The following is a 1,094,113-nucleotide window of genomic DNA, read 5'->3' as shown; positions in this document are numbered from 1 at the left end:
AGTGGGACTGGGACTGGGACTTTTATAAAGAACAGCAAAATCCTCCTTATCCACCGGAAGCAGATTTTCTGTTTTTGAAAATTAAAATCACATGTTTCTGAATTTACAAAGGTTTAATTCTTTCTTGGGAAATTTTAAAAAACATATTTTTTTTAGTTAAAAAAAATTTCATAGACAAAATTGTTTCATTTTTTCACTGAAGACTGAAAGTCTGTTTTCTGTTTATTAACAACAAAAAAAAAAGTCTTGGAAAAATTCTGACCAGCAATACTGAAAAGCATAATAATATCAAAACTCTTGTAAAGTTCTGTTGTGGCTTTTTAGTCTTTGATAGACTCTGTGCCAGAAATTCACTTCTTGTGCTTTACAGTGTATTTGAGTAGAGAAGCTTAGTTGTTAAGCCTCAAAGATAAATAAAAAACTTCCTAACTGATCTTTCCCATCAGGAGTTTGTTTCAGATTCTAATACTTAGAACACTAACATCTGATGTGTCCAGCACCATTTTTTTTTAAATTGAGGAAAATAACTTCAAAGATGCTACCAGTCCCTCCTATAGGTAGTAAATAAGACACAGCAGAATCTCAATATACAGTAGAAAATAAATCCTACACAAATATCAAGTCTAAGGTTAATGTAAATTTTAATAATAAACTATGAATTTCTCACGTTTGGTGATGTGACCCACCTTTGGTATTTTCAAATGAAAGGATCATTTAGAAAAATATGAACATTATACTAGTCATTGCCAGTGCCAGAAAAACTCTTTTCAAACAGAAAAGCAGCTTGTTGCTCCTCGTGGCCTTACCTGAGAAATCAGTCTTTAGCTTCTATCTCAAGCATTAGCTGATAGGTGCATGGAAATGATGTTGCCTTACTTCAGGGGCTTTGTTGCGGTTAGCTTTCCAGGGCATTGTGTTTTAGCATGCCATTTTCACAGATGAATAATGGCAGGGCTGTTTGTCAGCCTGAGTGTGGCCAGGTGCTTTGGGGATGCAGCTCACACAGCACTGAGCCGGGGCTCGGGTCTTTGCAGGCTTGGCTCTCCAGTTAGCACTGGAAACACTCTATTATGCTCCATTCTGTAGCCTGGCCACAAGAAGCAAGCAATTTTGGAAAAGTTAAAGCAGAGGTCATGTCCAATTGAAACAACTCAATGCACAAGTCAGATCTGAAGGATCTTTAATGTGAGAGATCATGAAATAAGGAGATTTAAGCAACTCTTGAAGGATGTTATTTCAAAAGCCAATCACACAAAGAGAGATGCGAGTTGGCCACAGCGGGAAAAGCTAAGCCACAGTTTGAGGCTGATCAATAGCTGATCCATGTTGCCCTTATTCTTTTTCAAAATCAATCTTGTATTTTGCTGGTTTTGGTTTCTGCAGTTTAAAGCTCAATTCTATAAAACTGTCCTGGTCACTGGTCGTTAAATGAATCAAATTATTTAGACATAGAACTGCATTCTAGATCAAGCTTTTTCCTTCTATATTCTTCTATGGATGTTCAAAACTAAATTTGTCCAGAAATAATATAATAGAATTCAGTCATGAAAATAAGTTGGTTGTTTTTTATATGTTGGGAGAGGCAATGCCATATGTCTTCCAAAAAGAAATGGGAGGCAAGACAGTTTTCTGAAAAATGAAAGAGGGATCCACACATCAGTATAATGCAGACCGTCTTCTGAATCATAAATCTATCAGAAGACAAACCTGTATACGTGGAATGTGCCTGCATAAGCTCAGCAAGAGCTTTGAATCTACATCTTAGTGTTTGGAGCGTTTGTTTGTAAACTCTGATACTGATTTTAGAAGGCTTATTGAAGAAGAGCTTTAACTTCATTACCTGGCAGACTGGAAGGTTAGCAAGCTATTAAGAGGAGTTTCAAGAAGTTTTTCTTGCTCTGTACAAGACATCTAAGTGCTATGGCTATAGGAAGCCACTTACAGGATTAAATCAGCAGCTGGTGCTTCCCTAACATACTGTGAGTTGTTTTCCTTTTTGTGGCTTGCTTTGGAGGTTGGTGGATGTGATATGAAAATTGTGTGCATCAAGTCCAATGATCTGCATTGGTAACCCTGGTAACAAATAGGTTAGGTTTTAAGGGAGCCAGTGTGACCACTTCATTTAGCTATGTGCCACAGCCACAAAGTATTTGGGGTACAAATGAAAGCTGCTGTACAATACAAAGTTATATTAAAACTAATGGCATACTTCTGCAGCGTAAATCAACAGCACACTTGGCTGCAGCTTCCCAGTGGCACTCTGCAACAAGGCTTCTTGCAAAGCATCAGTACTCACTGCGAGGTTTCCCAAAGGCTCACTCTAGCCATCCTTGCTGGAGGAAGGGGGTGAAAACACTGGAATGCCTGTCCCATTTCTCAGATGGGAGCTGAATGACCAGCTATCTTTTTGGAGCACCGTCCTTTGCATCTGTCAGCACATAGCCATAGAGGCCACACCATCCCTCAGTCTTGCCATTCTCAGGGACTCTCCAAACTCCCTTGTACTGGTGGGATATACCACCTTTTCATTTGTAGTACCATGTGTCCACAATGAGCCAGACATGGCAGCAACCCTGATCGTATCACAGAGATGGAAAAAGTCCCATGTAGCCCTCTGGCTATAAAAGACTGATTTTGAAAGGCTACTGCTTTGGTGATGGTTGATCGGACAAGCCAACAGCAAAAACAGATTTAAGACTGTAGATTATGATTAAAGGTTACGTTAGGTTAGAGATCACATTAACAGCAAAGATGGAAACATCCCCTAAAGGAGTGGCAATTTTTCTGTTTTGGATAGCAGCAGCTCCATCCACTACGCAAATAATGGAGCTGCTTGCCCAATTTCCTGGTGGAGAAGGAGGAACCTCATCACTTTTGGGGGATAGATTGAATAAGACACAGAAGAGATGCAAGCTTCTTAATACAACACAGCACCTGGAGAGGGCATAATAATAAGCCTTGTCTTCCTCTTCCAAAGCCAACAAGATACAGCTTCTGGCATGAGCTTGCTGCTGACCCAGACAAGCCAAACTCCACCAAGCAGCCAAGGTGCTGGAGCATAGCACTGCTATCTGCCTGAACTGATCCCTCCCTGGCTCAGCCAGGAAGGAGGCTCACACAGGATGACTTTGTGAGACAAGAGCCCTCCTGGTGCAGATGAGGGCAAGGGTGCAGGGCTTGCATCCTTGCCACTGCCAGCCTCACCACTAGGTAAAGCACTGGCAGGGGAAGGTTTTTTGCATCTGTAACACTCAGGACCTCCTGGATGTTTTCAAGGGAATACAGGATGATACCAACCAGGTTATAGATGGGGAACTAAGATGTTGATCGACTTGTGTATACTATACAAAGGAACATATGGCAGAAGATGGATCAGGCTTGGGGTCTCTTATGACCCTAAATGACAATGTAAGAGCCAGCTCACTCCTTCTGCTTGTTAGGCTACCATATGTTGCACTGTTAAATTCTTCTAAGTAGATGTTTAATCTGCTTCATACTGCCACACTTAATAATTTGAAGTGTTGGAGCAGGGTTATTACGTACAACTCCTAAGAAGAATTATTTAGTAAAATATTCTTATCACTTACTTGATCTTGCTCTGCCCTTGTGGGAAAAACTTGGGTTTCTATTCCAGTTTTCTACATTTCCTGAGCATGTTAGCAGCAGAGCAAAAGAAGAAACAGATTATCCAGAAATCTCTCTCCTATAGACTTTTTAACAAAGGGATTTTTAAAATAAAAGTAAATGTCACTGAGCACATAGCATAGGCTATGATGGCAGTTGGATTGCTTAAATGTGCTCTTTAGAGTTTTAATTCACCAGGAAAACCCTCTCAGAGAAATTAAATAGTACTCATGGGAAAGGATCCTTCTTTCAGCAAGTTTTCTTGGGACTTTCAGGGCCATTAACAAGCCTAATACACTGCATTACCTTTCCAGTCACTTCTTTTCCCTTTGTTGTGATACCTACTTAAAATATCAAAGCTGTGAGAAGTTCAATGAGATATTGAAAACTGAGTAACACAGGTTTTATATAACAATCCCAAATCCCTCCCTCTGTCTTTTTTTTTAAAAAGTTCTTTGCCAACATCACTAGATGAAAAAGAAATAAAACATCCATGGGTGGGACATGAAGGACTGACAAGGTAAAGCCAGATCAAAAAGAAGCCTCCGTTAATAAATCAAAGAGGCTAAACAAAGGATAGAACAGAAAAAAGTATTTTGAATCCTGTAACCTAGATGTAAACTGTCCTAATTCAACATTATTTAACATTCGCAAGATTAACTCTTAGTCATTCTAACCTGCAGAAGATGGAGGGGAAGAAGCAATATTCATCTGGTGGTATCAGGAAAATGGTGACGTTAGCAATCAGTGAACAAAATCAACATAATTTTCCTGGAGAAAAGGAACAGAAAAAGGTCTTAGTCCTTGGTGTTTCTGATTAAATGTTAACATCTAACGGTTTTTTAGTATGCACAAATACTGGTCTAATAAAGCTAAAGAAGGAAACTGGAAAAAAAGGAAGTGCAGATGTTGAACTGAAAGTACACCTAGATAATTTGTTAAATGTCACTGGACAGAAATAAATACCTAGAATATGAGCTGGAGGTTACAGGTCTATTGCATATCGTTTCACCTAAAGTCAGTTGTACATTTTTAGAATTAGCTTTCCATTGGATCTTTTCCTTTATAATTGTTTTGGTCACCAGTGTGACTAAGTATGAGATGTAATCGATAAAGCTATCAGAACCTCAGTAGTGCAAAGGCAGCTATTAGAACAAAACCAGGAAGAATGTTTAGAACACTTTATAATGCTGTGGTACCATCCAACATATAGTCCATGCGTAGGTTTGTGATCCAACAAGTCCATTAGAATTCACAGTCCTGGTCTGAAAAGTTCTTTGTCAAGGTTTACAAGTTCTGAATTCAGAGCAAATTGTGACTTCCTGTTGGTGAATCACTGAATCAGAGTTTATCCTGAGGTTTTTAGTATCCAACCCAAGTCTGATGGGCTGAGGACACAAAATACAGAAATCCAACCCAAATTGCAGTATAATATGCATAAAGATCTCAAGAGTCAAAGTAGATTCATATAAGCCTAAACATACAGAAACCTTGCATGACTTATGATATATAAATATGAATTACTGATTTCTTAGGAGCCTATCAAATACAAAATGAATATATTTCCACCTAGAATACACATTTGGTGGAACTGTAGAAATGTACTTCCTTATGATTCTATTTCTTAGGAAAAAATTAGCTAGTGTCCTCTTTCCATTGGTACATTCTCACCAGTAAATTTTGTTTGTGAACACATGAGACTTCTGCAATGCATTTCTATTTGTATTCAGCTACTTAATCCTGGGAATTGTTCTCAAAACTAAGCTGAGATTCAATGTATATAATCCCATTGAATGAAAACACAGAAGTGAAGATCTGGTAATCCAAATCCAAGCATTCCAGGTCTAACTTTCAGAAACTAACATTAAAGTGCCTCATTGCTGTAAACAGAGGTCTGCACCTGCTGGGTTTATTTCCAAAGATACAGCTATAAGCCTCTTAAGTGGCTTTTGCGTTACTTATGCATTCTGTAATTTGACTGGTCTGTCTGAAAATGAAGGCAAATCTTTCTTTTTCATCAATAATCTGCTACATCTTTTAAAATAAATATTCTTTTGAACATGCTTATCAAGTCAGACATCCACTATGGTTCTTTAACAACCAAACCATTTTTTTAACCTGACACTTTAAGGTGGACTTGATAACCCCTAATCCTCAACTGCTTCATAATCTTTTCTTGTTTTGTAAATTGCCTTTAAGAAAGTAACCTAGACATGTCTTTGATGTGGGTTTGTCTTTTATGTACTACAGCTTCTGAAAATCTTTGATAAATTAATCTCACCAACAAAACAGCAATGTGTAATTCATACTTTGATGCCTCCTATTGAAGGAACTGCTATTCACCACTGCTACTCAGTGGGTTAGAGGTTTGGGAGCAAATACACAGAAGGCATCCTCATTTACATGGTTTCACATATCCAGATGAGGAAGACTTTATGTGTGCTTAAGAAGTAAACCATTTCTTCTATAATAACTTCCATATACTTATACAGTCCTGTTTCCTGCAGTTCTGCATCTGTGCATGTGTAATCCACTATGACTCATCTTTCAGAAACAGTGGGTTCTGGGAGATTTTTAAAAAAATATAAATATACATAATAAAAAATAAAAATAGGCATTTAAATAAATAAATATGAGTGTGTGTATGTGTCTGTGCGCATGCTCCGCTAGTGCTCAGTGGGACTGTTGCTGTATGTCTTCCTGCAGTATTTCAAGATGACCTGTTGTACAGCTATTTACACTCTATGAAGTGAGACATTTCAGATTAATCTGGTATTTAGCTCTGCAAAAAGGAAATCTGATTCATATGACATATGGCACACAGGCAAATTTTAACATGTGGAACCAGATGTACTTGCGTGAATCAGAAGCTGTTGAATCTCCAGTATCCTACAGGCTGTATTTGTTTGAATTATATCAGCACTGCCATGGTAAATTGTCACTATGAAAAGATAGTGCATATATGCACACAGTAAGTGTGCCCTGCCAAATCATCTCTGCTTTTATTATCTCTGCTTTTATTAGCCCTGCATCCTAGATTAGCACAGCTCAAACATGACATTGATGATTGCAGGCCATAGCTTTGCTTGTAACGTACTTGAGTCTGAAAAGGACGTAAGAATCAGGGCTTTTATCATCTTGTACAATTAAACCTTTAGGCACACTAGAAACTGAAAGTGAGTATCAGTTGAAAAGAGAAACTTACTGATGTACTGTTGTTGCCAGTCTGCATGAAGTAATATGCCCAAAAGCCTCTTAGCAATTACCCAATATTTGATTTTTTTCTTAATCTTAATACAATGGCTTAAAATTATGATTTAAGTGCTTAGGGTTTTCTTGTCAGAATGAGCAGCATTCCAAAAATATTTGACACTGAAAATGGACATAAACAACATTATAATTAGGCAGCGTCTATTTTGGGAATGTCAGAAAGAATGTCAAGAGCCTGTTGGGCCAGTGCCCAATGTCATCATTTGGTATAATGACTCTATTCATCCCATTTAAAACCAAGATCACAACATTTTTCTTAACTGTAGGGCAAAAGACAGGGGACTCTTATTCTTTTCTCCCCACACTTTGCAGCGATCTTCCATTTTAAGATATGCTTTATCTCTGCCTTTGCTTGTATTCTGCTCTTATGTCTTTATACATACACAAAGAAAAGTTGCAAACTTTTAAAAAAATTACAAACACAAATATGAGTGTGAAAGTCTAGGCCTAAAGGCACTGTGATGTCTTCTTACTCTCAGAGAAGAAAGGAGAAGAGAAGAAAAACAGAACAAGAGAAAAGAAAAATGAAAGACACTGCTTGGTTTGCTTAATTAATAAAAATGCTGGCCATTTTAAAGAGTGAATTTAAGGTGATTTATGTTTTCATTTGCATTTTAATAAGAGGTAGCTAAAGGAATTTTATTTTTTTTTCAGTCTTCCCTCCTGTGACAGATGATTTTGGAGATTGTCTTGTAGTATTCATCTTCACCTCAGATCATCAGACCATTTAATACAGAGTGTGCTCTTCCTAGGAAGAATTTTTTTTTACTGTGAGGATGGTCAAATATTGGTCCACGTTGCCTAGAGATATTTTGAAATCTCTGCCCTTGGACATATTCAAAACTTAACCAACATGAACAACCTGCTCTAACTGGACTTCCTTCAAGCAGGACATCGGACTTGACCTCTGAAGGGGCTTTCCAACCCAAATTATTCTATGATTTTGTGCTGCTGATGTATATGAAGGTGACTAAAAAGACATAGTACTTCTCCCTCACATGGCTGTGAAACATGGGAAAAACATGGTATCTTCTTCTCTATAAATCTTTGGAAGTCCCAGTGAAGATACTGGTGTTAAACACATTTTTCATGAAGCTGAAGGATTCGGTCATTTAAATTTTGAAATTAGGTTGCAGATATCTCAGTTTGGTTTGTGGATATATGGATACCTGCTTGTTGGCTTAGATCTTAGAAGATGATGACTCCAAGTGCTTCTTCTTCGTCCTCTACTATATTTCCTTTACATAATTTTACTGACTAGTTAGTAATTCAAGTTCAGCAGTTATGTTTTTAAAAAATAATTTATATGAATTTATTTACATAGTGAGTTAAATAGGTTAGTCATTACTATGCTTCTTTTTTAAAAAAAAAATTTTCACATAAAGTAAGGAAGCAAGAAAAGTTTACAATAAGGAGAACTTCTCAAGAACAGGTTCAGCTGATAAGCAAATGTGTCAGATAAGTCCCAACCACCATGATGATATTTCTGTCTGTTTATCAACATGCCAAAGTCCTAGTCAAAGATGATAGCATATGTAGATAGATTAGGTTATACAGAGATATTAGATCAGGCTAAGTGTTGTTAGCAAAGAAAAGGGTATTCCAGTATGATCACATATTTAGAAGGCTGGTAAATGCCAGCTAACTTATCAGCTGAAGATGCCATCAGCAGAAAAAAAATGCCCTACACAAAATCATTTGGAAATATACTCTTTATTATTTGTTTATTCTTTTTACTTCTTCCGTATAGATAAAAAAAAAAAGAAAGAAAGAAAGAAGAAATGCTTAGATCAAGGGTTAAGTTCTGTCATCATTTATGATAATACAAAACCAAAGTTAGTTTATCCAGTTCTGACTTCAGTCATAGGTTGCATCCATCATAAACTTAGCACAAAGTAAGGTAGCTAACACACTCTAGTGCCGTATGTGGACTCTTGTCTCCCCACTTTACATGATGCAGTGAAGGCTTATAGTTCAGAGTTATCATCTTTATTCTCCTTAGAGGTATTGGAGAGAAATAGGCAGGGTTTGTGATTAAATATAATTCTGAAGTTAGTGATTTCAGTTGTAAAAGGAGTGCTGTCACGGAAGTGCCTGTTTTCCTTAAGTCCTTGTAAAAAAAGGATTGTGATGTACAAGCGTATACTGCAGACATCTAAAACAAGGTAAATTGAGCCTCACCTTCTGCCTATGAATCAACACTTTTCCACAGAGCAGTTCTGAAGTAGAGGAAGGTCCTTTGTGCCTCTGGGGTACTCTGGCCATGTCTGTATTTCTTGACCTGAGTCTCTGTGCCTGGCTGTAAATCATGGCTGCATCTTTGCTCCCTAGCAGGGTGAGGCCTGGATGTGAACTGGCCCATTCTTCCCAATCCTACCCTACTTTCATGGATAGGAAGCCTAAAGAAGCAGGGCACATGAAATATGTGCTATGCTCTGAACAAGGAAAAGGCCAAGACCCTGCCACAAGCACCATTAGGTGCAACCTCAGTCTAGAGAGAACATTGGTATGAGGCAGCTATTGAGCTGTAAACACAGTCCTCTGGGTACCAGAATCTGCATCTAGATGACCCCTTCCCTATGCTCCTCAAAAGCGAGATTAATTCACTAACTTCAGATGATCCTTTCTGGTATATCAGCACAATCAATATCTCTACTGACACAGATATTGCACCAAAGTAAGCTGAGGGGAATTTGGCCCTGGGCTGTTCCACTCTAGGGCTGTCAGTGGGATTGCTATTTGAAGTAACAGCACAAGTTGTGAATTTCCTCCTCTGCCGACATAGACAAATGAGATGGGACAACATTCTCTGAGCAAGGAGCCCTTTGTGAAAAGGGAAATGGAGAAGTGGAAAGTCTGTGCTCAATTACATTAATGAGATAAATCATTTATATGCCTTGAATCAAATTTGCTGCATGATTTAAGAGCATCATCACTATATGCAGTGTTGTCATTCCTTGTTAGTTGTTATTTCCTTGTTATTAATTCTAATTCTTATTGCCTCTCAACTGTCCATGCTCAGAAAGAGAAGTGCTTGGGTTTTCTGTATTCTGTTGCTATGTAATGTGATATAAAACAAGTTTGGAGTCTCTCCCTGAATGCATGCAACCAAAACTAGGCCAGAAATCCCTTCCGCTGCAGCTGCTAATCATTAAATCATGGACCTGTTCAAGAAGCTCTATATCCTTATGTCAAACTGCATGCAAACTTATAGGAAAGTATTCATATGACAATGAAGAAATCCCCTGGAACATAGTATATGTGCATCCTCTTCATACTTTTGGATACAAAAGTCTCTTGGTTTTAATAGAATCACTACAAAATTATGAAGAGGATTTACATGCATGTATATTCAAATGTACACAGAGAGAGACAAAGGGAGAACTGCTATTATTTTAGTAGAGTTGGTCAGAAAAATTTAGTAGAATTAGGAATTCTAAAAAACCTTGAAGGGAGAAGAAAAATTAACATTTTACAAATTGCTATTTTCCAACTAAGGTTTCTGCAGATGAAGCAGGCTATTTTTCCCAAAAATTAATTTTATGTTGCATTTTTAGAACAAATGGGGAAAAGATAATTGTGGACATGGTGTTTTCAATTTCAGACAGTGTAATTTTAGTCCTACTATTTATATGCTTGTAGTTTGTACTTTAGTCAGCATGTTTTTCCTGAGATATTAAAAATCTTTGATTAAAAAAAAATAATAGGCAAATCTGCAATGAGATCAGCCTCTGTGTTAACAACCATTTGTAAGATTCAAAAATATTTGTTAAGATTCAAAGATATTTTCACCAGGACTCATTTCCTGAGTCCAGAATTCCAGTTTTCAAGGTTTGAGTGCTTATTTAAACATACTTCACTTTTACTGAACTACTTTTGAAATCTAGGATAGTTTGTTTTTACTTAACACATAAAAATTATAAATATTCAGCATCTTTTTAAGGAACATTTTAACAATGTACCTATCCTATTATAAAACTCACTGTGTTAAAATACCCTTAAACTTTAAAAGAAAGGAAAAAAAAAAAGAAATCCTGCAGTACTTTATGGAAATGTTCCCAAAATAAGGACATTTTGCCTTGCAATGAGTATTATGATCATGAGTATTACTTGAAATGTTGAAAGTATAAAATCCTTACAAGATGAGAATAAGTACTTATCGGTAAAAACACAAACTGCACCTGATAAATCATTGGCTAAATGTATACATATTTAACACACTATCTTCTCACTCAAAGGCATGCTGGATTCTTTGTGTCCAGGTGCTGGAACCTGGGGCAGGAGAGCTGGCTGGGCTGTAATGCTGTGCACCAGAACTGCAGCTCCCTTCAAGAGCAGGGCTGTGGCAAGGTGCTGTGCTGTGCTGTGATCCACTGCTGCAAGGAAGGCGGCAGTTAATGCTGGTGGCTGCTGCAAGGCAACCCCAGCAGGACTGTGCCTCTGCCCAGTGCAGGGCTCTGCCGTGCAGAAGGGAGGGCCACCTGCAAACAGCACCTTTGGTGCCTCTGTAGAGCTCTCTGTTATGAAGAGGACTCTAATTTTCTTTTCCAGCTTGGCAGAGCCATGATTTTTGACAGGTGTATACTACTATTTGTTTACCTCACAAGGGTGTTCGCTAGACGCAGCTAATACATTTCATATTTGGAGATAATTTGGAAGTTCTCTATAATTGAATTCCAGCCTCTGTCTTCATCTGTAGGATTTTTGTTACTAGCTGCAACGGGGAGAGGATTTTGTTGTTCAATGAAAACCAAAGAACAGGTTTTTATGAGACTCAAAGCATATAGTAGAAGTAGGACAACTCTGAGTGCTTTCTAGCATGTAACAATATTGATCTGCTATCGCTGACCTCCTACTGCTGCAAGCAGTATGAGTAAGCAAAGGCTGTTTATTTTCCTATAGATCAAAGAGAGGCAACAAAAGAGATCTCCCCAAAAGGTGGTTCACTGCAGAAGTCAGTGCTCTTGTTTCCCTATCTGATCAGCAGATTCCTTCAGCTTGCATTGATAAACCCGGCTGCTGCTCCGTCAGCCTCAGCCTCAGCCCTGTCATCAGTCTTGTCGGACAAGATGCCTGACTCTTCCCAGGCTGCATGGGAGAATAACAGTGTTGCTTTGGCATAGCTAAAATACAATAGATGGGAGCTGGAATATAAAGTGGGGAATTCCTCACATACCTTCCCATTTTCATGGACTATTGGCAGTGAAGAAGGGGGGTGGGTGGGGGAGCGTACTTTGGCATTCAGCCAGATATTTCATTCGTTTTCCTTTTAATTGCCTGAAGTCATTCCACATTGTGCTAGGGTCCCCCCCCTCCGACCTCTCTTTTCTCCCACATCCTTTCCCTCCCTCCCCCTTGCAGCCACCCTCAGTCCCAAAGGCACTGCGGGAAGGATGGATCCTGCCTCCCGCGCAGCCTCCAAGCAGAGGAGCATCTGGGTGCCCACACTTCTGGGATGTTGCTCTCCAGTCTGGTGCAGAGCAAGCAAAAATCTCCCTGTCAGCTGTAGTATGTGGCATAGGAGCACACCGTTAACTTGGGCAAACTGTCATAGTTCTGTGGAAATCAACGAGACTGCACCAATATGCATCAGCGGAGGATCTTTCCCTGGGTCCATCATCTGAGGTGTCTTCCTTAAGGCTTTAACTAAATTCCAAACTGCTGCTGCAGTCTGCTTACTTAAATTCCCAGTACCATGCCGGTTACCTAAAACAGTCCCCTCTCCCAGAACCACACTGCTGGGGTGTGTGACAAAGTGTTGGTTCATCCAACTCTGGAACAGTTTACATTTTAGTAAGTACAGCAGGTCTTGCAATATCTCTCTGTGTCCAGTGAACCTTATTTAATATTTTAAAAATGCAGAGGCAGGTGCTGGAAGTAGTACTTTTTTCTGTAGTCACAGAACACTAACCAGAAAAAATGTTGGTTTTTTTTTTTAATTATACTGAAGACCAAAGCTCTCAAAGACTTCATCTAATATCTTTTAAAAGACAACTTTTCTATAATCATTTAATGAAAATGCATTTTAAAGAGCTCTAAGACAATCTTTACCTCAAAATCTTTGTATAAACAGTTGGATATGTTTGTATAACAGTCATTTCAGGACAGTGGATTAGAATATATCCATTGTGCATTAGGGATCAAGTCCTTGAATATCCTTGAGATCTTTTCCCCAAACAATAGTCAATAGAAAAAGTATACTACTCAAATAGGCAAAAGGACAATTTTTCAGGTTGAAAGCAGATGTGGTTTTATTTTGATGACATAAAATTTCAGTTTTCTGGCATATTCTGTAGAATTTAGGAAGCATTAATATACCAGATCTTGCATTTTAAAGTGATATTCTGAGTTGTAGGAGTTACTATGGTTTCAAGTCTAACACCTGCATTAAATCTATATTATCCTAGTTGTCAGTTGCCAGTTTTATGTCAGTGAATATGGTCATATTCTCTGTTGTAAAAGTTGCAGCAGAATGAAAGAGAAAAGAAGGGAAATCTGCCAATGGACAGAGGGAAAAGGAAAACTGTTGTCTTGTCAGGAAGCAAAAATGTAGAAAACCAAAGAAGTATGGCTAATGGAGCTCATACTCTACAAAACTTCAATAAAAATGCTTGCAAAGCCTGGTTGCTGAAATATTTGGGTTTTTAGACTATTACTCAGGTTTTCTCTGTATCTAAAGTCTCAGTCCAGTCTTAAATGAGACTGAGGAACTTGCATGAACACCAGAACATGAAAGCATCCTTGATTCTAGCAAAGAGCTAAAACATTCGCATTACCTGGCAGAACCTAGGTGGGGAGCAGAGCACAGCCCAGTCCCTATCCCATGATCTTTGCCTTTATGCCAGCATCAGGGGGCTACAGGGAAGTGCTGTCCAAGTGTCCCCAAATCATGGGCTGCCACCCCGCATACAACTGGAGCCCAGTGACTGTCTGCCCAGCAGTGAGCCCATGACATCCAAAGACTATGGTTGCGACCTGTTTGGCTTTCAGTATGAATTCCAGCTCATTTTTGAAGTACAAAGATGGCTAATTGATTCATATCTTAATGTTGTCTTTAGGAATGCTTTCTTAAATGAAGCATAAATAGTAATCTGCCATAGTTGCACAGCAGATGGGGACAGCACTGCACTGGGCAGTAATACATGTCCAGCCACACTTCCACAGAGCTGCTGCCAGTCACATGGCAGCTGGAGAGACAGACCAATAGAGGATTTTATCTTGGATGTTTCTGTTAGGCTAATGAGGGGAAGCTTTGCTTGGCTTCCCACCATGATGCAGCCCCACCTCCCTGTAACAGGACAGATACCCTCTCCAAAGTGGGGCTAACTATGAGAAGGATAAAAGAAACAATCAAAAATGTGGGATGTTCAGCTATTGTACAAACAAGCGCTGTAAAAGTGTGATAGAAAGAGGATGGAAGTGCAACAAGTAGATAGAGAGGAAGAAGTTATGCAAACTTTCAAATGCACTGGAGTGATGTGGTGTTTAGTGGGCTCTTAGTAAGGGTTAGTATTCCTGCACTGATTAGATCTCTGATTTACAAAGCACTTTTCATTCGGAGATCTACAAGTGCCTCACACACACTAGTGCCAAAGCTAGCGCATTTGCCAGCAGAGTGAGCCAGCTCTGGAATGCCATTAAAAGCAAATGCTGTCTAATGTTCTACTTTTCAAGCACAAATATCAAAGGGGGGGGGGGAGAGTTGGAGGGATAGGGAGGAGGGAGGGAAGAGTCAATTGCTTTTGCAGAAACTGCAGTTTCTTTCAAAAAACCTGTCACTGACATCTTTCCCTAGAAAACATTTTGTCATGCACATCAGTGTATGCCTTTAAGGAGATCAATCTAGAGGAGTCAAACCAACAATCATCATGTGACAGATTTTCAGATGGTGTTCTCATCAATCACACTGATAATGAGGTGGCAAATTGCTGTCTTATAGCAAAACTAGAAAGACAACTACCCCAGTAGGTGTCAATGAATATGTCAAAGGATTGTCCCTAGGGGAGTCTGAGAAGGTTCTCAGAAACCTTTTTGTGAAGTCTGAATGCAGAATACTTTATTGATCACTAAAGAACTTGCACTGACATGCTATTTCCCCGTGACATTTGAACCACCAATTTCCTAACTCATGGCGAGTACCTGTTTGGAAAACACTTTGGGGTTTTTCTTTCACATTTAGATATACTAAAAATCTTGATTTAATACTAGTTTAGTATTTCATCTCCTAAAGAACATCAAAAGCAAAATTTTACAAGTTATAAGCAGGCAAAATGCCTGAAAATGTTTACTGACCAATAATCACTTTGACCCAATAACAATAACTCAGAATTCACTTGTTTAGATTATATTCTGAACTATTTTCTTAGGCTGACTAGTACTTTATATTCTGTCTTCTTAGTGGAGCAAGTAGTCCTACTTATGGAGTAAATCTGCAGAGCTGTGTTATCAGTACAGTGACTTCTGAAGATAAAATGGTCCTTTTGTTCTCCATTTCCTAAGTCTCTTAGCATGTGAATCAGAGCCCAGTGTGCTCCTGCAGCTCGAGATCCTGCAGAGGTGAATTGCCATCACTCCAGGTTGTGATCTAGAGAGTTTTGATGCAGACAGGCTGCTGTTTACCAGGCCTGGAATTCTGCATGCCTCGTTTGTCCAACATTCAAACAATCAGGTCAATGCTTATTTTCTCCCATTTTTGTCAGAGTGAAAACAGTATGAACTGTCCTTTACAGTTCTGAGGCAAATAATATTGCAAAAAGTGTAATAACAAAAATTTTACACACTGCTTTGATTACCTTTGGCTCAATTGTGAGCCAAATCTCACAAGATTTCCCTCAATATTTATATGTTAAAATGTGTCCAAACTCCTTCTGAGGTAATTTGAATAGTCCTTCAGTTTAACACTGCACAGTTTTGGTAAGCAAATGTAATGCTAACAGATTGAATTGTTTTAAATTTTTCTTGAAAAACACTTTGATAAAAATCTTTGTTTAAAATCAGTTACTAAAAGAAAATACCCACCCAATTAATAATACCTCACAAAAAGATTTTATGATGAAAAAAGGCCATGTTTCAAGAATAAATATTTTAATGCAATTATTTCAATTTGATTTGGGGTTTTTATGGTGCCTAGTACAACTGTTCCTAGTCTTGAGGTTAGTAATACAGAATCATACCTGGAATAAATTGTCTAATAGCCATTTGGGCTTGTGTGGCCGAGGTCAAACATACTGGGGACATGGCCTCACTTCTGTTGTCTGTATGGTCGATAACTCATAGTGCACAGGGTAATTAAATGCTATTATCTGGTATTCCTTTACATTGCAATTATATGCAAGCCCTTGGTATAAAAGCAGATTTCACCTGTGCAGCTTCCCAGGGTTACACATGCCTGGGGTTGTCCTACCTTTGAGAATATTTAGACATTCAAAACTACTGACACATATTTGGTTTTACATTCAGCTTTTGTCATATCAAATTAAACATGTGCAAAGCACATGTAACAATAACAAATATAATTACAAGCAATAATAGCACAAGGGCAAAGAAGACCCAAGCCCAACATATTCTCTGTGTACCACTTATGCTCACTTGCTGGCAATTTTTTCTTAAAACAAAATGAGGCATCAGACTAATTTCACATGCATCATCTGTCAGAAGATGGTTGTGAAAGTCCAAGAAAAGAAGTCCAAAAGATTGTTTTGCAGAACGTCAAAAGTTAGAAACTGGATCAATGTCTGGGATTGTTTCGGCTTCCGACCTTTGACACTCCATGAAACAATATACTGAAGCACAGCTCTACCTCAACATTAAGAGTAATGTATTTCAAAGGGTTTATGAGCCTTATCTAATTCCAGTTAAAGTTAATGGAAAAATTCCCACTGAACAATAGTAATAGCAAGTGTAGTCTTGTTGGATTGCCAAGGGGCCAGCTGTGAAAGGACTACTATTGTGTTAGATGCTCAGCGGAGCAGTAGCAAGCTCAACTCCCAAAGCATTTATGATCTAAACAGACAAGACAACCCCATGGGGAGGGAACAAAATAGCCCAGGAACAGAATAGCATCCTATTATACCATGCGTAATTGAGTCATATCAGTATTTAGTATCTTGGATCTTAATCTCCCAATTAATACAATTGGCATTAGAGACTTGAACTAGAGCAATCCCAATTGCATCTTAATTGGAAATGTTTTTCGGTTTGAATTTCCATCGTATCTGGGGCTTTGTTCATATTTCTTTGGTTTCTTACCTGGACATTTAAGACATAAACAATATGGCACCCCAGATGAGGTAGCAGGTGTATCTTTTGAAGGCAAGAGTCCATTAGTAAGGGAGCTGCGTCAGGATTACACGAATGTCAGTGGCATGTACCTTGGCATATGGAGTAGCTCTCCATACATTTACTAAAACTCAATGAAATGCACTGTTATAAATGCTGCTGAGACAGGCCTGTCATGGGATTTAGGGTTTTTTCCATTTCACACATGCCCAAACAAAGCAGTAAGGCAAGTAGTGTGAAGATCAGTGACACTACTGCCATCCCTAGCTGAGCTGGCTGTTCTCTTGTGCTCGCTATGTGCAGCTGAGCTTGGACGGTGGTGAGTCTTAACCACATCACTCATGGATCCTTTAGACTCAGGAGGGCTGACTGTTTCCTTCTTTTTGCAATTTTCATAAATGCTTTCAGTATTGGGCCTTTACTTTGCTGAATGTGTGTAATGTGCTATGGCTTCTGTACTGAGCAATATCAGCACCCAGGAAAAGACCAGGTCCCTTAGCAATAAAACCTAGATCCTTTTGGTTTGAATGAGAAGAAAGATATTATCAAGTATCCTTTGAAAGATATGCTTGCAGTATGGTCAAAGGAGACTGTTTTCATCATTATAAACATTGTGATGCACAAGGCAATTAGGTGAAGCATGAAACTTCTTCAGTCATTCATTTCCTTAAAGGCTCAGGTTGGGAGGAGGAGTGCAAGGAGGCATCAGAGAGGTTGCTATCATGATCATGCATTAAAGCCCCTTCAGATTCTCAGTCATGTTGTCCCTGTCTGAAATTTTGTAAGAGTTTTGCTGCACTACAGGCAGTGAAAACTCACAGCTGCTATTCACATCCTGAAATTAGTTTCTGCCCAGAAGACTGTCTTGGAGGATTATGTGATCCTTTCTTGCCACCCACTCCCTCTGTCATTTCCTAAACTCTGATGTTTTTTACATCTCTGGCAGTTAAAAGAACATATGTACATGTATTTCCCTGAGACAGACTGCAAACATATTTTTAGAAGTACACAAGAAGACATCTATTTTAGAGGTCAACCAAAAGTAACTGGCTTTTATTGTTAAGGGACTCAAGGGAACACACGTACCGCTGTCAGCTTCTCTCCACACCCACTCTACAAGATGACTACAGAATCAATTTAATCGAGAATGAAGACTGCATAATTCAAGCAACAAGGTCAAAAGTCTTATATCTACAGCAAAAGTGCACTGGTTTAACTTCAGTCAGTTTTTAAATCAACATTATTAAAGCCTGGTTAAATAATTAGGTAAGTAGATTAATACCACTTCTAATTTAATTTAAAGCTAAGCTAATTTAAGACAAACTAATAGCAGCTCTTTTACGTTAAAATGAATATATTCCCACAAGAGTTTGTGCTGATTTACCTAAATCAATTAAGTTCATATCCTAGGTTAAACCAGTGCAACTTTCCCATGTAACTAAGGCCTTAAAAAAAGGTTTTTAAAGATAGGTATCTCAGATAAACACTTAAGCTGTAGTCTGAATCCTATTGAAGCCAGTGAGACAGGAGAGCATGCTGCTAGTAAGGCACACACGGAAGGGTGTTTCTGGATGAATGGCTTCATTCTACTCTCAGGAACAAACCTCCACTTCAGTAGGAGTCATCCTAGGATCATGGCAAGTTAATATTTTTACTTCTTCCATGTTGGCAGATGGCAACTAATCATAGTAATTTTCACATTAACTGGTGTGAATCATTTGTACCAGTGTAGCAACAGCCTAACTAATGCAGGGCTCAGAACAGACTATGAAAGCAGACATATCTGCATAAATATTCAGATAACTACCACGTGCTGAGTGATTATGGCTGCTCTGCTTATGCCCACTTATGGTAACTAGTACAATCATACAAATGGTTAAGTCTTCCAGCAGGATAGATGGTTGTTGCATGGTAGGTATGGGCCCAACTGAGTGGCTCCAGATCCTCCTAAGCCCTGAAGTTGTTTTCCAATGTCTTTTATATGTTGTTCCCATCTCTGTTCTTTCTCCTTAAACTCAGGAGAAGCATACACCATTCCATAGCTCAGATGCTTCTTTCTTGTTGTCCTTGTTCCCTCTGTATGACTCTGAAGCTCATTTGGGTAATAGCTGTTCTCTTCCACCTTCAGTACTATGCATATGCTGTGTCCTTATCTTTCTACATGCTCATATGAATTGTATTTAAAACAAGTGCAGTACCACAGATGCTTCCAGCAATCCCATTTGGGATTTGCACCTCTTCCCCATGACAGCAGGCAAGCTATTGCTAGGTGTTTGGGAATTCTCTTGCCCAAGGAGAGGGTCTCAGCTCTCCCACAAAGTACTGACAGTGTTTTCACCTACTGCAGGCCTCTTACTCAGACACTCAATAGCATTTGCATACAAAGTAGAAGGAAATGATGAATGCTTTGAATACGGTGTATCTTTCATACAAAACACATAGCTTGTGTGTTGTAGTTAGACCCTGGCAGTATAGAGGTGAAAAAACTCTGATGATCAGAGTAACTTTTTTTTTTCTACTTCTTTTAGGGAATGGCACCCCAAACAGCATCAGGGATTGTCAAAATGCAGATGAGTTCATAGTGCCTTCACACCTGATGCTCTTTACGCTGACTTGTGGAGTGAGGCGACTGCATGAAGAGGAGAAACATATTCCTTCACTAATTGGGTGCTTGTCCCTCTGATATGGGCAAAGTCCTGACAGATTGCTCTGCCTGACTCCCAAGTGGGTGTGTTGTGCCTGTGTGTAAAGGAAAGGTCTAATATAAGGGTGCTGCTAAACCATGTTTAGATGGTTTGCGTAACAGCCGTGCTTAGGGTGGGCAATTTACTGGTGAAGGAAAGCCTGCAAAATTTTAACCCTGCTATCCTTCAGCCTCTTTGTCCACTTTTGCAAACCATGTGCAGCCCTGACTATGCCTCCAAACTGGGATGAAGACTGTGTCCAATTGACTTCAGCACGCACCTCTTACAGTTTCTCTGGTGCTCTACTTGGTATGAGTGCTACCTCAGTGCTTTCTCTCTACCATAGCCCTGTAAAAACAGTTGAATAAACAGTCACCCCCAAAGCTGAAACAGAAAGGAAATGAAAGGCAGGTAAGCAAAAAATTCTGTGACAGGAGCTGAAAGGACTATCTACAATATATGAACACAAGTCAGTACAGGTCTGGAATGCTTCCACCTAGCAAGAGAAGATACGTGGAGTGGGATGAAGAAAAGAGGGGCACTGAGCAAGGCTCTGAACAGAGAAGTGGACTCAAACCAACCTTCCCAGCCCATGACTGAGAGGTGGGCAGTTGTATTCAGAATTTGCTTTCCTCCTCTCCTCTTTGTTTATCAGCCACCTCCAAAGTCTCATCCTTTTATCCAGCTTTATCCAAGATTTCCTTTCAAGTTCAAGGACATAGCCTACCATTTTTTTTTCTGCTGTACTTAAGTCTCATCTCTCCTCTGCTTTTTCTGTACAAAAGCATTTGAAGCTCTTTACTGTTTCCCTGCGTTAAGGTGAGCCTTGCGTTGCTTAGAAACTAGTTTGGAACATGGATGGAAACAAACAAACAAACAAAAAAAATAACTTGATGGGTAGCACACATTTCCTGAAGTCCATCAGTCATGCAACAAAAAAGCAAGCTGTTCCTGCATGTTTAGTCATTGCATAGTGTTCATATGTCTTGCTGGGTCTGTTGCTCCTTGCCAGAACTCAGGTATATGTCACCTGTATCACTTTTTACTACACAAAAGCTGATCGCATCTTGCAGCACATTTCCATAAAAATTTATTTGAACATTGATACAAATCTAAATCAGCTGTGTTTCAGTTTCTTTGGATCACTCTGAGTGTTCATCAGCAGAAATAGATATGAATTTTAGGCAAATACTAAAAATAGCCTCAGACTGTGACTTCTGAATTGCTAAATGTGAGTTCCTGCACCAAAAAGATACTTTTAAGCCTTGTGACCATCTAGTTGGGGTACAGAAAGGTCCTAGCAATTCAGCTTGAAGTATATCTCAACTATTAGCAAGATATAGCTAATAAACAATTTACAGGCTGTCCTCAAATCATACAGGCAATAATATGCAAAAGCAAGACAGAACTTGGTGAAAAAATGATGTGCAAATTATTCATCCAGCTCCAGATAATACAAATAACCCGATAACTCGTCACCTTTCTTTGAGTTGGGTATATTTTTTACTCATGTAAAACATCCATAGAAAAGCTCATAATTAATGAAATGACACATTGCATGATTCAGTCAAAGGAGTGGAGCCATGAAACAAAATCTGTAGCGCATACAGTTAGGGAACTCCTCAGGAGTGGAAAAATAAATTGGTTTGTTTTTTTTTTTTTAATGAAATTGCCAACTGGAAGAGCAACTGCCAATGAAATTGGCAAGATGATTCACTCTCTTTCTGGAAAAAAGAGCATCTTGAATCTGATTCTGGTCTCCCTCACCCTCAGTTTATACAAGTGACAACATAATTAGGCCCACTCAGTCTGCCTTTAAAAAGATACTTCTTTCATTAGGACTAAATGCTGATAACAACGTACTAGGTGAGTTAGGGATTTTTATAGTGTGGGTGAAAAGTTAAAAATGTGCAGTGACCCTGTGTGTCTGGATAACTGTACCTAGCTCCTTCCTTTAGTGTGTGGATTAATTACAGAGAGGCTGAAGACAATACAGCTTTGCAGGGGAATCTTGCAGTGTAAAAGCATCATGTAATTCCATCAGTTAATCTGATTGAATGATAAACAAATTCAAAAGGAGTAGTATACCTCTAATTATATCCCAGGCAAGAAACCATGTACCTAGCCTGATTTCCCACAAAGAAAACTGCGTTGCCAGTAAGGGAATCTCCAGTTCCACGTACCAATCCCTCAATAAACTAAATAATAAAATAAAAGGTTAGCTGTTTACATTTCTAAACAGAGACTTTTATATATATGGTTTTATTATTTTTTTTGTCAAATACCTTTGTTTGTATCTACTACTCTTTAAGACTGTGCTCATTTAAAAAGAAAGGTAGGATACAAACCAAAAAAAGATAATCCTCTAACAGCATTAAAAGTCTGATTGGTCTCACTTAAAGAATCATAACACTGCAGTAAATTAGGAACTGACAGGTTCTGACATCAATTGACTCTGTAATTCTTAGAGAGCTACTTCCTAGTCTCAGTCCCCTTGCGTTTAACTGCAAACTGCCTACTTGTAACTGAGGGAAGTTCCAGGAGATTTTAATGATAATAGGGTATGACTGATCTTGCACTGGAAATTAAGTGTCTATTTTATCCTTTCTTTGTGTACTTTGGAGATGTATGTTAACTGTTACTGCCACTTCATGTGACAAATAGTTACTTTGGAGGAATCACGAGAAGTCATGATGCCACCCACCAGTGTGAATTAAGCCAGTTATCATATTCCATACGTAGCTTTTCCAGCACAGATTGTACTGTTTATGGAGGAATCAAACCATTCCTACTTAGTTACCTTGCATAAAATTACTGACAGAGAGGAAGTGAGCTTTTAAGCATACTAAAGGAAGTATAGTACTTTATCTTTCAGTGTGTTTGGTTCTGATGGCAAAAAACAAGGGCTTGCAGATGGTGTTGACACTTTACCCCTTCAGGTTGCTAATATTTCATACAGAGCTTTAAAAGAAAAGAATGGTTTAAAAATGCTATAGGAACAAAGCAGACAGACTGAGTTATGAACCTAGATAAAAATGTGGGAAGTCTAGAGACAATATGCTGAAATTTTGTCTTATAATTTCAGGGATTTTTCTCATGGGAAAAGTAACACTTTGCTTTAATAAAAGAAAATAAATAGTTACAAGCACAACTCATTTACTGTTTGATGTAACAGTGTTATCTGCTCTCTTTTTTTTTTTTGTTTCTGTTCAAGGCATAAAATAATTATTGAAGAGGGCTGTTTCATCTCTGTAGAGTGCAAAAGTCTTCTTGCTAATTGCCACATCAAATGACTAGAGGACCCCAATGGAAACCTTCAAATGACTGTGAAAAAATTCAGGCCATCACTAAATGCTGGGCACTTTTTTTGTGTGTGTGATTTCCCATTGCAGATTAGGTTACTTGGGTGTGGGTTTATCACACAGGAAAGGCCTGGCTGCAGATTAGTTCTGCACCATTGCAGGTCTGTTATGCCAGCTCCATCCTTGACCAAATCGATGGCTAGCACCTTTATTGTATTTTTGTGATACGAAAGAAGACTGGACTGTCCAGGCAACAAAAGAAGCAGCAGAAGGCCTACTGTGTTTCTAAAGTGTTACTTCTCTACTTTTTGTCATGCACCAGTGACATGAGTGCTGGGTCCCAGACTTTAACCTCACACAGAGTCAGAAAAAAGCTGTCAATCTCGGCTTGTTCAAAGACAATTCTTTTGTGAAGATCAGACTAAAGTGGCATGGCCCATATACTCACTAAAGCATGCCAAGGAGTCAGAAAGTCATAATCCGCCTTTGTACTTATGGCCATTCACATTTTCCTCCATAGCTAGTGCCCAATTACCAGTGCTGTAATTTTTTTCTATTGTTAGAAAGCCATAAGGGTTTAGCTACCACTTATCCAATCGAGGTCATGACCTGATGTATTTAGGCTTTGCAAATATAAGTAACAGTTCCCTTATCAGTGTCACCAGGACTCTTTAACACTTAGCAAGCAGAAAGATAAATATACTTGGCAGATACAATTTGATCCATTGCTAAGCCTTCCATTTTACCAATGACCCATGGCGCTCTGCCATTCAAGGGTATGTTAACTATTATAACCTTATACCCTTCAGCACTGGCTCAGAAAAACTGGCCAACGTATGCTTACAGGAAAGACGTATGACAGCCTGTCAACTTGATCTGTAACTCAAGGGTTTGCACTGGCAAACCAGGGATGATTCTGACCTTGCTTGTACTAGTTCTGCTTTGGCCCAGTTTTAGTAGAATGCCTCACAACTTACACCAGGACAAGAATTGGGCTCTGTCTCAGGCTAATTCACTTCCAGGAGGAAGCCAGCTGATTTCTGTATTACTATTACCAGAAACATCACTCTTTATTTCTTTACTTTCTTTGATTAACTGACTAACTTAAATATTGCTTTATGCTGTTTTACAACTCAGATTTATCCTGAAAAGTTCTTTCCTCTCCTCTTTCATCTCCTTTCTAAGATCTCTGCCAGCCACAAAGTCTACATGAGATAGGGCTAGGTCCTGGCTTCAGAAACTGAAGAGTGCAGATTCTCTCATTCATCTACCCCTCTAGCAGGTACTGAAATAAGTACCCTCAGCAGGGTCATGTTTAACATATTTCAGAAGGGCTAAAGATGCAGCATGAGATCTAGAGAAGCATCTTTTTTAAGCAGAATAGGGCAAGAAGTGTGAACCACTAGTGCAAAAATCCTATAATAAAACCATCAAGATAGGCTGGAGCTTTCTGCTATCTTGAAAATGCATCTTGATTGATTAGACGTCTGAAAGTTTGAGGCATTCAGTTATTGTCTCTTCAACAGTAACTTGAGAAACCTATCCCTCATTTTTCTCAGACAGAAACTTTCAAACAATATTTTGCAATCTAAACATAAAGGAACTGAAGTGCGGTGCTTACCAGAACAAGTAGGCATTGACTAGCCAGACTCCCTTTGTGAATCCGTATCCAAGTCTTCCTTATTCTCACTGTAGAATCTCTTCAATCCTTACATTTACGTTTTATTAATGTCACCATAAATTGCATGGATAGATACATCAGAGGAATTAATGATATTGTTCTATCAGTCCTCTGTTTTATGAGATGTTTGGCAATGAGGCCATGTTTTTGTCCATAAGTAATACGCTGTGAAGACAACTGTCACTGCTTGAGAGCTGATTAATTCAGAGCCCACCCGCAGGAATCTCTTCCCAACTAGAACAACATGCACTGGAAGATACAACACTGAATGTTTTACAGCAGCATGAGATGAAAAGAGCTTTGCAAGCAAGAGGGAGTAGAACATGAATTTCATATGCTTTCTAACAAATTTTTCTTTATTACTGTGGAGTACTGACTCCTAATATAAAGAGCATCAACAGAGTGCCACTGTCAACCACATTTGACTAGACTTGAAGCAACGCCAGCAAATATCAGAGCCAGACCTTGCATTAACCATGGAGACTACACTTTAAGATTCCCTTTTAAAAATTACAAAGGCTTCACAAGCTTTATTTATTTATTTTTATCATGTGGGCAATTTTTATGACCACTACAAATATCTTCTACCAGAGTATCCTCCTTTATTAGGTTATAATATGTTTTAATTCTCTCAAATGGTTAAATGGTAATTAGCTAATAGAAGGAAGTAGATAACTTTATTTAGGAAAATTGGAAGCAACCTAGTACTTACAGTCAAATCTTAACCAATCTAAAAGAATGGCTAAGACTTCTTATTGGTATTAAAATGGCTTAGCCAGAATTAATAGCTGAGTGGCAGCACCAGTTCATTCACGTATGCAATCGGGTCATGACTGGGTCAGCATTTTAGTCATGACTAAAGCACAGAGTCTAACTTCCCATTTAAACATATGTCTGTGCACATAAAGAATAGTTCAACCTTCAGACCTACATCTAGAAGGCAGAGGTGAATTTATACTCTCTAACAAGGCAAGCTCCCCTGTCCCTTCTCTTACATATAAGTTAAAAGTTTTATCTGAATAAAAACTGCCAGGTCATTTTTGTACTCTGAATAACAAGAAAATGTTGTGCTATGATCAGTGCTTTCAAGAGTCTAATACTCTACCAGTAATAATGCAGTGTCAGCACTATTAATTCTAAGGCAGAGGCCATGTGTTATGTCTTTTTTGGGTGTTAAGAATTTCCTGGACAAAATGAAGAAGGCAGGGGAAAGATTTTATTTTGCTTTTGCACAGCAACAATTCAGGCTGATGATATTTTTATCATGATTAAGCACTGTTTATGTCCAGATTTTTGCAGGGATTGCCTAAGTATCCTGTATATTCTTGGACAAAGACTTGGCTAACAAGGTCCACTTCCTCCTTGGAAAAACTGTTCAGAGTCATGTGGATAGCACCTCTAGTTAAAATCAGCAGAAAACATGGCTTGTCTAAGTTCATAGTATCTCCCCCTGGCTGCTTCCTTCCTTTCTTTTTCTTTCTTTTTCTTTTTTTTCTTTCTTTTCTTTTAACACGGTCCATTCTTCACAACCTCTAAGTGCTAAGTATAGTTTTTAATATTTCTTAACCCAAGAGACAGTCATGTAGTTCTGGGCCTAGCCCTTGCAGAATGCAGCAGGGGCTTTGAAGGGTGAGCAGAATCCAGTCTTTACCCAGAAGATAGCTAAGTCCACGCTATGATAATCCAGCACGGACTTTGCAAGCATGTCTTTACTGCTGGCCAGATGAACTTCTAGATTCAGACTCTGTTAGGTCAGCCCAAATTACATAATATTATTATTGTTATGGTTCAACCAAATCTCCAGTTTAATTTCCTTATAGTTCATATCCTTTGGAAGTGCTTTATCAAAGTTTCTTTTTAAGTCGCAATCTTATGGGACTTAAAATGTGATATATTTTAGGCTATCACTTAATCTGGAGCTGAGATGCTCAGGAGAATAGGGAATTCTTTTTTATTTTTTAATGATGTGTTAGGGCATGGAGTTTCCTGAACATTTAGCAAAGGGATGTCAGGGTGAAACAGCTGCACATATTAAACCAGCAGTGAAATCCAACTCCTTTTCATCTTCTCAGTTATACAGCTCTTTGTGAAATTATTCCACAGGGCAATGTGTGAATAACTGTTAACTAATATATGATCAATTCCATTTTAAGGTGGTACAAATGGGACTGCCTGCATAGTGCTGACATAGGTGATGGAGTCAGTAGTGGGAAAACACAGTGTCATAAATTGATTCAGGTTAAATGGCCTGATTCTTAGCTAATTATTTTATAGTTCATTGACATTCAGCAAATGTGAGAACTGCAAACCTTGTAGCCACAAGGTGCCATGAGATAGCTGTAAACAGGAGGTCTTTGATGCGACAAATGGTATGTAGGGGCAGTTCCATAGAGGCAACCTAACACAAAGGCTCACTCACAGGACTACTGCCAAAATGAAAAATAAATCAAGCCATAACAGCTATTTTGATCCTGCCTGGAACACTTAAGTGAGAGAATCTGATGCACTGACCCTACCTTTCCCTCATCAGTTCCCTGTCTCTACTGTACTTACAGTTTAGAAGATATTCACAGAAAGCATATAGAGAAATTAACCCATAATTTACATCAGTATAAAAGTAAAGCACTTCTGGAAACGGATATTGTAATCAAATGTCACTTTGTGATTTAAAAGGAATACTAGAAATCTTCACATTCTTGCAGAAACAAGAATGCAGCTAAAATAATGCAACATGTTTACAAATACCCTTTATTTTCCTTTAGAAGCAGGCAGAGTATCCTAATTGATAGTATACTCAAACAGCGCGCAGGGGGGACTGATAAAAATGGTTTATTTTAATCAGGTTTTAAATTAAGAAGCAAGATGTGTTGATTTACATGACTGGCTCTTGTCTTGTTTGGTGTTTTTACTTCATCATTTTCCCATTTAAAAAAGTCTGTTTCTTCAATAAGTGACAAAGCCTCCTCCTTTTTGTTTACCAGAAAGTTTCCTTGTGTCTCTTCACATTTATTGCAGACTTTGCATTGCCTAACAAGAATTACTCATGCATTACTCAGATCTATCAAGCTGCATTTAGATGAGAATTTGAAACTGAACTAAATATACAAAACAACATTTTACCAAAATAATGCTACCCTAAATTTATATAAGAACAAGACATGATTTTACCAAGATAAGATGTTGACAGATTTAGATAAAGAAATATATTATCTGTATGCATTAAAGGTAATCAATTGGTGTTTGATCACTACAGATCAGATTTTGAGATTTATTATGTACTATCTCTCACAGTCTGACTTTACTCATGGATTGGACCCTGAGGAGCTCCTGAAGTTAGAATCAACTAGTTGTTGTACCAGACTAACCAAATAAATGTAAAGGACAAGTTTAATAGTGCAACAAACTCTGTTTAAAGAAGCTCACCCAGCAACCTGTTCAATGTTTTGACTTTTGTTTAAAATGTCAGCAGAATTAATTCACTGTTCCCAGAGAAGCTGACAAAATATCATGCTGCTGGTCACTGATTAGAGATCTACAGAGATTCAAAAAGATTAGGGCCCATTTTTCTTATTTTTATCAAAGTCCAGGACAATCTGAAGAATTCTATATCCTTCTCTTTCCTTCCTCCTCCCAAGCTGGAAGAGTCCCAGATTGTTTTGTGATGTGGTTTAGGACATACCTAGGATCAAGCATCTGGTATAGGAAATTCATCAATTGCAAGCACTTAAAAAACCTTCGAGCATTAACTTATTGATTTACTGTTAGTGATTTCAAAATGTCAGTCAGACACTGTTTTTCTAGAACCACTGCAGCTCTGAAACCAGGGCTGCTCCTGCTCTTTGGGGCACAGATGATCGCCCAGAGAGATTAGGTTTGAGTTCTCCCATCTATATTCACATTCACATCAATATGGTTACTCATGCCTAAAACTCAAGAGTGGAAGGAATGGTACAGATATAATGTCAAATTACCAGTGATAATCAGCATTCATTCAAGTATATTATTGGGAAAAAATGACACGTTTTGCACAGTGATTAGGGCAGGAAGTGATAGCCACATGAAATGGGATTTTTGATGAACAATCATGCATTTCTTATACAATTTCACATGTGAAAACTCACTAGGACTTGCAAATTCAAAATTTTTCCTAATTAGAAGAAGAGGAAAAATGTGATTTCTTCTAGAACATTTGCCTACAAATCTTAAAATAATATAAAATACATTTTGAAACAAGGTTCGAAGTTAAACACAATTTTAAACTTTTTATTTTCAAAATGATATATTATCATTGATAATATTTTTCTATTATTTCTTTTAAATTTTTTCAGATCCTATTTCTCTTACTTCTCTTTTTCTTTCCCTCTATTTTTTCTTGCTGGAAAATGGTGAAGCATGAGAAAGAAGGGGAGTGTTCACTTTAAAGAGCAAAAATTTCAGAAAAACTGAAGCCATCTTTACAGAGTTCTCAACATTGCCTTTTAACAAAATGCCACAATAGTGAAAGAAAGTTGTAAAGTATAGAGGAAACTTACTTTCTTTTGCTCCTGATTTCAGTTTCCTCATTTGTTTTGTGGGAAACCTACTTGGACTGAACAGTGTTTCAAAATGAAGGATATCAGTTCTGTAATCTTATCTGTTCAACCCATTTACTCAGAAAATTTTTTATTTAATTTGGTAAATTACACTTTCCAACTAATAAAATAAAACCAGCTATGCTATAAATGTGTGCACTGATTCTACTCCTAGCTTTGCCCATGGATAAATATTTCAAAGACTCATGTGTTCAAGTGTTTCATGTAAATTAACTTTCTGAGACCCTAGATGAGTAATGACATCAACACAGAGGGTCAATTCATTCAAATTATCTTTAATTTTCAGTTTCAAAATGTTCATTATCATAGTAGGTACACCGTACAATTGTTCAGTTCAGTATTGCCAAGCATGTGACCGCATCATTTCTGTCTACAGGGAATGTCACACTATCTAAGCCATTCACCTTTCCTATGCTCATATGGCATACTGCTTTTTATTTTGTGTCTGCCCAAGTAACCCCACTTTACTTATAAGGCGTGTTCAGCAGAGATACATGCACTTGCTCATGACTTCTATGCAGCATCTTTTTATCATTCATCATGATATTTCGTGAAAAAAACCCCATACAATCCAAAAAACTCAACAGAAAAAAAATCAACAACAAACACCACAAAAAAACCCCAACCCTGGAATAAGAACTTCTTTTTGCTAAGAAATCACCCTCTCCCCACTTTCTTGCTTCCTTTGAAAGACGTAGTCCTCTTAATTAGCAATAAATTGATGCCTGGTAATCATAGATAAATGTTACTTGCTAGTGCTATGCCTGTTTGCCAAGAAAACCTTAATAATAATATTTGAAGCAGAAAAGCAAGCTGTAAAAATGAGTAAATTAATGTTTAACACAGACTTAGTAACTTCCTTGCAAAATGAATATTCATTCCCAAAGGTCATGAGTCAGTAGAAAACAGATTTCAAACTATTCTTTTGGAGTGGGGTTTAAGAACAAGCAATGAAGACTGGGAATTCAGTCTTGCTCTTGATCCCTTCAGTGGTGCACAGGTCTCACTGAATTTGTTTTGTCAGTCTATTGGCAAGAATTTGGCATAGGAGTCCAGCTATCCATCACTAGACTTTCTTCAGTTTAGGTATAAATAGCTTAGGTGAAGGTTTAGGGTTGTTTATAAAGAATCCACAAAATCTTTTTTTAATCTGTTACTGACAGATGGAAATACCACAGCATGTTTTCAGGCCAAACTCAATGCATGTTGCTTGAGATAGCTTGGAGTATGAAGTGCCAGCTAGCTGGTCAAAATACAGGAAAAAAGCACTTTTCATTAAATTCTTTAGTGCTGGTACGGAAAGAGAGGTGGCTGGGGGCCTTAACTGCCATCCTTAAACACCAGAGCATTGAGCTGGGTCTCCCTTGGCAGATGCCTGAAGTATCTCTACAAAATATGCAGTGTTTCTGTGCCTCAGCTTCTAAATTATTTCTATAATTAAACATTTTCCCCTTTTGTCCACTTCATTATCTTTGTTTTCAGGGGATTTCTTCAGAGCAAGAGGCTCTGTTATGTGTACATGTGCGGTGGGCTGACCCTGGTCAGCAGCCAGCTGCCCACATAGCCTCTCTGCCATTCCCCCTCCTCAGGGACACAGGGCAAGGGGAGAAGATGAGATGAAAAAGCTCATGGCCTGAGATAAAGACAAAGAAATTACTTACCCTTTCCCAGGCTCAGCTCCGCTTCTTTGCTCCTGACACCTCTGCTGAGACACAGATGCTGCAGTCAGTCCGTAACAGCTCCTCTCCACCACTCCTTTCTCCTCACAATTATCCCTGGCTCTGCTGTCGTCTCTGCCTGGGCCGCAGGGGAATCCATGCTCTGGAGCCCCGCTCCCTCCTTCTCCTCCTCCTCCTTCTCCTGCTCTGACCTCAGCAGACCAGTTTCTTGATTTTCCCCCTTCATCCTCTGTCTGTTTGGCCTTTTTGTGCCCTTTCTTAAACTCTTTTTCCCTGAGGTGCCCCGGGCTTGGCTGAGGGGCTGGTCTGTGCCCTGAGGTGGGGCAGCTGGAACCGGCTGGAACCGGCAGAAACTGGCTGGAAAGGGCGGGAAGTGTCCATTCCCTCCTAAGGGCAGCCCATGTCTCTCCTCACAGAGGCACTCCGCAGCACTCTGCTGCCAGCACTTTGCCAGAGACACCCAATACTATTTATTTTTATATTTTCTGGCAAAGGTAACTGGTTTACTCTGGCAGTGGCCACGATCACCAAGGGGCAGGCAGCAAGCAGGGAGCTGTACTTTCAGCGTGTGACACGCAGCCCCTCAGGTTGTCACCCATTGATCAAGAGCTGTGCGATTCGGTGAAGAGCTAAGGATGGCATCATTAGCCTAGTGAGTAATTTGACCATGAGACAGTTGATTTTGATTAGTCTGTCACTGCACCCCGTTGCTCTTAAGACAGCTTTACGGGATACCTGGTGGCAGCATGGACTCAGGTGTGGAGTTGTTCCAGTACAGTGACAGCTCGGAGGTGCCTGGTGCTCACGCTGGAGATCATCACAGGGCAAAAAGCCACACAGGGTCCTGTGGCCTGGACACATATTCTGGGATGGGCATCAGCCCCAGGGGCTGGGGGGTGCCGGGGGCCTGGGCAGAGCCAGCCCCACAGCATGACAGGGAGGCCTGGGCAGGGAACCTTGCTCTGGTGACTGAGCATGACACTAAAACTTGATTTTAGAAAACCTATTTCTGTCTTTCCATAGTGTGTTTCAGCAAAATGTTGCACTATGCTAAAACACTGGCTGAAAATAAAAATCCAAGTCCTGCACAGTGTTAACATGCATTGATTTTACTGGCAAAACCAGAGTACTTCATACTGCTACTAACACAGATGAGTATTGTGTCACTGCTGTTGGTACACTGCTTGTTCTCATGGAAGGCAGCAGGCTGATAGATAATACCTGTATTTTCAGCGTCAGATGCTCAGCTGATACAAATTTGTCCCCACATACTGCTTTTCAATGGCAAATGTATACACCTTTATGCTTGTGGTTTGACCTCTGAGCCTTCCTGAATCCTTTTCCAAGCTCTTCTCTTCAAACACATGGTCAAGAAACTCACTTTTCAAAAGTCAGAAGAGCTGAGTTTCTTGTGAGAGTCTGACCCATGACAGAATAGAAACCCCAATTTATGAAAAATAGTATTACAACTGTCATGGTGGCCGGTGTTCTCTACTTTTACAACAGAACAATAGAAAATCAATTACACTGGCAGCCCCCTGCCTTGTAGGGTGAGGCTGTGTAAGCTTTCTGAACAGACATAGCAGATGTTTCTCAAAGACCAATTTCTGAAGCCTGGTTCTTTAGGTAAGGAAATTAGGCCTCCTTTCATAAATACAAATGTCTTTACTTCCTCAGTTACAAATCACAAATCATTCTGCATTTCCATGAGTGGTAGGTTTTATCACTGAGGCACCTGCTAAATGCTGGACTAAAATCACTTCTTGATGTATGGGCCACCAAGCAGTCCGCAGATGGTGATACGTGCCAACAACCTTAGCAAATCAACACTGCACAGAGTTAAAAATTTTTGTCCTGTTCCCTTCCCCACCATACTATCCTTCTCAGTCATTAATTTTTACATCTATAGAAAAATATGGTATTTGATATTAGTACTCACTTTTGTAAAGGATTTTAGCAGCCCACATTTTTAGAGATGTAGTCTCCCAGGTCAGGAAAGGACTTATTTTCTAAATGCCTGATATATATTTAAAGGCTGATAATAGCAGGGGACAGCTCCAAGAATGTTATATAACTTATAGAGTGACTATTAAAAAAAGGAGAGACTTTGCCATTTAAAAAAATAGAAGCCTGTGAGATTCCTACCATCTGGATGGAGTCTTTTTTCTTCCCAGATGAATTAGTTGTCAGGGGAGGAATTATTTTAGGCATCAAGTAACCCCTGATTGTGAGTGACAGACTAACACAAGAGCAGATGCAAGGTTACTGCTGCCTATCCATTATGTGGAAAGGAGACCCATGCATGTCCTACTTACTGTGCATACTGACTTGGGTTATTAAAAGAGTAACTAGAGGTGGGTCAGACCCAGAAGATAGCTCATACCACTCACAACAGATGTTCTTTCACAAGAGAGAAAGCAAACACTGGATACTTTCGGGGGATATTATTGAAGGAGGGGTCTTCACTGCTTACAGCAACTCACTAGTTCAGATTTTCAACAGAAGCACAAAAACAACTTTTTCACTCAATCACCAATTACTATTATAAACTTTTTTAGGGTCTGAATTCTGCAGAAAATGTCTTGGTATAATACCCTTATTTGCAAGCATCCTGTGTGTAACAGCATCCTGATGAATCCAGATAAATAGAGTAACTGGCAACGTTTTGAATACGTCTTAGAATAAACCTCATTTTCACCATCTCCTATTTCAGCTAATGGAAATGTCTTTATTTATGTAAATACAGGTATCTGTAGATCCCCCTGCCCTTCCAAACAGTACAAGTCTATTATGGGAACCTTTAGTAGTATCTACTCAAAAATGTTTTATCTATAGGTTTATGTGATATAAGCTATAGCCTGATATACAATAAAGGAGGCATCATTATAGTAGAAGTGTATGACATACTGTCTAGAAATTTTTGTGCCACTTGATTTCTCTATGAATTCAAAATTTATCCATCCATATCTTTACCAAGGCTCCTGAATTTAGGAGAATACCTGGATTAATTTCACATCTGAACCATTTTTTTTATATTTAGTGGACCCAAAGAAAGGCTAACGTCATCTGAGTCTGAAAATTCAAAAAGGAAGTGGTGGGCTGTGAAACATTTCATTATGTGAAACAAAACCAATATCTACAATCAATAAGCACTGCAAGCCACAGCTCATCTAGTATAAAGAGAGCAGACTGTCAAAATAAACAGGTATATGAAATAAAGATATGTTAAATATTGTTGAGATATCATAATTTTCTCTTTAGAGAACATGATGAAACACAAGAGGACTGTGGACAGTGCCAGCAGAAAATAAAGCAATAAAAAACAGTGCCATCTTGTGGTAAGTACAATGCTTTAATAAAAGTAAATCAATTTTTCATACATACTCAAAATTCTAGATGTTAGAATAAGGGTATTTAAAACTGGAGGTGGGGACTTTTCCCCTCCTCTTGTTGGCTTCTTTAATGAGCTGCTGTTAGAAAAACAGAAAGCTGCAAAAAAAGTCTTTTTCCACCAACAAGAAAAGAACAGTAGCTACATTAATTTAAATTAACATAATCATGTCTAATTCCTCAGTGTGTTGTCTTATTTAACATAAATCACTAGTTTCCATATCTGAATTACTGAGGCAGGAGGTGATTAATACTTATGCCCAATATCTCACTGCTGAAATGCCGTAAAGCTGAAATTGCAGCTCAGGACAGCTGTATAGCAGTAAGACAGTGACACCTTTGTGGAAGATCATGTTGAAGAAATAAGGTGTATTTTCTGAAAACAGAATCTCTGATGTTAGGCAGTCTTCCCAGGCAAGCATGTGCTGTTGGGAATGGAGTTGGGAGTATCAGAAAAAAGAACTAATCAGTGCCTTGCTCTAATTACTGATACCACAGTATGACTAAAAATAAACCTGAAGCTTTATCAGGCAGAGTGACTTTGGCAAAGTATTTCTCAGGCCTGACTAAGGCTACTGAAATCAGCAGGATCTTTCATCTTTGACCTAAATGGAACAAGACTTCAATCTAGGGTACACATACTTCTAACATTATCCAACATTTTCTGTCTTACTCTGTGAGTTTTTTCTTAAATCATGTGACCTGTTTACCAGTGCAGGTAGTAGTAATAATATAATAAAAGCTTGATAATTATTTTAGGAGCCACGGACTGTATGGTACAGTATCTCCCAGTGAGTAATAAATAGTCTGAAGTTACTCCATTAATTTGTTTCCCTTGATTGCTTTTGAGATAAAAAAAGAATTCTACAGGGTTTTTTATTACAAATTCCTTTTAAACACCTGTAAAGAATACCTTTCAAATTTCTTGAGATTTGCAACTTTATTTCTTGGTAATAGAAGAATGATGAGAAGAAGGATGTATTTTATAGAATTTTCCAAAGTTCTAGTTAATATTTATTGGAAACTGTCAAAATTAACCTTAAGGTTAACATAATTAATTCCTGGTCCTCATCCAAAAGTATTAGAATTAAAAGAATTGCATGTCTATATCTGAAGTATGTTATTCATCCTAAGCAATAAACATAACTCTTTGCCATAAATGTTAGGCCTACAATATGTTGCCAAGAGGAAAGAGGAAAATCTTTTACATGAAGAAAAAATATGATTAACTTCTGGCCAAGCCATGAGTAACCTTATTCCCATTCAGTTTTAAGTCTTGAATATACAAACATTGGTTTTATAATATGATTGAAACAAATACCATTTCTTTTTCATAACAACACATATTTAAAAATAGCAATCTGTCATTTTTATTTGACTCTTATCAAAGAGCTTGTCAGCACATATATTCAACATCTGTCAAAGTCATGTCCATGGTTTCCTAAATTCAGGCACCTCAAAACCTAAAGTTTCCAAAATTATGATTTCTGTCTGAAAATGAAGTCAAAATACTTGTTGTCTTTCATTGTTACTCTACATACGGAAACAAAAGTTTACTTCTGATTTTTTTTTACTGTAGGTGATTAGAAAAAAAAGCAGTTCAGTGTAACTTAGGAAGTAAAATCCTTACGTGTTTTCCTGCAGCAAGCTAAGCTTTTGCAGAGCTTAATTCTTTGATACTTAGTGTAGCAAGTGAAAAGCAACAGGTTGCAATTACAGACCTCTGTGAGTCATTGAATACTAGGACTTTGACACATAAGTTTGTGAACAAACTATTAAGCCTCACAGGCACCAGTACTTTGTAATTAAGAATAAGGCTTACTCCATTTGACTAAGTGTGTTAAAGTCTACTGGCACCTGAACTGGCACTTCATCACTCTTGGTAAGAGTGCTCAGATGATCGCAATAACAACTGTTCAAGTGAGGAAAAGAAGACTGCAAGTCTCCCCAGTGTGCCTTTCTACATAGTATCCTATCTGATTGATCAAAATCTAGCTATTTGGTGGAGGAAGTGCAGGGGCTATACTAATCAGCTCCATACCAATCTCCATGAGTCAGCATGTGATCTCAGGGTACATAAAACTTGTAATGCAGAAGAAGTGAAGAATATGTTGAGCTACAATAGCGCTCACTAGCTACCAATCTTTATTCAACAAGGGTTTCCCAAGTACATGGAACTGTTTCAGAAGGGTAAAGAGCAAACTGGCTGGTTCAATCTAGATTTCTGGGAAATGTGTGATTGTACCATCTGAAGGATGCAATAATCAATGCAATAATCTAGTGCATAAAAATGTATGTGTGTACCTTTAAAAGTAGGCCCGAAGTCTTAGGTGGTACAATGTTGGTATATAGTATTTCTATCAACAATTATTCACACCTTAATGTGTTCCTCCTCTTGACTCTCTGACGTATGTGGAATGTGTCTTACACCATTCAGCCATATCAAACTATTATAATGGGCTGCTAGAGTGACTAAGTTCCATTACCCCATTGTAACACAGTTGCCTTTTTTTTGGTTAGAAACATGATGATATTTCCCAAATGGCTAAAATAAGCCATCAAAGTACTTCCTCAATGACTGAAATAAGTAGATGCCATGATCTTTGCTGATGGGAATAAATTCACACACTAAGACACAGAGTTTAGCTGAAAGAGCATCAGGCTGCTGCTCTTCTAAAATACCAGAAATGAATCATTATTTTATTATTTCCAATCTTTGCACTGAAAATATTCCCCAGGCCTCAAACACAACAGAGAAATTTATTCTAGACCTTAACGGGTATCTATTCACTGACACTAAGGAATACTTGATCATAACGTCACTGGAGGAACTGATGTTAGCCTGTGACCACAGCAGATACGTCTGTGAGTATATTGCCAGCATACACAGGTCAATGCACAGATTAAGAGCATTTTAGTCACATTTATGTCATAATTGTCCAGAAGGTGGTGTTATGAGTCACAGGAACTGGAAGTTTCTTAGGAGAATTTAAGTGACCTGAATAACTTAAGTGACCTGAATGTTACAAGTAGTTCTAGGCTTTGAGGAACAAGGAGGACTACTTGGTTGAACTTCAAAATATAGAATGGTTTGATTAACAATTAGAATCTATTTATATGACACAATATGCCCAGTTAATAATGCAGGTGGAATGAGCCACATATTGAAACAAACTCATAGTCTGCTATTTTTTGTTTGTTTGCTTTCAAGACTGAGGTTCTACCACAAATCCATACACAAGGCATGAAATAGACCTTTGTCTCCTCTGAAATACTTAGTCTTGTTTTTATTTCTAAAAATGGAAAACAAACCTGAGTGAAATGTCTAAAGTTAGGATTGTCCAAATCGAGGAATGTGTTCTGATACTCTCTTATGAGAAATGCCAGTATCTGAAAATATAATACAAAATCACTATGAACAACTGGAGGCTTGCCTTCTTAATATATCAGGATCTGGGAAGAGGTGAGAGAGGCATAGGAAGAAACTGAACAAATGGGCTCCCATTGCAAGTTAAAACAGGCTTCTCTAACCCACTTTTGGAAGCTAATACTCCACAGGGCACTGTCCTGCTGGCTGCACTTGTCTGATCACATCACACTTGGGCCCCAAACCCCATTTTATAGCTGTAACAAATATTGGTCAGGTGGTCAGTGGCCTTGCAGAAGATTTGCATTTCACTGCTGTATTAAACATGTGCAAAAAGGCTGAGGATCAGTGGCAAAAGCTGTGGAAGGACCATTCTCATTGTAGCAGTAGGGACATTTTCATACAGAAATGAAGTGTTAGAGAAATGGCTAAATGAATGTAAGACCTGAATTAGAATTTTTCCTGTTTGAGGGATGCCCTAACCCCTCTAGTTTGTTCTATAATATTGTTCTATTCTTCAGAAATACCTCAAGAATTGCTAAGCCAGGGAAACTGCATTTGCGTGTTGCTTTCTCTAGGAAGCAGACAGAAAAGGAGAGCCCTGAAACCTGACTCTTTCTTTGCCTATTTTGCATTAACTAGACATTGTGTAAAATACACTGGGTATTGGTGGAGTGTAGAACCCAAATTTCTCATACTCTAGATGAGCTCTGAATCATTACTTGACAGTAGGAGACACCAGTTTTCACCCTGTGAATTTTGAATTATTTCATGAATAATGGCACAGCTTCACACTTTCATCTGGGTGACCAGGGTACCTTACATGAAAGTCAGAGATGTGGGGCTGATTCCTCCTAGCAGCACAAAAAAGCTAAAGCTAGGCCTCTTGCATCCAGGATGTTTGTCCCAATCTCACGTGTATGATGATACATATCACTTCTTTTCAGAAGGCTGAGAAATGCTCTGTTTCTTTCCAAAGAACCCTTGAAGACAATTATCCAGAATTTCTTGACTTCCATTCTGTTCTGTTCCATTCTGAACCCAGAAAAGTCAGGTTCATCCCAGATGAATATGTAGCTGCTGCTGATAAGCTGAATTCAGTAATACAGACTCTTCAGACACACATACTGACTTCTAAAACCAGCTCATAACACAAGAGGAAAACAAGCTTCATGCACAGACCTTCAAGTCCACCAATTAGTTAAACTGGAAATATTATACCAATCAAATTTAAACAAAGACTATTTTTTGAGCATAAGACTGTAGTACACAGAGCACAAATCACTCTAAAGATGTGCAGCGGAAGTTTGGGAGCTTATAAGTACTTGTTGCTGCTATGTAACAGACAGGTTTCTTGTCCCTGAATGTTGCAAGACTGGAAACAAGGTAGAAACTACTCTAAGAAAAGTAAACAAAAAGGTGACCTTTTATGTAGGTAAGGAGTTCAGAGTTACATGGTTGTTATTCCTTAATTGCTCTAGTTGGAACATGAGTTAGCCAGTCACTGTGCTTTCTTAGGCATGCCTTTCGTTTTTTTTCCTGTTAACAAGTAGCAAAGTCATATTGCTAACTTCCTGCTCATTAAAAGCGGAATTCCAACTGGTAAGTAAGTAATAGAAAATAAATGTATTAAAACCAAAATCAGTGATGAAATAACTATTCATCAATTATAAACTTCTAATTGTAGGGTTTATCTTCCCTTTGCCTTTCACCACCTGTTACAGGCTTAATGGCTTATCATAATTATCTTGTTTATTACTGATATCCCAGGTGAGTAATACCTGAAAGGGCGTATTCCAGGAGTACAATATAGAGAAATTGTATGAGCAACCATTTATTTGGATTAATGAGTGCAAGAACAGTAATAATTGCATGGGAGTGTAGCAGCAGTGGATATAGTCAGGAAGAAGATACCTGAGACAATGATTTGATTAAAACCAAAAAATTGATCACTTGTAAATGTACATGTTTAGCTAAACTTGACATGCCTCTTAATCCCTCTCTTCCCTTGGAATGTGTGTTTTACATTTTCCAAAATCAGTACCAAAGCCGGTGCAATAGAATTTCTGTTTCTCCAAATTTGCTTGACATGTAGCAGTTAGTTGATAGCTAGCAAAAAAAATTCCAAACTCCATAGAGTAATAGTTTAACCAATCCAGTTAGTGAAGCTTCCAAAGAACACCGGTGTGGTTTGGTTTTGCAGGTGTTTCTTAGGCAAAAAAAAATGTACTTTAGGAATACCAGCTAACATGAACAAAGCAGAAATGCATTTTGTTCCTCACACACCTACACCACTAAAAGAGGAAGTTTTAAGTTTCAACATGGAAAAAGCCTTCTATAGAAAGGCAACGTTTACCTGACAAATCCAGCTGGGATGGGGGTGGGTGGGGTGAGGGGGTGGGGGGGTGGGGGGCAGGGGGAGTTGTGTGTGAAATGCAGTTCCAGCAGTATTCTCAGCTTCCTTTTACACATACACATCCAGTGGCTCAAGAAAATGCTGAGTGTCTTCAGCAGGTTATGGGTTGGGTCCTTAGCACCTGTGAGTACCTGTGTTGGTTACATGGTACAACAGTGGATCTTTGCTGTGGTCAGGGATGGCAGAAAACCATCTGAGAATTTCCTTTGCACCCTGTGAACACCTTGACTAGCTTGAAACTTTAATAAGCAAATCAGGAATTCAAAAAATATCTCAAGTGTTAAATTATCAACCACACAAAAGCAACAGTGATTTCAGTAATCCAGACTGTTACTTAAGGAAAGTAAATTCTCCTAAATGTGGATGACCTAATATGTGATAATGTTTTTATGATTACAGGTTTTTCCTTTTCTTCATCTGTAAATTTTTAAATAATTCTGTAGAATTAGTCATAGGCAGGTACCTGATTACACATGTACAGTGCTTATATGATAAGACTTTACGTTTAAATCTCAGGTTACACCTGACAGGAACTGAGTGCTCTCTTCCATGAAGGCTTCTTTGGAAAACCTAGCTTCTGTCTGTAAAAACATAATTTCCAGTACTTTGCAAAGATTTATACATAACATACCCAAGTTTTCTTTAAAAAAAAACTAAAATGATACATTAAAAAGGCCTATGATTTCAAATATTTACCATAGGATGTTTCAGAGGAGCTTCTGAAGAGAAAAGAAGCTGGTGTTTGAGACATGATATTTGTTCACAGTCTAGATTGTTCACTTCGGCTGCATGGATGATGGAGTGAATATCTGTTTCTATTCCTCAACAGCCAGGCTTTCACCTGAGAAGTTCTTAGAGACTTTTGAACCAATTCAGGGTGGAAGTACATGAAAGTGTAGAGTACATGAGGAACTGATGTCTTGGCATAACACCAAAGTGGAGCGACACTATAGCACAATTTGTGGAATGGCCTCAAAAATGTTAGCATTTTCTTACTGCAATTGTTTCATTCTCTTTTGCTCTAGGCACCTTTCTTTGCATTCTAAACAAAACTACCAGGGATTAGGTTGAATCAACTAGCTGCTAATATTTTAATCCTTTTGCAGCTCATTGACCATAGCTGAACTAAGCGCTGGTCAAGTGCCATGTCACTAGTTCAATGGAATTCAGACTTTGGCACTCTGAAAAGGCAACAGATGTGCTTTAATGATTATCTAATAACTTGGGTTTTTTTTTTTTTTTCAGTTTGCTGTGCTAATGAAATCTAATCTCATTGACCCAACAGAACAAAACATAACAGTAAGACCATTAATGGCAAGACAAAGGACCTGAACAATACCACACTTTGGCAAAAGTCCAGAAATGAAAGCTCTGCAAAATGGATTGGGAGCAACAGACAAGTTGACTTCCATTCCATGAGCAGTTAAAAAAATTAGCTACACAATCTGTGAATTAACTGTGGGAATATGAATTCAACATGCCTTCAAGTAAACATCCTGAAATATCACTGCTTGCCCTGGCTTGGGGAAAGACCAGAGTAAAATTTCTATTAGGAATCAGTAAAAATTCCAGATGTCTAGATCCAAAATGTCAAGTTTAACCCTTGACTATGTCATTAAGGTCAGTGGAGTTGTATAAAAGATGAATTCAGTTTATGATGCCTGATTTAAATATCAAATGAAAATACTGCTGCCAGTAGTGCAGTTTAAGAGTCTTGACTTATGGTTTTCACTTCATGTTCAATGACTGTCAGATCATGTACTGAGTGTCTAGAAAAGAGATTTTTAAAAATGGCATTTAAATAAAAGTGGGACTACTGTTCAAGGCATAAAATTAGGTATTTCCAAGTCAAACGGACTTAAAATTTGTCATCCTTTCTTGAATGCAACTGGATGTTGTGGCAGCTGGCTTCACTGTTCATTATCAATCTCGCTGCAAAGACTGCTGCTCAGATGCGCTGATTGGGAACAAGTGCTGAAGTTCTCTTGATTTCATCTGGGATTTTAATGAGGGTCAAATATACAAATGCTTTTGTGGACATGCTGCAAACTTTTTAAATACTAGAATTTGGAAGTCTTTGCAGCAGTGTACACAACTGTAAACAGTCACTGTTTCAGAATTGTCCCTTAGCTTGTGCTGTCACTGCTATACTAGTTCTTCTGCTATGCAGTAAAATTCTTGTTTATGAGAAGCTTAAAGACAGCTTTAGAAGCGAGAAGACAAGCAGCTCTCCAAAAGACAGCTTTCACTCATGGGCCATATGGCTGATATTTGTAAAATACGCTTTTAATTTATTTTTTTTTTGTATTTGTAATATTCTTTATTTCTCTCAAAATATTGTGCTAAACTGCTGTGGAGCTGATCTGTTCCCTCAGTGATTCTTGGCTTAGTTTAGCAATGATATTGCAGTTGTATAATCATATTGCTCAACAAGACGATGAAATGTTTTCTTCAACCTCATGTGGCTGAAGTGACTTAATCATGATGGACTGTATGATATTAAGCAATAACAACAACCTGAGAATCAAATCTAAGCACATGTATCTGGGCTTAAGTATTGGAGGCCCGATAGGAATCAAAAAAAGGTCTTTGAGTCTGTTGATCTTCAGGGCTTGTGTTCTGTATGTACCTCCATGGAGGGCCATTTTCCTAGTGATCCCTCCTTCTTGGCTGTTTTTCTTTTGCCTTATCCAGGTTGAATTTGATCTAGTTATCTCTGTCTGGAAACTACTCTTATGTAGGCATTGCAATATCCTATTTATATCACTGGTGGCATTAATGGCAGATGGGACACATTAGTAGCATCACGAGTGAGTTGTCAGATGTTGAGGCCATGACTTCTCTCTATCTGTCCAGATGACAGCAAGTAAATATTTTGAGGCAGGGGACTTAGATAGAAGTCTTTGATCTTCGTGTGTGCCGTGCAGAAGCTTCTGGACTCTAGCAGAGATGAGCAGACATCAGTCATGCTAATATACAGCTGTCAGAGGAAGGCATGTCATCTATAATCGGCAGCACCCTTCTTCGATTGATGAAATTTGGCTAAAAACCTGAAAATTATCTTTCTGCCTTCTGCAGGCTTCAAGCCTCTGAAAGGGATAGAGGAATTAAGCTTACTGGCATCTCTGAGTATTTTTATTGACTGTGTGGTTGTCAAAGGGGACTGACCGAAAGATCAGAGATGACCTGATTGACCGGACATGGGTTGTTGTTTTAGTTTTAGCTTCTGTGAATCCTATGTGCTTTTGGAGTCACCAGAGATAAGAGGAGGAAAACACACAGGAGGGAAATGACCTACCTTGTTGGACATAACAATCACTCTGGCAGGAAGTTTTGTTGATGTGAAGTTAGAAACCTTTAACCCCATTCAGCAATGTTTTGGCTCGTGGAATTTAACGGAAATTCTGTGTAGCGAACCAAAGAGGTAGGAAACCTCAGTGATAATTGCTGCAAACAAAGCTATATGTTCCTCTTTCTGTATTTCCAACTGACAAATCCAGCTTCCCAGGTACCCTATAATCAGTCAGTGAGAGATTCTTCAGGGGAAGTCTCTGACCTGTGAGGCCTGTGAGTACAGCCACACTCTTAGAAATCCACAATAGTTCTGCTGGGCAAGGATGAATTGAGCTGTGAGATTCAGCTCCAGGTTAGGACTGGGGATGCCTTTTCAGATCTTGGTATTATTAGTGGCCTGCAATGCATAGAAACTTTGGCAAATAATTTCACCTCTGATCCATTCCTCAGGCTGTGAAACTTAAGTGCTTTCCTGCCTTGTAGAGCTCCTTGTTGAACTTTATTTAGGTAAGCATCTAAATTGTCCAGAATTTATATCAAAATAGATATGAACAGGCATATCAGTCTTTTTTAACTAGCTCCATACTCTCTCTGTGATTTAAGTTTCTTTCATCAGCCAGCAGTGGGCAGGCAGCTCCAGACAGTGGAGGAGACACAAGGCTTTTTGAATTCCATTGCATTTTGCAGAGAAAAATGTATTTACTATGCCTAAACTACCATGGTCATGCAGCAATGAAACATCCTTTGCTCTAAAATTGATCCTTAAAGGTATTGCTGGCTCTTGGAGTGCTGGGTTTGTTTAACAAATTTTCTTTATGTTTTTCTGTCAACTATTTTTCCTGTCAAACTCCAGTTTCCCATCCCTCCATCTCTGTAGCTTTGAAGCTTATCCCTGATAAAAGACAGCACTTATGTCAAGATACACTAATGTCATTTTGACACACAAATGCACAGCCTGGAAGCCATTTCACTTGGCAGCATTATCTCCTTTGGCAGCCTCACCACAGCTGAGCTGGGCTACTGGGCACTCGTGTATTTGTCCCACTCTTTTTGTCAGAGGTAAACCCTCAGGACTTTCATCAGCTCACCCGACATAAACACCAATGCTAATAACTCTGGAAAAACATGCCAGTCTGAGACTGTTTTCTGGGAAACAGTTTCTTGTTAGTTTTGGGGGTTTAATTCAGGGCATCAGGGTAATCCAGGGAAACGCGTAACAATGTCAGACACAGCATTTGCTTTTTTCCTTCCTTTTCTTCTGCTAAAGCAACATGGTTTTAGTGAATGAAGGTGATAAACAGTTTGAAATTACTACGGATCACCTCCTTGGTGTTTCTGAATAACTCTGTTGTGCTCCTGACTGTGATTCATCTATTTAATAATTACTTTATAGGAGACCTGGTATTAATACCAGCTTTTTTCTGTCAAGAAAAGAATGGTCTTGTGATTTTGGTACTGGACTTCGGATCTAAATCCTCCCTTCAGATCTGACAGGAGGAGCCAAAATTTCTCATACTGTCAGCTACATAAACTGTAGGTCACAGGTCCTGCAGCTCAATGTAAATTTTGTAATTTCCTTCAAAATAAATGAAACAGTATTTTTGCCAAGAGCCCTTCCATGTTTCTTCTTCTTACACATTTTTTAGAGAATATAGCTGACAAGAAATAGATCAGCGTTTGTAGGCACCTACAAAGTGATAGCATCTTCACTCCAGTTGTTTTTCAAAGGAAGCATGTGCTTACACCCTATACTCAGGCCATTTTGATCTTTGTCTTTTGTACCTGTATTTCACGTAGATTTCCTGTGCTAAGTGGAAAGTGACACATTGTATGTGTTTTTGAAAAAAATCCAATATTTGCCTATGATTTTGTTTTGTTCCCTGATAGAATGGAAATAACACATTCCTTATTTTACCACTGTGTTGTCTGTTTAAGCAGTAGCTCTTTGGGATGTGATGCCCCTTGGTGAAACAGGATGGTCTTACTTTATTCATTTCCCTGGATTACCCTGGTGCCCTGGTTTCCCAAGAGCAGGCTGTCTGGTTATTTTGATCTGATCTTTCTCATGTAGTCCTAAAACTTGGATTTCTCATTATCTGGTGCCTAAGTTGAGATACTGGGTTCTGTGAAAAACCAAAGCACTCACAGACATAAAATAACCAGCATTTCACTTTAAAATGTATGTGCTATATAATACTCCTACTTAAAAAATCAAGTCTTAAGGGTGTCAAACTGAGTACCTACAGTCAATGAATATTACTGATTTTGACCTCCCTGTCTCAGTTGTAAGCTATAAAATTACAGTGTAACACCACCTGGTTAATTCACCAAGATGTTGTGAATATGCACACATTTGTATTTGTGTTGCACTTGGCTATTGTAGTGATAAGTACCATAAAACGCATGAGGAATTTGCATCAGACTTTGAATAGTGATGCAGTTAAGTAAGGCCTCAGTGAACACTGCTGGGAAAACATTATACTACTACAGAGTTAGTTTTAAAGTGGATAATCTTTTTGCATATTGAATGAATTAAATGTAGGGGAAATTGTGTTGTGCAACAAAATAAAAAAGGAGGAAGAATACTTTTGTTTAAAACTCTCAGATCTTAAATAAGAGTCAGAAACTTGTGGAGTTCCCAGATACTCCAAAGGCAAATATTTACTGCAAATGCTAGAGGCAGTGTGTTTTCACCTACTTTACAGCACAGTAATGAATCATTCATATAAAGTTATTGCTTTCCATTATGATTTGAACTAGGATTAAAGTTTAAATCTTTTTTTCAAATTCAATATGAATTGCAGACTCAATGTGAACCACCTTGTTGAGTCTGCGTCAAGATATGAGGAATGCATAAAAGGACAAAGCGCCTAGAAGTAAATCCTGACTCTATTAAAGCAGAGAATTTGCTGTTAACATCCCTAGAGTTAGAATTCATTCCCTAGTGTGTATTACAAATACAGAATATTCATTATCTGCCAAGGTTGCATGGTTTAGTATTCACAGTAAACAAGGAAAACCAGGACATCAGGTCTCCTTTACAAGAAGGCAGTGTGGCTGAGAAAACCATGAAAATGAAGTCAAGGCTTAAAATTATCACTAAATAGCTTTCCTTTGGAAGATAAAAGTACTTTCATAATTAGAGCAACATCAGTAATAACTAGTAATGTGACACATTACTCAGAATGTATTAATCCAAAGCCATTGAACAAATCTCTCACTGCCACAGAGAATTGTGATGGAGTTTTCCATAAAAAGACTCTTTTCTGTTTAGATTTAGATCAGTACTTTTTTTAGTGATTCTTGACATTTCATGCATCACAATATCTCTAGAAAGAAGAAGGAAGAACCTTGTCTCTCTGAAAGTTGAAAGAAAGTGACAGAAATAAGAAAACAGTTGCAATTCTCAATACAGCGTTATTATGATGGTAATTTATTTTAAAACATGACTTGGAGAACCACAAAGGCCTCATCATGTTCTCAAACTGTGCCCCATGCCTGGCTCTCTGCCTTGCCTTCATCTGTATCAAATAATGTGTGGTGTTTTACTAGAAAAAATTTAGAGCAATGAATCAACACATCTACAGAACAGAAACAAAATCTTTCCCACATATTCGGAGAAGTTTTTGCACACTGGAAATCAGTTAAGAAGTCTTTTTCTAGTTTTAATTGCTAACACATATTTGGAAAATAGGACTGGGTGCTGGGTGGTAGTTATGTATTTATACCTACCACTGGCAAATTAAACAGAAACAGAGGTCATAACTTTATTGGCAGGCTGGCAAATAACAAAATCTACAAGGTTTTCCTCCTCTTGAACACTTTGTAATGCAACCCTATCAACTGTGTGTGCCAATATCCTTCAGAAACCTCCATGAAGATGATTATTCAGAATACTGGAGCACTGGGGCTACTGCAGTGCTTCCCCACATTAATGAGTTCTGACTCATGAAGTTAGGTATCTTCCAGTAATTCAGAAAATAGTGTGAGTGCAGGGAAGGACTGTAACACTGAAAGTGCTGTAAGTTTAACTTAGTCTTGAGCCTAGATAAGATTACAGTCAATGACACTAAATGAACACATGAAGATCATACTAGAGATTATGTTGAGGTAACCATATAATGTTTTTGATGCTTAAAAGACACAAACATTAAACTCCTAATTAGAAAACATCTTTATTGCATAAGTACTCATCCCACACTTTTGAATACTCAACACTGGAATGTTTTAAAACAAGGGAGAGAGAATGAGGGGTTTTACATCTTCAGGTTATCTCTAGTAAAAGTGGTTGCAAAGAAAAGAAACAGGGAAAACAGTTTTAACCAGAATTCTGGGTTTGGGAGCACGTTTCTTGCAAAAGAAGAATATTAGATTCTGCTTGTTTTCCCCAAAGGGTCAAAGAGAAAAAATATTTTCAATTATTCTCAACAAAGACAAAATCCACTGCTTGCTTTGCAAAAATGAACTCAGGATGCACATTGATACTGAATTCTCATTATATATGAAGAAGGCTGTGAAAGCAAAATCCCCCTGTTGGTATTTCCCTCCACCTCTTTTTTAAAATGAAGAGCATAACCCTGAGCAGTCAGTCTGAAGAGAGGCAAGGGAGTGAAGAGAACTACTCTCTTTCTCTTTCCCTGCAAATATTTGGTTTAGTTCAGACTCAGCAGACTGAAAGACAGGAAACAACTAAGAGGAAGATGTTTCTGCCAATATGAGGGACAACACAAGAAGTGAGACTATATAGCAATATGCTTCAGCAGTAGCACAAAGCCTCACGGTTGAGTGGCATCTTGCAGGGGAACTGGTAGAAAATGCACAAAGCTCGTTAAACCAGAGTGCAGGGAGGTCTGTTTCTTATGTCGCACTGGTTGTTACAACAGCTGGCTAAATTCAACTGCAATTGTAGTGGACAGCAGCAGTTGGGGGCCTTGCTTGTTCTCTGGCCACAAGGGACCGCTACTATAACCTGTCATCACTCATCTAATGAGCTTGAAACAAGAGCAAAGACTCCTTGGCCATACTTCACTATCTTTAGCAGGGGTGGCATGAACCCACAACTGCTGTGTGTGGCAGGCCCAGTTGGAGCTGAGCTCTGGGTACCGATGACAGAGTGTCGGGATCAATTCGCACGCTTAATCCTGGGCTCAAGTGGGCAGTCTCTGTTGATTCCCAATGTACAAGCACACATGTGCTTTTTCTAGTTTAAGCTTTAAAAGTCCTTGTAAGTCTCTGAAACTCTTATATTCAAACCAGAGTAAAAACATCCAACATCTGATTTTGGAAGCCTGTCCTTTGTGTGGCCAGTTTTCTTCTATTATTTATTAATCGCTCACTTTTATGGTGGGATAAAACCCAAGACTAAATAAAGTATGTTTATAAATGCCATGGATTGACTTCAGTTATGCATGGATCAACCAAGAATAATCATATTACAGTACCAACAACTGCATACTGATTTAAGAATATAAAGTCCTGAGCAATAAAAAACACTGATCAACATCCATATCTTTATTTCCAGTCACAGGTTCCTAACATATCAGCTAGATTTTTGTTGCTAGATTTTTTCATCACACAATGATTGCAGTTTGGCAGTTTTGATCAATACCTGACTTGCTGTTTGTTTCTCTTCCGTGGTGCCTGGGTGATAAGCCACGTTTCAGGGTTACCTGAGGATTTCATAAACAGACTCCAGAATACGACTAGTGTGTTAGCTTGCCACAGAGATGGGGAACCAAAGAATTTTAAGGTTTTTTTCATGGGTGAAGGGGACAATAATTTTAAATCAAAGGAAATATGACAACCTTAAAGTTTCTGCATTTAGAGTTTTTCTTAATTGATAAGCAATTCACCTGGTGAACAATTTGGGCTCTGTACATTCCTGGTTATAGGAGGTGACAAAATGAGGAAAAAAACTTTGAAAACCTGTTTACCTCCCTATGATTTCAGCAGCAAGAGTTCTGTCTGCTCTTCAGTTGGCTCATGTGCAGAGCTGGTTTCCATGCCAGCTAATGAGCCCTTTTCATTAATTGTGGACAGCTGTCTGCAAACTCCAATTAGGGCCCCATCCTTGCAACTGTGTGTGCATATGTATGACTTTAAACACATGAATATACTATTCACACACTTCCAGTTAGCTGTGAGTGTACATGCTTGGACGATTAGTCTCCCTTCTGGATGTAACACCACCTTCAGGTGCTGTGCAGGCTCCGATGAGGACTCTCTCTGCCGTGAAGGCCATCCTGGCCAGGGCACAGTGTGGTCTGACCTCAGGCTTGCAGAGATGTGCAGCGTGGAGGCAGGGAAAGCACTTTCCTTGGCAGAAGACAATGTTGTTGGCTTTGCAAGTTCTGTGTTCACTTACCCGTTTCAAACAAGCCAAGGGATATGGCAGTAAAAACAGCAGGGGGAAAATAACTGTGTATTATTCATATCTAAGCATATTTAGCTTCAGGCTCTCACTGAACCTCAGCATGAGTTATTACCCGCTGAATCAAGCCTTAGGCTAGTTTAATTATAGGAACATCTTATTAAAAGGAAAGGAAATGAAAAAGAAAATTAAGACAATATTCCTGGACTAGCATCTGTGTGAGTATCTGGAGCTCATTACAGGTTTCAGATCTTACAATTAGCTATCCCAAATGCATCACCCCTAAGTATCTAGGAACAATCTTCAGCACAGAAGATTTTAATTCAGATATATTCTCCAGAACTAGGATCTAAGATCTGCAAGTGTTTATTTGGTAACTTTAAAGTAAAACTGAGTTCCATTTGAAATTGATTTGTGCAAAAATTTCAGGATTAGAAAAACTGTACTTGACTACATAGAGCCGTTGGGGATAAGAAGTTTTTAAACAGAGATTCTGCTGACACATCCTGGATCTTCATGAACTAAAGGCATTTTAATAAAGGTGACTGCTTAGCTAGGGCTTTACTCGTATTTCTCACCTCACGCTCTTGTGCAATGTGTCATTCTCTGTGAGCTTCTGTCTTCTAAAGGTGTAGGGTGCGCAGCGTGGGGGAAATCTGTAGATATATAGTAACAGTAAACGAAAGATGGACCAAGTACCAAACTCAGACTATGGTTCATGGTGCCAGAAAACCTCAAAGTTCAAGTATATTCTCACAAGGGGATAGACTTGGCCCAGTGTTCTGAAACTAGCTCCAAAATTTGGATTTAGATTCTTGCTTCTTCTAGAAAGTTCATTGGTATTTGAGTCCCTAATTTCATTTCAGATCTACCTCGTTCTCTTTTCAGAAGTAACATGACCATGGTGGCACACTAGCCAAGAATGGGAATGCTACTGCTATATCTAATGTTTCCTTTCCTTTGCTTTGTTTATAAATTAGGAATAAGATCTCCAAAAGTTTAACCCCTGGATTGAACAAATTAATATTTAAGTAAACAATTTTTTTAAACTGTTTCACTGACTATGAGAAAGATAATTGATACTCAACTCTTTTGAAAAATAAGCCATTAAGTAAATTCTTAACATTGTTTTGTTTCAAATACATTGGCATTTTCATATCAAACTGGGGAAAACTTGGGAGGAGAAGACAGCTGAGAATGAAGTCTTGCAATCCTTGTATAGCTGAATAGTATTTACTATGATGCTGGAGTCATCTCACAGTGTACATACACTAAACTCCATGCATACTGATGGCACTGAATGGCCACCTCTGGAGCAGCCCTCAGCCAGTGGGCCCCAGTTCCCCCACACAGTGCCTCGCCGGCCATGGGAGGGTTGTTGCCCCCTGCTATGCTTCGTCTGCTGCCAAGACTGGCTGCTCACATTCCCAAAATAAAAAGTAGGGCTATTCCAGCCCCTGGGGCACCTCAGCTCTCCTTGCCATGCCCAATAATCATTCTTGTCTATGCTGTTTAGAAAACAATCCTGACTCATGTATAATTTTTTTTTTAATATTATTTCCAACCATTCCCTTTTCTCCACAGCAGAATTTATATGGGCTTTTTCTTATAATTTATTTATTAGATAGGTTATAACAACACCTTCAGAGTGATTCCTGTTTTTTCTGAGCACATCTTTCCTTTCACTGAGATGTCACTCCCTATCTCTTAATCACCAACAAATTCTGATTTCCCAATGTCATTTTGTAGCTTCCCATCTTCCTGGGAAGCCCAGTGTCCTGTGACTTCCTTTTCCTCACCAAAAACCAGGCAACAGAGGACAATACCATCAGGTAAAGGGGATTTGGGTACTGCTTTTAGGCTTAACTTCTGTATGCCAAGTCTCTGTGTGTTTGCTTATTCAAGCTTTCTGTAGCCCGAAGTCCTTGGGAAGCCTTGGGAAGCTGCTGTTTACTACACAAATTAGGTGAAGGAAACCTCATCTGGGTGGCATCTGAAAATAAGATCACCTACAAGGGTAAAGGCATCCTCCTGACCCCATAAGTACCTTGTCCCTCATCTCCCAGGGGTGCTGGAAGGCTCCTGTTAGCTTCCTCTGCTGAAGCTGCAGAGATAGAGGGCTTCGACCACATCTAAACCATTTAGAAGAAAACAGTAAGAAGGATTGGTAACTCAGACACATGTTCACATGTGTAAGGAGGATCAGGAGGGAGAAGCTGTTCTTTCTTCACCAAATTCATCCTTCCAGGCAAGGCACAGGGGAGGGGAGGAAGGAGCAGCTCAGCACGCAGTGCACCAGTGCCCCTGCAACATGGTTCCTTTGCACACACAGGCACACACAGCTGCACCCACAGCATGCAAACTTCTCTGCATATGAGCACAGAAAAGAGGGCTTAGAGTAAGTTGTCCAGGATTTATCAATAAATTCTCCATTCTTCACCTTTACTTGGACAAAAGAAATACACTGAATCATCCCAGCTTATGACTTCAGTGCTTTCAGTGATGAAGAAGTAGAGATGTCAATTTAAAGCATTGCAGGCAGCAGAGCGAATTGACTTGAGGCTAGCCATATGCAGACTGGGTTCAGCTAGAAATGACTGCAGACCACTGAGATATAGTCAGAAGTGTGTATAGCAAAGAAATCACCTCCAAGGGGAAGTGTTCACGAAGGCCACCGTTAACTTCATAGAAGAAACCTAGATGTCACTGAAATATGTCGAGGCTGCCATCTGGTGACAGCAGGAAGAATCTGGGTACCAAGACTAATGCTTATTGCTAATGACTGAATTCATAGTGATGAGGTTTTCTGCAGACAGTAATTTCTGTGCAGACAGTAATGACTGTACTATATCCATCTTCTGTGCATAGAAAACAAAAGAAGTTACAGAGAAGCATTTTTACAGACTGAACAGAAACAGAGGTATTGCAGTGGCTGGAAAGACTGTCACAAGGGTAACTGATTTTTAACAAGTTTTCAAATTATTAGAAAGTGAGGCTGTCCCTTTATGATCTCTTTTTCCTGTATTTTTATGCATATCTCTTAGAGAAAGATAAATTTTGTTTCATAAAAATGCCTTCATTTCAAAACTGACAATCTTTAGCTAGAACTGAAATGAGAAAGTTCTGTTACCTGAAATGTAGAAACAATGTATTTGAACATTTTCATCTGTTGTTTCAAACCAACACTTCAAAATATTATTTTTTTTCTAAATGGACACAATAAGTAAAAAGAAGACACAAGAATTGTTTTTCTCATTGACATATGAATTTGGAATCAAAACATTTTTTTCTTGTTAGAAAATTAACATTTGTCAACTAGTCATATTTTATTTAGAAAAAAAGTCATTTTTTAAAAATCTGAAAAAAACCCCTTATATTTATTACTATTAATGGAGCTTGTTACAGTCAGAGGAAACTGATTTCCCTGTTGGATGTTCACATCTCCAAATTTCCTTTTTTTTTTTTTTCTGTAATACAGGTGCAACTCAGGACTTTTTTTCATTCACCAATGATTAATAAGGAATTGGGGGTGGAGAGGTGCAAAAAATGCACTGGAATTTTAAGATTTTAAGAGAACTAAAGCAGGAAGGGATCAGAGAATTTAAACATGAACAGCAATATGAATCCCTTTATGTTTGTCCTGTATTGTCTTTGGCCTAGATTTTAAATCCTGCATGCATCTGTGTACAAACACACTAGTACATGCACCCAATTAGTGTTATAGATTAGCAAGCTAATTTTCTATGAATACACAAATGCTGTTTTGCAGGTAAGTGTAACACGATTTTGCATTTGCATTAGAAATGATGAAACATTTCTGCAGTTCATTGTATTGTCTACTACAACATACACATGTCAATTGTAGGGGGGTGCAAAATGGCACTTCTGTGCAGAAAACAGAAAATCAATCATGGATTGCCAGTAGGTGCCTTACTGGTAATCATGACTATTACAGAGTACAGTAGGACCCCAGGAAACAGCTGGCCAAGGTCTGGCTAGTTACAAAACATTTGTATTTGGGGCTTAGAATCAGTTCAGAACAACGTGCTCCGCGAAACCATGTTCTAACATTTGCAATTGAATGTGCATGAAAACAATCCTGTTTCTCATTCTGTGAAAGATTTTGCAGTTTTGTGGTAAGATTTGAGTTTGCCCTAGAATGAAAACAAATCTCAAAGAATTATTTTTAAGGGAGAAACAAAGAAAGAAGCCCAGAACAACATAAGCCCAGCACCCAATGCACTTGCTTCTCCAAATTAGGCCAAGTGGAGAACTGAAACGGAATGCTACAAATACAAGCCTACCACCAGTATTCAGATCAGATATGTTCCTGTCCTTTTAATCAGAAATTTCATCCTCGTCCTCTCCTCTTAGAGAAAGTTTCTGCTGAAATTAAAGTTTCTTCTTCACTCAAAGGTATTTTCCTAAAAGTTAACTTGCAGGGGGTTTTATGTTTTGCTCTATTACTTTCTTCAGAATTATTAAATTCTCTGTACAGCATCATTCATAACCTGACTGCACTTTAAGTAAAAGTATTTCATAAACATGATTGTGTCTATGGTCATGATACTATAGATACTAGAATAAGAAACCTGGCAGCTATGAGGGCAAGGGCAAAAAAAGCACAGACTGAAAAAGTGGCCCATTCCTCATAGCATCCGGCCTATGCTGATGTTCGCAAGCAGGAGGAAGACAGTCCAGGAAGGGGGAAAACTGAAATAACACTGTCCAGTGTAGGAGGTAGCGGGGTCAAAGAATGAGTGGCCCAGCCAGAATCCAGTTTTTTGTAAGTCACCCTCACTTCAAGGGAGAGATTAGAAGGAGGAGAATGAAGTAGCTTTCTAAGTGTTTGAAGGACAGCATGGCAGGAAGCAGTACAAACTAAACTTTGAAAACATAATGAGTTTGCAGTGGAAGGCTGATATCATGGGTTGGTTAAAAGTCAGAGGTGATTAGCTCTGATGCCTTAGAACAGTTTCAGCCAAATGCATTTCCATCAAAGGATGTTTTCTTACCTGAAGTCAAACATTTCGTATCAGAATAAAAAAAGAGTCTAGTGAAATTTCCCAGGGAAAGTTTAGTCAGAAAGTGTGAAAAAGGTGGAGAGGACGCATAGACATACTCAATTCCAGTTCAGAAGCAATCAAGTTATTTAGTCTCAAACTAAACAGTGAACAGGAATCTGCAAGGTGGGATTCTGAAAGGGTTTCAAAGTGAAGATAAAAAATGTTTTTTGTTTGATATAGCAGAGACATGACATTGCTCAATGAGAGGAGGGCCATGGTCAAAAAAATAGGATGGAGAGAACTTCATAGTAATGCTCAGGATGGTGATGGGGAGGGAAGGGTGTCAGGGAAAAGAGAAAACTGCTGAGGCATTGCAGAGTAAAAGTTATGCACTTTAAAAATACCCAGCAGCAACTCTGTAGATTTAAAATATGCATCATCAACTAGTACAGCAAAATTTATGGTAAAATGTATATCAGATTCTCTCTGTAGTAAACCCTGGTATGTATTACTGTATTAAGTACAGCTGTTAAAATCCTTGCTTTTCAAGGGAAAGATGAACAACAGGAATAAACAGGTAACAGATTAAGAAGAATAAATTATTTTGACTATTCTTGCATTTTTCTTTCATCACAATGTATTCATTTTGATGAGCTATCAGGATCCATCAAAATGTTCTTGAAGCCCATATTCAGGCTAGATGTCCACTTGTGCAGTGGGAGTGGTGAAGGCAAAGTAATGCGATTCTGTACTATTCCACTGTGCTTTGGGTGGTGGGAGAGGAGCGAGTTTTCCCCAGCTATGTGTCATCTTCCACTTCAGAAATAATGAGAAGTTGCCCCCAGCCTTCTGGAGGCAGAGGGTCTGCTTCTTTATCAGATGACTTTAGGCCAAGATTCTCCAAATATTTCTGCGTCTATCTCATCCAGATTGCTCTGAAGAAAAATGTCTGCTCATGACAAGTTGGCAAGGCAAAATAAAGAGCATAAAGTTGTTTGGATACTAGAGCATTGTTGCTCCCCATATTTGACTTATGATCTCTCTTCTTCTGAAATTATCAGTGCCTTAGGCTGCTCCAGGAAACACTAACGGAGAATTTTGCTCTTAGTAAAGACAAATTATGTTATTGGAAATACCAGCATTTCCCAGTGACCACTCTGAGAAAAATGACTGGAATACTGTTTCAATATTATGAAACTACAAAAATATGCTCTTTTTATTTAGCTTTTTTCATGTTCTGACTATTTAAGGATCTCATTATTAAACTGAAGAGTCCCAGTTGGTTAGTCCCATTTTCTTGAATGAGATTACCTTCATTTCTACAGCTGAGTAAGTGCTTACGTGTCTTCCAGGATGCTTAAGGAAGTCAGAGGCTGCAACAGGTAAATCTTTTATGCATCAGGTATTTCCATGACATTAATGAAAGCAGGTAAGGTAAAAATCAACAGTGGAATGAGGGGAAAAAAAAAAAAAAGGACTTGAGTGTAAAATTCATATATGAAGTTATACCATATTGAATATTTCTTCATCAAGAGTTAGCAGTTTTATAAGGCTTAAAACTATGATACAATGAATTACTCTTCTGCATATGCATCTAATGCCAACTTTTTGAAGCACTTATACCTGCAGTCTACTCTCTAGATATCTGGAATTTTACAATTTCTGTTTGTTAAGGAGTTCTGTGCCACTTTTTTCAGAAGAAGATTTTGCTTTAATGTATCAGAAAAAAACAGAGACCTGAAATGTGAATTAAGGACCTGAGCCAGGAAAACTGTGTAGCTTGAGACAGACATTTTATTTTAAGTATTTTATTTTGCATTTCTCACTTGATTTTCTGGAAAGATTTCCCACTTTCATGGCCTCTGACAACAGCATCTTACTCCATTAGTTAAACGTAGATATCCAGAATTCAGTTTCTGTAGAATTCTGAGGATTTCACTTATTGCCCCATCCATTCATTGTGCTCTTTCAAGAACTAGAGCCAGGAGATAAGGCAACCAAGTTACAAGCTAGGTTTTATTCTCAGTTAGTTATCAATCTGCTGACAAAAAAAAAAAAAAAAAAAAAAAGTCTTATTCCATGGTGGAGCCCCTTCTTCTAGTAGTCTCTGAGCACTGACTTCAGGGCTGCTTTCTATAGGAAGAGTCATTACTTAGGATAGAGTTCTTCCTAGAAATAAGACTATCAGTATAAAATTTAATCCTGCCTGAAACATCACTAGTGGAAGGATAGTATTGTGTATATTTGCTACATAAATTAAAAAGAATAATCATAGAATTGTATCATAAAATTATAGGATGGTTTGGGTTAGAAGGGCCTTGAAGATCCTTCCACTAGATGTCTTATACTCTAGCTTTCCACTGGAGTATAAGATGAAACAAAAGAGAAAATGCCAATGAGCAGACTGGGGAATCTATCTGTCAAATAACAATAACAAAGTTACGTAAAAAGTCTAATCATGGTTCAAATGTTGTCTTAAATGTTTTATGGCTTAGGATGGTCCTGGAGGAGGGCATATCTGTGGAAATCTCCTCTGAAAAGTAAGCTGTGTAAAAATGGAAATTAAAAAAATTGAATGGGACAATTTCATTTATGACAGTCAAGGACATCTCTGTAAAACACAGCTCCACAGCCAGTCTGAGAAAAATAGGTATGCTCAGTAAGAAGCTCTGATGTCACCTCAAAGACAGAGATTTTGAGTTAGACTGAATGTGGAAGAAGAGTAAGGATATCAAGGGGGTAACATGAGCAAGTCCAGACTTATAACTGCCAAGGATTTTGGAACAGATAAAGGGTGACAGGATAGCATTTGCCAAGAACAGAGCTGGTGAAAATAAGTTTAATTATTACTGATTTTTTGTTGAAATGAGTGTCTAAACCAAAATATAAAAAGAAACAGAGCAACAAAAAAATCTGATTATGTTTTCACAGTGTTTTCAGACAGTACTTTTATTGATCTTCCCATTGACAGTGTTATAAAAATACCAATAAAGTTTGCCTTTATGGGTAACCTGTACTTCAGCACCAAAAAGGGCTGACATTTATTTTGATCATTGTTTTGGCAGCTAATGTTTTATTACTTGAAAAAAATAAGAGTAAAGTCCACTTCAAATCTGAAAATCAGAGAAAAAAATCAACACTTGAAATGACTGTGAGATTTCAGAATGTTCATGGATGATACATCCCAGTTCACAAAGGTGTCAAAATGAAGAACCTGACCTGGGAAGTTTAGCTACCAAAGACTTTTCTTGCCCTCTGGGCATAGCTTTTTGGGCTGGTTAGACTGGGATTTTGAGGTGAATAGGTTCCAGATGTAACTCTCTCAGTTAAAGGCTTTTGTTTTCTGAGCTGCAACAGTACAGGGCTTTTAGACACCATGAAAAGGTCTAAGTAAAAAGCAATTCTCAGAGTGTTGTTCTCGGCGGCAAAAATACATTGCTGTTGTTGCTAAGATGGAGAAAAGGAAACAAGGAAGATGTGGATGCCCCCATGCTTTGGAATGGGATTCCCCAGAGAAGAAAACTCGTTGAAAACCAACGGAGACATTACTTAGGTAGTCACCAGCATTTTTCAGGTGTGATGACTTGATTGTTTCTCTAGTAAGTACACATATTTACATACAAAAATACAGAGTGGAGAAATGTGGGTCAAGAGCTGATCTTTGTGAGATTCCTCTTGATTCTGCAGCAGGGAGGATACAATTAACAAGGAGGGAAACTAGCCAGGAGAGGGCAGAATCATAAAAGCTAAGAGAGGAGAAGATGGGCATCTGAAGGTCATAGTCAACAGTGCGAACCACAGGAAAACGGAACTGATTTGGATGTCCAGCTTCGTGCAGGATGAGGTTTGCAAAGTGTTCTAACAGAAAGGGAACAAGGCAGCATCTAGGACAGATGAGCAGGGGAGAAGTCCCAGTCACAACCAGAGCCTGCATATCCACTCAGCTAACACATGATACAGATTAATGGGACTTTGTCGACCTACTTTCTTAATCTTGGTAAATCTAAGACTTTAGCATAGCAGCTTTTTTTGAAACAGGATGCAATTTAAGGGAAGAATGTTCTTTCAAAAGTAAATAAACATGAAAAAGATAGGAAGTTATGTTCTATTAACACTAATCACAGCCTTTTCTGATTGTTGAATTTTCTGAACACCAGATCCCTGGCAGGGCTGTTCCCACTCTCTCACACTTTTTCTTTTTTGGCTCAATGAGACTGAAAATCTATGATATTTATTGTACATCGTTCAGGGAGCAATACACTTCTTCAAGCCTTGTACAACTTCAGTATCTTGAAGGTGATTTGAATTTGCATGATGCCTATTATTTTATAGGGCTTTGCTGCTCTCTGTTTTTTAGTTGAATGATTTTATTTTGTCATAAAAACACACAACTGAAAGGGTGCTCATTTAGCTGGTATGACTTTAGCCTGATGTACTGTTATCCTTAATTTATCAAAAGTCCCATCTGACAAAAAACCTGCAGGTACAAGTAGCTGTTGCTTTTCTTCAAAATTACCATTGAATTTATTCTAGTCCCTGAGGTTTTATATTTGAAAAAAGGCAGAGTGTATATGAAAATGCATATAGAATTTATGCATTTGAGACAGCAAATGCCAGTGAAAAACAAGTCCCCTTTGTTTGCTTGGCCAAAGGATGAGACTGTCTCTATTTGTGCAGGCAACATTTCCTCAGCTGCTGCTGTCATGCCCTGCTCCCTCATATTATGGCAATTGAAGGGAGTTCTACCCTCCCTGTTTAATCATTTAGGTGAGTATTTGCAGGTATAACTACTTTTTGGTCCTCCCTTGATACCACTAAGAAGTGTTTTCAATGACCAAATTAAGTATGAACTAGGCAGGTCAAAGCCTTGTGGAAATCTTTGTGATACCAGTACCATAAGAAAAAGAGAATACTAGAATCTTTTCTGGTTTAGCTGTATGGAAATTGTTATTTACGCATAGCCTAACACCTCATGCAGTAGTTACAAAAGTCTTTTCTCCTAAGCTACGTAACTCAGCAAATGACATAAGAGTTTGAAAATACAGCTAATATTTAAGTAAGATGGATTAACATATAGTATAATGGAACTGGACTGAAATTCTACAAAGACAATGAATCTATTTGTTTCGTGTAGATAGCCCCAAAAACTCGGCATGCTATTAGTTCATTTTAATAGCCAGTAGATGGAGCTTGACACCTCTTGGCAAGTTCTGCTCACTTTAGTATAGCATGTGGATTCTTATTTGAAACAGAAAAGTAATTTTTACTTCTTTTCCTTTTGGCTTAATTTTTTGTTGTGGATAAGCTTTGTAATGAAAAAATAATGCCAAAACATTACTTACCCATTGAAAGGCAGATTAAGATACTATGACTGTGTAGAAAGACAGTGGAGAAGTTTATTAATGCTACTTTAAAAGTATCTTGCTTCTGAATTGTTCTGGAGTGTATATTTTGATATGATTTTTTACAGAGACCCAACAAAAGTCTTATGCCTGTGTGAAACTGACAGCAACAGGGCTTAGTGTGAGGCTAAAGAAGGCCTGCTCCGAAAAGCTTCGGTGCTTAAGGATACAGTTAAGCAAGGTTTTACATGCTTTACTGAATCTTGGCCTTGGTTCGCTTAATTTCTTGCTAACAAACAGTGGAAGAGAAATGACTGTTTCTATCTTGTGAACATAGAAAATGCAGTTCTTAGTCCCTCGATTTTAAATAAATCCTACTCAAAAAGGCTGTCTGTCTCATTTTCCTGTCCTCAGGGAGACTTTAAAAAATTTGTGTCTGCAAACTAATAATACACTCACTCTCCTTCCAGAATTAGCAAGATATTAGGTAGGCTCTCCCACTTAGGTGTTACAAGTATGGTAATCTGTTTACATTCAGTATTATAGGTATTTTTACACTACCGGATGGATACTTTGTGCTGTTCTCTAGGTACATAATACTCTTTTTCACAAAGAAGTAACTTAGAAGTGTTTGGTCCTTTGGACAGCCAGAGATCAATTCCAACTGATACGGCTAGGCAGTTACAGCATTTGGGATGTCTCTGGCTCCTAAGGTTCTGGTACAACCTTCCCATCCAGGTGGCTTTCTTTCCCCCTCTAAGGAGTTTGCAAGCAGCCTCGGACAAAGCATCAGCTCTCCCCACATAGGCCATAGCTAACTAACTTCTAAGTTCTTTGATATGGAGATAAGCAGCTTGTGCCAAATCAACATCTAGCAAATGCTGCAGGAAAGAAAGTGGTTTATGAAAAATGATCAAGCACCTGAGCAAAACTCACCACACTAAACATTTAGAAATTGAAAATTATGAAGTAGCCTCCTTTCAGGACCTGATTTTGAACATTCTCAGATGAAAACAACAGTACCATAGGTTATCCCTTTTCCAGTTATCAAACCAGATATTCATCTTGTGTAACATAGGGAGACAACTAATGCCAGATCTAAAAATCCTCAATAAAACATGCATAAGAAATTATGAGAACCGAAGGTTATTGTGGGAAGCTGTTTTTCATCTTTAACTACAGCAAATGCCATTGCAATTACAGTAATAGCAACAGAAACAGAGCTGAACCAGAAAGATGACAGATGATAGGCAGTAGGAGGGGGTGTCCGCATTCAGGATGAGTCACAGTGAGCTTGCAGATAAAATGCAGTAAAATAGTTTGGCCAGGACAGTGTGAACAGACACTAGGATAGATAAAGTCAAGTGATTCTTTGAAGGTGGTCTGATCTTTAAATATGCTGCAGATTAGAGAGGTTGTGAGAGGACTGAGGCCTTGCTGAGTAGAGGCTGGATTGTTATTCCCAACCTTTTCTCAGCATGAGGAAATGAAGGAGTCATGTTCCTACAGACAATGCAGCAGTGCTGCCCTGGCCCTTCTGCCAAGGCTATGCAGTCTTGCCTGGTGTCAATCATCTGCAGAGATAGCACAGTGTTACACAGGAACAATTCTGACCTCAAACAATCTGACTGCAGGAGGGCATAGTTCATTGAATTGAAAATATTTTTCAAAATTATTTCAGGTAAACTTCTGTGAATAAGGAGGAAACAGTATGAAGAAATCCCAGCTACTACTAAAGCTCATTCCAGTGATCTTGTGTAGGGTGCTCGTCAACGGGGCACCAGGAGTGTCCTTGATTCTCTGCTTCATTTGTACGGAACTCCACTCTTCCTCATGCCTTGTCTTTCTCATTTGTAAAGTTCATCCTGGACTAAGCTGTCTCCTTTACTACTTTCCAGACTCTTCAGAGAGTTATTTCTTGCCTTGGTAAGCACACAAGAAACAATGTTAATGGTACAGGCAAATATTCAGAAGTACATATTTTTTGAATAAACCAATAAGAAATAAATTTCTCATTCAGACAGCTTCAGTGACATTGGATCATGGCCTTGCTCAGAAAACACATTATCCCACTGTTGGTTTTGTTATCTTTTCGTGTTTAATCAGTTTCTTTATTTTCTGTTGCTCACCCACTCTTTGCTATTACGTATCCTCTAATCTGGTGATGGCAGATTATATGTTCTCTGGCAATGGGTTTGTTACTTCTTTTCCGAAGCAGTTAGGATGTCTTCAGGCACTGGAGCAAAAGTAAATGCTGACTACTTCTTTTGATACAGAGGAATGTTACAACATAGTTCATTACCAGTTGATTAGAGAGGCAGAAATAAACCTTGAGCTTGAAGCTGTAGTTCCCTGCTCAAATGACACTAAACCTATTTATAGATACAGAGTAGGCAGAAAGTAGATGAGGAACCAAAACATTAAGGAAATAATTTTCTCAGTCACTACCAGGCAATGACAGAATTATCTTACTAGTATTTAACTTTTGATATTAGAGAACAGAAAGTGTGTGAAGGGCTCTGGGACAACTGCATCAGACTCCGTTGTGCTCCTGAGTAGAAGCTTGGTGGCAAGGGGAAGGAACTGTGGAAAGGCTGAATGGTCTGAGGTGGAAAAATGACTGAACAGAATGTGCAGTGTCTGCATTTCCAGGGAAGTGACTGAAATTAATGACATCCTTCATGATATTTTTAGACATTCTCTAACCCCCTTACTCTTGAGGACTGAATGATGAGTATAGTAGAAATGATTGTAATGGGAAAGCACCAACAATCAAAGCTGGCAGATGGTAAAATTGGAAGATTGAAATGTTGATGGATGGTGCAAGATTTTAAAAAGATTTGAAATTTTTTGATGAATGTATTGAAAATCAGACACACTGAAGTGATAACAAATGATTTTATTTACTGGCTCCATTCAAATGACACAATTGCCTAAAATCCTTGAAGAAGACAAGAGGCCCACTTCACTACAGCCATGGACTTGCAGAAGAGAAATAATACAAAAATTGATGGGTTTGTACCCAAGATGGATTCGGACAGAGAATATTTTGCACAAAAAAATTACATTTAGGCCTCAGATTGACTGGGATTTGTAGTAAATTGCTATCAACTGCTTTATCAGGATAGGTCATGAGATATATAAAAGGTTACGGTACCATACAACTCTGAGCCAGTCTTCTGGAAACGTTAAAGGTGGATTAAACAGCAGGAAAATCTGATATTTGAATACAGGCATGTATAAGGTCACATGACATAAGCGTCTATTTTCCATGAAGTAAAGCGTATCTGCATTATTACGTATTGCCACAGCCTTGGTAGAGGCTGCCAGGACATCCCACAGGCTGTAAATGCTGTGTATAAATACAAGATCTTTAATAATGAAGATAAAACTGGCTGGCTGTGCTCTAGCTCTGCAGGCTACATGCTGCTTCACATTCTGAGCATTGATCATTGAAAAGGAGAGAAAGAATTCAAACATTCCCCATTGCATTGCTCTCTGACCAGTGATAAATTGTCCAGCTTAAACAAAGGTCTTTCTTTGGAGACTCTCACTCTGTGACTTTCACTGTGCAGTCCTGCATTGATTTGGTGAATTCTTCAGCCAGGCTAAAGTCAGTGAAGAAGAGAAAAATGAGGCAATTACCTGCAGCTGAGCGGTCATTTCCAAGCTGGCCGCTGTGGATGGTGACTGCCCTCCTTGCTGCTGGTACTCCTTTCAACAAGGCTGGTTTTCTGGGCTTTTGCTAAGGAGAGTTTTGCATGTTAACTAAAACAGTTTAGCAGGCTGAATGGGTTTTCCTAGACTACTCAAGAAGCTGGCTTCTTTTCCTCTGAAATTATATAAACCTCACTGTTTGAAAGGTATAATGTGAGACCAGCAATCTGAAATCTATTTCCTTTGTTTTAGTGGCAGTATTCAGGGTTTATGTAGACTTAAATGACAACAATATGCAGCCTGGCCATAGCATCTATTTCACATAGCTAAATAGGAGTTAGCCTTTCTTAGGAATGCTTGCTTGCTACAAATCAGCAAATTCCTTCTAAAACATAAGCCAGGGTCTACTGGGAGAAAAGGAGAAAAGTGAAGAGAGAAGGGGAATGTAATCAGATATCGAAGAAGACAAATTAACTCATTTGAAAGAAAGAGGTTTAGTTCCAGAAGTACTGAAAATTTGTAAAGGATAACCATAAAACTGAACAGGAAACTAAAGTGAGAATGGCACAAGCAGAATGAAGATGGAAAATTAAGGCCAGGCTGGGAATTCAAACTCTGAGATTTCACCAAGGTAGGAAACACAGGAGTAATTTGCCAAGTAAAGTCATAAAAGAAAAAAAGAGTTTGATGACTTGTGGTGAAGACAGATTTTTTTTTAATTGAGAGAGTGGATGGAAGGTTTTAGTGGCACAGCAGGAACATGGAGAAGAGATAAACATATTAGGTTTGTTGGACTCAGCACACTTTTCCTGTTCAGCAATGTGTGCGCCTGTTTAACTCCTGTCTCTGATTTTTTGTTCTAAACAAAGAAAAGTAAAGGCCAGAGGAGGGCAATTCAGTCAGGTAGGAGATCTGCAGCCAAACGAGATCTCAGTGTGAACCCACTGAAATTTAAAAAAAAGAACAAGTTACGTCAAAGAGGAATTTGAACTGAATTGTCATTTTGCTAGAGTTAATAATACTCTCTCCAAATAAAGGGAGAAGCATATAGAAAATACCAATAGTTAAAACCTGTCAGAGTCTGGTGAGTTTCTTTCCAAGACTGGGGGACCGGGAAGGAGGTCTTTTTTCCCCTTCCTTTGGCAGTTCCTAAAAATGTTTACACAGCTTTTATTGAGTGATGCAAATGGATTATGGACAGAGTGAGAGATACTTAGCCAAATAATGACACTCTTCATAAACTCGTTATTTGAAAGTTAGAGGGAGGTGGAAGGCAGAGAACAGCAATGGCTGTGTCCCATAACAGGAAAGGAAAAAGGCAGTGAATATGTAGTGGAATTTGCCAGAATAAATCCTGTAAACCTGTTCTATGGGAACATGCTGAGTAGCTCTTTAGCCCTAAGAACAGACTGTCCCAGCACCGATCTGTGCTGCAAGGCAAGGCAGAGTCCATAGATGTCAATCTTGTGGGGCAGCCAAAAGCAGTAGGGAAAGTGGTGGGGGAGATGCTGAACCAGTCAGTTGTGACTACCCAGGATTTTAGAAGTATCACAAGCTTTGAACTCTGCAGATTCCTAAAGGTAGCAAATTCAAAGGGATCTTGTGGTGGTGGTCATGATGAACCACAACATGCTGCAGAAACAGAGACTTAAGTAAAGGTGAAAACAGAGAAAGATAACTGAGGGTGTGGCTTTTTTTTTTGTTTTTGTTTTGTTTTTAAAGGAAAACACTTGTATGCAGTGGTTCCCTAGTGAAGGGGAAACTTGAAGAGTCTAGACTTCACCTGCACTACCTGAGAAGGCAATCAATATTGTCCCAAAACTACAAATTCAACCTGTTTCAGTTATTATTGGTCACTTGCAGGAATACTTTGTGTCTGCTGCACTAGAAGACAACAACCTATAAGCAAACCATGAGGAGTCAGCCATTTCCATGCAGCCCTGTGGCCAGAAGCTTATGTTTGACAATAACTTTTGCTCACATTGTTTTCTTAGCATAATTTCTTTTTTCTTTTTTCCGTAAAGAAAACAATCATATCTTCTGGTCTCCATACCACTCTTATTTCTTCTGCTGTCTCACTTGGACCCAAGACCAGTGAAAATTTTTCAGTTTCTATTTTTTCTATTTCATTCTTTTCAGGAAGTAACTACAACTTTCAGTACTAATGACCTTGAGCCATGCCTGAGTGTTTCCCTATGACCTCTTTTGCACTTGTCCTGTTATGCATTCTACATCCATCTAGTTATTTTGTGCAGATGAAGCTGTAAAAAGTGCAAATATTCTGTGAAATACCCAATTTAACACTTGCCTTTTAGTTTTAGCCTCATGGATTGGAAACTCAGGACAGCAGGCTAGGGGCTGCATTAGGCTGCTCCTTTTCCATGTTAAGACTCACTATCAAGACTCAGCAAGTAAGACTTGAAGCTCTCTCCTCTCCCCTCCAGCTTATTGCTGAAATCTGCCATGCAGTGCTGTCTTTTCCCAGATCTCCTTCCTATCTATTCTTTCATCCATCCCTAATACTATGGTAAGAGTCACATCATTTCTTGCTGTTCTCAGTGTCTCATTCAGATCCTTGCCTGGATTTCTCAGCCCTTACAAATCAATATTAAATCTCTGCCTTTGCCTCAAAGGACCAATAAATCTACTATTTTGTGCATTCTGGCTCTCATTTCTCCTCACAAGCTTTCCTGCTATTTTTGCTCCATTTTATACTTCCCACCAAACCCGTTCCTATTCTGTTCTCCTTTTTGTCAACATGACTTTATTCCAGGTTTCCCTCTTTATTCTCTGATCATTTAAAAAAAATATAAATTCCTCCTTATAACACACTTCTTCTAGTCAAGCTTTCAATGATAATCCCACCCAAACGCCTTAATCAAAGCCCATTGAAGACTGTGGGAAGACTTTAATAGACTTTGCCTCAGGCACTAAACATGGTAGTCCCTGTGGCTGCCTTGCATTGTAGTCTGCAGGATAGACTTCAAGAATATTTAGTGAATCCAAATTAGTTTGCTTCCTGGAAACTAAATTTTTGGTATGTTTAAAGTACACCAGCTATTTTATTCAATGTAACTGGATGTATTTGTAAATTTAATCTGAAAAGGAATAAATCTTGGATAATCTTCAAACCCAGAGATTGTCTAAATATGGAAAGGATTGAAAAGAAAGGAAAACATCAGGAAAGTAATGGATTGAGAGCTTCCTGGAGACAAGAAGCAGGTATAGCCAAATGCTCGATTTGGGGATTATTTAAAATTCCTTTGACCAGTGTACTTCTTTGTGAAATGGATCAAATACTGTTTCTATTAGATGACAGGGGTTCATTTCCTTTCCTTAGATAAACACTTTAAGGTGCCAGACTCCTCTGTGAGATGATAAATGACTTCCTAGACGTCATCATAAAGGAAGTTGTTCCTTATAACTGTTCTAAATCTGTTACATATCAAATTTCCTGTGCATGGCTGCCACTCTGCAGTGCTTTCCAAACTGTTTTTCACAAATTCTTAGTGTGTCTTGTAACATCAAGACACTCACGTTCCAGCCCAATCTTTGGCACTGTTGTCAAAACACAGGAGGTCATAGATTGGATTTGTAAGTTAGTATAACACATCCTGCCTACCTTGAATTACAAAAAATACACAATTTGGAGAAGTGATTTATGAATTTATAATTACAGATGGGACTGTTCTATTTCAGTTCAGCCTGGTGAAGCTGAGAACAGCTGAAATTGCTTATTTCAGTGATAGGAAATTCAAGAGGAGGGTTACTGCCCTCTTTATTTTGGAAAATTTGGATTGTGGTTTACATGTCATACTGGAAATAACAATAGAATCTGAGGTTCTGCTTGTACTCATGTAGTTTCAGATTGCCTGAACGGCCAGCAAACATCAAGCCAGGCCTTTTGTGTCTTCACCCATTTCCTTTGCAAATAAATTGTTAAAATAAGGCACTCTCTCTTTTTATGGGACTTACCATTTGAGAAATGTTCATTGTCAGAGCATTTGTACAGTCTAATTAGTCTGCATATTACCAAATGCATTCCTTCATAGTCGTAAAAGAAAGTTGCAGAGTCATAGAAAAGTAGAGAAATTTTTGCAAGATCACAGATTTCTTCCATGTGTGGCAATTATATAAGCAGAAATCAAAACACCCGATGTCTGTCTCTGTGGCATTTCATCACCAGATATTCTTTATGTTGAGATTTGAGGCATGTGTCTCTGAGAACAGCTACTTTTAATTAAATATTTTCTATTTATTCCTAGTCTTGAGCTACACGAGAGACATTTGCTTCCTTTGAGCCTCAGCTTGGTTTTTACTGTCACTGAAGCTGTGTGCCTGACAATGTTCTTTGGGGTTCCATGGGCTGAGTTTCAGGTGGGCTTCAGGAGTCATAAATTTCCTTCACCAAGAAGTCCTTTAAGAAGAACATATTCATCAAACATTTCCATGTGACCTTTTCTTTCATGTAGCAGATTATTCCAGTTTTCATGCCGTTCTCTTGGTCTGATTCTGTAATACCGTCATTAAACAACACACATTTTTAGAACAGCTTTCTGGATTGATGTATTCACATGCAATTAATTCAAACCACTAAGATATAAGCATGTAGTAACCTGAGGCACAGAAGCCATCCCATCAAAGGCAGAGACAGTAATTATTTGATTTGCGTAAATGTTGGGAGAGTGTTACAAAAGAGCATGGTTGGAACAGAAAGAAATGTCTGTGGGAATGGTAAAAATCACAAGACCTTGACATACATATTTGTATTATTACTTGTGTTTTAACTTTAAAGCTGCTTGGAACATGGTCACTCTACTGCTTTGCCTTTCAGTGACAAATCTGAAGGTCTTAGAAAACAACAGTTTAAGTTGTTCTAAGCTGGTGTTGATTAAGCAGCCTTTCAAACACTAAATATATTAAAGCCCAATCTGGTTTTGTCAGGAAAAATTAAGCAAAATAAAATGAGAGTTAGCACCAGAAAAACTCTAGCAGTAACGTGATCTACCCCAGGCCATTACAAAGTCATTAAACAGAAGGGCTGTAAACCACCACTCTGAATTAAAATAGTACAATCAAAGCACTTGTTTTTGCATTGTAGTGATCATATTATTTTAATGTAAGATATCTAATTTGGATATATGCAGACATTCAGTGTAGCTATGTTTAGATTCTGCAGCATTTTCAAGTGCACTCAGAAGCTGCTCCTCAAATTCTAGAGCGATTAGCCTCATTTCCAAAGGCAACAAATAGAGAAGCAGCAATAAGACAAGCCATATTTAATCCTCTTGTATTGCTGTACATGGCAGTACTGGGAGTCATATCTTTCTTTTCTTTCATTTCCTTTCATTTGAGACTGCACTCCAAAATTTCAAAAGCTAACGAGTATATGACCTTATGCATGCAGCCTTTTTGCCAATAATATTGTTCTGATATTGGGCATGGTGCTGGGCATTTGCATAACTGATTGTTTGATCTGAGCAGGGGTTGTGTGGCTATGGCTACTTCTTGTAAGAAACATGCAGAAGTGCCCTTCCCATCAACATCAGTGTGGAGGCAACAGCCCCTACTTTATCTCTAGCCCAATACAGAGGAAACCAGCTCCAGCACTTTCATGTATCTTCCATCTCAAGAAGATGCATTTATTTTCTGCACATATTTCGCTAAAGGCACACCAAAGAGGAAAAGACAAATGTATGATTCATATTCTAAGAAGTTTTATCAACCTTTTCATCTACTAGTGAACCTGTTTTGAGAGGTAAATTGCAAGGAGACCCTATATAAATGCTAACCTGTCTGTTAGCAGGATGGGCTGTTTAGTTGTTTCAAATGACTTCAGTTTCCTTAGCAGAAGAAAGCAAATTATTGTACCGTTATGCCCAGTTCACGTGGAAAATGAGCAGCTTCAAGAAAGATTTCATCACTTGGAATTCAATTCCCTGGAAAAATTCATGAGCTCAGTTTGTGTGGACTGTATATGACAACAACTTAGCAAACCTGTCCCTTCAAATCCATAATTTTATTAGAGAATGAAATACCCATGGCTCAACATCAGATGATGTAACTCAGGGAGACAGCATTTGCTAGTGAGTTTGCAATTCCTTTGTCCCTGCAATGTCTCTGACTTAGTCTCAGCACACTGCCAGGCCAACCCTAAAGCTCCCCCTCCTCAGCTAGCTGCAAGGCTGCAGCACATCCAGGTCTGCTGAAATCAGACGATTGTGGTACCGTGTCTTCTTCCCGCAGCCCCCACCCCCCCACCCCCCACTTCTACTCCAGCTTAGTTGGACTGCCACTGACTTTGTTCTTGATACCATAGACATCCTCAGCAGCAATTTGTTGTCCTTATTTTTCACATCACTTACAAAGTCTAAAAATGTCAAAGTGTCTGAGAGTTGGGACCAGGACCTGATGACTGATACTGGTCCTCTGTTTCTCCATTTTTCACATTGAATGGTCAGTATTTTAGTATTGTACTTTCTTTTACATTTAGATTTCAAGCACCCTGTCAGAGACAAGCTTTCTGGACTGCGTGACACAACAGGCTCCGGTAGAAAAGTGACTTCGCAGCTCCCAATATGGGAAAGTATTGGGTGAGTACATGGTTTTACACTGTAATACTCCCACGGTTCCAAATTATTTACTTTTATTTGCATGTTTTTAACATTTAGTAGCTCCCATCAAAGATTCCTCTAATGATGAATTGCAGCCCAGGGCTCAGTACAGAAAATGCAGAAAACGCCTTTCCCCGAGAAGCTGTCTAAGAGAACTATCCCTAATGTGACCTCACTTGTGAGACTGGATGTATTCCAGCACAGGGGAGACCTTTGAATCTAAAATGTATATAAACAGAAGTACACAAATCCAGTAGCAATATAGATCTTAAAAAACATTAGGACATTGTCTTTACAAGAATAGTTCAAGAGCAGGACAGTTTATCATGGCTGCCCTGCCTAATATGGGAAGCAGTGAGCAACAACAGCACTTGGTAGGAGGCAACACGACTTGCTGGAGCCTTGGTTTGTGTGATAGAGCACCACATACGCTGACACCCATGGGGCTAACTGAAGACTGCCTTTTAATGCATCTGGTCTGATAGAAGTTGTTTGCAAATATATTTAATTTTCATTGTGGGAGATATGGTCTTTTATTTATGATAGTGAAATCTCCTCTGACATTAAGAAGACACACCACCGTGTCTGCCCTGAAAGGCAACAAGGTATTTCTCAATGCCTTGAGAGGGATTAAATATAAACATCTGCTGACAAGTCTGCTGCCATGAGAAATCCAACTGGGCTTGTACCTTCAGTTCTTATGTGCCCAGAAAGAAAACATACCACAGCCTTAAGCAATACATTTATGCAGTACCAAACAGGATGTAAAAAAATAACACTTGGAACTAATGATAATTTCTACATTTTTAGCTGAATTTATTAATTGACAGATTTCCTGTACGGTAAAATGTATCAAAGAATTCCCATTTGAAAAATGATGTAGGTAATGGTTGAATACCAGCACTAGTTGTACCTTGTTATGTTTGGGAAAACTGAAAAATGACTGAAAGAACAGCCAATAAAATCCGAGAAATCACTACCACAATTGATTTAATGATGTGATAAGGCATATATGAAACTCTCTGCTTGCAGCTGGAAGACACCTCTTATGGTTTTGATTTGTTGCCAAAAGGAGTAAAAGATACAACTAAAGGAAATACAAAAGCAATGAAGAATGAAATTTATCTTCTTCATGATAATTTTTCTGAAATAAAACATCCTGTGAAAGCCAGAAGTACCAGGTTCAAAGCAAAACGAAACTAGTACATTGATTTGAATATTACTGCATGGAGAAAAAAGAATGGGAAATGATTTTTCCATACATGTTAGGGTTATAAATTACATAATTTAAAATAGTTTGATTAAAATCATATTTAAATGGTTATGAAATTTGAGCACCACAAACTAAACCCCAAGAACATTAACAGAAATTGATTTATTTATTTTCCCCATGGCAGAGATTAATGACCCCTGGAATTCTAGCTGTACTTCTTGCCTGTTCAGCTTCACTGTTTTCAATCTACACAAAAAAACCCAACACCCAAACCACAAACTTCTTGCTTATCCAGATGGGATTGTTCTATCCTAGTTTTGTGGAGAGTGCCCTTTTAATAGAATATTCCTTGTATTTTTTATGCTTTTCAACTTATTTCCTGCAAATAGAAGAAATCATAGCACTCCTTGAAATAATTTTGTGATATTCATTTTCTGCCACATGAACAATCACTTCTAATAGATTTTTATGTGTTTGCTTTTGCATCTTTTCACACCAGGCACTAGAATCTCACAGTAGCACCTGTCACTATGCCAGAAAAAGCAGTTATAACATTTTAGCTTGTTTTCTATTTTGTTGCCACTGTGATCTTTTTCTTTATTTTCACTCTGGTTTATGCATTGTTGGATCATGATTTTGTGTGTAACTGTTATTGTACGTATGTACATACACAGCTGCTGTCTTTTTCAAAAACACAGGCAGAAATCTGGACTTCCACTTGCTGGTCACCAGGTGAGGCTTGACCGCTATAGTTGCCTGATGTCTACATCTGTTACTGGAATATAGCATAATATCAGGCTATCAGGATGGTACAATAGCTGTCATCAGGCTTGTTTGACAATACTTCTGAAGATATTTTTCAGGTCTTCTTTCCACAAGAACAGAGTTTAGAAGCATGGTTATTAGTAAATCAAATTATCTCTTGCTGCAAGATGGGTTCAAAATGTTTTTTGAAGCCTCTGAGCTATGCCCAGAGTAACAGCTCCAAGAAGTCAACAAGAGCATATCAGGTGTCTCTCTCAGGTCTAATAAGGAATAGAAATGTGCCCAGGACTAGGTTTAATGTTGATCGAAAGAATCTGGGCTATCAGGTCATAGCGTGCAGTAGGTGTGACAGACACTTGCCAAGGAACAGAGCCTAGACTGTAACATCTCCAGGCCCAGAAGTTTTGAAAATCTCAGGGTCCAGGTGCTGCAACCCATACACAGAAGCTCAGTGCATGCTCCTGGGAGGGAGCTTTAAAGGGCCATTTCTGTGTCACATGTAGAAAAAACATTAGTGTAATTCTGTGTACACTTTTTAAAAGAAAGTTGAACGTGTGCTTTTCAGAAACACTCATTATTTTATTCATTCACATCTTTATGTAAAATTCCCATACCAAATGCATTTCTAGCAATTGCATCAAATATTGAATATGTCTGAAAGGTTATTAAATATTAATATTAGGAAAAGGAAGACTGTTCTCTTCTTCCTCTCCTAGAGTCCTCCTTTGATTTACTGCTTTCTGTAGTCCCAAATGTAAATAGTGTCACAGCAAATAAGTGTTTAGTGTCTGTGAAGTTTATTCTATTAGTCTATTTAGGTTCTCAAGTCTGAGTTATAATGCGTATAAATTAGTGGCCAGTGAGTGTTGTTTAATTATCTAGAAGCCTTGTCATTGACAAAGTGACCTGTGCTAGCTTCCTTGCCAGGAAGAATTGAAGTTGTTATGCTAAACTCTGGACAATTTGATATAAATATTTACCCACCCAATAAAGAGGTGATAAAACTAATTCAGCCTCAGGATGTTAACTCATGAAGATCACACAAGTTCCCATAGGAAGCCAACTTCATGTTACACAGGGAAACTTCAGATCTCACTATAGTAAATTAACAGTTGTTCTAACAAGGTGATGATAAGGAGAGATTTGAACTTGATCATAAGCATGCCCAAGAAAAATTATATATACACAGAGAGGGATCCACCTGTCTGTGCTCCCATACGGTGCCCATCATTGTGTGCTGTCTGACAGGGTGGATTATTTTAGTTCTGAGTGAAGGTCAATGCAAAGACATAGATCTTGATGTCTACAGTCATCTGGTGTCATCTGAGATGCTCTCACATATCCTGCCTGGCCTCCACCTGGAGCTCCAGGAGTGTCCTGCAAGTTTCCTAGCATGTGAATATCTTAGCTAGGCTGGGGCGGGTCAAATGGGATGAGACATGGGTGTATGAGCAACTAAATCAAGCCCTTATCCTCAGTAAGACAGAACAATAAATACCTGCCCAAGGGCTGGAGTTTTGGTCAAAGTTTCTGTTAAAATCAAGGTAGCATATAGTTGGTGATTTTTGTTTTAGCAGTATGTTTCCATATTCCCCTTATGAGGAATAAACTGACACAGTATTTGATGAGTGATTTGGAGTATCCTCTTTTTCTCCTGAGACATTGATAGGGGTTGCTGTTTAGGACAGTATCAGATTCTTTGGCTTCACATGGTTGCCAAAGAGCTCAAACCACTCTCCTCTGGATGTCCATCACTTGTGATCACTGAACTAACCAAGCTGCCTCCCAGAATGAAATACTGCAGACTTTTGGATAGGAAAGGACTTCACGGCCTGTGGACAGCAGGACATCTATTTCTGGGCTCTCCGCCTATTCATTCCTGACCCAAGACTGATCAGGCTCTGCCCTTCAAAGCTGCCTAAGGCCAGTTCCCGGGCTCTGCAGAACGACACACAGCCATCAAGCACTTGCAGGCCCATGAGGCTGCTGCTGGATAAGTTCTTTGAACTTAACACACCATGCACTTGACTCCCAGGGCCACCATCTGGCTCATCCTGGGCGGCTCTACTCCCTTCAAGGCAGAAGCCCTGCAAAGTCAGGGTCATCTATGTCCCTCAGGGGAGGGGATAGCTGCTGCATTTGGTTTCCATCTGCTACTTGGCCCCTCTGGTCAGTGAACTCTGCAGAGATGTGGCTGTTAAGCGTGACCTTTCAAAAAATGTTTTCCTGCAAACATAGTGTAAAGGATTCCTGCTTGCTCCATATTCTTGCCACACTGCCACCTTCAAGTGCAGGCTGCACACTGGTGGCTCACACTCCCAAACATCACATGAAGAATAAGAGGACCACAGGGCTTGCCAGGACTGGAGTTTCTGAAAACATGGGAAAAGCAGTACATCTCATGACATTGCCTTCTAGAGTGCTTTAGAAAGCTTTAGTGCCCTACAGAGTGTGAGTCGCCCAGACTGTGTGTGGGAGTGCCTTCAGAAAGGCTGCAGAGCCCCACATGGTCAGGACTGACCCTGGCTCACTCCCCTGGAGACTCTCAGGACATCCCACAGGCAGGACAGAACAGTCAAAGGCTTTCATTTTCATAGCTGCCACTGGGAAAAGAATAAGAGAACAGCGGAGAGGTAACCCTTAATGTCATTAGTCAGTGAGCAGGGACTGCTGGTGGCGTCGACCATTTTATAGAAGACAAAAAAGGAGCAATGACTGTATCAGCAGCTCTGGGTAGGCAGGTGTGCTGTCATCTATGCTGCCATCAGTGCTTCCCACATGGATCATGGAGCCACAGGATAATTCAGGTTGGAAGGGATCCCAGGAGATCTCCCATTCAAGCTCCTGCTCAAAACAGGATCAAGCTATGAGGTTGGACTGGTTGCTCAGGGCTTTATCTGGTCGGGTCTTGAAAACCTCTCTGAACAACATGTTCATCTTCACTTCCACCCATTATCACCCATGTTAGACAGATTAAAGCTGGTGTGGATACATCTGCATATGTTGAACTCACACCTTCATTTAGAAGCACAGACTTGTCCTGACAGCACTCATTTTTTTTCCAATAAAGAAACTGGGAACAGAGAAATTCATTTTGCCTCCAATAAATTGCAAAAATTATCTGTATATTTTCTGTCTGCTGCAAATCAAGCACCAACACTGTCAAGATTATAAAGAAAAGTGTATTTTCTCTTCACTTTTGGGAAAAAATGTAGACAGAATTAAGGCAGATCTACGGAGCTTAAGATGTTTCCAACTTCTTGCAAAAGAGAAATATCCTAGTTTCCAATTTCATCTTCCTAAACCAGTGATAATTGCAAAGAATTATAGCAAGCCCTTTTCTGGGATTTTTGTTAGAAACCAGTAGTAACCTGAAAAAGAAATGACCTGACAAGGAGTATGTATATACACATATTTGGAATGCCAGAAACTGTTTTGCGGATATTTAAAAACACTCATACAAAAGGTTACTGACTCCATATACCCCAGAACTGCCACTTGCTGATCATACAAAGCAGAACTGTCTGTTTGAATTGCAGATAAATACAACAACAAATAACAATAAAGGAGTAGGGACAGATTTTTAGTCTATGTTAAGCAAAATATACCAATGGTATTCCTTGTTTGTTTTCTGCTTGTCCTAAAGTGGAAGATGAATAATGTACTCAATATAAATATAAATATTCATTTAGGGGTTAATTTGGCTCCTTCATTCTTTGTGACATAAAATGTACTTTTACAAGGCATCAAAATCATAAACTGACATAACCAGAGACAAGTTAATTTGTATCCCCAGAGAATCTGGCTCCACATGTCTCAGATTAGAGCTTCCATTCTGTGACTCTCTCTCCTTTCCCCCTTGCTGTTATCTCCCTTGCTGTCTCTTGTCTGCTGCAAAAGGGAAACCAATGGCTCCGACCACCCACAGGGCATGTTTAGCAGCTGTAAAACATAGGTGCCAAGAACCAAAATGCTTTTTCTCCAGCAGTGGCATCTCTTATGGCTGGTCCTTTGGTTAGCATTAGGAACCAGGCCTGATGGCAGCCAGGAAATTTCATTTAAAGTGCACAAGGATAGCATCCTTGCAATGTTTCCCTCAGTTTGACTGCTTCCTCTGGGGAATTTGCTACTCTGTTGTATGTACAAAAGGAGAATCTTAGCAGGGGCTATGGGGGGGGTGGGGGTGGGGGTGGGGTATGTTCTGTGTTCAAGGCCCTAATGACTCGGATTGAGTGTTCTCACCACTTTATGGGAAAACAACAGTAGTCCACCTTGGCTTTTTATGGAAGAAGAGGAATGTGTATCAAAAATGAAATTCACATAACTTTGTGGGTGGCCTTCTCTGCTATGCAGAATGTCTTTGTGTATGCTCATGGCTGCCATGACTTTGAGAAAAGAGCCCTTTACTTGTATAGCAACAAACTCATAAGTCAGAGTGTTTACGTTCCTAAGTACTATATCATATTTCCCAACTAAGTTAATGAAACAAATTAAGAAAAACTCCACACAGATTCCTGTATTCACAGAATACTTAGTAAAATTCTTACAGATCCTTGTTATAGAGGTAGCTAAGCATGCTGAGCTTTATTTTCCATTTGCTAAAAATCATAAGCTTACTTGCCTAGTACTGACTTTTATATCTCAAGGACTGGAGGACTACGTTATAGCACTCTTTACAACTCCATCCCACTTCTTTTAGTTGCTCAAAAGTTATAGTTTTCAAAGTGACCTAATGCTTTGGTCAGCTTCAAGGGGACCTGACATATGTTTAAAGTTAAAAAAATGATTGATGACAGAGTACTTTGAACACACACTTTCCTGACTTGGGTCATTAAGCAAATGAATAATTAAATTAATTCAATGAGAATGCTGTAAAGTATAACTATATAAATGTTTGCCATGCTGGATTCTTAATGTGGTGTTTTCCAGAGAGATTTCATCATGTCTTAGAAATACCCTATTTATAGTCAGTGAAACATGTACACGAGAGCCCATTCACAGTAAATGGGGCTGCACTTCTACATTTATGTTTTATGTTTCTGTTCAGTTTTGAAACACAAGAAAAACAATGAAGTACCCATATCTGCACCTAAAGAAAAGGGTTTTCATGAAATACAAGTGGAACTTGAATTTCAAACTGGTTTTGCATACCCATTTAATGCAGCTTTAAACCGGTTACATATTCACTTTCTGTGGCAAGGCACCATGGAAGACATTTCAGCATGCTTATGAACAAATGTTATTCAGGAGATACTTACAAATTTACCTAATCAGCCTTCTACAGCAAATACTTTCTTTAGGAAGGGGCCTCAGGAGGTTCCTCATGGATGAAGTCCCATTGACTGTAATGGAATTGGGGTCATGTGAGTAACTGACCCCAGCGTGTAAAGGCAGTTCAGAAACAGGCCTTTTACTATCATACTACTTTAGTTGTTCCTTTAAGAGGTTCATATTCATGTAATTTTTTTACAGTAGAGCAGATTTCAAAATGAAATCTGAGTATTTTCATATTAAAATAAGGATTTTTTCCCCTGTCAGCTCAATGATGTCTTATGACATCTTTCTGTTGATATTTTTTTTTTTTGCTATTTTCATGACATAATTTACTTAGTAGAAGCTGAACTTTGCCACATTGCTAGTCTTTCTCTAACCTCTCTGATCTTTTTTTAACAAAAAATTACAACACTGCTGAAAATTTATTGAAAACACTAACCAATATATGACAGGAAATATCATGTCTCAAAAATATTCCTCCAAATTCACCCTGCATCTAAGATAAAAAGAAACAATTGGATTCTAAACTATGCATAGTTTTAAAAGCATACTCTTAGCATCCATTTTTAGAAATCCAGAACAATTCCTCCAGCTTTTTAAATAGCTGAGACTTAATATGCTGTGAAAACATACTGTAAATATTTCTGTTGCTGTAATGGTGTCTCAGTTACCACAAAGAGTTGCTAGGATATTATCTGGTCAGGAAGTTTGTTGTGCCTTCATAAAGGAAAAGCAACAGTCATTTTGATACATTATGCAAATCATATCCTGTTTTCTCAACAAATTCCTTTGGAGTAATCAAAAAAACTCCCAGACTTTGAGCAGTGTTCATCTAGAGTGCTGTATTCTGCTGTCAGTATCCATGAAAGTAACAGTTTCATTTTTTTCTGCAATGATGAACAGTAGTAAACAAACCTATGCTTAACTGAGTTTAGTGCTAGAGATCATATTGCAAACATTCGTTTTCCAATTGGAAAGCATTTTCTAATTCAGAAAAAGCAAAAACATTTTAAATTATATAAATAAATCATATTTGTCATCAAAATAATAATTAGAAAAGACACCGTTAAAGTAACAACTGTTTCACTCACAGTTATCAAGTATGACATATTTGATAAGAGATGAGCATACACAGTAAAGTGCTGGTTAATGACTGCAAAAGAGAAATACGGTTGCAAAACTTTTGCTGACCCCTAAGTGTATGACATCTCAAAAGAACCTGTGACAGAATTTTACATAATTAAAGTACTTGTAATAAAAAAAGGAAGTTGTTTTCCCTTTAAGACACATAATTTCCTCTTAAGTTGCCTTTGAATTTTGCAGGGTTTTGGGTTGTTTTGTTTTTTTTTTTTTTTATTATTAGATCTGCAGCAAATCACATCAGTCTAACTTAACTCTAGGCAAGCCACAACTTTGCTGTGCCACGTTTGAATACTGAGGAGTGACAACCAGAAAGTGAATTTTTTATAAACAGGAAATGAAGTTCCCTGAACCTATTACCTTAGAATCCAAGTAGGTCACTATAAAAAGTAAAATACCCAGCTTTAGTGGTTAAATGTTCACCTGGAAATACTAGCAGTATTGAAAGCCTTGTAATTTCTGATGGCATGTTCACATATATAACAGATAAAGAGTAATTTTGGACTTTGCTACTGATTCAGGTGTTATTCTAAAGAGTCTCTTTAACTCCTCACTTACTTATGTTCCTCAATTTGTTCTTTGAATAAGGACTGAATGAAAGTTAAGGACTCCAAATTACGGCTATTGTCCCTTGTTACTGAAAACAGCTATGTTAGTCTTTGATTAAATTTATATGACAAACTGTGGTCCAAAGTTTAACCAAATGAACTTAATTTTTGTGGAGCTCAGCAAGTCTTTAAGTTTGTGTTAATTGTTTGCATGCCTGTGCATTACTTGGCATTGGCCAGAAGCGAAGGCTCCAAGTAGCACAAGAACATTTAGTGCAGTGTTTCTGACACAGCTGGGTGAGGAAACATCAAAGTGATGGAAAGGTCTCATGAGAACTGCAGTATGAATTCCACAGAAAAGTTATTCAAACAAGTATGAAGTGAATGATGCTAAATCTATTTAAGTTTGACTTATTACTAAAGTGTTTTTTGATGATAATTTTTGTGTAGAATCAGAAAAATGGCAAGGGTGAAAGGAACTATTTTTCTGAGATAATCAAAATAGAACCTGCTGTAAATTTGGTTTTATCCAGCACTGGATGTAAGTTTGAACAATAGCACAGTGAAATCAAATTTGTTCTTTATACAAAAGGAATTATGATGAGGAATTAGACAGCTTCATAGGATTTTAGTAGCACATTTTTTTTTCTTTTTTAATTGTGCAGCTGTAAGCTAGGAAGGAATTCATGACCCTATATCCAAATATACATCCTAGATGTCTGGGGTAGGAAATTATTCCCATGTATTGGTATTATGTGACTAATACTGATTGGTGAATCTGAATTACCTGAGTTTTAAAGCCGGTGCACAGGATGTGCTTCAGCAATGAAAGGAGAACATTGCAAAAGAGCTGGGATGTTCTGCACTTTCTTGAAAAAACAACTTTGAGGGCTTTAATAAAATCAGCAGCAGGCCCTGAAGAAAGCAGTGCCAGTCCTGACAGGGTTTTGAAACTTGATCAAATAGGGATGATCCGCAGGGCTGTGGATAGTGGTGCACTGAGTGGGTACAAAAGCGCATTCTACCCATAACACATGCTCCTTATCTTTTGAAACTTTTATCTGTTCATCTGATGTTTGCTTCCTTCATTACAATATCAGTTCCCAGCTGCTGAAGGGGTTGAATGCCATTAGCCTGCATGTCCTCCTGTGGGGCTGAGGCCAAGGCTGGGTGCACCCCGGGGTATCACTTCATAGCACAGCCACAGTCCTTCTGTGCCATAAGAGTAGCTTCCTTCCAGTAGCTCTACTTGTCAGAGTGATATAGGAGATACTGTTAAAATGAAGGATGAAAAAGAGGTTAATTATTGCATCCTGCTTTAAAAGAATATTTAAGCTGGGAACTAGTGAGAATCTGGAAGTGCCAGGATTCGACCTGACAAAGGCAGGAGGACCACGCAGACATGCATATGTTTGGGTAGCTGTGTGCAGCACACATTCAATAGGATGGTTTTTGATAGTTCAGCCTATAACAAGCTTTGAAAAGGCACAGTTCACTGGCTTTTCACTTTTTTATAGATAAGCACTTCCCTTCAATTTGCATTATTCTGTTATAGTCCATACTACAAGAGCCATTCTGAAATATCTTTCAGAATGTTTACAAATAATCATGACTGAATACTATTTGAACTGTTATAGTGCCTAAAGACAGCCCCTATTAGAGAAAAAGGTTTATAGAAATGCTGGTGACTTAGGGCACATATTTTATGCTTAAAAGAACACTACCTATAATGGAAATAAAAGTTGGGAGTATTCTTTATGAGAACTGAGTTTGGTTTACTTATTTCAAGAATGAGTAATATATTTAGCATTTATATCACTAGATGTATTTATAAATCAAGTTAAGTATAAAGTATTTATTTTAAAACATGCATAGGAATAAAGATGGACCTGCGATGCACCCAAAGGTATACAAACCTATTTTTCTTATATTTATGCTGTCTGAAGTAGTAATGGGGTGGTAGCAGGGTGGGATAAAATATACATACTGGTGTCTTTAAACAAAAGATCGTATCACAGACAGGGAGATCAATTATAAAAACAGACTTTGTATTATAATTCAGATGGACAAGCAGTTCACATTTGTAAAAAGAGTTTGAAAATTACACATGACAACAGTGTAGCACTGTTATTGTAGTACAGTTCACACAGCATATAACTTACTCTAGCTAAGAATATTATAAAGATTCCAAGCCTGACATTTTTAAATTAAATAATTTAATTTTAAGAGTTTTAGAATGTATTTTGAAGGAATAAAGTGAATCAATAACATCACACTGAATATTATTTTCAAGGAGTCTAAATATATCATCACTGTTAATTCCCACATAATATCTCCCATTACTTTTAAATAATTAGTCTACTTTTCAGTATATAAGAAATGGAAAATAAAGAAATAACTTGGGGTCTTCTTCAGCTCTCATGATCTGCAATTCCGATAAAGCTGGTTTTTTTTTCTTTTCTCCTGTCCATATAAATACATATAATGAAAAATAGCTCCTACTCAGTATTGCCTAATGCAATTTACTTGTGCAGCTGACAGTGGAGTGATATTGATGCATATTATTACTGATACATATATATAGAGAGAGCTGAGACATGGTATATACCTTGCTTTACAAGTAACCAAGCCATAAACTGCATCCAGATCCTTCTGGCTCCTGTTTCTGCTGTTGCATACTTTTCAACCAGATACCTGGTTATTAGTGCCACACCAGCTTTAACACTCAATTTTCAGAAAGTCTTTCCAAGGACTATCAGCTTACAACATTTCCCAGCAAAACTCCTCACACAACTCAGCAAAGGGAAACCTTTGGACTATTTAATAAACTAGCTGAAATTTTCCCAATAAATTTAGACATAAGTATGTTTCTTCCCCAGTTTAATCTCTGATATATTCCTCCTTACCTTTTCTTCAGCTCCTCATCAAATCATCACACAAAGCTTAGAGGGAGTTCCTATTGAACCTGAAGTTAGTTGCGGTACACAGTCGCAAGGCAGAAGATACGGTAAAAATCTAGAGAGGTGAAAGGATGCTAGGCTGGGATTAAGAATAGCAGTTCGAAAATGCAGATTTATTTTTTTAATTATTTTTTTACTGTCTGCATTTTGGAAAAGTTATTTACCATAAAGACTGAAAATGACAATTTAGATCTGTTTTTATGTGAAATAAGTAAAACAAATGTCCCTTTCTGCCAGCACATATGCTCAAAGTGTCGTGTCTTGGAGAAGTTACTTGACACCTCTAGGTAGTAACTGAAATGCCCACAGAAAGGAAATTAGTTGAATTTGCCCCAGTTCATTTATCTCTGTAGTGACTCAGCTGAAATCTGTAGACTCTCACCCAAAGATGTCTGTAGCCTCTGTTTATGCCTTCTACTTTAGTGCGTTAGTCCTCTGAGGAGTGGAAATCCACTTGGAGAGCAAAGAGTGTTACCAAATACTTTGTTTGTTTTGGTATGGTGTCTGCAGCATAGTGAGAAGGACTGCAGCTCATCATCAGATTAAAAAATTTCCAAAACACAGTTATATTCAGTCTTTTTAAATTAAGTAGATACACATTCGCATTTCCTTAGGGAAATGCACTTAAAAGGAGGTCTCTCTGCAGTGGGAAGAGAAGGGTAATTTCTAAGGCACAGTAAATATGGAGAAGAGGGAACAATAACTGCCACCTAACATTTAAACTTAATTTTCCTGTATAGAAGTTTGCTATTAGATTTGTTGAACCCCAAGTTCTGCTTACGAGCAATAGGATTGACTGTGGGGTAAATACTTCCGTATTTATGGGATGATTTAAAGACACAATGCTGGCATCTCCTTCTTCCTCCATTGGTATGTGTATAACAATGATGGTGTCCACTTTAAGACTGGACAACAGGGTTTAAATACAGGAATCCCTACTTCAGCAACAGTTCTGCCAACACTAATACATTTCAACTTCAGTAAGGAATTCAGATTTGTAATGTTATCTGTAGTTGATATAAAGTGAAAATCTAAGCTGTGTAAAGTTCTGATAGCAAAATATAAAAATAGGTTAAGCTTATCTAGTTTTACATTTTCTCACTAAAAAGGCAGACTTACGAAAGAGTTTAGAAGAGCTCACAAATTATCTGAATCTGGTTTTGAATTCTAAAGCTGATTTGTCTTCCAGGCTTGGAAAAAAAGTGTGAATCATTGTGGAAGGTATGGTAGGTCTTCAACAGTGGGCAAAACTTGATCTGAATCAGTAGATGTAATACTGTCTTATGCCAGAGACATTGCCTGAGGTCCTGTTGTGCTAGGTGCTGTATGTAGATACGTATACTGTGTCCATGCACTACAGAATTTAAAACACAGGTAGACAACACACAGAAAGGAAGCAAAACTACTTATTTTACAGATAGGGAATGGAAACACAGGGAAAGACCTGTTTAAATTCACGTAGGAGCTCTGTGCTGAACCTGTGAAGTCCATTTTACTGAGTCCTAGTCCAAAGTGCCTATTAGTCTCTAACACCTGATTTTTTAAATTAATAATAGTTTTATTGAAATATGGTAATGATAATGCTCGAATATGACTAGTGTTTCTGAGAAGGAACAATCTAAGCAGACCAAGAATAGAAAAAGATATAGGCACAGAGAGATACTAAAGGTCACACATTACGTGAATAACAGAAACTGGGTCCGCTTGAGTACTACCCTGCTCTCCTTTTTCCTGCAACTTTTGCTGTACTTTTAGAGTCCCTTTGAGAATCAAGAGATGGAAACTCCCATGGACTAACACTTGGAGACAAGCATAAGAATCTTGAGTAGTCTGCATATGAAAAAGGCCAGGTTTCTTACAGTTTCATTCTAAATACTGATCATGTTTTAGAACTACTTCATATAAATTCAATTACTTTCAGACCTAATTATACTGTAATGCAACTTCTTCATATGCACTGTTTCCTACAACCCGGGTGCATTCAAAGCACAACACATCTTGATAGAACTCGTGAAAACCAGTAAGCAATATTTTAATACCCTTGGTCAGTGGTCTTACAATTGGTTGGTCAAGCCTATAGCTTGCAGTGACTTTACATCCTAGACTCTCAAGAGCAATTCCTACATATGAACTGCTGTGAAGAACATACTGGAACGTCTTTGGCTAGAGTGATGCAGGGAGTTCTCCGTGGTGTGGTGGAACTCTCCACAATGAGGGTAAAATTCACCTACACAGACAGCAAAGCCTCTTTGCATTTCACCCCAGCTTCTGATGATTTCCAAAGGAGCTGGTGACCATCACAGATGTCACAATCTTCCAAACAAAATGCAGGGAACACGTCTTGGATTTTGACCTTTCTCTAATTTGCACACATAGCTCTGTGAGCCTTTATATGCATGTTGGTGAACATATGTGTATATTATAAAACATACTCCACTGTACACTCTTCTCCCTGGGAGGAACATGACAGAACAAGCATATGGCAGACGTTCGTCTTGTTACTTAAACACTGCTGAAGGGCATTCAGATAAAGCAGTAGTAACCGGGGTATAAGACTCCGTGGAAAAGATATATTTCTATAAGCCAGATCAGAGTCTGTGATGTGATGAATCCCACTGTTGCCACTGACTCACACTCCCAGGCAGAAGCTCTCCAGAAGGAAAATGAGAAAGAAAGGACCTCAGAAGGAAATGTCAGGGTAGTCATTTTCTCATAGGACTCTCTTTTGGCAGCTGGAGATAGTGACTCTCTAATAACATGTTGAAGTTTTGAAGGGGGATTCCTCCACAACGGAAATGTCCTTAGAAGGACCATTTCCCTAACTATACTCAAGCCTGTGGGAAACTGTTACCCTATGACGAGTTCTTCTAAACTAGATAGGATTTATATTTATTCTTAAATTATGTTTTATTTTCAGCAACTCCCCCACTGTGGTTTGATATCCCAGAAACAAGACCCTTTGGATTCTCAGAAACACTGCTGACAAAACTTAATCAGAATTGTCTTCATCAGCTCTAGTCATTTGACAACATTTTCTTTCCATTCAGCCATTCCCTTCTCTACTAATTCTGGAACAGCTGTTGTGCATATTAAAAATTTAAGATCATTTTTCTGGAGATATGTAATCCAAATCAAGAGAAGCAAAGAAAAAAAAGCTATCTGCATAACCTGATATTTTAGTTTATTTTATGAGGTTTGGATTTTGCATAATGAGACTTAGAGACAGGTGCTGAATAAGTACTACCTTGGAAAACAGCCCCAAATTTTTGATTTAATTCTGAATGTACGTTGTGAGTTTTGGGGTACCTTAGTTTTGTGTCTAGAAGGTTTTATTCACTCCACTAAGTTTCAATTACAATTTTTTCTCATCTACATGACTTTAACAGCTCATATTGCATTGGTCTGATTGTTACAGGTTTTTTTCTTTCCTCTGCAAAACTTGAAATCTCAGTCTGAGATCTAAGAATGTGACTGGATTAATTTCTAATTGCACACCCTCATGAGAAACAACAGATTTGCCAGTTTGCCCAGTGCCTTCAGTGATATTAATCTCATTAACCCCTGGAACTCTATTAATATGAAGTGTACTCATATAATAGAGCATTCTGCTAATTATGTGCAATGTACGGACAGATTCTAGATCAATATTTTAGTTTTACTGGTTGTTCAGATTTGGCAGTAGCAATGAATGGTAAAATGTGCTGCTAATAGATGAAGAGTGATTCCACACACACAAAGTGAGAAGCTGACATTTTTCCACACATTTAAAGCAGAAGCACAATCTAATATTTTGTTCCATACTTGTCCTGTAAGTCTTCAAGTTTTTGCACAGTGGTGAGAATTTGGTGACTCCTGGTGTTACATTTCCCCTTGGACTCTTTTGTTGTGCATAGTAAACAGCAAAAATGTTCACAAGCAGAAAGCAATTCAGGTGTCTTTTAACTGATGGAGTGAAATTCTCTCCCAAGTAAAAGACAGGCTGGTAGGTACTGCCTTCTTTAAGGACCAAGTAGGAACAAGAGAGAGCTACTTTGCCAGCTTTCTGCCAAGCAAGAGGAAATGTGCCAGTGAGACACTCAGTAAATGCCCCAGTGAGCAAGCCATAGATTGCCAAGGGCCTTGGACAGGCGATTTGGATTGCATCTTACAATGTAATGGGCACAAATCCCAGAGGAAAATGCTCCCACGCTTCAGGTTTTGCACCTGAATTCAAATATTCCTACTGTCCTTTGTGTTAGAATTTAGCAAGGACGGGATTAGCTCAGAAGCAAAACTGAAGAATCCTTCTGAAACGAAACCGAAGCACTCTTTAGTGCTTGCATTTAGCTCAGAGTTTAGAGTTCAAATTTATACTAATGGACAGGTAGTCTGGAAGCTTACGTTATAGACGTGTTTTCTCATGCCTATAAGCAGGCAAGAACTATTAAAGCAAGCTAAAAATCATTGAACTCCCTTTGCTACTGTAATTGAACTTGGAAAAACAATGCTGAATTTTAAATTTTGAAAAAGGTGGAGTATTTCTGTTTCACTTTTTAGGTTGTTGCTGTTTTTCATAACAATCTTGAATTACTTGCCTAGTAGTAACACAGGCACTTACAGAGCCAGGTAACATGATGTATTAATGATCTCTTGGCAGGCTTGATCCCATACCCAAAACAGCAAAATACCTACGAGTTTCAAGGGAAGAAACAGTCTTTCACTCCATCAGAGCATGCCAGAATGGCTGTTCTCTGTTCGGTGTGATCCCAGATAAGCTGCGAGGGGAAAAAAGGAAGTAAAGCTCAGATGCCAGTGCTCTAAGGGGTCTGAAGCTTGTGAACTTTCTCCTTTCACAGTGCATTTTTACAGGTAGACCCTCCCTCATTTTGTGTTGTAAAAGTCCAGTGAATATCATCATGCTGGTGGATTTTTGCAGCACCTCAAACACTGCTTTGTAGGAATCTTGGATAAGCAAAGTCTTACTGGGTAAATTTTCTCTCCTCAATCTTCCACAATTGTTTCTTTCATATAAAATCATACTTTTTTTGTAATTTAACACCTTTTGAAACCAGACTTCCCACCGAACACATGGGCAAGCATTGACATGTCTCTTGTGAGTTCAGCTTCTTCCTCTTGAATAAATGCCATTAACGCGTTGGGAAGTTATGTGGTGATTCACGTCTGAACACTGTAGACCAGGACAGAGCTTTTAAACATTACATCTATGTTTAGGCAGAGATTGCAACAGATAACTAACCTGGAAAATAGGATGCAGAGCAATGTGAAAATTCTTACACAGACTAGATTTCCAGTCACTGAATATAGCGTAATCTAAGAAAAATCAAAATCTTGGTTGTGAAGCTTAAAAAACGTTAGTTGGAATGCTTGTTGAACATAATACTGTCTAATATCTACTTCGTCAGCCATAAATTCATCTCCTGATTAAAAAAAAAACAACGTTAAATAAACCAAACTTTATGAAACGTATGTTTGCATTTAAAACTGTTTTGCTCTTCATTTGCAGATGACTTTGGAGACATGGCCTGTGTTATAATACCACTTCCATTAAACATTGGAAGCTCAACTTTTTGCAAAAAAATTCACACAAACATTCTGCTCTTAATCCAAACAGAGGGGTTATGAACTGAACCTTCAAACAGAAACTTTCAATATTTGGCTTCTCAGCTCAGTAGCACCAATATGGTATGCCAACTATCACGCACTGTAATTAATAATTGTTGTAAAAGAGGTCTTTAAGGCAGAATACCCACTGCATATAGCTTGTCTGCTTTTTTAACCAAATAAGGTAATAGGGCATTTCACTGTTTATAATAGCAACATGAAATACGATGTTTCAAACTGTTAAAGAAAACACGTTTAAACTTTTCCTGCCCATTTCCAAGTTTCTTTAACTTCTGGAAAAAAATAAAATCAAACTGGCTACAATTCTTTGGCAGATTTATAGAAACCTCTGTTTTTCACTTTTCAAAACACTTTAACAAAGCTTTAGAGATGAACAACATATCACCCAAGTTCTGGCATTTGTGCAAGGATTGTACACACAGTTCAGAAAGAGTAAACATGCAAAAATCAATTCCAGAGAATGACAGAAAGCGGAACTAATTAAAGACACCCAAGCAAAAGAGATCATTTTCTAAGATAAACATGTCAATATTTATCACATAAATAAAGTTGGTGCTGTAGCGAATCTGGTGGTATTTATAAATATACATCTAGCACAATAACATTTTGGTAATTATGAAATGAGCACTAATAAAATATGTATAAATACTTAAGCTCTACACTAGATGACTCTCAAGCTACTTCTTTAGCCTCTTATCAAAACTTGAACATTATATTGTCTGGCATAATCCTAAAATTCTTTAATGACCAAACATTTTTTACTATTCCCACTTACCATTGTAACTTTATTGACTTAACCAGAGTTGCTTGTGATTACATCAGTGAAAGGAGACAGATTCAGACCATGTAGTCCTCATTAAACATTTTTCTTTTCTAGTTTTTTCTTACCCTGCAAGCCCAGCAGCTATTTAACTGAGCTACCTTGGGCTCTCCTGGTTGTGATGCTGGTCCTATCCGGTGCTGATTACCCCTTCAATCTTGCTGGAGGTTTTCTTGGCATCAGACCCAGGCCAAAGCAGACAAAATACATCCTCAGGATTTTATTCCCTGCTACTAGTTTGCATTATGTTCTGAACAGAAAGTTTAAGCCAGTGGGTTTTCACTTCCCAGAAACAGTGGCAATTAAGTGCATTTAGGATGAAAGTGTGTCTTCCTCAGTTCTGACAAAAGTCACAAGAGTTATTATAATTTTTAAAGCTTTGCTGGGTTTGGAAAGGCTAAGGTACTTTGTTTTGGCAGCATTATCTTTATCATGTCAAGAGCCTCTTTCTGTTTTTTGAATCTTCTTTGGTGGAAATTTAAATATAAAAGCAAGAAAACCAGGTTGTATTCATCATTTGATTTTATTTCTGCTTGGTTGGGTAGTAGAAGAATTTCCTGTCTGCAGGGAAGTTCCATGATTTGGAAAGACCACTTTATTTCAGGTTGATTGAAACATTATATGCCATATTTGACATCATGAATGAAATAAAATTCAGGAAGTTTGCACTGCTGCCTGAAATGAAATGTTATTAGACTTGACATCCATGATGTTAGAAGTATTGGAATTCACAATGGGACATTCTTCTAACTTTTCTATGACCAAATCCAATCCAGGCTCTTAGATTGTTATAAGTAGCCCTTAGCTCCTTCCCCTGCTGTCTCCTGCTCTGGACCATCACTAACATGTGTGCCATCATGTTGTGAGATGGTTTGAAGAACTGATTAAACTGAAAAAAACCCAAAACTTTTTTTATTTTGTGGGTTGCCCCTCCTTCAGCTAAGTTAACCTGAGTAGTTTCTCATACGCTTGCAGATCCATAGTGCAGGGGAAGGAGTGAGTGCAGCAATAAAACACGCAGCATGTACAGGAAGAAGGATGGATTAAGCCAGTGTTGCCACTGGAAGTTATTCATGTGGAACCATAATCACTGTATGATTTTATTATCATGTATGGACTACCTCGCTTCCCTAAAATGATGTATCCAAATCCCCAAAGAGTTGATTCATATGTCTGAGGATGATACATTAAGTACCATCCATGGATGAGAAACAGATGTTTTATGTGAATGTTAAGAATTCCAGGACAGTTTTTGCAATGATAGAGATTGCTCTGGTGTCCTTGGCTAGCTTCCCTGGTGTTGTCACTTGTGTTGTATATTGTTTGGATACACTGCAGAGATGCATGCTGCAGTCATGTTTAATGTTAGGCATCTATCAAAGGCATCCCAGAAGTCTGGGGTACACATAGAATATTTATAGATAAAAGAGGGAACAAACATAAATGAAAGGAAGGCAAAAAGAATAAACCATATTTATCTAAGGGAACAAGAGGAGGTAAACATGAAAACAACCATAGGAATAATGATTCATGAAAAGTAAACAAAACACAAGGATGTCAGTGAATATTGATTACTGAAGCCCTGAACAAAAGCGTCAGGTGATGATGTTCAGTTGGCAATTGTAGGGAACGAGCTGACTGCTGAATGTCCCAGCAGCATAAGACAAGATAAGACATCTCTGCTTGAAGCGATGTTGTGCAGTTCAGCACAAGCAAAACTCAAGCTTTTGCAAATGCAGGAATTAAGACTGCTAGTAGCACACACACACAAAATCATGGAATCATAGAATTGTTTAGGTTGGAAAAGACCTTTAAGATAATCAAGTCCAATCATTAAACTAGCACACCTGTATCATACCTTGGAGACATATGGCAAAACTACTACTATTTTTCAAATTAAATAAAAAGAGAGAAAATTCTGGCTCAGGCAACAGCTGGACACTGCTAAACTGCTCCTCTCCTTCACTCCATCCCACCAACTATTTGAAATTAAGTGACTGAAGAAAAAGTCCCTCTCACACACCTACAAACTTTATTAAGCCAGAGACTTCCCTGATTTCAAGGGCTGGTACGTGCAGTTGGAAGCCAGTGTTGTTAAGGCTGGAAAAGCCAGGCTTTGGTCTCAGGTTTGCAGGAGTGGTGATTTTTTTTTTCCTAGTAACTGGGCCTGTTGTCAGTAATGTACAAGGTAAGTATTTATACAGGAGAAATAAAGCACAGACAAGCTAGCTGACTCATATTCATAAGCAAAGTAGTTAACAGTGTGAAAAGGATTCACATTTCTTGACTCCTTTTTCTGTGTTTTATCCACAAAACCATTTTTAAGTCATGGGACACTTCTGAGCTTATGATGAATTTAAAGAATACATTACATCTTCAACAGGTATATATTTACAAAGCCAAAAGAGTCTTTTGAATCTGGAAGCCACTAATTGGCAGGCCTACCTGCATTAAATAGCTAAGAAATAAGAAAAAGTATTTTCATAGCTACAAGCAATTGTATTTTCATGTCTACAGATTGGAGGGTATCTGAGCAAAGAAACTTGACAGCTGTGTTTACAGGGCAATCAAGGTTATACCTGCATGCAATTAATGCAGAGGGACTTCTGATCCTGAAGTGCCCTGCTCCTGATCTCCCAAACCTCCCCAGACACCTGCCTTTGGTTCTGCACAACCACGTCTATCTTTGCTTTGTTACAGATACATAGATAGTAGAGGTTAGCTCATCTGCAGGTTTCATTATCTGAAATCCACTAATAAATTCTCCTTATATGTGGCAGACAGACAAACACAATAGTGAACAGGCAGTTCATAACCTAGATGAATGTAAAGAATGGGAAAAGCAATTCTGTGCAGGTCCAAACATGGAAAGTTATCATGAAAATCTTAACAGTAAGATCTGTGTCACTGTAGAACCATTTTCCCAAGCAGAATAATAGAAGCTTGAAACTTTCATACTTGCATCGTCATCATCATATGAATGGTATAATTGTCCTGCATATCGTATGACTATATTGCTAAGCCATTTTAACTCTATACAGGGTTGTGCAGGGCTGAGCTGTGATTTTAAATGAGTGTAAATAGTTTAGCACTTGCAAAACCCATATTTCCTCCTTGTGATTGTTACCTGCTGACTTAAGGGTCCCATCTAAATGAGCTCTCAGTTAGGGGAGTATCCTTTGAGACCTCTTGTTCACCTGGAAAGTGTTAATTCCTTTGAAAACTAGTTCTACCAATGTTTGTTTAGGCTGGGAAGGTCTAGACGGATAATTACGTTGAGAATCAGAACATAAAAAAATCCAGGAAGAATGAAAATGCACCTAAGAAAGCAGGAAACACCTAGGGAGGAAACCTTCAGTGTCTGAAGTCAAAGAAGAGAAAAATGGAAAAGTTAGAAAGAAAAGTACTCTGTCAAAACCATTCACTGAAGTCCCAAAAGCAACTTGCTTTCATTCATTGCACTAAAATGTCATGTTCCTTTGAATTTAGCTATCTTTTATGAGCAACAGTGGGAAAATGAATAGCAACTGATCTTTCACGTACATAACCTTACAGCTTGACACAGGCTCTTGCAATAGGTCTAGAAAAGCACAGCAGAAATTCAGCAGTTAGCAAGGTGACCTCATTGTCTTGCCATCGCCCCACAGCTCTGCTCTCAGGATTTACATGACCTTGGGTCTCGTGCTCACCCTCTTCACTGAGGCAAATTCCACTTGTTTGCAGATGCAGATGCCCATATTTCAATGGTATCACAGTACATTAAGAATGTTCATATCTTAATTTACATTTCCAGACTTTTTAAAGTTACCTTTATTACGAAAATACAAAGAAATCAAAAAGGGACTGGAAATTTGAGTAACGCAAACATCACTGATATTTCTATGTTAAAAAAATAATGGTCTTTTGGCTCAGCTTTGCATTTTAGGGGGTATTTGGTGGTTTTTTTACTTAAAAGATGGATTTTGTTTTTATAAAAACAAAGAAACAGGATTCCACCTTCCCAGAGAACCATCTGTGGTCAGAAATAATCCAAATACTAGTAGTATAAGAAATGAGGCAGCATAATACGCACATGCCAGGGATTACTTTCCTAGTCTTTTCAGATGAAGGAATGATAAAACATTGCATTGCTTTCCTTTATTTTCAAAATCTGTCTCATTTGAGAAGACGATCAGGAGTTGTAATAGTTCTTTCTGATCTAGTGGATGTGAACGGTTTCTGCCTTGCTCCACTAGCTTGTTGGTGCCCCCTTGTGTTTAAAAGAACACGATAAAGATCAACTGCATCTGTGAGTCTTTGAAGACACAAGATTCATGGACAAGACCTTGAATAATTATACCTGATAAAGGTATAAAAATTAGGGCAGAGGACAAAAAGGTTTTTAAAAGCTTTTTAAAGCATCAAAATCAGATTTTTAACTTGTAATTTTTCAGAATTGTTTTTACATATTTCCAGATGTTACCAAAACCACTGATAACTTAAAGGTATTTATATGTTTATAGTATTTTAAAGTATTTAAACAAATATTCAAAAAGAACATTGAGATTTCTTCTCTATTCTATTCAGGTTTATTGTTCCCATGCATATAATCAATATTTAAACAATACTCTTTTATTATTTGATGGTGAGAAGTACCTGAGGACTTGTTTTCAGGTACCATTATTTTAAGGTGTGTGGGTTGCTGGGTGGGCAGGTCATACATGTGAAAAAGGAGCTGGAGCAGAATCAGCCACTGGAAGGCCTCTTACTGTGTCACTGGTCCCCTTTCAGACCTTGAGTTGAGTATATCACTACATAGCAATTGCTATCCTCATCTTCAGTATATGTGTTGGCATCTTCCTGCAGGAATTCAACCTGCTGTTAAGATAAAACCCCAAAGTATAAGTCTCTTGGCTTGAGTTTATTGTTGGAATAGCTGATAAAACATGCCAAAGAAAAAAAAAAGTTACATATATGGTAACTAATGACCAGACCTCCTCCTTGTTCATGCACTGCAACACAGAACGGGAAAAAAACCCATGGTTTTCAGTCCCAGAATGAACACAAATGGATTTGGGTCAGCGGGCATGTTGCCAAGCACATATTTTGTGGTGGTCCTGGTTAATGGCAGAAAATTGGATCCTTTATGTCTGTTGTGACTTGGGAACTTAGGACAAAGCACATCAGTGATCCAGCAGCTGAAAACCAATTGCCAGACTATGGCATCAAGTTGTGAGAAGAGCAGTGACCAGACACAGGTTGGGTGGGTGGCAACCATCCCAGCACACTACAAGAATGCAGCAAATTTTATGAGCTGTTGAAGGTCCTATGTTTTGACAGGGAATATTCAAGAGCTGATTTTGGGAAGAACATGAATCACCAGAAATTTATGGGAATGTATCTATTTCCCAATTCGATCTACATAAACAATACATACAGAACTTCCTGAAACCCCAGAAATTCAGTTTTCATCTGTGGTCAGCAAGAGGCTGTTTTGACTTGAGTGCTCCTGAAAGGCAGTTGACCTCTGAAAGAAAACTCCTTAATCTGGTACCTCTTGGATTGCAGTCCTCACAAAAATAGTAGTGAAACACTCTTTCTTCTTTTCTTGCAGATAGATGTCTGTTTGACAGGCTTGAGGTTGAGGTACAAAAAAAATCTCATATTACAGACTAACTCCCAAGTGGTGCAATTGAAGAGACTTATTAAGATTAGGTGGATAAGGTGACATTAAAACTGAAGAAGCAGCCTGAATGTTGCACCTACCCTGACATGAGGCAACAGCTAACTGGAGAAGTCCTACTTTGACTTAGTCGCAGTGAATAAGATGCCATAAGTTTACAAACTTCTTTTCTCAAAAAGTTTTATTCCTCCTTTTCCAGCCCTCTCCTCTTGTCATTTGGCCTAGCCAACAGTTATAGCTTTTTGTGGTGCCTTGTTTTTATCACCCTGCTTTCCTTGACTTTCCCCCCCTGATTTACACCAGCGATGCTTTGAAGACAGCAGAGACCTGGGCTGTGGGAACACACCAGACCCACTGTCAGCCACTTGTTTTAAAACATCAGTGTGTGCTATAAGCAATGCATTTTGCTGGTGCATTTGTGTACAATATCAACTGACATGGCTTTGTTATTCTTAATTACCCAGCTGGATACAGACAACCTAATTATTTTTACAGGTACATTGCTGGAATATGGTGTTCAGTCTGACCAGGAAGCAATCACTTCTGCTTTATTTTATTTATATAGATTCAAAGCACAATGTAAAAATGTCTATATTCTTTCATGGATCCATTTGATATTCAAAAACATGTACATGAGGATACAACCATACCTGATTACCAAGACCAGCACTCATCTACTGCAGGTGATGCTCTCTCTTGCTAAGATCTGCATACCCTGTCCCAAATGGATGATTGCATATTAAAACATTCTTCTTCAAAATTTTCTGTATATCCTTCTTTCAATACCTATCCTGCAGAAACACAGAGGTTTAAGGCTGGAAAAGCAAACACTATTTCTTTAATCACCTTGTCATCCTCAATGTTTCTCATGCTGGTGCTTGGATATTCATGTTTCGGAAAATACTGGTGAATCTCTCTGAACTTGCTATTGACTCACAGCCCTGGGCTGGATTCTCAGTTCATTGTTCCTTTGTTTCCAGGGAGTCTTCACAGAGGTCTTGACTGAACTCATGATTCACATGTTTAAACCACAAACACCTAGGAGAGAAATTGTGGATGTTAAAATAGATAATGTAACCAGTTTTAAAAAACCCTAAAACCAAACCACACCAAAAAACTAGCAAACACCTGTTACCAGAAGTTGTAACTGAATATATGAAAGTATGTAATTTAAACATACAGTTCAGTGATAGCCACATGTGTGATTTCACTGCTAATATCTTATGCCCACGGAAAGACATATAATAGTTGCATGTTACCTGGGAAATAATTGCTATATGCAGACCACTGAGACTTGCACTAATTAAATTCTGAAAAAGCAAACATACAATCATGTGTAATATTATCAAAATATTAGTGCAACGGGTTCTTTGCTGTTATACTACAATCTGGTACTATTATAACTTCAAGTCTTCACTCATTTACACATGTTCTAACTTACTACTTCTTGTGAAGCATTGTTTTAAAATAATGGTCTAAAATTGTTAGCTACCACTGCGTAAAATGCACTTGTGACAGGGTCACATACAGCAGAGATGGCACAGCCTAGACAGAGTTAATAGATGCCTCAATATCTTCCCAGCTATGGCCATGCTGCTAAGAGGAAACACCTGAGCAGAGAGGGGCAGCCCCACCACCTACCCAGCGGGGAGCTGTGAGCTGTGGGAGGGATCCCTGAGCAGTCACCAGGGAATAAAAAGGCTTTTGGCTCCTTCAGTTGTGGTATCTGGGCTGGATGCAGGAAAGAGAGGATAGTCTGGGTTCCTAGCTGGCTGGGAGGGTGGGATGAATAGGGAGCACAACATTGTGGTTTGGGACTGTAGGTGTGATTCTTGGTTATCCTGGGGGGGGAGGGGGGGCAGCGGCTATGTGGAGGGGCTGGAAGCACTAGCAGATCCTTCTGGAAGTGCCATCAAACCTGTAAGCTTTTCAGTGTCTGAATTCCACTGGATATCAAACCTTGGCCTGTTTTAATGGTATATCTGTTGATAACTAATGAGGCTATGAAAGTATTTAGGTTCCGGTATGTGAAAACTATTGCTGCCTGCAGTGTTAATGAAGTGTTAAAAACTTGTTAGTGGGCTGCCAGTCTGCAAGGACATTATTTTTTGCTGTATCTTTGCCCTGTTGATGTCTTGTAGATGACTAGCGTGTGGGCTACAGTCATCTAGTATCCAAGCCACTTAAATGGTATTAGTTTGAGTTGTTATTAGTGTCTCCTTGTATCTTATAAGGCTTTATTGCTTCTTTTATAAATGGTGCAACAACTGCAGGTTCAATGCAGACTAAATGTGTGTTGAGGGAGATGCTGGCTCCTACAAGTGTAAAGAGTGGTAAGTCAAGTCACAGCTAAATACTTTGCTCTTTTTTCCTCTGTATGATTCAAGCGACAGTAAAGCTATAAGAGCAACTTCTGGTAAGCAATTTTCTTATTTTTAAACATCATTGCCAAAAGACCAAAGACAAAGAGGCAGGTCACAGCATGCAGCCACAGCCTGCATGTGACAGCTTTGGACTGTACACCACAAAAAAAAGAAAACCAAAGATGCATGAAAACTGTTCTAATTTTTCCTACTCTGGTTACTTGAAGCTTCAGTTCAAGAAGGTAGTCAATAGCTGCTGCTGTTAGCCACGCAGATCAAAGAGAAGGGAACATACGTTTTCATGTCTAATGGAAATGGTCACGGATGAATAGACAGTTTGAGATTAGGAAAAACTTTTCTAAATAGAAGGATAATTTAAAGCATAGCACCAGACTGCTACAGAAGCTTGAAACTGATGATGGCAATCTCATAAAAAATGAGTCAGGAAAACTCGGATCAGCAGTAGCTTAGCTCCAGTTTTATCTGCTTTGGGTTACAGAGGGGCACTGAATCCATAGGCAGAGGGTTAAAAAAACTGGAGTGGGCTCATTTTCACTTCCCTGCCCCTCTGGGCAGCGCAGCTGGGCTAGCCACTGCTGTCATAATTTCCTTCCATCAGCAGCAAGGGGAGAATCAGAGACTAACTGTGACTCACATGGTCTGAGTCAAATCTTCTCTCTTGCTGTTCCTGTGAACACAGTTTACAGCATCTTCTAATTTAGTTTCAAAGTCCTGGCTGGGGTCTTGGGTGGTGTTACTTCCAACTCTAAATTGCAGTGGGAGGTTCCTCTAACTTTAGTAAAATGACACTTGGAAACTTTAGCAGCATTAATGGGAAAACCCTGCACATACCCGTAGTGGCTAATAGCGACTAGTGAAAGCATTTCATGGGGACATGAGAAAGGGAACAGTCCTCACACATGCAGAAGCAGGGAGTCTTGTCTTCTATTTTTTTTTTTTTCTGCTCTTATGCAGTGCTTTATTTTTCACTTCTCTTCCATTGTCTACACTTGTGAAAATCAGTTATCCTAAATAATTATTCTTAATTTAGGGAATGTGTGGTGAACCCCAACCAGTTTCTGCCATTGGCACAGGCAAAGAACTGTAAAGTAGTTGATGTTTTGCACTATAGACACTGTTTGATTCGGTCCTTAAACTGCCTTCAGCTTTGAGCATATATTTGGCATACTAGCTATTACTATTTACAAACAGTAACATTTTTCTTTCTTAACTTTGGCAAAACGTTAAATCACAAAAAAAGACAGAGATTCTTCCTGGTAATATTTAATATAAGCATGCACAGAAGCACTTGCAAGATTGGGGCATTGACAAAATAATGGTTTTAGCAGTATCTACTTAATTTCAACATAGATTATGCTTGACCTAAGTGAGTTCATAACAAATGAAATATTCTGTGCTTTAGGTACATGATCTCTATATAAATGCTGAGTGTTATATAGTCAAAAGACTTGCCACACTCTGAGGTCCATCTAGCCCAGGACTCAGTGTATGTCAGTGGTAAGTAGCAAGGAAAGGAGATAAGAAACAGAACTTCCTTCCCCACAAATGCCTTTCCAACAATCAGAGGCTTAAGAGCGCTTACAGAGCTGAAAATTATAGCCAGACTGCTTTGTACAGTATACACCATTGGACTCATTTTTCACAAATGTTTCTCATCCCTTTTAAAAAAAAGCTGTTCTTCTGACTTTGATTGTATCACATGAAAATGTAAGGACGCCCTTTATATATATTACTACCATGTAACAATTTATACAATCTTAGTTTCAGCATATTATGTGGGAAGAAAATCTCTTCTTGTTTCTCTTAGTCTTGCCACTTGCTAATTTCTCTGGGTATGCCTTGGGTTTTATTTTGTGACTTATGATTCCCTGTTTATCTTTCCTGTATTGCCAGTGATTTTGGGACTCTCTGGAACCTGATTCTCTACCCCATATGCAACATCTGTTAACTCTTTTTTTTTGTATATGCATCAACAACAGCCAGGGATTATGTTGTGTGTAGTGCCAGAGGCAGGGAGGCAGGGGATACGCTGCTGTCACAGCCACAGCCAGGGTTTGTTTCACCATCATGTGATTGTGTTCATGCTGTTTCGGGTGGCTGCCAGGGATATGGGCTCTTATCTCTGGATGCCCCAGCCGAAAGGAGAGCTGGAGTGTATCCCTGCCTTCGCTGTGTGCCCCACAAAAGTGTAAAAGACTTCATAAAAATAGTTCAGAGGCAACTGCAAAGCAAAGAGGTGGTTGGTGGGCTGGTTGGTTTGTTTTGCTGTTTGGGATGGTGGGGCCAGTGTTATGCACAGGCATTTCCCCAGAGCATGAGCACCGTGAACACCCAGAGCCTTTGCTTGGCTCCAAATCACGGGAGCTGAGAACTGCATTATTATTGTTATAAAGGTAGATAATACACTTTGCAGGAGCACAGTATAAATATTTCCAGCAAGTGCACTTACTATAGGTGTAGATGCCAAGCAGCACTGTCTCCTTCCTAATTGTTAAGAAAGCATTTTTGTTTTATTGCACAGACAGTAGATTCTCTGTCCCTCTGCCGTTCTTCTCACAAGTACGTGTTGAGATGGCGCACTGGCTTTATCACATGCTAAGGAAGAAAAGTGTAGCTGGAGTCTCTGCTTCCTATCAGCTCAACAGCCTATTTTAGCTCATGGGGCTCTTGAAAAGACAAATCTTATTTCCTCTGCTCTAATGTGCAGTTGGGGTCTAAGCAGTCCTGCTGCTCAGTTTGTCACTTCAGGTGTGACAGTGGTCCAGCCTTTGTTAGTCTAATTACAAAGTCCATATGCCTGCACAGGGAGGAGCCCAGGGAATATTGACAGGTAAATGAAATAGTGCCAGCAGTACAGAGTGATGGAGGTCAGGGAGACTCCGTCCAGGTGCATGATTTTCCAGTTTCTGACAAAGGGCTTCTCCAAAGCTGCTAAGGGTTCTGCTAGAGCTCATCTAGGGGAGTGGGAAGGACACTTGGTGTCCTGCCTCTCAGTACTGCTGGGTGGAGCACAGGTTCCAGAGCATACTGAGATTTTTCCATTTTCACTCAAACCTGAGCCATGTCAGCCCAGGACCTTCTGAAATAATACTAGGCAATTAATGCATTTTCAGGACGCTTTAAGTGTTAATGGGCAACTATTTATTTTTAAACATCTGGAACGAGGCAGTACTGTCAGATTTATTTTTTTTTTCCTGTGCGGGGCTGGAATACAAATTTAACTTTTCAAATCCTGCTTGTTGGTCTAAAACTTCATAAAGTTTGTTACAAAATGATGTCGTTGATCAGCTGGCTTGCCTCTGGCTCAGCTTTCAGTAGAGAATTACCTGCAGAAAAGCTAGCCCTTTGGTGAAGGCACGTGCTGTGCCTGCCCTGTGTGTACATATATCCAGGCTGGGTTTGTGCCCCAGCTATAGTCAGTAGTTGCTCATGGAGGTTGTGGTCATGATGAGATAGGACACTGGAATACAACATTATTTCCAGATTTTTTTTTTGTTTCGCATTCATAAAACAAATATATATGTTGGTCTCATGCCCACATTTGGTTCTGTTGCAAATCCCCATCCAAAATAAATTAATTTTAGGCAAAGGAAAAAGAGCATGCTCTGAAGTGCCTTTGATCTCCAGTTAAGCAAGCCAATAAGCAAGGCTTCAGTTCAACACAATCTACTTGCTGGCTCTTCTGCTAATAATAAACTAAGTAATGTGCATTTTAAAAATAGTTGAAATCCATACTGTCTCAAAAAAGCACAAAAGTTGAAAAGGAGTAAAAAGGTATGAAATGTAGCCTAAAAGCATCCTGACTTGGTGTCAAAGCCTCTAGGGATTATATTCCATGAAGAAAAAATCCGTATGCACAAAATTCCCTTGTTTATATGTTTATCTTGATGTGTTTTCTGTCCCTTGTGTCAAACCTCCAAACAACCCAGGAAAGATGCTTTTACAATTTTAAAAATACAGTCCCACAGAGATATCTGAGCCATAACCCGTTATTTTTTTGGTGACAAAGGAGAGTTGAGAGTGGAATTAGGACCACAGTCTAAGTGGGAGCACTGTCTGCTCACTGTCATGTGGTGGGGAGCCCTGTGCTACACCCCAGTGGTGCTGGGCACCTTGGTTTTTTTGAAGGGGGGGGACGGGGAGAATGCTCTGCCCCACAGGCCAGTTGGCCATGGTGCCACACAGTTTCATTGCAGCCTGGGGGTGAGCACCACCAGCAAGATGCTGCCCTGTGATGTCCCTTTTGCGGGTGCTAGGGGACCTGGAAGGGTCTGGGTACAGCAGGAGCACAGCGGTGTGCAGAGCTTGCCCTCGTACAGTGATTGTGGGGTACTTGGGGGCTGCCTGCCAGAAGCCGGGAAGCCTGCTGAGCCTGCTTCCTGCTGGCAGAGCTCTTGCGTGCTTCTGTCTTTGCATTTTTGAGGGTTAAGGGCTTGTCCGAGATTTCAAAAAGAGAAAGCAGTCAGAGAACAGTGCAGATAAATTTGTGTCAGTTTTGGCCAAATGGGTTTCTGCAGCCCAGCACAGGATCAGACAGTGGGTTTGGAGAGATCAGGGAATCCCTGTGAGGCACTGAAGAGGGGTTTGAATCAGTGGAGATGGATAAACCTGGAATCTTGTTCAAGCCCCGTGCAAATACTGTAGCCACCTAGCTGGAGGTGACAAAAGCCAGTGGCAGCTGTTTTGCTCCTCTTATTTCTAAAAAAAAGTAAAAAGTTATAAAAAGGTAACCTGGTGGTATTGAGTGAGAGCCCAGGTTTGTTGGTGTGAACGGTGATCAGAGGGGAGGCAGCCTGCTGCCCCGGCCTCCCCGGGAGAGGGGCCCCGGCTGCTGCTGTGCCAGCCTGGACGGAGGCCGGTGCTGTCACGGGTGGGCGCTGGGACGCGGCAGGTTTGCTGGGGGGCGGGGGGGGGGGGGGGGGCTCTCCCCAGCAGCCGCAAGCGCTGGCTTGGCTCCGGGAGCGCGCCAAGCCGCGCTTTGCCTTCTTTTTCTTATTTTTTTTTTTTCTTATTTTTTTGTTAAACGGAAAGGTGTGGGGGCTTTTAACATCCCTATAAAACAGGCAATGGAGCGGGGCAGCGGTTAAGTCGCCTTAACCCCAGCGGCTGCAGGGACCCCCCCGGGCCGCGGGCGCGCAGGGCGCGCTGACCTTTCGCGGACGCGCTGCCCCCGCCCGGCAGCTGCCGCCGTCGCTCCGGCGCTCGGCGCTCCGCGCCCAAGGTCAGGGCAGCCCCGCCGCCGCCACAGGTAGCGCGGAGCTGCGCGGGGGCGGTGGGGCGCGCTGGGCGCTGCCGGGCGGGGGGAGAGCGGCGGCGGCGTCACTCGGAGGGCCGGCTCCCCGCGGCGGGCTGCGCTCCCGGCGGGGCCGCCCGGCGCCCTTATTTAAAGTCTGAGCGGGGGGCGGCGGAGAGTGCGCGGTGCCGCTCGCTGGATGAGCGCGCCCTCCCGGAGAAAAGGCGAGGGAGGGGGGGAAGGGAGGAGGAAGAGGAGGAGGGATCCTGGCAAGTTCAGTTTGGTACCAAGTGGCGGCTAGGCTGCGGGGCTCGGCTAGGCGATGGATAAGGATGAGATCCACCTGCGCAGGCTGCCGGCCGCAGCGCCCTGGGGACCACGTAAGTTGTTCGGCGGCGGGGAGGTGCGGGGCTGGGGGTGCTCCCCCCGGCCGGGGAGCCGGCTCTGCGGGCGGCCGTTGGCGTCGGCTCCCCGCCCCGAGAGCCCGTCAGGGACTTACTGTTAGCGTTTCATCAACTGCTTTTAAAAATACTGGAATAATCTCCATAAAGTGCAGTAAAAGAAAATATTTTGTCTCCCCGTCTTACCCCCACCCCCCCACCCCCCCGTCCCCAAACCATAAAACAACGTAAAGTCCTTTTTACCTACATTAATATAGGAATTAAAAGATATCTAACCCCAGGAAGCCAATCTAATTATGAAAAACTGTTGGAGTACAAAGTATATGGGATAAATCCTTGAGTTGATGATTGCTGTCAATTCACACTGTGCTGTGGAAGACAGGAGAGGGGAAAAAAAAGTCTTTGAATGAAATGGGTCTGTCTCAGATTGTCAGTAATGTTTTTACAGAACCAGCTAAATCATGTATCTCTGGATCATTAACTATTGTGTGCAGCTAAATAAATTACATATATTGGAAGAGGAAAATACATTCCTTGGCTGAGAAGTTAGAGAATGCTGAGAGCCAAAGAGCAGATCATTTAAATGGTAGGGGGTGGGAATTTCCTTGGCTTCCCTCTAGAAATAAATCACAGCTCGGTGTCTGTGTGCATGTATGTGCACCCACATATGCATTTATATACAATCTTCATGCTCACACACTGTGTATATAAAACCTTCACACACATGCCTTGGAACACAAATTTTACAAGTGCTATTTACTGAACGCATTTTTCTACCAGTTTAGAGACAATAAAACTAGAATTGAGATGCTAACCAGGAACATACTGGAACACATTTGATTATCCAGCTGAACTGTATACAAATGAAGTAAATTTAGCATGGCACCATTTATAAATTCCATGCTTTACAATCAAAATTCCAAATCTAACTGCTTGCAGCTAAGAATAGCATGGGGGGAGCCCTTTTCTTTACTCCCTCTTTTTGGATTCCCACGAAAACCGTTATCCTAGAGTCTACTCATTAAATGGCCAAATATTTCACTGGAGTTCAGCCCATTTCTAAAAGAAACGTTGTGTGCTCATCAAACTGTAGGCTAGCCGGAGCACTCAGAATGAAAAGAAAACTTTCTTCAATGTCTGACACAAAACAGCTGGGCTTTACATCTAAATACTGGGGGATGGAGTTTCTGTATGCTACTGGTTGTCCCACATTAACTTCTTTATTAAAATAAGGAGGGGCTTGAACTTTTCAAAACTGCAGTGGAAAGGAAGCAAAGCATGGGAAGCTGAAGTGTCATCGCAGTACATTAACAGAGATATCGGTAAGAGGACTAAATGATAAAATGGCACTAGAAAGCTCTAGCATTACTCATGGGGCAGGTGGCAATTTATCATGAGGTAATTACAGTGATAGAGTGAGAGTCCTAAGAAATTGTTCAAGTGGCTCTTTATCTTTGAGAAACTTTACATAATATTTTACAGTGACATTCTCTATTTAATTTACTGAATCACCCATTAGCAGCATGAACGCTGTGTACCAGCTTCATTAATGAGTTCAAGGACCAGTTTTGTTCTCGGAAGGGCGTGTTTGTATTTCTGTTGAAGGACCTATCCAAAAGAGCTTATTTGTAAAAACTGTTTATAAGATCAAACTCCGATCTGATTACATAGAGGATCCATGTATTACAGTACAAATCCTATCCAGTTGTTGCTAACTTTCGTGTTTATTGCTGGAGAGATGTGGAGACCTGCCTTTGATGTTTTCACATCGTCTATATACTCAAAAAACCCTCCCATGGACAGCTAAGGAAACTTGCTTGATACAAAGATTTAGGAAAAAGTTGGAGTTGGCGAGAGGATGATAGAAGATGGGAAAGCAAAAGGGATCCTGTACTCACCTTAGCTCTGGGTAAATACTATCTGTTGTCTACATCCAAAGTACTGTTTTACTTTTCTCTAGCAAGGAAAAAAAGTGACCTCAGCATGTTATTTTTGGCTGTTTTGGTGGCATGAAAGGACAGGTGTCCTCAGCTACATCTGTGCCCTAAGGACCCAGACATTGCAGCTGATGCCTGCAATCTTATTTTATGCCAATTTCCTCCTTATGTTCTGGGGGAAGGAGTGCATCTAATGAAGATGGGGTGAGGGTCAGAATTGAGATGGGCTCTGGGGAATGGTACTGTCATGTTGGCGTTTGAACATGGTGATATCCTGTCACTTCAGCAAAAGACTTAGAGACACTGGGACAAGTGCTCAGGACTAAGTGTAGGATTAGGAGTCAAGTCTTTACCCCGTACATTTCAGCAGTCAAATATTCCCTGAGCGAATATCTGACCCCTTTGGAAACCACGAGAGCTTTTTTGTGACAGACTTAAATGTTGTCAGACTATCACCTCAGAAAATGAAATGTTTTCCCTTTTTTCTCTGGAAGACATTGTTCAATCTGGAACTGGGACTGCCAGCATGGCTCCATAGGTTTCTGGTATGTATTATCCTGCTTCCCGTGGTAGCACTGCAGCTATTTCCACTAACAGTGAAAATGATGAAGCGTATTAAGCTAATAATTAATCAGAGATGACAAGGGACTAATAACTGTATTGATTTAATTAGGACTTCTTTTCCAGCTCTGTAACTTGCAGTCATGCACATCATTAACTTAATATTTTAATTTGTAGTAATAACTTATTAATTTCTGGGGATGAGCACATGCAGAGCTGAAGCAGCAGCTCTGACTTTGTGCTGGACTGCAGGCATGTGCCTCAGTTCATTGAGTAGCTGTGGGAAGTGTTCCTTGTCCTGTGTGAGACTGACAGCAAGCAGGGCAGGTTGCCAGTCACTGAGAGTGGTCACAGAGCATTGAGGCGGTGGGAGATGGGGCATTGCGGGAGGAGATGTGGCAGATGCGCTGGTGAGGTACGCGTAGCTCTATGGCTAGATGCTGCGTTGTATGGGTGTGACATGAAATATGGGTAAAAGTAGCATGCCAAAACAGAAGGCAGGAGAGTAACCCTGGGAAGTAGCAGTATTTATTGGCATCAGGAAGGGAAAAATGTCCCATTTGACTTGAATTACACCCTTTGGATTCTGGCAATTTTGAGAAAAGGAAATGCTTGGGGACATGCTGTGGTTGGAAAATAAGGCTCGCTTTAAATTAGAATCACTTTGGGAAGAAGGAAAAAAGGAAGGAATAAACATGCACTACAAACTTCAGGACTTTGCTTGTGTGAAAGGCTGACAAATGCTAAGTTAGCTCATCTTCCCACCCCGTTTTAGTGGGGGTACTTAGCACTTGCTGGGGCATGTTTGGCAGCTTACACAGCTTGGTCATCAGCAAGCCACCCTCTGATACACTCCTGACCAGAGACTTCTCCAGGAGGCAAGGGAGGGAGAAGCTGCTCTCGCTGAGAGCATAATGCTAAATATATGGCTGTATCACACTGTATGGCAGGGTTTGTGACTTTTTGGGAAAGAGATCCCATTAGCCTCCGCACAGAGCTCTGTATCCTGCTCTGTATTACCAAGATACTTGTAAATCTTTGCACTGTACAGTCGAAAGGCTGAATCCTCTGCTACGGCTTCGTTTGGTGCAGAGAGCGGTCAGCATTGGGACGAGATCTATGCAAGCCAGAAGCACAGAGCAGGCTCCAGAGGAGAGCCTGTCCAAAGTCCTTGGCATTGTCCTTCAGCAAGATGATGGGGACTTTGAAGTACTTATGAATGTTTAACAGCTTTTCATATGGAGTTGTTGGGTCACTCTAGGTAGACCATTAGACTGATGAGCTCTGTGAACAGAAGCCACCACTTCTTATTTCTTGTGAGAGTTTTCAGGGATTCTGAAAAAGTACCGTGCACATCCTTATATTTTATTATGCAAGCCAAGTCAGCGGTAGTGGCATGGAATAGTTCTGCTTACTTTCAGAGACTGCAAACACGGTTTAGCTGAGGACAATGTGTGCCGGTATGGGAATATTCACCTTCCCGACCTCACACATGTTTGCTGCTGAACTTGAGATTATGACAGGATTTGCAGTTCTGCTGTAGGTACAAACCCCAAGAGGGGTTTTACAAATGACAGATTTTCAAGGGTTGGCAGCCTACATGCCTTGCTGGGACCCTATCACGGTGTTATTTTCAGTGGTGCTAAGTCATCTTGTGCCAGCTGTTAGATCAAAGTAATGTAATGGAGTTATGTGACTACCAGTGCGCAACTTTTTTCCGGTACTTGGAAGAGCAAAAAGATAGTGGTGTCTCCATCGTTGCTGCAACGTAATTTATGGTACATATGGCCTTTTAGAAACAACCGCAATGGCTGCCTTGCTTGGGAGGCTCTGAATGCACAGGAAGCAAAGCTCCTTGTGCTGGGCTGCATTAGTCACCACCGCTGCTTCATAGGCTAGCCCACATGCCCTCAAGGGAAACAGATTTTTATTTATTTGGTTTAGCCTTTGATTTGTATCCCTCATGCCTCTATTTCTGAAAGTAGTACTACATCCTGGTGGGAGGGCCAGCCCTTCTCCCTGCCCCTAACCTCCCTGTATCCTTTAGCCTTTATCTGCAGACAGCTGACCCCTGTCCCTGTGTATATCTTCGCTTCTCGTTTGTTCTGTTTCTTTGTGCTGCACCGCGTGTTCTGCCGTTTCAGCTTCCTTTGCTGTTTCTAGTGTCTTGTCCCTGAGTCTCCTCTGTGGCTGGCCCACATGCCAAGGTTTTCTCTCTTGTTCAGACTCCCACAGTTCACGTCTTTGAACCTTCCACTGGCAGTCTGTCCTTCCAGCCATTACAGAAACTATTTCCAGATTTGAACAGATAAAAAGATGGTAGTAACGCCTGATCCAATGCCATTCCTCTTCAGTATCTTTGCCTGCTTACCTTATCTGCATATCTGATTTACTCTTGGCAGCTCTGTATCTGTGCTAGGACCTGGATGTACATTCTTATTCCTTTGAGTGGAGCATTAATAATATATATAATCACTGAAATGTCCTTTCAGACCACAGCTCTTATTTTTTTTAAACTGACCTATGATGTTTTGCACATGACTGTACATGCTCCAAGAGAGTTTAAAAATCTAAAATCTGTTATGAAAAGGCTAAGTGGTTTGCAGGCATTAACTGCTCTTTTTATATCTTATAAATTATTTAACTTATATCATGACATCAGTGATTACAAGTTACGTATTCCTGGCTCTTAGTCCTGCTATGTTACCGCTCCCTTTATTTGTATCCTGTGTATGGAGAAACTTGAGTAGTATGTACTAAAATGAGAAAATACTTTTTCTAAACACATTGCAAATATTTGATGCTTCTTGTACCTCTTCATTGATGTCAGCTGATGTCCTTGCAGAACAAACTTGGAATACGCAATAGGGTTCTGTGTGTTGATAAGTAAGGTTCACTAAGAAAAATTTTGTCCAGGGAGAGACAAACACATTTCACAGCATTTGGTTAATAAAAAGGGAAGAGGCTGGCAACTAAATTACATATCCAGTGCAGATTCAGGATACATTTTTAAAAAATAAATAGGAAAAATGAGTGGTTACTGACTGCATTCGTTACTTTTACCTCTATGATGTCACTGAAGAGTCCTCTGAATAGATTTTTAAGCTCTTCTTTTTAATGTGATATTGTGGGAGTTTTGTAATTGTTCTTAAGAACAGGAACAAGAGCCAAGGTGGGAGTTTCAGGGCTAAGCATCACTCAAAAGTTTTAGTTTTTTACTGCTTGGAAGAAAGGAAAGTGACAGAAATGTGTCCAGCACAACATTAACAGTCAAAGAAAAGCCTGTTCTGTATTTATGCTTGATCATTTGTACTATAAGCATTTTGGCTGACGATGTACTGCAAGATATGTCAATGAACGTGCTTTGCAATTCTTCCCGGATTTTGGCAGGCAAAGATTCAAAATATGGTATGACTTTATGCTTGTGGTATGATTGCCCAGAAGAAATCTACTGCAGACTGCAAAAGATGGAAGCTTTTATGCAAATACCAATAAATTCATCACAGTGTGTTGCAGCGCTATTGTCCTGGAAAGGCTTTCTACTGATGGATGTGTGCTATTTTGGCAGCCCAGCAAGAGGAGGAAAAAGAAGGGATGTGTGGGCGTACTGCATTTGCTGCTATATTCTTGGGAGCTGAGCATCCAGCTCCATATTAAATCACCTACCTTGGGTTTGGTTAGCATTGGCGTGGCCTGTTTTTATGGAGAAGCTGATCTAGACCTTGAGACCTTTTCTCTGGTTTTTAACCTGGTATGGAGACTGTTGATGGAAGGTGTGTGTGTAACTGTTTGGGATGTACCCAGCTGGTGCCACAATGAATCTGAAGGGAGGTATCAGCTGTAGGACCACTGAAAGGGTACGACTAAACAGACCATGTCAAAGCAGCTGTAGCATGTGTGGTGAAAGCACCCTTTCCTGAGGCTCACTAGTGGAAACTACAACATTATTGTCTGTATCCTGTGTTCCTGGCACGGAGTCTGAGAGTGGTCTAAAGAAGGAAAATGGTTCTCTGCTTGTAGTCTGAATGTTGGTATGTAGTCAGCAAACCTCATCCAGATGCTTGTATCTTGCTGCATACTTTTGAGTGTTCTTTTTCTGATGAATGGCAAGAACAGGTTTCTAAAAATAAATTAATGGTTTTCCCTTTTTACTTCCTGTGACTTAATATACTTTATTTATCTGTATAGCTACTAGTCATCGTCATTCTTCAGCTCACAAGAGTATAAACAGAAATGAGCCTGAGTCACAAAGGATGGATGTGAAACCAGGCTTTTTCCAGGATTTTAGCCAGGTGTAGGAATTGCAGCCTGGGGATGATGGAGGGAAAGGGCTGGCTCTGGGGTTGTGCCTCAGGGGTCTCACATGTCAAATAGGTAGCGCGGAGGTGAAATACTGCCTGCTGCTGCTTTCTGCATTCTTCTTCCAAGGTGGTAAGTCCTTGCAGCTCTGTGCAAAAAGTTAACAAAAAATTTTAAAGAGTGGATTTTTAAGGTTAGTTTATTACTAAAACAATAAAACCCAAGTGAGATTCCAGGTAATTGTTCTCTTGCATTACCTCTAAGGTTGATCAGGCCAACATCCAGAGCAACAGTTACTTTCATTTAATTGCTCAAGCAACATACTTTAACAAATTTAGTCTCCTAGGGCACATAGTCAATTCATCATGCTGCTGATAGTATGCTCCAAACCAATCATAAGCTTGAATCAAACAGATCTGAAAATAAACTAATGTTATTGGGATTTTTAGGAAGTGGTCTCCTTTCTGTAGGGATTGCCTACTAAAATTTAAGGCTGCTCTGTACAATGATAGTAGAACACGTTGTAATTTTGTTTACTCATTAGAAATGTGAAGTAATCTGACCTCAAACATGCTAAGCATCATTTTTGTTCCTAGAACATATCTTGGGAGTACCTCTTGTTGTTGCTAGCAGCACATCTTTATGTTATAATGTATGTTAAATAGGAAAGACAATGTATAAGGTATACTGGACAATACAAATTTGTGCTCTCTGGAGCTCTGTGTATACACACACCTATGTTTTGAGGTATGGCTAATAGGACTGACTTTGTGTCCTGTGGGAGAAGCAGACTTGCTAACAAAGAGAATAATGAAGAGTGAGTGTCAAAATATTCCGCTTTTTTTTATCAGTGTGACTGATTATAGAGGGTGTGAATTGAGTAATCCTTAACTTTCATTTCCAGAAATATGGGTATCAGCACTGTATTAGTAGGGTTGTGCTTGCAGGCTTCATCAATTTATCTGTGAACAGTCTTCTAGGGTTTAGTGTTGACATCGACAGGGACATAGATTTGAAATGTTATTTCATCTTTACAATTGCTTTCAATAATCCATTTGGCAGATAACTGGGACCAGCTAAAAGGCACGAGAGAAGAATTTAAGGTATGTTGTGAGGACATACTTCAGCTAACAGAGACAACTATTTCTTTGCTACAGATTTGTTTTTCAGATTCAGTCATCTTTTAGAAATATTTTACTCCATGTGCCCTGAAATGTGATGTTTGGGCTCTCGGAGTAGGAATAGATCCTGTTTCTGAACAATTGTACTCAAGGACATGCAGGAGATCCTCCTTTAGCTCATGTGGTAGGAAGCCAGGTTGAAAGGCAAAGGCTGAACACAGAAATCACGTCCTAGCCCTTTTGTACGTGCTTTAGAAGTGCAAAGAATTTCTTTATCCACAGACCTTAAAGGACTTCATAAACTTTAGTGAGCTCTTGGGAGCTCCTTTTGTATTGCATTCATTTGCTGTTGCAGAACTTCTTTTATCTGGCAAGAATTATTATGTTGAATTACGGGGTTTGACAGGTAACAGATGACGAGAATTGTCATTGTAGTTCACTTGAAATGGATTCAGCTGAGAGAAGGTAATACTTGTCCAGGATACAGCCATGTGCACTGTGTTGGTGAGAATGGAAGAAGCAGAGCAGTGTGTACCTGCCCCAGATTAAACAGGCTAAAATTTTTGTAGGTGCTCCTTAGTTCAGAATTGGAAATTAGACTGTGCTTACTCGCTGTGCTGTTTATTTTGAAGGGGACTGCTACTGTCACCACACTGGAGGATCTGGCCTAAATGAAATAGCTTGTTTTTTTAAATTGCAGCTGATTGTTTTCGTTTGAGAATGAATCTAATCTCTCAAACACACTAAGGATAATGACAAGTCATTGACTACAAGAGAAATTGTGCTCACCAGTACCATTCTTATACTGCCATAATGACTTGTCTCTTGTGTGTTGTGATAAAGTATTTTGAATTCATCTGAGCCATTTAAGTCCAGCTGACTATACAACTGAGTAGTTGGATAATAAACCCTGAAGGCCGCATACTAATTACCAATGGAAGAGCAGAAACAGGCTTTGGTTTAGATTTGAAACATTGCTACGTACCAGAGGTGTAGAAATAGAATCAAAGCCTTTTAAAGCTAATAGTTTCTAAATGGCAGATTAATTCATTTAATTTTTAAACTTTCTCTTTGTAGCATCTTGCTAACAAGCTTTCTGTTAAAAGAGCAGATGCCTGCTTCCAAAACAAGATCTTTTTTGTCTTGATAATACAAATTAATGAAAGCTTTCCCTTTTCTCTTTCTCTTCAGTGTATTTTCTCAAAATAGCTCCTTGGGGCTGTATCCTGCAATTTGCTGTGCCCTCTGGCCCTTGTCCAGTAAAGCACTTAAGCGTACAAATAGCCCTGGTTTTGGTGGGAAGTGGGCAACTGAACACATGACCCTCCTTGTGTGTCCCAACAACTTCCATGCCTTTGTGTTTTCAAGGGAAATCTGCAGCATGCTTCCCACCCTGCACAGTGTTTCTCCACCAAATGCAAACAGTATTTCACAATACAGACCTGATCCATCCTTCATGCATCTGTTTAAGGGGGTTTAAGAACTGTTTAGTTGAAGTGGAGGATCTTTCCATTTCAGGTAACTTCTCCTGAACTCTGCTCTGGAATCCAGTGGAGATCTTGCCATCCATCTTAATTTTGGAAGCAAAGCACATGTCTAATGGCACTAAATCTTTAAAGTAAAACCCAGTCAAAGCAGTTCCTGGGAACCTGCAATTGATTTCAGTCCAGCAGTTACTCTGTATTGACTGACTTGAGCACATTGTCGATCAGTAGTGGGAGTTGCCTACAGAGACTTGGTTGCGGGAAGCTTTCATGTTTTGCAGGTGACAAGTAAAATCAGGGACCTTAGCAAACATATTTCAACCTCAATGGGAACAACCTGGTGTTTAAAAAAAAATAAAAAAAGCGTTTATGTCTCATGCACTGCATAAAGGGTATATATGTCCTGACATTTAATAATATAAGTAGGAAAATAAACATTTCTCATAACCAGACGATTACAAGGGAATGTCCTTCCTCTGGAGTTTGGTATTGCTGTCACACCAAAACAGGGAGCTAATTTCAGCTTTTACCCTTTCCTAAGTTTGATACCATTGCTCTTTCTGTTTCTTTGCACCAGATCCTTTTTGCAGCTGCTTTTTTTTAAATCTTTTTTTTTTTTATTGTATGATTCAAAAGGAGGAGAAAAGAAAATATTACAGAAACAGAGACCAAACTGGGTAGGGAAAGTGTTTCAGCTATCCACAGGCAGGAAATTTGAGCTTCTTTGGAACCTGAATGAGAGCTGGAGCAACCTCGTTATTTTTATATATTTATTTCCCTGTTTGGCTGTTCTGCCTGCTTTTCCCACGTTATCATCAAAGTGGCCCCAGAAGGGACAGTTGTGAAACAGAAACTATCTGTGAGTAGAGGAACAAACCCAGAGCTTTTAAGCTACAGATGCCTTGGGTTTAGCAAAAACAAGCAACTTTAATTGAGTTAAGTGTTTGCAACTGTTGCTGCTCTCTTCTAAATGTGTTTTAATATTGAGGGGTGAAATGGGGAAAGTCAAGAAGAGATGTCAGTGGCAGCCCCATCGTGTTGAGGTTTGGGTTGAGCCAGTATGTCTATGGTAGTTTCTCCCTCTTCCGACTCTCTGCCCTGGCCTGAATGCAGATAGGTTTGCAGCAGTGAAGCTAAAGGAAAAAATAGTTTTTTCCCTTGGTTCACATGAACTGCTTTGAACTGGAACAGATGTGGATGTACAGAACTATCTGCTTACAGCAACTGTTCCATTTATAACCACGGGTTTTCTATTCAGGTCTTTTTATCATTTTAACATTTTCTGTTTCCACATCCTTTTCCACAATAAAATATTCTTAACTAAATGGGTTTTCATCTCACATCCAGAACCTTTGCAAGTACTGTTTCATGTGTGAGCTTACAATGCCATCATTATTGTTCAGTGACTTTTTGTTAATAATGATGGTCAGTGGAGGCAAGGTCGAGTTTGTGGTATTTGTAAGACAGGATTCAGAATATCAGTTTATTACCAAAATAGGGCAGAATCTGCAGCCTGATGTAATGGTGATAAAATTTTGCAGAAGGTGTTTGGAATTTTTAAGTTCCAAGTGGCATTTCTATTAATTTTCTGTTCTGTTGAACTGTATTCAACTTTGGTGTACAAAATAATTTTGTGTGCAACCCAGACCAAAATTGTTCCAGTGAGTACAGATAAGAGATTCAAATTCAACCACAAAAATTCAGACAACAGTGGTGTTTTTGCTTTGTGTTTTTCATGAACTCATGCTTTGGAGTAAGTTCATTCACTGTTTGATTTGATTAAGTGCTCAATAATTAATTCCGCAAATGCACTGCTACGTAAGAAGGTAAGCCCTGCAGTTCCCATTGACCGAGACACAGGGATATGTCCCGAGATGAAGAAAAAATGCACAAAGTCACAGATGAAATCAGTAGTGGCGTTTGGTTAATCAGTTATGCCTCTCAGCTTCTACACTCGAGCAGACCATGTGGCCTTTATTACAGTATTAGGAATTCATTTTTTTAGAGTTACTTCAGTTTCTCTGTTCTCTAATTTTCTATGGAAACAGTCAGTTGTTTGTATATTGGAGACCGTACGTGTCAAGTTCTTTGTTTTAGTTCATTGGTTTTGGCCTTGACACAGAAAACAAAAATTTCATCAAAGTTGTAGAGCCAGATAGGATTTTAATCTAAACCGTATTAAAAGTTAAAACCCTCCATGACTATGGGGTCTGTTAGGGTTCAGTCGGGAACTTCCCGCGCTGCCTTTGGGAGGCCAGAGATTTTTCTTCATAATCTGAAGGCACTTTTCTCTTCTGGTCGACTCAATACCAACTTGAAAACTGGATGGTACAGTCCTGTGAAACAATGTTGTGTTGGTGGGATACTCTGAGTTGTCCCAGTACTCCAGGCTATGGATTCATCATAGCATTGTGTAAGAAATGCTTTGCTGTTTTCAGGTTACCTTCACATTGCTCAAGTTGCATTAAGTTAAACTAAAGTAAAAGTAGGCATTCGCAGTATGGAGAAGAGTTTCAAATGTTCCCCAACAACAAATAGATGAAGAAACAAAAGGAAATTTTGTGCTTAATCTCCTCTTACCAAGATTAAACAGATCCCTCTCTTCATCTGTCAAGCTGGTATGGTGTAGGCAGGTTTCTGACACACAACTTGCATTCGCTTAGACTCACTGAAACTCTTGTGTAGTTGCACCCCTGGGGTGCACTTTACAATGTGAAGCGTTTCTCTTGCTCTCTTCTCCTTCCCCGTTATCTGTGTGCTTTCTATTTCAATGGCTCTAGCTTGCTTTGTTCGGTTTAATTTTAAGTTTATTCTAAGAAAAAAAAAAAAGATACTCAACTGCAAATATTTTTTTTTAATCTCTTTAAATGTTTTTGGTTATACTGTGTGTTGCCACCACATAGAAAACCCTTTCCACATTATCCCCATGACAGAACTTTTCTCCTGAACTCTCCTAGTGTCCTTGCACTACCTTTCTGCATCTTTAACAAGAATTAAAACTTCATGGGAATATACCCAGTCCACAACCACATCAAAGCTGTGGTCGAAGTCCAGTTTTCAAACTCCAAAAGTTGGCCAAGTCTGGTGTTTCAGTTTTGATTTGATACGTTATATAGAGGCCCTACTTGCAACATCAGCGGAGGCTACAGAGCAGACACCAAGTTCCCAAAAATTAATTGCTGTCTGGACTGAGGCAACTTCTCATTTATCTCTTCCTGTAACTTGTTCATATGAGTTGTTTTGTCCTTTCTTTCACCAAAGCACCACGTAATTTGTCTGGTTTTAATATTGACCAGTAATAATTTCTTAATGTGAAGAATGTGCAGTGAAGGAAAATCCGTTTATAGTTCTTTGATAGATTAGTTCCATTTTTGTTCACATTTACAAGTTTTATTGACTTTATTTTTAAGGAAAAATAATTACGTGGAGTCTGGTTTTAGTCATGGTTCTGTTTTATGTGAGGAACAGACAAAGACCTGTCGCATTAGAAGAGTGAAATAAGATGGAGAAAAAGTGTTCTTTTCCTTCAACAAATAAATCAAGTGCTTCCATCATACAAGAATATACAGCCATGTAACATGTAGGGCACTAAGGATAAGCAGTCACATCAACAGAGGGAAATCTTTGACAAGTTTTAGGTATGTCACTTGGACATGGGATGTATCTTAGTAGACAGTCTGTCACTTTTATTCCCTAATAACTTTTGACAAGAGACAGATGATATTGCAGAGGTTATTTTAAGGTAGATTGTTTAATTTCTGTCTGTTCTACTTCTTTCTTCTTTTTTCTCTGGATACTTTCCTCTTTTCATACCAAAAAAAATCATGCCCCAGCTATTTGTTAAGCTTGGGCATTTGAGGTAAGTAGCTGGTTATATTTGGGAAGAAAGCAATGGATGCAGAGAGCAGCTGGATGCTGTCAAGAGTGTCAGTTCCTTGGCTGTGGGAGACATGCTCCCTGCTCACATCCCTCTGCCACGTGCTGCACCCCCGGAGCTAGGATGGAGCTTGGGGGCTACTGAATCTCCATCTGCAGGAAAGAGATGATATTCCCAAGCTGTCCCCAAGGTTCATGTGGAAGAATACATCTTTTTTCCTTCTTTTTCTTTCTGAATGCATGTTGTTCTTGGGTAAGGTGAGCACCTGAGAGTAGAGTATTGGTGAGTACTCCTGTGCAGAGCAATGCTGGTAGAGGTCAGTCACAGCCCTCGCCTTTGGGTCCCTGCAAGCCACAAGTCTTCCCTGGCACAGCTGAGCAGACTCCCTAACCGTATGGTTGTGCAGTGGTGGATAGGATGTGTAAGAACATAGATTATCTGATCAGTATTTGTGATCAAAGGAGATTTAAGCATTGAGGTTTCCAAAAAAGAAACTGTTAACCAATGCCTGAGCATGTTTGATGCAGGCAGCTGGTGCTTTGCTGTCTCTCTGCATTCAGCTATGCTCTCACAACACCAAATACATCCCCAGGGTGAGCACCCCAAGAGGCACCGAGTGCCCTCATCTCCCATAGCTTCCCACGGTCAGAGGGCACCAGGGAGGAGCAGTAAGTCAGAGGCAGAGCTGGGAAGCTGTGTAGCAGCAGTGGCTCCTTGCCTTCTGGGTCTGGCTCGTTTGGGATGGAGGACTGAGGACCAGAAGAAGAGACCTTCTGGGTCCAATGTGGGAGCATTAGGGCTGTCCACAGAGGCATCACCTGGGAGGAAAGGGATTTTTTTTTTTTTAAAGCTCTTGGAAGGGGGTAAATCTGGGTAATGCTCTGTCTTTTCTAGCTTCCCATTTTACAAAGACTGATTTGTTATCTCTGGAATGATCAGTAGATGAGGCTTGGAATATTTACTCACCAAATTTGAAGAGCACAGAAATTTACTATGGGAAACGTGTGTTCCTGTAGGCCGAAGGCCCCCAAGCCACAGTCTGCCTCCAGATGTGTCCCACAGCCTCCTCCAAGAAGGGGGCAAGATGTCTTAGCCTAAACAAATTTGCCCCTGAAGAATTTTCTCTCAGGTTCATCTGGAGTTCCAGGTTGGCTGGCAAAGTATTTTTTGAGATGCTGTTTTCATAAAACACGTAGAATCATAGAATGGTTTGGGTTGGAAGGGACCTTACAGATCATTTAGTTCCAACCCCAATGCCATGGGTTGGGGACCTTTCACTAGACCAGGTTTATCAAAACCCCATCCAACACTTGTACGCTTCCAGGGATGGGGCATCCACAGCTTCTCTGGGCCACCTGTGCCAGTGTCTCACCACCCTCACAGTAAAGAATTTCTTCCTAATACCTAGTCTAAATCTACCCTTGCCCTCTTGAATCCAATAAGCTCTTTGCATCAGTTGGTGTCTTGTCGTAAGTGTTCACCAAAGTTTGCGTGAACAAGGGTTTCAGTTTGCATTACCTGTATTTTAGTGCTGGTTTACAGTGTCAGAAGTGTACAGCACAGGATCAAGGAACTATCTGTTAAAAACAGAGGGAAGGAACCATCTTTCCTCACTTAATTTGTACAGTAAAATTATGAACTTGGATAACGAGGGTTATAACTGTAGCATTTCTGAGGCCTTACATCAGTAACGTGTGTTGCTTTCTGTTTGTGGGTTTAGAAGCAAAGATCTTACAGCAATACCATCTTTAGCTCGTCAGGAGATTTTGCCCCGTTCTTGCCCTTCTGTTGCTTAAACACCCAATCAATGATGTGAGTCTGCTACACGCAGCCTTTACCTTACCTTGGATTTGGTAGCGTTATTTCTTTCCACCCCATTTATGCAATAATCTTACAGCTTAAAATGACAATCCTGTCATCCCTTACTCAATACATGTAAAACTTAAACCCAATCAAAAAGTCCCGACAAAAGTAAACAAATGAGTGTGTACATGGATGTATAAAACCTGCTGCTACACTAAACCTTTCTGAAAGCGCTAAAGAGTGAGTAGCTTATCCTTTAAACTCTCTTTATAAGGCTTTATGAGGGAGTAACTTGTAGCTTTTCTTTTTCTAGGGGGGCATCCATCAAGTGTCTGGAGTAAGCAAAACTGATAGTCACCGAAGTATGTGCTACAGTTTGGAAATGTCTGTCAGAGGCTGTCAAGGGAGCCTGAAAGAAAAATTGAAAAAGAGGTGGAATGTTATTAAAGCTATAATTATAAACATAGGAGGCACACTGATACTGTGTCTTTTCTTCAAAAGTGCCGTGTGAGCAGGGCTCGCTGCCTGGGAGTTTGCGGCATGGGATCCAGGAACCCTTTTTTAGGATAGAGGGGAAGATGCACATTGTGTCACCAGATCTATGCATCCAAATAATGAATTTGGACCATAAGAGTTATGAATGATAGGATTCCTAATATTAGTGATTTCCACTGTCTGTAACTCGGGTCCAGCAGGCAGGTAATTGATTGAAAGAAATACAAGCAGCCCCTTCACTGGAAAATATTTGAGTCTTGACCGGTTTTGAAATGCAAAATCCCTACTCTGTTCCCAGTGCCACATAGTGTGTGGATATGGCCCATCATCCAGCATGTAGATGCTTATGTTTTGGAAAAGGCTTTAGAAAAGTATTTCCACCTCTGTTTTCCTTGGTACCAGCTGCTATTGCACCCTGAAAATAAAATGAGAGCCGATTCCTTTGCCTCTTAAGGAAAGGGCATGTTAAACCGATGTTTGTAGTGGTATGCGTTCAAATTTCATATGCTGCTTGTTTGGGTGGCTTCAGAAACATTGTGTTGGAAGATAGGCACCAAAGCTTCACTGACGTCAAGGGATAGACTCTAGCAGTAACCAAGTTGTGCAGGTGCTGGGAAAAACCTACCTTGCAGGTGGCTGCTGTGGTCTGTGTCCTGTCACCTGGGGCGAGAGGGTGCCTGTCTTGGTGGCCACGCTGACCGCTCAGCATGCAGGCAGGAGCAGCAGCAGGCTTGCAGCACTTACTCCATGTAATTAAACACTCTGGCAGTGCCAGTGTGCAGCAGCTGTTTTGAAAATAACATGATGGAAATGTGTCAGGACATTTTGGTGGCAGCAAGCCCATGCATACTTGCAAGTGAGAGTGCCCTGTCTCCCTTTTGATGCCCTACTCCGTGCCCTAGTTTCAAATGTCCTTAAGGTTGGCTGCATTAATGAGAGCTGCTGGTTAATTTGTTCAACTTTGAAAAGCTGTAGTACGTGGGGCATGTATATAACTTAGGGCACATGAGTAGTCCCATTCAAAAGACTCTGCTCATGCGTTATGCTCGTCCCTGGAGCTGTTACGCACTCACTTAGTCTCCCTTCAGCAGTGTAATTAAAACCACTCTTGGCAATGGGCAAGCAAGACAGGCTCTTCTTAATACTCTGAAGTGTTTCAATTTAATGGCATATTTTATAAACAGTCCAGTAGACACTAGCACATATTGTTCATGAATGGTATTCCTGACAGCACATGCCATTTCGTAGTTTATATATAGGGTGTTTAAAAAATTCATGTTCATTTTTTGTGGAGCTTGTGGACATGTTCCAGTTGTGCTGTCCGTGCCCCCAGCTGGGGCTTTCACAGGAATTTTGAGCTTAATACAAGAAATTTAGATAGGAAATGGGGGTGAAAATTATTTTGTGGCGTTAATACCATTTTCAGAATTTTCATGGTATATTGAAGACTACCATATGTTTTTTGTGACACCTGAGGCCATCCAAGTCACATCATGATAGGGAGAAATTCACCTTTCCATGGCTTGGCTGCAGAGCATGAAAATGAAGTGTGTCATGTGGACATTGTTTGTTGTGTAAATGGAGGGATTGGTGGCTGTTCCTGTTGGAATGGGGTTTTTTTTCTCCTCCCTGTGGTGGCTTTTGTGTTTACTTATTTCATTCATCTTAGAAAACTTTTAGTTTTGTTTCAGGTGACTTTCTAGTGGAGGGTGTTACAGAAAAATATTTTACTGCTATATGGGAGTATAAGAAAAAATGGTATGTTTAGAGAAGCTTGAATGACTCCATTTCTCTTCTTTTGCTTTGTGTTGTTATTCCTCATCCTTGTCACTACTGGAACACTGATGCTTTTGGAAATACCTTTTCAACTTGGTCCTCTTAAGTTAGTCAGTAATGAACTGAACCTATTAAATATGCACAGGTTTGTGCTTTCCTCGGTCAGGATTGACATGCTTTGCCCTTAGTGTTATACTTGCTTATTTTCAGTTTCTTTATAAAGAAGGCCTTGTAGTCAAGTGGTCAGAGCAGGAGCTAGCAGTCTGACCCGGGTTGTACCCATGACTCAAATTGCACTGAGTCAACGTGCACCTTGGCCAATCCAGGCTGCAAACTGAACCGTTAAGAATGACTTCAATAAAATTTTGCATTTGGATTTAGCTTTACATGAAGGAGAAGTGGTTTTAAAGCTGTTTGAACAGGGGAGTTTAAGCTGGAGAGGGGTTTTGTTTTGTTTTTAATCCATGTTTGTGTTCTGCTCCGTGGTGTATTTATTTTAAAACTTTAGTTGTGCATCAACACATTCTCAATCTGAAATGTAGATCTTGGACAGAGATGTTCTAAATGTTTGAACAGAATCCAGTATTAAAGTACCACAGATATCTGAGAAGTACATCAAAGTTTCCTTCAGTGTTCATTTCTCATTATTATCTGTTCTGGAGTGCGGATTGTTTTTCTGTATAATTAGCGTATGTGTTACCCTAAGTTCTCTTTCTGATCTTGCATCAGATGTGCTCATGTTTACAGAGAAGAATCTCCTCCAGTATCGATGAGCCTAAGTTTTACTATGTCAAAAACAAACTTTTGCCCTGATTCCACTCTTTTAGATGACAGATCTGTGTACTGTCAGGTCACTCAAAAATATTAGTTTCATTTTCATTGAGTATGGGCATAAACGGTTTGCATTTCTATCAAATTCTTCAAAAAAGCACCCAAATGAGTTAATGATAGCTTTATTCCTCTATGCCAGCTTTAGGCTGGCCATGGCAGGACAGTTGATAATAGATGTAAAAGAAAGCCTGCTGATGCCAAATTGCCCCACCAAAATTTTCTTGAAACTTCAACCAGTAAAGTGAGTGTATTTACCCTTCAGCATCTTGTCTTATGTGACTGTCTGGATCTGGCACTAGCAGCCTTAAGTCTTATATTGCTAAACCAGACTTCTGGTTGCTTATCTTCCTGGAAAAGGATGTGCTCCCATGACTTGAGATGAGAACCAGACAAGTGCAAAATACTCCCATCTGGGTAGGGATAATTAGTTGGTTAAATAGCAGTTCCTCAGAAAAGGGTCTAGGAGTCATAACAGTGTAAATCCACAATATCTTATGTTGTAGCAAGTATGTACAGATGACTTCTTGGGGCTGGAAAAGCCTGACCTGGAGTACTTCATCCAGTTTTGAGAATCTTTTTACGAGTGTGTATCATATAGCCTGAAGCTGAGAGGAGAGCAATGAAAATGAGGATAAATCCAAGAAAATATGTCTTTGAAGAAAGGTAGTGGAAGAGAGGCATTTGGCCAATGGGGTTTGCAAACTTCTGTTTGGGTTTCTAGGTAGAATTGTTGTTTGTGGGGCAATATTCATTATCCTTGTCCTGTTCTGAGGTGCCCTGTGTTAGTGCTGAAATTTGTTAGTAACTCAGAGGGAAAAGTCCCTCTTACAGGAGGGGAAAGGAAATAGTGGGAAACCCTCTGTGCACACATGGCCTCTGTGCCAGCTGCTTTCAGGAACTCCTGGGTCATCATGTCCAAATCTTTGCTATTTCGGGCAACCACATCACAGAATCCCATTCATAAATTTCTCAAGTACCATTACAAAAATAGTTTTATTTTATTTATTTATTTATTTTTGGTTTTGCCTCCATTGCTCTGATGTAAACCTCATGCCTCTGATATGGAGCCTGATTTCTAGTGATGGTCTTTGAGTGTTTTAAATGTTAATGGAGTCCCACATGCATTTCATTTGTTCTTTATTGCCCTCTGGCTTCTTGACTACCCAGGGAAGAGGGTAATGAAGGGGTGGTTTTCTAGTTCTTTTATTGTCTTCTAGAAATACAATCTTCTTCCTCTGTCATTGCCACCATCCCCTCACTCATTTTGCATCTGTTTAAATTTGAATTCATGTTCCTGAAACCAGGGGAGATGAGTACTGCAGGCAATATCTCAGAGAAGCACTGCTGTTGCTCTTTCATCTTTACTGGAAGTACCTGGCTTGATACACCCTAACTTGTCATTTGCCATTTTCTTAGCTATGTCTCACAGGGGGATAGTTGTACTGTGATCAGCTGTCACATAAGGAAGGAGTCCTGTGGTATCCTGCAATGCTAGACATAGCTACCATGTGATACCTCTGGAGAAGATTAGGAACAGCCTGTGTTTGAGCAGAAACCACGTTCCCCTGTACTGAGAGCCCTGATGGGCTTGTAAAGGAATTACAGTCATAGGAAAGATATTTTTGTGGGTGTTCCTTGAAATCAAGAAGTCCCATTGCATTTGGGCAAAGGGTGGACAGGCAGTGGGCGTGCAGTTTGATGGTAAGGTGTTAGCTGCAAGTGGGTTTGACGGGCTTTTCCTGATGTTCTGCTGTGAGACCACGTCTCCTACCAGTAGTGACTAGACGTTCTCAGCAGGAAGTGTCTCCCAAGAACAAGATGCAGGTGGCTGTGGGAGCAGAGGAGTGTTTTATTAGCCATTTCTTACACCATCATGAGGGGGGTCGGGCAATCCAGCAACTTGGAGTTACCTATAGTAAAACAAATTTTTGCGTGATTTACAAGGAAGAAGAGGTTTACAAGGTTGTCCTTTAACTGACATGTGAGAGAGGAGCTGATGTACCAGGTGAGTTTGTCTAGAGATTGAGCAAGAAAAATCTCAGCTGGTTTTTTTGGAGCTGAGGGCCATGAGGCAGTAGTATAAAGACTCAGAAGATCCCCGGATGATCACCTTCACCTCTTTTGGTAAAGGGAATCACACAGTCATTATTGTGGACAGCAAGTCTGGTTTCTGAGAGGAGGTATTTCTTCCAGGAGTTTAGGTAGGAGATCAGATTTAGAAAACTGAAGAAATGTTTGGTCAGGTGTGGCTTACCACATTGTATGTGGCTGTTATTTCACATAGTCTGAAAAGTTTGAGAAATTAATTATCACTGGGATTTGAGCAAAAACAACCTTGTCTTTTCTACCTACAAAGTAGGAAGACAGAACTGTCAGTAAATGATAAAACCAGTAAGTATCCTTTCCCAGACTAGAAGAGGAAGATGCCAGCTGAAGGGCAGAATGGATCTCGTGCCAGTGGTGGAAGTATTGACTCATTTCAGGATTGCAGAAGCTTGGCATCCCAGTTTAAACTACCAGCCATTGCACCCATGAGGACTGCGACCCATGAGGATGCAGCCAGTGTACCTTGTTTGGTTCCTGGTGATGAAGCAACAAGGCTGCATTCAGAAGGGCAGTTTTAAAAGGTCATTGCTGGGTGGAAATTTTTATCTGCTCAACTGAATCAATATTTTGCAATTCGTAAATCTTACAGCTGTGTGGTGCACCCCAGTGATCTTGGTGGATTAATGAAAGACAAACGACTGTCTGCACAAGAAGATCCCTTCACCCCCTCTTTTTTTCCTAAGGCATAGCAGCAGCACAGCTGGTCACTTTGGTTGTGATGCTACTAAGCATTTCCATATTTAAACAGTACTCCAGATTGTTTATTGAAGTGGGTAACTGATATGCCATCCCAGCCTCTGGGAATTGCACCATAAATTTCCCAAATAAATAGGTGTTAAGAGAAGAAGCCAAACAGGATACAAGTGCTGAAAAGGAAGATGTGTCCCTTTCTGTCAAACCAGCAAGTAATTGTTTTACTATGAAAAATAGCATTTGAGATACAGATTCTTCTACAATTGGCTGATTTTGGAGCTAGACTTCTTAAATCTTGTTTAAAAGGTCACAGGCTGAGGCTCTTCTAAGAGCCTGGGGGTTGATTAACAAGTGGAAAGATTAGCAGAGAAAGCACTTGATATTTTCTTGTCCAGGGAGATCCCAATAGGATGCTGCAGGAATTGTTACACAGGCTAGAGTAGCTGTGACGAGGCATTTTTTTTTCCCACTGGAACATTATGTTCAGAGGTGACAGCTTGCACTTGGTCTGTAAATATTTTCTCCTGTAAGAATAGGCACTCCAAAAGCTTTGGGCTGGTTCAAGTCATACCTACATTTATACTTGCTCCATTTTTCAGTACCATTAGGACATCCAGCCTTCCAAATACAACTTTGTGATGTACTATTGCAGGACATTAATCAAGAAGAATTTCTGTGTTCTCTGTGTTCTCTGAAGTTTCCTTGAAGCATCTTGTTGAACTTCTTTGTCTGGAGCTGTGCTGTGGTGGCATTTGCTGTGCTGCGTATCTTCGGTGACAGGCAAGAACCAGCCTGCAGGTAGGGAAGGAATAAGGAATACAAACTGTTGATCTGAATTATAAATGCTTCCTGAAGGAATATAGTTAGAGATGAAAGTTATCAAGAAAGAAGTCTTAGTTTTATATAAACAAAAATCGTGCTCGTGTTAAAATTAGATAAAGAAAATAGATTCAGAAACATTACGTGTGTTAAAACATTTAGATGTTTCTTCATGTAAGTACGTGGGGTTATTGAAAGAAGTACAGTCACTATCCACTGTCTGGGGGCACTAACATCCTTTGTGTGTGTATTGGTGGAGTACAAAACACCTGTACTCCAGTTGCTCTCTTCACTGCTGCTGGAGGAGCTGCTTGGATGGAAACCATTCCTCTGGGAGGAGGTCTGACATAGCTTTCCCTAACCACTCCCCCACCAATTCACACCCCCCACCGCAGTATATGGTCTCTTACAGGCTATAAAGCCAGGGAAATCAATTGCATGCACGTTTTATCCCAAGCTGCTCCTCCATGGCTCCTATATTGGCAAGAAGCAAATGTACATCACTTGGAAGGTTGTCTTGTTTTTATTATGCGAAGGAGGCAAGCAGGGCAATGTGTGTGCGTTCGCTCGGCGGCTGGCTGTGGGCAATGCCCTGGTGCCTTTGAGCCAGGTGAGGTGCCTGCCTCTCTGTACGCCTTTACCAAGCATGTAGTATAAGGGTGCCTTGATCTTCATTTGTGCTGGGGAGTGACAGGTTTAAAAGTTTACACCCCCATGAATTTTTTTCAACCACTGCAACTGGCTCAGATATTTTAAATATCTTAAGTCTCTCAAATTCATGCATTGTGCAATAGCTGATGCAGGGTTATGACACCTGTTCCACTGTAACCACTGTTGCTCTATCACATCACTTCACAGAATATCTCCAATACATAGCCAGTCACAATAAAGAATAGCAACAGCTATGGGTTACAGACATCTAAAAGGTTAGTAAAGCAAATGGTTCAAGGACATGACTAGTGAGCTACCTCCATTAGATTTGAAATTGGTCAGAATTGCACCACCTTCGCTTATATTTAACTAGTTGCCCTGTATCTCTTTAAATACCGGTATTGACATCATCACTGTTGTTAGGGGGAAGAATTTTTCTTTCCCTTAATCAGCAATAAATTTATCGCAAGTTTAAAAGCAATCACTTCAAGGTAATTTCTAAAGAGCTTGAATATTTTTAGAAACCTGGAGTAATATAGAGACTATTCATGGGACTAGAAACCTTGCCGGCAAAAATGTATCATGTGTCTTGTAAACTGGTTGAACTAACCAATGTAGAGTATGTTATTAAAAAGTGATAAAGTTTGAAAATAGCAGTTTACAATATTTCAAAAAAGTTTATGGAATAACAGATATACTAAAGGAAAGTATCCAAAGAAATTACTTTTCTAAATATTTTTGTAAAACAATAATTTTTCATGCAGAGTATTGTTTTTTCTAAACATTTCAATGCTTGAAGAAAAGCAATATATTAAAGTTTAATTCCATTTTATTCCATTGTTTAGGTGGTGTTTTTTTTCACTGAACTGATAAACATTTACTAGATAAATGAATAGAACGTTTTCCTTTAAAAAAAAAAAAAAAAAAGGCAGCAAGTGAAATACTATTCCGCTAGCCAAAACAGAAAAACACAATAAAACCTTGTCTTAAGCTTATAAACTTAATCACTCTTTAGAGGAAAATAAATTCCTCTCCTAAATTCTAGGATGAAACCTTGGCCCTCTATAAATAACAAGGTTACAACATCTTCAATATCTTTCTCAGGAAATATGAAAACAAATATTGTTTTCTCTCTTTCTATCTATCTGCATTGATGTCAAATGCTTGTTCTTGGCAGCAGTTGCCATTTCCTTTCTTACCCAGAGTATCTTCAGGCAGACCATCACTGAACACGTGAGTGTGATGCATTTTGGTCTGCTTCATAGTTCTATTTTGCTTAAGACTCAGACTTTTTTTATATATATAAAAAAAGCTAAAACATTTTTTTGGTGGAGCCTTGCATTGTACAGTCCAGGACGAACCAATACCATTCACTTGCTGGACAAACTGTAATGAAACAGCTACAATTTGGGAATTAACAGAATATTTGGCTACAAGAGAGACATACTGTTTGAAACTATATAATTTTTAGGGGTTTTTTTGGTGGTCATATGTTCATGGTGCTCAGAGTTGCTTCCTCAAAGGACGAGAATTTATGCCTAGTATTAAAGAGTGTTGAGAGTATGTCATAGGAAGACTAATGCTCACCTGGTGATGCTTGTAATTGTCAGTCTCTTTTCTGGGGACAATTTCTTAAAGAATAATGAACAAGACAGAAAGGGCTCTCCCTTTTGCTATTATCTCAAACTTTCTGAGATAAAATACTGGCCTATAATTGCCTTTTATTATTTCTGGTTCCATTAGTGCATGTGCCATACGTGATTGTCTTAATGATTAGAAAATTGTCCTTGTTTTGGAGGGCTTCTCATTGATTTTGCCAAGACATTCTTGTTCATGCAGAGGTTGAACACAATGATCTTTCAAAATACGTCTCTTAGGTTTTCATTATATAAAGTCACTAGATTTGGTGGGGGTTTTTTGGAGGTGGGTAGTGGTGTTAAGTGCCTACATGCTGGCTGTGGACATGACTGCCTTCATGTGGAAATATGCTTCTTTAAAGACCATAGCTTTGGTAGGGATTCTGAGCTCCTTTTGGAAAAGTACTGCCACAGAACAAACAAGAGCAAGTTAGGAATGAAACCTGGAAATCTGGATAGAGATTTTGGCCCTGTTGCCTCTGACCACATGCAGCACCCACAGAGTCCTTCATGCTCTGCTTCTTTTCATTTTATGGTTGATGGCAATTTCATGGCAATTTACTCTCCTTTGGTCTTTGGTAGTAAATGTGGATTGACTGGTGTGTCTTTGGATAATCCAGGCATTTTAGTAAGTCTGTTTGTGGTTGCAAAACCCACAGGGCAGCAGTTTACGCTTAGACTGGGTCTTGACTGTTCCTTTGATATGAAGATGTACTAGAAACTGAAGATTGTCAAAAGCTTATTAAGGAAGAGACTTGGTGAGCCTGGGCTCAGTGCTGCTGTTATTATCAGCTTCCCTGCCGAGGGCCAAACTACAAAGAATGCCTATCTCTGCTCAAACATTTCAAGTGTGCCTTTCATCTGGGGGTCTCAAAATGCCTTACCAAGGCACTGGCCCAATCCTTCCTCTTGTCAGCATGGAAGGGAAAGTGGCTTTGCTGACAGCTTACTTTTCTGCTCCAAGAATTTTGCCACCCGAGATGGGACTACCAGGAATCCTAAGCAGGAGTATCTTATTTTTCTATAGCATGTGTTTCTGCATCCTCTGGCACAGGGCAAGCTAGCTGGCCAGCACGTGGCACCTTCCTGGAGCATCAGCCTCTTTGTGTCAGTCAGATCTCAGCTTTCTTAAAAAAAAGGAGATGACTGCCTGGTTGCATAGTCACTTCATAGGTCTTCTGCCTCTGGTGTGTTTCAACTTTAGTTCATTAAGACTGGGGAACACAGGGAATGGTGTTGTCATGGATAGACAAGAGGTAATAGAGCCTTTTCCCTTCATTGATTTGCATTCATTTGCTCAGGGAGAGAGAGACATTGTTTAAATTGCCAATGAAAGTGGCTTATTGTCATAGAGCGGTGTTGCTTTGCATCCGAGTTAAAACTGCAGGGGTATGAAGAAAACCTGCTAGAATCAAGCTTTGGCTTAGTGCAGGATTTTGCTTTTATTTCCTCAAATAGCACAGAGCTAGAGGTTGCACTGGGACCTTGGGTGGATGCTGCCTACCACCATCCCACTATCAAACCAGCTCCAGCTGCTTCGGCACACCCAAAGAACATATATGAGGTGGAGCTGTGCCATACAAAACCCAACCCCACCCAGAGTGACTGGCTCTTTCAGCGCAAACGTAGAAGAGCTGCAGTTACTGAACATGGTGATTATAGTCACAACCATCTTTGTCAGGTTAGCAAAACCTTCTAAGACATCCATGCCTAAGTCTATGCAGTCTGAATGCCTGTGAGACTTCGTTGCATGGAAATTTAAACATGAGGGCAAATGTTTCAAGATCAGGACTTTAAATGGGAAACCTCTTGGATCAGAGCAGCCTTGCCAGTCAGTACATGCTATGGCCTCAGCCCCAGGTTGCAGTCTATGACTCATACTTTACCAGGAAAACTGATAATCTTTGAATCCTTACTTTTGCATGGTTGGTATAAGGAGCTCTTTGTAATAGCCTGGTAAAGGAAAATATACTTAATATTTTAAATGTATTTAGATATCTTTAAAGGCTGCTGTAAGAGTTTAGGTATATGTTGTCCCAATACATATAAATTATGTCCCCATAATCTCTTTTTTAGTATTTCTTTCCTTTGATCTTACTGCTCCCACTGGTAAAAATTGCCTTTCCTTGGAACATACAAACAAAAGTAATGGGCTTGACAACCAACAGCATTCATAGGGCATGAATTCAGTGGATCTTCCATATCCAGTCCATCCCCTTGTTCTCACAATATGTATAACTCAGGATATGACATTGCAAAGTGCATTCAAGAAAGTCATCAGTACATGTTTTGGAATCAACAGAAACTCAAGAGGATACGTTTCAGAATCACACCAGTGCTTCTGCTGTCATTAAAACAAATATAAAATGCAAAATATGTTTCTGTATGTGTAGCAATGTATAACTAGGAGCAGAATTTCACGCATTTTGTCTATTTTGCTATGAAGTACTATCAAATGACAGAAATAATTTGTTAACACTGTAGTTACAGATTGCAAAGAACAATCTGCAGTGGACTTGAGCATGGCTTTAATGCTGCTTTTTGTGGAATAGCCACAGAAGCAAATCTGAAATATTTTTCCAGTGTCTGTGGAAGAAGAGTGCTTAGTTTAAGTTTTTTAGAAATACGTCTGGAAATAGATTTACTTAATAGACCATTAAGTACTTGTTGGTACTTGCGGGGGGAAAAACGTGCAATTTCTTGGGGGGTGAGGGAGGCTTTGTGTGTTTTTATAAAATATGGGGTTTCCCAGGGTCTAAATAAACAGGCAGCACAGGTCTTGTTATGGTAGAATTCATATTTGCAGGTTCTTCATGTGTTATTGAAAATGCCATTTTAGTCAAAATGTTCATTTTCCCAACATTACAGTTTTTAGGTGATTCTGCTCTTCATTTTTAGTTTCACAAGGCTTGTGTCAGGTTAGATGTGTTCAAGCCTAGGAACATACTGAAAACAGGGTAAATTAATCTTTAAAAACAAAAATAGAAGGGCAGAAATAGAAATGATGTCATAGTTGTGTGTTCTTCTAAGCTTCTTTTAACATGTTGCTGATAATAAATCAATAACTTTAAAGCTGTAGACAGCCTTCCAGGAAAGCTACAGCCCCACTCTAGAGACCCACTGTTGATAAGTCAGTACTGAGAAATATAGCTAAGCAAGCTGATGTTTCAAATATTCCTGCTAGGAGATTTTCTCCACCTGCGTGACAGGAGTTGGTTTTTCAGTTTCCCAAATACTGGACACACAGTGTCTGAATGGGCTCTGCGATTCAGTGTAGTATGAAGTGCTAACAAAGTTGTCAGCATCAGCTAGATTAAGATTGTCCTGCTTTTGAAGTATTTCTATTCTGTAAAGGAAACTGTCCTTGGAATCCAAGTTTTGTTTCATTGTTCAATCTTTTTCTTTTTTTAATGGACTGGATCGTGACCTGCTGTTTGCTTCATTAAGGTAATACCCTGTACAGATCTAGGCTACAGCCAAGTTTTAAGAAAAATGCAAGAGCGAAGGAGATAAGTGAGTTCCAGGGTGCCCTACAGAGCGTGGTGCTACAGAAGATGAAAGGGACAGGGAAGCACCTCTCTGCAGGCGGGTGGAGAGGTGTCAACATCCCTGAAAGCGTTAGTCTTGCCCAAGGGTAGGTTGGTTGCCTTTTGCAGCAGACCGTTGCCTGCCAGGCCAGTCAATGGTATTAGTGCAACCTCCTGCATCTCCGGAAGTAGTGCAGCTAGAGGCAACATCTGGCTGCTCACAGCTGCAGAGGCGAGGGAAAATTTAAATCAAATGGTCACAAATGTGGATCTAATCAGTGCTTAACTTCTGGATTTTGAACAGAACAACAGTTCAGGACATGTACGAGTGCTCTTTGAAGAGCACTGTGGTTCCTGACCGGGGTGTTGGTCTCAGGCCAGTGCCTCGTAAACAGGTGTCAGTGTCCCAAAAAAGAACTCCCCTCTTTGCCAGTGGCGGGTATCCTCGCTGGCATTCCCACAGCAGAGCTTCATGGGCCAGGAGGAATGACCCATAGGTCAGGAATGAGATGCACTGGTGGAGTGGCATAATGAGGCTTCCTTGACATTTGCCTTGCCTTATTTTTCCCAGGGACGAAGTGGGGATTTTGGGCTCCGAATCTGACAACCTTTTTGTGTATCAGGAGGGGGGGAAAAAAAACCAACCAAACCAAAAAACTAAAACAAAGAAAGAGGAGGAAGTGATAGGAAGTCACTTGTGAGAATTATTTTTTCTCTCTCCTAAGCCGAAGGATTAACCTGTAGCTTTGAACCTAGAAGATACAGGAAAAAATGGGTAAGACTGTGCTGAAGGAGGATTCTGCTGCTAGGGGGCAATATACAGTAAGCAAAAACATGCTAAAGCATTTTTCTCTCAGTATCCATCAAAGGTTTTTTTAAACAGAACCCAAATCCAAAAAATATCTGACATATTGCATACATTAGCATTTCTTCTGCAGAAATAGTATGAACAATATATACAACCTATATTTATATGTGTATTCTAACATATATATATTTGTGTGTGTGCATGACTTCCTTAATACGCTTCCTCCCTATTGCAGTAGGTCATTACCAGTTCTGGGACCTGTGCACAGCACTTTTATTTGTTAATTCATATGGAACAAATGTTTTCAGTTTATGGAATCTAACCCCCATACACTAGTATTTCAGAAGCTTTTGTGAAGAACTGGTGTTATGGCTCCTTTAAAACAATTCACTCCAGGAACTTACCCTGTCTGATTCTTAATTTTTCGTCCTGAATTCAATCACAATTTATATAAGGCAAAAATATAAGAATGTGGACATTTAAAATTCTTAAATCACATGGTCTTGTAACTCTCCTGCTTCTTAGTTGTTGCGAACAACTGGGACAGCTAACTTAGATGTCTATATGACTTTTTTGTTCTAACCACTTTCTTAAACATACTCCCTAAAAAAGAAAACAAGGGGAGATAAGAGAAGCCAGCTTCAGCAAAGTTACTGGTTTTGGGCTGAGAAGCGAAATAGTTGTTCGTTTGTTTATATATACTCATACTTACTTGATGATGCTCATTTTAGAACTAGCTCAGGATGCTTCTGTAAAAACTGCATTGTGTGAATGCAATTTTTCATTTATTTTAATGAAAAAAATACTTTTTGCCTGAGAATTCAGTGGCTGTATGTGATTATGACTATAATATTAATAACATGGTGGATCAAGTCTGAGGCTAGTAGTGCAGAAAATAAACCCGTTTCTAGAGGAGATTTTCAGTTTTGGGTCCCCTGGTCACCAAAGTCCAATGGAAGAGCATTGTCTAACAGAATAAAGGTTACAGCGTAATGTGCCAAATTTCTGTGGTGGAAAACTTATTGTTAATTTTTGCAAGAGTTTGAGGACTTTTACAGCTGCAACTGAAGTTTGAACAAAGGAACAGATGTTTGCAAATTGGAGGAGGTTTTTTATTAATTTAATCTTATTTCCCATATTGTCTGGAGCAGGAGACTCATTAGAAATTCAGGGGGAGAAGTAACTGGTCAAAGTCATGTGACATGCACAGACCCTCCTTACTGTTGTAATGCACTGTCTCTGCTGATCTTTTCATTCACCAGTTTCTGTCTTCATGTTCTCATTTCTGTGATTCATCTAAGTATATCTACTTCAGATTAATATAGCATTTGCTCATTTTGTACTGGAAGTGGCACAGAGCTCACTGTACCTGATGCATCTTAGAAATTTCAGAATGGGCTAACATACCTCTAACTTTACTGCAGTTCACTAGGTCATTGTAGTGTCTCCATGCTCTGAATTGCAGCTGGTGGCTCAGTGTAATCCACAACATCCCAAGATCTCTGGGAAAGCCCACAGAGAGCAGAAAGGTAGCTTGAGAGCTGCTGCAAACATGTACGTCTTCTTTTTCTTGCTTTCCCGTGTTAGTTCACTTGTAACAAAAAAGGGTCAGCTTTTAAGATACGTGTATGGTCATGTACCCTATGGAGTAGTCCCTAGACATAAGTGCTGCCTAAAAGCCTGTTCTTTTATACCAACTACAAAAATTACAGGGTTATTAACAGCAAATATGGGAATTACCTGGCAGCATCTGTGCTAAGGAAGGTAGAAGTTCTATACATGATTGACGTTCACCAAATGCTTTCTCAAACCTGGTTCATGGATGGGATTGAAATTGGTTTCAAACACTTTTCAGCGTTCTGTGGCCTTACAGAATGACAGGCAAGGAATACTTTAAAGTATGTCATTATATATTCTATACTTGGCAGGGTGTTCTGCAATTCATAGCAAATACTGGGAAATGACAAAGCAATATATAATAAAGTGTAAACGAAGCATCGGGTGTGTCTGAGACTGTGTTCTGGGAATAGGAACTTCTGCTGTCTCAAAATCCATGGCTTTCTGAACACTACCAGCTGACTGGTTATGTGGAAATATGTTGAGTGCTTCTTCAAGTCTTTGTTACAGTGTTTTCTGGTTAGTAAACGGAAGAGTGGGTTAGTCAATGTTAGAAGGCAGCAAAGCTAGCAATTTACACAAAACTCAGCTTTCAACAAAGAGATTAAGGTGTGACTCTAGCTGAATTAGGACATTAATGTGCTTTGTGCTCTTCATATTACATCTACTATCTTAACATAAATAATTCTGAACTTAAATTTGAGATTAAATTTTTGTCCTTGTTTAATATGATTAAGACAAAACAGAGATTAATGTTTTTAAGACTTTAAAATACTCCATTGCCTATAAAAAGACATTCTGTGTTCGGCAAAAGAATGCTTCAACCTCTGCCAAATCAGCATAAGTGAACTAGTTATAATCCTCATGCGTTTGTAATTACCAAAGTGGTTTGGATGGCTTCATTTAATATAAATCCTGACATCATCTTTAAATACAGAAATCAGACTTGTTGTAATTAAGATTGTATCAATAAAGTTCTCACATTTCACATCTTTTCCAGTAGTCATAATAAACCAAAATTGTATGATTCATTGTACTTCATTCACCTGAAGTATTTGTTCTTTCCGATATTGCCAGGCTACTGATGTGTAAACAGAAATGTAAACATATGGTTGCGGATGGGTGATTGTTTGGGCTTGCACAATAGTACTGAGTCATTTCAGCAGGTCTCCTTGCTCTGTACTGTGGACTTAACAAATGCTGCTCGGAAGTGCAGCTGCAGAGCATAGGGAGCTCATTTGGACTATATGAAGCTTCTGATTTTTGCTTTAAACATATTCCATCCTATCTGTAATTTCTAAACTAGCCCTTTTCAGTTCACAGGTCTATTATGAGATATACAGAATATTCAGATTCCTAGTCAGTGAAAGGTGCTTCACTTTAATATCCTCTCTGATCTGCTGAAGTAACTAGGTTGTATTTAGTATATGTGTGAAAGCAGGAAAAAAAAGAGAGAGGACTTTTGCAGCTTAAGGTATTATTTCTAGAAAGTTGTTTCAGGCATTCTTCCAAATAAAAACTTGGGTTGTTATGCTTATGGAATTCCAGAAGTTGTTGTATTATTATATGAGTATTTTACAACTATAGAATAAAAGCTTGAGTACATAGGATTTTGCAGCTGATTGCATTTGTGTCAGTTCCCTTGTGTTCAGGGAGTGTGTGTGTGTGTGTTGGGAAAAGAGAGCGTATATGCATGGGGAATTGTTACAGACATGCTAGTCACTCCCATGAGACAGCTGATTTTTTGGCTGCATCTCTATATTACCCCATAAAAAGCTTCTTTAACAATTACAAATTGATAGTCAAGTGGTATACCGAGTTGGAGGATGCTGCCCCAAGATCAAAAGTATGGTATCTTTTCTGAGATAACTGTTTGAGAATTTTAAAGAAAAAGCCTAGAACAGCAGCACAGATCTGTGGAGATGTGGGTGTTGCATGCTCTGCACATGAAATATGTAAAGATACTTGCTACCCAGATTTTATGCAAAGATGATGCTGTAAACAAGTGCTGTAGTTCCTAGACATACAGGCAGCTTGTAGAGAGTGGCTTGGGGTAGCAGATTTCCCAGATATGGGAACTGAAATTAAGATCCACAAACTCATGGGGTCTGCGAGATCCAGAGAAGCCTGACTTTCATACTAATGTTTATCTTACTCAGATAAGCTCAAGAAATCTGCCAAGCCTCTGGCCACACCTTCCTCCTCTGCTGCTGCAGATTGTCCACGCTAACTCCTGTGTGTCACCACGAAGAACCTGGATTGCAGGTTCAAGCAGTACCCTCCCAACATTAAAGTTGGGTCAGGTCGCTTGGGGCCATGTGCGGTCGAGCTCTGACCAGGGATGGATTGAGATTTGTAGCTTCACTGCACCCTTTCCCCATCGTGTGATCACCCTTGTTGTTAAAGAATTAAGATTCTTTTTATGTCTGGTCATAATTTTCTTTGTTGCAACTTGTGTCTGTAGCCTCCCATCCTTTTGCTATGCACTTATGAGAAGAATCTCTCTGCCAAATCTGTACCTCCCCAGTAGGTAGTTGAAGGCAGGAATGGGACCCCATTGATTGCTTTCTCTTTGGGCTGCACAAGCACAGATCTGAGCCTGTCCTTGTGCACTTGAGCCCTATGACCACCCTGATGGTCCTCCACTAGACCTGCTGAAGTTTGTCAATGTACTTCTTGGGCTGGGGAGCCAAAACTGGGCACAGCACTCTGGTTCTGGTCTGGCAAGTGTCAAATACAGGAGAAAATAACTTCCCTAGACCTGCTTTCTTACTAATGGAGTCCAGTATGCAGCTATCCTCTACCACTCAAGATGGTCACTTGCTTTGAAGTTGTCCACCAGGACCCTCAGCTTCTTTTCTGCAGAGCTACTTTCTGTTAGGTCCATGCCCAGTTTGTGCTTGTGCTTGAGAGCAATCTGTCCCGGTGCAGGACTTTATATTTGACTTTGTTGAGCTTCATGAGGCTGCTCTCAGCCCACTTTTCCAGACTGTCAAGGCCCATTGAAGTGGCAGCTTTACCCTCCAGCTTATCAACCATGCTCCTCAGTTTCACGTCACCTGCACACTTGTTGGGGAATGAGGTTTTCTCTGTCTCTTCTTTCCACATCATCCCTGTAGTTCAACCAAATCCAGATTGGTGGTTTGGTGAAAAGGAGTAACATGCTTTTAGGTTAAAACATAGCTAATTAAAATGCAGTATTTATCCTCACTTCATTATAAGCTTAGTTGCAGCTGTAGGTAGCAGGAAATATTCTTCCTGATGGGCTAATTCTGTACAATTTCTGCTGTCATGTGCTCCAGAGACAGTGTTGAACTAGTTGCAGCAGCAGACTCTTGTAATATAGCTGCTATTAAAGCGTGCTCCTCTACATGTTTTTGTTGTTCATTTTTTTTGTGGGAGTTAATTTAGTATCCATTCAAGGCTAAATTCTAATATTCTTGCTTTACCTTCACTCTTTAGACAAGCAAATCCTACTCCTGGGTGGTTTAAAAAAAGGGCATAGCACTGCAATATTTTACATCAATGTCAAAATGAATAAAATATTGGAAAACTTTTCCTTCTGTTGCTTGCATAAATGTACATATGCAAACACTAGTTTGCATTTTGTCAGTTATCTGGTTGCTCTAGTTTTCAGTGAAATTTTTACATTAAATCCTTTAGCCCATCTTTATACTTAAATAATAAGTGGAAACAATACAGATGTCTGGCAGGTTGAGAGAGAGGAAACCTCAGATTTCAAGACTGCTTCAATGAGAACAGTTCAGTAAATCAGATGCAGTACATAGGTACTTGAGGAGAAACCCACTACATAGTTTTTCAGCATGAACAAGTGCTTGTTGAAGGAGAAAATGCCTACTGAAAGGGGGAAAACACCATGCCAGCTATTTTCACCAGCTAATTCTCAGACTTCCCCCCCTGCTTTTTTTTCCCTTCTCTTGCCAAGAAATGTAATCATTCTATGAGACCATACAGTAAACACATCCTGTGACAGCAGTGCAGAAACAAAGTCAACGGAGCACTCCTCTGGAGGAGGAGGCCTAGGTAGGGCTGAAGAGGGCTGTGGGAAAGCTGAGAAGGGAGGCACAGAGAAGGGGTGGGAGCCCTGCACAAGGGCTTATTGGCAGGAGAAGGCAGGAACAGGATATGTTCCAGCTTTTGGGTGGCTCTGGGAGGAGCAAGTGTTGGGATTAAAGTGTCTTGATGAAAGTGTTCCTTTTCTTTTCAGACGCAGACAGTGAGTTTCATGGGGTAGATTTTCTGCCAGAAGATCTCAACGAGGCTCCAGAGGAGACAGTGATGAGGGTGAACAAGAAATACTCCTGTCTACCTGCTGAGGAGAAGGGAATCCACATTATCAACATCCGAGCTATTGAGGATATAGGATATGACCAACATGAGAGTACAGTGAGTAAAGGACTTGCCAGATGTCTCATAACTGGCGTACTGCACTTTACTGCTTAGCTTATTTCTCATTCTTTCCATTCCCAGGATGCTCTGAAATCCTCTACCTCCCTTTTTCAGAGGTGCTGAGGAGGGTTGCCACGAGCCACAGTACATGCTAATTCAGTGAGGTTTTTTCTTTTATGTGAAGAAGGGAAGCAAGGGATCCTTGTTTAACCTGTAGCATAAAAAGGGATTGGCTATTCTCAGAGTAAGGAATTTGACAATAAGGCTGTGGCAACATTTAAATCTCTTTCAATGTATAGACTAGAACAGGAAAAAAATGTATAAAATTTCATGCAAAAGCTATTGTTAATGTGGGTAACATTAAACTAACATTCTGTCGCACACAATAGAGGTTGAATTTCCAGTGTCATTAATTGTGCCTTGGTTAAATTGTTTAACACTGATTTTAAAGGAAGTTGGTAATATGAATACCCAACAGGATTAGGAGTTGGTTATATCATAAACACATAAAAGGAGTTTATTCAGGTAAAGGAATTGAGGTGGAGCAGGCTATATATCAGATCTCACTGGAGAAAGATGTACCACAAAAAGCAATACTCCATTGTTGTACTTAGGTTTAATTAGGATGGAGCATGGAGGAGTGATTCTGTCAGAGTGTAAACATCCCTCCTGATGTGGTAAAACTGAAATGTCTTTTCTCTGTCTTGTTTGCAACTGAAGGGACTTGAGCTTCACGTGGGCTAAGTCAATGCAGCTCTCTTATTTCAGCATGGCAGCACTGTGAGAAAGGATGTGGCCAATGAGTACCTTTCAGCATTAATGCCCTGTCCTTAAAATAATCTGTTTATTTAAATTAGGACCAACAGGCTCCTTTGAGTTTTTCTGCTATATCCTTTTCACAGTAAAATATAGCTATTGTCATATATTAAGAAATTTATTGAGGCTTTAGTATCCACAGTGCAGCACCTTCTCCTAAAATATCAGCGAGCCCCACAAGGGTCAGCTTTTCAACAGGAAAGTTCAAAGAAACGTGAAGAAGCTCTCATTCAGTTTCTCATGCACTTCCTGATGGCAGTGGCTCAAAGAGACAGACGCTAGGGATTTTCAATGCCACTTTTCTCCACCCAAGGCATGCTCCAGGAGAAGAGGAGCGGTGGTCAGGATGTACTGATCTCTCCTGAGCTCCCCAAGCAGTCAGAAACAGCTGGCGCACTCACTGCTGTCATCTTCAAGAGCCATCTTCAGTCATGCCCATTTTCTTTATTAATTAGTCTCCACAACAGACCAGCTAATTGCTGTCCCTCGTAAAGTCAGTCCAGTGAAGGCAGGAAGTTTTGGGGCCTGAGACTTCCACCTATTTTATCTCCCCGCCTGTAGCTGAACATCTGTCAGTTCAGCCCAGTTTTTCAGAAATGTATGTTTAATTAATTAATAAGATCAACATATCTTTAAAAATGAAATATGATTAGTTATCTTAAAAGAAATCCTAGTGTTCTTTTATCTTGTTTACAACAGCTATTTACTTTGAAGAGGCATTATATCCTGAAAATCCAGTTATTTACTATTTCAGAACATTTTGTTTCTATAGAAATTTGCATAACAAGCTGTCTGCCACAAGCAGACTGTCAGCTTGCTTTTAAAAAAAAATGTTCTGAATTCACAGGTGTCTGCTATTGATTGTGAAGCAAGAAGAAAGTAATAGTTATTAGTGGTTTTCTATATTGTAGTTTTGCTTAAGAGCTAAGTAGGAATATCTAGATATGGCATAACTATGAGCAGCCTGTGCCCCGATGAGTGTGTTATTTTCATGGCTAAATAAGACAGATGTGGAGCAGGGCAAAGAGGGAATAGGACAAATAGCAAACTCCATGAAGGCAGCAAATGCTATATTATTTTATTATATATGTATGTATTTGGAGCAAAGGGGTTAGCTTAAATGGAAAAGAGAGATGGAAACCTGAAGGAAAAGGAGAGAGAAACAGATAGCAAAGGCACACGTGGAGAAAGTTGCGAGGGACTGAGGAGATGGAGACCTGCAACCAAGCTGGCCCTGGGCAGACATGATCAAGTCAGGCTTTGGAAAGCAATGAATGTTCAGGCATCCCCACCTCGGCAGACAGCTGTTCCACATACTGCCTGGCATCTCAGGCTTCTTGCTGTGTGCCAGTCCTCCTTGCTGTGTGTTATCGCTATGCACTCATCTGATTACGCTTGTCTAATTAATTCTTCGGTGCACTTCCTCCTCTCCAAACCCAGGAGGATGGGGTTTGCTGCTTCAATTTGTTATGTGAGTAAAAATCTCCCCACGGCAAAAAGGGAAGAACAGACTGTCCCTTAAAGGCATTGATTTATAGTTAAAGTGGCTGGAACCTGCCCTCCCCAAAGCAATGATAAAAGTAATATGCAAATTTGTGTAACACTGGGTGGGTTTCAATGAAGTTTTGGCTATATTGGCTGTCATATACTGTACAGTAAGCTCAGAAATTGCTCTTTTCATCTGGGGTTTAAAAATTGGACTGTCTTAGAACCAACTCTTTCCAAATAACTTAACATTCATGGGTTTAAGTATGAAATAAACAGAAGGTGTACACAGCCCAAAGGACTTTTGACTGGTATGATTTGCAGCTGATGGCCAATTGTGGTCAATTGAAGCAGAAGTCCTTTTCCCTACATGGAGGCTTAACGTTCTTCTGTGAAACTAAAAGCCAGAAAATGTCCTTGGTCCCTGAAAGGCCAGTCCTGTCATGAGTATTTTTTGTAAAAACAAATGTACGTTACTAGTGAATTTTTTCTCTCTCTCTCTCTTTTTTTTTTTTTTTTTAAATAGTCTGTGCATCTCCAAGGGTAGAATTGTGAATTATGCATGAGAAGTGCTATTGAAGTAGAAATTAATAATTGTTAGTACTTTTTTATGTTTCTATAGTTGCACTGTGCAGTTTTCATATAAATGCTTGGAAATGGAATTGTGTTTTAAGCCTTACATTTCTTGCAACTTACACAGCATTAATTCAAGATGGGAGTAAAGCCTTTGTCACCATCAGATTGCAAAGTGACACAGGTTTTATAAGTGGGGAAAAAAAGTGGTGAACTCAATAAGCAGTGAACCCACTTCCCTGGCTACAGTCCATCTGCATTTTTGGCTGCGCTTCATGACCAGCTGGCTCCCTTCAGTCTGTATCCAAGATGATCTCTTTCTCAGATGATATAAACTTGCAACGATAGATAAGAGAAGTGAGAAATGTTTCCACATGATATTAATCTACTTGTCAGAATTGAAGTGCAGATGTCTTGGGTGGAAAAGGACAGATGATCTTAGTGGTGATTAACCCCCAAAGGAGAAAACCAAATCCACCAAGTAGCTGATTTACAAACTAGTGTGCTGGTAATTAGATTAAATCCCAGTCATTTTATCTATTTATTTCTGGCCAATAAAATCCCAGCTGGCTATCAGTAAAATTGCAGGTGTTAACTTGCAAAATTGTTTTGAGTGAGTAGCAAGGGGATGCTCCACCCGTATGCTTGCTGTTTGAAGAGGTCATTGTGTGCTCCTGGCAAAAAGGAGTCCTTGCTATAAGGATATGGTCTGTCTGGTGTCCGTGTTGGCATGTGTACTCATTATTCTTCTCTCTCCTTCTCTCCGCACCCCCCTTCCCTGCTTCCAGTTATTAAATTCCCTATCCAAAAATCCAGATGCTGACTGCAAATATGGACTCTACTTCAGAGATGGCAAGAGAAAAGTAGACTACATCCTAGTTTATCATTACAAGAAGTCCTCTGCAGGGAGGACACTCGCCAGGAGAGTTCATCATAATGATTCAAGTGCCCGAAGCACCAAGCAGGACCAGCCACTTCCTGGGAAGGGAGTGCACCTGGAAATGGGGGAAAGTGAACCTCATGTGGATTACCATGAAGATGACAAGAGGTTTCGCAGGGAGGAGTATGAAGGGAACCTTGTGGAGGCTGGTCTGGAACTGGAACGTGATGAGGATGTAAGAAGCCATTTCAAAGAGTTAAAGATAAGGAAGATAACTGATGGTCGAATTCTGGGAGATGCTGAGCTGCTCCTGGGAGCCTGGCTCTGGTCAAGGTTATGCAAGCTCAGCTCTTCCAGAATTTTATTTTAGTTCTGGCAGTGCCATCCTCACGCACTGATTTAATTCACTTCACCGGCATGGGCTGTGGTGGTGTTAATGCCCTGTGAGGTGAAGTTCCTTACTTTTCTTGGCCAGGACTCATGACACATCCGCTATTACAACACAGCTTATTGATGGTGTTGCCGTATCCAGAAGTGAGACTTAAATTGCTCTGAACATTAATCCCAGTTTGGTGCGTTTACAGTATGCTGTGGTTTGGACCCACTGGTAATTCCAGTTCTGATGAAATATAACTGATACAGACAGTGACATTTTTATACCTCAGTATAGACTTCAAGAGAATTAAGATTGTTCAGGAGGTTCTGGTACATGCTCTAGCTCGAGCGCGTGGGTCTGTATTACAGTTTGCTCTTTCCATTCTTAGACAGGAACAGTACAGCTTGTAACGCCTTTCACCTGTACCCTGAAACCAGTATATTCTATTAAAAGACCATTAGACTATATAAAAAAATGATGTGTGTGAAGTACTGCCAGTGTGTGATTAGTGGAAATAGGCACAGCCGTATTAATTTCAAAGAAAGACATTGCAATTAACTGATCCAACCAATATGCCTGCAATTCCTGTGAGAGAGGATAAACATTTATGCTGGTTTTATTTACAGGATCTAAAAGTTGAGATTAAAACATCTCAACAAGGCCTGTGATCAGAGTGTTAAAAAAATGAATCTGCCACCTATTATTCACAAATTAAAGGCACGTACATAATTTTATATAGATAGATAAATAAAATAAAATATATGTTTTTGTATGGTATAATGTAAAAAAAATTTTCACTGTGTCCCTCTGGTGAAAATAAGACTTGCCTTCCATCAAGCTTGCAAGTGGCTGCAGTGAACTGGAAGCTTGTCTGTGCCAAGTCATAGATATTTAAATCCATTGCAAGATGGGAGGTCCCCACCTATGACACATAATATGATTTCAAATCATGCTCAGGGTTCAAGCCAGGACACTGTAAGAGAGAGAGAACCTCGTCGTTTCAGTACAAGATACCAAACCAGAGCAGGAATGTATAGAGATGAAAGTAAGCCACAGGGGTTTACATCAGGTTCCATATCCAGCCTGTCGGTGCAGGGGGAAAAAGCTGCAGTCGCTGGGACTTGAAAAGCATGCCATGAGGTTGCATTGGAGGCCTTACTAATTGCAAAAAGAGCACAGGTTTCTAAAACATGTGATGTTTACTAGTCACTTAAACTCTTTTCAACGAAGTCAATTCGAAGGTGATTTGGAAGCCATGCCTTGTGGGAAGGCTGGCAGTTATTGAGATCCTTTGAGTAACTGATTTCTAGAAAGCCAGTGAGGAATATAGCTATGTGAAAGCTAGTTATTATAACTGCCTGAGCTGATATAGCAGCAAGATTAGGAAGATTTGTTAAAGTTTCTTTCTCTTCTGTTTACTGACTGCCTGCTAGTTTGGTACCATTTGTTCAGTGGCTTTGAAATAATTACTCCTGTGGGAGTGCCAGAAGCAAACCCCCATGTCCAGCCATCTAGAACAGAGCTCAGAGAACTAGTAGGGTGCAAGCATACTGCTAATATTATCGTGAACTTTTATGGGTTTTTTCTTTTGTTTTGTTGATTTTTGCTTACCAGTTTTCCTAATTAAAATGCTAAGTGTTTTAATGTAGATATTCACTTCTGTATCTGAAGCTGCTTCTTTCTTACTGTGGTTCTGATCCTGAGATACTGAGCAGCTCTTAGGAGGCATCAGGGACTTTCTCAGCTCCATTAATTACAGTGCACTCAAGAAATCATACCATTTGGCTGGGTGCCTGTGCTTCAGATTTAACTGGTTTAGTCTGTATTTGTGTCCATAGTCATTAGCTTTTTTTCCCCAAATGATTTTTATCTGTCTAACCTCGTGGTAATTATTCTGGAAGACAATAGCATTTTTGAGTCACATTTTATAGCAGCTCAGCACAGAAAGGTGTTCAGTGATTGTCCTGTTGTTAAGAAACTAGCTGTCTGAAGCAAATGAGATTTATCATGTTGGCAGTAATAGAATGTTTGTTCCTTAAATATATTTGAAACACAAGGGGAAAAGTATTTAATTTCCTCTCATCAGTAACCTTTTCTCTTGCCTTTTTTTAAGACTAAAATCCATGGCATTGGATTTGTAAAAATACATGCACCGTGGAATGTATTGTGTCGAGAGGCAGAATTTCTTAAGCTCAAAATGCCCACAAAAAAGGTGAGTCCTGGTATTTTTTTTTTTTTTTCCTCTGGAAGGCATAGTTTAAACATATGTTCGTCTCTGACCTTACAAATGCAGACTTTTCTTCCCACAAGCATTTTTAAAATAGTTAAGCAATCTGTACAGAAAATGAGAGTCACAAACTTGCTTGCTTGGGGCAGCAGAAAGAATAACTGGAAGGAGGAAGGGAAATCAAGAATTAATGACTGCTACTGCTGTCTGTACACAATGAGAGTGATTTCATGCAATGCTTCATCCTCTCTGTGTGTTTTAACAGAAAACATTGCAATTGATGATGAAATTTCTGTGTGCGTTTTGGAGTTTTTTTCTTAACTGAAATGCTAGACTTCTAAAAATGAACATAAAAGTAACAATTTGTGTGTAGTAGTCTTGCTGGGTTTACTGACTATCCCTATACATAGTTAGTCATGTTTGCAGGAGTTGGAACTACTGTACCACAAAATAAATTACCTTTCAGAATATTTGAAGTATCATTAAAGAAATGACAGTGTATTTTCATCAATTCTAAATCATCTGTGATAGATAGCTACCTGTTCAGTGAGCATAGCTTAGAGATGGATTAATATTTAAACACATACTAAGTGCATGTCCGAGACTGCAGAGGGAAGTCTATAATGGAGCAAGAGACAGTCTCAAAGCCTAGCATCATTTATTACAACACTAAACCCACACTTTTGGTTTGGCTTTCATATTAATTCCCATTATTGCCTCACCGCTGATCTTAATCAGAAGCACAGTTAGATAAACAAGTCTGTTGTGATCCTGCAGTTAAAGCTGCTTTGCCACAGAAGAAAAGTTAGAGTGGGCATTTTGTGGGGTATTTTTTGTGGATGTGAAAGAGGCCACCTAAGCCTGCAGGCATTGCCCAGAAGAAGCGATGTGCCAAAGAACACTCTCAGACCCCTAAAGCCTTATTTCCAGCTGAGCATCTTCCTGCAGTGGGAACCCTGCCCTGGATCTGCATGTAGTTTTTGTGGCTCAGAGAGGGAAGCCTGTGTGACCTGCTAACACAATTCCTGCATTTAGCGCTACAGAACTGCAATTGACATTTTAAGAGACTTTGGTTCCTTTATATGGAAGAGGAGAGACTCCTGAAACCTGCACAGTATTCCCAGGAAAGCTCCCTGGGAGAGGAGACCACTTCTGTTGTTTTACACAGGGGCTCTGTAGCTTCTTCATTTCTTTGTCCTATTGCACGAAGAAAAAGAGTAAATGCCAGAGAAGCCAGTGTCTCAGGAGCCAGTGCTGAGTATATCTCCACTGAACACCCCAGTCTGATTATTTGGAACCAAACACGGTCCGTGTTTCGGCTCAGAGGAAGAGCAGTAGGCTTCCTCTGCTTGCCTTGCTTTGACTTTCCCATCCATCTATGTCTTTGTGAACGTTTTCAAGAAGGTAAGCTATATTCCTCAATACTTGATTGTGATGTATTTACTTAATTGATGGTTTATTCCTTACAGTTTATGCTCACTTATGGATAACCAAAAAGCAATAAAGTTTTACTGTTTTTCTCTTTGCCTACTCAGATGTATCAGATCAATCAAACCCATGGCCTTCTGAAAAAGATTAATTCCGTAATTCAAAAAATAACAGAACCCATCCAGCCAAAAGTAGCAGAACACAAACCTCAGACAGTGAAGCGCCTCTCCTATCCTTTCTCCAGAGAGAAGCAGCACTTGTAAGTGAAAACTTTCTGTAATTGTCCAATGTCAACAAGTTCCAGCCTTTCTGACAGCAGCCAAGGCACCAAAAGGTGAAAGGGAAAATGAACACCTAGACTTTGTTTAGGGATTACTGTAAAGAATAATTCCATTTTGCAGTAAATTTACTTTTTTTTTTTAACTCACTATTGAGGAATGAGGCTTTGTAGAGCCCCTCTGTGAAATCTCTGTGTTTTAGCTGCTGTTGTGGCCTATAATACATATCTGTATAACTATAAGCATCAACTGTTAGACCACCGAATACAATTTATAATGTAGTTTACAATAGTCTACTTTCCACATAAAATAAAATGCTCAGTAAAACTTGTAGCCAGAGATGTGGGTTGATAAATTTCAGAATAATTTCATTCATCTGGTATGGGTAGCTCACCCATGTACTGCCAACCATGCCTCATCTCTGGAAATGTTATGAAGTCAGTGGTAGCTTTGCCATCGATTTCAGAGCAGTAAGAAGAGCTGTAAACGTGGGTGTAGGAAAAAAATCATAAGGTGGGGCCCAGCCAAAGTTTCGACTGCCCTGGATTGCTTTGCTGCTGCTCTTCCTTGGCCAGCATCCCAGAGGAGAAACTTTGAAGACTGTGTTTATATATGTGCCAGCTGGAATGAGCAACAGTCTTGGGGCAGGATTTCTTCACTGTACATGCAGGGTTTTTAGTTTTTAATCAAGGGATGCAGAACACTGGTGGAGTTGTGTGTGTTAGAGGGGCCAGTCAATGTATGTGACATTTGACATGTTTTTGGACTTGCAGGAAACTTATTTATATATTTATTGCATGTAGGATGTTCCTGCGGTGAAGGAGCCCAATGGCTCAGAGAAGGCCCAGAAGATGCTCCTTAGCTTAGGTGTGGGTGTGCCTTACACTGCTTGCAGTGGTGGCTTTTTTCAGTGTGACCACCTGTGTCTTTGCTGAAAAAGGGAGGCAAGAGTGGCCTCATGGGATTTTAGGTAGACAAAACATAAAGATTATTAGGAGAAATTCAGGGCCAGCAGTGATCAGGAATTCAACTTAAATGAGCATCCACGGTCTCTTCTGTGCAGAAAAGCCTATAAATATATAAACCATGTGAAACACATAAGTGGCCTCTTTAAAACAGGAGAGTTGGGATGGACTTTCTTTTTGATGACATTTCTACAAGCCATTCTTTAATCTTAGCTATGAGAGATCCCCAGGAGAAATGAAAATATTGAAGGGGTCAACAAGAGCAGGAAATTACAGGCTTTTTTCTTAACCTAATGGTCTTCCTTCTAATCTTTTAACAGATTTGATTTGTCTGACAGAGATTCCTTCTTTGACAGCAAAACAAGAAGCACTATAGTAAGTATCTGTATGTAAATAATTTATGGTGGATGTTGCCTTAGTCATGGTTTTAACAGCCCCTTTGCCAGCTTTAGTACAATGCGTGTCTAACGTTTGCCTCTCTCAACCAAATGCCAAGGATCACCTGTGACATCAGTTATTGAAATTATAAATACAGCATTTCCAGCTTTAGTTTATGTGCTGAACAGGAATGCTGACAGGTTGCTGCCTTTTGGAAAATAATGTGGATCTTCTTTCTAGTTCACAGTTAATTTGGGACAGTTTCTTAGGAGGCATATCAGCAGAAAGGAATAGACTTAGATTCTCCTGCTGGTTCTGCTACCAGCTACGTGCACCCCTGTGACTCATTTACCTTTTTCTAACTATACATTGCTCTTTTTGTAAAATGCTGGGAAATCTCCCAAGACAAATTCCAATGAAATTTGCAGGGAAGATTATTTATAGTTTTGGGGGGTGATTCTCTAGAATGGTGTTTAAAGTGTTGAGGTTGATGATTTCTGTTTAACATTATTTAACATTTTTAATGATTTGCCTTTAACGTTAAAATTTACATGGAGCAAATGAAACAAGGACAGAAAACTGCATCTTGTTCTGATTGTTTATGCATCTGTTCACCCCTGTTACACTAGTGAGTGTGATGTAAGCTTGCGCAGCACTGGAACTGGGCTGAGCCATTCCTACTTTTGTGTTGGAGGGCTTCCCTACACCTTCAGCACTAGCATGGGACTTTTCCTCACTTAATTAAACTTCTGCAGTTCCCTTACAGAAATAAAACCTAATACAGGAATACGATATCACAAACTGCATTTGAGTGCTTTCTTGTGACTTAGAGAACATAAGAGTGGGGAAGAAGGTGTAGCCTCCTTTATAGCCACTGAGGGGGGAATTGAAAGACCAGCTCATATGACATCCGGGGCAGTTGGAAGGGACCACGCTAAGCAGCACTTGCTGCAACACTTTTCAAAGTATAACATGGACTCTTCGCCCCATTCCACTCTTGCTAATCGGTGCATTGGAATGTGACTGTGAACATGCTTTTATCTTATATTTAACTTTAGCCTTTTTGGATGCTAAGTGGTTTCCAAAAGAGCTTATATCGCAGTTATAGATGCCTTTTATTGCTACGGTGATAAGGGGTGTAAGATATCTAACTTCCCTTTCCTGCTTTGAAATTCCAGTGTGTGGACCCCGTAATGTAGTTTCCAGGTAGCTTGAAGTGCACTGGTTTGATGTGAGCACAATTTATCAGGGCTAAGTGAATTTGACCAGGGAAGGCAGATGCAGTGGCATAGAAATGGAAAAGAAAAATACAAACATATAATTGGCTTATTTGCAATAAAACATTTCATTTGAGATTGAAAAAAACCCATAACTTTTGTTTGTAGACTTTATTTTATATGTCTAGATATATGGTAAAAATAAAAATTGTAAGTCCCAGAAACTTCAGGGAGCAAATGAAGAGTTAAAATTCATGGCAACAGGCTAAGAAAGGTAGCAGGACAAAGTGGCACCATAGGGCAAGAAGGTGAGCAAGACTGACTGAAAAATGGACTGAAGCAAAAGTATCTCATAGCAGAGGCAGGGAGGAAGAGGAGGGATGGGGTTGTTTTAAGCCTCTCAAGGAACACTGGGCATAAGACGATAATGCTGGTAGTATGTTAATTTGAAATCTCTGTAAATCACCCAGTTATAAAAGATGTATTGAATGCTTCCCAGCATCATTTTATCCTGCAAGCATTTTTTTTTTTGTATTCTTCTTTCTTAAAGTTCTCTCCTGCCTTTCTCATATGTATTTTTAAACCATAGTGCAAATATTGACCCTTTTGCCTACTGCAAAATGAGTAAGAATCTAGCTACTACCTGTGAGTCTTTGATGGATAGAAACTAAGCCGAAGACCTTTTAGTTATTAAAAAAATAACCCAACCCCAAACATTATATAACTGGGAATCTTTCTGTGACAGCCCTTTAACTCACTGGAGTTACAAAACAACAACAGCCAGATGAGCTGTGGGACTTGCCCCATATGCACTCACTTGCTTCCCTCGGGGAATTGGGCAGCAGTCAAGTTAGCATGTGGATTAGGGAGCATCTCCAGGAAACCAGCCCCTGACTCCCCAGACAGGCCAGACAACAGGCAGCAGGTCCCTTTGCTCAAGGTTTTCCTCTGCTGCCCGCTCCCCTGCCAGCCTCATGCTGGCTGAGTGCTTGCCTTGCCTAAGAGCACTGCTGCACGGGAGTGGCTGAAAGCCTAACCACTCGGGTGGCATGCTCAGATGTGCAAAGGTTATTTGACAATAAATGCAATATAACCTAAAATAAATACATCTGTTTTGCCACCAAGGTCGTGCAAGCTCAGAAAGTTTTAGGTCAGCCTGTGTTAGTCCAGTTTCTGATAAATGGCTGCGTGCTGTGCACACATTAGAGCCTGAAGCTCTACTGAGGTCCTTGGATTGAAGCCAGCTTGCGCCATCAAAGGCAAGGGAAAAGGTGGTGCAGCACACCACCTGGCCCGGGTAGAAGAGGGCTTCTGATCTTTGATCAATGTCTAACATGAGCAAAAATAGTGTTTCTGTTATGTGGGTGGTTAATGTAACCCTGTTTCCCTTGATCAGTTATCTTGGTAGCTGGCTATTTAGTTAAGCATTTCTCTCTTGTATGGACAATTGGGATGGAAATCTTTAAGTCCTGCTTTCCTGAATACCATGGCTTTTATTAAAGAATGACGACTTCATCAGCATCTTGGTTTTGCCAGTATTTGAGCTGTACACAAAAAGATTGTGCTTTTCACTGGCAGTATCTGAAGTAACCCTTTCCTCTCTTTTATCTTACTTCCATAGGTTTATGAAATACTGAAAAGAACGACATGTACCAAAGCAAAATATAGCATGGGTAAGGAACATTATTTAGCTTTAAGATTGGTATCGTTTTCAGGTATTGAAAATTAACTGTGAGTTGTAACTGGCTGTGGAGTTTAGGTTTTTCCCCTGCCCTCTAATTTGATGTTTGTGGATATAATTGTTTCATTTGGAAATTTAATTAATATAGCTGTTTGGAATTTTTTAAAAAGTGATTTTATAGATTTGACTTTGAATTGAAGTGGTAAGTGAGCATATAGCCCCTGCAGATGTTAGTTAGGTCCTTTGCAGCAGGACTGGATGGTGATATAAACCAGTGGATAATATGTGCTCTGTGTTGGTTCAGTCTTACACTCACTGAAGCGGATGAGGGTATTGCCATGAAGTTCAATAACTGCAGTTAAAGTCTATGGTTTGGCCCATTCCTTTGAAGTAGGAACCTCACGTTTTTATCGTGGGAAGGCTTTTCAATGACTTGAGTGAAGTAGTCTTGACTGATGACTGCATGAAACACTGTTCTATGTGGAACTGAGATTACCCTGGTGGAATGGCCAAGGACTAAGGCACACCCTGAAAGCTGGCCCATCTCTTAGCCCTCAAAACAGTTGTTGCAAGTCAGTTGCTGTGAAATTGGTACTGCCATGGCCAGTAGTTCTAGGATTTCAGCCTTGGGGCTTGTGCTGTAAGAAGTAAATTCATAATACAGGTAAACATGAATTACAGATCAGGTCATCTGAAAGATTTGTTGGCAGCATTTCCTGTTCAGTTGTTACATACTTTATTTCATACATATTGTGATATATAGGTCCCCTTGACTGTGGGAGCAAAATTAACAAATAGTTAATTGTAAACCAAATGATATAAGGATGAAGGGTGAATTCCCTCCTATCCAAGCTTTTTAACAGGCAACCAATAGAAACAAATTTGTATGAGAAAAGTGCATGAACATGGGAGAAAATGTTTGATAACAGTTGGAATCTGTTATAGCATTTATTTGCCTACAAGCAGTTAAATAAAACAATGGGAACTTGAATTACAGGTAGTTCTGTTCAATATTGACCCATCAGCTGCTTAGAAATACATCAAATAATAGAAGAATAATTATGCCAAAAATGATTTTCACGCTTTGACTTTTCTGTTGAAGTAACAACATACAATGTACGATTGTTGAGTCCTTGTATACACTGAATTTTGGTGTTCAGCCAGTATTAACAGACGTACTGTTTCCCTGTAGCATGGGAAATCCAAATTAATCTGTGACTTTCAGGACCCTTCTCGAGGCTGGTGCTGGATCATTTTAATTGGAAATTACGTATTTGCACTCTCGAAAGGGGAAGGTCATACAGTTCGGTTTCAATTCTTGCCTTGGATTTGATTACTCACTTGATATTTTTTCTTTCTTTTTTTTTCTTTTTCCCAGTCCCGAAATGGGAAACACATTAGAGATTAGTTGAATAGCGGGGAGGCTAAAGGCAAGGTCACACAGTATACCTAATAAAAATGTCATTAGGCCAGCTTGTCCGTGGGTATACTCAGCATAACTCAATCAGGTCCTTTGTGTTCCAGCGTTGGAATGCTGGGTTACAACCCAGCAAAGGTTGCAAACAGATTTGAGCAAACACAGATAATGCTTCAACATTTCTGCCCAGCAGGAAAAAGGTGGCTGCCCAGTGAACACTGCAGTCTTTGTTATTTATTTTGAAAATTTGCAAAAGTATGAACCTGTCTTCATTGTTAAATACTGATATGTAGAAGGGTACTATGTAGGTCTTCGATCGGTTGCACAGCCCTAGAAAGATAATCTGATCACTAGCTGTTTCTGCCAGAAGTGTGGAAACATTTGCAGACAATTCATAGCACTGTATAATCTTAAATAGGACTTTGAAAATCAATGATACTGCAAGATATTGAGCATTCCTGGAGTAGTTCCTCCAGCAGGTGATTAGTATCTTGAAAATGTTAATGAACTTGGAAAATTCTCATTTCAAGAGCAATCAGAAATGTCTCAGTGATCCTCCAGTTAGCTGTTTCCTGGTTCATAGTCAAGGTTCCTTCAAATCCAGTCCCACACTCTTTTCTTAGCAATGAACTGATGGGCAGCATGGAGCGCACTGCAGCACATCATTTTTATTTCCTTTTTTTAAGTCCTTTTAAATTCTCCACAATGCCAGATTTTTTTTTTATTGGCATTAATCAGCTTAGCCTTGCACAAAGACAAATACTTGACTTAGCTCTGATTCAGCACCCAAGACTGGTTTGTTGAATCCCCAAATGTATCTTCCCAGATAACGTGACACCTTCAGACGTGGGTAATACTCCATAATTGGAAGTAGCTATATTAATGCCAGCAGCTGCAGCAAGAACATTAGAGGAGTAATGTGCTACAGCCCTCAAAGGTCCAGGTCCAGCCCAGTGACCTTTGGGAATGGTGCAGTGGACTGCAATGTCGAAGAGCCGCTTGCTGCTGTGCTCCTCCAAACTTACACGTTAGCTCCTCCCAACCCATCCATACTCTGGCCCTAAGTTAAGGAACACTACCACACCTGGGAAGGCAGGGCTCCTCCAAGTCCCTTATACCACATACATTTTATAGATGAAGCATTAAGTGCTTTCAGCCTCATGCATGTCACTAATAAACGGATGTGTAAACAGGGAAAGGAGAGGGAAGAAAGAAGGAAACTACCCTTTTAAATAAAAGACGAAAATGTGGTAAATATGGTAAGTATTACGCCAAGGTCTTCGCAAAGGCTTTCCCTACAATTTCTCTAAGCAATCTGAAATCTTAATTCAAAACTTTGTGTGGATGATGAGTGTGTATGCGTGTTCCTGTACGCCATCAATTCCAGCCATATTCTTCTTGTGATCGAGCCTTCTGCTGTACACTTTCAAATCTTCAGGCTTGCCCTTAAATCAAACTGACTTTTCAGAAAATGTAATTTATTTTAATGACTAATTTCAAGTCATTGGCTTCTAATTCTTGATTCTCAAATATATATGACTTCCTCTTGCTCTCTGCAGTTTTCCATTTCATAAAATGAGTCATGTTTAATAACCTATATGATTAAAAATGAAACTACATGGAAAGGAATGAGATGGCAGAAAAATCATTATCTGACCAAATGAGTGTTATTTTGAGGGAAATCTCCAGGAAGGATGATAAAGTGAGACTGTCTAACCTTGAAATTATAAATAACTATTATGTCTTTATTTTTCAAGGGATCACCAGTCTGCTTGCCAATGGAGTTTACAGTGCTGCGTATCCTTTGCATGATGTAAGTGACCTTGCAATGTATTTTACATATCTACTATCTGACAAGAAATCCTCAATGCGTTACATATTAATGGCATCATCCCAAGCCATGAGTGTTTTGGATCCTGACTTCCTGCTTGCTTGTATCACGACTGCAGTAACTTCTGTGGGTTGTTTCCATCACTCTGCTCCTTTTAATGAACTCCCCACCTCTGTTCTAACTTTGATGAACATAAGTAACGTTTGAACGTAACATTAGAAGAGTTGTTTTGCTGGCTTAGCAAATGAAATGCTTCTGTTATTTTCTGACCACCTGCTCCTGAGATCCCTGGCATCAGTGTTAAGAAATGTATTTATTCCTGGGGCACCAGGTAGCTTGTTCCCTCAACCACATCTCCCTGGCATCCCCCTTGCCAGCACAGAGGTGTCAGTAGCTGTGTGTCTGTGCGACTGGTTGCCACTGGGGGAAAACGCATAAGCAAGACCTTGAAGTGACATGGGACTGGGCATGGCTGCAGACCTTCTTACTGATGAAATCTGCTTTTGAGCAGTTCAGTAAGATGTCAAGAGTGTGTTCAACTATGGTGTTTGTCAAGAGGATTAGAGAGAGGTGGGGAATTTTGGTGGCATTCATACCTGAGCTGGGGATCCCTATCCTGCCAGAGGTACACAGCAGTTGGGTGGTGATGACACTTTTACTTAAAGGTTCAAGGTACAACTAGAACTAACAAACACATGCTCTTAGCTAGACTGTAACAGAAAGGTTTGACAGCTGTCAAGGGGACGTGGCAGTCGTGTTCCTCATGATGTACTGGCTGTGTGAGCTTACAAGGGCTGTCGAGCCTGGTGCCGGTTTTCTGGATGTGAAGATGAAGTGTGTCTTCCTAGTTTTCTGCTCCCCTCACTCACACTGGTTTTACACGGGACCACGAGTGTTTTATCACGATGTAACTGAGACCAGAACAGCCTCTTTATCTGCCTGATGTTTATCATAAATGTCAGGCACTCTTAAACTACAGCAATATCGCATAGAAATCCAGAAAGGTTAAATAAACTTCTCTGCATGTACTTGTCTCATGTCTTTTGACAGTTACTGATAGTCTTGTATATAAGTTATTTATTGTCTTGGTTTACTCCTGTATCATATTTAAAAATAGCTCCAAATTAAAACCTCAAATCTAATCAGCCCTGAGTGTTTGGAGAGTCTGGATAGGGATCAGCTCTCTCAGCTAGTCTCTTCTCTTGCAAGTGGACTGAGCTGAACCCCAAATACCATGGCAATACCGCATCCTTTCCCTTGACATTTTTAGGCCACCTTTATCACTTATTCATTCCTTTTCCCCCAGTGACGGACATTATTACTTTCTTAATGTGCCTGATGACAGAAGACAAAGTGTGCTATGACAAATGAACTCCGAAAATACAGCATTATTTTACAGATTGCTTTTTCTGTTTTTGATGCATTAAGTGAGTGGGATACATGGGTATGCAAGATGCATAGCCGTTCTGGGTGCGACTCACTGAATGACGCAGATTTTTTTTTCTTTTTTCTTTTTTTTTTAAAGGGTGACTATGAAGGTGAAAACATTGAACCTAATGACAGAAAAGTAAGTTGATATCAAGGGGGTTTGACCTATTTGCATGAGTCCCAGCCTGAAGAGTCACCTGTTGGAATCTGGATGTTTGCTAAATTTTCACAGAAAATACTGCAAAAAGGCACTAAATGGCAAGCAGTAGAAGTACTTTCCAGTTTTTAAGTTTACCCAAATATGGAATGCAGTATGGACATGTATAAGTTACCAAGCTCAATTTCTCGCCCTGTTGGTAAGAGTACTGACAGCGTTTACATATAAACCCTCCTAAAGTTCAGATGATGTCATTTCAGACCAGGTCTGATGAGAATATGCTCAGTCATATTCCAGTATCTGTACCTGACGTAAATCCTGCTCCACTCCATAATGAGCTCTGGTTTCAGCACTGCAACCTCTGCTGAATTAATGTGCTGCTGATCTGGAGTGTGAGGATCACAACTGGGCTGGGGGGAGGAGGAGGGAGGCAGTTGAAAAACGTAAGCATAAAAGTTATTGGGAAAGATAAAGATTGAATATTTATCAGAAATGAGACATTCTCAGCAAAGCTTTAATGTGCACTGTTCAGCCAGAAGCTGCCCTGTGAATGTATACTGATACATCGCATCACTTTTTGCATACATCTGTGGTTTAAATTGTGTTTTTATTGTTTGTATACTGAAAGACATTTGTTCATAGTGGTAAAAGGAGTAGGAATTATTCCAAGGAAATAACTTTTCATAAGAATAACCAACTTTTTCTCCCTTTGAAGAAGTATTGATTTCTTAATTTCAGAGTACAATTACTACATACTCCTGATCACACTTCTCTAAAGAACACAGGCTTTTTTTTCCAATGTATCAGAAAAAAACTGAAGTAGAGTGGTTATGACCAGTTCTCTCAGGAGGAGCTACTAAATTTAGGTGCCGTATATGTTGGGCTTTCAGACTTGAAACTTTGCCTTTTCAGTTTGTTTGACGATGACATATCCAAAACTTTGCTGTGGACATTCAGATAATAGGAAAAACAGGTGTAAAGCCTTTCAGGTTGGTCATGTAAAAAATAGGTACCCAAAATTAAAGGTCTGCTGGGCCTTAAAGATGCAAATGGCTCATCAAAATATGTTCACCCTCTATTAATATGTGTTAAAAATGCCACATACCTGTCATTTCATTATTAAGCAACACATTGTTCAACCAAAAACAGGATGAGAGTGCATGTTTCCTCAAGGCATCTGGACTATCATTTTTATTACTAACTTTTCTGACCTCACAAATTCATTCATTTCACAAGTTCACTGTGTGTTTGGAAATGTTTACCTTGGCTTTTGACTTCCAGTTCCTTCAAATAATCTTGTGGTGTGTTTTGGCATGTCTGTTCTGGTTTCTTGAAACTTGCTTTAATCTAATCCAGTGCTAGGCCAGGCCTGTGCCTTTTTTAACTACAAAATTAAAGATTTGAGGCATAGAAATGAAGTAAATATTTAGTGTACTGATCTCCTCTAATCATGTCTTTGAAGCTGTGCTTTGAATATCAAGCTGATAAATGTCAGGATAAAAGAGATAATTCATTTGTACTTTAGGCACAAATTTGGTTTGAAGTGTTGTACAAAACTGAAACATGGCATCGATGCAAAATCTCCTTAGCTTAGTGTTTTCCTGATATGCTTCACCAGCTTAGATCACAGAAATGGAATCTAATTTCCAGCACAAACTTAGTTTGTAAAAATGAAGTAAAAAAAATAATAAAAGGAAGGGTCTTAGCTAGTGCACATAGATGTTGAGGTGTCTCAAATCATTAATTGTTTCCCAGACACAGGCAGCTGGCCTTAAACTTTCGGAAAATGTGGTTGAAAGAAACCTAAAGCAGAATAAAAATAAAATTAGCAAGAACGATGCTGCTTAGTAAAGGCCTGCCTTTACATTTCAGTTTCTGCTCTTACTGTTGTTAGGAAACTAATAAAGATTTATGATTTTAGTTGCAGAGGGGAAAATCCACAGTCCACTTAGATTTTTGATGTCATGTTTCTGTAAAAGTAAAGCTGTATTTTTTTGAATGGCTTGAACCATTTGCATGAGAAGCACAGCAGTTCAGCTTGGAAAGTTTGTGTTAATGATTTGGCAGGAGAACTGCAAAACTACTTTAGAAATGTTGTTCGCTGTATGACTTTTCTGTGATAAAATGCAAGAAGTAGGAATGGGCACGGGCAGCAGCAGGCCTGGCAGTCCTGCCCTTCCTTGCTTTGCTGCGTTTCACTGGAGAGCTGTAGGAGGCTGACATCTCTCAAGTTTCTCATGTTAAAATAGCCTACAGATTTAAGCAATAATACCCTGTTTTGGTCTGTTCTTCTATAAACATGATTAATAATGTTGCCCTCCCTGTAATGATAGCTGGTTTAGGTTGTGGCTCCCCGATGCAGTTCCTTCCACAGCTGAGCTGCTTGTATAACCCTCACCCACTGATGGAGCTTTGTGCAACCAAGCTCTGAAATTTGTTGTCTTTTTTTTTTTCTCTATTTTTTACCCAATGTTCAACAAAAAGAAGTACCTCAGCAATAATCAGTTTGTGCTTTTACATTTGAGGAAAAAGGAAAAAGATGATGTTGTTGCTAAATGAATTAATGAATACAGACGTGACCATCAAAGCATCTCCTTGAAATATCGGTAGCTGGCCCACAAACATCCTGCTACCAAGGTCATGTCACTGGGTTAAAGCAGGAAGAAGAGCAGTAAAGGGAGACCTGACCTCACAAGAGCTTGTAAAGCTTCTCTTCCCCTTGTCCTACAGAGGAGGTGATGGCTGGGTGGCCAGTGAGCACAGTTCCTCTTCTCCAGTATTGTTTGTACACACATTGGTTGCTTATTCACTCTGTTAGATGAATTGAATTAAGAAAAAAATAGGGTCTGAGAAGCACTATTTATATATTTTACAAAGTAAAAGCTAAGTTGAAGGCCTCACAGGAAACTATTTTTGTGAGGGATTTAATTTTATAAATCACTAATGGGGATCATTGTTTTCCTTGGCCCATATCCTAATCAAAAGGACGAGTGGAAATCATCGTGCCCTTTTAGTTTAAAGCTGAAAAACTCTTAAATGCAGCCTTTGAGGCACCTCTGCACAGCACCTCTTGATGGATGATTAATATTATGGTTTGTGTAGTGAAAAAAAAAACAGTTTATGCTAGGTTTTTTTCTGTCTTCTAACTCAAAGCATATTCATCTTTCACATCCATTCCGCTAGATACCTCCTACGGATCGTAACATCAGGACTACTGTCCCTGTCCCTGCTGTAGTTATCCGTCAGTCCAGTTGCTGGAGAGCCTTTTAATGTACTAGAATTCATCACTGTACTATAGCATGCCAGAGCATCAAATTTGTTTTTAATACTTAATGCATACTGCGTGTATTGGCAGATTATGGCTTGAAACCACAAAGCACTGAAACCAGATCCACAGCATAAGCTCTGCAGTTTGCTGGACCAAAGGAGAAACATTTGTGTACGCAGCGCTTTAACTTTTGCTTTGCCTTTCTGTTTTACAGCTCCTGTGTGAGGAGTGGGCAAGCTACGGAGTTTTTTATAAGTACCAGCCAATTGACCTGGTCAGGTGAGAGTTCAGCCCTTAACGTTGTGTTTCCACTGGGCAGCGCCGAAGCTGTGCACAGTGATGCTCGGGCTGGTGTCCCTGTGGGGGTGCTGCCCTCTGTGCCACGCTGGAGGTTTCTGGAGAATGGGAAGTTCATTGGGTCAAAAGGAGGTTTCTGTGAGTTTAAAAACACACTGATATATCCCACCTAGTGTGAAAGCTTGTGGGGGACATAATTTTAATTAATTTTGTTTGCTGGTGGTGAGAGCTAAGACCATGAAGAAAAGGAGGTGCTTTTTAATGGGGATTCACTCACAGGAGATCCAAAGATACCGACTTACACAGCAGAAGCACAGGGGAAAAAATGACTTACTTTCATGGTGCCTGTATCTCTGGATTAACTCCAAGCATCATGAGAAAGAGAGTCCTCTGAGAAGAAAAAAATTCCCACAGGTCATCAGATCTTACTTTCTCCATGCTTAATCCAGCTGCAATTCGTAATTTTAGCCATGTTATATTTTAAGAAATAGGAAACATTTCTCTCTCTCATTTCTTTTTTTTTTTTAAATGTATTTCAGAAAATACTTTGGAGAGAAGATTGGACTGTATTTTGCCTGGCTGGGAGTTTATACACAAATGCTTATTCCAGCTTCAATTGTAGGGATCATAGTTTTCCTATACGGCTGTGCAACTGTGGATGAGAATATACCAAGGTAAAATAAATAAGTATATTATATTGCTGGAGGCCACTAGAAACTCAATGTAACCTTTCTCTAGAAATGTTTTGTCACTAATATCTAGGGTGAGCGCAGCCAAAACTCCTGGCTGCTACGGCTTGCCCTGTGCCACCCACAGCCCGATGCCCCGATCCATGTTTGCTGGTGGTGGCTTCCCGAGGTCTGTCTGCCAACTGGCACTTGCCAGCGTGTGGTGTGCTCCCTCTGCTTTCCCTCCTCTTGCCCCACACACTTCATTGTTTGGAAGCTGTGCTTAAAATTAAGCCAAGTCCGTATGGATAGGAGAGCTTGCGGTCCCACTGATTTCTGATCACAGTAAGAGATGGATTTGCTACCAAGGGCTGAGAGTTGCTGCAGCATGTTTTTAAATCATTAGCATTTTTTGTTAATATTACTTGTGGAGTTTGCATTGATGTACTAAAAATAATTCTTGGCTGGTTGCTCAGGTGTTGGGTTTTTTTCCTAACTCAGATCATTATGTTAAAACAAACCAACAAAATACTGCTAATGATAGGTTTTAGTGCTTCCCATCGTAAAGTGCTGAGGAGGGCATTGTGTGCCATAAAGATGAATCAAGAATATACATGCCTTAAATAAGCAATTGTGATCAGATTAGCAAAATCTTGATGTCCTACTATTTTTAATTTTTTATTAAGTTTTGTATTTTAATATTTTTAAAGCCCTATGATTTTGCATTATTTTCCCTGCATGCATCATCAGCTGTAGATGAAAATTACATAGTTTGTACATCAGCCATGAGCCCTAAGTAACAAAGCAGATAATGGATATAGAAAAATAGATTATTTTTTGTGTTGTTCATTAAGATTGCTTTGTACTGCTTCCAACAGTTGAAGAAAGTCAAAGGGAGGGTCACTGCTGCTATTTCACAGATGCAGTGCATAGAAGATAAATTGGTTGAACTCCAGTCTCTTGATACTCGGCACTTCTCCTGTACCTTATCTATGACTGTAGTTAGTATTTCAAAACAAAAATTATTTTTAAATTCTATTTTCTTTATTTTTCTACTGTAAGATAGAGCCTTGTGTCTCTCATAATGCTCTCTCTTATTCCCTGGAATAGAAGTAGGGCTGGGGATGGAGGGAGACAGCAGCCTTGCACGAGGATTTCAGCCCCCACAACGGTGTAGGCTATGAACAGAGCTGCTCACTGGGGCGAGAGCTGGGAAGGACTGTGAGGGTAGTATCAGATGGTCCTACAGACCAGAAGCAGGTGCTGTGCAGAGGAGCAAAGATCATTGGAGCATGGAAGATGGAGCCATACTGACCATGATTTTTCCATATGTGGTTGCTTTGTTGCAGTATGGAAATGTGTGACCAGAGGAACAATATCACCATGTGTCCCTTATGTGACAGAACATGCAGTTACTGGAAGATGAGCTCTGCTTGTGCGACTGCTCGTGCAAGCCATCTGTTTGATAACCCTGCAACTGTCTTCTTCTCAGTCTTCATGGCTCTCTGGGGTAGGAAGATATATGCCTTCATGTTAAGTGTTTAATTATTTAAGATACAACAGGAAGAAACAGAAGAGATAAACCAGTATATTTATACTCAGGCAGTTAATTATATAGAGAACTTTTCTTTCTTTTTTTTTTTTTTCTTTCCTATGAAACTGTCATCCCAAAATTTATATTCTGGACTGAAGGCTAAGATTCAAAAAGTTGCTCAAGATGAACATCAAATGAAATTGTTAAGCATCTGTCATAAAACTGCTGCGTGGTATGTCAAAATTTCATTAACAGGATTGCACAGCTTGCCAACACACAAAAAAAATCTATCTGGAGAGCCAGCTTCCACTTTACAACATTACAGAAGAAATATATTAATGTACTCTGGGGTTGAGGGGAGGGCTCCGCAGGGAAGTGTAATGGCCTTTAGCGTCACAGGACAAACCAACATTGATTCTTGAGTAAGCTCTGAGATGCAATTAAGTTTATCAGCAGGCAGACATCATGCATGTAGACCATGAAGCAGGAACAGTGGCATTATAGGTATTTTTTCTGATGCTGACTGCCCTTGTACTTTAAGCACATCACTTAACCTTTCTTCACATGTCTGTAGAACTTAGTTGAAAATATTAACCCACTCATGAAATCTTTGTGAGAGTGTCTTCAGGAATCGTTATTGAGGGCTTTTCTCCTCCCTGCTGCAGGAGGGATAGGGACCCCCTTGCTCAGGCACCCCAGCACCAGGCATGGGTGCTGGAGGAGAGGGGAGGAGCCTCTGGTCATCTTTGCTGGGGCCAGGAGGGCCTGTTAAGATAAGTGGGAACTGATGGGGTCCAAACCCCATGTTTGTGACTGGGAGCCCTGTATAGAGAGGCTACAGAGAATAGGGAAATGCATGTTATTCCCCCAGCTTTGAAGTTTAATGGCCACAAAGTCCCAGCATCAGTGAGAACAGCACAAGATGATGCTTGCCCTTCCTGTACACCTTGTTGTGAGTTAGCAAGTAACCTGTTTTGGATTATATTTAATCCTGAAAACACAGCCCAAGTTTTTATTTGTTCTAGAATGCAGGGAGTCATTTTTACATTACCATCCATCTGAACTGATTTTAGTACAATTCAACATAATTCAGTTTAAAGCAGTGTCTTTTTGACCAAGGTCTCAATTTGAGATAAGGTTTTAGATGCAATGCTGAGAGCTGATTATCAAGTACTGTAAGGAAGAGGACAAGGACAGTGCTGCAGAGGGATTTTGGGAGCAGTGGGGAGTCAAGAGCGCTGCAGGTTTGGAAGGAAAGCTGGGAAGTGGTGGTGGGAGGTTGAACTCGACCAGTTACACAGCAGAGAGGAGGGATCACTATCTTACAGATCATCATCTTGCCATGTAGCATATAGGGAGAAACGTGATACACTCCAAAGCAGAATGCAGTGTCAGAGACTTTAAATAGACTGATTCTCTCACATGGAGAGTCAAGTGTTGGTTTCGGTCTTCCTCAGTTACAATTGTTGTGAACCCGTGTGGATCTCACACAAAATACTCTGTTGTCTAGAAAGTAATGCTGCTTACCTCCCTTTTCTTAGCAAACAACTATGGGTCCCTCCATCCATTTTGTAACGTTCTTGGGCAAAGTAAGGCAGAATGGCAGAAGCCAGTTTCTGTGCTCTGTACAAAATCAGGCTTAATACTAAGATGATAGTTTTGGAGTGGGATGTGAAATTCCTGAAGTTCTTCAGGGTCAACATAAAATTTTATTGTGGTACAATACCATATAAAATGAATGTTGTTTCTGAAAGGTAGTTTTGAATTGGGAAGATCAGAACTTTTCCCACAAGGTTTTGAATTTGCATGATTGCAAATTTCATTTCTAAAGGATTTGTTAAAAGAATTTTTTTAAAAATGAAAGGAGTACTTCATTTTTTAAGGAAATAGTATCAATAGAAATTGTCTCTAAATATAGGCACACATATGGTCTCCAGTGACATTTGTGAGCACCACAGCACATAAGGAGAAGTTGTATTAGGTTCGTGTATAGTTGAAGAGTTGAGGCAGAGGAGACCCAAGTAACCTGCTCAGGTGACCCAGGGCATCCTTAGCATAGCAAGAAAATGATCCCAAGTTCAGGGGTGCTGTGAGCAAACATTTGGCCAGGCTTTCTTTGTCTCATGGGGGTATTGTAACACCCTGGAGAACTACACTTACATGAGTGTTAAAACAGCTATAGCACCAAACTGGGCCCAGGTTAGAAGTTCAACATTAAACATGGACTGTGGCCCAGTGCTGTTTGGAATTAAATGGCATTAAAAATGTCAGAGAATCCAGACAGTATCATCTAGACAGTAACCTTGGGGAATTTTTAAGCTCCACTTATGCTTATGGGCCCAGATGAAATATGAAAATGCAGGTATGCCTGGCAAAGCAGCAGTACATCACCACCTGGCACGTTCACTGAGGGCTTTTGAAATGAGCTGGCTGTGTTTCAGATGCAGCCTTTTCATTTTGCATTGTTGTAAGTCAGTGCCACGGAAGGATTTCTAGTAGGACTAAGGAACAGCTCTTGTTCATTTTCTGTGTTTCTTGCTGAACGTGGAAGCTGCAGACCCCAGCACAAGAACTGCCAGCAGCAGGGAGAGGGGAGGCAATTCCAGGGACCATGACAGAGACTCTCGTAAGACACAGCTGTGGCCATCCCAATTTACAGGAAGCCTACGGCTTGTAAACGGGCTCAGCTGTAAGTTCTGCACGTGAGAGTTTCTCTTGGAAGGCGAATTAATATCGTGACCCTAGCCTGGTTCCAGTCGTGAGGGTGTCCTTTCCTCTCTATTCAACTTTCTTACCCTCCCCCTGCCTCTGGTCTTTCTGGACATGAATGTTTCTGAGCACATCTGTTAATACTCACTGCGGGAAACTCCCCTGGGAACACCATTTCTTGGTAGACTTGCCTGTTTCATAATCACTTCTTTATTGTACAGCACTGGTGTATTCCCAGCATCTAAATATGTCCTCTGAGAACTTGCTCGGTCTCAGAGGCAGATAGACTGATATAGACCGGGATCATTCACTGGGACTCAGGAATTACTTTAATGAGGCTTCTTTTCTGTAAGTCTTCTCCATCAAAAAGAAAATGGCAGCATTTTTAATGATCAAAACCCTTAAAGGCTTTCTCTTTAACAGCCTGTCCACCTGTAGCTGGCATGAGTATTTGGGTTTGGGTGTGATAATTAGAGCTAATCATACTATTATGACCACTAAATGGATGTAATTATAACAATATAAAAATGCTTTATCTTGCTATCTTTGAGGGAATAACTATACCAGCAGAACAGGACTAGTTAAGTCATTCATATTTTGTAGAGATAAAACACAGGTTTATTTGGATTTACAGATGGAATTACATGCAGATGAAGACCAACAATACCATAGTCACACATACAAATATTTAAATAAGTTTGGGTGTCTGTCTGTCTTAGACACCTTAAAAAATTGTAGGCGTCTTTCCGTATGAAGCTGTGGATGTAGTAAATGCCATTTCTTTTAGCTTACCTAGATAAAAAGTTTAGCTTCTAATGCCTCAGTATTTCCCAGAGAGACATTACTGTGAAATATGGGTCACAAGAATGAAGTTAACCTGGCCCGGTATGTGAAACGCTATTGCACCTGCTGAGACCCTTGGGAGGTGTGAGCCCGCAGACACACGGCAGGTGATGGGCGGTGTGGCCAGAGTGCCTCCTAAGACAAACCCCAGAGGCTGCTGCGATTTTCTTTTTTTTTCTTTTTTTTTTTTTTTTTTGGTAAAATGTCAAAATAATTCTGAAACTGTTGTTTCAGCTGCCACCTTTATGGAACACTGGAAGAGAAAACAGATGCGTCTCAACTACAGGTGGGACCTGACTGGGTTTGAAGAGGAGGAGGTTTGTCCCTTCAGTTCTGACTCTTTGACTTCCACCGTGGTGTTACCAATAGCTCTTTGCCGATAGACGTTGCCTCACAGGGAACTGCTCTTGGGGCGGTTCCGTCATTTCAAAGAAAGGAAAATCTCTGTACATGAACTATTTGAGATTTTTATAGCAAGGGTATGACTAGTATGTCTTGTTGCCATAGAAATGTAATTGTATAGCCACAAAATCTGCTATTTTTTTGAAGTGTGTAGTCCGGTCACACCTAGCAGCATAGGCATGGAACATACAGCTCAGATATTACTGCTGGGCTGTTGTCAGGGTGCTAACAACTAAGGACCTCATTCATCTCATGCTGCTGTAAATCAGAAATGAATGTATTGAAGTTGATAAAGTTACAGCACTGTAAAAAAGCACTGAAAAATTCCTATTAACTTTAACGATGCAGGATCAAGCCGTGACTTGGAAAATACCAAAGAAAATATTGCCAGACATGTGGGCTTGGGCTATTGGGAGGGACACAGTATGCAGGGTTTTTTTCATTTGCTAAAAAAAAGAATATCACTAGCTAGGTTTATGCTAAGTGTGCTAAATAGTGTGAAAGGGAAAAAAGCGGAATCTGTATAAAAAAAAGGACTTAAAAATCAATTAAGTTTTAGAAGGAAAGGAGAGACAATCCCCAGCCAGCTGAGAAGCTGTATCCCACCTTTTTCTTTTTAATTCTGTCACTTTACTAAAAAGGAGACACCTTCCAGGGCTGTAACGCAGTCTCAGCCCCAGCAGCCTTGCCCAGGGCTGTACCAGAGTTCAGAAGCGGCGGCGATGTGCAGGTCCCTTTCTTTTTCCCATCGTATGTGACTAGCCGTGCTGAGAAACCCCTGCTGCAGGTTCTGAGCTAGGACCCATGGCTTGTACAGGCATCTGCTGCTTTGTTTGCTGGCTGGCTGGGGTTTTTTTGTACTGTTGTTGTTATTAAAATAAGTATGACCGCCCTTGTCATATCTCTAGATGTTCTAAATAGATACACAACAAATATTGCTCACGTGAAACAAAAACCTCACCAGCTCTGGGTTTGGCACTGTGCAGCTTGATGAGCCTGGCACAGTTTATTGTTCGCCTCACCCCCAAAACCCTTCTGCTTGAATTACCTTCTCTTAATATGTTTATCTCCTCCATAATATATTTAGGTGTGCTATGCCAGCAGCCTCTATGCCACGAGCTTTGTTAGATCATACCTATTTTACTGGGAGAGAATATAGGGGTTTATTTCCTGGATACTATATGCTCTTTTATTTTTGGTAACTTGTTGTTAGCATACATGAAAGTAGAAAGGATTAACTGTATCCTTCTGGTGTCTGTCCCCTTCATGTCTGAGTCCAGAGCTCTACACAGCTAAAACAGCAGCTGTTAATACAGTATATTTTATTCTTTGTTTTGTGTAGTCAACGCTAGATAATATAGTCATGGGTTTAGAGGAGAATTTAAGCCCCTCCTGTTTCTGATTTGGGTGAAACTGAACCATATTGAAGGGTCAGGGTTTCCAGTGGTACACTAAACCCCCCCAAGTGTCTCATCTTCTAGTGTTTTAGGGATACCTAGTTCATACAATACTTAGAGTAATGTTAATAAAAGTTGTAGAACATGAGTAGACTAATTTTCTCTGGTAGTGCCTAGCCATCCACTGTACCTATGCTTGTTTCATGTAATATTAAAAATATAAATCCAATATGATCTGCAACAGTTCAGTAATCATTCTTTTTGTTGTTTTTTTTTTTTCTTGTTTTTCGTGTTTTTTTCTGGTTTCCTGAAGGAGGCAGTCAAGGTTTGGAAAACATTTTTTTTTTAAATTGCTCCTACCTTTTTTTATTACATGTCTACTGATGAATGCCATCTTTTGATCTCCACTGTTTCTTTTTCAAGCATCAGATTTTCTTTAGACCTCCCACTGATTGCTTTGCCTTTACACCCTCCCCCTCTCCACTTGCTCAGACTTTTTTCAACTCAGTTCTGTTTCCCATCCGATGCATAATTGTAAATCCTGAGTCTTTTGTGAATGCATAATTGTAGTGAATTCTGAGTCCGTGAATCTTTCTGAATCTTTTGGCTGTCTCCTACTTCTGAGTGTTTCCTACACTTTCTCCTTCAATGCACATGGGTAATCTGTGGATTTTCACTGAGACAGGATTAGGGGAAGACCCCAACTGACAATTTTCTGGGACCCCAAAGCCAAGTATCTTGCATATTTACAGCAGATGACTGTTACCCTCATGAGATGAGGATCACTGAAATTACAGTTAATGACATGAAAAATCTAATGTTTATCAAAAATGTAGGTAATTAAAATCCAAGAATAATGGCACTTGGTATGAACCATGCTAACAGCAGGTTGTGCTGTATACTCTCATGTACTAAATTTAATCTACATGGTATTGCACGTGGGTGTCTGATAGTGAGTCCAGATCATTCTGCAGTTGCTGCTGTAGAACTGTGAATGATATGGGATTTAATGTTCTTTTTTAATTACAGTCAACTGTCAGTTGACGTGAATGACATACCAAGTGAATTAGAATCCAGTTAGAAAACTCAGAAATGATCAGGAAACTGACCTGCAAACAGTTCATGTGTAGCTGATACAGAAAATAAATAATTTTGCTTTATATTAAATATGACTTATTTCACAGGATCATCCAAGAGCAGAATATGAAGCTAAAGTTTTAGAAAAATCACTGAGAAAAGAACACAAACATAAAGAGGTATGGTAAAAATATTCGTTTTTTCAATTTATAAAAGACTTTGAAAAAGAAGGTCATTATAGCAGGCACTGAGCCAAGAATAAGAAACAGGTAAAAAATAGAGTCATTGCACATTGTGTTAAAATTCCAGATGTCTTCAGTCCTAGCATACATGGGATACTCGGTGTATGCCAGTGCACAAGACCTGATTAAGTCTAGAAATGTCTTTAATAATTAGATATGGGAGTGTGGTTTAGGGAAGTTAATTGAGCCCGGTTGAAAGGGTGCCTCTGTTAGGCTAACGAATCAAGTTTGAGAAAACTGCAGCAAAGCATCTTATTCTGTGCTGGTATCAGTACCTAAAGCCTCTCAGGAGAGGTTCTCTGTCTTGCTAGACTTTGTAAATAAAAATACTACTAGAGCATTAATGAAGAGTACTAACACCAATTTCCTTGCTGAATTCCAGCTCTGATAATAACTTTCTGCCTTTTAAAAACATAACTTTTAAAAACATTTTATTCCACAGAATCAGGTAGCGCTCGCTTTTACTTTTAACTTGCTCTTTACATCACCATGAAAAAGGTGCTACCAGCCATCCCAGGGACGCGTGCATCTTGCCAGCGGACGGTGCAATCCCTCTGAGCCGCTCCCCTGCCCTTTCGCTGAAGCAGTTGCTTCCTTATTCCCGTCTGTCAGCAGCAGACCGATATGAAAAAGCTCCTTTTCTCCCTCACATCCTGGTTCCCACCCTACCAGCAGTTATTCCCCCTTAACTGCAAGAATTCAGCCATTTGTATGAATGCATTTTTAAGCAGAGAAAAGCTCCTGCATAAGCAAAACCTGTCAGCAGAAATTCCTCTTTTGTATCTGCTGCCAGCAGCACAGTAGAGTGGAACCATACCCTAAATTGGGATTTTATGAAAAACCTATAGAAATACAACTGCAATAACCATGTTAACATGACATATGCTTGAAGAGACAGCATATATAGATTGGACTGGTGTTAAACTATCTGTGTCAGATTTTGTCACGTGCTTATACTTGAGTACTCTTGGGCCCCTTTTAAAAGATGCTCCAAAGCTGATGGTGGTATGTTTGTGTTAATCTATAGGGTGCTGTGTGTAAGCGGTTCAGTGTCACATGCAATACCTTACAGCACTGCTTTAAAAAGCCCTGCAGAAGAAGAAGAATTTGAGTTAGTGGATAAACAATGTTTGAATCAGACTTTGTTGTATTCTGCTAAAACCCTGCAACTCACTGTACTTCTGGCTATATTAAGAATTCAGATCTTAAATGTGGAAGACTGTAGGGTAATCAATTAATGAATGGTGGCCTCCAAATACTGGAGGACAAAAGCTGAGCAATTAAAAGAGGATATTTTTTTTTTTTAACCAGACTATTTATAACTTTTTGGGCTGTGTTCAATCTGGATGTTACTAATTTGGGAAACATGAGAAAAGGAGTTTTTTCTGAAAGAGTTGGTAATTATTTTTCATTAGGATCTACAGTGTTAAAGTTCAAATTCAACACTTGTAAGATGATTTGGGAATCTTCTTAAAGAAGAAATATCTAAAGCTAAACCAGAAGTTGCTCATACTTTTTTCAAGAAATATTTTAAAAGGAAAAAAAAAATTATATACTTTATATACCATAAAGGAAAAAGAAGGGCACAATCCTAAATTAGAAAGGGAATATCCTTTGCGGGATTGCTTGATCTACCCTAGGATTTGGGGCAAGAGTTTGTCTTTTGCTGTTGTTATGTTTTATTAACATAAAGCTGAAACACAAAGCCTTAAGCAAACTAATAGAGCATTCACTTGTGGCTAAACCGCTATGTATGCTGAGTCAGTAGAGAGTATATAGATTAATTTAGAGTGCTTTGTAATGCTATATTGCCCGATCCTTTTTTTGTTTCCTTTGACTGCCATCAGAAGCACCGATATTTTCCAGAAGAGACAGCAAACAAATGGAGACAAAGAGTTAAGACAGTCATGGCTGGGGTGAAATTGGTTCTTTTTATTCAAACTTATGAAGAAACTCAAATTATGAGTAATTATGGAAGACACAAATCAATTTGTTTTTGGCTGTTGAACCTTTGTTTAATATTCACATTCAGTTCTGGGTTTCTTCCCCTTCCTCCCCTTGTTTCTTCAGCACTCTTTGGGACACTGTTTCTATGCGTTGGGAATGGCACTGCATGGCTAATCTTAGGTTTACCATCCTGGACTGACGTTATGTTGTGCAGTGGAGCATGGGCTGTGTGTTGAAAGAGTTGCTTGCACTTCCCTGAGACAACGTGCATGTAATAAAAATAGAATTTGAGTAATATTTTTATGTTCCTTCTGCATCATCTTCCATAATGTTCCTTCTGTTGTTTATTTTCTGGTATGTAGAAACAATTCCTGGCATCACAGCTTATGAAGGACTCTAGATGTGCAATATTGTTCTAAATGAAATTTTCCTGGCCAAATCAAGGCAGTGGCTAGTTGACTGGATTTAGGGTATCCTACAAAGAATTATTATACATGCACATCTTAACTCGTATTGGCGTGGTCCATTGAATTCCACGTGGGTAGTCAGGTATTTAAAAATCATTCTGGATTTTATATTAAAAATCACACTGGAAGGAATTTCCAGTCTTACCACACACCAAAGCAAGATATTCCCTGTCAACTGTGCATTCATCTTGGAGTTACTCAGTAACATACTTAATCTATATTTCAGTAGAACCACTTGTACAACTGGAAAGCTACAAATATTAGCTGGGGAGGGAGAGAGGAAGAAGAATTTTTCTAGGGAAAGCAAAAGAAAATATTTAAGACTAAGAGGGATCTTACTTCATGGTTTGTGACAGCCTATTTGCATGTTTCCTTCAAAAAGTATACAGAAAAATCTGGTTTATTTATACTCGCAGTGCAGGCGCTTGACCAATTTGAACCTAGATACGCAGTAAACAATTTGCCTGTGTGGAATAGTAACTGTAAACACTGTGTCTGCATCTTCTAACCGGTCGTGTATTTGCTAGCCTTTTTTTCCCCCTCTCTGTTTTTGTCCCGTGCAAAATCACACACTCTGTCTTCATTAAATGTACCCTTTTTTCCCCTCCAAATTTTAGACAGATAAAGAAAAGCTGACATGGAAGGATCGTTTTCCAGCCTATCTAACCAATTTTGTTGGCATTATCTTCATGGTAAGCATCACCCAGCAAAACCTAAAAGTTGTGTTACAGAGTCATTGTATAGAACAGAAGTGATGGAACTGTTGGTGAAACTGTGACAGACTTTATCAGACTGATGTGGTTCACCATGGCTTTTCCCCAGTGAAAAAATTCAAGCATTTAACTGTTTTATAATCCAAAATCTTTTCAAGAGCTTGAATTTCTACTTTGCTGTCTCTTTCAAGCAAAGAAATAAGAATACCTAAATAGGCTAGGGGAAAAATGAGGACACAGAAATGGAAATTACCACCACCATTGATGGGATGAAGCTTAAAAAGAACAGAGTGACCTCTCAGAAGGTAGTCAGGAAGTCAGGAAGTCAAGAATGGTGTCATTTTTATACCAAACTTTTTTGAAAAAAATGATGTGGCCAATTGCAGTCCTGATTGCAAGGATTTTTAACAAGTCAGTCAAATTTGGGGTTATACCACGTAACAGGAGAATTGCAAACAGAGCACTTAATTCAAGAAAAAGGTAACGTAATGATGAGAACAGCCTTTTTCCATTTGCTGATAAAGTATCAGCATTTAAAACAAATTTTGAAGGAAATAATAATAATTCAAAACATGGAACAGATTGGCAGATGGATAAAAAAGCCAGAGTCCTAAGGGTAGAATATACCAGACTAACTGAGTTCATTTGTTTTTTTGGAGGGATAGAGATTCTGGTTTGGGCTGGGTTTTGGGTTTATTTTTTATTTCTGTTTTCAGGGAATGTAAATGCAGTAAATCTAATATTCTCAGCTGAATAATCAGTGTCTTATATGACACATTTTAAAATTGTTCCTCCATTTAAGCAGTGAAAAATTGAGTAAGATTTTGTGCACCTTTATATTGACCAAAGGTGCGTTGATTTAATGAGATTTAATTTCAGTTTGGGATTATGACAGTGCAGCGGGTGTCAGTAGGGTGTTTCAAGGCTTGTGGGCAGACTTAAGCTGAAATACTCCTCTCTGCTGCAACCCTGGCTTGCTTTTATAATAAAGCAAATACCATGTATATATGCTGTTGCTCTTAGGGCTGAAAGGATGCCCACCGATGCTTTTAATATGAGCAAGTAGTTTACATTTAGGTGCCTTTAAAAAAAAACCTTTTGCATGTGACTGTGGTATCAATTTTTTCATCTGATGGTCAAATTACTAGCAAAAGAGGATCTTTTCCCACAGTTCATCAAAGTGATTGGGATCCTTAATGCAGAGTTCGGTGGACTTTGGGATGTGGCCCAGAGATCCCATTGTTAAGGTCATTGCTAAGTCCCAAGAAAAGTATTTGTAGTTAAATCTTTCATAAGAGGCTGTGCTGTTCTTACTTGCAGGTTGGGCTGACATTCGCCATAGTGTTTGGAGTCATAATATACCGGATCTCGACTGCAGCTGCACTGGCAATCAGTTCTACTCCCTCGGGCCGGTCAAGCGTTAGGGTCACCGTCACTGCCACCGCAGTCATCATCAATTTGGTTGTTATCATCATCCTGGATGAAGTATACGGCTGCATTGCAAGGTGGCTAACTCAGATCGGTAGGTTTAAATCTTCAACTGATATTTGCTTGAGCCATTTTAAATGAGAGGACACAAATGACTAGCTGTCATGATTAACTTCAAAATGATGAGCAAACCTAGGAAATTCAAATGTGTGGCTAAAATTCCAACCAGCTATTTATAAACATCAAAGTGCACATGGACTTGGCTTTTTGGAAAGGCAAAAAGTTTTTCTTTCAGCAGTTGCAGTGCTAATCACTAATCCAGTTATGGGTGGTGGGGATACAGCAGAAATTCCTATACCTAATCTTAGGCTTCACTCTTCTGTATCATGCAAAATCCGTTTTCATTTTCTGTCGTTTTTTAATTGGCATAAGATATGTCAAGAAATGCAAAATTATGGAGTGCAAAAAAAACACTGTAGAAAAAATAAATCTTTTAAAAATAATTTCCAAAAAGCATCAGTGACAAAAGGTCCAGAAGTCTTTTCAGGTAAGTTCTTGTCCATCTTCAAATGATTGTCATGGAGGTCAGCCAGATGTGTGATAAAATTGGAATTACTGTTGTAACACATCTGAATGGTGTTGATGCCCAGCAGATTGACCACTGACCTCAGTGAGGCCATATTGCTTTAATAATATATATTGCTATAAATATACACCTCTTTGTTTAAAAGATGGCTGATGTTTTCCAAAGTCCACATTTATAAGATCTTGAAATGTTGCAGGTAGGATAATTCCTTAACATTTCTTATCCATATCACATTGGTTCCAGAGGTGCCAAAAACTGACAAAAATTTTGAAGAGCGGCTGATTTTTAAGGCTTTCCTGCTGAAATTTGTCAATGCCTACACACCCATTTTCTACGTCGCTTTCTTCAAAGGCCGGTGAGTAACGCAAACGGCTGCTCAGGGTTTCAGCATGTTGCTTATGGGGCAGCTGTAGCTGAGCCAAGACCGTAGTTGGGTGATAAGGTAAATCTGCTTTAAAAACTCAGTATTGACCCCAAAAATCTGCAGCCTCATGGGATAAAGCAGGGACCTGGTACTTTGCTGTTTCAAATTTGTTAAAACCATTTCGTAAAGATAGCTTTGTATGTTTAGATACAATCCCCCATCAGGCTAATTACCATTGTCTATTTACCACTCCTAACTTTATATCATAGCAAGTTTCATCTCTCTTTTTGCAACCAGCATGAAAGCACGAGGCTAAAATAAATACTCCGCGTGGCATGTTCCAGCTAATGCAAGAGAAATGAGGATTACCACAGAGGGTTTCTGCCAAGGTGTGCCTATAATATTGTAGGACACAAGACTTGCAGTTTTACTGAGTTGTTTACTCAGGAAACAGGGCTTACTCAGTAAAACAAAATCAAAGATAATTATTCTTACTCACTTTTTCAGGACTAAAGGTTAGGTGGTCTCACTCAAAGGCGTAGAGTTTGACATAAATTTAGGAATCAAATATGCAAGTATAAAATACATATTAAGTTTATAATCCTAACTATTGTGCCCTAGATTTGTTGGACGTCCAGGAGACTACGTCTACATTTTCCATTCTTTCCGAATGGAAGAGGTAATTGCGTTTCCAGCCTGTCTGTGATCACGCTGGGTGGGAGCAGCTGCCCCTGCCACAGGGATGCAGCAGGTTTCTGACTGGCATTTCCCCTGTCCACCCTAGTGTGCTCCAGGCGGTTGCCTGATGGAGTTGTGCATCCAGCTCAGTATCATCATGTTGGGCAAGCAGCTGATTCAGAACAATTTGTTTGAGATTGGCATCCCGTAAGTAGCAACTTTTGTCTGTTTGTTTGTTTTAAACGTGTGGGCAGTACGCTGTATATCTGCTGCCCCGTGACATGAACGTGGTTCACGAGCTACCCGCAAGATTTTTGCAGTAAGCCTGTGTCTGCTGTGTTGCAAATTGCAGCTGCATCCAGCAATGCAGATGTCTGTGAAAAGTGTTGGGCAACCTATGGCTTTCCTACAGGTTAGCAAGACTTGTAATACTTGCTGAACATGTGGCTCGCTCACACCGTGTTACAGCACCTATGTATGATCATCCCTGATACTTCAGTGCACGGTGGCTCTTGCACAGTTTTTATGAGGATAGTATGGAGCTTATTGTGTCTGATAATGTAAAAGAACTGAAAAACGGGCACTGTGACCAAAATGGCACGCTAACGGAATCATTTCCATTTCCCCCAGAAAAATGAAGAAATTTATACGATACATGAAATTAAAGCGTCGGCGTTCTTTAGACCATGAAGAGCACATGAAAAAAAAGCAGCGTTATGAAGTGGACTATAACCTGGAGCCTTTCGCTGGACTTACCCCTGAATATATGGAAATGAGTGAGTGAGGTGGAAAGAAGGCATTTTAAACCGTAATTGTTCTAATTGGGAGAGCTGAGGGTTTTGAACTGTCGATTCAGTGGACAGTGGATATGAGACATAACTTAATTATTAAAATGTACAGTCTTGGACTGCAGCATGTTTCAGCCAGCCACTGGCTGCTTCAGGGCTGAATTGTGTTCTCTGCTGTTCCTGACACCTTCCTTCAGCACTGTTTTAGATATTTTCTTTCAAGCCATGTGACATGCATGCCACTGTCAAGTTTCAAATGCAAAGGATTAAATGGCATGAACTTGAGAATGTGAGGCGTGTTTTATCATCAGTTGTACCCTACACTGGAAATTAGTTACTTAATTCAGGTTTGATCATTTCCACTATGTATTCTGACACCAGATTGTTTCTTTTTTTCTAAAATCTGGACTAAATCTGAGAGAGATAGGTGCCTGTAGACTAGGTTGTACTTGACAGCTCATATATAATGGGTTTTTTAAGTAATGTATTATTTAAGCACTGGATATTAGCTCTACATTGCTGCAGCTGTGCAACTACATTTCTTTTCCTATTTTCAATCTTGGAAAGGCTGCGAACTCTTCAACATCATGCTGTTTGCTGCAGTATCAGACATTCCTGAAGGTTCTGTCTTAAAAGAGCAACTTTATTTAATATTTTAAGGAATTACTAGGCAAAAATAGTCGTAAAGGACAATGAAGCATACTAATACCAAAAATTGGCGTGCTCAGTAAATGCAGAGGCACATTAGAATATCTGATGACCTTGATGTTCAGAGTAGTTGAAACAGATTGAAATTTAACAGTACGGACTACGAGGTCATGCTGTCCATTCCTAAAAATAAGAAAAGGTGCAGTTACTGACATCAGCAATTGGAAGGAACAGAGAAAAAGAAAGATGGGACACTAACAGTACCAGGAGGAGGATGACATCAAAGTGATGTCCTCACCAAACAAAAGCAAGTAAGATCCCAGGTTGTAGGAAGCAAATTATTCCCAGGAAAGGCAGAGAATCAGTAGCGCCCGTTTTCAAAGCCCAGAAGTTTCTATACTTCAGAAGAGAAAGCTTCCAGTGGGACTGGTGAGGTCTAAAAACCTGCTGGGTGGAGCGTGACAAGTTTATGTGGAGCTAACATGGTCACTGCCATACTCCTTCAGATCGCTCCTGTGCCAGCCTCTCCCACGGCAAAATTGGTTTAGGAGCTTTGCCATCCTTCTGGTTACTTTGCCTTGCCTTTTGCAAGAGGGGCAACGGGCCCTTCAGTGCCCGAATGGAGCAGTAGCCAGGCAAACTGTGCCTGACACAGAAAATGTCATTTAGTCTCCTAGCATGTGTCATCTTGGTAGAATTTGGGGGTTGGCACCGACATGATGATGCATGCATTTGATAAATACTGACCACAGCCATTGAAATGGTTTATTTTTCCTTTTCAGTTATTCAGTTTGGGTTTGTAACTTTGTTCGTTGCATCCTTCCCGCTGGCGCCTTTGTTTGCTTTGTTGAACAACATCATTGAAATCCGTCTAGATGCGAAAAAATTTGTTACTGAGCTGAGGAGACCGGTAGCAGTCAGAGCAAAGGATATAGGTAAGTGCACATTGCTATTGTTATCCCTGTTTGTTTATTCCTGGATTGATGGCAGGATATTATTATGCTGAGTTAGTTTCATTAACAGGAAGATATTTATAGGAAAATTCAAAACTTTAGACTGTGGCTTAACTGTGAACTGTCATAACTTATTGAGGCTTTACTTTTAAAATGGAAAGACCAGAGCTTTAAATTCAGATTAATATTTTATTAAGCAAACAGTATCACTTTTCAAATCAAAATGATCAATACAACAGCGAAATATCTCGCATGGTTTGCACATCAACAGTTCTTTCTGGCAATGCAGTTTTCTTGCAGAAGCAAAAATTTCTGCATTTAATAACTCTGGGCTGGCCTGGAAAAATACACTTGGGAGCAAGAAGAGACTCAAAAGTCTGTGGGTCAATGTATCCCTTCATCCCTATTCAGCATGAATGTTGGAAGGGTGAGGCTTGAAAGCTGCAGTGAATCTAGCTGGAACTGGGCTCTGCAGTGAGACAGTGACAACGGACCAGTCCTCCCTTTCCTGCGGGGGCTAACAGCTGTGGGTGTATATAATGAGGAAGCTGTTGCTCCCAAATGGGGGTTACTTACAACTAAAAAGGTCATTAAAATAATTGTTTGTATTACAGAGCCAGTCAGCAAGAGCAGTACGATCTGTACGAAACTCAGTGTTTGTTCTGGTGTTGTGCAAGGAGGGTTTTCCCTTGGGCTCATCCTTGTGCACCAGGATCATCCTGGGTTGGAAGCACGCATCATGTTTTGCCATGCTATTGCCTTTACCATGACATTGCTTTTGGGGTGGTTTGTGGCTGGCTTATTTGGTGCTGCAGGCTAAGGTTGTTGGTGGAGATCATGGAGGGGTGTTGGTTTTTTGTCAGTGGTGGGTTTTTGAGGGTTTTTTTTTGGTTTTGAGAAGGCGTTGATTGCAATTTATTGCAATTCAGTCCCACTCTTGTGGGTGAAAGAACCCCACTTCTTTCAGAGACATCCCGAATTCAGAGACTGTGAGATGGCCACGGACAAACCAGACAAGTTTTTAGGGCCAGCGTCAGCAGAATCAGGAAAGGATGAAGGTTCCATGTGCTAAAGGCAGTGGGTAACTACTGGCAGCCAACAGAGGTCTACCTCTGCTTCCACTGATACTTCAATATCTTTTCCTGAAGTTCACTTCTGTACTCTGTCCAGGCTGGCTTCTGTATGCTGTGCCAGGTGACTAAAGCTACATGAAGTATGAGTTAACAAGCAGAGGATGTGGCCAGGCCAGGAGAGTCTTCCAGGGATGTCACCCTGTGTAAAGCCTCTTACATCTTCCTTCCCCTTCAGACGCAGGAGAGTGGCTCATCAGGGCTGTGACCACGCAGATCTGGTAGCAGCCCTGGGTTTCTCCATCAAGACTGAATCTTACAGTTCAAGTACTTCAGCTAAGGAGAAATTTTCAAGCTGTCACCAGTGTCCAAAAGGCTGTTAGAGACACCAGGCACAAGGGTGCACAACCACGTCTGCTAAATCAGCACTCTGTGTAGACCTCAGAGAAGCCTGTCCGTGAGGAATGGGACCTGGAGATGGGGAAAGGGCAGACCTCTGGGACTTCATGCATCATCCTCAGACTAAATCCAGAGGGGCTGAACCTCAGTCAGTATGGGGCTGGTTGGTATTACATTTCATACACACTGAGCCCATGCTGAGGAAACCTGTATCTGTATGGTTTCTAGATGCAAATGTAAACACCTCATCAAGTGGCTCCACTGGAGCTTTGCTTTCTTGAAACTGAGGTAGGATCAAAAGTGATAAGAAATTGTAGAGACAGATTCAGGTAGATCCTTAAAGCTGGTAGACCCGTATGTTCTGCACGAGGTGTGTGGAGGTTCCAGCTCCCCATCTGTAGCTTTCTTAGTCTCCTCAAGCATTTGAGAAGTCTGAATGAAATTTCGTTATGTTTTTCTTTTCTACCAATGCCAGCAGTCCTCTGTCTCACACGAGCCTTAAAACTTTTAAAAAATAGGTGCCCAAACATAGCTTTGGAAGACAGAGTTGGGCTCCCTTTGCTTCCAGGTCATTATATCAATCTCTTATAATTAGGTTTTTTTTTTTAATTTAAAATACAACTGTCATTTGGCACAGTCATAAGTGCTTCTAACACTGTAACTAAAAATGTCATTTATCTGATTTTGAGTGGACCGGCATTTACATGTTTGTCTCCTTCCTTAGGAATCTGGTATAATATCCTCAGAGGTATTGGAAAGCTTGCTGTCATCATAAATGTAAGTAATTCGGCATGAATACAATTTTAATTAAGTAGGCTGGCTTTTCCATTCTGCTCCATTAGTTTTATTTCAGCATAAATTCCTTAAAAACAAGGGGAAGTATATGATTTAGAAAATTTTCAAAATATCAGTGCATCAGATGTTGTGTTTATTTTAGAGTTGTGGTAGTAGTAGCAATAACATAAAATAGTAGTCATTGCAGCTTTTTTCCAGAATGTTTTCATAGAACAATTTTACCCTTCAAATAAATAAGGCCACAGTTCTTACTTTTGTTTTTTTTAAAAACTATCACTAAGGTGACACATTTTTTAATTTCGATGCTGAAACCTATTTAGGGTCTGGTAGTCAACTGAGTGTGAATTAGTTCAGCTCCTCAGAGAGCAGTGTCCTTCCATTGAAAAATCTGGCCTTGGACTGCATTGCTGTCACTCAGGTAGCTCTGAAAATCCATGAAAATATTTCGTTTACTGAACATCTCAGCCCTTTAGAAAACTTCAGCATGCCTTAATATATTCATGTATGTACTTATCAAATACTCTATATGAATAGACATCCACAACGATCATCTTCATTGCACCCTCCCTAGGGAAAGATGAAAAAGAAAAAGCTGAATAACAACCTGACAACATGTTTGCAATGCAGCAGAACAGGGAGGGTTTACAGCCACGTGCCCACCAGCCCTCTCAGTTTTTTCACCATTATCCAGACTGGAAATCCCTTCATTTTGCCCACAGGTGTCTGTTGTGCTATGGCCAATCCGTTCTTTTGGTTACTTGGTATGCTGCCTTAAACAGTCTTTACCATTTCTGCTCTTTTCCTTTGGAAATAATTTCTCTATTTTTTTTCTCTTCCGTGTAGTCTCTCTTCGTCATTATCCAGTGTTACTTTTCCTTCTTTGATCTATGTACTACCTCTCTTTACCATAATATAAGTAAAACATTCTGTACAGTGTTTGTTCCACATGTACTTGAGATTTATGCCAGTGAGAATGTTTCATAATAATGATAAATGAGAAAGGCTGGTTATGAAGAACTCAGCCGAACTGGCTGTCTTGCATTTTCTGTGTGATGTTTTTAGAAGACCTTTTAAAATAACCAAATAAAATGCAATTTTAATGACCATAAAAATAAAACTGGGCTCAGTCTGCTCATCCTTTTATCTTGATGGAGTTAAAAAACACATACAATTAATGGCCTTTTGTAACACAATGAGAATTTATAGAGTCAATTCACTGTCAGTTGTTTGCAGAACAGAAAAGTACTTGGAAATCGATCAGTTGGACCCTATACAATGCATCTGGGGCATGGGGAAGCAGTGCTGGGTTTTGCTTTCCTCTGGTGCTGGGGGGTATGGCCTCTTCATGCCCTGGGGAGTTCAAGTTGTAATCCATGTGGAAATCTCTGTCGTCATGGAACTATTCCATCTAATATTCTGCAACTTGGGAGAGCCAGCAGTAAATACAACCTTGTTGCAGGAGTGAATACTCCATTTTTAGGGCCCTGTGGACTGCAGTTGCCCCAGCCTTGTTTTCTGAAGCAGCCCCCGTGTTGCGCGAGTTGTCTGGGCCAGACATGCTTGAGGATATTATTAACTTAACCACTGCCTGAATATTGCGCTCACTCTTTACTCTTATGGCTTAGGCATTTGTGATCTCATTCACATCCGACTTCATTCCACGCCTCGTGTACCTGTATATGTACAGTGAGAATGGCACCATGCATGGCTTCGTGAACCATACACTATCTTCTTTTAATGTCAGCGATTTTCAAGCAGGAACAGCTCCAAACGACCCCATGGATCTTGGCTACGAGGTTCAGATATGCAGGTACTCTCCTGAATGATAACTGATTTTAAGTATTTTCACAGCTGACTAAGAACAAGACAAACTTTTACATTCCTGGGGCAGGTGCCTTGTATTTTCAGTACCTTTTTAGCACCTTGGTGGCCTCTTACGTCAGATGGATCCTTTGCCTGGAACATCTTGGCTTACATATTAAGCAGCCACAAACCCTGACGTACTGCTTAGTCTGGGAAATAGAGATTAGCATTGTTAAATTCAGTGTTTATCCATGCAGAGATTTTTATTGCTATGTAATCCCTTTTTCAGGAAAGGAGGTAAATAATGATAAACAGCACAATGATGCTTTAAGGGAACAAAATGATGTTACTGTGATGTCATGTTGTGTCATGTGCTATTGATGTTATAGCCATGATGTCAGAGTACGTATCTTTTTTTTGTCCAGTTTCTGTAGCAATTCCTGATGAGAGTAATAGCATCTTTATCTGCACTGGAACTTAAGACCAACTTAAAGTGTCATTGCACAGAAGTCTCCATGCCTGTAACAATTTCTACATAGTCTTTTCATTTTTAAAGGAAAATTATTGTTGCATATTTGAGCTTATGAAGCAATCTAGGTCTGTGCTAAAATGCATGCTTTCCCTAGGCTTACTCAGATATGCATAATATTTAAAAACAAATGTTTTAATGCTTAGAACTGGGGACCAAAGCCAAATGCAACAGTGAAAGCACTTAGACCAGCAAGCCTGAAAGGGGAACAATGAGGGTAAGAAGAGGAGGAGGACAACAAGGAGGGAAGAGACATTCCATGGGAGAAAAAAAAAAAGATGACTTTAGTATACATATACTAAAAATTTACACATACTGACCAGGAGAAGCCTCCATCTTTATAATCATATTATTTTTTAATTTATATTCTTTTTAAATGTCAAGAGTGCAAGTTGAACTGCTGAAATGACCGCTAAACAGAAAAATCACTCTTGAGATGAAAGAAAAAAAACACCCAAATATGTATTAGCTTTGCTTGCTCTTACTTTCTCCTGGTTTCCTTCTGGTGGTCTCCAGGTACAGGATAAATGAGGTTGGCAAACATGTTTTTAGCACAGAATTTACAGAACAGAAGTATTAATGTCATGGTCCAATTAAAAAATGCCAGGTTTATCTCCTTTCTAGTCCCAGCCTTTTTCTTCTTCTCATCCCATCATTTCTTCCATATTCCAGGGATTTTAAAATAATTTGAAAATATGGAGCCCTAATTCTTTCAAAATATTTACAGGATGCTATGGTTTTAAATTGAATCTATTTTTCTTGCTCCCATTTCTAACAAGTTATTGTTGATTAGCACATAGATTTTCTGTAAGCCATAGGTAAGGCAAAATTCTCACCTTTCTATACGGCAAAATTTAGCTGTGATCTTTTGCTAATGGTGAACAAGAACACCATCAGCATAACACTCGATGGATCTGAGATCAGTATTTTTGTCTTTAAAATCAGTCTTAAAAATATATTTTGGGGGATTTTTTTGCCAATCCGAAAAGAAAATAAATTACCTGAGCTGTGTAGTTTACTCTGTATGCAGAATTGATATTATTTGTTTTAATCATAGGGTGTTAAGATTGAAGACCTTTAATGTTGAGTAAAACCTGTTCAGGTGTGTCTTGTTTCTGAGCAGTTAATACAGTGTCGTGCTGTAATAGTGAACTTGCTTTTAGACAGTTGGATTTACTCTTCAACTATTAAATCCTCATGGTGCTAAAATTTCTGAATGACATCACTGATTTACTGAGTCTTGTTTTGCAGATACAAAGACTATCGAGAACCCCCCTGGTCTGAAAACAAGTATGACATTTCAAAGGATTTCTGGGCTGTCCTAGCAGCAAGATTAGCATTTGTGATAGTTTTCCAGGTAGGTTATACTGCAGGCACTTTTTATGTGAGAAAGAAAAAGTGTTATCTTTATTTCTTCAGCTACATAAGGCAGGGCAGCTTTGGAAATAAGTTATTAGGCCAAAGAAGGGATCTTCTCTCTCAGCTGTCTCATGGGAAAGCAAAGAAATTTTCCCATCCTCATTCACCCTCTTCTTCCCACTCACCAGGCCCAGGTATATCCTCAGTGGAAAAATGTATCCCTAGGGATTCCCTGAACTGGTTTGATGCCAAAGCAACTTAATGACCTTAGCAAGCAGCAAAGCACATAATCAGATTCCACCAGTTTTTCCAGTAGAACATGAACAATTTCACTGAAGCAGCATAAATTTCATCCAATATCTATTCTAGACCTAGACAAGAAATGAAACATCCAAAATATTCCCAGTTAGAGTTTAACTTGCACCTGAACAAGAAGGCAAAGTCTTGTCATTTTTCACTAAATGACATTATTCGGTCACAGCAGCGATGCTGGGTATTGTGGCACAAGTGTTTTAAGTCTGCCTCATCTAAACAACCAGCTACCAGTTGCAAAATTTTTATTCCCTTTTTTTTTGGAGGGGGGAGGGGTAAAATATGCACCTTTTTGTGAAAGACCTCTCTCTCATTGAATCAAGGGTTTAAAATCAGAAACATTTACTTGAAGTGTGTTTTACCAACTTTCATCATTCTACCCCTGCTATTTGCTTCTGCCTTTCTGATGTAAAACTCGTAAACCCTTTATCAGTGACAGTATTTCCTTTGGATTTCTACGGGGCTGTGACAGCATTTGCAGGTAAATCAGAGATCTGTGCCTGCCATTTTTCTCTACTTCCAGCATGAACAGTAAGTTGAGGTGAATTTGGCTCCGTATCAGGCTTCAGACATGCAGTTGAGCCCAACTCAAATAATTGTCCTTTCTTGATTCTTCCTTTCGAAGTACTCCAAAAATGGCCCCTCCTGCTACAGTCATCCCTTCATTTGGCCTCTCTGACATTTTCTCACAATTTCGTTTTCAGAACTTGGTCATGTTTATGAGTGACTTTGTTGACTGGATTATCCCAGACATTCCCAAGGACATTAGTCAGCAGATTCATAAAGAGAAGGTTCTCATGGTGGAGGTCTTCATGAGAGAAGAGCAAGGGAAGCTGCAAATGCTAGAAACCTGGAAAGACAAGGACAAGAAAAAAGGTGAAAACTGTAACAATCACAGCCCCAGACTCTCCAGGAGCCACAGTGGGAGCTTGTCCTCCTGCCATTCGTATCCTCTTGACGTATAGAAGAGGAGGGAGTTCGGTGTGTTGGGGCATTCCACTGATCCACAAGCCATCGCGTAAAGGGCAGGACTCGATTAATGGACAACCTGGTGCATGTTGAAGGATGTGCTGCCATTTTGCTCCCATCTTTGTGAGAAATGCTCTTCTTACAAATATGGAGGACCACATTCTATTTCTGATAATGTTGGGGTTTTTTGTTTTGCACAAGCAGTAATGCAGGGAATTTTTATATTTCATCGTTAGGTAACACTATTGACATTGGTGTGCATTAATAAATGCAGGTACTTAGTATGTCTTGATAGAGATATTCTCTGAGAATCTGACCTTAGCCTATTAATGAAGTAATTAAATTAAGGTACATTTTAAGTAATAATAATACTAATTCAAAATATTTTTGGAACCCCAGGCTTGAAGGTCCATGGGATAACTCGATAAAGTATATGCAAACTCAGCTTCAGGTTGTGCCCTAGTATTCCTTTTGGCGGGAGGGAAACCATGCTGAGCCCACCAGGCTGACTCTGTTTCCAGGACAGGGTTTAGCTCTGCGGGCAAACGTCTGTGTTTGAACCTGCAGGTCTGAAACCAGCGGAGCTCTCGCTGAGCTGTAGTGTCACACCAGCGTGTGGGGCACTTGTGGCAATCTGCTGTGTACCCAGGGCCCCCTCCAGGGCACTGCTGTCTTCATAAACATCAGAAAAGTGAATCTGGAAAAGTTGGTTTTTATCAGTGAGCGACTGATGTGGATGAAGGTACCTCAGTGCCCCAGACTGCAGCAGCTGTGTTTGAGCAGTCATAGAATCATAGGATGGTTTGGATTGGAAGGGACCTCTAAAGGTCATCTGGTCCAGGCCCCCAGCAATGCCTCACTTGTGGCTGGGCAGAGCAGCACAGTTTTGGAGAGCCTCCCAGCAGGTAGGTGATCACAGAGCGTTTTGATAAATGCCCTGAACTAAAGAGCACACATAGAGCTACAGTGACTCACACTGCCCTGCCTAGTACTCGGGCACTGTTGTTGCTGAGGAAAGTCCCTTTTGCCCATGGGTTTAGCACATCCCTTTCTCAGCCAGGTTTTTCTCTGTAGCCCTCTGTTCTCTGCAGGAGAAAGGAGTCTGCACCCACTTTTCCCAGCCAGTTGCTCCTGCAGACTTTCTGCTGTTGAATGGCATTTCCCAGAGGAGTAAATTCAGAATACATCCCACTTACTGTCTTCAATGGAAGTTTTGCCTGCACTGGGGCTACAGGACCAGACCTTCAGTTAGTTACAGGACTTTTCTTTTGTCTTAAAAATACTTTTTTGTACAAGGAGCTTCCTTAAAGTGTAAGTCTGAAATCCCTACTTACAATGCCTAGCTCAATCCCATCAGTACAACTCTTTTTAAGCATAGTACATTTTAGTTTTGCTTTGTCAAACGATAAACTGCACTTCCAAATAATATTGGTGCAATTAACCTCATTTCTTTTATTGCTTTGTCTTGTTCATGGCACTTGCATTACAAATATAAAACTGAAAAATAGAATAAAAATGAAAGATTTCTTTAAAGTCTAACTACTGTATGGTTTGTTACAAAACCAAATGTCAAAGACTGTTTTCAAGAATTAGTTATTTCTTTCTTCTTTTCTTTTTTCTTTGCCAAACTAATTTAAAGATTAATGCTAGAACTTTAAAAATGCCATATTTAGCTTTTGATATATTTATTTGTTTTAAAGTATGTGATGAACTTGATATTTTTCTGTAGTCTGTCCAAAGAAGGTAGCAGAAAAATTATGTGGAAGAAAGAAAATGGTATTAACCAAATATTCTTGAAGCTTATTTAAAATATTGATCCAACCAAAGATTTTTATTAATAAAGGGCTTATATTTTGTTAACTCTTGTTTCTGTTGTATTTTGACTTGCAGGAATGTCACTATTTGTAAAATTTGTAACATGGTAGCTTACTACTGTAGGGCCAAATCCTGCCTGATTTATTCACACAAGAAGCATTACGCCTGGTGAGTAAGTGTTTACCAGATCAGGCCCGCTGACTGCAATAGGACTGTGAGTGGGAATAAGTCAAGCAGAATTCTGTCCAAACATCTTGTTGGAAAAGTGTTCTTCCTCTCATTCCTTGGTAGCCCAAAAGATCCAGAAGAAAGCCAAACATGAACTACCTGTTCTGAAGAGAAATCTTAGGGGAACTTCCTCGGAGAGGATTTCATCTGTAAATACTTATCCGAAAGTATTCCCAACTTAATACTGACATTCCTGTAAATGGTAGAACTATATCCTGAACACATGAGAATTTTTCATTACTTGCTGAAATCATGAAACAGTAACAGTTGCTTATACTTTCTTTTGTACAGTAAATTGTTTGAAATGGAATTTTGTATATAAAATACTGTATTGCTACTTAGATAACTATAAAACTTTCATGGAATCATTTTTTAAGAAAAGCAAATATATACTAAACCTGTTTTAGTTCGGGTTATTTTTTTTCCTTTGAACACTTATTTGAAATAAACTGAAATATGCAAGAGTTTCTCCTGTGGGACAGGTTCTGTTCCCAATCCTCCTTGTGCTCTGAGCGTGCAACTCTGAGTACTGTTGAATTTGAGAAATATAGAAGCTGGTGTTACGGTTTGCTAAACCTGGACCTGCGCTGCCCCTTCCAGTGCTCCTTGTACTCAGCCAACAGAGCCCAGAAGTGAGATTTGCGCGCAGGTACGGACGTTGACAGACATCTTCCTAACAATGCCCAAGGTGAATGAATTGTGAGTTTGAGCTGCTTCAGATACTCACTCTGAGATCAAGTGAATCCCACCTAAGATGCGTCTGTCTCCAAGAGCACGAGGGGAGGTCTGGCTTCTAGCACAGGCGTGGATAGCTGCACCGTAGACACTGAATATTAACTGATGTATCTTAGCCTGGGAGGTTTAATTTCCTTCTGATTTTAGTGCTAGGCACGTAGCAAAATGTAACATTTAAGATCTTTCGCTAAGACATTTGAAATGGGCTCGTAATGAGGAAGAATGCTGTTTGCTTTGTTCATTTAAATGGAAAAATTTATTGATTATTAAGAAAAGAATGGGATGGTAGAACTACAGGAATGAAACTCTAGGATTCCTTCAACTGTGTCTCACTGAATTCAGCTCCGAAGGGACACAGAATGGCTACACCATGTATGTCACATTTTTATTGCCTTGTGGGACCGGTACAAGCAAAGCTGGGCTTGGAGCCTGATTTGCTGTCTCCCCATTTAACTGTCCTGTTAAAAGCATGAGGCTTCATACTAATTCTCCCTTTCTAGCCAGAAATATTAATGGTCTAACTAACTAATGAAATGTAGTTAGAAGATGGGAATTCTTGTTATCCAAGATAATGGATATGAAAACCAGAAGCAGGTAAATCGCTGCTTAGTTGGTAACTGGTTTGGTTTTGTCAGTTCTTAAAGACAAAAAAGTAGATACAAGTTCATTAGATATAAAATAGTGCTATCCATAAGGAGGCTTGTAGTGCAGTTGTGGTACTTTTCATGAATATTTTTTCATAGTTGTGATGCAAATAGAAACAAGTTTTGGTTTTACCGATAGCAAATTTGAGGCAGGATTATGTTAATTTTTATGCTAGTAAGAATTCACTGGAAGGGTGGGAGGGGGAGTTAATAGATAAGCAGGGATCTGGAAGTGACCAAGAAATAACCAAACATACCTCAATGTGACTCATAGCTACCATATGGGCTAGGTTTGATGAAAGACAGTAATATTTGTATTTGTACAAATACAGCTGAAGTCTGTATTGACACGACAGTATACCCACAACAGGCATTCAGCCTGTTCTCGGCATGCTTCTGCCACAAAATTCAAAATCCCATTTCCCAGCCCTGCTTTGATCAAAGAATACAAAAAAACCCAAACAAACAAACAAAAAAGGCCAAAACCCAATGTATAAATGTATTAAACAGGAAAATCATTATACTAATTTACTTAGTCCAAGAGCAAATGCAGACAATAGTAGGAAAGATTACAGCTGGAAGCGGCTCTGTAGACCTGTTTTGAACCACTGCTGAACATGCCGTTTGCTCTTTGCTACCCAAAGTTTGTGGCAAAGACACAACTTCAGTTGGTACGCCTGAGGAGAAAATCTTACCCACCCTAATGTGCTGACAGTACGAGTCTGAATCTTCTGGATTTCTATGTCATTGTGTTTCTAAGATACTGTCTTACAAATATTTTGCAGTCTTAAATAGCTTAAGAGTGAATAAGTCTCAAGTCAAGGCACAGGCACATTTCTATTTTTAAACCCTCCATGCTCTCTGGTCCTGAGCTGTTAATGATCTTTTTGGCTGTTGTGATTTCCAATAAGCAATAATAAAACAATTTACTTTTCATCTTGTTACCTCAGGAGTCTGAACTCTCCTGAAGTTTCATAGATCACTTGATTGCATTTATGTTTTTCTATGAAGTTTTTTTGAAGTAAACAACTCTCTTTCCTTTTGCCACTGAAGAAACCATGTCTTAAAACTTACATGGATTCCAAACTCTGGTTCAATTCTTTGCACATTTGAGTACTATTTATTCCACGACCAAACACAATATGCCATTTTTAGTGCAGCAGAGAAAAACCCAAGTTCTTTTTTTAACCTACTCCTTTTTTTTTAGCCCAACAGGCCCTTCTGAAGAAGAAACTAACTATTAATGTGGCTGCTTTTTGATTTTAAACTCTTAATTTTTAATACCATGCATGCCACCTAACTCAAAACCACCTGAAGCCAAATCAAGTATTTCCTTTGATTCCCTTTGACTGCAGCGCACTTTGCCTGAGATTGAGCATTGCTTATTGCATGATTGGGTTCCACTTCTAACAGAAATTTGTGAGACTTACTGTATGGCACTGTTATAACCCAGAGTGTCAGTTAAAGCCAAAACACATCAATGCAGCTGAGTTGTGCAATCAGTAAGAGTTGTGCATGCTGTTGCATTAGTTCCCATGAGGTAAAAGGTAAAGGGCTCAGAAAATCAAAGGCATGACAGTCATGTGAACTTGGTTACGCAAGTTTGAAGGTTTTGAGATCACATCTTTCATCTTGCTTAGCACCACCTGCATGAGAAAATTTGTGCCAAAATGGGAAATGTATCCATCTGGATGCTTATGAGAAAAAGAATCAAAACACAAAATATTCAGCAGAGTGCTTGTGCTGAACAAACTTAAAAGCAGAACAAGGTTCATTTTTCAGAGAGAGTTAAATGCTGGTAGTTAAGCAATCTTTCTTAGAGCAGATGAAAAAGTTATTCTCTCTTTTTACTTCTAAATGAAAAAAAGAGGGGCCATCTTCTCTAGTTGAAATATAAGAGACGGAGGCTAAGGAAAAGATGCAAACAGGGAAGAGAGGAAGAACAGGCTTTGACTGGTGTTCTCAGACCCAAGTTAGCTGGCGGATCAGCCACAGAAGTTGCCTTACTGGAAAGAGAATCACTTCCTAAGGTGAGGCCATCTTGTAGGGAGGTTATTAGGTTGCCTTTGCCAATGTTTTTGTAGTGATATGCAATCTCATCCTGCTAAGTGGTGCAATACTGTTGCTCTTGTGTTCAGAAGAAGGTTGGAAGGCTTTGGTCCTTTGGAAGGAAATGGATGAAAACAAAGTAAGAAAGAGAAGACCTCTCCGGCATCAGCGAGGGCTTGGTGACTGTGCCTTCTCCTCTGAGGTACTGACCTGCAAATAGTACCATGATCCTCAGCAACTGAAAATAAACAGTTCCTCTAGGAACACACATTTAATGTTGATCAGAACAATGTACAAACTCTCACACAGCTTCCAGCATGGAAGTTGGGTCCCAGTGGTTACAAGGCCTTTGGTTCTGTAGTAGGTAAATCTCTCAAGCCCCCACGGCATGCACAGGTATGTGGCTGATCTGCTGCACTGCCTGCTTTGAAACCAGACGGCAGTGTTGCATCATCATGGCACAGTGCTCACAAGCGTGGAATTCCCACCTGTCCTGGCAGAAGCACTTAATCAGATGAGCAGCTCACAGTTCTAAATGTATTATACATCTGTAGGTAAAGAAGGTAGGTAATTACAAGTAATTAACTATCAAGTGGGAAAGTAATAAATCTCAGCCAACCAGACGACTCCAGGCTTACTTCATGACCTCTCATGTCAGCAAGAGACAGTGTGCATCATGAAACGGCTGTGCGGTCTGGTGGGTCCTGGGCCATGCTCCCAGTTATTTAGGTATTTTACTCAGGCACTGTTGGGAGTGAGAGGGAGTGGGTAGCAGGGAAGGAACTGAGCAAGTCCTGAGAGTAAATTAATAGGACTTTCAGCTACATCTTCTTTCTGGCTTCAAAGAGCAAAAGGAGTAAAACCGAGTCAGTTCTCAAATTCTACTAAACCTCTTCATTTTTGTCTTTTTGAATTCTACTTCTGAAACCAAATTTCTCTGCATCTTTATGATGCTAGTCTTTTCACTTTGACCGAAGAAGGCTGTAGAGCTAAGCTGGTAATCATATCTGGGTCTTCCTGTAGATAAGAAATTACAGTTAATCGGTTCCAGGTTTAGGTAACTTGGCAAAGATGTAATACAGGCTACTTCTCCTTTAAAAAGCCTCACTCCAGAAGTGGTGAATAACAGCAAAGCAGTGATGTTTATATACATATATTTGAGAGACAAGAGAGGGTGAGTTTGGGTCTGATCTTGCATTACAAGTCATTTAATTTTGGCTGTATCTGTAAACAAGAGCTTCTCAAGAAAAAAAGAATTGTACTACGTGAATTTTTGAGGGTAAGCAGACAAAGCTGCGGTGTTGTGTAACTTCCTTGCTTCTTCTAAAGTATACAAACTGTAAGAAAAATGCATAAATGCTATTTATTGTATTATATTAATCTGCTCTTCTCTCAGTGAGTCATGCTCCTTCATAGGTTTTTTCAGCTCTGGGAACAAATGCAACAAGTTTCCATTATGTTTGTATATGAAAAAGAACTCCAAAGTGGGGCTTAAGACTACCTTTTATCTGGTTCTGACTACAATGCTGTGCACTAGAGCAGAGAATAATACTTCCCCCCCCACACCCCACCCAAAAATCAATGGATAGGAATGATGAAACCAGATCTACTTTCTTATTATATCTAAATTCCTATGAGTAACTAACCTAGTCATATCCTGTGCCACTTAACGGTTGCATAAAAGTATTCATGTTTTAAAAGGAAATGAGTGCTCCAGATAAAACTGTACTGTGTTTGAGCAGACAACGTACTCCCTCTCTAATCGGATTTGGAAAAAACCTTACACCTTCCACCTGCAATGGCAGTGGGACAATGACTCAGACAGAAAACACTGTATTGGCACATTCTTGAAAGGAAGAACAAAAGTCCACTGATCTTTCTTCTAATGGGTAATTCTACTGCCAGTCACAGATATCTAAGGTAATACTTGTTATTAGGAAATTTATACACACACACACCCCCTTTCATGTTGTTGTTATCTCCAGTCACTGTAGTGAGCTCACAACACCTGCTTTTAACTTAGAAATTAAGCAAGTGTGGCCAGGTTCATTCATTTATGTTTATTAAAGCAAAATTTTAGTGATTCTGGGAGACATTTAGAGGTCAAGATATTTTCTGGTCTGCAAAGAGGCCATTCTGCAGGCTGGATGCAGAGACATGGCTGGGAAAAAGTTACATTTTTCACACCACTTCTTGTAACAGTGACCAGGTCCAAAGCCCAGCCTGTTAATGCAGAACAAATTAGAGCTGGCAAAAAGAAAATCCCTGACACTACTTTTTTAGCTGCAGTGCTGTGTAGCAGGCAGTTGAGTGCTGCTGTACTCTGTAAGGAAAGGGGGGAAAATCCCCTTTCCTTAGGTGGGAGGATGCAGTCCTATGGTATAGGACTATTTGCGTGCTTGTAAGAAATATTTCCAAGTGGTGCAAGCCAGTGCAAAATTGATCCATTTTTTGCAAAATAATTAATTTTAAGTTATCCTAACCTTTTTTATAGCTGCTCAGAATATTGTATTTTCCAATGCAAAGAAGACCAAAGGAAAACACCTGCATTTATTTCCTATCTGAGAAATAAATATTAATGTGGTAAGTATTTAACTTTTCATGTTTTCATTTGGCTTGGGAACTGGCAATACAGCAGCTCAAGGAAACAGAGAACAAATTTATATGCTCTTCAGAAATTAATTAGCATTAGCTTTCAAGCCTGACAATCAGAACCACTGGATCATTTCCCTGGATGATTAGCAACTTCCAGTTCATATCTTAAGCTCATTTGCTTTGTTCTCAACCAGGCACAGAGCCCACTGCTGCGCAATGAGGCACGGTCGCCAGTACAGCTTGGAGAGTCAGTGGGTCCCAGCAAGTGCTGGACTCACAAGTTACAAAGTCCAGTGGCCCTTTGCTACCCTAAGGGAGATATTTTGCTTTCAGACAACCGCCGGTATCTCTGTGTGACACTGCAGAAAATAGGTGTATGCACATGCCTCAGCATAATGTAACCAAGGTCTGGCATCTCTGTATCATATTCTGCCATGGGCTTGTCTTCAGGAGGAAACTGCTCAAAACGTCTGCCTCACGTGGCAATTTTAACATAACCCTCAGAGAGCAGGCACTTCAGTGCTCTACAGGTCAGCTTAGTCTAGTTCATCAGGGACTGAACAGAATAGAAATAGAAAGGGCCCAAGCAGAGATCTAATGATCATTCACTGCTATTTGGGGAGGTTTTTCCTTCTTCCCTGGCTTATTTCACAGTGACATTCCTGTGCAGACATTTTCTGTTTTCTCTACTCTTCTGTTTTATCAAGTGCAAATTTGATGTTGCAGAGCCTAAGTAATAAATATGGTTTAGAGGAACAAAATGTGCTGGTCTAATATATACACATAGCTTTATTGACATGTGAAATGTTTGCCTGAATGATTTCATACTTACATGGTATGATGAAAATTCACTATAAAAATAGGTAAAAAGTCAAGTCAGAGGTTTTTAGCTGGAGAAAATAAACAAAAGTCTACAATTTACCCTTCCCCTAAAGTTAAACTTACTTCTTTTGCCAACAATAACACAACAGAGCTATATCAACAGAATTACATCAACACTTCTTCTGTTTCAATACTAAGTTCAAGCATCTGTTAACAACTTATTGCTTGTTGTTGTTGTTACTTGGCCAGATCTTTTATCTGTGTACAACCTATTCATGCCTGAGTTCACTTTCTTTTCAATACTTATTTACTTTTCCCACACTCTGCTTCTAATTTTCTCCCTTTCAACACACAGTGATTTGCCATTTCTTATTGGCCCTTTTGTCACAGACAGTTTTCTCCTAGGATCCTAAGTCTCTTCACAAATAGTTTCTTTACTAGAGCACTTGTTTCTACACTAGACATTATAGCAACAGAGAGGTAATATCTGACAAAAGAAATGGGCGGATCAATTTCATTCACAAAAGATAATGCAGAAACTGTCTTTTCTTTGATGAAAACAGACATTTTAGGATTTTGCAAACAATGGATGACAGGCACTGAAGAAATATAATACAAAATTTTATGGAAACCAGTTTATTTGCCATGGAAGTAAAAAAAGCAAGGAAGCAAGCAAACAAAAAACCCAATTCAGCTAGTAGGGAGGGGTCTGCATTTTTTTAATACTGCTCTTATCTTGAAGATAACAAAGAGAAGCTGAGATGCTCCTTATTCCCTTGACAGAGAATGGCAGTTACAATAAAATAATCGTACAATTGACTGGACCTCAAAAGAGAAACAGTTTCTCAGCACTGAGACAGGATTAATATACCTAGTCCATGCCAAGAAGCTTGTCCAACCAGTGTCTCACAACTGTGAGGGATGAGAATTTTAAATTCACCCTGGAATCGCCATTCCATTATCTTGGAATGACTTGAATTTTGACACCATCTCCACTGTATGAATATTTCCCCTTTTTCCTTCCACTTGGCAAAAAAAGAAGCAAATATCCCTTTGACAATTCCACCCTTGACAATCAGCGCAGTCAATCTAATAAGTACCATTAAGCAGTACATAAAGAAACAGCCATAGACCAGCAAGCTCTCCTTCATGAGTCCAGTTTCTGCCTCTGAAGAAACCTATTTACTATCTCTTCACCCCACATATTATTTAAAGCAACTACACCATCAAGTCTGTCAAGATACAGTCCTGATCCATTGAGTCTTTCACCTCTCTGCTCTGTAAAACCAGACAGGAGGTCCTACAGAAGCACATCCTTTGCACCTGGCAAACCCAGGAGCAGCGCCTTACCCTCTTGCAACAGGACTGACCTAATAGCAGTGATTTAAACTTTAAACTTATCAAAGGTAAGAAAGTATGTACGAAGCAGTAGGTATGTAGCTGAAAACAAAAGCAAAGAAGAAAAATACGTGTATTAACAGTAGAAACTACCAGTGTGTGTTGCTGTGGGCCTCAGAAAGGAGACAGATTTCTTTGAATACCTGCATTGCCATCTGTGATGTGAGCATGCCACTCATGTACTGCACTGAAGTAGCTATGTTGCAACCAGTTCTGAGATCGCTAGATTAAAGCTAGTTCTGGTGTGTCAACAGCAGGCGGCCAGCACATCGCTTGTTAGAGCAGAGGGGCTGGCTGAAAGAAGGCAAGCTATGAATATTTACAGACAGCTGTATCAAGAGTCATATTTGTCATATCAAGAGTAAATTGCTTGACAGTGATAGCAAAAACAGTCATCAAAGGCAGACTCAGCAACTTGTATAGTTGTTAATGAGCACCAATAGCAAATCAGATTACTGTCAGACATTTCCACAGCCTCATAGCAGATCAGAGTGCGATGCTAGAGCAAAGAAGGGCCAGCCAGAAATGCAGGTTGCCTTGGCTGGAAAACACAAAGCATCTTCTGAAGCTTCCACACAAGCTCATCTCAGTCACCTGTGATTCAGTACAGCTGTAAACATTTTACCAGAACATTTACTCTTCAGGGCATGTGGATTAATATACTGCTTTTTAGAGCAGCTGTTTCATAAGTCAGGAGCTCTCCCAAGCAACATTTTGGCCACCCCGCATTTATTCACACAACATGAGGGTGCACAGGCCCCGCAAAGGGCAGCCACGTGCTTCGCCATTTCGTGTTCGCAGCCTCTGAGTCGGCGTTTGTTCCCTGAACGTCCTGGTGACCGACACCTCACTCAAGACTCAGCAGAAATGAACCTTTTTTTGCTCTCTTTGCCCTACTCGTGCAGCGAAGACCATGAAGTCAAAAGGCTCGGTTTGAAACACTCCTAGGCTTCGAGCTCCCTCTGCAGTATTTTACAAGGAATCGTCTTGCCTCAAGAAAACTAAATCATTTGGTTAGGAACTGGATCATTCATAGTACTTACATTTCTGGGAAACTTCCACTGAAATCTGAGCTGGTCTAATAAATCATTTCTATTAAGTTTTATTCTGCTGTGGAGCGGTTACGATCTGTTGACCTTGGAAAATACTTTCTTTGCTAAAGCCCCGTGAACTGCTTTCAAAGGAAGTAACTGGAGGAAAGCAAGCAAGTGGCTTGGGTATTTTCATCTGTGAGTATGTCAGTTATCAGATCAGATTCATACATAATAGAAGGGGAGACTAAATCACTATGCCAGACATTAGGAGTGAGTTTAAAAGTATTTAAGTGATGATTTATATCTTAATTAAATGATGATTTGTATCTTTTAGCTTCGTGTTTGTTTTTAATCTAGACACCTTTAGAATTACAGTGATATATGAAATTGCTTTCATTCCTCCTTATACTTCAGCACTGATTCTGGCCACTAAGTCCATATGAGCCTACTAAAAATCCCAGTTGGTGTTGCTTTCAGTTACATGTCAAGAAATAGAAAATAAAGGTGTAAATCACAGTGATTTAGACTTCCTTCACATAGATTTGTCTCTGAATTCGTCTGGCTGCCATCGTCAGGCACAAGCTCTGCACCATGTGACTTGGTTCCCCCTGTTTTGTAGAGTCATCTTCCTTGGCAAAATTAAAACAAGATTTTATTTAATTGGATTTTATATTTCTTACATTGTTACTAGGGCTTACATTTGCTTTCTAAATTAATCCACACAATGAAAATATTTTTCTCCTTGGCACCACACCAACTTTTTTATTAATGTTCTTTCATTCAGTTTAAAGTATATTCAGGGCTGCAGAAAGAAAATACCTCTCTCAATTCAGGCATGTCCTATCCCAGTTCAAATCCTTAGTGCCACTTCCTCTCACTATTTACTTTACCATGAAACCCTTGGTTAACAACAGCTTAATTCCCTCCAGTTTGCAGCATTTGGAGACTAAACAAAATTTTCTTTTTTAAGCAGGTTTAATATTGTACCTGAGAGACTAGGAGTAACATGCACATTGGCTGCTTTTTAAGGCTGGCATTATTTGATGCCCTGTCATCCATCCTGGATGAGGAACATAAGCAGGGTGCAGGAAGGAGGTTGATGGACGTTCCAAATTTATTGTGAACTTTGGGATTATCTGGTTAAAAATCAAAGAAAATATTGCTAATGCTGTAGCAAAGGAAATTATTTTAAGGGAACACTTACTTGGAGATGAGGCTGTCCAACGTTCATATAACCTGGGAGGATTGTATAGGAAATGAATCTTGTATTCAGTGTGAAATACGTATTTTCTTATGTAATTGTGCCCACTGCTGTGGATGCACAGATGGGCTTCATGCGTGTAGCCAGTCCCTGGCTTTCTTGAGGGTGTGTAAGACTCACTCCATGTAACAGACTGAAACAGGATGCTGAAAATCTAGCGGTTTTATCTAAGGAGGGCTTGTGCCTGTGGGAGCTTTAGAAATGTTTTGGGAGTAGGAGTTCCTCATGTTGGAGTGCCAGACTGGAGCAGGAGATGCAGAAGATAACGCTTAAGCTCATCTGTCTGAGACAGAAATCTTTTTATGACAAGGACCACATGTCTGTTTGTGTGTTGCAACACTAATAAATTAAAGGCTGTACTGGAAACAATTTAGTAATGGGGCAGCTTGGGGAATCAACATGCCAGAGTCCACAGAAGGAACAAGGAAATCTCTACCTACCTACATGTGCCATGAAGAAAAACCACCATGGTTGTTCCTCAACTTTGGGGACCTACAAAACAACGGGATGAACTTGAACTTTCCCATTTAAGAGAAGTTCACGACCTTTCACCTTGTATCTGCCTTTAAAATACAGAGACTTGTCGTTTTCCCTATTTCTTCCCTTTTAAAGGTCGAGTCACAATTAATCTTTGTGAAGATCAAAGCCCTGGCCGCAAGCCCTGTGTTTCCCGGGGCGAGGGGTCTCCGAGGGCAGGGGGCCACCACTGACATGGCTGCGCCTGGGTGCGGGGCTCTGATGGGACCTTGCTGGCTCTTTGTCGAGCAAGCCCTTTTATCCTTGTTCCTGCTCTCCTATCGCTAAAAAACTATGAAGTAACCCTTGCACAGGTACTCAGAAGCAGCCCGATAGTCCCGTATACAAGGGGGAACCTACAGTTCCCTCACGGCAGGGCTCGGCCCAGTCTGAGGCGCTGGCCCCGCTCCTCCTGCACAGGAGGCCGGCCGTGCCGGCATCACCTTGTGCTTGGCACCACAAACCGACCCCGTTCGGCTCTGAGGGATGTGGAGCCCCGCGCGGTTCCTGTAGCCAGGCTAATCGGCAGCGAGGCCGTGCCGTGCCTGCCTAAGCGGCCGCCATCTCCTGCGGGCGAGCGGGAAGAGGAAAGCCCGCCGCTGCCGCGTCACGTCACTTCCGGGCACGGGCCGCGGGCGGGCGGGGAGCTGGGGCCCGCGTCCCGCCATCGGGCCGGGCCGGGTCGGGTCGCCCCGCGCCCTCCGGCTTCCCGGGAAGTCGCTCCGGGACTAGAGGAGCGCGGTCCGCCCCCGGCGGGCGGGGACGGGGTGCCACCAGCCTTCCCGTGCGGCCTGCTTGTGGCCCTGGTCCTGCGCTGCTGGCGGTGTAGGCCTCGGCACCATGGATCCCTTTCTGGCCCTGCTGCACCACTTCTCCACCAGGCTGTCGAGCAGGGAGCTTGATTCCCTCAAGTTTCTCTGCTGGGGGAAGATTGGGAAAAGGAAGCTGGAGTCGGTGGAGAGCGGCGGGGATCTCTTCAGCATCCTCCTCGAGCAGCAGCTGATCACAAGCACCGACGTGTCGTTTCTTCAGGGTTTGCTTGTCAGCATCGAAAGGGAAGATCTGGTCTCTCAGCTAAAGCAGTTCGTGGAGGAAGGAGAAGTTACCTCACCTGAGGACGAACCTGATGTGCACGAAAAACGTAGGTGGATTCGGTTTTGACTAACTCCCCTCGCCCCCCAGCAGCGGCTGGAAGTGTGGGCGCCGCGCTGGAGCTGAGCCTGCTGCTGCGGCGCGGCCTGTGGCAGGCTGGCTGCGGTGGAAATACCTTCTTATTTTTTATTTATTTATTGGATGGTCACTTGGAAATCGTGCAGCGTACTTGACATTCTGAGTGTGTTCAGTGGCTTTTCAGAATATGGCGTGACTTTCAGGATGTGCTATGCAGCAAGAGTAGCACCATTCTGCTAAAAAAAAAAAAACAACTCCGAAACTTCTAAAAATTTTCGGTATTTTTTAGTAAACCGGTCGCTAACTTAATGCATTTGTGATATTCCAGGTCTTCAGAAGGCAGCTATTGAAGTCATACATGAAAACGTTGGGAGAGACTGGAGAATGCTGATGCGAAAACTTGGCCTTTCTGAAGTGAAACTGGACAGGATAGTGGCAGCCCATCCGTTCAGCTTGCAGGAGCAGGTGGTTCAGGCGCTTCGAGAGTGGCAGAAGTGGAAGGGAAAAGATGCAAAGGTGACTGACTTAATAAAAGCTCTTCGGGACTGTCATATGAATTTGGTGGCAGACAGAGTTGAACAGAAGCTCTTGCCGCTGAACAATGGAACCAGGTGAAAGCAATATAAAAACACTTCCATATCCCACGGATGTGGATGAAAAAAGTAAAAGTGCCTTTTGCTCTTCTGAACCAAAATCAGTCTCATTGGTACTGTTTCTCTGCCATTAATTTAGGTGCCTTAATCGGTTGATTTGTGGTCAGATGAAGGTTAACAGAAAAACAAATTCCTTTCAGGTAATGCTTTGTAGTTTGATGCTTTCTTTAAGAAGTTTTAACTTTTAGGAGGCTAAAACTCCATTTTGTAGAAATTCACGCTGTTGTTCTACCACCCACCTGAAAACAAGGATTTGCTTTACTGCAGGTACTTTTCAGATACATCTTCTCTGGAAGTATATCCATGGGACACTTCTGAGGCAACTGCAATTTAATATGTCATAGGGAGGTTGGATTTTATGGTTTTTTATGTGGTCTAGTGTAACCGTAGTATGAAAGGCAGAAGGAGTAGACCTCTTAGCTGTGTGCTGGATTTTGTTCTTGAGTAGCATAAGATAGTATCTTCCATAATTTGTCAGATACATTTGCTCTCTATAAAAGGATACTAAGACAACTAACCTCAGGTCTCAAAGACCGCAGTGCAAGAGTGCCAGTAACTATTGTGGTGTTTTTTTCTTGGCAGAAAATGTGCCCGGGTTGAAAATGAACTAGTTGAAATCAAATGTCTGTGTTAGGTGTGTTCATCTTCCCAAAGGAGGTATTCTCCTGCAAGTATCACAGAAATGGTGTGTGTCTGTCACATGTTTACTGCAGCCTCTTCCTATTGCCATGAATGTTTTAAGATTCTTTACTAGGAATCTAGTAACAAAAGCGTGTACTGTAACAAAAACCTGGAAACCATTGGTTTCTTTTTAGTGGAGGGGTGTGAAAGCCTACTGAGAGCAAATACATAGTACATACTTTAGTGATATCCTGTGAAGACCAGCAGTCTTTCACCACAATTTGTTCTCTTCAAAGGTCACTCCAGATCCAATAGCTCTTCCAAGTCCTTTGCAATTGTTTAGTTCATTCCTGTTCCTTGACGTTTTGTGAAAGTGGTTGTAAGCAACTCGCAGAGGAAAGAAGATTTATGAATGAGGCCAGATTCAGTTTTCAGTTTTAATTTGGAACAGACTTTAAAAAATGGTCTTCAGGCCTAACCGAAGGCTGAAGCACAAGCTTCAAGACATGCAGGGCTGTAGAGGCCTCTGGGAACTATCCCCTATGTGAGGGGGGAAAAGTCTTCTGAAACTAATACTGCTTGAATGAACAGGATTGTTTGTCACTGCAAACATCCTTTAACTACATAAATAGATACTTGAAGAGGAGAGGCTTCTTTTTTGATACTGTACCTGTTTCATGTTTGGCTGCTTTCAAGTTCTTTTTACATAGTGCCGTGACTGTGAAGGCTATGTGTCAGCATATAGTGTACCACTACCCTGCATAAATGTTCTGGCTGATAATTTTCAAGTTTTCATTGCTGTTGGTGCCTCTAGACGATGTCACTTGAATATTTGTATGTAATGGAAATGGCTGTAACTTTTCCTTCAGTTTTTTCCTTAAATGATTCTTACAAGTATTTTTCTAATCATAGTACATTAAATATCAGTGATTGTATCCAAGCAAAGGAGCAGTGGGTAATGCAGAAGTTCTCACTTGTTTGCCTTTTTGGGCAGGTACAGTTCTCCAAGTACTTGCTCCAGTACTTCTCAGTATCAGTTGTCAGTTCCAGGCTTCCAGTAGGAGACACGCTGCTGCATTTCAGCTAAATGACTAGCCCACATGTTTCGGACGTTTTTGTTTAATAGATATGGTTGTCATTCTATGATTAAAGAAAATGATTGCTTCAGACATCCTTCATGCCTGTAAGCAATCTTTGCGAGCAGCGTGGAGCAAAGTGCAGTTAGCAAGATGAGTTATGCTTATGGTGAAGCAGTTCTGCAACAGTTCCAAGTTCAATCTGTCCAGTAACATGTTTTTCTTATCCACTTGTAATAAGTCTTCTGGTTCACAGAATATAGACTTATCTGGAATATGAAAATAGGTATACTGCCTACTGCATATAACCGGGATACATTAAGAATCAGTAGGAATAACCTGTTAGTTGTAGCCAAGTGCTCATCAACTACAAGAAATATTCTGCCTCAGAAGATAAAAAGCCTCCTGTTTTTTTAAGGATTTTTATATAGTGGATGTTTTACTGCGTATGAAAGCAATGACCTAGACTGCAGCAATCTGTGCAGTACCTCAGGGCCAATAAAACTTTTTATTAGAGATTAAAAAGTTTATTATTTAAGAATAATCAAAGGGAACGAAATGGAGCAAAGGGAACAAAACCTTTCTGTTGGGAGGAGGGGTAAGGGAAAAGGGTGCAATTTGTAAGGAAATATGTGATGATCCAGTTAGAAAGCTTTTCTTTTCAAATGAAGTATTTTGGATTCCAATACACATCTTTTTATAACTTGCATTCTTGTTTTATATTGTAAAAATTTGTGCACATTTCATTAAAAATGCTTCCTTAAAAACAAAAGAAATGGAGCTGGTTTTTTTTATATATATAATTGGTTTGCTGTCTATGATGAGATCTCTAATTGGGAGAAGATAAATGTTAAGTGTACTTTTAAAGCAAGGAGTGGTGCTGAACAGGCATTAATGTTACCAATATCTTTGGAAGATTGAGGGGGGCGGGTGGGAAAGGCAAAAAGCTTTGTCATTTAATTTCTCAGAAGTGCTAAAAAGGCTATAGTTTTCCTATCAGGAGTAGCATTTGAATGCTGTCGCTCAGGGAAGCTTAAGAAAAAACCACATTCTCTGGCAGCCCTTGGGAGCCCAAAATTGAGTCGCAGTGCAGCGTGCGCATGGGAGACGGGTCTTCTGTTTCCTTATTTTATATCTGCTAATCATGCTGTGGTAAGGATGTTGTGTTTGTTTTATAATTAGTTAAAAACAGCTTATAGCTTATTCTAAGCCTGTTCAGGCTTTTAGGGGATGTTTTCAGAAGTTAAATTGATAGAGGCTTCAGTGTTCTGTGAAGTATATACTGGCACTGAGGTGTTAGCGTGTGCTTAAAGCTTGGAGTGTGTAAGACAAGTAACTTAATTAGTCATTTTATCAAATCCTCTATGCAAGAGTATGTGCCTGTGAGGAATTACGAAAACCTTTTCCTTTTGGTCTCTTGAGAGTCTTGTATCCTTACAGCCTTGATAAAAGAACAAAAAAACATATTGAGTGTAAAAAGTGTCATCTCAGGAGTATTCTCCTCTCAGTTTTGGATGATTGTTTTCCCGTGTCGCTTCACAGTCCCTTTTGGTACTTACATGCCATTTACTATGATTTTTGAAGATATCAATTATATGTTGCATATCAGTTTTTTTAAATGGCGGCATTTTTATTACTGAGCTAGAAAAAGTTTTCTAGACTTTTAATTAAAAATCCTCTTACACAAATTGGTTGTCATAAATATTTCAAATGCCATGCTTTGTTTCCTTTTTTGCCATTCCTCATGCAGAGCAACTATTGCCTCCAGCCTTTGTTTCAGTCCTAAAATAATTGGCTACTTTCTGAAATCTTAATTGCTTCATTTAATTGTTCAAAGCAAAAAGCTTAGTAACTCGTGCTGTATCTCCAAGCACTCTCTGGCACTCAGTGTGTTCTTAATTCAGGCTTTTTGGTTAAGTATTTTTCAATTTAAATTAATTTCTAATCACTGTCTGTCTGTCAAAATTACCAAAACGTGGTTTGTACTGTACTTCTCGTTCCCTGCATAGATCACCTATGTCCTTAAAACGTGTTCCATATTACGGAAAATAGAAGTTGTTTTCCCTCTTTCGTTTATTATAACAACTCTACAAAAGGTTTTGAGAATTACACCTCCAGTAACAGTATAGTAAGTACCTTTTTTAAGGAAAGGAGCTTAATGTCAACTTTGTGTGTCTAAATGCTTCAAAAAGTTATCAAACTGGCTTTTTTTTTTTTTTTTACTTCATAGTGTTGAAGCCTTCAGAGCAGGCTCTTGTGCTGTGTGAAGCTACACAGAAAAAATTGGACCGTTGTCATCAGAGGTGTAAAAAACATGCAACTAGGATTTTATGTGGTAGGCATTTTATTTACAGGTGAGCCTGGTTTTCTAGAACTTTTTGTAAAGTAATAATCTTGCAATTAAAAATGCTTACAGTTTTGATAATGTTTTCTTTCCTGTTTCTTAATTCCGTTATTCCTGTTGATCCCAGCAGGAGTATTAACTTTAGAAAATAATTTGCAGAATGTAATCAATGAGCACTTCTTATTGTGGTCTAACTTTAAAAGGCTGTTAACAGCCTATTCTGCAAGTGTACACATTAGCTGTGGCACAGATTTGTCCAAAGGGATGTATGAAGACTACATTTCTATACATGAGTTGGTAAGTGGATTTTGTGTGCAAAGCTGGTACCAGATTTTACATACAGTAAGCATATAAACCATGAGAAAGGTTTGGTCTGAAAGTTAAGTTAAGCTCCAAAACTTTTCTTGTCATTAAGGTCAATATGTGAACAACTGAACTAAAGGCTTATCTTTTTTTCTTTTATTTTCCCCCACCAGCAGTCTCCCTGCCAGGTGCTTCCTGTTGCTTCTAGGCATATTTCCACATTTTGAAAAAAAAAAAAACAAAAAAAAAGTTGCAAAGAAAATGTGAATTAAAAGGGTGCAGCGCATGGCAGGTCTGGGCCCATGGCTTCTGGGATCCGCATCCTGTATATTTTTTTTTCTTTATGTTATGCTCAATGTGAGCAGAATTTAGTCACAGCTTCCCGTCCCTACCGTGGGAAACCCTGGATAGCCTGAATTACCCCCAAAGCCATTATCCCCATGGCAACCATGGCACAGCAGTACACAGGGCATGTGGCTGCAGCTATCCCAGCCAGCTGAATAATGTTTGGAAGCTGTTACTAATTGTGAGATTTGCTGCAGTCTCCGGTCGGTGACCATGTCAAAACCCCAAGCTCGGAGTGCAGGAATGTAAAATGAAATTTCTTGACTGAATTCTCCCCTTTTGCTTCCACTGCCCCGTTGGGACAGGGCACACAAGAGAGCGCGGGGCTAAACATTTAAGAAATTTCAACTTTCAACATTCTTCTAACCACCAGTTTAGCACAAGGCACTTTCATTTCTGTATCCAGCTTGAACAGTAAAATTCGGACTTGTGTGTCTAACTGCATGTTTGTGCATGAAGTAGCTAATAAATACACAGATGTATTAAAACTAATTAGAGCTAAAACCAACAAAGTATACATTTCTAGCTAACAGCTACTTGCAGCTTTGTTATGTACCACTTAAGTTACTCACTGTGGACCTGCTCATAAAATTTTGTTAAATGTATTCTACTTTTTAAAACATATTCTACTTTTTACAAAAAAATAGTGCTTTGATGCTAAAGAACTTTATGTCTCCATATGGTATGTGTGATTCTTTAAATCAAAATGTCAAATTCCACATCTGGCCTATGAACTTTAAGGGATATTAAATGTTACAGTATATCTTAGATGACTGTATTTTTAAGGCACTTCACACCATATTTTTTTCCTTTCATTTCCTGGAACTTCAGAGTTCTGAGCACTCCAGCCCTGACTCACTTCAAACCTTTATTCACATGATCAAGTGAGACCAAATGAGTAAGAATAAACCCCTTTGGTTCATGTAAGATGAACATAATAAAACAGTAACATGAGCGAGTACCTCAGTTTTGAGCAAGAGGCACCCATACTGTGGACTTTGATTGTAAGAGTAATTATGTGGATGGGGCGCTCATTTTCCACCCTGCTTTCAGTACAAGAATAAATGCTGGGGAAGGGAGGTATCCATGCCACTTCAGTTCTTAGCCAAGATCCTGAACTTTCCTGGAGCTCCTTGGCATATGTAACTAATGCGTGTGCTCCCTACAGCCTCTCTGGGTAACTAAAAGCAGCTGGAGCATGGCACAGGATATCTGATCATGTTTTTGTCCCTAGGAGTATCTCTTCCTTCTAATTTTGCTTGAAGTGGGAATGGACGTGGGAATCCATCAGTGAGAAATCCTTAGCCCTAGAAATTCCTGATTCTACACTAATCATTTCTACTGGATAAGCTACTCAGTAGTGTGAAAGGACCAGATCGTTTTGCAGCTTGAAAGCCAAACACAGATTTCACCTGTCTTTACATCTGTGAATTAATGTTTGTGGAAGTGTCTAGACCAACAGTCTCAAAGCAGATACCTTTGCAAAAACAGCTGATGTATTTAACCAATTTTATTATCAATCAACAGCTTTGAAAATACATTAAGTGCGAAAGCAAACTCAGTAACACCATGGTGTATTTGCTAGGTTAGTAGTCTTACTGTTTTGTAGAGTATTATTTGGGATACTTGGATTTAGGTTGAACTGAATTTTTTTAAGGGTGACTGTTTTAATAATCAGTGATTCAAATAGGGTTGTGCCATGTCTTGAAGGGCTGTGCCATGCCAGAAGAGGCCTCACCAGTGAAGTCTGATGTCTCTTGCGCAGGTCTGAGTTGTGGGGAGCTCTACTTGTTTTGCGAGGTCTGAGAACTTCCCACAGGCTAATTCAGAGGAATTAGAGAAAGAATTATGGAGAAATTAGATCACAGTTTCTTTTATTCAAACGGTACCTGAAGTGCCTCATAGGCTTGTACCATTTTCACCTTTAAAAGGTTACTTTCATCCCTTATCTCCCTCCTGCAAACTTATACCCCCACACATCATTAAATGTTGAATAATTCTAGCACGCAAGCCTGAGGGAGGACAAACACTTGTTTTCTTGGTGGTTTGAAGAAGACTTTGACATTTCTTGAATTATCTGTAGTTATTCAGACAGCCTGTTCCAGTGGTTTTTAATGTATTCAAATAGGATATGACAACCTCAGCTAGGGAAAAATGGGCGCGGATGGAATTGCCACAGTACCTGTAAGCAGGTCAGGGAATATCCTGTTTTTGGAACGTTACCATGTCAGATGTTACAGCAGCAGTGGCAGCTTCCTGTTTGTTCCACGCAGAGAGAAGTAATGGGGAGCTGCTGGCCAAAATGCTGCCAGCCTCTTTTGGTCACGTATTTTGGTACTACAAAGGTGGTGTTATTGAAGGCAGACAAAAAAGCCTCTAATCATGCAACCAAACTGAACCCTAGGAGCTGCCAAACCCTCCCTTTGTGCACTCCTAAACCTTGCTAAGAACCAACTGGTGCCCATGTACGCAGGCTTTTCTGCAGTATTTTGGCTGCAAACTGAGACAACTAAGAGATGCTATCTCTGAGCACTTAAAACTGGGAGTCAAGAACCTTCCCCATCACCGCTACTGGACATCCTGACCTTTCTGCAGAATGTATGATAACCCAATCCAGCAAAATATCGCTGGGTTTGGTACCTCAAACTTTAAAATTGTCACTGTAGATTTTGGCTGGCATAAAATTTGATGATGCTGTTTACAGCAACGATCTGGGACTGCAGAATTTACCTTCATTGTATCACTTATACTGAATATTTCCCTTATTAGCTAAATATCCATGGACACATAGCAGGTAAAGGCTGAATACTTTAAGCAAGGAACATTACTATTTGTACATTGCTTAAAGGTATATTGGAATCAAACTTGTGCCACAAAATAACATATTTTGGTGAAAGTAAACTGTGTGGTATATTATGGGAGAGAAAGAAAGTGTTGGATGTGAAAATTACCTGCCTCCCAAATCCTGATATGCTTGTGTATGTGTATATACGCATATCTTCCTACATGTGTGAGTGTATAGTGTGTGTATACATATGCATAGACGCACACACCCTTAAGTAAAGTTATTTGATATAATCTGGAAACAAGACTTTCCTGACAGGGCCATTTCTCAATACTGCTTCTCAAACTTATGTCTATCATTTACAAGCTGTATACTATCTCTGTAAAGAAATATGTCCCTGTGACAATCTCTAGGAGCAGTCCTAGTTTTGCTGGAAACATTGGTGGTGTATTTCTTGGCTAACACTAAATATAAAGTACAAATTCAGGGCCAGCTGCTGCATCTTCAAGATCAGGCAGAGCAAAAGTGATTTCAAATAATTTTTTTAATCTCACAGAATTCACTGCAAAAGTTGGCTTAATTCCTAGTACACATTAGAGCAGTCATTGGTTACTATAATTTTCAGCTTTTTCCTTCAGTCTAATATTTTGGGTCAATACAAAATCTATGATGCTGACATTAATCCTCTGTTCTCTTCCCTGTTACTTTTGCACTTGCAGGCAGCAGCTGTAGGCACCGAAGAAATTATTTAACAGCATAGTTTGGAAATGATATACCTGACCAAAGTAAAAGGAAGAATCTTTCCTTCTCGTTCTGCATGCACTTTTATGGTGCCCCTGAATGGTTATGGCAGAAGATTGGTGAGTCCCTGCCATTTCAGGCTTTGGCTTCACAGGTAAAAAGTACAAAGAACGAGTTAGTGCCAAGTTCCTCGATGGCTTTTGTGGCAAGGGCAATGGTTCACTAGACTGAAACTGCCAAATTGATCTCACCTTGGCTAGACTTAATATTTTACATTCATGTATGAGGAAATGTTAATGATTCCTGGAAGTTTTAGGCATCTTTATTCAAAATTGTTTAAGGGTCAAAGGGAAGTTAAAAGTTTATTTGGATTTCTGAGAAGATCTGACCTGTATTTGGAGTACTGACTGATTGTGCGTAGCATGAAAGGAAAAGTGACCAATATTCCTGTAGCTCTTTGCCTGAAAGCTTAAGTGTATTGTGGCAGCTTAACTTATAGACCTAAGCTAGAACTTGTTTGTGAGTCAATATTGATGTTGACACTTTTAAATGTGAATTACAATGCAAACAGATGGTATGGTCAAAGAGTCTTTCATATGAACTGTGTTCAGGAGAACAAGGAATTTAGTTTTGAAATAAATCATTGGCTGTGCTTGTTACAGCACAGATGAACAATGTCAGGTCTGCTGTTTTCTCTGTTGTGAATTATTCCCCTTTATCTTACATGTGGCTTTCAGCCATCTTCTAATTTTTTTTTTTGTTGTTATTCTGACTTGGTTTAAGGATTAACTTAAAACAACGACAAGGCTTTTTCAGCTTTTGTCCACCTTCCTAGAAATAATGGTTTCTTAACCAAAAGCAGGGAGAGGACAACCTTTCATACCTTTTTCTCTTGGTTGTTTGGGGTTTTTTTCCCCTCACAAGCTACATGCCATGTACAATCAGCAGCTAGATTGTAAATGGATTTTTATGTAATAACTGCCAGGATTAATTAATTGTAATTTGACAAAAGCTACGTGAAGACCTCCATACAAAGGAACAAGGCATTCAGGCAAATGGAAAAAGGCAAAAAGAAAACTTGAGTGACTAAGAGAATTATCTGGCACAACACAGGGGCAAATCTTTTGTTGGAGGCTAAGATGAGTCAAAAGACTACATGTGAAGACCTCAACGGCAGCTGAGGACATGCTGGATCAAACCTCAGGTGAAGATAATGACACTCCTGTAAGATACTTGAACTCAGAAGAGTGACCCATAGGGATCAGTCAAGAAGCACAACCTGCATATGTGAATTCTGACTCCAACTAGAGGAGGCAGTATGAACTGTGGTTGGTGTTCATGCTCATAAATGTCCATATAGGGGGGGGGTGGTGGGAGTCTGTTTTCACTGTTATCCCTGCTGTCCCTGCTGCCATCTCTGCAGTGGCCACTCTGCCGTGCGCTTCTGTACACAGCACTGTAGTGTGGGTACCACTCTACGCACAAAACCAAGCCTCATCTGGGGCCTTGGCACTTGTGTCTTTGGGGCAGACAGAAAGCCATGTTATGCCAATATCAAACAGGAAGTTAATATAATTACTTCCAGCAGCATTAGCTTCAGTTTACAATGTAAGTACTACTAAGTAGTAGCTATCTGGAGCTGTGTATGTCTTGCTCTGTTCTTAACAAAAGATTTTTTTAAATTTTTTTTTCTAGAAGGGGATGGAGAAATTGCCCACTTCAGTTGAGCTTCAGTTGTATAATTGAGAAATTGCTATTGAAGTCAGGAGAATTAGGTATTGACTCTGGAAGACGTAAGTATTGTACATGATCATTAATAACATAGATGGAGAAGATTTTACTGAAGTACGCTGCCTTTGTAGTTGAGAGAATTATTGGTATTTAGGGTCTCTGACTATGTGTATGGAGTGCACTCAGTCCCCAAAACTTATAATTCCAAGGGCTGCAGAAGGCATTCCTCAGTTTTTCCATCCTTTGCGTGCTCCCTGACAGTAAGTTTTAGAGAGGAGATTCCTGTAAATTTGGCCAGGTTAGTAACAGGCTTACTGGTGCCAAGCCAAGAAGAGACAACACAGTGCTAGGTTAACAGTTGGACTCAGTGATCTTAAAGGTCTTTCTAACCTATGTGATTCTATGATTGTGTTTTGATTAATTGTTAAAAAAGATGCTTCAATAAGGTTGTAGGTACCATTAACACATACATCTTGATACCAGGATATCTTAGCAGCAGTAAAATTATAATTTCAGACAAGAACCTGAAAACTGCCTTTCTTTAAGGGAAATGTGAATCCAGCAGTAGGAATAACCTGTGCAAGCAGGGTGGCGCAGAGGCAGCTGCCGCTTCTGTTGACATTAGGGATGCTGCTGGCATCCTGCCTTCTCCGTGAGGCACTGTGGGTTCTCCTCCCCACTGCATGTTTCACCCAGGTCATGTGCTGCATGCTCTAGGTTTATGGATTTGCTGGGTATTTTGCTCAAAGTCATGGTGTTTCTTCATAAGTGAAGGATGAGACCTCTTGCAGCTCTCTTGGCTTTTATGTTGACAGGCGTACACTATCTTTCATGCAGTTGTTAGTTAAACATCAGAGTAGTGTACACTTTATGGCTGAAGGGTAAGGACAGACCAATACAGAAGCAATCAGGGAGGGAATTTACTTCAAAAGATGCTATAATAATTTTGCAAAAGAGGAGAAGCACCATTTAACTATATTTCCTTTATTTTTCTTAATATTTGTTTCAAGCTGACTTGAGCACTGTTCCCAAAGGTCTTGTTTTTTTCCTCTGGCAAAAGTAGAGCTGCTCTTTCTAAAGTATTGTCTGTTTTCCCTGAAGGTTCCCTTATGACTCTGATTGCTTTTAAATGTCACTGTGCTGCTTAAGGCTACTAGTAGGTGGTCTGAGCTGAATGTTTACTGTTACATGGCTTATACCTATACTTATTTTCCATGTCAGATCTTGACCTAGTAACCTTCCTCTTCTCAAAATGCCGAAGGTGAAATTTAGTTTTAAATGACTCGGTTGCCTAGGCAGAAGTGCTGTTAATTAGAACAGGAAATTAATATTGGGAGATAAACTTTCTTTAGTAGCAGTTTAATACACCATATCTATTGGCAGACAATTTCATCTGAGCCTTAGGATCACCTTGAAACTGGGGATGTTTTTGGCAAAATACTTTGCTGCCATTGCAAGTTTCCATAGCTTTTAGAATTTTTATCTGTTGCAGTTTTCTTTATGACTTCATTTTGAGGCTGTGGTGTTTTTTAGTCACCATCTCAGCCAATTAATCTTAGCAAATTAATATTTTTAGTAAATACTGTGAAGACAACGGGGAGCTCTAAAATGGTGAAAATGAACATTTACATAAACTAGTGATTCACTGAAAGCATTATTTACATTTTCATTTGCCTATAAGCTGAAGCTCGTTGCACAGAAAAATCATTCTGCATTGTTCACACACATATGATTTGGGACTAATACCTTACCAACATTATTATCTTCACATACACAAGTTAGTAGTTCAATTCAGCATGCATCTGAATAATGAAGATAGTGATTGCTGCACACAATTTCATACAGGCAATGTGAATGTAATGAAAGGTATGTTATCGTTTGAAGTCTAGTCAGTTAAGGATTAAAAATATTGTTAAGTGCTATTTGAGATCTCTTTATTTTTTAAATGCTTTATCTACTTTACCATAGTATGAAGGACTAATGATAGAGGATCCTGAGTACATAGAAATCATGGTCCACTTAGCTTAGTGCCTACTCCAAAGCCACTTGAAACAGTAGGAGCCTTTGCATAGCAGGCAGAGTGAAAAAACCCTGTTTTTTTCCTCCAAACTGATCTACGGAACAGAAGTGTTACTTCACATGTAAATCCTTTTTATTCTAATCAGACTATTTATAAAGCTAATTGCATATATTATCAAAATAATACAATCCTTCAATTTTATTTTTCTCTTTTAACAGTTCTCATAACATTCCAAAAGCTGAAGTCTCAATTTTGAAATGATCCACACAGAAACCCACTTGTGTTCTCTCGAGGTCTTGTGAAGTAAACAGGTGAAAGCTCAATGTCAACAGAGCTCACTGTGGGATCAGTGCATGCGTATACAGGGTGTTTTGGAATAAAAATAACACAATTATTTTTTCTTCATAATTTTTCACATATTGTGAGAGATTGCCATGGTTCTAAAGCTGTTGGCTCTTGTCTTGCAAATACATAACTTAATTGCAAACCAGTTAAAATTAACAAGACAGACAAAGCTTAGGTTGCTAAATCTAAAGCAATGAAGCCAATAACAGCATTGTTTATTTCTATGGACATGCACATTCTTTTTACTTGCTTTCCTACAAACAAGGTGTGCTGTTTCTCACACGTATCCAGCATCCCAGCCCAGATTCATCTCACACTGGTTTGGACATCTAACTACAGCTCCCACGGCAGGAGTCCAGTGTCCATAGGCTCCTTCTGTAGTCAATGAGGAGAGATAAGCATCTTGAGCGGGTGATTCATGGACCACACCAAAGATCTGAATCACTCCCATGGAGTGGCTCTCTCACTTCACTGATTACAGAGGCGACCAAGGGTAAATGGGTTCATGATGTAGGTGGTCAGCCAGGTGGAATGTATCCAGACCTGTTCTAGTTAGTCAGGATCTGCATTGTCACAGCTGGTTCTGAATTCTTGACTCCAGAGAGCTGCTGCTTCCAATACTATTCACAGCTACCTCACGTGAATGAGGCCTTTCCTAAAACTATGTTTTTTTTAAAAAAAAGAGTAGCTAAATAATGCACAACCCTATTGCCCTGAACTTGTAACTGAATGTACGTTTAGGAGATATTGTCATTATAGTTCCAAAAGACCTGTTTTAAGATGTGCTGGAATTGGTATGCTCATGTAGTGTACACTACGTTTGCATTAGATACTAGGGGTATATTTCACTCCAGATTGAAATAAATTATGCTTTGCTTTAGAAATTCTTTCTAGCTCAAGGGGATTTCTGCCACTGTAAATCCATACAAGAAAGACAACAGCTGCAATAATTCTGAACTGCAAATTGCACAACTGAAGCTGAAACTAAGCAGAAAACCTTTTCAAGTTCACTGGGTTTGTGCTTGAGTGGGCATATGTGCTTTTGGTTGCAGGAATAGCAGCTAAATTTAGAAAATATTTATGCTCTTGACATAGGTATGATTCCCATTAAAATAAATTGTGTAAGTTAGTCAGAGTTTTCTGCATGTCTCCAGTTTCTTGTGTGTTTTGTGGAGACTTTTGTTCTGATCAGGTGCACTAAGTCCAACTCAAAACCCACTGAAATTTTGGAGAAGCCAATTTTGATTTGATTTACACTCGCCTAAATCTGACACAGATCTATGTAGTCCCATATTATACAAATAAAATGTCGATGTAAAGAAGAACTGTGTCAAGGCATAGTTTCTAGAAGTTATGGCTTTTGTTGCCGAAGGGCTGACACATTTACTAGTAGTGCACTTATCTTTATACATGGGCATAACCATTAATTACCTCTGTCCTCTTCTCTATAGGCCACCTTCCAGCTTCTTCCCCTCTCGTTCCTTCTCCCTCAGGCAAAGCGTCTCTTCTGTCTAGCAACCTCTGGAGACATTTGTTACGGTAACAGAATAGTCCAGGTCAGGTCTGCCTACCGACAAAAGAATAATCAGCGCTGTTGGCAAAAATCGTGTTCTTTCATCTATTCATTTTGGTATGAAATGCCTGAAATGTGTTCAAAATGCATTTTGCTGATAAGTCATTAAGTCATCTATAAAGGACAGGGAGTAAATAAGGTAGCATTGGCTCGACTCAGAAGGAAAAAAAAAAGCGTAGGCAATCTTGGACTATTTTCAGCAGAGGTTTTGTGCTAGTGTAGGGTGGCTTTGAGGCTCACAAAGGAAATTTCAGTACAAATGAACCATAAAGCACTCTGTGGGCAGTGAAAGCAGCAAATGCAACCCTGCGCTGCTGTGAAGCGAACGGAGGAACGCTTTGCTTTTTTTTGCCTTCTGGTGAGCAGCTCTTCCTCACGGTGAGCGGGTGGCAGCAGGTGTTTGTCCTCAGAGCTGCACTGCCAGCAGGGAAGGCAGTTCGGCACGGCTGCACCCTGACACCTCGCTGTGCAAAACTTGCTGGCAGGAAGAGGCTGCTGTTTTGCTGAGCTTGGATAAACATTAGGATCCAATTTATCATGTGACGGGAAAGGAAAGCTTTTTTTTTTTTTTTTCCCCTGTTTTTAACAGCTTTTGTTTGAATTTCATCCTATGGTTTTGAGGTGCAAAGAGTGGAGAGTTATTTAACCTGGGTCTTTGAACTTATTACTTTGCTGTCAGCTGATGTAGAGTATGGCTCTCTCTGGACATGTCTACAAGCATTACATCTCACTAAATGACACAGACAGGGAGCCAGACCTCTTGCTGAACTTACAAAAGAGACATCATACTCATTTCATTTAAAAGATCTGAGCTGCTAGTGCTCTTCAGGTTGTATGGTATATCTTGAGTTACATGCCCGGGAGGAATTAAAAAGGAAACCCTTTTCCTTGTACTCCAAAGTAAATAGGAATGCTGAGAAATATTTGGGTATTTGCAGAGCCTGGGAGTTCTCCCGACTTTATTATTTCATGTGTATTATGTGCAACACAGAGCATTATGCAAAAATCTGATTATTCAGCTGTGTTTTGTGGCATTTGAAGTCCTGACCCTATGCTGATCTGCTCTGGGCTATGGTGGACTGCACACAGGGATAGCAATATGGCTTCAAAATCAGGCCTTTCAGATATTTCTGAGGCGCCTCAGAAATTCTGCTGTATTCACAGTCTGGGCTTTTGAGTATAGTGTTTACAAAGCGAGGTGCCTAATGAAGGTATTTGCAGTACATCATGTGGGAGGCATATTCCTTAACTATGATATTCTGGATTCAAGTTCCCTCTTGGACTAAGACATCCTTTTGAGCATGAATAAATACCTAGCTCTTTATACCTGAGGAGTCAGTGCCTCCCTTTTATACAGCAGACATTTATATGCCATGGGAACTCTGTTCCCACCTGAGGCTGAAACCCATTTCTCAAGAAAGTGCCTAACCATTTCCATCTCTCCTCTGAAACTTGTGTAGAAAGTGATACGTGATTTGAAGGTGACAAAGATAAAGGTGACAAATCCTTGAGGCTGAGGAGGGTCTGCAGCTAAAACCTCCTGCCTCTTTGATGGGAAGTCCAACTGCAGATGTGAGGAGCTGAGAAATCTGAATGCGAGAGTGTCTCTGCCTTGTTAACAAACTGGTTGAAGTGAAGATTCATATATGGAGTTCATTCATACTTATTCTTCAATTCAGAATTGTGTGGTACGTCCTTTGCTTTCCTAACGAAGCATGGTTATAGTTAGTATGACTGTTTATTTTTGGTTTTAACTACTTAAGGACAAAGAAAAACATAGTTTCAAAAGAAAAAAAACAACCCCGTTCCAAGTCATGCCAAACTGAGAGAAAATGTAATGACATCTTTTAGGATCTAGGTGAATACCAAGGTTCACTTATTAATTTATTCTACACAACCTGGCTCTGAGATCTGTTAATCTGACTGGATGTATTGCAGTGTCCAGTTTGATAGAGATTATCAACTCTGTGCCTATTACAGTGTTTAACTTTTTGCCTTTACATTCACAAAGTCTCCATTTGATTCATACGTTAAATGTAAACCAAATCAGGCCAGATTCTTTCTACTATCATTATTAGTTTTCATTTTTTATGTGTGATGAGTTGAAGCAGTACTGTGTTTGTTCATGCGGCTGTAAATTCCACTTTAGTTTTCAGCCTTGTTTTGGTTGTGCTTGAACAGGTTATTTTGAAGACGCTGCCTTGACAGCTCCTTAGACTGAAGTTGTCTTCATCCGCAGAATGGTACAGCAAAAGTAATCAAGATGAAAGGTGAGATTTTTGCCTTTCCTAGCATGCACTGTCCACCAGGATTCTGACCTGGAAGGACTTCCTTGACTTGCAACATTGGTTAGGCAGGGCCAGGTCAAACAGTTTCAGCACATTTGAACCCTTACTCCCAAATAATGAGGACAAAATAATAGCACTGTTCTATCAGTAAAGGTATCTCGTGACTCCATCACCCTCACCACCACAGCTGACTCATCCGAGAGACATATTCACAGGGAACAAAAATCCAGACCTCAGTTTAGGAAGGGGCAAGGCACAACCTAGAAGGTCTGCAAGGAAGACTTAGCGCTTGGCAGTGACTCTGCCACAGGGCAAGCCTCAGCATTGGGAATCAGTTGCCTGTGCTGGCTGTCCTATTCAGATCTGTGCTGCTATGCTGGAACTGTTCATTGCTTGTCAATTAGTGCCAACAAGATAATTCCCTTAATTCCTTGAAAATATTTTGAAATGTGAGTTTTTTGCATTTTTTCAATTTCTTTTCCAAAAGTAGTTATGGTCCCAATCCTAAAAATTGTTCCCTTCTGAATAAAATTCAGAATTCTGAAATTAATTTCTGAATTCATTGAAGCAACTGCAGCGTGGAAACTTTGGCTGGGATGAAATTCCATGCTCTTTTTTATCAATGGAAATATTTCATTTTTCTGGTAATAAAGAAGCCTAAGAAATACCTGATTATCATCAGTTGTTGGTAGCTTATTTTAGCATACTTTAATTGTTACACATGCACACTTTATTTAAAACTTCATCATGCAGTAGTTGAGGCACAATAGTTCAGCTGCAGGTCTCCATTGGAGAATGATAAAAAAAAAGTATTTATTTATATACCTTTACCAGTTTGTAAAATACATTTTTCCTCCTCTCAGAATTAACATAAAATACTCTTCCTTGCTTCAAAAATATTTTTTGTGCAAGCATGAAATCTAGAAACTGTACAAACTGGACCTAGAGTAGATCAGTGGAGGTAATGTCCGAAATGGCTGTTCTGCTACTACAGGTGGAAAGACTGTTTTGCCTGTAGGGCATTATTTGAAGAACTGGTGCTTAGACTATTATTCAGAAATGATTTCACAATGAAATCAGTAATTTTCAATATTGAGGGCTTTCTACTAAAAATTAAGCAGGTGTCACTTTGATATTAGACTTGAAGTATAAGTGACAACAAAATGAAGATAGCAGGGGAAAAAAACTAATCTTCCAAAAAGTTACTAAAATTGAGTGGGTTTTTTTAATAATGAGCAAGAAGAATTTCTTTGATCTTTTAAAATGCTTTTCTGTTTTTAAAGTCTTACTTTACTAGACTGGCATCAATTTGACTTCTTTACACTCCTAAATATTGCACTACAGAAGAACAAAAGAATTCTCTGAAATCCTAGTCTGAGAGGTAAGGAAATACCACCTCTCCTCCTCTGCCAATATTTTTTCATCCTATGTATTTGTGACCATGCTTAGAAAACTGGCTTTTTTTTTCACTTGCATATGAAAAGTTTAAGTATTTTTACTAGTAGTTTACTAGTAGGTTTCATCAAGTGGGTCAAGCTGGCAAAGTATTTTTGTTTTCTTTACAGAATCAGACAAAATCAGCTCCTGTGGTGTATAAGGAATAGAGTCATCAACGAATTGCATGCAAGTTATGGGAGACAATTTTGTTGATGTAGATAAAGACAAAAAGAATTTGGAGCAATGAAACAGAAGCATCTATCTGTAGAAACATGCTTAGAAATAAAGAGCCGATTGCATTCAAGGTAATCTTCAGGGCCTAGTTTTAAGCGTTAACTGCCTTTGGCCCCAGAAACACGTTGCTGTGCTTCATAAGCATAGCCCAGATTTTGCTGATTGGTATATATTAATTTGAATTATGTGACAGAAACCCTCAGTGTGGGTTAAACGCTCAGTAGCAGGTTGAAGGAGAGGGCTAGGTGAATGATGCCTTCCTTCATCCCCTCCCATGATCATCTGAAGTAGTTCAAGTTAAAATCGAAGCTTCTAAGTTTCTAAATATATCAGTATAAATCAAAGCTTCTAAGTAACAGCAATGAGCTATACTGAGACTATTTGACAACACAGGTTAATTCATAACATTGGGAGGTTTCCTCAGGAAGAGCACAATTGATTTTGGATTGCTTTTGCTACTCTTTCTACCTTGAAAAGTCAGACCTCAGTATTTATACAATCACACTTCAATGGTGTATTACTCAGCATTAAATCTGTGCTAACCGGTATTTGGCAGAACTTGTGATTTGAATGTACTTCATAATATTTCGCTTTTTCCTTAAAAGTTCCAGCTCCCAGTCAGTGATTACATCAGACTCTTCAAGAGGGGGAAAAAGAAATCTAGACCTCATGGCTGTAGAGGAAAAGCTTAAAAATGTGACCTGAATTCACCCTAAGGGCTCAAATACCACAGGGAAAGAGCACAATGTAGTAAATCTGTAATTGTAAAGAGTTTCCTATTTGGGGGAAGGAAGAGTGACTCATTAACGATCTTTTCTATCCAGTGCTAGGTGTCTATATGCTCTGTTTACAAATTAAGGATCATGTAATCCAGTCACAAATCTGTACAACTTTCAGTGCAGGGGCTGCTATTTTTTGGCATGATGTGCCTCTGTCAGTGTAACTGGCCCTTGATGCTTTTCAGAGCTTTTCACTACAAAAGCAAGAATAGGGTCCAAAATGCAAATCATTTATTCATAGTGGTAACACAAATGGAAGAAAGAAAAGAGATTTTTCTAAGCTTTGCCTACAAACTGCAACCTTACTCATGTGCATGGTGAAAGCTTTAGGAATGTGATCCTCCAGTAACAGAGCAAAAGCCATAGAAACACAAGTGGAAAGTGTTTATATGCTGGATTTGAAACAGTTTTGATTGGGAGGAGGGGAACAAAAAAAAACCCCACCCCAAAGCCAAACCTGTTTCCTGTGGAGAATAAGCTCTGCTAGTAGAGTCGCCCATTGCTGGGGCTGTGTGGGGGCCATGGTGGCACGGCTTCCTCACAAGGCGAGGTGGGAGAAGCCTTTGGCGCCCACGCTGAGCCTTCGGACAGCACACACGCCGGATTACTGGTGGCAAGCTTCCTCACAGCGGGAGAAGCCTTCGGACAGCACACACACTAAATTACTGGTAGCACAGTTTCCTCACAGAGTGAGGCGGGAGAAGCCTTCGGCGCCCGTGCCAAGCCTTTGGACAGCACATGTGCTGAATACAGCAGCTGACAGCTTGTTGTCTTCTGTGGCCCAGAGACCCACACAGGCCTTGGATCCTTCAGCTGCTTTACTTGCCACAGAGCTGTTAGTTACACTGTTTAATTGGTTAAAACCATCACCTCACAGCTCTGCGAGGCACACATGGCTAACCACCTCTGTCGAGTACTTCTGAAAGCGTGGTGTGATGGTGCAGGGGGCGGGCTGAGGCCTGGGAGCAGCTAAGGGCCAGGCAGGCACGTTGGGGTGACGGGTGCGCTGAGGCGACGGGCACGGGCAGAGCGATTGAGGCAGGGCCCGGCTCCAGCTCGCCGTGGGCAGGAGCGGCCAGACCCGCCTGGCAGGGCCCTGCCACAACACGCAGGCCCCGGGAAGGGCTGCGATTGCGGGGCGACTCTGGCACGCACAGAGCGGTGATGACTCTCTCCTGCCCTGTTGCTCAGCCCTCAGCAAGCACGCCTCCTGCCCTAGGGCTCTTGCTGCAAAGACGGCGGCCCTGCGTTCGGGCGGGCACCCGTGGGCGGCGGGAGTATCGCTTGGGATAGGGGCGGGCGGCTCACCGGGGCTGCAGGCGGCCTCCGCGGGAGAGCGGGTCTCGAACCTGCAACCCTACCCGGTGGGGAAGGAGGGCAGGAGCGGCCGAGCCCCGCCGCGCGGTGCATTGTGGGCCCCCGCACTGATTTATGCAGGAGCCGCAGAGGGCGCCGGGAGAAGCAGGAGGCGGTGGAGCTGGGTGCTCGGTGCTGGCGGGTCGGGGGCCGGCGGCGGCGATCGGGGCTCTCCGAGCGGGCAGGGCCTTTGCCGCCCCCTGAGGCCGCGGCGGCACCGCCGGGCCCGGGACGCGGCGCGACGCAGCGGCACCTACCTCGGCCTCAGCCGGCCCCCTTGCCGGCCACCACGGACGTGGAGGAGGAGGAGGCGGCGGCGGCGGCGGGCGGAGCCGGGCCGGGCCCGAAGGGACGCGAGTGCGCCCGCCGCGGGGGAGCCTGCCCCGCCGCTCGGTAGGGGCCGCAGGGAGCGCTCGCTCGGCTCTCGCGGCGCCGGGGCCTCCGCGGCCGGGCTCGCCCCTCAGGGGCCGCGCTCAGCCCGAGCCGGCTACGTGCGGGCAGCCGCGGGGCCGCGCTCCCGGCGCCGCTGGGGCCTCTGGCGGGGAGGGAGGAAGGCCCGGCCCGGCGCTGCCCGTGAGGGGCGGAGGGGGGGCAGAGAAGCTCCGTCTCCTCGGCCAGCATCTTCCTTTGTCGGGCCCTGCCGCGGGACGAGGAGCGGCGAGACCCGGGCGGCGAGCTGCCGGTGCCGCCGCCGCCTCCCTTCGGGGCCTTCCCCCCGCCGGTGCCGGGCGCTGCCGCCGCTCGGCCGGTGCCTGCCGCCCCTCTCGGTTGGATTTCTGGGCTCGGGAGCACCGCCGGTGGGACAGGCCGGGGCGAGAGCGGGTGGCGGACTAACGCCGAGGAACAACAGGTCGCCGTTCTCCTCGCCTTCCAGAGCGATACCGGCGCCTGGCTCTTGGGATTATAAATGTTTGAACTAAGACCCAGGGAACTGGAAGGAGAGCCTCCCGTTGGAATTAATAGAAGAGAAAAGAAGGGAGGTTTCTCCAGATCTTTTACGAGAAAGCTCCTGCCGTTTTTCCATGCTGTCTGTACTCTGTTTAATAATGCGATTGTGACCTGAGAGGAATTTATGAGCGATGAACTATTGAAGCTTGTTGCACCACTGCATCAGACAACATTTTTTTTGTATTTTTTTTCCACCTCAGCACATGATTCCCCCATCCCAGCTGTTGCAGGACCTATGGGCCAGTAATAGAGGAATGGGAAGTTGAGACAGTTTATTTTCACATTCTTCTGTTCTGGGGACTTGGCTAGTTAGCTGAAGCCGCTACTGCTGCTTTTTACTGAGTCTGCTCTTTTTCTCAGCAGATTTATTTGTTTTCATGTGCACGGGGCGTTTCAATTAAATAGATGTTGGACTAGTGCTGAATGGATGCTTTGCAATCCAGAAGTTTTTTTGGGATAACAAAAAACTACTAAAACCAGAGAAGAACTGGTACTGCAGGAAACCTGGGGCCTGTTTTCCAAGCCTTTTTATTTTATTGAGCAAGGTAAATAATGTAGTGGTGTTGAAAATACAAGGCTTATGGTAATCATGCATGAAAATGTTACAAAGCACTTCAGGCTGTTCCAGGTATTTCAAGGGATTGAGAGTGCCCACAGTAAGGCTCAGAATAAGTTTAATTGTTCTTTAAAAGGTTCAGATATGAGTGTGAAATTCAAGGCTGAGAACAAACTTTGTGGTACCAGAGATGTTGAGAGAACTATTTTTTTCTGATTTACCTTAGGTTCTTGTAGTTTGTGATGTTGAGAGAGGCTGTCTGAAGAACTTCATAGTCTTAGTGGTTCAGCGAGTGTGTGCTGTAGTTACATTTGTGGTTCTTTTCTGTGCTTTTAAAAAACCTGATGCCTTAGCCTCATGTAAGGATCTTGTTGGGGTCTCTTAAAAGTCCTGCCAGTTTAACAGTAGTGCAGTACTTATGTTTGCATTATTAACTGTATTCATACTCTGCCTTTAATTACTTTTGCTTACCTTTACTTTTGTTATCCACAGTGACAGCTGCTGCTACTTTTTTTTTTTCTTGCTTTTTATCATTCTTTGCATGTGTATCTCCTGAATTGGACTGTTTGGATTTGCCACTTATTTACATGCATCACTTTTACCATAGACTTTCTACAGCCAGCAGAAGCTCAAAGTACTGTTTTAGATGCTATCTTTGTATGTTTCAAGCGTTGGAAGCAGCAGATAATGATTCTCAAAATATGCAATGTAATCAGTTATTGGTATAAGGCTATAATTTTTGGTGGCATGCTGCATGCCTTATCTTTGTTTTTTTAAAGATCTCAGCAGCAGTGTGCTCTTAACAAAAATATAAATCCATTAAAATGAGATCACAGTGTGAAACGTAGCTTTAAAAATCTGGTTTTGCAAGAAGTCACAAGATTCTCATTATGAAGTGGTGTCTTGATTAAATTGATTGTATACCTTTTCTCCTGTAGTCTTAATGAAATAGTGACAAATGCTAAGGTGTTGGCAACCTTTGCTGATGCTATCATTGGGAAAACTAAGTTGGTATTACCGGTATCCAAAGTTCCTTTGCTTATCCTGTTTAGATTTGTTTGACTTAAATTTATGGTCTTTATTTTGTCTTATTTTGTTTCAAGATGATGTGTGAGGTGATGCCAACCATCAGTGAGGCAGAGATTCCCTCTGGGGGAAATGGAGGCCATGGTTCAGGTTCCCCGTTACAGTCAGATGCTGATTCCCATTTTGAGCAATTAATGGTATCCATGTTGGAAGAAAGGGATCGCCTTCTGGAAACACTAAGAGAAACTCAGGAGACGCTAGCGTTGACCCAGGGCAAGCTACATGAAGTTGGTCATGAGAGAGATTCCTTGCAGAGACAGCTCAATACTGCACTTCCACAGGTATGGACATTTTGAAAGGAAGGTATCTTTTGATAATTTTTTGTATTCTTTGTGGTATGTTGTTGGCTTTTTGTATGTTTAATTTATTGAAGAGTCAGGTTAAGTTAGGGGAAGATGAATATGGCTTAGTACTTTCCTGAGGTATCTGTTGGTGCTTGCTCACTTTGGGAAAGATCTATCAGCAAGGTGAGCGGGGAAGGTCAGCCCTTTCTCTCTGGTATGCTTTCCCAGTTTCTATAATTTTTGGTTTAGCCTGAGTGTGAAATTGTATCTACATAGTTTTGTTTAATAGAACTTGATGGACTTCCATCTGTCACTGGTATTTATTTTTTTTATGTTGTTTCTAACAGCCTGATTCATTCATGTGCTTAAGAATTACTTGCAGGCCATTCTGATACCGCTATAGACTTAGGGTTAAAAAACTTGAAAAGTTTAAGACTGCTACCTTGTGAATACATGCTGAGTTTCCATGGCAGTGTAGAAGTCCAAGTGGGGTGTTTAACTCATTTAGTTCAGTGTGGAGAGTTTGGATTTGTTTTGCTGGGTGGTTTCTTTTTGGTCTTGCTAGGAGTTACTAATTATTGCCTGCTGGAGGATGCAGTGTGCCAGCATATAGCCTGTACTGCTAAATGTGTTGCGTGGGGCAGTAGTGTGTAGTTAGGAAAGGTGATTGGTGTCTCAGAAGTTCTCGGGTTTTATCCATTCTAGTAAAAAGAATAAGACTGAACTTTGTTCACTCTGGAAAGCATTTGGTTGTAGGCAAAGCAGAGGCCGCTTTCAGGTGTCGGGTAACTGTTGATAGTCTTGCACTTTCTAGCTTGGTTGGTTGCTGTCCCAAGTATGTCATGATGATGTTATACTTGCATATATACTCCAAGAATACTTCTTATTTTTACAGATGTTTATATATCCTTAAATATTGTAGTTGCTGTTTATACCCTTTAAAACAGTAGTTTTGAACCCTTCTGTTTCCACTGCTGTCATTATAATGTAATCACTGTATGATTCCTGGCATGGTAATTGGTACCGGTAATTGCTGAGGGATAGAAACTAAAAAGCAATACATGTTAATCTAGTTGTGTTACAATGCTATGATGAAAATCAGAAAGAAGAAGTTTTCACCCTTTGCTGCTCCCTGTGTTAAATCATGTGCTGCAGGCAAATATAATTCTTTGGTTTTTTTGTTGTAATAATTGTGGCTTCCCTTTAGCCGCTATTTCAGGTCTGCTACATTAATGGATGCTATTAACCAGTTGTATGATCTGTAAAGTATTATACTTGAATTTGTGGCTGAGTCACCTGGGCTCTAAGCTGTACTGTTACTCTTTTCCCTTTTCAATTCTCAGCTTTCCTTCCTAAATCTAGTAAGCTACTTACATGTAAATGTTTATTTCTAAACATTCTGAAAGATTAATGCAGTTAAGAAAACAAATCCCTTTTTCAATAATGTCATAGTTGTATGGTTACATGTGAAATCTGTAGGAAAGCAAGTCTCATAGTTCAGTTGAGAGAGAAATTTTACTGCAGTTTTATCTAAATACACAGCAGTGCATGGATTGTTTTAGAGTGCTGTTGAAAAATACTGTTGTCATGGTCTGTCACTTTTGTCCTCAGTGGTGCTTAAACCCAAATGATTGCCGAAGGTGACAATTGACGGTGCTTTCAAAAGTAAAAAAATATTTTAATATTCTTGCTACAGTCAGAAATAACCTCTGTGTTTGACAAGTTTTTGTTGTTATGGTAAAGAGTCAGTTACTTCATAGGTGTAAATTTCTGATGAGGTGAAACAATGTTTTACTTAAATTCTAATAAGTGCTCACTAGGAAGACTCTGTGGTGACTGTAGTATTTGAAACTATTCAAACTTCTTTTGTTAATTATTTCAAGCTGAGCATTCTTTTGAACTACTGTCTCAAATGACCCATTGTTTAGCTGTGTATTTTAAGGAAGGGTAGAAGCAGGATAACTTTAAATTTACTGACAATGGTGTTATATTTTTTCAGGAGGAAGGGATTTAGTAATTACTTTTTAATTCTTTTTTTTATCATATTAGTTGTATTTGATTTGGTAGAGTGATGAAAATCAGTTTTAACTAGTTGTGTAAATACTAGTATAATTGCATGAATTACTAAATCACTATGTGACCAATGTAGTATTTCTCCCTCGGATTTGGCATGTAACTTGTCTTTGCAGTTGACTTTGGAGTACTTTATCTTAAGGAGTTATTGAATTGAATTGTTTGTACACTTTTCTTGTTTCATATATTTAGCTGAATCAGCCACTTAGACCATTCTGATGATTGATGGAAATTCCTAGTATAAAAGAAGGAATGCCAGATTGATTGCTTCTGTACCAGAACTATTACTCTTTTTACTACGAAGACACTCAATTTCTAATGGCATTCTTGTACTTAATTCCTTACATTCACTAAGTTTCTGTGTATAAGGAAGAGGCTTATAGTGGTTTGTATATAGTTACAAAATGGCAGATTGGTACTTGTGTATTTGCACGTCTTGTAGATTATAAAAGTAAATGCAATTTATTCTGCAGCAGTGATGCATGTTTTCTGAAGTGTCAGTGAAGCAGACTTTTCTAGTGTACTTGTGGGCTGCTGGTCAGCTAGTAATTTAAAGGCATCAGTTCTAGTTCACGTAAACCTGAAGCAGCTATTTAGATTAAGATGACTTTTGTTGCGGATGTCTTAAGAGATGACAGAAGAGCATTTTAATCTTATATAGATATGCTTTATTTGTTACATTTACAGAGTAAAACTGGCAACTTGTTTTTAGTATGAACAGCTGGAAATGAAATACGTCAACCTTGTCTTGATAAAATGATCGGATTCTTGGCAATGCTTCTTGTTTTCTGGGAGTTACCATCTATTACAACTTACCCTAGTCAAACTGTACTTTGACCTTGGAAGATGAACTCAAGAAATCAAATTGCTTTGCTAGAATGTAAAATTAACTTTATTCTTCCTAGAATTTTTTACAGAAAAAATGAAATAGCATTTTTTTGCTTTGAGAACTTAGAGTACTTTTATTTTTAATGTAAATACATTCAGTTATGATTTAATTATGGTCTTAGTGGATTTAATTATGCTCTTTATGTGCCTTCTAGAGCGTATTCTAAAAAATTCAGAATTTGTGTGCTTAAAATGTGTAAGTTAATCTGTGAAACATACAGGATCTATTGCATTTAAACATTAAATTTTGAACTTAGGGTAGATGAGGTCCAAGTGACTCCCAGTTCCTGCTATTAAGATGATGCATGCTAGGGTTAATTTTACTGTTAGACTTTCATTTAGATGTTCCTGTAAATGGCAACAAGATGCTTATTTTATGTGGACAAGACTAGAGTTTAATATACAGAGACTCTGGTACCTAGCACAAATGAAAGCGCAGTTGATGAATTCACAGCAACTTTTACCAGGATGACAATTTTAATATGTATGTTAAGAATTTTATAAGCTAATGTAAAAATATTGTGCTTCTGTAATACAGCAACACTCTTATTAAGATCCATCATAATCTTGGGCTTCTGATCTTTTGGTCTTAAATTTATCATACTTTATTTTCATTTCTGTGCAAGGTAAGTAAAATAAGTTAGAAGTTTTTTCTGTGTTTGCGATGGTCATGTTCCAGCTTCAGTATTCAGCAATGTATATGTAGGGGCAGATGAGAATCTTCAGAGGCTGTGTGTGTCTGTGTGTAAATAAAGAGCACTTTAATATGGAGTTAAAATGTGGAAAAAAAAAGCTGTCTGTAATTTTGGTTTGGCTTCAGCTTTACTGGGTTGCCCATCATGTCTTAAAGTGAGGCCACCTTTAGTTGCTTTCTATCTATAGTAAATATTTTATCACTGCTACACACTTCAAAGTAGCGTGTGTCTGTTTATATTTGTATTCAATTAAGTTCAGGTATGTCTCCGTAGAAAGATCTTCCTGGACAATCTCAGAAATACTGTTCGATGGCTTGGATATAAGAAACAGCTGAACACTTGGTCTGAAGACTGCCCTGGCATTGTTTTATAATGATGAACAACAGGATTTAGTTGCCGTTTTAATAATGATGTTATTTGGATTTCCTCCAGACAAGTTTTAAATACTACAGGATGTCATAGGTTTAGAAATGAGGTTTTGAATTGTACATAATATGAAGGACACAGTTGCAGAAAGTACATTAAGTAAAGGGCTTGCCAAACTTCACAGCAGCTGAAATTTCCTTAGCATTTTAAGTGCAGTTCCATTTACAGTATTCACAACTGTTCAGCCTTGAGGTGACATAGCTGATAGTTCCTACTGTAGCAAGATGTGGAACTGACTTCTAGATAAAAATTAGTCTCACCAGAGCGCCCTGTGTCTAGAAACGATAGAGATTGAGACGGATTTCAGATGTGCAAATGTGTGTCAGAGCAGACATCTTCCACCGCTTTCATCCCATTCTGACAGCAAAGATGAATGTGACTTTCTGTTGCATTTTAGAGAGCTATAATTTTAGTTTTGTCTGTGTTGAGTTTCAGTTGCTAAATCTTACTTGGCTGTTACTGTTAGTAAATTACTGGATAGATTTGTCTTTATCTATGCTAGTTTAAGTCAGATGGAGATAGGAGCTCAGAATTCTTCACTGACTGTTTCAATGAACCTCAATGTCCCTAACATTTCTTTCTTTGCAAGGCATAGAAACAGACAACTTTTGTCCTAAACCTTCAGAATATGAAGTTTTCTGAAAGTATGCTCTATGATCAGGCCAAAAGAGGAGTAGCTGCACCTAAATAATATAGTGGAGTATATTGAGGACCAAGTCTCTAGCATTTGTCTGACTTCTGAGTTTTTTACTTAAATATGTTTTGGTGAGTTTGTTTATTAAAACATCCTGCCCTTACCCAGCATACATCTGCTCGCCTGTTGGTAGCAACTTGCTGTTTATACTGTGCTTTTCATTTAGGTTACCTTGATTATAAATAGATGTTCTAGATAGATAAAATTTAGAATTAGTTTTAAGTTTTCTTGTATTTGAGGATGAACTTAGTGCTGTTATGATGTCCTATCAATCCCTTTAATAAAAAGGTTTTATGAAGTCTAAACCTATTGTTTTTATTTTTCTTAGTTTATTTGTAGGAAGAATGTTTTGATGACTACACAGAAATGCCTTTTGTTTGTTTTTAGTGAGTGGATGTAGCCCTGAAAGATGAGCTTGTGATTATTTTTTCCTACTGTTCTGGCACAATGTACCAAATGTCTGATAATGGGTTTATTAATATTTGGTGTACTATAGTCTAACTTGCAATCTAACAAGCAGGCTGTATATAAGCTTGAGTTAAAAGAGCTATAGTAAAAACAAGTTGTTTTAAAAATATATGGTATATTTAGAACCAGGTGATCTTCACATATATACTCATTGCTAACTTGCCTGTAGCCTCTTGTACAACAGGTAGTGTTTATTTTGGTATTCTGAGAATTCTTTGTCTGCAAGCCCTTCTGTTTTTTCTCTATTCTTCTTAAGAGTATAACTAAAACCTACTTATAAAACGTTTATTAGCAAGACTTAAAGATTCAGTGTGGCTACAAAGTTGCAATTTCCATCTAGATGTTTAAAAAAACAACAACTTGCATTTTTTTTAAAGACAAATAAGAATTTAAAAATAAAATTCTCCATACCCCCTTACAAGTTCTTAGTGTTTTAATGTCCGCTGGCTTGTGACTTTGGTTTCTCCTTTCCAGTATTTGTTTAGGAGAGGTGGATATTGGTTTTACTAACTGTAGGATTTGATCTTAGAATTAAGAGTATGCATTTGTTTGAGTTTTGATATAAGCAAGTAGTTAAAAATGTCGGAAAACTTGCATCTTTGCAGAGAACATTTTAGCTGTCTATTAGTAATTTCAGGTTTTGCTGTTCCTAAGTTAATACTATATACCAGAACTCAATTAATACACTTCACACTTTAACTTAATTTTGCTTTTATATGATAGAGGTCTTCATGTGAGCTGCTTCTAGCAATGTAGACAGCTTAAGTCACTTTAAGTCTGTAAGGCTGACTGGTAGCTGTTGACATATATTAGAAAATACTTAGTGTAATCTCTTGCGCATATGGATCTCAAGCTACAAATACTGAGAAGGGATAAACTTGAATTGTGTATGTCAGGTAATCTGGGTGTTTGTAACTTTCTATGTGGCTTTTTTTTTTTTAAACCCCACTGTGGATTCTCCAAGTGTAAATGGGGAAAAGTGTGGCAATTCTTGCCAAGAAAAATGTTTTCACATTCTCCAGGCTGAAAGGAGAATTATTATTTTGCTGTTGAGTGGAGTGAGTTCTTTTATTCAAGGTGACTTTTTCACAGGAGCATTGGGAAATACTGTTTCTGCATTTTTGTAAACTCCAGGTAGTTGTGTAGTGAGCTGAATACATAGCTGTAGGTTACTTGGGGAGATTACTCTCCTGGTTCGTGTATTCAGAATTGGAGGAGTACTGTGAGTACAATACTTGTTAAAGTTAATGCAGTTGTGTTCTGTTGTGTTGTTTTCCTTTAAGTTCTCTATAAATTGACGTGAATAGTTGGTTAACCTTTTTTTGTTGCATATGACCTTTATCTGTTTCAGACTTTACCTTGGGTTTCATGTAAGCTCACTGAAAATCTGCTCCTTGATTGGTGTGGCAAGGCTCCGTGGCCTGTTCCTGCAGTGGCTAGAGCTGTAACGTTTTTAACAGAGAAGCTTTGTTGGCTAATCTTCTTCTGCTATTCCACAGTGGCTAGCCTTGAACTTTGCTCTTGTGTTTATGTTCACATTACTCAGGATATGGTTTTTGAGAATGATAGTGAAAATCCTAACAGGAATATAATTTTGGTTGCATCTGAAATATAGCATGACTTTTGATGGGTACATACGAATAAGACAGTCAACATATCTGTTCCTCTAGTTCATCTGTTTTATGGCTATGCTTTCAGAAACATAAATGCTTAGAAATAGTATTTTGTTTTAGAACTTCTATGAAGTACTCCAAGATTCCTTAATGAAAAGATCCTTAGACTACCAGTATTAGGCATAATCAGGTATCTTCAGGACAAGAGCATCACTTGTTTCAAGGGCCATGTGGAAAAAAGCTTGAAAAATTTGGTATGCGCATCCTTCTAGTTTTGTTGAGGAGAAAAAAGAACTTCCACCTGGAAAATAAGGAAGTATTTTCTATTTGTTGTGATAGGAAAATGGGCAGCCTTTGATATCTTTCTAACTTAATTTTTTTTAATCCCTCCCCACCCCACAGAACAGTAGTCTCTGTTTGGGTGTGCTCTGAGCCATGCTGTATTGTGCCTTTCTCCTACTGCTAGTACACAATAGGGTTTGGTATGTAATTCTGTTTCACATCTAATTGTCTAGAAATATTCTGAAGCACAGTGCTTGCTTTTTGTTAATCCTACCTCCCATATAAATAGAATTTGGGTTCTGTTCAGTTTAAATTATGTGTAGGGAAACACTGTTTTAAAATTTTTATTTACCTTTTACAAGAATTGCAGTGTAAGATTATCTAGTAAAATGAGTAAAGAATGTAGACCATGGGTTAATAAACTCTCTTTTACTGTCGAAAGAAGTGAGATTTCTACCACCACTACCACTCCCCCCCTTCACAGAACAGCACACAGTATATTAACCGTGTAAGCTTAGGTAGCTGAATAACTTACATAGTTAAACAAACTAAAACTAAACAAAGCCACCTTAAGATGTGCAGTCTAAACAAAGAATTTTTGTGTTGACCTATACAAAGGATAGACTGGCTGGATGTATAGTTGAAAGGTGTAACTGAATGTTCATGTAAAGAAACTAACTTGCAGGTGGTGAACTTCACTAATCATTGTCTTCTCAACATTGACAATTTCCTGTAATGAGAAGTGGTATTTATTTTGAATTACTTGAAAAGGAATTTTGGCTGGCCAAATCCTTGGTGTAAAAGCAAAAACTTTCTTTAATGTGGAAAGGGCTCATGCAATAAAGAAGATCATAAATTCTTGTTATTTTAATGGTGCTGGATCTGTGGTTATCTTGGTAAATGGTGACCAATTTTATTGTTTTATTCTGAATTTTCAGGCACTATCATGAAACAAGCTAAGGGAGAAAGATATTCAAAAGTGGAATTAGTTGTTTGTTTTATTGTGTGCTTTGCAGAAAGCTTGATAGGAAAGTTTTCTCACTATAAATTGTAAAAAAACATTTTGGGAAAGGGGCATTCTGCTGTAGTTATTTGAAAGGAGGACTTCTGTCTAGTGGGGTTTAAATTGTGGATTTGTGGGTTTGAGTTGTGGATTTCCAAATGTTGTGTGAGCCTGTCACTAAAATAATTTAGCAATATATACTTTTGCCAATGGAATGTCATAGTCAAAACTCCTTTTCTTTGTACTGCTATCCATAAAGGAGAAATCTGCTAGCTGAAGTAGTGCTCTGTAACGTGCTGATCTTCATGTGTCTCGGTTAACCTTGCTGAATGAATAATACTGGACCTAAATTCTGGTTTTAGTTGTGCTTTTCACTGTAGTCTGTACTTGAGTAAGACTTGTGGATTATTTGTTCCCAGGGGAACCCGAACTCTGTGTAATTTTATGTTCTTCAAGGTTCTGTTATGTATTGTATTTAAAGCCCTGACTGACACCTCACACTTGAATCTTTTGTTTCTACTAGGATTTAATATGTGGGCTAGCTTTTGTGTTCTAATTTGGAAACCTGGGAATAAAAAATTTTTGACCCAAATCAAAGGACATTTAAAAATTTAACTGGGATTCTGGTGCTCATAGGGTTACCTGTAGTACTGGAAGTTCTTCAGATAAATCCAATTATGGGTGTGAAGGATGACTGGTACACCTGAGGCCAATGTTGGAACAGCAGAGCATGTGTGGAGAACAGTCTTGGATGTACGGGTGAATTTGGCTGGAGTTTTCACATGTTTATGTGTGTCTTAGGTAAAATTTTAACTTCAGAATATCTCTTCAAAGCTCTGCTGTATTACCTTTGGGTGACTGACTAAAAGTTTGGTTTAGATAATTTCAGGCATGCCTTAGGATACCACAGGTTTTTTATTTTATTTTATTTTTTATTCCCGAGTAATACGTTTTTCATGCAGTATTATCACCTTTTTGGTAGTTCATTGGGAAAAGGCTTGGAAAGTCGTAACATTCTTTTCACTTTATGTTGAAGAACACGAGGCAGGTGCATCTAGTAATTTATTTCATTCAGAACATGCAGCTTGAGTTTTCAGAATGTCTTTTGAGGGTGTGGTTCAACAACATTATCTTCCAAAAGCTAAGCCTTTGTTTTAAGAAATCTGGAATGTACTTCATGTAAAGTGGAAATGAAAAAGGTTTTTAGGATTTTAGCGCTCACTACTTGTCTGTACAGGAAAGAAGCTGTCCCTTTTCCCCTCCTGTAAACTTATTTATGCTGATAATTACATTGGTGTAACTCTGATCCCCTGTTGGAACTGTAGTCTTCTAGAGACCGCATAACACTCTCTTGTATTTTGTGCAATGGTTATAAAACATTAAGTCCTGGGAGGCAGTAGAGGAGAAATGGGCCAAGCATGCCTTTTCTGTCAGTAGGAGGCTGCAGGGTTCCCCTGATGCATTATCTTTCCCTTGATTGTAGCCCAGTGTGGAATATGAGCTTCCTCTCTGCAGAGGAGGTTCCTCACCACTCCACTTTTCACTTCAGCCTGTCCTCATCCCTTTTTCTTCTCTTCCCTGTGCCGCCCCCCCCCCCCCCGCCTTTCAGTTTTGTTCTCTGATGTTTTTGGGATTCAGGTAGTTATTTGGTTTGGAACTGTTGATTAACAGATATCTTTTGTGGCAGACAAAAAACTACTTTGAACATTAACAAGGCCTTAAAAGAGCCCATAAAACAACTCTTTTGACACTTAATCTGTGTTACTGAGTTAAGTTTTTCTATGTTTAAATACCAGGCTTCTCTGTTGTAAGCTGTGAGACCATACTTTTTGTATAGACTTTAGAGTTGCCTTTATTTGTAAAAATTGAGCAACTTTTCTATGGAATTGGTCTAGTTGCATTTATTCTGAATTTCACTTAGCATGTAAACTGGGGTGGCAGTGCACAAAGAAATAGAAAAATAAAATGTAAAGAGCCTGTAAGTTGAATTTCCTGTTGAAGACATGTATCTGTCCTCATTGAGTATTACTTGCTTAAACAAGTTTTGACTGAAGTGTTCATCACTTGACGCAAAAAAAAAAAAAAAAAAAAAAAAAAAAGGCACTGAGGGGGAAATACATGTTGATGCTTGTTTAATGAGGGTGGCTTGGCCAGCCTTATTCAGATACTCCACAGCATTCCCTTTTAACACAGTGTGAAAAACATACTTTACAACTACTAGCCACAGAACTAAACCTGACAACTAGAGGCCAAGATGAATGATTAGAATAGGGCAGGGCAGTGCCTCAACTGCTGCTTAAGAGTTTTTGCAAGCAGAAGTATCTTGTTGCTGAAATAATCATGCATGATGGATCTTGTTCTGGGTCTGTTTCTAAAAAATACTGAAGTAGTCATGTGAGGATTCATTTTTTAAATACATTGGATTGCAGATTAATTCATAGAAGTCATAGGAATTTAATATTAAGTGTCAGCTGGGCCAGAATTGTGCTTGCTATTTTTTGAGTGCAGTGTATTTAGAATTGATAGACAGAAAAATACTTTTTTTTCTTGTTGAAGGAAACTGACAGTTCGATGTTTATAACTTAAAAAATCTTCCTATAGCTTTTGTAGCAGCTGCTTAGCTTCTGTAATGAAGGGGGAGTGGGGGTGGGGGGAGCGTCCCAGGAAGACTACTGAACTGGTTACAATTTTCTCAGCGTACCTTGCAGCTGTTTTACCATTTGGCATTTTTGAAGAGCGTTGTATGTTGTGAAATCCTGTATGGGATCCCAGGAAATCTTGACCACCTTTATGTGGAGAGGAAAAACTCAATGAAATCTCTATAGTGTCCTATTAAAGATGGAGACTGGTTTTGTCCCATACCTTGCCAAACTGGTAACGCAAGATTCTTCCTCTTTAATTAAGTACAACTGTGTTCTCCTTTTGCCATAGTGGGTATGGGTGTGGGTAGGTTTCTTCACTGACGTGGACTCCAAAAATGGAGATGCCTAAAGCTACAACTAAGAAGTTGTGCTACTACTTACTGTATTAGTTACTAATCAAAATGGACTAGGCTAGGGGTGCAGGAATGTGGTAATTCATATTGTGAAACCTTTAGAATTCACAGATTCAGAGTGTAACTGAGAGGCATTTGTTTTTCTAATGTTCCCCAAGTGTTGTAAACTTCGGTGTTAAGGTAAACTATTTTTCTAGAACGTTGGTACTTGGACTGGTACAGTGTTGGAAAGGATTCCTCTGTTATTGACCAGTCTCAACAGTTACAGTTCTGTGCAAAGTAGCCAGGCGCATCCCAAGTTGAAAAGCCTGTTTGTCAATGATGACTAAAGGTTTCCCATATGTATTTTAGCTGATCTTGTACGTTTTACCAAGTTAAACAAACCTTGGTATGGTTTTGAATACTTCTATGCCATATCTACCCTTTCAGGAGACATATGCATGTGCCTTCAACAGTGGCTAAGGTGGAAATCTTTGTGTAACCACCACAATGAAAAGATTGTAGCCTTGTGATGGAAGAAGGTTTTCTGCCACATTGCATATGAACAGGCAAGAAGCTTCTTGCAGCTTCTCTATGTCCTATGCTGGCTGCTGGGCAGCTGTTGCCTTAGAGCTGTTATAATGGTTCTACTTTGGGACTTCTTACTCAGAAGATTCACAATGTTGCCTGAGTAGGGACAACATTTTGAAAGTATCTTACAAAGACAGGAGAAGAGAATAGCTTAAAAATAGAAACTAATGTTTCTAGTTTTAGTGTTCAGTTTGTTCATTTCTTGTTAATCCTCTGTGCATTCTGTTAAGTCGCTGGGTTCTGCCCCTCAATTGAGTATTTAGAGAAAGCCTTTGGGGAAAAAGTAACTACTTTGGTATCATTGTTTACTGGTTTGATATGTAATCTTTGATACACATCTGTAGCTTTAAAAGTAGTTAAAAGGCTATGGTAAAAATGGTTGTGTCCACTCTGAGGTAACTGAAAATAAAGCCTCTGTGATCTAACATATCTTGAACAAGTGAATACTGGCAGTGATTTGTTAAGGCTGATGAAAAGATTAACAAAACTACCTGGAAAAATTCTTAATGTTTCACTGTTTGCAGGGCTAGTTGCCCTACAGGAAGATGTTTAGCAAGTTGCAAGTTGTTAGACTGAGAGAGGAGCAACTGGATGAAATTTTGTGATTTGTTTAACCAACTTCATGTTCTCTTTCCTTAATTCCAGAGACCTGCAAAGAAGTTGTAGGATGCAGCTGTGGCTTAGTTTTGACTTGCAACCCATAACCAGCAAACAGTCTTGTAGATATCATTTGTTTGCATATATGACTGTTGTATTCACTGTGTTGTATGTAGGTCTGGTTAATGGTGGAGCTTGGAGGCTGGCATGTGTACCTTGCAAAGTACATATATGCAAAGTATATAATCAGTGACGGTTGGCTCTTCAGTGATGCACAAAGATACATTTTTGCATGAGACTTTGCCCTTAGTGCTGTATACATAACAGCACTGTTTTGCTGGGTTTAGAGAAAATTAAATGCAAGAGTATAGGCAGTAATGATTTCGCTAGTCTGGGTGGTTTATACAGGCTGTGGTTAATGATTTGTGTGTACATGGCTCTTGTTCACCTCTCTGACCTATGCTTTGCTCTGTGTACTAGGGTTTAGAGGCTCACTTTCCAAACTCTTCTGTAGTGTGTATAAAGTTTGGGTATTGATTAATGTGGTGAAAGGAAAACTGATCCTTCAAGGAGTGAGAAGCGGGGTCCAGCCATTTTTGGGCTCCAGTACTTTTACATCCCCCAGCTCCGCAAAATGGACACGTCTGTCAGAAATGCGTTAGATGAGGGAAGGAGGGTTGAACATAGAACTGATATGTTTCTGACTCCCTTTTCCTGTTGCTTCTGCATTTCTCTTGCAAAGCTGCCAAATACTGCCCTTTCATATATGTTTTCCTGCACTTCAACATACAGCGCTTCCTGAAAGCTCCTCCCAATGAAGTCTGGACTTACTGCTTTGTGGTTCAAGCTCAGTGAACCTTGCACATAAATTTAAGCAGCTCACTCAGGATGGTAACTGAAAACTTATTTATTACCATCGAGACTTGGTCCTTACTCTAAGGTTTTCCATTTTGCTCTTGGGCATATATGTGTGGTACCTGCTGGCTGTGAGTTAAGGGTTCATTTGCGCATTGCTTGTCAAATGATAGGCAGTTGATTCTACTTTGAGCTTCGAAGTGGCCTGGAAACAGAGTTTTCATTCCAGAGCAATAGCGTGCAACTGTAAACACTTTAAAACTTAATTGCTTGTTTAGGGGATTGAGCAGTGTTAATGACGAAGCCTAGATAGATCAGTCTAAGAGGTAAGCTTGAGCAATATCATACTAAAAAGAGAGGGCTAGAATGATAAAAAGAAATTCAGGTTTACTATTAGTCACTGACTGTCAGCTGGCAGCAATATTCACTTTGGTGTTTTCATGCAGTGTTACAGTTTTTGCTAGAGAGAAGAAAAAGGAAGTATGTTTTTTAAGTCAAAGAAAATATAAACTTCTGAGAGTTGACCAAAGGTGGTATTAAATGTTTTAAAATACCTCTTTTAATAGTAAAGAAGTCTGCACTTGTGTTTTGGTAGTGGTCTTTTCAGTTATAAAACAGCTTAGGCATAAGGAGAAATAGGAAAGGAGGTTGATACATTAATTATATTATGAGCTACAGTGTATTCCCACTCTGGCAAGTAGTTAGCTCTAGTTGGAAAAACAGCTACTTTGAGCATGAAAAAAAAAATGCAGTGCTCTGAAATGCAAGAGTTTGACATAACCATATTTTAATATTTAAGTATTTTCTTACATTCCCTTTTAAGTTGTTGGGGGTTATGAGAACAAAAGAGGAACATATTTCATAGAACTGACTATCTTAATGCTTGAAATAAATTTTAAGTTTCCAGGTTAGAAAATCCAGGCTGCTTGATACTTACTGGAAATTAATTTCACTAGGTGAAAAGCAGTTTTTTTCTTTTGTTTCACATGTGCTAGGCTGATTTTTCTCTTTCCCATTAGCATATGCCAGAGATATGGAAAGGTTGAATTGAAAGCAGTCTGATTTATTACATGGAACAGGCAGAGCATGGTTTGTATTTGGCTGTTGTTTCTTCTGGATTTGTTGTTGTTAAAGTATGTGTAACTGTTTTCTTGGAAGGCTGGATTTGATTATTAAAACATGTCAATTATTTTCAGTCCTAGCTCTAATACCGTAGAACTACTTCATAGTTCTGACTTAACTTAAAAAAAACCCACAAACAACCAAACCCCAAAAAAAACCAAACACCAAAACTGGTGTGAATTAATAGATACAAAAATTTGCTTGCTAGAACTTCCAAGTACCTTGGGGGTATTGGTCACTGTGTGCTTCCTACAAGTCCCTTAGGTTTAGAATGAAGTGGCTATGAAATACCCTGTTAAGGTTAGTTATTTAGGTTTTCATTGATTGTTTTGTTTAAGACTGGCTATTTGTCATTTTAATGCATGTGTCATTTGGAATAACTTTGGTTTGTATATAGTGTAAATAACTTAATAGAAACTTATCTTGGATTCCATTGGTTTCTTGTACCAGATGGCCTGCACTTTCCCCAGTTGATCTTCTCATGCTTTCTGCAGCTTTTCAGATTTTTGAGTGGGTTGTTTGATATGCAGGCTAGAGAAGAGAATGTTAACAGTAAAACAAAATATTATTTGGAAATTAAATGGATAAATTCCACTCATGTATTTCTGGCAGGGGTGTTCCTAAAGAGGCAACAGTTGCATCTTCATCCTTGTATTGCCAGAAGATACTTCAGTAGTATTTAATAATACTTTCTTTGATTAATTTAATGTATGTTTCATTTTTATATCTTTTCGTCCTTTAAATAAGCTTTTGGTCATGTTGTTGCCTGTAATCCATGATTCCTTATGCATTGAAGAGTGATGTTGCATTTTATTGTTGAATATTTTTTTTTTTTTTTTGCTTGAGCAAGTTCCAAGCAAACTTAAGAGTTCTTTGTCTGTAGAGCATCCCTAATACACAGCTTATGTTAATAGACTTTCAGGGATTACCTCTTCTCCACTCCCCCCGCCCCCCAGTTTACTGTCGTTCCTGTCACGTAGTGTATGTTGGTTTGTGATGTACTACTCTCTATGGTACCTATAAATTATGCTTGTAATAAACATGAAGAGAGCCTGTTCCCTGAAAGCTGTAATGTTCCTGGACCAAGATCTCATGGGTAACGAAACGGCTGTCAGCTCAGACATTAGAAATGTATGGGTTTGACAGGTAGACACCACTTCTTCCAACTTTTGGAAGGGTGTTTATGTTGTGGCCTCTAAAATACTGAAGGTTGAGGGTCAGTTCTGAAAGTTGATGTAGAAGAAACAAGATTGCTTTAAAAAATCATGGACTTTGTGGACAGACACCCTCGCCCCCTGCTGAAAATGTATTACTGAACAACAAACTTGCTCAATTTAGCTTTTCGTTGAGAGTACTTATTTCTGGCAGCAAGCGTCACATTTGCAGTGATTCAGTTGGTTCAGAAAGTGACTTTCTTCAGTAAACATTTTGGTTTAGTACAGAGCATGAGTGTTTGTCGGTATGGTCTAATCAACAGAGGCTATTTTCCTAGTATATTTGGCATGCTCAGACTGCTTCTTGTAAATGCTCTAAAGTGATTATTCTGAGTACTGTTCTTGCGAGTCCTCAGTGTGGGTATTTATTATTTTGATGGCAACCAGAAGCAGAGCAGAACATCATTCTGATGTTCTCTAATCTTCTCCTTACTTACAGACAAGTAATACAGCTTTATAGATAAGTAGAAAAGTTTCTCAGAATTTTTATTTTTCCTTTATTTCTGTACGTTCATCTAATGCCAAGAAAGAAATTATGAGGCAACTCAGACTTTTTTGAGATGATAAAGTTGCAGGTAGTTTTTCTCCTTTTGAACTGCTTGAGGTAATCACAAACTGTCTGCTGTTGAAGGTAAGTATTAAAACTAGAAAGGACATGTCTTTTGGCAGTGTCAACTGAAACTAAGGCCATTCAAGTGTTTTTATTAGGCAGTTTATGGGACTCAAAGGAACTGTATTTTGTCAAAACAAACAGCCATGAAGGTATTGGGGAATGCCAAAAATACGTTAGTCTGTTTATGGAGCAGAAATACAAATTCCTGTGTGCATTGTTCTTTTTGGGTCATCGGACAGTGTGATGGTTCATGTAAAAATCATGATGTATTTGCTACAATTTATATTAGCACAGAAATATGCAGTGGTATAGAGCTGTGTACTGTAATAATTTGAAGAGACTTCCTTTCAGATAAGCAGCTGCTTTTCAGAAGATGAAGCTCATACAGATAAGAAATGTATATTAATGCTACACAGCAGTTTTAAGTTGAGAAAGGGTGTTGAAACAGGGTCTGGTAGTCCTTACTGCTTTCTTCCTGTTCTCAAAACTTGAAAAGTCATGTCAATCCTTTCCATGTCAATCTGATGTCCTTTGGAGAATTATGTAATGTTGATGCTTACAAAACTTGGTTTTGGTGTTCTGAGGCTTTTTCAAATTATTATTAATTTGAAAAGGGCAAAAACCCACTAAGAAAATAAAGTCATATTATGCTCTTTTGTGAATACTTTGAGTCTATTAGTACTTGTAGTAGTTTCAGTAGTACATAATTATCTAATGTTATCTAATACACAAAGATAAGTTGGGACAGCCTGTGAAGAGCTGCAGCTTTGCGACCACATTCTGCTTCACCTAAGCTCGTATTGGAGCAAAAGAGTTCTGTGCTGTCAATTGCCTGGGAGTCTTGGAAGCTCCCACGGGTGGGATGTTGAAGGTACAGGAAAACAGACACAAAGGAGAGCTCTGCAGGGAGAGCTCGTAGCAGAGCCAATTTTTCCATCAGCTGCTGGGAAGGTTGAAGTAGGTTTTTCCTTTCTTGATTTACTTGGCATTCATAAACCTTGTGGAGTTTTTGTGTGTTTCAAAGTTCCAGTAGCTATATTTACAGACCAGATTGTTTTAATAAGTGTGTTTCCAGGGATTTTTACTTGAAAGTAACAGGTCAGAGTTTTTTAAGGATGTGAATGAAATACTGCGGTGAAATATTTGCATGAGCATATTTAAGTATGTTAAAGAAATCTGATAATTTTTTTTGTTTTTTACCAATTGGAAAAGAAATTAAGACTTTTTTTTTCAATAATTTGCTGATTAACTAGGGGGACTGTACAGAATCTCTTTTCTAAAGAGCAGATTTTTATTTAGGAAGAGGGGTTATGGAGATGGATCTTGAATCTTTGATGGTGGTATTACTGTCTTTTTCATAGCAACTTTTAAAAGCCTAATACATTTGTAATTCCAAAGGAGTTCACTGTAGGTACATGTTGTGCAACATAAATTTTTGTCTTTTAATTCCCATGTATCTTTTAGAATAAAGTTTACCAAATTAATCTTGGAATTTTGCAGATAGTCTTGACTGTGCTGATTTTGGCTGCATGTTAGAATTTGTAGACATGCTAGTATAATTAGTTGATGCATCCTTTTTTTTTAAGCATTTTTTATTTGTTACTTTGAATTTTACTGCAAAACAGCTCCGTCTTGAGCTTTTGCTTGATGCGCGGCTACTGTCTGTTAAGCAGTGTATCTTGCAGAGTTTGGAAAATTTAGGGAAGCAGCATTTGTGCAGTGTGTCTCCTCAGTATTATGTTATTCTCAGCTGGCCATTTGTCTTGCTCATCTTGTCTTGATCATCACCAGTTCAGCTTTACTAATCTACTGTTTATTAGACATGACTCTTGTTTATTAGTTTTCCTTCATTTAGACAATAGAAAAGACTAATTTACTAGCATTTCAATGTTTTAGTATACAACTGCTTCTGAAGTGTTCACCAGCCGTTGGAGTGGTAGATGTGTATTTTTTTTCACATCCTGTTACTGTATTGATGACACAAGGGATTTTTCAGTTTCCTACAAAGCCCCCTTCTAAAGCATGAACTTGTTCACATTCACACTTACTGTTAATAATAATTTCTAATGTGGTTCAGACTACAACTTAAATTTTGCCAGCATAAGTAGGTAGATAAGGTTGTGCTCACTGTTTGCTTATAAATATGGTGTATAGTATGCTCACTGAGTTGATAGAATGTTTAAATGCCTTTTATGTTGAGCATGTTTAGTGAGGCTGTTGATAGAGAGTGGAAATTGTTTAGGATGTAGTGGTTCTTTCAGATATCTCCCTGATCTCCCTGAAGTGTATCTCCCTGACAAAGAATATATTTCTACATTTTTGAGTTTAATGCTGACTAGTCTCAACATTCACAGTAGTAATAAACATGCAGTAACTGATGGGAGTTAGCTTAATTCCTGTTCCCTGATGACTTTTCACTCTATGTACTGTTTCACTTAGGATGAGTTTTGTTTGTTGAAAGCTTTATTGAATTTGTAGGGAACGCCTTTTGAGGCCTTTGAGTCCAAGGGATTGGCTTTTTGAAAATTCCGATTCTAATCCTTTGAGTTTTCTGGCAGGACTATAGGGAAAGGGCTGTTTCAGTTCCATTTTCTGAGATTTTAGGTGTAGCTTCAAGAATGCCCTATTTATATAAGGAAGTAACCAGTGTATTCTGGTAGATGCCAAGGTTATGCATTGTCTCTCACAATTAAATACTGACTTGAAATTTATCATGTTTTCTGGTTTCTGTATTTTACTCTGCATAGCACTCTTGTTTTTTCTTGTCTCCCTCAGCAGTAATTAAAAAAATCAGAACAAAACAACAAAAAAACCCCAACCAACCAACAACTTTATGAAACAGAAGTGCATTGCAAATAGTTTTTTCCCTTTACTTACCAGGGAAAACTCAACTCAGACAAAGAAGTTTTCAAAAGTACTGGTCAAACACCTTTACTTTACAGTTGACAGTGTAACATGTTTAAGTGTTTGAACCTAAACCTGCTTAGCATGACTATACAGCTTCATTGGCTTTAGACATCTGAAATGAATACTTCCAAGAAATCATGTCAGTTGTTCGTCTGAATCCACTCTCATTGTATCCTGATATTTGATGTGCTTATATTTCTGTCTGATTTATTTCAGGAATTTGCAGCGCTTACAAAAGAGTTAAATGTATGCAGGGAACAGCTCCTTGAAAGGGAAGAAGAAATCGCTGAACTGAAAGCAGAAAGAAATAATACCAGGGTTAGTTCCTTGTCTTCTCTAAGATTACTATTGTTAAAGCATCCAGCTACATGGAGGAAAACATTGAATGTTGAGTTTAAAAAGCTAGAAGTATTTTCCCTCCCCCCCCCCGGTATTTGCACATGAATCCCTCTGGAAGTGCAAATGTGTGTTGATTAAGATAGTTTGGAAGCTTATGCACAGCTCCAAATACTGCTGTGCAAAATCAGGAAAAGCTTGTAAGACTGCACAGCTATCTGTCATTCAGCTTTCTTGTTGTTAAAGTTTTGTAATCATACAACACCCAAGATCAGAGGAATAAGTGGGCAAGCTGTAGTGATTTGTTTCAGCAGGTTATGCTGCTGCCAGCAGAACAGTTGCTCTCTGATTTAGAGCGTTTCCTATGTGTAGCCTTCTGACAAGCACGCAGTTCCTCAGGCTGGTGGAACTGAAAAGATCTGGTTAAGTAGAAACCTCATTTAAAAACTGGACAGAAAGAAGAGAGGTAGGAAATGCATTAGCTCCAATACAACTTCTAACACAGGTGAAATGTTAAAATGGGTCCTTATGCTTGATGCAGTACTCTGGCTCTTGAATTTGAACTTTAGAACTCAAAACCTGATGTTTTAGGAGGCAAAGTTTTCTGCGGCTGTGCAGAACAGGAATAAACATTGTTCCTTTTTTTTGTTTTAGCTATTACTGGAACATTTGGAGTGTCTTGTCTCCAGGCACGAGCGATCTCTCAGAATGACTGTTGTGAAGAGACAAGCTCAGTCTCCAGCAGGAGTTTCTAGTGAAGTAGAAGTTCTCAAAGCACTAAAATCTTTATTTGAGCACCATAAAGCCCTTGATGAAAAGGTAATGAAATATGCTAGCAAGCATCTTCTCATCCTGCCCCCTCTTTCTGTTGTGAGGACTGTGCAGTTGTTCATACTGAAGTTGTAGGAGTCTCTGAATTTCCTCTGTATTAAGATAGTGGCTTTGCTGTAACTGCATCAGTAACTGCTCTCCTAAATTAATATGTTGCATTAAAGCAAGGTGCTGTAGCTTATTCTAGTACTTCATTAACTATGTTAATGTAAACTAAGCGTGGTTCAGGGGCAATATGTTTGTTGTAGAAATGCATACATTTGCTTACCTGTATAATATCAGGATTTAGCCTTTTGATTATGTAATATTGGACTAGAGAGAACAGGAGGCATGTGCTTACACTGATAAAATTTGAATTAAAGGATCTCCACCCTTTAGTTGCGCCTGATGTTGGTGGCAGGATATGCAAGTTGTAAAGCTTACTGTGAATTTTGCTGCCAGGTCATAGTTTGCCTAACTTTTGTGACCCTTGTATAAAAAGTCTGGCAAATTATTTTAAGTAGAATTCTGTCTCCTTCCGTGTTTGTAAATAATCAAAAGTGCACACACTCTGTGCCTTACAAAAGGATAAGCAAATTCTGGATATGTTTAATTCTTGACTAAATTGTTCAGGTCATGTTGAGGTATGATTTGCATATGACAAAAAAGGAAAACCTAGATTTTAAGGTATGCGTTGTTTCTCTAGGAGGTTTTTCATAGGATATGGTGTAATTAGTACTGACTCAAGATTAAGCAGGTATCTAAGTGTAAGTGGAAATAGTGCCATTTTTTTATCTGAAAGGGCGTGGCAGCGTGGCAATAAATGAAATTGATTTTTTTTTTAATTTGAATGATTTCAATTTATTTGAACTTACCCTTTCAGGTAAGGGAGAGGTTACGAGTAGCACTTGAAAGATGTAGCTTATTGGAAGAAGAACTAGGTACTACACATAAAGAGGTAGGTTTCTTTTAAAAAAAGAAGTCTTCATGTATGCATTGTGGGTGTTTTAGTCAATATTTGTACACATTAATTTATGCAGTTATTAATGTTCATTTTCACTACTTGTTTTTGTTATTTTGCCAAATGGGATAACTAATTTTTAACTTAGTCACTTTGAAAGACCTGGGAAGGGGTGTGTGGGGGGATGACACAGAGCACAACACAACAAAAAAACCCAACCCAAAACATCCCCCCTGCCCCCCCATCCCCTCTACACCTCCCAAACCCAACAAAAATCCCCAACAAAAAGAGTTCCTATGGCTTTAAAGTAAGAGTTTTTGGGTTGCAGGGGCCTAAGTTTTTGAGTACCTGTGCCATATTTTATTAATACATACCTTGCAGTAGAATCAGTAATTGTTTTGCTGCTTTGCTTTTGCAGCTGTTCTTTAAGTTATTACTGAGAAGGGAATTGACTTGAAACATATGTATGTAAACTTCTCTTTTCTTATAGTTGATGATTCTGAAAGAGCAAAATAATCAGAAGAAAATGCTTCCAGATGGGATGCTGGATATAAATCATGAACAAGAAAATACACCAACTACAAATGGGAAGGTGCACAGCTATTTACTTTCTTTAGCTAAGTCTGATTTTTAATCATTAACTATAAAATTTTAATTTTAAACTGTAATAAAAACTTTGAGTGTGATCTAATTTAAAAAGTCTCAGTTACCATAACTTCAATCTTTTCACTCTATACAATAATAAAATTGTATCAGGGGAAGGGTATTTACAGGTAAGTAACAGTTTGGTTTTCAAATTTCTGTGTAACGTGCTAATGCATCTTTTTTTTTTTTTTTTTTTTTTCTCCCCGGCCTCCTTAATAGCGATCTTCTGATGGTTCTTTGTGCCACGATGAAAACCTTGCTAAAGTGATTGAGCTCCAAGACATCATAGATAAGCAAAACAAAGAGCAGACACAAATGAAAGAACGTCTTACTGCTTTGTCTAGTAGAGTAACAGAGCTGGAAGAAGACCTTGACACAGCTAGAAAAGACTTAATAAAATCTGAAGAAATGAATACAAAGTTACAGAGAGATGTACGAGAGGTGAGGAATAAACTGTCAAAATTTGGGTAGTCGGAAACACAGCTGTTTTAGAAAATTTCAGTGTCATTGGTGCTTAGTTACACCTTCATGGTTTTTCATGTCTTTGATTTGATAGGTGAGAATAAAATTGTTCAGGGCGTGAGGGAGCTGTTTTTTGTTTAAAAGACCAGTTGCTTAAGAGAATTTGTCTTCAGAATAAATCTATGATTAACTAGATACTTCATGTCTATATTAGAGATTTAGCATTGCAAACTTTAACATTTTCTTGAAAATATGCTTGATCCTGTCATAAATGTTAAGCTTATAAAAAATTTAAACATAATGAAATTTTAAAGATGTACATGGTTGAGGAATCACTTTAATTTCAGTGATATGATTGACAGTTCCTGTTACTGATCAATCACTAATCTCTAAGGTCCTTTGTACCGCAGTGTACTGCATCCTTATTAAATAGAAAGGGAGCTTAGTTAAATCGAAAAACTCTCTCAGATCGTCCCCAGGAAGTACAGATTTGCTGTTTGTGCGCCATTGAAAAGGGAAGTTGCAGTAGTATAGTAAAGACCAGTCTTTTAAAGATTCACTGTTGAAAAAAACCCAGAAAAAGTAATTGAACTTGTAAGCTGGAGTGAGACTATTCTTTCTACTTAATTTTTTACTGAATGAAATAAGTATATCTGGTTTTTTGTTACTAGTTTTGGTTTGTGGGTCTTTTCCCCCCAGTTTGATCACTATATAAGTATCCCTTATATTCTAAATTCTGTCTTGTCTTGCATAGACTATGGCCCAAAAGGAAGACATGGAAGAGAGAATTACAACTCTTGAGAAACGCTACCTCGCTGCACAACGTGAAGCTACATCTGTGCATGACCTCAACGATAAACTTGAAAATGAAATTGCCACTAAAGACTCCATGCATCGACAGGTTGTAATCTGAAATAAGATGAAGTACATTTTGCTCAGCCTAAAACTAATGGAAATAGTGTTTGTACTGTACTAAAGCTCTTTGCTTTTAGGAAAATAAATGCTGCCTGTGATGTGCTGTTGCTAGCAATTGTTTTTCAGTAACTGGAGGAGTGCACTGTGCAGAGTTGTACCCTGGAAATGAAGATGGAGACTGTTTACTGAGGAGGGGAAATGGTTCTGAGAATTTTAGTGCACTTGATCATGGTGTAGCCAGGGCTGCTGTTCCTACTAATTGTGGATTTTAAAGTTAGTATATGTGTATCCAAGCATCTTTAGCTTCATGTGTGAGAATTACTCATTCTGAGCTAAACCAGTTTTAAAATCTGTGTAGTGTGTAGTGATTTTTATAGCCTGTAATAGAAGTAAATGTTGCCTTACTGCAGGAGGAAATTCGGCATGTATTGACGTGAAGTCGCCCAACTCTGTAAACCAGAAATGGTTGTTCAGCCAATCAGTTTCTAACTACAGGCAAGCAACTCTTAGTCAACAAAAGAAGTCCCTTTTAGTATAATTCGTAAAAAGTTGTACACACTTTAAATAAAAGTAAATTTTGCAGTAGTATGCATGGTATTATTTAAAATATGAAGGAATTTTTCCTATGATATAACTCAAAGTCTTAGCACAGCCTTGACATAGAAAATTCACTGGTTCTGTGCTGCTTCCTGTACTGTAACTGTTTATTTGGTGATGCAGTTGCTTTCAGAATGCACAGAATTGCAGAAAAAAAATCGTACAGAAAAAAGTTTTCTCATGTAATGAAAAGAAGGATGCCCCATCTTTGGTTACGAAACCAGTTTTGAACAGTTTGTTCTCCATTGGTCTAGTAGAGGCAGTAATTTGTATGCTTACCTTTCTTTTTGTTGAAAATTAATTACCATTTTAACACTAAACATTTGCTGATCATAATCCTGTGTAGAGTGAAGATAAGAATAGGCAATTGCAAGAACGACTGGAACTAGCTGAGCAAAAGCTGCAGCAGACTTTGAGGAAAGCTGAAACTTTGCCAGAGGTGGAAGCTGAGCTGGCACAGAGAGTTGCAGCACTTTCAAAGGTGAGTCAGTTGGGCAGCGTCCTCAAGACTCTTCTCTGTTGGTGTCCTGCCACACAAAATCTGTTCTTAGTGTTGATTTTGCTACATTGTGTTTCTTTTTTTTTTTTTTTTTCCCCGACTAGTTCAGAATACGTTTCTTCCCTGTTTTCTGTGCTTTCCATTCATCTCGCTGAATACACTCTGGTTTACCTTTTTATTTTTATTCCCCCCCCCCCTCCAATTTTGCTCTTTGGATCTTGAGCAGGTTTTCTGTTAACTCTGTTGCATTAGGAAAGTGTGTTTCCGAATTATTATTTTATTGCTTGTTATTAAAATTCATTCAATAATAGGCATAAAGTCTTTTAAAGCAGGAACTGTTTCTGAAGGGGAAATCCATATTTCTTCCACTGTTAAACCAAGTGAGGAATGTGGGGAGAGAGAAGTAACAGTAGTCATTAAGACTTTTAGAAGGCTGCAAATGGAATAATGAAGTCTGAAGAATTATATGTAGTAACTACAAATGAGCCTTTTTCAAGTATATGTGTGTGTTTTCTTTTAAAGTCTTAGTTTCAATTCTTTCCCTGTTATCTTTCCTGTCCCTAACTGACTCTGTAGTCTGACCTTTTGTCTCCTGGGAGCTCTGCTGCTAAAGATGCTAAAGTATTGGAACTTACCACCAAGCTTAGGAAGGTAGAATTTGTATATTAGTCCTTGTTTCTGCTTGCTGCTTTCTGCTTTGTCATGATTACTAACAAAGGGTCATATCGTCTAGGCTAGTGAGGAAAAGCTGAAAATGCATTTAGTTTTTACTTTTTTTTTTTTTTTTTTTAATTATTGGGCACATGAATGAACTGTTGTTGCAAGCTCATTTGCAAATAGTAGTTGATTCATGGTACTTAGGGGTGAGAGGCTTCATCATTTTGTTACTTACCGTATGAGCTCTTACTAGGTTCTTTCAGTAACAGAAAGGCGTCTGTTCTGCATTGTGTATTACCATAAATGGCAGTTGCGCAAAGCATGTCAGATAAATTATTGTGCTTCAGTATTTCTATGCTTTTGAAACTTTTTTTAAAAACAACAAATGCTAATTTTGTTTTCAAATTGACAGGCTGAGGAGAGGCATGGCAATATAGAGGAACGACTGAGACAGATGGAAGCACAGCTAGAAGAAAAGAATCAAGAACTGCAAAGGGTACTGTGCATATTTTTGACAAAGATATAAACCTGAAAGAAAGAATCTAATTCCCTTAATGGCTGCCTGTCCCTCAACAAAGCTCTTTTTATTTCTCATCTCTAAAATAAATCCAGAGTTTAGGCTGACTGATAGTTAGGAGATTTGAGCCACTGTATTATGGCTAACCTTAGATATCAAGAAAAAGCTGAAGATCTCCAGTGGGAGTTTGAAAATGTGTTTGGAAATACCTAATTGCTAGTCATTCTTTCTAATAAGACAGATCAAAAAGTTGCTGAATTAAATGACTATGGAAAAATTGATTCCTGGGTTATAAATAATGGAATTAGTTCTGAAATCTGCTGGTTTTTGAAGCATAAGCTCAGATTTTCAAGCTTCTGATCTTGAAACAGATACTAAAATCTTAATCGTCCCTTATACTTCCTCACAGAGTCATGGAGGTACATGCAATATTCCTGATTTTTTTGGAAAAATATTTCTGTTGAACAAAATACTTTTGAATTAAAGAAAGCTTACTGGCTTTACAATGTGGAAATTGTTATAGACAGTAAATTTTAAGTTATTTCAGTAGCTTTTATGTATCTTAGGCTAGACAGAGAGAGAAGATGAATGAAGAACATAATAAGCGTTTGTCAGAAACCGTTGATAAGCTTCTGTCTGAATCTAATGAAAGGCTCCAGCTTCATCTCAAGGAAAGGATGGCTGCCTTGGAAGACAAGGTAACAAGTCACATTCCAGCATATACATTAATTAGATGTTCACGTTCTGTAGTGATTTGTGTATTTTGCAATGTGTCTGTAACTTCATTAAATAAAAAATATATCCTTATTAATAAGTAGTTGGTGATAAGGCTATTTTCTAGTGCGGATTTTGAAAATATATTCTTAAAATTCATATGGTGGGGGGTTTTTTTTGGAGGCTGTCTCTGGGTATTGTACTACAGTGTTGAGAAGGCATCTTTTAAGAAGCTTTATCCTTTCCTATTTGACTGGTGTGGACTGCATAAATAGGTTCATCCAGTGTAATACAGGAAGACTAAAGAATTAGGACTAAATGTTGACCCTTTTCAGTTCAGTTTATTTCCCACTGGTTTTGTCTGTTACCCTGTCATTGGGAGATTCTTGCCAGTTGAAATAGTCTTGCGTTTTCTTCCTAGGTAGATAATTTTGAGGTGGATTATATGAATACAAATGGGCGGTTCCCTCTGTTGTCAGTGCACATCTCGAAGCTTTCCCTGTATTCAGTTCATCTTCTAACTTACGATGTACTTCAGTTTCTTTCCCTTCTGCTTTTGGATCTAGGTCCTTATGGATTTTTCTTCCATGCATGCCTTTAAATTGAGTCCCTTATTATGCTTGGAACAAAGCAGTGTCTTTTAAAGTAGCACTTTGCTTGTTGCTGACTTTAATTGCTTTGTCTTGGATTAAAAAAATACTTAGTTTCTTTTACTGGAGGATGAAGCCATCTTCTGGGGAAATGTTTCAATAAAAGCTGAGTGGCTTTTGTTTTAGTCCTGGCAATAAAATGCTTCAGTTGCAGTATGTAGCGATATGTTCAGTGTTTTAATAAGTGTTTACTTTCTCTTGCATTCATGTCAACTCAGTCCTCATCCCTGGACCATCAGTCAGGTATTTAACATGTCTTTCCAGAATTCCAGGACTGTGCTCCCCTCAGATCATTACAAAGATTTAGTTACTTCTTTCCCTGCTTTTGTGCTCGGAGCTGTGAGGAATTGAGTATTGTAGCACAAATGTGGGTCCCACTGTTTCTTGTCCTTTGAGTTAATTGATGAAGGTGCTTATCAGCTGGCATCTAAGGCTGCAAACTTTGTCTTGTGTTTTTTAGTTAACATCAACTGCTTCCTAATACTTCTGAAATTCTTATGGGCCTTGTTATGACATCAACAAGGTTGCTCTAACATTCTTTATAAATTCAGTTTCTGATAAACAGCTGGTTGTGGTTTGATTTTTGAGTTTTATTTTTAAAATGCTTTAATGTTGGGGGGCATGTCTTAGGGTTTACCCTAACTCCCCTTTGCCTTCCAAACTCTTAACTACGTTATGAATAATGAGGAAAATCTAGTTGTCTGTCACTGTGAGTAACAGCTTCTAGTAAAGTATTCTTGCTGCGGCTTCCAGCTCATTCTTTTATGATAAGTTGGGAAGAAACATTCAGGTAAAATTTTAAAGCTTTCTTCTGATCACTTGGGCTTTTTTCTCAGAATAATTTGTTCACATACGAAGTTTTACTTGCATCTTAAATGTGTAATAATGGTATTACTTACCTCAAGGAAATGTGCTTAGCAAAACTTTCTGGCAATGGTGGAAAAGGAAAAGAAAGTGACCCAGTTATAAGTTTCCTATTAAAGGGAGAATCTCTTTTTTTTTTTTTTTTTTCTTTTTTTTTTTTTTTTTTCTCGGTATCACATACTACAGTCAAATGCAACAGTTGAAATTGGTTTTGATTGTTGTAGCTCTCAAATGTTTGTTAATTTTGAGGTGATTCTGAGTCAGAATTTGGGAACTGCTTTGAGTAGAGTTTGTAGTAGTCAGTAACATTTACGTTTACTGGAGTTGCTTAGAAGTCGTGGTATAACTATAAAGACAACAGTTCTGTTGTTAACGAAGGCTCTTAAGTCGGTGAGTGTTGTAGTTCTGGGGGTAGAGTACTTCCAAGGAATTCCTGTGTAATAATGTTGTAGGTCAGGCAAGTGAAAATAAAACAAAAACCTAATGGTAACAGCCAGGAATGCTTTAGTAACCACTCCATGAATTACTTCGAATTATTTCAGCTGTCTAATTATTCCTTTTTTTTATTTTCTAAACTAGTTTTCTCAAACAGAGCTTTAAAAGGCTGGTATTGATATTAAATTTTTATGGCACTTGTGCTATTATTAAATCTATTATTTAGAGGGCTGTACACCTGAAAGGATAAACCCTCAACTACAATCAAAGTGAAATGATGTGAGCAATAAAGTATCTGTAACTTAAGCTGCATCTTTGGATACTCATCTTGGTTATGGTTTAAGAGTTGAAAGCTTTTATAAGTAACATAATTTGTGATGTATTTTATTTTAGAACTCGCTTCTTCGAGAAATAGAAAATGCAAAAAAACAAATAGATGAACTTCAGCATGAAAAGGTATAATACACATTTCTGAAATACTATATTGGAAAATAATTGCTGCATTGCTACCTATTTTTAGTATCCCCCTGTTTACGGGGGATTTGAATTTCCCCGTAACACTTAACATTACCTGGAGTGTTTAAAAGTAGGGAGCTGTTATTGCTTATTTTATGGTATTGTGTTGCCTCATTTTTATGATGATTTTATAGGTAATACATAGCTTTTTAGTCAAAGACTTAACACATTTCTAAATACATAAAGTGGCTGGATATACTAACAGTTTGCCAAAGTTTGAAGATGGCATAGAATTTTTATACTGTTGTATGTATGACTTTGAACAGTAAAAAGAAAAGAGAACTGCTTTTAATGTTGGGTATTTTCCCCTAAGTTTTTTCATGTATCATTGGGTATCATGAAAAACGTGTTCAGCTGATACATTTTTTTTTTTTTTTTTTTTTTTTTTTTTTTTGTTTTAAGACTGGGTTATAAGGAGAGAAATATTTGTTACATTTAGCCGCTCCGTCGCAATAGCAGTGGTCTGGTGTTTAGCTTGTGCTGGAACTGACAAATTCCCCTCTTGAATAATAGTGGTGGGGCCTTTCAATTCTTTGCATCCTTAAGCAGTGACGCTTGATTTTGTCATCACACTATCTGTTCTGAAATCATACTTGGTATTGCTTATTAAATCATAGGTGTTGTACTGCATGTCCCCAAATCATTCTAGTAAGTAGCTAGGCCAAACTGTAGAGGCTGTGATTCTGTAATAAAATGAAGAACGCGTTCAGAATATTTTGCAGAATGTGCTTTGGATTTTTGTACATGTAGGCCAGCAGTTTTCACACAAGGCACAGATGTTCATCATCAGCCACTTTTTATTAGCCTTTCGTTTTCTCATTCATTGGATTTCTCTGTTGTGAAATTCTGAGTTTTAGAGCATGTAAAAATGTCCAAGTTAAAAGAGAGTGTTTTTAGAACCTTTTGTGCACAGTTGCTTGAAAGATCTTGTTTCTTATTAAATATTATCACTACATTATAGTGAATTTAATAATATGTGAGTTTTATTTAGTAACTGTTTTAAAAATATATATTGTCATTACCACCTAGAGTTACAGTGTAGGGAGGCCATAGTGTTCTTAGATGCTCCTTCATGATGGTGCTGTAATGTGTATAGCAATAAATTTTGAGATTTTATGTCATTGAAGGGTACTTTTTACAATCTGCTATTTCTGAGTTTCACAGAAATGAGATCAAAAGACTAAATGTTAGTTTATTAGTCGGTATTTGACACTGATTATTTTAAAGTGTATTATGTATTTTATCTATTTATTTTTGCAGGATCAGCTTGTATTAAATGTTGAAGCATTAAGGGCTGAAAATGACCAAGTGAGACTCAGAGCAACATCACTTCATCATAGGTACCAGTACTTAATTTTAGTTCAGTTTTTTCTAATTTCTTTAAATTTGCTAAATGTGATTTTTTTTCTATCATAACTGAAAATACTTCAGTCATAGCTATAAAATGTATCAGTTTTTAGAGCATATAAAGCAGTTTTTATATTGCTTAAAGAAAAAATCAGCGCTAGTGGGACAAGAGGAATCGTTTGGGTGGCTGTTTTGGTTTGTTTCCTCCAACCCCCTACCTTCATAAGGAAAAAATGTTTCTTTGTGTTCTAGCCGACCAGATTTCAGATACCCCATGACATCTTCATCTGTGGCTGACAGTCACACAGACTCCTATGGCACCTCATCAGTGTTAAGGCGTCCCCAGAAAGGACGTTTGGCAGCTCTCAGAGATGAACCTTCAAAGGTAATAGAACTCTGAAATTAAAATAAAAATAAAACTTTGGCCACAAAATAGATTATTAATGAGGCTAACCTATTGCAAGGAGTTTATAGAATTTTACTAATTAATGCACAGCTACTAGTATTTTTAATTGTTAACAAATAATTGCAAAATTATGATTTTGAACTCCAATTTGGTTTAAGTATGATAAGCCTGTAAAATATAATTTGAAACAGTCCTACTGTTGGGTTTATACACTAATTTAACGTTGCTGTTCTGCAAGCAAGTCTCAGTCCCAATCAGGACACCTAAGTTCTCATCACACAAAGCTGATTCTGAAAGTCTTACTGGATTTGATAGCAAAATTGTACTGTAATTTATAGTGTATATAGCCAAGATAGGTGATGATTCCATTTATTCAATGGAGCTGTCCATTTTAAAATTTAATTAAATTAACTGTAAGATGCGAAGTTTTCTACATCATAGCTTTTTTTTTTTTACCTTTCTCAAAACATTGCTGTCTTGGTGGATGCATTCAGCATGTAAGTGGGCTTTTTAAAAATTATTGTAAACATCTTGAAAAGCAGTAGAAAAGTCATATTTTCCCCATTTGAGTTTGGATTATTTTTTTTTTTCTATTAATTCTTCTAGGTTCAAACTCTGAACGAGCAGGACTGGGAGCGAGCCCAGCAAGCAAGTGTATTGGCAAATGTGGCACAAGCATTTGAAAGTGATGTGGATGTGTCTGATGTTGAGGATGATAGGGAAACTATATTCAGTTCAGTTGATCTGCTGTCACCAAGTGGTCAGGCTGATGCTCAGACTTTGGCCATGATGCTTCAAGAACAGTTGGATGCAATCAACAAAGAGATTAGGTATGGTCTATCTGCTGTTAAGGTTTTGATAAAAATGAGTTTCTGTGAAACTAGAAATCCTTTTTCTGTGGTTACTTGGGAAAATGGTGGTTGCCCATTCAGTTTCCTTGCAGGGGCATTGACAGAAGTAACTGGTTTGATTATGCCCAAGTACTCTTTTCAGGTTCTTTGTCTTTAGTCCCGTTACGGAACGGACTGTGTATTACTAGTTTAACAGAAACCCTTGTGTGGTGGTAACAGCAGTAGTGTTGACCGCTATTTTTCAGATTGGATTAGATTTTTCCAGTGTGCTGTTTTGTCTGATAAGTACTGCTTCTTTCTAATGAAAGTGTCAGCCATTCTCCTTATATGGTACTTGTTTGAATGTCATGTTCCATTGAAACTTTTTTTCTTTTAGACTTATCCAAGAAGAGAAGGAAAACACAGAGCAGCGTGCAGAGGAGATTGAAAGCAGAGTGGGTAGTGGAAGTTTGGATGCCCATGGCCGATTCCGGTCCATGAGCTCTATTCCCACTCCCTATGCAAGTGGTTCACTTGCTGGTTCTTCCCCACCTGGCAGTGGCCGCTCCACCCCAAGGCGGATTCCACATAGTCCAGCACGAGAAGTGGACAGACTAGGTATTATGACACTGGTAAGTAACCGTTAACTTCAGTTTTTCAGAAGAGTGTTCTTTTTCTCTAGGAAATGGGTTGTCTGATTTTTCCCTTCCTCTCCTTCTTACTCAGCTGTATTTTTCCTTTCTCTAGGTTTTTCTACTGCTTCCTTTCAACTTCTATAAAAAGTGTAAGATACAGTCATAATCATTAGGAAAAACTTTCAGAACTCAAGTCTATTATTTGGTCAACATCTCATGCCTAAGTATTCCTTCTGTTGTTATGGTCTTGCTTCCAACTCCTCTTCCTAGAAGAAATAATGTTTTCTTTTCAACCCCTGGTACAGCAATCACTTTCTCCCTCTGCTTTAAACTTTATTTTTAGCAGTCCACTGTTCTGCTAAATATTCAACTAAAAAGTGATTTACATCTATTGCTTTAAACTTTAAGATTGTAAAAGTATCACAACTGTTTTAATATTAGTGAGTGCTAGTGTCTTGTTTTAGCCTATTAAGACAGGTAGGTAAAAGAGGTATCTGTTAGATCTAGTAGGTGATGAAATAGTAGCTTGGGCTTAGCAGCTCAGCGAGTAGAGGAAGATGGATCCATTCTCTTGACAGTCCTATGACTGCTTAGAAAAATTAATCAGTTTAGGAGCTGCTTTATGCATGTAAACCTACCTATAAAAACAAGATGCAAGTTTTCCACTTTCGTGTTTTTACATATATGTTAAACAAGCCTAACAATTTCTTAAACCTTTTACTAAGGAGCATCTTGGATACAAGTATTTGTTTGCAAGCACTCTCCAGGAAAAGCTCCTTCTCTAATTCAGTTCTGTGTACATTACCTTGTCTCCAGATTTGCATATGCATTTGGGAACTGCACTTACTAGTTGTATGTGCAATGCTATACTTACTAGACCTTGTTGTCTTGGATTACTGTACTTGTATCATGCCTATACTATCCCAATCAGTAGGCAAGGAATGCTATCCATCACTGTAAGAGCAAGTGAACTGTAAATGACAGACTTGGCTCATTTAGTTCTCTTACAGGAGTGTTTAAGAGCAAGGATTTCGGCTAACTTCCTTTGGCTTTTTATAATGAATGTGTACATTTAACAAAAATTCTGTCTTTTTTTTTTCTTTAATAAAAAGGAATTACTTTTCTTGATTTTTTTTTTTTTTTAATTATACTAGCTCTAGCCATATATTCAGGGCCAAGGCCACCTCTTTTACAGAAGTTTCAAAATGTGGAGTGCTTTATATTCTAATATTTCACAGTAATAAGTAGTTAAGCTAAGTACTTCTCTTAAAGCCTTATACAATTTTTAGTAGCTATTTTCATGAAAACTAGATCAGAAAAACATGTGCAATATTAAAATCTAATGTAATTGAACAAAACCCCTGTAAGCTCACTTTAGATTGTAAGAACTGTGAATCAAAGGCACTTGATCTGTTGTTTGCAGTTGCATTTGTCTGATATTTTTGTACCTGGCAACTGATTTGTGAAAGCTTTTGTGAAAGTTTGAAAACAAGAAGCTATACTTCTAAAATTAAAGAACAAGAGCTTTCTAGAAACTTTGAGAAAGGCTATTATGAATTGTTAGACTGAATGAGTTCTTGTAGTTAATTTTTTTTAATAGAAAGTTGCATTGGTTTATGATCATGAAGGCAGATTAGCTTAATGTGAACTGCAGTAGGGGTATTAGGCAGTTCAGTTAACTGAAAAGCCCTTACGATTATGATTAATTAAAAAGCATCAGCATGATAAATTGTGCAACCTACACCTGTCTTGAAAAGTTCTTGTGGACATATTTCATTCCATATGGTAAACGTACTTATTTTTATGGGTTATCAGATTTAATAGATGAAAGATCCAGCAAGGGTAAAACGAGCCTGGTGCTCTTTGTCTAAGAACTTGAGGAGGGACTAGATGATCTTTAAAGGTCCCTTCCAACCCAAACTTCCATGGTTCTGTGAACTTATGATTTATTAACATAGTACTCTATGGTCAGATTGAACAAAACTTTACATAATAATGCTGCATAGCTTGCATGTATTCTAAATAAAAAAATACTAAAGGTTGTCATTTGTGGGAGGGAAACAACACAAAATTCCTCTCCCATCTCCTCCCCATTGTCAAAGGGGACTGACTTAATTTTTGGTTACAGCCTTTTGAACCAATTTGTTGCAAATGCAATGATAACTATTAAAAAAAAATCTAAATTAAAAATTTCTCAGCATTGGTCTGAATAATTTGATAACTTATTTATGTAACTCAAGGTTGCTGCCTTGCTTTTTGTGCTGGCAGAGATGAGAAGTACCAAGGAAGTGAGATGATGAGAAGTACCAAGGAAGTGAGATAAGGCTTTTGGAGTGGATAGAGGATAAAATAAAACCTGGTGGTAGACTCCTGTTCAAACATTTCAGTACTTTAAACTTAGTAAAAAGAACGCAATACTGTTACCGTGTAGAAATCAGCTATTGTTGGTACTCACTCAGTCTTTCACAGTTATTAAAGCATGGCTGCTTTTTATGCTATGTAGGAAACAACTGCAGAAATCACCGAGGTGTGGGAAGGGACTAGTGCAGACAACGTATTAAGCCTGCTATGGTGACCATGTAGGTTATATAGTTCAAGGCAAGTCCTTGACTGGAAATCTCACCTTTTTAAAAGCAACACCTTATACCCCCATGTACTTTACCGATTTTCTTGCTGAAGATAATACACGTTTTGTTTGCTAATTTGCCTATGGTACCAATACATTCAAATATCGACAATACTTTTGTAGATAACCAACCAGTCTTGATATTATTATTTATTTTTTTTTACTTTTCCCCTCTTCAGGGATACATTTAAGTAATCTGTGATTTGAAGAGTGCCTCATACTCCGTATCTTTCTCTGTGCCATTGCTAGAATTGTTATTTATATTCTCCCTAATATGTTTTGTCTGTGCTAGTTGTTTCAGTCTGTGGTATAGTTTAAAATAAATACAGCTTTTCCAAATTTCTTTTCTTTTCATGCATCTGTCAGCCTAGTGATTTAAGGAAACACCGTAGAAAGGTAAAAATCTTTAGTTTGTTTACTGGCATGGCCTTTCATCTCCTTCCCTGTCCCCAAACTCATTAATGGATTACAGGAACATAAAAGAAAGCATTTGCAGGGTAACTCTGTAACAAAGCAAGATTATATGCTCTTTGATATTAAATATAAAATAGCTTATAATTTTAACATAAGTGTGGGTTGGTTTTTTTGCTGGCATGGGGGGACTGTTGTGTCACTTTCTGTTTGTAACCGCTATTCTGCAATCTTTGTGAAACAATACTGAATTTCAAAGGTCTGTTAGTGCACACAAAAATTAGTCATTTTCTGTTACTCAAACTTTGAGGTAGGCCATACCCACAGGTATGTAGAAACTGACTTCATAGAATGGGTAATCTCGCTAATGATTATCTAAACACATAACAGTGAGAATCAAGATGCCTTCTTTTCACAGGACTCTTTGGTTTTCTGTCTTTGTGCTTGCTTAAACTTAAATTAGGTATATTAGTTTTATGGTGCTGAAGACATTACTGTAGTTCTTTGCTCTGTGAATGAATGAATGAAAGATGAGTGCTGCTTGCACATTTTACTAGCTAAGACTGAAATTTAATAGTTTGTCACTAAAGGTAACAGAAAACTCGGAGGTCAAACAGAAAATAGGCAACTGCAGATGGTAAGGGCAAGAGTAATCCTTTAACACTGAAATAATTGATTTTTCTTTTCAGTATTTAGTAGCGTTGATATTGCATTCATGCTTTGGCATTTCCAGCTAACCCCTCAAGTTTTCATTCATATTCTGTTAGTCTCCAGCTTCTAGAGAAGAGGTACGAGATGACAAAACCACAATAAAATGTGAGACGTCACCACCTTCTTCACCTCGATCTTTGCGTTTGGACAGAGTCCAAAAAGGAGCTTTGCATACAGTGAGCCATGAAGATATCAGGGACATTAGAAAGTAAGTAGCTGTGAATAGGTCAGACCTACCTTAACTTAGTATTTCAGCTCATCAGAATAAAATCCTGAAACTGCAAAGCTGTTCAGTCTGGAGGATTTTAATCTAGGTATTGAAGTGTTTCGCAAAAGTAAAGAGTATGAACACATAAATAGGTGATTATTACATAAAAAAATAATGCATATTTTGTTAATGAGCAGGGATAGCTTGACGTGAAGAATTCTTCTGGTACTCAAGGCCTACCTTGTTTACTTCATGTTTAGGAAATTAAAGATGTACAATTCCAGTCTTCTTTCATAGGTTGGAATCTAGGTCTGCATTTCGAAGTAAGTTGCAAACTGCCATCATTTTAATTGAAAAAAGTTCTTTTCAAAGTGCCTAAGTATCTGGATGGATTCCACTCAAGTATTTCAAGGTTTTGTTATCTGCCTTAATTTGTTCAGGAACTTGTGTTGTCAACTTTGGCCTCTCTGAATTGTACTTTAAACACTTTCCTTTCTTAAAAAATTAAGAATTGCTTTGTAGTTCCATGCTATAGTGTATAAATATTATCACTTCCTTTCTTGCATGATTTAGTTGTTTCCACTGTTTATTTAATGACATGTGTTTTAGTAGATACATTTCTTTTCATGACTCATTAAAAGCTGAAATTAGATGTCATTATAGAGTTACTGAGCTTTCATTAACTTGCACAGAAACCTGAACTTGTTTCTCACTTTGTTATGCTAGTGAATGTGTTGTACATGCACTCCTTTGACTCCTTTTCTTGTAAAGTTCAACAGGCTCGCAAGATGGTCAAACAAGTAATCCTAGTAGCAGTAACAGTAGCCAAGATTCCCTTCATAAAGCCCCCAAAAAGAAGGGCATCAAATCCTCTATTGGCCGCTTGTTTGGCAAGAAAGAAAAGGGACGACCTGGACAAACAGGCAAAGAAACATTAGGGCAAGGTTGGTTTGTTTTTTATCTTGGGTTTCTTTTTGCACAGTGAGAGAGCAGGGTACAGAATACTGAATATTAATGATGTATGTATCAGTATGTGCATATTTGACTGGATTATTTTGGTGCTGATGTACACAGTAATTTTGGAACTAGTGACACTGAATCTTCCAGTAGTTCCTTTTATTAGTGTAGGATTCAGGATCAGCTAGTTGGGTATATTGTTATCTTTTAGTCTTCCACAGCCAGGTTGTTGAACCTTATTGAACTGTTATGGCTTGTTTTGTGAAGCAAAAATTTCAACTGTTCTTTGGAAGTGAAAGAGGCTTTTGTTAGTATTGACATCAACAGTCATGTCTTCACTTTGTACCCAAAGGAACCTCCCTTGAAATGAACCCAGCTGGCTTAGCAAATGCTACAGTGACCTTTGTCTTTTGTGTAATTCTTTGCATAAAGCAGCATCCTTGAAGTTGACACCAACCATAAGTGGTATGGGAACACTGAGAATTCATATTACAGGTGGCTGAAATGAGATTCTCAGTGTGATTCCAGCTGGCTTTATTTAGGCAGCATATATTTTAGTCCATACCAATCTGATTTTCCTATTTTTGTACACCATTTTGATGGATATGTATTCAACTAGGAAATGGAGTGATAGATCTGCTTGGAGGTTTGGCTTTGTACATTTCTGATTGGTAATATTACAATTTGTTTGGGAAAAGCAGTAGTGATTTTTGAGTTACAGCTGGCCAAACAAGACAAGATAAGACTGTTTTTTTTGTTTGTTGTGTTTTCTGTATTTTTCTTTTGTAGTTGGCATGGCAGAAGCAGATAGTTCCTCTCAGGATGCATTAGGTCTCAGCAAGCTTGGAGGTCAGGCAGAAAAAAACAGGAAAATGCAGAAAAAGTAAGTTATCAAATATTTTTAATCTGTTAAGGAATGGCTGTGTTTAAAAATGTTTTGTTTTCTCTTTTTGTTTTGTTTTCAGGTGTTTTTGCCTTGTATGTGCTATGGCTAATAAGCCTCTGTAGAATATTTTTTTTTAATTGTTTTTTCCAGAACATCAACAGTAGCGTAGGTTGTGGTAAGTTTGAAAAGAATTTCAGTGCTGAAAACTTATTGTTGAAATGCTGTAATAAACAAACTTGAAGATAAAAGTGGAGTCTTATCAAACCTTCCCCCAAATGTGTTATATTTGATACCTGCTTTGGGTTTAATCCATTTGGAAGATTTCCCCAAAGTTGCTTTTGGTTGCTACTTGCTCCAGAGTGTAAAAGAGTGGACAGAGTGAAAGCAAGAGATGTTCTGTGCAGGCATCCTTTTGTATGCATTTGCTGGTTCCTTTCTAGCTGGGGACTCCTTTTGTGTTGCAGCTGCTAATTGCTGCTGCGGTCACTAATTTTTTCGCTTCTGTTTGAAGTTGTCTTGACATTTGCTCTCATACGTTTCAGCAGCTGAAACCTTTTTTTTTTTTCATTGCACCATACTACTCTGATTTTCTCTTTTTTTTATAAATTGTGACTATTTCCTTTTTTTGTGGCCTTTTAGATATGTAGCTACCTTTTCCTAGTCATGAGAATTTTTTCAGTGTGTCCAAGAAAATCTGTAGTTTACTGTTCAGCTTCTGAATATCTATCACATGCTTTGTTGTTCCCAGACTTAAGAGATGAAGCAAAGACTATAATAATAGGTGAAAAATAGATATTGCTACTAGTAGAAATCTTGACTTAATGCTTATACGGTAATACAGGACACACTCAAATCTGTGTAAGACCAGACATTCTTTGCATTTTTCCACCCGAAGTTTGAGCCATATACCTTAAACTTTTGTTGCTTCTGTTCTGTTCAGCTGTCTACTGTGTCAAAAAAGCTGACCAAGATCAGAAAAGTCTTGCTTTTTTACTTGCCTTCTGAAGACAGAATAGCGAATGTTGAAAGTGTGCAAATTATCTCTTTGCAAGAGATTTCTTGCAGTACCTAAGTTCTATTAACAAATAAGAATAAATGCCTGGTGACTGCTAATGAAAACCAGCAGTGTGTTAGTTTGAAAAGTCAGAATGGAATGTGGTTTTGTTTGTATAACAGAATGCTCAGCTGTTTTTCTTCAGACTGTTAGACTGAAGGCAATCATACATTATTATGATCTGGTATTTTCCCTTTTCTCCAGAGCTTTAAAGCCATACCACATCTTGGTTGAATAAATAGTTTTAGTCTGGCCATATCTAAATAGTGGTAGGCCTGTTCTTTGAACAATATAGATCTTTCTGAATACCAGCAACAAATTTCATTTTAGAGTAAAACAATCTATACTGTCTTGCTTTAATAAATGCAAAAGAATGCAGCTGCAGATAAATCATGACTCTTTTTGGTAAACATTCTGCTTGTCAAATTTACTGGTATTACTTAAAGTATTCCTGTTGGTTGCTTAAAAGGCAAGTGTCTATATTAAACAAATGAAAACTTTTAGTTTGAAGTCGGCTTGCCTAGCTATTAAACATGGGTATGTGCTTATTCACAGGAAAGTACCTATGACTCGGATATTTTAGTGAAAGTGGGTATGGAACAAGACTGTTGATGAAAATAGGTATTATAATGTTTAGGTTCATTACTCTTACTGCTGAGAGCAGTAGCAGGACTCTTTTGAATTTACATGAGAAGCAAATCTGCCATTTTAAAAATCCCAGCAAGGTACTTTAATCCAGCTGTTTCGGAATCCTGACAGGTATTCTGAACATAGGAAGCAATATTATCACAAAGTATCAGATGCCTTGCTGCCTTCTTGAGATGCTCATTATCAAAAAGAAAGTGGTAAAGCTGCCTTGAATTGCTTTTCATTTTGATAGTGGAGGAGGATGGTGTTAAAACAAATCCTTGAGGCTGACTGTTCACTTATAAAATCTTGTATTCAGCAAAAAGAATTCCAGTTACCTGAATGCTTGGAACAATGACAACTGCTTCTATTTATAGCTGTCTCTAATCCCTATTTGGTTGCTTATGTTTCTGATTTCTGCATGCATGCACACAAACAGGCTGAGGGCAAAATTCAATGTCTTCACTAACAAAACCTATTTATAGTTACAGAATTGAATTACAGTATACCTTATTTGTCTGGTTTTGTATGCATTTGAGTTCAGTTTAATCCTAGTTTTATATTTTTCCTTCATTGTTTTATTTTCCTTTTGTTTACCATTTGATGTGGTAGTGCAAAATCAGGGTAAGTTTATTTTTATTTTATTAGGATTGTTGTGAAAGTATGATAAATCACATTTGGATTTTTTAGCAATATATTAAAAGCTCTAACTCAGTCTAATTCTGAGAGGAGATACTAGATTTGAAAGAATTTATTGTGAAAATGTGTTGCTGAAATAAATCCAGTGTCATCTAGTTGTGTGAAATCTAGTTCAGTGTCTTGTCTTAATTTGCATGGTGTGAGTGTTTATAATGGAAATATTAAAGCCTACTTAGATGGAATTAGTTTTGTAATTTGGCTTTTGAAAGTTCTTTAGCCATAGTAAATACTTGTGGCAATTCATGTCCAAGGTAGATGTATTTCTGTAAAACTGTTGCTCTGTTTACTAAATCTGTTAGTGTTTTGTTCATGTTGTTCATCATCTTTGTGAGCTGTACTATTGACAGTTTTTGCCACAACTATATTTGTGTTTTTGTGTGTACACCACAGCAAATTTAATACTGTATTAATCAAAAAGGAAGGCAACCCTAAATTTAACTCTCCTTAAAAATAGTTATACACACAAAGTTAATTGCGTACCTGAAATCAAAATATAACAAGGCTATTAACTTTCCACTGATGCTTTGCCTGAAGTTTTCATCTCATGTTTTGCTGCTGTTGCCTTTCAGTTATAACACTTTGCTCGTTCTTCTCCACCACACTACAGTGGTTTTGCTGCTCCGAACTTCTTCCATACCAGTTAATGGAATCATAGAATCTTTTAGGTTGAAAAAGACCTTTAAGATCACAGAGCCCAGCCAGTAACCTAGCATTGCCAAGCCCACACTAAACCATGTCCCTGAGTGCTGCATACACACATCTTTTAAATACCTCCAGAGACCGCGACTCAGACACTTCCCTGGGCAGCCTGTTGCAATCCTTGATAACCCCTTTGGTGAAGCAATTGTTCCTAATACACAACCTAAACCTCCCCTGGTGCAACTTGAGGCCATTTCCTCTTGTCCTATCACTTCTTACCTGGGAGCACAGACCTTCAGTTCCATCCAAGAAGTCTGGAATATAGCATTCCACTTTGGCTACAAGTTCTGGATTTATCCATTCCCATGCAGTCTTAATCCAGTGATGAAATGACTTTGCTCTGGGCTGCTTTGTTTTCCTTGTGGAGTTATGTATGCTTGCCTGCCAAGAGCCATTCTAAATACAAATACTTCAAATGGTCTTTAAAAGGCCTCGGGTACTACTACATCAAGCACCTGGAGTTTTGACGTAATTTCTTGTCCCGCATGACCATGATTTGTTTGTTCTCCACAGCTGGTCTTAGAAGCTTTTTGAATGTGTCTATCAAGTGTTCTCCTCTTGAGCAGCACATTTGGTCTCCCATTCCAAGTGACGTTTGGCCAATAATAAGTCTGTAGACGACCATCCCTTGGTTTTGTCACCTAAGAGTTATTCCAGTCGCCAGCTACTCCTTTGACTTTCTTTCGCACTTCCCAGTGCCAGCTTTATACCATCTGTTAACATTGCTGACACTATTGCAATATTCTTTTTATCTTGCAAAGATATGAGGCTGGATTTTGCCCCCACGTCTTAAATGGCATAATTGATGGCCTGCGAAATGAAACTGGTGTGTCAGTTGCGACCTTTACATAATCTGGTCATGTATTGCTGGAATGCAGCAAGTATCTTGGTGAAGTTGGAAGGGAATTGTTGGAAAAACAAAGTTCTCCGCTGTAGGAAAAATCCACTGAAGCATCATTTGCAGATGAAGCAGCAGTTGCTGTTGAATTCTTCCTATGAAATGTTTTGTGCCTGTGCTGTTTTGAACTTTCAGCTTAATGATTTTCAACACAAGCAAGTTTTCTATTTCTTCTTGCGTGTGAACAAATTCCGCAATTAATTTTCCACTTCATGAATGTGTTCCTCTTTGGATCCATTGAATAATTTCTGCATAAAGTTATCTTATAAGCATTTTTTGGTTTGTTTGTTTCTATGTCTACATGTTTGTCTCCATCACGTAACCCTTCCAGCCATACAATTGCTTTCTGCGTGCAATACCGCCATGAGTTTCAAGTTCGCATCATGACCTATCCTTATGCTTTTGGTACATTCCCTGTACTACTCTTCTTGAAACGATGGTTAACCTGAACTACACAGAGAGACTTATAAAACTACCAGAAATTACACTGCAGTTCTCAAAACTCCATACAAAACCCCAAGCAGCTCTATAAGCTGGGGAGAGGCAGTGATTGCACGCTCGTGGGGTCATCCCAGTGAAACCTGAGGCTGCTTTGGGCATGTCTGTGCTCTTTCATCACTGGTGGGCCTCCCTCACTGCATGGTCGTGTTATCACAAGCACCAAACAGAAAGATGGAGACAAAGACACCAATTCTGAAGTTAAACTACTTGGAAAAAAACATTGCATTCCTTTCTGGCAAATACAGTATTAAGCATTTTATTCTGTTCTTACCAAGCACTACTTTATAATATCTCATTAATTTATTTTTCCTATTTTTTAATCTTTAAACAACAAAGTGAAGCAAAACTGAATGTGTTCCAGGCTAGTGATTTGTGAGATTAATGTCATATGTTCTACAGTAGCAGGAAAATACCTGATCCCTTATTCATAATTTAGAGATAGATATATCTTTCTGAACCGTACAAATATGAATTAGCTTTTACAATAGTATTTTTGTCAGTGAAATCTAACTACAGAGCTGCTAACTGCTGAACACTGTTTCCACATTAATCGTTATACCCTGGAATGGGTACATTAGAGTGATTATTTGTACCCAATAATCTGGCAGTTCCTTCCTTCCTCCCCTTTTGTTGTTCCTGGGCAGCGCTTTTATTTAGGTTAGAGTATTGGGAGGTTCTTCTAGAGTGATAGGAATTTATTGACATGCAGGTGGAGAAGTACTATGTGTTGATAAAACAGTTGCTAGTATATTTATTACTTCGTTGATTATTTTTTTTATAGCTAGTTATTCACCAATATAACGTGAGGATCCTGAGTATGCTGCTGTGTCTCAAAGAGCTGAGTACTGCATATCTGTTTCGCACTAGTAGCAAAGAAAGCTACTAGTCAGTCAGTAACCCCTTCTCAAGATGTCTTGTGTGATAGTTTTTTTAATATCTGTAACTTTTAAATATTTTATCATCTTAGATCTGTTCAACAATACAGTTATGAAGGCAGGGAGGCCACACCTTGAATCCTGGGTTCAGCTCTGAGCCCCTCACTGCAAGTGGGATGTAGAGGGGCTGGAGCATGTCCAGCACCAGGCAGGGGGCTGGGGCACAAGGCTGATGGGGGGTGGTGGGGGGAGCTGGAGGTGCTCAGCCTGGAGAAGAGGGGGCTCAGGGAGGACCTGATGGCTCTTTACAGCTGCCTGGCAGGGGAGGTTGATCTCTTCTCCCAGATAAAGGCTAGAACAAGAGGAAATGGCCTCAAGTTATGCCAGGGGAGGTTTATATTGGATGTTGGGGAAAATGTCTTCACTGGGAGGGTGGTCAGGCACTGGGACAGGCTGCCCGGGGAGGTGGTGCGGTCACCATCCCTGGGGGCATTGAAAAAGCATGTTAGATGTGGTGCTTGGGGACATGGTTTAGTGATGGAGTTGGTAGTGCTACATTAATGGTTGGACTTGTTGATCTCAAAGGTCTTTTCCAACGTAAATGATTCTATGATTCTAAATTGTGAGAAAAGGATAAATACATGACATAGAATCTTGAATTTGTAGTATTGCTGTTCACCTTAATTCTATACTCGCAGGCATGAATAAAAAGCATAAACCAGTAAAAACTCCCCAATCAGGTGTATTTGTTTTTTCTAAACTTCTGAGGAGAGTGAGTGGCAACTTAATCGTATGCAACTAGCTTTCGAAGGCAGCTTAAATATGCTTTTATCAGACTTTATCCATTTTTTCAGACAGATGTATCTGGGCAACATGGCATGCTTATACCCGCAGTACTCGTTTTTGTCTCTCGGTTTATCAAACATTTTTGGCAGCTATTTATAGGGATCTTGTGGGCTTCCATTGTTTCTGTAAGCTGAATTGTCAATATTAAACTTCAGTCTTTTCTGTTTCAGAATAACAAAGGAAGTTGTGTCATCATAGGAGATGAAAGCTGAGTTTCAGTACACTGCCTTTCAGAATATAACTGCCAAAGCGTGGGTCTCTGAATACAATGGTTGTCTGAAGCTGTGCCTGAAATTCTGACAGGCTCGCTATTGCAGACTGAAATTCACCAATTAAATGGTTACTGTCCCCATTTTCAGCCTTGACAGCCTGATGGACAGTACCATTGCGATGGCATGGGTATCTGATATACTCATAGATTTCAGATCTGCACCTTGACAAATGACTGCTTTGGTTCAGTCTCATTTGCTGAACAGAAAATTGCAGCGATTGAGAATCTGACTGACAAATAAGTCTGACCTCTCCAGTTTGTGTTGGCAGTGTTGGTTAGAGTGTCAGTAGCAGCTTCAGGCACAAATTTCTGAAAGGCAAGGTCCAGCATCTCTGCCACTCTGAAATGTCCTATCCAGTTCATCTTATATCACGTGTGCTGTGGCTGCCTTAGTGGGTGTATCATACAAGGCTGAGAAAGGAAGAAAGCTAACGATTGGAAATGAGATAGTAAATTGAATGCAGCGTTTAAATTATAACATCTAGTTATAACTGGTTTCTCTTAGTTATTAATAACTCTTTCTACAATTGTAGGCATGAGTTGCTGGAGGAAGCCAGAAGACAAGGTTTGCCTTTTGCACAGTGGGATGGGCCTACTGTAGTTGTGTGGTTGGAGGTAAGTGGTCCCTCCAAAATAAATAAAAGATAAAACCCTCAACTTACAGACTTCTGAAGATTTTAAGGCTTTGGAGCCGGGAATGTTTTCCAGATCCTGCTTACTTCCTTTTTTATGTTTCAGCTGTGGGTTGGGATGCCAGCCTGGTATGTGGCTGCTTGCCGAGCAAATGTGAAAAGCGGTGCTATCATGTCAGCCTTGTCTGATACAGAAATACAGCGTGAAATTGGGATTAGTAATCCTCTGCACAGACTGAAGCTGAGGCTGGCCATTCAAGAAATCATGTCACTAACAAGTCCATCTGCCCCTCCCACCTCAAGGACGGTAAGGAAAGTGATCCAGCATTAAACATCTTTTAGAACCATCAGAATTTCCAAAAATTCTGCTGTAAACATGTAACTGAAAGGACTTGAATTTCAAATAAGAATTTCTGGAAACATTAAATTGTAGAAGAACACATTATTTAAATATAGGGTGTTGCTTCCTTTCATGGAAATTAAATGAAGGAAAAACTACATTTTCTTTCTCAAGGGAAAGAGAAGTTAAATTAGTGTAAGTATGTAATCCAAAATGTTATTATTTGCCTCATCTTTTGGCCTCAGAAGAATTTATGATACAGGTGAAGTATACATCTGCATACAGAAACTTGTAAAGTAGTTGGAGGCTCTTTTAATCCATGTATAAGGCCATTAACTCCAAATAACGGTTTAGACTAAAACACTAGGAGTCCACCTGTTTCTCTGTACTATAGTATGATTCTAGGCACTTAAAGTTAGTGTGAATTTCCTTTCATATGTGAGCCTGCTCTGCAATCTAAAGCTATTTCTGAGATTCCTGGGATTACATACTAGACTACAAATGTATTTTTTCAGATTAGAGCAGAGTCAAGTGTTTGCCCATTAATTACATCAGTGTAAGCTATTTATCACATTCAATTTTGTTAATATCTTTGAAGAAAAGTGATCCATGTTAATAGGCTTTTATTCCATGCCATTACTTCCAGTAGATGTACCTGTACTTAAGACCTTAGAAACCATTGCTTTTGCCCATGCCTGCTCCTTACATGTACCGATTGCTTATATGTTCTGCAACCTTTCCTCTTTGTTACTGCTTTCCTTTCACTGGATGGGATTGGTTCCCTGTGGGGTCATATTAGACCACGGGAAATGTCTGGGTAACACATGAAGAAATGGAAAATCTTACAGCCACACAACAAACGGTTAGTTTACAGTGTTGCCACTTCTGTTCCTTAGAGTGCTTTTCCCACTTTTTGAACATTTGAATCAAGTGCCATTTGGTCTTTTTTTTTTTCTTTTTTCTAAATTAATGCATTAAAATTCTGGATCATTGCTGCTTCTAATTATTAACCTTGTAACCTGCATCTTGATAATTTTTTTTTCCAGAAGGGGATGGGGGGGTGGGAAATCAACACTGATAAGATTGTAAACGAAACTCTTTCTAATTTGTAGAATGGAGCTCTGATTTGATTAACTAATAGACAATTTGAATTACTTGTGCAGAAATTTTTTCTTTCCGGAAATCTTAATCAATAGATGAGGTATACAGCCTGTCACATGAAAATGAGTGCCTTGTGTATTTTTTTACAATGCATGATGCTTGTTTTTTCTAGATGTTTTTGGTATGCAGTAGACTTAGTCTTGCAGTGCGCCTTTTAACTTTGATCTCCTTACTAAACTTAAATACTAATACATATGTGTGTTCTTTTGCTTTTCTAACCACGTAACAGGAAGATGAGGAGGGAAGCTGGGCTCAGGTTGGAAACTTTATGTAATATTATAGACTATATGTAAACTGTGAAAATAATTTAGAGCATTAAAGAATCTGGTTTTCCTTTATAGTTTATGTGACTCTTGTGGCTTGGGGATTGGTCGAGGGGGAAACTACAGGCCTATCTCTGTGTAATACATACTTTTATATTTAGGTGATTTAAATATTTTCATGTTCTAAGGCTTCCAAGAACTAGTGGTTCATCATTGAAAATTTGTAAAATACTTTGTTACGTAGTACATAACAAAAAAATGTTATTCGTAAGGATTTTTAATATTAGGTAGGGCTGTTAGGAGGGGGAAATATTCAGAAGCCTTTGTTATCATTAGCTTTCAAAAGAGTTACCTCTAGCTTATGAATCACCAAAATGTAGTGGAAAGTTACTCTTTTTGGTTTTTTGTTTTTTTTTTTTTTTGAGTATCGGTTTATGCTATGCATTGAATGTGCTAGATCAGATTTTGAAATAATTTCATAACAAAGCGTAGAATGTTTTGGTGGGGGGATGGTTCTCTAGGAAGCCAGAAGTCCAACAAGAATCTCTGATCAGTGCAGAAAGGCCCTGTTCAATCCAGCCACCCTCCCAGGTGTGCCACAAGACATACTGAGCCTAGATGGTTAAGTAGATTTCTGTGCACTAATTCTGTAATCCTTCTTGATTAATTGTTTTCCTGTAAAGTGGTGACAAATCCTAATTGTATTTTCAGGCATTGATACAGTTGAGTGTTTTATACAGGGATATAAACAAAACTGGGGATTTGCCTGTGACCCATATCTTGGGACAGTATAGTCTCTTGCTTGGCTGCCCTCCAGCTTAAACCCGTTTAAGTCCCATTAACTGCCTCTCAGATGCTCATTTGCAGATTGTCAATGATGACAATCATACTTGCCTCCCTGTTATAAGAGTAGCATGCTCTTCCAGTCTGCTACCTAGCGATGGCTTGAAGAAATGCATTTCAGTGTGGCCTTTCTCTTTTCTGTAAGATGCTTCCTCTAGAGGAGAAATAAAGCTTGTGACTTTTAATTGTACAGTAAAAATGAATTATTACCTTTCATTTTTGAAAAAAAAAGAGCTGCTGTTTTTTGTTGCTCAAGGAATGCTTAGGTGCATAGTTAGAAACTTCAGTTTTCTCAAAAAAAAAAAAAAAAAAGCGCCTGGTGATTTGCAGGTCAAAAATGCAGTGAGAAGTCTTTTTTTCCTTTTTTCTCTCCACCCCCACCCCCCACCTTTTTTTTTTTTTTTTTTTTTTTTTTTTTCTCTCTCTTAAGATAAGGACCAACATTTAGAATTACTTGTTCTTCCAAAGTGGGGTTTTATCAGTTTCTAACATGGTTAGGTGTATTAAACCCCCCCTGCAGGTTGGTTGTGTGTTGGTTTTTTTGTTTGTTTGTTTGTTTTTTAATATCTTGTATGTATGGTTGCATGAAAAAGAAGATTCCTCCCAATTTTCGAGAGACACAGTATTCTCGACATCGTAACAAAAAGAAATTCTACAGCTCTTGCTACCAAAACTGTATAGATTTTTAATTTTTATTAGCTTTTGCATATTTTTTCATATTCTTCAATGTGAAATAATTTAAGGCAGTTTTACTTGCTGATCTGAAGATCTGAACTTGCTTTTCTTCAGGAGGATGACTTCTTCAGAAAACATACATGTAGTGTTCAATATTTGAATTTGCTTATCTTTATAGGATAAGAATTAAATAAGCATTGTTTTACTTTTCTTCAAAACATGTCTAAAAAACTGGTCTCATTTCTCATTTTAATAAACTTTTTCCTTAATCTTTTAAAAACAGACGCTAGCATATGGCGATATGAATCATGAGTGGATTGGCAATGAATGGCTCCCTAGTCTGGGGCTTCCTCAGTATCGCAGCTATTTCATGGAATGTCTTGTCGATGCTCGAATGCTGGATCATTTAACTAAAAAAGATCTGCGTGGGCAACTAAAAATGGTGGACAGCTTTCACAGGTGAATAGATTTAAGTTGGAGACCTAACTTATAGTAAATGTTTCTGTTACCTCAAAATGTTTTTTTTCTAATTTTTTTTCTTTTCTAAACAGAAACAGTTTTCAGTGTGGAATTATGTGCCTACGAAGACTGAATTATGATCGAAAAGAACTTGAAAGAAAAAGAGAAGAAAGCCAGAATGAAATTAAGGGTTAGTGCAATGTCTTGACCTCAGTCTGATTCTAATGTGTTTTCACTGATCTGCCTTGAAAATTTACTTAAAAATTATTTATAAAATACCAAGTGTTAAATACAGGAGATGTGTCTGGATGCAGGCCCCAAACAGTGAATCATGAAACACATCATTAAATCATTTGCTCATGTAGAGATGTGCTGCAAATGCAGGCATTCTTGAAACTATTACTGCTCTGAAGTTTGAAACAAAACTAAATGTGTTAGGAGGATGACAGTTTTAAAAAAGCATTTGGGTTTTTTGTTTGTTTTTTTTTCTTTTTTTTCCTGTTTTGACCCAGTAACTTTGCATCTATGTGATTTTATTGTTGTTAGTGCCTGGTAATTTTATTACCCAGCACTTTATAAAAAAAATATGCAGGTGACTTAGGTGTTTATATCTTCCAGATTCATGGTGATCATTGAACAAGAGAGGAGGAAGAACAAAAAGCAGTGTGGGGATTCACAGTATTTTCCAAGACTTCCCATAGAATTTTTGTCCCTGTCTAATACCAGAAGTCTTTTCTGATGTCTTAGACTAACATTTTAGGGTTACCTTGTACACAGTTTGCTTAGAAAGCTCTGTGCCTGCTCTTCCCCTTTCCTTTTAAAGTGTTGGTACATTTTGGTGGTTATTCTACTAATTGTGCCTGCGAAAGTGTTAACTCCTGGGAATGAACTGGCATGAAACAGGTCTGTGTTGTGGCTGGCAGGCCTTTCTTTAGCCTCCTAAATGGTATGGCAGCATCTCTTGCCTATGGGGTATTGCTGCTTGGAACATGTAACTTTTAAATTCCTTGTGGGAATTGTTTGGGAAGAATGGTAGCTGACACAAGCCAGAAGCATGCTGTGAATCATTGTAACAGTTCCATTGGTATAGACATTCCTGAATAGTGTAGAAAAACTTACTTGTGAGAACATAGTTTTTGTTTTGATATTTGGGCTGAACATGTAAATGCTGCTTTGTGATGTTTTCCTTGAAAAAATTTGAAGAGGAGAGCGTATTGATTGTTGAACTGCTACAGTATGAAGTGCCTTCCAGTAAACTTTATAATACGTTTACTTTCCACTTCAAATTTATGATTGTGGAAGAGTGTAGTAGTATGCATACACAAGCTGAATGTAAGCCTGTGTTACTAAATTGAGCACCTTCAGAACTTAAAGATAGCTAAGATTATAAAACAAATAATAAAGCTTTAAACAATAATAAATCTTTTCTGTTTACATTCAGTAGGAGGTATATGAGAAACTGTTATAAGTTTTTTGTGGTTTTGGGGTTTTTTTGAGTAGTAAATTTTTTCCCCAAAATATTTAATCTGGTTTGGGTGATGTTCAAGCCCCTAAGTAGCTGTGTAAAATAGCAGATCCTGTGTTCCCCATCTGCATCAACGCTATGCCCACCTGGACTTGTCTCATAGCTGTGACTGTAGTGATTGAGCGAGGACTATTCCTTCTGGGTGCAAGGAAAACTACTGTATGGAAAGGATCTAACACTGAGTGGTGGAGTTGAAGCATGAAGTCTTCTTGCTGATTCAGAGTATTTCATGCACACCAAAAAGGCAGGGGCAGATTAGATCACAACCTAAATGTTAAATAGTAGCCCTCAAGGAATTTTGTTATTTAACATCATTTATCATGAATTCTGTATATGTGAAAATCAACCTTAACACAAGCATACAGATGAAGAAAGGACTGTGGGTTTTTTATTCAGAAAAGTTGTGTTGTTCTAACTAGGGCAACTTGTTTTTTTCTCCATAGATGTCCTTGTCTGGAGCAATGAAAGAATGATCCATTGGGTAGTGTCCATTGGTCTTAAAGAATATGCGAATAACCTTATAGAGAGCGGCGTTCATGGTGCACTTGTGGCCTTAGATGAATCATTTGATTACAATGCATTAGCTCTCTTATTACAAATACCCACTCAAAACACACAGGTAAGCAAGAAGTAGTTGCTTTATGGTCGATAGGATTTTTCTCCCCTCTAGGAAGGTTAAAAATGGAACTGAGTGTTTCTTTTCTTAAGTAAGTGCATGTCTCTCTATTCCCAGCTCTAAAAACATCAGAAATGAAAAGTTGTCCATTATCCTATAAAAGAAAAACATAGAACTATGCCTTTCTTACTATTTTCTTACTGTTACTAACAATTCTGGTTGATAAATTTGCTTGAAAAAAAATACTGTTTGAATATTTTCCTCATAGCCGTGCTTCACAACATTAGTGTAAAACTCATCATTTTTGTTGTTTGCTGGTTTTTATTCTGGAATCAGTTTGAGTCAGAAATTGTGAACTTTCGTGTCACAACTAAGGGGAGGGAGAGCTGTTAAGTCTTCCTTAAATTTTTAATGCTACAAATTAAATTGTAATTTTTCAAGTACTAAGTATGTTTATTAATCTGATAAGAAGTATTGAAAAACTTGGGTTATATTAAATTCTAAAAATTAGTCTAGGTTACTAATCACTAATCTGGAATTTCCATTTCTTTCATACTATTTTCAGGCTCGTGCTGTTCTGGAGAGGGAATTTAATAACCTTCTTGCTATGGGCACTGACAGAAGACTTGATGAAGTAAGTTGCTTGAGCTGTTGACTCATTTTATGGTCCTGAGAACTTTATCAGAACTGTTAAGCCAAAGAATTTATCTTAAACTTTTTTAAGGTATTGACAGAATAGTGACAGAAATCTTAACTTGAAATTCTTTGTCTTCAAGAGTTTCTGAATATGGCAGGTTTTGTGCAGTTAAGTAAGGTGACTTTGAATATGAAAGTATTAACATGATTTGCAAATTTGTCTTTTGCAGCTTGTGTGGTTACTATATAATAGCAGCACTTTGGACTGAATCTTTTTTTTTCTAAAAAATCTCAAACGTGCGAAAATTAGTGACCAGTGTTGCAGATGAACAAGCTGTAATAGAGAAAGCACATTTCAAACCTTTGTCCTAACAAGCAGTATTTTGAATAGTTTCAAGTGTTTTTCAAGAAAGCTTGGGGTGTTAATATCCATTAATACCGATATGGATGACCACCAGGTATGCTTACACATTAAAGTAATTTCTGTTGGGCAGCCTGTGATCTTAACAGGATATAAACCTAATTTAAATGTAATGACTATAAAACTCTACACAAACTAGATGTGAGACTTTACTTTGTAGACCCTTGAACCCATAGCATAAAGGAGAGAGTATTACATCTTTAACTTTTTAAGTTGCTCTATGCTGTAACACCAGTTTCAAGCTGGTGTTCCTTCCCCAGGACAGCCCTAACTCTGTGCTGCCGCCTCTTTGGTCCTAATGGGAGTTTACGTTGGTGGAACTGGTTCAGAATGAGACTAAAGTGGCAAATCCCTAAGGTGGCTAACCAGATCAGGGAACCAGTCCATGATCTCTCAGAAACATTTGCGTTCGTATGAGGAAGAGGGCAGGGGAGGGGTGAAAGTGCTGGCTTGAACTGCTGTTGGATCGGTGAGGTGAAGCATACACCAGTACGCTGAGGAAGGATGCTGCTGTGACAGACCTTGACTGGGTTTTGTGTTCATGTTTTGCCTTATAGACTCATTGCAGCCCTTTTCTGGCACATTCTGACAGCTCTGTTCTCAATATACACCTCTGCTAAGGTTTTAATAACGTCATCAGAAAGCAGCTTGATAGTTTTCTAAGGTCTTTCTCCTTAGTGATTCCAAACTGCAAGAGAAGGAGAGTTGGGGGAGCAGATGTTTGCTCTGTTCTAGCAGCACAGGGCAGTTTGATCACAAAGATCCCTTCAAATAATGTACACACTTGTCTCCTAATTTTAAAAAGGGGATAAATTGTAAGTAAAATGTCATTCAAAGAATTGAACTGTTTGTAAAGCTAAAGATGGCAAATGGAGATGCCTGATGGGTGTATTTGCAATTGGCACGATACCTTCACTGCAAAAGACATTTTTGGAAGCGGGACTTGGACTGTTGTGTGTAGTAAATGCAGTATTGTATTTCTGAAGTGGAATATTACTTCAAAGATTCAGATATCTTAATGAGGGGGGGAAATGCACTTGAGTAATTGCAAGTTAAGTTTACCCAAGTGCTTAAGCAAAACACTGCATGGCAATATGGTATTCATTACACTTTTTTTTCCCCCCACCCCCCACCCCTCACTATCTCTTCCTGTAACTTGTAGCATGAGAAAGTGCAATAGCTGTATCATCATTCCTGTAAGACAAATTGAAGGTTAAAAGCAATTGTTCAAATTAAGCCTCTATATATCAGTGTTCCCAAAGCAGCTTTTATGATCTGCTCCACTCCTCATATCCCTTAAGAATGAGTGATGTGACACCTAGGAATTACTGCAAATCATGAAGTACAAACATCTGAAGTACAAAACGTTTTCCTAAATGTGCCGAGCATGTGAATTTCCATAGTTACTGAGCTGAAAAGCCTACACACTAGCAAGTGAACACAGATTATTGCAAATGAAGACCTCTGCTGCTGTTGCACCTGAACCATTCTGAAAATTAACTCATTCAGTGGTGTGATACATTTACTTAAGGTTGTTGGTAATCCTTTTAATGTCAGTAACAATCCTACATTTTTTGAATTGCTAATGATGTTTATCAATATAACAGGATGACGATAAGAGCTTTAGGAGAGCACCTTCATGGAGAAAGAAGTTTAGACCAAAGGACATAAGAGGTTTAGCTGCTGGATCGGCAGAGACTCTTCCTGCAAATTTCAGAGTTACGACCTCAATGTCTTCACCCTCTATGCAGCCAAAGAAGATGCAGATTGATGGTATTGATTTTGTATTATTTTAAGCATGATGCACTTTTTTGCTTGAGATTCAGGGAAATTAAGTTCAAATTACCTTTTTGCTGCATAAAAGCATCTGCCTTGTGCATGGTTGTGTATATAACGCTGTGTTTAACCATAGGGTGCTTTTTAATTTCAGGAAGCTGTACTAGATGTAGAGGGGTTTTTTTCACTTATTGGAATAACAAACTGAGAATTACAGGTAGAAATTTATTTTAAAGTAGGAAAAGAAAATGACATTTTAGTAGAAGTCTTTTAATCACATGATGCATAATTTCTAATTAGCAGCAATTAGACCAATATAAGTCCCACTTCTGAAATGCAGTAAAATGCATTCCAAAATGATAAAAGTAATTTCCCTTGGATAATTTTGAGATTATTAAAACTTGAGTAAAACATGCATTACTCCTCCTGTGGTGGTCACTTAAGTATTGATCATACGTGAAATCACAGCTTCATTGCTGTGTGCTTAATGATCTATACATACATGTGTGTGCATGCATAGGTATGTATTAAAAAAACCCAAACCCAGCAAGCCCCAGCTAGAAGTGGAAGTTTATCACCTGCCACGTGAGGTATCTTGTCTGTTTCAAAAGTCTTTTTAGTACCATGAGAATAAATTTTTACTTAAATTTGCTTTACAAAGCACAAGTAAAAATAAATGGAAAATGTATTTAATTGGAACAGACAGGATGAGAACTTCAGCAGAACTTTGTTCTGAAAATTGTATTTAGGAGTAAAAACTCAAGGAGTAAAGCAACCTTTGCATTGATATTACTCTCTAAAATGTGAGCTGTTTTAAATTTTAAATATTGCCTCTAGCACAAAATATTCTTCCAGAATTAATGTGGAAAAATGGTGTAAATTAAGATAAGTGAAATCTTTACCATGTAAAACCTTTTTACAATACAAAAAAACAAAACAACAGAAAAGAAAAATATAAACCTTATAAAAAATAGACAATAAATTACTTAAAAAAAAGTCTTTATCAGTTTTTGTGTGCTAGTTGGCATGCAGAATTTTTAAAATTCTTTTTGTTAGCCACTGATACTAGAAGTGGTTAATACATAAACTGTAAAATAAATTTGGCTTTCCTGACTTGTAACCTTAGTTTGGTGAGTACCATGGCTGTAATCACATTGCTGTGATGTTTTTTTGGGGTTGTTCTTTTTGGTTTGGGGTTTGGGTTTTTGGTTTTTTTGTTTTTGTTTTTTCAAAACTAACATGCATGCTGTGTTCTGCATGTTTCTTCCCATGCTTCTTGAAATAGGCAGTGTGTCAGGAACACAAAGATTGGATTCTGCTACAGTAAGGACCTACTCCTGTTAAAGCCTTCTCCTGGTGAGTAAAGTTGATAGGTATAATAGTAAAGCAGCTATTGATGAAATAAAATGTCAGGTATTGTAATACAATGAATTTACACACTTACAAAGCTATTTTAAGTTTTCAGGGTAGACTGTATATTGAAAATCCAGAGTTTTATTTACTACAATCAAGACTATGTGTGTTTAAATAATTTTGTAAATACTGTATACTTCTGAGGGTGTTTTTGAACAGTCTCAAAATGTACCCCTGCTAAATAGCTATGTAGAAAACATTGAAATCAAAGGTTGGATGAAACAGCTAGTGAAAGTGGGGAGGAGAGAAGGAAATGAAATTATTTTCTTCCTTTTACATGCCTAATTAAGTGTGTGACACTGCTGTTCAGATTATCGGTCTTTCAAGAGTCTTTGCTTCGTCAAAGTTATCCCACTACAATATACTTCAATATTGAATTGTTATGGGGTAATTGCATAGTTTTCCAATTCTTGGATACTTCCTGCTGCTGTGGTTGCTGAGGTTGTCTGGTTGGATTTAGCTACCTGCAGCCTAAATTTGGGGGAGCTGTGAACAGTGCTGACGATAAAAGGCAGCTTGATAACACAAGGTTGTTGTAACACAAGATACATGCATTCTGGCTTACAAAAGATAGGTAGTCCTGTCTTATTCCAGGGTTTGGAATTACTTTTCTTCAGCAGCCTCTGCTGTATTTTCTCATGGAACAATATTTCTCTTGTTTTGCAAAGTCTGGAAACTAGATTTCTTTACTATACTGGATTTTAAAAAAAAATAATAATCCAGTGATTCTTTTTCTCACGATCTATATCTTCCACAGGCTATAAATTGCCTGTCTCTTCTGCTTACAGCTTCTTTCCTTTCTTCTCAACAGTAACATCCCTATCAACTCGTGTATTGGCTGCTTTTTCTTCAAATTCTGAACCTTTTTGCCAATGCAAGTTTAATTCTGAAGAGTTCTTATGTATGAAGTGTTAAGAAGGGAAACTCCTGCAAATAGCAGCTCAGACCATGTGGATCTGTCAGTTCATAGTCTCACAGGGTATCTTAAAATTTTTTTTAGATAGAAGTTTTAAGTCTTCTCTCCACCAAATTCTCCTCACTGTTTTGGGATTTTCTATGGTCAGATGACCTAGGATGAAAATGTAGAACCAGAAATATTTGACCTCATGGGCTTTACTTTTATTGCAACTGAAGATTATAGAAGGCAGTAAAATTGTATACATCATGGCATGGCAATAATTCAATGCATGACTGCTACACTACTGAGCTGTTTGTGAGAAACTTAGAATGAAACGTTTTTGAAAATACTGCTAATGGAATTTTTTTGTGCTTTTTCTTTTTGTGTGTTTTTTGTTTGTTTTGTTGTTGCTTTTACAGTTTACCCACACTATTTCTACCGGTGATATGCAGCATTTGAACATTTGGAACCCTTAACTTGTTAATACTTGTTAAATGGACACTTTGAGATATTTTATTACAGAGTTTTTAATTAGCAAATAAATTCATGAGTACTATAGAGAAAATATTTTAGAATCTAAATGTTTCTTATATTTATGTGACTTCTCATTTATATAGTTACTTACTTTTTCTGTTTCTATTCAGTCTACAAATCAAACCATTGCTGATTTTTTATTCTAATTTTAGTCCTTCCAACTGAATGTACTGTAATGCTTGTATGTATATGTCCCTATAAGTAATATAGGGTTTTTGTAAATTATGCAGTTACTGTAATTATCATTGTTTTTTAATAATGAAACTGAAGGTGAAAGGATTTTAATACCTTTGTAAAAGTATCATGACACCAAGCAGTATATATTTTGTCTTTTGGAAATGTTAGCTTAGATCTGAAAACAAGTCCAGCTTTTTTTCAGGTAAGCATATGTTGTTGTAAAAGGTATGGTACATGATTGTTCTTCTTTTCAGAACTGTACCTTTCCACAAAGATGACTTGTCGGGTAGGGAGAGCTTGTCTTTATTTAAAATATAACTTGTTTTAAAAGCTGGGAAGAACTATGACACTACGGAACATGTTTTAGAAGTTTGACTGTCATAACACTCTCTGCTGTATTTGTATAGCGTTACCTTCACAGTGACTGAAAACAAGCCATAAATCAAGAACTCTTTTTATTTTTCTTTTTCCTTAACTGAGGAAGATAGAGTTCGTAATAATTCCTGGTCGTAATCCACAGGCCACAGAGAGTTTTTGTCCTAGCTCTTTTTGATTGCAAACACTTGTGGAAAGATGCTGTTGAAACTAGTTTTAATGGACCAATCGTGAAGCACTGCAGGCTCATGTCAAACGAGCGGTGAAAGATGAAGGTACAATGGGCTGAAATCTAAAGCAGTGCAACTGCTAATAAAGGCCTTACTTTTCTTATGTAAGTCATCATTTGTGTTTTGTAAAGTTGTTCTAAAGAGTTGTCTGGACTTTAATTTTGATGGTTGTAGCCATTTTGGACTATATGAGTAGAAAATGTATCCAACACTTGTAAATGGCATATTAAAAAGCCAGCAAAAATCTGTTCAGATGATGCATTATTTATTATGCAACAATATATATAGCATGTCTTTTTTCCTATATTGTTTTCCACTTTTAACTTGCTTGTAAAACTGAAATTCATTGTTACTGTTCTGTTTTTCTATTAATCTTTTGTGTATTTTCAGATTATGTAACAGTATGTACAGTCTACTTTTGAACTATTTTTATCACAGTATTATTTATTGCTTCCTTTCAATAAAGTACTGATGCATTTTCCACTGCCAATAAAACACTATTGAAAAGCTAAGATCTCATTGTATGCAGGCAGATACTTTTGCGGTGAATGGATGTTGTCAATAAAGCATCTTTATGATTGTATGCTGCCCTGTAGATCTTGTTTCAAATGATGACTTCTTTCCAGTAGAAAAATGTTCCATTAGATGTGACATTTTCTTTGGAATTGTTCAAGTTCACATGGGTTAATTGGTTTTTGAGAAACAACTTTCTGAAGAGAACTGCTTTATTTGCCTACTTCTACTTGTAGCTAGAGCTATGGTTCACTTTTAAAAATAGTATCAAAACCTATCATGCAGCTTCAGTGTGTTCTGGTCCACGTGACAAAGATTGAAGTGCTGTTGTGTAGAGCAGCAATGGTTGCTTTGTTAATAAAATGAGGTTATGACCATAGTGATGCCTGGGGAGCAATACAAGAGTCGAGGGAACCAATGCAAAATCGGGTCACAACAGTGCTGTTTGTGTCAATTTTAATATATTTGTAAACCATTTCTTATGTAGAAGAAAAGACAAGAAGGATAAAGTTACAGAATAATCGAAGCAGTAGCGAAGCGTATTTCATCATGTCCTCTAAATCAACAGCAGGATGTGGAATGCATAGGATGGAGAAATATTGTGATTGATGCTTCAAACATTGTTCAATAATGCATCTCTGTTTGTCTGGCTTGTCTATGTGAGTTGTGATCTGATCATTTGCAGTCTCTTCTATATTTTCAGAGAGTTCATCTTTCTAGAAAAATCAAAAATGAAACTGCAGAAGGAGATCTTGATTCACTGTTCAGCTAAACACTGTTTAGAAAAAAATTGCATAGACATTTCTGGTCACTGATGTGATAGCGTAAGTGTTCAAAGTCATGTATTGTTGCTTCTCAAAAGTGAAAACAATGCGGAATAGACTTGTAAAATGTGAAAAGAAAATACGTTTATTGTTTTTAAGGCTGTAAAACCTTAACTGTTATTGGAACAATGGAATTGACATGAGAGCTAGAATAAATGAGTGAAATAGAAAAAGCTTTCACGAACTGGCAAAAATGTGTGTTGACTTCCTTCTGAATTATACAGCAAGGCTATCTCAGAGAAATCAATCGAAACAATTCTCACTCAATTTTAATACACCACCCCACCCCCAAAAGGAAAACAGGCAACTGGATGTTTAAAAGGCATATGTGTATGTTGCAGTAATCTTTATATAAAGCTTGGTTAAATATAACTTTCTGTAAATTGCCAAATGTCTTTTAAAGGCTTTCATTGGAAAGTGCTATAAAAATTAAAGTATGCATTTTATCTGCAATAGGAGATGAGTTCTCTCAGGTAATTCTATCAACTTGAACATTTTGCATGTTTAGAGGGCAGGGAATCTCAGAACGGATGTTATAACTTCATCTTTCTCCTTTCAGAGTGATGTAGAATTAAAAAAGAGGTTGCTTTTGCGGCGGTTCATGGACAGCAGTGATTTTTTCATGCCAAAACTCGGAGCAGGGAACATGTGAAATAGTTCAAAGCGGAATTTATGCTCGGTATGGGGTAGACTAAGAATTGGGAGGGAGGGGCAGTAAAACTAGTTTTCAAGTAAGTAAAAATTGACAATCTTATGCATGACGGGCAATATTTTTGTTGAAACCGAAGAGTTATTTTGCCTTTAAAAGGAAAGTCTCTTCACTTCTTTAACTCTTATTTTCAAGGTTGTAGTTTTGGTACACTCCTTAAACTCCAGTTATTCTCACTTGTTTTAATTTCATTTTTTGTTAATAGTAATGTTGGAAAAAAAGAAAAAAGGCAACTGTAGTCTAATCTAGGTAGCCGTATCTTCTGGTTTTATATGGCATAGAGCAATGGATATATGAGAAGTTGATCTATAAATGTGTACGTTCCTCACTGTAAATGGAAGAAGTGGCAGAGCCAGAGGTAATGCCAAAACGATTGAGATTCTCTGAGCCTGCTTTCTCCTTTCTATTTTTAAGAATAACTTCAGCCCAATTTTTAAAATATGCTCTATTCTGTTTATAGGGTAAATTACCCTCTGTTTAATTAAATAATAATTTAGGCTTTAGGTGATGGAGGCTGGGAATGAGGTTTCCTTCTTCCCTACACACCTGATGAAACTGTTCACCTGGAGTTTTTTTTTCCCCTCTACCTTCTGTTACAGTTTGACTTTGTGTATTTATCTGTAATGTTTTTCGCTAGAACTGCCCCTCCTTGGAGTCTGTTTGCCCTCCTCAAGCCCTCCACCCCCAGCCCCAGGCCGCGGGAGGTGGCTGCTTGCCTGCTGCCCGTTCAACCCGCGTGTTTGCCTTCGGGAGCGGCAGCTCAGACCCCCGCGAGCAGGCACATGCCGACCCCTTTGCCCAGGGGTAGAGCTGGCAACCCCCACAGGACCGCGTAGTCGCAATTTCCAAACTGTGATGGTGCAAAAGTGAGTATTAAGGTTTTTGTGTTGTGTGGTTTTTCGGGTTGTTTTTGTTTTTTTAATATATTCGAACCGGCCCGGCTGGTGTGTTTTTGGAGTGGTGCTGCCTGGCCGCCTCACGCGCCAGCGGTTTTGGGGAAGAGGGGAAGGAGCAGCCTCATCTGGAGTCAAAAAATAAGAACTCAGCAATTCCTTCCGCGCTGTGCCCGGTGTGGTGCGGCGGGGCAGCGCGGATCCTGGGGCGGGTCCCGCTCCCACCTGGGGCCGCCCCGCCGGGCGGGAAGAGGAAGTGGGAGCTCGGGAGAAGCGGAAATTGCAGCAGGCGCCGCCGGCCCGGGAAGCAGCGGCGGGAGCCAGGGCAGCGGCGGCCGCGGGAGGCGGCGGCGGGCGCCAGCGTAAGCGCGGCGGGGAGGGGGTGCGGGGGCTCCCCCTGTGCCCGCGGGGCTGTCCCCCGGCTGGGGCGCGGGGCGGCGGGGCTGGCCGGGCCGCTTTGTTGGGCCGGGCCGGGGGGGCTGTGGCGGCCCAGGTGGGCGGGGGGTCGCGGCGTCGCGCTGAGGGGGCTCCCTTCTCGCCGGGCCCGCGGGACGCCCTGAGGCGGCCGGCGGGGCGGCCGGTGGCTCTGTTGCTGAAAGGCCGAGCCAGGGCTACGTGGCTCCCCGTCTTATTTTTTAGTTATTTTTTATAGTCTATAAAGCTGAGTGTAAAGGCCCCAGAGCTGGTAACTTGCAAGAAGAAATAGCGCCTGCTGTAGCGAGCCTGGGGGGGGTGGGAGGAAGGCGATGAGGGGAAAAGGGGGCAAGGGCCGGGGCTGAGGTAGCCATCGCTCCCTCAGAGAGGAGAGGGGGCTCCCTGGCTCTTCCCGCCGCGGGGCGGGCCCGCGGGGCCCCAGCAGGCGGCCAGGCCGGGGCGAGCGCCCCGTGTGTCCCCCCCCCCCCAGAGCCTCGGTGGAGGCCTGGAGCCGCTGCCCGGTTCTCTGCACCTGCGGTGCTGCCGTTGGGCATCCAAGCGTTGGCATCGCCCTTTGTTTCCTCCAGGAGTTAGTCCGAGGGCTCTGGGGAAGAGGGGAGTTCCCGGGGTGCCGCTGAAGGTGCTGGGGAGGATGGGAGGATGGTGTGACTGCGGATTAGTCATAACAGCGGTGAGGAGCGGAGCTGGCCGGATAAATTCAAAGCATATATTTAGCCTGGGTTTGCATTTGAACCATAGCGTTTTCTTTTTTCCTTCAGAAATTTGACCATGTGAGTCAGTGACTCATAAATAGATGGTGTTTTTCCACGTTCTGCTTTGGAAGAGATGCTAGAATGCCAAGCAGCTGTGACAATCAGGCCTATTCCTGCTAGCTCCCCACCACATTGGAGGTCTTGCCTGAGATCCCTTGTTACTAGGCTGCTTTGCTCCCTCTTGTAATTCACTTTATAGAACGAAGGGTTGAAGTGTGGAAAAATGTTGGCGGCGACGTGCATAATTTAGGAAGAAACGTGGTGGATTTTATAAGGGTGTGAGTGTGAAATCCTTTAATTCATTATTGTTGTGAGGGTTTGAAGAAGAAGCAAAGAAATCTAGACATGAGGATCTAGCTTTCACAGCTGAATCCACAAAGCAAAATGAAACATGTCAATGCAAGTACTTGAGGAAAACCAGTTGTGTTTTGCATGAAATGAGTAGAGTAACCGTCATACGCATATGTACCTGCACTTCAGCTCTTGTCACCTGAATTCTGTTTCTAAATGATTTCCAAAGCATACGGCATGGTGGAGCATGGAGGGAGGGATACGAGCTGTCCTTCTTAGGAGCGGCCATACATTTGTGTTTGGTTACAAAGGTAGAACTTGGACTTGAATTTTACTGTTTGAGTATTGAGCTGGTTCAGTCCTGGTGCTTTTTTTGTGTGTGTGAGAGAGATTGATTTTAGCAAAGGCTAGATGGCAAGCTAAAGAGTAGGACAACCTGAGACATGATTGCGTGAGAGAAGGCTTTAGACAGGATATTCTGAGGAGAATGATAAAATACCAGTGTTTTAAAGGTTTGTATTATAGCCACGTAGTCTCACAAATTTTTGGATACTAAGTAATACAATAAATGCTAGCTCCTTAATTGTTGCCATACAAATCTGGTGAGTCTTGAAGAAGCAAAAGGGAAATGTACTACTCATGTCAGTAGTCTGCTCTGCTATTACACCCTCCTTCTAGGCTACTCTTTTGCTACCTCAGTGTTGGACTGTCTGTTTTTCAGTTGCTCTCATTCTTGTTACTAGTCCTGAAATTTCTGAAATGCTCCATAAAACTGGCTTATCAGCCCATTCTGTCAGGCTGTAGAGCAAGCAGTGATTTTTTTTTTCGCTGTGCACTTTACCTGTGAATTATTAGTTATGTGTTTAAAAGGGAGCTTTCATTCCACATGGTGAGTTATGCTTGAAATAGTCCATGATAATCATCTTTATAATACGTTCTTAACTAGAAGGATAAAATAAGCAGCCGGAATGATGGTATGTTGAAGAACTGAGATCTAGTGGAATCACAATGAAAAAAGGAAGTACTTCCTCTGACTCTTGTGGTTGAAAAAAACGTGAGAACAGAAAGCATTTTGTGGTTTTGTTTTTGCTGTTTAGAATTTATTTGTTTTGATTTACCTAGAACAAAGTGTATAAAACACAGCCACTAGCACCACGCTGGTCAGGTATTCTGCTCGCTAGTCACGTGCAAAAGTGTTAATTAAAAGCATCCAACTTGATACTCTACAGGGTGTAAGGTTTCCAGAAAGTGAGATGCCCAAAATCAGCCTCTTGAAAGCATTGAATATTGTTTCTAGATGTTATTGCTTGCTTTTTATGAGTTTTGCTTCCTGCTGTCAGTACTCCAGCACTCATCCTCTTTTTGCCATGAAAGTCCATCAAGGTGTGCCGAGTTAGGTGTTTCACAGGTAATTGTCTGAGAAACACAGTGAGTCGTTTACTCTCTTACTGCAGGCAGCTGGACGCCTAGATTGCATGCAAATTCATACAGCTGTTTGGATTTCTTTCATAATACTGAAACTTGTTACACAACACAGGAGGTTGTGTAGGTATAAAGTAGGTTATACTGCCTAATGAACAATATCATGTTCATCATTACTAATGGCTGGGGGAAAAAACACTTATTCCTACACCTTAAATATACGCACAGGATCTAGAATTAGCAGGCGTCTTTGGAGGTGGATGTTGGTTTGGAGACCTGTTTGAAGAGAAGGCTTTCAGTGCAGTGTGTGAAGAAGACATGTTAATTTGAGCAAGGAAAAACTTCCTTGTTTTCTTTGAAATCACGTCAGCGATTGCTCCTAACCTTTTTGCAGCGCAAACAGGAAGACTAAAAGGGGTTTTCAAACCATCTTGAGAAGACAGCCTGAGAGCAGTGAAATCACTTTCACTCTAAATATAGCTTCTGTTTATGTGGTTAAATAACATACTTTATTGGGAATTTTGGATTGCATCTCTATCAGCTTATATGTAATATAAAATGAGTTGATGCGTGACTGGAATGTGACTGTTTCTTCTGATGGTGTTGCAGATGTGGAAGGCTACTGCAGGCCACACCGTTTCTGTCAGTCAGGATGATGGAGCTGATGACTGGGAGACAGATCCTGATTTTGTGGTATGGCTTTTGAATTTTACTGATTCAGCAGAGGTGCGTAACATGTTTAAGAGTAGTTCTTCAGTTCTTCAGCAAAATAAACCAATAGGAATATATTCCTGAAAAGAGGGAAAATTCACATTTTGTGCCTGCGAGTGATTAATAAAACTTCTTGTCTTGGCTGGGTGCCTCAGGGAAGCCTGTACAGAATAGGTCTGCATCAAGAAGCAGCAGCCTTTTGGGGCTGAGTGTGTGCTCTGTGCATTTCAGCAGGAGACAAAGCACAGGGCTCACAGCAGAAGAGAAGTGAAGGTGGTAGTAGCTGCTTTTCTAATTCTTCTGATCTTGCAGACGTCTGAAGGCTTTTGCTGTGAACTCTAAAGCGTGGGTAACTAGTAATGTCTTCAGGTTTTTAACTCTTTTTATGTGTGTCCTTCGCAGAATGACGTGAGTGAGAAAGAACAGCGCTGGGGGGCTAAAACTGTGAAAGGATCTGGCCATCAAGAGCATATCAAGTAAAGCAGCTCTCTTTTTAAATTTATTAATAGTCACAATCCCAGGCGACTTTTAATCAACTCATGTTCTCGGTTACTTGTATCTTCATAATTAAAATGAGAGTCTCCGAAGAAGATTGATTATTTGCTGGATGGCTGGTCTTTCAAATATGTCAGTATCTTCGGATCTGAAATTAAGATCAGAAATACGGCATAGGGACTCTTAAATGTGTCTTTGTAACTGGAAATGTTATTTTTACTACCTCTATGTGTCTGGAAAGTTTCTTTGTTCAGTTTTGGTGCAAGAGCAAATAGTGCCAGGGGAGAAGATCCTGTTGGGTGATCTGAGCAGCTCCAGTTTGGTACTTTAAGGATACATTTGGTCCCTCAGTTCTTAGGCTTTGTTTAGAAAACTGCTACCGAACTTGTAAAAATTGTGAAAAAGTAACAAATTGAGTCCTCTGGCACAGAAGCAAATGAATGCATCATGGAGGGCTATGTAAGACAGAAACAATCCATCTTCTGAATCTTGTAGTTCTTAAGAAAAGTGTCTTAAGACTTAACTTTAATGTGTTTTTAGGAAATCTGTCATTGTGCTGTTCTTTTTGCTTTTACTTGTGTACTTCTGGGGCGTCAGCCCTGGTGGTATAAAGCTAAGAATAAATGTCATCGGTGTTGCAAACAGAGAGAGACTGAGCTATGTGGCTTACTTCAGGGATCAATTTTTTTCTGCCCTATGTGGTGTGCAGTGGGGACGCCTACTGGCTGAATTACTCCTGAGGAGGCTTTAAACTCAGGTGGGAAGTGTTTTAAGGTACAAATTACCATCTTGGTGTATCCTTCTTGTATGTAGCGTGCATTACTGTAAGTTCAGTTCCTGCATATTACAAGGGACGCTTGGGGAAGAGCAGGTACATTGCTCCTTGCATCCTTATTTTGCATTACGTTTGTGTCCAGAATGCTCAGTTGGAATTAAGAGTCCCATTAGCATAGGGACTGTGTGATAAGAGATGATCCCTATTCTGAAGAGTTGCCATCTAAATAAAAAGCATTGGAAAGAACTTAAATTAGGACATAAGAAGGTATGTTTCAGGCACATATACATTTTAGGTAATTGATTGTTCAAATAATACCCTTCCATGTTAGCATGTTAGTCTTAAAACAAGTGGTTTCTTTTTTTTTTTTTTCTAGTCAGTATTTTGCAGTGAAATAAATTCTGTTTCATGGAATATGATTAAGTGCTTTGAGCACGGAAAAAATGGGAAGGGCTTGAAAAATACAAGTAGTCCAACTTTTAATTAAGATGCTATTTTTATCATCATCTTATTTTGCATCTTTTTGAAGTTATCTTCTGAAACTTTGTTAGTAAAACTTGCTGCTTAATTATCTGTCTTTAAAGTATTCATCAGCTGAGAGAGAATGTATTCCAAGAACACCAGAACCTCAAAGAGAAGGAGCTTGAAACAGGACCAAAAGCTTCCCATGGCTATGGAGGGAAGTTTGGTGTTGAACAAGATCGCATGGATAAAGTAAGTATGAGTGCTTCCCTGGGATGATATTATACGGCTTGCCTGGCCTTGCCTTGCCTGTGGCCTGCACAACTATATATGTGAGTTAAGCTTGTTGAAGGTGCAAAGTCGTTCCAACCTTGCTAGGTTCAGAGACATAGAAACTCAGCTCATGAAATAAGTTATATACAGCAGTGGCTTATTTAGATGGCTCTAACAAAGGCACTTGTGCCACTTGACACTACTACCCAAATCTGTCACGCCATCGTGCTCTGTTACCCAGTTAAATCAAGATGCTTTTACAGAAAGAACTGAACTAAAGCACTTGAAACATCAGGAACAAGTATTTCAGGTGGCATGTTAGGAATCTGTAAGTGATGAGAAGTTGTGGGATGTGCAGCAGCCTCACATGGTTTTGTTTGATGCTTGCTCTGTCTTTAGAGCAAGTCTGCATGCTTGTGTCCTGGGTGGATTCCCCTGGAGTTAAGATTCAAGTTCCTAAATGTATATTGCTAAATTAACAAGGTACTTCATACATGAATAAATCCAGTATTTTTTTTATTTTGACGCTGTGCCAGCTTTTCTCTGCATGTAGAGGTTGCCAAAGAATGAAGGAAAAGATGTGCTGCTTCTTTTAAAGTAGAGGGCAGCTCTCTTAAACAGTGGTAAACTGTGAACAGTGACAAGTAATCCAAGTATTAAAAAAACTACTGTATTTTGGTCAGATGGTAATGTTTTACATAAGGACTTGATGGCTGTTTGTTACACCCTATTAACAAAACAAATGATAATTCTTAAGGGAATTCCATTAGCCATGTGATAATTAGATAGGCATATCAACTTGTAGTTTCTTTCATGTACTCTTGTTAAAATGAGCCAAACTGTTTCCAGAAATAGAATGATTTTATTTTCTTACTTTATTTACTTTCTGGGGTTTTAGTAATTTTGCAGCCTTAAATTTTTGCTGGATTCCCGTTTTCCAGAGTAAATAGCTGTATAATTCTCAATGGGCCTTTGAAACAGGCTAACCTAACCTTTGAGTCTGGGAAAGGAATTGCTGAGCAGATTAAACCATTAGGCCTGTTCTGCAGCTCTGTAGCTCTGTAGCGACAGTAGTTTATCCCTCACCTGTGTCCATGGGAAAAAAGAAAGAAAAGTGAGTACTGTTTCCTGTAGGCCAGAATTAATCATCAAGAAAGGCATGATGGGCGTGATGCTGGAGACGTTCTCTATTTATTTTGTTCAAAAAGCTTTCTTCCTTTTAACTGTTGTTCCAGAACCTTACCATTGAGATCTTTCCTTCGCAGTTATGTGTGGCTCTGTGCAGGTGTGCTGGTATTAAGGTGTGACTCACCTGCAGTAAATGAGTGGTACTGGCGTGTTGTCATGGTACGGGTTTTTTGCTGCATTTAGGACAAGACCTTCATGCTGACTTAAAATGTGCAGTTATAGTATTCTATATGCCAGACCTCCGTAACTCATTTACAATGTAGCAGTGTATTGTGATGAGGAATTATGAGGGCAGTTTACTCTGAAATACAGATTTTCAAGAAAAATCTTTTCCTAAGTCTTTTCTAAAAAGGATTATGTTGTAATGCTTGGTTTTTGATGAAATGCAGAAAGTTCTGGTACCACATAAAGAAAAGAACATGCTTAAACCTTGCCTACCTCAATTGGTGTAACAAAAGAGAGATCATGTAAAACCACATAAACCCTAGAATTTTCAGAGCTTCACATCTTCCATAAAATGTAATGGGTAACAGGAAGAAGAAGGAGGTGGGATCCTTTTCTGTGACCTTTAACAGTTACTCTACTACAGAACACCTGCAAAATGAACAAGAGTATGACTCTTTCAGTCAGGAAAAGAAAGGAGCTTTTATACTGCTTATAAATTAAGGTAACATCCTGTTATTGATGTCCTTATTCTGTTACCTGGCAATTACTTCAGCCATACTATGCAGTTATGTTTTCCTTTCCTATGTGCTGGGAACGTTCCCTCCAGCACCTGCGTTAAAAAAAGCAAATACTGTAAAAGGCGAGTTATTTACCATTTCTAGACACCTTGTGTCCTCAAATTAATTCACCTTGGTCCAGCTGTCTGATACTGGTACAAGATAAGCAGCCTCTCGTTCCTCAAAGGTCAGAGCTAGGGGCAGCTGCTTGGAGGGCACTCTGCTGCGGCCGCAGGTGCTGCCTGCCCCTGCAGTCTGGCGCTGGAACCGGTGGTGCTGTGCAGGACAGGGGGTGGTGGTGTGTCCGGAGAGGTGCCTGTCACAGGGTGCAACCCCTCAGTCTGGACATGGCTGTGTGCGCAGGTTGTAGGGGCTTCTCTTTCTGCCTCTGACAGGGATAGTATGCATTTCAGCACCAGACTCAGATGTTAGATTAAAGTTGCAGGTTGCTCTGGCCAGCGCTCAGTTTTGCCACTGGACAAGAAAAAGCTACTTTTACTTTGTTATGTAGCAGCCCTCAAGGTGCTAGGCTGTAGCATTGATTCCAGAATCTAGAAGGGTGTCCTAGCACTAGATTACTGCAACACTAGCAGACGCTCTGGATGTACTTTCAGGTGTGTAATTACATAGCCGTGTGTCTTACCTGAAGCCAGGCACCGTGTGATGTAACTGCCCCGTCTTTGCTCTGTTCAGCTTCAGTTCCAGGGCCAGGCTCAAATGGGAGACTGCAGGGTTGGGATACCTTTGGCATGGGGCACTCTCTTGATGTGAATGTATTGCTTCATGTTGCGATGCTGTTTTGCAAGTGAGAAGAAAGTATAAAGAGAAGGTCCCTAATTTTGGTTTGTGCAGAAGATCAGGGTGCCTCCCTCAAAGAAAGTCAATGACAGAACCTAGCCGTAGTTGTGTTTGATTGCAGTGTAATGTCAGCTAAAACAGATCTGTACCTGTATGCCTAGATACAAGGCTGTGTATTTTATCTGGAACTAATCCTTGCTTTAAATTCCACATGAACACCATTAAGACTATATCTTTCTCGGTTTTATTCCTATGCTTTTGAAGTAAAAATGCAGAGCATTAAAAAAACCCCAACAAATCATACAGTCACTGCTGTCAGACTCTTTCTTGGCACTTCCCTTGCCTGGGCTGTATTGGTAGCATGGTGACGGTCTTGTAAAGACTTCTCAAGTGAGTAGCAATTTTCAGGGCAGTTAGTTTCAATAGGATGAGTGGCAGCGATGCATATTTGCAACGAAGCTTATCCTCAAGTTACTTGGTGCAGTGTTTTCTCTTACTTACAGAACTGTATAGAACTGCTGGCTGTTTCTGAACTTTCCAATTTCTTTTAGTCAGCTGTTGGCCATGAATATCAATCCAAGCTTTCTAAACATTGCTCCCAAGTGGATTCAGTGAAAGGGTTTGGTGGCAAGTTTGGAGTACAAACCGATAGAGTTGACCAGGTAAGCCATTTCATCTCATACTGCAGCTACTCACAGCAAGGTTTCTCGTTTTGTACATACAGCTGAAAAATTCCAGTACCTTAAAGTGCTGGTGGGGTCTGGTCTTCCTGTTGTATTTGAAGTTCAGCAGTAAACTAACGCTGACTGTTATGGAGATAAATTACTGTTTAAAACAAAATAGAAAAAATACACCTTATGGGAATTGAGGTGAGTTGAAAAGAAAACTAAGAAAGATGTTAAAATATGCCTTTTAGCCAGGCTGTGTTCTTCAGCGAGCATAAAATTGGTGTGAATGCTACAGGAGTGATCTGGGGATGGTTTGCCATGTATTGCAACATGAGCTGCTGGGCAGGATAATTGGTGTCCTGTTCCAAGGCTGTAACAGCTACTGCATGGAAATGCTGAATTCCTGTTGTGCTGAATTCCTGTTGTACTGAATTGCTGAACCTGGCAAGATTAGAGATTGTTGCCAGTACAATTTGCTTTGGCAAAGGATGACAAAAACCCTTGCCATGAATAAATGTACTAAATTATCATGTAAATGAATATGGCCTATAAGTTAAGTAGGTACTTATGCTCCCAATCAAGAAGGTCAGAGCAGTATGAAAAGACATGGGAACTTCCCGTGCTGTTTATCTGCTGAAGTGCATGTGTTTTTTCTACTAGCATCTAACTCTTTGTCACACATGCAATTTTATTTCTCTTCCAGTCAGCTGTTGGATTTGAATACCAGGGGAAAACTGAGAAGCATGCCTCCCAAAAAGGTAAAGTGGTGAGGTGGTCGCCTCTGTACATAGATGTTTTTATAAATGATAAAATAGATCTCTATTCTTTTACTCTTTGTAAAAGACCTCGTTTAGTGAGGCTGCCAGACATGTTGAGGGGTTTGGGTGGAAGAGAAGATGAAAAACTGAATTTCAAAGCAATTTCATGAGTTGATGGGGTTTTAAGAGAAGGAAATGGTGTGTCATCATGAGTGTTAATTTTCTTTTTTTAGAAGTGAGGTTTGAGGACATTTTAGAAAGACTGGGAGTTGTTCGCTGCTACATTGTACCCTGTTGGAAATGGGGAGTAGAGTTAAGAGGAACCATCGTAAACTATAGGACTGTTGTCCATCTTGTTTTCTGTGTTTAAAATTAAACTTAATTTTGTGTGCTAATTTTTCAGTTATGGAATAATTTTTTCCCCTCAATTGCTAAGATAGAATGTTTCCATTAAAAGCTTCTTCATTTCATTTTTATTGTTTTTTCCTCTCAATGCAGACTACTCAAGTGGTTTTGGTGGAAAATACGGAGTACAGGCTGACAGAGTGGACAAGAGTGCAGTGGGGTTTGATTACCAGGGTAAAACTGAGAAACACGAGTCACAGAAGGGTGAGTAGATGCACACGTTGGTGAGTTCGTACTGTGATGTAGTAGGCATTCATGGTAGGCAGTGTTGTAAAATACTAATTTTTTACAGCCGTTGCACTCCTTACCTGCTGAAAGTTAACACAATACAATTCATGTTGCTGAAAACTTTGACTTTTGAAAAAAACCTAAAACATAGGTTTTGACTGGTTTCAAGTGATGATCCAACTGCCAATTCTTTGGAAGCAGGGCACATAGGTTTGTCTGGAGGTTTTTTACAACTTCTTTTGCAAAGTTGTGGGTTAAAATAGTGAGACTGTAAGCACTGTTAAGCACAACAGAGAAGTGTTTCTAAAAGAATCAGCTGTTTGTAGGTTAAAACATTTGTCAGAGTTAGTGGTGTTTAGAGTTAATATTGTGTTGCTAAACAGGTTTGCAGGCATATCTGATAAAAAATCAACCATTTTATTGAAAATTTTTGACATTTTTGCCATCTGCTTTCTGTTTATCTCAAAGAAATGTTTACACTCTAGAAATGCTAAAGAGGAGAAGGGGGTGTTTCTTTAAAAGCATCCAGGCTGTTGCTGACACGGTTTTTGAAATTCACTTTGCTCAAAGTGTCCTAAGAATTTTATCAAGAAGTCAAGTAGCACGATTGCTGATCTCACCAGCAGTTGAACTGCATGTGATGCTGTTTTGTTTTCCATCCTGAGAGAATCTTGCAGGTCTGATTGTCACCATTTTTCAAGGTAATATTTTGTTATTGAACACTTATAAACAAAATTCTTCACTCTTATCTCTAGATTATTCCAAGGGCTTTGGTGGTAAATATGGTGTTGACAAGGACAAAGTGGACAAAAGTGCTGTTGGCTTTGAATATCAAGGCAAAACGGAAAAACATGAATCACAGAAAGGTTTTTATTATCTTATTTAAAAATACTAGTTCAAATCAATCAGCCTTTTAAACCTGGGATTTTTTTAATTTTATTTTTTTGTGTGTGGTAAATGTGTGTGTGTCCTTTTTGTATGCAGATATTTGTTTCCCTTAAGTAAAAAGGAAGGTATTGTAAATTGTCCCTGAGTCTCACAATCCAGTTTCCAAGGGACCTTGTGTCCCTATGGATGTTACTGAAATAAACGTGCAACTGCACAGATCTCTGTGGTATTCAGAGACAGTATCAAGTCCTTCATTATTTATACATCTACATTATGCATATATACATATGTTATATGGCTTTAGGTGGAAAGTGCATCAGATTCTTCAGATTTTTGAATATTACTGAGTCTGTATGCTGTAACCTTCACTGGATTTGTGGTGCTTCCTTGCATTGTGATCCTAGAGTTACTGACTGGGTGTCCCTCCCCTCTGTTGAGGTAGTGTATCAGGGGTTAAAAAGTGTGAAAGATCGTATCAGTAATGACAGGGCAGCTTATGCCATAACATGTTACTGCTTTTTTATCAAGTACCATTTACAGTCATGGACTGCAATAATGTTTTCTGAAACTTCATGCATACAGATTATGTAAAGGGGTTTGGAGGCAAGTTTGGTGTGCAGACAGACAGACAAGACAAATGTGCGCTTGGCTGGGATCACCAGGAGAAAGTGCAGCTGCACGAATCCCAGAAAGGTATATCAGTTCACAATTCTTTGCCATTCTTTCTGCCCTCCCTTGTTTTGACTTTTCTTTTCGCTGTGTGAACCCTCCTTCCCTGGTATCTTTAGCCATGCCTTACAGTAGCTGCCATGAGTCTCCTTTTTCTGTGTTGGAATGATACTGGTTATACTGGTATCTGCAGAGCAGGTTTAACACATCCAATCCCGAGTCCTTGAAGGTTGAGACGTAATGATAAGGTCTCACTGGAGAAGCTTCATGAGTCTGCAGCCTGGATGATTTTTTTTTCCTTTTTTCAGTTGAGTTGCACAAGCCACAAATTAGCAATTTCTTTGTACTTTCCACAAATAATCTTCCTTTTGTGGTTTCTGTTATGTATACCCCTGTCTTCATGCAGGGGAAATCTGGTATCTATGATGTCCTTTTGCATTGTCTGAGGCACCTATTCCTATAAAATACTGGTACCCAGCAGAAAAGCTGCAAAATAACGATTGCTTCCCAGCTCTCTGACTGTTACCACTCTTTTAAATTAAAGAAATTAAATTATTTTCCTTTTTTTTTTTAATTAAAGAAATTAAAAGTGATCCTTAGAATATTGTTCTGTTGGATGCTACAGAAGATCTGTTGAGAGAGGATTACCTGAAGCCCTTTGGTTTTTTGTGTCTTCATTTTAGTACCGTGTATTAGAATGGCTGTTCTAAGGCAGCAGTAGGGAATGGTTGTAGCTCCTAGCTGACAGCCTTTTTTCTTCAAGTTGTGCGGCAGCAGTAATACTCCTTTCAAACAACACCGTGTAGGAATACCTGGAGGATAGTCTCTGTGGACCCTATCTTAACACCTCTTTAGAAGTCAGATATCTAGTGTACAAATGTTAACCATGCTGATGAAGGAAGCTCATTTTATTCTGTTGTATCCTTTTGTCTGTTGTTTTGGTGAACATACTGTGTGTTTGTGTTCATAATGTTGATCAAATGCAAGTGCATTATGCAGTATGTATGAAAAATGTTGAAAAGTGCTTCTTTCTGTGACTTCAGAATGGTGTTCTTATGTCTGATAAATCATGTTGACCTCTTCCTAATCTCAAGTGGCAACTTTTGATTTACTCTTGCAAAAGTGTGTGGAGAATTTTTTTTTCACCATCCAAAATTATTGGTAATTGAAGATACTGCAAAAATTATTTTTAGTGTCTCTGACTAAACTTTATTTTCCTCCCTTCATTTTAATTTATTACATGTGGCTTTTTCAGACTATAAGAGTGGTTTCGGAGGGAAATTTGGTGTACAGACAGAAAGGCAGGACCCATCTGCTGTGGGGTTTGATTACAAGGAGAAACTAGCCAAGCATGAATCTCAACAAGGCACCGTTTTCACTTGTTACTTTCTTAACAGTGCAGCCACTTCTCACACAGTCTTAAATAGTTGTCCAAGTAGATGATGCTAGTAATGTGCAGGCACTTTCTTGCGCTTCTATTCCTACATGATCTAGCAATGTTCTTCCATTTTATTCTTAAAATGCTACATAAAGCAAGCCTGTATTCAGGAAACAGATATCCAATGTTTCGTTAACAGCTCTACATCATTATGCATTTAGGTAATAGCTATACATACAGTATGATACTAATAACACTATTATTAGTATGATGTTAATGCCGTGCTTAACAGTTTTAGAGTCTAAATGTGAAGTTTTGACTGGATAAATTGGTGGAAAAAAACTCAGATAAGGACTGTGCATGTAACCATTAACAAGCGGCAGGTTATGGCATGATCATTTTAAAATTACTGTAGTCTTTAAAACAAGAACTAGGGAATGTTTTTGGTTCTTGGGTGAGCAAATACTGTTATAATGCTCTCTTTATTCATTGTGAAATAGTTGGGGTACAAACCATGAATTCCTGGTTTTCCGTTATCTTAAAGTGAGAAGTCTGGATCAGGAAAATGTAAGTGTAGTACATTTATTCTGGCTGAAAATACATACAAAGCTGAAGAAAATGAGGTTGTTCATTCTGATAGTCAATATTTTTCTGTGCTACAGTGACACAAATTCATGTGCCTTAGCTGAGCCCAAGTACGAGCACTAAAATAGCTGGCTAGGGGACCCAAGTGGTTTTGGGGCTGAGAGGAAGAGTAATTGTATTCCAGGGACGTACAGGGAGGGCTCTCCATCTATAGAGTCTAAGGGCACGTTCCTACAGCTCACTGCCACCAGAAAGGTGTTTTTCCAGCCACACACTCTTGCTGCTTCTGTTGCGCTGGCTCTGGTCCTTGTCAGATGTTTTCTCTCAGTGCAACTCACTAGAAAGAGCAGAAAGCCACTCTTGTTCGGGTTTGTTTGTTGTTTTTATTGTTAATGCCACTAGTGAGTTAAACTGATTTTGGATATAACAAGTGCTGGAGTCAGCATCAGGTGAGAGAAAGAGTGTGCAGCTCTGGGGTGGTATGGAATAGCACGGCCACCCCATTTCTGTGGTCGTGAGTTGTTGCAGGTTCATGCTGTCTTGCGGAATTGCCCCTTTCCATGTGTAGAGCAGGAGTTGTCTCCAATGACTTTAGTGTTCATCAGTTGGCTATCACAACCAAATCCACTGGAATGAGAAATTTGTTATGTTTTCCTGCCATTCATATAATATACCAAGTTAAAGAGAAAAAAAACACCTCTGTGGTCACCGAAGACTGGATATCGCTCTTTTGAGCAAAGCAAAATGGCTTAGGTTATACGATTACTGCAGAGGGCTAAGAATTGGTGCTGTGAAAGGCTGTGTTACAGAAGTGATGCATTAGAAGGGCTTATCCCTTATTCCTTGCTTGTTACCTTATCAATCCTCAGCTTAATGTTTACTCAAAGAATGCATGTTGCCCACAATCTGTCATCTGCTGGTGTACCTGAAGGCTCTTGCAGTTATGTATCCTTTCTGCATCAAAAAACAAGTTGCATTTTCTTTGGCGGCTGTCACTGTATCTCTGCATGCAGCTGAAATGGCTCTTTGCATTTGAAATGGCTGTTTGCATTTGGCAGAAAAAAATGGGAGGGACAACAAACTCCCCACTCTAACCTTTTTATCCTGCTTTTAGATTATTCAAAAGGATTTGGTGGGAAGTACGGTGTACAGAAGGATCGGATGGATAAGGTAAGTTGCGTAAAAGAGCTATGACTTAAATAGTCTGTAGGGATACCAAATAGTCTGGTTAGATCTGTAGTGTTCGGCTCTTCATTTCTGGATACTTCTCCAGTTTAACAGCAGAGTTCTGTGCTCTTGCAAATCTTTAAAAAGTAAGTTTATACACATGGAGCTGATGCCAGTTCATACGTGTGTGTGTGTGCGTAGTGTGTGTATGCATGCATATTAAATAGGGAAAACTGAAGCGTGGAATGAAAAAATAGCAAAATTTGTACAAGAGAATGAGAAAATCCTTTAATTCCACAATTACATGTCTTCTGAGGATATCCTTTTAGTGGACTGCTTGAAATAGGTGACTGATAACTAGCAACTTTGTCCACTTTCATTATCAGCAATCTGCTCTTTAGAGGAAATGGGTTTAGTATTCTGTAACAGTGAAAGACAGGGCGACCGATATCCCCTTCCTACCTGTCCGTTTTTGAATTTAAAAACCTAGAAGATGAAAAAGTCTTCACTAAGATGTATTTACAGAATAATTTTACTCTTATCTTCATGTAGGACATTTAAAAATGAGAAAGTAGCAGAGTTTGAAAGTCCATAGGATCTTTTCACTTGTGGCTTCAGGACTCAAGACCGTTCATTTAAAAAAACACTTGTATTTTGAATATTGTTCTCAAAATACCTCTGTTTTAGCAGTATCTGCTTCTTTAAGGGAACTAGATTCTTTTACCTTGGTAGAAATCCTGCACAATGTGGCTTAGAACCACAACAGCTACACAATAAATATTTAGGGCATTGCCTCATTTTTAGTATGGATGGGTAGTCTGTTCATAGACTACATTTTTTTTTTTTTTAATAAATAGGATTTTAATGTGTTTAAACTTGCTCCTAAAGATGAATTCCTATGTAGTTTGACTTACAGAAAGGATTGTTCCATTTGTCAAGTTTTGATTCTTCCTGATTTTGTTTTTAGTGTTCTGAAAAAAGCCATAGGGGCAGTATCACAGTGAAATGTCACGGATTGAAGCTGTCTGAATGTCTTCATTGATTTTTGTTTTTTAAAGTACTCTCTTCTCCTTACTGATAGAATGCAGCAACTTTTGAAGATATTGAGAAACCAGCATCAACTTATCAGAAGACCAAGCCAATAGAAGCTGGTAAGGCATTGGCCCCAAATCCTTTCTTTGGAGGTTGTAATGTTCAAAGCCCAGGATATTACTGCATATGGTTTCTCTGGAGGGGAACTGCTGTATTTGCAGGTCTCTAGCAACCTCCACTACTCTCTCCTTCCTCCTTTTAGAGGTTGTTTTTGTTTGTTGGTTTTTTTTGTGGGTTGTGGTTTTTTTCTTGAGGGTCATCAGAGTTCATGGAGGAAGAATAAAAAGCATCAGAGTAGAGAATAGACTGAGTAGCAGAGCAGAGTGGTAGAGACTGTACAGTGAAGGAGAGGAGGGAGAAGGTGTTGCAGTGTTTTTTATGTAAGAGCAGGTGCACAAGAGGTTTGGGCTTGGAAGGGGAGAGGGAGAAAGAAGGGTGGAAGGACTTTCCTGAATGGGCTGTGAGTGCAGGGAGCAGAAAAGCAGAAAATGTTCAATCCTAGCAGAAATTTGTACCGAAAACTAATTCCATGCTACCTTTATACAGAACCTTAACCACTTTTGACTTTTTTTCAAATGTTACAGTTGCTAATAAAACAAGTAGCATCCGAGCTAATTTTGAAAACCTAGCCAAGGAAAAAGAGCAGGAAGACCGAAGGAAGGCAGAAGCTGAGAGAGCGCAAAGAATGGCCAGGGAGAAACAAGAACAGGAGGAAGCTCGAAGGAAACTGGAGGTCAGTGAGATTCAAATCACATTTGAACAGTGTGCCTAGTGTGTTTCAATGCAATGCTGGGAGAAAAGAGAATCTTTTAAGAAGAGATGCTTTCCTTCTTTCCAGCTAGGCTTTAAAGCTCCTTATGTGTGTGTTTCTGTGTGTACCCGTGCTTTACCTGATTGCGACTGCAGCCATCTATGAGCATGCACCATGTGTACATCAGATAGGGTGATAGGTTAACATTTGTGCTAGTGTGTGATTTTTTAATTTAGTCTATCTCAAAATATGTATGCTGGTCTTGACCACTAGTCTTTGCAGCCTGACCTTTTCCTGCTGTACTTCTGCCTTTTGGTAATACCGGATTCACTTGGGCAATAGCGAATTCAGAGGATATTTTGAGGAGCTCATAAGGGGAGAGACATGCAGTCCCTGAAAGGCCCTAAATGAATACTCGTTCAAGAAGTTTAATACCATGGTGATAGTTGGTGATGCCGGGTTTTTTTTGAATTGGTATTGTGGAAGATGGAGATGGTATCACCCATTGGTATAGGACACGCCCATGAGATTAGGGGAAGTAAACTTCCAAATGTTAACTGAGTCTTAGACTGGAAATCAAGAAAACTAGTTTAGCATTGGCATGGTTAAAAGCTTAGTGATCTTTATGTTACTCATCAGCAAAATAATTCCAGGAAATGCTTAGTCAGAAACTACATCTTATGTGCTTTACAGAATTTGCGTATTTGGTGGAACTCTGCTGCTGAGATGGAAGGACTAGTACATTAATAGTAACTTGTCCATCGTGTCTTTTTCCTTGCTTTGTCCACACGATGCCTGAGCTGCCTTATCATCACCAATCCTGAGGGCTGCTGTCTGCAGCTGTGTAACCTTTCATGCAAGCTGCTGTGGCAGTGTTTGTTGAGAGCCTCTGTGGCAGTGTCTCGTGTGGTCTCATGCTATTACTCTGATTTCATGGCCTCATACTTGTAAACTCTGATACTATGGCAGGGAGTAGGAAGCAGTTGGTGCTGGTGTAAGAGTAGACCCTCTTTTCCCCTCCTCCTTCACTTCTTGTTTTACAGGTATTAGTTTATACTAGAGAAGACATAAGCATAGGACACAAAAAGAAATAGTCTTTTAAATCTAAATAAGTGCTACTTAGCCAGACATGTGGACTGAGACTTACCAGCCAGCTGGAATGCAACACTGATACTGAAATAGCATGCTCCAACTAGTGCTGATAATGTCCCAAGCAGGAATAACCAATAGGGAGATGAGCAGGTTCTGATGAAAAGCACGCAGTACTCGGAGATGCACAGGAAAAATGATCTCATCATCTTCATCATTGCCACGTGCTGTGCTGAAGAGACCCTCCCAGAGGAGAATGCTTGTCTGGGACCCTCGTCACTGTTCTTGGCTGGCTATGCAGGAGTTTTTCTATTTCCTCCTTCTCTCTCTCTTTCTCCTCTTTTGTTTTTATTTTCCACCAAAAGTATCTTTCATTGTTAGAGCCGATGTATGCCATCAGCTGCAGACCCCACTAATAAATCTTGCACATGAACTTGTCTCACTGTTCTCTGTGAGACATCTGGAATCCAGGAAAGACTCTCAGATGGTTTCTCAGATCTGTTCAGTCCTTTGCCTAACAAGAATGGGGCAGACCCAGTGGCTGATTTCTCAGATGTGGTCGATACTTCCCCTTAGCAGGATGCTGCTACAGGACGTCAGTGTGGTGTTCATCCCATTCCATCAGTATGGTCTAATTCATCACAAATTTAGACTTGATATAAATAATTTGTTTTACAAGTATGAAAAACAAAGTCCGTGGTAAGCTCATGGTAACCTAGCTCCGACCTTCCTAAACTAAGAAAAATGTGCTGCAGTGAAACTGCACATTACTTCACATTAACTAAGCCAGCCTAAACGAGCAGGGGTGGTAACAGCCACCTTGTTCCTTATGCCAGCAAAGCATCTGTACAGTCACACGCAAGTGGAAAATTAACCCTTACAAACGGAACATCTAATTAGCTCAGATCAGTTCCCCTCCCAGTTCGGTGGCTTGGCTTCTCTGCTCCGCTGTTCAGAGGTGTGCAGGCCGGCGCTGCTTCTGAGATAGCTCTGTAGTTCTGCTGTGCTGAAACTGCATGGCTCATGTATCTTTTGTGTTTGACTCCTGAAAACTGGTAATTTCCTTTTGAGTTGTGTTTGAAATCTGGGAAATTCTAGCTTTATAGGATAAATCTAGTCTCTCCATCTAAAGTGACTGGTGCTTTTTTGTTGTTGTTCTTTTTTTCTTTCACCTTATCACTTTTTTCCCTTACAACTTCAAGATGTAGAGTGTGAGCTTATGCTCACTGCACACATGTATCACAAGATGAATGGGAGTTCATCTTTGTGTATCAGTGATTTCTTCTAATGCTGCCTTTCATCCCTGTGGGCTTTTAATACCTACCCCCAGCTGCTATTTGGGTTTCTTCACTGTCCTGGAGAAAAACATGTTACACCTTTAACACAGCACCTGCCACTCTCATAAAACTGGGAGGGGAAGAGATAAAGAGCTGAAGTTGAGAATTCAGCGTTTTCTGTTTGGTGAGGTCAGCGAGCCTGCTCCAGGGTGCCACTCTGTTAGTCACCCTTCTAATCACCCTGCTGGCTCCGTCCCCGTGTAGCCTGTGACTTCTGGTACTGGGCCTTTGCCTTTCAGTGACCCCCTCAGTTCTCTCGGTGTGACCTGTGTAACAGTTTGTCTTTCTCACTCACGTCATCTTGAAACAATCCACTTCATGCTTCAGATGCTGAGTGGCTCTACGTTAGGCTACTCCTATTCCAACCCAGTCGGAGCCATTTCTTTTAAGCAGTGAGGAGGAGATGATTGATCATATGTATCTTGGCAGAGTAGTCAGGCTTTCTGTTTAGTACTCCCTTCTGTTGCACGGGTTTGTAGTCTGGGCTGAGTCGGGGAAGAAGTTCAGCTTCTCCATTAGCTCTCTTGCCATTCCTTTTGGGTAATCGTATACTCGTAAGTAAGATCTGTGGATGGAGGGTGGTGAATTTAGGCTTTTGTAACCCATTTCAGCTTTTCATTGAGGTTTCCTTCTGCTGAGGAAACAGTTCTCCAGAAGGATTTAAACGTAGTAACACAGGTTCTCATGAGTCATTGCACTGTTATGTCTTAGTCCCCACCCCTTTCTGTCTCAGAAATTTCTTTTGTTACTGTTATTTTTTCTTTAAGTGTGGGTTAAATTCAAGCAGTTAGGCTTTATTTTTCTTGTGCTTCATCAAAGATTCTGTTGCCTGGACACATTTGAAGTTTTTTTCCAAAGCTGATATTTGAATTTCACCATAACCAGATGATTAATGTTCTTCCAGACTGAGCATCTCCATGGTTAGTTGCGTGATTCTGCAGATGCTGAGGGAGGGAGGATGAGGTTAAGGGGGAACTGAAATGGCACTGGCTGCACTGCCCCACGCTCACAAGCTGAGCATGGAAAGGGGAGGGATGTCAGCCACACCATCCACAGATACTGTGAAGGGTGAGGATGGACTTTGACTTAAGTGAACTTTATTTTTTAAGTCAACTTCCTTGCACAGAGGGAAAGTTCTCTCCCTTTAAGATGTGGGCATATGTACTCCCACAATGGCAATGTGCATATGGATTGCAGTCCTTCAAGAGCCCTGTTTACTGGTAATCCTCTTCTGTTTTGCTTTTCACATGTGTCACATAGTCAAATGGTGTTCAGGGAGCTCTTTCTTCTTTAACTGCTGGTTTGAACTGATGGGTGCCTCGTGATTTAGCTGGCCTCTGCTGCCTTAGAGAACAAGGCAGGAAGCTCTTTCACATGGAGCATTGCAGTGTGGAAGAACCCCACCCTGAGGGGGTACCATGCAATTTGAATGTTTCACGGCAATTATGCTGTGCCTGTCCTCAACTGTCGTTTGTTTTGCAGAGACCCACTGCCTAGGCCAAATTGTTCGAACTGTTGCCATCTTTGATGATGTTAATGGATTGATACTACTTAATTTGTCCCCCGACATTGATTTGACTTCTAATAAATGCTTTGGTGCTGCTTTTTTATCTGTAGTTAGGAGTTAAAAGTGGGGGAGGACTGTTTGCATCAAACTGGATTTTTTTTCCAGAAAGGACAGCACTAAGCTTTGAATTCTCTTCAAAGCTGGCTCTGTTCTCTAGACATGCTTCACTTGCTGTTAGGTGTATTTTTTCTGAGCTGTGACAAACAAAGGAAGATTTTTTTTTTTGTAGCAGAGTCCTATCACTTCATCTCTGGAGTACAATTTCTTCTGAGAATCCTTTGTGGAGTTAGTTTGATGGATGGAGTGCACAGTCTCCCATAATACGTATTCTCTTCTCTTTTTTACAATAAAGAAGGAAGTTTGGACCTAGGTCCACGGTTTTCTTATCCCCTGTGGTAAAGACAGGCAAAATGAAATAGCTGGCAGTCTTTTTTTAAGTCATGCAAGCATTTCTTGCACTATGGTATCCTGGCTTCCTAATGATGATTGTGGATTTGCCTTCTGATTCACAGGTGGGATGGCACAGTGTGAAGTGCCTGAGTGCCAGAACACTTGATTCAGACCCATGTTCTCTGTGTCGCAGAACACAATAGCAGGACTGCTTTTATTTCTACCATGTGTAACTCTTTTGAATATTTGAATCCCTCATTGTCAGTCTGTAAGACCTAGTTTTTTCTAAGCTACTCAGTCTTTTGCCTTGGCAGGTGTTTTGCAGACCTGCAAGAGCTTGCAGGATCATTTCTCATCAAAGATAATGTATCAGTTATATCATTAGAACATGCGGGCTTCAGGTTCTATAAACTTACGCTAAAACAGGACATGAGGCCCAGCCAGCCAATGAACAGAATGAATATACTGAACACAGAAACCCTGCAGCCCCTATGGAAACATGCCAAAGAACATAGGGTACTCTGTTTTTAAACACATGCATGCATACATACTGTGCGTTTTTTGTTTCTTTGCTTTGTTCTCTTCTACTCTGCTGTATTTCTGAGGCTTTACCGGACAGCTAGTCTAAACCTTCAGGCAGATCTAATGATCCAACCAGTCCAGCCCAGCTGCCTTCTGCTCCCCGCTCGCATCAGTTTATTGCAGAATATGCTGTCTGTCTTTCTTAGTGGAGGGTTGTTTCTTGTTCAGTGTCATGACATCCGTGGTTAAACTGCACTGAAGTTTTTCTTTCTCTTCAATTTAGGAGCAAGCTAAATCCAAAAAACAAACTCCACCGCCATCTCCTACCGCACAGCCAGCTGAACAGAAGGCACCCTCAAGCCCAGTCTATGAGGTTTGTTAGAATCACTTTTGGTACCTAGTTACTGATCCCAGGTATAGGAACCTTTTCACAAAACCCTGACAAACCTCACCTGTATTTCTGCAGGATGCAGTTTCCTATGAATCAGAGCCTGCCTGCAAGAATTCCAATGCAACATATTCAGCTGAATGCGAGCCGGAGTCCAGCTACAAAGCTGCAGAGTCAGACTACCAGGAAGCAGTGAGTCAGCGAGAGGCAGAGTATGAGCCAGAGACTGTCTATGAAGTGGCAGGGGCAGGTGACCATTACCAAGCAGGTAGGGTGTTTGTTTCTGATCTGAAACCCTCTAAGACGAAGATTATTGCTTTATGCAACTACTTAATGAGTGGCTGTGCTGGTAGCGCGCTGTCCTGGTTTTCTAAAGTCTTAGCCTGATGAGACGTTTTAGATTCTCCACCAACAAACCTTAATTAGGAAATTAAGATATGGCTAGAGCAAGGCTGAAATTACTTAACCTTTGTGAGATGATGTTGGAATAATTACAGTGTTCTCTAGGGTATCAGTTCAAAAAGAGCTCTGGGGTAGCCATTTCCACCCTACGTAATGCAGCTCAACTTGAGAATGAGGCACAGAGACGGAGATTAAACGTGTGTTGGGCCAGTGCTGGCCTGCCAAGCGACAAACTGTCAGCAATTCTTGGACTTTGAAAGTGGAGTAAGGATGACTGAAACTAAAGAAACTGCAAGAATAAGGTTCTTCAGAATTCCTCTGTTTTCTCACCTCTTCTGGTTCCTAAGCGAGGTGTGACGAATGAACCTACTTGCTCTGGTACAGAAACCTGGGAATTTTATAAGGCCCCTTTCTCGCCCCCAGTGTGCACACTTAACTTGTATTGAATAGTCTCTTACACAGTGATCCTGGGTTCAGTTGTTCTGTCACATTTTACTGAAGTGTTATAAGGCCAGTTGTTTTTATTTTACATGGTATTAAATGCCTACTTGTGAGCACTTCCTTTCAGGTTTTAATTGTGTATGATTTAGGAAAAAAACTCATTTCAGAAGGAACATCAGCACGGCTTAAAAACTGCAAAGGTTTTTTGTTTCCTGTGTGGGTTAGCAGTGGAATTAAAGGAGTACCACCACAGAAAAGAACTCGGGGTGACAGGTAGTGTGGCTCCTGCTTTTAATTTTCCTTCTCTCTCTCTCTTTAGAAGAAAATGCTTATGATGAATATGAAAATGAACTTGGAATTACAGCCATAGCCCTTTATGATTATCAAGCTGGTAAGCAAAGCTCTTGTTTTTAACCTTGTCTTTGAGAACTCGGTTCTGCCTAGATAAGTTTGGATTTTTTCTTTGCCTTTCATCTTGTAGTGTCTTGCAGCAATATCTGAAGTGAAGATATGAAGAGTTAGGAGTTTGGTGATTTAGCAGTAGCATTGAGATACTTTTGAAACTATTAGCCGCTGCTCCTGGAAATGGTGGGAGTTTTCAAAATCGTTTTTACCTAAGTGTTAACACTTTTGTTAAACTCTTGGTATACATTGTTGTTTAAAGTCGTGACCGGTTAATTCTGAGGAGAGCTCAAGAAAGCGGTTCTCAGTGTGTCAGGTAGCAGGAAGTTAGAAACACACCCGAAGTGCAGCAGGTAAGAATCTACCTCTCACTCCGGAGAATGAGGGCAGCGGCAGCCTGTAAGGTAGACGCTTTCTGTGCTGTTTCAAACGCCCTGTTGGGAAAGAGGAGGCTGATGGTGTCTGTGTTACCTGTAGCGATGGTGGGTTGGTAGGTCGGTTGTAGCGGACTGCTCCCGGGTGAACACTGAGTGAGCCTCTTCAACTCTCTCTGCAGCGGGTGATGACGAGATTTCCTTTGACCCAGATGACATCATCACAAACATAGAAATGATCGATGACGGCTGGTGGAGGGGTGTCTGCAAAGGCCGATATGGGTTGTTCCCCGCAAATTACGTGGAGCTGAGACAATAAAGACTATTGTCTACTGGTTATGCCTTAATTCCCCAGTCAATAAATCTGACTTAATACACTACAAATCATGATGCTTTTCTGAGGATGGAGGGGTATATACATATTGCTTTTATATTTAATACTTTGCTGATGCTTTTTAAAATGTTTATGCCACAGAAATCGCTAATATATTGTAACTACTGTGTTCTTCACTAAGGCTCTTAAGATGATTTTCATGCATTTGGAAACATTTCTTCTCTGCCAAATTAGCAATTGTCATAAAAAGCCTTTTCAAGGACAATTAGCTGTCTGTTGTAATATTGCATGTTTTACTCATAAGTGAGCAGATTTACTTAGTGTTTAAGTCTAGTTAGTCTTCCACTAAATGTTTTCAGCTAAGAAAATCATGGCTATGCAGGTTGCTTGCATTTCCACTAAGCGGGAGGGGGGGACTGGGGCGGTGCGTAATTTTTTCTTTCCTTTTCCAGATAGAGCTTGGCAAAGCAAAGAGAATGCTTGAAAGTTGCAGCTAATGGCAGTTAATCAGATACTGTCCAATATTTGTAGAATATTAATGTTATGAAGGAAACAGTCTGGTTACTTTTTCCTTATCTTATAAAGTGAAGTTCCTTGGCTCTTTCATTGATATATAAATATTTTTTTTAATATTTTTTTTCCTGTTCATGTAATCCCAGGGGAGGGCTGCAAACACTCCAGCACTGACTGTTCCAAATTTCTTTAGGTTTTTTTGTTTGTTTCACCCTCCTCTTTCCCAGGAGAACTTGGAAAAGTTACTATAAGAGTGTTGAGTCACTCAACGAGATTCCTACTTGTTCAAAGGGAAACTGGCATCCAAATCCGTGTAACTACCTGCAGGATAAGTCTCATGGCTTTAAATGGAAGAGCAAAGGCGGGATGGAATTGCAGTTGCATTCTCTGTGCAATACATCCTTTGTTCATAGGAGTGGCCTGCTGTGCGGTAATGACATTTTATCTAACCATATTTGAGTCAAGGAATGTTAATATAAGTAATTAGATTTAAAATCCATATAAATGATCTCAGTTTTAAAACCATACAAGATACAACTATGCTTTTTGTATGTTCAACAGAAACTGCCAGTAATGTTCTACTAAACAAAATTAAACCTGTTGTTTGCCAAAACTAAACCTGAAATTCTTGTTGTTCTAGAAAGCTGAAGTCACTGCAGATTTAGGGTCCCTACCAAAGATAAGCAAGTTGCGTCTAATAGTGCACATGTTCAATGTATGTACTGTCTGTTTCCACCTTCTGATCAAAATGGGAATGGCAGAACCGGTGTAGTAGCTAAGAAAGAATGCAAAAGATTTTTATAAACCGTAGATTTGAATCAATGGACTATAGTAGACCTGGATAAAACGGTAAAATGTATAACGTATCTAGGAAGAAGGCATCATGTTGAACCAATTCTTGGATGGTTGGGACAATCCTTAATGAATGTCACATGTGTGTCATGATTATATTTTTTTTCCTTTCCATGGCCTCATTTCTGTGTTGTATTTGCATTACTAGGGTTGGGTTTTATATGCAGTTTATTTTATCCAATTTTGCATAGACACCTCATAGGGATATGATTTTTTGTAAATTAAATATTCAATAAACTTTTTGAACCATTTGCATGGAATAGTTTTGTATTTTTAAATTGCTTTGTCAGTCTGTTTTGGATAGTTCATCTTGTCTCCAGCTTGTCCGGGACCAGCTTGCATACAGCAAACCATGCTTCCTCCAGAGAGTTGCTGCATGATGCCTGCTGCTGGCGGGAAGGGCGCCTGCGTTCCTTGAGGCTGCTGCTGCTTTCCAAGTAATTCCCTTCCTCCGAAACTCATTTGCTTTGTCTTTTACTCCTACTCCAATGTGGAAATTTTAGATCAAAATTAGACTTCAGTTGAACTTAAAGGAGAGATAATTTTAAATTTTTTGTTTAAAATATCTTTGCATCAGGAGCTGTTTTGTCTTTTATTGTATGTGCCTGTTACTTCTGCTAAAAATACCGGGGAGCTGTGGATTAGGTGAGAAGAGTTGCTCCTGGCATTTGAAATACCGATGGTGGCATTTGGGAATACTGATGGCTGCAGGACACTGAGTGCTCTTGAAAGCACAGCCATCAGTTGTGGTCACATAACATTTTCCATTGCTTTAAAGCTGTTTTGCTCTTGTTCACAACAAGTCCTTAGGTCAGGTGCTTTCTAAAGCTTTGCTCCTGTAAGCCTTGGCCGCAGAACGGTATCCTGCCTTGCTGCCTCTGCAACCCCCCGTTTTACACTTCCTAATCCTGAACTTTTCCGAGGATCTGATACTTGATGATACACTGCTAGAAATGCTAAGAAAGAAAATCCTACCACCCTTTTTCCTCATTATTCTTTAGTGCTGCTATATTAACAGGAAATCCAAAGCGTCAGAGTCCTAAAATTCAGCAAGTGTGAGCCGCTGCTTTAGCCGGTAACTTAAAAACACCCAGCCTGAGAAGAGAACATGCAGGCAGAGGTAGGCTTTCTGCACTGGGGGGAGGGGCTTACGACAGCTTTACACTGCTGACAGCAGATTGAGGGGGCCGGTGTGGGAGATGAGCCTGCTGGCAGGAGGCAGCATCCCCCTGGGCTCGAACCAGCAGCAGGACAGGGCAGGAGGGACGATGCCACACGATGGGTGGCTGCTGTGCTGAGGCCTTTTGGTGGAAGTACATGGGGTGCAGCTGCAAGGTCCGGGGGCTGGGGCTGCCTCCACAGCTGCTGAAACACAGGCCCCGAGGAGGTTGTCGCAGCTCCCTGCCTGGCAAGAAATGAGCTGCTAGCAGGGAGGGAAAAGCTCCAAGGGAAAGAAGAAATGGCGTCCTGCGTGACCTCGCTGCGGGTAATCTTCATAAACAGCGTCACAGGGAAAATAACTGCAGTCCCATGTCCATCTCCTGTGTCAGAGTAAGATGGGGATGAATTAATTGAGTTATTGGGAGAACAAATCAGGTGACGCTATCAGCAGCATTATGGGTATTAAGTCTTGGGAGCTTATCCATGCATTGCCTCACTTAATGGAGAAAGTTTCATCTTGAAACTGCTAATCTCACTATCACAGCATGGCAAGACGTTCTGTGCTAGATCTCTAATACCTTGTCAGGTGTATTTCAGTAGCAGCATTGTGACTGTACTACTGCTGCTATGAGATCAGATGGAGTCAAGTCTTGAAGTTTTAAGATCACTCTTATCCATCAGCAGCGATTGCTCAAGTTATCCAAAACACTTGCTTCTGGAAGAAACACCCCAAATTACCTGTATTTGCCATCAGAAGGGCTGGCTCAGCCCTCCTTGTGGGTAACTTATGTGAGCAAGGCCATTAATTCCTGTTAATGAATGTCTTACTGATTCACTATCTGACTTTGGGTGAGCTATTTACTTTCCTGGCACCTTGAATTTATCATGTTGCTTCTTAAATGCGCTCCTGTTGTCACACTGAAGCCTGCTGGGGCTTCTAGCTGACAGAAGGCAGCAGCAGCCCTGATTTTATTCAGTGTCTAATCAGTTGATACTTTCACATGTCTGAGTGTCATTCTTCTAAATTAATTGTAATTAAGCACATAGTAAGAATGCTCAATAAAGTATCTAAATATTATAAAATTTCATTTGCGTCTTTCTGTAATAATTGCTAGCAACAATAATGATAAAAAACCCAACAGTTTGAAAAGAAGTTACATGGGAGATGGAGAATTCTCAGAAACATGAGCTACTCTTGACTGTTCCTTGTTGCCACATTGGTGCAGCAGAAACTGGCTGCATTATATCCTCCTGCCTTCGCTTCCTGACTGCAGGGCACTGCTGGTTGTTAATTTTGATAAGATTTTCAATAGCAAGACTCAATCTAACCTGTATTTGACTTTTAACAAAGGAAGGGAAGCAGGAGGCAGAGGAAATCACAAAAAAAGCACAGACAAGCTCCTCTGAAGATGGAGTTTGGCTTAGCTAAAACGCATACCAGTAAAAACTGCATATTGCGCATGGTCTGTGTGTCCTCTGCAGTTTTTCTCTCTGAACCTGGACGGCCAACCATCACAATCACTTTGGCGTATTCTAGTTAAGTCCCTTTTCTATCAAGTAGATTAAATGCTAGTTACCAAGGATATTTCTCTGAAGCACCTACTTCCAGAGGAGTGCTTTTGCAAACGCAGACTTAAAGCCATCTATGATTTTCTGAGAGACTTCAGCCTACAATAGGAGCTTTCAAAGCACAACCCACGGATGCTTAATACCCAACCAGCAAGTTGATTCCTTGTGGGATGAAGTTCAAGAACTGCTGCCATTTCATGCAGTTAATATTCACCTTGCTGCAGGCTTTCTACATTATTCAGGGACATGGATCCTTCAAGATCCAGGCTGCGATAATGGAAACATGCTATTGCATGCTTGTCCATATCTAAGTATCCACAGGATGCTAATGACATGGTGCTTAATTTTTAGTAAATTTGGAAAAGCCTCCTCACATTCTCCTCATGCTGAGCACACCACTTTTACCGTGATTTACAGACGCTGCTATAAAGTTGGTTGGCGAAAAGGAAATTGATGTATTAGTCCATGGAAAGAGGAAAAGAATAAAAATCGATCTCAACAGTGCTACGCTAAGTGTACAGAGTACTGCCTTGGATGGCTGCCAAAAAGGGAATCTGAATTGATCAAACCAGCTTTACCTGATGTGTTTGTCCCAGAATCTGGGAACCTCAGACAGAAAAGGGCTGATGAGTCTTCACCTGCCTGGGAAGTGCCTTGCACACAGCAAGGGGACCTTAAAAAGAGGTGCCTGGTGGTCTAGTACAGCTTGCCACAAAACCAGCGTGCAATGCCCATTTAGAGTCAGGCAAAATTAATTTAGCAATTACTGTTATTTAAGTAGCCAAAAAGAAAAAAAATTGTTAATGCTAGCTGTTTCATTTACCTAAGCCAAATGAAAGTGGGGGGATCTGCAGAAAACAGGACCTGAGCTACCTCTCACCTTCCAGTTGGCTGTTCACGCAGCAGCCACCCATGCGCTGACCTAAAGAGAGACAGTGGTACTTCAGAGTTAAAATTACTGGCTTGTTAGCCATCAGATGGGGCGTGGTGCCAGCCTGCTCCATAAAGGCTCCGAAAAGCAGAAAATCACACCTCCACCTCCGTGCAGTTAGATGCCTTCACCTCTTCCTGGAGGTGAAGAAGAATGGCCAACTCACAACCAAAGAGCTGACGGGTGACTTACGGTGTCCTTGTCCTCCCAGCTGTGCTTCCAGCTCAGTGCAGAGCCCAGGGGATGGCTACACTGTTTGCACCGACCATAAACATTTAGCAGAATTTCCACCATAAAAAAAACCAAACAACACTCCTCAGAGAGGTGGGCTCACACAACTTCCCAGGTCAGCATTTTGGTGTTAAAGTCCAGACTTTGGGTTCTAGATGTTTTAGGCAGCGCAGCATACTGCAAAAATACATGATGTCAGAGATACTGAAAATTAAAAGCTAAACAAGATTCATTAATTATCTAGACAGCAAGCTCCACTGCAAGAGGAGTCCTAAGTGAAGAATAAATGTCTGGCTAATGCCAAGTCAGGAGCTAGGGCATCGCCGAGAATCTTACTTAATTGATTTTCTTTTAAAAGGTTTGAAAGACTGATGGCTGCAAAAGCTTTGGAGAAATTATGCGGTTTGCTTTCTTGCCCATTTTGGCAACGAGGCCAAAGAGGCTAAATAATATTACCTTTGCTCATGCTAGTTGTGAAAACGTCAGGTAAAAAGCTTTATAGTTTCTATTAATAGCATTTTTCCTCACTGTTTTGAGCCTAGTAAAGCTGTCATTAAAGAATTATTAGACCTTTTTAACTGTATAAAGAAGTATTTCACTCCAATAGCATCAGTAATTAAAGAGCAGGCCAGGAAGCCATCAAACATAGGAGCTCACGCCAGAGGCACGAAGGCAAGAGCAAGTACGATGCCAGCATCCACCCTGCACCCACATCGTTCCTTTCAGCAGAAAAATTTTAAAACTTCACATTCTTTGGTTAATTAACACACAAAGCCTTAAGCTCACAGGATGACACTAGCCTGAAAGGAGTCCATGGGAATTCTATAGCCCTATGGAGTAACTGATAGAGTTCAGGTTCAGCATGAATTACTGCATGAACAAACCACTCCCCAGCTCCTTCAGTGCCATCAGCTACTGCGCTACGCAGGGTGGGACCGTGCGTCCTCCAGGTAGGCTGGGTTTCACAGCCCATGGCAATGCTCCCTCACCTATGGAGTACAGGCTAGAGAGTATTCGCTCGTCACAGAATGGTTTCTTGTGTTAACGACCTTCAGATGGTCCAAACTGGAAAGCAATATTGCTCTTGGACCATGCATAAACCTTTCCTTGGGTGCAACAGTGCAAGATGGAACTTCAACTGCATCAAAAGCAATTTCATTTGCCTTAGAGCAAACGCATCACGTTGAGGCTTATCTTTTCATTATAGGTGCTGCCTGGTCCTCTGTGCCTGATGTCCTTTGAAGTGCCATTTTTCCAGCGGGGGTGTGCACGACACCACCCTGCTGTCTGGTGCCTCTTTCCCCAGCATGATGTCGCCACACCTGGCCGCCAGGCGGGTGCTATGCATGCGCCTGTGTAAACCCGTGCCATGCCTGCACGCCCTGCCTGCATGGTTGGCTCCAGCCCCCCTGTGCATCGGGGAGCTGCCTTTGCAGCTCCTGGTGCTGCTGGTGTGGCCAGACATTAACTCAAGGCACAGCATTTACTAACTTGCTTGACCCGTTTCCTTCTTCAAATACTTGGGCTCCTCTGGATGCTCAGTTGTATCTGCTCATGTGGGGCATTTTGGTGTTGAAAATGCTCTTGGTAAATGTAGGTGTTCATTACAGCTGTTTGGGCAACTGCCTTAAACTGCATTTCTTTTGCCACTTGTCCTCCTTATTTTCACCCTGGGGCCCGAGGAAAGCTCCAGCTGATAAACAGAGGCCTTTGCACGCCAGTCTCCTCTTGCAGCAGCCATAGTTTCTGATTTCACATTTACTGCTTTCGGTAAAATAAAGGCAAACGATGGCGAGAGCAGTTTAACACTTGAGCTTTGTCTGCCCAGCATGTGCTGTGCTGAATCATTGCCACCCTTTCTGCAGCCTCGCAGCTGCGCTGTGAGTCCTGCCTTGGCCAGGTAAGACCGCGACGGAGTATGATCTAGACGACCAGCCCTGGCAACTCACAGGGGGCTAATACGGAATCCCTGGGTAGCCCTGTAACTGGGGACGTCCCTGTTATGGGATGGGTAGACCATTAGAATAGCCCCGGCAGAGATAAGACAGGCAAGCCAGTCCTACCTGCGACTGTTCAAATAGTTTTGATTTTTCATAAGGACTTTTTGCCAACCTTGTAGCCGATATCTCTGTTAGAGAACATTTTGGATCCTATTTAGATCTACAGTGATTAGGACAAGTAGTCACCCTAAGTGAAAGTGATGTGGTGTTGATTTTTTAAGGAAGGTCTGCAGTCCAGCATTTTATGTAAAATGCTCTTAAATTAAAGGTCTGGGTTTTCTGAAACGAGCCTACAGTGCACATCCCTAGCACCAGGAATTGGTGGCCTTTCTTTGAAAGCAAAGCAGACAACAAACTAAACCTCATGTAGGTCAGCGTAAGTACAAAGACATTCTTAAAATCGTGTTAAGTGTGTTGTTAAATCTTGGACAGGAATTGACATTTGCTGAAACTCTGGAAGAAAGGCAGCTGCTAACTGCCAGATGTGGAATGGGGCCAGGGAGCAGCTCTTTGTTCATGCTCTCAACAACCAGAGCTTTTGTATTTCATGGTAGAAACCAAGAGCTGCCAAGTTACCCTCTCTTACTAAAACCCCATAATAATCATAATAACAAAAGGTAAGCACTTTTATGTGCAAGATCAGCTAGCGTTCCCTTGCCTGCCGTACTGAGAAATAGCCGGAGCGGGTAGTTCCAACCGCGGGTGATGTTTCTCAGGTCTGTTGGCCGTCTTCTCCTTAAGTGTGCCACTCCACGCTCACACACTTACTAATTTTCTTTAGCAACATGTGGTAATTTAACCTACGTGGTACTAGGTAATTATGTACTCATTTACATTGGTACTACTTTAACATTATTATTAACATTGCTATTAGCCAAACGTACACATCCATCTGTGCCGAACAGCCCTGGACACTGGTCTACACACATCCCAGCCTGACAGGCATCAGTAGCTTTGTGCTCAAGTTCAAGATCAGTTATTCCCAGGCACACAGAGTGCTATTACCATTTCTGGTAAAACATGAACTACCGTATGTATTACCTTACCCTGTATTCATCTATTTATGCCAGCTAGAAAAAATCCTCATTAACCAAGCCTCTTAGGGCTCTGGCTCCCCTGTATTTGCACAACAGTGCAAGAAACCTTAATGTGCACTGATAAAAATAAAGGCAATCAAGATCTTTCTTAATGCAGCAATACAAGAACTCAAATACAGTCTGGTAGCATTCCAAGTTTATAATAACATTTCCCTACTAAATATTGGGTGTTATTTCCATTGCAATCTGGAAACAAATTCTCCAGTGAGCTCCTTCTACCCAAGCCTACTGCTTTTAAAATTGCATTGCTGCTAATTTGCACTTGAATAACCTTTTCCTTCTGCAAACCGTAGATGTTAGTTTTGGCCTTTGGCTTTTCTAGCTGAAAACTACAAACAGATCCAAATTCAAATGTTATGAAGCTGTAAGTATCCTCCACATTATAAAGAAAATGCTATTTATATTGAAAGACTCTAAACATATTAGAAACAGTTGATTAAATCCTGCCCTTTATCAACCCTATTGCACAGGCATTGTTCTAACATGTGTGTCTGAATTTAAGTTAGGTGTATATGAAAGTGCAAACATCCAACCCTTACCAAATTAAGATCACCAAACTATAGGTTGGAGCTATGCCTACTAGCCTAGGTAATAATTAAAAAAGACAAATCATAACTGAAGTCAGGATTTCAGCAACGTACATGCACTCATGGAAAAAAACACAGCAGCAGGGGTTTACACCTAACAGCTTGGCTGCAGCTCCAACACCCCACTCCAGACACCTCTTTAGCCATCACTCTACACAACTTCTACTTCTTTTAAAGTTTTGTTGGAAAGCAATCATAACAAAATATTTAATGTGACGTAGAAAGCACTAGAAGAAAAATAAGGAATGTCTTATATCCTGGAAGAACGACAGATTAGTCAGGAAACTGTCTTGAGTAAAAAAACCAAAGTGACAGCTGACCAGCTAGCGACAGGACAGGTTTCCTTTTTGAGTGTTTCCACTTTCCTCTTCATTAATGTAAGCAACTGTCAGCCACCTGCCCACATCTTTCCTTGCCTGAATTTGGGGGGTGGGTGGGGGGGAAAGCACGCATTCAAGTGCTTTCAAAAATGTTACTCAGATCTCTGGATAGTCTTGATGCACCATCACTCTCAACACGGCATAGAAAACCATCTCTAAACAAGTGAAGCACTTGCTTCAGCTCCATCAGGCAATGCCCTGCCAGCCCAATTCACCAGCACAGCTGCTCTGGGAACCACCCAGACTACTGGGCTGCTTTGCCTCTTTGCTCTGCCTAAGGCAGTGCTACAACCCTGAATGCTGAACAGCTGTTACAACTTAAAAGCCAAGCAAACCCAACTGAGTTGATGACAATTTGGGGGGTGGGGGGGTGTTCACTGAGCCTTCATTTATAATTCAGGGATAAAACCTACTCTTATAATTAACCCAAGAGTCTCAAATAATTGGATAAAACTTGTGCTTTTGCTACTGTAAGTGAGAAAATATAATGAAATATTATCACAGTCCAGCTAGATGGTAACATTGACACCCTTATTAATAGGTTACTCCGCCACCCTTCAGGGGACAGTGAATCATCCACAACCACACATTGTTTTCCCCTTTCAAGTCTCTGAAAATCATTCTTCATAACATTTGTTGTTGTGGCTAACTAGGCAGGATTTTTCCCCCACCTGGTGGACTATCATCTGGTTAGAAAGTTCCCTTCATCTGTTATTTAATTGTGGAAAAAAAAAAAAATGTGTTTTGTTAAACACTAAGCTTTCAGGCTTTATAGATACTGCTACAAAATTTCTGCTAACCTTACACACAAGCTGAACTGAAAACTCAACCCTGGTATCTGCCCTGATAACTTTTATTGAAGGTGACAGAAGGGGGACAACATGACCTACCACCAGCCAGCTTGGAGGAGGAGGAGGAGGAGAAAACAAACAAAAGCATTCAAGCAAAATAGGCTGAAATTAAAACTGCTTACCCTTTATCAGCGCAGCAGAAGGAAAGGAACGAGACTTCCAGCCCCAGAGCTCTGTATCCAGCTCTTCCCGATGGAGAGGTGAGAACCATCCCACCTCACTGTTCTTCTCTCCTACCAGCCACACAGCTCTGCCACGTGGCCAGGCAACAGTGGCTAACTTGGGGGAGGCTGCAGTGGTGCTCAGCTGCCTCTGTCTGTCCTAATTGGCATCTCATTAGTGGGCCGAAAAAGGAACTTGTGGTGGAGGAGGCCTCACCAGGTGCTAGTCCATTACTCTGAATTCCAGTAACTTCCATCGACTATAAAATACGTCTTGCAGAGAGACTGGCTTGTCTGGGTGCTTGAGCACAGCAAAACAGCACAGTGGGTGCAGCTGTGCTGACACACCCTGATGCTCAGGCACAGCCCCCCAGGGTCCCCTGCCCTTCCCAAGGGGGGAGTGCACCCTCAGTCTGTCCTGATAATGTCCTGGCTGTTACAGAGGGATGTGTAAGAGCAGAGCTGTGTCCACAGAGCCATCTAACAAAATCGGTCAAGAATAACTTACATTTGTTTCTTCTTTAATCCAGGTAATACAAAAGCTGATATTTGATTCCCTGGCTTGTATTTTTTAGGGGGACCTACGGTATGATACCAGCTATAAGGCAATACATGTTAAAACTCCAGCTGCAGTGGACAGGGTGTGAGTGATGCCAACATCAACCCAATGGCCTTCATCTGTTTTATTTCTTTCTTACAAAAAAAAAAAAAAAAAAAAAAAAGAACAAAAGGACCCATGAAAATAAACCTGAAGGTGAATGCCTGGGATAGCACTAACAGCAACAGCAGGGCTAGATGATTAGTCCCTGACTTGCATAATCTTGAATTTAATCCCTAATGAGTTGCAGCTCAAACACCTACTTTTATGCTAACAAGAGTATGAGCTGCTGTGCAAAGGTGGCAGAATTTCATCTTTCCTGAACAAACTGTTGCCAGTACACGGCCCCTCTCCCCTGCAATCTATTAACGCTGCAGCCCGGCGTTAGCCCTAGGTTTTGTTTCTCTGCTCCAACTTAATCTAATGCTTTGGTATTAATCTAATTATTATTTTTTTTATGTAAAGTATATAATCACCTCCTGTAGCAGGTATCGTGACCACTGACAGCTGGGCTTCCCCGTTGCCCCTTCCTCGCGTCCCACCCCGCTCTCCGATGGAGGAGGCTGTCCTGTGAGCCCCTGCAGCCTCCTCTGCGTTGTGCTGGGCCAGACGATTTGTGCTCCCACAAAATCGGGGCTCCAGGGGGAAGGTGCCACCCCACAGCACGCAGCACAAACACCTCAGTCCAGCTGGGAAACGCTGGGCTGGAGCCCCTCTCCATCTTCCCAGCTAAGGGGCCTTGCCCCCTGGGGCAGGCTGGGCTCCCACCACACTATTTTTCCCAGCCAAGCCCATGGCTTTGGCAGCAGGGTTGGCAAAAAGGTCCTCCAGCTCAAACTGCACGCTGTGAGACATAAACACAGGCCTTCTCCTGGATTTATGAAGTTTCAGTGCCTGGGGTTGTGAACTCCTACACTATTCCTTGCAGGAGACTGCACCGCAGCCCCGTTCTTCTCACAGTTAGGACTTTCTCCCAGTTTCCAATCTGAATTTATTCATTGCCAATTGGTAACGTGTTCTTCTAGCGCCGACATTCCTTTTAGTTAAAATCCCTCTCCTGGCTGTTCACCCACTCATGTGAGTGGGAAAAGCAGACATCTCATTCCAGCCTTCTATTTGCTTGGTTAAATAGACAGAGTCATTTTCCAACCTGCTGTAAGCCCCCACTCACAGCAGCCCGCTAGCAGCTCTTTCCCACACCTATCCCCATTGTACCCGTCGCAGATGAGCTCCTGTGAACGCCCTTCAGCCCACTCGTATTAATAGGTCCTTATTTCTTGCTGAAAATGCCTTGCCTTTTTCATGGCTGTGTATTGTGCATCTCTTTGTCAAGACAAATTTTCTTTTCCTTTCTGTCACCTCCAACAGCTCAGTCCTGTGGATTCATGGTGAGATTTTCCACCTGGTGAGTTCTGTACAAGCACATTTTCCCTGTTTCCACTGCACTGGTTTTTCAAGTCCATAACAAGCTATACTGATCTTCCCTGCAAATCCACCAACCTTGCATCAGCACGAACAGTTAATACACACAGTATTAGGTTTAGTATTGGTGCCTTTTCTTTAAAGGGCTGAAGGCCGCCTAACTGTACCGAGGTGGTATGAAAACAGCCGTCTGCGCGAGGATGTGTGCAGAAATGCTAGACTAAAAGGCAAGGTGTGTAAATGATCTGCTTTGAATACACATAGCACGTGAAGAAATCTTCTCTGAAAGAAAACTCATTTTCTAAAAATGGCCAAGTATCTTCTGGAAGTCACCTACACTTGTTTCAGGTCTTCTCTGTAATGCAGAAAATCAGCATTATTAGAGATTTCAGATAACCTCAGGTGAAATGTACAGCATGTAATCAGCCACTTTAGAGGTCACTCTAAAGTCTTACAGGTGAATTAAACAGACCTCCAGGATGTTGCACACCATAAAACTAACATCCACCGCTTTGTAAAGGCAGATACCTGCTGAGACAGAGCAAAAGCAGAACAGGGGATACAGCGTGGCTTGCAGTAAGAAATAGAATTCTAATCACAATAGCATTTTGGGGCACAATTAGACACAGAGCTCAAATTTTACTATGTCCAGATATAAAAGAAGTTATTTTTGTTCATTTTTCAACACTGTGTGTGGGAGAACAAAGTAAACAACACTTCAGGCTCTGCCTCAAGCACCTTTCTATCTGTTCCTTTCCAACGAGAGACCTAAGAGCTCTCACCTCGACTTCACCATGCACATCTGAGAAGGTCTGAGACCAGCTTCAGCTGAGACTTCAAGATGCACCAACAAGGTCAAAACAAATTGACAAATGAATGAGACGGGCACAGTCGTTCCTCCCGAAATATTTCCTAGGGGGCAGGTTCGGTAGGGAGTGCCAGGCTTGGCAGTTCTCAAAATTCATTATGGGCAACGAGCGCCTGTTTTGGGAGCTGTGAATCCTTTCCATCCCAGTAAGGAGGCAACGCTTCCCTCAGGATTTGTTTGAAGAACATCCTTAAGAAAAGTGAATCAAAGGTTTCAGAAGGCCGTGCAGCAGAGAGGTTATCTCCTCTCCCCAAATCTCAGTTTCAGACATAACGAGTCTTTTTGTCAGAAGTTACAAGAAATTGCTTTAAACTGCTTTTAACTATATAAGGAAGCCGGGAGCGTGGAGACAATTAAATAATGCAAAAATATCAGTGGAAAATAACCCATTAAAACATGAATTACATTTTGAGATTTCTGTATATTGTATTCTCTTCAGATTTTCAAAGCAAAAAGGTACACTGCAACATTTATTCCAATACATTTTAAAGCACATGCAACACTGGTGTCCTATTTGTACATTAATTTCTAATGCTGTCCAAGAACCTTTACATTAAAAGCATACAAGAACTCACACACACGTGCACGTATTCCTTCTAGCATTAGTCCTGAGGAAAAACTTAAAATTTTACTTGAGAAACCAAACTTCAGTTCTGCAAGTACATCTGGGAAATAACCCACCAGCTACTCTGAACTAATTCCTAACCTAAATACCTTGCGCTCTTCTGCAGTTTGGATCTGAGATATCTGCCATTCATCAGCTTGCAACGTTTGAAATTATTCAAAGCAGTCCAAGTTTTACAGCACTGGAGACAAAAAATATATTCTCATTAAAAAACATGCTTGATGCAGATGAAGGATCATATGGAGATGCTAACATTCAAAACATAAAATTGATAAAACATAACCACGTACAAACTAGAAAACACATTACAGTTCTTTAAAGATTTCTCATTCAGTGTATAATTTGTGTAATTATACAGTCAGCCTTTTTTTCTGACTTAAATATTCAGGCCAACTTACAACAATAAAAAATTTGCTAAAATGACTTCTTGTAGAAAGAATGACAATTGTTTAAAATAAATACATATTTTAAAAGATCTTATATTGCTCTGAGACTATGTCCATCAAATCCCACTAGATGTCAGCGCTATAGAACCAGTTAGTTTCAGACTTAAAAACATTAAGTCCACATGGTTTATTTGTTATTGTTACCTTGTCTGTGAAGTACAGTACATGTCAACTACATGAATAACCAAGCAAGTATTTATGGTAGTAAACTGAACCCAAAATAACAGTCTCATTTCATTGTTTCCCCCCTCATTTACGTGATTTTAATAGAGGACTCAAATCAGTCTCATAATGCTGAAAACGTTTCCAAATAAGATGTAAATAATTTCAGTTTTTTCTAACCATTTTCCTAATGCAGTGACATGGACTTCTCACTTCAAAAAACCAGCACTACAAGCTCTTTTTGTCAGGTACTGTAACACCTTGAGGATAAAGCTCTTTATGTTAAATACAGTGTAGTTGATCCAGGTTGAAAATCATAAGGCACGCGTTTTTTTTTTTTTTTAAACCCACATGTTCTGAATTATTGTTACAATCGTGCTATCTGGATAGCCCATCATAGCTACTGGTATTTTTTTCATGGTTTTGGACAAAAGGAATGAAAGACCATGAAATGCAGAAAAAATACAGAAAACCAAGAATGAAACAAAACACAACACATTGATACAACGTATGCTACAACAGCAATGATCAGATCTTCTCATTTCTTTGACCAACAAAACATTGACAATTGCAAAGCACTCTTTGTTTTGCACTGTAAATACCTGACTTTATTTAGATACACAGGTGTTTATCACTGGATTGCCACAATACCTGAAATTAAAAAAAACCACAAAAAAAAACCCCACCCCACCCCTTTTTTTTTTTCTTCTATCTTTTTTAACAAAACAAAGCTGCCAAGTAATTGTTGTTGGAAAAATATGAGAGAAATAATAGGTAACTACAAAAATGATGAACTAGAACAACATCTGAGAAGAGAATAACAGTTAAGGAACATATGAAACCAAATGGCAACAGTTCTAGGCATTTATTCCAAGATCTTAGAAAATAAAAAATATTCTTCATTGCATCACCATTTAAAGATAGAAAAACAAATTTTTAAATTAAGCCAAAAGAAGATGTGAATTGTTTCCTTATGTTTTCTATTTTAAGCCTTGTTTATTCACAGTACAAATATACCCTGCTGGTACATTTTTTTAGTCACAAGATGCACAGAGTCTGATCAGGAGCACTGTCTCCTTTCCTCTGTAAAGCTACTCTGCCCTACAAAAACTCCAGCCCCCCCCCGCCCCCCCCAACTTTTCAGTGCCTTATTAAATTGCAGAACAGATCCAGAATCGAGTGCCTTATATGACCAGTAGTACTAAGTTCAGAGCATGCATCCCCACACACACGCTCAGCCAAGGAAAAAAATATTCAATGAATATTAGAAATCCACCTTAAGGCAAATAGATATGTATTTTTCTACCTCTGGCTGAAAATTTTTACTTTTCAAATTTCAAACATGAATCTGAAATTCAGTAAATGCACTAACGTTCGGCATAAAAAATGCTTTAACCAAAAAGAAGAAATAAAAAGGAAATGTTTTTCCCAACAATAAATCAATTATTTTGCCTTAATTCTACCTACATTTTGTTAAAGCATTTTATGCACTTTCAATAACATCAGATTGCAAGTTTTTTGGCAACTTTTTTTTTTTAATAAAAATTCAGACAGTGTTCTCTGTTTGCAAACAGAACCACAACCTTAGTGCAATATTATATTTATTTCTTACAGTAATTTTGGTTGCCATACAAGAGTATTAAGGATTGGGGAAAAGTGCAAGTTACAGGAGCTTGATTTTTTAATCAGTTGAAATAAGAGGAATTAAAGCACAAAAATTACAGCAACATAGATAACGTGAACACAAGTTGTTACACAAACTATAGCGAGAAACATATTAATATCTAGAAAAGAAAAGAAAAAATGTAATGGAAAAATTGTCAATATTTGTGGCTCATACACATAATCATCGCCAGATCAACTGGGTAATGCTTTTTAAGAACTGAGAAAAAAAAATAATCACTATTTTTATTAACTTAAGTACCACAAATAATTAACTTTTGTGATATGTAAATTCTGTAAATCAACAGTCACATCTAGTCATTTTATAATATATGAATTAAACTGAAAATGTTCTCAGACACCTAGGGAAAGGAGTCTGTGCAGTTATACACAATTTACATCTTGTAAGATTTTGGTATTGTATACACAAATATTACAGAAACTAGGCATGTAAATGCAATTTATTTAAATTACAGTATATAAACAAAAGTTGATCCTAAAACCCAGAATATCATAACATATTTCATAGATCTCTAACAACTTTTTTTCACTATCATAGTAGCATGAAATAAATGGGTCTTCTCTCCTCCCCCCAACATTTCCAGACTGATGAAAATACTCGGAGGCAACGTTGTATCTGTTACTATTGCTTTCTGTAGCAAAATCATCACACAGAGCTAGAGACCAATTCATCTTGGCAGAGGTGTATTTTATTGGTGAAAGTAGGTCCTCTCAGGTCTCCTTACCTTTACTTTGTAAGACACAATGTAAAAAATAAACTATTTCATTAGCTCTTTAATGTGTTAAACCTCTTTTCTACTAATTGTATTGTACCTAGTCTTTCAGTACCTGAAAAGATACATGAGCAAGAAACACACCTGTGTACGAAAGGGATTACTGTAATTTACCGTGTATGTCAGCACTCGTTCAACGTAAATTCAACAAGAAGGTTGTGATTAAAAAGCAGCTTAAAAGTCAACTTCTACGTTTTCTTTTACTACTGTATTTTCTAATGTTATTTTCTGGCACATGTTTATAGAGGTAATATCAACTGTACCCAAAGAAACAAAAAAAGAGCATGGCATTAGTGGTTTATTTACTGAATTCTGTCATATCACCAAATGGAAGACAATGATGGCTAAATTACCATTTTTATACTTCTGAAAGTATTTGATGGCCTCAAGTTGCCTGTATTGACTATCTGAATGAAACTGCCATTTTCTACACGACCTATGGAAAAATTCAGTACTCCTGAAAGTAAAATGCCTTAGTACTTGAAATTTATTACAAGATTACTTGGAACTTTCAAATACAAATATAGTGTAGTAACAGATGTTAAGTCAAAAGATTTGTTGTTCCGTAAAGGGGGCAGGAGGCTAAATAAGTTGCTTTTTACGAGTATCCAATGCGTTGGTAACTATAACCACTTTTGAAGAAATATTCATCCTCCTTTGTAGAAGTTCTAGCAAAGATAGAAAATATAACACAGCTCTGCTGGTTCAGATGCATCCAAATGAGGTTGATTTTAAAAAGGTCAAGACTTTATAATTATTCCACAGAAATAGTAGTAAACCACAAAAGTTTTTTTGTTTGTTTTTTTTTTTTTTAATGTTTTTAACTTTCTAGCACTGAAGTGGCACAAAGGCTGCCCAGTAGACCAGCCACTTATTTTCTTAAAATATTGTGCTTATAAACTATCTGTACAACTATTTAAACTTGCAGTAAAGAAAGATATTTAAAATGCTAAACTTTATGTACTCATACTAGGGCTGTTGCAGACCTAATTAGACACTTGTTTGTGAGCAAAAATAATCACAATAAAAAAATTAGAGATAGGCTGGACCATATCAAGGACCATATCAAGGAAAGAAAGTTCAGGTACCTTGCAAAATGTAAGAGAACCTGAAAGTATGGTAGGTAGGCAGTCTAGCCATCCACACACAATTTACCCACCTTGAACATCTTGAATATTATGTCAATAAAGAGCTACAAAACTCACAGATATTAAGAGGTGTTAATTACAAGGGGAGTTCAAACATGCAGAGAGAGACTTGTTAACTTTAAAAAAAAAAGGAAGAAAAAAAAGTCAGATTAACCAAATCTGTGTGTTTCTCCCCTGCTGACTGAAGTCTCCTGGAAAGCTCTCGAGCTCTGTTACCCCACCACCCAGCCCATGCTTGGCCACAGCCACCCGCTTTCTAGCAGGGTGCACGCACCTCTCCTGAGACCTCACCAACAGCCGTGCAAAGAAATCACTGGTGGCTGATGGGCAGCATCCAGCTCCCCCTGAAGTGCTCAGTCTGCTGCCCTTGTCAAGAAGCCAAAACCTGTTAACAGCGATAAAAATGAGAAACTGGATACCTCCCCACCTCCCCTGGCCCTTGGAACACATGCATTCCGAGACGCTATACACCTCTTTCCATCTTGGCATTACCTTTTTACCTTTTTCATTTTTTTTTTTTTTTTTTTTTACAAGCTGAAACATTCCCATTTCTGCTAACAGGCTGAAGTCCCTCTCTCACTTAAAATACTGGCAATCTTCCCACTGACTTCAATGGGAACATTCATCTATCTTTTTCTTCTTTCTTGGCCCAATGTTCAAAATAGCTAAGCACTTACCACTCACTGAATTAAACAGCATCTCCCAGGGTTCAACGTATTCAAGTATCTGACTGTGAAGTCCAAAAGATGCGTCTGTACATAACCCCAAATTTTTACTGGCTTGTAGAGTTCATATTGCAACTTAGCAGTAGTTTAGCTGGTTGAAAACTGGGGGGTCTCAGGTTCAAACTAGCTTCATTTTGTTGTACCTCTAAGTGTGCGTTCCTCCTCAGTTTTTTATGCAACGTCTGCATCATCTTACAGGTCAAGTCAATGGAGCACGTATTGAACTTGTTCTGCCACCTTGGAAGAGTGCTAAATATAACTGCAGAAATAAAGAAATACCAGGTAAAACAGAGCAAGGTTACCTTTGAACTAATTCCAGCAGAACAACCAGCTTCACTGCCAAAAAATCAGAGCTAAACTAGTAAAAACCAGTATTATGAACCCCTGCACCTGTCTCAATATTGTGCCTCTGCTACTAATAAAAACGGGTTTGAATGGTAATGAAGCAATCTGTCCTCTTAAAACGAACTAAGGGTTGGGGAAGGAAGCCTGCTCGGAGACTGAATGTCAGGAAGAGTAGACAGTGCTTTTCAATAAAAAAAATGAAACGCTGGCAATTTTAAATCGAAAGAAAAGTGGTATGTAATGGTCCCAGCAGAAGGGCATTATCAAGAGATAGTATTTTTGAAGTTAACAATTTTCTCTCTCTCTCTCTCTCTCGTATCTCCCCACAACTTTGAAATAAAATGGCCCCACTTGTGTAACATATTTAGATTTATGTTTGGGCATGTAGCACAGTCTGCATTACCTGAGTACCAGGAATTGAACTGGTGTCCCCCATCCCGTCCCCGTCCCCCCCGTCCCCCCCCAGTTTTGCTGGCACTCGCAGACAGACAAGGCATTTGGGGTATTTCAGTACCAGCCCATCTCTAGTTATCAACAGAAGTTTGTGAGGCAAAATAGCTATTCTTATCTGTCCAGCAGCTGTTTCAAAGCTCTTTCTATGTTCATTCTGTGCCCAACTCTAGTCACTCCAAGGTCTATCAGATCTTCCTTTTGTAGATTTGGTAAATGAGTGCCATCTATTTCATTGTCCATAAATGTTTCTTTATGTTCACCTAAGTTTAGACTTTCCAACCAATCTGCCACATCTGGTTTAGTCCACAGGTGGACAGGCTTAGTTGTAAAAGGCTTATTTGAGATTGGCTGTTGTAATATTGAGGGAGAAGGAGACCTGCTGCGCCCTGTGGTCAAGCCAAATAAGTCCCCTGAAGGGGGCTGGCTGGGTAGGCTAAATACATCGGACAAAGTTGGAGAAGGAGATGAAGCTGAAGCAGAAGCAGTCAGAGGAGCAGGCATGATGTCTTTATTAATCTCTGTTGGTGAAACCACAGGGCTTGGAGCATGTCTTGCTCCTGAGGTCCTACTGTCATAGTCTGGGGACCTGCTCTGCAGTGTGATCGGCTGGCTGGTTCCAGGTCGGACAGTAAAAGTGATTGTTGTACTTCGTGTACCTGAGACAGTACTCATGACTTCCGTGCTCCTGAAATTGTAAACAGACATGGTAAGTTAGGTATATCAGCCACCAGCTGAAAGGTTGTCCATATCAACATGTGGTAAATACGGTTTTGGAAAGCTTGAAATTTTTCATTTTTTAATGAGTAACATCAGGTTAAAAGTACTAAGAAGGTATCATTAAATCTTTTCCATAAAACAATCATCAATGGTAAGCCATAGTTAAAAACAAAACCTTTCCTTATGAGCAGGTCAGAAAAACACTTTCCAGAGCACATTCTTCCTTTTTGAGGCCACGCCAAATTAACTCATGGTTAAATAGGAAACACCGAGTGGAATAAGCACACGAGCACTTTGTGCTCCCCATGAAGAGCAATCACGAGTTGAACCTTGCTTCACTGTGCAGAGGGGGGGATCTTTCATTTCAGTTTTAACCTACCAGTTTTACACATAGTTAGGTAACATAGCTAATAATAGTAATTACAGAAAGTACTGGAAGCATTGGATTTTGGATCTTTGGGCATCTACGCAGTGAATTTTACAGTACATTTGCATTTTAGGATCTGTTTGTATTCCCATTTGTTCACGGAACATGCTCTGCAAGCACCTCTTATTTCCCTTTCTGTTCAGCTGGCCTTTTCATGCTTCAAAAATATAACAGTCCTAAGGTTCATAAAAGGTCTTCTGTGTCCATTTCCTTCTACACAGAAATTATACTGTGGCAGTTTCACTACAAAACTTAAGGAGACAAAATTCTTGTTACTGTGCATGCCCAGAGGTGATGTAGTTACGATCAAGTCACTGGCACCTCTCTCTCGCCTAAAGGAAAAGTGAGATTACAAACCAAGCAGGCATGAAACTTGCCGAGAGGGCAGCTCTGATGCCAGGGCTGACAGCGCGGGTGAAGGAGCAGATGAATCTGCTTTTGTCTACTGGCTATAGAACAAATTTAGAAGCAGAAGATCCAGGTTCAGGTCTGTTCATATCATGAAAGGCTTAACACCACAGCCCTTACTTCTCCGAGAAATGTCTGCCAGTCAGCCTCCACACTTGAGGATCTTCCACAGAACCCCTGGGTGCCTTATCCTTCGGAGTTTTTCACTTTAAAATACCTTGCCAAGTAGGAAAACCTTCAGACAACTAATTTCAGGCACTTCCAGACCAAAGGAAGGGTTTATTTCTCCTTGAAGTGAAGTCACAGACTCCAGAGGATGACCTGGAGGATGCCATACTTAGATTTCTAACCCAGACCTTGACTGAAGCCCTCTGTATCTGAGCGCAGATTGTCCCCAGGCCTGACCTGCCATGCCAGGGCAGAACTGATGATGACTTGGGTGCACGATGTCAGATACAAATGCTTTAATTAATAATGCAGATTCACCACTGTGCAGAAATGATCTTATGGAGCCAAAGAAATAGCGTGGTTCTAGAGCTGCTGTATTTAAAATGCTGTTATGGAAGAAACTGGTCTCTTCCTAAGTCATTGCTTAAAGATTTTGTGTTAATTGTCACCAAACGAAGTAGCAAAAATGATTCACACAGCAGAGGTCAAACCCCACATCTGTTCCCTCTGAAGGATGTCCCTCACCGCTAGATCCTTTTTATAAATGAGAGGCCCTCTCATGCTCCTCTGCCTTAGGTAATCACGACAGCTTTGCTCCTCCCTTTGGAGTGCTGCGACTGCTGGGAAGGAGGACATAGCATGCTGGGTTGTCCTGTCTTGCTGGGTCTGCTCCCCAGTGCAATGTGATTGTGAACATCCACGGAAGAGGAGTGACTTGTCTTTGGTCACCCACATCCTGAACAGAAGAGTGGTTAAAATCTCAAAGAAGACGATGGTGGTACCAGCACTTTCTTATCATCTACCCTAACCCATTCCCCTTGTGAAGTACTCATCCCTTACCAAGAGGGACAAATGCAGGAAGCTAACCTGAGGCACTGACAATGGGCTATTCATCCCTTTGTCTCGTATGAACCTTACTGTGGTCCTGGTAGTGCTAAACTGGAGACCTTCTTCAGTGTTTCCTTGCTTTGCACCTGGCTGTTGTGAGCCCTGGTAGCTACATATTCCCTGCATCTTGTCTGGGGCTGTGGCACATAATTAACAAACCTAGATATCAGGTAACCTACAGCACTGCTACACCAAGATTCAGAGCATGCTTGTACCACAGCGAGTCTCATTCAAATGAAGCTCCAATACCTTGTTATTAGAAAAGCACTAAGAATAACTTTTTGGAGAACGTACATGTTGTTCACATGAGCAGTCCCACTGTTTTCCCCTAAATTGTTCCATATATTTCAATAGGAACAGGGGAGATCTTTTTGAGAGTTGAAAGATTGGTACTTCACTTAAAACAGTAGGAACAACACTTTTAGCGCTTAGGTCTTTGTAATTTAACAAAGAAAGGAAATATTTGGCAAGGTTTTGAGTGTTTCCTGTTATTTTTTTTGGAGCTTAATGGCTCTTATTGTCTTCCAGGACTGGAGCTAAGCATTCTTACAAATAAAACGTCTATGGCAAGAAACTATTCAACCCTGCTAACCAAGGGGAGCAAGTTATTCCTACCTACTTCAACTCAGGAGTCTCATGTATTTCAATAAGGCATGATAGAATTTTAAATCAACAAAAGACCCACTTTGAAAAAGGCTGGGCTAATGCCGTCCTAGTGCTTGTGAGAAGAGCAGGTCAAGTTTTGTATGAATGTGGAAGTATCTCCCCATCTCTCTGTTACCCTTTTACTTAACTTTCCTGTCTTGCAAATACTATAATTTACGGTTTTATTCACACCCATTGTGGCAATATCAAATGGATGATGAAAATCTATCTTCTATTACGCTAGATGCTGAAAGATCACTTCTGTTACTTGACTGACAACTCCAGGCTCAGTGCACACCTTCTGCTTTGTAACTCACTTTTGCTGCTGTTTCTCTGTATTGTTCCTTTCATAGACTCCCTGTTCATCCTGGCTCAGGAAACCACTGTCACTGTTCCTTTAAAGAAAGTATATTAAGTCAGTAAAACAAAATCCCGCAAAGTAAACTGTGTGCTCTTATTTTAAGTATTCCTTAGACTAGTGTTACCTAACCTTCTTGGAGCCACGGGCAGTAAGACTGGGTGAGCAAAGCAACACAGGCCACGTTGCACTTTGCTTTCTGTCAGCCTGGATCAAAGTAATGGCTTTGCATGGCTACAAGCAATATTAAAGTATTTGCGGGCATTTTGCTTTTTTCAAGCCATAGGTTCTGGACTACTGACTGTTCAAATACATCTTTGGAACAATGATAAGATATTTTTTTTTTAATTTTAGCTGATTAATGACGTTTCAATACCGTCTCAGTTTATAGCCACATCAGTACTGAACCTGTCTTAAGTATTAACCCTTTTATCAGAAAGCTCAGAGCACGTTAGCATTAACAGCCTTGATCCTACAGGAACACACCTTCTTCAAGAAAGTTCTTGGGAACACAGACAAGTCTGTGAGTCAGTATGTGTCCTCACTGCTGCAACAGCAGTCCTGTTTAGGACAAGTCTGAACCACAGCAACCTGAGGTCACTGCTGCCTCCAGAATTATTCAGCACCCTGCAAGCCTGAGTATGCGCTTGGTTCCCAGCTGCTGTGCTTCAGCCCGCTCTGCTACCAGCTCCGCAGCCTCATGGCACAGACACAGCCCTCCTGAAGGTCATGCAAGTCTGCTGAAGCCTACAGTTGCATTTCCCAGCTTTCAGTTTGAAATCTTTTATTCCAAGACTCATTTTTTCCCTTTCTTTTACCTGCCGTGTGCCCTCCAGCATGTTACAGAGACTGTTGTACTGTAATTGTAATCAAAGAAAAACACATGCTTATTTGTGTAATGCCTATGCATCCTAAATTATAATTTATGCCATCTCCAATACAATCTGTGATGCAGATACAGCCTTGAAACCATTAGCTGTCTTGCATTTTACGGTTGATTGGTATCCTGGTCAATAAGGAGCAAGCGCATTCCAGCTGGAAAGTCGGCATGTTTTTGTTGTGTTGTGGGATTTCCAGATTTTTAATAAGAGCAATTTCTGATGCCTGATTTGATCATCTGTTACACTAAACAGATTAAATCCATATTAAACCTACCTAACCCCAAATTTCATTTTAAAAAGGTGAAAAGTCTGATAATTATTTTAAATAGAATTTGCTCTATTAGTATCAGCATATGGTAGTAATTTACAAACATTTGCTGCTGTAAGACTGCACTGATTGCAATGCCCATTATGTTGCCTCATATTAAAATCACAATATATAATTCCTATGTCACAATGATGCAGCCTCCAAGTATAAAAGTCATCAACACAGCTTGTAGGCAAGAAATTCTTTCAGATTTTAAATTAGATTTGCAGGATTCAAATTTACTGTTAACTTAATATCAGAAGCAAACCAGTGAAAGATGGCACACTGCAACAGCTCCTAGGAGCCTCCCATGTAAAAAACAAAAAAACTATCATGCTCTCATGGGAGCTGTTTTATCCTGCAACTTGCCAAAAGATTTGCTGTTTCTGACAAAGATCTTCGTATTAGAGGAAAAAATCTTAACCACCAAGAAAACTAGTGAGTGAAATGAGTCTCTACATAAAGGCACTGCGAGAAATTAACTTTTTACAGATTTTTGAGAACACAGACCCCAAACTTTGCCTTTATCTCTTATAATATTTTTACTTTATTTTTGGATTGTCAAAGGAAAATTGTATGGTAGGAAAGTAAGACAATAATTGTCTGTTTGGGGGAAGATTAAGAACAAGGGCTGACGTGATGACTGGCAGGATACAGAGCTTCTTATAATAGTGTTATTTTAGTGAGAAGAACCGAGAAATGGTTACTGCCTATTGCAAGTAACACTCTGGTTGGAGTGAAGAATATTCATTAAGGTCTGTGGGAGTGTGTTCAAGAACAACAGTTTCCATGTAAATGGCACAAATGCCTGGAAACTGGCAGTAAGGGAATGGTGCTGATGAGGGGCAGAGGACCAGGAGACAACCTCAGCCCTCTCTCCTTGAAGAGCTGCAGGAAAAAAGGTCAAGGGAAGATGAAAGGAGAAAGGGGGAAAACCCACAGCTTCCAAGGATGAAAGACTCGACTGCGATGACCGCAGCAGACCTTGATTATTTCAAGGGCTAGTTTGTCTTTACTTTTAACCTCCCATAGGTATGTAAAACAGCACTAATCATCCCTCCCCTCTCCTCCACCTCCACAAATCCAGCAGAATGTGGACACAATTGAAAAACTTATTTAGGTGCTCAGACCTAGGTTCAGGAATCTGGTCTTGAGTGCTCATGTTATCAAAACATTTGCTGAATACTTCTCTGATGGAAGTCGCTTCTTTTTTCAGCTTGAGAAGACATCCTATTTCTGGTTTTAGAATGGCTACCATTTCTGGATTAGGATGGTCTAATCCACATTGTACTTTGTAATGAAATCATTGTACTTTGTAACGAAGTCAACACCAAAATCACTAAAATGCAATAACAATGAGTGAGCATTAAAAAGAAGCAGAATGTACAACATAGAATACTCTATGCTTAATGGTCGTCACTTACTTCATGGTACTTCAGCATGACCCTCTTCTGACAACAGCAGTCATGACAGCAAATAAAAATGACAAAATGGAATGACTGAAACACTGCAAAAATTACGGACAAAGCAAGCAATCCCGTGATATTGGCTGACAAACGGTTAACAACATGAAATGAATCTAATGGGACAGCAGTAAAGTGAAAAATCAAGGCTTGAGAATTATCCCAGCAGATACATATTTCATCATCTGTGAAATCCAGACATCCTTTACAATAAATCAAATGTAGGATCAGCCCCTGTGCAGGACTTGCTACTCAGTTCAGTTCTGCCTTACCTGTTTGTGAAATACCAGGAACTTTTCCAGATAATATAAAAAAAAATCAGAGATGGAGAAAAACCCTGACCATAGGCAGTTTCACTTTTAAAACTTGTTATGCCAACACAATACAGGTTATTTTTCTTAAAGGACTCGATCCTGCATGGTTAAGCATCCTTCATCACTCCCACATTTATCATGAGCATTTCCCACTACTAGGAGTGACACCCAACCTGCCCCAGAGGCCACAGGGACATGATGCAAACGCAGCTGGAGAAACATAAGCACCATCTGAAACAGAAATCGTTTCTCCCTATGGCAAAGCTATTGATCATTTTGGTATGGTGATGGTAGAGAGCAGCAGCAGTTGCTGTTCATTATTCCTTACTAGTACACTGGAGTTGAGGTGGAAGGATGCTGTTTTCACTGGGGGCTGTGGTTTTTCTCCTTTGCAGCCACTGGATCTATTCTGCATTAATCACGCTGACATTATTCAGTCGATCTCACAGGCTTGCACTTGATCATTATGTTGCTAAGCGACTGCTGGGTTCACAGACAGAGCGAGCACTCCTCCCTTAACCTGATAAAAACCCCTGCATTAGTCTTCTCTCCATTTCTTTTATCAGCTCCACGTAAAAGTCAGTAGCCTTTCAAGTGAATTTATAGCACCACTATATTTATAGCATCATAGTCGATACTACCATTACCCGTCCCCGTCCCCCTCGCCTCACCGGCTGACAGCAGAGCACGACCTGCTGAGCTGTGGGGCTCCCCCGGGCTGGGTTTTCCCATCTGTACCTGTGCGTATGCAAATTCAGAAATGGGAATCGCGACCAGAGCTCATAACTGAGGCTTTAGTTCAGGGCATTTGGGCCAAATGGAGCCCTGTAGCCCAACATCCCCAAACTTTTCTGTAAGGAAGGATGGGCACAAACGGAGGAAGTCAGCTGGTGTGGCCCTACTACATGGAGAGACCAGGTAAAAATCTGTCACCAGAACTGATCTCCAAAATTTCTTAAAGTAAATGATGGCCACAATTGGGAGTGGGATCTGGAGCTCAGTTCCAAAACCTTCTGATCAAACCCTTTAATTATGCTTTGATTAGTACAAAGTAAGCAAGCACAACCTTTTGCTTCTTTCTCATTTTCCTTCCCCTACCATTATCCTTCTTCCTATCCCACGGTTGGTCACTGCCTTGGAGAAGCAGATGGTTTCCAGACAAACATTTCCATGCTCTAGTTAAAAATCTTGAAACTCTGTGTCTCCATAAGAACCAAGGAAAACTATAAATACACTGTAAAATTATCACTAAACCAATGTGCAGAGAGAAAAAGCAATTCTAGGGTCATTTTTTAATGTAATAATTGAGAGAGAAATGCTGCTCAGTACTATAGAACAATCTCTTCCTAATCTTCACTTATCAAAAACAGAAAGAAGATATTTTTATGGGTTTCTGTAACAAGCCATTACCCAACTATCTATAACTTAATTCACCTCTATGCTACCCTAACAGGGCAAACCACAATTATATGTCTACTGGCTGTGCAAAAGTAACTCTTAGTGATATTTAGGATTCCCTGTCTGGACTATAACTTCCTGTATGTCCCTATGAGCAAATACTTATTTTTAATTTCATCAGGCTGCTAGTGCTGTGAAGACAATCCAACTGAGTCTGTGAACTATGTTCCTATTTATAACACTTCCAAATATTTCTTTTTGGCTGAAGGATATGAGCAGGAGTACTCAATTTTTAGCATTCTTCCTTTAGCAGAGCTAACGAGTTGTTCTTTAATTTAGCAGAATCCCTGTTTTCCATGAGCTAAAATTCCTTGCTCCCTTTCTAATGCTATCTCACAGAAAAGGGCTACAAGCTCCACAACTGGTTGTCCTAGGCTTTACAGTATCAGAAAAAAAAAGTCAAGAAACTCTAAGAAATTTAGCTTTAAAATTTAAATATTAGCTTCAATACATGGCATTTTGGCAAGATGGTATTCCTTGGTCACAATATTTGACAGCTTTGTAAAAAACTGTGTCAGCTGTGCAATTGGGCTAGAAAGGCTGTAATTTATTTAACTTTCTAAAAGACAAGGCAGGAGTACAAGCAGTTTGAAAAAATGTGTTTGCCTGGGAAGCATTTACCATGCATCTCTCTCTTTTATGCAGGCACCTTTGAGAACAGAAGTAAAATTTAATGCAGACAGTTCAGGGCATAATCATACATAGCACAACAAAAAATCAGAGCATTTTCTCCACTGTGATTAATTTTGCTATTAGCCACATGCTCCCTCTTTCATACTCTTTAGCAAGCACAGAAATCAATCCTCTCTCATCCATCCGCAGAACGCGGAGCTGGTTAGGGTCAGAGAGAGGGGAAGGTGCCAGCCTTGCTCCAGGGGCTGTCAGGAACTGGGCACAGGCGCAGCCAGGCAGACACCACCTAACAACCCACCGCTGGCTTACAAATAGGACTTCTGAGTCTACAAGAGTGAACTTCTCCATTTACAACTCTCTACCTCACTCGTGTGAGGATGAAAAGGAATTGCCTGCAACACCTTTTACAACATATTTTTAATGTCTGTAGATAGCTGGCTCTCTTCTGCTGTCTGATTTATGACTTAGCTTAAAAAAGAAATCCTGAGTAACCTTTCTGATCGTTTTAGTATCTTCAGTTCACCTCAATTAAAAAATTATGTAATCATATCAGTTTTGAAAACAGAAGGAAACGAAGTACAGCTCTCTTACCTTCCATTCCCACTGGGAATTCTGTGGAGGTGTCATTTTCTTCCACAGTCAAATAGCAGCCAAGAGTTTTGCTGCTCTATGCCACTGACAGCTTTTCTTATTTATTACCTGATAGGTCTTTTGGTGTTGTTTTATCCCAAGGTCCTCTCTCTAGTTTGCAAAGATGCCTGTTTGGGTTTACTTTTCAGGAAAGAAGTAGGATTTCAGCCACGTTGAAATAATGTTTTCTATGGGTTTGGTTCCAAATTGAGTCTCTGTATTCCATAACGAAGACTAGGTAATTTGCCAAAGCTGAATTATAAGAATTAAAAAAGCTAAAGGACAGAAAAGCAACAAAACTTTCTAACACTGTCCAAGTCAGATCATTCTCTAAAATGTAACACATAAGGGACTACTCTTGCTTAGATGACAGGTTTTTTTCTCCAATAAAGTGATATAATAGATTTTCAATTTTCTCCCCAGCCTTTATACATGTTTAAATGTTTTTTGACAAAAATGATGTATCTCTATTTGCTTCTACTTTTCATTTTCCTCTAAGTAATGATAATATTTTGACATACTTACTGTATGTTGTAGTCGCTAGCCTCAGTTATTTTCTAATAAAAAAGAGATGCTAAAGATCTCAATTGTATCCTGGAAATAGCTATCAGTTTAAATATAAAAGATGATAAATAATATTATACATATGAAGCTAGAGGCAACATGTTCATGTAGCTTAACAAGAAAGCTGATCAAAGTCTAGCAGAAATGATATTCTTGAAGGCATGAGAAAAATAATATGAAATGAAACTGTCAGCGTCATCTGCAAGACAAGATACGTAAATTCAGACTTAGCACTTGTGATTTTATGCTTGCCTGAAGTATTCTCAAAAGTGTTCACTTGCTGTACACACTTTGTTTAAAGACTGTCTTCATCAGGCAGCCAGTATATATTGTTTTTCTTACACAGTTTCCGTAGTATTTTATTTCATGTATTAAGGCTTTTCCTGTACAGTCAACTCAATTTCTACTCTGTTTAGTCAAGTGTCACTAACAGGAATTCCAGAATTTCAGTGGTTTTCTTCCATCCCTTCATTCTAAAAACTGTATAACCTCCTTACCTCCCCGTCACCAGTTTGATGACTTCCATCTTGCATATAATGACCTGATGCTGAGGCTTGTGATCACCCTGTTTTCTGAATGAGTAAACTTTTGCAATTAACAGAGCCAACCTCCCCTAAAACCAAATTATCTTCATGCATGCAAGGAATGGTAGCTTTTCAAAGGCTGAGTTAGTTATTATCCAGCAGAATAATTCCAGTAAAATTTGCTTACATGGTACCTTTTTTAAAAAACAAAGTCAGCACTGCATTTCTGCAAAAAATGCATTTCTATGGAGAAGTCAGGCCAAACCATATGCAATACTTCAGTAAAAGGTACATTTAACTACTATAGGTAAGGCCAAACCATTGCACACCACAAAAAGAAATACCCCAGGCTCTCAATAAAACTAACAAAATATTTTTTTTTCATAATGGTGGATTTCATATCATGTCCATATTCCACACAAATGTGACTACACAATTATTTGTATATTTACCCAATGTTGTCTGACTATGGTAAGATACTTATCAATTAAGTACCTTTCAGAAACCATTTACACACAAACGTATTGCACTGCACTATCAGGGATGCTGCTGTTGGCAGCAATGGGCCACCTCCTTGAACCTGTAAACATCAGAGACTATTCACTAACAAGCGTGCACAACAGAAAGTAAGAACTTAAACCCCATAACACTAAGTGGTAGAGATGCTAAATTAACTTTTTAGTAGTAACATGAATAGCGTAAAGAGATTTCAGTGGGTGATTTTCTAAGATAGCTTTATACTTCATGGTAAAGTGGATTATGAGAGGTATCAGCATGAATCAAACGACACCACACAGTGAATGCGAGTAAGCCTAAGCAAAACCACTTTTTTCACCTATCTGAAGCCACAATAAGTTATAGGACTGAAGAAAAATTAAATTAACACCACATTTTAAAAGAAATTTTTTTAAAAGACAGAAATAATACTTAAAAATAGATCTAAGTAACTTGCATCAAAACAACTGAAACATTTGTGGAAACTGTCTTTGAAGTTGGAAAAGACTAAGAAAACTCCTGTCCTATGGTGCAGACTACACAGATGCTGGCAACGTACGAAATTCTTCCCCTCTGTAAAATTGTTTGTCATAGATTATTCATTATGCAAACATACACAATAAAGAGTACATTCTTCTTTAATCTAAGTGATTTACAGGGGAAGTTAGTACAGGGATGGAAAAAATATCAAGTCTCCATTAGAAAATTACCCGGTTAATTACATTTACCTTGTACTGAGACTTGCAGTTTTTGTTCCAGTAGGTGACTCCAATCCTTCCCCTGGCTTTGAGGATTTCTCTCTGTTCATTTGCTGGAGTATTGAGTTCAATTCACTAATAACATTAGCCTTTGGGCCTGAGAGAACTGGGCTTTTCACCTCCGTCACATCACCCCATAGCTTAGATGTCCTTTGGGGAACAACTTTAGCCATATTGGGCTGTGCACTGATCGGAGGTGGGGGTGGAGCGGGAGGAGGAATAACAAAGCTGTCTACAGTTTCTTCAATTAGCGCGTCCTTGTAAAGTGCATTGCTTTTGTTGATTATGGGCTTCATTTTTGGCTTAGGAGGTACTGGGGGTTTGTCCACCAGAAATGTTTGCCCATCTGCATAGACTGTACAAGTATCCACGTTCTCACCCCCTTCCGAGGATAAGGTAGAGATGCTGGACACCGTTGAGATAGTGCTGGTTGTCTCTAAGTGATGGTCACTACTACTTCGACTGTCTACCTCCTCAATCCCAGAGTCAGTGACGTTATCAAAGCTGTCAGGGGGTGGCAGAAAGGAGGCAGGCAAACAGTTTGAAAGACCCACTTGCTTTTTACTGTCTAAGGAATCTGTTGACTGGCTGGGGGCAAACGGTGCAGGTGAAGGCGTGCCATTTTTTCTTTGCTTAATCAAGTCTGTTAGAGCTGAACCAGGAGCTGCACGGTCATCGGGGATATCAAAGCTGTTGGCGAACTCTAGCGGGGGTGGCAGTGGCTCGGTAAAAATAAACTCTTCATCGATATCGACTGATGCTAAGGGTGGCGGAGGGATGCGGAACGGCAAGATGACAGGGTCGTCGACAGAGCTCGCTGCTACAATGGTTTTGCAGGGAGATGCCGGTGGCTCAGATGCAGCAGGCACGTTCAGCTCACTTTCTGCTTCCTCGCTCCCCTCTGGCCTCTCTGGAGGAGAGTTTTCAGAGTTTGGTTCCATTTCTGCTCTGTTTTCCTCTTCATCTTCGGGCGTATCATCTGACTTGGTTGTGTCCACGGTATGAACCATTAACAAGCCAGCTGACTTTTGCTGTGAAGTATCCACAATGTTTATCAACATGTTCTTCTTCTCCTCTGTTTTCTTTTCTTTCCCTGCATCTGTTTCATACTTGTTCTCAGTCTCCTGCCGTCTCAATGGGCCACGAGTATTTTGCCTAGTGACAGTAGCAGTAACAGGAAAAGTCGTTTCAATATTGGGTCTCAGCTTTGTATCGATGTAAAGTGGTTTATTAAGGTCAGCTTTAACAGTGTCTCCTTTGCCTGGAATCTGCTGTGTTTGTTCTTTCATGGCTCTGTCCCTGGCAGAGAGAGCGAGGGCTAGTGGCGAGTTTGGATCTAACAGCTTTCCTGTGACGGGGTGAACGTAATTATCTGAGCTGGATGTATTTGTGGACTTAGCTGCCACCGTACTGTTTTCAGTACCTTTCGTTTTGGACGAAGCATTTAATGTCCTTGAATCACTTTGATTGCTGGGTTCACTGCTATTAAAAAGATTTTCAGGCTCTCTAGGTGCGGGAATTGGAGATGGTGACATAAGCTGTCTAAAACCATCTTCACTACTAAACATTGCTTCATCGGTAAATTTTGATTGCCTCATACGTGGTGTTGGTGGTGTTAGTCCAACATCCTCATCTCCCAGGTCTGTGGAAAGGAAGGCTGGAGAATTACGCCTTGCTTCCAGCCTCTTTTCCCTGTCCCTCACTGCTCCAGCAATGGCTGCTGCAAATGGACTGCTGACACCTAAACTATCGTCGGGGCGGAGTTGCCCAGGTTGCTCTGAAGACTGAGGATCGATTTCCATGCTGCTGCCTTGGCTGCTTTTCCCACTGCTGCTGGTGGATGGCTCTTTCACAATAATCGTCGGGATTGGAATAGAGCAGGTCTTTTCTGGACTGTCTTCAACATTGGATTGTTTCACCAGCATCCCCTTCCGCCTCGCTGGTTTGGCCGGCACATAAACTGCTTTGCTTGCAATCTTCCCAACCTCAGAATACGGGTTTTCTGGCATCTGACCCCTCTTGTTCCTGAAATTTGCCTGAGATGCAGCACTCCGACTGTACAGGTCTTCAGAGTCCAGAGAGTATCGGTCCAGTTCCCGTCTGTAATAGATCCCTTTGTCCCTTATCATTGTTCCCACATTCTCAGGCCTAACCAAAGAAATTTTTGAACCTGAATTCTGATTAAATGGAGGTTTAATAGTTCCATAGCTCCTTGATGTCAGGGATTTGGGCGAGTTGTACAGAGAAGGAGAAGGTGGTGGTGGTGAAGGAGGTAAGGACTGTGGTGGCGGTGGGATATCTTCAGAGGTGTCAGGCATTGAAAGACTTCTGGTAAACTTCAGCATAGGAGGAGCCAAAAACTGCCGTTCTTCCTCTGTTATTCCTAAAAATCAGAAAGTATATTTAAAATGCTGTCTTCCACTGGGATCCCTCATACTGTATTATTTCTGTAGCCAACCTAAAATGCCAGGGTACACTTCACATGACATGAGGCATATGCAAAATTATGAAAGAGGTCTTTCGGTTGATTCCTACCATAAGCATTCTTTCTTGTTGAACTTCCAGAGACCCAGATGCCAGAATTAAAAAGGATGCTACAGAATTTTAATGAAACTGATCAGTGATGTGTAGGCAAATGCTTTGGGTTTATGTATCATCAAGGTAGCTGTAGAGAAGCACATTTTCTTTGAAAATTATTGAACAGGGAAGACAATCTGTACAGAAGAGTAGCTTATGCCTTATTCTAGCACTCCGTAAAAGCATATAATAATGCAACTTAGAAACCTAATGAATTTTTAAGGTGCATTTGAAACTTAGCAAAGGGACTGCAAAGATTCTATTGGGGAAAAAAATCATAATGTTTCATTTCAAAAGATGACATTCTATTATTACAAATACAGCTTTTAACATAAATAAACTGGGTAATATCGAGATCATTTAGATGCTAATTTCACATCAGCATAATGTGTTTCTGAATCAATAAACATTGCTACCAAGAACAAAGCAAGGCGAAATTTAGTCCACTCTTTTTTTTTTTTTTTTTTTTGTAAAATCATCTATTGTCATAATTTGGAATGAAAAAGAGGTTAATTTTATTCCATTTGATCAATAAGGATTCCTTGGTAAACTACACACCATTACAATCGTTTTGCCTCAGTAACAAAGGAAAAAGGAATAGTGTTTTGCCCCAGGTAACGCATTGCAAAGGGCTTGTACTGATTATGTTTTTTTTCCTTCTCACTGCCTTTCCTTGTTTGGGGGAACATTCTAAAGAGAGGAATTAAATTTAATTCAATTCTGTAATACTTGCCTACTGCCATCAAAGCAGAATGCGGAAATTACGCAATCTTACACACACAAATTTATTTTCTCATGAACTTTGTATAAAAATTAAACAGTCATTCACTGAGGTAAAGATGTTAGAGAAATATGCTTTAAGAAAGAAGCGAAGTTACTAGAAGTATGTGATTAATGCACAAGCAAACTATATATGAGAAGCATTTTACCTATCGATTTTTGTCTTCTCATTGTACCCCGAGGTATACCCAGAAAAGGACCTTGAGGACTCCCTGGTACAGTGGGCGTCATCACAGCAATACCCTGTCTCTCATACATGGACTACAAAAAAGCAAACAAAAAATCCCACAAGCATTAAAGTGTGCAAGTCTTTCTCTTACATGTCAATAACTCTTCTGTCATATCTGCTTATTCACCATTCCTTTTACTTAGAATTCTTACGGAAAATAAAAAAAACTTGGTATTATTTCAGGGAGGAGGTGAAGAGAAAGGGAGGGCTGGGCTTTACTTACATGTTCATAAAAGACAACAGCTGTAAGAGGAGTTAGCTGAAATTATTTACAAGGCAGTATGTTAAGTTTCTGGCACACTTTGTGTGCTGTAATAAAAATGAAGCATGAGCAATTGCATTTTGTTTTATTCACTTCCAAAAACCTAGCCACGTGCTGCATAGCTATTAACGTTCACTCTGCATCAGGCTATATGCTCTCTTCACTTCTGAAGAACAGACCTATTCTTGGAGTCTTGCACAGACTCAAGGTGTCTTGCACAAGATTACAGTGGCAGTCAGCATCTCAGCTAGGAACTGAGGAACACTACCTGAATTGCAATGCACTCAGCTGTTCCTTCTTCCTGTAAGTCATCACAAAACTATTCATTTTCTGCCTCCTACAACAGCCTTAATTTCCTTGAATCCCAAGCTGCTTAAAAACAACAAAGTGCTTGTATCAGGACTGATGCTCTTTTGGAGGGGTGGGTAATGGAAAAATACATTTAAAATGCAATAAACCCAATTATTTTTTCGCTTGCAGAGTTCTGTAAGAGCAAATTCTGCAACTGAATAATCCAATTTCAGAGTTCTGGAGTTAAAATTTTTAATATGTGTTGTAGTATTAGTGTCAATCCTCAATCCTTCCCTTACAAATCATCATGTATTATTTAATCAAGATATTATATATACAATTAGGAATAATGAAAACCTGCAGTAGGAGAAACCTTCACATTAGTGGAAATTGTGTGGATGCACTAACTCTGGTGCTGAAAGTGAAATGACGTACCTTGACTTTCAGCAAACTTTTTTAGCTCGGGTTTAGTGTTGTACTGACACCTTCAAGTTCAGAACTTACTGGCATCTCACCAGCTCAGACTACAGGCAGAACAAGTTCACATCTGTTTGAATAACACTGAGGTAGCAATGTCGTCGATGTGACAGTCTCAGAATAAATATAAGGATATAATGAGAAAAGTTTTATAGGGGTAAGTAGACTGTTCTGTTAAAAAAACATTATTAGAAACGCAGAGTAGACCAAGACTTAAAGTTACAAGGTAATAAAAGTAAAATGAGTATATAAAGCAACATTTGTAAATTCATTTCTGTTGTACGCCTTGCACACTGCCAAAAGACCCCCTCCAATCAGTTTCAGAAATGAAAGCAGTACTTCATAGCTACCACTCACATTCATATCTGTAGCTGAGGGAAAACATCTACTAGAAGGCCGCTGTTTAATAGTTGCCACTCTTGAGTCCACAGTTGCATTGTCTGCAATTCTTGATGGCTTGGAAACTGGTACTATTTCATCCACCTTATCTGTAATATAAAAGTATTCAGTAAAATAAATATAATTTGTCCAAAACCTGAAAATGTCAGTATTGCAAGGTCAAAGGAAGAGATTTACTTTTCAAAAAAATGCAAAGAAAAAGTTTTTTTGGCATTTTAACAAGGCAATGCTTCAGCATCATAAGTCGTGCAAGCCGAGCACTTTTTATTGCTGCTACATAACATGCATGCTTTAGTTTTAAGCCTGCATGCATTTAATGTTTACTTAGTGTGACTCGAAAAACAATCCTCTTCTTCAAACCTTCAAAATGTGAAGGGAGAATATCTATATAGAAATGGAAAGAAGACCTTTAGAAATAATGAATCTGTACAGCACTGTTTCAAATAGAGATAAGCAGACTGTACTTAGTCATCAGAATTTCAGTGATATTTTGGACAATAACAAGTACTCCAGAAGTGCTCTTTTATGCCTATTCTCCTATAGGTAATCACATCCTGATTTACTAACACCCTTGGATTATGATTAGCATTAGAAACTGCATCATTTGTTTAAATGAAACTTTTATATGTATTTTTTATATTAATGACTGGACAGTCCAGGAATGTATTTAGTTGTGGTCAGAAACAGACCAAATAGGCAAAGTCCAAATCTGATCGAGAACTTCAACATTTGGATTTGGGATTCTGATCTACCATATGATGTGATATTAAAATACAGGAAAAACTTTAATCAAGATCTTCCGAAGCTGAGTGTTAGTTTTAGCCCCATCTTCAACTTTGGTCACAAACAAGGTTTATCAGCATTTAATACATAATGTTACTCCCTCAGACTGAAGACCTCTAAGTAATATATAATCAACTAATTATAGCCTAACAGCTCCTTTATTGCCACTTCTACTACTATGAAACTAAGGCATGGAAAAATTAAGTGACTAGCCTAAGCCAGCAGAAATAGTTTGATTTTTGAATCTGTTCTAGAACTCAAACTTGAAGCATACCAACAGGTTTCTTTACTATGCCTTTCATTGCATTTGCTTCCCTGTATCATGTTAATTTAGTGTCTTTTCCTTGGAAGTTTCACCAAAGTAAGGATTACTTATATAGCCTGTGGCATTTACGTGAGGAAAATACCTTAGCCTGGCTCCTAGGCTTCCACAATGTGAGTCAGAGCAATGTTACTTTTCAGCAATTGGATCCATCTCCCAAACGATTATTTGCTTCAGCAAGCAAGGATAGCTACTCCATTAGGATACTATCGACTTAAAAAACCCCAGGCTTTGGGTGGTCTAGAGATGGTGTTACTATGCCAAGTATCAGATTTAGGGATTTAAGTTTTACCTCTCACTGGAGAGCAGCGCACTCAGGGCCCTGGATATGGATATGGATGGGAATAAGGCAGGAGAAAAAGAGCTTTTGATCCCTCTAAACAGTAGATCTGGCTGATGCAAGGACGATAATTTAAATGGGAGGAGAAGAAGAGAGGGAAGAACTTTTAGCCTTCTGGTTAGGAAGAAGGTTGTCCTAGAAGTGGATATTTCAGTGTCACAGAGGGTCAGGGAGCAGGCAGGAAAGGAAAGGTTGAGCAGAACCAGTAAGCTGAACACTGTTGAAAACTGTCTCACAAGAGTAGTGTTGCTGTTTCTTTTCAATTGAAGTTAGCATTCAATTCTTTTCATTGGTCTGCTTTATTTTTGTGGGTTTTAAATCATCCAGTGGAAGGAGAAAAGGAAAAAAATTCTTAAAATCATCACATATATTCAAAAATAAAACAAACTTCAAGTCACATTTCATAAGACTTTGTAATACAAACTGTGAACTTCTGAAAGAAGAATGTCTGCACTTCTGCTCAGCAAAAGGCATTGGAAAGCAATGGTATAACCATGAACATTTGACCTACACAGCAAAAATACGGCTAGACTGTAGAATCATACTCAGGGGATCTATCACCAAGAGCTTCAACTGGGCAGAGATTTCCTGTTAAGTCTCTCCCACCCTTTTTATCATCCCAGAAGCCAAACAACTGGTCTTTGGGATGCAGAAAGAAGGAAGTTTTGGAAACTGAAGCACTAGGTACTCAAAATCTGTAAATAAGAAATATAAATATACCATGTAAGAACTGATCCCCTTTATTTTTAACAGACACATGTAACCATATACCCATTCAGACAACAAAAAGCTACAGGGAAAGAGTGATGAGGCTATGACAGACACTTGAAAAGCATGAAAATATTTGTTTGGGGATGAAACATACATACCCTCCAACTGCACTGATTTTGCTAGACAATACTGGAAGTCAGATCCTAATTTTGGATCTGACCAAAATATCAGTTGGTACCAATTCTTAATACCATCTACTATTTCCAGTTGGAAGAAACTTTTTTTGTGTAAGTTTATTGCAGGTTTCTTGTCTGTAGACAGGTTCTCAGTCCTTCTCACCCTATAGCTTCTCCCATTCAAGTGGTGCTTTGTGCCTTACCAAGTCTAGCTAAAGCACTTAGAAATGGGAGAGGAGAGCAGGTTAAAGCTTAAGCTGCTTTGCAAGGAACTCTTTAGGGATTCCTCACACGGTATTTCCAATGGCAGCACTGCTACATTTGCGCAGCTTCTTCTTTTGCTCTACTGCTTTTGATGAGAAAGCAAAGGTAGAGTGGAGGTTGTCATTTGAAAACTACAACAAAAAATGTGAAGCTACAGAAGCAGCCAGCACGTGGAACGAGATAGATTCTAAATGGCAGCAGCTACATGGCGGGTCCTGCAGAATACGTCAAAATCTGAACATCTGGCCGCAACTGCACCACACTTCTGAAGTGAAAACACTATGTAAAATAAAAACATTCTCACTGTATTATCAAATGTGCTTATTAGGCCAAGAAAATTAACTGGCTGAAGTATATTTAGCTTCATTCAAACTCATCCCAAAGAAATAAGACGTAAGCATACTGGGACCAACTTTCATTTGCCTTTAACTAGGCTGCTCACATCTACAGTACCAGTGTGCAAACCATGTACGCACGAGAAACCCATGTTGCAAAGGCCGCACGTACTGGAATAATTTGTCAGGCTTACTAATCAGTTTCTCTCCCAACCTCCTTGTGATCTTAAATACTCTGCAGCACGCATTTCTTGTACCAATGAGAGGGGAATCTTACAAGCTTGTGTTGGACATTGTCTGAGGATACTTTTACAAACAGTTTTAACAAAAGAGATAGAAAAAAGCCACAGAATGGGTGCAAAAATTTGCACCTGGTGTGAGGTGTGTCAACAGTGTGGCCAAAGAAGCACACCTCCAATGGCATTCTTAAAAGGAACGCAGCGGGATGTAAGTGGAAGGGAAGAAATATTCTGTAGTGGAAAAAACCTACATTGGAGGTTGGCCATGCCAGCTGCATTTCATCATTAAACCGGTCATTTAGCAAAGTACAGCCACAAGCACGCACACACACACACTTATAAGGGAGCAATTTGTGGCTGAATGGTTGAATAACAAAATATTATCTGCTTTATTTTGAATAAATTCAGTCTCGCAGAAAGACAGGGAAGAAGAGTCTATGGCTCAATGGACAGAGAGCGCAGCTCAACTGTAATCACAGAAGAGGATTTTTAGGCCTACAATTATTCTCTATTATTTGCCAGAGGAGGAATTCATCACTGCATTGCCATATAAACTCTTCTGAACCTTTACGAGAAGTTACAACGGCATGTTGAGAGTCAAACACAGGAGCCATGCTACACCTGTGATAATCCGTTACCACTGCTCAAGGGGCTCCTGGTAACAGCATCCTTTTGGAGAACTGTCAGGGATACCACATGTATAAGCCAGTCTGATGCCTCAGCATGCATATAGCAATTTGAGTGCCACTATATTAAATTCCCCCGAGAGAGGCAGCACCAACAGATATAAAATAATTTATTGCAAAAGTGCGTTTCCATCCGCCCTGTGGGTTACCAGTCGGACCCATGCTCTGCTCAGGGTGCCAGCCCTCAGGAATTAGATGGCCTAAAGGCACAGAAAGTAGTTGCATTTTATCAACATGTAGGTTGTCTCTGATGAAAAGCTCTTAATCACAGACATAGTAGCACAGTACCCAACAGCATGTCATGACTTTTACATTCTCAAGAGGTCTGGCTGCTAGGCAAGTTGCTTTTTTTTTTTTTCTTTTTTTCTTTTTCTTAAATCATTAATATCTGTGATAATTACAGGGGACAGTCTCCTCCTAATGGATTTGTTGCAGGAGATGGCTCTTATCCCCGTAGAACACATTGCTTAGTGACTCCTGTTTCAAATCCCCAGACTCTCTCAGAGGAAAAATTATAATGCTGCCCATCAAACCACCAGATCCATCGTAAAAGGAACTTTGAAAATGAGGGTAAGGTGCCTAGATAGATCTGGTGGCACATCACTATACAGGCCCCAAAAGATAAATATGAGGTATGATCCTGGCAACATTACTTATTGTACGACATAGCCAAGACATGTGGATTAGCTCCACCGAGGGTCTTAGAAAGTGAGCTTGTCAGACCCACAGAGGATAAGAATGATCATGATCCGGTACAGGCTAACCCCAACACCTCAGGCTGGCATGCCAGAAACACCAGGCAAAGACTGATCGAACACAGTTTTGGAGGCGAGTATTGCCAAGACCTGTATACTTACCACCAAGTCCAGAATGCTTGCTCAGAGGGGATGGGATAATTGAGAAAGAAAACTCAAAAAACAGCTGCCTCAAGAAATGACTTGTATTTGTAAGAAAAGCAATGAATGCCTGGCACAGAGTAAAAAAATGCTCGTATGAAGTTAAAGTGAAAGAACAGAGGCAAATGTTCTTCAAATACCAGCAGCACAAATTGTTAACAGCGCAAATAAAAACTACAAAATGTTAGACTAATCTAGTCAGCCAGGATACAATGTTAGCCAATGTAGGAAATGCTTGAATTCTGCCACTGATGGCCTTATGGCTAAGAATTAAAAGGACAGGCACATTAAAAAAACCCCTAAAAATCCTATGGTGTGGTTATTTTTTCTTCCCTCCCCCTTTTGCCTGGCGTGTAGGCATGGGCAACGAGGCCCTCTCGGTTATGGCTCTCTGCAGCCGGCCACTGCGACAAGGCAGCGTGGCCTGTGGTGGTTCTCGAGAGTCGCTCGTCCCTTCGGCCCCTGGTAAGCACACAGTGGAGGATGCCACTGCGTCCTCACCAGTCCATGTTGAGGCACAAGTTAACTCAACATGGGGGGTGGCTCTTTGGGAGATGCGTGTTTCAAGGACCTGCGTCCTTGGCTGCTTGAGGAAAGCTAAAATCTCTGACAGGTAGTTATGGATGGCTCTTGTGGAGGTAGCCACAATGCCCAGCTGCAGCTCCATACGGCCCATGGACTGTGACATGAGACCCATGGACTGTGCATGCTCCCTCTTGATATTTTCCAGCAGCTGCACAATCCTACTGTTGGTTTCCATCAACAGCTTCTCTCCCTCTGTTAGCTGGGGCTGCCCTCTCCAACCCCGATCCCTAGGGACAGGCTCAACACCGCAGCGCTCTTCATTCATTTCATCATTTCCCTCCTCCTCAGGAGAGTCACTTTCAAACTGAGGAGTCCTACTGAGTGACTGATCCCCGGGAGACTGTATGTCCATGGTACACTCCGGAGTCCGCGCTGGTGTTTGAAATCCCTCAAAATCCTCCCCAACGTTGCTGTGCGTTTCAGACGAGGACAACGGCCACTGCCAGCTCTCTGTGGTCCTGGCCGGCGAGTCTTCGTCAGAGGCAGGCACCGAGGATTCCTGTTCTTCAGCCGGCGTGGACAGCGAGCTCCCTCGGTGATGGCCAGCTTGCCCCGAGGATCCAGGAACCTCCCCATCTTGTTCCCCAGTGACATCTGGCAATCAAATAGAGGAGCAACAACCACTGTATCTGAGGCCAGGCAGATGGAGGTATCTACATGCATTGGACAACACATAGAAAGAAGCCAGTTGGGAAGCCAGAGTGTATGTGTTTGGGCAAACGGAAGGGCGGACTAAAGTTTAGTGACTGCATTGGGCAGGTGGCAGTTGATGTTATTAACCACTTTTGGTATAAATGCACACTGTCCTATACCCATAACACACACAGCCATGCTGCATCCCAAGGCAGGAACTACCAATTCACCTCATCGTAACTGTGACAGGAAATGTCAGTGAACCTAGCAAAAAGCTCACCTATGCACTGCAGTGGTGTCAGTCAGAAATCCCTGGGACGAGCTCAGGGCCAAGTGTCCAATTGAGCTTCCTGGGGTGCCAGATGTGCTCCACCACTGGCTGAGGGCAGCCCTTTGTTGTTCTGAAGCACTGCTGGCTATCTTCACTTTTGTCCGACGTCTCACGTCACCCCCACCCCCAGTGCGCTCTCTCCCAAACCACTGCTACAGCGCGATGGTGGCCGTCCACAGCATTTATCCTGCGAGCAATGCCCTCCCCAACATTTGCCAGATTTTTCTCGTTCTTTCCTCCAAATGGTAGGTAACGCTATCTGAGGGCATTGCTCGCCAGGATCTCAGCATCTTCTGAAAATAAACTTCGTTTTTCCCTCCCCTGGCTACCTCTTCCCTTGCCTGAGGGCACATGGTGGAAATCTGGGTGCAAGTGCTTCCCTGTGGCTGCTTAGTGTGCAAAGAGGCATTGCTATAGACATTAATGAGGAGGATATTATGTATGTGCTTACTCAAAATCCTCCCCTACATAAAATGCACTCCCAAAGGCTAGAAATGGCTAAGTTTTTTGCACCCACAGCGATCACTGGCTCATAGTAGAGCACGATCTGCCCAGCACCATTCTTGATTACATGAGTCGGTGGCCGTAACTCTTGCCCTTCCCACGCTTCAGATACAAAACCAAGTCCACTTTAGGGTTCTTTTGAGGGGATGGGACGGGATGGGACAATTTGGTCATCAGAAATTAATCTGGGGTGGTCTGACTAAAAAGTTGCAGTATGCCCAAAGAGCTCGCATTCCTTACACTCAGGCAAGGGATACCTGAGAGAAGCGCTGCTGTCTGTAGAACAGCCCTGACCAGCAGTGGCTGACTGTTGCTAGCTGGCTGGCTGCTGCTCACGTTACAGTGGTCTGAATGCCAGATCAGTTTCAGGCCTACTCGGTGGCATCCTGCTCTTGAAAAATGCTATTCTTCAAGGGTTAATTTCTGCTTTTTGAAATACTTTATATGCTGCTCTTCAGACCTCAGTTTGAAGCTGTAAGCTTATACCTGGAAAGTGTTGCTGAGGTCATATTAAACAATACTTCTGGCTCTGTTTATGAATCAGGGTTGGTTATTTTTTGTTTGATTTTTAATCTTTTTTATTTTATTTTATTTTATATGGTTTTAAATGAAAGCTCCTTCTGACAGACCCAAGGATCCCTCCTCCTATATATCAGTCTCTGTCTACCCTAATGTGGCACTCATTATTTCCACACCCAAGTGCCTCCAGTATTATACTGCTCTAAAAGGGACTCTGTGTGGCTTAACGTAATTATGACTTTTAAAATGCTACAATAATGGATATTATTTGTGCATTTGGCATATTCACTACTTCAAAGTATTCACATTCAAAGTATTCACATTCTGTGTCTGGCTGGACTGTCCAGTTGCATGTTTTATGGAAAGTGAGGATGAGATTGTATTTGTAAAAACGCATGAGCTCCTTATGAAAATGAATTTTAGGGACAAACTGTCATGCAATCGTTGGCTCTTCCACTCCATGGATATTTGAAAGGGACCGCATATCAACCTAACTGTAATAACTGCTTCTTCCTTTGCAATTATTCTCCCCCTTTGCCTAATACAGCCATAGCTGCAATCCTTCATTACCAAATCTCTCTTAACAACTATAGTGTAGGACCATGAAATTACTTCTCAGCATTTTCCTATTTGAGTACACATAAAAAAAGAACAAAAAACCAGGGGTCCTGTTTTTACCACACATAGCAAACACACATTTCAATTAAATTCTATGGAATCTGAGAAAGATAAGGGATCATATATATTCATTCTGCTAGAGACACTGGTCATACAAAATGTCTTGGTATTTCTTTTGACATGTCATCAGAAAATTCCCTGTATTTGAAAACTCCGTTTTCCTGACAAGTGTTCTAAACAGAGCCCACCTAGCAACTGGTATGTAATAGAAGCAAACTCAATTAAAAGTAAAAAACTGAAGCAAAACAAAATAAGAAAGCTCCAAACCCCACATTCATTTATGAATATTTCTGTAAATAGTATCACTGAGTGTTTAGTTTGTTCAGATTCAGGGGGATCATAACACTTTTGTTATTGGTGCATGTTTACACGTTTGCCAGAGGCTTGCGAAGAAAAGTTTCTCTGACAAACACAACAAACTTTTGCAAAGTTCCTAATTCTCTATGGAATTTTACCACTTTCTATCCTCCTAATCAGTGTTTTCAGTCTTTCAGAGCTGAAAGAACAGCATCTGGCATAGGTGACCAATAACACAAATGACAAAGAGTACAAGCAAACAGTGTGTGAAAACCCCTGAGCAGAAAGTTAATTGTGGAAACTATTGGCGAATACTTATGAATAATGAATACATTCACAGGTTTTAGGATAGGTTTGTTAACTTGACTAGCCATGAAAAAGCCGTAACTGTTATTATTTGTAACAAAGTGTTCAACAACTGCCATTTCTGGAAGCTTTGTGAAGCATTGACATGGGGCATGGGAAAACCAAGGGTGTGTCACAAGCATGGCCTTACACAAGCTTTTGTTCACTACAGAGCAATCAAGGGAAAACTGTCTGAAGGTCAATGGCTGACACCACCTCGATGAATGTGTCAGTCTCTGCCCAATAAATCCATTCCTTGATGACCAAAGGTTGCCCTAAATTCAGACCAGGTCTTGGTAAGATGATTGCACCGGTGGCTAGGTTGGTGCTGTGGAAAAGGCATGCCAGTTACAGTAGGGGCACTGGAAAACTTGGCTCGGCCAGAAACTCCTTATCGGCCAGAGAAGAGGCTTACTGCTTTGGACAGCCATTGACAGTAGGATTAAAGCTGGCTGAAAGAATTAACTCAGCTACCTGCCTTTATCTCGTTGAGATAAACTGCCTTACCATTAAGACTGTCAAATCAGAACTGGCTATGGACCAAACTATGTATCAGCGTGGCTGTTAACTGGCTTTAAAAAAATCTCTCTCTTCTAAAATCAAGCTTTAAATACAAAGAAGCACAGCTAGCTTCCTTAGGTGTGAAGCAAAGGCAAGAGGTCAGATTCTCTGATCTCTCTAGTTCTTTCCACCTTGCACACCATTCCTACATGCAGCATTTTGCTCACAGAGATATATTTGACTTACAGGCAAAATAGGTCACTTACGGCTTTTATAGATATCTCTATATTTATACCTAGTGATATCAGCCAACAAACTGGCAGTCTCCAAAGCTGTGACTTCCTTCATGTTCCTAACCTCATGTCCCTCACTCTGACAGGGCACAACTCCCATGACTTAAGTGACAAAGTAAGGGAGTCAGAAAGCAGCATGCATATATGCTAACAGAAATGCAAACATCGTGAAGTCAGTGACCCACTGCACTTAAACTGTGAGTACTATGCAGCTATTTCCAAAAGTCACATGGGACTTGCAGGTCTCTAAAGACTGATTTTTGTTTTCCCTCGCTGATTCTGTTGTGTTTAAAGAAAAAAAAGAGATCTGTTATTAAAGTGGTCCATATGAGAGTAACTAGTGAACCTTCATCAAAGTCCTGGCTATCTTCCTTTCCTTCCTGTTAGACAGACCCTTTTTTTCTGCAGCAAAGCCCATAGCTGGCTGCCTGGATGGGTGTTTGCACTGGGCTGGTACAGAGCTTGGTCTGATGTGGTAGATCAGCAATTGCTCCTGGTGGCCACAGGAGAACTGCTCCATCTTTTTGTGCCTGCAAGAGTGATCTGTGGTTTGCCCGATCCTGTTCTGAACGTGGTGGTTAGAAGCCAGGATTATTCCAGCCTTTAGGTTCATGAATATGTCCATCATTTTGGAGAACTGCTATACCATGCTGTCTCTTTGCACCACAACGCTCATTAGCAGTGAGAGTCCTTTAAGTTTGTTATTAGACATATTTAGGATTGCAGCAATTATTGGGTTGAAATACACAAAGAACTGAACAGTCATTTCAGCTGCAGGGTTAGAGGACTGAGACAGAGGCCAAGAACAGAGCAGGGCTTTGCATATAGACAAACTTTAGAGACATCAGAGGTATTTCTTTAACTTTTGTTCACTGAAGAACATTTGAGATTTATGCCTGTGTCGTGCCTTACCTGCCACTTGGACTGGCAGCTGATCCCTCCCCTGAGATGTGCTGCTCTTTAAGAATCCCTCCTTTTGAAATCCCACCATTTCTGTTTCACCTCTGCTACTGGATCGTTGCCTTTTCCATTATCTTTGCTTTTCAGCTTCCCCACCAGTGGAGCTGGACGTGAGGGGTGGGGTACCGTCTTCCTGCTGACAGGTAGGTGGAGATGTTCCTTGGCCACAACAAGTGGGCCAGGAGCTCAACAACAGCGGTAACACAGTTGGGGAGCTTCCTGGGACCTGCCTCTGCTGCTCTGGACCTGGGCCTCTGCCTGTATCTGCATCATGCCTCCTGGGGTGGGTGCATTTTTCAAACTGCTTAGGTACCAAGGTGATAGATGCCTTGTAAATACCTAAGATAGATACAGACAGAAACTGTACCAGGCGCAATCAGTTATGCAAAACTTCATACAATGCCAATTGCACCTATATGCTGTAGTATCACCCACCTTTTCTAGCATCTGCAGTCAACCACAGTCAAATATTTGGCACATGTATTTTTCCTTTTGAAAAGTGATGGGAACACAGGACATTCATTCTTCCTTGCTGTCAACAGGTCTAGGCACATAGCCCTTAATGTCAGGTACTGCATATGCACATATTTTGTTCCATCGCCTTCCCTAAATATGAGTTCGCAAGTTTAGTTTAATTTCTTTCATTAGCCTTTACAATTTGTTTCCGTGTCAATAATCTGCAAAAATCAGTTACATAAGCAGTACTAAAACTAAAGGGGTAGTCTTTACAGGTGCTTATTAAAAATGCATATTTGTTTAAACTACATAACAGTATGGCTGTGATGTTGCTTTAATCTTATGGATTAATTTTTAAAATATCTTTTATTTTCAACTAAAAGTAGCTTTTAGCATAAAGACCAAGAGTGATTATGCATGTAAGTTTAATAAAAAGCACCTAAACCAAGTAGGTGCACTTATTTACACTGTATTCCTTTTAGACTTTTGTCACTTCCTATACATATGCAAAAGACCTTGCCCTGCTTAGTTTATAAAAGAATAGCTGGGAAGTAACTCGACAAATACTTCAGGGTGAATGTCTATGGGTGGAAGGGACTACGTAAAGGACAATTTGGGCAAACAGTACATATGGGAATCTAGAAAACACTTTCAAAGAAGCAGATGAAAACATTTCTAGAACAGCTCTCCAGTACTAATGGGGTGGTAGCAGACAGATGAGAACCTACTGATTTCAAAAGAAAGCTTGATCAGACCGTAGAAGTTTATACGATAACGTTGCTTGTCATAGAAGCAACTGTGCTTGATGAATAGATCTCATGTCTCTGGGGAAAAACAAGTGACTCCTATTTGAGGATGGTTAAAAATGGATCTCTGTTACATGAGCTGAGTCCACTGAAAACTAACGCCTGTCTTTTTACTTATTGAAATAGGAATAGATGTATAAAAAATCATCAAAGATGAAAAGCAGATAAAGTATAACTAGGCCTTCAGCATACTGCTAAGCATTTAAAGACTAAACTTTGCTAAAGCATTGTTTCAGAGCAAGAGTACTAAATATTAAGATTTAAATCCACAGTTGTTGTTTATGATCATATTTAGAGGAAAGAAACAAGTTCAGTCTGCAGTTATGTCATGTAAATGTATAGTTAAAAATATACAGAAATAGATTTTGAGTTTTGTTCTAGGCAATTAAGCTAATCCTCATAAATCTGCCACCATGAGCACATTTTAATATGGAATTAACTTCTTCCAGCCTGCCTGCCCGCCCTGCCTCCCATCCCCCACCCCCACCCCCAGCCCCGCCCCAGCATTAACTTCCAGCCTGGCCACGCCCCCTCCCCCCCCCCCCCCCAATGAACAATTTGCAGGATTGTGCTTAAATCACAATGCCAAAATCACATATTTACCATACTGCAAACAATAGGCAGAGAATATTACTTTAGCAGTTAGCATAATGAGGAAATAACAAAAGTGCTTTGCAATACAGTCAAAACCATGAGCCATTCAAAACACTTTCCTTCTATGAAAATTGAGTAAAAATACTTGTATGTTCTCTGGGATACTGTAAACTCTACAAAGTACACTAAAATCCAAAAAAGGGAAAATTATGTAAATTAAATCAGTAAAACATAAAAACTGTTTAGTGACTAAAATTAATCATTTAACATTGAGTATCTATAAATACCATTACATGATTTATGAAAACAAGTTGTATGTATTCACAATAAAGAACTATCAAAACTTTCTTGAAAGTCAGTCTTATTTGTGTTTCTATGGCTGAAAATATCTTTGCATTAGTACATATAAGTCACATTTACACATTATAATCACACCATCAAAAGTAATTTTATGGAAGGCAAAACCCAGGTATGTTGAAGTTCTTTCTATAGAAACAATTTTCAAGTACCAGCTCTTTAACAGTATGTTCAATTAATGAAATAATTATACAGGCATTTAAAATGCACCTGCAATCCTGAAGCCTTACAATTCAGCCTACCTTGAAAGAGGAATGGTCATTGTCTAACAGTGGTTTCTGTTTAAGAACAAAAACAAAGCAGAGAATATAGTCAATACCCACTCCTGCCCTGCAAGCCAGGTGGAATTTAAGTGGCAATTTGATGTTCTGTTTAAGAGACAGCATTTGAAAATTTGGCCTAGTCACAAAAGAAAGACAATCAACAGAAAGAAACCAAAAAGAAAGGTGGAGGACCTAAGACACTTGCAGCCTTCTCGGTTCTTACACTTACTCTCACGCTTCCACACCGAGGGGAAAAACCAAACAAACTATGATGAATTATCTAAAAACATTTATTTTTAATTATATTAGAAATTAATTAACATGGGTATATGAACATTTGAAGAAAAAAAAAAGAGAAATAGCAGCAAAGGGAGTTTTGAGATGAGGGAGATAAGTCCTTCATCTCCCTGGCTCCTGAAAAAGAGAGAGAATACATTAAAAGTGCTGAAAAAGTTTTCCACTGCCCTAACTGTGCCATGTTGGAAAACACATGCAACTTTTACTGTTCCTCAAACACTCATGATTTTGAGTATGTGGTTAGATATTCAATTAATAATATCTGCGCAAGTGACACTCACATATACCAACATATTTAATTCGTCTGTTTCCAAATGCTACAAAACCCACATGTTCTTTAACACTTACAATTCCTTTTCCAACTTCTTTTATACCATTGTCTTGTTTGGCTGATGCAGAAAGGTTTTGAAAACCTTTTCAATTACTGTCCTGTAGTAGAGAAAAACAAGTGTCATGAAAGGGTGCTACACACTCAAGAATAAGCTGATAAATCCAAAATAATACTAGTGTACATGAGAACACCCACACAGAGACTCGGCTGATCTCTGCTCAGGATTCCCAGTGTTTTCAGAATGTTAGTTCAAGCTGCCCACCTGACACAAGACAAACCCTGGTTTGAGGAAGTGTTCAGTACTGAGTTACCAGTTAATTTAAGATTCTGTGCCATCAGCACATTGCCAGCTAGGTGCCAATGCTTCTTTTCAGTGGAAAACAGGGTTAGCATTGTTCTCCTAGAAATGTGCTGATTTTCAATACTTTTCTCTTACAAAGTGTTTTAAAAGCACATATGTCGTAGGCATGGTCCTCACCCTATACCTTCTTACACTGCTGCGGACTCCCTACAAGTTAAGACTACAAGTCATAAAACTTGAAACCTTGCTACAGCAACAAAAAATGGGGCCCGTATTTTTTCACACATACACTTCAGAACTTCCACCCAGAGTCACTGCTTTATGCTCATGAAAAATGACCACCTGATGACAAACTTGATCTTATTATTATATTGCTATCTCATTAGAATTTCAAATACGTAATGCAAATCAATTACTTACAAGGATACCCTTCAAGAATTCTTCATTAAGCCTGATGTCTTTTGCTCTCATCTTCTAAAATACAGTGTCTGGTGAAGATCAGAAAACCTTCTTCCTACACAGAAGCACTGGAGATGCTGGAAACTATCAAAGGAGTCGACGCAGTGAGTGTTGTAAAAGTTGCTTTGATGGTATTTCCATTGTTTCCTGCAGACAAATCTCCATCATCAACTCCACCACAGCGAAATAAAAATATTATTTTTGAACCCAGATGTCTTTGTGAGTGGTTTCTTCAAACATAAAATAACACTGTAAGCTAATCCGCTGTTTGGCATTCATGTATATATATTTGCTCTGCAATTTCATTGTTTCAGATGCCATTAGAACGTGCCACCTTTGAAACAATGGACAACAGGAATGGGATGAAGTGTGAATGCTTATTGCAGACAGAGCTAATAATATTTCTTTTGAATGCCATCAACTGATATTTTTCCATTCAAATGCTGCTAAGACTTGATGCCAGGTAACGATGTTCTGTGTTGATATCACAGTTATTCTGTATCTGAGGTGGTATTAGCATCTAGACTCTTCAAAGGAGGAAAACCCTATGTTTGTATTTGCTACTGTAGCCCACATCACAGCTCAAAGGTCAGTATCAACACATATAGAGGGATTCTTTTATATTGATTACCATGTCAAATCAAACAAACCACCACCCCTAGCTCACAACTGACACTTGTGTGACACTGTCAAAGTAGTACTTATTGATGCAGAAGAATTATTTGTGTTGTCATCCCCATTTCACTATGAAAATTTAGCCTGCTCTGTTCTCCATTTTGTACTTTCTTTTAGAGGATTTTTCTATTAGGTTTTTAAAATTAAACACTATCCACTTTAGCTTTCCTGAAAATCCCAAATTACTCACTAAATCAAACCCATTTCCTGGCAGTAAAAAAAGCTTAGGAGCATGAAACTTTTAAATCATGTATCTAGCTATTTACAGACGTTAATTCATGGATGTGTTCCTTAAGTATCATATAATTTTAAAATACTCCATCCACAAAAAGTTATCGATAGGTAAGTTGAAACAAAAAATGAAGGAAAAAGCCCTTAAAAACAAGGTTTTCATGAGCCACATATACTTTTTATGAATAGAGTTAAATCTATTATTTTAAAATACTAGTTTTGAAACTCTAATGATACCTATTTTCTGTAGTGATGATGAAAATTATAACCAAAAATTTTTCTTTTAATGTTTTATTCTTAGAGGATTTTCAAATCTTGGTTTTAATTTGCTGCATGAATATTTTGGTTATTCTTCAGTATTAATGGGCTAGCTATGCATAACCTGGAATTATACTTTAAGTAGTGCCTCCAAAAAATTGCTGCTACAACTAACCGTTAGTTTACATGTTGCCATAACTTACTCATTCAACAATTCTTGGAAACCTACAAGTCACACACACAAAAAAATTAAAAATAATGCCTCTTCCCCCTCCCAGATGTCCCACAAAATCCAGAAAGCAGTTTCACTGTTGAAAACACGTTCCTTCCAAACATCCATTTTGAAGTTGGATGCTATCTCTCTGAGTCAGGCAACTACTATAAGCAGAAAGTCAGTGGTCTGGATGATGTACAGTTTACATTTTAGTAATTCCTGCTATTCATAACTTCAGTAAAATGATGATACTGCCCATGCCATACTGCTGTGAACCTGAAGATTTTACTACCTATCTCTTTAGACACAAACGTTGTCTCTTCTAGCCTAAATATAAAAAAATACAACCTATGTCCTTCCCTTCTCCTATCCTCCCAATGAAGCAGAACCCCTCTCAAATGACAACCAAACCCCCCAGTCAAACAGAACCACAAAAGCCATCATTCTCATCTCAATGCCTCCCTCACCTATGACCCAGAAAACTGAATTTTTGTTAACAGAAGACCCTACAATAACAACATGAAGATTTTTTATATGCTGCCAAAACGTATTTTTCAGGAAAATATCAGTAGCAATTGGGTTTATTCTGTCATATTCTCTGAATGGAGAACAAAAAATATCGCCAGCTGGAACCTCTGTTAGCGACCTGAAAGCAGGTCAGGAAAGAGCAGAAAAATAGAGTGGAATATAACCCAATTTTGTCTTCTTTAATGTTAAAAAGCAAAAGCTTCCCTGTCGAGAGAAGACACCGCCTACAGCCTAGCTTTCCTTTCCATGACACTGAACTTTGTCGAAAAGCAAGATGCAGACTGGTTTACCAGCTATCACCCAGGGGCTCAGGGAGGTTCGAGACTCTTCCTTGGGCTAGACGTCATGAAAACGTGTAAATGACACAGTCCCTGCTCAGGAGAGCTTACAATCTAAGAAAGCAAAATGACATACAGAAGTATGGAAAAATACAGCTAAACACAAACAAACTTTGTATACATATATATACATTAACATTTATAAACCCTACTAAAATAGCACCACTATTTCTACCTGCCCCTCTGCCTAGCCATCATTACCTAGATGATTGTTTAATAGGGATCACAGGGGAAGTGGGTCTTTAGGAGAGATTTCAAGGAGAAGGTAGTGGCCTTATGAATCAGTTCAGGGAGGGCACTCCATGCATACGGGACAGCGTGGAAGATGGTATATTGAAAACTTAAAATTGTGTGGAGCAGCATTTCTCCAGGTCAAAAGTTCAAGTGTTGTGTGCAAGATCCCTATTTCCTGAGACAGAGACAGTGTGGTTATGGGAGTAACATTTGGCCATTAAAAAGACAAGCAAAATCACTAACGTAGGACTACACTGAGGATATGTTACTGGCCACATGTTCTCTGTGGCTGCCAGTTAGCACAGTAACTGTGAGGAGATGATATGGAAGGGTTTGGAAAAGAGTTGGATACAAAGAAGGAAAAAAAGGCAAGATGAAGGAAAGGAGACAAAAGGAAGAAATGTGGGGTATATTTTCAAATGTAGTCTTCTGTTTGAGTTCTTAGTGTGTTTGCAATTTATTAACTAAATAACTAAAAAACATATACAATAATTAATGTACATTTGACACCATAAAATAAACTGGACCATATGCCAACATTTACATTATGTTATTATCCTTCACTATGGAAAGGTGAGAAACAGGTTAAACAAGAGACAAAATGCTTCCCCTTACCCTTCTTCTTCCGTACTGAAGCTTGGAAACAGAAAGGGAATGAACTGTGAATCAATTCTGAAGGTAATTTTTATATGCTAAATCCTTGTCTGTCACTTTGAGCATAAACATTTTTCTTCCATCTAAGAAGTTAGTCTCTCCCTGCCAGCCTCTACTATGCATTATCTATCAAACCACAGCAGATAAACAGCTTGGCAAAAGCACAGTTTATCAGGGTTTATACTTTAAGAATTTTTTCCCCTGCAGATATTAGGGATACATGTACAATATTTTTTTCTAATTTTCTTTTTAAAAACAGTAATTGGGGCAACTTATTGATACCAGAGTTTTCAAACTATGGTAACTGGGCATTTTCAGATCTTTGCAGATTGAAGTGGAAAGGAATTGTTACCACACGTTACCTGTCATATTTTGGATTAACTCATTTGAAAGAGAACAACTGATATATCTGCTCAGTATTATGGAGAAGAGAGTAGCTAAAAACATGTCAATAAAACTGTATGTAGAGTTCAGATCCAGGCAAAGGAAGTGATTGTAAAGACTGCAAGATGTATAATTTTTTTTTAAAATGATGATGTTTAGCTTAGCTAGGAGAAATTACAAAAATATATACTCTAGGGGAAAACAAATGGGGAATTTCTATTTATCTTTTTCTTCTATTACATAACAAGGGACATTCAATAAAATTAAAGGCATCACATTTAAAACCAATAAAAAGGAAATACATTTGTACACAGCACATAATTAGCCTGTGGAATCCTTTGCCACGAGACATTATTGAGACTATGAGCTCCTTCAGTTCAGAAAAAAAAGATTACACATATATATTGATGAGAACATCCACAGTGTTCATCTGTACATACTTCCTATTTAGTTTGCACATATATGTTATGAAACAACTGCTTATTCACTAGATAGTTTAATGGATATAAAAATGTGGGTGTTCTCATAGTTCATACAGATGTCCAATATATACACATATACATATAAAGATATATAAATTATATATAAATACACACATACAATCTGTGTTTTATGTCAGAAGACAACTCTGATGACAGGGAGAATATTTTCTCTTTGGAAGCTTGTTCGGTTGTTGTGCAATTTAAGAATTCTTGTTCCTTCTGGTAACAGCCCTTTTACAGGACAAATATTGAAATAGGTACACCACAGATGTTATTTATAACAGCAGTTGTATTGTTTGCTAGGGTGGCAAATGTTCAGAGTATCACACAACTGGTTTCTACAGTCTTGCTTAGGAAGAAGACAAATTTCTGCCATGGTCTAGTATTCCTACAGCTTATTAGGGGATATAGACTTCTGGAATGTGGTTTGGGACTATTCTTCAGAATAGTGAAGTCTTGTCACTGTAATATTTGCCCCATCTTGATAAAGATATGGATGGGAAACACGCTTAAAGATTCAAATAAGTCCCATGGCTTCTAGTCACAAGAGCTGCATTGGTTTCTGCCAGCTGATGAGAACAAATAGCAGATCAAGTACTATAACCTCAGTAGGGGGTGAGAAAGCTAAAATATGATGTGTCTTCACTGCAGAAGTGCCGTTACTGAATTATAAGCTATTTTCCCCTAGAAAAGAGTGCTGCTTCTCTCTGCTTTAAGAACAGTACCTAGTATATAAGATGGAAAAGTAAGAGAAATAGAAGAATATCCTCAGTTTGAAATTGATTTGCAGAAGAGGATAATGAAGGGGGGAAAAATGGTACCCAAGTATTTCTGTGCCTTTGGGAAGGTTTGCTGATACGCCAGCAAAGTTTTACAAGCTCTTAGCACTCCCTGAAGGGAAAACAAATCAAAATACTCAGACACAAAAAGTGGCTCCAGAAATAATATTTGACATGTTAATCCTGGGAGAAAAATTATGGAGCATTCACAAAATGTTGAAACCTTTAGTCAAACTCCTAAACTTCCTGGCACAGAAAAATCAGTTTTTCTGAGATCTGCTGGAGCTAAATAACCAGACTGATTCCGTTTGGTCCTCATTTGGTTATTATACCACAGAGAAGACAGTAACCACTTCAGCACTCCTTTGTTGTTAAGAACTCCCACTGAAGCTATGCAACTTGATTCACTAAAGGACAGATGGGGTCCATCTGCCCCAGAAAGCATTAACTTCCATGGGAAAAAAAGTGGGCACAAGGCTTTGATTCCTTTCAGTTGGCCTTCATATGAGTCCATGCCAGAAAAAAAACCCCAAAATGTCAGTATATAAATCAATGTAGGGTTACATGGAAAAATGGTTTTATTGTGAGATAGACTCTACTACTCTGCAATGAGGGATGTGGCCTGTTTTTATACCCAATTATCACTTGCTAAAACCACTGTTTTAGTGTAACAGCCATATGTAAATATGCACTGGGATTTTCTCTTTATATGGTCCATATATATTTCTCTATATATGGTCCATTCATAACATATTTATTAAACTAGCTGCAGAAATTTCACTTTTTAATGATCTAACATTAAAACCAGGAAGAAAAGAACTATTGCCTTCCTTATTTCTAGAAAATAAACAAAAATTCCTGAAGAAATAGCATATCTAGAATGTGGATGATCAAGCAAAGGAATCTATAATCATATTTCTTAAAATTAGCAAATAAAAGATTGAATGCTCATACTTTTTTACTACCAATAGTGAGAACAACTAAGTTTATATCATGCACAGAAGTCAAAGTGATATCACAATATGTGCTTTTTCAGATCAGAATCTAATGAAAACAAGTTGAAGTTGAAGCTGCTTTAACACTGTCAGCTTTTTAACAACAGCTTCTGGCAGCTTACCTTTATCCACTAATGAGAGGCCACAGAAATTTAAAATAAAACAATATTAGATGAAGTGAAAATTTAGAAAGCAAAGCTAACAAAATATGATAACGGCATTACTTTTTAGTAGATGTGCTAAACTTTGATGATGCACAAAATGTATCAACATTCTCTTGCGTAGCAGTAAAGGCACAAGTTTTAAAAAAATTATTCATGCAAATCATGCACATTTGAACTTTCCAAAGATGCAGCATTCTTAAAACCTTTTCTGTTCTATATACTGTACACAGTGCAGTTCCTTTTAGTCAATTTAACATATATATGCACACACACACATATAGATATATATTTTTTTTTTTTTTACATTTCTACTATGGCAGCATGCTTGTCAAAAAACACTTTCTTACCAAGCTCTTCAAGCTCTGAGGTCATTGACTTAGACCGCAAGGTCAGTGCAGTGGTTGGAGCTCGCTTAGGAGGTGGTGGGGCTTTGCATTAAACAGAAGGATATGCAGTATAAGCAAATACACATCTTTAAAACACTATATTCACATACACAATTTCATATTTCTTTAAAAGAATATGCTACATTAAATAAGGTAATAATACATACGGAGGAAAAAACCCTGAGATGCTTTTCATGTACTGAATTTCTATACCGTTTCTACTTTTAGCGTAGGTTGTTTGACACATCAGCAAGCTTTTATGTACAGGATACATAGAAACATTTAAAGCTAAATAATTATGTACTTCTATTTTTCAGTAGGAAAAAGACTTTCTAGAGAAAGTGCCTCACAGCAGTTGTGTCCCTCCTTCTAAGAAATGTACATAGCTAAAGATCTCCTGGAGACCAGCCAATCTCTGCCAGATTAATTTAATCTTTGAAGAAACTGTTAAATCTGAGAAATACAAGAAAGAAGATTCAAATTTATCTTAATAGTTATGGTGAGACTAGGGAAAACAGGTGATCCTCAGAATAAATAAGATCTTAAAATATCAAGGCAATCATCTAGCACAGAAATTAAAACCCAGCATGTGTTTTAGTGTCCTGACAACAAATGTTTCTGGCAGTCAGAAAGGAGCGTAACATCAGAAAAGATTATGCCAATGCTGGTAGGAACATTGGAGATTTCCAGTAAACAGCAATGGCTCTAGGACACCAGAAAAAATTCAGGGTGCCTAAGTGTTTTGGTCAATACTATACATCAGGTTACGGGATTTTGACAAGATGTGGCAAAGCAGTTTGAGGGCAAGAGTGATGGAGGAAAGAAGTAGACAATGTTCTTCCCGTATCATCTATATCCACTATGTCAGCGTCATCCTTTCCCTGTTAAGCTCCATCATCTTCTTACAGAGACTTGACAGTATGCCACAAGAAAGCAAAAATATACTCGGGTTCAGTGCCAGATACGAGGCTGGGTTAAGTACTGCACATATTCACACCAGTCTGGGGTCTGCCCTTGCCCAACAAGAGAAGTGACAACAAATCTGTGAAGGGAACTGCACAAAATACTGGCTTGTTAAATGAGGCTGGGTATCTGACACTGGGCTCATCGTAAAGGAGACTGATGGCAAGAAAATCCTTCCACACAATTCCCAAGGTACAATGGCAATTGCCAGGTAACAAGATAAGCTACCAACTTACTTGCATCAAAAAGGGACAAGATTCAAAATGAAAGTTTTTGGCAAATGACACATTATCAACAGAAGGTTCTGGAAAGATGATAAAGAACTTGGGTTGTTTTTACAGAAGCAACTTCCCTTTGGGTTGTATACAACAGCACTTTTATTTAAGGCCAGCATGATGCACTCCAAAAGGCAGAGGTGAAAGGTTGGTGAAAGGTTTGTTTCAAATGTGTGAATAGTAATTATATCAAGGTAAAAATAATGCAGGACCATGTTTGGACAGTACTGAATTTAATATAGCACTTTTTCCTCCCAAGGTGCTTTTTTTCTTTCCTCCCTCCGCCCCATAAGCAGGAGATGTCAAGAACACTCACAGGGTAGATAGAAAGTTTTACTCCTGGACATCTGGACAAAGAGGGACCCCATAGGTGCCAGCTTCTAGCCTGCTCTTGTGTTGAAGAGCCAGGTGGCTGTGAGTGACAGTGCAAGAAACTGATGGGAAGAACAGGAATTTTCAATAATGTGATGCTGCTGTACCGAACACTAGTTAGCAGCAGCAATCTTCTCTGCTTAATGATAATTATGAGGGCCTAATTACCTCCCAAAGCAGCTGTTACCTGAGCAGCCAGGGGTATGTAAGGTGAAGGAAGTAGTGCAAAATCCTTTTCTCTGTGTGTCTTCTTTTGGTGAAGTTTTGGTGGTGGGAAGAAACACTGAAATTCTTCAGGGAGTAGTCCAGCGTTATATGTTAACCCACAATCTCCATTAAAATTTGTATTAAAAAAAAATAATCTAGGCTGGAAAAAAACACTTGCCCTGTTTATATCCAGACAATTCCTTCCCCAATTCTTTGTGGCACATGATACTATACTAACCTCTCTTCGAGTAGCTGCTTCCATTTGCTAGCAGACAAGTGGTAGAAAAAGCAGCTATGCATGCTTTCTACTTATGAAATGAGAAGGGATTTTCCCTTGCTGGAACAACCCCTCTACTCTGAATTCATCTAAAGGAATGTTCCTATTAAAATGTATTTTTTTCTACCAGAACTTCAGTCTAAACATATTGCTTGCTTTTTGTATTCTTACAGAGGCTCTTTCTAAAACATGTGTTCTGCAAAATCCTAAGTTCTCAGTGATTTCCAGAGGAGTCAAACTAACCTCCTCTCAAGTACATTCAGGGTTAATTAATAAAAGACAATGTGCTTTTTTTTTGGTGCTTTCTCTCTCTCACTACTGCAAGAAATTTTACTACAAAACCTTCAAACATATAGATGTATAAAGATCCATAAAGATGAAATTTCATGGCAAGCATGACAAGAGAATATAACCCTTTTTGTCACATATTAATGCATAAGTCAACAGAATTAAATAAAAGAAGAGTTAAGAGAACAGTATTTCAAATGTTAGAAGTGAAGTCTGAAAATCAGAACTTATAAAACAGTAATTTCACAACTGTATGCTGATTTCTGTGGAGCAAGACCAAAAGGACTCCATTAGGAAAAGAGAAAAATATACCTTTCTTCCTAGCTGTGTCATCTGGATCAAGATTCCTGGTTACAGTAACAACCTTAAGAACTAGGTGATTGCCCCCTTGTCGAATCATGTTCACCACCTGCCTGTGGCCAACTTTCACTACATTCTCATTATTAACCTGCAAAGAAAGAAAACAGTCTTTTAGATCAAAATCCAGAAAACTTCTGTTCTTTCAGTTTTCAAAACAGAAGATGTAAAGAACAGGAAGATATAGAATTTCTAATTACTGTATTTGAATAAAAATACATATTTAAGAAACAGCATATAGCTGACATGGTAACATAAAAACAAAGCTAGCTCTTTATGAAATATGCTACTAATTTCATTATAATTACCAGTTAAAAAAAAAAAAAAAGTTAATGCATTCAACCAAATCTTTCCCTTTTCATATTTTATTCCAACAATTAGTGTAATAACTCTGCGTTATCGTACACTAAAAATATTTTCTTAAATGATAGTAATTTTTCATGACTGACTGTATTATCCACAAAGGTTTATATGCATTTTATGCTCTCTAACATAACCGACGAGATATTAAGAAGCTTTTCTTTCCAGATCATCCAGGAACAAAGATTTTCACTCTTGAAATAAACTCCCATGTTCAAGAGACATTCTTTTATTATATGCACTCTCCTAAACTCCCAGAATTTTCCTTCTGCAAGTTTCTGGAAGGATCTAATGTCCTGGAAGCAAAGGCAACAGGGCCATAGGAGTCCAAAACATTCTTCCTGGAAAAAGATGAGTTAACTATATGAAGCCCTGACCAGCTATTGTGGTCATGTCAGTTAACTTTAAACTGCACTGCAACATTAAAATGTATACTCTCTGGGTAATTCCTAGCGCTACATCATAATTTTTGCCATATTTTTCTTTCCATAATATTAATTAATAGACATAGAAGAAAGCATAGGCATAAAACCTGCAAATAAGCATGGATACAAGTAATTTATTTATTCATTCAATCTGTACGAATTCACTGAAAGTGATCTGAAATCTGAATGATAGCAGCATATGAGACTGAAGTGCTGTATGTGCAATTTGAACATAAAAGATATTGAGGAATAGAATTAGTGAAGAAGAGATGCTGCCAGAATACATGCTGGGAAGTTGATCTCTATCCAAAATTCAACTGACTCAGTTGTATTTCACTGAGATCACTCAGTGCCTTCCAAAATGAACAGTCATTTTCAAAGTAAGTGTTTTCAGCCTCCTCTATTTATTCTGACAGGCTGGGCATCTCACACTCTAAAGAATTTACAGTTCAGAGAAAAATCTCTCATTAAATATTATTGCCATTTAGCAGAGCAACAAGCACAAGCAGACCCACTCCAACTTGAAATAATTTTTCCATCCATTGTATCAGAGAAAAATCTTGTATTTTTTCAGGCTTTAGCTCACACAAAATGAATTATGATGAAATTACATCTTGGTAAACCATTTTTAAAATATAATGCTGCAGTCAGAAGTCTCAAAGTATGGTCTGTGTGCTATGTCTATAAGCTTGAGATGCTTTTTTAGTTTCATATACAGTGATGTAGGTGTAACACATGCTGAACATCCAGACCTGTTGAGCAGGCAAATATGAAGTTCTCTCATTCTGTAGGTGGAGGATATAAAAGAATATTGATTTGAATAGGACTGTTGCTGGTTTGTTTCATTTTACACCTTCTTAGCATCTGGTATTTCATTCCAAGATATGGTATTTATTTAGCTGGAGCAATGGCATCTAAACTTAATCTGTCTAAAGCATTTTAGCAAATGGAGTTATCCATTTACTTCTGAATTCCTTTCAGTATTAAAACCTCAACAAGGTAATTATTTTCCACAGCAAAAAAGTTGATGTAATTAAGAACTACACAATTCATCTACTCTATCTTTCCTGGAATTAAATTTTAAAGGTTGGAAGCCAGTATGGTTTACAATATAACCTCTAATGCCGTCAAAAAATAGAGACCTCTAAATAAATCAAAAGTTAATATTAATCAAACACGTGTACACTTCACTAGTGTAAAGTGATAAATGTGTAAAATGATAAACAGCTTATGCAGCATACCATCTGTTCACATCGTTATGTGCAATGATATTTAACATTTAGAGCAAGAGCAAATATATACGACACATTTTTTAAAGCTGCTTCAGAAACTGAACCTGTAAATGACTGTTTATAGCAGCTTTGTTTAAAAGGCATAGTTACAAAAGCTGGTACCAGAAAACTTTATATTGCAAAAATAAAAATATTGATAGGGGATCTGAAGATTAACTCAAAGAGTTTCAAGAAATACTTGATAACAAAAGAATCATGAAATCAGCTGAGCAGTACCTCATCTTCACTAACTTTAGCACCTCAGTGGATAAAACTGTAGCATGATTACAAAGCAAAAACATCAGAATTGTCAATAGCTTATAAGGAACTAGGATTTCAGTGACAGATTCTCTATTTCTTTTACCCTTCTTCAAAATTTTATATATAAGCCAAATGACTGTAGAAATAGTCATTAAACAGCAAGACAGCAGGTTTCTAGCAGGTTTATTTGATTGTTTTAATTTGATATTATTCAGCAAAACTTTTTCAGGTGTGAATAATTTGATGAGACTGTCTCTCTGCTTCACTTTAAGTTTTGGCAGTGGGGAGATGACTAATGCATTTCATCTAGGCTTTGTAAACAAGCTGAAGAAGGTGAAGTTTTATAATCAGTAAAATAGATATCTATCTCACCCAGGCCAATTCCATTTAATAATTGCATGTGTACTTGGTATTAAATGTGATCATGTTCTTTGAAACATTAAAAAAATACTTTTGCTTTTAGTGGCAAAACGTTTAGAAGGATGTTCTATAAACAGCCAAACTAGCAAAGATGGTTTGCAGGCACAAATTTGTGTCTTTGCTTTTCCTCAACCCAATCTTTCAGTATATTTTCTGTAATTTTTCACTGCAAAACTTTAAGTTCTTCTTTTCCTTTGACTCATCCCCAAAACTTTGCTGTGCAGAACTTTCTTTGCCATGTCCTTCATAAATAGGTGAAAATAAGTAACAGAAATAGATACGTGCTGTGGCTGGTTCCATGCTACATCAATAGCAACTGGTCATCCAACAAGCCAAATGCAAGGAAAACTCCCAACTCTCAGAAAAAGCTCCAGACCTTTATATACTTGAAATTCATACTTTATTAGCATTTGTTAAAGCTGGGCAGGAGGATGGAAGTTACTTCAACCACTTTGAGAGAATTTGAGAAATAAATAATGAAATAATATGATTTCATAGACCCAATGTCTAAAAAATAGCCTAAACTGGAAGCCTGAGCCATCTCAACCTGAACTTACTTTTTGGATATATACAAAGTGTTCTTGAAGCATTTAAAAGGAAGAAGACTTTTGTGAATATCAAGATTTTCCAACTATATGTCTCAGTACTTTTTCCACCTTGTATAATCAATGTACATGGGTTTTTTTTGAGCAGTACAATGTTACAAGGCAGGCAAATTACAACTTAAGAGCAAGCTGGAGACAGAAATGAGAAAAAATCACCATAGACTGTCTTTCCAGATCCATTAATTTGCTAGTAGTGTGCAATGCAATGTATTGCAATGTTTTGAAGTATTATCAGCCACATGGCTTATATTACCGTTCTTCATGTACCTGGTGTAACATAACCCTGTGTGAACCACTTGGTGAAAAGGATCAAGTGACATTGAACAGAGTCAAGGACAGCAGCTGAAAGACACTGACCTAGCCTTTACCCCAAGTGATTGCACCATTACTAGTTAGCTTACAGCTAAAGGCAGTGAAGCAAGGAAAGCAACGCTCATGTGTTGGTCAGTATTCAGAGGAGGTTTGGATAGACGAGCTTGCAGCTACAATTGGAGGTACATGCAACTGGTTAATCCAGACACTTCTGGATACATTTAAGACACTAAATATTCATACAAGACCGCGAACAATACTTGCCATCACCTCTGCATAGTTAAGAGGTTTCATTCCTTCCTCCTAGCTGGTGAAATCACTTAATCATGTAGTTGTCATTTCACAGCTTCCTACAGCAATGCAATACACTCAAGCGTGAAACATTCAGTTCTCCAAGACAAAAAGCAGTGTGCTGTGTCTCCCCTCCACCCCCACCACTGCAACCACAGCAAACACATTGCTGCTTCCTCCAACACCCTCTTGGAGAACTGAAAGTGCTCTGGGGCTTGCATTCAATGTGCTTCACAGCCAGGACTCACACCTGCTTAAGGCTCCAAACCACAGACTGTGATCAACAATGATGTTCCTCTTGCAGAAAGAGCTTTGAACACCAATGATGAAGAGTTCTCTCTCCAACATGGCCATTCTCTCAAGAGATTAATCAGAAATATGGAGTGAACCAGTGACAAAGAGAATTGACAGTTATAAATCTCACTATCTTTAATAGCCAGGTCCACCACTCTTAACTTCATCTTACTAAGCATTTATACACAGCAATGTCTAAACCTCACAAACCCCAATAAAAATCATGAAACTTTATTCAAGAATAAATAATGATGTGGTCTCCAAGAGCAAAATATCAACCAGGTAATCAATTTTCTTTTCTGTGTGAAATATTCCCTACATGAAAGAGCCCTCCATTTAAAAGATGATATATGAATGCCCATGACATCAATAAACATCTCCTGAACTTTACAAAGAAAAAGATGCTCAGGCAACCTTATAATCTGATAACAACAGAGAGAAGCACAGAGAACTGAGAAGGACAACAGCTTATGAAATGGAAGATGTTTAGTAAAGGATAGGATATGGTAGAAATTAGTTTACAGTAAATATGAATGGAAGACAGTAAGTCATTTGATGGGTGATTTCAAGAGATGTACTCCAGCTGGAAAGGGTACCGTAAGAGAAGGCACGAAGCCAGGAGCAAAGAAGGAAGGCAGAAGCAGTACTTAACGTGAGATGACTGCTACGAGCGCAAAGAAAAGGAAGCAGGTATCTTCTCTCCTGGTCTATTTTCACAAAGACATTTTAGGTAATCTCAAAGGCAGCAAAGAGCTTAAATATGATGCAGTAAGAGAAAGGACTACGCAAGATGCAAGTCAGCATAGCCACACAGATGCTGCTGAGAGGCATAGGAAATTGTAAGTTGGTTGTTTCATGTATAATTACATTTGCACACAACTAAATGATAACTATGCTACCTACAGTGTGGCTGGTATTTACTTTAGAAGCAAGGTTAGAGATATAATTCCCTTGAAATTTGTTTTTTGAAGATTAAAGTCATCCCTCAGTCCCCTAAGTAAACGTGTACTTCCACATCTTAGCGGAAATGAAAGTGTATTATTCTTTATTATACTTATTCCCCACAGAAGCCACAACTGGGTGGGTCCCCATTCTTTTGCCACACCTCACCACCAGGCGTTACTTGACTGCAGACAGACTCTTTACTGTGTAAATACATGCATTTAGTTTACTTACACGAGCTGATTTAGAAAAGGAAAGAATAAATGGTATTATTTAAATATGTGCATTTTTTTAAAAATGTGTTAATGAGTGTTTTAGAGATGCTGGGGTTGATTTTATGGATATTGGGACAGGCTGCATAAAACCATTTTTTTCCGAAATTTGTAACTGCAATAGGTTGAAAACTAAACTAAAATAAAATAACCTGCATATTGTAGGATAGCAGATGCATGAGCTGGAACATATTCACCAGAGCAGCCTTCCCGTAGGAAGGTGCAAAAGAAAAAACACTACCAGAGAAAGAGACCTTTGCGGAGTTTGTTCTATTAATAATAAAAAATCTTAAATTTCTTCAATGCATCACCCTAATCTTTCCATTATCCGAACATTCTCTCAGTGGAAAAGGCAGTCTATTGTTTTCCACAGTAATTAAGTAGACAAAATTCAATCATTCTGCTCAGAATGACCATTGGTGCATTCGTGAATAAAGTCACCTTGCAGTTGTGAACACACATTCTGTCAAACCAAGCTTCTCATAAACTCTTCCTATCCATAGAACTAGAAAAAACAAAAACCCAAACCTGTTACACACACTTACAAACCCCTGCCTACACACTTTTTAAAAATTCACCATTTTTTGTAAATACTAAACACATGCTAACCCAATTTCAAATTGTACCAGCAAAATAAATAGCAGAGAAGTGATTTTGTAGGCTCAGATTATACTTTTGCATTTCAAATAACTACATGGTTGTGCACATAACACTGTCTAAGCACGTCACAAACCAGTATGAATTACCCATCTGTGAAGTATTTTTTTCCTGTAGACTAAAATGTGAGACAAAGAAAGACACAGTGACCTGGACCATCTTTGGGAAGTTACTAATCAGCTTGTTTACAGCCACAGTGCTAACCCAGGGGTCAGCTGCAAGACTGCTTAATTCACTGAAAACCAGAAACCAGTCATGGTGTCTATGGTTTTGTGTTGACCTTCAGGGCTGGAGCAGAATTTAGCACAAACTTGGGACAGTGTCCAAAATCTGCACTCTGCGAAAGTGTCAAAAATCCTATTACCTGCTTAACATTAAGACTCCTAAATTAATTCCAAATGCCGAATGCTTTTGCCAGTGCTTGCCTTCTATTGTAATCCAGCATCATCAACAGGGTCATGAACAGCATGAAGGTAGACAGTCCACCTAGAAAGGTTTCTGTGCAAAGCAAATTTTAACAAATTCTGTTAGCAGCCTACTTTTTCCTGAGTATTACAGGAAAGGATTGACCGAATACATCTGCTGATGGAGTTTGGTGATCCAAATGAGAAAGCAAGTCAAAAAGGGCCAAATCCAGAAGATGTTTTTAGTGAAAAAGATGCTTCAGAGACTTCATGCACTGTGTTCACCTAAAAGGCACTATTTAAAAAAAAAATTAAAAAAAAATCACAGAACCAAAGATACAAGTGTGTGGAAACTCCAGAGCTAAAATCTGGCAGTAGTAAATTTTTAATAGTAATTCACTTGCTCACAGATTTGCTTGGATTGGTGGCCTTAATGCATGTGAGGCTGTAAAGAAGATGAGGCCACTGAGCACATCCTACCCCAAGAATTCTGTGGTTCTGTTTCTCAAAAGAAAAAATATCACAAGGAAGTACTTACAGCCTTTCAGAAAAAGAGGTACATATGAATTAGAGGAAAAGTATCAAAATCATTAGTAACATTGCTACTGTACAAATTTCTTTCCATAAGCTCAAATATTGGGGTAAACAAAGATATAAGATATGTAAAGGAAAACACGCTGTGGAGCTACAATGTCTTGAGGTTTTATATTTCATCCTGACACCACACTCCGCCCTGTTTGCAAATGGGGGAATATTGTGCCTTTTCTCTTGCAGCTCCCATGGCAAGGGAAGGTGTGCTGCCTGGTGCTTGCTCCAAGCAACAGCAGTATGACAGACTGAGTGCAGTCTCCCTGGTGAAACCTAGGATCTGCAGGGCTGCCCCAGCCAGGCAGCAGAATTTTCCTTCAATAGATTTAGCAATAGCAAAACTGCCATCTTCTGAACCGCAGAATGAATCTGGTCTCTGCCTAGAGATAGCTGAGCTATGCTGTTGAGGAAGGCTTTAGCCTGCATCTCTTCATCCCCTTGAGTAGCACCAGTGCTGCAAATCTTCAGCTGCGCTTAGGAACATCTATTTCTGATGGAAGCATCGGAATGAAGAGGCACCTCAGATCATAAACTCCAGACTCCTTTGTTGTCATGGCAACTGCATCACATAATTCGTTTCTTAACATTTAGCCAAGCTCCATCTTGGAACTTCTTACATTTCTTGTCCCTGCTATTCCCATTAGGCCCAGAAGGTCTGCAAAGAACCTTGTTTTTCTAATTTCCATTCTAGGACTAGTTTATATTAATCCTTTTCTCCTGTGCCAAACTGCCAATAGCCTAAATAGCTATTTCCCCCCTCCTTCCCATGCATTTTACAAACACACCAGGTGGGAGTAATGTCCTGTCTTGGCTAAACAAGCATTTTAATAACCTATTACGACAAGGAGCCTAACACCCAAATGGAGCACAAACGCTGTTCAGCACTTAAAAGCCAGCTTTTTGGTTGTTTTTTTTGTTTTTTTTTAACGTGTCTAACTTCAGTCAAATTAGCTTATAAAGATGGTCATTTGTTCACCCGTATTTCACCTAACCTACACTGCACTCATGTCAGTGTCTGACCTCTCTTAAGAGAAATGCACAACTTATTTTCTTCTAATGACATACTAGATGCAGGTGGGGAATGCCTGCACTACCCTCTTGCTCACAGTCATTGACCTGGCCCACAGACATTTTTGAGTATCTCAGAGAGTTACTTACACAGAGCCAGCAGAAAAATATTTGTGACTAAGTTCAGCAGTGAAATACTTGATCCTAATGTTGGTTAAAAACTGTAAAAGCCCCAACTTTTTTCTACAAGAGTCAAGTTATGAATTTTGCTCAAGTGACCATGTGCAGAGATATGCACATAAACACAACATAATAAGAAAACACAACTGGATATTTTAATGGAACTTCCCTTATCCCCAGCTTTAATTAAGGGCGTTCAATAATAATCCACCCTTACTAGAAAAAATAAGCAATGCAATAACATATTAAAATGGTTAATTAAAAACATTGCTAAGTAACACAAACAGCAGCATTGTTTCTGTACAGAACTCAATGGTTAAGTTTGCGGTCAAAGTTGAAAGCATACACTCTAAGAAAAGCAGCAGAATTGAAGGTTGTCGTTCATCTCTTACCCATGCCATGGTTTAAAAGTTGGAACCACATTGAACTAGCATTTTAGTCTAAAATTTTGTGGTTTGTGTACTTTAATCTGAAAGCTGCTGGAAGTAAGTAACTACTGTCCTCGTGAGACTACCTTATACAGAACATTTAAACATCACTCAATTACTTGGACCCATTCCTATTAAAAATAATTGTCTCCATTAATCAGTACCTGTTACTATTTTGAATCATTTGGTTTAAGTCACATTTCTTAGGAGAAGTTCAATTAACTTTATTGCAGTTGATTGAACTGCAGTGTACTGCAATCAATTAAATTACACTTAGGATGAATTTGTCCAATGGCTTTCAGGTGTGAGAGGTGGCAGTTTTTCATGTCATAACTTCTCTTAGGAAAAAAAATCAGGTGAATTGTGCACATCTGTTTTGTTCTCTCTAATACACACACCTGAAAAGGTTTCAGCTTCTGAGGAATCTTCAGAATGACGTTACACCTACCTGGTATACATTGATACAAGGCAGTATGAGGTTGTGACTTACACTTGATTTATTAACCTTTTTTAAAGAATTTGGCTTATAGTCACTGAATATTTAATGGTTTGGGAATGTCAAAGATGAACAAAAGATGTGCAGCAGTTGCCTGGGCAGGTCTCTGACCAGTTCTCAATTTCTGCATGCTCAGAGTAGTTATCAGACAGGAGGTTTGCACCTGGGAACAAGCTTTAGAGCTCCAACAGAGTCTGGGCACAGTATGGTCCACCGCTAGGAAGAGAGTCTGGGCACAGTTTGATTAATCTTTTTTCTCTACCAAATCTTTCTCCTCTTTCCTTTTGCTGTCCTGATAACTCAGGAGATGTAGAGCCAAATATGTCATCTAGCTGTTTCACATTGATCCTTAGGAGGACGGTGGCCTAATTTTGTCACAGAGGTTGGATCAAGCATTCACCTCTCCCCTTGCCCTAGTTTTGCTGGCATTGTATTTATTTGCTACTCCTTTTGTCTTTTCAGCATGTACTTTGTATATCTGAGTCCCATTAGTACCTGTGAGTTGTCCACTTCCTGGTATGTTTGTTTCTTTTTTCCTTAAAATAAACTCAGTGAAGATAAGTTGGTAACTGTATTTTTTTCAAATTCCAATGCTTAAAAAAAAGTTTAATTTAAAATTCAGTAAAATTAAAATGAAGTTTGAAATGCAACGGAGAGTATCTTAACATTCATTTCATGAACATGCCTCTTACATTTAATTTATTCTCAGATGCTATGATAGCCTATAAATTATGGTACACAGCCAGCACCAAAAATAAGGTACCTAAAATAGCAAACTAGAGGTCACCAATATACTAATGAAACATCTCTAGTTTATCTGCCCTTCACAGATGAAAGCATGCCTGAAAATCTAACCGCTTAACCATTGTAAACAGAGCTTCTTTCACCTCATTTTTCCAACATAACTATAGTCATCCACCTCTGCTGGGGTTTGTTCTGAGGTCTGAGCAAACAGTTTTTTCGTGTAAAGAAAATAAATGCAACCCAGGCTGCACATTCACGCAGTGGTTTGGCAGTAGAAAAGCAAGTTTAACAGACTCCCACCCCCCTACTGACCACTCACCCCCCTACTAGTTTGTCCTTCTCTCAGCAGAGTCACTAAGGCTTTGTGGGGCTATTTGGATAAGCTGATTCCAGAGGAGGAAAAAAAAAAAAAAAAGAGGATAATTTTAATCTGGATCATTTAAGTGAAATGGTTAACAATGCACAGATTCACAAATTATCCATGTGATCTGACTGCTGGGCTGGCAAAGGGCAGCAGACGGTTCGGTTGACAAGCTGTGGATGAGCATTCTTTTGGCAGTACTGTATTACCATACCCCCCTGTTGCATCCCTCAGCTCTTCTGGGACAACTTTTGGACAGACTGCATTTCTAAGCCAGCTCTGTTCCTGGAGCTATCTCACTGAGCAGCTTCACAAACAGCTTCACCTGTGCAGCTGAGTGGGTGTGTGGGGACAGGTGTGAAGAGCAAAGGAAGCTGAAGCTAGTGTTACTGCTACAAGTTCTCGTGCAATTACACCCTGGGAACAGCACTCATCTGCCACACTGACCTTTGAAGTGATTAAATACTTCAGACCTCAGTTAAACAACTCCCAACTCACCACTTCATAAAAACATGAGGCTATGTTCAACCCTAAAAATATACCTTTTTTAAAGCCAGGACTACAGCAGTATTATGTAAGCACTGAGAAGACAATAGAACTTCATTTGAATTCTGAATGAACCACTTGATAAGTATTTACAATAGGTAGAAGATAGCAGGCTGAGCGTTTCTATTTTTACAACTCATACCTGCATTAAAGGCCATTAGGCAGACATTTCTAAAATGTTTATCAGAATATAGATCTTTTTATGAGTATTAATAATGCAATATTCTTTTTCATTAGGTAAGCACACATTAGTTAGGTAACACAATTTAAAATTAAACATACGTGTAATATCAACTGACCGGTTCTGTATATTTAAATTATTTTTAGTTAAAACCTTTACAGAGATTACACAGATATATTGACAGAATGTGTTGTCATCAAGTACAGATAATCGATATTTCCTCCTCCCACGTATAGTCACTTTCCAGAAAATGTAGCTGTACTAGGAACAATAAAAAAAATTACTGCTCATGTATTTCTCTTTATGTAGGAAAGCCTAATCTTACAGCATATAGAGATAATTCTTTATTAAAGTCACGTTAGTTTTAACTACGTTGCCTTAAACTTGGAATGGCTTATAAGGTTTTTTTTGAGGTCACGTATCATGTTCTTAAATCTCACAGAATAGTTAGGTTAGGATAGACCTTACTGCTCTCTACAGCTATCTGCAAGGAGGCTGTAAGCAGGCATGGTCAGTCTCTGCTCCCACGGAACAGTGACAGGACAAGAGCGAACGGCCTCAGGTGGTGCCAGGGGAGGTTCAGGTTGGGTGTCGGGGAAAATGTCTTCACTGGGAGGGTGGCCAGGCACTGGGACAGGCTGCCCAGGAAAGGGGTGGAATCACCAGCCCTGGAAGTGCTTAAAAAACACGTAGATGGGGTGCTTAGGGACATGGTTTAGTGGTGGACTTGGTAGTCCTGGGTTAACAGTAGGACTTGACGATCTTAAAGGTCTTTCCAAACCTAAATGATTATATGATTCTATGTATGTGATAGCATTTGCTATACAAACCTAGAAGAAAACGTAGTAAAACATTTATGTCTTTAGAGCAAGACTTGTAGGTAATTATTTGTTCCTCGGAGATACATGCTGCAAGGAAAGAAGAGCTACATAAGAGAGCTTTAAATAGGTGAAACAAATACAAGCCAATATTCCTTATTCAGGCACGCAATACACTCACTGTCTTTATGGAAGACACAAACAGGACTGCTTCCAGAAACAGAAACCTGCATAGGAACAGCTTCAGCTTGAGTTTTCAACCACGTAGACTGTGCCTCATTGTAAAGCACCTTTTACTTGACATCTGTCTTTAGTGATCAAAATTAGGAAGGAGTGTCTTTTTCTGTTTCGATACTTATTAACGCATTAGTGATAGGACAAGGGGTAATGGCTTTCAATTGAAAGAGGGTAGATTTAGATGAGATATTAGGGAGAAATTCTTCCCTGTGAGGGTGGCGAGGCGCTGGCCCAGGCTGCCCAGAGCAGCTGTGGGTGCCCCATCCCTGGCAGTGCTCAGGGCCAGGCTGGACGGGGCTGGGAGCAGCCTGGGCTGGTGGAAGGTGTCCCTGCCCCTGGCAGGGCAGTGGAACGTGCTGATCTTTAAGGTCCCTTCCAACCCAAACCATTCTATGATTCTATGATTACTATCTATATGGACAAGTATTTTGTCACCTCCCAGACCCAGCCAGCTAGCGGGCAGGCCCAAGTTTTGCTCTGCTGGCTGTTCTAAGATCACTGGATCATTTGGCTGCTCTTTGCCCAGTAGGGTCGTGCAGCTGACCTGTACTACAGAAAGGCATCCTTTGATTCAACAAAGTCCTGATTTGATTAACTTTATGCTCATTGACTTCAATAGCACCACCGACTAAAAAGCTAGGAAGCAACTAGTTAAAGAGTTTGAGCCTGCAGACCATTTTGCCATGGCTATGCCTGAGAGCAAGAGTGAGTGATGACTAAAGTCTGGCCCTAAGGAATGCTTAAGCACATACAGAATAATAAACATCACATTAAAAATGTTTTCTGTATTAGATTAAAGAAATATGCATCAGTCAGTTGAGTCATGAACTTGGTGACGTTAGGAGTGTCCCACCCTAATTTAGAAGATTACTAATTGCACTAAACATGCTGCAGTTTTCTATTAATTGCCAAAAGAACGCGCATGTTTCATGCAAGACTTTTGAAACTGAAAATAAAAACCAAAAGAGCTATCAATCATAGTCATAGCACACCACAGTTACAAACATGGAAATGTTTAGTTTAAAATAACCAATCAAGACTAAATTACAAATAAATTTTGAACTACCTATAAAAAAAAGAATAAATTGAAATTACGACAGCAACAACAACAACAAAAATCCACTCCAGTTCTAGCAGCTTGTTTGCAGAACGAAATGGTCCTCTGTGTCAAATTAGTGATTCCTGGAACTCTAACCATACACTGTAAAATTCAGCTACCCAAATTTCCTTACTTAGAATGTATTGTTTGCATGGCAGATGCAGTTTTTTCTAACTGCTTTCCAACAATTTATATTCAATCTAGTCTTGATAATTATGGTTCTTTAAGAAGACTAGAGAGAATTCCATTATTTTATTTCAAAGTTATTCCTCCTTTAATACTGCATCGCAATTGCACTACTATCCCAATTCAGCCTGAGACTCATCCTGTGACCTTAAAGCCTGTGCTTCAGCTCAACACCTTTGAAAAAGGGAAAGTAACTAATCCGCTGTAACACACCTAACCAACCACTAAGGACCAGTCAACGGGGTGAAAAGCTCTAAGAGATCTGTTTGATTAGGAAGCACAACACATTATGAAAAACAATAATGGCCAATCCTCTAGTACATACTTTTGCTGAGGAGCGTCAGAATTCATCAGATGCATCCACAAGGACAACAACAAGAATCCTGCTCATCTTACTTTGTAAAAGAATATCAGAATGTATGTGCATAATTAAAATGTAAAATAGACACTAGCCACAAATACATAGTGTTGCACAAGAACAACTCAACAAAAACTGAAAAGCAACAAAGACAACTTTTGCAGTTCTCTTTAAAGAAAACAAACTTGTTTGTAAAAGCAACTTCATTAATTCATAATGAGTCTTTTTGTTACTTCAAAGAAGCAACGTTCTAATTTACTTACTATCCACACAAAATGACTTTTTATCATTTCAAGCAAGAGTATAAGTGCAAAAAGCTTCTCTGTTAAGGAGGACTGATTTATTTTGGTTAGCTAACAAGCATCACAGAAGTGTAACAGCAGACTCCTCAGAGCATTTTGTCACAGTGAATAAGAATCACCAAAAAACCTTTCATTAAGTTTGATTTTATTTGTAAATAGTTGAAATAAAAATCTATTTTTGTATGATCTGATGACTCACGGAGCACGAGGAAATTTTCTGGCCTTTAAAGCATTTCCACCTAGCCTACACAGAACACTAGTCCTGAGGCAATATCCTTGCAGCAAAAGGCAAAACTGGTTGAGCAATGTTTTGCCTTATGCATTGCTCCAAGTCTGTGGGTGCCTGCAGTGGCAATGAGATGATGCAGCCTGTCCTTTGGAAACATTTGCTCCACAGTCAAATTCTCCATCAAAACAAGCTGGAAACCTGGCTGGAAATACTCTTTCCTTTTAGTGGCCAAAAGGAAACAAAACCTGCCCTCCTCTTTCTTTCAACACCTAAAGTTAGCAACAAAATTGCCTGCTTCACAATCAGAAGTCAGCTGTGCAATGTATTGGATGAATCAGTGCTTGTTACCCACTGACATTTCAGGAACACACTGAATAGCTACAACCATGTGAAAATGTAGCAACTCATCAGAAGCATACTATTGAAATAAACATGCCACAAACCTGAACACAGACACTGAGGAGAGGGAGACAAATGTAGTACAAGTGAAGACAACATAAGAGGTTTTTCAATTAGAATATGGCATCCTCATTTGTAACAACACTAATTTTGCAGACTTGCTATCTGCCATTTTTATTTTCTGTGCATTACATTAAAAGATATCCCCAAACCAAAACCATTCGCAGACAGCAAAACCCTGGTAAGCTTGATTCTATATCAAATCTTTTGGAACATGATGTTTACAGTGAGCAAGGAAAGATCAGAAAAGGAACTTGGTATGTACAACAAAGGAGGAATAGAAAGGGATGATGATGCCATACACTGAAGGGCAGAAATGCTAGGTGCTTCTAAAAGTAAGGAACAAAAGCTTGGATTTAAACACCAAATATTATGCAAATCCATTATAATTTAAGTTAAATTGCTTTCTAACTCAGTGTTGTAGAATTGAATTTAAACATCAACCAAGTTCTTACACAAAGATTTAAAACTTAGAGGCACTGTGGAAAAAGCCAGTATTTCCCACAAAGTTATAGCTGCCAAAAGCTGTGCCTAGGTGACTTGTATGCTACCCTTGAAAGTGAGACGAACAGCTTCAGTGAGACCTAGAAGCTTGAATTCCTGAAATACTTAGCAACCTGCATCCTACTGCAAAGGAGATATAACTAGCCAAGATGCTGGGACAACTCCTGTGAACACCTGATGTGCCAAAGCTTAATCCTAAATCATCATCATCAGTGAAGGGCCTGTCAAATCATCACTCCTGACAGCATTACAGATGGCAAATTACGTACCACCACCCGGCCACCTTCCTGAAGCGCTGAACTCCCTGCTGGGCTACTAAATCCTGTTTGGCCAGCACCTGCAAGGGCACTCACACCAGACCCACTCAAGGATTTAGGAATCAGCATGGGCCAAGGACCATTTCCAGGAGACATGATGGATGCAGCTGCCTTGCTTTGGAGGCTAATTCTAATTATATGACAGATCATTGTTTCATGCCAGTGGCCACCCATGCCAGAAAACTTTCAATACTTTAATTTACTAGCATATGTGAATGTTACATGCTAAAGATCTATCTGGAAAAAAGAACGGCACTTTGCCAACATGCGTCACATAATCCCACTAAAAGTTAATGGTTTCATTTCATAGGTAGCAATAGCAATTTCTTCAATGACATGTTGCTCACATGGCTTTGCCATGTGATACCCTCACATGGTGACAGAACTGTGAAAAAGAGGTACATTCACAAGTTTAATATATAAAGTTTAGATGACTTTAAAGTAGTAACTGATTCTCTTTGAACACCATCTTTTTTTATCCCAACTTCTTAGCTTTTTGCTTAATTGGCCAAATTGCAGAAGCATCACAACTGATTTCTCTCCAAATACTGTGACCTAAATTGGTTTTGTCCCAGTTACTGACATTGACAAGTCTGTCTGGAAATGGTAGAGGGACAATTTCAGTGTAACCTAATACTCTTTTTATTGATTTCCAGGTTGGGTTTTTTTTTAGACTACAAGGAAGACAGCCATGAAAGATGTGATTTAAATCCCAAAGACTGACTATAGTAACAGGAAAGCTTCAGTTCTAGGAAACTTGCAGTAAAATGTAACCTTAATGCGTGTTACTCACTCACACTAACGTGTACCCCACACCCTGAACAGGCAGCACTGATGGAATTGCCCCAGTGTGAGGCAGAATGTCGCCTGCCATTGGGCTTATTACTGCCTGTTGGTCAGTCTTTGTAGTGTCTTGCTGCAGAATTTAAGGAATTCCTGATCCAAAACCAAAGCTCCTGAGAGCTTCTGAAATTAAAGGTATTTTAAGACATTCTAAATATATGCTGACTGAAATAGTTAAGTCATCAATTGTTAATAATATATAGTTTCATACACATATATAATACATACTTATCAGTAAGAATATATTTCTTACTGAAGAAGCACAGTTTTGTCCAGGGGAATGGAGAAAAATGTAGGTGTGCATTTGACAATGTACAGATCTGCTAGAAATAACTTGGCTAATAGGCATGGGAACAGTAAAACCTGTGGCATTCAGAGGCAGCAATTTAAAAATAAAGAAAGCAGATAAAATATGCCATTAATTAGTCCTTAACGTTTTCTAAGTGGTGAGGAGCAGCTACAGTCTGATACAGTCTTTTCTTACTCCCATCAAATGGCCAATCGTGTTACAACAGGCAAGGGCTACATAAAAATAATGCAAAAGGACAATGGACTAGGAAATTAATTGTCTTCTCAACAACATATTGACTCCAATTTTAGTATCATCTCAACAAAAACTTTTAAAGCAATTTTATTCATGTTTACACGGATAACGGAAATAAATACTTCTTTCTTAGTATTCCTGCTCGAAAGGAAAGAGTTGGAAATTTTGTGCTCCTGGAGAGACTGAATCTCATTATTTAATTCAGAAATTGACTTTATCCAAATCTGGAAAAACTGTAATCTGTAAAATTCACTGGGTTTGTATGTCAAGGTCAGGGCAAATATTTAGGGTTTCCTGAATTCCTGTGCTATCCCTATGGGCTTGATAGCTGTCTCTTTGGGGACCCCTGCAATCCCTGTTTAACATGGTAACGCTCCTGTGTGCCCTTCCCACATACCATTCTGTCCTCACTGAATGTCCCTATTCCTCTCCTTTTGATCTTAAGACACTGAAAAGCACTTCATCCTTTGACTCATTATAATTTATTCTGAGGACATGTCTAGGACACAGAGAAAGAACTGTTCCCAAGGTGTGTGAGACAATATTGCATTAGAAGCACCTGAGCTAGCACGGAGCAATCTGGCATACCGTACTGATGCAGCGTGACACCATGCAGAGACATGAGCTTGAATCCTGGATAAAATGCAGTCATATCAGCATGGTGCTGCCGTCAGGCTAATTAGCACCGCATCAACACGTTTTTGTCATTTCTGTTTTCAGAGCTAGTACATTCAATGCCAGCTCAAGGCTCTTTCTACCACAGGTCAGGCACAGTGTTAATGTGTGCACCCCGCACTGGTAACATTAAATATACATGGACAATGGTCAGGGATGACACATGGGGATTGTTGTTGAAGGTGCTAAGTGTAGTTTTCAAAATTTAATCAAAATCAATATGATTTTGAACACTTAATGACTACAGTATTCTCAAAACATAAGGGATTAATTAGCTAAGGCTTTCAGTAGTTATCCCTCAGCAGCTGAAAGATACAGATAAATGTAATTATATGACTGTAAAGATTTCACCTCTAACTTGCTCAGAATTGTTATTTTGCAGCACCAGGAAGAAGTGTTAACCCTGTCATTTTGTGACCAGATTTTTCCTTGACTTTTGAGAAAAATACATATAATACCAATTACTCTAAAGTCTAGACGCCGACTCCTCACTATTCCTTGCATCTCAAACTGCTCAGAAAGAAACTACCAAAACCAGCTCTCAGTCTTTCCCAGTACACTCACATTTTTGGAAATGAAGTTGAAGATACCATTAGACATGTTCCTAGTCATTAATGGGTTAAATTTACTTTTTTCCCCCATGCAATCTGCACTTTAGAGTTAAAAGAGACTTTAAGTAAGATTGTAAATCTGGAAAAAGACATCCTAGACCAGGCTTTAATTTAGCTAGCAAATGCATACTAACTGTTTTCTGGTATGTAAGTAGTGATTTTTTTATTTTTATTTTTATTTTACAATAAACTGTAATACAGATGGGCCATTATAATGACATTTTACAGACATGGTATCTACTTCATCTTAGCTTAGTATTTTTCTGTTTTCTCCATGTTCTTTAGACTGTTACAATGTTTTAGACATATGTCCTTGCTAAGTGACAAATTTCTCTGTGAAAAACTACGAATTTGAATTTATTTGCTTCTTACATTGCTCATTATTTAGAGTGCTCACTTTTTTGTTGTCATTGTTAAGTGGAATGACTGTATCAGGTTTATAGCATATACAGTCAGTTTCCCATCCCAACATTAGTAAATAATTTTTAAGAAGTCACACTTGGAGTACAGAGTAATTCTTTACTGCAACAACAAAACCCCCCACTCTAAGAGTCAGGGGCTTTCAGTCATTCTTAAAGATGTCTTTCAGGTTTAGAGGTCATTGTAAGGAGAAAGAGACTGCTGAGATGTCTTAATGAGCTGAGGTACCGTGTTCGTAAGAAAAGGATCTTGAATAAATACTTTCGTGGCTAGCTTTATTTTCAAAGAGAAAAGAAGAGAGCATATCACAGAGTATTACTCCAAAATCTGGGAAGTTGTCCTGTGTCTATGGGACAGACAGAACTTCCATATGTAGGAAGTTGTGGGGATGCAAGGACTCCAAAATCAGACATTCAGTCAGTTTGGTTATAGATCAAAGACCTAAAATCCATGATGCAGCCTCCTCAAAGCATCAGATTCTCACTTTACTTTCTAATAAGTTTCCAACATTGCTCCAAAATAAATAATTCTTATCATAGAATCACAGCATTATAGAATGGTTTGGGTTGGAAAGGACCTTTTGAGATCACCTAGTTCAACTCCGCTGCCATGGGCATGGGCAACTGTCACTAGGTCAGGTTCCTTCCCATATACCCAGACCACTTATCTTAGGATAGAGGCAAATGTATGTCACTGTTGCATATAAAATAAAGCAGCTATGTTGAAATTTTAGAAACCAAGCCAAGATTAGAACTGTATCATTACTTATCTGCACCAAGATTAAACTGATCATAGCTCTGAAGTCGGAAGGATCTTGGCATTAGCTGCTCAGCAATTGAAAATTCTCTTTCAGAACCTGAAGGAGGCCTAAGAGTAAGATCACTTTTTCTGGTTATTTGTAACTCAAAAGTTTTCCATCATGACAGTATAATTGTAATGTTATTAGTTACAAATCAATCAACTAAGACTTTACTTCATTTTGACAATATGACTCCTGCTACGCATGGGAAATATATTCTTGTTTGACAACAAACCCAAACGAGTCTCCCTGAATTCTGACCTTTAACAGTATTTCATTAAAGCCTTATTCTGGGGCCACTGGTGTCTATTACTGTTGAAGATGGCTCATCTCTGCACTGCAGTGAGGGACTTTACAAATTCTAGATCTTATGACCAGGCAGGACTATTGCAAATACAAAACATTTCCCACTATCTTTATCCCACTCACTTCAGTAACATCAACTAAATAAACAGGGAAATAGGAGTGAAGTAAGAATTAGGATCAAACACTGTCCTCTAATCATGGGCAAAACTTCTCATAACATTGAGGAGCTAAGGCACTAGCTAACAAAGCATAACTGATAAGTAGGACAGAGTCTGTTTTCTTCAGCCAGAAAGATATACTCCCAAACAAGAGGTTGAAATGGAAAAGTTTTAAAGGCCAAAAATAGAAAGGAACGATGGATTGCAGGTTGTGATAAAAAATGGTTAGTTTCCTCCATCTGGAAAAGACAAAGCAATCTTTCACTTTTCAAACCAGTATGAGGAAAACCATGTATTTTGTTTTTACTTCTTGCTTTGCCTTCTAAGCAGAAAATGTAGTTGTACAATTTTTAATTTTGTTTAAAGTCCTGAAACCACATTCATCACAGCTCCAACTGAAACATCAGCAAAGTCCTATTAAATCTTTCCATTGGGAAATCATAATTACCAACTGGGACTTGAGGGTTTATCAATTATCTTCTTTGCTCCTGTTTTTGCTTTTTGTTTTCACTGGAGAGTTGCAATTATTTCAGCTTGAAGAGATTGTGCTACTTTTCCTTTTTTCCTCTTCAAGGTTTTTAAAATGAGTATGACCTGTTTAGAAAGCTACATGGGCAACCTCTCACTTGGTGACTAGGCTGCTTGTTACTGAAGCATCCCTGAGCTGTGTCTCTATCCAGCATTCCCACCACTGGCCCCCAGGTTAAATAAAGACCACCCTCACTTCACTATGCATAACTGGATTTATTTCTTTTTTTGTCTCACCCCAGGGTTATCACATAATTTATCAAGAAGAGATGAAGAATTTTGTTTGACATAACTGTAGCCCATCTGGAAGTTGTAGGAGATGTAACATGGCTGAAAGCTATGATTTAATACAGTATCATGTCAGCTAGTAAAAAGCAGCAAATGACAAAAACCTCACTGAGCATTATATAGTTTCAGAACGTTTACACTGTAGATGCTGTATTAGTTAAAAGCTTCCTAGCTAATATTTAGTCACAGACACAAGAAACTGTGGTTACTTATTTTCTTTCCCATTGTTGTGTAGCAAGACACAGATTAAAAAGACCGACAAAGAAAAAGCATGCACTTTGAGGTTTTGCCAGTATTTTGATTAGTGGCCAAAGTCAGTGAACTGTACTTTGTCTTGTCTTTTATGTAAGAATAAGGATGAGTCATGCAAGACTAAAATAAACACCTTTTTAGAGACAGTCTTGCTAATAATAGCTTCTACATCTTTATAGTCTTCCCCACTTGGAAGTACTCTATTACTAAAACAGTAATATGGACCACAGTACACTCACAGCTGAATTTTACCTCAGCTGATACGACCTTAGTGATTTTTTTTCCATGACAATATCAAAACTGATAATTCACTAGACAGTTGTATTGGGTTTGCACGGCATGGTTTTGCTAGCTGAGGGGCTACAGGGGTGGCTTCTGTGAGAAGCTGCTAGAAGCTTTTCCTATGTCTGATTGAGTCAGTGCCAGCCGGCTCCGAGACAGACCCACCGGTCCAAGGCTGAGCCCATCAGTGACGGTGGTAGCGCCTCTGTGATAGCATGCTTAAGGGGGAAAAAATCTGCACAACTGCAGCAACGGGAGGACTGAGGGTATGCGAGAGCAGCAGCCTTGCAGCCCCCCAGGTCAGTGGAGGAGGCAGGAGGGGCTCCAGGTGCCAGAGCAGAGATCCTGCAGCAGCCTGTGATGAAGCCCATGGTAGAGTAGGCTGTGTCCCCAGCCCACAGAGGTTAATGGGGGAGCAGATTCCCACCTGCAGCCCGGGGAGGGACCCACAATGGGGCAGGGGATGCCCAAAGGGGGCTGTGACCCCCTGGGCAGCCTGCACTGGAGCAGCTCCTGGCAGGACCTGTGGCCCCACGGGGAGAGGAGCAGCCTGGGCTGGGGCCGGGCTGCGGGCAGGGCTGGGGACCCTGTAGGGACCCACGCTGGAGCAGGCTGAGCCTGAAGGACAGCACCCCGTGGGAAGGACCCAAGCTGGGGCAATGTGTGAAGAATGGCAGCCCATGGGAAGGAGCTACATTGGAGAAGTTTGTGGCGAACTGTCTCCTGTGGCAGGGACCCAGGCTGGAGCAGGGGATGAGTGTGAGGACCAAGGAGTGACAGAGACAATGTGTGATGGACTGACCACAGCCCCCATTCCCCGTCCCCCTCTGCCACTCCAGGGGAGGAAGGAAAAGAAATCAGGAGTAAAGTTGTGCTCAAGAAGAAAGGAGGGGTGAGGGGAAGGTGTTTAAAGATTTGTTTCTATTTTCTCATTGCCCTACTCTGATTTGATTGGTAATAAATTAAATTAATTTTTCTCCAAGTCAAGTCTGCTTGCCCATGACAGTAATTGCTGAGCAATCTCTCCCTGTCCTTATCTCAACCCACAAGCCTTTTGTTATATTTTCTCTCCCTTGTCCAGCTGAGGAGGGGAGTGATAGAGCAGCTTTAGTGGGTACCTGGTCTCCAGCCAGGGTCAACCCACCAGAGCAATGGGGCACAGCAGTTTTAGAAATGTGCTACCACAGAAGCACCCATTACATCCTGCATGACAGTGATACCAAAAGGAAGCTAGATTTCTGACTGTGATACTAACCTAGAAAAGGAATAGTACCTATTCCTAAAGCGTAAATCATGCCTGTGAACTGTTCTATACAAAGAGAGGATATTTTCAACATATGCATCCCATAATAAACACATGAATTATGTTCTGACACTTTGATAAAACCATTTTATTAAACCATTAAATATCTTTCATGTGTCACTGGGTAATAATGAGTATAACCATCTCCAATGCTTTTTATACAGCAGATTCAAATATCAGATATATGTAGAGGGCAGAACACTACACAGGTAATGTTATCAGAGGATAAAACCTTTCCTAGCACAGCAAAGCTCAATAAACAAAATGAAAGGAAAACTTCCCTGCGTTACAACTGGACCATGAAAAACTATTCATGCTTATCCCATCAAACAAGCTCTTCCTGCTTGAATGTGCATCAGGCAGCTGTACTGGATTTATGTTTCTCTGGATTTAAGCACAGTGTTCAGACATCGTCAAGCTCCCCATTCACTCCACAATAATAATCGCCTCCTATTCCTTTGTCTTAGCAGTTAACACAACAGCTAAACAATGGACTTGATAAATTGGTACTTATCCTCAAGACAGCCTTTCTGATCAAGAATCAATCACTTTTTCTGGGTTTGATCAGCCTTCTGTACAGTAATGACTTATCCCAGTAAGAACCTACCTCCGCATCAGAGTTGCTCTATTTAAACTAAGACAGAATTATAATATTTTTAAAACATATTTTATAATTGTTCAAGGGGGAATACCATTCTGTAGAAAAACAAGAAAATACCCTGAAGGTTCAACACAACTGATCTTTCATTACAAGCCTCAAACAGGATTGCTGTCAGGTCACTGAATTTTGTCCTTCAAAACTGACAACCAAGACTGGCTGTTATTAGAAAAAACATTGGCAATGGCTTTCTCTAAGATTTAAAACCTCCATTTAGCTTTTAATTTCCCCTGCGAAGATCTTTTAATTATGTAGCCAAACTTGGAAAAGCAAAGAAACAATAGAGTATTTAATGGCTCTCATAGCCCTTTCATATTATGAGCATATACCATTTGTGTTTTATCAGAGACACCAAAATAATTTAATCCTGTTTCTTGTGCACTTCTGAATTATTTCTGGGAAAGAAAGGTATTGAGACTAGAAAATGAATTGTCCTGGCAGCAAGAACAGTTTCTTCCAGTCTTTAAAAAAACCAACCCCCCTCCATGTATATAGTTTTATACATATATGAAAACTTGGAATACTTTCCACCCACACTCATGTTACACAAGCAACAACTACAATCTAATAAGTATCAGGCATATTATTTTCATGATGCATGCCTTGTCCACACAAGTGTAGTAATCTCAGATTTCTGATCATATAGTGAAAGAAGGGAGACATTACATAGCTTTTAGTAGTAGAACAATGCATCCCACATACCTGCAAAATTTTATTTGTATCTTTACTATCTTTCTTTTGTTTCACAGAAACTTTAAGATTAAGTATGATTGTCAAATTCTTTTCCCTTGGTTTTAACATACTGTTTTATAGAAGTTTCTTCCAAAGCAGTCATGCACTCAGTGAATTAGAAAAGATGACTTGTCATATTTTTGCTCACAAAGCAAAAGCAAAGTTTTTCAGTAGATTACAGTAAGACTGGGAGGAGAATTTTCTTACTAAAGAAAAGGACTCAGCAATAGTGTCTAATACAAACTTGCAGAACCTCCTCCCCATTAGCATCCAAGAAGGAAGATAGCTGCCCTGAGTATTCATACTAGATACTAATTTAAAATAGTCTCCTAAGTTAATGAACTAAGACAATGTACTAAGTTAATAGGCTGTTAGAAACTTTCTAGCAATTTAAACTTGAAGCAGAATAAAAGATGAAGTTCAGAACTACTGTTAGGGAGGTCTACTGGCAGGAAGGCACCTGCATGGCAGAAAGGAGCAAAGATTGTCTTCCTGTCTCTGCCTTCCCAAATGTCTCTCCCAGCACACAATGTTTCACACAGAATATCCCTGATGGATGCTTAAAGGGTTCATTAATTCCTGAAATCCCGATTTCTGAGGATCTGTGTAATTCAGACCTTTGTAAAATAGGAAGGAAGAAGTGAGAGGCAGACAAAGTTGGAGGAAAGGGAGTTAAATTAAGATGTGTGTGCAGGGTTGCTAACAAACAGGAGTCAACCACTGCTCTGAATTACTTCCTTTGGATCAAATGCTCAGGAATTGTCTAAGTCAATTGAAATAGTTATCATTACACATTTTAAATACAGCTTCTCTTTTGTGACACCAGGTACAACTCGGTAGTTTTAGTTTTGCTAAAAGCTGCGGACTGTATTAGTCATAGCATTAGTTACAATGACCCTTAGCCTTCAGAGGAGCAAATATGTGGCCCACTAACATTTTCAGAGGAAAGAGCCTGAACAATCCCTCAATGCTTCTCATCTTTACTTTCTCTTCTTTATTCATTTGCTCTATCACTGTCTGCTTTGCCATTCTGAGCACTCTTCTAGTGCCAAGACACAAGTAATCACAGAAGTATCAACCACAGGATGGTAACAACACATTTTAGAATGTTAACTCAGATGGTTTTGTTTTAAAGTAACAAAAAACAATTCACAAGCTCCAGAAGAAAGCATGATAATAAAATATGGCCCCTCATAACTTCAGTAACAAGGGAAAAATAGCTAACATGAACAAATTTCTCAGCTATTTAGTGTGTATACAATCCCTTCCCCCCATCTTTGCTAGACAGAGCACATTTCAACTAACTAAACACAACAGGTCACTTGGGAAGGTTCCCAATTGTTTCATTTCTACCACAGAAAACTATCTGTAAGGCAACAAACTTTCTCCCTCCAGAATATCAGGTGAGTTACAGGGTGTGACTCAACACCTATCCAAACTCTACTTCTACCAGCAGTTTACTGCAGGAACTGCCAGCAGACTGTGCTAGTCCTTCCCCCACAAACAGACTATAAACAGATGAAGTATGTGAGAAACATGTAGTCCACTTTCTGAGTATCAGAAACACGAGTGCAGAAATGGTTTGGCTGGTGAAGGCCAGCACTAGCTCTGATGCTATATCTGAATTTCTACTTTTCCTCAGTAGCATGCACAAATATCCATAATATTGCTTTACTATCTAGATGGACAGAAATGGAAGCATATTTTATTGTGTTTATGCTAGGCTAGCAAATAGAAATATACAGTTTTTATATTTCAGGTTACTGTAATGAATAATATTCATTCACTCACTCCCTACGTATGAGGTTAGATTAAGGCTGTATATATAATCTTAGGAAGTTGAGCTGATGTAGAATAGCTGATGTAGAATATAGTTCACTTGATTCACAGCTAAATGGGAAAAAGGAGAAGTATGCAAATGTCACAATATAGTAACCAAAAGAAAGGTAATTTTTTCTGGGGGTAAAAATTAGAACATTTTGAAATGAGAGATGAATGGGATCCTGGAAACACCTGCTTCAGGAAAGTGCTCAAATCCTACTGCATTTGAAGGTGGGCTTAAAGAAGATAATGATGCAAGTCATCCAACAGAGTAACCTAGCAAGGTCTGAAAAATCTAGAAGGAATAAACAGCATTTCTGGAGCAGAAAGTAAAGGGAAGATGTAGAGACACCAGTATGAAGATGATCTGGTAACGGTGGAGACAGGGTAGACACTGAAACAAGAATGGAAGGTGAAAATAGAAGAGTTAGAGAACAGAAAGGTGCGAAGGAGGCAGATTCATAAGGAAAGAAGGAAAATCTGTAGTAGGCAGCATGACTATTGAGGCCACAATAGTACCCCAAAACAATAAATGCTTTTCTTCATATCACCTCACAGTGCTGCTTCAGAGCAAAACATTTAACTAGACAACTATTGCAGAGGTTAAAAGAAAAAAGTTGCCAGAGACAGAAAAAATGTTTTGCAACTGTGTTAATCTCTCCTGTAGGAGTCTCTACATCAGTCATTCCTAATACAGCATCACCCAACTACAACAGGTAAAAATGTATCTCTATGTACCATAAAAGCAGTGCCCATAAAGCTAAGAGCTTCCCCTGATACACATCATCACATGAACCATTGAAGAACCTATAGTCTTCCTCATGCAAATTAATTGAGTATTGCACTCCAGAAAAAACATGCTAAAATACAAATTCTTTGGAACATACACAAACATTTGATTGGTAGATAGCAGAGAAAGACAGTAAAATTTGTAATGTGGATTTATGCCTCCTTCTATTGTCATTTAAGATTTCCCTGGTGCTATTTGTCTCTTTTCCAGCTCTTCTCTGTAAGAACAGATGGAAGTCAAGCGAATAACATGAAAAGGAATAGTAAAGTCTTATGCCTCTCTGAGAACAACAAACAACCTGTAGAAATATATTTTCTCTTCTCAGCAATGACTTTTTACTAGAAGTTTCCTCAAACACACTTCTCTTTCTCTACAGTGTCTATAACTGATAAACTGAAGAAGACAGCTTTCACCACTAAAAGATTCCTAAATTTCTTTAAGTTTTTTTTTCCTTATCACTGACCCAATAATGAAAGGCTCTGACATTTTACAGTGGCCTTTGAAGAAGACACAGATCATCTACAATCAATTCTTAACATTCATCTCGGCAGCATCTAGACAATTACTATCCATATTAGAAGCTTTGTAGCTGAAGAACTAACACAATATATGCCATCCATGAAAAAATAACAAAACCCCCTACTGGTCAAAGTATCTATTTGGAATTTTGTTAGTCTGTGGTTCTGAAAGATGAAAAATATGTGAGAGAACACTCATTCCAGAAGTGGCATCTTTTAGCTTTCAATGTACTGTCACACGTACATCATAATCTGGGTGTTAACAGTGGAACCAGCTTCAGAGAAGCTGTGATAATGAAGGATGCAGTTTGGAATGTACAGGGGTACATACCTGGGCAACTATTTTATGTGTAAGCATGAGTTGTTGCACCCTCATTGGTCTGGTGCCTCAACTATCTATACCATAATCATAATGGAACTTTAGCTGTATGTTTGTATGTATACACATACATACATACACAAATGCATATATATATATGTAAGCACACCAGCTGCCAGCAGCATGATCAGCTGCAGCAGATACAGTTCAACGGCTAATTTAAGACACACGACAAGGCGCTATGAATACACCTCCTTGATCTACTTGATATGTGACAAAGTAGAGCATGATACTCTTTGCAGTACCAATGAGTACTGATCATACACACTCTGGAAAACCATGCACACTTTAAATACTGCCAGAAAGGATGAAGAAACTACTGTGGTGAGTAGGTAACCACTAAGTTTGTACAGATTTGTTTTCTATGAGTCTGAAGAGAAGTCAGAAATAACTGCAGAATTGATTATACTGGTCTAGTGACAAAAGGACAGATAGCATGGTCCAAATTAAAGAGGATGGTAACAACTTCTTAGGCAGCTGCACCCAGCAAAGGACACCAGGCCGCTAGTGATACATGATACTGCTGAGAGAGCTGTGGATCCAGAAGGATGTATGAGCATTTCATAGCTACAGAGTTTGCTTGTACTTCTTACCCTGTGTCACATGTAATCATCTTGTCACAACCTTTAGCTATTTCTGATGTAATGTTAATTTGTGATCCACTATGCACTAGTAGTGTAAATGATACTCCCTTCATCTGAAGCATTGGGATAACTTAATGAATAACTAGGTGATAATGTCATCCCTATATTCCCTCAGTCTGTGTTGTTTCACCTATGTTTTAAGACCCTTGTGATCTGACTTCTAAATGTTGCCCCCACTTTCACTTGAAAAAAGAAACCTAGTAATTTTCAACAAATTGTTGGAAGTTCTTTGAAGTTCTTTCTTAGAGGGTTTTCACTTCCCCAGACTTTGAGGTGGAAGTGGCTAGAGGGCATATCAAAAGTATCATTGATCCTGAGTATCAAGAATCTATGTATTTTTTAAAATCTGGCCCTTAAGATACATATCATCTGGCCTTCCTGTACATTGTGGGGATAAAACCAAGCTATCTCTTAATACAGAAAAGGAATCACGAGAGCAGAAGTAGAGGAATCTCTACCTACAGGAGTAATAAAATTTTTTTAGGGACAAAGCCTGCCCAGCATATTCCCGTGATTATGCCTTAATCAAAACTAAAATCTGGTAATCCAATTACAGTAATGAATTAAAGTATTGCAGCTTCTGTGCATTAACAGAAGCAATTTTATAGAAACACAGATTTTGTAAAAGTGTACGAGAGTCATCTGATTTTGACCGCTATCATGTTAAGAGGAAATATGAATAAGGAAATATGTCACTGTTTGAGTGTGTCTGTTAGCAATGGTGTTGCTGTAAGGAAGAGTGTGTGGGTGGAGATACTGGAATCTCTTTGGGATCAACTGCTGCACTATCACTCAGAGAACTAACTGCTGAAGCAAGTCCACTAATTATAAAATAACATGCATTCATTTTTTACCCTATTTCTTAAATAGTATTACAGATCAGTATTCGTTCCCCACTAGATAGCATGTTTGTTTCTATTAAACCACTCTTTAATACGAAATTAATAATAACAGCTACAGCAAAGCATGTAACATCCATTTGGCTATCTAAAATTTCACCACAAGAAAGTGAAGGTGTTGTTTATAATAGATAAAAGAAGACTGACTGAAGTCCTTGTGGTATTACTTAGAAAGTAACTGAAATAATTCCCAGCTTTGTTTCATCTTCTTTCAGAATATTACTTAATCTGCTTCACAGATAATTCTCCATTTACCAAGCACAAGAATTTTGACATGGATACTGAAGACCAACATTATAAAAAATATGCCTTTGTCCCCAACAGCTTTGATTTTTCAAAAGGCATGGGCAAGTCCAGACTTTCACAGAAATATGCAAAAAAAACCCCAACAAAAAACCAACCAAACAAAAAATGCAGGTAAGAACTTTTTTGATGGAAGGAAAGTTAATTTATCTAAATGGCTAATTACAGGCATGTGCATTTGCAAACATGAGCTCAAAAAGTTGCTAACAAATTCAGTTTACTACTAAGTTCAATACTCAGTACAGTAAGTCAATTACTATTTTTATTATTTAAATAAAGAAAGCATCTGTTCCCAAGACAGATGTTGATACTGTTACGTAAGTACTGGAAATGACAGTATGGTCATACATACATTTGTGTGTGTGTGTGTCTTTTCCTTAAAGAATTATCTCAAAATGACCAAACTCTGAAGATTTTCTTTCTCCAAAAGAGGAGAGAGGAAGGAGAGAGAGGAGAGGAAGGAGAGGAAGGGAAGAAGGAAACCCCCTTTTAGTATATCCAGTAGGATTATTTTATATCATGTATTTTAAGAGAGATAATAAATATTTCCTCTCTTCCCAGATGAGAGTTTCTGGGAAGTGATCTTTTCATTAAATGTAAATATAAGACCATTTTATGCATTATAGGTTTTAAACCCACCAATTTATGTGTCAAGACAACTAATAGGAAATTTATCTTTTGCACTGAGTGGCATGGTGAACAGCAGCAGCAGCAGCAGGCAGCTGACAAGAAACCAGCCAGTACAAATCCAGACCTTGCCTTCCTTCTTACAGCAGCACTGCATGGCAAAACCTCATCTTTCTCAATTACTCATCTGTAAAGTGCGAAAGTACTTATTCCCCTTTTAAAGTGTTTTGGAATCTATTGTTGGAAAGCAAGAAGATCAAGAAGATCTGCAAAAATATGTTTGTACAATGTAAAACCTAAAACCAGATCATCAGTACTAGTTTATATTTCAGATATTTTTTTTTGCTTGAAATTAAGCTGTGGATGTCAGAGACTTCTACCCTGAACTAACACTTGGGGCAGTAGAATTTTGTGTAACTGGACAAGAGTGCTTCAGAAGCTAAACCAGAGTGCAAACAATTAAAAAATGCGAAGTATACAGATGGTACATGTATAATGAAAGGAGCAGGGTCAGAAAAACACAGGAAAAGAGAAGGAATTTATTACACAGCTTCTTGCAATATACTGAGTAAATAATTTATAATTTGATTGAAATTATTACTAACTTCAAATAAAAATTGAAATGATAATCAGAAGATTTGTTTCTGAAAATGAATTCTTAAAATTAAAAGCAACAAGATAATCTAGTCTAGCTAGACTTACTTGGCCTAAAGTAACAAAGTAATGTTGCATTTCTTAAACTCCTCTGGGGAAGAAATAAAAAATTGGAAGCGTCCCATGATAATAAATACAGTTAGAGATATTCTGTTGAATAAATTGATAGAAATGGAAGTAACAGCAGAATTTGCACTAAAGGACACCTCCTGTACAAGTACCAAAATATGAGTTTTAAGCTTATTGACCTACAGAATAATTTCAGCATACATATCTGAATGATGATTCCTTTTAAAATAAGAAAACTCACAGTTATCGATTTTATTTCAAATAATGGAAATAACTTGCCAAGCTCTAGAGGCTGTAGTACCTTCCTTCGTGACCCTTATATTGGCCCTTTTGAAATTAAAACTGCACAGTATAGTAGGAATTGAAAATGCAAAAATGTAGCAGAAGGAAAGTAAACTTAATATAGTGGTGTTTATTTCTTTATTCTTTTTAGTGTGCCTTAATGGTTAGCTGAATATAGTCTTTAAAATCGGAATAAGATATTTAATATCCTGGCCTTCAATTACCATGGTAAAAATGGCATGGCATTTGGCTGCTAAGATAAGTTAGGTTGTCATTAGAAGTTGATCGATCTCTTGCAAGCTAAAGTTTGTTAATGCTCTTTCTTTAGCTAATCTAAAATTAAGGAATGAAGGTAAGAAATAAATAATAACTGCTAAAAATAACCTAACAGTAAAAACAAACAATGATTTATTTATCTTTACACTAATGCAAGTATATGGAAAAACAATGACTACAGCAAAAATTCTTGTGCATCAGTAGCTACAACAGCATGGCCATAATGTGTCCACTACAAATAGCACTGCATTTCAGCATGGTATCTTGTACACTGTATTCAGCAGAGAAAATAATCCAGCTGGGGTACTTTGATTATGCATTTGAATTCTACACCTTCTCTTCCTTAGGCAGAAAACATATGCTTTGCTCGCTCAAAATTTCTTTGATATCTATGTACCTATATCTCCATTAACAACAACAAAAAGAATTACCAATTCTTATATGACATAAATATATGGAATTCGTATGTATATATAATACATATTAGTATTCCAAGATGATGGCACCAATATTTATTAATTACCCTTTTGGCAATCCTGTTAGCAGTTGGGAAGAAGTTAAAACTAATAGTGAAAAGTAATGCTAACTGCATGAATGAAGCCTTAAGCAACTAACTAGTTACTGCTATCAGCAAAATAATCCTCTGCAGAATCCTTTTTGATGTTAAGTTAAAGCAACACATAAAGCAGCAAAACAGGCGAGAAAATAGAAGAGCTCATCTTTGTTACAACTTGCTATGGCTTCCTTTTGTAATGGTCAGTATCTGGGTCAGAAGGGAATGACGCTGAAAGTCCTCACCATTTTTCATTGTTCAGGAAGACCTTTAATGCTAGGCAAGCCCTATCCAGCAGCAGAATCCCTAAACCACAATGATTCCCACCACCCCTAGGAAAGCCTATGACCCGTGCCCACAAAGATGAAGACATCTAAGCTTCCTTTCAAATCCATAAGTGGTTAATGGCATAAAACTATGCACACCTATGCATAGGTTTTCAAATTACTCCTCACAGATGCTAGTGCATACTTTAAAAAATGGCCATTATCCAAGAAGTATTATAAGAAGACTTTTTAGATAATAAAACAGGTCCAAAGAGGAGTCCCATCTGACATTGTTGCAGTTATGCTGTCAACACACAAATGATGAAAGTAGCAGATTTGAGAGAGAAAACAGAGGTCATTCAGACCAAGGGAAAGGTCAGCATAAGAGACAGCATGCACAAATACAGATTTTCACTAGAGAAAAGAAAAAAAGGACTGATAAAACCTCAAGGTTGCTTAGAGAATAAAGTGGAAAGTGTACAGACAGATCTAGAAAATCTTTAAAGTAACACAGCATTTCAGCTGTATGCAGACCCTAAACAGCAGTGCACTGCTATACTGCTACACAAGTGTCCAAAATGATTTTGGCCACAGAAATTTATTATGGAGATGGAAGACAAGGAAATACATAACTTCTGAAAATAGTGTAAAGCAAGAACTATTAATTCTGCATATCAGCCAAGGGCTAAAAAATATGAAAGTGAAAGTCAAGATAAAGGAAGAAAACTTCAGAACATCTGGAGCTGAAAAAGAAAGCTTTTGGTGGGATGTGAAACACACAAGAAAGAACAGAGTTACTAGGACAAAAATATTGAGGACACACAGAATTACTTAAAGCAACAACAAAAGACATGTCAATTTGCAGTAGGAAGCTTATTTCTTCTTCCCAAGAGAGGATTTGATCCAAATGACAAAGGCAAAACTAAATACTATTCCATAACTGCAGAATGTGAATTATTTTAGAGATGGTAATAAAGGAAAGAATAAACACCAGCTGAGAACACTGGCATAATAAAGAAACACTGAAATAGAGAGGATTCAAGCAGTAAGAATTTCTTTCTTCGTTTATATTGATTTTTCCGCTGAATATTATGTAATTAATACTGTTTATCATAAGAAACTGATCTTTAGAGTCCAAACAAAAAAAAAATTAACAAAGTCCATGTGAACTAGAGAGTTGTACTGTATTAGTATCTCAAACTCTGGTGTATGAAACTCATTTCAAACTGCATTCATTTATTAAATGGAATAAATCAGATTTTTGCCAAAATATTGGTTGAGTTAAAATACCACTGAGCTGCAAAGTAATGATTTAGCAATATTTTTGCACGGACTCAGCACTACCCTATAGAATCCACACCAGAAGACACCAAGTCACTCATAGCAGCAGCAGAGTTTAGGTTATATCCAATTCAGATACATTTAAGCATGAGGCATTCTGGCCTACAGCTAATTTGCATCCTTATTCTAGATACTATTATAGTTACGAACTTGGATATAAAACAGTATGCAGTAAACAGTATTTTGACTGTTAACACTATAGGTAAATTTGGGAAATGTGTTATGACATCAGTCCATGCTGCTAATGCCTGCATGGCCTATGTACATTCTTTCCCTCAGTACAACTACCTACAACAACAATAATCTTTTCCCTTCCTCCTCTCCAAAAAGGCAAATCCAAAGAGAATGGTAAAAGCCTTTTTATTTTTTTAGACGGGCAATTCATTTTAAGAACTGTCCCCTAAATTTAATGAATCTGCTATTCATAATCTTACCAGTATAGTTTTAGGAGAATTGATATTTAAAATTTGTTTATATGTAAATACACAGGATCTGAAGTTGAGTTTCTTCTTTCAGATCAGCCCTCTCAATTGTCTAAATTTAATATTGCATGCAAAGTGCTACAGATCACTGTATCATTTATTTCCCACAACTACTGCATATCACGATTGTATCTGATCACTAAAGCCTGTTAGCTGAGATTCATTTACACAGAGATCAGTTTATTAACAAAAGGCCTGATGCACAAAACCAGTTTTCAACAGTAATGTTTCCATCTAGGTATGCTTTAATCATTCCTATTCCTATTACTAGCTGTACCTATGAAAACTTCAATACATTTAAATTCTGCTTAATTTGTGTTTGAAGAAAACACAAAAGAATGTAAGTACAGTTACATGGAGTCCTCTTGCCCACTCAAGCTGGAAAGCATCATGCCAAAGATAGTGCAATAACATACTTGGGGGGTCCTATTTCCCTTTCCAAATCACCTCTGTAGAAAACGTAATTAATATTCCTGTTGCTGGCGCCATGATCTATGTAAAACAGGAATCAAAGTATTTTACTTCATGTTGACATTTCTATGTCTGATAACTGAAGATTCTGTAATGTACCAGACTATGTCAAATGCTTAAAAAAACATCTGATGTTTGGAACAAATGAAAAATATCCCGGTCTTATTTCCTGCAAAGCAATGAACTTTAGAGATGGGCAGCAGATCCTCACACCATACTGTGCTGCTCTCTAGCAACAGCATTGACATGTTAAACATTTCCCTCTTGTTCTCCAAGCTGCTTATCTCTGTAGCTTGCTCTCATTCAGAATTGTTTGGTCATTAGGAGAAAATCATGGTGACTTCTTTAAAATTAGAGATAAAAATGCCCCAAGCAGCACCTTGGAAGATCAGTAAGCAGTTAAAATCATCTGCTGTAATCACAAAACTTTTCAAATAAATTTCATTACTGTTATTACTGCTAAAATCACTAAACTGTCTGAAGATCGCTTTAAATATAATTTAAGAAAGTAAGTGATAGCCATCATTTTCTCAAGGCAAAGGATGGCAACTTCATGTGGTCTTTTTTAGAATTAATTTTCACCTCTTTAGAAAAGGCAAATTCTTAAGCACAGTGTAAATTTCAGAATACTAATAGGCTTATTTTATTATTTCTAGTAAAATAATTTTTACATTGCTTACAAATCATAGAGATACAAGTCATAAAAAAACCCTATAAAAATGAAGATGTGAATTAGTCTGCAATAGAAATGGAAAAAGCCTCACCATTTTTCCGAGCCAGAGAGATTTTCTGAATAATGAGGAACACTTAGCCTTACTATTCCTATTACCAGCAAATAAACTATCTTTTCTAGAAGTATTCAATAAAAATACTCCTCCACCTCCATTACTTATTGATTAAAATCATTGTTGTAATCTACTGACAAACATTATTTTTATGAAAATGTATAATCCACTTAAAATAAATCCCAAGAACACTTGTTTATGCCTTGCTCTTGGGGGCCTTTGCTTAGGAATCTGATGAGAGCAGCAAGGCAGTCTGGGAGCAGTAGTTTTCCCCACATGGTTTGTGTCTGACAGAGCGGAGACGTGCTCTAAAGCTCCTGAAACGATTCCTTCCACAATGCATCTAGGAGGACACTGATAACTGCATGATCTTGCTTCTATTGTATGAGGCTCTCCCTAGCTGTAAGTTCTAAATCTTGATGCTGTTACACATATTTGATACCACTTCATGATTTCCAAACAAGTTTGATTGCTGATATCTTAAATAGGATGTCTAGATCCAGAAGTGACAGCAACACCTGCAATAGCAGAGATCTCCAGGAACAGAAATTTACCCAGGATGCCATGGCAAGACTGCAACCACACAGCCTCACTATTTTTTTCCAGCACAAGTATTGCCTCATCATACTTCAATTACTGCTCCCACTGCAGAAGAGGTGTATCCAGGGATTACTCATCTGTTGCTGGACTTCTGTATCAACTAAGTCAGAGAAGCCAATCAAGCACCTATCATTATCAGTGGCTCAATCAGAAGTTAGTTTGGAGATGCAGCTAATGATTTTGATTAAACTCATTAGACTACACTTCCTGTTTACAGGCTTAAAATATACTCCAGGTACATTAAATCTAACCTGCTAGCACCCATAGTAGGACATTGGCATTAGATTTTTATAAATATATCAAGACTCAAAGAAGAGCTACTACCAAATAGGTTTCTATTTTTGTGTGCTACTGTTAAAGTTTTAATGCCTAAAAAGTGCAGTTAAGGCTCAGTATCTTAAACACCATGGAGATGACTTCACTGAAAAAATGTTTGAATTTTTTAATAAGTATATAAAGTCAGCACTGCAAACCAAGGATGGAATTTCAAGTTAATCTTTTACATCCTACAGCACAAAGGGCATGGAGTATGCTAACAGAGAGGTTTCTGAAATGGCCTAAATCCATGTGAGCAAATTATTAGTCACTTTTAAAAGCTATTGAATAATGCAGTTATTCAAAGAAAGAGCTAAATGCTCAATACAAAATACTGGTTTGAATACTGGTTTCTTTTTCTTCTCCCTATTGTACATCTCGGCTAGCCTTCCCTTAACATGAACTGTGAGTCCTTGAACTTGAGTACTTACCACTTGGGAAAAAAAATAGTGTATGTGACAGTTTCATGATTCTAACAGCTTTTCATGATTCTAACAACTTTGTGTAGCACTGTAATTTCACTTAAGATCTTCTCACAGTTTTGTTCTCCAAAATCTGACGCTAAACCAGATGACAATAATAAACCTGTTCATTTACAGATATAGCAAAGATGAACAATTGAATGTTGATCAAGAGCAAGAAAATATTTTATGTTCTGTTTCATGTCTTTTGCTGCTTTCTATTTCTCCACCTCAGCCTTACATCTCTATGACAATCATTATACAAACTACATCATTCTGCAGCCCACACAGGCAGTTAACAATTTATCCCTGTTGTCTCAATCATATCCACTTATGAAAACGGCAATCATTCTCACTTTGAGAATCTGATAACTGAATATGAATAATTAATTTTATCCCTTGAGTTTCAACACTGGTTTCCACTGTCCCTTTAATTACTTGACAAACAGGTTGGGATCTTCATTTCTGCACCTATTAAGCCACAAATCTTTTAACGTGATCAAAGAAACAGTCTTAATACCCTTGATCTCCCCATAAAAATGTAAGATAGCAGTGAATCATGTCAGTCTTCCACATAGTACACTGCATTTATAAAATTTTAGATATGTGTCAGCTACTTCACTTGCATCTGTTGAATCAACCAAGCTGACTATACACCTGATGATTAGCTGTACAGTTAGCCCTATTAAAAAATCCCTGCTGTTGTTGTTGTTCACTCTGTATTGCTCCTACTGTACTGAGATCTCTTCCCCCCATTAGAAAAATCCCATGCAGTAGATGGAAAACTTCAACCACCAGAAAAATCAATCTGGCTTCTGCTTGGATTCACTTTTTTTTTTTCCTATTTTCCCTTTTAGTGAAAAGATTTAAGCTGTTATTCAGATTCCTCTCAAATACCAGCATGTCATCTGCCACTAAATACATTGTCTGGCTTTCAGGCAGACACTATAATTTCTTTTGAGCTCTGGACCACATGATGTATCAAATGGCTCACCTTCACAAAAAAGACAAAATACCCTGTGGCTAGCTTAGTCAAGATCCCCAAACATGAGCACAAATGAAAACCAGTATTTCTATTATCACTGCTCATTTAAGGAATAACATAAGCTTGAAACTCAATTTCAGTAGAAACAAACCACCTTTGATTGTCTCATTATTTGACCATGCCTACATGGAAAGTATATCGTCCACAGTCTGATTAATTCAAACTCCTCTCATGAAATCAATATTTAATCTGAAAATTCACTGGAATCCACTGAAACTCACAACCATTTCAAAAGGGTTGCTTTGTCTCAGAAAGGAGGAATCAATGCATGAGCGCTCTTTTTGTTATTTACATAAAAAGCCAAGACATTCTATTAGATCATTTATCAGCTTAACTGATATAAACAATGATGCATCCTTAAAGATCTCTAAAAGATTAAAAATAAGAGTTGGGAGGTTTCTATTCCATTATGCCTTCCAAGCTCACAGAAACTGCAAAAATTATGCTTTCTTGCATCTTATTGCCAAAGCTTAAACCCAGGTTAAGTGGATATAGCCCTCTTTAAAAGCTATTTAAGACCCACACTAAAAATGTTGTAACTTTGGTCCCAAAGCATCTGTTCTATATGATTTATAAACTTTGTGTTATATAACAAATTATTGCCTTCTAGAAGGCAATTTACATTCTTAAAATAACTTCTTTCATGCTTATTTTTTGCGCTAAAAACATGACATATGTCTGACATTATTGCTATATGATACACATCAACAGCTAATTAAATCAGTCACATTTGTTTCATTGTTTAACACAGCTGGTAGCCTAAACAAATCTCTTTCAGCTCATATTCCAGAAAGATTCTTTTAACAGAATAACCTCTAGAGAAGGAGATTGATTTAATCGTTTGGGCAAAGGCTGCAGCCGCAGCCAAAGCCCCCCCCATGGCAATTCCAGCAATTTAAGGATGTGGCAGAATCTGCACTGTGCCCACAACAAGATGCACCAGAGAGCATCTCTGCAGCTTTGTGGATGAATTGCTGCTTCACAGAATTTAGTCCTATAATTTCTCTATAAGCTGTTCCTTTACTGACAGTGGTATTACTTCCCCCTCTAAGCTATATTTGTAACAGACTAAATCTATTGTAAAGGAGTCAGTCAGACAGTACCAGTTTGAGGACACTAAGAAGATCCTTTCTTTCATGTATGGGATAATTAGACAGAAAACAGAAAACAATTATTAAAAGAAAAAAAATCCTCTGTTATTTTAAGTGTACTTCTTGATCAGAGAGTAATAGCACACAATTAATTCATAAACTTCATGGAAATGACATTAATGAAGAGCCAGTGGAACACTCCTCTTTTCCTATGCATAGCATGGCTTGTCCAAAAAAACATGCTTCTGAAAGCTGAACTGGCACAAGAGTGAAATCAAAAGTTCATTTTCCTTCTTTCAATAGAATTAACTGGAGCATATTTAAACTTTTCCAGCATGAACTTTTCATCACAGTTTGCTTTAGGAATTTGGAGGCACCCATCGGCATTAATTACATAAAATGATTAACAAATCAAGCTCCCTGAAGTCTCTGAAAGACATGGCCAATCTACGCATAGAGCAATCTCAGTTCCTTCAATGTAATCAAATGTTTTTATTTTTTGCTATTAACTCCATGAGCTTTTTACAAATTAAGAGCATAAATGGGTCAGTTTATATTATAAAATAGCTGTTAATTTACTTTCATTATCTAAATACGACCATGTAAATACCTGAGAACAAGCAAAAAATCTAATGTATTAAATGGAAAAATTAATGAACAAATGAATTCATTTTCTCTGTCACATGCTGACTTCAGCAAAGCCAGGACCCTACCCTTACATTTTCAGTGATGGGTATTAACCAAGGATACATGGGTTTAATCAGGTAAAGAACCATCAAAAGTGATGAATGAAGCTCAGCTGGTAAGGCCAAAGACAGTTTGTCTTGTCGCTTATTAACATATACTCACTGACAGGAATGCAAAATTTTAAATAAGTAACTGATTTTTAGCAACAATTTTCTTTGTGCTTGTAATCAAGTCTATGCAATTATGACACATTCACTACAAAAATAAAGGCAGCAACAAAGAATTTGGTTGACAATTTCTGTAAAGGCATCACTGATTGTATTATCTGTCCTTCTGGGACAAAACCAGTGGCTTTAAGGAAAGGTGCACCTCAAAAAAGGGCTAGTATTTACATACATGAGCACATGGTGCTTAAGAAGTAGTGAAAAATCAGCCCCCAGACTTATCCACCATGCTGTAATAATCAGAAGAGAGACAAAGAAAGTCAGGAAAAAAGCATTTGGACAGAAAGCAGTCTACAAAGAAGCCTCATCTGATTAATTAGTGAGTAGCCACTAGGTATTTTTGGAAGATAAGCAGCAGGGATTTGGCCTGCAAAAAATATTTTTTCTGAACTTCCTTCTAAGAACTTCTAAAAAATCTATAAAAATGCTTCTAATGAAGCTAAATAAGCAAGTTAACAATTAATGATCCAAAATACCTTTTATGTGTATGCCAACACACAATATAAAAGTGCAAACCATCTGAAACACCTTTTCTCTCTTTTGCTAGGTTGATACTTCAGCTAGCCGAATTTGTACACTCATCATGGTTTACCACAGACTGTCATGGCACAGAAGTGCAAAAATAAACTGCACAGATTACCTTACAGTATCTATAGTCAGATACTGTATATAGTCAGATACTGCAGCAGCTGTTGGAGATAGAAGGGGAAAGGTGAAAAGACAACTAGGCCAGTGATGAGCCTCACTGTCAGATCTGACTAGAAATACCTGTCTATACTGCATTGGGAAAACCAAAATATGATCCAATTTGTCAAGTTTCTATTTGACAATACTGTCTTAGTTTGTTCTCTTTTTATAACTATAGTCACTTGATTACCTTATTTATTTCTTTTTCTGTGGGAAGAAATAAAACTGAACCAAGTAAACAAAACCACACACACTTGGAAAGAAAATTTTAGTCAAAGACCACTTGCTGCTGCTGCAGTCTTATAAGGACTTCTTGGTTAGTTTTGCTTAATTTATTCTATGAAGAACCTACTAGGAACAGTAATTATGAAACATTGAAGATGTTTATCAAAAGGAAGTTGGAAAACCTGATAGGATATTCTTTTTACCAATGAGAAGATTAACAAAAATAAGGATCCTGGCTGACCCAGGAAACAATGTTCAATAAAAGTTAATCCATTTTTTTAAATAAACTGAACCTCAATGTTTTCATGTATCTGTCCACTAAAGCTCTTCTACCACTGTAATCCTTTCTTTATAATGCACATTTGTTTTACAAGATGGCTGTGCAAGAAGCAATCTATCCTGTGGCCGGAGGAGTAACTGCTCTCTCCTTTGCACTTCCTATGCGTCAGTCCCAACCAGGATGCACACAAGGATGCCAGCTGGGTGCTGCCAAGCTCAGGCTCTGCCAACCTTTCCCCCAAAGTGAAAGGACTACTTTGGATCTCTATCATCAAGTCAACCACCATTTTTTATTAAATTTGTAGAAACGATGATCTTATGACTAATGACTTAAATATAATGACTAGATCTTATGACTAATGATTAGATCTAATGACTTCTAGCTCTGTCACATTTGCATGAAATTAACCGATGTGTTGAAAAATGGGGGGGAGGTCGGGTAGTGATAAATGGGTGAACAGGCAGACATGAAGACTGCAGAATTTGTCCCTTAGGAAGCCAGTCTAAAAATAATAATAATAATAAAAAACAATCTAAGTGAAAAATCAATTTATTTTAAAATTCTTTCTCTTCAGAAGAGGCATCAACTCCACAATTGGTGTGCTAGAAAACAAGGTTCAATTTAAAGCAGTTTCATATCAGCAGGAATTAAGTCAACCTAGTACTTACGAATCTTTCCACCCTTCCTCATGGTAGGAAGCATATTATACTGTGTATTTTAAGTCTTTTCTTCAGTGAAATAGGACATAAATGGAAACAGGAAACTTTTATCTTGTTGAAGAAAAACGTTACAGTGAATTTGTACTTTGGAGAGCAGGTGAAGAGTATCTGAGGTTTGAAGGAGAGAGGGTTCTTCAGCAGAAAAACACACTTGAGATGCAAGGCGCAGGACTTGTAAGGAAACAAAGTCTGTGTAAGTGCACAGGCTGGTGGCAGGACTAACACTTCCAGCTTCCTGACACTGGTTGCCAAAGCATCTACAACTAGCAGGTATCAAAGCAAATCAGGCCTGGGCACCCCAGCACAGAGCTGTACAGGAAGGCAGCAGCCACCCTTTTCTAAAACTGATCCTAGTAACAAGAGCCACCATATTATAGTACTAAGTGTGGAAAAAAAAGACCTTCTACAAGAAGTGTTTATTAAACAACCCAGTCAACATCCTTTCCCCATCGACACAAAAACATGCCATGCAGTTAGCTAGTAAAATCACTTGAATGTTTACAAACAGCTAAAACAGATGAGCTGTGCTTTTAAATTTATGTGAAAACAAAAAAAAGTAACATCAACATAATGGTAAGATTATGATAAAATATTCTCTACTTACCAACAAACCCTGTCTATACATTTTCTTAAACAAGCTTAAGTAGAATAATAACGTATTTTACCCCTCATATTCCATTTTATTTATTCAGTTTCGCTGAGTCTCCACAATATAAAATTCAACTAAAATTTGGTCTAAACTAAGTCAATTCCAACCTAGATGCTTCAATAAAAGCAAACCAGAGAGGCAAAAGTGTATGGACTAAAAAAATAACTCAATAGGTACCTTTAGTTAGATACAACAAAAAGCAGATTTTTTTTTTTTGCATGAAGAATCTAAGGCATTAAGAGATCAGCCAAAATTTAGATGGGAGGCACAGCAAGACACTTTCTGCAAAAAGACCTGAAAGTTGGAATCTCTTTCTCCTGGCTGACAGCTGATTTGTTAACCAAATACACTCCTGTAATGTAAGATTGTTTTCCTAGATCTCCAAAGATAAACCTGTGACAAATGCAACCAAACATTCACAAACAAAACACTTTTCAATGCACACATTTTACTGCTTCTTCTGAATCTGTAAAATATGCTATATACCCTTGCCTAGCATTTATTAACACAACAGGAGGGACTTTGGGGACAGACAAAGGGGGGAAGCGAGTGAATGGAGGAAAACTGGGAAAAAGAATGTAGGTGTGGGGGAGGACTCACATGAAACATGTAGAGGAAGGAGCTAATGACATCGTTAACACCAAATTAAATGGAGTTTTAATGAGCATTTCCCCTGTTGGAAATAAGGCGGTAAAAATGTTACTTGCTGAAAGTAGTAACTAGATGAAGATTTGGCTAGACTGTTCTGAATCTTTGAGATGCAGTTTTTGTAAATGTAATTTTTTAACAAAATGCTATGATATAAGTACACAGTATTCTGTAATCTGCCAGATTTTGCCCACAAAATCAATTTTTTGATTTTGAAAAAGAAACAGAATTTTTTATCTGAATCTCTCTCATTGGCTAAAACATGATGTGGCTGGTAAAACAAACAACTTTAACCTATCAGTACATATTTGAAATCAGTTTTAAAATGTTTTTTTTTTTTTTTATTATTATGTAGCTGAAGTGTTAATTACCTTTTTATTGTTATTACTTTTAAAATCCACCCTTTCCTTCCCAAAAAATAAATATTTCTGAGCTGCAAATTCTAAACACCAAAGAATGCTCAGTCAGCTCTTTGACCCACAATTTGAAAGGGAGGTCACCAAATTAAAGAAACTTCTCCCCAAAACTCAGTGATAAAACCCAAATTCATTCAGATCAGTTGGGTGATGGGAGGAGGGGGAATCCTACTGAATTTTTCTGTTCAAACTTAAGTAGACCATGGTCTGTTGCATGGTGAGTAACTAAATGATTTAAAACCAAAATAATATGGAAATGCTCATCAAAACTGAACCTTCAATTTAAGTCAAGGCCTGGAGTAATTTTAGGTGAGGAGAAGATGAATGATCCTGTGAGGCTGACTTTTTTTGTTGCTGTTCTAATATATAGTTAGATGTGTAGTTAAAATGTGGATGTGCAATTATAAAATGCATTCAAAGTATGAAGGGTTTTTACCACAAATAGCTGAAGAAACCAACAGTCACACCCTGGCAGTGAGTTTACAGAAGGGGCTTCACTCAAATACAGCTACATTCTAGTATGCTTCCAGATGCATGCTATCTTTCCCAGCCTGCAAACCCAGAGAGGCCATGGCAGTGGGTCAGATGGAAGTACCAGGGGGAGACCGTGCAGCAGGAGGAGGATGCAGTGCACCCACAACCTAGAGGAGCCCCGCTCCCACCCCTATCTGCAAATTACATGCTATTTTGGCCAGCTATAGCTGCACGTGAGGTGTGCACTTAACAGAGGCACCTACATTGGAAAAGGCAGGTCCATGCTGGAAAACCAAAAATACCCGCGAGTAAGAGAAAGAGAAAGTGTTTTGTTTGCTCCTGGCCCTCTGAAGACTTCAGGATATAACTCTTACAGATGGAAAGCTTGGCTCAGTGCTCTAAAGCAAGACATTCATTGTGAGACTTTCTGATTACCTGCGACAGAGAAAAACTTGTAAGATGGTCTATTCTTAGCAAGAAAAAGGGATTTAAGTAGTGTTTTGAGGCCAGAAATTCAAAAGGTACCCACAGAAGCATGGCCAAAAATAGCACATTTGTAGATGGTATTAAGCAATTGGCCCTATCTCCGTAGACCTTCCATGAACTTCATAATTGAATTGATACTTCAAAGGATTAGACTTTCAGGTTGCCATTTTAGCACAATTAAATTTTCTAATATTAATGGTCATAAATTAAATCTAGTTCAGTTTAAAATCCAGTTATGTTTTTAATTCCATTAACTTCCTGGCACAGAAAATTTACCCAGGCGATTATGCACTCTGTACACTTGTAACTAACAAGATTATTTATTAAAAAATGTTTTCTCAAAAAAGTCATGTCTTTATTTCCCCAAAACCAAGCCAGTTTCACATTTTTTCTTGGTGGCATTTCCCACTTAACTCTGCTATTCATTAGGAACCACGAAGTATAAAGAGCAAAAGCCAATCAGTGTGGAGTTCTTCAATTTGTCTTGCAGCTTCTTTCATTTCTATTTTGCCTGTGCTGATGAATAGTTTTCTGAGTAAAGACAGATGTTATACAATGCAAAAGTGCTGAAATATGCAGCTGAGTTGAAGCCAAACCATGTTTTATCTACAATCTATTGTAAATTATTAATTCTTATGACTTATTAATGCATATTCAATGCAGAAATCTTTAGATGCTTAACAAAATTCTACCTTGGAACAACATTTAAAATACTACTTTTCTTAAAATGCAATGCAAAAATAAATAGGTTTTATGTATTATAGTAGCCATGGCATAGTAATAATAGCTTTTTTTGTATTAATCTAATTCTTCTGTATCTAGTCAGTCTAGGAAAAAAAAAAACCAAACCACATGACTATCTTTCTTTTGTGTATTAAAGACACATAATTAATACACACATCTATTAAAAGTACCATGATTTAAAATCAACAAGCTCAAGGCTTTGTCCCACAGAGTATCAAGTAACAGATACTGCTTTGAAAGCAATCATGCAAAATCTGAGTCTGGAACTTTCATTCTAGCTTGGCAGTATCACGACTTTCAAAGGAGAGCTGACGTACTCTCAACACTCTTTCGTTCAGAATAATTAGACTGCATTGAGAAAACATGTTGAAGTTTAAAAATTCACAAATAGAGAGAAATACCAGAGTGATCTCTACAACCTCACTCTGATCTACTTTTTGGAGTCAGATGGGTTTTATCCCTTATTAAATAAAAATACTTTAAACCATCTCTGGGTTAACACGCCTGTTACACAACTTGCACGTTTTTTCAACCTCTGAGAAATTACTTGCAAGCATTTCCAAATCAAAACCGTATAGAGTTAACATAGAACGTGACAAGAGAAGTAAGTGGTATCAGTGTGGCAGAGAAAGGTTACATTTCTTCAGATAGGAATGAAAAATATGCATATACCTCTCCAAATGTACAATATTTTTGAGACTATAAGTGAGTAAATGAATCAACATGTAAAGCAGTACTAGGACAGGATAGATGCAGTAAAACATAGCATAAAAAGATTGCAGCTGCTGCTGATTCAAAAAATCTCACGCAGGTGTGTTTTAGATAAAATTCTAAAATTTGCTTTTAATTTGGAAATTATCTTGGCTCAAAGCACTCAGGAAATTCATCTGTATACAGACAATGCTCATGCTAACTTCATTCCATTAACACAACCACTCGGCTGTGCTGTTGATACAACTGTCTGCAAAATGGATCTTTAAAATGCCTTCCTGATACGCTCTGGTTTAAAAACTATCTGTTTTGAGGCACAGTATCAAAACCTGTGGCAATAAGTTTTACTACAATTGCTAGGTTTAAACCCATAGCAACAAGAAATGAAAGGCTCCATTCTCAGTCTTTTCTCTGCAACTTCATTGCAGATATGGCAGTTACACACCTTGAAGCTGTCTTACTTTTTATGAGATTTGATGACTACACAGAAACACTGTTAGCACTCCCTTACTGCAGTTCTGTCTGATACTCTCAGCTGATGGGGATTTTGCCAGTATATCACAGAGGCACAATACTATCAAAGAGAGGATACCTTTAAGGCATATTCTAAAGTGCTGAGGATAACAGTGTGCTTACGTCTCCTCCTTCTGTATCTTCCTCTTTAGACTTAGGAAAAACAAAAAATAATGCAAATTTCCATAAACCTGAAATTATGTTAAAAAGAGGACTCTGGATTCACTATTTTCGCCTGTAGAAAACAGCATATACTTCTGCTTCTACTTGCATAGCATTTGAATTACATACACATTTCTAACAGAAAGAGAAAGGAAAGGTTAGTTATAAAAGAAGAATTGGGACATAGAAGAGATTATTTGTCACTGAACAGCATGCAATGAACAGTGCAATTGCTGTTTCAGCATCCTTTTAACTTTCATATAAGGAGAATTATTAGTATATTACACTCTTCCTTCCTCCCTCTTCCCTCAGAAATACTGCTTTGAAGTTCTGCTACATTATTTCTAGTCTGTTAACACATCAACATACTTATGAGCCTGATCTCCAAATCCTTCTTCAAGGCTTTCAATCCAATTTCATGCCCAGTGTCTCATATATCATTAGGTATAGTTTAATCTTTCCTTGGGACAAGAGAATATGACTGGATACCTCCTTGACATACACACACCCCCACAAAAAGTTTGAAATTATTCTATAATTCTCTTACCTTTTCAGTTAGAAACCGTCATCATGGAATTAGTAATATTTGCTCTACTTGTCAACTGAGGTGATTAAATCACTAACTAGAAGAAGTAGGTTTAATTCCTTATCTAATAACTACAAGTGAAAAAGATAAGAGAGAGGAGTTACATGTGTGCCCTATCCAGGGTGTTGCAACCTTTAAGGTATTTCTCCTGCATTCAGAAGGAATTTTCTCTGCAGGTATTGTAATTCTGTGCAAGAAAGGATTACTAAATCAAAATGTAACTCATTAGTAATGCTTTGGTCAAAAGATATACCTGTTATGTAAAAGTGTTCTGAATATAACCCAGTCTATAAGTATTTAAGCAGATAAATATAGGATATTTCTATAGCTTTATCAACTCATTTAAGTGACCAAACACTATAAGCAACTCCTGGCCTTTAAATACCTTTAAATACATTTTATCACACTTGCTTGTATATTTATTCAAGCCAACTTGATACTGGACTGAGACCTACTCCCTACACAGTAAAAAAAATTCAAAGGCAATTTACATGACTTTTAATTTCATGATATGCGAAGTACCCAGTTGCACTTCCACAGCTTACAATTTAGAGAAGGCAATGACACTGATTGTATAAAGAATACTGCAACTTCACTGCACAAGCCAGAAGATGTGTCTTGACATTCAAACGTGCATCCCCTCTCAAAAGCAGGAAGCAATTACTTCTATTTCTTCTCTTTCAATAATACACTTGCATCTGCATAATAGAGTTATGTGATAGATTATTTAAAATTTTTGACACAGTGCTAGTAAGCATACAGGCTAGTTTGGGCTCACTGTCTCCTCTTGATCCTACATGCTTATAATTACAGAGGAAGACAAGGTTCTGTAATTAACCTGCTGGGAAATATCAGAAATCTTTAAAATTCCCACTCTATATGTAAATATATGCCATCTTCCCATTTCATTACAGGCTATTCAGACTACTGTCAATCTTAACAGACTGCATAGGTCCTAGAAGAGTCAGCTGCCAAAAAATTCAGCAGATCATGGAGTAGTAAGGAGTTGAACATAAAAAAAACCCAAACCACCAAAACCCCAAAAAGTCTTTTATTTTTAATAGAGATATCCTGATTCATTGATCTGGTAAAATGTATCAACATCAACAACAAGAGCTGGGTTTAGAAGCAGATTTTCAACATGTCTTGATAACAAGCCCTATAATCTCTCTCACATACACACACACACACACACAAAAAGACATTTAAATACTTTCAAATTAGAAATGCAAGGAAGAATTTCTTTGAAGCTACAACAACAACAGAGAGCAACCCAACAAAAGCATCTGAGAGGAGCTACAGTATTAAATTTACAGCCAAAACACACAATTGGCAAAATAATAATATTCCAATCAGAAAGCTTATTGGCAACTAGTATTTAATTTGGGATACTTAGGTAGCTTTTTATAAGCCTTTATTTCATTTTGTCACAGGATTGTCAAAATTGAAACTGGTGAAGACATTTAACATACTACAGCTGAAATAATTCTTAAGAATACTGTTGTTGATTTAACAGTGTATTGTACTACTGCCAAGACTAGAAGCTATATTCAATTAGTTTACGAACATATGTCTTAATGTGTTTAGAAGAACCAGGGTGCAATTAAATTCACAACAACTATTTAGCAGATGGAATCAAATTAATGTGTTCCTGTGTCTCATGTTCATGTATTTGTGTTTAGTTTATTTTTGCTTACAAAAAACCTAAACCAGCTATAAATCTAAAAACAGATTATTTTTTTCTGTCAAGATGCAAAGTTGAGTATCAAAAGTCATCTTGAACTCAAGGAACAAACTCATATGATCTGTATTTCCTCAATAATAGTATATACAGTGTGGAACATTTCTAGCTAGGAGGACAACAAGTTATATGTACTGTGATAGTAGTTACATATCTTTTGAAATGTGCAAGAATGACTAATAAAGATATGCACCTATTAAAATCTAGCATCACTCCAAAAGGAGGAAGCCAAAGTTGTTTCTAACTTGAAGTATTTGTGGCAATCCTAAGCATACAGACCACTTCACCTGTGGCAGGAAAACTGATTAAAATAACTAAGGACAAAACTATAAACCCACCACATACTAGGGAAGGAAAGCCACAGAGAAAAACACCGGAATAGGTCTACTCTAATTCTGGAGCATGTAAGGAGAATGAGATGTAGATAGCTGAAGCTCCCCAACACTTTACTCAGATTTCCAAAGCCCTTTTGACAAGCTCTGTGCAAAAGACTATTAAAGCACGAGGTAAAGCCGTGAAGTAGAAACTGGTTAAGAAACAGACAAAGGAAAAGGAATGAGTCATGCCTTTTAGTGCCTTGAAAGAAAGTGTAATGTCCCACACTTCTACAATGGCAATGAAAAAGAGGCTGAGTAGCAAAAAGGCAAACCGCCATAGCAGACAACTATTCTTAAGAGTCTGAGCTTATGGAAATTTCAAAATTAACCTAGCAGGAGAAAGCAAATGGGAAGTCTAACACAAGAACAATTTAATCTATGAGAACAGAGGACATTCAGCACTGACAAGAGATCTGTGCTTTATTGCACAGGTACTTCTATTCATATTGTCCATTACACGACAACTGAACTTCCTCCTAAATGAAAAGGAAACCTACTCAGAAGTCCTCACATTTATTGCTGATAGGCAAATAGATGATAACAAAAGTGAAATATATCTATTACTGAGATTTAGTCTGCTTGGAAGCCCCCGCTGTCATCAGGATGGACCTAAAAGCTCTCTCAAGAGTGCAGCAGTGCTCTGAAAACATGTGGTATTAGTGTTGCTTAAATTGAAAGTACAGGTTATGGGGGAAAAAAAAAAAAAGAAAAGTTATTTTATAGGACAGACCAAAGCAGCTCATATGCTTCTTCACCTAATTCAGTCTGAGAAAAAGATGGAATTAGGTAGGGCAGACGCTGAGCTGTTGTTATATGAAATTGCTGCTTTCCAGTTTCAACTGAATGTCTCTCACACAGCAGTGCTCAGAACTGCATTTACCTTTCTGTGCTACAATTTCTGCAGCTGCAGTCATCTTTCACAGACCAGTATCTTTGGCTTTCATGCCTCCTCATCGCCCCCAGTTTACACTTCTTAGCGCTGGTACCCAACTTTGACCATTGCCCCGTTACTTTTCCATATCCACTGGTTCAGTCGACAACTTCTTTGTCTTCTTTGTATCTGCCCTGCCTGATGAGTTTTCCTCTGTCTGAGCAAGCCCTCTCAATTTCATATTAGCCAAAATTTAATAAGCAAACATCTAAGAATATCTTCTTGGTACAAATAATACAAAATCATTAATAATCTCTATCCATCCTGAAAATTGTATTTTGCTTGCAGCTTCTGGAAGTCGACCCTTTAGCTATCTTCCTATCCAACCTTGTTCACCTTCAATATTAATTTCCTATGGAATGCTCAGGTAATGTTTTGTTTACAACCAAACAGATTGACTCTCCTGCATTAATCCTAAGAAACCAGCAAATCTCTCTCTCATTAGCTTTCACAAACTACCTTGGAAAAAAACCATATTGCCATTTATACCTCTTCCATTTGCATTCAGTTACCTACCTATTCTTTTTAAAATTCTGGTTTAAAACTTCATAGAGAATTGACCATCAGAAAATCTGCTGGCCTACAGTTGTCTCACATTTTATCTTTTGAATATGGATGTTATGTTCACTGTTCATGTTTCATGCTAGACTATACTTGGACTCCTGAGAAATCCAAGCAACATAAATACTGTTTACCAGCTCTGTAGTTGCTTGTCAGGCTTATTTTCTGTAGGTACCTAATCACCCACGTGCACAACATGAACCTTACTGAAAGCTGACGCAAAGCACTCTTTTTTGTTTTCAGACCTAAAGAAGAGGTAATACTACATGTTGAGAGAGGTGTGAACATGCTGTATGTGTCCCAAATATTAAGAAGAACAAACAGGGGTTTTTTGTTATTTGTTTAAATATGCCTTACACAATGCAGATCATAGAGGTTTCTGACTGGTTTGCATTCTTTTTATTTTTAATTTTCCTTTTCAATCCCCTTTCAAATCTTTGTAGATTCTCTGCTTCCTCTTCTATCCTCCTTAAAGAGCTTATTCATGCAAGTAAAGCTGCAGCTTTTTCTACAAGCTTTTGACACACGCCCGTCTCCCCTGTGTTCAAAGCTCTCCAGACCAGTTAACTGCACTACTTCATTTTCTTAATTTTTCAAAGCTTGTCTTTCTAATATCCTAGTGTTTAACCATCTTAGAATTTTGTGGGTGTTCTTAAAAACTTGTTTGTATCTGCTTTGCACTCTGACGTAAACTAGCGCAGCTGGCAAGCTCGGTTGAATCCACCACTGCTCTGTGGGAGCAGCCTCTCCTCAGACACTCCCTCAGCACCCAGACCCTGTAACTCTGGCTTTTAGAAGTCTCCTATAGTCCCTCACATTTATTTCCTCCCTAATCTTACAGAAATACACATATATGTGACCTCTGTATATATTTTGACATACACAAAGGTCAGTAACAGCCACATCAACAGGATTTTACCTCAGTTTACCTCAGTTCATTCGCTCTTCATGAAAGCAGTTTGTATCATCCTAATGATCAGTATCCTCCTCATTTCTTTTTTTAGAGAAAAAAAAATAGCAGCTAATTTAAACTGTAGCCTCACTCAGGGCTTATTTCTCCCTTTCTTAAAGAAATTCTACCTTTCAGGTGCTGGCTCGCCGGAGCAGGGGCTGCTGGGGGCTCTGCGGGAGGAGGTCGAGGCCACCCCTGACCGGATGGGACTGGTTCTGGCCGGTTCCCAAACGGACCCACCGCAGGCGCAGCCCAGCCCGTCTGGGAAGCTGGTGGTGCTTCTGTGAAAGCCTATTTAAGAAAGGGCAAAATGCTCGCCCAGGCACATGAGGAGTGAGGAAAAAATGTGGGAGAAGGAGGCCTGGGAACAGCAAGGAGGTGCTCCAGGCAGGGCAGGGGCTGTGGGGAGGAGCACGGGGACAGCCCACGCTGGAGCAGGCTGATCCTGAAGGAGCTGCAGCGCATGGAGGGACCATGCTGGTGTGAGGAGGAAGGAGTGGCAGAGAGGAACTGTCATGGACTGTCCCCCACACCATGTTCCCAATCCCCCTGTGCCACTTGGGATGGGGAGAAGCTTAGAGGAGCTGGAAATGGAGGAATGAAGTTGAGCCTTGGGAAATAAAAGGGGGGCAGAGGGGAAGGTGTTTTAATCTTCGGTTATTACTATCCAAGTCTATTTTAATGGGCAGTAAATTAATTTTCCCCAAGTTGAATCGATTTTGCCTGTGATGATAATTAGTAAGTCATCTCCCTGTCTTTACCTTTGCCCACAAACTTTTTAATCTTATTTTCTCCCCTTGTCCTGCTGATGGGGGGGTGGGGGGGTGGGGGTGGTGAGAGAGCAGCTGGGGGGGGCACCCGGCAGCCAGCCATGGTCAACCCACCAGCACTGCTGTCCTGCTCATCGTGACCATTCAGCTTTATTTCTACAGTGCTCCATGTCCGATGTCCAAATTCCTCCATTACAATACAGAAGGTATAAAAAACATTGCACTTTCCTCTATTTAAACATATTGGCTATCTCTTAAAATAGATATTTACTGCAACACCCTTTTCATGACACTCACAGAAGTCTTGTTTTGTTGCATTATCATGCACCTGATTTCAGTGTCTCTGTACACTTGTAAGCTTCTTTGAGCCTTCTTTGCTAACTTTCTAATTGTGCTTTGCATGTTTAGTTTCCATGTTTAATAGTCCTGCAGCTATCTAGGTAATACTCAAGCCCCTCCCCCCAAATGTTGCCATCTATAGCTCAAGAAAATAAAACATCCTCTCTTCTGGTAATATCATTCCCTTAAGACTATTTTCAAAAACATTTCAGGATTCTGAATTATTTCTCCAGAGGAACCCCATGAAGCTCACCCAAGCTGCAATGATTTAGAGCATATTTCACACCCTGGCATACCTGTTTCAGCAGGAATCTGGCTGTACTGCTTGTTCTGGCAGTAATAACAATAAATTGCCTCTTTTCTATTCCTCAAACTCAAGTTTCTATTGCTTCCTTTTGCTGTTAACATTGTTATCTAGATTTTCTCCTAACAGATCTATCTAGTCTTTTCATAAGCCCCTACTGACAAAGATCTTTCATAGGTGGTGTATTTCAGATGGCTATAACAGTACATAATGTTATCCTCACATTTCATCTCTCAAAATATTTCTAACTTATTGTGACTCTGATACTGGACACATCTAATAATTTCTTTTTTTCTGATCTCTCTGGACTGGCCCTTCTTTCCTTCCACGCAGCAGGTGCTTCTGGCTTTTCCCTCTCCTTTTGTGTAAGAGCAGAACTATTCCACAGCTCTACTTCTCTTCCTTTGCCTTATTTTCGCTAGTCATACAGGACAGGGGGAGAAAATAAGATAATAAGAAAATATGAGAAAATAAGAAATCAAGACATAAGTTATAGAGATATGGATAATCCACTTCGACCATTACCAAAAACCCAGACTCAACTCAGGGAACAATTTATCACCAATAGGATGGTGAGAAACAAAGACAAACTGAAACACACCTTCTCCCCATCCCTCCTTTCTTCCCAGGCTCAGCTTTGCTCCTTCACTCCTGACTCCTCTACCTGCCCTCCTGAGTGGCACATAGGGGCTGGTAAATGGGGGCTGTGGTCATTTTGTATCAGGTCACCTCTGCTACTCCTTCCTCCTCCGATTTTTCCCCTGCTCCAGTGTGGGCATCTTCCACAGGATACAGGCCTTCAAAAACTGCTCCTGTGTAAGTCCTCTTGATGGCCTACAGTCCTTCAGGAAAAACCACTTCATCCTGGGTCCACCACAGTTGTAGTTACTGCCAGCAAACCTGCTCCTGCATGGACTCCTCTCCCCACGTGGCAGCTCCTTCAGGGCATATCCACCTGCTCCAGCTCAGGGTCTTCCATGGGCTGCAGTGTGGGTATCTGCTCCAGTGCGGCCCTCCATGGGCTGCAGAGGGACAACTTGACTCTCCATGTTCTGCTCCACAGGCCACAGGGGAATCCCTGCTGTGGCACCTGAACCACCACTCCCCTCTCCTTCTTCCCTGACTTGGGTGTCTACAGGACTGTTTCTCTCCCATTTTTCCTCTCTCACACCACTGCTGTGCAGTATTTTTTACCCTTTCGACAGAAGCTCCACCAGTGCTGCTGATGGGCTCGCTGATGGGGTCAGCTTTGGTTGGCAGTGGGTCCATTTTGGAGCTGTCTAGAACTGGGTGCAGCCCCTGATCTCTTCTCAGAGACCACCCCTGCAGCTCCCCCCTCACCCCTCTGCTACCAAAATCTTGCCACACAAACCCAGTACAACCATTATCTTTAGTTATACTTCTGGTCCATGGATGTTCTCGTCCAATAGCTACATCAGTTGTCACATCACATGTAAATAACTTGCACTGGAAATGACTCAAGAATGACGAACACTCCATAGCTTGCACTATATGTTTCTCTATTGCTTGCATATTTTGGCACTTCCTGCATTACTTTTCACATTTTCCTTCTAGGGGAAATGGGTAACACACAATCAAACCCTACCAGTTCGTAAACTCCCATTTGCTACCTAATTCACTGACTATTACTTGCTGCTTAGCTTTTTAAAACCTACGCATCAGTCATCTCTGTTTCTTAATTACGTGCAAGGACCAGATACTAATCTTCATAGTTGTAAAAAGTCTGTGAGGCCTTACTCATGAAACTTCCCACAAGACAACACAAACTACCAACTGCTGTCAACCAGTGTCATCTCTTGGGAAAAAATACGCTCCATGTGACACTACCAAATGCATGCAACAGCAGCTCTTGAATTCCTGCATAGAGGAATTCCTCTGTGCCATGCAGCCTTCATGCAAGCGTTTATCCCTGACCAGGATGAAGGAGAAAATGGAGGAACACTTTCTTTGCACATCTCATGGTCTGTCAAAGCAGTTGCTTTGACTGCCATCACTTACTACCTTCATGACTGGCATATTTAGCTGGTGTCAGCAACACCCAAAGCCATCAACTGCTTGAAAAACATAACTGAAGTATGAATGAAAATGAGGTTCACAAATACAAACCAAATTCTTTTGTTTTGCCATGATGTTGAGGTCCATGTGGGTAATCTGTGGTGCTGGGCTCCCTTTTAGAGCCCCTGTACAGAAACCTGCAGCCATGCTGAGATTCCAGCTCTTGCTTGGTCCAGCCCCCAGGGAAAATATGGTAACAGGCCAAGAGAGTTCCCAAATACAGACTAAATACTTTTCTGGCATTTTTCTTAGCTGCCATTTCAGGCTCTGAAGAGGCCTTGTACCTATCTTTATCCCAGGACAGTTTCTTATTCTAGCATCATATTCCTTGCCAGTTCTCCACTCCTCAAACTTCTTAGCACAGAATTAACCTCCATCTTCTGCCAGTCCCAGTCTTCCCAGACTATCCTCAGTCTCACTTGCCTTATACACTCATCCCCACTTCCTTTTTCTTTATTGTTTGGCATCTCACCTACTCTACCCATCACAATCCATCCCATTTTCTCTTCATCCATTCTTCCTTTTTTATTTCCCTAGTTTGTCCTCTCTCCCTCCCATAGCTTCTTCCCTCCATACAGTGGTTCCTAGGTTGCCACTGCTTCTCCCTAGTTCCCATCTCTCTTCCACAGCTGTTTACAAACCATCATTCACTTGAGACTGGTCCCTCACTCACAGTCTTCTAACCAAGTCTACTCACAGTTCAGCTTTATTAGCACAGGAGAAAAAAAGTCTGAGATTTCCACCAAATCTTGAAAGGTCAACTGAGGAAAGAAGTGCAACTGCAGAACTGACAAACAGAACCAAATACAGCATATAATTTGGGTATATTTTCAGAAGAAAACTTCTCACTCAAAGGCATAAGAGCACTATTGTTTTTCTAATCAAAACTCACCAGAATTAAAAAAAAGCAATAAAAAGGGGACAACCAACTAAACCAGAAAACATCAACTCAAACAATGACAGTTTCAGCAAATGCTTAATAACTTTAGTAAAGTTTCCGCTAGTGTCAAGTAACTGACAATATCTTATCATAAACACTATAAGCAATCTTACCCTCTAAGAAGACATAAATAAATATCAGTAGTGATTACACAACATCCACAGGCTCTGTTAGTACATGAGCATTTGACCATGAAATTAGAAGATGAGCAGTAAGGAGAGTGTAACTTGTTTCTTTTCTGCATCCAAAGCACAGAAACAGCTAAACTGCCTAAGAGAGTTAGCTACATTCCTAACTAGAGAACATAATTGCCTGAAGAATGTAACAGCGTTATTTAATATACTTTCAATGTGTATTTGTAAAGCCATATTTAAGTACCTTCTCTTCAAAATATAATCTAACTTGTCATTTTAAGGTCTTTCAGAAAAAAGATGGTGGTTTTTTTTTTTTTTTTGTGTATCCATGGAAGGATATTTAATATTTGGTGTTTTCATCTTACCCCCAATTTACTTAGCATGTGTTACTCCATCATGATTTGATTTGGACAAGAAAACTGCATGGCTGCTCAAGCAGTAAATTTAAAGTGTAAATGGATTCTTGGCTGCCGATGGCCCAGTTTCTGCTTCTGTTTCCATAGAAACCAATGTAGGAGTGGCAAGAAGACATAACTTAAAATATGAACTTAAGGTTTACTTCTCCCCATTTCCTCCCTCTCATTCTAACTCCATCTCCAAGCAAATGGGATGTAGCTTAAATTTTTAGCCTCTTCTTTCTCATCCTTTGATTTTACTCATGTAAGTATATGAAGCAAAAATCACACTGGACGGCAATTTCCTCTGCTAATTTACAAATTCCGGGCTGCAAAAAGTGTGTACTTGAACAGCAGGAGGAATGCAACACTCTCACACATGTGTCTGGTACCATGTCACAAACCGTTCCTGTCCAGTGAAATTCTTACCTCGTATCTCTTACTGATGAGTAGATGTAAATATAGATGGTAGAAAAAACATCTTTAAAATGAGATGTAAAACACAGACCTGCATAGGAGGAAGCTCTGTGAATCCTCTGGCCAGATACTTCATATAGCTAAACCAACCTGCTAGGCTAATAATAATTCTGTCATTTATCAGCCATCACTCTCACAAAAACTTCAACCATAAGATTCAATTCATGAATATCTATTATAAGACCCAAGCATGGCATATTCCCTATAATAATATGTCCTGTAATAAAAAATCACTTCACGAACATAAAAATGTAGTGAGTTTGGTCATTTGAAATGGTTAAGCCCTCACATGTGACTAAGCAGTTCTTTAAAGGAGCGACAGGGGCAAATGGGACCTTAACTAAGACTTCATATTAACTAACACTGGGATCATGAAGGATTCAGAGACAGGCACAGTGTCTCAGTCTCACTACTGCGTCTGTTTAATTGCAACCAAGATCCAGTACACACACTCTTAGATTACTTTGGACAGCTTTTCAGCACTGAATCTTCTCAAGTTCTTGCAGAAATGAGCCCCACATTAAACAACCCAACAAACACCACTTCTCCCCCAGATCAAAACAGCTTAGGCAGGGAAACAGAGGAGGAACCAGTGAAGTATGTGGAAGCTACCATCCAGTCATCTAACTCTGCAGGGCCCTTTCCTACTCACCACTCACAGTCCTTCCCCTCCCCATAAAATTCTAACACTGTAACCTACTAAAATACAAAATTCATGAGGGTTTGCAAACTTTTCTCCCAGAAATGGTGCGACTAGTCACAGTACATGAACCCCTCTTCACTTTTTCTCCCTAGCAGATGTCAGGAGCCTGAGCAAGCTCTTTTCCAGAAAAAAACACTTGCTAATAAAAACCTTATCTTTCCCTGCTTCCATTTACGTATCAGGCTGTTAAAGCGATGCCCTACGGACTGCTGGTATTCTTTGGTGAGTAACAAGGACAGAATCTTTCTTCACCTAGCATCAGAAATAAAGAAAGTAGCCTCGAAGGGGACATCATTTCAGAAACTAATTAAACTTGCCATCCAGAACACATATGCCCTGTAATCATCAAGTGTCCTACTGCACAGTAAAAACAATTTAAAAAATAAATAAATAACTTTCTAGCAATCTTCTGAACAGAGGAAAGTGTATGGTATGATGATTTGCAGAGCATTTCTGGTAAGAGAAGCAGAAAAATGCCTGGAAGAAACCTAGAGAGGTCTTGCAATCTGCCTCCTGTTGCAATAGGATCAATTCTACCTAAATCATATATGGCGGAGGTTTTTCTTACCTCTGTACCTATCTACAAGCACAGTGATCTTTTCTGGTGGCACCTTTAAGACTTAGAAGACACTGAAAATGATGATTGTTGGGTTCGGAAATGACAAAAAATTTTCCTGACTCTTCTGTGTGATTGAGGGGAAAATGTTCTCTGAATAAAAAGCCACTCTCAGTCTGGGACCTACATCTGAAGTATTTAAACCTCACCGATCAGCAATTTGCAAATCCATCCAACGTTCAAATGATAAGTAGAACATTAAATATATTTGAAGAAAACACAGTGGTAGGGTGTAATACATCTGGCCTACACATTTATTAAGGTAAATTCCACTAGTTTACAAACTGGCTCTTACATGAAACTGTTGAATACCCAGGATTGATAACCAAAAGGAGAACTGTAAAATCTCTGATGAAAAGGTAATATAAAAATCTATACAGTTGATCTCCAAATCCCACAAAATTATTTGTGTTTAACACTATACCAAGTATATTTAACAAAACCTACTAAGATTTTACATTATTCTTCTGCTGTTTTGTATTTAAGTGTGTAAACAGCTTCTCCCCGCCTTAAACTCAGGGTTTTTACTAAAAATACATCAGTGGATATAATAAAATGACAATTATAATTTTGGTGCTATTATACCAAGGTTATGATTCATTCATTAAAATATCTAAATTAGCAAGCCCACTGCTAGCTAAAATGGAAGATGTTAACATAGCCAAAGACTCAACATTTTGCATTATACATTAATAACAAATCTTTGTGCAGAACGACGCATAAATATTTCTTACAAAGCAAATATGCTTTGTAAAAAGTAGCATGACCTGAAACATCCTCTAATAAGTGAGATCACATCTGAAGTCTATTCAAAATACCCTTGATTATGTCATGTAAGTAGAAAATAACCAGCATATGTGCTAAGTTCAATTCAGTATAAATCATAGTTTTTACTATCCACTGGGACTGGCAATTTAGGTTTTATAGTGAAATCTCTGCTTTCCTTTCATCTTAATGTTAAAGTAAGTAATCTCTACTGCCACTTTTCCTTATGAAGATATACCAAGAAGTACCAGATGACCAATAAATCATGGGAGAACTTTACGTGTTCTTAGAGATCAGTAATTCAGATATAAGCCATTTCCTTATACTAAACAGGTCTATGAACATTGCCCAGACATGAGCAAAGATTCAGATAATTCTTGTATTCTTTTATTTATAACCCCAATGGTATGAAAATACAGACTACTTCACATGATGTCTTCAGATTTCCCATTTGATTCTTATATTTTTAAGCTTTTCCTTCCTTCCTCCTTTCCACACAAAAGCATCACAAGTTCAGAGAAGGCTTTCTTGCCTGTGTGCTCTAGTTCACGCTCCATTACTTCTTTCGCAGAGAAGAAAACATGAGCGTTCTCTTAAAACCCACTGGAACAGCAGCACAAAGCAGGTTTGAGCTGCACTTTCCCTAAAACTTCTTTGATTATTCTCTAATTTTCAGTTTAATTTTGTATGTATTATATTCTAGGGTTTATAGCCCCAGCGCTGTGTCAGCAGAGTCCTCTTAGCAGACAGACAGTAAATGCTGACAAGAGAAGCTTTTCTGCTGGCATCAGAGCCCATCTATTTGAGCAAACAGCATAAACTAGCTAAGCAAACAAAAGCTCTTTCACATCTGCAAAGCGCAGCAATGCCGCCAATTTTACCACCGTATCAATGTCAACCAAGGGGTAGAATTTTTCACATCAAGCCGGTATGACCACATCACAGGAATGCTGTAGTACAGATGAGAAAATTTATTTTGTGACAAACACCTTTTTAAATGATCAACAGGAACAACTTCCCCGCTAGCATCAGGAGTTTCCCATTCAAACTTCATGCTCATCCAAGTATTAGTGCTAGCATTTCTATGGTCGGTAACAAACACGGCTTTCAGCTCAAGCTAACCAGCAAAGTTCCATTACTTTCATTACAAAGGTGTTACAAACATCTTGGATGCACGGAAGCAGAATCTGGGGTTCTAATGTGGGCACATGACTAACCCAAACCCCAAGCACTTGTGAACGCTACTTTTCCCAAAACCAAGTTTTTATCTTTTTTTTTTTTTCAAACTACTATAGCAGTCGCTGTACTGAAACAAAAAATACAATCGAGTGTAATCCTAGTGGCATAATCTATTAATAGAAGTGCATTCCACCCATTTCTCCTACCTATCCATCTCACATAAAATGGCAAATCTAGCACAATACAATTGCAATAAATGTGAAATAATATTAAATTCCTCATGAAAAGCTCAAGAAAAAAGGTTAATATGTAGACCAATATTAAATGTCATCCACAGGATTTAAGTAAATGTCTGTAAAGTATTTTCCTACAAAAAAATATTCTGGAAATATCTGTTCAGGTTGGTGTTTTTTCCACTTTTATATCAGGATACAAATCCTGAGTGTTTGGACTCAAGGATTCAGTTCCAGAGAAAAACCTTTTCATTCCTATGAAATGATTTAAATCAGCCTTCTTGGTAAAAGGAGAAACAGAACTCCTAACTTCAAAATCAAGGATATAATAGTACAGAGAAGTCACACGAAATTAGGCAGCTGAGCAGAACTACTGACATACTGACGGTCGGGTTCCACGAAATATATATTACAAGTAAGCATTTTACTGTCAACTTTAGCTTTGGGAATTTGAAGTACTTGACACATAAGGAAATGTTTGATTCTTTTTCTTAGGTTAGGAACCTGCTTTAGAAATGGTTTGTACCTCTGGTGGCTCCATGCCTATCTGCTTTCTAGCAACAAAGTCATGAAAAAAACCACCTTCAGCCCAAGAGCTTTCCTCGAAAGAGAAAGCCTGATTTCTTTCACATAGTGGTAAAAGAAACTTGTCACAGATGCCTCAATTTTCTCCATCCTTCCCTTTTTGCAGAATCAAATATCTCACTCCAGAATGCAAACACATGCTGTTTTCTCCAAATACTTGGCAAAATGTTAGAAAAGAAAAGACGAGTGGACACAGACCACACCTGCCTCAGGGAACATTTAAACTGAACAAAAAAACCCAACAGTAAAATTCAAACCTGCTCCCAGCTTGTGGAAGTAAAGGCTGCCAAATTCAGATTCTGATACAGAATTTTCACTTTCACTACAGAAAAACATGAGACTCAAAAGCTATAGTGAAAAAAAGCTCCACAACTTTAACATAGCAGTTAAATTAACAATGCCCCAAACACCAATGAGAGACCAATATCCTGATGTTTTCTGCTGCTGCTATGTAAGGTGACAAATGAAATCTAAAGATGTACCTTTACACCAAAAATTATACTAATTCACATTTTATATGCATTAAATTATGTTTATAATACCTAGACACTCAGAGGCATACATACTATGAATATTTCACAGTCTTTCCTAATCAATACTGCTCTTGCTTAAATTTTTGTTTCCTTAAAAAGCAAAGGCTGGTCTTCCCACCAATTAAAAAGATGTTTCTAAGCCAAGAGTAAAATAAAACTTACCCAAACCAAAATCATTACGGTACATCCTAGACCTGCATAGGATATAGTACAAGAAATATAAATCTAGACAGTCTGTTGAGATACCTTTAAGTCAGAACATAAAGCAGGTATCAAGATGATCAGTGCAGGTGCAGGTGCAGTAGGAGCAGGGCAGGTGAGGCAAGAGTAGATGCTGCCTGAGTTATTTTTTCACATTTAAGATAGAGGGTCTTGTATTTACTAGTCTAAAGTAAGGCCTTTCCACATTCCATTTGGAAAACAAGTTTTTTATAAGGAATGACAAAATAAACATTCTAATACCTTCACATCCAAAATACTCTGTGCATCAACAGAATTAAAAACTTTCCCTGCAAATAACAAATCACAAATAAAATTACAGTGCAACCTCTTTTTTGGAATTCTGTTATTCAATTACCTATAACTATGGAAAGGTTTAACTTTATAGAAAAGTGGATTTCCTCCAGTAGCTCTTAGTAGGAAGCAAAATACTTACAAAATTAGTGTTAAAATGTAGCAGGCCATTTCAACTTCCTAGCACCAAGAAAGAAGTCCTATTCCTCTACTGCCAGCCTGCACTAGCTGTGACTGGGAATGTGACCACACCGAGAGGAAGGCAACCCCAGAGAATCTACCTGGAGGTTTAAGAAGTGGGTGAGAAAGAATGAAGTCCAGTGACCAGTCTGTTCTTCAACAGAGCAGGACTGTTAGGACATAAGTCCCATCATCCATACTATGTAATTCTAGCAAGCTTCAGGTCAGTTACAGCAGTAATAAAGCCTACTAGCTTTAAAGACAACTTTCCCTTTCAGCACGTTTGATAAAGATATGTGGCAAATAGAAGTTGTCCCCTATATATGTCCACATGCATTACCTTTACTGCGTACCAAACTTCAAATGAAAACTACACTGTTGAAACACGGCTGCAAAGGTTTCATTTTTCAGCTAAAGAAGCGATTTTTTCAATGTACCTGGTTTGTAACATGGACTGGACATGACTGTAATACACAAATATACTATCATATTTATGATGATGCAATGATTTTTACTGACTTTACAGAAGCCACTTTATTTTATTTACTCTTAACTTCAGCTTTATGTTAGGTATTTGAATTTTAAGTTACTATTAATTTCTTCATTTATGTTCAGTTATTTAATAAATGCTCACTGCTGCTACATGGACTTTTATTTAGAGAGTATTTAGAAAACACTCCTAGAAGTAGGAATAAAGGAAGAAAAATCTCTGTTGCTATAGCTAAAATATGTGCAGTCTATAACCACCTCCACTTGGTACCTTCCTACTCCTCCAAATGCTAACATTCTAAGTGTCTTCCCACTTCGTTGAGCTGCACATTTGAATCTCCAGCAAAATTTAATAGGCAGGTTTATATGGTCAGTCCTTTTCATCCCTAGCTAGTTACTAGCAATGATTTTAGTCATTATCTGTATCTCCTCACATTTCATACATTTAAAATGCTAAATTGCTGTTAAGTTAAGAATTAAGTCAACTAAACTCATTAAACATACGCATCTCTTCTATAGACATATGGTTAATCTAGAAAGGCAACTGAGGCCATACTTTTAACGACCATGATCTCTATAAAGCACTGAAAAAATAAAGCATTCAATGATATTTCTGTTTAGAATAGTCTCAGTCCCAGCTAAAACTGGAGAGCAGAAAAACTTAATAATCACCCTTTTAACTGTAAAATAGTAATAAGCACAACTTATCAATATCAGAATGCTTACAAGCCATTTACATTCTGTAGATGGTAATAGAAATAAACAGAGAAGACAGTTAAATAGACTCAGATTTTTAGTCCTCAAACATTATTAGATTCTACCAGCTGTCTCAAAAAACATGTACATTCTCTCTTGGTATCTTGACATCCTGAAGATAGGGATGCTGTCATATCATAATCAAAAAACAAAAACGCCTTCCTACAGTGCTAGAAGAATATAAACCCTGCAACTTCCATTGTCTATAAAATTTTTTGCTTTGTCTGATATATATGTATGCATAAATGTACATATGTGTGTATCTATATATCTATATAAATATATGTATAAACCCAAATCAATCAATGGCCAACCTATCTATAAACAGAACCACATTATATAAAACATCTTTGGGCAGGAAACCACAGAAGGCACGCATTATAAAGCCTGGTACACTACAATGACGGGGGAAAATGCAACGTTCTTCCCACCAGGTAGTGAATTAAATGCAAGAATTACAATACCATCCCAATGTTAAAAATAGAATTCAGAAGACTTTCCCTTCTCCTGCCAAAGAAGCCAATAAAAATAAATGAGCTACCCCCAAATCACAGCATGTGACATACAAGATTTAACATTATATGATTACTTTTCAGTGCAGAGAAACCTAAAAAATCTACTTTTTTTTTTTTCCTGGAAATAGAAAATCTTTTGTCACCCAGGTTTTAAATGTAGCATATTTTGAATGGCTGTTATTCCTTAAATAAAGACAATCTGAAATAATGTCAAAATCAGGGGCTAACAACTATGAAAACCACAAGTTAAAACTGCTTTTACATTTCTAATTTCTAAGGGTGACACCTTTCATTTCTACTTCTTTCAGTTTCTCAGTAGGTTAGCATAAGGCCAATGTCAATACTCACTAAAAGAACTTGATTCACACTAAACGTGGGAAGCTATTATTTATGTTACGTATTGGATGTGGATAGAGAAAGTCACATTAAATCCCAAAGTTAAATAATGTGCTTTTAGGCCAGTGTAAGACATTTGATAGAACTCAAGATATTCAAGAATAAATCTCATTCAAGGCATAGATGGCAGCTAACAGTAATATTTATAGAAACAAGTTACAAATGAGATTTCCTTAACCACCTACTTAATTATATTCTTAATGTTTGTATGCAGTAAAGGGTAGCCTTTGTATTCTTTTAAGAACTTTATCATTATATGCTTATGCACTGTAGATTCATAAACGTAAAGATGTTACAGTCAGGGTTGATAAATTAGGAGACCAAGAAGCGTATGAGTAAAGTGTTAGTTTTGTACATTTTTGTATAGAATAGCAATTGTGGCCACATGAAATGTTGAAATCCTCTGTTTGGGTTTGGGTCAATGTCACACTGATGAATTCGTTACTCTGGAAAGCCATTGCCACCCCTCTGAAATTGACCTAAAAAGCTTAATTTAGCAATAACAGATCTAAGCATGGTCATGTTACATAAATTAATTGAATAAAAACATCTGCAAAAATAACAAAGTATTCCAATTTGGGGTTACAAAAATGAAAACGTTCGAAAACCTGAAGGTAAGTCAGCATCTCTCTGTAGACTGTGGTCTACCCGTTTGAGCTAAAAATGAGTTACCAAGATTTATAAGAATCAACATAAGGAGCCAAACCACCAGTCCATCTCACCTAGCTGCCTCTTGTGAACAGTACCCAGTAACTCACTCAGTATCTTATGTCAAAGAATCCAAGAATCAGCATACCTGCGCAGGTTTCCCCCTTGTGAACTCTCCCAGCACCCTGAGTCCAGTGGAGTGGCTTAGTGATCCAGAAGTCGCATTTAAACCAGGTGTTGAACCTCACCAGTGGACCTGTCCCCTTTCATTTCTTCCAACTTTCTTAGTAATTCTGGCCTCTATAGTCATCCGAGGCCTTGTACGTTGTGGATAAGTGGATTTAAAAAACCCACCACCACCAAAACTGTAGCCTGTGGAGTATTAGCCTTGCCAACCTTACTGTTTTCAGATTCCAGTGCCAGTACGTGCTCTCAGTGCTGTCTTGCCACCTGCTCACTTAAACCTGTGCTACATCTAACAAGGTGCTGCTTCTACCTGCGCTACCGGTACAGTGATGACTCCAGTGACTTTTATTTTTTACATTCTTGGACAAATCATGTCCAGAAAAAAGAAAGCAAGTCTCTTGATTCCAAATCTTTCACTTAAGCCATTTGAGAACATACATGATTGAAGTTCAACAAGGATCAAACCTTTCACAATATTAAAACCAGAAAGATTTCAGGACTAATTTGAGAACCGGAACCAAACCTGAAGATTTTACCTTCCTTAGTTGCTATGAGCAAGGTCAACATGGGATGGGTGCATGGGGCTTCTTCTAAGTGCAAATGTCAGCGTGAGCCGACACTTCAGCTACTCATTCTTTAAGTGCTCTCAAGCCACATACAGTCAGAGAGTAAAAACTCTTGCCAAGCAAGAGCAAAAAGAGCATAAAAAAGGTAACTGAGCAGTTGTATGCTCTTTCTCCTTTTTTTTCCTCTTCTGGAGGACAAAGATACAGTGTTGGTGTCCTTCCAAAGGCACATGTGATTAAAAACATTACACCTTTAGCAGTTTTGCTGCACGTTGCAATATAAGCACAAAAGTCACTTTGGAATGCCACCTTGCTCCTGTGCAAAAGTATTATCTTCTGAGAAGAGGAAAAAAACCCAACAAAAACCCAAGAGAAGACCAACATTTTTTTGTCTTGTGTTCAATAAAAATGGAAAGGTCTGAAAACTATTGTGAATTGTAATGCATTATTTGACTGCTAGGATTTAAAAAGTATTAATTAAAAAAAGACAAAATAATGAGTTTAGAGACAATTTTTCCAATTAGTCAGCAGCACTCTACATTTGTATTCTAGGGAAACAGAAGGGTTTGGGGTTTGTTGTTTTTTGTTTTGGGGTTTGTTGGTTTTTGAGGGGGTTTTTGTGTCTTTTTTTTTTAAGTATGAAAAAACATAGCCCTAGTGTTTTCTAACATTCCTGGGCCTCGAGTGACCTACCTACAGTTCAGGACTACAGAAAAGCTTTTGCCTGCTCAGGTCATCAACAGTGTCTTGAAGTCTCATGACATCTTCCTGTTAGTGCCATGGACTGCCTAAGCACTGTCCTTCAGCTGCAGTGGTTAGCCAGTATTTAGGGCATTCAAAGGATATTTATGTTAAGATATCAGTGACTCCTCAGCTATGCTATTTGGAATAATTATTTGCTATGATCTTGCTTATTTACAAAAATAATGAGTTAAGCTGTATTTCCTGGGAACACAGTAGAAACAAACAGCAGGTAGTTTCCTTACTCAGAAATCCCCGACTGTGCCACAATTCTGCAAAATGATATTTTAATCTACATAACCACAGAAAAACCTAAACAGGACCCGACAATGGCTGCCTCAAGATATTCTGGTCCCACTGACCTCCTGCCTCTCAATCTTGCCTCCTTCGTTCCCTGCTGCAGTGTGCCAGCCCTGTGTTGGTTTGACTTCAGAGCCAAGCTATGGAAAAAAACCCCAACTCATCTGTATTTAATACTCCATCCTTATTTCTTCTTTTCAGAAACACTGGATCAGTGCCTTGCTGAGCTGTGGGGTGGGAGCACCTCAAGTTTCTATCAAACAAGTGCTATGTTCCCACACTACACCTCTGTTGTGCAGTCTATTGTCACCATTGCCTGGAGACATCTTTATTGAGTAAAGAGACTGAATTGCTTCTTCCACTGAAAGAAGGAAATTGACACACCTCTAAACTTTCTTTTGGAGTTCTCTTTAAGACCCTTGTCTATACTGGCAGGAATTACTGTCTTTCAAAAATAATTCCAGGAAAAACCTAATTTGATTTGGCAGGGGAATTACATTCCAGGGTTAATTACTTTGGCAACAGATTTAAATAGATAACCATCAATTTAGCAGATTTAATGACTAAAAAGAACTGTCTTGTTGAATGATGACAGAGAGAACTAGAGAGAATTTTTCCCTTATTGCATTTCAAGTATTATCAGTAAACTAATCTGGAAAACAGGCAGAGCATCTGGGTTGTCGCTACGGTTAGGCAAAAGTTTTAAAAAAATGCACAAAAACCACAAAAACTAACTACATCTGTGAAGGCCAGCAACCACTGGACAACGTACTGGCAAACATCACTGCGCAAAGAAAAAGAGCTCAGGCATGGGGGCTGGGGAAGAGCCACGGGGGAATGCTCCAACCCCCCTATAGAGAGCTTCAAGGGCAAGAACAGGGAGCCCAGATCTCCCCTGATATCTGGACCTCTGGTGTGAGAAGGACCTGACATCACTGCACTGTTCACCCTTCTTTCCCTCCTTGCAGAAGAGAGCAGAGTAGTAGCTCTGTGTATGAATGAGAAACAATGGCCTGTCGTGCTTCACAATTCCTAGCCTGTAACCACACACAGATTGGGCACTGCAATGTTAAGCCTCACGGAACATTTTTAGGTTCTTCCTCTTAACGCTCCCAGGAAAACCCACCACATACGTATTTTAAGCATCCTTACCCAGGAAAAATTAGACACCTCAAAATGACATCCATGCTCCAGCACACCGAACGAGGAGCTACCCTGGATAACAGGAAAGGCTCAAGAGGAACGAGTATCTAACACCCTGCCCTTCACCAAGCAGATGTGCTTGCAGTTACAGGGGGTTTAGGCTTGAGCATGTGGATGTGTGAGCATTAGCTCTTGGCATAGAAACAAGCCTGAGAGTACTCATCAAGAAAATCAAAATTTTCACTTTAATTCAGTTTTGAATATGACTTGACTCACATTCTGAAGACAGCCCCTTTTGCTCCCTGCCTCTGCCTCAGGGAGTCTTAACACAAAATGCATTAAAGCAGAGCAGGCTTGGGATCACAGGCTTCCTTACAAGCAAACAAAAAACCTGCTGGGTAAGATGGTGGTCTGTTTTGGAAAGAAAATACAGTTACTTGCTTCTGCACTCTAGGTTCTCATAGAAAACTCAGCTCCTGAGGCAACTCAAGCAGAATACCAGTTTGTTGACCCAGATGAGGGTCAACAGTGGGTTAGGTCCCTGACTTCTCAGACTGCAAGGCTTGGCAATCATATACATTCCCAGAAGTATATGACTGTTCGGAGGTGGAACATGGTATCTGGGAAACTCCAAATACCCACAGATTAGGTGACAGCTGAATGGCATTTGAAGCACGTAATAGCAAACATAACCAGCTAGTGCGAGCATCAGGTATGATTTATGCACCCAAGTCATTCATACCCAGAGCCCTTGACACCAAAGGCTGTGGTTCAAAGGTCCCTACTAGTGAGTGCTGTGTGTGCTGGCCATCACACGGCAGGACCATGATCATGCTCACTGAGGACACGACTGCACTGATGCCCACTCACCCAGCACATGATGGGAGGTTTTGTCAGCTTTACACCCCTCTGAACCTTGCACCAGCTGATCCAGCATGCACACTGCCAGTACCAGCTAGGTCACCAAAAAACATTCTAAAAAGTTTGAGACACAGAATCAACTTTGTGCTGGATCAATGCTTTGAGACACCTGGACGTAGCAGTTTTGATTTAGTACTGGGAACAGTGAAAGGAGAGTATTTGCCCACTTAGTGGAATTAAGAAAGAAAGGAAACAGTTAATTCAAAACCTGAGATCCATTGGTAGAAGAGTTTTGATGTGCTTTTAAAAGGGGCACATCTGCTCTCTAAAAAAAAAGCTTAATACAGGAGTTACAGGCTAAATCAAAGAGATGTAAGCTGTACAAAACGTTTTTTTTGCAAAAACAGTTAATATAACAAGGAGGCTGGAACTTGCATTGTGTCTTTAAACAGGGAAATTTAACCCAGCACAAACAGAAACTGAAAAGTATGGGTGTGTAAATGTCAGCAACATATTTATTTGGGAAAAAACACCAAGTCATTTGAGTTAACTGCAGTCCATGGCAGCTGTAGGTATTGATCACAGATTGAAATAATCTTTTACACTATTCCCAAAAATTACCTTTTACATAAGAGGCAGAATTGTTTGAGACTTCTGGCTGCTTCATCTGTCTTCCCAAGATCTATCTGTCTTTAAAGGGTTTGTTTTCCTCATGCATTTTCAAATCTAACAAAAATTATTTGATACCTATGAGGAAAAAATTCAGTCAAATCAGACTTCTGTTTCACTCTGCTATTTTTATTTATCTCACTAATAACTATATATAATGCGATAATCATGTGAAGTCCTTTTGACTAAAACAGTAATATGATCCAACTAAAATGATTATCAGCATTACTGCCCAGGAGAATGAAATTAAACCTCTGGATCTTTAAAATTACAGTAATTTGATGAGATTAGCAGAACCAAAAGAAATTCAAAACTCATCCAAATAATATTTATCTGAGTTTACTTCCTACTACTATGATGGCTGTTGACTGAGCAAGAGAAGTAGAGGCAAAGGAGTATGGACAAAGCTTAGAAATAAAGCCTGTATCAATCAGCTCCTGGACTGCATGCAGTTTGAGGGAAGAAAATAAAAATAAAAATGCTTATCAGTATGGAAAAAAGCAAATCTCATCTATCAGGTATAGCCAACATAAACACAAACTTTATAGAGCATTTGACATGCACCAACACCTAACAGCCACTTTGCACTATAAGACCTTCAAATTGTGGAGTAAGTGTCCTACAAAATACAGCATCTTCAGACTCTTTACCAGTGAACGTGACCAAGCTCTGTGTTTATGAGGGACTCTAACAAAGGTATATGGCAAGTCTTGGGCACCCTCACCAAGTCAGCTGACAGTATTTTGGGGGGGTGGTGAGGAGGTGGAAGGCAGAAGACAAGCAACATTGCTCCTGTCACATTTATATAATGCCAAACTGAAACACAAAGCAAAAGGTGCAACATTCACGGAGATGTTAGCAGTGTGGGAGGTATATTTTCTTAAAACCAAGATACTAGGTACTAAGTAACACACAGCACATATAAAACTATGAATAAATCCCAGTTGTTCATTTAAGTACAAACTTATTTTAGAGCTTATAAGGGACTTATGTATAAGTCATATATATGGAAGAGCTTATAAAGGACTTCAGATTAGTTTCTTTAGCTGTGTTTGGCTATCAACACTTTTCATACGCCTTAGAGTAGATTGTCTTTCACTTCAGGCTACAATTACATTTTGCCCAGAGATACCACACTTAGTACACCGTAATCCTCTTCTCAATTCTTTGATGGCTACGGGCCTCCTGTGACCTTATGTTTAGCAGTTTCCACTTGAATTGCTGTTCACCAAGAGATTAAAAATATCTAAATGTAATTCAATAAAGTAAAACTTTCAAAATATATGAACATCAAACTTTTGTGAACTTTGCCTCCTCAAACGTGCATATACAAAAATGTAGCTTCTATTAAGTAACTTCTATCTCACAAAAAGTTGTACACAAGGTAGAACATGGGGAAAAAAAAGAAAGTCATTACTGCACTGCACGCCATTAGTACTACGTAAAGTCCATATAAAAAATGGTTATTCAACTACCAGGTCCTGCTGATGACCACATAAACAAATAGAAATATGTATTCTTTTATGTCAAACATTATTACTGCCGCACGTGAAGAGCAACCAACAAACCAACATCAGAGCTCTGTAAAAGTAGTATCGGCAATTTTACCAAGCTAAATATGCAGTGAATGGCAGCATCTTTTTTCCTTCCCCGATTTCTTTTACATGGAAAACTACACAAAAAAAGCCTCATAATAAGTTCAAGGTGCATCTAACTGTAATTTTTATTTTCCTGAAAAGATATAAGCAGACTAAGAGTGCACATGCAAGTGAACTTCAAAATGGGTTAGTTACATCATTAAGTTTTGTACAGTGAGGAGTTTAATTGAATTAATGGGAGAACTTTGTTTTTTTCAATTTCTAATGTTGAAACAGAACCTGTATCTTAAAAGCTTAGTGCAGAAAACTGGGAAGAAGGTGGTAATCAGAGTAGTCAAACCAAATGCTGCAATACAAATATTTCCAGATTATTTCTAGTCACTAATACCCATGAGAAACAAACCCGAGACAAACACTACACACACAGTACCACCAATGAATTGTACCAAACCCAGAAAACAAACGTTCTCTGACAAGAAAACCACTTGACAAACAGGACAAATAAAGTCTTTAGTCAAGATGGAACAACAGTTAAAAACAGGGCTTTTAGGCTTGGAAACATTTCTACACGCTCACAGGTTTTGAGGACTATTCAGTAGGTTGCCCTGACTTACTGAGATATGTAACAGAGTAAGAAAACCAGCTATTTCAATTTAGTTATGGCCTATAGTGATCAGGTGCACAGAGTAGAAAACTGTGGGAAGATTTTTCTGATCTATTTCTGTAATAACTACTTCTATCCATTCAGTGTGGAAGGATGGAACACCACAGTAGTTTATGATTTATGCCAATTTAACCCATCTTTTCCCCACGAACAAACAAGTAGAGATGCCTCCTGAAAATTATTTTCCTTGTTGGTGTCAGAGCCCATTTAGCCTGGGACTAGGGAATAAAGTAAGGCTACTTGTCCTCAAAGCGTTCCTGCGCAATATACTCCTAAGGAGTGGCATGAAACTTAACACTGACAGTAACCACTGGGTGGGCTTTTATCAATGGAAGACAAGAAATATTTTATCGAACTTTAAAAATCTAGATATAACGTGATTTTAGCAGTTATTTATACTTCTGATAAAGTACCCTTGTCATCCACAAAGTCAAGAGGTGTCTTGCAGTTATCATTAATGAGTTAGGATACTGCTTATTTAGTAAGTTTACTGATCTTTTATATACACTATTTTATCCAGACAAAAGCAGTATTTTTCAGAAACATTACTTTAAATGCCTCTGATGAGAAATAATATCTTCATAGTTAACATGACCTCAGTAATAACAGTACTGTCTGCATCTCACATTTTTAATTAATGGCAAAACTGGTACTCATCAAAGAAAAGAAGTCTATCTATTATGGTCCTTATACAACACAACAGGAAAATTTAGATTACAGCAGGAAGCTGGACTTGGCATTAAACTAGATCTGTTTTGTGAAAAAAATACATGGAAATAATTATAGGTGTGTGATGCTATCAGATAAGCCTACTTTTTAAGACACCAATTTTGGGGGTTTGTTTTTAAATGGTAAAACTTAATCTCATCAATGGTAAAATGAGAAGATACTCAAGAAATACCTTGAAAGCAAAAATTCTATCTCTGAAGACCAGAGAAATTTTTGTTAATAAAACAGAAAATCAACTCATGGAACAGTAAAATAATCAGAATTTGACTACATCAAGTACCACTAAAAGAAGACATCTGTATGGAAAAATTAATGTTTTCTATGAAATTGGTAGTGAATGCTGAGAACCTAAACTTGCATATTAATTGAGGGAACATAATATATACTTTCAATACAGGAGACAATGAAAACTATGCAAACACTACAGGAAGAACGAAGGACAAACCCAGTATCACCAGAAAGGTTTAACCCTTGATTGCAGCTGGTTGGTTTGTGGGTTTTTTTTGGTTTTTTTTGCTATTCCCTACGGATCTCCCAGAAAGCAGAACATAACTCCTTGCAGTCAGCTTCAGGGCTTCTTCCATCCTCCTTAGGTCCATAACACACAGGTGGTGTTTCCACTCACTCCCCTTCAGTTTCAGAGGTCTAGTCTGAAACAGAGTCACAGAATCATAGAACCATAGAGCAGTTTGGGTTGGAAGGGACCTTTAAAGACCATCTAGTCCAACCCCCCTGCAATGAGCAGGGACATCTGCAACTAGATCAGGTTGCTCAGAGCTCCATCCAACCTGACCACAAATGTTTCCAGGGATGGGGCATCTATCACCTCTCTGCGCAACATGTTCTAGTGTTTCACTACCCTCATAATAAAAAACTTCTTCCTTATATCTGGCGTGAATCTACCCTCTTTTAGTTTAAAACCATTACCCCTTGGTCCTGTCACAACAGGCGCTACGAAAAAGTCTGTCTTCATCTTTCTCATAAGCTCCTTTTAGGTACTGGAAGGTGCTATAAGGTGTCCCTGGAGCCTTCTCTTCTCCAGGCTGAACAACCCCAACTCCCTCAGCCTTTCACTTCTAGTACATTCATTTATTTGTTGACAGATCTATTAAAAGTTGCAATGTGGGGGTGGAGCAGGAGGTGGAGAAGAAGGAAAGGAGTGGGCCAGGGAGTTACAGATTGCCAGCATATTTTACATTTCTCTCTGCGGGAAGCAGAAGAGCAGGAGAAGCACACACTTGAGCTGCCTTGCTGCTGCCTGCAGTGCCAGCCCCGAGCCTGATCCCTTTGCAACCTCACAGAAAGGTCTGGGGCACCTCAGTCCTTCGGCTTTCTCAGGAGCCAACAGCTTTCTCTCTCTTGCTGCTACATTGAGCTAATGAGAATAAACTGCTTCTTTTTCCCTGAAAACACAGAAAAATATTCTACATGAAGAAAATGAGAAAACCAGCAGCTTAATCTATATTCACAGAAAGAGAATATATATATATCTGTTATATTCTCAGGATGGAGATCTAATTGTGGAATGGGTGGGATGCAGCTCTAATCTCTTCGTCAAGCAGAAGGCAACATATATATATATATATATATATCTAAAGCTATCAATCCATCCTTCAAAGGTTAATAGAGGGTAAAAAAATCCTTAAGAGTCCTCTTGGCAGAAACATGTTACCCATACTATGAAGTTCACGTAAACATTTCCAGCTCAGATAAAACCTTTCCAAGGACTGCAACCAAAGTACAGCCTGCAAAAGGTATCTGACTTGGAACTGGCTCTATTCAGCTACTTCACAACTGTTGTAGAGGGGAAAAAAATATTTGATGGTAGCATCTTGAGAGCATGGATAGCTGCAACATCCTGAGTGTGCACCAGCTGCTGACTGCGCACCATTTATGTTACCAGCCAACAAACTAACAAACCAGAAGCCGATCTAGTCTGACATTTTCTTAACCTATTGCACAAGAGAACTGAGAAGAAGCTGAACTGTTGCCCCCTGTAGTTCAGTGACAGGTATACTGGTGGGGAGCACAAGGCAGACAGGTTTCTGATCCCATTTTGTCGTTCAGGACTAGCCCATACATCAGGAATATGCTGCTGCAGCTTGAACTGCAAGTACTACTGCCAGAACAGTTTTGGCAAAACGTTTAACATCAACACCAGTAACAAAATTGTACCAGCCAAACAACCTTGTGTTTGCTTCCATTCGGGGAATAGTTCTTTAATTTCCTTTTCCCTTTTTCCATCTCTTCATCCCCATAAGTAAAGGATAAAGCTTTTAATCTTCTGAACTGCCATCAGTGTTTTGTCTCAAAACACTTTTGCAAAATTGTAAGCCCCCAGATCAACAATCACAAGAACGATTATACAAATTATACTATAAAAAGGAAAATCATCCTTAGTTACTAGCTTTTGTAGCAAATAATATCATAGATTAAAATTCCCTTCTGTAAAGGATTCAAAATATTATGCTGGAACTAAACTGTGGTAGAAGTGGACTGCTGCATCCCTGCAGTTTATACAACCATTGAAGTGGGCCCTAAATGAAACATAACACAACAAATAACAAAATGCTAAGTTATCAGAAGGACAGCACAGGTACATTACTACATTTTAAAAGAAGTTTCATATATATATATACTGCTAGTTTTGTGTTTAGATAAACCAGCTAGGCAGAATTTATATTAAACATACAATTTTCTTTCTATGATGTATATCGACTGTAGTTAATTAGATTAAATCTGCATGAATAGTTATTTCAAGCTGGGCCAGCAAAGGCATTGTTTTGGTTTTGAGAGCTTGTTTAGATTCAGTTAGCTGCAAAAATAACGTTTTGACAACTACTGGTAGCGATGAGGCAGCTGAATTGATTAGTATGTTAGAATTATTTCAGCAAAAAGACTGACGTGGGCAACTGATGACCCAATCCCATTTTCCACCTGCAGGAATAGCTGCATCTTGCTGAAAAGGGCTGTCTCGAACGCAGTTGGAACCTGTCTTTTTCCAGCATGAGGCATGGCCCGAGGGCTCAGTGGCAAGGGGTGCAGGCCAGCAGAGCTGCCTCACTACCTCCCTGCCTCTGCGTGGGGCTCGTCCAGCCCGTGGTACCCCCGCTCGGTCGCACAGTTGCTTGGAGACAGTTGCTGCGTTACAAGTCAACCAGCGCTGTAAAATAGCACTACAGGCACACGTTTGTTACACACGCTGTCAAGATGAGATCTTGTACTTATTGATTGCTCAGGGCTTGCTTTCCTCACTCTTGCAGATTAAGAGATCTAGGTATTTAGGAAGGAATGATTTAGAGTTTTATGTCCTTACTGATACATTTTTTGATCCATATTTAATGTGATAGCAATGTTTTCACACAGCTTTTGAAATTGCACTGATTATTTCTAAGTGTTGAATTTTGTCCTCAGTATGTTCCTAGTGGTTATACAAAACCAAGTGGAAGTTGTCATTATATAGAATAAGAGAAATATTTCATACCCTTGCTCAATAAAGACATATTTTACAAATTAGTAGTTGTATTTTGCTGTTGCTCAATATTAGGATATAAAAAAATTTCTCTCTCTCTTATGAATACAAATCTATAGCATGTGTCAGAGCCACCTGATGTAAACCATGAAGAATTTAATTTACCACCGCTCTTTCTGTCCCCTAGTAGCTGGTATCCTTGGTTATGTTTCTGACAGGTTTTGCAGTATGCATGCATATATTTTAAGTCAACCATGAAATATAGCCACAAATACATTTAAAGAACAGAAAACAAAAATAAAGCTAAAAGTGACCAGCCTTCAGTACCGTACAAAAAGTTTGAAAATCACTGGATCTTAGGTGTCTGGCCATTCCAACTTCACACCCGCAGCTCACAGTTCAGTTGCTTTAGAATCACAGAATGGCTGAGGCTGGAAGGGCCCTCTGGAGGTGTCTGCTCCAACCCCCTGCTCAAGCCAAGCCATCCTGAAGCTTCCGAACATCCCCAGAGCTGACCAGCTGGCAATACTCTGCCTAGTGCAGCCCAGGGCACCGTATGTCTTCTTCACGACAAGGGCATGTGGCTGGCCCACGTTCAACTTTGTGTCCACCAGGACCCTCCAGTCCTCTTCTGCAAAGCTGCTTTCCAGCTGGTCAGCCCCCAGCACGTACTGGTGCCTGGGGTTATCCCTTCCCAGGTACACTTCCCTTTGACACACTCAGCATAGGGAGCCAATGCTATTTTAGTTACCCATGGTTATCACAGAGATCAGACTATGACTGGCAGATAAGGCACAGGACCTCCAGGATACCTAAAGCCTTCTGAAGTAAAAGACAGAACAAACGGGGATACCCTAGGGCATCAGAATTAGTCAACTGAATAGTACGTGTTTGAGCCCATCTGTATAGCAGCAACCCTACTAAAATCAGTCTTTACTCCCAGTACGAAGTGAGACTGGAGCTTCCACCTACACATGAGGACTGGACTGTACATTGCCTGTTTGGAAGACATACAGCAGGAAAGCAGACTGCCGGTATAACTATGCAACTGAACACTGACACAAGCGGGAAGGTCCTCTCCTGGCTAAAAACGGACATGTTTTCATGCAATCAGACACAGATTTAGGTACCTTCTGAGTGCTTACTGATTGGTACCTGACCTACTGATAAATGCTGTCAGGTACCCACACAACTTCCTAGGAAATGCTGAAACACAAGGTTTTTTTCTGAAGGCATCCCTTCTCACTTTTTTCTGCAAAGACAAGATGCATTTGGTGAGATAATTAATATGAGCTGCTTCGTTTCCCTCATCTTAGAAAAAGGCTTGAGAAATAATACAGAGACACAACAAGACCAAACCATACTTTATAAAGCTCTTCCAGTGGGAGCTGCTGTTAAATATAATCATCCCAGCTAAGCCAGGGAGATTTGCAGTTGGGCCCAGGAATGTCTCTACCCTCTAAAGCTGAAGCCACAGCTGCCCAGCATGCTGGTTTTGTTGATGATCAGTAAAAACAGCAGGTGGAGATGAAATCACCAGTTCATCTACTAAATTATGTGGTCTAAAAGAGAAGAGGGGAAGGAGAGTAAGACAGGGTTCTTGGAAACTGTTCCTTTGACTAGAGACTGTCTTTAGCATGCTCCTGGGATGGCACCAGGCACACGTGGAGTGCAGACCTGGGGGTCCCAAGAAGCCAAAGGAGGTGCTGGGCAGCAGTGGGTCAGGCAAAGCAGCCACAATTCGTTGTGCATCCTGAAACTCATTTGTGAGCAGGCTCTAGGAAGGGCTAGACTAGGCACTGCATATTTGGTAAAACGTCTAAAAGCATTTTTTTCTATGATTTATTATTCTCTAATGTATTTCAACAATGCTTTAAAATCCTGTTAGATCCTTAGGTAAGCTCTGAATGCTTCACTGTCTTTGAGTTATGCCTAAGATTAAAACTGATAATTTCTGTGCAGATTTAACAGGACAGTTCACAGCACAGAGCCCAGTTCCTTTTCCCTGTATTTTGAACACTCTTCATTTACTTCTACCCTTTATTTCTTATCCTTTACATTAGAGCTCATTTTCTTTTACTACCCAATCGCCTAGTTTTTGAGCGTGTCTTTCTGAATATCCATACCAAAGCTGAAAGTCAAGGTAGTTATCCATACAACCGCCGACTCCTTCAAAACACGTTTTCCCTTTGAAATGCCTTTTGACTCTTGGAGGTCCATCTGTTTTTAAGCACATTTCCAGTGACTCTAATCTTTGTGACATTAGCTCCAGCTCTCCACAGTGGAAACAAGCTTCCCAGTTTAGTTCTCAAGGTTATTTCCACAGCTCTAAGACCAGCGATGCATTTGTTATGTTCTGTTCCTCTGCTATCAAGGCAGAGCAACAGAGACTACTTCTGTCCAGAAATTTCATATCTGAGTTACCCTTGGAATATCACCTTGTCCTGATGATTTGTTACTGTTCATTTTACCAGTCAGTTATGAAACCTTTCTATGGTGTCTATGAAACCAGACATTGCTCCTTGGGGTAGGCTTAGGCTTAAATTGATCTAAGAGTAAACTGCTATGCCTGTGGTAATGCCTGCAGTCCAGAGGCTTTCTAGGTGGTTCTTGATGGTTAAGCTGATTGCTGACCCTACAGTTTTTATTTCTTGCACTTTTCAGCTAGACCTGCAAATGACCGCTTGTGGATGGCGGCACTAACCCGAGGGGGAAGGTGGGAGCTGGCACCTCAGGACACAGGTATGGTAAAGGACCAACAGGTTAGACCACAACTGACACAAGCAAAATGCAAAATTGCTCTGCTGGTCTTTATTTTCAGTGTTCTGAGGAAGCAGCAGTATCCAAAGCTCCTCTACAGTTAACACCACTTCTAAAAATTCGCTGAGGTTTTCATCCATGGTGTTCTTTTTCAGAAGTGCTTTTTTATAGGTCCATCATCTTTCAGATATGCTGACCTCTGGCAGACCTTCCTATTTTTGGTACATTTGAAAGAAAAAGTCTATCATGAAATTTCATGCCTTTAGCTAATTCTTCCTTGAGTTCTATTTTGGTGAGCCGTACTACAGTTTTAACTCTGCAGGACTTAAATTCTTTTCTCTCTTCTTTGTTCACATTTCCAGTTTTGAAATAAGACTTCCCAATTCTAAATGTCATTGTTTAGAAGCCATTTAACTATGCTGCCTTTTTTGGTGGCTGCATTCCTAGTAGATAAAAAACAAGAAAGAAAGGAAAAAGTGGGCACAAATCTTTTGTTTTGAAAGGTGTCTAAAGCAGACCAACCTCTATAGAAGGATGTTAAATTTCCAGTTCCCAAGCAAATGAAAATACTTGAAACAGCTGAAGAGAAGTCACTTTAGTTGAATGCAGAAGAATGTTTTATTGCTTGCAGTTTTAAACTAATTATAATTCTGCAAACAAGACTATTACTCTTTTGCTTAGCAAGAATGGAGTAGTTTAATTTTTCACCCTTAAGCTTGTTGTGGCAAGGGTTAATCTGCAGTATGTTATATTACTCTTTCTCCAGAGTTATCAATCTACACATAGTGTATCCAGACAGCTCCTTGGGCAGCAACCCAGGACAATTTTGAGAGCTCTCAGCAGCTGGCCTATGTCTCTCACTAAATTGATGAGGCCGTTGTCCCCTGTGAAGCCAATTTTTACAGAAATATTTCATTATTTTCTAGTTTCTTCATTACTTTTCTGTAAACCAGAAACCACTACCTCAGTCCTCTTAGCACTGATGGCATGGAACAGCCCCGCTTCTTTTCAGACCATGTAAACCAGTACCCATTCAGAGGAATTTATCCAAAAGACCACTGATGGAATTTAGTGACAGACTGTGAGTCACAAATGCATGATTCCCAACCGTTAATTTATTAGGTCATATAACAGTGAAAGAATTCGATCATAACATTATAACACAGCTGTTTTATTTCAGATGTGGAATGAGTCCAAGTATTTGATAATTATGCTGCTTCAATTAGTGGCGACTCCAGAGCTAGTTAAGTGGTATTGTTTGCTCCTAGGCAGGAAGCCCGGGGAAGCTCATTAAACAAGTCTGAGGACGCACAGGTCTACTGGGCTGATATGCAACATGCGATGTGAGGTTGCAGCATGGCAGCAGTATGTACCCTCCTTTCCCACACCGCATACAGTTAGCAGCACTTAAGCATCAAATTTACATCTTCCAGTAAAAGGGTGAGGAAGGAAGGCATAAGAGGAGGAAGGCAGTTGGATGTGATCAAGTGGCACTAACCTAAGCAGAGAAAAGCAGCAAAGGATATCTGGCAAAGTTGTCTGGGCCTATGTAGAGATCTCAAGACTTTCATAATGTGATAGAGCTGATTAGCCTATCAGCAGTATTAGTAAAATAAATGTGTTTGTGGTCTTCTGTTTTTTTCCCCCCTGGAAATTCAAGCCCATAATAATTTTTTCTTCTGTGTTCATTTCCCTGTATTACAAAACAACAGTTTATTCATGCTTTCTCTCTCCTGCCTTTATCAAAATACAGTCTTATCCTTTCCTTAAGGCAGGGACATGCTGTCTATATTTTAATAACATTAGTATAACTCAAACATCCCTAGCCACTAGCTCTCAGTATAGGATTAGTGTCCTCTGATGGTCTGGAAATCATGCCACAGAAGTTAGGAAACGTTACCCTTTGGTTCACCCATGAAAAAGCCCGTGGTGCTGTATTATATTGCTACTGCAAATCTTTCACTTCTAGAAGAGGGACAAGGATGGAGAAAGGTTTCTAGCATTAACCATTATGGTTGCCATTCGTATTTGACCTTGGCAGTGAAGTAGAACAGGAGAAAACAAAGAATCACACATTATCTTTTGAAATTGCTGGAAAAGATGTAGAAGGAGAATTATTTTATCTTCCTTTATTACACTATTACCTCCTTAGAAAGTTTATCTAAATCCACCTCTATTTAAGCACCCTAACACATACTCATCTGTACATTTTGAGGGGCACAGAGGAGGAAAAAGAGTGAGCAAGGGAAGCTGCAACGTGTGCTCTGCTTGACGAAACCCTACTCGTGGTTGGCTAAGACACAAAGGGGTTAATATTATTATTCCTCACCACTCGCATTACTCAGAAAAATCCTGGCAGACTGCCAAAACTGCCATAAAACATGAACAGCCTGAAGAGATGGATACATATGGTAGCTGAAGCAGCTACATCCAGCTCATGCTACCCCTGGTATTAGTAATGCTGAGAGAAAAGGGATCTATCGGGACTGCGTGTCTCTGGGAGAAAGGACCCCAAACGCCTGAGAAACATGCCAGCACTTCTCACAGGTACTTGGACTACACAGTTGGACTCTCCTTTTTCAACAGCAGCTCTCTGAATGCTATTGGGTTCAGAAGCCTCATTTTGACGATGAGCTAAGGCGCACCCATCTGGCTATCTCTGATTGAACTACAGGGTTATCTATAGTAGCTGATAGAAGAATCAGATGGCACAGTTGGCATTAATATGACAATACATGGGAGGATGAAAGGACAGTATGGATTCCACAAACACAAGCAACAGTTTTACCTTTCTAAGAAATCCTTCAAAAATGAGGAATTTAGATAATAAATATATTTTTTTTTAAGATTTGAGAGAATTCCCGATGTTAGAAAATGCTGGGTTTATGCTGTTTTCTGCATATAAACAATATATTACAAGCCTTACTTACATATTTTACTGTTGATAATCCTAGAGTGATTCAGTGGCTTGATAAACAGCCATAAATCTGACAGTTTTCAAAAGTTTTATTTTTCAAAACATGTACTGCCATTGGCTTCCCACTAGTATTTATGCAGAAGCACATGGACTGGATTTATCCAGCCCAACTTATATGCTTGCCTGAAGTGTCTTCTGAGCATTTTTATCCCTAACTGGGGACAATCAGCCCCTTGCTTAAAGCCCAGCTACTGTCTGGAGTCCTTAACAAAGAAATCTTGCCTATGAAGCCACAGGTTTACTTTTTGAAGAAGAATGTACTGTTTTATTTTGACTTGGATAGCTCTTAGCAATGCAGGCTGATTCTAAAAATTTCACCTGCTGAATACTTCTTAAAATGAAGTCCCAAGCAGCCATTCTTTGACGTTTATTCTTTCTTGAAGTAAGGTGGTATGCATTTTCTACATTACATAGTAGGTTTAGCAAACATTGTATTTCTGTAATTCTAGAGCTAAGTGTAACCTTCTTTCTTCATCCACCACTGATGTCCTAAAAACCCAACAGAGCCTTTCAGTCAAGCTGGTAATTTGCAAACACAAAGTTGATCCTCAGATTGATATCTTGAAGCTTTATTCTGCATCACAGAATATATCAGTCTGTTAAACCATCGGATCAAAATGTCTCAGCATGCTGATGGAAAAAAAATACTGTCATCACTTTTTCCCAATTTACTTGTTTTCTCTCCAGTTCTTTCAACTTTGGGGATTACATTTATAAGGGTTTTTTTCCCAACCTTCACACACACACACCATCTTTAACAAAAAGAATGACAAAAGGAAGAAGTGTGCTGGGATTACATTTTATCTATTTTTGGTCTCTCTGCCTTTCTGATAGCAGTTCATCCACTGCTTGGTGGATCTTACTCAAAATCAGAGTATAACACTTTAACTTACTGAAGATGAGCAGAGGGCAGTAAGACATTTCTGAATCTTACAAAACATCGTAAATACTGATTCTATATATTGAAAACATCAAATAAAATGAACATCATCTTGTGCTAGAAACAGACAAGGCTTGCAGAGACCAGGAGGATCCTTTGGTAATCAGTTTATTGCACCTACCTTAAGTTTTAGTCACCCTTGCTGATGTATGCAAATTCCTCATAAAGCAAACACTCAGCTCTGCAGGTCATGCAGACCAAGTATCCCATTTTAGATTCAGGATACGGAAGACCAGACAGGCAGGAACCTTCCATTAACTACAGAGAAAGCTGGGGTTTGAACGTGGTTCCTCCAGGGTCCAGCCTGCAGCACGCACTGCAGGGGAGCCCAGCGGGGTGACACTTTGTAACAGCGTGTCTGAGACAAGATAAACCTTCAAAGCATCTTGCTCTATTTGCAATGAGTAGCGTCAGGAGGACCTGATATGTAATTTTTTAATGTCTATAATTGTAATGGGGCAGTTTTCAGAGTAAACTTTGTTGCAAGACAGTTCTCTGTATGCACAGGAGAGAACAATAACCAAAGTGAATCAAAGCTAATTAAAATAATAATTCAAAAGCGACACTTCTTCCAAAGACATTATTACAGAACAATAAAAGAAGTTGCTATGCAAACATGGCATATTTTATTGAATTCAGTGTTTCTCTATGCAGAACCCTATGGACTGGAAATCAAAATCAGAAGGGGGCAAAACACTGTTTCCAATCTATAGAAAATAATGAAATTTAAGTATTAGACAGAAAAGGAAAGAAAATTCCCAAAGCAAAAACCCCCAACAAATCATTGATATTTTTCCATAAAGACCTTTAGAGGACAGAAATGCCAGACCCTGTCAAAGCAGCCAAGATGAGAAATTAGCCAATAATACTAACAGACTCAACAGTATGCCTGAAAAAAATAAAGCATAATACTGAGCCATTGCTCAGTGACAACTCAAAATATGAACACAGTTCAGCATTAAAGCACTATATATATTGCTCCCTATTGCCAGAGCCCCAAAAAACAAGATTCAGTGAAAGACAATGAGATTTCAATAAAATGTTGAGAACCAGATGTCTATGTATTTTTTCCTCACATTACAGATTTATATAAATAATATTTAAATATGAAAACTAGAAGCTTCATTTTTAAATGAGTATTAATCTTATAAAGTAATGACAGAAAAAATCTGGGAACCTAAAAATAATGAAAAAATCATGAACCCTGGAAGTACAAAAATGCAAGAATTAGAAATTTAAAAGCTGGTAGCACTGGAAATGACCAGAAGGTGTTTCATGGCAACTAAACGTGTCTGTTAAAAAACTTAGTACTCTTCACTAGTCCCACCCAGGGTACTGGGGAATTGTGTAAGATCCAAACTGTATTCATCATTTTGGAAAGAAAATTCTGGCTGTATTCTTCTTCCCTTGAGCTATAGGCCAGACATTTTAAACAAAGCTGCTCCTGCATGTTAACTTCCTCTATGTACCTTAAACGGTCATCTCAGCAATACGGCAATGGAGCAAACTGACTGTGAGATGCATCTGCTCTGCATTATAGTGAAATAATGATAATAATAAAAAAATCAACCCCCAAACTCTACCCTGTATTACCAAATGTTTAAACAACCTAAATCTCAGTTACCCAGGGTAGTTCAGCTGCAGTTACACACCTTTTCTTAGTAAGACTATAGTAACTTAAGAAGTGACTGCTAAGGATAGATGTTTACTACTTCTCTTTTCCAATCACAATTTTCCGAAGCACAGCCACGCATGAACACGCATCATGCTGGTTGAATGATAGCACTGATTTCCTTCACCTGCTTATGCATCAGCTGTTAAACTCAGGCTTGCTTCTACAATTGTTTAAACTCAAGTATACAACCTTTTACTGTGAGCGAGTGAGCAAAAACCACCCTCCGATTCTGTTCTGCTGACTGAGCCACAGAAGTGGCAACCCTGCAAGTGGGTTCACCTTAATTCTACTGTCTTCCTTCATCTAGTTTTATATACTTCTCTTCTGTAAATAAACACAATTTTCTAAAACGTGGATTTGCATCATCAGGGCAATTTGAAAGTCAATACTTAGAATGGGATTGTGCATCTACCAAAACCTGTTGTCATGTCACTGATCTGGTGTTTATTATGAGTAATAAATCTGGGTGGATAATTGCCTAGCAGCATCATTTTTGCATATAGGATCATCACTAAAAAAACCTAAAATTAAACAACTATTACACCTCACTGCAACTAAAGGTCTTCAGAAAAAATAATAAAAAAAAATTAAATTGGATTCATGACATGGATTTGTAGAATAAAAGCAGCAAAACAGACTATATAAAATTACTTAAAATATCAAGTATTTTTTAATAAACAGAGAATCAAGTTGATTTTAAATAGTAATCTAGGAATGAGATATGCATTAGTATGCAAATGAAGGAGAAATTTCACTTACTAAAAATCTCTGTCACATTAGAAAGTTGACAATATTCCTGTTTGCAAAAGGTGTTCTTGATGAGTTTTACAGCAATGTAACATATTGTATCAGAAAAATCTATCTAAACAGCCTTTCTGTTCCAGTGACAGTCAACATTAACATTAATACATCCTAATCTATACAAAGTGAACCCAGCTTTCATTTCAATCTTCCTTGAAGAACAAAAGAAAAAAATCCACCGGTCAGTGCCTAAATTACGAGATTTAACGTAGCTAGGTTATACGCATTTGAATAGTTCATAGAGGATCCAGCCACCACATGTAGCCATCAGAGTATTTACCCATCATGGGAAAGTTTTGAATTCCATATTTCCACTTCCAGTAAACCAGGTGAAACATGAACGCTTGGATAAGGCCATTCCAGTTAACACAGAATGCTGGAACTCTGCCTCACAGAACTCTAAAATGCTGCAAGTTATCCCAACTACTTTGTAAGAATATCATGTTGGAGGTCTTAAAATGGCAGCAGTAGTCTGTTTTTGCATTATTGGCTACCAGGCAAGACAGGAGCAGTTTCTTTAAATTCAGAGCTGCCAGAGAGAAGCATCTTGTCTCAATACTGTGGTCTAACACCTTTACAGGTGGAACAAGACTTATCTAGAGAAAATTACCTCGATCATTATGGCAGGTAAGCACAACAGAACACAGCAGTACACCTTTGGGAGACCCAATGGGACAAGTAAGTTCAAGCACCCAGATCTGGGTCCACACCGTAAGAAAAAAGCAAAAAGACTAAAGAACTGAACAGCACTTCTGAAAAGGTTTGCATGGGGTAGGGAGAAGAAAAGGAAAAAAAGTTGCGGAAAAATAGGACTTGGGGATGAATAATCCTAGTCTTTGATACTTGGACAACAGGTGCCTACACAATTTCCAAGTCTGAAGAACCACCAATTTGTTTGGTATGCACTCGAATTCTATTAAAACACCTCAAACAGATTCTAAAAATGCACGGGGAATTATGGGAACCAAATACCTACTCCCAGACAAAATACATCTTAAATTCAATTCCCAATCTGTATGTTTTATGTAAAAGCCAGCTCCATAATAGGCACAGTCAACAAAGCATATTTAGATATAAAAACCTAACAAGTAACTTTAAGAAAATGCCTACAATAAATGTTTTATTGGTCATTTAATAACAATTCTCTCTTAATTTAGCAGTTAAAGTGATTCATAATAACCCTTCGTGTAAATACATATACCAAATGTGTTGTTAACAACTTACAAGCCTGTCAGCAATGACTACTGCCTCACAAAACTCTAGCTAGTGCTGAAAAGCCAAGCCACAGGTTGGTTCCATTAACAGCAACAGCAGTTGTTCGGAGCTGGTTAGAGGAACAATTCTCAAAGAAAAAATAGCAATAAAAATACTAGAGAGATTTAGATTGTGAATTAAACCAGGAAAAGGATTCTTTGATTTTGCACCTTGTATTTCTTTTAAAAGAAAATACAATAATGCAGGACTTTGGTATCTGCCTTGTAGTCCTGCTGCTGGAGTACAAAGCATGAGCTTCATACATCTCACCTATTTTAGCGCGTAGGCTGGCAGCAAATACATGCAAAGTTACAACATTCTTTTCTACGACATCAATGTAAGTCCAAGCTGAGCTTTTAGAAAAAGGCTTTTCTGCCATCGTAAATGTCAACTCTTTAGCAGCCAATTCTTCAGCAACTATCAAACTAGTAAAGCATGGGTATTTCATGGAGAAATTTACCTGTGCAGTGACTCACTCTGCCCAGGACTGTCATGATTCTCTCTAAACTCTTCTTTATTCCAGTGAGTATCTGAACAGCCACTCTATTTGTCCAGAATCAACTTTGTTTCAGGTTGTAAATGAACCTGCCCACGACTTTGTTTTTATGTTCTTACATGCTTTTAAATTTTCTCTTCATCAGCAAATAAAGATACATTTAGCTACCTACTTTTATTCTATCACCCTATTTACCCATTCTTGAAAAACTCCATTAAACCTCTGAAGTTATTTGCTAGGACAGTGTTCAGTGCCCTGATAAGCAAAGCCTTCAGAGCCATTCAAGTCCAACCGTATCCAGCTCCTCATAATGGAAAAGTTGCCACTTGCCATGAAGACTATCCAGGAGTTGAAAACTGACAGGGAAAACTCTCACTATGGAGAAATAATGTTTGTGTAACAAATATAAACTTCATACCACAAGATGAGAACTAGAAATGCAGCTCCCCAAATTACTGCTGGAATATATGAAGCAAAAATGAAGCAGTAGAGATAAGGGATTATTATTCTCTATTGTTACATACAAGAGTCTCCAAAAAGATTTATATCAGTGTTACAATAGGATGTTATTTCTAATCTAATCTGATTGATTTAAAGTATATTTCAATTTCCTTACTGGATAAAATTGCTGAGTCCCACAGTCACAAGCTGTAGGAAATGCTTTGAATGGAGCCGAACAAAACAAGGCAGGGATTCCTTGGAAAGCCACCTTCCATCTCCACCTTCTCTCTCACTGCTCTGCAGAGCTGTACAATAACTTCAGATGGGCACAGCAGCTCTCTGAGTGGGATGACCACCCATCCGCTGTGATCAAGCTTAGCATACCTCTGACACCAAAAGTTCACATCTACTAAAATCAACAAGATTTTCACTAGATCATTTGTCAAACTGTGTTGCCTCATGTTTTTGATCACTTCTACTTTCTGTGATAGAAGATAGACTCCTATACTTTTCGCACACACCCTAATGTTGTGTAATGACCCAAATTAGACTGAGGTAGTTTAGAAGTTCCTGATTTCTTCTTATATCTGCAGCTGTAGCAGGATGAGAGGAATGGGTAGGAAGAGAGGGTAAGGTTATTGCTCATGAAGCATGTGGTTATCAGATGAAAATTCCTTTTAACCTCTGGACAGACTTGTGGTTCATGAAACACAACTAGCAGGTGAACTTAGGTTTGAAGCATCATACAAATTGACTGCCAGTCTCAGAATAAGAAAAAGAAAACTGACAATAAATAAATACAAAACCCCCAAGTACACACATATGCAACTCCACGTTATAGTATTTCTCCTGCTTTTATGATGCTTAAGCCTCCCCCCCCCAAAAAAGGGGGGGGGGGGGAAATATTCCATATATTAGAATAGTTCTGCTGCAGCACTCAACAATAGGGATTTGTCAGTTAATTCTCCAGTATTTAAAACAACTCATCTGTTTCATTCACCTGCAATTTTGCAGGTTTGTAGCAACATCCCACAATTAAAAGAAATTGTATTTTCTCCCTTAAAATACCCGGCACAAGTACTGTTTTTAATATACCTCCATTCCAGCAACCAGGTTTCCATAGTATCAAGAGACTAAAAAAAGCTAACAGGCTTCAGAGAAATTAATTTTAATATAATGTCTTCTGGAAATCTGCAAACTATATCTTAAAAAATGGCATTTATTTATATGGTGTTATTAGTCTTCATACCTAACTTCAACACCTTAGAGAAATGGAAGAGTTATATTGTTCTTGTATTATTTGAATGAAGGATAGACAAACGTCTGTCTGCAAGAGTGAAGACTACCCATAGCTGTGCTTTGTGTGAAACACTGGATGGCTGAGATGGCTGGATGCCACTGGATGGCTTCTAGGTGGCCAAGACCTGGCTATTTATAAGCAGCAGCTTCGCTTTAAAGAAAGTCACTATTTTTCGAGGATTTTGTAGTAGGAAGTCAGGGAAATATTGGTTTTCATATTAACAGGAAGCTAAAAGGCTCCCTATGGATAGCTCCACGCTCCACACACAGTCCCATGAGCTTCGGCAGAATCCCTCAGAACAGAAACGTTAGCAAACTTCTCTTAAAAATACTGTGGCATCTAGATCAAAATGCCTTAACACTGGTAACGGAGAACTGAATGGATGGGCACAGAGCTAATTGTGACTGTTGCTGCCATTTTCACCAAAATTCCTTCCATATCCTCCTCTCAAAGAAGCATAAAAGTCAGTTCTTGGGATCAAATATGTACTTGTTAGGTTTCTGGGATATCAGATAAATACCACCATTTCCTCTTGCCCCTGGGGATTAAAAACCCAGTATACACCTCACACAGAATCATGGCTAAAGGAGAATGCTCCCAGTATTGCTCACAGCCTGGTTTTGTATGTCTGACAACAGCAAAGTCGTTTCATTTTGGTCTGCTTTTCAGTCTTATTTTAAAACATATTATTTGCTTAGGCGTGAATAACTGAGCTTTTGTAAGAATCACATTCTTTTTTGTCTGCCCCTTTCCAGCCATGCCAAAAAGGTAAGAGTCTTATTAAGGTATTTTTAGAATTAAACAAGATTGATCCATCTTTTTTATGATCACACTGAGCATATTTGAAATACCATCACTTCCTGCCAGTTCAAGGCTGCATTTAAACTGATAAAAAGAACAATTCCAAATAGTTGTCATTTTTCTACAGTGCTTTTGTGCAGATCCAAAGCATTTTCAAGGCACAATAATTTCATACAGCTGCCATCACCCACTAAATACATAGATTAAGAAAATAAACCCACACCACCAAACCCAAACCCTTACTCACTGAATTGAAATGGCAAGCAAGCAGAATACTTTTCCATCAAGTGAAAAATTAATCCACTTGGTCCAAGACTGCACCGATACAGCAGACTGTTCAACACTTGGACCACAGCTGCTCTTTTTCCAATACCTCATTTGTTCCAATTCTCCCATACACTTGTAGTGACACTTAAGCAGAAGAATTTCAAAGCCAAAACAAGAAGAAAGTTTCCTTTGGACTCTGGCGAGTTCATTTTAAGAAGTGTCAGGAGTACGCTTGTGCTTAATAGACATAATTTACAGCTGTCACCAAGAGGATGATGACAAACTGGTAAACAGAAATTACCCTTTTCCTTAAATGGTGGAATCAAACTATACATCAATTAAATATACAGATTTAAAAATATTGGTGCCCAGGCTAGGTGTGCAATATCTGCTGTAATTCAGGCTTGCAGGCTTGTGTGAGCCCTGCTACCCTTACAGTAACTACGTACATACATACACACACGCACACAAACTTACAGTACGTATCGCAGGCTTTTTTACATATATGTGTGTGTGTTTGTGTGCTGAAACACTGCAGTACTTTGTAGCTTTGTTAAATCTCCGATCACTAAAAAGATGCAAGAATATTGTTGTACAGTTGAACCAAAAGCCGAAAGGTGAGGCTCACTGCAGGGGCAGGAGCAGCCGCCAACCTGGCCACAAAAACACCCTACTGCAGGATCATGAAGCAAGGCAGACCTTACTCTTTTGGTCTACCAAAAGGCCTAAGTGTGAGAGGTAAAGACAGCATACAAAAATGTAAGAATATTGCTGGTTTTGCTTTCTTCCTCCTACATGCTATATTAGGGAGGCTTTTACTAAGTACTGTATCAAGCTGGTGTCCACACTTTTGGGAGGATGTGAACAAACTTTAAGAAAAAAACTGCAAAAAATTGCCATGTGGTAATCTGTGTTATTACAAAGACACTAGCAAAGCCTTGGTTTACTCCCAAGAGAGAAAAAGTATCATGGTGCTCACGTAGCTGTCTAAAAAAAATAAATCTAGATCCATATCTGGTGGCAGAAGCTAGTGAAGTTCACACTAGAAATAAGAGAAAACTCAGCCACAGGGTAATTAATGAAGGTTACCTAAGGATGGGAAGGTTTCTGTATTTCTAAAAGGATTTAAATCAGTAAAATATGACTTTGTAGAACCACTAATTCACCCAGCCATTGAATAAAAATGTAAGTTATAACATTGCTATGCTTGCCAAAAATATCCTAATAACTATAGTCTAAGTTACAACAATAAAGTTAAAAGCTTGCTTTCCAGATCAGTTTTGAAGTTTGTATAGTGTTTACTGGAATAAAACAAAAATCTAACCTATTGCTAAATACGAATCTAAAGTTTCATATGTGTATATGTCTCCATTCTTTTTAAATATTCCAGATACTTTAAATGTCTCCCTAAATGCTTATTGCTACTTCCTACATACAGTCAGAGGACATAACTTCAGCTAATACAATGATAAAATGATGCTGTCTATAATAAAATGATGTCTGTTTTCCACCTATCACTACTTCAAGAAAACTTTGTAATAGTAAATTCTAACAGCTTTTGAGACGAAATACAGGCAGTTGTACTACAGAGCATTTTGCATGTTTTAGTACAAGCACCAACTGAACTGTTGTGCAGAAAAATTATCAGATTTCTTCTATTAGCATCTCTGGTTTTGATCATCAGATCAAACCTTGAATTTTTCTTTTTTTTTTGGTAATGGATAATACACTGGTTTTATCTAGTTTACATTTTAACTGGAATGTAAATAAGCAGCCATGCTATTCTGAAGACAATAACACTTCAATTTATCTGGGAAAATAAGTGATTTTATGGCACAATAATGCAAACTACAATGCCTCGCTTAGAGAAAAAGTGCATTATTCTGGTACAATATTACAGAATTAGTTTAATTTTCTAAGTATTGATATTATAACATCGTTGTTTGGTATGAGATATGCTCTGTGGGAGACAAAAAATCCCCACACAACACATCATTCAACACCTGCAAAACAGCTGCACACTCATGGGTACAACCGTAACAAATAGTTTATAATCCACTGGGTTTTAATTTAGTAAGATAGTCTATACCCTACTATACTAACAAAACAAAACAAAAACTATTTTGAGTTTAAAACCCTCTTCCACTTTAATGGTTCTTTTTACTCGAAGATGGTTATACTTGTATACATCATCAAAGCAAATCTCAAAAGAAAACACACCACCAAGCTAGAGAATTCTGTAAATCATGTTTTGAGGCAGCACTGAACAACAGTATTCAGCAGCTCCTCTGTTTATGCTTTGTTTGACTACTACACTAGACAAAGGTAACAAGGGTTAGGCACATAAAGTTTATTCATAAATAAGAGGGTTTGAGTTAAAGCTAATGCATTTCTTGCAAACATTTCAAGTAACAAATCAAATCAGCTTATGGTTTGATTTTTTCTGATCAAGGATTTACAAACTTGACCAGGTGTAGTATAGAAACCTAGTCATTCTGATGAATTAATGGTGACCTACAATGGCTTTAGAATTGGTGTCTACATTAATGATGGCTGCAGTTTTTTTAAATGCCCTTCTGATGGAAACTGTAATTTTCAGGTTGTAGAGCACTTGCCCTAATATGTTGCTTTTTTATCTGCCTTTTTTAATTGGGCAGATACCAAGATTCAAGAAAACATTAACTAAAATAGAGAAAACTGGCAAACAGGGCAAGCTATACAATCTCTCTTATAACAACCAAGTCATAACCATACTCCATTTCTGAGTGTTTATCAAAGCTAAGAAAAATCACATGAATCAGCAACTGCTGAACACCTTAGGAAAATGCACATATAATGACAGCTGTCTCTAGCTGACTGTTTCAGCTCTAAAACTACTCATGCACTTTTCCAATACATGTTACTTGTGGTCTATCCAGAAAAGCTACCGCACACATTACAATTTTGTATCATAAAAAATATGACTGGGTTGGAAGCAAGAAGAAAAAACATATATCGTCAGAAATTTCAATGTAGAGTCTGTAAACACCATTTCTGAAGTTTAACAAAATCTCTGAAGTCTCATATTAAAATTAATTGTGCAGGTTGGACAAATCAGTATCACATGACTGATACCAAAAAAACTGCAAACTTGATAAAAACTCAAACGATACTGTGCCGATCCTGTTCCAGCTAGTATCTACTCTGCTCACCTGTTCAAGCAAGACAACACCTCTTCTCCCTTTTCTGTATAGTTCTTTTATTTGTTCTACTCAACCCACATTATCTTCAACGTCGAACTACTTTACTATGCTCAGTAGCTGATCATTGAAGTTTTAACTCCTTCAGAAGATCCAGAGACCATAACTAAACATGAAGAAATTCTCTTCACCCGCCGTCGTGATCTCTCCTGCTTCTAAAGAAAGGATCTATCTTCCTGTCAAACCTGCCTTTCCACAGTGAGGAGTAAGGGCAAAGGTTCCCCTTACCTCCATGACCCCAAGCCACTGAACCTCCTTGAGCAGGAGCAAAACATCTGCTCTCCCTTGCATTTTGCCCCGTGCCAAACTGGACGCTCACTTCCCCCAAAGCCTGACACTTGCCGCAAGTGTTATAAATGGGACTAATTAGGATCCCGGTCACCCATTAACTCTTTTATTATTCATGTGACATTTATGATAAATGCATTGTATTACTTCCAAATGGTTGAGGTGGCACTTACACACAGCAGCATAAACTTCAGAGTCATGGGAGAAATCATTTAACAATAAGACAGTCTAACTACACTAGTTATACTAACCACTCACTGTGATGGGCCGTACATTTAACTCTTCTTGGTTCAACACAAGATGTAAAGTAGCTTGGGGTTCCTAGAAGTGCACGTGGACCACTTGTTCATACTTCAACAGTAGCATCTTTTGCATCAGTGTAAATGCCTCCAAAGATGGCTTTCTATAGCTAGACAGCACTGTGCACTGCACATGTGGTTCATAAAACAGAAAAAAATCCCGCTTTTCTCCAACATAAAAGTCTTCAGCAACAGCAAAGTTGTGATTTCTCAGGATTACCGTATTCTCTTAATTGTCACAAAATTCCAAACAGAATAAGCCCAATGAAAATCTATTACACAGAAATGGATTTGATTCGCATGTAACAACTGCTTCTTTCAGAATAATTACAAATATGCTGAACTGTGTAGCATATAGATTAATGTACTGATTCAGCAATGCATGTGCCTGTTTATCTGTTTAAAAGCTAAAGCTAGGAGTAAATTGCCTAGACAATTATAATTTTTCCATCATTTGCCAGAAAATTGGTAAAGCTTTGTGCAGAATCAGTTACACAGACTTCTTGCATCCCTTCAGAGATCTTAAAAAAATCCATATACATAGTTATCATTCTGTCATCCTCTCCATTAAATTACACATTATTCACCCTCAAATCTACCTGTGAAATCAGTCAGTGCAGACTATTCATACTTCCTACAGAATAAAAGCCTAATAAGGAATCAACTTCTAAACATAAAGCATCGTTAAAAAAACCCGACCTAACGTCAATGATCATAGTTTTGAAAGTGTCCTTGCAGAGTATATATCAGTACCATTTGTAAGCTATTGTTTAACAATTTGCTAAAAGCTTATTCTTAAGTAAACAAACAGTAAGAAAAATGCGCTTTGAAGACACAGATAAAAATGCACATTATTTACTTCAGAAGTCTGCAAAGCCTGTTCTTTCTTGGTTACAATGTGACGAAGCGATGCAACTATTTAAATTCAATCACTATGGGAGTTCAATGCACACAACAAATAAAAGCTGCATATTACATCCTCGCCCAAATGCGAAGGCCAGCTCTGCAGCAATAAATGTTGTAGCACCAGTAAATACTTTGAAAAAAAAAACATATGACCCTGAAGAAGAAAAAATAAAAATAAATAAAATAAAAAAAAGTAGATCTTACAGACAAGACTTGCTCAATCCATCCTGAAAGACCTATTTTTAAATACTGAGTTTCACAGAATCACAGCATCGCTTTGTTGGTCATCAAAAGGTTGTGGGGGGAAGAGGAAAAAAATCCCAAATTGTGATAGTGTTGCCAACTGCCCAGTAACCTAAAAAGGAGTACTGACTATTTAAGGACAACCTAAAATATCAACCAAAATTTTTCCAAAATAACAAACATGAAGACATTTTTGGTATGAACAAAGAGAGTATTTAAATATACGTTTTTTATAAAGTAATTTATACTGCAATAACGTCCATTGCTTATCTTTTGTATGACTGTATTTACAGTGCATTTTTGGAAATAATTAATGTCAAGCCAAAGTAATTTGCTTTATTCCCCATAGTTTCTAAACAGCACTAGACCACTGATATTTCTAATTGCAGAAATAGTTGCATAAAAAGTCATTAAATTTGGTGATTCTGTAAAAATATTTAGAAGACCACAGAACTTACAGCCTACAACAGATATTGAAATTAACCTCAATTTCAATTCACTAATGCAAAGAAGAAAAACTCCCATATTTCTCTGACAGTGTATTCCAAAATAAAAAAAGAACAAAGAGAAAATTCCCAGCTAACCTGAACATTGTTCTTTCTAACTGCTTTCGTAAATGCTGCATGAAATTTTAAAATAGAGCAAGTGAAGTCCATCATTGGTGTTAGCCCACTGAACTTGCTGCTCAGAAGCATCACACACTTTTTCCAAAGTAATTTCTACAAAGGGAACATCACTATTTCCCCAACAGAGCACTGAGAATCAAAGTGCAGGATCTCCTACCTCGATCAAAAAGTCTCCAGTTCTCAGGCCAGCTTGCCATGCTACTCCCCCTTCATCCACAGATTCCAGGTACTGCAAAGCAGGAAAGGCTGGAGTTGGGGTGAATTCTTCAATTGGTGTGTCAGCTTTAAAAATAAATACCACATTAAAAAAAAGAAAGTTACGGAGTGCTTGCAAATACCACTTGATTAAAGGCCTGCTATTGGCCATTTAAATTTATGGTTAAAAAATGGTGGGTGCTAAAAGTAAGAGGACTCTGCCTCAGAGGATATCACGATGCTGGGAAAAGAGTGCAATCTCTCTGCAATAGCAATCCACAGGTCTTCAGAGAGAGAAATACATGCTGCTTTACTGACACAAACCAAATCAAGCTGTATGAGGCAATAGCTGGATTCTGAGTATTCCAGTATATTCAGTTTTAGTTTGAGTAACCCTTTTGTATGAAACTCTGGCAACATTCAACTCAAAATGAATTATGTTCTGTAGCCAGAAGAGAGCACCTGGCCAAACTGGGGGGATGCAGTGAATGGGAAAGGATGAAAACTGAGTTTTTCTTCTAGATTTAGATGTATATCACATAGAAGCTAGCAGAAGAAATCACTTTTTAGGAGAGGAGGCACAGCAGGCCTTGTAACAGCCCCCTCCCTCTCTGTGTCACGTACACATACAAGCAGAAAAGTCCTTGGGTCTTTCACCTGAGGTGCCCTCGCTGTTACAGAGAAAATCTGAGGATAATTGTTGGGCTTACACAGAAGGAGCAACCTCTGCTCACTGCACGGACAACTCCTGCCAGTGGGTTAGCTAAAAGGTAGCGCTACTGGCTTTGTTAGCACAAGTCCAAAAATTTTTACTTAGCTAAAATTAGAAAAGCTTTTACAACACTGAAAATCTATGGTGGCACTGGTTTAGGGGTGGGGAACCAGGGAAAGCAAAAACGATGTCCCAAGAATGAAGGTATGGAATAATTTTCATGCTCAAGCAAGGCAAGGGAGAACCCATGTAAAATGAGGGGGAGCAAGAGATGGGACATACCATCATTATTTTTTTTTAAATACAAAAGGAGCAAACTGGACTGAAAAGTTAAAAAGCAAAGCATTAAATAGAATGCTTTTTTTAACTCTTGAGAATGCCATTATTACAAATTTTAGTCTACAGAAAAGTAACATGCAGTTTAACATATGAACAGCTTTTAAAATGAGCACACTACAGGCCATGCAACATACGTGCAGCTTCTGAAGATATAAAAAAAGATCATATTTTCATACTAAAACTGCACCAATGTCACCTTGCAGAAGATCCACACCTATTTTAAACAAAACATCACTCTCTTGTCTATTTCTATTCGTAGACCTATTTAAATAGACTGACATTTGAAATAAAGAAGCAGGTTTTATAAGGGAAGCAGGTTTCCCATAGTTAGGTAAACTGCATAACAAAACAGATTAATGACAAAATATTACATATACCAACACAATAAAAATACAGACAAAACTTTCTCCCCCCCAAAATGATTATACAGTGCTTCTCCTATGTAAAAATGCAAACTGCTTCAGACAGAAGCCACTAAAATCCGTCTGAGTAGTATAGCATACAGAGAATCCTGTTGTCTAGCAACCAAGTGCACCAAGAATAATTCCTGCTTATATTCAGAGATATATAAATTTCTTCATGCCAGTGCACATCACACACACACACACACACACACAGAAGCACATACCTTTTGCCCCTCTGAGCACAAATCCAAATCCTTCATTGTCTTTTTTCTGCAGGACCACTGCCTTTTCTTCTATTATGCAGTCACTGTAGAGAGAATTCCGAGGATAGCGACCATTATTACATCCCTTCATCACCACTGTAGTAGCTGCTCCTCCAGTGTGCAGGTTCATCATCATCACAGCCCGTTAATCAAATAATATTGCAGTAACCAAGCATGGGAAAATATAGAACAAATAGTAGCGAGGGGAAGACAAAGACTAAGCTTAATGATAAAAGAGAACATGACAAAGCAACTTAAAGGGAATAAAAAAGGCAGAAAGGAAAAAGAAAGAAGAAGAAATCATGCATGGTGGTTTGTATTCTATATGAATGACTGAATGAGCATGTGATCATGTAATCTGTGGGCTAGCTAGGACTCTAAAAGGAAAAAAAGTAAGTGAACTGAACGACAGTATCATTAATAAACTCCTCAATCGTGGATGTACCAGATGCATCTTCTAGTGAAGCCAAAATGAAACCAACCAGAAGAAAAATGAGGCAGCATTTTAAATTTAAAGATAATAAATTATGATTTTCTATTAGCTAACTAAAAGGCACAAATATATTCTGAAAGCTATGCCTTGCATCAAAAGCCCTTTTTCAATCCTATTGAATGTTGCATGCTGCAAGAATCCCACATGATCATCTGACAGCCTACAATGCTAACAACGTGCAGCTGCCTTGGCGTCATCAAGCACAAATTTCCACAGCATCAAGAATCTGCATAATTGAAATAGTAACAAGGCATGCACAATCAGGAAAACACATTTCTAAGGAATATTTCCTATCTTCTGATAAACAATATTATAAAACAAGGAGATGGTGTAAAGGACTATTTATGTAAGCAGTATGTCCTTAAAGAGAAAGTAGCCTTAGGAATCTTACTGTCATTGGCTAAGAAAAAAGTAGACAGTAGATGAAGAAAATGTATAAAATCCACACTAAAATGGGACCTTTCACATACAGGGAATGATCTGTAAAAGCCTTGAGTTGTTTAGCGGGTTTCATGAAACATTAGGTTACTAAAAATAAGCTCAAAGTAAAAAAAGAAAAAAACCACCTTTTGAATGCTCTTTTCGGTATAAAACCATTACACAGCACATGTTGCAAGACATTCTTCTGAATAAAGACAGTGTCAGGGGTTAAGTATTCATGAATCATAAGCAGTGCAAAACATGCTGCTAGGTTGGCTTTAAAATACCTACAAAACTATTTCAGATAGAAACAAGTATGAGCAAGTTTGCTTTTCCTAATTTTTTACTAGCCAGCTACTGTTACCACTGGTCTTGTACAGAGTCTGGTCACTAAAGCACTCAGCACAGTGAGACCGGATCTGCTTCAGTGCCCTTAAAAATCCAGCAAGGGGAGGAGGAAACTAATTAAAGAAAAATTGGTGTGACCTTTGTATATAAAGCTCTGAACAAAGACAAGGATGATGATATCAGGACACCAATGGACAGCCTCCAAACTCCAGATCTTCTGTGTATCACAGATTATCCTTTTGGTGACTTTCCAACTCTGAGGGATGCAACTTTGTGTTACTGCTGAAGTGGTGATGGAATTACATCATCCAAACTACAGAGTATTTAACACTACACATGAATTAAAACTACCACAATGGTGACTTTCTGAGCAACAGATGATGTCCATAAGTAACACCAGCTTTTGAATACTGTCTCTCAACTTATTATTATTTACTATATAAGTCAGAAATTGCTTTTTCTTACAATCAATACCCCTTCTAGGGAAAGGATATAATAAGTGCCTATTTCTTGAGAAAGCTGAACGCACTCCTGTCCAGGGATATCAATGTGGGATGGAATATGTAACGCCCAGAGCCCACACACTTGCAGTGAAGCCCTCCATCAATGTCCTAATGTTATAGAAACTGGCTGAACCTACAAGCATACCGGCTTATTTTCTTCATTTCACCACTCATATTTTCAAGGTGGGGCTCCATACTTTATCCACTGAAGAGCCAGAGCCAAGAGTAAAGTTATCTCCAGCCTTTCTCTTAATACACGGTCAAATTAATAAAACCCATTTCTTTCAAGTTTCCCTGTAAACAATCAATAGCTTAATAGAAGTCAGAAGGCTACTTTTGAGAACCCAAGCACAGAAAGTGTTTGGTTCAAAGAACACCCCTCTGCTCCCCTACACAAATCCCACACTCAGCTCAATTCATTAAAATAACAAATTCAGAAGCCTGTTAGCTAGGCACCTCATCAAACCTTGCTCTGATTCTGTCATTTTTGTTGACAAAACCAAATAAATCCATAATATTATTCCTTAAAACACTGAAGGCTTAAGTTCCAAAAGCAGTGCTCAAGAAAATTTGGGATCATAGAATCATTAAGGTTGGAAAATACCTTTAAGATGAACAAGTCCAACTGTTGACCCAGCACTGCCAAGCCTGCCACTTAACCATGCTCTTAAGCACCACTTCTATGCATTTCTTCAAAAACCCCAGGGACGGTGGCCCCACCACCCCCTGGGTAGCCTGTCCCAGTGCCTGGCCACCCTCCCAGTGACGACATTTTCCCTGACACCCAACCTGAACCTCCCCTGGCACCACCTGAGGCCGTTCCCTCTTGTCCTGTCGCTGTTCCCTGGGAGCAGAGACCAACCCCTGCAGCCCACAGCCCCCACCAGGCAGCTCTCGGGAGCCATCAGGTCCCCCCTGACCCCCAGCCCCTTCCCCAGCTTTGTTCTCCCTCTCTGGACACGCTCCAGCCCCTCCATGACCCCTGGCACAAGGGGCCCAGAGCTGAGCCCAGGGCTCGAGGGGCGGCTGCCCCAGTGCCCAGCACAGGGGGACAGGCACTGGCCCTGCTGGCCATGCTGGTTCGGCTACCAGCCAGGAGGCTGCTGGCCACCTTGGCCACCTGGGCACACTGCTGGCTCACATCAAGCCAGCCATCAACCAGCACCCCGAGATCAATTCACCTGATCAATGTCAGCCATCTACACCTAAACACAAGTCACAGCGCCCTTTCACAGTCACCTAATGAAACGGGCATTAAAACAGGCATTAGCAAGTCACACACCTTCCTAATGTAGAGGTCTATGACTGTTCAGATTAAAAGTACAAAAACCAACTATGATTTTCTTATCATGTACAGCACATTTATTGCATAAACTACCCAGTTTTAAACTTCAATTTAGACATTGAAAATGGGAACACTAAACTGCCAAAATTTTACAAAGTTTTGTGTTTTACGTGCAAGGGGGAGGGGAAAGGGAGGGGAAGGAGAAGCGCAATATGAATTTTTGGTAACAAAATATACAAACTGATCCCTATTAATTGACATACATAAATACTTGTATTTACAGCTTACTAATATACTTTAGTCTTGTGCTACATAAGGAGAACTCCATCACAGACTGTAAAGCAAAAATGTAGGTTTGAAAACATCAGATGTGTAGCCATTTCTTCTCATTTACATGCTAGCAGAAGGGGACCTGCAATAATCTTATGGTATGAGCACTTCAAACTTGTTTAAAGCAATCACAGAAAGCAAATTGATTCTCTACATGCACCCCAGTGCTGCAGAGCTAAGAACCAGCAGCAGAAAAAGGATGGAAAACAAACACGCACACAGAAATGAACCGAACTTGCAACCTCCACACCACTTTTCTCCCAGCAAACTCACTTTTGCATCCCCGAGAGAAGGGGGTGGAAGAGGGGGAAAGATGTTTAACCCCTGTATGTTTGCAATATTGCTTTTTGTTTGCTTTGCCATGACAGAGTTCTCTTATCTCAATGTCAGACTGGACCTCTCCACTGAAGACTGTTCACAGTCTACCTGATCTTGGCAGGCAAAGTACTGCCAAATGTAAAAGTAGGTCAAAATTTCTCACAACGAGCCTTCTTGGCAGCATATGTTTCATCCTGAAGGTGTTGTAAATAACTTAGCAAGAGAATGCACACAGGTTATAGCTACCAGTGACAAAGGCGACATGAAATTACAAGCCCGTTCAGAGGTCTGAGCTCAAGCAACAGCAATAGGCATTTCTTCACAGATGCTTTGAGTACAGTTTCTGGGTTTCTGGCTCTTAAATGAGGCTGAATGGTCCCTGCTATCTGCGACACACCGAATTTCCATGAGTAAAATCCTTAAGGCCCATTTCTGTCCCACCTCAAACTGAAATTAAACAGCATCCATTCCAGAGATGAGTTTTCAGAATATTACTAGTTCCATATATTATGGTAATTAAATGAGTAATTTTAAAATCAATAGCTTATTACTTAAATAGGGCACACATTACTTTGACTTTGGACTGTGTAAGTCCAAGATTCATTGCATACAAAGTTAAATGCAAAATACATGCTATCAAGTGGAGACTAGTTCTGCATGAAGTACAATCTTAAATACAGAAACTTCAGGCCAAAAAATTGGTCAGTCTGAAATCCCTTGTGCTTTATCCAAACACTAAATATTAGAAAACATACTTGCGCATTGGTTCATGTAGCTTCTCTAACACGTCAAGGCTTAAGAATTGTGCAGAGCTGTTAGATTTTCTGTAACTGTATAGTATAGACTTACTGATGGAGAAAGAGAAATAAAGGGATTTACCCATGGTCAGAGACACACCTGAGACTTGAACTCAGCACTGTTACACTCAACATAACAACCATAATTTGTGCAGACTTTTCAAGAGAGCAAGAATTTCTACTTTGCTAACAGCCCCTTACAACAATATTTGAGGAAGGAAGTAGAAATGTCAAGTCCTTCACAAAATCTGTATGAAGAAAATAAAGGCTAAAGCACAGGTTCCTGATTGAGGCAAACCCATGAAACCTAGTTTCCATTTCACAACTAGAATAACTACACCCACCCTGTCTTAAAAGCATGACTTACTCCAGAAGTTAAAATACTACATTACAGAGATGGAAACTATCAGGACCGCAGAATAAGTTTAGGCAAGTTTGTATCATGTGTATCATTAGTCATTTCTGAAAAACAGCAGAGTACACACCAATGGAAATGCTCATTATCTGGAAACAAAAACGGCTATTTGATATATTGTCGATCTCTCCCTAACGCAGAGAAAAAATGAATTTAAATAGGAATTATTTTCCTGATTCTCTCCAAGCATGCATCCCCTAGAAACATAATCTAAGTCTAACCTTTTCAGCTTTAAAAAGCTGGACTACAGCCTTCCAAGGCAGAAAAGTTATCTAACAGATCACATGTGAGATTCACACCACCCAAGTTATAATAAAACGAGTAGCCTTCTTAGCTCACAAACCATTCAGTCAGATTGGCTTGCTCTATCCTGCAGTGAGAAGCTATTATCTTCAAGTTCACTTCTTTCAGTTGGCCAAGTAAAATCCAAATCCCTTCATCAGATCTTTTTTATGGCCTCTCCTCAGTACTCTTGTAATTACAATCTCTTTGAGACATCTACTGAATTCACAGGTAGCTACATGTTAGAAAGATCAAATCACAGCCCAACAATAAAAGGGAATGCCCTTTTTTATACTTTGCCAAATGCAATAAAACAATATCTAAATCATTCTGTAAATTTACATACGATGTCTGAAAGCAGTTGCACTAATTCCTTTCAGGCTAGAATAGTTAATTTATGGTGGTTACTTTCAAGCCCATAGAAGGGCATTCAGGAAATCTATTCAAGAAGAGCTCTTTACTGGATGTCCTGAAAGTCAGTCCCTGTTAGAAGCACATAAAGAATGTTCCCTCCAAACATTTCCCTTTTTGGAGGAAGTTACCTGTCATGATACCTGCAAAATGAAAATGATGCTTACAGCAAATCTTATTGTACGTTTTAACAGATTTCCAGTGGAAAAACTTTTGCTGTCATTGCTGGAAGGGATCAGCCATACTATTTAGAGTCATCTATTGTAACAACTCCAGGAAAACTGGCTAATACCAGTAAGTAAGGCCTTCAAGATTAATGAAGGCTCTGCATGTGATTGCTCAGGTTTCTCAGGCATTGATCATCCAGACGTAGGTCTTACAGAAGAGCTTTCACAGCTCTTGTGCAACTTGTGGGACCACAATCGCTTGTTTATATACAGTCTTAAGAGAAATGATATTAAAATTGTTATTAAAAATCATGAGCTTAAAAAAAGAAAAGCTTTATTTCTCTATTTTAATTAATTTGTATTTTAAAAATAAAGAGTCAAATCAAGTACCACACACGACGAAGCAAATCTCAACATGAAACATTCAGGCAGGGGTCCTTCTAGTATAGAACATGGGAGTTTTATAATGCAGAGTCCTTCAAACCATTTCAGTCACATTTGTATTTTGGGCTACAGCACATTCCACTTACACCTGATACTTAGTAGCAATTTTCAGTTGTAATTCTCAAGAATTTGGGCAGTATAAGCCTGAACTATGAAAATATTAATATTCATTGCTCACACTATGAGCCTTGAACAAACAGACTATACAAACACATACACATGTTTTAAGTAAATAGAATATTTATCCACCTGACTTTTTAGGTTTGTATTTTTTTACCCCAAACCAGCTGCAGTTCCAGCCCCTGCTATTGCCACCAAACCATACAGAATTTTCTCCCTGTGTCTTAATATATAAATTATTTATACAAAAGGAATTATAACAACAATGACAATAATAATAATAATAATAATAATAATAGCAGCTATTATTCTATATAGGGTTTTTTTAATCAATTTCCAAGATTTTTTGCCAAAGATGGTCAGTATCATCACAGACAACCACAGTAACACAGAAAAGAATGTGTTCAGGGTTAGCAAATAGGACAAGTAACAAAGGTAGAACCAGGGAAGTAAATCCAGATCTAAGACAATGGTATGAGTGCACAAAAACATAACTATATGTAACAACAAAGGTTTTTTTCAGCTGATGCAGCATCTGAACTAGTCCATAAAGCTTGTTAATCAATCTCTGTGCATAGCTCAGAGTTAGCATCAGACAGGACTTCGACTTTTTTCTCCTTCCTTTTTAGAGAGAGCCACCAGAACATACGCACAACCGTGCTGGGCTGGACATGTCCTTGGAGCCCAGCGTCCTGTCTCCGCCAAGGGACAAAAGCAGAGAAGGACGTATGAGACAGACAAGCACATTTGGTGCTTCCCCAAAGTACTCCAGCAGCTCCCAACCAAGCTGTGCAACTTGTTCTTTGTCTTACTGAAAACCATCGTACACTGTATTCCCATCTTCTTCTACAGTTTTACCACCACACCTTGGCACGTGCAAATTCCATGGTAATACAGGGGATTATATCCACCTTCTTCAGACTCTCTCAATCCATGTTTCTGTAACACACTTCAGTCATGCTTTCAGTAAAAACACACACACAAAAAAAGTGTTTTATTAATGCTTTCAAAATGTGTTACAAGCCCTTTAAGGTAGCAGTTTGGCATTACATGTCTTTACAACAAATTATTAAACTCACTATACACTTCAGTATCGTAACTTGATTTGCTCACTCAGCCATTCAGAGAGTCTAAGCATACTAAAGTCTAAACATAAATAACTTATGAAATAGGGGAAAGAGACTGGTGATTTCAGGACTGGTGATAACCATAAGTTTCAAATGAGTTTCAAGAGCTCCCTTAGGGTATCCACCACACCATTTGCTAGGATGAGCAGGAGGAATTATCGCCCTTCTATCCTGCCTGCCTTGGAAAGTAAACACAGCTCAAACCACAAGAAGTCTGTGCAAGCCTGACTGTTCATTTCAGCTTTACAGATGTCAAGTATTTCACTTAAAATTCTGCATTGTACAGAAGTGGACAGTGTGTCAATCATCAGTGTTAAAATTCTTGTAAAAATTTGATGACACTTTTGTATAAGGCATGTTACAAATAAGTTTCAAGTTCTGTCTCAGAACAAATGAGGTATTCACACAGGCATAGAGGAAAGTTTTTCTGAAAACATTTTCCCATTTTTTTTCCTCTTCAAGAGCTTTAAAAACACAATATGGAGTGAGAAACATTGATTTTCTAGGATTTTACTGAAAAGGCATTAAGTGGGGATTTCAATTGGAGTTTAATTTTCACATAACCCTTTAAAAAGCCCAACTAATCATATTATTTTGCAATCTCATTAACGTAAAAAAGGAGGTGGCAACTCTACCTTTTTTCTGAAATATATTCTCCCCTCTCTCCATTTCTCTAATTACACTAAAGCCCTGAAGTTATTTTAAGCCTACCCCAAATTTTATTTACTTTTCTGCAAAACAGCTTGGGAAATGTCCATTTTAAGACATTCTTGTCTAACAGTATCATCATTTTCAGCAATTTTGTCAAAGCATGGCCCGTTTAGCACACAGCTTTGGTAGCAGTGAAAAATCACTGACTTTACAGACACCAGCTGATGAAGAGAAAGAGCTCTGCTTTATTTAAACTGGCTGTTATTCTTCTTAATTAAGTGAATGTTGAACTGAAACCTCTCCTTATTGCCCCCATTCCTTTGATGTTCAGCTATAGCTTGCTGATTGCACTGCTGTGTACTCGCTGGAAACATGGAGGTTTTATTTTCTAAGTACTGGAGATGGGGTAAAAATTTTGGTTTATCAATTCAACTCAATAGAGTAACTAACTTCAGATGTGCAGAGTTTAATTTTAAGTGTATTTCAGAATTTATGACATTTGAAGAGTTTACAGTAGAGGTATAAAACACCTCTGCTATAGTTACAACTGTTCCACAAACCTGACAGTGCTACACTGTCAGTCTTTGCAGATGCTAGTTTAATAGAGCACACAATCTACTCAATACCAGCACTAGTTTTCAATTGTAGCATCAAAGTCTTAATTCTGAGACCTGTTATCTGTGTCCAACATGCTGCTTTTGTTTTATTTAAAAAATAGAGAAATGAGATGACACATGGGCAACAGTCTTTTCTCTAACTATGCAGCTACCACTATTTCCTAGTGCACATATTTAACCTGACATTCACTACTCTGCCGTTCACAATTTTGCCGTTAAATCAGTTGTAGTACAATGCTTTAAGGCAAATCTTTAAATCCATTAAAACAAATCTTTTGTTGATATATTTTAGTCTAAATTAAGCCTTCATTAGCCATTATTTCTCTAGAACATGGGATGATATTTTACGTCACAGAGAGCAGGCACCCCCAGCAATATCACCAGCTATTCAATTGGTATATCTGCCAATCATTCAAAATCGAGCATCCCCACCTGCACGCCACAACCTCTGAGGACGGAGCTAGCATCTGTCTCTTGGCTCAGCAAAAGAATAATAGTTTCAAAATACTTGGATAAAGAATTGCTCTGTCTGCCAGGTTCTTGGCATTCAACAGCAATACAAGGTATAGGTTCAAGTCAAAGCAGTCTAACACACATGGGACTCAAGCCCAGATCTTCTTTATTCCAGGTGAACACCTGCCACCAGCGATTGCTTGCTCTTTAGCAGGTCCCTCTTTGTAGGGTTTGACCCCACTCAATTTATAGAGAAGTACAATTCCAGCGCATCTGTTCTGTCCCAAGACAAAACAAGACATCCTCCTCCCACCAACCTTATGTTTTGCACAATGGAAGTGACCAGCTTTACTTTCTGATCTGTCAATAGTTTCTTCTTTTAAGAGGAAAAAAAGACCTATGCTGCCTGCCAGTCATCCTTACAATTTGCCTTGTAGATCAAATTCTGTAAATGCAACATATTTATGAAAATCTGGCTGGAAAAAGGAGAAAAGAAAAAAAAAAAAAGTGGTTTAAATCATTGCTCCCTCTGGAGGAAAGCCCACAGCACGAGCTCAACAGTTATTTGTTCCTTTTGGTCTGCCAAAACTTAAAAATGCATCACTTACAATCAGAGGCACCATATGTCAGCTTTTGCTCATCTAGTGATTAGGTGAGAGGAAGGCAGCCAAAGGTGTAGTGGGGCAGGGAATTAAAGGTCACATAGAGGAAGCTAAGTCATCGTCGTGGAGGCTAGGAGACAGGACTATAAACCAGTAACTGTTAGAAACTTAATCGTTCCTCTTTTCCCTGAAAAACAAACAGTTTAGTCTCCTGCTTTCTTCTCTCCTATCCTTGTGTCTAATTGTGTGGCTCCTGTTTCTAACTAACCTGGTATCACACCCTCAAAACTTTTTCTCAAAGTCCTCGCCTTCTGTCATTTCTACTCCTTTTTCCTATATATTTTTTTTAATTTTCTCTATTCTAATTTAGAAAACTTTATTCCTCCCCATGCACAGGACACAGGCTGCTGCTTTCAGTTCTGACATTTAAATCCATCCTGTCCTCCAGTATTGGGTCAGAGGAGTTACAGAGAAAATACTGCTGAGCTTGAGAGTCTCAGTAGCTGTGCAGGTAATGGCACATCTACCAAACCATGGCCCTTGCAATCAGGATCTTCTGTACCCATAGTTACGCAGTTAGGTTTTCACTAGCACTAGAGGTAGATCCTTGAAGCTTCTCTGAAAGAGTATTTTAATTTTAAATTTGGGAAATGCTATATTTTTTTTTCCAGCTTTGGTCTTGGAAAATGTGGGTCTTCCTTTGCTAATACTTTACCGCTAAAAATTTAAGTAAACTTCTAGCCCAGAAAATGTCTGATAAATTTTAGCCATTAGTTTCAAAACCATTAATGGCTAAAAGCAGGTTCTTACTGAGGTGCTTTAAACTAACTTCACTATGAAGGCAGCAAACAACTTTTAAATGTAGTTACAAATTCATGGAAACTCCTATCACCCACTGTATAATTTTGCATCTTAGTGTAATTTTAATAAACTTTAATATTGCATCTTCATGCAACTATGCTACATGTTTCAACAGAAAGATACTACAGTTCAGATACATACACCCTTTTAACCTCCTATGTTAGCAATTACTTTAAATATTTCCTGTAGTCACCAACGTAAAAAGCTCAGTTGTGGCAGCACACAACAGCAGGGGAGGCAAAGTGTGAAGTTGTTCATTAGCAAGTAAGATCATTTTCGTTAGAAATTAAATAACTGTAAATGAAAAATACCACATTTTACATCTCCACCTGTTCCACAAAATCTACAATGCCTTAATTACTGCTTAAACATATAGGTAATTTTCCAAATTGTATTAAATTATATTCTTTAAGTTAATGAGGCACCAGGTATTATAAATGAGCTACCTTCATCTTTCTGCCTTGCACATTAAGAGCAGTTCAGTGCTATCAGACTATTATACTCACAGTACATGAATTAATTCAGGACTGGCATTAGTCAAGACCAACAAAATATCTTTAGAAACAATATACACACAAAATATTTCACACAGTTTGTTTTCTACAATTTGGTCAGTGCTGACTCTTCTCTATGCACAAAAGAACCAAAAGTATCACATATGCAGAGATCTTAAATAATTAAAATCTCAATGAGCATTCAGATGTAACAACGTCACTGTATCATGTGGTTATACCTATACACCTATTTCATTACAACTCTAAGCATACTTAGATATTTTTCCTACCACCTCCTGGACAAAACCTGAGATCTGTATGTATGCAAAAAAGTTAAAATACTACTGTTTTTATTCTTTCTATCAGAGGAGACAAAGAATTACGTTTAAAATCTATACCTGCAGCTATGAAGAACTGTAAAATCACCTTCAACTGTTATCAATGCATCCATCCCTAAATAAAGTCACAGAAATCATGAATTTATTCTTAAGAATGAACAGCATCCATTTTAATACCCTTACTCTAGTTCCTGCAAGAGATCAACCGAACAGTACAAACTTCACAGAAAACATTAGTACAGCGGAATTGGTGCCATCCAACAGAAACCCCAAAAAAGTCAGTTATGTCAATGCAGAAAGACCTATTCTCCATGTAATGATACTTCCCTCGCTGTTCCGCAGGCCTAGGGAGAGCCAACCTGAAAATGCGGCAAGCAGGATATAAAACCCAACAACATAACCCTTACACATTCCTTCAGTTTTTGTAAAGAACCGTTTCCCAGGATTTCGCAGATTGCTGCTGACACCTGTGCGCAAGCAAGCGGCACTCGGCAAGCGCACGTGCCAGATTCCCTGAAACATGGAAACAGGGCCACTGCTAAGCATTACCAGGAACAGGTCCCTTAGCTGCCTGTCCAGCACTACACAGAACCATGGAATCACAGAATGGGTTGGGTTGCGAGGGACCTTAAGGATCATCTAGTCCATCCCCCCCGCCAGGGGCTGGGGCACCTTCCACCAGACCAGGTTGCTCCAAGCCCCATCCAACCTAGCATGACGCAACTCATGGCTTGCAATGACCAGAATTCTACACAAGGTTTCCATTCATTTTAAATATATATATATAAAGAGATTAATAACTGCATTTTTCCAGAAGGAAGACAGTGTGTTTATGTAAAATAGCCACACAAAACCAGACAGCAAACCAGATGAAAGTATTTCTGCATCAAATTGAGAGCTTCCACCAAAGAAAGTTAATTACTGTGTAACACACCTAATGCTTAAACTATTAAGACAGCACCATTTACATCACAACTGTGGGACCAAGACTGAGGTATTCAACAGCTTCTGTTCTGTGGGTTAGAAGATAAAAAAAAGAAAAAAAAAAAAAAAAAGCAGTACACAGCATGCTGAATTACAGGGGTAGACAGCTTCAGCTGTGCCAAAGAGTCCTCTGAGCTGTCTAGGATTAAAGCTTAGACTGCTCTATCCGACAGTGCAGATGACAACAACAACAGAGAATCGCTGCAAAAAACAGCTGAGAAGAATCTCTCATTTTTCTTAGGTGTTTGCACATAAATCCGCTTTTGAGGAGTTGCTTCTGTCAGCTTCTACGCTCATGAGACATGGATGCTGCCACCTGACTCCAAGTAGGAAGTTAATGAATTAAGGTTTTAATGAAGCTTTCTTACACATACCTCCCCAGACTACATAACCCAATTTTCCTCTTTTTCATCATCCAGAAAAATAGAACTAAAACCAGAAGGCAAATCAATTTGGTCTCATCATTAACTTTGTGGCAACAATCCTTTGAAAAAAGTTATTCATTATTACATACTTTCCCATGAACTTCTTAATACTGCTGTAGCCACAGGATGGCAAGAAAAGTCACCAGGAAAACATCTCCCATGCACTGATTAGCAGTGGCTAGCAAAAAAAACAAATAGAAAAGTGAAAGTCAATTGTACTGTGAAGAAAGGGAGGACAGAATAGGCAGGAAATCTTACATTTATATTGTGTACTTCATAACTGCATTGAAGTTGGCACTCAATTATGCTATTGACTTTTGCTATTTCACTATTCTATTGGAGGTGGGAGGGAGATGATGCAATTACCACACTAGTAAAAGTTTCCACTGTTATGTTCTAAAGTTTCCAAATCCATGAAGGCAACTGGATCATGTTTTCCACCAAATCAATTGTATAATTCCGTAGTACCTAAATTGCTCATGTTATTTTTGTCTCCAGAGTATGAAAACTAAGTTATCAGTTTATCATCAGCCACATCACATTTTAAAAGGTGCTAACATTTTACATTTGAAATTAAACAACTAAATAAGTTCACGTATTTTAATTTGATAACTTAATTTTGTCTTCTGATTTTCATGACTGAGCAGTTCACTATCCTGTCTTGAGAGTATTAATGAATTCCCTCACTTCTGTTAGAAAGCAGATAAAAATGTACCGTTTTTAAAGGTCTACCATGTTTTTAATTTTTTTAAAAATAAAGAATTCCAACATCCATTGTACACCTTAGCAATAATTCCTTTTATTAAACTGGAATTTGACCTTGATGAAATAATTGATTTAAGGCCTAACTAGACTTGGAAGTGTTTGCTTTGCTGGTCACAATACTGCCCAGCCAGCCTAGACAAGACAGACCCAAACAAACTTTTTTTCCTAACAAACTCAACGGGATCCTTCCCCACCCCAGCTCTCAAAAGCCATGTCCCATGGTTGCCTTGACCACTGCTGACCACAATAAAGGGAATACACAAAAATCCAGAGGTGGTCAAAGCAGTCTTACATTATCCCCTCGTAACTTTGATGGCATATCTGCTCTTCAGAACAAGGGGTAATGGTTTTAAACTAAAAGAGGGTAGCTTCAGACCAGATATAAGGAAGAAATGTATTACGATGAGGGCGGTGAAACACTGGAGCAGGTTGCGCAGAGAGGTGGTAGATGCCCCATCCATAGAAAAAAATTCTATGATTCTATGATTTTTCTGTGCCTGCTTTCTGCTCCTCTATGTGGCTCTATGGCACGTCAAGAAAGGACAGCCTCAGGCCGTGGCGTCTCCTGGATTCTGACATACGGATGCTGCCTGGGGAACTCTGCCCATCTACATGCCACCTCAGCCTCCAGAACTGCAGCCCAGGACAAATGCCCAGGGACATGTATTTACTCCTCTTCATCCCACAGGAGCTCCTGTTAGCATAAGAAACTTCACCCTCTCTCACATGTATGCCATTGCACAAAGTCTGTCCTTCCCTTCAACATTTGTTCATCTGCATCATATTAGAGGAAACTGAGTGAAAGTAATTAGTTCTTAAAAGGTTTTAATAAAATAGTAAAGGAATTCATCTAAAGGAATGTCAGCAGTAGCAGTGCATGACAGCTGCAAGAGACAACATCATCTTTGCATAACAGAATTAATGTATCCCATCAGCATTTAAAGCAGAAAATACATTAGACCTGGTAGACTCAAATATTATATTTCTATGATATTTAATGTCTATTTGTACTTGCAAGCAGGCCTTTCTACATATTAGTAAGTATCCTACCCATCTTCCTGAAGTATTAACGTATGGATAACTGATCTCTTATGCAAAACTGAAATAGGATTTAATGAACCTCCATTACTCAAGCTGCACATTTTCCTAAAGATGAAAAATGCCAAGTACAATGTATTTTCCTGCATGTGAGTAAGCCCATTAATACAGATTTCTGAACAGAATGTTTCTACTCAGCAGTTTTGGCCCTTTGGAAGGGGGAAGGAAAAAGAGAAGGGAGCAGACACTTCCCTTCACTCCCCCACATCATCGCCAGAAAGGAACTGGATCAGCTTTGTTAATATTTTGGTTTCAAATCTATTAGTACATAGGCACAATTGCTTCTGACAAATGTTTATTAATCTGTTTTACTATATTCTTCCCCTACTTTGATAGGAAATGATACAAGAGAAAGTAATCAAAGCAGTATACATTTGGAAATATCAAGAATTGCTGTTAGTCTGACATTGTGTTTGCCTCTTTTAACAATTCCCCTCCCTGAAGAAGTCCATGCTAGGAATTAAACCTGTACATACTAACAAGACATACTAATCTCCTAGCCAGATTCTTAAATGCAAATTCTTTTTCTCTAGCAGCAATACATAAGCACCAGTAAAATTACCATTTAGATGTGCAAAAAGCTGATTTGTAGCCTCAGTCATATATCTGAAACACAACTTTGTGTGCTATTAGGGTTTTAGGACAGCAAGTCCTCAAACTATTTTGTTTAGGAAAAAAGTATCAGAGAACATTTCACCATATGTCATGTTTATAAAGGATGAAAAAGTAAGTTTACCTTTCATCATGGCATATGTTCTGTAAATAAATCATTACAATAAATTATTATATGCACCTCAGAGAAACAAGTTTTAACAAGTTTTTTTCTTTTCCAGCAACTAATTAGGTCTGGAAACTTGGACACCAAAACCTTTTTTTTTTTTTTAGTTTTCCAAGTGTTATTTTATAAAAACTCTAAAATTTTTGCTACTTAAAAGTATGTTAAGCAAGTCTATCTTTGCACTGTATTTCTTGGAATTTCCCCTTAATTCTATCCTCTCCTACCCTTCCCTCTCCACTTCCATGATTACTCTTCAAAACGGGTCCACAGGGTTTCGGATTCTCTGTGGAAACTAACCTTCAGTTTTCTTCAAAACTTCGCTTTACTCAGAAGCTACCAGAACTCTGTTGATTTTCCTCTGACTGCTCAGATATTGATGCCTGGATCAGGGACAATTGCAGACACACTTTATACCTAATTTCTCAATAATAAGACTGTACAAAAATTATCATTTTATCTGATAAAAGTCTCCTGCTCAGCTGTAGTCCTGAATGAGATAATGTAAAATTTTTTGAGAGCTTTGCTGTTGCACTATACAAGCCCAATAACTTAGAAGGAAAAAAAAAAACAACCAACAAACAGCAACCTCCCCCACTTCCCCCCAAAACTCATTCACACTTTCTGTGACTTCCCAAAAGCAGAGAGCATAATCTGTTCGTCCCCAACAGCTCACTGGTTAAAATACATACTTAAGCACCACTGAGACCAGGTTCATGCCCTTGGTCTGAGCCGTCCTGCTTTCAAAACAACAGGGTACTGCCTATTTCAGAAAGGCAGATGGCATTGTTCACTCCCAAGAATGGACCTGAATTTTCTTGGGAAAAGGACAACAAAAAATCCAAATGCTATAGAATCAGTAGCTACCTCCTCCCCCCCCCCCCCCCCCCCCCCCGCCCCAGCCCCAAATAATAAAAATAAATAAAAGCTAAAAAATGAAGAAAGCTTTTCACAGAACTGACATTTTCTAATGAAAAAATCTCTTGTTAAAAAGTAGCAGTACGTTTCCAAGTGGGACTACTTGGTATCTCTTAGGCAACGTGCTGTGGCCATAGCTTCTAGCTGTACAGAAACAACCCATCCATTAATGCTGAAACACAGAGACAAAGCTATGAATTTTACAGAATAATGATCACTCACAGAGTCTTGCAACAGGCAACTCTGCTCACTGGAAATGTAACCGGTAACCAGTGAGTTTACCCTACAGAACGGGTATGTGTTTCCAGACTAACAGCTTCTCTTGACAACTTTATCATTATTCAACTGTCCAGTCAATCACATCATTGTCCAACAGTGCAAAGCTCTGGTAACTTGGCTGATCATGGCAGGAGAATATGCAAGATGCTCAAATGGGGTTCTTCTATTTCTAAATCACAGCAGCAAGAGCCGATGCCCCATAGCACACCAGATACAGTAACAGGAAGATTCAAGCCACTGAGGCGGGATGATTGTATCTGACCCACAAGCCTGTGCTTCCTCCCACCATGTCATCAAACCGTCCCTCTTCATCCAACATTGCGCCACTCCTCTAAATCACAACTCAAGAGACCACAGATTTACTTTTTTTTCCCAATATTTATAGGCTGTATGCAGCAGACAAGCGGCAGGCCCCCTGCCTTTCAGTGCTCCGCACACCAGCTGTCAGGAATGCAGGACATCTTGGGCATCCAAACTGCTTCAGCTGACTTGAACTCCATCCTCCTTCCCCAAATTGTTTAACTGACATAAAAACTATGCAGGACCCTCAGAACAAGGATTAAGATCACATAACAAAACCAACAGTTAGCATATTTTCTTTCTTTTTTTTCATAGTGTGCTACACGGAAGTCTGCCATCATTACTTTACACATTTCAGAATTCTTCTACAAAAAAGGTGTTTTTCTTGAAAACAACAACAAAAAAAAACAACCCCAAGCTGTAATTAGACAGTCAGGAGAAAAGCTTAAGTCCAGGTTGCCACCACAATTTTCTCAAGAAGACACCAACAGCTAACAGGTTCTATGCTCTAGAAATCATCCTTTCTGCCAGAAGTTGGCTGTACGTCTAATGTATACGCACGTGGGACAAGAACTTACTGAAAAATCATGAATACTCAGCAGAAACTGCAAATAAATTATATAATTTCTAAATTCCTCATTTCTAACAGCCTATTTTCTACTTAGGATCTAAAGATAGGGTTCAGAACAACAAATTACAGAATTTTATTTTGGTTTTCTTGTCAGCAAGTATGACTCTGTGAACAGATATAAAACGCCTGATCTTGTGAAGTATCCAACAACTTAAGTGGTCCTTGACTGTAGAAGCAGCTGGAATATACTGCTTCTGTGAAATGCTGATCTCTTTCACCACTCATGAAAACAAAATAGTGATACTCATTACACTTCATTACTCACTATTTTTGTAGACTCATCCCATATGAACAAAAGTAAGCTGTGATAAAAAACAATTTAGATGTAGAATGATATCTTGAGAAGCTCTGTTTAGTAATCTGCTTCCCTCTTCTCCCCAAAAGTCTCCACAAAATTGACAATTAAATAAAACCCAGAAAGGGTTTGTAAAGAGATTGCAACCAAAAAGAAAAATTCTTACCTTGAAGCATCAAAGCTGTCATAGGATCCAACTGTGTAGTGTCTGAAGAGTTTCTTTGTTCTATCTGTTCGAGTTTCTGTACAAAGAAAAGAGAACTTTTAATAATACTCCTTTATTTCTTAATCAAGTGCTGTTTGCAGTTTCAAAATGGGTCTTCTGCTATACGTCAAGAACAGAAAACTTATGGTACTACATAGAACCACAGAATGGCTGAGATTGGAAGAGGCCTCTGGAGGTGACCTTGTCCAACCCCGCTGTTCAGGCAGGGCCACCTACACCCGACCATGCCCAGATGGCTTTCCAGTATCTCTAGGGAGGGAAACTCCACAACCTCCCTGAGTAGCCTCTTCTAGCGCTCAGTCACACCCACAGTGAAATAGCATTTCCTTATGTTCCCTTACAGTGAGTTAACATAAGTTTCAAAGCATTTTGAAAAAAAGAATATATTACTTTGGAATTGAGACGTTCTTTTATCATATCATATACACATCAAGTGAATAAGGCTAACTTCTTGCAGATCACGTATCATATAATTCACAAGTTTTAAAGTTCCACCCACATTCTCAGTAGCAAAACCTTTCAAGTCCAGTCTTTGGTTCTTTATAGCTTGGACTAAGAGGCAAAATACAAGAAAGAAAGAAGAAAAAACAGTAACAAGTTTCAGAAAGGTTGGGAAAACAGCCAAAAGAACACAAACCAGTGTTTTTTGTTTAAACTCACGCACATATGAATACAAAACTAGAGCTATTTCTATGATTTTATGAGACATATGGAAAATGGGGTAGGGGGAAAAGTAGCTGTCCACATTCATCGCCATCTATCAGATCTCACAGGAAATAGTGCTATGAAACATGAAGAACAAAGGATTAAGATACAGCAATATATCTGCTAAAAAGCCATTTAAAACCTGAAATACATTAACATTTTGTATTTATGCCTTTTCTTAAGAAAAAACCCATCCATCCCACTGAAGCAGTTCCCACATCTAGTGGCTGCAGCATGAATTCGATCTCTAGGGCTATGAACATTATGTTCACAAGTATTTCTACAATTCACCAAGATGAACACTGGTTTAATATGGGTACAACAGTTAAAGCACTTAGTTCAGAACCGTATCTGTAGAACAACACAGCTAAACTCTCTTCCTCTAGGATTGGAAAGATGCTCTTCTTTATTGGTTTCAATGGGTACCTACAGGAGCACCAATAAATCAAGCACATGGTAAAGATGCAGAAGCTACTCCAGAATTTGGTTGCTTCAGTTTGCACAGCAAAGAGCATAAGCTAAAAGGCTTTCACTTTATGTATGTGTATGTATATCTATATAAAAAAATTGCACTTCTAGGGAAGGACAAAAGGATTGTAGAGGAGGTAGGAATTCATTGTCACACTCTTCTTCAGATTGACAGGAAAACACACAGAAACTTACTTCCAAAAAGGCATTCAAATGAAGTAAATCTTTAACCAAAAAAAAAAAAAAAAAAAAAAAAAAAAAAAATTTAAAAAAATTTACAAAGAAACCTTCTTTGGTAGTTTTATCGTAGTAATTGTTCAAACCTATCAATTTTCCAAGTCTTACTCAGCCTTTACCACAATATTTCAGCGTATTCATTTTTCCTCAGGCGAGTATCTTTAGTGCAGCCCCTTTCTACATAGTTTTTTCATTCAAGGGAAGATACTTATGAAGAAACTAGTTTTTGAGACGGGAAAAAAATCTTGCCTAAATATAGCTTGGTCCTCAAACACTACCACATTAAGTTAGGGTAAGAGATACCAAAAATCAAATTGAAAAGTTTCTGGTTTAGCTTGTGCCTATGAAATCTCATGTGCATGGCTGAGGAATTTGTTATTGAAGGGCAGCCTGACACCATCCAACCAGATTTTATTAGTTCTCCAAGCTAGACACAGCCCTCAAGGTGGACCATCTCTATGTCATGACTTTTAAGGATGTTAAAAATTACTGTGAGAGGTAGTGCTGTCAGATGACCAAGTTCTGGTCTGTAGAGAGAAAAAACACATCAGTGCAGGATGACGGGCTTTAGACATGGCCAAGGAGGACACTGCAGAAGTACTGGGAGGCAGACTTTGCAAAGAAGGGTTGACAAAGTGCATCTTTCCTTGCTTTACCCGGTACAGCTGACGCATCACTGGATCATGCCCCCAGCTGGAAACATAAATACAGATACATACATAATACAGAGGAATTATGGCTGAAAATATATGTGCAGGTTGCAGCTGGCTAAAAATGTAAGCAAGTTATTTCTTCATAGCGGGGCACCAATTTGCAAGATACAAGAAAAACAGTACTAAGAAAAAAAAAAGAAATATTTACATTTATACAAAATTTGTGGAGATTGGGCAGCCTCCTTCCTACAGGATGTCCAAAAAGGGAGAAATTATAAAATGAATCCTACTTGACAGTTTTGTATAGGCTTAGTTTGTCCCTTTGTCACTCCCCTACAACTTACATTTTCTGCCAAAGAGACCTTACCTTTACCCCAGGTTCCAGCTCCTATTGCCCTTACCCCCCTGCCCTTCTGGAACACCCAAAAAGGACACAACTTGCTGCAGGACTCACCTAGAACACACCCAGACACAACCAAAGCTCAGCCAGCCAGCGCGTTAGCTGCAGGGCTGGAGAACGACGTGCTGCCTTTCATGGAATGAGAACCCTGAGTGCAGTGAGCAGTAATGTTACCCAAGGCTACATGACAGCTGCTCAAAGAGATTTGGCTTTCAAGTAGCCCATGGTGTGACTGCACCTCATAACGTGCTGTAAGGGGTTCAGTGGATTTTATGGGTCATGCCTTTGTTGCTAGGTTTACAAGTTTAGCTTCAAAATCCAATGCCCTGCAGTGATGTGGAATAAAGTGACCTGCAGGAACTGCAGTCTACTCCCCATCGAGCAACATCCTTGTTCACACTATCCTACAAATTAGATTAATATCAAGAGACATCATCAGAAGAAACACAGAAAAACATAAACTTAGATTCCACTTAGAGTTTACCACTGGCCTGTTTTCAGAAGTTATTTATAAAAAAATTAAAAAAACCAAAGTATGATGAAGAATATTTTTGAAATCTTAAAGCCACTGCTTGAGCCTTAAGGAGCCAGATGTTTCCTCTGCAGAAACTGTTTTCTATAGCATGATATTTCAGTGCTATTAAGGAATACAAAGTGGGTGGGAGGAACGGAAAGGCACAGTAAGACAGATAGCTTTGTTCAGCTACTTAGTATTGCAAAGCCAGCATTCTTTAGCTGCAGCTTCTGTCTGCTCTCTGTCTCTCCCACCCCCCTACTTTCCCTCACTTTGTGTGCAATCATATTCACAGGGATTATTTGGGAAACCATTAGCCTTAGAAATCCCTGAACTGAAGGCTAAGTGGTATGTTTCCCAGGTTTCTGTGTAAGTTCTTTAATTACCCTCTTTCCCTAACCTCTGGCTCAGATTCTAGTTTGTCCTATTACGCAGCATAAGTACACATATCCAAAAGCAGGGGGAGAAGGATCAGAATTCTGCCATCATAATGAACCGGATACTGAAAAAGGAGAGGAAAATAAAAGAGTTTCCATTCTTTCATTTGACTAAAGAATACAAAGAACCTACAGATAATAGTTTAAATTTTTTTTCTGAATTCAAGCCATATATAGCATAATAGCACCAATAGAGATATAATAGCACCAAGGGGTTACTTCCAGATTTCACTGGATTTTTATGCATTCTTACATAGCCGGGTTTTCTGAATACCAGCACTTTTAATCAGAGTCTTTTGGAGCAAACTAGGACCACCTAAGACTAATAACCCTATCATCGTTTATAAAGTCTTTACCTTCATCATTTATGGATTCTTTACCTACAGAATCCTTTGAGGATTTCTTTTTAAACTTGGTTGCAGACAGCTTTGAAAGACTAGCAAGAAGATATGGACAAGAAGGTCTAGAAAAACAATTTTTGCCAGTGTATATATTACTGCATTATTACTGAGAATATCTGTCAGCACAGATGAAAAGTCAGTGCCTCAAATTGAAATAATTCAAAAGCCATTCTAGGAGGCAGGACAAAACACCCATGTTCGCAAAAATGGTATAGTTTCCTTTATAGTGACAGAAAAAAGGAGTATTGGTGTATCATTTGAAATTTCTACATTTCTTGAGAAGCCCATATTTTACTGGAGTTACTCCATTGTGTATTTTTTAACTAATATCTGTAGTTGGTTAGAAGGTTTTATCTCTACAGGCCTTCATCCATCTCTAGGTTACAGCAGTAGGACATTCCTGGGCATGAAGCATCAGGATAAACGTCATAGTAGCATCTCGGTTCTTAGGGTACTGCACTGCTTTTCACAGAGGAAAAACCGTTTATGTGAAAAGGAAGGCTCCCTCTAAAGCTACTGAAACTATTTCCCATAAGAACACAACATCACTACTTTCGGCTAAAAAAAAACCCCAAAAAATAACCAGTAAAAAAACCCCAGAATTCTCTAAGAGGTTTTATTCTCATCAATTAATATGCCAACTAGGAGCAGTGCGAGTCCTAGCGTGATGAGACCCATAGAAGAGTGTGCAAGGAACAAAATAACGTGGTAAGTTTTTTCCTGGTCTGTTCTCCACTGAAGCCAATGGAGTTGCGGCAGAAATGAGCTGTTTGCACTGTGCAATCGCAGTAATACAAATAACAATGCCCTAGATGTTTCTTTATTAGAAACATTTATTGTTGCAGACGTTTCAGTAAGCAACAGACTTAAACCCTGCCATTCCAGAATGCAATTTATAGGGTTCAAAGAACATTGAGAAGATGCAGGTGAAAAACATCTTCTGCTTTTCTTCTTCCACCTTAGGAGGAGTGATGGCTTTCCTCAATTGAGAAATATGTATGCGACTTCCCTGGAGCTTTGCTGTGTTAGTCTCATAACTGACCACAGGACTCCAGCAGCGCCTGCAGACATTATCAAAAGCTAAAAAATCGCTGACATGAAAGGCAAGAAATAAAATTTGGACTCTAATCCACAAAGACAGATAACACCCTTCTTGCTCCATTTCTTCAGTGGTTAGCACATACCTATCGTGGGCATGTTACAACAGACAACCACACTGACGCTATTATTTGTAGTATATTGCTTACATATTTTATATTGTTTGGAAGAGTAAAGAACTGGGGTGGGGGAGGCCGCGGAAATCCCAAAGCAACTGTCTTCATTCCTTTTATTCTTCCTGCTGCTCTTCACAGGGCATTTCGGTGGCCGTGTTTCCTAGGAAACTGCAAGGGGTTGCTCTGCTAGTGGGTATGTTGTCAGACTGCTTGCCAGCACTCTGGGAAGGGTTTAGAGTGATTGACACGGCCATAGGATGAACAAAGGAAATAAAAGTGTAACAGACTAATTTATGTGTGATGTTGAGAGAGACAACACAGAGCAGCAGCTACCCTCGAAAGATCACTGATTGTTAAAGGTAAACTCAGGTTATGCTGCTACTCCAACCCTGTTACTGCACTTGCTATACTAGCAGAATTTAGGAAATGGTTTCAGTCCGTTCTAAGCCAATTACCAGCAAGAAGAAATAAGCCTGCACGCTAAGAAGTGTTTTTTCAACCCAAACATAACCAAAAAAAAAAAAAAAAAAAAAAAAAAAAAAAAAAAATCAAAATTCAGAGCCAGAGTCCTTCCCTTTGCTCTTCAGCTGGGCACAGTAAATTCAGTAATTTAGCACCATCCCAAAACATTAAGTTTTTCTTTCTTCCCTCTTCCCCACTGACATCTCTGAGAGACGTGTCACTGACGCAATAGTTACAGGCATCTGTCGCTAGAAGAGGTTCAGATACAGCACTATGTCTGACGGAAAGCAATACCAACAGCTGTCGGAGGCTAAAGCTTTCACTGTGCACCTTCTCTCTCCTTTCTGTGGAAAAAACGCTTTCACGACTATTTATGTTGAGGGTTAGACCAAAGGTTATTCAAAGCTGAGGAAAGCAGTCTAAAATCCTTTGCAGTACCAGGTACACAGGTAATACAAAGTTAATAGAAGTTCACAATTCAAGCGCACTTGTGCTAGCCATTATCTATCTACTTATTTTGCAACAAGACAGCGCACCTATCTTATGTGCCTTTCCTAAAATGGATCCAAAAGTATCACAAAAAATTATGATCCTACCCCCCCCCAAAAAAAAAAACCACCACAAACCAACAAACAAACAACAACAAAACCAACCACACAAAAACTGGAGAAAACGAATACAAGATTGAAAACATCACTAAGCATTTATTTTTTCTGTCCCAAGTACAGTCATTCGAAATATTTCCCGTACTATATGACGCTAAATTATCTCTATTGTAGAGGAAGCAACAAAGAAAAAGAGGTAGCAGGTTAACATGTTAGCAAAAGCATGTCTCAAAAAAACTAACATCAAGTGTTGATAGCTAAAACTTGTTTAGCACCTGTTTTTCCCATCTCTTACATAAACTAAGCACATCATTGCATCACAGGTCCATGCTGCTGCGGGATAACCAACACTCTATGATATGCTTGTCAAAAAAGTGCTATTTTCTGTGACCAGATTAATGACAGACAGACATAACTTCAGTACCCATTTGCTTCACACAAAGGCCATTTGTAGACTACAAATTGATCCCACAGTGTTACTATCAAAGCACAGTATAACTAAAGCTTCATAAAGATTTGATTTAGATGATAATGTAATATAGAGTATGTGTGAAACAATGGATTAAGGAAATAAATGTCACATTTTGGAAGCCAGAAGCATTTTGTCACTGAAGAGTCACTCTATTCCTTCCTTTCTGTGTGTTGTAATAGTAACACAGATTGTTACTGATTTAACTCATTGCTAGTTCAGTGTCCATTTTGCTGTTGATGATTTTGAAAAATTATTTTCTTGATAACAGACACACTATAAACTTCGCTTCAGAAGAGAATAAAATTTAAAAAAATTAATAATCTTCATACCACATACCACAACATCTCAATAAGCTATTTTACTTGTTCCCTTTCCTCCTTAGAAAATGGAGATTCATGAAAACTGGGATCTTCCATGAAATATAGTACATTAAAATTTTGATAAATAAGGTTTTTCAGACCTATGATACAATTGTTTAACATAGTACCTAAATTTTTTTCTTTGAGCAGTCATTTGAGCCATAGAAGAGAGTAAGTTCAGAGATCCTCCTCCAAATCAAGCAGAGTAGGATCTTGGATTCTAAACATCTGTGCAAAAAATGCAAAAATATTATCAAGAAATATGAATGGAATTTGTCTGTAACTATTAGATCATAGGATTCTTGCTTTTTTAAGAGCAGAAGCTGTTGCATTGAAGGGATCAGAGCATTAGTTTATCCTCTGTTCTGTCCTTAAAATCTGGACCAGGATTTCCCTCCCTCTCAAACATCAGTATGTATCATTTTAAAGCTGGAATGAATAAGGAATTAATAAGATTTGTAGGCAATACATCCAAGTACAGCCTGCTTCTGTAAAAGGGGTATTAAAACTCATAAAACTGAAATCTGCAGACATGTACCACCCAAGAATCCAGAAGAAACTACAATTACCTTTTTCATACCTTTGAAAATCTGAAGTAGTAACATTGTTGCTTCATTAGAAGGGATAAACTACAAGGATCAACAAAAAAGAAATGTGAAGGCATTACAAACTGTAAACTAATAAAACCCTCAAACTTATAACTGACTTTTCTTCTTTCTAAGCTTTAAAATTCAAGCGTTCAGTTTATGTGCTGCTCTCAGCCAATTTTTCTTTCAGTTGAAGCTGAAAAACAGCAAAGCTTATGTGGTTTTGGGAGTTTTTCAGATTTGAGAATAGGCATAAAAACAGTCAAGAACAACTCCTTGACTGGAATAGCAAATCCTTGGATGTCCCTCTGCCTTTCTTTTCTTCTCCCTGCTAACTCCTGTTTTCAAAAAAGATGAGAAGACTGATGTTTATTCCCTGAGAGTTCCCTGAGAATTCCCTGTTTATATCCTTAGAGAAAGATTAGCTGGAATGCAGTGAATTAGCTTACTCACAAAGGATGCTGAAATGGCTGATCAATGCAGCGAATCAGCAAGTTTGTTTGCAAGAGAAACCTTAATAACCGAATTATGCAATTAGATCTACTGGAGAGGCAGTTATGGAAGAACATTGGTTTCCCACGTCATTAGTTTTCCCTTTAATTTATCAAAAAGCTCACTTATACCTGAAAAAAACACACCAGCAAGTAGTTGTCAAAACATTTGCTTCTTGTTCTCTAGCACTGACTAAGGCTTACAGAGCTGAATAGGGGGAAATCTGCATTCTTGCAACAACTTTACCAGCTACGTATACAATTCTGTTGCTAAAGTTTAAACCTGACTGAAAACATAGCTTCACCTGCTTATGTTTGTGTCTTACCAAGAAGCAAAGTGCGTTAAAATCAAGGCAAGTCTCTAAGGTACATTCTGTTGCAGAATTAGGTCTTCCCTGTGCTAGGCAAACTTGTTAATCTGTTTGCAGAGCAGGCACAGCAGAGTTTATTCTTGCATGGCTCTTCCCTCATTTGCAGAATATTTTCAAAACACAGTAGTGATCGCTTGATCTTTCCTTAAGAAATTCTCCTGCTGGGCTTCTGCAGGCCTTTATTCCCTCTGCCCCTAATTTTTACAACCCATCTGCAGCAGAATAGTTAATCAACATACTGCAGATGCTGCAAGGCAGCTTTGTGTCCATGGGCTCAACTGAAATTGAGGATTAAATTTCTCTCTCAGTGTCTGGAACAGACAGACACAGGTCTCGCTGCTCGCTGATGTCATCAAAGGAAACCAGTTGGGAGAGGAAGTCTTTTTTCCCTCTTTGCCCCAAGGTTTATCAGGCTTTACAGACTTTACCCCTTGTAAGGAGATGGATGTTGACCTGGGCTGGTAACAGACCTCAAGAGATTCCAACAAGAATGGAGTTGGTCCATTTGTACACGGTTTGACCATTGCTGAAACATGCAGTTTTGACAAAACCAGGTCCTTAATAAAGCACCTTGCTTACCCCTTTATTGCAGGCTGGCAATGTATAGTGTATACTTTATAAAAAAAACAGTTCTCATTGTCAATCCCAGACTGCTCCTGAACACGTAATTAAAGGCATCTTGTTTTTCCAATTTAGGCTGAACAAAGAAACCTTCATTTGTTGCCTGCTGGCAATATCATCTGTTGCAAATATTACTTATCCTGAAGCTCAGGATGGTTGGTTCAACTACAAATCTCAGGTGGTATGATGTTCCAGCTCCTTGGAACTGATCTGCAGTACAAATGCTTATAATCCTAACACCTTATTTCGTATTTTCCATCTTTCCTGCAAATATTCTAGTGAACAACTGCAGTGTTCTCACTGGTAACAGCAGCATAATCCAAAATGATGGCCTGCAACAACAGGCAGGAGTCAGGTGAAACTTGGCTTAACAGTTTGCTTAATAGCAGGATTTCCTTTTTCACAATCAGTAGACACTAATTTTGCAGTCCCTAACCTGCAATGCTTCTGCACATGCTTAACTTTACTGAAATACTGGAAGTTAGCATTTGTATAATGTCATTCATTTTAAGCCAAGAATACATGTCTGTGTCCATTTAAATCCCAAACCACTACACTGCACAGACAACATGGCAACGTGCTTATAGGTGAGAGCAAAGTTGAGACTTTGCAGGATTAATTGTCGGTATGCTAATACAGTGTTCCGTTTAACTCACTGCTAGTTCAGTGTCCATTTTGGCCTTACAGAAAACAAAAAACAGCAAAAAAAAGGCAAGCAAAAATCAATCACCACCACCTACAAGCTAAAGCCTGCTTTAGCTCCACACCTAAACTAGAAATTCAAGAAAAAAAATACTTAAAAAGAAAAAATAAAAAAAATCAAAGTAATATTTTATAAGTTGGTATCTACATTATTCATTAATTAAATACTATTTTTCTTATAGTTACCGCTACTCTCTAAGCTGCTAGTAGAATTTTTTTGCTTCTGCTAAAGAGATGAAGTTTTGCAGCTGTAAGCCAACACAAAGCCACGTGAAACTGGATCAGTACAGCCCACCACTGGGAAGGTGCCAGATGCAACTCCACGGAAAGCTTCCTGCAAACATTCAAGAAGTGACAGTGAAGTGCCACTTTCCCTATTGCAGGTATCCACAGATGTCACAAAACAACAAGAACAACAACAAAACATCACAAAAGACTTCTAATTTTGGTCCATTCTAGTTACTAGAGTGTCAGCTTTGGTATTTTAATTTTCTGATGAGAAATGACACAATAGAAATAATTTTCATCAATCATTTTTGTGTGGTTATAGATCTGCCACAAGAACCTGAATACCAACCTAATAAAAAACCTCATGCAATATTATTACAGAGAAGCAGATAACAATTGTCAGTGACTTTGCCTTATATTTAGGCAAATTCCATGAGAAGTTTGCAAAGGAATTCTGCATTTGTTTGTGTGGCACAAGCTGTGGTCTGGTCTGCGTAACACAGATTATTCCTACCCGAGACGTGTTTACAATCATACAAAGATAACCAACTGCTCTGAAGAAGGTCATTCTGCACCCCAAGGTGGAACGAACAGATGGAGAACTATTTTGGGCTGGGTTAGGAAAAACAGCCCCTGAAAAGCCATTCTTCTCTTCAATTTCAAAAATCATTAATTTTAATGTACAGCAAGTTTCCACAAGAATTATGATGGACTTCATCAATGGTGATAGAAATGTTTCCCCTCAATTTCCTCCCTTACGGAAGCCTCATTCAAGTCTAAATCTTCGCCAGCTACACTCAGGATCAATGACCTGTCAGATACTCTCACTTTAATAATAGATAAAATTTTGAATACATAAGCAGCTGTCATCTGCTGTGCATGGGAGATACGCAAGAAGCTCAAGGAATCTCCCAATCTTTTACACCCTAACGCTCCCTGACATACACAGGGGTTTCAAACACTTTTTTGCCAGGTTCGCAGGTAGTTACCAAGACAAAGTACCCGTAGTTCTCCTCTTCCTGCCACCAAACAGGCCTCCAATGCCCTGAGAGGCCAACGGCGATGTCAGGAGAGCATTTTTAATACTTTCTGCTAGATCAACCATATGGAGAACTCATTTGTCCTGTGCAGAACATGCTGATTTCCCTTTGCTTTACCAAGGGGCACTGAAGTCAATGAGCTGATGTGCTCAGTTCTCTTGGAATCTTTCAGACATCAGTAAAATATCTCAAAAGATAACTTTCTTACTCTGTCCTGTACATATAGCTTGTACTTTTTCTTAACCCTCTTCTCAAATCTTGCCAGTTAGTCACCTTAACGTCATGTAAGGATAGTGTGACAGGTATTTAAAAGATTATAAAATGAAGGTCATTTCTAAGAACAAGATAACACTAAATGCAAATCAAGCAGAAGCCTGAAGTTTAAGTCTTCATTCGGTATCTTTTACTTCCTCTGCTTTGACTGTGCATATGGGCTTTTCGGTCTGAATTTCACTGGATAATACATACCATTACCAAAACCCAACAGACATCCAGAGGAATACTCTGCAGCTTCCACTGTAAAGGCTTCAGAATAACTTAACATTTAATATTTATTATTACTTCAGTCAGAGTGAACAAATAGCTCAGATTAGTAGAATAGACCATCGCCTAGCAGTGTTGTACCAGAGTTTACACAGGACAAGGCAGGGGAAGTTACGGGTGGAACAGGGAGATGCAGACGTATATGATTCCTGAGGAGGAGTTGAGAACGTGAGACTGGGTATGTCTCAAATACAAAGCTCTCACATCAGCAGGATTACTGAGGAACACCACCTCGCTTTTAAGGAAACTGAAGGACAAAACTTTATCAACTGAACTTGTGATGTTTTATTAAAATGTATATATGCAACTATATGTAGATATAATAGTAACACAAATAATATACAGTATATAACATATAAAATATGAAAATAAGATATAGATACAGTTAAGAGATACTTCCCATTGATGGCTATTAAGTAACACAAGTTTCAACATCAGGCTGCAGGTTAATTAGTTTTCAAAAAGTGAACAACCACCACATCTAAACCTGTAATTTGACCATTGGTTTGAAAGCCTACAGCTAGAGAACCTACACTGGCATTCAAACTAGTTAGGATGACTGCAGTTTGAAAGGAAAGAAATCCAAAAATGTTTCTACTTTTTTTAAGGTACAGAAGGTACTTGTCCGTTCAGCATTGTGAAGACAGGTAAAAGCAATTACTTTAAAACAACACATCTGAAAAATCTATGATCTGTTGTAATCTTAAACTCTCCTGGAAATAACAATACATTTTTGAGAATGTTGAGAATAAAATTTTCCTAAGCAAGCACTGGGAATAAGATTATTAAAGAGATATTGTATGTTAGGCAGTGCATGTTAAGAATGTATCTGGTACTGAGAAAAGCAATTTAGTACTGTGCAAAGTTTTTTAAAGTACCCATATTTTCCAAACATTTTACTGAGGGAGCAACCCTCTTTATATCAAATCTTTCTGTTTCCACCACCACCACTTCAAAAAACAGTCATTCTTCATTAAAGCTATACACAATACCCCCCAAATGAACTCTCTTCTGGGATCTTGGCTTTTCAGCCAGTTTCTAACCAGTTTACTTGAGTTTTGTGTGTTTCTGCATCTTCACAAAGAAAAACATCCCAGACACTTAATTTCAAAATGTACTACTTTACCTACATTAAAAAAAAAAAGAAAAAAAAAAGTAAAAAAAAGTTGAAGCTTCTCAAGAAATGTAAACTTCAACAAGTGTTCTAAATTTAAAAATTACAAAATGCTGCTGGAGAAAATGCTTACTTTTTAGAGAACAGCAACAACAAAAATCCCAAATCGAGATGACCACAAACAAGAAGTCTTATTTTACACAAGTTTTAGGCTGAGACTAGAAGCCCACATCCTTTCAGTTTCCACACTGTACCAAGAGATAATTTTTTTCCCCTGCTGCAGGTTTCCATGGAAATGCATCAGTCACTAATCTAAATAAGTGCGGGTGAAGGACGCCTGAAAACCTAGAGCAATTATGCATACCATTAGAGGAAAAGAATATGATTCAACCCAGCTATTAGAAATGTGGCACAGCTATCACTTCTATATATTGTTGTAGTGTTCTAAAAACAAAACTGCTTTATTTTTTTAAACCCACTCTTTTACTGCCTATAAGAGGGGGGAAAAATAAAAGCATTAAAAATACCTCTCATGTAACAAGCATACAATAAAGTGAGACTGTATCAGTTGCAAAACACAAATGTAGTTAATAACACACATTTCCTTTGCCACTCCATTGTACAGGAAAGACTTGCTTTCCATTACTGGTCAAAGACACTTTAGTCATTTTGATGAGCAATAGAAAAATCAGTACTTTGATCTGCATTAAAGGGCTAATGATCCTTAAAAAAAAATGATGTAAACTTAATGTCTGATTAATGCATTACTAAACATCTATTTGTAACCACAGCATACATGTCAGGCATAGGTGGCTCTCTTCTTACTAAGATAATTGCAATTCAGCACCTATACTAGCTTTATGTATATAGCATACATTTACATGTATAGCATATAACAGTACGGGCACCCATTCTTCTCTGTGTGCAAGTGCTTATAGCTCTATTACATGGCACGTACAGATCTCTAGAGACCCTCTGCTGAAGCTTCACCTCTGTCAGATAGCGTGTAATTCTCATCTGGTTCACACAGCAGGCACACGAGCAGTTTGGGATAGCTTGCTTGTCCTCCTGCTGCTTCGCGCTCTGCCTCTCATCACATGGGAAAATTGTGAATGACACGGAACAGGGACTGTGCTGTTGCATATGAACAAATATTTTGCCATAATTTGAACTACTGGGTAGTAGCATTACTCCCAGTTATTCTTCCCCTTCCCTCACTCTTGAAGAATGAACTATTGTAGTACAACTGGTAAAAGAAACCACTGGGCAGTCTTAAAAAAAAAAAAATAAATACAGTTGTAGGATTCTAATGACAATTTTGTCAAGTTCTGATTGTCTGTATTAGACTTTACAGAAAATGTCTCCCAAATAGTTGTGATTATATACAAGAGTGAGGTTACTGAATAAATAGCACTGTTCCAAAGTCTGGTGCACAGATTTGAGATCCAGTATCTATGCTACATGCATGTATGCCAGGAACACGCTAGCTGCAGTCCACTTGATACGTCTACTTGAAATTACTGCAATTTCAGCCAATAAACATTGCAATTAGACCACAAGCAGTAGGATCGGAGAAGAAGGAAACACACTTCTGGAGGAAAAGACCTCTTAAATTTTTAATTGCAGTCAAGTCTCTGTTCTGCTGAGTGCTATTTCCAGACCACACTAAGCACTCTCCGTCTACCCCAAGTACTGGGTACATCTAGCGAAGCTAGCGCTCAGGAGGAAGAGAATTGGTTTGGCTTACATGCTTAGGGTCCTCCTTGCTGACACCAAGGCACAACTGGGAATAAAGTCTAATTAGTTATATTCAAATGTATAGGATGTAAAAGCCAGAATGAGGGAAATGACTGCTTAGACTAAGGCTAGCAGAGAAAGCAGTGTGAAACAAGGCAGGAGCAGCAGCAGAAACTGCATGGGAGAAGAATGGGACTACAGAAAGGAACCAAGGGGAATGGAGCAAACCAGATGTGAGTCTGACTGGTGGAGTGGACCCTACCCAGGGCCAGAACTGTAACCAGAGATTGCTTCTTCCAAACCTTACACCATTTTCTTGTACAACTTATTCTTGCAGAGGATGACACCATACTGCTTCTAACCTACTGCTAATCAAACCACAGAAACAAAATCTCTTAGGTTTGAAACCCAGTCAGCAAATCAGACACTATCTCTGGCTCTCCTGCAGGATATACCTTAAGCATTTAGATTTTAACTACCATTTCTACTTTTCTTCTCCACAGCTTTACTATCTCATTTCAGCAGTTTTGGGAAGTTTGGAAATCTGGAAACATAAGACCCATAGGTTTTGCATCAATGGCAAGATTTATGACTGCAGAATAGTCGAGTCTAGTGAATCTAAGCAAAAAAATGTTATTTTATATACCCAGTTTTTTTACCCACTTAATACAAACACTAGCATTATCCAAGAGTTATATATGCAAACCCAGAAGTACAGGGTTCTATCTGTGTATTCCAAAGGTTTGCCACTTGAAAGCATGATTACTAACCATGGATTTTAATGACGATTTGGCTAAGTTTGTAGTCCATCGTAGTGCTATGAAAGAAAAGACACTTGCATTACTGTAGACTATGGATGTGCAAACCAGAAAATGTCCAAATACAGCAGTTAAATAATAAACTGAACTGCAATAGTATGAGTTTGACTTTGCAGGTAATACAGGGATAAAATAATTCACCAGTTTAAAAAAAAAAAAAATCACCCCAAAAAAATTACAAGGTACACTGCAGCACCTTCCTACTGCCTAAGCAATTAGTTAAGTGTACATAAACGGAGTACTTGACTTGGACTCAAGTTACTATTGAACATGTATTTGCTGTATTTGCAAAAGCCAGTGTAAAAACGGTTCATAAATTAAAAGCTCAATCCTGAACTAGCTAAGAGTTCCTCAAACACCAAAATGGGCAATGGGAGAGCAAAATGTGGGACAGTAGACTTTGGTCTTGCTGCTTCTATATCAGTATTTCCAGAATGAGTTATTCTTAATTCAGGATAGACCTTTAAAAAGGCTGCAGATTAGACATTAAAACAAGGAATTAGACAAGTGGCAGATAATTTGTCTTTGCTGCTTCTAGTTTCATCATTTCAGTGACTGTTTTTTATAAAGAGGATGGTATAAAAGATAGACAGAAAAACTACGTGGAAATTGTTTGGGCATTAGATTTAAGAAAAAAAAAGTTAAATGCATTGTCTGGATGTATAGCAAAAGGTAGTTCTAATGCTGACAGGCCATGTCTGCACACACACTCCTGAAGTGGAAAATAAATGTACAACTACGTGCAGAATAAAACATAATTATTCCTGGTAAAGGCATATAATCATTTTTCTCCTAATAGATTTATTATTGATGATTTTCCCTACAGTACCTAAAATTCATCAATAAAAAGTACTAATCATACAGTATTTACCATTACATTGCTGAGTGAATTACCAAGAAATATATTTTTATTGAAAAATAAAAATACACGCTAGTATAGTCTTTCTTTGCACAGAGATTTCCAAAAGTTTATTTTTTCTCTTTCAGTAATTCATCACACTCTCACACCAAAACATTAAGGGGGAAAAAAAGCCTAAGTCCAGAACAAGCTGAACCGCTCAGGATGCCACAGGACCCACAAAAGTATTGTGAAATGAGTACCAATGGAATTTGTAATGCAAAAAGAAATAATTGTTTGCTTTCACATCATTAAGACAAGCACCCAATTATATATTTTTTTAAACATGCCTGGCAGGATTAGGAAATCTCATTTTGCAATAAAATTTAACACGCAAAACCTAACAAGGTGGTATCTACCCAATCCGGGGGAAGCAGCTAGGGAAATGCCAGCAAAGTATAGAAAGCTGCATCTTATAAAATGTCCAGAGGTACCAGGCCCATACTTTTCCTGCAAAAATGGAAACAAATCATTTAATTTTGACTCTGAAAAGTAAATCTTATGAAAATTTCACTATTAATCCCATATACTGTACTGTATCTACAATAGAAAGTTTTCTGCAGAAAAGTTGACCTTTGTTTTCTGAACTGAAATCCAACCTTCAGATTCTTTTATATGCAAACCCACTTGAAATTATGTGATGAAAATACCTGTATGTGGCATTTCTAGTCCAAGGAGAACAGAACACGATTCCCCTGTGTGCTTGGTATATTAGCCTAGTAGTCTATCAGAGAACATTGTCCAACTTCAAATTGGACAAAAAAAAAAAAAAAGAAAAAAAAAAGAAAGGAAAAAAAAAGGGGGGGGGGAAGCATAGGTATACATTAAGAAGACTAAAAGATCATACTACAAATCAGCTTGAATATATATTACCCTTTACGTTAGCTTTCTAGGTTTGGGTTCTAACACTTGCACTTAAATGTCTTCTCTTCATCTGCTGAAGTCTTCAAATAAGCAGCAGAAAGTAGGTCTTCCTTCTTAAACTTGACAATCTTTTATCCACACCTCAAGCCAGACCCTTTCAAGTTTCATTTTCTAACATTTAGTTGAATCTAGATTAAGAATTTATTTTAAAAGTGACAGTAAAATACTTTTTAAAGTTAAGCTTTTAGACGTCTACTATGACAGAAACTTGAAAAGTTTCATAGCACACTTTGAAACCCTTAGGAAATATAATGTCACGAACAGATCACTAGAAAATTACATGGCTTTAAATTGTACACTGATTAAACTGAGTTTCGACTTGTCCGGTTATTATCAAAATCCAGTGTCACTTCAGTGAAGATTAAAGCAGAGTGTATGATGATACACAAATCTGGAATAATATTTGAACATGTAATTATTAGAATACATAAGTATTACAAAAATTGAAAATCTTACACCTCAAATAATGCCATTTGGATAAATTTGTCTAAATTTAAGCAAAAATCATCACTGAAATGATCACTGTGAACAGTAGAAGACAAGCTTATTACTGTACATCAACATTCATAAAGTCACTACAACTGTTTAAATCTTCAGGGTATTTCTCCTCAGAATAGCACTGCAATTTAGAGAATTAGGTAACTGAGGCACGAGTGTAAACAGCATGCCAGAGACTACCGCCAAACACAAAAAGAAGGCAACAAACCCATTTTAAAGTAGGTCAGCTGAAAAAATATTTGAGCTTTAAGTCTGTAAGTCCAACAATAAGAATGTATATTTACTAATTGTTACAGAAACAGTAAAACATATTTTCTAAGATATCCAAAAGCTAAAAAAGCAGGAAGGAAAAAATAATAAATTGTCATAATTTCCAGATGTTTTCTGTAGGACTAAATGACTACTTCTTGGAAGCAAGTAGCAATACAGAAATGAATTCTCTTAAGACTGACATGTTCCTGAAACTCCATTATGTATCATGCTTAATGCCTATAAACTAATAAAAAAGTCCCTAATTATGTTGCATCTTTGTGCTTATGAGATTTTTAGTTATGAGATTTGTAAAATGTTATAACTGAAGAAATCAAATACTCTGGGTGTATTATTCATGTGAAAAAAAAAAATCCAGGAGGCTGACTGACAAGAAGGGGTACAGACAGAAGAAAACAGGGATTCAGATGCATTACACATAGTCAGCAGTTCCTTATGACTTTTTTATGTATCGGTTTACTTAAACAGAGAACACCACTAACTTCGTCCAGTGACAGCGCATCTCTAGGCACAAACCTTGTTTTATAAAATTGGCAGCAATAATCCCTGCTAAAATAATCCCTGTTTGACAGTAACTAGAAGAGGAATAACGAGCTCAGCGAACTTTCGGCTTTTACACACATGCCCTTACCATTTTAGATATAAGGAAAAAGAAGGAAAAAAAAAAAGTCTGACCAACTGGTGGTTTCAGAATACTATCTGCTCAAAAGTGTTGTAGTTTGGTGATCTGGTCCTGAGTCCCAGTGGAAAAGAATTGCTAGCCAGCTTCACCCCGAAAAAGGCCAAGGTGTAACTAGAACTGGCCCTGGGTCACAGGGACAGAACTGTCCCTCAGCTCTCCTCTACCGGTGCCCAAAACCAAAGGGACAAACCAGTGCACTGGGCTGGCAGCCGGAGGTGCCAGAAGATTTACTGCTCTTTTCTGCAAAGCATTGAAGACTAGAAGAGTCTCCCCCCAACAAAACGAGGAGGAAAATAACAGCGAGGTAATTCCGCAGCCTATTAACCTACCATGATTGATGGGGTTCTCTAGAATCGAAATGCATTTTTCTTCTCCCATCTCAAAGAAAAATAGGCTTGACGTAGTGAACCTCCCAACTGACTTAGTGAACCTCCCCAATCTACTTTAAAGCTTGCAGTGCTTACTGAAAGCGTGGCCTTGACCTAATAGCAACTTTTGTATTGTAGACTTTGTGACATCTAAAATTTGATGGGGGGGCAGGGGGAAGAGAGAAGTGGAAGAGATTTTGAATTAGTGATTTTTTTTGGTGTGCCAAACATGGGATGCGCTTAATTGAGATACGTACTTAGTAGATTTATTCCTTTCTAAAAATGTAATTAAGTGTATTAAGCCAACCTGGATTAGCCATCTCTCTTGTACTTGATAATCACACTCCCACCTTCTCACCGTGCTTCCTCTCTCCTTATCTCTTTCTCACATTTAAATTGCATCTCAGTGTACTCAAACTTAATCCTCAAAGAGACCATGCAACTCTAATCCTCTAAATATATAATTAAAAAAATCCCGTTTCATTCTATTTACCATAATCCCACACACAGACGGTACAAGAAATAATCACCTAACAGTGATAATGATTCACATGGCTCGAAGACCCCTTTTGGCACTTAAATTATCTAACTGGTTAAATAACTGTGCTTTAATACATCACTACCTAATTACTCTTTACAGGACTTCTAGGGCGCTACAGGTATTAGAATACCTATAACATCACAATCATTACAGGAGAGAAAGGACATATCACTCATTTTAAGTAGTCTTCTTCCCCATCACATATCCTGAAGTTGACAACTTGTCACCCTAATAATGTTGTGATGTCAAAATTTTAAGATAATATTTTTTGAATGAAAAACCCTCATCTAGAAATGGGTAACAGGACTAAGGTGGCTAAAGGTAGTAGTTCTGTCAGTTTAAGTGCATTTTCTTATCAGAAATTGATCTGATCAATAAATCGGATTATTAGTAACACCCCATATATTTTCACAAATGCTCAGACTTCTGTAGGATTCTTATGGTTGCTATCACAGATTCATAGTGATATTTTTTTTTAAAAAAAAAAACCACTGAATTGCTTATTCACCTTGACTTGCAATCACAAAAATCAATTGACTAGCCCAACTCCACTGAGGTGCTTTCAGGACTGATCAGCAGGGTGTTCCTCTCACAACTAAAGCAGTAACACTGATTTTTCAAAGCTTTTTTATCAAAGAAATGGCATAAACTGAAATGCTAGTTATACATAACTATTTCTGATCCTGCCTGTAGATACAAAACACTCAAAAAAGGTAGCAACTAAAACAACCTGCCTTCAATTCAGGGATATTCTTAGTAAAGCCAGTAATTTATCATTTCACGTTAACAGTGTTTACTTCACTAAGTTTCAGAGATGTGATTTTCTCCCCCAGATGTTGTGTTGAAGGCCAACTGTTTTATTCCAGAAGTAGCAGAAGCCATTTGAAACCTACTCACAAGCTTCATACGTGTCTCAGTTTTGCAAGTACTGTATAGGAGGAACAAGCACAACCTACTCACAAGGCTTCATATACGTCTCAGTTCTGCAAGTATTGTATAGGAGAAACAAGCATAACTAGATAAGTCTTTTTTCATTTTACTCTTTATAGGAGTTTTCAGGGTTTGGGGTTTATTTTGTTGTTTTGCTGTAGGTACACAGCAGTAAAACTCAGAAATTCGAATAATTTCTGACCAGAAATCCAGAAGGCAATGCAAATTCCTCCTTCCATTGCTAATAACTAAACAGGTCACAGATGGAAAAAACTGCCTTTAGTTCCCTCTGAAGTTCTACCCTTGTATAAAAGAAAAAAATTTTCTGCTATACTCTTCATACCTTTGAGATGTGACTATTAAGACAGTGGGCACAGTTTTCTTACATGGTCTGAATACATGCTCAAAACTTCATTTACTGTCACAGGCCTGCAAGTATTTGGAAACAGAAGTGTCTGGAGATTTGTTCAGCTATGCAATCTGTAGCTGCAGCTACGGACAAAGTACCCCAGAGTGTGATTTCTTCACTGATCAAGAGCAAGGCTATGGACACTGGCAGGTCCCGAATTATGCTTTTGACCACCAAAGATTTCAAAGACATTCATCAAGATAATAGTAGACAACTCTGAGTTGTTTCTGCTCACTTGAGCACAGCAGTGAAAAAATTATATCATACTTGAATCTATTTTATAGTTTCACACAGTAAAAACTTGTGTTGCCTTCTTACACATTTTTTTAATTTTTTTCTGTAACAGTTATTAATTTGCAAAGTAATTTTCCCACTGCATAATGTCTTACATGACCATTGAGTAGCTATTAGTATTGCGCATTTTACTTCGGCATTTATGTTGCATCTAAAAAGATTAAAGAGCCATCAACCACTCTCATTTAATTATTTCTAATTCACTAACTATATTTCTAGTAAATTATGCAAAGTGATGAAATGTTATTACATTTAAAACCCATATTTATTACTATGTGGACAAGACTATAAAAAAATAACATGTGACTATTTATGTTAGACAACTGCAATACAGACAGTATCTTTGCCACCCACAACCAACCTCTGATCCTATATGATGGACTAAAAGGCACAAGAAATGTCACCCTGACGAGCTTTTTGTATGCCATGACTTTTTTTTTTATTTATTAAGGCAACTTTCTCAGGTAAAATGACTATACACAGTTATCTGTCACAAATTTAAGGAATTCAACTAAATATTCCCCTAATATATATTTTCCCTTCCCTAACTCTTTCGTGTATACCTTAATCATTTTTAAGCTGTAATATCACAACAGTTGCAGTATTTTTCAAATGAGAAACCATGTATTCCTTTCCTAGGAGCCTGCTTGTAGCTGAAGAAAATATGAAAATGTAGATTCTACTCACAGAATTAGAAAAATCAGAACTTAAATTAATAGGAAAAAAAAAGAAAAAAGACTTTTCATTCCAGAAGATGATGCCTGCAGGAATTCAGACCCCACTGATGCAGAACCAGCAATACAAAAGCTGCAGCCTCATAATCAGGCAACAATCACTCCAAATCTTGGCAAGGAAACATTTCTGGTTTATAATTCAGTTTTTCCCCGTCTTTCCTGCTCCCAGCAGAATGGCTCACAATTATGCCATATTATCCATATTTTTAAAACCTCACAAAGAAACAGCATTGCCATCTATGGAGGGTTAGGAAATATCCTTCTCAAAAGCTCATTGTTCGTTTACTCCTACAGAGTGCTTCACAGGACACAACAGTTTTATCTCTTTTGTGATTTATCACCTATTTACCATCTATACCTGGGTAAAAACAAAAAAACAATCCCCCAAACAACACCACCCCCACCCCAAGGTATTGAAAACAACTGCAGCAACATGCATGCAGGCAGTGGATCAAACCCCTAAAGTTTATGTGAATTTTCACTTCTATATCATCCTCATGTCTCCCCTTTAACATTTACTCGTCTCAGACATGATCCAGTGACCCTTCTGTCTCATTTTCAGTGACCTCCAGGCAATAATTGTATTTTTGCCACATTTTTTTCCCCACACCCTACATCTGGCTAAACACGTAGGAGAAGGATGAGACAGGTTCACTGCCAAACATTCCCCAGCATTAATTAGCAAAACCTCCCTTCGACCTGCTCATACCTGATCTTCCCATGTCTCCACCAAAACTGTTTAAGCAGCTTAAGCAAGTTATCAGAGCTTTTTGCCTCTAACACCCACATCTTCTGGGCTACAGGAAAATAAGCAACTACTTTGGCTTTATTTTAAGATATCTATTTTATAAGTGCACTCCTTTCCTGCAGAGGAGGAGTGATTGTAGCCTACTTGATAGGGACTGGGAGTGAAGCAAGCACACAGTGGGATGAACGCAGTATGAATTATATTTAACATATTTAAAACACATGCTGTTTTATACCAGTAAAGCTTTGGCTTATTTTTTTTAAATGGGTGTATTTTTGTGTTATTAGTTTTTGAACAGTTTGCATACTGCTGAGGACACAAATCTATCATGTAGGTAAGATAAAAAATCGCATCTAGTCTCTCCTTAGCAACCAAGAGGACTGAAACAAAGAAAGGTCCCTCACACTGCTGATGATGAGGACTAGCCTGAAGGAAACAATTTGTTTGACAGATACTACAGCATCATTGACACAACCCCTGACAGACCACCTCTGCAAAAACAGGTAGAAGCATTCATTTTTGCTGTTGAGCTGAGACCATACACAAAGGATTTAGCCGCTGGGAAGTGTGCAATGGGAGATGTTGTTTAACAGCACCAACAATTTACTTGGCGGACAAGAGCTCTGATTCCTGTCCTAAGGATTATCCTATAAAAACTTCAGATGAAAACATCGGGTGTGAATGACAGAGCTTGCTTTTTGTGTGTGCAGAGGAAAAAAAAAAAAAAAAAGAAAGAATACAAGTTATAGCTACACAGACAATCTTTTTGGAGAGTAAGTCTGTGAGAAGAGCCTAAAGATTTGAACAGGCTGGAATGGGAGAGTGAGAGCAAGAGACGCACAGTAGGACATGGGAAAGGCAGCTGTTACTGGAAACCAGTAAGGCCAGATGAAGCAACAAACCACAGAAATGGGAAGAGCTACAGGAAATAACACTGCTTGGTCAGAAGAATGCCAAGCACTGAGGTACTAGAACTGTTACAATTATGTCTAGGAAGAATTTGTCTTCAGAGAAAGGTATAAAATAGTACTCGGGAATTAAGCTCAAATATTGACAAGTCAGGGAGAAAAATATGGAAACATGCCTTTTTTTCTTTTTTCATTTTGTACAGCATAGCTCCTCAAGCAGAGGATTATTATCAGGATTTCACAGAATAGCTCACAACAGAAAAAAACTCGTCAATAACTAGGAGGATTCTAAATAAATGATGCAAGCTATACTGACTTTAGATGACAGGGAAATGTTTAATGAACAGTTTACTCCATTCAAAACCCAGTCCCTTATGCTCACACTGTTTCTTCTTTGGCTTAAGAGGACTGCCACCGACTGAGTTACCCTCACCTTTATACGTTATTAGGAAAAAGATTAGCATTACCTTCAAATAATGAGAATTTTGATAACAGCTTTTACTTTTTCTTATTTACACATCAAGACACAAAAAGGTATCCAAATTTTAAGGATTAGAGTGCTGAACAACATTTTTCTCTGCTGCAGAAGTTGTTTTGGTATTAAACTGGAAACACTTGCTAGCAACTGGTTCAAAACTGTAAGGTTCCTCAGTTGTTATGAGGGCACGTTAGAGACTGGCACCGAGAAAGCCAGCAAATTAATAAACTTCTATCTGAAAGAATCTGGATACCCAAAATCTCACCAGTTATACTGAAAAATTCAGGTAGTGCAGACAGCATAAAACGCAGTGTTTTACCTTAGCAAGCCCTTTCCTCTGTGCTGCTGAGGCAATAAAAACAGCCAGCAAACAAGCCCAGAGAATGCCGTCTGCAATAAACTGCTGTTAACTCAACGGCACTCACAGAACGGTGTTTATAGCCACTCGAGATACCTCATCCCTCATTTTGAATTAGAACAAAATAGATGAGTCAGATCTGAAACACAGCTAAGAAATCAATGACGACTGCTTTTATTCATCCTAAAATATAGCACTGAGGCAAGGCAACTGCCACGTAGATGGTTAGTACTTAATAGCTTTTACTAGAACAATACATTTTTAATTACTCATTACGTGCTGCAGTACTGTGACAGTTCTGCCACAGGTTTTCTCAAGAAATGGTCCTCGGTCTAAGTGGAATTTCTGATCGACTTCTGAGAGGCAGACTATCACAGTATTACATGCACACCTTGTCCCGGCCGTAAAAAACACAATATGAGTAAGTATCTGCACTCATCCTCTGATTACCAGAATTTTCCTGTAGTTCTACTCCACAGAGAGAGCTGGCATGGTTGAGTAGATGCTTTCAGTTTTAAGTGCTTTGAAGATGTGATCTTATCTGGAATATTTCATAGTGATTGATTATCATCTCTAAGGAGTATGAGTAAAACACATAACAGATTCACAGATCTGCATTAATCTACAATCTAAAAACGTATTTCCATATATACTAACTAGAAAAGTATTCAGAAATGTTTATACAATGTTATTAGAGTTCAAGATAAACTACACTGTTTAGAAAGCGCAGCCTCTGAAATAACAAAACACAGTAAAATGCTTCCTCCCCTCCTCCCTCCTACTGCCCTAACACATCCTTTCTGAAGTTTTTATATTCAGGCATAAGTAACAGTGGACTGTAGTGTGGCTGAATGCAAATTAAACATTACAGATTATTTTCCCCTTAAATTGTGTACCCAAAGAATGCCATCTAGTGACCATCTACTGAACACAAGAACTGGTATCAACGTGTCTCACTTCAACTGTTAAGATAACATATTACACATTAACTATGACGTGCATATTCATATTTGTGTCTCTGTGTGTGTGTATGAAAACCAGAAAGGGTAAGTTCTTAACCAGAGTATTTTTATTCAAGGACATCTGACATCCCTCGGCAAATTTGTCACTTCCTCCGTGCTTCAACTACTCCATCCAGGAGGTGGCTTCTCTCTTACAGAACGTTTTCAGGATAATTGTCTCCGTATGTTTCTATAAATGGCCAAACACTGAGGCATTTACAGTTTCCTAGCATTTGCTACACAGGGAAGAGTCCATTTTCTTTAGCTACCCAGCTTCTCTTTTTTTTTTTTTTCTGAAGAAGAAATAGTGCGGTAACTTCCGTATCAGTTAATACAGCACCTTTCTAAGCTATTTTGTGTTGTGACAATATCTCTTACATAGCATATTTTATTATAAAAGACTGATGATGTGACTGCACTGAAACTTGCAGCAGGGTTGAACACAAATCAAATTTTACAAAAATCCTGAAGACCAGACTTTTTAACAAGCCCTCATGCTATGTAACAACTATTATAAAATGTTTTGCTCTCCCAAAATAGGACTTAGTCTCACACACTAAGCTGAAAGAAACACACTAGCATTTATTGTCTGATAAGGGCATATTTTGTGATATGATACTGAAGACTAATATTTCAGCAGTTTGACACTTCCTTGCTAATCTTTACTTGCCTCCTTTAGGAGATTGGGAGTATGTCCTGCTGTGTGGCTAATGCTCAGAACAGTATCATAAAGTGTAATATACAAAATTATGCAGCATGCTGATACATAAAATAAGTTCAGATAAAAAGAATAGCTTAATCTGAATAATATTAGTAGATGTTTCCTGTTTCAAAAATATACCTATTTTTTTGCCATGGCTCTTCTACTGATACTGGATAGCAGATATGGCTTGTGATTAACAGACTAATTCTTACAATAGTCTTTTTCAGATTAATTTTGCCTTTACTTGAAAAAAAAGTAATCTTTGGATGGCAGGTAATCTTTGGGTGAGCAACGGATGCCATTACCTTCAGCTGCACTCAGAATACAGGCTGAGCTAGTATGATGCTAGTCACAAACTTTGTAAGCAATAGCATCAAGTCACGTTCAGTTGATCACAGGAAAACCTAACCTCACTAGGGATGTCTCATTAGAAAATCTGAGTAAGGTCATGTTCTATGTATAGTTTGATAGCAAAGATAAACTCTTTAAAAGCCCTCATACTATTGATGAAATTGCCTGTTAAAAAATATAAGAACAGGCTTTTGCACAAAATCAGATGGAAAAGTGCAAGCTACGCCAATTTATAATGAATAATTTCCTTTAAAAGCCTACATTAAAGGGTGATAGATCCACCAGACCATGTCCAGAAAAAACTACAATACCAGGCAGATTTAAGGAACAGCACTGTTCCCATCCTTTTTCAGTACCAAGCAGTGATTAAAATAAACCCCTTACACAAAATACGACTATCTACCCAGTGATTTACCTTCCTCCACTTAAGACACATTATAAACCATTAGAAAAAATATACCGAACGCTTCAGCATTCATTCATTTTGCTAATATCTCTCCATTCATAGAAATTCATAATACTGTGGTTTTACTGCTATGGAAGCTAATAAATATAACAACCAGAACACAAGCAAGAGCTGCAGTACTCCCTGTGTAACACTGGCAAGGGTGGATACGAGAGGTGGTCTCAGAGAAAGAAGCACCTTCCCATGCCCACCTTTCTGGAATAAAGCAGCACGCTGGTGACCCTATCTGAAGCCCAAAGGGAATTTAAACAAGGGGCACAGAAGAGATGTATGCACACAGCATCCAGAAGTTACACTGAAGAATGAGATACACGCTTTGATTGTATCTTCTTAAAATTCTGCTGATGTAGGTAAGAGTAATTGATTTTCTGTAAGGAAAAAATGCAATCAGCAAGTTAAGAATGTAGGAAGGCTCTTGAATATTGATGTTCCAGATAAAGACACCAGAACAGTCAGATTTATTGAGAAATAAGATCCTAAACACATGCCTGAGATTTTAATATACTAATGAAGTTAGCTGATTTGTATAATACAAGACTTGAACTTCAAGATGCCTTGACTTAAATGCTCATCAAATGCATATAATAACAATTCAGAATATGTTCTTGCTTCTCCATGTTGAAAAAACCATGAAGGAGGTACATTAACAAGCACTAGGTCGTATGTTACGGATGTTTGTAGGATGGTCTGTAGAGGGTTTTGGTGGGGTTTTTTTTGTATGCTAGAATAGCTCACCAAGAAAATGAGAGGGAAAGCCTCCAAAAATTTCTCCACATTCAGTCTTGATTAGTAACAAGGAAGAGGAAAACCAATACAAATCAGTGGTGCATTCCTATACACATGAAAGTATGTTTGACCACGTAAGCAAAATGAGTATTGCGAAGTCATCAGTAAAACCTGGCTTAGGGTATCGAACACAAGTGATTAAAATATATATGTTATATGGCAAGCACAGGTTTCATAGGAGGGAAAATCACAATTCTGTGCAGGTTTTAGAAAAAAACATTTAATCTGTATCTTTGTAAGTTAAAGACTTTCCTAAAAATAAAATAAAATTTAAAAAAGACTTCAGCAATAGTATACTTTTAAAATTAAAGCTTTAAAAATAACTTTTATAAGCAATGATAGATTTTTTAAGTATCCTAATGCTTAGTGTCAGTCGTATTTCAAGCAAAATGCTGTTTAGCTCTGGAAAATATAGTTCCCAGGAAATAACTGGTGTCTTTTATCTATGAATAGTATTAATGTTAATAGATAACTATACATACACGTTCGTGAAAACATTAAAGCTACTCTTTCATGTTTCCAGGGGTGGGATGAACTGGATTTTTTATTTTCATACTCCTGTAAGGGACATATTTACCACCTTTACCTTAAAGCTTGACTGTAAGAGACCACTTGGGCAAAATCGATTTAATCGAAAGGCATAAAGTTAGAATGGATTAGAACAATTTCAAACCAGAATGACAGTGATTTATGGCAATTTAAATTCACACCTGCAGTTCAGACTACTTGTCATAATACCCACAACCTTCCCATGACTCAAATATTCTCTGCTATCTTAGTCTGTGCCTCCCAAGATGAACCCAAATCTGGGCTGATGATAGGGCTGCCATCACATGCTGCAGATGTGGACATGCCAGACTTCAAATTAAGTAATATTCAGACAATACCCATTTCAAGCTTATTTATTTTCATTTAAAACTATTAGTTGTTTAACAGGCTATTGTGGTCAGTATGCTTTCTCTGTGCTTTGAAGTGATAGCTCAAAGTTAAACCACAAATCTGCCACTTAGTGTCAGGTTGCATTACCCAGTGCCTGCACCATACAAGGTTTTTCCAGGGTTAATCTGAAACTTCTGGTTTCAAAAAACAAAACAACTGCTGCCCTCCCAGATGCTTCCCAGAACAACATTCCAGCAATCACAGATAAATGGTATTTTAAGCCTACCCATTTTGATATCCAAGTAATCTCTTTGAGCTATCTAAAACATGAGGATTAAGAGAAAATCCTTGTCAGGGGTGAACTTATTAGAAATCCCAGATCCTCCTCCCTGTGTATAAAAGACTACCTGTGATACTGCTGGCAACTATTTACCTTCTATTCTAGCATCATCTTGGCCAAAGAATGAATGGTAGTTACCTATTGCACGTAGCAGTCTGAGACCCTAACTCACCAGTGAGTTTGAAGCTGGAGTTTAAATAGCCCACCTAAATTAACTCAAAGAAAATAAATAGTGGTAGCACAAAAAGGGTAAAAAAATAATAATCTGTATGTGGCTTTCCATATAAATTACTTATTGGCACAGTTGCTGTGACTGTATGAAAAATACAGTTTGCTGAGCTGGTGGTTAATCTTGCACTACTTTTAATGTATTTTGTGCATTGAGCAAGGCTGGAGTAAATGTGTAAACCAAAGTACTTCTGGCAGAGTCACTCAGAGCAGGCCCCCAGAGGTCTGCAGTGCATCAGGAAATACTCTGATGAACATCTGGCAGCAGATAAAGAGAAACCATTTTCAACTTTTGTGTCACCACATAGCCTCAAGAAAACAACTAGAAAAGCCAGAACACAAATGTTGCCGTTTCTTAGAATAAAAAACATGAATCAAAGAGGAAAACTATAAGGAAAACTGTCTACATGTACCTTTCCAGTTACATGGTATTTGTCAGAATACCTACCAGATGTTTTTTCAAGTCTGTGTCTCATAAATAACGTGACAACTTGAACTGTATTCTGTGTTTATAGTTGTACTGGAAAACACTGGGAAAATCCCAGAAGTATTTGTGCCTAATGACGCTGTAACTACTTCTTCAATATCATCTTCATATAGTACAATCTAAGTAACTGAATACTGTTTTTAAAGGAATATTCTTATTGTCTTTTGATTCTAGGTCGATCTGATGGTAAATTTTACACACTGCCTTACTTGTTATTCTGATCAATCTAGAAGAAGGATTATCAACTATTTACTGATTTTTTACTTTTAAAAGATTCAGTGATAAATCAGACCAAAACGCAGTAAGATTGCCATGCTGAAGTCACCAGGTATTAAGTGATTTCTTTCACATTCTCTTTCACAAGTCTATTAATTTTCAAGCAATAGCCAAAAAGTAGCTACCTAGATGTGATAAAACAGGTATGGCAGCCATAAACCTGTGTACTGTTATGATTGAAGAATGTAGGAATGCAAGACTTCAAGACTATTGCCAATGTCCATTTCCCAACCAACTGCGACCAGGAAATAAATTAACTTCATACTGCAAAGCAGCAGTTTGTGATACGTTAGAAATATGCATGAGACATACCTACACTAGGACTCCATTTTACAGAAAACACTCAAGTTCAGTGTGTTTTTTTTTTTAAATCCCATTTTCTTACCTAATTGATCAAAACAGCTTTGCAGGAACTTTCTTAAATGTTCAGCTGATGCTTAAGAACCCATTAACTGAAGTACTTCCAATTAACTTTCAAATGCGACATATGAGTTGCAACATTAAAGTGAGGTAAGGGCTTCAAGAAATTCTGAAGACTTCCTTCTGAAGAAGAATATTCATAATACATTTCAGTCTTCCAAATCTATCTACATAGTGAAATGTCACTGAATCCCCAAGTCCAGAAACTGTGGTGTAGCTCATGTAAGTCATTACAGTTGACCTTTAGGGTCAAGTATTTTGTATTTTCAGAACTAAACATATATCAAAATTAATAAGTAAAAACATCTTGTTGGAGGTGAAGCTTCTAATTAAATAAATGGTATTACGTGCACTTATTAGCTAATAAGATATATGCTAATAAACTCAGCTCCTGTTTAATGAGGAGAAGAAATTCAGTAATATTAGATAGCTCTCTTCCCATACAAAGCATGTCTGAGCAAAACTCGGTTTCAAGATTACTTAAACTTTAGATGCAAGTTATTATTTTAGGAACAATTTAGATAGAGATTTACACATAAACGAACATAAACCCAATATATATTTCACAGGTTAGGGCCATTACTAAATGTACAGTTAAGTACACACACAAACCCAAAGGGAAGCTGGAGGTAGTGGTACACTGAAATATATAGAACTAACAGCACTTGCAACTATGTCAGCTATTTTGCTTCCCAGGTGAATGTTTTTCCCTCCTTATCAGTCTTATAAACACTTCCCACCCCAAGCTACTTAGAGTCAGTAAGCCCTTGTGTCAAGGTCTGTGACTGTGTCTACATGTACTACCAAGCATCTGTACTTCTTAACAATATTGCAATATGTTTTGGGGGAGTGGGGACCTGAGGACATCCATTCCTCAGAATAGCATCTTTTATACTGCAGCATAGAAGGCATCCTCAGGAGGTGAGATATGCAGAGAGAAAATGAACGCTAGGATGTTCAGCAGGAATAGCATTTTCCCACTCTGTTAGACTACATCATAGGCATAAATTAGAAAACACAAGAAGTGGGGATTACCTACTTTTCAATTGCAGAGCAAGAACGCGTCATCCTTCCGACAATCATTCCCACCTTCCTGTTTTTCTACAGACTCTACCATTGTCCCCGTTAAACAAAACATTTGCCAGAAAATAAAAATCTTCCTCTTCCATCTGTCCATTGGCTTCCCAGAAAAAGGTCATCCCTGCCCACAGCAGCAAGCATTCACCATGAAAACTGCATTCATTTATGATGAAAGAATTAAAACAAATGAATAAGAATAATACAAAGATTTCAAATGTCCATCCAAAACCAAACCACATTCTTTAAAACTTGTTTTCTAAAAGTGAAGCAAGAATGAAAGAACAAACAAAAGTTCACCCGATTTACCTGTTTCCCTAACTAATTTAGCAATTAGGAATTTCAATTTCCTTCAGTTGCTTTGCAGTACACCCTTCAAATACAGGATGCCCTGTCAAAACTCCTCCTGGTGACTTAGCTTTGGGTACTATTATGTTTCTAAAAGACTTTACACTTTATTTTTTTATTCAAGTAAGCAAATAAAAACGGAGGGGTGTGTGTGTGAAGAATAAAACCAGAATATGTGATTTTGTGTCATCTTACCAGTAATAATGATGTCTGGATGTTTAGTAACAAGTTCAAACTGGGTGAATGATTATAAAGCTTAGTTGTGCCGTGTCAGGTGTTAAGTGCCATTTGTGGGCTAGAAAAGAGGATGGCAGCGAAGAGGGGCTCTCAGTTCTCTGCTGTTTTCACAAGAAAAGAGAAAAGCCCAGGAGAAATTGAAGAAAGCTGAGCTGTGTGGTGGTCACAGGAACAGAGAGAAGAAGGCTCTGAACTGCCTCAGAGCTACAGAACCCTTGGTTTTAAAAAATAAAATAATAAACAATTTATTTCACAGCCCTGTTCTGCTGAACAGAAATGCCTGAAGATACAGAGTTTTAAGTGTTTAAACTAGATATTGAGATGTTATCACCAAAGAACTAGAGCAACACTGAAAGTCCCTTTTCCAGCCAAAGGAGTTCCTTATCTTGAGTCTCATTGTTTCACTCCTTAGCCAGATTTTCCTCCTGTCTGTGAGCATTATTTTATCAGCAGCCAACAGCCTACATCTAGGATCCTAGTACTTAGGATACGGTACTTAGCAGTAAACAGAAACATTTGAAGGATTATATTTCTGTTCCAATTTTGCCTTGTACCTCTCTGATTTTATCTCAGTTTTTCTTCCTGCAGCACTAATCAGTGCACTTATCTACAATTTGCCCTTCTGTTTTCTGGGGCAAGCACTTAGCAAAGATCACCTTTCTTTCTATCACATTTTAAATGTCCTCTGGTTCTTAAGAATAAATTGTTTCTTCTCATAATCTTTTGGTTACTGCATGTAACTGTGTCCTATGTTTGGATGATAAAATCTTTGAAGACAGATTGGCAATTTTTGTGCAAGCGCCTTTACACAATTCCTCTGTGTGTGTGTATATGTGTTTATATATATATATATATATATATATACACACACACATGCGTTTCCTTTCAACCAGTGGCCTACTAAAGCCTCAAAATCTTCAAAGTCTTATATGAGTTATATGAGACCAAACCAAAGCATAGGCTTTACCCTGGCAAATGAAAGGAAATGTGTAATCTGTAATAGGGATTTACAGTCAGGAATATAACTGTTTCTTTTTAAAGTGTTGACTAACAAACGCTAATATAACATAAAACAATTAGTTTTATAACTTACCTGAAAGACAAAATGTTTAGAAGAGATATAGTAGCTGCAATTCAAAAGGGGTTTTTTTTTCTTAAATTTTTCTCTGGAAATCTTTTATCATGGAGTTCAATTCTGATAGCAAACAAATAAAATCATGAAGATTCCCATCCTTCCTCCTGCTTCCTTATTTTGATTTGTTAAATTTGAATAGCAAAGGATTGGCTCGTATCCCTGAATTCATGGCGCTGAGCTAAATGTTTGAAGCACAGGGCCCTATTAAAATGATAGAAAAAGGTATCTGAAGGTGATGCACCCAGGTGGAAATGTTAATACCATTGAAATCTATATAGTTAGGTGATACGAAGCTTTCCCCACTGCAGCTTTGCTGGCTACATTCAATCAGGTAAACTACACTCATATGACAAAAGCATGATGGAAAGGATTAATTCTTTTTAAGTGCCTTATAATTGCCACCAGCTTACTACTGCAAAGTAGAGGGTGCTTGCTATCTTCTGCTCTTTGTTAATTGCTGTTATCAGCCAGCTGACTCAGGCTGTACTTCTGTGCAGTATCAACTGATGGGACTCCTGTCCCTTCCATTAATCATGGGTCATTTTTCCAAATAAGTCTGCTTATAGAACAGTCTTAAAAATTAACAACTTTTTAAAAAAAAAACAAAAACAAAGTACTGTGTTTTTCCTTTTCAGTGCAAAGTGCAGCCACACAAGGATTTGTGCCAGTACAACTGTGGAGAAGAAACAGGGAGAGGAAAAAAAATACTGTAATTGACAAAGAAAACACGGTTGCACAAAATTTGTACCTAAAAGGGATGTGGTTACCCAGACAACATTGTACAAGACAGAGGTATTACTATAAATGTGTTAGTTCACTTACCAACTGATAAAGTGGTGTCTTGCCTTTTACATAGCCATGTAAAAGCATCTGTAAGCACATCTGCACTAATTTTAATTTAATTTAAAACTTTACAGAAATGTTGGGTTATTCTTGTGCTTAGGTATTTTCCAACCTGACACCTTCCAAAGAGCAGATGTGCTAAAAGCACGAAACCCCTTCCTTTCCCTTCCCTCCTGCAGACAGACTTTGGCAAAGACAGACTCATGGCACAGATCACTTTTCAACACATCTTCTTCCTTTCCACTGCCAAGATTTTTTCAAGCCCTGTCTGTTATCAATGTTGCTGCTATCTGACTGGATTGTTTTTGCCAATCCATTTTTGTTTTGACCATGCATAGCTTTCAGAGTGTGTATGAACATTTCCAGCGCATACTGAAACGCCATTATTCTCAACCTTTCATTATAATGTGGTTGCAAAGACTTCTACTCTTATTACCTAACTTCAGTTTCCCATCTCCTGCAGTGCACTCTTGCACACAGATGCATCCAACAGAAGTACTTTTCTTCCCTCATGTGATCCAACATTTTAACTATTCAGCCAAAAGATAACATTATAGCTTCTAGAGGCTTCTTGTTAACCTTTACTGCACAAACTGTAATTTTTTACATGTAAGGATTTTTTAGATAAATGAGACAAGGATACATTATACATAATTTCCTTGAACTACTAATATGTTGTACAGGGAAAGCAATGTAATTCTTTATATTATTTCCAGGAGAGCAGTCAAAATATGTAACTACTTTAAAACTCTCTCTGGATAACATTAAACTAGTGCTTGATACATGTATAACATATCTAAAAGCATGAAGTAAAGACTCTATAGCTTCCTGTGATTTTTATATAATTATAGCTGAACTTTTGGCTACAAAAAAAAGCCCCAAGCAATGAACTGAAGTCCTTTTTGCTTGTAAAACAACCACAAAATTATCCTGACTTTTGCAGCCATGTTTTATAGTTGTGAATAGTAGCCTGAACTGAGGGTTAAGAAAATCACTGGGCATCCTTCACTTCAAATCAGAAAGCAGAACCAAATTTCCAAACTCAGTTCCAAATACAATTTATAGATAATGTAGCCAAGCCCCACTATCATTTAAAATTCAATACATTTTTTAAGTTCAGAATTAGAAACATTTACTCAGGTTTCTTTATTTTACATGAAGATAAATAACCTATTCCTGACTTGAAAAATAAGACTATCAATATTGATGTGCTGTTCTTTCACTTAGCTAAATAAACACACCCTGGGATACTGAAAGTCTGAGTAAGCACAGCCCTGGCACAGCAAGTTTCAAAGCTCAACGCTGGAGACATAACCTTTAAAACCACTGCCACAGAAAATCTGCTGCGACCGCGCCGACCAGTATCTTCTGCTCCTGCCCCGCAGGCACGAACCAGCGAGGACAGATACCCAAGAACAAGACATACGGGGACTGAAGGCACCAGAAATCGGGGGAAGGAGAGGGTGTGAGGCCCTCACAGCAAATCTCTCTGCAAGCTCTGTTAGCACAGCAAAGGCCACCTGAGATACTGGTCAGGTCTGGGGCTTCCTACCTAGAGCTGAATATGCTCAGGATGAAATGTCAGATAGGAAATTATGTTCATTTGAAGAAATTACACTTTAAACCCCCTACATCACTAGTCTGGGTTAACAGTTCACAAGGCACAGTGAGACCCCAGAGTACCCTTTGATACCAATCCGATAACAGAATCGGCAGAGCTTTCTAGCAAGAGAAATTCCACTTACATTATTCGCACCACAGAATAAAATCAGCAAATGGTGTGTACTGTCATCATGGTTTAACCCAGCAGGCTTGCTCACACCCCCCCCCCCCCACCCCCTGCAGTGGGATGAGGGAGAGAACTGGGGAAAAAAAGTAACTTTTGTGGATTGAGATAAAGACAGTTCAACAGGACAGAAAAAGAGGGGAAAATAATTAAACAGCAACAACAATAATAATATACAAGCGATGCACACTGCTCACCACCCGCCGACTGCTGCCCAACCAGTTCCTGAGCAGTGGCCCCCAGCCCAGCTTTCCCCCCAGTTTATATACGGAGCAGGACACCATATGGTATGGAATATCCCTTTGACCCGTCTGGGTCAGCTGTCCCGGCTGTGTCTCCTCCCAGCTTTTTGCCCCCCTCCAGCCTGCTCACTGGTGGGGTGGGGTGAAAAGCCTGAAAGTCCTTGACTTAGTGTAAACACTGCTTAGCAACAACTAAACTATCAATGTGTTATCAACATTATTCTCATCCTAAATCCAAAACACAGCTCTATACCAGCTGTGAGGAAGAATATTAACTCTATCCCAGCCAAAAGCAGGACAAATGTAATAACTGATTGGCTTTTTTAATGACTCAAAATAGCTTATTTGTTTTCATGCTGCTTCTACTATGATCAGTTACTGCTATCAACCAGTGTATTATCAAGCCATTTTCTCACCATCAGGCATCGGTGGATCTTTTAGCAAGCTGGAAAAAGCCCCTTTCCATTCTCTTTTGTTGCAGGCAGGTATGAAAGCAAAAAGCAGTGACATAATTTAAGAACAGAATATGGATTATCTAACAGCTGCTGCTATTTAGGTATCATTTTCCTGACCACCTCCAGCATTGCCATTACTCTAAGTATATGCTCTATCATCTTCTTTAAATTAATATGAATTTGATCTCAAATAACTGGGGAGCGTTTCAAAGAGTTTTCAGCCTCTGTTGTCAAGCCTTTTATCTAAACCATCAAAAACAAGAGGGGAAAAAACCCAAATGTGTCATTTAGTACAGGAGAATACAGAAGAAAAAGGTGACTTACCAACACTTTGCAAATATGCATGGATCTAAGACTTGCCTTGCTTTATGTCAGCCATTTTAAGTAAATGGTTTTGAAAAGCGTTGGGTTATGCTAAATGAAATGAGTTAAATGAAACATAGCACTCTGTTAAATTCTGATAGATACCAAGAATGATTTTAAGAGAAGTTGTATTCTGATATAAGTAGCATTTGCACAGGTGCATCAGATAACCCTGACTAAATAGAATTTCAGGGGAAAAAAGGATGCAAAATTAAAATAAATGCAAACATCTATTGCTACTATCATTTAAGATATTTATAGAAAGAGCAAAGATCAAGTATATTTGATTATAGGATCATAAGATATTAAGAAGTATCTCTAATCAAAAAAGAACTATTAGTACAGGAAGGAGATGTTACTAATCAAAATACCTATTCTTTATGAAATCTGAAATGCTCCAAAATTCCAGAAGGTGAAAGCTACGGATTTTTGCCTACTAGCAATCACTGGGATAAGTCAAATTGGTTAAAACTCAACTAACTTGACACCAGAATCTGATGGGTTGAAAAGAAATGTTTTATACGTGTAGTTTCCACACAAGAACAACTAGGAATAAAAAAAGTATTATTTCTAGATTGTTAGCATACTACCTAACAGGGCTGCTCAAATCCTGCCACAGGCTAAAATACTCCATCTTAAACCAATAATAGAGCTTAAATTCCTCAGGATGCTGTATCAGTTTATAAATCATTCATTTTATACCTTTATCTTTTTCACAGTTTTAAAGTAATTTGTAGCATTAGGTATTTTTGGTATCTATATCTGCTCTCGTGCTTTAAAAGTTGCTTCTTAGTGTTAGATGGACTGTAATTTTGAACAGAAAATGTGAGCACATCACTGGAAGTAAAAGGAAGAAGCTATAACGGTAGCTCCATTCTAAGACATGCCTCAGAGTTGCACTGCTTTGTCCCATATGGTTTGATAGACATTTTTTTGAGGAAAAAATGCAGAAAGAATGAGAAAAGGAAAAAAATCTACACTTGCATGTCCGATTTCACACATCAGTAATCCCAGATGCATTTGACATGTTGAGTTTCCTAACATGTAAGCTTAATTTTATACTGCTGTGCAACTTATTTTTAGCCTATTTCAATGCTTTAGAGAATTGTGTTGCTCCTTTCCAGCTGATTAGAGTTATTCCTAAGTGGTTCTTAGCAAGCATGAAAATCAGAGTGAAAGGGATGAAGTGCATGTCAGCTGAGGAACCGAAACAGTGAAATATTATGAATTAAAAATTACTTATTCAGAGATAAAGATGCAGTCAGGCTTATATTTGTCTCAAGCTCTAGACCTAGGCTTGTATTTTCTTTCTTTTGAATAATTTTTTAATGTTTTTACTTTACGCTGTTCTCAAAACCTGGATAGAATATGAAATCATTATTATGGAATACTTTATTTTACTCTTTCTTGAAACCAAACTCATATCATAAGCTAAGGAAAACCACTGTAATTTGAGAGAAAGAAGCTGACCAGGGAAATGAGTTGGTAGACTCAGTCTTCCAAAGCATTTCTTACAAATACTACTATTATAGTAAGAAACCTCTATTGCATCTTGGTCAGAAGACCAAGACTGAAAAAATGCAAGGTCTTTCAAGGCACCCTCAGTCAGAGAGGGCATACATTACCAGGCTGTGTGGGAAGCATGTGACTCCATCCTATAGCTGCTTGCAGACAAAAAACAGCTCTCAAGTTACCTCTGCTTCCAAATTAGCGTTATTATTGAGTGATGACTCATTTAGAAGTCTTTTCCCAAACTGCTGTTTATCATTACTGAGAACACAAATGCTTTGCTCAGCAAAGCTAAACTGAAGAAACTTGCTGAGGTTCATTCTTTAAATTTCCATTACTTGAGACAAAATGTACAGTCAATTTACATCCTCAGCTACAGAGAGCTGTCAGAATTAGTTGAATATTACTGCTTCAAATGTCTATGTCAGCTGGGTTTTTTGGACTGGATTGCCAGCATCTCAGATCTAGTTCTTTGCATCGACCTTTTTGTTCAGTATATTCTTCCCATTGATGGAAGGGAATGCAGTTTATACAAAAATCAGGTATGTAACATATTCCTGATCCTTCCAAGCCATAAACCAGAATACAGTGCCTTTGTTGATGATCCCTGTACTGAGTCTTACCATCTATTCATATCTTTTTTAATTACAAATTTGTCCATGGGAACTGTATTTTATGGCAGAAAATCACTTACCAAAAACGGAAACTTTTCAGAATCTTGTGAGCCACATGGTTTGTTGTGCAAAATATAGAAGCAAGGCAGGAAAGAGTTATTTCAGAGGTCAGAGCTTTGGACAGTAACCTTCAAAGCAGAGAGACCACTGAACAGTGTTTGACCTGTCAGTTTGAGCTCTGGGTACCAGGGTTTGACAGCTGGAAAACGTTCCTCAAACAGGCATGGATAAACTTCAATAAACACATCTGTTTGACTGCATGTCCCACATTTAGAACCCTGTCTGGGATTACAAAGCTATAACATTAATCTCTTGAGCTTTCTATCCATTTTCAAAAGGCTGAATTTGTATCCACATCATACTGCTTTTTATCAATGATCAGGCCACTTAGATGTGAGCCAATCTTGCACCTCCATTTTTTTTTTAATTTGGTTTATATTCCCTCTGCCATATTAAGTCTAGCACCATTGTCCGCGCTGAGTCAGAATACGTTTCCAAGCTATCACACTGATAGACGTGAGAATGTTTGTGATTAATTTTCCTAACAAAAATGTGTTTTTCCCCTCATATATATAAATTACTTTTGTACTTTCTCCATTTAGGCATTCCAGCTACATGTTTTATCCTTAACTGCTGCTGTTCACACCGAACTTGCATGATAATTTTGTCACAGATACACGGGTAACTTCTATTCAAGGTGAAATCATGTGGAAGGAGCATTTAGTAAAACTTATTACGGAAAACCTCGAAGCGCTCATCTGGTCAGACAGCATCTCTTATTTGCAGTCTCTCCTGCTGGTTTTCAAAGTTACTCGGTTTATAGAATGTTTCAGAGTTCTAGTAATTCTCTACAATGTTTCCATCAGAGTTGCCTTTCTAGTTAAGTTATCCAGAACTGATTCTAACAAAACAGGAAAAAAATGTTCAACAAAGATTTTGTTAATTTGGATCATTTATAAAAGGCAAGTAATTAAGGCAAGAGGCTGGATGAAAAGATTTTTTGCTTTCTATTTTTTTTTCCACTGCTGACTTTTACATGCATACTTATATGTGATTAGGAAGGGTTTTTACAGCTGACTGTTCTGGCTATCTGTTATGTCCAAACAGCGTATTTGGGAAACCAAGGCCCCTGTCCTTAGAGAAGGACCAGAACTACAAATTCCAGTTTTACATGAGCTCAAAAACTAATATCTGGATGCAACCTGAGCAAAGCCTCATCAGGGACTTTAAACACATCTTAAACTATCAATCTATGTAAATGTATCCCCTTACTGGCAAAATCAGGTGACCCTGAACTTACAGAAAGGAGAACGCTGGTGGCTGTATCCAAGTGTTCCAAGCCCCATGGAGCTAGCTGAGTGACAGGTCTATCCCACAGCAAGTCCCCCATCGGAGTCCTAGGGTGCGCATACAAGCTGTGCTCTGCTTGCATTCAGGTTGAGGTGGATGCACGTTTTCTCCTCTTCTATTCAGAGGAGGAATCCATAGATGTGAACACGTGCTCCATCATGTCCTCTGGTCTTGATGATTTGGGAATGGGAACTTCCATTACACACATTCCAGCACATTACAATTCTGTTCCGTACTGGGATGCAATGGGGTGCACGCACACACACAGAGACCAATATTCTGTGGTATGCTTTAGTGTTCATCTTCCTCACAAAGCACACCCAGTAAGGACACTGCTTTTAATACACCACTACCCTGAAATGCTTAAAAAGGTAACAAAAAAAAAAAAAAAAAGCGAAAAATTAATTTTCTAGCACCCATCCTTCCCACGAAAGGTTAAACATGACATAGCTGAAATTAACTATAAGCTCTGTAAGAGCATAAGATGGGGAAATTCCATTTTTTAGAACTTCAGGCAGCCTACATAAGTCCATACAGGACACAGTCAAGGCTGGCATTTGTGCTCTGGCATGCCACCATCCAACCTGTTTCACTGTTAGTGGGTCCCTGGCTCAGCTTCCACATATGCCAATTATCATTCTTCCAAACAGTACCCAGAGATATTTCAGTGGACAAAATATGTTGCTGACTGTTCCAAAAGGCAGCATGGAGAAAGCAACCATGATGTGGCAGGCAAGGGGAAGAAAACTTTCAAATACGTTACGTGCCAAGCCACATATCCACAGAGGACAGAACAGCTAGCATATATTAGTATAGATGTTTAGCTCCTCAATTCACAGTAAGGTGACTTTCTTCTTTGCAAGAAGGCAAATCAGTTTTCTAGTAGTCTGGCTGACTATATTGTCCAGGAAGGTGATGTGCTAATTATAAAAAGGGATCATGGAATTGAGGAGCAAATCTGCTTTTATTGAATGCACAAGGTGTTAAAAACTAAGAATGCAAAATCAAGAAAATTCTATACTTCACATACAGCAATCTGTGTAGCAAAGTATGCATTTCATTAACAACTTCGACTTGTTTGGTAGCTTCTGAAGTCTAGAGGGAATGTTGGATAAGGAACACTGTGACCTGCTTATAACATCTGTGTATGATTACATATGTTAAAAGAAATGGGCAGGAGAACTATACTATTACTGGAAAATCTTTCATTATATTTTCAAGTTGCTGGAAACTCAGGAGTAAGCTATACCAAACGTTTAAGTACAGACGTTTTGAAAGAGAAATCCCAGTTTCTGGGATGCTATGTAGTATCTGCTCAGAGCACTAGTGACACTAGAGGTCAGCATGGGCGCATCTACATTAGCATTTTAGTCTGGACCAGGAATGTGATTTCTAAGTGCTGTCTACTCTGCTGCAGCCCACAGGACTGCGCAGACCTTAAGAGTTTTTAAATTGGATTCTTCAGTGGAAAAATGAGCTCTTGAAAAACGGCTTAATGGTCGTTGAAGCCATATGCTTGGATTAGATCTAGGCTGAACTTGTACAGCAACTACAACTACTAACAAGGTATACCCCAAGGCCACAGCGTAGAAAAATGCATGGAGGACGCTACTAAGTGAAAAATCACCCAAAGATAATATTAAAGATGAGCATGGAGCTCAAGGAAAGGTGCACCAAGGAGACCAAGAGTTGAAAGACAGCAAGAATTAGTAAGAGACATGCTCAGTCAGTATCATTTGTAAAATCTAAGAGTTCTTCAGGCACATTAGGGAGGAAGGAATAATAAACAGTAAAGACAGAATGCAGGTAAAGATAACTTCTACCTTCCAAATGAATTCTTCACCTCAGTTATGAGCAATCAGATGATCTAAATCTCTGAATTCTGAAGGACATGGAGTATAAAATCACAAGTCTAATAGAAAGCACTTTTGTAGTAAATCACTCAAGTCAGACTAAAACCCTATGAGGGAAAATAAGCAAACAGAAACACCTAAACTTGAGCAAGAGAAGGAAAAATGTGTCTTCCATTGGTGGGGCAGCTGGTTTTATGGACTACAGATTCTACTGTACTTCATTTCCCATTGTAAGGTATTAGGTAGGAATTCTTACTATCTTAAGAAGGATAATGAATGCTAAGGAAAGAATAAACCGGTAAAATGAAAAGCTTTGTCTTTTTTTATAGGCAGAAAAAATAAAGCTATGTCACACAGTGTATTCTCAGTGGATGCAAACTACTGCTGCCTGAGATCCAAGATGACCTCTGATACTCTGCAGCACCAACGCACTTGGCTGATAAATCCTGTTAAGAATTCTAATAACCCAAGCTAGTGCCTCACATTTGCATAGTTTTGAGTTAACTAGGATTTTATACGAATCAAGCTTCTGTACAGCACTTTCTTCAACCTGCCCAGAACATTTTAGCAAACAACCACGGTGAACTTTCACATATTTAGGATACAAAGAAATCTGAGAATGGAATTGGTTCACCACTGAATAACAGGAAAACTGCCAACACAGAAAGAAGAAATAGATAACCTTTGTATTCTGTGTTTGTACAGGGAAAAAGCAAGGTGTATCAATCTCATCTGAAAAAAAAGAATTTCACCCTAAGAATAATTCTGAGGAATGTTAAAAACTGGCTACTAAGGGTACACTTTTTAAAATGAGATAGTATGAAGTTTTTTGCGTCTAAGAATTTTTTAAAAGAAGGCAAAAGTACTTAGCACGCCACTGGTAACTATTTTCTTTGTTACTCTTTTTTATTAGATCTCAAAATGTCAAGGGAACTTCTTAAGACTGAAAGGCAGCAGGTCCTGTGCCAGTGCTATTAAAGGGCAAATGAGACAACCTGGATAATTTAAAAGCCTATAAGCCTGGCATCAGTCCTAGCAAAAAAATGGAGTAATTCCTACAAGTCTCAGTTAATGAACTATTAAAGAATGGATATAGAAGTCATGCCAGTCAACAAGGGGTTTTTTTTGGAAAACAGAACTTGCCAAGCTAGCATGATACCTTTGAAGAGATCACAGGAACCAGGTGCTGTTCTGTACTGCCTGCTTCCAGAGAACAGTCAGGATGGCAATGAAGTTCCCTGAAAATTGAACTTGTCTTAGAAATGAGATTATACATCAGCATGACATGAAACACCTGCCCTCTAGTTTTACTGGGCATGTAGTGTTTAATTGTGGTTTGTTTTTTCCAAGAACTATTTTTCTTTTTTTCATTCATGGCGTGCAAATGACAAGCTACTATTAAACACAATTATTCAAACTTAATGGCATAGGGAAGAAATTGTTTGAAGAAATGTTACTAGATCTCATTTATAGGAAAAAACTGTTACTGTGGTGCTGGTCTGAAAAAGGCCGAGTTTGAGATTCATTTCCTACACATTAAAATTACCTACTTTCTAAATCATTACTATAAGAAGTTCTGCTGCTTTGCAAAGCCCATGATGCAAATTCTTGCAACTCACACAAGTTTGTGATGTTTCTCAGCTGATGTTCTTTCAGCAATCCCAGTAGACCCAATTTAATTTCTAATCATTTCACCATGGTTAACACATTTTTCTAAATCACTTTTGCATTTTGTACTCAGAGGGAGTACTGGCTGATTTTTGCTTATAAAGCTCTTCTCTTTGATTTCCATTGTTTCCTATGCAAAGGGAATGGAGCTAACTGCACAGAGCAGTTCAGTGATCAGCTGCTTTCAGCCCTTACCATATTTCAATAATAATATGGCACATACTGTGGATTTCATATATTTCATAAAGCTCCAACCTCTATTGCATTATACAGAGAAGCACTATACCTCATTTGTGCCTTCTGGGTACACGACATTTTTCAAGACAGCCCAGAAAAATACGTGAGTGCACAAGTTCAAAGGTATAAAAAATGTGCCCATTTCATGTTTGTTTAATTATATTTGCATCTTTTTCAGAGTAGAAGAATGGTACAATCAGAAAGACAATAGCATGCAATAGGTAGAAATTACAGTAAATGCTCTGGTGTTTTGCCAGACACACAGCATAAGTTTTCATAACTTCATGTCAGAAAATTTGTAAGATGTTTCTCTTTATATTCTTTCAACACTTCCAGCTTTGGTAATCCTTTTGCTATTCTTGTGACAATTTTTTTTCTTAATTTTCATTTTCCTTTGAATGATCAAAGGAATTTTTGCTCGAAAACAATCTTGTCATATATTAAAGCAATCATGTCACATACTGAATTTACTTCCTACAGTACTTCTTGAAAAGATTTTTGAGGATTTGTAACAGGTTTGGTTACCTTCTCTCCAAAATCACTAAAGAAGATGCAAAACTCCTTTTATATATTAGAACTTAATTTAATAATTTAATGCTCCTTCCCAGAATTTTCTTCAGATTTGGAGACAAATGCACAGCTCAAATTTAATGCAGAATTGCCACGATAGACTCAAGAAACGTGATTATGATGACTGACTTACACCTTTCTGAAAGTTTTATTGAAGGATCTTCAGAACAGTTCCCACAGGGCTCTTCATCAGCTCATGTTGCACACTGACTCAATTTATTCCTCTCCCACAACCTTTCTAACAAATGAAATCACACTAGAATTGCAACTAGTTATCCTCTTTTTACATCTAGTGTTTGAGAACTGTACTGCTCCCAAATTTGCCAATTCCAGCCTGACTCTTCCTCTTGTTTAATATTCCTCCATTTTTAAATTCTGGTTTGTTCTTTGCTCTCTCAAGAGCTACACAACTATTCTCTCCCTATTCTCAGGGCCTAAATCCATTCTCACCAAATATTAGATCTGTTTCTGCTTCCTTCTCTTTCTCTCTCTCAAAAGGGAAATAGAAAAGTAAGTATAACCTTTTCACACAGTGTTTAGTTATCTAGAGCAGCGTACCTGATGCCTCATTCCCTCAATCTTTTAAACTTTTCATATTAAAAAAGCTAAGTTTTTGCCTCCTCTTCTGCTCACGCCTTAAACTCTATTTCGTCTTACCACAGTTTCCCTTATAACCGATGGAATTAAAATACTTATCAAATATTACAAATATTTGCACATCCTTACTACTTTGGAACTATTATCTTGTCCAATGCATTCTTTTCCATTCTATCATGTTAATACAGTGGGTGTATATTAAAAAAGAAAAGTATACCTGTGCAGTTTTATAATGACATACATAAAAGAACAATGTTCACGAATGAATGATACGATGCACAAATTTTAGTGTATTGTCTGTGCAATGACAAAAGTTATGGATCAATACATCAGAGATCCAAAACGCACCAATAGTTAAGTTAAAACTACATACACTCCTGGAGAACATTAATTATATTTTCAGAGCTCATTTATAATGAGCTTTTAATTAGAGAGGATGTCCTCCTCACATCTTAATTCTTAAAAGCAGAAAAATTATGAGATGGTAGGTAATTCTTAAAATAACATGCTTTAATGAACACTTCTTTTTCTTTTATCATACCAGAACTGTAAAGACTCCTGGCTTAAAGTCACTTGTGTTTTACTTACTTATGGCAATATAAGTGTATGATAAAGGAGGATTCTATTTCCTTTGTCATCAGTAAGGATGTATATGGGACATCCCACTAATGGATGCTGCCTCTAAAATTTAGCAAAAGGTCAACAGAGGGAACTTCATTGCTATGAACAAGAGCTAAATACATTGTATGACTACCACAAATTGGGAGATGATGGACCAGTTTTTCTTCCATTATTTGATTGTCTAATTAGCCATTCTCCCATACAGTAAGAAAATAAAATTTAACATAATGCTTTACAAAATGTCCGCATACGGTTGTGCCTAAAAGCTTTTGCAGTACTTCACAGCACAGACCCTCATGAGAAAGCCCGTTTGCTTGGACAGCATCCAGAAAAATCTGATCAATAAACCCATCTTAATTTTTTAATTCAGCAGCTCAGCTTTATTCAATTCTCCAGCTTCTAGTATTGCACAAACACACTGCTGTGTAACACATTACCGTCTAGGCTGCCTCTCTGCTTGGACAGACACATCACATTTGTTATTGTTAGGATTCAACAGGAACTTGATCCGATTACCTGGTTTGCTTTCATTTGGTTTGCACTGAACCTCTTCAACACATTCTGCAGGAAACCATCCAATATGTCCCCGGGTGCTGCCTTCCCAGAATCCACCTTCACCAATACTTAAAACTAGATAGAGACACACATAGGAAGCATTAGACATTTTTCTCTTCTCATGTAAATACCAAAATTAGTTACATAACACATTCACTAATAGCTGAATATCACGTTGGTAAAACCAAACTTTATACAATAACTCAAATGCTGGTACCCCCAAAATGGGCAGAGAGTAACCTTTAAATGCGACCCTCCCTGACCAGTCTTTGGAACCTCTTCCCAAATTCATTTTTGTCGCATGTTTCCTTGGCCCTCATATACTGCTTTCCATTTCCAGTTTTCTCATTGCTGCTTTTATTAAGGATAAATGCATGGTCATACTAAGACCAAAAAAATTGTCTTGAGTGTTCAAATCAAGCTGAAGATCTGAATCCATTGTAAAACTGAACCCACATTGAAATTGGGTTTGAATAATACATATTTGAGTATCTCATGTTCTCTGCCTCCTAAGGAAACATGCTATTTTATTTAGTGGGTAGCTCCAGAGATTTGTAATGTAGGTCAAGTAATATGATTTAATGGTTTGAGTACACAGCAAATGCTTGAATATCCCATAGGTGTGATACACACTGTGGATGCCTTTTGAAATGTTTCAATGATTTTTCTCCATAGAAGGTAATGACAATAGGCAGGGGAATGATTTACCAACAGAAGAAAAAGCTTTAACCTGTAGTTCTAATTATCTTGTTATCAGTCTTAGGACTCAGCAAGGACTGTGACCAAAGACTGCAGAACCACAGTGTATGTTGTTACTAGTAAGCAATTGGAGATGAATTACAGTAATGAAAGGATCCTAAATACTTGCTAAGTATTACGTTTAAATTAATTTTATAGAAGTTCCGACAAATCACCGTATGCTTAGTGTACAATAAAAGAACATAAATGTACTATTTAAGAGATACTATACATTAATATTGGAACAAAAGTGATGTCATTAACAAAAACAGTTAGCTCTTCTAAAGAGGTTGATTGGGAATGGAGCTCAGCCATACAACACAGGTCCCCAGAGTACATCTGTACAAAACACAGTGTTCGGTAGAGAGGTCCCCAAGCTACCAAAAATAAGCCCATGGAAGTCGTAGCAGTCCAGCTCCATTAGCTGCGTGCGAGCTAGGCCAGCCAAGCCAACTGGCCCTGCTGAAAATCAAGGCTGATTAGCCCAAGCACATCTCTTTGCTAACGTATGCATATGGTTTGCAAGACCTGGGAGAATACCTCTGCAGGGTATTTCAGTATGGTAGGGATATTAACTTGCTCAGAGCTACTTTGATGTTCTCCAACACAAGCACTCTTTGTGCTGTTAAAACATACCTTATCAGGCTTTCCAATCATAGTCCCCGACCCTGACTGCGATTGAACTCTGTATCAGTGGAACTGCTGTGACTCAATAGCACTGAATGTGAACTTGATTTGCCCTACTATAGAGTAAGATGAAAATCAAATCAACTATAGGCCAAAATAAATAAAGATAGATATATATATATATATATCTTGGTAATACTAAAGAAGTGACAAGAACTCTGGTTTGACACACCAGGATCTGTAAAACTGCGTTTAAAATTAAATGTTCGCCTAGTTTTTCATTAATGCAATCTTAATCTATTTGTGGCATTACTTACAAAGCATGGATGGATAGCTACTAACATATCTGACAGATATTTGACAGAAAAATGTTTTTAAATGTGTCAATTTTAAGTCTTTTAATGTAGTAAATTCAGAGACACAGATTTAACAAACTGCACATTTAAACATCACTGTCAGTAACAAACACGTATTAAGCCCCAGGAAATGTATCCAATAAGGCAAAATCCTACACCCGGACGCATCTCAAATGCACAATTTATCAAGCACCTTTCTGACATATATGGGGAAAACTATACCTTCTCAGGTAGTTCTGGGATAATGGGGGAGGACACTTGGAAGACATCAACTCTACAGTGACACTTAAGCTGTACAAAAAAATCTTTCGCATACCTTTTCTTTTAGTTACCTAACACCTATTGATGTTGTTAACATAAGTAGAAAATATTTCATCCCTACATTTAAATGCAAGCAAAACTGAAGAAACCAGACCTGTGCTTTAATTGTATTAACAAAATAAATACATAAATTAAAATATTAATAAATATCGATTTGGGGCATAATTAACAAAAAGTATGTTGATAAATTCCAGTTGTTCTTGAAAATGTTTAAAACCTGTGCGCCATAACACACAAAGTCAATCTGATAATTCAGTGTTACATAAAACAGAAGCCGAATCATTCATCCAATATCTATTCCATATATATTTATATATTCCAATATATTTTTAACAATGTAACCTCTGTTCACATAAGAATACAGTGCATTTCTTATAGATGAGATACGGAAGGAGGAAAACTTAATAACACATATAGATACTGTAATTAGAGTAGGATCCTACTGTACATTGATTTCAATTCAAAACACAAAAATCAGTGTAGGACTCCAGCCAAAAGAAATTTTAAAATGTGAGATACTGAATGATTCCTATTGCAAATAATTAGGGTTTTCTGAGGAGAGTTTTCAGCACTGAATCTCAGTCCTGATTTCACTCCACAAACTGGCAAGGAGAACAAAACCTACTTAGAGATTGAGAGAGACTACCCTAATTTAGCATTTTATTAATCTGTCAGATCTGCTATTTTGACGCTCCAAATTATATGGATATTTCCAAAAACCATTTGCACTGTGAAGAGGAAGTTGGGTATTTCACAGCCATACAGTAATTTCATGTGTTTACGGTAGCAGCAGCTGATAAGACATCCAAATCAAGATGGGAGAAGAAATTTGCTTTGTAAGTGTATCTGTGAGTGCAAGGCAAGAAGTGATTACTTCAGAGCAAAACCAGACCCAGACCCACTTCAGATCATTATTACATGAATTATTAAATATTAGCAATTACTAATTGCAAAAGCAAAGCAAAAATGCACATAGTCCTGCCTGAAGACATGTCTATGGAAAAGACGTAGAAGGGGACATGAGGTGTTGCCAGAATGCAGACAGCCTTCACAATTCTGGTTCAAGCCTGCCTAGAGATTACATCTACAAACAAACTGACAATACCGTTTGACTTAGTGTCAAGGAAAAACATCATTACAGGTGCCAAGAAAGGAAGGAAAAGCCTGATGGAACTGCAAGAGGCACAAAGATGACACAAGAAGCAAGCGTGGGGTAGCCAGGGATACAGCTGACGTGCAGAGAGAGAGACAAATCATTGGTGAGGTGGAGGAAAAGCACATATGGCCTAATACTCAAAATGTGGAAGTTGAGATCTAGATGGCTCTGCACGACCAAAAAACTTGAAATACTCTTTTTAACGTATCTCAGGTGGTGCCATCAATAAGAAATTCTGCAGCAGGAGCCAAAGCCATGATAATCTACCTATCTATAAAAACTGGCAACACCATGTATCCCAATGTGTGTAACTGGGAACTTAAAGGATAAATCAAAAAAATATAATTTATCTTTTGTACTCATATTTTTTTTTGTAGAATAAGGTCTTAATTTCTGTTTTTTCCCTCTCACAATACTGCTTGAGAGACACACTGTAATAGATAATTTGGTACCAGCAAGAGACTTTCTAACCAACTATTTCTCCACCAACTGATGGTGCATACTACTTCTAAATTCATTGTGATACTGAAATTTCCAAGAGTGGATTACTCTAGATATCCTTATTTGCAAAAATATCAACGAAATTTACAGTAAAATTCAGGCCATTGCCTTTGTAGCTGCTACAGGATATACCTAAAATGTCTTTGTGATATCTACAATCAATTTTTAGTACTTTTATAAACGGCATTCTTCTTTTTTGGGAAAATAAATAATTATATGGATTGGGAATGATAGATGATCTTCTGGGAAAAGAATAACATTTCTACAACCAGGAGAAAAAAAAAGAAAAAAATAACTGATGGCAATAAAGTCGAAAATCCATTGAAAAATCTAGCAGCTGAACTAGCCTATGCTGATGTAAGAATGTATCAGAGCTAAAAGTTGTATCTGTTAATCAAGAGCAGCTGAAGACCTCAATACTTTTAGTGAGTTGTCGAATTACATAAGCTGGCAGCCCTCTAGACCACATGGAAGAAAGCAGAAAATTTCAGAATTGCACTCTGAACCTGAAAGGGATGTTGACAGTGTCCCTTCCAATCAAACTGCAGCACGAATATGATATTTACCTTGATTCCATTGTTCTGTTCTTGGTAACAAATGCCAGATACCTAATGAAATACACAGGGTTTCCATCTAAATTCTAGCTAAGCATGATTCAATGCAAATGTCTGGTTTTGTGTTCTGAGGTAACAATCTTCTGGATTTGCTTTCTTAAAATAGATTTTTAATTGCCAATGGGTAGAAATCTTACTACTTTTCTCTCAGAAATATCAGATTTTATAATTTAGGCTTTTCTTTTGTAGAAATATCTGTTGTCTGAATGTAAATTTTCAGAAATATTTGCCATTTGGAAGGAGAGCTTCCAAATGACAGCAACCTATGTAAGAACACCTGTTTCAATGACTAAAACAATTTTTCTTAAAATTGCCCCTAAAATGGTTAAAACTTAAAAATGTTTGTTCCTAACCTGGAGTTGTAATGACAACTTCTTTCCTAAGCATACATATCGATGTAAAGAAAAATCCAGTGTCTGATCTATTTTTGCATACAACCAGGTAAATTGAAAATAGTATTAGGAGACAAGTACTGTGCAGAGTGACAGTTCTCTGCATCCAAAGTGCAACTTGTCTCAGACTTTGCACACAACATAAATGAAGGTCAGCACAAGTTACAACTTAAATCTTGCTCTCTCTTAAGGAAAGATATTTTTCTTAAAATCTGCTTTTAATTCAAATTTTACTCTATTTCTTTATCTACCCCCGCTTGCTCCTGATAGCTATCCCTCCCTCCCTGTGATTGATGATGAACAGGATCTGTCTGTTCTGCCTTATGGGCAGACCATTTCTGGCTTGCAAAGACTTAATCAAGAGAGACTGACATAACTTGAGATCACTGCAACAGGACTGGAAAGGAAGTCATTGTCTATCGCCCCGATGACAGCCACATTAAGGCCTCCAGCACGCAAACAAGTGACTGTGTCCCAGCTGCCATGTAGAAAATGTTCTTGTGCAGTCCACACACAATCTGGAAGAAAAGCCTCGTCTATCTGCAGTTAATGATTTTGTATAATTGACCTGAGCAGTCACATTTGACTGCAGCTCCACAGATACTTCTTTTCCTAGAGAAGCAAATTCAGCAGTTCTTATCGTGGGCTACGGGACCTCACAAAGAAACCAAATTAGGGAAATAACATGGACAGAAAATATTCCTCACTTTTAAACTTACATTTAACTTTCAATTTTGACTCCAAAACAAAAGTGTGACCCAGCTGTTGCTTCCAGGAGTCTACCTTTCTGTAATCCAAGTGACTCTGCTGGTTTAGCTGAAAAGCCCCCTTACCTGCCTGTAATTCAGTATTTAATTGTCTGACTTCTCCTAACTGTCATAACCTGAGCTTACTGCACATCTCCTGCTTGTGTCCCATCAGTCTCTACGGCCACCCACACTGCAAGCAGATGCTAAGACTAAAGGAGCTTCACATTCAGGTTTTGGGTACATGGCATCAGCCCAAACCACCATGGCTACATTCAGTGTCAGGCTAGATCCTGACTTAAAACAGCTTTTCATCTTTTATCACCTCTACTTTCTCAAGAAAGAAACAGTGCAAACAAGCAATGTTCAGGAAAAGGACCTTGGGATGAGAAGATGACAATGACTATTAACAGAGCAATCAGTCACTATATCAAAATCTACAAATACAATAATCTGCACATAAAACTTTACCTCTGAGGGAAATATGGCTCAATTGAAATAGAACTGAATAAGCTGTGCTGTTCAATTTGGGACACAAATTCAAACCAAGCACTGGAAAAATCCATCCATTTGTAATGTTGATCACCATCACTGTTGAGGAAGGTGTGGACAGAGTCAAGTTTTCTCTCCTCTGCAGCGATGGCCAAACAACAGGTCAAAGGAATGCAGAGTAGAGAGTATTAATCTTGAGAAGAGGTCCCAAACCAACTTCGACCTTGACCCTGTACTATGGTGTCAGACTATGCTCCTGTGCTCATATGCCATTCACAGCTCCTCTTGGTCTTCTGGTATTCCCTGTCTCCTGAATATTGTGGGCCAGTTATTGACTACTGAAGGAAGGCTGCCTTTAAGTAGTCAAGAGCGAAGACACAAGGGATTCGCGGATGCTCTTACATCCTAATTACTTTCTCGCAGCCTCAACAGCAAAGCAAGCTCTCCTGTTGGAGCAGGAGCAAGGCCATGTCTTTGTTACAACACTCTATCAGTTAATAGCACAACTCTCTCCTGCTCTTCAAATACAAGGAACTTGAAGAAATGAGTTAGGTTATTATCTGTGATGATTCATAATTGCTTATGTCAGGAATTTAAATCAAACCAGTCAAGTCAGGAGACACTTTGGAAGCAAAGTAGACCAACGATTCTGTGTAAGATTAACATTCCATTTCACATTAATTTAATCCTGCATATAAAAGAGTAGCAAAACAATGCTTATGCCAAACTGTTAGGTTACATTTTGCTGCCATTCTTATATACAAAAGGTACAAAATGCTCCTGAAGAAACAACACAGTATTTCTGAGGATCTTCCCCTTCCAGTATTTTATTTACTAATCTAACAAGCGCAAAAACCCGAGAGACCAACTTTCCTTCTGCCCACAAGCACTGTCTGTTGGCAATATCTTCAAGCACAGCAGGGGTTTAATAATCTTTCTTTTTCAAAATGACTTACAAGTAGATTTCACAAGAAATGAAAATGTTAGCGATATATTTGGATTGCCCTACTGGCTGAGATCACACTGACATAGAAGTACTGTTGCAAGGGTCAATCTTTCTAATGCTGAGAACCACCGACTTTCCGCCCAGAACAGATGCTTGAATCTCTAGTACTGAATTACTACCGTTTCTCTGAGCCCAGAAAATGTAGCTGAGAACAGACCTTGCTTGTGGTAAACTCTTCTCAGATGTGCAGGCTGTGCCTGCACAGGAGGCATCTCAGAAGGTTCGTGAAAAAGTCTGTTGGAGCATATTTGAGATACTGAAATGTCTCCCCTTTTTTCCAGATACTAAGCACTAGAAAGTGTGTTTAATCACGGTAAGAGTTAAAGAAACCGAGTATTTTCCAGAACTAGCCCTATATTCTGTTTCCCCTCCAGGTGAAAGAGAGGAGGTAGTAATATCAAGGCAGGCAACAAAAATAAGAGAGGAAAGTAAAAATTTACAGTTGGAAGCCACTCATGGACAAACTACACTACGACCTGGGACCTGAAAAATGGAAGAAATAACTAGAAATCAGATGGCAAATGGAAATGGTGTAATAAAACCACACAGAAAGACAAGAAAAACAAAACGTGAGCTCAGTGAGACTTCAAAAGTTCTCAAAGTATTCGAATCAGGCAACCATGTGGGTTTTTTTCTTCCTACGTAGTGAGGGATAACTCGTATGCATTTCAGGGATGCTTTAATATAACAGATTCTGAAAATATTTTTGATTGTTTTGTTTCTCAGTGACTGGAGATGGTCTGTGCCATGTTGATTGGTACCTGGAACGTATATTGGTTACCCTTCCAACAAGGTATGTTAGTACAGATCTGAATCACAGGTAACCCTCTCAAGGATGCACAGATACTTCTGTATTGCTTTATCTTCATGACAAAGAAAACTGCTAGTTCTCTGCTCACAAAGAACTTTGGAGCACTGCATTCTTCTTCATACATCTGAGTTTTGACATAAAAGAGGCCACTTGATTCTCAGTTTAAGAACTAAATTTAGCAACACAAACGCTGATTAAAATACGTTTTACAGATACTTTATATACACGTGTGTGTTTGGATTGTGGCAGATTTATTGCTATGGACTTTTAGATACAAAATGAAGAAAGAAACAAAATACGTTCAAGTGTTTTGGTGAAGAATGATGCTAGGTCTTCTTAATTTATGTGAAAACAAAAGATTAGGGTTGTTCTTGTACAAATAAAGCTATCAGATTAATTTTTACAACACCCATGGCCCTTCTCTCATGAGTGGCAGACACACAAATGATGTCAGTATGTATGACTAACAACTGAAAATAAAGCAGATATTTTGGTACAGGCTACGTAATTTATTATTAACACATGAACATTTTCTTTAGTTTACATTTTCTTCGGACCTTGTCCATTCACAGCTTTCTCTGAGCAGTTTCCTTGTATTGTATACTGCAAACTATTGTCACTCATGCACATAGCGGTTTTAGAAAAGAAAAGAAAAATCTGCCTCATCTTCATCTGATGAAAGTACTTTTCATCAAGAGTTTAGGAATTCATCCCTCTCCGTGACCCTTCTAATTCTACCAAGTGAAAAAAGAAAATCCATAAAAACATTTCCCAACTAATCCGTTTCTCTAATATGTTGCTCTGGGTTTTTATCCCTGTAATGAATGCCTTGCTACATCTCTACTGTGATTAGTCTCATGGGATGTACTTGTGATGAACATCTCCCCAGGGTCAGACTGACACAGGTCAGAATGCTGTGCCAAACACCAATCCACGTTTGAATCCCTCAAAACAATCCAAGAAGCCAGTACATCAGCCTCAGTGTTTTATACAGAACAGTGCAGCTACCAAGTTGGTAAAGGAGAGGGACTAAGACAAAGCTTTTTTGTTGTAATTGTGAGGCTAAGGTTTTTCCAAAGTGAGGAAAACCTGAATTACACAGGATTTAATGTTCTTTCACTTCCTCCACACAGTGAGTCACTAAACCCCAAGCAAGAATGTGTACCCCCAGAAAATCAAAACCTCAGTGCTGACTGGATCATGGTCTTGCTAAGCAAGTCTCTAGAAGACAGAAAATATATCCAGTACCAAGTGGAATTTCTGCTTAGAAAAAAAGCAGGACCTCCTTACAGCCAGAGGTTCTCACACTCGCACAGCACGCAAGAAGTGCTGAGGACTGTAAAAGCTCTACTGCCTGTGCTTTTGGATGATGGAGAGGGAGCCTATCGATCTCCCACACTGGAGTAATTTTTTTTATTCTCTATAAATAATTACATTTTGACTGGAACAGGGACGCAAATCCACATTTAATTGAACCTGGATTTTTTGTCACATATGCTAAATTTGAATGGCTTCCTCAATGCTATCACACAACTAAGACCTTTCTAAAGCATCACTGTCTTTAAACCTGGGCTCTTTGTTCTCTATATGGTCTTGTTGTGTTCGTTCTGATGTATTTTTTATGACAACTGAGGAACCATTGACATGGTAACACAAAATAGGATTTGATCTTGTTCTGGAAGCTTTTCCTTTGATTAGCAATGGGAGTCTGTCATATGGTGTTCCAGCCTTGCTGTGCAAACAGCCTTAAATTACGCTTCACAAGATTTCATCCTAAGTAGTAACACTGACAATTCCGATGTACACTTTTTTCTGTTTCCAAACTTTTTCTAAAAGGAAACTGACACGTACAGAAATCTCACTAGACTACTGCATCAAAGTTCTATAAAATACTCTAAAATAAGTGTGCCTGCAAATGCTAGACCTCTTCCAGACTTTAATTCTATGTGTAAATCATATACTTGAAGATTAAAAGATAATCCCTGAAGGGATGATTTGATGTTGGATGGGCATATCCCCCTTTTTCTAACAGTAATAATTAATTTATAGCCAGTTTCAGGAAACATACATTTTCCCCATAAAGAGAGATTCAAAACTCACAGACCAGACACAATCTCATTTTTTATTTCAGCATTCTGACATTCATCAGCTAGCGTTGCCCACAAAAATCATTGGTCTCAAGTTTAGATCATACTACTGTAAGAAGACTTGAAAAGTGGACTAATTTCTTCTTGTATTGTTTTACAGTCTGCCATAATAACTTAGAACCAAGGGCTCCTGAACTAATGTTTTAGACATATTAAACTCTTTGTTGAAAATTAAGTATCTTATTCTTAGGTTATTTTTGTATATAATAGTCTCAAATTCTAATGTAAACAACCAGTCTGATAACAAATGCCTCTACGAAATTAAGCATCCCAAGCAACCTGTTGCACTGTTTCTACTTTTGCCAGGCAACACATTTTCTGTCTTGTCTTTCTCCAGAACTGCCTGGAGTCTGTATTGTTTTATGCTGGTGACAAGAACCTATGTTGCTGTTAGATCCTCTACATAAACAAAAACATTGCAACATCTTTAAGTCCAGTAAGTCACCTGAACACAACATGACTTCAGGTTTTTATGACTTTAATTTTATTTGATATTTGGCATTCCCAAGAAATTCTATAATATCATATCTTTCCCTGCCTTCCATTAATTTTAGTCTAGCCTAGATAACTTCTATTAATTGGGAACTTTTATATTGTTTTATGAAGTGTTTATATGAGCTCTTCCAAAAGTTCTTGTGCGCTATTGTGTTTTGCTCAAAATCATTGCTTCCTACCTGATAAGGGCACAATCTCCCAGAGCTGCAAAATTATCCTTTCAGCCCTACAGACATCATCAGCTCTCCTAAGTTTAACCTTCCTCCTTCATCCTTGCATTTATAATGAAATCTTGCATATATTTTATCTTTCAGTGCAGCATTCTTCAGATTTCTGTCCTACACCTTCTGAAGTTTTGAGTTAACAAAAATTACTAAACCCACAAACGCTTCATCAGCCACATCCAAAACTAAAAATACAAAAATACCTTCTAATGGCTCCCCCTTTCTTTCCAACTACTCTTCGCAGGCTCAAGGGAGGAGACGTTTGAAGTTTTCCTTTGTAAGATAAGTAGTTTCAGTTGCAAAGAAATTTTCAGCTCCTTAACACTTTTATTTAGGATAGTGAATTTATTCCCTTTTATTTGATTTCCATAACTGGTATTTGGTTTGTATGGATTGAGCAGAAGATCTTTTTATTCCATGACCAGTTTTACCTGGATGGGCAAAACCACAGCTGAAACTGCGTAACAATGCACCTTTTGGAAGGTCAATCTTGTAAACCACATTGCCCACTTTCTCAGCTGTACCTGGATGTACTTACTGTCTTCAAAATAATAACAAAAAGTTTGGCCTTGATTTTAACATAGTTGAGAAGCGCACTGGAGGACAGAAATTATACATGCACCACCACACTTCCTCCCCAAAATATTTACAGTAGGTTATACCTACCTACTTATACTAACTCTCAGGAGGGGGCTTGTTCTACTTAACCAATAAATTGCTCCTTGAGGAAAGGGTTTAAAACAGACTTGACCTTATCTCTGTTTCCTTCCTGAGCTGCTTAGATAGCTGACATGTTTACAACCTTTTAAAGCCCTGGAGTTGTCTTCCTATAATGACTACAGAAGGAAATTACGTGCTCTGTGTAAAAGACAATGCTGCTATTACTGCACATATTTCTGAATTTCAGTAGTACTTTGAAGTCGCTTGCAGTTAAAACAGTAGCTAAATATGCATTGGTTATAAAATAGATCTAGGAGCAAAATAACCCTGTAAAGAAACAAATGAATAAAAGCACTTCTACTGAACTTTTCTTCCACCCTTAAAATAGAAGGGAATTTTAAAATAAGATTTCCATCTAGTAGGAGAAAATGTTTATTCAAAATTGATTACATACCTTTGACTCTATCTCCTTTGTGCAGATGAATTTCCCCTTCCCCTTGAGGTTGATATGGCTTTACGACAATAAAAAGTCTTCCAGGTACAGCACTGTAAAGCTTGCGTTTTGGACCCTGATAATCCAAGGCAGACAGAGTATCCTTGTTGGCACTAGGATTGTAAATGGCACTGGAAATTGAAATTAAAAAAATATTAATGGTTTATTTAAAATGAGCAAAATAAATCATTTACCATCACATTAGCAGGATTAAATTAAGCAGTGAATAGCATAATTGCCTTCCACTAAAACATGTAACTCTGCAGAAAAAATACACATTTTTCAGCCTAAACACATGCTTTTAATGGTTGAAATCTTGCAATATGAAACATGATCAATATTCACATGATCATGATAGCCTAGAAAAGGAAACACATGACACTAAAGTTTTTAGTTTTCTTTGCCTGTTCACAGACCTTGACGAAGTTTAAAATTATATGCAAATCATATATTACAAGCATCACAATTTGTCAGAGACTTCAAGATGTCAGTATTTACAATTATTGTTGGGAATGGATAACTCTGTAATATTGTAACATTAACTGAACAATCAAGACAACTGAAATATTAACTGAATGGACTGAATAATCAAGTTACTTCACCACTCCAAGGCCTGAAGCTAAATTTTAGATCTGCACAATGCATGGCTCTTACAGCTAACATATTCTTTGAAAGATCATTTCTTACTGATGGCAATCAGTAGCTCTTCCAATGACTTCAGCATGGTATGCCCAGATAAGCCATAGGTCATCAAACAACATTCAATCTACTCATGGTGTATAAAGAAACAAATTATTGAAAGCCAGTGAACAATGCATTAAGATCATTACTAAGCCTGCGGAACAATGAGTGAACTGTCAAAAATATACAAAAAGAGGAAGAAGTGAAAAATAAAGAGGGTGGAAAACCTACAGAAGATATTACAACAAACTTGCAACACACTACTATTCAGCTTTAAAACAAAAACCAAAACAAACAGCATTAAAACTTGAGGTCTTGCACAGAAAGTCTAGAAACCGTAAACAATCATGAGAAAGAAGAATATTCATGAAGATTTATAGAAAAAAGATAGGGTACCAGATACCAAAGAAAAAATGATTTAATGGTGAACTAGCATTGTAACACTCCACTTATTTCCTTGGAAGAAGAAAGAAACGATCTCGAAGTGCTATAAGCAAAACGAAATATGAGGGCCAGAGTTTACTGTTTCTTTTCCCTGTTTTTTTTAAATCAATCTCCTGCCAAAATAGGAGTTGATAAGGCTCTCAATGTAGGTGAAGAAGAAGCTGTCTAGTAAAAAACCAAACATAGTGGATCTTCTACATCATGAACACCTTAATTTTCCTGCAGTCACTTCTTTACCATTTAGAATAGCACCCCCTTTCACTTTGTTGTCCTGTTCTTCTATTACTGTGAGCAGGTGGTAATAAAGATAAGCCATACTTAATGGTTTAAAAGTGAGCTCTGGTTGCATGTCTGTGATGGAGTTTGTATCAGAAACCTCAGCCAACTCTCACAGTTGTTTAATGGAAGACAGGAAAAGATGACGTTTGGGTTTCTGTTCTTTTGCTCCATTCCTTTTTTATTTTAAGCAAAGAAACAGTCATCACCATAAAAAAATCCAGATCTGTAAACTGTTGCTACACATCCGATTTCCACTTGGATCAAGCTGTATTTTCTGCTTAGTCTGGTAGAAGCTATTCACAATGTTATGTCCCAGCATCCTCTTTAACTGCTATCAGAGAAATACATTCAGTTTTTCTCTCGCTGCAAGAGGAGGGGGAAATGGCACATTTAACCTTTGCACTGAATGCATTGTTTCTCAAGAGACAGGCTTACTAATGGAAATCAGGTCTGCAACACAGGATAGATGACTTAAAAAAAGAACTTTCCTCTCCCTCCTTGTCCCCAGCTTGGGCTCCCAGCCAGCAAATACCATGCCATGACAGAGCAGGAGGAGGATGCGGAGATTTCAGAAGACGTGTTGACATGTTTCCCTCTCACCCAGAAGGTGGTGGCCATCCTGGATGGCTCAGCCCTGACTGAGGCTGTGCTGGCATCTCCTTTCACTAATCACCACGGGACAAATTCCACAGCAAGGGTGCCAGTTCCCCTGCCTCCCCCAGCCTCCCCCTCCAAACCAGTTTGGTATGAAAAGCAGTAGCTTCACAAGAAGATAAACACTTCAGAAGATAAACACTTGAGCCACACAGTACACCCTCCAGCATCACATTCTAGTCCCTTTCCACAACACAAAGCTCACAAACCTCATTAACCCTTTGCCACGCTCTAACCTTCTCCATTAACCTACCCCTTCAGGCTGCTTCTGCTCCAGAACCCAATCTACTCCTACGTCAAAAAGGGCTTTTTAATCTAAGGGGAGCAACAGCTCCATGGTGAATGTATTATTTGCAAATAATAAGCAGAGACAGCAACAATTCCCACATTTAGCTGACAGTAAGTAGGTGGTCACACAGTTAAACAAAATCTGTGAGGAAAGTGTCATGTAAGGTGCCATTCATGATGGCAAAATGGGCCTATGGCAAGAAAAGGCATTGCTTGCAGGAAAAATGATACATAAAATCCTTTTAGTTGTCTTTAGAGAGCCTCCAGCTCACTTCTCAGTACTTGCACATAGTCTGGACATCTCTGAAACAAGTCTTGATGATACAGATGAAATTCTGCAGCCAGGTAGCAGTTTAAGCAGCTGTGATACTGATGTGCTAAGAGAAAGGCCAAAATTTTAGTTCCACAAAAATTCAGGCATTACATTGGTTTCCACTGTCATTTGTGCTAGTTTTCAAAATCATGTCCTTTCAGAAAAGGAAGAAGAAAGGGACTGAATAAAGTCAACATAAATAAATGTTTGCTTATTAAAAAAATACTATTTAATTGTGCCCACACCCAGATTGTTTCCACTTCAAAAATTTGTAAATGTGTATCCCAGAAATATTGATGAAAAGATGCTTTTTAACCCTTCCAGCTAACATAGCCATTGACTCCAAGGTAAAACTTCCCGCTCGGGTGGCATCACCACTATTCCAGTGGAATACGAGGTCTCATTCTCTGCAACACACCTCACAGCCACCTCAGCAAAGCCTTATTACAGACTGTTTTTAAGCTGATATGGGTCTCTGTGAGAAAGGGTCACCCAAATTAAAACCAAATGAGTTTTTGGCATTATTGTAATACACAACAATGTAAGATGAGCTTTCTCTACTGCATGACACCACTGGCACAACAATTTTGCATCCTGTTCCTTCCAGTCATTCTTACATTTCAGACAACTTTTTTTACAATGCACTGTATTCCCACTCTCCAGCAGAATTGTCACTACCACAAATAGTGATTGTCATTTGGGTACCTACAGGCAAGGAGAAGAAAATGTGCAAGGTAACAGGTGACAGCTTCAACTACATGACATTTTGTTTCACTGACTTGAAGACTCAAGTTAAGATCCATTTACAAATGGCACAGAGAAACCAACAGCTGCATTTCTTAACAATACTCATGTCCTTTTCTACTCTGAACAGTGGATGTTTTTTGACATCAGGAAACAGGACAGACAAAGCCTGATACTTTAAATGACCACTGAATTAAATGCTTTTGGTTGAAACAATGAAGTTCTAATTCTCTCCATCTGTACTCAGCTGTGCCTGCCTTCATCTTTGCAGCCCTGCACATTAACCCCTTGTCCTGGTGCAGCCCCACCACTTGCACACTTGTAATGTGTGTGCAGTTCCCGAGTCTTCCTCAAAGTGAAGCTGCAATTGCCTATTCACAGGGCAGTGGCTTCACAAAGCTGAAGCCCCCATTTATGATCAAAACCCAGGCACAATCCTCTGTTTTATTGTATTACTTACAATAACTACATCACCCTAATTAGTCAGGATTTGCTCTCCAGTGGGACATGGCTGCAGGCCATTTGCACAGAGTGCATGCTAAATCACATTTGTAATTCAAGAGGAAAGAAAGAGCAGCAAAGTCATAGGGAAAGAACAACCACACAGCAAAGATCATCATGAAAGAAACCCATGCCAGCTATCACCACCATCTCAAGATGCCCTCTTTGCTCTAGGCCAGCCTCTTATACAGCCCCACTTATTCCTCTCCACCACCACCACCCCCGCCCACGCCCCGTTATTCCCTCCATTTTACTCTTTGGTTCAGCTCACATCTACAGACCAGAGAACTTAACACAGTCTCCGATTCATCACCCTTGAGCAGCTCCAACACAAGTTTCAGGCATGACCAATATTTTCATGAAGGGACCAAGCATCATAGAAACATTTTACTTTGCTGTTAAATACAATCACTATTTCAACTATTAAAAGATCTTGAGAATTAGCACCCTAATTTGGAGGTGCAAACTCAGTGATAAGTCACTGCTTTGCTGGACTTTAAAGTCTGCATGGCTGCTGGAGCTCTGTGAGGAAACAGCTGGCTTCAGCTGGAGCTTCCAATTAAAATATTCACACTTGGACATATTCCACTGTGCTGAGACTGTATTACCTATATATTATATAGAGTGCAAAAGAGGCATATAAATAACATAAAAGAACATGGAAGTCCAGCATGATAACAACAGGGATATTTCATGCTGTGCAAATAGTCAAAAAGTCACCTGATGTGCCTGTGCTGCTGCCGTTTGGCATCCTCTCCCAGCCTGTTCAGGGATGGTGACCGGCTCCGAGAGGATGGTGTGTAACTCCCCACAGTTTTTACAGTTCCATTAGGATTATTCTGCATCTGTTGAAGTAGATGAGGTGAAAGGCTGCGGTGTGAAGAAGCAGAAGAGGAGGCTGACCACTCAGGGAGGTTGTTGATGTTCAGATTGTTGTCACTGTTGGAACGAAGCAAGATCCGAGGTGCTGCTAAGGTGCTTGGGGGTCTCCGCCTTCTGTTTGAATAGGTGGGAGCCTCTCTAAAGGGCACTGTGTAAAGACAGACATCCAGAGTAACCTCAGATGATTTCATCATCCATATCTGTTTACCACCCCATAAAAAGATTTAGCAACATATGGCATTGTTTCTTCTGTGGAGACAAAAACACTACCTTGCCTGCATAGCTAACAGAATTCATCATCTTTAAGAACATCATTAAAATGGAAAACAACTAAGCAACCTTAACCTGTTTACTGGCTTTAATAAACAGTTAGGCAGTACCAGCGGTGTGAGTCTACTGAACAGTCTCAACTATGGCCTAGGAAATGGGAAACACCTCATTATTGCCAAGTTTGACTCTCAAAAAGTTCATATTTGTCCTATGCTGTCATATTCAATCAGAAAGTCACAGAACAGGGCTGATAGGCAGAAGTTTTGATGTGTGAACTTCTAACTTCCTTCTCTCATTGGCACCCAACCTAGGAGAATTTTGTGCCGTCGCAGGTTGAGGCCTAACCTGAAATCTGTAGTGTTAACAGTCACCTTATCCCTGTCTTCCAGGTTAAAAATTGAGGACATAGACTTTTCTCCTGGCAGAACTCTATTACATTACTCTAGTCCCTAGGTATTCCCCTCTTTCTAATCTAGGCATTTCTACTGCATCTATTACTATTTAGAACATGTATATAGAACATATTACCCGAGGGTAATACACTCACTCTATCATGTGCTGTGTCCCAAAGAGAACATGACTGCATCCAAAGGTGCAATACACTAGCTAATGAAATAGTCGTAACAGAAAACAAAAGCAAGGGCAATAAAGATCTAACACAAACCACAGGGCCCATCCTTTCAGTGTTATTGGTACAGTGCTACAGTCATACGAGAATTTGTACAAGCAGACACTACATTTTCCAGATCTCCTTCTCTCACTGTAATGGGTCAGTTCCAAGTGCAACTTCAAAGGCAAATTTCCTACTAAAAGGCACCCAGCTATCACTAGATGCGATAGCATTTCCTACCCATATAATAAGGTAATAAAGGATCTGACCCTGAAAACTCACGCTTGCCTCTGTCCCCATTCATGCAACTACTCTCATTGATTTATTGCAGTGGCACCCGTGGGGCCACAGGATTTGATCCAAAGCACACATATTTACATTTGAGAAGTTGCAGTCGTATAACTAACAAAAGGCAGCCAGGCATTATTCTGAGGATTTTACTGAGCTATTGTAATTTTCACAAAATTGTATTTCAATTGGGAAAGAAACCCCACAAAATATCATCCTACATGTCTAAAGTGTCAGTAAGTGCCATTTATAAAGTGCCAGAAATGCCTATGCATTCAATACCCTTCAAAAACACACAAAAACAGAATAAGAATGTCTGTCATACTGTGCAAGTAAATAAATTCACATAAATATGAATATACATAGGAATCAATCTGTCCTGCCTTGAAATACAGCCTTTAATTCAGAGAACACACCAAATTTAAGGTTTCAGAGCAAAACTGAAAGCATATTTATAACATAAAATAAAGATGGAACTGCAAGTAAAAGAAGGGTTTATATAATTTTTCACCAGAATCAGTTATGATTAACTGCAATTCTGAATTATTTTAGAATAACTTCCTTCATATTTCTAATGAGCTAAAACTTTCTCTGGTAAATAGCTCAACAGCATCAGAACAATCAAACAAGAGAACAGGGTGTGTAGAGGGAAAGGGCTTTAAATTTATTTCCATAATATTTCATTTGAAACGAGGCTGAAATAAGGGAAGTACTCTCTAAAAGCTATTAAAGGGGATAAAGCATAGAAGTCCAATATTCATGCTAGAAACCATCAGAAACCCTGTGTAATTTTCAGAATATTCGTGTTTCGTATTTCCTATGTTGTTAATGCTTCAAAGCAGCAGAGTGTGTAACTGAAAGCACCTCGGAGCTGCAAATGTTACAGTGAAAGCCCCAGTTAGTACCAACTTAAAGAAAACTCGCAGCACTTATTTCCAAAATTGACATATACAGATCCTCTAGATTGATGTCTGTGACACAGACATGCCGTTTGTGCATTCCTGTATTTTTGACATTCGAAATACAACTCTAGAAATTGTTTCATTGAAGACAGGGATCTTTCCCAGATACAATGAAGCAGAAGAGCTACTGTAATAATTTCAGAAAAGGAGAAGGCACACAAAACTAGGTATAGGGAATGTTTTGCATGTACAGGTTTGCTACCTGAAGATCTAACACTGTTCCCTTAGGGTCACCAAAGTTTGTCTTGGACTTGAGTAAAAACTGGATTTGTTCCTTCAATTGTAATCTCTCATTAACTTACACAGGTAACACTCCAAGCAGACTGCCGAGCCTTCCAGCCACAGATCGATAAACCTAAATATTGCCAACATTTTGGGGGTGTTTACTGTTAACTTTTGAGAGGCTGGTGGGATACCTTCTGGCAGCAGGGGGAGGAAGCACAAGGGGCATGGTGCTCAGGCACAGCAACAGGATGGACAGGGAACTGCTGAACACATTTATACAGACAGATTTTAGAAAACACAAAACTGGCACATTCATTCCTACTGAAAAACAGGACATACTGTGTATGTATACACACTCTCCAGGTACCAGATTAAATTAGTTCTTTTTCCCTTACATACCTTACAAGGATTTTACATGACCGGTTAGGAGTTAGCTTTTGCTTTGCTATTAACGTCCTATTCCTAAGGAGAGAACTACAAGCAAAATCAGCCTTTACTACAGAAAACAAACAGGAGAGGGGACAACTAATTACACCAATTGACGTGTGTCTAACACAAATTTTTATAGAAAGAGTTAAAAATAAACATTTCCATGCCTAAAGTGATTAATATTCCACCCAACTGTTTCTTTTCCCCAGCAATCTGCGAACTGTAAGTGGGTGGATATTTTTTTAGCTGCTTCTTATAAGCATTATTTATATTACTTTTACAATAATAATAAAAAAAACCCCAACAACTACAACACAAAATGATGAAATGCAAATGTTCACACTTTAACCCCTGCTGGACACTATTTTTTCCTTAATATTTCACCATGATCAGAACTGTTAAGTTTAACTGTTGCAAAACTTGTTTGGGAAAAACACTTGATATAAAATGAATGAAAATGTCTGAACTGATTTCATGCCCCTGAAGTTTAAAATTATCATCCCTAAAGGCATACCTGATAGTACCATTTAATCCTTCCTCCTGCTCTCAGAATTCTATTCCTGGCACTTCAGATATCTGAAGGGGCAATTCAGCACCATTCACTGACAAAATTAACCTAGGAAATTCCTTATGTGTCTTCAAATGCAGTTCTTAGGGAACAAAAACATTTTTATAACTACTTGATTCTTCAGAGAAAAAACTAAAATGAATAAAGTCACATCCAGCCTTAATAATCAGTCGCCTAAATGGACTGTTTAACATAAAATAATTTTGAAAAAGAAATTGCAGGAATTGATTAATTATAGAGTCGCTAAGCCGATCATATTAAATGTACACAAGAAAACACCAGTCTGAAACATCAAAGTGTTCTGCTTTCATTGCTTACCTTCTTTCTTTGTGAAGGCATTTAACAAAGACTTCATTTTCCCTTTTTACTTTAGCAGCAATCCCCTCATTATATAACCTTTGATGGGAAGAAAAAGGCAAAAAAATAATAATAAAAAAAAAATAAAATAAAGCTACCCAATTTCTGTGTTCAGGCTGCCTGCACCCTGACATAAGCAGCAGGTTTCTGGGCACCGTGTAATTGCAAGCATAGCTGGGCATGCAGTACCCAGCGTTCTGGTGACAAAGCCCACCCCACATTCTGTCTGTCAGCTGGGAGCCAACTGTGCATAGACTGGAGCTGCTCAAAAAAAAAAAAAAAAAAAAATCTTGCTATCTTTCACAGCATTAGTCATGTGAACACCACCGCCACAGCCTTGCAGATGATACTCTTGCTTCCACAAGCACTGCATTTGTGCAGCAGTGAATGCTGGGCTGAGGGAGATGCAGGCAGCTGGAGCTCCGAGGGGGCCAAAAATTCATATTTGCCAAGGGCAGGGGGGAGCGAGGTGTGAAAAGGTACTTTGCAACAGCACTCCACAGCCTTCAACTGGGAAAAGGAAAACCTTGACAGAGATGAGAGCTGCTTTAGAAGTGCATTTGGCTTTTAAACTTCCACAGCTGACTCAGTGCACAGAGGCTTTTTTCTGTTTATTGGCTTTTTTTCTATTTATTTTCTTGCTTTTTTTTTTTTTTTTTTTTTTTTGCTGTTTATTCTCTTGCTTACTGTGATGCCCCAAAAAAAACTATTTGAGGAAAAGTACAAATAACACCAAGCTTCACATAACTACGTTAAGAATGAAGACAAAACTGCCAGTAAACAGAGTATCTAAACATGGCCTATATTCCAGTCTGAAATAGATGAGATACAAGTACAATTGTTTTTTAACTCCCCTTCCAATGCACTGGAATAAAGCAGAAATTTTTTTGCACAGGGAAAAAAAAATAATTAACCTGGCCAATATGCTAAATTCAGTGTAGATGCCAGAAAATAAATGATGTAGTCACAGCAGCTTTTAAAGCACTAATTCTGAAAAATAATTCTATAGATAGCTATGCCAGCCAGTGCAAACATGCTCCCAGAGGATGAGCAAATAACTGAAATGGGCAAATAGGAAGCAGAGGGAGGTGCTAACAATCACAAAAACTTTAAGCCTAAATAGTTAAATTTAAAATATTAAGACTCGAAAGAATAAGAATTTCACTGTTTCGTTTTTTTTTTTTTTAAAGTAAACTACATTTAAAAATTACCTTCAAATAGTATAAACTACATAAGTTAATAAATATTTACTCCATTTCAGACATCTCTGCTGATCGCTAATGCACCTATTTTGAAAATTAGGTCTTTTTCTTACTGAGAAAACTGCTTCAAGACAGAAAATAAATTACTTCAACGGATTTAACCTCTGTATGCATGAAAAAATGATCTTATATCCAATGTAACACTGAATAGAATTAGTAAGCATAAATAAATTGAATAGTTTAAACTTAATTTAACATCCCAGTGTTTAAAAAGTTATTAATTTATAAAGAAGGGAATATTTCTCTAAATTAATACAACTTTACCTTTTAGTTCAATTTATTTTTAAAAGCAACTATTCTTAGGAGGTAGAAACCCCACCAGAGGAAATGTCAGACACAGCACATATGTATCATTAAATGTCTTTATCTGACAGGAAGAATTTTCCTCTTAGCTTTGAAAAGATGTAATGCTTTTTAAAGAATAACTTTGAACCACTATTCACAAACTTATAAATATGTACATTAATTAACGCCTCAGAAGAATCAATATTATTTCCAGAACAAGAAGTGCTACACTGGAACAACCATGCCACTAAGTTGAGCTATAAGCTTCTGTGCGTTACTCTTTCTAACCTCTTCATTCAATCCCTCTAATTATATTTGGAGCTATAATTATTGATAATTCCTGACATTTCCATAGAGCTTTCTAACTAAACTTAGTCAATAGTATGGAAGGTTTGTGAATTCTGGATGAAAACCTCAGTATCTGGTAGCTGTTTTGCTTTGACAGCCAAACGGAGACAGAGAGAAGCAAGATTTATGGTGGTGGTTCCTGAAATGCTCAGGAAAGAGACTGAAATCTTAATTTTTGATTACTGACAGGGTTGAGAGAGTCCTTTGGAAAAGTTAGGCAAATGCTTGCTCATGACCCTTACTTTTAGCAACTGCATAACAGAAGGGTTGTGCCACTGCACAGCGTCTCCTTAGCCTCAAGCACTGCCACTGCCATAATGCCCACAGGCACGGGCTTCCTAGGGAGTTCATCCTAATTTCACATAGTGTAGGGCAATATACTTTATTGACAATACAGAGCATAGATTGATCCCTGTATAATTCAAGAGGAGAATTACCTGTCATGCTTACGGGAAAAGAAGAAAATCACTGCCTCCCTATGCTCAGTATGTGCTTTAATAACCAGAACACCAGTCACAGAAAATTACATACAGGCTCTAAGCATTAACTACCTACAAAGGGATGGGATCTCAGCTTGCTTGTGTTTCTCTAAGCAGAACGTCCTGGGCATTTTACTGGTGTAGAAACCTGGGAGTCAAATCCTCAGACTGCATTTTCCTTTATGTGGGTGTCAGTATTTCAAAGTAATGATAGCCTAAGCACCTAAAACCAGCAGTTAGGCATGGAAATGGTTAACCCAATTCTACCCATTCACGTCTGTTCATATACAGTAAAATAAAAACAGACAAGGCAACTGTAGTCAATCAAAATCAATTCCAGGGAGTATTTTTATTAGATTCTTGCCAGAGTTGTAGCATTTCATCATCTAGAGGTTTCTAATCAGTGTTATAAAAACATAAAAAAAATATTAAAGCCACTTGAAAGTATTGAGTTTCATGGAAACTGGGAAATCTTTCCGATCTACACCATCAGACAGATCACCTGATGACTGATCATTTTCTTCCATTTAACTGTCTTTTCCCCAATGCAGGAAAAATAATTTATTTCTGCATGGCAGAGCCTACTGCAATAAACACTGTTGTACAATTGGAAAATATGACAATCAAGGATGTCAGTGAACTATTTGCAGCTGCGGCTTTTGATTTGTTCTAATTTTCACTAGTAGCTTATTAGAATCTGTTTAACTAAAGTCCTAAGATCTGTGGTGTTGGGAAGTTAAAAAAGAAAATATTCCAGCAGCTTCCACCTTTTCCTGAAAGATTTTCTGCCTCACAATGGTAGTCTGTATTATTAGCTCAGGACAAAAAACTAGTAATTTGAGTACGCCAGCACACAACAATAATGTAAGCCACAAGCCATTAGCAACCATAATCTAAAAACTCTGAAGAATCTTAAAAACAGAGGTGAGGTAAGCCCTACTTTCCCTACGTCTTTGGCAGGTGCTCAGGAAAATGTATGTGAGCTCTGCATGGTGATGGCTCTAAGAAGAAAAGGCCACCTTAAACAGAAATCAAAACATGGGCTCTTAAATTAATGAGGGTTACTATTTTTTTGTATATTTCTCACATTAGGCTCCCAAATTTTATAGATATTTCAGTCCATAGCTCCCCATCAGAAATCTAAGGAAAATCAGTGACTTACATAATCTTGAGGGTCTATTTTTAGGCACTTAAATGCCTTTAGAGAAAGCAAAAAATTACCTGACCAAATCCACACTCTTAATCGTCCCACCAACCCACCTCTAAGAGCAAGGCCTTCTCAGATAATGGTAGAACACAGTTACAATTGCCATGCTTTATTTTTTTTTTCCATTTTGTCCATTTCAGAGTTCTTGCCAGCAAAATCCCTTTAACTTGTATACACATCTAGTTTTTTTGTTAAAAATACAGTTCTTAGCATGTATAAATGCATTTCTCTCCACTGTAAAATAGGCTTCCATATGCTAAGCCACCAAATGGAGAGTTAGACAAGAAAAGACAGATTAAAATATAGACTGTAAAGTACAAAAAGACTCCTGAAAGGAAAAAAAAATGCACCAAACAAAAAGAAGTCCAACAACCTAGCTCGGTACAGTGCTTCTAGACTATTTACTTATTCCAGAAAGCCAGAAGGTGATCAGGAACAGAGGCAGTGGTGACAGATCCAGAATGAATCTACCTCAGGGGAACAACTAAACCTACTTTATAAAGCAAAGGGTGGGTTGGTTGTTTTTTTTCCTGAAAAAATCTGGGGAGTTTGCTCAGGAGCCTGCAGTTAAAGCAGCACTGACAGAGAAGCATCTGAGCCCATTCAAATGACGATCAAAGAGCCCAGCCTTAGCTGACCTAACATCAGTATCTCCCTCATCACCATTAGCATCTCCTTACCATCCAGCTACTGGTAGTATCAATCAGCTCTTATTAGCAGCCTTCGGGCAGTTGGTCCAAGTTTGAAGGGTAGAATGGGGGCAGAAGACTGTGTGTAGGAAAAGAGAGCAGAGGGATGGCTCAGGAACAGATGGCAAGAGTTATCAATTAGAAAGAAAAACAAAAAATAGCAGTGGAAGTTGCATAGCCATGTGCCAGACACCCCTTCCGTCACCTGGCATTTCTGTTACATTGCCTTCCCCAAACTTCGCTCTGTGTGACAAGGGCCAGTCTCTGCTCTCACGAGGAACCTAGCACATTCACAGAACTTGCTTAAGAAACAACTACAAGGAGTTGGACAGCTCTTAGATATCCAGCAAAAGACACAGCTGTGTGGGTGGCTTAATAAGAGGCTCTTTTTCGTGTGGTAGAGTGAACTGGCCACTACTGGGCTCTCCAGTTCTGCGGAAAACACTTAACTCCCGTTACCAGAAGTATTTTAAAAACTAAGCAGGTGAGGTCTATGTGTTTGTGGATACATTTCAAGGAACTTAAAAGTTGAAGAATATCCAGTTGCCACACATAAATGAGCTTAAAATGATGGGAAATGAAAATCAATCCCTTTCCGGCTATACACATAGGATTTTAAATAAGCCTTCACTAAGATTACAGCCGTAATGCAAGAATAACATTTTAAGAGCTGCATGTTTCTGCAGAAGGGAGACATGTTCACCTTAATGCTTTATTTTCAGATGCTTATGCAACAACAAGAAGCAGCAGAGAATCTTCTACTTAGATTACATTTAAAAATTGCTGAATTGCTTAAAATTTGTTACATGTCAGAACAGATGTCTGAAATGTCTTTGATAGGTTAGAAGATAATAGGTATAGAAATCATGATCCAAAAGAGCTTGAATATCACGTGGTTTCCCTTTTTCTAAAAAAAATTACCCAGGCTCAATGTGGCAATGTATCTGAAGCTCTGACTGCAGTGATACAGATACACAGATTAGAATTTATCTGAGAACTGATAAAACCTCTGTCCCCAGAGAGGCTGCTTTGTAGCCTGCAATTGCATGAGAAATCTGGGTCAGGGGTGTGGATAGAAGCAGAACAATGGAAGGTGAAAAGGTGGGCAAATGAAACCCTCCCATTTCATGTGAAAGGCTAGAAGTGGGGAGGAAACAACGGCCAATAATGAGGGAGATGTCTTGCAGCAGCTTCAAGGGAGAGGAAAGCAAATGCAAGGAGAGAAAGCTACAATAGCTGAACAAGAATTTTAAAAATGATTGAAATCCATCAGCAATGTCAAAGAAAGCAGCTTATTTGACTAAAATACATATGGCTCACTTTCATTCTAACAGGTATACTGCTGTAACAAAAAAGCCACTTATACAAATAAAAACCTGTATTTTATGTAGGTTTTTTTCTGCAGAGCATTTTCCCTCAGCCAGAGGTGGGGAATGGAAAGGCCAGATCTGACAAGGGTTTCTCAAGGTTTTATACTCCCAGAGCAGTCACAGCCCCTCATTTCCATTACGTATGTTTGGGCTGAAAGTAACAGCCAACCTGACTGAACAATACAAATAACTACAATAAATATTTGTATCTAACTTCTATACATTTGTGCATCCAGATAACAAATAGTTTTCTCTGCTGGTTGTGAAGACCAGGAAAAAGAACACCTTTTTAGAAGTAAGTAGTTATTGTGAACCCTTTCAAAAAAGGCAATGGGTGATTTGCAGCAGAAAAAGTATGAAACTACTTGTTTTAATTGATTTCTTCAAATACCAACTGGACTGATTTCAAGGTCTGTTTTTGTAAGCAAGTAGAACTCATCCAGGACTGTTCACCTTTATTCAGCAGCAGATTATTAGTAACCAGCTACTTATAAGTGTCTCTGAAGCAAAAGATTAGCAAATTCTACAGTACCTGGACAGAAAGATCTATTTAGCTCAGACTATCAGCTTGAACTGAAAGCATTCAAGTGTGAACCCCTGAAGCTGCATTATTTTACCTCCAACAGTAAGAGAGAAAATACAAATCAAATATAATTATATCCCACTACAAATTCTTATGCTCCTTAAACAAGCTGGTGAAAGTATGGTGCAATTTTCTCCACTAATAATACACTGGGAAATCTAGTCCTGATGCAGCACCATTCGGAAGCATTGAATTACACAACAAATTAATTCCATCTTTGCATTATGTATACACTGAGTTGGGAAAAATATCATTTAACATCAGGGGGCTGTGCATATCCCAACCTACATAGTTTATGCTAAAAAAAAAATAAAAATAAAAAAGTGTCATTCAGAGAGAGAAGAAATTCATGGCTGGTAGCTCCTGCAAGCAAAGATGCCTGATTCTTCTTTTAATGTCTGACGCTGATGGGCCTTGGACGCAGTATATGAATTTGTGGGTTGCAGTCTAATGTTGCAGAGGAGAACAAAGACAAATGAAACTATACAAGATGCCTGGAAAACAAATGTGCCAATATTGGACTGCATGCTGTTTCTGTGTTCTGGTGTTGTACAGAAAACAATCTAATTTTGCCTTTGTGTAACTTTCCTCCTACCAAAAGCTCTCAACGAATTCCTTAAATCATTATGTTGTTCCAGGCTTTATTCAGTGATTTGATTTCACTGCTTTAATCTAAGTGTGAACCTCTTTAGTAAATAGTGGGACAAAGCATCTGTGCTTCCAAAAGTGTTGGTGGATCATGTCAGTTTTATTTAGAATAACACCATTTTCATAACTGAAAAGCGTATATTGCTCTCAATGGGGGAAAAAAAAGAAAAAAGATTGGACTCTCATAGAAGTTACAAATATATAACTAGCTGAACTGGTCAAATGGTATGCCAGAGACACATGCATTATACTAGTACAATTTATACAGACAACTGTAATTACGGGGGGGGTGGGGGTGGGGGGGTGGTGCTTGGTTAATCTGTTTGTACTATTTTAGGTGTCAGTCAGTTGGATGCAATTCTACAGGCTTCTTATCTTTCAGCACTATTTCCCCAGCACATCAGACATGAAATGCATCCACTCTGCTCCAACAACATTTTACAGTACCTGTGCAGAAGTCTAAATGATAACAGAAGGTGCATAAGGATGGAGGAGTACACCTACTACAAATGGCAGCTTTATAGCCCACAACCAGGTCAAGTGTCTCTCAAACCTACAGTTACTCCTGATCTACTACAGAGCAAATGACAAAAGAAACCAAGCCATGACGTTAAAGTTGATGCACAGGTGTGAGTTAGCCCCAGGCAGGAAATACAAGAAAACAGCAAAGAAACAAATCCACAGTATCTACTTTTATCTCCAGCTCCTCCCTTTTTATAAATTCATTAATCTTGGTGTCCTTCCCTGCCATTTTTCAATCTTATTTTCCCTTCTTATGGCTACAGTTACCTTTCACTTCTTCCACCACCAGTTCTCTAAGGGTAATTAATATTCCTGCCACCTAGAGCTAATGGGAAATAAATGGCACTTAAGAGTGCATCAAGAGAGATAATTTCTAGCAGATACCACATCATGGCAAAGTTACATAGAATTAGCAATGAAGAAAAAAGGATAGGGATAGAAGGTGGAGGGTTGAGGCAAGAAAACACTATACAAGGTAGCTCATCTAGAAAAGGAAGATTTATAGGAAGCTGCAACACAAAAATACCTAACAATAATGGAAAAAAACACCCAATCTTCATATGCAGAAGTTTAATTATAAAGAGAGGAGGAAACAATCAAGCAGTTAATATGACATTATTATATCTTTTTAATACCTTATTACACTTTGAGGGTAATATTTTCATTGAGAAAAGATTAGAGTATTTTACTGAGAAGACAGAGTTGGGCTCGAACTGCCAGCAAAGGAACTACAGAACTGTGAAAGCTTTTCACTCTACTGGTTGGCTTCCCACAGGTGCATGCTACTTTATGAAGTATTTAATGACCAAAAACTTACATTACGCTTTCATTTTACAGTTGAGCAGCAAAAAGGAGCCCATTTTTATTCTGTCAGAGGTATTATCAACAGAACCATAATGAAGTCCCAGGAGAACTAAATTGTTGACTCTGCAGCCTCCCTGAAGCCCATGAATCGGCAAGTAGTGAAAGAATTTAAGGAGAGAATACTGTTGGGGGTTGTGATTGTAGAAGCCACTAAGACCTCCATACGCCATAGAGGCATAATTGCAATATCCATATTGCATAGTAATCTAGAAAGCAAAAAGCATTTATGTGATTGTAGATGTAGCTTCTCAAATGGGTAGTTAGTGAGAACCATCATTATGGCATCCCATGTTATCCTCTGCACACTTTTCCCTCTTACCTAGTATAAGCAGTCTTCGCGAATTCCTCATTTGCTTATTCTCATCATGTCAATTCCAAAATGGACCTAAGCACTGTGAGCACCAATCAAGTCATACTTACACTTTTGAGATGATGCACATTTGGGTTCCCTGAGTAAAGAGTCTCTCACTGCAAATTTCCAGTTGTCTTTTATGCTACAGATAGTAGATATGCAATGCAACCATTCAACCCTCAAAATATCTTTGCTTCTAAATAGAGGAGAGCAAGCTCTATCTAAAGTCATGTTATTAAGTAGGATCTTTAAAAGATAAAACCCAATAATTTAAGCTGATAATTGTCTCACTATCCTTAGATCCTTTTAGACATTTGGTGTTAAAAAGAAACTACAACATTGCTGACTTATTCATTAAAATAACAGCATTTTAAATTTTATTAGTAGCCCACATTTCTTCATCTCAAAAATAACTGTTAATGAATCATGCTGGTATAAGTAAGAAAGGATAAAAAAAGAATGTATCTGCTGTAACGGGGTTATCTTTGTACAAATATGTAGGTGTTGGAGCATTTGTAATGTTCTCAGTGGTTAATCCCACTGAGAAAGGAAAGCTTGCTCACTGAAGAGTTTTTGAGGTAAATTAATAATTAAGGTAATATTAGCAATACTATGCCTACTTCTGGTCACAACATTATCATTTGCATTTTACAATGTTTGAAAAAGTTGAGTGACAACTTTTTTTTCTTTCCCCCAGTGTAGCTTTTTTCGGGATGTTTCCTGCAGATAAAGTTTTAAGATGTTACACTGCTAGCTGAGTTTAGATTTTATGTAACAAGAATTCAAAAAAGGACTCTCTTGTTTATATAGGTTAGTAATTCAGAGCAGGTAAATAAAATCAATTGAAAGAAAAAAGAAGGTGCAAGCTTAAAACTCATTATCAAAAAGTAATCTTACGTACATACTGTTTCAGAAATACGATCATTTATTCTTAGGTTTCTGGCAGCAGTGGCAGATACAGCTACATGATAATCATTAATTCAGTGGAGAATGCATGGCTGACATCCAAGACATTACTATGAAAACAGAAGTGTTCTGGATATTATTTGGCAGTCACACCCTTGGACATTTTTTTGCTCACTAATGTTTGTAATAGAGACCTAAAATGAAGGAAAGATCCAGCCCTTGGCTTTACCAGTGGACACCGGACAGCTTCACTGGGAACTTGTGGTACAACAATCCTGCAAGCAGCCCCCAGCAGCTTTGGCTTCTGAGGAACCACTACTTCCAGACAACATCCAGGTACCCAGGACACCCCTACTGTAACAAGGGACAAACACAGACAAAGATTATTTGCACCACCCATGCCGTGTCCCTAGTGGAAGTCAGGAAAGACTAAGACCACTCCTTTAGTTGGCCAGTGGTTGGTGGAAGGTGGTGAAATAGAACAAGAATAAACAGAAATTTATGAAGTTGGAAAAAACTTTCATAGAATCACGGCAAGAGCAAATTTTCCATAGTGTCTTAATATATTTTTCCTGATCAAGAATTTGGCAAGAAATTTAGAAACAACTCACCCTAAGTCCCCCTGGCTAGGACCATGCTTTCCTTTATGCTGGGAAGCTGCAAGGAACATCAAAGGAATTATCAGCAGAAAAGGAGGAGAAATAAATGGGACTGACAGGATACATGTGAGGTCAAGAAATAAAGTATAAATGGAAGTGGAAGTACCGGATGATAATACAGTGAAATTCCGGTGATTCCCAGTGAATAGGGGTAGATATAATCTGAAAGAGATTTTCAATGGAGAAAATGCAAATGGATTACTGCCTTAAGATGCTTAGGAATGACTTGGGAAAGTGTATATCATATAGTATACAAACAAGAAAGCAGCATTCATTCACACGTGTCATGAGGGAGTAAGATGCAATTCCTAGCGTCTCTTCTCAAATCTTATTCAGTTTCTGAATACCAGACACCAGTTTAACATAAAGATTTATCAAATCATATAGCAGCCAAAAGCAATACAGTAAATAATTAAGACACAGGAGTGACTAATTAGTGATTTAAATTTATGTCGGAAAGACTACAAAAAGTAAACACTCTGAGCAAGCTCCTATACCATTTACAGAGCCACTGAGTTTTGACATTGGAAGAGATGCACCTCTTATACTACAGGTTAAAGTAATGAATAAATGGAAAACACAGCTGTTTAAATCCTAGTCCCAGTAAAGGTGCTACATCTTTTGCTAGGGACTCTAATGGGACCGGAATTTCAGTCAAGAACTCAAGGAACATTTGAATGATGCAACACAGAGGAGTAGTACCGAACAACAGAAATGGACCTATGTACAATAATGAGAATAGAACAATATAAAAGTATAAAAGGTATTCAGAAGTATTTCTCCTCTTCCCCATCATTCCTTTGAACAAGCACAGTTCATGGACTTTTCTGAGCACATAACTGGGAAGAGCAAACAGGGTGCAGCCCTGGTTCACAACAGACAGATAAGCTGCCAGGTAGGTAGCTCTCCACAGCCCGTCACAATCACAAGTTGCATTTCACTCTGAAAGCTGTACAGAGCACTGCAGTTCATCCCTACCTCTGCTGCTACCCTGTATTCTAGTGCAACCTAGACTTAGCAAAAGAAATGGAGAAAAACCAATTTGCTGCTTTGATCCATCAAGGGAGTAGAATCTGTGGAGCAAAGTGAAAAATTTCACAACTGTACACAGCAATCGCTGTGAATCATACACAACTCCAACAGAAGAACAATCCAGTAAGCCTTCCATTTCATTATTCAAACACTTTCAATATATACAATAGATGAAGTTCAAAAATAGTAACCAGGAAACTCTTTTTCAACTAGTGCCTCACTGGTCCATTATCTAAAACAAGGGGCAGGATTTTCTTGGACTTAGTACTTTTCTTCAGCTTACGTGATCAAGAAGTTTAGCATTTAAAGTTTGTTATGCTTTTTTAGAAGAGATTATAGGAGAATTTCTGATCGTTAACTGACATAAATGGATAGCCTTTTCTGAAAATATGTATTTATAGTGGTAAATAGCATCACAAACAAAATACAGATTCTCTCTCCTTGTTATCACCTTACTCTGTCTCAATGTGGATTTTATTTTAGAAACTCACTAATTAAGCACTACCGACCAATTTTAACCTTTATCTGTGTTCCTTAAAGGGCTGAACTGTCAGGGCTATTGTTGCTATGTGCTATAATGGCTGGGAAAACCTTTGTCTGTACATTCAATTAATCTTTATCCATTCTGCCATTCTCCTTTACAGGAAAAAAAAAAAAAAAAGGGGGGGGGTGGGGGGGAGAGGAGCAGCTATCTCCTAATTAAAGTTCTGTGGCTGATAATAATTTTCTTGGCTTTTACAACTCTACTACTTTACATCTATGAATATTCAGCGTTTGCAATACCTACCTACTGCAGGTGATGCCTAGAGTCAGTGACAGAACAAACCCCCCAACACACAACTGTTAATGCCAGGTAAGAAACATGTCTTCACTAACAGGGAGCACTGTAAGGAAAAGACTTGCAAACACAGAAAGGAAAAAAAGAGAAAAAACCCCAAGGTCTAGAGACTGGATTAGCAGTGGTAAATAGACCCCATAACCACATAACAGTGCACACAGGTAGCATAAGAATGGGCACTTCACAAAACTGGCTGGCAGAAAACATCGAAGCTGCAGAAATGGCAGTAATGAATAAGCTGGAGTAAGGAGACTGTGAAAGATGGCTGAAGTTGTCAAACAGGAATGTAAGGGTTACTATGAGACAAAATTTAGGGAATAGTTTTAAACAGTGTGAAAAAATATGGAAAAAGAGATAGGAAATAGAAACAAAGCAGAAATTTAATATTAATGCAACAATCACAGACAGATATTTCTGAGTAAAAGGAGTACAAGCACACACTAAGGACAGAAATCCTGATGGCTCTCAACGGCCTGTCGATTTTAGTAGTCTCTCAAAACACAAGTTTTTAAATAGCACAGGTAAGACTTACCTAGCTTGATCTTAAGTGCAAGAAACACTCAGGGAATCTGAGAGGATACAAGAACGCTAATGATATTGCAAGATCATATTCTTAGCTGTAGATCATCCAAAAGCAGGATGATCTACAGCAACAATTTTTGCACGCAGTCATGCAAGCCACATATAGCTAGTGGGAATTTCAGGCATGATCACAGCAAAAATTTCTTTGGAGAACCAAAGCCTCTAAGGTCCTCAAGCTTGTTAGTGGACTAAAATTATGAAAGGAATGAAAACAAATAATATAAAGCAACTTTAATTTGTGTTTCATTCAAGAACAGACCAATTTTTCTCAAGCACTACTAATCTATGGGCATTAAAAATTAGTGTTCATAATAAGCTAGGAAGGACATAGAAATAATTATTTTAAAAGAGTACAAGTGCTAAGTAACTCATGTAAATAACATAAGCACTTGAGTGCAGCAAGTGAAGAGCAAAATCCAGCCAGAACTGCTGGACTCGCGCATTACTGCAGCATAGTCCCAGACCAAAGAGCAAAAGGGAACATGGTTCCTGCTTGTGATTTTTTAAGTCAGAAAGGTTTGGCAAGGCAAGCATTATGCTAGAGATAACAAGACGTCCTTTACTCAAAGTACTCCATGCAGATCCACCTGAGAAGTCTCTACACAATTCCTTGATGTGCCAGTTGTCATTACCCTGGAGAGTGAAAAGTGACTGCAAACGCCCTCCTACTAAGGGATGGCAGATTGACCAGTAAGCATGTTTTCTAGACCCAGTCAATTGAATTCTGAAAGATATACTTCAGTGGGGCACCAACATACAACGGGTTCAAAAAAAATCCTAAATGGTACCTTTCTACACCATTAGACATCAACTACCTGTAGAGATCTAGCATTTTAATGTCCCTAGTAACATGGTGTTTAAGTGTAGGTAAAGTAATTAGTTTTCCAGTCTCTTCGCAGGTACATTTGGAGTGGCACTGTAGCCCATCCATATGGGGAAGATCAGGGGCTGGTAAAAACTTCTGTCTCAAAGGAAACCTCACGGGAAAAGAGAATGAGAAAAGACAAAATCATAGCTCTTAAACATGTAGGATAGGGTAAGAGAGTTAATTAGAAGGTTTACAACAGATCATAATGCATTTCACACAGCTGAACAATGAACCCAGACAGCCCAACTGCAGGTGAATCAATAATTCTGTTTGGTTAGTTAAAGGATGATGCTGAGGGTGCTTTTAGACCTGAGAAGTAGCATTTTAAAACCAGTATTTAAATGTTTCCCTCATTTAAAAATACCATTTCAGAGGGTTATTATTAAATTTACAGAATAATTTTCACTTCTTGCTTAGATCTTTAATTATATTGCTACACAAAAAAAATTTATTTGTACTAGACAACACCTTAAGAAATCATCATTCAGCACTGAAAATGACCGCACTTTTCTGTATAGGTATTTGAAAGCTAGTTTGACTGAACAAATAGATTTCATTTGCACAGTACTCTAGGGAGGACTGGAAAGAAAAAACAATTAAATTGTACCCTACAGAAAAGATACTTGCTTCTTCCTTTTTCTTCAAAGTATCTAGATCTACACTAAGAATTTTTTTTCAAAAATACATCCTAGAAAAATCAACATTTTCACCCACTGTGATTTGAATACTGCAATTCTGTCCAGTAGCATGCATCTGTGAAAAGTCATCATTAGATAACTTTCTGTCCCATAGCAACCACCTTCTTTTCTCAGGGAAATGAAATATTTTTACATCCTTAGGCAATACTGTTCTCTGCATGGCTTCATAAATGAAGCTGTTTGTAATATAAAGCTAAAATCACAATTTACACTGGGTTTCACAGAGATTTATAGCTATATATGTGGAAAATAAAATGTTAGCCATAGGCTTTTCCAACTGCGTGTATATATATTATATATGCATATGCATGTAAACAGTGAGAGCCAGCATTTCACATTTTATATAAAAAGCTTTATATAAATTATAAAAAATACTTTAAAGTAACAGATTTGTTATTAATTTACATTATTAAGCATTTATCTAAAGAAAATTAATGGAAAGAAGAGAGAGGTAATGTTTTAATAATCTGAACATGCTATGACAATTTAGGTCTGAATTTACTAAGTGATAAGAAAGTAAGTAAGACACCAGAGGATGTAAGTTGCTTGAGAGGATCTTCCTGGAACTGTCATAACTGACAATTTCATGGTAATCCACAAACTTCAGGGCTGCTGGCCAGAGCCACCAGTTATCAAATGAGAGTTCTTGGTTCTTTACCAAAGGTCTCTGTGAAGTGGGCTTTTTCTTAAAAGTTGGTTGTTGTTTTTTTTTTTAATTATTAAATCACACTAAAGTGACTATATCTATTTTAAATAATTTACTGATGCTATTTTGCTGTGCAAGTCACTGCTGAAATTCCCTACAGGCATTACACAGAAGCAAAAGTGAGGAGAGAATTACACAGCGTAGTAGTATGCCACCAAAATAATAGCAAAAAAAGCCACAGAAGCAGACCTCATACTTACTGTGACTTACTGTAATCATGTGAGAGCTTGGGTACTGACATGAATGTTGTCTCCATTCAAGCATAAAAGGACCATCATGAAAGAATTCTTTTCTTTTTTCTTTTTTTTTTTTTTTTAATTTGGCAATACTATCGTGTCTTTTCATGACATCAAAACGTTACCAATTTAAATTTTGAACAATAAGGGGGACTGGAATGTGCAAAACTCTCCCAGGTAAACTGGAAACGTTTCAGAAATGGAAGGCTAAATACAATGCAAACAAAATGCTGCAGGAAGATAGTAAGCTGGAAAAATAACGTTCAACTAGCTGTTGTACTACACCAGATCCTTAGCAAATCCAGTTCTTCCAGTTACATTTTGAAAATAAAACATTCAGGAGGTTACAAAGGGTGAAGCTTTAAATTTTCGTAACTGTTCATTAGGATTGCTGATTTCAGCAAAGATGAAATGTTTCCATCTCTATTTACCTTAGCTTTTGAAACCGAATACAGGAAGACGACTAGTAGGAATCCATTTGTTCTCATTGTACAATTTCAATTTTTTGTCATTAAGCTTTAATGTAAGGAAAAGACATGATCTGAACAGTGTTTAATTCGGTGATGATGCAATGTGATGGGTGCACTGCATAATGTCATATAATATCAAAAGATGTGTCCCAATATAACCTCCCTTATACACAGCAAGAAGCCTCTGGAAACACAGAAGGCAGCTAACAGCTCTGAAGTTGTTACTGGAAAGTTGTCACTTGCTTTCAGTAACCGAATAGGATTTGTGACTACCTAGCCTTAGTGGTCCAAGGCGCTCACAAGCTTAGTTATGAAACTATGCCTTCATCAGCTTCAGAAAGGCTCATCCTTCTTTCATTTATTAAGATTTTTGTCGTATGAGCACCAAAACCAAATCTATAAAATGAACTTAAAGCAAGTTTTGTGCTCCTTCATTTGGGGGCTGACTCAAAGCTGTACTAATCAAACCAGAGCACCCCTACAGGGCTTCTCATTCCATCAGTCAGGGATGCTTTTGCTCTTGCTGCACCTCCTGAAACAGGGAGAACTGGTAAGAGCTTGCTAGACTTGGGGAACTGCTAAACCATCAGTTAAGCCGAGCCTGGATCAGCTCAAAACTGCTAAGGAGACACAAATTAGTAGAAGCAAGATTAGTAGTTTTGTTTATTGTTCTTGTAACCCATTTGGGCATTTTCATTTTCAATACTTTGTATAAATTCAAAAAATGCTTTCTATAAATTCGTCTTCACTTGCACATTCATAGTTTTAAAAATCAGATCAGCTCTCAGTGCCCTTTTTATAGATAAAAGGTGATGCCCTATACGAGGGGTCCTCAAACTTTTTAACCAGGGGGCCGGCACGCAGATTAAGTGGCAGGCAGTCATCTGCAGCTGCTTGGTTTCCCCCCCCAACCCCCGGCAGGGGGGGGATGGGGGGGGGGTCTGTAAATACCGGGGGCCGGATTGAGGACCCGGGGGGGCTGTATCCAGTCCGTGGGCCATAGTTTGAGGACCCCTGTCCTATACTATGCGTTTATGAACGTTTTATCAGGTAAAAATGGAGCAGAATTAGGAAACCTTGAGATTTTAATTCCTTGTTAAGCAATTGTTATGGCAGATTCTGAAAGGAACAGAAAATGTCATAAGACTAAGCAGAACTAAGCAGTCCTCAAGATAATTTCCAATTTCTAGTAACAACAGAACACAGTACATCTATACATTTTATTACAAAGGCTGTAACTATTGTAGAAAATGCAGCACAATTTGAGTCTGACAACCTGTAAGCCTAGTTACACCACAGTTTGAATAAAAATTTTTTAACAAATCTTTGAAGTCACTACATTATGTTTACACCAAGAAAACCAAAACCTAGTGAAAATGCATTGAAAACTTACAATACTTCAGGAGGGCTCAGGGGGAAGGCTTAAAACATTCCTATTACAGCACAGCACACCACCAATTTGGCTGAACTAACATAAAAAGATACTTGACTGGAGAAGAGGATACACTAAGGGGAAGTACGAGCAAATGATGGTGGGAGATTGAGACTCACTGTCAAGTCTCCAGGTAGAGATAACAATTTCCTACATCGGACAAAGGGCAAAGTAGCCACCCCACAGTATTTCTGAGGTTCATCAAATTGAAATGTTTTCATTAAAATGTTGACTTCACCGATACTGAACTCTTCTCCAAAATCAAAAAAGCGTTCTTGGAAATTTCTAAACAGCTCTAAGTGGGTCAACACAGCATAGGCAAACTTAAAAGCTGTCAACCCTATCAATATTGGAGTTATCAGGCACTGTCGGTCTTCATAAATGCCAGTCTAACAGAATCGACGTCCTGACAATTTCTTATAGTAATGTGTAACTACACACTGTGTAAGTAACTACACACTGTGTAATTTTATTTTTCCTTTGAGACATAACAGTCATAACTGGTAATAATGAAATTTACTCTAACTGAATGTCTCTCACCAGGAGTTTTAACTGGCTTATCTTCAAACCTTCTCTACAATAGAGGCAAATTCTACAGTAATACAAAGGCTATCTCATATGATTTATTCCTTCAAAATGTACTGTGCAAGCATTTAAGAAAATAAGCGATCTGAATTATGTCTTACAGTCATGATGGAAAAAGTATTGGTTAATTAATCCCTACTGATTTTAATAGAAGCTTATTTGGGTTTTAGTGAACTGTGAATGTGGCTTTTGTTGTTCCAACATGTATTTATGTTCTAAAAATACTTTCTTTGATCCAGCATCAAACTCTTAGTCTCACTCATTTCTGAAACTCAGATCCACAAAGAGATAAAGTATAGTTAAAAGTGACAGAAGAGTACAAACAAATACACCTGAAATAACAGTAAATTATGTTAAACAATTGCCTTTATACTGCTGATAATTCTAAGGACACAGAAAAATCTTAGATTTGTTGTTCTTTTGTTAAAATATTTGCAGCATTTCATGTTTTGAGAACTTAATTGCTCTAAGATAGCTTCTGTTACTCTCTGCACCATAAAAAATGGAAGTGCATATATCCAGATGTATGTACACACATCCACAGGCAAGTGGGCTAGCTGTAGGAATACTACAACAGCTCCTTATGTAAGCTTTCTTTGTTTAAACTGTTCCTGATAAACATTTTATATGAATAAAGTATAGTAAATTTGAGCTCATATATTTTACAACCATTCTCCTACTTTGCAGAGTCCCTAGAATTCTGCATGGCTCATGCAGACACCTTGCAAATCTCAGGGCAGCATTGAGGCCATTGTCTCAATTAAACTCAAAAGTTAGGATGTTCAAAAGGATCTCTATGCCTAAATTCTGGTGGTCTTGAATAAAAATTAAGCAACTGGATTTTAATACTTCAAAAAGAAATCCACCCTACATTGTTTGATGAAATTTGGAGCCTTCCTATTAACTGAATAGTAAACCACATTAAAATACCAATGCACTAACACAAAGTAACATATCAGTATATAGTAAGCAATAACCATTCTCTTAAAAGAACCTGTAAAAAAAAAAAACCCAAAACCAACCCTATCAGTACTCACAGATGTATTTAGACATAATTAGCATCCTATTTATTACAAATGAAAAATATTAAAATCAACGTGTTTTAAGGTTTTCACAAACCCCACAGTGCATCAGAACTAAATGGATGACATGGATGACACTTTATAGTGGATGGAAGACAGGTACACTGAAAACTACTCATGGGGGACTACCCCATTTATTGCAATGTACATCTTAATCTGTAGTTGCATAGTTTAAAAAAATCTTAATGCATATTAGTCTCTCTTTTGATCTACTGTTCTGACAGCTTACATTTTTAAATTGCTAATTTGGTTCATGCCATAAAACAATTTTTATACAGAAGTTTTCTAACCAAAGCTGTCTTTTTTTTCTGCTACACATATACTGGGTTTCCCAGGAAAAAGGTAGGTACGACCATACAGAGCAGGCTACCTGCGTACAGAATCCTTCCTGACATGTCATCCACAAGAAAACTGCAAGATGAGGTACAGAACTGGATTATTTTTCCTTATCAATATAAATATCCAGTAGTCCTTACAGTAACACCACTCTTAAAATAAGAGACCGTTCCTCACAAGCATCTCAAGGAAATATAGCACCCATTCAGTCAGTCAGGCAGTGTGACATACTGGATGAGATAACACAGGATTTAATCATTACTTCAGATACATGATTTCAGCTACATGGACATAGTATAAGACACATTAAGAAGAGATTATTTTATTAGTCACAATGAACACCATCTTACACTAAAAATGCTTCCTCTATTCCATCCATCTTTTCAACGTTCTGAGGCCCAAATGTGGAGTTCACTCAGAGCCCAGAATCTTTGACAGAGACCCTCTTTATCTACCGCCAACTTAAACAAGCTCAAGACAACAGAATATGGCTATGTGAAGCCTTTCCTTATGGGAAAGCTATGCTCCTAAAATACCTCTGTGTTTCATTAATTCTCCTTCACCAGGAATAACAGCATCAAAACCAGACCTTTCTACTATTGCCCCCAAACAGAAAAATTACCATTGTTTAACCCTTACCTGCCAGCAACAGATTCCAGGGACTTCTACTTGGATATGGGAAGCAGGATCCTTTAAGAAGGGCAAGGAACGAAGGCAACATCAAAAAGAAGTTAGGTGTCAGAATTTTATTTTAAGGGGAAAATTTGAAAGCAGAAGTTTATGTAAGTAAAGCTCTTCTGATGGCATGACTTAAAAATGGAAAACTGGGCAAAACAAACATTTGGAGGAGATGAGGAAGCTAATTCTAGTTTCTCTTAGTTTCTCCTACTCTGCTGTCCTTGCCACTTTGCACATGAAATGAGGAAATGAAAATGAGGTAATAGAAGGTAATGAAGAATGTTAAATGTGATTGAGGATGGCAGAGGAAGGTGACACACAGTTTGGAAGTATGGAATATCTTAACAATACAACAGGAACAATGAGAAAGACTGCTTTAACTGCACACATGAAAGTCAGGGACCACTTTCTGTGGTGGTGAACAAGACACCAACACCCCCCCTCCCTGCCTCAGTAGCACTGGAATCACAGAATCACCACCACAGATCACTTATCTTTTTATCTTATCTGGATCACTTATCTGGAAAATGGCTTGTATAGCATGTCTTGTAATTATTTCAAACTTCAAATCACATCTCAAAATAATTTTCCTCTTTTTCCTTTCCATTATTCTTCAGATAGATTTTGAGAATTCCTATTGTACAACCTGAAACTAGCCCTTACAAGAACATGCACTTCTGCCAAATATTTTCTCTGCAATTTTCAGCATCTCTACACCGAATACTAGAGAAAGTCCACAAAATACTCATAAGAATGGTTTTGAATATTCATGGAATCCGGTTATCATAGCTATTAATCCATATCTGCTTTTTAAACATTTACACCACTCAGTGCCTTGTTTACTATACAACCCCTGCAATTTCACACACTTTCAATCTTTTACCTTACAAAATGTCAGTCTAAGTTTAATTTAATAGCATTTAACAATATACTTATATATAGTTCATGTCTGAATGTCTGTAAATTGAATAGTGTTACAGTTGGGGAGTTTGGAAGAGTTGTTTTTATATAACTTTTGTTCAGTAGCATGATTCCATATTTTAGGAAGTTCTTTCTAACCACACTCCCACAAGAGACTCGTATCAAAAAACATTTTCCAAGGTATTTGGTATGTCAGATACATCCCTGGAAGTTTTCATATTTCACCATTCCAATTAAATATTCTGTTTAGAATGGTCCATGTCACATGTTTCAGAGATTTGGTATATTAGGGATCAAATTATCATCTTGAATAGATGCCCCATAATGATAAGACTCACCACAAGCAAACAAGAACAATGGTTGTGTTTTAATTTTACAGCATTCTAGAATATAAAAGGATATTTTCCTAGTAAGTTGAAAAAGGAGAAAAGATCTGCCTACCCCAGGGACTGAAACAAGTGTCAAATGCCCCTCAGTGAATTAATAAGGGAATAATTTGAAGAAGCTTTCCTACCAAGTGGATCATGGGTTGGATTCAAGTGATGCTTCAATTATTACAGCATTCAATGTGTTTAGATCTACTTATAGGAAACATTGCATATATTATACACAAGAATTGCGTGTATCTGTGCCTCCAGGTTGCTTGCGCAGGAAAAGACACTCCAACTATTCCTTTGGGACATACTAAAAAGCAAGGAGGTGCAAGAAGAAATCAGTGTTCTGAGTCAGTATATTAAAACAAACTTGGTGGCAGAAAAACCACAAAAAAACCCCAAAACCTATTCCTGATAGTTTTCAGGAAGCTTAAGCAGCAGGTACAACAATGTAACACTGAAATTTTGAAGGGGAGTCCCAAGGTAAATCAGCTTGTAATGGAAAATTGGCAACTGACTTTTTCATTGTAATAACAGGTATTCAAACAGAAAAGAAGAGAAAAAGCAAACATTGCCAATATTTTGGCATTTGTAGGAGTTTTCCAAAAAAAGCATATCTAAGTTCTCTACAGCTTTAACCTGAGAAAAAAAATGCACATTAATGCTGCAAAGGAGCTGACACTTTTCATCTGCAGCCCACTCAGCCAAGGAACATCCACTTATATACCCTCATGCATTATTCACCAGGAAAATTGAAATAATCTACCAGTGGTTAAGCAGCTCAGAATCAAATGCAAATCAAGGGAAAGCAGTTAAGAATGAGGATCATTCACAACTCCTGACACTCCTCCACACTGCAAGCCTGGAGACTCCAGCAGGAGTCACACAAATCTTTACAACTCCAGTCCCAGTGGCTGCAGGCATTTTGATGCAGCCTAGCCTGAAGTTGGCCTGTGTCTGTGGGTGATGGCAAAATCACTGACCTGTGCTCATGCTTTAAAAAGGAACTTGCTTTATTTTTATTCATGTAGATTCTCACTCCCTTTTTCTTGGCACACACCTGAGAAAGTCTGATTTTTTTATTTATGAAAAGCCTGTGTTTACTGCAGCACTGGCTAAAATTATACTCATTCTTTACCTGACTATGAAACTTTGGACATACAAGCACAAAAATCAATTTAAAGCAATGTAATATAAATTTCCAATGAGAGAAGAAGTTATTGCTGTTATTACCTTCATTTTCAATGGTAAGATACTATGGGAACTACCTTAGACCATGATTTATAACAATTATTTTATTATCTTTAGGAGTATACAACAGTAAACATTAAGATCAGAAACAATAAATTAACTTTTATATCACAGTGAGAAACTGAAAGCCCACTTGGCTGTTAAGAAGCCATACACCATTCCTTACAAGCTAATGTGAACAACAGAGGCATGCATAATTTTTGCAAGTTTATACAAATTACCCTGGACAAATTTTTCATGAAATCTACATAAACCTTATATTATGAAGTATTTACATGTGTTTGAATTTATTATCATCAATGCATACTCACCAATGTAAACTCCATGCATTAATGTTCAATATCAGAATTTAATAGCTTTAACCCTTTGGGGTTTAAGGACAATCACTATACTGTTTGTGTTTAGGCAGCACAGGTTTTCCCCACGGACTGTACACAGCAAAATAGTTTTCATTTCAATGGAAACTGGTGTTTATTTTTCAGACAAGACATTTTCAGGCAAAAAAAAAGCTAGATTTAATCAACTAGTTATTTCAACAGTTGGTTGAACCCAAAAAGTCCATTAACAACCCTAGACCTGATTTCATGAAATTACAGAATGACAAACTACAACTGAAAACATTCTTGTCATAACCATAAAATTAGAAAGTGTAAAATAATGAATAAAAAGATCAAATATGTTTCACTCTAGATGGAAAAAGAAAAACCATTAAGATCATATATTTTTGCAGTCCTCTCAGATATATATTTGATTGTCAGAAAGCCTAAGGAAAAAAAATAAATAATCTTAAATATCAGATTTCCAGGTACAATGAGAAAATCGCTGCTGATGAAGAAGAAAAGTCAGACCAATAACCATCTCCATCTAGAATCCAAGATGAAATACTGTTTCAGTAAGAATTTGGCTAGTATCTCAGGATATTCACACACTTTTTAAATGGTTGGAAATACTACTGACATAAAACAATATTTGCAGCTCATTTTCCTGTTCAATTATATTTACTTTTTCAATTAAATTTGCTCAATTATATCTCCTGGAGTAACACTGGAGTATGACAACTATGCTGCATTGTACTGATTGTGTCAGGACAGCACACCACTTAGTCAAGGGAAATAGGACCCCAAGTCAGAGAGAACAGGATTAGGCTCTCACTTTATGGAAATCACCAAGATATTTTTAATGTTCATATAATCCAGAATGCAACTCCACTTTCATGATGCCTTCTTGAAGATTTCCACAGAGAGAACTATAATTTTCCCTAGGAAGGCCAAGCACAAATAGATTCTCAAAGATGATCCTGAGAATCAGAGGTTAACATTAAGTACTTCAAACACGATGCTTTCACTATAAAGCTATATTAAATTTTTCGCTGACTTTTTAAAAGCATTTCTTTGCTAAAAATAACCCCTAAATTTAAGATCAACTGAAATTTTAAAAAATCCTTTACAATAACTTATTTTATATTGCTAGGAAACTGTACACACATACTCAAGATCCTTAATTAATCTGATTATTCATTTAGGTTCCTATGAACCCTATGCATCCTATGGATCATATGCGTCTCCAGCACAGATCCAAGATACAAAGCAGTAGCATTCTAGAAAAAGGAAATTAAATATGTATCCAAATATTTTGCCAAATACTTCAGAATCAGCATCTCTCTTCACATATAAATTATACTGACCTTATCCCAAATCCACGTGTTAAAAGCAAAAATCTTGAGTATTGTTAAATACAGAGATTCGATGCTGATTTCAAACTTCCTTTGGGTCAGTGCTGATTGCACCAATGTTTCTACACATTTTCCTAGATATTCAGCTTTGCAGAAAATATTCTTTATTTAATGATAAAAGAAGTTTAACTCCTGATCTGATTTTTATTTTTTTTAAACATTCACATCTTGCCCATCAGAAGAAAGAAATCTATAAAACGTTTTTTAACATGGAAATAGGAAAGCTATTTGAAAAGGACACCCTGTAGCTTTTATGTGATTAATATAAATGCAATTACTATCATGGAGCAAATACGGTCAGAGTATATATGTGAATTGTCATGACAAAAATGCATTTCTTGTAATTCTACATCTACAGATATGCATAAAGAAGGTAAGGCACAGACTGCTATCTATTTGATAATGATCTCTAATGAGTCTGTCTAGATACTAGCCTGATATCCCATGAAACAAATTCTAGACTTGAATGTTTTGCCTCTTTAAATAGCTCTGCTCACTGTAACAACTTAGGAAAATGCTGATCTTCGGTGACAAGGACTCACATATGAGTTAAGAAAAACACCTTATTTTACCCCTGATGTTCACTGATGGTCAAATGACTCAACACCACACCAGCACCACCCAATATCATCATGCCCTGCTTACCCACTCCCTTACAGGCACCTCTCATGTAGTAGAGAGGACTTTGGCATTCCCAAAGTTAAATTTTAGGAGCATTTACCAAGAGAAAAAAAAAAACAACAAAAAAACTAAAAACAAAACACCAAAAACAAATTAAAAAAACCACATAAAATCTTGCCAAAAATTCTGAGACTTCTTTAACATGATATGATACTTGGCTGACTTTTCCTTATTGCCTGGAAGCAATCCAACCAGAATAGAGAATTTAATCTTCCACAACATATATTTTAATGACTCATTGTTTTCCTATTTCTTTCTAGTTTCCACAAAGCTTAATGGACTTCAGCATGATTATTAAAACACTGGAAAAAAAAAAAAAACAACCCTTTACTTTTCTCAAAAAAAAAAGTATATGACAAAAACAATTTAGCTGTAACCAGTAAAGGACATTCTAAAATTAGAGCTTGTTGTGTTAGGGATGGTAACAAAGTGTCTAAGCCATATGCTGGTGTAATCTATAAAAGCTAGATACAAAGCTTATGTCATTGTAACTTACTGTTTCAGAAACCAGTAAACTGCTATTGTACACGAACCCAACCCAGTACTAATCAAATACTTTTAGATTTTGATTTGTATATAGCACTGGATCAGTACAAACATTTGGATATCAGAAGTACATTACGGTTTTATCTTCGTATGTCAAGGACATGCCATGACCAAAATACAACTAAATGGGGAATCTTTGGTTTTAAACAACTCTTTACCCCCAACTTATTCCATTTTTCACTTCGACAGAAAACGCAAATCAGAAGAGAAGCATTTTTTTAAATCTGCATAGATATTTTTCGGACTGCAATAGGGGACAGTCCACCAACTGCCAGAAAAAGACTTAATAGATTGTGTCTTTCTTCCTTTCCACAAGGAAACCCAAACACACCCTAAGATAAGGCACTAGCCTCAATCCGTAATAATTTATGTGGGTTTTATCCAGATTTACACTTCTTTAATGCAAAACACAATTTGTCAATTGCATAACAGAGTTTAACACCAGAAAAACTTCTCCCATCAGTTGATCTATTTCCCTCATCAGCTGGCATGAAATAAACTGCAACAGATTATTTAGACATATCCACAGGTGAAAAACAGAAACACTAATGGTTTTACAAAAAGGAGAGTATGCAGGGCATGGTAATTCCTGGGTCCCTACGGCAGGCGGTGGTCACTTCCAGCCCACAGGATGCTGTGCCACAGTCTTCAAAAGAAAGTGCTGTCACCACAGTGACCAGAGCATCACTCTGCACAGGGGCCCTGTTTCCTGAACCACTGGCAACATCCCAGACCTAATAACAAGTGTTCCATTCTTTTAATTTCCAATTATTTCCAGCAAAGAGGCAGGTCCTTCAAGAAGGGGGAACCCTAAACAACCTTTTTGATAATTCCAGAATTGTCTTTTTAGAAATAAGAAAATGAAAATAAATCAATGAAGAAATCTCAAAATCTGTTAGGGAATGTCTATAGTTAAGTTCACTTTATGATCAAGAAGTTCTTAGTAAATATTACTCCCTCCAAATCTCTGGATATGCCAAAAGTTATCCTTAATTGCATAAAATTTCATCCAGTAAATAACTTTTGAAATGTACTTTCTAAGGTAATAACATGTACTCCACAGAATGATGAGAAGCACTGTTAACCCACAGGTATTTTGACTCAACTTAAACTTCTCTTACCTAACAAAACAACAAAAAAAAAAAACCCACAGAGAAAAATCCTTCAGTGCAAGCACGGGGAGAGAAAACTCCACTAGCTTTGGAGGTAGTTTGCCTCTAAACTTTAGCCTTTCTCAGTAAAGATGATGAAAGGGAAGCCCTTCTCCATCCAATCATCATCAGAAAACATATATTCTCCCACTATGCACAACCAAGCTAGCAATGAAAAAAACACCCAAAAGATGACTGCATTATTTGTCACAAGGAGGAAAACACAGTCCTGTGTTAAAAATCCAAAGCATCTTCTGTATTAGGAATCTAGCTAATGTAAGTTTGCTTTCATGTTGTTGAAATTTAAAAAAAAAAATAATTATTTCTTATTTTTTTTATCTCTCTTGGTTAACTTCACATGCAAGAATGTGTATCTGGGGCTTATGAAGTTGTTTCAATAAACATTATTATGCTAATGAGTCAAAAGAAAATACTCTGTCCTAAGTATGGATTGGAAAGGAAGAATGTCAGAAGACTCTTGGGTTGGCTTTCAGCTATTTTTAATTCATGAACTCCAAACCAAATGTCACAGAACTTGTAAAACATGGAAGTTCATGGATCCGATCTGAGACCAACAACCTAATTTACAAGTGCTTGCAACTTCTTATTTGTCCTAACAATTTTTCTTGGAGGCAGGTTAAATATTTATCCATTGCTAGCAGCCCAATGCTATCATAAACCAAGGCCAGGTCTGCCAGTAGTCACAACACAGCAGGTAAGATACCGCGGTACTCATTATAATTGAAGCTCAAGTATCTTAACATACTACTGTCAGAATTAACCACCATTCAGTGCAACTGCTGCACATGCAGCGGCATGGTAAACAAAGAGACTTTTAGCTTTGTATCAGCCAGGCTCTGAAAAGGTGCAGAAGATTACCCTGCTTGGGGCTGAAATTCAGCCTTGCTCTCTTTTAGGATGAGGGACAAAGAAAGTATTTTCCTTATCCCAATAATCTTACAGTTTCATACAAAACTGCAGACCAAAAGGAAGAGTCAGCATGCAGAAATCTTAGCAGCTTCCCCAGTCACAGAAGAGGGTTGCATCTTACAAGGGAATGGAAGCTGAATGACCACGGCAAAGAACTGGGAGAGCACAGTTACAATACAGAACAGAAAAGCTGGCACTGACAAAAGCAAAAGAAAAACAAGAAGTGACAACAAAGGAAAGAAACAGGAAAGCAATTGTGATTAAATGGAAAAGTATCTGAAACAAGCAAAATGCAATCAGCTGAAAAAATTATGCAATCCTTATTTGCGGTGGAATTAGCAGATGAATCCAATACAGGATATGAGTACTTGGTAGCGGCACTGAAGAAAAGGCTCTGGATGTTACAGCAGAACACAAACTGGTCACGTGCTGCTGGGGCAGACAAATGAGCTCATTCCAACCACTCCTCAAGCCAGACTGACGTACTGCCATATCAGCATGTCGGTACAACACCAAGCTACACTGGCAACCTCCTTGCTTGGAGGCTTTCTGATGTTAAACACTGTTCAAAATAATGCTTAGCTCAGTTTGTGGTCTCCCAGCTGCTGCCTCTGAGCACATGCAGAAAAATTCTGGGATTGTCTTCAAAAGACATAGATATACCTGGAGTCACAATGGTGTAGAAAAAAGGAAACACAACACTAAGATGCATAGAGAGCATCGTCTTAGGCACTCAGCTCCTGGTACTCAACCACAGTACTGCATACGGATCAACCAGAAATAATTTAGGGGACAAGAGTGCCCAAAGGATCTATAAGGAGGACTGTAATGGTTTGGTTAGCTTAGTCTTAGGAACTTTATCTTGACTTTATGTTAAAAGTCATTGTAAATGGTTCCCTGTAGAGGGATTTTTAAAGGACTGAGGACATACGTTACCATTGTTTGGGTTGGACAACCCAGGCCTGTTAGTTAAAGTTGCAGAGCAACTTTAAATTGTCCTGGGGACAAGCAGTGGGAGAAGGAAAACAAGCTACGCACAAACAAGAAGCCAGGTGCAGAGCAAGTCCTGGGAACCGTGAAATCAACACACTCTCATCGGCACACTCTGATCAGGTGCCTGCAGCATGCTCACCAACCAGCGACAGGGACACCCACGTGGTCAGAGACTTTTATCCAATCACCTGTGTGTAAAGTCAGGTGAGTGGTCAGTTTAAGTTATAAATATGACCCGTTTGTTTAATAAAGGGAGCACAGCATGTAGCCATATTGGTGTGATTGTCGTGACTTGGCTGACTCTCCACAGGGGACCCTCTTCGGTTCTCTGCTATTTTTCTAGGTTTCCATCCCATGAATATCAACTGTACATCATCTACCACACAGCCAGGTCCCAGCCCTTGTGCCTTGCAGCCAGATCAGTGTCAAGAGTCCCTGTGTTGGCTGGTGGCTTCCGCACAACAGAACAGAGCATCTCCTTTCCTCCCTCCAACTTCCCTACAGCCCAGCCAGTCGTCCATTTTTGAGACAGAGGACCACTGGGTTTCAGCACAGACCGCCAGAGGACTGCACACCTTCTCGTCTGGGGAGAAAGAGCCATCAGGTCCCCCAACATCTCCTCACTTTCTGCAGAGAACTGCTTAATACTGAATGCTAAAAAAGGATGCCCTGGAATACCTGTGAATAAAGGAGAAAGTTTCTGAGCCACTGGTACTTTAGGATCTTTTATTCAAGGACCTAAAAGCATTTTTCATAGAATTATCTGGAAATGGACAATTGACTGATGAAATATAGCTAAGAAAATTACTACTACACTTTTTATTTTATTTGGTTTTATATGCATCATTTCCCGCCTTTAATTTTAATTCAATGCCATCTCAGAAATGGCATCTCACAGATATACCCTCCCCTTTATTTTCCTGTAATAATATCATAGCCGTTTTCTCTGGCTATTCGCAATCTCTTTGTTCCCTTCACAGCTTTTCCTAGTCATAGAATGAAGAAATATGTAAAAATAGGCCACAAGAAACTAGACACACTTGATCTGTGCAGCAAAAATAGAGCTCTTTCACACCTGGTATTCTCAAGAGTGTTAATGAAGCTGGCAAGACAAGCCATGCTTTGACCCAAAATAAAAACCTTAGCCCTCAAAAGAAGGGTAAAGGTAAATTTGCACCAGCACAAAAATTACCATGGACTCATGACCTCTTTTGATTTCTTGCACAGTATGACCCCAAACATTTGGACAACTGCTACGTGATCAAGCAGGAGGGATTGGGTTTCCTTTTGAAGGCAAAGACAGTCAGCTGGGATCAGGCTGTATAGCACAAGATACAGCATGTCTCTGTGGGATGGGGGCTATGGGGACTCTCATCCCTGCATGACCACTAACATAGGTAGGGCATGCAGGAAGAGGACAAGTAACACACACGAAAACATTAATTTTCCTCTGTTAAAATCCCTGAAATCAAAATACACTTGGTACTTTGATGCTTGCAATACCAGAAAGACTAGAAGTACTAGTGGCTGGTTGTTTCATTCAAAATAAAGGAAAGAGAGACTCAAAGGACAAACCAGCAATCTGACAGTCTGCACTTGGAAGGCTTTCTTCAGGAGCCACGGATAATTTCTTCAGGATAAATAAATGATTTGTGTTAAATTACAGATTTTATAAGACACATTTAAAACTGAAAACACATCAGAAAATTTATGTTAAATTTTGCTACTTCAGATGTTCCAAAGAGATCCAAGCGGCAGTTTCCCAAGCAGGAAATGCTATAATACAAAAAAAATCATATATAGAGAACAGAAATGTATCAGGTGATGGTTTTTTTCAAAAGAAAATACTTTAGGAGGAGGAATAAAATCTGGGCATTTTATTTTCATAGATTCCTTATTTCTGAAAGCCAAACAGCTAGGATGATAGCTTTAAGATGGTATCTTTCCTAGGGTACTGAAGTCCTAGTCTACTGGAGTTAGTAGAAATGTATGATTAACAGAAAACCAGATATACTCCTACACACACACAAATAATACAATCTTAATGCTGTAAATCTTCCTGCCTTTTAAATTCAGTAAAACCTTTGTTGTTTTCATTCAGCATAGATTTCACCCAATTATAGCCACTCTGCTGGATAATATTTACCCTGCAACCTCTTCTGAATAAAGATAGTATCATAATTTTGTCTCCCATGAAAAAATTCTAAACAATTATTTCAGCAATATTACATAGAAAATGGAGCAGAAATCAGTCTTTTGACTTCAAAACCTGCATATAAAATCATCAAGACACATACAGAAAAGGTAAGAGGGGAAAAAAAACCCAACCCAAAACAGTAAAGACTCACTGACAACACAACGTTGTTGCACACCTGTAGGACTCCTAGGCTACGCAGGGCATGTCAGCTACACTGCCCTGGGCAGCCTGTAGGAGCCTGGATCACACAGCCCCGTCTGATTTGAGAAGGCAACTGTCCAGGTGGAAGTTGCCTGTCCATGTAAAAGGGATGAGCAGAAAGAGTTGTTCCAGAGAAAGCTCATTCCATAACCAGCTCATTTCTATCTATAGCTATAGTTAGAGCCAATTACAAAAATAGGTTTAGATAGGCTAGTAAATAAAACTTTGTCTGATTGGTTAACTTGGAAATTGAGGAAATTAAAATAGTCATGCCTTAAAAACGTGTGCCATCCATACATCCTGTTTCACATTACTATGTTTAGAAATAATCTACATTTTCAACTATTCCTGAAAACACACAAAGTCAGGTAACTCCAAAGTAATTATTTCTCTGATATCCTTAAAAGACAGTTACTATAACAAACAACATATACATCCTTTAGGACTGCCACTTGCAACTGGAGAGAACCATGGAAACCAGTAAACAAGACACCCTTCTGATCCAGCTGCCCTTTGAACCGTAGAATACAGAAAAATTGTCTAAAACATATTTTTGTCAATTAAGTGGACATCTTGCAATGAAACAAAAGAGGGAGCGTAAAAAATAAAAATCTCTAAACACCAACTCATTAAAATAAAGAGCGAATAACAGAAGAGGTTCAAGTAGTTTCAATTCCCTTGGACTCCCTGGGAACTCTGTCAAAGATCCTACAGAGATCTGATTTACAGACTCAGAAGGTGTTTACTCTGAAGACATGCTCCACAATGTGACAAAACCCTGACTGCAAAAGATAGAGCTTATCCTGAACTCCAAGGGAAAGACCATCAAAACTCAGACACAGCCCAGGAGATCGAGATATAAATGGAGTAACAGCAACAGCGTGAAATATTGCGAACAGTGTGAAATACAGTGTGAAATATTACACTCATTACAAAGCAGTATGCTTCAAAGCCTATCCCTTTATCAAGCCTCATCTATAATTTGACAACAAATGGTCTTCTACGAGGATACTATTTCCTTTTAAAGGGACTGCATATTACCAGATCAGTTTTCACGAAAATTGACATTAATACCTTGTTATGAAAATCAGATTATTCATAAGATATTAAACCAGATTTCTTCTGTGAAGCCTCCGTTCTTATAAATTGCCAAACCACTGTATATTGAAAACATAACATCAACTTAATTTTGATAAATGAACTAGTTTGAAAGAAACCCAGTACGTTTAGCTGTTAAAAATGATATAAATACAAATTTAGCATAACGGAAAGAAGAATTACAAGTAAGGGAGTCAATGAAGTGCAATAAATCTGTTCCAAATGGAGGATATTAGCAATTACTGAAAAGCCTAACTTACAAAGGTTATTTGAACATATTTAAAAGAAAAATATTATCCTTGAAATCATGAAGCTCACAGAAATACTTAAGTCTTACATTCATACAAAGGGTTTTTTTCATACAAACACTTGGTTTATATGATTGGCAATGTAACCATGTTGCTTCTGTATTTGGAAGGCTATCCTCATCCAAATCCAATTAGTCCATGGAAGTTGTTCCTTCCCTAAATGGGAGTTACACAGAACCTAACTGTTTTCAACACCACAATGATTAAGATATAGACTGGCACAAAAAAAAATCCAGATATTCAGAAGTTAGTTCCTTATATAAAGGAAATTACTAGGTGCATAAAAATGCTTGTGATGAAGTGCTCAACGTAAGGATCTACATTGCATTGAGAGTTCTGGGTTGGGATTTATTTATTTATTTATTTATTGTCCGTATCTGTATTTATTTGGGAAACAAAAGAACTTTCTTCAGGAAGCATTCCTGACTATTCTTACCTATTTTGGCTTTTTTTTTTAAAAAAGAAAACTCTAGCATCTATTTTATGTTTTTTCATCTCTTTTCATCTCTTTTTTCCTGTGTTCTCACCATTGTAAATGGGAGAAACAGAAAGCCATGGGATTCTGCACACATTATTTCTCCATTTGTCCTACCTCTATTTTTGACCTGGCTTCACTGTTTCACAGTTTGAAATCCCACATGGTGTTTGACACAATCTTAGAGAGCTCTTGAGGCTCATGTTGAAAAATGATTTAAAGAAAATACATTAACTTTTCAGGAATACTACAGTTCTCTGTGAGACACTTCAAACAAATTTTTCTTCTGTAGTATCCCTTGTTGGCTGCCTCATATCTTAAAGCTACATTGAAGGCTCCCTGCCTTATCTTACTAGGTATGGGCCCTCTGACATCCTAATACAGGTATTGCCATCTAAACCAGCCTGTTTTGTTACATGGAGACCTATATATATCATCACTGAAATGCACTGATCACATACTTGCAAAGGGCATACTCCCTTGGAAAAAAAAAAAAAAAAAAAAGCGCAATTACAGAAATTCCAGGGATACAGATTATAGCGGACCCTGATAAAAGCTAGCAGAAAGGTGCTTAAGATAATACAGATCAAATGGCAATAGTAACAAAACCCACAAAGTCCACAGTAGTTTCTTATATTCAATTTCAACCTCCATTCAAGTTTTACACCTCCTCCTGAGTTTTTCCTCTCTAACACTTCAGATCAGCTCCTTGTCACTAAGGAACGAGAGCTGTTAGAAGAGAAATGTGGGCACAGACACAGTGCAGTTGAGAAAACTCAGCTATACTCAGAATCCAGTTGCTACAGCTAGGCAAACTGATATTAAAAATAAGGTATCTCTGTTAATGAAGGGGGTAATCAACTCTATCTAGAACTACACCAAATGGATCCAAAAACATCAGATCACGAGACTAGGATACACTTTTCCAAATCCCATTTACATCATTGCAGGTTTTTAACAAAACAAAATGTTTTTTCTAGTTATAACCCAGTTCAAGAAGGAGTTAGTTAATATAAACTCTGTAATCTCCACTATGGAGAAGGTCAGACAGCACAATCACCTAAACCTCTTCCAGTTTTATGATCTATGACCTATAACATTGGATCAGACATGACCAAACAAATTTCAGGTCCCATATAAACTCAGAAGTACTACTTTCTTTTTACATCCCCTCAGCCTAATCTAACTCCTTAAATTATTCTGGTACCCGCCTTTGTCCCCCAAAGACACCCTGGTGCAGGGTCAGGCACCTCGTCTGGAATGCTGAATCAGAAAGTGGATTCCCAAAGGATGGGTCATCTGCTGAACACTTCCAGCGACACCAAGGGAAGCTACAGGGGTTAGAAGGATCCAGCCATCAGTTTGAATGACACTGGAAATTTCATTCACAGGGAGTAACCAAAAGTCATTATCGTAAGTTCCTGTTTGGCTGAAATACTAGTTCAAAATTTCAGCACTTGAGAGTTCTGGGGTACTTATTTTGCTGTCTGCTTATAACATGACCCTTGATCTGCTTATTTAGCTCAATGGCATTATCCTTTTATGTATTCCACCAGAATTTTTGAGGACAGTACAATCCACTCAACTACTTTATTTTTTGTAAAGCAAGAAATTAATCTTACTAATTTGATAACCTGTTTGCTATACAAAAATATGTTCCATCTTTTTCTCCGCTCAGAGCAACTATCTGGCCTAGTCAAGTAATTTTTTTCTACTGGTTATGCTTTATGGCTTTATTTCTTTTTTAATTCAGTGAATTGCACTAGTTCTGTACATAGCCTCTGAATTTATTCCCCTATACACTACCTCAGTGGTATCCAGCCAGTGAAAGCTATTAAAAAAAAAGCAAAACAATAAAAAGCCACTCCCAGTAGAAAGGATCATGCCTTATAGCAGGAGTATCCTTGAAGTATCCTTTAAGGACTTGGGAAAGGTAAGTGACCTGACTCCATGATGAAAAAGCACGCTGATGATAGGAACACTATAAAAAAGCCCCACAGTTTCCAACTGCTGGATACAATGGCCTCAGCCTAGAAGGAACAGAGAAGGTGAGAAGCATTTCTCCTGATGGGGAGCTAGCGGTCTAGGAGCCAGCTAGAAGTCATATTTGGGGGAAGCAGGAGCTGGGCCCCAGAAACACTTCCAATCATTTGGGTCTGAGCATAAAGATTGGGGCAAGACCCAACCACATACCGATTCTCCCCCTTCCTCTGCCACCATCTTGAACATCTCTAGGGGATAAGCCAGCAATCCCTGTGTGACCTGCACCCACTGCTCAGACCGCAGAGTACTTGCCCAAGACCAAAACAAGCTCAAGGGCACTGAAGATTGACTGAGATTCCTCTGGTAGTTTGTTTTCAGCTCAGTTACAAGGTTCTTCTTATTCAGTCTGTAAAATAAATTCTAACAGGAATAACTGCAGCAATCATTGCCTACCTGGCAGGTGGCAAGGACACACTACAGACTGGTTTACAAAACCAGGCCAAATCATTCTGAAATCGACTGTAGTTACAGCAGCAGTTACATATGTCACCAGTTCTCTCCTTACTTTCCTGATCAAAATTTAAAGCCTAAGAAATCACAGGCAATGACAATGCACTACATAATACGCGCTACTCTGCATGCAGTTTCACCTTATACACATAGAATACACCAAAGTTCAAGGGCAAAAAAAATAATCGAGTTTAAATTTTGAAATAAAACTAGTTACTGCACAATTTTGTAACTCACAGAGAAAAAGAAACACTTGTGATCAAAGGGAAAAAGAAAACTACTGTAAGTTTTTCAAGCTCTGTCCTACATTTTAGTATGTAATTACATTAACAGATCTCAATTCCCAGTTTTCCAATTTGTTTGCTACCACATAGCAAGACTGAGCTTATGAGTTTATATTCCTTGCAATCCTTCAGAGAAAAACAGATAAATAATAGCAACAAATTTATTTCATACCAATCAATATTAGTTTGCGTGTAACTCAGCTTAAATATCATTAAAGTGTTTTTTTTTCCTATGGACAGGACAAATGATTGTTAATTTAGTAGAGGTATTTGAAAGAAGGTGCAAAAGGGAAGACAGGATTATAACAATCTACCAAGAAATATGCATTTAAAATGTGGGCAATGAAGATCTCACTGCCTTTGCCATCCTGGTTACACTAATTTCATCCTTCTTCCACGTTAAAATGACCGCTAGCGTATGTATGAAACAGGTTAATGTTATTCACATTCAAATGACAAATAGACAGGGCTATAATATGTGCTTATGTCCCTTGTGCTTCTATTAAGTAACGTGATAAAAATAGAAGTCATTGCATGCTGCTGACAATTTTGCAGATTTTTAAGTCTTTTGATTTACTGCCTTTTCTTGTTTCTGCTTTTATCTTTCTAAATTATTTCCTCTAACTTGAGAAGTATTCTGCAGGCATTTGATTTATGAAAATCAAAATTACTAAATGGTTCTCCAAACCAAAATAAATAAGTAAACAAACAGAATATTCATTGGGCTGGCTAACATTTAATAGAAACACTTGCAGCTGAAAAAACAAGATTGCTGACCTCAATCACTGTGATCTAATTAAAAAAAAAAAAGGGGGGGGGGGTAGAAAAGCAATTTTACCACTAAAGCAACTAATATTCTTGTGTTTTGAAAGACCTGTTCTGCTTATTCTGCAATAAAATGCACGTCTCTTACAGTCACAATTCCAATAAAAATAAATACTTTTACTCATAGTTGAAAAATGTTTTATTTAAAAGCAATTGCCCCATGTGGAATATGTATATTTTAAGGATAAGCCTATCATATCAGCAGATTTTCAATATTTAAAAAAAAAAAAAAAATCTCCATGTGAAAGCACAGACAAACCATCACATACACATATCTCTGCATAATTATAGAGGAATACAGGAACTCTGACTTGAAGCCTAGCAACAGTATCCAAGTATTAGTTAGTCTGCTAATCAACTACCAAAAACTCACACACCAGCTCAATGTGTTTCATTTTCTAAAGCAAAAAGCAAACAAAAATAAAACAAAAGAATCCTATCACTTCTAGCTCCAGAGCTGCCGAAGGACAAGATGTACAATATAAAACAAACCTTGTTCACTTGAAGAAGAACAACCCATGTCATTTAATCCATCTGAAAATTCATCTCATCGCAAAGAACCAAGGCAAAAGAGAGATTTAAAAATAGGTTATCCGAGTCAAAGGATTACCAGCTTGCAACATATTTAATATCTGCATATCTGTATCTATTGAAAGCTTCAATATTCTTAGATATATATGATTGGGTTTTGTACCTCCATCCTATAGAAGCCATAGTAAATTCTGTATAGCAAATGCTTCCTAAATCTGCTGTGCTCATTTACTCACAGACAGCTGCAGGCTGGATGAAAACAATCAGGGATTAACTTTTCTATTCATCACATCTTTTAATCCATTACTTTCTCTTAGTTTGAAATAAATAAATGTATAAAGTCAAATAAACTATAAATGTTCTATAGCTAGTTAAAAAAAAAGAAGTTTTAAAATGGATGGTTTTGGGTTTTTTAAACAACCTGTAACTGCTATACTGTACATCAGGAGTATAAGTAATGTCTTCCTCAAAGCAGAAAAGAAGGTGAAACACTAGTCACTGAGCTGCAACATACTCCTGGGTTCCAAAGACTTTATAAAAAATTATAATTAAAATAAGCTACTTTGATGTTGTTATTATTCCTCAAAAAACTAATTTGGGGTCATGATGAACTGAAGTAATCTGAGAAGCCATACTAAGTATTTCATACTGCTTGTAAAACAAGTTTCTAAGTACCTTATGGTAATAGGTTTTCTTGCTTTATGAAAAATATTAATTTGTTTCAAATAGGATTACTTTTTAAATGATATGGCAATTTTCATTCACCTTTCATACATCTGTCAAGAAAACAAAAGTGATTCTCTGACATTTAGAACCTCGTAAAAGAAATAAAGACAAGGAAATCTGGATCTTGTTTTTAATCCTTTACTGATATCCTTTTTTTGTCTCCTCTGAATCCTTTAACTTTTTACATTTGATTTAGTCTTACAAACCTGCATCATCCCTGTCTGAAATAAGACAAATGTGAACTTTCTCTGTTAATGACAGCAAGGTGTCTTTTATTGTACTAAGCCCCAGGAATCATTTGCAAGGCTTTTTTTTTTCCTCAGTTTATTTCTGAAAATGGCAGCACCAGGTGAAAACAAAATAGTTATCTCTGCTAAGTATTTTTAATGCCATGGTTACAACAAACTGCTCACCCGGACACCTCATGTACTACTTGAGATGGAAAGAATAATTGACAATTGACAGTGGGAAAAGGAGTAAGGTAAGGAAGAAGCTACTTGCTCATAGAAGGGAAAGCACGTGTGAGAAAACCCACAGTTTTGAACTTTCTGAGGAAAAGATCAAATTTTTTTGAGAGTATGGAATAACTAACAGATTTTTATGCTGGTATCGTGGCTAAGCAGAAGCAGGTTCTACAAAACTCCGGTTTTCTGGGAGACACAAGGACTTACATCCAAAAAGGAATATAACTGCTTAGTGCAGCCTTGCCTGAATGAATGTTTATGTGCTGTAGATCAGAGTCATGAGAACAGTCAGCAGGTTTGGCTTCCAGGTCTCCCCCTTCCACAAATTATCCCTCATTTCATCATGAGCTTCCTCTGTGAAATCATCCAAGGGACAGAGCACTGCACCATCCAGAACAAAGACATAAGAGAAATCAGGCTTTCTACAGAATGAAGAAACCACGTGGAGGAAGGGAGGGAGGGAGGACCATTGTGGTACCTGCTCTGTAACCAAAGTGCTGCTGCTCAGTCACTCAGAGTACACCTACCAGCTTGGACTGCTCCTGACGGTTTTGAAACTCTGCATGACCTTACCTGTCTTGAAACACACTCAGCTTAGCCAACTGAGCGGCCTCTATAGCACAATTTTATGTAGCTGAGAAACTTCACTGGCAAAATCTCGTTTCTTTTTTTCCAAATGACTAGGCAGGGACTCCTTGGATTAATCAGGTTGCCAATGGCACCTACATCTTCTGTTCTGGATACAAAATTTAATCCATTTTGCTTCCATAAAAGTGAAGCAGACCAACTTCATCTCTTTGACTAAATATGTTGCTCACATTGGCCCTAAGTAGATGCTTTTATTCGGCAAGATCAGAGTAAGATAACCAGACACTACACACGTTAGAAGAACATCCCTCTCTTACCATCAGATGACCTACAGAGCAATGTGACATTATTTTTGCCCATTTGGGCTCTAAAATAAGTCTTTTTACGATTTTCTTTTTTTTAGAGAACCATATGAAGTCATGATTATTGCAGAAAAGCTGGTTTTATATATGCGTAGCTTTTCAGCATTTCAACACATTTGTCTAATATAAGTGCTTTATAATTAAATAAAAAGAAAAAGGAAGAACAATCACTGTGGGATTTGATCTGTAGAACAAAGACTTAGTGATTCGGTTGTAAAGTTTTCTAATGCTAGAGGATACCCTGATCATTTTCCACCTGAGCTGCTTCCCCATCATCTTCAACAACAGGGAGAGTCTTAGCACTACAGTCTGGCACAGATCCAGGCCAAGGGGAGTGGGGGAAGAAAAGAAAAAAGGAGACTCCCTTTAAGACACTCAATTCAGCTTCTTAACTGAACAATCCCAGACTTCGTGTATGGCTTAAAATGGTATACAACTCCAAATGCCAATGAAATATAATTGGCAGGCAAAGGTAGAATAGATAATAAATGACATACCCAGCACTTAAGCATATACATTTATTTCTGTGGAGCTCTTGTGAACCAGTACATTGGGATGTAGTGCTTTGGCTGACAGCAGGTTGCAGCCTCATCCCTTTAATCCACACACAGTGATACCCTCCCCTCCTGCGGAAAGGCTGAGCTGTGATCCCTGCCACTGAAGAAAGCCGCTCATTCACCGCAACGCATGGCACAGGACCATGAATCATAAGCATTACATTACTGCTGTTAGATCCTTCTAGTTGCAGTTTTGGCAACATTACTTGAAACAGCTTTGTGACTACTGACAAACTGGAAGACACCCACATAATACCTTCTGCAATCAAAGTACAAGTGACTTCCTACTGCAATAGTTTGGGACAACAAAATTACCTAAGAATAATGTTAATTAACACATGTCAAAACAGATGGACACAGATAGTGTAGTTCCTTGCAATGTAAGATTAGAGATTTCAAGCAAATACTATTTTTCATATTTCAAATATTTCAGTTTGAGAAATATAAAAACTTGTTTCTGTCACCAGAAAAAAACGCTCTTCAAAACTACTAAGTTAGGTCCAGCCTCCAATCACTTCCACCAATTAATTTTTTTCCATCATTAAGATGACATACCCAGGAAAGTAGGCAGATTCTTTTGGAAAAAAAATTATTGCCACTTATATTACTTAGCTGTGTACTAGGCATGCATTTCAAAAGTATCTACAGCTAAAGATAGTTTGCAATTAGATTAGGTCAGCAGTCTTCCAAGAGCAATGTGGAGTTTTTCCCAGTGCATCACCAAGCCCTCCTTCCAATAAATGCTGTTGTGAATAATCATTAATATCAATCAAGAGTTTCCCCCAGTTGTAATGTTAATTATTAAATGAGTCTAAAATAATTACAAAATACAAAGTAATTACAATTATTATACGAGCCTAAAATACTAGCAACAAAGTTTAATGAACTGGTTCAATATCAAAATTCAGTATCTACCCAATCTACACTTTCTGAGAGATGAAAGATGAAATGTTTCTCAAGAGATTTCATAGTATGATCCGTCCTTCTCATCTGCATGAGGATACTTCTCAATCCCTTTGCTATTCCTTCCCACCCTGCTGCCTCTGGGCTCTAAGGAGGTATATTACTCAAACAATATATGTTGGAATACATCCAAAACTACATGAATATGGGAAAGGAGGCCTTAATCCAGAGCAATTCTTTCACAGCCTTGAGTTTCATGTGAGCTGGCCTAGTTTTCAACATAAGTCAAATACTATTGAGTCACGGATTTTCATCACTAAGTTAAATCAGCGCAGACAACTCTACAGACCCTCCTGCCTCAAAAGGAATGCCTTTTTTCATTCAACTTCAGGACAGTTCTGTGGAACTTTAATTAACTGGAATTAAAGTATTTTAATTTATTTTAATTAAACTCTATTAGAAATAGCTTTTTTATATCACTGTTTTTTATTTTAATGGCAAAACTCTCTATGTAAAAAGATCTTTAAAAAACTTTAATGTCTTTTGTCAAGGACGCTTAACACCTGTTACTAGCCTTCATCCAGTGCCACACAGCAAACACCCTCAGAGGAAATGGTTTTATGAATATGGATAGACAGTTGCTGCCATATATTCATTTAATTGCGAAGAAGCATCTTTCTTTATCTTCTTCTTCTGATCAATTATTCCTGCTTAAGAGCTTCTTTAGGTTGATGCTGAAACAGCCTGCAAGAGCCAATTTGGCTCTTCCAGGTATGTGGCTGTGTATTTAATCTGTTACAAACTGTCTCATTTATACTTACAGAGCATCTGCCACTCTTTTGCATTACTTATCAAATCTTCATTTTCAGAGCATATTTTGAAAACATTTCCACTTTTTCCCTGTCTTCATTTTTTTAATAGAAAAGTTACTTCTAAAATCTCCCTGAATCAATACTGTCATTATCCCTGTAATCACATCTAACAGAAAATCACATTTACCATCTTTGCAAAATCCTGGTTTAAACATGTGTAACTTATCTTCAGTGCCTGTAAATATTTTACTTACCAATATCAGCTTCCCTGTGATTCTTGATATATTCAGCAAGCTCAAAATTTCCCGCTATTATAGCCACCTAAGGGATTGTAAAATAGTTACAATTAATATATTGTCATCACTTATTAAGTAAGAAATATGCATGTTACGTTACTGACAAACATCATACAAATATATTTTCATTTCACAAAGCAGAGTAACTGTTTATTACTTCAATTCTGCAACTACCACATGCAATACATTTCTGAAACAAGGCTAAGAAATGATAACTCAATCTATCTGTAAGCAGCACCGCCAGTCCCCCAGTTCCCTGTTTACTAAGAACACTGTAATCATGGAGATCCATCTCTAGGAGACTGCTAGAAGAGCTGTGGATTTTCATGTTGTGGCAGTCAAAACCAGCAGTGAACATTAAACACACCATCCCCAAAGCCCTGGGAGCTATACAGATGTGTGGGGAATGCTACAGGAGCAGGCTTGGAGAGGCACATTGAAGATACTATTTCTCTTAAATTGCTCCTGCCTCGCTACTTCCCTGAACAATAAGAGAAGCTACAATGCAACGTACGTGGGATAACCAGAGAAGTACCAAGAACTGCAATTATTCAGGTACTAATAAGACACCAAAACAAGACTAGAAAAGAGAAACTGGTAAAATTTATGTGTATATATAGCATTTAAAGTGCTTTGATAAATACAGTTCTAAAATAATAATTTTATTTTTTATTTATTTCCTGATTGTTGAGCACAGATGTGTAACTATCTCTTCCAAATTCTCATCTAAATGTCCTTAAGATGAGAATATGGATATGAGGAAAGAGATTTGGTTATGTCATTGCCGTCTCCTCCATTTTTCTTTCTGTCCTATTTTTGCCCTGAATATTGAGTAATTGCCTTTTCTGGCTCCATTTTGCAGCTTTGTATTACGACAGATACTGTTCCTCTAATGGCACCATGGCTTTCCCAATGCAGGTAAAAGAGATAAGTTGGGCTCACCTTCCTCATAGAAGCTTCTGCATATACAGGGTGCAGGCCAAAAAGCACCCAAACAAACAAAAAACACCCCAAACGTATTTAAGGACTCCTCCCGATATAGGACTACTGTCAGTCACGAAAAATGATTGAAAATTCAGGGAGATTTCAGAGCTGATGACCAAGAAAGATTATCTGCTGGTTTGTACCATTCCACAAATCTCAGGGATGATGAATAACACAAAGGAAGACTAAAGTGCTGAAATGGTCTTGGGGAGGTATAAAAATACAGTTAATATGAGTAGTATTCTTTAACGTAACAAGCATAAGATCTTATTCCTGCACTCACCACAGGAAATTGAATGGACAATTTTATTTATTAGCAACCAAAACAAACTAATATGGAAATCCCTGCAAATGAAGACTTTACACACAAGCAACAAGATACAGACAGAAAATCTTGATGATTATATATTTAAGTTTCCAAATCTGCTTTAAACGTTAGACTCATAGCAGGCCTAAATCATGACTCATGACCATTATATCCATTTAACCTAAAAATAAAATAAATGCACCTAGTCTGTGCACTTTTCATTAAGCATTGATTATTTACCCTATGCCTTCTTCTACCATTAGCGCATCTCATGTAGGGCTCAGAGTGGATGTAACATATATCCTACCGTGACACTGGAATAAGGCTCATTGAACCACAGTGGATTATGAGGACTATTTGCTACAGGCATGGGTGCACTGTCTTAGTAAAAATAATTCTCTGCAATACTCCTAAGTAAAACTAGATGGGACTATTGAAAGTCAGATTATCACTCTTAACACCCTTCTACACTCCTTCTGGTGACTTCATTTAAGGCCTGTTTTTAGACCTGAGACTCCCGTTGTATTAGTCCTTATGCTTCAAGCCATTACTCATGAATCCTTTCTCTACGCAGCCCTGGAAATCCTTGCGGAAGGACCCAGATTTAAACAAACTGTTTCAAACACAGTGAAGTAAACTCTAATTTATCTTTTGGTCCTAAGCAAGCAATAGTTGGTCTAGAGAAAGACAAACTGATTTATATTAGGTTGTGAAGCCTACTGGCTAGTAAAGGCAAAACTTTAAGGAAATTACTGTATTTAAAGTATAATACAGTATCAGAATAACTTTTTTAGATGACCAAACTAACTTTATAAAACAAATACCATTTATGATGTTTATGCTCTGAATCTAGGTCTTTCCCCAAGATCTTTTTTCTTTAAATGCTTTTCAGGTTCCACCTGGTTTTTTTCTTGGCAAATTGTTTCTTGCTTCACTAAAAATTTCTATGCAACATAAAGGCTAGATACAGTAATTATGTTTTCTTGTCAATTGTACCTATTTCATGGCAGAAAATCTATTCCACGTTTGTATAGCACCTAGAAGTTATACTCAACACACAGATGTGTGTTTTAAAATAATCCTCAGTGGGCAGCCATGAGCATGGCATGTGCAGTATAATAACTCTTGTCCTTTAAATAATTAACCCACATATAAAATCACCATACTTACTAGTGAAAATCACATAATCATTTTCTCATTACTATATTAACAGTAAGGAAATGCTTTGCTTTGGGCACTTTTCATTTGTGTTATGTCAAACTGATAGATTCTTGGGAGCCAAATGTGTTACAATGAATCAATAACGCTGTTTCAACATAACCTCACTTCTGCTTTTAGAACGCAGTTGAAAAAATAAAAGTGTGCTTCTTCTCAGGTATGTCATAAGAGTTCTGCATGCTGTAATACCTGCAAAGATCAAAAGATCAGGGAGGTCAGAGACAGAGGTAGCTTGGTGCACTGCAACCTCATCACCAACAGATACAATTATCCATCTGAAAATACTATTTTAACCACTAGTAAGACAAGCTTTATTCCAGGAACCACTCCTGAAAGAAACTGCTTCTCAGCATGGATAACATAACAGAATCTGGCCCCCAGACTGTCAAGTGTAACTCATAATTCTCCCTGGCAAACAGCACCATCAAAGTAAAGCAGCACTGTACAAACGATACCTCTTTAACTTAACATTCTGCAGCCTGGCTTGGTTCAGGTTCATAAAAGCAACATCTGTGTGTAGAGCAGGGGGGGTCCCTACATTAAAAGCAAGCAATAATACCTCTCTTCAACATTATCCCTAATTAGCATGTAAAATTCAAACAGGGAATTCACCAGTGACAGGCAGCTTGCTAGACAGCAGCCATGTTAGGCAAAAAAAAAAAATTTTGATACAGAGTAGATTTACAAACTCAAGTATAAACATGATGTTCAAGGGATAAACACATTTTATTACTTGAGAAAATACATTGCCAGATAGCTAAGAGACAGCTTGACAGAGAATTGTTCCTGTACTTCCTTCTGAATTAAGCTCTAGATTCAGCAAGCTCAAGGTACCATTTCTTTCCATTTAATTTACTCCAATTCGCTAAAAACAGTATGGAAAATTCTAACAGCAAAAATGAAGGAAAAATATGTTAAGTTCTAAAGAAAGCAAGAAAAAGTTAAAAAGTACAAATATTTCTTGGCATAACACCAATGTACTTCACTTGAATTTGATGGGTAAAGAGTGTGGGAGAAAGTGAAGTCAGAGAAAAAATGGAGAGATACAAAATCATACTCATTCAATTCTTATGATTGTTGTGCTTTGTAGTTTGCAACTGTAACGTCCTCTCCATCAAAAACATCTCCTGAACCAAAGTTGTAGTGTGTTCAAATAAAACCATAAGCATGAATGCATGAGGACAAGTGAATGGTCTTCACAAGATCCCAGGCTTGAACCAAATTAAGGTGAAGTCGTCCCTCAATTAAGACGAAAACTAAATCACAACCTGATTGAAGTCCTGTATTTGTACTAAATTTCTTAGTACTTTAGAAAAAAATAGTAACATAGTATCACTAGAGTTTGATTCTCTACACGCTTCATAATTTACATGTTTTTAAATAGCCACATTTTGCTTCTCAGGCTGTTCTGTAGTCAAATGCTAGATTTCTAATTGAGAGGTTATGGCAGGAAAGAAGGTTTTTGGGTTTTGTTTTGGTGTGTTTGGGTTTTTGTAAGTCATAAGGCATGTCTTCTTGGCAGTGAAAAAGCAGCATAGCCAGCAAAGCTTCAGTGTAAGTTTTTTTCCAATTCCACTAGGAACTGGATTCCAGTCATCAAAATGCATCATGTGCATGTTTACAGACATGAAATATTACCATGAAAGGCTGGAGGTAGCACTTTACAACTAAAGGCTATCTACAGGCTCTGTTGTGCTGAAGCTTCAAAAATTGCAGCCTTTTAAAAAACTGCATGTACAGCAGTCTTACTATAATGCAGGTTATTTCATTCCTGCAGCAAATGTCCTTTCATTCTGCCCTTTTGCCACAGACAATACACTTATCTTACATCAAAAACATGCATGTCCTTAGTCACATTATTCTGTAAACCTGATAAAGCCTGTTTATGCATCTTAAAAAAAAAAAAAAAAAAAGCAGCAGTTGCAACACTCATCTACAATTTCCACTAAAACCTGCATTTGTTTGACCTGCTTTTAAAGGGCATATTTACTTCGCATCAGCTCCAGAATCAGAAAGACTGCACTTTCAGTGTCACAGCATGGTGTCAATCAAAGTCCAGCTGAAAAGCATGACTAAGTAGTTCAAGCGCAACACTGTTAGACCCAAACCAGGACCTTTATCTGCTGCACTGACATTTGGTTGGGACCTCTGCTATATATTCTACCATACAATATAGATAACAGCAACTCCCTTAGGTTTTTTATCATCATTAGAGGCAATTGTATATGAATGATAGTCACCAAAGTGAATCACTTACCAGCTTCCTCCCAAATTTAACTGACCCCGCTAAGGGTGTTAACATGGGCACCTAATTATTTTCAAATTACATTTCGTAACATACATGACTGGCCGATTAAGTACACACACTTGCAACAGGGAAGTAAGCAGAAAGTAAAGCTAAGCAGGGAGGCGTATCTTGGTAGGAGTTAACTCATACAAAATAAAAAGAAATTAGGGTAAACCCATACAGCTAGACTGGCAGTGTCACCTCCTATTTCCAGGATACCCTGTCTTCATAATGTCATTCAAACAAAAAGTTAATGGAGTCACTGAAACAGATCACAGCTGAGACACTCAGAGGGCTGGGAAGCACAAAGCCATGGGGTTAATGACTCACTGGGCAAGGCAGCGGAGCAGAGACAAGAGCTGGTTGTCAGTGTCAGGGTACATAAGGTAGAGCGTGACCAGAAGCTGCATGTTTATATGGATATTTGCTCTGCTTAGTAGAAGTAAAGCTTGTTACAGTCACCCCATCGTCTCACTTACTGTCTCACAGACAGATGTTTCTTTCAAACGATGCAACTGGTTACAGTGCCTTACTATTTGCCATGCCATGCAAAGCCAGATGGTCTGCCACCAATTTAGTGAAGAAGGGAAGGAGTTTAATTGACACTGGGCTAGTTGCTATGGATGGTAACTATGTGACAGCTCAGTGAGGTAGAAACTTGAATGAATGAAGTAGCTGTGACACAGAGACAAGGAGCAGGGGGAAGCAGGCAGGAGACAGGGGTACCCCATGATTGCTAATCCAGCATAGGGCACTGGATGAAGAACAAAACCCTCCTAACTGGCAAAGCACCTTTAGAAGAGTATTTGTTTCTCCTGGCATAGCATTATTCTTAACCTCTGATTTTCTGCTATTAACAGTTAGAAACATTCCCTCTGGATACAGGCAGTTTTTAAGTTAGCTTTCAGAAATTAAACATTTGACACATCTCGTAGTTCTGCTTTCCTGAATCTTTTCCCCCAAAGAAACTGAAGTTTAAATAATTGCAAATAATACTACACTTTGTGAACAGTGAAACCTGACAGATGTCCACTTACAGATATCAATGTGACAGTTTCATGTTTTCAGACTCTGGACCAGATCTAAGTAGCAGCAATGACTCACCAGCGTCTCTCTGTTCAGCCTCATAAATGCAGTTCTTAATATATCAATTACTTACATTCAATTATTTAGGGTTTTTTAATTGTGATTAATGCAGTGTTTTGTTCCTTTCGGGAAATAGGAAATTATATATACACACACTTTACCTGTCACTAACCTTTCACAATTGATTTTTTCCACTCTTGAAATGTATCACAGGTAGAGGTTGTATTAAATTACAGCAAGGTCTTTGTAGCCTTTAGCAAATACAATTTTAGAGCTTTATAAGTTAGTCCCTGAAAGGCAAGCACCACAACTAAATTGCATTATTGCTCTTTGGAACAAACTGCTCCACCCAGTAAGAAACAATAGAAAAAAAGAGAGAAATTGAAATTGTCCCCTCTTGAATCCAGCCAATGAACTTTGACAAACTCTCTATGTGGGAGTGAGGAGAGCATCTCTTAGTGCATATCTGTTCTGCTCTTAATCAATGCTGCTGCAATTCCTTCTGCACATGCTTAAAATTTTAAACCAGGTGAGACATAACGCTTAAAATGCTCTGCCTAAATGAAGAGCAGAGGAAGCTGTTAGGGCTGCACAGTCACAGCTACAAATCACTATAAGCAGTTCATGATAAAGCAGGTGGGAAGTGCTGACTGTTTTTTCTAACCCTTCTCTTCAGGACAATTCCACTTTCCTAATGAAAGTACATTTTATTATTCTTTCCTTCAGGGCTCATGTTTCACCCTTCCATTGTCTCTGCTACATAGCAGTGATCACTAAATGACAGACTTTCAAGAAACCTTGAAATTGCACTGAGTTCAGGTACAGCACTACACAATAAAGGAGAGAGCTCTATCCCAGGACAAAAATGTGACTTCAGTCTCAACTTTGCTCGGTCTCAGCCAAGCAGCAAAAACGCAGGACATACAGGATACTCTGACATACATCTGCCCTACATGTTTCCATCTTCACATGGAACCGGAAGGAAGAGGTGGTATAACCCTGCAAATGAAACTGTAACCATAAGACTCTCCAGAAATTGCCTTCCACTTAAACCATAGACTTGTAAAATAAATTATTTATTGTACCACTGAGGACTGCATTATTTCAACAACGAAGAAACACCATTCAAGCAGCAACAGCCATTATGCAATAGGATTCCCAATCAGCAAAGACTCATAAGAAATCAACACGGAGAAATGGTTGGGATCACTTCGTTAATAAAGAGACTGCTGGAAAAGCTCTTCCATGTGTCATAATTACAATGTATTTTCTTAGTATTAAAAATATAAGAAATGTTATCTTTTTAATAAGCATAAGTTTCCAGATGAAAATCGTATCAACAATTCACCCAATAGCTGCGATATCAAAAGACAATCTCTAAACCATTCCATTATAATCACAACCTCTGGAGACAAGCACTTCTATATTTGATATGAAAATCTAATGGTGCTTATGGTGGGGCAATGAAAAGGCAACGTAGTTCAACATCAACATATTTCTATTGTGTACTCTCAAAAGAAAAGCTCTCCCTAATAAAACAAAGAGCTAAAGGCTTTTTGGAGTCTAAAGCCACTTCGAAGTTTTCACAGAGCGCCATCAAGTATGTAGTAGCCATCTGCAAGGACATTAGAAAGTTAAGTTTAGGTCATTAAGCATGAAGGCCCTGCCCTCACGTATGCCTGCACATGCCTGTGCAGCACATAGCACCATGAGGTTCCTTCCCTGATAAACAGTGCCACAAAATCATGCACCACACTGCAGACTCAGAAAAAAAAATAATCTTAAATTGATATGCATTGGTTGCTTTCATATATGAGCAGCATGTAGATTTTAAAACTCTTTTCAGTGGTACAGATGGAGTTCAGTTTGGAAAAGAAGAAGTAATCTGTTCCAAATTTCTTTTCCATAGGTGTAGGAGAAAAATGTCCTGATCAAACACTATCGGTTTCTTATGCAATTTCAAAGAGCTTATACATGAAGGCAACATTTATTTATTGAATTAATACAAGAACATATCTAGAATTCAGTTTCCATTAGAATTTGGCAAGCATTGTTCTGAGCTCAAATCACAACATACTTAGGTCTTTTCAATTAGAGAAGACATTAAGAATTCAATAAATACAATAAAATGGGTTATCTTCTGAACCAGTTGGAAAATTCTATGTGGTTACAACAGCTATATAATCTAAAATAGAAATGCTGATTAATCATGAATTCCGGATTTTCCTTTCCAAAGGGCAAAGTATCATCCCACATTTTGTAGCTGTATTGATTACAGTTGATTTTTGACTCTGAGGCTAATTACATTGTAAAATAAAACTAGTGGAAGCTTCTTAGTTCACCTCATTATAAAATAAAACTAAACTGTTGATTAATATGCTATTAATATCACTAATTCACTCTCTTTTTCTAACAGCGCTCCTGAATACATACAATATGGATGACATGAAACATGACCTCAAGAAGAAATATCTGTTTACATTACGGAGACAAACATGTACCTTCACATTCCAAAACTTTATTTAAAAGTAATCAGTTTTGAAGCTGGGATGCAATACATCCAATTAGAAAAATGTCAGAAGCAAAATTATTCTTTTAAAAAGTTTATAGTTGTGTAATATTTTGTGCATATAATAAGATAATGTTTTTGTTGAAAACAGAATTTGTTAAAATAAAACTTATAAAATTAATTTTATCAATTTGAAGCTTTATTTCAGGTATTAGATTTTGAAGTTTCAGTAAAATTCACTGAAATAAGATGACTAAGATATATATAGAATTTTAAAAAGCAGTAAAATTTAATATTGTTTTCTTTCAATAATAGTCAATAAAGATTTATATAAAGTGAAGAAATAACACACATTCTCTACCAGGACAATAAAATTCTGGCAATTTTCCTAAATTATTCTGTAGTAACATTATGAAAGAATATAAGTAAAAAAAATCACACTCAGCATTTTCATACATGCTTCTTTCCTGGACAGAAAATAATTCTTAACAATTTGATTATATAATGTAATACAAGCTTAATATTGCGCATTTTGAAAGGAACTTTGTATATTAATGTATCCAATGTCCAGTAGATGGCAAAATATCAGCAGCTATCACCTTTCATCTTCTTGACACTTGCTTAATTTAAACCCCGAAGTATTTTTTGTTCTTTTTTCTTTCTAGTTTCCACTTTCTATGTCATCAGATAGCAGGATTAGCTTTACCTTTTGGATGTTTTCTTTATGTTATCTGCTTGAAAGACAATTTCATCTTCATCAGTTCTTGATACAACAAAGCACAATAATGTTACTATCCTTTAAATAGTCCTTTGAAGACAGTTTCTTCACCACTGAATTTTTTTTCTCCACAAGCATGCTGCTGCTACTGTTCCCAAATTTGCCAGAACATGTTAGAATACTGTGTACAAAAATCTCTTAGCAACAATATCTTAGTGTCTAACATTTTCCTTCTTCCAACTATGATTCACAGAGCCATCTGTAGTCAGATATTGACATGCAGTATCTTAAAATAGATACCTTACATTTGCTCAACAACTAGTTTTAGCATCTGAAAATATAAATTATGGGAAAGGGCCAAGATTTCTTTGAGGCTCTTCATCATTCTCTTGATCATTTTAGCACTGTTTAAACAAAGGCTTGCCACGATCACTTCGCCTTAGTATTAAGGTCAAAGTATTCATGCTTTCCAGAGCGCAGCAAGTAGGCAGCTCCACTGTGCTGGGTGCAGTCCCTTATGTAAGCCCTCCAAGCAATCTCAACTGCTTCCCCGGGGAGGACCACCTCACACTGGTATCCTGGCTATTCTTTAACAGTAAGCGAAGACTAGATTTTTATACTTCAAGTACTGCTACAGGCAGCACTAAGATCTAAGTATTTTTCACACCCTTGGAGCCTAAGACTCACGGGAAGTACCCAACAATGGGTGGGACAAGGTCAATGTCTCAGCTCAGCAATAGCAAGAGACTGAAGGGAATGCAACACTGTCCCACACTGTTCAGGGAACGGGAAAAAAAAAAAAAAATCTTACAACTGTAGCCTCCCAAGCACTGTTTCTGCCTCCCAAAACTCTTACAAAGTTTTCACTCAGAAGAGAAAGGGTCTTGTTTTCAACTACATCAAACTATCTATCAGTAGCTAAAGACTTTGCATAACACAAGTTATTTGTTGCAATGAAGTGTGCAATTTTGCATAACTTAGAAGAATAGCATGGCAATAAAATCAAGAAACGTTAATTAAAAAATAAACATACTCAGTAGACTATATAGAATGATTTGGTAGCATGGCTTTGAAACAAGCTTAAGTGTAAGGAACACACTTCCACCTCAGTGAAATCAAACAGAATTTTATCCACTTCGAAGAACTAGAATTTTGCCCTCAATATTTTTGAGCAATTAATATTTTAAAAGCAAGCAAACATAAAACAATGTTCATCCAAATACACAACATGTATTTAGCTGAATATTATCAAAGTAGTACACTGCAAGCATAACTGTTGGCACATTTCCATTGCTAAAATGCTGGTTTTGCTTGCAAGAGGTTTTACAAGCCCCTATGGGTCTTCTGAAATACACTCAGTAGCCACAAAGAAGTGCCATAGCTGACTAGCTTAGTGAATACAAGTCAAAATTAAGAGGTTAGCACACTGAATGGCCTCCTTTTAGTCTCTTTGTGTCCTGCAGTGTTGTCTTAACAGGACTCTGTACTGGACTAAACATTTAAAATGCCTGAGGCAGCCTTTGTTCATTTTCCAGTAACCTTATTATGATTTAAAAAGTAGAAACCATATTCTATTTTACACTGTCCTTTCATGAACATACACAATAGTGTTCTTAAGAATTAACCACTCTTATGAACAAGAAATGACTGAAAACCTTCAGATTAAACTACACCTGTACGGATACCAAGATAAAAAAAAAATAAGTGCCTTACAATATGGGAGCAAATCACTTCTCATCATCTCCCTTTCTCAGTTTGAAATGCAAACTTAACTCCATGACAAAAGGATCTGTAGTTATGCAAGAACCAGCTTGCCAGAAAGTGTTGAACTGAACACTCCAGCATGTCTACTAAAGTTATCATGAAACATGTCAGAAAGCAAGAAAGGAACATGTAGGCAAATTTACCCAGGGCACAACTTCACTTCTCCACAGCATTCTTTTATTTCCTCCTGTTTCTTTGGATGAGAAATTACTAAGATTTTTAGGTTACCTTACTTTGTACAGATTGCATTAAGCCTCCTCCATGGGCACTGCATGTATTGGGAAATTTAATGTTAGTATCTATTCTAAAAGTAGAGAGAAAGATTCCACCTTTCTGCTTCTCTGCTAAAATGCCACCTAGGAAGTCATTCTCAAGATGCATTTTTCTATGCTTGTGTTTTAATAATTAAAATGGAAAAGAAAAAGCAAACAGTGTGATACACATTTACAATTACAGACTCATTCAACGGGAAAATCTAGCTCAAGCTGGAAAGAGCCATCAAAAGCCAGTTATTACATAATCCTTATTACTGCTACATGGGCGAGCAGCAATTTCAAAGGAGTATTTACTAAAAGCAGATAAAGCCAGGTTGCAGCATCAGATGAATCAGATAAAATACAGCCAGTAATAAAATTGACTTAATTTCCATCCCCCCCACCCCCAGTAATATGCTAAATCAAAAAGCCATGATTTACAATCTTCTTCAGATGAACTCCATCAGAAAAAGATTGAGGAAGCTATTGGCTAGATTCTACCTTCCTTGAAATTACAGTAAGTATCAGGTTATACAGAAAATTCAGCTCAGTGTGTATAGGTCTATGCTGCTGTAGGGCAAAAGCTTCCACCTCTGAAAGCAGTCCTACCTCATGGAAAAGCCAAAATGTGCTGTATTAGCATCTTCTTCCCCAAACACTTTCAGAAAAATGTCTTCCTACTCACAGCAGGCAGTAGATACTGCCCACTATTTCACAGTAAAAACTGTTGATGGGATTCAGTTCTGCAAACACTTAATAACAGAGTGTTGTTTAAACTGCTAATCCAAATGGCTGAAAACGCTTTCTGAAAGCCCTTAGGACAAAATGCATCAGGTTAACAAAATACTATGATTATTCTACCTAATACATTTGGTGGATTTGTTCCAAACTCTGTGGGGTAACTATAACAAAACCTTTGGAAACAGCAGTCTAGTAAAAGCCAATGCCAACAACACGCTTTGATGAAGACAGATGCAGGACAGCAGCATATGCCAACTGTTTGTCACGAATGTTCTCTCCAAATGGAAGAGATGCTAAGTCTCTCCTAAAGGCATAGATCCTCCACTTTCATAAGCAATAAGAACTCTCTCTGGTACTGCCAGAAATCAACACTAAATAGCCTGTGTAGTTATGCGAAAGCAAGAGATCATGCCAGCACACCACCCAACCATCATAACCACCATCACTAATCCATACCTGCAGGCCTGAAGTGCCCGCGAGTCCCACTCACAGGCTGTGCTGAGCACTGGTTGGACACAAAATAAAAACATCATTGTTGCCCAGAAATGCAAATGTAAGTTCATAGAATCATAGAACGATTTGGGTTGGAAGGGACCTTTAAAAGTCATCTAGTCAAATGCCTCTGCCATGGGCAGGGACATCTTCAACTCGATCAGGTTGCTCAGAGCCACATCCAACCTGACCTTAAATATTTCCAGGGATGGGGCATCTACAGCCTCCCTGGGCAACCTGCTCCAGTGTTTCACAACCTCACCGTAAAAAAATTTCTTCCTTGTATCTATTCTGAAGTATTGACAATCCATTTGGACACAAGCAGACAAAGCAACAGCAGGACACCACTGGGCAGAAGCAGCCACAGCACAAAAGATTTCAGTTTCTCTGATATTTCTGGTTCATTAGTACTAATTCAACCAACATCACTAAAGCTATTACATGCACATAATAGCAACATAGAAAATGTAATAATGTATTACATTTTATAGAGAAACTGAATGGTATTAATATCTTAAAACAACACAATTTAACAGTAAGAAAAACTTAAATGTAGCAGATTACCACAAGCATGCTTATCTATGATTTATGAAACAAATTTCCCATAAGGTTTAACCTTCTTATACCACACACACAGGTACAGGAACCAAGAATTCATAAAAGAACATCTCTCTTCTCTCCTGCAGTTAAAGTTGGAGCACAGTCTGATATATTACACTTTTCTGCAAGAACACTAAGAAAAAAAACACTGGATATCTGCCACTCTCTAGATGTTTATATAGTGCCTATAATTTCCATTTCAATACATGTAAAACCCTGGCAACAATGCAACACAAATAAGTGGACATTTTGTATCCATCTTGTTCATATAGCTCCCATCTTAAGACTAATGAGGGGTTTTGATGTCTTAGAGACACATTTATTTACCCCAAATTTGCTTTAAACCCATATAAATACAAAAATTTCTTCTGATAGACATAACAATGAAATGAAGTACTTCCAATGGCAATACTGTGCTCTTTATAGCTACAGAAAAAAATACACACTGTTGTCACAGCTGACCTTTTTACAAGAATAAGACATGCTATGTGTGACTGCTCAGTTATGATCAGGCTATTTAAGAACTTAGCCTTGCTTCCTTCTCTTCTAGAATACAGTATAAAGAAAATCACAGGAGCAATATTCAATACTGCTATCAAAATTCTAGAATTAAATTAAAATTATACAAATCTCCATTACCTCTTGCAACTTCACCCATGACAACTAACAACATCTGAATTGTTCACGAGCCTTTCTTACTCTGAGGCAAGAAGTGGTAGTGACCCTTACCATTTAGTTTAATTTGTTCCATTTTATAACCTAGTTTCAGCTGCTTCTGAGCTTTTAGAAGTTTTGTGGAAAAACAAACAGATTGGCTCCCAGCTACCTCAGAGACACTGTCTTTCCCAGGGAAATCCTGCTGCATGTGAGAACACCTGAGGCATTTCAGCTGAACACCCCTGTTTGAGGAGGAAGAGAAAGCACAGAGCATGGGGGATTAAAAAAAAAAAAGGGGGCGGGGGTGGGGAGGGGAGAATGATCTCTGATAATTTCCACAGAGCACAATACAAAAGATGGGTTTCACGGAGACTCCTCCATAAGTTTACAGTCACATAACAATTGTGCAGCAGGAACAGCTCTCTTTAAAAGAAGATACATTCTGCACTAAGTATTTTAAGCATCTCCAAGCGTGGCAGTATTTTGCCTTTCTCAATAAAAGAGAATCATATCATTTAATTTCTTTATGTTTTCCTGTATTACTTTCATTTGTCTGCTTTTCTGAAAAATGACAGGGTTAGAAGTTATCAGCCAGCACTACGCAAACCAGCACTGGGTCAACGTGAATTATTTTAACCACATTCTGTACCTATATATATTTTTCTGCTCCTGTAACTCTTACTATATCCAGCCCTTATCAGGCCAAGCAAGACTATTAGTGAAAGCTCCTTAGGCTGAGATCCAGCTTTTCAAAAGTAGCTACAATATCTTCAGAAGTAGTTGCGACAGAAGCATCTTTGCTGTCTCATGTTTTCAGCAAGAGTATTACATTCTGCTCTGTTATCTTCTTGTCACCAGCTGTGCAATGAACCAAATATTGACCTTTGGTAATTGTACCTCATGTACCAGTAAGAAGCATCCACCGAACAGTTTGTCAATACTTCACAACTGACAATAGCAGGAAATGTGCTGACACCTAGGTCACCTCTAACTTGCCATCAAGCACTTTCTTTTTGGAACTGTTACCTGGAACAGTAACTTGTATCCCTACTATCCTCAGGAATATTTTCATCTGCACATATTTCCCCTAATACCCTAAAAGATACTATATCAGCACCACAAAGCCATCGATGTGCCCAAGGCGATGGGCAAATTTCCCCAAGAGCCTTATTCTCAAATGAGAACATGTGTTCCATTGTATAAATAGCATTTCAAAGTAAGTGATGAGAAAACATAACTAATCATTGTTTGCATCTGGATATATCACCACGAGACCTTTTTTTATTATTATTTTAATTATATCTTTTTAAGAAATTACGTTGAGCATGCCTACATGTATACATACTCACACACTTTTATTTTTAAGGGAAAAAGCCATAGTTGGTTCTGGTATGGTCACTTCTGTAGATTTAAAAACGCTAAATGCAACTCTTACAAATACCTCTGTCCTGAGTCTTAAAAAGCCATTTGTAGATTTTTTTATTATGCTTATTCTAGTACTTTTGGTGCTTTTACATGATTAAAACTTTAACTGTTTTCCTATCAATATCCAAATATGACAAATAACAACTAAGTGCAAATTAGACTGTACACTCTTCCATGACAGATTGTCCTTTACCTATTATTTCTGTACTGCAAAACACAATGTAACCAATCAATGCAATCAGTGACTTTAACATAAAAAAATGAAACCAAAGCAAGTATGAATAAATTCCATTACTTGAATCAAATAAAAAAAAAAGCAAAAAAAGCAAGAAAAAGCGGAAAGTCCAACTAAAGGCAGAATGCATCACAAGAAGACAGCTATATTTTTTGCTAGTAATACCCAATATTCAACAATGCATTCTTCAGACAGGTGCTCTGGGAAAGGAATTAGGATGAAAATAAACACCTGGCAAAAAACAAAGTCCTTGTGTAATTCATATGCTCCATTAACACAACAGTTATATAATTTAATATCAAGAGAGAAAACATATTTGTAAAGATGTCTTTTTGAGGCACCGGACAGAGATTATTGGTTTTAAAATTAGCTTTCTCAGAGTTTCATCCTTTTAAAAGTAAGTCAGAGACAAAAAAATACCTGAGAATAACTTCTTGTCCTTTGCCTGTAATTTTCATCAAAAAGATGGACATTAAAAATTATAATAAACTAAAATAAAATTGGGTTTTGGAAAGTCATTCTAGTGATATGCCAGATAATTAACAAGACTGATTTTTACAGACCACTAGCAGGGCTGGGAGCACTGCATGCACATCCAGCTTGTGACAGCCCCAGCCTCCCTGGCCTCCCAGCTCATCCTCCCCACCCGAGGCTTCCTCCCCAGCATTGCTACCCAAGTAAGAAAGACTCTCTTTTTATACAGTCAGTCCCAATCTCCCCTCTAATCTGATTTTCTTTCTCTTCTGTCCTTGATGATTGAAAAATCTCCCCAGGACCCTTATCAATCTTCATCTTGTTCTATTCTACTCTTTCAGGCTGGGGCTCCCAGCCTGAGTCTCAGCCAGTCTTGCACTTTCTCACCCGTCTCCAAGCTCATTGCTCACTTACCCATGTCCAGTTGTGCCTGTCTATATTCACCCCAAGCCAGCTTGGTTTCCAGATACACAGTCTGGTTTTGGAGCCCCTGTATTAGAGTCAGACTGCAAACTGGTTTACACTGCCATGTTATTAACATGGTGATCACTGACAGCATGCAGAGCAATTAAAGAAAACAAAACAAAACAGAACAACATAACACAACAGGGGAGATGGGACAAGGAGAGGTGGGTCAACAGAGTTCCAGTATGAGCAAAACAACACATGTTTTCCCTCACCCATACTCCAAAACAGCTGAATCATTTTGGTTTTCCGAACAATGTCGCCTGAGATACCAGACACAGAAATTTTCATTTCAAATTATTCAAATTTGGCAAAAATATGAGCAACTGAAAACAGACGTACAGCCAACACACTGAAAGGAACAATTCTACCTGCAGCGGACATGGAAGGTTGCTGCTCCTCCTGCAATCTATAGAACATTAGCATATTAATAACCCATGCTGCTTTGGGACAGCAATGGTCAATGACAAGGTACATTTGAGAGAGAAATAATTTTCAGATGCAACTCAGCCATCAAAAGGTGCCACTAAATGCCACCTCAGAATAGTTCTTTATTTTTGAACACACACGCTTTAAAAACCCTGACTAATTATCAGTGCTATTAGCTCTAAGCTTGAAAGTGCTTTATAGCCCATATGAAAACATATGAATTATTCATACAGAGCTTCTGCTCACTAAAAGAAAAAGGAAAAACATGATAAACAAGGTGCATGTTCCTTTTAACTTATACAACAGAATTTCAATAGATTGTAAATGCTGCAAAACTCTGAGATTTCTGAGTTATTGGATTAACATTTGCCAGATAGATAAGAAGTTATTTTACATTAACCTAGGAGCACACAAAACGTGTGGAAAACTAAGTAGCTATGGATGTTGATAGGATATCATGGCTTTTCTGAAAGGATATGTTGGGAGATTTTACTATTAAAACAGAAACTGTAATGGTTAAAAAAAATACCAAAATCTAAAACCACTGGAAACTTTAAAGCTCGCCTATAGCTAGAACAGAAGTTACAGTTCAGCATTTCATAAACCTGCTTATGAAAGCTGTCAGTCAATGCACTGTCTGTCAGTGGCAAACATCGTGTTTCAGCAAGCTCTATCATCAGGTATGAATGGTTGCGGAGGCATCAGCAGTACTTTCGGCAGGCATGGTTGAGGACACGTCCAAGTTCAGTGCTACAAATGAAAGCACAGACCTGCTCCAATTTTAGGTGCTTCAAAAGAAAAATAGCCAAGCACAATGTATGAGTGTCTTACCAGCTAGCACTTGCAGTTCTGTAATGCCAATGGGGTTTTTTCCCATCTGTTAGCACAGAATAATTAGCATGTAAGGTACATAGATTACCCAGCCAAGACGGGATGGATAAGTATGTGATTAATAAACGGAACTGGCAATATAGTATAATGATATGGCACAGGTTTCATCTCGCCTGTAATTGCTAGTCAGCCTTTAACCAAAATGCACAATACACAAAAAATTCTCACACTTAGACAGAGGACAGTGATGCAGGAATTGCCCTAATCTACTTGGAATATACACAGGGAGGAGATTCACCGCACATTCATGCAAGTGTTCATACTTACTAGCAGGGGGGAGCCCACAAAAAACATACCGAGAAATTTCTGCTGACCCATATTCTGTTATTGCAGAGTACAGCCTATCAGCACAACCTATTACACTTCACAATCAGGCAGACTTTTGGCTATGGGTGACATCAGTTATACTCAGCACTGATTATTAACTTAACGGACCCCAGTAATCAGTCAGGATGGAACATACTCCTTCAAAGCTAGCTAGTAAAAGCTTATGTGCTTAATTGGGAAATACAGAAACTTTTTCATGGCCTCAGCACATGCCAATACCATTCCAACACTAACTCTGCTAGACACTGAAAAGGCAAAAATAACAGCCAGATCCCAGGCAGAGATGTGTACACAGTGTGGGATACCTGAAATAAGTGGCACAGAGTTCAGCCCAAATTAGTTTTCCTTCCATATGAACTGGTAAAACCATGCTTGTTTTAATAAGCACTGTGATTTGGTAATAAGTGAACACATGCACATCTTTTTTTTTTTGGTGGGAAAATTTACATTCATTGGACACTGACATTAGATATAAATTCTGCTGCTCATTTTCATTGAAACAAATAAAGCTTTGGCAGGCCTTGAAAGCAACACACAAATTTCTCCGTGTCTGGATACTTTTGTTTTACAGAATAGCATAGTTTTCATATCATCAGTTTTCTAAGCAGCAATTCAAAAGCATCGTCCTTTTAGATTTCTGAGAAAAGAATATAATGGAGGTTACCCAAAGGAATAGATGCTGCAGCTACAACCATTCTCATTATGTACATATGAGATGCTTCAATGTTCCTTGCTACTGATTACATGAGTAAACATTTTTAGTATGCAAAATCCTATTAACTCAAGGGGATTCTGCATAATTTTATAACAGCTCCACTTGTGGTGTTTGATCAACTGGGTCAGCGACAGATGGCAAAGAATTAATTCTAATGCTGCTTTATTGCAGTGCTGGCATCAGGGTTTTCTCTACCAACTCCATTTGGAAAAACTAGAACTTTTCCTACATTCCCTACACCTAAAAATAAGACACCATAGAGTAAAAAGATGGAAATATTTTTTTTTTAAAGTATGAGGCTCTAGAAAGTGTAGAACAAAGCCTACTTAATTGTCAGTCTTTCTGCCTGTGCTAGAGGAAGAGTGACCAGTCAAAAGCGCAAGCATCAGAAGCGTAACATATAATAAACAGTAACAAATAGGGGTTTATTCCATAGGGACAGGAGACAGTTCATTGATCAGTAAGTGCACTTCCACAGCTATGCCGTTCTCTTAAAATTATTCCTTCTGCCTCCTGTGCTTACTTGATTTTATTTAGTTTTGGCTCGTTATCCTTCACTTTTTGAAGCCCTACAACCACCAGCACTAGCTTTCACAAATACTTTCTTTTCTGCCTTTCTCCTCTGTATTATTCTCTTCTAAGAGGAAGAACAAAAATGTTGCAGTAGTCAGCACAAAAAGAAAGACAAATGGAAGTTAATCTACTTATCATTGTACTATTCCCACATAAAATCCTAAAACAAAATAAAAAGTTAATCTCATAGACAGGAAGTAATAAAATAATCTGTCAAGGTAAAGAAATGACACTGGAACACATCCCCCCAATTATTAGGGTTTTCTCTTATTCCATATTTTAATCACTTCATAACTCTAAGTTGCACTAGTAAGTATTACCTAGTACTTAGTGAATTAGTGCTTAGCATATATTTAGATGGCAAACTATTAGCAGTCTGAAAATGGCGCCTAAAATTAAATTATTAACACAGTGTTTCCCCAATTTTGGGAAAATGGTCCCAAAAGTAAACAAAAGATCTGGCTGGGATTTCCAGGCAGAACTCTTAATCTCTTGAGATACACAACTTATGTCCAGAAAACCTTCAAAATATGGAGATAATTAAATTGATATAGAAATATTTGGCTGAGTTGTGTGTTTTTTAAAGGCTGAAACTCAGAGGTGGTATCTACATATTAACCTTGACAAGCCAACTCAGAGACCCACATGGACATAGTTAATATTCCAACTATTTCACCTGCCAAAGTATGAGAGAAAAGGCGGCCTTCTGTGATTTCTATGCCAGTATTATCCAAAGTGAGGAAGTAATGGAAAACATGCAACAAGCAAAGGTGAATCAGGATTTCTTTTGGTTGAAAGACTATTTGGTTTTGGGAAATAGCCCCATCACATTGCAGAATGAGACAGTTCCTTTTAATGGTACTACGCCATCATTCTTCCAGAAGCATTATTTTCTATAACTTGAAAAAAATCTTTCTGTTCATTTTTCTTAAAACATAACAGCTTCCATCCCTATGTTTCACATGTCATTTGCATTATGAATGTTTCTCTGAAATCCAGGCTAATTAAGACTGCCTCAAAAATAAGGGCTTAAGATTGTCAGCCATACCTGACAACCCTGTGGACAAACAATTTTCTTCCATTTGGATTTTCAATTCAGCTTTCTGAACGTTCTTTCAAATAAGAAAACTGTAAAAAAACATCCAGTAAATTCTTACTAATCCAAAGACCTCATTGATGTTTGCAGACATACATGACAGTTTCAACTTTTACCACTGACAATGCATTAAATCAGTCCCAACCAGAAACTTAGCCCACCCCTCACACCCAAGGAAGGAAGAACTTCATTTTGGCTAAGTCAATAGGGGCCAAGCAAAGCTTAGCTGCCCAGTCACTCCTTAGATCTCTCTTACACAGACTCTTGGATCTCTCTTCCGTGGAACTGAAGATAATGACAAAGCAAAGCACATCTGACTGCAAGATACCAATGATCTCCTGTTTTGTCATCAACCACTCATAAAATTCTCACACACATTGACAGTGTCACCAGATCAGCTAAAGAGGAGTGTGTTTTCCTCTCATTCCTAATTATTCCAGGAAATATTCATTTATGGCATTACACAAAATCCACAGTTTTCAAAATGATAGTTATCTTATTCTACAGCTGTTTTCAGCCTTATGCAGTGTAACTTCTCCACAAAACCAAGAGTTCAAAAGAGATTTTCTTCCAAATATTTCTGGGGGGGCATGGGTATTTTTTACCTGAAATGGAGACTGGCTGTTGTAATTCTTAATCTCCTTGTTGGCTCCCCGGAACAGCAGCACTCTTGCACAGCTCTCCTGAGAATGGTAGAAGAGGAAGCTTATTAAGTGTCTTTAGTTACTAAAGAGATGTTGTGGCTATGAGATGCATTGATTGCTTGGTATCTCTTGTCTTAGAGAAGTAAAAAAAAAAGAAAAAATAATTTGAGAATGTATGTTATTAAAACAGTACTCCAAATATAACAAAGCTTTAGGTGCTTTTCAGTGTGTTAGAGCAGAAACAACATGCAAGCGTAAAAAAAATGTAGAGGAACACAAGATGTAAACATCTTACTAAATTTTTAAGAAACTGTATTGTGGAAATTCCATTCTTGAACAAATCAGATTTTGCAGAAAATATTTTAGGTCAAAATGAAATTTGACTCTCGTGAGTTTTGCTTATTTTGTAGGAAAAATAGTACTGTTCACAGTATAGTACACAGTACCTGGGATGAATGATTTCCTCCCCTACTGCAAAAAATTAAACAAAGTAGTTTTACCACTTGCATGCACTTATTTTGGGTTTTTCTCAACTGAACTTCAATTTTAAACATTTAATGTATGATTATGTTTTTTAACATTTATGACATTATTTGGTCTGGCTCTACAGACTGCACTGACCAGTCTTATCTTCTCTTTCCTCCTAAAAAATACTAGGAGTTACAGCACAAGCCAAATACAGCCCTTCTAACAAGAGAAAAGTATGACCTCAGACCCTCTGAAGAAATCTGCAAATGAAATCTCTTAAAAACAATTTTTGGGGGCTGATACAGTATATTGCTTAGGTCACTACTCTACACTGCTGCAAAATATGACTGACTATAATCTGCTAGACATCCAGTGTGGTTCTTTCAGTTCTCAGAATACTAGACTTTTTGATGATCCATATATGGACTGTATTTCCTACTTGCCATCTTTAATGTTCATTTTAGGACCTTATGCAAACCAGTTCACGTTTCAAAACGTTTTTGTCTTTCCTCACCATAAATATTTATATGAATTTTGTTGTGCTTTCCAGATTTCTTGTCATGTTGTGTTATGGAGTTCTACCTAATGAGGTATTTCATCATACAACCTTTCATTTTTAACAGTAAATTTGCAGCCAGAGAAAATCATATAATTTTGCTACTGCTATTTTAGTGACAGAAATGAAGCTTATTTACTAGATTCTGAGTCATAAATGAATGTGCAGAAATTATGATTGAAAATAATTTTCATCGTTGTATTTTCTAATTTATCACACTGGATTCTTGATCTTGTTAAATCCCCTCCATCACAGGGTTGTCCTAAATATATCTGGGTAGGAGGCTATCCTACCCTTTCTCCAAGATTCAATACTCCAAAAACATAGCCTTTTGTTCCCACACTTCCTGTTCTGCGTAACAGACTGAAACAACAGAACAGATCATATTTCAAAATGGTGTATTAACAACCATCTCATAGATGACAATTTCTTTATGATATATAATCAATTGAAATAGTCTCATTTGCTTGCACTGAAATCTGCACGTTACATTAGGTGGGCTCCCTATATCTCTAAACATATAAAGATCAAAAGTAGTGTGTAAAATGTCAAAATGTTTTTCTCCCTTTTCTGGATTCAGTATTAGCAATCATGCAAAAGTAGTAAATGTGTTGCAATCTAGATTAAGATCTCCAGGTTAAAAAAAACAAACACAAAACAAACAAAACCACATACACACACCACATGTCCTTTTCAGGGTTATTTTTGCAAGAATTCCTTTTTGACTGACTCCTAAACGATTCTAGGTTTGCACACTATCCCATAACAACTATTCCAGCATTCCAGCGGGTACTACTTAGTACACTAGAAATGTTAGTCAAACCCTTTAGAGTTAAAATGCCCAATTTTGATCAAGAACTTAAGGATATAAGTAATGATATTAAGAAAAATTGTTTATATTGGCCGATTATTCATTTGGTTATCAGAACAAATAATTCGACACTACATAACCAAAAACAATTACTCTACAAATTTAACTAAGCTGTCTGCAGCATAACAAAAAACATGCAAAGTTTTTTATTTATGTATTGAATGGTTTTGATAAGAAAAAAATTCACAAAAGTGGTCAAAGTTGTTCAACATAAGATTTTTCAAGAAAACTAATTTGGATTAATAACTGAATTTATTTATTTATTTATTCTTTTAAAATAAACAGAAGCATTCTTAGCTTCCTCCTCTCTCCCTTTTGTCTCCTCCCCATTCTTCCAGTATTAAGGGAAATAAATCAGGGAGAATAAGCTAAAAAGTCACCACCAGAAATTATTTTGATTACTTTTCCTTTGTTAATTCAACAGAAATTCCGCATTTTGGAGCTCTCTGTTGTGAGGGTGCTACCTATGAATGCCACAAGTCCTGTCTGCATAAATTTTAGCTCTGTCAACCTAATAACTTCTGAGAACTTAGTATCATTCATTCATTTTATCATACATAAATTGAATATGCAGTAGCTTTTTAGATTACATTGCATTAAAAAGAATTTCACAGAGAAGCGTGGGCCTGTCAGCAGATTAGATTCAATTTGTTGTCTGAGAGTTAATTACATGATTTAACACTACAACAGTTTTCATATTGAATCCAACCCACTCACTGAAAGAAGGAACACGTCACCCCAGCATTTTAATGTGCTAAATACAGAGGCATAAGATCTGTCTGGATTTCACTGCGTTACTGGACAGGCACGAAATAACTTTCAAAAACAACGGTTTATTCAGATCAGCACTTAGCTAACACTCAGGGAAACAGAACTACCAGCTTCAGAAAATATCCCAAGAAAATTCCCCACGGAGGACTGGAAGGGAAATATCAAATGGGTAATGACTCCATCTACAGGAATCAAGAGGTAAAAAGATATCGCTGTCCTCCCAATCCTCTCTCCATCCAGGAAAGGCCAACACTGTTGCTTCCACATTAGCTAATAACAATTTTCAATAAAAGAGACACTGAAAAAAATCAGCATAGGTTCACAGCAACCCGAAAAAAAACTTTTTATTTTCACATACTCTTGATTAAGGAAAACAGAAGCATGATAGTGTAGTCACAAGATGTTACACAAAGCCAAGCTTAATGGCTATGAAAATATTTGCTAATTTGTAGATGCAATTTCAATTAGAGTCTTTAAGTCTTGTACGGAATAATTTTTTCTACTGAGGTCAGGAGGAAAACACATCTCTACATGAAAAATACTGTCAATCTACAGGATTATTCTAATTTGAGCATCATACCACATAACCTTTGCTAAAAGTGTATGATCTTGTCAATAACTATAGCCATGAAAGCACTGCAATAAAATTTTTACAAAATAACAGAGATGAGTTCATATTTTTAAGTTTATATATGCATTATGGTCTGGGCTTCAAAATTCTTACTGAGAAAAAGTGAAGTAAATGAGGTTAAAGTGAACATTTTAAAATATTTTTTTCAACACAAGTGCTTGTAAGTTATACATGTTTAGCTCTTGATGCAAATCCTAAACACAAAATTTTTGTTGAGATGAAGGTGAATTTAATTTCTCTGCAAAATTTTTTAGGAATTTAAAAAAGTGCCAACTGGCAACAGCTTTGTATGCCTGCAGTCACAGAAGTCATCCAAGCTGAGCACAGAAACCATTACTAACCTTAAACTACCTGATGCAGGTACTTAGCAGCCTGTTGAAGGCTGGTAGACAGTGAGCAAGAAGCAGTTCATAGGGGCACTGCTCCCACTGACATGCTGCATATTTCAAACAATCAGCATTAACGTGGAAGATCTGTACAGCTAGTCTCTTTATGAATTGATATCGATTATGACACACACATCAAGTCAACAGTCTTGAAAAATGCCAAATTATCCCCAAAATTATATTTAAAAAAAAAAAAGTGAGTGTATTTTAGACCTGAGGAATATATCTTGACGAGACTTTGGAAAGAAACAAAGATGGTAAGCAATTAAGAAGGAGATACTTTAACAGATGTTTCACTAGTTACAGTCACATCTCATGACTTGTGTTTTCCTAATTCAATGTAACATTATACATGCTGTGTTTTAACATAGTTGTAAAACTCATTCCCTCCCAATCCCATCCATGTGAAGAGAGTATAAAATGGTGTCCAAATGGTTCTATCATTTGTAAACGACTACGTATGTTGTAAACAACAGAGAATCCACTACCTTCTGTATAGTTTAAAAACACATTTCCACAGTATTTCCCAAGTATTTCTTGCTAAAATTCAAATTAGAATTACATAAAACAGCAATAAATTCTGAATAGGAAACAAATATTCAGATATGATACGAAAAAATATAAGCTGGTAGAATATTATGTTGTTTTATTTTCTAATTAATATGCATACTCTTGCTACCTACAAGGAGAAGCCTTATTTGTAATCAGTGAATAAAACCTTTATTAAAGTTTTTAATTATGTTCTTTCTAGTTACTAAGACCACTGCTTAAAACCTGTAACACTTAATTGCATATTAAATAAATCAAATGGAAAATAATGAACTATGTTCTTCTTTAGTGTAACTTGCCTCTGTAGATCAATAATAATGGGAGATTTATACTAAATGCATTTACCAAAATCAAGGAAACTGCACCTCAGGAAAATCTATCACCAAGCCAGTAAACTTCTTCAACAGAAAACTCAACAAGCCTCTCTTTCTGTGGATGGCCATGAAAGATTTAGCATTTACAACTCAATTATGTCTTTTATTTTTTTTATGGCTACATGTCATTCTCTCACAGCACCGGTTTCCAGTCTCCACGGGAATGGACTCCCTGGACTCACCTTCCCTCAAAGTAAAACATCCCTCCCCACTAAGCCATACCTCAGCTCCCACTGGGGGGGGACCTTTATGTCACTGAAGGAGGACAGTAGGACTCTGCAGTGCTGGGTCTGCCAGCAGAGGAGGCATGAGCCAGCTCACCTGGTTGTACAGGGCACAGATGTGCAGTGCTGTGTTTCCTGAGGCATTCTGTGCACACATATCGGCGCCGTAGAAGAGGAGGTGCTCTAGATGTTGGACATGCCCATATCGGCAAGCCTGTAAAGAGACGCGTTAATATTTTGGTTATTACACAATCTAGACAAGAATTCCACATCAAGATTTTCAGCAGAGAAGATGCTGTTCTACTTAGGGTCTAATTTTTAGAACCACCCCTGGACTGAATGGGAGAATGAACATCCAGATGTGCATACCTGCCTGTAAACACCAGTGTGTGCACTTCAGGTATAGCAAATCTGTGCATAAGTTTAAGCATCTGCTTATTTGAGGAATGGCAATTTAAGGGATTGAGAAAATACAAAGTTTGCCACTTTTTATCCACTAATATTCATAACTGTCAAATGTGACAAGCAGACTGACAGAAATTTTTGTGTCCTGCTAATCTTCAGAAACTTGCCCACTAGATGGCACTGAAGATGATCAAATTTCCAAAGCCTTTGCAAAAACAGTTTAGGGAAATCTGGCCAAAATTCAAGTAATAATCTTGATTTTGTGATGTCAAGTAGACACACAGTATACATATGGCACTGATCCAAAACAGGGGAAAATCGTCAAGAGTTAATTTATCAGTCACATGAATAAAATGTTAGACCATGAATACTTGGAAATAAACCTCTATGAATAAAACTACTGAAATTAGAAACTTTCCTGATTAGCAAGTAAGTTTGAGAAAAAGAACAGTATCTCCATTCATCAGTCCCATTTACTTGACTACCTTCCCTATAGTACACCAACTGAGCACCTCCCAATTTCTAAAGTTTTTAACTTCCTATCAGATCAGTATCACTCCTATATAATAATATGGAATGTAAGATAAGAGATACAGGTGCACAAAGCCATTCAGTCTGTCTTAGGTACCTAATTATTACTAACTTCAGTGGGAGTTTCAAACTGACACATCTTGCAATTAGGATGAGAAAAATTACGTATACTGCTCAATGGACAAATTAAATCTGTAACACAGCCCAAATCCCAGTCTAGTGTCCTAACCACTACATTTTTTCTTCCTCCATTTTCAATTTTTAACACACAGAACAGGAAAAAAAGTGTTTATTAAATAGTTTATTCATTTATAAATTATTTGCCAAAGTAATGGAGACATTATGGTAGCCGTTATCAGAACAGGAACATTTTAACACTAGGCAACAGAAAGCAAGTATCCAACAACAAGCAAAGGGAGAAAGATTTCCAACCATAACTGTGTTTCTGACTGTGTGGGAGATTACAGCAAATTAGCCATAAATTATCAATTTTGTCTACCCTCTAAAAGCCACTCAACATCTACATATGAATGTGCAGACATAATTATTACAATAACTTGTAAAATACAAGAACCAATTCCAATCTTCTATTCCTACTACAATAAACTGGACTAAAACCTGGCCCTTTCTTGACTTTGTTTCCTTTGCTAGAGCGGGATTTGCCTCCTCTTCGCCCATCTGACAATAACGCTTAGTTTCTGAGGAGGTGCTGGAAGACAACCAATGCAGGGGAGATATATTTCCTCTCATTACAGGGGTCTGCGTGGCAGGTGAGCTGCCCAAACCATTCATCAGGGCCCCCCAGTACCGTCAATGGAAAGAGACAGGTATCTCCAGAGTATAGCCTTTTTAGTATTATCCTAGCACAGCATGAACCTTTTCCCTTACTCTAAGGATAAACCTTACAGTATATATATTATAACTTACCTTTTCCCCCTTACTATAAGGGTAACCCAGAGGCTTAACTTTTACAGTTAAAGATTGTGTTCGCAAAATGGAAAATATACTTGCTACCAATTACTTCCTTGCCATGTGAGGTAGCTTCCCCTATTTCACACAGACAACATTGGGAATTATATCATACCACCACGTTTCTTAATTCATTAAGGAATGTTTGTATTACTGATTAATAAAAAAAAGATTGCTCATAATCCAGATGTAAACATTGATGTATTCAGGATTACAACCAATATCATGGTTTTGAAAAGCTCCATTTAATTACGAGAAATAATAACCATATGCGTATGAGACTGGATTTTCAAAATAGGGAATTAGAGTCCACTTGGATCTAGACAATCCATTTCCTCCACATCCCCAGAAACAATGGTAGTAAATTAATCCTTTTTTCCCCCCTACTAGAGATGGATCCAAATGACCTCGACCTGAACACAACTTACACAGTGGAAAAGCCCAAACCTGGGTGCCAAGGCTGTCTCCCGTTTCTTTCAAAGGAAAGAAGAAAAGAAGTTGTGTACTAAAAAGATTGGTGCACAGAAATAAAAAAAAGAAAGTGAGCCCAGATGACCTAAGCAGGCCTCTCAGGTTGATTACTTGTGTCTTTACTTATCTGATCATACCCCATCAGTTCCATTTTTTTATGATTACTCAAACTCATTCATACAGAGAAAAGCTATAGAATAGCTGCAATGGCATTAAGACTGCTAGAATCTTTAAACTCTGTAAATTACTGAGTTTATATCTATGCAAAGAGAAAGAAATTAACGAAGCATTCTTACACAACTGTTGCATAATATTCAGACGTTTCTGGAGAAGACAATATAAGAGTTCAAAGAAGAAGTGTTTTTTTATTCAGAAAGTGCCTTACCAAACATTATAGGTCTTTTTAAGAGACAGGTCTTTGAGGAAGGTCTACTTTCCCAATAGCTATGCTGAAGCTGACCAGGATGGGCCAGTGCCTGATGAATTCCAGCACCATAGCTGACTCAAGGTATCATGAGCACCATGAACCTCAAAAGATCACTTTTTCAGAAATAATTTTTCTTTGTAAAGCAAGCTACCGCCTTATCTACACTGAATATGTAAGAGAGGAAAGGAAAACATATGTAAAACAACAAAAGAAAAATCATTAGAATCCCAGTTTCCACACAGGTAGGGAACGAAAACTGATGCAAACTGAGTCTGTAGGAGTTTAACATCCTTCAGTGCAACATACTAGCAGCATACTAGCAGCACGGTGCTGAACCCAAATCTTTCTGTAAAGCTCACCAGAGAGAAAGTACCTCTGATAAACACACAAGAAGCATTACCAAGGATATTAAACTTGGCATCTAACAAAAAGATCCGAGTTAAACTTTTTTCACTAAAGTGGCACTAATAGGATACTAAACTTCCAAGAGTCCGTTACATAAATATGACTAGTGCAATTGCTGCAGCAAAATCCACAGTAACCATAGGATTTCAACATTACACAACTCCGCTGGAACAGTTACGACTTCTAATTCACCAAAGCAGGATGCAAAGTAATAAGCAAATATAAAAAGGAAGAAATTCTATACTTGTACATGCATGGACTAAACATACCCAGTCTTCAAAACAATGTTTTAACCATAGAATATACATGACAAATTTCCTCATACAACTTCAACTCCAAATAAAAGTGATCTTTCCTACCTGATGAATTTCTTGCCATCCATTTTCATCTTTGCAACTGACTGTAGCATGTTCATGAAGTAACAGTTCACAGCAGTAAGGATCCCCTCCAACAATAGCAGTGTGGTACAGCGGTGTTAGGCCACAGCTGTCTTTGTAGTTAGGAGATGCTCCAAGCTCTAAAAGGGTCTGAAAGTGATCACAAACTGTGAAAAATATATTTTGGAGGGACTTCTAACTACAAAGGAACTTTACCTGGATATCTATTTGTAAGGTGATACCTGCCACAAAATACATTTTTTGCTTTCTTATTTATAAGCTCATAGAACGGGGCCATGCCACAGACTAAGTTAAACAAGAAATGACCTCAGAAGAATTAGGATCTAAAGGAATCAACAGGGATAGCAAAGGAAGGATGAGTGGCAATGTCCAATTTCCATTCTCTCATTAAGTTCAGAAATCTCAGTGCTGAAAATGCCACATGGCCTTTGCAACATTCACCTCTTCACTTAGGAGATGCTTTATCAAAAATGTCATGCAATTTGAATAGCTGTCAAAAGGAAATAAGAAAAATCCATAAACATAAGACTCAGTCTAGACTATCAAGGAGAGTTAAGAACACCTGTTAAAATACAAAACAGAACAGAAGACACTGTGTTAAGATATAATATGTAATTCATGCCACTAGCTTTTACTTTCCAAGAGATAACCAAAAATAATGCTATTCCTATTTCCTCAGACAGATTTTTCCCAATGTATCAAAGAATAAGGTTAAATTTCACCACTTCTTTCTTCCTACAAAAAAAGATGAGAAATGAAAGGCCCTTTATTGAAAGCTAATCCTAAGATTTGAAAGCCACAAGAAAGCAGTAGAACAAGCACGTATTAAATGATTCATTGTGACCAATACAGTAATTAACTGAAAACATTCTCTTTTATATATGTTTTTCTATAAAATAACATATCATTTGCTACTGAAAGCATTTACCTTGAGGGTTACTTGGTTCTTGGCTCTGGCTGCTTTGTGCAGAGCTGTCATTCCATCTTTGGCTCTGAAGTCTAAATGTGCTCCCCCATTTTTCAGAGCTTTTATCACTTCTACTGTATTGTCAAGCTGAACTGCCAAAGTTAGGGGTGTTTCTAAAGAAAAGAATAGCACGTACTTGAAAAAAGATGAGCAACTTTATAAAATAAAGAGCATTTGCTTTAAAAATGTTAAGTTAAAAATGCTGCTCAAAGAAAATAATGAATTATTACTTTTCTCCTTTGGACAGCAAAACCATACAGATTCCATTAGCCTCAAGTTATCAAGACAACATCATTAATATGTGAGATTTGGCCTGTTAATCAATTTACATTGAACAAACCCAAGGTACTACTTTATGCTGTTAGTTTTATTGTTCTGACCTCCACTGTCTAAGTCATGATAGTTTGGGTCCAGTCCTCTGTCCAACATCTTTGTGATTTTTTCCACTGAGAGATGGTGGATGTGATCCATAAATTTTCTCAAATTAGCCTGAAACAAAGAGTGACAAAGGAGTCATCTTCTAATTTGAAAAAGAAAATCCTGACTAAAAGTGAAATATTCTGTAAACTGATGGCAATACCCATTGCCATCATTGAACAGTAGCTAATTCATGTTTCTGGAGAACCTGACTATACTGAGAGCATAAACCCTATGGTGTGTAATGTTCAAAAGTCAAATACAATAAGAAGATTCCAAATTCTATACTTTTGAGGAAAAAATGAGTAAAAGGTTCATTCAGTAGGACATTAGGATGGTATATGGTTTATTATTCTGACCTGCAAATGATTCTAAAGACGTAGACTGGCATTTCTGCAGCATGCTGAAAGCATGTTGTATTTATGAAGTAAGGTTCATTTAAAATTACTGGTGTACATATGGAGGAGTCAAAGACAGGAATTTTTCTATGAGAGAAATTCCCAGATCACAACTCACAAATCCCTCCTGGTTCTGGCAGCACATACTGTTCATTGTTCAGCAACTGGCCCAGGTGGTAGTAAACTCCTACTTACTTTCAGTTTCTCAGGCACACTACTTTGCTAAGTAGGCAATTGTTAACTTGTCCAGTAAATTGGGCATACCTTCGTATGAAGCTTGGCCAGCTGTTTTTCATCAAGATTGAATTGTTTGTACACTCTTTTCTTGTATCGAAACTGAAGGAGAAAAAAAAAGTATTTTTTAAACGTCCTATTTTGCTTAAAAACTCATAATATCATTTTCTGACCTTACCAGAAAGTATCATCCACAATGATGCAAATATAGGCAAAATTTTAAAAAAGGCTTATTATTTCATTTTGAATATTCACCAGTAATCACCATTCAGCTTAACTTAGTGGCATCATAGTTTCACAGTTTGTGTAAGCAAAACTCGTATCTTGTATAAATATACTGAAATCAGTGGAGATGTATGGGAAATGAGATCAGCCTCTAGAATTTACATAAATTAGCAAAAATTACAGTGAAAAATCCTTTCCCCTAAGGATATCTGCACTTTCATTTATAGTCTCAGGCAGAAAGAACTGGGAAGGCACGTTTAAATAAAAAAATACATATTTCAAAATATCAGCTTATAATTTCTGAAATCTAAAAAAAAAAAAAAAAAAAAGGCTCGTGAAAAAAACCTTAATCTACATAGCCAGAACTTACACATGGGAATAGTTCTCCTGATGGCTAACAGGACTGGTCCTGTGAAAGAGGTTCAGAGGATTACCTCTTTTTTGGGCTGAAACTCACTCACATTTTATCCTCAACAGTTTGCTACCCTATGGCCTGTGTAGTAAGATCTATGGCAAAAACACACGGTTATACATAGTTATAATTTACTATTATCTAATCATACAAAGCAGAATTCAAAGAATGCAGCACTTCTTTTAGGCAAGGAGACTGCAATGAATAAGGCTTTAATTGAAATGAGTGATCTTTTCACAAGATCACTTTTAACACCTGAATTGCAAGCCTTATCTTTTAGCTGCAGCAAGAAGAATTTTGCAAACAGTCAATACTCATGAAACCAACATGACAGAAAAAAATAAAGTGGTTATTTAATTTGCTTATGGCTATAATATGGATTACATCTCTGAAATAAACTGCTAGAAAACTAGGACTTGAAGCCTTCTCTGGGTATTTTTCTCAGTTTTGTGTTACAGTAGAGTAAGTCTATTAACTGCAGGTTCTTTGTGGTTGACGTAGCACCATACAAGCAATATCAAAATTAATTAAATACTAGTTTCATGCCCCAGTTTCCTGCTATATCGTGTTTCAGTGTGATCTGGTTCTGCTCCATGTTTGCCCAGTGCCATAATAGTTCTGCCCAGTTCATCCCCCAGCTGCACAGCCTCTCCATGAGCAACAGAGGGGTGGGGGAAATTCCAGTGCCTATGTGTGACTGCTTCACACATACATACTCTCTTCCCTTACTGTTTTCCCAGGAGACAGACATAGGAAACGTGTGCACTTTGAAGATGGGCACAGAAGACATTAAACTGGGCAAGGTGGATGGCTTTAATGTGACAGAAAGAGCCTCTCTTTGGAAAAAAGCAAAGGCCAGGTATTCAGCAACTGCTACCCTACTATTGCAACCTAATCAGAGGCTCAAAAGCTTAACCTAGAACCTTGCATTTCTCTATTAAATCACAGAATAAGATACATCTCCCGTGTCCTCAGCAAAGGAAAACTCCAAAATCCAATCTCCCGGGGTAGGGGGGTGGGGGGGCTTATTCTTTGCAGCTTTTTGGGGATAACACATGGAACAGCTCCACTGAGCAAATGAATGCCAGCACTTCTGTGAGCAAGGGTTCAAGTTCAGACTTGCTGATCCCTATTTCTCAAATGCAATTCAGGTGCATGTAAAAACTTCAGATACTGCTTACTGTATAGTTTGTATCAGAATATAAATGTTTCAGGTATTAGATCTAAAAATACCTCAAGTGAAGGAACTCCTTTATTCACTGGCTGTGGGTATTCCCTAAGAAGTCGTTCCTCATCCAAAAACTTCCCATCTCTACCATTGCTTGCAGGCTGAAACAGCCCATAATTCAGGACATCTTTCAAACTCTGATTCAAAGTGCACAAAATTCGTTGCTTTGCAACCCACACTGAAGCTTCTGGGTTAAATCTAATGCATTTCTGCAAATAGAAATTATTTAAAAAAAAGTCTAATTAATGAAAAAAACATTTAAGCAGTATATTACATTCTAAAATTTGTGTCATAAATATATACAATCACACAAAATAAACCTACAAATTCCAGGGCAAAACATACATCAACAGAATTACATTTCAGACATGCATTCCTCTATAATAACTAATGCACAAATACTGTGAAAACACAGGACATTTCAAGTCCTTCCACAAACATCAGAGACTATATCCTTCTTCAGAGGAAGAACACCTTCATGGCACACCTGTTTGAAAATCCAAGTGAAAGGGATGTTACAAGACGGTTAACCATGCACTTGATTTCTGGCTTTTCAGACAATCAGTCTGATCCACAACAATTTCACAAAAATTGATATTCAGGCAAGAATTTTAATTCATTTTAAGCTACATTTATCTTAAGGTAAATTTAAGGGAGGAACTATATGACATGAAGCAGCAGAGGACTCGAAAACCTTGAAAATGCTTTCCAGTTCTCTGCTTCTTACCAAGCTGTAATTCAGAAATTTAATAAATATAGGAATTTTTCCAATAGTAGTTTATGTTGCAGTCATTGGTTACAAGCTACCAGCAGACGGCAATGCCTAGAAACCAGTTTGTTGCCTCTGATGCAATACAGCATTATGACTGTATGGTGCTGCCAACTCACCCAATACTGGGCCATAAGAAGGGCTTGGACCAAGCTGCAGAGCTACAGCACAGGAGTCCCTTCTTTGCCTACTCAAAGGATGTTCCCGTCCCCTCACAATCCAATACAGCATGCACAGATTGCACATGGGCCAAGAAAAAATGTTAATGGATATATCTTTTTTTATCAGTACATTTCCATGAATGTAGCTGTAATTCTGTGATACTGTCAAGTAACCACTCTTCAGGCCTTTTCTGAAGACCTCTGCTACTCTTCACATTATAATTGGACATAAAGGTAAGAACAGAAATACATGAAAAATGATTGATGTTTTATGAAGAGTGAAGTGTCTTTAACTTTACCCGCAGCTGCTTCTGCACTGCTCACCTCTGTGTTATCTGTTGGCATCTTTTTAAAGTCCCAAGGTCATCCATAGGAAAATGGCTACAGATTGTCTTTTAGAACTAAACATATTTATCCTGGCAAGATCCAGATATATCTGAAAGTAATCTCTAATCCCATATACACAAATCAAGTAACAAATTCATTTGAGTATTTCAATTGTAAATTTTGAAAAGCAAATTCAAAGGCAGAAGTCACAATGTCTTCTTGACTGTTTCAATATTATGGGGCAAAAATTTTCAATGTAAAAGGTACAACCAGGACATGAAGGACATTCAATTTACAGCTGTTTCAGCTGAGCAAACACTACAGTCAACCACTCCTCTGCATATATTCATTTTATCAGAGCGAAACAACTTGCTGGTTTTAAATATCATGACATACTGAAGTTGAGAAATTTGGCTTTGTTTCTGTGAGTTAATCCTCAGATATGAGAACAATCAATAGACTGAGACGTCTTCTATTCATTGCTGCCGGCTAGTGCCACTGAAGCTACCGCGATAGCTTCTCATAGGGGTCTGCCCAAGGAAGCAAGGCAGGCTCGTGAACGTTGGGCTCTGTCCAGCTCCACCACATCTGGCCATGAATTACTAAAAATTACTATTTGGTTTGGTTTTCATCAGTTCCTGCACAAACTGCACTTTTTGAGATACGGCTCAAGTACTGATGCTACATCAGCAGTTTCAGTAACTCTAAAAATTGTCAGTTACAACATATGTTACGAGCTTAACTTCTACAAGCTGTATCACTATGCAATGAGTTGTCATTATCCACATCCTGAAAGATTCTAACAAATGCTATTAAAATGGGAAGAAGCGAAGATAATTTTGAAATTACTGTGTGGGTTTTCCCCCCAAGAAACTCTTTCTTACATGAAACAAATCATTTTTGGACTTGTATGACTGCTTTTATTCTAATAACACAAAACACTAACTTCTGACTGTAGTATAATTAAGTCTCGGGGGTTTTTGATGCACCTTGAGAACTCAACATGTTGTTTTGTTCAGTCTATTCTTGTACTCTATTCTTGATTGCTTGCAAATAATGCAGATACTGTTGTGTATTTTTAATTCTCAAAGATCTGCTAAATTGGTGAAATTATAATTTAAAATTTCTTCAGAATAGATTTCAATGGAAAATAAATCTTTCTACATTTTTTATGCACATTGAATCAGCAATGCACAACTTTTATATTCTGAAATACTTTCCACAGGTCTGAGATTGGCATGTTCATTTAATGCATGAGGACAGGACATAATAGTTTAACCATCTTCACCACACTGTGAGGTGAGGTGGTGAGGAATGGCAGTGAGGAATTATTTTTGTGCAGTAGCTCAAAGGCTTGTTTGAAAATGACTTATCTGGTAACTACACCACTGTTGTATTTCTACCACAGTAACTACAATATTTTATAGAGTGCTCAACAGCAGAGCAGAATAAATATGGAAACACTTTGAAACTAATAATTTCACAAACTCATTTATTCACAGCCCTAGCTTTTCTAGTGATTCACAAGAAACAAAAATGCACTCATTCCAATAAATTACGATCCCATTAATAAATTATAAAGAATTAAGATAAATGATGCAAAAAGCAAATCAATAACCAAACGTTTCCTACCAAACTTTCTCAGAATCGGGTAAGTGAAACTAGCGAGACAAGTGATTACTTATGTTTCCATGAAGCCAGGCAGGATAGAGATGGAAGCTGTTACTACTCTCCCACAGGCAGCTGCTGAACAAGAGGATAAGAAGGACCACTCAAGCGCTGCATAGAGTATATTTTAGATCAGCCTGCCCCTGGAACACCTAACCTGTACTGCTTCTCTGTCCACCTGGCCACCCTCTCAGGACAGAGACCACCACAGTCATCATCTCTATTGTGTAGACAAGTCATTACCTACTGCCACACTTTCTACCCTGAGAAAATGTCAGCTGAGTCACAGCAGAATCTATACACAGATTGCTTTAGCTATGAAATAAGTAAGAATTAATTAGATGTACATGGTGCAATGATCACACGGAAATGAGACAGTAGCTAAGTCAAAAAGCTAGACAATTTTTTTATAATCTTCAGTAAATTCTCAAAAATAAAACCCTACAACTGGGGATAGTTTAAGTGGCAAAGAACTACAGAAACGCATATGAAAAAGACATTTTGCATTGACAGATGTTGGATCTAGTCTTTCCACCATTTTCGTTGCATCTGAAGACCAGATAAAAGGTGATAGTTTGTCTTGAAGGCTAGCTGCAAGCACCATAAAAATTGCAACAGTTTTTTCAAATGAGAATCAAAAAAGTAGCCCTGTGTGGCTCAAAAACACCATCAAAACCACAATAAGTCACTCAAAATCCAAGTCTAGCAGCAAGACATCACATCAACATTGGTTGCTGAAATGTGAGACCTGTGTTTTTGATACTAAAGCTCTTTGGATCATGACAGACACGGTCAATTATAATCCTGCATTCCTGCACACTGGTGAGACTAAGTCACTAAGCAAAACAGAAGGCCTGGAAGCAAGGGGAAAGTATAGCTCACCTACTCCAGCTAAAGGAAAGATATTAATTCAATGGGAATAATGTTCATGATACAGTATCTCTGTGAAGTAACATTTATCTGTTAAAAATCTACCAACCAACACATCTTTTTCATCAGACTCACAAAGTTGTCAATCACACAGAACTGCACTGCAACAGCGGAACCATGACAAATGGTTTATACAGCTGCCTCCAGAATGTGATTGTCAGAATATCAAAATACAAGTAATTCCTTTCAATAGAAGACATCGATATTAAATAGGTGACAACCAAAAAGTGGGAAATGCAAATGAGAGTTGGGTGCCATGAGAAAAAAAAAAAGCAGAGAAAAAAAGAACAAGTGGCTCATTTTTATTTGTGCTCAGTGTTCAAATTAATTCTTGGAGGCACTGCTCTCCTTCATCAAAATGCATTCAGAAAACACAGAATTTATGAGATGACGGGTCAAAAAAAACAGCCTGGCCACACCATCACCACCTGGCAAGTCAGATCATCTGTCCAGACCAAGGGCATAAGAACAGATCAGATGTCAGTAGCACCCTCAATCGTCAAACTGAAGATCAAAAGAAAGACCAACTATAAACAGAAAGCAGCAATGAAAATCAGTCACAAGATGCAATACAGAAGAGTACTTGTGAAAAGTTAAAAAGCAAAACCTGGAACAGATTGGAATCAGTGGATGGCAGTACAGACTGGAAACAAGTAAAAATGGAGGCATCTTAAGCAAAAATGTGACTCAAGCTGCAACTGTGCTGACTGCGCTTCTTCCTTCATAACAGAAGTTGCACAAACTAAACAAGTGTTCTATCTAAGAAATAAAAGCACTAAGGAAAAGATTCTTAATCCTAAAGGCCAAGGAATACTGGAAAAAGTAAAGAAAGGATACAAAAGTATATAAAGCAACACAGAAGTAGAAAACCATAAAAGCAACTACAACTTAAGCTGTTGCTTTACCAAACTGCCACTTACCAAACAACACTTTGCATGGAAAATCCAATATAAAAAAGAAACAGAAGGGAGGGAGTCCGTAAATGCTCATTACTGAAGTGGAGCAGCAAAACAGATGGGCATAAAGCATTTCAAAGAAGTCTTCAGCAGAGCCAATCCCATCTCAGCATCAGAATTTAACAAAACATAGGAATCTGAGCCTATTGATTTTAAACATAACCCTGAGGGAGTCCATAATTATAGGATAAAACAAAATAGCAGAACAATCACCGTGTGTTGATAATAAAATGATGAAAACATCCCTTAAAACAACTGGCTGGCAGATCTGTTCTTGAAGTCTGTGAAAAAGAGAATTCTAAGCACAAAACATTGGACATCACTGTTGGAATATCATGCAAAGGAGATTTTCTTGAAAACAGCTACTGGAGTAGAACCAGACTCCTTCCATATATAGGCAGAATCACTTGTGATATGTTCCTACACGGGCTGATAAAGGAAAAGGATAGAAGACTTAGCCTGGATTCAGACCAGAAAGGTCCAGGGAGAGGTCAGATATGCCAGGCATCACAGAAGAAAGTGCAGACATGTTAGCTCACCCAGTTTTCCATGTCCAAAAGACATTTGATGCCATGCACAGACATGGTTGCCTTTAGGCGCAAGGGAGGCAGTCGCCTTGGGCAGCAAACTACTGGGGCTGTTGCCTACCAGTTCTGCTTACAAGGAGGAAAGATGCAGATCTGTTGCCAGTCAGTGCTGCTGACAGCATGACACTCAACTTTGCAGCTCTGGGGATGAAGCAACCTCATGTTAAGGGCAAACAATGGAATATTGCCTAAACTGCCAAGAAACCCTACACCACTACTGCAAAGAGAGGTAAGTAGTCAATTACTGTCACTTCCACCTCAGTAGCAAGTTGTGCAAGTCATAGTCAAGCCAGAGCCCTCTCGGCTGGATGCACTGAAAATAAGCTTCTGGTCAGAAGAGATTACATCTGTGTCCTGCCACCACTAAGGATCTATTAAAGATGAGCCTCCTGGCTTATTAAATCTGGAAAGTAAATGCCAGATAATAAAGCTTTTTTATCCACTCTCCTATGCACAGATGTTTGTGAATGTGGAGAGCCTTCTATGCTCTCCATTCCCTCAGTAATTTTACTGAGCTCAGGAAATCTTTCAGTCACTCATGTAAATATCCTGCACCCTTCTGTGCCAAGAATGACACTTACTTGAATACCATTGATGCACAAAAGCAGTAAGAAATTATACTTTCTACAAAGCATTGTTTCAATACATTGGATTTTCATCTGAACTGAAAAGACCACAAAAAATAATTTATATAAGAACTGAAAAGTAAGTCTTCAGAAGAGCCTCAAATGAACTTGTCAAGGTTTACTTTAAAGTTTCAAATGAGAATAAAAGGGCAACAAGACAGATTTCCTACAATGGGTGATAATTTATAAAGTTTTCTAGAGCAGCACATCCTACTGATGATTCTTGGCTCTTATCTCATATGTACAGTGAAATGAAGGTGATTTACTACACAGTCACTGCAGATGAGCAAACTTTCAATCCTAGTGAGTTTATCTAGGGGTTTAAAGCTTCCCAGTGAGTTGAGTTTTACCTAAAACTTGAAACTTGCCTTCTTTGAAACAAGTATGTTCTTGATCATGCTTTCTAAAAAACAATAAAGAATAAAAACATAAACCTAAATTATGTCATTTCATGCTCCTTTGATTAAACAGACTAATTTTAAACACCTCATGTTAAATTAATATAATTATACAGCAAATGGGGTGTATGTTGGATTTGGCTTGTAGCTGTAACACAGCTCATGAACTATGTTCTTCTCCAGACTTTGCTACATTACATTTAAGCTATCAGTCTTCCTGTTTGCAAACCTGAATCCAGATTTCACTTTTCTGTACAAGAGCTTGTGGGCTCATAAATGACATCAGAAATAATCAATCTGCTATAGACATGTTTAAAACAATTGAGTTAGTTTTCATTAAGAGTTTATTGAAAAGGGGGGAAATGCAAACAGTAAAGCAATAAAAATGAACAAATGAAACACAAAACTGAAAATACTTTTTGGTTTATTTCATTTCCTGCACAAAATGAATTTTTTAAAAAAATACTTGTTTCAATAGTGTCAATAAATAACTTACTATTGGTCTAAAAAATAAAGTAATGAAATAAGAGGGCTTCAGGAGGCTAACACTGTTTTTAAAGCAGAGTCAACCTAGCAAGTAAAGCTAATCCTTCCATTTTACTGGATCTATTCATTGAGCAATGAACACAAAGATATAGCAAACTGGTAGGATCATCAATAAAATCCTAACCATGTCCAGTCAGAGCTTGTCTTGACAGAGGACTTCAGGCGAAACCCTTTTAAATTTAAGACGTACAAAGCAGATTTCAGTATTTCAATCAATACTGAAATGAAAGACCCAAGATGATGACTGCTTTGGCCAAGATTTAATAAAAATCCCATGTGTGGCTCACAGCAGCCTCAGTCCTGCTCTGTCCTCTGAACCCTTCCTGTCCAGCTTGGGCCCCAAGCCACTTCCTCTTCATATAGGTTGATCTCACACCATATAAAATAATGGAGTGGTACTGCAATTTCAGCTGCAATCCTCATCTAAAAATTTTTTATGTACAAAAATTTAAGAGATAATGCTCCCAACTCCAACACAGGTTTCTCTGAGTTTCTATAGCACTGTGTAGACTGGGCTTTAGAAAAAGACCTCTACAACCACACCTGAGGCCACACTCAAAACAGCTCTTCCCTGTCAGCCTGTAGACAGGCCATCTCTATCATTCTAAAAATGAACTTAATTAAAAAGAAAGGAATAATTTCATCTGAGACAGATCTTTAGTGACAGCACGGTATGATGAAGATCTTAAATGTCAGCACAGAGCGAGTGACGTATGTAGCACACATCCATAAAAAGAATGTGTTTTTACAATCATCTTTGAAATGAAAAGTCATATGCCTATCATCAATTGATAGTCCCGACAACAGCATTCAAGAAGGCCCAGGGTAATTTAGATAATTAACAAAGCTGGACAAGTTCAGGTTCTAGAAAGAATCAGTAACTCCCAAACCCTTCTATGGGAAGAGATTGTTAATTCTATCACTTGCGGAGGACAACAATTTGTTTACTTACACAGTTACAACAGCAAACTTTTCCAAGTTTACACTCCTAACATTCCTAACATTGAATTTTGCACATTCAACCAAAAAAGAAGCACAACTTAATAGTTCCTTGTAAGAAAGAGTGAGGAATTCAGACTGTAGAATTCTAATATGTAAGGAAAATCCAAGATTTCTTTTTTACTAAAAGAATAACTGTAATTATCATTTACTCAATTAATCAGACATTTGTTAATTTTTACCAAACGAAAAGTCTGTTCAATTCTTTCTGTAAGGTGTGAGCAATTAAATCTTTTGTCAAAAAGTCTCTATTTGTATCCCATAGATTTAAGGATGTGAGATACAGCCATAGGTCCACAAGTTAGCTAGCAAATTACTCCTCTAGGAAAATCAGAAAAGCTTTATTTTATCCTCTGATATGTTTCCTGTATAAGCAGTGAGGAGCTGGGAGAGAATAAAGTAACAACTTCATGCCATTGAAAAAACTGTGGAACCATTTGATGTCATGCTTTATTCTTCCTCCAAATTGAGTGTGTTGATTTCTCTGGGTGGAAGTCTGAGAAGGATCACCATGTAGTAAAGGCACAGGAGCAAAGAAGGAAGGAAAGATTTATTTGTGCTTCTCTTTCCTCATCTTTATGCTCTAAAAGCACCAGCTACCTAACAAGGATATCTTTTTGTGGGAGGATGACAGAGAAAGGCAAGGAATATGGTAAAGACAGACAGTGAATTTGATGACCTCCTGCTAGACCTCAGTCTAGCATCAGTCACTATCTAATGAAAAGTGAAACTAGAGAAGACAATGGGGTTGTACATGTGTGAGGCTTTCATAAGATAACATGTGATTTTGAGGTTCAACCCTCATCTTCTAACAAGATTTTAGATTCCTAATTCTCTTTATTCTACCCAAATGCCTCTGAATGCAGATCAGAGAGGTATTTTGCTTTATGATCACAGCTTTCATCAAGTTAACATACTAAATACACTCTCTTGGATGGGATGTTGCCTGTAGTTTGGGCATTCAGATATACCACTGGGGTACAAAATGTAGACATTAAAAGAAAACATGACATAAATCTTGCCTGTAATATATCAAAAATTGTAAAGAAATAGAACATATCTACTGCAGATTGAAGCCAGCAAAGCTAGTAATTTAAACTTTTTTTTTTCTTTTAATTGCAATGCAATATGCCTTACCGTTTGCTGCAGATCAGGTATTATAATTCGAATCACTAATGTGTTACTCTGACTGTCTTCCATTCTGCTGCTTGGCTTTTCTGCAGTTGCTCTAATTGTGTCATAAATAGTTTCTTCTTTGGAGCTGTCCGATTCAGATTCAACAGAATAGTCTGAAAAGCTTTGTGCCATTTCATCTTCACTTGATGTTGGGCTACGAGGCATGTTCAAGTTTTTTATCCTGCCAATACAAAGGAGAAAAAGATTTTACAGTTGAAGTCTTAAAAATGAATCAGCTACAAGTTTTGTTTTCTTGGAAGTAGCACACATTTAACATGTTTTATCCTCTTTTTATTTCCTTCTGTAATTTATGTGGATAGACAGAGTGTAATGGAAATAAATCTGGCTACCAATTTACTACAGAAGAGGAAGAAGGACAGCAGAAGGAAAAAAGCGTAATAAAACGAAAGATGATCTTTCTTCCCAGGCACACCAGACTCCCGAAGGATCCAGAAAAAAAAAAAGGGCATAATTACCAGGTTCTCTACTAAATAGCACTGTTGTAAACTGTACTTAGAACTAGATCTGGCTTTGAAGCCTAGTTCTCCCAGCGCAAAAAGACATTTCAGGAAATTAATATAGGTGCTAAACTAATGTCATCCTGTACACCGAGAATCTGTACAGGTAAGGTAACAAAAGACAGTATTTTCAAATAGCAGAATCAACCCCAAAATTAAATACTACAGAGAGCAAGACAGACACAGATGCTGCTTTGTGGTTTGTGGCTCGTACAACAACCTTTAATATCAACACTACCAAAATCCATCTATTACATATATACAAACACAGATTTCAGAAACATATTTAATCTGTGGTATAGATTAGGCTAAAATGAAAGTAACGTTAATCCCAAAGTAAGGGCATTTGTGCTCCAAGGTCTCACAGTAAAAACAAACAAATATTTTCCTTCTGGGTTTTTCCAACTACAGCAGTAAAAGACTTTTTTTTGTCCCACAAACTAAAAGCTACTCCCGGAAATGAAAATTATTATTCTGTGGGAAAATAGGGAAAAAAATTTAAACTGGAAAAAATTGAAGAGACCATCATAAACTTTGCAGCGCTTGGTAACCATATACTTTTTCATTTTTTAGAAGCTAGAAAAATGTATAACATTGTTTTTCATGTTTTCCATCAGAATGCTCCCAAGACAATTTCTCTGCTTCTTAACGAGAAAAAAAAAAAACACCAAAAAAAAACCTCAGTTAAAAGAAAAAAAAAAAACAACAAAAACAAAAAACCAAGAACAACCAATTTAACTGTCAGTCCACATTAAAAAGATACATCAAACCAAAAGTAAAGCACAGGAGGTGAACTGACTTTACTGATGTCACTCATACCCGGTGACAGTACTGAGATATTCAAATATATGTTTTCTATAATGGTCTCACAGTAAGATCCTCCAGAGTAAATACAGTCAAACACCAGCAGGGACTAGGAGAACATCTTTACCACTGTGTTTCATGATTTAGTTCAAGGCAACTAAATAGCACAACCAGATTATGCATTCCTCTTCACCATCCAGTCATTTATATCACAACAGTTACAAAGCAGGCACAAAAGGCTACCACTGTCATTTAGCATTTTGAGATGACCATATGTTGGAGCCAGCGTTTAGACCAGAGGACAGGCAGCAGCAAGGAAGGCCTAAAGCTTGAGGTCAAGGGCAAGCATTTCCAAAGCACATCACATAAGCACATCATCAAGTCTTATTGTTATATCTGATGAAGGACAATTCCAGTGTTATTACCCTCAGCTATAATTACTAATGAAGACAAAAACTGTGCATTCAAAAATCCAAAAGCATGCCAGTTCACAGCAGCTTAATGCAATCTGTTTACAAAAGAAAACTCTTGAGGGAGTATTTCATTTTCTTAACTGCTTCACTGAACTGCAGATTAATGCAGCTCTCCAAAGCACCTTAAGTCAATAAAAAGCATAAACATTTCAATGACTTCTTTATTCATCTACCAATGCTAAATCACATGAAGTCAAAATATAGTAGGTCAATATACAGTATTAAGGAGAATAAGAGGTATAGGCCAGTGAGTGTGAGAAAAAAAGGTAGTAAGACCATCACATGGTTTGTCTCTCCCTAAAGCCATTTGAGAGAACAATATATGCCAGGGCAATGGATTCAACAGAGCAGTAAACTGCAATTATACAGCATAAAAATAAAAGAGTTAAATTAGAAAAAAAACTTCCCAAGGTTTTGGCAAGTGGATTTTCATGCAAAAACTACCCAGAAATATCTCATTATAAAATATCAAGGCGAAATCACTAGCTGAAGAATCAGGTCCCACGTATCAAGCACTTAAGTTTAATAAATAGTGGGACAAAGATCTCCTTGGAGACTCATCAATAAGGCACAAGTCACCTGATCTTCTGCAATGCAGATTAAAAGATTAAATGTATAAACGTATCTACAGTGGCAACATAAACAGAACCTATGCCTCACCAGCGCTATGGAGAAGCAGACCATTTAAACACCTTTTTTTAAACAATACTATCTAACCACTGGAGAAACTAAACCAGCAGAGGTCCCAGTGTAGAGTAGATCCTGCCAGGGAGCACAGGTAAATCTATAGACACCTTAGGGCAATTTCATTGTTTGTCTCTTAAATGGCATTGAAATGAAGATACCACCATTTGTTAACTGGAGATGCTCACTACTATAGCTCCCACAGGAATGTTGTTATCTTTTAGGAAGCATTTCAGTTTTGTCCCTGTGCTAGTCCAAAGACTTTTCCACAACGAAAACTATTAACTCGGGAAAATTAAGGCAGGCTGCCTGGCTTACCTGGGCTTGTACAGCAGAAGAAAATACAGCATCCCAAGTTCCTAATTCCCAGCTGGCAATTCATTGGTTCAAAAGGATATTATATAGATAAAATACAGATTGGGTTTTGCTGACACGATTGTCTGGGAGACCTTCTTTCATTTTCTTAAAAACACAATAGATAGTATGCTTCCTATAGTTAAGCTGATTGTGTATGTGGCAATGTGATACATCAGAGGCTGCTTTTGACACAGAGAAGTGCCGAGTGAAGAAAAATTTCTCTGTAAACGAATAAAAACAGATTTCCAATGATTGTGGAAGAAAACTCACACTGGAAACTATCACCACAACAGTCTTTGCTCCTCCTCTGTCCTCTGTCTGTGATTCCAACTCCTGTACCTTGAGCCCCCCAGCAAGTCCCAGCTACAGGTGCTCTCCTTCCCTGGCCCCTGCACATGCCCTAACCACTGGCTGAACAAAGGAAGCACAAGCTCCAGCTGGTTAAACACCACTTCTGACATAAGAAGGTTGTAAAACAGCTGGACGATGAAAGAATAAAAGAATAGCTATATGCTTACTCTTATTATTGTACTTTTCCCTCAGCACCTTGCCCTTCAGCTCTGTGGGAGCACTGAGATGTTTAGTCTGCCTCTATGACTAGTGCCAGGTTATGTTTCCCAGGCCAACAGGCCACATGAAATAAGTTAAGCTCACATTGCTGCCTTCCCCTTACAGATGCTATTTTTAGATTATTTTTTTTCTCTCTCCAGCCCGCAACTTTCACAAAATCTACAGGAATTTCTTATCCTGCTATTTGTCACCACCCTACCACTAAGGAGAGTTCAAAACAGTCTACGAATAAACTAAAGAAACCCAGGGGCAAGTAGCATCTAACTTCCTTTTTCTATCAGAAAAAAAAAAAAATTAAGAGCACAAAATAAACTGGAATTAAAACTGCGCAGGTATCAAAAGGCAAGAAATTCAACTCCCACAGTTTGCTCACTCTCTGTCAGAATGCTGTGCTCCACTGAGTGCAAACTGACACAGCAGGGGGAAAAAAGCAAGAGCAGTGACAGTCTGATCCATCTTTTGGAGCCTTACAGTTGTTAAACATCATATGAAAAGAATTTATTAAATATATATGTTTAAATTTGGTTTTATCTTAATATCTTAAATATTATAAACTTGGTATTCACTAAAGATATATTACTAAAGATTATTACTAAGATATCATTGATACAGACACACATTGGACAGGGTATCTTCATTAAACATAGATTTATTGTAAGATAAACACCACATCCGCCCTATCAAAAAATATTTTTTTTTAATCTCCAACTTAATTACATCTATACAATTTTGTGGATCCTGCAAAGTAACAAACCCTCCTATCTAGTTTCATATTGGTAAATATGGAAAACAAAGATATATATACACACATAAAAACCCATTTTAAAAGATCTGTCCCATATAAAGTCCCCTCATTAGTGTATCCTACACCACAAATATGGCAAGTGCAGGTGTGTTTGTCCTGTCTGCTTGGAGCAGATTCAACAGTTAATATATACCTGACAACCAACAAAAGCAAACAGCTACATGCACAGAGATCCCAATCCTCTGTGGCACTTCTCCAGCAGGAGCAGGACAATGCTGCAGCTGCAGCAAAGGCTTCCCCTGGGTTTCTGCAATGGACAAGACAACCGTAAGGCAAGAGAGAAGGAAATGCACCCTTAACACACAGACTAATGTTTGGTAGTAAAATCACAACAAAGAACATTAAAGGATGCGGTCGTTCCTTCCCCAATCTGTGAGATTTTTGTTTTGTACTGTGTGGCTGTAGGCTAGGGTTTCACAGCAGTGGTCATTTCTGACTAATCACAACAGTTATTAGTTCTCCTCTCTCTAAAATACAGCTGAGGCACACACATCAAATGTCTTGTCCAAGGCCAACGAGGCTAGATCTCAAAGCAAGGTTTCAAATTCAAGGGTCATTGGCTCCTAGTCATGATAAGAACAATCTATTTTTACATAAACATTCATTTGCACAATAACAGTCCTGTTGCCTGCAGGGAGAAGTCCTCTAGACTGCTATTGTCAGATGAGTTAAAGGTGTACCTGTGGGAATATCTCAGATACAGAGTCAGCATTGTTACGGGTTGAATAATGCCATTTAACCAGACTGTGAGAAAAGTTTGCTGATCGAATAACTGCAACTGCTAGGAAGAGGTATTTAATAATTAACTCTGAAGAAAAACTATTGAGGAAAGGGATTTCAATCTCTGTAAAACCTGCCACAGCTCCTAACACTTGAATTCTGCAGCTTTATTTGGGATTACAGATATCAGCTCAAGAACCAGCTCACCAAGCTACTAAATTAAAATGCTGGAGAATATCAAGCACAGCCTTTTCTAATTATATTAATATTAAAACCAAAATGCATTTCAGACAGAACTGAAGATGAGAGGTACCAATCCCAACACACCACGCATTTCACACCTCTCCACATTCTGCAGAAAAGGTTGCATAGAAGAAAATCTGAATTGAAGACCAATGCCAACAGGCAATTTGAAATTTGAAGGGTCCAATCTCCAATTTACACTCTTACTTTAAAGCTTTAATGACTGCCATTACCTCCCAAAGAGCAATCCCACCCTCCCTCACACCCCAGACCACTCCACTCTTGCCCACAGAGTGCTTTGATCTCTGCACTAACACAAACAGTGAAGCAGAACAAAGGTTCCAGGATCCAGGTTAAACTCCAGCTTTTTTGTTTTGGGAGGTTAGTTTCAGTATCCGCCACGTCTCTGAACTGGATCACCATGCAAATGTTTGCATAAGCAGCAGGAAGAAGATGGCAGAGGGCCAGAAGCAAACAACCGGGGCATGAAAGGGAAGAAGCACCTTTTCCAAAGGCACTATTAATGCTTACCAGCATAAAGTGATTCTGAGAAACCACTACCTAAGCGACAGGAAAGAAATCTACATTAAATACAGCCATCTGATTAACTCCGATGAAAATATTTTGATTATTAGGACCGAAATACTGTAAGACCGAACAGGACAGCTTACTGAAGGCCACTGATGCACAATTTATCCACGCAAATGCAAAACTTAGAACAATACTACAAAATCTACAAGCAGAAAAACAGAACACGTACAAGGAATGCTAACCAGCCCATAGCAAAATCTCAGGGAAACAAGGCATTGGAGCTCCCCCTGTTCTTCCAGGCCCACCAAACAAGTAGGTAGCTTTGGTGTTGATGTGACACCATATGAAGTTGCGCTGGTCAGGCTCCAGATCTGGGGGCCTTCTGCAAAAGGGCCAGCACAGTCTCCAAAGCTATTTTTCTCCTGCTAGGGAAAATAAAGGCCAGGCAGCAAAACTAAGCACCACTCCCTAGGCACGCCTCTAAGTATGCTTCCTTGGCAATGCCCCTCACATAGAGGACACACAGATGAGGTGCTACCAGGCTCAGCACTTTCCGATCTCTGCGGGCTTTCATGCTGCTGACACATCTCCCTGCTGCACTGCAACACAGCCCACATGCTATTGCAGACACTGACTTGGGCTAAATCACAACAAACACGTTCTTGGGACTCAGAAGACATCCAAGAATCAGCAAGGTCTACTTCATGCCACGTGGCCTTAGGGCCAGAGAGCAGCTCCTGATCTGATTTTATTTAGAAGTATAGATGTAGTTTCAGAGATTGAAAAATAAAGAACAATGACATGTATGAAGGCTCTAAGAAAGTTAATCCACTATCCTGTAGTTCCCTTCATCTGCCTCTGTAAAATGGGGCAACTTATTCTTGAGCCTTCTTTAAAGCACATCCACTCTGCAGAAGACAGTGGTATAAAACCAAATCACTCCATGTTATTCGAAAAAATCCCCCTCCACAGTAATTAAACAAATTTAATCATACATTATTTTGCTGTTCACAACCCCCATAATTATGGTTTTATTCCCTATACACTGGTCCTTCACTTAAATTTACTTTGGTTACACTGTCTGCTAATGCATTTTTGATCTCTCTGTTAAATAACTGAAACACCCAAATAAATATTTTAGAAGATGTGTGCTGAAGCACAAGTACTGACATACCAGAACACCAAGTAAAATTCTTTCTTTACTTTTTTCTGAAGCTGTTGATTCTCAGCATGGCATCTCTTACTTCAAAACTTAATTACATTCATTTGAAATTTGTATTGAAAAATCAACGATCATATTCATTTGTTCGCACTGGCACCACCAGAAGATTCTTCTTACTGCCCTATTTAAGGGCAGATTTATGAAATCCTTGATTTCTTTGCTAGGTGATCTGCACAGATAACAAACTGTTTTGCAAAAGGTCTCAGGAGTGACACTTTTTCCCCCTTTTTTTAGGAAAAAAAAGAAGAAATTTGAGTGAACCTGCTCCTTATTTCTGAGGCAGCTTGTTATCCCTTGTTCATGTGTATTTGCACAGCACAGACTTGCCAAGAGGCTAAGCCCCATTAACAGCTGGTATTCAGTGTTTTAAATGCCAACATCATATGATTAAAATGGGTCTTAAGATAAGACAGTAAGAAAGTAATTTTTTTTATTTTATTTTTTTAAAACAGACGTACTTCACCATTAGTACACCTGTGCATATACCAAATCTACACACGTAACCTACTGCTGCAAATACAGGGTAGTTTTCTAAGAGTTTCCAAGTAGCTTTGGATACTAAAATTCTCCATTGTCCTTTGTCTACTTAGTATTTATTTTCCTTGTAAACTATTCAGCCAATCATGGTATCTTCACAGAAAGGCTTAAGTTCAATCCTGCAGATGCAAAGAGAGATTTTGGGGAAGAATAAATAGAAACAATACAGGAGACAAGAAACTTACTGTACTGAATGAGCAAGGCTGGAAGACAGGCAGAGAAGCAGATTTAGAAAAAGCTTAAAAACACTTGAAATAGAAGTTCAGCATGAGGAAACGAGAAAACATTTGACGTAGGAGTTCGACATGAGAAAATAGAACCTGCTAGAAGAAAGAGGAACTGCATGTACAGTCTGGTTAAAATGGTTAAAAATCTTTACAAAACACAAAAGATACAAATATATTACTAGGAACTGCATGTACAGTCTGGTTAAAATGGTTAAAAATCTTTACAAAACACAAAAGATACAAATATATTACTAGGGGAAACATAGCAAGTATTTGTAATTGTTAACCACAGTAAAGTTGACAGTTAAGGCCAACTCCCACTGGCAATATAGTATCTTAAATGCCTTCTTATAAGCACCTGCAAGGTTTCCAGTGCAATTCTGTCTGACCTTTATTTAAAGGTCATTCTTTCAGACAAGGAATTACTACCAGCTCCCCTCCCCCCCCCCCCCCCCCCCCCCAAGTCCTGAGGCAGGTAGATTCAAGGCTTTGTTCATTGCTATATTTGTTTTTAATATGGCCTCTAGTTTTGTACATTTATTAGAATTACCATTTTCCAATAGACAAACAACAGTACTCAAAAGACATTCTTTAAATACTGTTGCAATGGATACTACAATTTACCTAGGACAAAATCATAATGCACTTTGAAGTGTGACATAACAAACTGGTTCCCACAGTGATTGCATAGTTACTTGTAAGAACAATTTTCAATTTGAAAATTCCTCTGTTCAGGATGTATTAATCCAGAATTCTAAAACACTTTAAACAGATGTTATGCAAAAGAAGCTAAATAAGTAGCAACTAAATAACTAATTCAAATACAATGAAAACCAACACAACTTTTTAAGAAAAGGTACCAAGCTTATTATCCCAGATAGCAAAGTTCACCAGCATCCCAGGTCTGAGATGCGTCATCTTGAACTCATAAATTCAATACCCCTTTCTAAGCCAGTAGAGTTGGATCTGTCATATAATCTTTATATTGTTGACCTTGCTAGGAGCAAAATATATGGAGTAACCTTCTGAGATCCTTTATAAGCAATTTCCTACCTTGCATGGAGAATGAATCATGTATGTGAACCCACCGCAGTCAACAGAATTACTTTAGGAATAGCTCCAACAAGACTCAAGACCTGCACGTTGTATTAATGAGCAAAACAACAGCCAGAGTAAGCTATGAAAAAACAAGAAACACTGAAAATTTTATCCGGTTCTGGATCCAGTAAGGCATTTCTTCATAATATGACAGATTTTCAGTTATCAAACCAGGAAAATATGCCACAGATTCAGCTGTTACACTGACTCTGTCCCCAGTCTAAAGTATAAATTATAAATATTTACTCTCATGAAGCATATCTGCATATAGTAACTGGAGATTTCAAAGCTGCAAACTTCAGCAATGAAAAAAAAAAAAAAACCAACACCCAAACTCCCCTTCAGTTAACTAAATGGAGAGTGATGCAATGTGAGTAACTAGCTATGAATTCTTCTCTAACGTGAGAGTATTACACCACATCAATTTTAAAAAGTTGTTATCTATTTATAAAAGATGGATATAATGATCATTTTGGTTTCCCCAGAAATTTTCTTTACAAAACAGAAGCACGCAGGGCAAGCAATTTTATTTTCTAACTTTTCTGTTTCCAACCTCCGATTGCACGTTACTACATAAATATCAAAATCATTAGAATATGTTGGAAGGAAAAGCACATAAGAGAATTTAAAAATATTTACATCAGGAATTTGAAAAAATGAAAAGCTTGTTGAACATACCTCAGGTTCATCTGCCTGGTGGGCAAAGCAGCTTAGTTGCTCACTAATTTGCATTTTATGTTTATCGACCTTTTTCCTCTTTATCCATAAAGAAAACATTTTTGTGATAATTCAAATACAAACATAATTAAACATTAACACAAAAGCACTGTTGCTGTCTTGTTACATAAATTAGACCAGGCCCTGAGACTAGATAAAGCAGATTCTCTCTTCTTACATATGGGTTAGCATTTAGAGTTTGCTATAAAATCTAACTTGAATTTTCTTCAGATGCGATCTTGTTATTTGCTGTGTTGCCAAAAATAGTCTTATTGCTTGTATTATTTTAATCAAAGAAATAATATGCTAGTTAAAAAAGCAAAGCTTCAAATAGATGTTTTATTTTTCTTATAAACTGGCAAGTTATCTTTGTCTGAGAGCTGGTTGAAAAAAATGCTATTACTCTTTCTTGATGTGTGTGTTGGGATTTTTTCTTGTTCAGTTTCAACAAATTCATTTTTATTTCAACTCAGTGGGAAACACCCCTTTGTAGAGGACACCAAGTACCCAACATCTTCAGCAGCCTGCTAGGTGGGATTTGGGGGCATAGATCTCAGACTCTAGCTCTGCAAATCTGGGGCAGTCCCCCCCTCAAAGTGCCCTGCAGTTGGAGATTTCCAAGTTATGCCACTGCAGTGCAATGCTCTAGGGGACACCGAAATACAGGAGTTCTGTTCAAAAGTCCAAAGTAATCAAGTTTTGAAATATAGCAATCCTCCACAAAACAGAGGGGTTTTTTCTTTATATAGATCTGCTTAACTACAACAGTTTGCAAGATGTCACACACAGAGACCGGTTTCACTGATCAGCTTCCGTTTGTAGTTAGGCTTCATTTGAATTACTAATACGAGGGTTGAGAAATCTCAGGTCAGGAGCAGTTGCACAAACATAAGTCGTGATCATTTTTTTTCACGTCAGTGAGTATATTGGCAATACACAAGGCAATATAGTAGGTGAATAAATGTCCAGTTCAGCTGCTGCCTTAATTTCTGAGCAGCTGAGCAGGAACAAGCCCTGGCCTCAGTTAGGACCATTAAACCAACTTACATAGAGAGGAGGGAAGAAAGGCAGAACGAACTACCTGGCCTTCATATATTTAATTCCTTTTCTTATTCAAGAGAGAAGCAACAAAAAAATGGTGACCCAGAAAGAATGTGCACACTGTAGAAGAACTAGGGCAGGTGACCAGCCCTTGGTTCAGTCAAATTCCAGTGTAAGCAATGCCACGTGCAGTGTCCTCACTATCTCTGTGCCCATCTGTGTATGTCTGCAGTAGATATCCCTGCTTCCCAGTGACAGATGGTCTCTGGGCTTCTCTTATCCTAGTTAGAGAAAAACTTAATGATTTTTTTCAGGGGAAATTTTGAAAAAGGAGCCTGCATCCTGCCGCTTATTTTCCAGCCCAAGGTAAGCATATCTTGGGCTTTAACTTACACTTTAACTTACACTCCAGCCTGTGCAAACAAGCCTGTTCTCATGGCACAATTAAGGACACTCTTTAGGATTGTGTATATGAACGACGATAGTGACAGCAGACTGGGGAAAAATATCTGTAGGCTCAGAAAGGTTAAGCAATCTGCCAAGATCACCCAGTTAGCACAGTGATTCTGTAGAAGAACTGAGAAACAAATAATTCTCTTGACCTTTAAGATTTTGATTCAACTCACTGTAAGTATAAGAAATTCATTTTTACCAAATTATATGTAGCCGAAGTTTAGGCAATCAAGCCACAACAAACTGATTAAAAGAACCAGTTTTCTTCACTGACTACCAACACTTAATTATTACTTTTAGTACACTGCTTGAGAAATAAAAGATCACTTCTTATGTAAGAAGAAAACAGAATGAGATATATGTTTATAACTATTATGTAGCAGCAGGGAAACAAAAAAAAATAAAGAACACTAATGTTTGAAAATACAGAAAGAGTCATAACAAAACTCTTTGAGTTTTCATTACTTAAATGCCAGGTGTAGTTTGGAATTTACTATTAAAAATAGATAGCATGCTAAATGACCCTGGAATACCTGCTTACAGTACTTTCAATTTAGAGACAGAGCTTAGAGTACCAACAATACTGTTTTACTGAAGTCTCCCTCCCTCAATGCAGAATCAAGACAAAAATCAGCTTCCATGAACATAACGACATGACTTTCTTGTGCCTTAGAGTCAGAGAATCATCAAGTCATTTGGGTCAGAAGGGCCTCTGGAGGTCTTTAGTTTAAACTCCTGCTCAAAGCAGGTCCAGCTATGAAATCTGCTTGGGCTGCTCATGCCTTTATACAGATCTGTCTTGAAAACCTCCAAGAGCAGAGACTATATAAGCTCTCTGAGCAACCTCTCTGCCCAGCCGTCCTCATGGGGAAAAAGAGATTTCATCATACCCAGTCTGAACTTCTCTTGTTTCAGCTTATGACTCTTGTCTCTCATCCTTCTGCCATGTACTACTGCACAGAGGCTGGCTCTGTCGTCCCAGTATCCTCCTGCAGGTCTGGGCTGGCTGATGCTCCCTGAAGCTATCTCTTCATCAGGCTGAGCAAGCACCTGTCCCTCAGCTTCTCCTTGCACAAGTATTCCAGCCTCCACCCTCTCAGTGGCCCTTCACAGAACCTGCTCCACTATGTCAACATATTTCCTGGACACAGGACTCAAGATGTGATCTACCAAGTGCCAAGTCAAGTGGTACAAACCCTTTTCCTCAATCTGGTGGCTGTGCAGCTTGCCAGGTCAGCCCAGGTTGCTGTTAGCTGCTGCTGCTGCCAGGCACACTGCTAGCCCATGCCCAGCTCACTACCCACCTGGACCACTGCTGTCCCTTTCCTCAGAGCTGCTCGCCTCCCAGCCAGTGCCCACCTGCACTGCTGCATGGGCTATGCCTTCACCAGTGCAGAACTTAGTATTTGTCCTCATTGAATTTCACAGCCCCTGCCAGCCCCCTCCTCCAGCCTGCCTTGGTCCCTGGAGATGGCAGCCCTGTTCCCCAGTTTGATGCCACCTGCAAACTTGATGAAAGCACGCTCTATCACCTCCTCCAGATCAGAAACACAGAGAGATCATTTTGCCCCCATAGTGATGCATGCAACAAAGCCATGGCCAAACTAGTTACAAAAACTTGACCCTATGAAGAAGGGCAAGGCAGAGACAGACTAAGTTTAGAAACAACATGGGTAACTACGCTGAATGTATGGACACCTTGGTCTTGCTGAGGCCAACAGCAAAATGCAGCACTTGCATCTATATTTTGTCTTTAAGTAGAGCTGTAAGGGTTAAGATAAAACCAAAAGATTAACCTACAACTACAACTTAGTTCTATAACCCCAAAGCTTCAAAGTCAGAGTATAAGCAAACATACATTTTGCAGTCAATATGGTCTCACATAATTACATGCTGCAAAATATATGCATAGAGTGTTTTCGACCATACAAATGCATGCTGGCTGTTAAACCTACCATCGATAATACATTCCTTCCTTTCTTGTGCTTTTCAAGGGGACATTACATTTAAAAGTGTCACTGACTCAGCAGTCCAACCTACAGTTTACAACAGAGATTCAAGTAAATTTCCATATCACCAGAAGTTCTAGATTTGTTTCTATCACTTACAGTGATTTCTTTACAAAGCATGATTTCTAGCTGTTCATGTAGGTCTCTAATTCAGTCACAGGTAATATAAGTCCTAACATAAGACTATTGGAGAACCAGAAATACTCTAAACTGATTTATTTCTAATTGACTAGATTTCATGTTGATTGTACTCCTGTAAGACCTGATTAAGTGAATTCATTACCATTTATAATTTTATGACAGCATACTTCGGAGATTCCAGCCATGGAAATTATCACAGTCTAATCAAGATATGCAAACTGAATATAGAAGTACTTTTTTAAAAAAAATCTTGATTGAATCATGATAGAAAATATTCCTAATAAAAAATAGCATCTCTTCAACTCCAGACATAGTACTACCAATTTCTGCCATTACAAAAGTATTTAGTAAAAAGTTCTTACTAAATGCTCCATAGGTATCAAGCAGCTGCTGATAAAGATTTCAGAGTCAGAAACCTTTGTGACAGCCACCCACATGGGATTGCGTTTCCCCAGGAATGAAGAGTAGTGATGCCCAAGAATACCATGCCTGAAAAGACTCCCTAGTTTTCCATAAAACTGGGGCCTGGGGTGACCCTGTGAGACACACCTTTCACTTAGCTTAACTTCTTTCTGTTTTGCTGCTCAAATACTTCCAAGCATATTGCTAATCTGAACAATTTCTAGGCAACACTGCGGTTGATGCTGTCAGAGCAACCTATCCCTGTACCTCATTATAAGAAAAGAACAACATCTAGGCAGCTCTGCTTACCATGTAATGCAGCTGTGCAGGGAAGGAAATAATTAAGCTCATCATGTGAACCAAATCCTTTAGGACATACCCATTAATGAGATTTACTGAATCCATTCTGCTTCGCTGCTAGCAGGAATGAAGGAGGCAGAGACAGAGCAAGCAAAGCCCTCTTTTTCAGCATTAATATAAAACTAGAAATATATTTTGCTCAATTCACACTTTTAAAGGAAAGAAGCATTAAAAAAAGATTTTCTGGTTTATGTCTTAACGTTCTCCCACGATTTTATTTAGTCTGCCTCACAGCTGGTTTTGTTGGCTAGTGGTTGTTTGGGGGGGGGGGGGGGTTCTACACTTGTTATCACTACATACCTTACCTCAAAAGTTTTCCCCAGGCCTTAATGAATCTAACTCCTCTTCTCCACACGGTTTTTCAGCCACACATGGAAAGTGACCATTTCTGCCCCCTCTGTAGTACTAGAAGCATATCAGAGTTTAATTTTCTCAGATGCTTTCACTTCATAATTTTGACACTTTTGTCTCTCCCTTAGGTCACAGGGAGCCACTAGCTCCTCCCCAGGTTTTTGTCTGAGATTGCAGGTTGTCTCCTAACTTTCCATCCAACAGAAACATCACCAGGAGCTGCTCTCTCCCACCACAAACCTGCAGTTACCAGTATGTCTGACAGCTGCATTTGCTACCATTATAGCTTGATTTTTCTTGCCATGCAGGGGCCTCCCCACAGCTGCATGAGGCATGCTAGGCACCGAAGCTACAGCACTGCTGCCTTGGGCGGGAGGACCAGGCAAGGCGGGATGGCCCTCAGACCACCTCTTGCAGCAGCGCCCAGACTGCTGACCTGGCTGCCTGGCTCCACACAGGTACCCAGGATGCAGGGCTGAATCCCCTATCTTGTAGCCTGAGAAAGACTCATTAGATCATAGCCAATCAGAAAGACTACATACAAAATAATGTTTTGCTGTATTAAAAAGAACCACATATATATATCAAATTACAATATTTTGTATACTGTAATAAAGGCTGTTAAGTATCTGTAGGTATGTAAAAAAACCCAAACAAAAAAACCCCAACCTAATTTAAGACTCAAAACCAGAAAACAATACATGCAAAAAAGACCTATAGTAATAGTTTTAAGAAAACTACAGAACTGGGATGAAAGTTCCATTTCACTAACTACTCAAAGCACATAAAGTGCAGAGGAGTGTTTACAGCTTATATCAAACATCACTGTCACTGCTGGCTCTCACTATGAAACATCACGCGTGCTCAGTCATGAATGTCTGCTTTTCACATCTGCAGTGACTGACTGCCATGAAAGTAAATGGGAAAGACCGACAAAAAAAACCCAAAAAAAAACAAAAAAAAAAACCACGAAAAGGTAAGCAAAGGCCATACATAATCATACCAATATTTTAAACTAAATTTCAGTGTTTATACATTATCAAAGCTAGTTATGGGTAACTGTTCCTCATGCTTCAGACTTATTTGAAAAGTAATTCAATCACACACTGATGACGCCTTTCTGTTTCATACAAACAGTTTAGTAGTACTGAGCAAGTAATTTAAAAAAATCAAAGGACTAAAGTTTATTTTCCTGTTCTTAGAATTATTTCACATATATCCTTTCAAAACCCACACTTTCTCATTTCTGTATGCAACTCAAATATATACACCCCTTATCAGCTTGGGTTCTGATGGATTATTTTGGTTATGCCACAGAATAAAGACCAGCTTGACTCTTAAAAAGCTCCTAAGCACAACTGCAAACTTACTTAAATGTTTCAGCCAATAAAACGTAATTGTTCACATCAACTCAACACAATACTTAAAATCCAAATTTGTACACCTTGTTTCTGTACCATCCCCATTCTCTTTTGATTGGCGTAAGTATCTGTCTTTGAGAGTGGCACTACCACAGAAGCACAGTCAATGATAAGCTAGACATTTCTGTTGTACTGGTCTTTGAGGTACATGTATTTTTTTAGATCTTTCTCTCCTTTTTCCATTTCTACAGACTACTGTTCCAAATTATACTACTTCGTGTCACCACACACTTTATGGCAATCCAACTCACCCATTTTACATTACTCGTGTATTTTCACTTTCCTTACAGTGGTCATTCAAAGATAGTGTTAGGACTCTCTCTCTTTTATCTTTGATCCATGTTCATAATGTCAATTAACACAGAGATCTGCAGTAGCCAATGCAAGAAAAGGCACCTTCACAGTTTCTCTTATCACAGGGAAAATGAGTTTTTTAGTTTTCAGATCATACAGAAGTACCAAGCTTTACCAAAGGAAACCTAATTTTAAATCATTGTCCTTTTCGTTCTAGTTTCCTGATTTCTGAGTTTAAAGTTTCTATTTATTTTGTAATGACTGAACTAGAAGCCAATAAAATAATTCTAGTTTAAGAAATTGTTTTGCATAAAAATAAGTAATCTCCAGATTACTACCAAAACTTTTTAAATTATTTTTTAAAAGAATCGTAGAAGAGATGAGATTAAAAATTAAAAAAAAAAAAATCTGTAGAGACTAGAAGACTTTTTGAATAGAAAACACTGAAAATGCAGCATTAAGATAGGTAAAAAAAAAAGATACAAGGTACATGTTTGTGCTGTATCACAAGGGGCTCTACACTGACTCACTAGTCCAGGGGTCCTCACACTTTTTAAACAGGGAGCCGGCACGTGGATTAAGTGGCAGAAAGTCATCTGCGGCTGCTTGGTTTCCCCCCCAACACCCGGCGGGGGTGGGTGTCTGTAAATACGGGGGGCCAGACTGAGGACCCTGGGGGGCCGTATCCGGCCCGCAGGCCGTAGTTTGAGGACCCCTGCACTAGTCCATCAGTTCTCACCTTACTTTATGACAAAAGCATTACAGTTTAAAACCCCAGAAATTCTTTATCCAAATCTAACATCAGTTGCAAATTCACAGTGAACTCATTAATAAATTGCTCCTAGAAAAATGATACGCTTATTAACACATCTAATACAAGAAGTATTATAACATTAGTCTACCTGCTTGCTCATATTTAAAGAATATTCAGTAGGAGGAGGAAGAGAGCTGTTATGTGTGAGGATAAAAGTTAACAAGATCTGCCAGCTGTCTTCACTACAGGCTACAGTTAAGCTACAAATTCCTCTGCTTTGAGATCATTCTTGTAATCCACCCAGTACTGTAAAGCAAGATGAGGAACATTCTCCTTGTTGGGGATGAAGCAGATTTTTGACCACCTGTTTACTGAAATACACCTCAGCAGAATCCAGCAAGACATACTATTGAAGTCCTGGGCTGTAACTGTAGGTTTGACCACCTGACATGAGTAACTTACATGATTTCTCTACAAAATTAGTTTGGCACACTTACCTGTCAATATCCAGATGAGAGCAACAGTGTCAAGATGATCATCAGAATCTAGCTCTGTCTCATCACAGATTTCTGTAAAAAAATACAGCAAGACATAAAGATTGACACGTGGAGAAAGAAATTCAGTGACCTAACGGCAACCCTACTTAAAAATCTATAAAGCAGAAACACCCACAGCACAAAGGGAATCATGATATGTTAGTCTGCAAGAGAGTAGGCTTATCACATTGCCGATTTCCAAATACTCATCATGCTGTAACATAAATATTATGCTTAGCTTCGCAAGGGCAGAGCCTGATGTAACTTCACTCACTTCAAGTGCTTCTGGCAGCATGAAGTCAGTACTAAGGCAAAAATAGGCTCTTTTGGTTACCAAGACAGACATAATTTCAGGCCAGATCTGACAGAAGGTGAAAGATGCTGCTCTGCTGTTTCCCACAGACATCGTCTTTAATTTATGTCTTGCCAAAGCACTGAGCATCGTAGGCATGTGCATTTGGTGAACAACCCACATTTGAGCAGCAAGATGCTTGCTTTTTCCCCAAGTCCAGCCAAGATCCAGAAATTAGGGTCTGCTGTTTCCAGCACCACAAAGAGATTCCCCAAATCATCAGACATGTGCTGAGCATCACAGTCCAACTGTTGGCACAGTAAGGGATAACCTATAGCTAGCTGATTGATAAGCCCTGAAGTGTGCATATCTAAATTCAAATTTTATTGCCTTCATTGATGGGTAGATGCTTAGTGGAAATGGTCTTGCCTCTCATATATTTCCTCCTTTTACAGATATAAATGGAAGGGAAAACCCAGAGACTTCCACTGGGAAAGCAAGTTTGACAAACTTTTTTTACTTTTTGGTGTACTCTGGTGTATGTTTCTCCATCAAAAAATAATACTAAATTATGTTACATCTGTTACTTCTAACCACATTAAGAGGTCTAAACAGGCACTCTCTATTAGACACAAGAGAAGTGTAAAGCAGTCACGCAACTCCAGAAAAAAATACAGAACATGACCATAAGTGAAACTGGAATTACTCAAGGATAATTCTGTGAGCATCATTAGCACCACACCATTTACTCCAATACAAATAAAAAAAGTACTTCACCTCAAATTCACCCCTCCTCATTCTATGCTTTACTAGACCCTTTCTACTGTGCACATTCAAGTAATACTTAACACTAATACGTACACATATACTCAACCATTTAAATATAGTTTCATTGTACTTAAGCCCAGTCTTTATTTTAAATAAACACAGATTTTGACATTATTTTACCTAAAATAAACAAACCTATCCCAAATGTTTGAGTAGGAAGAAAATACTTCTAAATCCATCTCCAGCATTTGCATAACTCTGCACAACTATCTTACAGCAGCAACAAAAAAAACCCTATTGAAGGACAGTTTCCACACTGAACTACTGCTACTGTATTTTGTACCACATATAAGTAAGCTGCATTTGAGATCAAACTTAGTAGGTTTTGCATTTTTAGAGCAGGAGATATAAATGCGATCTTCACAATCATGAAGGTCACAGGAAAGGCAGGTAAGGAAAGATCATCAGCCACTACTCACAGGGCAAACACTAGAATCCATACAAGGGAAGAAGTCAGCAGATTAAAAGCAAAGCAGCAACCTAACAGGTCTCAATCTCTGAGAGACAGAATAAACTGCTTTTGAACTATCTCTTTTACATGCACCAATGGATGCAGAGACAGATCAGGAAGAATTACCTGGGACTGAATATACCCATCAAAAACTAAACTTTCCAAAATTTCTCTCAAATGCTGACACATCTGCACAACATATTCCAAAAACAAGCTTTGTTAGTTTTAGGAAAGATTTATAACTTTGTCAGTTTTGATTAGATATTGCTAATATTTACTAAAGGTATATTCACAGCAATAGCTTGAACATTAAAGCAAATACTTGGGGACTTTGTTGAATAACAACACAAATAACAGAAGCAACATCAATGTTAAGCATTCAGCTACTAAATACCCCACACAAATAAAAGCTGCAGAAATTCATTGCAGGGAATTCTTGGACTTCATCGTGGAAGAGAGGAGAATGCCAGCAGTTTGTTCTGTGTGGAGGACAAATTCTTCTATTGACAAAAATTACCCACCAGCATGACTCCATTTTGTATTTTGGATATTAACTTATTTTTCAGAGTACTCGCCAGAGCTAACCCTAAGGATAATACTGTCAGTGTGAAAAACAGTGGTTTGCCAAGAGCCAGGTAAAGATCTTTAAATGACAGTATTCGTATATTGCAAATTTATTGAAAACAAATGAAATGGTGTCAGTACTGGCTTCTTAATGAAGCTAGGTGAGGGTACTCAGTGGAGAAAGACACCGCTGTTGTAAAAAGAAGCAACTGTCCTCTTTTCTGTTTCTTCAAAAGGATCCTTCTAACATCCACATGCAGACAAAAATTACCAAATCCCCTCCCAGATCCTGATTTTTCCTCTCCTCAAGCACAGGATCAGTAGAGCAGAAGCTCCTCTTTATCTCAAAGCCTCCAATGCATCCCTAAATAGATCTCTGCGCTGTAAAATTCCAGGTTACTCGCACATTGCTTCACATCGCAACAGGTTTGTCTTCCACACATTGCCTTCATGTGTGGATGGGCAAGAGAGCGCAACCATGCAGAGGCTCATCCCTCAGGTGACACAGCAAACATGACAGGCAACATGCCTCTCCCTCTGTAGGAGCTCTAGTGCAGGTCTCTCCTACACCTAAATCACCCATTTTTAACACATTTGTAGGAACGTAAAACCTTCATAGGTTTCTATTCCTTTAAAAAAAATGCAGCTGAAGTTGAGCTGTAAATTCAAAAGCCATTGGAAAGTAGGAGATAGATAAGGAGGGGAGAAAAGATTGGCAGCACTGTCACATAAGCCCTTCTCCTTATCAAATCAGCCTAAAAAATACCAAACAACTCAGAGGAAAATTAGGTACAGTTATTTCCATGAGATTCAGTGCTGTACAGTGAAGAGATCTGACATATTTGCAGTGTGCAGTGTAGCAATAGTTACTTGGTTCAGGGAGCAGTATAGCTGCAGCAATGCAGTATTTATAGCCCTCTCTCCTCAGCTTCTTACTGCTGCTCCTTTCCCCCCGGCAAATTAGCCGGGACACTGCCTCCCAAACACAGCACACTGCAGCTGCTTCCACTGCTAGAGGAAAGCCTTCACTGTACCAGCATTCTGCAGAATAAACATTCCCAAGAGGACATAAGTCAAATCTCCCCCCAGATTTGGCAAGTTTCAAAATAAGAAATGTTCCGATACTTGTATGAATATTAACAAGTGGAATGAAAATGTCAAAATTTTCACATTATTTTTTTACATGGTAATATGTACATTTAATGAATCTTTTGTACAGGAAGATAACTTTGTTTACGAGCATTTCTCTGTGCCTAGCTGCACACCTAAGAAGGTAAAAGCTACTAACTAATAAGAGCAAAGCTAAAGCAAATTCAGCTACTGGGTAGGTAAGGCTTGTCTGTTAGCTCCTCAGCAGACAAATATGCATTCATTCTGTCAGTATTGTGTGTGTCACACAAACACAAGTCAATAAAATTCATACAAACATACTGGCAAACTCAAATGAATATTTCTGTATAACTTTGTAACACTATTTCAATGCAAGAGCAGCCCCAGTTTCTGTTTCTGAACTGGCTGCCAGCTGACCAGCCAGCTTATCTGCACAGATGTCTGCACTGCCACGGAGAAATATCCATCTCTGTAAATTTATGAGGATGGCACAGAAAATGGATATGCTGAAACACTCAAAAATTAAGCATTTGGGAGCATTCAGCTATAGGATTTGCACATTTTAATTACCACAATTTAAACCAGCACATTTAATTAATTTAACCCTAACTTTTCTGAACACAAACAGCCCTTAAATCTTAGTGCTATCATAGAATCTTGGGCGATTTCTCTATTTTCACATACACAAAAATGTCATCAACCTTGGACACCTTCTTACTTGTACATAAGCTCACATTACTAGCAGCTTCTGAAATCAAATTTATATGTGATGTCTACAGAACATGAATACCACAAGAGTTCATGTGACTACAGAATGCTTTACACAACCCAGTTTAGTAAAAAACTACTAAAGCAGCCCAGTTATGCCACATGAAAGTACTAACTGCTGCTTTAACAGTAGACACAATTTACAGAGAGCTGAAGCCAGTTTGCAGCCTAAAGCTCCAGGCAGTCCATTAGTTTAGTAAACTCAGAGACTTGCAGACGTCTTTAATACTCATAGACCCCAAAAAGGCACACTGAATTCTGCAGTTCTTTCCCAAGTTAAATTGAGAGCTCAATACTGAGGTAAGTACTAAGACCAAGGCTTGCGTCTCTGGCACATATGTACATGATGGATTCAAATGCTGCTTGAGAGAGACTTAATAAGCAAACCTGATTTGATTCCAGCTCAGCAAAGAACAAAGTGACAAGCTGAAAAATGAACTTAGCAAGGGAAGAGCTATCTGAGATTTTGAGAGACTACTATTATCTAATTCTGCTATTACATAAAGCCAGAGCAAACAAAGAAAGTCTGTTCACAAGGCTGAAATATGAACAGAATCAGGCAAACAAATCAAGGAAGTAGGAAAAAAGTTATTTTATTCATCAGGAGAAACCACATTCGGGCATATATTTAAAATTCAGAACAGAAAGAACTCCACATGGACCTTTTTAGAACTAAATATGAAGTCTACAGCTGCTTGAACACTTACTGAAATGAACTCACATATTTGTGACTCTTGGATTTTGCTATGCTCGACTACTCTAATCTTTTTTTCCTCAGCAGTCTAAACATAACGGCTTCATTGCTTGTATATTGTGTGGTAGCAGAGGATGGTCTTCAAAAATGCCAGATGCTTTGCAGCTTCAGATGATTCACTATTTATGGCAGCAAGCTCATGCTAGCAGCAAACAAACAAAATTTAATCCCTGTCCAAACACAGACAAGATAAATACTGTTAATTTCATATAGACTAAAGACACAGAACCTTCACAGTCCCACCTGTTGCCTCTTTGAAGACCCTTAACAGACACAGGAAAAAGACAGCATCAAGAATTCGGGCAACAGAATACACTAAAATGAGACAAGTTAGCATGAAACCAGGGATGTTCCACATAAGTACAAAGCAGATGTACAGAAGAGATCCCTCAACCACCACTTCCCACCCAGGCATTAGGTGGCTTCTTGTAATTCCCTGGACTTGGAGGAGGAGGGAAAACAAGGTGCAAAGTTGTGAGCAAGACATGATCACACCTATCTGAGCTGTGCTCAGGGCCCCCTCACTGGCCAGTCCAGCAGACCCAGATCATCTCCATGACAGTCTCTGCCTGGACTGTACAACAGTGGAGGACTAACAAGGGCTATTTTCACTTTTCCTAGTTTTGTGCCATGTTCATGACCTCACTAGGATATGTGTTACAGCTGACTTGATTTTCCTGGCCCTTATTAAACCTGTTTCCAAAATACTTAGCAAATTAAATAGTTGCTAGACCTCACTTAGTAGTTTTGATCTGCATATCTCTTAATACCTTGGCATGCATAATGCAAAAGGAATAGTGCATGGGTTAAATGAAGAGTATATGCAACTCCCTTGCTGAAGCTCAGTGACACACTTTGTCTCTGCTCCATGGCCACACAAATTGAGCACCGCTGGCCAGATTATTATGACCATTTGCATTTGGAAGCCAAAAGGGGTGTGTGGTGCTATAGCATGACCATACAAAGCAAAACCTTGTGACAGCAAGAAACAGGAATCCATGTATTTAATGTATGAAGCTTGTTCAGCCTGAATAAATGGGGAGTATAGTAACCCAAAATTAAACACATTAAGTAAATGAGTTGACATAAACATGAATCTACCAGGATCTATCTGAGAAGTTTCAAACTTAACTATCTTAAAATCTGGGAATTTAACTAGCTGCTTTGATTGAGGCAGAATTCAGATCTGTCATACAAACATTCCCCACATTTAAGTAGAAAACAAATACTCAGGGGCTTCAAATAGGACAAGCACAGTAACAGACAAAAATCCTTCCCAAACTCCGAACGCTACCGGGCAGCACTGCTGCCCAAACAGTTCTGCAGAACTTTTAATCCAACATGTCATTGTGCTGCTTTACACCAGAGATTTCCCAAGTACAGGAGCTACAGTAGGAACCCTTAGGGCAACAGCTTTCTAGACTTACTTCCCTCTCTCATAGAGTGGGACAGCCATAGATTCACAGCATACCACTCTTTGCTGCTGGCTTCTCCAACAGATTACTTCATGTAGTATAACCTTCATTAAGAAGGTTCCTTTAGGGAAAATGCTGAAGAGTCAGGATCAGAAGAGCCTACAAGATATTTAAATAGCAGTGGTATTATAAACAGTCAGACTGACAATCACCTGAAGCAGAGCATGGCTTAATTTGTATGATGAGCATTCTTGAGACCTCTGAGGACATCGACTAAGGAGAATCCAAACAGGAAAAGACCACATGAAGCAACTTGTTCACCTGACACTTCATTAAGTGATGGTCCTTAGCTACTTACTATAACAACTGCAGTATATGCAATACTCTGGCTAAACATTAAAGTCAAGCTGAAGAATGAAATGTACACCGCCAACAATCCTTTTCCATCCCCAAAAAATACCTGGATGTCATGCTAATAGTTTATGCGCAGCCTATTCAATGACTATGTTCAATATTTCTAAAATGAAATATTTTCATTCCAATGTGTAAGCTTATGGAGACTCATATTACCAGGAAAGCCACAATGTATAAATAATAGCATAATTCCAAACAGCTTAAATTTGGAGTTTATGATCATGAAACAAAGACTAGCATCAATTCATTTTTGTTGCCTGTTCATAATAGAGGAGGAAAAAAAGTTCAGTTAAGGAAAGGAAAAAAATCTCCTTCCTATGCTTATCTAAACATAAAATGTAAAATGGCAATATAATTAAAGTATTAAGTATTACTCCAAATTATTAGCAATCAGTGATGAAAGAAAAACGTGTCATCCTCAGTTCATGGCTCATAATATTTCACTTCCTAAATACTGCAAAATCCATGATAAATAATAAAACCTTTCTGAAAACATAGGAGGTGCTCACCTTGCATGTAATTTTTTTGTGTAACTCATCAGATTTGTTCAACTCAATGAAGTCAGTCTACTCTTTTGTTCTATGAGAAGGTGGACATCTTTGAAACTTAGATTCACAGCAAGATTTGTACCCATTTTCTACCTACACCTGTAACTGGATTTGGAGCTTTAACTCAAAGGACAACTTATTAATTGTATTTACCAAACAAAAGTGAGCTGCTTGTTTTTTAGACTTCAATACTTTCAAAGCATTATCAATGTTACCAGCTGTTAAGCAAAAAGAAAAAAGTATTTTCCAGAAATGAAATACATCTACAGATTATGATTACCTAAAAGGAAGAAACCACCTTAATCTACTCAAACTAGCAAAGTACTGTATTTGCCATGCTTTCAGCAGTCCAGATGGCTCCATTTTATTTACATGTACCATCTAAACAATCATTGCTGTGTTGTGTAAACACTTGTTACCATTGTGACAACAGGAAGGAGATTATCCCCCCCACTTATAAATCACAAATCACTGAGGGCAGCTGCAGCTTCTGTTTCTTTATCATTCTCTTAAAACAGGAATTTTAGTGAAAGATGGGAATTTATTAACTTTCCTGGCTGAGTTATGGTAAGCGAAGGGAGATGAAAGACAGGAGTAATGAAAGGCAGGCAAAACAGAGTTGTGGCTGACCTGTGCAAGGAGAGCCAACTTGCTCAGAAGTAAATTATTCAACTGCCAGGGCCTGCCTGCAACTCCAGTGGTGTGAACACACAGGTCAAGCCATTCCCATTTGGTTCAGTTTATTGGCAACACACTTAGGACGGGATTGTTAGTATTTGGCAGGGATGGGTTAAAAATCTGGTTAAGAAAAACACATGCCATTATCAGAAGAAATAAACTAGTTTATATCCTACTAGCAGTATTTAAAGGAAACAGAAATGCAAGATAAAATGCAGCAATATATTTCAAATAACCTGTCATGAAGATTAAACTGTTCCGACTAAAAATACTGTGACAGTCATGCCAATAATAAAGAAAACATGTGCTAATTTAAAATTTTGTTAAGGTTTAGCAGTCAATCACCATGCATATAACAAGCTACAAAGGTTAAGAGCTGCTGCCGCATGATCTCAAGAAATTCATCAGGTCTAATTAATCTGATGGTGCACAGTCTCTTCATGGAGAATGTTACAAGGAAAACAAACAAGAAAAAGCGATAACCACACAAAACTTACAAATTATGCATGTTGCTTATCAAAATACAAGTTGTTCAGCTTATCCCAGGTCACCAGGGATACATTTTTCTCATTCTCTTAACATGGTACAGAGAAATATGCCCTTTAAACAAGCAGCATGTGAGCCTTCCCTTACAGCAGATTTCAGGCAGACTCCTGGAGGGCATTTGCCTCCCCAAATGCAATCACTCAATTCAACAGGATCTGGGACCTAACTTCTTAATCCAGTCTTCGTTTTACTTGTGAAACGTGGTGAGCTGGAAGGGAACCAGATGAAGACATAAAACCACAAGAAAACACAAGCCTCATAACTTGCTATGAGCAGAGTTTACAATGAATGAGACTTAACAGAGTAAGTAGGTATAGCAAGTAACAAAACATTTCTGTGAATTTCTTGAGCTGCCTAAATGGGATTATCTCCATATACATCAGAGGGTGTCCAACAAGATTAAACTCATTTATTACAATACGTGTTTGTGTGCTTTAACACAGCAGATATGTAGAACAGAAGCAGATCTTTGGCATCTGTACCGACAATACATTGTCTTTTAAAGGAATAATTTTACCCTAGGATAGGATTCTCTTCTTTCCCTTTTGAGTACAGAGAGCAAACAAACAAGGTTCAATGAAACCAGAAGCACAACAGATGGAAGAATACAAAAGCTTTCCACAGCTTACAAATGCGTAAGTTTTTGTACATTTTGGATAGCAACATGCAAGCAATGTATTAAGATCACAGTCCCAGTTCAAAACAAGCAGGTATCAATTCTGAGTCTCATTAACAACGCACCATCCCCAGGGAAGTCACTGTTCCCAGACAAACACATCTTCCTTGATAAAGGAACGGGAGAAAGGAGAATAAAATTGACAGATGTACACAAATCTCAGTGGAGATCTCAAGTTAGACAAATAAAATTCATGACAATCAACAAAATTATGCAATGCTTATTTACTTTTGCTGAAAATACACTCAGATTTTCATGACAGAATAATTATAGCAGAAAAAGAAACCATTCAGAAGACAGTCTGTCATTTTACATGAAGGACACTTCATAGAATCATTTAAGTTGGGAAAGACATTTAAGATCATCAAGTCCAACCGTTAACTGTGTCTCTAAGCACCGCATCTATGCTTTTTTTGAACACTTCCAGGGATGATGATTCCACCACCTCCCTGGGCAGCCTTTTCCAATGCTTGACCACCCTTTCAGTGAAGTGCTTGACTCCAGCTGTCTCCAGTCGAGCACCTATGAGACACGGCTGCACTGTGCTGCCATTATGGATACTGAGGCACAAGCTTTGGACTGGTGTTACCAGTGATGCACTGGTTTTATGCTCTGCAGTAAGGCTGTTTGTTGCACTGGCACTAAGTTCTGGCAGGCCACTTGTACCCATCTGTCTCCCCACTGCACAGCTGCACCTTCTTCACATGGATTGTGCAATTCCTATCCCAATGAGCCTTGTTCAGCTTTTTGCTAGTTATGTGCCTAGACAGACGTGGCTGTGTAGACCATGTATGATGACTCGGCACATTTATTATCCAAGTATTGAATTTAAGGTCTGCTGACTTGGGTTCTGTGGAGAAATAAAAAATACTGTCCCTTCTCTGAATCACCACAGAGGTATTTAGCACATTAGTGGAACTTCGTTTATTAATACCAACAAATCATCTGAGCCACGGATATAAAATCCTTGCTCATGCATTGTATGTCAGTAAATGAAGTTACACAGACACCAACTTGTTTGTTTGTTTGGATTTTCCAGTAAGGATCTACTGCACAGAATGTCAGCTGTTATTTCCATGGGGGATTTATTCAGCACTGTATCCTAAGTCATACTATGAATGTAATTTAGGTTCTTCAGTTTTTACAAACTTGTATCTGTCTACAATATAGAAAGTGTAAACACAATGAAAGAAAGCACATACATTTTTCCCTAACTTTCAAAGTTGGGGTCACACTGCCATGTGTTTCTTCTGTTCACAGCTTGTTCCCTTCCCTGATTTTATCTGTCTATATACAGGTTAATTAGTCTTGTCCACATGACCTTTTTTGTTATCCACAAATTTGTTTGTTTAACCCTATAAATACTATGAAATAATATAATACTCCAAAAACTCATCCCCAAAAAATAAAGTACCAAAAAAGTCATATATATACCTATAAATAGACACTCAGCTGCTGCAGATCACTAAAGCAGCTCTACAGATACGTAGATTTCTATTTGGAGAACTGACCTTCCATGCTGAAAAAATACATGTTAATATGTCCCAAAGTTGTATATGGGCATGTAATCTGTGAAGTGAATTCAATATTCATATTCACAGCATAGTTGTAACCTCTGTTTGAGTGATCTTTACCCTGAGAAACGAAGTACTTTGATTCAAATGCAATCTCAGACAGAAACAACCCTTCTCTTCTTCCCCCTGAAAATACAAGGTGTATGTCTGTCAGGAATTAAGCAAAGCTAACGCTGCACTGTGTCACCCTGACCCAAGCTACAATTCTAAGGTACAGAACAGACTTTAAAAGAAAGAAAAAAAAAAATATCTGGAACTGTAAAGATCCCATTTGCGCATGTGAAATAAAAAATACTCATTTGCTGAAAGATGTATATGGCTTCCATTAAGCACTTCTTTAATCTCCAGTTGATCAAGTATGCTTTTCTGGCTAAGTGGAAGAAATAAATAAAAGCAGGAAGGACAAAAAATAACTGTAAAAGCCACTACTGGCAATAATCCACAGAGTAAGATCTCAGCAGCCTGACCTCTCTGAGCTATCCTGAGGGGTTCCCAAGAGAGCTGTTCCTCCAAAGAACAGCTCTGGGTCCTATTTCCTACAGGGAAGGAATCACTAGTTGTCTGCAGAGCTTCATCAAATAGCAAAACTTACATCACTCTCTGAGTGTTTCCAGCTTAATGTTCAACAAGGTCTAGGACAAATCTGAAGGGAGGAAAAAAGCTGGCAACGGGAGAAAGTGATGACCGGGTAAGGAAATTGCAGATCGAGTATGAAGTTGATAAATATGAAGTGACATGGGCAAAAACAGCTGTACACATACAGCAACGGAAACTGAGCTAATTACTGACATTCAAGACAGTATTTTGCAAATGTCAGTTTTATGCGCTGCATTCACAAGAATAACTAGAATATTAAGAAAGAAATAAAGAACAAAATAAAAGATATTAAGTCACATTATAAATACATGAAATGTAGGTCCTGGCCCTGTTCCTTCCCTGTCTTCATTTGCTTCCTCCCAGTCTTGAAAGGGCTAGGGTGAAACTAGAAAAGATACAGGAAGTCAGCCAAGAAAATAAATATATGAAACAGCTCGCATGCACAGAAAAAAAGCCACCTGTACTAGAATTTTTTAAGCCTGGTGAAAGTTTACTGAAAGGTATGAGCCATTATGAGCGCCTGGAGAAAACAAGCAGAGTACTTCCTACCTCCTCTAACAAAAAGAGTAAGAAACAGCAAGTCAATCTCACAAGCCCAAAACACACCGTGAAGCTGAGGAACTCACTGCCACAGAATACCATTGGTCACCAAAGCTCAGCATGTGTTCAAAGCACAACTGAACACATTCCTGGAGAAAAACCCATCAAGGGCTCTGAAGATACCACATCATTGCCTCAGTGAGATTATGGGCCACAGCTTCAGCTGGGAGAGATACCATGAGCACTATGGCAAAACCATGAATGTAGCCTATCGTTACCTAGCCAAAATCTGTTTTGGTACTATATTAACAAGCCCACCTGCCATGGTCCAGTTTGACCATACCTTGCATTGCTCCCTGTCTCTCTCTATCCACCTCCCACCTCCACTTCACCTTCCTTGACAGCAGTGTGATGTGAGCAGATGCTATCTACACAGCATCTCAACTCCAACGAGTCATATCAATATACTTTCTTATTGGTATTATGAACATTATAGCATTACCAATCACAGACAAATCAGAAAAAAATAATATGGCACTGAACAGAAGTACAGAGAACATTCCCTGTACATAAATTCTGCAGGACACTTGCATGGAAATTGCAGGTATGGAAATTATAACTATTTGATTATTAGTAGGAGACAGAAAACTGAATAAACGGTACTGAGGGGAAAACAATAAGGACCGCTTATAGCACTATTTTTCAGATAAATCTCCAGTGGATAAATCACATTACTACCTTGCATGCCTCATTAGTACCAATAAATGCAAACACAATAGTAAGCAACCTGAATTAAGTACCATCACTAAGTGCAAACAGAATCAGTTATTAACGACCTATTAGCATCATAATTAGCAAATGGGATATTTATGCTCATTATCTATCGTTCAATTTGAAAACAATATTTTTAATAGCTGAAAACACAACATTATCAGTAGAAGTCCCACCTGAAATGTAACATTTTCAATTAAGAGGTTACTGAGTTTCCCCGTAACACTAAGGTTTCTTTTGGAGCTCCTAGATGCTTTGAAAACCTGCTATATAATAAGACATTATTCACAGAGAGAGGAAAAAAAATAAATCAGATTCTCTTCTCCCAATATAAAGCACAATTCCTAAGTGTCTTCCAACAACCATTGTGCTGGTAATGCTTTGTTGCCAGCATTGACTAAATTTCCTTACTGCAAGGAACTGACATCAATACACTTCCCAGTTCAACAGTATGCAGATGTAGTGGTCTGGGTTTACCTCAATCCTACTCACAGGGCATTAGCAGAAATCTTTTTGCTTTGTTCCAAGAAGTCTCTTACCCTTACTAGAAGTTTTGCCTCAGTAGTCACATGCTACAACACCCATACCGTACAACATCCACTGTGCAAAAATGTCCTTTCTCTAAACCAATCTACCAATTTCATCTAGAAATTCTAGTGTTTAGCTCTCATGTTGCAGAACTCAACAAACAACAGTTACACACACACTTAATCACCACCTTCATGATTTTGAAAACCTCAATTCTTTTGCACTCAGCCTTCTCCTCTCCAAACTTAAGCCACAGCTTCTTCACACTCCCTTTGTGCCTTGTCCAGCTCTACTACAACCTTTCACCAGATGCAGATACACATAGTATTAAAGAATTATGCCACACTAGGTGTTAACATAAGCAGAAAAATTATGCACCCATTCCTCTTCTCAGACCTTCTTGTTCATGCCTAATAAGATGTAGATCTCTGAAAATTAAAACAAGCATCCCTTAAAATTAGAACTTATATAACATAATACGGCAGGTATTGGCATGCAATCCATCCCTCCATGGCATAGCTGACATGCAGGCATCTGAGATCCCAAGAAAACAAATCACGTACCAACCTGAGTTCACCAAGTAACTGTTCTGCACGCAGGTTACACGGTTGAGCTTTAAATAAGCTGCCTGAAAACACAATGCTAAGAGGCCAAAATGGGACATATTGCAGTATATTTGTCCTATTTGTAAAGTCTTTCTCTAAGCATCAGTCTTAGCCAATATAAACTTTTTAAAAAAACAAAAACAACTTTTACTCATATTGCTTAAGGCAATTTATATAGTGCAGTCAACATTATTGACACCCCTGAAGCCTTTTGTTGTTGAAGGATCACACAAGTTTACATGAATAATATAATTCGATGATTCAGATGAGACTCTTGGGTTTCATCTATACTTATCTCAAACCACAAGCATATTTTTTTCCTTATCATCTCAGACCTATATAATCTAATCCCCTATTACAACACCTATCACCTCTGTTAAATCTTCAAATAAAGGATACAGTTACAACATATTTGAATCACTGCTTAATAAAGGACAGCTGACGTTCATGACAGTCCCTATAACCAGGTCTAATGCAAGTGTCCTATAGCTACACACTACCCTTTCTCCTTGCATGGCTTAGGTCAGAATAAGCCCAGACAGTTCAAAGGATGATAATGTTTGACTTTCAGCTTCATCACTCTTTGGCTACTCTAGCTCCAGGATTGTTCTGCAAGGGAACCAGTCCTACTCCTTCCACCATGCCCAATTCCGAGTGATAGCTGCCCTGTATTTCTCTTTCCCATATTTGCCTGGCCTGAAGGCTTTTGCAGCCTCTGGTTTTAACTGCCTGTTAAATTTCTGTTGAGAAAAGAAGAAAACTTTTAACATAAACTCTGGTAGGTTATACTTCCCTGAGCACAAACCAATGACATTTACAACAGCAATCTCCAAGCAATTCTGGAATGCAATCCAATAAATAAGAAATGAAACACAGAGTAGTTAAGATTTTTTTCCTGGCAAGGGACAAAGTGCATGTGAATGCATTGGGTAAGACAAACTAAAAATTTAACTTGGGTGAGGGGTTTTTTGCCATAATAAAACTTCTAAAATCCTATTGAAACCTAACTTCTCAGCTTCTTTTCAGAGTATGCCAGTAGAACTAAAATAACATCCACTTTGGTAGAACTAAATAAAAGTCAGCAGAAGCTCTTCTTCTGCATGCTTCTCTGATACTGAGTTTAAATGTACTACACAAAAAGCTTGCGCCTTACTAATGCCTGATTTTGGGATTGCTGTCATTATTGTGGCTTGGGATGCAATAGAAAAGAAAAAAATAAAAGGTTCCAAATGCACATAACTCTCAAATGCTTATATAGAATTTTATTTTCACTGGTTTTGAGACACATTCTTTTTTATCCTTTTCAAGACATTAAAAACAATTGTTGTTAGGCCACCGCACTCTTTTCTCTTTACAGAAACCTAAGCATTTTACAAAGGATGGACCACCTTAATGGCGGTGTTTAGGAGACCTCACTGAACAGTCCTGGAGCAACACATTCCATCATGACCTAAGAAATCATTATGTCCTTTGCAAAGGAAGAGAAGTACATGGAAAGGTAATTTCAAGCATTCCAGTGAGTTTTATATACTGCCAGATATGACAATACCAACAGTCTCTCCACCTACCTCTGAGCCACTCCAGCCAGGGCATACAGACATTCTGTTGGCATTTATCTGACTATAAACAACTGATCAATGCATCTAGAACATTTAACTAGTTTAGTGACTCTTCTGCAAGCATTATAATTCAGTAAGGTTGCCAGGAATTTGTCACTCTGTCCTTTTTAAGAAAGCCTGAATTAAAGGCATGTCCCCATTAGCAGCCAGTCCATTAATTAAATGATCTACATCCAGAAACTAGAGCAGGAATTTACACCCCTCCCAAACAGAGCTACATGTTCTTTTAGCAAAATGCTTTACATAAATGAACAAGTAATTTTGATCTTCCTCACACACAGGTGAATTAATGAAGAAATTCTGGAGAAACAATTAACTGATTCTCATCAGTAGAAAAAACTTCTATGTAACGTTCAGTGAATAAATTTCTTCAAGAAAAATAAATTCAATTACACTTTCTCAGCTTCATGAACTATTTACCAGCAAGCTTTTAGCTGACCACTTGAGACAGATTGAATACTAGGCAAATTAGGGCCAAACAGACTTCAAGGTGGTGTTTACTGCACTCTCTGCCCCTAAGCAAGATAAAATACACCTACGGATATGCCAAGAGGTCTCTCTTACTTGTTCTTACAAGTGTTCAGTGACAGAGACTCTACAAGCTCCTAAGTCTGAAATGAAAATAAGCATTAACCAAATAACCCTCACACACCAGCAGAGTACAAGGTGTGGGGCATCCACTGTGGCAGCCTCTCAGACTTTTTCACATGGCAGAGTATCAAGTATACAAGACAGTCATGAAGCAAAAATGTACAAAATGGGGCTTTTTTCCTGCAGACAATATTTATTGTTACCCAATAAACTCACTTCAGTGCTTATGTTTTTCTAAATGCATGATATCATTCAAGTATTTCATACAAACTTACTAATTTTGAAAGAACATTAGTATGGTTTAAGCTGACAAAACTATGCCCATATTTTATTACAGCAGGGTTGTATATATTGATTACTTTCTCCAGCTCTACTGCTGTTTTGGGTTTTTTTTACATTCGATCTTTAAATTACATTTCAACCAGACAGCTTTCAAGGCAAAATCAATGCTCTGTATGGTACATAGCAGGACAAAATGCCACCTGTTCAACACCTCTAGGTGCTACTGGATCACAAACATGCTTGTATATATTTGCAGCTATCAATGCAACATTTGTGTACAGTTTGTGAGAAACTGATAAAATTAATCTGTGGGTGAAGCACACAGACTGAACACACTGAAATGCAATATGTTTAGGAAATCAGGAACCTGCGCATCAGACAGAGCTGCCCAAGGGGACCCAAGCTCTCCCACTGATGTGATTCCATAGACTCAGTGGAAAGCAAGTCTAAAGCAGGAATTAAATTCAATTCTGTTAATTTTCATGTTGAGCTTTATTTTCTTGTTGTTTTGCACCTGTGAATCTGATTCTACAATTGCAGAATTTCTTTATCATTCAAGGAAATATGTAATATTCACATGGAAATCTGAAGTCCTTATCTCTTAACCAACTGGCATATAAATAAAGGTCTACAAAACAAGTAAACTTGTTCACTCCTCTGGTCACCAATTGACTAGATGCCTTTCAGAAATTACATATTCAAAAGTTTGTTTATGTGATGCTTCTCACTCCACAAACTTTTCATAGTATTACAATTTCTATTTACTTACTGAGATATGAGGCAAGGTCGGGGGAGAGAGAGAGAGATTAAAAAGTAGATTTCAAAGTGAGAGCTGACAGGACTGGAGGGAAGCTGAAATACTGAACAGTAATTTCATAAACATTTCAACTGTAGCCAAACGCTAAAAAGGCTGGGGTGGGGGGGAACACAACACACACAAACCCAACAACAATTGCAACAACACTGTGGAGCAAGGTTTGCGTTAACGATTACACTGACATGCAATATAAATTATGAAAGACCATTTAATTAGACTAGACCTCACGGTACCATCTTAACACTCCCAGGTGATCAGTAAGGAAACGTTGGTATCTGAGGGCGCAGTAAGGTATTATTTTTAGTTTAGGGTAAAATTTATAGAACTTCAGGTATCAATAAATATGAATATCATTAATATACTGCTACACATGTTGTTTTGTACTACACAACATTCTGTCACTGAACAAAAATAGTAAGCATGAACAAACTACAAAAAAAGTCAGCATTTTTAGCATTTTCTGCTAAAAGTGTATTATCGAGACCTGGGAACATCACTAAACTGCTACACTCAGCATAACTGGCATTTTTTTTTTGTCCTATCTAGTTTGGCAAGTAAGGGAGCTTTCCAAAAAGGAAAGCAAAGAGTAGTTTGATGAGTTTAATTTAATGGTGGTTTACACCGTATTTTTCTTCTGTGATGCTTTTTCATCACACGGAAAAATGTTAGGTTCTGATCAGTTTTGCAGGTGGTGCTCGCAATATTTGCAAAGCATAGATAACACCTCAACTGCAGGCTGGCAAACTGGCAGACATCAGACAACAACCCATAAAGATCATATGCACCAACTATCAACAGCAGTGGGAATCGTAGGAGGCTTTGAAACTAAGGTGAGACTGTAGGAGACAGATGGCTGCCTTTCCATCATCAGCCCTCATCCCTCACACAATTCTAACTACAGAGAGGACAATAACAGGGGGATCTCAGATTTACAGCCAAGGGAAAGAAAACAGAGGGAAAAAAACAGCAACAGCACCCACAGGTGCGAGACACCTTCTCGGGGTGAAAGGCCAATAGGGATATTCAGCTGACCTTGACATCGCTCTTCCCTCACGTGAGAAGCCTCTCCCTCCCAGATAACTTTACCTCACATTCAGGAGCAGAGTCGTACATATGGCGGTTGGTGCCCACGAAGGCGAGCCTACAGGCCGCTTCTCTGTCCTGCCGGGTTTGTGCTTTCCAATGGGGAGCGAAGGGATCAAGTGGATGTAACAGGGCTGAAAGTGAGAAACGAGAAAGTATTAAATTTCTGTGGGCTGTTGATTTCCCAAGCAGGTTTCAGGCCCATTTTAGAGAGAAGATGATGGTGAGCGGAGCAGCCAGCCTCCTACCCGGAAGCTCCTCAGATCCTCCCTTCTCAAGCCTGAGAGTTACTGAAGCACAAATGCAGATTTTAATGGGATACAGGAGCCAGGTCTGCCAACCCTGCCAAGCAGCCATCCCTGCAAGCTCTGATGGGAAAGATAAACTCACCTTGCAGAGATGGCTGAGCTACATGAAAAGAAGAGCCCTCCAGAAGGACCATTTCTCCATTCACCATTGTAGGCAGTCTAAACCACTAATTAAATGCATTTTAAAGCAGTAAAGCCCTGTAAGCTATTCAGTTTAGGCTACAATTTTGCCTTCGTTTCTGGCCCTACTTCATTATGAAAGCAGGCAGTGAAAAAAAACAAAAAGGCTGTCTCTTTGCTTGAGTCCTTATCTAGATACTCCCTGTCAGGAACCCACAGCTGACATATCTTGCTGAACCTAATATGAATTACATGCTTATAAACTGCAATTGCCTGCAGTAGACAGGTAGACAAAGCCTTGTCTTCCAAAAAGCATCGCCATTTCATTTTAAACTTTTTAACTTTTTCAGGTCTAATCAGCACAACAGCATAACAGTACGTAATAGGAGAGGGGCAATGACTGAGCCAAATTAAGGTCTTTGGGCACACATCAACTTCTGTTGCTCCCACAGAAATTCCAGCTTCTGGGAGTTAATACAAGACATTTGTACTGAGAAATATATAAAACAACCAAAGATAAAGTTAAAAAAAAAAAAAAATAAAATAAACTAATTGGCCAGCAATCACTTTTCTTTCTTATTACTCCTAGGAAGAGACAACAGACAACAAAGGATTTGTGACTATCAGTAGTAGGAAAGGTTGCCATCTTCTTGCTTATGTTTTTCAGGTTATAATATGCTTCAGAAAACCCTATCTTAATATTTCCTGGAGAAGACAGAAATTGTACAGTCCACTGCACTGATGGTAGGCTCATTCTGCAGACTTATTAAAGTAATGCATACTAACAAAACTAATAACAATATACTACACCAAAGTCATATCCTATGAGAATACTGTCTAATTGGATAGATATCATTTAAGAGAAACATAATGTTTCATACAGCTACAATCATTTACAGTGTACTTAAAAATCTATTTTCAGAAATAATAGCTACAGATATGTATACAGGCTACACTAAATTAATGGGCCAAATTACTAAGCTTGCTACAGAATTCTGTAAGGGGAACCTAATTGGAAAGTAGCTGGTCTAAAAGAGCTAGTGGAAGATTTCCACAGGTCAGTTACCTGTCAGTTTAAAATTTACTCTTACTGCTGACATCAAAGCTGTAAGGACATGTCCTGGGAGTAATATGAATGCTGGCAGGCGGCACAAGTTTTATTATACTCCATTTTTCATCAGATCAGGTCTTTTGAAAGGCCCTCTCCAGAGCGGAGGCAAGCGGTAGTGGCAGGCGTCTGATTCCTCCTCCCTATCTGTGGCATGGCAGTGGGGCGCAACTTGGGTGGAAACCCCTCCAGTTTCATAACTTCATAAGGGGCGTTATATGGTGGAAAAACTCAGTGTACTCTTTTGGATTAACTGAACAAAAATCTCCATATTTTACAGTGGTCAGTAAAACATTTGAAAATGGTGGGAAAATGGGAAAACATTAATACACAACAATTTTAACCAAATTGCAACTGTTAACCAAAATGCAACACTGTTTCCAGAGACACACCCTATTCACATCACTCTCCCCCACTGGAAAAGCTGCCTTCAAAATACATATATGAAGAACATCAACATAATTCACTAACAGCCTACTGCGCAACACAGTTTCTGCAATCAGCCCTCCTTTTAAAATAGGTTGATGGGATCTGAGCACATGCTTTTCTCATTACAAAAGCATCTTTTTGTACCCAGAAAAGTCTTATCTCAAATTCTTTAATTATATGCCTAGTTTAATTGTAGCCTACATTTTGCTTAAGAATTAGATTGGAGCCAGTATATAATGCACTGTAAGTGGCACCTTAAGCTACCAAGACAACTGGTCCAGATTTCTTACCAAACAAAAATCTGACAGGAGACATTTAAAATGTTTCCCCCAAAAAGGGGCGAGTAACTTTGAGTCTTTTACACCCAAGTCAACATCATAGACTTTCAGCTGCAAAACTAACTGCCACTTTTACAGCTTAATGAAGAAATTGAACACCAGTTCAATCAGAAATGCAGAAAGCCAAAAAGTGTGTAAGTAGTAAAGCAAAATTTGGGAAAGAAGTTTACATTTCTTACACGGTGGGAAACAGAGATGTTAGTTTTCACCAGCAACAGACATTCTTTTACCAGCAGGATTAAATACATGGCATTTTAAGGACCTTTTTCACTTCTCTTGTTGCCTTTTCCACTGATTATTTTTACCTACACGTCTCATATTAAGGTCAGCAAACACCTTCTCCCTGGTTATGATTAACATAATGCAACAGCTTAACTGTGGTAGGCTTCACTCTGCATCATTTCCCTCCATCTCTACCTCTCTCCTTCTTTAATATCTGTCATGTTTGCTTCTTTTCATCACCTACCCTTCTTCCCCCCTCAGTACTCTAACTGGGCTTCATTCCAGCTTGTACAACCCATCAGTGACCATCGGCATTATAAATTATCCAGATACAGATCTCCCTACCTGAGACTTAACAATGTAAAAGGATGATCAGCAGAAGTCACAAACTATTCAAGATACACAGCCTCTTCTCACATCCCTATGTAAAAGTCATGACAGTGGAACAGCTGGGTGATTTAAAGTATTTATATTGCAGTGTTAACAAAAATTAAAGGAGGAATATCTTGATAATCAGATTAAGGAATGTTGAACATATTCTCTGTTCTACTCTGGTGACTAAACTTTAAACTTAAAGCTTAAACGGCTGGTTCCACAGCTTCACAGTCTCAGTGCTGAAAATAAAAATACCACTTAACTGTTTTTCTGAGGTTCACTTTCAAAATTTACTCAGAGTAAATATTGTCTGTTTGCAATTGAAAGGATGTTAGCCCCAGAACTGTATTTCCATAATGACTGCATCCTCATTACAATTCTCAAATTTTGTCAAGTACTCACTCTGCTGATATTTTGTCAGCAAAGTTTAATTAAACAAAAAGCATGCATACACTATGATTCTGAAATTGCAGCAACGAACTGGCGTACATGGCTAAGCATAACAGTGTTACCAAACCCTAAATCAGAGACATTTACAATCCAAACATAGGAATAAAATGGTTTAAATCAATTATATAAGACAACCCCTTCTACATGAAAGTGCAATAACAAATTTCAGAAAAGTAATGCCACAGGTCTTGAATATTACGGCTACAGCTTTACTAATAAACAAAACTGCACAGAGATTGTTTACATGGCTTAATTGCCTGCACTCTCACTAGCATGTTTTTTGCCTGCTCACCCTGGGATCCCAGAAAGCAAGTGAACAGTCAAAGCTTGGGCACTCGGAAACCCCAGGCTCCATCCCCAACTGACAGTCTGGTCACTGCCATGCCATTTTGGAAAGGAAGTGAGCTCAGGTGCATGGGAGAGAGCTGTGCTGCACCATTTGGCCTCAGGGATGGAGAACAGCCACTGGCCTAATTTATTTAATTGTAAAGGCACAGTCTCTGGTGCCTCCAAGAAGGTGTTGGCACAATACTTACTACACCACTCAGCATTCCCTCATTAAGCATATATTGCTCAACCATGCACATTTATCAAGATCCTCCCAGCACGCTCACACTGCTGAGCACAATGCACATTTCCTCATACACTGCAACAGACCCCTACACACAAGAAAAATACATGCTCAGGAGTGAACATGGGTGCACTGCTCTCCCATGCTCCTTTCCATCAAAAAGACAGAGTAGCCTAGTTGGTTTCTAAAAACTTCATTGGTTTCCAAAAAAAGTGGTTGACGGGGGGGTTTTTTAAGTGAAAAGATCATATACTATTTACTTCTAATACAGAAATTTATTAGAAACAATGTTGAACATGAAATACAGCTACCACATCTTAGGCATCAGGCAGAACCATATGCTAAATGTGTCACAGCAAAAAAAAAAATCGAAATACTTTTTCAAATATAACCTGAACTTAAATCTGACCCACAGCTTGCCTTATGTTTTATCTCACCATTTAGAAGTAAGTCTTTATTTGTATCAACAGAAACATTGTAAAGGTTTCTCCTCTTTCCTGAAAGAAAAGACTTGTTAAAGCTGCTGTATGGAATCATCAATAACAGTGGCACTTTCTGTTTGCTCTAAGAGGTCCAAAACGTGCATTTGTAACCAACAGTATAACACACTCCAGCAGCACACAGTATTTGCTGTACTGCTGATAGTCCTGTTTTCAAAGACTGAGTGCTTACAGATAGGGATAGCCCTTATACGCTGTGGCATCTGATCCAAAGTAACTCTGTGCTGGCTTACAGACTCACTGACTTGAAGGCAGCCTATTAAAACAAGACCTGAATTCTGAGCAAATGATGCACATCAAGGGCTCAGTTCAGACCCTAGGTTTTTAACATGAATTAAATCTCATCTGCGTATTCTTAAAAGATAGAAAGACTGTGTCAAATTCATGTACTCAGCATCTCCGAGATGTCAGTGACAATCATCTCCACAACCAAGTGAGTACCCAAGAATTTTTACTATCAGCATCTCTGACATCAAGCAAAACCACTTGTGTCAACTGCTGGCAAAGCGCCTGCGTCGTATCCTTGTCTACTGATTGCTCCATACAGAGGCTCACAGCCTGATCTTCCAGTTTATACACAAAGCTTTGTGCGAGGGAAACTGAAATCCAAGGTCAGCTACACTGCTGCCCTAGCTCCAATGGCATTATTTTCTCATGGTTTCCCTGTATTCCCCAAAATCTGCAAGTTTCTGTCCACAGGCGTACTTACTTTCCCTGAAACTTCTGGAATGGGTTAGATGCTGTGTTCATAAATGATCACGAGATCAGTGCTGGCAAGCTGAGCATAAGTATATACCATGATAAGCCTGTTCATTTTTAAATAAAAAAGCAATGACGCTTTTTATGAAGACTGAAGAGAGAAACTGGTTAGAAAAATCACCATCATCATATTTTTAAATTACCGTTCTTCCCAGGCTGAACTGAAAAATGCAGACAGTAAACAGCAGTGCTGAAAGTAGTTTATATTTTCAGAATTCTTCGTTTACGAATTCCAGGTGCTACTTCTCAGGCAGACAGGAAAATTAGATTCCAAAAAACACTGATTTTAGTATGACAGTGTTTTTCTGAAGTTAATCACATGCAAATCATTATGCAAGTATTTACATTTTTGATTAGGACAAGATTGAGACGTTAGAAAATAGAGCAATGATCCCCCTGTAGGTTTCAGCAAAGATGTTTCAGATATGCAAGAGACATGAATAACTAACACAGAAGAAATAAGCAAAGGTCAAAAAAAAGTATTAAAAGGCTGAAGATAAATACCTTGTCTTTACTATCCTTACCAAAGAGTTCACACTATCTAGGGTGCATGCTTTTTTAATTAATGGAAAACTAGTTTGATGTGAAGGCCTACGTCACACTGGGACTCTGAGGGGCTTCTCTTGAAACTCAGTCTGTTACACAGCTAACACTCATCCAATACCCCAACATAATAGCAGAAGCAGTGAAACTGAAGTCTGCCAATGAAACTTAAGAAAGAAATTTGATCAAGCCATTGGAGTATCTTGCATAATTAACCTTCTCTTCTTCAGACCACTCTTAGTTGATCTGGAGAAGAAGCACCACACCTCCCAGCCCTCCACTCTCCTCACATCCCAGATAGCCTACAGACACCTTACCTGAGGCACATCCTAAAGGGCTCTAAAGCCACAGAACCACCCACATCAGGAACACAGTGTGCGAAGTACTATTTCCCAGATGTGAACTACTCAGACGGTGCTGTGGCTGCCAGCTGCAAGCAGCCCACAGCGAGAAAGAGCTAGGGCTATTTCTGAGTGGGGGATCTAAGATCTAACCCCATGTTGTCTAAACCCAAATAGATCTAGGATCTAATCCAGGGGTTACAGCATCTGAGAAATTTGTAAAATAAAAGGAATACAGAAAGCTTGAATAATCTCAGCTGTGAGACACATAAGCACAAATGTGGTAAAAAAAAAAAAAAAAAAAAAAAAAAGAGAAAAGCTGGGACAGAGGCAGAGGGTAATCAACCTGAAGAAATTAAAAAGCATTCTTTTGGGACCTAACAGCAGGGGAAAGCATGAGTACTGTGGCATAAAGCAAAGGCTATCAAAACACCAAGTCAGAACTGATGCAAAGAATTTGTCAGATGGCCCTGACTCTCAGCTGTATCTTCATGGGCTCTGAATTCTAGTTTACAGCAAAACACCTGGAAAAGGTGTGCAGGAATTTGGCCAGTCTTTAAGACTGGCTACCTAAATTCAGCTGCTACTTTTTTTCAGCTTAATCCTTCTAAACCCTCAGACCAGCTGTGGCTAGAGAAGAAATACCAAAGCTGCACTGTAGTTTGAAGGTGCTGCAGAAAACCCTTGCAAATGCCTAGATGGTCCTTATACCTAATAATATGCAAGATTATATGTGCCATCAAATTTGGGAGTGGGAAGAGTGTTGCCCATATTCAGCAAAGGCCTTTTGAGGCCATTTTGACTCTCTGCAAGATCAGAAAGATCAGGAGTGCTTCTCCTAACTGGGATCCAGCTAACCTGCTCATCCCCTCCTGCCACTGCAAGGAACTGAGCACTGACATCATCTCTGTTTCCCTACACTCTGTGGTTTGTGCTCTCATTTGATTTCAGGGATGTTAATATATTTGGCTTAACTGGAGTCCTTGGATTTTTAATACAGAAGATATGGGTAAAGCTAATGTCCTATGACATCCAGGAGGACCGCTAGGACTTCGGTACCTTTGGAGCTATAAAATGCATACAGGTGTCTGTTTAAAACTCACTATGTTTCAGAGATTATGAGGACCTACTAGCTTCCACTCACATCCATACCCAAGCCTGAAAACTGTTACAGTGGTGTCCAGCAATACATTGAAAAATTTAACAGCAAGTACTCCAGATTTCTGCAACTTTTAGACAGAACAGAAACCTGGAAGGAGTGGATCTATAACCCATTTTCTTGCTGTCTCCTATTACACGCAAGCCAGTGGATGTGGAAGTGCTCCCAGTCTCTCACTGCAGACAGGAGGTGGGGTGTTCATCAGTGCCTCAGTGGGCCTGAAGACCATGCTCCTGGCAGACTAGGCAACAGCCACAGCTGCTTCGTCTACATACTCCCTCAGGTGTAACAATGCTATGCACTATTCTCTATTATTTGTTCCACAATGGCAAGCAGATTAAGGCCATGCTGTGCTAAATAATACAAATTTATTAGAGGAGGAACTTGAGACTAGAAGGATGACATTGTTTATTGATTCTCATTCTTCACAATCATAGGCAATTAGACAATCACAAGTCCAACTCAGACAGGTCCACAGGAAATCTAATCCACTCACCAACACACAACAGGTTTTAAAATAACATTCTGTACCAATAAAATAACATAGCATACCATAAAAACATAAATGCCTAAACACATAGCTACAGTCCTCAGAAGAAAGTGGGAAAGATTAAAAGTATTGTAACTTCTACCGTGAAGGACTCCTTCAAATAAAACACAAAAAGAAAAGCTGCAAAAAGGCCTACCACTAATTATATATTTATTCACAAGAGAGATGAGGTACTGTAAAACCTACATTAAAGTCTCACACTGCTGAATTGCATTTCAGCCTAGTTACCTCCCAAGACTTTGATTGTTTTAATGTGCTGTTGTGTTTTTAAAGGAGAGCCATGTTCTTTCACAGTTAAGTCACAACCTTGATCCACAAACAGCTTTAAACAAAGGTAGCATTTATTTTTGAGGACTTTTTTTTTTCCCTGACAAAGACTCCCTTCAGCAAGGCAGGTTATTCTGAGAGAAGTTAAACAGAGCAGTGACCACAGGAAAGAAGAAAAGGAAGATCTAAAAAAAGGAAAGGATGTAAAAACATGCAGAATAATAAATTCACAGGTTTTGTTACTTGCAGGGAAGTTTTGTGACTTCTCTGTTAAAAGAGCAGGGCCTACTTACACAGGTGTTTCGGACTAAGCATGCCAACAGCCCAGCAGCAGCTGACTGAATTTCCCACTGCTTTTACTATTCCACTGAGCCCTCACAGAGCACCTTCCTGCCACTCACACTCCGATCGCTTTCCCCTCTCCTACCTCATCCTGCCACTCACAGAATCATACAAACAGGACAAGGGAAGGTCACTCTGCTGCGAGCAAGGATTTAGCACTGCTTATGGATGCACTGGTACCCCCACCGTCCACCAGCCCCCCCACTATATGAGAGCCAGGGGTCTGCCGGTACCTGGCTGTCCATCCCACTCCTCACCCTCCACTTCGCCACCTCCTCACGGCCACGCACCCCCCTCACCCCCACCGCCTCATGGCCACGCACCCCTCACTCACTCCCACCACCTCACGGCCGCGCACCCCCCCCTCACTCCCGCCGCCTCACGGCCACGCGCCCCCCCTCACGCCCACCGCCTCACGGCCACGCACCCCCCCCTCACTCCCACCGCCTCACGGCCACGCGCCCCCCCTCACGCCCACCGCCTCACGGCCACGCGCCCCCCCTCACGCCCACCGCCTCACGGCCACGCGCCCCCCCTCACGCCCACCGCCTCACGCCCACGCGCCCCCTCACAGCCACCCTCAACAGCCCTAACCGTGCCGCTTCGCCGCTCCCATCCCCAGCTAGCAACGAGGACAGGAAGGCGCCTTCCAGCCAAGCGGCATCTCCCGCCCCTGCCCGCCGCCGTCCCCGGGTGCCAGGCTGCGCTGCCCGCCCCGACAAGCTAGCGAAACTCCGCCGCCAAAGTCCAGGGGCTAACAGGGAGCCCGCCTCCACACAGCTCAGCCTCACGGGATTCCAGGTGGGGTCCTTGCCGAAGCCTCCCCCGTCCCGTCCCGTCCTCCCTTGTTTCACCTGCCTCCGTACAAGGCGGGGGGAACAGCCACCGAGAGCCGGTCCCCCGAACCGCCGCCTACAGGGCGTACGCCTCACTCTGCGACTCCCGCCTCAGCAGGCCCCCCACACCGGGCTCTGCCTACCTGGCGCGGGACAGGGCGGGAAGCTGTGAGGGGGCAGCGGGCAGAACGCGGGAAGCTGTGAGGGGACGGTGGGGACAGCGCTCTGCTCACGCCTGGCTGCCCCCACGCTACCGCCGCCCAGGCTCGGCGGGGCCGCGTTTCTCGGGGCGAAGCGGGGGGCGGGGGGAGCCGGGCCGGGGAGCCGCCCCCCCGCGCTCAGACAGGCAGCGCCCGCCTCACTGTGCCTGGGCGGCCCCCTCCCTGCCGTCGGTGCCCTCCGCCGCTGTGCTTACCGGCTGCTCCCGCCATTCCTCTCCGCCCTCCCCCGGTCCCGCGGAAGCAACAGGGCGACCGGCGCGCCGCCGGGATACTTGCATTTTCATCGGGGCTGGCTCAGTCCGGGGGCCCGGAGAGCTGCCGGGCAGCTCGGCAGTCTCAGCCAGCGCCCGTCCCTGCAGACTCAGTTTTCTTGAGTTTTTCTTTTAGTTCTTCATCTTGCTTCCCCCGCTCTCCTCGGCGTGTGGCGCCGACAGCGCACAGCAAGTGCTGAGGGGCTGCACTGGCGGGTCCAGCCACCCTCTGCTGGAACGGGCACCCAGCACCCCTCAGATCTCCTCAGGGCTGGAACGGGCACCCAGCACCCCTCAGATCTCCTCAGACCAACGAGGCGCAGGTACCGGGCAGCTGCCAGCTATGAGGCTCTGGCTGGCAACCCGGCTTGCAGAACCACACAGCAGCTAACTCCACCACTGCTAGGGGTGAATATCCACCAACTGACGCCAGAAGTCAGAAAGTTCTGCTGACACATTGATTTCATAGAGGAACGGGAGGTGTCAGGCTCAGCCTGTGAGGAGATCCAAGTGTGGGGTAGGCACAGGGACCACAAATCTCAAGCTGAGGGGAAATCCAGGATGGAGATGTGGACACCAGTGCCATGGGGAGCACACAGGCCACACGTGTGACTCACCAATCCTGCCCACTCCTGCAGTGCATGCGCTGCTGCCCTGCTGCCGTTTCTCCACATCTTCCCAAACGTCATGCACCTGCACCCGGGGGGCAGCCACGGCTCCATGGGCCATCCTGAACGCACCACCACTGGTGATGGCACCGGCTGATCTCCAACCCCTCACTTCTGGAAACACTCATTCCTAGCTAGGATCGCTGTTCAAGCCACTGAAAGGACTGGGAGATGTGAGACCCATAGTCTGAGACAGATGCAAAAAGTCAGGACCAGTACTCAGCAAAACGTTTTCTCAAAAGGCCGCACCTTTGACTTTTTATCCTCAAACCCAAATGACACAGATTTTGAATCGGTAACGCCACTTCAAATTTGCACTAAGTTACTCCATGCAAGAATCTGGATTTTAGACCGCTTGAAGGAGTCCACCCGTAGGCACAATACCACGCTGAACTTCTAAAACAACAATTCTCGCTGTATTTTTTCTATATAAGCCATGTAAAAGTAAATAGAACACAAAACACATGTAAATACCTTTAGCAACTCACTTTTGGACCTTCTGAACTCTTTGTATAGTTACAAAACTTTTTACTACAGTAGCTCTCAAATGGCTCTTTTTAAACAAGATATGTCCTTGAAAAGGAGAACATTCTTTAATATACACAGAGCAACTATGTTACCTTATTAATATTAATGAACATTAAACTGTGTGCTATGAAAATAATTTTCACGCAAAAGGTCTTATGCACATAGGTGCATTCACCAGCAAAGTTCACATGTAATTCTCCCTTTTGGTTGCAAATCCTTGGTGATACACGGAGGTCTTTCCTTCTAGGTATAATGAAGGATATTAGGAATGCCTAGCTCTCAGAATGTAACATCATTATAGGAAATTAAAAGTAAACAAAACCAACCAAGAAGCAAGCAAGCAAGCAAACAAACAAAAAGAAACCTATTTGATTTGAATGGGAGTTTCCTTCCTTTTCTGAACTGATTTACCCATCCCTACGTTTTGCTCTTTAAATTTTAAAGCATCTGAACATTTGTTCTGTCAGTTGAGAAAAAAATGGACTTACTTAAACTCATGTTAGATCCCTGGGGGATATCATGGGGAAAATAGGACAGCAGTGCGAAGAAGAAAAACTACATCTACAGCATCTTTTACAATTAAAAACCACCAAACAGTGAACAGCAACAACAGCAAAAAAAAAACAAACAAAAAAACAGTGAAAAGTATTTCATTCCTTTTTATGCTGTAATTTAAAACCCAATACTGTATCCAATGGCCAGTGTACAAAAAGCGCACATGAAAATTACATCAATGGCAATAGCTGACAGTTGCTCTGCATGAAGTGCATAATTCTGCATCCATATTTTTACCGACGTCTAATTAACACATACTACGTTCATCACATTTCAAATGAAAAGTCCTTAAGTACAATCAAATTAAATAGTATGTACTCCTTTGTCATGCCTAAGATGCAAGAGAAATTTTGCATCCTTCAAGTATGTTATAAATACTGATGGAGACAACAGGAAAGCACAAATTTACGTCCCCCAATTTTTCAACTCTAGTGTCTAAAACTCTACCTTGATGAGTTAAGTCCTGCCAAAGCTTCATCTATAATTAAATACATTTTCAGTTTCTAGATGTTTAGTTTTCTTCCTTTCAAAAAAATTACAATGACCTTCAGGAGCTTCAGCTGAGTAAGAGCTAAGAAAACTGGGACAAAGAAGCTGCTCCCAACATAACCAGTTGCCTGAAAAGCTTGGTAAGTTGGGATATGATATTAGGAAATTTTGTCTGTAACTTTTTATCCTTCCAAGAGCATAGGAAAGGAAGTACAGTGAGAGCAAATCTCTATATTTCATAGAAATTACACAACTTTGCAGCTTCAGGGAACTTTCTTCCATGGGTATGTTTGATTTAATTATATTAGACTGGAGAACTAATACTTTGTAGGCTGCGAGGGTTAGGTGAGATGAAACCCATGTTTCTTATTTGCAGCAAAGGAAGTTTCAAGGACTTTTTAACCTCTCATCATTTTAGATTAATGACCTGGTTTCAGTGCATTCTGGTAATTTTGAATGCAAGTTCAGCATTAGACTTTATTATTAGACTTATTACAAGATTTTTAACACCACTGTCAAACAGAACCTGCATGTAGCTGCATTACAGAAATCAAGGTAGGACAAAAGCAATAATGCCACAGACTCCAAACTCAGATTTCTTGTACAAGAGGTAAAAAGTGAAATATTTTCTTTAAAAAAACCTTTATAATCCTTGGCATTCTTATAAGTATGCAAAAAGATCAACTTGTATATATTAGCTAGGAATTTTATTTAGATAGGGTTTTTTCCACCTTCACTAAAACCCATAAAAAAGCACTTTCATGGCCAAATTAAGTAATTCTGAAGAATGTATTTGCTTACACATAAGACCTCAAACCCCTGTCTTCAATGATCCTGCCCATAAGATCTTTACCACTGAATTCCTGCCTTTTCTATGCTCTGTTCAATACTCTCAAAGTCTGACTTCCTAAGCTTTTCTTGGGTGGGATGTTTTGACATCTTTGTCCCATTTTTGTACTTTGCCTCGATACATCTTCAGTAACTATTTTCCCCCTCCTGTTCAGAAATGGTTTAGCAGCTGGCCTTAATAAGCCAGTTTATTAAGCTTAAACCAATATAAAGTTAAAATAATGCAGAATTTTTTTTTTTCCTGTGACTGTGAATGTATTTCTCTGCTAGTCCTTAACATCCTTCAAGAATAACAGAAGTCAGTAAAAGCACCAGATAGACACTGATCTGGAAGAGGTGTAAGATACCTTAATGTCTTTTGGTGTAAGATTATTGTGCCCTTTAAAATAGTAAGTCATTTAAATATAAATAATTTGTGTCAATTTTTATTAGGTTTTTTGCAGTCCAAGAGAAAATACTTTTTTAAATTAATGACTGATAGGGAAATAAAACTGTTCCTTTTCCATTATAGGTAAATTACCAAGGAATCATTTGTTGCAAGTTTCTTGTAATTTAAAAAAAAATATAGTATACAAACAAAAATTATTATTATGTAGCAAACATTAAATTATCTAACTTTCCTATATTAGAAGTTGGAATGTCTGTCTTTTTTCTTCTGATAAATTTGTGATTTGTAATATGCATGTTCTGATTTCAATGGTTAAGTCATTTCCTCAGGTGACATGCATGATGACACAGTTACACAATAAGAACTTGATTGCACTTTGTCTGTTCCATGAGTATTATATATATTCATGACCTTCCAGACCACATCTTCCATCGGTAGTACCTCTACAGTTACCACATTGGTTGGTTGTATTACTCCACTGTCATTCATTTACCAGAGATAACAAGCAACAGAAACAAAACTGGCTTCATGATGTGTGTAAACTGGCTCAAGAGTTTTTACAGATTAGCATCAAAGACATCTTGCTTAATCTGCTCTGAAGCCCTGACGAAAAGCTGTGTTTTAGTCCAGAGCTGCGGTACAGGTGGACACCCTCCTCTTCCTCCTTCCCAGAGCTGTGCTCACTCCTGAGTGTGCATCAGAGCAGCTGCACCACCACACAGCCATCCCTCCATGTCACCATAGCTTCTTCCAGCTACAAATGTTGTTTTTAAATAAAGAATCTCCTCATTTTTATTGTTGGGTGTGAGCAGACTTTGTACTTGCATGCCTCTTCTTCACATTGAGCCCTTATTCACTGATTAAAGAATCAATCAAACTTACTGTCTGAACTAACTGAAATAAATGAGAATAATAAAATAAAACACAACAAAGAAAAACTGGAATCTGAATATAATAACTCTGGCTTTTGCTGAACATTCCCCCACATTTGTGACCAGCTATGCTGTTTTATAGAACTTATTTTGTACATACATTTACTTTTTTGAACTAAGTAATTCCAGTCTCTTAACTTTTTTTCTTGTATGAAGTCTCTCCATGCTTTCTGTGATTGCCATCTATATCTGGATTCTTGCTTTTTTTTTTTTTTTTCAAGTTGGAGCCACCAAATCTTAGTGTAGAATAGTGAAATGAAGACACGCTATTGCGTTCAGTAGATTGTATGTTAACAGTCCTTTTGTTTACAGACTGGATGGATTGGTATCCTCTTCTGCATCTCTTCTTCCAGTCCTCTTTGGATTTTTGGACAACAGATCCATTATCCGCTGCCAAATATAGTACAGATAAGGTAAGACTTACCATTTTTCTTTACTGTATCTAGGCAGTAATAAAACTAAAAGTCTGAAGTCATCCATATACTTTTAGAAATAATCAGAGAAGTAGTTCATTGACCACACTTTTTCCTAAGGACAAAACTGGGTAAGTGCAGATGACCCAAGAAGATTCAGAGGTGTGTGTCAGTCACAAATACTACGGAAAAGCAAGTGTTACTTATCTTGTTTAAATGCATGTGCTGTTTGCATAGATTTTCTCTCTATATAAAAACAGGTATAATGTTTAAAATGTTAGATTCCTCTCAGAGGAATTTAGCATTTAATTCTCACAAGAACTGTGCCAAAATGAAGCATATAACACAAAATCTAAATTACATTATCAGAGTAAAAAAGTCTGTTCTTACTTGCCTGCAAAACTGAGTAAGACAGGGATGACAAACTTTATTTCTACTCTCTAGCCAGTACAGAACTACATTTGATAGGTTCATTTGTAGAATATCAGAGAATTGAATCTTCATGGCCTGCTAAGGCCAGGATCTTGGAGGCAGAGAGGGACAGCGGCTTCAGGCTGAGAAAGCTCCCATCCTCCAACTAGATGGGTCCAGTTAGATCCTCTCCCCACATGACCTCAGCAAAGCCAGGAAGGGTCCTTCAGTTGTGGCTTGAGTCATCATCCCAGCGCACACAACATGATGCTTGTCACGTCACCGCATAGTAACAGAAGGTACTCTCTTTTCCCCATCTGAGACACGTTCAGACAGGCGTTGTCAGGGGATGTGTCATTTGGGACAATAACATATGTCATCTTAAAACAATGTTACATCAGTGGCCAAATGCTTAAACTGCTGTATGAGTATTCACTAAACATACCTGTATATAGACATTATGGATTGCCCAAACGTGATTTCTTTTCAGAGAGGAAAGAAATCTTTCACACAGACCTCACAGGAACAACAACTGAAGTCACAGAATCAGAATGATTTGGGTTGGAAGGGCCCTTTTAAAAGTAATCTAATCCAATGCCTCTGCAGTGCAGAGCCATCTTCAACTAAATCAGGTTGCTCAGAGGCACATCCAACCTGACCCTAAATATTTCCAGGGATGGGGCATCTACAGCCTCCCTGGGCAACCTGTTCCAGTGTTTCACCACTCCCACCATAAAAAAATTCTCCCTTAAGTCAATGGTCAGTTAATCATGGTAGTTCTCACAGGCAAAACTCCTTCTCTGGATTAGACTGCAGGGAATCAAGACAGTAAAACACATACCAGAGGTTATTCCCATTTCCACACATTAGTACGTCTGTCTTTAAGAATTAACATAACAGACATCCAAGGTTAATTATGTTGGCATCCATAATTACCTCACCCTTACACCAAACCTAACTGTAGGATATTTGAGATTCAAAGGTGTTTGAATTGCCAGATGCATTTTAAATCTGAGATATCTGTGCACAAAGTGAGCTTAGGAAAAAAGTAGGCAAGAACTATTTGCAGCCTGTGATCCAAAGTTCAGACTGGCATCGCAGTGCTCAAGACCAGACCCACAACATAGGTTTAAAAGAACGCAAATTCTGTGTTCTGACTAATGTCAGTGTTGCCTCAGCATGAGAGGGAAACTTGATTTTGGTAGATGTGCTCAGTGTTTTGCATGTGCTTATGTGCATTTCCAGGTAGGAATGGACAAATGTAAGCAATAAGAAATACTGCTGTGAAGAGAAGATCAAATTCAGGACATTTCGTGCACATATTTTTAAGTTTGCCTTTGTACTAATAGTTAAGCAGTCATTACAGCAGTTTCTGAAGATACCAAGGAAGGAATTAAAAAGAAAAGTGAAGTATCATGGTTTTAATGCTTTTAGCATGATTTCAAGCAACTTCAAATGACAAACATTTCTATCCACTGCACTCCTGTTCTCTTATCAAGCCATAGCTAATGAGCTGTAGGCTGTCCTGCTGCTAACTCAAGCAACAAACCACTCGTGACTTTAGCAGATGTTCTCCTTTTCATGCCAATAGGAATATTTACTAACATTTTTTCATGTTATGGTTTTCTGTCTCAAAACTTACTCCTCAGGACCAGGAATATGCCATGTTTAACCACTCACAGTCATAAATATGCATTTACTAAGGTTGGTGCTTGCTTGAAAGTTACACAACAGGATTTTTACAGAGTTTACATAAACCCAATATCTTTCAAAATAAGAATTCATTGAAGTTTGTTGTTAAAAGACAGAGTTCATAAAAACTGCTGTCAAGCTAAACATGCACTTGGTCTTCATCCAGCTTGTCTCTGCCAAATGAGGTGGCTGCTCAACAAGGGGAAGAGATGGTCACTGGTAAAGCAGTCTTATTATTATGCATGTATATCATCTCCAATTTTTAAACAAAGCAAAGCACAACTCTCTTCTATTCAGCATTCACTAACCAGCACCTCAGGGAGAAATAAACAACCTTTTATAATGAAAAGCAGAAAAATTATTTTCTTTAGAGTTCACATTTAAATGTCTTTACCAATCATTTTCTACTTGGTTTTATTTACACAGACTTTTCAGAGTTCATAAATACCTTAAATGCATTCCTGTGAAAGTTCATGTTCTGTATGGATCTGTTAAGGTAAAATAGAGATTAAGAAACTTTCCCAAAGGCATGAGTTAGTCACAGTGGATAACGAATTCATGAATACTGCTCCTTGCTAAATCCGAATTATGTTCCCTCTTATATTAGTCTGAAGTTTCTGAATTGTAGTTAATGCTACCAGGTGTTAGGTAAGCTTAGATTTTATTGCTTATCATCCTCCTGCAAGCTGTAAATGAATTTTAAAAATTGAAATATATGTGAATACTGTCTCACGGCTACCACATTACAGAGACCCAGGGCAAACAGAAAGGAGAGAATATATTTTTTTTTTTCTCTTTCACTTTTTTTTTGTTCCTTTGCTGGATAGGCACAATCATTTCTTCTTTTGAATCAACAACAAAGACCAAAGTAGCTGGTAGCAAGTCATTGAGCAAGAGTGCTGTCTGCTGATTACAAGAATTAGTAGTTGCAATGAACCCATTTTACTTTTCATTGCAATGGTGGAGGAATTTGCACATCTCAGCTGAGGGGACAGGTAAAATCAAATTTAAAGAGCCATATATTAAAATAAGCTAATGGCAAGTAGCTTTATGGCTAATTATTTTATTTATTGTTAGGAAAGACTGGATGCCTGTTCGTAACCATTACTGAGCAGCAGTTTCCCAAAATGTGCTAACTTGGTCACTGATTATCTAACTGTATCTGGAGTGAATCATTGGTATAGTTAACCTATGAGAAGCTCACAAAACATGTGAGAGCTGTATTTTAAGTCAGGTCTGGACCATTACAACACACAAGCACAGAGTCCCAATGGACAAATACAGTGTAGGTAAATCTTAAAGTCCTTAAAAAAATTATTTCCCTTAAGTGCATATTCTGGTAAGATTGTCCAATAACATGACAGTATTGACAAGAAACCATTTTCCCCACAGACAAAAAAATACAATAAATACAGAATAAAACCAGAGCCATCTTGTGTAACAGATTTACAAACACCTTGTGACAGAAATATTATAAACACTTTGACGTGAACATTTTATTTGTTTTATCACTGAACAGTAATTCTAGCAAAGGTAGTTCATGCATGTGAATTGCAAAACCCAAATCAGCTGTTCACTTCCTATGATTTACTCTTCAGGTGTACATACTGTTTCATTCTTAAGAATAAATGCAAAACAATGGTGCATTCAACAGCTGGGGATAAAAACACTCCACCCACAGTCCAACATCTCTTGGAAGGCAAACACCACAATCATTTCCAAAACTCTTAATTTTTAGAAACTCGGATATAGATAGCATTGGTACATCAGGCTGTTATCCTGCTGCAAGTTTATGTAAATTTTACTGAAAGCAAGCAGATTCTCTGTATAAAGACATCATTGGTCTTGTGACCTGATTTTCAAAGACAGTGGGCACCCAGACCTCCCTTTGGCTTCACAAACAGCTGTAGATGTTCATCATGTCAGATATTCAAGCCATTAGCCTTTCAGCATTCTAATATTTAAGATCGTTTAGATAGATTTACCCAGAGGAAATTACTGTAGCTATTAATTTATGTTCACTTCCTCACACGTAGAGGGAACATATGAAAGTCAAGTCATTTTTGCTGCTGACAATAAAAGTCATACATTCAAAGATCAAGTACTTTGTGGTTTTGCTGGCCTGAGCCCTTCATGCCTTGTCAGCTCTCTGTCCTCACTGGAGGACCACCAGTTAATGGATTTAACCTTTACATCAGTGAAAGATAACAGATCAGCACGTCAAAGATAAGTTACACTAAAGTCATGTATGTCCTCTTTCTCCTTCACTTCTTTTTATAGTCATTACATCTAATTTCCTTCACCACTGCTTTACTTAGTTTCATAGAAAGTACAACTATTCAAGCAAGTAAAAGGCAGTTAAAAAGAGCAAAGTTACAGCTGTTCACAAAGCTCACTGCTCTCTGAAATTCAGCTCCCACATGTGCCAACTTCAAAATGTCACTAACCATCTCCTGGAGACACCTTGACAACCTCTTCCAGCTCTTAGCTCAGGCAACAGTTTCAGACAATGGGACGGGTAATAATTTTTTTTCCAAGGTAATGTAAATAAAGAGAAAAAGGACTTAGTGTCAAAATGTAGCCCTGTGTATGAAACAAGTAAACCAAAAAAGATTACTATTTCACTGACGTGTTACGCATTTCCTGCAAATAGAGTTACTTGTACATAACATGAACAGTTATACAAATACTCCATATTATCTGATAATATGGAGGTGTGAAGAGCACCAAAGGTCTAAATGAGTAACTCTGGGAGCGCATGCAACAGCTACACAATTTCAGCTTAGTTTATGTTTCCAGGAAAAGACCCAAGACAATGCAGCAGAAAAACAAAACCTGAATTTTAGACAGTGAGAAATGAAAAGATTTAGGAATTCAAGAAGTCAAAACAAGAAGCTGCTAGTAACTTTTTTTTCCAGGACACTTAGGCTCCTAGGACCATCCCAAATGGATTAAAATGAGAAATCTGAAATACATGCAAGGCCAACTTGGTCAATTATTTTTGTAGATTCAACAGGAAAAATATTGAAGTAGAATAAATTATTTCATTTATTATTATTTACAAGCAAGTTTCACCTGGAACAAGCAAAGTTCAAGTACAAATTTTCAGGCCCTGTACAGCATGCTGCTTCTGCTGCTTCTGGTAATACCAGCTGGGCTTCAGCACCATGAAACAGAAACCCAGACATCACAGGCTCCAACATCTGTCTGTGAATGTAACAAATAGGTCTCCAAGTTTAACAGAAGTTAAAGACATTGGCCATAGCGAGCAAAAGTTTGATGCCACAACCAGCTGTAGTGTGGATTTGTATCAAGTTGAGTGAGTTCTCTATGGATTCAATGGTTTCGTTTAGTTCTCGATAGAGAATATTTCTCTTCATCTCAAAGTTAAAGCACATGTACTGCAAAGCAATAACAAGGATGCTATCCAAATATATTTTAAAAACTGATCACAATATTTAATGAGGCACCCTCCCAAGGCTCTTCTGAGGATACCTCTGGCTGCAGTTTACTCTGCAGTGTGTTATATGTGAATGAATCTTTGGAACCAGCACAAAGTTCTAGTGTTTTTGAGTATAATGATTCAGAGCAACAGTTTTCAATGCAATGCTAGGTCCTAAATCCATTCACTGTTTATAGAAAGAGCTGGATTTTGACAAAGAGAACACAGATGCCTGAAAGAAGTCATAGTTTCTGTAGGACTTGTTAAAAGTAACATTTCCAAAACAGGGAACGGATTATTTGCTGCTAAATTTCTCAGCTCTTACAGCTCTTTTCTCTTCCCCTATCCGTATTTCCAAGTCTGAGCTGTTATCTGAATCACAGCCCAGTAGGTGATCAATTCAGGCAGCCTGATATTACTATACACACGTGCACTGGATAGTATATTGGTTCCTGTGAAGTCCAAGAAAGTTTTGCTAGATTTCAGTAAATGATATTAATGTTCCTCACTTCAAAAATTTAAATTAAAACCCAAGTAATCAAGAATACTTCACCTTTGTACAGTTGTAAACAAAAAAGAAATTTTTCTAAGATAAATTATGGTATGCAAAATGCCAACGCTAGGTTCCTGTGTTCAGAGGGCAAAAAGTCAGGAGGCTGGAAAGACAGATGCTGCTGAAACTAAGGTTATAATGGAGACTGCTATAGCTCTTATTCTGTAATATAGTGAGGTAATGGAGATGTATAAGAATATTTACAGAAGGGTGAAACATAAATGAACTGACTGCTTAATGTTTATTTTACAATTCTAAAGAGTAATTGACTACTACAATAACTTTATTAAAAAAAACAATAAACAGCTGTTTGGTCCTAACTTTCTCAAAACTTTTTTAGTGATGACATATCAACATTTGGTTGCATTTCAATATTTGGATATATTAGATATTTCTTGGGTATATACTCTGGCAGTATAATACAGGTTGCTTTAACAATATTGCTGGCAGTCACAAAGCTTATAAAAATAATAATAAAAAAATGCAAAAATACTTCAGAATCATGGCTCACAGCCCATTTTAGTAGGTGATATGCCTCAAGCAGGGCTCTTTCCTTGTATCCTGTCTGATAGAAGACAACAAGGCAGGCTGTCAGTGACTACATTTTCCGTACCCCACTTCGTTACTGCTTGATAAGAATGAATTAGGGATAGTACCCAGAGTCCTGGACTTTGTTAGCGCTACCAGAAAATGCTCATAAAAGGGGAGAATGTTTTGAAGAGTGAGAAGTTATCAAGGAAAAAAAAAAAGTATTTTCTTCCACCCTGAACTGGCCAGCATAAGATGAACCTGAAATTACCAAAACATCAGAACCAATTCAGTACCACACATATTCAAAGTATCATTCAGCTCCTTGGAAACAGTATAAGAAAAATGGGCATGCTAGTATTTAAAGGATTAATTTTTTTACTCATTTTTGTCAGAGAAGATGATCACAGTCAACCACTGCAAAGTCTAAGTTTTTCATAGAATTTGCAGAAAATTATTATGTTTTAGCAGTTTCCTTTTGTAACTCCTCAGTTTAATATTACAGAAATATGAAAGCTATAAATGTTTTTTGGAACATGGTAGTAGAGTATTTCCCTGCCTTCTCAGGATTACTCATCAATTATGGAAAATTATTCATTCTACATCTGAGCTGAAGTTAAACAAAAAAACAAACAACAACCGACCAACAACAAAAAAACCATGGCTTTGGAAAGCTAATTTAAAGAATTTGTTCTTTTTGACATACATTTTAAACAAGACCTCAATTAGAACAGCCCATTACACAGCAAGGCACTTTCATTTTCACCCTCAGTCAGTCATAATGAGCCACACTGGTCTCTGTCATGGTCCTCTGTGCACACACTCCATATAATCGTGCTCACCAGCCTATTTCAGTCATAAAACAGTCAAGTAAGAACATGTGCAGTCAGTAACACTTAGAAATAACAGGCCAGGTTCATCACTGGAGTCAGTGGGAGGGCGTTTGGCCCATTAACTCAGAAATATAGGAAGTTTCGTTATGGAGTAACCACTTTGCAGAATCAGACTATCTTGGTTCATACTCTTTCCTCAAGGCCCATACATAGTGCTTGTTAATATCAGATGGAAATTTCAAATCAAAAAGCAAATATTCCCCTTATGAGAATGGAATAGACACTGTTACTGAAAAGCCCAGCTTAACTGTGTTTGGCTGTGGTCTGAAAATCACATCCCATTTACCACATAAGCCACAAGCAAATTACTGCCTCCTCCTGCATTATAATTTCCAGATAAGAAAAATTGAGATTATAATTTTAGCTCCCACTGATTAAGATGGATGCGTGGTGCTCACTGTAACGGGGATCTCAACATCTCTAAAATTTAGCACAGTTTACCCAAAGCATCCCTTTATCAGCTGGGTTCTTAGTTCCTTTAGAGCCTGCTGCAGCAATCTATCCCCATTCAGCAAAGTGTTTATGCATATACCTAATAACAACCGCATTTAAGCAAATTCTTGAAGATAAACATGCCTTCAAATGCTTTACTCAACAGAGAAGAAATCTAAGCTTTGTCTAAAATAACCAACTGGACTGGGATCTTGCTTTTAAAGTATTTTCAGATGTTGAAAGCAAAATCATAACAAGCACAATAAGAATTTTTTCCAGTACGCATTTTTCTAACTAGACTGTAGTGAAAACAGTATTTCTGAGTAGAAAAAGATGGCTTTTCCTTAGTTAAAAGTGGTGGAAATTGTATTCTTCATTTGGTGAAAAACACCCTTCCTTCATAAAAATATTTGTCCATTATGATATTTTTAGTTCCAGAGTTTTTATTTTAAATCTTTCATGGAAAATACTAATATTATTTAGTACTTAAATGCTGATCAGTGTTTAAACTGAAGTGTAACTACTAGGATGTTAGAGAAATGGTAAATTATTATAGTGTTTGCTTCAGAGATAGGGAAAGGCCTCAAAGTTAGCTTAGTTTTTAATTTTCTGTAGCAGATTACTGTAATGATAGGAAATACATTCCTTCAGTCAGAAGGCTGTTTGAGGACAAACTGATCCTCACCTAATTTAGAGGACGTCATCATCCTCAGCTAATTTAGACCAACGTAACATTTATAGCCTCCTATGGGAATTGATTTACATAACATAAATCCTTTAAGTCAATGGTGCGTTTTGTTTGCCTGTTTTACCAAAAATCCTTTTTTTTATTTTCTTGCTTGCTCTTAACTAGTGTACATTTTACATGATCGCACATTCCCCTACTTCTGATTCTTCCCTTAATTCAAAATGGTTATCTCTCCCCGTTACTTTCAAAGGCAATAAATGAATCTTAACTTCAGGGAGGACAGGAGTCAATCTGTGCTTCAGGAAACAAAACAACGTCAGTTGGAAGAAGATTTCTAGGTGCCAGAAGCCTACCAGTCTTCTGGAAGTATTTGGAACTGGAACATTACTTTCAAAATATGTCTACACTTAATAGCAACACACTGAATTCTCTGAAAAGTAAAACTTACAGAAAAAAAGATGCGGAAATGATAGACAGGCCCCAACACTTCACAAATCATTTTACTGTTCCTTAAAAAAAAATACATCAGTTCTCCCTAGCAATGTTTCTAATAAGAAACAAAACCAAATACACACAACCAACACGTTCACAGGGATTAAACTTTGCTTTTCTACCACTCAAACAATGGTGGTTGTATTGGCAATGGCAATAACTTGTAACTAGCATAACTTCATTTAAATAATTTTATACCTTTTATGGGCTTATCACTGAGCATTTTCAGAACATAATTTTACATTGCTGAAAATCCTATTGTCCTGGAAATAAGATGGAGTGAATCAGTGATGGAACGCACCCAGTGGAGTTAGACCTGGGAAACTCCAGACTTTGACTTTAGTGAACTACATCAAAAAATATTGTACCTTGAGTTTCCTGCTTCATTAGGGGATAAGAATGGGCAATGTACTGCATTAACATACATAACCTCATGTTTGGCAATATTGTTTGATTTATAACATTTACAATCTGCTTAATGCCATTGCATAAATACATAAATGCACTGCTAATTTTTTTCACTGAGACATCTGCCAAAACTAAAGAACCTCCTGCTTGACTTCACAGGGAATGTGGTCTGAAAGCAGAAAGGAAGCATGAAAGAGAATAATAATGTAGTTTTACTCTAATGGCTGCTCCTGCTATAAAACATACATAACCTTTTGCAATCTCATACAGTTTTTATTGCTCTCAAAAAAAAAAAAATCATTCTGTTATACATATTTGCTATACTAGAACTGACAATGGATGGAGCAAACTGGTTTCTTTCCCTTTAGGAAAGCACTTGGTCACCTAAGAAACCCCAGCTAAGGAAGAAAAGAGCCCTGACCTGGGCACAGGATCATTTTACATCATGCTGCTTGAGATCAATGTCTTTACTTGGCTTGTACCAAATTGCATAAGCCATGTCAGTGCTGGGTGTTCTTCAACTTTTGATGACTTTGCTGTCTTCTTGACTCTTTGAATTTCACCAGTGATCCTGTGCTCCTTACAGTAGTATTCTGTCTTTTTTCCTCTGCAACTCCCATAGCTCAGTTAAATTTTGGGGTGCCTCAGCCCCCTGCTAGACCTGTTGTAGCAAGACAGCTAAGGAGAGTGCTGTAGGGACAGCTTTCCTTGAGAAGACCATGAGCTCCATACCTGGATCGCCTTGGTGTGTGGTGAGCACAGGACTGGAGAAATACCAGACAGAGTGGCTGAACGCCACCCCTCATCGGCTCTCCAGGGACCAAGGAGACATGAGTGGATCGGCATAATGCAGAGAAACCTACAGTACCTAAAAAAGTATGCATTTTATAAATTGCCCTCTGCTGTGAACTCTTCATCTAAATTGCTGGTGCTCTGAGGTCATTCTGTCTGTGTAATATTTGGGTGCCTTGTTATTTGCTGATGCAATAGGGAAAAAGGGGCTGGATTTTCCCAGCAGTCACTGGTACGAGCGCAAGAGACAGACAGATACGTGGTCACCAGCAAATTGTGCTGATGTAAAAGTTCTCTGCCAATGTCAGAAAACACAGAGGTAAATCAGTTCCCAAGGAGATTTTGGGGGATAGCAGAAAACCTACAAGGCCTCCCCCTCCTGCTGAAGTCAACAGCTGTTCAGGAAAGGAAAACAAGCACTTGCCTGAAGAGAGGATGGGAAATTCAGATGGCACTGGTATGAATCAATCCAAGCGTGACTAATGAAACAACAGGTGATTTCCAGTGCCATTCCACCTTTTCAGTTCACACATTTCTGTTTTATCAGCCAATCCAAGCTGAAACTGCAGCCTTGACCCTAACTGGGGAGCAACAGATAGGCTGTCACCCTCATTGGGTTTTCCCTCCCTCAACATGAAACCCAGTGTAGCAGTAGTAAGACATGTATTCCAGCCTGACAGGTGGAAAAAACCAAAATGAAGCCCCAGAAGAGCTACTGAAATAAAAAGTTGCTATGAATTCTCAATATTCAAGGGTGGGAAAAAAAAAGGAAAAAAAAAGAAGTGTAGCTGCAAAGCCAGCACTAGACACATATACATAAACATGGAGCCCAAGCTTCATATTTCGGGGTTTTTCTTACCTTGCCTTAGGAGTCCTAAAGCAGGCAGAAATTCTTTGCCAGATTCTCCTTAGGGTACTGATCTTACTTCTGTTCTTCCCTTTCACCTAGGTATCCTCTGCATGATGTTCCAAATTTCTTCACCAAAAGGGCTGTCAAGCACTGGAACAGGCTGCCCAGGGAAGTGGTTGAGTCACCAACCCTGGAGGCATTTAAAAGACACAAAGACACGGTGCTTAGGGACATGGTTTAGTGGTGGGCTTGGCAGTGCTAGGCTTATGGTTGGACTCCATGATCTTGAGGGTCTTTTCCAACCTAAATGATTCTATGAATTATAAACTTAAATGCAAACAAGATATTGCAGATTTATCAACCATGTTTCTGTGATGTACAAATCTGTTCTCTGAGTTCAATACTCAGTTATACTTCAAGGGAATTTCATTTCTAATTGGGTATCAAACTATGTTGTTATCACAGCTGAAAAGCAGTGATTCAGTAAAAAATTCCTGAATATTTGATATTAAGTCATACCATTCTCAGTAAGCACTGCAATGAGCTGTCTTCAGAAGCAATAGGACCAACATACCAGCACAACCATTTTGCTGAGCAGCTTTTACAATTGAATGTTTAACAGCCATTTGTGCATAAAAGAATACATTCCATAAAAGTTAGGCATAAAGTATAGAAACATCTATCCTGAATATTCTTGTTTTCAAATTAAGACTGGCTGGCCACCGTCACATCGTTATTGAGTGTGTTTTGCGGAAAAATCTGAGCAATCAAATTTTCATAAAACCAATGTTAATGAAAAAATAATTTAAAACTCAAATATATGAATATTGTTTAAAACCAAATGGCAAATATGTCAATGCAAATATGTGAACAAAGAATTCCTCAGCTTTTCTCCAGTCAAGAAGCAGGCATTACATATAATGTATCTGGCCAAATGCATTCAAATAATAGCTCAAATGCTGAATAATCATGGTGAGTCATAACATGAATAATCCTTATGTTGAAAAAGAAAAAAGAGAATCTACTTCAGTGCAGTTCTGTAAATTAAAAGAGCTAGAAAATTCAGCAGGGAGAAATTACATGCCCTGCTGTAACTATCACACTGTCAGAACTTCCAGAGTTACAGTTTTCTATACTATAGCATTAGTCTGATTTGGGTTTTGCAATATAATTTTACAACTAACTGCCCTTTTCCTTACTTCAGTTTTCCAATCAAGTAAAATTTCCCTCTTTCCCTATTCCCTTCCCTAGGGATCACTACCTTAATTAAAATTAACATACAGTCTATAGTATAAGGATACTTATATGTAAGTATATAGAAGTATACATTTATACTGTATATAAGTATACATAATTATATATATATAGATATATATGTAAAGATAGATAGATAGATATAGATACATAGGTATATAGTAAGTACCATACACATGGCTTGTAAAAGTTTTCCACTCTAGGGATTGCCTAAAATGGAGCAGAGTCACAGGTATTCCATTTATCATTACAAAATTATAAACAAGAATTTAAATATATATCTTTGGACTTTTCATGGCTTTTCTTTATGACAGCCTTTCCAGTATGCTTCCTTCAGAATCAACTGTTGTATCTCTATGGTAAACCAGCACAAATTTGTCAATATTTCATACAGGATTAAATAAAATTGAGGTGGAATTATGAGAAAACACTGCCTTTCTATATAAAGACAAAACTGGGTAGTTACCTACTCTAGAAAGGACAATTATACAAACAATACATACTCTGGAATGAGAGCAGAGCCCATCACCTTGTGGAGCCAAGGAAGCATATACTGGATGTGAAATAAGAAGATGGGGAGTAGAGGGCATTTACAAAGAAACATCCACATTTAACAACAACAATGCAGTACAACCAGGAGGGATCTAGGAGCTATATGGAAGATGCTTTGTAAGACGGCGTCTTTGGGGAGTGCATCTATTTGAATAGTGAGTGAGTCACAGGGGAGAGAATGAAATACTCCTGACAAGCATCATTTAGGGAGACAAATGCAGATGTCACATGTCTCTGTGTTAGAGGTTCTGATTTCAATAGGCTCAGAAAAGAACAGTTTTTGAAAGTATGTGATTTTGCTCGATCACTTAACTAAACTAAAAAATAGGTATCTACTTTCATTTTCTGATGTTCAGACTAGAAACATTCTTTTTGTTTGATTGTGATTTTTTGGTCTTTTCTTAATTGTTTTTGTGTCGTTACCCATTGCAGATAGATATGAAGAACCTGAAAATGTGCTTTAACTTATTCCAGGGATAGAGAAGATAAAATGAATTTAGCTATTGAAAAAAAAATAAATCACTGTTGCTTTTGAGATCGAGTCTAAGGATTTTAACTGACTGACTTACTTTGAAATCTCCAGTTGAAACCTATATATGAGGTAGCAAAGAAAGGAAATCTGGGGGCAACATTACTTACAAGTCTTAGTCAAGAAGAGGCCCCAGATACATCCAGATGGTGCACAGCATTCACCCCTGTGGGCCCATAAATTTCCAAGGAGCACAAGAACAAAGAAGAGTTCCTTCTCACCACTTCCATCTTTGCTCTTCTGTGCTATAAGATCATCATTGTCTTTCTGAATTTTCTGCAAAGTAAAATGCCCACCTGTGGAGTGGAGAACAAGATAACACTAATCACGCACATACTGGTAAAGAGTCTGTCTCAATTTGCAAAATCCAAAACATTCATACACTATGAAGAAAATATGCTAAGCCCACTGTGACACTCGGGGTATTTAATGTCATGCTGCATTCACTGGCTTCTTGCTGTTCAAGTTCCATACTATTTCCCTGTTTGAATTTCTGACCAAGCAAGCATCTCTGCATCAATAGGGAGTTAAATCAGCCATATATTGCTCTATTAAAGCCAATGAATTTTCTTGCTTGCACTCTTTTAAGGGTCTGTCTAAAATCAAATTTTAAATGCAACTTGCAGTTGACGTTAAAAATCATGCTATAGATGACAAACTGAAAAACATTCTGAAAATCCAACAATTAGTATTTTTCTGTATCTCATCACATGTGTACCTGCTGTACTTGCCCAAGTTAAATATGACAATGTTCGTACACATAAAAATATTGCATGGCTCATTTTAGTGAATTTAATGTAGCTTTCTTTAAAATTTATCCTAGTTATACATATTCCTTTATAAATCACGTTGGTAATATCTTGAAAACCTATTTCATCCCAAGTGGCAGATACAGGTTTTAATTGAGAGAATTTATGGGATTGTACAATGTTGGGTCTCAAATAATAAGGCCGAAGTAAAGTAGATAATTTTCATCATAGTCCTATAGCAGAAGGTAAATGAGTTGAGTTTTTCCTGTGGAGGTCTTTACAAAAAATGCCAGGAAAAATGGGTGTAATAGTTCACAGTAAGAGAAGTAAATGCAGTATAATTGAACTTCTATTTGCTATGGCACGTATTTTGTACAGGTGTCAGGTCCTTGAAGCATCTAGAAGAGTCTGGTTCGTACCAGCTGTGGGTTTTACAGTCAGTGTTACTAGCCTGAGAAGAATCCTCCTTCTTCACCAAGGTTATTTAACTTTCAGCTATAAAGCCTCATCTTAGTCATAAGCTCTGTCTCAGAGTCTCCACATTTCACAGTAGGCAGTGCCCATGTCATTAATTTACTGAGTGTTTATATAATAAATTGAACACCAAACTTACTACAGCCTAGGAACAAACAACAGAAGTTTGGTTTCCATGTGGAACTTGTCTTCATCAACTAGACAACACAAAGCAACCACTTACTTCTAACTTCTATGTCAGTAAGGTAAACACCATTTGAACCTGCACCTCAGCGTAAGCCTGAATTTAGGGACGCTGTTTCATGAACTTTCCCAGGCAGAAGATGCTCGATTGGCTCCTCTGAAGTAATTACAGTAAAATTGTTATCTTAATGTGTTTTCAATTCTTTGAATCCAGTTTTCTGGATATTTTTAAGCAATGGTTTCTTTTTTAAATGGTACTTTAAAGACAATTTAGGTCTGCATGCAATATTTTGTTTGCATGCTGCTTGTAAGGTCTTACATTTGGTAAAAGTTAGGAACAGAAAAGTGGATTAAGTGTGTTAGTGGATACAAATGTGTTAGGTCCAGCAACAGCGATTTCAAGTTGTGTAGTTATATCTGTGTTAGAAAGCTGGGATACGCATTACTATTAAAATACACTAAATTCCTGTTATCACTATATACAATTTAGAATCTTATCTAAATTTCATCAATATTGTCTTTGCAGTAAGTTATACTGGTGAAGGAAATGCAATAATATGGTTTTCTTGCTAGAAGATACAGAATACCTTTTTTCAATTTATTTTTTTATATAGCTGCATTTACTGTTAGAGATGTCAATAAATTGCCTTTTTCTTTGAAAAAAAATTGCAGTTGAAAAGATTAGAATTTTTCCCTACTCTAAAATTTTTACTTGCTGTCACGAAGAAATTTTTAAGGCAGACGACAAGAATGTTCTAATTCTTGTGTCCCCGTTTCTCAAAATATCAAAATGATGTTATGTGCCTTGTTGTCCCAGATTGTCTGTCAGTAGATTGCAGGGCATAATAGATCATTTTATGGTAACCCAGAAATAAGGATAGCAGCTGGGTTGTAGTACTGTGGCAGAACATAAAGCGTTCGGGTTGGATTAGCTCTATAAGAAAGTAGGTAAAATATTTGCTGCACCTTTGATATGTGCAGTGCCCCAAGAGTGCTAAGTAACAACCATCAGCACTAAAGATAAAGTGATTTTATGTGCACTGGCACAGAAGCCTCTAGAATGGCTGTAACAGATTGGATTTCCTCAGGGTCTGACAACAGCCAAAGCCCATGTTCAAGTACATCATTATATATTATCTGTGTTCATGACAGTGTTCACTGTAGTTACCACTTCTGTTTTAATGTTTTAATTTTAAATTAGGCTATAGCCTTTTCACTATTTCAAGTGGCTATCTTCTGTACGTGACAGCACGGTTTTCCAACAACCTGCAGTTACTTAAATGCCATATATATTACATACATATTTATATATATATACATCATATCATACATACAACCTTTATAAAGTCTATCCTACCCCACAACTAAAATACCTTCCTTTCCAGGCTGCCACAAGCTGAGCAGGTAGCCGTGGGAGCCTTCCCTTCAGAAAGCTGCTTGGGCATTAATATGAAACCTAAGGTGCCACATTTCACATTCAGAATGATTACCAGATCTCATAGCGTTCCCAGAAGAAAACCTTGGTGCTTCTTAGGAAATAAATTTGCTGCCCATCCCATGGGTGACGGCTAATACAGATACTCGAGTCTACCTGTGACAGCTGCTAAATAGAAACAAGCCATCACCTGGCTGGCCTTTGCCTGTGCTCCTTCATAAGGTCGTTACAGCAGACATCCAATTCATAACAATACTGCCGCTGGTATCAGGTGCCTGGGCAGTGTATGGAAATGTTATATTTGTCCATTAATAGAATCACCCAGAGGTGTGAATAATTACGAAAGCCCTTATGCTTTCCTAGATGTTTCATCCATTTGAAAACAAACAAGAAAAGGCTTGGGACTGTCAGGTTAGATCCCTGAATGCTTTACAACATTAAATAATTAAGGTTCTCCACTTTCACATCCTCGACAAGAGCGGCTGAATATGGATATCAGTTGCTTCACTGCACTGTGAAATTTAAATAGTGGAAAACGCATAGCTCTCAGGCAGGGTTGAGATAGTCATCCGTCACCAGGCAAGAACTGAGCAAAGTTAGGCAATCTGACCCAAAATGAAAACATGCTCAGCTAGGCGCAACTCCCTCATACAAATCATGACTTTGGGAGAATGTGAAGCCTGGTGACCCAGCATTTCTGATAGCTAAAGATTATTAAGACTTAAAGCTCAGGTTTCCCACAGCCGTAACAGCAGAAGAAGTAGGATAAAGTCACAGGCATTGAGACAAAGCATAATGCAGTTAGTTTCTATAGACTTGAATCGATCTGCTGCAAATGCCTACCTCTGCTAAGTTTGTGATGCCTGCAGAGCACAACCACAAGTTGCATGCTTGTAGGCTTCTAAAGGGAACAAAAACTATAAAGTTTTGAAAAGTAAAACTGCCATAATCATCTTGAAAGTGCCAACAGGATCTCTACAGTACCTACCCTTCCCAAAAACAAATACATAAACAAGGATCAATAAACAATCTCTTTTTTTAGAGCAGGTTAAGTCATTCCGAAGTATTCCTCATGAAATTACTAACCACTTTTTAAAAGATTTCAAAGGGCCCAGTTAATTATTCACTAGCTGTGCCTGTATCTCCTAATGTCTCTTCTCCCCTTAAGTATCATTCTAAGTGAGATATCCTTCCATTCAGCTGCAGAGCTTTACAAGTGCTGGCATGTGGCTCTGAAGATCCCTTTCCCATCTGTTCAAAGCATTTTTATGCTCCTGGGCTGAAATCATAGTTGTTCTACTCCGATTTCTTCAAATACTCTACTGAATGCTTAGCTTGACTCTTGTGAGGAGGCTTGCTGATACCAATGTTACTTTTTACACAGACATAGAAGTGTTTGCCTATCTGTCTGCTTCTATTCCCCAGTTATGTAAAAGGGCTATCACTTTTCTCACTGCCTAAGTATTGGAAAACAAATTCACACATGACAGCAAGTTGCTCAAGTACCACAAAATAATGGTATGAGTGCTGTAGCTAGCTTCAATTATTAACGTGCCAAATGAACAGTTTATCAGAGATGATCTCATACAGTCAAAAGAATGGAATTAGCTACCGCCTGTGGCTTTAAACTGAAACATGAACATAATGCACAGGAATGCATCACTCTTAAAAGTGCCTCTCTGTGGCTGTGACAGACAACAGGGAAGAGGATGCAAATGGGTTTAAATGACTGTATCTAAAGCCATTGTTGCTTTGATCTAGTTGAAACTACCCAGTATTTTAAAGATCATTCACATATTAAGTGGCAGGTGTGTATTTCTGCTTCTTATTAGAAAAAAAAAAAAACAAACCAGCTGCTTTCTGTGAATTTAGCTTTGGGAGCTGGAGCGTTCCAGTTTCAATCTGCATTCTGGGACAGGTAGCAGAGACCAATTAATCATGAAAGCTCCCTCAGATGGTCTCACCTTCTTTTGTCTTTGAACAGCACGATACAAAATAAAAATGGGTCATCAATGCATGAGCAAGAGGCTATGATATCCTATCCTTGAAGAGATGTTATACTTGCAGCATTGACATGAGATACAGAGAAAAGCAATCCTCTACTCAATGCAAAAGCCTTTCATCTGCGGGTGGGTATTGTTTGTTTGTTTTTACAGGCAGCATTAAAATATTTTTTTACGGTAAGGATGTTGATAGCTTTCAACTCTGCAAATCCTGGGTGAAATGAAAAGAGCTGGAACACGGAACACTGAGGAACAGATTAACTCGCTGCTCACCAACAATGCTCACTGTCAGTAGGAGCTGTGAGAAATAAGGGGATTTTGGTAATAAAGGGGGCCAAATGCCTGCAACAGGGTTTACAGGCTTGGAGCAACAGATGGATAAGAAAAGCATGTTTATGGAGAAAAAAAATCAGCTGGAAAAATGAGTAATTAAAAAAAGAGGTAGAAATGGAAGAAATTTTTTCTAAGAGATATAAAGCCTCAATTATCCTTCACTTGGTTTTCATGAGAAGAGCGAGGAGGGACTGTACACAAAACAAAGGGGGAAGAGAGGCAAATAGAAGTCAGTTCAAATCTCTGACTCGGCAGAAATCAGATAAATGCTACTCTACAGCTTTAATAGCAATAAGAGATTCCTTGGGATTGACAGAATAGGCAGAAGTAGTAGGATGAAATCAGTGTTATATTTATTATGGCTATCAAGAAGAGAAAAAAAACCAAAACAGAACTAGAAGGCTCTACAAGCATGATTTGAATAATAAGAACAGCAGAAATAGTTGGCATGGAACATTTAGCAAATTATACCTAAACTGCAGACAGTCAGCATCTATTTACCCACAGAGAGCATGCCTAACAAATCTCGTACTGCCTCATTGAAGAAGCAGCAATAACAGAAAAGATTTTACAGGGAGGGAATCAGTGGGTATAATTACATGGCCTGCAGAAAACACTTTTGACAGAATAACCAGCTGGAAGTTAAACATGAATAGGGGAGCAACCACAACAATCAAACTTCAGTCAATGCAATGTTACGGTGGAAGAGAAATAGTAAAGAACAGGAATAAATTAAAAGAGATCTTATTTTACAGGACACCAAGGCACTAAAGGGTCTTGAATGATATGGCATATTCTGCACTGTTCCCAGGAAAACACTTAGCAATGTGCATGGATGAGAATCCCAAGAGAGGTGATGTTTTGTGTTTAGCCAGGAATAAGCCATGCCCTCCTCCCCAAACACTTAGAAGTGGGGGGAGAATAAAATTTTAAAAAATTAAAAAAAAAAAGAGATGTTTTGAGCATATGAGGTTTATAGTCTTAAATTTTAAGGCTGAAAGAGACTGTAATGAATTATTCTAACTTTGCATAGAATCTCACCCAGTAATTTCTGGCTGGACAACCACATTCCTAGGAAAAATACTTACTTAAAATACTTCAACAAATTCACTATGTTCATAGGTTAATTGTTCTGATGGTTAATTACTCTCAGTGAATCTTAAATATATCCTGAATTAGTCTGTCTCCAGTTTTCGAACTCTGGTTTTTGTTGTATCTTTGTTTGATTTCAGTGTGCTGTGTAATCCTCTCCCTGGAGGTCTACAGGTTTAATTTAAGTTACCTTATCTTGCAGTAGGTTGAACTTTAGTTTCTCATTATTGATCATGATTTTGAGACTCCAAATAATTCTTGGAATCTTTTTCCCATTCTTCCCAAATTTCTGATTTTTTTTCTCTGAATTGTGTACACTGTGCGTCCACATAAACTAGACACAACTTACTAGTAAATGCCTAATCAGTAGAGAGTGACAAATCTTATTAAGAAAAAATAAAACATCAAAGCAATTGCAGATAACATTTCATCTTGGTATGGACCGTAAAGTCACGTCTCAAGCCCTGAGAATGACTACAATCTGGCTTCTGGTGGAGTTCACCCCGATGCGGTTTCTCCCGATTTTTTACACTTAATCAGAAGAGAATTTGGGGCAACTACACAGTTCTGGTTAAAGAAAGCAAAAGAAAAGAAAAAAAGTGGACAACACAGAAGGTTCAAGAGAGGATAACTAAGACAATAAGCCCTAACGACCCTAAATGATAAGCGAAAGAAGGTTAAACATGCTGTGGAAAAGAAAAGATGAATAGAAGACCTGGCTGATATACAAAATACCTTTAGGGAATAGAAAGGATAAATTTTAATAGACTAGCTATTTAATAGAGGGATATGCAAGCATGATTAATTAATTAACATCTGTATTAGTTAATGAAGATGAAAGCTTTATATTATTGCTGAGCTGTTTTATGAAGAAAAATAAAGGTAGCAGACAGCTTTATACTTTTTAATGCAGAAGTTTAGCAAAATTACTGGAGCGGTCTCCCTAGGCTGTGCAGGCATAGGGGTTGGCATAACACAGGCATGGCAATGGAGGAGGGAAAGGGGACAGAGCTGCTTCAGCAGGGTAAATTTTTTATATAACACAAGAGCTCTTTGTTTGGAGAGTTCATTTTTGCACCTCTGCCTTCAAAATAAGTGTAACTATCTTCCAGTTAACTCAGGTTTGAGACTCTCATTACATAAGGGAGTTAGCTTCTCACTGTTCCTAAGGAAATATAAAATATTCCAACTCTCTAACAGAAAAAAACCTCTGAGGATGATTATTTATTGGAACATATTGCCCACAGAGGTTGTGAAATCTCTGTCCTTGGAGGTTTTTAAGACCTGATTAGACAAAGCCCTGAAATGGCTTCATGTGAATTCAGGCTTGGCCCTGCTCTGAGCAGCAGGTCGGACTGGAGCCCTCCCAAAGCCCTGTCCAATGTGAACAAATCTATGACACCATAACATAAAGGACAATTTTATAACTTAAATAATAGAGAAGCTATGATTCCTGATACATCAATAAGGAAAACTTTAACATAATTTACCAAAATACGATATATTTAAATATTAAAAAGCAGGTAACAAATAATTTAGGATAATTTTGCTGGGAGTAATGTCACACATTGCGGTCTCTGAGATGTTTTAGTGGGTCTTGATAACTATCATAAAGCTTATTGAAGCAAATGTACTTTTCAAGCAAGAGGCTGATTTATATCAAACAGAAGCTATAATCTCCTTAAGGTCTACTCATTTGATTTGGAGAGGTGAAGACTGGTTTTAAACGAATCTCAGTTTAAAAGAAATATTTATAACTTACCTTTCTCCTTTGATTGTGAAATAATTGGTTTCCTTTCAGTCACTGAAACTCAACATATTGCTTATAAAAAAATACTTTTGCTAACCAACTTTTGTGATTAATGGATAGAACTCATTAGATGCTTTATACTGTAAATTAATATATTGCTTTATATTGTAAATATATTATTTAAAATATTATATCTATACTACATTAGATGCTTTATAATGTCACAACATCTACAACTTGTTGCATGTATCCCCTTTTGATATAAATTCGAACTCCTACCCACTTACATTTAGAGTGGAATATTACCACATACGCCTAACAAAAATATAGGGCCCAATTAGATCAATCTCTCCCTCCCTCCCTCCCCAACTAACCCACAGCTGTTTAACCGCCTGTACCTGGTCTGAACAGATTTTGATCTAAATACAAAACTTCTGCCTCCAGGATCACCAATGTAAGTATATGCAAGTCCCTTTAAAATCTTGCACAGAAAGCAAATAGAAATGAAGAAGTCATTTATGTTACAATGCCATTTCCAGCACTAAGAATTGTCACTTTCATCGTCACTGCCAGTGTGACTTGAAATGTTTCATCTAAACTCATATTGAACTCAGGTTGCTGACAGTCCTCCTTGCTCCCTCCTACAAAGTCAGCTTCCCAAATCCCCCTCTTTGTGTGGCTGTACTGCTAGACAAGCCCCCACCTAATTACCCAAGATCGAAGAGGCTTTTTCACCTCAGCTGTCATTGCTGTAACAGCTGATAATACATTTTTTCCTAATGTCTTCTGACAAAGATATGTTGGTAGATCAAACACGCTCCTCACAAAACAGCACAGTTCAGCCATGCACCACTATACAAATTAGCATCCTTTCTCCTGCTAAACATCAGGAATCTTAGTATTACAGTACTCCGCATTTTGAAGCTGTACCTCCGTTGCCAAAGCAGGAGGCTCTGGGAACACAATCTGTACTCCTTTCCACTAAGGGCTCTGCCATTGCAGTGCATGGAAGAGGTCCCTCCCTGGAAAGGGAAAGGACATCATTCTGGCCAGGAAGAAACACTGAATGGTGACAGCAAACGGCATGGGATGCAAAGATATTTCTTGGTCTACCCTCTTGCCTAACTGAGAAGGTTCCCTTCAGGTTTGCAGCCGAGGCCATCCTTTTTCACGGTCAATAAACACTGCTAACAGGTGGCCGATAAATGTTATAGCATGGTTTCACACAGTAGTAACATAAGGATGTGTGTGGACGTGTAGCATCCCTCAGCTCAAACGGACCGGATCCAGCCTTCTGTTCCATCATGCAAGGATCCTTGCCACATGCAACAGCTCTAGTCAAATCAGACTGAGCAAGAGCTCACTTTGCAAGTTTTGCACAGCAAAATGAGTTGCAACGTATCTGAACTGTATGCATCTTCTACATACAGCCCACCGGATTTTGTATCTGGGATCTTTTTCTTACCAATGTGGCACCCACAATTTAAATGATCATACTGATATACAGTCATTAGACAGAAATTGCGTCTGATCTGGTCCATCTTGGCAAGATTGAAGATCAGAAAGCAGGCACCACATTTGCCTCTATCATACTCTCCTGAAAGGAGAAAGTCAAAGCCAAAGTCTTGCAGCAGAGAAAGTCAAAGCCGAAGTATAAACGTATAAAGAATGTAGAAAGGTAAAGGGCCCTTTTTTAACAGGTGAGAAATACAGTAAGAGAAAAGATGCACCCATGCTAACAGTACAACCTGAAACACTTCACAGCATTTCAAAAGCAACCTGTGACTTTGGGGGTTGGGCATAAACAAGTTACATCTTCTCTGAACTATGACTCTCTTTTCAGTCTGGTTTTCTCTGTGGGTGATGCCCAGACACAGATACAAAGCAAGAGACAGCACTTTCAATGTCAAGTAAGATTCAGTTGTAAGACTTTTTTAAAAACACATTCAACCTTTGTAAAACTATTTCTAAATATTTTAAATAATCTAAAATACTGCTAGCTAAAATGTTTAGTCTGACTGAACATAGTAATTAATAGAACCACGATGACATTATGACTGATAGATGGTCTACAGTTGAACAGACTTTAACAGGATACCGCCATAGGAGAGAAAGGCTGCTGCCAGCCATTTAGTTATTTCAGTTCTACTGAGCAAGACACATCCAAGAGCTTTAAATATGATGACAATCCAATTTTAGCTCCCAAAGTAAACGTCTTGGACAGTGAAGTCAACAGAAAACATTTAGCCACTAATTCTGTAGAAGTTTTGTAGTTGTTTGGGGTTTTTTTTTAATCCCTGAGAGTGCAGCAATGACATATAAAAAGAAAAAATGGCTCTGGATTTCTGGAACTAACCCAGGACACCAGGATTCTGACAATGAGCTCCTGCACATTTTTGTTAAAGCTCCTGTGTCTCAGGGAACAGCAATAATCTCTCTAGTAACCAGAACTGTCTTTAAAAGCTACTTTTGTACACGTCAATTTCTGAGTGGAGTACCATTTGATCTAGTGCTTATTTTTAAATGCACTGCAATTTAAATACAAACTCATGCAATAATCTTGACACTACTTTTTTCAGGGCACAGAAGCCTAACAGCAGCAGTACCTTATTGGCTGCCAATACCTGTGCCATGATGTTTTGCTAAGATAGAATACATAAAATCACAATGGAAAAAAATAGAAGATGATGCTGCAACTGCATTGCTTTTGTAATGAAATATTGATTAAAATGTTACTACGGTTGAACTGTATGTATTCAGCTCTATTTGTAAAAGAATTCCATTGCACAGATGCAAGTTCACTGATGAAACAGGGAAGAAAGCTTTTCTCACAGAGAAATGTGATAATTCTTCACAATAAAATTGCTTGCATCTGTTAGGAAGTTGTAAGTCTGGTTTCATAAAACAGAAAACAAATCCTTATTGAATATATAGTCCAGTTGAATTTTGTTGTGTTTTCTCAGGCTACAGTCCTGCTGAAGTCAAATCTCTCTTTGAGGAGACTGTCAAGATTTAGTAGTAGAACTTTTTTTTGTAATGGAAAGAGTAGAAACTTGGCTCATTAGTTACGCCATTTTTGTGTCAGTGTGACATCCGCTGGCAGGTAGCGGAGAGTAAAACCTATCAAGCAAGCAGCTCAAAAACCTGCAGCATCCCAGAGCTCTACGTTTATGTAACCTCCTATTCCAACAAGTTTTACCAACATTTTTGCCCAATGTGAGCCTCAGAGTGGTATATGCCTAGTAAATACTTTTGAGAGAGAAAAAGTTATTAATTAAAAGCAAGCAATAAAGTCAGAGTTGTTTACTACTATTTCTCCAATAATTCTCTTTTTTTAATAAACAGAACTGAAAGCATAACTGGTTAGATAAAGTTTTGCAGCAACAGTAGTGGCTTAACAATTCTCTACCAGATGCTGGTGTGGAAAAAGAGATACAGAGAAACAGTTTCATGGTTAAAACACTTAACTCATCAGTTGTTCCAATGTTTGTTTTCAGATTTGCCAGGGTTTCTTTCTGAGAGCTTGGGCAAGTGAACGAATTACCCTGCATTTGTAAAAGAGAGAAAGTAATTTGTCCCTCTCCAGTAGTTCCCTGTCTCTCTTGAACCAGGGAGCCCAGAACTAGATGCAGCACTCCAGATGCGGCCTCACCAATGCCCTGATGCTGCAGTTCCATGGAACAGGAGGGCAATGCAATAGCATCCTGCCAATGAGAGGGGCAGCCAAATCCCCCTTCATCTCCCACCGCATCGCTTAGCTTTGTGTCAGCCTTGATGGTTGCCAGGACTATCCAAAACACAATTCAACTCACTGACCATTCTGAAAGCTAACTAGTCAAAACAAAACAAGATGCCTTTTATTTTTTTTTTGTTTGTTTGTTTTTGGTCAGGTTAGTGAATCAGATAATGAAAAAAATCACCACAGACTAGGCAAAAGGAAAGGGAGGAGGAAAAGACCATGCGTTTCTCATGGCAGCAAGCCAGCAGATCAGCTTGGATGTCTGTGAAAATGCAACCTGACAAACATATATCTTTAGGATCCCAAAATAATTCTCTAGAGCAATGGTTACTCCAAGTAGCTATAGTTGTAAGCACAGAAAAATAATCTTCTTTTTAATCATTTAAAAATGGTCAGATGAGGGAAATTTAAGTGATACTTTTTTAGCTACTGAAGCAGACAGATGATGCATCCAAGCTCCTAACCCATTTTTCAGAGAAGAACCAGAGGGCTAGACGCAAGCTGGTTTCTCAAGCTGATGCACAGTATTCCACTGTCAGGAATGCCACTTAAATATTAACCAAAAGTCTACATCAGTCTTCCTACTGTGAGCATGCAGAACAGAGGAGAGATTGTACTTCAGCTGACGTTTATTTATCCTGCATGGAATTTGAAGTAAAACTGCAGCTGAATGAGATCATGTGCAATCTGCCATCTGTGTATTCCACCAGGAGTATCATTCTGGATTGTTTTATTTTGGGGGAAAAGTCAGACAAGGATTGTGGCTCCAAGGGTGAAGCATGTACAGACTTAAGGAGGTGATATACTTGTGTTTTAAAGTGCATTTTTGCTATTTTTTGTTGGGGCTTTTTATTTCTGAGACTATCACAGCTGTTTCACAGACTCTCTAAGCATGTCTCTCTGTTTGATGTTTTACATTTTGTAAAAAGAACTTTAACTGTGCTATTCAGATTTTTTTCCCAAATTGATCCCTACTCTTCATAAACTCCCTTTTCAGCCTTTGTACTTTCTTCCAGTTACTCAGTAACATTGGCTGTTGTCTAGGAAACGCATCTTGTGTTCTCCTGAGCATCCCGGCACCGTTAATGAAAGAAATCCCTTTGCATCTCTGGGTCACATCATGTTAATTCAGCAACTCTGTGTGAGAGCCAAGCTACTGATTTAGTGTGCAACCTGCAATGCAAAATGCTCTTTATAAGGCTACCAGAGTGAAAGAGCTACCATAAGGAAACCTTCCTCACAAGGCCTCACAGTGGTTAGCTATACAGGGAATTGCACATATTCAGACAATCACACGTATTCAGAGAATCACATCTCATACTTACCAAGGACAACAGCAAAATATTCAGCAACTGGAATGGCAGTAGGAAAAGGCCTAGAGTAGTGATATTTTCCTCAAGACAAACTCCATATATCCCCTTCAGACTGCTATGTATAAGTCTATATAAGAAATCAGAAGAGGATTTTTGAAGTTTTGTTGTACAAAAAAAATCTTACAAACAAAAAAAAAAAATAAGTCCAGACCTCAGCATTTATTTAATGCTTTTTCACCTTGAAGTGTAGCAAAGCTCTACTCAGTTCATCCAGCCTCTCCACCTTTGAGCAGAGGAATAGGTCAATTCATCCAATAACACAAGTAAGACTAAGCAACAGCAGAAAGCTGGCAGACAGGATTGTTGTCTGGAACTTGAGTGGCACCAATCAGGCAAGTTTAGGCAGACTAGAGCCCATCTTCATTTGTTGTTGTTGTTTTGTTTTGTTTAATTAAATAGAAGTGATGCTTCCAAGGTCAAACTGCCAGGGAAGGATGGTCACTGACAGCTCTATGAGTCGTATTGTCAAATCACGGGGTCCAGTTGATCAAGTTGATCTTTCAGCTTCAGTATTTCACAGAGCAGTGGAGGCTATGACTGGCTGAAATCCTTATCTGGTTTAATTACAGGCTTTGAAGTCCTGTAGGAACATGATTTTCTCTGGGCCAATGAAAAATCAATTAAGAGAGTAAACCTCCAAAATTCACACCCAGCTCAATGACAGTTCTGTAGAAAACTGCTCAATATCAGCATCAGCATCAGTGAAACTATGTATTACTTCGTGGCTAAGAAAGGTTATTTGCTAACAGCCTAGATGGAAGAAGACTGCTATTTAAAAAAAAATTATCTTTAAAAAAAGTGGTCTGATGCCCACTTGACTGAAGGTATTCCCTCAAATACAGATGAACGGCTACAGAACTACTCCCAGCTGTTACTATACTTACAAAGCTGCATGAGAATTGAGACTTTGGTGATATAAAGGTGATATAAAGACTTTAAGAACAGGTAAGACAGGAAGGTATGCAGGCATCCTTGTTAAACTTTTCACTACTGTCACAAGCAAACAAAAATACAAATTAAAAACCATATTGCTGTATATCAAGACCACTCAGCTTCCTATATCGTCTTGGTAGCAATGAGTTGTGATTGCGAATGCCTCATGATCCCTTATTGTAGGATGGGATGTGGGATACTGCATCAAGGAGAAAGGGAGGTACATGCTGGCCATTAGAAAGAGTGGTCTGTGCCAACTGAAAAGGGAAAGATACCCACAGACTGTGCAAAGGCTGAAGATGGGGAGTGTTCATTCTAGCCCACTGGCAAAAAGACAGCAGATGCCTCAAAAATGTGGCAACAGAGAGCAGGAACGGATTTCAAATAACTCCCTTTTGTACAAACACATTATTCGTTGTCTGTACCTTACTGACATCTTCTCCGTGATTTTTTTTAATGATACACCATGCTTTTGGTCTTTTGCTCCAGGGAAAGCAAGCCTGCATTAAGATGATAATAAAAAAAACCCCATAATCCTGGTGATTTATAGTCTCAAACTGAGATGTGTAAATGATCTGCTCTCCTCAGAATATTAAAGCTATTTGCTATTCAAACTCAGATCTGATTTTTGCAGAGGGCCTCTCATATTAATTGAAGGTCAGATCAATATCACTATTTGTAGGGTGTTTGGAATACATGCCAGGAGACATTTCCATATTAAAATTCAATAAGACATTACACCAACAAACTCACTCTTGCCCAAGGTTAAACAGGAAAGAGATATTTCAACCCGTTAATCTCATTCTTCCCCATATTAGCTTGTCATGGTGTTGGGCATGGCTTCCGCCTTTGCAAATTTAATTTGTGTCAAAGCTTGCAATTTTCATTGCTTGCTGTCACTACATTACGATTCTTGTCTTCTTTCTCCCAGTTAAAGAGCAATATGTAATTGGTTTTCACTATACAACACTTGGCAAACTGGTCCCTACCCACGATGCGATGAAGACTCAGCCATGCTGTCACACTTAATACAGTCAATGACTCTGCACCTCTCCCCAGATTTTCTAGCTGAAGATTTGCAACAGCAATCAAGAACTTTACCTAAAACTGATGCAAGCCAAAGAGATGATGATTACAGCAATTGCTAGTTGATGAACTGGGACCCAAATGTTGCCCTTATCTTGATGTTCATTGCAGTCAGACACGGTTTCCCAGCCATCAGTGTCTGGTGAGTGAACAAGCTTGCCTGGCCTGGAAGACAGCCTGGGTGACCTCAGTGGTCTTTTACATTTCTATCAACAAGAAAAGTGCACTGGGAATAGAATCAGAAACGTGAACGCTGTCCACTATAACCCTTAAAATGTGTCAAATTATTTTCCACTTCTCTTGTTGAATATGAATGCACAATCAGGAGGCCCAGGTAATGAGATCTGAAGGTTTGCTTCTTACATAAAATGCTCATCAGTATTTTATGTTATTAACCTTTGCAGTAAAAGATCATCAGGTCCTTTTCCTCTTTCATTAAAAGCTTTTCAGATAGAAAAAAGGGGTCAGTTCATCCCAAGTATTGTGTCCCCAGTGATTTCAAGCAGCTTTCATTATTACATATTTTTTTTCTTCCCTCCCTATTCTTATTCATTCCCTATTCATGCATACATGAGGTAAACCAGATGTCATTTGCTTTTGGAAGCCCACCATCCCCAGTTATAATGGCCAACAATCATTTTGATCAAGGTTAATGATCAGTTTCAGGATTTTCTATTTCCCTTGTATTACCTTGAAACAAGTGGTTGCATATTTTTTGTCTCCAAAATGTTACTGCTTTTTAAAACAGATTTTCTTCTTTAAAAAAAAAAAAAAAGGTGCCTCTGCTTCTAAACTCTCTAAGAATTTAAAGATTCTTAGAATACCCGCAAAGTCCCAATACTGCATTCATTAGTTCCCTAGTTTATAGTTCCAAGAAAATACTATTTCACCAAAGATGCAACAACTAACTTTGAAGCAAAAATGGAGGGAAAGGTCTCCAAAAGAAAGCTTCAAAATGCTGCTTGAATTTTATAGGTGACATCTGTGACAACTGATGACAAGTGTTTTTCACCTTGGATCCTGTATCATTTAACAGGAAAGCATCACTGATGTGAAATGCAGAACTGGAAGGTAATGTTACAGGAGACTGAAGTCTCAGAAATCACTTGCAAGATAGCATTCACATTTAAAAGCTAGATGTCAAATATTCAGTGGACTTAATAAATTATGACCACAGAAGCAACGGCAGCTGTGCTGGTTTATGGAAGCTCATAACCTTCATATGAATGAGTATTTTCCCCTACAAGTTATTCCTATGAAAAGAAGGTATTTCCCCTTGGAAAATGTGTGAGGGGGAATATCTGCTTCCTCCTGCACTGGACAGATTTTCTTCTCTTTAGAAGAAATAACATTTAAATGATGGTGACAGTTTTCTTTGTTAAAGGGAATACGAGAGAAGGGGTTGCTTTGAAGTGACACATTGTTTAACATGTTTCCAGCAAAGTAATTTTGAGAATGTTAATGAAAGCTTATTATTCTACAGCTAACATCAAATTAAAAAGCAGCAACTGTGAAGATTAGCAAAACTTGGAAAATTTTGTAGTACATAGGAGGCAGCTTCTTGAACAGTCTGAAAGCAGCAGGGTTCCGAGATGAACCTCCTAATGCTACACAGGGACAACTTACAGATCTAGAACATCAGTCCAAAAAAATATCAGTCTGCATAATACTCTTATTCTTACTTAAGAGCACTCGTTTAAGTGTTGTATTCAAACATAATGCTTCACACACCCAGAGCTATTTTATGCTATTACTTGTTAAAGAAACTGAGCAGGTAAAAGAATCAGGCCACTTCAACAAGGCTGAGTATCCCAGAAAGAACAGTCCAGAAGCACGTAGTAACTCTGATACGCCTGAACTGCATAGCTGCACAACTGAGCTGCCAAACCTGATTACAAAAGGTGCTGTACAAACACAACTTTTTAATCTAAGAAAAGGGATAACACTGGGGTGGCAAAAAGCAGGGCAACATCTGAGAGAAAACCACCCGAGCTTCCAATTCTGGTCAGGATTCAGAGGCATCAAGGCCTCATAAAAGTTTTACAAAAGCATTTAGAGGGATTGAAGTTGTAACGATGTTTATAGGGAGCTGCTCAACGGCGGGGGAGGGGGGGGGGGGGGGGAGAAAAAAAAAAGCAACAGTGTGCTTGATTTGAAAGAGATGCTGATCAGAAGCATAAATCAACCATTTGATAGGGGGAAAGGGAAACAGATTAAAGTGATGAGAGAGGCTTGAATGTGAAGACACACATTTCTTGGATAAAGGAAGGAGGTAAAATAACCAAAGACACAGGCTAGAAAAACAATCTTTTAGGGAGCATATTTTGAAAAGATACAAGACTGCATTAGTAAAGGTCAAATGAAAGGATGTGGCATTAACCAAAACATACGTTGAGAATTTTAAGAATTTTACCTTGCAAATATACTGGGGGGGGGGGGGGGGGGGGAATCATACCTTCAAAAAACAAAGATACAACATCTGCAACTGAACATGGCTCACTGCTGAAGTTGGAGAAGGCTCTGCCCAAACAATCCAAATGTAGCTGAGGATTCTACTTTGGGGACAGGAGTAGATCCCTGCCCTTTACCTTCTGCATCTCACTGGACAGCTTTGGCCAGCAGGAAAAAGCACACTCTTGATGCAGAACACTTTACATCTTCCTAACTAGAAAAACTGTTGAAGAACAGTTATTACCATTGGTATTTCTGTTGCAAGACGCTATTTCCAAGACAATCACAAACTCTGGCCAATGCAACCCACTTCCTTTGCCTCATACCAGTTTGTGCGCAGGGAGGATATGACACACTCTTGGCCCATACGGAGCAACGTGTGTTTCCTTTCACTTTGGCAATTTATAACAGTAACTTTTACTTTCTGCTCTGAAGACACACATATTTTAATGATTTAAGGTAACTTCTAGTTAGATGATCTTGACACACTTACCTTGGAGTAAAATAGTGATGTAAATTCTCTTGGCAATACTCTACCTGCTCTTTAGAAAAATGTGAATAAATCAGTCATGTACTGGATAAAGTAGATTGCCTACAGCCATACAAAGAGTTATTTGTAGCCCTTGATTTGCTGTCATACATTTCTGAGAAGATAAGTGTTCTACCTTTGGAGTATCTCATCCACAAGCTGATGTTATTTACAGAAACAACAGAATCTATTGAAAATACAAATAGCTGTTAGTTGAATGTCTCATTGTAGAAGACAATCTTTCTTCTATCAAGTTTATCTGCTCTTAAGATTAAAAATTTCTGGACTAACTAGACCCACTAGACAACTAGACCCACAAGGTCTGCTTGATATGATACAGTAAAACCATGATTTATCATGAAACTCAAGATACATTAGTTCAGTGGGGAGGTGTCTTCTAAGTCTGAACTTTCAGAGCTGAAAGAATTTCGGTTTGCTGTTTTTTAAAGAAGGTATTTATAGCCTATATGGCTGTAGGGATGAAAACCTGAGTGAATATTAAGCATGAAAAATCTACTAATTAGAAAACTGAAATGCAAAGCTGTTCTCCAGAACCAGATGTGGGCCGATGGCCAGATCTGACCAGAGGGAACAGGTTTCCCAGAGAAGTTGTGGATGTCACCTCCCTGGAAATGTTCAAGGTGAGGCTGGATGGGGCTTGCAGCAACCTGGTCTGGTGGAAGGTGTCCCTGCCCCTGGCAGGGGGGTTGGAACTAGACGGTCTTTAAGGTCTCTTCCAACCCAAGCCATTCTATGATCCTATGAATGTTTAGCACTGGTGGCACTGTTGATATTACACAGATATCACCTGTAGAAGCTCTTTCAAATTTAGGATGCTTATTATCAGTCCACATAAGATTGCACAGTAAGGCAGGCACAGGTATGACCGAGTATAAACATTAACACCTCCATGGGTTTAAAGATAATCTTAAAGTGAAATGGTAGCCAAGGAGTAGTTGGGAACACCAGGTGAGTGTTTAGAGAAAACCACAAACTATTTTCTTGGCTATGAGTATTTCCTACGCTTAGTTCCAGCCACTACAGTGTTCTGCACAACCACATACAGAAAAGCAGAACTTGCATGGTGTCTATGGCAATTTCCTCTCAGAGAAGCAGGGATTTGCCAAATCACACAAACAGCTTAATAGTTTTACTTATTTTTATCTGTATTTGCTCTTAGCACATAATTAATTCTATTTTCAAAATGCATGTTAATTTTGAATAAGGTTCCACATGCAGATTGTTAGGGAGGTATTCAGAGCATAATCATGCTCTTCCACACTGAAAAAAAAAGTCAGCTGTGGGATGAGGATTCATATTCTAACACTGAGCCCCAGCTGTGCCAGGAGCTACAGATGCCAACCAAGGACTGAAGATAATTTTGTTGTGGAGAATGAGAGGAGACCTGGGGAAGGGAGGGAAGAAGAGAAGCCCAAAGAACTTATTCAATTATATGCAAATGCTGTAAACATGTACCTCCCTTGCCATCTAACAAAAAAAAACCCAAAAAAACCACAACAACCCGCTCTTTTAAACATTTTCCTTTTTTTCCCTGATTAACAAGCTGTGAATATATACTAAAAGGATATATTAGAAAAAATAAAATTGAAAACCTGAAGAAGATCCATCATTTTTAATACTGAAACAAGGACAAGTAGATTATTAGCAAAGTGAATAGAATTTTGCTTTGATACTACAGGGGACTGCAGACATAACTCAGGTCCAGAGATCTGAGTACCTAGGTTTATCCTCTTGAACATCAAACCTACAAAAAGTCAAGATTAAAATGTAAGTTATGTTGCTTAGGCAGGCAATAAGGTCATTAAACGGTGCTATTCCTATATGTAAGTTAATTTATTATCAAGTTGATTTATTATAAACTTTAGCAGTGAGCAATCATAGAAGTTGAGACCAAGATAATAAAGCAAAATCCACTCAGAGGCTGAAAAAATTGTCATGATTTACATTTGCTTAAGAAGACGTGGATACTGGCAATTTGAACTGACTGCTGTTCAAAAGTGGCAATGAAGGGTAAAATAAATCTCTTTTACTTATTAGGTAGTGCCAGCTACAGCAGACCTTTGAAAAATCCTTCTCTTACAGGTCTTTCAGCTTTTACCATTAAGAGATTGCTTGCATAAGGAAATGTGATCACCCTGAGCTGGAACAGTAGTAAGCAGTAGTAAGAAGATTCTTTAAAATATCCCCTAGATGTATTTTCAGAAGCCTGTAAATCTAACTTACATCTTTCCCCCATCTTTGGAAAGAGGTTGTTCTATTTACTGGCAAGAACTTGACAGGTCTGATTTAAATCATGAAATGCACATCAAGGCTGACATCACATCAATTCAAAGTCTACAGCATCCAGAATTACACGGAACACTCCTGGTATCTGAAACAGTAAAACCTTCATAGCTGACTCTCACCTTCATACAGAACATTATGAAAATTTGTCATCCAGGAAGATATTTAAGTTGGTGTTTTGGTATTTTTTAAGTAGAAACTGTGAAACTAATCTGTTCTCATTTTAAAATTGCTTAGCTAAAAAACTCAGAGGGAATGAAATCTTTTTCATAATAAAATTAGAATATAAACGAGTAATTATTATTTTATCTTTAACAGATAAATTAGCCACTATGAAATCAATGTAAATCACAGCAGCCTTTACATGGATAATTACACTTTTATTGATCCATTAAACCCCGAGTATTTAAAAAACATATTCAAAAGGTTATTATTTACTCTGCAATCATTAGCTTGGCTTAGCATAGCACACATATAGCAGAAGTAAATGAAACATCAGTTAACTGCTTAGGAAGATGAAGAAAGCAATAATACATCCAATAAATTAACCTGCTGTTACATGTAAGTTCAGAAGTACTGCAGCTTGTTGAAGCTCCTTACTGGTGGGGAGCACTCGTCACAGGGAGACAACAGTGTCCTGCCAAACAACTGCAGGAGACCAAGGAAAAGACACCTGTACAAGCTCCACTGAAACAACTGGCACCTATGTGCATATCAGTACCCACATAAATCCTCTGTATCGTCAGTAAAATAAACCCCCTTAGAAGAATCCTGTGTACCATTTAACTGCACAAAAGAAGCCTTCTCTGATACTTAAATCTTGCCTTATGTTTGAGTTTGAAAGAATCACATACGTGCACACTTCAGGCCTGCCATCAATAGCACAGACTAACACACGGCAGCACTGTGTGCCACCTCCTGGAAGGCAGTGCAACACAAACACAGCAGAGAGGGAGGTCTATAAAAGTGTGTAGTATAACTACTGTTAATAATCCTGGAAAACACCCATCACTGAAATATTAGTCTCATTTTAGCATCAAAAATTAGAAGTAATTTTCTAATTCAAATGACATCCATACAGTGTGGTTTTTTTAACATGTGGAAGAAAGCCAAACCACCCTCAGAGGTGAATGAAGGCAGGTGATGTGGAGAGAAACAGCACTACTTATCACTGACGGTACGCGATGGAAGTATTCAAAAGCACTTGCGATGGACAATAGAGGGGCCAGCTTCCTCATATTCATCTCTACTGATCCACATTTGCTGAAAAGTGGACAGAGATGCCAATATTGAACCCCCAATCCAGACAGAGTATTTACGTTCTGGTGGTGCAATCATCTAGAAGAGAAGTGCAATCTCTTGTAAATAAAGTGACAACCAGATAACACAGTAAACATCTCTTTGGATGACGTAACTAAGTTAAAGTCTTTACATCATAGAAATACAACTCCAGTGAAGTCAAGCACCTAAGAGGTAGGACAGCTGCCATATTTTGTCCTCCCCCTCAAGTCAATAGAGATGCTGTAACGTTACTATGAGCAGACAAATACGGCAGCTCATGAGATACCTGCAAATGGCCCGTAACACAGCTACCAAACCAACTATAAACATACCTGAAAGAAAATTAAAGTTTTGAAATATTAACCTAATGTGGTTGTAAATAAACACCACTGGGACAACACTGTATAGAACGGTCTGAACGTGTGTTTCTTTAATGATAAAGGAATACTTTTAGGTAAAAAAACCCCAAACCCATAATGTTGAGATAGACTAGCGTTGTGTATCTAGCTATGCACTAGATGTAGAGCTAGAAGACCTCCTGCTGATTCACCCCTTAGCCACGAATTGTTAAAATACACTGGATGTTCCCCTGCTTCTGCGTGCTCCTGTTTCCATTCCTGTCATGCCTGTTTAGTGTGTATGTCTGCTGTCTGATGAAAAGGGCCTCTCTAGTTCACTACACATTGTCTTGAAAGGGTCCTTTCAAGTAGCTAACAAGCTGCAGACTTTGTGTGCTGCTTGGATTTTGGATTTATTCTTTCACCCTTTTCATTAATGACTTTCACTCATAGCTAAGCCTTGAAGCCTATAGTATTTCCAGTGACTTGCCAAGTTGTTCATGCCCCCTTCAGTATTTATAGCTCCATCTTCTCTAAGCTCCTCCCTACCTCTCTTGTTGCTCTGTGGTGTCTTTCAAGTAGCCCTTTTCTCCCTCACAGCCCTATTTCACTGGGAATCCAACAGGACTCTCTTCCTTAACTGTTGTTTCACATTTTCTCAAAATAACCTCATCAACTCCCATGGCTTCAGCAACCATTTTTATTCCAGTACCTCTCAAATCACTCCTGTAATTCTGCTTTGGCTGATAGGAGAAAAAGAGGTATTAATTAAGCAGGCTGTACAAGGCTCTCCTAACATGGCAACATGGGATACAGGACCTGGACATTCTCTTACGGACATTTTGATTTGTTTATAACATCCAACTTTCCAAAAAAGCTTCTTTTCTAAGTGTAGGTGTTCAAAATTACCTTAATCTTCATAGTACTTGGAGCCAAAGCTGTAATCTCTTTCTGCATACGATCACCAATCCCAGGATACATCGTGGTTCCTCCAGAGAGGACGTTATTAGCATAGAGATCCTTGCGGATGTCGATATCGCATTTCATAATACTGCTGTAAGTGGTTTCATGGATACCTGCAGATTCCATCCCTGAGCAAAAGAAGTTTCAACATGTTATTTTTCTTTGTCCCCTTCTTTTCTTACTGTTAAAGTGAAAGGAAGGCTCACTAGTCCAAGTTGCCTCCCTTAAGAAAACTCCAGGAAAAAAAAAAGCTAAGTGATGCTTAGGAGAGGAAGGACAAAGACAGGACATACTTCTCACCTTCTTTGTAATCTCAGCATGGTAATTATACAAGCAAAATACACTTGGGAGGAAGAAAGATCCCTATTATGATTTCATACTGGGTTTTATACTTCCTCAAGTAAAAAAAAAAGTTAACATTATTCAAGGAAATATTTAAAATGAGGTATTACTGCATTAGTTTGCCATTTTTATAACATTTTATGATGCTGTTAGCTAGAAATAAAAGCCCACTTGGCACTTCAGTGAGCTACCTTGCTTTTAAGGTGTTAGTTTAATTTGAATGCCAGTACAGTGAAGTTAACTTATGGTACCATCATTTGCTAAAGAAAAGGAACACACCAGATACAGTCCTGGGGACACAGTTTGAACTTTAACTACTAAACTTTTTGACTAGCTTACGACACACATTTTGACTAAGATCTGTGATCCAGGAAATCCTGATTTCCATCACTTTGTTTCTGATACTGACCATTGCCGAGCACCACTTCTGACCCCTGATGTGCTGCTGACAGCCAAATTCCTCTGTCCTGCTGATGTTCAAATACAGAACTTGGAACTATAGTAATGCTTGAAGAGTTTCCTTTCTGCATACAAACATAGCTAGCTGTACCATTTAGTTTAATGGAAATTGTGCCAAACTGCCTGCAGCCATTTTGCTCAGTTCTCAAGTGTGGAATTTAAGTGAGAAGTGGGAAATTTGTGAGGGTAGCGTGAGTTACCACATAAACTGTCAGCCACCCACCGAATAGAATAGAAATTGTAACACTACAGATAAAACTACCGGAAAATAATCTACAATTTGATTTTGTATGAAGAAATTACAGATTAATAAAATAAAAAGATAAATGGAAGCAGTATTCAGATTAAAAAAACTACATAAGCAGCACTGTGCAGCTATGTATCAGCCAGTCAAGATAAAAAGCATGATCTTCTGAGAGTACTCTAAACCGTCATCTTAGAAACTATACTGCATTTACAAGAGATTGAAACTATCTTAGAAATCAGATATTTCTAAACTGAGAGCATCTTTTTGTCCAGCAGTAGCAGCAGAGTCCATAGCTTCCAAACAACTGATTTAAGTCATGAGAAGCTGCACATTTCTAAGGTCATTTGAGAATAAATACCTCAGCTCCTACAGCTGAATGTTGTCCATGCTTCCTAAAAAAATAATTTCATTCTCTGTCAAGTCTCTAGAAAGAAAGTCCTGTCCCACCTATGAAGGATGGCTGGAAGAGAGTTTCTGGGCATCGGAACCGTTCATTCCCAATGGTGATGACTTGTCCATCAGGAAGCTCATAGCTCTTTTCAATAGAGGAGGAGGAAGCAGCAGTTGCCATTTCATTTTCAAAATCCAGTGCCACGTAACAAAGCTTCTCCTTGACGTCTCTCACAATCTCCCGTTCCGCTGCAGACAGCCAGCAAGATTTTAATTAACATACAGTACAACAACCAGGACACAGATTTTCTCATGCATGTTTCCCTGAGTTCATGATGGCCATACAGTTCATCGGATTCTGACCTCCCTGTTGTCTCAGCCACATTCTGTTCCCTTTGCACTGCCAAATTACCTCATTACCAATGCATTACCTCATCAGCAAATAAAAGATATATTGTACTATGGAATACCATAAAGATTAATGTTTACACATATGATGTAAACCTTGAGGTTCATCCCTTACGAGCTACCAACTTTGTTCCTTTGTCTGTGGAACATGTATGATCAAACACAACAACCAGTTATATTTGTCAGTGACTCTGGATTTCCTAATAAGGTGGCATCCTCGTCCCTGATGCTCAACATATATGCTGAAAGCCAAAGTCAGGAGGATCCCATTAGCTGACATGAACCATTTTTCCTGGGCCAGCCTAGTGATAGGGATTTTGATGCATCTCGCCAGGTACATGCTCCCTGCATGATAAGACAACTAACAGAGCAAACATATGCAAAGTGCATCCAAAGCACAGCTCATTACCAGTGGTGACAAAAGAGTAGCCTCTCTCTGTCAGAATTTTCATGAGATAGTCAGTCAGGTCTCTGCCTGCCAGATCGAGTCTCATGATGGCATGAGGCAAGGCATAGCCCTCATAGATAGGCACATTGTGTGTGACACCATCCCCAGAATCCAAAACTATTCCTGGAAAGGGAAAGAAAAGGAGAAGCTGGTCATTTCCCACTGATACAGGGCCTCCACACACTCCATACTCTTGACTGAAGCATGCAACAACAAAGATGTTCACATGACTATTGCTTCTGTCATTTCTGTAACTAAAGAGATGTTCACGTGAGACAAAATCATTAGCAGCAACTGCATTTGGGGGGGGACGAGACGGGACACAACATTCAGCAGTTTGATTGTACTGTTCTTGCTGAACAGATGCTAGCAATGATGATCTTACATGTATGCAGAGGCTTTCATTACAGCCAACCCCTAGCACTTTAGAAATATAAAATAACGTGCAAACTGTAAATAAAAATCTATCTATGAAACTAAAAGTTTGAATCTGCCATTAAAATAAACCATCCCACCAGGGAAAATATAACAGTGATTTGTCTGTGCATAGCCATGTCATTCCTGGATAGGAAATGAATACATGTTTTCCACTCAAAATGAATAAGGCATTTTTGATACCAAACATGCATACAAATAGTCACATTTTAAACATAAACCAAGTATTTATGATAATTATAATTTCTGTAAGCTAGCAATGTTTTTATACAAAATTATATTGTGGCATCAGGCTACAAAGACAGACGGTATTTTAATTTTTCTCAAAGTATATGAAGACTGAAGAGTTGCTAAGAAGTAATTTACCATCTTAATGCTTGATCAGACTCTAAATGGCAATAAGAGACCTCCATGCCAATTCTAATTAATGATCGCTTAACAGCAGACATCATTATCTGACTGAAATCTGAAAACTTTTAAGTGAAATATTTCATCCAGCTAGTGAAAGGGGTGGTTTTTTTCCTACTGGGAATGGAGCTTAATGATAGAGGTAGGTCTAAAGGAAGAAGGAACTGCGAGTTTGGAGCAATCTAGTGAAGATACTGCCTCTTCTCTATGCTGTGCAATTAAGGGCAGTATCAAACTGTAAAGCCTTTCCACTGTTCAGATAGTTGAGCTGTAGCCGCTTGAGTTTTTGAAGCACAAAGTTATAGCTGCCATGAAGTTGAAAAAACTGAAGAGGTACTTGCACAGCATGGTGGGAAGTATTCAGTCTCCATATGGCTATCAGTTCTTCTCAATACACAGCTGGTGCACCATAATCAACATATCTCTGTGTGTGTGCACGTACCTCCACGAGAGAAGGACAGGTGGAAAATACCACTCCCAGAAAAGACTCACCAGTCGTTCTTCCAGATGCATACAGAGACAGCACTGCCTGAATTGCTACATACATTGCTGGCACATTGAACGTCTCAAACATAATCTAGAATGAAGAATTTGAAAACCTTTAGGATCTATACTTTAAAAGTATCTAAAGAGACAGTTTTGTTTTGTTTTTTCACAAATACTGGTTCTTCTGGGAACAGCACATGATGCTTTCTTTAGAATTTCATTAAAAAAAACATCAAACTGAATTCAGTGGATATCTTTCCATTAACCTCAGATTAGGTCAGTTTTACTGATAATGTTAATTGAAGATGACACCTTGGGCCTGATGGCAGGACTCCAACAATGCCACAATCTAAGGGAGTGTGTGTATACATACACACACACAAATGTATAGAAGACACAGCTGGAAGAAGCCACGAGGAATAATCTGTCTATTCCCATCTCAAGGAAGAATTAGCCATTCCTGACACAGTAATAAATTTCTGTCTCAGAAATTCCTCTGCTGGAACGTCCACAGATTCCTCCAGCAAACAAATCTAGTGATACACTCTACTTACTGTTACTCAGGGGTTTCTCGGTGTCTAGCTAAAACCTCACTTGGTCTAGTATAAACCCATCACATCTCATTCTCCCCCCCCCCGCCCCCAGCAAATACAAAAGTTTATCTTTTTTTCTCTTTATGGTGACCTTAGGCATATTCTCTTGTCTCATCCCCCACCTCCTCTAGTCTTAACAAGCTCCAGTTCTTTCCATCTCTTGTATCAGATAAAATTGCAGTGTATCTGAGCAGATGGAACGTTTGTTTCCAGCTGGACAACCCTATGCGCTGTATCCTTTTTTAAGCCAATGCCACCTACACTGGGCAGTGCTACCCCATCACTAGTGGTGCTGCTGTAACCACGTTTCATAGAATCATTTAGGTTGGGAAAGACCTTTAAGAGCATCAAATCCAACCATAAACCTAACGCTGCCGAGCCCACCACTACACCATGTCCCTCAGCTCTATGTCTACATATCTTTTAAATACCTCCATCGATAGTGATCAACAGTCACTGTTGTACCCATCAGAGCCACTGGCATCAGGGAGTTAAACTTAAACTTTGGATTTCATAAGCTAATACCTTTGCCAATGAAGTCTACTTTTAATAAAAAGTATGCTTTCAATTAAAGAATACATGAATTACCGATATTTCATAGTTAATTAATGTAATGAATTTAATGCAATCAGTAATAAACAATAGGCCTTTAAACAATCTCGAAAACAGGATTTACCATTACAGTGTAATGACAGAGAAACAGTCCCAGACACGTCTACTGTATGAACCACACTTCCTGGTTGTTATAAGCTAGGCTTTTCTTATGGTCTGTTGTTGTTTATTATCTCCCAGTTGTATTATCTCCTAGTAATGCATGCTGTCAAGCTCACTACTTAATTAGTTTATTTACACTGCTGCTAAATTGATGCATAATCTTCCTATTAAATATATGCCAAAAGTGGGCACAAAGGGAAGTACAGAGCCACATCTAATTTTCCCAGGTGATTTTATACCTATACCTGTATTTAAAATCACACTTACTTCTGGTTACATCACTGGCTAAATTTATAATGTGGACTTCTGGCCAGAAGGCTGCTCTAAAATATGCAAACCTCAGAGGACAACTTTTGGTTCTGATCTGAGTTTGCTAAATCAGACCGAGTATGTCACAGGCAGAAACGTCTCGCAAAGCATCGTTTCAGTTTGAATGGCCAGAGGCAGGCCCACAAAAGGCATCACTGACCCAAAACTCATACAGAAGTGTGATTCAGCTGGTACATGACCAGTGTTGCAGGGCTCGCAAACCTCACTTTTAATCTGTCAACGACCCGTAACTCCATCCAAAAAAATTACATGAATCCAAGGTCAACATTATCGAGACACCAGAACTCAGCATCAGAAGCCACCTTCGCCTCCAGCTTCCCCACTTCCAGAATAAAGCACACATGCAGTCTAATGAACAAAGAAAATCACTTCAGGCTTTTGAGAGACTAGTTATGTACGTGTCACAGCCACACACAACCACGGAACAGTGCAGGGCCATCCAGAAAACTGCTATGGCATGAGCAGCACAAACTCCTGCTCTCGCAACATGGCTTAGCCAGCACACTAACCCACACCAACCCTAAGGGGTTACCTCCGAAATTAAGGAAGATGACAACCCAGAACTATTTACATTTTTAGCTGCTTTCATGCAGAAATTATCTGTGGCACAGCACTCAGATGGTTACCTGAGTCATTTTTTCACGGTTGGCCTTCGGATTCAAGGGGGCCTCGGTCAGCAGGACCGGGTGTTCCTCCGGTGCAACCCGGAGTTCATTGTAGAAAGAATGATGCCAGATCTAAAAATGAAAACCGCTTTAGAAAAGTGTTCTGAAAATTGTTTCTTCTGTCCACAGACCTATACAGAAAGCTTTTCAAATACAGTCTGAGTAATTATAGATTTAACATTTTTTTACAGACATTAAAATAGAAAACACACAAGGGTGAATCTGCCAAATTCAACTCTACTTTAGAACGCAAACCATTTGGCTTCTACTGTATGTAACAGCAGAATATAACCTACACAATGGAGTCCTTCCAGTTAGATCCCCTAAGGAGAGCACAGATCGTCCTTTCTAAGCAGGGACACCAGGGAGTTCCCCCCTCAGTGCTCTGATGCAGAGGCTGAGCCAGGCACTGAACTGTTAGCCCTGGAAGGACTTCTCCACTTGCAGCTGCTTGGAGACCGACCCAGTTGCAAGCCATTGCCAAGATGGTATTTAGAAATCAAATTATTTCACAGACGCGAAAGGCCCTCTATGACACAGATATTTCACCCAGTAAATCCTGAATCAAACTCTCATTCACTCAAATATCTTAGCCACAGTCTGTGAAGTACTGTAGCATGATATTCATGTTGGAAGGTCCTACCCATATCAAACGATGCTGGCTTTGACTGTCTGAAGACTGGCTGTTAGGAACTGAAGGGTTGGTTTTTTGTTGATGTCAGCTTGAAGGGAGACTGTTCAGTAACACGATGAACTATTTGTTATCTTCTCATTTAATTCTTTCCTGCCTTTATTTCCTTTTTCTCCCTGCCCCTCCCCCCCCCCTCCTTTTAGCTCAGCTTTGCCTAAGCCAACAAGCTTATTTCTGAGCAAAAAACATCAGGATAGTTTTATGGGTAAGTTTATTTGATTAATATCCTAGAAACAAGTATTACTATGTTCCAAAATGAACTTTAGTGGAAAAAAAGATATTCCCTAAATTGGAAGTACCTACAAAGCCAACACCTGACCAGAGCTGGAATTACTCATTAAGAAAATGATCAGCCCTAAAAAAAATACGTGTGTGTGTCCTACACCCACCCTCCAAAAAAATAATAATAATTAAAAAAAAAAAAAATCAGATGTTTCCCAACTGGGGTTTGGGATGCTGGGCTATCTTCCATTTGAAGGTTTAGAATATAAAGAGAGAAAGAAGTTGAATAACACAGGAAGTAATCACGTAAAAGTTTAAGACAAAAATATAAATCAGATACAAGAGAATAACTGCCATTTCACACAGGAAAGCACTAAGGGAAGGAAACCTCCATGCTTGCATAATTAACAAAGTACTGGTACTTTCAGCAGTGAGAAACACACCTGAACTCACAAAGCTGGGCTCTGCCCAAACCTCGGGCAGTTTCCAGGTTTTTCTTCCAAATCAGGCACGATCAGCCCTTGTACGGCCTATTAGAGTTGACCTAATGATAACCATGTTAATAGATAATGTTTCCACAAGAAACAAAAAAGGTTCAGTGTTGTATTTTATAGGTCATGAGAATTAAATGTCAGCAGGAAGCACAATAGCAAACAGAAAAGATTGAGGAAGGATTATTCCAAAACTTATATTAAATGTTTATGTAGTCACCAGAGCCAGAAAACGCTCCATCCCAACGCTTTCCCTCCCATACGTCGTCAGCTCAGTTGCTGTGAATAGATTAACAGTGATGTACAATGCCCCGTATTATTTTCCAGCGGAAAACAGAGCAGTCCCAATTTGAATATTGTGAATTGAAGCACAGGAGAAGAAGAATGCTTCATTTCATTGCCGACATGTCCTCACCATCCATTCACACGACAGTCTGTGCATCCTGCAGCATCCTAGCTCTTGCTTTCTCCCACACACATGCACACTTGGCCTAACCTTTTGATGACCTCCCTCTTTTTGTAACATGGATGGTTGGGCACTGCACTATTATGCCTTTGTCCCTTTTCTGGCACGTTACCCAGTAATTCTCTTGTTTCTTCTACATCATGATGCTACATCGTGATACTTTTAGTAGTATGATTACCAAGCACCGGAGAGAAATCTGTGGTTCGGACCAAAATCATGCAATGGTTTAGAAATCTTGAAGGAGAAAAAAAAAAAAATATATATATATATATATGTACGCACATATAAAAGATAATTTCATAGCATCAAAACTTTAGGAATATCATTTCAGAACTACTCAGCCATAACAGTGTGTGTGCATGCACGTGCATGTGTGCATGCATGTGTGTTACAAGTTGAGACACACGACTGAATCAGAGAAGCCTGTATATTAAAAAACCAAGCTTTTTTCTTGCTTGAAATAATCACAAAGGTTAGTAGCGCTGTTTCTTTCTTCTTCCTTACCACTGCCTTTTCCTTCACGCTTATTTTTTCTATTTGATGCTCATCACTCCTTCACTTGAAGGCAGCCTCCACTTTCTGTCCCGCTCTGCTCCTGGGCTCAGCAAGAAGCCTGAGCACCAGTCAGAGTTGGGGCATCTTTGCCAGCTACTGCATGTTGCAAGCCACCTGTCGGAAGGTAAGTGTGGGCTAGGGCCCCGCTTTCACAAGTCATTCCTTCATCCATTTAAGTGACAAACAGAAGAAAAGTTCAAACTACAAGAACCCACATAGTATCTGACCATTACCTGAATTACAGCACTGCCTGAAGCCCCCACCCCATTACACCCTGAAACCAACCACTCTAGCCATGAGTTTACACTACAGTAAAGCACGTGCCACCCTTTTTACCTTCTCTAATTCCTTTTCCTAACAAGACTGTAGACACGTCTGCTCTAGCATCTGGCATTACCCAGAGAAAGAACTGGTTATACATAGCCTGTTATACATACACAGGGTAATCTCCAGATGCAGAGACCAGTCGCTGAGGGAAGAATGTGAAATAGTGACCTCCCATTATTATTTTTTTTCTCCCCTACAGGAAAAGAATAATTTCTTGCTGAATGTAGACAGCAGGGATGTACGAGGTAAACTTTCTACTCCACAAAAACAAGCAAGGTGTCCTTCCCAGCAAGCAGTGCAATATCAAAATCCAAATACTGTGCTTCCATCTAGAGGAGTAGGTGGGCAATTTATTTCCCAATATGAACTGAGGAACTCCCATTGCTCCTGTATTAACTTTGGTCCATTTGTCTGGAACACCCTACACTTAGCAGTCTGGGTTTGTGAATATGACATAACAACTGACTTTAGGCATATGTATTGTAACTCTATAAGCTACATCTCCGCAAGTGTGAGTATAGAACACCACCAACCCTGTGTCTTCCTTGCAGTTGTATTTTCCACAGGAAAACATTACTAGAAGCCTTTGCTTGTGGTGTTTCCTTCCCATTCTGTTTCACCTGGAGACGGCAAGGGACCAAACTGCCATCCTGTCTCTAAAGAGGAGGCACAGTATTTCCATGTACGAATTCAGGTGCTTCCGAGACCACAACATATGGGACATCAGAGAAACACAGGAGAACGAGAGTGCCCCTAGGACTCCTCCTGCCTTTCAAGCTTCTCCAGAGAGCACACCTCATTGCCTGTGCCTGGTCTGGGACATCCTCAAGTGGGCATTTCACAAAGAGGTCACTGCACTGGCTGCATGCCAAGAAAGCCCTGCTTGATAGGGAATAAAGATGCCTTCTCAGCATTCAGATGTTAAAAGCTAACTGGAACTGGCAACAGAAAAACATGCTTCAGGAGAAAAAAAAAATAGCCCACTCTCAAAGAATTAGTATGAAGCCCCAGTATGTCTTTTCTTCTTTAATTAACATTAAGAATGTCATATGCAATACAACATGTGGGCATCACCCATCATCTTGTTCATCCCCCCACCTCACATTTTTTGGTCCCAGCTTCAGTAATATATCTTTAATATTTCTCCAATTCACCTCTGATGAACCATCAGCTTGTATTTATTTTTTTTTCCACTTTAGCTACCTTCTATCATTATCAAATGTTCTGCCTCAGGATGAACTTCAAGACCAAAAAGAATATGTATAAATCATAAAATACTTCTATAACATACAGCCAAATCTGACAAGTAATAAGCATTTATTCTTTAAAAGAAAAGTAACTCTATAAGTACCAAGAGCTGATAAGCTCCTGCACTAGCATACTCTACTACCCCTTCACCTATAGGCAATTACAAAGTCTTCCAAGGATTTTTCCTTTGGTTTGCAAGAAAGTTAATGGCAAATTGTACATCTTGGATAAGAGGATGCCTTAACAAAATTACATTTAAAATAAACACCCACCTTTTCCATGTCATCCCAGTTAGTGATGATTCCATGCTCAATGGGATATTTCAGCGTCAGGATCCCTCTTTTACTTTGTGCTTCATCCCCTACATAGCTGTCTTTTTGACCCATTCCCACCATAACACCCTGCAAAGTACATTACTCTAATATTAGTGCCGTATATCACACACATTAGAGACAGAATATCATTTTTAAGTCAAAACTTCATGTGAATACTGTATACATTACTGCTGTTCTAGAACGTACCCCCAGAACAGGCAAGGAGCTAATATGTGCATTTATCAGTGACCACTTACTCTGTACTAAGTCCCCCTATAAACCCACTAGGAAGAGCAAGGCAGCTTCCAAACCAAAGGAAGGCGTCTCAGCCAAGGCAGGCATCCGCAAACCCATGGCTCTCCGCAAGGGATGGGTCCTTTGTCATTCCACAAAGGAATAAAGGTAAGGAATTATAGGTGAAAGAGATATCTAGATTTACTGTACATATTTAGTTGCCTTTTCTGTTAGGCAGCTTCTCTATTGCCTTTAAACAGAGAGATTCCCCCTTTCTGGAGGTGAAATGGTGTTGAAAAATATACGCTTTGCAAAAAATCATTAATTTATGTAAAACGGAGACAGATTTTCTAAAAGAAAACTCTATTATTAAATAAGACTTTACTAAAGTTTATCATGTTTGCATTGGGAAGCCTATCATGATAATATAACAATATATAAGCTAAAATATTATTCATCAACTAGCATAAAAATATTCAATTTTTCTCACAGATTCACTAATACAGTGGCTGAGCTGCTTAACTGCAAAATTACACACCAGAAGACAATGAACAATTTGAGAGGTTAAGGAACGGACATTTTCAACAACTGACACTCAACTTCAATTCATAGAGGTGTTCAAAATGTGTAGTATTTCATACCTGTCCACCCAGGTTTATTTAGCTCAGCAGAAGACCCCACAGAACTTCAGGGAAAGGTTTTTTTAACCCAGCAAATTCTGACTCGGATATGACTCAAATAAACAAATATCTGCATCTTCTATTTGTAAAACAACTGTTAGAAAACAAGGTAAGCAAAAAAACCCTTACCAAGGTCAAGAAAAGCCACATTTATCCTTTGCTAGAAACCTTTTTTTGAAGTTTATTGGGCCATACTGTTGCTTAATGGAACAAGAAAAGGAACTTAGCACTGTTACTCATTTGATTTCTCATGTTAGCAATGTTCTGCTTTTTTTTTCTTCGTATTGATACAGCAAGTATTAATTGATCCAACAAGTTGAATGGGTTTTTTCCCTATAAGACACCTTTGTATCATTAAAACACTTAGGTTCTTCTACAGTCAGTATTTTTTTCGCTGATGAACACTTTTTTCCAAAGGATGAAATTTCCCTCATAGTGATAAAGACACGCAGCTCAATCCTCTAGTTCCTAACAAGCTAAACTCCTACAAAGGCCAATGAAGTTTTGCCTAAGCCTGCTGCTTTCTCATTGCCATGTCTAAAGTCTAAAAAAAAAAAAAGAAAAAAGAAACCAAACCAAAAAAACAAACTCAACTCAAAACCAACCACCCAGACCAGACAGCACTTCCATGATGGTACCAACTGACCTGATGTCGAGGACGTCCAACAATGGATGGAAACACAGCTCTTGGGGCATCGTCTCCTGCAAACCCAGCTTTGCAAAGCCCAGAACCATTGTCACATACAAGGGCTGTGGTTTCATCGTCATCGCACATAGTGCCTCACAATTTTGGCTGCAAAACAGTAATTGGGGTGGGGTGGAGCAGATGGAAGGGAATAGGACGGATGTAACTCTCCATCATTTAGAGAGCAAACTGCTGTAACAATAATAATTTTGGAAAAGAATAAACCTAAACAGCAAAGTCTATGCTAATGCCTCGATCTTGCGAAGCATGTTAAGTATCCACATAAATTTCAGCTTGACTAGGTTCTGCTGAAGCAAATTAATCACGACATTCTGCCTTTGTTTCCAAAAGGGAAATATAGGGGGGTGGGGGTTGTCAGGAAATAGCTTCAAGGGCTCCTGTGATATTCTGTTAATTGGCCTCATGACCATGGGGCAAGTTCAGCTAAAGGATACACATTCAGCTGCACTTGGACTTAAGCAAGCGTCACCCCATGTCTTCCAAGGCTGAATTATCTTCTAGAAATTTCATTTGTTAAAAATGAATTGATCATACAGACCCACCAGCTGTAACATTAGTAATTAGATGGTAAATAAGATTCACTGAACACTCACTACTTTGAAGATCACAGTTGCTCCCCAGCGGCATGTTTAAATTTGCCTTTTTCTTGAAGGGTCATCATCAATCTTAAACAAACAACTAAAAATAACTCGCACCAAAAGTTTCAGGGAAGCATTTGCTGTGTGGTTTTGAACGACAGCTCCTCCGTAATGTGAAGTGCTCACTACAGGGTCTATTCCCTATTTGTAAGTGGTAAATACCTTATCGAAGTGGTTATTCTGGGACACAGAACAAGAGGCAGCTGGCCCAGGAACAACTCCACTTCAGCAGTTGGACAACACATTGGGCAAAGTCCTGAACTCATTGAAATTCATGGCAAAACTCCCACCAAGGGAGGGCCTGAATTTCACCAAGACTTCTATTTTGGATTCCTTGGTTATTTTTAGGACCGTACGATTGCCTCTTTAGGCAGTCGAGAACAGAAGGTTTTTATTTTTCCTTCTCTGGCAACTTCACTTGGTAAGGAAAGGTACTTCAGAAATGGGAAAAGAATGAAAACCACTTACTTGTCCAGCAAGGTTCTTGCTCCTAACAAAGCAAAAATGTATTAAGCATCATTTTTGCAATTAATGCAAACATGTACTTGACTCCTGATGGCATTCCAGTTCCACCAAAGCCCTACATGCGCAGGCAGGCCAGGAGCAGTGGCCACCAGCACTAGGGTCTGCCTTGCAACCAATTCATGCTGCCCTGTTTGTGGGGTTTAAAATTTCTCAGGCTCTTCCAAGAATGTCTGCAAGAATACCAAAGTCCCTGGAGATTTACAAACAGGAACAGTTTTAGAGTTTTTACTGCACAAAGTTCCTGCTGTTTAATCCTTTCCCACAGGCTTTACGAAGCAAGACTGTGGCATGGCTGATCCCAATGCTCACAGGGAAATGAAAGCTTAATTCAAAAATATGACTTACTTTAAAATAAGAAAAATAATTTTAATTCTTGTTGATGTGCTTATGACTGGAAGATTCTTTTTCACATAAGGAAGCAGAATAGTTCTATCACGTACATTTGTTAACAGCTTTAACATAGGAATGTTTAACCATGAGTTCCAGTAGCTGGTACTTTTGAACATTTGTTCATGTTGCCATGAATTGTTACTTTCTTATAAAACCCTCAGGAAAAGGCTTTTCGAATGCAATAAGCCAAACATTTACCAGCAGCATCCAAGATTACAGAACTGTGCCCAGACTCTGACTCCATCAATGTAAAACATAAGGGAACAGTTCTTAGAAGTATCAGAAATGACATCAGATGAGATACTAGAATTTAGAGAGTTTTAAAGTACAGAAATGTTATAAAGCTCTGGGAGCTCAGCATCACTCCTTGGCTATGAGGAAAGCTGGAGAGAACCAAGATGTTTAATCCTACATGGTGAGAAATAATATTCCTGTTCATTCATATACACAGCATTCTATACGTAGCTTTACATGTACAACTAAAGTCAATACAGCCATACTCAGAGAAACCAAATTCAGAGAGGAATCCCAGCTGAGCTGTACAAGTTACACTTTGAAGTGCTGGCAGCAGTTGCTTACACTTTTACGCACTATTAATTAGATTCCTGCAAAGCCACCGACACTTACTAGTAAGTGTCAAATTGCTGAATTTGTTGATTCCCCACCCCCCCTTTTTTTTATTATTTTGCTTTGCTTCCATTGATTGAGTCATGTCATTGCTTTACAGCTGAATTTATAGGTTTAATAATCATTTTCACAAAGCAGCTATTTGGAAGTCTTTTCACCAGATAAAGCTCCTAAATAAATTTGCTAAGTTTGCTTTATTTTAATTTTTAGTTTCAACTGTTTCTAATTCCTAGTGCAAAATTTAATAAAATTAACAGAGAAATACTTATTTGGTTTCTGCATAAGGCCCAACATGCAGACAGAAAACACTATGGAACTGTTCTTCCAGGGTTCAAATAGACTAAGAAGGTTTCCTTGCACTCTACTGATCCTTCCAGCAACGAGAAAGGTCTGCACATTTCCCTGCCATCATGCAGTCAAACCTGAATTACTTTCCACCAGGAGACCCTTTGGAATTCCTTCAAAGCCTGAGGCAAGCAGCATCTGAATCCAGGAAGAAGTGTGTATATCCCCACAAGATCTCCGATCAAGTGAAGCAACGCATTAAAATCATGAACTACAACATGAGAAAAAACCCTCAGGGCAATACTTACCAGGAAACGGTGATGATTTGTAAAAGCCTCTTTGTAAATACCATGATCTCACCTTCCATTACATTTATATCAGCTTCTGGAATGGAGTTCACAGAGTATCTACACATGTCAAGCCATTTATGGAAACTTTTTTTTCCAGTTTATGCTTATCACAGTGACAGCACAAAGGCCTGGATAAATTAGGGCAGAATTTCTAACTTCTCTGGATCCTCTCCCACTCACTAACTTGCTCTGCCTCACCAGAGGGTTGTTTTCTCCCCCCAAGACAAAAGTCCCTCACACTAGATGAGTAAGACTGGAAGGATTTGTAGGTCCACTGTTGTCATCTGAAAACATGCTGCTTCATTATAACACAATTAGCTAAGAATAGCTTGCTATCATTCTGTTAACACCCACCTTCAAGCTGCAAAGGGAGAAGCCTTAACATGTACAGTACTCAGGTTTCAACTGTACCTGGTGTTTGTTTGTGTGGCCCAAGACTGAAAATAGCTGACTTATCTCAGCGCTTCGGTGACACCACGGCTGAAAACAGGGACTGAATCAGCAATCAGCCATTCCAAAGAGATGAGCCATTACCATTTTACACACACACACACAAAAAGACAATTCTATTGGAATATATTTGATTTATATAGAAATTCAGACCTTTATCAGACTAAGAAATAGGAAAGAACCATCAAAAGAAAGTTTACAGGATTTACCTACAGTGCTAACTACAGCTGGCAGTATGTCCTACTCCACATGACAAACACAAGCGATGCAGAACATCAGATACAATTTGGTAAATGTTACCTCTGCAAATGTAAATGCCAACCAACCCCTCTTTCTTAACTGTCACACAACTGTGTGGCAGACCTCACATACAAAAGTCCTTGGACCCTTAACAGATAATCCACTAACATCTCTTCAAAGCCAACCTCGTGTCTGCCCATCAGTAAAACCAACTGAATCCTTCTACTTCCATACTCATTATGTTTTTCTCTTCCCACACGATTTTTGGGGTTTTAGCCCAGCAAACAGGAAATCAAACAGCTACTCCTTTTTTGTGACTGTATGTCTACTCCTTTAGACTCCGCTTGACTGTATCCCCCCACTTCATACACACGTGAGTGGAAACGCAGCGAGAACAAACACCAACAATGATACGGGGCGTAAAAACAACCTTCCAGCTTCCGCTGGTACAATCTTCACAAATAAACTATTTTTTGCATCAGAGAAACAGCTGTGCAGTTTCAGGGAACATTGTAACAAAACATAGATGTATTAACAGGTAACACACATCTACCACGTGTCAGCAGAAACTGAACGCAAATCCTGCTTCTCCCAGCCTCTTAGTTAAAAATGCACCCTTTACGAATTTGTACCTTGAAGCCCAAACAAGTGACCTGTGTAAGGCTGTGTCTTTTTAAGATTGAATTTCATGTGCTGAGCAGCTCAGTAACATTTTGCCCCAAAGACAGGCAGTAACTAAACCCACCAAGACAAGAAGTGCAAGTGAATTAAACAAACCCAAAAACCAAAACGGAACAAACAAACAAAAACCATCAAGATGAGAAAGCTTACAGAAATTGCACATTTAAACAAGAGTAAAGGAATATAATAAGTTGAAGACATTCTTCATGTCATCTCAATTCTGAATCTTTGATCATTGCCTTACCTTATTACCACATATATATCTGTGGACCTTTTAACAGCCTTTACAAAACGTATGGCCAAAGAACAACTTTCTTAATTCTTTTATTTTCAGAAAAAAACAAACCAAACCAAAAAAAATCAAAAATCCAGTAGTTCTTCCTTTATTGCACTCTATAAAACTTCTTGTTATAATCAAGAAGTCAATAAACAGCAATAGCTGAATACTCCTTTAAAATTTATAGTTTAACTCTTAAAATAAAATTTATATAGAAAAGATATCATTTACAACCCATTCAGTAGTAATCAATCATTATGTACTCACAAACATTATTAAATACCTTGTATGCAGCAGTTTCTTTATAGGGCTGAGGGGAATATTTTCTCCTTAGCAAATATAATATTCCACAGTTAGAGCAATTCAAGTCGACTTTGGAGCAACTGTGATATACAGAAATTTCTTTTAAGGAGCTCAAGATTCATGTAGCGTAACAAGAATATATACAACTGTGTCCAGTGCATAGCTTAACAGCAGCATGTGAAAAGTCTATCATCTTCAATTGGCACGCCATCACCTACAGGGAAATAATTCATCCAAAAACCGCAGTGTATTCAGAGAACACCAGTGAGGCACAGTAAAACAACAAGATGTAGTGTAACTAGGTATGTGAGGAATAAATAGCGGGATTTTGCTCTGGAGGTCAGCAGCTTAGAACAGTAAAGACTTCGCCCTCGAACCCATCTTCGGAAGGAAAGGGCTCCTCCCTTCATCTGGTTACAAAACAAAGAACACCAAATAAGTAATCATGAATACAAGTCAGAAGAAGCTCCACTGCAACTTCGACTTTTTTTTTTTTTTTTTTGCCTCCGATGCAGCAATGGGTGCCACAACACAAGCTGTAAGCACGAATGATTCAAAGACCAAAGAAAACAGCATTAATAGAAGGGGAGAGGAATGGAGTCAAGGTATTTGTGTATTATGTAATTATACACATATACTAGAGGTGAAATTGCCTAATTATATGCACACACATTTTGTTTAATGGCCACATGTGTAAAATAAATACCATTATTCACATTTTAATTTGGACATAAGGAATGTGTTCTATGGCATGGTTTACACAACTGCCTGTATTTGCCACACCATCCAAAACCCAAGCAGAAAGAAATTAAGGACTTTCTTTTCAGTGAAACAGTTTCACTAGTAGTTTGCTACTTGGAGTGGATGCCTCTACGGCCCACCCATCTCCACAATACCTAACGCAATAAAAGAGTACTTCACTCTCAGATTTTCAGAGCCAAGGCAGATTAGACACGTAGCTGTTTCATGCCAGTGTTTACATATAAAGAGGACAACCCAAAATTGGGGACTTTCAGTCACTCAGAAGGGAAATCTGCACTCCAAGAATGAATGACAGTAGAAAGAAAGGTATAGCAGAGGGAAGACGGAAAAAAAGAAAGGGGTAGTGTGAGGGACACCGTGAGCTGTGCCACCTTCAATCTAGTCTGCAACGAGCAGCATGCAATGCGCACACTACTTTGAAGTAGCTTATAATGCAGGGTTTTTAAAAGCTTTCATTTACTTACCTTTCGCACAACGACATGTTCACTAGGATTGATGATTAAGGCTTCCCTTTCCTCCTCAGTTTCCATCTGAACAGTGTATTCACTAGGTAGAGACCTGTAACTGCTTACTTCAAATCTAGCAAAAGATTAAAGGCAGACAATGGAGTACTGAATTATCTCCTCTTTTAAAGTACTGAATTCACATAAACAGTATTTTGTATACTTACCTTACTGGGGGAAAGTCCCCACAAAAAGCAGTAAGACTGAGTTTATAATGCCATGTCTTTTTCAGTCTCTAGTTACAATCTATTCTCAAGGTGTTTCATTCATTCAGAATAACCCACACCACCACTAGCCAATTGAATAGTAATTTTCAGATGATGGCAGTGATGGGCACTATACAGGCAGACGGATAATAATATTTTATAATGGTATAATATAATAATAATAATATTTTAAATCTAAACAGTGGCTGTGCTAAAGGTGCTAAATATGTGATATTTTTGTCTAGCTTGAAAATAAAGAACTACCACTGACTACAGAGTCCAATATTTGAAGCAAGACATTAAATAAATAAAATAACAATCCCAAAGCACGTAACATTTTTTTGATCCATAGAGTTAAATCTAGCTTTTTAACACAGTTACACATGCATTCCCATTGCTTCCAGTACTGCAGACCCACAAGCAGGTTTTATTATTTGTTTGTTCTACTTGTTCTATTACTTACTCAGAAACCTAACACTCATAGGAAAACCTATCACTAATCTCACTAAAAATAAAAGGCATAAGCAAAAAACCTGGCACTCCTTTTTCCAGTTCTGTAGTACACTTCGCATTTACTCCAAGCATAGAGTAAATGAAACCCTCACCATGCATTTGTCCAAGGGGAAACAGAAGCGAAAGATGGCTTTGGCTCTCTGAACATGCAAGTTATTTCATACACCCGTAAGGGTTTAATGCAGCAATCTAACTGTCACATACTTCAAAAGTGTAAGAAAAGAAAAAGATCTAAGTTTTACTGACGCTTTTCTTTCAAAAGAAAAACCACCCATGTTTTAACAGCAGGAGTATTTCACCTGTTACTTTGCTCCTCAGAGAGTCCAAGAGCCTCTTCTGCAGCTTCTCTCCTCCTCTTCTCTTCTGACAGCGTTTCTGTCAGCTGTGAGAGAGCCTGCTGCACTGAATCATATTGTTGCTCAGTCTCTGCAAGCCTATGACAAAATGAAATATGAAATCAGTATTTCACATACTGAAAGAATTTATTCTTTTTTATTAAGAAACGTTCTCTTTTTGTGATAAAGACTTAATTATAATGAGATGCTTTAGCTTAGATATTGAAATAAAGTCACCAGTAAGTATATATCTTTTACAAAAAAAACCCACAAACATTACCAGATGGTAACAATTCAAGAATATGACTAGGATTCATTTAATCCACTGTAAATCCACTTCTTTCCCTTTTCCCCTGAAATGCCTTAGAGGGATACAAAAGCATTACTTCTGCACTCACAACAGAGCTGCCAGGAAAACAATATTGCTAATACATGCTCTCAGTCCTGACCTTTTTCTGAGTTCACTGAGCTCCATATTGTCTATTTCAACAATAATCGCAGATCTTTCCTGTGGTGCTCCAGGGGGAACTTCTGCTCTAGTTTCATCCTAGAAAACATTATAGTGGAAAAAAGAGAGTCACCATTTTTCTAATTGAAATAAAGATTTTTAGCAAATAAAGAAGCCATAAAAGCACCACAAAGAAGTGGAACAAAACATTCTTTGTGCCATTTAATCTTTTAATTTCTGGAGTTGCAGTTTTCCAAACCTGTTTTCTAACAGCAAGTTGATGAGGGATACTGCCTGCATGTGCTGCAGGACTTGAAGGACTCATGTACACTGCGTAACACAGCAATCTCTGAACAATGGCTGAAGTGAGAGAAATGCAGCTACGCATCCACATAGTAGTATTGCACTGACCACAGTTTTGCAAGTAATGTAGCTATTCAGTTATTTTTTAGTTTACAGTTCTCCTTGTTTGTGTTTATTTCGGTTTATGGAAGCGTAAGGGTTGCTTTATATATATATCCATATGTTATTTTAAGGTATTATATTAATTGTTACTGAATAACCACGGCAGTACAGGAAAACTTTTTAGAAGTGAAAAGATCACAAAGGAATAAACTTAAGAGACGTGTATGAGGGGTTGGCAAAGGGTACTGAAATGCTGAACTGGCCATACAGATCTTGCTTCTGAAAAATATTACTCAACCTGCAAAATGATTCATGATGATGTGAAATTAGCACTTTACTGATCCAGTGATTAGTGATCAATTACCTCTGCCAGGTGTAGATCAATTAAAAAAATACTTCAAAACAACAAAAAGCATGTATAAACAGCTTCCTTAAATGAGAAGACAAAACCAACTGTCTTCATTGTTGTAAAGCTGTTATCTTCAGCACGTCATGGGCTAGCAAAAGTACTGAATCAGTACAACAAAAAGATTTACTTCCTTTTTATCATGAAAACCAGAAAAGCGTAGGCATGGAAAAAAAAAAACCCTAAAAACATTTCCATATATTTGTTTACCTGAACAGTGCCTTGGAAAGATGTCACTTGCATCGTCTGATACTCCCTCTCCAGCCTTAAATAACGATTTTGCAAGTCAGTGTAACGCAGCTGGTTATCCCTTAGAGTCTGCGAAAGAGTCTTCAACTGGGAAGACAAGACAGCATTCTCTTCGGCTGACTGCACAACCTGAAAGACATTAACATTTAAATAAATAAAAACTAGGAATTACCTCCTCCAGGAAATTACTACAGATTTGAGACCTGCCGTTGGAAAGAACTGAGTACTAGTTTCCAAACTGCATCAACTTTTTGGCAAAGTCACAATTTGGTAAGATTTGACTAGCTGTTTTATGACCAGCAGAAATAATGAAACCTGTGTATTGATTTCCCCTGTCATCAATATGTCCAAACCAGAAACTCAGGGTTTTAAACCCCAATGCCTTCCTCCCTGTGTCTGCTATGATATCATCATCCAGCAAAAGAACGTCTACATAGCCCCTACTTCAGGACAATGCACACAGCCAAATAAGCTTGACAGTATAAACACGTTCACCGGGCAGTCCAGGAACACTCAGCAGTTGAGTTTTTTCATCTTTTCAAACAACAGATTGTAATTCGTGTCTCCACCCATGTACCTACATGCTCATATTCACTTGTAGGAGCTTGAGATGCCTACACCTGTGTCAAATTTTGGTTAAAATTGTTATTAGGTTTCTAAAATGTTTGGGTGAAGAAGTGAAAACAGACACCACGAGAGATGAAAGTTAATGTACACCTAACTTGCTTCAAACACCAGACCACGCGGAGAGATTACAACAAGGGTATTCCAAGAACATTTACAAACTTCTGTGAATAAAACTGAACACAAACACATATGTATATGCAGGGACACACACTCTTACTGTATTACCAGCCACAATACATCAAAAATTTGTGATGAAACATTTTTGAGGTATTTAAAATTTGGTATGAGATAGCTAAAATCTTGTTCCAGCTAAGACAGACATCTGTTTCACTAATGAAAAATATTTTACTTTGAATAGAAGTTCAGCAGTGCCTCATCAGTGTCTTCAGAATGCAGATTCAAATAAACCTCTCTCAGGCAAATAACAAGTCAGGAAAGCCTGACAGAAAGATAATACTGACATTCAGCTTGCAATTTCTAGTTTGAGCCAACAGGGTCATTTTCAAGAATCTAAGTTTTAAAGCTGACTAATTTTCAATCGTGCAAGACACCACCAGTTTAGCAGTATTTGCACATTGATACCAGGTCAGATTCACACAAGCTGTTTAGGATCAGAGCTGTTGTTCAAAGTTACCTTTGAATTAATCTGCTGGAAATGCAGATCCTTCTGGTGCATCTCCAGAAGACAGCGCTGCAGTTCATTTTGAAGCTGATTCTTCTCAGCTAATATGTGCTTGATTTCCTCTGGTGTATCTGCACTTCCAGCGAGGGAGGCAGTTTCTAAAACCTGTAAAAGCATTAGCATATTCAGGGTAAATGGTATAGGAGTTCTCTAAATAATACACAACTCCAACACTAAATATACATATGAACTACATAATAATACCCCTTCCACAAGATCATTTCTTTCTCACACATTAATACCACATTTGCAAGAGACTTTATATAAAGAAACCAATCTTCTACTTAACGTTTTCAACCTAAATACTTCAATTAAAAAAACAATTTAAAATTACCATGAAAAGGCAACTCAACTTCATTTTTAGTTCACAAATAGTGTGAAGCACACACAAAAAATAAAGGAGGAAAAACCAAAAAAAAGCCAAATGAACATAAAATATTTTTCAAAAATTATTTTCAAATTCATAATGTACAGTACTCATACTTGTAGAAGAACAGCTATTTTGTAAATACGACTTTAAAGCTGAAAGTTCATTTTGAAGGAAAAAGAAATCCAAACCAAATACCGCCTGCTCAACTTTATCACTGCTTCACAGTTTTAGCCTTCTTTACCTCTGGCAGGTCAACATTTTGATGTTAATCTCCCCAGTAGGGCGGAGTATGCCATTTCTAACGTTTTACGGAATCTATTTTCTTGTATAATCATGAAATAGACTTCTACCACATAAAATACTCCATAACCCAACAGATACTACAGTTCAGTATCTGTGATCTTAATCATAGAAAATGAACAGCATATGACAGACAATCTGACCAACCAAAATGTTTTTAATGAAATTAAAATGAATGTGGTTTACTTCCTTTAGCACAGAAAGATAATTAAGAGTATTATTCTTAAATAACATTTTCCTTGAACCTTTAATGACAATCTAAAAAAGTAGACAGCAATTGCCAGACCGTGTCTCAGCTGCTGCCTTTCTAAATCTAGTATTTTGTTCCTGGCAGAAGCCAACTCCAGCTGCTTCAGGAGAAGGGCAAGAGCACTTCCATTAAGCACATTTCTCCCTTCTCCCCTCCAATTAGGTCCTATTCTAATCTGCAGCAATTAGAGATTGATTTAGGCTTTGAAGAATGAACATTAGTTGACCTTTAACATTTGTTAGCTTCAAGTACACAAATTCTGAAAACTGTTGTCAACGTAATCTACCAAGTTCTTTTTTGATCCTCTTAAAAATTGTGTCCCTGCAAGCAGGTGGCAGCCATAACATATCTGAAAAAATGTACGCATTATGTAAAACAGCACATCCTTTTACTAGTTTTGTATTTGTGACCAAATGTCCCCTGTTCTGGGTTTACAAGAAGTGACAGTGTAGATTCTCATTTCACTTACATCCCACCACACTATTAAGTTGGGGGTTTTTTCCTCTCATTTATTTCCTTCCTAACGTAAGTGATCCCAGTCCTTTCTGAATTTTCTTCTTAGAAGTTTTCCTGTATCATGCTTTCCTGCTCCCTCCTCTGAAACTTTTTTGTATTGCAAAGCAATACTTCCCTGAAGCTGAGGTTAAATATGCTACAAATTACTTAGACTGAAGGATTATGTTTTCTGTGCCACTCTTCTTACAATTTCTGCAACATCCAAGACTGGCTTTGTAAAAATAAAATATATGCAAGTCATCATGTTTTCTATCTGTTCCTCCAATAAAATCTGCATCAGCTAGCCAATTCTAAAACTGGATTTTAAGAGAAGGTTCATGTCTCTAGAACTCACGATGCTTCTGTACTTAAGTGCAATAATCACTGAACTGGGGGAGGGAGACAGATCCAACTTGCTGGTAGAACACAGCTGTAGTACACGCTGTCTGGCAAGTGATTAAGTCAATAAGCATGCAAGGCCTTGCTGACAACAAATACATTGTTGGCATCCCACAAGTTGCCACAAGTACAGCATCCTACTGGCTTTTCAACAATAGGAACAAGTAATGACACTGGTGCCATAACAGTGTGATAGTAAGAGACTCATGAATGATATGAAATAGGCACAAGAAGCCAGAATTGTATTCCCACTTATGGACATGTCACAGCTCCTACATGAGAAGAATTTCCCCTCGAGTTGCCTGACAGTTCCCTATCCTCTTCTCGATTTGAAAGAATTAACTAAGAAACCTGCAAATTGCACTAGTTCTTTTTTTCCCTTTCCAGTATGTGTCACTATTTATCAGCACCCAATCTGCTGCTGAACCATGTTTGAACCCCCTTTTTTTTTTTAACCTCTTCCTATTATATTCTGGATTTAACTAACCTAAGATAGTTATCTACAAGATTAGTTAAGTAATCTATTAATGGTAGCAACTCAACAACAAGCAAATAACACTACTTCACAGTGCAACCACAGAAAGTCGTTACTCCTTTTTGACTAAGAATCTGTAACCATTATTGGTTCATGACCTTCACCTTTTGCTTCACAATCATCTCATTTCTTTATGAAGGTACTCTCCATGTTTTTAAACACTAAAATACACTACGTCAGCAAGTTTTTTGTCATTTTATCAACACATGACAAACTCATCATATTCCTTTAGAAGAAGTTGATCAATATATCCAACTCCATTAAAAAGTGATTTTAATAACTGTAGGCTCATTTGCTTGGAATAGTTCTAACCTGCTGACTTGACCCCAGGCAACGCTGACATACAGGTCACATGCTCAATATTAGCCTTCTATACTTCACTACCATATGCTGTACAGTTCTCTTTTGGGAAGCAGGCTGCAAATTTAATACAATAAACTGATGGAAGTAGATTCGTGCCTCCTACTACATTTCATTTGTTTACCTTGACTGGGTAATTGCTGCCAGCAGAGACTGATTTCTTAACAGTCATGTCTTGTTGCAGCTTCTGTAGTTCTGCAATCTGTCGGTCTTTCTCAGCAACTGTGATTTGACATTGATTTCGCAGTGCCTGGGACTCTGAGAGGAGGAGGGTTTTTTCCATTCTAAGCAAAAAACGTTAGACTAGACGTTAAATGATGATATAGTACATACAAGTCAACGAAAAGGATAAAGCTGCACTTAACTTATTTCTAAAATAAACTGGTATTTTTTTAACAGTTGTATGTAAATATGAAGCACTATATAAACATTCTCAACACATACTTCAGTTTAAAGACATCTGCTTAAAAAAAAAAATAAATCAGAAAATAAAGCCTGGAACGTAGTAACATCCCATTTCCTTCGTTAGCTTGAAGATGAGAGATCATTGGCTGTCAAGATATTAACATCTGTTAATGCAATAAATAGTTCAGCTACCGAAAGAATAAGGTTGCGCAGCAAAGCAACTCTAGGTCTCAGCCATGTAGCATGCTGCTCAATCTAGCCAGCCTACCCTACTGCAAGCACACGTTTGAAAAGCAATACCCTGGACTCAGAAGCCTGAAATAAATAAACATGCCATATCTCCAGAAACTGTCATCATACAAAGGCGATATCACAAAGGCCATAAAAGTAAATTAAATCCTTTGGAATTCAATTTAATGTATGTTTTTAAAAGTGGGGGGGGGGGGAATGGAAACAGCTATCCATGCTGTTCACTGGTTAAGTTTACAAGTTAGAATGAGGTATGAATATTTCATGCTAACTTGCTCACATTTGTAAAGATAAATGTGGGGCTAGCCTTTTGATCTACACCCACTCCTGAAAAAGCTTCTAGTATAAACCAGATATTATCTTACACAGACTTTATAATTAGAGACCTAGAAATTGCATTACGGACAATAAAACACAGTAAGGCACTAGGATACTGCCTACTGGCTTCAAATGCAAACAAAATTATCTTCACTGAACAGATCATAGCATACTTTCACACTTCAATCAACTGTGCAAGTTTAAAAGCTTGACTGAGAACATTAGTCTAAGATGACCAAACCTTGGTCTGCCTCCACTGAATACCACTTAAAAATGCCTACTGCCTTCTCTGAAGCAGACCCTATGAGCCACTCACAGAACTAGGGCCAAAGGATCACATTATTCATTTGTCACAGATGATATAAGATGTGAACAGTGTGGAAGTGGACTCTTGAATCTACAAAAACAATGCTCAAATGTGAAATGACTTTAATTTTCAACATGTAGTTGGGGCCAAACATGTAACACCTCAGATATCTTTTAAAAAAAGGAGATCTGGGATGGGGGGGGAACATTCAGCCATATCAATCATTACTGAGACTATAACACCAAACATTGAAATAAGATTCTTGAACTGTAGTTCTATATATCTAAGCCACCAACAGAACAGAAAATACTCAATTAAGATTGTCTGAAACTTTAAAACTCTTTTAAACCAAGAAACCATTACATAAAGGTAGGATAACCACAAAGACAACCTGCGGAAGTTGATCTTGCACATTCTAGACATACTCTTATCCTACTTCCTGCTAAACTACATATAATTTTGGTTTTGTGTCAGTTTTATCTCAGGTTGTGAAGAATTCTACACAAAAGCCACACGTACTATTTAACATTTATACCTTAATCCAGCAAGCTCATTCTGGTAGGATGCAATCTCTCTCTCAGTTTCTGCTTGGAAGGCTTTTGTTTGATGTAATGCCTTCTCCAATTCATCAACCTTGGTCTTCAGTTTTGATATTTCAACAGCTGCAAGGCTGGCTCCTTCTTTAGCCTATGTTTAATAAACATGATTAGTGAACTGGAACGAAAACTTTAGAGGTGAAGTTTTATTAGTGCTAGAATTCCAATAACAGAATAACGGGTTTTCCCCATTTGCTCCTGTTTAACAAGAGCAAATAAAACTCCCAAAATTCTAAGCATGACTTCTCTAGTAACAGTGTTTTCTTAGCACTCACAAAATTTACAAAGTTAAACTTCAGAATCTATAGTGTCTCTAAGCATTCTCTGAATAAAGAAAACAATTACAAAGTGATACAGCTAATTAAAACTTACCAGTGTTTCCCTAATGTGCTGAGGCGTATCCAAATTACTTTTACAATAATTTATCTCACTGATGCTGTTGCAAGCAATGGGAAATGAAGCTGTGCCCTGTTTTATTTCGGAAGTTACCTTCTGATTGCTGAGTTCCTGTAGCAATTTGTCTCGGTCATCCTGAAGACTGGCCATAGCCTTGGAAAATGCTTCAATCTGGTGAACATAATTCCCACACTCAGATGAGAGCCTGCTAACCTCCATCTCTCGACTGACTAACTTCCTACAGAGATTTTCAATTTCATCAGCAATCTGATCAAGTGTAACTTTATCTGCAACATCAAAAATAGCCTGATTTAGAAAAGAATTTTCTTTGAGTATACTGATAAGATGTAATTTAAAGCCATCCAATTCAGCTTCAAGTTCATCTCCTTTCTTTTTTTCAGTCTTGAGTTCGGATATGTATTTGCTCTCAAGTACCTTTAAGTCCTCTATTATCCTATCCCTGTCATTTTGCAGAGCAGTCATTGCTTTCCCAAAGGCCTCATTCTGGGACCTCAGCTCACTATTTTGAGACTGAACTTCTAGTATCATCTTCTCTGCAAAAGCATGAGGCTCATCTCCACGTTCAGGTGTCAAAGGGGTCTTACTGTACTTCTCATCTGCATCCTTAGTATTTCTACCTCTTGGTTTCTGGAGTTCTTGAATTCTCTTCTGAAGGTTTTCTCCATACTGTCCATCTGACACACATTCTTTTTTCTGAACGCTATCACTAGTTACCAGTTTCTCTCCAGATTCAGAAACAAGTTTCTCTTTGTTTAATGATGCAATTAAAGATTCTAAATCATTTACTTTGCATGCTAATTTTTTATTTTCACGTTTCAAAGATACAGCAGTATCCTTTTGCAGTTCATCGGAAAGCTGCATTTCTTTCATTTGTTTTTGAAGATTGTATTTTTCTTGTTCAAGGCTTTTAATACAATCCAATTTCTGCTTGAGTAAGTCTTTCAGCTGATGGTCTTTCAGAGATAAAACTTGGTTAAGGTCTTCTCTATACTTTATCAGCTGTGCACTTAGCATTGCATTTTCAGAATGAAGATCATCTCTCTGATTGAGAAGTATCCTTAATTCTTGTTTCAAAGCATTATTCTCACTTGCATTGCCAATTATAAGACTGTCCCGTTGATTTAAGACATCTTGGTGAAGTTGTTCCAGCTCTTTGTATTTAGAAAAAAGATCATCCCGATCATTCTGAAGAGATGACATTGATTTTTTAAAGGCATCTATTTCACTGGCAATTGCAGCCTTATCTTGACCTGCTTTGTCTGCTTTCATCTGGAGATTTCTCAATTCATTTTGCATCCTCTGACAGGACTCCTCAGATTGTTGTTTCTCTGTCTGCAAAGACCTTAACTGAAGTTCATACTCTTTGATTTGTTTTCTGTGTTGAGACTGTACCTGACTCAGATAGTCAGAAATTTCATCACCTTTTGAAGAAATGAGCAGGGAGATTTCTTTGTCTTTATTATTTAGCATGACCTTCATTTGCTCAGAAATAGTAATCTGCTTTTGCAATTCAGCATTGATTTTTTCCTTCTCGGCTAGAAGCTGTTGCAATTCTTGTTCCTGTCTTGTAAAATTACTTTCCAGAGCTTTTATCTCTCTTCCTGCACTTTTACTATTCTCTATGAGATGATTAAGAGAATCATTTTCCTTACGGAGTGCTTGCAAAGCTTCTTCTTTAGACTGAAGAGCACTCTCCAGTTCTTGCTGCCTGTTTAAAAAAAATGTATTTTCTTCCTTTATTCTGCAGAGCTCTTCATAGCATTGTGTATCAACAGACTTTTGCTTCAAATACAGTTCATCCTTTGTTTCCTCTACCGCAGAATATTTGATACTCAGTTCTTGAATCTGAGTAATTTTGTCTTTCAATTCATCTTGTAAAGACATTATTCTTTTATTACTGTCTTCTATCTGTTTCTCTTTAGTTTGGATGGCCTCTTTGAACTGGATTTCCCAGGTTTTCATTTCAGTGATTACCCTGTCCCGGTCATCCTGAAGAGAGGACATACACTTTGTAAAAGCAGCTAATCGTGCCAAAGCTGCATTCAAATCTGCTTGAAGTTTCTTGTTTTGAGAGTCCTTAATGCTAACTTCCTCTTGCAAACCATGAATCTCACTAATTGCCCTGTCTTTTTCTCTCTCAAGGGCACTGCATCTTTCCTCTAGATTCAATAAATCTCTTCTGTGAACTGATTTTAATTGTTGAAGATTAAACTCCAATTCTCTCTCATATTCTCTCTTTTGAATTTGTAGCTCATCTTCTTTCTTCTTAAGTTCTTCTCTCCAATTTAGATTCTCATCTGTAAGCCTGTCCGCTTCACTCTTTGACTGATCCAACAACTTCATCTGTGAAGAAAGCTTCCCCTTGAGATGATCTATTTCTTCATTTGACTTCGCAAGCTTTTCTGATGTATTACTTAAGTCCTTTTCAAATTTCTCACTTTTAGACTGTGACAGTTTCACAGATCTTTCCAAATCCAGGATCAGCTCCTGGAACTTTATTGAATCCTTTTGCAAATGGTTGATCTCCTGCTGTTTCTCCTTTAAGAGTTCCTGCAATTCTTTTGTTTTGTTTTTACTTCCACTATTATCCCTCTGAGCACTTTTCACCTTTTCCTCAAACATTTTGACAAGATGTAATTGCTGTTGTTCTTTTTCTCTAACCATGTCAGATTTTTCTGCCTTTAATTCTTCCAGTTGCTGTAACAGCAAGTTATTCTGTACCTGTGCTGATTTCATTCTATCAGTAAGATGATCAACTTTTTTAACATGATTAAGCAATTCAGTCTCAAGAAATTCTCTCTCATTCTTTACTTTGTAAGAAGTTTCTTGCACATTTTCTAATTCTTCCTGTAAGAGACACTTATCATCCTCTAAAATCTTAACCTTTTCATTTAGACTAACAATTTCTTGCATAAGACTTTTACATTCCATGTCCAGCTTTGTTAGACAATGATTTTTATGGTCCAAAGATTTTTCAGTTTCTTTCGCTTTTTCTGAAATTGATTTTCTTTCTTGTTCCAGGACAAGCATGTCTTGTTCTTTTTCAGAGAGTTTATCCTTTAACATATTAATGTCCTTTAACAATGCTTCATTCTCACGTAACGCATCGCTGATTTTAGATTGCATATCATTTTGGTAGACTTCCATTTGAACTTGCAGCTCTCCCAAAGCTGCTTTAGTTACTGTGATGTTATTATGAAGGATATCATTCTCATTCTGAATTTTCTCTAAAGCCTGCTTTAAATTTTCAGAAGTTTGTTTCAGCTGCTCATTTTCCTCCATTAGCTGATGATTCTGTTCAGTGAGCTCACGAAGACGATCCTGGTGTTCTTGCATCCTTGCCTCTTGCTCACGTATCTGCCTTTCTGCTTTACTTTGTAATTCGTCAACTTCCATTTTCTTGGATTCGCCAAGTTGTTTCAGTTGATTCTTAATAACCTCATTTTCATCGGTAAGTTCCTGTACATGCTTTTCAAGAGCCTCCTTCTCAGATTCTCCTTCCCTGAGCCTCTGAATAGCCTCTTGCTTCTCTTTCCTACTGAGATCAATAACTTGCCTCATATCTGCTATTTTACTACTGATATTCTCATATGCCTGAAGAAGTGATTCATACTCCTGCTTTAATTCACTATGTTTAGCCTTCCATCCTGTTAATTCAACTGTCTGAGAATCTTTTAAAGTATTCAGTTGAAAAGAAAAGGCCTCTTTTTCCTGAACTATAGTCTCCATGGTGGATTTAAGACTTTCGCATGCCGCAGTGAGGTTTTCGTTTTCAGTCAGCAGTCTAGCATTTTCAGAAACAAGGCTCTCCTCTTCAGATAATGGAAAAACAGAACCTGAACGTTGTTTTTCTCTACCGAGCTCTAGCAAGTGTTCAAGCATCCCTGTTTTGTTCACCAGTTCTTCTCTTTCCAACATCAACTTATCAATCTGGTCTTTTAGACATTTATTTTCTCTCAGGGCTTCTTTACGTGATATTAAAGCTGCCTGTAATTTTCTTTGAAGGCGCTCTCTGGACTTATCTTCTGCTGTAGTTCTTTGCTCTTGTGGTTTAGTATCATTTACATTTGCAGTTTTTGCCAGTGGCTCTTCAATCATTTGCGTTTGTTTCTGGATTTGACATTCTGTTGCTTCTCTCAGTTTAGGCTTCCTGGAGTAATCAGTCTCTGACAGTTGAAAAGAGGTGTCTTTACCTTGTAACGTCCCTTGAAGGGAATTAGTTTCTGAACAAAACTCTCCCAGTTCTTTTTCAGTATCATTTCCTTCCTTAAGCTCTTTACATGACACCACAGGTCTACTCATCTCAGTCTTCTCACGTAGCATACACAGCTCTGTCACAAGTTTTTTGTTTTCTTCACTGAAATGTTTTACCTCTTTTTTCATATTAACTAGTTCCAAATTTGAATTTTCTAAACAACTGAGAAGTTTCTCTTTTTCACTTTTCATTTCTTCAAACGCTGTTTTGTAATGGTGGGCTTCTTCTTGGCCCTCCTTTATAGCTTTGTTTAATAATTCCTTTTCCTGATGAAGTTTATCTTTGAAATCCGTAAGTGAACAACGCAATGCTTCTATTTCCTCATTCTTTTCTGCAAACTCCTTCATAGCTTCAGTTCTCAGTCTCTGCAGTTTCTCCTGGCTCATCTTGTAATCTTCTTCACTTTTTTTAATAAGTGCTTCTTTCTCATTATTCACAAGTTCAAATGCCATCTTAACGTCTACAGCTTCAGCCTCATAAGCTTTCAGCTTTTGATGTAGCTGCTTTATGTCCTCCAAGAAGCTGCCCTTATATTGCTCCTGGTACTGCTCCTGCTGTCTCAAAGAGTTTAAGTTGACTGTTTCTCCTCTTTCTTCACCAAATTCAACTGATATTTTTCTCAACTCTTTCTTTAACATTTCTGTTTCTTCCTGAAGTTTTGCATAATTACTTCTTAGTTCTTTTAACTCAGTGTCTTTACTTGCCACTGAAGCGATCATGTTTTCGGACTCTATTACAGATGCAACCTGAACCTTGCTCCTTGGTTTGTCTGACTCCAGATTCCTTAGGTCAACTGGTTCTTCCCCCAGTACTGCCCTAGGTGAAATCAGCTCCTTCCCTAAGCAGTACTCTAACTGACTGAAGTCAAGGTCTTTACATTTGGTTTGAAGAACTTCCCAAAGTCTTTTATGTTCTTGTTTGAGTTGCTCAAGGTGGTTTTTTTGCTCATGAAAATCTGCTGCAAGTTTGGTGTGCTCTTCCCTTTCTTTCTGAAATGTTTGTATATATTCGTTCCTGACCAAAAGCTCCTTCTGCAAGGCTTTTTTTTCTTTTTCTAATTGTTTCATGACATTAATGTCATTGTCGGGGTCTAGACATTTCTTCTTGTCCCCAGCACTTAAAACAGGCTCTTCTGAACTGGAACTTTTCAACAATTCTTCCTTCTTCACTCCAGACTTTACCTTTTCAAGAGCTAAGAGCAGCTGAGAATGTTCCTTTTCATATGCACTTGCTTTTTCATCAAGCAGAGATTGCGTACGAGCAAGCATGCAGTCCTTTTCCTCTAACAATTTTAGGTTCTGCTCACATATATTTTGTTTTTCAGCAATGACATAATTTAGTTCTGCAATACTGCCCTGAAGTTCCTCTATATAAGAAGCTTTTGAAGACAAAATTTCAGTCAAATCACTTATTTTGGCATCTTTTTCTAAAAGTTGTTGCTTCAAAGTTCCAAGATGAGACTCAAAATCTTTATTTTGTACTTTAACTAGTTTCAGCTTGTCTGTTAATTCATTAACTTCTTTCAGCAGCTCCTCAGCTTTTTTTTGCTCCTTTTCTATTTCTTCCTGACCACTCTTCTCCAGTTTTCCAACTTTTTGCATTAGATCTCTTCTTATTATCAATGCTGCTTGAAGTTTCTTTTTCAGACTCTCTTTTTCCTTGCTCATTTTCTCAAGATTAGACTGCATCTCCTCTTTTTCATTTATTAAATCTTTAAACGCAGCTTCTCTATGGCTTAATGCGACCTGACTGTTTTCCAGTTCTTTCTTACAGTCCTCAAGTTCCCGCAATACTCGGTTCAGCTCTCCTACAGAGCTATTATGAACAACTTCAAGGTCATGCAGTTTGGTATTTAACATATTTCTCTCTTCAGAAAAATTCAGCATTTCATTAGACAATGATTCCATGACCTGGGTAACAGAACAGTCCTTTTCTTTCAGTTGCTGACTCAGACCAGAAATTAAATTCTTCTGCTGATTTACCTGGGAAGTTAGGTTTTCAATGAGTTGATCTTTTTTTCCCATTTCTTCAAGGAGACTTGCTACGTTTTTACCTTCAACATGCAGTTTTTCTTGACTGGTTCTTATTATTTCTTCTGATTTATTTAGCTTGTCTTGAAGAAATTCAGCCTGCTTATTTACTTCTGCAAAAGACTCTTCTCGTTCTTGCAAGAGAGACTGTTGTTTACATAACGTTTCTTTGATTGTGACCATTTCTTTTGACAGACATTCAATTTCAGATTTGTATTTGCCCTTCATCTTTTCAATATCATTCTGCAGCAACTCTTTCTGCTTCTCCAGTGACTGCATGCTTTTTAGTTCATCTTTCATGGCATCTATTTCCTTCTGTTTTTCTAAAAGCATCAATTCCAATTGTTCTCCTTCTGTTTCTTTGCTCAAAATTGTGGTTATGAGAGTGGAGATTTTTTCCAACTGAATTTTACTATCAGTTAGCTGCAGTTCAGAATGTGAAGTCTGTGCCTTCTTTTCTTTACATAAAAGCCTACTACCAAGCAATGGAGATAAGCTTTGAGTTAACTCCTCTTTTATAAGATCCAGCTCTTGCTGCAAAGACTGGATTTTGCTATCCTTTGATTTCATTTCACTTTCTAAACTGCTCAATTGCTCAGTAAGACTATTATTTTGTAAACCTGCCCTATCAAGTTCTGTCACCCATTTCTTTTCCGACTCAAGCAGACTTTGTTCTAGAGTTTCAAATTTAAGTTCTAATTTAGCCAGTTCTTCACCCTTCTCACTAACCTGCATCTGTAACTTCTCTTTTTCAGTCTTCATCTGCAGTTTGACAGCATCTATCTGCATTCTGGAGTAATTCTCGCTGGATTCTAGTTTTTCATTGACTTCTCGGAGCTCTTCCAATTTCTCCTGCAAACTATTTTGAGATGCAGTAAGTTGTGTGTTTTCAGCCTTCAGTTTATCAGCGTCTTCTCGTAACAGGTTTCTCTCTTTCTCTAAAGACTCTACCTGACTCTGCAGACTACCTATTAGAAGTGCACTGTCATGGCAGTCTTGAGATGATTTGGAATTTACATTGTTCAACTCTAACTCTAAACAGGCTATGTTATCTGCCTGTTCCGTGCACTTCACACGCAGAGACTCCACAGCCAATTCTTTTTGCTGTAGTTCTTCTCCCCATGTACTTATTTGGTCTAGCGCTTTTTGGTGTTCCTTTTTAAGAGAGTCAAGTTCAACAATCAAAGAATCAATTTTCCTCTGATTAATATCAAGCTCCTCGTTCTTTTCCTGAAATTCCTTAGTAAGGTTTCCCATGGCTGTAGCACTTTTTTCTGATTTTTCTCTGAGAACCTCAATCTCACTAGAAAGAACATTAACTTTGCTATCTGCCACCTGTATACTGGTATCTTTCTCCTTTATGGAATTAAGCAGTCCGGCAATAACTTCTTCTTTTTTCTCAAGAGCTGCATTCAACTTGGTTCTTAGTTCATACTGTGCTTCAATTTTCTCCTGAAGAGATAAAAAGGCATTTTCTTTCTCACAGACTAGTCCTTTAGATTTTTGTAGTTCTTGTGTTAGTTCCTGTACCTGACTTTGGAGCTCAGAAATTAAATTTGTCTTCTCTTCATCTTTCCTTGCTTTCTCCTTCAGAGTTTTGAGGAGACTTTTATTTTCTGTAAGAGATGATTCCTTTTCTGATAAGGACCGGTCCATTTCAATTATTACATTCTTCTGATGTTGTATTTCTTTTTGTAAATTCACTTTCACTTCCTCCAGCTCTACCACCTGCTTCTTTAAGACCTCACATTCATTCACTTTCTCCTGAAGCTGCATCTTTAAATTCTCACTGAATAATGAAATATTGTTGATGGTCAATTCTTTTTCTGAAACAAGTACTTTTAATTGTTCTGCTTCAGAGGCTAAAAGCTCAGACTGTTTCCCCTGTAAAACAGAAGATTCCTGTACCTCAGAAAGCTGTGCTTTTAAACTGATGCATTCATCTAACTTTTGTTTTAAAGATTCATCTTTCTGTATAATTGAATCATTCAACTGGGATGATTTTTCTGTCACATTTCTAAGCTGATACTGAAGGTCAGAAATAACCTCCATATTCTCAGACAGTTGAACCCTAAGTACATCAGACTCTTCAGATTTATCTTTTAGTAACTTTAATTCTTGGGCTTGCCTCTTAAATTCATTTTCCTTTTCCTGCATTGCATGTCTAAGCTGGCTGGTTTCAGAACTTAGAGCTTGTATCTGGTTTTGCAAATCTGAAATGATTTGCATATATTGCCCTTCTCCTGCCGTTTTACTATCCTTCATTTGCTGAATCAAAGCCTCCTTTTCAGAAAGGAGAATTTCTTTCTCTTCAAAGGCAATTTTTAAGTTTTCTTTTTCAATCAACAGGCCGTCAATTTGGTCCTTCAGAGCTAAAATATTATGACTTTGTTGAGACAAGTGTGAAGTTAAAGCAGCTACCTCGTCTGACTTTTTCATTACCGTAACGATAACTGCTTCAATGTCTACTTTCAATTTTTCATTTTCTAGAGCTGCTGTGTGTGCTTGCTGCCTCACTGAAGTAATTTCAGACTGTTGCTGTACCAACTCTGATTGAAGAAATTCACATTCACGTGACTTCTCACTCAATAAGCTTGAAAAATCCTCCTTTTCATGCTTAAGCACATCCACTTCTTTGCTTAATAGCTGTAGCTGATTATTTAACACACTACTTTCTTCCACTTTTTCAGAAAGTTGCCTATGAAACTTTTCCAGTTCTGAACCCTGACTTCTTACAGTCAGGTCTCTTTCCTCTACCAACTGAGATAACTTTGTTTTTTCATCTTTAAGATTTTTAATTTCATCCTGCAAGTTTACAATACAAAGCTTACTCTCTTCCATTTCCTTATGTAATGAATCATTTTGAAGGATTTTCTCTTCTAGAGACCTGTTCGCCACTTCAAAATCCAAAGTTAGGCTTTGAATTTGCTCTTGCAGTAGTAAATTCTTCTCCTCACTATGGCTGAGCTCTTGGATTAGGCTACTGCAGTCAGATAACTTATTATTTAACATTTCTTCTTTCTTTCTTTCTTTTTCTCTAGCATCATTCAGCTGAATGAGAAGTGATTGCATTTGTTCATGCAACTGTTGTGTCTGTTCCTTGCTTTCAAACAACTGATCAGCTAGCACATTACATGCCTTTGTTTTCTCCTGCAGCTGTTCTGCAACTGAATTTTCTTTTTGCTTGGCAAGTACTGAAAGTTGTTCAATCTCTTTTGCCAGAGTGTTTTTATCACAATTTAGTACCGAGAGAGTTTTTTCGTACTCAGCAGTGCTCACAGATAACTTATTCTCTATTTCTGCCACAGCCTGGATTTTCTTTAACAATTCACACTCTTTTACATCCAAGAGTCTGGACAAATTCTCATTTTCACTGATTATCTTTTCCTTCTCTTTTTCCAGTGTGTCCATACTTTTTTTCAGGTATTCATTTGCTTTTATTTGCTCTGCCAATTTTTCTTCCTTCCCTTCAAGATCCACCTGCAATTGCTTATTAGCTGAATCTTTCTCCCGTGTCTCTATTTCCAGTTTGTTAATTTGTTTACGTATTTCATTTAATTGGTTATTAAGTTCTTTGCAACATGTCTCTTTGGCTTCCAGATCCCCAGTTAATTTAAGTTTAGTCTCTTCATTTTGCTGCTCCAAAACCCCAAGCTTCTGCTCTAATGAAATAATGAACTCTTGTTTCTCTAGTAATTCTTTTTTAATTGTTTCCTGTTGTTCAGTATGTTCTATAAGCTGCCTAGATAACTCAGCCAACTTTTCATCTTTTTTAGCAGTTTCCAAAACCAGTCTGTTGTATGAATCTTTAATTGATTTTAACTCATTTTCAAGTGTCTGTGCTTTACTCTCTTTCTCTTTAAGCAAACTGTTCCATTTTTCCTTTAGAGTATTGTTTTCCTCAAGCTGAGATTTCAAATATTCAGATTCTTTTCTCTGTTTATCCTCAGTTTCTTGTAGCTTTTCAGATGATTTACTAATTTGTTCTTTCAGCAAAGTAATTTGTGACTCACACTCCGCAAGTTTGTTATTGTATGCGACATTATTGGCCTTGATTTCAGAACGGAGATCCTTAATTGTAATGCTGTTCTCACTGCTTTGTCTTATTAATTCCTCATTTTCTTTGGTTTTAGCTTCATTCTCAACTCTAAGTTTTTCTACTTCTAGTCTCATTGTATTACTCTCCTCAGAAAGAACAGATATCTTCACACTTGCATCTCTTACATCAGCTGTTTGTACTTCTTTCAGCAGATGAGTTTCCCTTTCAGCCTTTGACAAAGCCTCTTCCATCCCTCGTATTTCCTCTTCTTTGCATTGCACTTGATGCTTCAGGATGAGAACCTGTTCAGAATATTCTGTCATATTCAAAGATAGAACAGACACCTCCCTGTCTTTTTCTGCCAGTGCTTCTTTAAGATTATCAATTTCTCTTTCACGTTTCTGGAGATCTTGAATAAGTTGAGATCTTTCCTCTAAATGGCTTGTATTCAATTTATCAAGCTCTTCATTTGTCTGATCCAGATCCAGCTGCATCGACTCTACCACGCCATCTTGTTTCAAAGTCTAAACATCAAGAAAATAATGTTAGAAGAATACTTCAAACATACGTTAGAGGGAGAATGGAAGGTACACTCCACAGGCAGAATGAGTATCTAAGGTAACCAATCTTTACAGAACCATACAGTCGCAAGATAACCACGTTATTCTTTAGAATGTTTTAGTATATAGAAAGTTTAGGGTATGAAATTTTAAGCAGCTAATGCTGTTGTTTTGATGACATTTAAATGGGCCACATCAAAAGAACATAAAAATTATTTTCTTATTTTCATGAGTTACCTTTTCCTTCAGTGTAGCAACTTTCTCTGTTAGATCACCGATGACTGTTTTCTGCTCAGTGTTCTCCACTTCATACACACTGCATTTCTTTAAGGCTTCATTCAGCTTAGTATTGAAAATAAAAGTCAATGTAACAGAAATATATAGAATTATATTAAAATTGTGAAGTTTAATATTGAGTTTATACAACAATGGAGTTTAAACTTTGGAATTAATAAACAAGGGCAACTTATCACCCTGAAAAAACAAGTATTTCCATGCAAAGCTCTGTGTTTGGTCTAAGAAATCCATACATCCAACTTAAAGCAAAGCAATTACATGAAGTGAACAAAACTGTAAAGAAAGAGAGTAAAAACATTCAGAGAGGGGAAAAAGCGATATTGCTGCTGGGCCACAAATAGAAAGTTAGAGCTAATGCTCACCAGTCCTAATAAATTAAATACTATTTAATGATAACTTTAACTTACTTTTTGCTCAGTATGCACGAACTTTTCACCAAGCTCTTTGTTCAGAAGATCCTTTTCTTGAAGCAGTTTCCTCAAAGTTTCAATTTGTTCCAGTTTTTCTGTTGTGCTTAACAGTTTTTGTTCTTTTTCTCCAACTGAATTTTCAAGGAAGCTATTTCTGTCACTTAATCTAAAGAGAAAATAACAAATTTAGACATTTTTACAACAAAGCTTGCTTTAAGCTTTCCAGACTTACTAGCCCCTAACTATTTTCTTAAAAGAATAATTATTTTTTACACTTTCCATTTAAACTTCCACGTATAAAAATAACATTATTGCAAGCAGAAGCAGGAATCAAGTAACTCTTTTCCAGGTGTTTTAGGAGATTTTACTTCTCAGAAGTTTAAGCTTAAAACAAAGAAAGCTAATCCTGTACAGAGTTGTAAAGAACATTTATTTTACCCTTTAAGCTGCTCATTCAAGCCAGAGATCAGAATTTGATGCTTTTCTGCATCTCGCATTTGTTGGTTGCGTAATTGGGTGAGTTGAGTTTGCAAACGTTCATTTTCATTCTGCAGCAAAACAATTAATGAAGAGCATTATCACATATAAACACCCAGAATAGCATGAGATAACTGGAGATGAAAATCAGACTCTTCAGGAGATTTACATCCCACACAGCAACAAGAGACCGTTTTTCTAGCGGTTTAGCAGATATCAGTGCAAAAATACAACATTAATACCACAGGTTCAGATGTCATATTAGTTCAAATCGACACAATCCACCCTTCAGAAATACCTCCTTCAGCAATGCTATGACAGCATGAACTCAAGGATGATTGCTGCATACTCAAAGCAACACACACACTCTTACTGTGTTAAGGCAGCTTACTTAACAGGGGAAGCTACTGCTTTGGAAAATACTGTCCTCATTGGTTTGAAGACAGTACCAAGCTTGCAAAATTTTTTGCTTATTTTTTTCAGATTGAAGATGCAAAAACCTGCATAAGGGGGACTGTGGAGAAAAGAAAAAGGAAGCAAGCTTCATTCACACAGTTTTTTGTTGGGTTTTTTTTGCGTTTTTTTTTAAACACAGTACAAATCTCCTACTCTAACCAGATCCACTGCACCAATTCAAAAATAAAACCACAATTAAAAAAAAAATAAATCTGACAACAACAACCAAGAACCAGAAGCAGAACACATATCCAGAACCAACAGCAAATAGGACAAACGTGGCAAACCTGTCACTGCTAATGAAAATAAGCTAGCATTCTGGAGGAGGCAGAACACACCTGTACCGCCCTCAATAGCTGCCCTTCTTCATCTACACCAAACGTTACCTGTATTGAAAGGCTTTGTTACAAGATTCTCAAGTAATAATAAATACAAGGTTGTCTTTCATCTTAAAATCAATAATTGTTTTTTATATATGTGCAACTTAACAGAAAAAGAACTATGAGTAATGCATCAAGCCTGAAAGTGTTTGACTAAGAGATCAGTTGTGTCATTTAGTGAAAATAAGGTTTACAAATTATCAAACACAATAACTTGTCAGTCAGGCACTATTAAAAATAACTTTTCTGATACCTAGTTACTTTACTGTTCCTTTAGGTGCCTTCATTGAATAATTTTACATTAATAGATATCAAATTAATATCTGGGGGTTAGATTGTATATCTATAAATAAAGACAAATTTATTAATTATTTTTCTGTATTTACAGAGTTTCTTTTCTATAAATGTTTGTGTGTGTGCACATATACATTAAAAAAATAATACACATGCATTTATAGAAAAGAAACTTGAGGGATGTAAGAAGAGGGAGACTTACGCCCATAGTAACAAAATCTAATCCTGGACCTCCTGACAAAGGTCCTCTACAAAGCATAATTAAAATCATGTTGCCTTTTACTCTGTTTCTAAAATAACAAAGGTTCCTTCTAAACAAGTTTCTCCATATGCTGAACAGAAGTGACAAGCTTCAACTTCAGAGCATAACATAGTATGTATACACTTTCTGCCAACACAATTATGAAGTATAAAGTAGGCTTTAGACAGTTTTTGCTAGCTACAAGTTGACATTTTTGTCTTACTGTAGGCTATGAGTGTAAGAATATAAACAGAGATTAAATTGATTCTCTCATGCTATCAGGTTTTACACACCTACAAAAGCTCACCTGAAGAGCCTCCATTCTACCTTGGAGCTGCACCCTATCTTCCAAATCCTGGCAACGCTCTTCTAGAAAAAGAATTTGTTCCTGGAGTTGATTTCTTTCCAATTCCAACTCTTCAACCACACTCCGTAAACCTACTCAAGCCAAAAAAGAAAATTTTTATTTCAAGAAAGGCCTACTAGAATTCCTGAAGTCTAGAAATGGTTTCAGCTTTTTATTCACAATTCTCATCAGCACCGGGCACAATCAGATCTCAGCCATTTCCCATGGAAATGCCTGAGGTGCTGCATTTCCAAGAATTAGATAGCAGAATTATCCTTCACTATTGAAAAACCAAGCATAGCTCAAGAACTCAAGAGAACCTGGCAGGAATATTTTAAACAATATTGTGGCTGAAACAATCGTGTGGCTTATGTAACTTTATTCACAACTTAATCACGTACTTGCAGAATCAGATCTTAAGCAATTATTAATAAAGTGGTCTGTATCAAAATTTGCAAGTGAGTCTATTCCATTTTAACAAAAAGATATATTTGCTGCTTTTACCACCAATATAAACCCATCAGCATTAAAAAAAATAAGAATTTCACTTTTAAATCAAAAGCATACAGCAACGGAATGCAATTTTGTTTTGCAACATAACTGTTATATAGATAGGAAACACATTCACAGGAACAAGACTCATAACTTAAAAAAAATATGATCTTGCCACACAGGATATTTCATGGGCACCAAGGCTCAATCAATTCCAGTGTTTAGTCATACTTATATTCTACTTCTGAACCAAAACTAGGCAGCTCATCCAGCACGCACATGCTTTAAAATGAAAAGGGAGAAAACGCAAGCCAAAAAAATTCAACAAAGATTAGAATACACCACAAATGGGTTGTTAGTTAAATTTGAAAACAAAAATAGACACAAAATACAGATGCTGTGCATGCTTTAATAAACTGTCTAGTTGCTATCACACCTGCATTAGGTGAAGTGTACTCTGGCCACCAACCTCCCATATTTTCTCCTTCAGCTGAATCAGTGCTATCCAAGGTGACGTTCAACTCCTGAAAGCATTGTTTTCTATCAAAGTTGTATTCTTCCTATGCACAAAACATGAGATGAAGTGTAAATTAAAAGAAAAAAAAGGAAGCACGGATAAAATACATATTCTGCCATTAAAAGCACAGTTTCAATTAAAAGACCTAAAATTCAACAAGCGATTCAGGTGCCTAAATGTAAGTATATGGGATCACTGTGGACAGTAGAGTAACCTGCCCAGCTACCAGCTGTTAGTTCCAGAATAGCCAAGCCTCCCACAGGTTTTGTGGTATCTGCCAAGCCCCTGAAGACACCCTCAGGCATCTGAAAGGCCCATGGGTAACTAAGTTTGGATAACTTAATTGGTCCCCTGATTTCTACAGTTAATAGGATTCTCTGAATCTCAGGATAAAGGATCAGAGTTAACTAAACATAAAATTACTCTTCGAATGGTATATTAATGTGACGATGACATCCTAATTCGTACAAAAAATTAGCTTTTTTCTGTGCAAGTCACAGCACCAGCTACCCAGAAGTACATCTGAATGAACTGCCAGTACTTACTAATTATTCAGTCAAGCTCCATCAACAAAGAGATTTGTAAAGATTGTATCTAAACCAAAAACAGCCTTAACATATTAAGCGTGCACATAGCCTCAAGCACGTGAATTACTCCAGAGCGAAGCTCATTATTTTTCCGTGTAAAATTAACTAGACTCATTACTCAAGGAATAGAGAGGTGTGATGCCATTGGAATTTCTCATCTTGTGGCTACATAAACCATTAAATTCACCAAATTTACAGTTAGATAACTAGTCTAAGTTCTTAAGCTCTTAATGTTTTTAAGTGTAAAGCACCATACAAATAATAGTACTTCCCTATTTTTATTAACCTACAGGTAAAAACAAATTCTTATCTCTCTTAACCCACCTGAAGCTTCCTGCTGGTCTGATTGCTTTTTCTTCTTGCCTGCTGCAGCCTGCCCATTCCTTGAACTGTGGTCAGTTCCTCCTCCAGCTCCTGTTGCCCTGAGACTATGGCTGGATCAGAGCAGCCAGGAAAGAACCAGTCATCCTCGATCAGTTTTGTGCCACAGGAAAGCAATTACATTTATATCAGACACTACTACATGAAAAGAGACCAGGGACAGGCTGAAGTCCCAATGAATGACTGACAGGAACAAGATTAATGAAGCAATCCATTGCATTCACCTTGTGATTTCCCTCCAATATTACTGTGTAGAATATAAGAATAAAGTCTGCATATCTCACTAAGAAGAAGCAAACTGAAGTCTAACTTTACTTCTTCATCAGCTCTAAATGAAGACTTTCTACAGGAGACTGGAATGGGTGAGGTTATGCTGATACTAAAAAAAACGCCAAACAATTAAAATGCCAAATTACATCTCATTTCACTTTACCAGGTTAAAATATACCTAATTTGTATGACAAAAGCATCAGCTGGAACAGCTGCAGGTTTTATAATCTGAACAATCATATTCATTTTTATGGAAATGCTATGTGTCCCTTTTGACTTCAATTTTAGTCTGAGCTACAAAGCCAGATAATTTGAGGAAGTCACAAGCATATGTTACACTGCAAACTGGCATCAAATCATCTTATCATAAATTAATATTATTATTCTTTTTAAGACAAATACAGAATCACTTGTAAATAAACACACTGAATAAATTCAGAACAGGAAAGCTTAGGTATGCATTCCGTTCATTGTTAGAAATGATTTTTCATTTAGAGTACATTCCCATCTGTTTTGTGATACAACAAAACATGTTTGGGGTAACAGATTAGGAAATAGATGTTTCATGCAAAGCACACAAGAACAGCCAGAGAAAAGAAACGAAAGTAAAGGTGGCTCCATACTTTAATTGAAAGTTAGATTAATTAAATAATTACAAATTTAGCTTTCAATTTAACCACATCTATGCACAGTTGTCCTCACAGCATGCAGAATTCAGAGAACTTATGCCGATGCATCTGTGAGGTAAACACCAGAAACTATGAGGAGGTTTAGCCCTAGTGAGAACACTCAGCTTTCATCTGAGTTGTCCAAGGATTCCTTAGACCACAAAATTCATTAACACACAATTCTGTAACACCTACTAGATTTAAGTTCTTCCTGTGATATTTCAAAATTACATACTTAACATGTTGTGAGAAAAGATTAGAGGAAAAGTTTAAAAACAAATTAACGACCCTTTTAAAGTTGGACTGCTAAATCGGATTTTGCTTCTGCTTTTAATTATGCTTTGGCTTCTGGCACTGGCACTTTATCAGCATTCATTTCACACACCTTTGTTGATTTTCAAGTATAGATTCTACAATTTTCTTTCTTTTTTTTATCATTCCACATACTCCTCCAAAATTGTAAAAATAAATGCCAAATTTTGATCACATGCCTTAAATCTCTGTTTACAAGAGCTTTCATTGAAGTCAGTGAAGCGCTTCAAGGAGCAAGCATTATTCCAGATAAAAAAAATTAACCCTTTCCTTGGAGGGAAAAAAAATTTCAAAAATTCAATTTCTCAGAAGTTGAAATTGAGGTAATTGTTTTTCAGTATAATCAGAATGAGTAACAGACTGTCCTTTAGGAACCCAAAATATTTAGGCTCTTAAGTATTTTATAACAAAAAAAAAAAAATTACCATTGTCACATGAAAAAAATGGAATTATAGAAATTGGAGCCTTAGATTGATTTAGAATACTAAATTGAAAGTATTTCACACTGGCCTAAATTCAACATTACTTTAACAACAATTAGTAAGTAAATAAATTTTCTAATGTTTTACAGAAGCTTAGGGAGCTTTTCATTTGCAATTATATTTAACATAAGAACGGGAAAACTTCCCTGAACACCTTTCTTCAGATGCACACTGCCTTTCAATTAACTAATGATGTGCCTATTTTTCCCTGTGTCACTATTTACACTAAATACCACAATCTTCAGCAGTCTGCAGAGGAAACAAGCCCCAGTCTATAAATGTAATCGATACTGTCATCCTCTACACTTTTGCAGCTCCCCACACATTCAACCCAAAAGAGACAACCACCACATATGGCAAATTGTCACAGGCTATGATGGAATGAGTAGTGGGTTTATATATTCCTTAAAATATTGGTAGCTAGTATTAACACATGCAAAGCTCTACAATTTATGGGATGGAATGTAATTGTTTTTCTTTTAAAAATACTACTAAATTTTAAGTTCTACTAAGATTATTTACATGAATTTGATTCTTACTTAGTCACAACCACTTGCAGCCAGCCAAGATACCACTAGATAAAGTTACAAGATAAATATGGAGTCAGCTGTTATGACAAAGAAAAATGAAGTAAGATGATTCGGTTAATATAAATGAAGAAACAGGTATTGCAGGGCAGAAAAAGAAAAATCAAGTTAAAACCAGCATTTGTTACGCATATTGCTAAAACCCACATACCATCAATGGCAAATCTTATAAGGTACTGTTGACAATTTCCTCAAAAGAAGCAACAACAGAAGAAATCAGCAACAGTATATTACAAGTTGTCATTGCTGCAGTAACCTGCATGCACAAAACTGATGGGAAACTATGTTCTCACTGGCTGACCAAATCACAGTGTAGGGTAGGAGTGGAGGGGGAAGGGACGCTGAGTGCTCATCAGGTGTAACGGCAGGAAAAAAGAAACAGAAAGGTCATGCTTATCCCAAGGGGAAAAAATGCAAAATTAAACACGGACTGACACAGATGAAATTTTACAACTGTTATTAAAATTGCATGTGGATCTGCAGCTACCACAGATGAGATAACAGGTAGTTTTCATGAAGGGAATATTATTATATTTCAATTCTAATGCATTACATGTGTAAATCCCTCAAAAAGAAGAGGCACGATCCTTAGAACACTGCCACACTTAACATACTGAACTTCCAAATCAATCATGTAAACAAAAAATAATTCAATCACAGATTAAAAAGAGAAGACACAAATTAATTAACTGGATTAATTATGATGGTAGGCTGTGCGCATTAAAATTGCCAGTAATCCTCACACAGTTAACAGGGCAAAAATTATAATCTAGTACTAGATGGCAGCGAAAAAAGCAGTAAAAGCTATCTGAAATTTAACCAGAATTTAAGTTCTGATAGAAGATGCTTCACTTCACATCATCTGTTTTATTAATAATTTAGAAAACTATAAAACTTGAGATTACTTGAAATGCTATCTTCTGTAATTTTATATTTTTAACTAGCTCCAAACCACTGTCAGTTGATGTTATTCAGCTGACCTATACAAGTGACACTAACAGATTACTAAATATTCTAAGAAAGGTTTCTCATTAATCATATTTAAAGAGAAACTCTGTCTCGGGTACATTTTATGGAAGCACCACCTTCATTCATCAAATTCAAACCAACACTATAGTTCCCCACAGCTTCACCAGTTGTTCTAGGCAGGCAGCTTTAATATTTCAATGGCGAACTTTTTATCATTGATCACTCGTATGCAGACGATAAGCTTTCAAGTTCAAGCAGTCTTACAGAGCAGCAACTCAGATGGCAAACAGAACAAGCACATCTACTCATAAAAATGACACAAAAAAGTTGAATGTATGAAAAACACATTCAAGGAAATAGGAAAAAGCAGAAATTGCAAGTTTAAGCAATTTCACTAACTATACAAATCTTACGATTACAGAAATGAGGCATGGTGGTGTGCTATCAATTCAGTCTGAAGTACAGCAGACACACGCACGCACATATATGTATGTATGCATGATAAATGTTTTGTGAATAAAAAAATTCACCTTCTCTCTCCTCCTCAATCTGAGCCATTCTCAAGGCCATAGCAGATTTCTCTTCTCTGACTTGATCACGAGACTCCTCCGACTCGGGTACATTTTCTTGCCATTCCAAGAGCTGACTCTGCAATTCATCCACACTACCTGATTCACTGGCCTAACAAGAGAAATTGCATGTGAAAATATATTTACTAAATCCCACTGAAAATGCAAATAACATTTTAGTGTTGGGAAACCTTTCACAGAGAAAACAATCCATTATAATTCACCATTTTGCATAAATAACCTATGAAAGTGATAATTGCTGTTGCAGATGATGTAAAAAGCAAGCCTCACCACTCTGTAAAATATCAAAAATGCTACTGCAAGTTATACGTCTAATCTGAAATATTTTTAAACAAAAAAAAGGCTTTTTTAATCAAAATCTTTTTGTTGCACATTTTCATCTTAGCAATGTTTCGAAGTAAAACAATATTTAACTGTTTTTATGTGGGATTACAAACCTCTATCAACTTTTTTCCTGTGAACAGAATAGCAACGTTTCCATCTTTCCATCAAAATAAAAACTACTGTAAGATTTTAACAAAAAAACCACCAATTTCCCCACAAAACCTGGAAAAAACAATTCTTTTCTAGCAAAATACAATTAGCTGTTTCAAACTGGCTCTGCTACTAGGGCTGTACAAAGTTACCATGATTAATGCATACTGTTAAGCCATCTAAAGCCCTTTGGCAGTATTTTCCAAGTCTTCTCATTTTCTTATCCAGACCTGAACATTTCCCAAGGTTACAGCTATTACTTCCTTCTGAAAGCTATTCAGTCGTACACAAAATAATAGCCACACTTTGATGACTCATGTTCAATGTAACTAAATAAATAGTAAACTGCCTGGAAAAACACAATTTAAGGTACATTGCAAAGTACAAATCATTCTGCTTAAGTAATTCAAAACCTGTCAGCTTGTTACCCAACTGAACAGCTACTGATATGGACAATTCCATATATCACTATATTTTCACCTCCAAAATCCAGCCAACACCATTTTCAAAGTTTAATTAGCCCTGCTTGAGTTAATCACTAATTCATACAAATCAACATTTAAGTTAACCTGTGAGGCTGCTCTCTTTGTAACTTGGTCAAGATCAGCTTGCAACTTCCTCTGCTGTTCTTCATAGACTTCCAGCTTAGTCAGCAATTCTTCTATAAAAACATAATAAATTTGGTTCATTAGCACACAAAACTAATAGGAGGGGGGGTATTGAAAAAAATTAATATAATTAATAGCATAAAATTACAATAAATAAAATCATAATAAAATTTTGAAAATAAAAATTTAGAAGAAAGATTCAAAATGAAAATTCAGATGATAATTCATTTCAGTTAGGAGACCTCTGTTGGGCTGTGTTATCCATCTACCTGAGAAACTGACTTGATTATTAAATATTAACAAGTGCTTTAAATTTAACCTGCTAACTACTTAAGACTGAAACAACTGAAAATTCTGCCGTTTTCCATTTATGGAAAGGACATCAGAGAAAAAAAACACGATGAAGCAGAAAAATCTCTCACAGACTCTGAACTATCTGAAGTTTGAAGCAAAAATTCTCTCTCAAATCCTTGCAAAAGATAATTCTTAAATTACTTGCAACTCACTGCCCTCAAAAGTTTATTGTGTATACTCGGATAAATTTTCTAAGTATATTTGGTCTCATTTTTCCATCTAAGAAGATGTCTTTTCCATTTCCTGCAAAAGTTTAGACCTAGTCTGCCTAAGCCTAAACGCAACAAGAATTACCCATTTGTAGATTTAGGGAAGGAAAAGCTGAGCTGTAACTCTGACTTAAATGCTGTTTGCTATTGTTCAAAGTTGCGTAAAGTTACTTCAGAACCTGTTTTTAAAGAAAAATACACTTTGAAAAAGAAAATGAGAAAGTTATTTATCTTTGCCTCTTCATTTCAAATCATCTGCAAAAGATTATTTTTTTTACCATTTTGAGTTCTGATTTCATATAACGATTGCAGTTTTGACTGTAGTTCTTCATTTTCAATTTCTAATTCTGAGACACGATTGTTTAAGGCAGATACATCATTATCCTTTGATGAAAACTAGAAGAAAAAATAGTTACGAGGTTTGCAAATGTGCCAAAACCACAGCAAAGTCAATGCAACTTTATTCTGAATTTTGAGTAATATTTAGAACAGCTGTTTCTCTAATATATGGAAATGCAATAAACTAGCTAACTCTATGGAATTTTACTCCTGAATGCTGGTAACATCAGTTTGTACTATTTTTTGTTGAAACTCCATCCTGCATCAACATTTTATATCCATCCATTTTTACACATTAATTCATATATAAAGATACTTCCAATAAATTATTTTAATATTCTATTTACCCCTTATTTTATTTTTTTCAGTCAAATCTCCAAGCACAGTAGTTTAAAACAGGCATGGAATACTAAATTCAATGTTACACATACATTTTTTAGTTCATCCTCCAGTTGTTTGATTCTTGATTTAGACCAAGCCTTCATTTTCAGAAATTTTGCTTCAGATTTGCTGGCCTCTTCTGTTTTCAATTTCACTTGTACTAAGAAACAAAACACAAAAATTTATTTAAAGCCTTAGAAAAATTATTAATACAAGACCTATTCTTAATTCCTTTAGCAACTGGAAGTTATACACTTATATAAGACAGAAAAACCTAACACAAAAAAATGCAGTGAGAAATTTAGAGTTCATGTGATTACCCTGGTACTCCTATGACCCTCATTATTACAGTATTTGATCATAGATACCTTTCAATTAGCGTGGCAATAACTCTTCCACCAAATTTAACATTAGTTCTTCTTGCAAGAGGTATGAAATAAGGATAAAATACATAACAGTCTGGGGCAAAGGAACCCTTGATATGTAACAACTGCTTAAATAGGATACCTTCCAAATCTTCCATCTTCTCTTTGGTTATAGACTCCCAATCTCCAACTTCTTTTGAGTTAGTCTGTCCACTACCACTTAATTCTGCCACTTGTTTCTTAAGCTGAAACAGGGCCTGATCTTTCTCTTGCAGCTCAGTTTCATGTTTCTCTTGAATTTCATGCAGTTCAGCATTAAATTTCTCCTTAACTTTTGTCATTTCAAGCTCATGTTTCTCCATCATGTCTCTTAACTGGGCTCTCATTACATGTTTCTCAGCATCCAGTTTAGACTGGAGGTTTTCTTTTTCCGACAGAAGACGTTTCATGTTTTCATTAATGTCCTGTGAAAAAAAAAAAGAACTCAAACAAAAGAAAACCTTCATATTTTGATGCAAAGTATTTTTAGTGTCACTGTCAAATACTGTATCTGTATTCCTACATATATTATAACCAGAAATCAGGGCTAGTGTTCGTAACCTGGCTCTACTACAAAAGGTACTCAGCTCTGACTTTCCAAAACAGAAGCGGGGACTTCAGCAAAATGGCATCACTGTTTGAGTGTAACCTACATGCAACCTCTCCCATACATGAAAAGAGAATAAAAACCAACATTTGGTTCCATGGAATATAAAAAAACCAAGCAAGCAAACAAACAAAAAAGCCCGAAGCAGACCTCTTTAACAGTGATCACCAAAATTAAGAATACTCACAGCAATGCCACCCAGATGTTGTCACCTACATCCGTTAAAATTAAAGTTGGCAAACTGATTTAGTTCTTCTTTACAACATTTTGTTACTAACTGGTTTTCTGTTAGTGCTTATTCTATTTTTAATGTCTTTACATTCGTTTTCTAATACATTAAGAGGTAGAAAAGATTACAGATCACTGTAGCACAGCAGTCCACTCACATTGGACCTGCTGTTCAAAAAACTAATTTCACAATACTTAAACCAAAGAACACAAACACCCAAGTAAAGAAGCTGTACAGAACAGCACAGGGAAAATTTCCAAAATACGGTTAAAACTGCTTATGTAAATAAAGCAAGGATTCCTGCTATTTTAACATTTAAACTGTAACGGACTCTCAGCTTTAAGTGCTTAAAGTTCATGCTGGCACAGTCAAAGCTGCCCCCTTCCCCTCAAGGTGTGCGTTTTTGTCCCCTCAATGCACTAGCACTAGGTACCATCAGTTCTTGCAGAGCATCACTGTCGGAAGATGCATCTAACCCAAAAGGAAAAAAAACAACAAAACCCTGCATAAGGCAGGCATAACAAATGGGAAGGACAAATGAAACCGGCTTAAACTACCATGCACCTTAACTACCCAAGCAGGACATCTACCTGGGTACACAGCTGAAACTACTTCTAGTAAGATTTCGATTCTGGCAGCCCTCTTGGTAAGCTGAAAATTTGTCAGAAATAGTGCAGCTAAAATGCTGGACCTGGCAGCCCAGACAGGCTGTAACGTGCCTGTTTCAGGAAAGGGTCCCAAAAGCTTGTCTGAGAGACTGCAACGTCCTTTTCCTACACTGCTGAACTGAAGCAGCAGCACTCAAAGGCTATAATCAGAGTTCATGTCACGTGCTTAACACAAAGAACCTTGATTAGGTATTGCTTTTGCAATCAGTAGAAATACAGTAAAAGGAAAGGCACACAATTAACAAAATGTTCTCTTGGGGGGGGGGGGGGGGGGGGGGGAAGCGCCTCAGTTATGTCTCACTGCAGTCTCTAACTAGAAAAGCTGAAATGTTTTGACAGCCAGTAGTCCTCCCCCAACACGACAAGTTCCCAAAATGAATCAAGACAAACTATGGGTGAGAGTCAACAGCTTTATATTTTATGGAAATTACCTCTCCTTTAAGTTAATCTCCTGACTGGAATTAGTATTTCCTTGCACAACTGTGGTTGCATTATTAGCACATGTCAAAGCCTCGCAGAGAAATGCCTAAATATTTTATGCAAAGCTATCTTTTGTGCACAACCAAACAGCTTTTTAAACTTGTAATTGCCCTGATGAGTTTAGCTGTTCATGTATGCTGTTTCTTACTTTCAACTGCTGGTCCTTGGCATCCAGTTCTTTTTGCAACACATCTATCACCTGTGTCCTTCCCAGCATGACTTCTTCCTTTTCATGGAGCTTCTGTTTCAAGGCCTTCAGTAGCTAGCAGAAAAAAATAATCAAGTAATCAATAAATGAGTTAAAACTTTCAGAAGAGAAAGAAAAAGACTTCCCTTCATTTTCCAAACCAGACATCTGAACTGCACAGCAGAGAATGGTAATTACATGATTCCAAATTTCCTTGTTTAAGTCAAAGCAAGCTACTAAGTTTCCAAAGCAACATACCTGTTCTAGGTCAGCACTTGCATCGGATTTAGCAGCTAATTTAAAGAGCTCCTGCTCATGCTTTTCTCTCTGGGCTTCCAGTTCCTTTTCCTTTTCCTGGATAATATTTTGAAACACACGTACCTAGAAACACATAGAAAGTACATATGAAACTAGTTCACAAAGGCACAGTAAAAGCACACTGAATTGCCTAACTAAAAAATATATTATCTTGCTGTACCTATCTTAAGCCTGAAATTTGCTTCCAGTGAACAGTACATATACTAATCAGTCAGTGACTACTGATATCAGTGTTGCATGTGGATAAACTCGAAATTACAAAAAAATTGCCTCAATTCCACAATAACAAACTTCAAACAAGAAGCATGGTACTGTCCATTCTTGTTCAATATCACAGATTTTCACCTTTCTTTTTTGGATGACATTGTTATGAGACTTCTAATTTCTAAAAGATTACATTGATCATGTTCATTTCTAGCAAGTTTCTATCAATTTTGAATAAATTCACATGAAGTCCTACTCAGATTTATACCTCTGTGATGATATTGTGCTCGCCAAAATGGCTTTCACAGTCTCAACTGTTTGTATTTTTCCTTCTTTCCTGTATCAAAACTAATTCCCTGTGTGCTGCTAAATGGGTATGGTCACGCTCAGGATCAGAAGTAGCATTTTTGTTACAGATAAACTCAGGCATCAAATGATGTGGAAAATACCAAGTTTCATATGTGGTAGAACTCAAATGCTGAGAGATCAGGCACATCACATTAAAATTTGAGATTAAGCTTCCAAGAGAGTTGGAAGAGCGCGGTAACATCAAGGAACGGGTAACATGCTCCATAGTTCTACTTTTTCTTTTTTTTTTTTTAAAGTATTATTTAACAAGTTGTTATTGTTTGTCTTGGCCTGTTAATCAGCTGCTAACTTCTAGAAAAGCTTCCCCTTCAGTACACCAAACTTCTTCAGCTATTTTTTAGTCAGGAGGAAAACACAACCATTTTTCCATGTTTTCATGCCAAAAAGTGTGTCGGGTAGCTCATGGCACAAGTGAAAGTGATCTGTGAAATAGCCATTTCTGCCGAGAATGGTTGCAATAATCCAAAAACACTACTGTTGCTGGCATGCAATTTTGCACATTGAGATGTAGTGCTAAAGAGATATTTGGAGGTTCTTCAGCTGGAACCCTGCACAGCTCATTTCACTCTGTTACACACTAGTTTCTCCATGCACAAACATCAGCCAAATGCTTGAACTCCTTGCTTGTATGAACTTTCAGCTTCAGTGATCACCAGCACAAACTGTCTACTGCTTTGTTATTTTCACTTCAACACCATACAGATTTTTACTCAAGAATCATCAGAATTAAAAGTGGCATTTCTTAACTACTGAGAAAGAAACACTGCAGCTGAGATACCACTTCTCCCACCAAAGCATGTAAATATTTTTGCAGTGCACTTACTTACATTTTCCATATATGTAGCTTCTTTTCCTTGGAAACGCTCTCTTTCTTTGCTCTGAATATTTTTAAGACTCTCAATCTGTTCCTGGAACAAGCTACATTTTTCTTCACTGTCTCCAACCTTCTTGGTAAGGTTCTGCACTAGTATCTGCATGCTTTGTAGTGATGACTCCTTAACCGCCAGCTGATTCTTCAGAACCCAAAGCAAAAGACAATTAGAAGAATGAACCCAGACAAAAGACATAGCAATCACCACAGAGCCACACCTCTTAGCCCTTCCCTCAGCTAAAGCAAACCTGAATTTTGAGTTTAATCTGAATTAAATTTGCCAGCAGATTCTGAAGTCAATACTATGTATAAATGGTACTGACAAAAGAAGTAAATAAATATAGATCTACTAACATAAATGAAAATAATGAGTAAAGAATTTTTATTCACATGAATAACTGCAGAGGATTTGTGCTTCAGAGAAGGATCCACTGTATAACGCATCAGAATTCGTTGATTTCTTGAAACCTCTATGGAGATTTTATATTTGAGCTGCTAATATACCTTCAATTCTTCATTGGGCAAGAGTGTTTCATTGGCAACACCACTTGATCCACACGCTATCTGTAAATCGATGATATAAGCATCTCTTTCAGCTAACTTCTTTTCTTTCTCTGCCAGCATGGCATCCATTTCAGCCCCACGACAGCGCTGGGCCTCCAATTCAACACTCTGAAAATGAAAAGACAGAATTCCTTGTAAGCTATACTTCCACCATCTACAGCACAGAACAGGTGAACAGTTTCATTATTTCTTTATTCCCTGTATTAGGGTACCGAAAAAATTACAATCAAATTTATAGCCTGGTTCAATTTTAAGTGTAATCTTTAATTACTGAACCTTTCTCTTTGAAATTCTGCAGCGTTCATGTTCCTGCCACTTTCGACAATGAACAGTCCTGCCCACAGAACACATCACTGCACAAAACACTGACATGAAAACCATAACATGAAACTATCCCTTGTCTACATTCCACCCTCTTAGGACTTACTTTTGCAACAAGAAAAACTGAAGCAAACCAGCATCTTTGTTCAAAATACAAGATTCAAATATAACATTAACCCACAAATTCTTATTTATGTATACTATTCCATTCATTTTCAAATGGCTACAAAAGCATGCTTGAGGATTCCCTTGTTGAAGACACAATGACAGAATTCTCACTGCATTTCCTCAAGCAGGTTCTAACATATAAACTTCTCTGTCTACTCAACAGAAAACTCGCAGAATATCTTAGTAGCAACTTGTTCTACTACGTAGTAACATATCATTAAGTACATAAATATATTTAAATAAATACATTTAACCATAATCCTGTAAGCAAATGTGAAAAGCCACAGACTTGTCATCATATAAAACAGCACCTTTTTTTGTAACTCTTCATTTTTTTGTGTGATCTGGGATTCTAGTTCTTCAATTCTCCTTCTCAGTACTAATATTTTCCCACGATTTGCTGCAGCATTTTCCTGGTCGCCATCTTTTGATGCCTGCAAAAACACAAGAGTTTTGTAAGCACCTAACTTCTGTACCTCTACCTATTCAGATAACACTGGTGGGAAAAAGGGGACTTTCCTCATGACTTGGGTTTCAGTTCTGTTATAGATTACATATTCCATACAGAAGCAGATAAATCAGGCACAGAATTTGCATCAAGCTTGTAAAAATCTTTGTATTTCAATTATTAATGATAATTACTACTACAAAGTGGACTGCAATATGCAATAAGGGCATTCACTTCCTCTGGCAATTGTAACCCATGTAATCTGGCAAGTGTAGTCCATGTAACTCACAGGGGGGAAAAGGACTGGGGGGTGGGGGGAAGCGTAAATTAAGCCATTCATAAGCACATTTCAGATCAGAATTTCAGTAGGAGTAACTACTAGGTTACAGAAATTATTTGCCCTTACAAGAGAAATCAAGTGCTAAGAATATTTTTTATTAGCAAAATAGATCAGGAGCATAAATAATGAGCTACTGCGTGTCTTTAAGGACACCTAGGGATGTCAACAAACTGATTTGTTTCTGTTCTCCTTCAGCACACCTTTAATAAACAAATACCCCAGAAATATTAAAGCCTTATATATGCTATTTTGAATCACACAACTGCACTACTACAAACAGAGCTGAGAATCTTTGTTAACAGTAAAACACTGGTAACTTAAACGAGACATTCCAACACTTCATTTACATTTTGCTACAAAGGACATTTTTATCTTTCCATTTTTATCTTGGATATTAAAGTAAAAACTTAGGGCTTGTTTTCATTTCTTCTCAAACTTATCTTCCCAATTCATGTGTTAAAGACTTTGAGCTGCTAATAAGATGAAGATTAGCAAGAATTTCTTTGCTAAAACAATTTGAAAGGAATATAGAGTTTTCTGAACTTCTATAGAAAGATAAAAGAATTAAATACAAATACATATATGGACTGACAGTACCCACACAGTCTACCCTGATCCTAATCTGACTCAGCTCAAAGTTTCAACTTCAGTCGCACATCTCGAGTCCAGCACACAAAACTGTCTACAGCCTTAGAGAAATGGTTTGCTCTAAAATATAAGGACACTTACCTTTTTTTGTTCTGCCTTTGCCTCTAAGCCTCCTGATACTGATAACTGTTTCTTAAGTTCTTCCAGCTGTGAGGTTAATGATGCAACCTTGGCTTTGTTTTGCAACTTCAACTTGGAAAGTTTCGCATCAGCAGATTCCTTCTCCTCCTACAAACATCAAAGTTATGAAGGACTAAATCAGCTACATGAACAATTGCATCCTTCAATTCTTCCATTAAAAAAAAAAAAAAAAAAAAACACCACACAAACACAGAGAGCGAGAGAGAAATCTAAAGTGATGACTGGAAAAATCTTCCCCCTGATGAGACATGATAGTGCCACATGCAACAGGTCTGCATATATGAAACAACCTTCCTTTAATTATTTAAACTTTCTGTGCATTGTTGTTATTATTGTATAGAATCCAGAGCATTATAATGTTAGAAATTCTCCTTTTTTTTGATAGCAATACAAATTCAGGGCTTGATTTTTTAACAAAAGTTAATTTTAGTTTATCTAATGCAAAATTAATGACACCTTCATACTATATATGCACACATATATATACACACACACCCCATAATACTATAAAAGCATAGTCCATTTTATTTAAAGAAATTACTTAATTTACAATGAGTTTTAGAAAATTCAGTATTTTACACTTGGCTGTGTCCACAGAAGACATTTTTTTAAAGTGTAAAAATAAATCTCTTTGCAGGAACACACCAACCTTATGACTGTTGAAAAAAACAACAGAGTAACCAATAACAAATCCTCAAAAGTCTTCAGGACACTAGACACTAGGAAGGATGGAACTAGAAAGAATGTGTAGCAGTCAAAAGTAGAGGATAATACATAGTAGTATGAATCATGAGATAGTTATTCAACAGAAAGATATATATATAGTGGAAAAAGAAATCAAATACTATCTACAGAAATTAATTTTCAGGTAAGCTGGTATCTCACTAAATGTCCAGTAATGATTTGGATGCTTTTTTTCCCCATATTTGGCCTAAAATGACCACGCACCTCGAGCTATTGGAAAGTCAGTCCATCCATTGCAATTATTAAGTGCATCTGCCCATGCAAGGCACACACGTTGCCTGTATAATACCCAAACTCAGTTCGGATTTTGGCATGGAAGACACACAAGCAAAAAGCAGTAACATCCAGGAACCATAACAGCTCATTGCGACCAACCCTTCCTGCATGCCTAGAGTAGCTCTCAGACTGTAAGCTCATACATACAAAACCAGCTCATGATAAACAGGACTGAAGGGGGTTTTTAAATAGTCTTTCTGAGAAGAATACACACATGGTACCTTTAATTGAAGATCTTTATTTTGAAGCTCAGCATCCTTCTCTCTGACAAGCTCCTTTAGCTGCGTTACCAGCTGTTCAGTACTTGACAGCTGCTCAGTCAAATCTGTCACCGACATGCTTCTTGCATCTTGTGAGCCTGTAGCCTGCAGACATTAGGTATACTCTGTTCAAACAAAATGGTGCAGACAACACTGCTTCTGCAAAAAGTCTTCAGTTGTTTTTTGTCTGGGTTTTTTTAAAAACATTCAGCAAATCTTATTAAGAGTGCAATACTAAAACTTACATATACTATATGTACCTATACCAGACTGCTTTTAGCAAGTTTGATAGACACATGAAATTATAAATCCTAGAAACTCGTTTAGAAATATTAGTTTGAAATACAGCAAAACCATCAAAGCGTCCTAGGTATCGAAAACTGAATTTCCCAATTTACTGGATTTACACTGTAACAATCAGTGTTACTGTGTTTCACTGTTACTGAACCTAGTGACAATAAAATACTGATACTGAAGCTACTAAACACAAAAAATTACACTTGGGATAAAGTTTATGTAATTCCTACATATGCTTTCTTAAAGCAAGATAAGCATAGTGAAGAGGAATAGAGCAGCTGTGTTATGCACAAGAGATTAAATACCAAGTACAGAGAAAGCAAGAACGCAACCTGAAAGTCACAGCAAAACTAATTAAGCAACTTATTTATGAAGAGCAAATATATATGATTAGTGTATCATCAATTAAAGACTCTCTCTGTCAGAAATTCTTAAGAAAATATTATTTTAATAGTAGCTTAATACTTACTACTGTTTTGGAAGGAGAATCATCACCACTACCCCATTTCCACATAGTTTCACGATGGCTATGAAAACATAAATCAAAATAATACCACAGTCAGTATCAGTGACTCTCAGATAACTGTAATTAACTCGCACTTCTTTCAATATATTTCACTGTAAAATGCTTGAAATTAATTTGTTTGTTCAATTCTGACAGCACCTCTGATCTCCACATTGCTACTTGTTGAGAAATCATGAAATCATGTACAAGATATGCATAATATGCCTTTTCTAAAAACTGCTAGTCAGTAAAATATCAATACTATTAGAAATAATCCAAAGAAGATTTTAGAGAGTAAATGCCATAACGTATTATTCAGCATAGTTGCTTTTCCCACATATAAATAGAAGATATAAACCACAATTTGCTAATGTTTAACCTGACCTTACATGCTGCCTGGCATTGCAATATAACAGGGATTATTATATCAATGCGTATTTCTATAAAATCATACATAAAGACTAAAAAGATCAAAATGCTTTAAATGCTATGCAACTGCTGCACATCTGAAAAATATAAGTGTTGCAACCCTTGAGGCCACAGATGAGCATATAAAACGCCTGCATCTGCATCCCCAGGAACAGCAAGTGTTCCTTGCTTCTTTTGCTCACTATCAAGTACCACAAATTCCTAAATGGCAGCAAAGTACCAGCCACATGTACACATAATCGCAGTTTTCAATCATGGAAAGCTGCAGCTTCCTAATAAATGCAAGTATAGCCCATAAGAAGCGAAAATTTTTTAAAAAGCAAAATCCTAAAGACCAAGTAGGTACAAGGCAGCTCAAAGGTTAAGACCTTTACTGAATAATAGCGACAAACTTGGTTGAGGAAAAAAAACAAAAAAAAAATCCCCAAAAAAAACCAAAAAACTGGCAAAGTCTATAAAACAGCCCATGCCGTAAATTCCAAATTGTGTCTTGGAGATATAATCTTAAGAGCAGACTAACATATCTTGCTCGGCATCTGTACAACATTCCCAATAGCAGGATAAATTGAAAAGCAAAGCTGTGCCTGTTCAGTAATTTTCACTCTCATCTAATGACCTCCAGAGGAAAATAATGTGTCCTTTCTAATCTGTATTACAGACTTGTGAAATGTGCATACACAGAGCAGTCCTGAATTTGGAAAGCAGTTTCTACTAAACATTAGCACATAGCTTATTTTTAAAAGTATGCAGAATGATAGCAAAGGCTGCTTTTAAAGCTGTTTATCATTTCAAAACTAAGACCAGGAATCACGGACTGCAATCTATGGCCTGCATTATCTACAAGGCCAAACTGGTTTCTGCTAGGGATCTCCTCTAACTTTAAAATCGACAAACCAGCCATGGGCTTAGGGATGGGGATTACAGAAATTGTAAATAAAACCTTCCTCTCGTAACTACTCCAGAGCCGTAACATCAAATCTGTTCTCAGCAAAAAGCTCATTTCTAGATACATAAAAGGGTTATCCAGGTACAAAGAGGACAAAATGACTCACCAGATGTAATGTGGTGGTGCATTTGTATTTGATTTATGAATATTTTAGCTCATTTCCAGCTCTGACTGATGCAATCACTTTTGCTCACTTCATGTGCCAGCATTCCTTACCTGAATACCTTAACTGCTACTTTCTGCTGTCTTTTTATTTACGAGACACTACATATTGACAAGTTTTCCAAATCAAGCTGGGAAATGAAACTGAACAGGCCTTCCTTACCCAGCACGAAGTCAACCAATAATGTTTTTGGTTTCCTGCTGGTGTACAGGCAGAAGGTTAAAGCACTGAAGCTGCGAAAGATGCAATCTGAATGCTGGACTGCTCAACTCGATCCCTCCTCCTTGCAGTATACCTAAACACAATTCAATTAAGTTTTCTATCACAATTTTCCTTCCTTTGGCAGCCTACGTCCTGGTCATAGCACTATCAAGCACCCAGCGTAACAGAAACAGGGAGTCCAAATTATCTGTGACTAGCCTCTGAAGCTTTCACAGTGACAGGCAATTTGTCTTTCCCCCAAAAGTTCAAACTGCTCATCCTCACCTTCAAGGTTTCACATTGCCTCATCGCTGCCAGTACCTCATCCTGCTCTTCGTCTTACACATTCTACTTTGTTGATAACCATCCTTTGCCATTCACTACACATTCTTTTCCGTTAATCTCTTCTTCACTGAAGAACTGGCATAGCTGTATCTTTCACAAATTCCACGAGATACAACAGAGGCCCACTTAATTTTATGAAACAAGTTTCTTCTGACACTCACAGTACAACTAAGGCTTTGGCTCTTACCACAACAGGCTATTACCAAAAAGAAAAGTCCCACTGGCAGCTTTGCCTTCATACACGTCCACTGTGTTGTCCTGGCACTAGCTGCAGCCAAATCCAGGTAGAAAAACCAACTACGTATCTGGGTAGGTCAGATACTGCAGGGCCCGGCACAAGGGGCACTCGGGAGCACCACACAGTGCACAGGGCAGATTGCAGCAGCAGCTCATACTGAAGCAGTCACAGAAGTCCCACAGCTTGAGGGTGACCAGTCTACATAGCAAAAATATTGAACTGTATTCGTACAACACCTATCAGGATGACCAGACAGACAGAGAAACTGCTTACTTGCTGAATCCCACGGCACTCCTTATGTTTTTCTAACTTTCCCAACACTTATTCCAAAATCCTTCTGATATAAAAAATGGCTTCAAAGAGCACTCATTTGAGTTCTCGCTATGAAGCTATGTAGGTAGCACCTTCCCCCTTCTCTTGCAGAAATACAGACTCTGAGGCAGAGCTCTGCCTCTCTTACTACCAAGGAAGGTGGTGGCAGTCCCCTTTCCCCTCTCTTCCACAAGACTACCGTAGAAAAAAAGACAATAGCACAAGTGTGTAAAAACTCTGTTTTATTTTAAACCCATTTCCTAGAAAAATGTTGTGCTTTAAACACAGCCACTGAAAGAAAAGCATTTTAATATAATTATTTTATTGTTAATCTGCCCATTTTTGCTTTTATCCTTGTTTGATGGGTTACCAAGATGTCGGTACTCCTGCTGAATAAGCTAAACTTGTTCACGAATGGCCCGTGCCATCCACAATTTAAATGCTCTTGAGCAAAACCCGCACAAACATATGACATACAGCAAAGGCGCACGAACGCTGAAGCCGTGTTAATCAAACCGCAAGCACTCTGTAAAGTTAATTAGCAAGACTTTTATATAGCTGTTACTTGTGTCTATTATAACAGCGTCGCTTAAGAACACGAACCACGCTTTCCTTTTAAAAATAATAATTTAAAAATAATATAAACGGGGAATGCAATTTTATAAGAGTGCAGCCCTGGAGAAGGAACAGGCGAGTGCGGAGCCCTGGAGGGTGCAGAGCGCCCGCAGCTGCCACCCCACAGCCGCGGCCCCCCCCGCCCGGCGCCCCCGCAGCCCAGGCCCCAGGCGGCCGTGCCGCCCCCCGCCTGCCCCTGCTCGGCGGGGCTCCCCGGGGAACGCCTCAGGCACAAGCCCCGCGGAGGACAGCACCCCTCAGCCCCCCTCAGCCGCGGGCACATGGCAGGGCCACCCCCCGCACCCCCCGGCGGCCACCCGAGCGTCCCCCGCCGCCCCGCCTCTCCGGGCCCGGCCTGCTGTGCCCAAGGCCCCAGGGGCCCCGGCCGCCCCCCGGGAGGCGGGGACGGGCCCGGCCCGGCTCTCCGTCGCCCGCCCGGGCCCCGCAGAGCCCACCGGCGGCGGGAAGGGGGGAAGCGCAGCGGAGCACTCACCCGCGGGGTGGCGGTGGGGCGGCCGGGCCCCGCCAAGCACAGCAGCTCGCCGCCGCCGCCGCCTTCTCAGCGCGGCCCCCGCAGCCTCCGCCGCGCCCCGGCGGCAGACGTCACCCGGCGGCGGCGGTGGCGCCCCCTGGCGGCACGGAGGACCCCGCGCCCCCCCCGTCCCGCCCCTCAGAGCCCCTCAGGCGCGGCCCCTGTCCCTCAGAGGCGGTGAGGGTGCTGCTCTCCTGCCGCCAAAAGCCTGCAGGTGATGGAGGGTACAATGAACTGCGAACTGCTCGTCTTGGCAAGCCAATAAAAGCAGGGGAAAAAATGTTACCCAAGGAAAAAAACAAAAAGATCCCCCAAAACAATAAAAAAACGAGCTGAAGGTAATGATTCAGTGGAAGAGCAGAGAAGGTTCCAGAAGGTGAATGAGCTGGGGGCACTTTCCCAGCCTGAGGGAGAATTCCTACAGGGGAGGATGGTGTGACCCTGCCCAAGAGACCAGACATCCTTGGCAGAATTCCAGTCAGGAAGACAAGCTGAACATGAGGGGAAAAAGTGACACCCCAGGAGAAATCAGGGACTCCTTGCGGGGAGGCCTCGAAGGCCGGCAGGGGATGGGCGCCATGATGGACGGCCAGGGAGGCTGTGAGGCAGCCTGGAGAGCGCCCAGAGCCATGAATCACCTCATGTGTCCCAGCCAAACCGGGGCCCCCCAAATGTGGGTTTACACGGGGCCTTGACACCTTCCAAATGAGCAGGTATGATGCTCTGGCATTATCTCGGGGGTTCAAGCGCGTTTTCGATCCCTGGCAGACAGCTCTGAGCTTCCCAGAGGCAAAGCCCTTCTCTCCAGAGCTGGGCTGGGCTGGCCTTCGGTGCATTACGCTTACACACAAACACTGCCAAAGCCTCCAGTAAAATGCCACTGCCTCATGTAAACTAACATATATTAAAACACTTTCATACGATAGAGACTCGTTGATGTACAGTTAGGGACAGGAATCTCCTTCATAATTATTATATTGATCTTGCTTTCAGGGAAAGGAACGGATTGAAAGTCTTTAAGCAGAAAGAAGAAAACTACCTCCAGTTTTTTCTGGGGTAGAAGGCACTTGTAAGTGCAAAAGCAAGCTGTACATCATGCCTGACAGCAGCAGCTTCGGTGTTTTGCCTTCTCTAATAGCTCAGACAGTCATTTTTCCCTGTGTGCACGCTGCAGCTTTCCAGCAGTACCTGGCACTGCCTGCTCTCTGGTACAGCCCAGCCCCAGCTTTTCCCCGACAAGCACCTGGAGCAGAGAATAAGCCTTAAATTACAGGAGAATACAATATGAAAATGACAGGGAACAGGAAAAAAGACACACATCAGACTCTAAAAGTTATTAGATTTCAAGATGTGGTTGTCATTTTAATCACTTTCCTTTTTTCCGGCTGCAACGCTGCAGACTATCTTCATCCGTTTTGGATGTGAGGTAAATTATCATACTGCGTTGTGCGTGTTCTTATCCATGCCTTGAGCATTTAGTAATATGACAGCTGATGATGATGGTTACCTGAAGTTCTCTGGAAGACATTAGCATCTCTGGAAGTAGGAGTCTGAGCATTAATGAACTACAGCACTGCAGGCTTGAACGCAGCACAGATCATTCAGGAAGATAAAGGCTTCTTTGAGAGTCATACAAGTGGGGGGAAAAAATATCGTGTCACACCCTCAAGGTGCTGTTGGGCTAGCTAGTGATTCAAAGATATTGTGCATTTTAATGAAAGCCAAAGGAAACTTTTAAGCCAGTATTCTCATTGCTGCACTCACCAATTAGCCCTCATGCATCCAGTAGAACGTGAAGCAGACAATCACATTTGCACTGTTTCTTGCTTCAGTCAATTTAGGTTTGCAGCAGTCTCCAAAACAAGTATCAGAGTGCATCTGACCACAATCTCCATCTACTCAACCTGTAACCTTCATTATTTTAGCCCCATTCTGCAGTATCTCCATAGCCTTGTTTGTCTTTCACCAAACCTGCCCCAAAGTAGCATCTCTAAATAGCTGTCAGAAAGGAAAAAATGAGAGTGAATGTGCTTCCCCCTCATCCTGGGCCACCAACGTGGGATACGTAGCCATTTTAAATTATATCAAGCATCAAACCAAACCTGCGCAGTGAGGAATGGTGAAGTTACTATTCCTGAATGGCAGTAGCGTGCCGTAACTCAGCTAGACCCAGAACAGTGCTGGGATTGGAATCCCAGGAGCACCTAAATCAATGCAAGACTCCTCACCACTTAAATGGCATCAACATGGGATCACATGCAGAGATTTTCATTTGCAGGAGGGAGGGTTCAGGTGCAATAGTCCAAACTGTAAGTCCATCTATATTCAGGTAATTTTTCCTCCTTCATTTCTGAGCAGCGATTTTTCTGTGCTGTATCTAAAATATTGAAATTCTGCTAATAGCCGCTGTTACAGCACAGCCATCTTCATCCTTAGCTAAATAAACACCTGGGGCTTCAAGGTAAAACCAAGAGCAGCAAAAGCAGAAGGTCCATGCAAAAAGATGTCAATATAAAAGGCTCACATGTAAAGAAAGGTCAGTCTCCGAGTAGAGTCTGTCCTGTGGTCTCTGCAAGAGGCAGGAATCACGGAATCTGCAGTTCTCCTATATGGGGATGTGCATGTTATTGTTGCCTGCGGGAACGCTCTGTATTTAAGTCCCTGCTGCTTTGTGTTTATACCTGTATCATCATCTTAATTGACTCTTCAGAATCAGTTTCTCATTTCAGAAAACTTTCTTTTCTGAAACTTTGCTCCAGACACTCTGTTTTATTCGTTCCACTTAAGCGAAAGGAACCAAAAGCGTTTTTAACCTTTCACTTTTCTAGGCTCCAGAACAGTTTTTCCTACAGTGTAAGTTGTCATACTGTAATAATCAATGAGGCATATAAACCCATAGATATATCAGCAGCAGCAGACCTTTGTTTTATCCCAGTGTATAAATTATTGGAAAGATGGGAGTGGAAATGACAAACTACTTCTTTCAGGGATCGCACAGCCAGTTAGCTGCTCTCTTTTCCCTCTCTAAAATGCAGAATGCCATCATCAGTGTCCTGCTAGTGCAATATGAACACTGTGTTATCGACTGGGAAAGCGCAGCGTGCTAGTTTCTGCCTGAACACACACGGGCATCTTACAGATGATGCTGGCTTGGATGTGTAGGCCAAGCTCGCAGCCGAACTTCCTGACTCTGATGCCAGCCCTAGGACTGACTGTGTTTACCAGCAAGATCCAAGCCCCTCAGATGCAGACACATTAAACTCACAGTTCCAACTGGAGGAACACCGCTGTTATTAAATGCTTTTAATATTGATATAACAGCAGCATCCATTTGCCTCCATTAGCACAATAGCAACATACTTAATATGCAGTTCTCTGTTGGGACTTTAATATTTTAGCAATTCCTCCTCTATTTTATAAAATAAAATCTCCCCACTGGACAGCCTCCCCATTCCTCTCACTCCAACTAGCAGTGAGAGGAAATGGCTTGCTCTGCCTGTCTGTTTCTTCCCAGGCATCTGCTTCTTTTCACAGTTTCCTTCATCCTGAAATAGCAGGGAGACATCCCACCTTATCTTTGACGAGTGATGGTAAAACTAAAGGACTTCAGACGGGCTAAAGCAAAATCCCTACCAACCAAGTATATCAGCCCCACCTTCCCAGCAGTACCATGGGGCTTACAAGCTCTCCATGTCCAAGTTCAAGTCAAAGGACAGCTAGTCACCACCACGCAGAAGACAGAAAGCAGGAAGATGGATTGAAGGAGAAATTAATGGCAAAGACATATCACAAGAACAAATTTCTGCACACACTGCTTGCTGCTACTGTTGCTTCCAATTGCTACCTCCTTGTTCCTATAAGGAAAAATAACTCCTTCAGGAATTTGTGTGTCCCCTCCAAAAAAAAGGACTAATGGTTATGAGAGCAGTGAATATTGAGAACTAGATGCAGGGAAGAATAGTCTGATGATCAGATGGCCATTACTATATAAATTATGCATATTGGCACAAAAAGCATGCTCCAAGGATGAGCAGCTAAGTATGAGGGTTTGTTCATGCTAGTAATTCAGAACAGAGCAAACCATTTTGATAATTACAAGACAAAAACACTAAAACCCCCAGACACTAGTGGCAAGTTCCCCAGCACTGGCTTCAGAGAGCAACAGACACATTTGCATGGTAATACAGCCGTTCATCCTGAATGTATTTTGCATTATCCTGTATCTTACAGGGCACAGCTAAACCACATGGAATATCTGACAACTGCATTTCCCAAAACTTCGGCCAAGGATGGCCAAAACTTCAGAGTCCCTGGGGTCCAAGCCCCATTTTGGGACACCCACCCCAAAGACTGGGAGTAACCCCAGGCACCAGTACATGCTGGGGGCTGACCAGCTGGAAAGCAGCTTTGCAGAAGAGGACTCCAGGGTCCTGGCGGACACCAAGTTGAACGTGAGCCAGCCATGTGCCCTTACCATGAAGAAGACATACGGTGCCCTGAGCTGCACTAGGCAAAGTACTGCCACCCATTCAGGGGAGGTGATCCTTCTTCTCAGCTTCGGTGAGGCCACACCTGGGGTACTGTGTCCAGTTCTGGGCTCCCCAGTACAAGACAGACATGGACATACTGGAAAGGGTACAGCACAGGGCTACCAAGATGATGAAGGGATTGGAACACCTTTCTTATGAGGAAAGGTTGAGAGAGCGGGGACTGTTCAGCCTGGAGAAGGTGCAGGGAGGACCTTACCGATGTACATAAGTACCCGAAGGGAGGGTGAAAAGATGACAGGCTCTTTTCAGTGGTGGCCAGCGCGAGGACCAGAGGTAGTGAGCACAAACTGAAACACAGGACGTTCCCTCTGAACATCAGGAAACACTTTTTCACTATGAGGGTGACTGAGCACCGGCACAGGTTGCCCAGAGTGGTGGTGGAGTCTCCATCCTTGAGGATATTCAAAAGCCGCCTGGACGTGGTCCTGGGCAACTGGCTTTAAATGGCCCTGCCTGAGCAGGGGGTTGGACCAGCTACCTCCAGAGGTCCCTGCAATTAGTTGTTACAGCTGGAAAAGAGCTAAATTCCTGTCAGTCCAGTAACAGTGCCATGATTAGATATAAATAAGAGTCAAGAAATTGTAATACACATCAACCCTACTGCTACATAGAGCAAAAAGTCATTGACTGCAGAATAGGGGTGGATGTAAAAGTGAATGGTCACAAGACTCTATGAAGGCTATACAAGCAAATTACCAATTGCTGCTACAGAAAATTTTGTAACAACCTAATGAGGGTTGTTTGCTCTGTGGCTCAGAGCAAAGATGGAGCTGTTCTTAGAGTGTATGCAAACCTGAAGCAAAACCAATGATTTGCACTGATGCAATACCTGCATGCAAAATTGACCACTGGTACCCTGTACTATATTGCCTTACTCTCACTAATTGGAATTGTATTTGATCTAAGGTTTTGGTGGCTCTGGTTCCCCATCTATGAGGGCTGGTTGTCAAATCTGGATGTAATACAGTGGGAAAAGTGCCAGCATTCAAGCAGCAGTCACTGTTCATCAACTCTCTGCAGGACAGCGCTCACCAGCCACACCATGCAGGCTTAGAAGATGCAAATATATATCAAAGCGTGAAACCTTGCATCAGCATTTAGCTTGTAAATGGCATAAGATGAGAATCAGCCTGTGTAAATGATCCACCTTTCCCAGCACAGGGACAAAATGGACGTTTTCCATTTGAAATGCAGTCATTTTTTTAAAGCTGTTTGCTATCATAGCAAATTCTCTTACGTTGCTACGTGTATTCTTACCACAAGAATTAAGCAATGTTCCTGTTGACCTTTACAAAAGAAGTGGCCTTCTAGATGGCAAAACACAAGGATTCATTGCTCAAGTTGCTTCTAGTAGAGAAAGGAAGGAGGAATACGATAGAATAGACAAAGTGTTCAAGGCTATCAAAAAACAAATATTAAAAATGATTGCTCAAACTATTGTCAGACAGACAAAATACAGAGCTGCTTTTTGTGCTTAGTAAAAAAAAATCAGAAATATTTTACATATGCAAACCATACAGCAATAGAAGTGCCAACCATCAAAAGAGACACAATATAGTGGAGTGAAAACGCTGCAACCAAGACAGTTTAAGCATAAGGATTCTATTCACTTGCCTAACACAAGGTACCTTCTCTGCCACAAACCTTCCCCCAACTGTACACTGACTCAGTACCTTAATACCACTTTTTCATCTAAAATGAGCAAAAGCTTGACAAATGGTGGTACATCAGTGGAAAAAGTCACTGTGTAGAAATTACTGTCTTCCAAGTGTCTGCTTTTGTTAATGAGATGGAAATAAAAAGATGGAAGAACAAGAGACTGGGAAATCAAGGACTTTTCTTCTTTCTAATGCAACTTCAAATCACTACTTCTAGTACCTGTTGGATTGAGAATGCACATCAAAAGGTTCAAAGTCTAATTAGCCTGTCAGAGATGAGGAAAATAGCATTTTCCAATTGTCTGGCTTCACAAGTATCAATTAAAACACTTTCTATTGAGCTTGGCCACATACTTCAAGCCAACAGTTTCTATTAGGATCATTTACAACTTAGGGAGTATCCATATGTAATGGGTTTCCCTCCTGAAACAGGTATTAGAAGTTAGCTAAAGCTAAGAACTAAGGGCAGTGGGGTAGGGGGGAAGAGAAGAAACAACCAATACTTCCATAAAGAAATCTAATCAGTACATAGGAGAATAAAAACATGCTATGGAGGAAGATTGCAGGCAGGATTGCTCCAAGAGCAATCACAGTAAGCATGCTACATGCCATGCTTCAGCTGGCAAAACACTCACACAGGGAGAACTCTTATTTCTTTCCCCCCAAATCGTGGCATATTCACAGCTTCAAAGAGACAATTCGCAAGCAGTAGAGACTGAGGGACCACATCTACCACCTCTTCAGGCAACCTGCTCCAGTCTCTCACCACCTTCATTGTAAAACAGTTCTTCCTTGTACCCAGCCTGAAGCTACCCTCTTTTAGCTTAAAACCATTACCCCTTGTCCCATCAAACAGTTCCCGAAGGCAAATAACCACCCTGGCAAAACTAACCGACTACACGTAGCACCTAGCTCCGGAGAAGTGCGAGGAGCCTACCTGCCACTTGTTGGGAGTCTCTGCAGGGGAAGCATGGATCCATCTCACACGGAAACGACTAGAGTTATATCCAGCTGTAAAGAGCGTGACAATAAATAACCACACTCCACACGTTTTCTTTTTTGACATTTTTATTAATCAAAGACAGGATGACTTCCATATTTTGGCGATCACAGAGATCCCAGGATACTCTCATAGCTAAGATACACTGCAGAACACATCATGGATTTTGAGTAACACCCTGGTTATGACTGGGTGAACTGGTGTCACTGGCACCCTGCATAGCACAAGCAGGGGTCCTCAAAAAGAGAGTATACTATCAGCAATAGACCACAAGTCTTGCAGGGACATGCCAGGAGTTCCAGAAGAGAAAAAGGAGAACTTGACATTGTACCTGACTGAGCAGGTCCCTAAGTACTGCAGAAGTATCAAAGGTCTGTCTACACTGCCGAGGCAGAGCAATGCACAGAACAGTTCAGCTCCAGACCTCTTACACATACAAACTGAGCAGGTTTTATTCATGCTATATAAATACACGTATATTTTGTATTGCCATTTCTAGAGTTGCATAAAAGTAAAAATATAAAGTTCTGCAAGGTTTTAATACTCTTAGGTGGAAGCTTGAAGGGTTAAATTTACATGTTACTGGCTTCACCGAAACCCAGAAGCTAACTATGTGGGAAAATAAGACTAGATGTGCTGTTTGAATTTCTTAGCATTTTATACACAATTTCAGTATGCCAATAAATACTCAGTGCAAAGCACATGCTCAGTTAAAATCTTAGACATGGATAAAGTATAAGGAAAAGCAAAAAAAAAAAGCTGGCACGTGTCTGCGTGCTTACAGAAATATAAAAAGAGGGAAAAGTGTTCTCACTTTTAGCATTAATCTGATTTTGGTTGAAGAAATTTGGATGCCTTCTCCCAAGATAACAGTACTTACAAGGTTGCATCATTGGCTTGTAAAAAGAAAGAAATTGTTACAGTGATGGGAACAAAAGAGTCTACATCACTTGAAATTGAGTATTTCCATACTCATCATGGAGACCACAGGAAGTTCATACTTATGATCCAACAATTCTTGCATTGAGAGCAAATCCACTGCCTGGTGTATGACAAGGGAGCATCCAGAAAAAAAACAACCACCAAACACAGAAATCCGAACCAAAGATAATTACAATGTATGGGACAGTTACAAATTATAGTTTTCCAGCATAAAAGCCATAGTAATCCTTCATTTTCACATCACCCACTGAAGTTTGCCCAGGTTCTCCACAAGATAACACTACTTCATAACAAGTTATTTGCCCATGAATAGGGCAGGTGACAAAATACCTGAATTCCCTACAACTGGTAACAACACCTGTCTCCTTCCCATGAATGGAAACAGTGATTTAACAGACAGAACCTTAAGAAACTGAAATTAAAATTCAAAGGTAATGTTCTGCCCACGGTTAGGAACTGAAAATGCAAGTACAATTCAGAAAAGAGTTAATGATTTTGTATAATTTCAGCTTGAAAGTATGGCATACAAATTAGGATTATTACAGAAGCATCCATAACATGGTCATTGCAGAGGCAATACTGAAGGCTACTTTGCTAATCCCAGTAATTGCACTCTCATTGCACAAGTCGTGTTGGCAGCAAAAGAATTCAAAATTATCCAACTGGAAGAATTCAGCAATATCATTCATACTGCACTGGGATGCCTTCCAGCAGGAGGAGGTTCTCAATTTACCTATAAAAAAAATAATTAAACAGATTAAGAGAATATTGAAAGTAATACCATTTTTGGTACAGAGAGAGAATCACTCTGTAGCCTAGACTGCCACATACTCGCTTTTTTAGCTGCAAATGTTTAGAAGTTTGCAAATTTGCCTTCACTAGGAATCAGTAGTGCGAATAGCAATAGCAAGCCGTGGTCCTGCCTCCGCAGCACTCTCTCGTAGCTCTTGGCCAGACTTCTAGCTCAAGCTAACCAGTGCTTCCAGTTCAGTCCCAATGACCCACTGGGAGATACAGGGTGGAGCTGCAGTGATACCTGCTCTGGGGCTCCTGACAGAGAAGGACAGTGTGTTACCACCTAGCTCAAGCTGCATCGTCCCACAGCAGGGTTGTTCTCTCTTCAAAAACTCTGAGCAAGTCCAGTAACTCCAGCTAGTTTTTGTGCTGAAGATAAGTCCCGTTGGATCTGAGTGGTCTCCTTTCCAGAAGCATGCAGAAGATGAAGCCTGATATTACAGGAGCCCTCCCTTTTTCTTGCTCATTCCCCTGGACACCAGAGATCGAACACCTTGCCTTCCACCTTCCCTAGCTTGACACCTCAAGCACCTGACTCAGCAACAGACAGCCACCACAGACCGCACGCTAGAAAGCCTACAGCTTGTGCTCGTGAAGGTTTAGGCTCAAGGGAAACAGCAAGAGCGAAAATTCCTTAGGATGCAAGCAGCAGAGAGCAGCATCCTGGTCCAGCAGTGTTAGCAGCTTTCTTCCTCTGCACCAAGTCAGGAGCTTTAGCCGGGAGCATCCCAGGGGACAGCGCAGTCTCACCCCATCCGGGCTGCCGCCGCCTAAAGCCAGCCCAGCCATTTCTAGAGCAGAGGGATCCAGCCAGGAACACAGATTTTTTTCATCTGACTCAGTACTTCTGTTTTTCTAATGAAATTCCTGTCACTTTTAATGAGACAGTTACTTAAATGTTATTTAACAACTGGAATAGTAACTGTCCCCTGGATATCCTTGACCATCTTCCTGAGATGCAGGTCACTTCACTCTCAGGAAAAGATAATTTCTTTTAATAGTGTGAGTTCATAAACGACCAAGTCTTCACCTGCAGATTTATTTTGTGGGTTACACAGGCTTTATCAGCTTTAAGTGTAACAAATTCACAGCAAAGTTTTTTTTTATTTTAGAGTCAATGCTGTCTTCTATTTTTTCTTCCAGCTCCCTTGGGTGCTGGGATTTTTGTTTTTGTTTTTTAATCCAGAGGTACAGGTATCTGTGTATAAGCTTGTACAAGTATAAATCAGCTATCTAAATCATCATTATCAGTTGCTTGGATATAAGCATGACCTTCAGAAGTATTCGCAACCTTCTTTTGAGTGAGGCTAAGAAATGCATGCCAAGGCCAGATTAGAAGTGTACAGGCAATGAAAACTGATATAACCGTGTTTATTTTAGGTCTGTAGGACAGTATACATACCAAATTTCATCTGCACGCAAGTGTCTTCAGTCGCTAAGCAAGTACTGTTGGTCTTGCACAAGGAAGGGCTGTTCTCGCAGTGGTAACACCTTAGGGCATAACCTAAGACGACAAGGGTTTATCTTTACTGACTAATAAAGTCCTAAACCAGTAGCAGCATTAAAAAGGAAAGAAAGAAGAATCACTATGTGCATCTGTCTAAAACGTATGCCTAGTTATTAAACTCAAGAGTTAAGCCAAAATTTAGAAGCTTTTGTCAGTGTACAAATTGAGACTGGCAATTTTGACTTTGCCAAAAGGAAGACTTTGAAGCATGTACTTAGGTCATTTTTAAAACCACTTTTATGCACCTGCAGAACAAGATATTAAATGTTTGCTTCTTTTATCTACTCTTAAAGACTGCCTTTTCCAAAAGGACAGACAACAGGAGACACTTTCAGCAGAATGTTATTCTATCCCTTCTTTATTTCACCGCATCTCTCTCCTGTGCTATACACCTAGTTTCCAATTCACATCACAAGAACCCAACCTTTTAGCAGCAAAACACAACCGTCTGTTGTCATGTTAACCAGCATCATATTCTGCACCCGATTCTCTCTTCCAACCAAAGATAATCAGCCACAGAAACTAAGCTCAACTTCCATGCTCCCTGTCATTCCCCGAACTGGTACTAAATAATCCAGGCTTTTCTTGTTATTTTTCCTTCTCCAACATTTTCTCCTTTGGTTTCCTCAGCCCCTGTCATAACATTACATCAGGAAAAGCATGGCACTTATACTCACCAGAACTACAAAAAGCAACCAGAATGATGCAGGCGGTTAACAGGATGCAGTTCATCTTGATCATGCTTGTTCCCTAATTTGAAGGCATATGGAGATGTTACATGTTTATTGTACTTAAAAGCTGTACAAAACTAGGACAAAACATGGTGAGGAATCGATGTTTCAAGACTTGATTCAGTATGAAAGTGAAGGCATTGGCCAGGAAAAGTAGTGGAAGAGAAGAGAGAAAAGTAACTTAGCACTTTCCAAGAGAGGATTTTTATTCTGAGAACAGGATTTTAATTCCAAGAACTGAGATTTGAGCCCAATAGGCTGTAGGTGGGTCTCCTTTCTGCCCTCTGATTACACCATTCCACAGGTCTCCCTATTCTTACAGCTACACATCCACCTACCAAAAAGAAAGGCCGTTTAGGTCTCATATGCTTTTTGTTTTACAGCAATTCCCTGATAACCCTGGGGCCAGACCATGCTTCTGTCTTCTCTCTTATGGGGTTGCAAAAGATTTGTCTGCACTAAGGAGGTTTGTGCCTCTGCACTCCCAAAATTTCTCCCCCTCGCTGAGGGTCGGACGCACGCAATAACCCACCAAGTGCATTACCGTAATCCATAGGCAGCAGTGAGATAGGAAGGTCAGGAATGTTTTTTTAACAGGGCAGCTCCAAGAGTTACTGGCTAGACTTGTGCACACAGAGTCTGAACTACAAACATTTGTATCGACTCCTAAAAAAACCCTGCTATTGCAGAGAGGGCTATTCACACCAGGTGCCAGGAGGATCTGGGGGGAGAGAAGGAGCATACTTGTGCTAGGAGGGCATGGTTGCATGTTTGTCTTCCAATGCCCAAGTGGGATTGGAAGTCCAAAAGAACTGAAGGCATTCAGATAACAAGTTTCACTCATGATAAGACTGCAGTGAAACAGTCACATCGCTGCTCTTGACCCTGTTAACACCACTTGCATGCAGCTAAGAGTCTAGTGTGGCAGACCCATCATCTGGGATGGAGGTTTTTTTCCTCCCAGAAGATTGACTGTGGACTTAAGAAGATTATTTCATTGCAAACCAATACTGAAATCCTTCTCAACCTGAAGGCTAGTTAATTTTTCTACTGACAAAAAAAAACCAAAAAACACCACCAAAAAACCAAACCGCACACCCTCTAAATTCTTTTGCTGTCTGTACAATGTACTGTTGAGCAGGAAAACTATGAAAAACAAAACCATCATGTGCAGGACGAGATATTTTCTGCAGTAAACAACTTTGTGAGAAGCCTTCCAAGACCAGAGGCTCATCCCACAGTGACGTAGATCTGCAGAAGAGCTGTTAGCCGGATGGATAAAGCAGTAAGTGTTCTGGGCAGCAACAAGAACCTCCCTGGGATCTTCCAGGAGCCCTCCGTCACCCAACCGTGTCAGCAGAATAAAACCTTTTTTTTTTTTTTTTTTTTTTTTTTTTTTGGCTTAAATGCCTCAGCCATACCGAATGGAGAGCAAAATAAATATAAGGTGGATTAATAAAATGATCACAGCCAGCGTAACAGCTTTGACAGTAGTAATTCAACCGATCTATTTCGAGTGAATTACTCATGGAAATCCGTCATTTTTCCTGTACTCCTGAACGACAGAGACAACAATAAAATGTTTGTTAGCATTAAAAGAAATTAAGAAGAGCGATATATGCCACGGTTTGAAAGCAACAAAGCGGAAAACCTTTCCCAAGCCGAAAGAAAGGCGTGCTGCGGGGCGGCGCAGGGCTTCCGCAGCCCCCCCCCGGAGCTCGGCCGGGGACGGGACCGCACCGCACCGCACCGCACCGCACCGCACCGCACCGCGGCACCCAGCGGGGGGCAGCCCGCCCCCTGCCGTGCTCCGTTCGGTTCCGCGGGACCCCCCGCCGGTGCCGCCCGCCTGCCCCGGGCGCCGCAGCCCGCCCCGCTTAGCGCACTGCGGTGCCGCCGTGACTCAGAGCCACGGCCCGGGGAGCCCCACACCATCCCCGCCGCCCTCGCCGCCCCCCGCCCGCCGCCGGGGCCGCCCGCTCCGCTCACCTGCCGCAGGCCCCCGCCCGCAGCCCCCTGCCCGTGGCCCCGCGCCTCTGCCCGCCCGGCTGCGGCGGCGCCTCCCTCGGCTGTGCCGCGCCCGACTGTGCCGCCCCCGGGGCGGAGCGGCGGCCCCGGCCCGGCCCCCGGCCCCGCACCCGCGGGGGGCAGCTCCGCGCACGGCCGGGCCGGGGGGACCGGGCTCCCCGCACAGCGCTGGGCTTCTGCGGGGGGACGGGACGGGGGGATCCCACCCCCGCCCGGGGGGCTCGGCGTGCTCCCGGGGGGGGGGGCGCGGGGCCCGCCTGCACCCCCGCAGCTCGGTGATTGGGATGTATTCATAGATGGGACCTCAGCAAAACCGGGAACTTTTAGAACCCGGGAAGGGAAGCAACGCGGAGCAGAGAGCGGCGGGTGGGTGGGGGGCTGAGCACCCCCAGCGACAGCCGAGGGCACGGAACCCCGGGTTTGTGTTATTAAGAGAGTGAGCTCGATGCTATTTTGGGGGAGAAAAAAATCCTAATAATAATTGCTCTCCTTCAGCGTTCAACAGAAACGTAGTTGAGGACACCAACGGTGGGGTCTGTAACGTGATAAGGTTTAGCTCAGTGCTGTTCAGACAAAAAAAGAAGAAAAAAATTGAACACTGGCTTGAGTACATGAATATATGAAATGCCTGTAACTACCAGTCATATTTAACAAGGTACTCTGGGTTTATTTTTGTTGCCACAACACGACTGCCGATTCATTTGTTAAACCTAGAGTAAACCCTCAAGCACTCACAACTTAAACCAGGTTCTGCTGGTGTGTTGCAGCGCAGACAATTATCCCTCAGCTCAGCATATGGGATGAAGGTCTTTAAGGTTCTACCTCTGTTTAAGCCACCAACAGAAGCAAAGGGATGCAAGACTGAGATGGGTGTGGGTTATTTTATGCAACTTACTAAATGAGAATCCACTCAGTTAAGACATGAAATAAAAAAAACCCACTTAATTTATTAATTCACTTAGAAAATTTTGGCAATGAGGAATTGGGAACTTCAGCCATAGCTGAACATTAACCCGTTTTCCCTTCCTGACAGCTGGGAAATGTATCCTTTGTCAGAGGGACTGTCCCCTGTGTCATCACAAAGGGTATTTCCAACCCGGTCTGAATTTTCCACCTTAAATTCTTTCATAGATGATGAGAGATTAATTTAAGAGGGGGGGGGGGGGGGGAATACCCACTACTGGAATAGCTTGCACAGCAACTTCTAGGTTTTGGTTTTATTTTTTTTTTCCTGCTGGCTGGCACCCACTTGTTTTTCTCTTGCGTGATGCAGTCACAGCAGGAAAACAGTGGCCAAAGGTTCTCTCCATCAAACCAGCCAGCAAAAGCCCACAAAAATGCCGAAGGAATCCCACTGTCAGCACAAGCCTCTTCCACACACAAAACCCCAGACTAGATAGTTACATATCAGCACTGGATATGCCAGATTTTTAACTATGCTGAATTCACGATGTTCAGGAAAGCTTGTTTTACCACGCCATGAGAAGTCGCCCCAAGCACCCATGGCAGTCAGGATCCGAGTCCAGAGAAGCAGGTAGAACTCGAGGCTGCACCCGAGGGTAGCCGAAGGGAAGGGTGGATATACATTACAATCCACACGTGCGTACTGCCCCAACGACAAGCAGCACGGGAGGCATTCAGCAGTGGGGTGTGCGGCAGGCGGCAGCGCTCCTTCCCCACGGCTGTGGCTCAGTCAGTCGGAGTGCCCAAGTGCCATCTTCCAAAGCAGGATCTTGAGTCAATTCCCTCCTGCTTTCTCAGTGAGGATTTCTACAGCCCAGCAGTGCTGGCAAACATAATTGATGCCTGTTCTTCAGCAGACTTGGTAGCTTTGCTCTTCACGCCAACCTGGCATAAACTCCAGTTTTGGGTGGGGTGAGGAGAACCACTGGCGCAAGCCCTACTCCAAACACACACAACAAAGAGTTACACTGCATCTGGCAGCCTTAGGCAATATGCCATGTCTGCTAAAAGAGCCGCCTGAAGTAACGGAATGACCTTTTTCTTGTTACAAACACATCTGCGTTTGGTACAACAGCAACGTGTCATTCCCCCTTACCTGTGTCCTTCACTCCCATTCACAAGAGTCCTGTGACCACCAGCTGGGCTTGGGCCGGAGCCCTCAAACCCTCACGTCACAGTGCTCAGAAGCTGACAGAATAGCATTGTCCTGCATCCTGGCGCCTTCTACAGTAAGCAATAATTACAGTGCCTCTCTAACAACCCAAGGGAGAACCACTCCCTGAGAACCGCAAAATGCCCAAGAGCTGGGAGTGTTTCTGCAGAGCCTTATGCCCTTCAGCGGGTATCACTTAACCAGAACACAGGGACCCTGGTGAATTACCAAGCCAGCCTCGCCCATGACATCTGTCCTTAAAAAACACACAACAGACTGACAACACTGGAATAAGTTCTAGTTCCACTGAATCATCTTTTCACTGAGCCTTTTAACAGATGACAAAATTTCTGTGAAGAACAAGCGTTATGCCACAAACATCACATTTCCCCCCCTCACAGTTAACACTGAAGAATCCTCAAAATGGAAACGACTTGAAACCACTCCAGTGATTCACAGTGCTGTTCAGACTTCTGTGAGGGACGCATTTTTTTGCTTCTGTTTCACCTGAACAACTGTTGTAGGGATCGTACTCAGTATTTGTTTCTCTACCTTGTACCAGTGCAGAAGATCCAAATGTTGCATGGCACCAGGAAAAGATGAGCACACAGACAATCTAAAACTACGACTTATGAAAAAAACCCCACATTTTCTGTATCAGCAGTAGCTAGTCAATAACAAAAAACATTCAGTTGGAACCAAAGTATGCTGGTTTTCCACATAGGAGCTACTAATTCTGGATGTCAAAAGGAGGAACTGACTACAGCAATGCTGGTCACACAGTTATTGCTCAAGTCTTGGCAAAGAAGAGTCCCACATAGCAGTTCAGAGCAAAGGAGGCAGTTAAATTTCTTTATTAATGACAATGGAAACAAAATAAAAGTTGTAACGCAAACAGATACTTCTTTAAATATAAAGTTTCTAGTCATCTAGTGTTCTGTCAGGCTCCCTTTTTTTTTTTCCTTTTTTTATTCAGGCATAGTTACAAAAATCCATTGAGGATTTAGGGAACGATACTTCAACATAAATTTGTCACCTATGACAAAGTCTGAACAGCAAACATCATGTGAAGAAAAAATTCAAAACGTATTTACAAATACATACTCCGTAGTCACTGAGCAATTTCTCAGTGACCAACCGGCAGCTTGTGCATGTACACTACATTCCAGAAGGCATTATCCAATCAGAGTCACTTTGCATAAAATTAAGCTAAAAGACAGATTGTCTAAAAATAAGGCCAGTTTCATTCCTAATTTATGCATATGATGACCAGAATTTTCTGGTACTTCTATGTAATTTAAAAAAAAAAAAAAAAAAAAAAAAAAAAAAAAAGAGCGTAAGAGCACCTGATCTCACCCAAGTGGGATACACAGACCAAACGGCAAGTTTCTTCTTAGCAGGAGTTAATCAAGAGTAGAAACTCACGAGAAAGGACAAAAGGATACACCTTTTTTGCCATCTTGTCTATTGCTAATTTTAGATGCTTGTATAAAAACAAAGCCCCACACCGTATTTGCAGCATGATCATAAATAGGCAATAGTTTAAAAATGTAAGATATGATTACCTCGGACTACCAAGCTGTTTCACACTTCGGAAAAAAATGAACAAAGCCCAAACGCCTTTTTCCTCCTCTCTCTCCCTCTCCCCTACCCAACCCCACCCCCCACTTCCAAACCAGGGGAGAAAAAAAAAAGTTATACTCTGATGAACATTAGAACTGGCACCAACATTCATGCTAGTTGCCCTGATGTGCAACAGAAAGTTCATTTACAACAGTCAGAAATATTCTTATGCACTAGCCCCGAAGAGTTCAGCTTCTGAAAACAGTTTATTTTGAAAAAATTCCTATCAGGTATGACGTGGGCAGCGTCCGGAAGGTGCAGGAATGTCCAACACTCTACGTCGATCCTCATATTCATCGGTGTCTGTGGAATCTTCGTCTTCATCCACTGCATATTCATTATGGTTTGTTTCCTAATACAAAACACATTCAGATTTAATTAAAAGCTATGCTAGCTAGTTATAAGAAAGCACTAATAATTCCTAGAAAAGTTTGCGTTATGGTGTCAATTAGCTGAAGCTGACATTGTGATCTATGTCCTACAACCAGCTCCTTACAATTACAAAGTTTAATTTGCAACAGAGATCATTTTGCCAAACTACTTGACCTTTAACTCGGTAAATATTCGTTAACCTTCATTATTTCACAGGTACAACTACGTAAAGCCACAATTCAGTATCTTAAGCTATCAAGAAAACAGGTACAGCTCTGTTGTACTTTTAATAAAAGCAGTTTAAAAACAAAGGGTCATTACTACTTTTAGGACAGAGGTAAAGCAAAAGAGAAAAGTATTTTTACATTCAGCTGAATGGAAGGAGGTTTCAGCTCCCATAAATGTGGGCAAGAGTTGAGATATGCCATCTTCTGTTAGAAACATGACATCCGCTGGCACTTACTGTTAGAGCTGCTGGTAATGAGAATGTCTCAAATCCCTGGAAACACCTGAGAAAGTGTACCTCTGAGGAAAGGCTCAGTGCTTGCACAAACACTTCCAAGTTCTACCTGAATGAGTCACTAAATAAGTGCTATGCTAGTGATAAAATAAAGCATTCTTCTCTAAACATGCCAAAGCGAGAAATCACATTGTTAACCTGCAATCTTCAAAATAAAAACTAGGTTATAATTAACAGCAAGCTAAGTATCTTACTCATTTGCAAAGTCATTAAGTGACTTGATGAAATGCACTTTCAGTGAGAACTAATGATCGTCATACGGACTGCTGTCATTTTTAAATTGTCATTAACTGAAACTTTTTCTTGTTGCAGAAAGTAGATACGCTGTTACGGCCAAAACAGACAAGTGTGGTCATACCAAGGGGGGATATTAAGAGAACTGTGAAATCCAAACAGCTAATGCAATGCCATGTTTCTAGGCACAAATCGAGAACTCTGAAATATGCCCTGGATGGACAGACAGACATACACACACACACACAGATACATTTCTGTGCATCCTGAGGTGCAGCTGTGTTCAGACACGGAATGGTCACATCCTACCTCTGTTGAGAGCCCACAGGGCCCTGATCTCACCGATACAGCCGGGTCAGACCATCACACCAGACAGAGGTGAGGACTTGAGAAGGAAGGCCCATAGCCATGTACAGCATGCTAGCAAAGCTAAGGCCAAGGGTCCCGAATTCAACCGGCAGCATTACGTGTCAAAGCAATGAGAATACACGGCTCTCCCAATGTACAAACTGCCTACACTACAGCTACACTTGGTCTTAACTGGTGTGTGTTTTGTAAGGAGCTATCAATATGAATGCTCAACACTGTAATTTTTGCTCCTGAAGTGTTTTCTTACTAACAAACATTCCAGAAACTGAAAAGAATTTATATAGACTGAGTGATACTTTCACATTTCTTTTTTTATTGTTGTTGAGAAATGGTTCTGAAAAAAAGGAGTGATTTTCAAGAAAAGAATCAAAAGTGAAAAACGATATGACACTGAAGTTTAAACACAGTTACGCTGTCCTATTAAAATTAATGCAAGTGTTCTCGGACAACAGGTCAGGGCAAAAAAAAGCCAGGATAAGCACAACTGCATCTCCACTTACCATTCGTGCTGTAGACACCTTGAACGTTGGACAAACCATATGAAATCGAGGAATTGTGACGTTGAAGAATTTCTCCTTGTAGTAGAGGCAATGGAAGGTGTAATACCCCTCCATATATCCAGATGTTGTGGAAAACGTAGTACAGCTGGTATATTCATAGACTCTCCCTGGACTGATAATTGGAAACTCCCCTGTTGGTAAAGCGTAAGGACTGAAGCAGAACTACACTTCAACAGTTTGCTAAAGCACTTGCACTCCACAACACACTCAGGCAGATCAATTTATATTCCAGTGGCTGCATAAATGATTCTCAGCAATTGCAGATGTTAAAAAACTGTCTGAAGAGTGGTTACCTATCAGGGTGGTCAGACATCCCTTGCAAAACAACTTTAAAGACAAACCAGATGGATACGTGTCTTTCAAGCTACAGAATGACTACAACCCTCCGTCACTATGATTAACAGCTAATAACGTAACTTTAGTAACAGGTACATTAAACACAAACCCACTCTCTCTGCTGGGTTAGTAAAAGCAATCTTTTACATACCGACTACTCCAGGACCCTGAACTTCTTCTACATCACCTTTGGCATTTGTTATTCTCCAGTACCGACTGTCCAGCTGACAAGCCTTCTCAGGAAGAGCATCTTTGGACATTTCGATTCTAGAAGCCAAACGCCATACTTAGTGCATATGTAACTACTTTCATACATTTAAGAAATGCTTTAGTGTCCTTGAGATCTCTCTCAAAGTCGACTGGGAAAAAAATCCCACTAAGGTAAAGTATACGGAAGCAGTGGTTGGGATCCATCTCCATGTCTCTGCTTTGCTATCTGTTGTTATTTACTCCTTTCTAAATCACAAAAGCTACTTGTAACTTCCCCCCGCCCCATCACTGTATTTTACCAATTACCAACTTGACTGGTACTTTGCATACCTGACCAGGTAATGATTCAGTATTTTTTTATTAAAAAGTACAGCACATTGTGTACTTCCTATCCATTTTACAATGTTTTTGAATGCCATGCATAATTTTGTCAAAACTGATGCTTTGAATGTTACATAGGTCTTTCCTGTGTTACAAGAGTTAATTCAGTTGTTATTTTTACCTGATTCTGTAAGTGAAAAAATAATGCGGTGGATGTACAGAACTGAGTTCAGGTAGAAAAGATGTGGACACAGAAACAGTAATATCTCCTGTGGTAGCTACACATTCTTTATCATGCACATACCTAGAGAAAGGAAAACATCAACACTGCAAATAGTTCTGTACATTCAATACAAAAAACTGAATATGTAAAGTGATTAGTTAATTCCTAATTTGGCAGTTCAATAAAGGAAGTACGTATGCAGAGTCTTCACAACATATACTGCCCCATCACCTAAACTCATACAGCTGTGGATCAATTTGTACCTCCAGTAATGCTTCTATTAAGCCAGATGTGTAATTTGATCTGAAGTCAATGAAAACACACTTTTAAGTAAGGATATGTCATTATACTGTTTAAAAAATAAAACCTAGAAACTCCTACAGCAAATTAATTTACAGATCAGGAACTTGGTTCTACAGCATCCCAGTTTGACAGAATTAAGGGTCTTGCTTATATTTAGAAGAAATTAAAAGTGCATAAAGATTCAAACACAAAGACAAGTCCTGTTTATTTACATATTCAACAGTATTATTTTACAGACCAGTTCCCTGAAAAAAATTGGTTTTTTAGTAACTCAGAATAGTACTGCAGCAGCATACTCATGGCAAACAGAATAAATATGCTGTTAGCTAAACTTCAGATCCGTTGTAACGCAAAATTCTGGTCCTGTCAACGCAAAATTACAAACTCTGAAGATTCTGGTTAAAAAAGTTTCTTTCAGCATTCTGTTTTACAGCTTTATCTCCAATAAGCTTCACATGCCTTCTCCTCTCTCCACCATCAACTTTTATATCAGATACCTGTAACTACTTGGAAAGAGGTCAGCATTCTAAAAGCAGCATCAAAACCTTGCACTGAGGTTACAAATCCCAGTCACAATACCTGAAAATCTGGTCTCTGATGATAGGATAACCACCGGTTACAACCTTGTTTACGTAGGATGTAAACCATTCCAAGTAGGATGTACCTAGATGTCAAAGAAGAAAAGTGTTCATAAGGACAGGTACGTTTGCCACTAAGCACATTACAATAAATACTTCAAGAAAAAAAGTTTAAAGCTTTGATTATATTTATAATAAACTTTCAGACTTAGATGAGTCAGTCAATATTCGAGACCATTCTAACAACAGAGATCATTTGGAAAAAACAACCGAGAACTGAGAGTTGAGGGTGCACACTCCAGAAACGACACAGCAAAGAACCTCTTACCCAAGTATTTCACATTATAATCACGGTCTTCAAATGTTGGTGTGCCTTACCACCTGGTTTCCTGCTCATGATGGGCTGTTACTGGGAAAGACAAGTATAGTGGCCTGTGCTACTTGTATAGCTTTTTCCAGCTATTTTACCTACAAGAGGCATGCAAACCTGCCGGTGGGTTTATGGACTTCAGTTCTGAAAGCCAGGTTTCCATACAAACAGAGTTTCTAAGAAACATGCTAGCAAGCTGCAGAATTTCCCTCTCCTTAAAACAGGAATAAGCCATAAACACACTCTGTGCTTCTGCCACAAACCCAGAAGGCTAAGGCTGTATGTCATGCCAAAGAACCTGGGATTTTCATACATCTACCACCACTGCCTGAGAACAGCTTTTCATACACCTACAGCCATTATTCAGGAACAGCTTAATTTCTAAGTAGACAGCCAAGCTGCCACATCTAACTCTCAAAGAAGAGAGTTTCATACAAGACACACCAGCTCTCCACAAAGAAATTCTCAGCCATAAATCTTCCAAGCACTGCAATATGGAGTTCAATAGAAAAGTAAAGTTCTTCAAGTATTTGTCAATGCTGCTGATACAAAACTGGATTTAAGCTGAAATACTAAGAAATCATTATCCTCACCTTCACTGACATCTTATCATGTACTACCACTCCTGTTAGATTAAGTGTACTTACCACTTCTTCCTTTGAGGAAGAGCTATGTGTACTGCCCTTTGACCTTTTGGAAGTCTAAGAAACTCCAAGTTTATTATCCTCCTCGCTACCACTAATCCACAAAATGCAAACCTTGTATGAAGTAACTCCGACTGGAGGAAGTGGACCGATTCACCCCGCCACCTTCAAAATGACAAGATAAATGCTCTATATGAAACTTCCCTCCAGATTGCGATAAGCCAAGATTAACCCTTTCAGTCAATGGCATATATTTAAATATGTCAGATCACCTCACCATCCAACTCAACTCTATAGAAGCAGCCATCCTGAGCAGCAACACCAATTCACCACAGAGTAGCTTTAAAGTATTTAGGTAGAAACTCTTATGTTCTTGCTGTATCTTTCCTATGATGTTTCTAAAGCACACAACGCGTTCTGCAAGACCTTTGTAAAACAGGTTGACTACTTCACATTAAAATCAGTTCATGCAATCAATCAGTACCAAGAAATTAGCGTGGCTAAGAGTTTGACCACCTTCCACCAGCAATGTACAGCAATGGTACAGTATTGCTTAATGTGGTTTCTCACTGTAATATTAACACATATATCCTAAGAAATACGCAAGGCTAAATTTTATTATTGATTTTGGTGTCATCTGTTATACATCTGCTTTCCCACCGAGTGAAAGGAATTTAGACATAGCCACAGTTATCAGATGCCAGTGGATTAACAAAAATAAATAATCAAAACACTATTCCAATCAATGTACATGTCAAGACAGATGATCACAACACATTACTACATAACTAATTACACAGTTTTCCCCTTCCCTCCTTTACCCTTTGAATAAAGCAATCAGGCAAATAAAAAAAAAAAATCCAGAAAAGTTTTTTTCTGCAGCTATGTTTATAGTTAATTAGATTTCATCATGGGATGCAAAATATTTTCAACTTCCAACGTGGTTGCAAAAATCACTGGGGGGTGGAAAAAAGTAGATTCTTTCTATCCACTTGGGTGTTGTATTTAATAACTGCTTACATCACCCCCACGATGGCTAACTTAAAAGGCATCTTGTTAGACAGGTTAATATGCTGAATGATTTGTATACAAGACACATAGAAGGACAAGCTTTAATACAGGGAACCTGCATTTCATTTCAAGTAAAAGCTCATGTTTTAAAGTAGGTTAGTGTCTTACAAGTAGCACAGAAAATTCAGAGTGCTTGCTTTGTTCAAGTCACACTGACATGCATTTTCTAAAGAGCACAATTACAACACTTTGTGGAATATTTTATCTAAAGTGTTACCTGTAATGAACATATCAATAGCAGATGGATTGCGAGCCATTTGGTCCTAAAAAGGGAAAGAAGTTTGTGCATGTATTAGGAGGAAAGCATTAGACTTTCAAGGTTAAAATTCAACACCTGAAATATAACATAGGAAACACGTTCCCGATACTACCTAAACCTAAAACCTGGCTGCTCAATACATCATGGTACTCCCAGTTAGATAACCAAACATATAAAACACACAGGCCTGTTCCTATGAGCACTCACTTGATCACTGAACACACAGCTTGAACATTCTACTAAGGCTCACGCACATAAAATCAGACTTAAGGCATCTTTCACAAAAACAAGGCCTCCAAAGTACTGCCTTCGAACAGAAGCACAGGAGAGACTTCTAGAGATGATCAAACCCCTCTGCACGAGGCAGGGTTAGCAGCAGCACATTGCCCAGGGGCTGTCCGCTTGGGTGTTGACTCCCTCCAAGGACACAGACTACACAACCCCTCTGGTAGCCTGTTACAGCACTCAGCTGCACTCACAGTAAAAACGTTTTTGTGTACATTCAGGTCAAGTTTCCTGTGCTTCAACTTGTGCTCACTGCCTCTTCCTCTGTCATTGGGCAGGCATCAGTGAGAAGAGTCTAGTTCTGACTTCTTCAAGCCCTGCTGCTATCAGATATTTATAAACATTGCTCAGATTCCAAGCATTATCTAGAAGGTTTTAATACTTGGTATAATAGGGGAGGATCTTAACATCTTTCAAGTGATCCATTATCATGGCATATCATAGAAATCTCATTGCTACATGCTTTGAAAACAAACTGCCAAGAACTCCATAACAGGATGAAGATCCCCATTTTTTTTTATTTTTTTTTTTGTAATTACAAGAAACACCCTTTACTCACCGTGATTTCTTATGCAGGGGGAAAGTCATCAGGGCACGGGTAAGGAAAGAGAGGGCTAAAATCTCGTTAGGTATAATATCCTTAAGCTTCACTAGCAACACTACACCTGCCTTAAAATATTACAGCTATAAGAATTATGAAAAATATTCAAATAATCACATTCTACAAAGGAGCTGTTCAAGAGGAAGAGTAAGTTTTGCTTACAAACCAGGGGACATCATTTATTGCAGCAAGTTTACATTTAACATATCTGGGGGAGAAGAATATATAGATGCTGACCTTCCATAATGGAGAAGCTTTTCTTCCTTACAGAAACGGGTACAAGAGTATTTGAACAACTTTAATTAATACCTTCCAATAAGGTTGTCCACCATCACAAACCTACAGAAATTGCTATAGCCACCAACAATTTCACATAAATTTCCTTCACTTACAACCATTCCACTTCCAGGCTTTGATGAAACACAGATGGGAATTCAGGGGCAAGTAACAAAACTAATATGATCTCTAAGTATTCACTTTCTGCTACGTAAAATATTTCAGATATCCAATAACATGCAAAGGGACACCATCAATCATTAGAAAAGCACATTCACAAGTATAATCATATCTTCCTTACTGGACATTGATAGAAGATCTCGTATTTATTTCGTCCCTCCACACTCTCCAGGGCCATGTATTGGCTCAGGCCAGTATGAATGCAAAAAGTAAGAGGAAGACATTGCTTCAGACCTAGCCTCTGCTGAAAACCTCCCGCTGCTGTGTCGATATCCAGCAAGTCTTCAGAGCGGTAGTGGTTCGACAGTGCCATGCTCCCCATCAAACTTAACAGACAACAGCAAAAAAAGGAAAGATAAATAGAAGATACCACTCACAAGGCAAAGAGAGCTTTAAATCTTTTCTAAGCATGGATTCTATCGATGCTTTAGATGCACATCAGACTTAGATCAAGTCCGAGTCTAATATCCAGGTGCTGAACTAGGTTATTAGTTCACAACATCAACCTTCACAAAGGGAGGCTTGATGGCCCTAAGATAAATACTTCCTTGTATGCTTTGTGCATCTCAAAGCACCATTTTAAACTGTGTTGCTGATTCCCATCATGTCTGCAACTACTTCAAAGAAGCCGCTCACAGCTGATGCAGCTTCCTGTAGTAGCATAATGTAACAACTACTGTCTGTATCTCAAGCTGCATGCAAGTTCATTTCAGTACTGTCAAAGTGTCCATGATTTTTCAACTCAAATACCAAGCTGCTACAATAAGTGTCATTGATCAAAACTACAGTGAGCAAGGTGCTCCATGTTTTGGAGAAAAGGTTGAGAAGCAAACAAGTAAAATGACCATTGAGTCAGAGAGATTATAATCTCAGTATAAAAACTAAGGCAGACAGACACAAGTAGACATACACAAAGCCATCAATTGTCTAATTTTTTCCTCTAGCTTCTTGTAAGCATCACAGAAAAGGATGGGATTTTTTACTTGTCTTTGACAGTAAGGAAGTGAGATCAGAGACAGCAAAAAGAGCCTCTCATACATAAGGAAAGTATATACATTTGGAAAAAACTAGTAATAATCTGAAATATGTAACAAATTAGGAATGGAGGTAAGCATTGGAAGCTAAAGTTAATATTGATGTGAATGTCAGGCTAGATGAGAGCTAGGGTGAAAAAAAAACCCCAAGCAACCCACACTCAATGTAATAAAGGGGCAGACAATAGAAGAATGATAAAAAGCAGTAACATGATCAGATTAATCAGCTGTAAGGGCACACACTACAGCAGTGCGCTTAGCAACGAGAGGAGTACACAAACCTGCAATGTACACCCCCCCACCTATACTCTCATCTGCTTTGCCTTTCACTGATGTTCTCAGATGTAAACTCTTGCAGATGCTTTTACTAGCGTTATGAAAGCAATGACTCAGGCGCAAGCTGCCACACGTCAGCATGACACAAGCTGCTCCCATCCTGGGCAACAGGTTCCACCCCTCTTTTTCCTTACGTAGTCTTGCCTACAATCAGCATGTTGTACAGTTTAAAAACCAAAGTGAACATCCAAACACTGAAACCTGAAGCACCTAACAATGATGACTAGTCCCAGATCTCCTCTATTTCTGATCTAATATACCAACAACTTGCTGCATGGACTTCCACTACCTACACCTGATCTTTCCAGCATTCACCTCCCACAGGGAAGCAAGCCTGGCCCCAACGGTAAGTCCACACCCCTTCTACTCACACTGTGGCCACCTCTCTTACTCCAGGGTCCCATGTCAGAGCTAACTAGTTCCCCAGTCAGTGCTCCACCAACAAGGTTTGCCAACCTGCATGTAAGGCTCAGGCCTTCGCTCTGAGGGCACAGCAATGGCCCACAGCCCACTGGCAGCTGCTCAAGCTGGAAGGTGTGCCCGAAGGCATATGGCTGCTTCTGCAGCCCTTCCACAGGCACACCAGCACAGTAGAGGCTCTGTGGGAGTGAAAAAGTAGTAGGAAGAGCAGGAAGCACACAAGATACAGAGCTCCATTAGAAGTCTACAGAACTAGGGTACCTATCTCCTCTCTAAAGTAAGTCCCTCTTGCAAAAGAAACAGAACTAGAAGTCATTGTTATGATTGCATAAAACTAATTCCCATATCCCTTCTGCACATACAACACTAGAACTGGAGAAAGCTGCACCTGCTTTACTAGTGAAGGTTTTGGTAGAGCAACATGAATGCATTGCCCCCTACAGACACTGCAATGATTTGCTGCAGCTTTCCATCTTTTGCTCAAGTTTGCAGGGCTTTATCAAGTGCAGACCTGCTAACTTTTCCTATAGCTGGAAAACAGGAAACTGGAAACTATGTTTGGCCATTTGCCTTCTAACCTTAATGTAAAAGGAGTTTTTAATTGCTGAAACCACATAAAATTGTAAAATCTCCTACTGATAAAACTTATTTTGAAGAACTGACATTTTGATTCTACTTGAAATGAATGCTCGGTTTAAAAGTTATTCCCTAACCATTTTAAAGAAAAAAGTTACTAAATAATGAAGCCTGAAGAGTGCAAGAGGCTAATTTACTTATGTAGTACAAAGCAAAACTTCAGGGGAGCAACTCCCAGCAGTATGATTAGAAGTCTAACAGTTGGAAATGTTAGTTATTAACAAAAAAGAAGTTCTCACTAAGAAAAAAAATTGAAATATAAGAGTAATTGAGCAATTAGAAATCTACACTGTATTTTCAATTACTTTTGAGAATAAAAGACAGCCAATGCTAGAAGTGTCACTTCAGGCACTCAGTTGCAATACATTTAAATGCTTCACTCATCCTGTTCAGCAGACATTTTAACTTTTTAATAAACAAACTATCTGAGAAATACAAAAGGAATTAGTTACATAGTACGTAATTTCATTCCTTACCCAGGAACAACCAGCTTCTGTCCATTATGAATACGAAATGAACATCGATAGTCATCAGGGAGTTTGCAACCTATTTGTGCTTCCACAGCATCCAGATCTTCCTCCCGCACACTCTCTGTGTACAAAAAGAAACAGTTATTAAGTGGCAGTTTTGGAGTGGGAAATCAAGAACTGCTGTGCCTACAAAACTCTCAAATTTGATGTTGATTCACTGCTCTGCCCCCAAATGCCCAGTATACCGTTCCTGACAAAGGTGAATATTGGAGTTTGTGTTAAGAGCTCTCCTTTAAAATGCTATTTCACATCATCTCATCAGAGCTGCATGCCTAGAAATAAGGCAAAACCTAGCCACATTCCAGACATAATAGCATGTTTTCAATTGTCAAAGAGAATTTTATGTAGCCCCAGCAACCTTAGCATTATGGATTTTTCTTTTTTGTTATCACAAAAGGAATATATATTTCAAAGTATTTTGCCACTTATAATTCAAAGTGAACAAACAGACATGCAAAAGCAAGGTAAATTCAGTTCAACTTTGGGATGCAGCTGTCTAGTAGCACATTTTCAAGAATCTTCCACTGATTAAATTCAGGCTAATGGCCAGAATCACTAAAAAGCAAGTACTTCAAATAAAAGCATGGAACTTGTGAGTGCCTCGATCAAATGAACATGGACTCAAGTCAATATTTGGTGACAATATTATATGCTAGGTGGCACAGAAAGAATACTACATAAATTTGAAAGGAAGCTGATTACATTAACTGACTACTTAATACACCATCAATCTCCAGTGAAATGTCAACAGGCCTGACTTTAGCAGAAAGTATTTATAAAGTGAAATGAACCTTCTCCCCACAATATTATCATTAGCTGACCGAGTCCCCAGTTAAAACTTTCAGGCAGTATTGATTTTACTCTTTCATCATGCTAAGGGATGCTTCTTTCAGTTTCCAGTCCAATCAGTAACAGAGAAATGTTGGCTGCAGGCACCGTTCACCTGGAATTTGAAGCAATAAACGGGTAACGGGGATTTCCAGATCGACTGGAGCAGAGGGAGCTGGGGAGTAACGACTCTTACACCTCCACACACACTTCACGGGCTTTCCAGATCCTCACTTCTAGCAAAGATCAACTGGGTGGCCTCTGTGGTCTGTTCCAATCAAGGTTTTTAAGCTGATTTTTTTTTTTTTTAACCTCTTTTCCTATTCATTATCCGTTTTATTTATATGGTATAATTTAACAATTCATTGAAACAAGATCCTGTACAAGTGGTATTAAAAAGGCATAAGTTACGGAAGGAAGAGCTCCTGCTAAAACCTGCCATCACTATACAAGCATGGAAATCGATAATTTTAAATTTATTTTTGTCTTTCTGTAGACAAAGAGAAGCTTCATTGCACCAAATTCCTTGGGAGGATTTTGAAAGTAAAACTGTGGTAAAATCTGTTCAACACCTCCAATGCAGATACTTTTCAGTTTTATTTAAAAACTATTTGACTAGCAATTCAGTGGTTCTGTATACCAGAGTGAAGGGTGTATTTTCCACAGAGCAGCATGAAAGTTACGGAAATCAAAGCATGGATATCAAGTACTATGGCCTGTGTTACTCAAGAGTTCAGGCCCCATTTAACCCTTTTGGCTTTTCCTAAAAAGGCATTCCTTCACTAACACAAGTAACAAAATAAAAAACAACACAGTAAAGTACAAGTTTCTAACCACATTCTGTTATTCACAAATATTTAGCAAAACTCAAGAATTCAGCACCATCCAGAAAGCCAAGAAACGTGCACAATTTGCACAGGAAAGATCATTGTCTGTAGACATCTCAATTGCACAGATGAAGTTAAATCAAACATCCTGGTCTAACAGTCAATTCATACTGACATGTGAAGTACAATTGAAAAAGTAAAAGCTATTTTGATACCAGAAAAGCCCAAACTCACTGTATGTCTTGCTGTGTAAGATTTATTAAGTGGAACACTGGGAATTACTTCAAGTATTAAACCACAAACTTAGTCTGAGAACAGAATCAGGAGGGCAGGAGGGAAGGGTAAAAATTCTTGTTCAGCCACTAATTTACTTTCATTAGAGGAACGCAGTAAGTCCAATAGAAGGAAAAAAAAACCCTTTCTGTTTGGCTTTAGTTTAAAATGCCTGCTTTCATGTGAAAAGTGTTTTAATTAGGTCTTAATTAAATCTCACAAATAAAATCACACCAGCAGGTCCCAAGTCCTTGAAGTAATGGGATTATTAAACTAAACAAACAAACAAACCAGTCATAGCAACAGAAGACGAAAGCAGTAGAACTGTATTCATTTCCCGATTATCCATAGATAAAGAAGACTGGTCACTAGAAAAAAATAATCTTGATTTCTTCTCTGAAAAGAAATCTTGAGGGATCTATGGATCATGGTAACTGGGCAAGGGCTATACATGTAGTCTGATTTACTTATTTACTGGAGGGGAAGCAAAGGCACATTTACTTGATTTTCAGGACTCAGGTAATTGAGGCACACACCTAGGATGAAAGCAGTATGAAGCTTAATAACAGACACTGTCATGTAGCCAGCCTACCACAGAAAGCAGGTATGGCACCATACCTTTCAAAGAACTAATCATCCGAGGACACCGCTGGCCTAAGTATTTCTCTAGGTCATCCCAGGCTTTCTTCAGTGTAGCATAGTATCGGATATATCTTCCCAGGTCAGAGTAGGTACTGATGAAGACAGCTTTCCAGCTCTGATTTCGTTGACTTTTTTCCTCTCTATGTGGGCATGAAGAAAATCAGTTCAAATACTACCCCAAAAAAGCCCGACTTCTAAATCCAAGTAGTTAGTATTTGTTATTTGGCAGAAACAGTATGCATAATATTAAACCAGGAACACTTTCAGCCACATGAAGCTGCACAACTCAATTAATTCCAGCACCTATTCAACAGCAGCTTGGAACAGAATTAGGAAACATTTGGGGTGCTTAGTGTCAGCGGAGAACATAGAAACAGTATTCCTTTAAACAGAGTGCTGTCTATTATCAAATCTTAGAACTAGCAAATAGCTAATTCACATCACATTTCACACACACACAGAGGAAGGCCTTCCAAAAAAAAAAAAAAGATACCAAGTTTTTTGTTCTACTGCATTAGTACAAACTCCTTTATTTACCCAATAAGAATTAAAAGACCAAATCAGAGTTAAGGGAGAACTCTGCACTGACCCATAAAGTCAGTTTCTTAATGAATCACTGGATATTCAGTTCTCCTCACAGGCACAACAGCAGGCTCTGGGAAGACAGCCTGCCAAAAAAGTGCCGACTAACATCTGACAAAGGATGCTTGCCTCCAAATAGTAGCAGTCCTTGCATTTTTGTGTTAGGATATATTCCAGCTCCTCAAACTCCTATCAGCATGCTGAATCTAAGAGATTTAGTACAGTTTCATACATATAAATAAAAATGTAACAACAGAGAAGTCTTCAGATCACATTTAGGATCTCTCTAGCTCCGAAAAGGAGAGAAGAACCTTACTTATTGAAGAAGAGTTGAGGGGAAAAAAAGTAGATTAAGTTTAATCTGGAAAGTTGGATAAACTAATGTCAAAGCAAAGAAATAAAAGAAAACTCAAAGTGAGTTACATCTCAGCAGGTGTCAAAAGTTTCTGCTTATTTTCACCCTCCAAATGTCATATGCAGAAATTACCTACAGCCTTCATTCTTGTTTTTTCCTGGCTACGGAGAAGCCAGCATCTCAGAGACCAACCCCAGATCCAGTTCTCCTTAGCAAAGCCCTATAACCCCCTAATCTTCCCCCACACGCACACCGAGTTCCTTTCCCAAAGCATCAGGTATTCAGTTTGAATTTTCCATTTCCTTACCTTCTTTCCCCTGCCCCCCACCAGATTTTGGATGCTAGTAAGAACATCGCTTAGGATTTTTTTATGCACGGAATCTCAAGGCAAAATTTTACAAGTTGCATTACATCTTCATAAGCTGCATATAATTAGAACGTGCACGGTATGTTTATCTTTGTGGATTCAACTTTGCTTGCTGTTCATTTTTCATACACTCCATATGATATAACAGGGACTACAAACTACAAGTCTGGAAATGTTCCTAAGATTACCTTCTCCACCCACTTACATATATATATTAACCCCTTATCACCAACTGTTCTGCCACCTTAGGCTACTTGTGTAATACAAGAAGCACCTGCACAACCTGAATAATGGAAAAACACATGGAACTGATCACTGAAGTCATAAGTAGTTAATACTCCTCACAATTTACAATCTATAAATAAAGACATTGTCTAGAAAACAGGACACACACAGGGGATAAGCAGTAACAAAACTGGCTGGTAATTCACTTCAGTCAACTCAAAAAGCTTTCTCAGCTCCTGAGAAAAACATCCTTTTTTAGCAAAGATGTGGATTGATACCTTTACAGTTAGCTTCCACTTAAGAGACACCCTGAGTTCAATGCAAGCAAGCAGAACAGAAAGTGAGCTTTTAAAAACAACTCAACATCTCAAGAGCAACGTGTAAAATCTTTTACACAGCCCAGTGTGACTCCCCTGGGAAAACAATGAAGAAAATCCTCCCAGAAAGCATTTCTAAAAAGACAAGAAGGTGATCAGGAGCATTCAGCATAGATTTACAAAAGGGCAGTAATGCCTGACCAACCTGATAGCCTTCTACAATGAGGCGACTTGCAGGATGGATGAGGGGAGAGCGGCAGATTTACTAATTTTCACTAATTTAGTGAAGCCTTTGACACTGTCTCAGTTAGTATCAACACAGAGAAGCTGACAAAATAAGGGTTTGATAAGTAGATATTGAGGTGGACCAAAAACTGGCTGAACAACCAGGCCCAAAGGGTGATCAGTTGGAAACAAGTCACTTGTGGTGTTCCCCTGGGCTCCATTCTAGGGCCAATACTATTTAAAATCTTCATTAACGACCTGGTTGACAGGACAGTACACGTTCACCAAGTTTGCAGACGCTACAAAACTGTGAGGAGTGGCTGATATAGCAGATGGTTGTGCAGCCATTCAGAGAGATCTCAACAGGCAGAGAAGAATCTTCTGTACCACAAGGCAAAATGCAAAGCCCTACACCCAGAGAGGAATAACTCCAGACACCAGCACATGCTGGGGGCCGACCAGGTGAGAAGAACCTGGGGCTCCTGGCAGACACTGTGAGCAAGCAATGCACCCTCACAGAAAAAGCCAATGGTATGCTAGGCTGCAAAAAGAGCAGCATTGCCAGCAGGTCAAGGGAGGTGATCCTTCCTCTCTAGTTGGCACTGGCGAAGCCACGTCTGGAGTACTGTGTCCAGTCCTAGGATCCACATTACATGAAAGATATGGGCGTACTGGAGCAAGTCCAGTGCAGGGCCTCAGAGGTGACTGTGGGACTGGAGCATCTTTCACATGAAGAGAGGCTGAGAGATCTGGAACCCTTCTGTCTGGAGAAGGCCTGGGGGATCTTATCAATGCACACAGTTAACCTCATGAGAAGGAGTAAAGATGGAGCCAGACTCTTCTCAGTGCTGCCCACTGATAGACACTGGACATAGTCCTGGACAACCTGCTCTAGGTCACCCTGTGTGAGCAGGGGAGTTGACCTAGAGGATCTCAAAATGCACCTTCCAACCACAACCATTCTGTGATCCCAGCAACAGCTACCCTTGACACAGCCATCCAGTTGTACCCTTCATAATTACAGCACCCAGAGTATTACCTTCCTCCTTAGAATACCTGGTGTCTGATAAGGTCAAGCTGCAGTTTCTCCTTGAACCTAGGCACTAACAGGTCACCTCTTCTCAATCCAACCATAAAACCTTTTAACACCTGTAAATTCATGAAGCTTTTCTAGGAAATTAACATTTTGGATACCTCTAACCTTTCATCGGTTTGAAGCTGATAAATGCCAATTCAGTCTTGGAGTTAGTAGAAGTAACGTAGACATAAACAGACAGGACGATAACATAACCCTTATTTTCATAGAAAAAAGGCTTAAAACAACCAGACTTACTCTGAAATAAGCCAGTATTTCTTGCAGTGTCTTTTCCACAACGGATCATGGCTTGATAGCTGATTTAATCTTCGACTTAAACAGCAGCAACTATAAATATAATTTAATTTGATTGAAAAAGAGTGGTGAAACAGGGATAAATACTGACCCATATTATTACACATTATATTCCCATGAAATAAATGCAGTTTGAAAGTTACATAGCTTTCCTTTTTAGAGTTGTGCTTACAATGGTTAAAAAGTCTTCATTACAGGCGTGTAAGTCATGAACTACCTTTCTACACACTTTGAGAACTGTCAGCAATTAAGTAATTTTGTAAAGCAGGTCATCCTGTAGAGCTACTCCATCGTAAACATTGTCTGAAAGATTCTGGTGTGATTCTGCTCCACCAGCGGTAAGCACTGCAGCAACACAGGCTAGTTATGATTTAAGTTGCTTTCTTACCTGGATTGTCAGTCTCTACCTTACGTTTTCCATTATTTCCAAGCTACAGAAACTAGACAGTTTGAGTATTACAAAGTTACCGTCCACTTTAAGTTCTTTCAACAACGAACTTCATGACCAGCAATGATGACAGACACAGGGAAAAATCTAAAGGATGACAGACCTGGAAACTAGTACTGCAAGCTCACTCTAATAAAGGCCCTATATAAGCCCCTGCCATTGTGTTACAGGTAACATTGCTAGTTCAAGAAGTTAAAAGAATTATACCCTGCACTATGCAGTGCTATTGCAAATGCAGTATTAAAAAAACCTGTAGGATTTAGGTCTAAAACTGTCCTCAGAAATCATTTAAGTTAATCCTGGCTTGATGCAAGGAGGCAGTAAAAGCTAACCCATACTTTTGCTGCCTGCGAAGCTGCTTTTTAAAAGCAGCACAGAAGTGCCATCAGATACAGTCTGTTCTTGTATTTACTTTTACAGTTATAAAGTCTTTCTTTATCTGGTATCGACAGCAAGACATTTCAGTGTATTTATATGAAAAGCAACGATTGCCTCATTCAATCTAGCCTGAACACCAGACAATAAACCTTTTTTTTCTTCAGTGTTTGAGCTGGATTATCAGTTATGCTTCAAAGAAACTCCCCAAAAGACACCACCAATTTAGATGTGGCAATATCACTTCCTCTGGTATCTTGTTCTAACAGTTAATACGTGTATTTTAATGGCAGTGATCAACACCTAAATACCCCAAATGAGGTTACTGAACTTCAGCTTCCAGTTACTACTTTTTGGGGCTTTTTCAGTATAGTTCAGAAACTAGTAAGTAGGAAAGACCAACTGTGTAAACGGCCATAGTTGCACACTGAAATAAAGATGCCTCTCAATTTTGGTTTTGGTAAGTAAAATCAGCCAAAGTCCACGGCTGGTGAAAACATTTCAGACTGAGACTGCAGAATTATTTGTATTTAACTGTTCAGTCTTTTTTTCCCCCTCATCAATATCCATTATAAACTGTTCAATTTTGAAATAGTAATACAATCCTAATCTCTAAGAAAGTGATTCTCCTGCATGCCCTGCCATTAACCCTCCCCTCCGCAACGACTCAAAAGACATAAAACCATTCACTTCAAACCTCGACGTTTGGCTATGGAAGAACTTCATTCACAACACCGGGATTTTTTTTCTTTTTGGGTGGAGGTGACAAACAGAAATATCCCAAAGTCAAAGCCCTTGCAGAAATACATTATATTGGTCTTTATCAATCAAATCAAGCTTGTAATTTCTGGTAGGAAATAAGTCCATAGCATCAAAGGAACATGTGGCTTCAAACATGATAAAGATGCAATTAAAGCCATTCTCATTAATTACAGAAATATTTGGTCACCTGTCAGCTTTTCCATTATTTAAGAGCCACCACCAGACTAACCAACCTGTGGAATACCAGGGAGACCGTAACATTTGTTATGGTCGGTTATCTGTATGTCCTAAACCAAATGCCAGCAACTAGAGATTTCCTCAATTAACACTTTGACTAACTGCAAACAGCCAGCTATGCAAAACTGCCATTACTGACCGTATAAATAAGAACCCCACACAGTATTTAATTATGCTTGCCCAGCAAAATCCATCTCATTTTGTTAAGCACATAACAAAAGCAGGTAGTGCCTTTACTACACCATCAGCAACTACTGCTAAATCATCCATACTGGATTTGTAAAAATTGTTTCATTTTTGCTTATGCTTAATCTCTTGTCGTTACCATAACAGAATTCTGCTGGCTGCCTTTAGCTTTCTTGAGTAGTATTTATGGGGAGGGGGGGAAGCAAACAAAAACCATTTTGATGATATACTATTATACACCATCTACCCCTCTCTCTCTGATTAAATTCCGTGATTCCAACCCGTGCCCACGCCTGTACGTCACGGGTGAGGGTTTAGCTACAACACCCTCACCCCGCTGCGTGCCGCCCAGCCCCAGCCACCCGCCCAGGTGTCCCACAGGAGCCGGCAACTTTCACCCACGTCGTCCTGCCTGAGAAGCCGTCCTATTTCATTTAATTTGCTTTTCCTCAAACAACAGCTCCTTCAAGTCGCGGGACGTATTGACTGGCAATAAGACCGCCCTTTGTTTGCCCGCAGATAGGCAACAGTTTCAGAGAATTAATGATTTCGCTCCAGTTACGGGTTCACCGTCTCTACATTGTCATTTCGCTATACATACAGCCAATATATAATGGGGGAGAGGAAAACAGGCAACGTTTCCTTGTACTAAAAAAAAAAAAAAAATTAAAAAAAAAAATAGGGGCAAATATCGGCGGAGAAGGCCGGCGTTTGTCAGGGGAGGGAGCTGCAGGAGCCGGCCCCACAGCGCAGCTCCGCCGGCGCCTGCCCCAGCCCGTCCCCCCGGTGCCCGTCCCTGCGGGCGCCCCCACCCCCGCCGCCGCGGCCCCTGCCCGGCACGGCACGGCCACCCGCCACCGAAAAGTTGTGCCCGCGCTCGGTGCGGCGCCGCGGCGGCCGCCCCCTCCCTGCCGCCTGCCGCCGGGCCCCTCAGCGCCGCCGGGCCCCTCAGCGCCGCCGCGGCCGGGCTCGGCCCGGCCCGGCCCTCCCCCCCCGAAGGGGGCAGCGCAGCCCCGGGGCGGCGCCGGGCCCGGCCCGTACCTCATTAGATCCCGGTAATCCAGGAAGCTGAGGATGAGCAGCAGCGGGTCGGTGGGCAACAGCTCCAAGCTGAGCACTGACGGCTCCATGTCCAGGGGCGCCGCCATCTTCCGAGACGTCCCGCAGCTCCGCCGCTCGCTGCCGCTGACGCGCCCGCCCCTCACGCCGGCCCGTTGTCAGCCGCCGGGGCGGGGGGGGCACAGCGCCCCCTGCCGGCTGCGGCCCGCCCGGCTCCTCCTGCGGGAGGCGGCCCCTGGCGCCATGGCGGCGAGCGCCGGCGGGCGGCCTGTGGCAGCTGCGGGCCGTGAGGCGGAGCCGCCGCGCCTTGGGGAGGCCGGGCCGCCGCTCTCCGGCCTCGGCTGCGGCACGGTGTGGGGCTGCCCCCAGCCCGGGGCCGGTGTCCCCAGCACTCCCAAGCACCCCGGGTGGCCGCTGGCCCCCGCGGTTTGCCAGCTGGCGGGAGCCCATCTTGTCCGTGTCCCAGGCAGCCGCGACTCAGCACCTGCCCACGAAGCCATCCTCTGCTTTTAACGAATAATAAGAGATCAAGCTTCTTAATTTGCTTTCCCAAAACAAAAATAATCCGTGTTCAGCTGGAGTACCTGGCCCACTGAGCCCTGCCGTGGGTACGGGCTGGTAGGATGCGACTGCGGACGTCCCTGGAAGATGCGGGTACCGACTGCTCCACCATCGGGCTGCTGGCAACTGCGTTGTGGTTTTCCGTTTGCCGAAGGGATAAGAATTAAGAATTACTGTTATAAGGGCACTGATGGGACAAACACCAACCTGCTCATACAGTCAGCCCCTACAGGCTGGTGCTAATGGGCGATGAGAATCCACGAGGGCTGAGATTAAAAAGGTAATGGTACACGTAGATGGGGAAATAAACTTACTGAGATGAATAGCATCAAAACAGAAAAATGCGTCACATCTTCAGGGTATACATGCATGTACATACTTGTTCAAGTTTCCTCCACATTTTATTGGAAAGAAGTATGTTTTCAGAGAACACATATTTTCATTTCGTTATAATTCATTTCCAAACCCCATATTTTCCAGAAAACTATCCCTAGAACTGATTTCCTCTAAGACCTTCAGGGAGGATTCCAAGTCCTGGCTTTGCAACGGGAATCTGGAAATAGTTTAAAACCTGAGGTCTTGTGCTACCAAGCTCCCTGAGTGAAGAAGCCCAGTGTCTCAGACATGACTGCGTGACCAAATGTTGGCCCTGCTGCAATCTCTGGAACCCAAACCCATGGCCACGTCCTTTCCTGAGCACAGACCACAGCCCCACCAGCTTCCAGCCACAAAGTCTCGAGTTGAGTGAAAGTGTGTAAAGCCTGAGATTTTGCAGGTGAAACATTTCAAGCTCTACAAGCAAAATCTGTTTGCTTAGCAAAAGTAACCGTTAGATAATACGGCCACAGAAATAATTCATTTATGATGCTATAGTCCTATAAAACTGAGAATCCCAAAGCATTTTGCAAATGGTGAATTAAGCTCCAAAAGCATCCTCTGAGGCAGACAAACACTAAATAGATTACATTTTATATGGAAAAAAATGGACAATATGTGACAGCTGCAGAAAAACACAGAATAGAAACTACTCTTTTTATGTCTCTCACTTTTAGTGAGTTAAACATTCTTATTTGAAAGAAGCAATTGTTTCTATTGCATGATTTTACACTAGTAATCCTTGCAGTGATCATCTTCCATTCAAAAACCAGGCAACTCATAACATCACCTTTCAGAAGTTCGTAATGGCTCTTTCATTTTTAACTATACCTGCACAAAAATGGCCAATGAACATAAATGCCTCCAAATCTGCACAGCACCAAGGAAATTAGGGGGTTAGAATGGGGGATCATCACAGACAGTATATGCTGCTACAGAGAAACAGCTGAATGATTTCAGAAGTGCATGGAAAGATGAGAAATTAGGAAAAGTACTTTGTCATGAGACTGCAGGCTTGGCAGATAATACTGGTGATAATAACTGGTGTGTGTGTATGTTTGAGGTGGGCACTTACTAGCAAGGAATGGAGTTAGTACTGTTTTGTAAATACTACTGGTTGTCTGAACGGCAGCAATTACATACTCATTCTTACCTACTGCCCTTGCAAAGTGTTCTGGCTTGAGCAGTCTGGGAATTGGGTTTGCATTTAAATTTCCACCACCGCTAACACCGCGGAGAGTGGGTGAGGATAGCTCCACATCCACAGCTCTCAAGGTCTCTAGATCTTTGTGTCTTTTCTGAGAGTTAGCGGGCAGCCTTGGCAGCAGCCAGAGGTGTGATTGCAGTGTGGGCAAACGTATCCAGGACCAGCGTTACTCAGAGGCTTAGGCAGCAGTGACGATGGAGGTGGAGTGGCCCGTAGTTCTGCAGGAGTTAGTCGTAAAAATTAATTAGCCCCACTGGTTAGGCTAGGAGCTCTTCAAGTGTGCATCGAAGAGCTGTCGGTTTACTTCCCTGATGAATATCCTAACCACTGCAAAGAAAACACGGTAAAAGAGACATATCTGTTCCTGAAGCTGAACAAAAAATTTGCAACAAACAAGCAAACAAAAGCCCCAAAACCAAAAGCAAACATAAAGCCACTTAAAATTGTAGCATTTAAATGTTTTAACCACAGCAGGCTTTGTGTTCTCCATCAAATAACTGACAGCGGCACAAACTGTGGATGCAAGTAAGTTATCGTGGCATTTTCCCAGCTCAGTCTAGACACAAAGGTTCTTTTCCACTTTAATAATGGAGCCTAGTTTTTCTTCCGTTATCACCAGTCATAGAGCCCAAATGGCTAAATATATCAGAGGTATTCCTCAGGCTGAAAATTTCTCAGACTGCTTTGTGCATTCCATGTTTCATCTTTGAAAGCAGATGAGGCTTTTAGCATCCTTCATTTATTTTTACTTATTGAAAATCTAATGAAATGACACGCTAGGGATCTTTACCACTGGGTGCTGAGCGTCTCTTGAAATTCACTTAATGACCTAAGATCTTAGGGCAGGGGGTGGTCTACATTTGACAAGATCAGCTTCTTAGTGCTCTAAATGTACAGTAATAAATGGGCAAAACTGAGACTTTGAGGGGAGCAGACAGCTTGGGGAATTGATAATAAGAAAGATGCTGAGGTCCAGGAAATTTGTATTGTTATTATACTGTTACTATTGGGTTTGTTCTTTACCATAGTGAAGATACAATAAAGTCAGGGCTTCATTGGAACAACCAGGCAATGACCTTTGCTTGGAAATCTGATCATCTAAAATTAACCAGAACACAACGAGGGGCTGTAATAAAGAGCACAGAAGGAGTAAGGTAAGAAAATTTAAAATGGGAGTTGTATGATCACGCAGTGACTCCAATGAATCACATAAATGTAAAGATCGTTCAGCAGTCCTTTGGAAGGTGGGGGATTTACATATGAACCGGTAACCAAATCCTTTATATTCAAGCTTCACAGGAGTGAATCTCAGATGAAATTTGAAAGGTGACAGGGAGGCAGCTAAAGGGATCAGAGCCAGAGTTTCAGTGAAATATGTACGTGAATAAACTAAATATTACGTAGGAGCTTGTTGGATAGTTTAGTAACAAATGGGATATCTGTCAGAGTACAGCTTGAGGCTGCCTTCTGACAGAATGAAACAACAGTTTTTAAAAAAATCCCTTCCTCATTACTGCCATGTAGACCCAGCCAACAGCAATGCCTCTCTGGAATCTCTCTCACATGATGGCAAATTTGCCTTGACAGCTCCAAGGTCAAATGAAGTCAAAGGAATCACCAAGAATTCAACCAATGGACTTTATCCAGCGGTTACAGCGAAAGACTCAAAGCAACCATAGTGGGATTCTGCTCTCAGCTTTCATCCTTCTGAACTCTACAAGGAACACCACGTGCAGGGATCCAGGCAGGTCCCTTAGCACGGGAGGTTGCAAGCTGCATTGGAGCCTCACACCCTCGTGCCTCTGACCACTGCGGATCCTGATGCAGGGATGAGCTAGGGAAGGAGCACTGTGGCAAGATAACTGTGGCCGGTCTATCTGAAATTGTCAGGTGGCCCTACATGGACGCTCTTGTCTACATCGGTCACGTAAATTTGTCCCAAAGCCACCTCTGGTCCTCCCCTGTCTTGCACAGCACAGCTCAAGGTGCTCTGTGACTTCAGGCTTGTCTTCTGTTATTAGTGAATCTTTTTGTCTCATATTCTTAGCTCCAAAATGGTCTAAAATATTTGTGTGTGTTTGCAGAGTTTGGGATGCCACTTACAGAGTAATTTTGATAGACTGGGATTTTTTCTTCAGATGGAAGATTCCCCGTTGACACAAACTGGCATACCCAAGTCGTATTCTTTCCCATGGCTGCTTAGCTCCGAGGTGGTTTTCCTTTCATATCATCCTCTTTCACATAAATCAAATATAAGATACTGCTACAAATGTAAACATTAACCTGTGAAAGTATAAAACCCGAAGTTTACTTATTTTACAGAGCGTGAATAGCATAGAAAGACATGATTGTTGCCTCCAAGAGCTAACACATGAAATTAAGCGGATAATCTAGAAGAGAAACTCAGTGCAGTGGATAATCAGGAGGTGCCTTCGTCAGCAATGCTAGTACCTGCTTTCAGGTTTTCATACACACTTCTGCATGCTGGATTAATACTGATAGAGAATAGCATGGACAAAGTTCACAGGAGACCAAGACGGCTAATTTCAAATTTAACATGGTGAAAAAAGGCAGTGATAAAGCCTCAGGAATATTTATAATTTCATGCACTTAGAGTGTTTTCACTGGCTGTGATTCATGATGCAATGACATGATTCACAGCCTAAGGGATGTGTGAAAGATCCCACTGAAAGCAAGGATCGGAGGAATATTGCATGATCTCGTGGAAAGCACCGGGACCCTCCTGTTTTGTGTGGGAGCTCAGAAGGTCTTTCTTTACCTGAGAAATGTGGAGAATAACCAGGCACCCCTAGAGAAAATTCTGCTGCTATTGAGTCTTTCCAGACCTAAAAAATCCATCTGCATGAACCAGATAGCAGCTCACTTTTCAGCTTCACAAGCTCTTTCCTTAGATTATTAACTGAGATTGCTAATGAGGCAGCCAGGCCAGTTAGCCACGGCCACAGTGGTGGGGTTTTTGGCTACAAACACCTGTGCAGCAGGAACAAGGCTGAACCCAGCGCACATTCGTCAGATGATGGCAACAACAAATGACTGAAGTGTTGAGCTGAATTTGAAGAGGTAGCACAAAGATAAAAGACTCCAGAAGCCCTTTGCAATTCCCTTAGTCATCCATTCCCACCGAAGGCTTCTGTTTTGAAGTTTTCAGGAGGCCTGGTGCGACCTTTGGTTGTCCTTTTGGTCAGAGCTCTTATCTGTCTAGTGCAGACTTGGCCTCTTTTTGCTTGTACTACTCAAAAACAGTTATTACGGGATAAACAAACTGTATTTGCTGATGCACGTTCTCAGTTTCCTTATCAGCTGAACAACACGCTTCTCGTGCATGTTGGGTCAAACTCACTGCTGGTCCAGCTCCAAGAATTCCGGGGCGACTGCACCAGAGCTTATTCGGCGCTCGCTCACACCTACTGACTGCAAAAATAACCCCATAACCACACTGTGATGGAGCATTGCCTTACGAGCCAACCGAGCATTTCCCAGTGTTTCAAAGCATCCTTAGGTTGATGATTACAGATCCTAGACCTTCTTAATGAGAGAGCAACATGATCTCTAAGCACTGTTTTGGGTAGCTGTCATGATGCTCTGGGATATTGTCAGATTGAAGCCTATGCATCTTATTAAAGCAGAATTTCAGTTTTACTGTGATTGCCTCTTTATAAATAAATATAACTAAATCACCTGTATCTCAAAACCAGTTCACAGTTGTTGCAAAATACATTGGTAAAGTCACCTGATATGAGGTGCAAAAGATATCTGAGGGGAGAAAACAAAACCCTTAATCCCAGCCCAAAATCAGGGTTCTAAAAAAGTCCAAAAGCTGGAGACTGAAGTCAAGGGCTCAGCTGTCACGCTTGAAAAGCTTCTCCCTGTACTAACAAGCATCCAACACCAGCAGGAGGGAACAAGTTGCTTCAAACAAGGTTCAACTTTCTGCCCGTTTAATCATCATCTCATTGACAGACTTCTGAATCTTAATTTAATCACAATTCTTTAAATGTTTTCTGATATTGTATCTCGATCTCTCTGTTCTACGCCTTTTTATGGCTTCTTTTTTGTCGTGGGACAGAGGACTAGATCATTTTTTTCCAGTGTCCATTAAAATTCCCTTTGCCTGCAGTGCAGCACGCGCTATAAAAGAGATGAACCTGCTGCAAGTGAAATAAGCTGATGCTGCACTGTCTTTTTAGAGCAACAAAAGTCTTTATAGATTATTTTTCCAAGTGTCATGAATCTCCTTCAAAGTCATAAGCCACTGTTATCAATTAATGTACTTAATAGTCTCATTTTCAATTCACGTTCAGGCCACACAGAGTGTATGCTTGCTCCAGCAGATGCTTGAAAGCTTTACCTTTCAGAGATAAAATGTTACCTTGTATGTGATAGGGGTGTTAAGGGGGGGTGATTCAGGAGCAGAAAGACATGTTAAAGTGCAGCACCTGAGGCCTTCTTGTTTTCTGAATTTACAGTCTCAGGCTGGCAGTCGTATAAATGAGTGATGCTCTCTGATGTTCTCTTCCAAGCAGGCTACGAAATTGGCAGGGAGTCTTCAGTTTTGTGCTGATGTGTCCAGAATTCAAATAATTTGATTCTTGGGTATAATGACAATTGGAGGCACAGTATTACCTTGAGAAAAGAGATGGGAGAGACAGCTTCTGTATCCTGTATTGAATTAACAACCGATTCCCATTTACTCTCTCCGCTGAAAACTCTATTATGCAGGGCTCTTATTGCCCTTATTCAAGGGCATGGAATTAAAAAAGTGATATCGATGGTAATGCTCTCATCTTCCTACCATGACATTGAATAATGGGGACAAAGAAGGGAAATCTTGAAGGATGATACGCCTTTTAAAATACTGCTGACATTGGAAACATATAAAGGACAATGCATTTGAATATCAGCTGATGAAGTCATATTCAGATTTTTTCTGCTCTTCGCTTATGACTTTAAATCATCTTTGCTTTTATTTTCACCAGTGGTTTTGGACCATTTTATTTTCTTGTTATTCCAGGAGACAGCCTTTACTGTAAGGAACATACTTGAGATAAGGACAGAGGTGAAGTGTTGGTTGCACTAATTGCAAGAGAAATCCATTCTCTCTCCTCCTGGATCTGGAGAGCAAGAGTGGGGAATCTGGTGGGGAAAAGTCCACAAGGCTGGTGCAATAATACAGGTGGAGTAATGCTGCTGCTCAAGTGGAGCCTCCTCTTCTGGCACAAGCTGTCATTTTCCAGCTCAGCTTAAGCCCTTTCTGAGGTTACATAGACTGGATAAAGCCAGTGCTCTTATAACAAAATAAGACTGACCGCTGTGGACCCTGCAGCATCCTTCTTTTACAAATACATTCATTCAGGTTTAAGAATGCATTTTCCTGTGTAAATGATGCCTTACACCAAATAATGAGTGTATTTCCGTGTTAGGAAATTTCAAAAAATTTTCAGAATGTGATAATATCTCCATTTTACAGGCAGGTAACTAAGGAGCCGAATATTTAACTACATTGCCAAAAGTCACACAGGAAATACTTTCTGAGGTGAGAATGAAACACGGATCTTGCCCTCATTTGTGCAAAACCACAAAGCTTCCCTGAACTACCGACACTTTTACCTAATCTCAACCCAGATGTTAAAGAGTCCCCTTACACCAAATGTTCAGTCAAACCTCTCTGTGAGGTGGAGAAATCAGCTCTGCAGCATACCTGTTTATGTTTTATTAGGTTAAAAACCACACTGGAAAGGGTTTAGGAAACAAGTGTCAAAACTCTTACCTGTAATGATACTGATTCTGACCATATCAAGCTATCGTTATACTGGTGTAACTCTGTGACTGCAGTTATTTTAGAGTCAGTTATACCATCACGCTACAGGAGATCAGGATGTGGTTCAAAACCTCTTCACAGGAATACTGAAAAGTTAAAATCACGGCTTAATTTGTCAGAGGGAACCTAATTTTATCTCCCCCTGCCCCTCGCACAGTCAGGACTATCAGCAGATCATAGAAACACAGAATCACAGAATGGTTTGGGTTGGAAAGGCCATTAAAGATCATCTAGTTCCAGCCCCCCTGCCAGGGGCAGGGACACCTTCTACTAGACCAGGTGGCTCCAAGAGCTGTCCAACCTGGTTGTGAACGCTTCCAGGGACGGGGTAGATGGCTACCTGTGATCTGAAACACATGGCCTTCGTTCAGAGACCCTTCAGCTGGCAGTGCTGCAGGATGGAGCCGAGTCGCAGTCTTCCAACCATATAACACTCCCTTTGGTACCTGTTCACCTGTATCACTAGCATGTGACTACAGAAAAATCAGCTTTATAGCTGATTGCCATCATCTGCAAATATTTTTTTGTCATGGCCTAGAAGATGTTCACGAAGCTGTAAGCACTCATCTGCCCTGCTCATACAATAAGGCCATTGAGGTATATTTTCTCAGGGAAAGGAGATGGGGCAAAAGAAGAGGGGCTCTGACAGAGACATTGTGATGACATGGCAAGGCGTGATGACCTCGAAAGCTTTAAAGACACCTGTCACAAAGCTGTTGGTTCTGCCCTGTCTGGTGATGCAGCACTCACGTGTGTACGTGCTCCCACACGCCAACCTGAAGAATGCTGGTGCACCTCCACCCTGGGTTAGCACCCACCAAACTGCGTAAACTAACAGAGATAGTGAGATTTCGTTTCCAGATGGACTAAATATTTGCAAGGAGCCACTGAGGGCAGAGAGAGAGGATATCTGTATCTTCCTTGGGTACCTAGCCTTTTTGCCTGTGCTGGCAGGGACACATTTCAGGTTAAGAATTCTAATTACAACCAGCTGCCCGTGGCCTCCAGAGGTCAGCAAATCACTGGAGAAGAGCTAAATCACAGCGCCCTCCAACTACACTTTTCAAGCGAGAACTCGTTATGTGTGGTTTCCAGTTTCACTGGTAATAAGATGTAAAGGTTTTGTCCCCAGCGCTAGCTGTGACAACAAAAGCAAGAAAAAGAAAAGAAAAAAAAAAAAAAAAGACCTCTCAGAATATCCATTGTAAAATGCAAAATGTCATCATGGGTCAGTACTGCCACTTGGATAAGAGATCCCATAGGTGACTGACTAGTTTATTAAAAATAAGCAGACAAGAAGATGCCAACATGTTTAGGTGCTGTTCCTTAGGTGTTAGTACTGGTGGGGTGAATGGACATGCCAAACACCTTCTGAGTGGGCTGTCAGACTTGTTCAGCTGTGTCCTAAGCTTTATTTTTTTAGTACATTTGAACAAAACTTGCTGTTCTAGCGTTGCGCTCAAAAAGGGTGACATAGAACCAGAAAACATACAGAGATGAGAATCAGAGATTATCAGAGGCGTGAAACAGCTTTCATACAAGAAGGAACTTAGACTATTCATCTCTAGAAAAAAACAAGTTGGAGGGAATATGATGTAGGTCTTTAAATTCAAGCATAGCACACAAAAAAAGGCGATAGGAAATTATCATTCTTTATCTTTCACAATATGGTGATCAAGCAATGAGACAACAGGGTCTGAAATAAATACAGCATAGAATTAAACTGTGAAAACTGTTGCCTGGGGACTCGATGGAGGCTGAAGAGTCAAAAAATGGGAGTAGGCAAGCTCACAGAGAACGGGTCAGTGGGTTGGTGTTAAGCAGAGGAGTCTGAAGGCCAGCTCCCGCAAAGGTCATGGACCTTCTGGCAGGCTGGAAAGGCTCTTGCTCACCTCAACACCCATGCTTGCCCCTGTGGGAGTAAGGTACCGAAAGTCCAGTTGAGCCTGATGAGGCGTACTTCTCCTGTTCTTAGTATGACTACAGTGCTAAGAAACTTCCTTTTGCTTAAGAAGCAAGTGACAACAGTCTTTGCAGGAAAGACTCTGAACTTAATTCTTTCTAAATACTGGCAAGTATTGATTGGCTCTAGTGATATTATGCTGGATTCAATAATGCAGAGCAAAATCGGGACAAGCCACCTTTCTAGCAGACCCTAATCTTAAATGATCTCCTCTGAGATCAGATAGGGTCTGCCTTTCTTGCCAAGTAACACCCTTTTCTGTGGATGTGACACCCTTCTCTGCATATTTTTTCTGTGGGTTACCAGCCTCAAAACATCCTCATGAACAGCAAAGAGCCTCAGTGTCACACAACACTAATTTCTCCTTAGCGTGAACTCTACAAGGCTTGCTGGGACACCCTTCTCTGCGTATTTTTTCTGTGGGCCACCAGCCTCAAAACATCCTCATGAACAGCAAAGAGCCTCAGTGTCACACAACACTAATTTCTCCTTAGCGTGAACTCTACAAGGCTTGCTGGGACACCCTTCTCTGCGTATTTTTTCTGTGGGCCACCAGCCTCAAAACATCCTCATGAACAGCAAAGAGCCTCAGTGTCACACAACACTAATTTCTCCTTAGCGTGAACTCTACAAGGCTTGCTGGGACCTCAGTGTTCTCACATTACTGCTTTGAAATGCAACCTTAAGTGGATCCAGCAGGCATCAGCCATAAAAAAAGTGTAGGAGCCCTGCTAAAAAAATAAATACATATATAAAAAGAGCAAAACATCCAGCCCAACTCCAAAGAAAAAGAAATAACAACACTCAAATCTTCTGTTATTTTTATTAAAGCTGCAGAGTCTTACTACACACAACAAATATTTTATCGATATAATCTAAGTTAATAAAATAGTTGAACAACTCTTTAGATTTATATTTGTATAGAAATGATCTGTGGAACATCTCATCTTGAAACAGCAGTGCCTGAAAACAACTATTCAGCAGGATTTTTTTTAAAGAAGAGTTTGGGACTAGAGGATGCACTGTTCATTCTCAAAGAAAAAAATAAATCCATGCAAAAATAACCCCCACCCTCTTCCCACTTTCTCTCCTACCCAAAGCATAAGGCCATACAGAATGACCACATAAGTGATGGCCCTTTTCTTCCAGTATTCTTCCTCATGTCTACATTAGGAGCTGTCATCTAAACTCAGTAACTAAAACAAGACAAAAAGAAAATTCAATTGCACAATCCTAGTCTGCAGGTGACAAAGTCATAACATCTCTTTATAGAAGTCCCTACTCTTTTTTCTCTGGTTACGAGAATTCGTTATCACGTTGTGTTTGTCCCCCCGCCTCTCACCTACATGGCTGACGTCAGTTATTGCCCATACGCCCTTGTTAACAGAAGTCAGTCTCTCTACTATTGCTTCGGTCTCCCTTCTTCACCTATATGTAGTTTAGATTCTACGTAGCACTGCCTGCAAAGGGCTGACTCCGTGGTATTTTCCCCCCATTTTAGACAAAGCCCATAGCTCAGGTGATGATCTCCTCACTGCAGCTATGCATCAGTGTTGCCCATGAGATGTCTTTTTTAGACTAGGAGGCGTGTCTTTGCTAGATCATTCCATTTATCTTAGTCCACTCGTAGATGTCCTGTTCACATACTATGTCCGAGTTGATGAGGAGGTATCTGTCCCCAACACAGAAATGTTTCTGGCAGGCAGCACATTTGAAGCATTCAAGGTGATATACTTTGTCCTTCACCCGCATGGTCATCTCGTAAGCCCGGATTCGCTTGTCACAGGAGGCGCAGAGGCCATCTTGGCCAAAGAGCCTAAAACAACAACAGCAGCAGAGAGGTAAGCATAGCTCCTTTGCTGGGGAGATTTAAAAAACAAATCAAGTCAAGAACGTGACATCAGTGCCTTGATCCACTAGTCATAGTATTGCCAAGTTAAGATAGAGGTCACGTGGAAAGCTGCCGAGCAGAACTCTAAATTTTGCCATACCAAAACTTGAAGTAGAAAGTCCAAGGTCCTCACCTATTTTCAGAATAATTGACTTCTCTGATCAATGACCTTATTCTGAATTGCTGATCAGCTTCAGGATGAGTAAAGGCTCTCCAGATCGTAGCATAAAGTTGTGCCATGCTAATACTTGCACTTCTGTGACCAATAGAAATTGCCTTTCTGTTGATAAATTTTGCCTATCTTCAGCTGTTGCTATTGTGATTGAAGGAGTTGACGCAAGCCATGGTCTAAGACTCCCCTGCCTCTTCTCGTTGCCTCCACATTGGTGATCCTTTCAAACCCAGCCATTTCTATATCCATGAAGTCACTCCTGAGTTTCCGAAGGATACATGCTAAGACCTTCTAGGTACCTATGCCAGCTCAAACAGTTTTATGATGTGGACCACTCTTTAATCCACATGGAGAAACCCTGCTGAGCTCATGATGGTACTGCCTGTCAAAAGGAGCTTCTGATGAATGCCTGAGCTATGTGTGCAACTCACAGCATGTGCTACCATTCAGCTGGAGCAGTGCAACGTACTCGGCTATGTGTGAATGCCAGCCTTTCACACGTTCTGCTGGCTACAGAGTTTGTAAGTCAAATCATTGATAAATAAGCACGAATATACAGGGTTTTTTCCTTTAAAAGGTGGGAGAAATGCTATGCATTACTTGCTCATATCTGCACCTATTGAGTTTGACTTCTAAGTTTCCAAAATTGTGGAAAGAGTTTTGCCATCTCCTACACTTCACTTACATGTGCTGTGCCTGCTTCGTGTCATCTTCTGAACAAGAAAAAGAATGCCCACTAAATTCAGAGAGATCTTTTAAGGGGAAAAGACATAATTTCTTTCATCTACCAGGAGATGTCAGTGTTTACTTCTGCCCAACGAAAGTAATACTAAGGTTACACAAAGGTTGCCATATTTTTCATTAATGAGGGTAGATATTATATGTTGCATTATGAAATGAATTAAAACGTTGAATTTCACAGCAAGAAAATCCATTAATTGCACTTTCATACTTTCTGTCGCTTCCATTTTAAGATGCATAGTATTTGGAAAGTGTCACTAGCACCAGATCACCCCTGGACTGTTGTGTACGCAGAGTGTTTACAAGTGGTCGCATTAGCAGAACTCAGTTTCTGCTTAGAAAGATTCCCATCAGTAAAGCTCATGGACACCACAATCAGGAATTTCGCTGAGATTTTGGTTTAGTTTTTTTGGGCAGGTAGATTAGCCTTCAGTAATGTAGCTGAAAAAATACCAAATACCATTATTCTGTTGCACAGACCTCCTGACACATTAGGGATCCATTAGAAGAAATGGTACACAACCAGCGCAGCAAAGATCAATACGTTTTAATTGTAATCAAGAATGTAAAGATCCTTTGTTTCCAATTTTTGTGAACTATCTTAATCTCAATTTAATCCTTCTACTTACAAACCTTGGCAAAACAGATAGGCAGAGAGGTGTTAATGAAAATACCTGTAGCAAGTGTATTTGTAGGATCCGATTCAGCAAAACGTGCGAATTCTTGTCTGTTCAGGACCAGGCTTAAGCATGCTAAAAATCCACTGGATCCAAAGTAGTGTAATCAAACCTTCCTGTGCTTGCTGTAGCTTTGCCAAAAACATACAGCACAGTGCATCCTTCTGCTTGAGGTGTCCCAGATAACTTTACCAGCGACACAGAAAAAGAGGGGGATCAACAATGACTGCACCAAAGGCAGTGGCTTCAGACACCACACAGGTACAGCAGCCCTGCTGGCTAGTGGAATCTGGCATCTCTTACACAGTTGATATTACTGCATCAGGAAAATGAATCGGATTCAGTTACCTTGGATACCATGTTCATAAATTGGAGAACTAAATGATCTTTCATCATCTTACCTGGTTTTATACACCCTTCAGCTCCAAGGCAATGCTTGGAGAAGCACAGAACTTCTTAAAACAATGCCGGGGAACCGCTTCATTGTCTGCTCAGGGGGAGCTTGCTGAAATTCATCACCTTTTCCCAATTTCTATGTGCCAGAAGCCCACACTGACACTGCGCGGTTCGCCTGGAGCTTTTGCATTATGTCTGTGCAGATGGATGAATGCCAACAACCCCAAAGTCCAAGGAGTTCTTACTATATGCTTCACATTTTCAAATAGTTCTCTTTTGTCCACAACATGTAGTGATCCTTTCATTTTCATTAAAAAATGCTTCTTCTTTTTTTTTTTTTTTCCCAACAGGACTTTTAAGATTTAACCTTTTAACAACTGTTAAGTGACCTAATCAACAAGATAACCTCTGGATTTATCTATCACTTACTGAAGAACACCAGGAGTACCATAAAGCATCTGTGTGTGAACCCCCAAAATACATGAGCCCATATTGTAAACCTGAGCTTGCAGACAATGTTGTGTTACAACTGCGACTGCTGTTAGGCTTTATGTTTTAAAAGTAATTAAAAGTGAATTCATTCATTATGGATCTTTGCTATACTAATTACATGAATAAGCAAAGCTGAAAGGATAGAAAGGAGGGAGCGAGGGTAGAATGAGTGGGTTGTATACCTGAGATAGTCCCTTCTGCAGAGCTTTCTGCCCAGTTTGTAATACAGCCGTCTCCCCACTTCTCCAAGCCTACACCCGCACAGGTCACAGCTGAGGCAGTCCTCATGCCAGTACTGATCGATGGCTTTCAGGAAATAGCGGTCCCCGATGTTCTGCTGGCAACCGCCACATGTCAGCAGCGAAGGGGGAATTTGGAGGACTTCATCCACTGGCTCCCTGAGGGAATGAAAGAATCATTGGAGAAGGAGAATGCGCTCTGGAAGCAGCCACATAAGAAGGCGGCGAAGGAAAAACGAAACACAAGGTTGGTCAGTTATAACAGGAGTTACAGTGGAGATAAATGATTTATACCCTTCTGACATGAGAGGGAATAGGACTTCAGTCTTCTTTTGCTTTAAAAAAACCAAAAAACCCAGCTTAATATGTAAGGAGTTAATAAGAGTATCCAAAAACTTGCTACCTTTTTTTTTTCTTCAAAGAATAATGCATTAACATGACAATCTCTGTATCACCCATGTGTATTCATTACTGTAAAGGTATCTACCACTTTACTGGGACGTTGGCGTCTGTGTAGATACATAATTTTTCTTCTACTGGACAGAACATGAACTGCTCGGTCATGTGTCTCAATCCATGCAGTTCTAATAAAAGAAATACCTTTCCTATAACATGATTCCCCCATAATTAAAGATCGCACTTTTTCAAAAGTGCGGTCAAAAAGCTGCCTGGATTCACCATTTCATTGAAAAGCCAGCTCTGTCTGTGCAGACTGACAAATGCCAACAGCCACTATAGTTCTTACTGTATTCTTCACATTTTCAGATAGTTCTGGTTTCTCTACAATGCGTGTCAATGATTTTGTTTCCATTAAAAAAAGCTTCCCCCCCCCCCCCCAAGATTTTAAAGATTTATCTATAATCTGTCAAGTGACCTAATCAATACAGATAACCTCTGGATTTACCTAGAACTTACCAAAGAACCCCAGCATGACCATAAACCACCTCTGCATGAGCCCAAAACAGATTCGCCTGTACTGTAAACCTGAGATTGCAAGCTCTGGCTGCGGTGCCGCTGGGAGCAAAGGGAATTTCTGTCTCACCAAGAGCTAAAGGACTAGAAAAGGCACCTGAGGGATTTTGCATGCAGTCAACTTTCCATTGGGAAAGGTAAATTTGAAGACCAAGTCTGAGGATGTCATTTCTCTGAACAGAATGAAATGAATAAATACAACAGATGAGACTGTTACCCAGCTGGTTTAAGCTTTGCTGGTGTTTTTAGTAGAGCCAGGATTTTACCTCATGTTACTGCAGGACTTCTTTTTCTCTTCAGCTAAGGACATGTATCCCCTGGGAGGGGTCTATGCCAACACAGCTCAAACCATTTTTTTGGATTTACACATCCCTGCATGAAAAGAGGCACAAATCTCTACTGCAATATTAGCACTGACTATTCATGCACCATGTGTTTTTTTCCCTTTTTAAACAGCTCTGAAATCTAGGATAGTTCTGGTAATATCTGGGGATAAAGCAAGAATTTTCTTCAAAGCTACTTTCTTAAGGAATTCTCTTCTTTGCCTGTTTGTGTAACTTCACAAGATCTGCCAAAAAAAAAAAAAAAAAAAAAAAAGAAAAACAGCAAAAAATTAAGAGAGGCACCTGAGCTCAGTGCTGCAAGGTGTGCAGCAACCTGGTGCTGCCTCTGAGGGCCTTATCCAAACCCCAGGAAAGTTAATTAAAAAAACCCTATTGGATCAATCCTTTAAGCACTTGCTTAATTTTAAACCTGTGGCTAGCGGCAAGGAAGGCATATGTTAGCACATTTATGCTTTGCTGGATGATGAGTGATGTGCTCAATATCTGGTAGAGAGGAGCCCCACATTTTTTCATACATTATAGGGTTCTCACTCTAGCACAGAGCCCCTCAACACTTCTGTGGCTGGTCTGTCCTCCCTGAGGCTGGTGGGGGCAGAGGAGACTTGCGCTGATGCAGAAGGATCAGGCTGCTCCCACTTTCCAGCAGGCAACAGGAAAAAAATTATACTACTACTGCTTATTTACTGTGTCAGCAGTTTTCTGGGCAAAAATTACTTTCTTCAGCAGGGAGAAATGACTGCTGGTCAAGAACTTCTGTGCTGAGAAACTGATCCTGCAGTTTTTATTTAAGCAAGCTGAGCAGTAAGATATTATCTGATGATACTCTGTTCTGGTTTTCACTCTTCCAAGTTTAAACTGCTGTGCCCTGCAAGTTGTGCCATAGCACCCTTCCCCTGCCAGGTCTCCATCTGGCCAGTTGTTGTTAAAATCATGGGGAATGCCGCATGTGATTAGGCATTCCCTAATTAGTTTTTCCAACTTTATTCTTTTGGGCGCCATACTCCCTTTCCTAACATGTGAGCTCCACTCTGACAAGTTCTGAGAGCCTGCCAATAGAAGGAAACGCACATTATTATCCTTTATCATCCATTATTCAAAACTTCAGATGTACCCCAAAATATTTCACGGTACGGGTGCTCAGGAATCACAAACCAGGTTTCTCTGAAAGCCTTGAACTCCGGAACAGCCTGGCGGATGTTTACACAGAACAGAATTGCTGCTTTATGCATTAGCTTTTTGATGTCCATAGATTTCTAAGCCAGCACTTAAAGTCACTGGAACACAAGGTGGTGGGTAAATAAAGATTACTAAAACTTCGCAGTTGAAACCTGTCCATCCTATACTTGGGGGCTTGGATTATTGTTTCTTAGAAAACAGTATAAAATGAAGATAAAAGATACTATACAGCACATCAGATGTGACATGGAATGAATTGATTTGATCCTGAAAAGGAACGGTTCCTGTGTGTTCACTCTGGGCTTCAAGCAATGGCATTTTTAGTATCTCACAGGAAACAAACCACGAATGACTCAAGTTTACTAAAGGGAGATGTTTAAGCCTTATCTGAAAATGGAGATTTTATAATATTTTTTTCTTTCTTCTCTCTTATCGTGATTCCAGACAAGCATAACTGCAGTTCTTAGTGTGTACAGGGCTGCAACGACTCTGTTTTTTGGCTGAGTGACCGTGGCCCTGGGCGGTGGGATGCCGTGGGTGCAGGGGGGCCAGGGGCTGCGCAGCACAGCCTGCAGAGGGGCACGGTACCTGGCCCCTGCCCGAGTGGGAAACCCAGGGAGGGAAATTCTCATCTTCTCCATCCCGTCCATCAATCGAACCTTTCTCCATGCCCTCTGCAGAACACCCAGCCCCCACCGAAGCAGTTTATAGAAGCTCTTGAAAGTTGCATTATGAAAATGTGGAAGTTGGGCACCCACAGATAAGAGCTCTGACCTTCCCCTGCGATCGGCTACAGCCGGCCGGGCAGCTCCGAGGTGGGGCAGGGGGGGTCCCTCCGGGTGCCAGCCACCGTCCCGCATGCCAAGCGGGATGGGATGCTCCCCCGCGCCCCCGCCCTGCCCGCACCCCGGGCTCGCACGACCGGCTGGAAAATGCCCAGCCCGGGCTGGGGGGGGGCTCCGCCGAGCTGCTCCCGGCTGCGCTCTCCCACAACTCGGGGACCTCTCATCACCCCCCCATCAGCTCCCCACCCCCGTGCAGCCCGCCCGGGGCCCGCAGCCGGGGAATCGCGGGGGCTGGGGCAGCCCGGCCGCCGGTGCCCGCTGCCGGGCGCGGGGGGGTCGGGGCGGCGGGGCCGGGGAACGACGGGGCCGGGGAGCGGCGGGGCCGGGGGGCGGCGGGGGCCGGGGGGCGGCGGGCGCAGGTGCCGAGTCCCCGCTCCCCGCCGCCGGGAAGGGGCTGCCGGGCACACAATGCCGGTGGCCGGCGGAGCCGGGCAAGTGGCTCCGGTCTGGGGAGGACGAGTGGCCGCGGGAAGGCTCGGCGGGGAGGGAGGTAAGGAAAAAGAGGCCACTTACTCGGAAGGATCGAGGCTTTTCCTCTCGATGGCCGATGACATTGGCAGGGATTGTTCCTTTGTAGCGTGCCTGTGGTGGGATCTGCCCCCGCAAAGGCTGTCTGCTCTCGATGCCTTCTCACCAGCTGAGTTCCCCCTCCGCCCCCCAATGACATTCACAGGATTTCCTCCTGCAACACCAGAAAGAGAGAGAGAGAGAGAGAGAAATGTGGGCTGGGGCCGCTGCCGCTCCCCACCGGGCTCCGGCGCGGCTGGGCTCCCGCGGGCTCTGACCTCCCATCCCCGCAGCGCTCCTCCTGCGCGCCGGCCGGCGGGGCAGCTCCCGGAGGGGCTCCCGCGGGGGCAGCTCCCGGGGGGGCAGCTCCCCGGGGGGCAGCTCCCGCGGCCGCAGAGCCTGCGAAGCGGCTGCTTCGGCTGCCACCGCTGCCTCAGCCCGGAGCCCGCCGGGCTGCGCTCAGGCTTTCAGCCCGGGCAGCTGGGAACATGCTCCGGAGCCGGCTGGATGTGCTGCGAACAGGGAGCTCAGCATCACTATTATTATTATTACTCCGTGGCTCAGCCCCGGGTCTCTGGTTTCATTTCCTTTTTCCTGATCACGATTCAAATACAATAGAAGGAAATCACACTTAAAGAGACAGCTGCCCATTTCTTAACTGGACTCCTGGGGATTTAGCAATACAAACAGCAGCATCACGACTCGCTGGGTTCCTTAAAGAGACAGAGCTGGGGCTCCCCGGGGCCAGGGCTGGCAGCTGACGTTGCCTTTTCGCTTTACAAGGGCGTTGAACAGCGCTCTCCCGGTGGCCACGGGGTGCTCAGGTAGGTAGGCGACCTGAAAACGATCCCAAGGGCTGAAAAAAGATCAGTGGCCGGTTCCGTCTTACTGGCTTCTTCTCAGCCCCACGCAGGACCAAGCGACAGTCACCGTCTCCTGTCCCTCTCCTTCTCCTACATCTATGTGCACGCCCACGCACACACATATTTTTGTACTTTGAGATCCACAGGTAAAGAACCTAAGTAATATTTTTTTTTTCTACCAAGGATTCAAATTGGTCAGCTAAATCGTGTCTCATTTATATCCCCTAGTGAACATTTATAGGTGTCTGCTCCTAGACATCCCCTAGTTCTTGGCAAGCGATAAAACAAATTTATATCTTGAGACCGTTTGATGTTAATGAGCTATAAAAGCCAGAGAGTATGAAGTATCTATCTGTAATTAATCACAAAGAAGCTAAAGATGGGAAAGTCTTGCCTGAATATCTCTATTTCCCCTCCCACCCTTCCTCCTCTCCATCAGCACAGCACATCCCGGAAAGGACTGATTTACAGGGCCAGAGTGAAAACTGTCACGGCAATTCCAGCGTTTCCCAGTCTCTGTGGCATGAGATACTGGCCGTTGCTGGAGGCAGAGTTCTGGATGAGATGGACTGCTTGCCTGGTTAATTCCTTTAAAAACACTAAGAAAATATCTGGAATAAAGCACTGGAGAATTGTAGTAGACATACTTCATTCCTACATTAATTCTCAGAAGAGGAATGTATTTGATGTCTATTTTTATAACTACTTCCTAATTTTTTCAGCTTTTTGGCAGCTAGGGATATAATATCTGCAATACATTAATGAGCCCGATTCAAAGATTAGTAATGTCAGCAGAAGGACTGTTATTCATTCCAAGGGGCTTTGAACCAAGCTCTCGCAATACTTTAGAGCCATCACTGGTCATTAGAACACATCTTTCTTATTCTTTATAAATATTATCTCCAATGTATTTTAAGCTGGTATGGTGCCACAACCACTCTTACTTCTGTTAAAAGAAAAGGCTCTTTTGTTAGGTTTTCGCAGATGGAACTGAATTACATGATGACTATTTAATTTCTGATGTATTTACACTGTGATCAGAAAAGAAAATGTAAACCTTTCCAGACAACTGGATAATTAAACTACTGCAAGACACCCCACCCCCAAAAAATATCTGCTAGGAACTTTATCATGTTGATTTAAAAAAAAAATCAGAAATTGAATTTAAAGGTGGATCAAAACCATACATAAGGACTTTAAAATGTTGAAAAAGCATAAAAGACATGTCTGTGAGCTTGGTTTCTGCTGGCTTTGTGTCTCAGGGTTTAATAAATTATGAGTAAAATTTTCCATGATGATTGGGATATTCATATTCTAAGTAGCTCCTGATGGAATAACGTGAACAATTCCATAAAGCCAGGTAAATTTTCTGGTTTCAGATGACACAGTTGTGCATACATTACAGACATACTGGCATGCTGCCTCCCTTCTATTTATTTTTCAAAAATTCACAGGAAATTAATATCTTTAAGGCCTCTGTCCCTTTGTCTATCTAAAAGACATCAACTGGTTCAAAAGTTTTGGTGACGGACAAAAATACCAACATTGGCACATAAGAAATTACTCAATTCCTTAGAAAAACAACATAAAAATAAGGACTTATTTTATTACTGGAAAAGAGAATTATTAAGCTTTTGTAATGCCTGTGTTCCTTGCTTTGCTCAGACTACCTCTGGTCTAGCAGATAACCTCTCTGAAGCTAATGAGATAGTTCTCATATTCATAGTTGAGTACATGTGTTGCTGGACTGGCCAAGTATGCTCTCCGCTTTGCAAGATCAAACCCTTAACCTGCAGAAAGCTTTTCTGTATTAAAAACAGTGAAGAGTGTGCAATAAAGAAGCTGAAGAGGACAATTTGTATGCGTTTTACTGTTGTCCTTTTCAGTCAGAACCAGAGCAGGCATTCCTAGAAAAAGTCAGATCTTTAAGCACGGTACTTGTGGTAGTGCTGGGTCACTCTATGGTGCCACCTGTCTCTTCGTCTAAAATAATTGTAATGATAAACCGCAAGATTATTTCTTGTTTTTATAGAATCATAGAACGGTTTGGGTTGGAAGGGACCTTAAAGATCACCTAGTCCAACCCCCCTGCCAGGGGCAGGGACACTTTCCACCAGCCCAGGCTGCTCCCAGCCCCGTCCAGCCTGGCCCTGAGCACTGCCAGGGATGGGGCACCCACAGCTGCTCTGGGCCAGGCTGGGCCAGCGCCTCGCCACCCTCACAGGGAAGAATTTCTTCCTAATATCTAATCTAAATCCACCCTCTTTCAGTTGAAAGCCATTACCCCTTATCCTATTGCTACATCTCTCTTTCCTCTGGAGAGATGCTAGGCAAAGTCATGAGCTAAGAAAAGTGAAAAAAAGCAGTCCATTTGCTGGTACATCACGTAAAAAACCTGTTGCTCCACCATGCTTAATGGGACAGCGCTCAAACCCGATCTGCTTAGACAGAGTAATCAGAAAATGCGGCATGAGGGTTACAGTTGTCAGGGTATCTTGAACAAACCACACAGCAAAGACGCCAGGCAACATCATGGGTGGGGCTGGTTTTCAAACTAAACCAAAACACAGCTTTGCAGGAGCTAGTGTGGCAGAAGGTGAACAGAGGCTGCCAAGAAGCAGTGTCCTGGGCTGATGGGTGTCCACTGAACTGCTGGGGGGTGTTTTGCCCCAATGGCATTTCTGGAAGCACCTTTTTTCCCATTTCTTTGCTGGCATTTAGTGCCAGTCCCCACTGGGTTTGCAGTGAAAAGCCCAGCAAGAAGATCCTCAGCATGCTAACTAAGACTTACATCTTCTAATACCTTTGAGGAACAAAGACATATAGTTTTTTGGGACAATTCCATTTTCAGTTATTCGGTTTACATATAAAAGCTCTTGCTCTGGACAATGAAATTTGGCATTTCCAGCTGAGGGCTCTTCTGTCCCATCAGAACAGATGACCAGTAACCAAAAGCGAATTCATTTTTTCATCTTTAGCGAGTTCCTTAATAGCTCTTCACCTCAATTTTCCCATCTGCAAATGTTTACTTCCCTCAGCAGAATCGGCTGTTGATTTACTTTTGCCTCCCGCTGAATAACGTTCCCAAAGACAAAGCGTTATTCAGTGCTAGAATTGGTGGTGCCGACATTTCCTGCACAGGGACAAAAAGACTAGCACTATTTTTAGTGAGAGCTTTTCTTTCCATTGTCCCTTTCTCTGTGAAGCTGTATTTTCCAGTGCTTTTTAGTGCAGCTTTTTTTTGTGTTCATTGATTGAAAGTCCTGAGGGATGAGTTTTGGTTTCAATTAACTTTTATTAATAATGATCATGCTATAGACTGATTCTTGGAGCATGGCTGAGATCAAATCTGCTGTTAGCAACTGCATTTAGCATTCAGTGCTTGGAATAACATGCCATGAATAAGTCAGCTGGACTTTTCTAGATATTTCTCAGTAAGAACATTTGATGTATAACTGCATCACTTCTGTGAGTGGTGGAATCTAAAGAAATAGTTCAACGTGCCTGTTTCCAAAGAAACTTCCTCTCTTGGACTCCGCAGGTATTTTCATCTTGGTTTTGGAAGGCCACAGTATCATCATGATCTTCACCACGCAGTCTCTGGTTGCTCCTACCTTTATTCGTTTAGTACATCCTCGCTTTATTCCCCCTAGAGCTTATGGATACTACTGAACTATTTCAGGTCACCCTCATTTAGAAAAGTCTGTGTTCAGTAAGATTAACTTTGCTGCCCATTAACAGCCAGTAATTCCAGTTGCCTAAAATGCAGTTTATGAAGACTGAACTCTCTGCATAGATAGAAGAATTAAATCTCAGTGATGGTGGCCTAGATTTTCTGTTAATGCTTTCTGTGGAACAGAAAAGTCAAGACCGTGACTAAAGGTGAACGATTAAAATGGAAGGTGGCAAAAAGGAATAAGGATTTCTGTAATTTGGGCTATGTTCTGCCACTGACCCACCGTTTGGTGTTAATCACTGCTCCTCTCCATACCTCAATTTATCTATTTGCAAAGTGGAAGAATCCTCCTCCTTCCCACCGCATGCTGGACTGCAGCTTTGACATGCCAGCCCTTTGGGTGATGCTCTAAAGAAGTGGAAAGTTTGGGTTGGTTTGGGTTTTTTGAACACAGTTTTGACACTGAAGAACAAATTGGGACCTTGGTCTCTGCTAAAGAACACAGAATACTTGAAGAGGGATATAAACAGGCTGCTGCTGAGGACATTTGACTATGCCACCAGAGAATCAGTGCCGTATCAATAGTTACTCATATCACCACTATGTAATAATGTTAATGGCATGAAAGGCACCACATAATTTAAAGGAGAAAAAAAAGTATTTATTGCCTTTTCATGGACCTGGAAATTTCTTTTTTAGTCCGTAATTTCTGTCCTGGTCTGTGCAGCCTCCACAAGTGCTGTTTTGGTTTTTTTCATATTGAAACCTCTGCATCATTCTCGTAGCTAGCATGTTTTCTAACCTCCCGGAGGACAGAAGTGGTGATAGCAAGGATAAGGAGTTTTCCTTGAGTGATGACCACATGCAGTAACTTGAATGTACTTTGCAGGCTGTTGGTAAAGTGTGATTCAGAGGACTTAAAGACTCCTGACCAAGGACACACTTCTCTTTTTGGGGGTTAACCTTTCCTTTGAACTGGAAGAAAACAAACCAGAACAATAAAAACCACACTCAGGGTGAGGTTTGCTCTTGGATTGTGAGGTCCAGACATGAGATAAGAAGTCTGCTGCATAAAGAAGTTTGAGCAGTTGGAAAGTTTTGGTTTGTTTTGCCTTATTTTCTTCAACAAGCAACAAAGATGAAAAAAAACCAACCAACCAATCCAACTCTGTTTATAGCTGGGAGAAGTCTTCAGCTGCAGGTCACACCACAGATGATGAAAAGTAAGTTACAGGCAGTCAGATGAAGGGATATTTCACTGCAAAAATGTGAAAGATTCCCCCTCCCTATTTCTTCTTGTTTTATTGATTTCCCTTGCTCCCATTGAGCCCTTGCTGCCTTGCACACAAGCCAGATCCAATTACCCTGTCATGGTTTTCATAAGGCTACTGCTCTACAGTATAGTCCTTTCAAGTATTTTTTCTTTTATTTCATGGTAGGTTCTCTCTCCTATGCTTATGCATGGGAATCACCCCCACTGGTACTGGGGACAGTTTTTATTTTGGTATTAAATATCTCATTGCGACCGGTACACATCAGAGGAGAGACATATCTGAACCAAAATGGGCTTTGAGTTAGACCCGCAAATACTTTTAGTTTAGAAAATAACTGGTGACTGGGAAAGCAATTCCCGCAGGGAAAATTTCAGAGGGAGTCATAGACCAACCAGGAACTGTAGCTCAGGCTCCCCTGTTTATATATACATACACACATATGTATACATATATATATTTATATGTTTATGTATTTAGATATACACACACATTTGTATGTGTGTGTCTATGGAATGTGTATATAATTATACATTTCTCTGTGTGTGCGTGCAGATTTGTAAACACACAGAGACACATAACAGACTTGCACGTCATACAGTTTCATCTTTTGCTGCTTTCCAAGCTGTTTCCCAAACATAAGTAGCTTTTCAAGGTTACCACTGGCTCTAGCTGACACACTATTTCATGTTACCACCTGAGAGAGTCACCAGGTAGATGTCACCTTGGCATTAGCTGGTAACACTACCAAAAAGTCTAACATCATTCCAGGAATACATCAGTCCTCTTGTTTCCCTATGTAATGTTAAACGTTGTTATTTCTGCTTTTAATTCCTTCTGGGACTTTAAAATGCAATAAAGCAAATTAAATGTAATAGGAGGTAGTTCTAATGAGGAAGTCTGGTGTCACCTGGCTGACCATCCTGGTGCCACCAAGGAGGCAGAGTGGTCTAACGGGCAGCAGATGGATGAGTTTTGCTTCCCGCTCTGCCACCGCGTAAAGAACTCACTTGGGCAAAACTTTGTGCCTCAGTTTCTCTTTTCCTGGCTGTGTCCTTCTTTTCCAGCTGCTGAACTTCAACCAGGCAAGTCACCGCGTTTGTCTGGCATTGCTGGATGTACCATTGACTGGCCATGGAAGCAGTGAGAGCTCCGGCTGAATGGCCGTCCCAACCCAATGCACATGCGTAGCCCCAGAAATACATGGCCTGGGGACTCTATAACGTGCTTACACTTTGTGTGCAAGTACCATGGTGCTTTGAGGAAAAAAAGGCCAGAAGAAAACCAAACAGTTCAATTCACCATTGTTATACCAGCTCAAATAAAAACTTCAGCGTAGAGAAGCCGTGTTCATCTCTCCATTTCGGAAGCTGGAGCTCAGCTTCAAATCTCATCACTCACTTTCCCACATTCCCTATAGAAATTCATCTGATGTGCTTCATACTGTGAGTCTGCTCAGGCTTCATCCATAGGCTGGCATGCTGGACCACTTTGGATTCACTGATTCACCTTTCTTCACTAGCTCACCTTCAGCAGATCTGACGCTCCACAGAAATTTCATCACTTGGGCATGTCTGATGAATCCTTTAAATTGCTTCTTTTTTTTCTACGTAACAAGGTTCTGTCACTGGCATACCAGCTACCTAATTATTAACTTTGACCTTGGGAAAAAAGAAGCAGAGTGCATTTAATAACAACCCCGGTGAGCTGAGGTGGCTTTACAATTACGTTGCATAATGTAGTCATGAGAAGAGGGTTACCAGGGAGATAATGGTAAACATCAGCCTTATTTCTGTCTGAAAAATAATTGCAGTAATCTCCCTTTGTGGCTGGGGTAGAGGAGAAAATTGGATGGGTAAATTTCCAGTTACCACAGATGTTAGTAAAACATGCTGCACTCCACCATCGACCAAATTATTAGCTGCCTCTAAATGCTATGGATATGGATTGTCTGGCTTCCTCTCCATGCACACAAGGCAGCAGGTAAGCATCATTTAAATGAGAAAACAGTGTTGGTTGCAACACCACTGGTATCTTTCCACAGTGTTACTACATCTCCTCTTTACAATGGCCCTATCAAACTTTCATTTCTTGGAGTAGTCACTAATCCTGACACAGTTTTTTGAAATATATAATCTTTACAGCCCTTTATGACCTTGGCCAGGAGGGTTGAAATTATCCTGGTGCGATCCTTTTGTCTTTGCAGCATGCAACCCAGGGGGTAATCCGCTGCTGGCAGCTGCCTGTTGTCCTGCCTCCTTGCTCTCTGCACCAGTGATGGCTCTGAAGCGCCCGGTTCACCTCTGGAGCACCTCCGCAGCTATCAGACGTGCCATCGCCTTGCTCTGGCAGGACGTGGAGAAGTCAGGTGCCTGCCAAAGGAGGAGAGATGGGATGCAGAGAGGCTTGCTGGCAGGGTGTCCAGTACTTTCCCACCCCATCTGGTCACCACCATCCGTTGCTGATTTTTGCTGCTCTGCTGTTACCAACAGAAGCTCTGTACGGACTCGGTGCCACTGGAAGCACAGCCAGGGCCATTTGCAGTTTGGAAATGCGCCCAGAAGAAGAACAGACAATTTACTCTGGAGTGCACCCTTCCCTGGAGCTCTCCTTTCTAGTTTCTTAGCCCTTTGGGGGATCTTTAGACGCTGATGTCACCTACCTAAATTATCACCACAGAGCTGCAGCTTCTCTTCCTGGTCAGCAGGAACAACAGCAAAGCCTGAAGAAGCCTGGAGAGGCTTGCCTGCATTTTCTGCTCCAGTCAGAGCCTCCACCTGAGACCAGGTGTCTCTCTCATCCTGCCTGTGCTACAGCTTGCCCTCCAGATATTTCAGGCAGTGAGTTCTGCAGCCTTTATTTATATTTAGAGAAGGCATTTAATTCCACAGCCACAGGGGATGACTGTTTTCAGATTAAAGTGTGGTTTGAATTCCCCTTTGACTCAGTTCTAGAGTTACCTAAGCACAGTGACACCCAGGTATGGTAACTCACACCACATACATATCAGGTGGCCTCAACCGACTTGGTCACTCAGACAGCTCAGCATCTCCTGTTTATATTTAAGTGAAGGCAGTATTAGAAAGTTGCCTCTGTTTTCCAGCGTGAATTTGCTGTCGGCTCTGCCGCTGCCTTGTAGTGTCTTTGAAGAAGCAGGAGCTGACACAGGAGGTCCTGGTGGATCAAGGCTGCTGACTCCAGCAGGTAGCACTGGGAGCACTGGTGGTTATGCGGTATGGAGCGAGAGAACTGGAGGCCCAGTGGACAAACCCATGGTGGGTATATGCTTTCCAGTGCTTGCAGCTCTTGCATCTCCCATCTTCAAGGCAAACTGTGAGTTCAAGTGCCACTGCCAGGACACAGAGACCTCTTTCTGGCAAAGCAGCCAGGCCATCCGTTTCCAATTGCTTCTGTCTCCAGTCAGACATCTTCTCGGCCACAGCTTTCCACCAGCTACAGGTAACCTCGGTGTTATCAAGCTCTGCTGGCTGTGAAAGCCAAGCCCTCCTAGGCTCAGCCAGCAACCAGCACTGCGGTACTGCTGCACTCCCCCCCTCTGTTCCTCAGCAGATCTCTCTTGATGTCAAGCCACACTTGTTGGCACAAACACATCCTTTAGAGCTGCTTTCTACTACCCAATTAGAAGGCTGTCAGCAGCAAGGCCATCACTCCTCCTGCAGCTTCTGACAAGCCTGGACACCGCTATACTGCTGCAGAAGATTAAAGGAGTCGTTCCTTTGTATTACTCAGCAGCTGTGTGCTAGCCAGAAACTAATTCCCCTTCCCAATGAATGTGTGTGGAACAACTAATAGGCTCTGTGAGCCCGTCTTCATTCCTTATTAAAAGGAACACACTCACTAAAGAACAGACTTGTCTAATATACATTTCTCCCCTGTTTCCCCTTTCGCCAAGCCTCGAGAGAGTTGCAGTTCCTGAGAATTAGAGACTTCGGGGGGTGGAGGTGCTTTCTAGTAGTTACGACAGGCATGAGTGTCAGGGATCCTAGATTCTTTTTAATGATTCATTTAGAAGTGATGGTGATTGTGTTTGCTCTCCAGCACTTGCTTTCTGCGCTGCATATCCTCTGAAACTGTGGAACGGATGGGTGTGCATTGCTTTTACCTCTAGATTGCTGGCTCAGATCTGCTCCAGGCTGGTAGCAACAGAACCTCGTTGTGCTCTGAAGGCTTTTTGGCAGCCGGTGTGAAATGAGTTGAATGACAATACCGTACATTAACTTTACCACCAAGCATAAAGATTACTGGGTAGTACAAAAGAAATGTTGCTTTAATCTCCCGCAGCAGTACAGAGGTGCTCGGATTTGTCAGGCACTGGCAGAAGGAGTGATGGTCTGGGGGGGAACCAGATCTCAACAGCATCCCAGGGTGCATCTGAGACTGCACTTGGCCCATTAACTTCCAAATTCTGGCTGCATTGCACGGTAAACCTGACTGATGGAATATGTAGAGCTGAAACACAACTAAAATAATTGATTACCTATAAATTCCATCTAACTCCTGAGAGTGGAACAAGCATGCACAGAGTACTTAAAGCTTGTAAATTCATTTAGCGTCAGATAAAGTGTACCTGCTTCCACTGGTGTAAATCTGCAGTAATTTCACTGAAGTATAGAAAATGTAAGGTCAGTGGAGTTGACGAGCATTAAACTAGCATCATTGAGAATAATTTTTTAGCTGTAAAGAATGAAAGATAAATGTCCTCTGAATTCCTGACCCCACTACGAAAATGAAATACAAGATGTGGAAACCCTTTGAAACTGATAGAAATTTCTCTGTCTTAGATCTCTCTCTGTTAATCAAAACAAGGCACTGTAATCAGCTCCGATTCTATGTCTATCTGTAAGGAACAAAGCGAACTTAGAAAATTAAATCATTTAACACATTATTTCCTTCCTCATTTCAGCGCCGATTGAGCTTATTGCACAATTTCTCCCCCTCTGCCGCCCCTGCAGCTGAGTTATTCTGCAGCCTGCAAGGGCTGTGAGGGCTGTTGCAGGGCAGGAAGATCCCCAACGTTCCTGTTTACTGGAGGGATCGCTGCTTTGGGAGATCGCTGCTTTGGGAGATCCCCCTTTAGGCTCAGATTTCTTCACTGCCTTCCTGATGTCTGATTTCCTATTTCCTTTACTACCTGCTGAGTAGGAAGCTTGGGACAGACCTAAGTGGGGAATATTTGTCCATGCTGTTACAGCGTACCAGCAAAATACTGATTTTGTAGCCATAGCTTAAATCTTAAGCATCTTCTGGAGTTTCTTGCAGCCTTGCTGAGGTGAAACAGGCAAAAGTGTGATTTTTCTAGGATGAGTTACTCCTCAAAAGCTAGGAGCTTTTGCCAGCATTGCCGTGCTGATGGGGCATCATTTCTCCTTCTGCCTCTGAGCCAGCCCAAGTTTGTAACGTAGGCTTACAGTCTGTGACCAATATTCTAAAGATATTTTGGTTATTTTGCATAATAGGAAATATAATTACATCACCAGTGGCCTGGGCAGAGGAAAAGTATTTCCAAGGTGGGATAAATCCCTTAATATTGCAATGACGATTATGAAAAATATGATAGTTTGCCATCTCAGCATAATTTTCTGCATTTTCTCCCCACCACCCTGTGGGTGTTGTAGATTAATGGCCATTTCTGTCATTATTTAGCCATGGAAAAGACACAATTTTAATTTGGAAGGTGAGGTGGGCTTTGCTTGCTTAGGAGAGTGTCCACTGAAATCCTATGGGTAGACTCTGCACTATTGCTTTTCTGGGCCTCATTTAAAGTTTTTATCAGACTTTGTTAACTAATTGATCTCTTTTTTTTTTTTTTTTTTCTTCCTATTCTTTTCAGCCTTTCTAACCCTTCTGTGGTTTTGAGAATTCACCAGAACACTGAGCATGAATTTCTGGCCAGAGAAAAATTACTCAGGAAAAGTTGGATGGTCAGACTCAATGATCTTAAAGGTCTTTTCCAACCTAAATGATTGTATGATTCTAAAAGTGCCCACTGTAGTTTCCTAATTATTACTGTTTCAAATGGATTTCCTGCTAACTGCACCTACAGGAAATAAATGCAAATCCGCTACGCATCGGTTTCTTAACTAAAGTACTTTGCATTCCACGGCTAATAATAAGTGACGATTTTCAATTGACAACTTACTTCCTCCCCAGCGTCGTTTAGGGAAAGTGTCAAGGAGAAAACTGTCAGGGAGAGAAATAATAATAAAAAATGGCTGCTGGCCTGGCCGGACTTCCTGCAAAGGCTGCCTTTGCACAGATGGCTTCCTGCGATAGCTCTTCCCGGGCACCACGGCTTGCTGGGTACCGGCCGACATACATCAGCAGTGAAGGTTTGATGGCTGTAAAACATCTGCAGGCTAGGGCTTAGGCTGCGGTTGGGTCATTCGGGCTTCTTGGACCTGTATCAGAAGATGGATGAAATATTTGCCCCTGTGTTTCTCCGAATTCTTGCAGCAAAGAAGGGTTAATGATTTAAATCTCACAGTTTTCTGTATTTATAGAGAACGGACACAAAGCAGTAAACTGAGGTATGGATTGACTAAGTACTTTGTTCCAGGGGCCATAGGAGCAGAGGTGGGCCATGAACAAAGCGATTTAGTGTGATGTGGGAGCCAATAGCTTATATTTCTTATTTCCACTATGCTTTCCTGGTAAACCTCTGCCTCTTACCTTCACTACTGTAGGTGAAGGCAAGTAGGATATATCGCTGTTGTCACAAGTCTTTGTATCTTTATAACCTCGCACCAAGTTTCTTCCCTCCTTGTGTTTCTGTTGCTTTCCAAGTCAAATGAAATGCAGTGTGGGACTGCTGCTTGTTTGCTGCTGTAACTCAAGCATCAGGATCAGACAATTCCTTTCTTAACCCTCACTTTGCAACAACAGGAGCTACTCCTGGGACTGCCTGGAAGCAGGAGAGATGTTCCTCTATCGCCAAATACGAAGGTGACTAAAATTGTCGTGAGGGCAAGTCTGGACCCCACAGCAATGCAAAATGCAACGGAGACTGTAAAACCATCTTTCTGTGCCACGCAGTCCATGCTGGGCTTCTCAGAAGGTCTGGATATCTGGGTTTCCTTTCAGTGCTTCTGCCATTTCTTCCATGCACTCTTCCCAGGACTCCAGCTTCACCAACTGCTCCCCAGCATGTGAAAATCGGGTTTCTAAATTCCACAAGCAATACCTGGGCTTTCATTGAGACCTAGCTCACACTTACAACCTTAGTAGGAGCTGCTGTCCTCCTGCCTCTTGGGTAAGGAATAAAACGTCTTCATCCATGTACACACACTGTACAGCCCCAGCCCTACTGCAATACTTCTGCTATGGCTTAGAGGGAAATCCTAGTTTGGAAAGACTTCCCAAACCATTCTGCCAAGTGGTCCCCTGCTCAAAAGCTCTGCAGGATTCAGTTCTTCTATATGAAGATTGATTTTACAGTCTATGAGTTTAAAGTCAGTTTAACTGTGTTCTCCATTACACCTTTGGTAACTTAAATATAGAATTTATCTTGATATTCTTTCTGCAAGTGCATCTGTTTCATTAATGTCAGGACAAATGTGGTCTTGTGCAATGAAAATATTTAAAAGTTTGAAAATCAGTCTGAGACCAGGAAATCAAGCTAGATTTTCATGGGGAAAAAAACCCTCAGTCCTGCTGGGTACAGCTCCAGCAAGGTACATTTCATTCTTTATGAAGGCCTGATTTTTCTTTCTTCTAAAGCTTTTATTTTGATTGAGTTTGAATGATTGTATGATTGGCTGACAGATGGAGAGACAGACAGGCAGCTGGAGGGGTGCTATTAGGGACAGTCTCTTCCGAGCTGCCTTGGCCAACATTTACCTGAAGCCTATCACCTCTTGCCTATACTTGCTCACACCAAAAGCAGCTTACCAAAAACTTGGGGGAGCTTGAATTTTGGCAGAAATCACTAAGATTGTATGCATACATTTATAATAAATCTTAACACTCTCTTTTTCACCTCCTTTCTCTGAAATTTTAGTTTTCTAGCAAGCTGCCCATTTTCCTTTAATTACACAGCAAAACCCCTACCTTCAATACCCACACCAGACCACGGTGGATTGTTTTATCACCACGATATTTATTGCTAACTGACCTGTGGAACCTATTCAGCATATACCCTCAGTTTTGTTTTATTTTTTCCTTTTTGACCACAATTCATTTCCCCTTGTGCATGTGTTTCTCTTGCTCCCTGTATCTCATCCCATCCCATTAGCTCTCTGTGCTGAATAGCCTGTTCCAGGACATCAAACTTTAATTTAAACAGAAGATGATCAATAAGCTTAGCAAATTGCCTATGGCAACATCAGCAGTTTGAATCAAAGGGTTTTATAGGTAATTTAAAGGGCATCCTCATTCACCCTCACAACGTGGTATATACCTATTGCTTGCTTTTCCAATTACAGCTCAGCTGGCTGAGCAAGAGGAATAAGAGCTCTTCCTCCACACACAAACTGTGAAATGGTAGGCAGCATCTATTCTAGCTGGTTTTGGTATTATGTTTTGAAACCACAAAAGGCAGGGCATCTCAGGGGGGTAAAAATCTAACTCACAAGTCTTGTTAAAAAAAAAAACACCACCACCACAAATCAGAGCACAGAATTAATATCAGCACTAAAGAAACAGAGATGTAACATGCACTCCTCAGTCCAACCCTCTTCTGCTGATGCTTGGGTTGGAACCATCCTATTTTCATATATGGGAGGAGAGGTTATGTTTTAATCTTTTTCTACAATCTTGCCAGTTTGATTTTAGATATCCTAGCCACATTCACAGCATTTATGTTGGAGAGTTTACTTAAGAAAAACTAAATCTGTAATCACAGTTTTGAAGATGCTTTGTTTGTATAATTTTCTGTGTCCACTAATCTGGATGATGGTAATTTAATTTAAAATATTGAACTTTCCTCGAGGACACAAAGAACTGGTTTGAATACATTTGTGAAGATCATGAGCCAGTGAGTTGGACTGATGGCTCAATAAAGCCAGTGGCTGCCCAACACATGGGTGATGGTTCCCAGCTTCCCTCCATCATTTATTTTCTGCACCAGAGCAGGTGAATATTGAACACCTACCACACTGACTTGAGCTACCAGCTTTCTTCGCTGGAAGAAGAAACCTGTTACTGAGTATGGGAGGCGGAAAAGAAATGCCATGAAAATGGGTGTCAGTCAGAGAACGACGCAGGAGGTGGCTGCCAGGCCAGACCAGAGGAGAAAGCAAAAAGCTTCTTGAGATGTTCTGCTGCAGGATTCATGAAATTTTGTCTTATGGAGGGAGTTCTTCGGGCAGTGGGTAGCAGCAGCAAATGTTTCTGGCCTGTGTTTCAGCCTCATAAACATTGTGTTCTGTTATTTCGGTGCACAGGGGGCCAATAAGGCCCTTGTAAGAGGGGATATACAGTTCTAAAGGCACTTAGCTCCTAGCTGGCTCTAGGTCGGAAATTACACAATGGATGTTGAAATGTTGGCTTGTTGAAAAGTTGTCATTCGAGTAATGGATGCTTTATTTCCTGTTTTTGCTGAAAGCTAAAGCGAAACATAATTAGCAAGCGAGAAAGCAACTTTGGCAGCCAAACAAAAAAAGCACATTTTGGGTGCCTGAGCCAATTAAAATTGTTTATGTAGCCCATGAACAATATTTTTCTCCAAATCCTAATAACTGAGAGAATTCATCATAACATAGCCAGGCTTGCTGCTCACAGACCTAGCCCTGTGCTGTGCTGTGTGCCATCAGCTCCCAAGGATGAACTGAGGGCACACTGCAATGTCTGAGATGCTTGTAGGGATAAAAGAGAAAAGGCTTGTGACTGGAAGGGGAAGGCTCAATTCCCATTTCTTTTGGTTCCGGGTCAATTCTGAGCATATGGGAACATTAATTTGCCTTCACGATTGAAATATATAGTCATTTTAGATTACAAATCTCTTTTTTTCAGCCTGTCTTACATTGCAGAAGCTGAGATCCTCTCCTTTGTGTTCTCTAAACTCAGAGTTTAAGAAACCCACATTGTCTTCTATTCGATACCTGAATCCCTACCCTTCTTGATTCTCATATGGATGATCAAAGATTGAGTTTCTGATGATGTAAGGTCTGGTTTCTTTTCTTCTATATGCAAAAACAATCCTTTAGGAAAAAGCAGTAGGTGGAAAAATATTACTGCTATTTAGGATGATGTTCATCTGCTCCTCTCATAACAAATTATTGTGCTTTCCATTTGTCTCTGAATTCTCAGCTTTCATTCCTGGATGTGTAGCCATTTTATGTGCAATATTTTAATGTGGTTTTATGAACTGGCCTGTTTTAATGTTCTGCTTGTTTCTGAAGCAAAGTTAAACCTGGTTGTGGAAATTATCACCACCCTTTGGTAAAAGTTACACATGTCCTGAAATAAACAAAAGTGAATGGATCGATACAGAGGAGAAACAATTTTTCTACCATGTAGCCCATTGCCAAACAATAAACTTTAAATGCATATACACACACAATGAATGCTGTCTGTGGCTAGACTTGCCCAAATTTGTATTTTTCTGTAAATGTGTTTTGCTTGCTGTCTATTTCTGGCTGTGTTCTCTACGTGTGTGTTTATGTTACCGAGCATAGACTGTTTTGTTTCAAGACTTTCAGAAAGAAAAATGAATTGGGTGTGACTTGCCCTGGGAACATTCTCAAAACAAAACACTGGGTGGGTGTTCAGGCTGTTTTGACTTGCCCTTGGTAAAGAATCCAGAGCATAAATGGGGTGACTGGACTCACAGATTGTAGATGCTGGAAGCAGAAATCCTGGGCTCAGGCTCCAATCCCCACTGAACTGAAGTGCTAAAAAGGTGTCTTTTTACTTACCGTGCCAGTGAAATATTGCAAGAAGCTTGTGTAGGAGCAGTTCTCGCACTTAAATGGAGGTCTTGGCATTTATTTAGCCCTAGCAGCTAAATATTAGTATTTAGAGTATTAAGTATTAGAGTATTGGTAATCATAGAACAGTTTGGACTGGAAGGGACCTAGAAGGTCATCTAGTCCAGCCCCCCTGCAATAAGCAGGGACACCTTCAACTAGATCAGGTTGCTCAGAGCCCCATCCAACCTGGCCTTGAATGTTTCCAGGGATGGGGCATCTACAGCCTCTCTGCGCAACCTGCTCCAGTGTCTCACCACCCTCACTGTATAAAATACTTAAATACACAAACCTGGGTAATGGAAGGAATTAACCACAGTCTTCCAGGATGGGCTGGTGTGAGCACTGAATGACCAGAAACAATATAGGCAAGGCTGTCATGGTGGAAGTAGCTGTAGAGGACAACGAGCACAAATGGAGCTGCGGTGATACTTTTGCAGATACACTGGTGCAGGATGATGAAGGTGAAATAGGTGACAGGGATGCTTACCACAGTGTGTGATGTATTGGAACGGTCACCAAGAGGCTCTAGAAAAACACGGAGCTTAATGTCATCATTATAACTAGCCTGTGGTTCCTATCGTTGTTATGATCTCTGCTGTTGGGTGAAGGTCTCAGCTCAGTGTGTGCTCAGAACTCTTCTTCACACCTCAGGTAGCAAAACGGGGACCAGCTGGGTCCTCTGGAATAAGCACAGCTGAAGTACCAGCTGACAAAAGCAGCAACATGGACTACGCTTAACCTGCTGTGAATCTGCTTCCCAAAGAAGTCTCCTTGGCATGTTCCTCCAGTTCTCTTACTTGACTCAGAAGCATGTTCCTCAGTCCTGAGAATAGTAAGTCTTTACTTCATTGCTGCTCTGCATAGGAAATAAAAGCAACAAAAAGTATTGATACTTCTGTTAGCTGTAGTCTTATATAGCAAGAAAGGTTTTGATCCAGAAAATAAGCAGTATTATTTAGTAACAGAGCAGTGAGTATAAAGTCAGTAATGAAACATGATGTACATGTTCTTACCTGATCAAACAAGATCTTTTTTTCTATGGAATGTATTAGCCCTGAGTGGGTCTAGCACAGGGGTCCTCAAACCTTTTAAACAGGGGGCCAGCGCGCGGATGAAATGGCAGGCAGTCATCTGCGGCTGCTTGGTTTCCCCCCCCAACCCCCAGCGGGGTGTGTGTGGGGGTGTGTGTGTGTATGTGTTCTGTAAATACTGGGGGCTGGATTGAGGACCCTGGGGGGCTGTATCTGGCCTGCGGGCCGTAGTTTGAGGACCCCTGGTCTAGCAGTTTTCTTTGATAAATGCATCTCACTGAGATAGTCTATGATGGGATAGAGAAAGGAGCAGCCTGGTAAGACCACAATAGCCTACAAACCACTTTGAACGAAACAATTGCTTGTCTAAAAGCTAACGATTTGGTCAAATCATTGCTATTGTGAGGTTGTGGGTTTCATATTACTGTCATTGTGGCATTAATACACTGAGAAGTTCAGATAGTTTATCAGCATCCATTAAGGAATGGAAGGAAATTAGGACAAAAGCCTGTTGTTTATTCAAGGTTGTGTTTTATTTATCCTCTGGCTTTTAAAAGCCTCTTATTTTATGTGCCTTCTGGGCACACAGGCTTCAATTTAAAAACATCACCACTAAAACAAACAACCAAACTGACAAAAGTCATCTCAGGGAGAGCGACTGAGATGTAAAAGCAACTCAGTACTCACAATACCCCTTGAGGTAAAAGCCTTCTGCTGAGGTTTGATGGACGATGACCCCTAGATCAGACCAAACAGGGGAATTGTGACTCCCTGGCAAAGAGGATGCTCTTGCTTTGGCTCTTCAGACTTCATAGCTGTGAACTCTCAGCAGTCTAGTCTCCTGAGAGGGAGGTTAAGAGGTTGTGTGGGGGTTGCGGGACTGGGGGATGTGATCACATCCCGTTGCACGCTGCCACCAAGCTCGTACTGGGGCTCAATTAAGCAGTGAGCACTTCCATGTATAATAGATGGGGGAAAAACAGGCAGGAAAAGTAGAGATAGAAGGATATATATTTCTATTTCTGTGGACAGACGATAAGCATAAAACTTTGTGAGCTTTCTCCCTGATGCTGATTTTCCAGCCTCTTCTCTGACAGCTCCAGGCTCACATATTTTCCATTTTGTTACCTCTAGTTAAACACACCAAACAGCAAAACGTGGGGACATTCCAAAGTGGTCCATTGACAGATTTTTTTGTTTTCTGTTTTGTTACTTCCTTTTCTGATCCATCAGGGATTGTCAGAAGGTCTGTGCTGAGGATAGTCTCAGTCGAGTAAACCCAACTATTAAAATTCTCCTCCTGGAGACTATCCTGCATTTGTTTTCAGAAATTTCACAGCTTCTCCTTCATCACCATCTTATATCCCCAGATGCACCTTGACCAGGGTGGGACTGAGAAGTCCCCACCTGTGTTCCAGCAAGATGGGAAACCCTTTCTGACCTGCCTTCCCTTGACCACATCCGAGGCTCCCTGGGCATCTCTCCAGAACCAGCTGGTGTCTGGGGAGCAGTTCAGCCCAGAGGAGAGAAGACCGAGGGGCTCTGATCAATGCCTACAGACACCTTAAGGGCGAGTGCCAGCAGGACGGGGCCAGGCTCTTTTCAGCGGTGCCCAGCGACGGGCCAAGGGGCAACGGGCACCAACAGCAACACGGCAACTTCCATCTGCATGTGAGGAGGAACTTCTCTGCCTCGGGGGTGGCAGAGCCCTGGGCCAGGCTGCCCAGAGAGGCCGAGGGGTCTCCTTCTCTGGAGACGTTGGAACCCGCCTGGACACAGCTCTGTGCAGCCTGCTCTAGGGGAGCTGCTTCAGCAGGGGCGTGGGCTGGGTGACCCCCAGGGATCCCTTCCAGCCCCCCCCGCTATGATTCTGCAATTCTGTGATCAGCTTACCTGTGATGGACAGCAGCAGTCCTGTGTGCCATGCTGAGAATCCGGGGACTCCTGTGGGCAGCCTTTTGCTGGTCCAAGAGCCTCAAGCAGGATTGCAGTCCTGGGAAACTACTCTAGCAGGGCAATGAATGATTTGAAGCTCACTCACTGATGATAATCATGGTAGAGAAAAATTATAAAAGCATCTAAGAATCTCTTCTTTGGAAATCTCAAATGTCACTTTCAGAAGATGCTGAGGCCCTCAGTGAGTTTGAAATTGTTACTCGCTGTCATTTTTTTCCAAACAGATACTTTTAGGAGGCTAGCATTGCATTTTGTTGCGGGGGGTTCTCTTCATTGCTGTCTACTTCAATTAAAATCCTGATATTTTCTCACACAACCGGTCCTGAGGACTGACAGGTTTTTTACCCTTCTGTAAAAGTCTATCTATTCCAGACAGTTGTGAGGTTGAGGCTTCAGTGTCGTGTTACAAAGACCTCCCTGTGTGACCGACCTCTGTGTCACTCCGAGATTGTAATGAGCGATGAGCGACTGTCCCTCTTCGTCGGTGTCAGGATGGGAACACATCCTATAACAGCTGTCACACCGAACACTGACAGATGCAGCAGTTTTCCTGGATTCCTGGTATCTCTGATTCTCACTGCTGGACTAGTAAATACTGTTAAAATAAAAAAAAATCTGCTCTGAAGACACTGTGAGGAACTTGGACAGATCAACACTAGACCTCATATCCACACATCCTACAAATCCCAGAACACACAACTAGCAAAAGCAGAGCAAAATTCGGTAGAATTTAGCTTAAAAGACCAGGTGAATTTCCCAGTCAGAGTTTGTATTATTAGCCAAATTAAGTGGGGTTTTTTCTTGCTAAAAGCAGGCTGGCTCTCGCTGTGTAATCCAAATGTAAGTACTCTGTACAGTTCTCATAGTGTGTACATAGGAGTGGGTGAGTGTATTTACATAAGGCTGAATGTGTAGGTCCTGGTCAGTCTCACAGTCAATTGATACAGATGTACCTCATGATGGGGAGTAGACGAAATTAAGCTATTTTACCACTTGGATAGTGTTAACCAGACATTATGTCAACTAGTTTTATAAAAAAGAACCAACTTTACACCCACCACTGCTCCTGTGCCATATTCACACACGATGAGGTATGCCTATCTTTTAGAAAGTACTTCCAAGGTAGGTAACCTGAAAGGGAATAAAGGGTAGGAACTGCATCACCCAAGGATCTTCATCATCTTGCTACACTAGGGCAGTTCTTCCCCTTAACTAAAATTGCCCAATGAGGGCAGCTTTCCCAGTGCAAACTGGTGGAGCATTCAGGGCAGGGATGGCACCAGTTTGCAAAATAAGCCTTTGGATGGAAGGACCCTGCACTGGGTTCTTGCATACATCCATTTTTTTATGTTCTGTTGAGGAAATACAGCAATGTTTAGAGAAGCCAAGCAGGGAGGCAAAGAGGAACCAGGGCTCTTTTAAAATACTTTGGCCACAAACAAAAGTCCTAAAATGTTTTTTTCTGCACTGTGACCCCTCGGCGCGGAGGGACCAGCAGCCAATTGCGTTATAGCGCTGCCGATTACTTATGATTCCCTTCCTGTGAGGACAGGCCCTGATGTGTTGTTTTTTGATAACACTGGCTCCTTTAGAGCAATAAAGCTGGTACAGTTTCCTGCCTAATCGGAGAGCAATTACTGTACCTCAAAAGGGAAAACATTTAGAAGAACCCAGTTTTAGCTCAGAAGTGATAACAGGAACACTTTCTTGCTAAACTGTGATTAGACTTGAGCTCATTCGAGCATCTCCCATGGCAACACGTGACAAAAAGCAAAGAGAAAATCATAGAATCATAGAATCACTGAGGTTGGAAAAGACCTTTAAGACCATCAAGTCCAAATGTTAACCCAGAACTGCCAAGTCCACCACTAAACCATGCTGCTAAGCACCACATTTACATGTTTTTAAACGCTTCCAGGGATGGTGATTCCCCCACTGCCCTTAAAGGAGGAGAGGAGAGGCTGAGGGTTGTTTTTATCTACCATGTTCCTGTATGATCAGGTTGCCCTGCTGCTTGCATAGTTTAGGAACTGGGATTTCATTAGTGCCCATCAGTTGTAAGAGAACATAGAATTTTTTCCCCCTAGGTCCCTAATCTGAATTTGTTCCAGTTTAGGATTGAACAGCATTTGCTATTACTGATTTCTGATCTGTGATAACTGAGCTAGTGGCCTTGTTCAGCTGTTCACTGATGGCAGATGACCACATCCAGAAGCAGAAGGCTGTACTTCAGTGGTTTGCAGCAGTGGTGTTGCCTTTGCTTACCTGGTAAACCCATTTCTATTTTCAAATTAATTTTCCAAACCTCTATGGGAAGAAAAATCAAAGATTAAAGGATTGAAAAGTTATTCCAGCAGAGTGGTGTAGCCAAAGACAGTATTATCCTATAGTTTTGAAAGAGGACTGGCAAACAGAGTACTGGCGGGGGTGGGGTGGGGGGGCAGGAATAGCCTCTGCTTGGACTCCTGGCATATTTCTGGTGATTTGGTGCTTTCTTTAGGACTCACACACTCAGGCATTTCCACCTAAGGCTGAGGCGTGTGCTTTTGACCTCCTCGCTGGAGAAGTCTCTGGCTACAAAGGGTGTGTGTCTGTGGTGAGAGAAGTGCTATCTTACTGAAGTCCAGCAGGGAAAGGAAATGACTCAATCATCAAAAGGCCCTCCTTCCTCAGGGAACTGTCCTTAATCAGTATTATCCCGTTACAATAATACTATTTCAGAAGGACTGTGAACCAGAGCACTTGCGTAGCCATGTAAACTGCTTCCTGTATTTTCCAAACAAAACAGCATTCAGCAATTAATAGAATTTAGCTATTAGCTCTGCTATGATAAAACAACAGCGGCTGTTGATCCTGCAACCCATCTTTGTGCAATCCTTCTCTCAGGAAGTGTCCTTTTCATTTGGATCTATGTTACCTTCTGCTCCAGGAAAGAATAAACAAGTATAAATAAGATTGCTTGCACTTTGTTTGGCTTAAAGAGTCATAGCTATGAAAATTGTCCTCTTTACCCTTGCAAGAGCTATTGCAAAGCTTCCTCCTGGGATACCCTGATTAGTCATTGCTTTAGTATTAAGCTGGGATACTTTGTGCTGCTTGCCAGGGATCCTGTACAATCTCTACCTTTTGGTGCTTGATAATAGGCAGCTCCAGAAGCTGGCAGTGGAAGCTACAGAATAAAGCAGTGGGTCCTTCAGAGCTTGGGGACCAGGAGTATTACAGAGACTCAGCTCGCCATAATTAACTCTGATTAGACACAGCCACAGATGGGCAGCATCTCAGCAACAAATGGACCATTTGTTCTTCTTTGATTGATAGGAGAGAAACCCGTAACATGACAAGAAAATGCCACTTGCAACATGCACAGATGTATGTAAGACTGACTGCCAGGGCAGAGCTTTGACTGGGGGGGTTCAGAAGGAATACATAGTGCTGACCTTTGGGTTTGGGTTTCATTCTAGAGTGGTTTTTTGCCAAATGTAGGAATTAGATGTTGCAAATGCACAAGGATTAGAATAGGAATAGAAGAGAGAGAGAGAACATGGGTCTTTGCTTTTCTTGGAAATGCAGGCTACGAAATTTAGCTTCTTCCTCTGCTAGTTTTTGTTACTGGCTTGGTGGGAATGATAAAAATGCAAAATCAGTACAGTGGGTTGTCTCATCGCAAGAGATGAAACTAATGGCTTAAATTTATGGCTGATGTATTTTCACTGAAGTCAGTAGATTTACATGACAGAGTCTAACCATATGTTTAGGCCTTTTTATACACAATGAAGTTGAATGATGTTGATGGTACTGTGACAGCTGTGATGTCTTGCTTCAACTCCAAAATGCCTCAAAACTTTCCGCCATATAATAATCCAGAGGGAATAAGTGTGTCAACAGTGAAGTTGTGTATTTGATGCTCGAGTCTGTATATTGAATTTGCAAGGATAGCATCACAGAATTTGTTAGAAAAACTTTCCTTTAAGTACTCTGTATAAAAGTAAGGCGTAAGCTGAGCACAAAACCCCCATGTCTGAATTCAAACTGCAAAGTTCAAAAAGAGAGAATGATGGTACCAATGTAACCCACGTGAAACCTGTCTACTAACAAGAAGTGAAATAAATAAATAATTTTCTTAGATATGCTGACTACCAGCAAAGGTGCAGAGCTCCTGCTGATCTACCATACTTTCACTGAACTTTTAGGCATAATTTGATAGAAGTAGAGGGTAAAATTTTTCTCTGCATTGGGTAAGGTCTTATCTTTATGTTGTTTGGGAAGACAACAATGGATTGGGGGGGGGGCATTTGGGACTCTGCTCAAACACCACTGAAATCAAAGCGTTCTTTCCACTGGCTTTGGATTAGAAAATAAACTGATGGGGTGAGGAAGGATTGTCTTTGAAGGACTCAGGAGATGTTAATTCAGCTCTTGGCTGTGCCAGAGGTTCCCAGGGTGATCTTGGGAAGAGTGCCTTGTCTGCCTCTGGAAGTTTTCCATCTGTGTAGTCAAATGATGCTGCTTCCTTTCTACCACCTTTTGCCTGGCTTGTCCTTGGAAACTATTTGTGTAGGATCCGTTTCAGACTTGTGTTTCTATAGCATCTATCACACTGGGATCCCAGCTGAGGTAAAATTAGAAAGGACACCAGAGTGAATGGAATAAGTGATTTGGTGGGAAGAATGATAATTATGAAATATTACTTTAAAAATTAGCAGTTCAATTAGCAAAATGTTAGAATATTTTGTACTGCACTAGTACCTTGAGTCAGATTGGTCTCACTTTCTGCGCTGGAGTTAAAAAGCAAGAAACATATCAACAAGACAGTATCTTCAATTAATTCTTTCTTAACATTTCATCAAGTTAGAAACGTCCACTACAGGGTTAACAAATTGGAAGTTTTGGCTTAGTTGTTATCACACAAATACTTCTTTATAAACTATTATTCATGTCTTAAGTTGCAGTCTGGGAGGTGAAGAAGGCTGGGATTTCATATTTTGGTGTGAAGCTGAAACATGCAGCGCATCTTTTAGTTTCTAGAGATTTAAGACTAGATTATTCCCCTTAATCTGCTGCTATAATTATGAACAACACTTCTAAAAGTAAAAAAAGGTTATGAATGCAACTCAAGGGAAAAACAGGGGTAAGGTTTATTCAGAGAGAAAATCCATTATATACTCAATGAAACAATAAAGAAACAAGAGCATCAAGAATAGCAGTAGGGTTTTCCAGAATTTATTTTGGTATTTATGTAAAAATGTGCAAACAAAACACCACAGAAAATCCTAGATATGTTGCATTCTTTGATTATACTCCAATTACGTACTGAAAGCCATTTAAAAAAAGTAGGTATACCTAAATTCATAAATCCACCAGCTATTCCACATCAGCTCTTCCTGGCCTGGATTGTAACCAGCATCTCTTGGAACTAGCTCAGGCTTTTGGGAAGGTGAAGGGGGAGCTGATATTCAGCCTAACTAGACTCAAGATATCCCACATACTGTCCCCATCTCAAAGTTGGCACAACCATGGTAAAGCTCCATTGAGCTACTTCATACCAGCACCAGAGTGGTGGTAAGCAGCACAAGACCACCGCCACAAACCAAGCCCTCCTGGTTTAGAATAAAAAGGCATCAGGTTGTGAATTCTCCTATCCATCGAGGTATCTAAAGAATGAATGCCTTGCACCTCCCTCCATCCCACACATTTGATAGGAACAAGCTTGCTCTGCATTACTGGTAGCATTAAATTTGGCATCTCCAGGGCTTGATTCAACAGCAGGATCCAGAAAGGCTTCCTATTTGCTACTGCTGCCACATATTATCCAAAGAATCTAAATCCTTAACCTCCTTCAAACAGCTTTCTGTGAGATGAGTCAGTAATTAACAATAGCAGCACCAGCAAGCCTGGGAAGTTTTTTTCTAACAAGCAGGCACATTTTAAATGAACAGTGATATTTTTGGGGAGCTATTTGAAGAGATTCACTTTCTTCATTAGAATATCAGAAAAAAAATTCTTATTTCTGTGTCTCTCACCATTTCCCTCTACTTAGTTTCACCAGCCTAATTGGGATAGGAGCTTTTTCCCGCTCTGAATTTGCTAGCCATGCATCCCACAGATACATGGTCATTCATAATAAATCATGAGCAAACAGGATCCAAATGTGCTTAATGTCTATAATCACCCAAGGCAGATTTGCAAATGGAACCTTTGTTTATTATGGCAACTGATCAGGAAAATCTTCTTTCAAGATAATAACGCTAACTAAGAAAGAGCAGGGCACAATAAATCAAAATCTTTGGCAATACAAAAGGAAGGAAAAAAAATTGGCATGCTTGGATACAAGACAAAGGCCCAGGTGGGTAACTACTGCACCTAACATGATACAAAGCTAGTCTTTCCTGGGAGTAAAGTGATGTTTGGCAAGATAGTAACAGAGTAAAAAGCTAACATTTTTCTAGCTTTAATGGCAAAGAATACAAGGGGTCAGATCCATCATGCCTTTGTTAAACCAAGTCTATAGAGACTTTTCTTGACACAACTAGATCTATCAAAAGAGGAAGAAAACCCTGTCAGCAGCCAGTAGTAACAGATTTTTGTCAGGTTCCCCAAAATTATATTGAAAATATCTTTTCTTCAATGCTAGACTTGTCCCTGGCTATTAAACATCTGTTCAATTGTTGAAATACTTGAAAGATTACTTGCTGATAAAACTCAGAATAAAATAAAAGGTTTTCTAGTGCAGGCTGATAACGTTTATACACATCTAGTAAAATAGATCACCTTCTGATGGTCTTACAAGACAGCAGGAAAGAGACTCAGGTGAAATTTGTCTATGCTTAAGTGACGCAGCCTATGTTGATTTAGGAAAGCTCCCTTTGAAACTATGACAATGTCTTTTCTAAGCAAAAAACTGGGGAGCTTTCTCTACCTGAGGAAACATCCACATAATCTGGACCATGTTTCAACTCATCCTTTGTTCCCTGAGTTTCTTTATACATCAACACAGCAGTCTGTAGAGGCTTCAGCTGTCAGGTGTATGCCTATTATACCAGACATGCCATAAAAAACGGTCGCAAGCCTAAAACATTTGCAGACAAAAGCCTAGTCTTATGAAGATTCGCATAACATGCAAATATTTGGGCAGAACTCAATAGGGCTGCATAAAATCTCTTGGTTAATTATGTGCCTAAGTGGTTCCAGATCAGGAGCATACGTGATATCTATACCAATAAGCAGAACATCAGTTTTCTCTTACCAAAAGTAGTATTTAAAAGAACTACCAGGGTGCAATATCTAAGAAAGGTAAAATATATACAACTGAAATAAAATCACTTACCCAATTGAAGTGCAGTAACAACTGCATGGAGAGAAAAATATTCAGAAAGGTCACAAACCTGTGACCCACCCTGCTAGTGGAAAAAAAAATGCTATGGGAAGAGAAGGGGCTTGTGGTGATGTTCTGGATTAGCACAGAGGGACCAAGAGCCATGTCACTGGGAATATGGGGTGGCCTGCTTGCCTATCAGCCATCTAAAAGTGGCTCCCCTTGAAGGCTGTGGGTACCTGCGAGGGTGTGAGCTCCCAGAAGACAGATGGTTGTTGCTCCTACCAGACCCTAGCTGTGGGAAGCTGAGAAGAAATCAGCTCTAGGTACGGTATTCCCTTGAGGCCCTCCCTTGGAGGGTAAAAGCTTTTGAAGAGGAGTGGTGGGAGGATTAAAAGATATTTCTGGCACATCTCTGACTGATGAAACTGCTAGAAGGCAACCTGGCCTCCTGAAAATGCAGTGACAGCAACCAACTAGAAATATGCAATACTGCTGACCCAAACCTACCATCCCCACCAGAGGCCACCCCTTCCCAAAATTCTGTGTGCATAGGGCTGTAGGTCTGAGCTTCCCAAATATGCTGCAAAACTGTCCCGAGTGGACACTCTGTCGCTGAAGAGCAGCTGAAGGAGCTGATAAAGGTACTTAACAACAGAGCTGGAAACACAAGGTATAAACACAGCTAGTGAAGCTGAGGCAGATGTTGCCGAGTGCTTTTTCTGCAGTGTAATGATAATGAGGAGCCAGCTATCCACCCTCCCATATGTCTTGGCATCTCAAAAAGAGTGAGTGAGGAAGGAGGAAAGGGAAAGGCTGTGTGGTCAGCAGCCGGGGTGAGACCACCACCTCTCACGCATCCTTATCAGCCTCCACAGAGACACAAACACTCCTTTCACAAGGGTGTGTAAAATAGTCTTCAAAGCGATAGCAACGGAACCAACCGAGAAATGGCCTGTAAAAAGAATTAAAAACAAAAACTTGGAGGTTTTTTTTCTGCTTTCTTTTTTCTTGCAAGCAGAACCAGCAGCCCACGGCCCTGCATAATGAAACATCCATGTTAAGCCGGTCACCTCTGAGGATGCCTTTCTCTTATTTTCAGGAAAGGACCCCTGTACACCTTTCCATCAAATGTCACAGTATGTGTCAGATACGTATTGCACATTGACAGCAAAAAAGGGAAGTGTACAAAATGTACTAAGCTCTGAGAAACCCAAATACTTGCTCTGCAAGTTGCTGACCACCTCCACCTCTGTTGCAGTGGGAGCTGCAGGGGCTCAGCAGCTTTACTGAAGGCACACACAGATATAATAAATTAGAGATTGACAGGAGGGAAGGGGTTCTTGGAGCCCTGAAAGCAAAGATATTACGGACAGGGGAAGAGAGGGAGAGAGAGGAGAGGAAAATAAAAACAAAGGAGGTGAAGGGAGCTAGCGGAGACAATAGAAAAGTTAAGGAATGAGATGCTATATATGATTAAGGTAAAAAAATGTAGCTGGAACACAAGGAAAAGACACCACGTGGTTTACTGGCTCAGAAATAATTGAGTGCATCTGTTTTTATAATCAAATGTGTTTATAGGAACAATACACAGAAGGACTTTAAAACTCAAATCATAAATACTCAGTGCTAATATTTTTGCCCATAACAGAGATGTGAATAATAATGCAGAGGAGAGGTCACAGTAAAGTCAAAGTCACAGTCCAGTTTGCCCTCTCCATAGCACAAAAGGAGACATTTCATGACATTGAAAGAAAATACACTTTTTTAATGGCCAAAGACTTTATTTTTTATGCAATGAACAGTTAATCTATGTAACTTGTTGTGATGATGTTTAGAACTTGGTATATACTAAGGTTTCATAGTGGATCTGACAATACTTGTACAGTATTTTGTACTAATACATGTACAAAAAATGAATGCATTCCCATACACATCAGGAAAAAAAAAAAAAGTCCTATTTTTTTAAACCGTTTGACTACTAACAGATGGGCACTGAAAGGCAAGTGTCCTGGTAGTGGGTTATGTCATTCCATAGTTGCCCCTTAAATTGTTCCTCTTTCCACCCAGACTGTCATTATTCGTGGACTTCAGGGAATGGGGCCACGGGGATGAAACCTGAAAGGCTAGCATAGCATGATCCTTCCATTTTAAAAAAAGTGACTGTACTAGACATCACTTCAAGAATTAACCCATACTTTCTTGTACCATGGTCTCATTGTATCTCACATGTTAGAGAAGATCAGTACCTGCTGAAGACCACCAAGAAAACCCTGTTAATGGCAATGACTTGGTTACTGAGTTGTATATTAAGCATGAAGTATCAAACACAGCATTGGCACAGTGAACTTCATGTACGAATGACTGAATGACACTTCGCAAAAACAGACTTGTTAACTTGTAAGGCAGTGCTGAATCAGTATTTAGCCTGCATCACAAGAACAACCAGAGCAGTGAACCAGTTAAAACTGAGGAAGGCTGCAGAGCATGTACAAAAATACAAACAGCTGTGGGAGTGAGAGAGACTACCAGGTGACTAGCTGAAGGCTATAGTTGTCCCAATCCTGGCAAAAGGAGATCCTGCTGATCAAAATAATTACGGAGGTGAAAGCTTATTGTCAGTACAGAGAAAAATTCTCATGAAAGCAATAGTCAACAGATCAAAGCTGGTTTTAGAGGGAGTAGTGAGAGAAAAATGGTGTGGCTACAGATCGGGATGAAGTTGCATTAATCAGATATGCAGATTTTTAACAGTTGATGGAGAAAAAAAAGGATGCATGGGGTTTAAAAGTGCTTGTTATTTTCCTTGATGCTATGAAGGCATTTTATTTGGAAGGAGCCATTACAGAAAGCAGGAAAAACGATACACCATTCAGATAAGCACATTGGTAGTACAAATGCTGGGAACTCCTGCCGTGCTATAGGAATTGGCAGAAAATTAAGCAACTGGTTCAAACTAAGTCTGGTATGAAACAAAGGACTATGAATTTGCCAGTGCTTTCATCATGTACTTCAAATGGACATTAGGATAGTAAATGAGTTGAAGCATGTGACAATGGAAGATCTAAATTTCACATTATGCAAATGATACTGCATAATTGTCAGATAAATGAGGTAAAGCTGATTCTCTTTGCTAATTGACAAAATTGCTGCAGTCATCTTGGGTTCTAAAATCTATCGGTAAGAGAAACTGTTTCTGTCTTGGAAAGAATAGGCATTTTTTTATGTATGCCTAGGGAGTTTAATTGGTGCTAAGGAAAAGGAGGAAAAAGTAAAAAGAAAGACATGCTTAGCCAAAAGCTTAAAACATTAAAGCCTATACGTATTAAAAAAGAGCACCAACAGCCTATAGACCAGAAGTGGCCGCATTAAATAAGAGATCTGATCACTGCTGGTGTAGGAGTTCCTCCAAAGGTAGTGAGCATGACACAGCATAAGGATGGCAGAGAAAGCAGCAGCAAAGGATGCCAAATCAAAGTTTGGGGCCGGCTGCAGTGGAAAAATGAACAGTGGACAATGAGGAGGGATCCTGGAGAAGGCACCCGGATAAGAGAATGACAAAGACATTCATGCACACGTGTGGCTAAGGGCTAAACAGATCCCCAGCCCCATGGCTGGACCTTTCTGACAGGAATGGGACTGAAATGGATTCAACAAAGGCATAAGCTCTAGACAAGAATGTTATACAACTCCCGAGTCTGAAAAAAAAAAAAAAAAAAAAGAGCCAGGAAAGAAGACATATTAAAGTCTCTGCCTTGGCCAAATTCCAACTCAATTAATTACAATCTGCCTTTTAAAATTCCCCCCAAAGTTTCAGCTGGATAATATATTCTTACGTGCATGTTATGGGAGGCTGAGAAGTGTCGCAGCCCACTGCTGAGCTACCGTTTGTAGATAGCATGATTTCTGCATGCAATGCTTATGTTAGGTCAGGTCTGTGAAGGCCTTGGGACCCTTGAAAATGAGAAGTGCTTGGTAGACCAAAGATGATGAAACCATAGAAAAACAGCAGCAGTCACCTTGCCATAAATCTCCCTGCTGTGCAATTTTTTAGTAAATGAGCTCATAAAACCTCACTTCTGCCTTCTAGTGGATAAAAGATAGGAGAGCATTGCAGCAGAAAATTAAGAGACACCTGAAAAGAAAACAGCTCTGGATTCCTCAACATCGTTATTGAGAAGCTCTGAAAATCAGACTCACGGGAAAATATTGTAATTTTTACTCATAACAATGACTATTACATTCACTTTTCACCCTGACTTCCACTGATTGTAATGGCTCAAAACCCAACTCCTCTCTTTTAGTATGGACCCAATGCTACGTGGAAGGCCAAGGATACTGAAATATTCAATACCAGGCTGATGTTGATTACAACTGGTCCTGCTGCATCCACTTCTGGTTATACTGCAAAAAACTCTGCCACTAATATAGAGGACAGAAAAAAACACCCTTCCTTTCCTGCCAGAAGACCTCATAAAAAGGTGTTTTTCACACTAGCAGAAGCAACAGTGCATAGGAAATGCAGATTGCCATGCAATTTTTCCTTATATAAGCCATCATTGCTCAGTTGGGTTTCCAAATGAGATCGGTATCTACAGCTGACAGTGATGTTCTACAAATTTTAAAATTAGGCTAATAGCCCAAAAATCAATGAATGCAAATGTAAAGACTCCTCTGAGCTTGATGAACGAGCCCTTAAACCTATACATTTCTGAACACTAGAAATTACAGATGAACCCAATGGTTCCTGGATGAGTGGTGCAAAGGGAAAGATTTGCTGGAATTATTTTCAAACAAAGGCTTTCATTATTTTTTTCCGAAACACATACACTTGTTTTCATGTAGGAGAACAAAAAAAGCAACTTGTTCAATTAGATGTTTCTTCTGTTTCTGGGAAGGAAAAGCCCCTGGCAACCACAGAGGCTAGGACCTGAGGAGCAGCTCTGCCAGAAAGGACATGAGTCACTTGATGGACAGTGAACTGAACATGGGCTTACAGTGTTCCTGGCAGCAAACAATCACAGAATGGTTTGGGCTGGAAGGGACCCCTGGGGGTCACCCAGCCCACCCCCCTGCTGAAGCAGCTCCCCTAGAGCAGGCTGCACAGAGCCGCATCCAGGCGGGTTCCAACATCTCCAGAGAAGGAGACCCCTCGGCCTCTCTGGGCAGCCTGGCCCAGGGCTCTGCCACCCCCGAGGCAGAGAAGTTCCTCCTCACATGCAGATGGAAGTTGCCGTGTTGCTGTTGGTGCCCGTTGCCCCTTGGCCCGTCGCTGGGCACCGCTGAAAAGAGCCTGGCCCCGTCCTGCTGGCACTCGCCCTTAAGGTGTCTGTAGGCACTGATCAGAGCCCCTCGGTCTTCTCTCCTCCGGGCTGAGCAGCCCCAGCTCTCCAGCCTTTCCTCATCAGGGAGATGCTCCATCCCCTCATCATCTCCACAGCCTCTGCTGGACTCTCTCCAGCAGTTCCCTGTCTCTCTGGAACTGGGAGCCCAGCACTGGGCACAGCACTCCAGATGCAGCCTCACCAGGGCTCCCCCTCACCAGAGAGGGGGAGGATCACCTCCCTTGACTTGCTGGCCATGCTCTTCCTCATATGCACAAAGAAGACCAACAGCATCCTGGGCTCTATGAACTGGCGCACAGGTTTCCCAAGCAGTTGTGCTGTGTCCAACCTTGGAGGTTTGGGAGACAGGACTAGAGACCTCCTGAGGTCTCTTCCAACCTGAACTGTTGTCATTCTCTGATTTCAGGTTTTCCTGAGCGTAAAAACTATCTGTAGGCACAGGGTTTCAAGATGTCCCGGTAGAACAAAGACATTTCTGATCCTTACCTATCAGCTCCAAAGGCCTCAGGAGGAAACACGTCTTTTTTTGCAGTCAGTGACAAGTGTTGACATGACTTTAAATGATGCTAAAGTTTTGCATTTTGCCCTTCAGCTCAAATCCTCCCCTGCCACTTCAGCTTGTCTTTCTGGGGCTGTGGTGGAACCCAGCCTTAGCTTGGGATCAGGCATTGCAGGTCTGTGGCCAAATCTCACCTCTTATCACATCTTAAGTCCATTAAAACTGCAGCGCCAGGTGAAGGTTAACAACCTCCTGCCATTTTCCCTTCTGCAGTAAATCACTTACAAATCTTTCTAATGGACCATGAAAACTAAAAGAGGTCCGGTATGTAACAAATATTTGAAGAGGACAAGACCTTAAGAAAAAAAAAAAAAAAAGAGTCTGCAGCAATGGTTATGGAGCATAGATTTGCTGTGAAATTGTAAAATCTCTGCAGGCAGTAAGAAAAGGGGCAGCAGAGCTCTTTTTCCAAGACAGTTGACTTGTCCCACCCACTCCCTTCCCTCTCTCCTCTTACAGCTCTCCCCTTTTCTGCAAGAAGACCACTTGCTACAGAATTGGCTTCTGCCACATCGCCGTTTCTTCCCTCCACATGCAAAGAGAAAGGGAAGGCTGAAAAAATTCTGCTGAACTCTGGTAATTATCTAGACTTGAAGTTGGGTCATTTCAAAGATGGTAAGTGGAGGAGTTTATTTATGGAAATTTGGCTTCTGACACTGATTTTCACATGAAGCATGCATGTTTAGGAGATCCTGAAGGCTTCCCATGAAATGTACATCCAGATGGCACGGTGAGGAATGCCAGGATGCTGGTCTCTAGCCCTGGTGCACCACTGCTGCAGAGCAAGGCATCAAGTGCTTAAGTCATTGAGTGAGCATCACTGAGGCCTCCTCCACACACTCCCACTTGCAAAGAACAAAAAGTGAGACCAGTCCCTTGGCCACCTCTACTCTTACCATCTGACAATCATTATTAAAGCTGAGCTTATTCTTTCTATGGCTTCCCATTGCATCAGGTGAGGTGATGTTCTCCCTGCTGTCCTGACTAGAAACTGTCCCTTCTCTGGTTAAATCTGGGGATTTGAGTGTTACAAGTAGGGTTGTGGACCTAAGAGAAAATTATTTTCATCTAATGCTTATGCTGCTAGTCCAGCTTATTTGTCATTGTTTAGGATTAAATATTGGGTTTGGGTGCCAAATTCTAACATGTATTTGTGTTCCCATAAAGTTGCTGGTGAGTGAGCAGTGAGGGCTGGAAAAAACTGGGAAATGATGTTTGGGGCCAGAAAAGGTGAAAGGAGTAAGGGTGTTTTCCTAACAGAGGATAAACCACCTGGAGGCTACTCAATAGATTCATGCAGGGAGCTACTGAAGGTGCAGGTGGTTCACAGTTCTTCACTGCCTTTGCTAATGAGACATATTTGGCTTCTTTAGTAAAACAGGCTTTGGAAAGTGCACGTTAAAGAGGAAGGACAATATGCAGCACGTAGTAGCCACTAGTATGCCACTGAAGGGCTTCATTGATTTTTAAATTTTCTCTAGAGGTCCCAGCAGTAATCCTCAGTAATTTTCAGCTAAAATTCTAATATGATGACAAATTTTACAAACAATGAAAAAGTTTTACCAGTATTGAGTTAATAAAATGTCATTGCTTACTCATCCTCAGAATATGCAATTCCTATCTTTTCTTAATAAAACTAAACCAAAAAATACACCTTTCAGGACAAACACTTCCAAGACTATTTTTTTCCTAAAGATATCTCTGATGTGCTGTATGCCAACAGGGATGTGTACACCCAATGGCATGCCACCTGCTGAGAATAATTGTGACAGAACATCAAAAATTCATGGACTGCCTCCATTCCTTATCATACTCTTCTTCACCGGCATGTGCAGGCCAGCAGAACGCAGAACTGACACCCTCTCTGAGACGTGCCCCTGTTCCTCCTTCAAACCATAGTGACTATCCCGTGCATCTCAGGGCAACCCTGCCTTGGAGTTCAAGAGACGAGTAAAAACCGGATTTTTCAAGCAGCTCTTGAACGCTCTCTAGTGGTTAAAATAGCAAATATTTTTAATGTCACCTACCACCTTGTCAACACAATTTTAATTAATAAATCACTCACAATGACTCACGCATCTGCGAGTTAAAAAGATTTTTAAATTACGGTTATAATTATGTTCATAATTACTATCATATTTTATTATAACTTATTATTAGGCAGTAGTGTTTTTCACTATGCAAAGTACACAGAGCCAGAATATCATTCCTGTGCATCAAGTAACATTTTTCTTTTTCTTTGGCCCACAACAATTTTCATCCTACACTGTGTTTGCAAAGGTTAGTGGTCACTGAAAATTCATGTTATCCACAAATATGAGGTCACTCCTTACTACATATTTTCCCAGAGATTTCAGGATTCCTTACTTTCTAGACAAGGCATTCAAGTTCCTCATAGAAGCCCTGAATGTATGTCGCAGAAAATGCTAATTTTTCATTTCACAGCAGAAAATTAAGCTGAGAAAGAACTAGGTGACCCAGTTATGGAAATGTGGCAGCTCCAAGACCGAAGGACAGATTAAAGCAAGGAACACGCCACAGACAGTAATGACAAAATGCTTGTGTTGTTTTTGAATAATTAATAGATCACAGGCCTGTGTCCAAGGGAATATTTGCATGAAACACTATTTACATACCTTTTCAAATGTTAATTGCAACCTGTCTTGCAGAAACAAACACACTGCTTCACAGACGTTATTTGAAAGTTTTCATTTTTTTGCCTACTCTCTGTTTATTTAAAGACTGTGCCTTCCTGTTTGTCTGCCCTTCTCATCACTGTTACTACCTTAATCATCATCATCAGTTTAAACATCAGACTGCTTTTCAAGTAGTCAGAAGCAACGTGGAAAATTGCTCCAGTAACAATCCTACACAAAAATCCTGGGTCATTTATGGTCCTTTGTAAGTATTGTATCCCCAGTATTTATTCCAAATCACACATTTTGCAGATTTAGACGCAATATTCCTTCATTGCAACCGATGCTACACATCTCTTACGGCGTAATCCATAATCTGCCAAATAATGGCACTTTTGTAGGCTCTTGAGATCAGGACCAAACTAGCTCCTGCCACAGCACCAAGCACAAGCAGCATCGCTCTAAGTTACATCAGTCTTTGCTGACTTCCTGGCAGCAGTTTGTAGTTTCCAAATACCTGGAATTTGGTCCTCCTCTTTTTCCGGTCTCATCTTCCATCTGCAGCTTCCTCCAGCTCGCTGTTGGACTGGGGCTTTCTCCCTCTCTACCACTCGTCCTACTTACTGCTGCCAGCCTCAGGTCTTGGCTCTTGCCTTCTGCTCTTCAGGTCTAACAAGGCCTCCTGTCCCCAAATGGCATCTGTCACACACGCGGTGATGCAAAACGAAACTCGGTGGGGGCCCTTTGAGGAGCTGATATAAGCCTGCTTCCAAACTTCATGTTTGCAAAGAAAACTTTCTGTTAACCAGCAAATTGCACTCCCTGATAATTTTCTGTGACATTTCCCAGCCTTCACTCTAATGACAATTTCTTGGTTATTAAGTAATTAAAACATGATGTAATTATTTTTACTTTCTAATTAGATAATTGTTCTGTCATTGCAATGATCCGAGTGCAACATGTTATTATTGCAATCCTAGTTACTAATGCCAGTGAATCAAAATGACTTTTTTTTAAAGCCTTAAATCTTGTGTTGGTCCTCAGATAAACTACGTGTGCTACAGCCTCCTCAGGGAAAGCTCTTCCCACAGTTCTTATTTCCTCAGCTGCAGGAGGGTCTCACCCAGGGTGGCCGTGACTCTGATAGCTGCCTGCTGAATAGCTCCACTGCTCTTTGAAGACATTCAGAACCCATTCACCACTGGGGTGCTGGGGAAGAATCCTTGAACTTCATTCCATGACTGCAGAAGTCATCATGCTAACAGTGCCTGGCTATAGTCATGTAAAGGCTATCAGGGACTGCTTCCCAAAGGAAGGAGAGCCAGGACCGAGCACGAGGACAGCATAGGGGCGGTGACCCCACTGACCAGAGTGCAATCCCAACATACCCACATGGGGCCAAGTTGGTGACAATGATGGCTTCCATTGCGAGGCCATCAGACAAGAAGAAGGGACGAGTGAGGGTCTGGCCAGGAGGTCCTGCCATGATCAGCAGGGCACAGTGCTGAGCAGGGGCCTTCTACAACATAGTTGACACTCACTGGCTTGAAAAAAAAAAAACCACCTGTTGAAGTACAGGCAAAAATTAGGAATAAATCTGAATTTATGTAGATGATCACCTGTTTTAAAAGACTTATAGCTTGGGGAGTGGGTTGTTTTGTTTGGGGGTTTTTGTTTGTTTGGGGCTTTTTTGAGCAGAAGCATTTGCAATTCCTTAGCAGGAGAATTGTTGAGCTTCCCTGGCATGTATATGGCCTTGAGGCACACATTTACTTATTCCTCTGAGAGAGAGCAGATAGGAAGAAAAGGGGCTGCAGTGCCAGTGGGTCCTCCTAAAGACAGCATGCCTTTGAAAGGTAGCTGTAACACCAACATATTTGGAAATACTTCATGCAATCATTAATTTTTCTTCAGACAGACCTTTACCATAAGGTCTGTGATTAGTCTTCCTCAAAATAGCCCAGCTGAGCCTCAAATACTGACTGTAGTGTGAGAATTACCAATCCATCTTTGCTCTCCTCTAGAGTGGAGGCTCTCTGCATTCTTTTCATGCAAGTATTCATTTTGAGATGCAATTCTATTCACTGTGAGGAAATGTCACCTATAATATTACTTTATCTTCTAAACAGACAGATAGGTAGACACAGACACAACCGTAGACAGATACATAGATAGACAGAAAAGTATTTATGGTCAATATATTGAAAACTTTAACATACACCTGACTTGCACGGGAAATGTAGCTCTACAGAATCTTTGAAAGATAGAGCATTTGTGCTTAAATATGATACAAAAAGAATCATAAAACACCCTGTGATTTCCTTTTCTTTCACTTCATGGTTACATTAATAGCATTTAAAGATTTCTCAGTGGAATTGTAATGTACAGCCTGTATCTGTCCTTTGTTAAGTGCAGAGTTTCAAATACTGTTGTTTACAGCAGCTTCCAGTCTTTTAATCATGCTTACTAAGCACACTTCTAATTTCCACCCAAGAATATTTTGTACAAAAGGTTTTAAGTATTTCCTGTTCCTTTCTGACTATGCTGTACTGGAAAACAGACATTAGGTTAAGTGTAAATGATATGATAAAGCCTGAGCTAAGCAGGTCAGTATAAACAAGTACACAGGAGCCAGACTGCAAAAAGGCATCTTCTCATCTCAGTGCATGGGGATTTACATATCAGCACTATTTTCAGTTTTCATACTGGGAGAAACTTTGCCATTTGAAAGCTCGTAATAAGAGTTTTTCAGCTGGGAAATGAAATGAAAGCAACAAGTTGATCTGCCCACTTGCAAACTAGGCTGTATACTAAGTCTTCCGAAATTAAGTTAGAGATGCTCTACCTTTATTCATGAAACATCCTAAGTGACTGGGAAATAAAGGAGATGAGTAACAGCCAACACAAATTTGTCAAAACCAATCCATGTCAAACTATTTGATTTCCTTCCACAAAGAATATTGCATGGACAGAGGAAGAGCAGATGACATCTTCTGACTTTAATAAGGCTTCCAATACTTTCTCCTACAACTCATAAGCAACCTAAGAAAACATGACCTAAATAAAAGTACCGTCAGGTGGGTGCCAAGTGAGTCTACTTAAAGAATAATTGCCAGTGATTCCCTGTCAAAATGAAAGAGGTACAAAGCAAGGTATCACTGGAATTTGTCCATGTGTCCTTGCTAGTTAATATTTTCATTATGACCTAGATGGCAGAAAAGAGAGTATGAAAGCTGTGAAAAGAAGTCAAATACTTTGGAGACAAAATGTGAAATGGCCAAAAAAAAAAAGATCAAACTCCTATGTGTTCAAGTCCACTTAGGCAGCAATAAGCAACTTCATAAACTCATACTGGGGGATAGTATGTTAGCTAACACTTCTGCAGAAAAAGATCTGGAGGTGATAATTACAAACTGAACCTCAGTGTACAGTGTGAATTTGATGCAGAAAAAGCAAACATCATATCTAGGTGCATTTGTCCTGTGAGACAGATCATGTAACTGTGTCATGATTTCATCATTAATAAGGACTCAGCTGGAGTAATGTATCCTGTTTTAAGCATTACGTTTGAAGGTATATAAAGGCCAATTAGAGATAGCGTTTGAGGAAAACATCAAGAAAGGCAGAGGTCTAATAAACACCTTTATGGAAAGGTTGAAAGAACTGGGGCTGCTGGACCTAGCAAAGAACACTGTGAAGAAATGCAACTGCATTACCATATTGTCTCAGAAAGATAGCTTCAAACAGAAAGAAAAACGTGCTATTTGTGTCCAGGACATTTAGAAGTAGCAGCATCAATACTGGAGTAACACAAATTCAGACTACATGCAAGGACCATTTTTCATCAGTAAGAATCATGAAGCATTAAAATAACCTGCCTGGGAGGCTGGCATTAGCAGGCCGTCCTGGGACTAAACTGCATCCTGAATTTGGCCTGTCCTACATCAGCATTATGCGTTCCTTAAATTAACCAGTCATCCTTCACCTTCAAATTACTTTCAAATTTATTACTCCTTTACCTTTCCTATGTATGTGATATGCAGGAAGATTTTGATGTGCCAGCTGGAGAGCACGAGGTTTGATTAGCAACCTTCAGGTTCACTTGAAAACCATGTGTTGTGACTATGAATACATTGTGAATATCATTAAACAAAGCACTTTTTCTAATAACTGCATAATCAAATCATCTGAAGAAATGAAAAGTTTAGGCACAAATTTACTGGGGGCTAAGTGGGCAGGTAGTAGCTGGACCTGGCCATTTGACTGTGAAGAGCTATTTGGACTCTCCATTCATAGATTCATAGAAACAGAGAGAAAAAGTTGGCATCAGATACATCACAAGCCCCACGTTACTCATTCCATCTGCTGTAAAATTTGGCCTCCTGCGGGAGCAACTGGCCCTTGCTGCTCCCCGACAATATTTTTGCCCTCCAACAATTGATTTTTATGATATCTTTCAGCACTGGATTGAACAGCCTTCCAGTCAGCGCCATTTTATCTCCACAGTTATAGAGAACAGCTTTTTGGAATGAAAAGGATAATATTTTTTTTGAGGTGATTACAAGTTTTGGACAACAACCACTCCAGATGTTCTCCAGAAGCAGATGTCTGAGATATTTAAGACTGTGATAAGCTTGACTTACAGCCTTGTAATACTCTCATTTAAACTGCTGTGATACAGTAAAGTGGCTGACATGCAAAAAAAAAAAAAAAAAACTGAACAGAAAATTGCTGTTTTAGGAAGATATTTTGGTTGGAGCTGCAGCATTTGTCATAACACTACCCAGTTATTTTCCTTAACAGCAGGGAAATAAATACAGAATTACTTGATATAATTTACAAATACAAAAAGATGACTGGAAAAGTAAATTAGAGAGAGGACAGGCACAGAACAGTCTGGATAGCATGGTATGCTGGGCCCATTCAAAATAGCTAATTCAGGCAAATCTAAAGCCCTAAGGTTCTGAGCTGCTTTTCAGTGGTGAGACTTCTTCATTGGTATGTATGACCAACCTACTCCTTCCTATGGCAGGACTTTGTACATGAAAATGAATGCTTGATCTACTTTGCATACAGTGCATGTAGCAGTGTCCCAGCCTGGTTATTTACTTCTGTAAGCTGAAGACTTTTGTAAACAATTGCTTCATGAAAGGGCCAAAGAACTGTATGATATCAGTAGAAACAGAAATACATTTTATAATGACTTCCTATCAATGGCTATGTAGGGAAATCTAAGATCTGGTGGCACTTAATCTATTTTTTGCTGTATTGGATTGGAATTATGCTAGTTTTGACTAAACATATCATTGAACCCAAATATCTTTTGAATTCTTTATTGACCTTGCTGCTAACACATCAATGTTTAACATTTGTGATAAAAACTTTCTGATTTCATTTTATTAAGCCAAAAACATATACTGAGCTTTTTTTCAGTCCTTATTCAGAGAGGTTTATTTTGTCTGGGTTTAATTTTGTTATGAAAGTTAGCCAGCCTGTGGGTTTACATAGAATAGGAATCTCTCTTGTCTGAGAAAAGGAGTAACTTTCCAAAACTGCCTGATAAGCAGGAGAAACCACAGTTTTTGAAAATTTCAAAGTGGGCCCTTCTTAAGACAGTAAAACTGAGTGAAAGTTCAGATTCTCCCAGGCTCCTGTTCTCAAACATGACTCCTGCTCTGTGTTGGTATTGCTGTAGATACAGTTCTACTGTCCAAAATAAGTTTGTAACCTTAAAGGCAAATAAAAGATATTGTTGACCCCTCTTCATTACTCCAGTTTAAATGTTGCTGGTTTATAATTTAAAAGTATGTTGGTTGGTTTGTTTTTCTAACCATAATTATTGTATACTACATCTGGGAACTGGAAAAAGAGGTTGGTACTTATCTTCTGTGCCCAACCAGTGGAATAGGATCTGCTTTTCAACTTCAGCTGTGGTTATTGCTATCCCTGTTCTTACTGTCATACTCTCAGTGGCTTTTGAAGTCCCATAACATTCAACAAGATCAGTCAGGGAACTAATTGATTAATAGATCTGTGATCATGTGCAAAAAGGGAAATTTTGTTTTGGTCTTATGGATCTTACTTAAAAAAACCATAATACAACAGAGAATAAATGCAAGATATTAATTATATTATTTCATTATATTATTCAGAATAATTATGGGTATGAACAGGGAGCAGATGCCACAATTAAGGAGAGAACACTACGCACTGTGGATCAGTTCCTGGTTTGGAGAAGCCAAGAACATATCAACAGGGTGGGAAAGCTGGCAAGGTGCAGGACCGGTTGCTGTTTTGGAGAAGCGAGTAACAAGAAGATGGAAGGACACAGGGCTGGGGTACCAGGTTTGGGGAGACAGAAGCATGTCTCCATTTGTGTGCTCTGATTGCCTGTATAGAAGTGGTCAGAACAATGCAGAGCTGCAGGGAGACACAACTTGTCCTTGGAGCTCACAAGGAACTAACATGAGACCACAGATTGCTTGGAAGTAGCTCTTAGGACACTGGGGAAAAGCAAACTTTTTCTTTCTCTCTCTCCACACACCCATTGCACCCGCCCCCCCGCCCCCCCCCCCCCGGACCTTCCTCTCTTCTCTTTTCTCCCTGGAGAAAGAACAGGGCTGGGGACTAGTAGTAATTTCCTACAGGATTTTCCCCAGAGGGAGTGGCAAGGCTTGGCTTGGTCAAAAGTCGCTAAGCAAGAGGGCAGGAGGAAATCTGAAATGGGAAGGGCTGCAAAGGTGTGTCAGGGGTAACAAAAGTGATACAAAGGGGGGTCAGAAAAACCCTGCCTGAGACAATACTTCACACAGAACATAAACACAACAGGTGAGCCCTGATTACACCAATCAGTTTAAGACTTCTTTCCTCCCTCCATCTTTATTTTTCATGTAACTGGCTGGTTACATATGTTTTAAATACATCTATCTCTGGTTTACAGATGATGTAAGATAATGATGAATGAAAACCCAGAGGAGATCTAGCATGGGAGAGGTTCCTCTGGAACACAAAGAGCAAAGCTAAGTGTCTCCTAAATCTGGATCCGCACATTGCCTGCAGGGAGGTCGAAGCCTCCCTCACCTTCAGCAATTTTGTGGTCTAAAGGTTCATGTTTGTGGAAGTGATACATATGTTTTTGCTGGGGAGACTTCCCCTCCTCTCTTACCTCTGTGTAGTGGCTTAACAAATGTGACTCCAAAATCAGCAACTCCAGAGATGATCTTCATTTACACAGCTCACAAACATGAAATAGAAAGCCAGCTCCCTACAAGTAAGATTTGATTTGCACCATAATTATGCTGAAGTGGGATTTCAGCCAGCTAGCCAACATCAAAGAAGTCAAAGGTGAAGAGACCCAAATCCAGATTTACAGGGAGATCATACCATGTGTGGTAAGTAAGGGGATACCTATCTCTAAGAAACGTAAAGGCCGAGAGCCACATGTTAATTACAGGTTTGTCATGCCCGAAGTTAGGGGGATAAAGCTTACTCACAGATCAGCAGTAGTTCAACACTTCCTTAAAGTAAAGAGTTTGAGGTCTCAACTCCTACTTGATGGTGGGGAATTCTGATGCAGGGCTTTCTGTCAGGTGTTGATGATCAATATTGTTGGCACACAAGTACGACGAATTTGTGGTCACTGTTTTGAAAGGAATGGTATGAAAGAGGTAGATGAATATATGACCACATGACCTGCCTAAAACTATAAGCACATGAAGTATTAAAAGTTATTTTAAGAGCTGAGATCGACTATGCAGTACAGTTTGTTTGTGTGGAAGTTATTTTTGAGTTAATTTTGGCAGTACGGAAGTTTTACTTCTAAAGTTGACATAGAGAATCACGCATGCTTCAGTGATTCCCAGGCTGCTCCAAGAGCCTACCGAAGGGTTTGGAGATCAGGAACGGAGCCTACACAGAGCAATCAGAGCATAGTACTGATGGTGGGTTATGCTATTATAGAACAGTGACCAGTATTTTTTGTGTAAAGTTGCTGTGTTATAGTAAGAATCTGTTAAATGAATTTAGTAAGCTTACCCCATGCTGAATTAACTAGTCTCTCTTTTTTAAGTACAATATGGAAGCCCTCCTTTTGCAGTCCCTGATAATTACTTAATGCTTTGCTTATAATGCTTCGCTTATAGTTACTTACACTTTAGCATATAAATTTAGCAGTAGCCTCAATTCCATCTTTGGCTAACCAAAAAGGCATCCAGTGTAATTATGAAGAGCTTTGATGCAGTAATTGTCATGTAATTATTGCTCATGTAATCTCATGTAATAACTGCTCTCAGGAGCAGTATTTTTAATTTTACTTTTTTTTAGACTATGAACATTTGCTAGATAGTGTTATGCTTTCCCATGAAGAAGATCTCATGCTGGTGCACAAAATCAGGGCTTTATTGTGGTCCAACACGTACTCTTAATTTATTGTTACCAATTCTCCCATCAGCTTCTATTTATCTTTTATTGCAGATTTTTTTTTTTTTTAGCTTTTCAGCAATACAGGTTTTGAATACAAACTGTATTAGGATCCTTTTACTTGGCTGAAAAACTTGCCTAAACTGTTGAGTGCCGAAAGCTTACGCAGAATTGCAATGGCAATGTAAGATAAAGGAGAAATAAATAGGAATGGATGAAACAATTCCACGTTATTTTGAAGAATTACATTCTGTGGTCAAAATGCCTCAATGTGCTTCCCATGTTGATGAAAAAACTGTATTTGACTTGGGGAAAAAAAGTAATTTCAACCTCTGTGTAAGGAGCTTGGAGAGGTAAGGGCACAAAAATTAAATCTTGCAAATGGTATCAATAAAATCTTGGTGAATAGTGAAAACAAATGGACTTTCAATATTTGAAGTTATTACTTTTATACTTCATTTATTCAACTGAAACAATTGGGTTGGGTGTTTTATTTCACTTGTCTTGTAACTGATTATGCAAAATGAGTTGATTTGGAAAGCAAACAATCTAATATAAAAAACAAAAGCACTGAGCTGTTACAGAAAATGCAGGCATACATGAAAAGTAGAGGCATAGGAAGTAGTGTTTACAGATGGAATGAAAAAAAAATATCTGACCATTCAAAATTAACTGCTACAGCATGAGGTCAAAGAAAGCAGTTTCTTGGAGGATTATCAACTCTCACTCACTCCAGGGAAGCAAGAATCAGAATGGAAAGAAGGGCAAGGACTACATGACTACGTGCAAGGATTTAGTGAGGAAGAGTATTGAGACATCTCTCTCGTGGTGGAGAACCATTAGGTTAGTCGCCTTCTTTAAGAAACAGCACTTCTTTTGTCAATGTAATCAATTGTGTGGATCCAATGATTAAACAGATAAAGGAAAAAATTGGCCTTAAAAACCAATGGTACAAATATAATCTTAAACTGGTATTACACCACAAATTCAATCTCCAATTTGCAATTACTGGGAACTGAATTTTCAAGGCCTTATATTCCCAAAAATCTTCCATCCATTAATTCCAGAAAGACAAATGAATAAATACTAAAAACCTTCCTAATGTTATTTAGCTCCCCAGACCATGAAGTATTTCATTTTGGAGTTGCACCTCACTAAAAAGGCATAGTACTCATTCAAAAATTTCCTTTACTTCACAGAAAACCTGATGCTGTATTGGTATCACTTCTTTAAATTAATATTGAAGTAATTATTTGTTGTCAGCATGTAAGTAAAGGTTCAGCAAGTACAATCTGGACATGGGGCAGCTCTGGGTCACAGAAATATGTAAAACTAAAGTACCTTACATAGTATTCAGGGATTGCATATGTAGAGAGATACAGGTACCTCTTAATACAAATCCTAATATGAAAGACAAACGAGGCAGCCGTTTGCAGCGACTAACACGCAGTTATTAAGGCCCAATTACACCTGTGGCACGCCACCTCTCCGGAGCCCTCCCACAGCTTTAGGGACGTGCCTTAAAGGCACGAATAAGCATGAAACACGTTTTGGAGTCACGCTTAATGCCGACAAGGCACGACGGGCTCCACGCTCAGGCGACACCCCCCCGCACCGCCACCAGCTCAGACCCACCGCCTCAGGGAGGCCGCGCTCCTCAGAGGCGGCGCGACGCCGGCGGCTGTTTGGCGGAGGGCCCGGCCCAGCCCAGCGCGAGGCCGTGGGAGGCGCGGCCCCGCCCAGCGCGCGGCAGGCCGGAGGGCTGGCTGCTCCGCCCGCCTATTGTGTCTGGCGCTGAGGCGCCCGCCGCGCGCCTGAAGGACCCCGCCAGCCGGCGCCCCCGCGGGAAGCGCCTCCTCCGACTGGGCAGGGCCGGCGGCGCGGAGCGGTGGAGGGCGGGCTCAGGCGTTCTCGGCGGGCACACCCAAGCGACGAGGACCCCGCGCTGCTCGCTCCCGGGCCGCCTTGCCTTACGCGCTGGCGTGCGCGCCCTCGCTCTCTCCCCTAGTATCGCGGCGCAGAGGTAGCAGGAGCAGCGCGGGCGGCGGGGCCGGTAGTCGGCTGAGGCAGCCATTCCTAGAGCGAGAGCGCGGCGCACTGAGTCCCCCCCTCCCCCAGGCCACTCACGCACAGGGTGAGGAGGGTGGCGCGGCCCTCCGGACACCGGCGGGGGAGGGAGCGAGCTCTGAGGGGAATGACCGTTGGCGGGGCGAGGGGATGCCGGTGGCGGCGCGGTCACGTGACGGCCCGGCGCGCCCCCGCGGCTCGGTTGGGGTGTGTATGGGGGGGTGGGTGTGAGCGCGCGCTGGCAGGTGCGGCCCGCGTGTGTGTGCGCGCGCGCGCCTTTGGGCGTGGGGAAGCGGCCGTGTGCGCGCCCGCCCTCCCGCGTGTCCCCTCCGGCGGCCCGTTCCCCCTAACGCGCCCGCGCTCTCCTGTCTCCCTCTCTCACGCAGAGATGCCCTCGGCTACCAACAGCACTATGGCGAGCAGCAGCGGGAAAGCGGGCCCGGGCGGTGAGGCTGCCCCGGCGGCGGCGGCCGCCCCGCAGGCGGCGGGTGGCAGCATCACCTCGGTGCAAACCGAGGCCATGAAGCAGATCCTGGGAGTGATCGACAAAAAGCTGCGCAACCTGGAGAAGAAAAAGGTGCCCTCCCGTCCTCGGCGGCCCTCCCGTCCCCCTCCCAGCCCCCAGGGTGGGCCCCGGGGCCCTTGGTCGCCCATCCTCCTCGTCCCCTTTCCTCAGCCTGCGGGGGTCCTGCTTTATGGCGAGCCTCGGCCGGGCCGCCTGAAGGGGCCGTCGATCCGTCCCGTTGTGTTTTACTTCCTCTTAGGCCGGCCGGTCCCTTCAGCCGTGCCCTCCCGGTCCCTGGGTGAGGGAGCCTGCGGCCTGCGCGGGTTGTTCCTGGCGTCGCCCCCAGGGGCCGCCCGCTGGAAGGTTCCAGAAGGGCGAGTGTCTCTCTCCCGGCCTTTCCCCTTCCCCTTTCGGGGGTCCCCCGGCCCATTGTGTGAGCCGGCCTCTCCCGCGGCCCCGGGAGGGAGGGAGGGAGGCTGCGGGCCGCGCTCCCCCCCCCCCCGCACCCCGTGCGGCAGCGGCCGGAGGGGCCGCGGCTGCCGCCCGCCTCCAGCCCCGGGGCCGCGGCCCCCTCCCTGCTGCCGGCGAGACCCCTCGGCGGCGCGGTTCCCTTCCCCCCCCCCCTTCCGCCTTTTGTTTCCCTCGGCTGGGCCCGGCCCAGCGCCGCTCTCGGCTCGCCGCAGGGAACGGGCCCCGATTTCCCCCATTCCCCCCCGCCCTGGAGCCCCGCCGCGGGAGCGCTCCCCCTCCCCGCCCCGGAGCGCCGAGCTGCGGGGAGAGGCTGCGGCGCGCCGGGCTCCCCTCGGAGCCCGGGCACATGGAAGCGGGAGCTAACATGGCGGCGGCGGAGGCCGCCTCAGCCTCTCCGACGGAACTGCATTGTGGCAGCTGCCTGCACAAAGCCGGGGGCCGCCGGCCACCCCACCCAGCGGGTTTTTCGTCTCTCGTTTTTCATCGCCCTAAGCTCACCCCTTTGGGAGTCTTAGGTCAGCTGGCAGCGGCCTTTAAGGAGTTATTTTTAGAAATAGCAGCTACTAAATCCGTGGTCTTTGGACGGGTTCGAGTTGTGACAGGAGAGAAAAAGGGTGTCGTGGTTACTTACAGTTTATGTGGCACCCACTCAGTGCTCGGTGTTGCTAGATTAAATGAGCCTCAGCGAGTTTTCCAACCTACAGAGCATGAGGTGTCGATCAGAAAAAAAGGCTAATGTACCTGTAGCCTGAAGACTTGGTTCAAAACTCTGTCTTACTAAGCTAAAATGAGGGAATACTACAAAATAATTTTATGTCAGCGTTGAAGCCCTAAATCTGTTTTTGCTCTTAGAAGTGAATGGGCACAAGTACTTTTCTATTAATTTTTTTTAACTAGCACTTTAGATCATGGTAGTCTAGACTAGTATTCTGTATTTGTATAAAGTAGAAATACTGGTGTTAAATTAGTCTGTACAGGTCAGTTGCAAATGAAACAAGCTGCGCCTTACCTCTAAAGATGCGTGCAGTTCAGTTTCTCACTTAAAAAAATGTGTGGGATTTTCCTGCTTTTTAACAATGAAATAAGGGAAAACAGCAAGCTAGGAGCTTTTAGATAAGTTTCAGAATCAGAGGATCTTTTCTTGATGCTTGTCTGAATACTGTAATGTATAGACAGGCAAGATGTCTGTCTTAAGCTTGTCATTAATAGATACAAATGTTCGCGCACACACAAGAACAGTGGTCCTCAACTTGAGCAAGACTACAGATCTTTATGTACGCCTCTAGTTGTTTCAATACAGTAGAATGGTTTGAAGCAATCATTGTATCTAACACACAGAAATCCTCTGAAAATATTGTTCTATGATGTTCAAAACGTGTCTTTAAAACTAAAATTAGCAGGTGAACATTCTGCTGATCTGTTCTGTACTTGGAAGTAATAAAGAGGATAAGCACACTTACTGGTGTGCGGGTCAGCTTTCCTTTCTAGTAGTGTTTTTATTTACCTTATTTTATAAGTAATTTACACCTATTTTTACACTGCCTTCACCATTCCATTCCATTTGAATGGACTTTAGTCAGCTTCCATAGTATCTTAAGTTACAAGGATGGGTGGGATTCTATTGCTCTGGCAAGAGAGGGTGAAAATTGGTGAAACTGGCCTCACGAAGGCCCTAGTTTTTTGGGTGGGTTTTGTATTATCTGTGGCTGCTGTCACTATTTTTTTATAAATATGGTATCGTAGCAAGTGATTAGAGGGGATGAAGTGCCTTTTTGCTAGAAATGGCTTCTGCTGAAAGGTGTTCCGTGAAAATTAAAGTATCTGTTTTTGAGGAACGTATGGGCTTAAAAGGAAAGGCAAAGGCTGGATCTTGAAAAAGAAAAGCTAAATGTGCTCTCACACTGATGAGTTAAAGTTCAAACGTTTCTCTGAGTCTTTAACAGGCTGAGGAAGTTCTGAAACTTACTGAAGGATGACTCTCTGAAACACTGTAGAAGTAATGAGGTAAATTGTTCTTGGTGTATCAAAGCAGGATTACTGATTTGTGGGTTTGAGCCTCTCCCTTGGTGGAGGAATCAACAGTCCTTTAGTAAATCAACACTCGTCAATAGTGTTGTGTGCTTACTGTCCTGAAAACAACTTACTGTATGCATGGACATCTGTATTTTTATTTTACTTGTCAATAAATTTATTTAACTACACAGATGCATTAATTTTCCTTTATGTTGCATATTTTGACAATATTTTTTATTTTTTTAGCCATCCAGAAAGTAAAATGGTACTGGATACTGCACTGACAGGAGTGGGTGAAAAAAAATCAGTAAATCTCAGTGCAAAGACTTGTGCTTAGTTGAACGTTTAAACCTTTCTTTGTCATTGGCTGATAATGAAGGCCAATATAGGTGATTTTGAGAGCTTTGTATTTGAGAACAAATGAAAAAATACGCTTAGACATGCATTTGAAGGATGAAAAACATTTGCTCTGTAAGAGGTACCATCTTGGGTTTTAAATGGTCTGCAGCTTTTAGTTGAGGAAAGGTCACTCATTATGAAGAAAGTAGAAATTCTGAAGTAATTTAGTGTCATGTGTTTCATTCTAAACTCTTGAGGATAAAATTGAGGTGACCATCGAAATAGAGTACACAATTTCAAGTCATAATATTTTTAACTTATTTTTATATATTCTGAATGTTTCTATATTGACTAGAAATCTAGATTATTACCTATACTTCCATTTTCTCTTCCTAAAAGTGGCCTCATTAGGAAGAATGGGTATTGCCTGTGTTAAAAGGGACTAGGATAAATTGAATTGCTGTTGAAAAATGTATGTGAAAACATGGCCTGAAAACGTCTGTGTTCTCTTCATCTCTTTGTATCTGGGAATGATGGGAATGCTATCCTGATTTCCTCCTTTGTTCTGAGATGACTAGGTATTTGTGTGTTTGTGGGGGGGGTAATTGAAGAGTTCTCTAGAGACCTTCAGACATGCAACTGGGGAGTGGATGTTGACAAGCTTAGTTCATTTAGAAGTTGCATGAACTCCTCTAGGCTTTTGTTAGGTGTCTGAGGTGAGAATCCTACTAGCTACCCTGCTAGCTTTCCAGGTTCCCTGGGACAAAATACTTCAGTAAAACTAGGATTTTCTTACTCTCCCTGCCCCTTGCGCTTTTTGGGTTTCTTTGAGGGAAAAAACCTTTCCAAATTAAGCCAATTGAGTGTAGACCAAACTAGTGTTTGGATACAATGACAAATAAAAGTTATTTTTGCTTCCTGCTTGTGTAATACAGCATGAGCTATGTAAAAACAGTTTTTAAAACCAAATGTTCTGTTGGATAAATTACCTCATTTTTTAACACATGGTTTAAGGTGTGGGCAGGTGATCACAAAGATTATTCTTGGGCAGCTGTAAACATGAAATACACTTGATAGGTTAAACTACTTGACATGGCTTGAGATTGACATATACAGTTAAAAAGACTGCATGTTTTAGCTGTAGCTGGTAACTGAAGATGCTGTTGCTTTATCAGCCTGTCTCTGAATTTCCAAATAAGTGTAATCCTGACTGGGTTGAAAAATGAATACTTAAAAAGTGGTTTTGTCATTTTTACGCAAGAGTTTTCACTTGGAGCAGTAGTTGGGTATTTCAGGTAGATATGACTTGGTTTAATACAATGTTGGGTTTCCCATGGGAAACAGTTACAAACCTATAGTAAAAGCTGGGATCAGTTTTCTGTTCTTGTATGTGTAGCTAATGATAGCAGACAAGTGCCATGCTTCAAGTAGCTGGTTGGTAGCAACACTTTCAAGCGCTTTTACATGATTATTTGGGCCACTTGGATGCTCAAGGCTTGTGAGTGTCTCCAGAAGCATTCCTTGTGAAGCTTGGTTTGAAATTTATCTTTTGGAAATTAAATATGATTTTGAAACCAATAAACTGTAAAATTAATTTGAAACTGTGTATTGAAAACCCAAATCTTTCTTTGAAGCCTCTCCTAATAGCAGTTTTGGATAACAAAGCTTCATCTCTGAAAAATCAAGCAGGTTTATCTGTGAAATTAGATGTTGTTTGGTACTTTCTGGTTTCAGCTGGCTCTGCTTTGTTTTTAACAGTCCTATGTAGCATAGAGGTTATGTCTCATAGCACATTCTGTTAAGCAGGTACGTGATGAGTCTTACAAGCTGTGGAAGATCTTTGGGTTATTTAAGTTTTTCAGATGCTGCTTTTGATATTTTGTGGATGCTTTTTTTTTTTCAGAAGAAAAAGATACACAGAATGTGTTGGGAGAGCCCGTTTGTGTTATAGAACCCAATTTGTGTTCTAGGATTCACCGCTGTTGTAAAAATAACTCATTTTGAAAATAAATGATGTGTAGAATAAAATCTAGGTCTCTTGCAGTGTACTCACCTTACCTGTAGGTTCATGGTGTTTCTATACGAAATACTGTATGGTGATTTGGGAAGAGATCATACATACGCAGCTACCAAAATTTTTAGAAGTTTCATTCATCTGTGGCTTAACTTAGTTCTGGTTACTGAAGAAGCAATATCTTTTTTCTCTGTTGTCAACTCAGTTCAAAAGCTTGAAACTTTGAAGATTGCATGTATCCATTGGTTCTGCATTTCTTTGGGGGAAGGAGTGGGTCCCATCCTGGTTGGTTTTGTACCTCTGGCTCTGTATGGGTTTTGGTTGCATCAGGCTGCTGACCCAGGTGTCAGTCTAGCCGTACGGCTGTCCTTGTTGGCACAGGGTGGGCAGGAGAATACCCCTTTTGTGATCAGTTCCTCTGGGGTAAGCTGAGCAGGAGACTGCGATTGGTGTGTCTTTGTCACTTGCTTAAAAGCCGATACGGTGTGGAGATACTTTTGTCTAAACTGTCAAACTTAGCAGACTTTGGTGAAAAAATGCAAGAATATTTACAATTGTTATTTCAAAATAAAGTGCAGTTTAAACAGAAGACCTGTAAGCGTTTTATGTTCCAGAGTATTGATGTTAATGTTTTGTGACAGCTTCTTGGTTGTAACTCAGGACTGAAACAGCTTCCTGGGACTTTTTAGATGTGTATATATAGTAGGAAGTGTACCCAGACAGTAAGTGTGAGAACTCTGGCCATTTCTGAGAGATTCTGAACTTCCATGTTTCATTAAACTGATAGTTTTACCTTTTTGATTGTTTTTCTGCCTGTTTTTCGTGAAGAAATGGGAAGACTTGATTTTTATATATGTATTTTTTTTTTTAGTAATTTTTTGGGCAGTCTTTGCTAAGAACTGAAACTGGTGGGCGTCAAGATAATGGTGGAGAGCAGATAAATCACAATGTACAAATGTGAAATAGGTTAATAAGCTTCTGTTTTGTAGCTTAGCTTTTCCTTGCTTCAGTGCAAAATGTATTAGGCAGCTATTTCAAATTTTGGATTATCTTAATTGCTTGATGCTGTTAAAAAATATATGCTGTTATTGAGATGTCTCAGAGAACAGACTTGCAGTAGTCCCCTCCATCTTTTCTTTTCTTGTAGTGAAGTGTGCCTTACAAAATGTTTACTTCAGGTGGTTGAAGGGGTTACTTTCTCCCCTTCCACCTTGTAGCTTGTCACATACAGTTGTCCTGTTGTTTCTGGTATGAACCATGCAATTGAAATTATCTGGTTAAATATAGTGCTTCCCTCCTGCTCCTGGCCCTTTTTTAAGGGTTATTTTTAATCAGATCATTCCAGTGAACCAGTTTATAGCATAGCACTGTAAATGACTGTAACAGCACAGCTGAGTGGTCAGGCATTTTAAAAACGTATTGTTTTTGAAGCTAATGTCATGTAACTGTTTTTTTGGGGGGGTTCTTTGATACTTTTTTTTCCTCCTCACTTTAAGATTGCGTTTTTGCAGCGAATCAGAGGAGGTAACAAGAACTTGAGTGAGAGGAGGGTATCTGTCACCATAATAAAGTAATTCAATTTTGGATTCCTGCTAAAATAAAATCTAGGGCATACTTAAGCAATGATCACCACCACCTTCCCCCTGCCTCCCCCATGCCTGGTAGCCTGTATGGAGTGGTTTTCTCCTGGGGAGCTCTAAAATACTTCATCTTGGTAGAAAAAGAGCTGAGGCATGGTGGCTTGCTGTCGGCAGAACTGGGGTCTGCTGACTCATGAGCTGTTTAATAGACAATTTGTGTGCTCACTTTGAAACTTGATTTTATTGGTGGGGTTTTTTTTTCTGCTGGTTTAGCTTCTGTGCGTCAAGATCTATATCCATGATGAGCGAGGATGAAGTTGTGGAAGGAGGGATGAAATTATGAAAATCTTTACTTTTTGCAGATGCAGTAGGTTGCTAAGCAGAAATTTTACTGCAGTTATTTTACAACACTAATGCTGCTTTTAGATTGCTGTTAGTTGACAGTATAGATTAAAAAGAAAGCATTTTGCTTCCTGAATATTTTTGTGTAATGCAGCATTTGGATGTTTGAGATGATAGAAAAATACTTACTTGGCATTTGAAATCTTTGTGGTAACATAAAACTAAACATGCATTTGCTTGTCCCCTGCATTGCAGCTGAAAGGGCTTTCCTTCTTTTGCTGTTCTGATAATGTTTTTAATGAAGAAAAAAGTGACAAGAAGTAACTTTCCTTCTATTCCTAATGGTTAGAAATAGACATATTACCCTTGCTTTTTAGTTGATAAACTACTGAATAAAAATGAACAAAGCATTTACATTAGACCTAGGAATATTTGATCTTTCTTAAGAAAAACTTAACCCACTTTTTGAGTATGTTATTGCAGTATTCTCAATCTGAAGATAACACCCATGCTGAAGTAAGGCTGCATGGAAAAGGTATGCAGAAACAATTGTAGTTGTTTAGGGTATTTTTGTCTCTTCTCTCCCTTATGCCCTTAGCCACCAAAATGGATTATATGAGTGTTTTGCAGTGTAATTTTGCAATATATGTTTTCTTCAACAAAGTTGACCTCAGCGGCATTCCTTTAGAATTTGATGTTCTGTCCTGTTTGGTTTACTGTTGTTGTTTATGGATTTGTGTTGGAAACTGGATCACAGAAATTGTTGGGTTTTCTTAATGCATTTTTGTAGTTTTGTAGACACTGTTTAAACTGGCTCATCTTAGCAGTCTATTTACTGTGCAGCCTCGCAAACAATTGCATCAGTGTGTGATCAAGGGAATTGTAATCTGCAGCATGGGAGCAAGTGACTTGAGCAAGTAACTACTTTAAAAAAATTTGTCTGCAAAGCCAGTTCACTGTAGGATTTAAGCTGCCTTAGGCAGTGGAGGTGTCAGTTAACTTGGCTGGCTTTGCACTGGGGCGCTGCAACGTTTGAGCTCTTTACCCTCCCTTTTGACTTCACAGCTTAGCTCCATTCTCTTAAATCATGAAAACTACCTTCTGTCATTGTCCAACCATGTTGTCATCTATTCTAAAATCAGTATGTAGAAGAGTAAAGTGAACTTACTTCCTGTTGTGTATATTTCCAATATGCTAAATGCTCTTCAGGGCTGTTTTGTTGATATTTTTTTTTATCAACTGTGGCTGCTGAGTTTGATGACTATTACCCTATTAGTGTCTGTCCCCAGCATGAAATTCCCAGTAATGTATTTTTGGAGCTCAGGATCGTTTTTGACTTTGCTTAGGCCGTTACTAGCTCTGATACTGAAAGATTAAATAGTTAATTGTTGCATCTAACCTGTAGGATTTCCAAAGAAATAAATTGTTGGCACTGGGTGCCATCAGAAGGACCAAGTCTCCTAAGGGTGGTTATGTGTTTCAGTAAATGATGCTTGGCATCGAATGCTTTGTAGGAGGAGCTTTCTTAAACTGTTTCACAGGCTTATCTTTCCAAGAGGTCTGAGATTGAGCATAGAAGTTCAATTAGCTAGAAAAATACCAGTAAAATATTAGAACTGAAATGTCCTTTAACAAAAGTAGTAAAACCCCAAAACCAGCAATAACAAAAAAACCCTGTCACTTGGTGGAAAATAAACTCTGAAACAAAGATTGCATCAGGGTTTTGATTCTTTCACATTCAGAATGAAGTGTTTCTGTTTGCTTTGCTTTTTCACGTTGTTTTTATACTAGCTTGGGAAAGATAATTAAGTATTCATTTTGATAGCTTTCTTTTAATAAGATCAAGGCACATTCCATAAAAGATATGTTCATATGTGATAATATAGATATAGCAAAACCCTAGACCTTAACAGTTGGAAATATTATTCGTGCAGACTTTGCTTCCTTTCTAAGAACCTTTCTACTTAGCCTGTAGAATCTTTGTCATTTGGGCATGCATAAGTTTTACCTGTTTCTGGCTAATGTCAGTATTTTCCATGGTTTCATATTTAGGCAGATTAGAGACCTGATCCTGCTGAAAATTAACCTAACAATTCCCTTTTCAGTTTCTCCCCATGAAAAAGAAATCTTAATGCTCTTGAGCAAAAAATATTTTAGAGCTATTAATGCAAATTGTGTTGGTGGGCATTCTTGCATAAAGGATTAGCAACTGTTTTAAAGTCTTTAAAACTAAACTGATGCAACTACAAAGAATTACAGTTCTGAATTTTAAGAGCATTGGCAGTGGGTTTTTGCAGTCGTGTTTTTGGTATTGTAGTGATACAGTGGTAATAAGCTCTGACTTGGAACTGAGTTCAGCTCTGTTGTTTGGACTGAAGGAAGTGTGCATTGTGCTTTCCCCATTAGAAGGAATGTGTATTTCCTCAGAAATTAAGAATAGTTGTGAAGACCTATTGTGATAGCCAAATAAACATGGTTAAAATATTTATCTTTTAGGGGAAGTATTTACATATTTTTTTAGCCCAGAAGACAATTTTTCTTGGGTACAATTTCTATGTGATGGTTGCGTGCATGTGTAATGTGTTGGTCTACGTTTCCTGTAATTTTATTGTACCTAATTTTGTTAGCACAAGTTGAAAAAAGCAGTAACCTGATTTTGGTTCTTCATAATAGCATTTTTCTTTCTTTTCAGAGCAAACTTGATGATTACCAGGAACGAATGAACAAGGGAGAACGTCTGAATCAAGATCAACTGGTAAAAAGAAAAAAAAATACTCAACAGATCTCTGTTCAGTTGCTTTGTGATCTTGGTGGGGAAGGGAGGGATGAATTTCACTTCCCCTTTCCCTTTGGTAAAAGCTAGATTTTTCTGAGATCTGATTTGGCCTCATTTTTTTGTTGCCTAGAACATGGCAGTTTTTGTGTTAATCAGAAACTGAAAGAACAGGTAGAAGAACATGTATTAATGCTTTATGCTTGTTGAGGTTAGACTGTAAAGAAGCTGTGGTAAAAATTGGCATGTGTTATAACCTGGGACTATTGAAAGCATTAAATGATACCTTTGAGGTTCTCTGGACATCATCCTTTTCTTCACAGAAAATGTGCCCAGAGAGAATTTAAGGAGCTTAGTCACTTAGTGGTAGCTTGTAAATATTGTGCAGTCTAGTTAAAAACATTGCTTAGACCAAAGGCTCTGAAAATAAGCTACGTCCATGTGTGTCTGAGCTATCAGTGCAGCAGATGTGATGCTCTAGATAAGCTAGACTTAGTGTATCTGTGCTGCTTCTCTCCTTGTTGGGGCTGGTTCTTAGAAGTAGGTTATTACAGAGCTTGACTGAACAGCAGTTTTCCAATTGTAGTAAATATAAAGCAAATGCCAAATTAAATTCAGTTGTATGATGCAAATACGCATATTGACACACAAAGTGATTACCAGATGTCAGTAACCAACATTTTCTTGATGATTTTTAACATTGAAAAAAGTGAAGGGAAAAAAAATAAGTACCCTGCAACTATTGCAGCTGTTCACAATTAAAGGAATTAGCTGCTTCCCTTGGTCCATGTGATCTTTTCATTTGTCTAGACTTCACTTTTATTCTGTGACAACTGAAAACTGGAGTATCACTGATCTGTGTATCTTTATTTTTTTAATGGCATATTATGAAAACCACAGTAAGTTGTCTGTTTGAGCAAAGGACATAACTAAAATTTCCTATTGAGGAGGGAAGCTCATGGTTGAATTTTATGAGGACCACAGCCTGACTACCAGACTTCATAATGATAAAATCTTTTTTGGTTGGAGAAATGCTGAAAATACTTATTTCACTTATGTCTTCTGCTTCTGCAAATCAGCTAAGAAGGATGAATTTTTATCACCTAATGTGTGATATGTGTATATGCATAAGTTTCTTAGCTAAATGACAAATGGAAATCCTTAAGGGAAAAAATCCCTAACAAATACAGTTCATGTTCCTTGCTTTTCAAATAAAGTAGGGCCTTACTTTTTCTTTGGCTCAATTTCCCTTACCAAGAACATACCCATTATTAATTTTGTCACAGCAGGAGTATAAATGTCTTAGCTGTTTTGTTGGGGTTTTTTTCCCCGATTGATTTTCTGTAATTTCTCAGTACTGCGTTAAGGAGCTTGGATTGCGTTGGTGCAAATAAGAATATAAGATTTAAGAAAATAGCATTTCTTAATAGATTTCTGGGGAAGGGAACGTTATGCTCCATATAGCATTTTGATTTTGGCTCTGACTCAAAATAAAAATGCATTAATTCTCAAAACGTTTATCTCTTGAGTGGTATTGAGTTGCCAGTTTACTCTTCTCCCCCATTCCCTGGTCCTGCAGTTAGTTTTTGTCAGAAACTGGCTAAAGCTAAACATTAAATTATTATGTAATGCGTGTGAGCCTGTATGTGCATATGCTTTAGCATATTTGTCTAAGGAACTAGAGACCCTAAAGACAAAGTCTTCAATATTTTGGCCAGTGAAAATCAAAATTTGACTTAGCATTGGTGCAGTCCCATTCAGAGATGCTGTGTCTCAGGAGCAAAAAAAATGTGGAAATTTGTTTGTTGGAAGTATGTATTTTGTGTTCTGTTTGTGATGGCTTACTTCTGTGTTGGTTTTTTTTTGTTTTTTTTTTTTTTTAAGGATGCAGTGTCAAAATATCAGGAAGTGACAAATAATCTGGAATTTGCTAAAGAACTGCAGAGGAGTTTTATGGCTCTGAGCCAAGACGTAAGTAAAGAGCAAGTGGTGCAATGTGAGCTATCCAAACAGTTAGTCTTTGAACTTTTTTTTCCACTGATGGCTAGATGCAGTAGTCACCCCTTTACAAGGATGAAGTGCTTGTGGTTTCTTGTGTATTTGGCTGTTTTCTTTTACTCCATGTACTAGTTTATCATGTTTTCTGAAGACTATTCCTAAAAGATTTTTCTGATGGGCTACCTGAATGTATGGGAACAAAAATAATGTGGTAGTTTTCTAAGAAAACGTAACTGTTGAAAACAGTGTGATTGCAAACAAGGCCTGTTACGCAACATTATAGAGCCACTTAACAGCCAATAGTAACATTTTCTTAAATCGATTTCACAGGGCTGCTCTCTTTGGCAAGTGGCTGAGGGTTTTCATTTCTTTGTATTACTGTAGGGTATAAAGTCTCAGCAACTGAAAGCATTGCAGTTCCTCTTTTCAAGATTCTTGCTGTCTTGTTCCTTGCAAATAGTCTGAAACAGTATGAGACAAGATGAATACTTTTTTTGTAGAGGATAAGTTAACTGAATATTAGTAAAACAGGTAATCTTTTGGCTTGGTGTTTTATCAAGGGTATAAAATCATAGTTTATCAAGAATAAGTTTGAAAACTCTAGTAGACATTTCTAGTTATATGAACAGCTTTGCTTTATTTTTTGTGCCAAGAGCTGCTCAAAGACACAGTTCAGACCTCTACAGTATTGTTGCAAGGAAGAATTAATTCTGGGGCAAGCTGAAAGCATAACCTGTTCCACAGGACTGGAAGATTCTAAATGCAGTAATGCAGTGAAGAATTAATGAGCTAAGGAAAGAGCAGCAATATTGGTAGACTTCATGGTCTAGTTGTAGTTATTTTGGCCAGGAAAAATCAAAATTTGAATTAACATTGGTGCAGTCCCATTCAAGGATGCTGTGTCTCAGGAGCAAAAAAATGTGGAAATTTGTTTGTTGGAAGTATGTATTGTGTAGTTGATGTTAGTGAAGCAGATTGGTCTAACGAGTGTATTTAATCTGTGAATGGACTGTGGTAATTTGAAGGGCGTCAGCATCCTCACATTGTAAACTGCTTACGCAATTGATGTGCTTGTAAATTTGTAGGCCTCAAAGCCAAGCCGTTTTTTTGCTTTTTTTGTATCGGGTTTTCATGTATGTTTCTGCAGTTTTGAACAAGTTTGTCCTGAAATATTTCCCTTGTCAGCTGACCATTATAAGCAGCAGGTGAATCCAGAAGTAATAAATTGGTGCTCTGCTTTCAAACTTGGTTGCAGTTTTTCCTGATTGGAGTTTGTTCTCATACAGTTGATTTTAGATGTCTTTGGTTTTAAAAAAGAAGTTTAGATGCTTAATTGGAAAGTTAATGTCATGAGTTAATTTTTTTGAAAGAGAAGATTAAAGTTTTGTAGTTACAAAGTGAGCAAGCTGAATTTTTGGAGGCTAGGTCCTTGGTTTAAGAATAAGAAAGGAGGAAATGTCCTGTCGGTTCATAGTAGTAATGCATTTGGAGCATTATTATGACAGCAGTTGTAGAAGGTACTATGTAGAGTACAAGGCTGATGATTAACTGTCATCCATTCCCTTCCAGCATCCATGAAACTGAAACTGAGAATGTTAGAGTGGATGCATTCCGCTTCCCTTTAGTGTCTGTCTGTGGACCTCATGTCCAAGGATTTATTTAAATCCTTTTTGAACTTGGTTATACTATCTTCCCAACCTTTCATGGCAAAACATTCCATGAGTTCCCTCCTGTGGTGTGTAAGAAAAAAGTACTTTTGTTTATCTGGTTTAAGTTGATTTCCTAGTAGTTTCAATGAATGCCTCTGAGTGTCATGGGATATGGTGAATAACTGCTCTTGGTTCATGTTATCTGCTGGCCTTTTTGGCTTTTATGAAAAATCTGGATCACCCTTATTCCTCCACATTAAGGACCTAGGACTTAAGCTCTACTTGTAAGGCAACTGCTCTGTTCCCTTAATCAGTTGAGTTGCCCTTCTCTACCTTTCCTAATTGCTATAAGTCCTCCTTGAGTTATGGAAGCTGGAAGTGGTAAATAGCCAGATTTCTTCAAAAGGTACTTAATTTTGTGTATTTTTGCCAGTTTCATCTAGATCAGAACCGCTTAGTATTTACAGAATAATTTATAAAGGAAGCAGAGAATAGCAAGCTGGGCTTGTTTTAAATAATGAGTTCCTGTAAAGCTTTAGACATGGTAACTGCAGTTACTTGGCTGAACTGCAGGTAAGTCGTACAGAGATACAGACTTCAAGTAAGAATATGATCCAAAATCCAGTATGATCCAAGGTTTGTAGTATTGGTTTTGAAGTTTGTCTTAATCTGCAGGCTTTTGACTCTGCTTATAAGATAACTCTTTGAAATTTCACAGAACATTGATAAGTGGCAGTTGAACAGCAACATCCACCTGTACTTACTGATAAAAGACATTTCAAATCTATTTTTTCCCCCTAAGGAATTAAAGTTTAGGCTATTTAAAATGTCTTCTTATTTTAAACAGATCCAGAAAACAATAAAAAAGACAGCTCGCAGGGAGCAACTGATGCGAGAAGAAGCTGAGCAGAAGCGTTTGAAGACTGTACTAGAGCTACAGTTTATTTTGGACAAGTTGGGTGATGATGAAGTGCGCAGTGACTTGAAGCAAGGATCAAATGGAGTACCGGTGCTGACAGAGGAGGAACTGACAATGCTGGATGAGTTTTACAAGCTAGTTTACCCTGAACGAGACATGAACATGAGGTAGGCTTACAGTTAGGTACTGATCTTTGTAATTGTCAGTCAGTTAACAATGTATTTGTGGTAATTTAAAGACTTGGTAAGGAATTAACTGTTACTAATTTTTGTTTTAAGGTTGAATGAGCAGTACGAGCAAGCATCTGTTCACCTGTGGGACTTACTGGAAGGGAAGGAAAAACCAGTTTGTGGAACAACCTGTAAGTATAGTCTCTGTTAAGAAAGAGCATGCTGAATTTGTGCTTGAACTAAAATACAATGCCTGCTGTAAGAGAACTTTGGCAGTTAATTATCTTTGTGAGTTTTTAGAGTAGCTACTTTTTTTTTTTCAGACCTTAGCTGTACTGTAACAGAGTAACTTATTGAAGTGTGAACTTACTGTGTAGCTTATTTATTTTTTTACTGATGCAGCATCACTTGGTATTTAAGCTTAGTCTGTTCCTGCTGTTTCAGCAGTATTCTGCTGCTGGTGGTGCTTAGTAGCAATTCTTTGTTTTCTGGAAATGTGTGTGTGAACAAGGAGCTTTTGTCAATAGTATGACCTAATACATAAATTGGCATGACCTTATTTAGTGTCATGTTGTGCTTCCCTTGTCTGTTGCAAAAAACATTCTGGTTTTGCCTTATTTTGATTGATTAACATTGTTAATTGGGGTGTGGTCCTGCAGATGGACTGCTTCCTTGCAAAAATGTAAACTTTCACAGATAAGTAGCTTTTAACATTAGACCTTAAGAAAATGGCTCTGCTAGGCAGTTGCCTGTTTTCTTGTGTCATAGGAAATTTTTGACATCTCTTAATTGGAAATAATTGATTTAAGAAAGTTTTGGGAGATGTAATGCTTTTCTGTAGGTAAAATGGCTAATAACTTTCCCCCTTTTAAAAAAAAACCTATTCGGTTATCCTTATTATATTAATTTTGAGTTGTTAAGGATTTTTTTGTGTTCTGTCCATAGAAAGTGAAATGATAGTATTGGTATTGTTATCAAACCTGCTTTATTGAGGAATGATACACAGGAGATTGTAAGATATTGTGGCCTTAATGGTAATAAGATTTTCCTTGTTTGTGGCAGAACTTCAAATTGTTTATATTGTTGAAATGAAATTTGGTGAGGAGGTACCAGGTTAATATTTTTTAAATAAATGTTTGTTCTGCAAGAACTTGTCTGAAATGGGTGTGATATTAGATCTTTGTGAGAGACCAAAGGTAGGTACCACGTATTTTTTTGGAAGAGGTGAGGAAGGCAAAGGTATGGGGATAGTTTTCAGGAGAGCTGGTCTAAGTAAGGAGACTTGTTCTCATACTGGATGAAGTTGGGCTGGGTATTGGTATCTGGATCTCAGGATGAGCTTTTAATGATGTCTTTGGTGGCCATTGCTGGTTTGCTTTGTCTTGTAGTGGGGATGAATGTTAATGTATTTCTGTGATGTTCTCTGTATGCATTGATACATATAGCGACTATTACTTGCCAGAGGTACATTGTGAATCTTCCATTTTAAGTCTTAGTTTTTGCTGGCCTAGACAGTCAGTAATGCTGCCTTGCCAGTGTGGCTGATCTGTTTTGGGTTAAGATGCCACAGCATTCATCTGAAGCACTGAGTGCAAGCTTGTGCTCGTTTCACTTACAAAGGCTGTTCTAAGCCACTTCACCCCAGGGGAAGAACATTTGTGAAGGTGGTACCTGTGTGAATTTGTTTGTACTGACAGTTGTTTTGTAAGAAATAGACTTACAGAAAGGATATATATTTTTTTTAATTAGGAAATCATAAATAGTTCAGTTACAGTGGAAACTTCAGTGAGTTTCTAAAACTTCCGAAACTGAAAACTAAGCAACCTGAGATTTTTAAATAGCAGGAATAAAAGTATGGTAATTAAATTAATAAACTTTCCCTCACTTTGAAGTGTTTCACAAATCTTCTGAAGAGTATCCTATGCTCTGAGATTCTCCTTGCCCTTCAGGTTATTCTGAACAGAAGTGAATTATTTATTGATTTATTTAATATGACCTAGTAAGCAGAAATTCTGGTAACAGTAGTGTCTCTGGACTAGCTTGGGGCAGCACCCAGCAAAAGGGTAATAAAATTTATGTGGGATCTTTGGGAAGGAAGGTGATGTTACTGTGAAAAGGTGAAGTTACTCTTAAGGTCTAATTTATTCCATTTTCCCAGATAAAGCGCTGAAGGAGATTGTTGAACGTATTCTTCAAACTAGTTACTTTGATAGCACGCATAACCATCAAAACGGATTATGTGAGGAAGAAGAGGCAACGCCCACACCTGCAGTAGAAGACACTGTAGCAGAAGCTGGTAAGAATATGAAGATGCCTTGTGACTAGCATATTTGTTCCTGTTGTACTGTCTTGTCTCTTTGGATTTGTCAGAATTATTAAATTGCAAATGTAGTTTTAAGCATGAAAAAGCCTGTCTCAGAATTCTTCAGATGTACTAGTGTTTTGACTAGAAATCTCACTTCTTGATAATCAGGTATACACCCAGCCAGGCAGTGTACATGGGGGCAGCCAGCCATTCATTCAGCCCTGCTCTGAGCCATGAGGAAAGAAAAGTAGAGCAGTGTTCCAGAAGAGCTCTGTAAGGCTGACTCTTGGCAGCTACTTCTTTGGAGGAACTGTAATCCTTTCTAATGATCATATCGTAAATGTCCCGTTATGTGCAAGGAAAGGCTTAGTGTTCAAAGTGTGGGGTGTCAGCTGAACGAAGGAACAAAGTCACTTAGTAGTACTTGCTTTTGAACACTTATTTCAGCATTTGGCTGTCCAGTATGTCACTTGTTGAAATAAGAACCCAGGCTAAAATTCTTTAGAAGCAAGTTTATGCAAATTAAAATCATTGCCAACATCTCTTTCCTTTTTTTTTCTACAGAAATTCTCATTATGATTCATAAGCAAAATCTTGTTCATTGATAGTGTATATATATATAAATACACACTGTTGCCTGAGGCTTTTCCATTTTCAGTGGTTCCCACCAGTTTAGTCCATGTCCATTTTTAGAGGGGAAGAGTATGTTTACATGCTTAAGAAACTTGAGAATGTGGTACCAAACATTGCAAAAATACCATGACCTTTTTTCCCTTTTGAATATGTTGTGGAGAAGATGGAAATTTGGGGTAGCTGAACATAACTCTTCATAGCAAGAATTTAATACGATTTTTTCCTTTTAATTCAAAACTCTGGGGATCTTTGTTATTGCTGATTCTCTGTTAATGTCCTGACGTTTTTGTTTTCTTCATTCCAAGACACAAGTTTCTTTTTTGTCTACCTTGTACAGTCGAATATCTTCTGGGTTCAGAAACAAATCTAATGGTACAAGTCAGTGATACTGAGGCTTTAATTTCAGATCTAATCAAAGTCCCATCCCCTTGAAGATGTATGACAGGGCGACTCTTTCCTTAATGTATAGCAAGCTTCTAGTAACTCGGTATTAATGTCATTCAGGAGTAAATGTGTGTCCATTCAGTTTTACACTTAGCTGTACTTCTGTGTACCAGTAGTCCAGAACACTTCTTTGAAGTAAATGGGTTTGGTAAATAACTATAGCAAAAATGCACCAGACTTTTTTAAAATTCGACTTGTATTGGGGGAGACTTTTTCATCAGACTTCGTGTCTTCTAGGTCTGTAACATGTAGTTGTGGTTTGGGTTTTTTTTTCACATAAATGGTATTTTTCTTACAGAACCTGATGCAGCAGAAGAATTTACTGAACCAACTGAAGTTGAATCAACTGAGGTAGTATTCACTGGAAAGACTGTCATTTTGTATAGCTTTAATGCCACTTACTTTTACTTTCATACCCTTTCTTATTTTTATTTTAGTATGTAAACAGACAATTCATGGCAGAGACTCAGTTCAGCAGTAGTGAGAAGGAACAGGTAGATGAGTGGACAGTTGAAACGGTTGAGGTAAGATCTTGTGTACTGCAGGTAAAATTGCAATCCCTGTTTCCGCTGACTCACAATTCATGATAGGTTTTAGTATTGCACCCTTTCTCCCCCAATATATTTACATATATTTAAGTAGGCTTGGAATCACTACTCACTCTTCAATTACATACTCAGCTCAGGAATACCTAAAATAAAAACAATGCAGTCTGGCTAAGTTTGCAGAGAACTTGCTTTTGTTCAATAATGGCTTGCTTGGAAACATGAAACCTTAAGAGTCGTAGGCTTAAAAAGACTTAAAAAGATTCTAGAGCTTTTTTTTTTTTTAAGATAACTTTGCTACAAATGTAGAACTCTACGTTTATCTACCCAGCTGCTGACAGCATGGTGTACTTAGGCATTTCATTGAGCCGTTCCATGCAGAGGGAGCTGAAAAGTAGTGTCTCAACTAATATCAACTCCAGATTCCTGTGCACATAATTTGATGTTAAAAGATGCTTGTATTTACACCTCTGCATTCAAAAACTGTAGTTCTTCGTTATTTAACTTGTTACACCTTTGCAGTTGAGGGATAGTTCATTGTGATGTTTGTGGTATATTGCTATTGGGATCCATTCCCAGTCTAGTAATCTAGACTTTTGACTTAACTACATGTGCAAGTCCATCATTTTATTATACTAGAACTTGTGTTCTTCGTGTACTGGAAAGGACAAGTCATATGGAGTCATTAACTTGTTCGGTATGTTGGAACTTGGGTTGTGTCCTTCTGTTAGGAACAGGTATGAGCAGTATCTTTCAGGTGCTGGAGACTTATTTTTTGATTCATTTTAGCCTTCTGCAGCAGCAACTTACAGATGATCAATTCTTTTACACTCTCTTCCTTGGTGTCTTCAGGCTCTTTAAGTGTAGGAGTGGAGTAACTGTTCGTTGTTCCATCAAGTGGTGAAAAAGAGAGCAGCCATTTTGATCTTACAATCTAATCCACATGATTTTATATTTGATCTGGCTGAAATTTGTATCTTATGGTACCTGAAGACCACTAAGAGGTTTAATAATACTTAGGATGGGTGTGAGACTTCTAGAACGAGTTAGACAATTTTGCCGTGTATGTGAATGATTTGGTAGAATCTTGTCATAGTATTCTATTCCCTTACTTAAAAACCTCTAAAATATCACTGCTATTGAATGTGATTTAAGAAATCCCTTAAATAAAAAACATGAAGAAACCCTCCAAAAACACACAGTAAAGTCATGCTTGATTGGGGTATTCTTACAAGACACAGTATTTTAAAGTTAGCTTGATTGGCTTCTATCTGTCTTGAATATACCCAGATTACATCTGCGTTTCTACCAACTGTCCAGAGTAGGTTAGAGGTTCAGTTCTTTCTGTTTCCTACTATTAGGTAGTACGGATGAAGACACGGGAGTATAGGAAATGTCCTTACAATTGAAGCCTATTGTGCTTCCCTCTGTTCTTAAGCTGTAAGGCTGTATATTGCGCAGCTGAAAACTCAAGACACTTCCTCATGGGTATAATAATATGCAGTAACTGTATTGGTATGGTAAAATAATTCAAGTTGTAGTTTATCAGACTGATTTCAGAAATGCTTCATTTTCCATGTCTGAACTAGTCTGCTAAATCTGGATTCTGTTCATCTTTGTTTGCATAGAACAATGCAATACAAAGAATATATATGTCAGTTGTCTTTCCTGTCCCAACTTCTTGGACTATGTATGAATGAGCAGTTCAGGAAAATTTAGAGTTGAAGACTGCTTCTTCATCATTAAGAAGATTACTTTCTCAGATATAACACAAAAAGGGGAAATTGAGAATAACTGTCTTTGAGATGACTCTTTCTGTTCTTATGGGCACCAAAATCCCACTTCTCGTGGGAATGCAACTGAACTGTCTTTAGGGAAGATGATGATGATGCACATTGTGCTCTTTAGTTGGAGATAGTTTTGGCATCAATATAGTGAAGAGCTGTGAATGATAGCTGTTAATTTTGGAAGCTGATAGTATTTGGAAAGAGAACATTTATGCAGAAGATTTCCATGATTGTTATGAAGAGGAAGGCTATCACAAACTCATCTCTTTTTCAGTAACCCTCCAGTAGATGTGGTACATTCAAGATTTCTGTGGTATGGTATGTTTATAGTTTGAGAAGTGATGGTGTCTCACAATGACATTTCTGTATGGGCCTTCCATAAGTTTTAAACTAAAGAATTCGCTTGTGAATTTTCAAAGTGTATTTGCATTTGGATTATGTGACGTTTTAATTTTGGTGAAGATGTGCTTTATTGGCAATAGTGGGGGGGTTGTTTGTGGGTTACTTTTGTTGTTGTTTTGGGGTTTGGTTTTTTGTTGTTTTTTTTGTTTGTTTGATTGATTATATTTTAACTGCTTCCTTTGTGACGAGTACCTGAATCTGTTTCTGTTTGTATTCAAAGTTCTCTGTGCTTTAGCTTATGGAACTTCAGTTGTATAGATGTGTATTTTGTAGAATTGGAAACTGTTCTGTGACTGCCAGAATACAAATTAGTTCTCGTTGGTTTGTGGTCTCGTTCTGTTTTTACTTCTCCTTTCCTCCTGCTTTGCCCCCTGGCCTTCTATAGCCTGTCATTTTCCTTTGATTGTGTCTGGGCAGCTCTGCCTGCTGAAAAGGTCAAGGGGCAGGGTGTCAGAAGGTGGACATGGAATTTGATAAGTGATACTATTCTGCAGAGGGGTTCAGCTCTTGTAAAACAAAAGTTTCACCTTGCTGCTGTGCCCCCAAGATGAATGGAAATGTATGGTCAGGTGATAATTTGGTTTGTGAATAATGATCCCTATATTTGAGTGGTCTCTGTACCTTCTTCATGCAGCAGACTTAGAAAGCTGTTAAGGTTGGAACTACGTCCTGTCCCTCAGCAAGTTAATACACAAAATTTGAGTATTTGTTATAGTTTCATCCTACTGTGATTATAATACATCTAAGTACCTAGTAGTGATAATAAGACCAAAGGAATAGGCCATAAACAGTTCCTTTTGACATTGAAGAGATGAAAAAGACAGTATAAAACATTAAGTACCATCTGCAGTTAGTACTGTACTACTTGTGAAAAAGGAAAATGCTTGATAAAATTTTGCCCCTGTTCTGTGTTCTTGATTATTCTGTCAAGGTGTTTTTTTCTTGAAGATACTGAATCGTTACGAATGACTTGGATTTCATAAGCTGAGTGATAATACTCAAATAATTGAGAATGTTTTTGGTAATAAATACGTAGGAGATGAGTGGCTGCTGGTTTTATCTCTCAAGTTTCACCTAGTCATCTGGCTTGCTGCTTTTTTTTTTTTACTTCCATTTTTAAACTTTGTAATGTGCAAGAGGTCTATATATGTGCTGTAAATAACATTTTCAGAAAAAAAAAAATTGCCCTCCCAGGGCTTAATTCTTCATTAATTTGGAAACAGTCCATAATTTGAGGTTCAGGGACTGTAACAGTAAAGCAGTTGTGCTTGTTCTCTGTTGTGGACAGCCTTAGGGTATACATCCATGGGAATTTTCAGATTGCTTCTCTTCAGATGGGTGGTAGTGGAGATGTGGATCTGAAGGGAATCTTGAAGAGGAATGTAGGTTTGTGTTGTTAGGTTTTTTTGAGGCTTTTTGGGTTGGGGGTTTTTTTCCCAATTTTTCTGTTTGATGGCTAGGGATTTGGTCAAGGAGTCATTGGAGTTGGAGGCAATTGCATGTGCAGAATGTTACTTACAGTGTTTGTAAATCTGAGCAAGGAGTAGGCATACTGAAAGATGCTGTAGGTTTCTTTGAGAAATAAAAACATTTTACATGCTTTGAGGGTGGACATCAGGAGTTGAAGTTTAAAGTTCGGACCTGCGATTATAGAACTGGTCTAAAATAAGACTGTTCTGTCACTTGTCATGACCGCTGTACACAAATCTTGTCTTCTGCAGTTCTAATAAGAAACCAGGTATTTCACATGAAACAACTGAAACTTTCAGGTGTATGTGTGCTAAGTTATATCCTGTGCAGCTGTCAGTTAAAGGCTTACCTGTTCATCTGGCAGATTATTATTAATGAAAAGCTCAGGGGAACAGAGAAACAATAGATGTCTAAGTCATTGATAATAATCTTGTATTTAAAGGACAGTTCTTGACATGAATGCAAATTGAAAATGGCACTTTGTGTTATGGGAGTTGCCTAAAGAGCAAAACTGGTTAGGAACATGAAAGTGCTACTTCATTCAACTCGACCATCCTTGTAACACTGTTTTCAAACTGTTTGATGATGGATATTCTTAGATGCTCATGTTCAGCTTTCCTGGTTGCTCTGCTGTCTTTGATAAGGTGATATTTGAAAGCATGTTGCTGTTCGTACGTTTATGTGCACCAAATTGGAATATGTCTAGTAAAACTGAGCTTTCCTGCCCACTATGAGCTGTGCTTCTGCTTCTGGGCTTCTGGTGTCCCCCCATGGTGCTGTCTTGCGATCCTTCCGTCATGCAATGCTGCCTGCTGTTCTCTGAGACCCTAGATCAGCTAGCTAGCATAACACTTGAGAATTTGGGTCTAGATGTGGCTATGAAAATTAAAAATGAAGTCTTAAGAGACCCAAAATTTCTTAATTTACCAAAAAGGTATGAGAAGATAATCGTTCTCCACCTGTGCATATTTCTGAAACTTATTCTTCCCTGACTTTCTTTAAATTCCCAAATGTTGATATGTTGCTGTCTCAAATTCTGCTCTTAAAAAATGCTTGTAATATTGAACAAATTCTTTGTTAGCGCTGTTCTTAATGGGGAGTGGAGTAGATGGAAAGAAAATAGAGTACAATCTGAACTTACTAATGCTGTGAAGTCCTCAGATCAGAAGCTGGCCGCCAGTATTGGCATGACTGTAGGGGGATGTAGTATTTTCCTTCAAGAACACTGTAGTAATTAAGTCAATAATGAATTAGGCAACAGCCATAAACTTCAAGAACTACCGACTCACTTCTGTGACATCTTTTCTTAAGCTGAAATTTCAGTTGATTGCTTGTTTCTTGTTAGGTTGTAAATTCGCTGCAGCAACAGACACAAGCTACATCTCCTCCAGTTCCTGAACCTCACACACTCACTACTGTGGCTCAAGCAGATCCTCTTGTTAGAAGACAGCGAGTACAGGACCTTATGGCGCAGATGCAGGGCCCGTATAACTTCATGCAGGTATGACGAACCCACCCTACTGTGAAGCTAGAACCAAAGACACAAAATGGCACTTTCTGGCTGTTAGTCATGATTTAAAGTCTCCTGTAGTTTATTTGAAAGATACAGTGGTTGTGCAAACCACATGGCGCTGTATGGCAAGATCCTCATCTAAAGCCTGCAAACCTGTATTGCTGTTAGAGTACACTTAGAATGTTACTTAGCTTTTCAGTCCTTTGTACTACATCTACAGAGAAGGCAGAAAGTCATGCATCACTGGGTGCCATAGTATATTCTGCTTAAGCCAGACCAGCTGCAAAATACCCTTTCTGTAAGCTAGTTCTAAATTTTGTGTTACAAAAAAAATTATACAACGCATGAAGACAATACTTTTTGGGTTGCTTCTTGAAGGCTCTCTTTTAACCTGTAAAGTTAGAACAACTAGAAAAACATTAGGAGATAATGGAATACATCAGAAAAAGCTTCTTGTCTTCCACAAAGACAGACACCTTGGTAACAAGTGAGGCATATACTATTTACATTCTTTTTTGTGTTTCTTCATACAAAGTGCTGATTTATGATCAAGAATAGTTTGCTGCTTATTCTGTCTGGCTGTTAAAGTCTCCCTCCAGTTAACCTTTTGGTCAGATAAGCTCTAACGTGTATATACGGACTGAATTTTTATTGTGCTAAATACATTTTGCAATTTTTAGTATCTTAGTTGCTTTAAATGTATGGTAAGACCAGCAGTTGTAACTGTGGGCTAAACTTCCTTTATTGTGACCTGGTTGTTTCTGTATTCTGGATGTTAATATTTTTTAAATACAGTAAGTTGGATTTGATTTTATTATTCCTACCCCAGGACTCTATGCTGGAGTTTGAGAACCAAACACTTGATCCTGCAATTGTATCTGCACAGCCCATGAATCCAGCACAGAATTTGGACATGCCACAAATGGTTTGCCCTCCAGGTTTGTAATGGTAAATCCTAAACATAAATATTGGGGAAGCCTGCAAGTCAAGTCGTCTCTTAGAAATGCTTCAGTTACTGCTACATAGTGAAAGGGTCATCACAAGTAATTGATAAAAGTGTGATTTTTCTCAGAAATGTGATTGTACATCTGAAGCATACTATTCATAGACTTGTGATTCTCACGTGCTTCTAGGTTTTGCTGGGAAATGTGAAACTTTATAAACTTTTTTTTTTAAGATGGGCAAAATAGTTTTGCTTAGTCTTTTGGAAATTGTTGGATAATTTTGGACAACTGGAAAAAATGTCCTTTGCATGGAAATTGTAATTGGTATTTTGAGTATAGCTTTGCCATGCTAAAAGGATAATCATCTTTGCGATGATCAACTCTCAAATAACTGAATTGGATAAGGTGGTAATGCTATTCTGCGAAAGGTTTGATTGTACTATGTAGTAAGTGAAATTATTTTACTTCAGTTCATGCTGAGTCGAGACTTGCCCAGCCTAACCAAGTTCCTGTGCAACCAGAAGCTACACAGGTAAAATGTTTATTAAATTGTATTTTGGATTTTAAATTGATTTTAGGCTTCATTGATGTTATAATAGGATTTAATTCCTAACAATATGAGAAACTCAAAAGAAAAAGCTGAAGTTCTGATTTTGGGAAATTGGTTATCTCCCTTATCTCTTCAGCATTGTTGCTTATAAGCATCACTATATACGGTTCTGTGCTCTGCAGACATTGCATATTTTTTATAAGGGAGTTTTATCGGTCATTATCTTGTTTGGAAAACTCAGGTTCAAGGTGGTAGTACAAGTTTACTGAGGAAACTGCATTTCTAACTAGAGGCCTCTTAAACTGAAGGGCACAAGCATGGAAGCAGTTGCAGTTTGCGCTGCTCATTCTAATGGCCTAGTGTGAACTTCTCGGCAGCTGCCAGTTCTTTCAGGCTGTGGGGCTCACCTCAAGTCTTTAAATTCAGTATGTGGATATGATTTTAATTTCACAAATTGACTCCCACATGCCTGTGCGTTAGGCTGCCATCACTTAAAATCTGTATTAAGTGGGGTTTTTTTTATGATTCAGAGGAAGGCGTTAGGAATACTGTTTTGTGTAGTCCTACTCTAATACAGCAGCTTAACTTGAGGTTTCTGAGTGCATTCTGTTCAAGATTGACTAATAATTGGACATGTCAACCTTTGTCTAGTAACGTTCTCTTTCATGTTAAACCATGTGTAGTAATATTTCTAATTTGGATAGAAACAAGTTGTCCTTTATCTGCTTATTTGCAACAGAAATGCCAAAACCAAAATAACTTGGTTAAAGGGCAGTCTGTATCTGTTCAAGTGGGTGTCAGACCACAAATAGACTTAATGGATTAACTGTAGTTTGTGGCCTGTTTTTTCACTTGTTCTGTTAAGGATTACTCCCAGTTGTTTGCTTGGGTAGTATTTTAATACTGGAGTTGTAGAGCAGTCAGAATGAGTTGAGTGTGGTTTCCAGTTGAGCTTTGCCAAAAATTTCTAAGTAGGATCTCTTAAACTTGCTTTGCAATGTAGAAATTATGTATTCAAGAACTTCCTGATTTTGTATTAAGCTTATGTGGCATCTCTGAAGGACTGCTGGTCTCAAGTAATGAATCTGATCCCTGTAGGTATTTGAAAACCAAAAGAAAAATCTGGATTGATTGTGTATCTCAGAGTAATGGTAGTGTAAATTGTTTGCTTTATCTTTCCAGCTTAGAATCTGCAAGTTTTAAGTCACTTGTTTGTATAGAAACAGGAATGTGGGCTTTTTCTTTGAGTGTCCTCTGTATGTACCTCCTGAAGTGCTAGTAGTCTCAGTGCTTTTTGTTGGTTTGTAGGTGCTGAATAATTTTTTGGCAGAGTTCCTTCTGCATTAGCTTTTATTTTACTGTTAATTATGCCTGTCAGTTACTCCAATGGATTTTTTTTTTCTTATTTTCCTTATCTCAGCCAGTGCTGCTCCTTATTCTCTTGGGGATCTTGCAAGCAGTAGCTAAACTTACCTCTTTTGAGTGTTCAACAAGATGATGTGAAGACACCCATCAGTCGTTACCAGTTGCCTCTTAAAGTCCCCAGTAGCCTTAAATGCGAAGTCCTCTGCTTTGCTGGTCAGAGTTGTCACTGGACTCTGTGCAGGGGAGCAGAGGCTTTAAAATGAGGGAATTTGGTCCATTGGAAACCAGCACTTCTCTATTTCTGTGTGAGCTTGGAGTTCTCTCATTTAAACTTTTATATATTTCTTGCTCCCTCTGTCTATCTTTCCCCATCTTTTGTGTTACAGTAATTGAGGTTGCATAAGGAAGTGAGGAGAAGGATGTGTTCTTTAGTAAAAGCAAATGCCTGTCCAGCTGATTCAGAAATGCCCACAGAACACAGTCTGGCAGGGGGTGGGTGGTATGGCACATTAGAATATGTCAGGATGAGGTGGTTAAACTTCTTGTTAAAAAGTACTTATTTTTTAATGGTTGTAGGGATTTGCTGGAATACCTACTTTTTACTAGAGAGTACCATTCATTCCAGAGTTCTCTGATACTTTTTATAAAACCGTGTGTGAGCATCAGCTGACTTTTGGGGGCTTTGGGGTTTATTTTGTCAGGTTCCCTTGGTTTCTTCTACAAGTGAGGGATATACAGCCTCCCAACCCATGTATCAGCCTTCTCACACAACAGAACAACGGCCACAGAAAGAATCAATTGACCAGATTCAGGCAAGTCAGATTTCACAGGGGTGGGAAGGACTCTGCTTGCAGGTGTGATCAAATGTTAGTCTATGCTTTTTTTATAAATAAAGTTTTGTAACTTTTAGTTACCTATTGGTAGGTCCACTTCAGTTCCATTTCATTTCAGAAATTTGAGCCTGTTCGTGACCAGTAAGTCCTTCATAGTAAGAAGACGCTTAATTTACAAGATTGTTTAGTTAGAAGTAGCGTGCCAGCATCAGTGTTGTTGGCTTAGGAAATGGGATTTAGTTCTTCACATTGGCTAGCAGTTAGCACAGACACTTGTTCATTTCCCCCCTCTAATTCTTTCTAGTTGTGTTTCAAGTTAATGAGGGAGCATGCTAGGTTTTTCCTTTCCTATTATTCTGTTGTGAATGAGGCTGTTCAGCTGAAATAGAAAACACTCATTTTTTGAGGTGAACCTGAGACATTGTTACTCCTCCCCTGCCCCCCAAGTGATTTTTTTTTTTTTTTTTTTTAAGGTTTTGGTATTACTCAAAAACTGCTAAAATGTTGTTTGTTTCAATTAGGCTTCAATGTCACTGAATGCAGACCAGACCCCATCATCATCATCGCTTCCCACTGCATCCCAGCCTCAGGTGTTCCAGGCTGGATCTAGCAAGCCTTTGCATAGCAGCGGAATCAATGTTAATGCAGCTCCATTCCAATCCATGCAAACAGTAAGTAGTAAATTCATACTGAATCTCTGTATTTTGGTAGCCATTCCTTTTTTTGTTAAATAAACACTGGAATCAGTCATGCAATTAAATAAACAGTAATGTGATACTCATGTTTCTCAGACTTGCGTGCTTCTTTGTGTGATGTGATGAAGAAATGTAAAAAAATAATTGGACCAGAGCTATTTTTCTAATGTTACAGGTATTCAACATGAATGCACCTGTTCCTCCTGTTAATGAGCCAGAAACCCTTAAGCAGCAAAACCAGTACCAGGCCAGTTACAACCAGAGTTTCTCCAATCAGCCTCACCCAGTAGAGCAATCAGATCTTCAGCAAGAACAACTCCAGACGGGTAAATTTATCTTAGCAAAAACTAAAATGGTAGTAGCCTCAGCAGAGCAGACTGTCAGGCTGTGAAGTCCTAGGTGGTGCAGCAAAGCATGTCACATGTTCTCAAACATTTCTAGTCTTGTGAAGCCTTCCCCTGAAAAATAATTGGGTTTTGTTATTCTGTCTTGGTTTGAATATCCAACGAGGGTTGAAATTCAGTATATGTATCTCCAGCTATTAGAAGAATTTTGCCATTTGAGTCCACAGTATAGTGGACTACTTGCTCTGCTGATGTTAAGATTGGATGTTCCATAAATTTGCTTTAAAAAAAGGTTGTACTACCTGAGATTACATTTTAGAAAGGAAATAGCTACAACTGAGAGCAAGTAGGGGCTGCTTCTCACAGATGTAAGGTTCACAAAGATCTAGAACCTGTTGCTAAAACCAGTTAGCCGTGGTTTGAATATAACAAGCAGAATACTTTCAAAATTAGCAACTTCAAAGAACCAAACAAACAGTAAAATAGAGTCTATGTACAAAGCTGTTCTTCACCCAGAACTCTCCTTTCCACCGAGATAAAATTTGCAGATGCAGAGAGGGATTTTGAGTGAAGGACTAAAGACAGAGATGACGAGGGTGAAGTGCTAACAAGTGTTGGAGGTGGAGTAAAGAAAAAGAGCTTGATCCTTTATAACTGATCATGACCTTGAAATTTGTCATCTTTGCAAGTTGGGATACTGGGGTGGGTGAATAAGAAGAGGGAGAACCAAATTTTTGTTTTATCTATACTGGTTTTGAGCTGTATACAGGCACAAGGCAGAAAGTATGTCTGGGGGATGCTGATGTGGAAGGTGGGCCATGCGGTAATAAAAAAATTACTGTAGCAGTAAATGGAGCTCTTGATACACAGAAAATGCAGTGGCTTTAGAACAAAATCTGCACACTGGGAGAAGGGAGGAGGACCTATGCAAAAGCCCTGTGGTGCTCTGTGGCTGAGTGCAGTAGATGTAAAGTTGTTCCCTGTTGGGCGATTCTCTTGCATACGAGAGGACGTAACACTTAATTTGAGATCTTGCCTCAGCATTTGGTATTGAGCTAAATTTTACAGCTGTTTTGCTCTTACATACAGAATTCCATCTTTTATTGCACTTGCTGAGCCTCTAACCCTTGGATTGCTTTTGTAATCCACTTCATTCCTTGCAATTCCTGTGAAGTGAAGATGTTGTGGCATGTCTTATTTCAGAGATGCACAGTCTCAAGCTATCCATCCTGCTCTTGCCTTTTGATTTACATGTTCTGTAGAATGTCCCAGCCTGTACAGTCAGAATGTCAGCTCTGTTAGACTGTTCTCATCAACCTTACCTTAGTCTGCACAGCTACACTTAACAGAATTTTAGTGAAAGCAGATATTTCTTTGTGGCTCTCTGCCAGTTCAGGGAGGAGGAAGGTACAGAAGGGAGTTAACTTACTCATGCTGGGTTTTTTCCTCTAGAGTACGTGTTGCTGATTCTTGAAGAGTTTGAAATGGCACAGGAAAATTGTGCTTGCATTAGAAATGTTTGTTGCTAAGTTTACAGTAGAGACTTCTTGACACTGACTTAAATGAACTCTACTACTTCTGGGTTGTTCCGATACTGTTGGTTATCTTGACATATAAACTTGAGTTAATTATTTTTCTTTGAATGGGTGGGCATTTATTGATGTGTTCAGTGGTTTTTCAGAGCTTTGAGTATGTGGGAACATAAATTAAGAAACATAGGCTTCTATAATTCAATTTTTTTACTCCCCAATTCCAATATAGTGGTTGGTACTTACCATGGTTCCCCGGACCAGACTCATCAAGTGGCGGGTAACCACCAGCAACCTCCCCAACAGAATACTGGATTTCCACGTAACAGTCAGCCTTACTATAACAGTCGAGGAGTGTCTCGTGGTGGATCACGTGGGGCTCGTGGGTTAATGAATGGTTACAGGGGACCGGCAAATGGATTTAGAGGTAAACAGCTTTGTTAAACTCTCATTTGACTTTTACTTACTTCTTTCTGGAAACTGTGTCAAGATACCAAGTGTTAAACTGACCCGCTGTTTTTATGTTGTAATAGAATCTCTGTAAGATATTTAAACTTGTAGGAAAAATTCACTTTGCTTTAGCCAACTTAAGCAACAGAAATTTTAGGTGTTTTGTCAGTCTTCCTACTAGGATGTAAGCAAAGCAGCATATTTTTTTTCTTTCTGTGCTGAAGGCTTAGTCTTAGTTTGATTAGGCATCTACTGCAAGTATAAATAAGAAAACATGGAAATATCCAACAATTTCACAACCATAAAGTGAGGAATTCAGGTGCCAATTAATACTTCAAAAGTGTTCTTAAATTTCCAGTTATGGTAGAAGCAGTATATTTTAGAGTTCTGTGTTGCATCATGTGGATAATAAGCTGGATAATGTAGAAATAACAAGAACAAAAACGTCCAAAAGTCATTACTCTGAGGGGAATTAATAGGAGTGGAGGAATTATACTGCAGTTCTGGGTAAATAAAGAGAACTTTCATGATTCCTGGAGATTACTGTATGTGGCTGTCAATGTTACAAAGATGTGTGTGTTAGAATGGGGAGAGAGAGATTATTTCCTTGTCAGGTGTTCTGGGATTAAAGTAATGGATACAGTACTGTCTGCGTTTGCCATGCTCTCTTCCCCTTGTGGTTGGAGGGTAGAGGAGAAACCTGCATAATACAAGTGATTGTGGTAGGGAATGCGGTGGTCACTACTTGTCTGTTTAAAATTGATCTGGATTCCAGGCGGTAGATTCTTGGGACTGGAGCCATCCTTGGACATGGTTCCCAGCACTCGGAAGGGTCTTGGCTCGGGAGCAGCTTCTTGCTTCAGTTGGCTGTTGTGGCCTTGTAGGTTGCAGCAGTTATATTTAGATCCTAGTGTAATGTTTAGCTCTGGATTGAATGTTACATAAATCAAACCTCAAATTACTTGAGAAATACATTGAATTGCTATCTTCTCCCAGTTCTTACTAGCTCTTCATTCCTGTTTCTTGTAATAATACTAGCACTGACATTGCAAACATTTGCTTGACTTGCAAGTAAACAGTACTTAGTGAAGGGCTTTTCCCTCAGGTTTAGGTAAAATGCTGTTACTAGTTTTCTTTATATGGTAGCATAAAGTGAAAAGTTACAATTTCCAAGTAAAAGACTTGTACCCTGTTCCTTAGGAGGATATGATGGCTACCGTCCTTCCTTTTCCAACACTCCAAACAGTGGTTACACACAGCCCCAATTTAATGCTCCACGGGATTATTCAAACTACCAGCGGGTAAGTTACAGTTATGTTGTGACCTTCTTGAAATAGAAGGAAGAAGTACCTGTCAATGAAAACACTCAAACAAAGCTATTAGCGAAAACTTATCCAATTCTTTTTTTTTCTTTTAATTGCTAATGAAGACAGTTTCAGGTACTGAACAGATATTTAGAAATAGTAGGCTGTTAAATGGCTGGTTAGAAACGGGAAATGTGTTCTGTTTCACTGATTGACCTCTAAAGGAATTAGTCAAGGAACTAGAGCAAAGTTGAGTAAATTATAAAGAACACTTTCTTAAATATAATTATTTTCTCAGCTTTGAGAAAGAAATTTAAGGAAGAACTTAAATCCATGGAAATTAACTTCCCAGACTTGCTGGGTATTTCCTGTCTTCTGCCATGCTGGTACTTGAAATTTGTGTAGAATTTTGTTGTTCTGAAGGAATTACACTGTTAGCTCAAAGCTTAGACTGACTTGAAAATGTAGAACTCTGTGTATCCCCAAACAAGTATTTATAGGCAAACGAGATGGCAGATTTTGATCCTGCAGTTAGAATGTCATTTCATTTATTGACTGGTCCTTCAGAAAATCCATCTGTTTGGCCTTGGTGTAGTTAGAAAAATTTGAACACTAAATACATCTATTTACATTTCATATTTATATTGAACAACATATCCTGTAACTGGGGAGATAATTTGTCATTGTACATTTTATTTTCATAAGATTAATTTAAAATAATAAAATGCTGTACGTTGAAGTCACAGGTCTTTTGTCAGTGCATATTGTTTTAAAAGCTCCTTATTTTATTGGCAATTAATAGCTTCCTGAAACATAACAAAATGCTCAGGTTTTATGTTTTAACTCCTTAAATTTCTTTGTTTCAGGATGGATATCAACAGAATTTCAAACGTGGCTCTGGACAAAGTGGACCTCGTGGAGCTCCTAGAGGTAATTTCCTCAGTAGTGAATAACTGATTTGTGCTGAATGGAAGTTTTTTCATCCATCTTATGGAGTTTTGGGTTTAAAAAGTCACCTCACTCGTTATGCAGAGGGTCACAATTGAAAAATAAGAAAATAAGCTTTATTTTTCCTTGACCTTGTTGTTGACCCTGCTTTTGAACAGGTGTTGAACTTGGGAGGACCTCTTGAGGTCCCTTCTGACTTGAATTTTACTGTGATACTTTGAACTTGGGATGGAATTTTAGTTGGCTGTTGAATGATATTCTTTGAAAAGGAGTTAAAACAAGAGTTGCTTTCAACACTTCCAATGTAGTAGAACTATTTAGTAGCTTTTGATTAATGAAAGCCTTAGGAAAGCCTTTTTTTGTTTTGTTTTATCATGACTTAAGATCTGCTTACTAGGTGCATTAGTAGTTTGCAAGCAAGACTTGCTTATGCAGCAGACATTGGGCTTGAGCTGACTGTCAGCTTTCGAAATTGTATATTACTCTGTTGCACTGAAAGATTTCCTACTGCGTCTATTTTGGAGGCCTCTTCATTTAAGGATACAAAACTTCTCTCCATGCTTCTCTGTTCCTTGATCCTGTAGATTTTTTGATTTTAGCTTATGGAGCTGTGTTGTCCTGTAGTTTCATAAGAGATTTTACCACATGTTCCTCTGAGAAGACAAGAAAAAAACCCTACTTACATAATGAGGCTGTAGTTGGAACGTCTAAATTTTATTCTCAACACTATTTCCACAGTTAGACTTTTTTCTTTTTTTTAGTAGATTTGTAGTCATGAGACTGTCTTCTGTCTTAATGATTCTAAAGGTCTTTTCTAGCCTAAGCAATTTGATGACTCTGATACAGAATTTTCCATGAGAATCTTAAGGTTTCACCAGAGTGGCCTGTCAGTGAGGACAGCTCGAGGCTGTATGTTGGCACTGCCTACGTAACCACAGCTTTTTGTGCAGTAGCTCAGTTTTGAGGAGTTCTGTCCTTGACTCTCTTGGTACTGAAAGACCTATAGTGTGGACTTGTGGTCTGAAGTTCAGTCTAGTCTTAGGCTGTGGTGAAACCCAGAACATGTTTTAGGAAGCACTACTTTAATGAAGAAAAATCTTTTATTGTCAGGGATGTACAGGCAAATGTGACAGGGATTCCCCAAGTGATTTGCAGTTCTCATATACTGAGAGTGTGAGCTACAGGCAGTCTCTTTCTTAACGAAGGAAGAAAAGAATGGAAGTTAAAACATGATTAGTTAACTCACAGTACTTACATTTAAATTACAGTAAATCTTTGCCTTTACTGCAAAACTTTTTACTTGAAGTCATTATAGCGTTGAAGGTCTGGGGAAAGACAAGTACTGTGATAAAGCTGAAAACTGTAAAGACAAGTTACATCCTTTTGAGTTTCGATTGGAAGGAGCTTGTAGAACCATATATAATCCGGATACGCACCTGGGAATTCTTTCCCAGTTAGAACCAGAGCTTTTAGCGTATTTTTTTTTTTTAATAACCTGACTTCATGCATAATTCAAGAACCTTTTTATGTTTTCTAGGTCGTGGAGGGCCCCCAAGACCAAACAGAGGGATGCCTCAAATGAATGCTCAGCAAGTGAATTAAACTAATTCATTGGATTACATAAAACGCCAAAAACAACGCTGGCCAGTGTACTATACATGTTACCAGAAGAGTTATTATCTATTTGTTCTCCCTTACAGGAAGTTTGTTGTAAAGGGACTATTTTCATTACCCATAATGACAGGACTACAGTTGCCAGCTTTATATTACCTGGATATTGAAAGGAACAAAACAACGTTTACTCTGCATGTTCTGTCCTAAGCATCATCTTGAGCCTTGCACATGAGATTCAGATTCCTCACCCTTGCTAAGAGTAAAGAAAAAGGCAATTTTCAGGGTGATCCAATCTCCATGGTTAACTGAAGTTGCAGGAAAAAGCAAAGACTCACTTCTGACATATAAAAGTGATGTAACAAATTTGGATAAAATCTGCAAATTTGTAAAGATTTACTGTGGTGGCAGTTGACAAAACTTAAATGTTCCCATGAAAGGATGGAAAAGGTGAAGTGTGGCTTGGTAGAGTAACTGCATTTCAGCTTTTTCTTTCTAAATTGAGGCACTGAACAGTTAAAGATGCGTAGTGATGCGTATTTCCCTAAATAGACAAACAGGCTTCTGCCAGTTTTTGACAAAGAAGCACCCTTAGCTGCAGCACTCCTCATCACCAGGGCCCTATTTACTGTGGCTAAGGATTTAAGATCACTTGCATAACTGCTAATGTAATTGTGTAATTATTTTTTTATTAAAAAAAAAAAGCTTTGATTTGGCACTTGAAAAAATTTTGCAACAAATGTGAGATATAATCTGGATGGCCACTGTGTATTTGATGTGAAGTATTTAGATATCTCTTTGAGACACTTAAGTTTCTTTGATAGCAATGACTTTTGTAAGGATTGGTATTCTCTTACCATTCCTTATGACTTGCACATTGTCTGTCACTAATACTTGACCTTGCTGTATTATCACCTAAATAACTGATGCCGGTACTGATGGAAATCTCTTAATGGATAATCATAACACTTTTGGTCACATGTCCTTTTGTCTTTCCTGCAGCCTTTGAAGGTTTTAAGAAATCTCAAATGCCCGCTGCTGCTGCCCTTTTAATCGCTATCTTTTGAAAAGCACCAGTATGTGTTTGAATTGGTTTCCCCTTTTAAGGGAAATGACAGCCAGCAGTTACAGTTCTAATGGTATAAGCAAGACAAATAAAACATGTTTATAAAAATTGTATCCTGGAACACTGGTTTTCAACGACTGAAACAATTTTAATGTGATGGGGTGACATTTCATAAGGTTTTGAGGGTTTTTTTCCCCGATAGATTTGTTTTTCCTGAATAGATGTAAACCTTCCTCCTGTTTTTTTTAGTGTTTTACCCTAATAGCTGTGACTTCTGGGAAACTTCTTTTTATGGACTTACTTTTCATCAAGGCAGCAATGTATAAATGGAATGGCATAAGACTAGGAGCTGGAAGATACCAAGTCTTATTCAAGTTTTACTACATACTTGTGGTGTAATCTTTGGAAAATCACTTGTGCCTACCTTTTGCGCACATGCACTCTCTCTGCAGTGGGGAGAATATATTGATAGCTGCCTCCATAGAGGTGTTGGTAGTTCTGTTGCATTCTGTAGCACGTGCAAGAAGAAAAGTGCTATATACGTTAAGTATTGCTCATCAAATGATTCCAATGTGTGGAAAGGTGAAATTAAGGAACAGCTACATGTTGTTTTAACTGTTGTATACAAAACTGAAGGTTGTTTTCACTTTGAGGGTCGTTTCTACTTTGTATCACAACTGAACTTTGAGAACTTGTAGTCAGATGCTTTGACTTAGTTGTAAAATAATCTGAAACTCCATACAAATAGGTGGTAATATCACTTTTCCGTGTTGTGTGACGAGCGCAAATGAGAAATGTTTTTACTGAGAAAAGTGATAAGCTTGCAAAGACAATATTACACACCAGACATCTTGAAACGATGCTGATGACTAGAAGCAGCAGTTTTAGTCAAGGCCTAGAAACATTCCATACCAGTATAACTATATAAACTGCAGTCCAGTGAGGAGTTGCTGTTCTGTGTCTTTTTTAGGAAACTATTACTGAGATTAGTCCCAACTGTTTTTTAACTGGAAAAAAAATAAAAAGACAAACCTTCTAATGTTGAACTGATGTAGGAAAACAGTGAATTCTTTTTTTCAAAATTTCTTTATGGTTTTTGTGCATCAGCTTATTTTTAAATGGTTGGTAGAACACAAGCTATTCAGCTTTTTCCATTGCACACCAAATGCTTCTTAAATATCTGATTGTAGTTTGCCAGTAAACTTGCAGCATAATGAATTAAAGACCACTGAATGGATCAGATCATTCCATTTAAGGTTTTGGGGTTATTTTTTTTTCCAACTTATATTTATTCATAAAACATGGGGTAGCTGAGAGGCCTCTTAAATGAGATACAACTTTGTAAGCTTTTTCATGTCTGAAAATGGTCTTTAGGGTTGGCTGCTCAAACTGTATGCTGACAGGGGGAGATGTAATAACAAGCGTAAAACAAGTACATAAGATGTGATTAATTTGGGAATTTGCACTGACTCCTTTCATCTTGATACATGCATCTAATAAACAGTATACTGAAAATTTTGCTTGAGTCACAGTATGGCACATAGGTCCATCAGCTGGTTTTCTGGCCTGGTCAGGGGAGCTTTGGAGTATCTTCACTCCGTAACTTGGCTCTAGATCTGAGTTAAATCCACATGACAAGCACTCCTAGGTTTGTTTCTGTTGATAAAGGCCATCTTTTGTACAAAGGCCATTATAGAAGTGATTGTATGGAGGTAAAGCGGTGGCAGCTCTGGGCTGCCTCTGTTGCAAAGACCTTTCTGGATGCTGTGGGTGAGCTGTGTTTATTCTAGTTTGGTGCTGCTGTGGGATAACTCGGGCCTGATGCCTGTGGCTGGAGAGCATGAGTGAGCATAACAAAGTGCTACTTCTGAGCCTGTATGTAGACACATCAGTTGCACTTTTTGGTGGTGGTTTTATTTGATTCTTCTGTGAATCAGTCTTTTGAGAGGATAACAAACTAGTTGTGACTGCCTTCTTTCATATACAGCTACTATGAGGAGATAAGAGATTTTTATATTGGCAGAGGCTTCATTAATATTTTAGGCTGTGGTAACATAGTGTGTTATGTGTTTGAGAACGAACTAGCTTCAGCATCTTGACTTCCTCTTGGCTCTAATACAAGGATTCTTGAGTAAATTTATAAATCACTCAAGCTTCCAGATATTTCTACCTGATGTTACTGTGCCTGGGAAACTTGGATCCTTCCTATACAACCTACAACTTAAAATTTTTAACTCTGAAATCATGAGCTACTGTCTCATATGGAAAGTCAGCACTGTCCTACATTTTATTTCTGTGTTCTCCCTGTGTACAGGCTGTCCTTAAGAACAGTTCACTGATACTACTTTTGGAGTTTGCTGTGGAGGGAGTTCTAGACCTCACTTAAGCCCTATTTTCTTTCCAAGTTACTGTGTTTTGTGTATAACGATCTCTAAAGCATAACATCATCCAGAGTAGTTGGAAGAGTAATGCTGACTTCTTGTTAATAGCCAGTTAATGTGTTCTGCTGGGACTTTATAACTTTGAGAGAACTTCATGACCTTAAAAATGTGTCCTCTCAAAATGTCCTGGTGACCTTATTTGTTAGGCAGCTCTTTGATTGTGTTACAGGTTACCTTCATATGTGTCTTTGGAGAATGGTTCAAGATTCCTTCTTTCCCCCCAGGTGGCATTTGAGGAACTACTTTGGAAAGAGAAAAGTTACCGAAAATGCTTTAACTCTAGACTTAATACTGAAAAGATGATAGATGATACTGAAAAAGTGGTTGAACTTAATATGTTTAAAAGCAAATAGAGCAAAACCTTTGTGGTCCAGTGGGATTAAGATACAGACCCAATTGGTCAGGAAAATCTCGATCTTCCTGTGCTTTTTTTGAAGTTTTGGCATTGCCTAAGCTGAGTAGTTGACTTCTCTTGCCTCTTATTCGCAAGAACCATTCATCATGAATGCACATCTGAGATACAAGTATTGGGGCTCAGTAGACAAAATTGTGCTTTATTCTTCAATTTTCTCCCATCCCAAGTCTCCTGTGGATACAAAGGGACATGAGAACAATGCTTATTAACCAGCCCCATTAACGAGGCTGCCAGTCACCTCATGAAAAATAAATCGTCCCTCTTGCTCATGCAAAACTTATTGATGGAAGTGTACGCAAGGTATTGAAACATGCTTGAGGATACAAATTATACAAATTTATAGCTGGAGTTGAGGTTTGCAACTGTAATACAGTCTTTCAGATCTATGCAGCTGTTACAGCATTCCATCTGCACTGAATGTGAGTGGGACTGGAAAGGTTTTAAATTGCTTGAGCTGGCACCAAGTTCAGTGGATGGGGTGGGTAGGTGTTCTTCACCACTGATTGACCAAAAAATCAGTGCCTCATCTGAAGAGCAAGCAGGAAATACAAGAAAATGATCCTGAACAATAAAACCTTCCTGTTGAACTTAGAAGATGATTTCCTTATTGATGATTCCTTGGCTTAAACATAGTTAAGATTATTGTCTGGAACTTGACTGGGAACTCAAACATTGCACAGTTGTATAGTTCCCTTCAATTCTGGTTTTCTCTAAATGAAAAAATTTGTAAAAATGTCTTGGACTGTTCCATCACGCCACCAGTGTCTGATTGGTCTCGTACTGGTCTTGGCTATTTTATAGTCGGTGGCAGAACTTGACAGAAGGAGCTTTGACATGAACTTTGGGAAAATTCCCTTAATGTCAGATTAGTGTAACTGATAGTCATGAAGAAGGCTAATCGCTTAAACTGATTTTTCTGGCCAATTTGTTTTTCTGGAGGGAGACGGAGAAGGTCCTTCAGACTTCCTGGGTTGCAAATACTGCTTGCATTTACACTCACATGTTCTTCATCCCACTCTGTGTTTTCCAAGCAGAAAGGTTCCATGCTTGTGGGAACCACTGCACCTGGCTGCTTAGAATTTGATGTTGCATTGAAATAATCTAACATTAAAAGGAAAGAAGACAACTGTGCTGTAGTAGACTGTTAAGAAACTTAATGTCTCTTCCTCTCTGTGAAAGCAAACCCCTGACCCTCGTACACTTCTATGAAAACTTCAAAGCAGCAGCCTGGATTTCTGTTTATTCCTACGGGGTTTCAGAAACGGGGCGTTGCTGAATTTGTGGTGTGGTATGGCAGGGTCTCTGAGAAACTAATTTTCTAAACTATTTATCTAAGGGGAGAGGTGCTATTCTATTAACTTTCTTAGGCTTTTTAAATATGATGCAATTAAAATTATTTGTGGCTCTGCAGATCTAGCCTTGATGGAGGGAAGGAAATGTGTTTTTCAAAATCCACATTGTGAAGCCATTTTGAGTGGCACTTAAGAGAACTCTATTAGAAAAACTTCAGTCTAACTTGACATTTTGTTCTGAATTACATTTTATCATTGTTAGTTCTTGCTGCAGTTTTTAACCCATTCGTTTTGAAAGCTAGGGTTTTGTTCCCCCCTCTACCTTTTAATGTTCATAAAATAATAAGATGAGTTTAGCTCTGTTCCAACTATGGTGGCCAATTTTTCCTTTCTATAAAATGTGCTCAAATACCCAACAGTGGATAAAGAGTACATCTGAAATTTTGGTATCAAGATAAATTTTAGTAATTATCCATTAGACTTTTATGAAATGAAAATGTATTTCCTGTTTTGAAGCTGTTCAATTTTAGAATAAATTTTAGTAATGCATCTACCATATAAAGTCTTCAGAATTACATTTTAGTTAATTGTCAGGTTTAAATTTTCTGATGGCCTTAAACGTGCCTGTATATATGTCTTTGCAGTTCTTTAACTCAGCGTTTAAAACAAAATGGTCCATGGCTTATGTAAACATTTGAAAAATAAATCTATTTAAATGTTTTATGTCCTTCCCTTTTAAGCAAATATTTCATATCTCTCTACCTTAAGGAATGGTCTTGCTACGCTTCTGTTGCATTGATGGGTTTGTCTCAGTGAATGAGTTTACCTGGGTTCACATCCTCAAAAAATACTGTTCTACAGCCTTTATGATTACTAATTCAATAGTCTTATCCTATTTTTGCTATATTTTAAAACAAATATTTTATTCCAAAACACATCTAGTGGGGTATTACACATTTTCCCTATAATGTTACCTGGTTTAAAAGACTTCATTGTTCAAATGTTCAAGTTCAAAACCTTTTTTTTGGCAGTATTAAAAGCGAAGAATAAATATATCTATGCAAATAGCTTGACTCAACTTGGTATTGAAAGGTTGATGGTACACATTTTAGGTTTTTAGGTATAGGTTTGCTGTCAGTTTGAGAATAATTTCGTGTTTCTGAAAACTCTTGATAGAATTTAAACCAAGTCAGATGGATAAATCATTGTCCCGTTGCAGCTCCGCAGTTGTGCAGCTTGGGATTTTTTATGGCAAATGTCCAGACAGCTGTGGTTTTATTAAACAGCGGAGCTGGAATGTTACAGGCTACCTAGTTTTGTTGAGAAGCGCCAGGTTCCTAACATTTCTTGGGATTTTATCATGTAGTACCAGATAATGTCCCCTAAAGTTTTGTTGTTTTTCTGTGTATGTGTTCTTTTTGCTTTCCGCAGCCTTGTTCCTGTGGGAATACTGTGTAACCAAATGCCCTTTTCTGTGTTTCCAGCGGACAGCGCGTGACGCAGTGTTCCGCTAGCACAGGCTGGCAGTCGGTGGAAATGGAGTATCTTCATCAAATCACAGGCATGGTGTTTGCTCCCAACAGCGCTGTGTTTTGCAAGCAAGATTTATTTAGAACAAAGGATTTTAAAAAAATAAAGTAAGAAACCCCCAGTGTTGCCATTGCCATGGAATTTTCCTGTACCCCTTTATTTACAGTTACGCGAGGACAGCTGGTGTGAGACCCGGCAGGCCTTTGCCCATCCACAGGTGCTGGCGAGTTTTGCTCTGTGATACATAATTGAGGATACATAGGTGACTTCAACAGTAAACATGCTTTGCCCTGGCCGGAGAATCTTTATTAATTAAGCAATTAATACGTTCTTCCTCAGCAGGCGCTTCGGGGCGGCTGCCGGCTGAGCTCGAGGCGTACGTGGAACACGGCCCCTCTGCGCCTTCCCCGCCGGGGGCCGCCCCCGCTGCCCGCCTCAGGGGGGCCGTCCGGGTCAGCGTGGGCCGCCCCGGCGGGAACGGGACATTCGTAAACGCACCGTCCAGGCGCTGAGCAACGCGTGTGTTCTCTCAGCTCCGCTGCGGCTCTAACACGCCGGAACGCGGGTTCAGCTCTGCTCTCGGCAGGCAGCAGTTCCGTGTGGGCGCGCTGTTCCGCGCAGGCGGGCGGGGCGGGCAGCCCCGGGGTCCTGCGGCAGTGCACGGCGCGCGCGCCCTGCCCCGCCCCGCCCCGCGCGGCGCCTCTCCTCTCCCCTCCCCTCCCACGTGCCGCGCTGCCGGGCCCGCCGCTGCCGCCCGGGGGAACGGCCTGGCCGCGCGCCGCTCCCGCCTCTCCGCGGCCGCACAGGGCGCTCCGCAGCCATGCAGCGGCGGAAGGTGGACAACCGCATTCGGGTGCTGATCGAGAACGGGGTGGCGGAGCGGCAGCGGGCCCTCTTCGTGGTGGTCGGCGACCGCGGGAAGGACCAGGTAACGCTGCCCCGGGCGGCCGGGGCCGAGCCGAGCCTGGGAAGGGTCGGTCTGTAGTGCCCGGTACCGGGTTTCCCTCAGCGAAGCGGGCTTTACCAGCCTCGGCCTGCCTGAGGTAACGCCGCCGGGCGGGAGCGCGGAGGGGCGCTGGGGGTGGTTTAGGGGACTTCGTCCTTAAACATCTGAGAAGCTCACGAATGTTAAATACAAGCGAGTACAGGCAAATCAGGATATTTTTTAAAAACCGGGGCAAAAGATAATTAATTTTGTGGCTAGCAGGAGCTTTTTGCCGATCTCAGTTGCGTTGTAAGATGTTACGGATTTGCGCTTGAGCTGTGTTTTATGTACTGAGTCACCTCACAGATGTCACCACGCTAGAACCTGGACTGGACCTACTTGGTAACGTTTGGAAGAAATTAGTCACTAGACTAATTTTCCTTGAGACCCTATACATCTGTTTTTTGAGTGGAAAGGGGGAGAAAAGCACAGCAAAACAGTGCTATTTTATTCAGTTAGCTCCAGTTCCTGGGGAGATAAAATAAACTAGTTGTGAAAAAACTTGGAACATAGCGAGTTGATCAGGTGGTAGTGGAAGAAGGTTGTCGTTAATTTACTGCTGAAGTGAGGGGTGAGTTCTGGTGGGACATACCCTGTGTCTGCTTGTGTTCAGTGTTTTCACCAATGAGTTGGAGTCCAAAGCAGCCGGTGTGCTCACTGAACGTGCAGGCTGCAGAGCAGTGAGGTGGGTGGCCGGACTCACTAGAGGATTAAAATTCCAAGTTAAATCTTGTCACATTGTAGAAGTCTGAAATTGTGCGAGATTTATACTGAGACAATTCCTAGGAACTTTATGTAGCCTGGAATAATTGGCTTTTTTTTTGTGCAGTTGTTAGTGGTTCTCTCAAAGAAGAGCACTGAGGAAATCATAGGTGTAATTCAGTGTCTTTAATGTCACGCAGCCCTGGAGAAGGCACAGACACACAGGTCTGTGTAAAAAGCAATTTAACCTTCACATGTCAAGGGATCCTTCTGTTTGGCACAGGATTGCTTGATAGAAAACACAGCTGTGACATCAAGAATTGAAAAATATTTTACTCTTCAATTTTAGCCTGTGAGTACAGCTGTTCATGAATGTTTCTGTGTTTTGGCAGGTGGTTATACTTCATCACATGTTGTCTAAAGCAACTGTAAAGGCTAGACCCTCTGTCCTATGGTGTTACAAAAAGGAGCTAGGCTTTAGCAGGTAAGATACCTCATGTCTCATGCTGCAGTCACTGCTCTGTGTGAAGCAAAAGCTCTGTGATGGATCTGCCGAGCGTAGGTTGCTTGATTTGGTTGTAAGGAGAAACAACACTAGTTCTTGGAGGAGCTACAGGAAGTTTGGCCTTCCAGAACTAAAATTTGGCTTCTGTAATACAGTTGACACCAGCACTAGGTAATTCTTGCTTCTTCCTACAACTCTAATGCTAATTCTGTTGTCCTGAGCCAATCTCCCTCACCTTTCTAACCTCAAAAGACCAAAACACTTAATTTCTCAGAGTTTTGGCCTCAGTAGTGATTAGGACTGAATGCAGGTTAAGCATTAGAATTCCTTCATTTTGAAGAAGTGTTTAAAATTTTAACAGTCTGCACACAAAGTCAGGAAGGAAGCATTAACCTGAAACTGCATGATTCTAACCAAGTGGTTTCTTGCAAAACCTGCTGGTTTTGTGTGATATCTGCTGCTTTGGGCTGAAGGTGCATGGGACTGTATCATGAGAGCAATATTTGTGATCCACAAGTTTTTTGCCTTGGTGGCTGAGCTCTTGACTTCCAATTAGATTTGAATGTAGGCCTGAATGCGCTTTTCTCAAAATTTTTTCTAAGAAAACTTATGTATGGATTTTGTTCTCCAGCCACCGGAAGAAGAGGATGAGACAACTACAGAAGAAGATTAAAAGTGGAACTTTAAACATCAAGGACGATGATCCTTTTGAGTTATTTATAGCAGCCACAAACATTCGCTACTGCTACTACAATGAAACTCATAAGATTCTTGGTAATACTTTTGGCATGTGTGTACTTCAGGTAAGGAGGAAGGAAACTTTTGACTTAAAAAGGGCATTGCACTATTTTCCATTGGTTTCAGTTGAAATGCTGCAGGAGTGGTATTTGTTGCTTCTGCTATTTCAATTATGGTGGGCTTAAGTATATTTTACAAGTTTTGGGAGGGTGAGCTAGCCTTGCTAGTAGAATTTTAATGGGATATTGTTTAATGCCAGTGTTAAGTGTGAATTAAACTTTGAGAAATAATGTTTTTGGGCTTTCTTTTCCTTTTAATAGGTGCTAGTTGCCCTGATGAACTCTAGGCAACTGAAATTTTATGTATTTCCTAGGATTTTGAAGCCTTGACTCCAAACCTGCTAGCTAGAACTGTTGAAACAGTAGAAGGTGGTGGAATTGTGGTGATTCTCTTGAGAACTATGAACTCACTGAAGCAGCTCTATACAATGACCATGGTATGTTCAATGTAATGCGTCTGGTTTATTTAAGCAGGTACATCGTGGTGATGCTAAGTGATTATTTTTTGCTTTTGTTATGAGCCATGATCTTCCTTCCATCTTTCCTGCTCCTTCATTCGTCTATGATTCAATGTCTTATGCTTAGGCATTTCTGCCAACCTCTGTGTCTTGAAATGCTGTTAGGTTACAAGGGAGAAACACCTGTCACTCACAAATTTAACTATCTTCTTTTCTTTGACAGTAGTTTTGGAAAGTATTTGTGCTATCCGACCATGTAATAGAGAGTTAAGTAAAAAAATAGGCCTTTTGAGTGTTTTGTGACCTTTTGCTGGGTGAGATCAGCTTCACAACTACTGTATATTTCTAGATACGAACTATTCATGCTGAAGATACTTAACACCTCGAGCAGGAACTGTTTCCATTAGTAATAATGCCAGTAGGTGAGTTAAGTGATAGACTTTTGTTAGCATTCCTGAAGAGTTTGAAATGTTCTGTGCCTGTCAAAGTTGATCAAGTCAGGCAAGAATAAGTAAGACCATTGTGAAAAGTACTGGTAGGAGAAGTACATTTTTAACAAGTATTTAGAAAATATGGCTATTTCACAACAAACAGAAAACCTCTCTGGGATGCGGTGTTGATGGAGAGGGAGACTGTCATCCACAAGAGTGGAAAAGAAGGTGGATTGTCCCATTAGTAATAATCTTGTAAATATCACTGCTGTTGCTTCTCCAGATTGAGTTTTATTTTTCATTTCAGGATGTACACTCTAGATACAGAACAGAAGCACACCAGGATGTGGTAGGAAGGTTTAATGAGAGGTAAGTTGTTAAGTGTGTAAAGAATCTAGGCTGTATGCCCAAGAAAAGCATCTGGAACAATGTTGTGTATTCATATCAGGAAAGCATCCTACAGGTTTGCGTTAGAATAGGGCTTCTCAGCTGCTTCAGTGAAGTTCTCATGTGCTGTTCTGGAAATGAATACAGTTTGTTGTTGGAGGAATTGTATCCAAAATTTTGGCATATGTTACAAGGGATATATGCAGATAGGCCCGAATTTGTAAACTGTTCTAAGTCCCTTGAAATGTCCTGTAGAAACATGTGCCCCAGATGCACCAAAGTTTAGATGCTTATTGTGCTACTGTAAAACATAAAACTGCTTTGTGTGGGGTATTCTCTGTGGGTTTATAAGTGCCTTGTAAAGGTGTTTTCTTTGCTTTTGTTGTATAGAATAAGCAGTGTGTGAGCCCTAGCTCGCACCTTAGGAAAATTGCAGAAATCATTCTTTAGTATGCACTTGGTTATGTGATGTCAGGAATTAGAAGGATGAGCAAGCTGGTACTGACTGCAGTCTTTGGAGGTCAGCACTTGTCACAATTGCTGTGGATTCACAGCTTACACCTTTACGCAGCTACCTCCTGCTAAAATGTTCTCTTGGTAGATCCCCTTTAGTTACCAGGATGTCTCCAAAGAGAGAACGCTAAGTGGATACCTGTTTTGTGTAGGTGATCCTGATTGTATGGTAAGAATCATACTGCCAGTTATGTGAACTTGTCATGGCTCAGCTGTAATTGGCTGTAATTGTGTAGATACTATGTCTGGGTTTAGAAAAGAGATTAACTACCAACATGCAGTTGTGTTGCTAGTGTTTTTATTGAGCTATCTTTGCTTGACTGCTCAGGTTCATTCTGTCTCTGGCCTCATGCAAGAATTGCATCGTGATTGATGATCAACTGAACATCTTGCCCATCTCCAGTCACGTTGCAAACATCACGCCTGTTCCACCACAGTCGCAGGTCAGTAAGCAAAGTCAGCTGCTTTTCCTTGGGAGAAATTGGTCTGAGTTGGCCACAGTGTATTAAAGATTTTTTAAAAAAGGAAGCTTTCCTTTCACCCTGATTTATATCAAACGGTGGTCCTGCAGAAAGAAAATAGAATATTCTGCAAAAATTATACCTGGTATGGCTGAAGCATGGGAAACTGTCTTTTCTTTCCTGCCTGTTTTTTTCTTTTTTGTCACAGCTTTTTTTTTCGTTCTTGCCTGTATTTATTAATTTTGCTGTGTTGCTCCTTAGCATAGCAAGGTGGAGCTTAATTGCTGTGGTTGCTGTTTCAGAAGTGCCTAGAGAAATTTCAAGCTGACGGACAGTTGGGACAAGACAAATAAAAAGAGCTTTCAGTGGTTGGAGGGTGGGAAAACACTTTGGAAATAAGTATATTACAAGCTCAGGAGACAGCTGATACCTGGAACAGTTTCTGAGTTACGCATGCCACATCTTGGGAAACATTCACTGAATATAAGCCAGATACACGGTTTGCACTGTTAGAAATGTGTCCCTTTATCACTTTCAGTTGTAGATTGAAGTAAAATGACACCAGTTTTAAATAGAAATCTTTAAGCTTTTGAACTGTTTTGTGTGGCCTAAGAAATAACAACATAGGTTCTGTCAGAGATGGTGAAATTTTTTAACAGAGCGCAGATTTAAAAAAAAAAAAGAACCCGCCTTAGCATTATAACAGCAGTGACGGTAGCACTAATGCTTATCTGTTGGATAGACTGATGCCCTTGGAATTTTAAGGAAAATCAGAATTCATTCCCATTTGAAATCAATTGCTTTTGTGTCCAAGTTTATTGTTTGGCTTTGAAAATCTTGATACTAGTCTGAAAACTGATCTATTGCTGTTGCAGTATTTGTTTCCCCCATGTGGCAATTTGTACACCTCATATGAGAAGTATAACAAAGATCATAAAATTTTGGTACAGCCTGAAGACTGAAAAATAATTAAATCCTTCAGAAGATCTGTCCATGGTCTCTTTTTCCTAGCAATGCCATTTTCCAGTTACCATGTACTGAAAAATCCTTTCTTTTTTTCCTCTAAGCTTGGGGAAGCCAGGATACCCACCTCCTGTGTAACCATTCTCCTGAGGAAATGTAAAATTGAAGTGTTAAGTATCTGTTTGTCCAATTTTTCTGTTTCTAGGGAGTATACTCAACTTACGGTAATATTTCCTTTCAGTTACCTTTTTCTGCCTGACAAAAGATACCAGAAGACATCACAAAAGTATAATTGTGCTGAAGCGTCCTTTACTAATCCTGTTACGGTAAATCCTGTGCTTACAGGAAGATAGCGTTCGGCCGCAGGACTTGGAGCTGAAAGAACTGAAGGAGAGCTTGCAGGATACACAACCTGTAGGAGTTTTGGTGGATGGCTGTAAAACCCTGGATCAGGTTGGTGTGGTGGCTAAATTTGGGATACTCTGTGCATGACTGGCCACCTTAGGTATTGAGGTTTGTGCCTGATCTTGCATTAATCAAATGTGAGTGTGAACAGTGATGGGTGTGGTCTGAATTTCCTTGAAAATCTGCTTGGACGTGGTAGCTCAAAAAGAGTACCAGTCATTTTCTTCATGAAGTTCGTAAGTGGAAGGACTAGAATGGAGACGGGAAGCTGATCTGGAGAAGTCTACATTTAAAAAGATGATGAGTGCTTAGGGTTTGAAATAAGCAAGAAATTTAACCTGAAGTTTCTGTTCAGTTCGGTTCTGAATTGAAGTTGAAAATCCATATAATGTGTTAATATGTTTTAATAATGTTTTAATAATTCCTGCCTCCCTTACACTTTTTTTACTTCAGTTTGAGAATCACTGACTAGTCCAAATGAAGGCCCTGTTGCAGTTGTCTTTTCTATTTTGGAGTATCCACTGAGAAGTTGCAGTTCAGCCTGGTGGCTCCCAGAGCTGTGCACTGCTTAAGTCCTTTTATAGTAGGTCTTCTCACTGCCCAGACATGTTTGTCTTCCCCCTCTGAGAGCAGCATGCCTCTTCCCATCTTGCTGAATATACTCTGTGGTCAGTGGCATGGAGGTAGTAATTGAGGATTGCTGTACTGTTTGTTGATCTGTATTTCGACCTGAACAAATTCAAGAGCTCAATGGGCCAAAATTACCACTTCTTGCACATTAGTTGTCTGGGTTCTGATGTTCAGCTCTCCCATCTTGTCTTTTTCTTCCTCCTTCCTATTTTAGGAAGGAAGACGTGTGCTGGTGGTAACTCTTAAGTAATGCTGAAAGCAGTTTAAACACAGCTGACTTATTTTCTATTTTTTTTTCCTGATCATCAGGCAAAAGCAGTTCTAAAATTTATTGAGGCCATTTCTGAGAAGACTCTACAGAGCACTGTGGCATTAACAGCAGCCAGGGGACGTGGTAAATCTGCTGCCTTGGGACTGGCTATTGCTGGAGCAGTAGCTTTTGGGTGAGTGATGCCCCAGTTTCATAGGCTTTATTTGCATCCATGCATTTGAAAAAAAAAAAGAAAATGACAGGATCAGAATATATTTGTAATTTCCAGTCCTACAACCTTCCTTTTTATTCTTCTTATGTCTTTTGATTGCTGCATACATTGACATTCAAATTTTTCTATTTTAAAGTAATAAGAAAACCTCCCTCTTTAAAAATCAAAATAATCACACTTAAATTGAGGTAAGTGTCTAAAGGACTCTGCTGTCTTTTTGTTATTAGGTAGAATCAACCCCTCAGATAAAGAAAACATTCCATTTAGTATGTATATGTAAAATTTGTTGTTAAACTCTTGTTTTATTTTTCTGTGCAGTTACTCCAATATCTTTGTTACATCTCCAAGCCCTGATAACCTTCATACTCTCTTTGAGTTCATATTTAAAGGCTTTGATGCACTGCAGTATCAGGTAAGGAGGGCAGACTATTTTATAATACTTTTGCAGTGTTCCTGTATAAGAGGGGATTTACATCTTATCTGTGATTTTTGTTTACTTATATTAGCTACCAACCTTTTCATAATGATCTGCAAAAATGAGTCAGTTTTGTTTCCTTATTTTTAAGTTGGGTAAATCACGTTCTTTGTGAAATAGTTTTTAACATAAGGAAATAATTTCTAAGTTCTCAGGCCTCTGAAGCTTTTGTTACAAGAGTTTTTAACTAGAATCTGAAATAACAGCGTACTTTTAGTGAGCTTATTTTGATGATAATGGTAAATGATATTTTTTCTTAGATCTTGGCTTGTTCATACTGTTTACAATGTTTTCTTTCAGGAACATCTGGACTATGAGATTGTTCAGTCTTTAAATCCGGAGTTTAACAAGGCTGTTGTCAGAGTGAATGTGTTCAAGGAGCATAGACAGACCATTCAGGTAGCTGGCCTCTTCTGCATTCTTGCATTTCTACCTTTTATTCCTGACTGTTGGCTTTACCGATGCTGTAGTTGTTTTGATTTAAGCATGTTAATTTTATGTGGTGTGTAACTGTCCTGATTGATTTTGCTTTAAGGCAGACCTTTTCTTCTGGTAACTTTCACAAAATATCTTGTTTCTTTCTGTGAATAACTTGTAGATCACAAAGCTCCCTTGGTAATTGCTTGTGGGTTTCTTCTTTCTCCTACAAAAGCAAAGGAGGCTGAAAGAAATAGTGAAGGAAGAGCATATGTTTCTAGTGATTACATTTCCTTTACTTTCATGATCTCTGCAGATAAATTTGTTTGGAAATGTGCAAAACAAGATGCATGACCCAGTCCTTGCTAGGGTAACATGAACCCTCTCTCAGCTGCTTGTTTTCATGTCTCAGTCTCTGGCTTGATGGTCATGGCGAACAGGGACAGCAAACAGCTTTTCAGGGCTCCAGCTTTGCCAACTCTGACGCTTCCGTTTTGACAATGACGGTCTCCTCTCGTTCCTTGCAGTACATACACCCTGCTGATTCTGTGAAACTGGGTCAAGCTGAACTTGTTGTGATTGATGAAGCTGCTGCCATTCCTCTACCGCTGGTGAAAAACCTGCTAGGCCCTTATCTTGTTTTCATGGCTTCTACAATCAACGGGTAAGGCTTGAGCAGCAGCTGTCTACCTGGGAAAGCAGTTGTGCAAGTGCCAGTGGACTATTCTTATCTCCAGTCCTTTTTTTTATTACACATTATTGTATCAGGTCATGCTAATTCTTGATCTGCCATGGAACTGCTCCTTAAAATAATCAAGGGTCGGTATTTGAACTTGCTGCTTTCCTTTGATTCCACTGTGGATTCATTAAGTGTTTGACTTGCACCTTTTCTGTTCTGCTACAAGGAGCAAGTACATAAACAGGATTCTTCAGTTTGTTAGGAGGGGGAAAAACCTTCCAATGTGGTGAGATTAAGAAAGTGTCAGAGCAGGCTGCCCTGTCCTACACACAAGAACATCAAAAGGCAGCGATTCTCACAGGTGGCTGCGGCCCTCACAGGCCTCAGAGTGGCACTCAGCTCTGGACGGCAGCCTAGTTCTGTGCTGGAGCTTTCCCATGGCTCAGGATTGCTGTTTCGTTATTTGCTTCAGACTTTTGTCTTCTGCTTTGCAGGTATGAGGGTACTGGTCGATCGCTATCTCTGAAGCTCATTCAGCAGCTCCGTCAACAGAGTGCACAAACCCAAGTCACCATGACAGCAGAGAACAAATCTACAGCTACGGCTAAACTCGCCACAGGTACCCTGTTGTATTCTGGACTGCGGTATATGAGCATGACCTCTGGTGCTCCTGATGGGCAAGCCCTGTGGGTATCCCCTGTGTCCATGTACTTTGCAGCTAGCTGTAGGAAGGTAGTGGTATGGAAAAACGAAGGAGCTCTTGTCCGTTTTCCTCATGATTTTCAGATACAAAGCCTTTAAGGGGTGAAAGCTATGCAAGTAATGATTTTCTAATCTCCTGGGAGCCCTTCAGAGGAGACTGATTCTATTGAATTCTTCGCTAGCTGTGATTTCCAACACCAGATGTTCTTCTCTGAAATCTGTTTGCAGCTCGTACATTGCATGAAATCTCCCTCCATGAGTCAATTCGATACGCTCCTGGTGACCCAGTTGAAAAGTGGCTAAATGATCTGCTGTGTTTGGACTGTCTCAACATCACCAGAATTATTTCTGGCTGCCCACTGCCTGAGACTTGTGACCTGTATCCTTACTCGGATGTTGTGCTCTGATTGAAATATATTGCTTTCAGGTGAAGGAGACTTTTTTTCAAGCTGGTTTATAGTGGGTTCTCCAGCTAACATGTTACCTCAGTACATGATCTTTTGGCAAAAGTCTATTAAGACCACACTTCTGGAATTAAGCTTTTACCACTGCCTTGTAAGACCGGTGACGTCTCTTACCAGGACGTTACCAAACTCCAGTTTTACTGCAGAGGCAATCCTAAGGAAGAGTTGGATGTAGGGAAGGTCTTGCTGGAATTATGAAAGGTTTAGCTTTACAGATGAAGGGTGTGAAAGCTATGAATGCTGCCCAAAGTCATTCAGTCTTGTAGGTGAACTGTAGTCTTAAGAGCACAAGTCAGCATGTAGTCCAAGGCTGTACCAAGATACTACTCCTAGACCAACAAGGAGCTTTTTCCTTGTTTCCTTAACCCCCTGCGGTTAGATACTACGTAAATAGAGACACGCTTTTTTGTTACCACAGAGCATCAGAAGTTTTTCTGCAGAGACTGATGGCCCTCTACGTGGCTTCACACTACAAGGTAAAGTTTGTGTAACTTGTATCAAAATTTCAGCTAGGAATTTTGTGGAGGGAGCAGTGCTTGTTATGGCAGCCTGATTGAATTGGCCTAATTGAGGTTTCTGAATAGCTTCAGTTGCTTCTTGTTGTATACAGATCTGTATTCACCTTTCTCTTGAGAAGATCTCTGCCTTGGTCTTGACTGAATATACTCGTTTACAGAGATCTGGAATATTTTTGTCTTGAGAAATTCCGGAGACTGAATTCTAGATGAGCCTACAAGTTTGTCAGAACAGTATCATTGATGAACCTCTTTTGCAGTTCTCTTTACCATATTCTAGTAGCCTCAGGTTAACCAAAAGAGTAGTACCGTTGCACTACTGAAAAGAGTAGTCATTCATCTCAAGGTTTCAAGACCGTGGATGACTAGTAGATGTGAGTGGTGAAGTCTGTAAGTACTGAGTACTAAAAATCTGACACTTTAAAAAAATATTTGAGGTTTGGTAGATGAAGAGGTAAGTAGCAATATAAAAGCAGACAGTTCAGTTCCATACATATTAGAGCAGGAGGTTTCACTTGAGAAAAACACATGCTGTCTGGTAGTATAACAGCCATGATCTGGCCTGTGAGCTTTTTCATCCATCAGTATTGCACTAGTTTCAATTTTCTTACTAGCCCTAAATTCAGAAAATGGAGAATTGTTTAGAAGTCAGCTACTAACATTACACTGGACTTTAAAGCTCTTCTCATGGAATAATTCTTTAACTTTCTGGTATGTGTTTACCCTCCAGAACTCACCCAATGACCTCCAGATGCTATCTGATGCACCTGCCCATCATCTTTTTTGCCTTTTGCCACCTGTTCCACCTACCCAGAATTCATTACCAGAAGTACTCGCTGTTGTTCAGGTAAGAGAGCGGCGTGGATCTGTGAAGTGAACTGTTCAGTAATGAAGCAGTACACTGCTGTGAGACAGTATACTGTACTATACTTACTTCCTTAAGAACACAGATTCGTAATTACCTGTGTTCGATGTAGCTAGTTAAATCTACTGTTTCTTAAAAGGAAAAGTCCCCATTTACATGAAAAATATATGACAATTAAAGTCAAATACTGGTGGGACAAGCTTTTGTGTTTGCTGTTTATGGGCTACAGAAAATGCATAGAGCACTTTCTATGCTTAATCTCTTCAGGCTTGTGTTGCACCATAGTTAATGCCTACTGCGCCAGGTGCACCTGGTTGGTGTGCTGGTGTGGTTTTTGAGGTGGGGCCTTTAGGGGTAGAGCCTGTTTGTTGGCACATACATGTCTGTTCATCTGCAGAGCAGGGATCACATGAAATGTTGATACTTCATAAGGACTCCTGGGTATGAGTTTTGATTCTGCTGTAGTGGAGCAACTGTAGGAGAAAACAGTTTTTCTCCATTAATGGCCTTTTACCTTCTCTGGCAGGTGTGCATGGAAGGAGAGATCTCTCGCCAGTCTATCATGAACAGCCTTTCTAGGGGAAAGAAAGCTTCTGGTGATCTTATTCCCTGGACCATTTCAGAGCAGGTGAATAATTTGGCTGTGTACTCACACCCAAGATACATTTCAGAACTATTTCTTATTTCTAGACTACCCATCTGTGTTCTTTAAGTTGACTTTTGTCTCTTATGCAGTTCCAGGATCCGGACTTCGGGGGCCTCTCTGGTGGGCGTGTTGTTCGTATTGCAGTTCATCCGGATTATCAGGGGGTAAAGTATTTTGAAACCCAGTTGTGAATATTCAGCAGTGGTACCATGAGGATGGCTGTACAGGCAGAATGTAGTAACTGGGAAAATGTTTCAGTTGCTCCAGTTTTTAGTGTTTTAAGCTTGGGGACTAAGCCTGTGGTGGTAACAGAATGAGGTCAGATGCCACAGCAGGCTGGGGGGCATTGCTTTCCTATGGGTGGGAAGCAAACCAGTGCTCCTGTCGTTACTAGACAGTAAACTGTCATTAGTAGGCAGCATTGTAGCATGCCAGCATCCCAAGCAGCAATATACAATCAAGATCCAGTGATATTTTCTGTGAGATTACCAGATGTTCACAACTGATGTTTGGCATTTTTGCAGTGCCACAATTAAGCACCAAGAATTATTACACAGTCCTAAACTACCAGCTGGGCTCTTGTGATTTCAGACAGCCAGGTTCTGTTGTGTCCTTCTCCATAGAGCTGCTGTGTAGCAAAGAAAATGCATTTTTGTAGTGACTGAGTGATCTTTGCACTGATGATTGTTAATGGCTTTGTAAGGGGAGAATGTTGTTGTCCTGTCTTAAAAACTAGATACGTCTTTTTGTTTGAAGTGTGTTGTTCCTACTCCACAGATGGGCTATGGCAGCAGAGCTCTGACTTTACTGCAGATGTACTATGAAGGCAAATTCCTATCTTTTGAAGAAAACACAATTCAAAAGCCGAAAGAAATTGCAACTGTAAGCAGTGAGGTATGGAGCTCAGTACATTTTTTGTGTTTTCTGTTGTGCTAAGCTGTTCTTCACTGTAAGTCTCGATAATGATTTCTCTGTAAGGTGGAAATACTCATATTTATTTTTTATACAGAATAGGAGATTTAATTTGCAGATTTCTGTGAGGATTGCTACTAATTCATTTCCACTTTCTTTTTCAGACTGTGAGTTTGTTAGAGGAGGTTGTGACACCTCGGAGAGACTTGCCTCCTTTACTTCTCAAACTGACTGAGAGACAAGCCGAAAGCCTGGACTATCTAGGGGTATCTTATGGCCTAACACCAAGATTACTCAAGTAAGACATTATTCTATTTGCTAGTTACATCCAGTGCAAAAATATAACTAACTATGTAAACTACATATATTACAATTATATATATATATATATATATAAAAAAACCCAATGTACTGTATAGATACAGATGCAGATATTTTAGCCCTTGGGTATTCTCTTTATCTCTGCATGTTTCACTTGGTTTCTAAAAGTGGGACAGCTCTAAGCCCACTTCTCCAGTAAGACCTTTGCTTGATGACCAGTAGTGCTGATCTTAAGTGCATCCTTCAGTGTAGCGTTTTCTCAAACTGCTTCTGAGGGCAAACTCATTCCCTTCTTGGTTGTCTCTGTGACCCTTCTAAACAGTTAACTAGCTGTAATTGCTCAGTTTTTCCAGACTAGAGAAGTAAGAACAGCCTGTAATTAGCAGGGAGAAGTTAAATACTACGTCCTGTGACCTGTAGAAGCTTGAGCTGCTGCTGACTTCAAAGCTGGTTGTTAGTTTCTGGACTAATGTAAATGTTTTTCACCAGCAGCTGCAGCTGCTTCTTGCTCTTCTTAGCATGGAGGAACTGAGGTACTGCAGTAGTAAAGAATGTATTAATTTTTCTTAAGTTTTAGCTCCACCTTGCAACACTGTTTTATATAAACCCATATAATTTTATAATAAATACAAACTTTTTTAATATTACCAAATTCTATAAAATATCTAGGTTTCTGAGACTTTCTTAGCCATAGCGTGGGAAGTTGTGAATCCATAGTTTGGGAGAGTTTCAAAATAATGCAGAACTCTTGTGGTTGCTAGCCTAAAGGCAAAGCAATCATTAATCACCTAAAACCTTGGTTCCTTGCTGGCCTTCCCCCACTTACAGAGAACCTAGGGTGCTGTACAAGCCCATGAAATGAGACTGAGTTCCATAGAAGAAGGAAGAGTGGTGGAGGCCAGTTTATGACTGACCTAGTCAGGACAGTGTTAGGTAGCTATGTGGGATTTGGCTTTTCAGATACAGGGACTGTAGCCTCTTCTGTTCTGCCGAAGGCAAGCATGCTGAAAAGTTCATGCCAAAATGTGATGGTGAATCGTTTAGCTGTGCAGGAGAGCATCAGAACTTAATGTTTATTGTGAAATAGTCTTAATCTTTACAAATTATAAAGCAAATGGTTCAGATGTCTTAATTTATTTGAACAATCACTCTCAGGACACAGGGGGAGAATAAAGTGTTTCACTACTTTAGCTGTTTAGTTATTTGACTGTTAGCTGTGGTGGGATAGATAAAAAAAAAAGGGATTAATAGTGGGATGGGGAGAGGCTGGGGTACACATGTAGGGCTTCTTGCTGAAATTTGCAACATCCCGTGCAGCTGCTGAGTAGTCATCCCATGTCCTGTGGAGGGAGGTTGCCAGTGACAGTTGCTCTGGGGCTTGGCTTCATTCTTTTGTCTGGGATGCCGTATGTTTGGTCTCAGCAGGTCTTTTTATACGAGTCCTCCTTTTGCTGGGCACAATGACTTGTGGGATCAGTTCACAACCGAGATACAAGAAGGAACAGGAGGATGGAAAGGGATGCCAGTGGGATTTTGCTGATCAGTCCTGGGATTCTCTCTGGTCCACAAGTGACTATTTGAAACCTGGAAGTTGCCAGGGAAAATCATCATTCATTGAAGAAGAGCAGAGTCTGTGAAGTGAACTGTAAATCCTCATCCCCTCCCCAGGGCATTCCTTAGGAGCCTGTGATGATATTGATCTAAACCTGTCTGCCTGGTTTAAAAGGAGGCCTTGGAAGCCTGTCAAACACAATAGCTCTCATCTGTCAGTCTTTGAAAATTTGTTCATTTTTGATATCATAATGATAATTTTTCACTCCTCTAAGTTAGAACCTCAGTCAGTTTGATTGCTGTTACTACTTTCTGTCAGTGTCCATTTTCATTAGTTGGTGGGGTGTCTCTCAGACTTTTGCTTATTCAACAGTTGTTCCTGTGTGGTAGATAGACTGCATTTAACCACAAGTTGTAGAACCAAGAGCTCCATAATTCTTAGTGCATTTTCTCTTTTCCCTTTCCCCAGGTTTTGGAAACGTGCTGGATTTGTGCCAGTTTATCTAAGGCAGACACCAGTAAGTAGCATACTGTTTCTGAATGAAATCCAGGCCTATTGAAATCACTGGGCATCTTTCCATTAGCTTCTGTGAGATGTGATTTGGGCAAGAAAGTTTTCTGAGGCTACATTTGGGGTTTGTTTTATGTTCATTTTTGTTCTTTGGGCCTATAGTTAACTAAAGGAATAAAGTTTCAGGGTTGTGAATGTGGTCTTTAAGTAGTTTGCACCTAAAAAGTTAGAGCAAAGGCGCAGCTTTTGAGGGTTATTAACGTGGTTATTGGTAAAATGTGCAAGCGGCCCTTGAACTGACTGCTTTTGTTTTTCCAGGTGTTTACAAAAAATAGCACTAGTAGTTACAGTACTTTTGAGGAGAATAATTTGTTTGTCCCACGTCACTGCATTTTTCCTTTGTCTTTCTGGCTCTGTGCTGTACCTGGAATTTGCAATACTGGTGACTGCTGGTTACCTCAGTAAGCCAAAATCCCTCAGCACTGGGATGTACCAAATTCTAGAAGTTTGTAGGTTTTACATTAGGTAGTGGTGATCAGTAGCAGTTGATATATGCATTGTTGTTGTTGATTTAGAAGACCTTTGCCTTCTTCAGTTGAGCACAGAGTGCAAAAGATTCATGGGGGTGATGGGAAGTATATCTTATTTATTAGAATGACCTGACTGGTGAGCATTCGTGCATCATGCTGAAGATGCTGAACGAAGAGGACATGGAACAGGAGCCTTGGCTTACTGCCTTCTGGAAAGGTAACTTTTTTTTTTTTGCTAATGCTAGAGGAATCTTCCAATATATTTATTCTAGAGGTCCACAGGAATAATTTATTTTATCATCTTGTCCTATAGATTTTAGAAGGCGGTTCCTTTCTCTGCTTTCCTACCAGTTCAGCACATTTTCTCCCTCGTTGGCATTGAATATTCTACAGAACAAAAATATCAAACAGCAGCCACAACCACGTGAGTACCTTGGCTCACAACGCTCAGTTAGATTGCCATTTAAAATCTATGTATATGTTTATCAGAGCTCTCAAATACATGCATTATATGATACCTCTTATAAAGTGCCATGAGTTGCTCTTGGTCACTTACTGTGTTTTGTTCCTATTATCCAGAAATATGCTTGTATTTCTAAGTAAATGCTAAGAGGAGGATATTTTCTGCCACTGAAGATGGGTAGTGGTGTTTTTTCGTGGGTTTTTTCCTTGCTTTTTTGATCGAAGATTTAAGTAATCCAAAATTAGAGGACTCCTGACTCTTAACAGCTGAATGCATGACAAAACATGGATAGATACTGACACCTGACAAATCCAGTATGGAATTAAAAGGGAAGCCTTGAATCGCAAGGGTCAGTAGGCAGAGGAGCTTGCTTGGGATCTTAGGAGGAATGTTGTCATCAGAAATTTGGAAATTGGAATGTGATGTCTTTCTAAGAGAGAGTCTTTTGTTCAACTGCATGTTATTTGGCTCAGTTCAGCACTTGCTAGGGGAAGCACACAGGCAGTATAAAAAAAGGGGTCAGACAAGACAGTTTTAACAGTCACTTCTGGCTTAAAAGCAAATTGCTGTTTTCTCAGTATGCCAGCCAGAGGGGAGTCCTCTTGAGAGAACTTGGTAATCTGTGTCTTGTGGGTTTTTAGTATCTGCTTTGGTGAAAGAGTTTTGGTTGCTGCCACAAGGGAACAAAGTTCTTTACCAGCAAAACCAGTGTAGTTAAAAGACTGGGCAAATGGTGTTTCTCAACCCTTGCTGTCTGGCATCTTTAAGTTGATATCCTGGTCTGTTTTGACAGTTGCAGCTTTTCATAAGGACGTAGGTCTGTCTGAAAAGACTTTGAATAACCCAGCCAGTCTGAATAGCGGTGTTGTACCTAGTGTGTTGAATGCTGAAGTGTGTAGGGAACTGAACCTGTGGAGTAGCACAGGTTCTTGGCCTTTACTCAGTGATATGAAAAAGAATGTGTTAAAACCCGAGATCCTGGATAGCTATGAAGAACAGTCTTGACATTGTTGTCTTTTTATTGTACCCATCAGCCATCAGCCGTGCTGAACTGGAATCAGTTTTCATCCCGTATGACCTGAAGAGATTAGAAATGTACTCTCGCAACATGGTGGACTATCATCTCATCATGGATATGGTACCTGCCATTGCCAGGATGTTTTTTCTCAATCAGTTGGGTGATATCACTCTCTCTGCTGCACAGTCGGTATGTGTCACTGTGAGAACAAGCCATGCTTCACCTCTCTTTGTATATATATATTTGGAATAGTTTCCTGTTTCATATCATCTTTAAAGAGTCTTCAGTTCAGTTAATTGCTTCTTTTGTAGTCCTTTTCATAATTTCTCCAGTTTGTAGTGTTCTTCTGCCTTTAGCTGTACTTCAGGAGAAAGATACTTGTCTCTATTAAGTACAGAATGGCACTTGCCAGCTACAGAGTAATTCAGGGGTATTCCACTGCCTCCAAGCCAAGCTTTGTGTTTTTTGTAAAAGCCTCTGTAACAGAAATACATGTCATTCCCTCAGGCACTTTTTCTAGGGATTGGCCTACAGCATAAATCTCTGGACCAACTGGAAAAGGAGCTGGAACTGCCCAGCAGTCAGTTGATGGGCCTTTTCAACAGAATCATCCGCAAAGTAGTCCAGGTAATAACATCATGACAAGCTTTGATTTAGTTACTCTGGACCAAAGTGTAATTCCAATACTGAGGCTGGCACTAATGGAAAGCTGATTCAGAACTGTGTTTCTTGAGCATGTCCCCAGTAACTGACTGTAAACTTCTTTGTGAGATGGGAAAATCCCCGGTGGAAAAAGCAGGTATTTATGGCATTGATTTGTATAGTGTTTTCCCAAATAACAGTGCTTGTCTTAAGGTTTGAAAAGTTGAAATAGCCCAACCAAAATGCTGAGCGTACGACCCATATTGCCAGCTTAGCCTAAGCCATTTGTTTATGATCGTTTACTGCACTGGTGGCATCTCAACTTTGCTTGAAAAAAACCTTTTCCAATGTCATTTAGAGGTAGACTTCAAGTCCAATGAAATAATTGGAAAGTTTTGGATCTAGTTTTCTTTCTCCCTAATATCTGTGATAAAGGGAATAATATGATGAGTTATCAAAGGGTGAGATGGACAGAATGCTTGCCCACTGCTTGCAATTGCTCGCTGAGCCTGGGGCCTCTAGTTCTCAAGGTTCAGAGTACGGTAGCAAAGCTTCTGGCATAGGTTGTTCATTGGAGAGGTGATTTGCTCAGCAGAACACCCTTATAATTATTTTGAAGACAATAACATACAAAAAAAACCCCTCATCTTTTAGCTGCCGACATTAACCAAATGATGCTGTATTAATAAAGTATGTTGTAACCAACGAGATCTCTACATTTATGCGAGTGACATTGGGTGCTGACTGATTTTAGTTTTACACTTTTTGTAAAAGCTGTATGTAATTCTGTCTTCAGGAAGCAGCCTTGAGCTTTTTATTTCAGTCTGATGGAAAGCATGCATTTGAAATAAACAACTGCCTGATAATATTTGCAAGTTTAAAAGAGTTTCTTGGGGACAGACAGAATTTCTTACTTATGTATAAGAAATAACCTGGAAGAAGCATCAGCAAATCTTATGTGTGTTGGCTTGCTTCATTTTCAGTTGTTCAATACAGTCCAGGAAAAAGCTGTGGAGGAGCAGATGGTGGCAACAAAGGATATTGTAATGGAGCCAACACTGAAATCTTTACATGACGATTTGGTAATTACAAACTCTCTTCTTAATACGTACGTAAACACTTCATGGAGTTCCCTTGAGTGTAGAAGCCTTGTAATCTAAATTTTCTTGGATGGAAAGAATTCCACATCACATCTGTCACTATATGGTGGTTAAAACCTGACAGCTTTGCGTTATGTCCTTGTGGATATGCTTTGTATAGATTTTTTTCAGAATCTACTGAGATGTTCTTGGAGTTACATATTACAAGTATTTGTATACAAATAACATAAAAATGCAACTATATAAAAGAAGTTTTTCAGGATGATCTGTTACTTGCTTTAGGAGATATACATCTCTTGCTGTGGGAAAGGCGTTTTCTTTCCATAATGTGGTCACTTTTGCACTTAGACCTTAATGCATCTGTTGTGCTGTTGTGTTATAGGAAGAAGCCGCAAAGGAATTCCAAGAAAAGCACAAGCAAGAAGTGGGGAAGCTGAAGGGCATGGACCTTACACAGTAAGAATTCATCTGTATGAGTCTTGGCTCCAGATTTTCCCTGCAACGTTCAAATGCCGGGTCACTAGTGCATCTTGCTGAGACTTGTGCACAAGGCTGTAGTTGCATTATTACAATCTCAAACCATCAATAAATGAGAAATAGCAACGGGTATTTTCAACAGCGGCCAGGTAGGGTAAGCATATGCTGCTGTGCTGATGAAAACTTTGGGTATTGTGTGCCTGACAGCCAGTATCTTAGTCTTCATCAGCTCCGTTAGCCAATCTGCTTTATTTCACACTCAAAACATTCTTTCCAGTATGAATTAAATTAAGCAACAACTTACGTTCAAGGCCGTTCACCTGTTTACCTCAGTACATTAATTCATTGCCTGAGAAGTGTGTCATACTCCCAAGCACAAACTTACTGACTTCAGTTTTTTTCTGCTGGCATTTTGAACAGAAAGCAGGAGGTTGTGAGTTAGCAGATCACAGCTGATCAGCAGTGAGATCTGTCTGTGGAACTGTAGAACTGAATTGTTGCTAGAGCTGGGGCTGGCTCGTCATTACAGTACTGCAGACAGATGATGTCCTGCAAACAGGAGTGCTGGATCAGTCCTCAGCTCTGTCCCGCTGCCTCTGGCATGAGCTTGAGCACATTCTTCTTGTACGTCTGTTCTCTTTTGTCACTGAAATGGTAAATTATTCATGGCAGTAGCTCCTACTATGTGTCAATCTTTATCCTGGCTGTGTACAGTATGTGTATTATACATATATAAGTTATATAGTTCTATAATACAGAGTAATAAAGTAAGCTGCCTGGCTGTGGAGTGTTTCTAATTTTAAAGTTTCCCATGTTTCTAGAAAGAGTCATTAGTTTCCTCAAACCAGGATACCCAGGTCCTGTTGTCTACTATCCAGCTTAGCTGTGTGTGCAGCCCAAGTGAAAATAGTACCTGGTTAATTTTAATATTCTCTTCTGTAACAAAAAAAAACCCAAACCAACAGAAAAAGAACGACCAACCAGAGCTTCTTTCATTAACTACAGTGTGCACGGATGCCTTTTAACTTCAGTAGAGCTGGACAATTTGTAGGATATACTGAGTTGCTGAACTAGCAATTTACTTGAAGTGTCAGCAGATGTCTCTTTTTCTGGACCAAAAAGAGTTACACATGCCGCTGATTCTCTGCTTTCTCTCTCTCCTCCTCCCAATTTTTGTCTTGTAAAACCTATTTACTATGCTGACATCCTAGAAAAGTTGTTTGGTTTGGCTCTAGATTAATATCTGTTAAATCTGAGGAAAGGAGTAAAAGCTTCTGAGTCTTTGATTGTCTTACTTGAAGAAAGGACAAAAACAGGTGTGATCTGAAGTGACTTGCAAGTCAGTCACATTAGGAAAACAATTAACCAGAATTTTTAAAAAGCTTTAATCCCATTTTTAAGCATTGATAGTGTTACAAGCCTGTTTGTCATTTTGGACCGTGTTCTCTTTTTTTTTCCCACCCATAAATAGGTTTTGTTCTCTTCCATGAGGAGAGAGAGAGAGACAAAAATCTATTTTGAACACTTTTCAATACAGGTTATAGAAAACTAATAGAAGAGACAGAGCTGTTCGATTTGAAAAGGCTTTATCCAGTGTTGTTCAGCCTTGTACGAACAAAGGCTAGTCTATTCTGAATCTCTTAAGAACTTGAGACTGAGAGCAACCACTCAATTTTACTACATGACTGCTTTGCCTGGTTAAATTTGTATATAATGTACAGGGTACTTGAACACACAGGCGAGGGGCACAGAATATGAGCTTATTTGAATCGCAATTGTGGTCTTAATTTCTCTTTTCAAAAGCAAGCTGCAGGTATTTGTTTTTTCCCAGATTGATGCAGAAAAATTGTACCACTCAAGCTTACTGCTGGTCTAAGAGCAGCTGCTAATTTAGCTGACATTCCATTATAAGCCATTGCTTTTCGCATCCTCTTCCTTTACCACCATAACCATCCTTCTCTTTTTTTGGAGGGAACAAAAAGAAAAAAAAACCCTCAAGCTTTTATAAAGAAATTTATATAATGAGGGTGTGTGTATCTTTTAAGAAATCTAGATGGCAAAGTATAGACCACTACTATGGAAAGTATAACTTTTGTGGCACTATTTTTTGCTTTCGTAACAGATGTACTGTACTCAGCACACTGCTTTTCAGATGAGAGGCTCTCGTAGAACAGTTTTGTGATGTTTACAATAGAGGCTCCTGAGAGAACTTCATTCGACACTATCCAGCTTTGGATGGGGACAATTGTTGGTTGCTATTGACCTAGTTTGGACTGAGTCTGCTGACAGAGTCGTGACAGACTATTGTATCCCTTTGCCACTCTAGTTTTTTATGTATTTCCAAATACTGATTTGGTTGGGTGCTGACACAGAGGCTTTGTTTGTAGAGTAATGTGCACCTGACAATGTAATCACCTTTTTTTTTTTTTTTTTTTTTTTTTTTACTTTGGGCTAGTGATTTTACTTGGATTTTCCTTTACCTTTTTCACGTAGATATATTATCCGGGGTGACGATGAAGAATGGAATGAGGTGCTGAGCAAAGCAGGACAGAACGCTTCCGTCGTCAGTTTGAAAAGGTTAAGGAAGTTGAAATACTCCACAGAGGTCTCTCTGGTCTTTCCTGCTGGCTTCATTATAAAGCGTTTCAAAAGGGTGAAGTGAAGAGTTAAATGCAGATAAAATGAACTTGGCAGCCTTGATAGATTTTCAGTTTTTCTGGAGAAACCTGAGCGCTCTGCCAGCGACTCAGTGGTTCCTCTAACAGCAAGGCTGCTGCTGTGAATTCTGTGTTGCTTTAGAGTGTAGTCCTGTCTTCGTGTAACTTAGTTGCTTATTTTAACTTCTTTCTGTTGACATGGTTAAGTCTTGATCCTGATCATGCACAGAAATTGGTACTATTTCTCTCTTGGGCCACTTTTAAAGGAGGAACTCATTCCATATAACTGCCCCATTTGCTTTGGGAGCTGACGCTGGGTGGGAGCCTGTGATAGTCCCATTGGAGAAAATGCAAATTCAGGGAAGAAGAATTCTTTCAAATGTGAGCTGCAGCCTGCAAAATACCGAGTCTGTGTTTCTGCAATTCCTTTTCATCCATCTTCTTTGTTCTACCTTGCTCAGCATGGAGTCTTTCCTCATCTTTTCCTTGGGGATTTATAGTTAAGACTCGCCTGCTTGCGTATTTCCCCTTCCTGGGGTGTCTGACAGCTGAAGCAATTATGTGATCTCTGTTCCACCCTTTGTATATTCATGGGGGTTTTTTTCATGAATGCTGAAAGCTGTGAGTTCTCAGAAGCCTTACGGGAATGAGAGGGTCTTTCTTGTCAGTGCTTATAGAGGTTGGAGCTCAGTCATGTTTGCTCTAGTCAGAATCTAGTGCAGGAACAAAATTGTATACTTAAAACTGTCAGTGGTAATATTTTTTTCTAGGTACTCTAAAGTCCAGATGCCCTGCATAATTTGCCTTTAGGACACGACGGGCTAAAATCAAGAGCTTAAGGGATATAAATTGGGTTAGAGAATCTGAAGACACTAGAAAATCTAGGTCATATTCTTGTCTGTGCTTTCTTTAGCACCAGTTTAAATGACCCAAGAAATTGGAAGTGTTTTCTCCCAACCACATTTCTGTGTAGACCCTCGCCCCTCTTACAACAGAAATTCCCCAGCTGGTTGGGAATCTGGTGTATTTTTAACAGATATTTTGTTCCTGTTTCCCAGTGAGAAGAAGAGAAAATTAGAAACAGCAAGAGGACCCAAGCAACAGAAGAAATTTAAGAAGACTAAAGATACAAAGCAGAAGTGGAAGAAATGACTTTAAAGCTAATCAGTGAGCTTGAATTAACAAGTGATGGGTCTGTACTTACGAAGTACTATTCTTTAAATCAAAAGACTTTTTTTGGGGGGGTGGGAGCTGGAGGGAAGGAAAAGCTGTAGAGGCTTTTTTAAAGTGTCTGTATTATGGGAAGTACAATGACACTGCCAGGGGACAGTCTATGAAGATTTTTTATGAAACGTGACCGCAGAGCTTGAGCGAGGCACAGTGCAGCACGCTGGGATGTTATGGGGGTGCTTCAGCAGCTACGGTTTCCATTCAAAGAGGACAGATCAGTCTGTAAACTTTCCCACATCTTAATGGTTGGTGTCTTTATTAAAAAGAGAGTTTGGACAACAAAGGATAGAAACGTGTTAGGCTTTGGTATGTGACTACGTTTTAGCCTTGCAGCACATGCTGACATATGCAGCTCCTGGTTCAGTACAACTACTGCTCCTTTGTAGCTCGAGGGAGTTCTCGGCGTGAACAGCAACTGACGTTTTATTTGGGGCTGGCTATTCAGTGAGCACTAACTGCGTTGCCAATTCAGGCTCATGATTTGGTCCTTGCTCGCAGGAGTTCAGGGTATACAATGAACACTTCTATTTTGGAAGGTAGTCTATAGTTCCTACTTACTGTGCTCCTCAAGCAGCTGCAATAAAGGCTGCTCTTTTGCATTCACACTTGCTTGCAAGGTCTCAGACTTCCCATAGCTCAGTAATTTACATTTCCTAGTTCTCAGGCAGGGTAGCACGATTAACAGGTGCTGGGGAAGCTGCTGTGGCTGTTCTTCTCCCTGCTACCTGCTGACCTAGAGCTGCTGCCTGGCTTTGGTGGGAAGTTTTGTGTGAAGGTTGCCAGGGAATCAGCACTGTCAGACCAGGACCTGGTCTTGGTGACCTGTGTGGGCTTGGGAGCCAGCTGAGCAGGCAGGCCACCGAGCTCCCCAGCTCTGCTGCTCGGTAGTCCCTGCTTGGGAGTAACTAGGAGCCAGTCTGGAGCTGAGGCTGTGTGGGGCTACTGCCTGTCGGGCTCCACAGGCTTCAAAACCGGGGCACACCTTTGTCACAGACTGTCCTTGTCCCATACCCCAGTGCCCTGCTGCATTGTCCTGATGTTCTGGCTTTGGACCTTAAGATGTTTGGAACAGAAATGACTTACCAACAGCTGATACACAGCTGCATGACATTTACTTGGCAGATCTCACAGCTCCTTTTCCCGGAAAATCTTTGAAGAAACAGTTTCTTCCTAGGTAAAGACAGTATTTCTTCTCTAGGAGGCTGGTTTGTGAAGCATCTCCTACACAAGGGCCTTGCACGGCATAGCCTGTCTGTGCCCTTGGTTAGCAAGCCACTGTGAGACAGTGGCAACAGCCCATCCCCCTCACTGGGAGCAGCTGAGCCCTGAGAAGGGAGACCTGCAGCTGCAGCCCTTAAAGGCTTGATGAGGGGCCCTGTTATCACCCAGCTGTGGGGAGGAGCAGCCCTGGCAGCCTGCAGGGATGAGGTGGTGGCTAGCTGACCTGAACTGGCTCCAAGGAAGTTGTGAAAGCAGGCATGGAGAGCAGGAAGTGTCCAGGCTCTTCACAGCTGCCCAGGAACTCCTCAAAAGAAAAGGTGAGTGTGAATTCTCTTTGATTTTGCCGTTATTGTTAAAAATTGAGTAAGAAGTGCTCTTGCTGGGGGAGCAGTGGAGAGCTACGACCCCTTGCTTTGGGGGACAATCTGCTGGACTCTCTGTTGTCTGGGTGTTTTCTGTGCCTGACTTGGTCCTGAGAGACAAAGGACCAAGGTCTACCGCAGGGGGGGCTGGTGCTGGAGCCCTTCTGGGGGACGCACCCCGGCTGGGTGAGAGGAGAGCCGTTCGGACAAACGAGCTGCGTTGCTGGGCCTCGATGCTGTTTGCTAGCCCGGGGGGTCTGCACCGTCAAAACCCCATTTCCCACAGATACCTGCAGGACTGTGGTTTTCTAATGTCTTGCTTAGCTCAATGCAGAAACCTTTTGGGTTGGTCACGTTTGTCTGAGGGATGGTTAATGTAGTAAAAGGGTGTTTTTTATGGATTGTCCCAAGCCAGTCATGCCCTTCAGCCATTTGAGGAAGGGACGCCACAGACGTGCTTCCCATGGTGGTCAGGTACGGAACTGTTACATGGTTACTGAGTCTCACTGGCTTGCCCACTTCATCATATGCTCTGCTTGGCAAGATTGAACTGTGGTTTAACAGGCTGCAAGTCAAAGCTTTAAATGCTTTTAGAGTCCTTTTAAAGTGTGTTGAAACTTTGCACTAATAAAGCACCCGTCGTTATTTCAGATTCTCTGGCCTGTGCAGATTGCTGGTTTGCTCACCCAGGTGGTAGTGTTTTACTTGCTCTGGGTCTTACTAATAGGCGACAGTATCAGAAAGCCTTTTTTTATTGCACATTACTTCTTAAGCTAAGAAAATGCTGATTGAACTTCCTTAAAATGTAGAAGTGGTGCAAATTACAATGCGTGTCTCAGGAGGGCTGTTAAACTCTAGTTCCGCTAATAGGTTCAAAACTAAGGTTTAAGAGAAATTTTATTACAGAACACCCATATGCTTTTAGGGCTCAGAAATTGGTTTGTGTTTTTTAAGGGCTAAGTTGAGAATCAGAAAGCTAAGAAGTTCAAATAAAGTTCATATTTATACAAAAAATATGTCAAAATTTCTGTTTATTTATAAGGCCATGCTAAACAGCTACGACATTATGAATTTGACTGTCCTCTGCTGGGACTGTGCCACAGCTGAGACCTGCACGTGGCTGTGATGAAGCTGGTCCTGTGTGAGCCTTACATCGGGCTGAGATTTCTGGTGGTTTCAGGGATAAGGTCTCCCGCTAGCAGGCAGCAGTCGGAACAGCTTTGACACCTGATGTACTGGCACTGTCTGGGGGGAGCACGTTGGAACCATTGGTGACAACAGGCTAGGGAGGAGCCGATCTGTGACAGTATCTATAGACCAGCGAGACCTCTTGTATGTAAATCAAGGTGCAGGATAGTAGGCAAAATGAAACCGTATTCTTCAAGCACATCCAAATTTTACTGCTTAGCTGAGATATTTCTAGAGCTGCCTCCACTGTGTGCTACAGGCTGTGGCAATTCTTGGTCTGTTGTCTGTAAACTGGGTATGCTGTAGTTGTTGTAAAGTGCTTGGAGGATTTGAGCTGCATGTGTGCCCCTCTGTTTCTGAGTGGGAGTTGTATTTAAGGAGAATTTTTCTATTTCTACAGAAAACGTGTATTCAGTTGAACCGTTCTTGTTCAGGTTTTCCGTGTACATTTTATGATTCCTGGCAGCTTTTTGGATCCCTCTGCCTGTCTATTGCTCTTTGAATAGCAAAGTGGAAAAAAGCCCTCAGATACTAAAAAAAGCGAGATGTGGATTTTTATTTTTATTTTTTTAACAAGTCTAGTCAAACCACATTTTCCTCTGCCTGTGCTTTCCATCAGTCAAGCTGGGTTAAAATTCCAGCTAGAGTAAGGGCTAGTTGAATGCAATCCAGCAACAAGGCAAGAGCGCGCGTCTTTCTGTAGCCAGAAGTGCACTGGAAATGCCATGTGGTGTCGGACCTGAGAAGACAGCGATCTTGTATCTGGATTGTAGTTTGGGGTTGGTTTTGAGCCTGTTTCCCTCTGACTAGAGCAGGTTTCTGGTCTTTGTACCCAGATCCCCTGCAGATGGGGCTGTGAATGCTTGAAGGAGCCTGGTGTCCTGCTAATTGCAGTGCACCATCTAACCGCAGGCAAAGCCAGCTTGGCCATCCTGTCCATGCCTCCTCCTTTCCTAGTCGCGGGGGTGGGACAGGTCTTTACAGAACCCAATAACCATGTACGTTGGTGTCTCAGGCCCCGGGCCCCGTTTCAAACCTAAGAGGTCAGTTCTGTGGCCTTTTTTTGGTGCTCCCCAGATCACTGTTCTGTCACGTTGCTGCAGGTTCACGCTCTCCTCCTCTCCAGTGCCCGAGTGAGCTCGCTTGCCTGCAGTGGTGCAGTGCTGCGGCTAATTGGAGGAAAATGGGAAAGCCACGTATAGCTGAGCAGCTCTCTGCAGGTGGTGGGTAGATGTGACCTAGTTGTCAGTGGAATCATCCCGCTTGCTTGGAGCCCCGTGAGCTATTTTGACAGCTGGAGTGAGCTGACCTTCGAGGCTTATCTGGGAGAAAGTAAAACCGGTGAAGCTGAGGATCTTCCCTGCTGCTGCGGGTTGGCTGTACTTCCAGGAGGGGTCTTGCCTCCCACAGCTGTGTGAGGGAGAAGGGAGCTGTCTGGAAAGCAAAGGTGGCTGTACTGGATAAGGGCAAGGCATAGAAGGGGCAGAAGGAAGTTATGTCTCTTCCATTTGGCCATCGTGATAGTCCCTTGGGATTTTTTTTGCTTCCAGAGCTGGATTTTTGTTTGTCTATGTCACTACTGCTTCCCTATGTAGCCTGTGAATCACAAGCCTGTCTCTTGATAAGGAAGGGCCCTAAAGCTGCACGCGCCTCGTGGTGTGCGTTTTCTAACGACTGCTTTCTGCTGGTGGGCGTGTGGGGGACACCAGTAGCTGCCAGCCCGAGCTGCGCACAGAGGCAGGAGCGTTGGGTGAGATGCTGTGCTCGGTTTAGTAAGCTGCCCACCCGGTGAGCGTGTTGGTGAAGTGATGAGCTTTGGCTGCCCCCCGTGGGGGTGGCACCATAGCTGAGCAGTTGACCCGCCTGCTCACCTTCCAGTTAGCAACAGCCGGAGTATGGGCAGCGCTGAAGTGACTCCAGCTCCGGGGCTGCCTGTTGCTGCTAGCCAGGCTTTTTTCCCTGCCGTGATTTTCTCATCATATGACAGAAAACTTTTTTTTGCCCCTCTTTTCTTGAGCAAATAGGGCTGAGTGCAGTATTCTCTTTCTGTGGATTAGTGGATCCCTTACACTCAAAACCTGCCCTTCGGGGAGACACAGGCAGCGGCGACAGCAGCTTGCTGCCCCGGCTCCTCAGGGGAGTCGCCACTCTCCTTTTTTTTTTTCCCTCTCGAGTCGCCCTGGCTGTCTCTGCTGCGGCAGGTGTGGGAAGCCATCTCTGGTCGCTGGGGCAGCATTTGGTGAGGGCAAAGGGCCAGTTAGCAGTGGTGCTGCATTAGCCGGTGCTTGCCTGCTGTGCAAAGGCTTATGATAAAGCAAAGAGGGTTTTATTTTAGGCTGGAAGTCGTCAAGTGTGTTCAGACAGATGTGTGAGCTCTGTTCGTTTCCTCTGCTCCCTGAAGTAATTGCGGACAGCAAAGTTCTGTGCTTCCCCAGCGCTGGGCAAGCGCTGCAGTGTTACTCGCTAGGACTCCAAGGGCAGCACTGCATTTCTATTGAATCTACTTGTTAAAGTGTTCCAAAGGGAATCTTGGTTATTCCATGGTTTGTGAGAACAAGTCGGTGTTTGTACTGGGGGGTTTCCAAGCATGCTGGCGCGATGGCACGATGCAAGAGAAAGCACCCCTCATGTGCCATTCCCAGCAGCCCTCTCTGGGGTGGTGTAAATGGAAGGCTAAGAAATACCCGTGATGGTAATTTATTATAGAACGGGATTTCTAGTCTTGCTACACCAGACTGGTACGCTGCGCGGCTCCCTTTGTTCAGGTGTGCGATGGGGAATTCAAGGGAAGAAGCAGGCAGAGGTTCTGTACGGGTTCCAGCAGTATTAATGGTTTCCTCTAAATGTGCTCGGCCTTCTAAGGAAGTATTTGAGTCCTGCAGAGGCACCAAATTCAGAGTTTCAGCTCAGCCATTATCCCCAAACTCAGTGGGGGTCTGCAAGATTTATGGGGTCAACTTAGGGGAAGGAAAAAAAAATAGTTCTAGGTCAGATTCTTGCTCTTAAACCTTTATACTACTTACCTCATAGATAAATGCACGCCCTCACTTCCCAGACTGTCGCACGTCTGTGTGGCTGTCGGAGTGTTCTTAAATACTCTCTGCTCTGACACGAATCCTGCTGCGGCTACAGCAAAGTTCCAGACAGAGCCATCGTGGCCCCTGGGGTTCCAAGGTGATGCGGGAGGAAGCGGGACCTGCTTTTGTACGTTCTGTCTGTTGGCACTTGGGAGGGGGCGAATCAGATGTTTAACTTCTGAGGGCTGCCTGAACACCTCTGGGTTAAAGCAACGATTAACCTTCACGGTCTCCTCTGCTGCAGGGAAGCGTCCTAGAATTAGGGGGTTTCTTGGATGCTACCATCTGCTGCTTTTCGATAGAACGCAGGTAACCTTGCTTCAGCCAGGGAAACCACGAGTTAAACTTACTAAGTCAAAAAATGAGCCTAGGAAGGGGAAATGAATGCCGCTTTAGCCCTTGCTTTAAAGCACAAAATCAGGTATATGTACCAAAACAAATTTAAGATGGTAAAACTGCAACAGCCTTTTCCGTAGAAGTGTCTTTAAATACGGTTTTTCTCATTGTTAGAAAAGCAGAATAAATAACAGCAGCTGTGTATTTTAAAATTACGTTGTTAATAAAATCCTGGTACATTTACATAAATGACAACATTAATGTACAATTAACAAAGCATTGTAATATTACAGCAACAAAAGAGGACCTGCGTATTTGTACAGATAGCTGGAGCAGCTACTTGAAAATATTTTCCAAGATAAAGCTTTTTGTAGTATTTTTCAGGCAGGTCAGTGACAATTTTGAACCCCCTGTATGGCTTTCTCGTAATAAATAGGGTTATTGACGCTGGTGATCTTCCGAAGTGGGGGCGTGCCTAAAGCAAGGCTGGGGGTGCCCTGACCAACTGTCTGTCAGCTTGCTGAGCGCAGGCTAGAAATGTTTATCCTTGCGTGCGGTTTGCCTCTCATCTAACTCCTGTAGGAATGAGGCGATGTCAAATTTGGATGGATTTTCTGGGAGATCCCTTCATCTGCCTAAACTGTGTCTATGTTGTGCTTTGGAGCTCGGGCCCAGCTGAGCCTCCTTCTTCCAGTGTGTTTAGTTACCATATTAATTGTTGAATTTCTAAGAAGCAGTAGTTCTCCACTGAGAACTTGGCTTCCTCCTCTCCTTCACCCACCTGTACCTGATGAAAGCATCTTAGCAAATGTTCTTGGTGAGCGCTAACAGAGAGCTGAAGGTCTTTTCCTTAAAGCTGTTGGTAAGAGTAGGGTATGCATTTTTACACAACTAACTGCCTTCCTAGGGCTGGGATTATTTAAAAGGAAGAACCACACACACAACACACTGCTTCAGACCCAAAACTGTAGGTTGAACTGTCTCCTTTTAGTTCTCCTCAGTCAGCTAGAAGGCAGCCTACAGTGAGTCCTTCTGGACCAGAACCATCTGTCTGCTGCCAACACAGGAAGAATGTGAATGGTGACCGACCCAGTGGAGGCATCTTGTTTAAGTGCCGCCGCCTAAATGTTAGGCTGCAGCCTGCCAGGGGAACTGGTCAGGTGGGTGCTGTGCCCAGTCTCCCCAGGGCAGCCTGGCTGGGGCTGTGGAAGGGAGACTCGAGCTGCTAATCCCAGCTGGCACCAGGCAGAGAACAAACCCTCCAGCTGTGCGCTCCTCAGGGTCTTAGGGAGACTTTTATTGCTATTTGTTGCTATCGGACTGTTTTTCAGCACAGTGCTAGCTCCTGCTACACCTGAGTCTTTAGTGTCAGGTCTCTCAGAAAGAGGTTTTTATGGTGAAAGTCATGGGGACTATCAAACCTCCGTGGTGAAAGGGCGGATGGTCTTTTTTTCCCCTCAAAATGGATCCAGATTAACAACTAGCACAGTGAAACGTATTAAAAAAAAAAAAACAACCAAAAAAACCAATTCTCCCCTCCCTGCCCCACGTCTGTTCTTCATAGTAGGTTTAAAGAGTGAGTAAATTCAGATTTAGTATTAGTTTCTACTCAGCTTTGAGCATCTACACAATCTCTCTCAAGGTGCCAGCAGTTTGGGGGAGGACTTAGGTCAGACCCTCCCGCCAGGCACAGACACGGGTGGTTATTACTAGAGCGAAGCGTTTGCACGCACCAGCCTTTGCTCAGACAGGTGCCTTGCTGCGTGGGCAGTGTCCGCGGGGTTAGAGAGCTCCTTCTACGCAGCCATTTGACACTTAAAACATTATGCGTATGAACTGGTGGCCGTTAGGGCGTGTAGGCAGACACTTAAAGACTACATATGAGGTGCTGGGTCTAGGTAAATTGTCTCGCTTCTCTACAGCCCTGCGTTGTGGTTGTTCAAACGGCAGCGCTGACAGTCTCTTGGGTTCAGGGTCTTCACTTGCGTCCTCAGTTCTTGTTTGCGCTGTGACAGTGTTTCTGTGTCAGTAGTAGCACAGAGAAGCCAGCCTCCCCTCCGTCAGCATCAGCGGGACGAGGCACAGCACCCTTGCCTAGGGGGTATCTCTTGGAGGGGACTTTCAGCAACATCCAGAAGGCAAACAGGAAAGCTGCTGCTCTGCCTGACGACGCATCCCCGTGCAGTTTGAACCAGTTGAACCAGTGCTCCTGCCACTGCCTTGTTCCTGCTTCACACCCTGGAGGTGACATACACAGAGTGCAGGCGGCTGGCCAGGGCTGTCTGCAAGTCCCGCAGAGGGTCCAGGCCTTGCACTTTGCTGTTCCTGCTGTAGATCAGCTGTTTGAATGAGTCCTGCTCTAGGAGAGAGCTCATGTGTTTGAGGAAGAAGCCTTCGCAAAAAGAGGCTAGTTCAGGCGCGTTGTGAATCTGCAGAGAGAGGAGAACCAGTTAGCCTTTTCTGTATGCCGCAGACCTCAGGGGCGTGCCTGAGCTGCTCCTCATTGCTAATGCTTTTCCTTTTAATATTTTCTAAGACAGAAGGAGGATGGCAGGAAAAGCACTGAATGCAGGACCTCGGCAGAGGCATTCAGGCTCTTTTAATTCCTTCCCCTGCTGGCCTGCTGTTGGCAGAGCTGCTGGCCTGCACTCCAGTCCCTTCCCCTTAAAGGAGCAGAGCACCTGGCTGACGAAGCGGCCAAGATACCTGTTTAGCTGTGCAAGCCAGGAGTTTGTGTGCCACGACATAAAACTCTGCGCTGCCAGATGGTGCGCTCTGCTCGAGGCGGTAAGAGTGTGGTTCATGGGATGTGAGCTTAACCCCTAGAAAAAGGAGCTGAACGTAGGAAAACAAGGATATTGCGCTTCTAAAGCACATTAGGTGGATTTCTGGCTGTGATCTGGTTCCCTTTGCTTCAGAACCAGCTCAGTAATGGGAGAACAATGAAACCCAAGTTCAATATTAAGAAGCACTGTGCGTGCGTGCGCACCCCCTGTTTCTGAGAACTTTGTGCAAATAGTAATTTAAGCAAATTTAGTGAAGGCCAGTAGGCAACGCTCCCTTCCCCCTCTCTACCATTGTGCACCGTTAAATTTTACGTCCTGAAAGAAACCAGTCCAAGTTCCATGGAAAAGAATGACCCAGTGCCAGAGTAAGGAATTGAAAAGAATCAGTGTGACACTGCACACCAGTAAACATGCACACCACTATCAGCCCCTTTGTCTTTCTGCTTGTCTTCAAGGGATCTGGTCCTGCAAACATCCAGGAACGGCAGAGTAGTTATGATTTTCTTGATAATGTGGGTTATTCGCTACAGAGGTGAATATCTGCGTCGAACAGTAGGGTTTGTGCTAGGAAAGGGTTTACTACTTAGCTGCTGTGCTACAATCAATTGCCCCTGCTGCTCTGAGGATTTGAATCTCTTAGGCTTTGCTGGTGTTGCACACACTTAGCAGCCTGCTAAGACACCTCTCCCCTGCTCTGTAGGGATCTTGCAGCAATTTCATACATGACTGGCTTAGACAAGAAAACGTACTGGGGCTGTGTAGGACTTCCCAGACTGGAACTGGAATACATCTCACTCGTGGCTGCAGTCAGGGTAGGGTTACCAGCATCACGGTGCCTACTCTGGGCCTGTTGTATTTAGTTCCCAAAAGGAGGCTGCAGAGAGCACGTGCACTGCTTCATTGTGATTCTGAAATAAGGCAGTTTGGCACCTACCTTTGCATATTTATAGATGTTAACAGAGTTCTCCATGTTGATCGTCTGGGCACAGAGGATTTCACAGTGTCTCTGGAGGCCATCCAGTTGGAACAGGCTGGCAGCCGACAAGAGCTATCAGGGCAAGAGAGAAGCAATTTGAGATCATGAGCCCCGAGAGGCTCAGGGAAGGCACACAGAGCTGATGAGTTCCCCTCTGAACGATCCCCGGCTCCCTGCTCTAACAGCCAAGTCCTCACACCAGACCAGAGAGGCCACTCGGTGCCTCGCTGACACGACAGGCAGATTTCCCCTCTTAGCAAAGCATATTGGTGCTACCTCCTGTCGCCCTAACACGAGCCCTAGAGCACTCAAAGCCCCCTTTCCTCTCCTGAGGAAAAAAAAAAAATAGTTGTGTGTCATCTTTAGCTTCAAGCTTTAATTTCATGGACTGCTTGTAACTGAGCAGCGTTATTGAACAAGGGCCTGTTTGTGCTGTGGAAGCACTCTAAGTCCAACCTGAGCGGTACCAGCAGCTGCTCTGCAGAAGGTCAGCTTGAAATCGGTTATTTCTCTACAATTGCAGCCCCTCGGTGTTGGGCTGCTGTGGACACCAGAGCTGCTGGCTCAGCTGCACCTCTTCTGTGCCCCACTGAATCTCCCCGGACAGAGAGGATGGGCAAAGCAGGCTTCCGCCCAACGCTGGGCACCAGAAGCACTGTAGTGATTTCCCTCCCTGCCGCCAGCATCTTGGGGATGTAGCAAGACATAACTGGTAGTTCTTAGTTCCAAACAACGGTGTTTTGAAACTTCAAGCTCGTTTCAAAGTGTGAAGTATACTGGATTGGAAGCTTTGCCGTTGGCTCCTGGCTTTTCCCCTGCAAGCTTTGTTTATGCCTCAGTGCACTTGGCAAGATTTAGAAGAAACCACGCTCACCTCTAGGATGTCGGTGGTGGGAATTTCCATAGATTCTGTTCCTCCATAGTACAAATACTGCATCAGCATCTGAAATGGGAAGAAGGCCGGGCATGAAGCTGTGGTCACTGGAGGCACAAGGGGCTGCGAACGGCTGCGCTCCCCTTCCCGAGCAGACGGGAATTGCGTGGTACGCTGGCTCTCGCCTTTACCCTCGGCTTTTTTCCCTAGTGTTGCAAATCTGCTGCTTTCTAATACACTTTTCTTCCTTGGGCTCTGAAAAGGGTCCTGTTGAGGGTTTTAGGCCGGGGGTGACAGTGTGTCTCTGAGCAACACAAACGTCCTTGTGAAACTGTTCCTGGGATCGGGTTTTGTAAAGCCTTGCAGGCTGGTCACACGCAGAGCTGCCAGCTCGCTGGAGCACTGAAACCGCCACACCACCAGCATGTGTGTCTGGGGGACCTCCCAGCCACTTGGCTCCCCTGCTGTGCTTCTAATCAGCTTCCAGCCCCCCCATCAGGGCTAGAGGAAAAGGCCTAATTGTTTGCAGGGAGAGCAAGAGGCAGCTTCGCTCTTTCATCTGCCTGTGCACCCCCCAGCTCAACTGGTACCACCTTATCTAGGGAACTACTGGATTTGGTGTTGGGAAGAGAAGTCATTCCAGTGTCCTGGGTGCTGTGGGAGCAGGTGTGGGACTGCACGCTGTGCTTACTGTTTCTAACAGCAGTGGTAACAAATCTGAGCCTTATGTGTATAACGGAATTACAGGGGAGCAAAGCTGCTTTCCAGCAGAGCCATGAGCAGCACCCTCCGTGCACCGTAACAGAGACTGCTGTAGAACGCCATCATCTCCTTAATTCCTCTGATTTTGTTTGCTATCAAATTGTTTAATTCCCTGGAGTATCTCACTGGTTTAATTCTTTTTTATTTGTTGCTCTCTTCAGTGAAGCAAAAGTTTATCTTTAGCAACATCTTTGTTCAATATACTCAGTTACATTTTCTTTTTTCTGTCATGGCCTAAGCTGCAGAATGTGGATGTCATCTGTCTGACACAAAACATGCCTAGGCCCTTTCAAGCAGAAGAAAGATGTTTAGAGTCAACTCCATCCCCTCTGCGTGAGATGACAGTATTGCTGACCGACAGCTTTGCCCCTTCTCTTTGCTTAGAGGAAAAGGAAAAGCTTCAGTGCTGTAGTGAAACAGTTACCACGTATATGGAAACGTCATAAAAGCAAAGTGCGATTCTCAGTTCCGAGCCCTTCCTGAAAGGGACACGGCTGACTTATGGTCACCTGACCTGAATTAACGTGGAGCCTGGCAGTCCACCTGCTGTAAATAAGTTTACTTCATGCTTAGCACAGCATGAAAACGGTGCCATAAAAAGTATAAAAATGGTGTCTTAAAAGTCTAAGACTGCTTTCTCTTTGCTTTATGGAGGAGTCAGCTGCCTTAGTAAGAAAATAAGAATATAGGCTGGAGGTTTCTGTTTTAAGGTTGGCCCTACTGAAAAGTTTGGACAAAGATCAGAACACTCCCGAAATACAGGTGCACTGAAATGAACTCCATCTCTGCTTGTAAATTACCTGTTATATTGGGCCTTGGCTTAGACTTGGCTTCCAAGTACATGAGAAGATGAAAAGGTAGAGTAAGTTACATACCTTGAAAATATTGTATTTCATATCGCTGATTTCAACAGTCTTGCTGCCGTGGCCGTCGTGCTCTGTTTTATTGGTCATTAGCGTCTTAAACCTGAGAACAGTTTTAATAGATTTCTGTATTAGCGCATCACATACCTGTTACCTGCTGACAAACAGCCTAAGCCAGGGGAAAATAAAGAGCCTTCCCTGCTCTTGAAAACTGAAACATTTCTTTCAATTTAATGACAGTTAGTTTAGAACTTCAGGGACAACTTAACCTGTAAGTTGCTTGGGTCTGATCCAATCCCACCCTGTAATAGTTGCAAAACACTGTTCCTGTGCCAGTAACAGGGAAAGAAACTAATAACTGCCAGTGTACCGGGTCAGGGTGAGAGCTGCAGGCACTGCAGAGCAGTGAGCTCCACGGGCAGGAATGGAAAGGCAGGGCTGGATATGTACGCCCAGGTTTTTAGGGATGATTCTCATTGGTTTATGTCAGCAGGGCTCTGGGAATCTCTACCACTTACTAGGAGTGGCTGGAACTACTCTTCTATTATTAACAGTAGCACGGGAGATGTGGGGTTTGGTCCTGCAGACCTGGATTATGGTCTGTAGTCCGTACCCTGCCTTCCTGCAGTGACTGAGTGAGAGCCAGTCATGCGCATCAGAGACCAGACCTTCCTTTAACATGTGGCTGTGGAAGGCAACTCACCTGTTAGATGCAGTAACCAGCAGAACTTTGTGTGCATAAAATAGTTTTCCTTCTACTAAGAAAGTCACATCAGACATTTCTTTATTGTTTAGAAAGTGAGGATCTGTTAGGGTAAGAAAAAAAAGAGGGTGAATGCTTTTTGAAACTGTGGATGCTTTAAAAAAAAAAAGTCCCAAGAACTTGACTGTTCAGGTGAGCGCCTTACCGAGCCGAGCTGGCAGTGTCTTTCGGATTTCGGGAATGCTGGGTATGGGACTGCTGCCGTAGCAGTGGGTGAAGATGGAGGCAAGCTGCTGATTGATAGAGTCGTTCTGTAAGGAGGACGGAACAGGTATTGTCAGTCAGCACTTGGCATCGAACAGGTTTCAGACACGCTGTAATAGTTCATCAGGCTTACAGCAACCGCGCTCTGCAGGAATTCTCTCAGCGACAGTTTATGGGACAGCCTTCCTCGAGGGAGAAAGGCAGTCAGCCAAAGCTCATCCTTCGCCTCTCTGTAACAGGTGAGCCCTCAGGCGTGTTCTCAGCAAGATTTGATTCACGACACGAGCTGAATGTCAGATTGGGTTTAGTAGCCAGTTCTCTCTCTTGCTTTTTGTTTAACGGACTGTTACAATCTTAAGTTGCAGTGACCAGTTAAGGGAGGTACTGAGAGGAGCTGTGTACACTCCTCAGCTTCCCCCACCTTGTGTGTTACAGATGTGTCCCACCTGCAGTCGGAGGGCAGGCATCCCCCTCTAACGCGGAAGGCAGCAGCTTCGGGGGAGAGAACACAGTAGAGACTGGGTGAGCTTATCTGCAAAATGGGACAGCGACGCTATAATGCCATGGATCAAATCTGGTCCAGACATGCCTCGCAAAGCAATGTAAAAACAGTCATAGGAACCTTTAAATAAAATGTAGAAGGAAAATGTCACTGAACAAAAACATTGTTCAGAAAACTAGAAGACACTCTTGAGAGAACCTGAACTGCCCAGTACTGTATTGGTAACTCTTCCTGTCACATTCACATGGTTTCAAAAGGCGGTTGCTGGGTTGGACGTTAACAGAATAGCTTTCCCTTCTATTGAAACAAATGCCTTCGCTGCGAGGGCCGCATATGAGTTTAGATAAACGCTGTTGGGAACATTTTCATACGAAAACTCTTTAGGGCCCCTGCATAGGCATTCCCTTGTTCTTGTGCACTACCTCCTACAACAGCAAAACCCAAACATGACTTTGATACTGTTACAAAACTAATAATTACTTTGCTGGTTTTAAGGATGTCAAACATGAGCTGCAACCCTTCGTTAACCAGTTCTTCATTATAGTCCTCCTCTTTAATGGTGACAAATTCCCGTAAGAGGGTCTGTACGACTGAGTAACGAGACTGGTAGAAGGTTGTCCGCAGTGACTCGATCCACACATGGAGTTTCCATGGGACTCCTGTAGCGACAGCAAAAAGGACAGTGAAAGATGGTCATTGCTGAAGCACCTGTGAGTAGACTGTCCTGCTGCTATTACTAACACCTTGCAGCACCGAAGCATATCTTTACCTACATCCTAACAGCAGATACATTTTTTGTCTTGGTATGAAAGATGACTGAACTGGGTCATTGACAGATTGATTTATCTGCAGCAAAGGATTGGTACCAGGACCCTAAGCTGGAACTGTAGCTGACTTGTTGAGGACCAGAGACTCCCTGTTGTGTACTTAGCTTCATGATTAGTCAGAACTACAAAATAAATCTGAACTGTGCTTGTTAGAATATCTAACCATACACAAACATGGCACGAGGTCTTTTCTCCTGGTTACCAGATCAGTAGGGATTTGGAAAAAAAATAATTAGAAAACCTAAATTGTAAGGAGCCTTAAACACTTTTGTATCTAATTTAGACAGGTGGTTCCCATAAGCTTGGGACAGCTTTGCAGATGGAGTTACAGATTCTTCTCCAAGTGAAAGGGGCAGAGGAAAAAGCTTTTTACACCTTAAAATGTGCACAATGCTTAAAACCAAACGCCCTACCAAGTGCCCTGAGCTCCATGGTGATGTCCACGTAGCCGTGCTCAGCACTGTAATACATGGCCTCCTGCAGAGCCTTCGTCCTTGTTTTACACAGCCTGACTTGCCCCTCGCTGGAGCTGCCCTGGCTGGAGGTGTCACTCTCCACTCCCTCAGCTAAAATCTCCTCCAGTGAGAGGACATCTCCCTTCAGTTGCTGGGGCTGGGTCAGCAGCTTGCGCAGAACATTCCTGAGGAGGAAGAAGAGAGAGCTCTTATTAATAAATATCAACAATTCAGACAAGGACTATGGTGATTTGGCTTTAGGGGTCTGGCTTATAAATAATAATCCCCTTCCCAAAGACAGACAGCTGGCAACATGGAGCAGCATTTAAACCGCTTGTTCTTCCCTATCCCACGGGCTAGAAATTGATGCCCTGGTCGCAAGGGCAAAAGCATAGAACGTGCTCCTGTACCTTCGTGGTACCTGGAAATACCTCAGCGCTGGGGCAGGCTGGCTCTGATCATGGTCTGTGCTTTGGCATAGAAGCACGCGGCCTTCTGCCAGCCACCAGTAGGGTAACATCTTAAGTGCTGAACTAAGATTTACCCAGAGTATCTGTTAGAACTGTTGCCATTTTCCCCAGTGACCATCTTCAAGCACTGTTATGGTGTTTTAGTCAGACCCGCTTCCTCTATCAGTAAATAGAAACCATAAAAAAATGATAGTTCTGCATCCCTAAATCCAGGGAGAATGTTTTTATTTTTTTTTGGTTTGGCATTTCACACAGCCGCTGCAAGCAAGAGGCTTTCTTGTGTCCAGCCAGTTTGGAAAGTTTGTGTCGCTGGTATCCCTGCAACAGCTGCGGCCATCTGCAGCAGCCATTCCCCAGCCGAGCCCTGGGCTGCGATGCTGAACTGCCGCTAGCCGGTGCTCTCCTGGCACCCGTGCCACTCAGCGTGACTAAAGCCAGAGAACTGTGCTTTAGGCTCCCCCTGCCCTAGCCGCCTGGAGAACAAGCCGTGAATGTCACGGTTTGCACGGTTAGATGTTGCAGAAGATTGTGGGAGGGGAACAGAATCGGGAACGGAACAGTGTCTGCGTAGTTTTACACTGTAAATAACTGCATGAGGCCGTTCCAGCTCTGCAGAGTTTGGGCCTCATTTGAGCTTGGGGTACTTCTCCCTGGCGTATGTGTGATGTACCTGGAGGTGTGCTGACACCACGGTAAAGCACAGCTGTGTTCAAGCAAGGTAGCTACTATTTCAGGTGCCACTGGAAGGACCAGCTGTGCGGCTGTAAGACCCTGCAGGTATCTCTCAGCCCATCTACACGGGTGGTTTCAGGGCTATTTTAATTGGCTCGTTACGCTAGCATTTTTTTCTGGGAACAGAAGGATTTCTGGATGAGTTTGTAAGGAATATCTTGTTTCTAAATTACTACCCTGAAAACGGGGCTGGAAAACCCAGCCTGGCTTTTCAGCATTTTAATGACTGACCTCTTGGTCAGCCATCTAAAAAACCAGAGATGCAGCCAACCAAATCCTGCTGCAGATTATTTTTGCCACCTTAACGCAATTAGATTCTGTCTGAAAACACAAACTACAATCTCATAACCTACCCACAACTGGAACTCGGCCTGCTCGTATATGGCCTACAACCAGCTCCTGCTCACTCCTAGTGCTACAGAGCTAGACCAGTAAATGAGACAATTAAGAAAAATCAAACAAAGATCTCTCTGTTGTATTTTGTGCTTTTGACTAAAATATAACCCCTTTGATAAAAGTTACAGTTGCTGAATAATGAAAGTGTTGCATAATTTTTTCTCAAAGGGATGTAACAGAGAGCAACTACCAGTGTAAAGTATCTTTCCGTTCCCCAGAGTGCCTAAAAGGCACCGCCTGCCTCAGAATCGGGATGGTCTGAGACAACCAAACAATGGCTGGCTGCTGTCAGAAGAGTCTTACACCATCCGCTGACCTGCACACCCAAGGGTTTGTGCTAAGGCAGCTGACAAAGTCACGCAGGAATACCTACAGTGATAGCCTCCAGCAAAGAAACCTGTTCTGAACGCGAGCGGAGCTTTACCTGTGCCCATGTGCAGCTGAGTGACTGAAGCAGTTCATGTCTTCGTGAAGCGAAGACGACATACCGTTGACTTCCAACATACTCAGGAGAGGATCAGCACCCCTGCTTAGCAATAAGCTGACCAACTCGTAGTTCCCTAGGAAAAAATGGACAGAAACACACTGATGAGTCCATGTCTGTTACCTCTTTGAAAGCACTGTAACTTTTGTTACCAACTATGGCTTTCAGAGCATCCTGCAAGCACGCTCGGGCTTCCTAACCCCCCAGGGACAGCAGCCGAACCACGGAGCACACACATTACTGATCGCCCACATGTAACTACAGGTAGAATGGAAAGAGAATTAAACTGGTCTGGTGCCTTCACTACACACCAGCAGAGATGTATGCAAGCAGTTTAACTAGGATCAGAGCCTTGGCTGCTCAGTTAGTAGATGAGGCCAGAAGGGAGCTGCTCTGTGCTCCGCTTGCTGACCGCAGCTTCATAAACCTGCCCTGCTGACAAAGGGTATCGGTGTTCAGCCAGGCCCCCTTCCACTGCTTCCATTTATCTGAGTGGTGGCAAGAGACCCAGACCCATGAGTGTCACTGGGAAGGGTGTCGGCTGTTTTTTATCCCTTCCATAAAGTTTGGAGCAGAGCAAGCCTGAGACTTGTCTTCATAAATGCTCAAAAACAAAGCAGAGAGAGATTAAGGGAAAGAGTAAAACCAGAGGTGAAACGTGTTGAAAAACAACAGGTACTTTTAGGCTAGCACAGACTTGTCCACAGAATGCTAATCTCATCTCATGACAGTTAGGTAGAAGAAATGCAGAATTTTACTTGTATTTAATGAATTAATAAAACAACTTTCTTTATATAGCAGTTATTTTTCCCCAGGCTGAATTTAAACTTGCTAATTTTTGCATCTGGAAGTTACTTAGATCCACGACATGCCTGGACTAGACAGTAGCTGGTTTATGTTTCTTGACAGTGCCCTGTGTGAAGGCGCTGTTTCAGCTTTACTACGGAGGCTACTGGCAGGAGGTAAGTGTTGGGACTAGTTGCAAAAGCAGACGCTTGTTTAGTGCCCGTCAAGCTCTGGCCATGTGACAACAGCTGTTAGTCGCTGCCAACCTGGACGAGGTTCCTACTAGTGTTTTAGAAATGAAAAAAATGCCGACTGTGTAGCAGGCAGCTCGCTGTGCTACCTGTTTGGTGTCTTTACCATACCCACAGCACCCTGGAAGGCAGTGCAAAGTGACTCCTAATGCGAGCTACGGGCACCAGACCCATGGTGGATGGGCTGCGGTTATCCTGTGGTACAGGAGATAGAGGGTGCTGAGGCGGCACAGTGCTTACCTGCTGCTGAAGCCAGCTGAAGAGGAGTCTCGGCGTAGTTGTCTTCTCCACTGTTAACAGCAGAGCCCTCAACATGGGCACCAGCATCCAAGAGCAGCTGCAACAGACACATGGAAGACAAGGAGTTGAGAAAAGAGCAATTCAGAAAGACAAAACAGAAGAGGCTGTGTGTTAGAAAGTAAAACCAGCAGATTCATAGCGAGGAGTGCGTGCACACAAAGGGACCAGCTCAAAGGCTAAAGCAAAATGTCTATTATAAGGCAAATTTCTCTTGCATTTCCTCGCTCAGCCTAGGGCTAAAGTCTCCACATGAATGTCAATTTGGAGTTTTCTCATTTTCTTCTGCTGTACTGCGCTTTCAATATTGAGTTTATGCTGGAAAGGTGCTCAGCTGGCAGCTTGGAGAACGCTTTTTTTTTTTTAATCTGCTTTATGAACATGATTTTGCAATTGTAATTTCCCACCACCAAAGAGCCCTGCAATCAGAGCTTCTCTTCCGTGCAGGAAGTCCATCCGATTTAGTTTCAAGCTGTGTGCAGGAAACGGGGTTCCTCCAGGGAATTAGCCCTGGAGGCCACACATACCTCTTGGCCTCAGCCCCCCTGGAGCCAGGTGGCCCAGCAGCTGCACTCATTTGCCACACACAGAACCTGCTTTCACTGAGCGCACCCAGCTGCTCGCAAGGGAAATTTCCCTCCTCCTGGAGGAAGGGGGAAAGGTTACAACATGACGGGGACCTGTTATAGCCAAGCAGGGCTGGCAGGCAGCGCGGGGCACCCATAGCATGACTGGTGGGTGCTGCCCCTGGAGTTTCCTCCCCTGGGTGCAGCAGTCCAGCTGGCTGTACCTGTAAGGGTGGCACAGTTTAAGAGTTTCAGCCATCCCCAATTAGTGATGACCTTGGCCTTGTAACAAACAGCGTATACATTTGCATTTTTAGCATAAAACTTTTTGCAGAGCACAACTACTGGCTCATGTCTTTCTTCAGGTGACAGCTATTCTATGCAGGTATCGCATGGCAGACCTGCACTGGAAAGGCGGTTTTGTACACTGATTTCAGCAAAAGCTGAAATCTGCCCTTTTAATAATAGCTGCTGAATGAAAAAAAAAAAGCGTCATCTTTAGAAGTTTTAACCAAAATAAAAGAAACAAGCATTGTGGGTAATGCCATCTAACACGAGCACTTTGATATGCTTGGCTACATCTCCTGGGAGAATCACACTCTTATCTCACATGCAAATTAAGGCTGTCCAACCTCTGTAACACCAGAAGCTGCCCTGGCAATTTGCCAGGTGGAACCTAATCTTTGTAATTATGTAAAAATGTACACAAACAAAAAAAATGAGCATGTGCAGCCTCCATTTGCTTACTTTTTTCTTCTTCCCCACCCTTTCAGCAGAAGGGAAATTAAATTCACCAGCAATTGACTTATCTGCTGTGATCAGTTTTGAATTCCTCTTGACACTCGGGTAGGATTTTCAGGATTCCACCCCATCCTGCTGCCCTCTGCATTAATTCCACAGAAAAGGGAGCAGGGAGGATGCGAAAAGTTCAACTCCCACGAGAGATTAAGTCTTGTTCATGCAATTCTCAAGGATTATAAAGGAAGTTACAGATGATTTGCTGCCATTAGAGCAGAAATATTAGAGCAGAAATCAGCATACACTGAATTTTTGCACATGTAAATTTATAAACCAATTAACATCTAATGTCAGGAAGCACCCTGATCAAGCAGTCTACCCATGACCACTCCACATGAAGCACTAGTTCATCTAGTATCAAAGAAATTAATTGTGCAGTATTGTTCTGGAAGTGGTAAGCCTTGGACCAACACTGAAACTGAAGGAAAATAAGGAAACATACTGTGTTTTGTTATCAAGACCTTGCTAGAAATTATGCCATCAATTCACAGGTCCCCAAGAAAAGCATCGGTTATATTCTCCTTATTTTCGAACCATGCAGTTTTTCATGGGTTTTAGAGGGCTGCCACCACAAACTGCAGATGGAGCCCGTGCCGTGCCCCAGAAGCCTGACAGCCAGGGTGCTGCCCAGCGCTGGCAGAGATGCCTGACTGGGGATCTCCTCCGCTTACCTGAACCACAGAGATGTGCCCATGTAACACAGCAAAGGTGAGAGCAGTCCAGTGCCGGCTGTCGGGATGGACCGAAGGGTATCGTGGAGAGGTACTGGGAACCTGGGAGAAAGGATCCGGGTGGTTATTCACCACTGCAGCCTCTCTCTGTCTTAATCTTTAGACTTGTACATAACTGCCTTTTTTCTTGCTAAGTGACAACCCAAGGGAACAGTAACCTACGCCACTCAGAGAACACTGCTAGCACTAGTCACTCTGTCCAGTCCCCTGGGCCTTTTTAATGGGCCTACTGGTTTCTCCTAGTGGCAGAACTTTCAGGAGGGGGGCCCCCTCACCCCCCCATGCCTATTAGGCTTGCCAATGCCAATCATAATTGGAGCCACTGAGTGTTCCAAGAGGTTTTGAAGGGTTTTTTCCCTCCTCCCAAATCCCTGAAGCAACGGTTTCTGAAAGAAGCGCCTTGCTCAGAAGCTTCTGGTACTGAAGCATTCAGTTGCTAGGAGAGACTTCATAACTGCTCTTGTTAGTTTACAGATGAGCAATAACGGGGGTAGGATCCGCTGTTACTCACTGGTATATCTAAATTTGCTCCAGCATCTATCAGCATTTGGACCATGGCTTCATCTCCAGCAGCACAGGCGTACATTAGTGGGGTCATACCCTTCAGGGAGAAGAAGGAAAAAAAAAAAAAGTTACCTTTCTATACCTATCACTGGTGAAACTGTCAGACACAGTGAGTTTGAATCTTAACGTAAAGAAGAATGTTTGTGAAGGCGTGCCTGTGTGTAGGGACAGCACACGTACATGTTCAAGACATACTGGTTTCTATGTAGAGTGGACACAATGCATTAGCACTGGAAAATGATGGGGACAAAACATCAGGGGAAAAGACTGCAAGAATACAGAAGGGATCACTGAAAATCCCTGCCACGTCTTGTCCACAATTCTGGAGCTTTCTCAAGGCTGCCAAAAAAAGAAATACCATTTCTTGGATCATTTGTAGCCATATGAACTGAAAGCAGAAAACAACACAAAAATACACAAGATTAATGTATTTGGCAACTTATCCCCATTGCTAAAATCCTATTTGCCACAATATTTCAGCATTTCAATCCCATAAATCTCTCTCTCTCTACTTAACCAGCAAACCATGACAGCTCAGAAATGAGTTATGAGTGAAATGAGTCTTACTTACGGAGTTCATTCCAGAAGTAGCCAAGGACAGAAAAGGAAGGGCCTAGTAAAATCCATTTCTGCTCACATCCTGCAGCTTCCCCCGCTTTGTTAGTGTGAGCATTTGAATTTTTCACAGGCAGCATCTCTGCTGCTCACTGTGTAGTAATACAGCTTCATCTTTAGAGAGGGACCTTATCGTAAGATAATGTATTATCTGTGTGATACATTATCTCTCACACAGAGCTGTTCTGATCTGCATCTGCAAAGGCAACTTTTCCAAACAGCCACAATTCCAAGCTTCTTACATTTCAGGCAGTTACACATTTGCAAAGATGTTTTGGGCCCGGCTGGTGTTGGGTGTTGGTTTTTTGGGGGGTGCTTGAGAGGATCCACTCTGATTGTAACAAGTAACCTTAACTGAGAATCCAAAACTCGGGCCTGCAGGCATAAGCCCATGTTTACTGCCCTGGCCAGGCTTCTAAAACTTGTATAGACTCACCTTACCTTACCTTTTTTGTTTGTTTGTTTGTTTTGTTTTTAACTTTTTGTAATCAATTTTGCATTCGCTGCTTGTTCCCCAGTATGTAAAGGGAAGAAGAGATTGTTTTCCTGAACACCTCAAATCCTGTTTGAGAGTGCTGCCAGGTCCCCGCTAGAGGTGAATACAAGGTCCTGCTCCAAACTCGTGTTCCTGAAGGTACATTCCGAGTTCTCTCTCCAAACCAAAAATCTCTCCATACACATACACGCAGAGGTGGGCCTGGATGCACACCTCAGTGTTGGACGTGCTCCTGTTCAGGAAGTGGCCAAAGTCTGAACCTGGCTCTAAAGCCTGTATGTTAAATTAGTCCAACAGTGCTGACTATCGTAGGATTTGCAACAAAACTTTTGCTGTACTTGCCAGGTGACAGATGGTCACCCTTCTGTGATGCCTCGGAGGTGCCTGCCTACTGTGCAGTGTGTTAAGAAGACTCTCCCATGACCGAAAGAAATCCAGATATATGAACTCAGCTTACCAGGTGCAGCCTTAAATGTTCTATCCTACAACAGGACAGAGAGACCTGCTTTCTGTTGTCATGCCTAAGTCAGTTTTCCCAAGTTTGGGCATCTGGCTTTGGCTTGTTCCTTCACAGGAAAGGCACAATGAGCTAGCTGCAAAGTTCAGATTTGGTTTCCTATTCCAGCTACAGCAGAGCTCACTGCTAAAGCCTGGATTTAACTCTGGGATTGGTAAGTGCAGTGGAGGACACTTTTGCAGCTGCAGAGCTGAGTTGCTCCAGAGTCACTTAAGTGGAGAATTTCAGAGCAACAGTGTCTCTCTCCAGAGGGAGCCTGTCTTGCCCTCCACGGGCAGTGCCAAAACACTGCTGTCAGACGTGGGAGCAGCATTCTGCAAAGACGACAGAGCCATCAGCACGCTACAATCCCCCTGTTCACAGTGTGATGACACTAGAGGATGACATCAATAGGATGACAATGAGACCATAAATAAGTGACAGCAGAAACTCCTCAAACTTTCCCAGTAAATTGCCTACAGAATGCTGAGTCTTTACGCACACAAAGGCCAAACGGCTCCCAGTTTGCTGGCTGGCTGAAGAGAGGTAAGAAACTCCCTGCAGTGAGAAGTGATGGGCTTGGCACCAGTGTCTTTGGTGTGAGGACAGTAATGTTCACAATGCAGAATAAGCTGCTTTGAGAGAAGAGGAGGCCTCAAGGCTACAGAAACAGGAACCGCAAAAACTTACAGGAAAAATAATACAGGAAGCGGCAGACCTCCATACTATGAATCTACCACCTTTGCTACTTCAATAAAGTCAATATCAAGGACACCTGCGATGGGATACCCCACTCCTGTGACCACGAAGCTCCTTGTACTGGCTATGTATATAAGGCAGCTACATACCTAAACAGAAGCTTGTGCAGAAGTAGTTTCTGCTCGTATTTGTGTATACATTCACACTTCCTTTAAAACAGCAGGATGGTGGAAAGTACCATGAAAGATGTGCCAGTTTCAGAATCTGGTCTGAAATGCTACTGCAGTAAAATGCTGTCTATGAGAAAACCTCTCTACTTGAATGCAAATCCTTCCTACTGCTAAATATCCTATTGTTTCTGCAATGTGACAGCTCATTCTTGTTGCTGTGACAGCTTTTTTTTTTTAATTAAAAGCTAATTCCATGCATTGAATGATGCCCCAGAGAATAGACTGTGCCGTGACTTGATGGGACTGACAGCAGAAGCAGCTAAAGACTCTCCAGACTACCAAATCCCTATGGTTCAATGTAGCTGAGCAGGGAATAGGTAAAAATGAAAAAAATAGATACATCAGCATGATGAAATTTGAGCAAAGCTAATAATGACTGATACCAGGTGCCAGGCTGTACTGAGAACACGTAACTCGCTTCACAGAGGCAGCCTGAAAGCCATCAGGCAGGAACACCTTTTGGTCACTCATCCCTGACCCGGATGGATTTGGGCTGTTGAACCAGAAGCGAGTGTCGGTGGCAAACACCTCTTAGTTCTGACGTGGCCTCAGCATTAAGCCACCATCAGACCTTCCATCCGCAGCCACGTGTTAACCTGCCTTCCCTCAGTGCCTGAGCAGCCGTCCATGAACAGACCTACATTCCAGCTGGTAAACATTTAGCTCTGGGCTTTGGCTCACTTCTTGGGGGTGGCATGAGAGTGGGGTAGGTGCAGTTTGCAGGCTAATTTTTTTTGTGTTTTAAGGGATACATGTTTAAACTACAACAAAAGCTAGAATTAGAAAAGCCTTGGAGAGGCAACTAACACGACCTTGCGTATTGATTTGCCACATGCAATTTGTTCATGCAAAGAATGTATGTGTGTGGTTAGACAGCTTACCTGATCGTCCATGGTGTTAACCCCGTCAGGTCCCAGTGCATCAATTGCTTGGTTGATCAGATCTGTCCTTCCGCAGTTCAGCATTCGGAAACCCAGATCCTGCTGGAATTTTTCAGTAGCAGCCTTAGCATCCAGTCTCCGGAAGGAACTAAAGCAGCATTCAGGTCTGTGAAAGAGGAAATAATTTCTGGATTTTTTTTAATTTTTTTTTTCTTAGCTCCATCTCCTACAGAAGTCAGCCATATGAATTTTCATGGTTTTACCTACCATATACTTTCCCCACTGCGTTATCATTTCTGAAAAATCTGGCTAACTTCACTCATACTGGAGATGCAAGTTTTAGCTCTTTAGAGACAGACAGTAAATTCATGTAAACACTGAAGAAAAAATTTTCAAAAGGGGTCCAAGTAGAGAAACCTCATTGGTGCCCTCCTCCAAGGGAAAGGCAGGAAGAAGTCCTATTCCTTGCCAAGAGTGGTATTTTCCACCCAGCCCCTCACTACCAGGGTAGCTCTGGACCAGGCATTACTTCCACTACGTTTTATCCAGCAAAACGGGATCGGGGTGCAGGAGTATGCCCGTACCATAACGGACACTGAGCAACTGCAGTTACTGCGGTGGGATGGGGCTGTCACAGGCTGCAAACTCAGGTTTCCTTAGTTCTGCATCTCACAAAAACCCCCACCCAAACTCAGTTGTTTGAAATAATTAGCTGTATGTATTTCAAATACCATATTTGTATTTTCCTGCTTGTTATAGGATAGTCCATTAAACATAGGATAGTCCACAAACATACTGCAAAAAGGAGAAAGAGGTGGAAGGAAAGTCTGTATAATAGAGTACCAGTGTAGTTCTAGGATGGAACAATTACACTGTCTGTCTATTATTTTGAAATAAAAATTATTATTTTGAAATAAAAAGTATTTCTGAAAGAAGATAATGATCCCTATTCTTAATAGATGATTAAAATAAATCATAATTAAAAAAAGATATTTGAAGACAGAATCAAATTTAGGTAGTGGAACATTCTCAACTCTTTTCCAACACCTCAACAGAAGGAAGTACGTTAACATCTCTATGAGGTTCTACTAAATCCTTATCCTTCAGGTGACTATCAAACGACCTTTATCTCATTGGGAAGGAGCCCAGGGATTACTGCAAATCCTCTGGTTATCTGCTCGGAGACTTCTGAATTCCAAACCTGGAAGCGTACCTCCTTCACTGAAGGAACATTGCCAAACTGGAGGTGTTTCCTATCTGGGCTGGGCATTGCCAGGGCCAGCCCTTTGATGTTATCTCAGGGTGGATGCCTTCTCTACTACTTGTCTGGTTTTCAAAACAGGCTCTTGTGCAAACTCTCAGTGAGTGAGATAGCAGCCTGCCAGCTTCCTTTGAAAAATGAGATCCTTCCAGCAAGGCTAACCTCTCTTCTGGAAACTTCGTATGGCCTGCCAGATAAGCAAAGCACTCATCACTTCACACAGAAGATTCAAGATGAATCTTATTCACGTTTTAATTCAGCTGGTCATTTTCTAATGCTTCTGAACTTGCCCTGACGGTGGATGACAAATGGTGAGCAGATGCTATAACAATACGCTGAGTTAACAAATATCCCTCCACAGCCTGGTGACTGGTCACACTGTACTGGGGAAACCAGCATCTCGCCACAGCTGCTTTCAGAAAGGAACTACATCAGGGTACAATTTGGGGAACACTCAGCAGGGAAGCAAAGGGGCAGTCTTGGAGTCACTAGCTCTTTGGGGATATGTCTGCAAATAAAATGTACCTCTGAGGCAGCCAAGTACATCAGAAGACAAGATCTCTGAAGCACCCAGATGTAAGATTAGGACACACGCAGTACAGAGCACAAGAGGACAGTAAGGTAAAAGGCTTACTGCTAGACATATGTAAATCCTAGAGCTAGGCTAGTAAACCAATAATCTCATTCTACTAAGGTAATTGGTAGAGTATCATGCTGCTACAATATTATGTAGAATAGGATGCAATGACTTTATATAATAATAATAATGAGTAGAATAATCCTATGGAAAAAAAAAGTTAAATAAAACAACATCATTTGAAATCCAGTGAACCTCAAAAAATAGAAGTTTTTCAAGGGATGGTACCTCTCTTTGCACATTGTTTCTGTGTTGCTAACAGGCATGATTCCACCCAGTGCTATTTACAGGCACTGCTGGAGAGCAAGGGTGGTGGAGGCCAACTCACCCATGAGCCCTGCAGAGGGAACAGCAGAACAACATAGTTGCACAGAGCTGTCAAGAGAGACCCAGCAAAAAGGTGGGCTGCAGTTCTTGGTGCAGAGCTGCCAGGAGGCCAGTTCAGGCGGAAGAATTGCAAGTTGTAACTGTGAGCTTTTCTCCTGGGGGCCCTGCGGGCTCAGCCCCTGCAAAAGTTACCCTGCACAGTGGCTGTTCTGTAGCAGTAGCTTGCCAGCACGCTCTTCTACGATGGATGCAAAATAGTTTTTTCTTTTGGAGTGTGATAAAAGTTAGTGCATCCTACAAGAGCTGGGGAGGGGGGGAGCTCACATACGCACAACTGCTGTGCAGCAGCTGTAACCACAGCAGGTTTTTCATGTGTGAGTTGTTATTCTGGGGAGAAGAGAGAGAAACTCTCACAAGCTTCCCAGAGTAAAGCCTGTGCTCCTGCAGCTGCTCAGGCAGCAACCCTCATGTACACCCAGATGTGCCCAGGGAATAAATTGGAGAACTGATGGTGAACTGTTGGACCTGATGATCTTAAAGGTCTTTTCAAACCCAAATGGTTCCATGACTGAGGGATATTGGGAAGGCAGAGCCCAGAGAGCAGGAGAAGGGGTACGGCTGACTTCCTAGTTTGGGCAGGGATAGCTTGGGAAGGGAGCTGAAGCCTGGTGTGCTCTTTGGCTTTCATAAGCAGTAACTACTACTACCACTACTGGTAGTCAGCAATTTAAATTTGGCCTGCAGTGAGGTGAAAATAATCATAACAAAAAAAGCAGTGTGTGATAATAACTTGATATTAAAATTCCAACATTTATATTTAAGTAGGTGGAAGAGAAACACAGTTCTCTGCAATTTAGCATTTCCCCACTCATATTATCATTTAACCAGTAACTGGCGAGTACTCAAGAGGTTTTATAAATTGTCTGGCAAACGTAAACCGAGAACATCCTATTAGAAGGCTTCATCCACTGAGACACAAACAGTTGTTGCAGAAGACTATGCTGCCCAAGCAGTCGGAGAACAGATTCAGGGTGCTGTATTTCAGGTTATAGTAATTATATTTTGGTTCTACCACACAACTTCTTTTTCAGGGATTTCAACATACCCTACCTGATGCATCACCACACAAGGAACTATCATTATATGACTTCTAGCCTATGCATCATGAGGAGAAGCGAGTTGCAATTTGCCTATAGTCACACAGCAAACCAGGGATAAATCTGGCTTCGGATCCAAGACTTCCTTTTCCACTAAGTGTGCCTGAATGGCTAGATACAAATGACTACCTGAATGGATCATATAATGGGCGCTGGAAATGAGCCACTGCTCTCTCCTTTTTTTTCTTTTTTTTCTGTCAGTTTAAATCTTTCGTGCAACAAAAAGACAATGCTGTTTCTCTTACACCACATATCACAGAACATCCTTAGATCTCTGAAAATAAAATTCAGGTGAGACAGTTCAGAACGAAGACCTGGTCAAGCTTAACTTTGATTTCTGTCCTCTAGTACAAAGATGTGTGTTACTTTAAAGCAGAGGTGATTTCACCTGCAGGGAATGCACACTGCACACGTCCCTGTGGAGGAACAGTTTGGTGAGGTAAAAGGCGTGAAAGGATCTTAGTTTTCTTACAGAATCACCATTCTTTCTGTAATAACAACAAACTGGATAGAAACCTCTAACGTACTCTTTCCCTGGGCCAGTACTGCTAACCCTTAACAACCAGCAAGTGAATTATCTTATGCCTGAATATCACACATAGTGTGGCTGAGGCCCTTTATACCTGCTTTGCACTTCTATTTATTGCCTACGTTGTTCTGGACTTGCTGGATTTCCATCGAGACCTTCATTTCACAGCTGTATCATTGTGGCTTCAGCTGGAAGTTACCAAAATGAACCCCATTTTCACAGAGGCTGTTCCCAAGCATTTCCTTTTAGCTCATTAGCTCACATCAGCAGCAAAACCAAACACCCAAATCCCTGCCCTCTTTTTTTTTTTTTTTTTTTTTTTTTTTTTTTTGTTAAGGTATACAATCTATGAAGTAAGGGACTACCTGTGCTTTGGATATTAATGAGCATTAAAAAACAGTGCAAAGATAGAGTGGGATGCCTTTGAAGCAGAAGGTTTGGATTCAGTTTTTGAAATCAGAAGTCTTTCTAAAGGAGAGAGTGAAAGAAAAACCATGAAGCTGACTGGAAGTACTTGCGATTAGGTTAGACTTCTGCGGTACTGTTCATTAAAGAACTTCAAAGGTTTTGGCAAGCATTAGGCACATATGTAAAATTAGTTTAGCACATATAAAGTTGCCTATACTACCACCTACCATCCCCGCGTAAGCCAGAGTAGCCTGCACTTTGACACAGAGCACACGTACACTGGCACAGAAAAGGGAGAAGAAAAGCGTTCCAGGAATAAATGTACAACTCCTGCTTTGTGGATGCCAAGTCCAGCTGCTCCTGTCCAGTCTGAAGCCAAGGAGTTTAACTAACTGCTAAGCATCACCTGCTTCACTTCACTTTTAAAAAGACCGGCACAGTCTCAGTCAGTCAGGTACACCGTCTCGGGAGAAAGGCAGGAACTGAGAGCCAAGAGTAAGACTAGGAGTCAGCTGCAGCCGACGAAACATTCAGTCATCTAATTGCACCACCACACTCACCAACTAATTCAGCTTCGCATGAGGTTCTGTGGGTAGTAAGTACTACCCTTCAACTCGCACCTGGGGAGGCAGAGATGTACCAAAAAGCAAGAGCCTTTCTGGCTGCCAGAAGGAAAAGGTAAAAAGCAACAAAACCAGATCCAGCACTCCTGACTAAAGCCGCTTGTCCTTTTTATTGTTAATGAAAAATAATTTTCTAGGAGTAATGGTGTATTTTTATCTTTTCAGGTGATCATTTCATCACTCAAGAGCATGATAAAAGTAGTATTTATTGTTAGTGTTATTTATTGTATATTGCTAGTAGAATTTATTGTCCCGCCCACACATTTAACCCAAAGTGGTATGTGGGGCACAAAATTCACTCAACTCAAGAAAAAAGAATTTACCTTGTACTAAAGTTCAAGGTGTAACCCTAATATCAAAACCGGTGCTAGTGACAGCAACTTGAAGGACTACAAACCTGAATAAAATACCTATGATGTGCTGATGAACCAAGCTAATTAGAAATCCCTGCTCAATATATATGTGAGGGGAAGATTTTAAAAGGTACTGATAATTTTCATCAAGAAATCTCAAAAAGCAAAGAAAAAATCTTGTAATTAAGGCTGAGGCACAAAAATCCAAATATTTTCATTTCAATCCTCTGTCTCATTCAACAGTTTTGGCAAGATAAAATCTTTCTACTCCAGCTGCAGTGTTTGGCCACAGTTTCCCTACCTCCTGGACTACTAAAAGGTTAAACATATATTGCCTCTGTAGCATCTTGAGATCTGGATTCTGTGAAATATAACTAAGGACAATATTGTATGAACTTCTAATTACTTTAGCTGCTTATAAAGCTTAGTCCACGTACTTTAGCTGCCGGGGCTCGCAGTCCAGTCCAGGTAGGAGCAGTCTGGCTGTCTGCCTGATGTCATCACTGTCCACAGTCAAACTGCGCCGGTGCTCAGCATAGGTGATAGCCACTCTCATCCACTCCATCAGCGGTGGCAAAAGCATGAAGGGTCTGTGTAAACAAGGAGGAAAAAATCCATCGTGGTTAACACTGGCCTGCTATCTTGTACCGCAATGCAAAAGCAGGTTTAATTGCTTCCTGGGCATGCTTAGAGGCTTGGCACAGATAAAACCCACCTGCAGAGGCAAACTGTGTCTGTGCTCAGCAAGACTGGTGGGTCACAGCAGGTGGAAGGAACTGGAACTGCTCAGCCTTAGTTATCTGAACTCCTTCTTACCCAAAATGGGGTCATGCCAGGACATGCTGGTTTCATGCAATCCATTTCACCCTGTAGGAAATGGGGCCAGGCTGATATAAGGGACCTATTTGCACTATTATTAGTTGTACGTCAGTCCCCCCTAGCTCAAGTGGCCAACGCTTGGGTTTCCATTAGAAGGGCTCGCTTCCCAGGGGTGCAGCTTATGTAAGAATTGTGTCTGTTGTTCCTTACCTACAGGCTGCTCCACTGCTCCCTTAGTAACACTGAAAATATCCTTGATTGTTCTAATCTTCAGTTAAACCAAGCTAACTCGGTGCTGCCTCCACTGCTCTTTATGTTACGTTATCCCTATTCGACAGCTTTTCACATCCTACAATTCTTACACACGGAGCTCAGGCCTCCGTTTTTGCACAACTAACCCTCTAGACCTCAAGAGAACTGATGCATATTTTAATGTGAACCGTTTTTCTGGGGAGGACCGAGTAGAATCAAAGAGATAACTAACATGGAGACATCTCTGTGCAAGAACAAATGTGCAACATTACTTGAATTGTAAGCAATTTGTGGAAAAGCAATCTATCTGTTCCTAATTTGTACAGCATCCAACACAGTGAGGTTTTACTTGATATGAAGGGTTGCAAGGCAATAAAGGAATACAAATAAGGTAATAACAGCAACAACAGCCATTTTGGACCCGCTTATGAAAAGCCCCCCCCCCTTACTCCTGCTATAAGAATGAACACAGTATTGAGATTACACATTAAAATATGGGTACCATAATACTCTCATACATCTCATCCATCCTCTCAATATATAGCCAGGCTGATCTATTATTTGCTTGATTTTTTTCCCCAAGGATACCCTGCCACCCTGGTGGAAGGCTCAGAAGTGCCAGCTGTAATGGAAAACACCTTTCCCATCTCCAGTAACAAATTTATTAATGCTGGAAAAAAAGCCCTTTTCATATAAGCATTCAAAAGAAAATAACTCAGGGGAGAAGGGACCAATTCCTTTACAAAGTTCAGAGAAAAAAAGATACATCCCAGGAAATATAAATGATTTTGGCATTAATGAAAGCAGCTAAACCCATGAAAGGCATTTTCAAAGCTGTGCATGTATGTGTCTGCACACATATGCGAGCACAGTAAGAGTAAGCAGCACCAATCCCGTTAGAATCCATTTATCAATAATGGGATTTGCAAGCTGAACTCCCTCTGTATGACTTTGAACATCCTTCAGGGTGGAATAACTCCACTCTGTAAAGTATGTGCCATCTGCTTCCATTTTGCCGGTTGCAAGGTGCAGTCTAAAATGCTGCCATTATCTCGTTACAAACACATGCGCTATTTTTTCCCTCTGGTCTTTCTCTTCTTCTGAGTAGTGAAGCATCTACCGAACCAGAGGTCCTTTTAAGCATCTGATCAACCCTGGATTGCAAATGCAAGCCTGTTTTAACAGGACGTCTACTTATTCCTTTTACCAGTTTAATTCTATGTCAAACAATCAAAATATCAGGGCTGCTATGTTCATCACTTTGAAAACCACCCAGCACCTCACCAGTCAAAAGACTTTCTGGAAGTCCAGCTTGAATCCCCCCACCTGCTCAGGCTTTCTAACTTGTCCGGGACACAAGGGATGAGATGAATCACTCTGGCACAGCCGACTCAGAGGTGACTGCCTTCCCTAAGGGAAAAGCAGCAATCACCAGGCATTTGGGAGATGCCCTTCAGCAGTCTGCTCCAGAGAACTTCAACCCTTACCCGGCCTGCAAAAGAGGTATTTCACCTTTTCAATTCAGGCACTTAAAGGAGGAGCCTAAATTAATTATCTAGACTTTCTAGGTACTCAGCAGAGCCTCTAGCGAAGGATTCAAAGCTTCCGAGACATGGTGAGGACAGAGAGGTAGGCTGGGTAGGCTAAAAGCACCAGAATTAAATATTCAAAGTTAGATGGGTTGAACAGCTCTGGAGCAACAGAAAAGCTCATCTTAGAAGTGATTATATCTACCACCTTTAGTGGTAGATAAGCTATTTAGGCCACATCGCAGCTTCCCTGACACTTTCACAGTGGGAACGCTGCTGGACAGAGAATCATGTCAATCCAGTACACTCCTGATCATCTTATGAGGTAACGAGCCAAACCTTGGTAATTGTTACACACGGCACTGGGCAGCAAGAAGCTGTGGTCAGCCAACAGAAAATACCACTGAGTCTGCACCAGAAATAACACCCATCATGAAGAAATTTCCATTCTGTAAAAAATCTGTATGTGCCAGGGTTATAAATGGCTTCCATGTACAAGCAGACCTTGAATGTGGAAAACCTGGTTTGGAAGGAATGGGAAGAGAAAGATTTAAAAAAAAAAAATGTTTATTTTTTTAATCTCAACAGATTTTTCCAAAGGTTTTAAAACTCACAGCTCAACAGACTGCCTAGTTACCCTGTGCCCAAAGGAGCAGACTGGACTGCACAAAGAAACGTCAGGAGGGATGTTTTCCTCATACTGCTATCCTAATGTGCCCAAACCTCACCACTCTCATTGCGGTGCAAACTGGATAAATCCTTGTTCTATCAGGAGTGAGTATAATGACTTCAGTTCCTATTTTGCTGTATAAGTTTTACTCATCTTGAAAATGTCTAGCTTTGGGATGGGCTTCCTATTTTTCCCCTGACACATACACACACACTCTCTCTCTCTTCTTCTATCCAACCATTTCCTTTCTTCATGGTGTGGGCATGCTCACAGGAACAGTTCAATCTTACTTTGCTCACTGACACCACATCAGATAAGCAGTATTATCACATGATCTAAGCAGAAAGAAAGAGATTCAGTTCAACTGAATGTAACGCCAACATTGGGGTGCATTGCACTAAGAAAATAAATGCAATTATTCAGTTTCTAGAAAAGAAACACAATTATTATGCCTGTGGCCCTTAACCTGGGCGTCTATCTGCCTCTAGGGAAACACTGATCATTTCACAGTCTGAAAAACACTGGAGGAGGGGAAGGGGAGAAACCTTCATGGAAAATTAACAGGGAGATGCTGCAAGCTAAAGAATTAATTTCTGTCTATGCATGTCTGTCTGTGCCATGGTCTGTACTGTGCGTTTTCCTCTGGACTTTCTGACATTTAGAAGCATTTGGCAGCTCATTAAATTCTGCACATGAAGTGATACAGCCCTGGGAAACTGTCATACTCGCAGCAGTAGTTCACCAGGGACACATACTCTCTGTTTTCTATGACGAAGAATGCCACCATTGCTTTGTTCAGTGTCTTGCCGTGAAGCTGTCTTCGAGTGATGCCACATGTAAACTGAGACAGTACACAGCAGTAGGAAGTAAAATGGACACTGTTCATCTACCATAGACCTTGTAAAGAATCACAGAAATGTCTGATACTGTCATGTGCTGTCAATATTTTATCCATCTGTTCTTTGAAATTTTCTCCCATTTAGAATTGGACCGTCACTCCATTCCCAAGGGGATCAGGTTGGAGCAGGTGAGATTTGCTCTGGGAAAGAATGGACTTTATTATGGGCTTTTTCCCCTAATCTGAACTAAACCACATTGTTTTATTTAGACTTAACCATGAAGGATGGTGGCAGCAGCAGCACTTGGCAGAAAATTCATAGCAAGTTGTAACTTTTTCCTGGAAAATGTACTATGCTCATTTGATTAGCGTGGCCTAGGACATGACCAGCATTCAGAAGCCACGGGATCACAGACTTTCAGTGTTAACTCACAGGTACAAACTGCTCCTGGGGCACAAGAGGAAAATTTTTCACAATGAGAACAATCAGCTATTGGAATAATCTCTGCAGGGAAGTGGTGGACTCCCCAACATTGGACACTTTTAAGATGTGGCTGGATAGGGTGCTTGGCCATTTTGTCTAGACCATGCTTTTGCCAAGAAAGGTTGGACCAGATGATCCTTGAGGTTCCTTCCAACCTGGTATTCTATGATCTATGATTCATATACCACAAAGAAACCAGTCCCCAAAGTGGGCTCTTTGAGGATTTTTAAGAGAGCTGGAGCCAAGACGTTTTTGGCAGAGGGAAGTTAACTGGATGCAAAAAGGAAAGAGCTCCAGAGGAGTTAGAAAATTACATCATCCCTCCTCTGCATTGAATGCTAGGCTGATGCACTTGGAGCTTGACTTTTGGAGGTGAGGAACACCTGCTACCTCAGATGAAAACAGTAGGTCTTCCCAGAGAAGAAACAGCCATGCTATCAAATTCCTCCCTTCTGCCTGGCTCCCCAGGAGGGTCCAGTGACAAGACTGCTGAAGAAATGAGGAGCAAGGCAAGGAGGAGACATCTCCTCGCAGCCACATCTCTTCTCCTCCTCTGCTATTCTTAGTCACCTCCTGTTTTGCTACAGCAAAACAAAGAGGGAGCCAACAGCAACATCAAGAAAGAAAAACCTTGTTCTTCCAAACAAGAATCTCCTTCTTCTAAAGCAGGAAAGAAAACACTGTCCTAACAGAAGCAATGGCAAAATTTGTCTCCCTCTTGGCAGTCTGAGCTGGTCCCGAGACACATGCATGGTCACTCTCCCATCCAGCTTGTCCCACGATCTTCTAAACGGTTTAACTGAACGGCTTTCTCATCCTTTCACCTGTAATAACTGCTCTATAAGCCCCTGCTAACATTTTAAGCACATGCAAACTTTAGCATCACAAAACACGTGTAAATATCAGAAAAGTTATGGTCAGAGCAGGGTAGGCCATGATAACTCCCCCATATTTGATTTAATGAAACGATACAGAGGCTACATGCACAGAAGAATCCCAAATCTCCAGAGATCAATGTGGGTTTTTCAGAAGGGACTGAAAAAGAAAGGGCTTTCAGTTTGAGTTTAATGCTGGAATCAAACTCTGTGGTTCAGTCCCGTTTTACTCTAAAATGTTAAAATTCAAAAAGTCACTAACACAAAGGGAGTTAAGAACAGCTACAAAAAGCCATAGCTCAGTCTTACCTGTTGGTTTCTTTTTTTAAAGGAATAAGCTTAGAAGTCACACTGTGTGTGCACACAGAGAAGGGAGTAAAGTAACTAGCAGAGATACTGAGCTTGCCAGATTGCCAAGCCAAGCAGGCTTTTTCAAAGCTTTTCAGGGCTCCTAGTTAGGGGTCCTGGGAGACCTGCATGCAATGAGCAGAACTATGTAGGGGAAAAACAGTGGGAGTAAGACTAACCTGCAACAAAATAGTGAATCACGTAGGAGAGTAGCTAGAAGAATATGCATTTTTTGAACTTTACGCCAAGATGGAAAATCCCCAAGGATGGCAACAGAGTCAAAAAGAAAACAGAGTGAAGTCTCATTAATTGGAGAAAAGAAAAGACTCTGAGGCAAGACAGAGTATCCGAAAACTAAAGCATGCCATGGTGTGGAAAACAGTGTCATATTTACAGTTTGGATTCTCAAACGCTAAACCCCTTTTCAAGCTGCAGGAAAAAATATATTTCTGAGTATGTAATTATATGTGTACAAAACAACAACAGAAATGATGATTTAGAAAAAACAAAATCTTTGTTTCAAAACACTACCCATTTAAGTCAGGAGCCATTCCTTTGAGATTCAGAATATTTTTCTGAATTTGTGAAAACCTCACACATTTACAAAGTAAAGACAGGAATTTCCATGCCAGACCAGATTAAAGGATCACCTCAACAAGTGCCACGTCCTTCAAAGCAGGCAGTCCCAGATCATCTCAGAAAAGGAAGAAGAAATTTAATCACAGTCAACTGGCCCAAAAAGAAAGTTTTCTTCTCAATTCCCTTGAAACAATGACTGGCTCAGATCTTAGAAGATAAAGAGTTCTCAAATTTTAGTGGATCATTATCAAGTTACTAAAGTCTTAGCTTAGATATGCCATGACACCAGCTTCCACAGTTTAGCGAGTTATCCTTCTGTCAGACACTAACAGAATAAAAAACATCTGGATAATATTATATTTACTGGGATCCCTTCTCCACTGAATCTGCCTTCACAGTTTTCTCTGCTTATAGAATATGAAACGGTACAAGAATAGATTAAATCTAGAACTGGCAGCTCTGATCTTTCCTAGCAATCCTAGTAACCACAGACAGAAATACCACCTTTTCCGCCCTTGTCTCCAAACCACACTTAGAAATAAGGTGCGGCACCAGACAGGTTTTACTTCATGTTAACTGCATATCGAAGTGAAAACTAAATTCGAGCTCCCTAAAAAAACCCCATGAAGTAATCCTTAGGAACTCACTATGAATCTTAAAAAAAGACTCTCAAAAGTCTGTGGTTTATTTATTATAATCACATTTTACAAACTTTGTTTTAACAACAGGGAAAAGATCCCATTTTCAGGCTGAAAGCAAGTACTTGTGCTGCTCTGGAATGTGCCATGTGTTTCATTAGAAAAACATATTTGTAACATCTGTATTCTGTGGCAGAAGGAACTCTTGGTTTCTAGACAGACAGAAAATAATTAAAACCAACTTAAATTGCATATAGTTGATGACAAGAGTCAGATAGATATACACGATAGTTTTAACTACAACAATATGGTCATAGTTATGTGGTCAAGGATGTGACTGACTTCCACCTGCCTCCCCCAGGCACACACAGCGCTGCCTGATCCCTGACGGGCACTGCGAGTAGCCACCTCAACAGAGGAAACGCGGAGGAATGGAAACCACTGATTGTGCTCCTTCCAACTCCTTGACGTCCTAAAACTCTCCATAAACTGAAAACTACTGCAAACAATCCACAAGATGAACTGTTCTTGCATGACTCTGGACCTAACTGCAGTCATGACCTCAAGCAATACACAGCTGTATGTTTAAATCATTTGCACGATCAGATGAACTATGAGGACTGACTTGCTGTTACATCTGCTGAATTAGATACAGAAAACAGCGTTTGCCAGTGACCCATGCACGTCAACTTTTACTGCCAGACTTGCAGAGGTCAGTTCTACAGATCTCCTCCAAAGGACCTCAGTCTCAAACCCTGTCTCTGAGCGGCCAAGAGCATCCTCGCATCATCACTGAGACACAGGCTCTTCCCACCACAGAACAGTGGGTCTGGTCAGGGCACATTTTCATCAAATCTGTTAAGCCTCTCCCAGCTCTTATAAAAAGGCGACTGCCCTGGTTTGCAGAAAAAAACCCAAAACAACCTTCTAATTTTGTCTGTCATTTCTGCTTTTACAATTTAAGTTCCTGAAAGCCCAAATGTGCTTGTGCAGAGTTACAAGGCAGGTTAGAAACAACCTCAAACTTTCTGCTGTCCTTCAAAATCAACTCACATGGAAAATAAAAAAAAAAAATAATTGAGACCTTGTTTTAAATACTAGTATTATTATTTTTTTTTATTATTAGCATCACTGGCTAACAGAAAACAAGAAAAAGCTGGCATGTTTTGTTCCCCCCTGAACCAACCTGACACATCGAAGCCTGGTGCCCAGGACCCACCCCCCAAGGAGACTGACTGAGGAAACTTTGCCACGCGTGACAGTTCCTGCTGCAAAGGGAAACACTGGTGCATTTTGGAGCATACAAACGGCATTAAAGAAAGAGGCCTGTAACAGCATGCTATGTGATAGGCAGAGATAAACACTGGCAGACAGCAAGAATGGGTTGTCTGCTATTCTTGGATTAGCCTTGATCCTGTGGGCAGAAAAACCAAGAGGTTAACTCTTACGGTTCAGCTATGCTGGCAAACTAAAAAAACCCCACTGCTATCTGCAAGCAGATTTTGCTGGGGTCAGTGCCGCTCTTCACCGTCCAGTGCTGAGGCTCCTCCTCCATCATTTTTTTGCCCATTATACCTAATTCCCCAAAGCACTAGTAGGATTGAGATAACAGGCCTCTTAGTTATGACTTCAATCTGATTTGCCAGCATGCATATGTTAAAAAACATATGCTGGTTCTCAAGCCAAAACCAATCTGCCAGATTCAATCATAGAACTAATTTTCAGGGCCCAGTTGTAAAATCCTGAAGGCAAAGCATTGCCATGCTTATGAAAACTGCCTGGAGCTCCCGAGCTACAACTGTGCGAAGAAAGAGCCAGAAAGATAAATATTTTTGTGCAGTTCTGGAACACTGAAAACTGTTCAGTTAATTATAACTGCAAAAGTTTGTTCAGCTAAACAAAGGCAATCCTCACCAAAGCAAAGGGTTTTCACAAGAAACAGGGAAGTATCTCCTGTTTACCTTACAGCACAAGCCAAACTTACTATTTCAAAAGAGAAATTTTCAAACACAAAATAGTGCTATCTAGAGGCTAAACATTTCAAGCTTAAAAGATGATTCTTTCATTTTCAGGACTAAGAAAAAGCTGATGAAACTTCTGTTTTTCTAATGACTTGACTGGTGTTACACTGCTAGGCTGTGCCACACTACCGTGAGTATAGCCTTCTTGTACTGTCAATCTCACCTGCTGCTGACGTCAGTATCTTCTTAATGAAAATCTAAGTAATCTCTTGGCATTTTGCATTCCTGGACTCTGAGAAGTTCCAGAAACTAATTTAGCATGAAAACATGAGGGACACACCAATACATGCAATGAAAATAACTGATTTTGGAGCTCTCTTAGGTGTAATAATTTCATGCGTGCACTAAAATCGGGTACCTACTCCACCCAATAGTGTAGCTATACAATCCAGGTTCTGGCTGCTGTTATTACAATCACAGAGGGTTTCACAAAACAGCTAAAATCTAAGAGTCCGTCTTCTTGAATAAAAGCCAGTCGAGCCCACAGGGTGCAGCATTTGGGAATGAACAGGCAGTAGTCTCTCTAAGACACTGCCAGGTAAGGCACATAAGATCTTCCGTTAATGAAAGATCAGAAGAAGTAGTAATGTCACTGTTATAAGATGCCAGTGTGGTGTTTCTTTATCATTTTGCAAGCGACCATCCATTTGTCCTAATGGCAAGCTGCTCAATGAACATATTTCACCTATATTTTCAAGAAGCTTCTGTTTTGTTCCTCAGTTCTTGTCTTAAAATACTGAAGAGTTGCTGTGCAGAAATGGAGAGTGGGTCCTGTTTCATCCAAAGATGTTTGGTACCAGTGGTGAATGAACAGGTTTCTGTTTTTAACCGGGAAGCATAATGAGTTATATGCTTGTATTTTGTCATAGACAATTAAATAAATAGAACCATGTAAACATACAGATATGAGAAATATAAGCAACTGAAGTGTCCCAAATTTAAAGAAAAAATCTGTTGTGATTAAGTCAGTCCTTCTATGTCAGACTAGAAATCCCCTCACTCCTCCATTTTGTCTTTAATATTGTGAAATCTCCCAAATTCAAACCTTTTTAATGCTTCTATCACCGTGATTTTTATGGTCACATCAATGAACCTAAACAGCACTACAAATGGCAGACATAACTGCTTAACTTTGCGGTTCTGATAGGTGGACTTAATTGGTCAAGCTCAAATTCTTTCAGTTTCCAAACATCCTAGAATTAGAGTATGCATGCATTGAATTTCAACATTTGGAGCTGTAGTACTTCTCAGCAGATTGCACAAATGCTGGCTATTAACTCTGCTTTCAGCACAGTTACTTAGAAATGCTACCACTGCTGCTAAACGGCCTCTTGCTTTCTGTTACAGTGTATGAACTTTCAGTGAATTTCAAATAATGATATTTCTTCAATACCTCAATATATATGTGCAGGAGATTTTTTCAGCAGATAACAGCTTGGCTGAACCAAGAACAATGCAGACAGGACGCATATAAAGTTAAGCTAAGAAGATTTTGCCACCTTGGGTATTAGTAATTCCTGACACCTCTACCGAACTATAAAAACGATGCTGCTTTCTCTCAGGCAAAGATCTATAGATCTAAGGCCAGGGTTGTAAACTTCCTATTATAATAAATTTATGTGCTGCAGACAATAGCTGTAGCTGACAAAATATGATGACTTTGGCAGGTCTGGTCTCAAGTTTTTCAAACACTGTCAGCTCATGAAGCTAACTCAACTGCTCTCCCCGTTTCTCCAGAAAGACAATGTTATCCACATAAGCATTGCAGAATCTAGCAGGTAACGTCAGCCATCCCTCAGAACACATGTATTTCTACACCAGAAGTAGGAGGAATCTCGACAAATGACAATCTCCATCTTACAAATGAGAGATGTAACAGCACTAACCTTCAAAACCTGACACCATCATGCATGCCGTTACCAATACTATTAGCACTACTAAGAGGCCAGCAGCATGGGCAGCTGCACAAGCAACAACTTCCTACAAAGCAACTTGTCATACTACCAAAGTTTTATATCTCATGTACTCTGAACTACAAAGTTGCAGATTTTATGCTGAGTTTGCAAATGACTGAGTAAGACACCAGCGATGTTTGCCTATACCTGTGACATCTGCAGTACAGGCCAGGAGGTAGATGAAAAAACCCAGCTGTTATACAACTCTCCATATCAAGGCTATCTGTTACCCCATCTCTCTCCCTCTAAAAAGGTACACTTAAATAGCCTTATATTAATAGATTAGATAAACATTCTAATGATGGGGGGGGGGGGGGGGTGGTAGTGGTAAGTGAATGCAGTTTTCTTATACATGGCTAAAACCTGTTTTTGCAACAGGTCCAACCTGCTTCATTTTGACCATTGCAGAGTGTGCAGCACTGTGGTTACTACAGGAACACGGAGGAATTCCAAGCTCCAGCTGCCCACTCAGCTAATGACTAGCATGACAAAAAAAATTTTTTTTGCTTCTAATAGCAGATTACAAGGATATTTCTCTTTTCAGCCCCATTGAAATTGTGCTGCCAGAAAGCAGATTAAAACCACAGAAGCATCAATGAATGACATGTTAAAAATGGCAGTTAAACATACATCAGCTCTAATGCCAAGCACAATGTGCACAATTACTCTTTTTCAGCTTGTTGAGAAAAATATTATTATTCAAAATCTTCATCCGCTCTACATTTCATTACCTGTTACTTGACTAAAACTTTCTATCAGTACCTAGTGCTCTGCATTTCAAACCAAGGAAGAGTAATCAATAAAATGTATACGAAACATGGGAAACGGATACCTTTCTTCCCAGAGTTTTTACCTCAAAGAAAACAGAAGGAGAAATTGTGTTTCAGAAGTAAACTAGTTTTCATTTGTCCTTCTTCACAGCAGGTACCTCTGAGCCCTGACTGTGTGAATAAAGCTGTACATAGCCAAAATGGTAACATATCACTGCACTGTGGCAGATGCCCTTTCTACAGGTACAGGCAGGTTAAGTGAGATTGGCCACTTACCCTTAAGTATACCGAGTGTCTCAAAACAGATTTGCACAGACTAAAAGAGGTTCCAAAATGAGTTAATTAAACTATCGTAACTTCTTGCATAAGGAGGAATGAGATACCCAGATGGAAAGTCATTTAAGGAACATATGTTTCTGTGATGTTCTAATACACCAACTCTTCAGAGATACTTCCCAAGAATTTGGCAGCCACAACAGGGAACTGAGCACTGACTACCTGGCACAGTGCAGTGCTGCACAGAGGTAACTCTTAATCACACAGTCTGGATGCTGGAAGCAATATAATTACAAGATATGTTCTGAGCAGGTTTTATTAGTCCTCTTATAATTTCATGCTAATGTGCTTCTATTTCTCTCAACTAGCTTAACTATCTTCTCCTAGTACTGCATCACAGACAACTCACCCTTTCCTGCTGAAAAAAACTACCAATTCTGAAGCAGCCATCTCAGAAGAACCCCATGTTTCTCTGGAAGGACCTTTTGTATTTCTGAAGGAAGCTGAAGAAGTGAGGAATGGCTAAGTGAATTCCTTACAGTAGTAGAGTTTTCCAGCAAGCCTAGGAACAAAAACTTACAGCTTCTGCCTCCCCCCTCTGTTCTCTAACCACCATGATACACTTTCTAATTCATGGAAGAAAGAACTTCAGATACAAATTCTTCAATGGAACTCAAGTTCCCAGTAGTTTGACTCCAGACTGAAACTATCCCTTTTAGCAGCATCACTCCAGATTTACACTGATAAGCAGTAGGAGCAAAACACAGCTCAGTCTCTTTCCTCTCTATGCAAACACGTTAGACCAGCATGCATGGTATCAACAAAAGGTTGTTTAGCCCCAGAAGAATCCACGAACTAGAGCTGAATCAGCTCAGACATGTAACTCATTTGAATAGGATTTGTCTTGCAGAGCAGACATGCTTTTAAAACAGTCAGGTCAGCATTTACTGTAAAAAGCACGATGAAAACAGTACAGTTTAGCTCCGTAAGTGACCACCAGGTCACGGCAGTACATGCACTCGTATATATAGGACAAGAAAGCGCAAACTGCCAGGGTCTCCTTTAACAAAGAAACAAAGCAGAGACATACCAATCTAGGATTACCCCAGGGAAGGCTTAGTTTCTAATCTCCACAAGATCCATGAGAAAGAATGATTGTTGCTATTATCATGAATTATACCCAGAAACATTTACTCTTCAGAAGAGCTTAGCTCTTCACTCTCTGTTACAAAGATGTCAGGAACAGTAAGAGCAAAAACCCCAACAACCTGTCAGCCCTGGCTGCTGCACAGCAAAAGCTCACAACTCTCTCTTTCTTTAGTGTGGCCTTTGTTAAGGCACTAGCTAACTCCTTCCTCAGGAAACAGGCAAGTTCTGCAAGTGAAGGTCTGTAATTTGGTCCAATAGGAAATAATATTAACTTCAACTGGAAACAACAATTGCTGAAAAAGAAGAAACTTGTTGGCTTGTTACCACCATCATTCTTTGCAATATGGTCAGAGCCTTTCATCCACAGTTACTGCTTTTTACTTGCATTAGTTACAAGAGCACTACACTGGTATCACGGTACTGTCTTTAAGGATCTACGCCTAGGAAAAACCAGAGACAGGCTCATATTAAATGATGGCAAACCAGCAAGGGCCGGGCAGAGAAATTTAGGCTCTCAGTCAGTCCTCTACTGTTTCAATGGGCAGTCACTGTCTGAAAGATGGAAAAAGCCAGGAGTCCTCATCTTACTCATTTCTGCATTTCTATAATACCTCCTTAGTAACATGTGCTGTAACAGTTTTGTTTCAAGTTTCCCTGGATTATTTTTCCTTTGTTTTTGATGCTAGCTTGCTGCCTAGTCTTCTCATCATGAAACAGCAAACAATAAACAATACACAACACAGGGTGCCTACAGGCACTAAAGATTTCTGTTCGTGGCAGCCCTGAGAATCCAGGCAGCTAAGTTGCCAGGCTGTCATTTTCTTGCACCTTCTTTTTTATCTGAACAGATGGAAACTTAAGAGCAGAAGCCAAGAACTTAACATGGACATCTTTACACTAGTTACAGTAATTACTGTAGCTGTAGTTATAGTAATTGCAGCATGGTAGCGCATACACAATGGCTGTCATCTCTTCGTTGCTAAACAAGATCATCCATCTAGTTTTCAAACATTTTTACAAATAGGGGACATTTGCCAGAAATGGCCTCGGTCAAAGACAGTTTTTCAGGGGTTTTCCAGCAAGCACGGAGGTCTACTGCAAAATGCCTATGAAAGCAGAAAATAGTGTTTTCCAAATGAATGTTTTGCAACAAGACTGTCAAGCGCCTTATTACTTCTCTAAGTAGGTGGTAAGGATCAGCTATTGCCTGCTGTCTACCCAAACAGCCAGTTCTAAGAAGCGATGGATTGATACCTATCGATGATTTGGAAGGTACCAGGCTGACACATGTAAAACAACTTTAAGGGACAAATAATGTAATTAAGATCCACCAAAGCATAAGCATAAGCAGCTGAGGTTGAACGGCACTCCTGGAGATGGCTTAGTCCAAACCCCTTGCTCAAAATCAGTCAGCTAGAGCAGGCTGCCCAGGACCACAGGAAACTGGTAACCTTTCTGGTGACCCGTCCCCCCTGCATCTGTGCCATCTGAGACTTCTTAGACCATCCTTAACTGTCGTCCATGGAAACCAGCACATAAGCAGTGGCAAGATTTCCAGACAGTGTAACAGCCTGGCTTTTGGCACATGGCTTCACACACAGCCATTAAGCATCAATTTTTGTTTCACTGTGTATGGTCTTTTTTTACCTGTAATGCTCTTTCCCTCTGTGCTAAGGCTGGCATAGAAAGGCCATCTCTTTATTCTCCATGAAGTCTGCATTGTGCTGTTCAATTTCATACACAGTGAGATTCATCTCCTTGCAATTTTGTAGATAATTTAAATAATCCATGTTTGTACCACACCCCTGCTCCAATACAGAAAGATCAGAAGATAGAGGCTACTTTGGAAACACTCCAATAACGCTGCAAATTGCTTACAGCCAGTAATATGGAAGAAAGGCTAGTCTGTCACAGGTGTGAGATACCCAGAGTTAAAAAACAAAACTGAGCGGTGTTTGTTTATACAAACAACATAAAAGAGGGGGGAAAAAAAGATCTGATTCAGAGGAGACTGCATTGCCAGTCTCAGCAGTTACACTTGGATGAATTCGATCCTCAGGGTCTGCAATTAATTCCCTTCACTACTGCCAAGGTCATCCCTCACATTCCAATTCTGCAAGCTTTGAACTACAAAGAAATAAACAGTTAAAAACATTGTAAGACTTAAAAATACCTTAATAGACGATGCCTGGCAAAGGCAGGAATATTAGCAAGAGCCCGAACATAACTACTATTGACTTAAACCTGACTTGGTCTTAATTCACTTCACCTATCCAATGCTGTGATGCTCACAGCATGTGTGGACACTTCATCCTGGATGTCTCTTCAGTCCTTCAGTCAGGATACCAGAAGCACATACACAGCCCCACTAGCATGGGCTCTGACTGTTAAAAAGTCAGTAGTTTCTACATGTTTCTGGTTTTCTCTGGCTAGATGTTACTACCGTAACATGTGTTGAGATGTCACCATACAGAGCAGGAAGGTCAAAGTTGCTCACTCCAAGCGTTAAAGCTATTGAGTCCTCCTGTTAAATGATGTATGCTCTCAATTTGCAAAACTGTGGAAGATACTCAATATATTGCAACTATTTACTATGGGCTCAACAAATACATAATCCTGCCTAAGGTCAGGAACAGCATCACCAATGAACAGTTAATTTTAGTCAATAGATACATGTTGATTTAGCTTATTGGCTTTTGAAACAGGGCCATTCACTCCATCTTCCTTATGAATGAGTATCTCAAAATCACAATTAAGTCTGACATTAACTGGTTAAAGTCTGAAACAAGCAAAAATACATGGTAACAGCTTCTCTCCTTAAGACTGGTGCAGGAAGCTGATCTTCTCTGTTTATAGCCTTCTCATTCTTCTAATAAATCTACCAAACTAATCTTTCATCAACAGCTAATAGCTTTTTTTTTTTCTTTAAAACAAAGAGGGGCATGCTTTTACGTCCACTCTAAACACACAACACCATAATGGCACAGCTCAATGGAAGGCTTCTTTCTGTTTCCCTATATTTATAATCAGCATCAAAACAGCTATCCGGGGAAAAAAAAAAAAAGAAAATCAATGGGACTATTGCATGGGGGTGGGACTGGAATATGCTCACTGACACCTCTTTCTGTAATCACCCTGTTGACTTCAGGGATACTCTGAGTGGATTTAAGTACTGTTAAACATGAATGTATGATTACAGCATTATGCTTTCTCAAGGCAAGTGCCTGAATCAGGGTCTACTTTTATTATTCCTACATACCTATTCTGACTGGTGAGGCAGCTATAGACAGAATAGAAAGATCAGAATTTCAGACAAGAGATCCCAGAACTTATTTTATTGCAGACTTTTTCAAAGACACAGCCCACTGGACTAAGTGTATCAAGTTCTGTTCCTGATGTGGCATGTTAACAATGGGATATGGCTATAAAATAGAAGAATTCAGACATAAATATATTAAATTTGAATTGGGAAAGACTAGGCCAAAGATAAATCTAAAAGACAGACAATGATGTAGTTATGGCACTTAATAAAATTCCATAAACCTGCGGTTAAAAAGAGTAGAGGGGAAAAAAAGACTCCTGACAGACCAGTGAGAGTCTGGAAACATCCATCTGGAGAAAAGATTTGTCCAGAAAAGCCTTAACCAGCTCTGAAAGCAGTGATACTTCTCAGTGATGTTGAGGATGCAGCTCAAGCAAACACAGGTCTCCGCAGCAGGCTCTGCAGGTTATTCCTGATTTTCCTTCCTTTTCTGCCAGTTGGATGCCCATGCACAAGACTTTCTGGAGACAATTCACATTAACAACTGGAATGTTAGTATTTTCTTTAATATGAATTGATTTTGTTGTATAAATTTGACCCATGTGACCAAATCACTCTGTTTCAAGTAATTTCAGAATGAACATTTAGTTGTGCGAGGCATTTTCTGAATACAGGGGAAGAAAGCAGCTAACCATGATGGAAAGAGCTGAAGGCTCTAATTATTTCTAATGATCCACCTAGAGATCCTCAAGTGAAAAGGCGCTAAGTAAGATCAAAGTAATTCTTTCTCAAAACATGAAATTTAGAATATGTGATGAGGAGGCAGTCTTCATTGGATGGCCACTAGGGGTTTAGAAATAGCTGTAGCACAGGGGCTCTTTATTTGCATCAACCACTGCAAGGCTCTTAGACAAACTGCACCAGAAGGCTCTTGAAAGCAGCACTGTAGGAAAGTAGATGCACAAACTACTTGGAGATTATTTTTCTCTCAGTGGAAGTCAATGGAAGGTCTCTGAGGTATCTCAGGACAGACTCGATTTTACAAAGTATGAAAGATAAAATAAAGTCGTAAGGCCACTGCTCTATTCAGTCTGGTCTGAGCATGAGTATTTGAATCTAAGAGCGTAATAGGCCAAGAAGCAAACTTGATCACCATTGAATCCAAGGATGTTTAGACAGGATTTTGACACTAACAGGAACTATTAATTTAGAGCCCTCTCTGGTTTCCATGTTAGCCAGAGTAAATTTGGATTATACTCATGAGAAAAAATATCAAGTGCTCTAGCCACTGACAATTTAAATCAATAGCTCAAATATTGGAAGAATATAGCATTTGAGCAAATAGCACTCAAAAATAGCATGAAAGGGCTACAATCTTTTCTTCTGGCAGCAACTGATATAGTTTTCATCCTTTCATAATCAATAACGTCTCAGAGCAGGCATTCCTGGAAGTACTCCACATAGAGAAAACCCAAGTAGATAGTTCAGCTCCCTCCTCCTCCTGCCCAGCTAATACGGCACAGGAGAGCAGGCACAAGACTATTTCTCCTGCTTGACCCTACTGAAAAGTAAGGCTTGCACACTTATCCATGGGCCCTGGATCATGTGAGGTGACAGATGTAATAGGAGAACTCCTGTTGGAAGCAGAAAAATTTCAGGTCACTTTTAAACCTTGTAGAAAAAAATCAGCCATCCATCCGAAAGCAGAGTAAGCAGCAGTCTTTCTGAAGGATTTCATGCGACAAGGGAGAAACTGAGCAAGCCCAAGTTTGTTTACCATCACATCACAAAATAGACTCCTCCAGAGAAGCAGCAAATCTGAAGCAAGTCTTCTAGACTCCTGCACATGGAAAACAGGATGAAGCTTTCTCTTTTCTTACGAGGTGGCCCCTGTGTGATCGTAGTTGGCTTCTTGCAGTGTCCGCAACTTTTCCAGATGAAGAGCTGTGAATTTCCATCAAATTGGCAAGCCCCAAATTTTACTATTGGCAGCTGACAAATCCTACATCAGCTCTGGAACTTCCCTAGTGTTTTACTGGATTTTCACTGACAGTCACATGGGTACAGTCTGTGTGCTTCTGCTGATGTAAATTCTTTTATACTCACTGAAGCTTGGAATAAAATAATGCACCAGCAAACTCCGACAACATGTAAAACTTGGCACATCTGCAACATGGACAGCTCAGAAAGGTCTGATTTGGCCGGATCCATGGGCACTGATGGACAAGCCCAGAACTGCTTTTAGAATGTTCTAAAGACCAACAGTATCAACAACAGTCAAACATAATTTATCATTTTTTAAATAGGGCAGCTGGAAGAGGAAGAAGCTCAGCCTACCAAAGATGGATAATCAGCTACACAAGGAAGCAAGATCCAACCCTTCTGCCTGTTCATAGATATTAGATCATGCTACCTTTCCTACAGTAAATGTTGTATGCACATGAGAACCAAAAAGACTTACGACAAGGGCAGTCAATGGTGTCTTATTCCTAGCTCTAAAGCTGGATGGACCACTATCCTGGCCAAGTCAACTAAACTAAGGTAGACTAGTCCACCCAGCTATAAAATAAGACAATAATATTGACCTTGATTTGTGCTCTAAGGGGAGAAGACAAATACTCCTTAATGTAAGTATCACCAAGAGAGCTTTCTTGCCCTGACACACCATTAAAAATGAGACAAAAGCTTTATATCCCACTTGGGAAAAAGTGAAGAAGGGAGAAAGAAACTTCATTTACCTCTGGATGGCCCTTCTCAAGTCACACCATCGCAAACAATCCCAGCAAACATGCTCTGCTGCTCTGGGACATGATCTCACATTGCGGAGTGCTCCCAAGCTCAGCCAGCCTGACATAAGCAATGGGAAAAAACCCAGAGCAGAAACAGAGCAGAGAGGGAGTGCCACGCGTCTGCTCACTCTTCATTGTCCAAAAACGCATCGTCTGACCTCTGACACAACACAGACTATGATCTCTGAGAAACTCAAAAAAATCTTATTGCACAGCAGAGACACTTCTTTGCAGCAACAAAGACAGATGTACTCTCTGATGACACCAAAAAGCTCCTAGCCTTCAGGCAGTCAGGTGTACTGTTATAGAGGCAATCAACTTGTTCTCCCCTCAGGGTCTAATTTGTTTGCCAAAGTATTGCACAAGTGACGCTCTGTATTTGGAAAACACTTCCTTAGGTGGCCTATTTGACACCAAATAGCAGATGGTTTACTGTCCGTGCAGCAAATAAGGCCATTTCTGGGTTCCAAGTGTGTCATGGCTCGGTCATACAGTAAGCAGCTGCATTAATTGTGGAAATGTTTAAAATGTTTTGCTTAAGATACCCAAGTGCTTTCTCTCTAATTCTGCCTCCTCTCCTCCTGCTTCAATGCTTTCACCTGGAGGGAAGTGTCAGAACCAGATATAACCAACACAGAAGATTCCCAGAGTTTCAGTCTATTGGTATCCCAAATGATTCACACACTGGAGGCCAAATCAGAAAGCTCCTCTATCTGCCAAGCTCCAGAGACAACTACATCAACCCATTCCTGCAGGACTCTACAGCTTACCCACCTCAGCTCTTTAGTTGTTAAGGTGTTTGGCATGGATAACACACACAGTTTATGACAGTTTAAACTGGCTCTGTTCATTGGGGTGTCCTGCATACCTAACTGCAAGTGTGTACGTTTTCATACCTTATACACTTCGCTGCGGGATATGTTCAGAAGCTCAGCTAAGGTTTTAAAAGCCCTTTATAGCATATGAAACCCTCAATTAGGCATTGTTTCAGAACCTGAATTCTGTGTTTGGCTTCATGTTGAAGCAAAGTACAATAAAGACCTTTCAGATCCTACAGTGTTAGGATTTTCTTAGCACTCCACATCACAGTGTGACACAAAGCTCACAGACAACAGAAAGCTAAGCAGGACAGAGAGTAGGTTGTCAGCTCTTGAGATGTACTGAACAACTACAGTTCCTTCAACTGAATCAATATAGCTCACAGATCTTCCCAAGATCAGGTTTTACCAAGCCTGCAGCTCTAACAGCCATCCCTCTCTCTGTGACATTTCGAATCAGTATTCAATGCCAATTGATTTATACAGGAGCCTAGGAACTGAAGCACAAGCAAATGCAGAATAGGTCAGCATTACTGTCCTTGTTTGTGACCGAGACTTTTTTCAGTAGAAAACAAACTGCGATTGCAATGCACATAACAAGTATATTGCAGAGAGAGAGCATAAAGGCACCAAAGAGCAACACAGAGTTTGCAGCTGATTTAGCACAGCTCAGGAAAGAATAAAAGAAATGGGCTGCTCAGCCTTGCCAAGTCACATTAGGTGAATCAGTGCCCTCACCTATCATGCCACAAGTCTGGCATCTCACACACAGCCTCAACCATCTCCCCTCTGAAGCCACGAAAGAGTAAACTACCTTCTGTATAAAGTGCTGATAGCCATATTTATCCCACTGGCTATGCTAAATAATGTGCCCAGCGGTCAACACAGTAAGACACATAAAAACACATCTTGGAGCAAATGAAAGGCAGGGTTGGATGTTAATTTCTAGCACACTGGCAGAATTATCTTCATTTCCAGGTTTCACAAACTTTTCAAAGCCAACTGTTTAACCTAATAGTCCTCATGCTCAGGGTTTTTTCCCCTAATGTCAGTTTTTGCTCCATTTTAATATATCCTCTTTAGTTTCCTTTACAGCTAAGTACTGGTCAGAAAAAAGTGGCAGAAATTTCCCTTACACCAGCTGTTATAGGATCTAGTGTGGATTTTAAAACAGAATAGAGTTGCAGCCTGCATTCCAAAAGAACTCCAGTGAACCATGTGAATAGCATTGTTTGGGAGCAATTGGAGAGAGAACTGCACTCCTGATTTCACTCATTTATTATCCTCAGTGTACAAAACAAGTAGCTGCAGTAACATCATCTACTGACAGTACTGAAAAGAACGCAACAAAAAATAGAAAGCTTAATCTACATTTCTGATACAAGCTGTTTAGCAGCTTCAGCTGTACAACTGTGGGAACTAATGGTACAAAGTTTTCGTGAGGCCAGATTCTGTGACTTGTTTTTTGCACAGTGTGCAAACACAAAGTGCAAAATAAACAACTTTGCACTAGGTATGGCATTTGATTAAGATTAGTGAGCCCAAAAACCAGAGCTACCAATGGGCTCAGAGTTGTGCAGCCATGCCTCTTCCTTTCCTATTAATTCAACTTCACTTAAGTCCTCTTGGTTCTTCATATGTGAACATCAATTCCCTCTCCCTGATGCTGGAGTTCTACTCACAGATTGTTCTTTTTGAAAGGATTTTGGGGGATCAGACAAACAGAAAGACAAACTTCTTTACTTTTTAAAATATTTGTGCTCCTGCCAGACTGAGACCTCAAAGAGGTTGGTCCAGTGCAACCTACAATGAAGTACAGAAAGTTGATTCAAGAGAATGAAAACAAATGACTGGTGGAGGTAGCTACACACAAATTATTATGGCCAAACAGGCAGCTTAAGACCAACAACTTTATATTTTCCTCCTTATTTGAAGTTTCCCTTAACCTAAAGTAACTTACCAAGACTGAAATTATAGAGATGCCTTCTATGCAGTATGTTTTTCTGCACCCTGGCCTGAAAATTCAGAGCTTTTAAACGGGACAGTTCAATCTACTATTATTCTCAAGAGGTCTTCTCACTCCTGACTAGCCAGGCTCTGGCCATGAAGCCACTAGCCACATGTGGTTCCAGTGGTGGTCAACACAGCTACAATAAACCTCTCAGGCTGCTGAAGTCATCTGGCAGGCTTGGCGCAGGCCAACATAGGTCTGCATGAGATGGGGCTGACTTGCATCGTCAGAAATGCATGGACAGAAGACAGTGCAGTCTGAAAGCAATTAGAAAGTATCTCAATTAAAAAAAAACCCAACAGGCTATCCAGCATGCAGCAGAGGAAAAAGCACCATAATCCCTACATGTGCAGAAAAAAACAGGGAAAAGAGAGAATGGCTAACTTTCGTAGGATTTTAGAATGAGTTTTATTTGTATGCTACTGTGATTTCATATTGATTTTAGAAGCTGGGCTGAGTACAGTAAAGCCCAAGGTGGGAAGAAGAAACCAGGTTATTTACAAAGCTGCAGAGATGTTCTTTTTTCCCTGCTCACCTGCCTGACAAGCACCTTGGGTTTTTGTTTTGTGCATGCGGCCTCCCTCTCAGGATTCAACACCTCACTACTCTAGGAAACTTCCCAACCACAGGCTGCTTTTTGGAAGGGCCAGGATAGAGCCATCAGCCCGGTGTCCAGCAGGGTAAAAGACATCCAAAAAGTAGCACAAATACTGAACAGAGTTAATCAGAAGCCAGAATTTCCCATTCAGGTAAGATTTCTGAAATAAATACAAAATTGGATATGCATTATGAACTGGGCAAACCTAACAATTCCAGAGGGGCTTGGGTCTCCCCGCAGGATGCAACTGCAAGGCAGCCAGCACTCAGTCTGCCTATGAGCTAAGGAGCTGGAGAGCAAGAGCTGCCTGACCTGTCAAGGAACTCCACCTGTGGCCAGTGCTCTGAGGGCTCCTCAGCTCTCGGCTGCCACCAGCCTGCCAGGCAGACTGCCAAGGAGCTGGGCAGGAAGGAAACCAGTGAGGTTTCTAACAGAAAAAACATCCCGCTGGAAAATTTCTGACCACTCTAATAATGGGCCTACTTTCAGAGTCAGTTATGGTGCTGGCAGAAGGTAGGAAGATCCACTGCATTTTCTGTTATTGGCTTCCTATATACATTTCTTTCTATACCAAACATGCAGCATCAACTGAAGTAATCCTTACGAAGGATGTTCATAAACCCCTTCAAACCTCTCCACAGCAAACAACATTGCTTTTCCCGAGAATGATGACAATTGTTAACTGGCACTGGTAACATTTTCTTTGGTAAGGTCATTACTGCTTTAGGCAACCACATGTACTTTTGGCAGCATCTCTAGACAAGCCTTGTTGGCAGCATACAGTATATGCCTGCCTTGCTCGGAAAGATTGCATGAAAAAACAGCTCACTTTCCAATTCCAATTCCAAGGCTTTGCAAACTTGGCAAGGCTGACAACATAATCTGGCCTGACTGCAGGAATAACTGATGCCTGATAGGTTGCATCCCACAGAGCTGCCTGAGCTGCCCATGCACACGCAGTTACTCTGCAAGAGACCTTCTCAGCCTAACTCTTGGACTACTAACAGTTGATGGACCTACATACCGTTCATTGTTCAGGGTCATTCTTGGAGGATCAAGGTTGGGGTTCTCCATGGACTCCATTTGAGGACAGCGTAGGAAGTAGTAGAGGGTGTGGAGAGCATCAGGGGACCAGGAGATGGGCTGCTGCTGCCGGGTTTGCCGAATGGGGCTCATGCCTGGGCGGATGGTATTCAAGCACTGCATGTGGTGCATTGCTCGTGATACCAAATCACCTGCACAAAGAGAAAGAATGCAAAAGCATCTCTTTACTATTCACCTACAGTCCTCTTAAGTACACTTTTTGAACTAAATAAAATCTCTTACAGTTAGGAGAAGTGTCTTTTGTGTGCACATACCCTTTTTCATCCACAAAGGCATAAGCTGCCTGCAAGCCACCACTCCGCAAGTTGTTGTATGGGAAATTTAACTTTCTTTCAAATGACAAGCTATTAGTTAGAAAACATAGAATGAAATTTCTCTCAGTCCCCATACATTCAGAACAACAGCTGTACAGTGATTTTTCCATCCTGTTTTATTGTTGGTTTTCTCCTCTTTACAACCACATTATTCGAGTTTCTTGTCTGCCTACAAAAACTATTGATGTTGTAAAAAGTCTACTGCCCAATCTGGGAGCACAGCTTTCACAAGGCAAAGCCAGTGGCACCAGTACAAATACTTTACTCTCATGGCCAGCATCACCATTTTATGTTATGAGATTGCTCCCATTTCTTTCAGCTGGGTTATGACATTCTACCCTCTTACCCAGGAATTTGTGACAAATTAGTGACATTATATTCAATACAGAAATCCCTTCTTTCAGGGGCCTGCTTCTCTCATTCGTACTCTAGCTGCAGGTTTCTCTGAAATAACAAGACCTGACTCTCATATTAAAAAGCCAATCTTTATCATGCTAACTGTCACAAGCTGTGCCAGAAATTTGCCCCTGAGCCTTGTAGGAAGTTCAATCCAGGTGCTTTCTGGGCTGCTCAGTCCTCTTGGTCTTTGAACTTGAATCAACCTGCCTGTGTGTAAGAGTACTGGTAGACCTGAGGAGGCCTGGAAGAAGGTGACCTGTATTACAGTGTCTACTCAGAAAGGATTTTAAGATTGCAGATTTTTAAAAAGTTCACAGGGCAATGACCCCCAGACAACAGCTATGCAGTCACATAATGCTGGTCTTTCTGTAATAAGCTTACTTTGGGCACACCCTGTTTACTCTCCTTTTATTGTGGTGCACTGCAAACTCTCAAGAGCTTTGCAATAAAGCCTTCAAACATTACATCTTTGAGTAGTGTGACTACCAGACCAGCGAGCTGAATGATTACTATAGATTACTATACATAGCCAGGCTCTATTTTTTCCTTGGGAGAATCCTCTGCCGCTTTATGTTTTACAGTCTTCTCAAACTCTCACAGGAAACGTTCCTCTATTGTGTCCTAGAGTTACAATACTGGGAAAGGATGGAACTGAAATAGTCACCCCATCGCAAAGCTGGTTCCTGAGAAAGCGCCCTGAACTTAGCCATGCCACATATGAATTTGTCACTCCTCCCTCTGAAATTTTTAGGAAGTTATTATTTGTTCAGTTATATCCAAGAGCAATACACTGAGCGTGCCAGCCAACCTCCAGCTGAACCCCTGGGGTTCTAGTATTACCAGGTTAGGGAACCCCCCTGCCAAAGCTACTGTATGTCTAAACATGGCAACGTTATTAGTGGTTCAGATCAATAGAGTATTAAAAATCCCAGTTTGCACTGTAAAGCTGTGCCACTCATTTGTTGCATAGTACATTCAGCTTAAGGACCCACTTTAGAATGGAAAAACCTTCTAACATCTCTGCCTTTCCACTTCAGTAGCTCCTGACTCTCCAGGAATTAAACATTTTACGAGAATATCATGAATCCTCTAGTGTTGGTACTAACACAGAAGTCTGCGCAATTATAGCAGAAATGCATCTGGAATTCAAATTTTCAGCTCAGAATAACGTTCCTTCTCCTTTGCACACTCACTCACTCTATTTTTCTGGCAATGTGCAGCAACATTTAAAAAAAAAAAAAAAAAAAAAAAAAGAAGGTAGGCAACTGTATCAGGAGATCTATTCACTAGATGTAATGACCAAGTTGGCCAAAGCAGGGACAGGGGAAGAGAGAGAGGAAGCTGTATTCAATCTTAGGCCCATGCTACAAATGTTCTCTTGTGTTCCAGGATAAATAGAGGTGTGTTAAAGGAATGTGAAAACCTCAAATTAAGGCAGGTTGCAAAATAAATGGTGAAACCCACAAACTCCTTACTGGCCCTAACATTCATTAGCATTCAGATGGTGGAGACTAAGAAAGTGATGCCAGCAAAAATGTTGCAAGGGAAAAGTAGACTGGGAAAACACAAATATTTTTTGTTTACTTTAAGGGGGCTTTGTGAGTTGTCTAGGAATGGAACGTTTTGTTTGGTTAGCATTAAAAAAGAAGGTTTTGAACAAGTTTTTGTTACCCAAGTGCTCTCAGATTTTTTCCTCCACTTTTTGTTTTTCAAGTAACCAAAAAGCTTTTCCTTGAATATCCTGCACCCTTGATATTTCCACTCCACAAACACCAACAAAGAGAACCTTCTTTGCCATCTGAGGGAGGTGCCACTGCTGTGTTCCACAAATGTACAAGAAAGCCTCCAGAGGCATCTAGGCAAAAGCATCCATCTTCTGTTGGCACTAACACCACTAACTACCCAGATGCTAGAAAAGCCACATCTTCTGCATCTCCAAAGTGAATCAAATATAAAGCAGTCTAATGAAACAACCTAATTTTCATAAACCGCACCACGAGACAATTAAATTTTATGCAACGTTAGCCAAATACTGCTCACACTGTCAACAACGGCAACACTCCCACTGACCTCAACAGTGGATGGACTGGCTCTCCTGCTTCACTGAAAGAAACCCATGTTCGATTACATCCAAAACTTACTTAGTTCAGAGATGCTTCCAACGCAAGTTGCCAACAGAGACTGCTCTAAAGTTCGGAGTTCCAGCTGGGCATAAGCATCAGCCCGTCCATCGCTGCACACAGAGCCATCGTTGTATGGGCTAAAGTAGGCAGGCAGAGACAGCACACCTGGGGATGAGAGCAAACAGTTGTGTTAACAAGTGAAGTTACAGGAGTGGAAAAACACATCTTTCTACCAATAGGCACCACGGGGAACTTGAACACGTTTGCACCTTTCTTGGGGGACTTAAGGTCTTCTGAACAGTTCAAATAAAATCAAACAGTGCTGTAAATACCATTGGAGTGGCTGAAACAGTGAAACTAGGCTCTAGGGAGTAAGGCTGGATGTTTCTACAGCCTTCAAAAACTAGAAACAAATTGCAGTTGAGATAAAACTACATGAAAAGCTTTAGTGAAGTCTCTGCTATTGTTTATACAACAACTCGGCTGTGCACACACAGCTTGCTTTTGAACAGCTGTATGCAGATCGCTAGATATAAAGGCCTGATTTTCAGAGGTGTGGGAGATAACCTCGAGTCCATCTAAGGTAAACGGCAGCTGTAATCTTTTCAACTCTGAAAACAAAACCACAGGCTATGCCAGTTCTTTGAACCTGCATGCAGTTTCAAGTGTGCAGACTGTGGTTTCTACCTGTGTGAACCTTTGGATGTGCCAAACTACGCCCATGAGTTTTGAGGTTGACTGTGTTTTCATGTCTATAAATGACCCCTCTATGAAAGCGACTGATTAGAAATATAATTAATTGCACACATGCATTTACCACACACACACACTCCTTCCATTTTATCTTCTTGCACACATGAGCATTAATGCACAGTAACTGAACAACAGATTTGCAAGCAGTTTTGTGTAGTTGTTATTGGGACCCCATCCCACTTTGCACATATTCCTACAACTCATTTGCACTGTTGGCAAATTAGAGACCATTTGGGTGAATTGGCTGGGAATACTATAAAAAAATTGACATACAGTTTCATATTAAGATGCAGGCAGTCTCTAAAAGGGACATTCACCTCACCCCAATCATCTTTTTCACTTGTTATCTTTGGCCAAGCAGGGCAGATCTGCAGCCACAATGCAAGTCAGTGCAACACAGAGATCAAAAAACACCCCAAAAACCTGCCTCCCCTGTTTTCTTCCCAGAAATCCAGTAGTTAAATAGTTTCTCATCAAATTAGTGAGCTGAATTTTGTTGCCCTTCATCCATATGGTTGTTCTGTGTGGCACAGAGGGAAGGGAGGGAGTGTGACTTCTAGAACTGATGCAAGGTAGGGAGCATGGGTGCGTGACTGGGGCTGGGGTGGGAGAGTGGACCTGCCTCCTCTGGCAGCACCCTGGAGTGGGTCTGATGGCACACAGAGTGACCCTGCATCCACGGGGCAGGTGGACTCTGGAAAGTCTTCTGCAGTCCACTCCGCCAGTGTTCCTGTACCCTTGTTGCTACCATATCTTCAGTTGTGTTCAGCTGCTACCATATTTTTTATTATGGCTCTATCCTGTAATTCCAGTAGCACAGCCTGGCCCAAATTTTCTGTGATTTCAGATGAGCATACTTATAGCCACAACTGTCTGTGCTCTTATCCTGCTGCATCCTGTATTTTTTATTTTTCAACTTTGATCTGTGCACAGCCATACCAATATATTTCAGCCTAGACCCACATTTCCTTCCCGCCCTCACCTTCTGACCCCAGTTCAGCCTTAGACGTGGAGATACTTTACTCCTATTGCCATGACCTCCTGTCACATAGGTGCTGTGTATTCTTGTCAAACAAAACCCTGCCAGATGAATGACAGTGCATTGTGCAAGACCTTTGTTTCTTTGTCTTGATGTTTTCTTTTGAAATTTTATGCTGAATTGATCTCTCCTACCCTTTTCACATCCTCTTTGCATCCTGCTTGGTGGTAAAGCCAAGGGCTGCATCAAAAACTTCCTGGATGTTTTGAGGATAAGGGAATTATTTATCCTCTTGTGCTTCTTCACTGTACATCACTGTTAGTTAATGGAGAAAACTCTGCCAATGCCCTCTGTAACCTGAATAATTAGGAAGTCGAGGTTTTAAGAGCTAACAGAAGCGATGCATGCAAACTAGAAGAGCTTGCTTTAAATACTCTGTAGCCTCCTATACAGAGCCTAAGCCACTTCCTTTTCCATGTTAAAGCTATGAAAGGATGTTTTAAAGACATATGGATTGAATTTATGGCAGAGGGAGAATGAAAATAGACTGATTTGTCAAAAGTTTCAAGTAGAGGCATATAATTCTACAGAGGCGAAAACAGAAACTGGCAGTTACATTACTAAGCCAGGCGGGGGAAGGGGGGGGTGGGGGGGGACACGGGGACGACCAGGGCACATTTTCTCTGCCAGCCACTTTCAGTTGGTTCTGTTTTCTAACAAGAAATTAAAAATAAAGATTTGTAGAATGACTTAAGTTGGCACAACATTTTCTCAGTTTTGCAATTAACAGTTTGCCAGGTGCTGTGGGTTAGAGGAAACAGGGATGATTTATTTACTTTTGAAAAAAACCTAACCTCATACAAGATACTTGTGGACAAAATTTATGTTCTCCTCTGCCTTGGTACAGCTGAGGAATATCCTCTGTCTATGAGAGAGAAAGAAGGAAGTTTCCAAGACTGGCCACATGCCAAAGCCTGATGATGCCACTGGGAATTTTCCCTGGGATCGCAGTGGGGTACGAATCGGGCCCTCATTATATAAGATTTCACTAAGGCTCCCCACGTCTGGCAGGTCTCAATAGGTATAAGCAGGCCTGGGAATGAGAAAACACACCTCTCAGCACTGCTTTTGAGACCGATGGAGAGCAGCGACTGAATGGACAGCAAAGGAGAAATGTACCCCACAGTTACTATGTCTTGCAGCACGTTGATCAGGATTTCCTCTCCGATATGTTTCCAGTAATTACGCAGCGTTGGAAAAGTATCATCTTTGCTGTTCAGATCAGAAATTTAGGCACACGGACATGTGCAGTCAAGCTTTGCCCACTGGTATTATAATTAGAAACTGGACTTAATCTTCAATACCAATTAAAAAAAATTGTTTGATAACAGAGGCAAAGGCACTGTGATGGCTACTTGGACCCCGAATGGCAGTACCTGCTCTCCTCCCACCCAAATCAAGAAATTTGCAGTCAAAAGGTGTTACAATGGTCTAAACCCTGGGGGAATCTTCAGTTTCTATCTGGCATTCACACTTCTGTATTTTTTTTATTTGTGGCAACACTGGTTTTAATCATGCCTAGCTAAATAAGCAAAACTGTAATTGAAATAAATCAATTCATGTCAAAACACTCTCTGTTTGAAATCACATTAAAACTGCCGATTTATTTCCTGATGTTCAAGAATGTGTTTTCCCCACAAAACAACAATGTCAAACAGCACGTAATTGCCGTGCAGGAATGAACCATTCAGGCATGCACACCACTGTTACAATAGTCCCTCTGATGTGGGCTGTGTTGTGTTTCTTACAAATCCCTGGCAGTATCCTGGCATTCTGGTCACAATTTATTATTTTTTTTTTAATTAACCAAGATTTTAAGTATGGGATCCAAGCCCAGGTGAAGTTAGAGTCTATTAATTTGTGTGTGGCTTAGATCAAACCTCAAGAGCACAGAAGTCACCTCTAGAATGGCATGAGGCAACACTGTAGCAGCCCAATTGAAAGCACGTTTGTAGCACTGTGACTAAGGCACGGCTGGCTAACAATTTGTTTCTGATATTTCCATAGCCTTTGAAATAGCAGCTGGAAATAAAGACATATTTATTCTACCTCAGTTAAATACGAAACCTGCTCATAGGCACTTGCTGCCAATGATCTTAAAAGGCAGTCACAACTGGGTGAAATTCCAGTTAAGCAGTTCCTTAAACTCAAATTATTCTGCTTGCCTAAAGATTTTGAAATTGTTGTCTGTAATTTGATGCTTTTTAATAGCAACTGAAAATGTTTCCACAGTCTGAGCTAGGTCCAGGGAAAAGTCTGTTCACACTCTTGGACTCCTGCTTTAAGAGGTGCAGCAGTTCTGCTGAGAGCTTTGCTATAACTTGACTGCTCCCAGGAGCAGGGCTGTGCAAAACTCCTGCGTGGTTTCCCTGAGCTGGGCAACTGGTCTTGTCCTCAAGCAAGGCAATTTCTATAAGGAACCCAGGGTCCATCCCTGAATGTCCCATGATAATCGAGAGGCTGGCATCAAGTTCTGCTCTTTCTATATCAAGATACAAGCAAATGCAGACTTCTACCTGAATTTTATTTTAAGATTTGAATGTTTAAAAACCTTAGTTCAAATAATTTTTAAAGTACCTATGTTATCTTCACACTTCATGCTGTTTTCATGTTACATTCATGAAAAAGGACTAGCCATCACTTTTATCTTGCTGTAATGATTTTCTCTGTGCTTTCTCTAATCTAAATCCTTCATGTTGGGAGACAACTTCCTAGTGATTAACTTTTCAGCCATTTGATGACTTTCAAACACTTAGATGATGCCTGGAGGTTAAGATGGGGCCACTCACAAGTGGCAAAGGGCCAAGGAGTCTTGTCTGGAAAACACTCAAATTCTGCTGTCTGGGACTCCTCATGGAAATTGCCCAGGGTACAAACTCCCTTATCTCAGAAATGCACTGGCTGTATTCTGGACAGGTTAGGCAAAGAATCAGGAACATAATTAGGACAGGGTTACACACCGTAAACTACCAACACAGAAAAAATGCCCTTTTTTTTTTTTTTTTTTTGTTTAATAAACCTAGTAAAGCCTATGAGAGAATACAATGTATATTGATTTCTCCCTTTGACCAGAAGAAAAACAGGTTCACTGGGCAAGGATTCTCTCAGTGCACTGTGTTTGCATTGCACCTAAAACAGTGGTGATCGTTACTGAACACTACCGTAATACAAATTAGAACAGCAGGAAACAAATATCTATTGGGCAAAAGCAACCAGAAACGAAAGCCCTTATAAAATTTGGGATCGTCTTTATACATTAGAAATTGTTTCTAAAAGCCCCCCATACTGCAAAAAGCCACATATGTGAAATCAGAACTGCTGTGAATATGCTAGATAAAAGAATTAGGAAACCAAATAAGAAAAAAAACCCAGTCTTGGGTCTCCAGCATCAGCGTATTTCTGAAACATTCTGCGAGGTGAAAAGGATAGCTGATCCCAGTGAACTGAGCTGTGATTTGGAAGGCCGATGGTGATGACCTGACTACACTGAAGTAAATAGCCAAATCCCACTAATTTCAATGGACCCAGCAAAAACTTCATCCAATTGCAACTGCAGTTCCCACATTGCAATTTGGCTGTGACATCAGGATGGCTGTCACCTTGCACAAAGTCCTGTAATTCTTCATGGCAAGGAGCATTCAAGGCTCTCCTTGTTTTTTGTTTCCCATTCTACCAAGCAACACAATGCCGTCAGTTCTTTCTTGCCAATCAATTCAGAGTACAGAGCACCACCTAGAATTAATGCCACTTCCTGGAGCTGTTTTCTTCTTGCTGACCTACCACTGCTAGGAAAGCTCAACCCTTCTTTATTTTCTGAGATGATACAGGAACATTCTGACAGAATATAAACAAATGCTCCCCCACGTCTCCAAAAAACAAGCAACCAAAGTGTTCTTGATAGAGCTCACTCAAATCAAAACACATCAGGCTCTATAATCAACTACAGTCATGCGATAGATTGTGAGAAAGACTTGTGATCAGGAAACAATGCATATAATTGCTAACATATAGGAAAATAATGTGGCTTCTCCTATAAAGCAGGCAGGCATCTCTTTCAGTTTGTCTCTGTCAGCAGTAAGAAAAATCAAACACAGTTGCTTGTATCTGCATCCACATTAAACAGTGATTCTATAATTGAAAACAGGAGGAAAATCAGAAGAGGGAGGAGCTTCAAGCAGAGAGAAAACATCTTTCAGTCTTCTGCAAGTGCTCAACTGGATCTGTCCATTGAAGAGCTGCTGTCCTAATCAGACACTTCTGGACAGATCTGATGATTCACACAGCCCTCACATGGGCTCCGTAGTCTTGGTCTAACTGCTCATAGAGACAATGTCCCCTTCAAATTAATAAAATTAAGTTTGCCTGGACTGCAGGAATGTCATCAGAGATGCACTAGAAGCATGCAGTCTTGCCCTTCATGTCTCTCTGTATCAACAGGCATTGCTTGACTGAAGTATCAGAATACCCTAAAAGAGAGTTTGAAGCACTATCAAGACCCACCATCCCTTCCTGGGGTGCAGGTCAGTGCAGCGCCTCGTGGTTTGAAAGCAGCAGAGCTTGCAGCTTCTGAAGCGCTATGCGAGCCATAACACTACCCTTCTTTACACACCGCCACAGGAGGAGCAGAAGCCTGCTGACAGTCACTACAAATACTTAAATGCCTCCTTACTCCTAGGTAGCTAACTGTACCCTGTCTTCATCCCACATTGGGAAAAGTTCAACATACTTTGCCTCACTTTTGCTATGAAAATGGTAGAATTGACTGGAAGTTGGAGGGGGAAAGGTAGGAAGCATCTGTAAAAACTATTATATTTGAATCCACTGTAATATATAGGATTGCAAATGACTACAAATGTAGGAGAAAGGCCTTGGTTTAGTACCGAGTCAGTATTTACTGAGTCATTAATCCCACTTCCATATCCCTGTGGTCTTCTGGACAACCACTAACCTGGCTCGGCCCCAAGTGCTTAACTGAACATAAGCACAAGGGAACATATCCTTGGTTTATATTTTAATGCCAAAAAAAAAAGCAAATTTTATCTCTAGTAGCAGCAACTGCATAGTTCACAAGATAAAAGGTATCAGTGCTTTTATGAGATGGTGATTGTCCTCATTTCCGTTTCCTAGATGGAGAAACAGAGACAAAAGGAGGAGAAGCAACTACCAAGCCCATGCATCAGAACCAGCTCGTTGCAAAGTCCAAATCTCCCAGTTCAGAATCCCTGTGCCATTAGACCTTGTGTGTACACAAATGGCCAACACGGAGCCATCGCTCTCACAACCTGGATCCAGAGACAGGAAATAAATGGCATGACTGCAAGGCTTTAGTCTAGGTTTGTAGAACTATGCTACTTACATCTCATAATAAAAGACCTTTGAGAATATGATCTGTAAATAAAAGAATGTAAATGCTTCCTAGCACTAGGACTACAACTGTTTTTGAAGAGGAGCACATGTGCTAGTACATCAACAAGTACATCCCTAAAACTAGGCTGATCAGTTACAATTTTGCACACGTGGTTTTCCAGTCATTGGATCTTCTACAGGGGGTCTGAGGACAGGCAAAGACCCATACCAGACTGTAATGTTAGGTTAAGAGATAAAACCACCTTTGTTTCTAGGACTCTTATTTTCAAGATCCAGTAAGATGTGTTGAAGAGAAAACCCCACACTGGGCTACAAATATCAATGAAAAAAAAACAGAGAAAGTTTTATGAGGCATGGTATAAATAGATTATGAACACTGAGAAAGAAATACAAAACCAGAATCCTGTGCCAAAAAATGGCTGTGGACCAACAGGCAGAAGACTTAGCATTAACTAGCTGTGTAAACCCCAACCAGTTTAATTAGTGTCCCAGTTCACTTATCTGGAAAATGGGGATATTGCTTCGTTCTCATTAAGGGTGGCATCACAGAAGCAACCTTCTTGCTTCGTTTCTCTTTCATTTCACTCCTTCACACTACGCAACATTTCAGCAGTGTCACCATTTCCTATATACATCCATAGCACTTTTTTTGTCCCTTAGCATCAGTCCATCTTCCATTTACACAGCCCTCTTTACTTTCAATAATCCCAGAGCTCTCCAAGACACAGCTACTCCTGAGTTGAAAGGACACAATATTGTGACGATGTATAATTCCACCCCAATGGAGCTTACAATACAAAATGAGAAGTTTTACTCAACTGGGAGGGTTAAGAAAGGCAAAATGGATTTTAGCTTAACAGAGATTCTGATGTGGATACAATATTGGGACAGTTATTATGACAAGCATCAAAATTACCATAAGAAATTATAAAGAAAAAACTACATATATACACATACAAGAAAAAACATATGAAAGCTAAAAAACAAACCTTATTTTTTAAAAAAGAGAGATGACAGTTAAATAATGGCAACTCCAGAAACACCAAGTCCTTTTAGCAGCATTACTGTGGGGGTTAGAAACCTTAGGGAGAACAAGTTTATAACACCTTCTCCATCCCCTTGGAACTCTTTAGAAGTCTCCAATCTAGGTGCTTTTACAGTAAAACCAGCTTTATTTGGCGTAACCAGTGGGACTGCAGCAACTGCAGGCACCAGCTAGAGCCCTCATACCCTCTACAATACCCTCTTCTAATCCATTCCTTATTGTTCACTGTCCTTCCTGAAATATGGTCTTTGAATCATGCCCAGTTCTCCAGATGTGGTCTGACTAAGCTCTTTGTACATGCCATAATGACCTCTCTTTACTTGTGTTCAATTCTTCTATTTATACATCCCATGATCTGTATGCTTGCCAAACACAAAGAGGATAGTAAATTTATATCCTCTGTCACTCCCAGTTCCTTTTCTTAGGGAATGTCAAGATGGAGAATCTGACCGGGGAAGTACTCCAGCATAATCCCATACAATCCCTTTTCAGGTATACCAGAGCAATCTTTTGAAAGAGCCTACTCTACATGACCCCTGTCCATCAACTTCTTTATACTGCTGAGCCCTTGGCCTGATAAAATCTACCCCCATAAGACTCTCCTGGCTGTAGTAAACATGCCCTTAAAATAAAATTTTGGAAACTGTGGTCACTTAATAATAAACATCAAGACTGCAATTACATCACTTAATGGCTTGAAATATAAGAGCACTGTAAGAGCTGTTTATTCTATGCTTACTTTAAAAAAACCATGAAGAAATAGGAAGTCAACGGTAACCAAACTACTGCTCCAAAAGGACTGGCGTTTTTCAGATGACTCAAGGATTGTGTCCATCAGGTGTCAAAAACGGCAACCCTCTGATGCACAGCTGCACAGTTTTGATTTTGTCAGGGTGAAATACGCATCTGTCACTAAATATCAAATTGAAATCTCATCTAAGTGAAACACAGCACAGTCCTGACTGAGAACATAAAGTCTGACCTCAACAGGGCAAGGCTGGGAGTCTCGCTAGGATGATCACATGCATACCATGCCTCCAGATGAAGGTGATTCAGGTTTTGAGTCATTGGCCATACAACACAAAACTTTGGGTGGGTGTATCCTGGGTAGTTCACAAGAAGAAAAGACAGTATATTGTAGATTTGATACCCAGAGTTTAACCTCCAATATTATTGGTAGTTCACTTACAGTTAATTGCTCACACCTGCATTTATGTACATGAGTAGTTAAAAAATCACAAGCTTTGACATTTTTAACCCAGAACTGCCTGGAGCCCAATACTAGCTTTGGTGAGCACAAGTTTTTGGAACGAGTACAAACACAAACTGCTACCATACAGACAGCAGTATCTAATGGTGCATGTCAAACACAGACAGGGTCTACTGTCCAGGAGTAATTTCATAGCACTAAAGACGAGCAACAACTCTATCTCGGAACAGAAGCTATTCCTCTTGATTTTCATTTCCTCAAACACACACTTGGAAGTATTTGGCAGTTTTTTCCCCACAACAGCAAACGAGTCTCTTACTAATGATAGTATTTTGCAACTTCCTGCTTCCTCACATCAAAGGATCCTGGAGAACTTGTCAACAATGAGATGTGAAGTTGAGGAACTCCACTTACTCACCACCTGCTGACTTTTGCCCTCTATCTTTGCAACACCCTCCCCTATTACTCACATCACATGTAGCACTGAAGGACTGCCTCATACCATCTACATTCATGCTTGGGTTTCTTCTATGATGTATGGCACTTGCTCCAGCTTCTAACCCCTATTTTACTCTCTACTGCTGCATCTGCATTCTTCTTTCTTGTATTCCCCCCCCCCCCCCCCCCCAACTCATCATCGTCATGCTTGTACTCTTCCCAGGATTCAGCCTTTGAAGACTCACGCCAGTTGCAAACAAGAGTAGATACAATATCTATTTCTGAATGTCCCTTTAGGGGTAGCAACACTATAAGAATTTGGCAATATTTGCAAAGCTAGCAGAAATAAAAACCCCAACAACTCCACTACAAGGTTCTGGCCTGTCTCCCTTATTGCATAAATGCCAAATGCATTTCAAAGTCTAAGTCTCTTGGATGTAGCCATTTATAGTTTGTATAAAAAGCATAACTTGTACACTTCCATTAGAGCCCTAAATATAACTGCCCTAAGCAAGTATTCACTTTTCAAACAGTACCTCTTTGAATTTTGTTTTCAAAAGAATGCTGTTGCCACTGTATTATTTATAGACATTTACATCAAGATCTAAATACTTGGTCAGGAAACTACTCTTATTAATGGATCCCCAGCATTGTTTTGTAACTCTAAATAGCCCAGAAGAAAACCAGGATTCCTATATTTTTATTCTAGAACAGCATCTTTTTTGCATAAGCATAAAAAGCTGCAATGTTTACAGTGCTCAGATGGATGGGCATGGTTCTTTGAAGAATCTGAAACACTACCACATGTTTCAGTTTTTAAACATAGCATCTTTGTAGAGGATGAAAATTAGAATCTAATTTATTATTTTTTAACAGGAAAACTACATTTTGATACCATTATTACACCTGTGCACCATATCTGTAATGGATTCAACCAATCAACCTAAATGATTTTGCCAGTGTGCTATCTTCTTAAAGCTTTTTTGCACGTGAGTTTCCAATTACACCATTCCGTAGCACGCAATTATTTTCTTAACACTTGCAACATCATTATTTGTAGTGGTGACCTCCTTCAGATGAGACAACATAATTGGGGAAAACTGCCTCATGGCAGAGGTAAAAAGGAAAGTATTTTTTAGAGCAAGACAGGTTCTTGTTGCTTTACAATCCCGCATGCACGCAGGGTTACTGACAGTGTCCCCAGGAGGAATAATACTGTGTAGCTCAGACAGCAAGCACACATGTGCCAGAATAGCTTTGGTAAGAGCACAGCTGGTGCTCCAAATACAGAGAGGATTGCTCTTGCAGACAATAAGCAAAAATAATGTCATGATTTTGTGCCCACCATTTCCTCTAGAGACAGTACCTAGATAGTTTTCTTCAGATGTTATGGAACCCATGCTGCTAACTGCAAAATAAAGTAGCATTTCTTGCACCTTTGCTAGAAGAGCAGCTCAGCCCCATCCCCACCACTGCTGTCAAATTCTGTAGGACCTCAGACGTATGAAACCAACTGGAGTGCCTACCCACTGGTCTGTGACTGTGCCACCCGTTCTTCCAAATATCTTTCAAAATCAGTAAGTCCGTTATCTTTCAAGTAATCTTGAACTTTACTGTGCTAAAACAACTTGCCCACAGTCACAGCCAGGGGCTATTTGAACAGCAGGACCATGGCAATCCACTTACTAGAGAAGACAACCTGAGGAAGGACACCAGCTGCCTCGAAAAACAAACAAACCAACCAAAAAAAAAGCACGCAGCTCTTACCATTTTGCATTCCTCTCTCCCTTTTCAGTCAGCCCCCATTTCCAACAACGAACAAGCCTGCTCCTAAATGTGAAGATATTCCTATGGCAGCATGTCATACACTGGTGGTGAAGATTAAGATTACAGGGAACCTTCTTACAATTCTTAGGAAAATAATAAAATAATGGAAAACTGGCTCCCAGAGGAAGATCCTTTCATTGACAAAAAAGTAATATTGCCAGGAAAACTATTTTTTTAAAATGAACAATCATAGCATTACCTTACCTATTCTATTAAATAACTGTAGCCATTAGGCTATAACATAAAATTTGTATTTTGTTGGTTCCCTGCTGAACCCAGACTACACTGCGACTTTCCCTCTGATGGCAATGTGCAAAATCTCTACTGCTGTGTAACAGAGATGCACAGCATGGAAGTACTTGAAAAGCAAAGGTCCCTACCACATAAATAATCCCATACCACATAAGTAATCACTTTTTGGATCCAGCTGTTTGTATGCAACCACTATATCCTAGTAACGTTAATAGCTTTGACTATTGCCAAGAATAAAATGTCTCAGAAGGCTTTTTAAATTTGTCATGGAGGAAAGCAAATGCTAGAACCATGGCAGATGCAGATCTGGGGAAGCTCAACTATCTAAGAATACTTTTCTTCTCAAAGGACACTCCATTCCTTTCACCAAATTATTGAAACAACAGTTCATATAAGAGACTGTTCTGTTAAAACAGGACAAGCTGGTAAAGGCTAAAACTAGACTGCACTGCAGCACCATTTAAGGAATGTCAAAATGCAGATAGGAGTTAAGATTGGAATAGGCGATGGGACACATCACTCTGATCTGAAACCCAGGTGGCTCCACAACAATGTAGACTTACTTGGAGCTGAAATTTTACTTTAGACCTATCTTTTTTTCCAAAAAGAAATACAAAGTAACAGGGAAGGGAAAGGAAACGGAGACTTAGAGAGGCTGGAAACAGATATATGGAAGAAGGACAGTGGGAAAGGAATAGGAATAAAACCCCAAACATTCCCTGATGAAGGAGTTAGTGAAAGAATGAGAGAGCATTGGAAAACAGTCCAATAAGTAAGAGCCACTTCTGCTTTCTTTTCTTGGAAATATTTTATTTTTCCTAAAAAATTTCAGGGTCTTGAGGAACTTGTAACGATTTATATCCTTAAGCCAATATAATTTGCCTCCGTTCCCCTCACCTTGTTTCCTGGGAAGTGGCACAACAAACAAAGGGTGATCCAGCAGAGCTGGAACATGCCTCCCCTTAATACCGACGGAACCTGATATCCACTGTCACTATCTGGGCAAAGTCATGCAGTTTCCACATGTACCTTCTTGGGTATTTCAAGATCACCGTAGTAAGGTATAAAGGAATCCATTTTTTAATACTGTGCTTTGAAACCTGAAGATACTTGGTTTGGGTTTGGTTTTGCTGTTTTACAGTTCATCAGGGCAGAATAATCAAACACTAACAGAAAAATGCTACAGTCTCCTAACTACCTATTTTCTTCAAGATCCTCTTCACCTTCCTGCCCTGTTCATACTAATAAATCACTGCTTTACTGTTACGGCCCTGCAGGCCCAACCACTGCTTCTTCATCTCAGTAGGAGCCAAATGATGATTGAGATGCCAATATATTAGGCTGGCCTGATTCAAAGAAGGATAAGGAACAAAGCATTTGTGCAGAGCAAAGATAAATGAATATAAATCAAGTGCTGAGCCATTTTCTGTGATGGATTAGCACCTTTCTTTGACCTAATAATGTCAAGGGGTCTCCATGCTGACAGGAACTAATGTGGAAATCTCTGTGCTGTGTAAAGTCAGTAGGAATCCTGATCTCCAGCTGCACTATCACTCTGTTTGTATTTTGCTGGGTGTCTCACTCAGGTGTAAGCAATCCATCTCCTTCATCTTACCTTGAGAAATGTCACTAAAGCATCCACCAAACTTTCTAGAGTATAGGAGAGAGATTTCTTCCACTCTCTCTTTGAATTTCTCCCTGTAAATCCCATTTTTGCCCATAAACCAGCAGGTCATACCTAGCCAAGGACCAGACAGAAAAGCTTTCTCAGCACCTGGTGATGTTGCTAGAGTATAAAGCTACATAAAGCCAGCAGCAAAAAGCTGATGTCTGGATCAAATCTGGCAACTGCAGTTTTACCAAAAACAGAAAACAGCAAAAAAGTAGGTACACACAGAGAAAACTTCAGTGGTTGTCAAGTCCAAACCTCTCCGTTTAGGCCACATGCAGTAGCTAGAGCCATATTATGTAGTGTTTAATAATCCATCGTGTCACTGACATGTGGCAAAAGCTGCAGCAGGAAATACATCGAAGTCCTGCAGCTATTCTAGCCTCTACTATTCTCATTTCCCAGATGAAAAAGACCTGTCTATTACTTGTCCAAATCTGTCAAACAAAGAAAAGAGCCATGTTTCTCCTCTGTTTGCATTTGCAACATGAACCCCTGCGTTATGTCTTAGATGAGGTGCCTGGACACTTGAGTCTGTAAAACCAAGATTTTTATCCTTTGGCTGTCTTCACAGCTCACTCTGGATCTGCAGTGCAAACAGCAGGGGATACTCAAATCACAGCTCTCATCAACCTACCCCACAGGTGACTGGCACTTGTCTAACCTGTTATCTTTGTCTGGAGACCGAATCACCTCTCACCCTCTGAAGAGCTGACCTGATGAAAGATCATCATTATAACCTGCTTCGGGCCAGATTGCACCCATATGTCTCCACATTACCCATTCCATGCAGACTGACACAGATAAAGAGCTAGTATCTCAGAGACCTAGGGCATTAAAAATGAGCTGGATGCTTGGTATTCTCAGTACCACCTACATTGTTTTAAACTTCCATTGAACTACCTCCAATATTTGAGCAGCCACGCTCCTGCATCTCTACTTTGACCCCAAGTTTTGTGTTCCTGGCCTCTGCTTTCGGCAGAATTGGAATTTGTGCAGTTGTATCATAAGACACTTCAGGAAAGAGAGGGATGTCTCTTTTTTTTAAAATAACCTCCTCTCAGTAGACTTAGCTTTAGTCACATCAATTCCTTGCCTCAGCAAAAGCACTGTGTAAACACATAAATGCAAGTGCAGGCATAAAAGGGGCAATGAGAACACGTTTTGGGGGCAAAAGGGTGAGACTGCAGAAACTTCAGGTTAAGCTGCCACAAAATCACACCCTTACATTGCCACTATATCTTGTAGAAATAACAGAAACTGCTGAAATACTGAAAACCATAAATTAAGTCAGAACCCTTAAATTTATCTCTCTTGCTTTTAGAGAAAATAGTAAAAAGACTTACTTTTAGAAATTAGTAAAAAACTTATGTGCAATTTTGGCATTCTGAGACAAACTGAATTTGCCAAGTGCAAGAAATTGTTTATAAGAAAAGAAACAGAGAACTCAAACTGTTTCCAGAAAATTTATTTTGATCCACCTGATTGCAGCCAAAATATTACATCAGCCTAGATAGCCTGAGAACTGGAACAATATTACTCTCAAATTAGCAAGTTGCTTGGTACAACAGGCAGGGAGAAATGGTTTTGCAGGAGGTCTGGGTTCTTTCCCTAGCTCTAATACAGACCATGGGCAAGTCCGCTACTTTGCCTCTAAATATTACCTGTAATCAGAAATAGAGATGTTTCTTCTCTTTACTCCTGAGGTTGTATTTTTGGTTGCTTTTGTTGTTGTTGGGGGTGGGGGGGGAGGGAAGTGGGGTGTGTTTGTTTTTAAAACATCTTAGGGAATCTTAGGACAGTGAGCATCTCTTACTAACACTTCTGTTCATGCTTAAAGACATGAATGCAAGGTAGCTTGAATTTGAAAGCCATAGAGCCATTGGTGCTCGTGACAAGACTTAACTATACTGCCAGCGTGCCGAGGAATTCTATGTGTGGTGCTGTGTTTAAAAAAAGAAAATAGAACACATGCAAAAAGGTCAGTGGATGCTTAAGTATTTTAAAAATCATATTAGAGAATGCCTTTTCAATATTTAGACAATTTCACTCCAAAATAAAAGCACTGATCTACTTACAATATGACAGCTCATCTAATAATGTGCTCTTCCTCTACCAATGCAATCAAAGGATGCATGCTCCCGACTTCAGCTGGAGGGTGATTTCTCTCATTTGGCACAACTGATAAATTACCTAATTTATGAGAGTCTACGAAGCCAAGAGTCATTAACTATCTGATGGAGCTGGCATGACATAATTAATTCTGAAGTAGTGTTATGGATACCTTTTATCTTCAAGTATCTAAAAGAACTTTCTTACATATTAAACAAGGTAGTTCACAGGCAGTGCTTCCCGGAAAAAGGAAATACAGTCACTGCGGGGTAAAAGGAAAACAAAAATCAGTAGCTGCCCACACACAATGGTGTCCTACAAATTAAGAAAGGAAAACTACTACCCTGCAGACATACAAAATGTCCAGCTGTTCTTATGAACTGATCTGGGGAATGCTGAGAAGTCAGGGCTGGACTACTGCATTTGGCAAGTCCAAAGTACTTCCTAGTGCCACAGCTCATTAAAGCCCTGGCCTGTGCAGGATGCCTCCTCTTCTTCCCCACAAAAGTGGCCACAGGGAGGTGGGAAGCATGAAAAAATTCTATGCTCATTGCCAGACTACTTGTGCTGGGCCAGCCAGCACATTACTGACAAGACAGGAGGCTTGGCTGCCACACGTAGTCCAACACCACCACCAAAGCGTGCTGATGATGCTCTGAGGGTCTTTGCGTCGGCCTAAAAAAGCTTAGGCAAGAGCAATCATTTTCGTTTCTGTTCAGCTAGGCAGATGTTCCTGCAGTGTTTCAGTCCCTGAGGACACAAGTCAAAGTTTATTCTTGTATCATCATTTTCAAATGAAAGTCAAAACTTTCATGTAATTGTGCAGACAGGATTCAAAAAAGTGAGCTTTCATGCTTGTGACTCAGTGTGGCCATGCCTGCTGAGGAGACAAACGCTACAGAATTGGACATAACCCACAGGCTGCTTTTTCCCAACTCTGAACAATTAATTTATTTACTGATGTGGTGACTTTGCATACCACGTTCTCAGATGTACAATTGTTCGAGCTCAGGCCACTGGTTTTCTGAAAGCTGAAATTTTAATGAAATATCCAGAGAGTTTAACATGAACAATATCTTTCCAACTGGTTTAACTCACTCGTGACACGTGTAGTTAAAATTTTTCTGCATTTCCTGGCCTAACCTGTTGTGCAAAGTTGCTGCTGTGTGCTTTTCACAGCTACCGTATTCAGCCCTGAAGGCTGCTGTTATGGGGCAGTCAGAGAAAATGTGATCTCTGAGGATCCTTGACATTACTTACACAGATGCATTGACTAACTGGTAATCTTAAAACGTGTTGCAATTCTGGGTGAATGCTGCACAAGTACTGACATTACAGAAAAAAATCCATTTCTGCAACAGAGGAAAAGAAGGTTAGAAATTCTTTGCTCACGCACATGCAGCTTTTGTTCCCTCGTACAGCGCAAACACCAGGACATAGGAACATGTTTCCACAAAACTTGTTGACACCTTCTGTGCAAGGTTTTTTTCTTTAAGATTTCTTTCTGTCTATACATAAATTCTACTTCTTCATAAAAAAAAAAAAAAGATCTTTAGGCAAATGTAAAAGGGAATTTTTTTTTTAAAGACTTTTTCTACCTTCTCCATCTCTCCCTGCCCCATACACACCAGAGCATTCTGATGAAAGAATATCTGAAATGAGGTTCAGCTTCTGAACATTCAGCTCTTACAACAGTAAAATCCTCTTAAACAGCTCCAGTAACTTCCCATTAATCTCCCACCAAAGCTAACATTCTGGGGAAAAAAATATAATAATCTCTTAATCCTTTTGGGTTGGGGAAAGTTCCAGGATACAAGACTGAAAGCATTTAGTATCTGAGCTAAAGTTTTCATTAAATCATCCTATATCTGCCCAGGATGAAGGGGCTCCATCCAAGTTATCAGCAAGTTTCCTCCTTAGCAGATACCTCCAAGGACATCCCCAGACGGAAAAAATATGACTCTGAGTATGCGTGACAGCATTTCAGCCACAATTACAGAAGCTGTTGTGCCTTCACTGATTCCTGTTAAGTGATCTCACGCACTGACTTGCATAAGAACTGTGTTGCGTCAAACCACAGAGTCCAGCTCTTACAAACTTGATCACATCATCCGTAAGGTCCATGTTAGGTCTAAATTGTACCATAGTTCAGATTTTATATATTTTTTATCTATACAGTATATAAATCTCATAAGCAAATAGCTAATGAAAAGCAGAATGCAGAAAATTTTACAGGGCAAAGAGAGGTCATCTATTTCAAAGAGACTGTGTTGCCTTTTAGATTTCTGCTGCCAAATGTCTTCTCCACAAATAAAAGTTAAGCGCATTTGTTGCATCAGGTTTTATTTCCAGTTTTGCTGCTTGTCTTTTATAATGAAAGGAAGTGTGCTTTAGATATAGTAGCATTTCTCTTCTCCCCACCAAGCAGAGAAGGAAAAACATCTTTTTTACCTACACCTGTACATTGCCTGAAACCCGAGGCCTGGATTTCAAACTCTTGCAAAAGGCTGAGACAGAGCATGTGGGCCCTCTCCACAGACACGGTATATCTGTCAAAATTTGGTTCAGATTTAGGCTTCACTGAAGATATCATCATCACTCCTTTCTAAGCACAGCTAAAGTTCTGAGGTTCAGGTCTAACTGGGACCTTTAGGAGCTGCTTCCAACTCTGCATTTCTCAGGTAGGAAGGAAAAGGTCTCTTCGAATCTCTTCTCATCTAATAGACTGAAAAAACAAACCAAGAATTCCTCCCACCCTTTCTTCTGGGATGTATTTAATAGACCTAAACCACCCTTTGCAGGAACACCTATTTATGTATTTGCATCAACTTAGTCCTTCCTCCTTTTAAAGCTGTTTTAAACAATACCTACATAACCCCTCATTTCTTCAACTACCCCAGCTTCCATACAAAGGAAAGATCAATATCGCTACCTTTTTTTCAGCGGGAGAAATGAAGGCACAGGCATCAAAGCCCATGGCCAGCATCACTCCACAGGACTGTGGTGGAGCAGGAAACCCAGTGCTCTGGAAGTCAGACACACTCCAGGAAAAAGGGCGGGAGAACAGAAGGGGTTATCAATAATTCTATTCCTGTTTGCACAGATACGGGTGGACACAGGGCATCTGGTGCAGTCTCCAGGTAAAACACATCTCCACTGAGCAGTTTTATGCAACACACTACATGGTACCTGGTTGACAGCCTAAAAGCTTAAGACATTTCCACATGGATGTAGTTTATTCAGAATCTTCAGCTGGGAGGTACAAAAAAAAAAAATCAATAATTTAAATGCTAAATTCTTCAAGTACTCTTCTGGTTACCCTCTGGCTGGCTTTCTTTATGTTCACTTTCTCCTAAGGGATACTGCCAACAAGACCTGCAACATTATAAAAAAAGAATGCAAAAGAGTCTAGAAGGAATGGACGCGTTAAGTCCGCCACCTCTCATATTCTCTCCCTTTGTTAAATAAGCATCACTGTTTTGCTTCATTGCTTCTGTGCACCAGCCTAATGGTTTCCAAGATTTTTCCACAACAATATCCAAACCTCTGTTCCAGCCCAGTATTCTGGATGATTTTTCCAGTGCACACACATTCCCCCAGCTGACTTCTTTCATTTCCAAGCTATTGTACCATTAGAATGACAACATCAGATTTATTACATCGTAGATGTATCTTAAATAACCCAGAGAGGCGCTGACATTCCCAGCTCTGGATGGGGCCCACACAAACCCCTCTCTCCTGCTGGAAGGACAAGCTGAGATCAGATTGATGTGGAGTTTTTCATCAGGGAATGATTAAAAATAAAAATCCAGGGGAGGGAAGGTATTTTTAAGAAAAACTTCTCTATTCTCAGAAGAAAAGGAAAACTATTTTGAGGCAGCATTATAAACCATTAGACTGTGCTGAAACAGAGGTTATAGTGGGAAAAGACTTAGTGGGCTGTAAAGGCAACAGTAGGTTTACTACATAGCTCATGGGACCCAACAGCAGAAATACTGAATTTATTCCAGTTGCCACTAAATCATGTGACTAAGGCATTTCCCTCAGTTTTCTCATCTGTTAAACAGTTAACAGTACTGCTTCCCACTTACGATGCCTCAGAGATGCTTGGAAAATGCTCTGAGATGCAGGGGAAGGAAGCGGTATGGCAGACAAAAGCTCTCAGTCTTCACAGGGAAAAGATCCTATCTTTGTGAACACTGAATTCATGATCCACTGAGACGAAAGGCCAAGCGTTAGTTTGCTGCTTTATATAAAACATAATGCTATATATAAAACATAATACTATATTATCAGCCTTAAAGCACGGCTACTTCATAATTCTGCTTTTTCTCCAAAGTAGTCTTGGGGAGAAAAAAACTCAAACAGCAGGACACCTCTCAGCAAATGGATACAGTTAGGACAAAAGTAGCAGCTTTTTCAATACAAGTATTAACCTGAAAAGCAAGCAGTTTATTATGTATGACAAGGCTGATGTAGCTGCAATTACACATTTCTGGTATTCACAATTAAAACCCTAATTCTCAACCTATGCAGGGCACAAGGCAGAGCAAGGGAACAGCCCATAAGTGTCCTGTCCAGATCTGCCATGGAAGTACATCGGCTGAGCGTTGCCTCTGCATTTGTAGCAACGTCTGTGTCCTGATGAAAATGCAGTCTTTTTATATTGATAGAAAACATTTTCAAACCCAATTATTCAGCAAAGAAGCTGTTTTACAACAAATTACGAGATAAGGCTAAAATCTACCTGTGCTGTCCCAGGCCTTTAAAAGAGTGAATGGAGATGAAAGGCAAGCCTGGGCATGCCAGGGGGAGCAGGCAAATGACTTATGAGATCACCAGTTACACACATAGGACATTTTTTTTTTTTATTGCCAGTGTCTGACTAGAGAGAAAAAAAATAATAAATTAAAAGAAAAATTTCAATCTGTTGTGGTTAGACTAAGAGACACACAGCTTCACCAGCCATCTTCACTCTGTGCTTTTTACAAAGCTTGGCTTTGTTTAGAACTTCAAGTCTTGCAAGAAATGAGCACGAGGCTTTATCTGTCACAAGGTAGACTACAGAAAGATGTTGTTACACACACAGAAACTGGGCATTACACTTCACAGATTATATCCCCCAGATGGGCCTTCTGTTCAGGGCCTTTGAGATATTTTCCTTTCCCACATCTAAGAACTGGGGAATAATATGGGCATTTTTATTAAATATTTGCATTTTCAACAAGGGAGAATACATTCTTTATGTGTAAGGCTCATTTCTGTAGCACAGCTTCTCCCTGACCAAAGACTTTTTCTGTTTCAGGTTTAGACTGCTTTCGAACACCAGGTGAGCCAGGCAAAACAGGGAGAGAGTACACTGGAAGGAGAGCCACCGGTGGATGAAGTAAGAGTCAGAACGTGTCCCGCAGAACAGGTTTCTGTGGGTCCTTGGAAGGCAGAGGCGCCAGAGAGGACAGTTTACCATAATTCTGCAATGAGTAACGAATCCGCATGGCTTCCAGCTGGAGAATATAATCCATTTAACTTCTTAGCAGAGGAAAAGGCCTTTCCCCAGCTCCGCCTGACTGGACTGTATCAACAGCTATTCAGGTGAGTGAGCTATGCTCACATGCTCCACTGTCACCTCTTCCATGGAGCCAATCCACACTGAAATTGCACTTGTTCGCTATGTTACTTTATTCATAACTTGTCACCTTTAAAGTTATTTCTTTCCTTGTGGCTTTCCATATTCCCTGCCTGGTTCTGAACTTCAACCTCATCTGTTGTTAATGACATCACCCCTGTTGGGACCTGCTGCTCCATCCCCTTGGGGGGCTCTGACACAGCAAGTCTGAACCTCACACAAATTAGGGACTTGCAGAGCCGTCCTTTCTCAAATAGCAGCCAAAGAAAAATGGCTTATTTTGTCATGTAGGAGAGACTGACTTTTACTTTAATTCCAAACCAATTCCTTCCAAAAATAAAAGGCAAGTAAAGGGCCAGTGCAGCTTCTTGTCTCCCTTTCACAAGGTCATGACTAAGGGCTGGCAGGCTCACAGCCAGACTGTGAAATGGATGAATTTCCCCTCCCCGCTCTTTTAAAAAGCGTAACATCTTGGCTTACCCTAATGCCTCTTTAATCTCTTTTCAACATTCATACTTTCTCCTGACCAACTAGAATGCAATTGCTGCTGCACACTCGTTTTTCTTTTTCTTTTTTTTTTTTTTTTTTAAATAAACATTCCTTATTCAACATCATCTGTCTGATCCTGCACTATGGAAGCAGAGTGATCTTGGAACGCCCATAAATCACACCACATGAACTAGCCTCAAGTAACTTTTTTACTGTTATTAATTTGTTTTACAGCCTGTCATTGCAACCAGCTTATCCTGCCACATGTAAATAAAGTCTGGATGGCTATCTGTCTAAAAAAAGAAACAAAAAACCCTCCAAACAAAACAACAAAACAACAGAAGACTCAAGGTACTAGCTCTAACTCACGACACTGGAAGCAAGGGCTGAGTTGCAAGGAGGCAACCCTTGCTGTCATTTTTACACTTACAGTGCTCCAAAATAAGAATAGTATTTTGAAAATAATTTGTCATACTACAGCATAAAGAGATCAATTCTATGTGAAATTATGAAAAATCAGAGCTATTCACAAAACTGTGACTCTGACTTACCGCAGCTTCACACAATTACTGGTTTCTCTGTCACAGCAAACATTTAAGAGAAAAGATGTCACACTTGCTCTATTTGGCACACTCGCTCTATTTGCCAATCTCTCTTTCCTGATGCGTTGGGTTGGAGGCTTTGCTTTTAACCTGCCACTTTCCCAGGATGTCATATGCAAGCAGTGTGTCACAGCACTATGTTCCACTTGACACCACTCTCAATTCAAAGTTTATATCAGCTTCACTAGAGTATCTTCTGGTTTGTACTGGCCAAGGAAATTCAAATAGTTTTCTCATACAGTCTTTTACTAACTAAACCACACAGGGTTGCATCATTCAGAACTATTAAGGCAGAAACTAGAAGTGAAACAGTTTCCTGGCGATCCCTCTACATCTGAAAAATGAACCCCAGGGTGACTGTGTTTCCTTCCAAGTTTCTTAAGGCAACAAAATCCTACCTGGGAGGCTGTGTGGTAATATCAAATTAAAGGGCTAAATAAAGTATTACGGCTAACAAAGAAGGGGGGTGGGGTGGGGGGTTGGGGGTGAGAGGGAACCCTACCAAAAAAGCACTTGCTGTATTTTGCTCATTAGATTGCATCAAACTGAAGCCTCATGGAAAGGGGAGGGGAAGGGTTATTCACACTCTAAATTCTTTTCCAGGTTTTGTGGTTTACAAGTCACATTTTTCTGCCTAGTACTTAGCTTCTCTGCACCTCTGCTTAGGGACAGCGCCTTGCAAACAATAAAATGGTTTAAATGATTACAGAGTTTCATTTGAAATAATAAAACCATAAAATTTCAATGGAAATTCACATTGGGTCACCAGTATATCTGTACTTTGAGCCCCATTCCAAAGTCTATTACCAGATGTGTACATCTGGATCGCTTTGCGGGTGCCAGCTCTCTGGTGGACGAGGCAGACTATAGCCCATGCTGGGCATGCTGCTCCCTACCCATGCGGTGTCCTGCAAGGGTTTGTGTTGGTTTCTTTATTTTGACACTCAGTTGAATAACAGCAGTCAGACACGGAGGTTAGTCTCCCCTCAGCCTTTTGACAAGTGATACCGGCCGTATCCAGAGTACCTTCAGTAAAAGCCTCACAATCCCCAGCCAGGTGAGTCATTCCAGTTGCACCATTACTATTCCCAGGGCTTCAGCTCAAATTTGCTCTAAATGTCTACCAGGTGTCTTACTGAAGATAAGAAGCAGGATCCTATCTGACAAGCAGGCAGTATGTACATGCTCAAGCCCCAAGATAAGAGACCATGGCAGACAACCTTAATATTTAATTTCTGTGAGACATACCTTTCCCTGCTGCCCTGGACTGATTGAGGATAAAACTGTTAAGCTTGGGTACAGAAGTAGCATAGACTGTTTAAACCAACAGGCTAAATCACTAACGTAACACCAGCCTGCTTCGCAAGGCAGCACCAGCAGGGTCGCTTTTGAAGCGCTGGCGGAAGGGATTGCATCTTTTGCATGAGTTTTGTAGAGGAGACTGCAGGAAGAACATGCACAAGGCTTATATTAATAACTAGGTGTGTTTTAGTAGTTGAGGAAGAGAGGGAACAGCGTGGGGATATAGTGTAATTGGATCCCAGCTTAGGAAAAAAAGACAAGGCTGTGCTCTGTACATATACACACACGGAGGAGGAGAGGAAGGAAAGCCAGAAAACCTTGTCAGAGTTGACCACACTTGCTTTCCACAACTGAGGTTTCCAGCCACCTTTTTACTACAAAAGAAACAAAACAAATATAAGCAAAGTAGAGTATTTATGTGAGCTCTGTGGGTGTGGGAGCAGGACACATACGACATAAGCTGGTATCACAGCGAGACTGTGAATCATATGGTAATCATATGAGAAGCTCCTGCCCAAACAGTATACACTGTGTTGGCTACAGGTCTTGTAGGCAACAGCACTAAGCTCACAGATTGAAAGCTAGAAAAAGCTGATGGTACTGACAAAATGGAAGCCCCTAAGAGACATACTAAACACCAGAAAAGTGGAAGACATCCTGGGCTTTGTAATGGTTGTATTTTATCTATCTCTGAGAAAAGAAGAGCCTCAAATCTACAGAGAAAACTTTGGCTCCTACTTCACCCCACAATCTCTCTGCTGAAAATTTGCCCCAGAACTTGTCATTATGAATAAAAACAAGACTTAAATATCTGCCTTTGAATGCCACCAAACTGCTATTTACTACATTAAGTAAACTCCAGAACACCCTAACTAAAAATACCAGTTTTCCACTTGTTTTTCATCAAACAAAAAAGAAGTCCCTGAGAAGACAGGATTGAGGATTTGTCTTAGTGTTTTCTGTGGGAAAAGCCTCTTCCTGCTGGAAGTAAGACTTCCAGCTCCCTGGAAGAGCAGCATTTTTTGTCAACACAACTCACCCAGCCCTTTGCTCTTTGGAAGCTTGAACCATTTCCGTCCTGCTCACTGCAGGTCGTCCTTTCAGCTGAAACCTGTAAAAGCCACACTCCTGCATGCAACCTGCAGAGCTTACAGATTCCACAGTGGGCATTCAGATTTAGCACACCAATACACGAGAAGAATTAAGACAGATACATTACTTGTGCCACTTGGGATTTATAGGGCAGCTTCACCCCAAAGTATTTGTTGTTTTCAGCCTTTATCCTGGCTATTCCTGTCAACAGCCTCAAAAGGCATTCTCTCTCCCAATTTCTCTTTAGTTTTCAATCATTAAACACTAAAATCAGTGTGTGATCACTGTATGAAACATTGTTCAAAGCCAGAAGACCCTTCCTTCTTTTAGAAGACTAAAATCCCATTTTAGTACTTTTTTCAGGTTCAGAAAAGCAATGGTAACAGAAAAAGGCAGCAAGAACTCTTGAGTCAAGCAGGAGATGCTGATTCGACCTGGAATCTGGCTCTGACCAAGATCTGGACAAGCAGTGCCATGAGCTCAGGAGAAAGACAAAGGCCTGGATGTCACCTAAAAATAATCCCACAACTCAGAAAACTGAAAAGAAGTAACACTCAACAAAAAGCAAGGAATATGCAAGCTTAAACAGTAAATGCCAGAGCAGAAGATTAAAATAAATCACAGCTGAAGCAAATCTAGCAAAAACCACAAGCATAATAAAAAACAGACAGAAAAACACAACGTAGCTGGGTCACTAGCTATGAGTTTTCTCTGATAATGTTTCCAGTAAGTCCCAGAAAATAAATCTCATTGTGGAACCCATAAGAACAGCCCTTCTGCATTACAGGAGTGTATACATGCACAGATGCATGAGACCGAGAAGTGACTTTTAGGAAACAGCACAGTCTACAATTTCTACAAACTAGCGTAGTTGCACCGTTTCCTCTGAAATAACATCTGTATGCACTGAAGGGAAGCAGAAAGGAAATATGCTCCTTAAAAACATGCTCCACTTCTTTTTACAAGCAAAACCACATACACACTCTACCACTGTTAGCCCCTACTATAAAGGCCAGTGTGATCAGCAGCCCCTGCAGCCTCAGGCTCCCTTACTTGAACACTGAGGAGTCATGGGAGACCTACAGGAAAGGCCATGTCCAGAAGCTACAAAAAGCAAACAAATCCCAAATTGTTACGCTCTTTTCAGCAGTCCTGCCTTTCCCTATGAGAGGTTATGGCACAAGCTGGACTTGGATTCATGGTACTGACCACACTTTGTCAGTACAAGTGCTGACGAACCAAGGGACATACACCTGCCAGGGGCACGGTCAGGGAAAAGGCAGGACCAATTTCTATTGACAACAGTTAGCTGAGTTGTGCTGCCAAACTGAGCAGCCAAAATTCCACTTCTCTATATGTGCAGCTCCTCTTCTCCTCTCCCTAGGCCATCTCCATCCACCTTTTTTAGTTATTTCTTCTTCCATGGTTGTCAGAGCTCATCTCAGACTGAAAGCTCTTTTGGACAGAAAACGCAGTGTCTTGCACTGTGGGTCTTAATATATAGAAACAGTGCCCAGAGGTGAGCTTTAGATTTGGTAGAAAGCTTACGATGGGCTGGCCCTGCTTAATAGCTCATCCGAAGAGTTGCTGCCATACATAGATAAACTACTGATGGTCCCTTCTCCACTGTAACAACAGAGCACACTGGACTAATACACATTTTGCCTAAACTATCCCAAAGGGAGCCATGGACATATTTAAGTAGCCCTATTAATTGCAATGAATCACCACATTGAAGACAGCCCACTGCAACAGGACTACCCAGGTGGCAATGCTAAGAAGACTCTTGCATGTAAAAAAGGTATAAAAGACCCGTTTCTCCTCTTGTGTACACCAAAATGCTGCGACACACTGACGCATGCAACTTACGCACCCACATCAGCATGAACAGAAAGAGACTAAGACTCAGACACTATTCTGGCAGATGAAAGGCTTTGCACAAAAGCACAGGCAATAGTTGAGCTATGCAGTACACACCATTATCTGCAGACATGCTTATTAAAGCTTTAGAACCTCCAGATCTTGAAACAACAGTAATAATGTGCAATGCAGTTTGGTACTTGTCACTGGCCAGAAAAAATACAGCTAAGTTAAGCTTGCCTTTTTCTTTCCTCTCAAAACTGGGAGAATCCCCCTACCTCACAGTTAAACAGGGAAACAAAGGTATACATAACACATACCCATCTTTCATCACTGAGCATTCAGCCATTGTTACACTCCTAGGCCAGCTACTGTCAGACTAATACAACAGACCTGCTTTTTATGGCCTATATTCATTTCTGCCTTACTTGCACGTCACAGCTTGGGAAAACCTCGGTGAAACCAAGTGAATTTCCCAGTAAACCATTTGTTCATCTTGAAGAGACTGAGAGTCTGGGTTGTATTCATAGGAGGAAATGGTGAGAGGCTTGCAAAGCTAGCCTTGCATAACCTCAGTGACATCAAAGGCTTGCCAGGGTTTTAAATCAGATCAAAATTTGACTACGCAGCACTCGCACTAGAAACAATCAAAACTCAGATATCCTTAGACGTGATTTTTGATTCATGCTCAAATTTTACCCAAGAACTTTTCTTTACAATTCCTGTGTCTTTATTTTTGATAAAGCAGAACAGTTTAAGATAAGATTATTCATATTTAGTAAATTAATTTATAGGTCTTCTAAGCAACTGCTTAAAATGTCTGAACCCATGCAGAGAACGCCAGAATACTAAACATCTGACAGGCTCAGTGAAGCATTTCTATACAGAATTAAGAATAGATAAGAAGGAAGAGGATAAAGTGTAGTCAGCAGAGGGGGGAAAAACCCAACCTATTACTTGCTAGGTTTTTTGAGAGGCAAATAACTGACCTGAATGAAAACACAAATACCTGCTTACTGCATTACATTTTGCATCATGAATAATACATACACTTCCCCCCTGTATTGAAAATAAAACTCACTTGAACTTTCATGTTTAGTATGCAGCTGGAGAGTCTCAAGATTAAATTACATTCTTAGGTTACAACTGGAAAACATGCAGTTTTGTAGCTCGTAAGCGAAACAGGTTTATATTTTAGCAGTTGTCCCAACTGAAGAAAGGCATGGAGTGGATCTAGATGATGTTCACTGTCTGCAGAGGGAGAGGTCTTAGCAAAGAGAGGCGACATTCTCAACAGCCAGCCTAATCCAAACATCACTGTAGCTCCCAATCTCCAAATTCACAGGCCCAGAGCTCACGGACAGAGCTCCCACTTACAAAGTATGTCACTTGCTGCTCACATGCAAGAATCACATTGTTATCAGCATAACCGCATCTCACCACATGCATGGGAATCTGGCACAAACTCCTAGCTGAGAAGAACAACCAGTGTCAGCAGGAGTGAGAGTTTTGCACTGTTTTTTCCAGAGTCTACACTGAGGATGACTCTGCAGGAGGAACCTCTACCTTCCTGCTGTCACTCCAACCAGAGGGCAGGCGGCATGTCACATCCACAGCACCTCTCACTGACACCACGAATACCCCAGCTAGGATGTATAAGGCATGCACTGAAAAAAAATTCACAGCACATGTGTAAAGGTACAGACATTATTATTGTGAAACAGAGTATACGAAGTTCAGAGTAGCAGAAGCAACTGATACCCATAGGATTAAAGGCATCGTTTAGTTAGGATCACTTTTTGTACAGGTGGGAGTTCATAAATGCCTTTGTTCTTAGTCATCTAGGTAAGACAAATTTACTCAGATAGAACAGATAAATGAAGAGCAACAAAGATTAATTACCACATAATTAATTAATGGAAAAGTCTGGATGAAATTATAAACCAGTGGAAAGATTAAAAAAGAAATTGAACTGTGACATAGATCCTTAGTAAACAGATCCATTTATTACCATTAACACACACATACAACATTGCTCTGTTTCTCTCTTCACCATATAAAGTTATACTTAATTATGCAGTACAGCCGTTGACACCTGAGATCAATCCACTACCAGCTATACTCTTACAAGGTCAGACTCTTTGAGAGGAGAGAACTTTGTAGATACTTGATATTGTCTCAGCATCTGTTACCTTGGTGTAGTATCTGCTTAACACAGCAATTGCCTCACATGGCATGCTACAGATGGAGGGCAAAAAAAACGGGGGAAGGGGGTATGTTTAATTTCAAAATACGCACTTCAGTGTTTACCACATCCATTTTATGACTAAATACAGTGAGGTACAAGGAGCTCACTGTCTCGTGGCAAACCGTTTGACCATGCCCTACTTTTAGCCTGAGCTTCTTTTTCGGACTGCTGAGTCCTGGAGTTTGTCAGACAAAGGCGAGTAGGCTACGCTGCACGTCACTGACATGAGGCACTTTCTCCCTACAGCGGAAGATACAACAACTTTCACCTCAGAATGTCCCAGAAAGGAATAATAAAGGACTGTGAGATTAAATCACCCCAAATTGATAATGAACTCCAGGTTTGTTTTGAACTGAGGTCACTCTTAAATTGTGTCCCTTCAACTAAGTGACTCAGGGGATTGGTTTGGAATCAGGAATGTTTTGAATTGCTACATTCTGGATTTCATTACTCTCTTCTAGGCAAGCGAATACATTTGAAAGCCTGAAACTTCATTTGTAGAAATCCTGCTATAGCTGGAAAATCTGGAATCAAACCAACCAGGAGAGAATACCTGCTGATGCCTCTGAGTCAGCATTCAAATTCCTGTTCCACTTCAGCATTTACCAAGTGCTGGGGCTAGGGGAATAAAAAAAAACAAAAAGAAACCCAGACAACATGCTTCCCTTACACTACCAGCAGCACACAACCACATGTGTGGTACAGGCAACAGTCTTGGTCTCTGCATTTCAGAAACTTTTTTCTACATGAAGCAGCTCATTGTATAATACTTACAATTCTATTCCTGTTCCTGGTTTACTCTGTTTCTCACCTTCCTACCTGCTGGTGGCTGTAACTGCTGATATCTCCTCAGTTAGGGAGAGGTTAGTATTTTTCCTTTTGACAGCAGACTTGTTGCTGCAAGTCTGCTGTATTTAACATTCTTTCTACCTGGTTCATTTACTAACACACAATAATTAGCTTCCAGAAACAATTGGCATAGCTCAAAGGACTTGTTCACTGAGATTTGTAACCAAAGATTTTAGTCTGAGCAAACACAAAGATTTAAAAAAAAAAAAAAAAAAAAAAGAGAGCAGAAAAAAGACAGAGCATGTGTTCAAGATGAGACTTGAACCAAAGCCTCAGCTCAGTACAGCTCCTGCGCAGTGCTGAAACCCAGATGATAACAACAAAGGAATGCACAGAAGCAGAAAGCTAAAAACTGCAGTACAAGTGGACCTCAAACGTGATTGCAATTATGTGGGAGATGTGCTTCTACTACTTATAGCCATTGTTTCTCTTGGCTCACTCCCAGCAACAGTCATAGAGGTTTTATGGTTAACTCATCTATAAGATGAGACTAAAAATTAATGGAGATACTGACCACACACATACCATACATTAAATTAATTTGATTTAAAAGACAACTATTAGTGTTCCTTCTACAGCTACCTGCCTTCCCAAGAAATACTCAGGAGACAGCAATGAAATCACAACTTAATGGTCCTTAAGTACCATAGGTAAATAGACATATGCCTGTCATATTTAAAACTGGGGGGTGGGGCAGAAGTACTTGTTTTGGGAGGAGTGGAGACAAAAAAGAACATTCTCAAGTATTTAAAGGCAGAGGTGGGAAAATGAGGTGGTGATATGCCCCCCAGGTTGTGGTTTGTCCAGTAAAAGGCCAAAGCACTAAACCAAAAACTCTGCCAGCTGTCTGGGATCACCATCAGGGCAGGTTCAGCAGAGAGATTTCAAAAAGTTCAAGTGAGAACAGCCCCTGTCTGGTTACAGGAGGCAAGTCCTGCTGGTGAATAGACAGGAGTTTGACTCTGAAAACAAGCTGAGACAATACTAGGGTTCAAAGAACAAATTAAGAAGCAAGAGAAGTTGGTCTTCTCTACCACCTCAGACACGGTTTCATCTCCCACTCAATCACTACTTGCTGCATTTCCAAAACTCCTTCCACACATCATCTCACACTGAAAACAGTAAATGGCTGCAGTGAATCAAGAAATTCAAGATCTAGCTTTGTCTGGCTCTTCATGTTTTCATTTGTAAAGTAGAGGCAATAAACATCTTGCTACTTCAAAGCACTAAAGTGCTTTGAGATCCTCATAATGAAAACACTAGGTACACTAAAGTTACAATCTGCTATGTGATCACTATAGGGACAGGGCAAGCTTGTTCTCTCAGATTTACAGCTCCTTTACAGATCATTCATTTTATTTTTTGTGTTACAACTGAAGGAGCTGACGCCTAACTTACTGAATGCAGAAATGCTACTGTACTCCTTGGAATATTCCTTCTTGCATCTCTTTCTCCACCCCCAGACATATGCTAGTAGTTAGAAGCAGCTTGCTGAAGCTCAAAGTTTGACAGAGGAAGGAAAAAAAAGGGGGGGGGGGGGGGGAATACTCATGTTCAGAACACAGCAGAATACCTAAAAAGCTCATCCTTGTCTTTCTAGCTACATGCACACAAGCTTGTTGTCTCTATATAAGGTTTTTAGGTAAGGCCAAGGAACACTTAACCAATGGGAGCAGTAAATAATTGAAATGGCCCCTGTTTATACACACCTGTGCTTGAATAAAAACAATGATTCAATAATGAAAGAAGTCAGATGTTGATAACATACATACACTGTGCATTAGTATGGATCAGAAGGAGTTATCTGTTAGCTTTAACGATGACAATATCAGCACAGTAATTATTGTAGTTTGCCCTGCCTTTACTGATGTGGTGGGAGTCTCGCAGGAAGGCTGAGCCCTGTATCCAAAGCGCTGCAGCACTTCCTAACAGAAGTTCTGAAGAGGAATGTGGAACACCACACAGGAGTAGTAAATGGAAAGGAAGAATAGCAAACCTGCTGCTAGGAATCCCTGAAAGACAACAAAACGAGTTTTCCTGCCTTCTGATTTCTCTTAAGCCACAGACCTGAAGAGAGCAGAATGTAAAGAGTCGCTGACCTCTCTGGGCCAAGGCCAGGAACATACAGTGATCGGGAGTCAAATGAAAAGGAAGAGTGCGGTTGGTGGTGAACTTGCCACCAGGGCAGAGAATACCATCTGCAAAGTGCTAATTCATTCATCACCACTGTGACAAAAAACCCCAACAAACCAAACAAAACACAAAAACAACCCACAACCCGACTCCCCCATGCTCACAAGCATCAAACTACAGCCAGCCATATACTTTTATACATATCACTTCAGAGCCACAAGATGATGGGAACCACAGGAATAGACACCAAATTGGTGCCTATTGGAAGACGGATTCGTATCTCATTCATTTCCTCAGAAGCACATCTGTTACACAAAGTCTCAGAAAAACTGGCATCCTGCCCAAAGAGCACTTATTCAGCCAATTCAATTAATGTTATCATTAAGTCACAATATATCTAATGAACGGGACAGCCAAGTTACTACTTGTTATCACAGCATTTCTCTTTGGCACAGTGTTAGTGATGGGATGCAGAGAGCAGATCCCGATATACAGACGACCGGGAACAGATAAGGAAAGCTAAAACAGCCTGGACAAATCAGCTATTCTGCTCCAACTTCCAGAATTGGTCCTGGGAATAGAATTGACACCTTGGATTTGATTTGCATAGAGTGCACACCAGACTTTCTTCTAGTAAGCAGTGAGTTGGAAGTGAAGAGTTCGACAAAACCAAGAATATTACCGCTTTTCCAATTTTTAATCAGTTAATTAAACTGAATACCGACATTATTCTGGAAGCTTTTATATGGCATGCATTTTAAAAAAATATTTTGAAGAATATGGGAAATGCACTCAATTCCAGCTTACATGTTTTTTCACATTTAGTTAACTGCTTGGCAGCATACATTCTCATAAATACGTTGGCTGTACATGTTCATGTGTTGGAGTTAGCACGGGAACGGCAGGGGATTCTTAAGAGTTTCAGCAACACTAACTATTTCACTGTTATCATTCCACTGGGATTGCTTTCTAAAACCTAGTTATCTCGAAGTTAATATCCCAAAACAGAAGCATCCTAAAAAAACATGAGAAGGTTGAAATTCCACACATGCATCTCTCTGGCTTTTAGCTCCCCTTGTAGATCCTCCATCTGAGATGCCCTAAAGCTTCATGTGCTGTTGTAAATACAATGCGCTGCCAAACATAAATCACAGACCAAGATGCGAAGAGTTGTTCTACTATGGCTGGAGCTTGGTATGGCAGAAAGCTGTAGATAACCAATGAAATGCTGAGAGGGGAAGGGAATGGGACTGTACTTCCATTCCTGAACTAAGGCTGTATTACAGCTTGGGAATAAAATCCTGCAGAGTTCATCAGCATAAGTAATGAAGCTTGGCAGAAGCACTATTTGTAAGATCTCACATATACTAATAATCACAGATGTAAAACAAATACAGGATTTTGTGTTGAAGTACTAGCTTCAGACTTTTTTTTTTTTTTTACTTCTTTTTCCAGACATTTAAATGCTCCTAACTAAATAAGAAACTTAAGTATTTCCCATGCAATATGATTAAGGCTTCATAGCTACGATTTCTCACATGTGGTTTCGAATGTAACACATGTTTCAAATGTTTTGTTTACAAAGGACATTTGATCCATTTCTCTGATCAAACCCAGTACGTAGCAAGTTAAAAGCCATGATCAAGGTTGACTTCTTCCTTGACTCTACAGACCTGAGTTCAGGATTTGCTTGATCTAAATAAACTGCACAATCAGAGCAGTTTGATTTTAGGTCTCCATCTTATTTAACTGGCAGAAATATTAATTATTGCTGATGCTGTTTTCCAGGAAAAATGCTTAGCTGACTGCTGAGCATTGCAGAGATGCTTGCGATAAGTCTAAACAAGTTAGCCTAGTCACTGGAAGCACAATAATTGCAATAGCACAGCATTAAACATGGATTAATATACCCTGCTAGGACTACCAGGATAAATCTGCCTGCAAGGAACTCCAGGGCACCACAGTTATCCTTCCTCAAATACTCAGGCCAAATCTGGTGTGTGCTGCAGCATAGGAACACCTGGAATATGACAGAAACAAAAATATTTAAGAAAGGGAAAAAAAGATGTTCATAATTAACTGGGAAGTTAAACTAATTTTCCTTGAGTTTTCCTGTTTAAGTTTTCTCTGAACCTTCCAATAGTTGTTCTTACAATTACAGCCCAGGAGGACCTTGGAAGCCTGGTACAGTATTTTTGTGTTTGTGAACTGACAAGCTGCATGCTACCGGAGTCGGTGTGTGGAGGATGAGCCAGCAGGGGCCGACTGCACTGCTCTTGGGTACTCCAAGAGCAGCTCTGCTGTGCCCACCACACTGGTCTTGCCAGCAGGCAGTGCTCCTCTGCTGGGATAGGAACAAAAAGGGCAGAATATCCATACCAGTGTTGACTGTGGCCCTTCAGTACTAAATTCTGAGTCAGTCTGGATCCAGAATGCTCTACAGATTTGTAACACATAGGGAAAAGCTTGTCCATGTGTTTCCACAGCATGCATCTCTTATTCGAGCTTTTGGGCATCACTGCTGTATCAATAACAGTAGCTGAATCTCTCAAATTACAATAATTGAAATGAACAAGAATCATTTGGTTTCATCTCTATCTCATTTCAGGACTTATCTAGGCGACTTTCACGTTTCAAGCAGTGGGGCTTTCAGCACTGTACTGCAAGCCTGTTTGACAGAGCAACAGATCCACTGTCAGGAAATTCTTTTCCCTTGGTATTCCACTTGAAGTTCCTTTTTGCTTCCTCTTTTCTCTGCCAATTACCTCTCTGGAGCAAACTAAGCAAATCCTTCAACATTTACATCTTTAAAATAATATGGCATAATTAACTCCAGGGGAACAGCTTTCACCAAACTACATATATTTATCTCTTTTAATCTTGTGTTATTAATTTAACCCCTCCAGCCAGTCCCTGATTTGTTAGGGTTGCTCTCCTCTGAGCTCATGCCAATTTGTTAGCTTTTTTTCCTGGTGACTCAGATGAATAAAGCTGAGAGCAATGTGGTAGGTGTGGTCTTTTCCGAGCCAGAGAGGAAGATCTCTATGGTTAAAGTCTATTCTGAACCCTGAAGAATGACAGCACATTAAAGTACTTCATAAATGGAAGCTAATTCCCACATCATCTCTCTAAGAAGGGGAAGTAAGCATCTGACCTGTTTTACAGATTGGAAACAGAGCATTTTACCTGTGGCCAACAAGGTAAGGAGTCGGTGCAAGAACATCTGAAATTCAGCATCTTCCCCTTAGTCTCGAGTTTAGACAATTTCCATTGCTCTATAAAACAAACTGAAGGAGCTCCAGAGAGAAAATATTCAGAAAGAAGTAACTTAGTCCCAGTTGTCCTGTAACTCTGCTTCTAGCACTCTGCTCTTACATTATCGCACTGGCTCTACTACCGAGTACCATGTTGCTTCCCAGGGTTCAGCCACTGTTGTGAAACTTCCCTCCATCATTCTCATCCATCTGAAATTGTAGTGTGAGTCTACAAACCTCTGGAGCCCAATCCACCCAAGCAACTTTGCAGCAACTGTCAAAATATAGTACATCAAAAGCATAAGACCAAGAACGTGCAAGATCTCTGAAAAGCCACAGTGTGAGCAAAAGAAGTTTCTCAAAAAATAGAAGTCAGAGGCGTAGATTTGTAAAAAGAACTGAACATAAAGCAGTTCAGTGCAGGATCCTTCTGTTTGGGTAAAAGCCCCGTAATGTTATAAAGTGTTGGCACCATTCAACTCGTGTTTCATATGTTTCAGCAGCACTGTGTCAGTTGTTGGTCTTGACAGACTAAGCAATGCCAAGTCCTTAGGGAGTGCTGCAATGAAAATGTTGCATGCCTGGCTGGAGAAGGAGCAGCTGTGGAGTGAGACCATATATTAAAGAGAAACATGTTTCAGCTTGATTTTGATTTTTTTTTTTAAAGCCATTTCTACACCTTGTACATGTAGCTTGCTTCCTTTGCACTCTTACACTTAGAACAGCTCTTTTTTGTGCCTGCTTCCCCACATGACTACTTCTGTAATTTGTCTTCTTCAAAGAAGCTCAGCAGAACTTTCTAAAAACAAATATCACAGTCCTTCTATATCACCATATTAGTGACAACTACAGACAATTCTGGTTTAATATCTTTGATCTACAAAGTAGATGACCATATCTACGTGCTTGCTAACCAAATAGGATTTGAATAACCTGAAGAAGTCCATAAGGCATGAGTGTACTTGGAAACTCATGCAAATGCTAGACAAAAGAGCTACGACAATGCAAACACCAATGATGAGCTAGACACAGTTAAAGTCAGTGCCTGATGTACCATGCTCAGGCTAAAATGTATGTCTTTACTGAAAATATCGGTCAACATCAGGAGTTGAAAAAACGACGAGGGGGGGGAAAAAAATCCTGGGATATTATTCTGAGATTCAGGAACTTTCAGGTTTCTGCATTTTTAGACTACACTCCATGGCTTTTGAAACTTCCACTGTCACAAGAACTAAAACCAACTTCTTTTGTGGTGTAAAACTGAAGATGTCGTGTAACTTTCTAATTATAGCAGCAATCACTTAAACAATAGAAGACCCAAACACAACTGTCAAAGAAACAGGGCTTACCACTATGTCACAAGAATGACATCATGACATCACACAACTTTCTGGCCTTGAAGCGGGTTGCAAGAGACATCCCATCTGTTTCTTCCCTCCTCAGTCCCATGTACTCTTCACAACAGCCTCCTTAAGGATTTTTATATCCCCTGTCTGTACTAATCTGTGAGCTCACACAAGACAAATAATCCTAAGGCTTCCAAAGCCAGCACTTCTCCATTCTCGCCCCCTTTCCAAAAGTTATCTAGTACCCCCAGAAGGTGGAGAAACATCCATGTATGGAGACTTACACAGCGTTGACGCTGTTGTCTAGACATTTTGCAGTGAGTGTGGAAAAAGCCTATACTTTCCAGCAACACTAAGTATAAAAAGCTGGAAGGCAAAAAAATAATAAAATAAATTGGAGGTGGTGCTTCAGAGATCCTAGAAGAAAATATCTTTCAGAAAGGCAGAACCTTCTGATAACACAGCCCTCCCAATCAAGGCAAAAATAAGACACTTGTGGAATTGTATGAATTAGAACAGAAGCGATAAATACTCTCAATTCTTTTCCTTAATAGGTAAACATCATGCCTGTATGTGGACAGGGAAGAATGCCATTTGAGGGGAGATTTCATTTATCCTGGAACCTAACCTTTCCCTGGGGAATCTCTTTCAAGAAGTTGAATACAATACCTCTATTCATTGACCGCTTTTTCCATTAGTTCCTTTGCTTTAGGGGGTCCATTCCCTGCTCAACCCTTTCCTCCAGTTCCCCCTCCTCTTCCCTGTACTATCACACGGTCACGTTGTGAGCCATGTTACTTTCTTCCATTCTGTTATCCTTGCAATATATATTTGATGTGCTTGGCGTACAGAACTGATGTCTGTTTAGATTAAAACCATGTTGTAATTTGGAGGAAAAACATACAAAGCCACGGCTAAGCATGACAGAAGAAAGCTATTCCCAGCTTTGGAAGCTGCAGTATGTCCCTACTGGGAATAGTTCAGTACCATGTTTATTACGTTAACCAGAAACAGGGGAAATGGCTGAGGTTTCACTGGTCTTTCCTCTCCATATCGTACGGAGACCAGAGCTCATCCCCCCCCCAGCTATGGAGGGTGAACATTTTACACATCCTCTCATTTCTACTTAATGGTTCTTCCATCCTTTTGAATAACTCTCTCCACTCTGGCAAGCATGTGATTTATGGAACCACAGCAGAAACGAATGGATTACACAGCTAATGAATGAATCAAACCCAAGAGGCTAGATCATATGATCAGCTGAGTGGGACTGATTTTTTCAAATGGCACTTCTACTACTTAGGTCTTTGTGCTTGGTTATACCAAGGTTTCAAAGAGCCAGAATCCAGACAGATACTGCATTGTTTAAAAAACACAGAATTTTTCAATGTGGATCTGCCTTCAGTGACATCTTTCTGCAGTGTTGTCTCCATCTGAATTAGCTGCAAATGATGCAAAAACTTCCCCACGACAGCATATACAAAACTTGGGACAGGAAAACTTAGGGGGCATTCTCTCTCTCAAATACAGCTGTGGCACCTTGCATTTCTAACAGGATGCTTCTCTTGAAAACTGTGCAGGGCTATGGAATTTTTATCTACTCAAATTTTGCCCTGAACTTCTAAGCTGGCTGTACCCTAACCATGGCCTGGAAAGGGTGGGATACCTGGAGACTCCAACAGAAACTGCAGACTTTGCCCCAAACCTGCAATCCAACAACTATCTTTGATAAAAGCTTTGCCTTTACATCAGCCTGAAAAAGCTCTTTCAACATTATAGCCTATTTGGCTCACGAATGTAAAAAAAAGTAAAAAAAGAGCATTCTCCCTTCACACGTAAAAAGTAGTAATAGCCTCACACTGCAGACAGAGAACAACAGGTAATTCTGCACCAAGACAATGCAGAAAATAATTGAAAAACTGACTTCACTCAGGTCTGCTGTGTCCTAGTCTCTTGACTAATGCACTAACTTCACATGACTCAGTTTCCAACATACAAGGCTCCAACATGAGCAGTTAATTTTATTAATTGTGCTGATATTAGGGGATGCATCCCCTAGCTGTTCTAATTTTGTGTCTTAGGAGTAAGAAAAATTGACCCATGCATTTTCTCATACTACTTTTTTTCCACTAAACCTTTTGAGGTTTTTTTCTAAAGCTTTTGACTTAAGCAAACCATGATTTACAGACACACAAAGCCAGCAGTTCAGTTGGATTTGCAAAATCTTATCATACGTGCTTTGATTTTGCGTAATCAAAACCACAGATGGCCTTGATTCAGGTCTAACTTCAAACATGAAAAGGTATTTTTTCTGAGAGCAGAACTGAGGGTTGTGGTTTAAATACAGTTTAATTTCTAACCTATTTATGGACACCTAATTTGTATGGTAGAGAATGGAAATAAGTCAAGAACAGTCTATTTTATCATACCACAACAATACTGTAAAGACAAATCAAGTTAGTATTCTCAACACCCGCATTTACTTACTGAGCTATCCATACAACTTTGGGCTTACTATAAAATTATTCTCAAAATATGAAAAATTGTTTTGTTTTGGTTGAAAGTTTCTTCAGCTTTAATATTAAATGCAGGCAAATTTAAAATGGCAATTCATATTGAAATTAAAATCTTTGCCTTTTAAATATAAAATCATAAGGTTTTAAATTTTCCAAATTTTAATCCTATTCATTAGTCCTATGCTCTGAATTTGATGAATACCCTTTTGTAGCTAAAATTAAACTGCACTTTTGGGGAACAAACTATTTCATAAATATTACCTAGCATTACTCAGTACTTCTTCCCTTCTGCCAAAGAAACGTCCTTGGGGAATTTCAGCTAAATCTCTTAAATTAGTTTAAGATAATTATTATACATCTTTCAGGCTTTTCCTACATACAGGAGAACAAATATTGCAGACACAGGAGTTGTTTTATGCACATAATCTGAGAACATGTTTTGTAAAACAAGGGAAATTCCCAAAGAAGATGCCCTAGTTCACTTATTCAGTGCACACAGGGTTAACAGCTTACAAACTTCCTTTCCTCTACTCTTTTGGAGTTCTTTGGCTTATCCCAACTGGATAACTCCTACAGCTGTAAAATCATTAAATCGGTGGCTTTTTTGATAGTATTACTGAGAGAGAGAAATGGTATCTCTTTGAGTGGTACCTGGTATTGATCAGAAGAGCAAGGCAATCAAACAATTTCATACACGATACCACACGATTTACCATTCTGAGCTGAAGATCATCTCAACAACTTAGCCTTTCACTGCCCAAACACCAAATTTTTTTTACTTAACAAGTCTTGTGCAATTCAGCATTTTTTATATCAATCATATTTATTATTAGCTACCAGCACTGAAATGACAAAAACTACTTCTGTACTTGGAAATGAATATAACTGATTGAACCCTGCTCTGCACTTTATGCCATGTGGAAAAGTAAGTGGCAAATAGTATTTCTCCCTTTCTCTCCCCACAAAGCCTGACATTTCATTTCATCTGAGCGTTTTATTGGTTCTCACATCTGGATTATATAAATTTAAAGCACAGTTTTCAATATCTGTGCTGCTTAAGGTTACAATATTTGACAAATCCTATTCGCCAGGCTGTCAAATTAAATTAACATGGGCAATGATGGGGGAACAAAAGAATAAAGAAGCTAAGTTTTATTCCCTTGTGTTCAGAAAGTGAGACAAAATTAACCCCTCTGAAGGGGAAGCGCCAGCCCTGACAGACAATCCTGCTAGAGTGGTAACAGGCAATATGACAAAACCAGAAATTACATTGGCTGGCATCCCAGAGATCAACTGGCCTTTACCCGGCCATCAGGTTCCTATAAACAGAAGCCAGTCTTCAGCTCCTGAGAGTTTTCCATCTAAGGCAGTAACACATTTTCTTGTACCATCAACTGAAGTTTTAACCACAAATCAACAGCAAACACACTAGGTAGGATACACCTAACTCTTCTTTCAAGTATTCTTACTTGCATTCAGTCAGAAACATCTGAAAGACACTGTGAACTCACCAGTGGGCCAGAAAGATTAACTGGTCCTGTGTTTGTTTAGCTGATCAGAAGCGCTAAGTCTCAAGGGATGCTCTTCATACCACTCCTTTGAAAATTGTTCCTATGTAGTTGCTCACACAGAATCTTTTTTATCTTATCCTCCAGGGTGGCTTTTGTGCAGACACCATGTTTCAGCAGCCATATGCTGCAGAGGGCACTTACCATCAATAAACAGAAAGGCATGCAAAGCCCAGAAAAATAGTAACAATAGAAATAAAAGTCAGGGGCCTGGTCTGCATGAGCCAGCTTAATTCATAACAGATGCTTAAATCCAGTATAGTGCTGATTAGACTTACAGGTGAGACAAACTCATAATAGCAATCCTGCATGTGGCCAGCACTTACTTTTATCTGTTAAGAAAAAAAGCTTGGATCACAGTCTGTGTCAAGATGACATCTGAAGGTCTCTGCAGGAGGCAAGAAGGAGAATTACTCCGTCAGAATTACATGGGGGCTCTGCAATTACAACTGCATTTCTTAGATGAACTCGAGAAATTAATGCAAATCCAGAATCCTCACTAGTGAGGTAGCAGATTCCAGACATGAGACCAGGTGGTCTCAGTCTTCACCGCACTCTTCCCACAACTGCATTTTTGCCCTCACTGGCTTCCTACATCCCCCTTAGGTATGGATGGATGGACTCCATACGTTCTCTCTTCCTGGGTGAAACTCTGCAATTCTTCTTCAAAACAGAGACTACAACTCAAGTATGCTCCATGTTGCTCACCTAAATAGAACAACACAGGCCCAGCACCTGAGTCCACAACTGTCAGTGGAGAAAAAAAGACGACAGCTCTCTAACACTAAGCCTCTGCAGTCAAACATTTTGTCAAAAATGACTGAAAACATACACCAAGACAGTTTCAATTTCTTCCAGTAGTTCAACATGACAAGGCTGTCAGCCCAGTTGAGCTTTAGTGACTCTTTTATCGTAAGATCGAGCTTTTAACTATTTACAGTGTATTTGGCTGTCTGGCTCCCAATCTTAACTTCCACATTATCTGCTTAGAAGGCTTCAGAGAGAGCACGTTCACAGCTATTATGGCATTTCTTCCTACTACCTGCAAGTAATTTTTGGGGCAGCAACGGTTTCCCAAAATTCTTCTTAAATTTTATACAAATCATGATTAAACTTCAGTAACATCCTTCCTTGTATCTTAAACATCTTCATGTTCACAGTACATAAGTTACACAGACTCCCTGTTGAGTAGCGTCATAAAATGGGTATTTACATTTTAGAAAACGAAGAAAACCACATGGCTTGGTTATCAGGATTTTTTCTTGTTATTGTAATAGAGTACATGTATGCACAGATTGAACCTTCTCATAACTTCAAGCAAAGAGTTACGGGAAAAGGCACTTGACAAGTGGCAAACTGTACAGTTGGCTGCTGTCATGATCCATACTGCCATTGCAATGTTGAACAGCAATGATGATTGCTCCTTCCAGCTTACAGTTTGGAATGTGCTTTTGCTTATCTCAACTATCTGTCAACAGGAAACATGCATAAATGTGATCATCTAAACATGGACATCGGTGGTATTTTTTTTAGAACTACCTCTTCATGGCACAACTAAGGGACTGATAGGCAAGAAAAAGAGCAGAGAAAACACGCCAGCAGTGACACTGTTCCCCTGAGATACAATAAAGCAAGACATATCTGTCATGAGATAAAGGATCACAAGAAAAGTTTTAAATCTTTTTTGCATGTATACATATATGTACGTATATATTTGACACCATACTGACAGTCATCTTAAGCATTATTATATACAGTCATCATGATGTCAAAATGATACCAAGGCTTTCCAGAAGCCCCGAGAAGGACTGGCATGTTTCCCAATGATCAAAACCAAGTCTCAGCTGACATCAGTTAAAGCTACAGTTAAATACAGCTTGGGTATTTTTCTAGGTTTATAATAGCGACATGAACCGAGAGATGAATCATGCTTTTCATCCTCTCAACTCATCAAGTTTCCACTTTTACAAATAATATGTCACACTCCCACTCCCCCCAGACCTGTATATTACACTGAGTCATCTGAAAACTTCAACAAACCAATACTCATTGAATCACTTTAGATACCTACTTCCTCAATAAAAAGACAACAAGATTCAGATAGCACGCTATTGGGCTTACAGTTCCAAAATTGAGCAGTGCCAGCTATGGCTGAAATCACAGAAGCACATCATCACTGTGCACACACTCCCACAGGGATGTGACAGCTACCAGAAGCTGTTTTATAACAGGCATGCTTCACATAAATATTTACCGAGGACTTTTTAGCAAAAGGCTATATGAGGGAAGAGACAAAGAACAAAAAGTAGCAATAACCCAATACATTAGTATTGGCAAGTATGTGGAAAGAAGCTATGAAAAAGTAGAAGATAAGTCAGTAAAGAAAAGGAGCCTAGAAAGGAGGAGAAAAGCATCTGAACAAGTCTTGAGAACAGAAAGAGGCTGTAGGGAAGGTTCAGTTTGCACAAATGGGTTTGGAATTGTGCTGAGAGGGAAGCCACTCCAGACCCCTACCTATGGAAAAGCGAGGTTGAAAATGGAGTGGGAAGAGGGGAGAAGTACAGCTACGTTTAGAGGAGGGCAACCTCAGAAACACAAGCATGATGTAAAGGGTTAGTGACTAGCTTCTATGTCAAGGAGAGTCTTTTGGGTAGTGTTTAGCATCACTTGTGTTGCCTTAGGCTCAAAGCTAGAATTAGCACAGGCAACGTTTTGAGACCAAGGTATCAGATTAGGTTTTTCTTTCCCAAAGGGAATATAAGGTTAAAAACTGACTTCAAAAAGAGGCAAGATCCTGCTTATTTCCTTATCAGTAGTTCCTTATCTTTGCAAGAGGGAGTGGCTCTCCACCAGGGCTGCATTCTGAACTCAGCACTTGGGATCCCCTGCCTCTCACAGATACTGTGCTTCAGATGTTACAGATTAAGCTCCTGGCTGTGGAGTTTTGCTTTATGCATCAAAGACCTGCCTAAACGCCCTCCTTTGCACCTCTTCTAATCACTGCAAACCTTTTGCATCAAGAAACATTAATCCAAATCTTGCAGAGTCTAAGAGACCTAGCTGACACAAGTAAGGCTACAATAAAGCAGTGCATAAATTGTTCATCATTTACTTCTCTAAAGGACTGCTTCTATCCAAGAATCTGAGCCAAGAACAGAAACACTTCAGTTAGGAGTAAAACTAAGATTGTCAAGCACCCACAGAAAAACAGCTGATCAATCGGTATCTGAAATCATTGAGGATGTAAAACTTTCAGTTTTCAGTTTCAGTTCCAGTGAATGAAGCAGGCCATTCAAGCCAGACAGAATCAGAAGTTACCCCTACACTCTGGCATGATGGATAATGTTCCATAAGGGTTCTTAGGAACATTAATAATGCTCAACATAACAAACATCATCTGTCCAGATCAGCAGTTCTTTGGGAGCATTACATTGGCTTTGCAAAAGAGAATCTCCATCTCCATTAGATCCAGAGGAATACAGAATAAAAGAAAAACAACACATGGCAACACTCATACTTGTTTAGAAGGAAAGATTTTAAAATGAGATCATTTAATGGACTATTTACTCCAGGGCAATTTATTTTTCCATTAAAATCAGTTTTATTGTATATCACTCAGAGAGGAAATCAGCCTTTCCCAAAGCAATTGGAAAGAGTAGAAGCACAGAAAGCATTATGATTATTCAACAAGGGAACTACACAACACAACTACAGAATTGTAAGTTTCAGAACTTAGGAATGACAACAACCTCAACCACTGGTCCTGAAAACTATTAAATCTAAATTTGGAAAACAAAGAAATTAAAAATAATTAAAAAAACCCCACAACACCCAAACCCAAGAACAACCTGCACTCCTACCCCAGAATCCTGAGCAGCAATACAAAGCGAGGCATGTCACAGCAGCTACTCCTGCTTGTTCTCTTCCACACTATTATCTGCCCTACTGTCACAGGATCATCAAAGGGAGAAGGCAAGATGCGTTCTTGTGTGGCTACCGATACCAAATGCTGCACAGACAGCAAAGCATAGTAAATAAAAACCTGATCCCATTACCCTCACTCTGGAATCAAAGTTTTTTTCTAAACCTGCTTTTTGTGGTTTGCTACATTTCTAAGGGAAAACCAGGAAAACGGACATCCTGCAGGGAAAAAAAAAATTTAGACTGTATTTGAGAGAGATTGAACCAGGAGAAGAAGGAAGGTCAAAAATGCAAAGAAACAATAGGAAATATTCCTGGTTTTTAAATGATCCATATAACAGCTCTTTATACAACAATGCACAGATGTCATGAAAGCTAAGCGCAACACCGTTAAGCATTTCACATTTCTCCTAGACATTTATTATTTAGACATCATTTCTCTTTTATGGCTTCCCTGGAAGGTCAAGACAAATTTTCTCTCATCACCTCCAAGGCCCAGGTTGGTAATGAAACACCTACCCAACAAAATAATTGCTGCATTATATGCTGTAATGCTCCATTTGAAAAGGGGAACATGAAATAGCTCTATCCTTCAGGGAGCAGGACCTCCACTTAGAACACCAATAGCTTTCACATTTCTCTCATTTTTTTTCTTCCTGTTTTGCAATATTACGTATTTCTGGCTAGAGGTTATACCAAAATAAATCAAAACAACTTTTATACCTTCTATCCTTTTCACTGATCAGACCTGAAAACTGGAAGTAAGAACTCTAGTAATTGCAACGAAAAAGGCTTACAAAATTGACATGCTAGGGAAAACTAGTTTTATACAATAATGAATAAAATTTTCTGAATGTTACAGTAAAACTCAGTACTAGTAAGCAATACTCCCAATCTTCTGCTGTGTGCAAAGAACCAAAAAGAATTATCCAGCTGAATTTCCTACCCTCTTTCAAGAGTCAAAGTGCACTTGCTTACACTATTGTGACTGATTTCTCTCCATTTACGATTTAGTAAAGAAGCCTGGACTTCGACCTTTATATTTGTATTTGTTCCTTGTGTATTAATAATGAACTATACTAACTTTAAAATGCAGCTTCAAAACGATGTACTTGTGCACATTAATGAAGCCATGAGAGTCAGTTTACTATTGTTATTGCCTGATTCTAAAACTGAACAAAAGCAAGCAGGTAAGCACAAGGATTTTTACCATGACATGCTTTATACACCAAGCTAGGATTGTACATTCTGATTTCCAATGGACAGTCAGCTCATATTTGATAGCATGATTTTGACATTTTTAAAATACAACTTTTACCATGATGTATGTGCTCAGGCCAGTTAAAACGGGCGCTCTGGCAGAGGAAATCTGCAGCCTCGTTTGAATAACTGGGAGGAGAGAATTTACTGGTGAGCTCTCACTAGATCGGTCACTGCAAACTCCTGTTTGTGCGATACCTCTACACTTGTGCTGCGGCACAGCTGCCCTCACAGCCACAGGACTGGATTGCCCCTGCAGTAAATGGGGAAATGGTTAATAGAGACAGATGCAAGAACCAGCTACAAAGCAAGGTAACCTGATAAAGCTCTTTTTATTACCTACTGTAATAAAGAACATTGATCTGTCAAGCTCTGGCTCTTTAGTGCACAAAGCAGAGTGAATTTCTATAACAATCCCCCTTAAAAAGTACAAAGGGGGGCCAAGAGTGGCTTTACTCCTCCCGGTGATAAGAATTTCTCTGGGGAACTGTACCAGACTGGTTCTGCTCACAGGTCTGTGATAGACCTGGTAGGGCTATTGCTGTCCTGAATGCGGAAAACTAATTATTTCATTCTACTTCCCACTGTCAAGGGGCAGGAGAGTGATACAGAGATCATTTATGACAGTTCCTAATTTTAAGTACCATAACATGTTTGTTACTACATACTATTTTTGCAATATGTGCTCCCACCATAGATAAAACTTGATCCAGCAAACTGTAACTTTCACTGACTTAAGGTTTGATTCTGCAGTGGATATTCCATCAAGTTACCTGCTGGTACTACTACTTCCATGAATAAAGTTAAGGATAACATTATGCTCTATAAATACTTTGACTTCAGAGTTACTCCTGACCTATATCAAAGTGAATGGAAACAAAGTGGATCAGAATAAGACAAGATCTTGCATAAAGCTTCCAGCCAAAAAAAACCCCAAACCAAACCAACAACCAAAAAGTGTGTCCACCCACTACTACTTATATTATGAATCAGAATCTCAACAGAAGTTGAGAGGATAAAGCATTCATCTTCACCCTGGAAACTGCAGTTTCCTGCTGGTTAAGACAGTCACCAAGCTAAAGAGAGAAGCATTCACCCAGAACACTAGCCTATGCTGCAGCAGGCTTCCTCCTAGTTGTCTCAGTCAAATAGAGTTGTTAAAAAACTTGTTCCACACCCTCTGATAAGAGATTACATTTCAGGGAAGTTTCACGTTTATCTCCTTTTTCTCTAGGAAATACCCACGATGTAACAGATGCGCAGTATTGCAGGTAATGCATTGGCAATGAGTGAGTCAGTGATACCAAGGACGTTTTATTTGCCTATTCCAATTCCACCCATCTCAGCCTTTCCACCATGCAGCACTAGAACCATATAGGGCAGTTCACATCCCATAATAAAGAATCAGGATCTCACCCTGTGGGTGCCAACTCACGTTCAAAAAAGATCCTAAGTATTCTGTATATTTAAACTAGATTAAATCAGAATTTATAACCTAAGTTCACAGTTTTACATTATGTTGGCTAATGTTGAAAGGTGAAGTCTTCTTCCCTAAAGTATGTATTCTCATCCTCAGTCTTGCACAGGATTATGCAGTTTTCTGTCTCAGGCCAGCAATCCAATCTAGTGGAAAACTTGCTTTTCGTTTTGAAAGCAAGTTTTCCATTAAATCAGCAAAGTGATCCAACTTGCCCACAGTCAGAGAGTTGCCAGAGCAAACACAAACAGTGGAAGCACATGGCTGGCCCAGGGAGAACAGGATCTCATTTCATTGGCAGCCTAAACTTAGGCTGAAGTCAGTGTAACATAAAACTGCACCCTGAATTTTCAGCGACAGTTTCCTAGCTGTGTTCTGTGACTCACAGGATACCAAATGGTATCTCTGGACAGCTGGGAAGAAGTAGCTGTTCATATGTGGCTGATTCCTCTTCCCCCCTGTTTGAGAAAACTAAATATATGTTAAGTATTTCGTTTGAACATCTTTCATAATGCAAGCAGTTACAGAGGTTGGCACAAAACTCAGTGGAGAAACAGAGAAACGATGTATCCTAAAAGCAATCATGAGACATTGTTGATGAAATCTGGTCCACATACCACAAAAACAGCAACTTACACCTTCTCATAGAAGCTAAAACTCAGTAAAAGCAAGATTTACCCAAACTATTAATTATTATCATCAGGGCCATGGAAGCTCTTAACAGCCTTCAATGTGGAGTGAAGACTGCAGTACAGTAATTTGTCAATACTTGCCACTCTATTGCAAATGGGGGAGGTTTTGTGATTCTCAAGAGTGAGCAGAACAATGTTCCTCCCTAAAACACAAAAAAAGGCAAACAAAATATCCATCCTCCCATTCTTTACAGATGAGAAAACTAACTTAAACACCACAGGCTAAAAATACCAGAAAACAAACCTAACCAAAACTGGGGGTGGGGGTGGTGTTCTGCTCTGTTTTTAAAAGCAGGCTCTTAACTTTGAACAGTGAGGTTAGGATTTTGGAGGACTGAATGGGCTATAGCGAGGTTAGGATTTTGGAAGACTGAATGTGCTAAAGAGTCAAGTCCTTGCTCCTGCAAATTAGAACTCTTTAGCATTCCAGGATTACCTTCAATATCTAAACAATATATAATGTTATTTTCTGCTAGAAGAGTCCTTCTAAGTTAGTTATATTTGAAAGGCTTCAGTAATTTATATTAAGTTCCTTATATTAGTGCTCCTTTCTTCTGTAGTTAATAACTTGAATATTAGAAGGATCCAAATTATAAGCATCAAAACTATTTTTACCACCACCTATTCATTTCTTATTTTTATTTTTTATTTCAGTACCTGCATCTTATGCCAGTTCTGAGAAGAAAATCTGGAATTTCAGAAGTCACTTTGTAGTTATCTTATTTCTGCCAGGCAGATCTTCACCCAGCATCTTCCAGGAAACTAACCTGGCTTCTGGTCAAACAAAATCTGTCTAGCTTGAGTTAAGTGACACTCTACACTCATGTTGGCCTCTTTGAAACTGAGCAAAAGGTAAATTGGTAAAGACAGTAGTTTTGTGCAGTTTTTGAAAGCTGGACTAGTAATATGGTAGGAATGCTGCAGCAAAGCATTACAAGTCACAAACTGCTGGTCTGATGGCCGCAGCCCGAACCACGTTTTGTCAAGCACACCAACCTCAGCATGCTCTGAACCAGAGCACTCTTACAAGTGAAGAAGGAATCTCAAACTGTAGCAGATGCTTATTGTTCAGATGTACAATTCCACTGCAGAATATTAAAGTTCTTTTTTAAACTCAGTTTCTAAAGATGAAAAGAACTCTTAAGATTAGAAACAAACTAGTCAATCTGACAATCAGACAAGAAAGTCTGATTTGGGGTGTAATGCTAAAGGACAACATTCTTCAGCACACATGCAAGTTTTACACAAGCTTTTTAAATGGTTTTCACATTTATTTTCCCTATACATCACTGACAATAGAAAACCATCTGAATTTAAAATATGCATTTAATTTCCACTGCAATGGATTAATCTTTCTAGCAAATGCTGTTTGGAATATCACTGTAAAATGTCTCAATCTAAAGTGAAGACTAAATATGTACCAATACTCACATACACACACACCCTTTGTCCAGTGAAATTGCTTTTTGCAAATCTAGTTCCCATCATTGTATATGTCAAATGCCTGAAGCCATCTGTGGGACAGCCTTAAAGCTCAACACCAGGCACAGAGAGGAAGTGTCAACATCACTGTATATTCTAAAGCAATACTGATTAGGGAACAGTGTTTCTGACTTCTGGGCCAAGATTTCTCAGCATATCCAATTTCCTTATTTAGAGGAATGGCCTATTTAGAAAACTGTAGCAATATTCCTCCTGGAAAACAATGAAGGCAGTTGTTTGAAAAGTAGAAGCTGACCTGGATTATGTCAGCGTCAGGACAAGAACTTCAGTTGTTTGATATAATTTTTAGTAAACAGTCCAGGAAAAACACGGAGTATTTGTAATAATAATTGCACAAACACTCCACTAAGTTGTTGCCTGCTTGGCTTCTGAAAACCTCTACTTGAAAAGTGGAACATTTTGAAGCCTGATATAGGCATAGCCCATATTAATATGATGTCTTACTTGCACTGACTATTCTAACAGTTTTGGTCAATCCTGTATTCACTACAGCAACAGAAAAACTAGAGACACAATACTGTACAATCAAGCCCTCAAAGATTTCACCTGTAAGCAGCTGCCTGCATATAAAACCCCCAGCCTTGTTCAGAGATCGACTTTGGTTTTGTTATTACACCTCAATAATTTTTCTTCCAAACCTTCCCATCCATTTTCTAAAACAAGTAATGGTTATTTGACTTCTCACATGCACATACCTGTAATTCTTATTCTGGTCTTTACCATTACATACTGCCCAGAAAATGTGGTATCTGTTCTTCATACAAGTATATAGAAATTAAAAACAGATTAAAGATTTAAGGAAAGCAGTTTGCCTTCTCTTGATAATTTTGAGTTTTTCTGAGGGTTTTAATTGCTTTTGCTAGTAGCTATTTGATGCTTCTATGATAATTTATCTTTGTTCAGTATTAGTTTAACAAGCCCTCTTCAACAGACTGTAAAAGCTAAAAAAAAAAATATACAAAAAATTGTGAAACGAATCATGCTCTTGTTTTGCAAGTTCAAAGCTACATTAAAAAAAATTAGACTGAAATCAGCTATAGCCATGATCAGCCTTAAATTAACTTCCATCAAGAATTTAACATCTGGATTTCAATTAAGCTTCAAGTTAATTGTTAACTGTCTTAACTCCTAACCCATCAAGGAGTTAAAAAAAAAAAAAAAAGAAAAAAGAAAAAAGAAAAAAAAAGGGAGAAATCAGCCTTTGATGCCACTCTGAAAGTTGCTGAGCTATTAATCAGTAGTTATCAGTTTGCCTTAGATGACTAAAACTCATTAATATAAACGAGAAGCCTGAAAGGAGCACATCAGTGTGCTATCAGTTCCATCATTTACAACTCTGAAATAGCGAAAATAGTTAAGCTATCACACGTTGCATAGAAGGATAATTTGGCATCGTTAATTTTATTCTGCTGTTCGCCAAACATAATTGGGAATCATAGGGGCTTGTAAACCTGAGCTCCTGTAGCTTTCGCCCACATCCTCTTTCATTTTTTCCCCAGAGTTCTGGCATTTAATGAATGAAATAGCACCAAGAGCATCCAAATGTTTTAAAAACTTGAGTTTTGGCTATCCACCAGTGCCATCCATCTCCGTTCCTTTTCTGTTCTTCTCCAGAGGCCACATTATTTTGTGATTAAGCTCCTCATCCACACAGCCAAGGTTGCTTTTGGCTAAGGTGATTAGAAGATAAGGAGCTCTGGAGTTGTCAGCAAAGATGTAGAGGGTCTCAGCAGAGATGACAGAAACTGTTTAGCCCAAGGAAAGTTTTACATTCCTTTTGATTTCAGTGGATATATGCTTCATAAAAGCATAGTGCTGTAAAGCTTAGGGGTTTTGTTTCTGTTGCCTTTCTATAAGAAGGGCAAAATTTTTCCTCTCAGCATCTTCATTATGTACAATATGCCAGTACTCAGATAAAGAGCCATTTACTGTTGGCCAATTACAAACCAACACACAACTCAGCCATTCGTCAGATCTATTTAATACAGCTCAGTGGCAAAATTTGTTCATTCTTAAAGGGACTTTTATACTTTTGGCACACAAAGAATATTATGCAATAGAAACACTTTCTCTCTTGCTAGTTAAAAATAAAAATCTACTCTTTAATTATCAGTTTCTCAATTTGAAAAGTATTACCCCAGAATTAATTCTGGGGAAAAAGGGAAAAAAACAGTATGTACCTAGTCATCAAATGGTTAATGCACTAGATCTTGAAAGCAGTAAAATTATTTCTCTTTTTTGATTAGGTATGTGCTCAGTTTGTGTCTGTGGCAAATGGTGAGCAAAACAGCACTTGCTCCTCAGCCTCACTACCACTGGATATTCTGCCTTTGAGTAAGAACTTAGCATTTAGGTAGTTCATGAATAAATAAATAATAAAAACTAACCTCTAAACAATAAATATGACTAATTTAAGTATTCAGATCCAACCTACCTCTGATTTCAGGCTTGCAAACATTTAGTTAGTTCAGGGAGACCAATTTTTAAGCAAATCCATGCATGGATACATCTATTTCAGTTAATCTTTGTTCCTGGTCACTTTAATTCACCTAAAAGTATAAGCAAAGCTAAAAGAAAGAAGGTCTCCCAATTCCAGAGGTAGACAACCATATGCTGGATAAAGATTATGATTACTTATTTACACTCAAGATCTACACTCAACCTAAAACTGAATTAGCCTTCAACTGCAGCTAGATCCCTTGGATCTGAAAAGCTCCACTAATTTCAAGGAATCGTTCCTGATTTGAACCACTGCTGGTGAAGAACAATTTATACCTGTGCTTTCCAAAGAGATGTCATTTATGACACAGAAGGAAAGCATTCATCTTTCACATTTTGTTACTTCACAGATAATCCCTTTAGCCTTTGGGTTGACATACTTTATAGAAATTCAAAATAACTAGACTTATTTCATACTGCAGTCTTTTATGAAGCTCTTCAAAGAGCATTCTTACTCCAAAGAGATAAGAGAGTTCTTTTGTCACATTGGCATATAGTTTATTATCCTTTAATGGAAACTTTATAATCTGTGGCAGTTTTGAACCTTAAGGAGGCTGTGCTATTAGACACAACAGACATGCCACCCTTAACTGTAAAAAGTTACAAGAACAGTGGAAACAACTGTTTTGAGTTGATATATTACTACATTATATAAGACATTTTCTCTTTTCTGTATGCAACTTTCACCACAAGAACAACCAAGTTAGAGTCCACATTCAAAAACTTTTAGTGAAAAAACCCCAAATTTTTAAAGATAAGGGGAAATAGATGGCTTTTCACAGCTACAGGTCCTGAAACTTAGCATTATTAGCTCTGCTCCACACACTGAAAAACAATGATCTGCAAGTCAATATAAGTCTAAAATAGCAGCTACTCTAGGGGATGGTTCAAAGCATGGAGCTGACGGAAAAATACCTCTCCAAGTTAAATTTAATTTTTGCGAATATTGCTTTTAAACCTCAGGTCAGTGTTGTCTATCCATTAAGAAATGTTGTCTAATTAAAAAAAATAAATTACTTTTCACTTTGAATTAGCTTCTGAAATATGCCTTACTTCCTACCCCTCCGTGATTAACTAGGTGAGCCTCGCTGCATTCAAATACTCAGGAGCCTTTGGAAAGTGGACACTAGCTTATCAACACAAATTCAGTGCAATAAGCTCTTGGACAGCTAATGACAGAAAACAGCTTAGTGATTCTTCTCCCTGTGTGTGCATGTATGTGTTTTCTCTGTGTGTTGTGTATATGGCAAATAGTGAGCGAAACAGCACTCTCTCCTCAGCCTCACTACCATTGGATCTCTGCCTTTGAATAAGAGCTTAGAAGGACTTGGGGGTGCTGGTGGATGAGAAGCTCAACATGGCCCAACAACCTGTGCTTGCAGCCCAGAGAGCCAACCGTATCTTGGGCTGCATAAAAAGCAGCATGGCCAGCAGGTCAATGGAGGTGATTCTCCCTCTCTACTCCTCTCTCCTGAGATCCCACCTGCAGTACTGCGTTCAGCTCTGGGGCCCCCGACATAAAAAACTTGTGGACCTGTTGAAGTGAGTCCAGAGGACGGCCACGCAGATGGTTAGAGGGCTAGAGCATCTCTGCTGTGAGGACAGGCTGAGGGAGCTGGGGCTGGTCACCTGGAGCAGAGAAGGCTCCAGGGAGACCTTCCAGCACCTGCCAGTACATAAAGGGGGGCTACAGAAAAGCTGGAGAGGGGCTTTTTACAAGGGCATGTGGTGATAAGACAAGGGGGGATAGTTTTAAGCTGAAAAAGAGTGGATTTAGATTAGATATTGGGAATAAATTCTTTCCTGTGAGGGTGGTGAGGCGCTGGCACAGGCTGCCCAGAGCAACTGCCCTGACAGTGCTCAGGGCCAGGCTGGACGGGGCTGGGAGCAGCCTGGGCTGGTGGAAAGTGTCCCTGCCCCTGGCAGGGGGGCTGGAACTACTTGATCCTTAAGGTCTTTTCCAACCCAAACTATTCTATGATTCTATATAGCTAGTTCTATTAATAAAAAAGTAGTAAGAAGTAATCCATAAATACTAAACACAAATATAAATACTTCTTTAAAAATAAATACTCAACAGCAATATACATTTTCCTCTGAATTCAGTCTATCAGGTTACAATTCTATCCCTCAACTGGAAGGATCAATCATTAAATCTCTCCTTGTGATGTGAGGATGTGAAATCTCTGCAGGCAGCTGTGGCAAGCCTCCTGGACATCAAGGTATGGCTTTGCAAGCAAACCTTTCCATGCTGCCTACAGCTTGTGAGCCTACAGGTTACAGCAGCTCTGCCATGGTAAGGTTTCCGTCCTCAGAACAGTACTTCTGCAGCTGTAAACCTCATCACTTAGGAGACTCTAACAGAAACACTTTATGACAGCAAAAGGTTCCCAAACGAAACTTCTAATCCATGTTTTGATCATCTGTGATCACCAAAGATGAGCAGCATTACTGCAAGGTGATATTTTGTGCTGGCCTTTTTGAGGTACAGGTCTGCACAGTCAGAATTTGCACGTGCAGTTGAAGACTGCAAAGCCATTTACAAAGACAGATTCATTAATATTCTCAACACATTTACACCAGAGACCACCATCCTGGAAACGAAGATGTATTCATGAAACATGTTACTATGTACAGTAACAGATCAGCAGGACTGTTTATGATTCCTTTTACACTGACATGGATTATACATCAGGTGAAAAAAGGTATCATTTGCTCAGCACTTACACAATCCATTCACAGCTTACATTAACATATAAGATGTTAGGGAGGGACAAGTTCTTTCCCAGGAATTTACCAACACTGAAACTTTGTTAATCACAACTCCTTGGATTTACATAATCCCAGAGTTTGAAAAATGTGAAAAAGCATACAGTACCAGGTTGATGTTTGTGAAAGTATCTCAAAGGAATAATTTCATGACCTGTGGATGCTGTGTAAACACACCAGTCTTAGGGGGCTATTTCAAAAACTTTTGGTGGATTTTCACTCTGGCTAAGTAATGTAGCACACACCAAAATATTCCGGGGGGTTAACAGAAACACTCCTTGTTGTTCTATTTTATATAAAAACAGGTTCAGTTAATAGTAGGAATAGAATGTTTCTTCTAGCAATAGAAACTACACAAGCAGGAAAAGAATAAAACCAACAACAGTAAACCCAATAGTAGTAACTTATTTTTGCTTGTTTCATGAAACAAGGATCGATCCAACAAATTTTATGTAACTGAGATTTTGGAAGATGCACAAAGTATTTAAAATTCATTAATAGGCTGAAGGAAGACAGTGTAAGGGGGATTGTTCAGAGACCTTCAGAGTGCTTGCTGTACGACCAAGGAAGAATTTAACTTCATCTCCCATTTTGATGCTGCAGTTCCTGTGACGCTTCTATCCAAAGCCTGCATTTTAGCATGCAGCAGGTATTAGGGATGGACTTCCAAAGACAAAACCAAACCTTACCAAACCTGCCTGCAATCATGCTTTACAACCACATGTGCACTTTAAGTCATAGTGCTACCCTGATAAAGCCTTGGTTGTAAAACTGTCAGGGGTTAACAAAGAGCCTGAGAGATAAGTGCTAATTAGCATGGTCAGAATGGTATCCACACCCATTATTATCTTATACAGCATTGGCAATTCCTTATTACTATCACTTCTAACACTGGATACTAACTAGTTATTTCAAGAAAAGTCAAGCTTTTTGATGCTTATTTAAAATCACTTTTTCCTGTACTTGCTCAGTAGGTTAAACGGAAACTAGCCTCTGCCCACAATACTTTTCCTACCACTTGAGAGGATCCAAGCCCTGCAGAAATTGAATAGACAGTGTGAAGAGCAGGATTAAGGCCTGGCCATGCCATATAAGCAAGCAGGTTTTGACATACAGGGGGGCAAGTAGGGAACATGTAAAGAGAAAAATTAAAAAACAGAACTCTGGAAAGCAACAGCTTCCAAAAGAAACAGTTTCTGTTCCCAACACAGCCAAGCAAGCATGTGGGGGTCAGTGCACAGAGTATAGTAGTTTAGTACAGGCATAGCCATTTAGGTTTGCACTAAAACTCAAATTAGATCCAGAAGTAAGCTTACTACTTGGACATACAATTAAAATCTTTGTCAGAATATGAAATAAAGTCTGGGATGCGTGACATACTGGAATAAGGAATACAACAGACAAAAGTGGTATGTAGTTTCTTACAGAGGGGAAAAATAAAGACACAAAGAAAGAGATTCCAAGTATCAGTCACTAAAAGTGTCCATTTCTGAAAAGCAAAAGATTCACAACCCAAATTTCACTATTGCGTTCCCCTGTGGTGTCAGAAAATGCAGCGTCTCCCACAGCTACAGCAGGTCTGCCAAATACATCAACTCAGCATGTATTCAAGTCAAGAGATGGCATTTAGAAATTGCTCACATGATATGCCTTGAATTCTTCTACTCTGGTACTGTCAATATAAGTCTGTTTGGAGTATAAATCCATTTTAGAAACATATCTGATGATAAAAGATGACAGCATCTATTTTAAATGCAATTATTATTTGAAAGGTGCTCATTATTGCTAAATTATTTGATTCCTCTTTGATAGAACTAGTACCTGCAACACACACTGGTATTCAACACTTCCAGTACTGAACAGTTCTATAAACTGCTAATTAATGTGATAACACAACTGCTCTGCTCAGATACACTGTAATTAAGTTTAGGGTCTAGAAAGAACAAACTCAACCATCTGTATTTGTCGAGAGGGAAGTGCTTTATTTGGACAGTGATGGGAATTATTTTTTTCTCTTTAGCCAAAGGGGAAACCTTCTAACAGGGGACTGCTTTCTGAGAACTTGAACCCAATGTGTTTATGCTGATACTGTTCTTCCCTATCATGCTTAATGGGAAGTCTGTCAAGCTTTGTTTGCAAGGGTTTGTTTGCAAATTTCCTTTTTTTTTTTTATAAGCATTTATGCCACTGTTTTTCCCCCCAGCAGTTCTGAATAATTGATGCGTTTTTACAAATTTTGTAATTAAAAGACCTACTGGAGTTACTATAGTAACAGGGGCCTTTCAAAATCAATTGAGTAAAATAAAAATTGGGGTTGATTGGTTGGCTTTGATCTTCTCTCTTTGTTCAGTGGTATTAAGAATATCCTTTTTTTTTCTAACTGCAAAGTTCAGTTGTATTTCAGGGCTTACACTGTGTAAGCACTAGCATTCATCAGCAAGCCATGGCATAAATGTAGACAACTTTCTGTACGTTATTTTCTTTCTGAGGACAACCCTAACAAATGCAGAGCAGCTCCACTTATACAGAAGACATTCTTACTGAATTGCTTACTTAGCACTGAAATCCCCACATGAAAAAACTCTCAACAACAATGCGCACTTTAATAAATACTCCTCCAAAAATAAAACCCAGTTCAAGTTACAAGAACAAAACTCGGTGGTCATTAATTTCAAAGCAAGGTTCAACAGGATGATGCAGTGAACTTGTTTTATTGCAAATGTTCTATCCGATTTTGGTTCCACTAGCATCTGACTCTTCAACTTTCAGTTACAAGAGTGCTTCCACTTTGAAAAATTATTATGAAGCAGTGATAAACTCTTACTCAGCAGCTCTGTTCCTTCCCATGCTGTGTACAGAGCCAAATCATCGGTTCCTAGGGCACAGATTAAGCCTTTCTTGCTTTTCTGTTCCATTAGCAGTTAAAGAATCAATGCAAAGGAGAATGTGTTTATGTTAATCCTTATATTTTAACTATGCTGACAGACGATACAAGCCTTTGCATATTAACATCACAGTATGTCACCTTAGAATAACTCCTCCAACACAGAAAAGGAATGGTAGTACCTGTGTAGGTCACCCCATGTCGTTACTTCAACTCGACCAAGTTTTTTTAACTCACTCAACTTATACCTAGTGAAAAAAAATCACACCAGAAATTTTCACTAGGAAACAATACTCCACCAGATATAGGGTACGAGTCACAAAGAAAAAGACCACAACAGCCGGGATCGCAGGCACATGAGAAGAATGAAATTGTATTTACTAATTTCTATCCCATCACACCTAAACACAGGTGTTGCTTACTTTGGGATACCAACTCATCAGCAACAGCATAAACACAACCCGATGCAGTTGCCACCCATGCTGGAAGGGCATAATTTGCACTCCAGAACCTTTCTTGGGAAAAGATGAACCCAGCTCAGTTCTCAGAGCCAATACACAGAGCCAAGTTTGGATTCTGTTGCAAGCAGCCACCTACAACATGGTTTCAATTTGCAGTGATGAAAATGAAACTTTTTTCCCCCACAAAAGACAATTACCTTTCATTAAGCTCTTTGTATTACTTATTGGCATCTGCTTGATAAATACCTCTTTTATGAACAACTGTCTCATTTCCTTGCAGAAGAAAGATGAAACCATGAATGTGAATGTCAAAATACTATACATAGATACGGAAAGTTTTGCACGTCTCTGGTGTAACCACTACCCTACTGTGGCATGACCCCATTCGGTCCTCATCATCAGTCATGCCTAATAGGACCATTTCATGGACTCCCTGCAATTTTATTTCCCCAACTATGCAGCCACAATTCTACTGGGAACTCCCATTTTTCTTAGAAGAAAACTTAGGTGCCCAGGCAACCAGGCGGACTGGGGAGGTGGTGGAGATGCATACTCAAGTCCCATCCTGCTTTGTAGGAACACCAGAAAGGTGTCGGACCAGATCTGCAAGGCACACCAGAGAGCAAATCCACCCCACAGCTTACTCATAACCAGCAAGACCAACAATTTAAAATGATACAAAATAATTTTTCTCCAGAGGAGGAGAGATCTTAGAACAAATTTAGCAACAAGGAAATCCAGTCACTCCTAAATCAGTAACATTGCCAAGGTTTAGCACAACTTACCTAAAATCTGTTTTTCACAGTGTCTGACTTAAGACTGTTGTAACAAGTTTACTGAACTAGGTATATTTATGGTCACACACGTTTACGGAATGAGCCTAAATTTCCATGCAGAACTTTATTTTCTTCTTAAATAACTAAGTTTACTAAGCAACTAATTTTTATTGGCCTGAAGGGCTATTGCTTAAAACAGGTTTCTTTGTAGACGAGAGATATGAGCCCAGACACTCATTTCAGATACACTGCTGTAACCAAGATGAATATTAGACCCATTTCATGAAGTCAGAGCCTGATTTTAAAGTAATAAATCACAACTTTTACTTTTATATTTAAGTTATGCTAGTGAACTTCCTCAGGCCTTCGTATTTTTATAGTACAATTTAAAAAATAAATACGATTATATGAATAAATGAAATAATTGATTAGTGACAGAACCTGTTTTTACCTAAGCTAAAACAGTAACAACAAAGGATCATTTTCATGCATTGATGTTTTTTTCTTATTTTGATAAAGTTTTTATAAAATAGACGGTAATGAGGTCTTTATGCAGCCCCACACATGCAGTAGGCATAAAAAGAGAAAAAAACGCAGTAGCAAATGCATCCCCCCTCACCTTCAGCATTACCACAGGGCTATGGGGCGGAGGGGGGGGGGGGAAGATTTCTCCTTCTGGGAAGAACCAAATGGAAACAGACTGAGATTTCACTTTCAATATGGGGAGGAGTTTTGTAACCAATTCATGTGTGATGCACTGAGAATTTGCTCAGTCTGAGAAGGTGGCCCCCATTCTTGACCCACTCAGTTGCAGGAGTATGTTCCTCCAGCAATATTCACAGAAAGTCCTCTAATCATAATAATTTCTTCTAATACATGGTTAACAGTCTATGGCCTAAGCATAACACAACTTTTTGTCCATAAGCTTCAAGCAGACCACCCTCTAATAACTATTCAGTATCAGAAGGAATTTCAGGAAGATACATCCCATCTCTTATTTGGAGATACAATGAGATGCTGAAGTTGCTTTGCTGTGTTGTGTCCCCCCTCCGCTGTCTGCGGGCTGTAAATTCATGCAGTCCTGGGGTTACTCTAAAAACGCCTCCATTTTGCTAAAGCTCATACTGGCTGCCCACACTGGCCAGAGAGCACAAAGTACAGCACAGTCAGGACACATCTAATTCATTTCCTGATGAGCTGGCAGAAGCCCTAAACTAACAGCTTGCCTGTCCATTAGCAAGCACCACAGATCAACTGAGGCACATTTGAGGATTTTCCTTCCAAGTTTTGCCACTGTTTTTTTGTGTGACATTCAACAAATCACTTCTCCTGCATACATTTCAAATTTTCTTTTTTTTTTTTACATTTTAAATTTGCAACATTCCTCTGCCTTAATAAGGTGTTACAAAGCTTATTTAGTATTTGTAAAACACTAACAAAAGGTACTTAATAAAAATTGCAAGTTATTTATTACAACAGTAATATTTATAGCTCCTAGCTTCTATCCCTGCAATAGTTTGTAAGCAGGGTGTAAAGTAGAAGCAGCATACTCAAACTGTTGTGTGTCATCTTCTTCACAAGAGCTTCTCCACCTCTTACTACACTGCCTAAGTGTTACTAAGTACAAGCACATAGTGAACTAATACAGTTTTTCAGTATAGCTGAAAGGGAAGAGAGGTTTCCTCATGTGTATGGTATGTCTTAATTCTACTCAGCTGTATAATATTTAAAAAAAGAACGATGACAGGCTTTCTGACGTACCCGGCAAGAGTCATCATGAATGTGATACAAACCGAATCCAAAAATAGATGACTATGTGCTTCAGAAAGAAAGAGAAAGAGACCTTCCCATAATTTGCAATAAGGAAATCACCTTAGCTTATCATAAAAGAGAAGTCAGATTGCTGCTGGGCTGAGCAATCATTTGTCACCAGATGGGTATGTGTAGGTTGTTTCTGGATGTGATCTACGGTGAGCTGCACAAACATGTTTCTGTAATGAGTATGCACAGTGGTTTGCTTTTCTACAACATGGAAATGTTACTCAAATGTGGATGACTGCACAGTGAGAAGTATTCTGTAAAATATTTCCCCATGTACACTAAATTTATTTCTGACAAAATGCCACAACTGAGCAGACTTAAATCCTTCGAGTTCACTGACTACTTGTATTTTCAGTGCTCTGCTTCATGACTGTCCCAGCCTACAAGGTTAGAGAGAGCATATCAGCCAAGCAAGCTGTTAAAAGAAGTTGTGGAAAGTATTCCAAACACCAGTGATTTTTACTGTAGTAAGGTCTTGCAGTTTTTGTTATTTCCATTGAAGGCTTGATGCTCATGGTATAAAATCACTGTTAAAGAATCTCACTGTCGACTGGTGCTGTGCTGAATGCAACTTGCCCTCCATAATCACAAGCTCTAAAATTACAGCCGAACCATGGGGAGCACAAAATCTCAAAACTTAAAACAGCCAGAGCACCTGGAATTCAATCCCAGCTCTCATACTGACTTGAAAGATGGCCCTGGACAGTTCAATTGAATTTTCTGTGCCAAGGCAATACAATGGGTATGGTGCTATACTATTAGCAGCAATACTCAAATTAAATGAAGTCCAGCCTCACCAGAAACAAACAAACAAAAAAATAGCATCTCCAACACAAGCAAAACTATCCCATAACATGTTTTTATTTTCATTAAGAGATCTGTTTCCTTTTCCTTTTTTACCCAAAGGGATCTGATTTCCAACAGAACAGCCCTAGCAGTAAACGCTGGTACCATGTTTTCAAGCCCTGGCTACAGCTTGTCATGTTTATTCACCCACAACCTTCCACATACTACTACTACATTCACATAGGAACAAATGTGGCCAAACTCAGAGAGATCTGCAAACATTTTGATTGTGTCCAATGGTAAGTACTACCAACTGGCCATTCAGACCACATAACAGCAGGAACCGTATCTGATCCTTCATTTGGAAACCAGGAGACACCTCTAGTCTCCCCTCTCTCAGTTCTGTACTGTTCGTAGGACACTACTACAGAACTCGCTACAGCGAGCACAGAGTACAGTATGCTACTGGTATAGTGCTACACCGGGACAGTAAAACCTGGGTTCCCTACTGTTTGCTCATAATAATTATCCTTCTCAATCATCCTCCCCTTTTTTTGCACAAGGAGTATGAAAGAGGGGAAGTAATTTTGAGCAATTTTTTTTGCAATCTCTACCTCCTCATGGGTTTCCAAACTGCAGTCTGTATCCACACACCAGCTCTTCCACAACATGTAAGAGCAAACACTGTTTTTAAAAGAACATATGTATCCGTATTTTATTCACAAAAGAAAATTACATTTGTTATAAAGTAAATGGGTGTTTTGTGTTTAGTAAGCACAGGTTTAAAGTTAAGCCGCAGTTAGTGGACTGTTACTGCTACCAGTTAAACAGGTTTCTCAGTGCACTGTAACATGCTTCCCTATTGAAACTGTTTAAAGCATGCTTTATTATAAATTTCTTAATTTTGTTATTTATGATAAAACTGTAAAGATGAAACTCCTCATTTTCAAAGTCAGAGCTAAAGTACGTACCCCAATTCATAAGCTGCTATGATTAAGAACAGCTGAGCTGCAAAGAAAAAATTACAACAGAATGAAACAGAAAAGTGCCAAGCCAGATCAAAGAAATGAGTGAACAAGCCTGCAAAGATCTATTTAGCTGGGAATCTGAACAGCTTCTCAGACAAATAATAAGAGATCCCACTGCAATCAGAATGCAACATACCTTCATCCTAACACTGTATTTCTACTATGGGGGCATTTTCACAGTTACTAGTATTCCTAAAGAGTGGGGGGGGGGCGATATTCTAGACACAGCTGTGGTCTCAGACACCTTTAAAGCCATTTGGGTGTATATCCACATTTAGGAAGCAATGCTCATGTGCTAGTTGTCCAGGCTAGCCACCTCCTGTTCTGACCCCAAATCACTCCAGCTACTGACTTACATTTGCAACCAAATGTTTTAATCTTTCCAATTAATTTATTCCAAGATGTGCACAGTAAAATAGAAATTTTTTTCCTTCACAATCCAAAACTCAGGCCCCACCATCTAAGCTTCATTGCTTCAATGGTCATGTATTGGGGGAACCTTTTTGATTTTTCTGCTCATAGAAAAGAGGCACCAGATACCCACAACCAGACACATTTATGATCCTAGAGTAAACACACAGCGTGCTGTATAAAACCTGATAAATTCACTTTTAATCTTAACATTTGGGAAGGGAAAGGAATTAGCAGCAAGACTCAATTCTGCAATGAGAAAGATTTAATTAATAGGTTTCAGCATAATGCAAAGCTGGTTTCTCTGTAATCCCTTTGCTAAAGCCTAGAACCAGGAGAGACTGGGAGAAGCTCACTCCCTGGCTTTACAAGCAGTATACCTGTGCAAACCAGCAACTGAGACTCACATCACAAACATCCCACTAGTTAAATGCCAGGACACAGATGACTAGTCATACAGGGAGTTTGCGTGAGGTTGTATTGCTTTATAAAAGGGTTTTACTAGCACACATTTTGGACAACTTGAAAACTCAGTAGTGGCTTCCTGAATAACGTGGCTGGCTCAGATTCATACCTATAAAAGTTTTATATCGGACCAAACTGCCACCTAGTATTTTAACATCACACATTATGCAAGGAAGCTGGTTTAGAAAGCTGTAAATACTATATATTTGTTCTACTTCCTCATGTCTCCAGTGATTCCATAACTACCAGAAGCAAATGGTACCCAGCACTACAGTCATAGACACAAATATTTCTCAGGTCACTTTTAGCAAGTTAACTATTAAGCACAAAGATGAGAAGCCTGCTGTAACCTCTTCCACCGATATGCTTGGTCTAGCCAGAGAAAGCAGTGGCCCATTTCTTGACCCGTATTGCATATAGGGCTTCTCTGTGGCAAACATACAGCCTGAACCTGATTTCAGGTACGTACTCCTAAATTAGCAGAGCTGCAGTCAGCAGAGCATCAGAGAGCAGGCAATCCTGGCTCTCAGCCCTCTTCAGCTTCTGAATCCTTGTGTGCAAGAAATGAAAGAGCTGGTCACATCCGCAGAGTGGAATGAATTAGTTGCTCACAAAAGATAACATTTTACTAAAGAACACTGTTCACTGAATGAGAAAGTGCTGAAAACGTCTGCATGTGAGTGTGTGTTTAAGAGTCCCCTCTGGATAATCTGCATGTAAATGAAGCAACATCAGTTATAAGTATCTCTGGAAACTTAAACTGGCTACACATTCTGAAAGTTAAGTAAAAACAGAACCATGGGAGAGAACCCCTAATTACCACATGGCGAGGGTACTGATTAAAACCATCAGGGCAGGGATCCTGTGTTTCATTAAATAAATACACCAAGTTCAGCTTTATTGTTATTTTAGCTGATGAAGGAAAAATAAAGTCTACCTCCGCATGCATGAAATTACCTAAATTCAAAGACTCACATGCAACAGACTTGTAATAGTGCAGGATTTTTTTCCTTGTTTTTGTATTTAAGTAGCTCACTACAGTTACTTGGGTTAAGATGAAATACTGAAACACAGTTAACCTCTGGCATTTTAGCATTCCATATAGAGCCATTTTTTTGGTTTCACATGGCAGGGTGTAACTAATAAGTGAACATTAGAATACTATTTTAATCATTTTTTGAACTAAAAGCAGAGAACTAGAGAGCATTTTGGTATAATGGACACCACTACCTCATTTATTCTCTAGCTTTATAGGGAGTTTTGCTGCTTTCTGGCTACTGCATCGAGTATTCAAAACTGATTGCCAAGAGCTTGAGCAAACAACCTTAGTGAGGTCATTTCTGGGTAGCAATTTCACAGAGGGTTTACTTCAATTAGAGACAGACGAATTTGCATGTAGGGAGCAAGTTTCCTCTTGCTACTAGCAAACTCAATTTAGTTACACTACTGAAGACAGGAGAAAACCATTTTCTGGGGTACACCAATATTTGCAGTCTATACCTCATTGGTAAAGAAAATGTGTTAGTCAGGATTAGCTCTGCTGACATTTCCAGAGTTTGTAAGTATGTCAAAATTGTGTCTCTACTCTCTTCTTCCACCATTTGGAAAGGCTGAGTACTACCAGCCTCAGAGGGGACCCTGCATCCAGAACTGATACTGCTGGCTAATGGGATCCAGCCTCTTTGCGGAACATTTCAGCATAATTTCAACTTTTTCACAGAGAAAAAAGTGACATGTCTTATCAGTTATTTTTACTAATTAAAGAGCTCCAGTTTTGTTAAGAGCTTTGTTCAAGAGCTGAACAAAGTTAATACAGAGTAACTTACAGTGTCCTGGTCTCCACCCCACTCTCCCTTCAAAAAATTATAACTGAGAAGCAAAATAATTGAAAGATGGAAGGGAAGAAAAGCAGTGTGGGTGTACTAGAACCTGCACAGTCACCAGCTTTGTTATTTTAATAGGTATAAAATTCTCTTCAACTGCTTACCTATGTATTATTAGTTCATTGATTTCTGTAGGTGACATTCTGTTTTAAAAAGGATTAGGTAAGGCTAAGACATAATCCTGTACCTGTTTTCCTGGGCAGCTGGTGTAAGGCAGAAGTGACAGCTAGTGTTTAGAGCCATAATTTCCAAAGAAATACTGTACGAGTCTTTGGTTCGCGATTGCTCCATGTCATAATGCAGTGGTAGAGAAACTAAAATACTTGCTCCTCAGTTCTCTGCTTGCATAGAGCAGAGTGACTCAATTTTCCAAGTACATACAGGCAGCATTTACATAAGTGACTGCAATTTTAAAAAGGGCAGTCAGTGATAAAGAATGACAACAAATCTGTCTGCAGTCTGCTATAACCAACAGATCCCACTTTCCTATCTCCTAAGCTTGAAATGATCAGGCAGGTTGTGTCTTCAACACTGGTTGTGGGCGACAGGAAAAGAGCTGAAGGGGAATGAGAAAAAAACCCACCACTGAAACCTGAGGCTGGATCTCAGGCAGAAGCAGATCTCATGGCCAGACTTCAAACTCTTTATTCTGAAGGTGTCTGGACAGTGAAAATATTGATATTCTTATACACTGCAATAACATTGACACCATAGCTCTAACTCAGCTGACAGTTCTAAAGGAGTTTGCAAGAAGTGCGTAGTAATATTTGACTGCCACACAGAACACTTCAGGGATATTTTTTGTTGGTTTGTTTTTGTTTGGTTTGGTTTGGGGGGGGATGTTTAGTTTGATTTTCTTCTTTTTTATTTTAAAACATCAGAAATAGTTCTGACTGTACAAATGGCTACAAGGGAACTCAAGAACCACTGTTTGGGGTAGCAAGAAGGTCACTCTCTAGCGATGAAGCCATTCTTTTTGGCGACCCCCTTAGAGCATGCAATGCCTCAGTTTCATGCTCCAGCAGAGAGAAAATTCTGCCTTTGAAACTTCTTTTTTCCCATACTTGCTTACCACATGCAAAGCCACAACCTCGCTCACTACAGTCTGTCAGGTCTAGGATTTCAGCAACACCAGGACACATCCCTCTCCAGCAGAGACTGCAACAGCGGTTGGAAGTGGTAAGCCTGGACCCAATCCGTCTGGGCTCATCCTTGCTTTTGCCACAGGGTTGTCATACAATGTCTTATCCTCCCACACTTGTTTCTGTACAACTGTACTGCAAGTTCTCTGGCCCAAAGATGATGCCTAATAAAGGGTTGGCATCCAAGCCAGGGCAAGCATGCTCCAAAGACAGGCTTTCCCGGTGTTTCTACTGGAGAAACAACAGATGATCAAAGATCAGGTGACACTAACATACAATGTGAGGCATTCTGTAAGTGACAGGGGACATGACAGACACTGACTGCTAAGTATGAATGCATGGTCACAGGGCGATGTAACGCACTTGTTTGTGAAGTTCTTTCATTCACTGAACTTTAGATACTCTACAAAAGGTCAAGGGCACCATTAGCTTCAGTTAATACATGAATTAAAAACAAAGACACAGAGTGTGAAAAATCACATGACCAAAAAGTTATACAACAGCTCAGTGTCCCAGAGAAGCCAAGTCTTCAGAAATTAGAAAGAGTCAGAAGACCTGGGACTCTGGAAAGAGCCTCCTGATTGCTGCCACCTCTTGCCACACCTCTGCCTCTTCCTGTCTGGAGCTCTGCCACTGCACTTCTCTGTGCTCTGCTTGGGCAGAATTCAACAGCAGTTTCTAACCTTCACACCTTGAGTGTGGAAGGCTTTTCCACACTCAAGGCAAGGCAGAGATGACAGCAGACCACACAATAATACTATACTGTATTATGCATACAGTATTCATTTGGTAGAATGATAATGAGCAGAGAATACCCAAGCTGATACTGGGGTCCATATTGTTTAATACCTTCATAAACAGCCTCAGCAATTTTGTGGGTAACAGTTTTAGGGTGCCCACTTAAGTGGGACGTGGATAACTGCAGAGGAACCAGCAGTGGATGTCTATCTGAAAATGGGCAGAGACCTAGAGAGCACAGCCTTCAAGGAGAGGGTGGGGGAGCTGGACTTGTATAGGCTGGCTATGAGGATGTTGTAGGCTTCTTTTAAATTGGCCTCTAACTATTTGAAAGGTAGCTACAAAAATTATGGAGCCAAATCTTTCCCAGAAGCGCCACATGGTGCTCCAAAGGCACAAGCCACAAACTGTGGCTTCATCTCACGCTTGACATTAGGCGAAACTTCTTCACTAAGAAGCGAGCAGGCTGCTCAGAGAGGCTGTAAGATCTACCATATGGACCTTTTCAAGATTGAGCCACAAAAAAAATCGCCTGCCAGATCTAGTTCTGGCAGGAATCCACCTCAGGTGGGAGGCTGGACTACATGACCTTCAGGAGCTCCTCCTAACCAATATTTCAGTGATTCTAATGTGACCAAGTGGTTATGCAGTGCAGTCAGGATTTCCAGTTCCCAAAATATTCATTTATATTCCTCCTTCTTTCTTGGCTCTAATTCATAAGCTCACAGTACTTTCAGAAAAAATGCATCAAAAGATACTTAAAAAAAAACAAAACCAAAAAAAACCCAAAAACCCCCAAACCCAAAACACTAAGTGGTGAACTGCTAGCCCATGCAACTTCCCTGATGTCAGCTGGGATGCTGAATGTAACACAGCATGTATCCATGACATTAATGAAAAAAGCCTATAAGATATATCTGTATGAAACAGTGAATTTCTTTTTAAGTGCTGCTTTTGTCTTAGCTTGTTGTAAGATGAGGAAAAGATAGGGGCAAAGGGAGGAAGGAAGCACGCAATTCATTGCCCATAAAAATAAACCTAAAATTCATTAAAGGCCTGAACATTCTGAGCAGAATCAAATACTTAAGCGATGCTTAATGCCTTCAACACCACTGCCTGCTCTGAATGTTGTTACCGAAGACTGGCTGATTACTTGCATTCGGAAGTTGAGGCCAAAAAATAATGTCTCCCAAAGCAGCCAACTGGAAAAAAAATAATCTGTGAACAGCTGTGTGATTGCTGCACAACAGTTGTGGGAAAGCAGTGTAGTAAGGTCAGATTCTGATCCATTACATCACTGTATATCAAGACGAGCTCTATTACAGACAGAAGCTATAACAGATGTAAAGCTCAGAGTCCAGTCTGTAGGATAGACAGCAGAATACAGCTCATTAGCATAGCTACATGAATGCCATTATTCAAACAAAATTATTACGACGTTGCTCTCAACCTCAGCTACTCACTGCACCAAGCCATGTGTATTTTAAGAGAAGACTCAATTCAGACCCCAAGAGATCACATTTGGGTTCACCTCATATGCTTCTACTAACTGCTACCTCCAATTAAGTCTGCTGGTTTTATGAACTACTATGTACTAAAGAACACCACAAAACTGACTGTACCTTCCCAATAAAATGAAGATGCTGGTTGAGTACCTTCCTTTAAAAGCTGAATGAAAGCTTGATCCTGTAGATCATAACATTTCACTTTGCAGGAATAGACAATTGTATTGTGCTCCTATACAATCATAGAACAGGTTTCTGACCAAACCATTCACTCTTCAAAAAGTCATCTACTGACCCCTTGCTCCATCCCAGAACTAATCTAGTTTTTACTCACAGTACTGAAAAATCTCTGCAACAAGTTAACATGATTGTAACGCGGTAAGCTCTTTTGATACCATTAGGACTACACCGGGGATATAGAAGTTACCTTTGCCAAGGTTAACTTCACCAAGAGCCTAAATACAGAGTAAGTTCTCTTGCAAAATGAGCCTTGGGATTTTTGAGGGGAGGGGAGATAAAGAAGGTGGTTTATTTATCTTTTCTTTTCCCCCTCCTGGAAGATTTGCTGAAAAGTGAGGGCTTTTGTGTGGGCAAAGTTTGAACAAAGGGAAGCAGCCGCTATCCCAGGACAAAAATTTACACATGGCAACCATGGAACAAGACAAAAGTTCACAACAGTTCTTTATTTGTACAGGTATTTATACAGCCACCTTTTCCTGAAAATGAGTAAAAGGAAAGGTAATACTTCAACAGGAATCCATTTTGATTTTACTCCCTATTATAACTTGATTTGATGCTCTTAACCTGTAGATCTGAACACATAACTTATTTCTTAGCATCCCTGGCATCCTGAAACGAACAAAAGACTTAAAAAGTTTTTTTAAAAATAAGTTAAGGTTAAGCTAAGTGATTAATGGGTTCTTCAATGTGTTATGCTGATTTTGTTCCAAAATAAGCAGCTGCTTTTTATGAACTGCTTCATTTCTCTTCAACAGCAAATCACAAAAGTAGAAGAAATCACTCCCATGCAAATCTTTTAAAGCTCATGCTGTTCATCACATAACAAGCACAGAAAGTAACCTGTTGTCCCTGAACAACAGAAAAGTGTCCTCACATGAACCAGTCCTATACAATGAATACTACACATTTTTACAGATGTTCACTGAGCAAGCTCGCTCCTCAGTTAAGAATATAGGAAATAAATTGTTAGGAAAGCAATTGATTCTTAATTCATATCCATATTCAGACCCAAAAGCCAAATGAGAATTTGTCTATCAATCCCTAATTAAGACCAATCAAATACAACTTCTCTGCAATCTTCTAGAAATCCCTATGGGTGACAAAGTCAGATCTAGTCAGCCCATGCAAGCTTTGTGAACCTTTTTAAGCAAGAAATATTATATCTCCCCCCATAACTGGCTCAAGGGACTTGACAACAAAAGATCTCGTACCTCCAAGCAAAACAGATTGAAAATGCAAGTGACAGTAGCTTCTCACAATTGTGGAATATCAGAAGGAGCTATAACCCACAACAAATTGTTCAAATCAGCCTTACTCAATCACTGGAGCACTTCTTTGTTATGTACTCTCATCAGAGAAATACTTGGCAGTGTTCACATGTAAATCAGCAGCAGCTTTTTGGATCACCTCTTTTAATGTAGAATCAGCTCAAACTTTTCAGAATTATGATGTTTCACTAGAATGCTTTTCAGAAATACAATGCACCGCTGAAGACTCAGGCAGATGGCTTGGCTGAGACAGTTCACAATTTGAAAACTATCTCCAGTCAGATTTTATTTAAAATAAAAAGTCAAAAATCAGCAAGTCTTTTTAAGATTACATTACACACACAAAAAAGCAGCAGTTACTGGAAGATACAGGGTCATGAAATAGACTGCCTCATTCACTGATTCCAGCCCCAGGGCTAAATGCTACCTAAGTTATTTGATGTCTAAGTGGGATTAATTGGTAGCTTCAGTCTCGTTCTTGGCAGATACATCACCACTGCATCCAGCAATATTTGGCACTGTAACATGCAGACCTCACCTTACTCCTGTTCACAGTTCCATTCTTCCATGAAGCTGAAAAGGGACTACATACACAACTAAGGCAAGCAGGAAGCAGTTCTTACAGCCCAATAAAAGCTCTGGTTGGAAAATGCCCTGAGAACAAACCACCCTCTTGTATGGTTCCCTTCAGTCAGAGTTAAAAACCACAGATGGGCCTGTGAGAAAAAGTTCTGGTTCAGACTTGTGCCACAAGAAGTTCACTGAGCTCCTATTCTGTCAGTCCAGAATGCGTCTCTAGCATGACACTTGGTGTTGTTTTGTTGTTATTTTTTAGTTAAGGAACATCTTCTCTACAAAAATTAAATTAGAAACTGATGTAGAAATTACTCTCTCTCATCATCTGTCAAGGTTGCATAAGTTGACCACTTGCACACTGCTCTCCTAAACAGACAGGAAGCTTTGCAAACAGTGCAATTCATTACCCATAGATTATTACACTTACTCTCTCACCAAGAGGTAAGAGAACTGTTTGCTGTCCAAGGGAACTCACCCCAGCATTCCCTGTTTCAACCTATAGTTCAAAGAAAATACATTGCTAACTCTGACCCCACGATCTAACCAGCGCTAGAAAGTGATCAAGCTCCACTAACCAAACACCTTCTGTGCCCCTGTCTCTTGACCATACACAGCTATACCGTTCCCTGAAAACAAAACCACATCCCGAAGCAGTGGTGAATCTGAGGAAAAAAGTCGAGGCAGGGGGCTGCTCTTTTGTTTGACATGCCAAGACAAAACTCTGCGTGGTTACTTCGTGTGTGTCACGGCTTGATTCTCCGCTGCTTTACTCTTCTTTCAGACCAGCGTGGCCAATTAAGTAAGGGTTGAATCAGGCCCCTCATATATAAATGGATCATTTGAAGTTATACACGTTACTTTACATGGAAAAAATTCAAGCTTTTAAAAAATGAGCATATAAAATATAAAAAGACATTTAAAGTGCGCATGCGCGCACACACACATACAAGCCAGTTTTACTTTGCACTGCCTGTTCAGTAGAACAGATAGCCTGTTCTCTGACTCTCTTTTAACTGCAAACCTTATACTAGCTGTGTATATTTTGGACCCTTTCCCATCCTACCATGATTTCCTGTCTGAGTCTGCAGCCCATGGCAACAGCAGAAAATTGGAGTTCAGGCTTTGCAGATGGTGGTAGGCCAAATGCCCTGTGCCAATTTAGTATCTTCTTCCATAACATATGCATTATCTATGTCTTGGCTACATGGCAAGAGTTACCTTCATGCTAATAAATTATATTCATTTTAGTTCATAAATTGTGCTTGCCTTAGGGGAGCTCTGGCCTTCTGCAGTGAACATAAAAACCACAGTCACACAGCCTTACATACACATCATCATGCTCCAAAAGGAAAATTATATTCTGAACTGCTGTCAAGGTAGAAGAAAATTCACACAGTTTTATCGTGCAATTCCAGCAGGTCACAGGTCACTGCGACTGTTCAAAAGCAAAGCAAAACAGCCCCCTCCCCAAATTTATTGATGTGCAGCACATATGTTATCCCACAAAATAACCTGTGACGAAAGCTGCATTTCCACATGTCTGCAACAAAAATGAGACCCAAGATTACACACACGAGGAAAACGTGCCAGAAGCAATTCCAGGGTTGCTTTCCATTGGGAAATGTAGCGTTACACATGAATCTTCCCTCAGTGCCTTTAATAAGAGACCCTGCATCTGGTATTGCCCTGAGAGAATGGGACTGGGGGGGGGGGGTGATGGGGGAAAGGACATACTTTTTTCAAGGAATAATATTAAAAAAGAAAACACCTGTCACCCACATCACACTCCAGCACAGCTACAGAACTACCTCAGTGTACAGATGCTTTAAATCCCCCCTGCCCCCAGCGTACACAACAGGACATCCAGGTTTTCCATGGAATGAATCGTTACCATCAAAGCTTCTCCCACCTCGAGGTGTAAAGCCCTTAAGTTTATTACAAAGTACTAAAACAAAACTACCTCAGACAAACACGTGGCCTCAATCCAAGTGATTTCAGCAGAAGAGCCCAGGCAACTGCTTCAGAAAGAAGCCAGCCTTTTCTGGTAAGCAAAATAATTCCCTTGATATTGTAAGGAATCACAGACTAAAATCCATAAGCCACTGCTTTGTTCCATAATGAAACTCTGGTCTCTCAGCACTGGTAAATAAACACACTGTATTTTTTCCCCCTTGAGCCTAGTTCACAACTCCAATTAATTTTCTTGCCTTTTCTGCCTTTCTCTTCCTCTACCTGCACCATGCCAGGTAGAAGCATTCCTGACATCTAAAAAATCTGCAAACCTATTCTGGATACCTACCAAACCCCCCATTAAACTCAATGAAAATTATTTCTTTGGTTCCAGCAAGATTAAACTTTACAGTAAGCAGCAATTCTTGCATGGATTCTGAGCTTGCTTACAGCAGCAGTTCATTGACAACAATTCTGACAAATTTTCTACTTGATCTTACTGTCATCACCCTCAAGTATCTTACAAGTTCAAATAAAACTGATACTCACTCGAGACAAAATGTTCACGTATACTGCCAAAGCACGAGAACTTTTTATAACACTTGAAATAAAAGAAAAAGCCCATAGACAAGCTTTAGAAGTCTTTACATATTGACAATAGAATGAAATGGTTTATTAAAAACAACTAATAAAAACTGTGTGTCTTGGTTGCTACTATTACATTGTTTTCTATCTTCTCTCTACTCTAAGTTAAACTACCACTTTGTGAAAATATCCAAAGATACCTTATAAATTTGACATCATAACGTGAAAGTATCAGAAACCATACTTAAGACTATAATAAAACTGTATCAATTCAACTCTAGAGCAATTTTTACCATCTCTAGACTAAACAAAATTGCCATTGCAAGCTGAGCAGAAAACAAGATGGAGGGTGGAAGAAAGGTAACATGCAAACCAAAGAGCAGAAATTCAATGTGCAATTAACCAGAAATTCTATATATCCAAGCCCCACAGAGGAAATCCATTTCATTATATATTATCTCTCATATTATTACAATATACATCCATTCCTAACATTTTGGTTAGGCCTGTGGTATTATCTCAGGAAATAGCACAAAACCTGAAAAAGAAATAAAAAGGAAACCTCTCAACTCTTTGTGATGCAGAAACAGATAAGCATGACAAATTTACAGCATGCACCAGTCCATTTATGTTTCTCATGACTCACATTACCAATTCTTCCCAAATCCGGCACACAATAACACTCCAAAGAGACATCTCTGCAGTTAACACTCCAGCTAACCGTACACAGAGGGATGCTATCTGCCTGCATATCTGCATACCTACCACAGAAATGTTCGTCACAAGCCACAGCAGCATCCTGACACCGCTTCCTCACCCATCAGGCAAGGCTGACACACACACAATTTCAGGTTGAAAGAAGCTGCAGGACCATCAGTGGGTCATCCAAGTGGAATCAAAGTTAAAGATGAGTGAACTGTCTAAAAGCAACTAGAAACCCAGGCTTTTGCTTTCATCTACTAGTTCTGACATGAGTCTGTGCTGCAGAGTATTGGGTAGTCATTTAAATAAAACAAGCAAACAAGAAATTGACTTCTACTAAATTCTATTTAGAACATCAAAAATCCAAAACAGTTTGAAGAAAGAATAGGAGGCAAAACTGGCCTAATTCCCTACTTTAGCAGTTTGCTAATATTCAACTCTTGTCCTTCAGCTGAAATAGTAGTGTGCCTTATTCAGAAGCACTAAAATGTAAATATTAGAAGAAAATCTATTCACTGTCATCTTGGACTTAAACAGGGAAAGAAAGCGCCACATAAGATCAAGAAAATAATAGATAATTAAGCCTCTGCATGTTTATCTTTTTAATGTATAATTCCCAGCATAAACATGTAGGTCATGTTTTTTTCTTTATTCTCCAGGTCCCAGGCAACAGACTGCGTATTGGGCTAGAAATGAAAGCAACAGAAGTACCCAACATGGACTGTAATGTTATAAACAGTAAAGAATGGGACAAACAGATGTCTTCTGTAGTGTTCCTTTCCTCTCATCCCTGAAATATCATAAACAACATTTACTTTGATCTTGCATAGCCCCATAGCAAATTTATCAGTTCTTATAAATCTATATGCATGAACTGAAAAGCTGGTCTTAAATGTTTATTTAGCTTCTTAGTCTCTAGTCTATGATTATACCACAAATACCCTTAATCATCTCAAGCATTTTGGTGTTGCTACACAAAAACTACAGCAATTACTTAAGTACATTTTCCACAGTTTTCCTCTTTTTTGCTTATGTCAAGATTTTTTCATTTTCTGGACAGGGAGAGCCAAATGCAGCCTCCTGATAGACTGCTGTAGCACTGCAACATTACAAAAAAGCACTACTTTGGTCACTTGGAAACTTCCCTAGCTTTCTTCTAACAATTTTTTTTAATAAAATAATAATCAGAGCTTCGACATCAATTTCAGAAATTTATCAAATAGCTAACTTGCTACTTGTGCATAAAATAAGCAGAGATGCATATTCTCAGTGTAAGACAACACAGTTAGCATAGAAACCCACACATGAACAATGTACATCGACCGAAGATGACTGAGAAGATGGTTTGTCTTCTACTGTCCCTATCATGCCACAGCCTGAAAGCACTTTACACGAATGACTGAATGGAACCTTGCAGCATCCTCCAGAAGCTGGTATTTTGCTCAATTCAGATGTGAAGCAGGTTAAGTAGCCTTGTGAACATCAAACAAGCGTTAAGAAAGAAATGGTCCAGGTGTAATAATTAAACAACCAGAACAAGATGGACAAGTGCTCAGGCTTACAGTTAACCTAGGAGTTGTCTGGGTCAAACTCGTATGAAGAACACCAGACAGTTTTTGCCTTGTCAACAGGAAGAAAGTAAGTACACTCACAGCAATCCCTGTGACCTGATTTAATGATTCTCACAGGTCCACGATCTCAGCTCTGTTGAATGTCTATTTCAAAGGGTCATTTCATGTTAAGATCATAGTAAAGACCAATCCAAACAACTGCTTCCTAGAGGACCACCACAGAAAACATCAGCTAGACTACAGTTAATGAAATCACATCATTAAGTAACAGGTTTTGAGCAGATGAGGAGGAAGTTTACAATTTTAAGGGACTTTCATCTGCAAGTAACACATGAGCAAGTAGGCTTTTATAGACAAGGATTTTATCGCTCAGAATTCCATTTAACTTGAATTGAAATGACTGATCCTTAGTTTCTACCCCTGAAGACAACAGCAATTACAGCAGACCCCTCCCTCAGAAGTTCCTTTCACATTATTAATTCTATCCCACATACACCATGCTCACAAAAGCTGCAGCCACCACCCCAGCAGGCTGCAGGCAGACATTTTAATTACAGATGAACAAACAACCCTCAGCTGTGCCCTGCCCAGAGCTGGCCTGTCCCAGCACTGGTCTCTCCTCACTCCAGTTGCCAACTGCACCAAGTCACACCCGCTGTAGCCAAACATTTCCTCAGGACCGGGATGAACTCACAGTTCTAGCTTGGCTACTGACCTAAGTCAGAAGGCAAGTCTGGATGCGTTTGGGTGAAAGAAACAAACTTTTCAGCGTTTCTGCATCCTTTCCTCTTCCCATTATTGCTTTCTTGTGATAAGGCCTCCATTGCCAATAAGAAGGCTCCATTTAAAAGGCTCTCCCCACTCAAAAATGCACAACTTTGAATCCTTAAATTGACTTAGATGCTCTCAACAAGGTGCAGCTTGTGTTTAATTTTTGTTAAAATGTAGCTCTTGTTCTGTAAAGGAAAGAATCAGAGTTCTGTTGAAATATTTTCATCCAAATTTGTAAATTAAGAAAGCACGAAGCCACCACTGTACTGGTTTTACCATTGCCTCAGGCTTAACCAAATGTCATGTCAGGCACTTATGTTCAAAACAATGTGTAAATTAATCCTATTAAGACAAGAACAGCATCAGCAATGATTGGCTTTATTCTTTTGTTCATCAGTCTGAATTATCATGGTTCAGTGTGAGCAAATGGACATTTTCTTCTGTTTACTCCTGGTGTAGTAGAACTTAGCCAATGAGAGAGGTTTTTTCTTAATGCCAAGAGTTTAAGACTGCAAAGCCTATAACATCATGGAAACATTTATAAATAAGGACCACATATATTGACTTGAAAAACTTAGCATTGACTAAATGCAAAATGAGAGCTAAAATGTAAATGAAAAATTATTTTGATCTTGTTCCCAAATATTCAGAAGAATAAAGAATGCTGAGGGATTTGATGGGTGCTGCTGAGTATCTAGTGGTTTTACTCAGTTTAGAAGCCTCTGTTTCTCTTCTTTTGAGTTCTGCTGGTACAATGGGCAAATTACTCAAGATAAGACACCTGTTCATTCTACATTTTACTTTAAGAAAGGACAATATCAAGTTAGTGAAGATCACAGGATTAATATTACCTTTGGCCTTATTTCACATTTTCTTGCACTGCTGTAAGATGAGTTCCTTTTAAAAATGAACTAACTTCTAGCTCAACATTAAGATCTTGGGTTTAAGCTCCCAAGTTCAAACAGGCACTTTTTCCAGTTCTTTCAGAAGTTATTTAAGTGCTTGAGTCCTAAGCCCATTCCCCTCTGCAACTTGCTAATTGTGTAGTAAGTGAATTTTATAGTCTATTGTAAATAAATATTTCCAGTATTTTGCATTTCATACAACAGAGGGCTTCATAAGCTTAAACATTTCCTTTGCATACCCATGCATTACACACCAAGCTAGGGAAAGGGACAGAAAAATGAAACAGATAAGGAAGGAAGCTCCAAGTGGACCATTAACTAGACTAACTGAATCATACCAGGTGTGTCAGCAGAAATAAACTAAAACAACATGAAAAAGTTACAACAACATTAATACCCAAACAAGATTTTTCAGTGTAAAAAGGCCTTTCAACTCAACTCCATCACCAAAATACAATTTATTCAAAATTCACTGCCACCCTATGTTACTATTGCATTTAGTTTTGGAATAGCCCCAAATTAGGTAGGATTAAGATTTCAAAACAGCTACAATATATATAACATCCATGCCCTGGGTGAGTGCAGATCTCAAGCAAGAGGAAGCAATTTGTAATGTTAGAGATCAGTCAGGGAGGTTCACTGACAGCCATCAATTCTCCCCAGATCAGATGAGTTTAGGTTCCAAATCACGTAAGAAATTAAATGGGGTATATGAAAAAAAAACAACCTCTGGTGGCTCAGTTCAGAAAGACTAGCTGACTGAACGCTGCAAGATCTTCAAACTGGAAAAGAGACAAGTTTAATTTCCATTATTCCAATGTCAGAAGACATGTACATCAACCATATCATATTTTATTATTAAGAATATGAACACTCAAAGCTCATGCCTCATTTTCTGCAGACACACATAGAAAATAAAAATGCAAGAGCACCCCAAATATTGCACAGGTGTTCACCGCTAAACTGTGAGCTAAAGCAGTTGCTTTTTAATCTGAAAAATAAATTTTTAAAAGCCACCAAAACCCTGCTATAACTTACGATTTAGCATACCAAGGATAAAATTCTGGCCTGGCCTCAACAGTATTTGCTCAGTTCAAACCCCTGGCTTTCACAGTAACAAGAATCTTCAGCCTCAACACAACAGGTCATAGACTTTTCTCTCCAAGAGGTTCCTTCTTCACAGGCCTAGCTCCTCAGTTTTGCGGGGATAAGCTGTCACTGCACCGATTCCACTTGAAATCCACATATCAGCGTTGCTACTAGTAGTTACACACTAAAGGAGTTTCAGCACTTGTTCTTTAACCAAGTGAACAGAAAGAACAAAGATTTTACTGCCGTGGTGTAATGCCAGCAATTTGAAGGATTAAACAGCATTATTACTTCATCAATGAAGTTCTCCTTTACTATCACCAAATTACATATACAGACACATAAAACCCACTATAAGGGGGGAAAAAATAGGCATTTTAGCATTACTTGATCTACCCTTTAACATAAGCAAGATGCATATCTGCAGATACTTGTGTTTTTTAATCGCACATCTAGTGGTTTGCGTTTGTAGGAGAGGCGAGCATGTATATACAGGCACTAACATTAAGGTTTAAAGAATTTGTCCCTGTGGGTTTGTGGATATAAATTCAAGCTCTTGAGCATGTAGGAGTAGAAGCACACAAGGTATGCTGGGGGTACATTTGTACAGAGGTGAATGAAGCCATAGTTCAAATAGGATCATAGCTACAACCAGCTCATCTAACATGGAAACGTGCACGTAGGTCTATCATATCCCTGCCCAGGAATCCCCAGTAAGCAACACTGCTTCCAAATACTGCTTCAGATGATGATGCAGGAGACAGAGGCATTTGGTTTTTGTTTTTAATGATCTGCAAATCACCTGTGGTACCGCTGTACTAGCTTTGTACTTCCACTCATCTTAGTTTATTGATTGCATTTGCAGCTCTCTTCCCCAAAACGCACCCCTTCCAAAACACAGTGTATTCCTGAATAGTTGTGAAGCTGATAGCTTATTAAATTTGATCAAGTTCTTTATGAGCACACCAGTTCGTTCAGTTCAGATAACAAAAGGGCATTCTGTTTATTGAAATGTCATAAATTATTTCTTTTCCCTGCTGGATTTTAGTACAGTACCATGGCTACACTTGAAATAAAAAAAAGTTATTTCAGGCCATTTTGATAACTACAAAAAGGATTTTTTATAATAGCATAACTCTAAAAATCCTCAATGTTAAAATCAGCAATAATTTTTAATCTATATTAGTAATCTATATTAGCACAGTGACAAATATGAAAGAAAATGGGGTTAGTTAGTGATACTAAATCCAAAGTCCACGCTTGATGCTGGGTAGGGTGTGCCACAGTGTTTAGTATCAAAAGAAGAAAGTTCATCCCTGGTCTAATTTTACTGAGTCCAAATCATTCCCTCCTACCGTGAGGAAAGGTTACATTTCCCCTCTCAAGTCCTTTCTAAGATAAAGGTCTCAAAACACAAGCACAGCTTATTTCAGACTCTGTTTCTACTACTCATTAGCTGAGCAAACCAACAGGCCGATTTGTGGATTGGTTCATGCACAGAGGATGTCAAGTGTTTTGGCTAAGAGGTATGTGAAGAAACAGTGTTACTCAGTCATATTCCCCCCCCCCCCTTTTTTTTTTTGGTTGGTTGGCTTTTTGGTTTTTTCCCCCGCAAAGACATCTGTCAACACTTATATATGCAGAACACCAGGATGTGCTGATGCATTAAATAGCACAGCAGGTGTATTGGCTGTCACAGGAGGGTTTGGCAATAACTAGATAGTTAAGTACAACATAAGTTCTGTAGTTAATAGGGCAATAATATCAAAATGTATTTGCAGTGCTGACAGTTCAGATTCTAGTGAACCATGCACCAGTGAAACACAGGAACATGAAGTAGAAGAATCACATTTCCAACGTAAGTTTGTATTTCTCCTTGTCTCCCAACAAACGTTTCAAATGAATAGACTCTAATATTACAAATTAACGTCTCCAAATCCCTGTGAAACCACCAGATGCATTCTCTAGCTGTATCAAACCAATACATATCATATATCTCCAAGTAATTAAAAATAACAAATAAAACACGTATTCCAATGTACATTACCTTTTTTTTTTTTTTTTACCTTCCAGTAACTACATTTCAGTAGCTGCTTATCATTTTTGCTGCTTTTGTTTCATTTTCTTTCCAGCTTGCATGGCATTATTTTTGCAATAGCCCACCTAAACTCACAGAGAGCTCTACAGAACTCCTTACAACCATAAACTCAGATGACATTCCTCCTTCCAAGGCAGAGACCGAATCCCAGTCATGAACTCAGAACTCGCACTGACAGCAGAAAACGTCTCACAGAAGTCTCAAATAGTTGATTAAAGAACAACTTCATGGAAAGGGCAAAAACATAAACCCACCACAGATCATTATTTATCTTAAAATAATACTAAAATCCCCCTTAAGTATTTACTGAGTTTCTAACTTCACCCTTCACACACCAGCTGTTCACTAAACCACGCTTGTTACAATACAGAATATTAAGCCTTCAGCCTCCAAAGCCTTAAGCACAGTGACTGGACTATGGTCTTTGACGGGGTATTAGTCACTGAAGAAACACAGGTCTAAACCTCAGTCTCTTAAGAATTTACAAAGATTTATGTATTTACTTACTGTTTCTTAGACTCCAAAGAAGCATGCTATCCTGATCTAATAATGAAAATGGTATTCGATAGATCATAATGCCAGAAAGGTCCATTATGATAATCCAGTACAATCTTCTGCCATGGATTTTATCCAGAGATTGCAATGCTTGACTGGAGTTAGAACTTAACCTCTAAGTGCTTTTTATCTCTAACATCAAACTCAGTACTATAAAACAAAACCCAACAAACATATGCCAAGTGCGCAGTTTACAAGTACTCCATTAAAATGCTCTTACTATAAAAAAACCAAAAGTGACAGTAAAGCAAGTTGTCCTGTTTCTTACACTGGAATAAATCCAGTTATTTTACTGCTAGATCTACCTCAGATTTAAATTAATGTAAAAGACAAGATCATTTGAAAGCACTGTGAAGAATTATGTGAATACTACTAATTTACAATTCCTACAGGGAGAAGAATAAAGAAGTTATTTCAAGCTTTTTTGCATCCAGATAAAACCATTTGTGGTCTTACAACTGCAAGAAAAGCCATTTAGAAGATTCACTGACTTGTGTCAGGTAAAATACTAGTGACAGACTGTCACAGGAAATCACAGGATACCTTTATGTGTGGTTTTATTCCATTTTCAGACTTAAAAAATGCATTCAATTATTGACAGAATTGATCTGAAAGACAGGAACAACAAAAGAGGCAACAGAAGCCAACCCTTCTGTGGCCAGTAACTGCTTGGTATTACACTACACAAGCGTTATCATAACTGACCATTTGGTGGTTTGAATATTTATAAGCATTTCCCTGCACAGTCACTCCCGTTTCCATTGAACACCAGCTTCCATTCATTCACTGCAGTTTTTCCAAAGAGGAGATCTCTCTCAAGAAAAAAAAAAAAAAAGCAGGAAAATAAAAAAAAAAAAAAGCTCTGAGAGGGACTTACTCTTCCTCTCCATTTTACACACAGAATCTGTGTGGCAAAAGCACTGAGCAGGGAACAGCTCAAGTGCATGTTTTACTTCACAGAACCACAACATTTCACTCCAGCTTCCCTAAGTAAGGAACAAGAGAGGGAACCACGTCCTCTTTTTGGACCCGGTGACAAGTGCTCCCATGATACGCAAAGAATTATGACAAGTGTTTTGGCAGAGGACAAGATATCCTCATACCCTTACAGTCTTCCACCAAAGAGCTTGTACTTAAAAAAAGTAGATGTCTATGTTTGACTTTTAATGTTACAGTTATGTCTTGTACCAGCACCAAGAGCACATCCCAAAGGGCTCTTCACACTTTTTTCACATACGTTTAGTAACAGTTGGTGGACAGAGGGCAGACAGAACACACAAGAGAGGTTTTGTGAGCGCTGTAATAGCAGCCATCCTCTTACACTGTAATCTGAAGCAGGCTCACCCAATGGGGACAGTCACTGCACTCACCTACTAGTGATCTGAACGGCAACATTATTGCTTTTGTATAGGATAACTGCAGGAAATCAATGCACCCAAGGATCAGAAGTTGAGTCAGCCCTTCCCTAACAAAGCACTTCATTACTAACATTCACCTAAGGTATATTTTTTCCCCCATCAAAGAAAATCTGCTCCTTTCCTTTGTCTCAATATGAGATTATCTTTTGAAGAGGACCAAGCCACTTAGTTTTATAGAGTTAAATCAGAAAGGTAATTTATGCATGGGATATCAGACCATAACAATGAAGCCAGCAGAAGTCACGAAACTGTGTGCAGTGCACAGAACAGTTTTCTAAATCGAATGTTTCTCTCAATTTTTCCATGGAAAAAATATGGTACTCTTCAGTGTGACAATGCAAAATAAACACTGCAGCTTCTTAGTAGAACTGTCATGACTTAAGTCTTTCAAACTACTCCTCAGTCCCATAGGAAGACGCCAACATTCCTCTCTCTGCTTATTTGCTTAACTGTTCAAAAAGTCTGCTTTCTAAACAAATTACAGAGGTAAGTACCTTAATGCTATGTTATTCTCATTACTGAGGCACCATCCCAAATATCCACTGTGGCAAGCCAAGCACAAGCTCTTGTTTATTGCACGAGTGTAATTTCAGCACAGGTTTCTGCTGAACTAGAAATAATGATGTTTCCCCTCTCCAGGCTGTACGTGGGAATTGCATCTTTAAGATGAAACTGCAAAATACTCACTATAATGTAAGTTTTGTTTAAAACAATAGTGGTGTTTTCTGAGGAGCAGCTTGTAAAGCACATTTCACCTTATGATTACAGAGAAGCAGGTTTACATGCCAGTTACAGTAAAATTGCTCAAAACAGCAGCTGGTAAAAAGTCAGCAGACATTTGTTAGGACAACAGGGCTTGGTTTCCCACAGCCTCTGCCCCTTTCTTAAGAATGAAGCAGGAACATTCTTGCCTGGTAAAACCATCATGCCTGCTTTACGCACACACAAACCACAACCAAGATGCAATTCAGATGAAAAACAAAAAAAACCCCAAAGTCCATCAAAATCAATGAATTTACTGCAAAGCTTGTCGGTATGAAGATTAAATATCGTAAAAGCAGTATCTTACCATTAGCATTCTTCCCACAGATGAGATGCTCATAAGGTTGCAACACTCCCCAAAGTTCAGCATCATTGTTGATAACCATCTCCAGGATTTCAGCTGAGATCTCCCCTCCTCCACCATCTGGGCTCTGACTTGCCAAAACCCTAACCTTAATCTCTTCTACCAGGTTTTCCATGCAAGCAGTTAAAGAGATGGCCGCGTATTCATGGATCCTAACTGAGATCCTAGTGTCCACCATCCACCTGAAAAACCTCCCCACTGAAAAGGTGAGGCCACATCTAGCCGATTTACCTTTCCTCAGTCCATCCCCAGCACTCATGCTGTACAGAGAGAGAGCCTTGACAGTCGCCAAGACGCAGCTTTCCGACAATGACCAGCTCTGGATGAGCTTGATAGCGCTCTGCACCTCAAACCTGGTGCACTTGGAGTGCATCACGCTGAGACGCTGAGCTTCCCTGGAGACCCTGATCAAGGCGCGCCTCAGTAACTGTGAGAGACGCCTGACAGCTTCCTGAGAAAAGGTTCTGCTACTGCCATCTCCCTTCCCTTTTCTGAGTATTTTTCCAATGTCTTCATCAGTCCAAGGGTATTCCTCTAGATCCGGCAGCTTAGGACACTTGGAAAAGATATCTGCAACCTCGGGGTCTTCTGGCAGAACGGTGTTCACGGTATCCCAGCTGTTATTCCTACTGTTCATGGAGCCCGAGTAGTACCACCAGTTGCCTCTGTGCTGAGAAGAGGTGAAGGCTTGGGAGTTGGACTTGGAAGAAGAGAGACTAAGAGACCTGCAGGAATCCCCTGCCCCATAACCAGAGTCCAAAGTTAAATCCTCCAGGGTCTTCAGAGTAGAGCTGTATATCCCAGCCATAGGAAAGACCGGTGAAGCCAACCGCCGACAGCACGAAAGGTGAGGCTGGGGCAGATCCCTCCTGCGCCTACCGGGCCAGAGCCGCCTGCCTCGCCAGCGGCGCGGGAGGATTTGCAGCACAGCGGGAAACAGCCCTCCCCGCACGCCGGCTCAGCCGAGGGCCAGCTACCTCCATCCCGCAGGGAGGCTGTGCTCAGCCATCTTCTGCTTCGGAAGGGAGGAACGGCTGGCGGCAGCCGGCGGTCGAGAGCCGCGCCGGGCCGGGCGGGCCGGCTGCTGCCCGGGCAGGGCGCGGGGCCCGCGGAGGGCGCGGGGAGGCGGCGCGGGGCGGGGCGGGCTCCGCGCGAGCCGCTCGACGGGACACTTGGCGGCGGCTCCCACTCAACTTCTCCGCCGCAGGTCTGCCGGGCGCCCCGCCCCGCCGTATGCAAACGACCTGGGGGGAGAAGCACCAATCAACGGCGCCGGCAGAGAGCGTCTCCACCAGTGAAATCCGAGCTGGGCGGGTAGCATGCAAATTGCGCCGGGAGGGGCGGGGCGGGGGGAGGCGAGGACAGCCGGGCAGCGCTCCGCCGGTCCGGGCGCCAGCGAGCATTCCGCTACCGCCGGCCCCGCTCACCCGGGGCGGCCGCCCGCCCTGCCTTGCCCTGCCCCGGAGCACGGCACACGGCCGGGCCGGGCGCTGCGGCGGCTCCCCGAGCCGAGGGTCACGCACGCCCGGTCCCGCGGGGGATCAGAGCCTGAATGGGGGATTGTGCGGGCGGCCGCGAAGCCGGTGTGCCGGCCTTTGAAAGGAGCCTTTGTGCGGCAGCTTACGCGGCCCTGACCTTGAACCGTGAGCGGGGTACGAGCGGGGGGTGCCGGGCTGGTTTCTCCCCTCCCTCCCTCCGCCCCAGCCATGGTCCGGCCCGGGCTGGCGGTGCGGGCCGAGGGCGCCCCCCATCGGCTGCTCTGGGGCACTGAGGCGGCTGCGGGGCGGCAGGAGAAACCGTAACCCCCCGCACCAGGTTCGCCAGTTCTTAGCGTTTAACTTTCAAATGCAGTTTTCACGTCTTTTTACAAGAATTAACATTCCTCTCCCCGCCCCCGGCGCCAAAGATCACAAGCCCGCTACTGTGCAGGGGCTCCCCACCACAAAAGCGCTCAGGCGGGCCCCCTGCCCTTCCGCGGCCGCGGAGCCCTGAATTACATCGGCAGTAGGTGACCGGGATCCGACAGGGAGAGCGAAGGCAGGCCAGAATCCATTTTGTTAGTGCTCTGCCTCATTTTGCTCCTCCACACTGGAAACTGCAGTGACTGCAAATATCTGTCATTTAGCACGCCTCAAGCATTGATTTTTTTCGGCAGCTTATTTACAAACACAGCATTTTACTTCGGCTCTGTAAGATACCCTGAAGCTCTGTGCTCATTTTCTCTCTAAAAACCTGTGAATTTTGGCACTCACAAACCTAAACAACTACTGTGATGGCTTGCACCAAGCAGTTCTCTCTGCCTTGTGTAAATGGCATCCTCCACTTAGAGCAGCCTGGTTGGTATTTCTTATGCTCTTGCAGAGTATACATATTTTTTTCATATAATAGATTCCAATAAAAAATACCCAGTGTTATGTCCTGTTGTCTTTTAGTTGTATGAGGCCAAAAGATTCCACTCAAAGCCGTCTACATTTTTAACAGGAGGCTGACTGCAATGACACCCATTTTACAAGGCAACAATGAACACATCAAACGCTTTGACTTTTCTGTTGTTGTTAAAAAGGAGCCTGGAAATCTGCATTTTAAAATTCTAAAGGTAAATATTTTAGAGTCACACTTGCAGCGCAGCAATATATTCTCAGCCTGCAGTACTTTCCCTTAATGACTACTTGCAACAGAGGAAGTAACAGGGTTGTGTTTGCATACAATCTGACCTAGAGTGCAGTGCTTTCATATGAAGGCCGGAGCTAACAAATACTTTGAGCATATGTTGCTATTGACCACCTATTTGCATGGCTGGCAATTCGCTGTTCCCCAGATTTTTCTCTTATCTGGGATACAAGAGCTTTCCTACTTCAAAAACATTAATCCCTTACCAGGATCGCATTTTGTATTTTTGTACTGTGGTATACATGTTGCTTGGTGTCAATGAAAAAATCTCTCTGAACTGTTACATAGACATTATTTTTCAAGTATTTAATTCATTTTACTTGTGCACTTCTGCTCACAGGATCAAGCCGCTCCTGTTTATACTAAAAGACAAAGTACTTAACAGGGTGTACTAACTTCCCACTAGTGGACCCTCAAAAGCTTTTTTTAACATTACATCTTCTTTTATCTTTCTTAGATCTAAGCCCAACTATAATACAGTGCTCTGCTTTTTCATAGCTTCTCCCCGTGAAAGCAAGAAGCGTAAGTTGTCTGATAAAATCAGACATAATTCAAAGTCATTCAAATTTATTTGAAAATTCTAACACCTCACCACTTTGTTTGTGCTCCACTGTCAGTTCAAAAATACCTATTTCCACTACACAATTCTAATACCTCAGTTGTTATTTTACAGATCAAAGCTAACTCTGCTATTTTGTCATATTTTTCAGGCTTGAGCACTATTTTTAAGCATTTCTAGCCCAGCAAAGGCAACATAGCTGACAGTACACGTGGTAAAGAGGTACCTGAATGTAAGACAAGGCATCACTGATTCAAAGTACACAATTTTAAGTCTCATGCATTCAGTCAATACACTTCTTTTAAAAAGATTATCTTTCCACTCTTGCATCTGTATTTAATCCTTTAGATTAGGTACCATGGACTACTGCAGAGTAATTAACTGTGAATTTGGGTAGTTTACCATGTGGCAGCCAGCCCTGATGTCCCTACATCTCTCCACTGCCTCCTCTAAACAAGGGTACTATAGGTTAGTTCCTTGTCCATATCTCTTCAGATCATACACAGATGACTTCTGTCTTCACACTGACCTCTATGCGAATGGGAAGCAGGCAGTAAAACCAATCTCTGTCACCTCTTTCTCACCAAAAAGCTTTTGTGCCTTGTTTTGCGATGCCTCTTTGCAAAAGCTTTCTCTAAAATTCATTCTGTTCTGTCCACCTCTTAGGATTCATTTCAATCATAAAAGCAAGCATAAATTGACAATGAGAATGGCTTTGTAGTTGGCCAATGGGAACTTGACAGCATTTGGGAAAAATGCAGCTGTGCAAGTACTTGACACATTTCTGCAAATCATTTCTATTCTTTCCCTTTATTGCACTTCTCCCATACTCCCACACAGTTTGTTATTCCTACCATTCCAAGTAATGTAACAATACAAAAATCATCTGGCTTAACAAGCAGTGTCTGCTTTCTTACTTCCCTCACACAGTGTTTTCTCATTGTTAGGAGTTACACCGCTTCCCATTTTCAGAATATCACAGATCATAGTTCCTTACACAATAACACTTTGCCTGATAAATCATTCTGTCCCTCCACTGCAAAGTTATCACCAGCCTATTCCAAAGGGAAACAAACTGGGGAACAGACACCCCCCCAGCACGAAAAGGATATTCCTAATGGATGATTTAAACCTCAAGCTCAAAGGTATCTGTCACAACAAAAACAAAACTGGGGTGGGAGGAATAGGACCAGACAAATAAAGGTTCTCTACTAGCACTTCTCCATTTCATGTGCATTACTTATCCGTGACAGAACAAGTTCATCACATGCTCTGTGCTCTTTCATGTTAATTCACTATCTTTATCAGGGAACGAGAAAGAGCTTCTTTTGTAACATCTCCAAGAACAGCTAAAAGAAGCAAGAAGAGTGGAAGGAAATATTCAAATTATTTTCTTTATATGAAGTAGGACAAAACGGTTCACTTGAAAGTGTATTTGTGTATTTGTAACAAAACTAGCCTATGTTATGAAAATTAAGGTATGTTTCCAGAAAGCAATTACTATCCTGAACTAACACAAAATTGCCAACCCAAACAATCAAGATTACAAGTCATACATCAAAATGTTGATACGAACAACTTAACATTCCTTGATTTATAAGGCACAATAAGTATTGAGCTCTTTATTTATGTGTTTCAATTGGAGCCATTAGGGATTGCAATTTATTTTCATACAATAAAAGTCAATTTTCTATAGACAGATTTTCTCATCATCATTTCTCTCCAGAATTGCAGTGTTAAGAAAGTAGAAGATACCAGAATACTTTCAGGAACATAGGCAGAACAGATAAAGGATGTAATGGTGGAAATCCCATAATAAACAAAAATAGGGCACTCTAAAAGCCCTATTTTTCATCATGTAAAGAGTTCAGACAGAAGTGTTAGTCTAGCTCTGATAAAACTCTATCAAAGTCTGGAGTATAAGAGTCTAATTTTAAAGTACCTCAGAATAGATTAGAATTAAAAAGGATCAGCATTCTCTGATACACAAATAGCAAATCCATTTAAAAAATTGATCAAGCATTTGCTTTATATTTTTAAGGAAACATAACAGTCAAAGCAAATGTAAAGCCCTCATAAACTTAATCTGTACCAAAGACTCCAAATCAGTACTTTTAAAAGTAAAAAATTTAAACTATTGAAAATAGTAACAAAATACACATTAAACCCACAAAATTCAGTGTATTCCTTGAAAATAATATTCACATGTACACTATTGAGCAGCATAAACATCCCTTACCACTAAGTTCAATATCAGCTTTATTTCTCTCACTTGAAGTTAAGAAGATTCAAGCTTTTCCACCAAGAAAAAAAAAAGGGGAGAAGGAGATGGAGAAAAACAAATAAATAGTTAAACTATCCTCAGCAAAAGACTCAAGCTGTTTGAATTGTGCAACCAAAACCCTGAAGTAGTACCTACAGAACACCTGGCTGAGGAGCCGTTTCCAAGCTTTATTCACTGCAGCTGTGGGTGGGAGTGTTAATGAGCCCAAAGGGTCAACAGCTAGCCGGGCTTCTCCATAGGGCATGAACTGCTTTGATGGTCATTGCTAGAAATCTCCTTCTCAAGCTGCTGTCTTGTTTTCAGCAAGTGCTAATTCTGGATGCTCACTGTAAAAATGTGGCATTTTTCCTTATATAGCTACTTAATTTAACTGCATTTTATCTGCAACGTTCAAAACCATCTTTTTTTAATAAACTTTAGCTCTGTTAACAGTTGCTGCCCAATACCTGAAAATCAGTCTAAGCTCACACACTAGAATATGGGGGGGGGGGGGAAGTAGAGATGAAGCATGACTACTGCAGGTGAATCACATATCAGGTCTAAGTCAGATTTTAAAAAAAAAAAGTTTTCTGCATTTAAGAGAATAAATTTTGCATATTTTCCAAGCAACACTGATAGAAGGGTAACATATGTCTGGTGTGTTTTCTACAATACAGCAAAATCCCCATCCAAAGGCCCTCAATATATTGTCTAACTGGAGTTGATGGTCCAGTTCAGCAAGTTACCAAATTGCCACTGCTAACTACACCAACTACCAAGGAGTAATGGAGGTACCAGCCGAAGAAAGACTTTTCCCAATATGTAATGTCAGCTTCTTCCCCCATTCATTTTGCGTAGTATGGCTTTTTCAAAGGTTACAAAACTTAGATTTCAGAATGTGTTAATTGGCAATTCAGAGGTAAATTTACTTGACAGCACTAATTAAAACTTAAAAAGAAAACACAGAATCTCCTGGACAGTAGAATTTCAGACCAAGCCTTTGTTATTCAAAATCCTCAGAAATAATACTATCCCTTGTGTAAACTTTTGACATACTTAGAAGTGACTGAAGTCTACAGAGGGTACACTGAAGAAATCTTCAGGCTTGTTGGTTATAAGTGGTGATCTTACCATCTCCCTATCTTTGTTTTATCTGTGACTTAGACTAAAACTACATGTTGCCATTAACAATTCCACAGAAACACTCCTGCCTAACAAATCCTGCCTAGTTATTTTCTACTAGTCTAATAAAAGACATTACCAGTCCTTATAACTTGCCTCACTGATATCCTTAGCCTGTCAATTAAAACAGAATTTCTATTTAAAAAGAGATCACTATTAATTTTTATTCAGTAAGCTGAGTTTGCTTAGCGTAGGAAATCAGCACAGATTAGCTTTACTGTTATTTGTAATGACACATAAATTACTACTCAAAATTATTACTATCAAGAAATAAGGGGTCACGTCTATCATGACTAACAGTGACTGTTAAGCAAGACCATTTTAAAAACTTTCAATTGCCGATGATTTTATACAACAGCTCGCTTCTGACACATTTTCAAATATGAACAGAACAAGAAACATTGAGAATCCATTACAAAAATCCTTTTTACTTTCAAAACCTGCCTTTTGCAGTAGATTTAATTAGAGAGGTAAGGAACTTGGAGGTAAACCTCTGAGCACATGTACTTCAGATTCCTGAGATGAACTAAAAAGTGGTTTGCTGCTGCTCTATAGATAGCTTAACTGGACAACTTCTCCTGTACTGTGCTCCAGAAATCATTCAGAGCAACTAGCTACAAATTCATCAGCCTCACCTTCATCCTTGGAAAGGGGATGGAACAAATAATCCTGGAAACCATTTGCAAACACATTGAGGGAAAAAGAGTGATTTAGAGTAGTCAGCATTGATTAATGAAAGGGATATGATGCCTGACTTACCTGACAGCCTTCTATGATGAAATCGCTAGCATGATGGATGAGGGAAGAGCAGTTGGTATTGTTTATCTTCACTTCAGCAAGGCTTTTGACACTCGTTCCTGTAACATCCTCACTGGCAAATTGATGAATTATAGCCTAGATAAGTGGTCAGGGAGGTAGAGTTAAAGCTGGCTGAGCTGCTGGGCTTAAAGACTTGTGATCAGCATCACAAAGTTGAGCTAAAGGCCAGTTAGCAAATTGGCAGGTAACAAAACAGTGGGAGGAGTGATTGCTACAGCAGGTGCTGCCATTCAGAGGGTCCTTGACAGGCTTAAGAAATGGTCAAACAGGAATCTCACGAAGTTCAACAAAGGTAGGCACCAAGTCCTGCATCTAGGGAGGAATAACCCCATGCATCAATACATGCTGGGGGCTGAACAGTTGGAAAACAACTTGGAATAAGAAGACTTGGGGATCCTAGTGGGAAACAAGTTGAAAGTGAGCTAGCAGTACATCCTTGTGGCAAAGGTGGCCAACAACATCCTGGGCTGTATTAGGAAAAGCATTGCCAGCAGGTGGAGGGAGGTGATCCTTCCCACTGCTCAGCACCGATGAGATACATCTGGAATGCAAAGTCCAGCTCTGGGCTCTCCAGTTACAGAAGGACTTGGACATAGGAGCCGGTCCATCAAAAAGACACAAAGATGACTAAGGGACTGGAGTTTCTCTCATTTTATGAGAGGCTGAGAGACCCGGGACTGTTGAACCTGGAGAAGGTGCAAGAACATCCTTGTGTATAAATACCTGATGAGGGCAGAGCAAAGAAGACAGCTAGGTTTGTCTCAGTGCGTCCAGTGAAAGAACAAGAAGGAATAGGCCCAAACCGCAATACAAAACATTCCATTTTAATGTTAAAAAACTCTCACCTTTTTACTGTGAGGATGGTAAAACACTGGAACAGGTTGCCCAAGGAGGTTGTGGAGTCTCCATCCTTGGAGATATTCCAAACCTGACCAGACACAGTCCTGGACTACCTGCTTTAGCTGACCCTTCTTTGAAGATTGGACTAGATGATCTCCAGATCTATGTGTGGAAACCTGCTACAGCCCCATGTGCCAGAATACTCACTTATTTGGATATATTTTTTTTTGTTGAAATTGCACTTGTTACTATACCCATTCACTGGCTGCAATATTAACCTATATCATGAGACACTTGATAGAGCAAATTACATGTATAGGTTGCAGTGGATGTGTGTCACGCTTCCTGATATGTGTGCACTGAAATAATGTTCAAGTCCTCAACTCTCTTTCATTATCTAGTAATACAGTACTGACAATAACATTACCAAGAGCCAACCATATGATCACAGAGTCAATGGAAAGAATTTATAATTAAATATTGTATTTTTCATAATCCTTAGCACTCAAGAAGCTATCAGGAAACGAAACAAAATATTATCCTCTAACACTGCTATGAAGCGGATGCCCCAGGACACATCAGTCAATGTTGAGAATAGTGTTTATATAAAATGGAAAACAATGCTGAAAATAATTGAAGACAAATGACAGGGGAAAATGCAAGGGCAAAACCCTTAAAAATGTCTTCTACCTTGTCTGCAATAATTCAGAACCTTAGGACAACAGCTCAACGTTTACTGTGGTACTGACATACATCAGAGTAGCAATAGCTTCCTAGCTGATGAAGGATCTCATTCCACAAGGTTCTTAGCAGCCCTCACAAGGGCTATTAGTGAGCCCTATAGTGACAACTATAGCCACCAGTCTATACAGTGCACAAATTCTGCTTCCCCTTGGTCGTGCTTAGCCAGAGCTTTATTTCCCCAAGGAATACCAGACCCTGTAGGATTAGACAGCTTTGCTGTATCACAGTTAACCTACTGACTCCCTCTTGAGGCTGGCTGTATGGAAATACTGCAACAACTCTGTACTACTGCTCCAGCATGTCTGTCAAATGTGTAGTAATTCAATTCACTGCAAAATGAAGAATGTGCAGGGGAGACATGAATGCCAGCTTTCCCACTGCTGCGTGAACAACTTCTGTTTGACACATTTCATGCAATGGGAGTATATGTGAACACTGACGAGGCACTGCATATGTGACAGTTTCAAACAGATCCCGTCCTACGATATGGCACTATCACCACAAGGTGTCTTGTCTCACAGAGTGATCAACAAGTGCACAATGCCAGGCATACATAACTGTTTACAACAGTTGCACTATTGCCCAGCATAATGTCTAAACTGCATGGTAGTGAAGCCACTGACTTTCTATTTATAAAAGAAGAAACAGAGATCTGCTTGCTTTCCTTATCCCCAGCACAAAGCCTCTGGCAGAGGGAGCACTCCTTTCTGTTCACAATATACACACAAGACAGACACAACATAGTGCACTGTTGCAGACACCTGCTTCAGAAAGACAAAACTTGCCATTTTGCATGAGAAGGAGGTTAAACTTACTCATTTGTAGATCACATTCCCAGAGCAGCACCTGATGAGGTGGCCCATTATGAGACAGAGCGGCTCATCATGATAAGGTGTCATGCCTACCAACCTACGACCTACGTGTCTCTCTGTGCAGTAAACAGGTTCTTGAGCAAGAAAATGTAACTGGAAGAAAAAGGAAAGAAAAAGCAAGTGAGACAGGGTTGGGGAAACACAGTGAGGATAAGCATGAAGCTGATGTATATTACAAGAAGCGCAGTGTAGTAGTGGAACTTCACTACTCTATTTTTCTAACCTGCCCTCAGTCAGGAGCGAATCAAAAACTTTGTGATGCTTCAAGTGCCTTGCTTTGAGTTGAAATATGCCTCTAAGAGGATTAGCAGTTTAAGTTCCTGTCTGCTGTGGAGCTGGCACACACTATGCCATCCGCTCTCAATGAACTGTTTCTTC

The 1,094,113-nt window shown here is 39.5% G+C and overlaps 14 protein-coding genes and 2 long non-coding RNA genes across 42 annotated transcripts; 8 read left to right on the top strand and 8 right to left on the bottom strand.

Moving 5' to 3' along the window:
• The first annotated feature begins 101,794 nt into the window (after positions 1 to 101,794).
• On the top strand, positions 101,795 to 184,282 carry ANO1 (anoctamin 1). 4 transcript variants are annotated; one of them, XM_080404899.1, is made up of 27 exons: positions 101,795 to 102,567; positions 136,859 to 137,037; positions 140,703 to 141,029; positions 143,284 to 143,382; positions 144,933 to 145,084; positions 146,389 to 146,443; positions 149,285 to 149,336; positions 151,955 to 152,020; positions 152,519 to 152,574; positions 154,118 to 154,159; positions 157,660 to 157,724; positions 158,282 to 158,416; positions 159,760 to 159,920; positions 163,731 to 163,813; positions 165,609 to 165,620; positions 166,480 to 166,551; positions 169,646 to 169,720; positions 171,062 to 171,263; positions 171,999 to 172,110; positions 172,741 to 172,798; positions 172,904 to 173,004; positions 173,428 to 173,573; positions 175,016 to 175,168; positions 177,380 to 177,432; positions 179,076 to 179,260; positions 181,034 to 181,139; positions 182,158 to 184,282. In XM_080404899.1, the coding sequence occupies exons 1-27, from the start codon at positions 102,510 to 102,512 to the stop codon at positions 182,416 to 182,418; spliced, it is 3,066 nt and encodes a 1,021-aa protein (XP_080261025.1). In that variant the 5' UTR covers positions 101,795 to 102,509; the 3' UTR covers positions 182,419 to 184,282. The 4 variants fall into 4 exon arrangements, with proteins under 4 accessions (XP_080261025.1, XP_080261027.1, XP_080261026.1 ...); XM_080404901.1 differs by lacking the exon at positions 151,955 to 152,020; XM_080404900.1 differs by lacking the exon at positions 165,609 to 165,620.
• A 16,987-nt stretch (positions 184,283 to 201,269) lies between these two features.
• Positions 201,270 to 277,831, top strand: PPFIA1 (PTPRF interacting protein alpha 1). Of its 5 annotated transcripts, XM_080404897.1 has the most exons (36): positions 201,270 to 201,393; positions 205,536 to 212,914; positions 213,408 to 214,895; positions 215,080 to 217,713; positions 218,632 to 218,813; positions 219,928 to 220,191; positions 239,426 to 239,527; positions 240,200 to 240,364; positions 241,239 to 241,313; positions 241,807 to 241,908; positions 242,181 to 242,402; positions 243,178 to 243,324; positions 244,282 to 244,416; positions 245,011 to 245,085; positions 245,504 to 245,587; positions 246,175 to 246,306; positions 248,665 to 248,727; positions 250,048 to 250,127; positions 250,387 to 250,519; positions 251,147 to 251,370; positions 251,768 to 252,002; positions 254,998 to 255,027; positions 255,810 to 255,961; positions 256,733 to 256,905; positions 257,708 to 257,801; positions 264,808 to 264,889; positions 265,013 to 265,213; positions 266,046 to 266,108; positions 266,637 to 266,663; positions 268,472 to 268,647; positions 268,740 to 268,837; positions 270,616 to 270,791; positions 271,354 to 271,422; positions 273,453 to 273,618; positions 274,907 to 274,977; positions 276,352 to 277,831. In XM_080404897.1, the coding sequence occupies exons 6-35, from the start codon at positions 219,928 to 219,930 to the stop codon at positions 274,963 to 274,965; spliced, it is 3,804 nt and encodes a 1,267-aa protein (XP_080261023.1). In that variant the 5' UTR covers positions 201,270 to 201,393; positions 205,536 to 212,914; positions 213,408 to 214,895; positions 215,080 to 217,713; positions 218,632 to 218,813; the 3' UTR covers positions 274,966 to 274,977; positions 276,352 to 277,831. The 5 variants fall into 5 exon arrangements, with proteins under 5 accessions (XP_080261023.1, XP_080261019.1, XP_080261021.1 ...); XM_080404893.1 differs by lacking the exons at positions 218,632 to 218,813; positions 245,011 to 245,085; positions 254,998 to 255,027; XM_080404895.1 differs by lacking the exons at positions 245,011 to 245,085; positions 254,998 to 255,027; positions 266,046 to 266,108.
• Positions 277,832 to 280,396: 2,565 nt separating this feature from the next.
• Positions 280,397 to 305,962, top strand: CTTN (cortactin). Of its 4 annotated transcripts, XM_080404908.1 has the most exons (17): positions 280,398 to 280,549; positions 283,697 to 283,780; positions 284,201 to 284,274; positions 285,653 to 285,782; positions 289,063 to 289,173; positions 289,883 to 289,937; positions 290,436 to 290,546; positions 291,326 to 291,436; positions 292,041 to 292,151; positions 293,383 to 293,493; positions 295,205 to 295,260; positions 296,339 to 296,408; positions 296,934 to 297,082; positions 302,289 to 302,378; positions 302,472 to 302,661; positions 303,556 to 303,627; positions 304,195 to 305,962. In XM_080404908.1, the coding sequence occupies exons 2-17, from the start codon at positions 283,697 to 283,699 to the stop codon at positions 304,329 to 304,331; spliced, it is 1,662 nt and encodes a 553-aa protein (XP_080261034.1). In that variant the 5' UTR covers positions 280,398 to 280,549; the 3' UTR covers positions 304,332 to 305,962. The 4 variants fall into 4 exon arrangements, with proteins under 4 accessions (XP_080261036.1, XP_080261034.1, XP_080261035.1 ...); XM_080404910.1 differs by lacking the exon at positions 291,326 to 291,436 and having other exon boundaries at positions 280,397 to 280,549; XM_080404909.1 differs by lacking the exon at positions 293,383 to 293,493.
• Positions 305,963 to 323,246: 17,284 nt separating this feature from the next.
• Positions 323,247 to 643,604, bottom strand: SHANK2 (SH3 and multiple ankyrin repeat domains 2). 4 transcript variants are annotated; one of them, XM_080404889.1, is made up of 24 exons: positions 642,448 to 643,604; positions 629,454 to 629,673; positions 620,355 to 620,558; positions 618,515 to 618,586; positions 617,816 to 617,924; positions 617,397 to 617,548; positions 616,430 to 616,597; positions 612,960 to 613,076; positions 607,994 to 608,071; positions 587,100 to 587,166; positions 565,404 to 565,454; positions 541,855 to 542,164; positions 537,192 to 537,361; positions 525,413 to 525,526; positions 479,116 to 479,191; positions 460,965 to 461,047; positions 459,248 to 459,372; positions 363,859 to 363,994; positions 361,126 to 361,206; positions 340,539 to 340,669; positions 339,072 to 339,183; positions 335,536 to 337,948; positions 327,498 to 327,575; positions 323,247 to 324,612 (listed from the first exon to the last, which is right to left on the bottom strand). In XM_080404889.1, the coding sequence occupies exons 1-24, from the start codon at positions 642,459 to 642,461 to the stop codon at positions 324,039 to 324,041; spliced, it is 5,655 nt and encodes a 1,884-aa protein (XP_080261015.1). In that variant the 5' UTR covers positions 642,462 to 643,604; the 3' UTR covers positions 323,247 to 324,038. The 4 variants fall into 4 exon arrangements, with proteins under 4 accessions (XP_080261015.1, XP_080261016.1, XP_080261017.1 ...); XM_080404890.1 differs by lacking the exon at positions 327,498 to 327,575; XM_080404891.1 differs by lacking the exons at positions 327,498 to 327,575; positions 565,404 to 565,454.
• Positions 340,629 to 361,061, bottom strand: LOC308070633 (uncharacterized protein). Its single transcript, XM_080404916.1, has 3 exons — positions 353,434 to 361,061; positions 350,931 to 351,584; positions 340,629 to 346,511 (listed from the first exon to the last, which is right to left on the bottom strand). Exons 2-3 carry the CDS (start codon positions 351,007 to 351,009, stop codon positions 345,652 to 345,654), a joined length of 939 nt encoding a protein of 312 aa, XP_080261042.1. The 5' UTR covers positions 351,010 to 351,584; positions 353,434 to 361,061; the 3' UTR covers positions 340,629 to 345,651.
• LOC308070638 lies at positions 363,961 to 402,633 on the top strand. The gene is made up of 2 exons (XR_013930795.1): positions 363,961 to 398,767; positions 398,828 to 402,633. It is a non-coding gene; the product is annotated as an uncharacterized lncRNA (long non-coding RNA).
• A 75-nt stretch (positions 643,605 to 643,679) lies between the features above and the next one.
• Positions 643,680 to 732,560, bottom strand: LOC308070632 (actin, alpha skeletal muscle B-like). The gene is made up of 12 exons (XM_080404915.1): positions 732,461 to 732,560; positions 730,884 to 731,009; positions 727,655 to 727,801; positions 726,053 to 726,181; positions 721,742 to 721,852; positions 719,485 to 719,569; positions 718,111 to 718,272; positions 717,351 to 717,542; positions 715,802 to 715,983; positions 705,923 to 714,611; positions 674,048 to 693,135; positions 643,680 to 664,945 (listed from the first exon to the last, which is right to left on the bottom strand). Exons 3-10 carry the CDS (start codon positions 727,781 to 727,783, stop codon positions 714,468 to 714,470), a joined length of 1,134 nt encoding a protein of 377 aa, XP_080261041.1. The 5' UTR covers positions 727,784 to 727,801; positions 730,884 to 731,009; positions 732,461 to 732,560; the 3' UTR covers positions 643,680 to 664,945; positions 674,048 to 693,135; positions 705,923 to 714,467.
• On the bottom strand, positions 732,207 to 778,666 carry LOC308070621 (uncharacterized protein). 10 transcript variants are annotated; one of them, XM_080404879.1, is made up of 30 exons: positions 777,414 to 778,666; positions 773,636 to 773,693; positions 772,831 to 772,974; positions 771,530 to 771,676; positions 770,324 to 770,446; positions 769,464 to 769,631; positions 768,916 to 769,101; positions 767,456 to 767,578; positions 767,159 to 767,272; positions 765,130 to 765,451; positions 764,673 to 764,782; positions 764,181 to 764,298; positions 763,301 to 763,392; positions 762,198 to 762,348; positions 758,323 to 758,477; positions 757,331 to 757,454; positions 756,364 to 756,494; positions 755,480 to 755,527; positions 754,647 to 754,756; positions 754,206 to 754,374; positions 753,739 to 753,843; positions 742,573 to 753,465; positions 742,140 to 742,291; positions 740,450 to 740,609; positions 737,569 to 737,721; positions 736,269 to 736,436; positions 735,249 to 735,346; positions 734,764 to 734,898; positions 733,707 to 733,821; positions 732,207 to 732,890 (listed from the first exon to the last, which is right to left on the bottom strand). In XM_080404879.1, exons 2-30 carry the CDS (start codon positions 773,678 to 773,680, stop codon positions 732,732 to 732,734), a joined length of 14,718 nt encoding a protein of 4,905 aa, XP_080261005.1. In that variant the 5' UTR covers positions 773,681 to 773,693; positions 777,414 to 778,666; the 3' UTR covers positions 732,207 to 732,731. The 10 variants fall into 10 exon arrangements, with proteins under 10 accessions (XP_080261005.1, XP_080261011.1, XP_080261007.1 ...); XM_080404885.1 differs by having other exon boundaries at positions 742,690 to 753,465; XM_080404881.1 differs by having other exon boundaries at positions 757,364 to 757,454.
• Positions 778,667 to 782,488: 3,822 nt separating this feature from the next.
• On the bottom strand, positions 782,489 to 790,867 carry LOC308070634 (CD59 glycoprotein-like). Its single transcript, XM_080404917.1, has 4 exons — positions 790,625 to 790,867; positions 788,582 to 788,654; positions 787,800 to 787,901; positions 782,489 to 786,335 (listed from the first exon to the last, which is right to left on the bottom strand). The coding sequence occupies exons 2-4, from the start codon at positions 788,643 to 788,645 to the stop codon at positions 786,142 to 786,144; spliced, it is 360 nt and encodes a 119-aa protein (XP_080261043.1). The 5' UTR covers positions 788,646 to 788,654; positions 790,625 to 790,867; the 3' UTR covers positions 782,489 to 786,141.
• Positions 790,868 to 793,617: 2,750 nt separating this feature from the next.
• Positions 793,618 to 814,356, bottom strand: FBXO3 (F-box protein 3). 2 transcript variants are annotated; one of them, XM_080404913.1, is made up of 12 exons: positions 814,151 to 814,356; positions 811,045 to 811,134; positions 807,617 to 807,780; positions 805,017 to 805,131; positions 802,236 to 802,440; positions 800,731 to 800,776; positions 799,557 to 799,607; positions 798,430 to 798,514; positions 797,506 to 797,628; positions 796,945 to 797,060; positions 796,398 to 796,588; positions 793,618 to 794,754 (listed from the first exon to the last, which is right to left on the bottom strand). In XM_080404913.1, exons 1-12 carry the CDS (start codon positions 814,255 to 814,257, stop codon positions 794,629 to 794,631), a joined length of 1,419 nt encoding a protein of 472 aa, XP_080261039.1. In that variant the 5' UTR covers positions 814,258 to 814,356; the 3' UTR covers positions 793,618 to 794,628. The 2 variants fall into 2 exon arrangements, with proteins under 2 accessions (XP_080261039.1, XP_080261040.1); XM_080404914.1 differs by lacking the exon at positions 799,557 to 799,607 and having other exon boundaries at positions 814,151 to 814,352.
• A 233-nt stretch (positions 814,357 to 814,589) lies between these two features.
• Positions 814,590 to 819,971, top strand: LOC308070637. Its single transcript, XR_013930794.1, has 2 exons — positions 814,590 to 815,009; positions 815,210 to 819,971. It is a non-coding gene; the product is annotated as an uncharacterized lncRNA (long non-coding RNA).
• A 4,951-nt stretch (positions 819,972 to 824,922) lies between these two features.
• On the bottom strand, positions 824,923 to 833,346 carry LMO2 (LIM domain only 2). Of its 2 annotated transcripts, none has more exons than XM_080404918.1 (4): positions 833,225 to 833,346; positions 832,572 to 832,740; positions 828,665 to 828,880; positions 824,923 to 825,929 (listed from the first exon to the last, which is right to left on the bottom strand). In XM_080404918.1, exons 1-4 carry the CDS (start codon positions 833,259 to 833,261, stop codon positions 825,710 to 825,712), a joined length of 642 nt encoding a protein of 213 aa, XP_080261044.1. In that variant the 5' UTR covers positions 833,262 to 833,346; the 3' UTR covers positions 824,923 to 825,709. The 2 variants fall into 2 exon arrangements, with proteins under 2 accessions (XP_080261044.1, XP_080261045.1); XM_080404919.1 differs by lacking the exon at positions 833,225 to 833,346 and adding an exon at positions 832,844 to 833,128.
• Positions 833,347 to 878,487: 45,141 nt separating this feature from the next.
• Positions 878,488 to 914,251, top strand: CAPRIN1 (cell cycle associated protein 1). Of its 3 annotated transcripts, XM_080404907.1 has the most exons (19): positions 878,488 to 878,694; positions 879,014 to 879,204; positions 888,584 to 888,646; positions 890,549 to 890,635; positions 893,159 to 893,397; positions 893,509 to 893,591; positions 895,559 to 895,696; positions 897,081 to 897,133; positions 897,220 to 897,306; positions 902,332 to 902,487; positions 903,329 to 903,437; positions 903,914 to 903,975; positions 906,060 to 906,170; positions 906,713 to 906,862; positions 907,062 to 907,212; positions 908,992 to 909,186; positions 910,410 to 910,510; positions 911,380 to 911,443; positions 912,999 to 914,251. In XM_080404907.1, the coding sequence occupies exons 2-19, from the start codon at positions 879,016 to 879,018 to the stop codon at positions 913,061 to 913,063; spliced, it is 2,103 nt and encodes a 700-aa protein (XP_080261033.1). In that variant the 5' UTR covers positions 878,488 to 878,694; positions 879,014 to 879,015; the 3' UTR covers positions 913,064 to 914,251. The 3 variants fall into 3 exon arrangements, with proteins under 3 accessions (XP_080261033.1, XP_080261031.1, XP_080261032.1); XM_080404905.1 differs by lacking the exons at positions 878,488 to 878,694; positions 897,220 to 897,306 and having other exon boundaries at positions 878,899 to 879,204; XM_080404906.1 differs by lacking the exons at positions 878,488 to 878,694; positions 906,060 to 906,170 and having other exon boundaries at positions 878,900 to 879,204.
• A 6,250-nt stretch (positions 914,252 to 920,501) lies between these two features.
• On the top strand, positions 920,502 to 943,993 carry NAT10 (N-acetyltransferase 10). Its single transcript, XM_080404903.1, has 28 exons — positions 920,502 to 920,744; positions 921,896 to 921,987; positions 922,640 to 922,811; positions 923,120 to 923,242; positions 924,002 to 924,063; positions 924,923 to 925,037; positions 926,364 to 926,471; positions 927,363 to 927,496; positions 927,854 to 927,947; positions 928,311 to 928,409; positions 928,955 to 929,091; positions 929,601 to 929,725; positions 930,037 to 930,187; positions 930,652 to 930,748; positions 931,518 to 931,634; positions 932,179 to 932,280; positions 932,388 to 932,462; positions 933,076 to 933,192; positions 933,375 to 933,508; positions 935,552 to 935,600; positions 936,247 to 936,340; positions 936,437 to 936,547; positions 937,621 to 937,793; positions 938,112 to 938,231; positions 939,230 to 939,328; positions 939,729 to 939,802; positions 942,317 to 942,400; positions 943,539 to 943,993. Exons 1-28 carry the CDS (start codon positions 920,637 to 920,639, stop codon positions 943,630 to 943,632), a joined length of 3,060 nt encoding a protein of 1,019 aa, XP_080261029.1. The 5' UTR covers positions 920,502 to 920,636; the 3' UTR covers positions 943,633 to 943,993.
• A 6,044-nt stretch (positions 943,994 to 950,037) lies between these two features.
• On the bottom strand, positions 950,038 to 1,093,669 carry ABTB2 (ankyrin repeat and BTB domain containing 2). Its single transcript, XM_080404904.1, has 17 exons — positions 1,083,730 to 1,093,669; positions 1,000,333 to 1,000,479; positions 997,399 to 997,609; positions 974,131 to 974,283; positions 968,399 to 968,564; positions 964,929 to 965,018; positions 964,358 to 964,459; positions 962,266 to 962,362; positions 960,929 to 961,064; positions 958,865 to 959,091; positions 958,105 to 958,283; positions 957,064 to 957,169; positions 956,859 to 956,961; positions 956,168 to 956,258; positions 954,531 to 954,599; positions 953,615 to 953,728; positions 950,038 to 952,323 (listed from the first exon to the last, which is right to left on the bottom strand). The coding sequence occupies exons 1-17, from the start codon at positions 1,084,592 to 1,084,594 to the stop codon at positions 952,126 to 952,128; spliced, it is 3,054 nt and encodes a 1,017-aa protein (XP_080261030.1). The 5' UTR covers positions 1,084,595 to 1,093,669; the 3' UTR covers positions 950,038 to 952,125.
• On the top strand, positions 974,290 to 982,528 carry LOC308070636 (uncharacterized protein). Its single transcript, XM_080404920.1, has 4 exons — positions 974,290 to 976,267; positions 976,882 to 977,067; positions 977,947 to 977,990; positions 978,072 to 982,528. Exons 1-4 carry the CDS (start codon positions 976,132 to 976,134, stop codon positions 978,075 to 978,077), a joined length of 372 nt encoding a protein of 123 aa, XP_080261046.1. The 5' UTR covers positions 974,290 to 976,131; the 3' UTR covers positions 978,078 to 982,528.
• Positions 1,093,670 to 1,094,113: the final 444 nt, after the last annotated feature.

This window comes from Falco punctatus, assembly GCF_963210335.1.
Source record: "Falco punctatus genome assembly, chromosome: 10".
NCBI classification, from domain to species: Eukaryota; Metazoa; Chordata; class Aves; order Falconiformes; family Falconidae; genus Falco; species Falco punctatus.
Note: the sequence above shows the minus strand (reverse complement) of the source record. Positions and strands in the feature narration are given on the sequence as shown.

Bases quoted from the DNA above. Each gene is read 5' to 3' on its own strand.
- ANO1 (XM_080404899.1), top strand. From the start codon at position 102,510: ATGGATAAGGATGAGATCCACCTGCGCAGGCTGCCGGCCGCAGCGCCC. The intron at 169,721-171,061 runs GTAAGCATCACC...TCTTACTTGCAG, and splicing joins TTGTTGGCATTATCTTCATG to GTTGGGCTGACATTCGCCAT. The intron at 173,574-175,015 runs GTGAGTGAGGTG...TTTCCTTTTCAG, and splicing joins CCCTGAATATATGGAAATGA to TTATTCAGTTTGGGTTTGTA.
- PPFIA1 (XM_080404897.1), top strand. From the start codon at position 219,928: ATGATGTGTGAGGTGATGCCAACCATCAGTGAGGCAGAGATTCCCTCT. The intron at 251,371-251,767 runs GTATGGTCTATC...TTTTTCTTTTAG, and splicing joins GCAATCAACAAAGAGATTAG to ACTTATCCAAGAAGAGAAGG. The intron at 264,890-265,012 runs GTAAGTGGTCCC...TTTATGTTTCAG, and splicing joins CTGTAGTTGTGTGGTTGGAG to CTGTGGGTTGGGATGCCAGC.
- CTTN (XM_080404908.1), top strand. From the start codon at position 283,697: ATGTGGAAGGCTACTGCAGGCCACACCGTTTCTGTCAGTCAGGATGAT. The intron at 289,938-290,435 runs GTAAAGTGGTGA...CTCTCAATGCAG, and splicing joins GAAGCATGCCTCCCAAAAAG to ACTACTCAAGTGGTTTTGGT. The intron at 296,409-296,933 runs GTAAGGCATTGG...CAAATGTTACAG, and splicing joins GACCAAGCCAATAGAAGCTG to TTGCTAATAAAACAAGTAGC.
- LOC308070633 (XM_080404916.1), bottom strand. From the start codon at position 351,009: ATGGTGGGATTTCAAAAGGAGGGATTCTTAAAGAGCAGCACATCTCAG. The intron at 346,512-350,930 runs GTAAGGCACGAC...TTTGATTGCCAG, and splicing joins GCTGCCAGTCCAAGTGGCAG to ATGTCACTGGGGAACAAGAT.
- SHANK2 (XM_080404889.1), bottom strand. The intron at 620,559-629,453 runs GTAAGGCATATT...TTCTATTTGCAG, and splicing joins TACCTGATCTGCAGCAAACG to AAATGCATTAGATTTAACCC. The intron at 525,527-537,191 runs GTATGTAATCAA...GTCTCTATCTAG, and splicing joins CAAAGGAGATAGAGTCAAAG to TTTTAAGTATTGGTGAAGGT.
- LOC308070632 (XM_080404915.1), bottom strand. From the start codon at position 727,783: ATGTGCGATGACGATGAAACCACAGCCCTTGTATGTGACAATGGTTCT. The intron at 721,853-726,052 runs GTGGGTGTTTAT...TTTCATTTTTAG, and splicing joins ACTGGGATGACATGGAAAAG to ATCTGGCATCATTCTTTCTA. The intron at 715,984-717,350 runs GTGGGACAGGAC...TCTTTTGCTCAG, and splicing joins CTTCCAGCCATCCTTCATAG to GGATGGAATCTGCAGGTATC.
- LOC308070621 (XM_080404879.1), bottom strand. From the start codon at position 773,680: ATGTGGAAATGGGGTAGTGGTGATGATTCTCCTTCCAAAACAGTA. The intron at 762,349-763,300 runs GTTAACTTAAAT...TTCTCTTGTTAG, and splicing joins CAAAGAGAGCAGCCTCACAG to GCCAGTGAATCAGGTAGTGT. The intron at 742,292-742,572 runs GTAAGTTTTAAT...TATTAAACATAG, and splicing joins AGCACATTAGGGAAACACTG to GCTAAAGAAGGAGCCAGCCT.
- LOC308070634 (XM_080404917.1), bottom strand. From the start codon at position 788,645: ATGATCAAGATGAACTGCATCCTGTTAACCGCCTGCATCATTCTGGTT. The intron at 787,902-788,581 runs GTGAGTATAAGT...TTGTCGTCTTAG, and splicing joins GGTTGCTTTTTGTAGTTCTG to GTTATGCCCTAAGGTGTTAC. The intron at 786,336-787,799 runs GTATGTATACTG...TTTTTTTTATAG, and splicing joins TTGCGTGCAGATGAAATTTG to GTAAATTGAGAACCTCCTCC.
- FBXO3 (XM_080404913.1), bottom strand. From the start codon at position 814,257: ATGGCGGCGCCCCTGGACATGGAGCCGTCAGTGCTCAGCTTGGAGCTG. The intron at 798,515-799,556 runs GTTTGCATTTTG...TTTGACATCTAG, and splicing joins TCGGAGTTACTTCATACAAG to GTACATCCTACTTGGAATGG. The intron at 796,589-796,944 runs GTATGTAAAAGA...CTTTACCAACAG, and splicing joins TCAGGGTCCTGGAGTAGTCG to GGGAGTTTCCAATTATCAGT.
- LMO2 (XM_080404918.1), bottom strand. From the start codon at position 833,261: ATGCTGCTGTTTGTATTGCTAAATCCCCAGGAGTCCA. The intron at 832,741-833,224 runs GTTAAGAAATGG...CTGGTGTTGCAG, and splicing joins GCTAAATCCCCAGGAGTCCA to GAGGAAATCCTGTGAATGTC. The intron at 828,881-832,571 runs GTAAGTGGCCTC...TCATTCCCTCAG, and splicing joins AAAAGCCTCGATCCTTCCGA to GGAGCCAGTGGATGAAGTCC.
- CAPRIN1 (XM_080404907.1), top strand. From the start codon at position 879,016: ATGCCCTCGGCTACCAACAGCACTATGGCGAGCAGCAGCGGGAAAGCG. The intron at 888,647-890,548 runs GTAAAAAGAAAA...TTTTTTTTTAAG, and splicing joins GTCTGAATCAAGATCAACTG to GATGCAGTGTCAAAATATCA. The intron at 895,697-897,080 runs GTAAGAATATGA...TTTTTCTTACAG, and splicing joins AGACACTGTAGCAGAAGCTG to AACCTGATGCAGCAGAAGAA.
- NAT10 (XM_080404903.1), top strand. From the start codon at position 920,637: ATGCAGCGGCGGAAGGTGGACAACCGCATTCGGGTGCTGATCGAGAAC. The intron at 924,064-924,922 runs GTAAGTTGTTAA...TTGACTGCTCAG, and splicing joins GTAGGAAGGTTTAATGAGAG to GTTCATTCTGTCTCTGGCCT. The intron at 933,193-933,374 runs GTATGGAGCTCA...TTTCTTTTTCAG, and splicing joins TTGCAACTGTAAGCAGTGAG to ACTGTGAGTTTGTTAGAGGA.
- LOC308070636 (XM_080404920.1), top strand. From the start codon at position 976,132: ATGAATCACTCTGGCACAGCCGACTCAGAGGTGACTGCCTTCCCTAAG. The intron at 976,268-976,881 runs GTATTTCACCTT...TAATCTCAACAG, and splicing joins TTACCCGGCCTGCAAAAGAG to ATTTTTCCAAAGGTTTTAAA. The intron at 977,068-977,946 runs GTGAGTATAATG...TCTCCCATTTAG, and splicing joins AAATCCTTGTTCTATCAGGA to AATTGGACCGTCACTCCATT.
- ABTB2 (XM_080404904.1), bottom strand. From the start codon at position 1,084,594: ATGGCTGGGATATACAGCTCTACTCTGAAGACCCTGGAGGATTTAACT. The intron at 957,170-958,104 runs GTAATTATTAGT...TCCTCCTTACAG, and splicing joins ACATCCTTAAAACCAGCAAA to AACGACTCTATCAATCAGCA. The intron at 952,324-953,614 runs GTAGGTGCCAAA...CTCTCTCTGCAG, and splicing joins ACATCTATAAATATGCAAAG to ATTCACAACGCGCCTGAACT.